This window comes from Pleurotus ostreatus (genome assembly GCF_014466165.1).
Source record: "Pleurotus ostreatus strain PC9 chromosome Unknown scaffold_1, whole genome shotgun sequence".
In the NCBI taxonomy this organism is placed as follows: Eukaryota; Fungi; Basidiomycota; class Agaricomycetes; order Agaricales; family Pleurotaceae; genus Pleurotus; species Pleurotus ostreatus.
Window position 1 is genome coordinate 3,813,491 of NW_023503156.1, and position 1,046,383 is coordinate 4,859,873.

The 1,046,383-nt window shown below is 51.2% G+C and overlaps 353 protein-coding genes and 1 non-coding gene across 354 annotated transcripts; 181 read left to right on the plus strand and 173 right to left on the minus strand.

Moving 5' to 3' along the window:
- Window positions 1-953: 953 nt before the first annotated feature.
- Window positions 954-2,775, minus strand: PC9H_001403 (uncharacterized protein; the record flags this gene model as incomplete). Its single annotated transcript, XM_036771053.1, has 4 exons — window positions 954-1,508; window positions 1,571-1,668; window positions 1,718-1,989; window positions 2,042-2,775. The coding sequence occupies 4 exons, from the start codon at window positions 2,773-2,775 to the stop codon at window positions 954-956; spliced, it is 1,659 nt and encodes a 552-aa protein (XP_036636898.1).
- Window positions 2,776-2,973: 198 nt separating this feature from the next.
- GEA2_2 (GDP/GTP exchange factor for ARF) lies at window positions 2,974-8,612 on the plus strand (the record flags this gene model as incomplete). Its single annotated transcript, XM_036771054.1, has 20 exons — window positions 2,974-3,226; window positions 3,277-3,636; window positions 3,692-4,003; window positions 4,056-4,693; window positions 4,744-4,863; window positions 4,927-4,947; window positions 5,004-5,288; window positions 5,351-5,468; window positions 5,551-5,636; window positions 5,690-5,767; window positions 5,816-5,930; window positions 5,994-6,403; window positions 6,477-6,772; window positions 6,835-7,050; window positions 7,113-7,230; window positions 7,291-7,424; window positions 7,483-7,725; window positions 7,790-7,890; window positions 7,941-8,332; window positions 8,409-8,612. 20 exons carry the CDS (start codon window positions 2,974-2,976, stop codon window positions 8,610-8,612), a joined length of 4,500 nt encoding a protein of 1,499 aa, XP_036636899.1.
- A 15,577-nt stretch (window positions 8,613-24,189) lies between these two features.
- Window positions 24,190-24,804, plus strand: PC9H_001405 (uncharacterized protein; the record flags this gene model as incomplete). Its single annotated transcript, XM_036771055.1, has 1 exon — window positions 24,190-24,804. One exon carries the CDS (start codon window positions 24,190-24,192, stop codon window positions 24,802-24,804), a length of 615 nt encoding a protein of 204 aa, XP_036636900.1.
- A 6,667-nt stretch (window positions 24,805-31,471) lies between these two features.
- PC9H_001406 (uncharacterized protein) lies at window positions 31,472-33,116 on the plus strand (the record flags this gene model as incomplete). Its single annotated transcript, XM_036771056.1, has 4 exons — window positions 31,472-32,342; window positions 32,395-32,507; window positions 32,597-32,786; window positions 32,890-33,116. The coding sequence occupies 4 exons, from the start codon at window positions 31,472-31,474 to the stop codon at window positions 33,114-33,116; spliced, it is 1,401 nt and encodes a 466-aa protein (XP_036636901.1).
- Window positions 33,117-33,667: 551 nt separating this feature from the next.
- GLT1 (glutamate synthase [NADH]) lies at window positions 33,668-40,842 on the minus strand (the record flags this gene model as incomplete). The annotated part of the gene is made up of 15 exons (XM_036771057.1): window positions 33,668-33,721; window positions 33,774-33,861; window positions 33,920-33,999; window positions 34,065-34,324; window positions 34,388-34,440; window positions 34,491-34,705; window positions 34,762-34,923; window positions 34,976-35,036; window positions 35,087-35,271; window positions 35,326-35,849; window positions 35,907-37,028; window positions 37,084-38,384; window positions 38,441-39,824; window positions 39,871-40,082; window positions 40,154-40,842. 15 exons carry the CDS (start codon window positions 40,840-40,842, stop codon window positions 33,668-33,670), a joined length of 6,390 nt encoding a protein of 2,129 aa, XP_036636902.1.
- A 1,830-nt stretch (window positions 40,843-42,672) lies between these two features.
- Window positions 42,673-44,182, minus strand: LST8 (TOR complex subunit lst8; the record flags this gene model as incomplete). The annotated part of the gene is made up of 11 exons (XM_036771058.1): window positions 42,673-42,710; window positions 42,767-42,844; window positions 42,902-43,050; window positions 43,097-43,218; window positions 43,267-43,344; window positions 43,406-43,512; window positions 43,564-43,604; window positions 43,654-43,766; window positions 43,820-43,892; window positions 43,949-43,977; window positions 44,030-44,182. The coding sequence occupies 11 exons, from the start codon at window positions 44,180-44,182 to the stop codon at window positions 42,673-42,675; spliced, it is 981 nt and encodes a 326-aa protein (XP_036636903.1).
- A 101-nt stretch (window positions 44,183-44,283) lies between these two features.
- PC9H_001409 (uncharacterized protein) lies at window positions 44,284-44,625 on the plus strand (the record flags this gene model as incomplete). The annotated part of the gene is made up of 1 exon (XM_036771059.1): window positions 44,284-44,625. The coding sequence occupies one exon, from the start codon at window positions 44,284-44,286 to the stop codon at window positions 44,623-44,625; it is 342 nt and encodes a 113-aa protein (XP_036636904.1).
- A 3,017-nt stretch (window positions 44,626-47,642) lies between these two features.
- On the plus strand, window positions 47,643-48,965 carry PC9H_001410 (uncharacterized protein; the record flags this gene model as incomplete). Its single annotated transcript, XM_036771060.1, has 5 exons — window positions 47,643-47,685; window positions 47,731-47,832; window positions 47,885-47,976; window positions 48,027-48,429; window positions 48,484-48,965. 5 exons carry the CDS (start codon window positions 47,643-47,645, stop codon window positions 48,963-48,965), a joined length of 1,122 nt encoding a protein of 373 aa, XP_036636905.1.
- A 2,074-nt stretch (window positions 48,966-51,039) lies between these two features.
- On the plus strand, window positions 51,040-52,470 carry PC9H_001411 (uncharacterized protein; the record flags this gene model as incomplete). Its single annotated transcript, XM_036771061.1, has 8 exons — window positions 51,040-51,123; window positions 51,194-51,280; window positions 51,335-51,652; window positions 51,713-51,736; window positions 51,795-51,902; window positions 51,964-52,083; window positions 52,144-52,251; window positions 52,306-52,470. The coding sequence occupies 8 exons, from the start codon at window positions 51,040-51,042 to the stop codon at window positions 52,468-52,470; spliced, it is 1,014 nt and encodes a 337-aa protein (XP_036636906.1).
- A 56-nt stretch (window positions 52,471-52,526) lies between these two features.
- Window positions 52,527-55,186, minus strand: PC9H_001412 (uncharacterized protein; the record flags this gene model as incomplete). Its single annotated transcript, XM_036771062.1, has 9 exons — window positions 52,527-52,678; window positions 52,737-53,045; window positions 53,102-53,646; window positions 53,703-53,917; window positions 53,968-54,385; window positions 54,445-54,535; window positions 54,590-54,649; window positions 54,706-54,787; window positions 54,851-55,186. The coding sequence occupies 9 exons, from the start codon at window positions 55,184-55,186 to the stop codon at window positions 52,527-52,529; spliced, it is 2,208 nt and encodes a 735-aa protein (XP_036636907.1).
- Window positions 55,187-55,851: 665 nt separating this feature from the next.
- PC9H_001413 (uncharacterized protein) lies at window positions 55,852-56,924 on the plus strand (the record flags this gene model as incomplete). The annotated part of the gene is made up of 2 exons (XM_036771063.1): window positions 55,852-56,370; window positions 56,424-56,924. The coding sequence occupies 2 exons, from the start codon at window positions 55,852-55,854 to the stop codon at window positions 56,922-56,924; spliced, it is 1,020 nt and encodes a 339-aa protein (XP_036636908.1).
- A 1,489-nt stretch (window positions 56,925-58,413) lies between these two features.
- On the minus strand, window positions 58,414-61,875 carry PC9H_001414 (uncharacterized protein; the record flags this gene model as incomplete). The annotated part of the gene is made up of 22 exons (XM_036771064.1): window positions 58,414-58,643; window positions 58,705-58,837; window positions 58,898-58,974; window positions 59,090-59,210; window positions 59,272-59,384; window positions 59,442-59,452; window positions 59,504-59,588; window positions 59,641-59,872; window positions 59,922-60,353; window positions 60,403-60,447; window positions 60,498-60,535; window positions 60,595-60,618; window positions 60,669-60,709; window positions 60,761-60,791; window positions 60,845-60,879; window positions 60,931-60,952; window positions 61,003-61,151; window positions 61,211-61,271; window positions 61,322-61,449; window positions 61,491-61,523; window positions 61,575-61,628; window positions 61,685-61,875. 22 exons carry the CDS (start codon window positions 61,873-61,875, stop codon window positions 58,414-58,416), a joined length of 2,286 nt encoding a protein of 761 aa, XP_036636909.1.
- Window positions 61,876-63,034: 1,159 nt separating this feature from the next.
- Window positions 63,035-64,525, plus strand: PC9H_001415 (uncharacterized protein; the record flags this gene model as incomplete). Its single annotated transcript, XM_036771065.1, has 1 exon — window positions 63,035-64,525. The coding sequence occupies one exon, from the start codon at window positions 63,035-63,037 to the stop codon at window positions 64,523-64,525; it is 1,491 nt and encodes a 496-aa protein (XP_036636910.1).
- A 1,508-nt stretch (window positions 64,526-66,033) lies between these two features.
- PC9H_001416 (uncharacterized protein) lies at window positions 66,034-68,650 on the plus strand (the record flags this gene model as incomplete). Its single annotated transcript, XM_036771066.1, has 18 exons — window positions 66,034-66,299; window positions 66,351-66,404; window positions 66,458-66,490; window positions 66,539-66,654; window positions 66,723-66,783; window positions 66,840-66,878; window positions 66,934-67,043; window positions 67,099-67,120; window positions 67,172-67,206; window positions 67,258-67,288; window positions 67,347-67,387; window positions 67,449-67,472; window positions 67,525-67,562; window positions 67,616-67,660; window positions 67,710-68,141; window positions 68,196-68,424; window positions 68,481-68,565; window positions 68,623-68,650. The coding sequence occupies 18 exons, from the start codon at window positions 66,034-66,036 to the stop codon at window positions 68,648-68,650; spliced, it is 1,689 nt and encodes a 562-aa protein (XP_036636911.1).
- Window positions 68,651-69,835: 1,185 nt separating this feature from the next.
- On the minus strand, window positions 69,836-71,488 carry PC9H_001417 (uncharacterized protein; the record flags this gene model as incomplete). The annotated part of the gene is made up of 1 exon (XM_036771067.1): window positions 69,836-71,488. The coding sequence occupies one exon, from the start codon at window positions 71,486-71,488 to the stop codon at window positions 69,836-69,838; it is 1,653 nt and encodes a 550-aa protein (XP_036636912.1).
- A 346-nt stretch (window positions 71,489-71,834) lies between these two features.
- On the minus strand, window positions 71,835-74,312 carry PC9H_001418 (uncharacterized protein; the record flags this gene model as incomplete). The annotated part of the gene is made up of 9 exons (XM_036771068.1): window positions 71,835-71,973; window positions 72,024-72,374; window positions 72,432-72,532; window positions 72,578-72,917; window positions 72,975-73,292; window positions 73,340-73,475; window positions 73,534-73,714; window positions 73,765-73,992; window positions 74,043-74,312. The coding sequence occupies 9 exons, from the start codon at window positions 74,310-74,312 to the stop codon at window positions 71,835-71,837; spliced, it is 2,064 nt and encodes a 687-aa protein (XP_036636913.1).
- An 881-nt stretch (window positions 74,313-75,193) lies between these two features.
- Window positions 75,194-76,168, plus strand: PC9H_001419 (uncharacterized protein; the record flags this gene model as incomplete). Its single annotated transcript, XM_036771069.1, has 4 exons — window positions 75,194-75,589; window positions 75,647-75,676; window positions 75,727-75,945; window positions 76,010-76,168. 4 exons carry the CDS (start codon window positions 75,194-75,196, stop codon window positions 76,166-76,168), a joined length of 804 nt encoding a protein of 267 aa, XP_036636914.1.
- A 99-nt stretch (window positions 76,169-76,267) lies between these two features.
- Window positions 76,268-79,165, minus strand: PC9H_001420 (uncharacterized protein; the record flags this gene model as incomplete). The annotated part of the gene is made up of 3 exons (XM_036771070.1): window positions 76,268-76,350; window positions 76,425-78,930; window positions 78,995-79,165. 3 exons carry the CDS (start codon window positions 79,163-79,165, stop codon window positions 76,268-76,270), a joined length of 2,760 nt encoding a protein of 919 aa, XP_036636915.1.
- Window positions 79,166-79,788: 623 nt separating this feature from the next.
- On the minus strand, window positions 79,789-82,609 carry PC9H_001421 (uncharacterized protein; the record flags this gene model as incomplete). Its single annotated transcript, XM_036771071.1, has 7 exons — window positions 79,789-80,310; window positions 80,370-80,835; window positions 80,891-81,178; window positions 81,240-81,358; window positions 81,414-81,521; window positions 81,664-81,697; window positions 81,765-82,609. 7 exons carry the CDS (start codon window positions 82,607-82,609, stop codon window positions 79,789-79,791), a joined length of 2,382 nt encoding a protein of 793 aa, XP_036636916.1.
- Window positions 82,610-83,749: 1,140 nt separating this feature from the next.
- On the minus strand, window positions 83,750-88,559 carry EAF1 (chromatin modification- protein VID21; the record flags this gene model as incomplete). The annotated part of the gene is made up of 10 exons (XM_036771072.1): window positions 83,750-83,812; window positions 83,874-84,413; window positions 84,461-84,490; window positions 84,547-84,746; window positions 84,804-85,259; window positions 85,312-86,485; window positions 86,540-86,689; window positions 86,744-88,244; window positions 88,298-88,450; window positions 88,504-88,559. The coding sequence occupies 10 exons, from the start codon at window positions 88,557-88,559 to the stop codon at window positions 83,750-83,752; spliced, it is 4,323 nt and encodes a 1,440-aa protein (XP_036636917.1).
- A 147-nt stretch (window positions 88,560-88,706) lies between these two features.
- On the plus strand, window positions 88,707-90,991 carry RH35 (DEAD-box ATP-dependent RNA helicase 35; the record flags this gene model as incomplete). Its single annotated transcript, XM_036771073.1, has 9 exons — window positions 88,707-89,013; window positions 89,065-89,200; window positions 89,254-89,371; window positions 89,420-89,511; window positions 89,560-90,016; window positions 90,073-90,313; window positions 90,369-90,428; window positions 90,483-90,756; window positions 90,811-90,991. 9 exons carry the CDS (start codon window positions 88,707-88,709, stop codon window positions 90,989-90,991), a joined length of 1,866 nt encoding a protein of 621 aa, XP_036636918.1.
- A 127-nt stretch (window positions 90,992-91,118) lies between these two features.
- On the minus strand, window positions 91,119-93,853 carry PEP7 (carboxypeptidase Y-deficient; the record flags this gene model as incomplete). Its single annotated transcript, XM_036771074.1, has 8 exons — window positions 91,119-91,376; window positions 91,436-91,634; window positions 91,701-91,771; window positions 91,824-91,881; window positions 91,937-92,230; window positions 92,289-92,352; window positions 92,409-93,738; window positions 93,800-93,853. 8 exons carry the CDS (start codon window positions 93,851-93,853, stop codon window positions 91,119-91,121), a joined length of 2,328 nt encoding a protein of 775 aa, XP_036636919.1.
- A 192-nt stretch (window positions 93,854-94,045) lies between these two features.
- On the plus strand, window positions 94,046-97,635 carry PC9H_001425 (uncharacterized protein; the record flags this gene model as incomplete). Its single annotated transcript, XM_036771075.1, has 15 exons — window positions 94,046-94,151; window positions 94,209-94,387; window positions 94,441-94,776; window positions 94,827-94,968; window positions 95,016-95,279; window positions 95,458-95,745; window positions 95,807-95,830; window positions 95,883-95,975; window positions 96,036-96,090; window positions 96,144-96,470; window positions 96,531-96,591; window positions 96,643-96,998; window positions 97,051-97,109; window positions 97,159-97,217; window positions 97,279-97,635. The coding sequence occupies 15 exons, from the start codon at window positions 94,046-94,048 to the stop codon at window positions 97,633-97,635; spliced, it is 2,706 nt and encodes a 901-aa protein (XP_036636920.1).
- A 636-nt stretch (window positions 97,636-98,271) lies between these two features.
- Window positions 98,272-100,091, plus strand: PC9H_001426 (uncharacterized protein; the record flags this gene model as incomplete). Its single annotated transcript, XM_036771076.1, has 15 exons — window positions 98,272-98,296; window positions 98,352-98,475; window positions 98,534-98,570; window positions 98,626-98,715; window positions 98,768-98,866; window positions 98,917-98,983; window positions 99,033-99,070; window positions 99,132-99,207; window positions 99,270-99,284; window positions 99,349-99,449; window positions 99,502-99,602; window positions 99,661-99,711; window positions 99,761-99,834; window positions 99,893-99,949; window positions 100,006-100,091. The coding sequence occupies 15 exons, from the start codon at window positions 98,272-98,274 to the stop codon at window positions 100,089-100,091; spliced, it is 1,041 nt and encodes a 346-aa protein (XP_036636921.1).
- A 317-nt stretch (window positions 100,092-100,408) lies between these two features.
- SEC62_1 (Translocation protein S62) lies at window positions 100,409-101,338 on the minus strand (the record flags this gene model as incomplete). Its single annotated transcript, XM_036771077.1, has 3 exons — window positions 100,409-100,627; window positions 100,680-101,161; window positions 101,215-101,338. 3 exons carry the CDS (start codon window positions 101,336-101,338, stop codon window positions 100,409-100,411), a joined length of 825 nt encoding a protein of 274 aa, XP_036636922.1.
- A 472-nt stretch (window positions 101,339-101,810) lies between these two features.
- Window positions 101,811-103,962, minus strand: SMI1 (Cell wall assembly regulator; the record flags this gene model as incomplete). Its single annotated transcript, XM_036771078.1, has 3 exons — window positions 101,811-102,704; window positions 102,756-103,668; window positions 103,727-103,962. 3 exons carry the CDS (start codon window positions 103,960-103,962, stop codon window positions 101,811-101,813), a joined length of 2,043 nt encoding a protein of 680 aa, XP_036636923.1.
- A 449-nt stretch (window positions 103,963-104,411) lies between these two features.
- On the minus strand, window positions 104,412-107,355 carry PC9H_001429 (uncharacterized protein; the record flags this gene model as incomplete). Its single annotated transcript, XM_036771079.1, has 8 exons — window positions 104,412-105,218; window positions 105,275-105,381; window positions 105,434-105,487; window positions 105,541-105,745; window positions 105,810-106,037; window positions 106,085-106,146; window positions 106,196-107,137; window positions 107,193-107,355. The coding sequence occupies 8 exons, from the start codon at window positions 107,353-107,355 to the stop codon at window positions 104,412-104,414; spliced, it is 2,568 nt and encodes an 855-aa protein (XP_036636924.1).
- Window positions 107,356-107,482: 127 nt separating this feature from the next.
- Window positions 107,483-109,960, plus strand: MSC7 (Meiotic Sister-Chromatid recombination aldehyde dehydrogenase; the record flags this gene model as incomplete). The annotated part of the gene is made up of 11 exons (XM_036771080.1): window positions 107,483-107,680; window positions 107,730-108,060; window positions 108,115-108,297; window positions 108,361-108,512; window positions 108,569-108,664; window positions 108,717-108,841; window positions 108,899-109,242; window positions 109,295-109,480; window positions 109,585-109,629; window positions 109,681-109,807; window positions 109,864-109,960. 11 exons carry the CDS (start codon window positions 107,483-107,485, stop codon window positions 109,958-109,960), a joined length of 1,884 nt encoding a protein of 627 aa, XP_036636925.1.
- An 836-nt stretch (window positions 109,961-110,796) lies between these two features.
- Window positions 110,797-112,317, plus strand: RNY1_1 (ribonuclease T2-like; the record flags this gene model as incomplete). The annotated part of the gene is made up of 13 exons (XM_036771081.1): window positions 110,797-111,003; window positions 111,059-111,079; window positions 111,136-111,187; window positions 111,253-111,268; window positions 111,316-111,376; window positions 111,430-111,477; window positions 111,529-111,570; window positions 111,624-111,655; window positions 111,706-111,751; window positions 111,807-111,845; window positions 111,899-112,000; window positions 112,056-112,158; window positions 112,211-112,317. The coding sequence occupies 13 exons, from the start codon at window positions 110,797-110,799 to the stop codon at window positions 112,315-112,317; spliced, it is 876 nt and encodes a 291-aa protein (XP_036636926.1).
- Window positions 112,318-112,570: 253 nt separating this feature from the next.
- On the minus strand, window positions 112,571-115,771 carry SOG2 (RAM signaling network component; the record flags this gene model as incomplete). The annotated part of the gene is made up of 5 exons (XM_036771082.1): window positions 112,571-112,981; window positions 113,041-114,904; window positions 114,955-115,310; window positions 115,361-115,472; window positions 115,536-115,771. 5 exons carry the CDS (start codon window positions 115,769-115,771, stop codon window positions 112,571-112,573), a joined length of 2,979 nt encoding a protein of 992 aa, XP_036636927.1.
- Window positions 115,772-116,025: 254 nt separating this feature from the next.
- On the minus strand, window positions 116,026-117,473 carry PC9H_001433 (uncharacterized protein; the record flags this gene model as incomplete). Its single annotated transcript, XM_036771083.1, has 4 exons — window positions 116,026-116,318; window positions 116,371-116,392; window positions 116,452-117,353; window positions 117,404-117,473. The coding sequence occupies 4 exons, from the start codon at window positions 117,471-117,473 to the stop codon at window positions 116,026-116,028; spliced, it is 1,287 nt and encodes a 428-aa protein (XP_036636928.1).
- A 254-nt stretch (window positions 117,474-117,727) lies between these two features.
- Window positions 117,728-124,377, plus strand: MOT1 (TATA-binding protein-associated factor mot1; the record flags this gene model as incomplete). The annotated part of the gene is made up of 17 exons (XM_036771084.1): window positions 117,728-117,738; window positions 117,797-117,995; window positions 118,060-118,742; window positions 118,796-119,097; window positions 119,146-119,261; window positions 119,315-119,655; window positions 119,704-119,885; window positions 119,935-119,989; window positions 120,040-120,550; window positions 120,607-121,230; window positions 121,280-121,700; window positions 121,749-122,066; window positions 122,118-122,480; window positions 122,533-123,099; window positions 123,147-123,531; window positions 123,585-124,061; window positions 124,110-124,377. The coding sequence occupies 17 exons, from the start codon at window positions 117,728-117,730 to the stop codon at window positions 124,375-124,377; spliced, it is 5,823 nt and encodes a 1,940-aa protein (XP_036636929.1).
- A 228-nt stretch (window positions 124,378-124,605) lies between these two features.
- On the minus strand, window positions 124,606-125,919 carry PC9H_001435 (uncharacterized protein; the record flags this gene model as incomplete). Its single annotated transcript, XM_036771085.1, has 3 exons — window positions 124,606-125,440; window positions 125,487-125,530; window positions 125,881-125,919. The coding sequence occupies 3 exons, from the start codon at window positions 125,917-125,919 to the stop codon at window positions 124,606-124,608; spliced, it is 918 nt and encodes a 305-aa protein (XP_036636930.1).
- Window positions 125,920-126,067: 148 nt separating this feature from the next.
- On the plus strand, window positions 126,068-128,500 carry PC9H_001436 (uncharacterized protein; the record flags this gene model as incomplete). The annotated part of the gene is made up of 13 exons (XM_036771086.1): window positions 126,068-126,220; window positions 126,270-126,356; window positions 126,414-126,567; window positions 126,624-126,867; window positions 126,920-126,944; window positions 127,000-127,092; window positions 127,145-127,179; window positions 127,242-127,285; window positions 127,337-127,362; window positions 127,415-127,468; window positions 127,520-127,892; window positions 127,956-128,193; window positions 128,254-128,500. The coding sequence occupies 13 exons, from the start codon at window positions 126,068-126,070 to the stop codon at window positions 128,498-128,500; spliced, it is 1,773 nt and encodes a 590-aa protein (XP_036636931.1).
- Window positions 128,501-129,456: 956 nt separating this feature from the next.
- PC9H_001437 (uncharacterized protein) lies at window positions 129,457-130,126 on the plus strand (the record flags this gene model as incomplete). Its single annotated transcript, XM_036771087.1, has 3 exons — window positions 129,457-129,463; window positions 129,513-129,885; window positions 129,940-130,126. The coding sequence occupies 3 exons, from the start codon at window positions 129,457-129,459 to the stop codon at window positions 130,124-130,126; spliced, it is 567 nt and encodes a 188-aa protein (XP_036636932.1).
- Window positions 130,127-131,336: 1,210 nt separating this feature from the next.
- PC9H_001438 (uncharacterized protein) lies at window positions 131,337-131,914 on the plus strand (the record flags this gene model as incomplete). The annotated part of the gene is made up of 3 exons (XM_036771088.1): window positions 131,337-131,360; window positions 131,419-131,481; window positions 131,528-131,914. 3 exons carry the CDS (start codon window positions 131,337-131,339, stop codon window positions 131,912-131,914), a joined length of 474 nt encoding a protein of 157 aa, XP_036636933.1.
- Window positions 131,915-132,812: 898 nt separating this feature from the next.
- Window positions 132,813-134,637, minus strand: PC9H_001439 (uncharacterized protein; the record flags this gene model as incomplete). The annotated part of the gene is made up of 15 exons (XM_036771089.1): window positions 132,813-132,895; window positions 132,962-133,018; window positions 133,076-133,149; window positions 133,216-133,266; window positions 133,322-133,422; window positions 133,476-133,576; window positions 133,632-133,646; window positions 133,702-133,777; window positions 133,833-133,870; window positions 133,923-133,989; window positions 134,042-134,140; window positions 134,194-134,283; window positions 134,338-134,374; window positions 134,436-134,559; window positions 134,616-134,637. The coding sequence occupies 15 exons, from the start codon at window positions 134,635-134,637 to the stop codon at window positions 132,813-132,815; spliced, it is 1,035 nt and encodes a 344-aa protein (XP_036636934.1).
- Window positions 134,638-135,322: 685 nt separating this feature from the next.
- PC9H_001440 (uncharacterized protein) lies at window positions 135,323-136,017 on the plus strand (the record flags this gene model as incomplete). Its single annotated transcript, XM_036771090.1, has 3 exons — window positions 135,323-135,399; window positions 135,459-135,628; window positions 135,794-136,017. 3 exons carry the CDS (start codon window positions 135,323-135,325, stop codon window positions 136,015-136,017), a joined length of 471 nt encoding a protein of 156 aa, XP_036636935.1.
- Window positions 136,018-136,261: 244 nt separating this feature from the next.
- Window positions 136,262-137,022, minus strand: PC9H_001441 (uncharacterized protein; the record flags this gene model as incomplete). Its single annotated transcript, XM_036771091.1, has 3 exons — window positions 136,262-136,821; window positions 136,881-136,903; window positions 136,961-137,022. The coding sequence occupies 3 exons, from the start codon at window positions 137,020-137,022 to the stop codon at window positions 136,262-136,264; spliced, it is 645 nt and encodes a 214-aa protein (XP_036636936.1).
- Window positions 137,023-139,832: 2,810 nt separating this feature from the next.
- On the plus strand, window positions 139,833-140,515 carry PC9H_001442 (uncharacterized protein; the record flags this gene model as incomplete). The annotated part of the gene is made up of 2 exons (XM_036771092.1): window positions 139,833-140,029; window positions 140,086-140,515. 2 exons carry the CDS (start codon window positions 139,833-139,835, stop codon window positions 140,513-140,515), a joined length of 627 nt encoding a protein of 208 aa, XP_036636937.1.
- Window positions 140,516-140,584: 69 nt separating this feature from the next.
- Window positions 140,585-141,998, minus strand: PC9H_001443 (uncharacterized protein; the record flags this gene model as incomplete). Its single annotated transcript, XM_036771093.1, has 5 exons — window positions 140,585-140,747; window positions 140,804-141,091; window positions 141,153-141,453; window positions 141,518-141,688; window positions 141,758-141,998. 5 exons carry the CDS (start codon window positions 141,996-141,998, stop codon window positions 140,585-140,587), a joined length of 1,164 nt encoding a protein of 387 aa, XP_036636938.1.
- A 682-nt stretch (window positions 141,999-142,680) lies between these two features.
- On the minus strand, window positions 142,681-143,421 carry PC9H_001444 (uncharacterized protein; the record flags this gene model as incomplete). The annotated part of the gene is made up of 2 exons (XM_036771094.1): window positions 142,681-143,038; window positions 143,090-143,421. 2 exons carry the CDS (start codon window positions 143,419-143,421, stop codon window positions 142,681-142,683), a joined length of 690 nt encoding a protein of 229 aa, XP_036636939.1.
- A 160-nt stretch (window positions 143,422-143,581) lies between these two features.
- Window positions 143,582-145,156, plus strand: SUP45 (Polypeptide release factor (eRF1) in translation termination; the record flags this gene model as incomplete). The annotated part of the gene is made up of 6 exons (XM_036771095.1): window positions 143,582-143,670; window positions 143,723-143,762; window positions 143,813-144,051; window positions 144,104-144,536; window positions 144,589-144,805; window positions 144,855-145,156. 6 exons carry the CDS (start codon window positions 143,582-143,584, stop codon window positions 145,154-145,156), a joined length of 1,320 nt encoding a protein of 439 aa, XP_036636940.1.
- A 443-nt stretch (window positions 145,157-145,599) lies between these two features.
- On the minus strand, window positions 145,600-146,391 carry PC9H_001446 (uncharacterized protein; the record flags this gene model as incomplete). Its single annotated transcript, XM_036771096.1, has 2 exons — window positions 145,600-146,251; window positions 146,303-146,391. 2 exons carry the CDS (start codon window positions 146,389-146,391, stop codon window positions 145,600-145,602), a joined length of 741 nt encoding a protein of 246 aa, XP_036636941.1.
- A 689-nt stretch (window positions 146,392-147,080) lies between these two features.
- PC9H_001447 (uncharacterized protein) lies at window positions 147,081-147,880 on the minus strand (the record flags this gene model as incomplete). The annotated part of the gene is made up of 2 exons (XM_036771097.1): window positions 147,081-147,735; window positions 147,798-147,880. The coding sequence occupies 2 exons, from the start codon at window positions 147,878-147,880 to the stop codon at window positions 147,081-147,083; spliced, it is 738 nt and encodes a 245-aa protein (XP_036636942.1).
- Window positions 147,881-148,209: 329 nt separating this feature from the next.
- Window positions 148,210-148,995, minus strand: PC9H_001448 (uncharacterized protein; the record flags this gene model as incomplete). Its single annotated transcript, XM_036771098.1, has 2 exons — window positions 148,210-148,864; window positions 148,913-148,995. 2 exons carry the CDS (start codon window positions 148,993-148,995, stop codon window positions 148,210-148,212), a joined length of 738 nt encoding a protein of 245 aa, XP_036636943.1.
- A 309-nt stretch (window positions 148,996-149,304) lies between these two features.
- On the minus strand, window positions 149,305-150,886 carry PC9H_001449 (uncharacterized protein; the record flags this gene model as incomplete). Its single annotated transcript, XM_036771099.1, has 8 exons — window positions 149,305-149,559; window positions 149,612-149,772; window positions 149,828-149,861; window positions 149,912-149,990; window positions 150,044-150,145; window positions 150,196-150,281; window positions 150,344-150,414; window positions 150,466-150,886. 8 exons carry the CDS (start codon window positions 150,884-150,886, stop codon window positions 149,305-149,307), a joined length of 1,209 nt encoding a protein of 402 aa, XP_036636944.1.
- A 1,421-nt stretch (window positions 150,887-152,307) lies between these two features.
- PC9H_001450 (uncharacterized protein) lies at window positions 152,308-153,756 on the plus strand (the record flags this gene model as incomplete). Its single annotated transcript, XM_036771100.1, has 1 exon — window positions 152,308-153,756. One exon carries the CDS (start codon window positions 152,308-152,310, stop codon window positions 153,754-153,756), a length of 1,449 nt encoding a protein of 482 aa, XP_036636945.1.
- Window positions 153,757-153,968: 212 nt separating this feature from the next.
- Window positions 153,969-156,548, plus strand: PC9H_001451 (uncharacterized protein; the record flags this gene model as incomplete). Its single annotated transcript, XM_036771101.1, has 16 exons — window positions 153,969-154,217; window positions 154,270-154,464; window positions 154,567-154,680; window positions 154,731-154,791; window positions 154,859-154,950; window positions 155,009-155,029; window positions 155,074-155,110; window positions 155,169-155,198; window positions 155,248-155,267; window positions 155,319-155,442; window positions 155,498-155,617; window positions 155,674-155,700; window positions 155,753-156,017; window positions 156,089-156,291; window positions 156,352-156,482; window positions 156,534-156,548. 16 exons carry the CDS (start codon window positions 153,969-153,971, stop codon window positions 156,546-156,548), a joined length of 1,704 nt encoding a protein of 567 aa, XP_036636946.1.
- Window positions 156,549-156,645: 97 nt separating this feature from the next.
- On the minus strand, window positions 156,646-161,401 carry NOT4 (transcriptional repressor general negative regulator of transcription subunit 4; the record flags this gene model as incomplete). The annotated part of the gene is made up of 9 exons (XM_036771102.1): window positions 156,646-158,246; window positions 158,521-158,715; window positions 158,768-160,204; window positions 160,255-160,313; window positions 160,363-160,700; window positions 160,752-160,902; window positions 160,955-161,067; window positions 161,122-161,202; window positions 161,270-161,401. 9 exons carry the CDS (start codon window positions 161,399-161,401, stop codon window positions 156,646-156,648), a joined length of 4,107 nt encoding a protein of 1,368 aa, XP_036636947.1.
- A 358-nt stretch (window positions 161,402-161,759) lies between these two features.
- On the minus strand, window positions 161,760-163,130 carry UNG1 (uracil DNA glycosylase; the record flags this gene model as incomplete). Its single annotated transcript, XM_036771103.1, has 9 exons — window positions 161,760-161,895; window positions 161,949-161,968; window positions 162,038-162,254; window positions 162,313-162,418; window positions 162,475-162,505; window positions 162,556-162,623; window positions 162,680-162,731; window positions 162,784-162,934; window positions 162,988-163,130. 9 exons carry the CDS (start codon window positions 163,128-163,130, stop codon window positions 161,760-161,762), a joined length of 924 nt encoding a protein of 307 aa, XP_036636948.1.
- Window positions 163,131-168,881: 5,751 nt separating this feature from the next.
- Window positions 168,882-170,900, minus strand: PC9H_001454 (uncharacterized protein; the record flags this gene model as incomplete). Its single annotated transcript, XM_036771104.1, has 1 exon — window positions 168,882-170,900. One exon carries the CDS (start codon window positions 170,898-170,900, stop codon window positions 168,882-168,884), a length of 2,019 nt encoding a protein of 672 aa, XP_036636949.1.
- Window positions 170,901-177,567: 6,667 nt separating this feature from the next.
- PC9H_001455 (uncharacterized protein) lies at window positions 177,568-178,308 on the minus strand (the record flags this gene model as incomplete). Its single annotated transcript, XM_036771105.1, has 5 exons — window positions 177,568-177,643; window positions 177,786-177,889; window positions 178,003-178,113; window positions 178,172-178,210; window positions 178,276-178,308. The coding sequence occupies 5 exons, from the start codon at window positions 178,306-178,308 to the stop codon at window positions 177,568-177,570; spliced, it is 363 nt and encodes a 120-aa protein (XP_036636950.1).
- Window positions 178,309-179,202: 894 nt separating this feature from the next.
- GLR1 (Glutathione reductase) lies at window positions 179,203-180,934 on the minus strand (the record flags this gene model as incomplete). The annotated part of the gene is made up of 7 exons (XM_036771106.1): window positions 179,203-179,222; window positions 179,274-179,501; window positions 179,554-179,630; window positions 179,688-180,604; window positions 180,655-180,671; window positions 180,724-180,802; window positions 180,854-180,934. The coding sequence occupies 7 exons, from the start codon at window positions 180,932-180,934 to the stop codon at window positions 179,203-179,205; spliced, it is 1,419 nt and encodes a 472-aa protein (XP_036636951.1).
- An 869-nt stretch (window positions 180,935-181,803) lies between these two features.
- Window positions 181,804-184,622, plus strand: PC9H_001457 (uncharacterized protein; the record flags this gene model as incomplete). Its single annotated transcript, XM_036771107.1, has 9 exons — window positions 181,804-181,914; window positions 181,974-182,161; window positions 182,267-182,522; window positions 182,577-182,715; window positions 182,772-183,124; window positions 183,182-183,298; window positions 183,358-183,760; window positions 183,815-183,915; window positions 183,978-184,622. The coding sequence occupies 9 exons, from the start codon at window positions 181,804-181,806 to the stop codon at window positions 184,620-184,622; spliced, it is 2,313 nt and encodes a 770-aa protein (XP_036636952.1).
- A 95-nt stretch (window positions 184,623-184,717) lies between these two features.
- On the minus strand, window positions 184,718-186,285 carry PC9H_001458 (uncharacterized protein; the record flags this gene model as incomplete). The annotated part of the gene is made up of 5 exons (XM_036771108.1): window positions 184,718-185,141; window positions 185,200-185,715; window positions 185,768-185,780; window positions 185,837-185,942; window positions 185,992-186,285. 5 exons carry the CDS (start codon window positions 186,283-186,285, stop codon window positions 184,718-184,720), a joined length of 1,353 nt encoding a protein of 450 aa, XP_036636953.1.
- A 253-nt stretch (window positions 186,286-186,538) lies between these two features.
- On the minus strand, window positions 186,539-188,551 carry PC9H_001459 (uncharacterized protein; the record flags this gene model as incomplete). The annotated part of the gene is made up of 13 exons (XM_036771109.1): window positions 186,539-186,595; window positions 186,653-186,709; window positions 186,764-186,808; window positions 186,858-186,932; window positions 186,993-187,020; window positions 187,073-187,291; window positions 187,345-187,589; window positions 187,644-187,683; window positions 188,070-188,182; window positions 188,241-188,262; window positions 188,317-188,344; window positions 188,398-188,476; window positions 188,540-188,551. 13 exons carry the CDS (start codon window positions 188,549-188,551, stop codon window positions 186,539-186,541), a joined length of 1,020 nt encoding a protein of 339 aa, XP_036636954.1.
- Window positions 188,552-189,079: 528 nt separating this feature from the next.
- Window positions 189,080-189,751, plus strand: PC9H_001460 (uncharacterized protein; the record flags this gene model as incomplete). The annotated part of the gene is made up of 4 exons (XM_036771110.1): window positions 189,080-189,239; window positions 189,292-189,441; window positions 189,493-189,588; window positions 189,642-189,751. 4 exons carry the CDS (start codon window positions 189,080-189,082, stop codon window positions 189,749-189,751), a joined length of 516 nt encoding a protein of 171 aa, XP_036636955.1.
- A 249-nt stretch (window positions 189,752-190,000) lies between these two features.
- On the minus strand, window positions 190,001-190,783 carry PC9H_001461 (uncharacterized protein; the record flags this gene model as incomplete). The annotated part of the gene is made up of 4 exons (XM_036771111.1): window positions 190,001-190,357; window positions 190,413-190,610; window positions 190,668-190,694; window positions 190,751-190,783. 4 exons carry the CDS (start codon window positions 190,781-190,783, stop codon window positions 190,001-190,003), a joined length of 615 nt encoding a protein of 204 aa, XP_036636956.1.
- A 998-nt stretch (window positions 190,784-191,781) lies between these two features.
- PC9H_001462 (uncharacterized protein) lies at window positions 191,782-192,631 on the minus strand (the record flags this gene model as incomplete). Its single annotated transcript, XM_036771112.1, has 4 exons — window positions 191,782-192,153; window positions 192,220-192,429; window positions 192,489-192,551; window positions 192,602-192,631. 4 exons carry the CDS (start codon window positions 192,629-192,631, stop codon window positions 191,782-191,784), a joined length of 675 nt encoding a protein of 224 aa, XP_036636957.1.
- A 337-nt stretch (window positions 192,632-192,968) lies between these two features.
- RAD18 (E3 ubiquitin-protein ligase rad18) lies at window positions 192,969-194,410 on the minus strand (the record flags this gene model as incomplete). Its single annotated transcript, XM_036771113.1, has 5 exons — window positions 192,969-193,320; window positions 193,371-193,514; window positions 193,570-193,986; window positions 194,054-194,175; window positions 194,228-194,410. The coding sequence occupies 5 exons, from the start codon at window positions 194,408-194,410 to the stop codon at window positions 192,969-192,971; spliced, it is 1,218 nt and encodes a 405-aa protein (XP_036636958.1).
- Window positions 194,411-195,023: 613 nt separating this feature from the next.
- PC9H_001464 (uncharacterized protein) lies at window positions 195,024-197,086 on the plus strand (the record flags this gene model as incomplete). Its single annotated transcript, XM_036771114.1, has 14 exons — window positions 195,024-195,099; window positions 195,298-195,343; window positions 195,395-195,570; window positions 195,624-195,682; window positions 195,735-195,750; window positions 195,802-195,891; window positions 195,944-195,999; window positions 196,051-196,115; window positions 196,295-196,355; window positions 196,409-196,461; window positions 196,514-196,563; window positions 196,621-196,697; window positions 196,755-196,934; window positions 196,994-197,086. 14 exons carry the CDS (start codon window positions 195,024-195,026, stop codon window positions 197,084-197,086), a joined length of 1,098 nt encoding a protein of 365 aa, XP_036636959.1.
- A 328-nt stretch (window positions 197,087-197,414) lies between these two features.
- VPS1_1 (vacuolar protein sorting-associated protein 1) lies at window positions 197,415-200,207 on the minus strand (the record flags this gene model as incomplete). The annotated part of the gene is made up of 13 exons (XM_036771115.1): window positions 197,415-197,433; window positions 197,496-197,727; window positions 197,802-197,904; window positions 197,952-198,158; window positions 198,205-198,259; window positions 198,316-198,425; window positions 198,481-198,630; window positions 198,679-199,011; window positions 199,069-199,288; window positions 199,335-199,779; window positions 199,833-199,878; window positions 199,935-199,994; window positions 200,043-200,207. The coding sequence occupies 13 exons, from the start codon at window positions 200,205-200,207 to the stop codon at window positions 197,415-197,417; spliced, it is 2,145 nt and encodes a 714-aa protein (XP_036636960.1).
- A 929-nt stretch (window positions 200,208-201,136) lies between these two features.
- On the plus strand, window positions 201,137-202,841 carry PC9H_001466 (uncharacterized protein; the record flags this gene model as incomplete). Its single annotated transcript, XM_036771116.1, has 10 exons — window positions 201,137-201,522; window positions 201,578-201,698; window positions 201,763-201,792; window positions 201,849-201,948; window positions 202,001-202,085; window positions 202,146-202,192; window positions 202,256-202,352; window positions 202,413-202,563; window positions 202,619-202,727; window positions 202,780-202,841. The coding sequence occupies 10 exons, from the start codon at window positions 201,137-201,139 to the stop codon at window positions 202,839-202,841; spliced, it is 1,188 nt and encodes a 395-aa protein (XP_036636961.1).
- Window positions 202,842-202,988: 147 nt separating this feature from the next.
- NTF2 (Nuclear transport factor 2) lies at window positions 202,989-203,582 on the minus strand (the record flags this gene model as incomplete). Its single annotated transcript, XM_036771117.1, has 5 exons — window positions 202,989-203,022; window positions 203,077-203,150; window positions 203,206-203,310; window positions 203,364-203,435; window positions 203,493-203,582. 5 exons carry the CDS (start codon window positions 203,580-203,582, stop codon window positions 202,989-202,991), a joined length of 375 nt encoding a protein of 124 aa, XP_036636962.1.
- A 200-nt stretch (window positions 203,583-203,782) lies between these two features.
- Window positions 203,783-205,210, plus strand: PC9H_001468 (uncharacterized protein; the record flags this gene model as incomplete). The annotated part of the gene is made up of 6 exons (XM_036771118.1): window positions 203,783-204,141; window positions 204,192-204,272; window positions 204,323-204,455; window positions 204,514-204,621; window positions 204,669-205,013; window positions 205,073-205,210. The coding sequence occupies 6 exons, from the start codon at window positions 203,783-203,785 to the stop codon at window positions 205,208-205,210; spliced, it is 1,164 nt and encodes a 387-aa protein (XP_036636963.1).
- A 334-nt stretch (window positions 205,211-205,544) lies between these two features.
- PC9H_001469 (uncharacterized protein) lies at window positions 205,545-206,559 on the minus strand (the record flags this gene model as incomplete). The annotated part of the gene is made up of 4 exons (XM_036771119.1): window positions 205,545-206,090; window positions 206,141-206,203; window positions 206,259-206,395; window positions 206,454-206,559. 4 exons carry the CDS (start codon window positions 206,557-206,559, stop codon window positions 205,545-205,547), a joined length of 852 nt encoding a protein of 283 aa, XP_036636964.1.
- Window positions 206,560-207,291: 732 nt separating this feature from the next.
- On the minus strand, window positions 207,292-209,040 carry RAD1 (ssDNA endodeoxyribonuclease; the record flags this gene model as incomplete). Its single annotated transcript, XM_036771120.1, has 10 exons — window positions 207,292-207,318; window positions 207,370-207,555; window positions 207,600-207,653; window positions 207,712-207,909; window positions 207,962-207,983; window positions 208,041-208,133; window positions 208,189-208,543; window positions 208,594-208,660; window positions 208,706-208,774; window positions 208,837-209,040. 10 exons carry the CDS (start codon window positions 209,038-209,040, stop codon window positions 207,292-207,294), a joined length of 1,275 nt encoding a protein of 424 aa, XP_036636965.1.
- A 230-nt stretch (window positions 209,041-209,270) lies between these two features.
- Window positions 209,271-210,700, plus strand: PC9H_001471 (uncharacterized protein; the record flags this gene model as incomplete). Its single annotated transcript, XM_036771121.1, has 5 exons — window positions 209,271-209,910; window positions 209,967-210,080; window positions 210,128-210,337; window positions 210,389-210,514; window positions 210,570-210,700. 5 exons carry the CDS (start codon window positions 209,271-209,273, stop codon window positions 210,698-210,700), a joined length of 1,221 nt encoding a protein of 406 aa, XP_036636966.1.
- A 354-nt stretch (window positions 210,701-211,054) lies between these two features.
- Window positions 211,055-212,211, plus strand: PC9H_001472 (uncharacterized protein; the record flags this gene model as incomplete). Its single annotated transcript, XM_036771122.1, has 4 exons — window positions 211,055-211,171; window positions 211,224-211,339; window positions 211,392-211,929; window positions 211,984-212,211. The coding sequence occupies 4 exons, from the start codon at window positions 211,055-211,057 to the stop codon at window positions 212,209-212,211; spliced, it is 999 nt and encodes a 332-aa protein (XP_036636967.1).
- A 307-nt stretch (window positions 212,212-212,518) lies between these two features.
- Window positions 212,519-213,090, plus strand: PC9H_001473 (uncharacterized protein; the record flags this gene model as incomplete). Its single annotated transcript, XM_036771123.1, has 4 exons — window positions 212,519-212,666; window positions 212,770-212,897; window positions 212,952-212,999; window positions 213,049-213,090. The coding sequence occupies 4 exons, from the start codon at window positions 212,519-212,521 to the stop codon at window positions 213,088-213,090; spliced, it is 366 nt and encodes a 121-aa protein (XP_036636968.1).
- Window positions 213,091-213,505: 415 nt separating this feature from the next.
- On the minus strand, window positions 213,506-214,366 carry MCD4_1 (Glycosyl phosphatidyl inositol anchor synthesis; the record flags this gene model as incomplete). Its single annotated transcript, XM_036771124.1, has 5 exons — window positions 213,506-213,618; window positions 213,671-213,906; window positions 213,955-213,969; window positions 214,022-214,303; window positions 214,356-214,366. The coding sequence occupies 5 exons, from the start codon at window positions 214,364-214,366 to the stop codon at window positions 213,506-213,508; spliced, it is 657 nt and encodes a 218-aa protein (XP_036636969.1).
- Window positions 214,367-215,413: 1,047 nt separating this feature from the next.
- On the plus strand, window positions 215,414-217,108 carry PC9H_001475 (uncharacterized protein; the record flags this gene model as incomplete). Its single annotated transcript, XM_036771125.1, has 10 exons — window positions 215,414-215,793; window positions 215,855-215,975; window positions 216,035-216,064; window positions 216,118-216,217; window positions 216,270-216,369; window positions 216,413-216,459; window positions 216,519-216,615; window positions 216,676-216,823; window positions 216,885-216,993; window positions 217,047-217,108. 10 exons carry the CDS (start codon window positions 215,414-215,416, stop codon window positions 217,106-217,108), a joined length of 1,194 nt encoding a protein of 397 aa, XP_036636970.1.
- Window positions 217,109-217,183: 75 nt separating this feature from the next.
- HAT1 (histone acetyltransferase 1) lies at window positions 217,184-219,117 on the minus strand (the record flags this gene model as incomplete). Its single annotated transcript, XM_036771126.1, has 11 exons — window positions 217,184-217,288; window positions 217,347-217,463; window positions 217,529-217,845; window positions 217,907-217,950; window positions 218,009-218,122; window positions 218,178-218,299; window positions 218,413-218,612; window positions 218,662-218,779; window positions 218,834-218,884; window positions 218,936-219,012; window positions 219,069-219,117. The coding sequence occupies 11 exons, from the start codon at window positions 219,115-219,117 to the stop codon at window positions 217,184-217,186; spliced, it is 1,314 nt and encodes a 437-aa protein (XP_036636971.1).
- Window positions 219,118-219,814: 697 nt separating this feature from the next.
- On the plus strand, window positions 219,815-220,834 carry PC9H_001477 (uncharacterized protein; the record flags this gene model as incomplete). Its single annotated transcript, XM_036771127.1, has 5 exons — window positions 219,815-219,905; window positions 219,959-220,164; window positions 220,294-220,389; window positions 220,451-220,496; window positions 220,557-220,834. The coding sequence occupies 5 exons, from the start codon at window positions 219,815-219,817 to the stop codon at window positions 220,832-220,834; spliced, it is 717 nt and encodes a 238-aa protein (XP_036636972.1).
- Window positions 220,835-220,927: 93 nt separating this feature from the next.
- Window positions 220,928-222,727, minus strand: WRS1 (tryptophan--tRNA ligase; the record flags this gene model as incomplete). The annotated part of the gene is made up of 8 exons (XM_036771128.1): window positions 220,928-221,041; window positions 221,098-221,184; window positions 221,242-221,680; window positions 221,730-221,952; window positions 221,999-222,045; window positions 222,094-222,213; window positions 222,258-222,563; window positions 222,621-222,727. The coding sequence occupies 8 exons, from the start codon at window positions 222,725-222,727 to the stop codon at window positions 220,928-220,930; spliced, it is 1,443 nt and encodes a 480-aa protein (XP_036636973.1).
- A 1,145-nt stretch (window positions 222,728-223,872) lies between these two features.
- SPT15 (TATA-box-binding protein) lies at window positions 223,873-224,919 on the minus strand (the record flags this gene model as incomplete). Its single annotated transcript, XM_036771129.1, has 3 exons — window positions 223,873-224,058; window positions 224,108-224,380; window positions 224,443-224,919. 3 exons carry the CDS (start codon window positions 224,917-224,919, stop codon window positions 223,873-223,875), a joined length of 936 nt encoding a protein of 311 aa, XP_036636974.1.
- A 5,143-nt stretch (window positions 224,920-230,062) lies between these two features.
- MCD4_2 (Glycosyl phosphatidyl inositol anchor synthesis) lies at window positions 230,063-231,562 on the plus strand (the record flags this gene model as incomplete). Its single annotated transcript, XM_036771130.1, has 7 exons — window positions 230,063-230,165; window positions 230,217-230,390; window positions 230,441-230,475; window positions 230,601-230,745; window positions 230,803-230,969; window positions 231,017-231,161; window positions 231,219-231,562. 7 exons carry the CDS (start codon window positions 230,063-230,065, stop codon window positions 231,560-231,562), a joined length of 1,113 nt encoding a protein of 370 aa, XP_036636975.1.
- Window positions 231,563-232,725: 1,163 nt separating this feature from the next.
- Window positions 232,726-233,762, plus strand: MCD4_3 (Glycosyl phosphatidyl inositol anchor synthesis; the record flags this gene model as incomplete). The annotated part of the gene is made up of 5 exons (XM_036771131.1): window positions 232,726-233,150; window positions 233,203-233,335; window positions 233,387-233,501; window positions 233,554-233,592; window positions 233,638-233,762. 5 exons carry the CDS (start codon window positions 232,726-232,728, stop codon window positions 233,760-233,762), a joined length of 837 nt encoding a protein of 278 aa, XP_036636976.1.
- A 101-nt stretch (window positions 233,763-233,863) lies between these two features.
- PC9H_001482 (uncharacterized protein) lies at window positions 233,864-234,923 on the minus strand (the record flags this gene model as incomplete). The annotated part of the gene is made up of 4 exons (XM_036771132.1): window positions 233,864-234,475; window positions 234,537-234,599; window positions 234,654-234,796; window positions 234,854-234,923. 4 exons carry the CDS (start codon window positions 234,921-234,923, stop codon window positions 233,864-233,866), a joined length of 888 nt encoding a protein of 295 aa, XP_036636977.1.
- Window positions 234,924-235,411: 488 nt separating this feature from the next.
- Window positions 235,412-239,513, plus strand: PC9H_001483 (uncharacterized protein; the record flags this gene model as incomplete). The annotated part of the gene is made up of 6 exons (XM_036771133.1): window positions 235,412-235,476; window positions 235,525-236,556; window positions 236,611-236,665; window positions 236,714-236,965; window positions 237,025-237,186; window positions 237,240-239,513. The coding sequence occupies 6 exons, from the start codon at window positions 235,412-235,414 to the stop codon at window positions 239,511-239,513; spliced, it is 3,840 nt and encodes a 1,279-aa protein (XP_036636978.1).
- A 263-nt stretch (window positions 239,514-239,776) lies between these two features.
- On the plus strand, window positions 239,777-240,557 carry PC9H_001484 (uncharacterized protein; the record flags this gene model as incomplete). Its single annotated transcript, XM_036771134.1, has 3 exons — window positions 239,777-240,126; window positions 240,185-240,248; window positions 240,306-240,557. 3 exons carry the CDS (start codon window positions 239,777-239,779, stop codon window positions 240,555-240,557), a joined length of 666 nt encoding a protein of 221 aa, XP_036636979.1.
- A 944-nt stretch (window positions 240,558-241,501) lies between these two features.
- On the plus strand, window positions 241,502-245,799 carry PAN2 (poly(A)-specific ribonuclease; the record flags this gene model as incomplete). The annotated part of the gene is made up of 17 exons (XM_036771135.1): window positions 241,502-241,791; window positions 241,844-242,173; window positions 242,223-242,433; window positions 242,484-242,689; window positions 242,747-242,999; window positions 243,050-243,159; window positions 243,217-243,467; window positions 243,524-243,828; window positions 243,880-244,185; window positions 244,244-244,304; window positions 244,356-244,468; window positions 244,520-244,632; window positions 244,692-244,797; window positions 244,855-245,035; window positions 245,086-245,220; window positions 245,276-245,523; window positions 245,575-245,799. The coding sequence occupies 17 exons, from the start codon at window positions 241,502-241,504 to the stop codon at window positions 245,797-245,799; spliced, it is 3,444 nt and encodes a 1,147-aa protein (XP_036636980.1).
- A 161-nt stretch (window positions 245,800-245,960) lies between these two features.
- On the plus strand, window positions 245,961-250,767 carry DCL1 (Dicer-like protein 1; the record flags this gene model as incomplete). Its single annotated transcript, XM_036771136.1, has 8 exons — window positions 245,961-246,300; window positions 246,350-246,399; window positions 246,452-246,706; window positions 246,801-247,479; window positions 247,537-247,577; window positions 247,637-249,911; window positions 249,963-250,419; window positions 250,479-250,767. The coding sequence occupies 8 exons, from the start codon at window positions 245,961-245,963 to the stop codon at window positions 250,765-250,767; spliced, it is 4,386 nt and encodes a 1,461-aa protein (XP_036636981.1).
- A 32-nt stretch (window positions 250,768-250,799) lies between these two features.
- On the minus strand, window positions 250,800-251,033 carry PC9H_001487 (uncharacterized protein; the record flags this gene model as incomplete). The annotated part of the gene is made up of 1 exon (XM_036771137.1): window positions 250,800-251,033. The coding sequence occupies one exon, from the start codon at window positions 251,031-251,033 to the stop codon at window positions 250,800-250,802; it is 234 nt and encodes a 77-aa protein (XP_036636982.1).
- Window positions 251,034-251,070: 37 nt separating this feature from the next.
- Window positions 251,071-251,803, minus strand: PC9H_001488 (uncharacterized protein; the record flags this gene model as incomplete). Its single annotated transcript, XM_036771138.1, has 3 exons — window positions 251,071-251,296; window positions 251,368-251,715; window positions 251,772-251,803. 3 exons carry the CDS (start codon window positions 251,801-251,803, stop codon window positions 251,071-251,073), a joined length of 606 nt encoding a protein of 201 aa, XP_036636983.1.
- A 306-nt stretch (window positions 251,804-252,109) lies between these two features.
- Window positions 252,110-253,109, minus strand: PC9H_001489 (uncharacterized protein; the record flags this gene model as incomplete). The annotated part of the gene is made up of 9 exons (XM_036771139.1): window positions 252,110-252,163; window positions 252,214-252,267; window positions 252,320-252,353; window positions 252,408-252,499; window positions 252,559-252,618; window positions 252,677-252,702; window positions 252,761-252,777; window positions 252,836-253,021; window positions 253,078-253,109. The coding sequence occupies 9 exons, from the start codon at window positions 253,107-253,109 to the stop codon at window positions 252,110-252,112; spliced, it is 555 nt and encodes a 184-aa protein (XP_036636984.1).
- Window positions 253,110-253,653: 544 nt separating this feature from the next.
- Window positions 253,654-255,137, plus strand: CDC28_1 (Cyclin-dependent kinase catalytic subunit; the record flags this gene model as incomplete). The annotated part of the gene is made up of 7 exons (XM_036771140.1): window positions 253,654-253,696; window positions 253,759-253,915; window positions 253,971-254,097; window positions 254,386-254,556; window positions 254,615-254,781; window positions 254,837-254,978; window positions 255,036-255,137. 7 exons carry the CDS (start codon window positions 253,654-253,656, stop codon window positions 255,135-255,137), a joined length of 909 nt encoding a protein of 302 aa, XP_036636985.1.
- Window positions 255,138-255,783: 646 nt separating this feature from the next.
- PC9H_001491 (uncharacterized protein) lies at window positions 255,784-257,188 on the plus strand (the record flags this gene model as incomplete). Its single annotated transcript, XM_036771141.1, has 6 exons — window positions 255,784-256,004; window positions 256,067-256,171; window positions 256,220-256,393; window positions 256,458-256,760; window positions 256,821-257,026; window positions 257,097-257,188. 6 exons carry the CDS (start codon window positions 255,784-255,786, stop codon window positions 257,186-257,188), a joined length of 1,101 nt encoding a protein of 366 aa, XP_036636986.1.
- Window positions 257,189-257,886: 698 nt separating this feature from the next.
- On the minus strand, window positions 257,887-259,992 carry PC9H_001492 (uncharacterized protein; the record flags this gene model as incomplete). The annotated part of the gene is made up of 11 exons (XM_036771142.1): window positions 257,887-258,037; window positions 258,088-258,313; window positions 258,370-258,451; window positions 258,511-258,587; window positions 258,645-258,731; window positions 258,782-258,956; window positions 259,012-259,286; window positions 259,341-259,698; window positions 259,745-259,804; window positions 259,856-259,879; window positions 259,927-259,992. The coding sequence occupies 11 exons, from the start codon at window positions 259,990-259,992 to the stop codon at window positions 257,887-257,889; spliced, it is 1,581 nt and encodes a 526-aa protein (XP_036636987.1).
- A 531-nt stretch (window positions 259,993-260,523) lies between these two features.
- On the plus strand, window positions 260,524-265,068 carry PC9H_001493 (uncharacterized protein; the record flags this gene model as incomplete). Its single annotated transcript, XM_036771143.1, has 14 exons — window positions 260,524-260,947; window positions 260,999-261,264; window positions 261,316-261,778; window positions 261,850-261,870; window positions 261,923-263,200; window positions 263,256-263,723; window positions 263,790-263,947; window positions 264,005-264,152; window positions 264,202-264,304; window positions 264,357-264,416; window positions 264,469-264,734; window positions 264,790-264,812; window positions 264,863-264,968; window positions 265,025-265,068. 14 exons carry the CDS (start codon window positions 260,524-260,526, stop codon window positions 265,066-265,068), a joined length of 3,828 nt encoding a protein of 1,275 aa, XP_036636988.1.
- A 687-nt stretch (window positions 265,069-265,755) lies between these two features.
- Window positions 265,756-266,545, plus strand: CDC42 (Rho GTPase; the record flags this gene model as incomplete). Its single annotated transcript, XM_036771144.1, has 5 exons — window positions 265,756-265,803; window positions 265,860-265,916; window positions 265,974-266,046; window positions 266,099-266,433; window positions 266,486-266,545. 5 exons carry the CDS (start codon window positions 265,756-265,758, stop codon window positions 266,543-266,545), a joined length of 573 nt encoding a protein of 190 aa, XP_036636989.1.
- Window positions 266,546-266,834: 289 nt separating this feature from the next.
- On the plus strand, window positions 266,835-268,133 carry PC9H_001495 (uncharacterized protein; the record flags this gene model as incomplete). The annotated part of the gene is made up of 1 exon (XM_036771145.1): window positions 266,835-268,133. One exon carries the CDS (start codon window positions 266,835-266,837, stop codon window positions 268,131-268,133), a length of 1,299 nt encoding a protein of 432 aa, XP_036636990.1.
- Window positions 268,134-268,656: 523 nt separating this feature from the next.
- SF3B4 (Splicing factor 3B subunit 4) lies at window positions 268,657-269,864 on the plus strand (the record flags this gene model as incomplete). Its single annotated transcript, XM_036771146.1, has 5 exons — window positions 268,657-268,704; window positions 268,758-268,824; window positions 268,879-269,024; window positions 269,097-269,225; window positions 269,277-269,864. The coding sequence occupies 5 exons, from the start codon at window positions 268,657-268,659 to the stop codon at window positions 269,862-269,864; spliced, it is 978 nt and encodes a 325-aa protein (XP_036636991.1).
- A 585-nt stretch (window positions 269,865-270,449) lies between these two features.
- On the minus strand, window positions 270,450-270,965 carry PC9H_001497 (uncharacterized protein; the record flags this gene model as incomplete). The annotated part of the gene is made up of 1 exon (XM_036771147.1): window positions 270,450-270,965. The coding sequence occupies one exon, from the start codon at window positions 270,963-270,965 to the stop codon at window positions 270,450-270,452; it is 516 nt and encodes a 171-aa protein (XP_036636992.1).
- A 1,539-nt stretch (window positions 270,966-272,504) lies between these two features.
- On the minus strand, window positions 272,505-273,973 carry PC9H_001498 (uncharacterized protein; the record flags this gene model as incomplete). Its single annotated transcript, XM_036771148.1, has 7 exons — window positions 272,505-272,714; window positions 272,765-272,983; window positions 273,036-273,218; window positions 273,268-273,486; window positions 273,540-273,734; window positions 273,788-273,842; window positions 273,903-273,973. 7 exons carry the CDS (start codon window positions 273,971-273,973, stop codon window positions 272,505-272,507), a joined length of 1,152 nt encoding a protein of 383 aa, XP_036636993.1.
- A 2,404-nt stretch (window positions 273,974-276,377) lies between these two features.
- On the minus strand, window positions 276,378-280,031 carry PC9H_001499 (uncharacterized protein; the record flags this gene model as incomplete). Its single annotated transcript, XM_036771149.1, has 11 exons — window positions 276,378-276,579; window positions 276,983-277,185; window positions 277,238-277,462; window positions 277,516-277,740; window positions 277,791-277,991; window positions 278,044-278,131; window positions 278,155-278,274; window positions 278,970-278,994; window positions 279,047-279,407; window positions 279,468-279,724; window positions 279,773-280,031. The coding sequence occupies 11 exons, from the start codon at window positions 280,029-280,031 to the stop codon at window positions 276,378-276,380; spliced, it is 2,166 nt and encodes a 721-aa protein (XP_036636994.1).
- A 544-nt stretch (window positions 280,032-280,575) lies between these two features.
- Window positions 280,576-281,507, minus strand: PC9H_001500 (uncharacterized protein; the record flags this gene model as incomplete). The annotated part of the gene is made up of 5 exons (XM_036771150.1): window positions 280,576-280,829; window positions 280,890-281,008; window positions 281,060-281,127; window positions 281,176-281,372; window positions 281,447-281,507. The coding sequence occupies 5 exons, from the start codon at window positions 281,505-281,507 to the stop codon at window positions 280,576-280,578; spliced, it is 699 nt and encodes a 232-aa protein (XP_036636995.1).
- A 47-nt stretch (window positions 281,508-281,554) lies between these two features.
- On the plus strand, window positions 281,555-282,257 carry PC9H_001501 (uncharacterized protein; the record flags this gene model as incomplete). Its single annotated transcript, XM_036771151.1, has 4 exons — window positions 281,555-281,604; window positions 281,655-281,929; window positions 281,990-282,177; window positions 282,234-282,257. The coding sequence occupies 4 exons, from the start codon at window positions 281,555-281,557 to the stop codon at window positions 282,255-282,257; spliced, it is 537 nt and encodes a 178-aa protein (XP_036636996.1).
- Window positions 282,258-282,583: 326 nt separating this feature from the next.
- On the minus strand, window positions 282,584-283,684 carry PC9H_001502 (uncharacterized protein; the record flags this gene model as incomplete). Its single annotated transcript, XM_036771152.1, has 2 exons — window positions 282,584-283,075; window positions 283,142-283,684. 2 exons carry the CDS (start codon window positions 283,682-283,684, stop codon window positions 282,584-282,586), a joined length of 1,035 nt encoding a protein of 344 aa, XP_036636997.1.
- A 606-nt stretch (window positions 283,685-284,290) lies between these two features.
- Window positions 284,291-287,167, plus strand: PC9H_001503 (uncharacterized protein; the record flags this gene model as incomplete). The annotated part of the gene is made up of 14 exons (XM_036771153.1): window positions 284,291-284,448; window positions 284,539-284,721; window positions 284,774-284,829; window positions 284,889-285,062; window positions 285,112-285,295; window positions 285,347-285,435; window positions 285,483-285,620; window positions 285,669-285,892; window positions 285,941-286,279; window positions 286,336-286,441; window positions 286,496-286,557; window positions 286,611-286,689; window positions 286,745-287,058; window positions 287,108-287,167. The coding sequence occupies 14 exons, from the start codon at window positions 284,291-284,293 to the stop codon at window positions 287,165-287,167; spliced, it is 2,166 nt and encodes a 721-aa protein (XP_036636998.1).
- A 945-nt stretch (window positions 287,168-288,112) lies between these two features.
- Window positions 288,113-289,639, plus strand: PC9H_001504 (uncharacterized protein; the record flags this gene model as incomplete). Its single annotated transcript, XM_036771154.1, has 7 exons — window positions 288,113-288,183; window positions 288,207-288,294; window positions 288,347-288,547; window positions 288,598-288,822; window positions 288,877-289,101; window positions 289,154-289,378; window positions 289,433-289,639. The coding sequence occupies 7 exons, from the start codon at window positions 288,113-288,115 to the stop codon at window positions 289,637-289,639; spliced, it is 1,242 nt and encodes a 413-aa protein (XP_036636999.1).
- Window positions 289,640-290,135: 496 nt separating this feature from the next.
- Window positions 290,136-290,648, minus strand: PC9H_001505 (uncharacterized protein; the record flags this gene model as incomplete). Its single annotated transcript, XM_036771155.1, has 1 exon — window positions 290,136-290,648. The coding sequence occupies one exon, from the start codon at window positions 290,646-290,648 to the stop codon at window positions 290,136-290,138; it is 513 nt and encodes a 170-aa protein (XP_036637000.1).
- A 1,195-nt stretch (window positions 290,649-291,843) lies between these two features.
- PC9H_001506 (uncharacterized protein) lies at window positions 291,844-292,356 on the plus strand (the record flags this gene model as incomplete). Its single annotated transcript, XM_036771156.1, has 1 exon — window positions 291,844-292,356. The coding sequence occupies one exon, from the start codon at window positions 291,844-291,846 to the stop codon at window positions 292,354-292,356; it is 513 nt and encodes a 170-aa protein (XP_036637001.1).
- A 1,755-nt stretch (window positions 292,357-294,111) lies between these two features.
- Window positions 294,112-295,696, plus strand: PC9H_001507 (uncharacterized protein; the record flags this gene model as incomplete). Its single annotated transcript, XM_036771157.1, has 2 exons — window positions 294,112-294,839; window positions 294,895-295,696. 2 exons carry the CDS (start codon window positions 294,112-294,114, stop codon window positions 295,694-295,696), a joined length of 1,530 nt encoding a protein of 509 aa, XP_036637002.1.
- Window positions 295,697-296,122: 426 nt separating this feature from the next.
- Window positions 296,123-297,169, minus strand: PC9H_001508 (uncharacterized protein; the record flags this gene model as incomplete). The annotated part of the gene is made up of 8 exons (XM_036771158.1): window positions 296,123-296,203; window positions 296,251-296,264; window positions 296,317-296,460; window positions 296,511-296,627; window positions 296,675-296,686; window positions 296,737-296,838; window positions 296,864-296,954; window positions 297,014-297,169. The coding sequence occupies 8 exons, from the start codon at window positions 297,167-297,169 to the stop codon at window positions 296,123-296,125; spliced, it is 717 nt and encodes a 238-aa protein (XP_036637003.1).
- A 1,318-nt stretch (window positions 297,170-298,487) lies between these two features.
- Window positions 298,488-300,405, plus strand: WBP1 (oligosaccharyl transferase glycoprotein complex, beta subunit; the record flags this gene model as incomplete). Its single annotated transcript, XM_036771159.1, has 8 exons — window positions 298,488-298,634; window positions 298,696-298,732; window positions 298,785-298,955; window positions 299,011-299,121; window positions 299,173-299,686; window positions 299,740-299,887; window positions 299,936-300,153; window positions 300,207-300,405. The coding sequence occupies 8 exons, from the start codon at window positions 298,488-298,490 to the stop codon at window positions 300,403-300,405; spliced, it is 1,545 nt and encodes a 514-aa protein (XP_036637004.1).
- A 253-nt stretch (window positions 300,406-300,658) lies between these two features.
- Window positions 300,659-301,659, plus strand: ADK1 (adenylate kinase; the record flags this gene model as incomplete). Its single annotated transcript, XM_036771160.1, has 4 exons — window positions 300,659-300,815; window positions 300,869-301,076; window positions 301,189-301,374; window positions 301,434-301,659. 4 exons carry the CDS (start codon window positions 300,659-300,661, stop codon window positions 301,657-301,659), a joined length of 777 nt encoding a protein of 258 aa, XP_036637005.1.
- Window positions 301,660-302,320: 661 nt separating this feature from the next.
- On the plus strand, window positions 302,321-304,373 carry PC9H_001511 (uncharacterized protein; the record flags this gene model as incomplete). Its single annotated transcript, XM_036771161.1, has 5 exons — window positions 302,321-302,877; window positions 302,931-303,633; window positions 303,723-303,807; window positions 303,857-304,170; window positions 304,230-304,373. The coding sequence occupies 5 exons, from the start codon at window positions 302,321-302,323 to the stop codon at window positions 304,371-304,373; spliced, it is 1,803 nt and encodes a 600-aa protein (XP_036637006.1).
- A 1,559-nt stretch (window positions 304,374-305,932) lies between these two features.
- Window positions 305,933-308,164, minus strand: PC9H_001512 (uncharacterized protein; the record flags this gene model as incomplete). The annotated part of the gene is made up of 8 exons (XM_036771162.1): window positions 305,933-306,014; window positions 306,059-306,207; window positions 306,311-306,415; window positions 306,451-306,534; window positions 306,926-307,072; window positions 307,212-307,276; window positions 307,402-307,477; window positions 307,925-308,164. 8 exons carry the CDS (start codon window positions 308,162-308,164, stop codon window positions 305,933-305,935), a joined length of 948 nt encoding a protein of 315 aa, XP_036637007.1.
- Window positions 308,165-308,454: 290 nt separating this feature from the next.
- PC9H_001513 (uncharacterized protein) lies at window positions 308,455-310,921 on the plus strand (the record flags this gene model as incomplete). Its single annotated transcript, XM_036771163.1, has 2 exons — window positions 308,455-310,619; window positions 310,678-310,921. The coding sequence occupies 2 exons, from the start codon at window positions 308,455-308,457 to the stop codon at window positions 310,919-310,921; spliced, it is 2,409 nt and encodes an 802-aa protein (XP_036637008.1).
- A 605-nt stretch (window positions 310,922-311,526) lies between these two features.
- On the minus strand, window positions 311,527-313,445 carry PFS2 (pre-mRNA cleavage and polyadenylation factor (CPF) complex subunit; the record flags this gene model as incomplete). Its single annotated transcript, XM_036771164.1, has 6 exons — window positions 311,527-312,131; window positions 312,197-312,348; window positions 312,403-312,875; window positions 312,926-313,030; window positions 313,083-313,151; window positions 313,206-313,445. The coding sequence occupies 6 exons, from the start codon at window positions 313,443-313,445 to the stop codon at window positions 311,527-311,529; spliced, it is 1,644 nt and encodes a 547-aa protein (XP_036637009.1).
- A 591-nt stretch (window positions 313,446-314,036) lies between these two features.
- Window positions 314,037-314,414, minus strand: PC9H_001515 (uncharacterized protein; the record flags this gene model as incomplete). The annotated part of the gene is made up of 1 exon (XM_036771165.1): window positions 314,037-314,414. One exon carries the CDS (start codon window positions 314,412-314,414, stop codon window positions 314,037-314,039), a length of 378 nt encoding a protein of 125 aa, XP_036637010.1.
- A 557-nt stretch (window positions 314,415-314,971) lies between these two features.
- On the plus strand, window positions 314,972-322,074 carry TEF3 (translational elongation factor EF-1 alpha; the record flags this gene model as incomplete). Its single annotated transcript, XM_036771166.1, has 16 exons — window positions 314,972-314,999; window positions 315,052-315,152; window positions 315,204-315,530; window positions 315,577-315,692; window positions 315,743-316,259; window positions 316,313-316,600; window positions 316,668-316,687; window positions 316,739-316,985; window positions 317,034-317,516; window positions 317,593-317,850; window positions 317,912-317,989; window positions 318,679-319,550; window positions 319,607-320,592; window positions 320,644-321,612; window positions 321,666-321,777; window positions 321,831-322,074. The coding sequence occupies 16 exons, from the start codon at window positions 314,972-314,974 to the stop codon at window positions 322,072-322,074; spliced, it is 5,646 nt and encodes a 1,881-aa protein (XP_036637011.1).
- A 305-nt stretch (window positions 322,075-322,379) lies between these two features.
- PC9H_001517 (uncharacterized protein) lies at window positions 322,380-323,566 on the plus strand (the record flags this gene model as incomplete). Its single annotated transcript, XM_036771167.1, has 4 exons — window positions 322,380-322,415; window positions 322,463-322,495; window positions 322,559-322,583; window positions 322,635-323,566. The coding sequence occupies 4 exons, from the start codon at window positions 322,380-322,382 to the stop codon at window positions 323,564-323,566; spliced, it is 1,026 nt and encodes a 341-aa protein (XP_036637012.1).
- A 550-nt stretch (window positions 323,567-324,116) lies between these two features.
- On the plus strand, window positions 324,117-325,700 carry PC9H_001518 (uncharacterized protein; the record flags this gene model as incomplete). The annotated part of the gene is made up of 7 exons (XM_036771168.1): window positions 324,117-324,280; window positions 324,339-324,517; window positions 324,575-324,774; window positions 324,837-325,074; window positions 325,131-325,252; window positions 325,311-325,545; window positions 325,609-325,700. 7 exons carry the CDS (start codon window positions 324,117-324,119, stop codon window positions 325,698-325,700), a joined length of 1,230 nt encoding a protein of 409 aa, XP_036637013.1.
- A 668-nt stretch (window positions 325,701-326,368) lies between these two features.
- Window positions 326,369-327,490, plus strand: PC9H_001519 (uncharacterized protein; the record flags this gene model as incomplete). The annotated part of the gene is made up of 4 exons (XM_036771169.1): window positions 326,369-326,598; window positions 326,650-326,713; window positions 326,791-327,187; window positions 327,240-327,490. The coding sequence occupies 4 exons, from the start codon at window positions 326,369-326,371 to the stop codon at window positions 327,488-327,490; spliced, it is 942 nt and encodes a 313-aa protein (XP_036637014.1).
- Window positions 327,491-327,694: 204 nt separating this feature from the next.
- PC9H_001520 (uncharacterized protein) lies at window positions 327,695-331,257 on the minus strand (the record flags this gene model as incomplete). Its single annotated transcript, XM_036771170.1, has 5 exons — window positions 327,695-328,804; window positions 328,864-329,546; window positions 329,598-329,707; window positions 329,763-330,667; window positions 330,718-331,257. 5 exons carry the CDS (start codon window positions 331,255-331,257, stop codon window positions 327,695-327,697), a joined length of 3,348 nt encoding a protein of 1,115 aa, XP_036637015.1.
- A 379-nt stretch (window positions 331,258-331,636) lies between these two features.
- PC9H_001521 (uncharacterized protein) lies at window positions 331,637-337,291 on the minus strand (the record flags this gene model as incomplete). The annotated part of the gene is made up of 24 exons (XM_036771171.1): window positions 331,637-331,671; window positions 331,749-332,011; window positions 332,066-332,358; window positions 332,409-332,527; window positions 332,579-332,646; window positions 332,696-332,879; window positions 332,927-333,604; window positions 333,655-333,898; window positions 333,966-334,121; window positions 334,176-334,371; window positions 334,420-334,481; window positions 334,538-334,578; window positions 334,636-334,660; window positions 334,711-334,773; window positions 334,825-334,849; window positions 334,910-335,148; window positions 335,202-335,243; window positions 335,294-335,342; window positions 335,394-336,333; window positions 336,384-336,580; window positions 336,630-336,735; window positions 336,791-336,812; window positions 336,865-336,924; window positions 336,980-337,291. The coding sequence occupies 24 exons, from the start codon at window positions 337,289-337,291 to the stop codon at window positions 331,637-331,639; spliced, it is 4,419 nt and encodes a 1,472-aa protein (XP_036637016.1).
- Window positions 337,292-341,448: 4,157 nt separating this feature from the next.
- On the plus strand, window positions 341,449-343,572 carry PC9H_001522 (uncharacterized protein; the record flags this gene model as incomplete). Its single annotated transcript, XM_036771172.1, has 12 exons — window positions 341,449-341,638; window positions 341,685-341,814; window positions 341,872-342,063; window positions 342,119-342,267; window positions 342,323-342,423; window positions 342,490-342,621; window positions 342,691-342,857; window positions 342,903-342,925; window positions 342,975-343,056; window positions 343,113-343,238; window positions 343,290-343,433; window positions 343,482-343,572. The coding sequence occupies 12 exons, from the start codon at window positions 341,449-341,451 to the stop codon at window positions 343,570-343,572; spliced, it is 1,527 nt and encodes a 508-aa protein (XP_036637017.1).
- A 603-nt stretch (window positions 343,573-344,175) lies between these two features.
- On the plus strand, window positions 344,176-346,880 carry CWC22 (pre-mRNA-splicing factor cwc22; the record flags this gene model as incomplete). The annotated part of the gene is made up of 7 exons (XM_036771173.1): window positions 344,176-344,231; window positions 344,281-344,890; window positions 344,938-345,334; window positions 345,384-345,521; window positions 345,576-345,724; window positions 345,779-346,264; window positions 346,317-346,880. The coding sequence occupies 7 exons, from the start codon at window positions 344,176-344,178 to the stop codon at window positions 346,878-346,880; spliced, it is 2,400 nt and encodes a 799-aa protein (XP_036637018.1).
- A 268-nt stretch (window positions 346,881-347,148) lies between these two features.
- PC9H_001524 (uncharacterized protein) lies at window positions 347,149-347,366 on the minus strand (the record flags this gene model as incomplete). Its single annotated transcript, XM_036771174.1, has 2 exons — window positions 347,149-347,239; window positions 347,278-347,366. The coding sequence occupies 2 exons, from the start codon at window positions 347,364-347,366 to the stop codon at window positions 347,149-347,151; spliced, it is 180 nt and encodes a 59-aa protein (XP_036637019.1).
- A 210-nt stretch (window positions 347,367-347,576) lies between these two features.
- On the minus strand, window positions 347,577-348,285 carry PC9H_001525 (uncharacterized protein; the record flags this gene model as incomplete). Its single annotated transcript, XM_036771175.1, has 4 exons — window positions 347,577-347,675; window positions 347,816-347,952; window positions 347,997-348,138; window positions 348,193-348,285. The coding sequence occupies 4 exons, from the start codon at window positions 348,283-348,285 to the stop codon at window positions 347,577-347,579; spliced, it is 471 nt and encodes a 156-aa protein (XP_036637020.1).
- Window positions 348,286-350,791: 2,506 nt separating this feature from the next.
- Window positions 350,792-351,934, plus strand: RAB11A (Ras- protein Rab-11A; the record flags this gene model as incomplete). The annotated part of the gene is made up of 6 exons (XM_036771176.1): window positions 350,792-350,933; window positions 351,075-351,197; window positions 351,341-351,374; window positions 351,434-351,627; window positions 351,677-351,757; window positions 351,810-351,934. The coding sequence occupies 6 exons, from the start codon at window positions 350,792-350,794 to the stop codon at window positions 351,932-351,934; spliced, it is 699 nt and encodes a 232-aa protein (XP_036637021.1).
- A 345-nt stretch (window positions 351,935-352,279) lies between these two features.
- PC9H_001527 (uncharacterized protein) lies at window positions 352,280-354,505 on the plus strand (the record flags this gene model as incomplete). The annotated part of the gene is made up of 1 exon (XM_036771177.1): window positions 352,280-354,505. The coding sequence occupies one exon, from the start codon at window positions 352,280-352,282 to the stop codon at window positions 354,503-354,505; it is 2,226 nt and encodes a 741-aa protein (XP_036637022.1).
- A 655-nt stretch (window positions 354,506-355,160) lies between these two features.
- Window positions 355,161-355,850, plus strand: PC9H_001528 (uncharacterized protein; the record flags this gene model as incomplete). The annotated part of the gene is made up of 1 exon (XM_036771178.1): window positions 355,161-355,850. The coding sequence occupies one exon, from the start codon at window positions 355,161-355,163 to the stop codon at window positions 355,848-355,850; it is 690 nt and encodes a 229-aa protein (XP_036637023.1).
- A 637-nt stretch (window positions 355,851-356,487) lies between these two features.
- On the minus strand, window positions 356,488-358,625 carry PC9H_001529 (uncharacterized protein; the record flags this gene model as incomplete). Its single annotated transcript, XM_036771179.1, has 11 exons — window positions 356,488-356,578; window positions 356,631-356,774; window positions 356,828-356,953; window positions 357,010-357,091; window positions 357,153-357,175; window positions 357,225-357,388; window positions 357,444-357,575; window positions 357,822-357,951; window positions 358,006-358,194; window positions 358,255-358,384; window positions 358,436-358,625. 11 exons carry the CDS (start codon window positions 358,623-358,625, stop codon window positions 356,488-356,490), a joined length of 1,401 nt encoding a protein of 466 aa, XP_036637024.1.
- A 905-nt stretch (window positions 358,626-359,530) lies between these two features.
- Window positions 359,531-360,014, plus strand: PC9H_001530 (uncharacterized protein; the record flags this gene model as incomplete). Its single annotated transcript, XM_036771180.1, has 3 exons — window positions 359,531-359,563; window positions 359,644-359,931; window positions 359,985-360,014. The coding sequence occupies 3 exons, from the start codon at window positions 359,531-359,533 to the stop codon at window positions 360,012-360,014; spliced, it is 351 nt and encodes a 116-aa protein (XP_036637025.1).
- Window positions 360,015-360,474: 460 nt separating this feature from the next.
- PC9H_001531 (uncharacterized protein) lies at window positions 360,475-363,928 on the minus strand (the record flags this gene model as incomplete). Its single annotated transcript, XM_036771181.1, has 4 exons — window positions 360,475-361,412; window positions 361,473-361,568; window positions 361,621-361,756; window positions 361,997-363,928. 4 exons carry the CDS (start codon window positions 363,926-363,928, stop codon window positions 360,475-360,477), a joined length of 3,102 nt encoding a protein of 1,033 aa, XP_036637026.1.
- A 51-nt stretch (window positions 363,929-363,979) lies between these two features.
- Window positions 363,980-365,455, minus strand: PC9H_001532 (uncharacterized protein; the record flags this gene model as incomplete). The annotated part of the gene is made up of 2 exons (XM_036771182.1): window positions 363,980-364,372; window positions 365,186-365,455. The coding sequence occupies 2 exons, from the start codon at window positions 365,453-365,455 to the stop codon at window positions 363,980-363,982; spliced, it is 663 nt and encodes a 220-aa protein (XP_036637027.1).
- An 893-nt stretch (window positions 365,456-366,348) lies between these two features.
- Window positions 366,349-368,368, plus strand: PC9H_001533 (uncharacterized protein; the record flags this gene model as incomplete). The annotated part of the gene is made up of 8 exons (XM_036771183.1): window positions 366,349-366,568; window positions 366,620-366,749; window positions 366,805-367,490; window positions 367,551-367,826; window positions 367,896-367,915; window positions 367,968-368,143; window positions 368,222-368,258; window positions 368,321-368,368. The coding sequence occupies 8 exons, from the start codon at window positions 366,349-366,351 to the stop codon at window positions 368,366-368,368; spliced, it is 1,593 nt and encodes a 530-aa protein (XP_036637028.1).
- A 342-nt stretch (window positions 368,369-368,710) lies between these two features.
- On the minus strand, window positions 368,711-369,225 carry PC9H_001534 (uncharacterized protein; the record flags this gene model as incomplete). Its single annotated transcript, XM_036771184.1, has 2 exons — window positions 368,711-368,743; window positions 368,815-369,225. 2 exons carry the CDS (start codon window positions 369,223-369,225, stop codon window positions 368,711-368,713), a joined length of 444 nt encoding a protein of 147 aa, XP_036637029.1.
- Window positions 369,226-370,624: 1,399 nt separating this feature from the next.
- On the minus strand, window positions 370,625-371,666 carry PC9H_001535 (uncharacterized protein; the record flags this gene model as incomplete). Its single annotated transcript, XM_036771185.1, has 4 exons — window positions 370,625-370,990; window positions 371,045-371,404; window positions 371,459-371,510; window positions 371,566-371,666. 4 exons carry the CDS (start codon window positions 371,664-371,666, stop codon window positions 370,625-370,627), a joined length of 879 nt encoding a protein of 292 aa, XP_036637030.1.
- A 730-nt stretch (window positions 371,667-372,396) lies between these two features.
- Window positions 372,397-373,085, plus strand: PC9H_001536 (uncharacterized protein; the record flags this gene model as incomplete). The annotated part of the gene is made up of 3 exons (XM_036771186.1): window positions 372,397-372,505; window positions 372,564-372,734; window positions 372,790-373,085. 3 exons carry the CDS (start codon window positions 372,397-372,399, stop codon window positions 373,083-373,085), a joined length of 576 nt encoding a protein of 191 aa, XP_036637031.1.
- A 1,065-nt stretch (window positions 373,086-374,150) lies between these two features.
- PC9H_001537 (uncharacterized protein) lies at window positions 374,151-374,863 on the plus strand (the record flags this gene model as incomplete). The annotated part of the gene is made up of 5 exons (XM_036771187.1): window positions 374,151-374,216; window positions 374,274-374,315; window positions 374,370-374,393; window positions 374,447-374,776; window positions 374,837-374,863. The coding sequence occupies 5 exons, from the start codon at window positions 374,151-374,153 to the stop codon at window positions 374,861-374,863; spliced, it is 489 nt and encodes a 162-aa protein (XP_036637032.1).
- An 819-nt stretch (window positions 374,864-375,682) lies between these two features.
- Window positions 375,683-383,165, minus strand: PC9H_001538 (uncharacterized protein; the record flags this gene model as incomplete). The annotated part of the gene is made up of 21 exons (XM_036771188.1): window positions 375,683-375,730; window positions 375,796-375,832; window positions 375,911-376,086; window positions 376,141-376,160; window positions 376,231-376,506; window positions 376,569-377,254; window positions 377,310-377,439; window positions 377,493-377,604; window positions 379,341-379,409; window positions 379,576-379,677; window positions 379,743-380,006; window positions 380,065-380,158; window positions 380,212-380,292; window positions 380,346-380,440; window positions 380,491-380,561; window positions 380,616-380,674; window positions 380,725-381,213; window positions 381,271-381,373; window positions 381,429-381,842; window positions 381,892-382,693; window positions 382,740-383,165. The coding sequence occupies 21 exons, from the start codon at window positions 383,163-383,165 to the stop codon at window positions 375,683-375,685; spliced, it is 4,554 nt and encodes a 1,517-aa protein (XP_036637033.1).
- Window positions 383,166-385,177: 2,012 nt separating this feature from the next.
- PC9H_001539 (uncharacterized protein) lies at window positions 385,178-385,638 on the plus strand (the record flags this gene model as incomplete). Its single annotated transcript, XM_036771189.1, has 3 exons — window positions 385,178-385,443; window positions 385,499-385,536; window positions 385,592-385,638. The coding sequence occupies 3 exons, from the start codon at window positions 385,178-385,180 to the stop codon at window positions 385,636-385,638; spliced, it is 351 nt and encodes a 116-aa protein (XP_036637034.1).
- Window positions 385,639-385,998: 360 nt separating this feature from the next.
- On the minus strand, window positions 385,999-386,421 carry PC9H_001540 (uncharacterized protein; the record flags this gene model as incomplete). The annotated part of the gene is made up of 1 exon (XM_036771190.1): window positions 385,999-386,421. The coding sequence occupies one exon, from the start codon at window positions 386,419-386,421 to the stop codon at window positions 385,999-386,001; it is 423 nt and encodes a 140-aa protein (XP_036637035.1).
- Window positions 386,422-387,821: 1,400 nt separating this feature from the next.
- Window positions 387,822-388,253, minus strand: PC9H_001541 (uncharacterized protein; the record flags this gene model as incomplete). Its single annotated transcript, XM_036771191.1, has 1 exon — window positions 387,822-388,253. One exon carries the CDS (start codon window positions 388,251-388,253, stop codon window positions 387,822-387,824), a length of 432 nt encoding a protein of 143 aa, XP_036637036.1.
- A 909-nt stretch (window positions 388,254-389,162) lies between these two features.
- PC9H_001542 (uncharacterized protein) lies at window positions 389,163-391,459 on the minus strand (the record flags this gene model as incomplete). Its single annotated transcript, XM_036771192.1, has 9 exons — window positions 389,163-389,804; window positions 389,865-390,108; window positions 390,166-390,215; window positions 390,267-390,286; window positions 390,336-390,540; window positions 390,601-390,706; window positions 390,763-391,031; window positions 391,083-391,147; window positions 391,201-391,459. The coding sequence occupies 9 exons, from the start codon at window positions 391,457-391,459 to the stop codon at window positions 389,163-389,165; spliced, it is 1,860 nt and encodes a 619-aa protein (XP_036637037.1).
- Window positions 391,460-392,031: 572 nt separating this feature from the next.
- Window positions 392,032-393,962, plus strand: PC9H_001543 (uncharacterized protein; the record flags this gene model as incomplete). The annotated part of the gene is made up of 9 exons (XM_036771193.1): window positions 392,032-392,130; window positions 392,183-392,195; window positions 392,245-392,319; window positions 392,373-392,641; window positions 392,705-393,044; window positions 393,091-393,111; window positions 393,161-393,301; window positions 393,359-393,568; window positions 393,652-393,962. 9 exons carry the CDS (start codon window positions 392,032-392,034, stop codon window positions 393,960-393,962), a joined length of 1,479 nt encoding a protein of 492 aa, XP_036637038.1.
- A 318-nt stretch (window positions 393,963-394,280) lies between these two features.
- On the minus strand, window positions 394,281-394,893 carry PC9H_001544 (uncharacterized protein; the record flags this gene model as incomplete). Its single annotated transcript, XM_036771194.1, has 2 exons — window positions 394,281-394,823; window positions 394,849-394,893. The coding sequence occupies 2 exons, from the start codon at window positions 394,891-394,893 to the stop codon at window positions 394,281-394,283; spliced, it is 588 nt and encodes a 195-aa protein (XP_036637039.1).
- A 264-nt stretch (window positions 394,894-395,157) lies between these two features.
- Window positions 395,158-395,925, minus strand: PC9H_001545 (uncharacterized protein; the record flags this gene model as incomplete). Its single annotated transcript, XM_036771195.1, has 2 exons — window positions 395,158-395,712; window positions 395,761-395,925. The coding sequence occupies 2 exons, from the start codon at window positions 395,923-395,925 to the stop codon at window positions 395,158-395,160; spliced, it is 720 nt and encodes a 239-aa protein (XP_036637040.1).
- A 238-nt stretch (window positions 395,926-396,163) lies between these two features.
- REV1 (deoxycytidyl transferase) lies at window positions 396,164-399,775 on the plus strand (the record flags this gene model as incomplete). The annotated part of the gene is made up of 8 exons (XM_036771196.1): window positions 396,164-396,487; window positions 396,545-396,642; window positions 396,695-397,468; window positions 397,528-397,587; window positions 397,638-397,840; window positions 397,900-398,237; window positions 398,287-398,445; window positions 398,504-399,775. The coding sequence occupies 8 exons, from the start codon at window positions 396,164-396,166 to the stop codon at window positions 399,773-399,775; spliced, it is 3,228 nt and encodes a 1,075-aa protein (XP_036637041.1).
- A 1,169-nt stretch (window positions 399,776-400,944) lies between these two features.
- Window positions 400,945-402,247, plus strand: PC9H_001547 (uncharacterized protein; the record flags this gene model as incomplete). Its single annotated transcript, XM_036771197.1, has 2 exons — window positions 400,945-402,106; window positions 402,165-402,247. The coding sequence occupies 2 exons, from the start codon at window positions 400,945-400,947 to the stop codon at window positions 402,245-402,247; spliced, it is 1,245 nt and encodes a 414-aa protein (XP_036637042.1).
- Window positions 402,248-402,977: 730 nt separating this feature from the next.
- On the plus strand, window positions 402,978-404,985 carry PC9H_001548 (uncharacterized protein; the record flags this gene model as incomplete). Its single annotated transcript, XM_036771198.1, has 11 exons — window positions 402,978-403,161; window positions 403,222-403,351; window positions 403,404-403,592; window positions 403,643-403,791; window positions 403,845-403,960; window positions 404,013-404,144; window positions 404,198-404,364; window positions 404,425-404,447; window positions 404,498-404,579; window positions 404,636-404,761; window positions 404,817-404,985. 11 exons carry the CDS (start codon window positions 402,978-402,980, stop codon window positions 404,983-404,985), a joined length of 1,467 nt encoding a protein of 488 aa, XP_036637043.1.
- Window positions 404,986-405,616: 631 nt separating this feature from the next.
- PC9H_001549 (uncharacterized protein) lies at window positions 405,617-407,054 on the plus strand (the record flags this gene model as incomplete). Its single annotated transcript, XM_036771199.1, has 8 exons — window positions 405,617-405,813; window positions 405,867-406,055; window positions 406,107-406,255; window positions 406,311-406,426; window positions 406,480-406,611; window positions 406,666-406,832; window positions 406,890-406,912; window positions 406,963-407,054. 8 exons carry the CDS (start codon window positions 405,617-405,619, stop codon window positions 407,052-407,054), a joined length of 1,065 nt encoding a protein of 354 aa, XP_036637044.1.
- Window positions 407,055-407,952: 898 nt separating this feature from the next.
- PC9H_001550 (uncharacterized protein) lies at window positions 407,953-408,387 on the minus strand (the record flags this gene model as incomplete). Its single annotated transcript, XM_036771200.1, has 1 exon — window positions 407,953-408,387. One exon carries the CDS (start codon window positions 408,385-408,387, stop codon window positions 407,953-407,955), a length of 435 nt encoding a protein of 144 aa, XP_036637045.1.
- A 384-nt stretch (window positions 408,388-408,771) lies between these two features.
- Window positions 408,772-409,203, minus strand: PC9H_001551 (uncharacterized protein; the record flags this gene model as incomplete). The annotated part of the gene is made up of 1 exon (XM_036771201.1): window positions 408,772-409,203. One exon carries the CDS (start codon window positions 409,201-409,203, stop codon window positions 408,772-408,774), a length of 432 nt encoding a protein of 143 aa, XP_036637046.1.
- A 730-nt stretch (window positions 409,204-409,933) lies between these two features.
- PC9H_001552 (uncharacterized protein) lies at window positions 409,934-412,432 on the plus strand (the record flags this gene model as incomplete). Its single annotated transcript, XM_036771202.1, has 14 exons — window positions 409,934-410,069; window positions 410,205-410,621; window positions 410,670-410,763; window positions 410,813-410,835; window positions 410,883-410,912; window positions 410,962-411,008; window positions 411,061-411,107; window positions 411,159-411,258; window positions 411,311-411,339; window positions 411,391-411,559; window positions 411,622-411,692; window positions 411,747-411,964; window positions 412,016-412,141; window positions 412,191-412,432. The coding sequence occupies 14 exons, from the start codon at window positions 409,934-409,936 to the stop codon at window positions 412,430-412,432; spliced, it is 1,749 nt and encodes a 582-aa protein (XP_036637047.1).
- A 562-nt stretch (window positions 412,433-412,994) lies between these two features.
- Window positions 412,995-413,291, plus strand: PC9H_001553 (uncharacterized protein; the record flags this gene model as incomplete). Its single annotated transcript, XM_036771203.1, has 2 exons — window positions 412,995-413,186; window positions 413,250-413,291. The coding sequence occupies 2 exons, from the start codon at window positions 412,995-412,997 to the stop codon at window positions 413,289-413,291; spliced, it is 234 nt and encodes a 77-aa protein (XP_036637048.1).
- A 496-nt stretch (window positions 413,292-413,787) lies between these two features.
- Window positions 413,788-414,621, minus strand: PC9H_001554 (uncharacterized protein; the record flags this gene model as incomplete). Its single annotated transcript, XM_036771204.1, has 2 exons — window positions 413,788-414,470; window positions 414,531-414,621. The coding sequence occupies 2 exons, from the start codon at window positions 414,619-414,621 to the stop codon at window positions 413,788-413,790; spliced, it is 774 nt and encodes a 257-aa protein (XP_036637049.1).
- Window positions 414,622-415,955: 1,334 nt separating this feature from the next.
- PC9H_001555 (uncharacterized protein) lies at window positions 415,956-417,658 on the plus strand (the record flags this gene model as incomplete). The annotated part of the gene is made up of 2 exons (XM_036771205.1): window positions 415,956-416,966; window positions 417,020-417,658. 2 exons carry the CDS (start codon window positions 415,956-415,958, stop codon window positions 417,656-417,658), a joined length of 1,650 nt encoding a protein of 549 aa, XP_036637050.1.
- A 515-nt stretch (window positions 417,659-418,173) lies between these two features.
- PC9H_001556 (uncharacterized protein) lies at window positions 418,174-421,242 on the minus strand (the record flags this gene model as incomplete). Its single annotated transcript, XM_036771206.1, has 4 exons — window positions 418,174-418,874; window positions 418,927-419,287; window positions 419,344-419,460; window positions 419,512-421,242. 4 exons carry the CDS (start codon window positions 421,240-421,242, stop codon window positions 418,174-418,176), a joined length of 2,910 nt encoding a protein of 969 aa, XP_036637051.1.
- A 623-nt stretch (window positions 421,243-421,865) lies between these two features.
- On the minus strand, window positions 421,866-423,075 carry PC9H_001557 (uncharacterized protein; the record flags this gene model as incomplete). The annotated part of the gene is made up of 8 exons (XM_036771207.1): window positions 421,866-422,028; window positions 422,081-422,206; window positions 422,254-422,335; window positions 422,392-422,414; window positions 422,471-422,637; window positions 422,690-422,821; window positions 422,894-422,994; window positions 423,054-423,075. The coding sequence occupies 8 exons, from the start codon at window positions 423,073-423,075 to the stop codon at window positions 421,866-421,868; spliced, it is 816 nt and encodes a 271-aa protein (XP_036637052.1).
- A 7,011-nt stretch (window positions 423,076-430,086) lies between these two features.
- Window positions 430,087-433,817, minus strand: PC9H_001558 (uncharacterized protein; the record flags this gene model as incomplete). The annotated part of the gene is made up of 10 exons (XM_036771208.1): window positions 430,087-430,445; window positions 430,502-431,235; window positions 431,281-431,413; window positions 431,465-432,087; window positions 432,139-432,287; window positions 432,337-432,499; window positions 432,551-432,744; window positions 432,798-433,172; window positions 433,272-433,448; window positions 433,497-433,817. 10 exons carry the CDS (start codon window positions 433,815-433,817, stop codon window positions 430,087-430,089), a joined length of 3,228 nt encoding a protein of 1,075 aa, XP_036637053.1.
- Window positions 433,818-434,410: 593 nt separating this feature from the next.
- On the plus strand, window positions 434,411-435,848 carry PC9H_001559 (uncharacterized protein; the record flags this gene model as incomplete). The annotated part of the gene is made up of 2 exons (XM_036771209.1): window positions 434,411-434,997; window positions 435,053-435,848. 2 exons carry the CDS (start codon window positions 434,411-434,413, stop codon window positions 435,846-435,848), a joined length of 1,383 nt encoding a protein of 460 aa, XP_036637054.1.
- Window positions 435,849-436,374: 526 nt separating this feature from the next.
- PC9H_001560 (uncharacterized protein) lies at window positions 436,375-437,595 on the plus strand (the record flags this gene model as incomplete). The annotated part of the gene is made up of 4 exons (XM_036771210.1): window positions 436,375-436,529; window positions 436,578-437,180; window positions 437,236-437,403; window positions 437,463-437,595. The coding sequence occupies 4 exons, from the start codon at window positions 436,375-436,377 to the stop codon at window positions 437,593-437,595; spliced, it is 1,059 nt and encodes a 352-aa protein (XP_036637055.1).
- Window positions 437,596-437,976: 381 nt separating this feature from the next.
- PC9H_001561 (uncharacterized protein) lies at window positions 437,977-440,593 on the plus strand (the record flags this gene model as incomplete). Its single annotated transcript, XM_036771211.1, has 6 exons — window positions 437,977-438,282; window positions 438,341-438,726; window positions 438,780-438,905; window positions 438,958-439,067; window positions 439,119-440,137; window positions 440,195-440,593. The coding sequence occupies 6 exons, from the start codon at window positions 437,977-437,979 to the stop codon at window positions 440,591-440,593; spliced, it is 2,346 nt and encodes a 781-aa protein (XP_036637056.1).
- Window positions 440,594-445,066: 4,473 nt separating this feature from the next.
- On the plus strand, window positions 445,067-445,489 carry PC9H_001562 (uncharacterized protein; the record flags this gene model as incomplete). Its single annotated transcript, XM_036771212.1, has 1 exon — window positions 445,067-445,489. The coding sequence occupies one exon, from the start codon at window positions 445,067-445,069 to the stop codon at window positions 445,487-445,489; it is 423 nt and encodes a 140-aa protein (XP_036637057.1).
- Window positions 445,490-445,851: 362 nt separating this feature from the next.
- On the minus strand, window positions 445,852-446,310 carry PC9H_001563 (uncharacterized protein; the record flags this gene model as incomplete). The annotated part of the gene is made up of 3 exons (XM_036771213.1): window positions 445,852-445,898; window positions 445,961-445,998; window positions 446,051-446,310. The coding sequence occupies 3 exons, from the start codon at window positions 446,308-446,310 to the stop codon at window positions 445,852-445,854; spliced, it is 345 nt and encodes a 114-aa protein (XP_036637058.1).
- A 2,267-nt stretch (window positions 446,311-448,577) lies between these two features.
- Window positions 448,578-450,655, plus strand: PC9H_001564 (uncharacterized protein; the record flags this gene model as incomplete). Its single annotated transcript, XM_036771214.1, has 3 exons — window positions 448,578-448,690; window positions 449,001-449,500; window positions 449,553-450,655. The coding sequence occupies 3 exons, from the start codon at window positions 448,578-448,580 to the stop codon at window positions 450,653-450,655; spliced, it is 1,716 nt and encodes a 571-aa protein (XP_036637059.1).
- A 170-nt stretch (window positions 450,656-450,825) lies between these two features.
- Window positions 450,826-451,967, minus strand: CDC4_2 (SCF ubiquitin ligase complex subunit cdc4; the record flags this gene model as incomplete). Its single annotated transcript, XM_036771215.1, has 2 exons — window positions 450,826-451,283; window positions 451,337-451,967. The coding sequence occupies 2 exons, from the start codon at window positions 451,965-451,967 to the stop codon at window positions 450,826-450,828; spliced, it is 1,089 nt and encodes a 362-aa protein (XP_036637060.1).
- A 556-nt stretch (window positions 451,968-452,523) lies between these two features.
- PC9H_001566 (uncharacterized protein) lies at window positions 452,524-455,456 on the plus strand (the record flags this gene model as incomplete). Its single annotated transcript, XM_036771216.1, has 7 exons — window positions 452,524-452,572; window positions 452,626-452,694; window positions 452,751-453,542; window positions 453,596-453,934; window positions 453,990-454,163; window positions 454,216-454,230; window positions 454,645-455,456. The coding sequence occupies 7 exons, from the start codon at window positions 452,524-452,526 to the stop codon at window positions 455,454-455,456; spliced, it is 2,250 nt and encodes a 749-aa protein (XP_036637061.1).
- A 645-nt stretch (window positions 455,457-456,101) lies between these two features.
- PC9H_001567 (uncharacterized protein) lies at window positions 456,102-457,809 on the plus strand (the record flags this gene model as incomplete). The annotated part of the gene is made up of 4 exons (XM_036771217.1): window positions 456,102-456,393; window positions 456,661-457,029; window positions 457,091-457,258; window positions 457,313-457,809. The coding sequence occupies 4 exons, from the start codon at window positions 456,102-456,104 to the stop codon at window positions 457,807-457,809; spliced, it is 1,326 nt and encodes a 441-aa protein (XP_036637062.1).
- Window positions 457,810-458,256: 447 nt separating this feature from the next.
- PC9H_001568 (uncharacterized protein) lies at window positions 458,257-459,114 on the plus strand (the record flags this gene model as incomplete). Its single annotated transcript, XM_036771218.1, has 3 exons — window positions 458,257-458,494; window positions 458,545-458,735; window positions 458,794-459,114. The coding sequence occupies 3 exons, from the start codon at window positions 458,257-458,259 to the stop codon at window positions 459,112-459,114; spliced, it is 750 nt and encodes a 249-aa protein (XP_036637063.1).
- Window positions 459,115-460,557: 1,443 nt separating this feature from the next.
- On the plus strand, window positions 460,558-461,427 carry PC9H_001569 (uncharacterized protein; the record flags this gene model as incomplete). Its single annotated transcript, XM_036771219.1, has 3 exons — window positions 460,558-460,801; window positions 460,853-461,043; window positions 461,107-461,427. The coding sequence occupies 3 exons, from the start codon at window positions 460,558-460,560 to the stop codon at window positions 461,425-461,427; spliced, it is 756 nt and encodes a 251-aa protein (XP_036637064.1).
- An 85-nt stretch (window positions 461,428-461,512) lies between these two features.
- Window positions 461,513-463,899, minus strand: PC9H_001570 (uncharacterized protein; the record flags this gene model as incomplete). Its single annotated transcript, XM_036771220.1, has 14 exons — window positions 461,513-461,684; window positions 461,741-461,860; window positions 461,930-462,016; window positions 462,073-462,336; window positions 462,388-462,427; window positions 462,487-462,706; window positions 462,761-462,897; window positions 462,951-463,119; window positions 463,167-463,178; window positions 463,241-463,260; window positions 463,311-463,331; window positions 463,386-463,500; window positions 463,558-463,629; window positions 463,687-463,899. 14 exons carry the CDS (start codon window positions 463,897-463,899, stop codon window positions 461,513-461,515), a joined length of 1,662 nt encoding a protein of 553 aa, XP_036637065.1.
- Window positions 463,900-466,132: 2,233 nt separating this feature from the next.
- PC9H_001571 (uncharacterized protein) lies at window positions 466,133-466,589 on the plus strand (the record flags this gene model as incomplete). Its single annotated transcript, XM_036771221.1, has 3 exons — window positions 466,133-466,395; window positions 466,449-466,486; window positions 466,543-466,589. 3 exons carry the CDS (start codon window positions 466,133-466,135, stop codon window positions 466,587-466,589), a joined length of 348 nt encoding a protein of 115 aa, XP_036637066.1.
- A 405-nt stretch (window positions 466,590-466,994) lies between these two features.
- On the minus strand, window positions 466,995-467,704 carry PC9H_001572 (uncharacterized protein; the record flags this gene model as incomplete). Its single annotated transcript, XM_036771222.1, has 3 exons — window positions 466,995-467,348; window positions 467,410-467,627; window positions 467,686-467,704. 3 exons carry the CDS (start codon window positions 467,702-467,704, stop codon window positions 466,995-466,997), a joined length of 591 nt encoding a protein of 196 aa, XP_036637067.1.
- Window positions 467,705-468,195: 491 nt separating this feature from the next.
- PC9H_001573 (uncharacterized protein) lies at window positions 468,196-469,237 on the minus strand (the record flags this gene model as incomplete). Its single annotated transcript, XM_036771223.1, has 3 exons — window positions 468,196-468,432; window positions 468,481-468,716; window positions 468,766-469,237. 3 exons carry the CDS (start codon window positions 469,235-469,237, stop codon window positions 468,196-468,198), a joined length of 945 nt encoding a protein of 314 aa, XP_036637068.1.
- A 655-nt stretch (window positions 469,238-469,892) lies between these two features.
- Window positions 469,893-472,285, minus strand: PC9H_001574 (uncharacterized protein; the record flags this gene model as incomplete). Its single annotated transcript, XM_036771224.1, has 14 exons — window positions 469,893-470,061; window positions 470,145-470,264; window positions 470,329-470,415; window positions 470,482-470,745; window positions 470,801-470,840; window positions 470,902-471,118; window positions 471,177-471,313; window positions 471,371-471,539; window positions 471,596-471,607; window positions 471,664-471,683; window positions 471,736-471,753; window positions 471,804-471,918; window positions 471,976-472,047; window positions 472,112-472,285. 14 exons carry the CDS (start codon window positions 472,283-472,285, stop codon window positions 469,893-469,895), a joined length of 1,614 nt encoding a protein of 537 aa, XP_036637069.1.
- A 349-nt stretch (window positions 472,286-472,634) lies between these two features.
- On the minus strand, window positions 472,635-474,178 carry PC9H_001575 (uncharacterized protein; the record flags this gene model as incomplete). The annotated part of the gene is made up of 3 exons (XM_036771225.1): window positions 472,635-473,689; window positions 473,737-473,908; window positions 473,969-474,178. 3 exons carry the CDS (start codon window positions 474,176-474,178, stop codon window positions 472,635-472,637), a joined length of 1,437 nt encoding a protein of 478 aa, XP_036637070.1.
- Window positions 474,179-475,714: 1,536 nt separating this feature from the next.
- PC9H_001576 (uncharacterized protein) lies at window positions 475,715-477,932 on the plus strand (the record flags this gene model as incomplete). Its single annotated transcript, XM_036771226.1, has 13 exons — window positions 475,715-475,872; window positions 475,923-475,962; window positions 476,021-476,174; window positions 476,229-476,359; window positions 476,420-476,778; window positions 476,843-477,041; window positions 477,105-477,167; window positions 477,219-477,267; window positions 477,326-477,346; window positions 477,400-477,518; window positions 477,581-477,619; window positions 477,687-477,773; window positions 477,831-477,932. 13 exons carry the CDS (start codon window positions 475,715-475,717, stop codon window positions 477,930-477,932), a joined length of 1,521 nt encoding a protein of 506 aa, XP_036637071.1.
- Window positions 477,933-478,629: 697 nt separating this feature from the next.
- On the plus strand, window positions 478,630-479,333 carry PC9H_001577 (uncharacterized protein; the record flags this gene model as incomplete). The annotated part of the gene is made up of 3 exons (XM_036771227.1): window positions 478,630-478,648; window positions 478,706-478,920; window positions 478,980-479,333. The coding sequence occupies 3 exons, from the start codon at window positions 478,630-478,632 to the stop codon at window positions 479,331-479,333; spliced, it is 588 nt and encodes a 195-aa protein (XP_036637072.1).
- An 8,310-nt stretch (window positions 479,334-487,643) lies between these two features.
- On the minus strand, window positions 487,644-488,904 carry PC9H_001578 (uncharacterized protein; the record flags this gene model as incomplete). The annotated part of the gene is made up of 2 exons (XM_036771228.1): window positions 487,644-487,966; window positions 488,712-488,904. 2 exons carry the CDS (start codon window positions 488,902-488,904, stop codon window positions 487,644-487,646), a joined length of 516 nt encoding a protein of 171 aa, XP_036637073.1.
- A 6,311-nt stretch (window positions 488,905-495,215) lies between these two features.
- PC9H_001579 (uncharacterized protein) lies at window positions 495,216-495,714 on the plus strand (the record flags this gene model as incomplete). The annotated part of the gene is made up of 4 exons (XM_036771229.1): window positions 495,216-495,223; window positions 495,288-495,420; window positions 495,485-495,576; window positions 495,645-495,714. 4 exons carry the CDS (start codon window positions 495,216-495,218, stop codon window positions 495,712-495,714), a joined length of 303 nt encoding a protein of 100 aa, XP_036637074.1.
- Window positions 495,715-496,603: 889 nt separating this feature from the next.
- PC9H_001580 (uncharacterized protein) lies at window positions 496,604-498,751 on the minus strand (the record flags this gene model as incomplete). The annotated part of the gene is made up of 10 exons (XM_036771230.1): window positions 496,604-497,326; window positions 497,384-497,445; window positions 497,498-497,553; window positions 497,610-497,783; window positions 497,831-497,865; window positions 497,919-498,009; window positions 498,056-498,285; window positions 498,335-498,499; window positions 498,553-498,672; window positions 498,728-498,751. The coding sequence occupies 10 exons, from the start codon at window positions 498,749-498,751 to the stop codon at window positions 496,604-496,606; spliced, it is 1,680 nt and encodes a 559-aa protein (XP_036637075.1).
- Window positions 498,752-499,687: 936 nt separating this feature from the next.
- ALG2 (Alpha-1,3-mannosyltransferase-like protein) lies at window positions 499,688-501,335 on the minus strand (the record flags this gene model as incomplete). Its single annotated transcript, XM_036771231.1, has 7 exons — window positions 499,688-499,713; window positions 499,759-500,307; window positions 500,358-500,470; window positions 500,520-500,685; window positions 500,738-501,073; window positions 501,122-501,238; window positions 501,290-501,335. The coding sequence occupies 7 exons, from the start codon at window positions 501,333-501,335 to the stop codon at window positions 499,688-499,690; spliced, it is 1,353 nt and encodes a 450-aa protein (XP_036637076.1).
- A 278-nt stretch (window positions 501,336-501,613) lies between these two features.
- PC9H_001582 (uncharacterized protein) lies at window positions 501,614-502,077 on the plus strand (the record flags this gene model as incomplete). The annotated part of the gene is made up of 2 exons (XM_036771232.1): window positions 501,614-501,687; window positions 501,738-502,077. The coding sequence occupies 2 exons, from the start codon at window positions 501,614-501,616 to the stop codon at window positions 502,075-502,077; spliced, it is 414 nt and encodes a 137-aa protein (XP_036637077.1).
- A 598-nt stretch (window positions 502,078-502,675) lies between these two features.
- On the plus strand, window positions 502,676-504,491 carry PC9H_001583 (uncharacterized protein; the record flags this gene model as incomplete). Its single annotated transcript, XM_036771233.1, has 5 exons — window positions 502,676-503,455; window positions 503,507-503,666; window positions 503,727-504,087; window positions 504,142-504,285; window positions 504,341-504,491. The coding sequence occupies 5 exons, from the start codon at window positions 502,676-502,678 to the stop codon at window positions 504,489-504,491; spliced, it is 1,596 nt and encodes a 531-aa protein (XP_036637078.1).
- Window positions 504,492-504,686: 195 nt separating this feature from the next.
- On the minus strand, window positions 504,687-505,271 carry PC9H_001584 (uncharacterized protein; the record flags this gene model as incomplete). Its single annotated transcript, XM_036771234.1, has 3 exons — window positions 504,687-504,899; window positions 504,962-505,013; window positions 505,069-505,271. The coding sequence occupies 3 exons, from the start codon at window positions 505,269-505,271 to the stop codon at window positions 504,687-504,689; spliced, it is 468 nt and encodes a 155-aa protein (XP_036637079.1).
- A 1,463-nt stretch (window positions 505,272-506,734) lies between these two features.
- Window positions 506,735-508,186, minus strand: PC9H_001585 (uncharacterized protein; the record flags this gene model as incomplete). Its single annotated transcript, XM_036771235.1, has 3 exons — window positions 506,735-506,819; window positions 506,873-507,372; window positions 507,428-508,186. 3 exons carry the CDS (start codon window positions 508,184-508,186, stop codon window positions 506,735-506,737), a joined length of 1,344 nt encoding a protein of 447 aa, XP_036637080.1.
- Window positions 508,187-508,490: 304 nt separating this feature from the next.
- On the minus strand, window positions 508,491-512,775 carry PC9H_001586 (uncharacterized protein; the record flags this gene model as incomplete). Its single annotated transcript, XM_036771236.1, has 11 exons — window positions 508,491-508,625; window positions 508,675-509,058; window positions 509,112-510,798; window positions 510,853-510,977; window positions 511,031-511,132; window positions 511,187-511,242; window positions 511,294-511,779; window positions 511,829-512,006; window positions 512,055-512,375; window positions 512,421-512,678; window positions 512,725-512,775. 11 exons carry the CDS (start codon window positions 512,773-512,775, stop codon window positions 508,491-508,493), a joined length of 3,783 nt encoding a protein of 1,260 aa, XP_036637081.1.
- A 174-nt stretch (window positions 512,776-512,949) lies between these two features.
- Window positions 512,950-514,687, plus strand: PC9H_001587 (uncharacterized protein; the record flags this gene model as incomplete). Its single annotated transcript, XM_036771237.1, has 7 exons — window positions 512,950-513,001; window positions 513,054-513,241; window positions 513,299-513,409; window positions 513,469-513,564; window positions 513,618-513,792; window positions 513,839-514,550; window positions 514,606-514,687. The coding sequence occupies 7 exons, from the start codon at window positions 512,950-512,952 to the stop codon at window positions 514,685-514,687; spliced, it is 1,416 nt and encodes a 471-aa protein (XP_036637082.1).
- Window positions 514,688-514,956: 269 nt separating this feature from the next.
- Window positions 514,957-516,515, minus strand: PC9H_001588 (uncharacterized protein; the record flags this gene model as incomplete). The annotated part of the gene is made up of 2 exons (XM_036771238.1): window positions 514,957-515,681; window positions 515,732-516,515. The coding sequence occupies 2 exons, from the start codon at window positions 516,513-516,515 to the stop codon at window positions 514,957-514,959; spliced, it is 1,509 nt and encodes a 502-aa protein (XP_036637083.1).
- A 386-nt stretch (window positions 516,516-516,901) lies between these two features.
- Window positions 516,902-517,717, plus strand: PC9H_001589 (uncharacterized protein; the record flags this gene model as incomplete). Its single annotated transcript, XM_036771239.1, has 5 exons — window positions 516,902-516,941; window positions 516,997-517,110; window positions 517,171-517,357; window positions 517,406-517,557; window positions 517,605-517,717. The coding sequence occupies 5 exons, from the start codon at window positions 516,902-516,904 to the stop codon at window positions 517,715-517,717; spliced, it is 606 nt and encodes a 201-aa protein (XP_036637084.1).
- A 3,446-nt stretch (window positions 517,718-521,163) lies between these two features.
- Window positions 521,164-522,177, plus strand: PC9H_001590 (uncharacterized protein; the record flags this gene model as incomplete). The annotated part of the gene is made up of 6 exons (XM_036771240.1): window positions 521,164-521,259; window positions 521,317-521,718; window positions 521,768-521,830; window positions 521,888-521,917; window positions 521,973-522,013; window positions 522,075-522,177. The coding sequence occupies 6 exons, from the start codon at window positions 521,164-521,166 to the stop codon at window positions 522,175-522,177; spliced, it is 735 nt and encodes a 244-aa protein (XP_036637085.1).
- Window positions 522,178-522,474: 297 nt separating this feature from the next.
- CBP1 (carbohydrate-binding module 1 protein) lies at window positions 522,475-523,249 on the plus strand (the record flags this gene model as incomplete). The annotated part of the gene is made up of 2 exons (XM_036771241.1): window positions 522,475-522,755; window positions 522,811-523,249. 2 exons carry the CDS (start codon window positions 522,475-522,477, stop codon window positions 523,247-523,249), a joined length of 720 nt encoding a protein of 239 aa, XP_036637086.1.
- A 576-nt stretch (window positions 523,250-523,825) lies between these two features.
- Window positions 523,826-525,775, minus strand: HOS2 (histone deacetylase; the record flags this gene model as incomplete). The annotated part of the gene is made up of 5 exons (XM_036771242.1): window positions 523,826-524,957; window positions 525,019-525,279; window positions 525,324-525,502; window positions 525,552-525,614; window positions 525,677-525,775. 5 exons carry the CDS (start codon window positions 525,773-525,775, stop codon window positions 523,826-523,828), a joined length of 1,734 nt encoding a protein of 577 aa, XP_036637087.1.
- Window positions 525,776-526,063: 288 nt separating this feature from the next.
- PC9H_001593 (uncharacterized protein) lies at window positions 526,064-527,136 on the plus strand (the record flags this gene model as incomplete). Its single annotated transcript, XM_036771243.1, has 2 exons — window positions 526,064-526,517; window positions 526,571-527,136. The coding sequence occupies 2 exons, from the start codon at window positions 526,064-526,066 to the stop codon at window positions 527,134-527,136; spliced, it is 1,020 nt and encodes a 339-aa protein (XP_036637088.1).
- Window positions 527,137-528,992: 1,856 nt separating this feature from the next.
- On the plus strand, window positions 528,993-530,144 carry PC9H_001594 (uncharacterized protein; the record flags this gene model as incomplete). Its single annotated transcript, XM_036771244.1, has 2 exons — window positions 528,993-529,204; window positions 529,259-530,144. The coding sequence occupies 2 exons, from the start codon at window positions 528,993-528,995 to the stop codon at window positions 530,142-530,144; spliced, it is 1,098 nt and encodes a 365-aa protein (XP_036637089.1).
- Window positions 530,145-530,346: 202 nt separating this feature from the next.
- Window positions 530,347-531,182, plus strand: PC9H_001595 (uncharacterized protein; the record flags this gene model as incomplete). Its single annotated transcript, XM_036771245.1, has 3 exons — window positions 530,347-530,382; window positions 530,431-530,567; window positions 530,618-531,182. 3 exons carry the CDS (start codon window positions 530,347-530,349, stop codon window positions 531,180-531,182), a joined length of 738 nt encoding a protein of 245 aa, XP_036637090.1.
- A 51-nt stretch (window positions 531,183-531,233) lies between these two features.
- Window positions 531,234-531,601, minus strand: PC9H_001596 (uncharacterized protein; the record flags this gene model as incomplete). Its single annotated transcript, XM_036771246.1, has 2 exons — window positions 531,234-531,265; window positions 531,319-531,601. The coding sequence occupies 2 exons, from the start codon at window positions 531,599-531,601 to the stop codon at window positions 531,234-531,236; spliced, it is 315 nt and encodes a 104-aa protein (XP_036637091.1).
- Window positions 531,602-531,817: 216 nt separating this feature from the next.
- On the plus strand, window positions 531,818-534,171 carry SUV3 (RNA helicase; the record flags this gene model as incomplete). Its single annotated transcript, XM_036771247.1, has 2 exons — window positions 531,818-533,250; window positions 533,304-534,171. 2 exons carry the CDS (start codon window positions 531,818-531,820, stop codon window positions 534,169-534,171), a joined length of 2,301 nt encoding a protein of 766 aa, XP_036637092.1.
- A 279-nt stretch (window positions 534,172-534,450) lies between these two features.
- On the plus strand, window positions 534,451-535,092 carry PC9H_001598 (uncharacterized protein; the record flags this gene model as incomplete). The annotated part of the gene is made up of 1 exon (XM_036771248.1): window positions 534,451-535,092. One exon carries the CDS (start codon window positions 534,451-534,453, stop codon window positions 535,090-535,092), a length of 642 nt encoding a protein of 213 aa, XP_036637093.1.
- A 95-nt stretch (window positions 535,093-535,187) lies between these two features.
- On the minus strand, window positions 535,188-535,487 carry PC9H_001599 (uncharacterized protein; the record flags this gene model as incomplete). The annotated part of the gene is made up of 1 exon (XM_036771249.1): window positions 535,188-535,487. The coding sequence occupies one exon, from the start codon at window positions 535,485-535,487 to the stop codon at window positions 535,188-535,190; it is 300 nt and encodes a 99-aa protein (XP_036637094.1).
- A 157-nt stretch (window positions 535,488-535,644) lies between these two features.
- Window positions 535,645-536,108, minus strand: PC9H_001600 (uncharacterized protein; the record flags this gene model as incomplete). The annotated part of the gene is made up of 2 exons (XM_036771250.1): window positions 535,645-535,716; window positions 535,776-536,108. 2 exons carry the CDS (start codon window positions 536,106-536,108, stop codon window positions 535,645-535,647), a joined length of 405 nt encoding a protein of 134 aa, XP_036637095.1.
- A 1,666-nt stretch (window positions 536,109-537,774) lies between these two features.
- PC9H_001601 (uncharacterized protein) lies at window positions 537,775-538,884 on the plus strand (the record flags this gene model as incomplete). Its single annotated transcript, XM_036771251.1, has 6 exons — window positions 537,775-538,127; window positions 538,185-538,215; window positions 538,270-538,381; window positions 538,433-538,476; window positions 538,531-538,682; window positions 538,743-538,884. 6 exons carry the CDS (start codon window positions 537,775-537,777, stop codon window positions 538,882-538,884), a joined length of 834 nt encoding a protein of 277 aa, XP_036637096.1.
- A 199-nt stretch (window positions 538,885-539,083) lies between these two features.
- On the minus strand, window positions 539,084-540,258 carry PC9H_001602 (uncharacterized protein; the record flags this gene model as incomplete). Its single annotated transcript, XM_036771252.1, has 2 exons — window positions 539,084-539,975; window positions 540,029-540,258. The coding sequence occupies 2 exons, from the start codon at window positions 540,256-540,258 to the stop codon at window positions 539,084-539,086; spliced, it is 1,122 nt and encodes a 373-aa protein (XP_036637097.1).
- A 1,223-nt stretch (window positions 540,259-541,481) lies between these two features.
- On the plus strand, window positions 541,482-542,444 carry PC9H_001603 (uncharacterized protein; the record flags this gene model as incomplete). Its single annotated transcript, XM_036771253.1, has 1 exon — window positions 541,482-542,444. The coding sequence occupies one exon, from the start codon at window positions 541,482-541,484 to the stop codon at window positions 542,442-542,444; it is 963 nt and encodes a 320-aa protein (XP_036637098.1).
- Window positions 542,445-542,600: 156 nt separating this feature from the next.
- On the minus strand, window positions 542,601-545,145 carry PC9H_001604 (uncharacterized protein; the record flags this gene model as incomplete). The annotated part of the gene is made up of 12 exons (XM_036771254.1): window positions 542,601-542,625; window positions 542,680-542,810; window positions 542,862-542,905; window positions 542,959-542,970; window positions 543,027-543,090; window positions 543,146-543,542; window positions 543,596-543,937; window positions 544,175-544,305; window positions 544,508-544,579; window positions 544,631-544,682; window positions 544,708-544,999; window positions 545,055-545,145. The coding sequence occupies 12 exons, from the start codon at window positions 545,143-545,145 to the stop codon at window positions 542,601-542,603; spliced, it is 1,653 nt and encodes a 550-aa protein (XP_036637099.1).
- Window positions 545,146-545,874: 729 nt separating this feature from the next.
- On the plus strand, window positions 545,875-547,141 carry CDC73_1 (accessory factor associated with RNA polymerase II; the record flags this gene model as incomplete). The annotated part of the gene is made up of 6 exons (XM_036771255.1): window positions 545,875-546,262; window positions 546,309-546,439; window positions 546,490-546,595; window positions 546,646-546,672; window positions 546,725-546,812; window positions 546,865-547,141. 6 exons carry the CDS (start codon window positions 545,875-545,877, stop codon window positions 547,139-547,141), a joined length of 1,017 nt encoding a protein of 338 aa, XP_036637100.1.
- A 2,742-nt stretch (window positions 547,142-549,883) lies between these two features.
- Window positions 549,884-551,513, plus strand: PC9H_001606 (uncharacterized protein; the record flags this gene model as incomplete). The annotated part of the gene is made up of 6 exons (XM_036771256.1): window positions 549,884-550,063; window positions 550,119-550,240; window positions 550,379-550,416; window positions 550,822-550,930; window positions 551,005-551,074; window positions 551,475-551,513. 6 exons carry the CDS (start codon window positions 549,884-549,886, stop codon window positions 551,511-551,513), a joined length of 558 nt encoding a protein of 185 aa, XP_036637101.1.
- A 1,590-nt stretch (window positions 551,514-553,103) lies between these two features.
- Window positions 553,104-553,582, minus strand: PC9H_001607 (uncharacterized protein; the record flags this gene model as incomplete). The annotated part of the gene is made up of 2 exons (XM_036771257.1): window positions 553,104-553,258; window positions 553,285-553,582. The coding sequence occupies 2 exons, from the start codon at window positions 553,580-553,582 to the stop codon at window positions 553,104-553,106; spliced, it is 453 nt and encodes a 150-aa protein (XP_036637102.1).
- A 785-nt stretch (window positions 553,583-554,367) lies between these two features.
- On the minus strand, window positions 554,368-555,855 carry PC9H_001608 (uncharacterized protein; the record flags this gene model as incomplete). Its single annotated transcript, XM_036771258.1, has 6 exons — window positions 554,368-554,428; window positions 554,492-555,128; window positions 555,182-555,244; window positions 555,297-555,411; window positions 555,467-555,775; window positions 555,841-555,855. The coding sequence occupies 6 exons, from the start codon at window positions 555,853-555,855 to the stop codon at window positions 554,368-554,370; spliced, it is 1,200 nt and encodes a 399-aa protein (XP_036637103.1).
- Window positions 555,856-556,080: 225 nt separating this feature from the next.
- Window positions 556,081-557,638, plus strand: CDC73_2 (accessory factor associated with RNA polymerase II; the record flags this gene model as incomplete). Its single annotated transcript, XM_036771259.1, has 8 exons — window positions 556,081-556,468; window positions 556,515-556,645; window positions 556,696-556,768; window positions 556,852-556,878; window positions 556,931-557,018; window positions 557,071-557,345; window positions 557,406-557,482; window positions 557,534-557,638. The coding sequence occupies 8 exons, from the start codon at window positions 556,081-556,083 to the stop codon at window positions 557,636-557,638; spliced, it is 1,164 nt and encodes a 387-aa protein (XP_036637104.1).
- Window positions 557,639-558,531: 893 nt separating this feature from the next.
- On the plus strand, window positions 558,532-559,497 carry PC9H_001610 (uncharacterized protein; the record flags this gene model as incomplete). The annotated part of the gene is made up of 1 exon (XM_036771260.1): window positions 558,532-559,497. The coding sequence occupies one exon, from the start codon at window positions 558,532-558,534 to the stop codon at window positions 559,495-559,497; it is 966 nt and encodes a 321-aa protein (XP_036637105.1).
- Window positions 559,498-559,828: 331 nt separating this feature from the next.
- PC9H_001611 (uncharacterized protein) lies at window positions 559,829-561,609 on the plus strand (the record flags this gene model as incomplete). The annotated part of the gene is made up of 5 exons (XM_036771261.1): window positions 559,829-560,095; window positions 560,152-560,220; window positions 560,274-560,775; window positions 560,827-561,135; window positions 561,188-561,609. The coding sequence occupies 5 exons, from the start codon at window positions 559,829-559,831 to the stop codon at window positions 561,607-561,609; spliced, it is 1,569 nt and encodes a 522-aa protein (XP_036637106.1).
- Window positions 561,610-561,806: 197 nt separating this feature from the next.
- On the minus strand, window positions 561,807-562,611 carry PC9H_001612 (uncharacterized protein; the record flags this gene model as incomplete). Its single annotated transcript, XM_036771262.1, has 3 exons — window positions 561,807-561,941; window positions 561,998-562,336; window positions 562,390-562,611. 3 exons carry the CDS (start codon window positions 562,609-562,611, stop codon window positions 561,807-561,809), a joined length of 696 nt encoding a protein of 231 aa, XP_036637107.1.
- A 470-nt stretch (window positions 562,612-563,081) lies between these two features.
- Window positions 563,082-565,204, plus strand: NGG1 (Transcriptional regulator; the record flags this gene model as incomplete). Its single annotated transcript, XM_036771263.1, has 6 exons — window positions 563,082-563,340; window positions 563,406-563,544; window positions 563,592-563,662; window positions 563,712-563,809; window positions 563,895-564,479; window positions 564,533-565,204. 6 exons carry the CDS (start codon window positions 563,082-563,084, stop codon window positions 565,202-565,204), a joined length of 1,824 nt encoding a protein of 607 aa, XP_036637108.1.
- A 176-nt stretch (window positions 565,205-565,380) lies between these two features.
- Window positions 565,381-566,372, minus strand: PC9H_001614 (uncharacterized protein; the record flags this gene model as incomplete). The annotated part of the gene is made up of 3 exons (XM_036771264.1): window positions 565,381-565,757; window positions 565,816-566,035; window positions 566,094-566,372. The coding sequence occupies 3 exons, from the start codon at window positions 566,370-566,372 to the stop codon at window positions 565,381-565,383; spliced, it is 876 nt and encodes a 291-aa protein (XP_036637109.1).
- Window positions 566,373-567,234: 862 nt separating this feature from the next.
- Window positions 567,235-568,202, plus strand: PC9H_001615 (uncharacterized protein; the record flags this gene model as incomplete). The annotated part of the gene is made up of 2 exons (XM_036771265.1): window positions 567,235-567,254; window positions 567,308-568,202. The coding sequence occupies 2 exons, from the start codon at window positions 567,235-567,237 to the stop codon at window positions 568,200-568,202; spliced, it is 915 nt and encodes a 304-aa protein (XP_036637110.1).
- Window positions 568,203-568,576: 374 nt separating this feature from the next.
- Window positions 568,577-569,377, minus strand: PC9H_001616 (uncharacterized protein; the record flags this gene model as incomplete). The annotated part of the gene is made up of 4 exons (XM_036771266.1): window positions 568,577-568,679; window positions 568,741-568,821; window positions 568,877-569,211; window positions 569,258-569,377. The coding sequence occupies 4 exons, from the start codon at window positions 569,375-569,377 to the stop codon at window positions 568,577-568,579; spliced, it is 639 nt and encodes a 212-aa protein (XP_036637111.1).
- A 158-nt stretch (window positions 569,378-569,535) lies between these two features.
- Window positions 569,536-570,363, plus strand: PC9H_001617 (uncharacterized protein; the record flags this gene model as incomplete). The annotated part of the gene is made up of 3 exons (XM_036771267.1): window positions 569,536-569,604; window positions 569,661-570,002; window positions 570,055-570,363. The coding sequence occupies 3 exons, from the start codon at window positions 569,536-569,538 to the stop codon at window positions 570,361-570,363; spliced, it is 720 nt and encodes a 239-aa protein (XP_036637112.1).
- A 258-nt stretch (window positions 570,364-570,621) lies between these two features.
- On the plus strand, window positions 570,622-571,538 carry PC9H_001618 (uncharacterized protein; the record flags this gene model as incomplete). The annotated part of the gene is made up of 6 exons (XM_036771268.1): window positions 570,622-570,993; window positions 571,049-571,112; window positions 571,169-571,180; window positions 571,234-571,277; window positions 571,329-571,459; window positions 571,514-571,538. The coding sequence occupies 6 exons, from the start codon at window positions 570,622-570,624 to the stop codon at window positions 571,536-571,538; spliced, it is 648 nt and encodes a 215-aa protein (XP_036637113.1).
- A 156-nt stretch (window positions 571,539-571,694) lies between these two features.
- Window positions 571,695-572,669, minus strand: PC9H_001619 (uncharacterized protein; the record flags this gene model as incomplete). The annotated part of the gene is made up of 1 exon (XM_036771269.1): window positions 571,695-572,669. One exon carries the CDS (start codon window positions 572,667-572,669, stop codon window positions 571,695-571,697), a length of 975 nt encoding a protein of 324 aa, XP_036637114.1.
- A 721-nt stretch (window positions 572,670-573,390) lies between these two features.
- On the minus strand, window positions 573,391-579,974 carry PC9H_001620 (uncharacterized protein; the record flags this gene model as incomplete). The annotated part of the gene is made up of 32 exons (XM_036771270.1): window positions 573,391-574,568; window positions 574,635-574,757; window positions 574,812-574,928; window positions 574,983-575,105; window positions 575,157-575,282; window positions 575,345-575,464; window positions 575,518-575,640; window positions 575,689-575,763; window positions 575,827-575,886; window positions 575,943-576,065; window positions 576,121-576,160; window positions 576,217-576,243; window positions 576,302-576,417; window positions 576,473-576,724; window positions 576,773-576,892; window positions 576,943-577,065; window positions 577,118-577,243; window positions 577,305-577,496; window positions 577,547-577,597; window positions 577,650-577,723; window positions 577,772-577,895; window positions 577,952-578,256; window positions 578,314-578,514; window positions 578,598-578,673; window positions 578,777-579,008; window positions 579,090-579,138; window positions 579,196-579,236; window positions 579,294-579,346; window positions 579,400-579,479; window positions 579,549-579,706; window positions 579,764-579,899; window positions 579,958-579,974. The coding sequence occupies 32 exons, from the start codon at window positions 579,972-579,974 to the stop codon at window positions 573,391-573,393; spliced, it is 4,761 nt and encodes a 1,586-aa protein (XP_036637115.1).
- A 412-nt stretch (window positions 579,975-580,386) lies between these two features.
- PC9H_001621 (uncharacterized protein) lies at window positions 580,387-582,167 on the plus strand (the record flags this gene model as incomplete). Its single annotated transcript, XM_036771271.1, has 2 exons — window positions 580,387-581,365; window positions 581,425-582,167. 2 exons carry the CDS (start codon window positions 580,387-580,389, stop codon window positions 582,165-582,167), a joined length of 1,722 nt encoding a protein of 573 aa, XP_036637116.1.
- A 357-nt stretch (window positions 582,168-582,524) lies between these two features.
- PC9H_001622 (uncharacterized protein) lies at window positions 582,525-582,803 on the minus strand (the record flags this gene model as incomplete). Its single annotated transcript, XM_036771272.1, has 1 exon — window positions 582,525-582,803. One exon carries the CDS (start codon window positions 582,801-582,803, stop codon window positions 582,525-582,527), a length of 279 nt encoding a protein of 92 aa, XP_036637117.1.
- A 131-nt stretch (window positions 582,804-582,934) lies between these two features.
- On the plus strand, window positions 582,935-584,024 carry PC9H_001623 (uncharacterized protein; the record flags this gene model as incomplete). Its single annotated transcript, XM_036771273.1, has 3 exons — window positions 582,935-583,262; window positions 583,292-583,452; window positions 583,500-584,024. The coding sequence occupies 3 exons, from the start codon at window positions 582,935-582,937 to the stop codon at window positions 584,022-584,024; spliced, it is 1,014 nt and encodes a 337-aa protein (XP_036637118.1).
- Window positions 584,025-584,293: 269 nt separating this feature from the next.
- On the minus strand, window positions 584,294-586,201 carry PC9H_001624 (uncharacterized protein; the record flags this gene model as incomplete). The annotated part of the gene is made up of 8 exons (XM_036771274.1): window positions 584,294-584,695; window positions 584,745-584,848; window positions 584,898-585,067; window positions 585,117-585,130; window positions 585,193-585,351; window positions 585,402-585,575; window positions 585,628-586,023; window positions 586,076-586,201. 8 exons carry the CDS (start codon window positions 586,199-586,201, stop codon window positions 584,294-584,296), a joined length of 1,545 nt encoding a protein of 514 aa, XP_036637119.1.
- A 255-nt stretch (window positions 586,202-586,456) lies between these two features.
- PC9H_001625 (uncharacterized protein) lies at window positions 586,457-588,175 on the minus strand (the record flags this gene model as incomplete). The annotated part of the gene is made up of 11 exons (XM_036771275.1): window positions 586,457-586,531; window positions 586,582-586,936; window positions 586,991-587,015; window positions 587,072-587,107; window positions 587,156-587,177; window positions 587,233-587,260; window positions 587,321-587,339; window positions 587,391-587,431; window positions 587,484-587,927; window positions 587,977-587,990; window positions 588,047-588,175. The coding sequence occupies 11 exons, from the start codon at window positions 588,173-588,175 to the stop codon at window positions 586,457-586,459; spliced, it is 1,188 nt and encodes a 395-aa protein (XP_036637120.1).
- A 733-nt stretch (window positions 588,176-588,908) lies between these two features.
- Window positions 588,909-589,856, minus strand: PC9H_001626 (uncharacterized protein; the record flags this gene model as incomplete). The annotated part of the gene is made up of 7 exons (XM_036771276.1): window positions 588,909-589,030; window positions 589,093-589,196; window positions 589,276-589,335; window positions 589,384-589,462; window positions 589,523-589,669; window positions 589,723-589,736; window positions 589,795-589,856. 7 exons carry the CDS (start codon window positions 589,854-589,856, stop codon window positions 588,909-588,911), a joined length of 588 nt encoding a protein of 195 aa, XP_036637121.1.
- A 233-nt stretch (window positions 589,857-590,089) lies between these two features.
- On the minus strand, window positions 590,090-591,475 carry MSW1 (Tryptophan--tRNA ligase, mitochondrial; the record flags this gene model as incomplete). The annotated part of the gene is made up of 6 exons (XM_036771277.1): window positions 590,090-590,538; window positions 590,592-590,710; window positions 590,757-590,872; window positions 590,924-591,004; window positions 591,052-591,264; window positions 591,314-591,475. The coding sequence occupies 6 exons, from the start codon at window positions 591,473-591,475 to the stop codon at window positions 590,090-590,092; spliced, it is 1,140 nt and encodes a 379-aa protein (XP_036637122.1).
- Window positions 591,476-591,522: 47 nt separating this feature from the next.
- PC9H_001628 (uncharacterized protein) lies at window positions 591,523-594,377 on the plus strand (the record flags this gene model as incomplete). Its single annotated transcript, XM_036771278.1, has 14 exons — window positions 591,523-591,747; window positions 591,804-591,929; window positions 591,982-592,212; window positions 592,270-592,384; window positions 592,433-592,482; window positions 592,532-592,834; window positions 592,892-592,957; window positions 593,012-593,188; window positions 593,237-593,368; window positions 593,423-593,624; window positions 593,678-593,757; window positions 593,813-593,974; window positions 594,024-594,131; window positions 594,189-594,377. The coding sequence occupies 14 exons, from the start codon at window positions 591,523-591,525 to the stop codon at window positions 594,375-594,377; spliced, it is 2,166 nt and encodes a 721-aa protein (XP_036637123.1).
- An 89-nt stretch (window positions 594,378-594,466) lies between these two features.
- On the minus strand, window positions 594,467-595,805 carry PC9H_001629 (uncharacterized protein; the record flags this gene model as incomplete). The annotated part of the gene is made up of 2 exons (XM_036771279.1): window positions 594,467-595,128; window positions 595,187-595,805. The coding sequence occupies 2 exons, from the start codon at window positions 595,803-595,805 to the stop codon at window positions 594,467-594,469; spliced, it is 1,281 nt and encodes a 426-aa protein (XP_036637124.1).
- A 757-nt stretch (window positions 595,806-596,562) lies between these two features.
- PC9H_001630 (uncharacterized protein) lies at window positions 596,563-597,750 on the plus strand (the record flags this gene model as incomplete). The annotated part of the gene is made up of 1 exon (XM_036771280.1): window positions 596,563-597,750. The coding sequence occupies one exon, from the start codon at window positions 596,563-596,565 to the stop codon at window positions 597,748-597,750; it is 1,188 nt and encodes a 395-aa protein (XP_036637125.1).
- Window positions 597,751-598,144: 394 nt separating this feature from the next.
- PC9H_001631 (uncharacterized protein) lies at window positions 598,145-599,767 on the plus strand (the record flags this gene model as incomplete). Its single annotated transcript, XM_036771281.1, has 1 exon — window positions 598,145-599,767. The coding sequence occupies one exon, from the start codon at window positions 598,145-598,147 to the stop codon at window positions 599,765-599,767; it is 1,623 nt and encodes a 540-aa protein (XP_036637126.1).
- Window positions 599,768-600,230: 463 nt separating this feature from the next.
- PC9H_001632 (uncharacterized protein) lies at window positions 600,231-601,568 on the plus strand (the record flags this gene model as incomplete). Its single annotated transcript, XM_036771282.1, has 10 exons — window positions 600,231-600,240; window positions 600,306-600,347; window positions 600,404-600,513; window positions 600,570-600,632; window positions 600,690-600,858; window positions 600,914-601,054; window positions 601,106-601,126; window positions 601,174-601,225; window positions 601,279-601,299; window positions 601,346-601,568. 10 exons carry the CDS (start codon window positions 600,231-600,233, stop codon window positions 601,566-601,568), a joined length of 852 nt encoding a protein of 283 aa, XP_036637127.1.
- A 1,516-nt stretch (window positions 601,569-603,084) lies between these two features.
- On the plus strand, window positions 603,085-609,178 carry PC9H_001633 (uncharacterized protein; the record flags this gene model as incomplete). Its single annotated transcript, XM_036771283.1, has 18 exons — window positions 603,085-603,422; window positions 603,473-606,228; window positions 606,276-606,329; window positions 606,384-606,512; window positions 606,566-606,733; window positions 606,889-607,610; window positions 607,658-607,726; window positions 607,778-607,840; window positions 607,890-607,979; window positions 608,028-608,132; window positions 608,183-608,266; window positions 608,314-608,374; window positions 608,422-608,459; window positions 608,507-608,664; window positions 608,725-608,884; window positions 608,935-608,974; window positions 609,026-609,112; window positions 609,156-609,178. 18 exons carry the CDS (start codon window positions 603,085-603,087, stop codon window positions 609,176-609,178), a joined length of 5,145 nt encoding a protein of 1,714 aa, XP_036637128.1.
- A 478-nt stretch (window positions 609,179-609,656) lies between these two features.
- PC9H_001634 (uncharacterized protein) lies at window positions 609,657-610,388 on the plus strand (the record flags this gene model as incomplete). The annotated part of the gene is made up of 1 exon (XM_036771284.1): window positions 609,657-610,388. The coding sequence occupies one exon, from the start codon at window positions 609,657-609,659 to the stop codon at window positions 610,386-610,388; it is 732 nt and encodes a 243-aa protein (XP_036637129.1).
- Window positions 610,389-610,498: 110 nt separating this feature from the next.
- TYR1 (prephenate dehydrogenase (NADP(+))) lies at window positions 610,499-612,234 on the minus strand (the record flags this gene model as incomplete). Its single annotated transcript, XM_036771285.1, has 6 exons — window positions 610,499-611,381; window positions 611,448-611,599; window positions 611,646-611,794; window positions 611,853-611,969; window positions 612,016-612,071; window positions 612,116-612,234. 6 exons carry the CDS (start codon window positions 612,232-612,234, stop codon window positions 610,499-610,501), a joined length of 1,476 nt encoding a protein of 491 aa, XP_036637130.1.
- A 6,497-nt stretch (window positions 612,235-618,731) lies between these two features.
- Window positions 618,732-619,508, plus strand: PC9H_001636 (uncharacterized protein; the record flags this gene model as incomplete). Its single annotated transcript, XM_036771286.1, has 4 exons — window positions 618,732-618,824; window positions 618,875-619,132; window positions 619,183-619,329; window positions 619,389-619,508. The coding sequence occupies 4 exons, from the start codon at window positions 618,732-618,734 to the stop codon at window positions 619,506-619,508; spliced, it is 618 nt and encodes a 205-aa protein (XP_036637131.1).
- A 373-nt stretch (window positions 619,509-619,881) lies between these two features.
- PC9H_001637 (uncharacterized protein) lies at window positions 619,882-621,690 on the plus strand (the record flags this gene model as incomplete). Its single annotated transcript, XM_036771287.1, has 3 exons — window positions 619,882-619,968; window positions 620,032-620,116; window positions 620,168-621,690. 3 exons carry the CDS (start codon window positions 619,882-619,884, stop codon window positions 621,688-621,690), a joined length of 1,695 nt encoding a protein of 564 aa, XP_036637132.1.
- A 515-nt stretch (window positions 621,691-622,205) lies between these two features.
- Window positions 622,206-622,998, minus strand: PC9H_001638 (uncharacterized protein; the record flags this gene model as incomplete). The annotated part of the gene is made up of 4 exons (XM_036771288.1): window positions 622,206-622,623; window positions 622,686-622,808; window positions 622,858-622,904; window positions 622,963-622,998. 4 exons carry the CDS (start codon window positions 622,996-622,998, stop codon window positions 622,206-622,208), a joined length of 624 nt encoding a protein of 207 aa, XP_036637133.1.
- Window positions 622,999-623,624: 626 nt separating this feature from the next.
- On the plus strand, window positions 623,625-624,642 carry PC9H_001639 (uncharacterized protein; the record flags this gene model as incomplete). Its single annotated transcript, XM_036771289.1, has 3 exons — window positions 623,625-623,687; window positions 623,741-623,907; window positions 623,967-624,642. 3 exons carry the CDS (start codon window positions 623,625-623,627, stop codon window positions 624,640-624,642), a joined length of 906 nt encoding a protein of 301 aa, XP_036637134.1.
- Window positions 624,643-624,957: 315 nt separating this feature from the next.
- Window positions 624,958-628,264, minus strand: PC9H_001640 (uncharacterized protein; the record flags this gene model as incomplete). The annotated part of the gene is made up of 4 exons (XM_036771290.1): window positions 624,958-625,295; window positions 625,351-626,171; window positions 626,230-626,277; window positions 626,847-628,264. 4 exons carry the CDS (start codon window positions 628,262-628,264, stop codon window positions 624,958-624,960), a joined length of 2,625 nt encoding a protein of 874 aa, XP_036637135.1.
- Window positions 628,265-636,666: 8,402 nt separating this feature from the next.
- Window positions 636,667-637,029, minus strand: PC9H_001641 (uncharacterized protein; the record flags this gene model as incomplete). Its single annotated transcript, XM_036771291.1, has 1 exon — window positions 636,667-637,029. The coding sequence occupies one exon, from the start codon at window positions 637,027-637,029 to the stop codon at window positions 636,667-636,669; it is 363 nt and encodes a 120-aa protein (XP_036637136.1).
- A 173-nt stretch (window positions 637,030-637,202) lies between these two features.
- PC9H_001642 (uncharacterized protein) lies at window positions 637,203-639,207 on the minus strand (the record flags this gene model as incomplete). Its single annotated transcript, XM_036771292.1, has 8 exons — window positions 637,203-637,778; window positions 637,829-637,921; window positions 637,975-638,340; window positions 638,385-638,498; window positions 638,624-638,810; window positions 638,862-638,906; window positions 638,962-639,096; window positions 639,152-639,207. The coding sequence occupies 8 exons, from the start codon at window positions 639,205-639,207 to the stop codon at window positions 637,203-637,205; spliced, it is 1,572 nt and encodes a 523-aa protein (XP_036637137.1).
- Window positions 639,208-640,014: 807 nt separating this feature from the next.
- PC9H_001643 (uncharacterized protein) lies at window positions 640,015-640,659 on the minus strand (the record flags this gene model as incomplete). The annotated part of the gene is made up of 5 exons (XM_036771293.1): window positions 640,015-640,141; window positions 640,193-640,253; window positions 640,305-640,340; window positions 640,394-640,516; window positions 640,575-640,659. The coding sequence occupies 5 exons, from the start codon at window positions 640,657-640,659 to the stop codon at window positions 640,015-640,017; spliced, it is 432 nt and encodes a 143-aa protein (XP_036637138.1).
- A 173-nt stretch (window positions 640,660-640,832) lies between these two features.
- On the plus strand, window positions 640,833-643,640 carry PC9H_001644 (uncharacterized protein; the record flags this gene model as incomplete). Its single annotated transcript, XM_036771294.1, has 8 exons — window positions 640,833-641,066; window positions 641,122-641,528; window positions 641,579-641,701; window positions 641,756-641,862; window positions 641,918-642,555; window positions 642,607-642,983; window positions 643,036-643,216; window positions 643,533-643,640. 8 exons carry the CDS (start codon window positions 640,833-640,835, stop codon window positions 643,638-643,640), a joined length of 2,175 nt encoding a protein of 724 aa, XP_036637139.1.
- Window positions 643,641-650,138: 6,498 nt separating this feature from the next.
- PC9H_001645 (uncharacterized protein) lies at window positions 650,139-650,814 on the minus strand (the record flags this gene model as incomplete). The annotated part of the gene is made up of 2 exons (XM_036771295.1): window positions 650,139-650,163; window positions 650,213-650,814. The coding sequence occupies 2 exons, from the start codon at window positions 650,812-650,814 to the stop codon at window positions 650,139-650,141; spliced, it is 627 nt and encodes a 208-aa protein (XP_036637140.1).
- Window positions 650,815-653,174: 2,360 nt separating this feature from the next.
- Window positions 653,175-656,008, plus strand: PC9H_001646 (uncharacterized protein; the record flags this gene model as incomplete). Its single annotated transcript, XM_036771296.1, has 10 exons — window positions 653,175-653,518; window positions 653,572-653,813; window positions 653,867-653,976; window positions 654,029-654,188; window positions 654,268-654,870; window positions 654,932-655,035; window positions 655,092-655,201; window positions 655,275-655,777; window positions 655,821-655,901; window positions 655,980-656,008. The coding sequence occupies 10 exons, from the start codon at window positions 653,175-653,177 to the stop codon at window positions 656,006-656,008; spliced, it is 2,286 nt and encodes a 761-aa protein (XP_036637141.1).
- A 2,570-nt stretch (window positions 656,009-658,578) lies between these two features.
- PC9H_001647 (uncharacterized protein) lies at window positions 658,579-659,631 on the plus strand (the record flags this gene model as incomplete). Its single annotated transcript, XM_036771297.1, has 1 exon — window positions 658,579-659,631. One exon carries the CDS (start codon window positions 658,579-658,581, stop codon window positions 659,629-659,631), a length of 1,053 nt encoding a protein of 350 aa, XP_036637142.1.
- Window positions 659,632-659,841: 210 nt separating this feature from the next.
- PC9H_001648 (uncharacterized protein) lies at window positions 659,842-661,353 on the minus strand (the record flags this gene model as incomplete). The annotated part of the gene is made up of 6 exons (XM_036771298.1): window positions 659,842-660,167; window positions 660,220-660,306; window positions 660,364-660,981; window positions 661,039-661,112; window positions 661,169-661,290; window positions 661,345-661,353. The coding sequence occupies 6 exons, from the start codon at window positions 661,351-661,353 to the stop codon at window positions 659,842-659,844; spliced, it is 1,236 nt and encodes a 411-aa protein (XP_036637143.1).
- Window positions 661,354-661,595: 242 nt separating this feature from the next.
- WSCD2 (WSC domain-containing protein 2) lies at window positions 661,596-663,477 on the minus strand (the record flags this gene model as incomplete). Its single annotated transcript, XM_036771299.1, has 7 exons — window positions 661,596-661,781; window positions 661,840-662,016; window positions 662,073-662,362; window positions 662,421-662,554; window positions 662,608-662,797; window positions 662,862-662,995; window positions 663,404-663,477. The coding sequence occupies 7 exons, from the start codon at window positions 663,475-663,477 to the stop codon at window positions 661,596-661,598; spliced, it is 1,185 nt and encodes a 394-aa protein (XP_036637144.1).
- A 3,469-nt stretch (window positions 663,478-666,946) lies between these two features.
- Window positions 666,947-668,256, minus strand: PC9H_001650 (uncharacterized protein; the record flags this gene model as incomplete). The annotated part of the gene is made up of 5 exons (XM_036771300.1): window positions 666,947-667,264; window positions 667,358-667,471; window positions 667,534-667,644; window positions 667,791-667,924; window positions 667,977-668,256. 5 exons carry the CDS (start codon window positions 668,254-668,256, stop codon window positions 666,947-666,949), a joined length of 957 nt encoding a protein of 318 aa, XP_036637145.1.
- Window positions 668,257-668,562: 306 nt separating this feature from the next.
- PC9H_001651 (uncharacterized protein) lies at window positions 668,563-671,077 on the plus strand (the record flags this gene model as incomplete). Its single annotated transcript, XM_036771301.1, has 6 exons — window positions 668,563-668,593; window positions 668,808-668,949; window positions 669,044-669,443; window positions 669,523-669,823; window positions 669,875-670,890; window positions 670,952-671,077. The coding sequence occupies 6 exons, from the start codon at window positions 668,563-668,565 to the stop codon at window positions 671,075-671,077; spliced, it is 2,016 nt and encodes a 671-aa protein (XP_036637146.1).
- Window positions 671,078-672,173: 1,096 nt separating this feature from the next.
- Window positions 672,174-675,097, plus strand: PC9H_001652 (uncharacterized protein; the record flags this gene model as incomplete). The annotated part of the gene is made up of 13 exons (XM_036771302.1): window positions 672,174-672,294; window positions 672,346-672,449; window positions 672,500-672,535; window positions 672,598-672,951; window positions 673,006-673,074; window positions 673,135-673,302; window positions 673,357-673,577; window positions 673,629-673,701; window positions 673,750-674,241; window positions 674,297-674,446; window positions 674,509-674,554; window positions 674,617-674,894; window positions 674,945-675,097. 13 exons carry the CDS (start codon window positions 672,174-672,176, stop codon window positions 675,095-675,097), a joined length of 2,265 nt encoding a protein of 754 aa, XP_036637147.1.
- A 1,212-nt stretch (window positions 675,098-676,309) lies between these two features.
- PC9H_001653 (uncharacterized protein) lies at window positions 676,310-676,902 on the plus strand (the record flags this gene model as incomplete). The annotated part of the gene is made up of 3 exons (XM_036771303.1): window positions 676,310-676,451; window positions 676,500-676,553; window positions 676,613-676,902. 3 exons carry the CDS (start codon window positions 676,310-676,312, stop codon window positions 676,900-676,902), a joined length of 486 nt encoding a protein of 161 aa, XP_036637148.1.
- A 1,657-nt stretch (window positions 676,903-678,559) lies between these two features.
- On the plus strand, window positions 678,560-680,433 carry PC9H_001654 (uncharacterized protein; the record flags this gene model as incomplete). The annotated part of the gene is made up of 3 exons (XM_036771304.1): window positions 678,560-679,070; window positions 679,495-679,540; window positions 679,794-680,433. The coding sequence occupies 3 exons, from the start codon at window positions 678,560-678,562 to the stop codon at window positions 680,431-680,433; spliced, it is 1,197 nt and encodes a 398-aa protein (XP_036637149.1).
- A 6,672-nt stretch (window positions 680,434-687,105) lies between these two features.
- Window positions 687,106-687,578, plus strand: PC9H_001655 (uncharacterized protein; the record flags this gene model as incomplete). The annotated part of the gene is made up of 3 exons (XM_036771305.1): window positions 687,106-687,176; window positions 687,226-687,429; window positions 687,488-687,578. The coding sequence occupies 3 exons, from the start codon at window positions 687,106-687,108 to the stop codon at window positions 687,576-687,578; spliced, it is 366 nt and encodes a 121-aa protein (XP_036637150.1).
- Window positions 687,579-690,473: 2,895 nt separating this feature from the next.
- PC9H_001656 (uncharacterized protein) lies at window positions 690,474-692,208 on the plus strand (the record flags this gene model as incomplete). Its single annotated transcript, XM_036771306.1, has 10 exons — window positions 690,474-690,572; window positions 690,661-690,756; window positions 690,844-690,884; window positions 690,979-691,096; window positions 691,184-691,214; window positions 691,296-691,351; window positions 691,421-691,476; window positions 691,545-691,623; window positions 691,703-691,794; window positions 691,842-692,208. The coding sequence occupies 10 exons, from the start codon at window positions 690,474-690,476 to the stop codon at window positions 692,206-692,208; spliced, it is 1,035 nt and encodes a 344-aa protein (XP_036637151.1).
- A 191-nt stretch (window positions 692,209-692,399) lies between these two features.
- GGC1 (Mitochondrial GTP/GDP carrier protein 1) lies at window positions 692,400-693,687 on the minus strand (the record flags this gene model as incomplete). Its single annotated transcript, XM_036771307.1, has 7 exons — window positions 692,400-692,480; window positions 692,542-692,796; window positions 692,860-693,015; window positions 693,078-693,099; window positions 693,159-693,403; window positions 693,468-693,538; window positions 693,618-693,687. The coding sequence occupies 7 exons, from the start codon at window positions 693,685-693,687 to the stop codon at window positions 692,400-692,402; spliced, it is 900 nt and encodes a 299-aa protein (XP_036637152.1).
- A 537-nt stretch (window positions 693,688-694,224) lies between these two features.
- Window positions 694,225-695,502, plus strand: GAL80 (transcription regulator gal80; the record flags this gene model as incomplete). Its single annotated transcript, XM_036771308.1, has 4 exons — window positions 694,225-694,635; window positions 694,697-694,750; window positions 694,805-694,886; window positions 694,940-695,502. The coding sequence occupies 4 exons, from the start codon at window positions 694,225-694,227 to the stop codon at window positions 695,500-695,502; spliced, it is 1,110 nt and encodes a 369-aa protein (XP_036637153.1).
- Window positions 695,503-698,210: 2,708 nt separating this feature from the next.
- PC9H_001659 (uncharacterized protein) lies at window positions 698,211-699,512 on the plus strand (the record flags this gene model as incomplete). The annotated part of the gene is made up of 1 exon (XM_036771309.1): window positions 698,211-699,512. The coding sequence occupies one exon, from the start codon at window positions 698,211-698,213 to the stop codon at window positions 699,510-699,512; it is 1,302 nt and encodes a 433-aa protein (XP_036637154.1).
- A 618-nt stretch (window positions 699,513-700,130) lies between these two features.
- PC9H_001660 (uncharacterized protein) lies at window positions 700,131-701,522 on the plus strand (the record flags this gene model as incomplete). Its single annotated transcript, XM_036771310.1, has 4 exons — window positions 700,131-700,523; window positions 700,593-700,749; window positions 700,830-700,984; window positions 701,109-701,522. 4 exons carry the CDS (start codon window positions 700,131-700,133, stop codon window positions 701,520-701,522), a joined length of 1,119 nt encoding a protein of 372 aa, XP_036637155.1.
- A 565-nt stretch (window positions 701,523-702,087) lies between these two features.
- Window positions 702,088-702,940, minus strand: PC9H_001661 (uncharacterized protein; the record flags this gene model as incomplete). Its single annotated transcript, XM_036771311.1, has 3 exons — window positions 702,088-702,479; window positions 702,544-702,864; window positions 702,925-702,940. 3 exons carry the CDS (start codon window positions 702,938-702,940, stop codon window positions 702,088-702,090), a joined length of 729 nt encoding a protein of 242 aa, XP_036637156.1.
- A 668-nt stretch (window positions 702,941-703,608) lies between these two features.
- Window positions 703,609-704,290, minus strand: PC9H_001662 (uncharacterized protein; the record flags this gene model as incomplete). Its single annotated transcript, XM_036771312.1, has 2 exons — window positions 703,609-703,941; window positions 704,039-704,290. The coding sequence occupies 2 exons, from the start codon at window positions 704,288-704,290 to the stop codon at window positions 703,609-703,611; spliced, it is 585 nt and encodes a 194-aa protein (XP_036637157.1).
- Window positions 704,291-706,557: 2,267 nt separating this feature from the next.
- Window positions 706,558-708,192, plus strand: PC9H_001663 (uncharacterized protein; the record flags this gene model as incomplete). The annotated part of the gene is made up of 2 exons (XM_036771313.1): window positions 706,558-707,892; window positions 707,950-708,192. 2 exons carry the CDS (start codon window positions 706,558-706,560, stop codon window positions 708,190-708,192), a joined length of 1,578 nt encoding a protein of 525 aa, XP_036637158.1.
- A 96-nt stretch (window positions 708,193-708,288) lies between these two features.
- Window positions 708,289-709,516, minus strand: PC9H_001664 (uncharacterized protein; the record flags this gene model as incomplete). Its single annotated transcript, XM_036771314.1, has 7 exons — window positions 708,289-708,395; window positions 708,450-708,612; window positions 708,683-708,815; window positions 708,876-708,947; window positions 709,011-709,139; window positions 709,201-709,374; window positions 709,440-709,516. The coding sequence occupies 7 exons, from the start codon at window positions 709,514-709,516 to the stop codon at window positions 708,289-708,291; spliced, it is 855 nt and encodes a 284-aa protein (XP_036637159.1).
- A 631-nt stretch (window positions 709,517-710,147) lies between these two features.
- PC9H_001665 (uncharacterized protein) lies at window positions 710,148-712,311 on the minus strand (the record flags this gene model as incomplete). Its single annotated transcript, XM_036771315.1, has 2 exons — window positions 710,148-711,395; window positions 711,445-712,311. 2 exons carry the CDS (start codon window positions 712,309-712,311, stop codon window positions 710,148-710,150), a joined length of 2,115 nt encoding a protein of 704 aa, XP_036637160.1.
- A 1,209-nt stretch (window positions 712,312-713,520) lies between these two features.
- PC9H_001666 (uncharacterized protein) lies at window positions 713,521-714,634 on the plus strand (the record flags this gene model as incomplete). Its single annotated transcript, XM_036771316.1, has 6 exons — window positions 713,521-713,757; window positions 713,808-713,906; window positions 713,957-714,259; window positions 714,308-714,400; window positions 714,462-714,532; window positions 714,583-714,634. 6 exons carry the CDS (start codon window positions 713,521-713,523, stop codon window positions 714,632-714,634), a joined length of 855 nt encoding a protein of 284 aa, XP_036637161.1.
- A 347-nt stretch (window positions 714,635-714,981) lies between these two features.
- On the minus strand, window positions 714,982-715,737 carry PC9H_001667 (uncharacterized protein; the record flags this gene model as incomplete). The annotated part of the gene is made up of 3 exons (XM_036771317.1): window positions 714,982-715,260; window positions 715,312-715,378; window positions 715,442-715,737. The coding sequence occupies 3 exons, from the start codon at window positions 715,735-715,737 to the stop codon at window positions 714,982-714,984; spliced, it is 642 nt and encodes a 213-aa protein (XP_036637162.1).
- A 527-nt stretch (window positions 715,738-716,264) lies between these two features.
- PC9H_001668 (uncharacterized protein) lies at window positions 716,265-716,979 on the plus strand (the record flags this gene model as incomplete). The annotated part of the gene is made up of 3 exons (XM_036771318.1): window positions 716,265-716,527; window positions 716,589-716,658; window positions 716,713-716,979. The coding sequence occupies 3 exons, from the start codon at window positions 716,265-716,267 to the stop codon at window positions 716,977-716,979; spliced, it is 600 nt and encodes a 199-aa protein (XP_036637163.1).
- A 123-nt stretch (window positions 716,980-717,102) lies between these two features.
- On the minus strand, window positions 717,103-718,790 carry ADH1_1 (alcohol dehydrogenase; the record flags this gene model as incomplete). The annotated part of the gene is made up of 12 exons (XM_036771319.1): window positions 717,103-717,160; window positions 717,221-717,313; window positions 717,377-717,405; window positions 717,465-717,578; window positions 717,631-717,776; window positions 717,842-717,886; window positions 717,939-718,032; window positions 718,085-718,159; window positions 718,211-718,275; window positions 718,327-718,358; window positions 718,409-718,508; window positions 718,568-718,790. 12 exons carry the CDS (start codon window positions 718,788-718,790, stop codon window positions 717,103-717,105), a joined length of 1,074 nt encoding a protein of 357 aa, XP_036637164.1.
- A 201-nt stretch (window positions 718,791-718,991) lies between these two features.
- On the minus strand, window positions 718,992-721,377 carry PC9H_001670 (uncharacterized protein; the record flags this gene model as incomplete). Its single annotated transcript, XM_036771320.1, has 12 exons — window positions 718,992-719,414; window positions 719,480-719,662; window positions 719,728-719,777; window positions 719,858-719,983; window positions 720,051-720,117; window positions 720,184-720,240; window positions 720,296-720,385; window positions 720,436-720,520; window positions 720,577-720,983; window positions 721,040-721,054; window positions 721,125-721,163; window positions 721,216-721,377. The coding sequence occupies 12 exons, from the start codon at window positions 721,375-721,377 to the stop codon at window positions 718,992-718,994; spliced, it is 1,704 nt and encodes a 567-aa protein (XP_036637165.1).
- Window positions 721,378-721,759: 382 nt separating this feature from the next.
- PC9H_001671 (uncharacterized protein) lies at window positions 721,760-722,678 on the minus strand (the record flags this gene model as incomplete). Its single annotated transcript, XM_036771321.1, has 6 exons — window positions 721,760-721,947; window positions 722,004-722,044; window positions 722,091-722,176; window positions 722,225-722,320; window positions 722,402-722,566; window positions 722,625-722,678. The coding sequence occupies 6 exons, from the start codon at window positions 722,676-722,678 to the stop codon at window positions 721,760-721,762; spliced, it is 630 nt and encodes a 209-aa protein (XP_036637166.1).
- A 502-nt stretch (window positions 722,679-723,180) lies between these two features.
- Window positions 723,181-724,318, minus strand: PC9H_001672 (uncharacterized protein; the record flags this gene model as incomplete). Its single annotated transcript, XM_036771322.1, has 5 exons — window positions 723,181-723,557; window positions 723,616-723,655; window positions 723,718-723,862; window positions 723,924-724,203; window positions 724,285-724,318. The coding sequence occupies 5 exons, from the start codon at window positions 724,316-724,318 to the stop codon at window positions 723,181-723,183; spliced, it is 876 nt and encodes a 291-aa protein (XP_036637167.1).
- Window positions 724,319-725,678: 1,360 nt separating this feature from the next.
- On the plus strand, window positions 725,679-726,786 carry PC9H_001673 (uncharacterized protein; the record flags this gene model as incomplete). The annotated part of the gene is made up of 3 exons (XM_036771323.1): window positions 725,679-725,727; window positions 725,771-726,303; window positions 726,361-726,786. 3 exons carry the CDS (start codon window positions 725,679-725,681, stop codon window positions 726,784-726,786), a joined length of 1,008 nt encoding a protein of 335 aa, XP_036637168.1.
- A 389-nt stretch (window positions 726,787-727,175) lies between these two features.
- On the plus strand, window positions 727,176-728,127 carry PC9H_001674 (uncharacterized protein; the record flags this gene model as incomplete). The annotated part of the gene is made up of 2 exons (XM_036771324.1): window positions 727,176-727,649; window positions 727,705-728,127. 2 exons carry the CDS (start codon window positions 727,176-727,178, stop codon window positions 728,125-728,127), a joined length of 897 nt encoding a protein of 298 aa, XP_036637169.1.
- A 2,299-nt stretch (window positions 728,128-730,426) lies between these two features.
- Window positions 730,427-732,638, plus strand: PC9H_001675 (uncharacterized protein; the record flags this gene model as incomplete). The annotated part of the gene is made up of 10 exons (XM_036771325.1): window positions 730,427-730,486; window positions 730,700-731,109; window positions 731,165-731,249; window positions 731,313-731,402; window positions 731,457-731,513; window positions 731,574-731,640; window positions 731,696-731,821; window positions 731,878-731,927; window positions 731,990-732,172; window positions 732,243-732,638. The coding sequence occupies 10 exons, from the start codon at window positions 730,427-730,429 to the stop codon at window positions 732,636-732,638; spliced, it is 1,524 nt and encodes a 507-aa protein (XP_036637170.1).
- Window positions 732,639-733,270: 632 nt separating this feature from the next.
- On the plus strand, window positions 733,271-737,084 carry PC9H_001676 (uncharacterized protein; the record flags this gene model as incomplete). Its single annotated transcript, XM_036771326.1, has 12 exons — window positions 733,271-733,550; window positions 733,714-734,499; window positions 734,592-734,669; window positions 734,734-734,838; window positions 734,928-735,110; window positions 735,198-735,222; window positions 735,302-735,392; window positions 735,454-735,711; window positions 735,763-736,045; window positions 736,118-736,188; window positions 736,258-736,340; window positions 736,394-737,084. 12 exons carry the CDS (start codon window positions 733,271-733,273, stop codon window positions 737,082-737,084), a joined length of 2,934 nt encoding a protein of 977 aa, XP_036637171.1.
- Window positions 737,085-738,244: 1,160 nt separating this feature from the next.
- On the minus strand, window positions 738,245-738,924 carry PC9H_001677 (uncharacterized protein; the record flags this gene model as incomplete). The annotated part of the gene is made up of 2 exons (XM_036771327.1): window positions 738,245-738,680; window positions 738,752-738,924. The coding sequence occupies 2 exons, from the start codon at window positions 738,922-738,924 to the stop codon at window positions 738,245-738,247; spliced, it is 609 nt and encodes a 202-aa protein (XP_036637172.1).
- A 4,010-nt stretch (window positions 738,925-742,934) lies between these two features.
- Window positions 742,935-743,647, plus strand: PC9H_001678 (uncharacterized protein; the record flags this gene model as incomplete). The annotated part of the gene is made up of 3 exons (XM_036771328.1): window positions 742,935-743,248; window positions 743,305-743,371; window positions 743,420-743,647. 3 exons carry the CDS (start codon window positions 742,935-742,937, stop codon window positions 743,645-743,647), a joined length of 609 nt encoding a protein of 202 aa, XP_036637173.1.
- Window positions 743,648-744,297: 650 nt separating this feature from the next.
- PC9H_001679 (uncharacterized protein) lies at window positions 744,298-745,019 on the plus strand (the record flags this gene model as incomplete). Its single annotated transcript, XM_036771329.1, has 3 exons — window positions 744,298-744,632; window positions 744,693-744,759; window positions 744,816-745,019. 3 exons carry the CDS (start codon window positions 744,298-744,300, stop codon window positions 745,017-745,019), a joined length of 606 nt encoding a protein of 201 aa, XP_036637174.1.
- A 224-nt stretch (window positions 745,020-745,243) lies between these two features.
- PC9H_001680 (uncharacterized protein) lies at window positions 745,244-747,861 on the minus strand (the record flags this gene model as incomplete). The annotated part of the gene is made up of 5 exons (XM_036771330.1): window positions 745,244-746,379; window positions 746,434-746,939; window positions 746,990-747,618; window positions 747,670-747,787; window positions 747,845-747,861. 5 exons carry the CDS (start codon window positions 747,859-747,861, stop codon window positions 745,244-745,246), a joined length of 2,406 nt encoding a protein of 801 aa, XP_036637175.1.
- Window positions 747,862-751,456: 3,595 nt separating this feature from the next.
- On the plus strand, window positions 751,457-752,453 carry PC9H_001681 (uncharacterized protein; the record flags this gene model as incomplete). The annotated part of the gene is made up of 2 exons (XM_036771331.1): window positions 751,457-751,869; window positions 751,922-752,453. 2 exons carry the CDS (start codon window positions 751,457-751,459, stop codon window positions 752,451-752,453), a joined length of 945 nt encoding a protein of 314 aa, XP_036637176.1.
- Window positions 752,454-767,310: 14,857 nt separating this feature from the next.
- Window positions 767,311-769,568, plus strand: ACH1 (acetyl-CoA hydrolase; the record flags this gene model as incomplete). Its single annotated transcript, XM_036771332.1, has 12 exons — window positions 767,311-767,436; window positions 767,501-767,512; window positions 767,571-767,746; window positions 767,802-767,891; window positions 767,945-768,513; window positions 768,572-768,647; window positions 768,700-768,719; window positions 768,769-768,922; window positions 768,975-769,049; window positions 769,120-769,384; window positions 769,450-769,461; window positions 769,515-769,568. 12 exons carry the CDS (start codon window positions 767,311-767,313, stop codon window positions 769,566-769,568), a joined length of 1,629 nt encoding a protein of 542 aa, XP_036637177.1.
- Window positions 769,569-770,312: 744 nt separating this feature from the next.
- On the plus strand, window positions 770,313-771,470 carry PC9H_001683 (uncharacterized protein; the record flags this gene model as incomplete). Its single annotated transcript, XM_036771333.1, has 5 exons — window positions 770,313-770,482; window positions 770,568-770,688; window positions 770,825-771,031; window positions 771,089-771,142; window positions 771,195-771,470. The coding sequence occupies 5 exons, from the start codon at window positions 770,313-770,315 to the stop codon at window positions 771,468-771,470; spliced, it is 828 nt and encodes a 275-aa protein (XP_036637178.1).
- A 4,641-nt stretch (window positions 771,471-776,111) lies between these two features.
- On the plus strand, window positions 776,112-777,890 carry PC9H_001684 (uncharacterized protein; the record flags this gene model as incomplete). Its single annotated transcript, XM_036771334.1, has 8 exons — window positions 776,112-776,136; window positions 776,188-776,393; window positions 776,451-776,514; window positions 776,569-776,671; window positions 776,720-777,240; window positions 777,300-777,391; window positions 777,461-777,646; window positions 777,702-777,890. 8 exons carry the CDS (start codon window positions 776,112-776,114, stop codon window positions 777,888-777,890), a joined length of 1,386 nt encoding a protein of 461 aa, XP_036637179.1.
- Window positions 777,891-778,622: 732 nt separating this feature from the next.
- Window positions 778,623-781,527, minus strand: PC9H_001685 (uncharacterized protein; the record flags this gene model as incomplete). The annotated part of the gene is made up of 5 exons (XM_036771335.1): window positions 778,623-778,845; window positions 778,929-779,069; window positions 779,124-780,095; window positions 780,179-780,429; window positions 780,493-781,527. The coding sequence occupies 5 exons, from the start codon at window positions 781,525-781,527 to the stop codon at window positions 778,623-778,625; spliced, it is 2,622 nt and encodes an 873-aa protein (XP_036637180.1).
- Window positions 781,528-784,436: 2,909 nt separating this feature from the next.
- PC9H_001686 (uncharacterized protein) lies at window positions 784,437-785,450 on the plus strand (the record flags this gene model as incomplete). The annotated part of the gene is made up of 2 exons (XM_036771336.1): window positions 784,437-784,698; window positions 784,756-785,450. The coding sequence occupies 2 exons, from the start codon at window positions 784,437-784,439 to the stop codon at window positions 785,448-785,450; spliced, it is 957 nt and encodes a 318-aa protein (XP_036637181.1).
- Window positions 785,451-785,879: 429 nt separating this feature from the next.
- On the minus strand, window positions 785,880-788,841 carry PC9H_001687 (uncharacterized protein; the record flags this gene model as incomplete). Its single annotated transcript, XM_036771337.1, has 8 exons — window positions 785,880-786,142; window positions 786,193-786,941; window positions 786,994-787,108; window positions 787,165-787,347; window positions 787,402-787,808; window positions 787,861-788,351; window positions 788,401-788,601; window positions 788,779-788,841. The coding sequence occupies 8 exons, from the start codon at window positions 788,839-788,841 to the stop codon at window positions 785,880-785,882; spliced, it is 2,472 nt and encodes an 823-aa protein (XP_036637182.1).
- A 708-nt stretch (window positions 788,842-789,549) lies between these two features.
- On the minus strand, window positions 789,550-790,788 carry PC9H_001688 (uncharacterized protein; the record flags this gene model as incomplete). The annotated part of the gene is made up of 5 exons (XM_036771338.1): window positions 789,550-790,098; window positions 790,148-790,309; window positions 790,356-790,500; window positions 790,568-790,648; window positions 790,703-790,788. 5 exons carry the CDS (start codon window positions 790,786-790,788, stop codon window positions 789,550-789,552), a joined length of 1,023 nt encoding a protein of 340 aa, XP_036637183.1.
- A 158-nt stretch (window positions 790,789-790,946) lies between these two features.
- On the minus strand, window positions 790,947-792,648 carry PC9H_001689 (uncharacterized protein; the record flags this gene model as incomplete). Its single annotated transcript, XM_036771339.1, has 4 exons — window positions 790,947-791,418; window positions 791,471-791,794; window positions 791,856-792,154; window positions 792,448-792,648. The coding sequence occupies 4 exons, from the start codon at window positions 792,646-792,648 to the stop codon at window positions 790,947-790,949; spliced, it is 1,296 nt and encodes a 431-aa protein (XP_036637184.1).
- Window positions 792,649-801,062: 8,414 nt separating this feature from the next.
- Window positions 801,063-804,801, minus strand: PC9H_001690 (uncharacterized protein; the record flags this gene model as incomplete). Its single annotated transcript, XM_036771340.1, has 11 exons — window positions 801,063-801,376; window positions 801,430-802,091; window positions 802,243-802,375; window positions 802,422-802,595; window positions 802,648-803,045; window positions 803,096-803,244; window positions 803,295-803,457; window positions 803,503-803,696; window positions 803,746-803,828; window positions 804,366-804,399; window positions 804,457-804,801. The coding sequence occupies 11 exons, from the start codon at window positions 804,799-804,801 to the stop codon at window positions 801,063-801,065; spliced, it is 2,649 nt and encodes an 882-aa protein (XP_036637185.1).
- Window positions 804,802-805,353: 552 nt separating this feature from the next.
- On the plus strand, window positions 805,354-806,723 carry PC9H_001691 (uncharacterized protein; the record flags this gene model as incomplete). Its single annotated transcript, XM_036771341.1, has 2 exons — window positions 805,354-806,078; window positions 806,132-806,723. 2 exons carry the CDS (start codon window positions 805,354-805,356, stop codon window positions 806,721-806,723), a joined length of 1,317 nt encoding a protein of 438 aa, XP_036637186.1.
- Window positions 806,724-807,824: 1,101 nt separating this feature from the next.
- PC9H_001692 (uncharacterized protein) lies at window positions 807,825-809,089 on the plus strand (the record flags this gene model as incomplete). The annotated part of the gene is made up of 4 exons (XM_036771342.1): window positions 807,825-807,958; window positions 808,011-808,703; window positions 808,753-808,923; window positions 808,972-809,089. 4 exons carry the CDS (start codon window positions 807,825-807,827, stop codon window positions 809,087-809,089), a joined length of 1,116 nt encoding a protein of 371 aa, XP_036637187.1.
- Window positions 809,090-809,496: 407 nt separating this feature from the next.
- PC9H_001693 (uncharacterized protein) lies at window positions 809,497-812,273 on the plus strand (the record flags this gene model as incomplete). Its single annotated transcript, XM_036771343.1, has 5 exons — window positions 809,497-809,832; window positions 809,888-810,273; window positions 810,321-810,453; window positions 810,531-811,850; window positions 811,908-812,273. 5 exons carry the CDS (start codon window positions 809,497-809,499, stop codon window positions 812,271-812,273), a joined length of 2,541 nt encoding a protein of 846 aa, XP_036637188.1.
- A 1,487-nt stretch (window positions 812,274-813,760) lies between these two features.
- Window positions 813,761-814,783, minus strand: PC9H_001694 (uncharacterized protein; the record flags this gene model as incomplete). Its single annotated transcript, XM_036771344.1, has 4 exons — window positions 813,761-813,989; window positions 814,040-814,170; window positions 814,221-814,226; window positions 814,685-814,783. 4 exons carry the CDS (start codon window positions 814,781-814,783, stop codon window positions 813,761-813,763), a joined length of 465 nt encoding a protein of 154 aa, XP_036637189.1.
- A 1,043-nt stretch (window positions 814,784-815,826) lies between these two features.
- On the minus strand, window positions 815,827-817,082 carry PC9H_001695 (uncharacterized protein; the record flags this gene model as incomplete). Its single annotated transcript, XM_036771345.1, has 5 exons — window positions 815,827-816,294; window positions 816,349-816,474; window positions 816,536-816,712; window positions 816,765-816,961; window positions 817,010-817,082. 5 exons carry the CDS (start codon window positions 817,080-817,082, stop codon window positions 815,827-815,829), a joined length of 1,041 nt encoding a protein of 346 aa, XP_036637190.1.
- A 2,013-nt stretch (window positions 817,083-819,095) lies between these two features.
- PC9H_001696 (uncharacterized protein) lies at window positions 819,096-820,041 on the minus strand (the record flags this gene model as incomplete). The annotated part of the gene is made up of 2 exons (XM_036771346.1): window positions 819,096-819,727; window positions 819,780-820,041. 2 exons carry the CDS (start codon window positions 820,039-820,041, stop codon window positions 819,096-819,098), a joined length of 894 nt encoding a protein of 297 aa, XP_036637191.1.
- A 2,815-nt stretch (window positions 820,042-822,856) lies between these two features.
- Window positions 822,857-824,072, plus strand: PC9H_001697 (uncharacterized protein; the record flags this gene model as incomplete). Its single annotated transcript, XM_036771347.1, has 6 exons — window positions 822,857-823,009; window positions 823,062-823,247; window positions 823,303-823,408; window positions 823,464-823,593; window positions 823,648-823,710; window positions 823,760-824,072. 6 exons carry the CDS (start codon window positions 822,857-822,859, stop codon window positions 824,070-824,072), a joined length of 951 nt encoding a protein of 316 aa, XP_036637192.1.
- A 182-nt stretch (window positions 824,073-824,254) lies between these two features.
- Window positions 824,255-824,683, minus strand: PC9H_001698 (uncharacterized protein; the record flags this gene model as incomplete). The annotated part of the gene is made up of 3 exons (XM_036771348.1): window positions 824,255-824,468; window positions 824,533-824,578; window positions 824,674-824,683. The coding sequence occupies 3 exons, from the start codon at window positions 824,681-824,683 to the stop codon at window positions 824,255-824,257; spliced, it is 270 nt and encodes an 89-aa protein (XP_036637193.1).
- A 12,183-nt stretch (window positions 824,684-836,866) lies between these two features.
- PC9H_001699 (uncharacterized protein) lies at window positions 836,867-840,649 on the minus strand (the record flags this gene model as incomplete). The annotated part of the gene is made up of 13 exons (XM_036771349.1): window positions 836,867-837,738; window positions 837,793-838,059; window positions 838,118-838,521; window positions 838,571-838,792; window positions 838,842-839,054; window positions 839,109-839,192; window positions 839,247-839,324; window positions 839,376-839,416; window positions 839,472-839,524; window positions 839,583-839,662; window positions 839,714-839,841; window positions 839,895-840,371; window positions 840,548-840,649. The coding sequence occupies 13 exons, from the start codon at window positions 840,647-840,649 to the stop codon at window positions 836,867-836,869; spliced, it is 3,021 nt and encodes a 1,006-aa protein (XP_036637194.1).
- A 3,760-nt stretch (window positions 840,650-844,409) lies between these two features.
- PC9H_001700 (uncharacterized protein) lies at window positions 844,410-846,093 on the minus strand (the record flags this gene model as incomplete). The annotated part of the gene is made up of 3 exons (XM_036771350.1): window positions 844,410-844,476; window positions 844,528-845,691; window positions 845,741-846,093. The coding sequence occupies 3 exons, from the start codon at window positions 846,091-846,093 to the stop codon at window positions 844,410-844,412; spliced, it is 1,584 nt and encodes a 527-aa protein (XP_036637195.1).
- Window positions 846,094-846,651: 558 nt separating this feature from the next.
- Window positions 846,652-848,453, minus strand: PC9H_001701 (uncharacterized protein; the record flags this gene model as incomplete). The annotated part of the gene is made up of 14 exons (XM_036771351.1): window positions 846,652-846,663; window positions 846,715-846,748; window positions 846,801-846,888; window positions 846,940-847,032; window positions 847,082-847,124; window positions 847,178-847,223; window positions 847,276-847,317; window positions 847,370-847,628; window positions 847,688-847,776; window positions 847,831-847,904; window positions 847,957-848,040; window positions 848,094-848,115; window positions 848,170-848,196; window positions 848,257-848,453. The coding sequence occupies 14 exons, from the start codon at window positions 848,451-848,453 to the stop codon at window positions 846,652-846,654; spliced, it is 1,110 nt and encodes a 369-aa protein (XP_036637196.1).
- Window positions 848,454-849,103: 650 nt separating this feature from the next.
- PRP4 (U4/U6 small nuclear ribonucleoprotein prp4) lies at window positions 849,104-851,550 on the minus strand (the record flags this gene model as incomplete). The annotated part of the gene is made up of 9 exons (XM_036771352.1): window positions 849,104-849,307; window positions 849,362-849,600; window positions 849,649-849,763; window positions 849,810-849,963; window positions 850,011-850,148; window positions 850,205-850,434; window positions 850,485-850,777; window positions 850,827-851,170; window positions 851,225-851,550. The coding sequence occupies 9 exons, from the start codon at window positions 851,548-851,550 to the stop codon at window positions 849,104-849,106; spliced, it is 2,043 nt and encodes a 680-aa protein (XP_036637197.1).
- Window positions 851,551-851,734: 184 nt separating this feature from the next.
- PC9H_001703 lies at window positions 851,735-851,825 on the plus strand. The gene has a single exon. It is a non-coding gene; the product is annotated as a tRNA-Gly (tRNA).
- A 194-nt stretch (window positions 851,826-852,019) lies between these two features.
- Window positions 852,020-853,851, minus strand: PAC1 (protein with putative role during mitosis; the record flags this gene model as incomplete). The annotated part of the gene is made up of 11 exons (XM_036771353.1): window positions 852,020-852,043; window positions 852,097-852,215; window positions 852,270-852,393; window positions 852,453-852,572; window positions 852,626-852,754; window positions 852,810-852,906; window positions 852,957-853,134; window positions 853,188-853,494; window positions 853,549-853,632; window positions 853,682-853,763; window positions 853,814-853,851. The coding sequence occupies 11 exons, from the start codon at window positions 853,849-853,851 to the stop codon at window positions 852,020-852,022; spliced, it is 1,302 nt and encodes a 433-aa protein (XP_036637198.1).
- A 630-nt stretch (window positions 853,852-854,481) lies between these two features.
- Window positions 854,482-856,425, minus strand: PC9H_001705 (uncharacterized protein; the record flags this gene model as incomplete). The annotated part of the gene is made up of 7 exons (XM_036771354.1): window positions 854,482-854,683; window positions 854,740-854,957; window positions 855,012-855,047; window positions 855,105-855,216; window positions 855,268-855,452; window positions 855,512-856,162; window positions 856,216-856,425. The coding sequence occupies 7 exons, from the start codon at window positions 856,423-856,425 to the stop codon at window positions 854,482-854,484; spliced, it is 1,614 nt and encodes a 537-aa protein (XP_036637199.1).
- Window positions 856,426-856,832: 407 nt separating this feature from the next.
- On the minus strand, window positions 856,833-858,039 carry ERG25_1 (C-4 sterol methyl oxidase; the record flags this gene model as incomplete). The annotated part of the gene is made up of 5 exons (XM_036771355.1): window positions 856,833-857,128; window positions 857,181-857,423; window positions 857,479-857,608; window positions 857,661-857,819; window positions 857,872-858,039. The coding sequence occupies 5 exons, from the start codon at window positions 858,037-858,039 to the stop codon at window positions 856,833-856,835; spliced, it is 996 nt and encodes a 331-aa protein (XP_036637200.1).
- A 780-nt stretch (window positions 858,040-858,819) lies between these two features.
- On the plus strand, window positions 858,820-859,350 carry PC9H_001707 (uncharacterized protein; the record flags this gene model as incomplete). The annotated part of the gene is made up of 2 exons (XM_036771356.1): window positions 858,820-859,027; window positions 859,085-859,350. The coding sequence occupies 2 exons, from the start codon at window positions 858,820-858,822 to the stop codon at window positions 859,348-859,350; spliced, it is 474 nt and encodes a 157-aa protein (XP_036637201.1).
- An 867-nt stretch (window positions 859,351-860,217) lies between these two features.
- On the plus strand, window positions 860,218-861,744 carry PC9H_001708 (uncharacterized protein; the record flags this gene model as incomplete). Its single annotated transcript, XM_036771357.1, has 4 exons — window positions 860,218-860,373; window positions 860,428-860,523; window positions 860,585-860,743; window positions 860,857-861,744. The coding sequence occupies 4 exons, from the start codon at window positions 860,218-860,220 to the stop codon at window positions 861,742-861,744; spliced, it is 1,299 nt and encodes a 432-aa protein (XP_036637202.1).
- Window positions 861,745-862,384: 640 nt separating this feature from the next.
- On the minus strand, window positions 862,385-864,303 carry PC9H_001709 (uncharacterized protein; the record flags this gene model as incomplete). Its single annotated transcript, XM_036771358.1, has 2 exons — window positions 862,385-863,578; window positions 863,605-864,303. 2 exons carry the CDS (start codon window positions 864,301-864,303, stop codon window positions 862,385-862,387), a joined length of 1,893 nt encoding a protein of 630 aa, XP_036637203.1.
- A 588-nt stretch (window positions 864,304-864,891) lies between these two features.
- PC9H_001710 (uncharacterized protein) lies at window positions 864,892-867,019 on the minus strand (the record flags this gene model as incomplete). Its single annotated transcript, XM_036771359.1, has 13 exons — window positions 864,892-864,973; window positions 865,031-865,147; window positions 865,197-865,279; window positions 865,337-865,560; window positions 865,612-865,684; window positions 865,735-865,763; window positions 865,816-865,852; window positions 865,907-866,136; window positions 866,196-866,235; window positions 866,286-866,494; window positions 866,557-866,627; window positions 866,680-866,755; window positions 866,815-867,019. The coding sequence occupies 13 exons, from the start codon at window positions 867,017-867,019 to the stop codon at window positions 864,892-864,894; spliced, it is 1,476 nt and encodes a 491-aa protein (XP_036637204.1).
- Window positions 867,020-867,712: 693 nt separating this feature from the next.
- On the plus strand, window positions 867,713-871,099 carry PC9H_001711 (uncharacterized protein; the record flags this gene model as incomplete). Its single annotated transcript, XM_036771360.1, has 8 exons — window positions 867,713-868,072; window positions 868,136-868,702; window positions 868,808-869,050; window positions 869,103-869,354; window positions 869,480-870,235; window positions 870,317-870,577; window positions 870,632-870,939; window positions 870,994-871,099. 8 exons carry the CDS (start codon window positions 867,713-867,715, stop codon window positions 871,097-871,099), a joined length of 2,853 nt encoding a protein of 950 aa, XP_036637205.1.
- Window positions 871,100-871,478: 379 nt separating this feature from the next.
- On the plus strand, window positions 871,479-874,373 carry PC9H_001712 (uncharacterized protein; the record flags this gene model as incomplete). Its single annotated transcript, XM_036771361.1, has 7 exons — window positions 871,479-873,302; window positions 873,357-873,455; window positions 873,511-873,778; window positions 873,822-873,922; window positions 873,979-874,049; window positions 874,105-874,139; window positions 874,213-874,373. 7 exons carry the CDS (start codon window positions 871,479-871,481, stop codon window positions 874,371-874,373), a joined length of 2,559 nt encoding a protein of 852 aa, XP_036637206.1.
- A 390-nt stretch (window positions 874,374-874,763) lies between these two features.
- Window positions 874,764-880,365, minus strand: PC9H_001713 (uncharacterized protein; the record flags this gene model as incomplete). Its single annotated transcript, XM_036771362.1, has 23 exons — window positions 874,764-874,873; window positions 874,927-874,942; window positions 874,995-875,032; window positions 875,081-875,195; window positions 875,252-875,547; window positions 875,600-875,678; window positions 875,733-876,074; window positions 876,130-876,515; window positions 876,574-876,719; window positions 876,774-877,037; window positions 877,089-877,303; window positions 877,359-877,394; window positions 877,456-877,567; window positions 877,626-877,825; window positions 877,878-878,003; window positions 878,059-878,187; window positions 878,240-878,391; window positions 878,446-878,575; window positions 878,642-878,762; window positions 878,986-879,089; window positions 879,159-879,273; window positions 879,327-880,066; window positions 880,120-880,365. 23 exons carry the CDS (start codon window positions 880,363-880,365, stop codon window positions 874,764-874,766), a joined length of 4,218 nt encoding a protein of 1,405 aa, XP_036637207.1.
- A 468-nt stretch (window positions 880,366-880,833) lies between these two features.
- PC9H_001714 (uncharacterized protein) lies at window positions 880,834-881,329 on the minus strand (the record flags this gene model as incomplete). Its single annotated transcript, XM_036771363.1, has 4 exons — window positions 880,834-880,902; window positions 880,958-881,011; window positions 881,060-881,124; window positions 881,176-881,329. The coding sequence occupies 4 exons, from the start codon at window positions 881,327-881,329 to the stop codon at window positions 880,834-880,836; spliced, it is 342 nt and encodes a 113-aa protein (XP_036637208.1).
- Window positions 881,330-881,657: 328 nt separating this feature from the next.
- On the plus strand, window positions 881,658-883,730 carry PC9H_001715 (uncharacterized protein; the record flags this gene model as incomplete). Its single annotated transcript, XM_036771364.1, has 5 exons — window positions 881,658-881,730; window positions 881,786-881,825; window positions 881,884-882,842; window positions 882,898-883,207; window positions 883,265-883,730. 5 exons carry the CDS (start codon window positions 881,658-881,660, stop codon window positions 883,728-883,730), a joined length of 1,848 nt encoding a protein of 615 aa, XP_036637209.1.
- Window positions 883,731-883,975: 245 nt separating this feature from the next.
- Window positions 883,976-885,014, minus strand: PC9H_001716 (uncharacterized protein; the record flags this gene model as incomplete). The annotated part of the gene is made up of 3 exons (XM_036771365.1): window positions 883,976-884,293; window positions 884,348-884,625; window positions 884,699-885,014. 3 exons carry the CDS (start codon window positions 885,012-885,014, stop codon window positions 883,976-883,978), a joined length of 912 nt encoding a protein of 303 aa, XP_036637210.1.
- An 892-nt stretch (window positions 885,015-885,906) lies between these two features.
- PC9H_001717 (uncharacterized protein) lies at window positions 885,907-888,665 on the minus strand (the record flags this gene model as incomplete). Its single annotated transcript, XM_036771366.1, has 12 exons — window positions 885,907-886,140; window positions 886,191-886,506; window positions 886,562-886,753; window positions 886,806-887,207; window positions 887,260-887,554; window positions 887,625-887,693; window positions 887,742-887,849; window positions 887,903-888,219; window positions 888,280-888,314; window positions 888,365-888,399; window positions 888,451-888,503; window positions 888,553-888,665. The coding sequence occupies 12 exons, from the start codon at window positions 888,663-888,665 to the stop codon at window positions 885,907-885,909; spliced, it is 2,169 nt and encodes a 722-aa protein (XP_036637211.1).
- Window positions 888,666-889,217: 552 nt separating this feature from the next.
- PC9H_001718 (uncharacterized protein) lies at window positions 889,218-889,730 on the plus strand (the record flags this gene model as incomplete). Its single annotated transcript, XM_036771367.1, has 1 exon — window positions 889,218-889,730. One exon carries the CDS (start codon window positions 889,218-889,220, stop codon window positions 889,728-889,730), a length of 513 nt encoding a protein of 170 aa, XP_036637212.1.
- A 22-nt stretch (window positions 889,731-889,752) lies between these two features.
- On the minus strand, window positions 889,753-890,841 carry PC9H_001719 (uncharacterized protein; the record flags this gene model as incomplete). Its single annotated transcript, XM_036771368.1, has 4 exons — window positions 889,753-889,867; window positions 889,923-890,425; window positions 890,490-890,579; window positions 890,635-890,841. 4 exons carry the CDS (start codon window positions 890,839-890,841, stop codon window positions 889,753-889,755), a joined length of 915 nt encoding a protein of 304 aa, XP_036637213.1.
- Window positions 890,842-891,657: 816 nt separating this feature from the next.
- Window positions 891,658-894,324, minus strand: PC9H_001720 (uncharacterized protein; the record flags this gene model as incomplete). Its single annotated transcript, XM_036771369.1, has 15 exons — window positions 891,658-891,809; window positions 891,865-892,032; window positions 892,089-892,141; window positions 892,206-892,307; window positions 892,358-892,379; window positions 892,430-892,545; window positions 892,835-892,953; window positions 893,009-893,109; window positions 893,149-893,192; window positions 893,248-893,278; window positions 893,327-893,423; window positions 893,475-893,722; window positions 893,782-893,872; window positions 893,929-894,099; window positions 894,157-894,324. 15 exons carry the CDS (start codon window positions 894,322-894,324, stop codon window positions 891,658-891,660), a joined length of 1,683 nt encoding a protein of 560 aa, XP_036637214.1.
- Window positions 894,325-895,269: 945 nt separating this feature from the next.
- On the plus strand, window positions 895,270-896,875 carry PC9H_001721 (uncharacterized protein; the record flags this gene model as incomplete). The annotated part of the gene is made up of 3 exons (XM_036771370.1): window positions 895,270-895,580; window positions 895,631-896,776; window positions 896,836-896,875. The coding sequence occupies 3 exons, from the start codon at window positions 895,270-895,272 to the stop codon at window positions 896,873-896,875; spliced, it is 1,497 nt and encodes a 498-aa protein (XP_036637215.1).
- A 462-nt stretch (window positions 896,876-897,337) lies between these two features.
- On the minus strand, window positions 897,338-898,177 carry PC9H_001722 (uncharacterized protein; the record flags this gene model as incomplete). Its single annotated transcript, XM_036771371.1, has 5 exons — window positions 897,338-897,484; window positions 897,551-897,607; window positions 897,693-897,773; window positions 897,988-898,014; window positions 898,085-898,177. 5 exons carry the CDS (start codon window positions 898,175-898,177, stop codon window positions 897,338-897,340), a joined length of 405 nt encoding a protein of 134 aa, XP_036637216.1.
- Window positions 898,178-898,683: 506 nt separating this feature from the next.
- PC9H_001723 (uncharacterized protein) lies at window positions 898,684-899,174 on the plus strand (the record flags this gene model as incomplete). The annotated part of the gene is made up of 5 exons (XM_036771372.1): window positions 898,684-898,782; window positions 898,838-898,849; window positions 898,896-898,984; window positions 899,044-899,066; window positions 899,119-899,174. The coding sequence occupies 5 exons, from the start codon at window positions 898,684-898,686 to the stop codon at window positions 899,172-899,174; spliced, it is 279 nt and encodes a 92-aa protein (XP_036637217.1).
- A 1,617-nt stretch (window positions 899,175-900,791) lies between these two features.
- Window positions 900,792-901,046, plus strand: PC9H_001724 (uncharacterized protein; the record flags this gene model as incomplete). Its single annotated transcript, XM_036771373.1, has 2 exons — window positions 900,792-900,935; window positions 900,993-901,046. The coding sequence occupies 2 exons, from the start codon at window positions 900,792-900,794 to the stop codon at window positions 901,044-901,046; spliced, it is 198 nt and encodes a 65-aa protein (XP_036637218.1).
- Window positions 901,047-901,387: 341 nt separating this feature from the next.
- Window positions 901,388-903,655, plus strand: PC9H_001725 (uncharacterized protein; the record flags this gene model as incomplete). The annotated part of the gene is made up of 16 exons (XM_036771374.1): window positions 901,388-901,414; window positions 901,466-901,506; window positions 901,559-901,589; window positions 901,641-901,682; window positions 901,733-901,779; window positions 901,835-901,925; window positions 901,973-902,044; window positions 902,094-902,144; window positions 902,198-902,435; window positions 902,499-902,683; window positions 902,743-902,788; window positions 902,844-902,867; window positions 902,919-902,969; window positions 903,020-903,114; window positions 903,171-903,323; window positions 903,410-903,655. 16 exons carry the CDS (start codon window positions 901,388-901,390, stop codon window positions 903,653-903,655), a joined length of 1,440 nt encoding a protein of 479 aa, XP_036637219.1.
- Window positions 903,656-904,509: 854 nt separating this feature from the next.
- On the plus strand, window positions 904,510-905,597 carry PC9H_001726 (uncharacterized protein; the record flags this gene model as incomplete). Its single annotated transcript, XM_036771375.1, has 2 exons — window positions 904,510-905,359; window positions 905,416-905,597. 2 exons carry the CDS (start codon window positions 904,510-904,512, stop codon window positions 905,595-905,597), a joined length of 1,032 nt encoding a protein of 343 aa, XP_036637220.1.
- A 1,500-nt stretch (window positions 905,598-907,097) lies between these two features.
- Window positions 907,098-907,782, plus strand: PC9H_001727 (uncharacterized protein; the record flags this gene model as incomplete). Its single annotated transcript, XM_036771376.1, has 3 exons — window positions 907,098-907,453; window positions 907,501-907,564; window positions 907,621-907,782. The coding sequence occupies 3 exons, from the start codon at window positions 907,098-907,100 to the stop codon at window positions 907,780-907,782; spliced, it is 582 nt and encodes a 193-aa protein (XP_036637221.1).
- A 2,252-nt stretch (window positions 907,783-910,034) lies between these two features.
- On the plus strand, window positions 910,035-912,927 carry DSK1_1 (serine/threonine protein kinase, CMGC group; the record flags this gene model as incomplete). Its single annotated transcript, XM_036771377.1, has 9 exons — window positions 910,035-910,234; window positions 910,284-910,672; window positions 910,756-911,236; window positions 911,306-911,499; window positions 911,560-911,595; window positions 911,643-911,768; window positions 911,821-911,939; window positions 912,008-912,173; window positions 912,233-912,927. The coding sequence occupies 9 exons, from the start codon at window positions 910,035-910,037 to the stop codon at window positions 912,925-912,927; spliced, it is 2,406 nt and encodes an 801-aa protein (XP_036637222.1).
- Window positions 912,928-914,742: 1,815 nt separating this feature from the next.
- On the plus strand, window positions 914,743-916,129 carry PC9H_001729 (uncharacterized protein; the record flags this gene model as incomplete). The annotated part of the gene is made up of 5 exons (XM_036771378.1): window positions 914,743-914,748; window positions 914,799-915,035; window positions 915,085-915,411; window positions 915,461-915,939; window positions 916,000-916,129. 5 exons carry the CDS (start codon window positions 914,743-914,745, stop codon window positions 916,127-916,129), a joined length of 1,179 nt encoding a protein of 392 aa, XP_036637223.1.
- A 157-nt stretch (window positions 916,130-916,286) lies between these two features.
- On the minus strand, window positions 916,287-917,885 carry PC9H_001730 (uncharacterized protein; the record flags this gene model as incomplete). The annotated part of the gene is made up of 4 exons (XM_036771379.1): window positions 916,287-916,577; window positions 916,632-917,150; window positions 917,203-917,319; window positions 917,367-917,885. 4 exons carry the CDS (start codon window positions 917,883-917,885, stop codon window positions 916,287-916,289), a joined length of 1,446 nt encoding a protein of 481 aa, XP_036637224.1.
- A 535-nt stretch (window positions 917,886-918,420) lies between these two features.
- On the plus strand, window positions 918,421-918,898 carry PC9H_001731 (uncharacterized protein; the record flags this gene model as incomplete). Its single annotated transcript, XM_036771380.1, has 2 exons — window positions 918,421-918,599; window positions 918,646-918,898. The coding sequence occupies 2 exons, from the start codon at window positions 918,421-918,423 to the stop codon at window positions 918,896-918,898; spliced, it is 432 nt and encodes a 143-aa protein (XP_036637225.1).
- A 512-nt stretch (window positions 918,899-919,410) lies between these two features.
- PC9H_001732 (uncharacterized protein) lies at window positions 919,411-921,562 on the plus strand (the record flags this gene model as incomplete). Its single annotated transcript, XM_036771381.1, has 7 exons — window positions 919,411-919,677; window positions 919,727-919,999; window positions 920,058-920,243; window positions 920,295-920,392; window positions 920,444-920,511; window positions 920,561-921,453; window positions 921,515-921,562. The coding sequence occupies 7 exons, from the start codon at window positions 919,411-919,413 to the stop codon at window positions 921,560-921,562; spliced, it is 1,833 nt and encodes a 610-aa protein (XP_036637226.1).
- Window positions 921,563-922,446: 884 nt separating this feature from the next.
- On the plus strand, window positions 922,447-925,890 carry PC9H_001733 (uncharacterized protein; the record flags this gene model as incomplete). Its single annotated transcript, XM_036771382.1, has 17 exons — window positions 922,447-922,587; window positions 922,643-922,661; window positions 922,720-922,769; window positions 922,830-922,958; window positions 923,013-923,030; window positions 923,079-923,185; window positions 923,240-923,368; window positions 923,420-923,507; window positions 923,574-923,587; window positions 923,643-923,835; window positions 923,883-924,180; window positions 924,231-924,508; window positions 924,567-924,992; window positions 925,044-925,241; window positions 925,302-925,328; window positions 925,379-925,428; window positions 925,479-925,890. 17 exons carry the CDS (start codon window positions 922,447-922,449, stop codon window positions 925,888-925,890), a joined length of 2,577 nt encoding a protein of 858 aa, XP_036637227.1.
- Window positions 925,891-925,948: 58 nt separating this feature from the next.
- On the minus strand, window positions 925,949-926,975 carry PC9H_001734 (uncharacterized protein; the record flags this gene model as incomplete). The annotated part of the gene is made up of 4 exons (XM_036771383.1): window positions 925,949-926,235; window positions 926,298-926,554; window positions 926,612-926,759; window positions 926,810-926,975. The coding sequence occupies 4 exons, from the start codon at window positions 926,973-926,975 to the stop codon at window positions 925,949-925,951; spliced, it is 858 nt and encodes a 285-aa protein (XP_036637228.1).
- Window positions 926,976-927,916: 941 nt separating this feature from the next.
- On the minus strand, window positions 927,917-929,241 carry PC9H_001735 (uncharacterized protein; the record flags this gene model as incomplete). The annotated part of the gene is made up of 2 exons (XM_036771384.1): window positions 927,917-928,693; window positions 928,741-929,241. The coding sequence occupies 2 exons, from the start codon at window positions 929,239-929,241 to the stop codon at window positions 927,917-927,919; spliced, it is 1,278 nt and encodes a 425-aa protein (XP_036637229.1).
- An 877-nt stretch (window positions 929,242-930,118) lies between these two features.
- PC9H_001736 (uncharacterized protein) lies at window positions 930,119-931,629 on the minus strand (the record flags this gene model as incomplete). Its single annotated transcript, XM_036771385.1, has 6 exons — window positions 930,119-930,211; window positions 930,276-930,451; window positions 930,511-930,727; window positions 930,957-931,181; window positions 931,251-931,332; window positions 931,397-931,629. 6 exons carry the CDS (start codon window positions 931,627-931,629, stop codon window positions 930,119-930,121), a joined length of 1,026 nt encoding a protein of 341 aa, XP_036637230.1.
- Window positions 931,630-931,864: 235 nt separating this feature from the next.
- On the minus strand, window positions 931,865-935,147 carry PC9H_001737 (uncharacterized protein; the record flags this gene model as incomplete). Its single annotated transcript, XM_036771386.1, has 9 exons — window positions 931,865-932,008; window positions 932,065-932,730; window positions 932,787-933,045; window positions 933,101-933,764; window positions 933,819-933,945; window positions 933,997-934,398; window positions 934,450-934,702; window positions 934,753-934,995; window positions 935,068-935,147. 9 exons carry the CDS (start codon window positions 935,145-935,147, stop codon window positions 931,865-931,867), a joined length of 2,838 nt encoding a protein of 945 aa, XP_036637231.1.
- Window positions 935,148-935,759: 612 nt separating this feature from the next.
- On the plus strand, window positions 935,760-937,105 carry PC9H_001738 (uncharacterized protein; the record flags this gene model as incomplete). Its single annotated transcript, XM_036771387.1, has 2 exons — window positions 935,760-936,567; window positions 936,624-937,105. The coding sequence occupies 2 exons, from the start codon at window positions 935,760-935,762 to the stop codon at window positions 937,103-937,105; spliced, it is 1,290 nt and encodes a 429-aa protein (XP_036637232.1).
- A 1,723-nt stretch (window positions 937,106-938,828) lies between these two features.
- On the plus strand, window positions 938,829-943,271 carry PC9H_001739 (uncharacterized protein; the record flags this gene model as incomplete). The annotated part of the gene is made up of 13 exons (XM_036771388.1): window positions 938,829-939,014; window positions 939,083-939,274; window positions 939,330-939,490; window positions 939,559-940,264; window positions 940,316-940,383; window positions 940,438-940,541; window positions 940,648-940,713; window positions 940,768-940,806; window positions 940,859-941,388; window positions 941,468-941,629; window positions 941,687-941,771; window positions 941,831-942,014; window positions 943,040-943,271. 13 exons carry the CDS (start codon window positions 938,829-938,831, stop codon window positions 943,269-943,271), a joined length of 2,715 nt encoding a protein of 904 aa, XP_036637233.1.
- Window positions 943,272-944,517: 1,246 nt separating this feature from the next.
- PC9H_001740 (uncharacterized protein) lies at window positions 944,518-945,958 on the plus strand (the record flags this gene model as incomplete). The annotated part of the gene is made up of 6 exons (XM_036771389.1): window positions 944,518-944,684; window positions 944,746-945,071; window positions 945,141-945,233; window positions 945,295-945,413; window positions 945,515-945,716; window positions 945,789-945,958. 6 exons carry the CDS (start codon window positions 944,518-944,520, stop codon window positions 945,956-945,958), a joined length of 1,077 nt encoding a protein of 358 aa, XP_036637234.1.
- Window positions 945,959-948,199: 2,241 nt separating this feature from the next.
- Window positions 948,200-949,644, minus strand: PC9H_001741 (uncharacterized protein; the record flags this gene model as incomplete). The annotated part of the gene is made up of 8 exons (XM_036771390.1): window positions 948,200-948,281; window positions 948,335-948,478; window positions 948,536-948,661; window positions 948,724-948,805; window positions 948,862-948,884; window positions 948,935-949,112; window positions 949,169-949,286; window positions 949,342-949,644. 8 exons carry the CDS (start codon window positions 949,642-949,644, stop codon window positions 948,200-948,202), a joined length of 1,056 nt encoding a protein of 351 aa, XP_036637235.1.
- Window positions 949,645-951,998: 2,354 nt separating this feature from the next.
- PC9H_001742 (uncharacterized protein) lies at window positions 951,999-956,063 on the plus strand (the record flags this gene model as incomplete). The annotated part of the gene is made up of 3 exons (XM_036771391.1): window positions 951,999-952,721; window positions 952,805-953,959; window positions 954,048-956,063. 3 exons carry the CDS (start codon window positions 951,999-952,001, stop codon window positions 956,061-956,063), a joined length of 3,894 nt encoding a protein of 1,297 aa, XP_036637236.1.
- Window positions 956,064-959,228: 3,165 nt separating this feature from the next.
- Window positions 959,229-960,492, plus strand: PC9H_001743 (uncharacterized protein; the record flags this gene model as incomplete). Its single annotated transcript, XM_036771392.1, has 6 exons — window positions 959,229-959,258; window positions 959,308-959,531; window positions 959,576-959,634; window positions 959,689-959,967; window positions 960,022-960,189; window positions 960,251-960,492. 6 exons carry the CDS (start codon window positions 959,229-959,231, stop codon window positions 960,490-960,492), a joined length of 1,002 nt encoding a protein of 333 aa, XP_036637237.1.
- Window positions 960,493-961,123: 631 nt separating this feature from the next.
- PC9H_001744 (uncharacterized protein) lies at window positions 961,124-961,890 on the plus strand (the record flags this gene model as incomplete). The annotated part of the gene is made up of 3 exons (XM_036771393.1): window positions 961,124-961,428; window positions 961,486-961,717; window positions 961,780-961,890. 3 exons carry the CDS (start codon window positions 961,124-961,126, stop codon window positions 961,888-961,890), a joined length of 648 nt encoding a protein of 215 aa, XP_036637238.1.
- Window positions 961,891-964,799: 2,909 nt separating this feature from the next.
- PC9H_001745 (uncharacterized protein) lies at window positions 964,800-965,654 on the minus strand (the record flags this gene model as incomplete). The annotated part of the gene is made up of 4 exons (XM_036771394.1): window positions 964,800-964,863; window positions 964,924-965,061; window positions 965,119-965,139; window positions 965,224-965,654. The coding sequence occupies 4 exons, from the start codon at window positions 965,652-965,654 to the stop codon at window positions 964,800-964,802; spliced, it is 654 nt and encodes a 217-aa protein (XP_036637239.1).
- A 3,681-nt stretch (window positions 965,655-969,335) lies between these two features.
- PC9H_001746 (uncharacterized protein) lies at window positions 969,336-970,393 on the minus strand (the record flags this gene model as incomplete). The annotated part of the gene is made up of 4 exons (XM_036771395.1): window positions 969,336-969,478; window positions 969,535-970,158; window positions 970,210-970,322; window positions 970,374-970,393. The coding sequence occupies 4 exons, from the start codon at window positions 970,391-970,393 to the stop codon at window positions 969,336-969,338; spliced, it is 900 nt and encodes a 299-aa protein (XP_036637240.1).
- Window positions 970,394-975,080: 4,687 nt separating this feature from the next.
- On the minus strand, window positions 975,081-975,732 carry PC9H_001747 (uncharacterized protein; the record flags this gene model as incomplete). The annotated part of the gene is made up of 4 exons (XM_036771396.1): window positions 975,081-975,152; window positions 975,207-975,314; window positions 975,375-975,523; window positions 975,600-975,732. 4 exons carry the CDS (start codon window positions 975,730-975,732, stop codon window positions 975,081-975,083), a joined length of 462 nt encoding a protein of 153 aa, XP_036637241.1.
- A 921-nt stretch (window positions 975,733-976,653) lies between these two features.
- Window positions 976,654-978,039, minus strand: PC9H_001748 (uncharacterized protein; the record flags this gene model as incomplete). The annotated part of the gene is made up of 5 exons (XM_036771397.1): window positions 976,654-977,002; window positions 977,079-977,567; window positions 977,634-977,856; window positions 977,911-977,967; window positions 978,015-978,039. The coding sequence occupies 5 exons, from the start codon at window positions 978,037-978,039 to the stop codon at window positions 976,654-976,656; spliced, it is 1,143 nt and encodes a 380-aa protein (XP_036637242.1).
- A 2,378-nt stretch (window positions 978,040-980,417) lies between these two features.
- Window positions 980,418-982,469, minus strand: PC9H_001749 (uncharacterized protein; the record flags this gene model as incomplete). Its single annotated transcript, XM_036771398.1, has 9 exons — window positions 980,418-980,820; window positions 980,874-981,092; window positions 981,147-981,389; window positions 981,442-981,485; window positions 981,557-981,567; window positions 981,616-981,843; window positions 981,896-981,992; window positions 982,041-982,310; window positions 982,365-982,469. The coding sequence occupies 9 exons, from the start codon at window positions 982,467-982,469 to the stop codon at window positions 980,418-980,420; spliced, it is 1,620 nt and encodes a 539-aa protein (XP_036637243.1).
- Window positions 982,470-984,252: 1,783 nt separating this feature from the next.
- On the plus strand, window positions 984,253-985,515 carry PC9H_001750 (uncharacterized protein; the record flags this gene model as incomplete). The annotated part of the gene is made up of 1 exon (XM_036771399.1): window positions 984,253-985,515. One exon carries the CDS (start codon window positions 984,253-984,255, stop codon window positions 985,513-985,515), a length of 1,263 nt encoding a protein of 420 aa, XP_036637244.1.
- Window positions 985,516-988,754: 3,239 nt separating this feature from the next.
- Window positions 988,755-989,147, minus strand: PC9H_001751 (uncharacterized protein; the record flags this gene model as incomplete). Its single annotated transcript, XM_036771400.1, has 1 exon — window positions 988,755-989,147. One exon carries the CDS (start codon window positions 989,145-989,147, stop codon window positions 988,755-988,757), a length of 393 nt encoding a protein of 130 aa, XP_036637245.1.
- Window positions 989,148-998,770: 9,623 nt separating this feature from the next.
- On the plus strand, window positions 998,771-1,002,367 carry PC9H_001752 (uncharacterized protein; the record flags this gene model as incomplete). The annotated part of the gene is made up of 3 exons (XM_036771401.1): window positions 998,771-999,126; window positions 999,280-1,000,449; window positions 1,000,771-1,002,367. 3 exons carry the CDS (start codon window positions 998,771-998,773, stop codon window positions 1,002,365-1,002,367), a joined length of 3,123 nt encoding a protein of 1,040 aa, XP_036637246.1.
- An 84-nt stretch (window positions 1,002,368-1,002,451) lies between these two features.
- On the plus strand, window positions 1,002,452-1,003,561 carry PC9H_001753 (uncharacterized protein; the record flags this gene model as incomplete). Its single annotated transcript, XM_036771402.1, has 1 exon — window positions 1,002,452-1,003,561. The coding sequence occupies one exon, from the start codon at window positions 1,002,452-1,002,454 to the stop codon at window positions 1,003,559-1,003,561; it is 1,110 nt and encodes a 369-aa protein (XP_036637247.1).
- Window positions 1,003,562-1,008,217: 4,656 nt separating this feature from the next.
- On the minus strand, window positions 1,008,218-1,008,928 carry PC9H_001754 (uncharacterized protein; the record flags this gene model as incomplete). The annotated part of the gene is made up of 3 exons (XM_036771403.1): window positions 1,008,218-1,008,379; window positions 1,008,431-1,008,494; window positions 1,008,552-1,008,928. The coding sequence occupies 3 exons, from the start codon at window positions 1,008,926-1,008,928 to the stop codon at window positions 1,008,218-1,008,220; spliced, it is 603 nt and encodes a 200-aa protein (XP_036637248.1).
- Window positions 1,008,929-1,011,143: 2,215 nt separating this feature from the next.
- On the minus strand, window positions 1,011,144-1,013,258 carry PC9H_001755 (uncharacterized protein; the record flags this gene model as incomplete). Its single annotated transcript, XM_036771404.1, has 11 exons — window positions 1,011,144-1,011,225; window positions 1,011,279-1,011,422; window positions 1,011,473-1,011,556; window positions 1,011,637-1,011,792; window positions 1,011,845-1,012,022; window positions 1,012,076-1,012,193; window positions 1,012,259-1,012,523; window positions 1,012,571-1,012,683; window positions 1,012,817-1,012,843; window positions 1,012,902-1,013,020; window positions 1,013,072-1,013,258. The coding sequence occupies 11 exons, from the start codon at window positions 1,013,256-1,013,258 to the stop codon at window positions 1,011,144-1,011,146; spliced, it is 1,473 nt and encodes a 490-aa protein (XP_036637249.1).
- A 6,024-nt stretch (window positions 1,013,259-1,019,282) lies between these two features.
- Window positions 1,019,283-1,019,873, plus strand: PC9H_001756 (uncharacterized protein; the record flags this gene model as incomplete). The annotated part of the gene is made up of 2 exons (XM_036771405.1): window positions 1,019,283-1,019,587; window positions 1,019,645-1,019,873. The coding sequence occupies 2 exons, from the start codon at window positions 1,019,283-1,019,285 to the stop codon at window positions 1,019,871-1,019,873; spliced, it is 534 nt and encodes a 177-aa protein (XP_036637250.1).
- Window positions 1,019,874-1,046,383: the final 26,510 nt, after the last annotated feature.

Genomic DNA, 1,046,383 nt, shown 5'->3' on the forward strand with positions numbered 1-1,046,383 from the left:
GATGATGGACCCCACCATTCATCTCCTATGACTGGGCGCTGGGGCACAAAAGGAACAGGAGGACACCAGAAGACCGCATAGACGAGTGAGATCAGAAACAAACGAGCAGAAGAGGCTAGTTGGTTCCTTGGACCTTAGGCCTTAATCCTAAGTGACGACCATTGGAGACTTCGAAAGAAGGTTTAACTTGCGTTAAACAACATCTTATTCCAGGGATGGCTCTGGACACGAAAGGAGACCTAGAAGAGCAAGCAATAGATGTCCGCGGTACACGATAAGTCAACAGACCAAACAACAAAGGCAATACCCTTGGCGAAGGACATACGTTATTCAAGCCCCTTCTTTCCATCCTCGTCAGTTTGATGGTACCGGCAACGTACGTCGTGGGGGAATGGCGCATACCTAATATCTAATTTGACCGTGACAGCGAGACACAAGAGCGTATGTATCACCACCACGAACGTGCAGTAGCGTTGGCTAGGGCATGTAAATCAGTGTAAACCGTGCTGTTGAACATGGACGTAGATAACTAGGGTCGTCTGCCTGTTGAGAAGTCGAAACTCATTACTTACATATGTACGTCCAGCAAACCGCATGCGAATGATATGCATTTCCTTTCATAGATGATGGATCCCACCCTTCGCCTAGGAAGCCGGGGAGCCCGCTGAGCAACAAAAGAAGCGTCGAGCCAAATCAGAAAGGAACGAGCAGGGGAGCTTGGTCCCGAAGGAAGGCCTAAGCGTTACAGGTTCCGAAAGAACGAAAGAAGTTAACGTCGAATCGCATCATAAACTTATTCCAGGATCGCCCTGAACACGAAAGAGGAAGGAAGAAGGAAAAACAAGCGCTAAATGCGAAATGTCGATGTCGATGTCCGCGGTACTACATACACCATAAATCAACAGAAGAAATGGCGAAAGCATTGGAATACCCTTGGCCCAGGACATACATTATCATTCAAGGCTTTCAGGTCCTTTCTTTCTTTCTTTCCACCCTCGTCCTTCAGCGTGCATGTCCATCACCTTCCAAAGCCCGCATCCCTTCCCTTCGTTCTGCGCGTATGCGTAGCACGTCCACCAGTACTTCATCTCCGGTTCCTCATCCCCATCCCCATTTATTCCCCCATCTTCTTCTTCACTTCCACCTCCCCGCCCATCTACTTCCCGTCCAGTACCACCAGACCGCGCCTTGCGAGTCCCGGTTAACGAAGCGGGTTTCCGCGAACTCTTCTCGCGCGCCACCGTCGTATTTTTCATATCAGGCCTCAAAATCATCGGGATTCCACACTTACATCGCGGTGTGCTCTGCGGGCGGAAATCGGGGCGGTAGAAGCGGAAGGTGATGTTGATACGGATGTTGCTTGGCTCGATCTTGTCGTCTTCCTCAGACTTCACTGATGAGATGCTGAACGCCGACCTAGGGAGTATAGGTTTGTAGATGTCCACGGCGCTTTGGGGCGGGATCGAGTGCTTGAACCGCTCTTGCGTCGTAGCGTGCATGATAACCAACTAGTACGTAGTCGTGAATGTGAGGAGCTGAGGGGGGAGTGGATGGCAGAGCCTAACCGTACAGAATTATGTGGCAATGGGATATTATACGTCCGCGCATGACGTTTCTCTTGCTCTTCTGCTGGGACGACGTCCCGCAGACTGAATGTTCGCCGGGTTCCTGTTGAGCAGTTCATGACTGAAACAATCTCCACATATCTTCCGCTTACCCAAACTTAACGAAGCGATGGTTGGATAGGGCCCGAGGTATGTCAGCTGGTCTGAATGCCATCCGACAGTTTCCTTTCCGCCTTCGTAGCAGTTCGACGCAGCGACGTTGGCTTGCCACAGAGGTTCGGGTGTGTCGGACGGCGGTCTCCATTCCATATCGAAGCGTGTTCGTTTCCGCATTTCAGCGTTCACCGCGCGCTCAATGATGTGACAAGCTTCCTCCATTTCTGGCGGAAAGGCAGGAGGTATGTCAGTAGGTGTGCCATTATACCTGTAGTAGAAAAATGAAAGGTGCTCGGCACCGCAATCGAGACAGAGCGCACCAGTACTGCGCAGCTTCGGTCCACTCAGCCCTTTCCCTCCCTTTCCCCTTATCGTCTTGGTTCGAACCAAGATCTTTCCGCACAAAGAACGCCGTCCGATGTGGACTCTCCACCATACGCTCAAAGAGCCACCACTTATTGCGCTTCCACCCTCCTCTCGCCAGATCGACCATTGTGTAGAAAAGCTTACAGGCGAGCTCAGGAGGCAGGATCGATATATGAAGCGTGCAGGGGGTGTGCTGCGCGACCATGGCAGGGGAAGGCAGTGTCAGCGGCGGTAGGCGCGGTACGCTGCTCGGGGGTTTCGGTTTCCGCGACGACGACGGGGGTTTCTTGGATGGGCTGCTACTAGTACTGGGCTGCTGGAGAACCGACAGAAGGTTGGGCACGCTGCGTGGCTGCCGAGGGGGCGCTGGGGACAAATGACGCGTCACTAACACATCAGTGGGTTCGGGGGAAGGTTCTTTGCGTGAAACTAGCTTTCGTTTAGGAGAAGGTGCATCGCGTTGAAGCCACGCGTCAAGCCCGGAATGTGCTCGTTTCTTGCCTTTAGGACGTCCAACGTGCGTTATACTGGCATTCTGCAGGAGATAATTCGCGGCCAACTCTACATCGCCATCGCAATGGAGGATGGCCTCGAGTACAGATGAACTCTCAACTTGAGGCAAGCGGTCGTTGACGATACTTGATACGAGCGCGATAAGAGTATCCGTGTCGGCGAGACTGTCTGCCATTGTTGCGCTTAATGTGCGCAGAGTTCTGCCAAAGGTGAGCCTTTACAGAATTCAAGTGTGGTAGAGGAGAAAGAGATGAAGCGCGATCACTAAGGAGATTGACTGACACGTGATCACGTGAACGAGCACTTCGAATCCTGGTGATGAAGTTTGAATTTGGACAGCTCAGGACAGCTCATAACTTCATCTACAACGTCCATGACCCGGAGCGTCTCGACGAAACATGTCCTACACTCAGAAATCCTCTCAGTCACCTCGACCATGCGCAAGAACTCGCGATGGGCATCCACGGCCCATTTCATGAGTTCCAGAGACTCGGCATTGGGCACCAATCTCGGGCTCCGAATATCAAGTCCCTCGCATCCCGTACAGCCGACAAGGACCACGAGCAGGGAGGGGGACTTGATGGCAGGGTTTCAGGAGTTGAAACGGACCATCAGCGAGGTCGAAAGTACGTCGCGTCTGATCACGCGTACGTGCATGGGTAGCTGACCATACTAGGTATCGACACCATACCTCTCCCAACACTCCTGGCGCCATTCTTCGCCATCATACGCTCGCCACTATCTACTGGCCCCATAACCTCCTCTGCACTGCACTCCCTCCACCATTTCTTTGTATGTGGGCTCATCTCCCCCGATGCCGTGTCGTTGGACACGGCTCTCGTCGAGCTCAGCAGCGCCGTCTCGCACTGCAAGTTCGAAGCAAGCGACTCGTCTGGAGACGAAGTCGTTCTGCTTCGAATCATGACTGTCATCCACGATTGCTTGTGCGGATCAGTTGGGCAGCTGCTTGGCGACGTTGAGGTCTGCGAAATGCTGGAAACGGTGCTCACGACTTGTTGTCAAATGCGTCTCAGTGGTACGATTATCATCCGCACATTGAGTTTCAAGGTGTTTCTGATAGATATGTGCAGAAATCCTGCGGCGATGTGCCGAGAATACGATGCACGGACTGGTCAAGGCGGTGTTCTCGCGCTTAACCACATTGGATCCGATAGCAGAAGAGGAAAAGCTGCGTGAAAGCGAAGAGGAGGCTGGAGAAGGCGAAATCCGTATGAACGTATCCACGAAGGACGCGTTAACTGATGAATTACCAGAAGCCGAGTCCGCCCCTGACGCCGACACAGATGTACCACCCTCAGTGGAAAAAGAAAGGGCCGCAACACCGCAGCCAGAGCCAGAACCAGAGCCATTGCGCACTCCTACCTCGTCTCCCAGACCTGCATGTTCGTGCCTCTTGTTTATGAGAAGCTCGCAATATTCACATATACCGACTAGATGGCCTCCCTTCGATCCTGGAACTCCTCCGCGTGCTTATCAACGTCCTCGACCCACATGATCAGCAGCACACCGACTCCACGCGCCTCGTCGCCCTCGGCGCCCTCAACATCGCCTTCGAAGAATCTGGTTCCGCCCTCATCCTCTTCCCATCCCTGGAGGCCCTCGTCGTTGACTCCGGGTGCAAGTATATGTTCCAGCTCGCGCGCTCTGACAACCCACATGTATTGCAGGCGGCGTTGAGAACGGTCGCGACTGTGTTCGAGACGATGCGCCCACGGCTGAAGCTGCAGCTGGAGTTGTTTTTGGCGTTTACGATTGACAGGCTGGCTCCCGCGCCAGCGACGAATAAAGCTCAAACAGCACTTTCGATATCGAAGAAGTCAGGAATACCGAACTCGCCGCATCCCTCGACGCCGACACTTGGCGGGTCGTTAGAACCCGAATCGGGAGAGGGCGCGGCGACGCCGACACGCGTGCTCGTCGCCCCCGCCCGCGGAGAAACGCGCGATCAGATCCTCGAGACGCTTAGCCAGCTCGCGCGCAAACCGGGCTTCATGGTCGATCTGTATACGAACTATGACTGCGATGTGAACTGCGAGAATATGTTCGAGCGGCTGATCGAGTTTTTGACCAAGGTGCGGTTTAGTATGTGAGGTCGTGTGCTGTGGTTTGACTTCGCATCCAGAGTGTTTATTCGTCGCAGTATGCGGGAGGTGCAATAGATGTGCGGCAGAGGAATGCGCAGTATCTGTGCTTGGATCTGCTACTTGCGTTCGTCAACGACATGGCAGTCCGTGCCGATGGTGTGCGTCTCCCTCCGTTTCTCATCATGTCCGCATCACTATCACTAACTACAACGAGTATACAGCAGTCAGCAACCTGGCCGAAAGTGCGTACTTATCTCTCATGGCTTCACTAAAAAATAGTCCTCATTCCAACTTGTAGGAATACCCCGAACCATCCGCCCTTATGGAGACGAAGTCGCGCAAGCAGCTCGTCCTCACCGGTGCTGCGCGCTTCAACGCCAAGCCGAAGACGGGGCTCGCGTTCCTCGAGGAGCACGGTCTCATCTACGCGGATCTGGGGCCGGAGACGACGAAGGCGCAGAGCCTAGCGCGGTTCCTGAAGGGGTGTGGACGGATCGATAAGAGGTTGCTGGGGGATTTCATCTCGAAGCCGGACAATGTCGATGTGCTGCATGCGTTCATCAGTCTGTTCGATTTCAAGGGGGTATGTGCTTGGGCTGTGTGCTAGCTGCACTTAGCGAGAGTGGAACTGACTATAGAACGCAGAAACATATTGCAGATGCTATGCGGGAGATGCTCGAGTCATTCCGGTTGCCTGGAGAAGCACAGCAGATTGCGAGGATCACGGAGACGTTTGCGTCTATATATTTCGCTGCGAAGCCAGGTGAGTTGAAGGGTGCCTTTTTCATTTCATTTCATCTATATGAATATGTTCTTGCTCGCTTACACCTTGCTGTTCATGTTAGAGGGCATTCAGAGCGAGGATGCCGTCTACGTCTTGGCTTACTCTGTCATCATGTTGAATACCGATCTGCATAATCCGCAGGTCCTCGTGAGTGCCACAGCCCTCCTAACATATCTTCCACTAAAGAGTGTTGGTAATAGAAAAGGATGTCGATAGAGGATTATACTAGGAACCTTAGGGGGGTGAATAACGGTGCGAACTTCGCGCCGGAATATCTAGTGAGCGCCGTTCTTGTCTTTCCAGGCATAATTATTGAGGCGATGTAGCAAAACATCTACGATTCTATCCGCAAACGGGAGATCGTCATGCCAGAAGAACATACAGGCCAACTTGGCTTCGAATATGCGTGGAAGGAGCTCCTTGCGCGCTCACGGCAATCCGGTACGCACTTACGCTTCAACTACTTTCATTAGCATCAGTCGCTGAGTACCGTAATTCCGATAGGCGAACTGCTAATGTGCAATAGCGCGTTGTTCGATGTCAACATGTTCAAGTCGGTGTGGAAGCCCGTGATCTCCGCGATCGCATACGCCTTCATCAGCTTCGACGATGACTACATCATCCAGCGTGCGATCGCGGGCTTCCGGCAGTGCGCGACGCTCGCCGGGCGCTTCAACTTACCCGACGTGTTTGATTTCGTGGTGGTGTCGCTGTCGCAGGCAACGAGTCTGTTGTCGGAGTCGCTGCCAGCGCAGGTGCCGAATTACCCCGTTGTGGAGGTCGAAGGACAGGCGATAACGGTGTCCTCATTGTCGGTGAAGTTTGGAACGAACTTCAAAGGGCAGCTGGCGGTGGTTGTGTTGTTCAACATCGTCAATGGGAATGGGAATGCGCTTCGCGAAGGATGGACGCAGGTGAGTCCGACTCATAGAACGGAGCGAGGTGCGGGACTTGCGGCGAAGGGGTGTTGACGATCATCGAAAACAGATATTCGAGATGTTCCAAAACCTGTTCTTGCACTCGCTGTTACCGACGCGGATGCTCCAGATGGAAGACTTCCTCGGTGGCGTTTCTATGATTCCTTTGCGTGGCAGTCAGCCTGCGCGACAGCAACAGCGTAACGACGGCGGTCTGCTGTCCGCGCTGTCTTCGTACCTCATGACGCCGTATGGCCCCTCAGACCACCAGGTCCCGGATGCCACGGACTCAGACATCGAGAACACGCTCTGCACGATTGATTGCATTACGTCGTGTCGGCTGGATGAGCTTTACAGTCAGATCATGTGCGTTTATATATCATATCATTGTAGGTTGACTGACTTCCTGATTAAATTCGTTTTTATAGGCAACTGGACCTCGAGGCCCTCGTTGCGGCCGTTCGGTCACTGGAGGCGCTCGCCCACGAAAGGACCGTCGCCCGGTTTAAACAGGAATCCGACGATGGTGCTATAGCGGTTGACGGCGATGCCTACGCACTACCGTACGATCCCGCTTCGGTGTTCTTGCTCGAGACCATGGTCAGTATTTTGTGCCAGACTCCAGATCGGATAGATGAGCTCTGGTGTGTGCCGTTTCACTGCTAAACTATGCAATGTATGAACGGTGCTGACGCTATTATTGCAGGCCAATCGTCTTTGAACATTTGTCTGCGCTGTTGTCCTCCGCGAACCACTATAGTGTTCTACTCATCGAGCGAGCCGTAGTGGCGCTTTTGCGATTATGCCTCATCCTCGCAACGAAGGTTGGTGTCGTCGCTGGCTTGCTGTCAGAGGTCGTTTTGCTTATCATGATGGCGATATAGCCTGCGCTCCGAGACCAGGTATATGTGTCGTTTGATCTCCTTTCGGGTCTGCACGCACATGCTGCGAACTCTGTAGCGGAACAGGTTGTCTCGGGTGTCGTCCTCGTAATCCAAAAGCATCCGGATATCGTTAGGTATGTTTTCTGGTTTCACCGCCTTTCTTACTACAACCTTTATCCTCGCCTTGAATAGATCACAGACGGAATGGAACCTCATCTTTGCTCTGCTCCGCTCCACGATGTCGAACCCCGAAGCATCTCGGCTCTCCTTCGAGTTTATAAGCTCACTAGCGAGCGACGGGCCGCACCAAGTGGTCACTCCGGATAATTTTGCGGGGCTTGTTATGATATTAGATGATTTCGCTACGGCTGCGGGAAAGGCCATCGAGAACCAGCAAACAAGAGGGCGTCAAAAACAGCAGTTGACTTCGGCGCAGTAAGTTACGCCTGCCGGGTGCGACCCCCTCAATCGTGTCTGATCGTTTCTTGTATCCCTGTAGGTCGCCTGTAATCGATCGCGGATGCAAGGCGGTGGATTCGATGTTTGATTTGAAGAAGTTCATGACTGTGTTCATCAAGACGGATATCCCTCAGGCCCAAGGTGTGCCAGAGTTGATATGTTTACGCAAGCGGCATCTCACTACGTTCTAGTATGGCGGCAACATTGTTTGCCGTTGTTGAGCTCCCTCAGTAGGCAGTCCGCCAACGCTGCGCGGGAGGTTCGGTACAGCGCCCTCAGCCAACTACAACGGCTGCTCCTGGGACCACATTTGGTGTTGGAGAAGGCCGATGCCGCGCAAGTCGAGGAAATATTCAACCGTGTGTTGTTCCCTCTCCTCGATGATTTGGTGAAGCCGCAGGTGAATCAGCGCGACCCGCAGGGGATGCCCGAGAGCCGCCTGAGGGCGTCTGCGTTCCTCTGCAAGGCCTTCATGCACTTCGAGGTACGGGAGAGCCAGGCGAATACAGATATACGGATTGTGTGGATACAGGTTCTGGATTTGTTGGACCGGTTGATGAATGTGGATAAAGGGGACCATTTGGTAAGTTCAACTTCATTTATTGATTATCGCCAATCCTCGCCTGTGAATGACGAGGCTGACGGGTTTTGACTTGTAGAACGAGGCTGTGCCTGAATCGCTGAAAAATGTGCTCCTGGTGATGAACGCTGCGAGCCTTCTGATTCCGCCACCCCCGGGGGAGGATTATCGTACGGAGCGCCAGCGGACGGTATGGACTTCGACGCACGAGCGCATGGAGCGGTTCCTGCCAGGCTTTCTTGCAGAAATCATTCCTTCTTCTCGAGAGGCTGCTTCTGCGTAGCTATCTTCTCTAAAAACAAAGGTTTTGGGATGCATTTTAGACCAATGTCCATGAATTCAAATATTTACTGTGTGAATCAAGAATGAGAAGAGTGCAAGTTGGTTGGTGCTTGAGGATACACATTAGTTTGCCATCATACCCTGTCACAGTAGAGATGTTCAAGAGAGTCTCTATCAAACCTTTTTGGTTCATTTGATTATTGAAGGCCAATTATGTGTATATCTGGCAGTTCACCATATTCCCACATGAAGCACACATGAAGCACACTTCATCTTCTCACCATATTTCCACCATCTGAACTTCACATACAGCAAGTTTCATAACAATAGGTGGATTTTGTTGGTGAGAGTGTACAGTGCATCACTTGTCATCCTGCCTGGGCATCCCCCAAAGTGCTGGTTGGGCAGGAGATTGTGCTTCTCCCACATCTCCACCATATCCTGAGCAACTAATGCTGTGAGGACCTTGCCCATCGTGTTGAGTAAGGTAATTGGCCTCCATGCCTTGGCCAGGTTGTACTGGGTTTGCCTGGCTTCTTGAGGATGATGGTAGTCCATCTCTTCCAGGCTGGTGGGTAGTGGTTTAGATGGAAGACTGCTTCATAAATCTTGGTCAATATGGGGGTGAGTGCACCACTGCACTTCATGAGGACAATGTTTGGGATTCCATCTGGCCTGCAAACCTTGTACGGTTTAAGCCTGGCAATGACATTGTTTGTTCTGTGTATTGAGGCATCAAAGTTGTGTGGGACTGGCTCTGGAAACGTCTTGGGTGCAGCTGCTTGTACTTGACGCTAAGCTGCTGTGCCTTGTTGTGGGCTGGTGAGGCCACTCCCCAGAGTTTGTGCAACACTCACTTTGCCCTGGTATAATGTGTGCTGAGGGTTTCCAGTTCTGAGTTCCACCATCTGCAGTTGTAGGGGGTGACACCATTCTCCTTAATTGTGTCCTAATGTGGCAAGCCCGGTCACATGTCCTGCAAGTGCCCACTCCAGTACGACATCTGGTTCATGACCACCAAGGAGTGGATGTCTGCTATTGAAGATCTCCTGACTGTGGCTGATGTTGTAGAAAGTGCAGGGACTTCAGAAGGAATAGACAATGAGGGAATAGCCTCAGTTGAGGAATTGGACACAGTGTATGTTGTCCAGACCAATGAGTGACCAGTGTGGCCTTGGTGAACAACTGATTTGCTTGTCTTAGCATAGATGAAATAGACAATGATGATTCCGGTCACTCTGATGATCTGTCCAACATTAAGCAAATGGCTCTGGTTGCAATCCACATGCTCCAAAGGTTTTGCCCACAGTGGGAACAGCAGCTATCCAGTAGCTATGAAATTTCCGCTTTGCCCAGCCCCACAGACATCACCGGTTTTCTTTGTCCAGAAAAAGAATGGAAAAAAGAGGCTAGTCCAAGATTACCATTATTTGTATAAACACACTGTATGGAACACCTACCCTTTGTCATTAATCTCACAGTTGGTGGACAAGGTAGCGAAGGCGCGGTTATTTACAAAGATGGACCTCCGATGGGGGTACAACAATGTACAAATAAAAGAGGGAGACCAATGGAAGGCTGCCTTCCAGACACCAAGAGGGGTGTTCGAACCTATGGTTATGTATTTTGGACTTAGTAATTCCCCTTCTACTTTCCAAACCATGATGAACAAACTTTTTAAAGATCTTATTGACGAAGGACTTGTAGTTATATACTTAGACGATTTACTTATCTTCATGGACAACAATGTACAAAAGCACCAAGAAGTAGTACACAGAGCGTTAAGAATTCTTGAGGACAACAATTTATATGTAAAACCAGAAAAGTGCGTGTTCGAGGTGAACAAAGTGGAGTTCCTGGGAGTAGTAGTAAAAGACGGCGAGGTGCAGATGGAAGAAGCGGAAATAGAAGCAGTAAAAGATTGGCTGGTTCCAAGGAACGTGCTGTAAGGGGACACTCCTATTTTCTCCTACTCCCCCTGTCCCGCCCCCTTCCTCCTCGTTCCTTTCCCCTTTCCTTCATTCCCTTTCCTTTCCTTTTGTCCCCTTACCTTTCTGCTTCCCTTCCGTTCACTCCCTTCGCATCCGAGCCCCGTCCGGTGACTCCGAAGTCTTCCCGCACTTCGGACTCGCCTCGGACTCGCTCGGAATTCGGACTCGCTCGGACTCGTAGATACACTTCGGGGCTCGTCCGGGCTACCTCTATCCTCCTTTCCCACTTCATTACTCCTTGTCCCCACTTCCCCAGGTCGCTGGCACGACTCCTGTACATTCCCCTTCCACTTCATTATCACATGCCCCCTCGTACCTTGTGATATTCGTTCGTACCTGTGGCTGGTGTACTGTACAGTTACCCTTCATTCCTCCCACGCTACTACAGTATATACTTCGCTTCCTAGCATGGAGAATCCCCATCCTGTTCTCTTTGGATTCTCCCTCTGCTAGGTGAGCAGCTCTCTCATGTATTGTAGTTAGTCTTATTCATTTCTTTGGATTCTCCCTCTGCTAGGCTTGCACTGTGCGGCTATCTTGAGGTTGCCCTTACAGCAGAACAGGATCTCCCATCCTGGCACCAGAGCCCTACGGAAAACGTCCTGCGCCACTCCGGACTTGTTCCCGACGTCTCTCCGGTTTTGCGGACATTCCGGACGCTCTCCTGCTACTCCCACCCACCTCTGAGGACCCAAGGAATTCCATCCCTCACTCCCCTGACGACTCTGAAATGCCGGGCGCCTCCAGCCAGATCCCGCCATCCGAGCCAGTCGCTTCAGGACCGGACTCCGAGACTTTGCAGACCTTGTGGGCTCAGACGTACGAACACCAAACCCAAATCAGCTCCATCCAGGATACACTCGCCCGAATTGAAGGACTCCTCCTAACACCCCGTCCGACTACTCCGAAAACGACTGCAGACTCCGAGCTGAGGGGCACTGAAGCCTCCCAGCACGCCCCGAGTCGATCCGAAATCACCCCGTGTTCCCGTTTGAAGCCCGCCTCTCCCCCGATCTTTGACGGAAACCGCAAGGATGGTCGCGCGTTCTACAACGCGTGCTCCATCTACTTCCAGCTCTGTCCGGACCACTTCCCGACCGAGCAGGCCAAAATCCTCTGGTGTCTCTCCTTCTTCCAGAAGGATCGCGCCAAGGAGTACATGGACATGGTGCTCCGGAGTCCGAAGGATCCGTACTTCGAATCCTGGGCCGCCTTCGCGACCGAATTCCGGACTCGCTTCCTTCCGGATCGGGAACGCGAAGCCGCCATGCTCAAGCTGGAGTCTACCCGGTACCACCAAGGGCGCCGGACTTTCCAGGAGTACCTCGACGAGTTCCGAGACCTTGTAGACCAGTCCGGATACTCCGAGGGCTCCAACATCACGATGAAGTTCCGTCGCGGACTGGACTCCATCATCCAGAGCCGCGTTGCCGAGTCCGCAGACTGTCCAGACGAGGATGACTTCGAAGGATGGTACAAGGCAGCGCAGCGGGTTGCTGACAACCGTGCTGCCAACCAGTCCTTCCACTTTGGTGTGCACTCCGGAAACTCCGGACACTCCGGATCCCTCGCCCAACCAGCAGCCAGCTCCGGAGTCGCTCGGACTCCTGCGGGTGTACTCCCCACGCCTCGGACTCAGCTCCCGCCTCTGCAACCCCGCTTCCAACTTCCGCCTCCTCCGAAGGCTCTCTCACCCGGCGTCCCCATGGACGTCGACCACACCCGCTCCCGGCCCGCCGCTTCACAGCTCTGCTACCGATGCGGCAAGCCCGGCCACATGTCCCGCGAGTGCCCACTTCGGTACGACGTCCGGTTCATGACCACTGAGGAGCGGATGTCCGCCATCGAAGATCTCCTGACCGCGGCCGATGTTGTAGAAAGTGCGGGGACCTCGGAAGGAATAGACGATGAGGGAACGGCCCCGGTTGAGGAATCGGACATGGCGGATTTTGTCCGGACCAACGAGTGATCAGTGCAACCTCGTTGGTAAATAACCGATTTGCTTGTCTTAGCGTAGACGAAATAGACGATTCCGATCACTCCGATGATTCGTCCGACACTAAGCAAACGACTCCGGTTACAATCCGCACACTCCGAAGGTTTCGCCCGCAGTGGGAACGGCGGCTACCCAGTAGCTATAAGATCTCCGCGCTGCCCGGCAAGCTTTCGCTAGATATACCCGTGGAAGTGCAGAGCACGGATACACAACACCGATGCACCCTGCAGGCCCTGGTGGACTGTGGAGCCACCGGAGTCTTCATGCATCCGCGCTTTGCGGATGCTCATGGTTTCACCCGACGCAGGCTGTCCGCTCCGATCCCGGTCTTCAATGTCGACGGATCACCAAACGAAAACGGATCCATCTCCGAAGTCGTGGACCTTGTACTCCGGTTCAAGGATCACACGGAACGGATGTTGTTCGCGGTCACTAACATCGGACGCCAGGACATCATCCTCGGATACACCTGGTTTCGGAAGCACAACCCCAAGATCGACTGGCAGACGAAGGAGGTGACCATGAGCCGCTGTCCGTCCGGATGCGACACCTGTCGGAAGGAGTTCCGCCATGACAAGCTGACCCGACGCAAGGAGTCCGTGCGACTCCGGGAGTGTCGTACGGGTCCAATGCCAAGGGTTGAGGAACTGCACTCGGACGATCTCCCAGAGCTTCAGGACTGCGAGGATGACGATGAGGCTACAACTCCGGACGACCCCGGACTTGAGAAGGGTGACCGTATCTTCGCAGCCATTCCTCCTCCGACTCCGGAGTACCTTCAGAGTCTTCGGGAAGAACATGTCCGAGCTTCGGAGACGGTCTCGCAGCGCCTCGCATTGGCTTTCCAGCGCAACAAGCCCCACGATCCTCGGAACAGCGCAGTCCCGGACTTCCTCCGAGAATTCGAGGACGTCTTCGCCAAGGAGTCCTTTGATGAACTGCCCATGCCGCGTCCGTGGGATCACGCCATTGAGCTAATGGACGGAGCGGAACCGACCTCTACCAAATGCTACCCACTGTCCCCCGCGGAGCAGAAACAGCTGGACGAGTTTCTGGAAGAAAATCTCCGGACTGGTCGGATCCGCCCCAGCAAGTCGCCCATGGCTGCCCCGGTGTTCTTTGTTAAGAAGAAGGACGGATCGCTCTGCTTGGTCCAGGACTACCGGAAGCTCAACAGCATGACGGTCAAGAACCGGTACCCACTTCCGCTCATCTCGGACTTAGTGGATAAACTCCGGAACGCTCGCTACTTCTCCAAGCTCGACGTCCGGTGGGGTTTCAACAACGTCCGGATCAAGGAGGGCGACGAGTGGAAGGCCGCGTTTCGGACTACGCGCGGACTCTTCGAACCGTTGGTAATGTTCTTCGGACTAACGAATAGCCCATCCACCTTCCAGACCATGATGAACGACCTCTTCCGGGAGCTCATTACGGAAGGTGTGGTCATTATCTATCTGGATGACATTCTGATCTACACCAAGACGCGTGAAGAGCATCGCCGGGTTCTCAAGCAAGTCCTAGAGATCCTCCAGCGGAACAAGCTCTTCCTCCGAGCGGACAAGTGCGACTTCGAGCAGACCAAGGTGGAGTATCTCGGAGTTGTCATCTCTGAGGGTAAGATCGAGATGGATCCCGTGAAGGTTTCTGGAGTCGCGGACTGGCCGACCCCTCGGACTCGGACTGAACTCCAATCCTTCCTCGGGTTCGTCAACTTCTACCGCCGCTTCATCAAGGACTACTCGCATATTGCCCGGCCTCTCTTTGACCTCACTTGCGCAAAGGAATGGCAGTGGAAAGACTCCGCTCAATCCGCATTTCTTCGGATCAAGGAGCTGATCACTTCGGAGCCCGTTCTGGTCTTTCCGAAGGAGGATCGGCCTTACCGGGTTGAAGCGGACTCGTCGGATTACGCTACGGGTGCGGTCTTGTCGCAGCTGGATCCGGATGATGGTAAATGGCATCCTGTCGCATTCTACTCTAAAAGTCTACAGGCTGCGGAGCAGAACTACGAAATACACGACAAGGAGATGCTTTCAATCATCCGGGCACTCGAAGAATGGCGACACTACTTGGAAGGCGCAGAGACTCCGTTTGAGATCTGGACGGACCACAAGAACCTGGAGTACTTCATCAAGGCCCAGAAACTCAATCGTCGTCAAGCCCGCTGGTCGCTATACCTCTCCCGCTTCGACTTCACTCTCCAGCACCGTCCAGGTCGGACAATGGGTAAGCCGGATGCTCTCTCGCGCCGCTCGGATCACTCGGATGGTAAGGATGACAACAAGGATGTAGTGATGCTCAAGCCATCCTACTTCGCTGTCTGTGCCACGGGTGTCACTCTTGAAGGGGAGGAGAAGGATATCCTCACGGCTATCCGGACTGGAGTGCGGAATGCGAAGTTTGAAGATGCAGTGGCAAAGGCGGCGGAGGAGCTGAAGAAGACCCAGGGCAGTCGCAAGACAGTCCGGAGCGCGGAATGGTCTCAATCGGACGGACTCCTGATGTTCCGGGGTAAGATCTACGTTCCGGACTCACCGGACTTGCGTCGGACCATTGTAGCCCAGCACCATGACACTAAGGTCGCAGGACATGCTGGCAGGTGGAAGACCCTAGAGCTCGTCTCACGCAGCTACTGGTGGCCCAACATGTCCCGGTACGTCGGATCCTACACCCGCCATTGCGACCTCTGTCTCCGGACAAAGGCCCAAAGGCATCCGCCCATGGGTGAACTCCATCCACTTCCCATTCCGGATGAACGCTGGGATCGCCTGAGTGTTGACTTCATCGTTGAGCTTCCAGAGTCCGATGGGTTTGATGCCGTCATGAACGTGGTCGACTCCGTAAGCAAACGCGCCCACTTCTGTGATGCGGCAGTTCGTAGTAGTACCTGTCAACGGTCCTCCGCACAGACATAGCTATCACGACGCGTAGACTACTCATCTTATCAGTATATCAGATGACGTAATATTATTATTGCACTCCCGTACTCCCATCTGCCTGACGCGCGCCCGCGCCCCTCGTCGTACGAGGCATCGACGCCCTCCCCTGCTCGGGTCAACAGCCCTTAGACTTAAGGCCTAAGTCCTCCCCGGCCTGGAACTGGCCCTCCCTCCCTCGCAGGAGTCGTGCGAGCGCCTCGTCTCCCCGACGGCGCGACCTCTCTCTCACACGGACGCTTCACAATGGTGGCATCTCCGTGGAGGTCCCCACGCCGTCAATCCGATTCGCTACCTCTCGAGGAAAGAGATTCCGTAGACGGCTTTCCCCGTAAACCGATGGAATCGTAATGTTCCTCTGGCGTCGCATGAACTGAGTTCAACTCGTTCATGCTCCCCTTCGACTCTTGGTCGCTTCGCAGAATCGACGAGCCTCGCTCTCTTCTCGCAGAACCTCGGGTATTCTTAGGATCAATTCCCCCGTGGAATTCGCGCAGGCCGTGATTCTCCCGCTCCGTTCCCACTTTGATTGTCCGCATTATAAGGCAGGACCCCCCACCACGGCTGGGCCGTCCTCTGTCGAATGAGCGATTCAGAGTCTTCGACCCCAGACTCCTCTGACGCCTACCGACCACCTCGTTCGCGAGGGAAGACATCGGACCTTTTGGTCCCCCGCACGATACAGACTCGTGCAACCTCTCCATCTCCTTCATCCTCTGCTGTTATTGATCTTAATAGCAAGCCTTCGTCGTCCACGAAACGGCGCTCTAGGCGTAAGAGGATTTCACTTGACGTTCCTCCTCTCCCCTCAGTAGCTATGCCCAACGACTCCTCTCCCTCCCCCGTGGGTTCGTCTCCAGTCGTTGTCCCGTCTACCTCTCGACTCCCAGCAGTCGACCTATCATATTCCCCTACTACTTCTAAGCCTCCCGTCTCTCACCTTTCTCGTGACTCGCTCACTCCGTCTTTGGCTTCCCTCACGCGCGCGAATCCGGAAAGTCCCACGGAAGATGTCCCCGTAAGACTGTACAATCGATCCGCTCGAAACCTCGATATATTCGTCGAGGATTTGGAAGTGTCGATCAAGCGCTACCACTCTCCCAATATCGACGCCCGCGCGCTGCTAGACGATTATGGACTCGAATTCGGACTCCTGTTGAATCGCACTGAAGAATTCCAAGCGGGACTCCTCGCCGTACTCGTACGCTGGGAAACCCCTCACGTAGAGGGTTTCTGGCTCGGCAGCCTTCGAGATGAACTCAGTTCATTTTGTGAACCCTCCTCTTGCCCCGAGCCACAATCTATCTCCTACGGTGGTGAACTTCTGTTCACGTTCCCGTCGGACTATCTTCTGTTACTAGGACACATAGCCCTGGCCCTCTCTCAAATCCTGGACGAACTCGCCTCACTTAAGAATGATCCGCGTGGATTTGTATTCGATCCCGGCTTCAGGTCGCTACGATCTCTAGAAGGCACCACAGATATCTATTTACTCAAGTCCATCTGGAGTGTTCTTCTGTTTCGAATCAAGAAGGCTAAACTACGCATCAGTAAGGAACTACGTTCTCATCAAATTGTCCTAGGCCAATTAGATAACCTGTCCCTGCCTACCAATGACTCGACTATCTCTGCCGTCCGTGAGGAATTCCTCCAAAATTCCCCACGCACTAATACGTTCCTACTCCTTCAACGAGACGACTACCGTAATGGTATACCAGAAGTCGCCAAGGAGCCTGTCAAACAGTGGCTTCAGAGCCTACCGCCCCCTCGGCCACAGGTTCCTTCTCACTTCTACAAGTCCGACGCTAATGCTGCCTCTACTCCTCCCTCCGTACTGCCGTCCATCACCACCCCTCATCCTGTCCAGGTACACTTTGCTTCCCCCCTCCCGTCGACGTCAGTCTATATACCCGGATTCGGTCAAGTGGACGACTCGCATGGAGTTAGCTCAGCCGCACTGCGTTCTCGTCGAGCCGCATCAATCGCTTCGGCACGACATTCAGAGACAGGGGGGCCATTGTCGCGTCCGTATGAAGCCTCACACAGTCTACCTTCGTCGCCTCGATCAGAAAGCCCTACAGGCCTACAACCCCTCATCCTTACGCAGCGAACACTCTCGAACGATCGTCACCCTGCGAGTTCATCGTACGGGCAGGGCAAAGACTGGTCCATCCCCCCCCTCTCCGCTAGTACATCTCAACGAGGCAATTATCCCTCGTCGTCGCGCCAAACTCCTCGTCGAATCGATGAGGATCCCCGTGGTCGTTTATCGACACGCACTCCTGGCAAGCTCCCTTCGATTCCACCCGACGATCGTGATGATCGCTACCCGCCGGGTGGAAGTGGGGGAGGGCCTGGCGGCCATGGTGGTGGGTCTGGGGGAAACGGCGGGGGCCCTGGAAGAAATGGCGGTGGTTCTGGAGGTAACGGAGGAGGGCCTGGTGGAAATGGCGGAGGCCACGGAGGAGGTCCAGGTGGCAACGGTCTTCCCCCTAGAGGATGGTACAATCCACCCCATCGTCCCGATCGCCACGGCCCTGAGCCTCCCCCTGGGCCGGGAGATCCTGGCGGTGGTAACGACCCACCTGATCCTCCTCACCATGGAGGTCTCGTTCCTCTGCCAGCGCCGCGAGCTCCGCTCGATTTTCGCTGGCAATTCAGCTCGAAAATTCCGCTCTCTTCTCTCCCAGAGTGGGATGGCAAACCCACCACCGTTATCCAATACGTCAGCGAGCTTTCCTATTACCAACAATTAGGGGACGATGTAGTGGATCACCTTGCTCGTGTCGCACCCTTCAGATTTACGGGCCTTGCAAAGACCTGGTTCAATGGTCTCTCGTTAAACGACCGACTCCGCTGCACAGCCAACATGACCAATTTTCTAATCTACATACGTGAACAGTTCATGCACGACGAATGGAAATACGAACGAGGTCTTGAGTTCGACCGAATGTACTTCCGACGCGGAAAGGAGTTCAGGAACGAGCTCCCCATTGAATGGGTATTGCGACGTATCAGCTACGCACGCCTACTCTACCCCGAGGAATCGGAAATAGAACCTCTCGTTTGCAACCGCGTTCTCGGTAGACGTCCTCGTTCCTGGGGAACATACATTCTCACCGAACACACGCAAACCATCAGAGAACTGCTTGAACGTGTTCATTCAGAACAACCTCGTCTCCTGTACGCTTGGGAGCGCGAACGTAAGGAAATGTTAGAAAATGAAAGAAATTCGCGCATTTCCTCCTCCCGCCAATCTGCCGCATACCTTGTCTCGGACAACTATGACGACCCTCTAAACACTCCCCCCTCTTCGAACAACGAGCATCCAGCGTCGGACGACGAAGTTGCAGAAGTACTCGCTGTAGATCGCAAACGCAAACCACCCTCTCGACTCCCACCGACGTCTAATAAGAAACGTTTCAATTGGCCAAACGGTCAAACCTTCGAAGGACACGCCTTCACACGCAATGATTCCCAACAAAGTCGAGCTAAACCCCCAGGAGAATGTCGACTCTGCACTAGCCCACTCCACTTCTACCGCGAATGCCCACATTTTCCCATGTGGGACGCGATCACGAAACGTCTCAGAGCCCAAGGACAGAGTGACCCCAAGGACCTCCGTAAATTAGAACGAGAGTATGAAGCTCATGTAGCGTCCACGCAAATTGAAGAATCCGATAGCGACAGTTCAAACTATTCTACGACTGAGCTAAATGAGTACTGTCAACTCCTCCGCAGTTCATTCAACACAGCCAAGGCTTTCCACGCCGACGCCCCCGTCTCAATAAATCATGCCTATCGCCGTCGTTTCGAAAGGAAAGACAAAAACAAGGGTAAAAGCACTATAAGGAACCCTGCGGATTCCAGCCATGCAGTGTCGGATCCTCCATCGCCGTTGACTAGTCTCAATCAGACTCAGTCCGCAGGGGGGAGCCCCTCATTGGGATTAGAAAACGCAGGCAACCACATAGTTCAACTCTCGCAAACAAATAGCGAAGCAAGAGAAGACCCGTCGGCTATAGTAATCGCTACGAAGAATCGAACAAAGACTCCCGGACTCAACGCGCAAGGCATACGTTCGCTTCACATCCAAGCGTCAGTAGTTACACCGTCCGAACCTGTTATCACCGCTCGTCTCGATTCGGGAGCAGACATCACGCTCATGTCGCAAAAGTATTGGAATTCATTGCCTACAAATGTCCGACCCCCTCTCCGATCTGGATCCAAGGTTCACCTACAACAACTCACCTGCTCCGCCACCATCCTTGGATACGTGAACACGTGCATATACGTACGATCGGAATCCGAACAGCTGATTCAATTCGATATAGAAGCATACATCGTAAAGGATATGCAAGTTCCTCTGCTACTAGGAGAAGACTTCATGACCACATATGAAATGGGCGTCTTACGCAAGGCGAACGGACATTGCACCGTCTTCATCTCTGGAGGCGCCATTCCAATCCCTGCTTCGACTTCCACCAGCTATCGCCTAGGAGTCTATATCCGCAAGGCATATATAGGGTCGAAAGCCCTTCAACGCAAACAAGCAAAAAGAGCGCGACTCCGTTCGCCTCTTGTTTATTTGACAGACTCGCCTACTGCGGTGACCGCATCCAAGTCCCTCACCGTCGCCCCCGGACACTGTTCCAACCTACCCATCGTCCTCCCCGATGACTCAAGGGAATCGTGGTTCATAGAGAGCGCAGTAATAACCGAAGATGGACAGGACATCCTCGCAGCGCCGTCAACGCTACTGTCCCCGACCATGCCCTTTCTCCCAGTCGCCAATCCCTCTTCGCGACCCCTACGAATTCTCAAAGGCGATATCGTAGGCTACGCATTCAACCCAGCAACTCACTTTGAAACACCCTCTTCTCCAGAGCGTTGGGAGCAGCTTCACACCCATGCGCTTGCTGTTCACAAGTTAATAAATATCTGTCATACTACATCTCTCGCAGCCCCCTCTTCTCCTACTCCTTCCTCTTCGTCGGAACGTTGGGGCCCGAAAACCACGGCTACGCCCGAGGACGACTCCCCAGATGACGTAGTCAATGCGGTCCATCTAGGTCCCGATATTCCTTCAGAAATCCGCCCAGCACTAGAGGCGGTCCTGAGAAAACGAGCCAACGCCTTTGGACTAAAAGGACGACTAGGACGAGTGGATCGTAAGGCTACAATCCCACTTAAACCTGGCGTCCAGCCGATTTCATTGCCCATGTATGGAACCTCCCCAGCCAAGCGAGAAGTACTCGACGCGCAACTCAACAAATGGTTTGAACAAGAAGTGATTGAACCCTCTAAAAGCCCTTGGGGCTCCCCCTGCATGATCGTCTATCGTAACGGGAAACCTCGCCTTGTCATCGACTATCGTAAACTCAACGCTCAAACCATACCAGATGAGTTCCCCATTCCACGACAATCCGAAATCATTCAATCCCTTTCTGGATCTCAAGTTATTTCGTCATTCGACGCGCTGGCAGGGTTCCAACAGCTAGAAATGGACGAAGAATCCAAACCCATAACGGCCTTCCGTTGTCACCGCGGACTGTTCCAATTCCGCCGAATGCCTCTAGGACTACGCAATGGTCCCTCTATCTTCCAACGACTCATGCAAGAAGTCCTTGCTCCATTCTTATGGATATTCGCTCTTGTATATATAGACGACATCGTGGTGTACTCGCGCTCTTGGGACGAACACCTCGTACATCTCGACGCTGTCCTCACCGCCATAGAAGACGTCGGCCTTACGTTATCCCCCCCGAAATGCTTCATAGGATTTTCGTCAATATTACTACTGGGTCAAAAGGTCTCGCGATTAGGCCTGTCCACCCATAAGGAAAAGGTCGCCGCCGTCACAGAATTAGCCCGTCCCACTTCGGTTCTCGAACTACAACGTTTCCTCGGTATGGTTGTATACTTCTCCGCCTATATCCCCCATTACGCCCACATTGCGTCGCCACTATTCTCCCTCTTAAAGAAAGGCGTACGATGGACATGGACAGCGGAGCACGAAACCGCCTTCATACATACTCGGGATGCGCTAGCTCAGGCCCCTGTACTCGGACACCCCACACAAGGCTCCCCGTATCGATTATACACGGACGCCTCCGACTATGCTCTAGGAGCCAGTCTACAACAAGTTCAAACGATTCTCGTCGGCGATTTAAAGGGCACCCAGACGTATGATAGGTTGTCAAAGGCTTTTCGCGCCAAAGCCCCCATCCCCAATCTAGTTAGATCATATCCCGGGGGGCACGATGATTGCGGTCCTCCAATGTCATGGCTGTCCTCGCTGGATGATTCCCTCGTTCGAGTCGAACGAGTCATAGCTTACTGGAGTCGGACACTAAAGCCAGCCGAACGTAACTATAGCGCGACCGAACGCGAAGCTCTGGGAGCAAAGGAAGCCTTAGTTAAGTTCCAACCATTCATCGAAGGGGAGAATATCACCCTCATCACGGATCATTCCGCCTTAACCTGGGCGAAGGCGTATGAAAATTCGAACCGACGACTGGCTGCCTGGGGAGCAGTGTTCGCAGCGTACCCTGGCTTGAGGATCATTCACCGCCCTGGCCGCGTTCATTCAAACGTTGACCCTTTATCGAGACTACCCCGACGACCTCCCCATCAATCTCCTACGCAGGACCACATTGAAGCTATTATCCCTGACGACGAGAAACGACGTTTAGCCACTGACGTTGAAAACAGACGTCAAGAAGCAACACGCTCCGCGTTCTCTGTATGGTGGTGGTACGAAGAAGCAGTCATAGAAGAACACCGTTCGGAAGCACTCGCCGTTGAAACTCGAAATCAACGTCGACTAAAGAACGAAGGCAAGAAATCTACGGCTCCGTCCACTCACGACGTCATCGCCAACAAACCACAAGAGGCCAAATTCCCATTCGCCTCTCATCCCTTGCCAGAAGATCACTGGACGCGCCCCGAACCTTCTGAGGGAGCCTTGGGTGACCCTTACTCTTCCATTCTGGACGATGACACTATGCGCCCGCACCTACTCGTTTCACTTAGTCCGCACGAACTGACATCCTGGAAGAAAGCCTATGAGAACGATCGATATTACCTAGATAAAGGGATGGACGACGAGAATGCGAGTGTATCCCTTACCCCTTCGAGATTTCAAAGAAGTGACAATGGACTCGTCTACTTCATCGACGCGGACTGGCGCTACCGTTTATGCGTTCCCAATGGGAAGATTAACGAAGTCCTCAACTTAATCCATAACTCCCCTCACGAAGGTGCGCACAGCGGCGAAAAGCGCTTCATCGCTCGATTACGGGAATTATACTTCTGGCCCCACCTTGCTAAGGACGCTACCGACTTCGTTGCGTCCTGCGACATCTGCCAAAAAATCAAGGTAGACCGACGCGGCAAACAAGGCGGTCTTCGACCGTCACACATACCGCAGCGTCCCTTTGCCACAATCTCGATGGACATGATCACAGGCCTCCCCGAATCAGGACCACAACGGTTCACAGCCATACTGGCTTTCGTCGATAAACTCACTAAATTCGCAATATTAATCCCTACGTTCAACTCGCTAGATCAAGTCGGATTCGCGCTTCATTTTATTGCACATATCGTGAATGTGTACGGCCTGCCTACGCGAGTAATATGCGATAGAGACAAACGCTGGACCTCCTCCTTCTGGAGATCCGTCACTGCGTACTACGGGTCTCACCTCGTTCTCTCGTCGGCACATCACCCTCAAACAGACGGACAGACGGAGATTCTGAATGCACAAATAGAGGCCATGCTTCGAGCATACGTTGCGAAGGATCGTTCCTCCTGGGCCCAATGGTTGGGCGTCCTCGCTCGATCATACAACTCATCAGTCCACTCATCCACAGGGTTTCGTCCCGATTATCTCCTCCTTGGCTACGAACCTCGTATCGACGCTACGGGACTAGTCCCCGACTCGCAGTTCGTACAACGTCCTCTTGCTAGCCAACGAGCCCTCAATTTCGTCGCTGAATTGCAACATCACCGGCAACTTGCACGCGATGCACTCACACTCGCCCAAGAGAAACAAGCGAAGGCGTTCAACCGCAATCGACGACCGATAGACCCCATAGAACCTGGCGATCTGGTGTTAGTAAACCCTCATACCCTTCAACTAGTTGAAGCTTCGGGAACGGGCCGCAAACTGGTTCAACGAATGATCGGCCCGTTTGAGGTCTTAGAAAAAATCAATCCCTTGGTATATCGACTGCGTTTGCCCACCAATTATCCGATGCACCCCGTTGTCAACCTCAGCCATCTCAAGCGTTACACCCCCTCTGACCCACGTTTCGGCCCCCGTGAATCCCTTCCCCCTACACGCGATTTACTCCCAGCCACCGAAGAATGGGAAATTGATAGGATAATCGGACACCGTACCACGGCTAAACGATCAGGAAGGGCCCGGCAGTATCTTATTCGCTGGAAGGGGTTGGATGCAGCAGAAGATTCCTGGCTAAACGAAGCGGACCTACGCAATGCCCCGGAGTTAAAGCGAGAATACGACGAACTAATCGACAAAAGATTCCGCTGACAACACACACTCTCACTGTGACGGTAAAAAGAAGGACAAGGATTCTCTTAAAACAGGAACGTTGACAACCGAGTATTGAAGGACAAAACCCCACTGTCATGGATCCCTCCACTGACGACCAAGTGTTCGACGACTCGTACACCCCAACGACGCTGTACCAAGCCTCGCCTCCCTCACTATCCCCCGTCTGGCGACTACACTTTCTTGACATCCGAGAAACTTCACATAACGACGTTATCGCGCTGCTCTACCTCATCAAACGACACGTCGCAATACACGTGCTATCAGTAGTACGAACATGGGACGAACACACTCCCGTGTACTGGGTACTATTCGGAAACACCATGCAGGCACTGGCCGCCCGCGGATTCGCCGCCAACGCGGAAGGAAGCCGTAGCGTGAAGGTCTCCGGAGCACTCGTACCCTTGGAACTATTTCATCTAGCGGAAGAAGAAGAAAGGAACCCTCACGCCGTCGCGCCAATTGAGCCAAATTGTTGGGACGACCCGCTCCGAGTATACATCCCTCCCACTCTCAGCGAGCATAAACCACACAATTCACCTAATAAGGCCACAACGGCCTCGCAGCACTACAACGACAACCGCGAAACGAACGTAGTGTCTGCGCGTGACGAATCTCGCGCTAGCCCAAACAAACCCTTATACGAACGCATCAAACATGCGACGCTACTAGAACAGATGACGTCGCCATAGCACGATAGACCCGTAACCGCGCTCGAAAGCAAACTGGGACTCTACACGACCGTTTTTTGTTCCCCTTTTCTTCGTAATGCTGCCACTCTACCGCATTTATTTCTTTCCCCACCTTATGCCTACCCCCTTTCCTCATCCATTCTGTACTTCCTTATCAACCTTGTAACCTTGCATCACCCCTCGTGATAGCTGGGGGGCACTGTGATGCGGCAGTTCGTAGTAGTACCTGTCAACGGTCCTCCGCACAGACATAGCTATCACGACGCGTAGACTACTCATCTTATCAGTATATCAGATGACGTAATATTATTATTGCACTCCCGTACTCCCATCTGCCTGACGCGCGCCCGCGCCCCTCGTCGTACGAGGCATCGACGCCCTCCCCTGCTCGGGTCAACAGCCCTTAGACTTAAGGCCTAAGTCCTCCCCGGCCTGGAACTGGCCCTCCCTCCCTCGCAGGAGTCGTGCGAGCGCCTCGTCTCCCCGACGGCGCGACCTCTCTCTCACACGGACGCTTCACAACTTCATTCCGACTCACACCACAGTGTCTGCCCTCGGATCTGCAAACTTGTACCTGCAGAACGTCTGGAAGCTGCACGGACTCCCTCGGTCCGTCGTGTCCGACCGGGGTCCACAATTCGTCGCAGAGTTCACCCGAGAAGTCTACCGGATGCTCGGAATCAAGCTGGCTGCCTCCACTGCGTACCACCCTCAGTCCGATGGACAGACGGAACGGACCAACCAGGAACTCGAGTCCTATCTCCGGATCTTCGTCGGAGAACGTCAGGACGACTGGGCTTGCCTCCTACCTATGGCGGAGTTTGCGTACAACAACCGGGTCCATGCGTCCACTCAGCAGTCACCCTTCCTCCTGGATACCGGCCGTCATCCTCGTCTCGGGTTCGAACCTCATCAGCCACCGTCTCGGATGGAGTCCGCAAACGAGTTCGTAGACCGGATGAAATCCGCAGTCGACGAGGCTCAGTCCGCATTGGTCAAGGCTCAGGACGACATGAAGCGCTACTATGATCAGTGTCGGACTCCCGCTCTGGAGTACCAACCGGGTGACAAGGTTTGGCTGGACTCGTCAGACATCAACCTTGCCTGACCCTCCCGGAAACTCGGACACGCACGACTTGGTCCTTACAAGGTCGTCCGGAAGGTTGGCAAGGCAGCGTACCGGCTCCAGCTCCCTCCGGGCTTATCCCGTCTCCATCCCGTCTTCCCCGTGGTCAAACTCTCTCCCTTCGTTCCGGACCCCATCCCGGGTAGACGCCCTGTCGCTCCGCCACCTCCGCAGCTCGGTGACGGAGAAGAGGAGCATGAGGTAGAAGAGGTCCGAAATAGCAGACGGTTCGGTCGGGTCCTGAAGTATCTGGTGCGCTGGCGAGGCTATGGTATCGAGCACGACTCCTGGGAGCCTGCGAGCAACCTCCAGCATGCCGCCCGGAAGGTCAAGGACTTCCATGATCGTCACCCGGACGCAGTACGCGTACTCCGGACGAGTCCGATGAATCCGACGACCGCTCTACCTCTCCGGATGACTCCTGCGGCACTGGACCAGTCCTGGGAGCGCTGGCGCAGTCGGAAGGCTCCGGGCTCCGCGCAGTCGTACTTCGACATCTTCTCGCAGCAATCCGGAGTTTCGGGGTTGGTGAATTCATGGCGCGGCAGGCAGGAATCTTCGCGTCGGGTCGCCGCAACCTTGAAGGGGAGGTGATGTAAGGGGACACTCCTATTTTCTCCTACTCCCCCTGTCCCGCCCCCTTCCTCCTCGTTCCTTTCCCCTTTCCTTCATTCCCTTTCCTTTCCTTTTGTCCCCTTACCTTTCTGCTTCCCTTCCGTTCACTCCCTTCGCATCCGAGCCCCGTCCGGTGACTCCGAAGTCTTCCCGCACTTCGGACTCGCCTCGGACTCGCTCGGAATTCGGACTCGCTCGGACTCGTAGATACACTTCGGGGCTCGTCCGGGCTACCTCTATCCTCCTTTCCCACTTCATTACTCCTTGTCCCCACTTCCCCAGGTCGCTGGCACGACTCCTGTACATTCCCCTTCCACTTCATTATCACATGCCCCCTCGTACCTTGTGATATTCGTTCGTACCTGTGGCTGGTGTACTGTACAGTTACCCTTCATTCCTCCCACGCTACTACAGTATATACTTCGCTTCCTAGCATGGAGAATCCCCATCCTGTTCTCTTTGGATTCTCCCTCTGCTAGGTGAGCAGCTCTCTCATGTATTGTAGTTAGTCTTATTCATTTCTTTGGATTCTCCCTCTGCTAGGCTTGCACTGTGCGGCTATCTTGAGGTTGCCCTTACACGTGCAACAAGTATGTACAGCAGTTCCTAGGATTTAGCAACTACTATTGACGGTTCATTAAGGACTTTGCCACCGCCGCTAAACCATTGCACGAACTCACTATAAAGGAGGAAAAGTTTGTATGGAACGAGGAGAGGCAAGGAGCTCTTGAGAAGCTCAAAACACTATTTACGGAAGAACCGATCCTGGTGCTACCAGACACGGATTGAGAAATGAAGATAGAGGCAGATTCATCCAATTACACATCGGGAGCAGTGCTCTCCATGCTATGCAAGGACGAAAAGTGGAGACCCTGCACTTTCCTTTCAAAAGGGTTCTCAGAGACGGAGAGGAATTACGATATTCATGAGAAAGAGATGCTAGCCATCATTCATGCCCTGGAGGCATGGAGACCTAGAAGGAAACAGACGTCAGTTCACCATTTGGACAGACCATAAAAACTTGAAGTACTTCATGACAACCAAAAAAGCTAAACAGATGCCAGGCACGCTGGGCGTTATATTTGTTGAGGTTTAACTTTATTCTAAAGCACAAGCCAGGAGCTTCAAATATGAAGGCAGATGTCCTGTCGAGACAACCAGATCTTGATAGGGGGGAAGACAACAATATGATGGTCCTTTTGAAGCCAGAGTATTTTTGAATCAAGGCCATGCAGCAAGGTCATGTCCTAATCGGCAGTGCAGAGTCGCCTATTTTATCTAAAATCAGAAAATCAAAAAACTACAATGAATCAGTAGTCAAGGCAGTGACTGAACTGAAAAGGTTGCCGACCAAGGTGCTGAAAGAAGCGGAGTGGTCAGAAGAGCAGGACCTTGTATTATACCATGGAAAGGTGTACGTACCCAAAGATGTTGATGTCAGAAGGGAAATCGTAAAACTACACCATGATTCAACCATCACAGGACACCCAGGAAGGTGGAAAACCATTGAGCTGATCTCGCGTAATTATTGGTGGCCGGGAATGAACAAATTCATTGCGGAATATGTCAAGGGATGCAACCAGTGCCAACGAAGCAAGGCCTACTCCCAACAACCACAAGGCAAGCTCCAGCCGAACCCCATTCCATCTGAACCATGGACAGACATATCTGCGGACTTTATCATTAAACTTCCCAAATCGTCAGGATATGATGCAATCCTAGTAGTCGTTGACTGATTTACCAAGATGGTTCGCCTCGTACCAATGACTGAGGAATTGTCAGCCCTTGGACTCGCTAAGTTATACCGGGACAACGTCTGGAAAATCCACGGACTCCCCAATACCATTATATCAGACCGAGGACCTCAGTTCGTGTCACAAGTAATGAGAGAACTAAACAACTTATTGGGAATTCAGACTAAGTTGTCCACGGCCTTCCACCCCCAAACGGATGGACAGACGGAACGAGCAAATTGAGAAATCGAAATGTACCTCCAAATGTTCATCAACCATAGGCAGGACAACTGGGCAGAGTGGTTGGCCATCTGCAAATTCTCATTAAATCATAAAACCCAGACGAGCTCCAGGCAGAGCCCGTTTTACTTTAACTATGGAAAACACCCCCAGATGGGAGTTGAGCTGTGAAAAGAGTCCAAGATAGAAGCAGTGGACGAATTTGTGAAATGGATAAAGCAGACATGGGAGGAGGCACGGTCCACATTAGTAAAAGCAGGAGAAGAGATGAAAAGATATGTGGACCATTGAGTAGGAGAAGCACCAGAATACCGAGTCGGGGACAAGGCATTCATCCTCACAGATAACTTCAACACAACCAGCCTGTCACGCAAATTGGAGCAAAAGAAAATCAGACCATGCGAGGTGATTGTGGTGCCAACAAAAAATGCAATAACATTAAAACTTCCAAAAAAAATATCTATCCATCCCACCATCTCCACCCATCGCACCGAGAAAGCAAACCAACCCACCATCCTGGGGCGACAGGTACTGCCACCTCTGCCAGTGCAAATAAGAGGAGAGGAAGAGTACAAAGTCGAGGAGGTGTTGGATAGCCAGATGAGGTGGGGGCACCTCAAATATTTAGTCAGGTGGAAGGGCTACACAACAGAGCACGACTTGTGGGAGCTGGAGAAGAATCTCGAGAACGTGCCAGTGTCATATACCAGTCCTCACGCCCCCTTAGGGGTTCCCCCCTACGCCCCTTTCGGATACTCGGACCCTCGGAGCCCCTCAGGCTCCGCCCTCGCGGCCTATGCATGGTGCGCAGCACTTGGATTCACTTGTTACATGTTTCACCTACATGTGTACTTACATACTAAGCCTCACTACATACATGTGTTAGTTAGTATTTATAGTAGCACTAGTAGACATGTATTCCTCACTCTGAATCTTAGTTCCTTCTCCGTCACTTGTCCTTCTAAGTCTTCGCTCCGGGCTCCTCCGCAGAGCCCGCCTCTCACCTTGCTCTCTCCGAAATCGGGACACTGCAGGGCTAGGAGGGCGCAGCATCAAAGCTGAAGCCAAGTCCCGTGTGCTCCGCTCGTCTGCGCGTCCGCGCTCCCGTGCTCCGCCCGCGCTCCCGTGCCCCTGTGCGGACGAGTCAGGAGGCCCCTTGACACAGTCCTTAACAGCCGGGGCAAATCAAGGCATTCTGCTCCCAACATTCTGGAGCTCCACAGCGGATCTCTCAAGCTCTCTTCGAACAGCTCGCCTGGAAACCCAAATATATATTTACATCATCCACATATACCATGAAAACCAAAATATACAAACTAGGTATGGAGGCGGAAACCAGCCACAAAGAACCCAGCCAGCACCATGATTACCACCATAGCAATGATTCCGTTACATTCGTTGGTGCTGAGACTATCCCAGGTGGCAAAGTAGGGGATAGTAGTGCTCATATCAAGGAGGTGATGTTGTCAAACGGAGTTGACAAGCTGTAAAAGGGGGTGATGTTATGGTCTGACTTTTTCTTTCCTTTCTTTCCCTTTTTCTTTGCCCCTATATATCACATGACCAGGACATGTGGCGCCTTACGAGATTATGCTTATGCCCTTCAGCCCATATTATTAAACACCTTAGTCAGAACCTTGCTGTAGATGCATGGACACAGTACATGACATCATGCCGTGCTAAGCATTCCATGGAAAGCTGACAGGCTACAGTGTGTAGATAGACATGAGGATTATGCATGTACCATAGTATATAAGACTGAATATCATACCCAGAGACATTAACTCGTTCTCTTGGGGATCCCACTAGCACTAGTGCCTAAGTCAGTGTCTTCATCATTCCCGCATCTTCTCTTTCATTACCACTTGCTTACTCTAATTCTTGTCGGGTCTGTGTACGCATCATTGTGTATAGTGTTGCCCTAACAACAATGCTGAACTGGCTGAGAACACTATAAATGAGATGGCTCATGTTGGCCATGAACAGGATCATCCCAAGGAAGTTTGCTGTTAAGGACCATGTTAAGGGGCCTCCTGACTCGTCCCTACAGGGGCGCGGGAATGCGCAGGGAGCGTGAGAGCGCGGACAAGCGGACAAGTGAAGCATACGGGACTTGGCTTCAGCTTTGATGCTGCACCCTCCTAGCCCTGCAGTGTCCCGATTTCGGAGGAGAGCATAGGTGAGAGGCAGGCTCCATGGAGCACGGAGGAGCCTGCAGCAGAAACTTAGAAGACAAGAGGTGACGGAAAAGGAACCAAGATTCAGAGTAGAGAATAGATGTGTACTAGTGCTACTATAAATACTAACTAACACATGTATGTAGTGAGGCTAGTATGTAAGTACACACATACACATGAAACATGTAACAAAGTAATCCTAGTACTGCGCACCATGCATAAGCCTTGAGGGCGGAGCCCGAGGGATTCCGAAGGTCCGAGTGTCCAAAAGGGGCGTAGGGGGACTCCTAAGGGGGCTTGAGGATTGGTATATGACAATTGTATACAATACATGAGTTTCAACTCTATTGTTGTGACACTGAGAACTTGTATCTAGTGTCCTCTCCTACATCACAGACACAGACTATGGAAAGATTAAGTCCACCATGGTCTGCTGAATGTTCAGGTTCAAACATTCAAAAGATAGCATCAGTATCAGTTCTTGAGTTAATGAGCAAATTGATGGTGATGGTGAAGTTTGTGCCTGTGTTCCTGCAGTTGAATTCAAGGCTTCTTATGAGCTCACTGACAGGCAAGGTGCACTGCACTGCCTGCCAGTATCAGAGGGTCATGAAGAGTGACAGGGCACTCTTCATGACCCTCTGACAGGGCTGTCACATACTTGAATCCGATAAGGAGGTAAGATAAGATAAAAGCATTCATTATTCCCGCTAGTTGAGCTTCTGGCGGAAGCATGCGCGAACTTGGTCGTCCTTGCTTTCTCTCCACCAACAGCCATGGGTCAACCAGCGCGAATATCAGCGCGACCGTCTCAGCTCAAACCTAGCAGCAAGAAACGCACGCATCTCTGGCTCCTCCTCATCCCGCTCCTCTGCTTCTTATCCATATCCACCCCAAGGCTCGGGCTCGTGGGGCTCGGGGAAGAAACGCAACGCAGCTCACACCCATCCCCGGAACCCGCATTCCCAGACCTGCCCCGGCACTGCGCCGCCATCCCCGCCATCTCCCCCTCCACCTTCGAAGCGCGGCGCAACACCCTCGCAAAGCGCCTCCGCCAGCTAGGCGCGGCGGCGTATATCGCGGAACCGAGCTCGTCTGCGGCGTACTACTTTAATGTCTCCGATGCACACTGGAGGCTGAGCGAGAGGCCGTTGTTGTTCGTCGTTACCTCTTCTGTGTCAGCAACTGCGGACAGGGACGGGGACATCTCGGCGAATGTGTCGATCTTGACTCCCAAATTCGAGGCGACGCGCGCAAAGTTGCTCCCTCTTTCCCCGTCTGCGTACATCCAGTGGGCCGAGGAGCAAGATCCCTTCGCAGTTCTCTTCGACGCGCTCCGCCTTCCATCGAATTCAACGGTATTCATAGATGGAAACGCCCGTTTATTCGTCGCGGATGGCCTCCAGCGCGCCCTGCCTCACGGTCGAGTGCAGAACGCACCACCGCAGGTTGTCGAAATCCGGGAGCGCAAGACATCCGAGGAGATCAATATCCTCAAATGCGCGAACGAAGCGACCTTACTCGCTATACGCGCCACGCACAAGCGCATGCGCATCGGGATGCACGAATCCGATGCGCGGGAGCTGGTCGCGGGGGCTCTGGCTGCTGTTGGACTGGAACGCGCTGGGTGTCTGACGTTGTTCGGAGGTGAGTTCATCCTATGTCCCTCGCCTCCGTGTATAACGCAAACCTATCGAAGAAAATGCGGCGCTCCCCCATGGCTCGGGCACGAACCGCGTCCTCCAAAAAGAAGACTTCGCCCTCTTCGACTGCACGGGTCAGCTGCACGGATACTGGAGTGATGTCACTCGGGTACGCCCTTCCCAACCTCCCCTACTACTTAACACATAACAAAGAAACTATCAACACTTTGCACCTAATATAATATTCACCACTACCAGACCGTCGCCCTCCCAGACTCCTCCATCCCCGACGACCACCTCGAGATCTGGCACCACGTCCACGCCGCGCAGTCCCTCGCCCGCGTCGCCACCTACCCCGGCGCCCTAACGAACCACCCCGACATCGTCGCGCGTGCGCGGCTCATGCTCGACGGGTACGCACCGTATTTCACACATAGGTTGGGCCATGGTGCGTACCTTCCTCCATCTCCCATACTACACCTCCTACCTCGTATACACACATGATGCATTTCATATTTCGTTGTGCTGACCCTTCATCTTGCCCTCCCAAGGAATCGGCCTCGACGTCCACGAATCGCCCTACCTCCGCGGCGTCCCCGCAGCCCAGGCGACGCTCATCCAGACGGGACACACGTTCTCCGACGAGCCGGGCGTGTATATCGAAGGCAAGGTCGGCGTGCGGTTGGAAGATTGCATGGTTGTGGAGGAGGGCGCGCCCTACGCGACGTTCCTGACCGCGGGCGTGGGGGGCGCTGCTCTGAGCCCATGGGAGCCGTAAACGTGCCCTCGGTTAAACAGTTTATCGTCGAATCACCACTACTGCCAAACTATTGCTCTCCTTGGTAGAGCCGTATAGCCGTATGTACGTCCACGATATCTTGTCATTTACGATAGGCATCTGCGAATATACCGAACAATGAATCGACAGCTCACCCTCATGTGAAACGAAACACAATACGTGCAATATACAAGCAATCCTACGCAACAGACGAGACACGGTCCTTGACTCTCAAGCCGGAATCCTGAATCCCCATCCTCAAGCCGTGGTTTCAACGATACGTGACAGGCAGGAATCATGATTCATGACCTGAAGTTTCAAACGCAGCACGGCGTCCCGCTCAGTTACATCATGATCATGATAGTGCGTCGACAATATTGTCATTTACAGTATATACAAATCCGACGTTCGTGTTACAGTATACAAGGGATGAATCGACGGTATGCCCATATCATAAGAGACGAAACGAAACACGTGCAATATACAAGCACAACCAACTCTAAGCAACAGCCCAACAGACAAGGACAAGAAACGGTCCTTAAGCTGAATCCTTACGCCGCAGTTTCGACAATACGCGGAAGGTTGCTGGGCGGCGGGATGAACGTCTGCGAGAGGCACATTAGCTTATGGAATTCAGCACTGCGTTCTGGTACTTACCCGGGTTTTGATGCCACCAGCGCTAGGCAGTCTGGTCGTACCGCTGGAAAGCCAGGCGTCTACTTCGGCGGCGGCACTGCGTCCCTCCCTGTTACGGTAAAGTTAGATCATGATGAGTAACGGGGGTGAGATGAAGGTAGCCTTACTGGATGCCCCACACAATCAACGACTGACCGCGGCGACAATCACCAGCACTGAAAACACCTTCGACGTTCGTGGAGTATTTCTTAACGGTTCAGAGTCAATAAAAAATCCATCAAGAAACATAAGACAACACCAAGGCGAACTAACCTTGGGTGGTGTCTGGATATTTGATCGCCCATCCTGCTTCAGCGACAGCGCTTTGACGAGCTCGACTTGCGGACCCAGGAATCCTAGCGCCAAGAACACAAGCTGCGCGGGGAAGAACTTCTCCGAACCGGGGACTTCTTCCATCTTCCAGCGCCCACCGCTGTCCTTCGTCCACTCGACGCGAACAGTGTTGAGACCTTTGAGCTTGCCCTCGTCGTTGAGCACGAAGTCCTTCGTGGAGATACAGTACTCTCGTGGGTCTGCAAATACCAATGTCAGCGACAAGACTTACAAGGTGTGAATGTGGTGAGAAGGTGACTCACCATTACCGAAGTGGGCGGCGACCTCAGTGTGGCCGTAGTCAGTTCGGAAGATTCTAGAGAGTATCAGTAAGTAGGCGTCATCGATATACCATGAAACCCTTACCTGGGCCACTGGGGCCACGGGTTGTCTCTGCCTCTGGCACCAGGCGGGCGGGGAAGAAGCTCGAAGTTGGTAACCGACTTCGCGCCATGGCGCATAGCAGTCCCGATGCAGTCGTTGCCAGTGTCACCTCCGCCGATGACAATGACATCCTTACCCCTAGCGTTGATGTAACCCCCATCTTGCAGCTCGGAGTCCAGAAGAGACTTCGTGTTGAGCTAGGAGATGAGAAATAAGCATAGGATTGGGTGTCGTATCATGTAGTTGATCTTACCTGTAGGAACTCCATGGCGAAATGAATGCCATCGGCGTCGCGGTTGGGAATCTTCAAGTCTCGAGGCCAAGTAGCTCCTGTACACACAACGACGGCATCGCTCTCGGCACGAATGTGTGCAACATCTACGTCGACCCCGACGTGAGCGTTGGGGACAAAAGTCTAGCAACAAAGCTCGTCAGCATTCTTAAACCAGACAATGTCATAAACTCACGATTCCTTCGGCAGCCATTAGGTCGATGCGCCGTTGAACCACAGACTTGTCAAGCTTCATGCTAGAAATATTATGAACACCCTACTCCAAACAATGTGGTGAATGACTTACTTAGGGATACCATACATGAGGAGTCCTCCGAAGCGATCGTTACGGTCGAACACAGTAACAAAATGACCAGCTTTGTTCAATTGGTCTGCGCATGCCAGTCCAGCAGGTCCTGAACCGATGATGGCTATGCGTTTGCCAGTGCGGAAGGTGGGAGGATTGGGAGCCATCCAGCCCATTTCGAAACCCTATAACCGTGATGTTAAGATGTCTACTGCATGAATTGATGTCAAATGACGAACCTTGTCAATGATGGCACATTCGATACTCTTGATACCCACGGGCTGTTCGTTGATACCCAGGACACAAGCACCCTCGCAAGGAGCAGGGCAAACACGTCCAGTAAACTCCGGGAAGTTATTGGTCAAAAGCAGACGATTCAGAGCATCCCTCCATTGACCCTTGAAAACAAGGTCGTTCCACTTCGGAATAACGTTGGAGATGGGACAGCCTGAATCGGATTGGCAGAAAGGAACGCCACAGTCCATGCATCGAGCAGATTGGTACTTGAGTTCACTGACGGTCAATCTCGTGGAGATCTCCTTCCAGTCCTTGACGCGCTTGCGGGGTGGGCGATAGGCTTCACTGAGACGTTGATATTTCATGAACCCTTTGACTTTGTCAAGCTTGAGGGATCGTTGCTTCGCACTGCCATCGTCGATTAACGAGTCCTCCATGTCGGTCACAGATGGTTCAGAACGCTTTGCAAGCGGCGGCATGAGAGTATTGGGAGTAGGGGTCTTAGGCAACAGAATGTCTTCCAAACCTTCGGAAGCGAGATCCACCTGACTGGCTGTTCTGGAGGGGATGAGATCGATAACACTTTGTCGAATCTTATCCTCCTTTTCCTTTGCAGTTTGTTCCTCGAGGACTCGCTTGTAATCGAGGGGCATAACGCGAACGAAGAGGGGCAGTAGATGGTGGAAGTCATGTAGTACGCGGTCGGCAACTTCAGAGCCAGTGTAGTGCCTGTGGTCTTCGATGAGGCTCCGGAGAGCGGCGATTTCACGCGGGTCGTTAACCTTGCCCAGCTCTACCATCTCCATGTTAACCTTCGAGGCAAAGGTGTGCGCTGTGTCGAGGACGTAAGCAATGCCTCCGCTCATGCCTGCAGCGAAGTTGCGACCGGTCGTCCCTAGCACAACAACTCGGCCACCTGTCATGTACTCGCATCCATGGTCGCCCATCCCCTCGACTACGGCGTTCGCACCAGAGTTACGAACAGCGAAGCGTTCAGCAGCAATACCACGAATGAAGGCCTCGCCTGACGTTGCGCCATACAGGCAGACGTTTCCAACGATAATATTCTCTTCGGCCTTGAATTTGGATTCCTTTGGAGGATATACAATGAGACGACCACCAGATAGACCCTTCCCGACATAATCGTTGGCGTCACCTTCCAAATCGATGGTGATTCCAGGCGCAAGGAAAGCGCCGCACGACTGGCCAGCAGAACCTCTCATACTGATGTGGATGGTATCCTTCGGGAGTCCCTCCTCGCCGTAAAGTTTCGAGATTCGGTAGGAAAGGGATGTTCCAAGTGCGCGATCCGTGTTGACGACGTCGCAGTCGATATGGACGGGAAGACCTTTGGTGAGCGCAGGTTCGGCTTCGTCAATGAATTTGTTGTCCAAACGAATGTAGAGTTTGTGGTCTTGAGAGCGGACGCGGTAAGTCGCTGCACCGGGGCGCATCTGCCAGGCAGGTTTCAATACCGCAGACAGGTCCAAGTGAGCCGTCTTGACAGTGCGCAGCTTCTCGTTTACTTTCAACATATCGGCTCGCCCAACCATTTCGTTGATCGTACGGAAGCCCAGCTTGGCCATGTAGCTGCGAAGGTCCTCCGCAAGATAGTAGAAGAAGTTGATGACTTGCTCGGGTTGGCCTGCGAATTTAGCTCGGAGTTGTGGATCTTGGGTAGCAATGCCAACGGGGCATGTGTTCACTGGATGATGACCGTCAATAAGTAAGAGAAGCGATAACAAGGTGGATATGCATACGGTGGCACTTCCTCATCATGATACAACCCATAGCAATCAAGGGCGTCGTAGCGAAACCCCACTCTTCCGCACCAAGAAGACAGGCAATGGCGATATCACGTCCAGTGCGCAGTTGCCCGTCAGTTTGCACGGTGACGCGACCACGAAGATCATTCAGCACGAGCGTCTGGTGGGTTTCGGCCAGACCGAGTTCCCATGGCAGACCAGCATATTTAATACCGGTCCAGCGAGAAGCACCGGTTCCACCATCATGGCCAGAGATCAATATATGGTCGGCTTTGGCTTTGGCGACACCACTAGCAACAATACCGACACCGACTTCAGACACGAGCTTGACGGATATACGGGCACGAGGATTAGAGCACTTTAGATCGTATATAAGCTGCTTCAGGTCCTCGATCGAGTAAATGTCGTGATGAGGAGGTGGGGAAATAAGCCCGACGCCAGCCGTCGAGTGGCGCGTGCGTGCAATTGACATGGATACCTTGTGACCGGGTAGTTCTCCGCCCTCGCCAGGTTTGGCTCCTTGTGCCATCTTGATCTGGAGCTCGTTGGCATCTGATAGGTAATTAGATGTGACGCCGAAACGACCTGAAGCGACCTGCTTGATTGCCGACCGCATTGTATCGCCATTGTTAAGCACAGTAGAACGCTCTGCGTCTTCACCACCTTCACCCGTGTTGGATTTTCCACCCAGACGATTCATAGCAATAGCCAGTGTCGTGTGGGCTTCCATGGAGATAGAACCATAAGACATAGCGCCCGTGACGAAACGTCGTACTATCTCGTTCCAGGGTTCGACCTGATCGACTGGTATGGCGGTAGCGTCTTCATATCGGAAATCAAGTAGCCCGCGAAGGTGGATACGCTGAGCTTGTTCATTTGCATTGCGCGCATAAGCCTCGTACGCTGACTGATTCTTTTCGCGAACAGCGTCCTGAAGATTGGCAATACCAGTGGGGTCGTTGATGTGGGCTTCACCACCATCTCGCCAATGATATTCGCCGGACTCGGGCATACCAGGAGGGATGATAGTCTCACGGCTGGGCCATCCGCGTTCGTGCAACTCGAAGGCGTCCATGGCGAGAAGATCGAATGTAGCGCCTTGCACTCTGCTTGCAGTGCCGATGAAGCAGCGCTCAACGACTTCCCTGTGAAGCCCAAGAATCTCGAAAATCTGAGCGCCCTTGTAGGATTGAAGGGTGGAGATGCCCATCTTGGACATGACCTTGAGGATGCCATTGTCGATGGAGTGTCTATAATTATCTATAAGTTGCTCGACGTTCATATCTCCTTTGATTCTGATAAAGATATAGGCTTAGTGTAGTCAATCGCAAGGTTGAAAAGATGAACTGACAATCCTTCCCGGCCGACTTTGTGAATGGCCTCCATCATCAACCAGGGACATACAGCGTCGGCACCGTAACCGACAAGGACACAAAGGTGATGAACTTCGCGAGCCTCGCCAGTGTCGATCATGAGGGCAATCTTCGCGCGCTTCTTTTGTAAAACAAGATGATGGTGGACACCACCACAAGCGACGAGTGCAGAAAGCGGCACCCTGTCCGAAGCGGTTGCTCGATCGCTGAGGATCACTACCTTGATCCCATCGTCGATAGCCTGGGCAGCCTCACTGCATACGCGTTCGAGAGCTAATTGGTAGCCGGGAAGGCCATGTTCCTTCGGGAAAGTGATATCGATGGTTCGAGAAGGCCATCCAGCATAAGCAACCTTAAGGTTCTTTATGGCGTTCATTTCCTCGATGGAAATCAGGGGTGAAGGAAGGAGAATTCGGTGACATTGCTGAGGCTTCATTTCGAGAAGATTACCCTCAGGGCCAACGTAAGCTTCGAGCGACATGACGATGCTCTCACGAATGGGATCAATTGGGGGATTGGTGACCTGAGCAAAGAGCTGGCGAAAGTAATCGTAGATAAGACGTGGCTGGGTGGCCATAGGTGCTATTGGTGCGTCGTTACCCATGGACCCCAAAGCTTCCTTTCCTTCCGAGACCATCGGCAGGAGGAGCAAACTGAGTTGCTCGACAGTATACCCGAATGCAAGTAATTTCGGGTCGGTGCTGAGGGGTGCGTCGTCGAGCTGAGGTCCGAGACGCGTATTGCCGCGTAGAGCGCGCTTTACTATGTTAGGCATATGCAGAACATGCGCCTCTACCCAAGAAGCAAAGTTTTGTTTGGACGCCGTATCCCGTTTCAACTCCTTGTCATCGACTATCCTCCCTTCTACAGTGTCCACAAGAAGCATGCGCCCCGGCTTCAATCTACCCTTCTGAACAACCTTGTCGGGTGCGACGTACAAGGCCCCAACCTCCGAAGCACAAATCATGATATCTTCGCTGGTGACGATGAACCGACATGGTCTCAGACCGTTGCGATCGAGATTCGCGCCACAGAAGCGACCGTCGCTGAAAGTGAAAAGAGCTGGTCCGTCCCAAGGCTCCTGAAGGCACGCTGCCCAACTGTAAAATGCCTTCTTCTGCGGCTCCATATATTCGTTCCCTTGCCAAGCCTCGGGGATGAGCATCATAATCGCTTCGGGGAGCGTGACGACACCGTTCACTACAAGGAGCTCGAGGACATTGTCGAAGGCAGCGGAATCAGAACCGCCGGTTTCGATGATGGGATAAAGGAGGTCGAGTTGATCGCCAAAGTTTTGTGACGAAAGTACGCCTTCGCGTGCACGCATCCAGTTCTTATTACCACGCACGGTATTTATCTCACCTAGGGAGCGTTAGACAAAGGCAAGAGGTTGCTTCGTATGACGTACCATTGTGGGCAGCAAGTCTCATCGGCTGGGCACGGTCCCAACTTGGGAAAGTGTTAGTCGAAAAGCGCGAATGAACGAGCGTGAAGTGGGAGCAATATAAAACATGATTGAGATCATGGTAATAATTGTAGACTTGTGGAGGAGAAAGTTGGCCCTTATAGATGATGGTTTTGGCGGACAATGAGCACACGTAGAATCCCTTTGCAAGTGTTCTTTCAAATAAATAGGATTCAAGTGTCTTTCAGTCTCAGGCATTACAACGGAGGAGCAGAAATTCACAAACATGCTGTGGGTTGCGTGCTTACGCAGAACATACAACTGACGCTCGAAATGCTTTGAGTCGAATGTACCGCCTTGGCTAACGTTGCCATCACCGTAATGCGCGCGGAGCACGACAAATGGTTGTAAGATAACGGGTTCCTTGCTGCTCGCTGCCGGACCGAGAATAGTGCCGTCCGTAGGGACCTTTCTCCAACCCAACACACGCAAGCCCAGATCGATCGCAAGTTTCGAAAAGAGTGCTTGGTGACTTTGCAATTGTACCGGATCGTTCGGTTTAAAGAAGAAGTTGCCCACAGCATACTCGCCAGGCTCAGGCAGAGTGCAACCAATGTCTTGCTCAGCTTCTCTCTTGAAGAAATGATGAGGGATGGCTGTCATTACACCCGCACCATCTCCGTCCCTGCTATCAGCACCCGTAGCGCCTCGATGGGTCATAGCACACAGAAGTTGTCGGGCATCGGAAACGATTTTGTGAGTTTGTTCACCTTTGATGTGGCATATGAAGCCAACACCGCAGGAGTCTTTTTCGTTTTCGTTTAGGTAGAGCCCCTGATCAGCGGGCAGTGACCCCGCCCAAGAGTTTGGATCGCGCTCAACAGCGTTGAAGCCATTGATACTCTCTTCGGACGCAAAATCGGATACAAGGGGTAGATCAGGCAATAGAGTGCTGTCACTAACACCGTTGGCCATATAATGAATTGGAAAGCTGGTAATATGCGTCGAAGTTCAAATCTGGGGGATGGGCACGGGAGGAAGGAAGTGGTTCAAGAAAGAGAACTGGTCCAGCGGATAGATATGGCCTCAGGGACGATTGGATGGAGTTTAGGGGCGATCCATTGGGTCCTTTCCCGAAAGTCCCCGATGTGCTAGGCCGAATATCTAGGCCAATCAACAGACAAGCTTTGGTAAGGCCCCATCGGCCCCCAAAGCAAGGCACGTCCCGAAGCGGGATTCCGTCCCTTGGGTCGGCGTTGTTGGAAAACATGGACATGTTCTCAGTGTACAACCCGACATTTACGGGGCATAGTATTGGCGTCGAATTACAGCGAATTACCCACTGGACCGGCTTTCAAGTACATTGTACACCAGGTATACAAATTAATCAACGCATGCTGCCAAGGCCCTTAATAGCATAGTTTGCAACCACAAGGGCGAGTAGTTACATCAAAGCTTGGTGTTGTCCACGCTGCCGTTCTCGAGAACATCGGACCGACTGTCACTCAACTTAACGTCAGTTAGTTCACGTGCAATCGCATGAACAAATATCTTACCGGCGGACAAACTATGAACATATGCACGTAAGAGCATGCTGGCAAAGATCAAATGCAACAGAAATAGAATGAAAAAGTTGGGTTGTGTTTATTTCGGTGAAACGGTCCGGCTGTAGTAAAAGCCTCCGGAGCGAGTCGAAATACTTCAAGGAGTTTTGTGTGCATGAATCGTTTGTCGGTTAATAATGCAGCATCCAGAACGAGGGTACATCGATGGAGCACGATTCGACTCGCCCACAACCCAAGATTTTGCTGGCCTCGGTGGCGGTGAGGATAGAGATGACCTGCTGAGTTCTATCTCCATCAATGTGATGATGATCATGCCTTGGGATCTGCGACCTTCCGGATGCGTCATCGTGTACATAGTCCATAGGCTTCCACAGGTCAACCGGTCACTGACAACAGCATTGACGCCCCAAAATTAAGCGAGGCTTCGGATCTGAGAAGTAACCTGGGCGTCTCCTATAATGAACACTTTGTACCGGCGGCGTGTTTACACGGATTATAATACAAGTCTACAATTCATGACGAAGGGCCCGCTGAAACGAATAGCAAGGAAACAGGGCAGCGTTTAGGCAGGAGTTTGGAGTGGGAGCGCACCAGGACTTTCTACATTACATTGGCCTTCTGCCCAAGCGAATGAACTCCCGAATGCGGAGAAACATCACGTCCCTGGAGGATCTATCCCCCAGTAGCAGCCCGAAGTCAATGCAGAACATTGCCAGGCACTCTCCGGTTGCGCCACAGTGGGGCTGGTTTTGCTTCCGAATACGATCCGGCATCATGCGTCGTGCATCTTCATCGATGTCTGATAACATACTTGGGATCAACAGATCGTCCAATCACTTAGTCAATCACTGGTACACGCGAATTTCCAAAGAGAGGCCAATGGAAGCACCCTTTTCGATGGTTCGTGAAATTTCGTTAGCAGAAAGGAGCAAGATCCGACCCCATCCAACCCCTACTTGCTATTCAGAAGCATCAGGCCAGCGGGTGAATTGAAAGCAACATACATGATTACTCCCACCACTACGAACGTCCACGTCCGAGGCTTGCTGAGAACTATTTTCGGAGACTCTGCACCCGACGATATCTGAGATCCAGGGAATGAATATCTGTTTCAGAGAGTCAAAGGTACGTCAGGCCCAAGTCAGGCTTATAATTCAAGTCAAGGTTCGATTACAAGTGTCTTCGTCGATCGACTAAGAAACAGTTCGTGGAAAATCTCGAAGCGCGATGGATGAGTTTCTCATCCAGCACCATCGTGGAGGGCACAACATACAGCCGCTGAACACAGCATATAAGACATCAGATTTAACTAAGGAAGAAGGATCAAAACTGACCTTTATGGTGTCCATTGTACTGTCGAACGGTTTCGCCAGATGCCATCTCCCAAAGTCGTGCTGTGTGATCGGAAGATGCTGTAAATGCAAATACTTTATGAATTAGAGAACGTGGATCAATCATTAATCTGTCACCTGTTACAAGGTAAGCAGAATCAGCACTAAACGCGCAGTCCCAAACCCAGCGTTGGTGTCCAATGAGAGTCTTCTCATGCTTGAATTCATAGTTGTGTGAGATCGACCAAACCTTCACCGTCGTGTCCGCGGAACATGTGGCCAAGTGCCTAAATCTCTCAGCGGTTGCACACAACCACGCCAAATAAGACGTACTTTGCATCTGGGCTAAGGAGGCAGCGCGTGAGGTACTTGTTGTGTGCGTGAAATTTCGTAACGGCTTGGAAACGCGGAAGACCTGACAGCTCATCGTTGACTTTCCAAACGAAACAATTCCCCTACAAGTAATGTGTATCAACGAGAGGAGGCTTTGGAGATTTATATACCTTGTTGTTGCCGGCCACTAAGAAGGACCCGTCGGAAGCGAGACTGACCGATCGAATTGGAATATCTCCTGCGGGCGTCTGAGGTTTAAAGCACATACATAATTACATGATTGGCACCGCTATTTCACCCTCGACTTACCAGTTCATGGGAGCAGAGATTCTCAGACAGGTCCCATTGTTTGATACTGCCGGCTTGATCACACGAAATGAGCTCCCCCTGATTGGGATGCACACATACGTCGTTAACTGCGTGTTCATTAGCGGGATAATCGACACGAAGGAAGAAAGGGACACAACCGGCGGCCGAGTTGTCGTATGTTCGATGCAGTTGGGAGCTTCTGTTGTAAGATCAGATCCAAGTAAGACATTAGAGCCATATCGGCTGACCGGAGGTCCCAGATTTTAATAGTTCCATCTTCGCTGCCTGTGACGAGCCATTTTCCTTCGCTGTGAAAGGACACCGATGTCACGTTCCCAGTATGCCCTTCGAATGTGAGAATCTAATAAGAGGCATCAGGTGTGATTCCTGTGCGATATTGAGATTGCATTCTACCGGTGAGGAGGACGTACTGGCGATTTCGTAAATGAGTACTTTCTTGTGGATTGCTGCAGCAAGCAGTCGTTTGCTATTCCAGGGCAATCAGAGGGGTTTAATCAATCAACTATGCAAGGATGAACCAACTCCGGAGATATTGCCAATCTGTTCACTTGCTAAAGTTGCATGAAAATCATAATTAAGCTGCAGTGTATCTGGAACACGCACTCCTGATTCCCCGGACCGCGATATGGTTCGCGAGCAAATACCACTCCAGGCCTCCCAGAACCGAACCTCATGGTCATAGGATCCTGTTACCAAAATGACCGACATATCATGGCGAGCCGACCCGCTTCTTGAGCTGAACGACGGTGCAGGCATGGTGGTGGTTGGAGACAATGCCAGCCTGACAAACTAGAACAAACACCACGTGCAGCAAGCGCCCCTGAGTGACTGTTTTTGCCCAAAATATTCTCGCCACAATGGCACGTCGGTTCAGCATCTTGCTGCTGAAGGGTTCCAATATCCGAGGACCAGAGGGACATGCGACGAAACTGTCGACTGGCTTCAGCAATGATATTCTTGGACTCGAGTATGAAATGCGCATGCATCACTGCACAATGTGGGTTCTACATGTCCCGGCACTGGTTTCTCGAGCAGCACAGCGCACTGGCCTTTCTGGTGCTCATTACGTGAAACTGTCGATCGACTCGTGGTCGCCTCTTCACTTCCCAATTTTGCTGTTCGACTACCAAGGATCGATGATCCTGGACGTTCTAGGACATCTGCGATCTGTCATCAATTCTGATTCCGTGAAGGCTTGAGATTACCTCTATGCCATAACTTCATGCTGACCCGTACGCTTCTCCGATCTCATGGCCCCTACCAACCCCTTCCCCCCATTTCACTAGTGGTGCCGTCCGTAATTCTCTCGCGTGTTGCTTCAGCTCACGCATCTCTCCATGGATGCTTGCTTATTATTTTCTGTGACTTAATCAAGAAGCATTAATACAAACGAGATGATTTCCTATCGCCGGCCTTCGAGACTGTCTCCCACTAGCTACACACGCTCTACTGTGGACGCAACTGCTCGTTTATCGACATCGTATAAAGGAACCCAAGTACTCCTGTGGTCTCGCAAACCTCTGTAGTACTACACCTCGCACTATTTTGGCTATGAACGCATTTCCTGTATGTTTATTCCTATGGATATATACATTGACACTCAAGTACTCGTTTAGGCAGGATCACGCGTATTCTTCTGGGGGACCAACTCCCAAGTCGTTTACGGCACTGTGGTCTCCGTCTCTGTCCAGGCAGATGTGAGTTGTTAAGTGTTATACTCTACCTACGTGCTTATGTCTAGGTCCAGGGTACCCAGGTTCTGCAAATCAAAGACGACAGCGGACACACCCATAGTCTCCCGTCAGTCGTGCATTCTCCTCCCCTGCCCTAATTGACTGAGAGACTTCATGCAGCGCGGGCGGAGTTACTAAAGTGTAAACCCACATTCCGTCGCAAATCCCGGCACGAGTGGGTGCCCCAAGCATCGTTGATGGACCTTTTTCGTTTCTTCTTGAACTCTTGTCGCATTTCTTAACCTTGGTCTCTGAGCGCTTCCTGTCCTTAGCTACTGTCGATGGATCTGGATCCACTTTTCGTCACTCTTCTATGAGAAGGTTGTGCACATCCCTGAAGCAAGATTAAGGTCGTGGCTGCTTATCCCACGCGCCTCGTGCAATCAATATGTACTCGGGTATAGACATCAGGCGATCAGGACAACGAGCATAATGATGACTCGACTCCAGAACCATGCCTCGACGCCACTTCTACCCCTGCGCCGGTGTCAGTGAGTGTATGTCAATCATAGATGAGGGGTTCTGTCAATCTTTGCCGATATGTATAATTCTCTTGCCGTGAAATGAGTGATCAAGCGGTACGATTAACCCAGCCTACACATAAACAGAATTGCAGTCCATCCTCGGAAGCAAAGAGAGAGAGAGAAGTTTCAACTCCGCGCGTGCAATGGTGCCGCGGAAGCAAATGGTTCCACGTGATCATGCCGTCTACAACATTTGAAAAACATACTGCCTAATACTACCTTTCGACACGTTCCGGGGCTGAACCTAAGTTCCAACCAGCGGGAACTCGCGGAGTAGAGCACACTTATTCCCCGGCGGATTCTGATTGCAGAGCTCACCAATCGATCAAACCGTCTACAGGCAAATGATCGCGATGATTGAGGGTATACAGGCTTGGGTCGTTTGCGGGTTGTTATACGCCGCAGGCATTCTGCTTCAAAGCTCGAGCAGATTGTGGCTCCAGGTGCTCATGGTCCTGGGATGCACCCGAAGGTTGCCTAGGAAACCGAGTGAAAGTGCTATCTTGATCACAGGGGCTCACGGTCGTATGCTTGGCCATTCCTGTTGTTGACGATAGACTCATCGACTTCGATCTAGATGACGAACTGATACTGAGGCTGTCAAACCTGGGCTACACTGTATTTGCTGTATTCAAACCGGACTGCGACTCTGAAGATTCGATGGAAGTTTCTGAAGTGAGTTTATTCGCAGCAAAACGGCCTTCGAGAAGAACCTAAAGCTCGCGAATATACAGATCCTGCGTCTCTGGCATCACCGTCAAGTCATGCTGCCGCGTGTATCGTGGGGACTAGTCGCCCCAATAACAGCGAACCTAACTTACCAAGAAGATAGGGGGAGGGTATGCGGGACCATCAAGTCCTACTGCGTTCACCACTCCTTAAACTTGGTTAGCGTCATCTATCTCCACCAGAATCCTTCAGTGAAGGGGCACAAAGCACTGCTTCCTACAAGCCTACGGCCTGGATTCTATAGCGGTAATCAGAAAGATATTGACGGCTTGCGCAAATCGATCCTTGCCGACATCATGGATCCTTATCTAAGTCTAACCGACTTCTTTCCTCAACTTGCCACATCTTCAGGAAATATAATTATGATCTCAGAAGAAGATACGTATGATGGTGAGCTCATCCCGATCCTCTCCTTTCCGTACACAAATTCGGCTGGGTCTGCAGTGTCTTCGCGATATCGACAGGCAGCAGCTTGCAGCATGCATGACGAGCTATCTTTACTTGGGATAGAAGTAACGTCTGTAGTAAGCGGACCCAGAGCACGAGCACGAGTGAAAAGGTGAGCAGTTCATCTCAGCAAATAAAATCCTGTAATAATAATCTGCAAGTAAATCAACATTCGGTTCTCTAAGTCAACTCTGGGCCCGTGCTGGTCAGTTACATCTTTTGTCATGTCGCCAATCTGATTCTGTCGAAGGGAGTCCTCGTGTAGCCTTCCAGTGGCTTCTTGACTCATTTTATATCACGCAAGAGGACTACATTTCGTGTGTCGAAAGTATTATATGCGAGAAGTATGTCTCATTTTCAAGCTCTTCGCAGAATTCACGCTAACGCTTTAGTAGATCATCAGCCAGGACTCGATTGATTGGGAGTTATCCACATACGAAAGCACTCATATCTCGATGGCCGCATTTACTGAGATACATGTCGCTATTTCAGGAAGACTAAGGTCTTGGTCACTATGGGGAGTACCAAAGCAGGAGATTCAAGACTCTGTCGGCGATGTTATCTACCTGGCGACTGTATCTTATACTAGAAGTATATATTACTCAGCCCTGATGGCTAACAGATAGTAATTCACATAAAAAGTGCCTACATAGCGTACAAATTAAAGTTTCTTTCTTGGATGTGGAAGATCGTGTTTGCCACAGTTTGTGGCTTCAGTGATTCGCGTCGCCGAAGTTCTCACGTAGGATCGTCGCGACCAGTGGAACAATTGCATGGTCTCGTATGATTGCTACCATATCCACTGACCATGAGGATACATCGAGCAGTACGTTTGCTGTTGAAGTTTCTTATACCTCTGACATCGTGTTAGAAGACCGAATTGGAAACGTCTATGCCGCTCTTGCACGGACAGCCACCCGGAGTCTGGCGCTATATTTTTCTAGGCCTGTTCGCCTCTTCCGGCCTTCGAAAGGTAGCGTTCGGTGGTTCAACCTAAGGTCATGGTGACGATGCGACACTCGTAGTAAGCGGATGGCACTCTCTGAAAGGTCTCGCCTTGCAACATGGTTCTTCGTTGAATCTGGGATACATACGGTTGTTGGTCAAAGACCATGGTGTACGTGGCCTGTGTGCGTGTGTGCCCAAATCCCACTGATAGCCCATTAGATTATGGTAATACCGAAACACCTTGTTCCACCAATGGTGGTGAACGCACTCCTAGGTGCGGTGCTCTGGTCGACTTATTCCGAAGCATCCGCCGTTCTTTCACCGTACTTAAATACACACCCCACGACTCTGGCTGCTACGGCAGGCGCCATTTCTGGGGCTACACAGGCTTTGATCGCCGCTCCAGCTGAGAATGTGAGACTCGTTATTGAAGGGGGTGCTGGTGGGCATGGGTGGTCTCACGCCTGGAAGGAGGTATTCAGAGGCACACAGGTTGTAGGACACACGAAGCGTCGGCAAATAGAAGATATACGCCAAGTAAGGTATTGGATGAAAGAAGTCGGCGATATGGCTGGTAGAGGCTGGGATGGCTGGGGTTGGGGTTGCGCTAAAGACGCTTGTGGTGACGTTTGCTCATCGTTTGCTCCTTCTGAGAGGTATTTACTATTGACAACAGGCTTCGCAGCGTTCTTTACAATGTTCGAAATAACACGACGCACAGCTACCCAGGTCGAGAACAAGTCTCGGGATTTTGCGGCACGATGGGACGATATATCTGATAAGCCCCGCGCTTCTTTCGTCCACCACATTCCCCGAATACTCCATGGGGTCACTCTGGTCACAGGCGGCGCTTTGGCTGGACTTGCGTATGAATACGTCAGTCGTCCTTTCGATGCTGCCAGAAAGGCAGTTAAAATAGAGGGTGTAATCCACCCGGGCGAAAGGTATTCCCCATGGCAGGCTCTCATACGTAAATTCCGGGACGACGGACTCCCGTATTTTTTTCGTGATCCAGCAGCAAGTCATTTCGAACATAATAGCGGCACTCATCACAAATACAAACGCCTCGCCTCCATGCTCAGAATTCTCGGTCGTGTTGGTCCATGGGGGGTTGGGTTCTTGGTGTGGGAGGCATACGGACCGAGCATAACATCATGACAATGCATGCGTATTTCCTATGAACCGGTGCTTTTATACACCACGTACGTACATATCTCAACGCAACTAATTGAATTCTCATTTCACCTTACCCGCCCGAGAAGGTATACCTCAATGTATCAACGCATCGAGCACCTCGGCGTCGAAGCTCTAAAGCTATTCGTGGAAACCGTGAGCTGAAATATGCTACTGCTCGAAGCATTTAGGCCATTCACTCCCAGCGCAGCAGATATCTACGAGACGTTGTGTTGTGATGTCTCGTACTCTTCCACACAGAGTGTCACGCGACCGAAAATGCTCTCCGAGGCTCAAACTCCCTTTGTCTTGGCGCCCCTACCACGTATGAATGATGGTCACCTAACACTCGTACCCTTGTCGTGAACAATTCGAAACAGCGGCAAACCGCTTCTCCTGGCACTACATCGTCACACAGCAGCGCGTTTCGTACTATCAATTCTAGTCGCCTATACCAGTAAGTCTCTGGGCAAGCCATCTCCAAGTTGAGTCCGTGGCTTCGCCCAGTCACTCATGAAACTCAGAGCTCATTGATCGTTACTTGATAGACCAACTGCCGGCTCGGCTCTTATCCAATGAAGCCTTCATTTGCATCGATAACAGGTTGTGTCAGAAACAGTCCGTAACATTAAGGATGTCCGCAATTAAGTTCCTTCTTCTGACATTGGGTAGTCGCAAAAGCGGGTGAGCTCCACGTTTCTGAAAGGAGAATCCCAGAAAAGCTTATATTTTCCTCCAATTTAATGAGGTCTTCTCATCGCACAAAGCGCTCGCAACGGACACGAAAAGATCATAGATTGAATATGACCGTCAACTCTCCTCGCGTTACATCCCCATCGCGACTTGTTTTCTCAGCCAATGAAATGAGGGCTTTGGTGTAGTACTGGAAGCCTCATTACAACAGAATCACCGTTCCGTCCATCCATTCGCGCCGCTTTCCTGGGACGATAAGAATTTCATACAGCAGGCCCGCGGAGCATTATTCCTGTCAAACGTAAGACTGGCTTGCAGGTGTGGCATATGACAGTGGCCAGAATTTGGGGTCACCGATAAGCATGATACACGAGCTAAATCGTTCTCGTGCGCCCAGTATGTCGTGTTCCTTTGGCGTTCAAGTCTGCTCCTTTAACAGACGTCTACTTTCAGGTTACCTGGAACTTACTATGTGGTTGAGGTACTGCGTCTGTCGTTCCGATCTGGAGAATGCGTTGCTGCCAATTTACACGCGCCGTACATGAGGATGGCCTCTGTGGCGACGGACTTCGTCCCTAAAAGAAATCGATCATGCTTTCACTGCAGCCTAGTACTCAAGGTAAAATCGCCTAAACATCCCTTGATACTTACTTATACTACTTGGACACCTTCCTCGTCCCTCGATCGCTCGTTTGATTTTGCGAGCGGCTTTCGGAGGATAGAGTGGCTTCGATAAATTTGACCTGTGCGCTGATTGGAGACTGGAGCCGTTTCATTTCCGTCGAGTATGTTGCTTGACATGTTCAAGCGGAATCTTTCGTCCCGCGAAGCAAGCTAACTGAAGCCCCGTAGTCAGTGTCTGGAGACAATCGTCTGCATCGGTCCACTTGCAGCGTGACAGTAATTACCCATTCCACTGATGCCGGTGGGTTCTTACAAGATGGAAATTCACTGCGAGAGCTTTGAGTCACTTCACTCCCTCAATCCCTGCGAAACGATCCTAAGCTCTCGGCTAAGTACTGTCCTGCCAGAGGCCTTCGCCGCTTCGCGTGTTTCCGATGCATCTATGTCTCAAAATATGTCGCATTAATCTGCTTATGGGCAACTTATGGGTCTTGTATTTCAAATTTGCCGTACACCTGCCGGACATGAAATTCCCTTGCATGGTTATTCCCGTCGTAGCGACCCCCAGACGTCATGTATTCTATGATGGACTTCGACATAGACGCTGAATCGCTATTGAATTCACTGGAAAGTTCGATTATTTACGTAAGCAGAGTACTACTAGGAGGATCGATATGATTGTTGCGTAACTCTTCTTTGCAAGAACAAGTACACATCGTCCTATTTCGCGCGATATACAAACATGCCTATTTGCTCACGGAATGGATGCAAGAAGGACTTCGAAGAGGGTACCAGCGAGCCTTGCATCCATCACCCTGGTGCTCCGGTGAGCTTACTCGACGCGAAGCCGTAACTTCTTCACTGGGTCAGGACATTGAAGATTTCTGTGTGGACAGGTATTCCACGAAGGACTCAAGTCATGGTCTTGCTGTCAGGATGTAAACAAGCCTGTGACAGACTTCGACGATTTTCTGAAAATACCTGTACTTGAGTTCGTCGATACAGCTTTGAGTATTGTGCTCACCAGCTTGATACAGGGATGTTCTACAGCAGATCAACACGACGCAAATGCAGCACCTGTGGAGGCCGTAAAGTCGACCCCCAACACCAGTTTGCACATGACAGAGACACCAGACGGTAAAGAGGTTTATGGGTCTTCAAAGCAGACACGAACTGCGTCACAGGACGCCGTGATCGCGCCGACTCCCGTTATCCAAGAGGAAGACGATCCAAGTGTCCCCGTAAGTCCCGGTACGCGGTGCAGACGCAAGGGCTGCGGGGTTGCCTTTGTTAGTGACGCTCTGAATAGAAGTGAGGATGGTGAGGGTTCGGTTTGCATGTATCACCCTTTACCAGTGAGCAGTTATCCATCGGTCGAGAGGCTGAATCCCGCTCACTGACCCTACCCTTTGCAGCCACTCTTTCGAGAAGGTAGTAAGGTAAGTTTCCCGATGGGATGAGCAAAACCGATCAGCTGGACGATCGGTCCATCTATAGGGGTACCTGTGCTGCAAGCGCAAAGTCCTTGAATTTGAAGAGTTTCTGAAAATCGAGGGTTGCACGAAGGGACGACATGTGTTCACACCCAAAGTCTCCGACATCACGGTGAGCATTTATCAAAGCTCATAGACATAGACCCGTACTCTTATTTATCCTAACACACTAGACCGAAGAAAAAGTCTCTTGTCGAATCGATCACTATCAAACCGTTGACAAAGTTCACGTATCTGTCTTCGCGAAAGCAGTTGACAAAGATAAAAGCAATATTGCATTCGAAGCTTCCCAGGTACGTACCGCCCATGACCGCATTTTGTCTGCGACATTCGGCTCATCAGGGTCCCCCCAGGTATCGATAGATTTATATCTACCCCAGTCTAAACGATTTTCTCGAAAACTCGATCTTTTTGGCCCAATCGACCCTACTCTTTCGACTTACAGCGTATTGGGATCGAAGGTCGGAGTGATGTGTCTATATGCCACACATGATCATAACGTCTCATTCTCCTAGGTTGAATTGCACTTGCACAAGCAAGATACTCGGAGTTGGACCGTCTTGGAGAAACCAACCCAAAGCCTTGGAAACATCAGTCTAACGTTTGGTGTGGGTGGAAGAACAGGCACGATTGGAGGGAAGGAGGTGGTTTTGGATGGGTCCAACAAGGCTCGCGGCTGAAAAACATAATAATTAACGTTGAATGGAGGGTCAATTAGTAAAACTGCTGTCTAGGTCTATAATGTAGCTGGCTTCTCTACAACTTGATAGATCTGTATCAAGTCTCCCTCTTGAAGCTCGGAAAAATCACCAAAGCTAACACCACATTCGGAGCCTTTGCGAACCTCAGTCACATCTTTCTTCAGATAACGCATCGTGTCCAGTGTCCCTAGCGTGTTCACAGGGTGAGTTTAGCGCAAAGGGGACCTAAAGGCCAGGCGGCTCACCATCGTGAATCGTCACCCCATCTCTAATTACCCTGGCGTTTCTAGATTTTTCTATGATACCATTGACAACTCGACATCCGGCGACTTTCTTAATCGTCTTTGCCTTGAGATGGATGTCGAATAATTGTAGGACTGTCGCTTCGCCAGTAACTTTGGATTCTAAGACAGGCGGAAGGAGAGCGACAAGACGACTCTTTACTTCGTCCATTAACCGGTATATGATCCCCGATGAGAGGATAGAAACTTGATTTTGAGCAGCGAGCATCTCCATGGCACGAGGCGTGGTCACCGAAAACCCGACGACAATCCCTAAATCGGATAAATATACTGCTTATAGCAAGAGCTAAATCATGACTCTTACGCACCATCGACGGCTTTAGCCATAGTGACATCTGATTCAGTGATGTCGCCGACACCAGAGGACACAACCTTCACAGATGCAAGGTGGTTCCCAATGCCTTCCAGGGCCCCTACAACGGCCTCAACACTCCCACTAACGTCCCCTTTCACGATGAGCCTCAGAACCTTTTGATCTTCCGAGGAGTCGTGAACGGGAATCGGTGCTGCGTGTGTTTCAGGGGATGCTAGCTCGAGTTCACGACGTTCGCGTTCTAGCTTTCTGTTGGCATTAATGGCTCCAACATCCGCAAGAGACGCTTCTAAGTCTCGTTGCCTCATCCTATTAATCACTGCCTTTTTAATATCGCCCTCCGAGGCTTGAAGCACTTCGTCGCCTGCATCAGGAAGAGACTTCCACCCCGAAACAGTGACTGCAGTTCCAGGATACGCAGCCTTTACGGATTTGTTTGAGGAGTTGTTCATCGCACGCACTTTGGCGTGGGTAACTCCGCTAATGATGTGTGAGCCTGTTTTGAGACATCCTCGAAGCACCAGGACGGTGGCCACTGGGCTGATAAAGGGAAGACTTCAGCGCGGAGTTCATGGTAGGAAATGAAAGCGAATTACCCGAGGCCCTTTTGGACTCTCGATTCCAACACGTAACCTTGAACAGGGCCCTCTCGTTCAGCACGCAAGTCCTGCATCTCAGCCATCGCAGACAAGGTTTCTACGAGATTGGGGAGCCCATGTCCCGTCAAACCAGAGACTTCGACCGAGGGGACATCACCGCCGAAGACCTCGAGTTGCACTCCTTCTGCTAGTAAAGCCTTCTGGACGAAGTCCTTTGGAGATAGTGAGGGAATCGTCATTTAACCGGATACAAGATACTTACGACATTGACGTCGGGTTTATCAACCTTGTTGATTGCGACTACTACCCCGACCTTACCCTCATCTTGTTTGATGAGATTGATCACTTCCTTGGTTTGTGGCATGATGCCGTCATCTGCCGCCACGACCAAGACTACGATATCTGTTACTCGAGCCCCACGGGCACGCATGGCTGAGAATGCCGCATGCCCGGGTGTATCCAAGAAGGTGATGGAATCTGGGGAACCAGAAGAACCCCCAGAATCGGGGACGGGAACAGAGAAGGCACCTATGTGTTGAGTAATGCCACCTGCCTCACTTTTGGCTACGGAGGCTGAGCGTAGAGTATCAAGAAGGGTTGTTTTCCCGTGATCAACATGCCCCATAATGGTGACGATGGGCGGCCGGGATGGTAACTTCGAGGGATCAGAGTGCGCGGGTCTTCAAATCAGTGATGTTAGGAATTTGCAAGTGAAAAAGTAGGAGACTAGCATGCGTACGGGGCATAGATGTCGAAAGCAGCCTCATCGTTGACGATCGGGTTGCGGCCAAATTCCTCAGCCAATAAAACAGCGTAGTCAGACGTCAGGACTTACGCCGGTATATAGTCAACAGGGTGCAGGTGCATTAATGAAGTGGGCCTACCATGATCGTACGAAGATTCATCTCCCATTCCTGCTCGAAACATTCTCCGCTGAAGGGTCTCTGAGGGTGATAGGCCATCGTAAAACGGGTAAGAGTAAATTGTAGAGCCGACTGACCTAACTTTACACCCAGAAGCCGAGATAATGTCCCCACGGAGACAGTAGATGGGATATACACGTCCGCAGCGACCTGCTTCTCCTTCGGCAAACTGGTTTTATTCCGCTTGACTTTGAGAGTATGATCGCCGTGTTTCTGAGATACCCGCGAGTGGCTAGGAATTGCGACGTTGTCGCCTCGACGCGCAAGAATCGATGTACGATCTTTGCGAACGACGCGGCTATGTTGTCTTCCTTCGTTATTCGCATCCGCGTTAGACGCCCCATCTACACGGGGCAGCTTGACTAGAGCGGCTAGCTTATCTCTCTTGGAACCAATTGCAAGATTAGTATCGGAGTGATTGTAAGGAATGGCATTTTGCGAAGGAGTTGGCCTCGTTGTCGAAGTAGAGGACGAGAAGTCGGAGGGCGAAGAGCCTTGTCCAGGTTGCTGATTCCGTTGCGTAGGATGAGGAGGTGCTTCTCGGGTCCACTTAGACATTGAACCATTAGAAGGCCCTTGGTTCAGTCTCGTCACCTTCGGGGTGGTGGTACGTTGCGACAGATTAGATCTAGTATTCGAGGAGGTGCCGGGGGGATTCCGCTGCCCACTCAGTGAGAATTTTGGTGGTAAAGGATGCCTTGAGCTAGAGGCATGATTTGGAGTGCGTCCTTGAAAAGAATTAGGCGTAAATACGGTAGGATGAGGTGTGCTCCTGGGGGTACCCGGCGCTTCCGTGGTCGGACGAGTCCATTTGCCTGTGCCATTGAGCCCTTCCCCTCGAGTCGAGAAACTTGGTAGTTGTCGACTCCATTTATTCAGAGAAGGGGGTGAAACCGCAGAGTCAGTTTCCCATGAAGCTGGCTGTATGAGAACGTGGCATCAGCAGCGACCAAGCAGTTAGCGTCGCGACAACGCACCTTTGCCCTCGCCGCCGTAGCAGAGTTCCTAGACTGGATACATGTCGTCCGAACCGCTTCAATGGCCTGACGACGATGCATGAAAAGTTGTAAGGATTCGTTTCCGTCCCGAAGCCGGATAATCCCAAAAGATCAGCGCCTATTGAAAGTGCGCCTATTATCGGATCAGGTGACTCACGCGTACCGTAATAATTACAAACAACGCGCCATGACTCGCGATCGCCGCTTTGTTGAGTCCCTTCACCAATGACCCCCGCAATCACCAGAACATACGGGTCTCGCAACAGCAGAGCGGGATACCCTTCTTCTCCCGTGTCTGACCTGTCGTCTCCACCGCTCCCAGAGAGCAAGAGAAAGCGGCCATTGACAGACCAATCCTCCGTCGTGAACATTACCAATCCACATCCAACGAAACGCTTGAAGCTCAAAGGGACTGCATCGCAGAGCGCAAACAGTAACACAAGGAATAAAACGCAAAACAAGCAACGAACTCTTACACAGCTACATTTCTGTATCGACACCTCCATATTAAAGACATGCCCAACTTGTGATCTCTCATACACGAAGGGGGCACCGGATGACGAAGCGCTTCATAGAGCACATTGCTCGAGAGTCCAACGTGGTTTGGAGTGGGGGAAAGAAGAGGAAAGGGAAGCCATAAAGGCTGGCGTAGTCACTGTAGAGGACAGCGTCCGAATAAAGAACGGCAAGCGGGGCCGGATACTACATGTCAGAGCAGATGTTGGGGGGAAGATTGGCTCCAAGGTACGGTGGTTGCTACGTCCTAGTGCAGTGCTGACTGATTTATGAAACTTCAGCTGGCTACTCTCTACGATACCATTAACCTCGCCCTTTCCTCCCCGCCTCTCACCTCCGAAGCTCTTCGTGCATCGAAAGTTTATCTATTTCTGCTGCCGTCTGCGATTGCGGGATCATTCAGAGAGAAGATAGTGGGGTGTGTGATAGCCCAACGCATTTCGACAGCCATGGCTATCGCGACGCCGACCAATGCAACAGCCTCCCATGATTTGGGACCAGAGGAGACCTCAAGGTTGATCGCTGTTGACACAACTTCGGGGCTTTTCTGTGATCCCGCGCCTCTACCAACCCCTCTAGGGATTCCGCGAATCTTCGTTCCTTCTACACATCGCCGTCAGGGAATCGCGAGCAAATTGCTATCTGCCGCGGCTTCGACGTTTATTCATGGATGTCCTCTGGACCCGTCGAAGGGCGACGTGGCCTTCACCCAGCCGACTGGAGATGGGAATGCCGTTATGCGAAGTTGGGGCGGTAATGGGGTCCGTATATACGAGGAATGAATGTAGGTCATGCATGACCATCTAATGATGTATCGAATGCTTCCAACTGTATAAAGACCTTATGTTATGGTACATATTCATATTCGTCGACGATCGGTATCGCGACCTGGCGAATAACGATAACCAGGAAGCAGGCTAGAATGAAGCAAAGGGTAATCAAGAATATGAAGTCTTTGGCTTCGAATACACCACGGTAAGCCTCGTTGCTTGCAGTTTTGCTAACGGAAACATCACACTCACAGATGGGAACCGGTCCTGGACGATCGTATGTCTCCTTCCGCCGAGCAGAAGACTGTTTACGAGCATGCACCCCACGCTCTGGTAATGATCCCCCTTCACCACGTTTCTCAGTCTCTGGCGATCTCCGCGAAGGATGCCTCGAGTATGTAAGTCGATATTGGACAGAAGCGTAGCTGTGCCTCGAAGAGTCGCTGCAGCAGTCGTTCAGAATAGAATCGTTTGATGAAATGTCCAGAGAAGATGATTGGTCCGATATAACGGGCATTTATCCTCGACGGTGGCACAGCTCGATGACACCAAGGTGAATGGGAAAGTTTTTTCGTGGCGTCGTCGTTCGGAATGAGGTTTCCTCGAGGCGGAATGTAAATAAATATTCCAAGCGATTGGCGCAACAACCTCCAAGGAAGTTCTGTCTAGACCGAGGGTTGTTAACGGTTCGGTATACAGTGGGAGCACACTCCGAGGATTGTGAGACAGAGGAAGGGAAGCTTCTAGTGCTCCAGCATGTTCACCATGAGTGAGTCACGGCCAGTGTATGATGTCGAGAACGAAGCGCTGGATACGGGCGTCTAATTGCAAGCCACTCGGAGGGCTCAACGCCCCATCAATGCCAAGTTGCGCACCCACAGGTCTCGCTGCTGCTCTCGCATCTGTGTTGTATTTCTTGCCAAGAGATGAGCACACAGTGAACGTGTGTTCTTAGTCTAGTCACCTATGCTGCGATAAGAAGCCAAACTTTGCTTCAGCTGGCTCCAGAACCCGGTCTAGCACTTGGCTTGGTGCGACATTCCGAGTGTAGAACCTCCGTGCTCCAAACCCTGTCTCCGTGGCCAGTGTCAGTTCGAAGGTACCCGTCGACTGAGCACAGAACGGCTTCAACTTTAACGCAGTGATGTTGACGTGCGGTCCGATCAGCACCTACCGCAAAGTTACCATACAGCTCGGAGCCGCTCGAAATGCGTATTTCTGCTAGTGGCTGGTATCCAGTAATCTCGGTGGTTAACCCGATTCATGAAGAACTCTGCAGGCATGGCTGGTTGGAGAAGGACAAGAACGGAGACAATCATATCACACAATCGCCAACCCATGACGATTGGCACATTTCACATATCTTGTTCAGCCACCCATGTGTGAAAAATTGTAACAACTGGCGGTGAGAGCTGTACAATAGCAGGAGTGCTCTTTATCAAGTTATATAATACAAGTGCAAGAAATGATGTCCGTCAGATATTACATGAACACGGTGGATTTATGGCTCAGTCAAGAATGCCGTAGCGGTCTCTTGGAATCCATTTTGATTATCCGCTTGATTAATGAGACCGACATGATTGATGCTGAGCTGGAAGGTGGCCCCGACGGTTGACAAGCCGTAGATACGAACACTGGTGCTCGTGTCGATATTGGCGATCTGGGACTGACACGTCTTCGTGTCAAGGCAAGCCTGACTATAGTTGTTGAAAAAACTGTACAACCCGGCGCCTGGTAGAAGTAAATTAGCCGTGGAAGAAATACAATTGAGTGAAACATAAAAGCAGCGAACCAAAGATGGTGATACGTTGAGATTTTTGAACGTACAACGCCCAGGAAGAGGTCAGTGATTCAAAGGATGGATCATTATATTTTTCGGACGGCGGAAACGGGTGGGGCGCGGCAGGCGTGGGCTGAAAATATGGCTAACAGATGATTGAGCAGTGAGACATGTAATTATTGGCCTTAGTATAGAGCGCACTCACCGATTCAGTCTGTATCAAACCCATATAATGATCTTTGGCCTCGTATAGATTATATTGATAGAGAACGTGGTGTTCAGCTATATGATGCAGTGTCAGCTTCTACCTGGCAGTTAAATCAACACGGAACTGACATCCTAACCAATGTGTCGGTGTGAGACAAATACGGACGCGTTCAGTTCTCAGCTTGCTCACCTGTACCAATCATCCAAACTGGACCTTGAGATTCTGACAGGATACCTCTCCCGGAGAAAAGAGTGATCTGATCTTCTTCTAGTACATCAAGGTCGTGGTCTGCAAGCCATACCCACGTTCCCTGACGGATAAATGCCGTCAGAGATCAACACAAGGTAATCCAAGGAAGGACGTGTAAAAACCTCGAGATACGCCGAACAGTGCCTCGTCAGGTGGAGTGCCAGGAAAGCCGCCATGCATGCATCGTCTGCTGAGCCTTTCGGGCAGTGGGCAAAATCAAGATCAGTGCCAGCAGCTGGACGCATTCAAGTTAGGTCAAATTTACTCCAGCTTCTACTGCGAACAAGCGTACCGCCACCCAATCTGAGAATCTCGTAGAAGTTGTTTGGAGCGGCGGAAGAACGTATTACTCACCTTATGTGGGAGTCCCACATCCCGCAACTTGCAGGTCGGCCCACAGGATCGCGTATGTTCCACTCTATCACGATAGCGCCACCCGCTGCCCGTGCTGCGTCTTAGTACAACCCGATACACCGGAAATGCAGTCTTACCTGGCCCAATCGTGGAGAACATGATGTCCGTGATCTCCACAGTACCTATTGATCCTTTTCCACCAACTTGCACCATTACTCGAGGCTCATTCGGATCTTGGAAATTTTTTCCTTTCCCCGAAATGACTGACCAGGCCTCACCAACGACACGACTTCCAGCGGGGACCTTCAGTGTGTCCGTGATAACGTAAACACCAGCATCTATAAATACGAGCTTGTTCTCGTTTGCGGCCTAATAAGATTGTAAGAAGCATGCTATACAGCAGTGCGAGCCAACTAACTTTATTGAGCAAGGTTTGGAGGGCTTGGGTCTCATCAGTATGGCCATCCCCTTTGCAACCGTGATCTCGGGCGCTCAAGAACCTGTCGGCGCTGATATCTTCGTATTGAGGATGCATCTTCGAGACTATTCTACCGTGTTTATCCAGCAACGAGGCGGGTTTGTATGGCGACGCGACCTCTGCCTGTACGAACTTGTGGTAAACGGACGTGGAGTATATGTTGCCTTGCGCCCACGTATCGATGATCTTATGCTTCCCGCCTTGAAGGAGCACCTCTCCACTAGCGACGCCTACTGCCGTCTTGACATTGTTGAGTTCGATGTTATTCAGAACCAGAGAGCCTCGAAGTTGTCCTTGGCTGGACACAGACGTGCGAATGAATATTGGCGTATCCCTGACTTCAACGTCGATGATCGCCTCAGACCCTACACCCTGTGTGGCGTAAGTCGCGACATACCGTAGAGTAACGTTTCACTCTCACCTGTGCGGCAGCTGTTGTCCCCCCGATTTGTAGGTCGAAGCCGATCTAGTAATTCCTTAGGCTCGGTACGCTGACAATGCACGTATTGTCCGTACCTGGCAGTTATTGATAGAAACTCCCTGGAATGTCCAACCTATATATGATGTAGTGTGTAAGAAGCGGTCTGCAACCCAGAGTAAAGGCATGACTGACCCCAATTCCAAACACCGTATACAGCTAGGATTTGGTGTGAGTTCTGCGAGTATTAATAGATCAAAGAAACCCACCTGTCTGAACGTCGTTGAAAACAACATTACGAACAGTGAATCTGCTCATTTATTCGTCAGGTCGGAGCGTCCGAGTTATATGGCAGGCATACTGTTGATTGCCTCCCCAAATTCCATATTTACCTAGGGCAATGGGTTTAGCGATGGTGGGGCGTTGTAGAGAATGTCTGTCTCACCCCCGTTGAATGTTAGGTCGCCCATGTACCCACCACTATGTACAACATCAACCGGTTACTCTTTACAGATTTAAACCGGGGAGAACCTTCCGTTTTCCATCCAAATACCTAGAATAAGATGATGAATATGGGGATTCCGAACACATATGCTCGCATACCCTGATGACCAGTGTTTCTTTTCGTGGACATCTGCACGACGATGTTCATCAGAGAAGTGGCTTGAGACACTTGCCAATGAAGACCAGTTGCGGAAGCAGAAGATGGCATCCGACGCAGGTCAATGATGAAATTTCGAACAGATCGGAAACTACAATCGAGTTTTCGCTCTGTCAGTACATCGTCCACTTGGACAGACTTCTGACTGACAAGTTATTTTGATTTATGTACCATTGCCGACCTCCCCCACCAGGGATGTAAGGATCGGCGTCTGCACAATAATCCATCAGTGGCTGATGGCGCTCCGAGGGTTAAAAGTACCTATAACCGCCATTCCTTCAAATGAAGCAGCTGCGAGTAATGTCGGTGGTTGTTTGGCATCACCGATGAGCTGGGAATAGTACCAAGCGATGATGGGTCGAGAAATAACGTATTTCCTGATATCCTCACTGAGATGGACGTGGTAAGTCCAGATTCATGGCTCACTCACCCGGCGGGGAAGTACACAAGCGCGGGAGAGACACTAGGTGTTCGTGTCAGTGCCTGGGATGATTACAGCAGTTAACATCCGTACGTGGAGGACGGGCATGTTCCCTCGCCACAGCGGTCCCCACTTGAAAGCGCCAAGCTGGATGAACCATCGTCGCGTTAGAAAGGACTCCCGTCAAGGGCAAACTTACCTACTTGATAGCCTCAGTATCGTCTGCCACGCCATCCCCTTTAGCGCCATAGTCTTTCACATTGCGAAAAACTGGATATTGGGACGCATTTGGATGGAATGGCGCGATGCCCTGATGCTTGATTGCCTCCAACCAGAACGGGTCTTTCCTAGTCCGACTCAACCCCAGGGAATCTGTAGCATTTGCGCCGGCCATGGTAAAGCGCACACCGAAAGTCGCCCTCAAAGCCAAGAACCACACTAGGATGGCGCTAATCAATGTGACCATCCTGAAATCGAATTGGGGGATTTGGAGTTCAGTAAATTTTCCTCGAGCACGAATCCAACCGTTTTACCCTGCTCGCTTTACGTACGTTAGCTTTGAATTGGATCCACTGATATCATTACGAGGACTAGAACCTTCTTACTTTAATGACTTCCTGGCAATTAATCGCTTGTGGGGCCATTTCTCAGAATCAGAAGATCAAGTTGAAGGTTCTACTGGTTGTTGCCAACATGAAGCAATCCAAAAGTCCAGTGGCGAGTCCGTAAGAAGTTGTGAGGGTCCGAGTTGAAGTTGAAGGAAGAAATTAAGGTTGAACATAGCACTTTCCGGGGCCGGCGACCCTAACTTATTGGACGTGAAATATTAATAGCGCAAGTCTTTTCAAGCGTTCAAGCTTCAATTACGGAATTATGGTTCGTGAGTCGCTGGTATCGGTCGGCCTTAGCGCTGACGCAAAGCAACGAATATTCGAGTGCAGGTAACCATGTCATATGCGTGGCTGACCCGTTTCCAAAGACTCCGTGAGCGTAAGGTCGCTGCTAGGCAATTGGAAGAATATTCTCACCACCTTCGGTGGTGGCGAGCCATGTGCGAATGTGGACCTCCGAAAGATTTTGAGGACACCTCCTGTCTCCTATGCAGCCCCTGTTACTTGCCAGGCGTGAGTTTTTTGCGTGCAACATGTCGTTCTGTCATTTTCAGCCGCATATGTACACATCTTGATTTTCGGAATTAGAAAGCCCACAAGTCCCGGATTCTTTTGTGGCTTCAAGTCTCTTCTCTTGCTCCTTCGTCGGACTCTCGGAGGGTTGGAGAGATTCCCTTGGCGAAATCTACGAGTCTGCATTGGCTGGCACGGTTAACGCAGGTCCTAGATTTGATGCGTTTTCGTAACGTAACACTCAGGCGCTGAACGTGGATCTCGTATATATATCAGCTCCAAGCGTTGCCATTGTCGTGTGCCCTATATCGCACAATCTCATCGGAGGCAACGAGCTGCAGTTCACAATCGTGTCCGAGAAGGTGAGGGCTTGTTTTTGCGCGGTGTCAATCTACTGGATGTTGTTATAGCCTACTAGGCGTATCACGCATGTCGACGCATATCACTTCTCTTGGGACTCACCACTATCTCCCAATTATCGACGAAGCGAGTCGGCTTCGACAGTGTCTAGTGGAGAGCGAGACTCGCCTCCAACAAGTGGCTTCGGATCTTGCAGCAGCTCTCTCTGCCGCTGCCAAGCTCCGGCAGGAATGCGACGACGCGCAGACTCGACTCTCCCTGCTCGCTCCCATCTGGAAAGTTCCTGTGTACATTATGCAGGAAATATTCTTTCACTGTTTGCCGGCCGATCGGTATATCAGTCCAGCGTCCACGAAGGCACCCCTGTTGCTGACGCAAGTCTGCTCCTCTTGGAGAAACCTAGCAATATCCACACCCATGCTTTGGAGCTCGTTGTTCGTCGTGCTTAGTCCCTTCAACGCCAATGAACGTACGCGTCACGTGAAGCTATGGCTAGGGCGCTCAGGCCAAGGAGCGTTGTGTTTCAATGTCTACGCTCCAACCGTTGACTTGCAACTTCATCCTCTGCTTGGTCTGCTAGCCGCTAATATTCACCGCCTGAACCATCTTTCCTTGACCATCCCCTCTACGCACCTCTCATCTGTCAACGGCATAATCAATGGGAATGCCCCACTCCTCGAGTCAGTGGTGATCACCCTGAGCAAGGGCGGGACAGCAGGACATCCTACACATCCACTGCGTATTACCTCGAAATCGGCAACTCGACTACGGTCACTCTGGCTTTGCTTTCGTGATCAGGTCATGCAGTCGTACTCCTTCAATACGACACACATCTTGGACCTCAACATCGTCCAAACAACGCTTACTGCTGACCAGTGCCTTCAACTGTTAGCTGGGTGTCCGTATCTGAAGAAGGCACAGCTACAAGTAGTGAACACGCCGATTTTGGAAGCCAGCGGGTCTAAATGCGTCACTCATCATCACCTGAACTCGCTCGAAATTCACTCGATGGTGTCATTAGGCTCTTTCCTCGATCACTTGATACTCCCGAACCTCCTGTATCTGATGGTAGCTGATGCTTCTACCGATCTCGAGAGCAGCACCAGTTCAATTGTGTGGCAGCCTTCTTCATTTATCAACTTTGTTGGCCGATCACAATGCAACATCACTAGCCTACGCTTTACCCAAGTTTTGGAGTCCGACGATGCTCTCATTTCGTGTCTCCGCTCAACAAGTCACTCGTTGAAGGAGCTGCAGGTCTCGGACTTGCGTGGGGTCACATTTCCTATCACGGACAGAGTGCTGCAGCTTCTGACGATTCACCCACCCAATCCCCAAACGCCTAGCCTGTGCCCAAGGCTAGAAACGATCAGGTTCGGGACATGCCTTTCCTCTACAGACGGGGTGCTAGCACAAATGCTGGAGTCAAGATGGTACTCGGCAGAGGTCTCAGAATTTGCTCGTCCGAAATTCATGAATCCCCGTTTGGACGTAAAGCGGAACCCTCGGGACGTGGCAATGCTCAGTAAGCTTCGCGCTGCTGGATTGCAAACTGTATGACCCCGGACCCAACCCCCAACCCCCTGCGCAACCTTTCTGGCCAATTTGCAATGCCCCGTACATGTAAGAGTAGTTCCCCTGAATAGGACAGGATGTATAACACCGGTATTCGTGACAAATCTACTGTTCCCCCGCTTTCTTCTTTCATTCCCAACACTCTGTGCTTCCGTTTCCCATGGGCCGTGGTGTAGTCGTGTCGGATTTGAGTCGGGTTTAGAGGCAGGAAGCGAGGTTCGGAATTTGAGTTGTGAGTACGGTTCTTGATCTCTATGCCCGGGAAGACACTGACACGCACGATTGTGGAGCGCTCGCCTTCCTAGAGACACCCAATTCAATCATTGCTATACTTTGCTATACTAAGTCTTTGAGAAAGATTAGCCTAGGACGTGGCAGAACTTTGCAGCATTGCAAGACGGCAACAGATCGTGATGTATCCCATCGTCGTGGCACGAGGTATGCATCTATGATAGTGCTTCTCATTAAACGGTCAACAGCATGATTCGCCGCATCACGCCGTCGTAGGCGACGCGGCAGACGCATGCTCGTATACGCAAAGATGGGGACGTGTAGGTCCGTTTCCCCGGATCTGCATCCGGGGACTTCTCGAGGGGTTAGCCGTAGTCGCTGGTTCCCAGCCCACGGCGAGAGATCCGTCCACAATGGGCAAGTCTCCAGCCGAGGTTGTTCTTCTACGGGCGTCAAAAGAGCATCTGGTCTTGCGAGAACGGGAGCGTCCATTGCGCATGACCCGAGGCCAACATAGCAGGTGACTGAGTAGATTCAGAATGCTCATTATGATACCATACTGGCGGAGAAGCCCAAAGCACCGATATTAACAAGCGCACGCCAAGGCGGCCTCGGACCTCCCACATTATACTCTACGCGAGAAGGTGATTGTCCTTCGTGGCAGAATATGAGCGGATACTGACCGATAAAGGATGGTACCAGGAAGTAAGCACGGAGGTCACAGGTTTCGAAGGACCCGCGCTACAACCACGCGACGTAGTCAGATTGCGCGAGACATTCGTTGATGAACTTCGAGCAATCCGTTGCCATCGTCGCGGACTCTCGGAAAAATGTCCCAGAAAAGGGCTTCCGACATGGCCACTCCTGGCTACCCCCACATACCCAGCTTTAAATCCGGCAATGATGGCCTGTTGTGAGTGATTAGCTCGCGAAACCCGACTGGATTCACCTTTCCGGAATACCTGCTTCTTTCAAATGACCTTGCGGAACGCCTCATCGCTAACGCCTTTTGGCCCCACGGTTTATACAGGTGACCTCATATGCCAGCTCATCGCCATGTATGGGTGGGTTTCTGGGATGAGTATGGCACGCAAGGACCGAATGAGAGTGCCCGATACATTGATCTTGTACGTTGACCATGCGGTCGCATTCGCCTTTCTACATCAACGGATCCGGCGAAGCCATTGGTCGCAAGTGAATATATAATTCACCAGTATAAAGTGCATTGGTTAGCCAGAGGAACTGCTCAAGCTACCCCCGGGATGCCTACCAAACCTATACCAATGCTTTTCGCCCTATTAGCTCTCATCCTATCCTTCACTTCGTCGGTGACTGCCCTTGGCACGTCATGCAGTGTACCGCTTGGGGCTGGGACTGCCGCTCCGGGTGAACCTTTTTGGCTACAAACTATCAAGCATCAGGGAACTGCAGCCTTTAACCCTAATCCTGCTGGATACCAGGTCTTTCGCAATGTGAAAGACTTCGGCGCCAGAGGTGATGGTGTAACTGATGATACAGCAGCGATCAAGTGAGTTATAGACCAGGACCGTCTAGTGCTTTACTGAAAGATTCATTATAGCAATGCTATATCTTCTGGAGGTCGCTGTGGGGGTGGCTCTTGCCATTCGTCAACGTATGGGCTTTACAGCTGTTCTCCTGGGCTTCGGCTGAGTCTCTTCCATTTAGTGTTACCCCGGCCTTAGTTTATTTCCCCGCCGGGTAGGTGATATAACTAAATGCCAGAGCTAATTAACTTGCTCGTTACAGCACATACCTGGTTACTTCGCCTATTGTGCCTTACTACTACACCCAGTTAATTGGCGATGCCCGAAACCTACCTACTCTTCTCGCTGCAGCGAACTTCGTAGGGATGGCCGTCATTGGTGAGTGAGCTGTCCCGCTTCATTTTGACAACTTACACGTATGTAACTTTACTCAAATCTACCGATAGACGCCGACCCGTACATTCCAGGAGGTAATGGTGCCCAATGGTACACCAATCAGAATAACTTGTGAGTATATGGTCTTCTCGTGATCTCCTTCTGCTAACGATGACTTCCCCTGGCAGCTTCCGATCTGTCCGAAACTTCGTGATCGACACCCGCAGGTATTTGCCTTACCCAATGTCACGTTTGAAAAGAAACAAATGCAGTATTTCGCAGGATGCCCGCCGGTGCTACAGGGACTGGTATTCACTGGCAAGTAGCACAGGCTACTTCCTTGATGAACATTGTATTCCAGCTGAGCACGGCTGCTGGCAACGCCCATCAGGGTAAGTTTCGGCCGGCGGTTGATCGAAGAAGGCATGTACTGATGATTCTTTACAGGTATCTGGATGGAAAATGGCAGGTATGTCGATCCTCCTCCTCGACCAACCCGGTGATGCTCACTTCGGATCAGCGGAGGATACATGGGTGACATGGTCTTCAATGGAGGTAAGTACTTCCCCGCGCGCGACCCCACGTCCCATTGCTAAACTCCTATAGGCAAATTTGGTATGTGGGTTGGGAATCAACAGTAAGTAGACATTCGGGCCGCAAGACTTTCCCTTTTCGCGGAGTTCATCTCCTACTAGATTTACCGTACGCAATGTGACCATGAACAACGCTGATACGGGTGAGTAGCAACTCCCCCATGAGATGTTGACAATCGTAGTCTTACATCTATTCTTCTTCAGCTATATTTGGCCTTTGGAACTGGGGTTTGGTTCTCTTTCCTCTTCTTGGGAATCACGCTCACCAATTCGGCATCAGGATGGACCTTCCAGGGAGTTACCATCAACAACTGTCAAGTGAGTTGGATCGACTATAATTCGTTACAGTTTCATTAACCATGTCTTCTAAGGTTGGCTTCGACCTTTCCACTGGAGGCGTCACACAGGAAACACAGGTACGACGTTGTCTATATTACCGAAGACACCGACTGATGGAAAATGAAGACTGTTGGTGCGGAGGCTATAATCGACGCCGTTGTGACGAATACTCCCATCTTCGTTAGAACATCTCAACCAAGCAACGGAAGGCTAGGGGGATCCTTGGTGCTAAATAACATAAAGTTGAACAACGTGCCCGTCGCCGTCGGTGTCGCTGGTGGTGCAACCGTTCTCAGTGGCGGGACTACTACGATCACGTCCTGGGGCCAAGGAAACGTGTATTCCGGAGTCAATGCGAATGGCGCATTCACACAGGGAAATATTCCTACGCCTAACAAGCCTGCTCCATTGCTGGACTCTTCAGGGAAAATCTTTGGAAAGACTCACCCACAATACGCTGCGTATTCCCTCAGCCAAATCGTGAGCGTGAAGGACCACGGTGCAAGGGGTGATGGCACAACAGATGATACGGCTGCGCTTCAGGCAATATTCAATCAGGTGCGAACCTCATCCACTCACGCCCGTTGTATCTGGCTAACACGGAACATCTAGTTCTCGGGTTGCAAGATTATCTTCTTTGACGCTGGTACTTACATCGTTACATCCACTCTGACGATCCCGGCTGGTACCCAGATGACCGGAGAAGCTTGGACTGTTATTGCGGGCAAAGGAGCTACCTTTAACAATATAAATAACCCCGTCCCTGTGGTGCGAGTCGGAGAAACCAACTCTCAAGGCTTGACGGAAATTTCGGACATCGTATTCTCGACTGTGGGGCCCGGTTAGTCATTCCCGTTCTACACTCTCCCTGTCTCATTCAACCTGTGTACTTTTCAGCCCCTGGCGCAATTGTTGTCGAATGGAACGTCAAGCAGCCCGCCAACCAACAGGGTGGTGCTGGAATGTGGGACTCGCATATCAGGTTAGTGTTAATAATGTTAATGATATTCAAAGAAAATAGCTAACACGATCTTTACAGACTTGGCGGAGGTCAGTGTCTTGTGTAACAGCAAGTGTAAGGCGCCCATTGACACATCCGGGGATTAGCTGCCGGCACAAACCTCGAAAGAGCTTCCTGCCCGTCTGGAAGCCTCAACTTCAACAACTGCTTTGCGGCATTCTTGGCATTGCACATTACTCCTCAAGCTACCGCATATTTGGAGGCAAGTTTGGCTCGCGTTAGGTTGAAAATGTATTGATCTGAGGGATATTCTTCAGGGCACCTGGGTTTGGCTCGCTGATCATGATCTTGATGGTGATGGCTCCTCACAAATCTCTATCTTCTCCGGACGTGGCATTTTTTCTGAGTCTGCTGGACCTGTATGGATGATTGGAACAGGTATGCCCCATCAATCGGTATCCTTCCTTGTATATCTGACTAACGTATTTGGTCTTAGCTTGTAAGTCGTCGTCCCCCCAGCTCCTGGGTGAGTTCAGAGTCTGAATAATGACCATTGAAGCGGAGCATCATGTTCTCTACCAATACAACCTCGTCAACGCCCAGAACCATTATATGGGGCTCATCCAGACAGAGACGGTGCGACGAGCAGTTTGGTAACACCGCGCACTTGGACGCTAACGTATATCCTTCAGCCCTATTATCAACCAGCCCCCGCGGCTCCGGCGCCGTTCACTTCCAACACTGCATTCCATGATCCCACATTTACCAGCAGCATAACGTCGGCATGGGGCTTGAGGATACAATCGTCCTCTAATATCATTGTCTTCGGTTTGTAACCTCTCCTCTAGCGACGAACCTTACCTGATATCGTCGTTCAGGTGCTGGCCTTTACAGTTTCTTCCAAAACTACGCGCAGGCTTGCTTAGACAGTTTTAACTGCCAGAACCAGATGGCAAATGTCGACGCGTCCTCAAACATCTTCATTTACTCGCTTTCCACCGTTGCATCGACTTTCCAGCTGAGCGTCAGCCAAAACGGGGTCATCAATCAAGGTGCTAACCGTGACGGCTTCGCTTCCACGGTTACTTCGTGGAGTTCATGAGGAAATAGAAGAGATCAACGTAATTTAAGGCATACTACTCAGAAGTGCAAACTGTACTATTACTACGAATCGATTGGTTCTATACTTGCGAGAAGGAGGATTCCAACTGCGTGTAATTTAGCATCCTTTGTTCCCTATCAGGCGTCTGTACATTGCTTTGGAATCTAGGCTCGTAATCTAGTAGTAGTACTAATCCTGCGATTCGTTGAGAAGACGTGATACTGGTTCGTCATAAGCATGTCCCAAAATAAACTGAATTGGGAGCATGTTTGTAGGCGAGTCATAATAAGTCTGGGTCTGACCATTACTGAGCACTTCGTGAGCGTAGAGGCTGCTATTCATCGGGGGCCATATGCGGATTTCCATTTCGCGGTGTTGATGGTGCATCAATGTAACTTTAGTCCACGAAATATCTGAGTCAAGCAGAGTCAGCCGCCTCAAAGGCCTCCTCGTCATAATTTGCTGAAGCCATGTGAAGTGCTCCTCGCATTGGCGAAATCTTAGAACGAGGTTTTTGAGGGAGGGTAATATTTTTGGGTGCTTGTCGAGCAAGACTGATAGGGCATGCAAATGTTTCGGATCGAAAAGTCGTATTTCTTCTAGTGAGTCGAGGCCATCGAGAAGATCGAAAACACATATATGATTCGTATCTTCGTCATCGCTCTCTTCGCAGTCGTCCTCCTCTTTAAGAGTGAGGCAACGTATACCACCGATTGGGAGTAGTTTGTAGAGGCCAGCAATATCCACATAGTATGCCTGGTATACCATCTTTCGTATTTTCGCGTCCTGCGGTCGGCAGGCCAAAGAGAGGGTGAAAAGACCGGCAGTGGTGGAGTGTATTGTAAGGCTTTGTCTCTCAAAACAAGAGGAAGGAAAGAACTGGATCATCGCCAGGAAATTTGGAAGAATCTCTGACGGATCGCAAGGTTCGGCGCAGCTTGTAGAGTCCTCTTCCATGACGCCCAGTTCGAGGCAATCCAAGACCGGAGAATCGATGGTGAAGTATTTCAGAATCGCGTATCCAAGAGCGCAGCCTACAAATCTGAAGATCTTTAGCCTAGGGAGGGTGATTGCGCGAGGGCTAGCGGGGAAGACGGTGTGTTCGCAGATGTTGGGATACATGATACGTAAGTCCGACAAATTCTTCATTGTAGCAAGCACCGCTGCAAATTTGTCCAAAGGTAGGCGGACGTACAGCCGAATTTCCAAAGAGACCAGTTGCCCCAGTGAAGGCGACGAGGATAGGCCAGCGCCGGCTATTTTCATAGACTGAATGTTAGGTGTTTCTCCAAGTGTAATCAATCTTCCAGAAAGCTCGCTGGCGAGCAGGTCGAAGGTCTGGAGCATGGGCATCGGGAGGAGGAAGCATCGTTGTAGGCTAGCGAAGAATCTGGCGCACAGTTTGTCCCTTTCTTTTGGCTCCAGCCCTCCAGAGGTCTCGCTTCGGATTGCGTGGTAGATGTCAATTTTCTGAAGCCTAGAGGCCTGCGAAAATACCTGGTCGATGTTTTCTAAGGTAGCTTCTGTGAGGACCTCGATGTCCATTCGAACTGAAAGTGGACGATTTCCTGATCGTTTTATATGTGCTTCTATCCAGCGGCCACAATCGGTTGTGATAAATGTCCACAAGGAGGGGTCAAACAACGCCACCGTCCTCCAGAGGCGGTTTACGTGCGAGAGAATCGCACATCGAGGAGTGTTAAATTGTATGTCGTCTTCAAGTATCGATAACCTAAAGATCTCTCGAAGAACCTCTGCCGGCAGCCTCGAAATCGGAGAGGGTGCGATTGCGACACCTGAGTAATGAAGTCCACTAGTTCCGGGGCAAAGAATCGTGGACATCCAGTGCTGATCGAAAGTTGCTAATGGAAGGTTGGGGGGAGTTAACGTTGTACGAGGCTATCGCGATTCCTTATAACCAAATCCATGAAGCCACAGAAGGCCATGTAGTCGGACCTTCAAGCTTCAAGCTTTAGCGGCCACCTCTTGGTCATTCATTCAGAGGGACCTCCAAAGAATTTGGTAGGGCCAGCAGTGCCACCTTGACCCTGCTTTCACATACCCGAGGGGTGCAAGCAGTTTAATAATCCTAGAAATACAATAGGTATAGCGTACATAGTTAGATAATCTCAGAAGCAAAGCAATTACACAACGGGCTACTCAATAAATACCCACTCCATCGGAACGCTCATTCCGCCTCGCAGAGTGCCTCTAGGAAAATTTGCAGGTCCGTCTGAGCGATTTCAAATACATTGGAGTGGAATGTCGCGTATTGGCCCCTCGCATTTGTCCGTTCCACAGCATCAATGAAGGCCAAACCGAATTGGCTGAAAGGCAGGGGTTAGAAGACCATTTTACTGGTAGAGGAAACGCTCACTTCTTCCGTATGTTACCGTAATCAAGAGCAGCCATCATACCCACCACAATGTAACTTTCTGTTGCCTCGTTCAAACAAGCCACTACTAGGGGTAGGCCCTTTCTTTTGGAGCGGCCACTGAGCGTAGTCGCTGGTAGGCGATCTCGCAGTGCATCGATTAACCAAAGTGCCAGCCGCGTAAGGACACCTGGATGAGCAAACAGAGCGAGGTCGGGTCCTTGCGTCAGGGTAACGATGCGATAGTTGCGCATGGTCCGTATGTCTTGTTTGTCAATGATCGAAGTACCTTGACGGATAATTGCCCGATGAAGAGACATTGACAGTAATAGCGCTTCCCGAAGTGCCGATATGCTGTCCAGCGAATAAACGGAGTAAGGACAGCATTTGAAGACAAGCGTAAAGGCTTACTCTGTCAACGCATCGTACGCCGTCCAGAAGTTCTTTACCCACCACTCTTCATCCAATGCCCCGGCTTGTTCATCCGAGTCATCTTGACCATCGTCATTCGCCTTCGGCTTCTCGACCCCATTCCTCGCTTGTCCTCCTGGAGGCACATTCTCTCTCTCTTCAACTTTCCTCCGTCTGGCATTTTCCTTCGCTCCATTCGTCTCCCAAACCCTTCCTCCACCAAACCATTCCCCTCCATTTCGGGCGCCTTCCACCTCAACCTCGATTCTTATCCCACCCGCCACATCTAGAAGGGCGCCAATGCCCTCCACTGCGTCCGCCGCTGATAACGGTTGTGACCTGTATCCGTAACAACGCATGAAGGACGGATATGATAATTCGACGAGGCCGTACTCCGGAGCAACAGTGTTGAGTTGAGAAATGAGTTGTTTCTTGAGGTCCATATCCATATGGTAGTACGGTTGCTGTGTCTGGGGTATAGAGAATCTGCAATCGAAGGGTTTCTTGATCAATGTGTCAAGGGCTTGGACACAGAAAACGTACCCCATCTTAGCAAGCAGCCCAGTTAACCGTTTCCGTCCACGTTCCTTCCATATCCCCAGTTTGCTCGCTACATAACTGGAATGGAACATCGCGTCGTAGAGATTCCAGTGGCGGAACAGGGTGAATCTCAGCTCATCCGTAGCGCGAACGTCTAAATCATCTGGGTTGATTGTGTTCAGTGCGTGATGGCTAACATCCCCCGCCTGCGGCCGGTTCAGACGGGATACTTCGTCGTTATAGATCGAGTGGTAGCTTTCGTAGTATTCGCGGGATATTCGGGAAGTTGTGTACTGGAAAGTGAGACCTAATATGGCGAACCTGAAAGACGTAGGTAAGATAGAGATGATATGAAATGTGGAACTTACCAAAGGATATCGTTATCGACACGTTCAAGTACATTCGCCAGGATGTATATCGTGCAAGCAGCACTTTGGCCGTGCGATAAACCGGAAAGCCCATATTTATCCACGCGCGATACGTGTCGTTCGTATTCATCACGGTCTACACCCTGCGAGTCCAATGAGAACGAGATTTTGGTGACGTAGAAGAAGTATGGAACGCACTTGCGAGATCTGCCGTCGCTTCCCTGAACGTCGCTCGCCATCGCCTATTGACCGACGTTTGCGTGGCCGCTCGCTGTCCTCTTCGTAATCATCCCCCTCATCCTCGTCCCCAGACTGCTCTTCGTCTCCAGAGAAGTCGTCCTCTTCCTCGTCATCTGAGTCAGGAATTGGAGTGTACTATATACATTAGTAAATCCCTTACCACCACTGTATATATATCAACTCACAGTAATAACCTGGAGAGCCTTGCGTTCCTCCACAAGTTTATCCGCTTCGCCATCATCCCAAATTATTACCCTTTCAGCATTCTCGCCCCCCGAGAAGAGGTTGTGCAGATTCAGAGGCCGCATGGAGTCGATGACATGAATCGTGACCGATGTTTCAAACGAACCAAAAAAGGCTTCTTGCGTCAAATCTATCACGCCGCCCATGTTCAACAGGACGATTGTATGAAGCTGTCAGAGCGTCGCAACGATATCTTGCTAAGACGGGCTCCAAATCTCACCATTGGGTAAGCACGAAGCTCATTGACCCGCTGGCCAAACTCTGACATCCCTGACACAGGTATAATACTGTAGCTCAGGTCGTCCTGTTTGAACAGATCGGCGAGCATTCTTGCGGCGCATAGGGCGTCTACGTCGGTGGCCACAAGTAGTACAACGGACGAGGCGGTGGTCAGGGGCGACTGGCGATACGACGCCAAAATCTTTTGGTACGCCTCTGCGTAAGAGGTCGTCGAAGGGCCCGCAGATTGGGGAGGAGGGATGTACACCATGATGGCTGGAAACTGGGTAGAATCAATTCAATCGCGACGCGACGCGATTTGCATGGGATCACGGGGTGTTGAAATTCCCATGCCTACTACCCCTGTTCTGCTCCTGTTTGTGAATGTCTTCAGGAATGCATACTACGCGCAAAAGCTATGGACCGCGCAGAAATACGCTGCGCAAGCCAGAATATGGCATAGAGGTAAATATTCTTATTCCTTTAGGATGAGTAGCTTGGTAGTAATCTAATCGTTTCCCGCAAAGCATTTCCTCCAGGACCGGGATGGGAAGAAGAACAGATCTCTCTCGGTGAGCTTCGGCCGAGTAATCTCGAGCAATTTAACCTCATATAAGTTGCACAATTCGAACAGCAAAGAGTCAACCAAATGATAAGAGTTACTTTTGATTGGAAACACTACACAGCCAAGCACCAGCCAAAGTCAAATTGGGACAAGTTCTGGGAAAGAGTGAGCACATACACGCCCCGTGCTAATTGTGTTGAACCCAAGGCATTCTAGATACAGAGGATATGTCCGACGCTTCTTGATCCAGACATGGAACCAGCGATAGTCAACCAAGTGCGAAATCATATACGCACTACCCGATGCACTCATCGCCATGAACTTCAACGGGAGAAAAGCACCACAATTCTTGTAAGTGCGAGTAAGCCAATACAATGCTGTAACTACTTCCTTCGCAACATAAGCATAGTCACTTTTCGCCGGATATCAAACTTCGCAATCCCACGATTGTCCTTTGGGATAAGGTATGCATTGTATACATCAACAAGAGGTTTGATTTCAAGAGTGACAACTACTCATAGGATCTGCCTAAGTTCCGACGCCCAGCTACATGCCTCATTCCATTGGCCCTACCCACAGAACCACAAATGTACGAGATATCAATTATCCCAGCTATACCTACGCCACCACAAGCTACTTCATGGAACCATTGTGTGTCGACCCATCAACCATCTACCCCTTGGGGCCAAGCATACCCATCATCACCTATTCCATTAACTGGGGCGGCTCCCCAATCCCACCGAAAAAGAAGTCTCTACCATCTCCCATCTTTGGAAGTTCAGACCTGGGAGTCACCGGATGTTCACAGATTTCTGAGCAGATGTGTCCCTCCCATGACCCACTTGCTCAGCAAATTTGTGAATGACCTCGAGATCAAAGACCTGAAGTGTCTGTGGACACTGAAAAGGTGGCCAGCCCAAACACTACGGAAGTATTTCCTCAATTTGACGAGGGGGAAGAAATTAATAGGCATAGAGGCAGAGGTTATTATGAAGGGTCTGGAAGAATTGTGACTTGCACAGTTAAGATGGACATGCAAGACCGACGGTGGGAGGCTCATGGATGGATTTGTTTGTACCTCTGAGTCGAATAGGGGCCCCTGACTTGTATGCCTAAATAGGAGGCCGGTCTCCAATGCCCACTGCCGAGATCCGTCATACCCTCTCTCTCCACAACGATACGGAACGACCTTGAGAACACAGATAACCTAGAATGTCAACATCACAGGCATGTCACATATACACACCACGTATTCGACTCAAGTTCTGATGGCGATCAACAGGACGGTGTGTGGAAATCAAAAGAACAGGCTGAAGAAGCCCGATACATACACGAGAAGGTGATTTACTATGGCTTTGAGCGCCAATAGACCTATTGAAGCTATGCTAACTCTTCGTGCACAGGAACAGGCACAGCTAGCCACTATACGAGACGAGCTATCGAAGAATAAGGAGAGCGACGCCTCGACCACTACTAGTAAGGTGGATCATGACTTCGAGGGAGGATTTGGGGGTCAAGAAGATCTTGAGGATCGGTATGCTACCACCAGTGGGGAGCATTGACGCACTGTTACAACCCAGGCTGTATGAACAAGCGGAAATGAGTCCGAAACGGCGAATATTGATTGTCTTAAGAATAATGTTACGATGTCACATATTGTACTACTGGAAAATAAAATACTGTAAGGCTACAAACACGACAAAGCGAGGACTATCATCGGGCAGCGAGGTGTTGAGGAGCGGTTCTATGGGATACTACGGAGAAATGGGGAATGGTAATGTCAGTTCATAAATTTCAACCACCAGCCAGTGCACATACTTAGCTCTCTGAACCAAGTTGGGTCTTCATGGAAATCGACGGAAAGCCCAATCTGAGCGGCTAGCGCCATCAACCTGTCTCGATATAGAACAGATAGTTCATGTCCCCTCCAATTCTTGATTGACCAAGTAACAATCGCTTCAACGGAGCGACTTTCCAACAAGAGCTTCTTGTGGCCCTTCGAAAGATGGAGAAGTGCCGATATCCATATATCGAGGTCTTCTTGAATTATGGAACCGGGGTTTTCGAAGAAATCCCGTACGGCGATGAGGAGGCCGTCGCTGATAAGGCGAGTCTCTTTGTTGGGGGTTGCTCGCAAGCATGTCGCATGGGCGTATTTGCCTAGGAGACGGAAAGCCTGTGACCTAGCCGAAGACATAAAAACAGATCGCCCGTAATTTGAGATGAAATCAGAAAGATATGACACGATGGGGGAGGTACTAGGAAACCGATTGATCCCATTGCCCTCTATAAGGATACGTTCCATGCAATCGAGGTAGAGGTGTGCGGTCATGGCAGGTGGATTAGGAAGGGTGACAAGATTGCGAAAAGCAAGGAGCAATGGCGAACAGTCGACTTTACTAAGGATCCTTATATCAGCCTGGGAGGTCCATATCATGAGACCCCTAGTATCCCATTCATCTGGCGGTTGGCGAAATATATGGCGGAGCAACATAGCGAATACGGTAGAAACAGTATCGTTCGAGGTCAACTGCTCAGGGCAACGCTGCACCACCGTGAAGAATTTTTGGCGAACGATCATCAACGTCTCTGTGTCGTTACATCCATATGAAGAGGGATACCGCATGATCGTCGATAGACCATACAATAAGAGGTCGTAAAATCGTATAAACTCAGGCAGATCAGAGCCAACGGGTTCGTATGGTTCTGCCTGAGATTTAGTCAACGCCGCTATGCCTGCAGCAATCGCTACATCCAACGGTGGGATGTCAAGTGGGATGCCTGGATCAGGTGAGGAGGGCGGCACGTCGACAAGTTTAACGAAAATAGGGATGACTCTGGCAGAAATGCGGGCCCATCCACCGGATTGCGCAGACACCCAGTGATCCTCTTTTGGGCCCTTCCGTGATTTGAGCTCCTGGATTAATGTATCCACTAGGAGCTGTGTTTGAGCTGCAGGGCAGATCATCGAACCGTCTTGAATTTGTTCCAAACAATCGACGATGTCGTTGAGCATAACTTTAGCGCATATTGTCGTCAAATATGCGTAGGTACCAGGCTTTGGTATAATGCTCTCAAGTGCTCCGAAGTTGACGCCTGGTTTCGATGGTTTGTCGGTACGAAAAGCGTGACGAATGACATGCAATCCTCGGATGTATCGCTCAATCGATATTGAGTCCATTGGATACCCGTTGTTAGCGCAGCTGGTACGTAGCTTTTGCGATATCAGATCAGGGATTGGGCTCTGCGCTAATAGCCTAGCGGCCTCTGCGCCGAGCTGAAACCCTGATACAGACTGCAGAGCACAACTTGTTACTGGCGGATTCGTCGATGTGTGGATAAGCCAGAGGATGCAGTGAGAATCCAGAGCTGGACGATTGATACCAACCCTGGATTCCTCTTTGTCTGCCTCTGACTCACTGACGAGTGTCATATTCAAGTGGATGTTGAGCCTGACAGCAGGAATCCGTTCCTTGAGAAGGATAACGAAGCCTTTGGCGACACGACGCAATTCTGGCATATAGGACGCCATACGAGATAGCCAAGACTTTACTGAGCGTGGCATAAGCAGCAGTGTAACTGAGTGGCCGAGAAAGAAAATGAGCACGAAAGGAAGTACGAGGTAACGGCCCATAGTTTTCAAGACACGTATGGAAGATTCCATGAGATGATGGCCGAGTCTGAGCAGGGGTTTGAGTCGACGCGGCGACGACCGAATGTATGGAATACCGCGTCGAAGGGGGCCCAGGAGGTGGAAGAAGATTGGCGAAACGGCAGTTTTCCATGGACAGTTACAGAAAGCCGGGAGCAAGAAGTTCATCGCTTGAAAAGTGATTGTAACGGCGACCAGGACAACGCTTGCTATACCGATAGGAGGGCTTACGTCGAGAAGCAAGATAACCAAGCCGGAAAGGAAAAGGATCAAGCACAAAGACAAAGCTAATGGTAGGCAGTTGATTATATGGTGTGTCTGCCAGGCGTGGAGTGTGTCGAACCGATGCTGCCGGATTTGTGCTCGAAGGTGTGGTGCAGCTGGCAGCCCCGCTAGGTACGCGCTCAACCATTGCTTCACGAGCATGCCTACAGCTGCTATGCCAAGGCTGCAGGTCAAGGAGGTGAACCACAATGCATTCACCCATATTGCAGACGACGATGGCGTGAAGGCAGTATCCTCTGAAATGGGGGAGGTCATGTTTGCGGCCGATAATGTCTGTGCGGCCAGGATGCTTTCCAGGAGGGAATTTGTCACATCTTGAGGGTCAACACTGAGCATTTGATACGATTCGACTACGAAGGAGGCCACCACAGCCGAAAACAGTGCTGCCTGTGAATATTCCCAACAATGGTCAGCTCACAGAGCACTGAACACAAAGGGTCCTCCTACTCACAAATATGAGGCTGCTATCCACGGTCCGGTTCCATTCGCCAACCATCTGGGCATCATATTGTGAGGATTCCTTCACATATTCGCGCCAGATTTTCGCGTCATCAGCAAGTTCTTGGCCAAATTGCTCCCTCTCTTCCTTGCCCGCAAGGTCTAAGTCAGAGTTAGTAGCCATTGAGGCAGGATATGGAAACGAAGCTCATTGATTGTTGCAGCATAGTAATAACACAATGTTGCGTCACAGCCTCGATGCTGGGAACAAAACCTGAAGCAGTGGTCAATCAGTTTCCATTCACGACGAGTAGGTCGGTTGGCGTGGGACGCATCATGATCATCAGCGAAATCCAGTCGGAAATTGAGTCGTTGACAAGGAGCAACCAAATACAAGACGCATGTCAGAGTTTCAATTATCTTTTATGTTGTATAACCGAGAAATAGGTAGGTAAAGACTGATAATCTTGAAAACGAACGACTACTATCCCATGCCGAAAGGTCCGTAGAGTATCCACAAAGTTCAACTACGTGTCGTGAAGAGCCCGATAGCTCGTGAAGCTCCGAAGCCTTGAGCATCGAAATATGTTAGAGACAGAGAGAGGATAAGGGAGCCACAAGGCAGCTACAAAGCGATATATATGATCAGAGGTCCGTTTGTAGAGGATAATGCTAAGATATATAAGAGTCATGTAATGGGTTCACCGAGAGGGCAGTGGTGAATGCAAAGTCAATCTACAATGATGAATGCGCAAAGCGTAGGATAACTGGGATGAATGATCAGAAACGGTCGTTCATCATTCCATGTCATGGTGCAGGCGTTGGGGCAGCACGACGAGCGGCTGGGGCGCCAGGGCAGAGGGGTGACGGCGGTGCGGCAGTGGGCCCTACCCATGGATCCAAGTAACTACATCCAGCGACCTCCGTATAATAACCAGCAGAATCACTCGGGTTGGCCCATCCGTTGCCGACACTAGGTGTGGCAGTCATTGATGAGCCGGTGAAAGTTGGGCCATGAAGAGTAGGAATCGGGCCAGTTCTGGTATAGCTGGGAAGCAGAGATGCTGCACCAGCGTTGGAGATAGTTGGGGGAGGCCAAGAAAGACCAGAAGCGGTTGCGGCGGGGATGTTACCTGCACCTGCACCACCAGTCTGCCAGGCCGCAAGAGGAGGTTGGAAGGGATCAGTGTTGCCACACGTTCCATCGGCCTCGCGAGTGTTCTTAGGCATCCATCCCTCTTGGAGACCAAGAGAGTACGACCAAGCTGGCGTTTCGACCTTTCCAGAAACACTCGAGTTACCAATCTTCCATGTCCAGAAGAAGTAATTCTAAACGTTCAAAGTTGAATGAGGATGGTAAACAGATGAAGAAGGGTTTCCAGGCATACCTGGAGAGCGTCCATGCTAGCCAGAGCGAACTGTTTAATGTCTGCCCTCATTTTTGGGGTGTACTTCGTCCAGTCGGTCCACTCTGTACAGCTACCAACACGATTGGGAGCTCCGGGATAGTTTCCTTCGTAACGTGTCCCAAGATTAACGCCGTTAAGGTACAGACCACAATCCGTGACAGCATTACTGAATTCACCGGCAGTCGTGACACCGAACTGAGCCAGGGAAGAATTCATGCTTGCACCCCACTGTTGACAAGGTACGTTGGCATAGGAAGACATGGGATTGTCGGATTGTCCACCAAAGCAAAGGTAGGGATGCGAGTCGAGAGCAATGCGATCAGCCTGTCCGAAAACGCCAGGCCACGTGCTACGAGGGAAGAAGCCATCGTGGTAAGAGATGTAAGGTCCCTTTCCTTCGCCAACACCAGTGACCTCACGGATCACGTTGTAAGCTTCCATGTAGCTAGACATACGATTGAGCTACTTGCAAGGGAGTAAATACATCAAGTAAAACTCACAATCGCGAGAGCTGCTCCTGTCCAACTTGCGTGCCTTGGGGTTCGTTCAGTATACCGAACATCGTGACAACATCCTTGTACTGAGGCTGGCTGATGAACTGAGTCATCACCCGAATGACATCAAGTGTACGCTCAGCGTTCGCAATGCCCATAGGACCGTTGAGGAAGTTCGTCTGCCCGAGGCGACCAGAGTGGTTCCAACCATTTTGTGACCCAGGAACAGCGTGGAGATCGAGGTTGATACGAAGACCGTACTTGCGAGCCCATTGAATAGCCTTGAGGAAGTAACTATGGAAGATTCATAGTCAACAATAAGGTACAGAATAGGAGCATGCACGAAGAAGCTTACGTCCAAGCTGTGCCTTGCAAGAAGGGTTCCCCAGGCTTCGTCTCCACAGCCCAGAAGGGAATGGGGACGCGAAGGTAGTTTAGCCCAGCTCCAGCGATGTCAGCGAAATCCTTTTCTGTCTGAAGGTCGAAATAAGCATCGTGTGAGATCAGTGTTAATGATACCACCACGTACAATGAATGTCTTGTAATGATTTTCCAGAACGTCCATCTTGTTGTCCCTTCGCAGATTCTCGGTGAGTGTCCATTCGTCAACAGCAGGTGTCGCCGTATCAGCGTATGGCTCAAAAAGAGCGGGAGTACTGAATTAAAGAAGGTTATCAACACATCAAGGCACAGTTACGAAGAAGCTCGACTTGCATAAACTACGAAGGGGATAAGTTAGTCCATTGACGATGTCATTGATTGACAGAACGTTGGCTTACAGGTTCCGTGACTAGCCATCCACCGAGATTGACACTGAAAATGGTAACAGCGTCATTGGTGAGTAATAGCTAAAGATGCAATGAATCCACACTATGCTCACCCTCTGATCTTGTCAATGCCATATCTGAATGTCTCGTTCAAAGCGGGGGTCCACGATTGAGCCTTGGCGCCATTGTTGAACACATCGTCCTCGTCCCAATACCAATAACCTCCGAGCTTGTTCTCGTATGTGAACTTAGATCCGTCTTCTGTAGTTATCTCGCTTCCGTCTCTTCCAGTGACAATCTTAACTTGAGGCTTGCCCGTGGCCTGAGGACTGTGGCTGTTATTATTGTCCGAGTTTGATGAATCAGAATCATTGCTGCTATCGTTGTCGCTATTTCGCATTCTAGGCTTGATCACAGCGAAGTATACTGGGATGACGACGGCGAGAATCAAGAGAATGAGAGAAGCGAGAACCGCTAGTATGAGGACCTTCCTGCTGGATTTGGCGCGCGGTGCGGCGTAGAGGTTTTGCTTCTCTCCAAGATAACGAGGGCTACTGCTCTGTCCCATAGGTGACATCGCGTGACCCTGTTCGTTGAAACTGTCGGGCTCGTCACGATATGGTGACCCGGTCAAAGTTCGACCCCCCATAGAAGTGTCGTTGAGGGCTACGACGGAGCCATTGAAGTCAGAACCCCCAGATGGATATTGAGACGATGCGTATGACTCTCGTGGGCCCGCGTGGCCATCGTAAGTGCCCATGAAGCGTGGTTGCGCTGCACTGGCACCGGGCGGTAGGCTCGAGGTTGATCCCAGTTCGCGCATGTTCTGGAAACTAGGCGAGGCCGGTCCTGGTGAACCGGGGGCATTATAAAGGGCGTTCTGGTACTGGTCGGCATCGGTCGTCAGCGGTAGCGGGTCGTACGATATGTTGGCGGAGGGTTGTTGTGGGTTAGACATGTTGGTCGGCGTTGAACCTGAGAAGAACCGATTGGGGCGTGTCTTTTAGCAGGCTGGGTGGCACTTACGGCGAACGACAAGGTGTGCACACCGTTGGCAACGACGACGAAGACTGGGAGGCCAGTGGCGGGGACGATGAGGAAAAGGAGGTGAGAAGAAAGGTGGAGAAAGTGAAGGTAGAAAAGAAAGGTTGATCAGGCTCAAGTTTTACACAGACAGACCGGCGCCTTGGCGATAGCCCTCGACGGCCAAATTCAAACGGCTGAGCTTCCCCGCAATACAACATGTACAAATAAACTCGGACCAATCAAAGTCTGCCCGAGCATCTTTGCCACTGTTGCCGAGCGAGCTGAGCGGCTTGACTTTGCCACAAGGCAAATCAGCGCCCGATTCTTTCTGGTCCCGTCGACTTGCCGTTAACTCTGTATTGACTTTGATGGAAGCACCTTCAGGCTGTGCAGTCAGTTTGTTTGCCCGCAAAGAGTTCGAAAGCTCTTCGCCCGTTTGTCAAGATTGCCTTTGCTGCCCTCTTAATCTACAGCGCACCGCCCATCCTCAAGGCGGTGCGACATGTGCCAAACTCTGACGGTATCTATGAGTTAGCATGATATGTGAAAAAATGTTATATAGCAACCCCGCAAAATCAATGAATTCTACGCATTTTCTGGAATGGGACTTGAGCGGACTGGGCATAGACCTGGCACGAACAGACCCTGAAGTACCTAAGCCAGGGGCTAGAAGGATAGAAAGGTTTTGTCACACACCAAAAGTGCAACCAAGTGGATAATGACGGCGGTGGGGTGGAAGAACGCCCTCGCCTTCAACCAGTCCTAGCCAGAATTATCCAGCGCAAGTCTCAAGGGGAATCTCAGTCAATATAGATCACAGACTTTGTCGTAGATTGGGGCAGGGTTCACTGATGGGCGCTCGCCGAGAGACTACACCAAACCTCATACCCCTTCACGCCTTGATGGCACTAACAAATCCGTCATCAGTGGGCGAGCATGGCGGACCAAACCGCATCACTAGCGCTCTCAGTTCCAGACTGAACTACGGGATCATGGTCCGAACGATTATTGCAATTACAACATTACAACGAGAGAACAATTCGCTGTACTCAACGGTGCATTAAAAACACATTTACGATCCCTGGCCAGCACCTTGCTGCTGCTGCTGTGCTTGTGCTTGTGCTTGTACCACAGCCTGGGCCAATTTTTACATCTGAGTTCAGTGAATCGATCAAAACATATGTACTATAACTGACCTGATGCTGCATAAGTTGCACCCTCATAGCGTTTATCTGCTCGGCCGTATATGGAGTACCAGACGGCGTCATATAATAGGCTATATTCGATCCCGTTCGGGCGGTGGCTTGCTGGTGCATCTGAACAGCTTGCTGCATTTGTGTCGCATGCAACAAAGCTGCTTGGGCCTGAGCTGAGGGTGGACGGGGCGAAGTAGCACTTGAGACAGAATTGACGGGCGTGCCAGCATTTCTTGGTGGAGAAACGTAAGTCGCATGGGTAGTCGCCGCCGTCCCATTCTGAGGAAGCTGAGGCGGGGTTCCAGCGCCGTTTGCCGCCTGCACACCGTTCTGCGTCGGGGCTTGAATCGCCGGCTGACCTTGGACTGCAACCTGACTGACTTGCGCTGGCACCTGTGGGGTGGGTATTGGTTGAGTTTGTTGAGTTTGCAATATATTGCGCTGCTGTAAATGGGCTTGGGCCTGTGCCACCTGTTGGGGAGAAAGGCGAGAATTCGCAGAAACAGGGGTAGAGATGCGTTGATGTTGAGCAATCCCCACCTTTCGAAAAGGTTCAACCTCGGAACATGACGAAAGGCTGGACTTACTTGTTGCTGGTGTGGTACCGCCGCTTGTTGCTGTCCAGTTTCAACTCTATCAGCGGTGTTCGGTGACCGTTAACGAAACCACTCACCCCATTCGCCGTTGCCATCTGCATTCGTTGCATCTGCTGCAAGCGAAGTTCCTCTTGCTTTCTTTTCACGATGGCCTGGTCGGCGTTCAATCTCGCTTCCTTTTCTGCCTTCAGTCGTCCTAACTCTGCTGGCGACATCTTGGGCAATTTGTTGTACTCTGTATGAGTGTCGTGTACAACCAGCGGCTTTCGTTGTGCCACTACGCCCAACCATGTTAATGATGGTGTACCGTCAGAATTGCAATGTAAGGACTTACTAGCATTCTTTTGTGCGGTGGCGAGTCGTTGCCGAGTAAGCTTACGCATGGCGTCATGAACCAAGGCATGGCGGCGCCGTTTTCTTGGCTCACTAGCGTTCGGGATCATGCTGGAACCGGCAGCACTGACGCTAGCCAGACGTTTAACACCGCGGGTGGTCATCTGCGTGGTTGGCGTCATTGGGACACCAGTACCGTCCAAGGACGCCTGACTCCCTGGGCCAAGCAAGGCGTCATATCTCTGAAGACAGTCCCGAGCGGTTCGCTTGTCTGTAGAAAGAGTAATCCGAGCGGAATTGAAGCATTCTGCGATGAGGGACCAGTTGTTGGGGTACCGCTCAGTAAGAGACTTCAGCAAAGCGTCCTCGTTGGAATTCCAAACGATTTCGGTAGCGCGGCGGTCCTTCGACAATTGGATAGTTTGAGTGCCAACAGGTTTGTTGCTCCCGAAGAGACCTAAAGCATCGGTTGACATGATGACAACTCATGGATTTGACATAGCCCTTACCTGAGAAGATGTCGACTGGTTTGCTCGCAGGGTTTTCTTCGGCGCTTATAGCATAATCGTCGAGCCTAACCCATTCTCCGTTCTTCCACTTCTTTGACGGTTGTAGAGGGCCGAGCAAAGTTGGTTTGCAGTGCATAAACTTGCCAATGGGGACTAACTTCGAGTAGGTAGTATCCTCTGCTCGTTTATTTGGATCATCCCTATCCGACTTCTTTTCCGACTTCTTCTTGCCATCGGACGTGAAGATCGGCGACGGAACGTCGAACAAACCATACGGTTGGAAATCGGGAAAGACAGAAGCCAAATCAGATGGGGGGAACAATGGGTCGAGTTCGTCAATAGCAGGGTCCTTCGTCTCATCTCTCGCAATGTCCAGGTCGTCGAAGTCAAGAAATAGTTTATCCAGTTCCGAATACGCTATCCTCTCTCTGATGGGCGCATAGATACTCTTCAACATCGCTTTCGAAGCAGCGCTATTCGCAGCAGAAAGCTCATCGCTAGAGCGGGAAGTCGTTGCAGACATCAATGTGGGATTAGCAGAGTCCGTCTTGAGTCCTGTCGGCGTCGTTTCGTGGCTTTGGTCCTTCGGTTTCTGCTCAACTGGTTGTTCAGGTGAATCTTGCGAATCGACAGCCATAGCATCTTTATTCTGTAAGGCGGATGGATCGTCAACCTCCTCCGTTTTTGGCTGGATGGTGTTGGCACCCATTTCCACAGATGGAACACCGGAGTCGTGAGCGTCCAGAGCATCATCTATCATCGCAGAGGTCTCTAGTGCATCAGCGACACTTTGTTCCCGTTCTTGGCCTTGATCTGGATCCTGATCGTCGTCATCGTCATCATCAGAGTTGTAGTTGAGGATAGAAAGCGGGTTCATCGGCTTCAATTGTGCGTCTTCATCGTGGTCTTCTGGGGGATCTATGTCACCCCCCGGGGCGGACTCTTCGGTAAACCCAGGCAAAGGATGACCCTCGTCGACAATCATCCCTGTATCTTCTTCTTCTTCCGGAACGCGGTCGTGGGACCTAGGTGGCCTCCACTTCATACATATACCGTTCGTTATTCTGGTTGCAGTATCTCCTGCAGCGTGCCACTCCAAGACAGCGGTAGAAAGATTATAGGCCAATGCCAGCTTCCATCGCCTTTCCTCACGGAAATCGGTCCGCATCCATTTCTATAGAATCGGACCGTCGAGATATGTCAAGAGTATTCAAACGAGAACACCCACCATTTCGTCCATGAGGTAATCCCAATGAGTCTTCTGCAATCCACCGACTCCGCGTTGCTTTTTAGGCTGGCGAAAGCTCCACCTCCCAGCATCTTTGAGATTTTCTATGTGATTGAAAGTCTTAATGAGGCGAAGTTCCGTGAATGCCGTCTAAATGACATTTAACGTCGTACACTCAACGCCATTTGGGTTCAAGAAACATACCCCCCAGTCTTTCGTCAGCAAACATTTCGTGGCCCTGCTGACTTTGGTGTACAACGGATTGGCATTCAGTACGGCAGCCCACCGATTCAAACCCAATGGTGTCCAGTTGTCTTCCTTCGATAGAACATCCTTTGGAACAGACCCGTCCTTTTCTCTCTCTCGCTTCTCCTTCTCCCTCTTTCTTTGAGCTTTAGTCAACTTACCTTTCCGCTGATACTCGGCAGGTAAACTCTTCAAAGGAGGGAGTGTATAATGAGGGTCGAATGTGTGATATTGAGTTGGGTCCGACGCCGGTGCATCAGATGTCTCCATGTCGACATCTTGCGGGGGCTCAAAAACATATCCGATGTTTTCTAGTGCAGGAGAACGTATGCCACGTAGTATATGAGGAGGGCGCCGACGTTCGATGATGGGCGGCATGAATAAAGTAGCTGGAGAGATGGTCGCAACCTGCGGCGATACTTCTGCAGTTCTGGACTCGGTCGGCAGCACGACGTTAGACGGATCGGCAGCAACTGGTGGTGCTGGTTGCGATGTTACAGTGACCGAAGCCGGATCAGTCGGCGCTTCTGGGGCATCTTCCATCTCTACATCTTCGTGATTGGAGTGAGAGTCTTTCGTGTCAGTGATATCAGTTTGGAGAGCGGGGGGTTCCGCTACGACGTCGGTGGGCGGTGGCTGTATATGATCGGCCTGGTGCTCTGCCACCAATGGTCCACCAGCCGAAGAACCTTCGGCAAAGACGACTGCAGGACCGGGATGGTAAGCCATATTTTCGACGGGCATTGCAACCGTGGAGGCAACATCATCTGGGGCCTCATTATTGGGCGAAGTAGTAGGCTGAAGGAGTGGAGGGAGGGGTTGAGCTTGCGCGGTATCGCGTCCCACATCTTGCAAGGCCGGGGAATCGTCGGGTTGCATTTCCGAAGGTTGAACAACATGAGGATTTGTGCCCTCCTCAATATCCTCCGTCACAACTTCATTTTCGGGCGTGTCTGCATTAGTGACCTGGACGTGCGTTTCACTCACATCTCGTTCTTGGACGTCAACCTCAAATACTTCCATGGGAGAATCCTCGCGTTTCTCGACTTCGTCGGCATCGACATCTATGACTTCCGGAGGGGGAGGGGATGAGTCAGAAATGTCTATCGCTACCGGAGAGCCGGGAGGTGGAGAGCGGGAAGTTGGATGTGACGGAGAACGAGAACGAACGAGGGGTTGAGACGGAGTACGATGACGGGAGCGAGGTGGGGTAGACAGAAAGTCCAGCTCGTCTCTATCACTGTCCTGGTCTTCTGGCTGAGCAGGTCGCAGTCGGTAGGGATTCGGTGGCGGTTTGGTCCTTTGAGCGTCGTGTGCACCGACGTCAGGATCTTCAGTGGGCTGAAGTGCTAGCAAGTCATCTGATTCGGGATCAGCATCGTCGGCGGGATCCTCGACGGTGGGAATAGGGACATCCAGTTCTTCTTGTGAGAGTGTTACAATGCTACTAGTCTCTGGACTTCATGTACATTGGAAATGGGTTATATCATTTCCACGAAAGCCATTACGCACTGTGTAGCAAAATCAAATCTCTCCAAGAACGCGTCAACTCCATCAGGATCAACGTCGTCGTCGTCAGCAGGAAGAAGTGTTCCAATGTCATGTTTCCTTTGAAGCATGCGGTACATTTGGCGTAGGAGGACATTTCTGCGCTGCGAGATTTCTCTGGAACAAGTAAATCAGCACTTTAGATTAAAGTAAGCTCGGTGTACCCTTACTCGAGCTGTGCGACGCGTTGTTCCACCAACCAATTGTCGGAAGGTTCTTCAGCCATTGTGGTATTTAGGAGGAAGGTGTTGCTTCCAAAACGGGTTGTGATCGAGAATTCCTGCTGGGCACCACGGTCAGTAAAGGACTCCCACAGTCAGTGACTTCGCACTTCGTGGTAAGTATCGTAAGCACTACACTTACCTTCAACAATATGTCCGAAGCACCTCAGAAGAGACGGCGCGTCCAACGTTCACCAAGTCCTGGATACAAGCTAGACGACGACGACAACTATGTTCCATACGTACCGGTCGCTCAGCGACGTCAGGAGAAGCTAGCCAAAATCACTTCATGGACCGCTAATTCCGACAGAGACCGTGCTCGACGCCAGAAGGAGGAAATGGAGGAACAAGAAGATGCCGAGAAGGAAGAGGAGCGCCGAAGAGAGAAAGCTCGGAAGGAAAGGACGTTACTCATGGAGGCTCAAGAGGTCCACACCAAGAAGGACATAGAAGGCGCGTGTCCGCCAGGCATGTCTACCCAACAGAGGGAATAGCTGACCAGACTCGCAGACTCCAAAAAGACAGATTATCAGAAAGCCGAAGAAGCGGATGCTGAGATTCTCGCTGCAATAGCCAGTCGGAGAAAGCTCGCCTCTGATTTGGAGTTAGCAACAGGCGTGCAATATACAGAGCCCTTGAAATCATCGTGAGTTACCCCGTCTTTATAATTGCCAATGTTGGACCAATGCTTCAGATAAGGTGGCGACCGCCCCGGTATATTCGCGAACGGACCGAAGAGCAGCACAAAAAAATACGCGAGAAGCACCACATTCTCGTTGATGGAGAAAACATCCCGCCCCCCATCGAGCACTTCCAGGTACCGCCAAACCTTTGAGACCTAGTTCAAGTACTCACATGGACGCAGGATATGAAAATACCGGGATCTATTCTCGACTTTCTGAAGACGAAGCGGATTACTGACCCAACACCTATCCAGCTGCAAGGAATACCCACTGCGTAAGGACACAAGCTTCATTGCATCAACCGTTATGACCTATCTCTCAGTTTTGCAGGGCGTGACCTCATAGGTATTGCTTTCACAGGTTCAGGCAAGACCCTCGCATTCTGTCTACCCCTGATCATGATGGCTTTGGAAGAAGAGGCCAAACTTCCTCTCGTTCGTGGCGAAGGCCCTGTTGGTGTCATCCTTTGTCCATCTCGTGAGCTAGCCAACCAGACTTACGAGAACGTTCTCGCTTGGTGCGAAGCTCTCGCCAAGGACGGAAGGTATCCGCATCTGAACACTCTTTTATGCATGGGAGGCATTTCAATGGGCGAACAGAGCCATGTTCTCAATAAGGGCCTTCACATCGTGGTGGCTACGCCCGGTCGTCTTATCGATATGTTGGAGAAGAAGAAATTCACTTTCAACAACTGCAAATACTTGTGCATGGACGAAGCGGACAGAATGATTGACCTTGGCTTCGAGGACGATGTCCGTAACATCATGAGCTTCTTCAAGGTAGGGTATGGAGCCGTTCGCGCTGTGTTTCTATCTCTGAACCTCGTTTGTTTCAGCGGCAGCGCCAGACATTGCTCTTCTCTGCCACTATGCCCAAGAAGATCCAAGATTTCGCTCAACAATCACTCATAAAACCGATATTAGTCAATGTCGGCCGTGCAGGTGCGGCGAATCTGGACGTTCTTCAAGTGGTCGAATACGTGAAGCAGGAGGCGAAGATGGTGTATCTGTTGGAGTGCCTGCAGAAAACGGCTCCTCCCGTTATCGTTTTCAGCGAGAATAAAAACGAAGTCGATGGTCAGTGGTGATGATTGTTGGCAACATAGCGCGCGCGCGTATTGATGCTTTCTAGATATTCAGGAGTATCTTCTACTGAAGGGTGTCGAGGCCGTTGCCATCCATGGATCCAAGAGTAAGTCGTGTTGATCCACACCAGACGTCGCTCTTATGCATCTTCCCTATCAAGGTCAGGAGGAGCGGCAATACGCCATCAAGTCATTCAAGTCGGGTGCTAAAGATGTAATGGTCGCGTCGGGAGTCGCCTCAAAAGGTCTCGATTTCAACGATATCCAGCACGTCATCATCTTCTCCATGCCCAAGGAAATCGAAGACTACGTGCATCAAATCGGTCGCACGGGTCGAAGTGGCAAAACTGGCATTGCGACCACTTTCGTCAACATGAACACGCCGGAACAAACGCTTCTGGATCTCAAATATCTCTTGATGGAAGCTGGTCAGAAGTATGTCTCGCCTCTGTATGTCTCGCCAGAGTGTTGCTGAATCTTCTTTCCTAGAGTTCCGCCGTTCCTCGCTTCAATCGACGACCCTCGCGCCGTACAAGGTGGTTCTCTCAAAGGTTGTCCTGTCTGTGGAGGTCTCGGGCACGGTATATCCAATTGTCCGAAGCTGGAGGATACCCAAAGGCGACAAATGGCATCCCATCGCGCAGCCAACGATGCTGGCGGTGGGTTCTAGGCAATCTCCGCTGTATTTACTTGTATATCTTCATAATCGAATGCGCATTCGAGTCACTCAGAATCGCATGTAGACGTCGTTATCAAGCAAGATGGTGTATAGTCACTAGTCACTCGTTGAGATATCCTCAACGAGGGTGGTCTCCAGAATTAGCAACTATCCTGTCGATCTCTGTTCTAATCTCCTTCAAGTTCGCCTGCAATGTCTTCACATCTTCGAATTTGCGGTGGGCGTTCGCCTCTTCAATGAAGGATTCGAGCAGGGCCTCTTGCTCAAGTAGTGGTTGGAGAGCCAGCGCGAGCTTCGAATCAGGATCGATTGCGGCGCCGTTCTCTCGCGTCGGTGTTGGTGTAGATGATGAGGGTTTGGACTTCTTGGGTATCGTCTTGGGACATCCAGATTTAGCACCCATCATGAACCGCTGAGAAATACGATAAGCCTCACCTGCAGCGGGAACATATGTTTCTGCAGGAATAGATTCGCGCGAGTCATCACAGCCATCTGAACACGGTCCTGTGAGCTACCTGGGCCTGACGGACATGGCAGGTTTCGTATCCGCTTCGACAGCGCATCGTACTGTGCGAATGCCTCGAGCAGTCGTTTCCGCGCTGCCATAGCCTCTTTCGTGGGGTGATCGTCCGTGCTGTACAACAAGAACCCTCAGCCCTCAGTTTCGCAGTGGGGGGCTATTACTGGAGACGCGACCTACGTGAGACTAAGCAAGAGCTCTTCAAATTGGGGTAGCGAGGCTTCTATCTCTTTCTCCAGGGTTATGAACATCTGCATGAAATGTCAGATGCAGTACGATGGAGGACTTCGTGCTCCCACGTACATCGTAGAGGCGAACAAAAGCAGGCACATGCGTCGATTCTTGTTGATACTGCTGTCTCCTGTAGAACATAGATAATAACACCCAACATACGCCACTCTGCGAAGCGAACTCACGTCAATATAGGCCTACACGTCCGACACATCCTCACGCCCTTCAGGAACTTCTCCTCTTCATCCTGCAAACTACCACCTTTACTCCCTTTCGCATCAACCGTCGAAGTGCGCCTCTTCCGTACCCCGTAATCGACGCCCTCGCTGACCTCCTCTATCATCCGCGTGTTCTTGTCTACGACGAAGAGGAGGGAGCAGGTCACGGGCCGCTGGGGGTTCTTCACGGGCAGAGCGCACACGATCTGTCCGCACAGTCGACAGTGGTGTTTTCTGTTCGTTAAAGGGTGGAAGGAAGCTCTAGGCCAAGGAGAACCATCAGGATCATGTGTAGAGCACCGACCGTGGTTGTACGAACCTGCATAGAGGGCACTTGTTCACAGCGGAATCATCTTCCCAAGGAGTGATCCGTTGCTCAGCGGCTGTACAGACAATTTACCTGAACACGATAAATTATCACATTACGACGTCGACGTACCTCTGATATCACCCTTGCCTCCGATACTACTCGTCCCTTGCATCATCATGTTTTTCCACAACCCACTAGGGTCCATACTCTTCAAATCTGATAGATCCAAGTCAAAGAATGAGGACCGTCTATGATTGCCCGCGGAAGGTCTCTGCAGAGCGTGCTGTTCCTCCTTCTCAGGAAAATGCAACGCAATCAACTTCTCCAGACGACGCTCTAACTTGGTTCTCTCAATACGAAGCGAGCCGCTGTTGTGTGCTTCGCGACGTGCGTCGAAGAATTCATCCGTCCGCGGTCGATACACGCCTTTAGGCTGGAATCCCGGTCGGTAGGGGGCTTGGATACGCGAAGGCAGCGAGGACATGACCGGGCGCGGCGATGTCGGGGCGGAGGAAATGGGCGTTGAGGAGGAAGACGGACGAGATTGGAGTTGTGCTGGAGGCGGAGGCGGAGGCGGAGGTGTTGAAGAAGTCTGGTTGAGAGACGATCCTCTCGTGGGCGGGACTATAGGTGCTGTAGCATCGGAGGCGGGTCGGGCGATGTTGGTTTGCACATGAAGGTTGGGCCCGACGGGATGTGAACTCGAACTTGGCGTCGAGGCCGCTTGTGACAGAGATGGGGCGACTTCGTCTTTGGCAGGGATGGGCGGGCCTGGGGTAGGCGAAGTGACGCGACTGCGGGGTTCTGCTGAGGGTGCACCATGATCGACGGCCGTTCGGGACGACGAGGACGATAGGACTCGGCCCGCCGAAGGCAAGGCCCCGGCTGGGCGCAAAGGGGACGAAGGTAAAGGTGCTCGAGACGGACGAAGAGGGACACGCCGAAACGTGGATATCCGCTTGCCCGGGGGCTGGGGCGACTTTGTAGGGGTCGATGAGCTCGCAGTGGAGGACTCGTTCGAAGGAGACGAAGCCAGAGACGATGGCGTCGATGTCGGCGTCTGCGGGATGGGAAGCGGTGAGGTTGGAGGCGTCGTATCGTCAGTCGGCGGCATCCCTTGTTCCTTCAGCGTCGTCTCTACTACTATTCCCTTGCTTCTATCCACGTTCAAAGCTAATGGCAGGGGTCCCGTCGGAGAGATAGGCGGTACTTCGTTGTCCTTGACTGGCGGGGTCGCAGTGCCGTTCGTCGGTTCAGGCAGCTCCAGAGCATCGTCCTTTGGTTCAATGACTGCAATCTCTACTTTGTCCTCCGTGCCAAATTCCGCCGACCCGAAGCTCGAAGGCGTCCCCATGAAGCTTGACGGCCGTGGTCGTGGAACTGCAAGCGCAACGCCGTTGCTCGCAAAGCCATTCAGCACATGGGTGGGATTCGAAAGGTTTCTGGAGTGTCTCTTCGACTATCAAGAAGAGTTCGACACCATCAATCAGTGAACTACTCAAGAAGCTAGCCAGAAAGACCTTGTAAGCCTGGTATGGGACCTGCTGCGAGTCTGAAAGCAGTTTCTCTGGCATTTGGGGCGGGGGATTGCGAATAGTGGCGGTGGCCTGCTGGATTTCAATTTATGCAACGAAACAGATGATCATCAACCCGCGATGCGGGAAACAGCGAGGAAACAGCAAGGATAGAGGAAACCGCAGCTTGGGTTGGGCGCTAAAACGCTAAGGCTCTGCACTTCACGAAATCACATCTTGCTCGTTGCCAACATGTCCGCAACATCAGGAATCGGGATATCTCAAGAACTCGTTGACGAGTTCTCCAACGCAGTTGACACGAAAGCAACTAGATTTATCAAGGTCTCCATCCAAAACGGTTTGGCTTCACGCTGATGGCGGCACATCCCTGAAGTCTCATCTCTTCGTCGCCCAGAGTCCTTGGTTCACGACGAATCGATACCGGGTGCAGGCACTTTCCAAGACGATCTCGCGAAGCTCCAGCATGTTGTGGAAGACAACACACCAGCCTATATTCTAGGACGCTTGGACGAGCCTCCTGCTGAATGGATTGCCATCTCTTATGTCCCCGATTCGGCCAAGGTTCGCGACAAGGTGAGTATCGCGGGCACTCAAAAGCTTCTATATACGAGCTTGGTCGAGTGCAGATGTTATACGCGTCGACGAGGGCGTCGCTGATGAAATCACTGGGATCGACACTCTTCACCGACTCGATCTTCGCCACGTCCAAGGACGACCTGACTGCGGATGCTTACGCCGCGCATAGAAGACACGTCAACGCACCAAAGCCTCTCAGTGCGCGTGAGCAAGAAATGGAGGACATCAAAGCCGCCGAACGCGAGGCAAGCGGGGGGATCTACGAGGGCAGTCGTGCAAGGAAGAATCATCTCGGGAACGACAACGTTGGCATGAAATGGGAGGACGGAGTTACAGAAGCTATCAAGGCTTTCGGCGCAGGAGAAACCTGCTCGGTGCTCGTCTTCGTGCGTGGGCCTTTGCCTCTGTCTACTACCTCTACTCATACATCGCATAGACTATCAACGTAACCAGTAGCTCAGAAATGCTTCATCTTCACTCCTCTGCCGACATCACAGTCGATCGACTACGCGCGAGTCTCCTTCCTTCCGACCCCTGCTTTGCTCTGTTCGCTTGGCCCCGCACCCAACGTGAAATCTGTGAGTGCGACGTAGTTCGTAACTTCGCTGTAGTTCAACTTGCGCAGACTGGATCTACTCTTGTCCTTCGAACTCACCTGTCAAGAACCGCATGCTATACTCCTCCTGCTCGCTCGCTACGTTCCTCGCTGCGAAGGCGATTCTGTCGTCCTATTCTACGTCCGCCGTGGCGAGCAGGAAAATCGAGACCTCCGATCCTCAAGAGCTTGATGAAGCTTTCCTTGTCTCGTACCTTGACTTGGATGCCGCTACTCCTGCTGCAAGCAGCAACCCCGGCCAAATCGATACTGGTGAGAAGAAACCATTTGCACGTCCAAAAGGCCCCGGGCGTCGATGATGACAAAGATAATGAACTTGTGTGTTGCGAATGTAATCGTACTAGAATGATTGGACTTTCTATGGACGGATCATCAGATTTTCCATCACCGTGTGCTTGCAAGATCCATGTTCCGGTTGTGTATACTGCCGAATTCTCATAAGGTTCCGCAGGACGTACATTACCTTCACACGAAGTCTGGCAGTCATACACGCTTTCCCCTCCAGTCTGCAACGTAAATCGGGGCCTTCAGCGAGGGTTAACGTTACAAACGATGCTCAACATAAGATTGCAAGTCCCTCGAAAGCATTTCCACGTTGGCCGAGTTTACGCGCTCGCCCCGGTTCTTCAGAAACGATGCTACTCAATTCCAGCCCAACAATCGAAACAGCCAAAAGTATGGGCCTCAGCTGATGAAGCAGTCAAGGATGTCAAGTCGGGGGACACGCTAATGGTTGGAGGTGCGTAATATGCGATTCTATACAGTTCGGTAACACGAAATGATATGCGACCGAAATGTAGGGTTTGGATTCGCCGGGATACCTGGTAGGTACTACACGCGTCGCTATCGCGCAGGATGCTAACGGCGAGCTGGTAGATACTCTTATCACTGCCCTTACGAAGCGGAAAGATGAAGTCAAGGACCTTACGGGTGTATCGAACAACTGTGGTGCAGAGACTTCGGGTTTGGGTGAGTTCAGAAACCAGTCAAACTGTTACATATACGCTGATGGAGGTCGCTGATTCATAGGGAAGTTGCTGATCAGCAAGCAAATGAGCAAGTTGATTGCTTCATACCCTGGAGGGTGAGTTCTACCCCGGGTCTTTCTTGTAGCATTTGCTGATGATATTACTTTAGAAACAAGCAATTCGAACAAGCATACCTCAAGGGCCAAATCTCCCTTGAACTCGTTCCCCAGGGCACACTCGCTGAGCGTATACGCGCACACGCGGCAGGCATTCCTGCCTTCTTCACGCCAACCGGCGCGTCGACGGCCGTGGAGGAAGGTGCCATTCCCGTGCGGTACAACGAGGGCGGCATGTCGGCCGGGGTGCAGATTCCGGGTATAAAGAAGGAGCATAAAATTATCAATGGGAAGAGATACGTGCTGGAACCTGGAATTCCTGGCGATGTCGCGTTCATTAGAGCGTGGAAGGTTGATGAGATTGGCAACTGCGTGTTCAGGTGAGTGAGGAGATATGGAGGTTTGATGGATCATAGGTTGACTGGTACTGTAATTACTAGATACGCATCAAACAATTTCAATACGGTCATGGCACGAAACGCGAAGCTTACTATTGTCGAAGTAAGCCTCTTGCAACTCCCACCTACGACCTAACTAACCGATCATCATTAGGCAGAAAACATAGTCTCAGTGGGCGAAATCTCGCCAAATTCAATTCACCTCCCAGGTATCTACGTCGACAGAATAGTCCCCGCCACCGTCGAAAAGAGAATCGAATTCGCCACCCTCTCGCAATCCTCCTCCTCCCAACCAGCATTTTCCCCGGAAAAGGCTGCCGCTCAAGCCACGCGCCACAGAATCGCCAGACGCGCTGCGAAGGAGATTAAAGATGGATTCCATGTCAACTTAGGCATCGGCATGCCTACGCTCGTCCCAGAGCATCTGGAACCAAGTGTAAAGGTTTGGCTCCAAAGCGAGAACGGTATCTTGGGTATGGGGCCTTATCCAACAGAGAAGCAACTTGACGCGTAAGTGGAGGCATTTCTTAGGGGATTTCAAGATGCTGATTTCCGGCGACAGGGATCTTATCAATGCTGGAAAGGAAACCGTCACCCTCCTCCCTGGTGCATCTGTCTTCGGTTAGTTGGTTTCCCCGAGATCTAGAACGGTGGCAAACTGCTCCCTCAGATTCTAGCGACTCCTTCGCGATGATTCGGGGAGGACATATCGATGTGGCTATTCTTGGCGTAAGTTAATTCTTCACCTACTCTTAACTTCGTAACTCTGTTTGACCGACCCTTCATCCAGGCGATGCAAGTCTCGCAGGCGGGTGACATTGCCAACTTCATGATCCCAGGCAAGATGCTGAAGGGCATTGGCGGTGCTATGGACCTCGTCTCCAACCCCGACAAAACCAAGGTCATCGTAGTCATGGAGCACTGCGCCAAAGACGGCAGCCCTAAGATCCTGAAAGAATGCTCCCTTCCTCTCACCGGTGCACGCACAGTCAGCCAGATCATCACTGAGCTCGCGGTGTTCGACGTTGATCGCGGTAACGGGGAGTTAACCTTGATCGATGTTGCGAAAGGTGTGAGCGTTGATGAAGTTAAGTCCAAGACTGGGTGCGACTTCAAGGTGAGGGATAACTTGGGCACGATTGAGTGAGTGGCCCTATGTATGATGGACTGTTGCAATCACTATCAGTGTGCAAGTATTAGATAATCACTATGGAAAGGGGATCCGACACCAACTTTACGCGTACATGCCGGTTGCGTGAAACTTGATCCGTCAGGCACATAAACCTTGGTGCGGTCTGATACTACTTAGTACTGGCGCCCCTACAAATCCATGATGATCGATGAAGGTGCGTCTTATTCTCCTCATTCACAAATCCCCACATTCCTCACGAAAGGTTCCGTCAAGCCCAACACGGTGACCGGTTATCGTGAGATAGAGCAAATTGTCTGTGAACCTACACCTCTGAGCACAAGAAGCCGAACCACACACGCTGCGAAGGAGCATACCCCAGTTAGGTATCTCTTGCCATTAGAGTCGACGTGTAAAAGTACGATGGCCGTTGGTCAGCTGTACTATCGGATTATTACTAACAGCGCGTAGTAGTAAGGCAATTACCGTACCTTCCCCATGCACATGCCCCGCGCCGAACGATATGGTATGTACGCGTTGATCTGCGGCATGGAAGTCAGGGGTTCAATACGAGGGGTATATAACGCACCAGTGGTTAGACCTCCCTAACCAGCTACTTCGCATTTACGGATATTCAATCACACCTTCGAAATAATGTCTACCAACAAAATGCAATATGGTTGGCAATTCTTATCTTCTTTAAGGATTGTTTCTAACTGCACCGTTTGGTATAGTTAGGCTAGGTAAATCCGGACTCAAAGTGTCCAAGATCATCCTTGGGTGCATGTCCTATGGTACACCCGAGTGGCAAAAGTGGGTGCTGAATGAAGAAGAAGGCATCAAACAAATCAAGTTTGCGTATGTTCGCTCGATCTTTTGCTTATCGGGATTGCTCACTGTTGATATCGACTCCCAGATACGAACATGGCATCCAAACTTTTGATACCGCGAATGTACGCTACATGTCGGGCACCCAGTGACTGGGACAATTGCTCATCAAAGACACAGGTCTACTCCAACGGCCAATCAGAAATCGTGCTAGGCAAGGCGATCAAGCAGCTTAACCTCCCCCGAGACGAAATTGTAGTTATGACGAAGGTATGCAAGCTTTGCAAGGCTCAGCCCCACGATCTCACAAGAATACTACAAGGTATACGGTGTTGTAGGTCGAGAGCCTGGCTTCATGGGATTTGGAAAGTCCGATTTGGATAACTTGGGCTATGTCAATCAATATGGCCTCAGTCGGAAGGTACGCTCCGCCCTCAACTTCTCTGATCCATATTCTGATTGTTCATATAGCACATATTCGAGAGCGTGAAGCACAGCCTCGAAAGGCTTCAGCTTGATTACATCGATGTACTCCAATGTAAGTCTGGTTCCTTTGAGCCTCCCGGCCATAACACTGACTTCACCAGGCCACAGATGCGATCCCAACACCCCCTTTGAAGAAACGGTGAATCAACGACTTGACCAATGATTACTTGAATTTTCTCGACTGATGCCATTGCCTCTAGATGCAAGCGCTTCATGATGTCGTCAAGGCAGGCTATGTGCGATACGTTGGCATGAGCTCGTGCTACGCGTGGCAATGTAAGCGTTACTTTACTTTGTGATCTTGGTGGCACAATGCTAACTTATCAATCAATGACAAGTCCACGCGATGCAAAGTAAGTCATGTTTATATGGCCAGAATATTGCATCGGCAGAGTGCTCACTTTCGATATCTGCTAGACTACGCGATAAACAATGGCTTGACGCCGTTCATCTCTATGCAGAACCACTACAACCTTCTCTACCGCGAGGAAGAGAGGGAGATGTTCCCTACGTTGAAGGTGAGTAATCATTGTGAGGGTAACAATTGTAGATGTTAATTAGCCCTGTCAGCACTTCGGCGTTGGATCTATTCCCTGGTCTCCGCTGGCCCGGGGCAAGTTGACTAGACCTATTTCTTCCCAAGTTCAGACAGAGAGGTCGCAGAGTGACCTGTTAGTCATCTCGTTTACCATGCACGGCAATGAACGCTAATCAACAGTATCCATCTAGCTGGCTGTCTCTGTACGACGGCGCCTTGGGAACAAAAGATATCGTGACGAAGTGAGTAACGGTGAAGTCGATGTGCCTGAGATACTGACACTCCATCAAGCGTCGAGGCGTTAGCAAACAAGAAGGGCGTAAGTATGGCCCAAATTGCCATCGCATGGGCTCTCTCTAAAGAAGGTGTGTATGTTTTTGGTTTTGTGTTGAGCACAGTTGTTTTACTTGGTGGATGCTCTAGGAGTCACCGCTCCCATCGTTGGAACTACAAGTCTCAAGAATCTGGAAGATATTCTCGGTTAGTAAACTTGAGGCTTGAGGGCTTGGGGAATGATTTACTCATTGGGTCCGCAGGGGCTATTGACGTGAAGTTAACGGAGGAAGAAATCAAGTCGCTGGAGGAGCCGTACAAAGCCCAGGCTGTTGCAGGCCATCAGTAGTTCTCTCCACGGCGGCATACTAGAAGGATTAGCAAGGATGTTATCGCTATATCGTTGAATTGATTTATGTCTGCATTCACCCCAATGTTTGTGAGCTTTCTTTTGACAGTCCAAGATTTCCGAGACTATGTTGCCTACTTTGTATGGGTAAGTAATCAGCAATGTCATTTAGTCTCAAGTATGTCGAAACGAGAATACTGTTTGCGCTTCCCACGAATCTGCATTAGCTGCTGGGTATGGTTATGTAGCTAGTAACTCTAATCACTGAAAAGAGACAATATATGGGCGATAAATTAAGGGTGGTACGGCGAGTACATTTATGAAGAAGGCTCCTCATCATCCTCAACCTCTTCCACCATCACTCGCCTACTTTTGGGTTTCACGTCGTCAGAGTCCGCCTCAACAATCGATGCGCCGGCACCATTTGTAGAGACTTCCTTTGCCTTCCCTTTACCCTTGTCCGCCTTCTTCTCGGCCTTCTTCTTTCCTTTCTTCTTCGGCATGTCCCACTCGTATAGCGGTATGAAAGAGTCGACCTGGATATATCTGGTCAAGTGGGCACCCTGTTACGCAGAGACATGGACTCACAAATCCGACGTCAGCGAATAGTTGAGGGAATATCCAGATTCCGGGGGAAGCGACGACGATGGTGATAATATAGAAGATAAGGCGAACGATGGCGATGGCAAAGAACAGAGCAAGGAATGCGAGCATCGCCATACTCAGATACCAGACACCAAGACGCATAGTCGGGGGCCATAACGGGAACATGACGCCGGCGAAGAGTAGTGCAACCATTCCGATACCGCCAGCGTACGTCGTCCATTGTGAGCCCTCGTAGAACCAAGCATAGTATTCATCCGGCGCGAACATCTGCTCCTGGATAATCTGCAGATGTCTGGGTGACGAGGACGATGAGCCCGAAGGGTCACCTCGGGCGACACGCAAGTAAAACGCGAAAGCGTTGGCGGCATGCAACACCGTTCGCGCCTCGTCCTCGTTGGTGACCTTTGGTACGCCCTTCAGCTTCTGGTAAGCCGGCGACAGCAGCGCCTTCAGAGCTGATTTTCCTGGTGACAGTCAGCCATACTGGTCATTCCGTGACCCAACCCACTCGGCGTACCTTTGAAGTAGTCCAGCCGCTTCCCATTCATTGCCCCCACCCGCACTTTGACTCCTGCGCCTCCACTACGCAGGAATTGCGCGACTTTCTTTATCTCTGGCGGTGACTTGGCCTGTTGTTCCATGTCGGTCGGGAGGAAGGAATTGCGGGTGCCACGTTGACAAACCACATTCTGGGCGTCTATCGGCGCTTAGAGTGTCTCATTCAATGATCTACATCACACAACATTTGCCGTTAACATCGTCGAGAGTATTAGCAAGATCGTTACGCTGAGAATAAGAGCTGAATGTTATGTCCAACGAAAAGGAGAACAAAGGATAGAGAAAAAAAGCAGAATAGAAATGTATTTAAAGCGCTACGACTCCAAAACCAAAATAACAAAGAAAGTACTCGATGATTGACTGATGATGATGAATGCGAGGATATGCAAGGGGGCGGTACTGTGGGGAGACGTTAATAGAATAATGATGATGATTAATGTTCCACATCTGTCGGCGCAAGTTCGCAGACATCTGTAGGAGGAAAGACTAACAACACGTTAAGTGTAGATGTCACAAGAGCGATACGAGCTGAGGGAGCTGCGAGCGAATCTAGATTTAACTTGATGGAACCACTTCTTTCGTGCTACTAGTTGAGTCCTTTCTTCGGCCAACAAGTTTCTTCAAACCAGAGAGTCCGCTCTTCGTTTTCTTGTGCTTCTTTGCAGCACCGTCAACAAAGGGTTGGGGTGTAACGGCAGCAGAGTCCATAGAGGATACAGAGGCAACGTCTGTGAGGTCGGGAGAGGAGGATACTGGGGGCTCAATAGTGGATGGCTCCTCAGTCACAACGCCGGCCTTTCCTCCGCCGCCAATCAAGCGAACAGTAGTGGGAGCACCTGCATCAGAATCGGGCAACTTAGTGTCAACAAGGTCTGCAGGCTGGGCCTCAGGCTCAAGCGGAGGAGCTAATTCTTGAGTAACGGGGAGTGGCGGTGGTGCTTCAATGGGCGATGGTTGGATTAGAGTCGTTTCTAGAATAGGATTTGACTCGGTAAGAAGATCAGGAACCTCTGGTGGTGGAGACATGCGCTTGGACAAGGTTGGTGATGGAGGATCGACGTGTGGTGTGGAGAGGGAGGGCATGTCCTGGTTCGGTGAGTCTCGTTTATGCGAGACCAATCCTGTTTCAACGTCTCGGCTATCCCCCAGGCTAATGTTGCGGCCAGACTCGAGATCATCTGCAGATGATGATGAACGTAGAGACTCAGGGGGAGATGGAAGGGCGGCGATTTCTCGTGGGGTTGGAAGTTCTATTGGCCGAGGAGCAGGGACTTTTGTGACCACCAGAGCAGGCGGTTTCAAACCTGTTTTGGGTTTTGAGGTGGTGGGAGAATCTGGCAAGTCGGGGAGGGTTTCGTCGGGGTCAACCACATCAGCGAGTACAGGTACGGGCGTTTGAGCAGAAGTTGGCGTAGTCTCTAATACTCCTAGACCAACATTTTCCACGGGCTAGCGTAGACTCTTAAAGAAACTGTCGTTACAGCAAGCGTAACCACTCACCTTATTCTTCAAATCCCCGTCTGGTAATATGGCTGCATCAGTGATCACTCGGACGTCGTACCATTTCCGTACACTGCGATCCGCCAGCGCCTCCAACACGTTCCAACCCTTGTATTCCCCGGTTAAACGCAACCCAGAATGTCCAGCATCTCCTCCACCGTCACCCTGCCCGCGCCCATGACCATCGTAGAAGTAGCTTTCATAACCTAGACTGTCCTCACTGTCGCTGCTAGCTTCATTCGATGTCCCAATTTCGAATCCTTCACCAGCTTCGAGGTCGTCCACGAAACTAGCCAACCACTTTGCCCAACCGACTGGCCCGTCGCCATTCCATAAAACCACCTTCGTGTCAAAGTCGCGTCCAAATACGATTACTTGTCCGACGGAGCCATTTTCAGCTGGGTTTAGATCGATTCCAACGTAGTTCCCCGTCTTATCGGATATAAGTGGAATCCAGCCTCGTTGAGAATACTCCTTCCTGACCCAGCCCGGTGGCAGCGACTGCATGACCTCCCTTAGCTGGACATTCGCGCCCGTAGTTGGGTCGCTATCCACCTCCCGCCAAAATCTCCATTCTTCGTATACGTCCTCCAGCGGCAGCAGGGTCAGACCGTAGAACAGACCCTCCGCGCACCCTGCCGAGGACTCCGCTTCTTGTCCGTCTACAAGGAGATACGACTCCCGGACAACCGCTGGCAACGCGAAGCCGAACTGCATTTCTATTTGGGCGAGGTCTTGCGGTAGGATGCCATAGTTGAGGGTGTCGCCGAGCTCAGGGTATTCGCGATTCAGCCACAAACGTAGACGGTTCCAGGTCTTCTCTAATGGTGGGTAAGGAATTGATGGTGAAGCTGGTGTGTGTAGAGAGTCGTAATGTGTAGGCAGCAGCGACGGCGGTCGCGAAGAACCACTGCTGTGAAAACGAATCTAATGGGCAATGATATCACTTTCAAAGAACAGCCAAGACTCACGATGTCGGGAAATACCCATATGAGCTTGAGTTCGGCGGTGGGTATGTGTAAGAAGGGCTCAAGGAGCCTTCAGGATCCGGAGTGCCCAGAGTTTCTGCGCTGAAAGCATGAGGGTGCGAGGAGAAGACGGGGGAGGATGTTGGCAGGGAGAAGGCTTCATGCGTCGAGGACATTGCTTGGCCTTTTCTTGAGTTTGTTGCCGCAGCTGGGAAGAAGAGCGACGTGAACCAACCCATATCAGCGCAGGAACGAGCGGGAGGGGAGGGCAAGGGCGACGCAGGTCACCTAGTTAAGATCGACGCAGAGAATGGCCTTCAAGCCCGTGACATGGTGATGTGGGCGGTAACTCTGCTTATGTAACGCGCCAACGGGCGCTTTCCGAATAGGGGGTTCGAAGGCGGCCGCCTCTCCTCATCATGCAGACTGAAAGTAGAACAGTGAAACAGAAGTGAATCTGACGTGCAAATCTGAAATTTGCTAGCTGTAGTCCTTCGCCGGTCAGAAACCCATCAGAATTGCAGATATACATCAGGGGGGCGAAAGAGGGGGCCGGGCCCGGGAGACCGGTAGGGGCACTGTGGGTAGACGTTGAATAATAAGTACCATCGCGCGCAACTAACTGAAGGAGGTCACAATAGGGGAGCAAGCTCCACAATTATAATCAAAACGTTACCCTCTACTCGATTCATTCATGTACATCAATTCTCATGGTCGCAAGGCTTAAATACAACAGCTTTGCCTCGAGGGTGCTGCTCTCCTGTTGACCGCGCGCAATCCCTCGCATTAAGTGGCTTGCCGTTAAAACTCTCCGGCTCGCAACAATCCCAGAGGATTGTTCCCTATTGTGCTTGTCCTCCTTTGCGACATCCAAGGCGCTGCCAACGAGAACCTTTATGAGTGACCGTAAAGCGAGGCCGATGGTAGCGTATGGGGCGAGCTGAGCATCAACCGCGCTAACAGTGTTACCCAATCTATCAAGGGGGAAAGGCCCTTGGTTATGGGGAGTCTGCAAAGTGGGTAACTTGAGTAGGGATACGGTGTTCATGACACCGATTGTTAGCTTAGGATCAGCAATCGCAACTAGAGAGCGAGGCTTGAAGTGTGGCGATGAAAGTGACGCAGTGGGAACGATAGCCGGCGCGACGCTAGTCGTGGGGTTTCGAAGTATGGAAAGGCTGTCGAGTGGGGGAATTGAATTCAGGGAAACGGGCTGTGTCGCCGCTCCAGTGAAGATACACGACCCAGAAGCATGCACAGAGACATCGTCGTCAAGTCGCAAGCCGCAGTACCCACACCAGGCATCGAGAGCCTCGCCCCCGATCATTTTAGTTTGAGTGACGGGAGGAGGGGGTCTGGCACGAATGAAAAGACATTTGCTCTCGAGCCAGTCGAATACATCGACCGTCTTCAGTAGCTTAAAGCGCGGGTCTCCTGGGCGTTTCGTGTGCACGTCCTGGTTGTAAGCGTCCCGGATAGCCCTTGCACGCCCCCACTGAGTGAAACTTTGCTTTAGATTGTCAAAATATCATCATGAACAAGCAATCACACCTCGATGGCCTTTCGTCGCCCTAGATTCAGTGCCTTGAATTGATTAGGAGATAGGACCAGCATGTATGGCAGTTGAGAAAGATTTACACGTCCCCGAGACTTGATGTCTGACAGTGAAAGACTTAGATGAATTGACAGACGTGATGAGCGAAATGTTACCTTTGTGAGTCATGGGGAACTTAGACACCAAGTCATTCAGCAGTTTATCAATATCTAGTGATAGAATGAGAATGCACCACTGAAGATAATGGTTGAGAGAAACCAACCGGATGTATCCTTCTTCGTCTGTTCTCCAAGCGACATTTTGGAGTTGTCCGTTTCCACTTTTGCGGAATCTGTAGCCCATAGTGATTTGTTGTTTATACTGACGACATCCTTTCTTGGAGGTAGCACCCGCATCCTCTTTTCGAGCTCAACATCGACGACTTGTTCAGCGCCCATCACGGGATGAGAGACGCCTAATTGGTCGAGCTACAATATGAGTTCCAACTGTGGTCAGTCATATTGGAATATCAATGTCTAGAAGTAAACAAACCTCGACCCAATGTTCGAAAGTGATAGTTTGTCCTTTACTTGAACCATCTCCAGCATCGTTGAACTCGAGCTCCACGTTGGCCAGGAAAGGCTGGGAGGTCCAACCAACAACGACATACGGTGGATTTGAGCAACCGAGCGACGAGATTTCGGGAGCGTTGTCGTCAAGGGGCTGATGGTCAGCTAACGATACGCGGAGGGTTTTCAAGATAGAGGTAATGTTGATGCTCTGTGAGTGGGTAAGCATCAAGTGGGTTCCAGAAGGAGAATACAAACATATGAGGGAGCTTCCACAGATATCATCCATTTGTGAGTATGTTTGCTCTTGCCTCGACGTTCTACGGAAAGTTGTTGTGCAGGAAAGCGCAAGGGAAATTACGTGCTTACGTGGAGGCTGATACCAACTCCTGTCAGTGATGATTATACGGGTGGAGAAATAGAAACGGCTTGATTGAATTCGTAAGGGATCTAGTCCGGAGAAAAGGTCGTCTTGTTTGACATTGACTCCGGCAGGTGCAGGCCCAACCTCAGAAGGCGGGGTACGATCTGTAGGAGGGCTCGCGGTAGAGTCCGCGTCCTCAACCAACGAAGCTTTGTTGCGTGCAGTAAGAACACGGCCAGTTCTGTGGGTCTTCTTCGGGGATTGTATCCCGCCGTAGACATCGATGTCTTCAAGCTCATTCCATGCCTTGATCCCCCGCCGAGTCGCGGTCTTGCCTAAGAAAGGTGCTAGTGCAGGCGTCTCAGCATGGAATCCAAGGGTCCTGGATATGTGTGTCGAGACCGAGTCTTGATGGGAAACATTCTGGTTGCTTTCGGCGGTTCTGTCCTCCAGTGTGGGAGTAGTGGTAGCACCGGCAGGTAGGATGTCCTGTGGAGCGACTTGACCACGAAGAGCACTCTGGAACAAACGCTGCAAACTCGGTAGAACGGATAGAGTGCCTCCAACCTCGAGGCCATCTTCTACCACGAGGTCTTCTTGGTCGTTTACGACTGCACAAGCACTGATGCAATCATCATGCGTCCCCCATTCAATCTTGTGTGCCAGACGTGCATGGTTTAGCAGGCCTTGTAACGATGTAAATGATGTACGAAGGCATGCAGGGCACTTCAAGATAAGTAGACCAGCTTCGCCAGCCTCAGAGGGCTTGATATACAAAAACTTCTGCTTCCGAACCCGAGGAGCACCCAGAGCGGGATCGGGAAGGGCAGCATGCTGAATTGGGCTTGGGGGAATCACTCTGTCCAGAAGGACAAAAGTGGGACAGTTCACGGCGTCCCATGCGCCCAGAGCGATATTCTTGTATACGGTTGGCGCACTGTCTGCGTCTGCATCTTATCAAGGCTTTGAAAAGATGCTCATTACCGAAGAGCCAGTACTTACCACATGAATCAGGAATTTCATTCAGTAACGCTTGAGCCCATTGAATCCTTTGCGCAGTGACTTGCCGAATCCTTTCCCGGACAGAAATTTCGAAATCAAACTGTGCAGCAACATCCTGGACCTCGTCCGAGGTAATTCTCCGTTTCTTGTGAGGAGGCGACATGATCGAGGGAATTTAGAAGCCGCCAGGCAACAGGTGCAAACATGCCAGGGTGGCGTGATCCTCACGCGTAAACAAAGCCGGCGCGTGGCTCAACTTCAACTTCAACCCTTTCTCGCTGCTCGGCACGATGAGCGTGCTGCTCGACATCCTCATATACCCATTCTTGAAATTACGGAGCACCGACGACAATGATCTCGACGCACCACCTGGATTCGGCTTTGTTGTGCCGCTGAGCTTATTCTGGGGCTTTGGTATATACCAAGTCATCAGACGGTATCATAAAATCCACAATAGTCCAAAACCATTTGAATGGCATAAACCATTGGTGAGCAGGAGATGTGGGCTGGTTTCACTATTGCTCATCTTGAACATAGGAAGCGGAACCTGCTTGGGAATCAATTCCAATTAAAGATGCTAACATAACATCCCATTTGGAAAAAGAGGAAATCATGCCCACATTTGCGGCTCGCGACAGGAAATACATCACGAGCTTTGACCCAGCGACGTCGTTTCACATTGCTACCGTTATTGCGGACAATGCGCAAGAAATTGGGATGAAAATTAGAAGGGCTTCGGAGGCGCAGGCATCGTGGAAGGACACCACGTTTACCCAACGAAGACGATTTATGCGTAGTCTTCTGAAGTGGCTTGTAGACAACCAAGAGGCGTGTGCTCAAGTTGCATGTCGTGACACTGGAAAGACATGTACGTCCGCTCAACAAGAACGGCCTGTAGTACCTGATTAAATTCTTTCTATAGTAATCGACGCGGCCTTGGGCGAAATCTTGACGACATGCTCAAAACTGGAATGGCTGATTGCTCACGGAGAGAAAGCTTTGCGTCCCGAATCTCGGTCATCGAATCTTATTCTGTCATACAAGAAATCAGAGGTCCATTACGAACCTCTTGGTGTCGTTGCAGGGATTGTCTCGTGGAATTATCGTGAGTGACCAACAGCCAATGGTATACTCGTTATAACCAACATTCTGAATTGATACCTCTTAGCCCTTCACAACTCGTGGTCACCTATCATCGCAGCTCTGTTCGCAGGCAACGGAATCGTACTCAAGTGCTCAGAGAAAGTTGTGTGGTCTACTGGCTGGTTCGTGGGTGCCATCACTGAATGTTTACGGGCATGTGGTCATGACCCGGAGTTAGTTCAGGCAAGTTGATTAGTTCCTCTCAGTGAATTCCATGTAACAATATGCTACAGCTCGTCTGTTGCTACCCAGAGGAAGCCGAGGCACTGACTAAGTCCCCTGAGATTAAGCACATCACGTTCATCGGTTCTGATACGGTCGGGAAAAAGGTCGGTGAATGCACGCGCCTTGCACATTCGGATTATCAATTCCTTGATCTAGGTCGCTATTGCTGCTGCGGAGAACCTTACCCCAGTAACATTGGAACTTGGCGGCAAGGACCCAGCCATTATACTCCCAGACACCGACTTGAAGAAATGGTTGAGCCTATGGATGCGCGGAATTTAGTGCGTGTCTCCGTGTCTCTCTTATTGAGAAATACTGAACGAAGAAACGACCAAAAGCCAAAACGCTGGGCAAAACTGCATTGGAATAGAGCGACTGATCGTTCATTCGAGCCAGTACGACGATCTGAGGGAACTCTTATCCGAGCGTGTCTCGAAATTGCGTCTCGGTTCGGTCCTTACACCCACACAAGAGGGATACGTGTACACCGTCGACTGTGGTGCCATGATTGATGGGGACCGCTTTTACTCGCTCGAACGTCTTATCACATCAGCAGAGGAGAACGGTGCCTATGTCGAGGGAGGGAAGAAGTTCGAGCACGTCTATCTCAACCAAGGAACCTATTTCTCCCCTACTATTGTCGGACCAGTTTCTCCGGAAGAGGAAATTGCTCATACGGAACGTAAGTGAAGAGAACCACTACCAGTGCGCGATGTTGATTATTTCCTTCCCAGTGTTCGCTCCCATTGCCCTTCTGATGATTTACGAGGATGTTGAGGAAGCCATTGACATTGCCAACGGTACCAAGTATGGTTTGGGCGCAAGCGTGTTTGGTCCCGACCAGAGGCAATGCCTTCAAGTTGCGAAGGAGCTTCAATGCGGCATGGTGTCTATCAACGACTTTGGTGTATTCTATGTGAGTCTCTTACCTTCAATCGTCATCATCTGCTCACATATATCCTATAGTTGAAGTAAGTTCTGAACTCGTTGTTTTCGCTCAGTACTCACATCAATAATAGTCAAGATTTACCTTTCGGCGGCACGAAGGCTAGTGGCTATGGACGGTTCGGTATGTACGGGACCAAAATAGTATAGCACGTCGCTGATTGCGATTCCGTAGGTGGTCCCGAGGGTCTCCGCGCTCTAACAAATCCCAAGGCTATAATGGTGGATCGTTGGCCATCATTCATACAGACGAGCATACCCAAGGTCCTTGATTATCCCTTGCGGTCATTATCCTCAAGCTGGTATGCGCTTCCCCTGCTATCTCTGCTATCTAATCACTGACGAATCATGCTTGTAGGGACTTCACATCCGGCCTCGTACGCTTCGTATACGCTGATAGTTGGCGCACCAGAGTGCAAGGACTTATTACACTATGGAGGGCCGCAAGGAAATGATAACGATGTTATGGTTGTATTCCTCTATGGGACTGCCTTCTATTTTCTCGAGTTACGTGTTAGCGATGCCAATTTACGAACATGTATCTAATTGATTTCCGCTCTCTGTTATCTATATATGCTCTTCCAGGCGAAAAGCACGCTCCCGCCGCTCCTCCTCTCGGAGCGATGAGCACGAGTTTATGAGCCATACAACACGGCATGGAAAACGTTAACGGTGAAACACATGGGGCATGACGCATGACGCTGCGTCCGATTATCGTGTTCGCGCTCCTGGAATCTACCTCGAGGTCCCACTGTAGCGTGGGCGGGGCGGAGAACGGCATGGTGTCGAAGGACATGCTCTGCTCCGATCCGGGTGACCAGACGGTGCACGAAGAACGTTCCAGTTACCCTTGACCGAAGCCATGAGGTCGACGACAAATCGCAATACCACTATAGGCCCTCCCATCATCCAGAAAACCTATTTCGGGGCTCAGTCGCTCGTCCTTTGCACCATTTTGTGGAGACTTTAGGTAGGTTTTCTATGTGCACGGCTGCTCTACCGGATGCTGGGCGTAGCAACGGACTCCACCGACATGTAGGCAATCGCTCGCTAAGGTGGTCATATTGTCAAGTACCCGGGGATAAATGCCTTCCCCAAGGCCTCCCTTGCTACGACTTCAGGGTGGTGCGATAGTCAATTGACTTCTCCTACCCTCAACGGCCGTCTGGCTGTTGATCTGTAAACTATAAAATGGGATGATAGGCGAAGGGAGGTATGCACCGGCCTCTCAACGCAGAAGCTGTCTCAAACCCCACCTTCCATTGTCCACACACATCAGTGCTGTAGCGCAATGCTCACTGTACTCTTTGCGGCATCGCTGCTTACGACAAGCTCTCTGGCTGGTCCAATCTCTGACGCTGGTCGATCCCTCAGTGGCCTCGTTGACTCGCCCGCGTTGTTCCCCAGAGGAAACGGATGCAGTGCCTCTGGAAACTTGCCAACATCCTGTGGAAACACCACCGCTGTCGAAAATCTGTGCTGTTTCGAACACCCTGGGGTATGTATAGGACGGTATCCTCATATACGTGATCACTAAAAATAGGGTGATTTAGGGTCTCTTGCTACAGACTCAAGTCAGGGATCGATCCCCTACTAGATTCAGGGACGGTACTTACCACTTTCTCTGTAGTTCTGGGATACGGAGCCAGCCAATGGTCCTGCTGATAGCTGGACTATCCACGGTAGGACACTTCCATGGTATACGTGTAAGGTTGGTAGCGGTCTGACTCCTTCATTCTCTCTGTAGGCTTGTGGCCTGACAAGTGTGTTGCTCTTGATGATTCCCTCCTATCCCCCTGAACTCTGATAGATGTGATGGAACATACGACTCATTCTGCGATCCTTCACGAGATTATAAGGATATCTCCCAAGTATGCCGTTACATTCTATCCGCCCGTATAATGATTCCTGACTTCCTACCCAGGTCCTCAGTTCTAATGACGCCAGTGATACCCTCAACTTCATGAAAGAGGTCCGTCCTACTTTTTCCCTCTAAGAGGCACCAATACTGAGCCCACCTCAGTATTGGCTGGACAGAGATGGTGATCACGATAAGTTCTGGAAGGTTTGTCTACTCCGTAGAACGCAGAGCTATTCTTCTTAATCGTGGTCTACCAGCACGAGTGGTCTAAGCATGGCACATGCATGAGGTATGTGGTTCTGCCCCATTCATTGTCCGAATGTTTAACATCAAATGTAGCACGATCAAGCCTACATGCCTGTCCGATACTGAGCACGGTGCCGACGTAAGTGGTTTGCCTTTACACTTCTTTGCTCTGGTTACAAGAGATACGAAATCAGGCTGCTGCGTATTTCGATACAACGGTCAAGCTATTCAAGGTGGATATGATAACCCCCCTCTCAATAAAAACGAACTAATATAGTCGCTCTAGGACTTACCAACCCACAAATGGCTGGCGGATGCAGGCATTCTACCAACCGACAACCAGACATTCACTTATGATGCGTTGGCCGAGGCCTTGAAGAAGGGCAAGGTAAATAGATTACTCGCATTTACCGGTTTCGTTCTGGCACTCAAGTTAAACCTAGGGTGTAAGCCCCCGCATTGATTGCAAGGATCAAACCCTCAAGGAGGTCGTGTGGTATTTCAATGTCAAAGGCTCAGCTATGGCTGGAGAGTTTATACCCATTGGTACGTAATTACTTCTGAATCCATGCCTAGGCCATTGCTGATCGTGACGTAGATGCGCCGGAGGGCAAGAAAGGCTCATGCCCCAAGGATAACATCAAATATACCCCGAAGTCTACGAAAGCCAAAGGAAAGAATCCGAAGAAGGGCAAGAAGAACTGAAGATGTTAAATAGTTAATATTGTACCAAGAATGAATATGAATATGGCATGACTTTCGTGTTTCTCTGTGAATCGTTGCGTGATATAAATGGGTGAATGAAAAGAGCGCTCTCGTCCTGTCATTACGAGAGTACATCGTGCCACGGCATCAAGCGTAAGCAAGAGCGCCAAAGGTGGTTGCTTCAACTGTACTGGTGTACATCCACATATGTCTGAAGCCTTAGTGTACAGGAGTCGTAAGTACTCTACAGATGTTACCGAAAAGCTGTGTCAAAGGGAGGGTCCCTGCCTCTCCGTCGAATACTAGGCACTTTGAAAGTCTGGGTAGGTAAGGCACTTCGTGGAGGTTCCTGAAATCGATGTCGCATACTCGGGGAGGGTTGAGCACTGCGGCTTCTAGATAGACTGAAACCCAGTCGTGATTCTTCAGAACTCAGTGCCGAGGTAGGTGGGGGAGGATTAAGAGCCGACGAAGCGCTCAGAGACGCGCTTAGCATAGGCGAATAAGAACGAGGCGTGGCCGAAGGCGAAAACGATGAAACATGCAACAGGATCAAAAACACTTCCGTTGCGTTGGTCAACTTGACCATGTTGAGTCGAAGCGACGGTGGCACCGCATGGGCACCGCCATGATACTTAATTGCCCTCGAGAGTTGGACAACGGACTGGAAATATGGAGCAAGTAAGACAACTGGGATGTAGAATAGAATATAGAGCGACTCACGTTGCAAAAGATGCGAGCGTCTTCACCCATCGCTCTCTTATCAGCAGTGGTGAAGTCACCATCCTGAAACGCACGTAGCGTTTGTGACAGTCGGGTGGTAATAGCCTTCGCCCGCGCCAAGCCCTCACGAACATCGGTGTCGGTATTGATGACGTCCGCTAGAATTTCTTCCATCATCTCCCAGACAGAAGGCGCAACGTCGATAGCCTCTTGCATAGCATTCAAGACTTCATTATCGACTTGTACCTTTGAAGTGGATGCAAGGTCGGAGAGGGACGGTTTGGGGGCGACCAACGGTGACGAGGACGTTGATGAGCCCTGAAGTGAAGCTTGTGATCCTTGGCGGGAATGACTTGGCCTCAGTGCTTCCGCTAAGAACGAGGGCACAACAGGCATTGATTCCGGCGGTGCAGTGGGTGACGGCGATGAGATAACGACGGATGTAGTTGTTAGTGTCGGATTTGGCGCGGTGGTTTGCCTCTTGTTCTTCCGTGGAATTGGGGTACGTGGCGCCGCCCCAGGGACAACACCACCAAAGGGACTCGGCATATCCTCGTATGATGGAAGAGCTTTGCCAATTTCGACATCCTTCGAGCTGAACGAGCCAGCGTGTCGCCGTGCACGCACAACACCAGTTGTCCCGTTGGCAGATCGCAGAGGAGGGAATGCGCCCGAACCTTCATGACCATGCGTTGACTTTGTAACTGGGGCGGATAGTGGATACGCCTCAGAGTTACTGATAGCAGCTAGATGATTTGAAGAGGGCGGTTTCGCATACAGAAGCGGTTTGATGGCCTCTATATGTGGAGCCATCCCTGCCCAAGCGCATGAAATCTCTGCGGTTGCGCCATACAGTGTTAAAAGAAGAGATCTAAGATACCGTACGTCCTCATGGGCTAACATCTTTAGCTGTAAGGCTAAAACACCCATAGCTTTACCAAAAACAGAGACAGTATCCTTGCAGCTCTCCACGACTGCTCGACAGATTGCTGGAGGTGGTAGCATCTTTCTACTCATGGCATCAAAGCGGTCCAGCGAGTTGATGAAATGCATCATATCCGAGTTCGCCGGGTCCAATACTTTGCGGAGAACGTTGGGAAGCCGGTCATCTGTGGCTTGCACAGTGTAGTGTTCGAGCGCTAAATACACTTGACAAACAGCAAAGAGTATGCTGCGCGCGGAGTCAATGAGGCAGAGGAGGGGCTGCGGAAGAACCGTCGAAACGGCGGTGGGTAGAGTTGATAGGCGCCGAAAGTATGAGTTACGTTCGAAAGCCATTGACGGCCCGGGTCCAAGCTTGGATGATGAAGCCTCTGCCGAAGTGCCGCGGGTGTTCGAATTGAGGGACGAGTTGGAATCCTGGCGCAAAGACAACGGCGAAGGCATGGAAAATTCCTCCTTCGTCGGTGGAGGGCCATCTGGCCGCTTCTTTGTAAAGTTCAATTTCGCAGTACGAAGATCGGGCATACTTTGCTTCGGTATCAAGTCGCTCCGAGCAAAGGGGCGGTTGAGGTCAGCGTATGATGATGTACGGCCATGTTGCTGAGCCGAATCGCCATATATGCCATTTGAGCGAGGTGGTGACGCATCCGAGGCGGCTGGGCTAGGTAAATAGGCATTAGGTGAGTGTGCTGGTGATGTCTCTGTGCTATATGCTTGGAGAATGCCGAGGTGCAGTGGCGGGGGACGTTCAAGCGCTATAGACTCGCTGAGTGATGGTGGTTCGACCTCCTGGAAGGATTCGGAAGCGGAAGACATTGAAAAAGCTGAGTCAACGGAGAAGTTCCTGGCATGCGGAGTTATCCCAGCGTCGAATTCGCTTGCAGAGGCGGGCAGCTGCGACCAGGAGTTCAAGTCCTCCTCACTATAGAAATTGTTGTTAACAGCCAGGATAATCACAGATGGATGTCGTACATATGATGCTCCAAATCATTCTCCACGAAACCCGAATCATCGTGAACACGATTGAGCTTCATTTCGTCGTCGTCAAGCCACCTTTGGAGTGATATAATCCAATCCTTCATAGCGTCGGCAGAGTCAACGGAGTGGGACAATGAAGTGACCTCGCGTGGCGGCCACTCTATGGGGTTCCGGTCGACCTTGAATATTTCCAAGGAATTGAACCGGCTGAGGTATGTCGGTATGCGAGACAGTCTATTCCGCGACAAGCAAAACACGCGTAGGTTGACAAGAGTTCCGGGTTTAACTGGCAGCCGTTTGATTTGGTTGTGGCTGATGTCCAAAGTATCCAAAGACGGCATGTTCGTCAACTATGCTTCGTTAACGGATATTCCAGTAAAGCAGTCGAGAAACAGCGTACAACGTCGGGGAATTCGTCGAAGGAGTTACTTTTCAGGTTAAGGTATCGCAGACGAGACAATAGACTGAATGCAGGGGGTAACGTAGAGAGTTTGTTATGTCCCAGAGCAATTCTGAGAGCGCCGTCGTCGCTGTCAGTACTATTTCCAGGTAATCTGACTAAATGTAGGGCGCACCTCAGCACTGAGCCTTGTGAGTCCTGGTCCTCCTCGTCCCGACCAACACTAGCCAGTTCCTCCACGCCTGATTCCTCTACCGCCGTTATATGTTGCCTTGATAAGTCCAACGTAGACCCATTGTCCGGAGATTTCAATACGGCCTCCGAGATGTGATAATTGCTGAGCGACGTAAAAGTGTATGCATTTAGCTGAGAATGAGGCCCAAGACTATCGGAATAAGACAAAGCAACCATGGAAAAGAGTAGAAAAAGTAGCGAGCAGAATCAGCGAATGTGGTCGTCGCAGCAAGATCCTCTAGTAGTCATGAACAGAAAGGCGTGAAGCAGGGAAAGGACAAGAAGGAGAAGGGCAGACGGAATGGCTCAACCAAGGACAAGTGTTGGTTCACGAGTCCTGACCGTGGGAAAAGTTCACTTGAAGCACTCAAGCAGTGTTCCATCAATTTCAATTCCCCTTTCAGTAACATAACACATGGCCCATCGTTTCGTCAGAACCACATAGAAACAGAAAAGCTAGGCGTCTCGCTCCTCATTGCATGCCACCAGCCAGGGGGGAAGAAGAGAACGTCTCCGGGTTCCAAAGTGGCAGACATGGCGTGTGGTACGACATCTGCCCAGAAGGCCGGAAACGATCCATCACTCTCTCCAAAGACGTCGACAGCGGACGTGTTACCAGTAGAACCGCCAGAATCATGCGGGCTTCCCAGCTGCGCGACGGGATACATCGAATTGGACGAACTGGGAGGGGCAAGCCATACTGTCTTATAACCAACAACCTGTGCTATAGACATGTCATATGAATGGCATCAATAACGGGTGCCTTCTACACTTACAATAGAAGTTGAAGTATGGGTCCTGATGGAAATAGACATCAATCAACTCCATTCGTTGGGCGAGGTGATGTAGAGACGTACAAAATGCGCCGGTGAGAATGTTCCCGTAGGCCCAAGCCACGCGTTGATTATGAGTTGTTCATCGTTCCCAGGTGGTTGGTATGACGGGAACAGAATGGGAGAAGGAGAGGTATACACATAATCAGGAACACATATGTCGTCCCTCAGAGCTGGAAACTGCATGAGTAGGTTATGTTGGGCCAAATACAAGGTGGGCGTCTCGTCGTCTGACTGAACAATAGTGCCACCGAGACCTGTGTGAGCCAGGAACTCTTCCCAGTCCATTAGCCTTTGGGACCAATCATTGTCGCGATAGTCGCGTCCAACTTCAACGGGAACCACGCGACCTGGCCCTGCCACAAACCGTAAATACTCCAACGACGACCAAGAATGTTCTTGCAGGGCAGGCCAGGAATGAGCGAATCCCCGTAGAATGAAAGGTTGATGAGAATGTTGACTGCGAAAGGCGCCGAGCGATGGAGGGGAGTTCAAGTATGGAATAGTGCCAGAAGAAGCAGATACCTTGGAAGTCGAAGGGGATATAGTGATTGATGTTGGCCGAATCCCATAACATTCGCAAGAGGCTCCTAAAAATTCAACTTGTGCTTTTCTGATGAGGACGTGGATTAATTCAAGCTTGTGGTGGCCTGCCGCGCCTGCAATAATGATCGCACGATCCAGTCTGGCAATGGCAGCCTTCGTAAAGAGCTCCATGTCTGACAACGACCTCAGAATACAGGCATCGGTGTAGAATCTTCGCCAAGTGGTCAAAACTCTGCCAGACGAGCTAGCCATCTTTTTGTGTGCGTGATCGATGAGAACCTCAACTTCGCGCAACAGCCCACCACCGCAAGCGCCTGCAGCTAGCTGATTTGCAACCCTTACGAGCCTGGACTGATCCTCATAACCGCAATTGGCAGAAACTGCAAAGCTTCTTCAGAGGCGAGCCATAGTCAATGTGGCGCAAACGTACGCTCTTCTACGTCGTCTCGCAGCTCAGTAGCGACATTCTGCATACATTCTGACGCCCAGGACACGGTCATGATGAGTCTAGCAAAGATGCTGGGACGTGCGGGAGCAAAAATGGGCTTGAGCACAGGGGCGGCAAAGGGAAAGTGATGAGAAATGAATAAGGGTGTCGCTGAAAATAGCGTTGGTGTGACACCTGTCACGCTCAAGACTGCAGAGGGCAGAAAGAATAAAAGGGCAAACGAGGAAACGCGCCGTGTGAACGTCCCCAGTCGATCTCTCGTCACCACGCTTGCCTTAGTTAACACCCCGGCCCGGTGCAACCGCCATGACTTCAAGGTACACATGACCATTGTTTGGCTTCATCTCTTTGATCTAACACGTTATCCCTTACCAGGTTGGACCGGCTCCTCCTCCTGCTGGACACTGGGTCTTCGACCTCGGTCAGGAAGACAGCAGCAAAACAATTAGCACAACTTGCTGCAAAAAGCGTGATAAGTGATGTCGCCGTCGAAGAAGATATCAAAACAAATCGCCACCAATCGTCACTCGGCGACCCCTCTTCTTGGGCCGAGCTGATGGCCGTTGTAGCACGGGTACGGACCGTTTATATTAACGATAATACGGCTGTAGAATAATGACCCTTATTTGTGCTTCTAGATTATACCGTATTTGCATTCGAAGTCATACGAAACGCGAAACGCTGCATCTAATGCTTTGTCGCAAATATTCTCGTTGGTCCCAGTCTGGCAGCCATCGTCGCAGAGTAGCCCATTAAACGGCAAAGAAAAATCAGAAGAACAATGCGCCGTACCGGAGTTTCCTTCGTTCTCTGTGCAAGAACTCATACTTCAAGGGAAACTCCTCCTGGCGTCATCCGGCAAGGAGTTTATCAAACCTACTGGTATCTTGTCCAGCTCGGCCGAAGTCAAGAAGGCCCGCAAGGAGGCCATGGGTCGCCTCGGCCTTGAATTTCTCGACGAAGCCGGCGACGAAATGGAACTTGAGAAGGAACTAGCAGATAGTGCGCAGCAAGATGCCGACGTTGAAATGGAGAACCCTCTCAAAATTGAAGAACCCATGCCACCCGTTTCGCCGATGGATATCGTGGTCGATACGAAAGTCAAGGAGCCAAGTCCATCGCGGTCGGCCACCCCTGTCCCATCCCCTTCAACTGCGACTTCCACGGTGCCCGACGCTGATATCTCTGCTTTATCGGCTCGAGAGCGTAATCGACTCAAGCGTAAGAGAAAACCAGGTAATACTGCATTCGTAGCTGCCCCTCCTCCGCAAAGTCCCGGTACGAAGTATAATGCCGCTCCCGTAGGTGGTGCTGCGAACAAGTTGGTCTATTCACTTTCGGTTGCACATGCGTATCTCACCTTGCATCCCCCAGGGCCCGTCTAGTGGCCACGGAAGACAAGTCGACAAATAACTCTCGTATGAGCAGCCCTAGCGGCACTAATGGATCCTCACCTGAGAAAGTTGTCATCGATCCAACGAAAGGCGGTGCCATTTCCCCGAAAGCTGCTCAACAGTCGAAAGCCCTCGAAGTTAATCCTGGACAATGGGTTTGGGACGGAGTTGTCAAAGTACTTGAAGTAGATTTATTTAGTGCAGCATGGGAAGTCAGGCATGGCGCTGCCATGGCTCTACGGGAGGTACTCAAAGTCCAAGGGAAATGCGGCGGTATGAAAGGTAAATGACCTTTCTAGCGTCGTATGCGTTTCTTATCCTTTATCTAAGATGGGGCAAGCGCTGAAGAAAACGACATCGCACATGAGAGGTGGTGTAACGGTCTCGCCTCCAAGCTATTGTGTGTGCTAGTACTCGACCGATTCGGCGACTTCGTTTCAGACCAGGTACTTTTAGTATCGCTTCTCTACCCTACATTGCTGAAGGCTCGGAATTGTAGGTCATAGCGCCTGTGCGCGAAATCATTTCTCAGACCCTTGCATCGCTTCTGCTCCATATGCCACGACGCTCTCTAGTCCATGTTCACTCAATCCTCCTTCAAATGATTCGTCAGGATTTTCCTATACCATGCGCCAAGATGTCCGAACGTGGTTCGAAAGCTGATGCAGCCAGTAGTCACATATGGGAGGTTCGCCATGCCGGTCTTCTCGGTGTAAAATACGAAGTGGCTGTCCGAAGCGACCTCTTCGAAGCCAGCTTCAACGACATGAAGCAAGAAGACGACACAACTGTTTCTGGAAAATCCATTCTTAGGGACGTGGTTGACGCCGCAATATTAGGGTGAGCTTTCACGATCAAGGGAGATGGTTTGTTGATAAGAAATAATAGGCTAGGTGATCGCGACGACGATGTCCGAGCTGTTGCTGCTACGTCTCTACTACCAGTCGCGCAGCACATTGTGGAACAGATTCCTGAGTCCCTAGATCAAATCTTGATAGTTCTCTGGCATTGCCTATCTGACATGAAAGACGATCTCAATTCGAGTGTCGGTGCTGTCATGGACTTTCTGGGTCAGTCTATGTTTGCTATACCATCTCTCAGGTACTAACCCGCCATCAGGAAAACTTGTGACCTACGACAGAGTAATCGAATGCCTAGGGGGTGATACGGTAGCGTGAGTCAGATTTTACCACTATGTTGACCAAAGTCTTACCATCATTACAGGCTTCCATTATCAACTCTGGCTCCTTCGCTCTTCCCCTTCTTCCGACATACCATTCCCAATGTCCGGCTCGCGGTGGTGAAGACGCTTGACTCTTTCATGAATGTCCCGACATTACCTCGCGACTGGGTATCTTCTTCATTCCTCCGCCTGCTCTTCCAGAATATGGTGGTCGAGGAACGTCAAGATGTCAGAGATGCTAGTCTCGTTGCTTGGAAAACAGCGCTATCAATCTTGGCCGAAACACCTGGTCGCATGAATGACACAATCACCCAACAGCACATCCTTGAGTGGTACGCAATGATGATGACACCTCTGGGTGTTCCAATCGACCCATCGGCTTTCTTCCATCCATCACTCGCCAACGAAGGAGACGCGCCCGTAGAACGCCACAATGTTGATAAGAACATGCTAGCCCAGGACCAGTCGTTAATCACTGTGGAGGTCACGCTCAGGGCTCGAGTTGCCGCCGCTACAGCGATGTCGCGCTTGATATTTAGCTGGTCGGAAGATGTAAGCTGCTCTCCACTCGTTTCTGTAGCGGAGACTTATTTACTTCGTATTGCCAGCTAGGAGTTACCGACGAGCTGTTTCAACCCATCCTGTTGCACTACGTCGATTCTACGAGCATGCTCCAGAAGTTCCTGGCGGCCATCGTCTCGGAGGAGTGGGCGAAGCTATACTCGGCGTCATTCCCCAAGACTCTCCTAATTGAGAAATCAGTCCTCGCGCAGCAGCTCAGCACCAAGACGTTAGCTGCGTTACAGAGTAACCCGCCGGCGGCCTACCACGAAATGGCGTTGACGCTCTCCCGTATCCATGCAGATTGTATCGCTCTCCTTCACTCGTTTGCCTCTGACTGCAAACTGCCTATCTCGTCTATTCCATTCCTTGGCAATGAAATCGACATCACTGGTAGCAAGGAAGGTTGCTTCACCATAGAGACTGCGAACAAGGCAGTCGGCCCCATGTATAATCAACTCAAGGACAGACTAGGAAGAACGAAGAAGCGAGAAGTATCGATCATCGCTGAGAAGCGGAACCAAGTTGTAGCCAGCATTGAGCGGTATATTGAGGTCAAAGGTCTCCACGACATCAGAGTGGCTGCTGCGTTCGCCGCCTCATTCGTCGCGTTCAAGAGTACACCAGATAAAGTCAGTCCCGTCGTGAAGGGCCTGATGAATGGTATCAAGGTAAGCTCATTCACTGCATTACGAGCACTAACAGCTAATGCGGACGCAGAACGAAGAAAACATCGACTTGCAAACACGCTCTGCAGCAGCCGTCGCGTCTTTCATCGAATTCTGTGCCAATCACAATATTGCCCAGCCACCCGACAAGATAGTAAAGAATCTATGCACCTTTTTGTGCCAGGACATTGAACAGACGCCGACATTTGCATACACACGGAAGACGTTGCAGGGCATTCTCTCCTTCCAAGCATCCTCGACCGATTCCGGAGTTCGAAACGGCAAATTCGGATCGAAGGGAGAGAAACCCGACGCGCTCAAGACGGACGAGGCATCCAAGTCCCGTCTATCACGGCGAGGTGCTTGTTTAGCATTCGCCGAACTTTCAACAAAGTTTGGGCCGCGGTTGTTGAGTGTCATTCCTAATATGTGGCAATCTATGGTTGGCGGTCTACTTAGTGCCTGCGCCTCTGGTATGCAAATTACTATTGATATCAGCACCACTATTGACGTTTTCTCAGATTCTCCTGACAAGTCTGACGCCCTAATTGAGAAGCAGTATGGCCAAGACGTGATCGACTCTCTCAGTGTCTTGGAGGCTGTAGTACCTGCACTTCATGAAGACCTGTGGCCGAAGCTGGTTGAAATATACCCGATGGTGGCTCTTGCTCTTCGTAGTCGATTTGCCATCATGCGGCAGTGCGCCGCCCGCTGTTTTGCAACTGTCTGCGACGTCATGACCGCAGATGCCATGCAATACGTCGTAGAGACCATCCTACCGCTACTTGGGGATCCTCTCGTTCTATCCAACAGACAGGGCGCTACCGAACTTATTTATCGTAAGTAACGTAACCTTCGCTACGTAACTCATTTAACTCTCTTCTCCACAGATACTGTTCAGAAGCTCGATATCAAGGCTCTTCCTTATGTGATATTTATGGTTGTCCCGGTGCTCGGCCGAATGAGCGATCTGGACGATGACATTCGATCAACGGCCACGAACACCTTCGCGTCGCTTGTTAAGATGGTACCTCTTGAGGCCGGCTTGCCCGATCCTCCGGGCTTCCCCGAAGAGCTATTGAAGCGACGAGAAGACGAACGACAGTTTCTTACGCAGTTACTGGATGGTAGTAAGGTTGAACAATACAACATCCCTATCAATGTCAAAGCCGAACTCAGAAAGTACCAACAAGAGGGTGTCAATTGGCTGGCCTTTCTGGCTAAGTTTCAGCTTCACGGAATTCTTTGCGATGGTAAGCTATATTCACAATTCCGCTTGTGCCATCTTTTAACTTTTCTCGTTAGATATGGGTCTTGGGAAAACACTGCAATCGATCTGTATACTGGCCAGCAAACACTTCGAGCGTGCCGAGCGTCATCGGGAAACCAAGACGCCCGATACCGTCCACCTTCCCTCGCTTATCATCTGCCCGCCAACACTCACAGGCCATTGGTATTACGAAATCCTCAAATACGTCGATAACATAAGGCCGGTCCTCTATACCGGGAATGCGAGGGAGCGTAACCGTCTCGTTTCAAAGCTGAAATCGTTTGACGTGGTCATCACTTCTTACGAAGTCGTGCGTAACGATATCGCGAGCTTGGAAGAGATGAATTGGCTGTACTGCATCCTCGACGAAGGTCATGTCATAAAGAACGCCAAAACCAAACTCACCAAAGCCGTCAAATGTATTCGAGCCCAGCATCGCCTGATTTTGTCGGGGACACCAATTCAGAACAATGTCCTTGAATTGTGGAGCTTGTTTGATTTCCTGATGCCCGGCTTCCTGGGCACTGAGTCTTCCTTCAACGAACGGTTTGGGAAGCCTATACTCTCCAACCGCGACGGAAAGGCTAAGAATGGCGAAGCTGGTAAGTGCTTCGTAGGAAACGACAGTTCAGATCCTGATTTATTTTAGCGGCTTTGGCGCTCGAGGCATTGCACAAACAAGTTTTGCCTTTCTTGCTTCGCCGGTTGAAGGAAGACGTGCTGAATGACCTTCCACCGAAAATTATACAAGACTACTACTGTGAATTATCGGACATTCAGAAACACCTTTACGACGATTTCGCCCAGTCTCAAGCTCGGTTATCTGCTGAGGATGCTGTCAAGTCAACGACCGCAAAGGGGGAGAAGGGCCAACAACACGTTTTCCAATCATTGCAATACCTCAGAAAGTTATGCAACCATCCAGCCCTTGTACTCAAAGACCCTGAGGCGCTATCTACTGCCATGGAGAAGGTCAAGGGCCAGACCACAGGCTTGGCCGACATTCAAAATGCGCCGAAGCTCCTCGCCCTCAAGTACGCACGTTTTATGCTGGTCCTATGCGTTTTGTACTCATACCCGACTTTAGACAACTTCTTACGGATTGTGGCATCGGCGCAAGCGCTGCACAAAGCACCACCGATCTCGGCAAGAGCGAGCTCGTAGACGTGCCAGAGTCGTCCACTGGCGCCTTCTCTCAACATCGCGTTCTTATCTTTTGTCAGATGAAACAGATGCTCGATATCATCGAGACTGATTTGTTCAAGCAACACATGCCATCCGTTACCTACATGCGACTTGACGGCGGCACTGATTCAAGCAAGCGACATGCGATTGTGCAGACCTTCAACGCTGACCCGAGTATCGATTGCTTGCTTTTGACAACACATGTCGGAGGTCTCGGTCTGACTCTGACTGGCGCGGACACCGTAATATTTGTTGAACACGACTGGAACCCAATGAAAGATTTACAAGCCATGGACCGAGCCCATCGTATCGGTCAAAAGAAAGTGGTGAACGTCTACCGCCTAATCACGAAGGGTACACTGGAGGAAAAGATCATGGGGTAAATGTCGTATCTATCTACCAACAGCCGCCTCTAACATTTGTTCAGTTTGCAACGCTTCAAACTCAACATTGCAAATTCCGTTGTGACACAGCAGAACTCGGGTCTGTCGTCTATGGATACCGACCTCGTCCTTGATCTTTTCCGGCGGACAACAGAAGAAGAAGATGCCGCTGCCGCGGCGAAGAAGAAGGCGAAGGAGGCCGCTGGTCCAGTGTCCCAAAAGAATGTACTGCAGGGCCTGGAAGACCTACCTACTGAGGATGAGTACCAGGGCTTGGACGTAGGGAGCTTCATGGGCTCTCTTGGGAGATGAACGTTTGAATCCACGCAATGTTGTCGTTTTTCGTCCATATTATTATTATTCTTGCATCGCCTGTCTAGCACCTGTTTGTAGCTATTACTTAGATACATTTCATCAACCCGTACATACTTGTAATTTCAATGCAATCTTTCGAGCAAAAGTCGTTTAGTACCGTACGTAATGTCGCTAAACATATCCCTCAAAACGAAAAACACAAATCAATCTGAATCGTTGTATGTGTTAGTATAAAAGCAATGGTCCTCCGGGTCGCTTTGGCTTTTGCTTGGGAAGAAACCGGTGCCAAATGGATGGGACAGTAAAGACGATAACGAGCAAGGCAATGGCCCCTACAACCCCGCAGATGGTCCCAATGAGTTGAGGCGTCGCTAGGGATCCTCCAGAAGGTGGTGCTGACGTGGTGTCAGCAGCGGATGGGGAAGGCGATGAGGGTGACTGCGAAGACGGTGGAAATACTGGAGGTGTTGGCAGGCATGACAGATCTGTGCCATTGTTAACGAAGAATTGTGGCGATCGCGATATTTGGGGAACGGCTTGGTTGGGATTGAATGCTATAGCAACATACCACCCTTGGGGGACATCCACCAATGGCCAGTCCTGCCGTTGTGCGCTCGGAGAGGCAGTTTTGTTGACTGTACGTGTAATAAGGGGAGTGGCATCGTGAGTGCTAGGAGGAGGGAGGCCTGGCCCTTGTTGAGCCACGCGCTCGTTTGTAACAGTTATCGTCATTGGAGCGGCTCGAGAATCGGACACGCGCCAGGTAAAAGTGGTCGACTGGCATGTGGACGTATTGGAAGGGTTGTCCCATTGGAAGGGTAAGGAAGATATAGCGCTACTCGACGAGCTAGACGGTTGAACCGTCGAGATTACAGTCGTTGTGTTGGAGGGGAACGATGTAGTGGCAGGGGGCTCTTCGATAGCGTCTTCACCATCGTCTTCCTCCTTTCCGCCATGCTTCAGTCCATGCTTTGCTTCGGAGAGCGCAGCACGCAGGGCAGGGATCAGCCACAATATAGTACGGTACATCAACTTATGCCAGCGATGTTCAACGTAGAGTCTGGTTGGGTGGGATCAGTGTGTTGTCATAGAACACGAAGGTGAACCTACTAGGCGATGTGGGTGTCAAAAACGAGTCGACAGAGGGATCCTGGCGAGCGCGTGAGTGCATTATGACTTATGGATAATCGTTCTAGCCAGCAAGCTGCAAGGGCAGTGGCGCAATGGCACTCTGGGAACAAACTTTCGCCACTCGCTCTTTTCCAGGACGGACCAATTCATCACAGAACCGGTCTGAGGGAGCATCTGCCCAAGATTAGGCTAAACCTCCCATCAATTTTTGACTGGGAAATAGACGTAGAAGCGTGGCTTCTGTTCACGTCTGTTTCTGCCAGTTTTCAACGGTGTGCGATCCGAAAGGAGTACATTGGAGCTCTGGAACAGATGTGGCCGGTTCCGGCCAGTCAGAAAATATTTGACCGATATCTATATCTCACATACCATCAGATACTTGACATGTAGAGGCCGCGGCAACGCCATCGTGGTCAAATCGTAGTCGTGGAAGTTCAAGAACCTCGGGAACTTGAATGTAAAGTTTATCAGATAAGATTGAGTGTAATTATAGAATTGACTTGAGCACGTTCACAGGACCCAACCTTCACGATGCCTCATTCTTTCCCAAACCGCCATGAAGACCGTGGCTATCGTTGGTGCAGGCCCTGCAGGCCTCGTTATGTGCAAATCTCTGCTGGAGAGCTCATCTCCTGACCTCGCCTTCGACCCGATTATCCTCGAACAAGAAGATGACATTGGCGGCACCTTTAAGTACCGCTCGTACGATGTGAGCACACCACTATTGTCTAACGGAAAATGATTTACCTGAGTCAAAGAACGCCAATTTGGTCTCGAGTAAACAGCTCACGTCCTTCTCTGATTTCCGGATGCCGATGGAGCATCCAGACCATTTAACGTTGGAGGTACCTGAGTCCTCGAACTAATTTCAGTGTGAGACGTTCCCACTCAATCACGTACAGGAATACGTGAACTACTTGCGGGCGTATTGCGCGCACTTCAGCTTCACTGACCGGATACGCTTGCAATCCAAAGTCGTAAACATCTCACGCGATCCGAATGGCGACCATATCGTAGCCTATGTACACAAGTCGCAAACGGGCGAGTGGGAAAACGGTGTGTATTATTACCCATGACGTGAAGTCGCAATTGAATAACCCACCGATACCCAGTTCCTCGGACAATCCGTGCACATTATGTTGCTATTTGCACAGGCTTGCATGTCATCCCCGCAGTTCCAGAACTCCCTGGTATAGGGCATATCGCGCAGGCCTTCCACTCCCATGAATACAAATCTCGGGATCAACTGGCCGGGCGGCGCGTCATGATCTTGGGCACTGGGGAGACTGGCATGGATATAGCTTATGAAGCTGCGAAATCCGATGCCAAACAAGTCGTCTTGTGCTCCCGGTCCGGGTAAGTAGTATTTGCTTCCGTTATCTGCTTGACGTCGCTGATATTCGAACAGATTCCTGTCGTTTCCAAAGGCATTGGTGCGTCCTATGGCAAGTATTTCTCTCGACGTAGCCAATACGTCCTGGGCTGTAGAATGATTTTGAAATATTCGGCTTCAAATTCGAGTCCAATAAGCCCCTTCCAATTGACACTCTCATAACCAACCTCGCTGAAACGGCATATGTTGTGAGTACCCTATGCAGCCGCATGTATGATATCTAATCTTAACCCTCGATAGCATCCTTGGGTTGCGGCCACCCACATCCGTTGGTTGTGCGTCTGATTCTCCCTCAGTTTCGCCGACAGTATGTTCGTGTCTCTGATTCGCTACTCAGCGTCTCAGACTTCGTCATCAAGAGGGTTCTTTGGCTCTTGACAGGTAAGTAATCGAGATGGAATTGATTTCAGGAAGCTGAGCTGTCGTCCACAGGCACACAAGCTGGATGCAACCAATGGGTGAGTACCCTCGGTTCGCAGGGTCCGCTATCGTTAATCAAGATGGCCTTAGGTTGGCGAGCTCGAGCCTGAACGTTTAGGAAGGGCATATGTATTCTTAAACAAGGTAGCACGCACCCCGAGCTACGATAAGCAGAATGACTAAGACGATTCACAGTCCCACAAAGCCATGCCCTACATCAACCGTCCCTGGAGGAAGCGCTCCTACTTCTTGGACTACCTCTCTAAATATATCGACCCTCCAGAAGACTCACCACCACATACGAACTTCGGCGTCGACCTCGCGCCGTTCCCGTCCCACATCCTCCCTTCTGGCCGTGTAGTCTTCCCTCTAACCAAGCGGAAAGATGCGGTGCGAATACAGGGGATCGAAGTCAAACCTGATGTTGTGATATTTGCGACGGGGTATCGGCAGGACTTCCCCTTCTTGGAAGAAGGGTACCCGACGCCAGACCAGGCGGACATGCGGAATGTCGTAAAGTCTGGAGAGGAGACGATAGCGTTTATAGGGTTCGTGAGACCTGGCGTAGGTGAGCAGCACGCGAATGTATCCAGACGACGTGGCCCGCTTACTGATACAATGATGGTCAAAGGCGCTATACCTCCCATTGCGGAGATGCAAAGCCTGTGGTGGATATCCCTACTCAAGAATCAAGTTCGCAAACCGCTGCCACCACCTCATTATCACCTTCTTGTCAAGGAGACGGCGCGCATCAAGTATGGGGTCGACCACTCAACCTACATGAGTACTCTTGCAAAAGATATTGGGGCAGCTCCTGGTCTCTGGGAATTATATCGCGAACATGGACTCCATGTGCTCGTCGCCTACTGGTAAATAATCAGCACATTCTTTCGTGGATGAAGAATAGTACTGAGTAGGCCTTTTTCTAGCTTCGGTGCGGCGTTCACGACTTTCTATCGCCTGGTCGGCCCTCACCGGTCCCCTATGGCACCTACCATTGTTAAAACAGAGATATGGGAAACTATCACTCGTAGAGGAGTTCTCGGTAATCTTCTCATGGGTATCATACCGATGCTGTTTTACTTGTGGCTCAACACTTTGGCTTTGGCTCTTGAGACAGCTTCATTCCTTTTACCCCGTCGTATGCTTGCTTTGTTGACACCGAAGACTATGTAGGTTCTGGGCTGGATGAACATCATGTATACGGTGTATTGTATTCTTACTGGGGATCGTCGTCAGAGAGGGTGCACTCGAGATAAGATAAGATAAGAAAGATGGGCTCAAAAAGGACTGTCCCAACGCCTCCTATTTCCTCGCCATATTCAACTACGACACCCGTCCCGCACAACGTTCCCCGTTATCCTCGCGGGTAGAAGATGAACCGACTTTACCTAAGTTCATGGTCATTGTCGTCGTTCCAGCTGCACCCTCCGTAGCAGTGGGGCCGGTGCACAGAGTGCATGTGTCACCCGATCTTCTCCGGATGCATTAGAATACATAAAAATCAAAAGTCGCCCATTGCATGCAAATGGTGCAGACGTATTTTAATGTGGTCGAATCTTGCCTATGGCACTAGATCGTCTGCAAAGGCAGACACGCATGCAGAGTTTATGCTCGAGGTTGAATGAAGTTGTAATCGGTCTTGTGCCACAGAGATGCTGGCCTGACCGTAATTTTTGGAACCTCCCTCTTTCTTAGAGGATTTTATATTCTAGCAGTAGCATCCCCCCTCTACCTCATTTAGTCGCTGCCCCCGTGGATGAATACTGTTCGAATCCTCATGTACACCCAGTGCCCACTTTGAAACAGGTTGCCTCCGTACGATACCTGTCTAGCACATAATGTTAGTGAGAGCCATCTTATTAGACACCCCAGGTCTGTGTATCCAATTACAAGCTTCAACGCACCATCCCAAATGCTTCAAGCTTCCAACAGAAGTTACTTCAATCTTATCTTATCATTTCATCTGCTACCTGTGAATCTCCCACGTGAGGATATGCATAGAGGTCATCAGATGACATCACGCGTCTGAGTGGTGTGAGAAAGGACCTGCACCGGGCCACCCAAGCCCAAATGTCTCACATAACATTCTTCAATTCGAACTCTCATCATCCCGCCGAAGAATTTTCACCATGGTCGGTGAGTACGTCTACCGCTACAACGACCTCCATGTTCACTGCGACTCCAGGAACACGTAAAAGAGCTGCGGACGAATCTGCAGGGCCAGCGACGCGTTCGTCGAAGGTCGCGAAGACCAAGAAGGCGGCGTCGCCTGGGAAGGCAGCCAAAGGTGGAAAAGGAGCCAAGGCCGCGCCCTCTACCTCCAATTTCAAGGCGAAGGCCCTGCCCATTCATATCCACATGACGCATACTCCTGCGAGCATTGACGAAGATACCGTTTCTACAGCGTCAAAGGATCCAGGATCGTTGGGCTCGGTGACACTTTTGCCCAGCACTTTCTCTACTGGCAGCTACGGCTGGAAGGGGAGCAAGCGCATCACCGTCGAGCTTCAAAACACAGAGAACGGGGAAGAGAAAGAGACAGTTCAAGTTATGGTAACGTGAGTCCCCCAGACATCCCGCGTAAATATAGTCCCGTCGCTGACTAGGAACAGGATCAATGCTGCTGTCCTGGGGAGCAAGAATGCGAAGCATGACGGCGAGGAGGAAGCCGCTGCAGAAGATGGCAAAGTTGAAGAACAAGCTGCCGAAGATGCCAACGCTGCCAAAGACGCGGAGGCTGCAGAACAAACAGAGCTCACAGATCAAGCCGAGGCTGAGGATAAAACCGAGTCAGCGTAGGACCCTCCCAACCACTATATTCTTATCGTATACTGTTATTTCTAACAAATGTGGGAATATGGACCGTATCCAATGTTGTTATGTTGCTAGGTTACGTACACGGATGCGAGGTTCGAGGAAATGTATAGCGATAAGATTGAGAGGATGAAGCTCGGTCGGTCGGCCAAGGACTACAACAACTGGTACACCGAAAAGAGGAGGAAGTTTAACGATCGTCTACAGAAAGGTGTAACGGCGCGTAATTGGACGCTTGTGCTGTACAAGGAAGCCTCGTCCTTAGTGGAACTGTGTATGGCTGGCTGATGTATTCAGTTAGTTTGGATTGGTTGTGCTCTTGGATCCGAGGTGGAATCCGTTGAGATACGGGAGAGGGAGCCGAAGTCATTAGTTCACGACGTTTCTGCCTCATCTTATCACCTAAGGCAGTGGGTGGCGGTAATGGAAGGAAAGATGCTGAAAAGAAGGTAAGTTTGTGGCAGAGTTACAACTTCTGTCGAACAAACCCATGATCGACAAAAGACAATGAGTCGCCTCGGTGAATTATGCTGTTCCTGTGGCCGTCTTTACCGCACTTTGAATACCGTATCAACTAACAAGTGGACAGATTTTAAGAGCGTACTGAGTGATCCTCAGCTGCTGTTCCGTTCTTCAGAGCGTAATATACGCTTTTGCTGTGTCTTTCGTTGCAGTCATCGAATGCAGGTGGAATAGTAGAAGCTATAGACGCTGGGCAATTGAGCACAAGAACGAATGTCCGATCGATACGCGATCGACGAAACAATAGACACTGGACACTGCGCTCAATATTCACTACTTTTACTCTACTGCGTGGGAAGGTATGATAAAAGTATTCTAACTACTTTTACAATCCTTTGTCCGAAGGTATCGTGTAAAGTATGATGAAAGTATTGAAGAAATTGCCTTTTTGGGCAACTTTCTTCAATACTTTTCGCATACTTGGACCATAACTGGACCATACTTTAGGACAAAGGATCGTGAAAGTATTTAAAATACTTTCATGATACTTGCGCCACTAGTATGATACAGTAGGGATCCTTGCACGCTGTGGGAGGAGTTACCGAGAGGTCACGGTGATGTGTAATATCCTCTATAAACTGCACGCCGAATACGAATCAGCGCAATTGTTCCACAAAGCTAATCAAGGCAAAACGAGGATCACCCAAAATCAACGGCATATGCGCATCACTGGATGGTACATCAGCGTGCGGAGTGGGTGAGGAGAAAGGGATGTGGGTTGGTGAATGAGTGGTGGAACGCGCTATATAACCTAGATCCTGACCGTGGGAGCATTTGTCGACGATAGCTACTGTTATCTTGTCGTGCAAGAGAACAAGGTAAGCTGTAAGTGCACCCCCTCTGACATTGACACGATGATTCTAGCGAGTCGGCTCCCCCGACGATCCCGAGGCCCAGCTCATTGCAGAGTCCATCGCCGCCTTTCATCTGAATGCCATCCGGCGCAGATATGAAAGCAATTTACCCCCTCTCGAGCGGCAGGTAATTCCGGGCATCACCATGGTCGGAACGAGTCCTATTTTCTACCGCACCACCGTCACACGCTCCCTCCTCAATAATCTGAGCTCCCTACAGTATCCGAGCGAGGAGACAATCGTTCTCCGGTTCGTTCCACCCGTCGCTAATCCCCGTCTTTATTCTAGGGTGGGGATGACCACTGTAGAGAACCGTCGTATTGTCTTGCAATGCTTTGAGGCCTTCAAACCCTTGTTGGTTCGTAGTCGCCCTCTGTTCAGATTGGCACCATGCTAACATCTGGTAACAGGGTCAAGGAGTGTGACAGGTAACTTTGCTAGGGTCGCAGGTTACGGTGGATACACCAAGGCGTTCAGGCTCAGACAAACTTATGTTTAGCGCCAATCTGCACCTTCCTCTGCGTTGTCCTTGCTTTCGTTCACCACACCTGGCGGTTTTGAATACATTTGCCCCCGCGTTTTCTTCGTCGAATAATAGAGTGACATATTGCACGTGTATCTTCGTGGTTTGAGAGCTGTTGTTCGAAGCATGATGCATGAAGAGCGATATTTGAGTGCTCGAGATCCTAAAGTGAAGCTAAAATATCCAAACCCCGAAGGTGAAGGCGGTGATTTATCTTCGTAGGTATTTTGAAGGCGCCCTGCGCAAACATTGTCGACATACTAACAAAACGGCACCGCGCACTTGGTCAAACCCTAATAACCGTCCTCTGTCAAGTCCACAACCAACAACATGACTCTTCCAATCGGCCATGTACACCTGGACCTCCTCGGCCGAAATCAGATTCGCGTTGTAATCGACACTGAGCTCGATGCGTCCTTGCCAGGAGGGGATACGGAAAAACCTATAAGTTAGTATGTAATGGTGTTACCGAGCTACATACAAGTCGAAAGATTTGCCAAATCAAGCCTTAACCAAAGGAGGATTCAGGGAAGACAACGGGTCGCGAACACGACGGTATGAGCTTTTAAAAGGTGGAGGAAGGGTGAGGTTCAGAATATCTTTCTTCGGCAGGCTCTAGCATATATGCTGTGTATAAGCATGCCGCGGGGTGAAGGTTGAGTTCTCCGAACTCACGTGAAGCGATAAGATAAAGGCGCTTTCAGAGATCTATATCTATAATAGCATACGTATATATTGCTATTCGCCGGTAAATACATCGCATTCGTACCAATCAATGCCCTAGGATAGGCTGAGCCTTGTATGATTCCTCAAGGTACTTGATCTCTTCCTCTGTCAACTTGACATCGAGAGCACCTATTACGCAAGATAGACGTGGAAATCAGTGCCATTTAGATAACACGAGTAAGAAAATTTACTAACCGATGATGTCCTCTAGATTCTTGAGATTGGTGGTACCTACAACGGGGGCGTTGACTCCTATGCCGAAGATAAGAAGTTACTAGATAGTTCAGATTGGTGCTAGGGTATACGAACCTTCTTTGGAGAGAGTCCATGCGATTGAGATCTGAGCCATACTGACGCCTTTCTTCTTCGCAATTTCCTCGACCCTGGAGAAATGAGTTTGAGTGTTATGATAACACTGGCCGGTAAAATGTAAGATGGGCAGCACTAACCTTGCCACGATGTCAGCCCATCCTGGACCTGCAAGGTACATGGCATTCCAACTAGGGAGGTTCTGGACGTCAATATAGGAAAATCAAATGGGAGAGCTTCACGCACGGATCCGTCTGCTGCCTCTTTGTTGCATTTTGAATTGCCACAGGCCTGGTTAGTCTCCCCCCAGCCAACGGCGACCAGGGGATGGAACCAACGCCGAAGTGCTGTGCATTGTGTCAGCTCTCAATGTTTCGTACGTTTTGTCACTGATGCGTACCTTCAAAGTCGGGAGCATCTCCCGCTCTTCTTCGCGGTAGAGAAGGTTGTAATGGTTCTGCATAGATATGAACGGGGTTAGGTTGTGCGTGATGGCGTAATCTGGCATGCAACCATTAGCATTCTGACGAGGGACTAGCGCTGCGAATGGATTTACTTTGCATTGCGTGGACTTGAAACGAAGGATGGAATTAGTTACGCGTACGTCGACAAATGGTGCTCCTCACATTGCCATGCATAACATGAGCTCATGCCGATGTATCGAACATACCCCGCCTTGACAACATCGTCAAGCGCTTGCATCTGGGAAACATATCAATGATGAATCCAACGGTCCATAAAATATCATATTGCGCACCGTCTCTTCTATAGGAGTATCCTTGTCGAATCGATGGCCTGTGCAAATTAACAACCACTGAAAATGACGCGAGCAGTCAAGCTAACTCACATTGGAGCACATCGATGTAATCCAGCTGCAGCCTTTCTAGACTGTGCTTTACGCTTTCGAAGATGTGCTGCACGAGAGATTGATGCGCATGGTGGAAGGAAATATGATAGACGACGTACCTTGCGGCTTAGGCCGTATTGGTTCACGAAGCCCAATTTATCAAAATCTTTGGGGTTGAATCCAATGAAGCTCGGATCGCGCGATACGGCACCGCATAACTACAATTACTTGTGAGATCAACCGGCATAGCTTGGCTCTGGAGGCGTCATACCTTAGTCATAACAACAATTTCGTCCCGAGGGAGGTTGTGTTGCTTGATCGCCTTGCCTAAAATGACCTCCGATTCGCCGTTCGAGTACACCTATAAGGTTCTTCTTGTCAACAAACTCCGGACGCTAGTCAGCTGTAGCCATACATTTGCCGTGTCGAAGGTTTGGATGCCATGGTCGTAGCTGAAGTGTCGCCGTCAATATGTTGTCCATATGCGACAAAGATCGGGGTGGAGGGACGTACGCAAATTTGATATGCTTGATCCCCTCTTCTTCGGGCAAAACCCAACCTTGCCACTGAGGCGTACCATAAGACATGCATCCTAGGATGATTTTGGACACTTTGAGTCCAGATTTTCCTAGATTAACTGATGCGAATATCTTGTTAAGAATCAGAGGTTGATCAGACAACAACATCACTTACCGTACTGCATCTTCGTGGACATGGTTGATTGCTATGATCGGATTGTTCGAGTTTGTGGTGCGTTCAAAAGCTTGCTATGAGTTTATATACCCTTGACATTCAACCACCGATGGATATGCCCCTCTTTCTAAACGTAATTTCCGCCGAATACCCGTTCCTGCCGTACATCCGTTTTACCAGGATTGGTGATCAAACACCCTGGTGCTTACCAACGTATCGATGAACGATGCACTTTGGAAACACAGGCACCAGGATATGTAAACCAGCTATTCGAGCGTTGATAATCACTCCACGGTAAAATCTGGTATATGTAGTTTGCAAGGCAGAGTGCCCACCAAATTAATTTCAAACCAAGGAGAAACGTGCATGGATGGGATGCCATGCCCGTGTACGCGTATCGTCGGCGTCACACTGCGCCGTCCGTAGAGGCAAACACCAGGCGGTCATAAGACCGAACTCGCGCAAGCTTAGAACGTCCTCCTTCAACATCGGGTAGTAGGTACCGCAGTATATCGGCCTTGAACGTGTTCTGACTGCACGTAAGTGTAGGAGAAAAGTACAAGGGGTAATATTCCCGAGCTGTTATTGACCGTGAGATAGTTATCGTAGGAGGAGGTCAGCCCCTGTGAACCAACCATATGCTCAACCATCTTCACTGCGATGGTGCAACCGCGCTCGACACCTGGCGTGATTAGTAACCATCATCTATGGCAGGTATCATATTCTACGATATCCCTTCCTCCCTTGAGCCCCAAGCATGGTCGCACAACACCTGGAGGGTCCGGTAAGGTCATTTCTTCGCGTAGTTGTACACCGTATTCTCAATAAAGCGTCACGACCAAGCTACGCACTGAACATCAAGGGAATTCCATACCAGACGGTATGGGTAGAGTATCCCGACATCGAGGCCGTTTGCAAGAAGATCGGCGCATCGCCCACCGGCGAAGAAGCACCTCACTACACCCTTCCGGTCATCAAGACACATCGACTGGCGCCGTCATATCTGATGGGCCGTTAATCGTTGAATACCTTGATAAGTAATACCCCGATACTCCGGCGTTATTCCCACCTGGGACGCTAGCCTTGCAAGCTGGATTCACGGCCGCGCATGCCCATGCCATATCGCCAGTCAGGCAGTTCGTAATCCCAAGGGTGAATAGCCGTCTGAACCCCCGCAGCGAGGAGGGATGGTCTGGGCAAGGTCGATAGCTGGTTCAAGAAGAGTATAGGCCCTTTCCTCACGGGAGAGTCTGTTACCTTCGCGGACGTTTCGGTGGTTTCCTGCCTCATCTGGCTGAAGGTTATCTTCGGGGAAGATAGCCCGGAGTGGAAGGACATCGCGAGTTGGCACGATGGTCGATGGGATGGGATGGTTAATGCCTTTGCAAAGTATCAACATTAAATCTGATCATGTCGACATCTGAGGCTTGACAAGAGTACATGGAGGTGGTAACCTGATAGGCATAACGGGAGACTCAGGGGAACCTCGAGTAGGCTCACTCTGCTTGCGAGGTGCCGTCAGCGATATCGTCTTTGATAACTTATCGGTAAGTGCGAGACAGCTTCTCTGTGTATATGTAGCTCATCAGCGGCCTCAGTGCGAATAATGTACATGAATTTCAAAGTAACTTCTCCGCGCAGCTCCACTACCCCAGTACTGGTCCCTCAGCACCCACGCGGTCTCCACGCGTGCGACCTGACTCAACGACTTCTCCAGGTCCCGTTGGGTGATTCTTCTGAGTGTGAGTCCACTCTGTCCATTCCGAATCGTATCCTGCTGACCCAGCTCCTTCTACAGGACCGCTTCTTCCTGCGCCTGCGACAATACCGTACCCAGGACCATTCGTGCGTGATCCGCCGGCCGCAGGTACTCCGCCGTATGCGCCCTCATTGTACTGCTGGCCTGTCGGTATATCTGTAGGCTGGTTGGAGCTGGGAACGGGAGGTACTGGGCGGGAAGTCTGATCAGGCACATTACCAGCCAAGGGATCATGCGCATGGCCGACCCCTCCGCCGGTTCCTGTAGCAGCAGTGTGGGGATGTGACGTAGTATTGCCGCTGACAGAACCTCCTCTCCCCATGAGCTTCGCGAACCCCTCCGAAGTCTCTACCCGACCCCTGCGAGCGATTTCGTCATTTGCAACCCCATCACCCGTTGCAGTGTCCACTAATCCCAGCGCTGTGCCACGTATGTTGTCGCCCACGCCTAGAATGCGACAATTCACCCACGGAACTATCTTTGAGGCTACTGGCCTCACGACTTACCATGAACCGCTTGGAAGCCGCCTCTGCAAAGGATCTATGCATCAATCTCGGCGACAGGCCACATCTGTGGGCAAACGAACCTGACTCTGTCTCCAAGGCCACCGCGACTGCCGCTGCCTTTAGAGTTTGGATTTGTGCTCATCGTTGGATTTGTTCAAGTGCTGGTTTAGTGGTGCGAGCCAGACTTGGTGCGCCGACTATAAAGCCTCCTGCGGTGGAGTCCATGACAAAGTATATGAGCTCAGATGTAGGACTCGGGGGGCGCGCACACGGATGTGGAGTCGACAACTATGGCAGAATCAAACCTTCTGGCGGCCGGCCCAGGCTCCGTGATCCAGATCGGCCCAAAACCCCACGATCTTCGGCTCCCAGTAGGAAGGAGGCGATAACGGATACGCAGATACGCCATAATGCACCAGTCTCACCTCCTCTTGCGATTGGGTCCTTCCACCGGACCAATCAATTCACTAACCAAGTATGTCCACCAGATACAAACTTGGCCTATATCCAAGTCGGGTTTACTCTGAGTTTCAAAGGCGTCGTTTCGTATATAAAGTGCGCCATTTTCTGCTTCAAAGTATCAGGCTTTCTGACTCTTTTCTTTCTTCTCACTGTCCTAGGTGAGGCACTGCGCCATCGCTCTTGTCTAGCGGTTCACTCCTTCGAGCCCACGTACTCATGACTGTGTTGTTGCGCATCGTGAAGATGCGGACTCCTCATGTGTGGTGGCGGCCGCAAGGATTACCGCTATGCTCGAAGCGACGGTATGTGGTCCTTCCCCGCCGTTTCCCTTTCCTCTAGCCACGTTCTTAACCGCCGCAGCCGTTGTGGGCATCCTTCGCCTATGATTCACCGTTGCTTTCCCTTTCCTTTGATATCTTGCTAACGCAGACGACCGTGTCGCTTACTATAGTAGTATGTAGGTCAACTGAAATATCATTACGCTATCTTGCCCTTACGATACATGGGTTATTTTGGAATGAAATGAAACAAGCCGTTATGTCTTCTGACCCGGCGCAATCATCTGGCTTCTATATTAACCCTTCTCTTCTGTCGCAGAAGCACCGGTTCTTGAGCTTCGCTCTTTCGGGCGTCTTCGCACATCCGTCAATTGTGGCCGTTCTGATGCAAAGCCAGGCAAACTGCTCCGCCGGTCACCCCGTTACTGGTGTAAGCTACTCTTCGCGGCTTCCTGGTGCCATTAATCATTGTCATCATCGCTTATATGAAATACCGCCACTCATACCACCCTAGAAGTCAAGAAACTCCATCTTAACCGTCCTGATACGCGGTCTAATCACGGCGTTCGGGCAGTATGGGGTTTGGAAGACGTGAAGACGCGAAATATATTCGCCGAGGACGAACATAGAAAGACTCGACTGGCGGGGTAATAGATATTTGCAATGTTTATGATGTGATTGTGTGGGTGAGGGTTTGGTATTTTGCTCGACCTGTATGGAATGCTTCAGTGCAACGTGTTCACGGTGATTCGAATACGACCGCAAGATGATATATTTATCGTCCCAGTCTATTGGTCGTAAGTAACAAGAAAATCAATTGGAGCGCACGCCATGGTCAACCTCAGTTGTGCTTAGCAGCGACCTAAGAGCGGATGTTACTCGCCAGAGGAACACCTAAGAACACCAGGTGACCCCAATTCCAAATTCCAAAGCCATCAGGACTAGATGGTTGATGTCGCAGATATCGCACTTCCTTACGGCTCCATAGAATCAAATATGCAACCCAGAATCACCTGGGCACTGTCCAAACGTTGGTTCGTTGCTTCCAAGTAGCGATAGTGCGGGTGCACCGTTGTATTCCCCAAAATTCGATTCGGGAGGCGACGGGGATGGGGTAACATAGACGTCAGGAAGCTCCTTAGGATATTGCGGTGGAGGTTATTGTTCAAACAATGGTGGCATTACCTGCGGATCTCAGAGGTGGTGAGAGTTCATCAGTCGAAGGTGATACAGTTTCTCTACGAGACCGGCGACGTTAGATTATGCGAGGACTCACAATGGTTGCCCTTCAGGGGTTTCCAGGCTTTTCTAGGGGTAAAAGCACCTGAAACACGTGATGCGCGATCATTGATCGACGGGGTTCTGAAGAAGTTCGCACTGCAACGTCAAATGCGCAAAGAAAGTAGCCTGAATATGTGAATCGCACCTCTGCATCTCAGAAAGGGCCCATGTGAACCCCGCAACCACTATCATAACGCCATATATGCACTTCGGCGGATCAGGTATTCTTGATCGCTTCAAATCACTGCCGATTGACTTATTCTGGCTGATATTCTGGCATGATAGTGCTTGTTGTCAAGTTTGTACTGATTGTCGAGGATTTGGAGCAGCCGAAGTATGGAGTGCCCCTGTTCGCTCACTTTCGCACTGATATCCGGTGCGCAGTTAGCCACTTCAATGAATTAATTTACCATCACTCACTTCTTTCCGGCGGGATGAATACTGATCCATATGCTGCATATGGCGACCAGTTGTTACCCCTGAGTGTCTAAACCCTCTTGCGGAACCAAATTCCACCCCGAGGCTGCATATCAGTCGTGGATTGGTGGGTTTAACAGCATATGCCCCGGGTTCACTAATCATCAACGTACTTCAGCTCCATCATACCGACGGAACGCTGTGAAGGACTCAAGCCAAGTCGAGGCAATGTGAATGAAGGACGCAACGGAAAACACCAATGGCAAGATTCCGAGAGACGTATTTCTCACACACGAGGCACGGTGTGTAGGCGAAGGACGGCTAATTGAGTACGTGCTCGTGCGGATAGTGTGTGTTTTCCAAGTTGGGGTTCAAGCGAGGTCAACGGGGCGATTATGTGTGCACGAATGCGACAATACCTTGGTGCCCTGTCAAGAGGATGGATTTGACTGGTGGGATAAAAGCAGATGGACAGTAATCTTGTACCCACCATCGTCCCCTCAGAACCAAGACGATGTTCTGCTATACCGCTGCAGCTTTTCTATGCCTCCTTGCCTTACCATTGCAGGTGGCATCGCAAACGAACCTGCCACCTGCCGAGCCTGGCATCTTCACGGCGCAAGGCAGCAGCTTGATCAATGCACCAATCGAGGACGTTTGGGACGCGATCCTTGACTTCGAGTCGTACCCCGATTGGAACCCGTTTGCCCGGTAAGCGTTGAGGTTGTTGGCAAGCCTTGACGGCCCCTAACCAGAAAATTCAATAGAGCAATGGTGTTGATCGACAGTGTGTGGACAAAGAATCCGCTGGAAGATCAGACGCCCCAAGTCGGCAGTCACATCCAAATCACAGCGGCCATTCCGCCCCTCGAGCTCCCAGTCGACGCCAACTCAACCGCGAACCCCTTCCAAACCCAGCAATCACTCGAAGTAGTCACTCACATCGATCATGACAATCATCGGGCGGCGTGGAAGCAAGTCATGCTCCCCAGCTTGTTGATGGTTGCCGAAAGATGGACAGCCGTCAGTGTCGTGGATACTCCGGACGGTCCGCGGACATTGTATGAATCGAGGGAGGTCTTTCAGAGCCTTCTGTCGATCGTCGTGGGGCTGTTGTTCCAACAAGGATTGCAGCAGGGGTTTGATGCTCAGGCATTGGCGATAAAGTATAAATTCGAGGGGATGCCTGCTCCTTAAAGCACGATATAGTTAGCCAGAAAGATGTTATATTGTGGGGTGACACAGTTAGTGTTGTATAATCAACAATTATTTCGTACCGCCGCCCTCTCTTTTCCTGACCTCCGGCTCGAGGGGGAAACGTTGTTCCTCAGGCGTGACCGAGTAGAGCGTCTTCCAGATCTGTTCCAATGGCTTGGGCGTTTTCCATGCTAGCTCATCATTTCGAAGCCAGAGGCGAACAAGATGGCGACTATCCCGGACATGATTATCAACAACATAGAACAAGATCAGAACTTGAGTACTCACGTGTGTTCTGCATCGTCGCGGAATGCATCTCGAGCATGCAGCAGTCCCATACTGTTGATATACTGGATATCACCCTTCTGGAAGTTCAGCCCGAGCGAGTACTTCTCAGCCAAGAAGTGAACCGCGTCCAATGCTTCGGCTTGAGCTTCGGTGATGGGTGGGATGTTGGGGTTGCGTTTTTGAGACCCATAGCCGGTGAAGTGGCGTCGGGAGTATTGGATGACAACGTGTTCACCGTCTTCGAAGTATAACAAAGGCCGCATCGTAAAAGCTGGTGTCCCACCAAAGCTGTAGATTGTCGCTGGTTAATCCCGCAGTGTACTGTATAAGCAATAGCCGGAAAACATACCGATCCAAAACCCACGGTTCAGATAATGTGTGTACGAGATCGGGGCGGGTTGCGGCGAGTTCGTTATATACACGGCCACCACTGCTGATACGGGAAGTCCCACCTTCCGCAGCGGACTGGATGGCCAGAAGCGCGATCAGGTCACCGACATCGGTGTGGAAAACCTGCTTGTCCGTAGTGTACGCAGAGTTTCCCGATGCGCCGTCAGCTGCGTGGCTGACGCTGAGATCCTTGATATGAGAAAGCACCGCGCCCGTGGAATCCTGCTTTCCGCGCGCCGAGCCGACGTGCGACGACACGCCTTTAAATGTCGATGGTAGCTACACGTGAGCTGATGCTGGAATGGGAGATAGGTATACACGTACCTGCATAGACAATGGCAAGTTCCTCGCGCGTGTATTTGTCCACGGGTATCTCTCGTAGCACGAAGAAACCTCTCCCGGAGTACAGTTCTTGTGCCAGTTCCCAGAGTTTTGGGCTAAGCGTTGGAAGTGGGAACGTGTCTCTGCCGATGAATCCCAAAGGCGTATTCAGGGCTGTCAGATATGCAAAAAGACGGATGCCAATGTCAAAGTAGTGACGATTAGACAACCTTTCTAGCGTACCTTTGAAATTAGCAAGTGCACCGTCGACCTCCTGGAGCTCCGATGCACTAAGCCGATACACCCATTGATGCTCGCCCTTCCAATCCTTGCCTTCCCAAACAATAGGGCCTTCAACCTTGGCAGGGAACCCTTCTGGCAGCGGCTGTCGAACACGATCCGGGTTCGCAGCAAGCTGGCGCGCCGTTCGAGCGCGATACTTGGCTTCGTCGGGGTGGTAGTCGATATCGGGTTGAGTCTGCATAGTGACTAAAGTCTACAGTCTCTAGATTACAATGAATCGGAGATTATCTCGGTGACAAGTACAGAGGTGCATTGTCGATTATCAGTCCATGTCCCTTATAAACTGGCACGGTGAGAATGAAGGGGCCCCGATCCCCGGGTGAACTGAAATATTAGTGGTCTGGAAACCCGCGTCAGCCCCGCCAGCCGTCACTTAACCATGCTGCAACCTCGATAGGGGGTACTGTGGGAAGGACAGCTCGCCATACACACCCAAAATTAATCGGAGGCTATAAATCAGCTCTGTTATCTGATTAGACATGTCTACCGTGGCTCGCTTGACCCACTACCGCAAGGCCATACCCCCAATTAACTATTTCGTGAGGTATCAGAGCAGTAATTTACTTTCTTGCTGACATTCTCGGCGGCGTTACAACAAGGGTCGTACCAAATGTTACGTGTCGTCCCAGGTAGTACCCCATAAAGCCAGCTACGCATCCAGAAAATGCGGCTACTGCCAGAGTTTCCGGGTTTTGGGAGCGCGAAGGCGACGTGGGGTTCCGGGAAGAATGAGACTATGCTCAACCCGGGCTGTCGGAGGCATGCACACATCAGGACGGCTGATAAGAGCCGCTAAGCTGACAGTGATGCCATGAGGAACGGGATACCACTCCACCAGGGAATTACTCACAATCGGTGTCAACTCACTGCTCCGGCTCTTGGAAAACGAGCTGAACTGGCTGCTTCTGCTTTGAGGACTTGGCCTTCTTGCTGTGGTTATTGGCACGCTTTCCCGCGTTCTTAGCGGGTACAGAGGTATGTTCGTTTTCTCCATCACCTATTGTGATAACTATCAATAGATTTGACTTTGACCGAGTCTCGTAGGAGATATCTTCGTCCTCGTCTTCTGGCGTGATTTCATCTTGTACCTCGACCGTGCCCGTTGTGATCGTGGTGTGAATTTCCTCCTTGGCGTGTGGTAGTATTGACGGTAGCGCGCAAGACAGACGTAAGAGATGGGGTATCGCAGCACCCATTGCTGAGAGATGCAGTGACTTGTACCTTCAAGCAAGCAAACTGAGTCACCAGCTGCAACTTCAACGAAGTACATACCCATCTTTGAGAATGATATCCTTGCACCTCCTCATGTACGCGCCCAAAGGCGTCTTGCGCGTTATACATATCTTGTTCTTCCCCTCCTTATGCGCAGACCGAGGTCCCGCCGCGGAGTCTCCTCTAGCTACCGTCGGAAACGGTCGCGGCGGCACGAGTTTGCGTCTCTGAACTTTCGGTTTCGAGTCAACTTTACGAGGGTCGGCGGCTTTGCTGGGGCCTGCATCGTTCTTTGACTCGGGGGACATTACTCTGACTTTGGTTCTGCTCCTCAGTTCCGCATTCGAATCATCGGCCTTTGGGTCGCGTTTCCGTTTCTTCGACGGTTCCATTGCGAAGTCACTTGAGTGGGAGTCGGCAGGAGTTCAGGGGCCGCCTGGAGCCGGCCCTAAGCTTCTCAGCACGTGGTCAACAGTGTTTTAAACAAATCTCAAATTTACAGAAGGCCCCAGCTTACGCCCATACCCATCGCCTGTAATCTGGCCAGCCGCGATGGCGTCGATGAGCACGGATATCGCTGAGCAGAATATCCAGATGTGGAAGGTCAAGAAGCTCATCAAGAGCCTTGACTCCGCCCGAGGGTGCGTCTCTCGGATCGTTCATTGTGTGACCAGGAGATTAACGATCCCGAAGGGCGGGGACATCCATGATCAGTTTGATCATTCCTCCCAAGGTACCATAGTTTGTTCTTAATCATGTTTCTGACGCTGATCAACCTCTCAGGATCAAATATCTCGAGCATCAGCTATGTTGACGCAGGAATATGGCACTGCATCGAACATCAAGTCTCGGGTTAATCGTTTGTCGGTATTGTCCGCTATCACGAGTACACAACAACGTTTGAAGTTGTATAATCGAGTACCTCCGAACGGTCTCGTGCTGTTCGTGGGGACCATCTTGACTGACGAAGGGAAGGAAAAGAAAGTTTCGTTCGATTTCGAGCCTCACAAGCCCATAAATACGTGAGTCACCAATTCTTTTTCATTTTGAGGCTTTATTTATGGTCACCCACAGCTCGCTATACCTTTGTGACAACAAATTCCACACAGAGGCTCTGTCAGAGCTCCTCGAATCCGACTCACGCTTTGGCTTCATCGTCATGGATGGAAACGGCACATTGTTTGGCACGCTAGCTGGCAATACCCGTGAAGTCATCCACAAATTCACCGTCGATCTCCCAAAAAAGCACGGCCGTGGTGGTCAATCTGCGCTTCGTTTCTCACGTCTACGAGACGAAAAACGACATAACTACGTTCGTAAGGTCGCCGAATTGGCCGTACAACACTTCGTCACGGCCGACAAAGTCAATTGCACTGGTCTCGTCCTTGCTGGTAGCGCCGATTTTAAGACGGAGCTCAGTCAGAGTGACATGTTCGACCCTCGACTTGCCGCTAAAATCATTAAAGTGGTTGACGTCAGTTATGGTGGAGAGAACGGTTTCAATCAGGTGCGTTTTTCTCGTTCATATTCTTAGTATCTTTATTGATTGCTGTCATTAGGCTATCGAACTTGCTGCAGAATCACTAGCCAACGTCAAGTTCGTTCAAGAGAAGCGACTGATTCAAAAGTACTTCGACGAGATCAGCCAGGACACTGGCAAATACTGTTTCGGTATAGATGACACTCTCAAGGCGCTGGAGTTGGGTGCAGTCGAAACTCTCATTGTATGGGAGAACTTGGATATCACTAGATACGTCCTTCGTAATGCTGCCGGAGGTACATTCACTTTGCCCGTTACTCGAATTTTCTGCTGATGCCTTTGCAGAGGAAATCATCGTCCACGCAAGCAAAGAGCAGGAAAAGGATCGCGAAAAGTTCCTCGACAAATCGACTGGCCTTGAGATGGAACAGTCGATTGAGCCCCAACCCCTTCTCGAATGGTTCGCGGACAAGTATAAGGAATTCGGTGCCAACCTCGAGTTCGTTACCAACCGATCGCAGGAAGGAGCACAGTTCGTGAAGGGCTTTGGCGGCATCGGTGGGCTTCTGCGCTACAAAGTCGACTTCACTACGTTGGGACCTGAGGAAGACGAGGACGAATTCTACTCAGATGACGATGATATCTGACGGTACTGTTGGCTCTACGGAGCCCCTCCGACCAGGGTACGTCGGGTGGGGCGGGGGGTAGGAGGTCAGTAGATTCATCTCCCTGTTTTTCTTGATAAAGTTATAACCTTTCGATTCAGGTGGAAGGCGGGGGTTATGTATTGGCGGACTTGGCTTTACGCGTCGTTTCTTCTAGTGGATCATATTGTTACGTGAGTCCTGTGAGTGTATCAGGACTCAGCGTTTCGCTGAATGCCGTTGACAGGTCGTTGAAGAGAGTGCGTGGGCTGTTGTAGGTTGATGAACGGTGGAACCACGTACCGATTTGCTTTCTTGCCATGTTGTACCTATCTATAATTATGTGTGCTGCTTTGCTCTCGCTCCCACCCCCGTGCGAGATTATCCCAAAGTCTCGTCTCGTATTGCTTCTATTCATTCACGTATGCGCAACAGGTCTCGAATAACTACTGATACTTGGCAAACGCATTAACCAGTCCATCCCAACGACCGTCGTGCCAACTTGCAATGTCTCGCCACTGCTGGCTGTTCTCTCCGTAGATGATCTTCAGGCAGACCATCCACGAAGCCACCGTGACGTCCGCGAATGTGATGGAATCCCCCGAGATGAAAGGACCTCCGCTCTTCTTGAACCAACCGTCAACCTTCCCCAACCCATCCTTATACTTCTCCCACCCCTCCGCATAAGCTTCCCCGACCGGCGTTATTTCTTCGATCTTCTTTCCAAAGCTCGCCTCGCGCGTTCGCCTGAAGTATGGCTCACTGTGGGGGTTGATGATCTCGTTCACCCTCGGGATCGAGAAAGGGAAGATCGGTGATATTGCGGCGATATGGGCATCAACGAAAGCGTATTGCAGCGCGATGGTCCCGGATGGGAACAACGTCGGGGTATTGGGATACTGCTTGTCGAGGTATTCAACGATCAAGGGCCCGTCAGATACGACGGCACCAGTCGATGTGTCTTGAATGACCGGAAGAGTGTAATGGGGTGCAATCGGGCTGGTGGGCGCTGCGCCTATCTTCTTGCAGACGTCCTCGATGTCTGGATATTCGACCCACACTGTCTGGAATGGAATCCCCTTGATGTTCAGGGCGTACCTTGAACTTTATGTTTATCATGCAGAAAATAAAGCAGAAGGAACTTCTTACCGAACCCTCCACGTATTGGGAGACCATGGTTGGTGACCGATTACGCTAGAGGAAGGGATATCGTAGAATATAATGCCTGGTTGCGCCATAGATGACAGTGATTGGGTTTCGGGCCTTCACTAGCTAAGCTCTTTATACGATTTCATGCATGCTTAAACTTTCTCATAAGGAGCAATTTGGAGCATGCTGTACTGATGGAACCCACTTTCTTCGAGACACGAATGATGACATTGACAGAGGAAGCTCAGGCTCAGTCATCCAGACGCCCAACTTTGCCGACACAGGGTAATAATGAGACCCAGGTTTGACGCATCAGAAAACAAACCAAATACCATCACGCTCCGTATATTGTGGTTGCTTTGAGTATAAGTAACGGCCACAATATGGTTCTTATCGAAATGGATGGAAGCTATGATTTCTATCTTTCATTTCATCCCCCGCCTTACTACTTGATAAACTGTACTTGCAACTGAGTATTGGCTATTTTGCTAGTGGCGCCTTGCTATGGTAAATGAACCTGTGATGGTGCTGCCGCTCGAGAATAAAGACCAGGCAGGTGAGTACCTGCACACTGATTGCGGTCCAGAAAGGGGCACAACAGGGGCCCCTTTTGCTGACTACCGTTCATTGTGAACGGACTTGCAGACGGTACGGGAACTTGAAGCTGCTGTACTTCTTTAGCTGAGCTCAGCGGCCACCACCAAAGCCTCGTTTTGATTGACCTTCCGATTTAGGTTACCGGTATTTGACTAGTCTACAGGTTTCAATGTCCCAGACATCAATATTGATACTTTGCAAATGTGTTGACCAGCCTCTCCCATCGGCCGTTGTGCCAACCCGCGATGTCCTTCCATTCTTGACTATCCTCTCCAAAGATGATCTTCAGAAAGACGAGCCACGAAACCACCGTGATGTCTGCAAACGTGATGGACTCTCCCATCACAAAAGGGCCTTCGCTCTTCTGATACCAACTATCGACCTTCCCAAGACCTCCCCTGTATTTCTCCCACCCCACTGCACGGGCTTCCCCAACGGGTGTTATTTCTTCGATCTTCTTACCAGCAGCTTGCTCACGGGTGCGCCTGATGTATTCCTGACTGCGAGGGTTCAGAATGGCGTTGGTCCTCCGCAATGATAAATGGTTGATTGGTGATATCGCGCTACCATGAGCAGAAGTGAACCCGGCTTGCAAAGCTATGGTTCCAGGGGGAAAGAGTTGCGTGGTGTCGGGATACTGCTTGTCGAGATATTCAACGATCAATGGCCCGTCGGATATGACAACACCAGTTGATTTGTCTTGAATGACCGGGAGAGTATAATGGGGTGCAATCGTACTGGTGGGCGCTGCACCTATCTCCTTGCAAACGTCCTCGATGTCAGGGTATTCTACCCACACTGTTTCGTAGGGAATACCCTTAATGTTGAGGGCATAGCTGAAATGGTAGTACTTGGTTGAGTCCGACATGTACGAGTATAGACAAAGAAAAGATCTCACCGAACCCTCCAGGTGTTGGGCGACCATGCTGGAGGGTCGAGAGAGGAAATGATATCGTAGAATATGATGTGTGCTTGAGCCATAAATGATGGTTAATGTTGAAGCCAATTACTTATAACATTTTGAGCGTGGCTGGGCCACATTGTGCACATGCCAAGCATCATGGGACCAATTTCCTTCCTCGTCCCCTCATGGAAATTCAGGTAAAGCCCAGTGCTCAGCCTCAGTCATCCAGCTCGGTCAGCCAGTATTCGACGTCAGGAGAGCCCCTGTAGATACAGGGGCCTGTCGATTCTTCTTTACTGCAAACGCTTATTCAGGGTTGGAATGTGCTTTTAATGCACCAATATACATCCAAGGACCAGAGTTCAGGATAGGTATCTTTGTATCTAAACTGCTCGACGCGCCCGCCTTAATGTTGATACTTTGCAAAAGCTTTGATCAGAGCATCCCAACGACCATCGTGCCAGCTCGCGATGTCCTTCCACTCCTGACTGTCCTCCCCGAACATGATCTTCAGCCACACGAGGAAAGAAGCAATCGTCACGTCCGCGAACGAAATAGTATCACCCATGACGAAGGGACCCCCGCTCTTCTTGATCCACCCATCGATCTTCCCAAGCCCGTCCCTATATTTGCCCCACTCAGCCACACGCGCATCCCCCACGGGCGTGAGCTCTTCCATCTTCTTTCCAAACATCTGCTCCCGCGTGCGCCGGAAGTACTCCTCACTTCGCGGGTTAAGGATGCTGTTGGCTTTCGGCAACGCGAAGACGAATAGAGACGTTATGGCGTCGGCATGGGCGGCGATGAATCCGTATTGCAGCGCGACGGTACCCGATGGGAATAGTTTGGGGGTGTCCGGGTAATGCTTGTCGAGATACTCGGCTATTGCGGGCCCGTCAGACAAGATAACCCCAGTTGAAGTGTCATGGATGACCGGAAGCGTGTAGAGAGGTGCAACCGTGCGGGTGGGCGCTGCCCCGATCTTCTTGCAAACCTCCTCAATGTCGGGGTATTCAACCCATACCGTCTGGTATGCAAGGCCTTTGTAGTTCAGAGCGTAGCTGGGGCATAATTAGCAAGGTGTTCCTGGCCGGAGTAAGAGATCTCACCGCGTCCTCCATGTATTGGGCGACCATGGTTGAGGGTCCAAAGAGGACGGGATATCGTAGAATATGATGGATGGTTGCGCCATTTCACGAAATTTGATTATAGTTACAGAACCAAAAGCCGGCTTTATGGTGAAGTCACTAGATGATGGGAAGGTGCTTGGTAAGAATTAAGCAAAAATCACAGCGATATTCGTCAGCGGATCAGGTGCATGGTGTGTTTGACCACTGAACTTCACCGCCTCACTAAGCACTCTGCCGATTGGACATCCGGGCTCCAGAAAGTCTGACGTCGATCCAACAATCCAATTGCTTCCCCGAAAACCCCAACTTCCGCTAGTCCCATTATCCACAAATTATTTCAGCTATTACATACAAATAACAGAAGATACGCATCAATCGTCCCAGACGGCTCGCTCCTTTCCCTTCGAGCTGTTCTCCAAGGCCAAGGTCATGCGTTGTATGAGTTTGCCTTGCATCTCTACGACGGCACGTAAGTCCGATATCTGATTGCTCAGCTCGGTTTGGTTTTGCGCTAGCTTGTAGTTCGACAAATCCTGCGGCTTCCCAGTATCCACATCGTCGAAGAGGCGATGTTCGCCCGTTAGCGAGGACATTTCGATGCCTTGCATCCTATCTTCGTCTAACCGCTGTAATGGAAGTCAGAAACAGCATCTCAGTATGGCTAAATGACAAACGAACCCCATGTCGCGTCATTTTCTCCCAGACTATACTGAACTCTCTTCCCAGCACGAAACTGGGCAAAGCAATCAGAAGCAGCCCGAAGACCAGTAATGGGAGGGTGACCAAGCGGCCCAAGAACGATCTAGGAGTGATTTCGCCATAACCGACGGTGGTAATTGCTGCGGGGTTGCTTAGTCCTGTTTTGTGCCTCCAGTAGGCTGCATGTATACGTACTAACGATGACAAACCAGGCTGCGGCTGGGATGGACTAAGATATCTGGCTGAGCAAAAACCAAGGAGAGAACAACGATGACCTACAGCGAACTGAGTAGGATCTCCATCAATATTGACGAAGGTTTCAAGGGTGTTGTCCCAAGTCCCCCTTTCAGCAAAGTATCTGATGCGCAACGATATAAGCACACCCAGCACAAAACAGGTATAGAGACACACAGAAGGGTACTGAACACTGTGAGCACCATGACCACGAAGAAGCCGATAGCGAGAAGTGCATGTTGTGATCGGCGGACGGAAAGGTACATTACTTCTATGGTGCTAAAAATAAATTCTCGCCGTCAGTGTCTTTGACACGGATTCGGGCTCACAGTAGGATTGTATTATTGTAGCGGAATGGCTTGAAGACGCGTAACAGCCGGAACATACGAAGTATTGAGAATCTGAATAGAACAGACTAATCCGCCGCAAGTGTTCATTAACGAAATTCACGACTTTGGTGACGCATGGGAGACTCACGGTGTCTTGCTGTAGCAGTATCTCAACATAATATGGAAGAATGGATAGCAAATCTATGATGCCGTAAAACGCTATAGGGAACTGATAAATCGTGGGCCCAGACGCGAAAGAGGGTGACATACAAGTTGACCACTTGAATAGACTCCTCCATGTCGTGCTCCAGGCAAGACATCTAGCCACATACTCCACGGTGAAAAGCGCGACCAGACTAGTTTCGAGGCCGAACCAGAAGCGAGTGGATATATAATGGAATGCTGGCACAGTCTCCAGCACCGTCACCAGGGCAGACACTATTATGAGTGATGTGATAAGTATGTGCATGAGAAACGCCTGAGGCGAGGAGTTTGCCAGTTCCATGAGTGCGAAGAGGTCCCGCCGCCATGCCGGTTCGATAGCGTCCAGCGTCGCGTCGTCGAAGGACTGCGGGCCTGTAAAGATGTCGTTGACATCGGGGGGTGAAGACGACCTGGAAGGCTGCTCGACCAGAAACTTTGCAGAGTTCGGGCTCCGAGTGCGCGCAAGAGGGACTTCGCTGGTGGACATGACCGTCGGGAATGAGGAGGTGGCGATATGTTGTGTTGCGCTCCCGTCGGATCAGGTGACATAGGAGCAGAGAGCGCGGCTTTCTCGAAGTCTTGACCGTCGCGTTCGAACTTTGCTCGCGTCCAATCGCTCGCAGTTCTTTGAAAAATCATACTACCTCTTGGGGTGCGACTGGTATCGACTCGAACGTCTAATCCTTTCTCAGGACGTTAACGCCGACTACTTCTGCCCATATACTGACGCAGTACTCCAGATGACGCCGCACCGCACGCTGCAGCGATGAAGACCTATCTCTGGTATAACCCCAGCGACACCACCCGGCGGGGGAGATGTCAGTGGGCAGAATGGTGGGCTCAAGGCCAAATGAAAGAATCCACGGCATTCTTGTGCGGACTGAGACACTCTACGGCAAACATCACGGTCTTGAAGTTGAGGGCTGCCTGCCTTAAAGGCCAGCCTAGATTCTGAAGTAATCAAACAGTTGGAGTATCCGCAAGAGTGGTCTTGTCAACTCGAGGGAAGCATAACTAAGGATGTCCTTTTGTCGTTCAACGCCCTCCAATCTAGTGTGCCAACACCACGAAATATAAAGGATCGCGAGCGCAGGGTAGATTCAATATCCCGGCAAGCGCACTTCCCATGGCACTCTCGAACGGAAGAGAATGATTGACCCATATTCCCTTTGACCATATCAGCGATATGCTAGCGTTGCGGGTCAACGTAAAACTTCTAGCCAAATGAATCGACTTCCGCTTTCCTCCTGCATGGACATGCTTAGTGGAATGTTCGTGAGTGAGCTCAATCTGACTCGTAGTCGCTGATCCCACTAGCCATCACCCAGCGAGACTTTCAACGAACGCGCTACTCTCGCGGTCGGGAGCTTCTCTAGCGTTATGGGTGCGGTATGATGAACGATGATTTGTGAAACTATATGTAACTAATGCTCCTCAGTCTATAATATCCTTCTACCACTGGACGTTCTAAAGTTTGATTGGGTCCAACGACCTAATTTCCAGCTTGTTTGCATCCCGTACGTGTCCACCAATGATATGGATGTCTTAGCACTCTGCTTCCAGGACAATGATTTCTCAAGTAATAGTTTGACCAGCTTGGTAGATCACCTTCGTGGTGAAGGGGTTGCTGCAGACTTCGCCACCGACGATGGGCATGACTGAGAACTGCAGTGAGCATCCAGGCTATCAGGGGTAGGACAGGGGTAAGTGATCCTTGTCACGCATTTCGGTCACCGATCGCGATCGGCAAGGCAGGCAACGCGCCCCTTCGGCAACGGCAGGATTATGAAAACTCCGTACGCAGTCCATTCATTCGACCCCTTCTACTCCAACCACCACCATCTCATTCAGTTCAGCGACAAGAGACAACCTTAGCTCCATCGACCTCGACTCGTCACTCTCCTTGAGATGCAGGCAGCATCTCATGGCCTCTGGGGCTTTGCCCGGAAGCCAAATATCGGCTTTGGCCCACCACTACCATTGGGTGGCAATACCACAGCCAAAGCGCACCGTTCAATCCACATACCCTCGTTCTTAAATCACGCACCATCTCCCAAAGTCCTGAATGCTGGCGCCGCGCAACGCTTGTTATCTCAGACACGCAACATCCTCACTAGCTTCGTCGCTCATCTCACCGCCCCGGGATTAGGGACGGTATCGCCTTCGTTTGGGCGTGGGATGCACACTGCTGTAGGACGTACTGCAGGATTCAACGCTCGTGCATCTATACAACAAGGATTCAGCTTCCCCGCTAGAGTCAGCATTGGTCGACCACTCCACGGTGCTCCATACCTGCCTCGCGCACCCGTCACCCCGCGATCGGTGATGCAAGTTGGGCTGGGGACAGCGAGGCAGTTCTCTACTGGCAGGCCGATATTCCAGCACTTAGTGGAGAATGTGCCCGTTGCCGGACGAGCGTTCTACGAAGCAGATTGGGAAGTTAAATTGAGAGAGGAGCGAGAGATGATGGTGGCGAAGCACAGGAAAGAGAAGAAGGCGGCCAAGAGAACCACGTCGATGCTCAAGCCTCGCGTTCAAAACATCATCGCTAGCGACATTGTCAACGAAGCCCCGTCTGCCACCGAGCTCGACACGTATTTTCCTCTCCCAGAGGTTGCTAATGTGACTACTTACCTTCTAATTCCCTTGGCACCTACGCCGACTTCCCGTATACCCCTTTCTGCCACGATCACCGAAGATCCCTTCCGATTCCCCTTGCGAGAGATTGGGAGAATGCACACGTCGTATACGCAGCACCGCACGAAGGTATCTTCCTTGTTCACGCGCCTCGATGCAGGCAATGTATGGTCGAAGAATGTGACGTGCTCAGCATATTCGCACGGCGCAGCTGTGGGTGACGGCGAGGGTGTCTGCACGATATTGAAGGTGGAGTTTGTTGGGTGGACTAAAGCGGAGGTTAGGAGTGTGATTGGGGAAAGTGGGACGGGGTGGTGCGTGCTTGAGGAGGTCACCTCTGCCATCGAAGAGGACCGTGACGACACGGACTCGATTCTATCCGGGATGACAAGCGACACTGGGAACGATAGCATTGGCTTTCCTCCCTCTCAGTCGTTCGTGATGCCCACTCTGGACCTCTCGCAGACTTCGGGTTGGAGCAGCCCTCCTCCCGAACTTGGCAGAAACCTCCCATCCTCAATTGGATCTGACTTTGACTTTGCGGAGTGGTCCGACTCTGATCCTGGGTCACTCGTCTCTTCTCCGAGACGGAGCAACAGCCCAATCTTCGTCGACCCTCCCTCTGAGAACGGCTACTTTGGGTTCAGCTCCGACTTTCTGAGGAGACGAGCCGATACTGTTCGGGACGAGAGTGATCCATGGGAGGATGTTTTCTCTTAGGACGTACAAAATCATTCATTGATCTCTTTTCTGCTTCTACTTGTACATGTATTGTTTGTGTGCTACTTGAAAATTCAATATACGAAATATCTCCGCACGCTGTCGAGGAATTCGCTGTAAGGATTAGCCGATGTCAAAAGGCTACATAAGCTTTTTGGGAGGCTGAGGCTGCTTGTCAAGGAACTTGGAAGGAAGTATTTACGATCTGCACCATGCCCCTGTCGACCACGCTCAAGGCTTGCACCCGATCCATCAGGTTGCGTTCTCCCTCCTCCAGCTTCGGAAGCTTGAACCACTACCATCATGTGCCGAACATCCAGCGACTCAATGGGACACGATTCATCCATGACACCGCTCCTCAGAAACCTGCTGGCTGGAGTGGAACTCAGTTCCTCGCCCTGAGTACGACGCTCGGCCTTGGTTTGGCTGGGTTGGTTGAATATGGGCTACACTACACCCAGGTACGTCCGTGCCTAGCCTCTCGTTGTACAGCATGCTGAAGCTCCCTTGCAGGCGAACGATGCCAGTAGCGATACTGGGGCGCCACTAGCCAATTCCTATGGCTCAACGGCGGATGTCAAGCTAGCCATTGAAGAGCTGCGCACAGCCTTACCTGGGCATGGACAGGTCGACACAGATCCCGACGCTTTGCGGACATACGGATCCAGCGAGAACTCGTACCACCCGACGTCTCCTCATGCCGTTATTGTGCGTCGATCCTTTACGCATATATATGCACGTACATGCACATATATGCGCCTCAAGAAACAAGTAATAAGTCAACTAAACGACGGATGTTATGTTATTCAGGTTCGACCGAGTTCTACGGAAGATGTGGTTAAGATAGTCAACATTTCCAGGCAGTACAGAGTTCCTATCACGGCATATAGTGGTGCTACAAGTCTCGAAGGACATTTCGCTGGGGTATGTTCTGCCGTAGCGCCATCCCAATCGAACTGTCTAACAACGTCTAGTTTCCTAGCGGCAGTATATGCATCGACTTGTCCGGAATGGATAAGATTTTGGAGATTCACGGTGAATTGCCGTGTTTATATGCTTAGCTGTGGACTGAGACTCATCTGGGGTATGCTTACACGCGTAGAGGCCGACTCTGACCTAGTCTGTCAATCTGGGGCGCGGTGGGAAGACGTCAACGCTGCATTGAAAGAAAAAGGGATTCCTCTGTTCTTTCCTGTGAGTTTAACCTAATGATAGGTCATATCACATTCAATCCCGTGCTGAATTTCGGCAGTTAGACCCAGGGCCTGGTGCAGTAAGACTACTATCCATCCTTGTATTGCCTGCTGATAAAAATAGACAATAGGTGGAATGGTTGGTACTGGATGTAGTGGCAGTAAGTGAATTTCTTCTAACCTACACTCGCTCCACTGGAGTAAATTATCGTGTTCAAGCCAACGCCGTGCGCTACGGCACCGCGAAAGGTACGTAGAAGATTCCTGAGAAGTGGTCATACTCTCACCAACGCCATAGCTGAATGGTTCCTCAACTTGGTCTGTATTGGTCTCTCTTTCACCCGTTGCGAAAGTTATAATATCTTGTAGACGGTCGTCCTTCCCAACGGCGAGGTGATCAAAACCCGCCGCAGAGCCAGAAAATCCTCCGCTGGTTTTGACACCACCAAGCTGTTCATCGGTGCTGAAGGTACACTCGGTATCGTAACGGAGGGTAAGCTTCTCAATGGCCAACCGTGAATATGCTGTCCAACGGCTAGAAATTTTAGCAACACTGCGCCTGGCGCCGCTGCTACCTACTAAGGTTGCTATGGCCCAATTCCCTGATGTTCAGCACGCCGTCAGCGCGGTTCAGGAAATACTGGCCTCGCCTTATGGGCCACACATCCGTACGTTCCACCGTTCCTAACTGTGGGTGCTGATCGAGATGTATGCTTCTCTCCAGAATGCGTCGAACTACTCGATGACCACAGTAAGCCTCTTTTTGCCCTCAATAAGTATATCCAGTAGTTCACCCACATCAGTGATGAAGGCAATCAATAATGCAGGACTCGTCGACCACCCATATCCCGTCCAGGACAGCCTGTTCTTCAAAATACAAGGAGACGACCCTGCCGTCAGGTTAACTTCCAAGGTAGTGCAGACTATCGTGAAGAAACACAGCGGATCTCGGTTCGAATTCGCTGCTACAGATCAAGAAGCGGAAGACCTATGGGAGAATAGGAAATATGCATTAACGTCCAGCCTTGCGGCTCATCCGGGATCCAGATGTTGGACTACGGATGTTTGGTGAGCTTTGCCATTTATACATGCGCATGAGAACCGACTTGATATCATGGCAACTGACTTCGACGACTCAGTGTCCCAGTATCACATCTCCCGAGACTTGTTCTTGAGACGAAGAAAGATCTTGCTGAAGCTGGTTTGAAAAGCACGATTGTTGGACATGTCGGCGATGGCAACTTTCACGCTTTGATTCTGTTCCATTCACCTGAAGAGCTGCAAGCAGTGAGCGAGGCAGTCCATAGGCTCGTTCATCGCGCGATTGGCATGGATGGGACTTGTAAGCCCTCTAATACGCTTGTAATTATCTCCCGTCTGTATCTCTTACTCTGTGCCCTAGGTACTGGCGAGCATGGCGTGGGAGTGGGTAAAAAGGAATATCTTACAGACGAATTAGGTCCTGGAACGGTACAACTAATGAGGACGATCAAACGAGCTGTCGATCCTCTCAATTTATTGAACCCAGGAAAGGTACTTCGATCTCACCCAACGACGTGCAGTCCACACTCATGTTTCGCCTAGCTTTATCCAGATTAACAGCACGATCAACAGCATTGAACGTTGGCTTCATCTTCGGCAACCTAGTCTACTGTATGCTAAGGTAAAAGGGGATGTAGAATTATGCATGGCAATCTTAGAATATATCATGGTCCTCCGGCCGGATTTTCTGCATCTTCTCCATGGACTCTCGAAGCTCCGTATCCGCAAAGATGGCCGCCTCCTCTGCAACCTTCAGTTTCTCTTGTAGTTCATCTGCGGTCATGGGCCTCGACGTTCCATTTTCGTGGACCAGACCGATGGAATCGAAACGTTTAAGGCTGTTCCCCGACCTGGGAAGAGCAGCATGACGGTCCCAACCGCTGTCGTTGAAAGATAGCACAGCGCGTACAGCGGCATTGTTGATGTCACGGTGCAACTCTTCGAGCTTGGAGAGCTGAACTTCCATCCATCGGGCGCGTCGTTCAAGTGCCAGAGTGAGGGCGGCCACTTCGTCGTCTTTCCCGGTCGTCCCGTCGTCGCCTCCTTCATCCAGGAAGTCATCACCCTTGAGCATGTCACGTAAGACGCCATCGAATGAAGAACTGTCATCCCAGGTCGTCCGTGGAAGAAGTCGAAGGAGGTCGGAAATTGTCTGAGTCAGGGTTTCCAGAAGTTGTTGGAAGGAAGATACAGCGTTGTCGATCGAACCAGAAGGCATGTTGTTGGTAAAGGAACTACCACCAACCGAGAGCGCCGACAATGCATGGACAAGAGGACCATATTCAAGAGGCATCTTGGCAGCGGGGTTAATTTTGGAAGTATCGAAGAATGGATGGTCCGGAAGATCCAGGTAAGGACTCATCACACAGATCTCTTCCAACAGTTCTTTAAGCGAGACTGGTTGTCGAGAATCACGATCCACAGATTGTGCCCTGGAATTCGAAGCACTCGTGTCAAGGAGGCCGCCTCTGTTGAGAGGTATATAGGTGGACTCCGATTGTACGATGGAAGAATGACTGGAGGCGACATCAGCAGCAGAATCCTCGTCCTTAGGAACCTTGATGACCGGCTTCGCTGCGGGTTTCGTTTTCTTTGGTTTCTTCGATAGGAGCGGGACCTGCGTGGGCTCGGCTGGAGATATTGCCTGCAGCTGCGTCTGACGAGGAAGCGAAGTTGTGGATACGTTGCTCGAGCGAGGCGCGACGGATGATCGCGCTTCAATTTGTTTCCCGGCCTTCTTCGATGCGCCCTTCGTGACGTCAATCGCCGCAGCGCTATCGACCTTGCTCTTCTCTGCCTTCAAAGCTTTGTCCATCTTCTCCTTCAACCGGGCTGCCTTCAACTTGTCCGCGAGATCCTTCTCCTTCTCTACCTTCTCCTTCTCTATCCTCTCTTTCTCTGCCTTCTCTTTCTCTGCCCGTTGCTTCTCTCGCTGTTCCTGCTCCCTGTCCGCATCATCCTTTTCTTGCTGGACCTTCAAAGCAGCGGCCTGTTCACGTTCGACGGCCTTTTGCCGAGCCTTCTCCGCCGCCTTGACAGCAGCCTTCTCTTCGGCCTGCTTCCGTCGCTCGGCCGCTTTTTCTGCGGCGGCAGCCTTCTTCGCAGCCTTCTTGTCAAGTTTAGCGGAGGGAACTACGGGTACGGGAGATATCTCATCGGGAACGGGCTTATTGTCGACGGGAGAAGACTCGATAGGGCTAGCGGTCAGAGCAGGAAAGTCGGAAGGGGATAGCACCGGGGATGTAGATGCAGGTGCTATGTCGCACAAGAAAGTGACAACAAGAGACAGGGACACCAGTCAGCGTTGTGAAAGCAATTACCATACCAAAGGAGAGAGAGATAGCAACAGATAAAGTCCTAGAAAGTGCTGATATAACGTTTGTGCACCGCCAGTCGGGGGGTTCATTCCTTCAAAGCCAAGTGAAAGGAGGGCGTGGTGCTCAAGGTCGATGATAGTATTTCCGCACTGAAAGTACGGCACTCGGTACGCTGACCTCCCTCCCCTTAGATAGGAATAATGGCAACTTACCATTGGCTTCCATCATATTCGAGACATTGTGGTTGGTAGGTTGAAGCATAGTCGAGACGAGGCCCGGAGGCGGGCCATATGAAAGTTGAGGCGGCAATGTGGATGGTGGAGGCGACTGCATATACCCATTGTCAGCCATGGGCGCCGAGAATTTGGCACTCATAATGGCAGGATCATGGAATTGTTGCTGGCGGCCTACTCATATCTATTGGTAAGTATCCACAGAAGAGACGGCACACAAACGCACCTAAACCATGTTGTTTCATGTCCGCCCGCTGCTGGCTTGATTGAACGAAATCTCGTAAGTGGTTTTCAATGGCGTTGTTGTCGAAGGGTTGGAAGCGACCGGATGGCTGGGGGACAGCAGCTTGAGCGTGCAACACATGTGGAGATGCAGACGACGAGCTTGGAAAGCCGTAAGATCCGGCTGGAGGCATCCAAAAATGTTTTGCTAGATCCTGTGGATGCGGCATGTCGTTGGAATTGAAGAATGAGTGTGTATCATTGCTATTAATGGGCGATGATGCGTGCAAAGGCGAGGAAGCAGCGGTGGAACCCTGCCGGCCACGAGCAAAGCCGAAGCGAGACACTTTACGGCCTTCATCGTCTGGCATAGACAGTTGCGGGCGGCGAGCAGACGATGAGAAACTGGGTATATCATCATTTGCATCCGCAAAAGGGTCGAACGAGCCGGTATAACTGGAACTAGTAGACGGAGGATCCCCGGATGGAGCGGGCGAAGCACTCATAGTAGACGCATCGAATATCGGACGCCCATAAGGCAAAGGCGGAGGGTTGATCGGTGGGAGGCCTGGTGGCCCTCTTAGAGCGGGGAAAGCATCCAAGTAGGTGCCCTGGAAGGGAAGGTTGACTACGGCTTCCATTTCTGGAAGGGGCTGGTTGTCTTCTGCATTCTTGGCCGCAAGGGAAGGATCAAGATTGAAGCTGAATCCACCTCCGTCATCAGCGCCGCTTAATGCTTGAAGGAGATGGTCAAGATCGGGGAAGACACTGGAGCTAACGGGAAGAGGTGCGGCCTCTCTCCTGGTCTGCATGTCGTCAAGCAAGGCGCGTGCGGCGTTCGACATCTGGTACGTTGTCTGAGCGGCAAGTATTGGAGTCTGTGACACAGGGCCATCACTTTTGGCGAGTCTATTTGGCGCGGGCAGGCCAGGAGGTACAGATAGGCCAGGAGGGACAATAGGAATGCCAGGAGGAACGGCGGGAGCTGAGGGGAGGGTAGGAGAAAGGGCGGCGGACAAAGGTATATCGGGCGATGCAAGAGGAATGTCAAGCGAGCCAACATCAGAGGCCGCGTTAGTAGAAGGTGCTGGTGATATTGACGGTTCTGGAGGGGTAGACTCCTTGCGTCGCAAAGCTTTGACTTCGGGCGGCGTTGCGGGACGAGCAGGAAGGCCCGATGGTGCTGGTGTACCGGGGCGGGAGGACGATGCCTGAGATGGTGTCTTTGTATTCGTCTTTGTACGTTCCGAGCGTGCGCCTGATGGTCGAGATTCGCCGCTGCTCGTACTTACATGTCCAGTGCGAGCTGGGCGCGGGTTGCCAGCAAGACGACGCGTTGACCGAGTGCTTGTCGAGGCACTGGAATTAGTCCCATGGCTAGATGATTGGCTCGGGCCTTTCTGAGTCCAACTTTGGGCCCAGGAAGCGGCCTTCGGAAGGCCTATAAAGAATCATAAGAAACCGAACGCCGGAGGAAGACGAAGCATTTACCTTCGCTACCTTTCTCACCAGGCCTGGATTTGCTTTCCGTGGCCTTCATTGTATGTTTTCTGGAAGTCATTTAGATAATAGCCAGTCAGCTGGAAGAGCAATGCATACAAGGTCGTCAGATCCTCTTTCGTAAAGCAATCCTTCTCATCACCCCACTCGTGGAGGTTCATACAGCTGTTGTCGCTGCAGGTGCCACCGCGCAAAAATGCCATGCAATATTTGGTTGTCCCATAGCTAGCTCTCATCACGTCGGATCTACTTGCGCTCCCAGGTGAAGGGCTGCCATCGACTGCAGCAATACAGCGAGCCGCGTCTTCACGTCGGTGATAAGTAATATACAGTCCGACCACGGGCGCTCCTCCCGATGGTGTCCGCTTTACAATGACGATCTTGGATATCTTCCCGTATTGTCCGAAATACTCATGCGAGCGTAATGTGGGGATGAGCTGCAACATCAGTCAATATCAGTAGATCAAGACAAAGAACATATGTCGTACTTCTTCTTTGGCGAACATTGGGCCGATGCCTACGACATAGACGACATTTCGCTGCACAACACGATAGTTGGCAAGGTGGCGTCGGCCCATGTTATCGAGTTCCTTGCGCTCTCTCTCCCGTTGCTTCTTCTGCTGAGTCAGACGCTTATGGCTGTTACGATAGATTAACAGCGGTAGAAAGTAAGAGATGAAGATAAACTCACTCTTCCTTTGGGATAGGCTTGAATTCCACAGCATCGTCTGTGTATTCTCGCCTGCAAGCAGGGCAACGACCGTTCAAGTTTTCCCTGATATGATGCCAACAGAACCGGCAAATCTAGCGCATATATTCAGCTCTAGTTCGACCAGAGCATGACAGCTAGGATTCTACCTGATAACCGCATACACACGGCTTGAAGTTGATATCGGAAATGTCCAATTCATCCATACAAAGCGGGCACTCTGGATCTTCCTGTTATCAAGGAAATGGAATGTTTTGAGTCAGATGGGCACATGCAGAAAGTTTCAGTAGCTCTTACCGCATCATCATCGCTCCAGTACGCGTCTTGAACGCCTGCTAATACGTGAGACTTGGATTGAGGAATCGAAAACCCGACATGCACGACCGGCGCTGGGAGAGGGTGCGTGAGTTGCAATCTGGGGGCAGTCATAGTGTTGGTTGTAGTGGTGTGGATGAGAGAGGCAACGCAGCGTCAGTTCAAGAGTTGTGGTAAGAATAAGGAAGAAAGGACTTGGAAACGCGACAACGAGGTGCGGGTACAGTGGGAAGCAAAGCCTACTTTGGCATTATTTTTCCTTGATGTTAGGTGCTTGTCATCAGGCGCCCAAATTAGGCGCCTCAAAGACAAAACTCCCTTTCACCCACTTTCACGTCAAAGCGGTTGTTTCACAAAACAATGGAGCAAAACTATAACGAAAATATAATAACAATATACACAAAAGATAGCGTAGCAGATATTTGGATTCCAAGGACTTAGGATATGCACTCAGAAGCACGCCTTCATTCCCTCATGATCGGCAAAGTACAGCCCAGTCGACAACGCCGTCTTCGCCGTACCTCTCGCTAAGCCATTTGTTGGCCTTCGCGAAATGACCGTTACCGAGGAACCCGCGATGCGCAGATAAAGGTGACGGATGCGCGGATCTAGGATATGGCAATAATCAGTCCATGCAGTACAGCAAAGGAAGCAAACGCACTTCAACACGAGATGCTTGACCTTCGACAGATCGATGGGAACGACGATGATAGTGTTAGGCATGAGGGATCCAGATTACGACACTCTTACCTTGTCAATTCCGATAGATTGGCAGGTCTTCTGCGCAGGTAGACCCCACGCCAGGAAGACAACACCCTGACACGATTTCCTAGATATAACGGCACGAATAACTTCAGCCGTAAAAGTGCTCCATCCCAGCTTAGAGTGAGAGCCAGCTGCATGCGCTCGCACTGTGAGACTTGTATTTAGCCATAGAACACCTTGTTTCGCTAGTGGCGACAAGTCCCTGACGGCAAGTAGTTCAGCGAGCGATGAGATACATGTCCTGATCGACGAATACACACCCAGAAGTTGGTGGCTTGAACCCAGGGATATCGTCAGCCATTTGTTTGTATATATTGCGCAACGACCCGGGCAAAGCCGTTGGAGGAAGTACCGAGAACGACAACCCTTCGGGAGATGCGACATCAGAATGGTAGGATTTATTCCGTAGTAATCAAGCATACCGTGCGCTTGGCCCACGTTATGGTAAGGATCCTGAGTATATCTTGCTCAGCTCAGAAATCGTGTGCGGAGACTATGCATACCTGGCCCAAGATTACAACTTTGACCGAGTCCAACGGAGTGAATCTCGACCAGGAATATATGTTGGGAACTGGATGCAGAATAATTAGCAGCTTATTTGAGAGGGTTCAGGGAATATATCCTCACGCGCCGGGTATATGGTATGGCTAGCTTGCTCAGCCGCTAAGTCCTTCTTAAGCTAGTGACCATCGCATGAGTGCGTTTTCAAGTCTAGGACAGCGGCTACATACTTTAACGAAGTAAGGCTTGGTGAACTCTTTCTTCAGGGCTTCGTACCAACTTCTTCCCATGGTAGCCTCTTCAAGAGTATCCATGGTGGCTTCTGCAAGAGCCGCTGCTGGAGGACATTCTGGTACGGGTGAGACATCCTCTTCAGCTTTACTACAGCAGAGAACGCGTCAGATATTATGATATAATGTAAAGCCACACTTTACCTCGAAGATGCGTCCGCCTCCTCCTTCACAGCAGATTTAACAGTTGTACTGACAGAACGCGCCCCTGGTTTCTTCGCGAAGTAGGCATCTATAGATGCTCGCTGCACTCTTTTTACCTGGGATATTGATGGTTCCTTTGGCATGTTTACAAGCTGGTAGAACGCGTATTGCCACTAGAAAGAGAGGAGTTCTGTGAGAGCGAATAACGCCCACGTGACCAGCTAACGGGCTCTTCGATTTGTGACCCTGACTCTCTTCGACGACGGTCACTTCGCTTCAAGACATACCTTCGAAGCGCTCTGGTGCATCAAGATTTATTGCACAAAGCTCTGCGAAGCCCCCGGTTATATTTGTCGTGACTCTTTGTAAACGTAACAGCAGTACGTTGCGAATCATGACCTGGTCGTCTTTTTTGACTCTTAACTCTTACTTAGGCACAAAATATATTGATGTAGTGGGCACCACATCTAGGCAAACTTTTGAACGTGTCAGGCGGTGAAGCTAATCGAAACCAGATGACGATAATGAATCAGTGAGGATCACATTTACCGCCAAAATTCCACCACGAGGCTAGTCGAGGGCGCCAGGTTCTTGCCTCAGCATTCCATTCGCCTGGCTTGATGCTTTATCTGCAATCTATCGTATGCAGAAGCACGAAGCATGCCAGGCTGGCACCGCCCTCCCAGTCGTGTGACTCTATCTGGCTCCTATACAAAGCAATTCCTGCTCCACGCTCTTTACTTCCCCCAACACGTTGAGCATGCACGTTCTTCTATCTGGCTTGCGATTGCAATCTTCAACCTGCTACCATGTACACGTTTCTTCCCCATTCACCAAACTTCGAACTCACCAAGGCACTAGCCATCACTTGGAATTGAACAATGGCTATCACCCCATCCTTTATGGACGGGACCCCGGAAGCTACAAAAAAGCAAGTATGATATCTCGATCCTACTTGATCAATCGATCGTTGGTCCGGGCCCCCTAATCGTCTTCCAACGTTTGACAATCGGGACGGGGTAGCGTACTGAGTGCATGCACCATTCGCTCGATGGCTTCGTCACAGTATTAATACCGACTCGGACTTGCAATGCGATCAGCGAAAAAGTTGGCCGACGTCGATGTGAACAATGGAAATCCCGCAGTCGTCGTTTTCGCCGCTCTCGTCCCGGCTATAGCTCCCATCGATTACCCCGTCATATCGCTCCCTATGGGAGCAGTAAGAAGCAAGTTTAACTGTTGAATCGGACCGGCAGTGAATCGAGGCATAGACCCCTCGAAGCTCGTAGCTTGACGCCGCTGTAAAGCACGGCCATCGTACATGCGTCCTGTAGTCATACAGACTACACCGGCCAACGGGATTCATATAGAAACGCACAATTGGCATGTCCACGTCACTTGGACTTACACCACGCACCTCATAACCTTTAGATTTCCTATAACAAGCTATTGCCGCTCAAGCCACCACCGTTTGCACTTACAAGCCCTTCTTCTCAGCTGTCTTCCAAGACGATCAGAACACCTCCATCGGCGAAATAATCTTCTATGAAGAATCCTTAGAACTATCAGCACGAAGCCCATCAAAGCTGCTTCGCCCCTTTCACACACAGCAAAGCAACACCCTTCCCGCCCCATTCTTCCAGATAAATCACAGGTACACGGGGGCCTCACAAGGTATCTATATGATGCATTAGTATCTGCCAGGTATATCGTGATTCGTGATCTGTCGACGATGAGTGGTCCGTCTGATGATATATTGCTGATGTTCGCTGCCACGGAAAACGGTACACACACATCAGCTTGGGAAATCCGATAATTCCCCACAACAGTTATGATCTATGTCAGCCTAAGTATATTTCAATCCGTGTTTAGTGGATCGGAAAAACCCATCAATGGAAAGCGCGGTGGTATGATTATTGATAGATTCGTGGACTTTCATAGCCGGAGAAAATGCACACGCAACGTACTGCATTCTCTGCAAGGCCCGGGAGGGTGATATCCCGGGCCTTGTGGTTCCATTCATGATTTGGTTACCCGAATTCTGTGAAAAGCAAGAATGAATTACGACCGTCGAAGGCTATAATTGGTTATTGTCCACTTGTACTGCTAAGTGAAAGTCGAGACTGCCGACAACATTTTCTTTTTCACATATTCAGGTTCATGTGCGTCTGATGTGTTGGGACACCCGCCAACGAGAACGAACTCGGGGTGTACGTGAATTGCACCCTATCGGCCCCCTTTCTGAACTTCCCAACTTCACCGAAAACTCACAGTTATTACCGACGCACACTCACAAGACCAAGCACTCAAGTACTCACGTATGGAGATGAGAAAGGTGCTGTATCCGGGGGTACGTGGAGCAAGCTTGTACCACTGAGCCGATTTTGTTCCCTAGCTTTATTAATGGCACCTGCGCAATACTTAGCAGCAGCGCAACGACGTTGCTCTCACCGAATAATAGCACGGTGCAAAAATAGCCGCTATACGGCTCTGCATATTGGAAGTAATAATAGAAATGCGGGGTAGGAATTTAAATATAGAACTCACCAAAATCATGAGCATGACATCCATCCGTCCGATAAGACGATCATTCATATTGTAAGCTTTATGTAAAAGCCACGATAAAAGAGCCCTCGAGCGCGTTGGTTATCGAGAGCTCCGGACCTTGATGGAGTTAGACCAAAATTACGGTAAACTATCCATGGATCTGTGGGTGGATACCGGCAAAGCATCGACTTCGACACGGAGGTAAATCACTATCAGGGTGCAAACGTTCAATATTCGGCACGAGGTTGCAGCCCCTAGAGTGGACTTAATCCAGGCCTGTTAGTAGTTCTACCGTTGAATTGTTGTGTGGAGCCGCAGGTAAGAAGAAGCCGCATACCTTGTGCAATGTACAACTTCTGCACGCGGCGGCGGCCTGTAAGCACGGGTGTTCTAGACAAGCCACGTTACGTTGGAAACAACGGGTTGCTGCTACATAGGATGGATGAGCGGTCATGCGAATTGGTTGGAGGGGAGGAAGTTGAAACCAAGCCATTAGTCTGCCGCACTCCACTACGGGCGCTGAAGCGAAGCACGACCGAGTAGAATCCAAAAGTTTCACCCGCTTCAAGGTTTCCTATCGTACCTCGGCAAGACTGTCACCGGCCACGGAATTAAAGGCAAGGCGAGGTATTGTTTCTGTACACCAATTGTCAGTACTCAAACGAGTGGTGCATGATGAAGAGGAAATCCTCACCACAAACACATTGTTCACAAAGCCATGCCCACACCTACCCATTTCTTCTTCCCCTTCCGAGTATCCGACGATTCCGAATCCCGGTACATAAAAGTAGTAAACACATCCCCCGCACACCGCGTCAGACGGTATATCCTCGATCAGTGATCACGATCTAACCACCTACTTTACGTTCCACGAGTTTCCAGCCTAACCCTAGCGGACGAAGTAGCATGCTTGCTCGGAGGGCTAATTATAAACGTAGCTAACTCAAGGACATCCCTGGATGGGGCACGCGATCAGTCGTTTGGGGACCGCGTTGCGAGGCCGGAGCGAGATTATTCCCAACGTATAGAGGTGGTGCTCAGTCGATAAAGCGATATCCTGCAGAAACAGATGCATGCTGCTGGTCAGTTTGGACTCGATGGCGTAATTTTTCATGTTATCCTACCATTGATTGCTCGTGGTGTTGCAACTTATGGGCCAGCATTCAAATGATCATCTAAATTGAATGGGGCTCGCACGATGTGAGTTGCCATCGATGTCGCAATAAGTCAAAGGAAGACCAGAACTCAGAAGTAAAGTCAGAAGCAAGAGTGAATTATTGCACGTGTCCGTCTCGGAGGATGCTAGCAAATAGACCATCACAGACCCTCTCTCCTCTCTTCGTCCCATTCAAACAGGCCATCATCCAGCCATCAGCCTGAATACAAAATGGTTCGAATTCTTGCCTCCAATCTGTGGTTCGACTTTCGAAATGATACAAAAATACCCCGAGAAGTTGACCCCGCGGACATCCTTGCTACTCGGATGTTCGCATAGCATGAATTCGAGTATCCCGCATGTCCAATAGATAATTTTACGTGCGGCCAGTGGGAGGGGTAATAACAAGCGAATAAATCAGTAAATACGTTTCTTCCTGCCCACTAACCGCACCCCAGTCACTCATAATATAGCCTAGAACACCTGGAACTGATGAACTGTGTGCAACGCACTCAAACTTTGCACTATCAAGCTTATGCGGGTAGATCAGCTGGCTGACAACTATGGATCGCATTTACACCGCCTTCAGGATGCCTTGGCCACTCTACAGCAGTGCGATCATCTCAGCACGGAGCATCTCCGAACCCTATAACCCCTCTCTCCCCTAGCGAATTCAGGAGCCAACAGCCAACACCAATAAGCGAGGGATCGAAGGAAACCAGCAGCGCCACTGTTGTACCATAGCGGGATCATGATCCACCTGCGATCACTCCATGCGGGGGAACACTGGAGAATGGATCCAAGATCGTGTTTCCATGTACCCCAGCCCCCGAGATCACCTGGTGAGGGGATCATCACTATCGGTGTAATAATGACACTACAGCTGACCCACTAATTTGCAGATCATTGCATCTCCTAGACAGGTATACGCGCCACAAACGTCGGCCCTCACTCATGTCTGGAGTTGCGCGGGAGGCGCAACCTGCCGCAGAATTGGAGGTGCCAGGTGTCCTCCTTCGTGTGCATCGCCTCTAGATCCAACGCCTACAAATTCCATGACAATTCTGAGTCATACTCGGGCTGCGGCTTCATACCAACTACGCCAAGCCTCCAGAAACGCCCAGTGCCGACACGACGCGAAAGTCGGGTACCGAGCCTGCGCGCCTGGATCATTCGCGCCCTCGAACCCACGGGTGTCACCGCCTTCTGAATCCAGATTCCGCTTGAACGCGTGTACAGATGGACCGTGGACGTCACTTGGTATTTCACTCGTTTACCCATTGCCATTCTCACATTCGCCGTTCCACCAATACGCATTCCTCTAGATCCCAATGGAATACGCCTCCTTGATAGTACAGGTATCACCGGACGGCGAAATTTCTTCCATCTTACGCTCCATATGGACCATCTCCGGAAAACCTTTGCACATCCATTCTCACAAATCATTCCATAGCCCAAATTATACCTGAATCCCTTTATTTAAATCCATATGTCCTTCGTAGACTTTAATAGCTCCACTCTTCGCTCCCGAGGTTTCAACTTGTAGACTAGAAGCCTGCGTGTGCGTAAGTATGTCTAAAGGATCTACGGTACGGGGCAGGCCGTAGGGCCAGCTTCGAAGCTCGGAATCACTTTCGCGTATCCTTGTATAAATTTTCCGGAAGTCGAGAAGGCTCTCGCTCGCAAGGTTATCAATAGATGCCTGCAATTGAACTGATAATTGTGTGTAGATACAGACGATGGGAAACTGCTAGTAAGCATGCACAGTGGTAAAAGTGAATGCGTGCGATGTGGCTATAATGTACTTTGGAGAGTAAACGATTGATGAGTGGAGATAGATTTGAGAAAGACGATGCCTAAAAACCGATGTAACAATGATGATGGGTGACGGTAAGATGTGTGATGAGGAATGAGGGAGAAGCATAATAAAATTATTGTATGTAGTTGAGAGCAGTGGGAAATGAGACGAGGGAAGGAGAGACTATGCAAATACACTTGGAAGAGCAAAAAGAAATAAACAAGGTATCAAAACCTGGAACTAGGACGCTATTTGTGTACACGGCGGGGTGGATGAGAGGGATTCAAAACGGAGGAGAGCCTCTCATCGTTTTGATGCGATGTGGTGTTGAGGAGTTGGAGGTAGCCGGGGTAGTGGAGGGCATGCAGGGCGACGTCAAAGGACATGAAGACATTACTTGTGTCGTGAAATCTTTTCGACGCCAGCACCGAGAGCAAGTTTCCTCTTTTCCGCGTCCTCCACATTCTCGCTATCTTCTTCGCTATCTTCATCATCTTCATTCGGACGGGTACCCTCGTCTTCCTCTTCTTCGCTTTCGTCCGTCTCATCCTCCTTCACATCGACGCTGATTACAGTTTGTGTTGTGTCCTCAGCCTGGGCTTTCTCGAGGAGGGGGATGCTGTCCCTACTACGACTGCGTCCATGGCTATGACGGCGAGCAAGCGATGGAGAGTGTGCGGACACATTGACGACACGTGTGTCGTGCTCATCTTGGTCGTCAGATGGCTTGGGCGTATCGACATCGTTGCGGATTGTAGGTGTAGATAAGGCACTGGAGAGGGTGGGCGATGCTACAGAGGAGAGGGTGATGGTGGCAGCCGTGTCTGGCCTATCCTTGACTTGTTCAATTTCGTCCGATCGTACAAACTCCTTCTCCTTCTCGTCTACCTCCGCCTCCGCCTCCTCCGCCTTTGCATCACCAGCCTCGGTGATTGCCTCCAACTTTGCCTGCGCTTCCTTAGCTAGGCGTTCTTTCTCTTCGCGTTCCTTCTTCTCCTTCTGTTCTCTTCGTTTCCTAACCCATCCCATCCCACTTCCGTCATCCAGCTCCTCGTCATCAGTTTTACCACCGCCTCCCAAAGCAGTACCCTCACTCTGCAACCGTCCCCAAACACCATGTCCGACTCCCGAACCATTGCGTACACTCCCCATTCCACCATAACCCCATTCAACAAATTCAGGGTCAGCTTCATCTCTCGCGTTAGCGAATGGATTGCCATTGGGGTTAGATGAGTTGCGGCGATGTCCGTAGACGCGACCATTCAGCATACGAGTGCCCTTGCCCTTCCGTGCCGGCGATGTCGGGGCGGAGATGGCACCTGACGCTGTAGATGGGCGACGTCCTGGCAGTGAGCTAGCTGGTCGAACATAGTTATTTATTCGACTAGAGTCTACGCGAGTGAGGGGAAGGGAAGCAGTGGAACCAAAAGGTGTCTGGTTACTATTAGTCTGGACGGACTGCACACTTCCCCTGCTTTGGGTACGTGTGAGAGGGCTTAGAGGGGACCCCGTGTTATGGAAATGGTTGTGACTGTGCTGCTTGTTGACGGAAGATGAAGAGCTTGTCCATTTAGCGAGTTTCATGAAACCTTTACTTTTGCCGTCATCGCTGTAATCATCGTCATCATGGCGATGTCTGGAACTGACGCGAAAAAGTCCTAGCGAAGGTGAAGAAAGGTTGATCCGAGGGAATGGTGCGTGCTTGGGATGAGGATGAAGCGTCGAAGTTGACGAGGAAGCAGATGGCAAGTTTGCCGAGTGGGACGAGGAGGACAGTGTGGGTGTCGCGCCTGATGATGAATGTGGGCGGCGCAGGAAGGGGCGGAATAATGATTTCGGTTTGGCCCATGAAGTGTGGGAAGAGGAGTTATCCTCAAACTGCTTGAGTTTTGCTGCAAGGAGAGGGTTTGGTATGGGTGGGAGAGCTATCTTGGTCTGGTATGATGGTGAATCTTGTGTGAAAGACGATACCGAATCTGACGCCGATGCTGTCGGTGTTGTTGCAGACGAATCAGCGCCCTTGGACGCCCTCGAAGATGACCTGGAAGTAGAATCCGACTCGGTGTCAATTTCGCTGGAAAGGGAGTCGATGGCGAGAGAGGATATGCTGGGGATAGCGTCGCGCTCGGCGAGCATGGGGGGGCAGGATATGGTCACCCCGTCTGACATGGGGAACTCGTCGCCATCGTCGACGAAGCTCCTGCGAGGGTCAGGGAGAGGAGCAAAGCGAATCTTTCGCTGTGGAGTTGGAGGGGTACTGGCGTTGGCGTTGGCGTTGTTGTTTGGATGCCTCGACGACGACGACGCGCCGGAGGACGAGGAGGACGCCACAGAGTTTGAGGAGGACGTCGTGGGGAACGGGTACAACGACGACGGGTAGAGCAAAATGCCGTTTGTCGCTGTTGCGGCCATCGAGGAGAAGGGGAGATGGCTGTAACGGTCAAAGAAGGTAGAGGCGATGAAATTAGCCAGCGATGGAGTTTGTCTCTATGAGTCCTTTTTTCAGGTCGATACATGTCATAAATTCCTTGGCTATATTACTTGGCATCATGCACGCCGTCCCCGGGGTCCTCTTCCCACGGTTAATAATTTACTTCTCCTGTCGATACGGATCTTTGTCTTCACCCTTTGCTGCGCAGCTCACCCCTTATTACCCGATTTGGTATATCTAATCGCTGCCTGTTCCTCGACCGTCCTCTACCCTGCGTATCCTGAATCGCGCTTACATTCACTTTCGGTAATCAGCGGGTCCCACTAGGACCTATACTACAAGATTCCCGTCACGGTCCTCATCCGCCAATTCGATATTCTGTCAGCTAGGCTATGCTACCGCGCACAGCATTCACCTTGTCTCAGATTCAAGAGCTACACGATCTCTCCTTTTTGATCTAATCCGTGCAGCATACCCCACTCATCATCACCTCAACGCCGACGACTCAAATTCGTTTTAATGCAGTACCCTAACTTCGGATAGTAACGTATACTTAGCATCTCATCGTGCCGCAATGTCTCGACTGTGGCACACCTTCAAAGCAGTGATAGACAGCCTGACAATTACAGATACATGAACCCTCCTGTTCTAGAGGTAGATTTCCATTATCCCCGTCTCTACATACATTCGGAAACAAGCACCCAAATAAACTTGCACTGATCCCCCGGTTCAAGCGTGGACGTTGACCAATAAATCACAAAGCAGTTGTGTGAGTAACTAGCTGCATTGACGACGGATGAACGTTGCTGCAGGGCCGCCGACATACCATTGACTCGAGGTATGTTTCCCCACTCGCATCATACCCTCGCTTCGTATGTTCTACATCTTTCTTTCGGCTATATATTATGTACTGAGCGCCGTCATGTGTGCCCAAAGCGTGGTCGACTAAGCAATAGAAGTCCCCGGTAGGGCCAAGAATGTAGTTTACCGTTGTACAGGTACCAACTTGAACTTTCAAGCGAAATGAAGTCTCGACCGCCAACGGCTGTATCGTGTAACTCCATCAGCATCGCTACATCGCTTCATGACGCTCACCAAGCTCAAGACTCAAGAGCACCGGAGGGGGTGAGGCGATTTGTGTGACGCATTAGTATCTCAGCGCTCGTTTCTGGCTCTATGTCCAAGTAGTTGTCAGTGCTCATATATCATATATCATAGCAGAAGCACCCAGATTCGTAAGTAGTGCTCAGTCATTCGGAGCTGTTAATGCCTAGCGAAGTGCTTGCCTTCGGCGATGCATCAACTGTTGATGGACATCGGTCAACTCCTTGCCTGTAATCCATTTATTAATCAAAACTTCCTCGGCGCATTCCCACCGCGGGCAAGACGCCGAGTGTGTGGTAACATGGTCAGAAACGGCGGCCTTGCGCACACGCGTAACAGCGGCTGGCGATTCCTCTCTGCCTGTTAATTTCTTCGCACAGTTACAATGCACGTAAGCTCGGTCGAAGTGGGCCTCGGTGCTTGCTAGATGGTGCTGAGCATGCCCGATCTATTTGTATGCATGGCCTATTATCGTCGCTCTCTGGCTAGGCGATGCATCGTGTTTGCCTATTGCGTACCTCGAAATGCCCAGGTCCACTACACGCATTCTCGAGTCCCGCCCTCCGACTTAGCATTCTCATGAGCTTCGATTAGGGGTTCTTGGACCGACTATTGTGCTTATCTAAGGAACCCTTCATTTCGTCGATAAAGCAAGCCCTAACCGTACTCGTACTCATGAGAGATTTAAATTCTAGGGCTTTAACCAGTGCATCACGAAATACGCACCCCTCTGACACCCCCTCTCACCGGAACCTACATCGCACCCTAGAACGGACGAGTCATCGACGGGGCGAGTCCAATGGAGAAAGCGCCCTCGGGACCACTTTGGGGGAACAAAGCAACGAGTTGTTGATCTGACTGTGGCTCGCAGATAGCGTCTGTGAAGCGAGACGAAGGCAATCGCGAGAACGAGAAACATGCCTTCACTTCCCTGTGTACCCCTATCTCCTTAACGACCTCACTCCACCCTCACCCTCTCTTCTCATCACGCTGGAACGCCTCCAGGCGGCTTCCACTTCTGCACCACCACGGTTCCATCTCGATGGTGATACCTCTGGCACCGCCTATGCGAGCCCAGATCCCCAGTACCTTGAGTTGGAGCCCTATGATGCGTAGGTCAACCTGTTATAGAATCCGATTTACCTACGATTCGCACCATCGACCTAAGCGTAGGCTTTGCAGCGCTGTTTGTAACTCTATTGGTTCGTAATGTTCGCCGATGGACCAATAGATCAGTGGCGCTTATCATATCGCGATGATAAACAAGCTCGAGGCCATCCATGCTGCATGATTGTCTAACACACAAAGGTGATGTGCAAGATGCCGACGACGAACCTGAATGTGTAGCACTAGACATGGGTACCCGTGGTTGAAGCCGTATGCAGGGGAATGGATTTATGGATGAATCGAAGCGGATAGATGAAGGGTGGGACGCTGAGCCTGCAAAGGGTTGGTAGGTGCGGAAGTAAACGGCTAAACGGGGACAAATGGAGGCAAAAGGTTCCTTCTGTCTGTCGTTCATATCTGATGACATACGATACAGAATCCGATATGGATTGATCAAGAGATATGCTATAGGGTGTGTAGGCGAATATGTTTTAGTCTCTTTGAACTAGTGCGCATGTTGTTGTCGGGAATTAGAATTCGAGGGTGATGGCCTTGAACAGCAAGGTGAGTGTAAATGGGTGTCAAATCCAAGGAAGGTTATGTGAATTCTCCGTTCATTGTTCTAGGGCCTAGATTTACCCATTAATTCATGCCAGCTGGAGCGCCGCAGACTTTCTACAGAACACCTTCGGATATCTTCGGGCTAGGACCTGCAGCATGCACTTCTTGGCAACCTCCCGCCAGTACCCTCGTCCATTCCGACTGGCGATTACATGGCCGTTTATCTGCGAGTAGATAAGCCTATGATTGAGTACCTGAATGACGTCGCCGACTAATCGATTTCATGTAGAAGGATCGGCGCATCCCAAGTCGACTTGGGGTCTTGGATAACCGGAGAGTCTCCAAGTAGCCGCGAAGACACGGAGGCAGCCGGGATATATCCACTGTCATAACGTGGCTGGCCGTATATACATCCCGCCAGGCGATGTGCAACGCGTAAACCGCCACAGTGAGAAATTTTCCGTGTCGCATCCACGCAGGGAAGTGAAAATTTCTCGATATTGCTGGGTTTTTCCGAATACTTACCCCCTTGCTATAGCTTAAGATCTCGTTTATGCGAGTCGCGACCTGTCGCAACGCTGACGGCATGTGTGATGCGACGAAGAAGTTTAAAGGTTGAATGTTGAACGTGTGTACTGGTTGACAACGCGCGAAACATATGATTATTGGGTGGAAGAGATGTCTCAATGTCAGCATGTAGTAATTGAAGAAATTCCCATCGGACTAACCTGGAGCCCACTCGTGGAACAGGCAACATAGGGCGCATATCACTGTGAATGATTAATGAACAGCAGTAATGCGCTTTGCAGAAAGGTAATCTCGTACTTTAACACTACTTCGCCGGAAACAAAACTCACGGGGTACATATGATCAACAACATTGAATTTGATTCCGCTCCCTCCAAAGTGCGTGCCTCGTCCGTGTGTGCGACTGAGCACGCATGCGTGCATGATCAAGATCAATCATCAGCTACGATCTAACGGAAGCAAGTGCTAGACATAAATAGGTACGCACGTACATGTTAACCGGAGACGCACGTTCGCCTGCGTTCGCTAATATGACGGTTACCGCTGGAATGGTTCACAGCGTTTCTCGAACGTTAAATTCTTCCACTAGAACCTAACGTATCTCACCTTTTCCTAATAATATACTTAGCTAGCACATGTTCAGCGGTGAACGGGAGAGACCGACGCGCCCAAGTGGGAGTGTATTATCACTAGCCGAAAGATATCAACTGCTGAATTCTCGCAATGCCTCATGTGTTCGTGTGGCCTCCCGAGGATGTGGCGGTAGCACTTGAGCTGGATGATGCTGAATGGGGCTTCTCCCGCTGCTGCACCTCCGTAAGGATCTAGGGCGACCCCTGTGGCGAAAGACAGTAGACAGCGACTCATGTGTGCTATGAGCTACCGTGAGACGGTGTGTTCCCCATGTGGGAAGCTGCAGTGGCGTCCAATTGAGAGAGCCAGCTCGAACGAAGTTTGGCAGAGGACGCTGATGGGGTCGCATCATCAACGCCATGGTATACATTGACGTTGGGTCTGCCGTAAGGCCGCGCAACCGTCGAGCGAACCATTGGGGATCGGAGAGCATCATCCTTGACCAATCACTTACGGCTTGCTCAACAACGCCTCGGACACGAAGAACTTATCAACGCGTCCATAATCTTCATCAGTCAAATCCAAATCCAAATTGAACTGCACGCTCATAGGTGGATAAGACACCGAACGAGTGAGCCACACGATGGGCCAAAGTGTTCATGGGGATCCACAAGGGCACTAGAAGAGTAAAAATTTACTACATATCAAAATTAAGCAACATCCAACACAGTTCTTGGATGGAAGCAGCAATTACAGTAAGCAGCGATGACAAAAAGCCCATTCGTCTTCATCAAGTAGGCTTCTTGGATGGTTTTGATTGCCCGTAAGCCCGTAGGTGCCGTATCTTCGTCTCGACGCGCGTTTGACGGCGATCAGGAATAATCTGGTTGATGAAAGTTTTGTTTCATCAGCGCTGTGATGTTCCAACGTCCTGCAGTTTCTGGGGGCCTCGCTACCGTTTCACACATAGAAAATAGATGGGTGAGTTTCGTTGTATGATGGCGGGAGGGCCAGAACGTCTGGTAAGTGAGCATCTCTCGAAGTCCTCGGCGACATTCACGCAAATCCTCACCTCGAGGCATAAACTTGCGTCAACTTCGTTCATCCCTGATTCCTGGTAGATGGGATTGATACGTGGTGGGAATGAAGTCTCTAAATCAGTAACTCACAAGGCTATGAGAAAGCATGCGATACAGCGGTTTTGTGGCCTAGAAGCTGAAGAGTTCACAAGAAAAGTCGCAGTGACGACCGTTCTTTGTCTACAGCCCTGGGTGCACCAACTGCCTGGAGCATTTGACACGCTGCCGCACGATAGTTAGGCCGTCATTTGACCCCATTCCGAGGTGAAACTCTGATAGCAAGGATAGAGCAAAATTGCAGCACTCATCTCTCATTGACTCAGTGCCAATTATCACGTGCCTCTCGATCGCGTCGTATACGGGGTGCAACTTCCAAGTTCTCACTTCAAGACAGAAGACTGCTGCTGCTCAACAGCAACGGTCATGAAGAGTGCTCGTGATTGACACCTTCTATCCCGCGCAGTGGCCCTAAGATGATGTAGCTGAGGCACGAGTGCATCGCATAAATAACTCCAGCTTTCACACCATCCGGGCTACCGTAGCCTCCACGACTCACGAGTACCTCATCCACTTATACCTCTCCTGCGCATAGGCTTACCGACATCCCCTTATCAGCGGAAGCTATGTACCTACAAAGAAGTTACAGAAGATCACCGGCAGCTATGTTTCTGCGTACGTAGAAGTCACAGAAGTCAAGGCACACCTCACGGGTACAAGTTCATGTCTATAACATGAATCTCGAAAGGTCTGACAATTTCTATCCAATCACTGCATCAATATTTTCTTACCGCCAAGCATCGCCAACGAACTCTAAACAATAGGGTTCGTACATACCATATCCGTCGTGGATCGATACAGCAGGACAACATCTTCTAGTCTGCGAACAAGGTAATGAAACGGTGACCAAGGTCCCGACTGTGCTTAATTCGACCGTCACGCGACCTCCCAAGGCTGTCCTAGTATATGCCCACGAAGCCCAACGACAGCAAACGTCGCAACCCGCAGGTTGTCGGCGCGTCGAATGGCGAAAGTGTCGCTGAATATGCCCCATCACACCAACAACAACGGTGTCTCCAAATGGCAAATAGCTCACATTGATAAAGGTGATACGCTACTATCGTGTTGATGACACACTTCTACCCCGCAGTGACACAAATCCTTCTCTCATGGAGAGTCTTGGCGCCCCGTGCTTCTTTCCAAGAGCGACATTCGCATAGTTATGGGAATGAGTATCTGTGGTATCTCCAAATGATGATGAATCGATTGAACTCAATTCAGCAGTCAACCTTTCCTCGTACGGGCATTGGAACGTCCACATTCTCTCGCTGCGCAATCTTCATTCCGGCTCTTATCCGAGGTACATGACTTTCAGCATGAATAGCCTGTTGTCACTAGTGCCTCCAGTCCTGTGGGCGGTCATATTCCTTGTGATGGGCCTCCTCTCGCCCTTGCAGTTTGTACGACCCCATTAATATCCGATGAAACAGGCTTCTCCACCGTCCCGATTCCCGAAATCTGCTGCGAGCAACTGACTGCTCGAGCATCCGTAGCCCAGCAATGTGCTGAACAGTAAATTTATCGCATCCATCATTCGGCTTCCATATACAACTACAGGAGACCAATCAATTGCATCGCATTATGTCCTCTCTCGGCTCGTCCCTATATCATTATGTTATGCCGCGCCCTTCTCCGCAGTCTCACTTCTTCCCGAAAATGGTTCCAAAGGTCGTTCCCTTGTACCCCATGTTCACCCGTCCAGGATCAACGAATTCACTTTTGTTCGCCGTCCGTTTTTTTGTTAAAGCCGCCAGAGCGCAATCAATAGGTGAATTCATCAGCGCGCAGGGTCATTGGCAGTGAGAAAAAATTGGGAGCCAGAGAAATGGATGATGCACGATGAGCCTTTGGTACGCACATGTAGCCCCTATCTCCTGGTACGCCCAACTTATCCTCCAAGAACTTGAACAGCACCTTACTGTACTGCTCATTTACTTCGTGGTTGATATTATCAAGCGATTTCTGCACCAACGCCCAAAACGACCCGAAATTAAATCGCCCCACGCACCCCACGATCCCGATTATTGTTAATCGATCAGATCTACTTGAGCGGCCTGACAGGAGTTGAAACGTACAATTGACAAGTTGAACGCCGGCGCGAAGGATCCGTTGAACGTTAGGGTTTCGTTGTAGGTGTAGCTGACGGAGATGTAGAGCTCAGGCTTCCCTAAGGTCTCTGCGCCGAGCTGTTATCTCCGCGTCATCGTATCGGGACGGGTGCACAAACTATAGAAGCATGCCCACCTTGGAGAATTCGAGCGCGAATGCCTTGGGATCGGCAAGCTATCCGAACCACCAAGTTAGACTTTGGCCAAATCGGAGGCCCGCAGCGTTTCGGGCCACATTACCTTAACGTTAGTTAGCAAAGTGAGGGTAGGCATTGTGGTGATGGTAGATGGGAAAGGCTGCTGGCTGCCGCCGTTGCTGATTCAACCGTGAAGCCCTTGCTTACACACAATTCGGTCATACCTACCAAAGAGGGGTCGACGGAGCTGTAACGGAGTGCCGCTGAAACGGCCCAACTCGATGGTGGGAATGGCCTGCATATCTATGATGCAAGACCTTTGAATAATAACAGAAGTTACAGCTAAAAACTCAAGGACAGAAAACCCGAATGTAGCTTTGCGTCTTAAACGATGAGCCCTAACATCGTGTTGTGATACAGGTCGTCCTTGGGTTGTCCAGACGCAGTGGCTCAGCATTCGGGGAGGAATTGGTATTAAGTGGCTTCGGGAGTTTTACCAAGACAGCAAGACCTCTGCGACCCCTTCGAATTCGCATCCTCCTCCCGCACAACCCGAGTTCGGTCGCAGGAGCTGGAACACCAACTATTTAGAAGTGTTCCATCGGGTGAAGAGCGGCGGGGATGTCGGCCAACAGGCATTATATCGGCTGTCTTCAAACATTTCGGACTCGGTGGAAATACTCAAAGCTTGTAACACAGTGAATAGATCCGGAAGAAGACGAAGCAAGGGAGGGGAACAAGAGATGCACGGTGAGGCAGGGCCATGGGTTGCATTCGGATCGACGCTCGTAGTGTCATCGGAAATGAACAACTTCTCATCCAGAGTTCTTCGAGAAGGGAAAGTGTACGTCGGCTAAGCGAGTCGACACTCAAAAGAGTAGAAGAATTTGATCGTTGGTGAACCTAACATATGTATGTGAAGGAGATGGTACTTTGTTGATGTATTATTAGTCAACAGAAAACAACAGAGTAGAATTCAGCACTTGTTATACAAAGGCAATGCAACGTTCGGGTTCACTTCACTTCAAGTCTATCGCAACGTAACCAATTCTGAAACAGATTCATCAGTTCCATATCTCATCCACAGAAGGACTAACTCACCTTCAGAGCTCGTAGGGTGGATAGCGACCGTATCATCCAGATCTTGCTTCGTCGCCTTCATCTTCACAGCGACGGCAAATCCTTGCATCACTTCGTCGCTGCCGATCCCGATGATATGCACACCAACCACCCGTTCCTCCTCTCCAACGCAAACGAGCTTGTACATCGACGGTTCCTTGTGCTCTTCGGGCACCATGGAGAAGTAGAGCGAACGGAAGTTCGATTTGTCTTTGCGCCGTTTTAGCCACACCAAGCGAAGGAGAGTAGAAGTAATACGTACATATCTTAACCTGATCATCACCATACTTTTTCCGTGCTTCTGGTTCTGTCAAACCGACGGTCCCGATAGTCGGATGTCTGGTGGCGTTGTCAATATGATACAGAACGGCGGGGGAAGTGAGGAAAGAAACGCACGAGAATACGACGGTGGGGATGTCCTCATAGCTGAGTTTCTCCTGCTTGTATTTCTCCGGTCCAAATAGCCTATTCCCGAGTCTTCTACCAGCAGCGATAGCCACGGGTGTCAGCAAGGCCTTGCCTTGCACATCACCAACAGCGTATATTCCTGGGACCGACGAGTTCTGGTACTCGTCCACGATGACATCGCCCTTCTTGTCGAGCTTCACCCCAAGTTCCTCTAATCCAAGGTTTTCCGTGTTTGCATGCCGGCCAATAGCCCACAAAAGGCAGTCAACTTCGATCGCTTCGCCAGTGTCGGTATGGACAGTGAGTGGCTGGCCCTTGGTACCAGTGACTTTGGTTACGTTGGTCGTCTTGTGAATATGAATGCCAGTCTTTTCCATCCAAGGCGTGATGACATCCTGGAGTGACGGGTCGAACGTACGTAACACCTTGTCCTTGCGGATGATCAAGTGAGTTTCCGTCCCGAGTGAGTTAAATACTCCCGCAAGCTCGACAGCGATATACCCTGCTCCTACCACGGCCACGCGCCTGGGTTGCTCTTCGAGGTCAAAGAAGCCGTCGCTGTTAATGCCCAAAGATGCACCAGGGATTTTCTCGTCGCTGGGGATGGTCGGTCTGCCGCCTGTCGCGACAAGAACCTTGTCCGTGTTTAGCGTGTATTTCTGACCATCTGGGCGGGTGACCTCAACCTGAGTAGGCGAGAGGAGTTTGGCGTGGCCGTGGTGCTCCTCGACAGCTTCTTTGGCCAGATTGTTTGAATATATGCCGTTTAATTTACGGATATACGCGTCTCGTTGCGGTTTAAAGGTAGCCCAGTTGAATGTGGGTGTCTCGGGGAGATTGGTGAAGTTGTACCCTGGTGCATGATGCATGATCTTGTCACGGAGGTCGGCTGCATGCCACATTATCTGCGAATGCCATCAGCGACTTTCCCATTGAGCGGGTTGACCGCATCTACCTTCTTCGGAACACAACCTGCGAAACTACTATCAGCAATTGGCCATCGTGTATGGCGCATAGGGCGCACCAACGTTAACACAGGTTCCGCCTAGGTTTGGGGTGACCTCAATCAACGCGACTTTGGCTCCGTACGAAGCTGCTCGCCGCTGTGACAAGTCAGTGATCCAAGTGATTCCAACGCGTTCTTAGCAACTCACCGAGCCAGCAACACCTCCACTTCCACCACCGATAACGACATAGTCATACTTGTCATGGGCGGGTCTGTTCACTGGTGCCATTGTCGTAGATGTTGAGGAGAAGGCGCGAGTTATCTAACGAGTAAAAGCGTCAGCGCTATAACTCTTGTATCAGATATAGATAAGCGGGCTTAGGCGGCATACCTGGGAGAGCCTGCTAGTTGGCCGCGACAGTGACGGGGCTGAACGAGACAGGATTCCGGCGAATCGGGGAAGGGAGGAGAGGGCGGCCAGTTCTTGGAGGGAAAGAAAGAGAGTCAGAGCGAGTGGAGGCCTTTTATATCGATCGCGAATAGCTTACTGTCTACTCAGCTAATTCTGACTTGCCCAAGTCGCGCGCGGATGGTGCATTCGATCGACGATCACTAAGCTCCAGCACGTGCCCAAACCTAGTTAGTCACCGAACTCCGTAAGCTCTGCCTTGAGCCTTGAAAAGAAACGCCCAAGTCCGAATCGTGTCCTGGAAGCTTTACCAGACAGGCATGTGGTTAATTCTGTCAAGGTGCTATCGCCGACGCTGATTTCTCCCAAGTCGCATTGCTACCTGGGGTGCAATGGGGTCGGTTCAACTTACAGAACCCACTAGAGCATGCTCGGATAGCGACAGTCGTACGACACCTCCAACGAATGAAATGGCGTTCCCTAAAACACTATAGAAGGCACAATTAACTTCTCAACAAGGCTGTAGTGCAATATCCGCCGACATTATTCCTTTGCCTGAAGTAATATTGCTGGAATCATATCAACGGGCCGGCTTGTCGTCTGTGACATACACTGCATGTCGACCGTGTGGGAGAGGTTTACACCTGATCAAACTCATCGATATACTATCTTCAAAGATATAAATATGGGGCTTGTATAGCAGGCATTCACCAATAACACTCTCGACCTGGCCGCCGTGACTCGCAATAATGGTCAAATTCTCTAAAGGGATGTGGTGTCTGGCACCGGACACCGTTGCTGACTGGGCGACAGAGGCTGTCAAAGCAGAAGCCAAGGAAGATAGCATTCGCTGCGTGGCGGTATGGATCTATCTCGGGCATTGTTTTGGCCATACGTTGATATCGTGTGGTTCGTACAGTCAACCAGGCGTATAAACCACAGAGGAGATACACTAAATAACCCCACAATCACTCTGGAATGTTCTTCGCCCGCCCCTGATGTTCTACTCCTCAAAGGGTACCACTGGAAGGAGCAGGTCGGCTCCAATGCTGGCCCAGAATACGAGCTATTCCCAGACATCGACATCAATGAACTGGTAACGAATATGTTTACTCGGCCACCTCGCATTGTTAAACGGCCAGACTAGAATACAACGCGGCAGGATAATGTTCAAACCAGCAAGACCAATAACTTGCTCAAATTATCCACGAGCACGGTCTCAGCGACAATCAATATCGATCCCTCCTCTTTTGGAATTGATTTCCATGGCTCGAACCGATTACTGACGAAGCTCGGTTGGCGTTCCACTGGATACGTGAAGATCAACTCTACTCTAGGTCACGCGAACGCTGCTATGGTCGACCCAGATAGAGGTGAAAGATGGTTCACTTATCAATTCCAGTTGTCCGTAGGAGAGAAAATATATGGCCTCGGTGAGAGGTTTGGGCCGTTCATCAAGAATGGACAGGTTCGTCTTTATATTCGTGGACCTCTCGTAGACTGAACTAATGCACAATGATAGACGGTAGAAATGTGGAATGAAGACGGAGGCACATCTTCCGAACTTACTTACAAGAATATCCCTTTCTATCTCAGCTCGAGAGGCTACGAGATTTTCATCCCCCACTCTGGTTTCGTTAGTTTCGAAGTTCAAAGCGAACGTATATACTCCCAATCCCATTGCTACCCAAAATCAAACTCTGATGAACATATGCAGGTACAACGCGTGTCAATATATCCGTACGCTCGGAATCCCTTTCAGCCTACATCATCCACGGCCCTTCTCCCTCCGATATCATCTCCCGCTACACCCTCCTCACTGGTCGCCCCGCTCTCCCGCCACCTTGGACGTTCTCCCTCTTCCTCACCACCTCGTTCACTACCGACTACGACGAGAAAACTGTGAATCACTTCTTAGAAGGAATGGAGGAACGAGATATCCCGGTCGGGGTATTCCACTTTGATTGCTTCTGGATGAAGGGATTTCAGTGGTGTGACTTCGAGTTTGATGAAGAGTTCTTTCCTGACGCGGGGGTGCAGCTGAAGAGGATGAAGGACAAGGGATATAAGGTATGCTACAAATTGGCATTCTCAGAGGTAAGATGCACCGTCGAACATGGGATCTAGATTTGTGTCTGGATCAACCCGTATATTGCCCAAGAAAGCAAACTTTTCGACGAGGGTGCGCGGAACGGCTACTTCATCAAGAAGACAGACGGCAGTGTGTGGCAATGGGATTGGTGGGTGAGTAGAAGGCGCCCTCACAATCAAAATGCAACGGTGCTAACCGACGTTCACCATAGCAAGCCGGCATGGGATTTGTCGACTTCACCAACCCCGCGGCCTGTGAATGGTACCAATCCAAGCTCAAAGCTCTCATCGACCTCGGAGTCGATTGTTTCAAAACCGACTTTGGCGAGCGCATCCCAACAGGCGACGTTGTCTACCACGATACTTCAGTGAACGCAGAAAAGATGCACAACTACTATGCTCATTTGTACAACAAGGCAGTGTTCGGTGTGTTGGAGAAGCAGCTGGGGAAGAATCAAGCTATCGTGTTTGCTCGGTCGGCTACTGCTGGTGGGCAGAGGTTCCCTGTCCATTGGGGTGGAGACCCGATGAGCACGTTCGAGGCGATGGCTGAGACACTGCGCGGAGGACTGAGTTTGGGCGTATGCGGGTTCGGGTATTGGGCTCATGATATCGGTGAATAGCTTTTTCATCCGTGTTCTGACAATACGAAAAGACTAAACCTCAAAGGTGGATTCGAGGGCAAACCAGATCCAGCACTTTACAAACGTTGGTTCGCATTCGGAGCCCTCTCGAGTCATTCACGTCTGCATGGAAGTGGAAGCTACCGGGTAACGACGTTTTGTTCATCGCTCCCGCCACCACCAGTCTAACCACTGAAACATGCGTGAAGGTCCCATGGCTCATCGATACATCAGGCGAAGCCGACAAAGTTCTTTCCAAGTTCATCAACCTCAAACTCTCTTTGATGCCCTACATCTACGCCACCGCCCTTGCCACCCACCGAACCGGCATTCCAATGATGCGACCCATGTTCGTCGAGTTCCCCGACGACCCTGTGTCTTGGTATCTCGATACCCAATACATGTTGGGCAAGAACCTCCTGGTCGCACCTGTCTTCACGGAGGACGGGTCGGTGCAGTATTACGTTCCCGAAGGGAAGTGGTACGGTTTGGTAGATGGTAAGATCAGAGTCGGCCCAGGCTACGTCGAAGAGGTTCACGATTTTATGAGCATTCCGTTGCTCTTGAGACCCGGCACTGCAGTCGTGTTTGGACAACACGATATCGAGGGAAAGAGGAAACTGTCGACCTACGATTACTCCAAAGACATAAGCGTACTGGTCAATGGTCTGGTCAAGGACGGTGAAATAATGGACTTCGAGATAGTTATTCCCGACGCTGATGATCCTGGAGATGTCAAGGGGACTTTGAAAGTAGAGGGGACGAACAAGGAAGTGAAGGTTACAGGGACGATACCTGGACCATGGAATGTGAAGGTTGTTCAAGAGGATGGGTCGCTGAAGGAATTGCATTAGTAGTGGTATCAACAGTCGGACACCATAGGTGGTCTCCCATACAATACAGAATCCATATAGAAAGGCCGACAGTCCTTACAAGGGATATACACACTCTACCAACCCTCCTCACCCTCGCGCCGTCCTCTGTAATTACACTCCACCAGCAACGGCACGACTGCATGCTCCGGTTCTGAGTAATAATCCATGAACACCCACCCTCGAATGCGTGGTTCATCGAGCTGCCCGTCGACTTGAGGTTTCCCCTTCTCATGAAGAGTATCGACTTCGACGACCTGCCCGCCAAGTTGATCTAGCAACCACTTACCAACGCGGCTGTTCACGCCTTCCACACCAAGGCCCCATTTGGGCCACCCAAAGCCAAGGGCGACAGTTGGGGGGAACGCAAGAGGGAAAGAGGCCGCGGAGAGGTAAGTGACGTTGAGGACGGGCATAGGAGGATTGTTGGCGGGAGGAAGTAGAACTTGAGTGGACAATGTAACCTTCTCGGGTATCGCGAGGAATGACGGGATGTTGTACCTACAACCATCATGCGTAAGTGCACAGCCTGAATAGCCCATGTAAGGAAACAAATCACCAGTCATGCGTACGAACGAGCGTGTCCTTGCAGTTCCACGTAAACCCAGATTTGTCGCTGTCTGGCCAAGTAGTTGGATGGATCCCCAGTCCTTCTAGTCCATTCTCCCATCCATCGCCATTCCCACCGAAGCGACTCAGTAAAACTACTTTCCCTCGCACTTCGCCCAACTTCGGCACCCGATTCTCAAAGAACCACATCTCCTTGCCTCCAGGGCCATCGAATATCTCTTTGTGCACCAAGGCAGAGAACTCCGGAGCTGGCGTATGTGCGTAATCCTCTTGCTTGATAGACATGACGATGGTTTCCTTGGGAGAGGTGGCGAAGAAACTGTGTATTGTTGTGAGTATGTCCTGGAAGGGTGTCTTCTGTGGGTAGATGCCGTGGTAGGAAATCAAACGTCCGTCTACTATTGCCAGCCGGACATCTATCACTCTAATACCGGATTCGAGCTGGACCTTCAGTGGTGTGGAAAGGGACTGGCATTGTGAGACAGGCCATCCGTAGAATGCCATCCTTGCGATAGTGTTCAGTCTCGCAAACTCTTGGGAACACCATTGGGACTCACGAATCATGCGTGCCTATTGCGGGTAGTCAGTAGGAGGCCGCATATATACCCAGTGGCCGCTAAGCGCACCTGGCAACGTCAAGGAAGACAACCGAGCTTCGTCCGGCATCTCAGCAAGGAACTTGGCTAAGTCACGGCGCGGGAATATGAGTATACGCTTCAGCTTGCTCGAGACCTAGCATACTCCTGTTAGCCATCACTCGGCGCAAATTGTGCGTACACACCTTCGAGCAGTACACGCGCCACGGGCAATTCTCTGTGACTCTCAGAGGTTGCCACGACGCGCTGAGCGCCATGCTCATATGCAAGACAAACGTCTCTGGGTCAATGCCCCAATTCATGGTCGATAAATCGCCTGTTTCATCGTAAGGCGCAAGCAGAAGCTTGGAACGGCCGAAGAGCGCTGAGTCCGTTTCTCGACGCGCTTGGGCAGGCAGCACCAACGGCTTCTCGCTCCGCTGCTTGTCATGTATGCAGGCAATGCTCTCGCTGGTCAGGTTGTGGATTTGGAAGTGCATGGTGGTGGCACGCAGCAACCGAAGTAAGGTAACTGACGATCATGGTGATGGAGTCTTAAGTAGTATAGGCGTGAGAACCGCTCATTTAGGTGCTATACGGTGGACGTGAAAGTGCAGGCAGGTAATGCAGGTAAATGTTGTGAAGTATCAGGAACAGGATGTAAGAATGATGGCAGTCCGTATTACTGCTGGATTGAGGTAAAATGATAATGCATGTACGTGAAAACATGAGATCGTTAGTGCGGAAGTGAGATTACGCCGATTTCTCCTTCTTCCATTGGACGAATTCGTCGAGCATTGACGGCCATGCCTAGAGAACATGACTTAAATGGGTGGAAAGGAACAGGAACAGGTCATATGGACTTACCCCATCGGCTTCGTACCCAGAGAGGTCCGGTTTGACGGTATGGCAGAAGTCAAGGATCTGACAAAACATAGTGAGGACGTAGGACAAGTAGCATCAACTGGAGGAACCTACCATGCTCCAGACATCCTTGTTTATGCCCTTATAATTTGGTTTCTCCTTGGAGGATATCAATACGCGTCGATACCACGAAAAGATGTCCACAAACGTTAACAAATTCGACAATGTCAGTCACTATAGGATATTGAGGTGCTAGGAGAACCGTCCAAAATGCAGTCGCAGTCTACGGAAAGGCTCAAAACGTCAGAGTCGACATAATAAGATACATAGTAAGATAACGCACATCCTTTTCGATGCTACGACTTGCCGGACTTCACATGGAATTTTGAGGACAGGCGTAATATACGCAGAAGTCAGGCTCACCTAGATTTGGCAAGTGTGAAGCAGTAGGAATAGAGACTCTTGAAAGCAGCCTTAGAGTCTGCGGCATGATTCCAGTATGCAGTCCGGTCATAAGGTTCATCTGTGAGGTTCCTTTTAGAAGGGCTAGCAGTGGCTGATTTCTTCAATGGAGGTAGATTTTGTATCAAGAGCTTGTCAAGGTCCGAAGCCGCGACAGCAAGTTGGGATATTGAAGCAATTCTATAATATGACGATATGGTTTCGAGCACAGGGACGCCAACCAGGGAACGTACTGTAGCTTCGAGGTGCCCTTCGTCCACTCCTCCTTTGTTATCTTTGCCATTTCTCCCGCATCCATGAGCCATGCAATGATCAATGGCAGAGGCCCCTCCAAGGATGCGTCGGCGTCTTCACATAGGCGCGAAAAGCCCTCTGGTCCGATAACTTCGGGACTGTCTTCATCCGCGTACTTTCCGAAGGTTGCAAGCGCTAGGGCTGGACTGTACTCGTTTGCTGCAATGGAACCAGACAAAGTCGACTAGAACGACGAGTAATTATAGTTGCTGGGAAATGTGACGACATCCACACGCACCTTAGGCGTCGCCGTGCCATTTACGGATGGCAGGTCTTCACTGTGAACAGTCCGAATATGTTGAGAATTGCAACACAACAACCAGGAGAGAAAGGTCATGAAAGAAACATTCCACAGCTGGCGATATTTATATATGGAAGGCCGGGAAAGGGTGCAGTTAAGCTGTGTGATAGATGAACGAGACTCACGGTTTCAAGCGCTGGGTCAGCGGGGGAGCGACTTGATCTTTCTATTTCGGAAATACAATCACCACGTGGCCACGTGAGTATAATGAACGAGCACTGCAATTATCAGTCAGTTATAAGCCGCACCGAAGAGGAACACGGCTTGGGGCGGTGTGTAAATGCGAGCAGCGAGGCGATAAGTCGCGAGAATACAAAACGGTGCCTAAAACGCGTGTAATAGATGGATCTAGACGTTACATACCTTACGTTTGCCTCTGCGGTCTTCCCCTTGACTTTTGGAGCTGCTTTCGTCTTGGTTGTTGCGGCCTTAGATGTTGCGGCCTTGGCTCGAGGTTTCTTCACCGGAGGCTCTGGCTGTATACCGAGGAAGACTTCACCCCCCAATTGTGAATGAGATATAACAATAACTCACGTCTAGATCTTGCGAATTTGCCCTGGCCAAATATGGTCAAGGAAGTTAGGAAAAGGAGGATATCAGTTGTACTGACTCGGCTGCATTGGAGATCTGGGTGGCGCCTGCGACCGTAGGTCAGTAGAACATAGGAGTAAGTAACTCGCTGCAGACGCACTAGTGGTACCCGCTTTCCGAGTGCTACTTCGTGTCGAGCGTGTAGATGTCGAGGCGACGGTCGGTTCAGCTCTCTTGCGCTAATGGATGCAACGCGAAGCCTGCATGAGGACGACAGTGACACGGAGCCGATGGAAACGCACCTTTGGAGGCATTTGGTATTTTTGTAGGCAGTGGCCGCGATGGGAGATGCGGTGAGCTCGATATTCGCAGACGACCGCGATTTAAGTGAGAGGAACGAAAGAAAGAGGTTTCAAGCCACCAGCCACAAGGAAAAGGTCGACCAATAATTCAGTGGCCTGTGACAAGCGCGCTGCGTGATGCATGTAACGTGATGTGACACGTGCGGCGGCTCCTGTGCGGTACTCCGAGTGCCAGTGTAAATGCTATTCCGAGTTGCTGCGATACGCACGGCGGCGGCGAAGCTTTCAACCATTTATTCTCTGCAAGACTTGATTGATATCACTATCACCATCACCCTTGATAAAGCACAGCTGAGAAAAGCAATGGTGATTGCTGTCGAGAATACTGTAGGGGTTGTTGGGATACATACAAGAGATTGAAAATACTGAAGTCTTGACTCTGAAATTTGAAGCCTAAGTAGTAGAATTCCAGCCCCTGACCCCTATGCTGACTCGTTTCGAGGCCATTTTCAGGAGATCGTACCTTGCACCTGAACTGCGATGGAGGTGTTCAATCCGAATCCTGTGATCTTTGCGCCCGCGAAAGCGACTGGCCGTCGCTCCAAGCCGAGCAAACCGGAGTCTTTCTGGGACGATGAGGAGGCGGACGTAGAAGTTGATGAAAACACAGTCGAGCCCATCGACCAGGATGAAATATTCGGTGATTATCCATTTCATGTCGCTGCATAGCGTTGCTAAGCACCGTAATGAAGATCTGATACGCCATATATCTGACCCCGAGCATCCAAATTCACTTGAGGAGCTGCGAGTAGTCTCTGCGCCGCAAATCAGCGTTTCAGAGAACCGCGTGATAGTCGAGTTTACACCGACTGTTCCTCACTGCGGGATGTCCACTCTCATCGGTGAGCTGATATCATGGTCGTTCCTGTGCCTACAGTAATTACCTCGATCAGGTCTCTCGATCCGCGTCCGGCTCATGCAAAGCCTACCACCTCGATTCAAGGTAGATATCTTCGTGAAACCCGGTTCGCATCAGAGCGAGCACGCTGGTGAGTTAATCTATGAAGCACCGCCCGCATGAATCGCCGCTGATCGAACATAGTTAATAAGCAACTGAATGATAAGGAGCGTGTAGCAGCGGCGTTGGAGAATCCTGCGTTAGTGGATACTGTCGAAAAGTGCTTGGAGAAGGCCGAGTCATGGGGGGCCTAATAGTGAAGGGTATAGCCTGGTATAGCATAGGTTTGTATTCGTATTTATGGATTACTTAGAGTATTGCATGTGGTATAACTACATTGGGGGAATATTTAATGAAGGTATGAGGCTACAACAGTAGATTGCGGTTAGATGATACAGTGGTGATGCTTGGGGGAGACCGAATGTGATGTGAGTCTAGTGTGAAGTGATCCAGCGACGAGGAGAGAAGACCAGAGAAAGAGGAGAGAAGAGCGAAACGAGGGACTAGTCAAGAAGGAAATCCCAATCGATGGCTGTCTCCGGAGCTTTTCGCCCACAGCCGAACAGTCGCTTCAGGTTCTCCTTGCGCGAGTTTTCCGGTGCCCGCGTCTGCGTGTCCCACATGCGGAAGGCTATTGTGCCATGCGTATACACGACCACCTCGTCTTCCTCCATAACGTCATCATAAACGCCCTCGTTGAGACGGACATTCTGCAATATCCGATTTACGAAACCGGCGGAATATTTTGCGCGACCGGAGTGATGTATCTGCCCTCGAAAGTCGGAGGGTAGCCACACCGTGACATCCGAACTCTCCGACTGCACCTCGAGATAGAACTTTGATCGATGTGAGGGGCGGCACTAAGATGGAGCGTGAATACGTGATGGCGGAGGACAATGGTGGTGCAAGACGTACAACTTTAACTTTGAGCGACCCCGCGTCATTGCAGACCATCATGCTCATGCGATGATCTACTGGTTGATTTCGCGCGCGATAGTGCGGGAGGACGAGCTCGACATCTACCGGGCTTTGCGCGGTGTCGAGGTGGAAATCCCAATCCTGATCGGGGTTGTATTTCACTTTATACGTGCCAGAGGCTGGGAGCTCTCGTAGCTGGGAGAAAATATGAGTACATCGGACAATAAATCCCGAGGCGTATTGGATGCTCACCAGACTGTCTTTTTCGAGGAGTGATGTCTACCAGGGCCAAGAATGAGAACTGAATCGCCCTCCACGCGAGAAGCAAGACTTACAGAACTGGAGCAGCCAGCGGAAGACATGATCATTGGGTGAAGGAGGGTGACTGGAAGGAGTAGATTTATAGGACGGAATCAGAGTACCAGGATACCTAGAAACGGTTTGCACGCCTGCAGCAGCATTATAAGGGGTCCCATCGTCAGGGGAATATGATTCTGACCTTGTCCCGTTCGGGGAAGCATAGCCTCACGTGTGCTCCTGATATGGAAGCCGTTGTTTTTTCCTGCAGCTTCCCAGCAGGCCGTCCAGAAGACAAACAATAAGAGCTGCTCGATAATCGCCAAATGCGTGAAGAGAATTCCCCATGTTCTTCTTGCATTTCCCGAATGGACCGTATAGAACAATGCCCTTCAGAGAACAAATGTTAGCGCGCGGACATGTACTGCTGGAAGCATAATGCCCACTTCAGAAGCGCCATCATTGTCGGCTCCTACTCGCATTGGCCCCACGCAGGTACAATGGCCCTCGCGTGGGGTTTCGCAAATCCTCTTACACGCTTGAAGCACGCTTGTGAATACAAACTGAGCCAAGCTGTCACCTAACGATGTTGTTTGTACGCAAGGGGCGGCGCAAGGGAGCAATAGTATCACGGAAGAATGCACCGAACGGAGCAAGGTCGGTCGGCCACGCAGTTGATTGTCCGCTTTCCCATCATAATAATTGACGGACCGATGGCAGGTTATGAAGGTTTTGCTTCGATATGCACCGGTGGTTGTATGTTGCCCTGGATGGACATCCAATCATTAGGTATTGAACATCTGGATCCTCACCTAGTATCCCATCATGATCTTACAGCTTCAAGGTGACGGATACCGTCAAGGTAACCTTCTATCTGTAAGAAGATACGTAAGTTTACAGACTATCGGTGTACATGTACAGTGGAACGGAGTAGATCCCTTTCCTGACAACATGCGACCCGTCAGACACAATGGCCCTCTTCTCCGTCGGCGTCACTGTCAACTTGACGATGTCACGCGATAGGACCCCGGAACCAAATCATCCTTGACACAAGTGTCCGCCCCCTCGATCAGGCAAAGCTGAGCAGTCGCTTCAGACGTTGAACACTGCTATGTGGAGTATCGATCGACTTCCATACAGACGTCTTGCCACCACTGGCAGACGAACACAGCTCGTCCATCATGCAAAGTTCGACATAGCCAGGCGCAAGCACAAAGACCTCATCTTCGTTCTCATGGACCTGCGATGGTTCCATCCTGATGGCACCAGAGCGCAACCGATCGTCAAAATTACTGCTCCATCTAACGCGGCCCCGCCTCGATTCCCCCTGGTTAATGGATACGGCGCCCTGGAAGTCGGAAGGCAGCACGATGCTCACATTTGATTCTTCTGAAATGGCAGATAATTGAAAGAAATGATGCGCAGCTCCTGGTAGCCGATTCTGTCAGTTACAGCACGTCAGTCGATATCATACAGCTGAGCGCCGCCAGCGAGTATCTAGGCTTACCAACTCGACGTAGATACTCCCTGTCCGGCTCCGAAGGTCTATCAACGACTTGGCAAAAGGCGGGGCATCGCCCGGCCACGGAGGTAAGAGCAATGCTCGGAGATTGATGTCGTCAATTTCGCCCTTGAGAATTCCGGCGCTCCGTTCACGAGCAATCCCAGTTGGGTTTGGAAGAAGCTGTTCCGTAATCATGTTGCGCGCGCTTGTGTGCTATAAAAACATTCCTGCCCATCATTGCACGAAAGCATGTGAGCGTCCATCGGAAGTACCTTGTCCATACTATTTGTCCTCTTTGTTCGGTCACGGATGGGGCTGCTGGCGCCACCGCTCACCTACATCAACATCAATGATCAATCCTGTTGAAAATGGAAGTAGTGCGCACCGTGGATCTTCGGCGCTGGCTTAACATCATACTGAATACAGACGGTTGGGGTAGTAGGACGCGCGATGCAAGTTGCTGTTTTTATGGGACCCTTTGGGCCACACCGAAGGCCAGCCTTCGGCATCGTGGACCCAAAACAAAGTCAAGGGTCACGTTCTGAGGGTAACTCGTAATAAGGCAGCGTTAAAAGGAAACGTACCAGCTTATATCTGCCTCATTGCATCACTTGACGCATAGACCCAATGTCAGTAAGTGCCTCGAGGTCTTCCACAGGGTATCCCATGAATTGCTGAGTAATTAAGTTGCAGGTAATAGATCAAAGTCAACTGTACATGAACGAACGGACGAACGTCGCGCCAGAGTCTCACTACTTAGGTGCTTCGTCTTCTGAGTCAGGGACTACATCAGCGTCATCCGACGTGGTCTCTAATGGTGGCGATGATATCGGAACGCTTGGGGGCTTGTGAGCACTGGAAGAGGCCTTCGCTTTCTCTACAAGATCCGTGAACTCGCTTCGGTACTTCCTCTGTATCAATGAAAAATGAGGACACGAGATATGACCAGGCAAACTATGCACCTCGTGAGCGACAGTGTCTTCAACAATAACTTTCTTCGATTTGCTACCATCCTCCCAGGTCTTGAGTTCTTTACGCAATTCTTTCAACGGTTTTCTATTCTTCTCTGACTTATCAAGGTTGGCATTATACATCATAACCCATCTAAAGACGATTGACGGTCAGCTACTTTCAGCGCAGGGTTACCGACTTACTGCCTGTGCCGAGCTACAAGAGCCGCCTTGTCCCCATGAGTGCTTAAGCCGTGTTCAACTAGACGTTCGCGAATTGCCTTCTCCTTCATGGTGCCATACGCTAGTTTGGGCAGAGGTGCGTCAGAGTCCTCGCTGCCGCTTGATCTGAGAGGCTTGTCCATAAGAGGTTCTACCTCCTCGAGCCGCAAATAGTCCTTACTTTTGCTTTCCTTTGGAATTGTTATCCCCAGTGAATATCCCTTGCCATCGAGTAGCTTGAGTAGTTTGGCTAGAACGCCGAGATACGACATGCTTAGAGCAGCCGCTATCCATGTGGGTATTGATGTTACAGTAGAGAACTTGTTTATTACATATTGGACAACCTACAGCTACGTATGTCGTCAATGGATTGAGTTGAGATGAAGAGAGAGAGTCTGACGCACCTTCTCGAACGCTCTCCCCCTCAGATGACTTGATAGCCGTTTGTGGCTCCACCAGCTCTATGCTTGCCACGGAATCCACGCTTTGGGTACGTTTACGCTTTTTGACGGGCTTTGAGCTACGTGCTTCGACGGGGGCCGCATTGGCGCGGCTCAACAAATCTGCCGTTTCTTTTAGGAGCTTAAGTATACACGGCCTGTCGAGAGGAAATTCCGCGTTCAATCATATGGCAGCCCGAGAATGATACATCATTGGAGATATACCTTGCGGCTTTCCAAGCTTCAACAGCCTGTTCTACAGTTGGGTTTGGTCGGAAGTGGACGTCACTGCTCGACTTGCGACATTGAGGGCACTCTGGCTTCTCTGCTAACGAGTTACGGATGCACTACTAGGCATAGAGTTTAAGAAGGGACCTCTCCATTTCTTTTGGTACTCACCAGAGAGCAGAAGCAGTGTCCACAGGATAGGGTCACTGGTGCATCATAGAATTCCTGGCAGATGGTACAGCGCATTGAGGCATCCATATCGCGAAGACCAGGTCTTTCTGATGGACCAGGCAGATCAAATGGATCCGTTATTTCAGCAGCCATCTTCAACGCGTTATTGTGAGATGAGAGCATGGTCGTCGTTGTGAGAGAACCAAGCCGAACGCGCCACTGATGACTGGACGCGTGCGTGACAGGGTCACACTATGTCACGTCATCTGACTGCGTTATAACTTGAAGCACTCTGCCTCTTGTCCTCCTGACCATCTGCACCATCTGCAACAGGATATATCTCGGAACGTTGCTGGTTCTCTGTCATTCGGAATCGCTACCATTTTCTTACACCCACTATCATGCTAACTGCTAAGTGCAATAAATTGTGCGATTACTGAACCATGATCATCACCACCGGCGGGGAACCACTGTTGAACCACTGTCATGGGTTTCGATAGGATATCATCGAGGGGGAGGTCACCCATAAACTTTGGACTTCTAGTTTTGTATCCCCCATAACCGATAGTTATTCCGTAGCACTGACCTTCCTTCCCCACTGATACATCCGAGTGCTGGAGGCGAGGTTGACCCGTTAAATGGCATATCCACATTACGGAACGCAGAACGCATGACGACTTCGAAGGCTTCTAATTCAATACGGCCCCCAGTGTCCGCTGGCGTATGCTGATACCCCGAGGTATAAAGACAGTAGACGTTGAGGTCGAATGGTGCACGATCAAAAGAGTGGCAACAAATGTTCAAGCTTCTTTCAATTGTATCTCTCGCCATCGTCGCTGGGCGCGTCTCAGCTATCCCGGTCTGGGGACAATGTAAGTATTCTCCGAGAATGACGGTACTTCGCAGGCTCATCTTCGTAAGGCGGTGGTATTGGCTGGACGGGAAGCGTACGTCTGCATCATCATTATCATTGTAGAGACGTTACTGACATTTGGTGCGGTGCTAGGGAACGTGTGCGTATTGTATCGCTCAATAGATTGTCATCACCATCTCATATTCGTATGCTATAGGCGACGCGGGCTCGACGTGTACTTACTCAAATGATTATTACTCTCAGTATGTCAATGTCGGCTGCTCATGCTGTCAGATACTTATTCAGCACTACAGATGCCTACCGGGTGCAGCACCACCCGCTCCGACATCGAACCCGCCCTCTTCACCGACCTCCGTCCCTGGACCCGCACCTACCGGTGGCGCAGGCAGCGGGCTAGATGGTAAATTCAAGGCCAAGGGCAAGAAGTTCTGGGGTTCGTGCGCAGACGCCAACACTTTGAACATCGCCGGTCCGCAAGTTCTTTCTCTCAAGGGAGGGCATGTTTGCTGAACATTTCTGTAGCAAACGTTGCGGTCTTGAAGTCCGACTTTGGTCAAGTCACTCCCGAAAACTCCATGAAAGTTTGTGCTCTTTATCACAGACTATGGCCTAAATACTAAATACGGAGAATAGTGGGATGCCACAGAAAGTACGCTAGGAGCATGAGTTCTACCCGAGTTGCTAACCTCGAAGCTTCTAGACACTCGTAACTCCTTCACGTTCGGTGGATCCGACACGCTCGTCAACTGGGCTACGACTAACGGCAAGCAGATTCGTGGCCACACTCTCGGCGAGTTGCCAAGACGCGAACCTTCGAATTCGTCACTCACTTTCACTTACAGTCTGGCACTCGCAACTCCCAGGCTGGGTCTCCTCTATCAACGACAAGGCCACGCTTGTGAGCAACCCCGAAGCGGACGAAGTTCCTGACTCATGATTTCTTCTGTAGACGTCTGTGATCCAGAACCACATCACCAACGTTGCTGGCCGCTACAAAGGCAAACTTTACGGTTAGTCATCTTCGCCGTCATATGATCATGTATATTAACGTTCAACTCCTCTAGCTGTAAGCAAATGGAACAACGCTATTTGCCCTTTGACTGACACAACTTCTTCACAATGCGTATAGTGGGATGTCTGCAAGTAAGTCCGATCTAAACTCCTCGCTAGGATTTCTGTTGATTGCTACACAGCGAGATATTCAACGAAGATGGTAGCTTGCGTTCAAGCGTCTTCTCTAACGTCTTGGGAGAGGTGTGCCGAGGACTGTCTATGATTTCCGACATACACTGACTAATGTTCCCCAGTCCTTCGTCACTATCGCCTTCCAGGCTGCTAGGGCAACTGACAGCACCGCTAAGTGAATATTTTTGCCCAACCTATCATTCTCAGACTGAGCCTTGTACTTTCAGGCTGTACATCAACGACTACAACTTGGACTCCAACAACGCCAAAGTCAGAGGTACGCTCCCCACCCTCAGCGCAAGTCTTTTCTGCATCTCATAAATATGGAACACAGGCCTGGTCGCATTGGTCAACCGTGTTAACTCTGCCAACAAGTTGATCGACGGTATTGGTACCCAGATGCATCTCGGCGTACGTATCCCATCCCCGCTCTATCTTCAATACAATGTCTGAATCCTCGATCCGTAGCCTGGTGGCGCTGGTGGTGCCCTCGCTGCCCTTACCGCTCTCGCTGCAGCCGGGACTGAAGTCGGTATCACCGAGTTAGATATCCAAGGTGCTGCTCCCAACGATTACACCACCGTCGTGCAAGCCTGCCTCTCTACCCCCGCTTGTGTTGCAATCACCTCCTGGGGTGTATCGGACACGGTATGTATATCCCGTGGCATCTGAGTTAGATCCTGTACTGATTCCTCATTCACCCGCAGAACTCATGGAGGGCCAGCTCCACCCCTCTCTTGTTCGATGGCAACTACAGGCCAAAGGCCGCCTACAACGCTGTTATCCAGGCCTTATCTTAAGCTGTTCTCAGCTAGTAGCTACTTTGTTGTCTTCTACAGTTTAATAATTTGTTTACGTATTGGGCTCGTTGGCGCATGTCATCCCCGTAGGTAGAATGCCTAATCAGTTTCGCATTTCGCCATCAGCGTAAGGAAATAGACCATATAATCTCCAATCGTCATGTAAGGGTATGAAAATTAGCTGCGAAGTGTATGATATACAAAGGAAAATCGAACAAATGCAAGGTTGCAGCTCCTACTCCTAATCCTAGTCCGCCAAAGTGGATCGACATTATACTAAAGAGAGGACAGTGCACCACACATCTGCTAGCGTCATGCTCGTCGTCATCTAAACACCAGCCACAATCCTATTGAAATAATTCATCAGTACTCTTGTATCAAGGAGGGCAGCAAAAAGGAAAGTACGTACTCTTCAGCCTTATTCAGGGCTTGCACCATCGAGACCACTTCCTTCCGCCTGTTCACAACGAACTCACTTTCCTTCAGAAGATCGTCCAAGACTTCGGGCTTGTACAGTTCTTGCAATAGCTCTCGTTGCAAGTTCTCTTTCGAGAAGTTGACGAGGGTAAGCGTGATTGCCTTCGGGACCATGTCAATCATCTCGCGTTTCACAATATTGAAGTAGGAGTGAATGAGAAGCTCTGCGAGAAAGAAATGAAAGCGAGTCAAGTCAGAATCGTACCATCATATTAACTACTGGAAAGGAAGGACGTACTGATGACCTCCGTTTCCATAGTCTCGCGCTCATTCAATGCAGCTTGGGGCTTAATAACGGTCGGGGGCTGCATATGCGAGGAAGATGAAGATGAGGATGGGGACTAACATCGAACGTGAATCACATAAGATGTGCACGATTATGACTTACAGCCTCCATAACAGGTGCACCTTGCTTCCGCTTCACAGGTTGCTTCGCGAAGAACGATCCAAAGAAACTCGTTTCCTCTTTCTTGAACTCGACGTCCAAATCCTTGTTGTTGTTGATTTGACCTGGGGCCAATTTGCCTGTCTTCGGGTCAGCTTGAGGTGGAGGCGGTTTGTTCGCGTTGAGCCTCTCAGTTACAAGGGCCATGGCCTAGATGATATAAGATGGATGCCGTTAACTGAGGCAAATAACATGCCTTGTGTCCGCCAATGAAATCGGGATGGGTGGTGTTAACGTAGCAGGCTTGCATACTGGCGAACGAATTGTTAGCATGCAGAGGAATACATGTGAGGCTAGATGAACGTACGAAGACATGTCCGATACTAGTTTCGTTGTTGGATTCATGGCCTGCTTGAAGAAGTTGACCACGACGGAGTTGAATCTTTCTCGGAGAGCTGGATAACGCTTGAAAGCTTGCTATAGATAGGACGGAGTCAGTTCATTGAAAGTTAGGAAGAGAATCTAGACTTGCGATCTTGGCAAGAAGCTGGCCCAATATACGGATGAGTTCGTCATAGACCAGTTGGCAACACTTCAAACTAGGGTCTTCCAGCCGCTTGATCTGTTGCTTCACAATAACCTCAAACGCAGTGGTGCCAACAAATAATGCCGGAGTTGAACCCTAGGGTATCATGAGTACAGACTCCGATTCAGCAACATGAAAACTCACCGATGAATTGTATAAGATCGTACGGATGTCACCATCTTTGACTTGGTCAAATGGATCGATGCTCTTGATACCGTTGTTGAATAATTCATGGAAGACGAAGCTGATACGAGCACCACCAGACAGCTCGTTTAATGATAGATCGTTAGTGTTTCCGTCAATAACCGTTCGGAATTCCGAAGTGAACTCGGTTATGACTGAAAGAACGACATTTCCTGAGTTGCCATCGCCCATGGGTCCACCTAGCTGCTGCAGCTCTGCGCTGTATTTCTGGAGCTGTTGACTTATTCGAGCCTTGATATCAGGCAGTGTCGCGCGGATGTGATGCATCAGAATCTAATGAAGATTGCGGTCAGCGCATCACCCAGCTAAGCTATGCGCGAAGTCACTAGCCATGTTCAGTTTACGAGCGAGGAACGGCGTCCCGCAGTACTGCGCTTTGCCCTTGTAGGAAGCATGGTTCTCGAAGTACTCGCGTTCGAAGTCTAGAGCGGCGCTGATTGGCTTTGAGTTCTCGATATCGCGTTGTCCACGGTTGACGACTGGGACGTAACCGAGGCGAAGAGGGATGACGCGTCCAGCTAGGATATCCACAACGTCCGTCCCTTTATCCCTGCAAACGAGTCAAGACATTTCTCGGCAATGATGAGCAAACTTACATTAGATCAACCTTTGTAAGGACACCAATCGTCCGTGTCCCCTCTGGATCAACCTCTCTAGCCAGCTTTAGCCCATCAGAGTTGGCCAAATCTGTGTTTGCTGCGGTCACAGCGAGGATTATACAGGCTGGTTTGGAGATATACTTGAGCAACATATCACGGATCTGCTTCTCGATGTCTCGTGGTTGGTCGCCCACAGGGACCTTGGTAAGACCTGGGAGATCAACAAGCGTAAGAGTGAGGACATTGGGGGAGTATATCCGCAGATTGATGGGTTGGGGGGAGATTCCAGCGTTTCGTCCGGTCTTAGCCTCCGTATCGCGCACAATTTCGTCACGGATTTTATTGAAATCGTAGAACTTCTCTCCTGGAAGGTGAAGGAATTCTCCCCATTCGTCGACGTTCGCTGCTTTGTCGTTGTTCTTGTCGGTGCCATTGACCTGGGCTAGAGTGAAGCATCAGTGTCTGGCGAGGCCGGGTGGAGCTGAGAGACCCGACCTCCGTTGGGTTGACCCCCAGCCGCTCTATTGATTAGTTGTAGGACCTAGACATTCAACAAATATGAGACTCAGAGCCTGCCGCCCGTTGTAGAGCTCGTACCAAGGGTCGCCGCGTCACAATACCAGTACCACGAGGCAGGAAATCTCTTCCAACGATATTCTACGAATGCCTTGAGTATGCTGCATGTTATCTGAGGCGACCACGCACCTCTAGTACGCTACTTTTGCCACTGCTTTGACTCCCAAGCACACATATCTGAGGCAAGTCTATTTGAGCAGCCGAAGAACCGACTGCCGTGAAAACATCCTGTAGTTTGTTGATAACGGAAACGATTTCGAGGCCAAGGCCCGATGGTCCTGTTGTTGTCGCCATGAGTGTCGATGAAGGAGACCGTTCGTGATGGCAGAAAGAAAGACGCAGTTTATGCTGTGTGCGCACTGCGCGTAACCAAACTGCGCCAAAGTCCCGCCTTGCTCCTGACCACGTTCACTCCATGCGCAGTGCACAGTTCTACAGATCACAGCCGACGCTATCAGCAAGATAATTTGACCCTATATCCCTTGAGTAATATGTCAAGGATGCTAGCTAAGAAAGTCAGTCGTTTTGTCGTCGTATTTTATGCTTTGAACTGATTTCTGAGTCAGGAATGCGTATTTCGGGGATATCCAGGGGATATCATTGCAGCTTTACTGTAATACATATCCAGCTACAAGTATAGTGTATATCCATGCATATACATCTTATCGCCTTGATGCAAGAATCGTCGATGCAAGAATTCGGACTTGAAAGATTGACCGAACGAATCTGTCTGCAGAAGTACAATATTCGACTCGCCAGTCTACCACGAGCAGCCTCATGCTCCCCGCGTTACCCCCAGACCGAGTGGACGGCGAGCGCGAGGTCCGTTTCCAGCTCTCGGGGTCCTCGATCTTACGGAATATCCTCACACTAGAATACAGAGCACGACGCACTCCCCCCCACTCGTTGTCACCCTCGAGCACCTTCTACCCCGCCTGTGCCTCTCATCTGTCTTCGACGACCTTGTGTGCATTTTTCGAATACACCCACGTGCAAGAACACCGATCACTTGACACCAACTTCTGTAGTTCTCTCCTGATTCGTGGTGTCCGCCGAGGCAGCTGGTCAGAACTCGCAACTTTAAGCGTTCGATCCTCGGTAAGCCCTACCCATCGCTTGGTTGTCAGTAAACAATTCATGTGGAACCTTCACACAGCGGTCCGGTGTGCTGGCAATCACATAAATACCTCGTCTGTTTCTCCTGTTCCTTCCTTTCCATCGACATGCGTAAATTTATCACCGTCCTCGTGTTGCCGCTTGCATTGGCAACGGTGCCCCCCGAGCTTTTCTCGCCTCTGGTCGCCCAGAAGGTTCTCGCAACTGCCAAAACGCCTCCTAGCCCTATCCAATTTCCCCAGTACACCGACGCTACCGCAGGCAACTGGCTGTTGTTCAACCCAGATACATGGACCACTGGTTTCTTTCCCGCCACACTGTATGAGATGAATCGACGCCAGAAGCTGTGTGGAGCCAAGCACGGTGTGGGTGACGTAGATTGGTTGAAGCTTGGCCGGACTTGGAGTACGGGAGAGATTCCATTGGAAACGAAGACTGGTGTTGGTCATGATGTGGGGTTCTTGAGCTTCCCTTTTGTCGAAGAACTGAAAATGTGCCATAAGCGCGTACTTCTTTCCCCTATGTGTAGTCTGACTTGGATTGTACAGAAATCCTGGCAATGGGACCGCTATCACAGCCGTTAAAGCCTTTGCGACGGCCCTTGCTAAACGCTTCAACGCGAAGGTTGGGTGTACCCGGAGCTGGGACTCACCTGATCCTAACTTCCAGGTAAGCTCGTGCTGAACGATTCATATGCATAGAAGGTTATCATTAATGTGATGCGAAACTCTAGGTTATTATTGACAATATGATGAACCTTGAGGTAGATCTTTGCCTCTCACCAGCCCCTCACTGTACCAATCGACTTCACCTCTCCAGGTGCTCTTTGTTGCGGAAGAAATCACCGGTAATCACACTCTTCGCGACATCGCTATCAAGCATGCCGATACTACTATCGCAAACCACATCAGACCCGATGGTGAGAGGCATTATACGACAACAAAGGGAACCACCAGTGACTTTCAAACAAGGTGGTACCTGGCATGTCATCGAATACGATTCCAACACTGGGTTGGTCACGAAGAAACGAACGGCCCAAGGATTCTCTGATGACAGGTACAGAATCTCAGAGTTCTCCTGACGATATATTAGTGTGCTCATCCTAGTCTTGTATAGTACTTGGAGCCGTGGCCAGGCCTGGGGTATATACGGCTATGCTAACAGTATGCATACATCCTCCCTCATCTCAGTTATGTTGAGTCGTCCTGACTAGCCAATGTGTCTAGTGCATTTGCGCACAAACTTTCCTAGATACCTCGAGACAGCGAGGCGGCTGGCAACCTATTTCGTTTCTAACATTCCTTCTGACGGCATTGTACCATGGTATGCCGACATGACCATCCTTCCAACCACTATGTATCCATTGACCCAAAATTACTCAAGGGATTTCAACGCGCCTACGATCCCTGCCCCCCGTCCTGCCGACTCATCCGCCGCAACTCTTGCTGTCAATGCACTTCTCTTATTATCGCAGCGTGAATTGACAGTAGGAAATTCCACGGGTGCCCAATTCTGGCGAGATCACGCATTCTCTGTAAGTTTCCGTCCATAGCTGACTTTACTCGGAAACTAACTCAAAAATCTTGTAGATCCTCCGTGACATCACTAACCTAGCTTGGCGCCCGGAGTGGAAGAGCTTGCTTTCAAATGGAACCGTGAATTTGCCGGCGAATAATAAATTGACTGGAATCGTCTATGGTATGTCCGATTTTGGATCGCGTGAGGAACCAGTGTTTACTTCTTCTCGCAGGGGACTATTATTTCATTCGGGCTGGTAATGAACTCAAGGAGCTGGGGCTCACTTTTTGCTAACGCTCATTGCAATACGATTTGTCTCATTGATGATTGTACCTAGTAATATATTTGAAAACTTCCTACATGGCTCTGATAGTCGCCCATTAGCAACACCGTAAACATCCAAGAATATTAGTGGCGCAAGAAATATAGCTAGTCGACCGATCAACCATAGTTGAGACGGAAGATATCGTTGAATCTAAGGCCGCATCGCGTCAATCTCTGCAGCACGTTAGGGATATAATTGACATACACATAGTAGCTGCCGCCCTCAGGAATCAGATGGAATACCTGACTGAATTGCATTGGATTCTCGCCGCCGTCAACCTATAAACGCCAAGTCAACAATTGAGATAATACCGCCAGAGACCGATAAACTCACAACCAAGAGCCCAGTCACATTGACGATCAAGCTTGCGATGCTGGTGGAGGATGGTTGTGCGTCTCTTGTCGTGACTTTATGCTGAACCGTTTGGAAAGGCAGACTCTGTTCAAAGGATTAGGCTACTGTACACAAGACAACCAGTAAGTCTGATATACCGTCAGCTTCTCAACGATCGCAGATGCACCCTGGAATGCTGCGCCTTCGAAGGAGAGCATCGAAGTATCTCGCTGCGGGATCCCAAGGAGATATCAGTTTTGTTCACCAAAGTCGAGATGTGGACGCACATAGAGAGCTTTCAATCCCGAACGGTCGGTATCGAAGGTGCTGTAGTAGAAATCGGTAAATTGGGTCGCAATGGTGTTGATGTCTGCCATTTTTCAGGAAATCGCGAACGGGATGCAAAGAACGAAGTTGAAGTTGATTGCTGGAACAGCACTCTGAAAGTGATTCAGAGATAAACGCCCGCCAATCTGGAACGTGATCGCGGGAATTGTTCCCGCCTTATTGGCACCCCAAATATGGCAATGGGTCGGCGTCAGCGACGACGGTGACAACGCCCTCGTTCCGCTAGGTTATGTCTCATTTCTCTACCATTATGCAGGAGGCGCAGCAGCAGCAACCCCTCGTCTCCCGCCCGACGATGCGGAGGAAGTCTTCAGCGCAGAACTTGTTATCTTCGTTTAAAGGCTCTACGCCAGGCACGGGTGCTACATCAGCAACCAATGGTCTTCCTTATACAGGTGCATCGACTCCTACGGCCACAGGCCCGATGGGTGGAAGGGACATGGATGTGCAATCGTTACACTCTGACACGGTCGCGGGAATGGGCGCTGGGAGTCCTGCACTAGGCCCTGGCACGTCAGTGGAATACTTGCGGGATTTGGTTCAGAAGCGAATTATCACGTTGACTTACATACGGAATATACATGAAGGGTGCGCGCCTTTATCATCCTCTGTAGCTGGCTACTTATCATTTCTACTAGCCGAAGCCATTGGTTTCATACGATCCTGATGTCGCGAGCTGAATTGGATCACGAATTCAACAACAACGCGATGAAGAAGCGGTACGTTTGGTGCGAACATGATGCAGCTGTCATTGAAATTCTTCAACTAGGACATTTCGTTTTGCGGTCCTAGGGATGTCACTAGCGAATCTACTTGACATTCAACAAGCACCGGATCTCCTACGCGGCCTGCTTAACACGCTCGCTGAATACGAAACGGAAGACGGCGACAAGTCGAAAATGGTGTGTTTTCTCCAACGCACCTTCCCTTTCTTACCTATGTCAATTCGCTTCATTGCAGCGGTTATTCAGGTCCAAACTCAAACGACAAACCGGTGGTGGTTTCACTGAATACGCCGTATCGTACACCGATGCTTCAGACGCATCGTATCTTATGACACCGCACATGGTCAGTTTGACTTGCATAACACGACTCGTGCTCAAGCAACCACCCAGCCGTTTCCACTCGACTACCATCAGACGCTCCTCTCTCTACTTGACGTTCTCTCCGAAGTTTACAACAAGATGTTAAAAATCCTTGGACCGTCGCCGTTTCCCCATTCAGCGCAAATGATGGGCCCATTAGGGCTTCTGTCTCCGCATCCTGGCGTCTCGTACCTCTTTCCGCCCGAGAATCAGTCCGTAGCTGATGACGGGAGCTTGTGGGGGATCGCGAATGCCAATGCAGGAACTGGAGGACAGGCAGGGGCGTTTATGTACGGTGGCGGACTGAGTAGTCCGCCAGCTGGATGGAGCCAGTCGCTAAGCGATACCATCCTCAAGATCGACGGGAAATTTAAAGTGAGTGATCTCCTTATTGTGCCCGTTGGAAATGATAATTGGACGTGGGTTTCGCGTAGAAAATAATAACGACGCTTCTGAAAGAGCTGGATGATCTAGCGCGGAGCGAAATTCAAGATGAGTTGGCGTCGCTCGATCCTCTGCTCCGAAGCGGTAGTTCTGTGGGGCGGGAACCCTACGAGTTCGATGTCATGTAAGCATATTGTCTGGATTGTAACAAGTAGTTCCGTTGTAACTGTAGATACCATTTTTGATATATCTAACATACCCATTCGTGCTGTTGCCGTCAAGTGAAATTATTCTAAGATTAGATTCCATGATGATCGCTTATAGGTTTGTTCCTTGCATGCAGACGGTGTTCTTTTGACTCCATGCAGGAAAGAAGTACATATGAATGTTTCGATGTGGCAAGTAGGTACGGCAAAAATATATCAGGTGGTTACAAAAGAGATAACGGGAACATAGAAATCCAAAATTGTTATACACAAAGCCCGTCAGACAATCAGCAAGAGGCAAAGGGGGTGGGACAGATCACAGTAAGGAATCAAAGTAGTTACCCCGAGCGGTGGCTCCAGTGCTCATCAAGTTCGACACAATTGTCCTCCGAACATCAGCAGCAGTGTTCTGGACGTCCTTGGCTTGCTCTGGAGGACCAGGCGGAGAACGCGCAGATGTCGAGGAGCTGTGCATGTCGCGTGAATGCTTCATGCCAGAAGGGGTGGTGGATGCATTGTGCAGCATGTGGACGGAGGGGAGGGTAGGTGATCGTGGGCGAGGGGGATTGCCATTGGCAAGGAATGTGGGGGTTTGAGGGGTGTGAGAGCTTGTTTGAGGGATGGTGTGCGAGCGTCGAGGCGTGCTTCTTGAGCTAGTAGTTTGAGTTTGTGGAGATGATGTTCCGGCCTGGGGACCAGACGCGGAGCGAATGTGTGACCGAACTTGGGAAGCAAGGTGCAGGGATTGAGCACGCTCAATATGGGCATCGTGACGCCTCGATTGTAGACTTTGCGTATCTTCGCCTTTATTCACCAACGCGAGCACCTGTTCGACGGGAACATGTTCTGTCCCTGCAGGAACCTGATATTATCAGCATGGTGGGGGGACACGATAATTATGTGACAACATACCAGGATTCTCCCCATTATGCCAGGGTTCTCAGCTTCGACGCTGATGCGATAGATGTCAGACTCCTGGGAAACGGCGAATTAACAGCGAAGAAGATGAAGTTCGACATCCAGCACGTACAATCTCCAGGATAGCCTCTCCAGCCTTGAAAGCTTCACCCTCCCTCTTGAACCATCGAGTGATCGCGCCTTCAGTCATGAGAGGCGACATAGCCGGCATCATTATAGCGTTACGAATAACGCGCGATGTGTGGAAGGCTAGCATGATCGTGGTCTTGTGAGTGACAGAGCCTAGCGATATAAGAGGCGAACGTACATCTCTTTGTGGTATGCAGCATTGCCGGAACGCTGGAGCTAGCAGTGGGGCTACTAACGCTGATAGAGCGGGAAATCGAGGCGGTCCTTATAGATAGGGCAGTCATGACAGGTCGTTAGAATTCGAAGTCTTCAAAGATGGTGGTGAGAATCAGGTGCAGATACGATTGCGAAGGATCGGTCTTGTCTCTTCAGCTGAATGTGTGGTTGTTGAATAGATCGACTTCGGTAGCCTAGTTTCCCGCCTTTCTTCACAACAAGTATCGATGAGTGGGGTAATTGAGCAATGGAGCACAAGGTCGGCCAGCAACGATGCGTCTGGGGAATTCGTTGGTTAGCACGAATACTTTATATCCCTGACGCTGTGTAGGCGACGATGCGAGCGTTAGCGTTGTCTAGGGAATCGCGGAGGCGGAGGCGATGAGGGTAGTGATCAAGTCGCTGCACTCTAAAGAGGATGAGCTAGGAAACGAGGCTGTTCTGGATGTTCCGTTCTATAGTTAGAGGTTTGAGTCTGGTGATCATGCAGAAAGCCAGGTTCGTCTCGAGTTGGCCCAGCGTGTTCTGTCTTTTCAGGCGTGCTAATGAGTCAGTACCAGAAAGGAAGGCCATGACGTGAATAGCCGGAAAGCACCGGCCGACGCAGCCGGTGCAACAACTTTATGGCGCTCGTGATTCCCGATCAAATGCAATGGACTTGCGCGACGGCGACGAAACTTGCGTATCATCGTATCCTCGAGAATGCGCCAAGGCCTTTGGAATGACAGAACGCGTAAACGACATCAACAAGACAAGCATTGTTACAAAGTCTTGGCTGCATCTCGGACTTCCCACCGTGTTCAGAGGGCTTCTTCAAGGGGCAAGCACTGAGAATCTTCGTTATCTTCGATCCACTCCAACGAATATTCTCTACTCACTCTAAACTCAATAAAAGCATCCGCGCCAGCCCTGCTCCTGACTGACGGAGAGGGCATTAGAAATTGCATCGACATAAGTCCCTCAGAGTCTATACGAAGGGAGGTTTTAGTAGAGTTTTGTAGAGCGCGAATTGCTCGTGTGATATGGGAGGTACGGTAACTATATTTTAGCATTGTCATCGCTTGCTCACAAACGAGAAAGCATATAGATCCACTCGCCTGAAGCATACACTCTGTTCGCACTCGAATGTTTCGAGAACATCCCTGTCGTTCGGATAATCCATCTATAGCTATGTCTCAGCCTATCGGATGGCAGGAAGAAGGCACTTTGCGCCAACAAACCTCCGTACTCCCAAAGGTCCCATCAGCATGAATGCGAAGCATGGGTTTGCCTGTCGAAGTTCCACGACTAACCTCCGCATTCCGCGAGGGTCTCCCAGACGCTGCGAGCGGAGCGCCGTCTGGAGGTGGATTCCCGATAAATGTCAGTTTATCACAAGAGGGATCCAGCTCAGAGAGGGCGTCTCTAAGCCACGAAGACTATCAACCTATATCAGCCGAACGTATTCCCAAGGAGTCGAGCGGAGACAACCTTGAGAATTATCTTCAGTGTCCTTCAAGACCGCGAAAGCCTGTCAACTTCGTCCCAAATCCATCGTCCTGACACTCACATCTTATCTGGCTTGAATTGCAAGTCGAGATGAGGCTCGGGATCGTATGTCACGATCTCGCAGGCTGTGGTGGGGCCGTCTGCATCTTCTGCACTATCAGAGGAGGTCAATCGAAATTATAGCATCATCATGTACGCAATTTCCTGACATCAGGAGCGTCAATGGGAACCCAGCACCCTCGTAGGTCAGTCTCATCCCCGTGCTCTTCTCCGACCCAGCGCCAAAATACTGGGCGATCCCTCCTCTCTTGTTGGTTGCACCTTCCCCCTCCTCCTCATCGCTTCCCTTATCTTCTCCCTGCTTCTTCCACCGTTTGGCACCCGATGCTGTAGATAAGGAGTGTGCACCAGCGGTGCCGAAGATGTTAAGGCACTCGATAAGAGTGTTCAAGGGGATTTCGAACGCTATATTATCCACACCATCGTCCTGGGATTGTTGAGACGGCGCAACTTCTGAATGATAAGCATATTCATCAAATATATCTGCAAAGATATATGCAGTTGCTAGAAACCGTTGAATAGGTTTGAAACTGAACGAGTACATGACCTCTTACCTAGCAGCGTCCTTGCTTCCTCCACGGTCACGGTGAAGCCGCTCTCCGTTGCAGTTATCGTAGCGCGCTGCCAGGTGGTCAGCTTTGGTATCGGTTACAAAGCCTAGCTCACATTGGCAAAATTGACTCCACGCAACAACGTTGTGAGATAACTGATATCATGCACTGATGCTTTCAGCACCTACGATGAAGTTGAAGAGTTAAGACCGGCGAGGATCCAACGGATGGACATGGACGACCTACCGGCTGGGCGTGGGCATGATCGTTATCAGAGTCGGCCATTGATAAGGTAATGCTTTCCAGATTCGGCAAGCACTGAGGACTGTCCCGTGTGTGCCTCGGGATGAAGTCGTCGCTAAGGGATAGAGAACGAACGACTCGGGATTTCTGCGCGTCGCGAGCTTGAAGCAAAGTGGAAGTGAACCCAAAATTGAAGTGAGTTTCCATATTGGATACCACGTGACCGTGCTCACACGTGCAGTGCCAGCGCCAGTTCAATGAAGGCAACGGAGGCAGTCCGAACCAAACCTGAACAAGTCTGGCAGTGTTGCATGGGAATGGCGTGTATGACCGTGTATGACTCTTGCACTCACCTCCTGGGAACAGCCTATACTCACGCATTACTGGCAGATATAATAGTTCGAAACAATATTGAACTATTCACTTCAGCATCCTTCATGCCCATCGAGAGACCCAGCGTCGTGACCAAGTTACCTCCACGGGCCGAGAAGTACAAGGCCCTGTCAGACGTTCCCCAGGCGCAAGTAGAAAGTATCAGTCAGCGCGCTCACCCTAGCAAGAAGCCGATTGATGTGAAGCCCACTTCAAGTCCCATTGGTAACCGCAACAAATCATGGGAAGTCGAATATCAGGACGCAGCCGCTCTCTACATTGATGCAGTCCTTAAACTAGCGAAATTGGAGTTGGATGATAGATCCCCAAGCGACCATGGCAGAGAGGTCCGCAGCATGGTGATAGATAAGGCGATTCAGTTGAACTCGAATCGCATTGCGAGTCCCAACCAATCTCGGGCCTTTCAGAGATTGGCCATCAGCGCCGAATCATCGGCTGGATCCTCCCTCACGGTAGTCGAGGCGGATGAGGAGCCACCGCCGTCAAAAGGCGCTCAGTCTGTCGTCATCCGTTGCAATGGCTGGACAAAGTCTGGTGTTCAATGTAAACGCAACGTTCGATCTAGTCCTGGGCTGGCGGTTGAAGGTGCAGCCACCGAAATATTCTGCTACCAGCACCGCTCGCGACTCCTCCAGCCGACTGGATTCTACGCCAGTAAAGGAAGCGAGTGGGTGAGCTTCAACGGTCGGTAAATCCACTACGTCTTAACATTTGTACGCGCTGATGATCTTCGTCGTCAGATTGGATCCCAAGTTACTTGCATCCAGATACACAGGCCGCCTTGAGAGTGGAGATGGAAAAACTCCCATCCCCGTCAGACAGCCCTGGTCATATCTACGTCTTTGAAGTCAGAGGTAAGAATTATTCACCGTCGTTTACTCAGCTTATACTCTACCTATAGACCGATCAAGCGATAGACTCAGACTCAAAGTCGGACGTGCCACCAATGTAGTCAAGCGTATCGACCAGTGGGACCGGCAATGTCGTACACACGAGCACGTTGTACGCGGCTGGTATCCCGAGCCTGAAAACACATCGAAGTCCAAATCACCTAGCCACCTCAAAGGATTGGTTAAAGTTGGTGACCCGGCAGCATGGTGCCATCGCCTCGGTAAGATATTATTTAGTGTTAACATAAAGGCAGCCGATTCAATTCTACCAGAGCGACTTATTCACCTTGAGCTTGGGGATCTGGCTACTAGGTCTGCATATCTTGATCCTGATTGGCCAGTGGTTGCGCCCTTGTCAACCAGCAACCAACGAAGCTCCGCCGTGCAGTGCCCAGACTGTACGTTTCTGTCTTCCGTACCCCCGGTTCACGTCAAATGACACAATTCATCTAGGTGGTGAGTCCCACCGCGAGATATTTGATTTCGTACGCGTCAAACAAGGCAAATACCGAAATAAAGAATGGGAAATGATTGTTCTTCCAGTCATACGTAAGTGGGGCCAATTTACGGCCAAATATCTGTAGTATCTGTGTCGTCCAGCAAACCTATGCTTCCCGTACAACATCTTACCTCGATCTCTCTGTACAACTACTTATTGTTCTAGTCATGTAAAACCGTTATTGTTCTGGGAATGTACGTGTGAACAATAAGACTCAGGGGCACTGTCCAAATATGGAACAACTCTTTGTTCTCCTAAATTTCTTTGTTCTCCAGCTGCTGCTCGACTATAAAGTGCGCGTCGCTTCAATGGCGACGGACTTCATCGATTTCTCTTCAATTTCCCTCTAACGTTGACGTTACGACCCTTATTTCCCTCCCAGAACCTATCGCACCACTTCCACTTAATACTTCACTTCGTTGAACGTTGAATCTCTACAATGCGATCATTCACCAATCTTGCTGCCCTTGCACTTCTACCTGCAGCCGCCTACGCTGCAACATTTGACGTTGTAGTCGGTGGCCCTGGAATACTGAAGTACAACCCCGAGTTTGTTGTAAGTGCCGTGGTTCATCTGTCGTGCGACCTAGCTGAGCTCACTTTCATAGACTGCTGCCCAAGGGGACGTCGTTCGCTTCATTTTCAAGCAGAAAAATCATACTGCAACCCAATCCACTTTTGCAAATCCGTGCCAGCCTGCTACGGGTGGCTTTGATTCAGGATTGTAAGTTGATCGATTGCGGTATTGCATGAATGAGAACTTATTAGTCACTCAGTGTCCCCGTCGCCGACTCAGTTGTCGATGGCTTCCCGGTAGCAGAACTCACTATTCAGAACACTGACCCCACATGGGTGTACTGCAAACAAGGCAACCATTGCCAACAGGGAATGGTGTTCGCCGTCAACCCAGGAGACAGGTTCTCTGCCTTCCAGTCTGCTGCCACGGGTGGCGCAGCTTCTACGCCTCCCACTTCGTCTTCAGCAGCACCCTCCGGGTTCGTCACTGTCACTGCGACCGTCACCGTTCCGGCACCCTCTGCCTCGTCTACATCCACGGCCAATGACCATCGTGTCATCGTTGGCGGCACCGGTCGTCTATTCTACGAGCCTGCAAACATCACCGCTCAAGTTGGCGACACAGTTACCTTTGAGTTCCGCCAGAAGAACCACACTGTGACCGCCAGTTCCTTCGCCCAGCCCTGCTCCCCGCTTTCGCAGACCACTACGACTGGGGAAGTTGGCTTTGATTCGGGATTCATCCCTGTTGCAGACAACGCCACTACGTTCAGCACCTGGACGATCCGAGTCAACGACGTATGTGTTTACACTGTTCACCGCTGAGGAACACCGACTGACCTTTCTATCCAGACGAAGCCAATTTGGGCTTACTGCCGCCAGGGCAACCATTGCTCTCAAGGAATGGTGTTCTCTGTCAACGCCGTCGAGTCTGGACCCAACAACTTCGCTGCCTTCCAAGCCAAAGCGAAAGGTCAGACTGCGGCTGGCAATGGCGCAATCTCTTTGGGTTCGAACAAAGTTCGCGGTGCAGGCATCGCAACAGCATTGGTCGCTCTCATTGCTGGCGTCTTGCTGTAAGGACCAGTATCTGATCCTTGTTTACGAACTTTCACGGATGTGCATGGACACGTTATGACTTCGGAGCCTCCCTTTGGGGTTTGTAGCAACTAGCACTTCACATCGCAATCATTTGTATTCTTGCATTCGTTCGGACTTGGGGTTCTTGTAGATTATAGCCCATAGATGTAGCATCTACACGTACTAATGCGTACCGTACCAATAATCATCTACTACTTGATATATTGCACGTGACTTTAAGATATGTATTGCTTCAAGTTTCCCAGTCACTGGCACCAAGCGACTCCGTACTCATATCAACTACTCTATGGACAATCTCAACTCACTGCAACAGGCTGGCTCTATTCCTGGGGGTGGGCAGCCCTCTCCCGAGGATGAGGCCAAGCGGAAGCAAGAGGAAGAGATGCGACGGGGACTTCTGGCTACGATATTGGATACGGAGGCTCGAGAACGATGTACGTTTAGTCTTAACCTTCAAGGGACTTCAATTAACGGCCATTACACCACCACGATTGTTATGGATCGGAACGCCCATTGGTTATTTCCTGTCATCATCAGTATCCCGAATCGCCCTGGTCAGCGCTGAGAGGTCACGGCAAATTGAAGCCATTCTCTTGAGAATGGCCCAATCAGGGCAGATTCGCGGCCGCGTCACGGAGGCACAGCTAATTGATCTGCTAGAACAGGCGAGATCTATGTTGCGCTCGCACTATGTCCTATTTCTTACCTTCGATGCGTAGATGGAGGAGGCTCAGGGGAAGACGTCGGCCAAGCAAAGCAAGATATTGGTATGTTTAAACTTGGTATCTGACCTTATATATCTCATATCACTTGTAGTATCAACGAAGGAAAGACTTTGATGATGATTTCGACATATAGCCCTCATAATCCTGCTCGGATGTTGATGGATCACACATTTAATGCTATCTTGATATACCAGGAACTTCCCTTTGGACTCAACTATGGGCTTTACGCTCGGTCTTTCGGTCCCCCAGATGCATCGTCATCTGGAGCCTTTGACTTTGGGACCAGCGACTTACGAGATTATATCACGACAAGTAATATGGGTAAGTTAGCGAAGTTAGATCTACGCCGTTCAGGGTACCACTGGCAAATATCCAAAGCCTCTCCCCCAAAATGTGGCGAGAAGTAGGGAACCAAATGACCGTACTTTCAATCCACCTTTTCACGATGCAGACGAAACGAGTCTGCCATTAGGTACTCTCCTCCAGCACAAATTCCCATAGACCAGAGAAGGAGGAGAGACATGACACAGAAGCGACCGATTGGCTGGTCAATTTCTGTCCACGATCCTAGAGGTGAAGATGTGTGATCGATGCGGTAATGTCCCAGATGGTAAGTTTTTACCAACGTCCGAAACTTGGTAAAAGAATGTTAAGGTTACCACTTTCGACAGCATTAATCATTGCGAAGCAATGTGTGTCGTAGATGTACGCACCATCGGTCAAGGGCAACGCGACAAGCAGGATTGAGAAGGGCGGTAGATGAAGTCGCGCGTTCAACGTCGCGAGCGACACTGACAGGATCACGTAGGGTATGACAGCCTTCCCCATCTGATGAAGGACCATTGAGTCCACCGCACAGTACTCGAACAGGATCTTTACCAGAAGCCCGAATACAAGGAAAGGCTTGAATGTAATTACCAGTCGATCTACTGGTTCGAGATAGAACGACCTAAGAACAGATGAGATAACGGACTGAACTTCAGGCAAAATGACCTACACTATGGATGCGACGCTGTACAAACAAGCATCAGCTCCAGACCTATGGATGCAGTGAATTGACTCACTTTCCCGCACCGAAGAAACCAAATTGAGCGAAGAACAAGAAGAAAATGGCAATCCGTAGATCATCTAGCCTCAACGAACGGTACTCGCCACTATTTGCGACGGGTTGTTCATTTCGTAAGGAGGTCTCCACTTCTATCCAGATCTGAAGGGTCACAGCGTAGGCAAGGTAGAACAGGCCTTCTGCGTTGACCGAGAGCACGACAAACCACACGCCAAACCTAATGAGGTAGGCTGTCTTCGCCAAAGCGTTGCCAAACTTGTTATCAATGCCTTCGATTGACCTAGGCTAGAGTGAACATCAGTGCCGGACAAGGCTGGGTGAGGTTGATATACACGACCTCCATCTTATTGCCCCTCCCCTCCCAACTACTCTATCGGTTACTTGTAGAACCCATGATTAACGAGTGCCGCGCGTTGTAGACCTCGTATTAAGGGTCTCCGCGTCACAATTCCAGGACCACAAGGCAAGGAATCTCATCCAACGATATTCTGTGGATTGCTTGAGTATGCAACATGCAACGCGAAACGACCACGCACCTCGGGTATGCTACTTTTGTCACTGCTTCGACTATCGAACGCACATATCTGAGGCAAAGCTATCGGAATAGTCGAGCAATTTATTAAGATGTGCAGTGCGCGTAACCAAACTACGCCAAAGTTCCACCTTGCTCCTGACAACGTTCACCCATGTGTGGTGCACGATTCTACAGATCACAGTCGACGGCATCAACTAAATAGTTTGCCCCTTGATCCCACGAGGGAACATATCGAGGACCTTAGCTCACGAAGTCAGTCGTTTCAGCGTTGTACTCTATGCTTTGAACTGATTTATTTGGTATTTCCAAGGAATTTTGGGAATACCATTAATACATACTACGCGCCGAGCACGGCGTGTATCTATGGCCGAAATGGGCTTTGTCGGCTTGATGAATCAAACTCAGGGACCCAGATTGGCCAACTAATTCTGCGTAAGTATGATTGAACGAATGCATGATATTACTAGGGACACCGGTGCACCCATACAGTGACCATGAGCGGCCCCATGCTCTCTGCGTTGCCCGCCGACCTGGGGGGCAGTGAGCGCGAACTTCGTTCTTGAGGTTCGCGATGAGCTTAATATGAAACATCCCCTCTTTGAACACCCTCTACCCCGCATTTACCCCCCATCGGGGCATCTGTCAAACCTGGCAACTTAAAGTGTTCGATCCCAAGTGAGCTCTGCCCATCGCTTGGGCGTCAGTCAGTAGTTCAATCCTTCACACAGCGGTTTGGCTTGCTGTAGGCTCGATCTCAGCGTCCTTGTTAGTTTTGATAGGTGGGATCGAGTCCAGGCATGGTGGCAGTCACTTAACTACCTCACCCGTCTCTGATGATCCTTCCTTTCCATCGACATGTGCAGTCTCATCGTTGCCGTCCTTGCTTTGCCGCTCGCACTAGCGACGGTGGCCTCAGAGCTCTTCTCGCCTTTGGTCGCTCGAAAGGTCCTAGCGACTGCCAAAATGCCTCCCATCCCGATCCAATATCCCCAGTACACTGACACTACCACGGGCAACTGGCTGTGGTTCAATTCCGATGCCTGGGCGACCGGGTTCTTCCCTGCTACGCTGTATGAGATGCACCGGCGCCAGAAACTGTGTGGACACAAGCACGGAGTGGGTGGCGTAGATTGGCTGAAGCTCGGTCGCACTTGGAGTACGGGAGAGATTCCATCGGAAAGGACGATAGGTGCTAGTCATGATGTGGGGTTTCCTTTTATCGAAGAGCTGAAAATGTGAACGCGCCACAAGCGCGTACTTCTTCCTCTTGAGCATGACCTGACTCGAATTCCATAGAAACCCTCGCAATGAGACTGCTAGAACAGCTGTCAAAATCTTCGCGACGGCGCTGGCCAAACGCTTCAACGCCATGGTTGGATGCACTCGGAACGAGGACTCGCCTGATCCTAACTTTCAGGTATGCTCATGCTGAACGATTCGCATACGGGAAAGCTCAATGCACAGTCAAAACCGTAGGTTAGTATTGACTACATGATGGACCTAGAGGTAAATATTTGGTTCCCATCAACGCATCGTACTGAATTGACTTTCATCATTAGGTGCTGTTCGTCGCGGAAAAAATCACTGGTAACCACACACTTCGCGACATAGCCATCAAGCATGCCGACACTACCATGGCAAATCACATTAGACCCGATGGTAGGAGGCATTATCTTACAACAAAGGGAATCACCGTCGACTTTGTCTTAAGGTAGCACTTGGCATGTCATCGAATACGACTCTAACACGGGGTCAGTGACAAAGAAACGGACTGCCCAAGGATTCTCTGATGACAGGCACAGAATCTCAGAGTTCTCTCAACAATATCACTGTGCTCATCCCAGTTTTGTATAGCACTTGGAGCCGTGGCCAGGCCTGGGGTATATACGGCTATGCTAACAGTACGCACACACCCTGATCTGGGTTATTTTGAGTCGTCCTGACTCACCAATGTGTCTAGTGCATCTGCGCACAAACTTTCCTAGGTACCTCAAAACAGCGAGACGACTGGCAACCTATTTCGTCTTCAACATCCCTTCTGACGGCATTGTACCATGGTAAGCCAACACGACCATCCTTTCAACGGATATGCATTGATCGATTCGACGTACTTCAAGGGATTTCAATGTCCCTGCGATCCCTGCTCGCCCTGCCGACTCATCCGCCGCAACGATTGCCGTCAACGCGTTGCTGCTACTGTCGCAACGGGAATCGACAATAGGAAATTCCACGGGTGCCCGGTTCTGGCAGAAGTCCGCTTTATCAGTAAGTTACCATCCGTAGTTGACTTCATGTTAGTCGGAAACTGACTCTAAGACTTTAATAGATCCTCCGTGACATCACTAACCTGGCTTGGCGCCCAGAGTGGGAGAGTTTGCTCTCAAATGGAACGATGCACTTACCGGCAAACAATAAACTGACTGGAATCGTCTATGGTGCGTACAACCTTTGGGTCGTGTGAGGAACCACTGGTGTATACTTCTCACAGGAGACCACTATTTTATCCGGGCTGGTAATGAGCTCAAGGAGCTAGGACTCACATCTTGCTAACTTACAGTTTGTCTCATCGAGGCTGGTACCTAGTAATAGATTCGAATCTTTATACATGGTTCTGGATCTGGTAAATCATTGGACCATCGAGAGAATACGCTGATAATCTTCGCAAACGTTCTGGAACGTTTCTTCGAGCTTCTCTAATCTTTCCGACTTCTCCAGCTGCGCAAGTGTTTCCTGTACGTCCAGAGACTTAGCTAGTTAAACGGCACGCCCGATTCAAAAGGGGACCCACGAAGTTGAAGCGATACAGCCGCTCTTTGACTTGCAATCGATATGCTCGCATAGGTCTTGGATCTATAGGATCCAGTTTTGACAAAATTAGAATCTCTATGAGCCGCTGGAATTGACGCTATCATAACGCGTAAACCCATTAGCGTAAATCATTATCCTGATGAACCAAAGCTCAACGCTTACGCCAGCAATTTTGAGCTTCTTCCTCCAATTCTCAGCCCATAACTTATCCACCGGTGGGCCCATTTTCCCTGGTGCACTCTTCGATACGCCACCCTTTCCACTTCTCCCTGCGCGCCCCACACCTCCCACTCGCCCACCTCCATGTGATAGCGTATCGGCACCAAAGGCCTCGGAAATGAATACCTCGTGCGATAACAACATTTTCAGGTCATTACGATCACGGAGGTCTTCGAATGCCTCTGCGGGGTCCTCAACGGTTAGCTCCGTGATGGTTGGCTGGGAGAGGACGTAGTTGTATATAGCGTCATACAGTTCGGCTGTATCCAGTCGAATAAGCGCTTTGGCGAATAAGGGTAAAGAAGGAAAGTGTGCACTTACAACCATGCCCTTGCCGTTGGTATGGTGGGAGAATCACGAATTGGCTTATGAATAAAGGGTATCATGAGATCTGAAAGGTTAGTTAGAACATTGTGAGCTTACCTTAGTCTCAGGCGTACACTTTCAGGGAAATGAAAGAAAGGATACAAAGACGAGTAACCGACGAAATGGTACGTCGACGTGCCCGGCGTTGATTGCCGTTTGCGTTTTTCGTAACTACAACAAGAGTCACCTTCTAGCGTATTTATGAAACCTGAGCAGATGGACTTACAGTACAGCAAATTCCCAAGAATCTTCTTCCTCGTTGATGTATGACCCACCCTCGATGTATAATAGAATGAACAGCTGCATTCTGCGATGATATTCTCTAAACCCAGGGGTATCCCATGTCGTCTGGCCATCACACAATGGAATGTGCAAGGAAAGCCAGAGAATGTAGATGACGCAAAGGGTGGGTAGATTGAGATTAAAGGGTATAAGGGCCGTAGGATAATCCCAGGACTGACATGGTACACTTCGTAGACAACGGCATTTGCGTCCTCCGAGTCTAGAGTTTGTTGTGTGTTTGCAGCAGCTTTCCCCTTGCCATTCGCAGCAGCTAGAGGGGAAAGACGGACATATGAATGTATAAGCTGTCCTGAGGGTTTGAATGTTGTCCCATCTTGTTCCACCTGCGCAAGAAAGGCAGTTTCGTCTGTAAGGTAGTCTACATAGCGTTGAGTTTTTAGGTGACGATAGAGCAACGCAGGCCGTACCAGAAGGGATGAACTGGCTCAATGTACCCTCAACATCATCAACGGTCGAGGTTGAAGGTAGTTTCGCGGAATAGTTTACAGAAAGATAAGGAACCAAGGAGCCCGAGGCAAACCGCAGCTAATAACGCCATCAGTAAAGGTCAGTTCACATATTGTGAGCGCTGTGGCTCACATCAATAGTCAGGCCTTCGTAACCATATATCTTCTCTTCTTCGCCATAAATCTAAAGTACACGGTGATAAATTAGGGAATTATGGATAATCAGGAGACTGACTGGATATGTGAATGTTGGGTGAAAATTCTCGTAGGATTCCTCCTCCCCCAGGGAGGCTTTGTCCTCAGTTGGTCGCACTGTCCCAAAAGCCACTCAGCGCGTCGAATCAAGGAAGCGAAAGAATGGGATTTACCGAGCGATATCGTAAGTGCCTCGTTCGAGCTTGTCGTCCACGCTGCCATTTGTTTTGTGTCAGCTGAGGCAGACCCAATAACGTTAGTGGGTCGACAGTGAGAACCTTGATATCGAGCTTGGCGCTGAGCGCGTTATTTGTGATTGATTTGTCTCTGCTTGCTTACAATGGCTCAAATACACAAACCAGTGGGTGATTGAGTTCAAGTTCCTGCACGGCTGGCTTCCGGTTATTCGAAGAACGCCAGTCTTCTTGCTAGTTCACCTTGACGAACTTCACTGTTCTTTTCCAAGCACTCCGATTTCATTAACGCACGATCAGGGCGCGATTATGTTCATAATGGCATGTACGAGGTACCTCGGAAGTGACATTATGTTCTGAGGATCAGGGACCATCGAAGAAAGCCTGAACCCCAATCTGTGCGCTGGTGATTGGGTAAAATATCAACTCCTCAAATGAAGGCAACGGCATGGCATGGGAGACGCTCCCCCCTCGGCCTCCTGAGTGCAGTCGCAGTGTTGACCCTCCCTTTAGCTCAACGTAATGCCTCCTGGCACCTTCTGGACAGCTATCATCACATCAACAAAGTACTTAGTCAACGTTTCAGCACCCACGAGTGACCCAAATTTCCAACCGCTATTTTCTCTCATTTCCCTTACCCTGAAAAATCACCTTCCAGCTGGAGTATATATAGGAGTCAGGATCAGTAGATACTACCCAGTTTCAACGTTAGATCTCCCTTTACAATGACTGTGCCATCGACATTATCGGAACCCGTCGCGGTCTACTGCGCATCATCCATGGGGCGCAAAGATGCGTACAGGTTGGCAGCTGTGTGTGAGTCAACTTTGCCAGTGACAATGATGGTGCTCGACTAATACGGTGACTAGCTGTCGGACATGCCCTCGCAGAAGCCAATCGACCCCTCGTATATGGAGGGGGATCGAAAGGCATCATGGGTGTAGTGTCTGGCGCAGCCTTGGAAAAAGGTGGCAGAGTAACAGGCGTCGTACCGTACCCCATGCTCGTCGCGGGAGGCGAACAAGATAAAACATCCCCATCAAAAATCCGACTCAACGAGAAAGGAAGAGAGAAGGTGAGCTTGATGATATCCCCCGTCCACCTGGAGTAAATTGTCTGATGGTGGATCATGACCAGATCGAAACGGTTAGTCCTGAGAACTTGCTCGAACGGCTCTCTCGGTGTATTGAGCCGTGTTGTCTAGATCATAGTCGATACGATGCACGAGCGCAAAGTCGAGATGGCAAGGCGCTCGTGCGCCTTCATCGGACTGCCTGGTGGCTTCGGCACTTTTGAAGAAGTAAGCCGGACGCATGGGGCACACGCGGGTCCTTTACTGACTTCGACTCACCACGCGTTAGATCATGGAAGTTACAACCTGGACCCAATTAGGCATCCACAACAAACGTAAGTCGATTTCGCTCCATTTCTCTCTTACAGTCCTAACGTCCATCTCAACTCTGACAGCCGTCATTTTACTCAACGTTCACTCTTATTGGGAGCCTATTCGGTCCATGATACAAACGGCAGTCGACGAGGGATTCGTTCAGCCCCACAATGCAGCACTTGTATCATTCGTTAACGGCCCTGGTCCCGATGCCTCTACGGAGGAGCACGAAAATTTCGACTGGGGAAGAGCTGCGATCAAGGTGATAGAGAATTGGAAGCGAGACCCCGGCGAATGCCCGTATGATTGGACGGCCAGTAGATCTGGGGGAGAGAAGGACGAGCTTGACGCCATCTAAATTTGACCATTTACCTCCATAGATACTTATATCTGACGCCATCTTACGCTACCTTGAGCTTTGCTAATGGATAGCTGGAAAACTATTACTCCTTTATGCCGAAGGGGTTGATACTGGTGCTGCTTCACTTTTCCCGAAGACCGGAACTATTTTCCTAGTTGGGTCCATGAACCTTGTAATTTCTTCGTCTGTGACTTTGGCCTTGCGCTAAAATAAAAACGATTCAAGCGGTATGGTAAGATGAAATGACCGGTGTACGTTACCTCTTGGAAATCCTTCACAAACGCTTGCAACACCGAGATGCACTTGGCCTTGAGTTGGCCGGTCAACATGCGTCCAGCACGGTACTCCTGCAAACCAAAGTCAGATCGACCGCCACCCCACCAAAGGCTATGTTGCAATCCTACCTCCCCGATTTTGGCCAGCTCCTCGTCGTCGTCCAAGAAGAATGTTAGATATTGATATGCAACATCAACCTCCGTATCACCGCCTAGCCGTCTATGCTCTTCTTCCGTCTCCTTCCCGCCAGAGAACCCGTGTCTGTTGATCTTGTTCTTTATCTGGTTCGGCGGATCGCTCATGAATATGCTGCTATTCGGATCACTGGCGCTCATCTTTGTTTGCGGTCCTTGGAGGGCGGGGAAGAAGATGGAGTGAATCAGGGACGGTTTGGGGTATTTCAACTTGACGGCAACGTCGCGAGTTAGGCGGAAGTATGGGTCTTGATCGATTGCGCAGGGAATCAGGGAGGGGATGTTGGAGACTGTTCCAAAGATGTTGGGGAACGAGTTCGAGAACGAAGGAGCAGCTTGGATGGCAGCGAAGTGGATCTTTCCGATGTTGTCTCTATTATGGTCCATCAGAAGACGTAACTGAAATATATCAAAGGACATACGAGTCTGTAAACCCGAACGTAGACTTGGCTTGACTGCAAGTAATCTGCCGAGAGATCCTCGACACATTCTGATAGAACGGTCCCCCAACGAAATCAAAATCGCTGAAAATAAATGTCTTCTCAAGGTCGAGCCCCACAGCAATGATATCGCGGGCATTTTGGGTAGCGAACTTTCTGGTCTGTTCGGGTTTGAGTTCGTGTTTGAAGAGGAACTTTTCGTCGTCTAGGAGGGCTTAGGGGCGCTCAGGGGAGACCGGCTTCAAGCTCACCTGTGAGCTGGACGACCAGGGGAACGTTGAAAGTCTCTTGTAGCCATCTATAATGGATTAGGCATGTACCAGACATACACATACACGGAACGTACTTCGTGAAGACAAAGGGGATCATATGGCCAAGATGCATACTATCGCTACTCGGCCCTCGACCAGTGTACAGGAAGAAGGGCTTTCCCTGCTCGTATCGGTCCAATATCTTATCAAACTCTCTGTGCCAGTCAGCACGCAGCCTTTCCGTCAACAGTAAACATACCTATGCGAAAAGAACATTCCCCGTCTCAGCAAGACATGGGGGCGCTTGCCCGTAAGTCTCTCGAACCGCTCCAGCATGGCCGGATCGATCCGTTTAGTCCCGAACTGGTCTATCAACTTATCGTAGTTGATCGCCTGTTGTTTGCCGTCCGAGGATACACCTCCTTGCACGTCCCAGGGTGTCACGACCTGCTCGTGTGGTTGAGCATCTGAAGACGCCGGCTTGACTTCTGCAGCTGACGGGGTTGGAGCCTCGGTGGCCTGAGGGGCGGCTGCGGGTGTTACTGTAGGCTTATTCGACGTGGTACTGAACGGGCCTCTTCGTTGACTGCAACCCTTCGCGCGATATAGACTGAAAGCTCACCTCAAGGAGCTCTCCGCAAGAGTCGATGCTAATGTGTTCACAGTGGCGGCTGCCGTGGGGTCCGTCGAAAGCTCTTCAGGTAGAATGTTGCTCGATGGGGTGGTCATCGCTGCCAGCAAAGAAACGTTCGGATAAATAGAGATTCAACTGGCAGGATTTATCAATCGATCGAGTCAGGAATGGTGAGATAAGATAAGATAAGAAAAAGGAAGATGCTCATACTTGAGAACGAAAGTCGTAGGTGTGGAGATATACGCGTGATCGAAAGAACTTCCGTGGATGTGTTAGGACATTTGCGCATCGTTCAAGTCTAGTGATCTTCGCTGCTTTATTGATCCATCTTCAAGTAGTATACATGAACTATTGGACTTGTGCTACCCATGGTTGTTGCTTCTTCCGGGGAGACAAAAGAGCACTGGAGCCCACCAGAGGGACTCGCCTGTTCGACCGCCCGTTGATCATTGCAGATCGTATCAGATCAGACCTTGGTTGTTTCAGGGTGTGCGTTTCTCAGTCGAATAGCATAAAGAACGCCTGAGTATTCATAGTGATACCTTCCAGGGATTTGTTCGAATCGCACCATGGCGAACGGCTTGCACAAGTTGCAAAACATCCAAGCATCCAAGCTTCACAGTCATTGTGAAAGGTTTATATTAGTTACTCCCAGGGACTTCCGCATACCTCGATAACATATACTCTGCACTTGACGTGATACGTCTAAGTTGAGCAACAGTTGCTCGACATAAGAGATAAATACGTGAGGTAGGGGAGCCACCCTGACCCCTTTCTCTGGCATTACTTAATAAGGGCGACCCGGAGTTCGCAGGTTTGAAGCAATCTAAGAAACTCAAGTGTCTGAGCTAATGTACTTCGGAGACAAGGGCTCGAAACATGTCTGATGTAAAACTGCATTGCATTGCTATGTCTGTACGATGTATTGTATGTCTGTATATGTAAATTGCTACTTGGATGGGTGGGGAATGATGATGATTGCAAGAACGAAAAAAAGAAATATAAAAATATGTCGCAAGCGTTTTGGTGAACGTCGGGCAGCGAGATACAAGGCAGTCCAAATCCTGCCAACCCAGCCTCCAACTGGAAGTGCGAGGATCACGGCTTTCGGAACTCGCACAACACGGTGTATATGGTGTTGAAAGCCGTATAGATCTCTTCTCTGACCTAATGTCATGCAAGGCAAGAGTGTCAGCGGATGGGGTTCAAACCGATTCCACTGAAACTCGCAAGAAGGGAGTCACCGCCTCCGCCACACCGTGTACCCCAAAGGCCAGTGGTAGCCTTCGCGGCAGGGACGGCGGCTTAGAAAGGGATATGATGTAACAGTACTGACCTTGGCACCAGTAAGAACGATCTTCCCCGATACGAAGATGAGAAGGACGACTTTCGGCTTGATCATGCGGTAGATGAGACCCGGGAACAACTAGACGCAAGTCAGCAACCAGATAATGGAGAGGGCACGAACTACTCACCTCCGGCTCATAACTGCTGAACTGTCCGTGACTGTACGCAAGACCCTCTAGACGGATGGGAAACTTGACGTCACAACTGCCGACGATGTTCTGAATCTTGAACTCGGAGAACTTGGCGTCGAAGCCGAGTTTCTGTACGATTCGGGCGTATTTCCGCGATGCAAGCCGAGAGTCGTCCTCCGACTTCGCACCGGTGACGACCATCTTGCCGGATGCGAAAATGAGGGCAGTCGTCTTTGGGTCTCGGATACGCATGATGACGGCTGCAAAACGCTATACAACAAGCACGAACAGTGTAGCAACAGTTCGGCATCAGCAAATCATTATCTACAAACCTTAGGATTATATTCAGCATTTCGCGCATGGAGGGCTATCGTCTTCAGGTCAAGACGACAGTCGAGGTTGACGGTGGCGACGATATTTTGCAGCGTAGGGACGATGCCCTCGACGGCAGTGATGTGCTGCTGTTCAAGAGTGAGCGGCGCGGGGGTGGCAGGGGTGGCAGCGGGAGTGGATGGGCCAGCGATAGCATTGTTCGTGGTCGGTGGTGTTTGTGACTTCAATGCGGGTGGCTGAGCCTGGACCTGAGATTGCTGAGGTTGATATGGGGGATTGGAGAGCGGGGAAGGACGCGACGGCGCGTTCGCGTTTGCCGACGCTAGATATGAGCTACCCGACGGAAGTGCGAGCGCATTTGCCTGCTGCTGGGCCTGCTGCTGGGCCTGGTACTGCTGATACTGTTGCTGCTGTTGAGGAGTAATGTGCGTCCTCGACGCGAAATTGACTTGGCGTGCGGGCAGAGCAAAAGACATCGTTGAAAAAAATAAGGGGCGTGGGAAAATTCACACTGGCGGGGGGGAAAGAATGGGCTCCCGGGCAAACGAGCTTCTTATATACCCCATCAATTCAAACTCCGACATCGAGTCAGTCACGACTTACGTAACATGCTCCTTCCTTTGTCCCTTTCCTGTCTTTGTTCCCCAGTCCCCTGCCTGGTCGACGAGGACCACAGCGGCCGGAACACCCTCATCGTTGCCACAGACGGCCACCAGAGTGCCCACAACGTCAAAACTCCTGGAATTGGTGGCCTTTTTAACGTACTTTTGGCGTCTGAGGACCAGGGAACCCACCACGTACTTGCACCGCCCTGACTACGCCCATCCACTTGGCGACTAAACAGACAAAATGTTTTTCTCCTCCCTTTTTTCATTGACTCCCTGCCTCCCCGACATCCGCCTCGCACCCACCGCCTATCTTTTCACGGTTCTATGCCTTCAATGCCTCCAGTTCTGCCAGGATATCGTATTTCGTGAATCGGAGCTTGCCGGCTCGTGTGGGTATTCTTTCCCATGTCCGCACAATGGCCCTAATTTAGCTCGCAATCTCCATCGCACACGGGCCATGTGACGAACGCATCTATCCATCTATGATGATTATCGTTGATGGTCATTCAGGCGCCTAGGGAACTCCATCTTGTGTTATCATCGTGTTATCAGCTCGTCGTGAGGCCAACCGTGGGACGGAAACCCTTTCAGCTCCCTCGAAGCCCAGGGCTGCATTGCTTGACCGTTTCACCTCCCGCTTTAAGAGTTGATGCTGCGCACTTGATCCCTTTCTTCCATCTGTCTACCAGAATGGCCTGAATATGGCTCTCTTTTTTAAACATACCCTATTCTTCCATGCACTTCCATTAATATCAGTCATCGATCATTTAGCATATCAACTCCGAGTGGTTGAGACCGAATCCTGTCTTCCATACGAGATGTGCAATGTGCGATGGACACGTAGTCCGCTGCATCCCCGATGTGTGTATGGTCATAATGTGCATTTGCAAAACGGAACGAATTTGTCCCAATCAACAAAACCCTGAGCCTAAAAGGCGGGCGCCATCAGGGATACTGCGGCTGCCAAGCCCGAGCTGGGGCCCCTTAGGTACTCCTAATACTCCCCTAATAAGCCATTGAACAAGTAATCCGCTCAACTCAATCAAAATCTCAAGATTGAACACATCCTATGTATCCTTGCGCAACTGCTCGATATCTCAGCACGATTTGGTGAACAATTTGACTACCACCATCATCTCTCGCTGCTGGGAATATACATATACTATGACGGGCCGTGCTGGACACAATTAGATGTAAACGATATATCATCAATTACTAAACCCATACCTAACTGTTGTAACTGTGAGAACGAGAATAGTAAACTCAACTTGCGAAACATGAACCTGCACTTGAGCAATTGAAACTCCGAAAGCAGGACTTTGTGACTGTGGGAATGAGAACATTAAACTCAACTTGCGAAACGTGAAGTTACACTTGTGCAATTGAAACTCCGAAGATCAGCAATTGAGACTCCGATGCCTTACACATTGCCGCGAAATGTGAGTACAAGCTGCGAGCCCTTGCTAAATTCCGAAGCCCCAGAAAATTGACACTTCCCTTAGCTAGCAGTATAGCTTGTGCCCAATAAGTGGTTTCTCCTATTTATTAGATATTCAGGGACTGATGAACCGTACGTGCCATATAGTCTATTATTATCATTATACCTGCAGCTGCAGCTCCAGCCCCATATCTGTATCCTAGTTTAGCCAGGTCTCACAGTATACTGCATCAATTCATCGCCTCAGTAAGTCTGCCCACTTGGCCTGCTGCCACTTACCTGTCCTGCGATGAACAGTGTACCCCTTTCTGTTGTTAAGGACCGTGTCAAGGGGCCTCCTGACTCGTCCGTACAGGGGCGCGGGAACGCGCGGGGAGCGCGGGAGCGCGGACGCGCGGACGAGCGGAGCGCACGGGACTTGGCTTCAGCTTTGATGCTGCGCCCTCCTAGCTCTGCAGTGTCCCGATTTCAAAGAGAGCAAGGTGAGAGTGTAAGGGCAACCTCAAGATGGCCGGCAGTGCAGGCCTAGCAGAGGGAGAATCCTAGCAGAGGGAGAATCCAAAGATAATGAATAAGACTAACTACAATACATGAGAGGGCTGCTCACCTAGCAGAGGGAGAATCCAAAGAGAACAGGATAAGGATTCTCCATGCTAGGGTGAAGTATATGTAGAACCGAGTTAGTTACTGAGGTTCTCAGTCGATCCAAGTATATGGTCGAAGCTCAATATATTGTTAAGAATATAAGTACCTGTAGAACCGAGTTAGTTACTGAGGTTCTACGATGATACGCGTGAGTATCGCTAAGTTATTACCAGGCATAACAAGGGATTAGCGTACCTCAGTCGATCCAAGTATATGGTCGAAGCTGAGGTACGTGGAATGGGATAAGCGCCTCTCATAGGAGGGCGCCTAATATGGAAATAGATATTGAAAGAAATAAGTGTTCGTACGATATGTACCGTGTGTAGATTGATCCTACTCTCAACAGTATATACTGTAGTAGCATGAGAGAAATGCAGGATAACTGTACAGTACACCAGCCACAAGTCCGAGCGAATATCACAAGGTACAAGGGAACATGTGATAATGAAGTGGAGGGTAAATGCACAGGAGTCGTGCCAGCGACTTGGGGGAGTAAGGGCGAAGAGTAATGAAGTGGGGGAAAAGGATAGAGGTAGCCCGGACAAGCCCCAAAGAGTATAGACGAGTCCGAGCGAGTCCAAAGTGTCCGAAACGAGTCCGAGGTGTCCGAAACAAGTCCGAGCGAGTCTGAAGTGTCCGAAGTGTGGGAAGACTCCGGAGTCACCGGATGCGGCTCGGATGCAAAAGGAGTGGGTGGAAAGGAAATGGAAAGGAAAGGGAGCGAAAAGGAACGAAGGGGAACGAAGGGAATGTAGGTAAGAGTCCATGGGATGAAGGAAAGGAGAGAAAATAGGAGTGTCCCCTTACAGGAACACGTGGCGTCCGCGCATTCACGGAACAGCAATGAGTCTGGTAGGAATAAGTACAGCATGCTCGAATATGTACAAGTCCAAAGTCTGTGACATGTCCGTGTAGCCGGAACACCCGTTAGTAGCCCCTAAGGGGCCTCCTAGATGCGCCTATAACACTTCTTTGTATTACACATCGGACAAGCCTCTCTGGAGCATTGTTCCCCAACTCCCATCCAATACATTCCCAGTAGGATTCTTGACGTAGGTATTTCCCCACTCACTGTATTCCATGATCACTCACTTTATATGAAGTGAGACATGCAAAGGAAAGCGTAAAGCAACAGGCTTACCTCAGGTCTCGCCTGCACCACGAGAAGAGAAACAACAGCAGCTGTTTGAGTGCATCGTTAACTTCACAATTGACTATGCAGTAGGTCCTTTGGACTATTGTTGGATTGCTCATATAAGGCATAACTGGTAGGCTTTTCAACACCTACATATATATTTGCTTCTAATTTACTACACAGAACAATTCTTTGCCGGAATGATCCTCAAGTAGATTCATACATCTGTGACCGCCTTGAGCAAGGTATTTGCCGTCAACAGCATATCCAAAAGGGTAAGCAAAAGGTGGCCAATCCCAAAGGCTTTAAGCATAAGAAGGAAGTGGAGGAGAATGTACCCCCCACAGAGCCAAACCCAGCAAAGCGGCAATGTCTCTCAGCAGATAAACAGCTGGCTCTTGGGCTGCTTGTCTAGGAGGCTACTATGGAGACTAAGTGAGGCTTGGTTGGTATCAACTTATATTTATGTGTAATAAGTAGTCACAATATTGCGTTTACATCGTACTTGGGACTGATAGTGAGGTTACGAAGGTTTCGGAGTTTCAATCACACGACTGTCATCGAGGTTTTTGCTTTCGGAGTTTCATTTGATCAAGTTGCGCTTATACTTTCGGAGTCTCAATTGGTCAGATGTCAGTTGTGATTCGAGTCTTCGGGGTTTCAATTAAACAGTTATCAGTTGTTTGTTACCCTTTCGGAGATACAATTGCTCATTAGCTGAGTTTCAATTGACCAATCACGAAGTTGAGTTGGCCAATAATTTTGTCCAGTGAGTCCCCTCATAATATACTCACGTAATACGTCCCACAAACTCCGATCGTCGTTCGCGTCGCGTCTCAATGACAAGTGCAGCCTCCTCAGCATGCCTCCTCAGCAATCTCAATCTCACTCACGGGCAAGTATCTCACGCGCGACGCACGAAGCGCACGAAGCGAGAGCGAACCTTCAGCCGGGCATCCTATCTTTCACCAATCAACGGGATGTAGGCCAAACTATAGGCTAAAGAATCTGTAATACGACCTGCGATTAGCATAGCGTAAACAAGCCGTACTGGATCTCGCTGCCACCGGAATATCCTCTACGTTCCGACGACTTGTTCTTGCTGCTATCTATACTGGGTCGTTCCTGCTCCAATCACCTCGACTAGATACCTAATTCGCGAGGAAAGAAGCTACCAAACGTTATGTCTCTACAATGGTGTAGAGCAGCGCTTCTTGATCCCCGATGATGACTTCGCGACAACAGCTGTATCAATTCTTCTTGTGCCCTCAAGGTCCGTCTGTTCGCCGTCAGACGGGTTCTAGCTCAACCACGCGCGACGAGAGCTGGAGGACCGATTCAAGGCGCACACCCCGAGTTGAGGGAACACCACTGCCACACTCTCACCATCTTTCGTCAGGTTCTAGTCCAATCGATCTCTGTTGATGGACGCATCCCGCAATCAACCATCTTCATGGCTTTGGATAGACTCCTTCCCACAGTACCGATATGATCACTAGACTGGTAATTCAACGGAGGATATCCGGACGTTCCTCCTCATGCAACGCGGCGCGCCTTCGTGGGAAGCCAGAGGTTACTGAGGACTATTAGAGGAACGTTCGTCGAATTTATCACTTCATCAGTAGTTTCCATTCCCTCCACTTTCCAGTCTTAGGAACACCAGTTTTCAATGAAATCGCCGCCACGGTCGCGGTACAATGTCGGATTCCTTATAGCCGTCGGACTGGCCTTTCACTATGTAAGCGAGCGACGCTTCCTCGCCCGCAGTCAGGATTTTGAAAGTTTAGGTGTATATGTCATCAATCTTCGACTGCTATTTTTCGAGCACGGTGTCCAATGGCATGAGCCCTGTGACTGTGCCTAGCAACCTCGCTAAGAGATTGGTACTTATTATTGGTACGGCCAGACTTCCGTCCTCTTGATCATCGTGACACTAGCACATCGCAGGTGATGGGCTACGAGCCGACCTACTCTTCTCGTTGAATCCCTTTGATAACATTCCTGGCTCACCGAGGATCGTCGCGCCCTATCTACGCAGTGTGATGGAACATAGTGGTGCATTTGGGATCTCACATACTAGGGTGCCTACTTTGACTCGACCTGGCCATGTTGCCATCATCGGTGAGCGATTTGACGGTTAGTAGCTGTAGGGTTCTGATGATAGCGAGTAGCTGGGATGTACGAGGATATGTCTACGATAAGCAAGGTAAGTCTAGATCCATCATCGAAAGCCCGTATTGAGCGAGCTAATCGTCGCTAGGGATGGACGTCGGAGCCGGTAATGATCGCCGCCCATTCGAAGAGCTAGAAAACCCTAACGTCGTGTCATAGGTCGAGTTTGACTCCATTTTCAATCAATCTAGTACTACATTTTCCTTGGGCTTCCCTGGCGTCCAGTCCATGTTTTCTCGAAGGGCTGCTCCAGGTAAAATCCGCGACTGGTGCTATGAAGACGGAGAGCAAGATTATACCAAGGGTAAGCGCCGTTAACCTGGGTATCTGTGATAATAATAATGTCACTTTGCGCCCTTAGATGCTTCAGCACTAGACTTTTGGGTCTTGGAGAATTTGGAGAGATTATTTAAAAATTCAACCGACGACCCCATCCTCTCCAGCCAGCTCAACGCTGACAAGACCGTGTTCTTCCTGCGCCTGGGCGGTCTAGATGTTACAGGGCACTCTTACCGACCTCACTCGAAAGTAAGCACCGTTTCGTTATGTCGAATGCTTCCTCAGACATCTCTCAGGAATATATGAACAACATCCAAGCTGTTGATCGCATCGTTGAGAGGAGTCAGAGCCTGTTCAATGAATATTTTCAAGATAGCCAGACGAGCTTCATCTTCACTGCTGATCACGGCATGTCGGTGACTGGTGTTCACGGCGACGGACGTATGTTCCCCGCCTCACCGCCTATATGTGCAAAATAGTCATCCCCACCGTTTATAGACCCAGATAATACACGGACTCCTCTCATTGCATGGGGCGCTGGAATTCGTGGCCCGCTCCCTGATTCATCTCCTTCATCTCACGATGAATACTCTCAACCTTGGGGATTAAACCATCTACTTAGGCGGGACATCGAGCAAGCGGATATCACGGCATTGATGGCCACACTGCTAGGCCTACAGTGGCCAGCCCACTCGGTGGGTATTCTACCTGATGCTGATTCCAGTCGCCCTGGATACTTGGCTCTTAGCGCTGGGGAAGAGACGGTTGCTCGAGCCTCGCTCACCAATGCTAATGTAGGTTCGTCGACATATCTTGAGGAATCTGAGTTGATTGAAGAATAGGCTCTGTTGGAGCATTACCGCGTCAAGCATGGTACGAGATCCGATCTCATCTTACACTCCATGCTAAAAAGCACGAGTAGAAACTAATCAAGGACGACGACTGTTTTATAAACCATTCGAACGGCTTGAGGGGAGGGCTGATGCCAATATCGCTGCCAGAGCCTCTATGCTACAGCGTGTCCAAACTGTGATGGACGCAAATGATTGGAAAGGCGTTCACAACGAGTCTCTTGTTCTAATTCAAGCAGCGCTTGAGGGCCTTCGCTATCTTCAGACGTACGTCTTCCAAAGCTCCTTTATTGTGGTATTTAGAATTAAATTGACAATCTATGGACTCATAGTTACGATAGCTTTCTAATTCATGTTATCGTCACCGCCGGATATGTCGGCTGGGCAGCGTATTCTTCGTTATACATTTCCCGGCCCCTGGACCAATCGACCTCTCAAAGAGCTACTCCTCGTGCATCGACCACCGTCACGGTTCTTGTTACTCTGGTTCTCTGCTGCTCGTGGACGGTATTCGCTTTACAACACTCGCCTTGGACTTACTACATGTATATTACCTTCCCCTGCTTCTTTTGGCATCAGTTTCTCGTTCAAATGCCCTGGAGATTTATTCCGCCTGCCTTCTGCTACTCACAATGCATAATAACTGCACTACTCGTCTTCGCTGCCCTCCAAGGTATCACGGTCTGTCGCTCTATCTCGTCCGCTGGCGAAGAGGTGCTGACATCCTGCCCAGTTAGCCTACGCCCATAGGGAGATATGGGTGTATGCTTTGATAACAGCTGGCGTTATATGGCCCCCTCTCGCCTGGCCTCCGAATTTTCTGAAAAAGCGGGTTGGGCTTTATCTAGCATGGGCTAGTTCCTGTAGCATGATAGCCCTCTTCCACACGCTGCCAGTCGATGCTAAAGAGAGTCTGCCCAAAATGTGAGTGTCGTCGTCAATCAGCCGAGTAAATCTGACAGACTAGATTAGTATGTCAGGGGGTGTGTTGATGATTGCGTTTGGTCTATTCTCCTGGTACTACCGCTTTACAGAGGGGGCGGGACAATCGAGGGCATTGATAACACTGGTCCGTTGCACTCGTTTCTCAAACGATCCATGCGCTGACCACATGTTCTAGTTGGCGATGATGGCTCTAGCGATGCGGGTCACCTATGGTTCTGTCCAATCTCTTCAAGCCAAAACAGGCCTTCCCATCCTCAACCAGTATCTCGGATGGCTCGTACTGCGCAAGTGCACTGGCTTCTGCGATACGGCTTCGCCAAACTGACAGCGCATTAGTCGCTTCGCCTCTGCTCGCGGTAATCCTCGGCGCCAAGTTTCGCAGCGCTTGGGCGAAGACGACAGCCTACCTCATCGGGTTTGGCGTGTGGCTTGTCGTGCTCTCCGTCAACGCAGAGGGCCTGTTCTACCTCGCCTACGCCGTGACCCTTCAGATCTGGATAGAACTGGAGACCTCCTTGCGAAATGAACAACCCGTCGCAAATAGTGGCGCGTACCGTTCGTTGAGGCTAGAGGATCTGCGGATTGCTGTTTTCTTCGTGTTCTTTGTTCAATTTGCTTTCTTCGGTGCGGGGAAGTGAGTCACTTTGCTGCATACATAGGGATGGAGCTGATGCTTGTTTGAACAGCGTCGCATCCATAGTGCAGGTCATTTCGCCTGAAGTTCAGTCCGTCGTCTCATTCGTTGTTAGGTCGTTCTACCTCGAACCAGTATATCGACTGGTAATCACTTTCAAGCCTTTCCTTGTATTCGGGCTTCTGGTAAAGATCCTGTTCGAGTACTGTGTGGTGGACTAAATAGTCTTCCATCAGATGGGGAAGGCTGTCATACCCTACGTGATCCTGTCAGTCTCGCTCGCGACGTTGAACGCGCGACTTCACCTACCGCCCTTCTCAATCCTGCTTGTTGCGTTGCCCTTGACCGATGGTGCGTGCATCTACGACGCACACCGCTTCGCAGTGATTAATGCTGTCGAAAGTGGTTACCTTGACATTCTTTTACCAAGTTTCGGACGTTGGTGAGTACTTACCATCTGGGACATTGCCCCACCGATCACCTCTAGGATCCTGGATGGAAATCGACCAGCCAGTCGGTCGCTTCTGTGTCACGTCCCTGCTCCTTCTCTGGTCTATGGCCATCTGTGCTGCAGGAGAGCACCTAATGCCGGACCGCGAAAAGGTGGATTGAAGGCAGACATCTGTTAGCATAGCCGTATTATATGTACCCCAGGCCTGGCCACGGCTCCAAGTGCTGTCAATTAATCTATATATTCCATGCAAAAGCAGCCATCAATACAGCCCCTCAAGAAACTCCTCCGCCTTGCCCTGCGGAGGTGCCCGCGCTGTGCTCGCGGGGGGCGGCAGATAGTCCGCTATCACCGAGTCGAAGTCCGCCTGCGTCGTGCCCCGCCCATTGTGCGCACGCAGTGATGACTGCAGCATCGTCGACACGATCAGACGCCGCAGCGCCCCTCCGTCCAGTGCCCCCTCCTCCTTCACCGCTTTCTGCGCCACCGCCCCCTCTTGCTTCCTCACTAACGCGTTCTTGGCGCTTCCGAGCGGGTGCGACGCAAGGCCCAGGAATGCGAGCACGTCGCCTTTCGTGAGCATCCCGCGCACCCCTGTGCCCGTGATCTGCGACGCGTCGCGTATGGAGGCAGCGTGCTCCCAGAGCAGGCGCTGCACCGAGGGGAAGAGGGGACCAGAGATGCTCACGTGTCCGCCATCGTGATGCGATGATGACGGCGAGGGAGAGGCTGGGACTTTCGACTCGGGCGCAGAGCTTGGTGGGGACAGTGCGGCCGCTTCCTTCGGCGCCTCAAGGTTCGAGATGTCGTCCCCCTCCTCAGCGAGCAGCGCAATGACCTTGCCAACGGGCACATTTTTCGTTCCGTCTGGAAGCTATTGTGCGCGCGATTAGTTTAATTGGCTGGCAAGTACATACAGTCGTCTGTGAACACACCAGAATTCTGCCCATTATCCCGTCTTCCTGCGCCTCTACGTCGATTGTCGCCTTGTCCGTTTCCTGGGGGCGCTGTTCAGCAGGCACGCAGGCGGGGAAACAAGGGTGCGCACTCACAACTTCCAGGAGCACGTCGCCGGCGCTGAAGGCCTCGCCCGCCTGCTTCTTCCACTGCGCAATGCCGCCTTCGGTCATTGTCGGCGACATTGCGGGCATCTGCATGGAAGTGACCGCACGTCGGGCTGATGACTGGTGGATTCCTGTATTTTGTCCGTTAACGACGCACTGGTTCTTGGTGCAGTCTGAACGCAACGTACTGCGAGTGTGTCCGCGGGCCGCGCTGTACAGCGTCCTTGAAGCAGATGACGTAGATTTTGCGAGGCTCATCTTGACCTGAAGACGCTGTAGTGAACGTTTGAACTTTGAAGAGATGTCGCGGGAGTTTAGTGGGCGACCGTGTCACCTCAATTACATAAGACAATTGTATACCACCTGTAGTCCGGAATTCCGTCCTTCGTCTCGACCAGCTCGCAGCTGGCCAAATCTCCACTTCAGATACTGTTTTCCATTAATATGCTACGTTGACGCCGACCTCAGGACTCTGAATACCCTCAAGGCTTGATCGCGAGACTCAGAATACACCAGGAGTGGTCGGAATAGCAGCAGACGTCCGGAATCCTTGGTGAGCTCCCTGTTTTCGTCAGTGTCAAGCGATACTGATTTCCTGGGGTCGCAGTAGCATCGCACACGGATCAAGAGAGTCCATCTATTGGCCCAGTTTCGTATGTGCTGAAGTCGTCCACGCTCTCCGGTTGGCACTCACACCGCGCACATATAGCATTGGCGGGGGTGTAGGCTTTTGCGTTGGTTTGCAAATGTTTTCTCGAGCTCTGCAGCGTATACGGACTATCGGTGCTGTATTTTTTCATCACTTTGGATTGTACGTGGTTTCAGCGCGGTTTACTTCCGATTTAACCTTTGCTCTTAGGCATTGTGCGACTCACCAAATCAGAATAATCCTCGTGTCCTGCGTGGTTATTACATCCCTCTTCTACCCGGCCCTCGACCTATACTATAGCTCCTCCTCTCACGTTCCCTATCTCTCATATCTCTCCTATGTACCATCTCTATCACCATTTACGTTGCCGACCGACTCTCGGACCACTACACCACTGGCTAGCCACGTAACGGACTTGGACAGTATATGGACGCCTCACCCATCACTACGTACTCAGGACGACGCCGTCTCCCGAGCACAGTGTCGATCAGGCTCGTCGATTCGGGTTGAGCGTATTCTAATCCAAGGCGGGACGGCATCCAATGAAAACATCGATTCCCATCTGAATAACAAGATACTTCTCGAAACTTTCGACATCGAAGCAAGATTAGGCAAGAGACTTTCCGAGCAAGGGATGAACTGTCTAAAGCAAGAGCGTGGTGAATGCCTTGTCATTAGCCCTTTGCTGTTTTGGGACTACGACCTTTCGTCTCTGGAATCTGAAATGGATATCATTCAAGCACTCAGCACGTCTCAAAATGTTACTGTATCCGGTGTGCTTGTGACTCCTCGTATGATCTTAGCTGGCCGCGGAACCTTGGACGAGTCTACGGAGGAAGACAGTTACGACTTCGACTTTGCGGATTATTTAGTCGTCACATACCTCTTCCCGGAGTCAGACTGCCTTGGCAATACGGAGCACGCCTCTTGGAAAGACCTCCTCAGCGCTGCCACCACGGACCTTGCAGATATCACTTTTCAGGATGCTGAACCTGAATTACTCGCTTTACAATATCAGCCCTCGCACGAGCCAACAGCAAAAACTTTCTCCATCATCTCCACGTTTACATACCTCGCATACGCCTTCTTTTTCACTTACGTGACATGGTCGATGAGACGGATGCATCGTGTCCATTCAAGGATTGGTTTGACTTTTACTGCACTTGTAGAAATCACAGTGAGTACCATAACGAGTTTGAGCGTCTGTGCGTTGGTTGGTTTCAAGGTGACAATGGTCCCATGGTAAGCATGGGATGACGATGTTTCTTACAATATCTTATATCGCGCATCTATCAGGGAACTATTGCCCATCGTTATTGTATTCCTTGGGGCGGAGAACATGTTTAACCTCGTAAGCCAACTTTTATTCTTCTTTTCCTTTTTCTTAACATTCCCATAGGTCGATGCCGTAACGAAAACATCGATTACCCTAGCCGTGAAGGATCGCATCGCTGAAGGTCTGGCTCTCGCCGGTACTTCTAACACATTGAAAGTCGTTTCGTACAACGCGATCCTCGGAGTCATTGCCGTCTTCTCCTTTGGTGCCATTCGACAATTCTGTGTCTTCGCCATCGTAGTTCTTGTTGCACATTGGTTTTTGGCGCACACATTCTTCCTCGCAGTCCTCTCCATTGATATCCAGAGGCTAGGTGTAAGGATAATCTCGCTAATCACTACAGGATAAACACTTATTAAGGCCCATCTACCCAGCTCGATGAACTCCTGAAACAAGGAACGGGCTCGACGCCCGCAACTGTCAGCCCCTCAGACGAGCGGAGAGCGGTTATCCGTCGAACAAAGTGGCAGACTCTTGTCACTCACATTCAGAATGCCCTTAAAGGGCGTGCCCGCACAAATCTCAGTTTGTTCCTGGTATGTTCATCTCCTTCCTACATCAATCGATGTCCTTCACGTATCCTCCCAAGCTCCTTGCAATCACGGCTGCGCTGTACTCCGCGACTTATTCGTCGTCGACCCCTTCATCCGTCGGGAACCCCAAACCTCGTCGATCACAGGCATTGGCACGAAACAGGGACGCTCCCTCGCAATCTCAAACTTCGCATAGTCCGGCGCATGATCTGTGGCATGTTCTCAGCCCAAACGGAGATCAGCTACTCCACCTGCGAATCGAGAGTCCAACAATCATGTCTATCAAGCCTTTTGTGTCGGACGTCGGTCCTGAGCCCGGAACTGGACCCAGGCGCACCGTCTCCGCCGACAGTGTGCGAAGAACAAGGTCGCGATTAAATACCAAGTCTTTGTTTTGGTTTTTGAAGATCGTTCTGCTGCCTATCTCGGCCACCACAGGGGCCTTGTACCTGCTGCTTCTTTATCTGCTTAAAGACGCAGAACTCCTCGAGGCCCAAAGACACCGCGACGAGGCTTCCTCGAATAAAACCACCAAAGAGGCACCGAAATCGTTGGACGGCCAGATCAGCTTCGACACATTACCCAGGGGCGTGGAGGGAGATATCGATCTTGTTGCCGCCACAAAAGATGGAAGGCTTATCGTCTGTGTCAGTGTGCAGAATGAGGTGGCTTTATGGTGGAAACCAAGGGCTTCAACAGGTGTGGGCGAAATGGAAACAGACCACGAAGATGAATGGCTATACTCAACTATCGACACTGGAGATTTGCTGCTGAGGGCCAAAGCGACTTCAGGCTTTTCTGGAAGTCGTCCTCAAGTTGCAATAGTCACTGTGGCCGTTACTGCAGACGCAAGCCTCTTTGCTCTTGGGACCTCAGTTGGGGTCATCGGCGTATGGGAGGTTGGCTGGTCAACGGATGGGACCACCGTCAATACCCAGCCGCTATCGCACTTGTCACCGTCTCAGGGCACCCCCGCTGTTGTCAAAACAACGTTTGTACACAGTGCACTGTCCCCCGGCAGGAACACACCGCTTCCCTCGTTACTGGTCGTCTACAGCGATCACCAAGTTGATGAATGGCGTATAGGCTCATCCTCGCAACCCCTTCCCATCAGACCAAGAAGCGATGGCTTGCTCCTCAAGTCAATGTTTACGCACGTCTACCCCGATGATCGTATACTGGTGATTTTTTGCATGGACCAAGGTCGGGTCGAGTTGGCCGAAGTTGGCACTTCATATCCACTCCTCCCTACTTCTGTTGTTCTTAGCCTAGGGGACACTTCAGATCAGATCGTCGTCGCCCATGCCAGTCGGGTCGAGTTAGGCGGGTCATCACGTCTTGTCTTAGGGATCGCCACGTCCTCCGGCTCGATATCACTATGGGATGCCACCTTGGGTACATGCATAACGACCTTCGACGACTTATGTGGGAGCATCAATAACCTCAAGATCTCGCCAGTGAACCCCGAACGATGTGAGCTCTGCACCGAAGTCGCACCAGAAAGCTTCTCCGTCACTTTTTCCGTCGGTCAGGTTGTCCAATTCTTCCGCATATATCTCCCAGGGGATGCTAACCATCGTTGTTCTTGTTCCCGGACCCGGGGTGTCTCTGCTTGGGACAACACATTACTCGGGCGTCGGTCGAGGAGCAGCAGTGTGTCATCCTTGCCCGGCAGCTTAGTGGGCAACAGTGGTTTAAAATCGAATGGCGGGTCTCCGCTAGCGTCTCGCGCGAGATTAGCGACATCGTATGAAGCCGCCCCTTTCCCTGTCTCGGGTCATGGCATTCACTCAAGAAGAGCATCAGAAAAGGATAGGGACTCGTCGAGACGACTATCTGACATATTAACGGTCCCCATCCCCTTCGATAACTTCGACAGCCAGGGCACTGGCGACAGCGTATCCCCATGCACAACTCCCCCCGCATTTTCATGGCACGGTGCTACTCTAGTGCGAGCATTCGCAGATATTATGTGCGAGAGAGGCGGATGGGACGTCCTGGACGGCCGAATCGCTGGTATTCGAAGGAGAGCAAGACTTGGGAATGTCTCGACAAACACATCTTTGACGCCGTCCCTCACAGGGCTGTCGGCGGCCACCCTTGAACGGTGGGAGGTATGGGTGTTAGACCCCTCGCATTCCAACATGCGATCCTCCCCACTGGTGGCGCTTGCAACGCCTATAAAATCACCAGATTCACCCCGAAGTCCAGGGCAAGCACCTCGTTTGCCGTTTACTAGGGTATCACCGTTCATATCTATCCGTTCGTACGGCCTAGCTGGCTTCGGCAATACGCTCGGTTTACTTGATTTCTCATCGTTTCGCTGTTGAGTTTGTTAGCTTTGGAGCACTGTATCATTATTAGCATCTCGTAAATATATATGTACATATAATGCTAGAAATTAGTTTAGTACCAACTACATTATCATCTGGAGAAAGACTGTCTACTTCTGAGTGAGGCTGACTGGTATGAGGCTGACTGTTGGGTGAGCGCAGTTACGAGATGGCTGGTCGTCTTGTCACACCTTTCACCACTACCACATCTCACTTCGTCGAAGTGCGTAAAAGGAACGATCCATCTAGGTTAAACTACCATGGACCTCTTCCTAGTACCCAACAACGTTGAAAACGCCGTATTCGTCTCATCTTCCGGGGATCCATGCTACGAGATCATCACATCCAAGAGGTCGCGGGGCGAAGGTGACCTAATGACATCCGAGCTTCAGCGCATCATAGCTGCAGGCGACCCAGAGCATGATGACGGTGACGAGGACGAGGAGGAAGAGCGTTTCATGGTTGTAGCCGAGGTTGACTGGAAGTCATGGTCCAGTCCCACGATCGTTCGAAGTCCTATTATGCGAGCTGGCGGAAAGACAAGAAGCCGTGATGAGAGTGGTAGTATGAAGGCAGCGGAATTTCTCTTCAAGCAGAAGCGTTTCAGCAGGTGAGTTCTCGAGTCGACTCTCACATGCAACCCCTATCGAGGATGGCGAGTAACATAGGAGCCGCTGTTTTCGGGATGGGGGAGAAACATATTGCTGGAAGCATGTAGCAAATGGCTTCCTAGTGAGTCGACTTTCCTTGATGCTGCAATGTACCCCCTCGCTGATGTTATTCCTCCAGCTCCTACACAAACTCACCAAGACCGAGATCGCACGCTGTACCGTTGCTCTTGTTACGCATGGGGTCTTCGCGGGAGAGAAGAAGTTGCGGCTGACAATCCACGCTAGCGTGTACAAAGTGAATGTGGACATGATTGTTCTGTCGTTCATCATCTTGGAAAAGAAGAGACGTGATGCAGGAGGAGATGGGACGAGGCTTGCTGCACACGACGAAGATCCTCAAGGGGATGGATGCGCGGAAGGTGGCGAGTAGACTTCTCTATGTAAGGCGGTTTGGATATATACTTGAGCAACATATCACGGATCTGCTTCTCAATGTCTCGTAGTTGGGAGCCCACTGGGAGCTTGACATTGGGGGAGACCTGGGAGATCGACAAGCGCAAGAGTAAGGACAATGGAGGAGTATATTCGTGGACTGATGGGTTCAGGGAAGACTCCAGCGTTGCGCCCGGTTTCCGCGTCGCGCATATTATTATCACGGATTGTAGCTTTTATCTCGGAAGATGAGGGAGTTGTCCACGATCGCTCCGTCGATGTCGTTCTTGTCAGTGCCATTGACCCCAGCTGGAGGAAACATCAGTGCTGGACGAGGCTGGATGAGGCTGAGATACATGACCCTCCGTTTGGCCGCCCCTCAGCTGCACTGTGGGTTATTTGTAGGATCTATGATTAACAGATATAAGTCAGACGTGCTCTGTAGAGCTCATAGAATGCGAAACGACCACAAACCTCGAATACGCTACTTTTGTCACTGCTTTGACTACCGTGCACACGTATTAGGGCAGTGGGCGCGAAGTTCGTTCCCAGGTCTTCAACCTTGATGTTATTGTTGAGTGCATTCTTCCACGGATCACCCTGCCTGCGACAAAGATCTATAACTTCCCCTTCGTAATTGCGACTTGAAGCAAAAAAGGCTTCAGTCAGAAGTTACTGAGGAATTTGACAATGAATAATTCTGAAGCAAGGGGAATAATCAGAGGGAGATAATATGGTCTCAGATCGGCGCCTTAGATACAAAGTCGTCTACCGCAGGGTCGCTTTTGAATCGAAGTTCGTGAATTCGTGGATGTGGTGTCGGTGAATGTTCTGTTTGAACAATTTTAGCGCCGAGTAGTTGTTCCGCCTCAACGACCTTTCGCGCCGAGTGACGGATTCGATCGCGGTACACCATTGGAGTGGCTGAGCAGGCAATATCTGATGCCTTATCGTCGCCTGGAGTCGCTGCATCAACACCTTTACACACAGGCCATCACATCTCTCTCATTTGACCCTGTTTCGGATACACTTTGGACGGGCTCTAACCTTGGACAGATTGTTGCCTACCATGGACGACATGGCTTGCAAGGTGTTTCCTTCCCGGTCGGTGGCACACCTGGAACGCCTGTGAAGAAAATCGTAGCTGAAGACAGCTATATACGAGCGGCCAGCTTGTCGGGTGAAGGAGTAGGCACCTGGACAAAAGGTGGAATGAATAAGTGGTATTTCAGGTACACCAGCCCGACCCACAAGACTCGTACTGTATCGCTGACAATCATACAGGCAACCGAACAATGTGATGGAATTCTCAAATACATCGAGTGCTTCGCCGCTGGTGGCTATTTCCACGAGTGCTTCAGAGTTGGTGTTGCTAAATTCGCTGACGGGGGACGTCGTTCGCAATGTTCCTTGCGCGTCCATCGCGAACCATCTCCATTTCTCTCATTCTTGCCTAATATCGGGCTCAATGGACGGATTTCTGCGTACACACGATCACCGAACAGGTCTACGCAGGGACGAGGGCGCGGAACACATCGTCAAAGCACACCACGGCGGAATCGAGGGACTCCAGTCTATTGGGAACCTGGTGTTCACCATTGGCTTGGGTATGAGGTGCGCGTTGCTTCTCCTACGCAGCGTGCATGCACTGAACCTTCCCCAGACAATCCCGTCCCATTCCCGACCCGTTAGTCAAAATCTACGACCTACGCACGCTTCGATCGCTCGCGCCCATTGCTTTCCAGAATGGCCCCGCCTTCATCTCTGTGATACCCAATCGCTCATCCACGATCGCCATAACCTCCAAGCAAGGCCTGGTCCACATTGTCGATGCGTCAAATCCCCACGCAGGGAGCGCCAGTGAATTCTTTCAGGTACTCTATTCTGATTCACCCCTCACGTCGTGACCAACCGCGGCTCTCAGCTCGATATGGATCTGTCGACTTATGTTACTGCGGCTGCTGTATCCCCTACCGGGGCCTATATGGCTTTCGGCGATGCCACCGGCGCGATTCACCTTCAGACGTCCTCGGAAGCGGAGGACCTCCCCTTCAACGGTTTTGATGGTCAGCCGGTGGAATGGGCAGATCCTCCAGACGCACCCCCGGATATCCAATGGACTGACTCGACGTAAGACTGGCACAGCGTCGATGGATGAATGATGAGCCCTGAATGTATCTTCCATAGCCCGCTCAACTCGATAGGAATGCCCTACTACAACACGCGCCTTTTCTCCGCCTGGACCCGCGGGTTGCAGACGACGCCGGTGTACTACCCGCCCCCACAGAAAATCCCCCCTCAGATCTTGCATACAATGAAGACTACTAACAACATTGCGTATGCGTCTTTGCCTAAGGAACTCAAGGGCAGGCGCAATACGGTTGTTGTAGCTACCCAAGGTCAACATGGACGTTTCCGGAGTGGGAAGAAGGGAAGTCAAGTAAGCACTCAACTGAAGCCCTTTCGGCGGATGCTTATTGGTTTGCTTAGTCGGACTCGGAGAGCCCCATGTTCGACCCGTCGGGAGATGAGATACCTAGGATGTACCGTCATGTGGAAATTGAGTATAGCAAATTCGGCGTGGAAGACTTTGACTTTGGGTAATCTCACTACCGTATTCCACCTTAAGTCCCTCCTAATCACGCATTACCCACTAGATTCTTCAATAAGACCGAGTATAGCGGCCTAGAGACTCACATTCTGCACTCTTATACAAACGCCCTTCTTCAAGCCATGCATTACATAGAGCCAATACGCCAGCTCGCCAAGTCGCATATCACGACCAATTGTCAGAGAGAGCATTGCTTGCTGTGTGAACTCGGCTTCGTCGTTCGTATGTTAGAGGACGCGCACGGGACCAACTGCCAAGCGAGTAACTTCTGCAAGACCGTCGGCATGCTCGCTCAAGGTTCGTTTCCCGCCTCCAAGTCATCCCCAGGAGTGACAGAACCCGGTATTTTCCAGGCGCAAACGCAATCGAACTTATCGATTATGGCCGCGATTCCAATGAGATTGATTATGCGCACAAGATACAGTCTTTTCATAGATTCCTCATCGACCACCTAAGTTCGGAAGGGAACAACTTCCCTCACAATCCTGTTCTAATCAACGATCCTTCATTTATCCCCAGTCCACTGTCCCCTGCGGCAGCGCCCATCACTCAGCTCCTGGGGATCGACGCGAAGAACGTGATAACCTGCATGAGCTGCAAGGCCGTTAGATCAAAGGAGAACATGAGCCATATCGTCGACATGGTATACCCGCGTAAGGTGCGCCGTGCTCTCGCTCACATTTTAGGCTATCCTCTCATACCACCCTAGAACTTATCGAACGAACCACCGCCGGCAGCCGATTTCACGAACGTCATCAGGAATTCCCTGATGCGACACATGTCCCACAAGGCTACATGTCAGACTTGTAAACACTTCGCGACATTTTCTTCGTGGCGGTCTATTGCTACGAAGGATCTACCGGCGGTGCTTGCTATCAACGCGTGTGTCAGCAATGAAGAGAATCTCAAGATCTGGCTGGACTCTCGGAATGGGACCTTCCTACAGCCACACATTGACTTACACGGTCAGCTAGAAACCGAGGAAGATCCACAAGCGACGAGGTACGAGCTGAGGGTGAGGTTTATATCCTGCTTACGCTGTCGTCGTTGTTGATGTTGATCGAACTGGCTAGGCGATTGTTGCTCAAGTCATACTAAAAGACAAGCACAACCATCTAGTGGCCATCGTCAAAGGTAGGTCCGCCATACTTGTAGACAAACATGGTATCTGATTTCGGTACCCAGTTCCAGAGGCCGAGCGAAGGAAAGACCTTCCTAGTCCCTGGTTCTTGTTCAACGATTTCCTGGTTAAGAATATCTCTGAGAACGAGGCATTGAGCTTCCCGGATAAATGGAAGGTATGTCGCGTTTCCCAACCCTAAGGGGGCACAGGAAACGAATGTGAATAGGTTCCCACTGTCATATATCTCGAGCGAGTGGACGTGAGGGATAAATTCGACTACAGCGGCCTACCTATGGAAATTGATACTTCTATATTGTGTCGGGATACATCCATCTCCTTGTTCGTATGTTCCGTCCTACAAGCTAGGTCCTTTGTGTACTGATTTTTGGATGTGTTAGGAATCGGGATAAAAACTTGATCAAACATGAGTGCCTTCGGTTTGAGGAGTTGCCCCGGCCAGGGACACTGGTGGCCATCGATGCTGAGTTCGTGCAGATGCAACTAGTACGTTCCATCGGTTCTAGTCTATGTATTTTCAATAAACATATATATACGTTATAGGAAGAGACTGAGTTCAGGTCTGACGGAACGAAGAAGATCTTGCGACCTGCTAGGCATAGCCTGGCTCGAGTCTCTGTTCTTCGCGGAAGTGGACTCAAAGAGGGTGTCCCCTTCATTGATGATCATATACACACCAGCGAGGCCATTGTCGACTACTTGACCAAGCATTCGGGTGTCAAATGTAAGTGTCCTTCGACATTGCCTCACCTTTACAGACTTCACTATTGCTAGACGGCGATCTTGATCCTCGATATTCACCGTATACACTTACACCTCTCAAACTGGTGTACAAGAAGCTTCGGGTCCTTGTCGACCGTGGGTGCATATTCATAGGTCACGGGCTGTCTTCAGACTTCCGTATCATCAGTTCGTGCCCTCCGCCTCGTCGCAATGCTCAGCGCTGATTCAGATCTACATTCAGATATCTTCGTCCCTCCTGAGCAAGTCATCGATACCGTGGATTTATACTTCCTGAGGACTCGACAGCGACGCCTGTCCCTTCGCTTCCTCTCTTGGTTTGTTCTGCATGAAAATATCCAGCAAGATGTGCATGATTCGATAGAGGATGCCCGGTCGGCACTCAATCTATACAAAGCTTACCATGAATTTGAGGGTCAAGGGACATTCGACCAGAAGCTAGAGGAGTTGTACCGCGAAGGGCGACAATATGTGAGTCATCCCGTGCGTTGAATTGCCGCAAACTAAATGTGTTTGTTCAAGGGCTGGAAACCACCCGAGTCTGCATCGTCTCCTACACCGGCGCCAGCTACTGTTCCGTCTCCAATACCGGACTTCACATTCGCGAATCCAACGAATATGCTGCAGACGGCACTGCTGCAGAGCATGTACCCCGGTGGCGGCGGTAGTCGTTCCTCCACACCCAATTCCCCATTCTTTAGTCCACCAAATCCTATGTATCCGCATCCACAGCATTGGCAAAAATAACTCTTGGATGTAACACAATCAGCTTGTATAGTATTTACACTCTACGTTTTGGATTATATTCCCTGTTGTATGCCGCGTGGCCCCTGACTCACACGAAGAAGTTACGATCACGCCCTCGGAGTGCTTTTAGCGAGCTTCCCTATGGAACCACCACCTTGAACATGGAATCGGATTTGCAGTCAAATCTCATCCCTCGAAAATACCAGGAAGAAATATTCATCCAAGCTCAAGGTCGCAATGTTATAGCTGCTCTGGGTACAGGGAGCGGCAAGACACTCATCGGCGCCCTCCTGCTGAAATGGATGGCATTGAAGGATACGCGGCCGAGAACCATGATTTTCCTCGTTCCGAAGGTCGCGCTGGTTGAGCAACAGGGCAAGTACCTCAAAGACCATACGCCCTTCAAGGTCAAGCTGCTCTACGGGAGCATGGATATAGATCTTGCGGATCGCCAGGGTTGGCAAGCTTGCTTCGACCAGCATGAGCTTTTCGTGATGACAGGTGAGTGCCATTCCTTTCAGAGTTCTTTGTTTAATGGCCTTGAACACAGCACAGATATTTCTTAACTTTCTGGCCCATTCCATATGGAGCATCGACAAGGTATTCGAACAGCTTCCGTGGGATGAGTAGAATCAACTCGCGTTCTTTCTAGACATCCATTATAATTTTCGACGAATGCCACCATGCCAGGAAGAAACACGCGTATAACCAGATCATGAATGGTTTCTACTTCCACACTTCTGTAGAGCAACGACCTAAGATATTCGGTATGACTGCATCACCCATATGGGACACGAAGGACGCTACTGGGTCACTCGCCACCTTGGAGCGGAATCTGGACGCAGTAGTCATTGGCGTCAAGGAACATATAACCGAGCTGGAACTCAGCGTTCCGAAACCAAATGAGGTATAGTCTCAACCATCGTTGTATCGCTTCGACCGGGTCTGTCTGTAACTCTGATTGAAGTGGTACCGCAAGTTGAATCTAATCAACTACATAGGTCATTGAAGTATTTCGCCCTGCACCTAAAACGCACCTCGACACGCACGATCTATATCACACACTAAATGTCTTCTCCGATCTGCTGTCATCCCAAGAGAGCGTAGAATGGTTTAAAGTACAAGGCCGTTATCATTCGGCTCTAAGTAACCTCGGGCACTATTGCGCGGAGCTGTTTCTCTTCCATGAGATGGATTTTCGAGTAGCACAAGTTATTGGCGAATCAACCATCGGGTCAGATATCTGCGCTGACTACATATCGCTTCCAGGATTGGAGCCGAAATCTCTACACCCAGACATGCTTCACGTGCGGTCCATACTCGATGATTATCGACCCTTTTTCAGTGCATCAGAGGTCTCGCCGTCACGCGTTCCACTAAACGAGTGCACGCCCAAACTGTCCAAACTTATCGAAATCCTTTTATCCCATGCAACGGGAGCTTCCACGGCGTTTCAAGCCATCGTGTTCGTCGAGCAGCGGCATGTAGCGTCTTGCCTGGCCCACATATTGCCATGCATAGATGAGCTTGGTGGGCGGTTCAATCCAGGCTTGCTTCTTGGGGAGGGGACAGGGCTTAATGGGTCCTCTAAGGCGATGTCAAGTTTCATGGGTGGCGAATGGACAGCGAAGAAGAGAGAAGAGACCCTTGCCCAGTTTCGAAGGGGAGAAATAAACATACGTGAGTCGAGATCGCCGTAAAGCATACCACACCCTCCCGGTATTGAGCTCTCAGCAGTCGTAGCAACTTCTGTGGCCGAAGAAGGTCTTCACTTTCCTGTGAGTGACGAGTACCGTTCTTCATGTGTACAAGCTATGCTTATATCAATGATACCCAGGATTGCTCTCTCGTCATCCGATATGACCCTTTGCAACACTTGGTAGGCTACGTCCAATCGCGAGGCCGAGCCCGAAACATGATTGCCTCCACCTTCGTGATTATGATCCAGGAAGACGACACGGTACAACTTGAAAAATATCGGAGGTTCCTAGATGGAGAACCCGAGGTCAAGAAGCTGCTGAACTCGAAGCGAATTCGAGACACCCCCACTGACGACGACGAAGATGACGACGAAGATGACGACGCCGTCTACGAGCTTAATCTCCACAATAGGGAGAGATACGTAGTTCCTGAAACTGGGGCAACTCTAAATTACGACAACGCAATTAATCTTCTCAACCACCTATGCGCACTCATACCCTGTGATGCCTTCACGCCCACCCATATACCGAAGTACGAACCTATCGCAACAGCAGAACAACCTGTATCCGACGCTCCTTTGCCTGTTGACGCCTGCGGATATGCGTGCACCCTGCGTTTGCCACCATCTCTTCCGCTTCCGCCAACACATCTTACTTTCGCCGGTCCAGTAAAGCTTTCCAAGAAGGAAGCCAAACGTGCTGTCGCATTCAAAGCCGTTAAAGCCCTCCGCGAATTTGACGTTTTCGATGCCTACCTGCTCCCCACATCTAAGGGATCATCTCAGCGAGGCAAAAGGGGAACTAAGGGGAAGTTGGATGTTGATGGTAGAGGATATGTAGACGTTGGTGGAATACCACCCATGATGAATGTAGATGTTCGGAATCCGTGGCACATGGGGTCACCCTCCCGCGGTCTGTCGCCAAGTGGGTGCGAAGGGCGCATGTTATGGCTTCACGCTGTATGGATAAACGGGGCCAGATCAGCGGGTATCGTATCTGAAGTCCCTTTACCACCTTGTGAAGCTTGGACGGAAAGAAGAGACTTCTTCAGAATGAATAAGCCTCGCCCTTTGGATCTTCGACGCGAGATCGGTCCCGGCGAGACCGAAGAAGAGCTCTGCGAACGGATGGCCAAATATACTACATCTGGGATTTGGTATCGCGTTATGGGCCGACCCGTGGATGGCCACCCTTCATTCTATGTTGTTCCTCTCGTGGCCGAAACTCCCTATCCGCGCGTTGACTTCCATGCTCTGTGCAAATTTGCAGTCCATCCGTATGGGAATTACGACTGGAGCGGGATTACTCCTGAACATTATGACCGACTCTTCGTCATGAATAACAATCAGCACGGAAGGCCTTATCTATTACGAAGGATCCGTCATGATCTATCTCCTCAGTCACCCCCTCCACCTGGTTCGAGGGAGGACGCCTTCCCTACGTTTTATGAGTATTGGATAGATAGATGGAAACGGAGGAAGCGCGAAGCCCGAGTACCAGAGGACGGCCCTCTCATCGAGGTCTACAGACTTACTCGTTATCGCGACAGCAAGTATTATCAAGATCCACAGGACCTGACGGAGGAGACTGTTTATGGGTCATCTGACGGTGCCATCATACCGCAGGGTTCATGTGCATGGTTTGATTTACCATGGGCCATTTTAAAGACTTTCGAGATACTTCCCATTCTTGCCCACCGCATCATTGACGTTTACCGCGCGAGATGCGCCCGACTGGACTTTGGTTTGCCCGCTATCCGCACCAACCTTCAGGTGGAAGCATTCACCATACCTAGTACCGATGCTCCCTGCAACAACCAAAGGCTAGAAACACTAGGCGACTCGGTACTTAAAGTCTGCGTCACTGTTCACGCGTTTAATAAGTATCCCCATCGCCATGAAGGTCAACTTTCCGCACTCCGTCAAAGTACTATCTCGAACTGGTGTTTAATGGCTAGGGCAAGGGAAGTAGGCCTAGAAAGTTATCTGATTAGCGAGCCACTAGACCTCGCTATTTGGCCACATTCTCAAGGAATCAGAGACAAAGCTGAAGCCGGGGAGCTTGGTTCCAATGCACATAAACGAGTACCGAGAATAATTGCGCGTAGAAGCTTGCAAGATTGCATGGAAGCCACTCTTGGTGCTGCATTTGCAACTGGGGGTATACCCATGGCACTCCAGGCTGGCGATGCCATTGGTCTGGCCTTTGGAGGTGTAGTTCCTTGGTCAATGCGCTACGAGAAGGCCTCAACCACTCAAGAACATGTAGCCACCCCCTTGTTCTCGCATTTACAAGAGGCGCTGGGGTATATCTTTCGGCGGCCAGAATTGATTGTGGAAGCGATGACACACCCCTCTTTCGCCAGTGAACTAGGGGGACCATCATATCAACGTTTGGAATTTCTGGGAGACGGTATGTCCTTTCTAGAGTGATAGGCAGGCCTTTCCTGATGCAGACCGTTAGCCGTCCTCGACCTAATCGTCGTGGCTTATTTATATGATAAGTTTCCAAAGGCAACATCCCATCAACTCTCCTTTCCTCGGACGCGCGCGATATGCTCTACGGCACTTGCCTGGGTTGCAGTAAATCGGCTCCAGCTTCATAAAGTCATGCTCATCAATAATGTTGAGCTGAGCATGTTGATAGCGCAGTATGTGCCGATGCTTGAAGACTGCTCCGCAGGGGACATTGTGAGGCAAGGATGGAAATACGAGCCTCCCAAAGTCATTAGCGACGTCTTCGAGGGCCTTTTAGGCGCAATCCTGATCGACACTAATTGGGACTACGAGAAGACTGCGGTGATAACAGAGAATATAATGGAGGATGTCCTCACGCAGTTATCGCCGACATTACCACTCTATCCTGGACCCGAACTTACTACCTGGGTCGCAATGTCGGGATGCAGGGAACTCGAGATACGGTAAGTCAAAGAGTTTTCGTCTGCAAAACAATGTTTTATTGTTGTGCTCGCGTTACTAGGAAGTCGGAGAGGCGCGCCAAGGGAGAAAGCGTGTCCGTGGTCATCCATGGTACGACGGTGTCTGGCCCAATCACCTCGCCTTCATTCTCATTAGCAAAACATGCTGCCTGTGTGCGAGCTTTGGACATCTTACGTGATCCCAAATCGGATAAATCACTGTCACGACTCTGCAGATGCCAACGGGGCGGCGCGTCCTTTGTGACCCGATCTGAAGAGCAAAATAGCACAGGCGAGAGCGAGGCGGAAGAAGAGGAAGTCGAGAGGATTCTATTAGCTGGCTTATTTTAAATCAGAAAGGTGTATTTGCATCCCCGATAGAATTACAGATCAAATTCAAAATCGGAGTCAGAGTCGTCATTCTTGCTACGTAGATTCTTCTTCGTGGTGTTCGAACCTCTTTGACGGTCTCTGTATATAGATGGCTTCGCTGCTCGAGATGCTGCACCCCATTTGCTATGTGATTCATCCTCCTCGTCTTCGTCTGAATCATCATCGCTACGTTTAGGCTTTGGACGCGGGGGCTCTAGTTGAATGGCACCAGATATGGCAAGCATGGCGGCCAGTTCTTCAGACTGACATCAGTCTAGAGCTTCAAAGGGGCAGCAGTCGCGTACCGTCGAGTGACCTCTCTTTATCGGCACCCCAAGACAAAATCTGTGTAACTACTTCGCCCTTTCTATAGACGATAATCATGGGTACTCGTGACTCCGGGAGATTTGGTATGCACTTGTCGCCGATGATAGAGACGAATTTGGTGTTTGGATGTCGCTCTGCGAGCGCACGGATGTGTGCATATGCACGTTCGCTACGTGGTAGTCTGTTGCGCAAGTCGATTAGCTGCTTCGTTGACTGGTGGATGCAATGCCGGCCACAGAGTGCATAACTTACCCATCCTTGTAAAGGAAACAGATCACAGCGGTGCCTGTATGAGCCTCGTCGCCGTCTTCATCCACCTCACTCGCCTCTGTGACTTCCCTGGTATAATCATCCCTCCCTATTGGGTAGACTCTCCCAAACCTGGCTCTCCTGCTCCGTTCCTCGGCCAACCGTTGTTCCCTGAATGCATTGATCATCTTCTCTGCCTCATCATCCTTCGTGTCGTCGGCGAGTTCCTGGAGTTCATCAGTGGTGAAATCGTCGAGGAAATCGTCAAGCTGCGGCGAAGAAGGTGGGGACGGAGATGGGGGGGTAGGGGGTCGTGGAGGAAGGATACCGTACTTGCGCAAAGCGTCGTTACTGATCCAGTTTAGTGATCTTTTCACGTAGAGGTGAATCCTGGAGGACTTACGCACAATTCTGTGTCTTCGTTGGCGTTGACGGCCATGGCTGCGCTGGTAGATGGTAAGAGATGTAGAACTGCGGTAGTGGTAACTTATATATCAATGAGATCTTATCTTATCTTAGAATATTTAGATCTTCCGAAATAGTCTCCGACATTACATTCTGGGTTGTTCCATCCGGCACATTCAAACGTAGTATGCTTGGATTATACCATTGTTTCGACAACTGAATGCGCGTGCCGCGTCTACTCGATTCACATAGCCCACCTTCGAAGCATTTCTGAGCGCGACGTTGGCGGTAGTATCAATTCACGTCGACGTCCTTCCAAGTCTACTATACAAATATGTATTTAATCCGGGTCAGTGCGTTTAGGGATGTCATATACAGTCCCGTCATTGAATCGCTGAGGGAGCGTCAGAACCAGAAACCTGACAGCAACATGATTGCATGTACCTTCAATCTAAACATGCACATCATGTAGCCAGCCTTCCCCCGTGCTTCCCACCACTGCCAACAGTGGTCATGATAGGGACCAATAGGAAAGGACTGAAATTCTTACCTCGTCGACCACATACAATCCGTCATAACGATACCTTTATTCTCATGAGATGAAACGGATCACCGTAGCTGACGGTCATGAGACGTACCTGTATGTGCCGCCTGGCCTTGGGGCATAAACTGAATTCGATTTGTCCCCTCTAACAACTCTGATGGGGAGGTGAGTCGTCACAGCGTAGTGCTACAAGGGAAATGGATTAAGAACAAAACAAAGGGAGGCGAGGAAGTAAAGTGGTTCACTTTCAGAGCAGCATTTGGGCCCTTCCATTCTTGGTCTCCAGCTTGGGATTGTCCATGAACCTGTTCACGGATCGTTCAGCGGGTACAAGCGGCGAAGACCAGAAGACGTGTGACATACTGCTTTCCCTTTCTCCGCCCCTTTACCTGAAGTAGAATCAAAAGTGAGCGGATGCCAATTGGGATAGAAAGTCCAGAAACTCACCCTGTTCGGTATATGTACTTGTCACGTCGTCAGCCTTCAATAGCGCATATTAGCTACTTGAAGGGTCGTACTCACATCTCTTCCCCCTCATCGACGTTGTCCTCGTATCCGCCATATAATACGACTGAGTATACATTCTCTTCACCTGCATTGTGGATCCCGTGTATAGTTGGCAAGTGAACGCCCGCGTCACTTAGCTCTTGACGATTACGGAACATAGCTCCAGGTTTGATTCCTGGAATGTCATCGTTGACTTCTGCACTGTCCAGTGGGCCCATGAGCGACAGCTAGGGCATCTTAAGGAGACAACCACTCACAGTCGCTTTAATCTTGCCTTCGTTTTTGACATAACTGGTTGCTCTTGTTGTTTCTTGATGGACTGGAAGTCCGATTTCCCATCGACTTATATTTATGAGGGCGAGTCATTGTATCCTTTCTTGTCTACTCTCGAACAATGAGCTTGTCCGAATATGGCAATTCTGTGACGGCAATATCCCACAAACTCCCGAAACCCACTGTCAGTTAGTCGAGAATGTTATTCTGAAGGAGCAGCCAGTCCACTGATGGCAACTGCGAACGTTGTTCGCAGTTGTGGGATACCATAACGATCGGTGGCTGTGCTACTAGCGTGAGGCTGGAGGTCACACGATCACGCGGCAGGAAAGACCTTTGCACAGATCCAAGGTAATTGACTGTCTGCATCGCCTCCATCGCCGCCCCTCTACCCACACCTTTGTCAGTCAGCGCTTAGGGCCTCTAGGACAATCATGGATCGGTTAGCGACATGCACCAGACTAGACCACTAGTTTGAAGCTGATGAGGCTGAATCCTTGTCTAGCTACGCCAAGATTGAGAAAGTTGGTGCGTTATCAAAGTTCAGCTCGGTGTAAACGATGGCGGCCCGTCTCAAGCGTCCGTATGGATTTACAGGCGAAGGTGAGTGAATCTAGTGGCGTGAATGCTGTCTATGATTCGTAGGAACGCTCAAATGTGATCAGGAACGTATGGCGTCGTCTACAAAGCCCGGGACACGACCAGTAATGCCATCGTCGCCCTCAAGAAAATCCGCCTCGAAGCCGAAGACGAAGGCGTCCCAAGCACAGCCATCCGAGAAATCAGCTTGCTCAAAGAGCTACGCGATGATAACATCGTCAAGTGCGTGCTTATCCTGCGCCACCATGTTCTCATGTCCATGCCATGTCGTTACCAGGCTCCTGGATATCGTGCACGCAGATCAGAAACTCTACTTAGTCTTTGAGTTTCTGGATGTAGATCTGAAACGATACATGGAGAACGGCAATCAGCGGAACACGCCGTTGTCGCCTGCTCTTCTGAAGGTACGTATTTGGGGTTACGGCGCTCTGAACGCGTGATGGACGCGCCGTTTTACCGTGCGCGCGCTCGCAAACGTGTTGAGGTCAGCGAGGTCAGCGACGCCCCAGCTTGTGCATATATGCACCGGCGTGTTCCTCGAGCGCATGATCACGCTCGGCGCGACTATCCTCCGGGTCACCCCCACATGATGGTCACTACGACTGCCTTTTGTTCTCTCTGCCAACCGAGCCCCATTACGTTATCATTTTACTGGGTTCGCGTGTTTCTGACGTTGATCCCTTTCTCTGCAGAAATTCACGCATCAAATGAACTCGGGTCTCCTTTACTGCCATTCTCATCGTATTCTGCACCGTGATTTGAAGCCTCAGAATCTGCTTATCGACAAGACAGACAACCTCAAGCTAGCAGACTTCGGTCTTGCTCGGGCCTTTGGTATCCCGATGAGGACTTATACTCATGAAGTGCGTCACTATATATTCCCTCTCAACTCTTAATGAATTTATATTCCACATTATCTAGGTTGTGACTCTTTGGTACCGTGCCCCCGAGGTCCTCCTTGGTTCGCGCCACTACTCTACCGCGATCGATATGTGGTCGGTTGGCTGCATCTTTGCAGAGATGGCGATGCACGGCCACCCCCTCTTCCCTGGCGACTCAGAGATCGATCAAATATTCAAGATCTTCAGGTAACCTTTGCTCATCATTCCTGGCCCCACACTTACTGATCAGAATGGGCATCAGGATTCTTGGAACGCCGAACGACGAGACTTGGCCAGGCGTCAGCGCGCTGCCGGACTATAAGTCGACCTTCCCCCAGTGGTCAGAGCAGGACCTGGGCCGCATCGTGAGCACGCTGGATGAGGATGGGCTTGATATGCTAAAGGTATCACATTGTTCCCCTACGTTGTTTCGGGTATTCGGTCTAACCTGTGCTTTGTAGAAAACTTTGACGTACGATTCCGCAAAGCGCATCTCAGGTAGACGCATTGATCTTCTCCGCTCTGTCGAGACGCTCATCATCATCCCGTCTACTCCATTCTAGCGAAACGCGCTTTGATACACCCTTACTTCGCTGGGTATACCGGGTAGTCACTGTGCCTAAATCTCATTCCGGTGGAAGCGAAGTTGAAGGGTTCTCGTGTCGCGCGTGCGTATGTCTAGCTACTGTTTATCGCTCCTCCATATACGCTATGTCTGTTCTTTCGTACCTTCCCATAGTTGCATTGTTTCATTTTCCATATAGCTCCTGCTCGCACTGAAGAATCCCATTGCAATACCCATACACCAACCAATCCCCTTTGTAAACTGGTTGTACACGACAAATGATCATAGCATTTAGATAACAAGTAATGAAATTGCAAGCCAGCGACGTAGCATTTACAGCGAGGAGGGAGAATATTCCTTTCCATGGATTGTATGTGAGTCGGCCGGGATATACAGTGTACTACCAGGATCACACCTACCCAGTGCTCCTCCTTCTGTCAACACTGGTATTCAATGAAAGCTGTGCTGTCTGCAGAAGCAGCTGACTGCCTTGTGGTCATTCCATTGTGTTCAGTCTCAATCGTTGTTTACGTGTAAAAAAAGGGCCTCTTTTTAATATAGATGAGCTTTGCTCATATTTGCAAGAGCATGATCACGAGCTACGCTTTCAGAAAACAGGAGTTCACTCTTTTCTCTTCTCCAGCATGAGCGATCCACAGCAAAAGAAGCCAATTGTGATCATCACGATTGGGATGGCCGGGGCGGGAAAGTCAACCTTCGTACAGCGAATAAATTCGTTTCTTCACGCAAAGGACTCCGAGAGGCCGCCGTACATCCTCAATCTCGACCCAGCCGTCACCCAAGTCCCGTTCGAGGCCAATATCGACATAAGGGACACTGTGAACTACCAGGAGGTCATGAAGCAGTGTGTTAATGCTCGCTTACTCTTCAAAGACGCGTTGTAGTCAATACATTGTTATTGTCAAGATACAACCTGGGGCCCAACGGGGGGATTCTGACGGCGCTGAACCTGTTTACGACCAAGTTTGATCAGGTGTTGAATCTAGTAGAGAAGAGGGCGGACGATGTCGAGTGAGTTTTGTGCGTTTTGGCATTGCGCTTTCTGCTAAAGGCCCTCAGCTATGTAATTCTGGATACGCCAGGGCAGATTGAAATATTTACTTGGTCGGCGTCGGGAGCGATCATCACCGACGCCGTAGCATCATCCTTTCCTACAGTCGTCGCATATGTGGTGGACACTCCTCGCACGACCGCCCCTGCCACCTTCATGTCGAACATGCTCTATGCTTGCAGGTACGTTCACTACCACTTCTCTGTTTCCAGAGCATGTACGTATCATCCCCTCTTGCGATGGCAGTATCCTTTACAAAACGAAGCTCCCCTTCATCCTTGTTTTCAACAAAACGGACGTCCAACCTCATGAGTTTGCGTTGGAATGGATGCATGACTTTGAAGAGTTCCAAGCGGCTCTGGCAACACATGACGGGGCGCGCGACTCGGAGGGCGAACCAACCTATATGAACAGCTTGATGAACAGCATGAGTCTCGTGCTGGATGAATTCTACAAGCATCTGAAGGCAGTCGGCGTATCCAGCATGACTGGCGATGGGATCAAAGAGTTCTTCGATGCCGTCGACGCCTCGCGGGATGACTACGAAAAGTCCGTATCAGACTATAACTTGCCACCCCCCCGGCTGATGTAACTCACCGCTCCACGCAGAGACTATCTACCAGAACTTGAACGAGCACGTGAGGCGCGCGAAAAGTCCCTCCGTGAAGCCAAGGAAGACTCGGTGAATAGGCTCATGAAGGACCTTACCGTAGATCGTGCCAATAATCCCGCTGCTGCGTCGAACGATCGATGGGATCCCGCGGAGGAGGAAGACGACGACGACGACGATTTGGATGTGAATATCATTGATCGCAGTGAGTAACGACCTTCTGCTCTCCCTCCTCCATGTTAGTACGGGCTGGGAACTAATGCCGCCGTATTCAGGCGAAGATCCGTGGCCGGGTCAGTATATGGACATGAATAGGGCCAGGAGACCTGGGGGAGATGAAAACATCAACTGGCCTCGGCCAGGCTGAACCGTGGAAGCCAATCATTCATAAATGACATTGTAATTGTAGGTGTGCGGCCTCGTTATGCGCCACGCGATCAATGCACTGAGATGTGTTTCCAGCTTAGAAGATCTTGACATACATACCCCGTGCGCGTACGGTAATGCGCGACCTTATAAGACTCCTTTAATCATGACATGAATCAGGGGTGCAGAACACCACCATCAGAGAGTTCATCAGGACTACTCGTGGTGAAGTCAACCTTTTTACAGCTGTGTTTCTTCGCGACGTCGATGATAAGCTGGAGCAGCTAAGCACAGCAACCAACTTATCTCGTAAGACATGTACGCAACCTCGTTTGGCTGCCATGTTATTGTGTGATACTGACCTGGTGTACATTTCGTGGCGTATGCACTCTTACACATCAAGTACGGCGGCGAAGATGGTAGTTAATCGATTCCCTTTCACCAGGAAAGCTCGCGGACTTTTTGGTCTTATGGACCCGGCGTAGATATTTTTTGAGGGAAGATACAGCCACAAAACAACTGAGTTATGTCTCTCGCGGCGGCTGGGCTGCCTACATCGTGGAGTAAGTCTGGCTTGTTGAAGGTAGTAAGAAAGTCATCCCTTTATTAAATCCGATTTTAATCCAAAACGTAACTTCTATCTACGGGATGCCTTTCGAAGCCTTACACTGGGGGTATCCGGACGGAATGACTTCCCCGTTACGTGCATATCCTGATATCCGCGTTGAGAACGATCTCATCTAGCGACAGGTGGTAGAGAGCATCGATCAAGGCAGGAAGGAATGTGCCAGTCCCTCGGACATTTCCACTTGCCACGGCCACCTCGGCGGCGACGTTGAACACTGTAATGCTAAGATCATGCATTAAAAATATTTCGTTCGCCACCAGGGGGCTACTTACCCTCCGACTGCGGCGTATAACATGTATTGATTGGCGAATCCTCTTGTTATGATCTCGTCGTCGTGTGGGAGAGAAGTCTGTCCAGCGCAGAAGCTGGCGATACAGCTTCCAACCATGCACCCCGATCCTGTGATCCGTCCAAGCATTTCATGGCCATTGTGCAAAGCAATGACCGAATTTCCATCTGATACATAATCCACTTTGCCTGTAAGAGCAACGACACAGCCTATGGATGTTTTTCAATTCCAGATGCACGAAGGGATGGACGTAGAAGGAGCTCACGCTCTTTACGCGCCAAGTTCTTCACGAATGAAATCGGGTCTTTGAATCCATCGCCAACTGAATCGACCCCCTTGGATTCGACCTGGAAAAGGGACGGCATCCCGATTTAGGACTCGAGGTCAAGATGATGCATCTGCATACCTCGGATGTCCCTGACAAAGCGGCTAACTCCCCTGCATTACCTTTGATGATGCTTACTTGCCAAGTGTCGAGAAGCTCTTAGGTCACAAGATAAGATCATGCGAGCCATCTTCGAATAGGGGATGGTACAGTACCTTTGATTGCGTCTTTCCTGTATTGAGAAGCCCCGACTCCCACTGGGTCCAAAACGACGGGCTTCCTCGCCAAGTTGGCGTATAATCCTGTATGCGGTCCAGATGGTACGGTACAAAGAACCACATAATTGACTCACCCGAAGCGAGCATGCCCTCCTTCGTATCGTCTACCAAAGTGCCTATATTGACCAACAAGGCACCTGGTATTTTGGAAAGATCCTGCATTTCTTTTGCCGAGGTGGCCATAATCGGGCTCGCACCCAATGCCAACGTGATATTCGCAGATTGAGTTGACACGACCGTGTTGGTTATCTGTGGGTTGAAATTGAACATCTCGTCTGACGTCTGAACTTGGTTGAATGACTACCTGGTGCACAAGGGGACTTGTCGTTTTGATTGCATCAAAGATTTGGAGTGCTTGTCTTAAAACTCCCTTGCCGGTGAGTGGAGTACCGATCATGGCTGGCCCTAAATGCTCCTGCGCTTTGAATTTGTGAATTATCCCGGAAAGGTTGGCTGCGGCATTTTGGGGGTCGTTGGACGACACGATATCGGAAACGACTGCGACCCCGTCTAAGGTATGTCCGCTCTGTGATACGGCGCCATACAAGGTGCGCAAAATATTTGTCGACTTGATGCCACCTAAAGTAAAGGTGGCTTTAACTCTCCATTCGTAGCTGGTTTCAAAGGGTGTACCAATTGCCACGGCCTTTATCTCAGTCCCTTCAAGCGCATCAAGCAAGACGCCAACTCCACGAACCCCTACCAGAGGCGACGTCAAGGACTTCGTTTTCGTCGCCCAAACGGAGCCGATACCGATGTAATCCACTCCATCGTCGATGGCAGTTTTCACGTGGTCTAGATTGTTGCATGAGACACCTACAATAGAGCCGACGGGCAGGAGCCGCTTTACAACATCCACAGGCATGTCCGTCTGACCGACATGGACACCTGAAGCATGTACAGCGAGGGCGACGTCTATCCGGTCATTTATTATCAAGGGGACGTTGTATTTGTCGCATATGACCTTTGACTTGGCCGCGATCTCAACAAACTGCAAGGAGTCAGCGGTGGCCAACAAGACTGACATTCGTGATCACCTCTCGTGTCTCAGCAGTCTTTTCCCTAATCTGGACAATTGTAACTCCTCCTTGCAACGACTATCAGAGTGCTATGAGATCCAATCGCTTCGGAATACAGTGACAACTTACCTCTTCCAATGATTCGTAATAGTCCTGATATGCGTGAGATCATGGATGATTGGGCGTTCGAAACCTCTCACTTTGTCGGGGGGTAGAAGTTCCCTGCAAGTAACTAGGTACAAGCTATAATCCACTTTTTTTGACATGATCGTCGCACAGATAGGGCGGCCCGACGAGTCAAACCAGGTTCGAAGTAACCATACCCAGAAGCGCCCAGGGCGCTAACTCATTGGTGAATTGTCACTAAACTTTACTGGATGTTGCTACTCTAACAACAAGGCACTTAAGTTTCCTCGAGACGGTCTACCTTGAGCAGCTTCGGACCTCCCCAGGATTTTGTACGCATATGCCTCGACCTTTCCGTTTCATTATTGGATTTGCGTGCTAATTAATAGTCAACGTATGAAGAAAGCAGGTATCGGAGGGAATGAGTAGAATGGCCTATATAATTGAAGATAAAGGTATAATTGACCCTCTCTGGATAAGCTCGAGCTGGTATACCATATAGGGATGAGACTCTCGCAGCGCCTGTCTCCTGAGTCGATAGGGGCTGCTTATGTAATATGAGATCGTGACTTGCATTTTCGTAGCGCTCTGAACTCCTCATCTCTTTCCAAGACACAACCACCAAGCAGGCATCAAATTGAAGGTAAGTGGTAGTTGCATGCGTGTAGGCAATGGGCGGCTCTACCACTACACACAATGGCGCGCATCCCCACGGACCCACACTCGCTTCTATTTTGGGTGTAAAAGGCCCCCTGCGTTTCCGACCTCATGGTTCAAGCCAGAAACCCCACGTAGTGCTACGACGCGTCCAGATATCCGATGATTCGAGTGAAGATGGAGAGTCAAACACCATAGTATACTTTAGCTTGTTTGCATCGAAGCGCATCGAAGTGAAGCCGGGCAAGGAAATACTGCTTTCAGTGGATGGAAGCATCGAGAACCACCCAATATTATTGGAGGGCGATTTGGCTACTAGGGAAGAAGAAGAGGTCGTAGAGAATGTAGAGGACGGCTTACCGCAGCTGACTGAAGTCATACCACCTAAAATGCGGAGGGGATGGAAGGTTCGTCCAGACGAAGGCAACGAGAACGCAGGTAAGTAACGCGGAAATATTCCCTCAATTACGGCTTACTTACATGCTACAGCACCTATCGTCAAAGCATTGGAGTTACCAGTGGCTCACGAGTCGATTGGTATCCAGGTGGAACCGATCTTGACTACTACCTATACGCAGACAGAAGTGTCCAATATCTCTGTGAGCGTACAGGCTGAACCAGTGCTCCAAGGAGTCGCTGTACAATCTGACGCGACACCTTATACTTCAATATCGATTCAAGCAACTGAATCGCGCGTCTTAACATCGACAGATGTTCAGACAGAGCCACCACCCCTGGTCGTTTCTCCGGTTTCTGTGAGTATCGCCGTTGTATTTACACCAACTTAACTCAAATAAAAATAATAGGCACGCCGCAGTCTATCGCCCATGGAGCTTGATTCGCCCAGTAACTCACGTTTACCTTCGCCAGCAAGCACCAGGAATGCCCCCTTAGTAGCGCAGTCGAAGTCATCGAATACTGTCCATAACACTCCTCTGACAATGTCCCCGTCCCAGACGGATTCGACTCAACCGTCAGTCATATTCTCGCCACTCACACGACCTTTGGCGTCCCTTTCTCGCGCATCATCCATTGCCTCTAGTTCTGGTGCACAGGATATGCAGTTCTCTCCCATCGAAGAAAAGCAACGCAATAAGCCATTCCCGATTTTCCCCATCCGCGAACCTCCCTTTGTTGAAGCCACTGTACAGCACGACGATAATTCCATAGATAGTACCCCTCACTCATCTCCTCCGCCTTCAGTTGAAAAGGATGAATATGTGAAAGGTGATAAACATCATGGAATTGACGAGGGAAGTCAACAATTAGGTATGCACCGCAGTCCTTCATTCGTCTCATCTTTCTCTTTGCTCATTTCCTACGAATTGTATCGTGTGAAGCGCCAACAGTAGAATCTCATGGTGAGTTCTTTATCCTGATGTATTTGCCTTGGGAACGACGTTGCTTGTCCAGATCGTAAGGGGTTCGTCAAGATTGAAGACCTAACGGATGATTCCCCTGTTATTTCTGTAGCAAGTCCGTCTCGCAAGCGCAAGCGCTCGCTTGTCCGAGAGATAGTCGCACCAGAACCAGAGGCTACTACGTCAGGTCAACACTATGCTACTCGCCTTTCACCCCCAGTACCTTCACCTGCTGTTGCCCTTTGCGCCCCGCCCATCCCTATGTCCACTAGCCTTCCCAATCCAATCACGCCCTCTCCCCCGCCAGCCCTAGCTTCTTCACCACCACGGGTCTTGGGGGACGAGTTACGACCTTCAGGGTCTCGCCCATTGAGTCAAAGACCGATGTCCGATCTGCCGAATCTATCAAGCTTCTTCGTTCCCGCCTCCAAACCTCCCACCCCGGCCAATAAACCGCCGCCCACACACCCAAGACTACCTCCTACTCAACCTCAGGCTATGTCAGGTCGTGCGAGGGGCGGGACAGGACAGCCGTCATCACTTGATGCGAGATCCTTTGGGTACATTCCTACTGGCCCGATGTCCAACCCACTTGGAATTAGGCCTTCAGCGCCTCCGACTGCTCCTTCGGCCATGGTAAACAATGGACAGTCACAGAAGGCACCGCCTACTGCTCCAAAGTTACTCGTTAACTCTGCTGCACTCAGCGCGCCTAAGATGCCTGGGAGCTTGAAAGGCCTGTCCCAACCTACTTCAACCAATGGGAGTTCTGCAAACGCAACTCCGCAACGTAAGAAACTCGTGGTGGGCAATTCATGGTCGGCTGCCAAAGCTTCTGGGAGCGCCGCACAGAATGAGAAAGGAACTACTCCGACATCTAATGGTCTCTCGCTGGTCGCTCGTCTTACTGACAAGCAACCTGGCCGTACCACCTCCGCAGATATTGATGTCGACCTCCCATATGGATCAGAACAACCGCCACCTCCCCCTCCTCAGCCAATCACCCCAGCGCCTCCTCAACATTTACCTCCAGTACAACCCGCGCCACCTCCGCCTCCCGCTTCTCCGCCGTCCCAGCCTGACCCTCCTCCGATACCGGGTCTTATTCCTACCCCCCCTCCTACCGGGACTATAAAGTGGAGGCCCGCCGTTCTTCCTATGACATGGAACCCTTCAACCTCCGCCGTACCTTATACACCACCAAACCTCACGGCGAACAAAGCTCCAATTAAGATTACTACCAAGGCGCCCGCGCCGTCTGCACCGTCCCAGCCCAATGTTCCCAAAACGGAACCTTTGGATCTCTTCGAAATCCCCATACCTATCGAAGGTTAGTCAATTTTTACACGCAGATCAACTGACGCTGATGCTCGCTGCGGGCATAGCCATAAGTCCATCACCCAAACCGACGTCACCCCATACACCAATTTCGTTAGCGTCTAGACTGACATCCCATCGTAACCCAAACGAAATTCCACTTCCCCCTTCTCCTCTACGTGCTTTCCCAAACCTGACTTCGATCGAATCACGGCCTGTGCCGCCTCCAACCACGAACGGTCCTCCGAAAGACCCCGTACCAGGCAGTTCAACTGTTTCGCCTAAGACTCCTTATCCTCTTATGACTCTCCCTATGACACATCCTCTTCCTCCCAAGCCTATCGCTGCTCCGACGCGACCTGGTCCTCGTGGCGTGAAGCGGGAATCACCAGACGTGGATGTCCACAAGAAACGACGGAGAAAATTCAGGTGGCCCACAGTAGACCCTCTACGCACCGTCGCGCTCAAAGGCGAAGGTGATTTGTCCGTAAAGACAATTGCTTTCAACTCGGATGGCACACAGTTCGCTATATGTTGTAAGTATTCGAATCATTTGATAGGGGTGGTGCTGTGCACTGATACATTATGTTGGGTTTGGCAAGGCTCTGATCGAACCGTTAGGATATGGTCCAACCAAAATTACGCGGAGTTGGCGCGGTTGACGCATAATGCTCCCGTCGTGTCTGTGTTGTGGTTGACTGGGGATACCGGCGTAATAACCCTCAGCGACGATGGAGTCGTGAGTAAATGGATAAAAACTGTGAGTATCGTCGGCTCGCCGCAATGCTAAACTATGATCACTTATATTCGGGTGTAGGGGCCTAACCATTGGCAATGGGCCAAGATCCTGGATGCGGGCAATGAACGTCGAGTAGACGACGATCCCATGTGCCTGGCCTACAGGGCAGATAGGATCGCTGTTTCATTTCCCAAGATCGGTGTCAAGGTATGGCTGTGGTCGAAAGGTGCGCTTCTTGGTTATACCATTGCTGTCAATACTAATGTGGAGTGAAGGAACATGGCAACCCCAACGTTCGATCGTTAGACAGAACGTCACTGCGATCAAGTTTGTAGATGATGGTCAGGCGTTACTTGGGGGCACGAAGGACGGAGTGTTGTGAGTAACTTATTCCGGAATCACTGCGACGGCTTTCTCATCTAAAATAAAGGTGGTATTGCGAGATACCGAACGGCACTTTACGCGCCTACGCATTCCTCCGGTCCAAGATGTACGTTCGATCTTCCCTCCGATATGACCGTTACTTGACAAACGTTACTTAGAACTCAGATTGATATAAACCGTCAGGCGTCGCAGGCGTTGGTTGCCCAGTCCAGCGCCTGTTGTCACCTAGTCTGGGTCGAACAGTCTGATAACAAGGGCAAGGTCGAGCAGGTGTATTCATTTAAAGACCTGGACCTGCGCAACGAGTTTGGTGCCATATATGCTGCGCAAGATCAGGCTGTACTTTTCGGAGATGTCGAGGGGTGTATCCCTGTCTGGGATAAGAAGAAAGCAGTTGTGGTATACGGTTTGGATCACGGTGAAGGTTCGTGGGAGCGCCTCGTTTTTTTCGGCTGTCGTGTAAACTGATGGTTCTCCAGACACGACTATTCAAGCAGTCGCGGTGAGTGAATACTATCACGATCTGACATGGTCTCTAATGTATATAAGTAGAGCTGTGATCACCCTAGTAAAGATGTCGTCCCTTGCATTATTACAGGAACTAAGGAAGGACAACTGAGCTGGTGGTCCCAACCCGCGTCCAATCCGCAGGCTTCGTGTATGTGGCACATTACTATGTGCTGGGAATTTACTGATCCGGATTACAACGAACAGCGACGGACGACGCCGCCCGCAAACGGCACAAAGGTTCTTCGTGACGATGATTTGTTTTCTTTATTATCCGCTTTACCGTAAATTATCTACCTTCACTCGTTTGGTTCCATGACACGGTCGCATACTTGGTTGTACTTTTATATCTCAGATAATCGCTGTTTGGTTTCTTGTGCCACGAGGCATTGCTGTTGTCATTGAAACGTGAATGTTGATTTGCACATGTTTGGCAGGGCGCCACTAGCATTTGCCTGGCCCTTTCCTCCATACGATCCCAGTCGTTGAACAGCCCCCAGACCGTCCGCGACAGTCCACTCGACCATCCACCCAGCGCCTCTCGTCGTTCTTCCACCAGCCGAGCCTTTGTACGTCGCCTAGCTGCTTTTCACTTTCTCAAGTTGATTTCCGGCTTCAAGGATATCCGTATCGCAAGCACAAGTACCTTCCTGGTCGATATCTTTTTTCGGTTCATTTCATTGTCCTCGCCCTTCGATTAGCAGCAGCGTCGGCGTTTCCGTGGTCTATTGTAGTAGCTGTGCTTGTATACACCGAATTGTGAGTCCATCCAGCTGCTTCGAACCATCTCCTGTTCTGTACGAACCTCGCCACGAGGCGCTAGCCTCCGAGTGACGGCAGAACAGGGCGTCTCTCAAGTCGAGCACGGTTTTTGACTTGTTTGATTCATCGGTCATTCTGTAGACTTGGGACGATAGTTTAGGCTTGGTTGGATTGAGATGCAGACTATCAAATGTGTAGTGGTGGGCGATGGTGCCGTCGGAAAGGTGAGTCGTTCGACCATATCTGGAGGGAAAAGGTGTCGATTGCGGTTACATCGAAGACATGCCTGTTGATCTCGTATACGACTAACAAATTCCCAAGTGAATATGTTCCTACCGTACGTCCTTGTTTTCTCATTCCTCTCTACGGCATCAATATATGGTCGTCCGTCTAGGTCTTCGATAATTACGCCGTTACCGTTATGATCGGCGACGACCCATACACGCTCGGACTTTTTGATACCGCTGGTGCGTCGCTAACATCAGCCATATCCTTCGCCTTTACCCATCCCATGATCAGGCCAGGAGGATTATGATCGCCTACGCCCGCTATCGTATCCGCAAACGGACGTCTTCTTGGTCTGCTTTAGTGTCACTTCCCCTGCATCATTTGAGAACGTCAAGGAGAAATGGTTCCCTGAAGTTCACCACCACTGTCCTGGCGTGCCTTGCCTCATCGTTGGCACGCAGATTGATCTGAGGGATGATCCTCAAGTAATAGACAAGCTTGGGAGGCAAAAACAGCGCCCTGTGACATCCGAGCAGGGCGAGCGGTTGGCCAGAGAGTTGGGTGCTGTTAAGTACGTAGAATGCTCAGCATTGACGCAGAAGGGATTGAAGAACGTGTTCGATGAGGTGAGCGTTCCCGATGATTTCTTCGATCCTCTGCTCATTCATCATGCTACAGGCTATCGTGGCTGCACTTGAACCCCCCGTGAAGAAGAAGCCCAAATGTGTCATTGTTTAATGGTCTCCGGACGCGGTACCAGTGCCCTCATCACGTTGCCTCATGTTTGATTCCCTTCTCCTTCACGATTTACTTACACGCCACGACCTATATATCCATCTTCTCTTCAGTTCTCTCGTGTCATCTGCTTCGTTGAAATTCAAGAACACTAGCCCAGTTCATTGATTTTCTTTCGCTTTACGCATTGCTATTTTATGCTTCATGGATGGCCGTTGGCATGGAAACGGTTAATTATTAGAGCCACTCGCCTGAGCGCCCCGTGATCGAACCGTCCGCTGCGCCGCCACTCATGTCCCTGGTCCGTTCTTTGAATCAGCTGCTGAACGCCTTGGACCTGCCGTTTGTCATAGAAACGCCGACAGACCTTACACCTTCTCTTCTACTAGCCATCCTCGCGTCCATCCTTTGCGAGCCTATTCATGCAATCCATGGACCAGATGAAGCATCTTTCGATGATACAATCGTAACTTTGACGGATCTTTCCCAGAGTCATGATACGTTACCCGCGTTCAAGGTTAAGCAGATGAAGGTTCTGTTGGGGGTCCTTAACGAGTTGCTCCCGGTTGACGTCTGTCTTAGCGACGTTGACCCACGCCGCCTGGCGAAGGGCGAGTGGGAAGAAGTCAAGTTCGTGGGTGAACTTTTTGTTTGGCTTGGAAAGAAGCTGGGGCGCATAACCGGCGAAGCAAGCGACGACGAGGCTGTATCCTGTGAAGATGCACACGCCGGACGCGGCCTCAAGAACGGGTCACCCGATCGACGGAGAGGAGGAACGACGCGACAAACAAGGAGGCCACCTTCACCGACTTACACGACAAGTACGAACAATTCCTTCAATCCCACGAATCTATCTATGCGTAGTTTCACATCGAGCAGAATTGAGATCGAGACAATGACCTCCCCTCCGTCCACATCTGGGAGCGTTCGAACCGCTGTGCCCGACCATCAAGGGGATGTTCTAGGTGACCTGGAGTCGCCAAGCGCGAATACCTCCACCTCGCATCGACCCTGGTGCATCCACGAATTGAAGGTTGAACCTACCGACATCATACCAGTGTACTCGCCCACTGGAACTTCTTTCTGTCGACCCGCGATTCCTAGTGGCGAGAATGGTTTCCAGGAAGCCGGAGCCAGCTCGTGGGATCCGCCAATAGCTCTGCCAGATGTCTTTTCAGCCGAGTTGACAACGTGTCATTGCAGCTCATCCATGTATCCTCACCCTCGACCCGCAACACGGGTCAGAGGGCTTTCCCGCGTAGACCAGAGGACACCCGGCGTCTCACCCCGCAGGCACGAGGTTCGGCACGAGGGATATATTTCTTACGCCGATGAAGACTCGGAACTGTCTTGGTTTGAGGCCAGTCGGCACCTTCGCTCGCAGTCGATCGATTTCGGGGACCTTCCTCAGACGCCCAGACGGAGGCCTCAGGTTGATGAGGACCGCTTGCCAATGAGTCAGCGGTCGACGCCTAACGTCGCGCAGAGGATAAAGTTAATGGAGGAGCGAGCAGTATTACTCGCACAGCTTGCTTTGGCCCAGGCCCGAGCAGGAGCAGGAGCAGGAGCAGGAGCAGGAGCAGGAGTGTAACGTGATGGGCTCCCCGTCATTCTAACATCGGAGACAACTTGGATTAGAGGTGCCTTTCTTGTCATTTTCAACTGTATCGGCGCCCGTTGTGGACCTTCACAGTATTCATGGCTCCCGGGGATGGGCCTGAGGAAACCCTCACAACTTCGTCATCCAAAGATGAGTTTTTGCGTCCGAAACACGGACGAACTTCTGGGTAAGGGACTGGAGATTTATGGACAGTATCTTGATTGGATATATCGTATGGCGGATGGTATTTAATGGGTCCGTACAAGTGTCGACTTAGGATCCATTCGTACAGTGTCGGGCTTCGCAACAATTTACTTGCTATGTGTACATCCTCAAAGCTGATTAGGCCCTGTTGTGGGACTCGTTCCGTAAATCCACTCGCGCAAACAACGCGCTTCTAGCTGAGCTTTCAACGAACCAGGATGTAAGTAATAGCTGGATTCTGAGGAATCCCGGTTCGCCTTGGGTAAACAAGGCCAAACAAACCCTTCGCCCTTTCCTTCAGTCACTCACTATGTCGCGTCCTCAGGATGACAGGAACCAAGAGGCTACCGTGTACTTGGTATGTCGCGGCGTACGCTTTGGACTTCAACGACTTACTCAGTTCAACGACAGGGGAATCTTGATGAACGGTGTACGGACGCTTTGGTATGGGAACTGATGCTGCAAGCTGGCCCGGTTGGTGAGTCAGAGCTCACCCTTCTTCATGAGAATCCTTTACTTACTTGTTTTGCAGTAAATGTACACTTACCGAAGGACCGCATATCTATGGCCCATCAAGGGTACGGATTTTGCGAATTTTTGACCGAAGAAGATGCAGAATATGCTTGTAAGATCATGAATCAAATCAAATTATGGGGCAAGCCCATTCGCGTCAATAAGGTACGCATCCGGGCTATCACGTCCGTCGATGTCTTTTCAGCCTTCTGCTAATGTGTGCGTTACGCTTGATAGGCTTCTTCGGACAAGAAACAACTGGATGTCGGAGCGAACTTGTTTGTTGGAAATCTTGATGAAAATGTGGATGAGAGACTCCTGTACGATACGTTCAGCGCGTTTGGTATGATGGCAACCACAGCGAAAGTGCGTCACGCGTTTGTGCGCTCTATGGTCTGTTCTAACGACATTGTTTAGATCGCCCGAGACCCTGGCTCTGGACAGTCAAAAGGATATGGATTTGTCTCGTATACCGACTTCGAGTCCTCAGATGCCGCAATCGAATCTATGAACAACCAATTCTTAATGAACAAAGCCATCACAGTTCAATATGCCTTTAAAAAGGATGGCAAAGGCGAACGACATGGTACATCTGCAGAGCGTCTGTTGGCTGCTCAAGCTCGGAAAAATAACGCCCTCCCTGTCACTGCACGTCCCCCACCAGCGCCCATGGGCATGTTCGGACAACCAGCTCTTGGGGCACCGGCGCCGTATCGAGCAGGACAGTTCGCCGGTGCCCTCGCTCAACCTCCCCCGCCACCTGGGTTCACCCCCCAACAAACTATCATGCCTCAAGGAATGCCTATGGGTATGCCACCCCCACCTATACCGGGAATGCCTCCGGGAATGGGTATGCCTATGGGTGGGGTTATGCCGCCGCCACCGGGCATGCCCGTATTCAACCCACAAGGAGGGTATCCACCCCCTCCCCCGGGATTCGCAGCAGGCATGCCTGGTCCTGGGATGCCTCCACCGCCAGGTATGCCCATGCAGCCGTACCAATGATTATTCTAGTACGTCGAATCGGATATTGTGATATTGTCAACTTGTGCGTTACGCAGTTGTCTTCACGCATAGGTAGTGTCTTCCATCAGACATGGCGAATGAAACACTTTTGCCGCGTAAACGTTCTCATATGAGCCGTAAAGAGAGGAAAACATTGGATAGATCGATGAAACAAAGGTGTCAACAAGCTCTCGTTCGGTGATACAATTGCAACGCGACTTGGAACTCTCACTGGATAATGAGCGACAGTGCCAGCCCCATGCAAAGTCACCGAAGTTCGATATATCGTAGGGATGGTGGTAATTGTTCCGCAGCTTGCTGCTTGGCCTGCACACGTCGTGAATGCAACGCGCATCTGTCTGCAGTCTACGAAGCTGCGAGGTGTTGACCTCTCCACCAGAGTACATTGTTCATAACACCACTCCGATTTCATAATAACGTTCGCTACATTCCGCTATGCAACATGTTTCGCCGTATGCTTATTTCTCAACTCCATCACTACATCTAGGCAATTCCCTTCGTTGGCCACCTTGATGGATCCCCAGTGAGTCCTTTGCCATAGACAATGACCAACAAATTCTCACCTTAGTAGGCTTCGTAGGTAGCCAGCTCAGCGAAGTCTTTGCTGGCGTGCAATGCCGCCACTAATTCTGCTTCCCCGACGGGCACCTTGATCGTCTTTTTCGCCCCCTTTTCATCATGGTATACAAAGCCAGACGGTGCGCAGGTGGAATTGCCTTCGCGGACAGGGAGGACACTGCGACGGCCTTGGGGCGAGTGGAAGAAGTTCATGTGCGAAGCACGAGCCCCTCCGCCGTTCCAGCACTTGGTTCCAGGGCCAAAGACAGAGAACAGGAAGTCCCCGCAGGTGCTTCCAGTGTATCCCTGGCCTTGTGTGCCCGCAGGAAGGTTGTCGAACTCGACGGAGAAGCCGAAGCCAGTGGGGAGGGAGCAGCATACGCCGCCGTTGTCTTCGCAGAAGAAGTTGTCTCCGCTGCAGCTGGTGGTGGAGGCGAACCCAGCATAGCGCACTGCGCTTGCTACGGGGGCGAGAGCGACGGTAATAGCGAGAAGAGCAGAGGGTTTCATGTTGAAGTACATGGTTGTTGTTGATTTAGCTAACTTGCGGACTTGACTAGGTCTAGTTACTGCCTGCTGCTCTCTCACCAGGCTTGGGGTGAGATCTTATAGGTTTCGGTCCTCCCTTTGCCAAAGAGACGCCAACTCCGGTAAAGCACGGAGAGTCGAATGTATCTTTGTCAGTTTCACCTAGCGTTGCAGTCGTTCGCCCAAAGTGACGTCCCTTCTGGCATTGTTACGTAGCTTTATGGGGCAGCAGTCTTGCGAATAATGACTTCTGGGCTATGCTTATTGGCATGCAAACACGTACGGGCATCAGTCATCCGCCCTTGTTTCGTAAGTAAGTCCTGCACCCCATACGTTTGTCTAAGGGACACACCTGAATACTTGTTGCTCGTCGTCGCTCAACAAGGATCGCTGGAGCCGAAATGGGATAACGTACGTCTAGGAATAGACACTGCGATGTGAGTACAATCGATGATATGTCAGCACCAATTGAACTTACGGTCATTCGAGGAGATCGTGGTCTAGCATTCAACGTCGACGATCCCGGCGTTGATTGTTCCTCATTGATATTGAACGTCTATCCTCAGGAGTTACTGGTAAGTTTCGACATGGAGGACTCGGAGCGCCCAAATGATTGACTAGTGATTAATCATGTTGTTTTGCGACCAAGGATTCGGACGCTCCTAATCACAAGAAGCCACTGCAAGCACCATAGAACAAGTTATGTAAAGAAGAATGAATTAGCCTGCCTGTGTCGGATCGCTTTAGTACTATCTAAGGCGAGGAAAGCCAATACATAGAACATCTATTTCAAGGACGGCAGCGTTGTAGGTGCGAAGACCGGGAAGGGTGTCTTCCCACCAAAAGATGAAGTAGGAAGGAAAGACGAAACCGAACGCACGTGGCGAACGGAACGGAAGACGGAAACGCAACCAGGCAGCGCCGCGTGCCACTGCTTGGACTCGACTTCGCAATGCAAACAAATGAGGAGGAAATATACTTCTTCATATGTATGTATGCAGGTACCAATGTGCCGCAGCAGCTCGTGTTCGAGTGCTCGGACTGAATGAGGAAGTAAACGAAATGATCATATACGTACAATAGACCATGTAGCGGACGCTGTACACGGTCCGATACCTACAGCGTATATACAGTTGTTGAACAGCAATGACTCCTTCCGGGGCTGCAAGTGAAAGGTGTAAATGATCGTATTAAATGCTTACACTGGCAGTTTACCCAGCCAAGAGGGATGCCATGGCGCGAACAATACAAGAGGGTCTAGAGTTACCAGGTACAAGCTGGAAACATGGTAAGCAATGCACTTAAGTTGTGACTGAGCGAGACAGGCGATGATTCATGATCTCGGAAACAACTATCCTAGGATGCGGCGACTCCAATAGAATCCAAAATAATGGGCCATGAAGTTCATTCGAACCCCGATGCGATGCAACAATGAAAGCAACATCTCACAATCAACAGCCCTAGTCTTCACCCAAAGAGTAGCAACGTGTTATTCTTGACAACACTAGCTACAGCACACCTAACTCGAACGATTTACTCGTCATCGCCAAAATCTGCAACTTCACGCTTTCCAACCTTAACCATCGGAGCTGGGCGCACCATTGGCTTCCCCTGCTGAACCGGCCTGTTCTGCGGGCTAGGTGGCGGCGTGGGGTAGTTACCGGCAACACACTGAGACACACATTGGTTCCACGCTTGTCCCTGGAATCCAGCTAACGTGCACGCAGCCTCACATTCCTGTTGCTGTATCCAAGTTGAGAATGGACGGTATGGCGCACAAGACACGGACTTACCGTAGGTCGCTTAGTGGGGCCACGAGCCTCGAGGTCGTCCCGCTTTCCGGCTTTGATTCTGGGAGCTGGTCTCACCGCGGGCCTCGCCTGCTGTACCGGACGGTTCTGAGGGCTAGGTGGCGGTGTAGGGTAATTCCCAGCTACGCATTGCGAGACACACTGATTCCATGCCTGGCCTTGGAATCCGGCGAGTGTGCATGCCGCTTCGCACTCTTGTTGCTGTGTCTCAGGTGAGAAGTGTCGTCAATACTGTGAATTGGCGACGGCTTACCGTGGGCCGCTTGGTAGGGCCTCGCTTTCCGACTTTAATTCGCGGGGCTGGCCGTACCGCGGGCCTGTTCTGAGGGCTCGGCGGCGGTGTTGGGTAGTTGCCTGCCACACACTGCGAGACGCATTGGCTCCAGGCTTGTCCTTGGAAGCCGGCTAAGGTGCACGCAGCCTCACATTCTTGTTGCTGTACGCATTTTGAGAATGTGGGCTATGATTGGTATTCAATGGCTCACCGTAGGACGCTTAGTAGGACCGCGAGCCTCAAGATCATCCCGCTTCCCGACTTTGATTCTAGGAGCGGGTCGCACCGCGGGCTTCACCTGCTGCACCGGGCGGTTCTGTGGGCTGGGTGGTGGTGTAGGATAGTTACCGGCGACGCATTGAGACACGCATTGATTCCAAGCCTGTCCCTGGAATCCTGCTAGAGTGCAGGCAGCTTCACATTCTTGTTGCTGCCATCGAAAGGTTAGTGGTTGTTCACGAATGGAAGGATAAGGTGGCTTACCGTGGGACGCTTCGTAGGTCCTCTTTTTCCTACTTTGATTCTAGGAGCTGGCGCCGGCCTCGCTTGCTGCGCCGGCCTGTTTTGTGGACTAGGTGGCGGCGTAGGGTAGTTGCCAGCGACACACTGCGACACGCATTGGTTCCAGGCTTGGCCTTGGAACCCAGCAAGAGTGCATGCAGCCTCACATTCCTGTTGCTGAATACCAAGTATCAATGCCGGCACAAGATAACAACGGCAAAGTGGCTTACAGAAGGGCGCTTGGTAGGGCCGCGAGCCTCAAGATCGTTGTCGTATCCTTGCTCGCTAGAAGATAATCGTCAGCAAATCCCGTCTTAGTGGCGTAGCAGTATGCGAGCAGCATACAGAGGGAAGGCCGCGATCACTGCAACCTGGGCCAAAAAGGCAAGAGCAGCGAATTTAATCGTGAATTGCATCGTGAAGGAAAGAATGGAGAAGAAGATCGGTTGGAAGAGCTCTGCTCTGTAGCTGATGAGGATTGAGTAGATGTTGGGGAGAAGTGACCGGCACTGCTGAGGAAACTCCAGCCATGGATGCCGACCTTTTATACGCTTCACGGACGCCTGGCTGACATATTGTCCGATTTCTTCGTCACAATCGGCGACATTGTGAAGCACGCACGGGTGGTTCAGTCTCGCTCAGCTCGGTAGAGACGCGTGGTGCCCTTCAGGTTCTGTGCTTTGCGCCCGCCGATGGGAACTTGGGCGAAACGAGCACCTCGAAACATAGTTTCCCCCTGGACGTAACCGTCTAGCAGTCTACGCGACCCTATATGTTTCCTGATTAGGCGTGGAATTCGCATTTTCGCCGAGACCGACCACACTACGCACCGTTGTTATCCTCCAAGTTGACTTTGGCCCTCTCTGAGGTTCACAGGCTTCCAGCTGTTGCAGTGAGGTGTTTATGCATTAATACTCCTGGCTACCATTGGCCTGTATTCGGTGCCAATAATCGTTCTAAGCCCTGAACGTTGCTCACCATGGTGTTTCAAGGATGGACATTGCGGATCTGCAGTGATTCGGACATACTGTGGCGATCAGTCATCGCAATTGTCGCGATCCCGTTTGGAAACAAGGATAAGTGGCCCAACGGGCATCATGATTGATGCGATACGTTTTCCGAGATCGTTTCCCCTTTGAAACGTTTGAATCATCACAGCAAGACCGCCATATCCCGTATATTCACCTACTCGTCCAATGAGATGGGGACACAAATGTCAGCTCCAATGGGAACCGGGGATGTGCTATGCACGCTAATCATTGCGTAGTGTAGTAAGGCAATTGAGACCGGATACTGCTTAGATACTGAGTGACTGGGAGGTTGTGCACCTGTTGCTGTCGAGAGGGAGTACCGTTTGGAATCACCAAAACCCGATGTGTGACGTAGTGGCCCTTGCGGGAGTCGTCGTGGGCCTAGTCGTCCTGTCCACGGCCAATGGTACCGGCCAGGATTGTGACTGGCAGGGAATTTCAGGGGAGATGGGGTCATTCGAAGCGCCGCGGCGTCTTGGGCGATTGGGGAAGGGAGAGTGTTGTAGCTGGAGAGTCGGAGCTGGGGATGGGATTGGAGATGAAGGGTGGGGAGGAGTGTTAAACAGAGGGCAGAACGTGGTAGGCGTGAGGAATGTATTGGAATGCAGATATACAAGGGTGGCCGTTTCTGGACATGTAGATGGAGGTTTGTCGCTCGGAGTAGCTGATACTTGTTGACAAATGTCGATCAAGTTGAGGGCATCTGCATGTCGTTGTCAACAGGAATACTACGCACTAAACATTGAAGTCGTAGGCGAAAAAAACAGCAACTCTACTTGGCACGGCTCACTGGGGTACTACACGAGTCTATCTACTTCATGAGAGGACAATGACAGCGACGGCTCCCCATATTGTACGTTCTCAGGGGCACCGTTGTATTTCTTCATGACAACGTGTTCCATTGACTGTCGCACAGATATCCACTTTTGAAGCATCCAAAGCAAATGGAAGGAGAGGCCATCCACTGCTCTTTCGAGACGAAGTTGCCGGAGGGATGGAAAATGTAGGGGCCCGGGGTCCTTTCTGAGGCATGCTGACAAAATTTTCCAGCATGACGGGGATATGGCCAAACGGAGCTCTTCAAGGGATCTCAATGAGCTGCCAAATCAATTTGGGAAGGATGTGGACGCTGGCAGACATATTTGCGTCCAAGAAGAGCCTGGCTGGGGAGAATAGTTTCTGAAGGTCAGGATTGACGCAATGAACGCGTTTGGCGAACTCGAAAACTCGATGTCCATTTCTGTCCACAGCAGAACGGGCAAATCGGGGCCATCATAGAGCGTCTGGAAGAAGTGGCACGCGGGCGCCACGTCCAAAGTTCGCCCTCGCCATGTAATATCTAAACTCCAAATGTGGTCCGTGAGGTGATCGAAATTTTGGACCATTGATAGACCAAATGTGTTGCCGACGATAACAGTGATGTCCTGGAGGTGAGGAATGTGGACGGGGGTCGCACGGGTGCAGGGTGTATTGTCAAAGGATCTGGGCTGCGCCAAGGATAGACACTGCAACAATGGCAGGTTCTCAAGATCTCAAGGGCTGAGAGCAGTGCAACGACGCGCACGTACTGGGTTACCTCGTCCGTTGCATCCAGCATGTCCCACCTTTGGAATAGTTTGAAGGTAGTCAATTGCGATGCTTCAGATGCTTCAAAATGCATGTTCCTGTCATGTTTGCTAGCCAGCCCGCTCCATTGAGGGAGTCGAATCCCATCATGGGAGTAGACAGAGTGAAGTTTCGGAGCGAATCCCCCAAATCTAGAGGGAATTTGTCGTGCTTGAACAAGCGGTCAATCGATTGATGACAGCTCCGACGTGCCAGATATCCGGTATTTGATCCCCTCGGGGGTCGAGGCGACCACGGCGTCAAGGATCTCAGCGAGATGAAGATGGTAGTTCGGGCTGCCTAAGCGCACTCGCAACGGTAGGTCTTTGGACCTCGCTACGACCTCCAACGCCCAATGGGGGGCATCGGCGAGGTCCGTCCATAAGCTAGGCTCGTTCAGCGCGATGGTGCACCAAGTACGACACGTGCAGCCACGCGGACAAGGTATCTTCCCGCAGGCCTTGACTTTCGAATGAATGTTGCAAGATAGCGAAGATGTTCTGCGTACAGCTTTCGAGTCTTGGAGCAATCGGCGTTTCGCTTCTCGCCCAAGCGGCGTGCCTTGGTCATATGGATCTGATGGTCGTAGATATGTTCAGGTTCTTGGGATTGATCTAGAACTATTGAAGTAGAAGAAACCTGTACTCGCAAACAACCAACTCAAGCGCTGGGAATGAAATTGACGTAAAACTTCGAGCGCTTCTTTATATGGCGATTGGGCTCACTCGTTGGCGGAAGTGAAAGAACACGAAGTAGATAATGACATTTACGTTATAGCAATCTACCTACTCTTCATCACCATCCTCAGCTTCGCGCTTTCCGACTTTGACTCTTGGGGCTGGGCGCACTGCTGGCCTTGCCTGTTGCGCGGGCCTATTCTGTGGGCTCGGTGGTGGTGTGGGGTAGTTCCCGGCGACGCACTGTGAGACGCATTGGTTCCATGCCTGTCCTTGGAATCCAGCTAGTGTGCAAGCCACCTCGCATTCTTGTTGCTGAGGAGCAAAGTTAATGGTAATGCACAATGCCAACGACGGAATTGCTCACCGTAGGACGCTTCGTAGGGCCACGGGCTTCAAGGTCCTCCAAGTCCCGCTTTCCAGCTTTAATTCTCGGAGCGGGTCGCACTGCTGGCCTTGCCTGTTGCAAGGGCCTGTTCTGAGGGCTGGGTGGTGGCGTGGGGTAGTTACCAGCAACACATTGTGACACGCATTGGCTCCAGGCTTGTCCTTGGAAGCCGGCGAGAGTGCAAGCAACCTCGCATTCTTGTTGCTACAAAAATCGATAAGCCATAACCATGGGTAGCAAGGAACGAAGCTGCGTACTGTAGGGCGCTTGGTGGGACCACGAGCTTCAAGGTCCTCCGACTCCCGCTTCCCGGCTTTGATGCGTGGGGCTGGTCGAACTGCTGGCCTTGCCTGCTGCACCGGTCTATTCTGAGGGCTCGGTGGTGGAGTAGGGTAGTTTCCAGCCACACATTGCGAGACACATTGACTCCAAGCCTGGCCCTGCAATCCAGCTAGGGTGCAAGCGACCTCGCATTCTTGTTGCTGTATCCCAGTTCAGAGCTGCCGTCGCGCTGAAATATGCGAAGGCTTACCGTAGGGCGCTTCGTGGGTCCCCGTTTTCCGACTTTGATTCTTGGAGCTGGTCGCACTGCTGGCTTCGCTTGTTGCACTGGCCTATTCTGCGGGCTAGGTGGCGGCGTAGGGTAGTTGCCTGCGACACACTGCGACACGCATTGATTCCACGCTTGACCCTGGAGTCCCGCGAGAGTACAAGCAACCTCGCATTCTTGTTGCTGAAGACAGATGTCCATGCCGATATAGTATGCAGGTAACGATATCACTTACAGTGGGGCGCTTGGTAGGGCCTCGGGCTTCAAGATCGTTGTCGTATCCTTGCTCTCTGTAAACGTATTCGTCGGTGACCATTGCATCTCTTGTCGTACATCAGTAGCTTACAAGGGGAACGCCGCAATGACGGCGACCTGGGCCAAAAAGGCGAGGGCAGCGAACTTGACCGTGAATTGCATCGTAATCGTAGAAAGTCGAAGAGGAGAAGTTAGGATGAAGAGCTCGGCTCTGAGAGTTGATGAGTATCTAGTAGATGTGGGGAGAAGTGACCAGCACTGCTGAAGAAACTGCAGCCATCTACGTCGAGCTTTTATACCTTTCCGCTGGCCCCTGGCTGACCCGCTTGTCCGATTTCCTCGTCAAACGGTTGATAGCTTGAGGGATCGACGCGACACGAAAGGAGTCAAGCCATATCTCCGTTGATGCACTGATGCGTTGATGCGAGGTGAACGTGCTTGAAACCACTCGGAAGCGTCGATATGTTACGAATGCGCGACCCTGCCAACTATAGTCCGAGCCGGCGCCGTTGCTGAAACTTTACCGTTGGGTAATGATACTATTGAAGCTTCTATGAGCGTCGCTGTATCCCTGAGGCGAACCAAGAAGGACATACCTATGCGTCGTACAGAGTATGTTGCGGCGTTACAGTGCTTGCTGTGTAGGCGCCAATCATCTCCGAATACCTAGCAATTGAGCAAACAGAGTTTGGGATAAATGATGGATCTGCAGGGTGGCCGCGATCCAGCTGGCAAAGGAAGCTGAATCATGGCAATCACCTTCACAAAGATGGACATAGTCCCAACATTGCCTCGTACGAGGCCTTCGGAGTGCGTGGTAGCCAGTGGGCGGATGAAATCATTGTTCATGCAACTCATAGATTGGGTCGTAAATGGTCTAGTATCTATCTCTCTAACCTTATTCACTGAGTCTTCGCCTTCGCCTTCGCCTCTACGGTCAAATATCATCAGCCGTCGGCACCTTGTGATGTGCCGATGCATACCTTGTTTCTTCTGCCCCAGAGTCTTGAAATACGAACCGAAGGAATTGTTGACCGTGCGTGAGGTGAACATCACCGAGAGCACCATGGCGCACAAAGCGCGCGCCGTCTCCGGGTCGAGGGGCTCAGCCTGTTTGCTGTCTACGGACCCGCCAAGCAGCTGCATCAACACTGTATGCACCTCTGCCCAGAACGGCTGTGCATGCGTGAGGAGCGCGTACAACCCTGTGATCGTCGGCGCGCACCACAGATCCATCGTCGTCCATCCGTACGCTTGCAGCTCGGGGGGCGTGCGGAGCGACAGCGATGTCGGGTGCAGGAACGAGACCGAGTTAACGACGAAGAAGCCGGTGTTCGCGGTGATCTATATTCGGACGTTAGCCGGAAGCAGGGGGATCTAGCCTTTGGCAAGACAAGCGCATACCAAGGAAGTCAGGAGAAGTGCCCAGGGGGACGACGCGATCACGGGCGACGGGTTGGCCGTTACGGCTGGGGGGATAAGCGTGCAGAGGAGCATCGCGCGAGTGAATCCGTCTACGATTGCGAGGGGGATTTCGTTTTCAAAGCTGGAGATGGGGACAAAGCTCTCCGGGAGGTATTCTATGAGCGCCTGGATGGCTGCGTACAACGCAGGCACGGTGCCAGATACCATGAACGATGGCGGCAACCCAAGGAATGGTCCTATCGCGTGCGTTTAGTCGTGAACGTCGGGCATTCGCCTCAACTCACCGGCTATGGCCTCCCCGCCGTACACTACAGTGAGGGTGGTCGCGAGCTTCTTCACGAACGAGTCGTCCTCAACCTCGTTGTGCCCTTTCACCGCCACGTGTTGCCGCTTGTACAGGTCTCTGATCTGGCGGAGCACAAGACACAAACGGAACGCAGCGACCACGTCGAGCGTGCTGATCCCGAGACCGAACCACGAGAACGGCGCTATGGGCTGAAGGGTATAATTGAAGACTGCGACGAATTGCGAGAGGACTGTCATGGTGGGCGTGAACAAGAGGCGTCCAGGGTGAACATCACTGTTGAGGGTGCTGAATTTGGATTGCTCGGCAATTGCTCGGTCTACCGGTATAGCATGCAAGCGCGGTAGAGAACCTCAGTATACTGCAATCTTTTCATGGTACAATGGTGCAGTGGCTGTAATGGCCCCAAACCGGGAATGCGAGGTGGTTGCTCCCAGCGGCTAAATCCATCAGCGCGCTGGTTCGAAACCGTCCCCTCCAGAAAACTTTGGTGTTCTCACTCCCCTCGCGTCGTAAGACGCGGCCCGGGCGTTTGAGTAATCCGACCTTGTCAGGCCAGGGAAGCAATTTCGCAACCTGCAGGTCACGCCGAGTTAGTCTTCGGAGATCAGGATGCGTCTACAGAACGCGCAGTGGATCGTGCCCCTCGTAAACCTTTTCTTTTTCTGTCTTTACCCTCACATACCCAACAATGTGGATTCTGGAGTTTATGTTGATTGTATTCCATGAAGATTCTGATAGATTTTTCCAAGATGTAGTATCATATGTCAAGGCCCCCGCGCTTCAGACAACTTCTGGGACACCGTCGCGCCACGAGACCCCAGCGAGGGCAGCAGACTCCATCGCAATCTGCCTGATTGCCTTCACCTCCTCTAAACTCGCCCCCTGCCTCCGTGCCCCCGCAAGATGCCAATTAATCTGCAACGGCGTGTCTGCAGCGATGATGCTCGCCACAAGCACATACGACGTCTCCACAGGCGTCAGGACAGACGTGTGCCCGTACACCAGACCGTATCCGATCGTCTTGGAGAACCATCCTGTGAGCGTAGTAAGCTTGGATGACAAGTGACAATGAGTTGAGGAATGCGGAGGCGTACCCAAGTCTGGATAGACGCTGTCGAGGAGCTTTTGCACGGGCTCGGCTGTCTCACCGTAGATTTTCTCGAAGAAACGCACGCCGGCTTCCTCAAGCACGGGTATGGGTGTAGCTGTGTCTCTATGGTTTACAGTGTTAGACCCAAGAAAGGGGACACAGGTAACTGCCTACCGGAGCGTCTCCGTATCATGCAAATCTTCCGGAGCGGCTTCGTTGAGTGCCATCAAGCTGTTTATCGTCTAAAGGAATGAAAAGATAGTAAGTACAATTGGTCGAGCAGTATGCACCTTCGGGTAACCGCTCGAAAGCCCGGCTTTGAATACCGCGTCTTTCAGCCTTCTCAGCAGAAGCCGGTGGTCCTCCCGGGAAGCGACTTGTGCGTTAAGCTCGTCTGCGACGAACTTGTATACTGAGGTGACACCATCGGGTCTGTTTGAGGCACTAAAAGCAACGGATGCAGCTATGTACCATGGGTTGCCTAAGACTAATTTTACGGTTCGCTAGAACTTCCTACGATGCAATGAATGAACCACTTGCTGGTTGGAGTGCATAAGGAACGAGATCTTGATGGGTAAAGGGATTTTAGCTGCTTGAGAGTGGCGGACGTGATGTTCGACATGATGTAAGCGGACCGGGCGACTAAACGGGATTCAGCTTCTAACGACCATGGCGGCCTCAAAACCTTTCGAATATTCCAACTTGGAGGCAACATCCAAGTGCGTAGTAATGCGATACGCTCGAATGCATTCTAACAATCAGTTTCCAGATGGAAGAACCTGCCCCCTCCGCCAGGATTCTCGAAAACCGCCCCGTCATCGTCGAAAACGCAGTCAAAGTCATCAGTTTCGACGACGACCTCCGATTCGTATAACAAGCTCAAGGAGAAGAGAGCATGGGACCTTGCGGTATCTCCCGCGAAGTCGCTGCCAATGCAAGCGTTCATGCTGTACATGTCCGGCGGAGGAGTGCAAATATTCAGCATGGGAATCGTGTTCATGCTGCTTCTCAGCCCGTTGAAGAACGTAGCAGGGATGAATCAAGGTGCGTAGCCAATCAATACGGCTGTCACACGAAGCGTCCTTGATTCTACGCACCGCATAGCTTTCGCGCCGTTCGCACCGTCGAGCTCACCATCCGAGGCGAAATCATGGACGACCCTGCCCTTACAAAAAGCCGTCTACATTCTTTGCAACATACTCACTCTTGGTGTGGGACTTTGGAAATGCCGCTCTATGGGGCTTTTGCCAACCGGAACGGGAGATTGGTTGGCTTTTGAGACGAGGGGGACGGTGAGTGTTCAAGTACTCTTGCCGTATCGAGCAACTGACGACGCGTGCATTACAAGGCGCCGGAGATATCTCTGTTCTAGAATTTGTATTGGACATGTACTTGCAATATGGCATTCGTTTCCTCGGTCATTTCACCCTGCCATGCGCGCGCACAAGCCCTCTTCATCTAAAAGCGAGTTTAAGTGGTCACTCGGTTCGGGTACAAGTTTAGTAACAATTGCTTCCAGCCGAGCGATTCCAATGTTCGTAAGTAATTTACAAAATACTAATGCTACGTGGTGATTACAGCTATACTGACAAACGAGTTTGATAGAAGTACATTTGATTGCTGAAGGGGGAAAGTGAGCGTGTCGCGACTGATATATAATGCCGAAAGTTCGTTGAGAAACAGAAGAAAAGCGAACAATTAGACACCAGAGATGAACGTCTCGATGTCGATAGCCTCCGCGCCCTTTAATTCTAGCACCAAATGGGCCAAAGACCTTTCGTACGCGTCCTTGTCTTCGAATTTCACCCTTTTGACGCGATTTGCTATGATTACTGCCTCCTCCCATAGGCCGGGGTCGTTGTTGCGGGCACGGGAGGCGAAGTTCCTGATCGTCGCAACCATGCTGTCATAAACTACTTGATCGAATTTAGGTGGTGGTGGTGAAGAGGAGGAGGAGGAGGAGGAGGAGGAGGAGGACGCGGGGGAGACGGATTCGGAGCAGCAAGAGTAAGAGGAGGCGGAAGAAGTCGAGGAGATGATTTCCGTTGCTGGGGAAGGATGGCCTGCGGGGATGGCAGAGAGATTGGGCGTGCTATCTTGGGAATAGGTGCAAGGAAAGCGAATGAATGATACGGGGCGGGGAATTTCGACGGCAAGTTTGTTGCGCCTATTTTGGGGCAAGTTCGCAGACTAAGCGTTGCATTTTATACGTGGATCAGCCCCGGAACGCGCCACGGGAGCAACAGTCGAGCTTACCAAAAAAGATGTGTCTGCTTCATAGGACGTGTACTCTCCGTCATCCGGCAAGCCAATACTTGGCTGAGGGCTAGCGTGGTACTGCGCTCTCATCGAGGCAAAGGACGTCACGGAAGGGGAGGAAGGGAAGGGAAGGCTGATGATATGTCTGGCCGGAGAGAGGGGCACCTCCTCTACTACATCGTCAGGAACTGCCATTTCCACGTCGTTCCTCCAAAGGGTTATCGGAGAAGGATGGACAGGCTGGTTCCATTCTGAATAGGCGTCCGACACATCTTGCTCTCCATAGCTCAAAGACGTAACTTGCCCGAACTCAGACACGTCGAGGGGGGATAGCTGGGGACGATACGTGCTGGGGAGACCTCGCAGGGAACTTGATATGGCATCGCTGCCCAGACCTTCGAGGCCATCCAGACTACTAGGCTTCCTATTCGCGCGTCCCTTGCGTTCGTCGGACGTTCGGTTGCTAATGGTGTGGGACTTGACGATAATGGTCTTGGTGGCTTTCTTGATGGTGGACATGACGGAAGTGAGAGATTGCATCGATTTGAGGGTTGCTCAACGATCAACGTTGGATATCGTAATGAAAGTGGGGGTGACGGGGTTGCGTCTGGTCGTAAAAGGATGATCAAAGCGTTGAAAGACGGGGGGAAATGGCAGTGAATGTGGTTGCACGATGAATACGGCGTAAGACGAGAAGTGTATGTATGGGGCTGACTTTCACAGAAAGTAGCGTGAAGACCGTGGAAGAGAAACGTGAAGAAGTGGACGAAGAGGGAGAAGAGAAAGATGGTTTGTATTCGCGATAAATTGGCTGTCTTATATCGCCTTCACCGGAGCCACTCCTCACTGTGCCTCGAGGACATCATGAAAGACGAGCCACAGACAAAGCAACCCGCGAATGACATCAAGACTGCTACTAGTACTCTCAGCGAATGCTTCAGCTTCGACTTAGATTCCCCGGTGTTGGACTACCGTCGGTCAAGGAAATCAGTCACCGTACCATGGGAGTCGGGATGAAAGGAGTGTTGTACTCGCTCTTGAGCTGTTGAAGACTGTCGATGCCCTCGGGCACTAACTCATCTGTGAAAGTTGTCGAGCCGCTGGGTTTCAATGATCTAGCCTTGAGGTTGCCTTGCGGCTTTGAACATGGCGGTCTATCTTCGACGCGCCTGGACATATATTGCTACTATTCTGGCCGGCAATGTGCTTGCGCGTACCGAGGGTGTAGGAGGTGTAGGCTCAGAACCTCGTTTACAGTTTACAGGTGAAAGGGGCACAGGGGAAAGGACAGGAGCTAGCTGCACGTGATCAACGCCGTGTTTGCTGTCTTGGTTTGCGGAAGTCGTTATTTGTACTCTCTCCGCTTCCTTGCCTCGTTTGTAATGCGCTGAAAGAATGTACCGGGATAAATGTCTCTTGCTATCTGCGCTTCTTCTCTTCACATCTACACCGACGTCGGCTATATGGCCATTTCCACCCAAGCGCTTTACAGGAAATTCACTGGTTGACGCTGGTTCGCTTGGAATTGGGGGCGATGATAGGATAATAGCATTCGGGGACTTCAACGGGGACCAATTGTATGTCGAATGTCTATGGCTCACCGACGAAACTCAAATAACTCGCTGCCAGTTTAGACCTCCTCGCCCTAGGTCCTGACCAGCAAACACTGCAGGTGTATTTGTGGAGTCATGGCGCGTCGCTTTCTCCTTTTTGAGTCAATATGTTAACGTACCGAATCGTGTAGACGAATTCTTCTATAAACGATCGACTTCATTCCGACATCCTCGACCCATTTACAATGTCGTGCCAGGAGACTTCACGCATTCGGGGAAGCTGGATTTGCTGGTGATGGGTAGGGGGTCTGACAGTACTCAGTTGGATATGTTGGTGTATCCTGGTCTACTGGATGGATCATTTGGTGAGCTTCGATGCTTTTGAGGAGCGCGGGATGACTGAGCGTCGAACAGATATTAGCAGTCCACTTTCAGTGCCGGCATCGACCATGGCGCAGCCAATAACGGTGGACATGGATGGAGACATGAAGATAGACCTACTCGGTATCACCCCGTTCTCAAAAGGCTCGGCGTCTCCCCTCAGGCTATGGCAGAACGTATGGAACGCGTCGCAGCCCAACTCACCACTGTTTGAAATGTGAATATCTCGCGTCGAAAGTTCCCGTACGTGAACTAAAACAGCACACAGATTGGAGCCCAAGCTCACAGGCGAGCAATGCACCTTGTCCAACCCACACAGCAACGCGGTAGTTGATCTTAACGGCGACTGCTTAGCAGGTTCGTGTCACACGTCGAAAGTGAATCTTATTACTCATACTATGTAGATATCTTCCTTGTATGCGACGATAGCGGTGGTAGAAAGAGGTTCCAGATCTGGGTAAACAACAAAGACGATGGCTTCTCCCTAGCACAAACAGGCCTTCTACCTTCTGGACTTCAGTCTATAACCTTTGCCGACATGGGTGCGTCTTATTATCCCGGCTTATAGCTCATCAATTAAACATATGTAGATCGTGACGGTACCATTGACATGGTCTTCACCACTTGTTCCTACGTCTCCTCGTCGTCGGGGCTTGGTACGGACTGTGCCATCAATATCGCATACAACAGGCAACTTCCTCTTTGCGCTTCTAACTCGCCCCCCAAATCTGCGGGAAGCTGCAGACCGCCCGATGATCTCTGCGTTGCTGATCCTGATTTCAAATTCGACCTGAGGGAAAGCGGTGACAACGATGTACGTCCGAAAACATCCATGAATCACCTTTATTCATCGTTGCTTTAGGGCTTTGCTCGCATACCCATTTCTTCATTATTCCCTACCTCCGATGGAACGTCCACTACACTCCTCGTATTAGACACTACTTTTAATCCCCCGGTCCCCTTGCCCATCAGGCTGGGTGATGCCAATCTCGACGGCTTCCCCGATATTTTACAAGTCGTAGCCACCCATTCTGATCAGACTCCGAAATTGCTGTTCTCTGTCCCTTGCGAACGCGGTTTACCTGGCTGTGCACAAGACGGACGCGGTCGACGGAGCTTCAAGGTCACCACGAAAGGAGTACAGTCTCTCAACGCTGTGAAAGATGCCATTAGCGCGACATTCTTGGACATGGACGAAGATGTGAGTCTGCAATTTGTTTTGCGGATTCGAAAGTAGCGAATGTTGACATGGCGTAGGGTACTCTCGATATCATGATTCAGAGGAAGGGCTCCAATGGAATGCCGAAGGTCTTGTTCATTCAGAACAACTTCTATTATGACGCATTCTTCCTGAAGGCCATTGGTAGGCTCCCTCTGTTTCTTCTGTCCATCATCTATGCTCATGCCACTTTCACAGTCCTTAACGGCGCATGTGGGAACGGTTGGTGTTACTCTCCCAACGGGACGATCAAATATCATGTAAGCCTGTCTTCGTTCACTTCTCGCCGTGTTATGTTAACATCTTTCTGCAGCCATTTGGTGTTAGCTACGCCGGCGCATCTTATAAGTACACGGTATTGGATACATCTGGCCGTCGCTCAGCTGCACAGGGTACGCCCACTTCTATCCTCCAGATTTTCGCGCTTACTCAGTCACCCCATTCTAGTTGGTCAACTCCCTCAAACCGCCTATCATTCCCTCATGGCACCCTACTCCTACTTTGGGCTTGGACGAACAAATAACTACATCGAGAATCTATTCGTCGGCTCGACCATCCACTCGAAGGAACATTACATTGATATGGAAGGGGTTATTCCGAACTCGAAGGTGGTGATCCTGCCACCGCCACGGGAAGGCGAACCTTGGAAGCGGGAGCTGTTCTTACGCCCCGGAGCTTGGATACCCTGGGTGACCGTCACCGTAATAATTGGTACTGGTTTGTTGGCAGTGATTGTATTCGTACTGCATATGAACGAGAAGGTATGACTTTCCTTGTTTTGAGTGACCCTGCCTAACTAGGGTGTTTCAGAGGGAGGACGAGCTTGAGAGACGCAGGGCGTCGCATCATATCAACTTTGATGCGTTGTAGGATAATAGCCGTGTTTATGAATGCGGAGGGATAATTGTCTGCTATGTACCTCAGTGGTATGTTACTTTTTCAAATAGGACTTATCATCTCCTCGGTATAGCGATCTGACAGGGGGTAATGATCGCTCCTAAAGTCCATCGACTAGGAGGTAATCCCCCTCCCTTAACTTGTGCGTTCCAGCACCCCATTTTCTGATCGCGGCGTCGTGTAGGACGGCAGCTCCAAGTCTACCTGAGGGTCGTGCTGATGACTACAGGCTAACAACCCAGGAATGCGCCGATTGCATTGCCTGCCGACACAACAGCCCTCCATCGATGATTCAGGTGGCCGGGCAATGCACTGCGACTCGAAACCGCATTCGCCGGTGCAGAAACTTCGAGGTCGCGATGCTGCCTTTGCCACGTCAAGAAGGAACACGGGTAACCCTAACAAAATTCTATGTCACGACATTAGTAGACTCTCCATACTCAAACTTGATATACCCGAATGTCGCTGCAACACATGATAGCCCTGTGGCACTAGAGGATACCACGGAAACTTCTCGTCTCTTTGCGGGCAATGTTTTAGGGACAGTCGCCCTGGTATGTACTTGCCCATAATGATAATGGATTGCCTAACGCGGAAGCAAACTAGCCGCGCTACATCTTGACAAGCGCCGACGCTTTGTTTCAAGCTGCTCATATGTTTGATCACCATCAAGCATCAACGGGCATCCTCGCTTACCTCTTCATGGCGATCATCCATCTCAGCAAAGCTACTGTTTGACGAAGAAATCGGACAAGCGGGTCAGCCAGGGTCCAGCGGAAAGGTATAAAAGCTCGACATAGATGGCTGCAGTTTCTTCAGCAGTGCTGGTCACTTCTCCCCACACCTACTAGATACTCATCAACTCTCAGAGCCGAGCTCTTCATCCTAACTTCTCCTCTTCGACTTTCTACGATTACGATGCAATTTACGATCAAGTTCGCTGCCCTCGCCTTTTTGGCCCAGGTCGCCGTTATCGCGGCGTTCCCCTTGTAAGCTACTGATGTACGACAAGAGATGCAATGGTCACCGACGAATACGTTTACAGAGAGCAAGGATACGACAACGATCTTGAAGCCCGAGGCCCTACCAAGCGCCCCACTGTAAGTGATATCGTTACCTGCATACTATATCGGCATGGACATCTGTCTTCAGCAACAAGAATGCGAGGTTGCTTGTACTCTCGCGGGACTCCAGGGTCAAGCCTGGAGCCAGTGCGTGTCGCAGTGTGTCGCAGGCAACTACCCTACGCCGCCACCTAGCCCGCAGAATAGGCCAGTGCAACAAGCGAAGCCAGCAGTGCGACCCGCTCCCAGAATCAAAGTCGGAAAACGGGGACCCACGAAGCGCCCTACGGTAAGCCTTCGCATATTTCAGCGCGACGGCAGCTCTGAACTGGGATACAGCAACAAGAATGCGAGGTCGCTTGCACACTAGCTGGATTGCAGGGCCAGGCTTGGAGTCAATGTGTCTCGCAATGTGTGGCTGGAAACTACCCTACTCCACCACCGAGCCCTCAGAATAGACCGGTGCAGCAGGCAAGGCCAGCAGTTCGACCCGCTCCACGTATCAAAGCCGGGAAGCGGGAGTCGGAGGACCTTGAAGCTCGTGGTCCCACCAAGCGCCCTACAGTGAGTGACTTTCCGTATTTATGTCGCGCATGGTGATCGACCATTTGGTTGCAGCAACAAGAATGCGAGGCTGCGTGCACACTCGCAGGGTTCCAAGGTCAAGCTTGGAGCCAGTGTGTGTCGCAATGTGTCGCCGGCAATTACCCTACACCACCACCAAGCCCACAGAACAGACCAGTGCAGCAAGCAAGGCCAGCAGTTCGACCAGCCCCACGCATCAAAGTTGGGAAGCGAGACTTGGAGGACCTAGAGGCTCGTGGCCCCACTAAGCGCCCCACAGTGAGCAAAATTCGTGCTTCGCCACTTATCGATATTAATGACTTGGTGGTAGCAACAAGAGTGTGAGGTTGCTTGTACTCTCGCGGGATTCCAAGGACAAGCCTGGAGTCAATGTGTCTCCCAATGTGTCGCCGGAAACTACCCTACTCCACCTCCTAGCCCGCAGAACAGGCCAGTCCAGCAGGTAAAGCCTGCAGTGCGCCCAGCTCCTCGAATCAAAGTTGGAAAGCGAGAATCTGAGGACCTTGAGGGTCGCGGCCCTACTAAGCGTCCTACGGTAAGCAATTCCTTCCTTCGCACCGTTCATTACCATTGAAGTTTGTACCTTCAGCAACAGGAATGTGAGGTGGCTTGCACACTAGCTGGGTTCCAAGGACAGGCTTGGAACCAATGCGTCTCGCAGTGTGTCGCTGGGAACTACCCCACACCCCCTCCTAGCCCCCAGAATCGTCCAGTACAGCAAGTGAAGCCCGCGGTGCGACCAGCTCCAAGAATCAAAGTCGGGAAGCGTGAAGCCGAGAAGGGCGATGAAGAGTAAATGATTTGATGTCTACACTACAATGTAGATAAAAGTTATCTAATTGACGTTGGGAAATTGATAACTAATCAGCCCAAGGCCACGCACGACCACGGACCAGGGAGTCTTGGTGAGATACTGCATCCATCTGTTAATTTGCTTCGTATTGCGTCAGGCGCACTGCTCCCTCTTTTTTTTTTTGCCACCATGTTATGCATTTCTTAACATCGGGGCGTAGGGATGTTCGTCTTCCTTATGATTAACCCGTGCAACGTAGCATCATAGCCACTCCAAACTTATTCGGTCTTTCATAGGAAACATTGATTTCATGATTGACCAATACAAAATTAGATTTGAGAGCTGTCGTTCCAACTACATCATACGGCATCACGAGCTTAGAACCACTAGATACAAGGGCAAGCACCGATCATCTTATGCGCTGGAGTTTGAAGAACTGGTCACAAATCTTGTCAGTATAACTGTTCTTTCTTTAGCAAATTTGGGACTGCATCTGACCTTAGTATGCTGCGTAGCTAGCCAACTTGGCGAAGTCCTTGTTCGCGTGCAACGCCGCCACGGCCTCTGCTTCACCGACCGGGACCTTGATCGTCTTCTCGGCCCCACTCTCATCGTGGTAGGTGAAACCAGATGGAGCGCAGGTCGCGTTGTCCGCACGCACGGGGAGGACGCTGCGGCGGCCTTGGGGCGAGTGGAACCAGTTCATGTGGGTTGCACGAGCTCCTCCACCGCTCCAGCACTTGGTGCCGGGGCCAAAGACAGAGAACAGGAAGCTCCCGCAGGTGTTTCCAGTGTATCCCTGGCCTTGGGTGCCCGCAGGGAGGTTGTCGAACTCGACGGAGAAGCCGAATCCAGTTGGGAGGGAGCAGCAAACGCTGCCGTTGTCGTCGCAGAAGAAGTTGGAGCCGCTGCATCCGGTGGTGGACGAGAAGCCGGCGTAGCGCAATGCGCTCGCCATTGGGGCGAGGGCGGTAAGAGCAAGAAGAGCGATAGGTTTAATATTGAAGTACATTGTTGTCTGTGGTGATTGAGCTGATTTGTGAACTTGACTAGGTCGAGTTGCTGCCCTTTCGTTATACAATATTCAAACCTTTATACTTTTCATCCCCATGAAATGTAGAAGGAGATACTGGTGCGACTGGTCTCGACGCGTACGGTTTTCGCTGAAGTCGATGTTGCATGTGCCACTCCTCGGCCACGAGAAGGCAATCCTCAAACATACTGAAGAAAACTTACTCAACATCATTCTGGTTCGAAGTTCTTCGCGTCGCATGACTAGCTTCGCTGAGTGTCTTTCTATTCCAAGGGGATGGCTAGTGACATCTGGGCCATATCATGCATATCCCAGAACCCAACTGGAGACCCCCGGGTTCTCCGCTGTGAGTAATAGGAATACCCGACATCCTCGCGATATAGACGGCACAGAGATACTGCCGAGTGTCTATTGACTTCCGTGTATGTAAGATCGAGAAGGCACATAGAAGCCATGCTCACCTAGGTACGCGTCGAGGCGTCGAAAGCCGATCAGCACTCGAACGAAGAAGTTGATGACACAGATCTATGGAGTAAACACCAACGTGGATCACGGATATATGTGGTGGTCGTAGTTCAATATGTAAATCGTGTTCAAGGCCGCTCCTGATTGGGATACGCATCCACGGTCGACGAGCTGTGGTTAAAAATAACTGCAAGTTTGAAGATGGCGGGCGTCGGAGCGCCCGTTACCACGACAGCAACTGGGATGAACTTGAAGGCGAAAGCGTACAGTTGCATGCATCTCTTGCTGTGTAGGGCTGTGTCGAGTCAGCTTCTTAGATCTGTATAAACGACGGGCGATGAGCATCTAAGAGCACTGAGTAAACGTATGAATTGTGCAGAATGTAGCGAAGGAATGGTCAGATGGTCAAGGCACTAAACGAATATGCCAAATATGCCAAATGGGTAGATCGAGGGCTGTTGTTCACAGAACGACCGTCCCACACCATTTGTAGGTCGCCAGAAGGAATACGATTATCTGCGAAGGCGGCATGGTCAATTTAATTCAGAGAAAACAAGCTGATCCAGGTGCACACGGTAAGGGTCTAGTGCAAGTCCTGCTTGAAAAGAGGAAGGCCTGAAACCTATAAAAGCTCGCCAGACAGCGAGGTAAAAGGGCAGCAACTCGACCTAGTCAAGTTCACAAATCAGCTCAACCAGCATCGACAACAATGTACTTCAACATCAAACCTATCGCTCTTCTCGCTCTTACCGCCCTCGCCCCAATGGCGAGCGCATTGCGCTACGCCGGCTTCTCGTCCACCACCGGATGCAGCGGCTCCAACTTCTTCTGCGACGACAACGGCAGCGTTTGCTGCTCCCTCCCAACTGGATTCGGCTTCTCCGTCGAGTTCGACAACCTCCCTGCGGGCACACAAGGCCAGGGATACACTGGAAACACCTGCGGGAGCTTCCTGTTCTCTGTCTTTGGCCCTGGCACCAAGTGCTGGAGCGGTGGAGGAGCTCGTGCAACCCACATGAACTGGTTCCACTCGCCCCAAGGCCGCCGCAGCATCCTCCCCGTGCGTGCAGACAACGCGACCTGCGCTCCATCTGGTTTCACCTACCACGATGAGAGTGGGGCCGAGAAGACGATCAAGGTCCCGGTCGGGGAAGCAGAGGCCGTGGCTGCGTTGCACGCGAACAAGGACTTCGCCAAGTTGGCTAGCTACGCAGCATACTAAGGTAAGAATTCAAATAACGGTTTATGAGGGCAACTACTCACCATCTACACAGCGGTCGGAGATTGTCATAAAGAAGCAGATCAGTGGTACTTAGCAAAGGAGAGAGAAAGGATGAGGCATCGAGGCTCGTTAAATAGTTGTGAACCGAATGCAACAAGTGTATGGGTGTCTGATGAATGGTTGTATGTCAAGCCCGATTTCGCAAACGTCTTATACTGTAGGTTGACCAGTACAGCACAAAGTGATCGGCAGGGATTGAGTAGATCGCGAGGACTAATCGTACACGAGCTAGATTTGATCGAAAGTCTACGCCTCTATGCCGTCCAATCGACAGATATATGCTCCCTGTGATTCCTCAGTACGACACATTGGCGTTCAGAATGTCTTTAATTCAGTTACTTACTTATTGAGGATACTCAACGCGTGGACAGGCCTCAAATTGAAAGGATCCAGGTGGATGCTCACGTTGATGAAAAACAGCGCGTCGTCGTCTGTCTGCGGAACGCAACTTGACTCCGGGAAAACCCAAGAGATAAAACAGAATACTTACTGTTGATCTCTAGATGCACATCCAACGTCGTACACGGCGAGCACTTCTGCGCGTAGAAACAGTCGGACCCGACTCGAGTCTTACTACATCGTTGGGGCGACTCCGTTCATCATTTGCGCTGCTGACCCCTCATCGTCTGAGATGACAGATAGCGAAGCCATGTCGTATACAGAGAGTAGATAGTTTGCGCTCGCAACCTCGCGCAGTGAGCTCGATATATGCGCTTGGCCATAGCCGGTTTTCGCCAGAGCGTCAGAGTCGGGAGCAAGCAGGAAGTAAACGAAAATGCCAATTACAACCAAGCATAGTCACGTGTCAGCTCTGCACAGAATTCACAGGCTCACTCTATTTCTCTTCAACCTATCATCCGACTTCGGTCTGAGGCCTGAGGCCTGAGGTCCCACATTGCAAGTAACGACCAAAGTTAAACCTATTTTCCCTCAAGACTTGCACTACGCCCAACGAAACGAAACTTGACGGGACACTCTAATCGTCGCCAGGGTGTATATTGTTGTAGGGTGCTCGCCCATTTCTTGCTCTTCTGGTTTGCCGTCTTCGAAAGCGTCTACGCCGGAAGGCATGAACCATTCTCCCAAAGCCGTACTTACATAAGATTCTGGTTTTATCATGGAAGTCTAAATCAAGTTTACTCATTCAGACTATCTACTGGGGATGCAATGCGCGCTTTTATGAGGTATGTTTTCTGTTTCTGGCGAAGCAGATCTCTAGGTAATGGAGGGGCTGATTGTTTGCGAAGCACACTAATAATCTAGCTCCTTACACTCTTCAGATTTCTTACACAATACTAACCTAGCTCTCAATCTAATTACCGTTTGCCGCATAGAATTATCAACAGGGAGATTCATGTCGCTTCCTTCAGATCTCAACACTTCGTCCGGTACTTCATCTGGTGTTCCTGGACCTTACCCTGGAGTGGAGTGGAATGGAGTACCTTCTTCCCTTCCGAGCTGACAATAATATTGTACTACACCGAACTCGTACTGCTGACCCATGGACCGTATATACACGCTCAGAAAGATTGTCTGTGGGAACTCGGAAGCTAATGTCGTCCTTGGAATCCACGAGTGTAGCGACATTCTCTGAAATGACGCATAGCCCCTTGAAAAGTGGCGCGGCTTGCACTGCCATGTCCTGGGCATAACAGAACCCGTCGCGAACGCTGCCAAATGTGAAGCACAACCACCATGACTGCCACCCACCCAGAAGCCTTCTTGCTCCTGACGCTGGAGAACGCGACGGTCAGAACGCCGACGAACGTCTTGACCGGCGTGCTTGGCCTGCAGTGCGTAACCGTCACGATCGACAACGATCGGACTGCGGCGCCCGCCCACGACGTGTTTCTTGTCCTGCAGCTCAACGGCTTTGAAACGCCCATCGATCCCGCTCGGACGATAACCCACGAACGCTCAGAGAACGGCACAAGGACATATACATTCCACCGCACGGAGTTCGATAATACCCAGTTGGTGATCAGCATTACTCCACCGGAGAAGGACCAGGCTTTTGTCGAAGACTTGGAAACCTTTGAAGGGATCTTGGCGCAGTACGCCGATTTCCGGGGATATACCGCCAGTGCGACGTCAGTGAACGCTAGGCCGTCGTCGATTCCACCGCCATATAGGACGGACTACTCGGATGTTGGTACCGCAATTCCAGGCAGCCATGGGGACCTGAGGGGGCACTTGATTTTGGTGAATGAAGACAATGGAGAGGTCGTGGGGGAGTTCGATCGCCAGTTTGCTGTGAAGGAAGACCCCCAGCTCCGGGAGAAGGGCCACGAAAACGACCCCGTGTACATCGAAGTTCCAGATCAAACGCTGCAAGACGAGGACGCGAATGCGAGGGAGCTGTTCGCCCGCGCTGTTCCTCCTGATCAGGAGAATTGGATCACCAAATCGGCGACTGTCATTAGGTATGTCTACATTCTTCTTAGGCGCCTCGATCTAACCTGCCTTTGGGTGCTGTAGCCATACGATATCTGCTACAACAAATCTTCTGCTCACCACCGTCACCGCCGCCTCCAACTACTACATCAACCATTCAACACCATCCCCACATGCTTCCTCTTCCGCACTCAATCGCACCACTCCTGGTTCCGCGACTGAGCTACCACCACCGCCCCCTCGCGCTCTCGTCTTCCTGACGTCGGAGAGCACGCGCAAAGGTCTATCAACTGTCCACGCCATCACAGGCCAGGCGGTCCAAGTCAGCACCAAGACTGTCAGTGTAATAAATGATTTCGTCCGAAGAGCCGTCGGCGGCAAGCCCAAGTCGAAGGAATCCCGATTGTATACCTACGCAAACAAGAACCAGGCCACACCGTTTGGCAGTCCCATCGCAAGCCCTAGTCCCGTGCCCGCTAATACACTCCTCTCCCCCACAGCCGTCTCGCGGGACGGCAAGCCCCCTCTCCCCCCTCGTCGATCCCCCTCCCCTTCAATACCCTCTTTGAATGGGCCCCCGTTGCCCCCGCGCGGGCCATCCCCTGCAAATCAACCATTGTCAAACACAGCGAGACTCATTCTGTCTGCCGATCTCATCCTGGCGACGCTGGATCACTCGACCAGGCAGGTATTGGACACCGGCACAGAACGTTTTGGCGCCGTCATGGGCCACAAATATGGTCCTGAGGCGAAGGAGAGCTCTCTCATGTTCGCGGGGTCTGCGCGGAATGTGGCTCTGGTTTACGTTGATATGAGGGGCATCGGAAGGAAAGCGATTCTGAAGCAGGCCGGGATGCAATTCGTGAAAGCGCGTGTTCATAAATGATTTCTGTTTCGTTTGTATTGTCGGCACTGTTAGGGTCGAGTAGGGCTTCTGCAATTTGGAATGAATAATTACTGGCTTCACATCATTCTTCTGCTATAAATCTCCTTGGTTCTAGTTCGTACTTTTATTGCTCTGACCACGATGTGTTCCTTCTACCTTTGAAGTCGGGTGATGCGTTGACTGACAATGCTTGACGAGGTCGGAGGCCCTTCGAATACTTAGGAGCTCTCGTCACGATCGAGGGATTGATGGCGATCACAGTGATGCTTCGAAAGAGACTAACAATGATCAATCCTTCCATGACATTTCTCTGTCAGCACCATCCCCGGGAGTCTGCACTGCTCCTTATATATTCCCTGCAGCCTTACCTGGACGAAGACGCCTGGACGACCCAATGGTTCATGTAAATGTTTCACAAATTCTGTATCATAGGCTCCCAGTATGTAATTGTCTCGCGAGTTCCAATCCAGAGGCCAAGTGTTGGAGTCGCGCGTCAATAACGAATCCCTACAGCAGAATGAGCATTCGAACGTAAGGCATCCGTTTCCGCTTACTTTCTGATCGTACGCTTAGAGATTCGAGGTAATTAGTGCGCGCTTGTCGAAACCCGAACTGCTCACCTTGCAATTCCTCGTGCAGCTTCGCCAGCTCAACAACCCTCGTCACGATAAACTCCCCGGCTTCGAGATGCGGTTCGGGCTTTTCCAGCTCACCTTCCATATTCACACTCAGAGCGATCATCTTCATATTCGCAGTAGTCATTCCTACACGCGAGTCAGTGGCTGAGCTTATTGTGGATTGGATTCAAGCTGACCGGGATCGACGACGGTTAATGGAGTGGATTCGATCACGCTGTCGGCTTCGTACCCTGTCTCCTCTTTGAGTTCACGGATGGCTGCTTGTTCTGGTGTTTCGCCTTCGTCGACCAGCCCTTTAGTCACGGTTAGAGTAGTAATGTGCTGGGAAGGCTGATCGCACCAGCAGGAAGCTCTGTGGGCTAATCGTCAACAACCAGCAACTATTATCGTGTTGGTACGCACCAATTATGTACTTGTCAATCGGCGGTCGGTACTGCTCAATCACCACGGTGGAAAGCGGGAATGCGTTGGTTTTGGACTTGATCAAGGCGAGAATGGCCACCGCTGCTCCGGCGTGAGCGCCGCGTACGTGCAGTCAGTGTCCCGAGATCGGGATCGCGTTTCTCACCATCAACGCCAGAAGATTTACGAGTCTTGCGTTCGGCACACTCCCAGGTGCGCTTGGCGACCACGCCAAGTCAGTACCACGTAGAAGAACACGAACCACGCGCATACACACCTCTTTCCCTTCAGCATCACTCCACTTGAGCTTGTACAAGGTAACCCATCTAGCAGCTCTCATAAGCGACGGCATATTCGGAGTAAACACAAAGCAATACTTTGCCTCCGATGCAGGCAGTTCGGTTTTGGACAATATCTGGGGAGTAGAGGACATGGAGCGCGTCAATCGGCGAGTAAGATACGAAAGTCTGGAGGACATTTATGATTTACCGTGACCTCGATTGTTGTAAGGGGTCACGTTTTCTGATGAAATCTCAACTCAGCGAATGCTCGGAACTGGGAGGGAAACAGAGCGTGCCCCTGTATAAGTCTCATCACAAACCCCAAAGCGAAGTACTAAGTCTTCGTTGCTGGGCGATCCCTAGCAATCAGTCAATTGGAAGTGCTCTACCGGCGGTGCTCTCCCCATCGCCGCCAAAATGGAAACATCTGGGTAGGTATTCATTCGAAGTACAGCTGCTACGAGGGCCTGGCAGCTTCAAGTTGCAATAACATTACAATCTACATTCAAGACTTCTATCTCCATGTTCCTGCCCAAGGTACAGATAGCCGCGTCTTTAATGTCGTTCGACCACTCCTGGACGCTTTTCTTGTACATCGTCCTGTTGGGGAAAATACACGCTCAGCGGGTTGTGAGGAGCAGCAGCAGAGATTGGATAAAGGTAGCCTGGCCGACGATGAAGGTACGTCTCGGTTGAGAGAATTCGCAGTAGTTGCGCTTGGGACTCGGAGCGTAGTTCCTTTCGCGAAGGATACTCATACTGGACGAGGGCACAATCTGACGTGGGTTCAACCAGGCGGACACAAGACCGGTCGGGAACCGAGAATTTATATTCGGCGGGACTCCCCATACTCGATCCCGCACGGGGGCTCGAGGGACCGTCTGCCCATCCGATGCTCTCGTAGCTACTTGCTTCTGGGCCGCTCGAAGACACGACAGGGCTAGGTTACAAGCCGTCGAGTCCAAGTTCAGGGCGCCATTCTGAGCAAGAGTAGCCACGCACCAACCTTTCAGATCCTTGATTCTACCAAACTCATCTGACTGGGTCTCCTTCCAAAACAAGAAGTGGGCATCAGACAGAACTTGGAGGCAGCTGATGCAAGCAGGTGGTGCAGTGATTCTGCGGTCATGCAGGCGGCCGTTCGGTCTCTTCTAGTACACGCGACCTTTCACGATGGTTAATGGTGATTAAAAAAAAGACGAAAGCATTGGGCGGGCAAGCTACTCACCCTAAGTAACCGTTCGTCTTTTCTTTCTAGCTAGCTAGTCGAATCAGGCACGTTGACGGAAGTCCTTCCTCATTGACAGAGCCGTAGATTGCGGTATTCAAGCTGTCTAGGATGAGTATCCTTCCCGAGTTCTAAACACCACTAAACGGACGAGCTGTGCTGTCGGCCTGACAGGCTTTGTTCAGCCTGCGACTGCCTAAAACATGCTGAGATAAAGTATGCTTTCTCCTATGCAACAGTTTATGATGGAACTGTCGACGATTGGTCAATGGTTAAACAAAGTTGAGGGTGCGGCTACCTGGGTCAAAAAGGTGATCATCAAAATATTGGATGTCGAACATAAGTGCCCAGTAACTTCGAACCTGGCGGCCGTAGCAGTTCTACCACTCGTCGTCAGTTACTCGAAGTCAAGAAGTTGAAACAACTTCTTAATTCAATCTTTTCGGTTAGGCGCCCGCAGTATCTGGCGCTAAATACTTGTCGACGTGTAAGTGACGCGACTGACCACCAACATCCCGAATTCAAATCCACATCTCAAGGGCCAACGCAGCGGCGGCAACAGACAATGATGCTACCAATGCTTCCCTTTCTTCTTCTCAGCTTTGCTGCTATACTACATGCCAAGTCAAGCACAGGCGACTCTGTGCTCGTTGTCTTGGAGCCTAGCTTGGACCAGAGCAATTTCTCTGTGTTCTTCGATGGGCTACGAGGTGCGTAGAAAAGCCAGTACATCAGCGGTCTGGCTTCTGACTGTTTGAATCGTAGCGCGGGGTTACGAACTCACGTTTCGCGCGCCGAAGGCACTCACTCCCACAATAATCAAGGACGATGTCCCCTCCTTCTCCCATGTCATCCTTTTCGCGCCTGAAACCAAAAGTACGTGTGGTTATAGATGTGTTAGCACCATATATTCACCATATGGGACAGGCTTCGCACAAGACATCACACCACAGTCACTGGTGCAGTTACTATCGTTGAAGACCAACCTTTTGGTTGCACTCTCTCCAAAGCAGACACCGCTGAGTTCACTGGCAGCCGAGTTCTCTCTTGTGCTCCCCCCTCCCGGCACCCCCGTCATATCTCACTTCCCGGAACGCGACACTCCAGCTTCCATCTTCCCGGTAGATGTGTCTGCTTCAAACTCTATCCTTTCGTCCACGAAGGCACCTGTTTGGTACTCTGGCATTTCGCACTCGCTAGGCAATAACCCTCTCTTGGTTCCAATCTTGCGCGCACCCGTAGAGAGCTTCGCCACGGACTCATCTGACGATTCGGGTGCTCCAAGCATCGCTGATGCAGCGGAGAAAGGCGGAGAAGGGTTATGGGCCGGAGGTAACATGGGTTTGGTGACAGGCTTCCAAGCGACCACTGGGGCCAGGATTACTTGGGTTGGAGGCGTCAGCGTTTTTAGCGATGAATTCGCTAACAAGGAAGTGACAAAGTACGTGCCCATCTTATTCTCGGTACAACGCACGGTTATAACGATAACGGTAGAGGAAAAGCATCTGGTAATGCCGCGTTCTCGCAAGACATTGCTGCTTGGACATTCCAGGAGAGTCTCGTTCTACGTATTGACGAAACTACGCACCACAAGGTCAACGAATCCACTCCACTCAGCCAGTACACCACCAACGACGTAGTCGTGAGTCTCATGCTTTCGCGACATCCCCTTTATGCTGATTTCGGACAGACTTATACCGCACGCATCTCCGGCTGGGACTCCGGCAAGGCTCAGTGGTTGCCTTACTCTGGTCTCAAAGACATACAACTCGAGTTTACGATGCTGGACCCCCATATTCGTACTGCTCTGCCTCCTGTCAAGGGGTCGCCCGGAACATACTCTACGACCTTCCGTGTGCCTGACAGACACGGCGTCTTCAAATTCGTCATCGACTACAAACGCAAGGGGTCGGTGTCCCTAAATTCTTCTTCGTCCTTTCGTCCGCTGATGAACCGTCTAGTTTGACTCACTTGCAGAGCTCTACCACTGTCCCTGTTGTCCCCCCGCGACACGATGGATACCCCCGTTTTTTGAGCGCGGCCTGGCCATACTATGTCGGTGCCATCAGCACCAGCATTGGATTTATCTTGTTCTCGACGATATGGCTTGCCGGAGATGTCAGAGAAATGGAGAAAGGGAAAACATCTAAAACTGAGTAGTTGTAGTTGAGGCATGTATTGTGTTTGTTCATAGACGTTGCTCCATCTTCTACCCAAATCGTGAGCCCATTTGATTCCGTTGCAGCACGGAACCACGCAAGGAAGGGGGTGTCCGAGCGCTTATGAAAAGTAGCAACTCCGACTCAACCCGGGGGACCGCTCCACCGCCGCATCCGAATTTCGATTCCTTCAAAGACCACTGTCGTTGGCCAAGCTTTGTTCCACTCCTTTGCCTTTTCTTTTCATATCCACAATGTCGCCGCGAGATGAGCTAGAGTACCTCAAGTCCCTCGTTACCCAGCTCAACGACAAAATACACGAATTGGAGAAAAAGGCAAAGTCAGCGGTTACCGGCACTCCTCCACCCGCTCGTCAGTTGCGCACCATTCTCGTTGGACCGCCTGGCGCTGGTATGTGGTTTTGAGCCCGTGTATATCGTGTATTCATTGCAGTAATCCTTCAGGCAAGGGTACACAAGCCCCCCGGATACGAGATGAATTCTGTGTCTGCCATTTGGCAACCGGTGACATGCTTCGTGAACAAGTAGCCCAAAAAACTCCCCTCGGTGTTGAGGCAAAGAAGATCATGGATGCTGGAGGCTTGGTCTCGGATGATATCATGGTTGGGATCATTAAGGACCAGCTGGAGAATAACAAGGCTTGCAAGAATGGGTGAGTTCAACGCGAGCTCATGTGGGAATTTTAGCATCCACGGATATGCGGTCCTTGCGGCGTTCCCCCCCTCAATTTCTACGAAACCGACTGACATGCGCTGTGAGTCTAGCTTCGTCCTGGATGGCTTTCCTCGCACGGTTCCTCAGGCTCAAAAGCTCGACGGAATGCTGGAATCGCGTAAAGAAAAGCTCGACTCTGTCGTCCAGTTATTAATTGATGATCAACTCCTCATTTCGCGTATCACCGGCCGCCTGATACATCCCTCCAGCGGGCGAACCTATCACAGGGAGTTCAAGTACGTACACTGTCTTTTCAGGAAGTTGACACCTTGGCTGACCCGCATTCACTTTGCAGCCCACCGAAAAAGTCAATGGTCGACGATGTCTCTGGGGAGCCCCTCATCCAGCGTTCGGACGACAATGTCGAAACTCTCCGAAAGCGCCTCTCCGCCTTCCACAGCCAAACTGGCCCCGTGATCGAGTATTACAAGAACAAAGGTCTTTGGCACGGAATCGATGCTGCTCAATCACCAAGTGTCGTCTGGGATAACCTTCGTAAGGTATTCGCTGGGAAGCAGTAGATAGTGGTCTCTATAGAGCTTTTGTGTTTTTGTTCCTCGGCTTTCAATAGACGATCTGCCACAAATGGGGTTTCCTCGGCCTCTTGGGAGGGGGACATCCCATTTGGGGCATTTAAAATGGCGATGTTTCATAGGGGGTTGGCTCGGCTTCTCGTTCCTTGACTTTAGTGCACTGCGAGACCTTCTCCGTTCTGATCTTACACTCCGATAACGATCAAGTGTCAAGGCTCGGCCTGCGAAAGGAAGGTGTTGCCTGGTTGGATGGCTCATTCGTGTTTTGGCATGCATCGCGTAACACATTGCGTTGGAAATGATCAGGTTTCCTAGATGGTGCTCCGGTGTGCATGGCCCTAGGTAACTATATATATATGTTATCTGTGAGGCGAAACCTGGTCATCAAGTTGTTGTTCCAGATCACTTGGAATGCCTCCTTCAGACGACAAATCGAGTTCGCTGCGACGGGGGACAGCTTGCCTTTGTTGCAGGTGAGTACCCGTGAGCTACCCATTCTTGATAGGCACTGACCTGCCACGCGCTTAGAAAGAAAAAACTGGTTCGGCTCTATTTCTATATTGTCTTAGGCCATGAATCTCATTGAAAGGCCTCCCTTCATCCTTAGAAATGCGATGGCGTTCGGCCAGTGTGTAAACAATGCTCCAAGATGGGACGCGCGGACCTCTGCGAGTACGATGACAAGCGGCAGAAGAGCCGCACGCAAAAGCTCAGAGAAAAACTTCAGTTTCTTGAATGCCGGCTGCGCGAGCTAGAGAATCGACGGGACCCCTCCAACTATAGCTCAACCTCGGCCTCCAGTACTCAGCATCCAACACCCAGCTCAGAACCTTCGGGCTTCGACCATGTGGTCGTGGCCGATCCTTCCCATGCCAATCAAATCGCCGATTTCAGTGTTGCTTCTGGACTGGAACTGTCAGAGTTGACGCAGACTTCCGATCCAGCAGAACAGTGCCACATCCCTCCGAATGGCATCATCCTACCACAAGACGCCGCATTTTTCGACAACATATTAGAGGAAGTAGAGCCTGAATGGGTGAACACTAGTTTTCAGGGTGATATTGATATTTCCACCAACGCCACCGGCAGCGCGCCGCCTAATTCTCTGACTCCTGGTTTCAACGACCTTACCCTTGCGATCAACAACCTTGCTCCCTCGAATACAATCCCTCCGCAGGATCTCCCGTTTGACGTGAAAACTTCTCTGTATGTTGACCCCTTCTCTCGTACATGATTCCACGCTGACGCCAGATGTCTAGTATCAACGCGTTCTTAGCACACAGGCACCAATGTTGGTTTGATGGAGATGTCACCAAGGTTTTGACAATGTCCTTCGGGTGTTTTGAACCTGAGCCCTTCCATCCCGCCTTAGTCAATGCCATATATCTGCTCGGCTGCCATTTCTCACCGTCGTTGGGCTTGTCTACTTGGGAAGAAGCCTTTTTCAAACAGACAATATCGGATATCAACGCAGCCCTCGCGGTGTCTGAACGACTGGTAGACATCGTCCAGGCATCCTCCCTCATTAGCTCGTACCTCTACGCCAAAGGACGCAATCTTGAGGCATATGGTCATGCCTATGCAGCTTGCCGGCTAGCTATCGGGCTTGGTCTCCACCGCTTGCGCGCTACAGATATCTCTTTGGCCGTTGACGAATCTTCTTCCACTGGTGCCTCGTCTACATTCATCCAGCCACGAGAGGATCTACCATCGATACCCATCAATCCACCTGGGGATGCCGCCGAATGGAGAGAACGCGTCTCTGCATTCTGGCAGGCGTTTTCCATAGACCGGTGTTGGTCAACTGCTCTGGGGCTCCCCGTGGCACTTCCCCATGGAACGACACCCAAAGATAAGCTCATCACTCCGTGGCTGTCTCCGACAGTCATTGGAGGAGGAGGGTTTTCAGATACGACACTAGTACCTGTAGGTCGGGTTGGTTCCCTTTCTATGTCTATCACCGTACGTTAGTGTCGTGCTTTGCGCCGCTGCGGCTATCTTTATCTCATTATATGTCACGTCATATTAATTATAGCTCTTTCTTAACGCAGACCCACTTTGAGGTACGAACATCTACTATATCACTTCGGGTCAAATCAGTAGCACTATATGAGCGCGCTCATCATTTGGCCGACTGTAAGTTCCTCTCATTCCATTAACCTCCGCAGTAACCTAAACGACGCAGACCCACTAGAGCTTCGGAACGGGGAGAAGTTTCTGGCCGATCTTCAAGCCCTCACCGCATCGTTCCAAACCTTCACCTCAGCAATCCCTCCTTTCCTCGGAAAGGAACCCTGTCGGACCCATCATCCTCTGGTGGATGTTGAGCTCCTCTTCGTTCACACATTGATTCACGTCACTTCGATTTACATCGCCAAAACACACACCCCGCTACCAGCAAGAAAGAAACAGGCAATCCTTAGTGCAATCAACACGAGCGGTTTCCTGATTGAAGCACTCAGTGATGGTGACTATGAATTTCTTGACCCATTCATCAGTGTACGTTCCACTTCCTCCAGTGATTCTGCGTCCCGTTAATCACCTATATCTAAATACAGGTGTGTTGGTATCAGCTCGCAAAAGTCCTCCGTGCCGAGATATCCGATGAGACTACACACTCACCGATGCTAAACACGCTCATCCAAGCTTTGAAGAAGCTCGGTCATCATTTTCCCGTTGCTGGTGGGTACTCGCCGTTCTGAACTTCCGAGATCGATCAAACTTATCCCGGGCGTCGTGTTGAATCACAGGAGACTATTTACGCAAGATTGAACCTCAATGATGCTCGGGGTGCGGTCTCTCTGGGTACGATCAAATCCAGCCTTCCACTGGCGCTCTCAGCGAGGGAGCGCTATCTAATCGAAGGGGTTTAATGAACGATCGCGAAGTGACGCGTGCGCGTCGCGCGACCCAATCCGACGGACCATTTACCTCCCCTTCAATATGTGTAGATGGCCGCCCATTGTCACATCGCTTCGACCACGAAGATCCGTGTAGCCGTCGGGCGAAGTGTTACGGTGGTGGCTGAGGACCATTTTGAGGCCAATCGCGCTCAGGAAATCATTCTTATATATGTTCAAAACCCTTTCCCCGCATTCTCCCCACAAGTTGGTACCCTTCAATGTCAAAAGCTTGCTCGGTCCGCACATCCGCGCGATTTCCAACCACCCACTCAGGTATTCGGTTGTATGTTGGAGTTGATGATCAGCCCTGCTAGCAATAATATTGACGTGTTGTTGATCTGACCGTCGGACATCAGGCTTTTTGACTGCTTCGCTTCTTTCCGTTGGCCAAAATCAGTGATTGGTTCGTGACTCGCCATGGAAAAGATGTTCCTTAGGCCCGATGTCAAGTTCCTCTGGTGGTGCGGCGATAAATAGGGACCAGCTGCAGCACTCAGCGTCAACAGCCTAGTCAGCGCATGCGGTCCGGGTTCCACGGGTCAATGTCGCTGAGAAATCACCGGGTGAGCCTAATTCTAATGTCCACCATGGTATCACGAAGAAAGTTCGAAAACGTTGAACGTTCGACCACGTTCGAATCGCCTATGTCGCTAACCCTCTTTCCGAACACAGCAACTCCGGACCACCAATCCGTGGACCTCGGCAACCATAGATTCAGCGATTCCTGTGCTAGGCGTACTTGTCCCATACTGTTCCCAAGCAAACACGTTCGCCTCGCGTACCAATAGATGAGTGGTGTAGTGTTCGAGGCCCTCTAGCGTAGTAAGCAGGTATGACTTAGCCTGAACTTAGCAGCGGTCTCGGTATCATCTGACACTACATCTGACATCGCAAGTGCTAGTACTGGCACACGGGGTGGCACCAAACTACTCTTCCTCGTCCCCAATGCGGCACAGAACTCACTCGATGCAAGAAGCACACCAATCGCGGTTACCAGGGACGGTCGATGCGTTCACATCTGTGCACATGGTAGTGATTCCACGTACGCCGAAGTAGGAGTGATATGATTGGCAGCGACATCGGGACAGGGTCTCACACAGGGTCGTGGTACGCCTAGGTTCTTTGCTTAGAGTAATGGCAATTCAACAATGGACGATAAGCAAGAGAAGGTGCTGCGGGTCCTTCCAATCAGTACATCAAGAAACAGGCGGTCAGTTGACCAGCATGAGGCAACCATAGGTCGGATTCAGTAGAACTTCGCTCCTCCTTTATCAGAGTTAGTGAGATGTTATCATGCAATAAGTTGGGGTCCTAGCGTGATGCGTGACGTTGTTTTCTTGAATAGACATAGAAGTGCCCTAAATTCTGAATAGGAGTGGTCTACGTAGATATATATACCGGTAGAACGCTGAGATAAGTGGCTGGTAGGCAAGACCAGCACTCGCGGGGGTTGGCACACCGCGATTGGTTGTTTTATCCACTACTTAGTCTTCGGAGGCTGTTGATCACAGGTTGCATCAACGGCGTAAAAATTTAGCACGCCGAGATACTCTGCAAACACGATGTCCGAAGCGGTTACTTCATTCCGATATGTCCTCAGCTGCGTAGGGCCGACGCCTTGCTCGTGAGACCGCTTGATGTGGAGTACGGTGTAGTGTCGGTCCCAGTGACATTCTAAGAACTCGAGAGGAGCTACCAGGCCAAGGAAAAGACCCGGAAGTGGAGTGCCAGCACACCGACGAGGCATGGACGTGACTGGGGTATCGGACTGTTCCTGCGGTGGTCTGTGCTTTACTCTCAAGGAGCTCGCCAGCAAGTCGACCGGTGGTGCTGACGCCATTCTATTCAGTCAGATATCAACTCAAACGGTGATTACATCGAAGTAGATTAAGGTACTCACTCGGAGAGCAGGTGATAGCGATGTGCGGACGGAGGTGAAGATCTGCTTCTTGACCCATCGCTGTAGTCGACGCAGTGTTCAAATTACACATGAGGTGCTTCCACCTTCTAGTCATCGTAGTGTTATCGTCTCTAGAGGCCTTGTACTTGGCCTAAGCGACAGCACACCCACCCAGTAACGTCCCGAAACCCGAGTCAGAGGCAAAATTCAAATCACTGTGAAGTCCCTCTACGTTTATTGCGGGGTAAGACCGTAAGCTTGCCACTTCGTTTTGGTATAGTGCCAAGTTGTCGTGGGCGTCGTCGGGGACCGTGGCATTGGTTGACCTGAGCGCAGGGCCTCCTTTGGAATTGGGTGTGGTTCAGACGTCAAGGTGCCTCGCTTGCAGGTGAAATCCATATCACCATTGGCCAACGTTGGTTGATGTGCAGCCAGTTAGAAGGCTTCCCACAAGTATGGCGGACTGACTTCTAGTTTTCTTGGTAGTCTTTTGCCTATTGACGTCGCCGGCGACCGTGGTATTCCATCGATAACCTGCCGTAACTTGAAAAACTATCGGTCGACCGTCTGGTCGCAGCGGTATCCCGTCGGCAGACGTCTATTGCTATGGCCTGAATCAATGCAATGCGACCAAAAAAATTTCGAGCAGTAATAGTCGTACCACGACCTCAGTGCTCAGCGTCAGCAAGTTAGCACCGTTCAAGTTGGTCTTTGACTCGGAGAAAATAGACACTCACCGTATGTGACACTCGTCCACCGTCGATGTCAAGTCCAAGTTGCCAGAGAGTTGCCAACCACCCACCTTCACCAAGGGTTAGGGAAAGTATCATAGAGCGTGACAGTGACAACGGGGTGCCAGGACCCCGAAGAACCGCCACTAGTAGTCAAACCGCCCAGTCGGCTTTCAAGATCATCAAAGCGTCATACCAATAATTCGATAATTCACAAGCCGTGTATCCGTATCGTCAGAGATATTAAAAATATCTTGGGGCATCGGTGTGGTCTTGGTAAAATGCCAGCGCGCCGCGATACGTCGTGATAAGGAATGCGCACGAACGTTGTGGCGATGTTTATCTCGCCCTCCTCGGGAACTGCGGGTCAATTCGTTTGTCGCGTCGCACGCCCGTCACGATGCCCAAAAATTTGGCGTTTGGCTTCTGCATATCCAGAGGGCCGCTGTGATGTTCCTTCAGGCGCAGAATGACCCGAGCTGGTCGCAGCAGTAGCGGAAATAAGAGATTTGCAGAATATCTTATCAGATTTAACACCGCCCACCGTACAATAGGAAATGCAGTGGTTTATCATGCAATTACAGAGTAAAAATGAACTTTCGGTAGAAAGTTCAGAGGAAAGTGAGGAGTGGGACTTTTGTTGGTGGTAAATCGCAATTTGTGACGCAACTGAAGCGTCACCGCCTTGGTCGAATTAGGCTCAGGGAAGCGAGCGTTACCATAAGCGGTAATTTAGCGGTTTGACAACCAGGGATATTAATATCGGTTTCAGATCCAAAATGCAATATATAAAATCTGAGTTGTAGGGTTTTCATCCTGGTTCCTGTCACGCCCTGGCCAGTGCCCTTTGCTCGCTCATCCCCTTCTTCTTCTCCTACCATCACCATCTCCTCCTCCCCGCCGCCATCGACGACGACGACGCCGACGGCCCTTCGTGGATCCCTCCTGAAACTCGCCATCAGCGCACCCTGAGGCACAGCGTGCACCGGAGTTCACCTTCCTGGGCCTAGTCGAGACTCGAGACTTTTCTTCGTGTTGCACTTGGGGTCTAAACAGTTTTGATCACAGGTGAGTTTCTAGGCTGCCTGATTGTGTTTCTGGGCCTCGCCCCAAGATGCATACGCCCTATTTTTATAGATTACTGACAATCTTCCCTCTTGACCTCTTATTTAACGATAGCACTCTAGTCGAACTGGTATCGACGTCGGCCGGGCTATTGGACGTCGTACACACTACTATGATAGCCACTATGTCTGCCACCACTCATATCAGAATGTCTCCGACGCCGGGTCGTCCATTTTCTTTGGCCTCGAACTCTGCGGGGGCCCCGCTTCCCCTTATCCCTCGTCGCTCTGCCATCCGCTCGAATAGTACACCTGCATCTGCACAGGGCTCTCCGCCTAACGCCACGCCCATTAAAGTTGTTGTTGAAGGGCCCTCGCCAAGCAAGGAATATCCAAAAAATTCCTTCAACACTAATTTCCCTACTGCTTCGACCGCCGCGAGCGGTATCACTCCTCCTGTGAGAAGGAGGGTCGTACCCTCACGATCAGTTCCCACCCTATGTCCACCGGAACATTCGACTCCCACTCCTGCTGTCTCCCTTGCGAATGTCAACAATCATCCACCATTACTGGACACCGGCGACGATGCTACACCTCGTGCTTCGACGTCAAAACCACTCACTTATCAACCTGGAGTTTCGCTTCGTCTCAATCTCGACTCGCTAAAGAACAGAAGTCTATCCGAATCGCGCATTGATGGCTTATCCGGGGAGGACTCATTCGAAATCCCACCAGCCGTAGAAGCCCAATTGATTCGCAAGAAGTCTGGCCAACTAGTGAAATCTTCGTTGAAGAGGTCAAAGTCTTCAGATCGTGCTAGTCTGTCGGTGATGATGTTTGCCGGCCCCAGCAAAAGCGAGCCCACCACGCCCAAGGCTGTTCACTTTGACGCGAAATTAGAGCATGTTAAGCTCTTTCTCGCCCAACAGAAGCCTTTGGCAGTTTCCCGCGACGGCAGTCCCACAGATGATACGAGTGGCACTGAAAGCGACTTCCCGTCTTTCATCTTCGGGAGCGCCGACGAGCGTAACGCTCGACGAAATTTGACGATGAAAGTCACCAACATGCCGATCATCATCAACACCGTTCACGACGTTGCCTTGGAGGAGTTGAAGCTTTCGTCGGACATGACCAGCATCGAAGGGCGCGTCCGTCTAAAGAATATCGCTTATCACAAACAACTGGGAGTTCGATTTACTTTTGACGCATGGCAAACAACGAGCGAAGTCTTCGGTAAATATTCCGAACCAATCAACAAGAACTTCGACCGTTTCACATTTTCCATTCGTCTCAATGATTTGCTCGCGCGTATCGACGGCAAGACATTGCTCTTGGCGTTGAGATATACGGTTGATGGGCAGGAAACATGGGACAATAACAGCTGCCAGAACTACCAAGCCATCTTTAGTACGAAAAGACAGCCAAAGAATCGACCCGATGACTCGAGTTCTGCTAGCGACGCCGCTGATCTGAAGGTTAGACTTGAGAAGGTAGTGCGGGGGCGAGAGGCAGGCCCGGCTACGCCAACTCCTCGAGTTTCGCGGCAGCCTGGCTCACGATCTAACTCGAGCTCAAGCTCATCAGACAGTGACAAGCCCCTCGAGTTCAAGACAAATGGGTCTTTAGCTTCTCGCTATGACTTGGGCTCGTCACTTCGTGCACCATGGAAATCGCCTGTGCCAGCGTATACCCCTCCCCCGCAGCATTCTCGTACTCGATCACACCCGTCCACGTCTCCATCACAAACCAGCATACCATGGCCAAGTAAAATTGTCACTACTCCCACTACGCAATACAATAAAAGCAAGGCTGAGCTGGGGTCCCCTCGAGACTTGTCCAACGACGACCACTTCCGCTTGGTGGGAACCCGTTTACACACTTCACCGGAGTCGGAAAACATCCCTTTTCCTGTTATGAAACCTCCGGTGGCGAAAGAGCAACGGGCGTCGAGGAATCATCAACGCGGGGGCTACTTTGATGTAGGAGCAAACTTTGAAACTGGAGTGCGGAAGACACCGCCTGGGTCGCCGAAGTCAACCGCAGTGGATAGTGTTTCGGGACTGGCGAGCCCAAGGTCGATATCCTTCCCACCCTCAGATGGTTCCCTCCTTCCTCGTCCGCTTTTCTCTACACCAACCGCTTTGGATTTGACACCACGCCAAGGTCTGTTCGCTCTAGAGACAGGCGGGGATAGCGAAAGCTCAACACCAACCTTCATCCCGTCTTCAGAATCTTCGAGATCTTCAACCCCGTCCCCTACCGATTTCGCTTTCACATCACTCGTTGATGGCTTCGTTGATCAATTACCTCCGGCCAACGCGCCGGTTGATTACCGCCAGTTGATTGACAAGTGAGTGTACTTCAGTCAGCAACTGCAAGTTCCGTTACTTATTTCATCTCTTGTTAAGATTCTGCTTCTATACTGGAACCGACACTCTTCCATTACGCCCATCCAGCGCATCCAGCGTTGACGATTTCTTTTCATCACAATCCCCCCGCCTGCAAGGATCCGCTCATAAATTTAGCTCTCCGCCGTTGACGGCGCGGTCGAATAGCGATGATATGATTGTTTGCCGGAGTGGGTCAGCCACGCCTGTCGACCGCAGGACTTCACCGCTTGGGTCTCGGTCTCCAACGCCGATCGCAGCCTAATGAAAGGCACTCACGGCAATTGCATTTCTGGTGCTGGATCTGACTCCTCCTTCCCATACTCGCCATTCACCAACGCCTCGTTTGCACTCCCACTCCCACTGCTCCACACGTTAACTATCGCATATCCATGATTAGGAACGGGGATGTATCAGCGTGCCTGACTCGCCGCGCTCTTGCAAACCCCATTTTGATTATTGTTATTTCGAATGCATCACTCATGTATTGTACGATAGGTCCCGTCGCGTATCTCCCACTATCTACCCACCATCCCCTAAACGCCCTTATCCTACCATCGCTGCCTACATTTCTACTCGCATACACCTTTGTATTCTTGTTTGCATGCCATACATGGTCGCCCCTTCTTCATTAGGTTGGAGGGCTACCATTGTAACGGGTCTTTATTCTTTATTACGATAATTTTTGATTTCACGTCTCCTACGTCTCCTACGTCGCCACTCTGTACATCTGTAGTTTTATTCACGATTCCACACACAAACGGATATTAGATACCAGTTGATTACGAAGTAATTTTAGATCATCTCCAGTTCCTGCATCATTGAATACAGATACAGATAACGATCCGAATACAGAGCGATAAATAAATATCAGTAGCGTCCACGGCGACCACCCCACCGGCCATGCCTCGACCCACCGCCACCTCTTCCCCAGTTAGATTCGTCACCCCCACCGCCACCCCCATACAGGCTCTCCTGGGGAGGCATCGGGCGCTCGGTCTTCACTATTGAATTGTCGCCACCAAAGCCCGGGATGGTGTATCCCTCTTCTCCACCATCACCGCGCCCACCATCACCATCATTCGCACCGTCTTCACCTTTACCCCACCATCCTTGACCAAAGCTGAACCCAGGAACCATGGTATCCTCATCGTCATCCTGGCCTGCCGTATCGTTCATCTCTGGTGGTTTCTGACCATCAGCAGAGAATACTGATGACGTATCCCCCGGTCGTTCGCGAGACCAGAAACGAGTTGTGTGGTCGTTAGATGCGCTGACGAGGAGGTGGCCTAGAGGGTGGTAGGCTAACGACCAAACATTGGAGTCGTGTGCTTCAGAGAGCGTGGCGCGTGGCTGGGATTGTAAATTTGGATTGTTGAGGTTGGGGGAGTCTGGGGTGGATACGTCCCAATGGACCATCGAGCCCTCGGATCCTCCTGAGACGAGGATTGGGTGGACTGGATGCCAAGCGACCGCTGGTTTATATTTATAAAATAGTTAGATGTATGGATTGAGCGGCAACGATTGACTGGTGACGCACAGCAAACCTCCTTCTTGTGACCCTTGAGGACACTGTATTCTTTCATTGCACGAATATCAAATACACGGACAGTCTGATCTCTTGAAGCACTTGCGACTTGATCACCGTTTGGCGACCATGCAACGGCTTGCACAGTGTTCTTATGGGGATGTCTGGGAATGCGTTTGGGATCAACGCCATAGACAGAAACAATGAGACGGGCTTACAACGAGGATAGCACTGTTCCCGTCCGGGGATCCCAGAATTTGATGGTGTTGTCCTTTGAACCGGAAACAAGGAGTCCTTTGGTTGGATGCCATTGGACGCACTTAACGTCCCAGCCGTGTCCCGTGAGCGTGCTTTCCTCTCTGCTCTCTTCGAAAGCCCAAATCTTGATGGTAGAGTCATCGCTAGCCGTGGCAAACCGTCGATCGTCTGGACTGAAGCTCAAGCCTCGTATGGGTTCCCTCGAGCGCGACCCCTGCCAGGCGGTCAGGTTGTTCATATTGGGCTCGAAGTATTTGATGACGCCGCTCTTGTCCGTGGATGCGAGGTAAGCACCGGAATGGGTGAACTGCATAGCACATATCCCGGTATCATGCGCCTGTAAGATGGTCTCAAAGTTGAAGGTCAAACCGTTCCATAGCGTGAATTCTCCACTCGTCGATCCGGTCAGCACGCGCCGCGCTTCGGGCGTCCACTATGGGATACATTCAGACCAATTGAGGGAGAGAAGGAGTACCGACGGACCGTGACGACGTTCACAGGGTATCTGATTTTGTTAGTGGAAGTGTGCACAAATTTGGTGCACAAGGAGGTGGACGCGTTCTCCGGGTACGCTTTGGGAGGTAATAACTGAAGTTCCCTTGGTTTAGTTGGGTATTGGAATCATGTATATTTGTCGTACATCTATGATATACGAAGGACTAGGCCTCATATACGGTGTGTACGTAGAAGCGGGTCGATGTTTTCGAAGCTAGAATGCACCTAGAGTGAGTGCTGGTGACTGCGTCGAATGAAGGAAGCGTACCAGCGACCAGCGACCCATCCCACTATTGTAGTCTACAGTCCGGCGCGGTTTCGTCTTCTTGATGGGTTTGCCGTCAATCATTTGCCTCGAATTTATTAGTTCTTGTTCGGTAATTTTCATTTCATCGAGGGGGGGCGGTTGCGGCTCGGACATGTACTTTTTGGGTGTCCATTCGACATGGGGGACGTTGAGTTGCCTTGGAACCGCGGCAGGAGGAAGCAGAACAGGGAGGGGCGCCATGGTCGTCAATGAATGAGTTTCTCTATTGAATCAAGTCCTTAGTGCAGTTAATTCCCACAGTCAGTACTAGTGCTACTTTAAGCTTTAGGCTTTAGTTCTAGAGCATTTCCCACGGTCAGTAATACAATGTCTACCTTAAATCTGCCCTCCACCACCTTGGGGCCAATCCACGTCTCGAAGAAAAAGAAAACAGAAAGTAACGGAAATACTTGGGATCAGTTACTGACTTGCATTCAGAGCTCACGGGTTCCTTGTTACGCTTCTTGGAAATCACCAGGTATATATACCTCCTGCGCACTTGCGCGAATGCAATCCTTCGAAGTCAAACCTAGTCTAGCAGGGTGGTCAGAGACGTTAAGGAAGTCGCGCTATCCATTCTGGAATCTGGATGCTACTACTTCACGCGTCGCGCCGACGGCCTGAGCCATCTGGCCTTATCGATCGCCGATTTCAGGACCACGGCTCAAAGCCTCGCTTTCTACGGTGCTCGATGCCTATCCACGTTGGGCTGGACGTCTACAAGAGTTGACCATTCATTAATATTCATTCCGACAGCGTTCATCGTCGTCGGTATGGGCGACTCTCCGTCATCTATGGGACCGAGAAGGGTCCGGGCGTAGGATACACAACGGCCACGTCCCCCAGATCGGTTTCTTCTTTCATACCAGGAGGGACTGGCGACCAGAGGGGTGGGTGCTGGGACGTGACGGATCTACCAATCCCCGAGCTGGTTCCAACTACACCGCTAGCTCTACATAACGGAAGGTCCTCGACAGCCTGCGTGCCATCGTATGTGGGTCGGTCGCCATCGGTGCGAGGATGGCTCATCCCCTCGCAGACGCCTATTCTTTGACGGAATTTATGCGAGGCTGGGCAGCCGTATCGCTCAGCCATGTCCCCTAGGGTTATGCCGATGCTCTCTCCCCTGTTTGATCCCTCGCTACTGGATGCTGCGGCAGCAGGAGACATCGACAGCCCAGTGGTGGATGATTCCATCATTGAACAATCTCAGTTGCTTCCTAGCATAGATATGACTGGCTCCAATTGGGCGAAGGATGCCTGCCTACCATGCAACCTGGTCAGCGATTGTAATCGAGAAGCGAAAGGAGAGAGCGCATGGGGATAGACATGACCAGCAGGATGTTGAATATATAAAATGCTAAAGTTACAATCGTTAGCTATCTGAGTGTTATCATTGGGTATGGGAGTAGACTGCCAAAAGGAGACTGGTTTCGCTCGAGCTATAGCTATGCAACTCGCAAACTTGCAATCGGTAGAATTAGACGGGAGGGTATACTCGGAATTGCTCCTGTAGAATGTGTCAACTTATATATTGCTTTGTCCACTCGCTTGCCCATCACTGTAACTTTGGTTCTGTCCTTACAGGGGTATAAAGGGGCTAAGCGCTGGACATGCCTCGAGACAACAGAGACAAACAACCTGCATCGTCCGAGAACCAACCCGTGCTACTTCACACATCGACCCAACATCGTCCGCTCGTTCCTCTGTTCCTGTTCTTACCTTGCATGTCGGACGATTACCCTAGTCTGTTCCGTGAGTACACTAGTGGTCTCAGTTCGTCTATTATCTCTAAGACTGTTTCCAGGTTCGGAGCAGATGAGCCTGGTGCAACTTTTTGTACCAACCGAAGTTGCCCATGACACTGTCGCTGAACTCGGTGAACTTGGAAATGTGCAATTCAAAGATGTATGTCCCGACTCTTTATCACCCAATAGCATCTCTAATATAGCTGCGTAGCTAAATCCTAACGTTAATCCGTTCCAACGCTCATTTGTTGGCGAAATTCGACGTATTGACGAAATGGCGCGACGCGTTCGCTTCTTCGAGACGCAGATTGATAAGGAGAAGGATGTGGTTCCAATACGCCCGCTGTACGACTCTTCACCGCTCATCACTGTTGGCCCGCGTGCTGCGCAGACCATTGACGAACTGGATGTTACGCTTGCTGAGCATGAGCTGCGCCTCACCAAGATGAATGAAAGCTATCAGACGCTGAGTGAGAGGACCAAGGAACTCATCGAAGCCCGTCATGTCTTGCGCGAAACTGCGGTTTTCTTCGACAGAGTGAGTTCGCTATGTCACGCTTTTGGATTGTACCGACTTTCTGCAGGCGCAAAATCAGCAACCAGAAATCCGGAGCTCATTCGATGATAGTTCTGCACCTTTGTTGCAACACGATGATCGAGAGAACCAACTTTCTACTGCAAGTCTCCAGTTTGACATCGAGTAAGTTCCTGCACACCCATGGACACTCTTGCCTCTAACCAATGACTTAGATTCGTCGCTGGTACGCTCGACCGTATCCGCGTCCCAACCTTCGAACGCGTGCTATGGCGCGTGCTGCGTGGTAATCTTTATATGAACCACATTGACATTGCCGAGCCGTTCATCGACCCCGCCACGAATGCCGAAACATTCAAGAATGTTTTCATTATCTTCGCGCACGGTGACGCCCTCTTGGCAAAGATCCGCAAGGTTGCAGAGTCCATGGGCGCAACTCTATACCCCATTGACGCGAACGCAGACAAACGCTCTGATTCGCTGCGCGAAGTTACTTCTAGGCTCGAGGACTTGGAGACGGTCCTGTACAACACTGGCGCAAGCAGGCGGGCTGAGCTTGTCAGGATTGGTGAAAGCTTAGCTAGCTGGCGAGACGTGGTTAAGAAAGAGAAGCTTATCTACGAGACTCTCAACTTCTTCAACTACGATGTCCGGAGGAAGACTCTTATTGCCGAGGGCTGGGTTCCTACGAGGGATATTCCTGTCATTCAGCTAGCCCTTCGACACGCTACGGTCAGCTCTACTCAACCATCACTTCTTTTGATGCACAACTGACTCGGTCTCAGGAAGAATCCGGGACATCTGTTCCTCCTATCCTCCACGAACTGCGGACTAACAAGACGCCTCCGACATACAATCGTACGAACAAAGTCACCGAAGGCTTCCAAAGCATCATGGACAGCTACGGCATTGCCACATATCAGGAGGCGAACCCCGGCTTGTTCGCCCTCATCACTTTCCCATTCCTGTTCGCCGTCATGTTCGGTGATATCGGTCACGGGGTCATCATTTTCCTGGCCGCGCTGTACATGATTCTCTCCGAGCGTAAGCTGGGAAAGGTCGACCTCGGCGAGGTGAGTTTCCTTATCTTTGTATGCATGTAGTGCTGCTAAAATTGGCGACTATCCCTGCCGACGTTAGATCATTGGCCAATTCTTCTAGTATGTGGCTTGTTTGCGGCTTTAGAACGCTCCCGCTGACCGATTTCATAGCGGCCGCTACATCATTTTGTTAATGGGCATGTTCTCAATTTACACTGGTCTGATCTACAACGACGTTTTCTCAAAGTCACTCCATCTCTTCCACTCCGGATGGGACTTTTCTGAAGATGGCACTGGTGTATCCAACGGGCATGTCTACCCTTTCGGTCTCGATCCTGCATGGCATGTCGCGGACAATCAGCTCATTTTTGTCAATTCATACAAGATGAAGATGTCGATTGTGCTCGGTGTTATCCATGTAATGTCTTGCCTCGCGGTTTGGTGCAGGTAGCTAACTTCTTCATAGATGACTTTTGCTTTGTGCCTCCAGGTCCCTAACCACATTAGGTTCAAACGCCCCCTCGATATCTGGGCAAACTTTGTACCCCAGATGATCTTCCTGCAATCTCTTTTCGGTTACCTCACGATCTGCATCCTTTACAAGTGGTCTATCGATTGGTCTTCACCCAATGTTCACACTCAGCCTCCTTCACTCCTGAACATGCTTATCTTCATGTTCTTGAGCCCCGGCACGATCGATGCTGAAACCCAACTTTATCGTGGACAAGGATTTGTCCAAACAGTCTTGCTTCTACTTGCTGCTGTATGCGTGCCTTGGATGCTTGTCGTGAAGCCTTACGTCCTCTACAAGGAGATGAACAAACACGAGGGCCAGGGATATATTGGATTACACGGAGACGACGGCCCTAGAAGCGCGCCAGATGATGTCCTTGAGGGGGAGGAAGAAGGGAATGGCAGAGCGATTGCCGAAGATGCGGACGAAGGAGCGGTATGTTAAACTTCCTTTTACGCACGTTGATTGCGGTTTCCACTTACACGTTTTTATTTTACCCCATGTGTTGCAGGAACATCACGACTTTGGCGAAATTGTGATCCATCAAGTCATACACACGATTGAATTCTGTCTCGGTTGCATCTCCCATACAGCCTCTTACTTACGTCTCTGGGCCTTGTCGTTGGCTCATGCTCAGTTATCTGAAGTGCTGTGGACGATGACAATCGAGCGATTCCTGAACCCTGTGGGAATTATAGGTTGGGTTGCGTTCCTCGTTGTCGGGTCCCTTTGGTTCGTCTTGACGATCTTCATCCTGTGCATTATGGAGGTGCGTCAACTGATAGATAAGTGTCATGATGGATGATTGATATGATTTCTTGATAATGCAGGGCTTGTCAGCGTTCCTGCACGCGGTTCGGTTGCACTGGGTGGAAGCAAACAGCAAGCACTACGAGGGAGGCGGATATGTAAGTCAAAATGCTTCCATCTGCAACGTTGCCTTGGTGCTGATGGGGCGTGCCCAATGCTTGCTTTATGTTTGTGTCGTAAAAATGCAGGCTTTCACTCCCCTGAGCTTTGCCAGTGCCGAGATTTAGTTAGTAGCCGCGATGCCCTGTGTTGCTCAGAGTCGGCGTTAGCCAATGTCAATGTGAAATGTGTTTTACATTCCCCTCTTTTGCATCGCCAGCTGGCATGGGGCTGGGGCTTGGTGTCAAAAAAACGCCGAGTCCGGGGAAATGTCCATCCTCCCCGCAGATAAGTCAGGCGCCATGCAAACTTTGATTTTTTTCACGCCGAATCTGGCTCTCCGACAGATCATAGCATTTTTTCAAGCTCCGCCCAGTCTCTGATATAAACGTTGACTAGGAGGCGCCATTTCTATCCCCACCTTTCCCCTCCTCCCTTGTCTTCTTCCCTTGTTTTCCATATAGAGGTGAGCGCCGCTGTCCTCTACGTTGTTCAAAACCACCGAAACTGACTCCAAATCAGGCACTTTGCCAATCCATTAGAAATAGAGCGTTCAGTGTTCTTACCAGCCTTCGTCTGCAATAATCAGATCTAGACGACTAGAAACTTTCAGCTACTGTAACATTCAAGGTGCGCTGACTGGCTGTCGCTGCGTCAAATTTCCTCATTATCTTATCTTTGATCGTAGATTAACGAAATGCCTGCTGTTACCGCTGCTTCTACTCCCGCTCCAACTGCCCTCAAGGCTGCTATGCACACCACACCTGTTGAAGGCCAATTCGATGTTTCGGCCCTCTTCGTTGCCGACAAGGCTACCCGCGAGGCCGCTGCAAAAGCATTTACTGCTCTCGCCCAAAAAGATGGCCCTGGCGCGATGGAATCCATCGCTTTCACTGACGCCGTCGTCAAGGCTCTGGCCGACAAAAAATCTCCCGCTGCCCGTGAGGGTGCTGCGGATGCTGTCCGACTTCTCGTTGTTGATGGTGCCATCAAGGTTCTAGAGCCCGTCTTCATCGATTCTGGCATCTACGCTGCCCTTCTCGAGGCCTTCGCCGATAAGATGCCTGCTGTCAGGACAGCTGCCATCGAGGCCGTCAAGGAGTACGTCTCGGCCATGAACCCCTGGGCCGCTGGCCTTATCCTTCCAGCTCTTCTCCACGAGATCAAAACCGCCGGCAAATGGCAGCTTAAGACTGGCTCGCTTACCGTTCTCAACCAATTGGTCAAGAGCGCCCCGGTCCAGACTGCCCGTCTCATGCCCGAGATCGTCCCAGTTCTTGCTGAGGCTATCTGGGATACCAAAGCCGACGTGAAGAAAGCTGCTCGTGATTCCCTCACCAAGGCCACTGCACTGGTCTCGAACAAGGACATTGAACGCTTTATTCCTGCCCTTATCAAAGCTCTGATTAACCCCGTCGAAGAGGTTCCGGGCACCATCGCCCTCCTCTCGGCCACCACATTCGTTTCCGAAGTAGATTCGGCTACCCTCTCCCTCATGGTCCCCCTGCTCTCGCGTGGTCTTAATGAGAAGCTCACCGCTACGAAGCGCAAGGTCGCCGTGTATGTAGATCCCATCTGTCGGAAAAACTTCCTGCTTACTCACACGATATTAATAGCATCATCGACAATATGGCGAAGCTCGTCGACTCAGCTGTTACTGTTCGACCTTTCATCCCCAAGCTCCTCCCCGGACTGATCAAGGTTGAAACCACTATCGGAGACCCCGAGGCCCGTGGCGTTGTTGGTAAAGCAATCGCCACCCTTCGCCAAGTTGGTGAAGTGCCTCATGGCGACGGCTCTGAGCTTCCTCCTCACAAGGCTGTTGAGAGTGGCCCTCTTGCCCACTCCTTGATTGCCATCTACAAGAAGTTCGGCGCAGCCCCATCCGTAGCTCATGCCGCCATCATCTACGCCTCTCACTTGGCTGCAGGACTCGTCAACGCAAAGAACTTCGACGTTCCTGAGTGGGACACTCTCGCTCCCTACCTCGCTTTCGCTGCTTCGACTCCGGAACCCGTTACTATTGCTCGTGAGTGGGTTGTCCGATCTGCCGCTGAGGACGACGAAGAGGAAGTCGCCGAGGATGAGGAAGAAGGCGAAGACTTGTGCAATTGCCAGTTCTCACTTGCTTATGGTGCCAAGATCCTTCTTAATACTGCCACCCTCCGTCTCAAGCGTGGTCACCGCTACGGTCTTTGTGGCAAGAACGGTACCGGAAAGTCTACCCTCATGAGGGCTATCACCAACGGTCAAGTCGAAGGTTTCCCATCCCCCGACGAAGTTCGTACTTTCTACGTCGAGCACGATATCGATGGCAGCGAAGAAGACACTTCTGTCCTACAATTCATCGTTACCGATAAGCGCATCCAAGCCACAAAGGAAGAGACCATCGAAGCCCTTGCCGCCGTCGGCTTCAACGATGAGCGTCAGAGCCAGGCAATTGGCTCCCTTTCTGGTGGTTGGAAGATGAAGCTCGCCCTCGCTCGCGCGATGTTGTTCAAGGCTGACATCCTCCTCCTCGATGAGCCCACTAACCATTTGGATGTTGTCAATGTTGCCTGGTTGGAGAACTACCTCACCAGTCTCACCACTTGCACATCGAGTAAGTCTTTTTTCTATGAAAGTTATGCAAATGTCTGACCTATCTACCTAGTCATCGTCTCCCACGACTCCGGTTTCCTTAACAACACCATCACTGATGTCCTCCACCTGAACCGCTTCAAGCTCAGAAGATATCGTGGCAATCTCGAGAAATTCGTTCAGGCCGTTCCTGAGGCCAAGTCGTACTATAGTCTCGAAGCTTTGGAAGACTACAGGTTCAAGCTCCCCGACCCACCTTTGTTGGATGGTGTCAAGACCAAAGAGAAGTCGCTGTTGAAGATGCGCAAGGTCGGATTCCAGTACCCCACGCAAGCCGTTCAGCAACTCTACGATATCACTCTCCAAGTCTCGCTTTCCTCCCGTGTCGCTGTCCTCGGGCCCAACGGTTCCGGCAAGTCTACCCTCGTCAAGTTGCTCATCGGTGATATGGAGCCCAACAAGGGTGGCGAGATCTGGAAGCACCCCAACTTGGTCATCGGTTACGTTGCTCAGCACGCCTTCCACCACATCGATAACCATCTCGACAAGACTCCCCTCGAGTACATGCTTTGGCGTTACCAGACTGGTGAGGATTTGGAAGAGCTCGGCAAGGCAACCCGCCAGATCAGCGAGGAGGAGGCCAAGAAGATGAAGGACGGTGCTCTCGTTGTCGTTGAAGGCCAGAAACGCTTGATCGACGAGATTATCACCAGGAAGAAGTTGAAGCAATCGTACGAATACGAAGTCTCCTTCAAGGGCCTCAGCTCATCGGAGAACATCTGGTTGCCCCGTGACGACCTTATCAAGCGTGGCTTCGAGAAGAAGGTCATTGAAGTCGATACTCGTGAGGCTCAGCGTGCCGGTCTCCTTCGTCCCCTCGTTCGCCGGGAGATCGAGAAGCACTTCGCCGACTTTGGTCTTGAGCCCGAGTTCGTCACTCACAACACCATGAGGGGTCTCTCTGGTGGTCAGAAGGTCAAGATCGTTCTCGGAGCTGCCACATGGCGTCGCCCTCACATCATCTGCCTCGACGAGCCAACTAGTAAGTCTTAATGAGCTGGTCTATCCGAATTAATGTTAACCCGTGGTGTGCAGACTATCTCGATCGTGAATCACTTGCTGCCCTCATTGAAGCACTCAAGGTCTTCGAGGGTGGTGTCCTCATCATCACTCACAACCGAGAGTTCTCCGAATCCATCTGCAAGGAGTACGTGCATCTCTTGATTAGTTTTTGAGATCATAGACTGACATCCTCCGCAGAGTTTGGGCCATGCGTGACGGCCACCTTGAGGCATCCGGCCACAACTGGGTTGAAGGCCAGGGCTCAGGACCCCGCATCGACCAGAAGGGTGGCGAAGACGATGATCAATACGACGCTATGGGCAACAAGATCGATGTCAAGAAGCAAAAGAAACTCTCGGCGGCTGAGCAACGTAAAGCCAAGAAGGAGCGTATGGCACGCAAGAAGAGAGGTGAAGACGTTGACGATGATGAAGACTTGTAAATGTTGTCTCATCACCTTTCCCCGTTATGAATTCACGTCTACGCCTATGTTCTATGTCACGGTTTCTTTTTTCACGCCCATCATGTTGTGTCATCACGTCCGTCTATATGTCTTCCTGCTACTTACCACCGGTCCACGTCATGTAATCCAACATCGCATATAATATTATTTCCTTGTACTCTCTATCAACGCTACGTGATGAGGAATTTGCTTCCAAATCAAGGTTATGTCGCCATCATCCGTCTCCGGATAAAGGGCGCAAGTTCGCCGGTAATTGGTGTGTGCTGTCTCTGTTCGCTACTTCCATGGACAAGCTCGAGACTCTGGGATCTGTTTCTCGGGTAGGTTCGAATGACTTTGAGCAACACAGTATTCACGCTTTCCGCAGTTGAGCGAACGCGTCGTCCGAGTCTTGGGTCAGGTATGCGGCAATATCCATTTAGAGCCGACTTGAAGAGTCTAACGCTCTCGTAAATATCGCAAGAACCCTGGAAAGTTCACCTTGCAAGGTAAGCCTGAACGTCGGTCCCTTTGAGAGAGTATCTCAAAGACAACCGTAGGGACAAACACGTATCTTATCGGAAAGAAGAATCCATATATTCTCATTGATACGGGAGAAGGTCGTCCGGAATATGTGCCGGTGCTCGAATCGGCTCTGCGGGACGAGGCGAAGCTAGATAGTCCTCAAGATCAAGACATCTCCGACATTATCATCTCGCATTGGCATCACGACCACACAGATGGATTGCCATCCGTCGTAGAGATCCTGCAAAAACTCTGGAAGGAACGCAATGGCGACGCCCCCTTCAAACCTCCTCGGCTGCACAAATTCCCTGCGCCGGCTAGTGCAACGGTGTCTCCCCATACTACGAACAGTTTGCCGTCCATAATCGCGTCGCTGCCACCTGGTTCTTATACTGCCAGTGAAAGTGGCAACGCGTTCAATGACCTTAGCCATGGTCAGATTGTCGCCGCCCCTTCAAGCACGCTTCACGTCTTACATACACCCGGCCACACTGTCGACTCGATCTGCTTATACGTCCAGGAGGACAAAGCGCTCTACACAGCAGATACTATTTTGGGCCAGGGCACTGCAGTATTCGAAGACCTCGCGTCGTACATTAGCAGTCTTCAGAGCCTCCTGGAATTCGGCAAATCGGAGGGACATGATTTCGCCTCCCTGTATCCGGGGCATGGGCCCGTCGTCCCAGATGGCACAGGCCTTATCAGTACCTATATCAAGCACAGGTTGGAAAGGGAGGAGCAGATCGTGCAGGTGCTCAGAGGGGTGAATACTGCTGAGGAGCGAACTGCTCCACCTCAGTCTGCTACGACGTGGAACATAGTTTCGGTTATCTATGCTGCGTACCCGGAATCCCTTTGGGCGCCTGCTGCTCATAGCGTTGATCTGCACCTCAAGAAATTGGAGAAGGATGGCAAGGCCAAGAAACTGGGTGGCGAAGGGAAAGACACCAATTGGCAGCTATTGTGATTATCAAACTGTAACATCTATGTGCGTATTATTTGCATGAAGGATATTGTATTCTAAGTCTCCTCAATGAACGAGTTCCTTGCGACCCTCACCTCAACACTTAGATATCCACGGCCGATCCTCTGGCTAGTTGCAAGCCTAATAATAGAAGCGCGCCACTATTCTCGCCCTCGCTTGGTTGATAAGCACGTCGACACATGCCTCTTCGCGGGTCGTCAAGGCCTGCATACGACTACAAGCACTGTGATTTCTCGTCTTCGTCTATTCACAACCGATGTCATATGCTCTCAGTGCGTATGACACTATGACGCCTTGTACACAACAGAAGGAAGTGGCGACGAGCAGAAATACCTTCGCAATTCCGCGCGGTGTCGACTTCGGAGGCTCGTATGAACAGAATGTTCGGCCCCACCCTCCCATACGTACAGCCAAGACACCGTCTGCTCTACGCGACCCGAAAAAGCATTTAAGACGGCGAATGTCGATGAAATGAAGCAGACATCCAGTGGAATACGTTCCTTCACCCTTTGGCTCCTTGGTTCTCTGCAATATGCGTCTTTCTACAGCCACTCTCTTGGTCCTTCTCCCTTTCTTCGTGGCAGCTCTGCCTCACGATACACGGAGGTCTATACCCATTGCGAAGCACTCGAAGTTGAGCCTCGGCGGGACCGTCAACCTTGATGCCTTGAAGCAACATCTCCGCTATGTAGAAGGGTATTTAATATTCGTCCGAATGTTTGGAACTCTTTGGCTGACTGCAAGATTATTGCAGTAAAATTCGGCGTGGAAATGCTGCATACGAGCGGAACACCGGCAAGCGGATGTCTGTCGAGCCCATCGCTACGTCTCGCAAACGCGCCGATGAATTCGCTTCAAACCCGCTCGTGGACTTTGAATCTTCCTTGTGGTATGGAACCATCTCCGTCGGCACGCCCCCTGTGGAATACAAGAGTTAGCACCTTTCTCTAAACTTTTTCTATGAGATAAGACATTGACGGCAACTTACAGTCGACTTCGACACCGGCAGCAGTGATCTCTTCCTCCCCGGCTCTGATTGCAAGAAGAACTGCGATGGTCACACATTATATGATTCTTCGAAATCCGAAACCTCCAAAGCGTTAGAGAAGGATTTCACTCTGCAATACGGAGATGGATCTACCGTCAATGGCCTCCAGTTCACAGACACCGTGATAATCGCCGGAGTCACTGTACGTACCGCAGTCCTTTGTTCTTTTGGTCGATCGATTGACCAGCTTTGTACCTTTCATAGGCCGAGACACAGACTCTCGGATCGGCAAAGGAGTACTCCGAAGGCTTCTCATCGAAGCGCTTCCCCGCAGACGGGCTTATGGGAATGGGATACGAGAGCATATCGTCATACGGTGCTTCCCCCGTCTTCCAGTCCTTTGTGAGCCAGAAGAAAGTTTCCAAGCCCGTTTTCGCTTTCAAACTCGCGAAGGAGGGCTCAGAACTGACCCTCGGGGGACTTAACACCAAGTTATACAAGGGTGACTTCGCGTATGCCCCTGTCACAAAGCAGGCAAGTCTTGCGTTCAATGAGGAGTACATGGCGTGCTGAACAATCATCGCCAGGGATACTGGATGGTTGAAATGGACTCTATGAGTGCCGGCAATGAGACCGCAATCAAGAAGAGTGCTGCTATCATCGATACCGGAACAACCCTTGTGAGAATCCCTAGCCCCCTCCCTCCTATTGATGCACCCTAATTACCCCTGTGATCAGATCATCGGAGAACCGTCCAAGGTTGCAGAATTCTACAAAGCTATCCCAGAGGCCAAAGAGGCGTCCACGCTTGGTGCAGGCCTCTATACGGTCCCGTGCAAGAGCATCCCCGAAATTAGCTTGACCTTTGCGGGCAAGACATTCCCTGTCACGAAGGAAACCTTTAGCTTGGGAGCCGTCGAGGAAGGATCTGAGGATTGCGTGGCCGGAGTCGCCAGTGCTGAAGTAGGCAGCAGTGAGTACAAGATCCGAATTCGCCATAGTAAACGTTACTGACGGTATCACCACATAATATTAGTCGGGTGGATTGTTGGGGATGTGTTCCTCCAGAACGTGTACACCGCGTTTGACTTGGAAGGTAACAGAGTGGGATTTGCCGAGCTTGCTTAACGGAACAACAATCGTCGAGGACCAATCATTTTCTTTATAGCTATCTGCATGTAGTTTCGTTGCCAGCAAAGCCTTGACGGCTTCCCGTTGGCTTGCTATCTTTGGAGTTCCTTCACAAGAAATATGCACTTTGCCTCCATTTGGGGAGACCCAATGGTATCTGATGCCCTTGGCCCTTGTACCAACCCATAGGAATATTGACGGATTTACGTCCCAATCATATACCGACTTTCTACGGCTGTATTCACACAAGGGACTGGCCGAAAGCCCGGCAATCTACTACAAATATCATAAAATCACCTGGCGCGCTGCTCAAGGTCGTTCATGGCTGCTCAACGTGCTGAGCCCGTGCGCGTGCATTATTTCAGGCAGTCTGAGGGTGCATGAGCATGAAGTTCTCGTGAATTCCTGCGCCGGTGTTCTTTTAGGAGGGAACCTGAAAAGGTAAGCGCCGGGACTCCACGAGGTTCGATCATCATCGGAGGACTGTCGGAGCACAGGTTCCGCTCGTGCCACCGACTGGAGCCGACGCAGACCGCCTCGACTGCTCCATAGATGATGTCCATGATTCCTCTAAAATTTCCTAATGCCGGCTACCGACTGTACTTTATCTCTCTCTTCTTTACCACCACCTTCTCCCTCCTCCTCCCCTCCTCCTCCTCCCTCTAATGTCAACTACCAAACTCAACTCTGACAGCCATCACATTCAGTCCTACGGCGCAATGACCCCGTCGACGAGCTATGCCCGCTCAGTATCAGAATCAGAAACGGACACAGAAGATCTTCCAGGACTTCCGCCGACGCGGCGCTCGTCGTTGTCGAAGCATCTGGACTCTGAGGTCGACCCAGCGAGAGCCACTGGCATTCTGGCCGCATTCTGCTTCATGACGGGCTTCATGTATGCACTCTCACCGCCTTTGTTCTTTATCTGATCTGACCCAATTCATAGCGATGCGATCTCTTTCTCTGCCGTCTTTGTGTGGTGTGGATTTCAAACTGGGAATTTCGTGCAGGTGAGTCATTTATTTCTGCCCCATAGCAAAACTACGCGCATATATGCGCCTTGTACGTGATTGCTGACTTTGTACAGCTTGCTTTAGCCGTTGCCAAAACGTTTGAAGGGCCTTCCTCGACCCCGCAGGATACCGCGTTCCGGAACCCCGATCAACACGCTCTTTGTTCCTTTCTGACCTTCCTCTTGGGGGCCTTCTTGGGACGCATTGGTGACCGCATCGGACCCCACAAACGCCGTTGGCTCGTTTCCGCAACTTTCGTTCAGTCCTTACTGACGATGGCCGCCGCCATCACCATTTGGAAGAGTAGCCAAGATTCCAGAGACGGACCTACACGTTTCAGTATTGCCGACGAACGCGGCGACCCAGCGTGGACCCATGCACTAACCTTCGCATGCATCGGGTTCATGAGTGCAAGCATGGGTCTTCAGGGCGTTGTTGCTAAACGCCTTAACACCGAGTTTGCCGCCAGTAGTAAGTCATCCAGCAACCTTTACGCATTGTACATGCTAACATTCTCCCCCAGTCGTACTGACTACCGTTTGGATTGAGCTCATGAATGATCCTCGTCTGTTCCACATCAACCGGTCGGTTGTTTCTCGAGATCACAAACTCATCTTCATAACGGCTATCTTCACCGGCGGCTTCATCGCGCGAGCCTTGCTTCACCAACTCGGTGCCGCAGGAACGCTAGGTATAGCCACTGGGATTCGTTTCCTCATCGCCTTGGCTTGGCTCTTCGTGCCTGGAAAGAAGGGCACTAACAACCCAAAATGAATTCGCCATTCACAGGGCTGCTATTCATAGCTTACATCCAAGTTCTTTAATTTAGATGTCGTCGTCCTAACAGGCCCACGCTCCTTAAAGCCTCTTCCGATGCTAGAATAGAGACTCTCACGTATAGATTACAAGAGTACAACAGTCCATAGAGTAGACGTAGATAACAAGTAGAAAGAAGTGTCATATCAAATTATTGTTCCACTATACTTCCCTTTCCATCCCCATGTCCTTGCGTGCATGTCTCTTCCCCGTAACCTTGTCTGCTACCTTGTCGCGGACCTTACCAACATTCTCCTCCGTTTGTTTGACCGCCCATTTCATTTTCCTCATCCCACTCCATTGCATCAGCCCTCGGTGCCGGCGATGCAACTTCCCTTTCCTCCGCTTCACCTCCTTGATTTGTGTGACCACGCCCCCTACACCATGCGACCCTGCTTCCTCATCACTGTCGGACGAGGACGAAGAGGACGAGGAACTCGTATCCGAGAGTTCCCCTAGCAAACCATCTCGTCCTCGCCCATGGCTCTCCTCGGCGCAATCCAGGACGTCCATCACATTAGCGACGTCTCGGTCTTTCTTCGCGATCTTCTTATGGTACCCGCTCAACCCACGCCAAAACCGAAGTTTCACCCTCAACTCTACACCCTCAACGATACCGCTGATATCATCTGCGGCAGTCCTCTGTGCCCGGTTCATCGCGTCGTCCTCGTTGTGTCGAACAGGTGAGGTCATTTCGAGTTCTTCATCATCGGGAATGTCTTTCAGCCAGAACACACAGAACGCAGGCTTCAAGTCGGGCCCTAGTGCGTGCTTCTTGAATTCGAAAACGACGCAACTTGCATATCTGCGTCTAACAGCCAACTTGACACTCCTGGCCCTCTTTGCCTTCCAAGCGGCCTCCACATCTTCATCAGCCGTCAAAACCAGTCTCTGTTTAGAGTATGTGGTGTGCACCGATATCCTGCACTTCTTCAGTAGCTCGACCATATCGCTGTCGTCAACTTGCCCGGTGCGAATCATGGTAACGCCAGGCATCACCTCCAGCGTGCCTGTGTCCCACCCCTGCAACTCCTTCGTCAAAGTCATCTCCACGGCGCGGAAAGTCACCGACAACTTGACCCTGCCGTAGCCGATGCCGCCGGTAAGTGGGAATGAATCCGTTATGTGGGAACGATGTTTCAGAAGCCTCGTCAGAGGCAAGTCGACGACACCTAGTAGAGGGTTGACTTCATGCAGCCGGCTATCCCTTACAGAGATGATGACGCTGGTGGATCGCCAGTCTCGAATAAACCGCTCGAAGCCTGCGTCAAACTATTTCGAAGATCAACGCCGTTAACCATCACGCCCACGAATGAACGCAAGACACGCACATACGGCTTTCCTGTGACCATCTTCGTCCGTGTCTTGAATACCTTCTCGTGATTGAGAACAACCACACAGTACGCGCTCGGCATTTCCCCTCCATCCTTTTCGCCTTCTTCTTCGCCCTCCGTCGTAATGGCGTCCGAGCCGCTCGCGCGTATCTTCTCTACTTCCAAGCCATCTATCTGCTCAATCCTTACGGCTAAGATGCCGCTCGACCACCGGTCAGGCGGCGGCGTCCCTCCAATGATCTCGGCAGCTTGTTCACCAAAGTCTTTCTCCTTTCCCTCTAGTTCGTGCTTGACGTAGCTCTGCACGTCTTCGTCGTCCGAAAGGGAGTACGTATTCGCCGTGTTAGTGTGCCCACTTCTATTCGTGCAGCGCTCATCCATTCCCTCGATATCACGTTCAGCGGCGTATGCAGGATCTTCTTCGTCGCTGTCTTCCGCCTTTGCAGGCGCCTGCCAATGTTCTCGCCCAGATCTATGCATATCGAACAACCATGTCGCCAATGCCACTTTCGGGAAATATCCAACCTCCCATATCATCGTCCCCGGACAGTCAGTCGAGCCGTCGATATCCGTAAAGCCATCTTCTCGCCTAGCCATGCGCTTCAGGGTGTCTTCACTAGTCATGAGCTCCCGAAGATCGACGGCAACGTTGCCGAGATTGTCGTCCGCCGTCAACCTATCTGCGAGATCATTTAGTACGCATCATACACCAAGGGCGACAAGAAGCTGACCAGCATCCCATAGTTGGAGTTGGAGTACTTCATGGGAGTTCAGCTCTGCTGGGCTGACCACGAGGAAAGTATATTCATCCCAGACGGGCACCTCTTCGTCATCGACAATCCTGCCAACAAGTTGACGACTTCAGTCCAAAGAAAACGCGGAAAGTATGTACGAACCTAGTGCTCCCCAATGGTTTGCCCCACTTCCCCCAACCCACCGTAACATACGAGTCGCCTTGACGTTCGCGCGCTGATGCATGAAGCCCTGGCACGACGTTCTTCCACGCGTTCATCCGATCCCCGGCTCTGAACTTGCTTGCAGATATGACTCGCACAACAACGACACCGACGCCCTCCGTATCCACGCGTTCACCACCGGCAAGCATCAACCCAAGGTCTAGACTTATACTACGAGGAGCGACGTACATCTCCATCGCAGCGTTAATGGACTGCTTAACCCAGCCGCTAAGCATAGGGACGTCCATCACGTTGGGGAGATGCCTGCTGAGCGGGGTAAGGGAGAATGAGACGTGCGGTGCACCGAGGAGAGTGATCGTCGCGAGAGAGGTGAAAGGGGGGTTCGGCGTGAGGGCGACGCGCAAGCGAAGAGTACACAGGAGGGAATTGAGCGAGATGTAGAAGGGAATTTGGATGCCTGCTACTGTCCATATATGAAGTACCATATGGGGATTAGACGACCGCGTCTCAATAGATGCTGTTTGACCTTTCGAGGGGAGGGTCGAACGATACACGAGTCCTAGCTCAAGACAAACATACTCCCCCGCTTCCTCCTCGTCTTCTGCGTCCCCTTTGTTGGTCTTGTTCTTCTTCCGTGTGGCATCGAGCCACTGGACCTGCCTGATGCGAACAGGCTCGATACCTTGTCCTATGTCAGCTATCTTGACGGCTTTGACGAACGCGGGTAGCGAGGCTTGGAGCGAATCCTCGAGAATGTCGGCTAGGGGGGTGAACAGGGTCGGGTTGATGATAGGCCACAGGGATACGAGAAAGGCGTTCAGCCAAGTCGTTTGATCAAGGTCAGTAGCTGGAGGTGCAGACTCTTTCTCCCGCGGATGAGAGACCTGCAGAAGTTACAGCATCAATGACACAATGAGATGAAGCTTGAACGCACATTAGTCGACTCAACGACAGGCAGCTCTTCGGGCATGCGAGCGATGGCGTAGACGTACACCACGACTACGACGGCAGCCACCACAGCGCAACCCAGTATCTGCAGCGAGAGACTCAGCGTCGATGCTAACGCGCTCGCTAACCAAGACATCCGCGCAGGTGCAGCCATTCGTCCGTGATAGAGATTGGAGAGAATAACAGAGAAAAGTGAGGCGAAGAATGCGGCGACGCCTGCTACCAAAGCCGTATGAACGGCCATCCTGCTCTTCGTGTCGCGGGGGTCGACCCATTTGCCTATGCGCGTTTCGCTCAGCAGAGCATCGTCGAGGGAGGCGTGTCTTTTGTTGTTTGCCTGCACCTTTCGCTGTTCATCCTTGCGATTCGTAGGGTGGTCGGGTAGTGGTTCGTCGTCCTGTACATTTGGTGGTGGGATTTGTTCAAGGTCGACCTCGGTGTAATCGTGAATCTTCACGGGGAGGTGGGTGATGGGGTCGGTCACTTCGCGGTCGGTGGAAGACGTCGCCGCCGTCGTAGAAGGCATCGCTCAAAGATGTAGGAAGCAGACTCCCCATGGCTAAATAAAAGTTCAAGGGTGTATGATGTCAGTTAGCAGTCGCTCCGCAGATTCGCTTCGAGCGTCTCCCCTATCACGCAAGCGCCCCTTGCGCCACCACTGGATATTACGAGAGCTGTCCAGGCTTCAGCGTATCAGCGGACACATGAGGAGAACGAAGGTGATGGTATAAGTGATCGTGTGTACAATAGCGATAGTGTACGATTAGGTCGTTGCGTAAACTACTGGACGAAAATAAAGATGAAGTCGTGACTACTTGCTTGAATTCCAACGAAGTGCGTAATCTATTGTCGTGATGAGAAGATGCAATGCGATGCGTGGTAACTAAGGACGAGGGCGGTATCTTCTATCGTTTAGCGTAACGCAGGAAACGGGAGGCAACTAATGAGGGGAGACAGATACCAATGTTAGCACCGATGAAGAAAGGGGAGAGAACGATCCAGAAGACAAGTACTCACTTATAGTAGCGATGACGTTGAAAACAAAGTACGCGAATAAAATCCAGACATCACGCCAGCGGTTGGAATAGCGGATGTTCAAGGGCTCGAAGAACTCGTCGCCGACGCGGAACTGGCAGTAACGACAGGCAGAGGTTTCGTCTGGGTTGTCTAGATATCCACCTGCGACGGAAACGAAGGCGCTGGCCCATGCGGCGCAGGTCTCTCCGGAGGGAGGATCAAAGATGGCAAATTCATCAGGTTTGCAGGTGATCATCAAACCACTAAAAACAGCTGTGAGGACGTTGACACCAACACGGCTTAGATGGGATACATACTGAAGCTCTGTGGCGACGGTGGAAGCCATGGTACGAGTGTAGGGGACCAACTCGTACAGCCAGGTCCTCCAAAACGAGATCATAGTCGGGTAAGGGATAGTGACCCCACAGAACGTCGAGACAATCAGATTGATAACGGGGTTGAATAACACTGCGACCTGGACGCTAGGACTGATGGCAGCAAGCAGCTGGCCGAAGGAGATACCGAAGAAAAGCATGAAGATGAGGACCACCAGCTGGAGGCCAGTGCCATCAAGTCCGGCGGCGCCTTGGCCAAAGCCGATAGGAAAGACCTAGCACCAGTTACACGCTGTGTTGAACCGACCGAAACACCCCGACTTACCATCAAAACCCAATACCCGATAGCACAGAGAATATTGTAGGGGATCTCGCCGACGAGTTGACCAATGGCGAAAACATATGGTGAATAAATTCGACTCGACGCTTCCCGGATGAAGATCCCTAAACCACTGTGTCAGGCTGATGGTACAGTGCAATGAGGGCGACACATACTTCGGTTTGCCATGAACATGGGTTCAATATGAGCCATAACTAAGGCAGGTAATAAAGTAATCCAGAAGCTGAAAAGTGGTTAGGAGATTAGTATATCAGACCGGAAACTTGACTAACATGGCGAACACCCTGTACTGAAGGTCGCGCACACTTGTCCCCAGTTGTAAGAACGTCAACGATATGAAGAAGGATATGAAGACGCAAGCGAAGAGACGACTGAAAATGTACTCCGGGTTGCGCCAGAGAGAAAGGTTGTTGCGTTCCACAACGACCTTAAGTTGGTACCAGAAAGGAGTGGCATCTGGAACACATTTAGTTTCATCAAGTCTCTACTAAGTTGAGACTCACAAGTCGATGTCGTGGTCTCATTATCGACGGGGAGTGCCAGAGCTGCGCGTTTGATATCCTCGATTTCCTGAAGGACCTTCTGGTATTCTGGGGAATCGAGCCATATATCCTTCCAGTCACGGCTGCCTATTCTTGCAGAGACACCAGCTCCGATAGCCTCGAGCATGAACTCCGCCGGATTGGCATTAGACGGACAGGGGGCACCTTCACGGGCGAAGTAGTCGCGAATAACCTGCGAGTCCGGCCCGATGTCACCGAAGTACACGGTTTCGCCACCTCGTTCCAGTAACAACAGACGGTCGAAGGACTCGAAGAGCAGGGACGAGGGCTGGTGGATAGTACACAGAATAGCTTGACCTTGATTTGCTAGCTTTCGCAAAAATCTAACAAGGTTCCACGCGCTTTGGGCGTCGAGACCGGACGTAGGCTCGTCCAAGAACAGCAAAAGCTCGGGCTTGCTTGCCAGTTCGACGCCAATCGTCACTCGCTTGCGAGCTTCAACGCCCAAACTAAGGATAAGTGCCTCGGTGAGATTCTGCAGCTCGAGGAGCTCGATGATTTCTTCCACGTATGCGTCCTTTTCAACCTGTGGGACGGAAGCGGGCTGGCGGAGGTACGCTGAGAATCGAAGAGCCTCTCGGACAGTAGCGGTCCCTTCATGGACATCCATTTGTTCAGCTGATGATGAAGTCAGTCTAAGGCCGCTGCAATGAGGCCAGATTTCGCACCATAAGCGGTACCACGGGCGAAGTCAGAGCCCAGCGGGCGACCATCAACCAAAATATCACCAGAAATAACGCCAATGTTTTTGCGCTGGGCAAGAACATCGAGACAAGTCGTTTTGCCTGCACCACTGGCTCCCATCAAGGCGGTTAACGATCCAGGTTTCACATAGCCAAATACATCGTGCAGCAGGCGGCGCGTGCCTCCAGGGACCGGAACAGTATAGTTGAGCTTTTCCCAAGTGAAGGTCTTTCGGTGCTTCCCATGAACGCTAAGCACGAAAGGTTAGCCACAGCGCCATCCAACCGTAAGGCACTTCTTCTGACCTTTCCTTGGATTTTCTGGCTTCGACGATGTGTTCTCCAGGCTTTTCTGGCCTGCTTGCCTTCTTTACTTCCAGGGCCTCGTTCAGCTTCTTAGTCTCTGTATTCTCCCTGGCGAAGATACCGACACCAACTGACGCAGTATGGCGCTACGACAGTCTTGTCAACAAATATCAACAGTAGAGCTTGGAACAAGGCCTCACGGGAAAGTATTCGATGACCAAAAGCTGTGTGGATAGGAACACGATGAAGAAGCCAATACCAACGAGGAAGTTACGCTTCCACAGGTCTGCGGGATTGAGGGCGTAACCGGCGGTGATATACGACTCGCCGGTTATGACATCGCTCCCTCCTTGTGCACCGGCGAGTGTGCATGCTTGATTGGGCCCAAGGCCATCACTAGATAGCATGAAGTATCACGAGTAATGGGTTCGTGAAAACGCTTACGGATATTGTTCTAACACACCCAGAATATTCCTTGGGATGACCGAGTTACCATCGCAAGTGAGCTGGGGCGCAAGGATCGTCAGCGTGGGGTATGTCGGTGTTAAAGGTGATGACACACCGAAATCCGCATAAACTCGTTTTCCATTAAACCAGCCCAGGCTACGTATCATGTATTTCAGTGAAGACCCTCGTGAGAGAAGAAGCAAAGCGTAGTACCATACGCAACTGGGTTGATGTAGTACTGCACTATAGATGAGTCCAGTCCAGGGAAGCTCCACTATGAGGACTCACAATCCAGAATAGCCAGCGTTTCATGCTGTCGACAGAAATCATGTACCCGCTGTATACGACCATCTATAGACGATGACTTAGTTCAGCATGCTGAAGCTTAATTTGAGCACTTACATTTGGAAGGACTATGGCAGAAAGCCTGCGATGGCGGATCCAGGTCTTAGTATTAAGCATATTCCCCGGTACCGTCTGGGCTCACCTGAAGGCTGTATGGAAGCTGGTGCAAAACAGACCGATGGTGCGGAAAAACCCTTGCATTGTGAGAAAGGCCATATAGTTGATGAGGTGGAATGTCCAGAAAGCACCGCCGCTGGCGTTGAGACCACTCATGAAGTAGACAATGACGTCGAAGATGAATATTCGAAGAGCCGAAAAAGGGATATCGGAGAACAAGTTAGCAATTGGGACAACGGCCGGGCGATACATGCTGTAATTTGTCTACAGTGGCCGCGCACATCAACGCCGATCCAGGCAAAAATCAGGGTACTTACCTGCTTGCGGAGGATTGGACGTCCAAGCATTGCCATTGGGATCTACCGACATAGTTAGCATTATCGCTTAGACCATTACAGGACATGTATACTTCTCCGAAAGCATCGAAGCAGGTAATCACAAGCGAAATAAAAATAACACTGAACAGTTGAGTTAATTGACCGCAGCCAAAGCTGTAGATGACAACTCACCTCCCGCGAGTGAAAGCACCGTTTGAAGTCGGGGGCTGACCGAAGTAGGCGCCGCCGATGACAAGAGCAAGGATCGTTGATAGGGCAAAACTCGTGTACAATTGGAATTTATCTTGCATTCTTTGTTGAAGCTCCCTGATCGTCAGTGCGCGAACTTGACCCCAGAAACCGAGTGTGTAGGGGCTCTTCTTCGAAACACCCTTCTTCTTGTCAGCCAAAACCGCCTGCCGGAAAGCTTCCTGATCGTGTTTTTCTGTCTCTACCGAGATCTTGTAGTTTTCTCGGCTAGTGTTCATCTCCAGGGCATACACCGATGTACGGTAGGCGCTTTCGAGGGATTCAGGCGTAGAAGGGACGTCCCTTGCCGATCGGCCGGGGGCAAACTGTCGCTCATTGGGATCGGTGCAACCGGTGAGGTAATCGGCCGTGCTCTGTCGTGGAAGGGATAGAAACCCGAGGCTCTCAAAGTATGCTCGTGCCGCCGAGGGAGGTCCGTAGAAGACTTGGCGACCTTCATCAAGGACGATGACCTTGTCGAACAGGTCGTAAATCCCCTCACCGGCTTGGTAGAGCGTAACGAACGTCGTCTGGCCCAGGATGTCCGTCATCACACGCAAACTCTTCACAAAGTCGAGTGCCGTAGAGGCATCGAGTCCGCGTGTGGAGTTGTCCCAGCATTGTACACGAGCGCGAGTAGCCATCATCTCGGCGATGCTGACACGCTTGCGTTCTCCGCCACTGACGCCACGAACAAATTCGTCGCCGACCAGTGTCTTCGATGTGTGTGTGATGTTGAGCATTCGAAGGAGCATGTTGAGAACCTCGGAATCAAACTCTTTCCGCGAAACGCCTGGTAGACGACCGTTAGGGCCAGGGGACTTCATTGACAACGCGAATTGAAGCGTCTGGGCGACCGTTAGAGTGGCGATGTGAATATCGTCTTCCGGGGTTCAATGAGCATCGCGTCGGTGGCATAGTATAATAACGTACCTTCTTGATTGTACACAACCTCTCCCTTGTAGTATTTCGCCATCTCGGCGGCATCCAGGCCTGCATATTTGACATCGCCCTCGACGCTGAAAAACTCGTCCCGTTGGTTTGCAATCGCCTTGAGGAACGAAGTACAGCCAGAACCGGGGCAGCCGAGGACGAGGCACATTTCTCCAGGTTTCAATACGCCCGAAGATCTGAGCACATCAGTCCTGTTTTTGCACAGTCAGATATAGAAATACACACTTTTGTACGATTGAGCGAGTCGGTGGAGGCGGTGGGGGAAACAGCAGTGGCCTCAGCAAGTTTAGTACCCATATAATGGGTGATAGAACGAAATCACGGATGGTATCTAGGCAATGGAATTACTTATCGCGCCTGGACTTTCACGAAGGGTGCATGCTTACCTGCAAGAGTAGGGGTATAGAACTAGATGTATTGGTGAGTATGATGACGTTTCGCAACTAGTGGAAGTTCCCACCTTGCTGTTAGCACCGCCGATTACCTTGACTTCTAAGTCATCCCATGTAACACCAACACGCTGTTCGGAAATTCTAAGTCTATATGGATGACCGGGAAAACGAGGTGAAACAAACTTTGTGCTTGATTCCAGCCGCCTGGTTTGCATCGTTTGATGAGGTCAGATACTCCCTAAGATCGAACGGCTCGGCGTCCTCCTCGACGGCCTTTTCGACATCCGGGCCACCTAGCATCGTGTCCTGGGATTTTTTCGTGATCAGGCCGGACATCTGGCGGAAGAGCTCGTTGAAACTGCGTTTTGCCGAGGCGACATCAACGTGGTGACCATCGACATCGTTGGGGGGTATATTTTCATGCCAGCGAGCCGATGCTTCTGTTTTGCGGTCTTCTGTAAAGAGGGTCCTTACGTCGGGTGGCCTAATGGTCATCTCTGATACGAGAGCGTAGTGAGTAAAGGAAGGGATGTGAAGTTGATGAACAAACACACCTACACTTCACTTCAGGCCTTTATAGATGTAGGAAAAACACACTGTTCGCTGAGTTTGGAATTGAGAATCTTGGAGTACCGACCCTGTCCCTCCCTCACTGAGCTTGAACACGTGTTGCTGTTGATGTGACTCCTACATACACCGTCGATAGATATTCGACAGAGCGTCTCGAACGATATTTTGCCAATGATTCCCGCGTCATCGGAGATGACTTTGAGCCAGTCTGTCGTGTTCTGCGAACCAACGGGTCAATGACAGGTAGCAGCGCAGGCTGTGACTTGACTCACGGAAGCGACAAAGCGTAGGAGTCAGTTGTATTCATCCTCGGTACCGAAGTCAGGCTAGGCCGTTGGAAGCTGAGGGTTGCGTCAAAGCTCTGATAGTTCCTTCGCCGTGTTGCCGTGTCAAAAATGAGGGGGACAGGCGCAAGTGCCCCCTTGCTCGCGGCTTTTTCTAATGCATATTCAACAATGAAGTGTATATATGGCTTCTGGGCAACGTACTTGAGGGTACCTATTCGTGATCATCAGCTCCACACACGATAAAATAATGATAAGAAAAATACAAAAATGGAAAAGAAAGGGAGAAAATATGTGCTGGAATCAACTCACAGTTGACATGTTTCACACCCGATACCAGTCATTACCTGCATCTAGACAAGGCAACGCGCACTGGGTCAAAGCACTCGAGTCGATATCAACGATCACGCCAGGACGCGATTCTGCGATTCTGCACCCCACCTGCCCAACGCATCCCAACTAAAAACTATTCGCCCGCGCTAGGACCCCCTTCTGCGTATCAGCAGCCCAAGAAGCCGCACACAAAGGCGGAGGGGGTGGAGCAGAACACAGAGGATCATATCAGTGTCCTTCGATATCAGTTCGCTAGTCGGCGTCGAGACCTACCAACGAAAGCGGTTCAACTGATGGGAGACAAGCTATAGTCTTGACTGTTGTTGCCAAACGAGACCCGGCGGGCGATCGGGTCGGTGACAATGACACCACAATATGATAACTCGATGCATCCGACGTTGACGGCGACAAAAGGAAAATGGAACCTCTGGTGCGGCAGAGATTCGGAGGCCTTCGACGATACGCAGAAGAAACCTTGCTGGTGGTGATTGTTCATTGGCGCACTTGTCTACCGCCTATGCGGCGCCGTCCCTCCCGGTTGCAAGGGAGTCACAGACGTCTTCCAAGGTCGTTCGCCTCCTCGACGTCGAACGATGGACTTAGAACTATGTGCTCAGTCTTTGGGTCAGAGCGATCAAACCGAGGACTAGCTTTCTTCATGGGGCTTCGGCGAGTCAACATATTGGTGGTCGTGTATTCACGTCCTTATTGTTGGCGGAGCGAGGGGAAGGGAGTGGTGCGCTGCATAGCTGGCTTAGCCCTGAGCGCAGCGGTGGGCCGCTTCAATGGGGGTGGCGACCAGTTTCAGGGCACCTCGACCTCCATTTCGAGCCATGAAGGTAGCTCGCCTCAGTGAACATCGAACATCGACGCGCTTCTGGAGAGTTCTAAGGTTAGATACCCCAGCAGTCAGATGAAACTGACTTCTTTCTAAGACCTCAATAAGTCGGCAGCTCACCATTTGTACACCGACCTTGGTCTCCTCTTTGTCGTCCATGCGGAAAGAGGCGATAGCGTGAAAGGGACTGTTGAACTTACCAAAGCTTTGGCATACTTCAGGTGGCCACTTCGAGGTCATTTGACCTTCACCCTGACGCAGGATCCTAACACGCTGTAGACTATCAACGCACCTAGTAAGTCCATTATTTGATTTCCAGATCCATAAAACAACTAGGAAAGAATGATTCAGCAGCTTTCCCCCAAAGCCTCAGTGCGTGCAGGCCGTCCATCCTCTCAGTTACGATCCAAGGTAGGCGTGTGGAAGTGGTATAAGCACCGCGTCTGTAAGAAGGAATACAACAATTTAGCGGAATCAAAGCACTTGGTAGAACACACCGACGCCCTTGTCAACGTCCAAGATGCAGTCCACAGGAGTTGGCGGAAACGTCATTAGCTGAAGGCGCGCCGATGGGCTTCCATGGTGCACTGCAAGAGATAATGGTGAGTCTGGTCGCAAGATTCTACGGCCACTATCTTATGGTCTGCCTCAGAGACGCGACTTGGGCGTGGATGGCGCAGATTCTGTTGAGCAGTTCGGAATAACGGGCACGTCGAAGGAATAGTAAATTCCAATAAGCGCTCGAAGCTCTACAGTGCTGAATTTCCCGAACGCCGATGTAATGTAAAGCTTTCAAGCTCTCTCAATCAAGTCTAAACGAATCCTGCGCTGGGACGACCATCCTACATGGGTAACGGTTTCGTCTTATAACAGAACCCGGTGCTACTGCTCAGGTTTTCTCAAATTTCATTACATGACTCAACGCAAGCCCAACTTCAGGTTGCGGCCAGAACCTCCCTGACCCCAGCTGTCCACAGTGCGTATGCTCTAGTGAGATATGCCTCTGGTACGGGAGGCCCGGCATAATTTTGAACCTCCTCAATATGGATGATACATCCTACAAATGACGAGATGCTTGCAGCAGATCAATAGATTGACCTTGAGGGTGGAGGGGTTACCGTGATCTCTGAATCCGACGCTGTATGTTATATTGTCTACACCTTCACTCTTTCTAATTGTAGCATAAACGAGTACCGTTATAACTCGCGCGTTTCTTGCATCAAGATCCAAGTGGCAAGAACCGTCAAACAGCATAACCATCCCAACTCTTCACGGGCTCGCTAGATGCGTGCTCAGGCACTTCTTAGTGACGCTCAGCTACACGGAAATCATCGAGCTTCCTCGATGGATTCAATATGAATATCGAGAATGGCGGTAGAATAGGGCGGTACGTAGAGCAACTATTCCTAACATCGTTACGCATAACTGACTGCAGGCTACGCCGGCTTTCTTGAGCAGACAATACATATCTGCCGCTTATCGCACCTTTGGCTAACTATCACCATCGTCTCAATCTTCGGCCGTCAGCTATTCTCAGTACCAGTCTCCTTGTCTCAACAATGTCTCAACATAATCGCTCATTCCCGCATCAATATCGAGTTCGAGCCCTTCATCCAACCAACACACTCGCAGGCCGCACTTCTTTCAATCACATGTTCCCCTGGTGTAATGATTCAGCTGATCCATTATCCTGCTAAGGTGGTGCCCAAATCGTAACGCCGATCAAAGCCATAGTAGCCTCGCAGCTCACAACATATGCCAGCTTCCTCCCATGGCATATTTAAGCGGTTACTACGTAGATCAGAGAATGCGATACACGTTATGGTAGGCCAATATGAAGTAAAACACATGTAGGTTGAACCCAGGTTTTACATAGTCTCATCCGCGTATCCTCTAATTACTAAGGTCAGATCGGGCCATTCAATATCTGAACAGGTGGCGCGGATTATTTGTTGCCAGCGCTAAGATGGAAAACGCCGCGCAAGTAACATGAAGGTCCGACATACTCCACAAGCTATAGATACCGTCATGTATCGTAGATCAACATTTCCAATGGCCGCGATCACCCTTCCACCTTGAACACCTTCTACCAGCCGCGGTCATGGGAATATATGTCACAAAGCTCCGCGACATTCCATCGATCTCCTTGGACTTTCGTACCTATACATATGTCCCCAGGATATAAAGAGGAATGAAACCGACATCACCAATGGTGTGCGTACGTCAGTGGGAGCCACCCATGTCAAAAGTGTGTTAGGAAACTCTCAAGCAACTGCAGGGAAGGGCCGTTGAACCTTCCCGTTGGGAGTTTCTTTCGCTATCTGTGTACGTGTTTCTCCGAATGCTAGCTTCTCGCGCTGAAAACATTTGAGAGAAGGGGCTATAACGCGATCGGATGCAGGCTATGAGTTCATCGGCGTACCACGCTGACTGGCAACTTCTGAATACAATTCAATTCTTACGTTTACTGCAGCTAGCGGTGACACCCTTCCCCACTGCTCGCCGATGAACGACCCACGGGTCTCCATCTTCACATGTATACATTGCTAACCCGCGTTTGTACTGGACCACATTGCTCCCGGTATAAGTAAGAAGGTAACAATGTCAATTTCCTCGACTCTATCATCATGAGTAGTTCAACTACTACATTCCTCCTCCTTACGCTTGTTTTCCTGCTATCGGTGTACCTCAAGCGTCGAACAGTCAGGCGTCCGCCGCTTCCACCCGGCCCTCCAGCAGAACCATTGATTGGTCATCTACGTATCATGCCCTCTGACCAAGAAGAACTTGTGTTCCATGAATGGGCGAAAACCTACGGTGTGTTCATGACCCAAACTTGAACACAGTTTTAACCCAGTTGAAGGCGACGTGATGCACCTTAGGGTGTTGGGACGCGACTTAATTATACTGGACAGCGTCCAGGCGGCCACCGAACTTCTTGAAAAGCGAAGTGCACTTTATAGTGACAGACCAAATTTCACTGTCTATACATCGTATAATCATTTGTCACTTTTCGCCTTCCGTAACACTCCCTAATTGCTATATATTAGCCTTATGGGTTGGGACCTTCATATGGGGTTTTTCCCCTATGGTCGTCGCTTCCGTAAACACCGCAAACTCCTACAATCGTATCTCACCCAGCAATCCATCGTCAAGTTTCAACCCATTCAGCTGATCAATGCTCGGTATCTCGCCAAAGGTCTTATGGAGAATAAAAGAGACTTTGGACACTATATCAGCAGGTATGCATGAAAGTTTTATCAAGGGCCGAACTTCTCATGTTCACGACTCCACTAGATACGCCACTTCCGTGGTAATGCGCATTGCGTATGGCCATCAGATTATGTCCGAGGAGGACGAGTTCATGACAATAGTGAACGACGTGGCATATGCCCTCAACAACTGTGGTCCCCCTGGAGCAACGATAGTCGATTATTTTCCTATTTGTTAGTCATATACAAGTCTTCTCTTTTGTTTGATTGCTCACCTCCTCATATGTAGTACAATACTTTCCTTCGTGGTTTCCCGGGACCTCCTATGCAACATTCGCTCGGGAATGGAAGTGGGCAATTGACAAGTTGTTCAATGTGCCGTACGAGAAAGTGAAGAAGCAGATGGCGAGTGGTCAACAACAATCTGTCTTTGACCACTGTTTACATGCCTCTTAGGCCGAAAGTACTGCAGAGCCATCGTTCCTCCACTCCCAAATGGAGGCGGTCTCGGGCAAAGACCTTACAGACGAAGATATCCAAGACCTCAAAGGGTCTGCCGGTGTCCTCTTCGCTGGGGGTGCTGACACAGTAAGTCTCTTGCTTCACCCCGTAATAACCCCGTCGGGATGTTGACTACTAGCTCGACATTTGCTTTAGACTTCTTCCAGCCTTGAAACATTTGTCCTGGCACTGCTGCATCATCCTGTGGTACAGAAAAAGGGACAGGAGGAACTCGATCGAGTCATTGGGCATGATCGACTCCCAACTTTCGAGGACTATGATGCGCTGCCCTACATTGATTGTGTTACCCAGGAAATACTAAGGTAACGGATTTACCACAGCCCAGTCCATGAACTCACTCTGTGTAGGTGGCACCCTGCCACACCTCTTGGTGAGTTGTTGCGATGAAGCTACGCGAAAGCGCGTTCGACCACTACTAGGTGTACCCCATCGTGCCATGGAAGATGATATTTATAGAGGGATGTTTATTCCGAAGGGCGCCATCATCTTTTCGAACGTCAAGTACCGCATTTTATCTGCTTACACGCAGCATACGGTCATTGACCCGAAGTTTCTAGGGGTATAAATCTAGACAAGAACGTCTACACCGAGCCAACCAAATTCAATCCCAGCCGTTTCTTGCCCAAGTCACAGGGAGGAAACGAAGAGCCTCGCCCCATAGCCACATTCGGGTTCGGTCGAAGGTGATTTTTCTCCGTCCCAAACGCGGCTCTTAGATTCTCATGTACCCACAGAATATGCCCAGGTAGGCACCTAGCGGCGGCGAGTATATGGATCGCTGTCGCCACCATGTTTGCTACTGTAAACGTCAACAAGGCCAAGGATGAAGATGGGAATGAGATTACACCAGAAATCATGTTCGAAACCGGACTGACCAGGTAAGTGAAATGAAAGGATGCTTGCATGTCTTGATCATCTTTTGGCAGTCGTCCCAAGGCATTTTCATGCAACATTACGCCTCGGTCAGAGAAGGCAATTCGTATTGTAGCCAGAGAGTGTGAAAGTCTGTATGAGTAGGTGTTATGGCATGGCAATGAGTTGTGTATGAGTAGTCCAGGAATAAGAAACAAAGGAAGTCGCGATTTTGTGTACGCACGGTAATCGATGCACAGTTATTGGCTGAGATGAGGGGCGTCGAAGTGGAGGTAGGCGACCCGGGAGTCCATAGTTTGGTTTATGACGATCACGCGGAAGACATGGTCGTCCCATGCCCTACATACGAGGAAGAGGCTAGCGACATTAGAAGGGAATTCACTACCTTTACTGTCGTCGGTGAACGGTGTTTAGTCGCCGTCCTGCTTGCGGTCGTCCATGAGATCGACGATACGGTGGACTATCTCGAAGAGCAATCGCTGGGTGAGTTCCTTGGTTGTATACTTCACATGTAGTGGATGCCTGAGCTCAGGGTTCGTTTCGCCGCGTGGGACATCCAAGATGCTCACTTACCTGGCCAAAGAGATTTGAACTTAAGTTTGGGCAAAGCCTGAGTTGGGACAAAGTTAGGAGCACGCTGAATTACCCCTGTATCATATCTCCCACGGTCACATCAAGCCTTCCCACAGTCACAAACATTTCCAATTCTTCAGAATTATAATACGAAACATTTGCACTACCACCTCAATGTCAACTGCTGTTCTGAACCCTTCCCTGGACGGCGTGCACCACAAAAGGAAGAGGTAGGAACAATGGGAACCACACGTATGCTTTGCTGATGCACCCTTTTAGATCCACATCGCCAGAGATTGACGGGGGGCCGCCTGCAAGTCGCCGCAGGTCACATTCGCCAGCAGCACCACCAGTCGATTTGCCGCGGGTCCAAGATGCCGACCCAGTACGTCGCGCAGAGAGAGAGCGCCAGCTTGCTGCCAGAATGGCTGCCATAGAGCTCGAAAAGACTGACAAGCCAGACAAACCCAAACCCGGCTCCGATGCCTTGGCCGAATTTGCGAAGCTCGTTGGCTCGCGCTCGGGCGGTGTGTACGTACCCCCAGCTCGGCTACGTGCCATGCAGGAGGCTGCATCAGGGAACAAGGCCAGCCCCGAGTATCAGCGCCTCTCTTGGGACGCCCTGCGCAAGTCGATCACAGGTATAGTCAATCGAGTCAATGTGCAAAACATCAAACAAGTCGTTCCCGAGCTGTTTGGGGAGAATCTCGTTCGCGGCAGAGGGCTCTTCGCGCGGAGCATAATGAAGGCGCAGGCTGCGAGTTTGCCGTTCACGCCGGTTTTTGCTGCGCTGGTCTCGATTGTCAACACGAAACTTCCGCAAGTGGGAGAGCTTGTGTTGACTCGGCTGATTAGTCAGTTTCGGAGAGCGTTCAAGCGTAACGATAAAGTACGTTCGATGATGGTTCATTGGCTATTATCTTATGCTCTTTGCAGATTGTCTGCAATTCGACTACTACGTTCATAGCGCATCTCGTCAACCAGGCGGTCGCGCATGAGATAATTGCTCTCCAAATCCTTGTCCTACTCCTCGAACGGCCGACAGATGACTCCATCGAGATTGCCGTCGGTTTCACCAGGGAAGTCGGTGCATTCCTGGCCGAAAACTCTCCAAAAGCCAACGCCACTGTGTTCGAACGTTTCCGTGCTGTCCTCAACGAAGGCTCGATCAGCCAAAGAGTCCAATACATGATCGAAGTTTTGATGCAAGTACGCAAGGACAAGTACAAAGACAATCCCATTCTCCCGGAAGGTTTGGATCTCGTAGAGGAAGATGAGCAGATCACGCATCAGATACAGCTGGAGGAGGAGCTTCAGGTTCAAGAAGGACTGAGTGCGTACAGTGCCTTCTGTACATCTCCTTGACACTGACTATGCGTTAGATATCTTCAAGTTCGACGCGAATTTCTTGGAGAACGAGGAAAAATACAAAGCCATAAAAGCGGAGATTTTAGGCGAGGATTCCGATGACGACTCTGGTTCTGAAGAGTCGAGTGAGGAATCTGACGATGATCAGGAAGGTAAGCCATAAGAACGGTTCGTCGATGATAACCTTCTGAGACGCCGTCTCCTAGTCGCCGAAGAGAAAGAAGGCATCGAAGATCGAACAGGGACGAATGTCGTGAATCTGCGCCGTATCATTTATCTCACGATCATGAACGCATTGAACTATGAAGAAGCGGTACATAAGCTGCTCAAAGTACAATTGGGCGAGGGAGAGGAGGTACGTTACCTAAGCTTCAGCCCAGGTAATAGATGGTGCTAACGAGAGATGTAGATCGAGATGATAAACATGTTGATTGAGTGTTGTTCCCAAGAACGCTCGTATTCAAAATTCTACGGCCTCGTTGGCGAACGGTTCAGCAAGCTGAATCGCGTATGGACCGAGTGCCTAGAGGAGGCCTTCCAGACATACTATGACACAATCCATCGGTACGAAACGAATCGCCTGCGAAACATCGCCAAATTCTTTGGATACCTCCTCTCTTCCGACGCCATCACCTGGACGGTCATGCGATGCATCAAAATTAATGAAGACGACACGACCTCCAGTAGCCGTATCTTCGTGAAGATCATGATGAACGAGATGATGGAGAGTATGGGGCTGAAGGAGCTGGCGGAGCGGTTCAAGGATCCTGAAATTAGGATCGCCTGTGAGGGGATGTTCCCCATGGATATCCCGAAGAACACGAGGTTCTCCATCAATTACTTCACTAGCATTGGGCTCGGCGCGCTCACTGAGGATATGCGTGAGTACTTGAAGGTATGCATCGCCAGCTATCTCGCCGCCCATTTGCTCACAACCTGCCCACTAGAATGCTCCTCGTATCATCATGGAGCAGCGACGGGCCATGCTCGAAGAGGAGACGTCGTCCTCCGACTCGGATTCGTCGGACTCGGACTCAGACTCGGATTCAGACTCGTCGTCCTCCGATTCTACGGACACGCGCTCGAGTGGTAGCGGCCGTCGCCGTCGGCGTTCGTACACACCCCCAAGCCGTTCTCGCGGGCCAAGAACAGAGGTGTCCCGCCTGCCCTCTCCCCCTTCACGCCGCCGCGACCGTTCTGATTCACGTACGCCGCCTCCCCGACGTCACGGCAGGGGTCGCGAGGATTCGCGGAGTCCGCCTCGCAGGCCTGCTGGCGACAGATCGCCGCCCCCGCCGCCACGGCAGAAGTACAGGTCCCCATCTCCCCGCCGGCCGCGTGGTCGGGCAGACAGTCGGTCCCGCTCGCCACCTCCCAAAGTGCGTGGCTATAGGGACGGCTCAGTTGATCGCAGAGACGGCAGAGATGATAGGGATAGACGGCCGTCTCCATCGAGGTATAACGATACTAGGGATAGGTATGGTAGAGATGACCGCGACAGGAGGAGGTGAAGATGAAAAATGTTGACCGCATTTCATTTCATGTTTGTTCTATGTATGAGTGTTCTGTAGCACAGATAATGCGTATTATGCGTGGCATGTTGTTTATATAGGCTATAGCAACAGGGCGGGACACTAATATCCTTTCTACGCCTTTGCATTTTAGTGCATGCCACGGATCGTGCTCATGATAATAAAGGCCCCGCAGAAGGATTATTCTATGTTATTCATTCATTGACGGATTGCTTAGAAGGAGCGATCGATGGATGAGATCTAGGAGCTACGCGGACAGGCTTTCACACTCGCTGGCTACAATACGGATTGCCTTCTCTGACCGAGGCGTGATGTTGCATGAAAATGTCTTGGGACGACTGCCAAAAGATCTAAGCATCCATCTTACTCTACGCACCTGGTTATGCCTGTCTCGAACATGATTTCTGGCGTAATCTCCTTCCCATCTTCGTCCTTAGCCTTGCCGACGTTCACAGTAGCAAACATGGTGGCGACAGCGATCCATATGCTCGCCGCCGCTAGCTGTCTCCCCGGGCATATCCTGTGGACACATGAGAATCCAAGAGCTGCGTTTGCGTCGTACCAAACAATCGCCTCCGACCGAACCCGAATGTGGCAATGGGGGGAGGCTCTTCGTTTCCTCCCTGTGACTTAGGCAAGAAACGGTCAGGGTGCCATCGAGTACATAGGGCGACCTCATGGATTATCATTGGACTTTAGCTGTGGATGTATTACCTCAAAGGTCGGGAGCCGACCATGGCCAATAACACGATCGAGTTCCTCCTGTCCCTTTTTCTGTACCTCGGGATGGAGTAGCAGAGCTAAGATATATATTTCGAGACTGAACGAAGTCTGAAGCGCATGTTGTTTCAATAGTCAGAATCGTGATAGGCTTGTGACAAGCTTGACGCAGTGGGGTCAAATAAGAGACTTACTGCGTCAGCACCCCCAGCGAAGAGGACACCGGCAAACCCTTTGAGGTCTTGGATGTCTTCGTTTGTAAGGACCTTTCCAGACCCAGAAACCGCCTCTATATGTGTGCGGAGGAACGATGGCTCTGCGGTACCGCCGGCTTATGACGCGTGTAAATAGACGGTCATTGTGGTAGCTGTCCACTCACTATTTGCTTCTTCACTTTCTCATATGGCACGTCGAACAACTTGTTGATGGCCCACTTCCATTCCCGAGCGAATGAGGCGTAGTGCGTCCCGGGGAACCACGAAGGGTAGGATTGTACTGGGTATGGGTTAGTATTGAGCTTGAGAGAAAAGAGGAAGCTATTAAATGACGGACAAATAGGAAAACAACCAACTATAGTTGCGCCGGGGGTGCCGCCGTTGTTCTGAGTAAATGTTATGTCGTTCAATATTGTGGCGAATTCATCATCACAGGATTTGGTGGCCATATGCAATGCGCATTACCACGGAAGTGGCATATCTAATGGAGTCGTGAACTTGAAGAAGTCCGATCTTTTAGACGTTTATGCGTACCTACTGATATGGTGCTCGAAGCCCTTTTTATTCTCTATAAGCCCTCTAGCGAGATATCGTGAATTGATTAGCTGAATGGGCCGAAACTTGACGATGGATTGTTGGGTGAGCAATGATTGGAGGGGTTTGCGGTGCTTCCGAAAACGACGACCGTACGGGAAGAACGCCACATTATGATCCATGCTAATAAATAGTACTCAGTGCGCAGGTGAATGGGGAGCGAGAGTTTCAAACGATCGTACGACGTATAGACAGCGAAATTAGGTCTGTCACTATAAAGTTCACTTCGTTTCTCCAGAAGTTCAGTTGCCGCCTGAACGCTATCCAGCACGATTATATCGCGGCCCAAAACCCTGAAGTACATAACATCACCTTGAAAAAAATTCAACAACTGTTCTAGATGATAATGATGGACGTAGACCATAAAACACACCGTAGGGTTTCGCCCATTCATGGAACACGAGCTCCTCTTGGCAGAGGGCATGATACGTAGGTGACCGATGAAGGGATCCCCCGAAGGGCCTGGGGGAAGCGGCGGACGCCTGGTTTGAGGTACAGCAACAACAATAAGACAAGCACAGGAGGAGCAAATGTAGGGATTGAGTTACTCATGGCGATGAAGTTGAGGGAATCATGGCTTCTTATTTATACAGTGACTGTGCCTGTGGGCACGGGCATAGTGAAGTAGTGGATCGGTGCCAACACAGGAGTGCGATCGATCTGTACGTGTGAAGATGGAGACCCGTAGGTCCTTCAGCACGCAGTGGGGAAGGATGACACCGCTAGCTGCAGCGAACGTAAGAAGCGCATTGGTATCGAAAGGTCGCAAGCCAGGGATGCACAACAATGAGCTCACAATCCGCATCAGATCGTGCTGTCAGCCCCTGCTTTCAGTTGGTATCAGTCTTAGTGCGAGAAGGCTACCATTTGGAGAATCGCGTACCCAGATACCCAGATAATGGCTCAACAGCAGCAAGAGCATGGAATTCTTGGCACGATGCAGTTCCCAAGGTATGTCCAGCAGTGCTGACGCCGGTTTCACCACGTTTGTGTTCGAAGGCCTGGTAGGTGTAGGTACGAGGGCCAGTTCTTCCCCTCTCAGAGCGATTGGATGTTACGGGGCTCTTTGAGATATATTTTCAGGGTTCGAGATGAAAAGGTGGTTGTGATTGGGCGTTTGATAAGTTGGTATACGATTCTCCACGGCTGTACCCCGCTACTTCGACACATTGCGTCAGCTTGCGCAGCCTTTTCCAATCTTGGCACCAATTACGCGGAAAGGACCAGTATTATTTCCTACACCACATTCCAGTCCCGGTGGCAAAGTTCGTCGGAAATTTGAGCAGGTGATAGCGAGGTGCCGAGAGGCGGAGTCAAGTGCCTATTGCCAGAGGGTTGACGATTCCTGTAAGTAAGTGCCGGATCCGCGCTCGGGTTGATGAGTTCTGGCAACTTCGACAGCTTCTATTTCTTCCACGCCACCACTTGTTGGGGCACTGAATAGTCGACCTAAGTAATCATTTCCTAGCGGCTGCGCGCCGTTAAAAAGAGCCTGAGCACGATATCTAGACGCACTCTAGCGAGTCCACGAAGATAAGGAACACAGCAGATGGTGTTGAGCATTCTCTCTGGTAGTTGTGCAGTTTGTGGATGCATGACACAAGAAACGCACAAGATATACCAGTAGCGAGGCCGTGTCGAAAGAGGGCGGCGATACTCTTTTTCACTACAGTAAAAGGGTGAGCCCCCCAATAAAGGTTACGCACGGCTTGAATTCGGAGATCACGATAAACACTCAGTGCGGGAAGCTGTGGACATCCCCGCAAGCATCTCGCCATTCGTATATACTATACACATAGCAGGCTGTGGTTTTGGCTAGGGGTCCCGTTGAGTTTTATGAATCGGAGATGTCTACTAAGAATTCGAGCAGTGGCCGCGGGTTCTGTTGCAAGATGGGGACATTACCTATATGGGCGGAGAAGGGGTCGCACTAAACCTTTAATGCAGGTTTCATTTTAAGTTCAGCAAGTGATTGGCTTGCAAACAGGCTGCTACGAAGAAGTAATGAATAACGCGTACGTTAGTGCTGGGCTTTCGTCGAGCGCTTATTGGCGAATGTTGAATACTCGTGAGTCGTGATACGCTGGAGGCGTTGGCTCTTCTCTTCACCGTAAATCAACGAGGTGAGAGCCTTGGGTCACTGAACAGAGGTAGATAAAAAATTAGCAACGTGTTTCACGATTTCGGATAACGCGCAGGAGCACAGGAGAACGCTGAGACAGTATGTCGGTGCCGAGTTTGGCCAGTGGTCTCACAATAAATCAAAGTCCGCTACCATCCTGACAGCTTCCTCACAGTTCACTTTCTTCACCAACCTTTTCATCGTTTCTCACTTGTACTCAAGCATCTCATCTTTAATCAATGGCTGAAGGGAGCAACTACGACTTTTTGTTCAAGGTTCGTGGCGTTGCTGCGGATTCGCCGCTGGCTGTTCAGAACAAAATGTCTCATGGTTGCGGGGCTTGTAGGTCGTTCTCATTGGAGACTCTGGCGTCGGGAAATCGTACGTCCTCGCTATTGACTGCAACTTTGTAATGCTCGGCTGACGGGGAATTGGGCTGATACAGAAATCGTAAGCAATTAAACCGTTGCCAATTCAGGCCTACAGCGTCCAGGAGCTAATCCTTATCTTGCGCTCTACTAGTGCTTTCACGATTCACTCGTAACGAATTCAATCTCGAGTCGAAATCAACGATAGGCGTCGAGTTTGCCACACGATCAATCAATGTCGACGGGAAGACAGTCAAGGCGCAGATCTGGGACACTGGTACGTCGTCGGGCTTATCACAACGGCGCGGACTATTGGGACTTGGGACGCCCTAGCCATTTCCCGACGTTAGAGCGGGTCTAGAGGGCATTCTCAGCAGTCTCATTTCCGCTTTTAGGATTAGGCTGACGGCGAATTCACAGCTGGCCAGGAACGATACAGAGCCATCACTTCTGCGTATGTCCTAATTGTCCCCAACGCGGGGCTGGATTTTGTTGATTTGACCGCGTTCACAGTTACTATCGCGGTGCTGTGGGCGCCCTGCTCGTCTACGATATCGCCAAACATGCTACATACGTCAACGTGACGCGATGGTTAAAGGAGCTCAGAGACCACGCGGACTCGAACATTGTCATCATGTTGGTCGGGAACAAGAGCGATTTGAAGCACTTGCGGGCTGTTCCAACGGAAGAGGCCAAGGCCTTCTCTAGTGCGTTGCTTGCATTCAAGTCCAATCACAGATGCTGACTGTTAACTAGCCGAGAACGGGCTTTCTTTCATCGAAACTTCGGCGCTGGACGCTTCGAATGTCGAGGCAGCCTTCCAGAACATCCTCACTGGTGAGTCTTGCGCGTTTGAATTCTTTTGCCAGCGTCCCGACTCGTTTGATAGATATCTACCGGATTGTATCGAGCAAATCTCTGGAACAATCCGCCGACCCCATCAAACCCCCAACCGAGACATTGAATGTCAGCACCGCGGAGCCGGCGCAGAACCAGGGTGGTAAATGTTGCTAGAATCCCATTCCCGACAACTGCTTGCGTATGTACGGTTATCGCGATGGGTTAGAATGAGATGTAGTGAGTCTATGGATCATGCACGCTGCTCGTTTCTTCCCTCAGCCGTGCTTTGTACGCTGCTTGTTATTTGTATTGGGATGCTTTGCGCGTATTCAGCTTCACTTTTTGTCATACTTCTCTGTATTATTTTTGTCTCCGGTATTGGTCTTCCGTAAGCACACCTTCCTTCTGCACCACCATGTGTCATGAGTCTCTAGGGGTGGACTGGTATGTGAAGTTTAGTCGCTCGACGTTTCATTAGAATCGAATACATGGCGAGTCGCCTCGGCAAATTGATGTCTCATGCGACGACTATTAGAATTTCCGTCACGGAGACTCAAGCAAAAGACCGAATCCCCTCTATGTTCTACATGCTCAAAACTCGACTTGCACCACATCCTCCTTCACGGTGTTCTGTACGAACATCCCATACTACTGGGACCACTGGTAGAGGTGCTTGCAAAGGCCGGACGTTGCGCGCTGTGCGGGCTCATCAAGACGGCTTTTCAGCGGTTCTGGTTGTTGGACAAACTTCCTGCGGATGTGGACCTGGGCGGTGTGGATCTGGGGCTGTATGCCGAGCGCAAGGGGAATCTGATTGCACCACGACCGCCGGAGAGGGAGCTATGCCATCGACTGATCATCCTTCCGTCAGACAGGCCGCAGGTGGTGTACGATATTCTATCGGCTGCTCGCTCAAATTTGGTGCTGCATATCCAACTTATGCAAGAAGACGCGCGTGTTTTCAAGCGACGGCCAGATGTCCACGGCAGGAGAGTCGGGGATGTGGTGGCCATCGACCTCGTTAAGAAGTGGCTGAACCTCTGCGTGGCGCACCATCACGACGTCTGCGAAGAGGTGTGGTGGAGGGACAGAGACGAGGAGCTACCGTCGTCGGTGAGGATGATTGATGTCAAGAAGATGGCGATCGTCCCTTATTCACCGAGAAGTCGGTATGTGGCGTTGTCCTACGTCTGGGGAGGAGTCGGCGCGGAGTACCAGAGTATGCGAGACAATATCTCACAGCGCATGACTCCTGGAGGACTAGACGAATCCATCCTTCCTGCGACGATTGTTGATGCCATTGAACTCTGCCGTCGACTAGGCGAGCGGTATCTCTGGGTCGACGCGCTATGCATCATTCAAGATAGTGCTGCAGACAAGGCTGTTCAAATCGGTGTGATGGAGCTGATTTACGGCGGGTCATTTGTGACCGTATTTGCCATCGGGGGGCACAACGCGCATGCTGGCCTGCCTGGTCTCCGCAAAGGCACTCGCACCCGGCACCAACGCATCGAAAGAATACAAAATCTTCGCCTCAGCGTCCCACTGACCACCTTGGCATCCGTGCTCGCCCAGTCCGTCTGGGGCACGCGCGGATGGACTTACCAGGAAGTGATGCTTTCGAGGCGGCGGCTTTTCTTCACCGACGAACAAGTGTACTTCGAATGCCTACGCGAAGTATTCAGCGAGGATGTCGTTGCGGAGAACACGCACGTTCCCGGATCGAACCACCCCCTGCGATATACCGGGATTGGGGGGTTTACGTTCAACACTCGCCCCCGCGGCGGTACCGCGCACGAGTTCACGGCGGGCTACGTAGTCGTGGTGCGCGAATACACGCAACGGAACCTGACCAATGAGCTCGACGCCATCGACGCCGTGTCGGCCTTGACGAGGGCTATTGCGAAGGCTTTCAATTTAGGCGGAGGGGCGTCGAAGGCTTTCCGGTATGGAATGCTGATAACGGATCTGAATCAGACGTTGTTTTGGCACCCTGGCGACGGACCGTCGTTCACTCGTCGGCGCAGCGTTCCTGGCCTGCGTGGTACGTGGCCCTCGTGGGCATGGGTGGGGTGGCGCGGAGCTGTGCAATATCGACATAATTGGTCGAACGCTGAAAGCTACCCTCGGATAGCTGGATCACTCGTCGATGTTTGGTACATATACGAAGACGGAAATTTAGTCGAACTTGACGTGAATCCTGTTCATAGGATGATATTTCCCGACGTGGAGAAGCAAGTAACAAGATATTCACCACCGAGTGGACGTGAGCGCATCGTCGTATTGCTCGAAACGGTCAAGACGCAACTGGCCAGACTCCCCGAGGGCACTTTGATCTTCTACGCGACCTCAGCGACGTTCAAGGTACTGAAGCTCGCCGGCGGACCCCCAACCAATGATGGCGACGGGCGATACGAGCTATATGCGATCCTTCCATCACATGGCCCGAAATCGGAAAACGCGGCTGGTCGCGTATACCTTCCCTCGGATCTCTCGTCGTCAGAGTTGGAGTTCATAGTGCTGGCTTACGCTGATGGCCAGAATGATTTACACGATGAAGAAGCACATGGGAAGCGTTACTCTACTTCGTTTCTATATGTCATGGCCGTCCGCTCTCTTGAGGCGGAAGGAGATGGGACGAGTGTTTTGGGTTGTGAACTGGTGGAAAGAGTTGGGGTCGGGATTGTTTTCGAGCCCGTTTGGCTGGATGCGCGTCCACAAGAGAAGCTCGTATGTCTTGCTTAATGGGACAGCAAGAGAGCACCGGGAGGGCCTCTACGCTACTTTCCAGTTTGCCCATACTGCATGTTCGGTCGTTCAGCCAGTCCGCCTACCTAGACCAGATCTAGCTCGACCACTCCACTGTCCCAAACCGCTTCATCTTGACGATTACCGCACTTTTAAACACCCCATTGCGCCCTGTACACGCACCCTTGCCCTCCATACATGATACGCCTCAACAATGGTATATATAACTCCGATATGTAAGGACTCTGAGGAGTTCTATCCCGAAGAGCCATTGGGCTTCACGATGCCGACATTTCTACCCACGGTGGTCATACACGGCCCATTTCATGTGTGTTAGGTCAAACGGCAGGAGTGTATTGGGGGCTCATCGTGAAATTGTTCGGGTCTGGATTATTCTTTCTGTCAGTCCCTTTGACTTGAAATCAAGAAATGAATCTTCAAGACTTGTTCAAGACAAACCTTCCGAGTATGTTGGGTCATATGACGGCATTTGATGGCGTGCAACACAAGGAGGTCTAGCTCGTTTCGGTCATGGGGTGGCCTTATCTTATCATCAACAGTTGCCGACTTACTCCCACCTTTATAAACAGACAACGATGGCTGCATCCTTGACCCCCCGCTGTCGCCCCGCTGCTCATCTCCCCTTCGAACGATGTGGTCCGCCATTCCATTCATCCTCAGCAGCATCGCGATCGTTCAGGTGCATGCCCTTGCGTTGTATCCTCGCCAAGACGCGAGCCCTGCTGTATCGGTTAATGGGGTGTCCCTAGTAACTCCCAGCACCACTGGCTCAACCATCCTGCTCACCACGAGTGGGCGGCCAGCGAGTACGACGATCACACTGCGCTCCGCGCCGCCAGTTGTCACCTTCCTTTCTGGTACTGTAGCCATACGGACTGTCACCATCACCAACGTGCTGCCGTACCCCACCGCTATTACGTTGCGTTCGTCCTACATCCCGACCATCCCCAGTGTCATCCCCACTCCGGGTGTCGGTGGTAGCACTCCACAGGAGTCCAACACGAGTACAGGGCTTAGTAACGGTGCTAAGATTGCCCTCGGTGTCACTATCAGCGCAGCTACGGTCGCATTTGCGGCCCTTGCGTTCTTCATTATGCGAAGATTACGCGAGAGGCGTACTGGCTCGAGTGCTGGTGTATTTAGGAGGGAGAAGCGAGCCTGGGGCGCCCTCGAAGATCATGCCACTTCGAAGGGCCAGGGTGGTGAGGGACGAGGGACTATGAAAGAGAAGGAACACAATCATAAGGAATCGCTATCCAATCCCGCCCCCGCTGATCCATTCGCTTCTGAGCTTGATGCTTCTGCTCCGAAGCGAGTTTGATTCATTGACCGTAAATGTGCCGACGCGAAATTCCTGTTCGTTTTCATTGCCCCTGACCAAATGATTTCCTTGAAGAATGTAACGAATGCTGTTGTACGAATCCTTGATGTGAATTCCACGAAATGTATATATGTTATCTATATTCGCTTCTATACTTGCCTCCCCATGATGCTCCATAAACTGTGGGATGTAGGAGATCAAGCATGACATCTTCGTGCGACGTCGTTGTGGAATAGCCCAATGCGCGAGGCGCACAAGTAGCACATCCATCTCCTGCCTGGACGACCCCAGCTTAAGAAAGGAAACGTACTCGTTGATGGACTCCACTGGTCTATGTGCACGTAGTTGTACTATGGATCGAAATAGGTGTGTCGCCGACGCATCGGGGATTAGGGTGTTCAGCCTAGCGCGTCTGAGTGCCAGTAAGTGTATAGGATGTGCGCCTCGATTGTACGACGGAGGTGACTCAGAACGCATTGAGTACTTATGAGACATATCTCGTAAGGTAGGCCCGGATGAACCTGCCGGAGTCCGTGAAGAGGTTTCCCAAAGCTAGTTGAACGACCAAGGAGTGGAGTCGACCTCTCGATGGGGAGTAAGAGTGAAAGTGGGATAAGGACTGCATCTTTAAAAATGACTACATGGACGGGTTTTTAGACTCGCTGGCTACAATACGGATCATCTTCTCCGACCTAGGCACGATGTTGCATGAAAATGCCTTGGGACGGCTGCCGGAGTGAGTCAGGACGTGCAAACACCACTGTACTGTACTCTACGTACCTAGTCACTCCAGACTCAAATATAATTTCTGGCGTGATTTCATTCCCACCTTCATCCTTAGCCTTAGTTATGTTGACTGTGGCAAATATGGTGGCGACAGCGATCCATAGATTCGTGGCTGCAAGGTGTCGTCCTGGGCATATCCTGTGGACTCATGAGAATCCTTGAATGATTTGCTTTTGGGATCGAAAGGTTACCTTCGCCCAAACCCGAATGTGGCAACCGGTGGAGGCTCTTCGTTCCCTCCTTCAGACTTGCGCAAGAAACGATCAGGGTTGAACTCCGTTGGCTTGGTGTATACGTTCCCATCCAAGTTCATACCCCTGGTAAATGCGAATCAGCAGCGTTTACCGCTGATAGAGAGGATGAAAAGATATACTTGGCGTTTGGAATAATAATGGCTCCCTTTGGAATAAACATACCTCTGTATATATCATCTTCCATCGCACGGTGGGGTACGCCTAGCGTCGGGAGCCACTTTAGTCACCTTGACAGTAAGTTCATCGCATTATGACTATTCACCAAGGGGCGCGGATGGGTGCCATCTATAGGATGTGAGTTTGCGGACTAGATTAATGTAGGGGCGTGGAGTACCTTAATACTTCCATTGTGACACGCCCAGCATATGGCAGCGCATCATAGTCCTCGAAGGTCGGGAGGCGATCCCCAATAACACGATCGAACTCTTCCTGTCCTCTCTTCTGCACATCGGGGTGATGGAGTAGAGCCAGGACAAACGTTTCGAGACTAGAGGAAGTCTGGGGCAGGGATTGTTTCCGCCGACATCGAGGGAGCGTCAAAGAAAAGACCTACCGTATCAAAGCCAGCAGCGAAGAGGACGCCTGCAGATCCTTTGAGGTCTTGGATATCTTCGTCGGTAAGGTCCTTTCCGGACATGGACTCCATCTGTGTGCGGAGGAACGATCGCTCCGCGGTACCTTCGGCCTAGGAGACGCGTAAGCAGGCGGTCAAGGGATGGTAGGATGGTAGGTTAGTGCTCGCCATCTGCTTCTTCACATTCTCGAATGGCACGGTGCACAACTTGTCAATCGCCCACCTCCATTCCCGAGCGAATGTTACGTAGTGAGTCCCTGGGAACCACGAAGGGAAGTGTTGTACTAAGTATGCGTCGGTGAGTATATATATGATCAACAGAGGAGAAATCGACATGCGGATAGGGAAATAATCAACTATGGTCCCTCCCGGAGGGCCGCCGTTGTTTTGTGCGTAGGCCACGTTTTCCACTAGTGGCATGTATTCATCATCATCGGACAGAATCTGGTGGCCATATGCGATGCGCATTATCACGGAAATGGTGTATCTAGTAGAGGACCAGTAAGCGAACGTCTGCTCTTTTATAATTTTACACGCATACCTGCTGATATAATACTTGAAGTCTCTTGTATTCTCCACAAGCCCTTTAGCTAAATAGCGGGCATTAAATTCCTGTATAGGCCGGAACTTGACAGTGAATTGCTGGGAGAGGTACGACTGTAGGAGCTTGCGGTGCTTTCGGAAACGGCGACCGTACGGGAAGAACGCCACATTATGATCCCAACCCATACTAATGGGTAGTGTTCAGTGAGTGGGCGAGAAGGTAGTGTAGAGTGTAAGCAGAGCGTACGTCGTATAGACAGTGAAATTTGGTCTGTCGCTGTAAAGTGCACTTCTTTTCTCGAGGAGTTCAGTTGCAGCCTGGACGCTGTCTAGCACAATTATATCATGCCCGAAGACTTTGAGGTGCATCACATCGCCTTCAAGGGGTTCTTTTCAATTAATACGATCTATTAGGACGGCGAACATACCATATGTCTTCGCCCATTCGTGGAACACAAGCTCTTGTTGGTCAGAGGGCATGATGCGAAGGTGACCGATGAATGGGTCCGCTGGAGGGCCAGGAGGAAGCGGCGGACGCTTAGTTGTCCGACGCTTGAGGTATGCCGACAACAGGAAAACGAGGGCAAGAAGGGCGACTGTGTTTACCGAGAAGGCCATGAGAATGGAGCCGAGGGACTCATCCCCTTCTCACTTATATTGCGACTGGACCCGCAGGTATGGACCTGTATACACTCCAGGATGAGAGCGGCACGGAGTTCGCTGTATACATGGGAAGGTGAAACCCGTGCCAGGATGTTCATTAGCCAACTAGGAAGGATGTGAACATGAGAAGTGAATTGAAACAAAGACACCGATCAGCGACCGATAGGACTCTGTAGGAATATACTCACAGCTTGCCCACAATCGTGCTATCAGTACCTTTTGCAGGTACTAGCATAGACGAGCATGCGCAGTTGCGAAAAGGTTATCATTCGAAGAGCGATATACTGGAATGAACTGTTAGTGTGGGGATTTCACACCCTTTCGCTGGTCTAACTTGAGATTGTTTTGACACCCGGATCGTACGTGCACCAATGACGATTCCTGGGAGGCGTATGAGTGGAATAGCTGAGATGTACTTTCGAGTCTGGTAATTTTGAAATCCACGAGTCGGAGCTCTTGGGAGCATACTCCCATGTCCGTGGATGGTACAAAGACTCATGGATCAGGTCTAGCTTGTGGCTAGCGGATCAGGCACGCAATGGCGAAGTCGATCCACAGTTGTGGCGTAGCTCGAGGAAACATTTCCCAAAGGTAGTGCTACCTCGGAACAATACCTTCGCAGAGATTGTAGAAAATCATGATAGTCTGATCCTATTCCAGGCTCAACGGAAAAATTCTTCGAGAAGTCGAGCACTAGAGAGCTTGACCGAAGGGGTTGGTTAGTGAGAAATAGCAAATATCATGGAAGATAGTAACTTATGGTTTAAGCGCTGGGACGCGCCCCGTGCCCGGGCCGCTGGCTCGAAATAAAAGCATTAACTCCAAAGTAAAGGCCAGACATATCTCTTTCTGCCACCAAAATGTCCTCCAAAAGAGTTTGCCAAATCATAAAAGTGAGATCCTGTGCTTCCCTCCCCGGCCCCCAGTCGCACTGACTTCCTGTCACATCCACAATCGACATCCGTCATGAAAGCTGAAACCAGAAGCAGAAGCAGAATACAAGGCCATCCACGCCAATGTCTGGCCCGGCGTCCTCGCCCCCCTAAAGCGCAGCAACATCACAGACTACTCGATCCACTACTACCCGCCCCTCCACCTCCTTATCGCGACATTCAAATACACAGGGACAGACTACGAAGGGGATATGAAGATTGTTGCTGAGGACGAGGAGACGATGAGGTGGTGGAAGGTCACGGATGGGATGCAGGAAAGCTTCATCGAGGGTGCCAAGGGAAGCGGGAAAGATGTCCCTTGGTGGACGGTACGCCGAGGACCTCTAGATTTTGGACCCCTGAATACTAATCAGGGGCTTAGGAGTTGGAGGAAGTATTCCGCTTCGAGTGAGAATCGTGAGCAGTTCGAATTCGATGTCGTTGGCGAAGCCAAAGAAATTGTAATTCCTACATTAAATTGCTATGTCTATGTACTGCGTCTAAATACATCATGAACAGAACATACAAGAACATGAAGGGATACATAATGGACGCTACATCATTGTACGTGTACAACATGGTACAGAATACATGGCGATGATATAATGAACATATGCACCAAACATACATGTAAGGCGACTCGCCGAATCGCAGGGTCGCCGGGGGAATTCGAATGTGCGGCGATAGAAACAGATCTGCAGGGTACACTGTCCACGCCTCGCTTGCGTGTGCGTGTATGTACATACAATTCGCTTACTGGAAGTTTGTGTGACAGAATACCAGAGGGTCGGGGAGATCCAAGAAATACAAGAGGCCTCGAGGCTTGAGCTTGATGCATTGATGCTTGAGGATGGCGTGCTGCACGCGCCCGATTAGACGACTTCCCGACAGACGATGCTATCTCTCGGCGGCTCCGTGATCAACCACCCATCATCCTCTTCCTCCCCACCATCCTCCTCATCCTCCGCATCGGCATCCTGCCCATCCTGATCCTGATCATCCGGAAGCTCCACGCCAAAGGTTAACGGCGTATCCGGCTTGGCAGCGCGAGCAGGCAGCGCCACCACATGGCCACCAGCATACGGTCCCCCAGCGGAATCAAAAGTGGTTATAGTCCCGTCGCCTTCCATATCTTCGTCTCCCCCGCGATCGACTGGGCTAACCCACTCCTCCTCAACACGCATCAGCTCCCCAATGCTCAACCGTTTGGACGGATCCCGAACCAAAAGTCGGCCGACGACCCGCTTCGCTCCCTCGCTCCTCACCAAGTCCATACCCCGCAACTCTCGCTCCTCATGGTCGGTGGCGATAACACGACTATGTTCATGATGCTCCGGCCACGAGTAGTCCCCTTTCGCAATCTTCATTAACCACCTCCGCCGATCTGCAACCCCTCCGTTCCCCTCCTCCCTCTCCCCCCGGATCCCCATCGCCCCCTCCCCAAACGGCAGCCTCCTACAAACCAGCGCAAATAGCACTACACCGCACGCCCACGCATCCGTCTCCCTCGCATCATATCCGCCCTCATTCTCGCCATCATATTCATGGACTTCGTGCATGCTGCTATCGTGCCCACTGATCTTGAACCGCAGGGGTTTGCTAGCGACACTTCCCCTCCCCCCACTCATCACTAGCTCGGGCGCGGCATACGCCTCGCTCCCACAGCGTGTGGTCAATAACGGGTTCGCGGGATCGATAAAACGCGATAAACCGAAATCGGTGAGGAGGATGAGAGGCGATGGGAGGGATGCAAGCGTGGGCGGTGATGCTGGGTTAGGGGAAGAGAATGCGGAAGTTGCAAGAAGAATATCTACAGATTGAGGTATGATGCATCAGTATCGAGTGAACGACCAGTTCAGAATCAACTTACTTTCCAACTTGATATCACGATGCACCAACCCAACGCTATGCATCCATGCAACTGCTTTACACAGCTCGTAGAACATCTCCTTCAACACAGATTCGACTACACACTTTGTAAGTCTCATCACGCCAAACAAAGAACAAAGAATACTCACGTAACACAGCATGAGCTTCCTCTGTATTCACCAGGCCCAGTAAATCGCCGCCGGGGAGGTACGGCAGAACGAGGACGTGATGCGTGGGGGTAGTCAGATGCGAGAGTAGAGGTGTGATATTCGGATGAGATATGTGCTGCAAACAAAGACGCGGTTAGCTCCAAGCAGTGATCGTCGTCAAAGGAAACAATGCAAAGGCCCGAGCAGCCCGCCTTCGCGCGCTCAAGAAATGAGATCAGCAAAGGGATGAAGGGGCTCCTGTTCCTAGGCACACGCCCTCCTGCCCTTAGGCTCGAGTGCAGTGGGCATGGCGTATCCAGCGCCCGCTGTCCACCGAAGTATATAACCCCAGAAGCCTAAATCAAGTCAGACTCACCTTCAGCACCTCCACCTCTCTCACGAAGCTAACGCTCATCCGCTCTCGCTCCTTTTCCTCTACCCCACGGCGTGGCAAAGGCGTCATCTTCACAGCGACCAATCTCGTCTGCGCCTGCCGAATGTATCCTTTGTATTCATGCATGGACCGTGGGGGGTCATCCAGCGCCTCGCCAACGCTTATGCCCAGCCCTACAGCCTGCCCAGTCGCCGTCCCTATCTTGATCTCCTTCTCCCTAACGTCATCTCCACCATGCTGCAATTTCCCGTCTCCGCTCTGATAGCTCTCATAAAATGCAGCGTCCCCCATCGGCCGCACCCCACAAACGCCACCCTTCCCCAGCTTCACCCTCAATATATCCCCCAGTACCTCGTCCGACATCCTGGTGGCACAAGAGTCAAAGGACGCGAGCGATGTCGTAGACGTAAGGGAAGCGATCGAGTTTATCGACGACGCCACACTGATAGTCGACCGACCTGAATCCGAGCGCGCCAGGCCACCACCAGGTTCCTCCACATCGACGCCTAAGCCGGGATACTTCTTCCTCCTCTTCAGGCTACCCTTGTTCGTACTCCTCCCACTTCCATTTCTGCTCAGGGCCTCCTTCCTCGAACTACGCCCGCTCCAATTCCGCTTCAATCTCCCGCTTTCCCGGCGCACCAGCTCGGTCTTCGCCCGCGCAGCGTCGACCAGCCCCACCCGAGACTCGTCTACCGCTAACCACACGGCTGAAAACGCGCCCTGCCCAAGCGGCTTAACAAGCGTCAGTTGGATTGCTTCATCGTCCGGTGTCGGGGAAGATGTGTGTGGGAGGGGCGAGGTGATAGGGAGGGGCGAACGAATGACAGACCCCGGACTCAAAACTCCATCAAGATCATCCTCCACCTCCTGATTGCTTATCGGCGGAGGCGGCGTTACTGCTGGCACGGCTGATTTCACATTGGTGATGCCAGGGTGCCTGGACAGACGTTCGGGGGGTGGTTTTGTGGGGCGTGAGTGATGCGCGAAGGGACTCTCCAAATGACCTGGCCTGGGTGTCCTCTCCGTCTCAGTCTCTTCGGCGTCGGCCAGTGCTCTGCCGCCTTGGCTTGGCGAGGGAAGCGTAATGCCCAATTGGTCATGTCCATTATCACTCTCTTCGCTGGACGAGAGCGAGAACTGCCGCGACAAAGGCGATGACGGCGTGACGGGCGATATCGACCGTGAAGACGAATAATGGGTGGGGTGAAGGTGATGTGGGGAGAACGTTGGCGAGTGAGGATTCGGCAAGGTGGAATCATCGAGCTCGGGAGCCGTGTCGAGCGAGAGAAATTCTCGTCGGCCGGCGGGGGATGACGTAGGATTAGAGAACGCCAGGTGCGCATCAAGGGCTACAGCTTGCGGGTCGGATCTATATCTCGAAGGGAAAAGCCTGGATAGCGGGATTTGCGATAGAGATGTCCGCGGTTTGTGCTTGGGGATGGTGTAGCCGGGCGTGCTGATCGGCGAAGGCGTCTCAATCTCTGGCTGCGGTGTAGCAGCGAAAAACGACGCAGTCAGGCTGCGTTTGGGAGAGGGCTGAACTACTTCGGGCAGTGGTGGAGGCGGGGGCGGGGGCGGGGGCGGGGGCGTTGGTGTCGGCGTTGGCGAGAAAGGGGACGCGAAAAAGCTGTGGGTCTTGGAAGGTTTTCTTGGCTCCTTTGTAGATTGTACAGTGATTTGATCCTCCACGCCTACTACCTTATCGCCACCTTCGGCTGAGATGGCTTTCCTGTGTCTGTGATGGTGGTGGTGGTGAGGCGGAGGCGGCGAGACTGAAGGCGAGGGCACTGCTGCCAGCCCAATATGATACAAAGAGGCATCAGAGAACGTCGAGGAGAACGACGTCGAGGACACGGTGGAAAGGCGGGAGGAAAGCGAGGACGAAGAGGACGACGATGAGGCGGATGACATGGGAGTTGGTGGTCAAGAGATAAAGGGGAATCGAACCTGCAGCTTTCGAGCTTATGCTGACTCTGCGCACTTCGAGAAGGCGTGGCCCGACTCCAAATCTCCCAGGGCCCGTTCCGAGAGATATGTCGTTGATAGTAAGAGTCGAGGTGAGAGTTCTGTCCCGTTCCGGGGCCCGGAGCTCGGAGTTGCTGGAGTTCGCCGGAATGGTGGAACCAGCCTGCTGGAGATTCCCGGAACCATCGCCGCACCGGCCGTTGGCAAACGTGCGCGCACCAGCGAATCCTGAATCTCTTCTTTCTTCTTGAATCGTGTCCCTGCTGAAGCCTTTCGAAGTGAACGGAGCTTGAGTTTGGCAAATGATGGAACTGCATCTAGAAAAGGCCTGAATTCGCCATCCGGCGCCCAACCGTGGAATCGAATGGCGGGGCCCGAGAGGAGTGCATGCTATTCAAGAAATGTTGAGCCGGGGACGAAGAGGGACGAAGGGGAATGAAGTTACTGAGCGACGTGGTGGTCGGTGGAAGAGTGAGCAGCAAATTGCTTTCTTCACTTAGTAGTTGCACTCGGAGACTTTGACTCGCCGCTGGAGACAGAATGATGATCCCACTCCAAATTTCCCAAAGCATATATCATGATTCCAGCATCAGATACACAGCGCGGGATGAATTGATGCATAATTTGCTAAGAATGTAGGTGATTTGGCCAACCGTTTGATTCTGGCTGACGTTTGTACAAGGAATCCCTGTTGATCAACTACACACCAACATTTGGACTTCAGAAGAAGATGGGTTGTATGTATGTCTCAATGGCTCGCTAAAACATGCACAGTTGAGCAGCGGCGTGTATCTAGAATCGTTGGGAGAGAGCAATCAGTCGAACTTCAAACTTTCGGATCAGAGGGTCGCATAAATCCTGAGGGTTCACAGGTAAGTCACAAACTACAACTGACATGGCAAACAGATTGTGCATGTACGCTATCTCATTCTTGATCGAGAAACGCCAACGTTACCCTATATCACCCTCCTTGTCCATTTCATACTTGGATGATTTAAAGGTTGAGGTCCACAGGGACACAGCCCAAAGCGACCACACCCTCTGCAAGACAATCCAGTCATTAGCCATGCTGTGCAATGCAGTTCGCCACAATCTCTTACTGAAAGTGTTATTATCGCAGCAGAGCGCCTTGGCAGAGCTACGTTGAAACACCGCATGTCAGTGATTGCCATTTTCTAGCAGTGATTGAATCTTGAAGCTTACCATGATGCATCCACCAGCACCGATGCCGGTGATGGGGCTGCAGGTTGCTCCAATTAAGCCATCGATGTCCCCGACGTCGATGCCCAGAGTAGCAATCAGAGACGCAATTCCGGCGTCTTTGGCGGTGCCGCTGTTCTGGAAACACGCGAGGGAACTAGTAGAGCATGAGCTGGCTGGTGTGTTCCGACGCGCCATCGACGCGGTCGGTGTGGCAGCCGTAAGAGCTGCAAGAGCTATGGCGACGAAAATCGCTGATTTGAAGCTGAACATTGTTTGTAAAGGAGTTTGATTTGGAGTAGCCGACTGTGGTTGACTAGGGTATCCTTAGCGGGGATGGGGGCTTTTACACCTTTTGGCGACATGGTTTGTTATGTGTTTGCCCGGGGAGGATGTCAAACGGAGGGCTATCTTTGTCAGTGAATGACGGAGAGAAGGGTGTGGTGAATGTTTTGATATGCTGTTAGATGGAGGGTATAGCAGTGTGGCTTAGTGTATGCAGTGAAGTTGGTGGAGTCGATAGGGCAGAGCAGAGCAGAGCCCGACAGAACCTACCGTACTACGTAGTCAAATTATTCTTTGCGGTCTGCAGAACGGTAAATACGCACAAAGCGACGTGTATTATTGACGACAGACTGACAACATTCTGAAAGCGATGCACCAATGGCGATCACGAAACGCGCTTTGGATCGCTGAATATCGCTACGTCTGCGAGGCTACTATACACGTAAGGAGTAGATGATACAGTTGATAACTTTCATAATTGGCTTAGAGATTCGACACCTAACATGGACACCCGACGTCCAATACTGTACCGATCTGTATGGTACTAACAGAAGTGGACTGCATTTGGCAAAATCAACCCATAATGCCTTGAGTATCGTCAGAAAAGACCCGGAGGCTGAGAAAATTGGCAATTGTACCCATTTTTAGTGCGAAATGTAGGTGCAGAACTCATGCAACAACAGTGCTGTTATGGGTTACAGGTATTTAAGTAAGCGACGAAACGAGGAACACGTTATTCGTTACCGTTGGTACTATACAGATCGGTACGATACCTTCTCTAGTGCAGAGTCGTACTTGGAAGTAAATCTTGGCCTTATGTAAGCTTATGGACCTCTTTCCAAAACGGGCCAGTCCAGGGCTCTCGCCAGGGCTCTCGCCGAATGATGGGGTTCAGATACCATCTCCTCCAAGCAAGCCTCCTGGTTGCCCTGGTATTCGCACAAGAGCAAGTGATATTCAATAATTCACACCCATCATGGAACAAGCAGTCTCTGGCGGACGCGTCGTCGCAGCTCAAGGGCGTAATCTTGGCAGGAAAGCATGAAGGAGAGAAGTGGACGCATGTTGGAAAGGAGTACATCAAGGAGAGTGGGTTCTTATGTACACTTTTATTTTGAAACTTTATCGTCTAGATTGACCAACCGGAAACAGATGAACTCGTTTCGCATCCGAAGTTCGACGATTATCAGCTACGCGTCACTGAGCCCAAGCTTTGCGATCCTTCGGTCCAGCAATATTCGGGCTACCTTGACATAGCTGAGGGAAAGCATCTCTTTTTCTGGTGCGCTTTCTTCGCCGCCGCCTCCAGAGATCTTTATACACTGACGGCGATACAGGTTCTTCGAAGCGCGTAATTCTCCGAAGACGGCACCACTTATCTTATGGCTGAATGGAGGTCCTGGCGGTAGCTCCACCACTGGACTGTTGCTTGAACTAGGGCCATGCTCGATCGCCGACTCTGGTCGCAACACGACCTACAACCCCAATAGCTGGAACACCGACGCCAACATCATCTTCCTCGATCAACCGGTCAACGTCGGCTTCTCCTATGCCGACGATGGGCCCACAGTGGACAACAGCCCCGCAGCTGGGAAAGATGTCTATGCATTCCTTGAATTATTCCTGTACCAGTTCCCGGAGTATGCGAATCTGCCATTCCATCTTGCCGCGGAAAGCTATGGCGGCACGTATGCCCCAAATATTGCTAGGGTAATCCACGAACAGAATAAGCAGCTCAGTCACGCGCGTGTCACTGAGGGTGTGCGACGGATCAACCTTGCATCGATTATCCTAGCGAACGGCCTCACGGACCCGTATACTCAGATGGGTTCTGTCGCGGACTACCTGTGCGACGGGCCATATCCTGTGTACAGCGACCCCAATGGGCCTGAATGCCAGTCTCTCCGATCGAAGATCCCAACCTGTCAACGTCTTATCAAGAGCTGCTACCAGTTCAATTCGAGGTTCACCTGTGTCCCTGCTCAATTATACTGCAACACGCAGCTCTTTGCTCCCTTAATGAGTGCGTGTCACCTAGCTCTACTCACAAAACCCCTGCATTCAACGAGTGTCTTGACAACAGAATCTGGACTTAATCCTTATGACGTTCGTGCCAAGTGTGACCGCTCGAAGGACGGGCAACTTTGCTACAGACAAATGGACTGGATTGAAAGATACATGAACGAGCCTGTGGTCAAGGTCGAACTCGGTGTCCACCCATCTCTTCGATACGAGACGTACAGCAAGGAAGTCAACCAGGCATTCACTAGACGAGGCGACGGCATGCACAATAGTGCCCTTCTCTTGACGGATCTCGTCAATGACGGAGTGAGGCTCCTTGTCTACGCAGGCAACGCTGGTGATTCCCCTCTGTCGACTTTCTTCCTCGGCCCAGATGAAAGCTAATGATGGTGTATTAATCCTATAGACGCCATGTGCAACTTTATTGTGGGTCTGGATTTATTTCATATTGAGTTGAATGCTTAGGCAGTTGCCACAGGGTAATGAAAGATGGGTTGAGTTGCTGGATAGTAAATTCAATAGCGAATTCGCCGCCACGAAGCCAGTTCCATGGATCTTAAAGTCTACCGGAAAGCAGGCCGGCGAGGCGAGGAGTGCAGGCGGTTCTGGCTTTACCGCAGGTAACGTAACCTTCGTGACCGTATTTGAAGCAGGGTAAGTTTTCCCCTTCCTCCTTTCGCACTAGCGTACACGTCATTCACATCCCACAAACTTACGCTCACTTTCATCTAGGCATATGGTCCCATATGATCAAGCCGAAGCCGCCCTGGTAGGTGCATATGTATACGGTCATGTCATAGTACGTCTCCTGATACATCTTGGTCTTTGTAGGATTTAATCACTCGCTGGACGACGAACGTTCCATTGAGTCTTCATTAATTCATTTTGACCATCGATATGGCCTTCTTTGCTTTCTAATTTTGCCAATATTATGGAAGGGAGAACTTTTTGCCAACTTAGCATGCAGGTCTTCAGAGGAACGATGGGGATGAAACCCCCATATCGGCGTCAGTAATGCCCCTCGGGGCAATTCCTGACATCGAAGCACTTCGCTGCAATGGCAACATGTCGGCACAATATTATACCTTTCCCTTGCACGAGTACGGTGTGTGGCACGAAAGGTAGCCAAGTAGCAAAACAGCAAAGAATGGTGATATGTGATATTTCGCATCGCCTCGCTAAAGTCCATTAATCGAGTCCATTACATGCCAGTAAGATTAATCATTGCACTAGTCCGAGCATTACTGAAGTGATCTACAAATAAGATGTTAGGGATGAAAGCAGAACATCTCTACAATGAATCTACTTACTCATAGCCCACATACGGATGATGCGACCTGCCGTACCCCAGCGTCGATTCGGCCGAGCTGAACAGCTTGGTTGTTCGTCAGCGTGTTCATGGCGCTCAACGCGATATTGAATCCGTTGTTGGTATGATCAACAGCTAAGACATTGATTGTCTTGCCGTTGAACGAAAGCTCCCAGCAAGTGCCGCATTGCGCGGAATTCCATCCAGCGACGGCTGCTGCTCCTCCGATGAACGGGAATTTGGGGAGCGCTCCGAATGTTTGCGCGCCGGTGCGGGTAATGAGGCCGTTAGGGCCGTCGGAACATGCAACAGAGGTTAGAGAGGCTCCGGCATCGTCGTAAGCCTCATCGAATGATACAGTGACGGCCGCAGTGAACTGGGCGGCAAGAAGGGCGGCACAGGCGAAGAGAGATGTGGCGAACTTCATTGCTGTAAGTGATGGTTTGCAAGACTGTGTCGATGTCTTGACTTTCTGATCCATCTAGCTCGACCTTTATAGTGTTGAACGATGTACGCGAAGGCCATAGAAAGCCGTCACTTCTTTCGCTTGCATATGACCTGTGCTAGCCTGACCGGCACGTTCTGCACTGCCGACGCTTCGAAAGTTCTAGCAATATCTCATGAGTGAAAATCCGGTGAAGGAAACCCGCTTATTGTGAAAGTGAAACCAACGAAGCTTTGCATGAGTTTGTGGAGCCCAGTAGTCGATGTTATTCCGGAATGAACTACATAGCTACCTCCGCCTCAGAGCACGAATATGGAATCTCGGGCACCAAAACACAGAAGTTGGCCGACACTGGGTCAGGTATGTTCATGGTTTACACAAGCGACACATGCATGCGAGCCCCAAATCACCGTCCTGGTTACCGCGAAGTGAGAGTGAATAGGCGTCTTTTTCTGCTAGGGGCTGAAAGGGGGTAAAGCGATCACGTGCGAATGCCACAGAAATCCGTCTGGCGCGAGAATAGATCTTTCACAATGACAACCTGACACAAACTTGGACGAAGTGTAGTTCGATTTCCTTTGCTGTTTTGCAGGTGTCCGTTTTTGAAGACGAACAGCTCCAGACACCGAGAACCTGCGACGATGTTTTTTATGGCCCGTCGAGCCTACAACAACGAACTTCTATGGGTAACCAGGCTCCTCCAGGCTCAGCTCGAGCTACTGCAAATGCGGCGCGATTTCGTACAGCGTGTGCGCGAGTAACAATCCCAGAACGGCGTACGGCTAGACTCTGTAGCTGATGGACCTCTGTGAGCATCAGACGCGATGCCAGCGGGTTTCGTGACTAGCACTTCCGCGGAACGTCGCAGCATCGTGAGTATTGTCTTTTGGATCCTCGTTTTACTACCCAGAATGACCAAGTCATTGGTAGATTGTTCTCCGGTTAATCTACTCTTAGAAATGAGCGGAAAACCATCACATACTAACTAGGAGGGCATCAAGTCTCTAGATCTGGGCCTCATTACACCAGTTCAGTCGTTGTGGAAGAGGGATTTTCGGGAAATACTGGAAGGAGTAGTGATGTAAGTGGCCCACGTTCTTCAAGCGCATGCGTTAGCTGACCATATGAACGCAATATGAACATCAACTATTTTTATGTTATTTCTTACAATCCAATACAGGGACGCCGGCGTGCTGTGGGCCACCAGCCATGAGATCGAGGGTTTATTTTCCAGACCCGGAGCTTCGAGCTTAGAGGCTCGCAATGGACATGTAACATGATGGGTGAGAATTCTTGATAGACATGTGTGGCGGGAGAATCTAATGTCCACTCCCAGATAGTGCTGTAGAGTACTTGTTCTACATTCCACGCCCATCCTTCATCAGTTTATGATTGACTGCCACACGATCCTCGTATGAGGCAATGATGCCGGTTCTTTACTTTTGCCTGCATCGACCCATATGCCTACCTCGTATATCCCCACATTTGCATCAATGTTCGAATCCAGGAAACTCTGCTCTTCTTCAGTTTTCGGTGAGCGAAGACGCAGGTGCCCCGCAGGACGTGTGCTTCTGATGGTTTCTAAGGACCAGGATAGTTCGTCGTCCACATGGTTCGCAGGTGCTCCGATGATCGTTGTGACTTGACGGGACAACAGTGCCAAGTTGTCGCTGGACACGAGCAAGACTATATAGGCTACGCCTCTCGCTGTATTTGGGTGGGCAGTGTTTTCTTGCGTAACTGGAACCTGATGGTAGCCGGGATCAGCTAACTGCAGATTCATCGAGGCCGAATCACTTACCCTCCATTCCCTCGGCGTAACGTCACCACAGAAAAAGGGCAAAACTCCTCGACCATGTTGCTTGGCCGGGCTCGTAATCAGCCACTTCAGGATCTTTCCTGCAGGTGTTTCCCGCCCACCCGCCACTTCGCCCAGATATCGCACATCCTTGCTTCGCGCGTTGATTATTTCCGAAATCACCCCGGTACCACCGCTATGTTTGTCTTCGCCCGTGCCAAGGAAGGCGAAGTCGATCCATCCCGGGTTCTTGGGTGCCCATGGGTGTGAATCCCTCTTCGCTCGCTCCGGTGAGCCGGCGGGGTACGACGCAGCGGGCTTCACGAAATTCAGTAGCTCCAGGTACGTTCCGTCTTCGAATATCTGCACTTTTTGGGTGAACAATAGGCGGGGGCTAACAATAGGATGGCAGTTTACCACCAATGCGTTGCTGGTCAACCCATCCGCATGCGTGCCACCTGGTATCACGCTAGCAATCAAGCGACGAATCAGCGCACTTTTCAATCAGGATACAGTAACTATACTTGAAGCCTAGCTCCCGAAAGCGGCTGATCGTTTCATCAAGTGCCCCGGGATGGCTTAAATGAACAATATGATCGAGCGTATTAGTTGATGGGGAGGTCATCGAGTTTCGGTGTGGCGATGATCAATGTGGGTGGAACAGAGGCTAAGGTTGATCTCCAAGCTTCACGCAGGTTCAATTTCTCGCGAAAATGGCGTCATTTGTCCGAATAGGAATCTTCCCAGTTGAATGCCTTCTCTGGCACCGACCGCACGGCGAGCCAACACTCGGTATGTGATCTGTTGATAGGAGGGCATTCAGTTCTGTTAAGGTGGTCGATGAGGGTAATATGCCAGTTAAAGGTTAGTGCAGGGCAGTCAATTTCAACGTCCGCGCACTGAAGTTTACTTCCAAGCCTCACGCAGCTTCAATGTCTCGCGAAAATCGGGTGAATGGACCATCTGTCAAAGCAAGTGACTTCTCTGTTGGACGCCAACATTCTCGGCATATTCGAAGTGCCCGCATTAATTACATGAAGCGTGAGCAACACCCAGTATACGGTGGTCACAAGCCCCAGTCTTATCGGGCCCGGTGTTATCTCCGTACTTTACCATACCCCTTGTCTTGCGCTGGTTGTGTACGGTATTGTATACACGGCCGGCGGTGGATGACGGCGACCGACTCCTATTGACGCCGTCTGGACGAGGCTGACTTCCTTCAAGGGGCTGACGTCCTGACTCTTGCGAGTTCTGTCCATAACTTCGTGTCTTCGTTCTTCTCTTCCACCACTCTTTCACCACGAAGCATTACTTCCTTGGGCTGGACCCTCATCAATCTCATTCCCGCATTTCCGATGGCACTCTTACCTCGTCAGGACAAAGACACGGCAATCAGCGCTACTTCGGAGACAGCATTTCGTTCTGGCGGTAGCAAGCTTCGAGGAGCAGATATAGCCTTGATATGTACGGTGTCCTCATTGTCGTGGAGTTGACTGTTGATTGACTGATGGTCTGCTTTCAGGTATATTTGCTGTCTTGCTATGCTTCACCATTATGTACCTCGTGCTCTATCGTGACCCGACCAGCGCTACTCGACGGCTTCGCAAGTTCCCTTCAGACTACTTTCGTAATCCCTTTAGATCATACGCTGCTGGCAGTGGGGCTCAGCCTCCCTCCCCTTCGGCATCGACAGGTGGGTGGCCGGCATCGGCTTGTTGAGCTTATGTTGATTTATATCATTTCCCCAGATGTGAAATCTCCAGATATGCGTGACGTTGAACGCTTTCCACGGCCAACTTTCTTACTGGGAGAGCCTTCAGACTTGCTTGGGCATAGGGGTCAAACTCGGCTCTCGAAATGGTGCCCCAAGCATTCGGAACCGAAGAGCGGGTCCACTGTATCGACTGTACATCACGGAGGACTGCACCCGGCGGTGGCTGGCAATTCCAGTGAAACCGATGCCAAGACCCGACCTCGACTCAGTGCCAACATCACAAGCCTCCCTCCCGCTTATCTCAGTTTTCCCGCCGGAGTACGTTCTTGAAGGCGAATACCAAATAGAGTTCATTGTGGGATACTACCATATAGAGCTTGAGAGAGCTTGTGCAATATTTGGCTACACGTGTGTGCTCTGCAATTCTCATGTCGTGAATCATTGAAGGGGGAAGATCTGAACTTCGTTGATGCCATGATGGATCACATTCATCAAATGATTTTCGTAGTTATCGAGCATTAGACTAACTGATTAGTATCTCGTATCGTCAATAGATCATCAATGGTAGGGGCTTGAAACTGCAACTAGTAAACAACCATCGAGGTTTTGGGCTTGTCTTGTATTGCTGGGCGTTATGCAACATCTTCGACGCTTAAATTGGCGGGTGGGTTCTATTGGGAGAGATGGAGCTAACCGGATATATCAACCAGCCACAAATACAATTCCCATATCCGTCGTGGATGACAATGAGGAATTCGCGCTTATTAGCAACACCCACATGCCCCGCTCTCATGGTGGGAGACAGTTCAGCGGGCGCTGGGATATCAAATGTCTCTGTGTGAGATGGCGGTGTCACTGTCGCTCGGAAGAAGAGGATCAAGAAGCATGCAAGACGCTCGTCAGTTGCAACAACGGTGTTGGGCAGCATTCTGGATCGCACTTACATCCATGTGGGATCCTGGGTTCTAATAACAGACCAGGGGCAGAGAAAAAGGGCAATCTCCATCGCCCTTCCATACAGCAAACCGGCGACAACAAGGGGCGATCGGGTCGGAAAACGCAAGCAAGCACATCATGCATCAGAGGCTGAATTACATTGACCGTAAAATTTATCGCATCTCAGTTAAGTGTCGAGAGGAAACGAAGAATGAGTGTGAGAAGTCTGTAGTTGATGATTGAAAAACAGGAACCAACATTGCAATGGTCTCTCAAACTGCGCAGAGGCAGAACTTCTTCGCCAAGCTCCGATTGGGTGGACAGTACACCTTAACGGAGGAGACTCCAAATCGATGGGTCAGTCGGCCTAGGTCCCGAGGAACATTTGTTACTGCATAAATAGCCTGGGACGGGCCATGATACCACGCTTTTACCCCCACCCTCTATCACTCCCTCACTATGAAATTGAGCTTGATATTCGCTACTATTGCATTAGCCTCCACAGCGCTGGCTGCGCCCGCTGGGGTATGTTATTCATTCTCGATCGATATCTTTCAAGCGACGCTAACGCCGAGATTCTAGTCGCCCGAAGTAAAGCGCAGGGAAGCGGAAGCAAGAGACACGGTACGCCGAAAGCTAGAATGAAGGGAATTGAGGGAATTGACTCGTACGGTGTAGGCTGATATGAAACGAGAGGCATACGTGAGTCTTCCTATGGTGTCGTTCGCATCTGAAAATTTAGAGAGTTGTTGTAGCGACCAGATTGGAAGCGTGAAGCTATGTCGGGAGTGGCCGCTGACTGGAGGCGCGAGCCCGAGGCTATGTCAGGCGTCGCAGCGGACTGGAGACGTGACCCCGAAGCGATGTCTGGAGTAGCTGCTGACTGGAGAAGGGAGCCTGAGGCCCTCTCAGGAGTTGCTGCAGACTGGAGAAGGGAGCCCGAGGCGATGTCAGGTGTAGCGGCCGATTGGAGACGTGATCCAGAAGCGATGTCAGGAGTAGCTGCAGACTGGAGACGTGACCCCGAAGCAATGTCGGGTGTTGCTGCTGATTGGAGGCGAGACCCTGAAGCCTTATCGGGAGTCGTAAGTACATCATCTATTCACCATGACAGCTGCAGACCATACTCACAACGAACAATCCAGGCGGCCGATTGGAGACGCGATGAATGAGCATTGAGCGACTGATTCTCGATTTTCGATTTTGGAACCGTTGCTAAAACCATCGTCAACGGGACCAAAGTGTTAATATCTGCTTTGACTACGGACCTTGTTGCATGTACACCCATCCACCCACCCACAGCCGCAGCGGATGCCACTTTCTTCAACACCACTCCTTCCTCTCCAATTTTTATTGTTATGTTAGTCTCTTCAGTTGTCTGTACTGCTTCAATACAGCCCCATCGCTCCTTCCCTCTTCGCAAGAAGCTCGCTGCTAAGGCACATGAACGGGAGTCCATTTCATCTCCTGGATTGCGAATGTAACGAGCCACGAACTCTGAATAGCATGAAGCTCATCCAACTCCACCGATGCCCCAAGGCGAACGGGTGGGAATTTGCGGAGTGGGCTAGGGTAATTGGGTTCTATATCCCAAAGCGAATGACTGGCAAGGGTGAGAATACACTCAAAGCCGGCCATCGCTGCAAAAATACCCGTATCAGCCGGTGTCCCATCATACGGCACAGTAAGTTACCGTGGTACAAAAGCGGCATCCCAAGCGTTGGGGTATCGCCAACGAGGCCAGTTCTCTCCCTTGTTCACCTTCAGTGGCAGTCTCTCCGAGAAGCGCAGCAGTTGTCTATATCACTTCTAAGTCATCTCTAGCGAATGCTCTGAAGGCACCCACCAATCGATAAGAGTCAAGTTAGCTATTGAATGATACGAACGACCCACATATTAAGTATGCAAAAAGTTCCTCCTCCATAGCATCAACAGTTAGATTAACAAACAGCCAAAACAAGAAAGTTATATCCATGCATGCTTATAGTAAATTAATGAAGACTCAATGGAACGTTCGCCGTCCAGCGAGTAATCAAATCCTACAGAAGAGGAAGACACGTCAGGAGACGTACAATGGCATGATGGTGTCCACATGTCCACTTACCAGGGCAGCTTCAGCTTGATCATAAGGCACCATATGCCTAGATAAGAGTGAAGTTGAGCTTGTTGGACGTGGACTGGATATGATCTAATCCTGAGATAGGAACAGGGAGGCTTACCCAGCTTCAAATACGGTCACGAAGGTTACGTTGCCTGCAGTGAAGCCGGAGCCACCAGCACTCCTCACTTGACCGGCCTGTTTTCCGGTAGCCTTTGCAATCCAGGGCAACGGTTTCGCGGCGACAAACTCGCCGTTGAATTTACTATCCAGTAGTTCGACCCACCGTTCGTTCCCCTATGACAGCTGCTTGAGTATGGGGAATGAGATATGAAGCATATGTAAACCCACGATGAAGTTACACATGGCGTCTGAGTTTATGACGTTTCGTTAGCTTCCATTTCGTCTGGGGAACGAACGAAGTCGTCGAAGGGAACGCACCAGCATTGCCCGCGTATACAAGGAGTCTTACTCCGTCATTGACAAGATCGGTCAAGAGGAGAGCACTGTTGTGCATGCCATCGCCCTGCCCAGTGAACGCCTGGTTGACTTCCATGTTGCATGACTCGAACTGGAGTGAAGGGTTGACACCTAGTTCGACCTTGTGCGCAGGATCGTTCATGTATGTTTCGATCCAATTCATCTGCTTGTAGCAAAGCTGACCATCCTTGGAACGATCACATGGGACACGAACGTCATAGGGATTTAGACCGAGTTCTGTTGGTGCGAACTAGTTAGCCAAGTCTTTCGCAACAGACATCGAAACAAACTACACGCACGCATGAACGGAGCGAAGAGCTGCGTGTTGCAGTATAATTGAGCAGGGACACAGGTGAACCTCGAATTGAACTGGTAGCAGCTCTTGATAAGACGTTGACAGGTTGGGATCTTCGATCGGAGAGACTGGCATTCAGGCCCATTGGCATCGCTGTACACAGGATATGGCCCGTCGCACAGGTAGTCCGCGACAGAACCCATCTGAGTATACGGGTCCGTGAGGCCGTTCGCTAGGATAATCGATGCAAGATTGATCCGCCGCACACCCTCATTGACACGCACGTGACTGAGCTGCTTATTCTGTTCGTGGATTACCCTAGCAATATTTGGGGCATACGTGCCGCCATAGCTTTCCGCGGCAAGATGGAATGGCAGATTCGCATACCCCGGGAACTGGTGCAAGAATAACTCAAGGAAGGCATAGACGTCCTTTCCAGCTGCAGGGCTGTTGTTCACCTTGGACCCATCGTCGGTATAGGAGAAGCCAACGTTGACTGGTTGATCGAGGAAGATGATGTTGGCGTCGGTGTTCCAGCTGTTGGGGTTGTGGGTCGTGTTGCGACCAGAGTCGGCGATCGAACATGGCCCTAATTCAAATAGCAGCCCAGTTGATGAGCTACATCCGGGACCTCCGTTCAGCCATAAGATAAGTGGTGCCGTCTTTGGAGAATTACGCGCTTCGAAGAACCTGTATCGCCATCGTCAGCGTGTGGCGATTCAAAGCGCCAGAGAAGTAAGCGCACCAGAAGAAGAGATGCTTCTCTTCAGCAATGTCAAGGTAGCCCGAATATTGTTGGACCGAAGGATCGCAAAGCTTGGGCTTGGTCACGCGTAGCTGATAGTCGTCGAACTTCGGGTGCGAAACAAGTTCGTCTGTTACCGGTCAGTATCACTGCAAGAGAGGACATTTAAGGAAGAGAGCGCACATAGAAGGCCACTCTGTTTGATATATTCCTTTCCGGCATGCGTCCATTTCTCCAACTCATGTTTCCCAGCCAAGACTGAAGCTGTTACCTGCGATGACGCGTCCGCAAGAGACTGAGGACGGTCAGTGATCGAATTCGGAGAGCTGAAGACCGCTTGCTCTTGCGCAAGCGCTCTTGCAAGATAGGGTACGAGGAAGAGGCTGTATATGAACTTCATCGTTTGAGGCAAGTTCCACGGCGCAGCCAACTCGCCCATTTGGGGAAGAGGTCCAGTAGCTTACATAAGCGGCGGATCTACTTCCCAGTATAGTAGTCATTCTGTAGTCAGTTACTCAGTAAGCGTTAGCTCAAGTCCTCGAATCTTGAACTCTTATGAAGTGAACTCCTTCAGTCATCAAGCAGAGTTCGTTTGATTTACATATGTGATATATGGATTCATAGTAGAAGTCAGTTTAAAGTTGCTTGACTACGCAGCAAACGTTATTCAGCACTCATCCAACCACCGTGCCGCTTCAATGGCCGAAGTTGATGGGAATGCATCCCAGCGCAATGATGCCACCTATAGAGCAGATATCTTGCTCCAAGTCCCCCTACAGAGAAACGAATGCCGGGAGTTCACTGAAATTATTATTGATGGTCGGGAAAAGTTGTGTTTCGTACCAACGATTGTGCTACCTAATAAGTTCGCCGGGGACCAACCAGCCTGCACTCCCAAGATCAATACCCATGGCGGGGCTGCAATAGACGCAGGCAAACCTGGGATGTCGCCGGTCAGTCACAACTTCAATGACGCTAAGCAGCCCAATGACCGATTTGCCTCGGCGTCTTCCAGGAGTTGCAGTAGGTCAGAGAGCTGGATAGAGCTGGTCGTGGACCGAGATAGTTGGCAGGTCATCTTCATCTCGGTGTGGCGACCGCAAGGGTTCCGAGAACCGCAAAGACCAGAATGCCATTTACCTGACGTAGTACTATGTCAAGGCGGACTGCAGGCGCCCGTACGCTTGGAGGCTGGCTAGAACAATGCACGCTCTCGTGTTCCTTCAGAGTAAAGCACATAGAGATATACAGAGCCCTTCGGTGTCGAGCTATCGGCGGTTGAAAAAATAAGGTGCTGTGACCACTGCCGTAAGATGCGAGTGATCCCAGCGTTATCACTCCTTGATCTGCGGGCGCACCTGAGCCAGCCTGAGGCCCTCCTCTCATGATCGCAAAGCCCCAGTTAGATAAGTTAAGTGAAAGGGGAGTGCACGCACTCATTATCGGCGCCATCTACCCGGAAGTGATCAATCATTTCGCGAATGACCACATGCCACCAGCGCGTGGAATGAATGAAGCGGAGAGGAAGACTGTTTAACAGAAGCTGTCACGAACCGCGTCCATACGGCGGAAATCGGAAATACAGTCCAAGACGATGATTGACGATACGTGATGCATTGGACAGTACACGGTGTACCAGAACGTACCCACGGCAGCACTCTGCTTCAAGGCATGAGGCATGATGCACGACCATGTCGTAAACTCGAACCTCGTGCAGCGAGTTTGCGTAAATATTGGTGGGTATCTTTGAACGCGAATAAGGGGTACTTATCAGCGAGGGGAGTTTGTGAGGGCGTGGACACCTCCGAGAAGTACTGTACGGCATTATACCCTCGATTTACAGCATTGGGCTCCGCGTGACACTCGAGAAAAGGAGTTGCTCAGCCGGGGCAGCACGATGTTTATATCAGACTTACTATAAACAGATTCATTATTGCACAAGCGACGGGCAATCCCCGAACACCGCGGTTTCTGCGAGGCGTACTACATGGATGGATTCTGGAAGTAAACGGGTTATTCGGAAAAGCTTACGTTAATATCCCTTGAACGGGAGGTCTGTTCCCAAATATGGGGAACCAAATGAATAGCCGCTTCAGCATCCTTGACAGCGTATAAGTTGACAAGCGGAACCAGGTTTTCGAGGGACACACGGTGATAATTGCTACAATAAATTACTTCAACAAGGTGATTGAGAAGGTGTCCGATGTGATTTAGTAATAGGAATCTCCTTCCATCCGCACATGTACGATTATCTTCTTTCACGAACCTTGATCCACACCACTGCAATTACCCCGACGCCAAAACCCGCGATGAAACCAAACAAGACCAGGACATCTCGATAATAATTGTTCGACCCAAATCCGAAGAGCTACGAACATGCGTATGGTGCGTCAACATTGGGGGTGGGGAAGTCGAGGAGATTATGCTACGCACCATGTTCATGATCAGACTTGCTGAGACATTGACAGGGACGCCCTCGAGGGTATCCTGAATCATCAATCCCGCACCAACTTCGTTGACTGACAAGGCTTCCAATGTGTATTTCAACGGGCAGAGCCATTGAAGCCACCGTAGGACCGGGGGTATGTCGTTGAGATGGACGAAGAAGCCTGCGAACGTCATCTGGTACAGCGCAGAAAGCGCAGATAAAAGTATGGCGATGCCTCCATTACGGAATAGAGTTCCAAGGAGGAAATTCTGTCAATAATAGAGTCAACGGGAAGCATTGGAACAACGAGAATAGATAAAGGCATACATATAGTGTCATCGCCAAAGTATAGAGGACTAGGATAAACAGGAATTTGAAGAAATGTTCAGCATCGGGAGCAAGTCCTGCCATCCAGTATGTGCTAGAGATGGAAGTTATCAGCGAGGACAGGTAGGGTCAGGATATTTCGCTCACATAGTTGATACAATGATAGTAGGTATTATACGCAAAGGAATGACGTCAAACAGGAACCGGGAGAGGAGCCACGCAGAAGGGCTACGGATATGCGACATGAACACAAGGCGCAAATGAACGGTGGAGAAACGTACCTATAGTAGGAGCTCGAGCGCTCGCGCAAGAAGAGTGGCCTGGTCTCTACGACATTATACAAGGCGCTCAAGGAAGAGAAAGCGATTAGTGCGCCCTAGAAGAAACATCAGTACAACCCAGTCTAAAACTCGAGGTTAGACCTACCAAGAAAAAGAGACAGCCAACTCGAGACTGGAATCCAGCAATGGTAATGCCGGTTTGAAAGTAAAGGCCACCTTGAATCATGTTTCGATCAGCCAGATGGCTCAATTAAACGCAGTAACACTTACCGCAGAACACACCGAGCACCGATGCTACGGCTATATGGGTGAAAAACAAAGTATAATCTCTGGGGAGACGTGAGTTCAAGCAAGAAGATGCACCACGGGAAGCACATACCTGCGTAAAATCTTCATCTCGCGGCCGCATAGGATTTCTAGCTGAGTCAAGAATGTTGTCGCGTATTGCGGGCTTTGAAGGCCACTGCGCCACCCTCTCGTACTTCTGGCGATACCATGAGAAGTAGGTCGATGAACGGGTTTCGTTCGTTCAGTAACGACGTCCGTGTAATGTGTCTTCTCGTTCACTGGAGTTGTTGACTGTTGCGGATCTAGCAACGGGCGCATCCCGCCTGCATCATCCCCAATGCTCTGGATTTGGGAGATGATTGACTGTGTATTGTTAACCTGGAAAAGTCCCACTGGGGGATCACTGGCAACTTCGAGAAGGTAGTCGGCGGTGTTGTAATCCGGTGGGCATGTGGGAACGTTCAAGGTAGCAGCGTGAGAGGCGAAGTGCGTCGCGGGGGCAGAACGACCTGGACCCGAGTATAGGGCCCGACCGTACGATAGGAGAAGGATAGAATCAAAGGTCTGGTACAGCTTAGAACTATTGGCAAAAACATCATGAGAGATTGACAGAAAGGGGACGCGGGAAACGCCGTACCTAGGTTGATGAATGGATGCCAAAACGGCGGTGGGATGCTCGGGGTCGTGAGCGATAGCGTGAAGAGCATTAGCAACTTTAGCAGCAGATACTGAATCCAGACCTGGGAGCGTACTTGTCAGTTTGATCGTGTAGTTACCTCATATTGAATCACTGACCGGAGGTAGGTTCGTCGAGAATAAGGATGTCGGGACTGGCTATAAGCTCGAGGCCAATGCTAACTCTCCTCATTTCCCCCCCACTAATTCCTCTAGCTTTACCACCTCCTGCTTCTGCACCATGCCCAATCCGTGAGTTCCTGATGTTTTCGATTCCAAGTTTCGCTAGGATACGCTCGATTCTTTCGCGCTTCTCCCATTCTGGTACACTCTCGGGAAGGCGGAGTCGAGCGCCAAATAGCAGTGCTTCGTAAACTGTCAAGGTCGGCGGGAGAATATCTTGCTGTGGAACAAATCCGATACGAGGTGTCGTCCGATCGGATGAAGAGACGACGGGGAAAGAGACCGTACCGGACATAACGCCCGATTTGTTTTTCCCGGCAAGTATCTCGACGAGGGTTGTCTTGCCAGCACCTAATGTCATATGAAGGTACTGCTGGAAGTGGAAGGCAGCTTGACGTACCACTTGGCCCCAGAATCGCCATCATCTGCCCCGGAAGGACCCTCCCACTAACAGAATCAAGGACGACCTTGTCATCGTGTTCCGATTGATGGAATATTTTACCCAAGAATTGGCTAGTCGGGGAGATGGTGTAGCTCACATCATCCCATTCGACGGCGATGCCTCCGACGCTTATGTTCTTGGGGCCGCAGAGCTTGGCTAATCTCTGCTTCCAAAAACCCAGGGCCAACAACGAGAGGGCTAAAAACAGGAGTCCCCCAACTACGGCAAGCCCTGCGATGACGCCACCGCTAAGCTGGGACCCTCCGTGGACCGCTGAGATGGAAGTGGAATTGCCGTTGGTATCGATCACGCTTTGTCGCACGCATTCGCCGAAGGTACAGCCATCCAAGGGTAACCCGCCGGAACCAAAAAGTGCCTGCAGCGTCGATTGGCCGAAGGAACAACTAGTCGCACGCGTATCGCTGCTGGGAGGAGCACATGAGACAGTAAGCGTGCCGCCAAGGTCATTGATCACAGCCGTCAAATTCGTTGCTGGGACAGCACCGCAGAAGGAAGTATTTGGGCGGCAAGTGCATTGCAGATTTTGGCACGTCCACATCGCGCCCTCGCCGTCTAGCTCTTGAGCACAGGAATCTGCTCGGCAATAGAACTGCTCAACCCCGGCATAGAATAGCTGGGCATAAAGCGAGCCAGCGCCGCCAAATGAGGATACATTCGGCTGAGGGGAGAGGTCGGGTTGGAGAGTGCGAATGATGTTCAGAGTCGAGGTTAAAGGGTAGATAGCTTGGAGCGTAGGGTTCTGAGGCCATCAGTACCATTGTGGAATGAAAGGACACAGCGCTCACATTTACTTGACAACTCATCTGTCCAGCAGCCCATACCCTCGCCGAGTTGCTGCATACCATCGTATTGTTGAGGCCAGTCATCCCTGGTATCGCATTGGATGATCCAGTCGCCGCATTGAAGGCGGTCAAGCAGGCATCGGAAGTCTGGCAAACGCTGCACGTCGTGCCAGTCCACCCGCTCTCACAGGAGCATCCAACAGTGGTAAGGTTGGCGAACGACGACCCCGGCTGGGGCGAAGCTACGGGCCTTCTCGAGCCTTGGAACAAGTCCCCACCGCATGCCGGTTGCGCGCAATCCGAGCCTCCAAAGCCCGTCGGACACGCGCAGCTCGAGCCATTGATGAATCCATAGTTTTCGCAAGTCTGCCCCTGTACGAGTCTTGGAAGCGATGCAACGAGAACGGTGGAAATTAAGAGAACCAGCATCCTCTGGTAGGTGGCTGGTATTGGAATCGACCAGATGTTCACAACATACAAGAGGAGCGATTTATAGGATGATCTGCGGTATACCGTACAACTGGCGTGGCAACAAGTCACGACCGCGCGTGAAATATTGTGGCTCAGGGTCGTTCCGGCGTCGCCTGTGTCTTACCTCATTTCGCCCTGTGCCACATTGACATCTTTGCAGCGACGACCTCAGTTGCCAGGCTCTCAGACTCAAGAAATGTTTGAAAAGGTTCCTATTTCCGCCTACACGCGCAGCGGGGGCTAATACATCGGTTCAGCTCGCATTCTGGTCATCGTCCAAACCGGATGACAAACCTTTTGACCCGACAGACCCCAAGATGAATCCTCTGAATCCGAAGGGTTTGAAGCCGTGCGTGCACATGTTATCTAGAAAATGACATATATTGATGTCGATGCTACAGCTGTTGCGCTTGTCCCCAAACCAAGTCGGCGAGAGACGATTGCTTTCTCGCGAACGGCTCCGAAGCAGATGAAAAGTGCAAAGATGTGGTCCAGCAACATCTACAGTGCATGAGAAGCCTTGGATTCAAAATATGACAGCAAAACTCGACAATACTAATCGTTAAATATAATACACGCTAGATTGGTATACTATACGACCCCCCTTCAGCTAAAACTACCTAGAATCTCGAATCCACACTTCTGTCAACCTCTACACCCGCGCCTCGTCTCTTCTGGTTAGCCCTGGACTCCTGGAAGTTCCATCCTTACGCGTCCTATCGTACTTACTTTCAATTTGGGAGCTACGGGTATGCCAGGATCAAGAGCGGGTATAGTCGCCCTCCCTAATAATAACCTAATAATAAGACGGGTGAGTTTCGCACTCATGATGGGCGTTGAAGATCTAACGTACACTGCGTGTATGGACGCTCCGTTGCAGAACAATAAGTTAGACAAGTCAATTCTTAAACCTTAATTCGTTCTCGCGGTTTTTCGCCACTCCTTCCTGACGACCCCCTTTCATCCTTGTCCATCCACAGCCACCTTCTATCTGAGCAACCAGTTTCGTACGTACAGCACTCTCACCCTCATGCTGAACACGTCATTCCACTCCTCATTTCTCCCCTCGTCTATGCTCGAGAACCAATCAACGAGATTGATACGTTTATCCCGGGTATGATATGATATATTAAGGGATCAATCGCGTGTTGTGTCGAATTCTCATCCAACAGGCTCCACCGTGATTCCCTGAGGTGCATGTCATGCGGCCTCGATGCAATGGCATGGTATGCCTCTCGCAACATGACGCGATGACGCGGACAGACCCCCCCTGTGCGTCACCTTTCTGGTCAAGCGGCTAATCTGTGGTTGCACACAACGATACGAAACATGGACGGGCAGATGTAACCGATATAGATACGAGGTAGGATCTTCTCTTTCACTTAAATAACCTAATTGGAGTTTGTGATTCATGACAATGTGGTGCTGGGAATGACGGTCGGGATAACTTACATCTTACGGCAGGTTCACAGCACCTCTCTCTCTCGAAGCCGAAGGCGATTTGCAAGTAAGTTCAACCACTATGCCTGTTTACTTGTTCGGGGCGCGGCTGATTCAGGATGTTGCTTTGATACTTCCAAAAACGACCACGGCGGGTGATATGCTATACTCTCCTCTGTCCTCACGGTTTGACCGAGCCTACGTTGCGCACGCCTTCACAACATAGCCACAATAAACTACACACCTTGACATCGAAGGCAGTCCTGTATCACAAACACCAGTGATAACCATTCACGCGGCCTACTTCTCACCGACATTCAATCAGAATCACATTCACCCGCCTGCTCAAATGACCGCTTCTTTTCTGTGTTGGCTACCCATGGTTGACGTGAACCACAAACAAAAACATACAGCTTTCCAAACAACACCGGTCCTGTAACAGTCGGAATACACGTACCGAAAATGTATAAGAGCTTACCCTCTCGTCCACGATCCACCAGTCAACCACAGTCGACTAACTTCTCTCAAAGATGCTCTTCAAACAAGCCATCCTTGTCGCTACTACTCTCACCACCCTTGCGGTCGCCACTCCGGTTGTTGACGTGAGGCGTCGGACGGACCCAGCCAGCTCGTGCAGCACCGGCACTCTCAACTGCTGCAACAGCAGCGGCACCGTTGAGGATAAAACCATCGCTGGCCTGCTTGGCATCCTCAATATCGTAGTCAGCGACATCACTGCTTTGGTTGGCATCACCTGTACCCCCATCACCGTCGTCGGTGCTGGTGGAACTAGTTGGTAAGTGTTCGAACGATTGGATTCTGGACTCATAAATTCTAATATATCTGTGCAGCACCTCCCAGACCCTCTGCTGTGATAACAACAACTTCAGTAAATTCCTCATTCACCTACATGGAGCCCCACTGAAAATACATTTGTCTTACAGGTGGATTGATTGCTTTGGGATGTATCCCTATCAATATCAATCTCTGAGCAACGAATTAGGGGGCATGATGGTATGGGAGGAATAGCAATAGTACTCGTTAGTCGGCCAAGATAACAAATGGAACCTGCGCATTGACACCATGCTCCCATTGCATTGTATAGTGGTTCGTGGTTGGGTCTGATGAATGGAAATCAGTGATTTATAAGAAGTAGATGAACGAAACGACCAATTTCTCTAATTCACGGCTATGAGTTGAGGAGGTGATTACAGTTTATTATACAAGTCCATTGAAGTAATATACGCTACAGACGTCCGACATGCGTAGAAAATAGTCGTGGATCGTGAAGATCGCATCTGAGAATATTGACTATTAGATATACGATCTTCAGCGAAGGGGGCATGCTCACTTAAAGTCCGCATACGGACGACGAAACCTGCCGGACACTGGCATCAATTCTGCCAAGCTGAACGGCTTGACCATTGGTCAGCGTGTTCATCGCCTTCAGAGCAATATTGAAACCAGCGTCGGTGTGATCAACGGCGAGGACGTTGATTTTCCTGCCGTTGTACGAAAGCTCCCAACAGGTTCCGCATTGGGCAGAGTTCCAGCCGCCAACGGCCGATGCGCCCCCGATGTTTGGGAAGTTGGGAAGTTTCCCGAAGGTTTGTACCTTCAAACGGGTGATGAGGCCGTTGGGTCCGTCTGAGCATGCGACGGTGGTCAAAGAACCTCCAGCGTTGTCGTAAGTCTCGTCGTAAGAGACAGTGACTGCCGTGGCGAGGGGGGCGACGAGGAGGGCGACGTAGGTGAAGATAGAAGTGAACTTCATGGCGATTGGTGATGTTTAGCGAGATACAAGCTACTGATGCTTTGACTTGAGGATGCAGGAGACTCAGTCTTTTATAGTATACGCCCTCCAGGCTCCAGCATCCGAAGGCCATGAAATGCCGTCTCGCATCCACACGGTCCGCGCGCAGATGAATGGCCTGGCTTACACTTTTCATGTTCACCGAAGCTCAGAGAACAGCCCTCGCCTATGGTGGCAGGATCCCATGAGCGAATATTCGGTGAAGTCAAGCCGCTTCGAACGAGACCGATGAATAATCGCGGCATGCGCTCGTGGAGCTATAGTCGATGTTAGTCCGGAGCTGGCCAATCAGCCCGCTAATTCCGCTACTACATGGTATTTCGGGCACCAGACCTAGGGTCTCGATGATGGTTCTGAACTTGGATGGCTGAGAAGCGATCACGTGTCAACCAACAGCACAAACCACACTGTGACCAGTGAAACCCCGTTCGTTCCCACTTACCGAGTACACCCTGCAGAATCAGTGTCAATCGAAGAGCACATCGGACTCGACACTTCCAGGTTTAAAGGTCCATGTGGGCATCCTGGCCGTCTCTCCGCCGTGTTCATAGATGTGCATCACGGGTACGCTTCCGTGACGCCAACAGAATGTCCGACATAAATGGGGAGGCTCCATTAGGGCTTCTTTATATCTACGTTCGGCATATAGTCACTTTCGGGGCGCGGGGGGGGGGTCATCGGTGAGCGGTCAGCCACTTTGACTGACCTATTCTATTCCTTTCAACAGCCCCCGGGAACTACGGACTAGGGGTATTCGGGGCATCCCCTCGAGCACTGCCTACTTCTCGCCGCAAATGGAGGCTATGTAGGGCGACAATACAATCAACCTTCAGCCAAGGCCGGGCGAGTTCTAAGATCATAAACTAGCAGAACTACATCCATTTGACTCCCTCGAGATCACGAAGTCAGTGTAAACCAACGATCAAGTAGGTACCAGCAGATGCAAAGGTTGACGAAAATGATGAAGGAAAATGGTATGTAACGGTCGACGCACTAATGCTATATCCTGCCCGGCGTGTTGGTCAAGTTAGGTGGAACGAGAGCGGCCCACTAGCGTGAGTACCTTCCCAGTGACCTTCTTGATTCTCAGAAGCCTCTCAATGGTGCACAAAAAGCAGATAGATTCGATCCGGTTGGAAATTACAAGCGTTTAAGGACACAGTTACGCGTACGACTACTATGTACATAGCGCGTATCAGGAAGTTCGCCAGTTTCAAGAAGGGGTTCGAATGTGACAAAATCATACATCGTGAGCTATATCATGGACAGGCTCTGTATCAATGTGTCCGAAACTAAAGGGAAGTTGATTTAGACATGTGTATCCCCGATGAGCATCTCAGACCTACATTGATGTTCGTCCATCACAAGCCACAAGCAGATGCTGCAACTTGATTGGCATTTGCCGTAATCCTTCCCAGCTGAATCGCATTCCCGTTCGTCAAAGTGTTCATCGCCGTAAGAGCGATATTGAACGTCCCAGTGGCCGCATGGTCAAGAGCCAAAACATTGACCGTTGTACCATTGAACGACAAGGCCCAGCATGTGCCACAGTTGGGTGAATTAAACCCAGGGATGACCCCTGCTCCACCGATATTGGGGAACGTGGGTACATCACTGAATCTCTGGAAACCAAAGCGAGTGATAAGGCCGTTTGGTCCGTCAGAGCATGAGACGGTGGTCATCGACCCCGTGCGGTCGTCATATATTTGGTCGAAGGAAACGGAGACGGGGTCAGCGCTGGTGAGGGTGGTAAAAAGCAGGCAGAGCAATGCAGTGAATGAGGAGGTCTTCATGATGAGCGACGTGTTTGCTTTGGGATGGAGGGGTAACTGATTTCGTTCCCCCTTTTTATACCGCTGACTCTGGTTCGTGGCCGTATATGACAGCCGGGATCCTACTAAGAAGTTACGTATACAGGTTGCAAGGTCGCTGAACGCTCAGTATAGATGATCCATAATGCACTGATCCTTGGGGTTCTTCGATGGATTATTCTCATCAAGGTATAGAACGACCGTACATCCCCCAGAAATACATCGTATAATTGTTCGGCATACATTGGCCCTGCGCTTTGCGTAGCGTAAGAAGCCTCGTTATAACGCGATCAGCACTCAGCTGATATAAGACGAAGTCAGCTGGTAGTGCCAGCCAACGCCCGTGTAATCTCGGAATTAGAAGAAATTAGGAGTGAAGAGCCCGGCGACTGATGATTGGACCTCTCGTCGACCAAGCGGCGGGAGTTCGTCCAGCTTGGTGGATTCTAGAAAGCTCAGTATGTATCGCAAGCCGTCAGAGTTATAAGTACATATTCAGTGAGCATGGATTCTCCTGCCCCTTCGACACTTATCTGAACCGAATACGGAAGAATGTAGCCCGATACAGCCATATTCCCCTTGAAGGACTCAGGGGACACTGATGCCGACGCTGGGCGACTGCTAGTTCGAGGACCACCTACTCTAGAGGTTTGGAGTGATATATTACATAGCCAGGACCTTCTAGACTAGTAGATGGGAACATCGGTTTGTTGAAAGTGATTCCTAAGAACCGGGACTTTGCAGGTTGAATGGATCATACGTTCAGGATCAAATACATTCTAATTCGAGGAAACCAATGGCAGGATAGGTACACTACTGTAATTCATACATAAGATATGGCAAAATAAAAGTAGGAATAAGTCATTAACAATAGTGCGGCACGTTTTCCTCCTAGTATGCTTCTGTTGCGACCTCCTCACGATGCCGGTCGACATTGCTATTTTGGTTACTGCTCTGAGTCTCTACTTTAGCTGAAGTAACAATGTCTTTGCTTTGTTCGGCGGGTTCCTCGAGCGGCTGAGCTTGTAAGATCGAATTATTGAGTCCATCTATTGGCAGGATAGGTGGTGCAATGCTGTTCCGAAACGGACCAAATGGGGAGTACGACGAACCGTTTCCGAAGGGACCCATTCCTAATCCACCACTCGCATCCCGCTTCTCCTTCGCCGCCTTCAGCTTCAACTTCCTCGTCTCCTCTCTCTGCTCTCTTTCGCGTCTTTGGTCGAGTTCCTTGACCACCCACGCTCGCACGCCCGTCGCTGCATCCAGAGGACGCTTTTTGCAAGACAGCAGGAATCCCTGGAGCTCAGCAATGGAGAACGTATCCTCGGGTATGCCGGAAGAAAACATATCAGCGAGAGAGACGAGGTCGATCCGCTTCTCTGACGAGGTGGTATGCGCGAATCGGGATGCGGGGAAAAATCGAGTGAACAGGGCGTGGGCTTGTTCCTGAGTGGCTAGTCTGTACTCGATTTTGCGATCAATGCGTCCGGGGCGAATGAGAGCTGCATCGAGCCGATCGACGTAGTTAGTCTGTTGTTGGGTAGGAAACTTGAGTAGTTGCTGATGATAAAGGGTAAATTAGGTACCGACCGTTGCGATGAAGAACTTTCCTTCTTCGCTGTCTACGCCGTCGATGATGTTCAAAAGACCAGACAAAGTCACGGCTGAACGTCGAGGAACGACTCCGTTGGCATCTACGTATGGACTTGCAGGGGCGAAGAGGATGTCTTCTTCATCCTCGCGAGAGGCGAAGGCGCAATCTATATCTTCAATCAAGAGAATACTTCGCCTCGGCATGGAAGAGGCTGCCGTTTGCAACGTTGAGTCGTCGATACTATTATAAGAAAACGGTAAGGAGATCTGACTATCTGACTACTCCGGGAGTACTTACTAGTCCGCAGAAAGGGAGATCGTATAGATCTCTAGCCCAAGCTCGCCAGCCTAACGAGCTAGATGAGCAAATAGGAATATGCACCCTCTAATGACACTTACCAATGCGTAAATCGTAGAACCTGTCCAGCCCATTAGTTAGTGTACCGACTCAAGCACACAGAAGCTCACTCTTCCCGGTTCCTGGGGGGCCGTACAGTAGATATCCCCTCCTGTGGGGGATACCAGCTTCCATATACCAATCTTCAGAATCTATGAAGTCCTGCGCATCTTCGATTATGGAGTCTAATTCCCCCTGAGGCAGGATGATCGACGACAAAGGTCGTCGTGCCTTACTCTTGACCTTATTCCAAGTAAAGGATGGTCCGGCATTTCTCTAGATTGTGGAACTAGCGTGAAGTCATTCAAGCGCTAATCCAGAGGCGGCGACACTCACTATGTCTGAGGAATGAATTATGACGTTCGGCTTGCTCACTTCAACGTAGCGCAGCCGGGCTTCGTCTACTAGGGCCTTCATAACGCTCATGTCGAGCGAGTAAATCCTAGGTTTAGATAGAATGTCAGCTTATCTACATTATTCTCCAGGTCTGCTACTGACGTTAGGTATAAGGTAGCCGCAGACTGAGAGACAGTGCGGCTGTGATACTGAGGTGAGCCCTGTTCTCGGCGTATCTCCAACCAATATCCATTCCAGTAGAAAAGCTGGGGAATTTCGTAGATTGGAACATAGTCCGTGCTCTCTTCAGAGTCGTGATCCACAGCAACTGGGACGTCTGATTCGCCACCAGGCGTGATGCCCCATTTACGCGCAGAGGTTTTGGAATTGACCCAGAAATCGCGAGAACGGCGCCACACGTTCTTCTCCGTCTGCAAAACTAGTCAAAAAGGAGGACAGGGGTTAAGGACAGGGATATATACCAGGAAAAGAATGATCCACTCGTATGCTGGATCTCCTTCAGAAAAACGCGCGGTCATAGAGTACCCTTGAATGGTCGTTAGGATTTCTTCACGGAATGGAGATCGGGGCGCAGCTCACTGAATTTGAATCGCTCGATGAACCAGTAACAAAAGCGACGTCCGGTTTCTACCAGAGTGCCTAACAGAAATAACTTGATAGTGTCCACCAGATATGATGATCCGCCAGAACCAGCAATGGTCAAGAGTGATGTTAGGCCGAACATCTGTGCAAGATTCGTAAAGAAGCTGCCGCCGAGGAGCGAGGATGAATTAGGGTTTTTGTCGGGCTCAAGGATCGGCGAAGTAGGGTAATAGGGTTGTCTAAAGTCGTATGCCATATTTATCAATAGATGGTTTGGGGGGCTAGGAAGAACACCAAGAACGCCCAACCTATCGAGACTTGGACTTTAAATAAATAAGGAATGACTCGAGTGGCGTCGTGGAGATCATGGTCCTTTGTGTTCGGTGCTCACTTAATCGATGCGAACGAGCGCGCTGTTGGGGGCTGTACTGCGAAGCAGTTCTCCTCAGGCTTAATTTCTATGGATGCGTTACAAAGCAGCGCCCCAAAGGTTGCGCTGATGCGGCGCTTTGGCGAAATCGACGACACTGCTTTGTCCAAAAGTCAACGCCAGTCACGACTTCTGTTGGCTTTAGGGGGGTCATGTGAGAGCCCCTGTGCGACTGAATTATCCGATGAACTCGAGTACGGTTTCCGTCTTCATCTCTCTTGTATTGGTTTCGGACGTTCCTCACACGCAGAACTACTGCGAGGAGGATTCTAGATACAAAAAACACTGGCTCTCATTTCTCATTTTCCTCGCACCTTTGATGGCCGCAATGATTACACATCCTTCTTTTGCCGCTGGAACATCGCTCACATGAGCTGGTTACCTTTGCGCCCACTCCAATGCCCACAAATACCGACTTTGCCTTTGACAAGGCTTCCGAGAGGTTGACTACACTGTCTGTGTCCATTCTCGTTGCAGCTTGCGCAGGCACCAACTATGTGAGTCACTCTGGCCGTGATTAGCCTCGCGGAGGAGAATCTGACGGCTTAGAAGGTCTTCTCGGGTGAGCGTTATGAGCATTCGTGAAATCACTTCCGGGCTAAGGGGACCAGCATATGGCCCGCAGCTCGCCTCACAGCTGCATATCGAGCAAACACGCTTGAATCTCATCGGTCTCGCGGGCAATGGTGCGCTTCATAACATCTGTCAATCGCTGCTCAACGACAGCGCTGTTGGATAGTTGGCGTGTACTCAAGCTCACCGATATGGGGCAGGATCGTTGACGCGCGTGGTCCCCGTATCCCGCTGGCCGGTGCTTTCATCCTTCTCTTCCTCGGATACTCGGGCATCCGTACTATCTACAATGCGGGACCACCCGAAACGGACGAACCTATATCGTCTCCCGTGTTCTACGCGCTCGTTCTCTTCAGCTATCTGACTGGCGCAGGAGGCTGCGCGGCCCTAAACGGTGCAGGGAATCCGACGACGAAGAGCTTCCCCGACCAAATGGTATGCCATAGCATACCGCAAACTTGATGTGGAACATAATTGTTAATATACACTACTCCGCAGCGTGCTACTGTCACTGGCCTGGTCTTCTCCGGCTTCGGGCTTTCCGCGTTCATATTCTCCGCGATCGCGCACGCAGCGTTTCCCGGCGACACATCATCATTCCTGCTCGTCCTCGCTGTCGGGACGGCGTGCCCGATGCTGATAGGCTATTTCTTCATCAAGGTGATCCCAGTGCAGGAGGCCACGAAGGACCATGACCCTCAGACACCCCTTCTCTCGGGCCATGTTCCACCGACGATCACATCAGATGTACTTCTCGTGGACGCGGAGCCCAATGTGTCTGGCTGGGGGCTATGCCGTAATGGGGATTTCTGGGGCTTATTCCTGCTGTTTTCCATTTGTGAGTCGTCCACACGCGTCTTGGACCCGTTATTGACGGCTTGCAGTTGCCGGGACGGGCCTCATGTGTACGCCCATGCACCACACAGATTTTCTGTTAACTAATTCGCTTTGCAGTTATCAACAATATAGGAACAATGGCGCGAATACTTTACGCCCATGAAAACACTTCGTTCAATCCTGTCATTGCCGCACAATGGCAAGCGACGCAAGTGTCTATTCTTAGCATTATGAACTGCTCTGGCCGGGTTGTCATTGGTAAACATCTTCTCCTATCTTTCACACTCGCGTGTTGCTTATTGAGCGGAATACTAGGCCTGCTTTCCGACTTTATCAGCACTCGCTTGATGCGCCCCCGGTCGTACTGCTATGTTCTAGCGGCGTCAGTTGTCCTGCTGTCCCAGCTAGTTGCAGCAAACACCGACTCCGTCGCGAATTTGTGGATTGCGACAGGCCTACTGGGGATTGGATACGGAGGCGCTGCCGCCATATCTCCCATCGTAGCTATCGAATACTTTGGCTTGTGTAAGTCAGAGTTCACTGCTCCCCAACAATGTGCTTTTCCATGATCGTAACTCACAACTTTTCCTCTCGCGACAATTACACAGCACATTTCTCCGAGGCGTGCGGCTACATCGCGTTATCCCCTTTGATTCTCGGCAATGTATTTTCCGTTGCATTTGGGCGCAACCTCGATGCGCACGGCAAGCCGGGGTCGGCGATGCACAATTTTGATGATTCCGCACCGAAATGCGCCCAAGGGCGGCTGTGTTATGTGAATAGCTTGTATATGACCGCCGCGGCGTCGTTCGTTGGTGTGGGTGTGATAACGTGGATGGCAAGACGCGACAGGAAGAAGGCGCTGGCATCGAGGAGGCGTCAAGAGGAAGCTGCGGTCTGGGGCATCTATATAGACTAAAGAGCGCTTTGGCTGCTTATATATAACGTACTCTGCTTGGATCCTATAATTGTTCGTTATCCTATGATATAGATTATACGCAAGACAAATATGTTCCAGCATTCATATATTCAGACGTTCAAACTTGAACATGTCATGTCCATTACTTCGAAACGCACAAACGGCAACATATACACGAATTCATTACTTTACAACTATCTTACATTCGACATAGTCCAAGGATTCCTCTCTCTGTTGGGGCTGTCTCCTTGGAGAGCACTATCAGCTAGCAGGACGACAAAACAGATACACGACATACCAGTTCGCGTCGGACTACCATTACTTCGCGGGCATCCCACAAACTGTTGCAGCGACTTGTTTGGCATCCACATCCACAACACCGTATTCAACGCCATGTCCATTCGTCAGCTGGTTCATCGCCGTCAACCCGATATTGAACCCGTTCGCAGCATAGTCAACTGCCAGGACGTTGACCCTCCTCTTCCTGTTGTTCTCGTCGGTGAACGTGAGCTCCCAGCAGGTGCCGCAGTTCGGGGAGTTCCAGCCTGTGACGGCCGAAGCACCACCGATGTTTGGGAAGGTGGGGAGGTCGCCGAAGGTCCTGTAGCCGCGCGTGAGGAGGCCGTTTATACCGTTAGAGCACGCGACGGTGGAGAGGGAACCTTGGCGGTTGTCGTACGTCTGATCGTATGTGACCGAGACGGAGAGAGCTGGTGCGGCGAGGGCGGTAAGGGCAGCGAAGAAGAACATCATCATCGTTGGGTTTAGTTGGTCTTTGTCTTTGTCTGTGTCTTTGGAAAGCTGAGTAAACTGAGGGGATACGAGATGTATTGGGAGGTTTATATAGCTTTGCTGGGCGGCCTGGAGCAGAGAGATGCAAGGGTACTCCCTTCTGACTATCAATAGGTACGGCGAACCATGACCAAGTCATGGCGGGCAATGTTTCATTTGCGCTGCATCGCGCCTAGAATGATGTCTAACACTCAATTGCTGAATCGCACAGCGGGACAAGTGCACCGTTCATACCTTTTGGAGGAGGTCACACAACCCCCGCCCTAATCCCATGACCTGACCATCTAGGCATCGGGCCAGAAGAGAGCCTTCCCAAGCGCCTAGGAACGGGGCCGATGCCCACACAGCGGATATGAATAGTCAATTGGCAATGGGGTTCCTGACAGTATACAAACTGGCAAGATCACAGGATTCTATACAGCCAGTTCTCTCTGAAGGCCGCTTCGAAGCGTCTGGCCGTGGAGGACAAAACCAGCGAAGGCTCGTTCGCGAGGAACCACAATCCGATCAGAGGGGGGAACGCCAACATGACAAGGGACTGGATGCGCCATCTGCGCGGGCGGCCAAGAGACTCTTTCAACCAGCTGTTCCAGATTATGTTGGCTCCGTCCGCGAGATGGAGACCGACGGAGAGAAGGAGGCCAGCGTAGAGCCCCCATGACACGAAGGGCCACTTCTGCAGCCCTAGTTTGACGAACTCGAAATCTAGTTCTGCCGGGCCGACTGAATGGATTGAATCAAGGGGGGAAGTGGGGTGAAGACGGTGCGTAAAGAAGTGTATTGGAAGGAAGAGGATCATGATTGAGTATCCTGTCATGCTGAGGAGGCTACGGGCTGGTCGTGGTGACTTTTTCGAGAGCATTCGTTTGGACAAACCCGACAAGGCATGGACGGCAATTGGACCGAGAACAAGATATTTCTCGCCAAAGGGAGTTTGGTAGTACTCCCGTCCTAGTATCTAGTTTGCATGTCAGAGAAGAAATAGTACATTCAACAAGCCCAATACCATCGTTTGCAACGAAAGCGATGAACCACCGAGACATGCCATTGTTGGTGCACTTAGATGAATGAGCAGGAAAGTGGCGATGAATGGAGAGGATATGTAGGAAATTTTCGTGAAACCAGATACACTCCAATCGCGGAAGGATTGCGTGCGTCGGTCAGGTGGCATCTCTGCTTCTGAGTTAGGATTCTAGGAAGCGGGGAAAACCTTGAAAGCTTTCAGGGCGGTCGACCACTCATGGTGAGAACGTCGGGTCTCGGAGCTGGTCTCGGCCATACAGTCACGTGATGGCTCGGGGATCCCGACGCGCGGCGGGATTCTCATGTTGGCCACCACGTTGAACTTAACTACAACACCCACAGTTCCTTCATGATACTGAGCTCTCACCATGCAACCGACTCCTCCTATGCCCTCAGCGAGCAACTCATCAGCTTATTATGAATCAGACGACTCGGAGTTTCTTGCTGCATTGCAAACCGCAGTTTTGCCGGGCGATGTACCGGGTGACATCGAGGTCAAGGACGTTGTCATTGACGAACGGCCGCCACCCTGCTCACAACCTTCTTTGAAACGGCGTCTTGACTCCGACGTAGACGATGATACCTACGGCCCCTCAAAGTTTGGAGGGTTTAGCGAGTACATGAGACGTAAGCGAGCTAAGCTTCAAGTTCAGAATACCGCAATTGGGAGTGCGTCGGATCAAAGGATCTTTGATGGGTTGGCAATCTACGTGAGTTCTCCCTCCCATACGTACGCGACCAGCTTGAAGGCTACAACCCATGACTAGATCAATGGTTATACAGACCCTTCGGTGCAGGTGCTGCGTGAATTAATTGTACACCATGGTGGTATATATCATCCGTATTTGGACAAGAAAGCTTTAGTGTGAGTGTTTACTCTTCTGCTTCTAGCAACGCTATACGAATACCTGGTGTAGGACACACATAATAACATGCTCCCTCACGCCTGCCAAAATTCGTGAGTTCCAGAATATGAAAGTTGTCAGGCCAGAGTGGTTGGTGCAGAGCGCAGAGCAAGGAACATTATTGCCATGGCGTGATTTCATCTTCAAGCCCACTCAGCGTGCGGAACCCATGCAAGGTGCCTCGTCAACGCAGTCTTCACTCCCCATGGCTCCGGCACCCTCTGAACATGTTACTCAAGCACAAGAGCATAGGGAAGCGCGTGCCCCACAGTATGCAGCACACAAATCGAACCCAAACGCATCCCGCCTGATGTCAGATCCCAATTGGCGTGCGGCCCATACCTCCGCGGCCCCCAGTTTCATCGAGGGGTACTACAAGAACTCACGGTTGCATCACCTTTCGACATGGAAAGCAGAACTGAGAAAGCTCATTTCCGAAGCGCAGGAACGCGCCCAAGTCGCGCGCGATAATTCTAGCCACAGTGCACGTTTACTTCATGCTGGGACCGGTACTAGTATGAAGAACGCTGAATGGGCATTGAAGTCACCGTCGAAGAGTAAGGGGAAAGGCAAGGCGAAGGCTACTGTCGATGATGAGAAGGTTATCATGCATTGTGATTTCGACTGCTTTTTCGTAGCAGCTAGTCTGCTGGGACGCCCGCAATTCAAGGGGCAGCCATCGGTTGTTTGTCACTCTCAAGGTGGACAAGGCGGAATGAGTAGCACGAGCGAAATTGCATGCGCGAGTTATGAAGCCAGGGCGAAAGGAGTAAGAAATGGCATGAGGTCAGTGGGAGGATGCATTTATGATTACCACCTATAGCACTCATTCGTCTCTATTCTAGCCTACAACAGGCGAGGCAACTATGTCCGGGGATTGTCACACTGCCATATGAGTTTGAAAAGTAAGTTCTCGTCCGTAGACTTCATGTGCGACCAGTAATCGGTAGTCCAGGTACAAAGAAATCTCATTGAAGTTCTACACTACCCTCCTAACGTATGCCGACGAAGTGGAGGCCGTCTCTGTTGACGAAGCCATGATCGATGTCACAACGACAATACGGGATAAGATGAAGAATTCCGCGGGTGTTAAAGACGAAGCAATGGAGTTCGCCGAAAAACTGAGGAAGGAGGTCCAAGCAGCGACCGGCTGCGAGAGTAAGTCGGCTTTACATCTCTACAGCTTACTAGGGTTTGATGCATTGCCATTTTATTAGTCAGTATAGGCATATCCGAGAACATGCTGTTGGCGCGGTTGGCTACTCGACGCGCTAAACCCGCCGGGGCGTACCATCTCATATCAGCGGATGCTCCAACGTTTCTTGCTCCATTATCTATATCCGACCTTCCAGGCTTTGGGCATGCTGCAAAGCAAAAAATAGAAGAAAAGTTCCGGACCGCAATCTTAGGTGACCTTCTCGCACGGAGTAAAGGCGAACTATCGGAGGTGTTGGGACCAAAAACTGGGGAAACACTGTGGAAAGCCATCCGGGGAGTGGACGAACGAGTGCTTACGAGTGAAAAGAAGAGGTCTTCCGTCTCTTCAGAGATAAATGTGAGTGTTGTTCAAATGAATCGATTATGCGAGCTGATGGTCGGTCCAGTACGGGATCCGCTTCGAGGATAACACACAAGCGCGGGCGTTTGTATTCCAAATGGCCGAGGAAGTTAGCCGGCGAATGAAGGACATTTCGGTTGTAGGGCGATCCTTATCGCTAAAGATCATGAAACGAGATCCAAAGGCGCCTGTTGAGGCTCCGAAGGTTCGTCGACGGTAAATCACAGCAGTTGTTGAACGAGCTGAACATGGACTTTGGGCAGTTCCTTGGACACGGCGCATGCGACGTGTTCAATAAGCAATCGCCCCTTTCTGGCATAGGTGGAGGGGCGACTGACGACCACCTCATCATCGGTGACCATGCCTGGCGCATCCTGAAATCCTTCAATTTTGATCCCAGAGAATTACGGGGCATTGGCATTCATATTGGTAAACTGGAGCCTACAAGGATGGCCATTGCTGCTGCTGGCCCGCAAGGCAAACTTCCCTTCCGGTTTGCACAATCGCCCACCAAGAAGGTAACGCGGTTCGCAGAGACCGCGCCGACCAAACCCCTCGTCGATCTCCAGCCCCCGGAAAGCAAGAACGAGTTTGATCTGCCGTCGTTCTCCCAAGTTGATCAGGATGTCTACCACGCGCTTCCAACCCAGATTCGTAATGAAGTGGATGAAGAATACAAACGTCGTTCCGTAACGCCAGTTCCTCCGATCACGGCTGGGCCGTCAATATCCTCGTACCAAAGCAAAGGACCTGTGGGAACCAAGGCCCAGAATCTTCGGCGTATCGCTCAAGGGCTTGCACCTAGGAGCCGTTCTTCCTTGTCGCCCCAACTCCATCGCCTCCTAGCCGCTAAACCAAAAGGTCTCTCCAGATCTTTGCGTGTGCCCCAAGAAGAATTACAGCAGTTGGATATAGACCCAGTTGTTTTCGGAGTCCTGCCCCCTGAGATACAACGCGAACAATTGATTATGGCACGGCACCTGAAGGCTACAGGGAAACTGCCCGCTCCTCCGAAGAAGCGGAAGGTCTTGAAGCCAATATTCCGGTCGTCTCTTACGCCGTCAAAAATTCACCGACGACCATTTCCGAAGGCAAACTTCATTCAACCAGCGTTTCTCAAACAAAGGGGGCCAAAGAAAGGAGAGAAGCTTTATTTCAGCGAGACGGACGATGTACAAAAACTCGTTGAGAAATGGGTGAACGGCTTCCGCGAGATACCTCCAAAGGATAAGGACGTAGAATTCTTCTCCAAATACCTGCTGCAAAGTGTTGACGGACGCCAGGCGACGGATCAAGGGATGGAAAAGGCGATCGCTGTGCTCAAGTGGTGGATGGTCCTATTGCGACGTTCGTGGAGTGAGTGGGAGAAGCCCGCATCAGATGGTGCGCAGACACAAGTAGAGGTGGGCAGTGGACCCAGGCGTGTCACTTCGGAGATGGTGGGAAGAGCATGGTGGCGTGCTTTCTGGAAGGTGAAAGGCGCCATGGACGACATTGCGCGGATACGCTTCGGTGGGAAATTGTCGTTGAGATGAAGGCGTGCGGTATACCCGATTGGAAGGATGAAGTTAAACGCCAAAACTCCATACGCCCTGTCGCATTGAGGACCCTATTATTAGGCGACAGATATCTATCGGCGCACATTCGTCAATTCTTCAGCTGCGTCGGAGTTATCTACGCGATATATGCTGTGGAAGACAAGCGCGTCGGTGGAGTCACATCAAGCGCAGACAGCCCGACTACGGTGGAGCAGATGAAAGTCAGGCAACGCTTATATCATGTTCTGCTGATAGTCGACCCTAGCACATCCATGGCATGCCTACTCCGTCACGGTCGCGATGCTGGCTAAGCTAGTTTCCGACAAGTCCTTATCTGTTCCTGTCACAAATAGGCAGAACACTGCTGGTCTGGATACTCCAATATGAACGTTTACAGACAATGCGCACATATTCGTTTCCGTGTAACCATCGCTGGCCTTTCGCTCCATTGAGCCGGTATGATACCCAGGTTTCGGCGTTCCATTACCGCAGCACATACCAGATATCAGATCGACATGAGGCGTCGTTTGAACGAAGGTACCCGGCCCAGAACTGACACGTATGCACCCCCAAGTGGTGCAGAGTTCCGATAGAAGACGAGTGACCATATTTCTGGGGCCTATTCTGTCGAGCTTTTCCCGTATGCGCTGTTATGCGCTCCGTTCGATTGGTGATTGAAACCTCGCTCATTTAGCGCGGTGCCAGCACCAGGTGCTAAAGGAAATGACTACATGTGACCAAGCCGAAACAGGATGATCTGCGACAGATATTAGCTCTCAAACTACTGGTAGTCGCGATAGCAAACACTGCAGTAAGTTGAAACCAGAATGAAACAAAACTAAATGTGTGCACAATTAGTACGGTGGGAACAATGGTTTGACGAGAATATCATTGTTTCTAGCGTGCCGAAGTCGGCATGTGAAAAGGTACACAAGGGTGGAATGAATGATGGTCTTGGCTGTTTGACATCGCGTTGCTTATATTTTTCCATTCGGACTTTTTCCTACTTCATTCCCCTTCTTCCACTCCTTCCACATCCTCCCTCTCCCTTTTATTCCTCCGAGTCCAGTCCAGTCGTTTTTCCTTCCAAGTAGCCGTTTTCCATCCTCTCGGCCACTTCTTCGTTTCCTCTAGATAGTTTTAGACGTCAAAATCTAGAGTTCAATATGTTCACTTACAGGATCTCAGCTCTTTTGTTCATTTTCGGCCTCCTTCTCGTCTCCCTCGTAGATGCACGTCCCCTCCACCCCCACCGCCGTCGCTCTACTTGCCGCCCCAAGACCTCTGCCGTCGCACCATCATCTACCATCGCCGTTGTCGCCGCCACCCCATCAGCCGTCAAGGTTGTCGCCAATGATGATGACGTGACCGAGAAGCCTTCCACAAACACCAAAGTGGACGCCCCCAAGGCTGCTCCTTCGGCAACCCCCGTGAAGTCGCAGCCCGCTGATAAGACTGAGGACGATGAAGACAACGACACGGTCTCCTCCAAAGCCCCCTCCTCAACCTCCTCATCCGCAGCCCCAGCCAAGACTTCCGTCAAGTCTGAGCCAACTCCCGGCAAGGAACTTTCATCCAACGCCCTGTTCCCCGTCTCCGGCTTCTCCAAGTCATGGTCCACTTCTTCCTCTGCCCCCAACTCCCTCCCTCTTTCGGATTCAACCCTCAGGCCCACGCGTCTCCTCTCCGCCCTCTCCCACGACTACGTCTCCGCTCCTGATGGCAAGAAGGGAATGCGCGCCAACTATCCCAAGGGCTCTTACACCTTCACCCACAAGCCCCAAGGTGGCTTGTCCTTCTACGCTTTGGGTCCCCAGAACTTTGGACTTGAGAACGCAAAGGAGATCACCTTGGGCTACCGAGTCTTCTTCCAGAAGGGCTTCGATTGGGTCAAGGGTGGCAAGCTTCCTGGTATTTACGGTGGTGATTCAGATGATGAGGCCATCAGCTGCTCCGGTGGCAGACGCTCTACCAAGTGCTTCTCCGCTCGTCTCATGTGGCGCTCAGGCGGCCAGGGAGAGTTCTACACTTACCTCCCTCCGTACACCATCCCTGAGTTCTCTGCCAACAAGAAGCAGTGCTCCGTTGCGCCCCAAAGCGACTGCAACCCGACCTACGGCGCGAGTGTTGGTCGCGGCGCATTCCACTTCAAGGACGGAGGATGGACCACCGTCAGCGAGCGCGTCAAGCTCAACGACGCGGGCAAGGCCAACGGCGAACTTGAACTCTTCGTTGAGGGCAAGAGCGTCATTAGCGTTTCTGGTTTGATGCTCAGGGACGGCAACGCTGGAAAATTCCGTGGCATTCAAATGCAGACATTCTTCGGAGGTGTGTACTCATCTTTGTTTCCTTTCTTCAACGATCTCTTATACTCTTTGCTTCTCAGGCTCCAGCACCGACTTCGCATCTACTAAGGACCAAAGCGTGTGGTTCTCTGACTTCTCGATGGCTATTCTCGAAACCTTCTAAGAGGTCAACGATATTCGGAATTAACGACTCACCCATCCCCCTGGACTAACACACCCTGCTCACATTACCGCTCACACCTCGATTCGCCACCTCGTGGCTTGACACATCGGCACCTTGTGGCCCCTTGGTCACCTGGCCGCCATTGGCTTCATATTGACTATGGCGCCGCCAACACTCGCTGACTTACCATCACAATTACTGCTTAATCGCAAGCAGACGCACTCACTATCCATTTGCTTTGGATGTAGTTACACGCTTTACGTTCCAACGCTGTCTGCTGGCAGTTTACTTTAGTTCCCTGCTGTGCACGTTTTTACGACTTGATGTTGCTGGATGTCTTCTTGTTTATTTATGCGTTTCATTGTATAAGTATTTGCTATTCTCTAGATGGGCTCTGTAACTTACTTATACATATGCTGGTTTAATGCTATCGCTTCTGGAATATTGTGCGTGGAATCTGGATTGCGACTTTGAACTGGAGCTCGAATGGTTGTTCTCCAAAGTTAACTAGCTCACGTGATTGTGAACGCCCGCCGTTGCAACCGGACATTGAGATATAGTGTAGTAAGTATAAGCCTTTAAGTGCTCCTCTCGCTTCTGCATATAGTGCCAATGGGATCAGATCGCAGAGCCCACTGTGTCTCCGGAACTATCCAAATACTGCAGAAGGAGTCTGTATGACATATAAATAGGCGGGTTTGAATTTCTTTAATCCCCTCAATTGCACCTCATGAAGAGCTCAGTTACAGTTGCTGCTCTAGGAGCGTTACTTCTGACGGTCTACCTCAAGCGTAGGTCGAAGAAGCGACCACCTCTTCCTCCTGGCCCTCCGGCGGACCCATTGATAGGCCACTTACGGATTATGCCAACTGACAAGCAAGAGCTCGTATTTCATGAATGGTCGAAGACATACGGTGCGTTCAGGCTATATTAGAACCAGGTTCCGATGCTGATAGTAATGTCGTAAATGCCAGGCGACGTTATGTACCTAAGGGTCCTCGGACGGGATCTCATCATTCTCAATAGTGTTGAAGCTGCAACAGAGCTCCTCGAGAAGCGTAGTGCTCTCTACAGCGACAGGCCTAATTTCACCGTCTACGTGATGTATGTCGACTGCCTCCAGATTACAATGGTGATTTTTGAAACCGTTTATTAGGATGGGCTGGGACCCGGACGTTGCGTTCTTGCCATATGGACCGCGCTTTCGCAAGCACCGAAAGCTCCTCCATTCTCATTTCACTCAACAAGCTATCGTTCGGTTCCAACCAATCCAACTTCAGAATGCCCACATTCTCGCCAAGGGGCTATTGGAAAACAAAGGAGACTATCACCATCTTCTGAGCCGGTAAGCTCAATCACACCGCACGTTGGATTGCCTTGTCATTCGTGGAATAGATATACCACGGCGATTGTCATGCGCATCGCCTACGGCCATCAAATCCTCTCTGATGATGATGAATTTATTCAAGCCGCCAACGACAGTGGGTATGGTCAGAACAACGGGGGTCCGCCTGGCGGAACGATGGTTGACCTCTTTCCTATCCGTTTGTACCGATCTACCCCGAATAGTCGCAGACCTCGCTCACCTTCTTCTTAGTGCAGTACTTCCCCTCGTGGTTCCCAGGGACTTATTACGCAACATTTGCCCGTGAATGGAGGTGGGCAGTCGAGAAACTATATACCCTTCCGTACGAGCATGTGAAGAAGCAAATGGCAAGCTATCGCTCTACTTGAGAAGTGGGTCCCTCCATTGACCAACTGGCAGGCTCAAGGCACGGCAGAACCGTCGTTTCTCGCTACTCAATTGGAGGCAGTTGCCGGAAAAGCCCTCGGTAAAGAAGACATCGAGGACCTCAAAGGTTCTGCGGGGATTATCTTTGGTGCAGGAGCCGAGACAGTAAGAAATCTCCGTATATTATCAGCAACGAACATTCAGGTCCCCCCCTTTAGACGTGGTCTAGTCTTGAATCGTTCATCCTGACCCTGCTGCTCTACCCGGAAGTACAGAAGAAAGGCCAAGAAGAGATTGATCGAGTCATTGGATCGGACCGGCTTCCAACTTTCGAAGACTACGATTCTTTGCCGTACGTCGAGTGTGTAACGCAAGAAATCTTGAGGTAATTAGCTCTATCCTTCTTTCTTTCAACGCGCCAATGCTTACCCTGGTCCGCCTTAAGATGGCATCCGTCCGTTCCCATAGGTAGGTTTCCGGTGAATCGACGTTCAGGTGATTCAATACGCGATGGCTAGACATCCCTCATCGATCCACAGAGGATGATATCTACCGGGGAATGTTCATTCCGAAAGGATCCATCATATTTGCTAATGCTAAGTACGTGTTCATGCGCCGTCTGTCGAGTTGTTAATGACGTTTATCCAAATCGATAGAGGAATGGCGTTGGACGAAAGCACGTACACTGACCCAACAAAGTTTAATCCAGATCGCTTCCTTCCCAAGTCCCAGGGAGGCAATGAAGAGCCTCATCTCGGCGCTACCTTCGGGTTTGGTCGAAGGTAACTTCATTGGGCTAAATATATAGCTTCCCCTTGCTCACGACGTATATGGTAGGATTTGCCCAGGCAGACATCTTGCAACAGCAAGCATTTGGATTGCTGTTGCCACGATATTCGCAACAGTTGATATCACGAAAGCCACGGATGAAAATGGCAACGAGATCACACCCGAAGTAGATTTTGAGACGGGCATAACAAGGTCCGTGGATTCAGCGTGCTCTTAACGTATACTTATATGGTACCAATTCATTCTAGTCGTCCAAAACAATTTCGATGCAACATGACACCCCGATCAGAGAATATAGTACGGATCGTCGCCAGCGAGTGTGAGGCCTTATCAGTTTAACGCTCGTCACAACGTGTAGTTTCTTACACGCTCTACTCAATGAATTATGTACCTGTCGTATCTCACCAATAGCATCCTAGGAATATTGACTCTTTCTCAACTCTCCACACCTTTGCGCCACTCCAGCGGTCGTGCGGGGCCACGGCAGACACCTTCTCGATGCTTCTACATGTACACCCATCGCCACAGGTTCGAAGTCACCGCTGATGATCGAAGACATGAATAATTCATTCAAATAATCCGGCGGATCTCGTGGTTGGAATACACCACAACCGGCTTACGTCGACAAATCGAGTTCGTTACAAAGGCAAGTCAACACAGCATGGATCCATCAAAGTACCCATGGATAACACACCTATCGCTATTGCCCTGGCCCTAGTATGTCTGATCGCGTATCTCGAACGCAGCTCGACGAAACGGCCCCCTCTCCCACCTGGTCCACCGGCTGATCCTTTGATTGGGCACCTCCGAGTCATGCCATCTGACAAGCACGAGCAGGTGTTCTATGAATGGTCGAAAACATATGGCATGATTCATCGCTATCCTTCCCCTCACCTACGCTAAACAACCCATCAGGCGATGTCATTCATCTCAAAGCACTCGGACGCGACATCATTGTGCTCAATAGCACCCAGGCCGCAACCGATCTTCTCGAGAAACGAAGCGGACTGTATAGCGACCGACCAAACCTCACTGTATACGTAGCGTAAGGCATTCACTGGTGTTTCGTCTGTATTCTAATGATATGAGTTACCTCAGAATGGGATGGGATCCAAACTTGGCGTTCTTGCCGTATGGTCCACGCTTTCGTAAACATCGCAAGCTCCTTCAGTCACATTTCAGCGAAAACCGCCGGTCAAAGTTCCAGCCCATCCAACTTCAGAATGCATCTCTTCTTGCCCAAGGACTGATGGAGAATACGAAGGGATATCAACATCTCGTCAGCAGGTATTGAACGTCAATGCGCATCTCTTTCTTGCCACTGACCTAGAGTGTCAGGTACACCACTGCCATAGTGATACGCATTGCGTATGGGCACCAGATTCTGACCGATGACGATATGTTCGTGCAGACAGCGCACGACTGTGGGTACACTCTGAATAATGGTGGACCCCCGGGAGGAACTGCGGTTGATCTCTTTCCCATTTGTACGTGAGGACCTTGGAGCATTGTCGATACTGACCTGAGCACTGTATGCTATAGTAATGCATCTCCCCTCGTGGTTTCCCGGAACATATTACGCCACCTTTGCTCGAAATTGGAGATGGGCAGTCGACAAATTGTATAACCAGCCATACGAATACGTGAAGAAGCAGAGGGTGAGTTCAGGGTTTGCGCGTTCGTCAAGGGCTATTGAAAGCTCCTTTGTCAGGCTGAAGGCATGGCGCAGCCATCCTTTCTCCTGGATCAACTAGAGGCAACGTCGGGGCAAACTCTCACAGACGAAGAAATAGGAGATATTAAGGGGTCGTCTGGCATAATCTTTGGAGCAGGTGCTGAGACCGTGAGTCTACTGCTCTCTCATACAGAGACCGCCAACATCTAACACATCCGTAAGACTTGGAGCAGCCTAGAAACATTTTTCTTGGCCATGTTATGCTACCCAGAGGCGCAGAAGAAAGGACAAGAAGAGATCGACCGCGTTATTGGACCTGACCGGCTCCCTACCTTTGATGACTTCGATTCTTTGCCATACGTGGGGTGTGTCACACAAGAGATATTAAGGTATCGCTTTTGTTTGCTATATCTAAGGTAGTATAACCTTCACACTTGTTCGTCTAGATGGCACCCCGCCCTCCCCATCGGTAAAAGAATTTAACCCCAACCAAACTTGACTGACCCCTGGTGTTGTCAGGATTGCCCCATCGTTCAACGGAAGATGATATTTACAGAGGGATGTTCATCCCCAAGGGCTCGATCATTTTCGCTAACACTATGTATGTCTAAACTTAATCTATTCTCTAACCAGCGCATGGTTGCTGACCGAGACCAACCAAACAGGGGTATGGCTCTGGATGAAAAAGTGTACGTAGAACCGACGAGATTCTATCCCGACCGCTTTTTGCCCAAGTCCCAGGGTGGCAACGGAGAGCCACCTTTAGGTGCTGCATTTGGATTTGGCAGAAGGCGAGTTACTTCTCGACTAGGAGATCGTATATTTTGCCGATATATTTGTTCGCAGGATCTGTCCGGGAAGACATCTCGCGGCGGGGAGTATATGGATTGCTGTTGCCACAATTTTTGCCACAATCAACATCACCAAGGTCAAGGATGAAGCGGGCAATGATATTATACCGGAACTAGAGTATGAAACTGGACTAACAAGGTGCGCAGAGAGCTTTCGTGGACGTATGATGTTCTCAATAATTTGTAGCCGACCGAAGCACTTTCCCTGCAGCACGGCTCCTAGGTCTGACAAGGCAGCTCGTCTCGTAGCTAATGAATGCGATGCATTGTTGTAGGGAGGCGTTTTCATAATAGCATTCTACGTATTCGGACGAGGCTTATATCCCTTCGGGTTTACTGTTATGCCGTTTCTCGTTCCACAGCGAGCGTCGGTAGCGAGTTGAGGATGACAAACTTTTGCGAACGGCGCTGCAGCGTATTAGTCCTCACTGATAGCACAGGAGTCATCGAATCAATCAATCGGAGAGCCTTAAGCCATAGGTACAGGTCTACAGCTGCCAGTGTCCTCCTACAACCCCAATAAACTGAACTGGATTCTACAGGAACACACATGGTCGAATAAAGTTGTACTGTGTCGCCTGTTCGTCCAGAAATAAAACTACCTAGATCGACGATCGAGTTTCAGTAAGTGAGAGACTACCATCAAAGTTCGTTTTACCTAGAGTCTACAAACAGAAACAGCAACACGTTTCGCCGTCGCGTTCACTCTTCCCAAGTGGACAGCTTGACCTCCAGTCAAGATATCTGCTGCTCGCACCCCAAGGACGAACCCCCTCGTCGTCCCATCAACTGCCAACATGGTGATGGTCTTGTTCCTACCAGCAGGGTTGGTATAGGTTATGTTCCAGCATGATCCACAGTTCGCGGAATCGTATCCCTCGACCGCTTCGGCTCCGCCTATGAATGGGAAATTGGGGAGGTCACCGAATGTTGTGTAGCCTCGGACGATGAGACCGTGTGGTCCATCAGAGCATGCGACGGATGTGAGGGGTGTGCTACGATCGTCGTATGCTCTGTCGTACGCGACTGTAGTGCCGAGTACTCCAGTAGCTGAGGTCAAGAGGGCGAGCTTGGTGAATAGTGCGAACTTCATCGAGAATGGGGAGACATGTGGGGGCGACTCGCATTTATAGGTGAGTACCTCTCAAGTAAACTTTAAGGAAGCTCAGCAACGTGTGGCGCCGATCGTACATAAGAAGCAAAAGCCTTCCCGATTTCGTTGTAAATTACAGTTCACCTCGAGCTCGAGTGGATAAGTAAGTACACAAGTTCCGTGTCCGAATACTACAGCGTGTACGACGAAGTTCGAAAGTCTGTGAAGGTCCGGTATCGAAGGTAACAAGGACGAGAAGCTTTTTAGATACGAGTACAGTGAGTCCCATGGCTTTGTTTCATTGCAGTTTTGGAGCTAAGGGGGTTAATTCAGACAATAACGTTCCCTCTGGGCCATCTCAGACGTACACTATGTGTAAACTCATCACAGACCGCAGGCGGATGCTGCTACCTGTGTGGCATTCGCAGTAATCCTCCCCAGCTGAATTGCATTTCCCTTCGTCAAGGTGTTCATCGCAGCGAGGGCGATATTGAACGTCCCTGCCCCAGCATGGTCAATGGCTGTGACATTGACAGTCGTGCCCTGGAAACTCAAAGACCAGCATGTGCCGCAATTGGGCGAGTTAAACCCAGCAACAACACCCGCTCCCCCGATATTAGGGAATGTGGGTACGGCACTAAACGTCTGGAAGCCAAACCGGGTGATAAGGCCGTTGACGCCGTCGGAGCAAGCGACAGTGGTCATAGAACCCGCGCGGTTGTCATACACTTGGTCGAAGGAGACAGAGACAGAGACAGCATTAACGAGGGCGATGAAAAGTAGGCAGAGTGATGCGATGGATGTTGTGATCCTCATGGTGAAGACGGGGAAATATGTTTTGGGATAGGGAGAGCCATCGAGCTTTCGTCTTTTTATACCATCGACTCTACATTCTACCCATAAATTACCCGATGAGCGAATAGGGATCCGAGCAGGAAGTTTCGAGGATGACCGTCGAGGTCATCGCAGGAACACTGATGATGTACTAGTCGCCGGGGTTTCGCAGTGAATTATTCTCACCAAGGTGTAGATCGACCGCCAACGCTCCACAAATACATCGTACATTGCTCGGAATAAACACTGGCCCTGCGCTCAATGTATAAGAAGTCCATAGAAGCATCACTCACAGCGTGATCAACACTCAGCTGATGTTTGTCGAAGTCATAATCTGAGAAAATAGAAGGTGGCGGACCTAAAGGAGAGAAATCTAGTTCTTAATCGACCAAAGGGCGGGAGTAAGACAACCTGATGAACTGATGAATATCCCCAAGTTTCGCATCTCACTAAATCATAATCCTGGCAAGGTTCGCAGGGATTTCAAGCAAGTGTATGGTCTAATTAGTTTACCCGGGGTAACTTTATGCTGCTCATTTTCTACGCCGTCTCCTAGTACGGAAGGATGAGTCCTATCCCCGCCCCTGGACAAATAATTAGGAGGAGGGGCTATAGGCGCTCAATTTAAGCGCTCAATTTCTTAACATTACCAAACAAGGCATCTCCAGTCACTGTCCCTTGACTTGAAGCGCCGCGACACTTGCACCCAGCCATGACTCCCGACGTTGACGTCGAGCAGGGAGAACACTACAAAGGCTACGAGGCCACTGAAATCGACCACGAACGCGCCGCCCTCCTCCCAAACGATGTCGAGAAACCAGAAGAACTGGCCGTCGTACCGAAGAAGAGTTGCTCGCGGCCTAGGTTCACTTCTCTCCACCTCTCACTAGCGTTTGTCGGGGGGATTCTAGCCTGCTTTTTGGGACAGTACGCCTTCTGCGGAACGGATTGCTTCTCGCCGCGATATTCTGACGGAGGTTCAGCGGGGCAAGTTCATGCGAACGTGGTGCCCACATATGTTGGCTCGACGGAACGACACCACTTCCCCCCACCGTCCCCAACAAATGCATACCCGACGCTATTTCCAAGCGACGTGGGATATCCAGGTGGGACACCTACTGGTGCTGAAGCAGCCCTAATCATCACCGCACCCGCGTATCCACTACACACTGGTGCAGCCCACCTCGTGGTGCCCCAGTCTATGGTGAAAGGAACCAGCGATCCAGAAACGACAACAAAGAAGTTTAGCCTTCTGAAGAGCTGGGGGAACTTATCACCTTGGTACAGTGTTGGGCGGAATGCATTTGGGCTTGACTCCGGCCCGGAACCGCCAGAGACATGCAGGATCACGGGGATGCACTTGTTACATAGACATGGAGCCAGATACCCTACAGCCTGGAGTGAGTCGTCGCCAGTTCTATCTTGATCATGACTTATGTTTCATCCAGCATCTTACGGTGGACCAGCCAATCTGGCAACTAAGTTAAACAGCGACACGAAGAGTTGGAATGCCTCTGGGCCCCTGTCTTTCTTGAGTGATTGGTGAGTAGCGATCTTGACGCCCTACTGCCGCTGCTGAACTCTTTTAAAGGACCTACAAGCTAGGTGAAGAAGGTAAACAAAGCCTAATTTCGCACTATTCTCTCGCTGATCAAGCCTAGTGTTGACGCCCTTCGGCAGGCAACAACTATGTATGTCATGATTCCGTCTTGCGTTTCCCCGACTTATGTCGTTGACTAGATGACTTGGGGATTTCTATGAGGTTGAAATACGGATACTTGCTAAAGGTCAGTGTTTTTTTCCGGTTCACACATCGATTTTGACACCCAACGTCTCCAGAACTTTACCGAGACTAACACCATCCCCATCTTCCGGACGGAGTCACAGTGAGCAGCCTTCTATTTCATACATTCGCTCTCTAACTCCATGAATTGTAGAGATCGAATGTTGAACTCTGCGATCAACTTTGCTCTTGGTTTCTTCGGCCATCCCTTGGAAGGGAAGTATCAACAAAGTATAACCATCGAAGCTGATGGCGTAAGTAATATTAACGTATCCTATCCTCCTCACCTCAATCATATTTCTCTAGTTCAACAACACTTTGGCCCCGTATGATACGTGAGTAGCCTTGCTAGCAGCAAGACAGACATTCCTCGATAAATGTGACAGATGCCCCAACGCCCGAGATAAATTGAAGTCTGATCGTGGGCTATGGTATGTCAAGAAATGGGCTCCGATATACCTTCGGGACGCGCGCTCTCGAATTCAGGCCCATCTCAAAGGTTTTGACTTGACATATGAAGATGTGTTCACCATGCAACAGATGTGCGCTTATGAGGTATGTCAGCAGCTACATTGTTTCTCCGTGCGGGCAGCAATTTTCTCATTGCTCGGATCCAGACTGTGGCCATCGGGTATTCCAAGTTCTGTGAACTTTTCACCGCGGAAGAGTGGGACGGGTTCGACTACTCGTGAGTTCGGCTGAATGGCAGAGCAACCTGGTTCTTACCTCATTCTCTCTCTAGCTTGGACTTGACGTTCTGGTATAACTCTGCGTTCGGATCTCCCGTCGCTCGTGTCCAGGGTATCGGGTACATCCAGGAATTGATCGCTCGTCTGACACACACACCCATTGCAACCCACAACTCATCGACCAATTCGACACTGAATGACAATCCCATCACCTTCCCCCTCGGTCAGAGCCTCTATGTCGACGCTACACACGAGGTCGTTGTATTGAACGGTAAGTCTAATTTCCTCATCGAACCTCTACCCCTTCTGAACTCGGCGATAGTGATCACTGCATTGAACTTGACTACCCTTGCTGCTGATGGCCCTTTGCCCTATGATCGGATTCCTCTCAATCGTAAATTCAAGGTGTCCGAGCTAGCACCGTTTGCGACCAACATGCAATTCCAATGTTTGTCCTACGCTTGTCACTCGCTTTCTCTCCTGACAGTCTCGTCTAGTGCTAGAATGTACGTCAACCCCAGGCCCACAGATCCGGATCATCGTAAATGACGGCGTGGTGCCTTTGACTGGAATCAAAGGGTGCCCAGAGCAGCGCGACGGGATGTGTCCCGTTGAAGCGTTCATCACGGCACAGAAGGAAATCATAAGGCAGACGGATTGGAATTACGACTGCCACGGAGATTGGACTGTGCCAGTGGGGACAGATTGGAATACCACGACGGGCGACCCCCCGAAGTAGTGCAGCTTGACTGCAGTCGCATGCCCTATGGCTGGAGGAAGGGCAGGCGGGAGTTTGTTGTATCCACCCTTATGATCTGTGCCGCTAAGTGGTTGATCTATCGATGTACATTGCTTACAAGAATACCCTAATATCAGCGGAATGTCGACACGCGTAGCATGAGTGTCAGTCATATGGCTCAACAACGTAAACCTAGTCAGGTCCCATCTGTCTTGTTTGTCGCGGCTCCGACTTCTGACCTTGAACGTCGGGCGAAGAATGTCTCGATGCTCGAAGTGATGCGATGAGCATGTGCATGTGCAAATGCTTGAATTGTTTCTCCCCATCGTGGATATTCATCATATCCTCGGGGTTGTTCGTACCTCAACAGGTGCTTCTCCCTTGTTTGTGGTGATTAGATGGCGCATACGGCAGAGGGCTCAAGGTCTATGTCAAAGTCGGATCTACCATGGGGCTTGGCGTTGTGGCCACCAAAGCACTAACGGACGAGACAGTCCTTAGATTTTGCTAGAAAAACCAGCCTCAACTGTGTACATCAAGCCAGACAAGGACATACCCAGCGATGAAATCCCTCAGTTTGACTCTTTTCGCCGTCGCCCTCGCCGGTGTGCAGGCACTGCCTGCCTCCGACACTACGCTTGCTGCAAACTATTCTTTGTCGTCCGACGCCGCATGCTCGGTCACGAAGTGCGGTAGCCCAACATTTGTGTCCTGCTGCTGGCCCTTCATTTGCATCAACGCATCTGCCGGTGGAGTAAGTGTTCCTGTCAACTTCCTATATATTGAAGGTGCTTATCATGTTGCCCCTACTTTGCAGACCTGCATCGACATCGGTCTCGGAAACTTGAAGAAAGCCTAATTCTGAATTTTAACCAGACAGGTAGGTCGCTTCCTGAGGCTTGCGTGGGTCTGAAAACTGAAATTCCCTTTCAATGTAGACTATATTTCCAAGAAGTATGACGACAGGCCTCGTGTTAGGCTGAACAAGTTGACCTTAAATGAAATTTGATTCTTGAGCTCACTGCCTTATTGTGCGATGTGTGAGGAGTGCAAATAATCAGCTGAATGGATTAGCTTCTAAAAATAGAAGCCATTATTGAAAGATCTGCACCTCGTCGGTTCCGAGTAGTGCATTCTTGTGACAGCCTGTCGAATAAACTTGCAACCTACAAAGTAAGAACCAAGTTCGTATTGATCTGCATAATGTTCAGACCCCTATTAACCCAAGGCGAATAAATAAGCGTACAGAAACGGAGGGGAAAGTTCAAGTAGGTCCTTCAAAAGTACAAAGTGATAAATACAGCTACATTGGCACAGCAGAAGGCGTCGTCCGGTAGGATACGTCGTAGATGAGACTACAATGATTCAACGAATTTTGTACCTCTTTGGAGGGTCCGCATAGTTACTCCAGAATGGACAGCAAATTTATATCCTTCATCAGCGTCGCTGTCGTTAAAAGTCATGGGCTCCGGAGAAACAGTGCGTAGTGGGGGTGGCGGAGAAGGGGGATTCGATGGTATCGTCGTAATTGTAGGGATGCTGGGCTGGGGTGACGCGGAAAGAATCGGATGGTAAACCGTTACGTTGTGGGAATTCTCGAACCGTACGACGCTTGATGCTGGGTCTAGTCGCATTGGTGGTTGGAATGGGGAACCCGGTGCGGGTGATGGCGAGTAAGTGGAAGGTGGCGGGGATAGCGACAGCGAGCGGGATGCATGGGCGTATGAGAGTTGTCGCAGTCCATCTGGATCGAAGTCATCCGGCGATGTAGCTCGCGCCCAACCTTGGACTGATTCCTTGCTCATTTTGATAGAGGACGTTGGCGTATGTGTCGGGAGGGGAGCCGCTGAATGCCCAGATGATCGATAGGCACCAAACTGGAAGAAATTGGTGAATTTTGGCAAGGAGAATCCCCTAGAGTTGGAAGAGCCGTAGCGGTGCGATCTACTCAAAGGGCCATCGTCTCGCCAGAGATACACAATCCCTGTAAGAGAGAGAATTATGACGGCGACCAAGCACACTATAAGGGCAGCAAATCCTACAGATATTGGTTATTTGAATTTGTACTAGTGGATCGAGGTCGCGTGCGTAAACTCACCTCCGACTGATCCCCCAATTACAGGAGCCTCCCTCTTTAACAGCTCTGCTCCCTCTGATTCATGTAGAACGTCCCGAGACTTTGTGTACATTATTAGGAAGTTGTGGTGAGAGCACAGAGTACAGCGGAATCACCGCATGAAAAACATGAAGGTGTTTGCTGGCCTTCGTGGAAGAGAAACCCTAATGTGTCAGGCTTACCTCATCAGGCGCTCAGCAGGGATTGGTGGAGCTACCTTGTGACTACTGATTCAAACTCAGGTCTACTCATATCTACGCCAACACCCAATCACAACGTCGCACTGGGTGCTGCACGCTTTACAGACTCTCTTCATAACAAACCAAGTAAACTCGTCTTCACACAGTAGTAGAGCATCTTGGAGAGGTGCAGCGGCCGCAAGAAATCTTGTCCGCGTCTTTTTTCATGTCAACAGACATACGGGGATTGATCAACAAAAGGCTACCTAAGGTTACGTAGGTATGTTCATTACGAGAATTTCCGAATCAGAGCTTTAAGTACCAATATGACACCCGATATACCTAGGTTCACCACCGTTGCCTGAGCTTTTGGCTTTCAGGAATATCCAAAGTCGAACCCGGAAGATGGCCCAAATCGTAATAGACGAAAGGCGTATCAGCCTTGAAGGCCTAGATCACCGTTTGTTTCGTCTTCCCCAATATCGAACGCTCGAGAATATATTAAAGTTAAGTTAAAGGAGGTCGGAAGTGGGAACCCCATGACCAAACGCCGGTTTTGTGCTCGTAACCGACATAGTGCCGAGAGTGCAAATCATACAGGGGTTTGAGCGTCTTTCAGCTGCTGAATCTGATTGGCGGACAAGTTCAATCCATGATGTATATGGAGTAGTTCCTTTTAGCATTCGACGTCCCTACTTGTGCCCTTCGAATTTGCAGGGACCCAAAATTCTATTGTCTCCAATGCCACAACTGCAACAAATACCAGGGGACATACGTACGTGAGTGTTAATTGTCTCCTCTTCATTAGGAGGCTCGTTCAGGTACTGAGTTCGGCTGGTTCGATTTAAAGCAACCGATGATTGGTAAGGAGGCTTGCCCACGTAGTGAACAATCGTCAGTGATTGCTTTATTTGAGTAGTTTAACGCAACTATTTTCTACCGTTGATATTGACAGACATTCATCGACAGGCCTCGAAGCAAGCAATTGACCCCTCTCCCGGTTTACCATTGCGCCAGCACCAATACACTGTGTTGGTTCAGAATTTGTAGTCAGGATCTAAGACGGCCTCGACAAAGGAAGCGATCGCAATCCAGTTATGGTATATTTGCAAAGATAGTGCCAAGCTGGGGTCCGGTAATTCCTGGTGGACCACATTTAAGCCCGACGTTAACTCTTGTCTTGTCTCATCCTTCTTTCTTCCTCTCTTTCACATTAACGAACCGCACGATGCCTGCCGTACGCACTCGCCTTCTTGGTTGGTCCTCAGGCAGTAACGATCCTAACGTGGACGCTCCCCTTCCACAACGATCTTTTCCCAATTTCTTTTCATTCAAAACCCACCACGATAACGACTCTCTTAGCACTGAAACTAACGATTCTTCACGACATACCACGACACCAATAAGGACAGCGACACCCTCCACCCCTCCCACTATCCCCATCCCTACCAACTCCTCCCCATCCACCCCCTCGAGTGGCTCGACAGATCCTGTACACGTCCGCCGTCCTCGAAACAGCTTCATCATATTCCGTTGCAAATATTCCCGCGAACACACCAAAAGTCAGCTCCCCGATACCCCGGTTGTCAATGATACTATCGCCGCCAAGTCGCTATCTAAGCGTGCTTCAGAGGCTTGGTCGAAGCTCACGCAAGAAGAAAAAAAGGTATTTGAGGACATGGCTTCTCTGGAGAAGGAGGAGCATGCTAGGAAGAACCCCGACTATCGTTTCAAGCCCAAGAAGCGGCAACAGGATTCAAAAAGGCGTAAGCCTCGCCGTATCCCGTCCCTTGTCGGCCTGCGCCGCCGGATGGCGTCTACTTCCCCACAGCAGTCGCAAGGGCATTCGGTATCGTCTTCCCCGGCGGGTTCTTCTTCCTCCCTCTTGCCCACCATCCACGCCCAGCAGCCTCTCCCTACGCCCCTTCAATTCGACACTGCTCCCAAATTTGTCGATCCAGCGGTGAAAGCGGCGCGACGAAGGTCGGCATCAGCTCCTCAGCCATACAAACCCGTAGCTCTCCCCGCACTCCCACAAATAGAGCGGCCAGACATTCACCAACGATCCCGGTCGATCGTTGCTAGACCAATTGCCGTCCCTCACAGCCGAGCTGACTATACACGATTTGGATACCCTCCTCTTGGTGCGATTCCAAGGCCGATACCACCACCTTCACTCTCTTCGCCAGATTTATCGTTTGGTTACGACGGCACTCCCTTCTTCCGCAGCGATTGTCAGGTATGTGTTACTCGTTCGTGATTAGGGGTTGGATCTTAACAGCTTGCCTGCAGCCCCAGAGTCGTATGCTTAGCTACACGGGTTCGATGCAAGGTCATTTCAATCCAGACGGCTCTACTCAGATACCTAACTATAGCATCGGCGCGTTTGAAGACTTGTCTCGCACTCGATATATTTCCCCCCTGACAGCGGTAGCTACTACCCTCTCTGGATGGAGCAGCGATTTCACCGCGACGCCGTCGACGACGCCCCTCGTACCATCTTCCCCAATCGAGTCTCCCTTGCTCTGGCAAGAGAACTATATCGTTTCACAGAATCCCGACATTTCTCAAGCTCAGTCACCATCCTACCCCATCTTAGACAACAAATCATATAGCAATGTCGATAACGCAAACGTCTTGTACGACGATTCGCCTTTAGGACTTTCCACACCACCCTACTCTGAATCCGACACTTCACCTCCCCCCTTCATGCTTTCTAATCTCCAACCAGGGTTGGAGCCTTACCAGGAAGCATCGGAACGCAGCCAAGCCTTGCAGGAGTACGAACTGGGACTCAGCGAGCGAGTAGGCTCAGGGTCGCCAATCTTCGGGTCCGCTGACAATTCGCAAGAGTTGGAGGGTTTGGATTTTGGTACGGAACCGTTCGATTTTGATTTGAACACTCTTTTCCCTCCTTCCGACATCTTCTGATTTCATCATCACCTATACCACCAAACCACTCTTCCTTCTGTATCTCTACCACCCCCGCGATCCCCATGTGCAGCAACTTCGCTGCTCGTATCCCCCCTTTCTTCTTTCCTTTACCATGCCTTTTTTACGATGATTCATACCCCAAGTAGCAGGCATGCCTATGCCTCGGCATTGTACTATGTCATCGTATTGCCCCCGTGTTAGACAAATCAAAAGATGTAACATATTATATCAAAATGCCAATGTATCATTATACCACCCATCTCAGCGTACCACCACTCGGTAAGACGACAGGCCCTTGCTTTCATTTTTTTGGGATGTGAACAGTGTAACCAATAAGAGATGTGTGCAAAATAATATACAATGCGATCGAGTTAAATAGAATCGAAGAAATGGATCCAGAAACCGTAAGAATGAAGACAGGAAAGAAGGGAAGCCAGAGTCGAGAATTGGTCAAGGATACGTTGGGCTTTTCACGAAGTAGTGATACCTCTAGCACCTACGAGCGATCCACATTAGAGGCTACCGAACTCGGAGCCCCCTTCAAGACTCTCTGTAGCGTCCGTATCGACCCAATCACTCTCTCCCTCACCGCCGGCGGGCCGTCGTCTCACCAGACTTGGTCCAGGATACACCAATAGTGAGTGGGGTGCATGTCGGCCATATAGAGGACCTCGTTCCAATGCGGAAAGATACCCATTCCCCTTCATCGAAGAGGGCGGTGATGTGAAAACGTCGTCTATCTGCCTTTCCGTACCAACTTCTTCTTCGCTTCTATCAGCAGCTTGGTTGCTGTCCCCGCCCACCTTACCAACTCGGGGCTCGCCGCAGGCGTCGCTCGAGGTCCGTGACCGAGCGTGTCTGCGAGAAATCTTGACTTCATGTAAGTGCGCACTTCTCGCCCATCGTTTCACGCTTGATCGAGGTATCACTTCTCTTCCAACCACACCGGACCACGATGCAGTCGTAGGTATCCCTCCCATATGGCCTTGGGAGTAAGCCTTCTGGATCATTGAAGTAGGGGGTGCTTCGACGTTTGCTGCGCGATGCGTCGTAGGCGACCCTCCGCTGCTGAGGTGGGTTGGATTGAGATAGTATCTAGATGCAGAGAGGGGGGTGCGGAGAGACGGTGTTCGGGAGCGAGGTTTAGCAGCAATACGACGTTTGGTGTGGTTTGGGGGCTTCCGGCTCAACGACGGGAACTCAACTAGTCCTGCTATCCCAAATTGTCCCAATTAGGCCGACTAATCTCCAAGAAATATGCTTACCATGTTTAGGGTCTTTCGGCTGGGCAGGCGCAATGTTCTCTTTCTCCGCTTCTCCCGATGTTTGGACATCATCGCTCCCTCGGCTTTGACTTCTCGCAAAACGATTCACCCAGTCGCCGCTGATACTACTCAGATGTCTCCTACCCCACTCCCTCACCCTTCCTGCATTTGGAAGTCTCCCAGTCCTTCCAATCATTCGCTCCCGGTCTCGTTCGCGCCGATCTCTGTCCGCAATCCTTTGCGCGAGTAGCGACTGCAAATCGCCCTCACTCATCCTGGAACCGCGCGTCAAGCCCATAAACACTAAAACGGCGAGCAGAAGGCACAGCTGAGCTATGCCCAAGCGTTTCTCTAGCATGACCTAGGGACGTCAACAACTTGTGAGATAGCCAGAGGATTCAAACGGTGGAGACGAACCTCATCAGCAAGATAATTGACGCGGTGCATGAGTTCCACGTATTGATTATCAGCCCTATTCCGGTACTTCTCCCATTCCTTGACAGTTCTAGAGAACATCTGCGCTTGGCCCTTGCCCTGTACAATCACTATGTTTAGACGCGAATTGAGAACGGGAAGAAGGCTTACAATTCCATCTAATCTCCCTACATCCTCGCTCAGTCTTCTCAGGACTTCGCTAATACCCCCAATCTGGTCCTCTACGTACCTCGCGTACAGTGTATGGTTGGTCTCCAATGCCATTAATCGATTCATGATAACACGATATATGGATTCACCATTGCCAGCGGCAAAAGGGCTTCCATGGGATGGTGATGGTGGCGGTGGCGGCGGGGCATGTTGAACTGACACAGTGGAAGAACTTTGTGCAGTCGGTTTGACTAAAGTAGACGCAACGATTGTCGTCGACAATGAAGTTACAGATGCGGGAGTCGAGATTACAGACGAATTTGTATTTGCAGACGAATCGTCAGATGGGAGAATCGGGGTGGCATGAGGGGTGGTTGTAGAAGAGATGGGCGACGACGGAGACTCCGTCCTGTTTGTGGGAGATTGATTGGCACTGTGCGACGATGCTTTGGACGACGATGTGACGATGGTAGCTTGAGAGGTGGTTTGGGATGAAATGTAGGTGTCCGTAGAATGATGGGGAGATGGAGAGCCAGTAGCTTGATTATCGTTAATTTCATGAGTGTTCGTAGCAGGGGCGGACTGAGTGACAGGTGTGACCGTTGAGCTGCTCTCGAATGATAGTGAACTCGAGGGTGCTTCGTTGGCTGGCATGGAAGGCAATATCGTATCCGATGTAATTGATGATGATGCAAGCGAAACCGTCGATACCCTAGAAGTAATCTCTGCTGCTGGCTGCTTCTCTGAGATAACAGCGACAACGGGCTCGGCGTATTGTACTTGCTTTGGGATTGCGACAACTTCGATGGCTCTGTCCGAGGGACTAGCCTTCTTTGCCTTACTTTCCGCCTCCCACATGTCCCACTTCCATTGCTCCAAGTGCGTCAATCCATAAACCCGGAGTAAAGAGATGGGACAGTAGTATTCGTTCCCGTAGTGAGAGTGGAAGTCGATACGAATGAAGCGGTAGAAATCTCGCAGTGATCGTGGCGGGTGAAAGGATTGAACTCCACGAATATTCTTCGCCCTGTACCTCCCCGCGTCGACCCAGCTGTCCGGATTGTACGTCTTGGCTACGCTGACCTCAAAGTCCTTGAACACCCCGCTGAAGAATTCGTAATTGGCCATCTGCACTGTGTCTATTCGAATGTCTTCGCACAATTCCACAATCACGAACTGCTTCCCCTCACGACAGGGCGAGAGCATGTACTTGTCGCGTTTTGAGGAGAGAATGGAGGAAGCAGACTTAGCCGAACGATGCGTGAGGTGGATACGAGCTGAACAATCCAAGGAGGCGTAATTGAAGCGGTCGGTCAAAGGCACCCTGAAGTGAGGTGATTGTTCTTCGATGTATCCAGCGTCCCAGTCCTGGTAGTTCGACGCTGGAGCAGAAGCGTGCGCGCCGTCCGTCTCATTGTTGCCACCCCCATTCTGGTTATCGTCACCGTTAGTTCTCCCACTCTCGTTGCGTCCTTCTATCCTGGCATCCCCACTCTCTCTAGCCTGCAGTCCGGCCTGTTTAGCCTTCCACTCTTCAAATGAAAGGAGTAGCACATCGTCGTCCAGTAGATCGGAATTCTTTTGCGACTTCAAGCAGCAAATTGGTGGCCCAGATTTCGGCGGAGTCTTGAGGATTAATGCCTGAAATGGATTGTAACTGGATACATTGGCATTAGGTGAAGCGAAAGCAAGCAAGGCAAGTAAGAGAGTGGCGAAGACTGCTGAGTACATAGGCTCGCTGCGAAGCCCGACGTGTAAGTGGTGGTCGAGGACACGTTCTGTGGTGTGGAAGCTGATTCGATTGACACGTATCTGGGAAGGTAGAAAGTCGGAACGCAATTTCTGCTCAGCCTCATAAGACCGCTCACAGGAGATATACCCGTTCAGACTTCTGACATCCCCTGATACCTCCGCTTTTCGTGATTCAAGGGTAACGTCGAGTCGTCGACTTCGTTTTGGTTCCGTGGGTGAGGGCAAGATTCAGGAACGAGCGGAACTGTGCCCGAAACGGGGAGTTGAGTACACGTGACTACTCCTGATAAGCCCCTAGGAACCTGCAGGAGCTAGCATCTGCAAAATCTTGTGCTCGTCCTCGACTCGACTAGTTGTCTCTTATAAGAGAATGCCTTACTGAGGACACTACCTTCAAGACCAGGTGCCCTGACATGCTGAGGAGATTCAAGATAAACTCTACTAACTATGTATACATATCTTTTTTATATACGTGTTCATTTATCCGGATGATTCGCACTCGCTTTTCACAGTGTTTACGGTCTTCTCTGACCTAGATGTAACGGTGCATGGGAACTTCTTTGGGCAGCTGCATACAGTTTAGACCACTGAATAGTCAATCTTCAAAGATTTGCTTGCCTAGTGAGTCCTGTCTGGAAGTGAATCTCAGGCAAGATTTCATCACCATTCTCGTCCTTTGCTTTGGTAATATCAACAGTGGCGAAGAGTGTGGCAACCGCGATCCATATACTGGCTGTCGCGAGATGTCTTCCTGGACATATCCTGCTTGACAACTACATCAGTGGGTGAATTCATCAGAACATGGCCGATTAGTGACCTTTGCCCGAATCCAAAGGTGGCACCCAGATAAGGTTCTTCATTTCCGCCCCCGGACTTTGGCAAGAAACGATCGGGATTGAATTTAGTGGGTTCTGCATAAATATTCTCGTCTAAAGCCATCCCCCTGTTACTGGTAAGACATTCATGCATACAAGAAAGCAAAAGACATACAAGGCATTGGCAAAGACAACAGAGCCTTTTGGGATGAACATGCCTTTATAAATATCATCCTCCATCAAGCGATGGGGTAGGCCTGATGACCTTGTCAGAATTGTTGATGTATCGCCCTAGAACGTACAGATCCCTCACCGATGGGAACAGTTGGACGCCATCTACCAGAATTAGAGTATTTGTGACTGAGTGGTAATCAACAGGTTGGAAAACCTACCTCAATATCTCTTGAGTGACACACCCAACGTACGGCAATGCATCGTAATCGTCAAACGTCGGGAGCTGGTCAGACCCCACAAGACGGTCAATTTCCTCTTGTCCCTTCTTCTGCACCTCTGGGTAGTGCAGTAAAGCCAGGAGAAATGTTTCCAGACTGGTCCATGTCTATCGGAGTGCGTCACGTCTGTATTGCAAGAAACACTAGCAGCAAACCTACGGTCTCCGCACCAGCACCAAAGATGACCGCCGCAGACCCCTTGATGTCACTTACTTCTTCATCTGTAAGAGTCCTCCCAGAGACCGCCTCCAGTTGTTTGAGAAGAAATGAAGGCCAGGCGCTGCCTTGAGCCTGATGAAGAAGAGAAGTCATGCCTCCGAATTGCGAATACATGACATAGAGAGTCACTGCTTACTCCTTTACATGCTCATACGGTTGGCTGTACAGGTTGTCAATCGACCATCGCCGTTCTCGCGCAAAGTTGTAGTAATAGGTTCCTGGGAACCATGATGGAAAGTGGTGTACTATAAGGGGGAAGACGAGAGTCAAACCCAATATTTGAGCGGGCAAAAGGTTGTCATACAAATAGAGAAGAAATCAACCATGGTCCTGCCAGGGGGTCCATGTAAGGGCAACCTCAAGATGGCCGACAGCGCAGGCCTAGCAGAGGGAGAATCCAAAGAGAACAGGATGGGGATTCTCCATGCTAGGAAGCGAAGTATATACTGTAGTAGCGTGGGAGGAATGAAGGGTAACTGTACAGTACACCAGCCACAGGTACGAACGAATATCACAAGGTACGAGGGGGCATGTGATAATGAAGTGGAAGGGGAACGTACAGGAGTCGTGCCAGCGACCTGGGGAAGTGGGGACAAGGAGTAATGAAGTGGGAAAGGAGGATAGAGGTAGCCCGGACGAGCCCCAAAGTGTATCTACGAGTCCGAGCGAGTCCGAAGCGTCCGAGCGAGTCCGAGGCGAGTCCGAAGTGCGGGAAGACTTTGGAGTCACCGGACGGGGCTCGGATGCGAAGGGAGTGAACGGAAGGGAAGCGGAAAGGTAAGGGGACAAAAGGAAAGGAAAGGGAATGAAGGAAAGGGGAAAGGAACGAGGAGGAAGGGGGCGGGACAGGGGGAGTAGGAGAAAATAGGAGTGTCCCCTTACATCACCCCCCCTTCAAGGTTGCGGCGACCCGACGCGAAGATTCCTGCCTGCTGCGCCATGAATTCACCAACCCCGAAACTCCGGATTGCTGCGAGAAGATGTCGAAGTACGACTGCGCGGAGCCCGGAGCCTTCCGACTGCGCCAACGCTCCCAGGACTGGTCCAGTGCTGCAGGAGTCATCCGGAGAGGTAGAGCAGTCGTCGGATTCATCGGACTCGTCCGGAGTACGCGTACTGCGTCCGGGTGACGATCATGGAAGTCCTTGACCTTCCGGGCGGCATGCTGGAGGTTGCTCGCGGGCTCCCAGGAGTCGTGCTCGATACCATAGCCTCGCCAGCGCACCAGATACTTCAGGACCCGACCGAACCGTCTGCTATTTCGGACCTCTTCTACCTCATGCTCCTCTTCTCCGTCAACGAGCTGCGGAGGTGGCGGAGCGACAGGGCGTCTACCCGGGATGGGGTCCGGAACGAAGGGAGAGAGTTTGACCACGGGGAAGACGGGATGGAGACGGGATAAGCCCGGAGGGAGCTGGAGCCGGTACGCTGCCTTGCCAACCTTCCGGACGACCTTGTAAGGACCAAGTCGTGCGTGTCCGAGTTTCCGGGAGGGTCGGGCAAGGTTGATGTCCGACGAGTCCAGCCAAACCTTGTCACCCGGTTGGTACTCCGGAGCAGGAGTCCGACGCTGATCATAGTAGCGCTTCATGTCGTCCTGAGCCTTGACCAATGCGGACTGAGCCTCGTCGACTGCGGATTTCATCCGGTCTACGAACTCGTTTGCGGACTCCATCCGAGATGGTGGCTGATGAGGTTCGAACCCGAGACGAGGATGACGGCCGGTATCCAGGAGGAAGGGTGACTGCTGAGTGGACGCATGGACCCGGTTGTTGTACGCGAACTCCGCCATAGGTAGGAGGCGAGCCCAGTCGTCCTGACGCTCTCCGACGAAGATCCGGAGATAGGACTCGAGTTCCTGGTTGGTCCGTTCCGTCTGTCCGTCGGACTGAGGGTGGTACGCAGTGGAGGCAGCCAGCTTGATTCCGAGCATCTGGTAGACTTCTCGGGTGAACTCTGCGACGAATTGTGGACCCCGGTCGGACACAACGGACCGAGGGAGTCCGTGCAGCTTCCAGACGTTCTGCAGGTACAAGTTTGCGGATCCGAGGGCAGACACTGTGGTGTGAGTCGGAATGAAGTGGGCGCGTTTGCTTACGGAGTCGACCACGTTCATGACGGCATCAAACCCATCGGACTCCGGAAGCTCGACGATGAAGTCAACACTCAGGCGATCCCAGCGTTCATCCGGAATGGGAAGCGGATGGAGTTCACCCATGGGCGGATGCCTTTGGGCCTTCGTCCGGAGACAGAGGTCGCAATGGCGGGTGTAGGATCCGACGTACCGGGACATGTTGGGCCACCAGTAGCTGCGTGAAACGAGCTCTAGGGTCTTCCATCTGCCAGCGTGTCCTGCGACCTTAGTGTCATGGTGCTGGGCTACAATGGTCCGACGCAAGCCCGGTGAGTCCGGAACGTAGATCTTACCCCGGAACATCAGGAGTCCGTCCGATTGAGACCATTCCGCGCTCCGGACTGTCTTGCGACTGCCCTGGGTCTTCTTCAGCTCCTCTGCCGCCTTCGCCACTGCATCTTCAAACTTCGCATTCCGCACTCCAGTCCGGATAGCCGTGAGGATATCCTTCTCCTCCCCTTCAAGAGTGACACCCGTGGCACGGACAGCGAAGTAGGATGGCTTGAGCATCACTACATCCTTGTTGTCATCCTTACCATCCGAGTGATCCGAGCGGCGCGAGAGAGCATCCGGCTTACCCATTGTCCGACCTGGACGGTGCTGGAGAGTGAAGTCGAAGCGGGAGAGGTATAGCGACCAGCGGGCTTGACGGCGATTGAGTTTCTGGGCCTTGATGAAGTACTCCAGGTTCTTGTGGTCCGTCCAGATCTCGAACGGAGTCTCCGCGCCTTCAAGGTAGTGCCGCCATTCTTCGAGTGCCCGGATGATTGAAAGCATCTCCTTGTCGTGTATTTCGTAGTTCCGCTCCGCAGCCTGTAGACTTTTAGAGTAGAATGCGACAGGATGCCATTTACCATCATCCGGATCCAGCTGTGACAAGACCGCACCCGTAGCGTAATCCGACGAGTCCGCTTCAACCCGGTAAGGCCGATCCTCCTTCGGAAAGACCAGAACGGGCTCCGAAGTGATCAGCTCCTTGATCCGAAGAAATGCGGATTGAGCGGAGTCGTTCCACTGCCATTCCTTTGCGCAAGTGAGGTCAAAGAGAGGCCGGGCAATATGCGAGTAGTCCTTGATGAAGCGGCGGTAGAAGTTGACGAACCCGAGGAAGGATTGGAGTTCAGTCCGAGTCCGGGGGGTCGGCCAGTCCGCGACTCCGGAAACCTTCACGGGATCCATCTCGATCTTACCCTCAGAGATGACAACTCCGAGATACTCCACCTTGGTCTGCTCGAAGTCGCACTTGTCCGCTCGGAGGAAGAGCTTGTTCCGCTGGAGGATCTCTAGGACTCGCTTGAGAACCCGGCGATGCTCTTCGCGCGTCTTGGTGTAGATCAGAATGTCATCCAGATAGATAATGACCACACCTTCCGTAATGAGCTCCCGGAAGAGGTCGTTCATCATGGTCTGGAAGGTGGATGGGCTATTCGTTAGTCCGAAGAACATTACCAACGGTTCGAAGAGTCCGCGCTGTCATACTCCAAATTGGGATTTGTAGTAAGTGACATGAATATTAGTGTTTTATACCTTCCTTCATACACTGCTATAATCCATAGACATCACCTCGCAAGTTGAATCAAGTCCTATGGATCTTGTGTTATGGTCACAGACTTATTTTACCTTACATTACCCTTTTCCAAAGCCCCTTTAATTCTCTTTACTCCTATCTTCACTCCTACATCAGGATTATTCAACCAATTACTACACTTCACTCAGACAAGCTGAAGAAGATTATAGGAGACTGTAGGACAATACAGTAACCTGTAGAACTTGGAAGAATATTCTGGAATGTAGAAGAATTTGATTTCTTCCTTACTAAGCAATTATAAAGCAAGTACTTGGTTTTAGGCTCGGCACTGATGAAACAGGTTTTAAGCACTGCCTTAGCATAGCTTTAGCACAGCTTTAGCACAGCCTTGCACAGCCTACCACTCTTGACCCTTGCACAGCCTTAGTATCCGTAGAGTATAAATACCCCCCAAATTGTAGTAGATAGACAGGCAACGCAGCGCAATGCAACACAATGCAATGCAATGCAATGCAATGCGAAGTGAAGTTCAATTTATTAGTTCTCTTTGATCTAGCTGTTCCCTGAGAATGAATTCCTTCAGCATAGTAGGATAAAGTTTGTCCTTATCCCAGCTTCTATATAGAACTTCTGTATAGTCTCATTGTATTAGTAGTCTTGATTATATTGATAATTGAGTACTCAGATCAGTGAAAGCATTCTTTACTAGAGAACAGAGTAATTTGGTAGCTTGTGTCTACATTATTCTGGATACCTGTGTATTGATTCCACCGCATATTGTTTTGTCGTAACCTGGACATTTAGACTGTAGAACGATTCTGCAGGGTGTCTTATTGTTATTTCAGTTTCGGAAGTGATCTAGCAGAAACGTCTGATCTAGAGCTTCATAGTTTTGTCTCATTGCGGAGTCATACAACGTATCCTAGGGAAAGAATATTTCCTCATCATAGTCCTATTGTCATACTTCATTTCAACTTATCTTTAGTACTGTATAGCATTCTATCCTTCTTCCTCATCCTCGTGAAGCCATTATTGACTTCTAGCCTACACTCTTTTTCTACCCCTATCCCTATCCATCCCCTATTTCCCTTTCTACTACCTTGTAGAATCCCAGTGAATATTCTTTCAATAACACACCTCAGCCTGCAGCAACTTGGGTGACTGTCCGATCTATCTAGACTGATCCGACTACATCCAAAACATTTCAGTGAAACCCCACTGAGTGTGACAGCGCGTAGTCCGGAACGCGGCCTTCCACTCGTCGCCCTCCTTGATCCGGACGTTGTTGAAACCCCACCGGACGTCGAGCTTGGAGAAGTAGCGAGCGTTCCGGAGTTTATCCACCAAGTCCGAGATGAGCAGAAGTGGGTACCGATTCTTGACCGTCATGCTGTTGAGCTTCCGGTAGTCCTGGACCAAGCGGAGCGATCCGTCCTTCTTCTTAACAAAGAACACCGGGGCAGCCATGGACGACTTGCTGGGGCGGATCCGACCAGTCCGGAGATTTTCTTCCAGAAACTCGTCCAGCTGTTTCTGCTCCGCGGGGGACAGCGGGTAGCATTTGGTAGAGGTCGGTTCCGCTCCGTCCATTAGCTCAATGGCGTGATCCCACGGACGCGGCATGGGCAGTTCATCAAACGACTCCTTGGCGAAGACGTCCTTGAATTCTCGGAGGAAGTCCGGGACTGCGCTGTTCCGAGGATCGTGGGGCTTGTTGCGCTGGAAAGCCAATGCGAGGCGCTGCGAGACCGTCTCCGAAGCTCGGACGTGTTCTTCCCGAAGACTCCAAAGGTACTCCGGAGTCAGAGGAGGAATGGCTGCGAAGATACGGTCGCCCTTCTCAAGTCCGGAGTCATCCGGAGTTGTGGCCTCATCGTCCTTGTCGTCGACCTCGCAGTCCTGAAGCTGCGGGAGATCGTCCGAGTGCAGTTCCTCGACCATTGGCATCGGACCTGTACGACACTCCCAGAGTCGTACGGACTCCTTGCGTCGGGTCAGCTTGTCATGGCGGAACTCCTTCCGACAGGTATCGCATCCGGACGGACAGCGGCTCATGGTCACCTCCTTTGTCTGCCAGTCAATCTCGGGGTTGTGCTTCCGAAGCCAGGTGTATCCGAGGATGATGTCCTGGCGTCCGATGTTAGTGACCGCGAACAACATCCGTTCCGTGTGATCCTTGAACCGGAGTACAAGGTCCATGACTTCGGAGATGGATCCGTTTTCGTTTGGTGATCCGTCGACATTGAAGACCGGGACCGGAGCGGACAGCCTGCGTCGGGTGAAACCATGAGCATCCGCAAAGCGCGGATGCATGAAGACTCCGGTGGCTCCACAGTCCACCAGGGCCTGCAGGGTGCATCGGTGTTGTGTATCCGTGCTCTGCACTTCCACGGGTATATCTAGCGAAAGCTTGCCGGGCAGCGCGGAGATCTTATAGCTACTGGGTAGCCGCCGTTCCCACTGCGGGCGAAACCTTCGGAGTGTGCGGATTGTAACCGGAGTCGTTTGCTTAGCGTCGGACGAATCATCGGAGTGATCGGAATCGTCTATTTCGTCTACGCTAAGACAAGCAAATCGGTTATTTACCAACGAGGTCGCACTGATCACTCGTTGGTCCGGACAAAATCCGCCGTGTCCGATTCCTCAACCGGGGCCGTTCCCTCATCGTCTATTCCTTCCGAGGTCCCCGCACTTTCTACAACATCGGCCGCGGTCAGGAGATCTTCGATGGCGGACATCCGCTCCTCAGTGGTCATGAACCGGACGTCGTACCGAAGTGGGCACTCGCGGGACATGTGGCCGGGCTTGCCGCATCGGTAGCAGAGCTGTGAAGCGGCGGGCCGGGAGCAGGTGTGGTCAACGTCCATGGGGACGCCGGGTGAGAGAGCCTTCGGAGGAGGCGGAAGTTGGAAGCGGGGTTGCAGAGGCGGGAGCTGAGTCCGAGGCGCGGGGAGTACACCTGCAGGAGTCCGAGCAACTCCGGAGCTGGCTGCTGGTCGGACGAGGGATCTGGAGTGTCCGGAGTTTCCAGAGTGCACGCCAAAGTGGAAGGACTGGTTGGCAGCACGGTTGTCAGCAACCCGCTGCGCTGCCTTGTACCATCCTTCGAAGTCATCCTCGTCCGGACAGTCTGCGGACTCGGCAACGCGGCTCTGGATGATGGAGTCCAGTCCGCGACGGAACTTCATTGTGATGTTGGAGCCCTCGGAGTATCCGGACTGGTCTACAAGGTCCCGGAACTCGTCGAGGTACTCCTGGAAAGTCCGACGCCCTTGGTGGTACCGGGTGGACTCCAGTTTGAGCATGGCGGCTTCGCGTTCCCGATCCGGAAGGAAGCGAGTCCGGAATTCGGTCGCGAAGGCAGCTAATGCTGTGGGATTAATACATTGTGTGTAGGCAAGTGTCCAGGTCACATTGCATTGTTTCGTGGCGAGCCTATATTAGGCAACTTCTTAATGCATTGTGCGCCAGTTGCCTGACTTTAATGCATTAGTTAGCCATGATTATCTTATCATTTCTATCTTATCGGTCAGTGGATTCAATGCGAAGAGATAAGACAATCACTGAGATAGAGATAAGACTTCTTTGATTGATTAGATAGCTACTCTATCTTCTATCTTATCTCTATCTCGGAGCGCCCATCCCAGAGCGCTCATCCGTTCCGTCCCACTCCGCTTAACCCCCGTCCTCGCCATCCTCCTCTGCTTCCACTGTCGCACTGTCAATCTCTGCCTGCAAGTCCTCCTTATCTATGTCATCGGCGTCCTCAGGTATGGGGGCATGGGTCGTCCAGTTGGCCTCAAAGGTATCCGCCAGCGAATACAGAAGATCAGCCTGGGAGTATGCATACGCAGTGAGGCCATTAGCGTAATCGGGGCGCAACTGGTGGGGCGTCGTTGTTGCCCGTTTTTCCCATTGTTGGCCTCGGTGCCGTAGACTAACCGTTACACGCCGCATTTCTTCTCGGAGCAGGGCGACCTCCTCCGTCCAACGGCGCACGCGTGCCCATGACTTGGCAAACTCAGAGCGTAGAACTAGAGTTTCCATCATGTTGTTAGTTACTCCCAATACGAACTGTGCCAATACCCACCTTCGTCCATTCCTTCCCCAGTTGCCGGTCCAACCTCAGCAGCATCCATCCAAATCCACGAAACGGTACGATATCCCTCTCGAGCCACCAGTGGGGCAGCGTCCTCGCCTCCTTCACCATGCACGGTGTCATCACGGCGGCCTTCTGTGGCTAACGCGTGCCGTACTTCCTTCTTCTTCGTCACGTCGGGATCCTCCATGCACCGGATGTCCTCCTGACGTAGCGAACGCCATTTTATTTTCGATTCGTCCCCGTTGGCAAGCATCTTCAATGCAGTCCACGATGCCTGGTATTTCCTCGCTTGCAGGGTAATCTTGTCCTCATTTCTTTGGATGAGCATCCGTGTCCGAGTATTTGCAGCTTGATGTCGTGCATTCCGGTCCTTGTACCCCACCAGTCGCGATTTGATGAACAATAGATTTCGCAGGCCGTTGAGGGCTGACTGGCACCGTGCGTCCCATAGCCTTGTCTCGATATCCACCAATTGCTGATCGCACAGCGCCCGAGCATCCGGACTGAGCGAAGAAGGGAGTCCAATGGGTACCATCTCGGCCTCTTCTCCATCTGGAACTGCGCGCTGACCCAGCGAAGTGAGCACCATGGGGAGGTACACAGCCTGCATGACACGGAGACGGCCAAGGCTCCGAGTAAGCTTTGTACGGAGCTCGAGGATTTCACTGGCCTGTACAGCAGTTCCTGCTGTTTTCTGCCGGACGATTGCACGAGTTTTCAGCCTAGCACACCATCAGCAATGGTACCAATGGACCGGAGGCACCTACTGCTGTTCCTCGATGTCCAGCGCCTCCACGATAAATCCACTCCGAGTGACATCGTGAAGGGAGGGTACTCCCCGGGAGGCCTCCGCTGCCTCTTCTTGTGAGAACTGGAGCCGAACATCGTGCTCGCTGAGCCCTGTTAATCACATCCACAGTGAACATGAAACGTAGTAGATACTCCACTCACCTGCATAGGCGACTGCGTATGGATTCGTTTTTGAGCTGTCGCATTCGAAGTCTATGATCATCCTCTTCCACCCGTCAACCCTTGCGCCTTGTTGCTCTGAGAATACTTCGAAGGAAGCCTTCTGCAGCTCGCGCTCAGATACCGCCAATCGAAGGTGTCGGGACAGCAGAGATCCTGTTCGATCTTGACGTTGAGCACACGTTTCATACAATGCATAAGGCTCACCCAGTCCGACGGTCTTCTGCCAGTTCCAGTGGCCCCAATGGTCGTTCAGTGTTTCGATGCGAGCTCCAGGGCCCATGACTCGAATGCTTGTTGCCGTCGCACCTATGTTCGCCCACGGCCGCTCGATTCCCTCGCCATCAGTCCGCCCCACCCCAGGCAAGTAGTTTAAGGAGTAATTGTGCTGGCAATGCTTTGTGTGGGAGTGGATATGCAGCTTCGGGACTGCGAACCGGACCATCGTCGAAACTAGATCAAGGCGCACAAGGGGCGGCAATGTCTTGACACGCTGTAGCAATGACTTGGACCACTGACACGCGATGTCGTATGAGACAACCACACTTAAGTTGCGGCCGTGATGCCGCATGAGAGACGCAAATGTGTAATCCATATTCGCATACCTGTCGAGGGATAAGTTAGCTGAACTAGAAGAAGTTGGAGGATACACGCACCTTTCCCCGACCTGGAGATCGGCCGCACCGTTTGGCTGTATGAATTCATGTCGGGCGCATACACCGAGGCATACTCCAGTGGCGGCGTATCCACGCGAGAACTTACTGTTTGCATAGTCGAGTGCAGCCAAACCGCTACATGTGCTCATCTAGTAACGGAATGATGTCACCATTCCAAAGAAGCGCCGGCCGACGCACCTCCTTCTGATCTGTAACACTCAACAAGTATTGTCGAAATGGCTCCGCCTCCACGAAATAGCCCCAGTCAATCCCGAGGCCGGGATCTTTCTCCACAGAAGACACCATTCTTCGCTTGAGCCGAAAGCAAGCATCGAGTGCGATGAATAGGGTATACAGAAAGCTACAAAATGAAAACCATCAGATGGGATCAGGAGGAGGAGGTAGGCGGTACCGTCTCTCTGGAGGTGCAGACTCCCAATCTCTGGGTAGATTCACCTCCGGATCTGGGCAAGCAGGGCACGCGACGGTCAATTCGCCACGCTTAGTCCCAGAAACACCACTTGGATCGTGGGCGCGCCCAGCCCTCTTCAGACTTTTAAGGTGCGCATATTCTCGTTTCATTCGCACAAATTCCTTGTACCTAGACTAATGGGTTGTTGTTTTTCAGAATTCAAGTCAACGACACCGGAACGACCCACCGGTAGCCTCCTCAGGCCGGAATTGTCGGTGAGCTTTTGCAGCGCAGAGTAATAGTCGTATAGTGTGACTTTCCCTTGTAGGTTCTGCATGTGGAAATGCTCAAGGAGCCGAATGGTCGCACATGTTTGGGGCTGCTCAAAGGTTGCAGGGAACCATTGGCGACGAAGGAGTTGCTGTCGAGGTGAGCCATGGCTAGCCGCTTCATCGCAGGCACAAAACCTAAGGGTGACCGTGTGTATGCCATTGACGTGCAGGACTACGAAGTCATTCACTGTGGTATAACATGCACAGGCTTTCCCCGGTGGATGGCCGAGCTGCACTCGGAGGCCTGCATCCCTAAGCGTGGAGGCTACGAAGCACCTACCATCCCATCGCTGTCAAACCGGCTGTGAGTGAAGCGTATCGATCTAGACCCCCCAACTCACCTCGATCCGATGCAAGGGATGGTCGGTGTGTGCCGTCAAGAAACATACCTGGCACATAACGTCGCCAGTGAAACAGTCCTTGCATCGGTACGGCCGCCCACCTTCGACCAGAGCTTTGCACCGACCACATGTCGAGAGCCCCGATGTGCCAGGCCCCTCCAGCCTCAGGAACTCCAGCAAGTATTCCTCCCTAGCCTCGGCCCCCCATTCCTTTAGGGGGTCGTCCTACCCATCCAGTGTCAGCCTTGGCCGTAGAAGCGGTACATTGCTCACCGATGATGCATAGCGCTTTGCGTGAGCCCTGGGTACGTCGGCTTGGTCGTCCAACAAATTATCGCCCACCGCACCACTATACAGGCCTTCTGACTGGCCACCACTGCCACCCGATGATTCTTCAACTGGGCCATCGGTCCGTCGGCGCTTGGTTGGGGATGGTGGCAAAACGGGAATGGTACGATGATGAACGCGACGACCATCAGCAGAAACGTTGCTGGTGGACGCGTTGACGTAGAAAACTGAGCTGCTCAGTATCTCGTTCAAGCCCATCACAACCGACACCGATGGGCTTTTCCTTTTTGCTCGCTTTCCTGCCATTGGAATGGGGTGAAGGTGGTACTGTGTAGTTGGATTAGAGGGTATGGGAAGGGGACTACCCCTCCCAACGGGTCATACGTGCAATCTAGATTCCCTAAGATGTCTCTGAGATACAGTATATTCATTTAGCATTATGTACGCCGTCTCCAAGATGCATCTGAGATGATGCTCAACTAATGAGTCCCCCTGAACCCCCTAATACCATTTTTAGTTCCGATCGACTTTGCCGCTATTTGCTTTTGTTCAAAATTTCAACCTCGACACGCGTACCCTACTCCTCGACTGGCGCACTGGAGGAACGAGGAACACCCAACGGCTGTAAGGGCGCGTCAAATAAGATGGCATTCGGTAAGCCACCTAAGTTACACCTTTGTAATTCCAACCCATACCCCTTCGAACCCCTGCGCGGATCCGTCCTTGGATCTATGTGGGCCCTTTACCCCTCCCGTCCCTTTTCCCGCACCTGATAACATGTAATGCAATATACTAAACGTCCTATACTCTGCACAGCACGACAGACTAGGTCAGGGGCCGTATTTTCGCCATGGGAGCTCAAGGAAACGTACACGGTTGCCGTCGACCTCAAAGACCTTATGGCTAGAACCATACAGAGCGGTATCGACGGGCTGAGCAACGATGATGTCCCTAACCCCGGCTTTCAATATGCGGCCGACTCCGTTAATGGCAGTGAGGGCGAGGGCCGTGAGGGCGAGGGCGACGGTGTGTGTTCTGGGGAAACTATCCAGGGTGATGAGCGGGAACATGCGCCAGGCATGCGTGCGCAAGGAAAGTCGCCTACCATAACTGGGGCTGCTATCGATGCGCTCAGTTCGTCGCCGATGGAAGGGTTGTACGATGTAGACGCCGCCATCCTTAGAGGTCCGAAATGTAGTTGTAGGGCCCAACGCCAGAAAGAACGTACAAAATCCCACAAATCAGCTAAACGGGCTGAGAAGAGGCAGCAGAAGGAAGTCAGTGCGAACGCTGGACTAAAGGCAGTTGCCTTGAAGCGAAGGCTAGAGCAGCATCGTCAAAATGTCGGCATCGATGCTGGCGAATTCCCCCACGCGTCGAGTGGATTTATTGGCTCCCGACGCCGTCCAATCAGTGCTGAGAAAGAGGGTAGAAGTCTTGAGGAATTAGTCGAACTTGGTTTCAAATATATACCTTGGACGGGCGAGTAAGTGGTGCAGATGCCACCCGACGGCACTTAATTGATTCCATGGGCCATATAGGAGTCTTGGCATATTCGATGCCGCAGGCCGGCTCGTTGCTGGTGGTGGCACCCCTCGAGGGGATGGCTGGAAGGACGTGGCGGCAGGATGTGCCGAGGTCATTGAAAACACCCGTAGCAAGTGTACGTTCCAACCGAATCAACTGAATCATCGACGTGGCCGCTTTCCCGCTCTGGCAGTCGGTATATCATATGGGTTCGGGCAACCCAGACCAATGAGGCTCCAAAATGCGCCCAATACCAAGGTCTTGAATGAACTCATGCAGAACCCTGACGTCAAGAGGGTAGCTGGTTTCCAGTCGCACCAACTTCGTTTGTTGGCGCCGGCGCTCGCGCAAGATTACAGGAACACGATGGATAGGTTGACACAATCCCAGCCCGAGTTAGTGCGGAACTTCACCAACAGCGATTATGCTGCCTTCACCGTCAACTTTGGGCCTAGGACCGTCTCGATCCCCCACACCGACTGTGCCAACCTCGCCTACGGCCTGTGCGCCGTGACTGCACTTGGAAACTTCGATCCAGATAAAGGAGGGCATCTGATCCTATGGGATCTCCAAGTTGTAATCCGGTTCCCCCCCGGCGCAACGTTGCTTATCCCTTCAGCGTTGGTGCAGCACTCCAATCTTCCTATACAGAATGGTGAGCGTCGATATTCCGTGACACAGTACTCCGCCGGAGGATTGTTCAGATGGGTGCGTAATGGACTCTGTTCGGACGCACATCGATTACCAAACGTGGACATTGGAGCGGAATGGGAGAATGGGCTGGAGAAGTTGAAGCGCACCGATCAGTAGTTGTCGTATATGTAGTCCTCGAAATCGAATTGATGTTAAACCGTGAATCAAATCGTTGTACCGTTGATGGATTGAACTATCAAGTGAACTACGCATCGGTATGGTGTTCGCTCAAATATCAGCCACTGACTTTAAACAGGCTCACTCAAGCCCGGTGTACCGTTCCTATTAACTTGATGTCGGTTTAACTTCCAATCGACTCAACTTTAAATTGGCTTCAGTAACCGCCTTATATAGGTAGCTACTGATCTCCTCCAATACGGGACATTCGTACTCCGCAAACTCGGTCTTCTTCCAATACTCGATCTTCCTCCAACTTGAATACGTGACATTCGTACACTTCAACACATTGACCACTCAGAATCGGCACGACCGCTTTAGGATACAATCGATCCTTTTTTGTTTCTGAGCCAGGGTCTATTGAATTCGGGCGCAATAACCTATTGCAGTTAGTTCGTGGGTACGCTGTAAAAACCAACAAATGGATGAAGTAAACCTTGCCGTCTCTCACTTGCAACTAAACACCATGGCCGCAACGGAGGATACTCACTGTTACTGTCCCCCAATTCTGTTTATTCCGGGGTCAAACGAGTGGACTGTCGAAGAAGACGACCAGATTTATGGCCCATTCTACCTGGTCTCCTGGGGCGATATTGCAAACATATATACTGGAGATTCACTGTACGCTGCGACTAAAGGCACAGATTCAAAACGCTAATTTATTTCTAGGGAATACGTAGTGGCCTTGAGTCTCAAGGGCGCCAAGGTTGTTTCGTTCAAGAGAATGCAAGAGGCCGTGCGCGCAAGTTTTGCTTTTTGCGGAGAAAACCACCCACATAGTACGCACCTGGAATCGGACTGCCGTAGACACCTTACGGATGTCATGGAGAATTTGCCTATACTCACTCGCCCCAATTCCCCTCCTGAATGGGAGGCTGATGGCTCGGAGAATCCCCTACCAACGACCACTAGCACACCCACGTCCGCAGACCTCTTCCCCTCACCCTCCTCACCCGTTGGCTCACCGAGAGGATTGAACACGCCGAAATCCGACACTTTCTCGGAGGTGTTGTCGTCTGACACCAACTCGAACGACTTCGACGATGGAGTGCAGGACACGGGTGTGCTCACCATTGACGACACAGACTTGGAGGCCATGACCCACGAGCCCACCCTAGAGCCAGAAAGGGACAATACCGTGACTGCCGACAGCCTTGCTTCCCCTGGCAACACTGGTAGAAATGTTGCCGGGGCATGCCCTAGGCCAGGACATTATGGGGCGTTCTATCTTGTCCGCTTGGAGCATGACCGCTCCTTCCTCTTCTCTACCCGGTGAGCATGTTTCTGATGATAGTTTGCGTAGTACGTTTGCTCACAGTTGTTGCAGTGAAGCCGCTGAGCACACACTTGAGCAAATAAGAGCCGAGGAAGATGGCGATTTGATTGTGACCCATGGAGTGGTCAACTGCCCCGATGCGCTGCTGCGCGACCGAACCGTCAAGCGGTTCTACTATGGCGTTCGAGGGTTAGACAACCATGGGGTCTTTTGTGATGCGTCCGTCGTTCAACTAGCCATTTGTCGCTCGTATTCACTTACTTACTTGTGCCCTTTAGCCGCCTTGCCCAAGCATTATTTCAAAGAGAGATCGTGAGGCACGAACTCACAACTATTATGATTTCATCAAATGAAGAGATGGCCGCACGATGGGCGTTGGGCCAATCAGCCAAAATAGAGCCTTGTTCGTAGATCCGCTGTTGCTGTTCGTCGGGTTGCTAGTTCCTTGCTATTACGTTAGTTCGCTTTCAATGCAAAATGCTGTGAATTTAAATTGGTGTGGTTCAGGGATAGGAAGGAACAAATGATATATTGCTGGTAGTATTGTGGGCGAGCAAGTAATGAAAAAATTTATCTCAACACGATCCTGAATTTCGAAGCTAAGGCCTGTAACTGAAGAATTATTGCGAAGATCGGAGGCGCATCGGTGATGCACTCACCAAATGCCATCGGGAAATGGTACGGGGATCTCCCTGGGCCTTGGCCTTGGGATAGCCCGTGACGAACCTCTATCGTCCCATCCACCGTCGTCTCGCGCCATCTGCCTCATATCCATCCCAGTTCGAATCCAGCATGGCCAACTCCTCCTCGTCGACCAAGGAGACTAAAGAGAAGAAGAAGCGCGGAAACCGGGGCGATTTTCATGGACAACGACTCAAGTTTCTGGAAGCCAACCTACCCAACTATCAAAGGGTGTCGAAGGAGGGGAAGGTTCGGCCATGGTTCAACGATGTCCTGTTCCCTGAGTATTGGGCCAAATTCCACTGGAGTTTACCACTGGAAAAGGAGCCGTCACCAAGCGATGTGTACCCGGGAAATGATTCGCTCACCAAGGCTGAGGAGGAGACAAAGGAAACAACCATGAAGGCAATGGGAGCGGTAGGTTGAAGCTTCGGCTTTGATGGCAAAACCTTACTAATTGGGCGTCTATCCGTAGAAGATTCGAAGTTGGTTTAACTATCGGCGCAACCTCCTTGGACTCAATACAAGCAAGGACCCATGGGGGCCTTGGTTGGCTCAGCTACATAAACCACTCGATGGCCCCCCTCGACTGGCGCACGATTACCAATTCTATATGCGGCATCCCGAATTCAAAGCGAAGGTAACCGACACCTTCAACGCCGAATGCGCAAGGGAGGTTCGCCCCCAGGGGGACCTAATAGCTTTTCGTTGCGAGGTATCCAAGGGTCTTTTGGCTGCAGAGCCCCCCGCTGTGAAGCAGCGACTGCTAGATGAAGCGAAGGAGGCGCACAGGGTTGCGATGGAGAGGTACGAGCAAGGGGTCCATGTGGCGGATTGTGAAGACCCCGAGCAACGTGCAGAGTAAGTTCTCAGAGTCATGTACGGTGGATCAAATACTTACTTTAGCTTTCTAGGGCGATTGCTTCGCTTTCAACAGTCGTGCAACCTCTCCTTGATGGCCTTCGTGCACACACTGGAATGTACTTCCAGTTGATGGCAGCAACCCCTTCAACGGATAACTCTTCTGCACAGTGCGTTTTGTGAGTATCCATATACTTATCGGATGAGACGTACCTAACAAAGCACCCCAAGTCTCGGTGCTGGCAAGTCCGAAAATGGGCTCGACTTTTCAGGCCTTGACCCAGTCGGTTTTCAAGCCTTTACGAAGCTTTTTCTGCGCTGGACGATGGTAGCATCTGGTGGTAAGTCATCATTCGTTACTATATGTCGGATTACTGACTTTTTGATTCAAGCATTGCCTATCTCCTCCCTCTCAGGCGGCGTCCACTTTCCTTCAGCCCCAACACCCATGAACCCTATCGTACCAGCGGTGACGCAGAGCCTCCATGATGATCGCAACCCAGTCGCTCAAGTATCCACAAGGGTTGGGGCCACCCATGGCTCGCCTGGCGTAACGAATCAACCGTCGAACCCAGCAGGCAGAGCAACAGGCTCTACTGTCAGCACGGTGGAAGAGCGGGCTGCACGAGCTACGGAACGGCTTGAGAGAGCGAAGGAAGCCACTCGGCTGCTTTTATTGGACGCTGGTTTGGAGGTTTCGCCCCCCCTACTCCTCCAGATAGCTCAGATGACGCCGTCAGACAAGGCAGCGAGAATAGCGTCGCTTCGTCGGATGAGCAGCTTCGAAGTCGAGCGGGAGGAGAACATTGCCCGCAATGCCGAGCTTCTTGCTGCCTTGGGGGTCGACAGTGGGGCCGTGGCTGCATTGTTTGCAGATCCCAAACGAGGAACACTGCCAACCGCAGACGAGAACGAGGGGGACAACGACGATTATCGGCCAGAGAAGGGTGCCGGCCCTTCTAAGCCTGTCTCAAAGCAAGGGGAGATGCGACGATCGAGTCGACTTTTGACACAGACGAACGGTTCGGATGGCTTGCAAGAGAGAGATGAAGGTTTACCCCAGGGTGAGGAGGGTATGGTAGGGGAGGAAGAAGCCACCACGGACGCTGGGACCCAAAACCCTACCTCCAAGCAAACAGGCTCCGTACACCGGTCCAGTCGACATTCTACCAAAACAAACACCGCGGAAGACCCCCAAGTAGGTGCAAACATATGCGAACGGCCGCCTCAAAGCGAAGTCGCTGTAACGAGGAAGAAGCGCACCGCCGACTCGGCTGTCGAGGCCCCGAAGTGGTACACCGAAGGTGCAGCGAAGTTCTCTGAGGTCGACCGATCCGTCTATGGTGATCAGTGGTTCGTGTTGGTGAACCTTTGGAAGGGCCAAGAGGAAAGATATGGGTACCTTTCCAATGTACGTCGTCCTCATCCTGTTCCTATCGTTCATTCATGACATGCCGATTGCTCGCAGGGCCCTGAGATGTCCAAGCTTCACCGGCCACCTCAAGTAGGGACATGGGTCAAGTCTGCACGGTTCTTCCATCGTATTCCGAACATCCCAGACCCAATAGAATTCGCTGAACAATGGTGGGCCTGGTGGCGCGCGGCCAACCCCTCCTGGCAGGTTTCGGACGACTCAGACGCCCTCCTGAAGGAAGGTGGTGGCACGCTGGATGGTGTTGCTCCACCCGGGCCCAACGGCATAGTGGGCGCAATCACAGCCCTCTGGTGGTGGCGAGCGGTAACCCCCGATTCGAGCATTGCCATCAACGACTGGCAGGAGGCCGTTGATGACGTATCCTGGGTTTTGGGGCGGTTGGCCGAGGACGACGAGGGTGAACCAACAGAAGAGCAACCTACTAAACGGTAAGTCAAGTCGTTCACATTCATGATAAAGATAAGTACACTGATGGTGTGCAAGCCGGCGTAGTGACTAGTTAGCCCCTAGAGAGTAGTTAGCCCCTAGATCATCTGACCTCGCTATCCTTATCGTTATTGTAATCAAATCATAATGATAATCATATCTAAGATCAAAAGATACAGCATCTAATCAATATAATCAGTATGAGGGTCTACCACAAGATAATGCATTACCAATGAAGGTCGTAATGCATTACCAAGGACGGTCGTAATGCATTAACAAAGTATCAGGCTATTGTCCGAAAACAATGCAATGTGCCCCAGACACTTACCTAGGAATAATGTATTAAGACCACAGCAATTGGTGGCGAAGGCGGCCCAGGATTCGAAGTACGGATCCTTCGGACTCCGGAGCACCATGTCTGCGTACTCCTTGGCGCGATCCTTCTGGAAGAAGGAGAGACACCAGAGGATTTTGGCCTGCTCGGTCGGGAAGTGGTCCGGACAGAGCTGGAAGTAGATGGAGCACGCGTTGTAGAATGCGCGACCATCCTTGCGGTTTCCGTCAAAGATCGGGGGAGAGGCGGGCTTCAAACGGGAACGCGGGGTGATTTCGGATCGACTCGGGGCGTGCTGGGAGGCTTCAGTGCCCCTCAGCTCGGAGTCCGCAGTCGTTTTCGGAGTAGTCGGACGGGGTGTTAGGAGGAGTCCTTCAATTCGGGCAAGTGTATCCTGGATGGAGCTGATTTGGGTTTGGTGTTCGTACGTCTGAGCCCACAAGGTCTGCAAAGTCTCGGAGTCCAGTCCTGAAGCGACTGGCTCGGATGGCGGGATCTGGCTGGAGGCGCCCGGCATTTCGGAGTCGTCAGGGGAGCGAGGGATGGAATTCCTTGGGTCCTCAGAGGTGGGTGGGAGTAGCAGGAGAGCATCCGGAATGTCCGCAAAACCGGAGAGACGTCGGGAACGAGTCCGGAGTGGCGCAGGATGTTTTCCATAGGGCTCTGGTGCCAGGATGGGAGATCCTGTTCTGCTGTAAGGGCAACCTCAAGATGGCCGACAGCGCACGCCTAGCAGAGGGAGAATCCAAAGAGAACAGGATGGGGATTCTCCATGCTAGGAAGCGAAGTATATACTGTAGTAGCGTGGGAGGAATGAAGGGTAACTGTACAGTACACCAGCCACAGGTACGAACGAATATCACAAGGTACGAGGGGGCATGTGATAATGAAGTGGAAGGGGAACGTACAGGAGTCGTGCCAGCGACCTGGGGAAGTGGGGACAAGGAGTAATGAAGTGGGAAAGGAGGATAGAGGTAGCCCGGACGAGCCCCAAAGTGTATCTACGAGTCCGAGCGAGTCCGAAGCGTCCGAGCGAGTCCGAGGCGAGTCCGAAGCGTCCGAGCGAGTCCGAGGCGAGTCCGAAGTGCGGGAAGACTTCGGAGTCACCGGACGGGGCTCGGATGCGAAGGGAGTGAACGGAAGGGAAGCGGAAAGGTAAGGGGACAAAAGGAAAGGAAAGGGAATGAAGGAAAGGGGAAAGGAACGAGGAGGAAGGGGGCGGGACAGGGGGAGTAGGAGAAAATAGGAGTGTCCCCTTACAGTCCACCGCTCATTATGCTATATCCACTTTCTTGGGCCATCCGCAGGTACTCATCATCATCTGAATCGATTTGCTGACCATACACAATGCTCATCACTATCGCAGTAGTAAACCTAAAAAACTGTTCAGCGTGAGGAGCATCAAAATTAGGTTGAGCCGAGAGTACCTGTGTAAGGGCAACCTCAAGACGGCCGCACAGTGCAAGCCTAGCAGAACGAGAATCCAAAGATATGAATAAGTCTAACTACAATACATGAGAGAGCTGCTCACCTAGCAGAGGGAGAATCCAAAGAGAACAGGACAAGGATTCTCCATGCTAGGAAGCGAAGTATATACTGTGGTAGTTGTAAGGGGACACTCCTATTTTCTCCTATTCCCCTGTCCCCCTCCCTTCCTCCTCGTTCCTTTCTCCCTTCCTTCATCCCACGGACTATTACTTACATTCCCTTTGTTCCCCTTTGTTCCTTTTCGCTTCCTTTCCTTTCCACTTCCTTTCCGCCCACTCCTTTCGCATCCGAGCTACATCCGGTGACTCCGAAGTCTTCCCGCACTTCAGACTTGCCTCGGACGCTTCGGACTCGCATATACACCTCGGGGCTCGTCCGGGCTACCTCCATCCTCCTCTCCCACTTCATTATCCCTTGTTCCCACTTCCCCAGGTCGCCGGCACGACTCCTGTACATTCCCCTTCCACTTCATTATCACATGCCCCTTCGTACCTTGTGATATTTGTTCGTACCTGTGGCTGATGTACTGTACAGTTACCCTTCATCCCTCCCACGCTACTACAGTATATACTTCGCTTCCTAGCATGGAGAATCCTTATCCTGTTCTCTTTGGATTCTCCCTCTGCTAGGTGAGCAGTTCTCTCATGTATTGTAGTTAGTCTTATTCATTACTTTGGATTCTCCCTCTGCTAGGCTTGCACTGTGCGGCCATCTTGAGGTTGCCCTTACAGTAGTGTGGGAGGAATGAAGGGTAACTGTACAGTACACCAGCCACAAGTCCAAATGAATATCACAAGGTACAAGGAAACATGTGATAATGAAGTGGAAGGGGAATGTACAGGAGTCGTGCCAGCAACCTGGGGAAGTAAGGGCAAAGAGTAATGAAGCGGGGAAGGAGGACAGAGGTAACCTGGACGAGCCCCGAAGTGTATAGACGAGTCCGAGCGAGTCCGAAGTGTCCGAAGTGCGGGAAGACTTCAGAGTCCCCGGACGTGACTCAGATGCGAAGGGAGTGGGCGGAAACGAAGTGGAAAGAAAAGGGAACGAAAGGGATGTATGTAAGAGTCCATGGGACAGAGGAAAAGAGAAAGGAACGAGGAGGAAGGGAGAGGGACAGGGGAATAGCAGAAAATAGGAGTGTCCCCTTACAATAACCAATCACATCAACAAGTGCCAATAACGAAATAACAACTTTAGATGACCTATCATTCAGCGGGACTTACACAAGAACAACACCGCCTATTGATCTATGGGGTATCTCGGCTAGCTATACCTCTGTCTCAAGGGGGTCAATAGGTTTGCAACCTCAGTCTTGAGCGTAATCGGGTGTTTAATGTGCTGGGGATTGTGTTGGCTGACAGATAAACTGAGTTTAGCCCTTGAGTACTAGTTTAAGACCACCGACTATGCTTGCGCTTCGGCGTGAAGCGTTACTGACCCAGCAAGTAACACTTACGTTTGGGTTTACCACTAGAACTAGGAGCCTATAAACACGTGACAAGCACTCACGTGATCCTGTGCAAGTCAAGTCGGCCCGGTGCACAAACCAAGCTCTTCGACACTACTCAGGCCCTGTTCAGGATCCCCAACTACTAGTTGGGGGTCGATTTAGTAAAATCACAACTAGCGAGACAAATCGTGTAATTCTCGGCGCTACATTTAGTCTAGGGCGCTACAACTAGATGATGTGACAGGAATCATGTGATGCCCCTTTAAAAGCCCCTGATAGGGGTAATCAGATAGCGTTCAACCAGTTTTGAACAGTAAAACCGTGCTTCCGTCCATCATGGTTATCTTTCCCATTCCAAAGAAGGTCAAGAAGCCAGCAGCAACTGCAGCAAATCCGACGAGCTATAGGCCTGGCTATCTCATATACTGCCAGTGCTGGGTCTGGAGATAGAATCCTGATGCATACATCAATTCTAACTGGTCAAAAGTAGATCAATGGACTCCTTTGGACGTGTCGCCGAGAGAACAAGTGTGAAAACGCGTCGTGCAAGCTGATATGCGTGAAACGAGGAAGACGAGAAGCTGACAGAGTCACGCGTGACATGTTACTTAGTTGGTTCACACGTAGTTAGAGTGGCTACCGAACACCTTCCCCCAACTAGTTTAGCCATAAATCGGTTCTTATTATCCCAACTACATTCTCGCGGGCAACAACTACTAGTTGTGATCTTCCTGGGGATCCTGAACGGGGCCTCAGTCTTTGCCTCCTCCTCCTAGTCCCCCCTTGAGTTCTTTCGCTGGTCGCTGCCGGACCATACTGGCAACAGAGATCGTCTCTCACGATCATAATTTATGATGCCTCACATGAGTTATGGACATCCACACGCGAGGGGTGAATTGGCCGACTGTGCGGCCCTGGGCACGGGCTTGTGCCACAATTATCTACTGGTTTCAAGCACATTCCAGCGGCAATAATTCACCGAAATCTCGCTCATATACATTTACTCGATCCTCTGAGCGCCGATAAACATCCAAAGCGCAGCCCGGCCTGTCCATTCCTGTGCGTATTTTGTGTACGGGGAAAAATCGACGGCTTTCATGGCCTTCGAATATTGGACAGCGCGGTATATAAAGAGACTGGGTCTGTTCCATGATTCAACAGCTCAGAGCAACAGCAGCTTGTATCTCGCTAAACACTGCCCACCACAATGAAGCTTACCTCTGCTCTTTCTTACGTCACCCTCTTTGTCGCCCCCCTCGCTACGGCTGTCACGGTCTCCTTCGACGAAACATACGACGATGCTGGGGGTTCTCTGACCTCTGTCGCATGCTCCGACGGTAATCATGGCCTGATCACCCTTCTAAAAGTGGAAAATTTTGGGCAACTACCGAACTTCCCATTCATCGGAGGGGCGGCAGCCGTTTCTGGCTGGAATTCTCCACAATGCGGAACCTGTTGGGAACTTTCGTACAACGGCAGGAAGATCAACATCCTGGCTATTGATCATACCGATGACGGTTTCAACATCGCCCTGCCTGCGATGAACGCGCTGACGAATGGACAGGCTGTTCAACTTGGAAGAGTTGACGCCGCTGTACGGCAGGTTGACTCATCTGTGTGCGGACTCTGAGTGAGTCCATTATCTGGAGCTTTGGCGCGAACCTGATCTCCAATATTGATGATGCATTTCCAGACAACTTTGTTAGATGGACCCTGAAGATATATAGTGTCTCATAGAATGGACTTCGTTTTATAATGCACTCTATCGGACAAGAGGGCACCACAATGTAGTGTTCGACTTGTCGTTGGTCATATTTGTTTATACCATAGCAGTCATTGACCATCCTCACGTAACGGATCACCCATAATGCAACATCGTGTATCATGTCATTCTTTGAGACCGCATCAAACATAGGCATGGTAATGGTGTACGTATGGACTTGTCGAACCCAGTTTGCTATCTCAGCGAGTAGCCTGTGCTTTTGTGTACGATCAAAGGCTGATGTCAACAGGGATGCACCCCAGCGCAACAATTCCGTCTATTATGACACAATGTTAGTCCAGCCCCACTCCGCGAGTGTTCATGAATATGGAGTCTCACTGTATTTGTTATCCTCGCAGCAGAGAGTCTGGGAAGAGCTGTGTCTGACATCAGCAACAATTCTACATAATACTCAACTGGCATGCTCACCAACTGGCACCTCCAGCACCAATGACGGTGATGGGGCTGCAGGAGACGCCAATCAAGGCATTGATATCTGGAACCACGATGCCGAGGAGAGCAAGCTCCTTAGCGATATTTCCGTCCTTGGCGGTGCCGCTGCTGTTACAGCAGTTAACAGGGCCAGTAGAGCACGAGCTGGCCGGCTCAGTCCGACGCATCACCGCCGGAGTGGCGACCGCAAGAGTTGTGAGAGCAGTAGCGACGAGGATGGGTTGTTTGAATAACATGGTTGAGTGTTCAGTGTGTAGCTTTGTTTAGTCGACTGAGGTTGACTGCTGAATCCTCGACGAGGGGCTAGGGCTTTTATATGTTTTGCTATTCCATATTCCGACCGTTCCAGGATGGTTGATGTTTGGATGGCTGTACGCCGTTGTTTGTGGTCAACGTCAGTGCTGTGGAACCGATAGAAAAGAAGCAAGAGACCGCTATCTTCAATGGGGCGGGTGAGATGAACGTATTAATGACGACGAGAAGCAGGCCGCAAGAACCGTTATCGCGGATATTAACAGTACAGGATGATGATCTTCGACGTCAGAATGAAGGATGTTGTAGCTATGTGTGAACGTCGTACGAAAATGACGGAGGTGTGGGGGGCATATCGTTCATCTGTATTTTTTAAGCAAAGCCCTGAGTCAACCGCATAACTGCACGTCAAACAGATACAGCAGCACGGGGTTATTCCTGCCCACCTATCGTTGAGTCGCCGACACTCGTACAGAGAGGAAGACAGCTGCTGTGACCCTGCCGTAAGATGAAAGTCATTTTACCTGCAATCATTCCCAGCTCACGGCGAGTACCACGTTGTAATGATGCCAAAACTCCAATTAGGTCAATTAGGTGATTTAAGTGAATGGAACACACACCACACCTATATTTGCAACATTCGTTTACCAAAAGATGGTACCTTCGTGCGTGTCCACAGATAACCGTCGAATTGAGTGGAGCGACGCAGCATGGCAGACGGAGGCGAAGGCAGTTTGGAGCTGCCAGAAAGCGAGCTCGTATCATAGTAGCATCATATCGGGGAGGCTAATGGTCTCGTATGTTCGGTGAGAACCAAGTGATCCCCGTTACTGCTCATGAACCTTATGAATATGCCGTTGATGACTTCGAATATTGACGGATCCGCTCCATCCGTGGCAACGATGTGCGTGTTCCTTCACGTATAGGGATGCGCAAAATGGAGCATAGAAGTCCTGTGGAGCGATATTAGCAACACAGAACATGGGAGTGATAGATAATAGTGGCTGTCCCGAAGCGAATGACGGGCTAGACGCGCCGATTCTTTTGATGAGATGTCGTCAGAAGGGAGAGTTCAGGTAGAAGGTAGAAGGGGTGACTGGGATGGTCGGGCTTCTGACTATTTGCTAGCACGTAAGGGTGTTCGTATACACGATGAAGCTACGGCCTTCTGGACAACTGGCCTTTGATATGACAAAGATAGACAAGAGCCACTTGATCCGGAAGCGACACCCGTATGCATAGTAGCACTTTCGGAATGAGTACCATTGCTCCAGCGAGATGATTCCAGGGTCTAAATGTCAAGAAGAGCATGAATTCAAAGAAATTAGCTGAGCTACAGGGCGTAGAATGGTTTGAGTATTGTATAGATTTGAGTGTGGTTGGCGAACAGTGTCGAGTTTCGTTTTCGTTGTCAGATCTTGAATCCGAGGCTCCTCATACACTGCATATGTTGCTGTACCACGTCCTTGCATTTTTCGTCCGCGTCCGGGCCGTTCGCAAGAAAGCAATCATCCCTCACTGACTTGGTCTGGGGACAAGCACAACACCTGTGTTGTAGGCTTAAGTATACGACATTATCTTGCTAGCGTGCGCACGCACGGCTTCAAACCCTTCGGGTTCAGAGGATTCATCTTGGGGTCCGTTGGATCGAAAGGTCTGTCAGCGGGTTTAGTCGACGACCAGAACGCTAGCTGAACCAAGGAATTAGCCCTTGCTGCGCGCAAGTGGAAGCGCGAACCTTTTCAAACATTTTCCAACTGGCAAGGGAGCTCGTCGTTGTGAAGATGGATGTAAATGTTCAATGTCCGGCGGTACGTGACGGAGAAGGCGCCTGCATCCCGTCGTCGCCCGGATTAGTCCAAATCCCGACTCTGATCCCACTTCCAGTACTCTTCCAAGGTGTACACTTGTCAAATGCTCGAGTGCTCGAAGACTAGGAGGCCGCATTAATATTCCTAATATTCCTTTCATCTTGTGGATTTGATCGATGGGTTCCTTCAACCTTTCCTTTTTTGTGATTTCATTTCGTCCACCTGGATCTCAACGTCAAGACTCAAATGTCCCCTTCCTTCAGTTACCAGCTGGTGCCAGGTCCGGGAGTGGGCCCGGAATCGGTGGACCGAACGTCCGATTACCCGAACCTCCAGCATAAAATCTTCGGCAAAATGTCGACAACTATTTCTTTCAGCTTGCGGCTTCATTTGTGCAGGGTACAACGTATATAAATCCTGAAAACCTATCCTATCCACACATGAGATTCGCTATGTCGCTCCTGTCCCCTTTCCCCTTGTCTGTGGTTGCATGCCCTGCTCTAAATTATCGGATTTACTCGACGCAGACGTTTGATCATGGGCGGCCATTCGTGTGAGCGGGATGTTGCGGCCCGTTAGACGTTCGCCAATTCTCTGAACGTTGGATACTGAGCATCGGCCTCGTATCTTCCTTCTTTCGACTGTCATGGGGTCAGTTCAATCCTACATAAGGGCCTCAAGCGCAGACAGAAGAAGTGTTCGGTCGCTTGTATCTTTATCGCCAGCGCCATGTTGTGCGGACTGTCATTCTTCAGCAGCCGTAAGACAAACCACTCTGTTATTCTGACTTTGTACTGATTAGTTACAGTCGCTCTAGCAGTATGTGGTCTGCTAACCACCGGTGTGGTTGCCCAAAGCTTCAGCAATCCGTCGCTGTATACCGATCTAGCCGACTTGATGGTCATTCGCGTCAACGATACCTTCTATTACTCTTCATCCACTATGCACTACTCTCCTGGCGCACCCATCCTGCGATCGTACGATCTCGTCAACTGGGAATTCATTGGCCACTCCGTACCCACCTTGAGCTTTGGTGACAATGATTCTTACAATCTTGTGAACGGAAAGCGTGCATACGTCCGGGGCATCTGGGCATCCTTCTTTAACTACCGAGCCAGCACCAACACATGGTTCTGGGGTGGTTGCGTCGACTTCGACAAGACTTATATCTATACCGCTTCTTCGTCAACGGGGCCATGGACACAACGCGGCATCATCAACAAATGCTATTATGATTCCTCCCTGCTCGTGGATGACGATGGATCTCTGTACGTTGCTTACGGGAGCTCTACCATCAGCGTGGCGAAACTATCTGCGGATGGCCTTAGTGAGGTCTCAAGTCAAGTAGTGTATACTACAGACCGTGAGCACAACGACCAAAAGCTGGGGCCCTAGCTAATACTTACATCCCTCAGTTTACATCGAAGGCTCTCGCTTCTATAAAGTGAACGGCAGGTATTATATATTCGTCACTCATCCTGCGGCAGAGGAGCACGTCTTGATGTCAACTGGTGGACCAATGGCGCAATATACTATAAAACCGCTCGCCTTGAGTGTGCGTCCCCCCATAGCTGGTACGGGGAATCCCCATCAGGGCGGGCTGGTGACTACCCCTAGCGGAAACTCGTACTATATCGCCTTCATCGACTCATACCCTGCCGGGCGCGTCCCAGTTCTCGCCCCTTTGACTTGGGGTTCGGACGGCTTCCCGGTCCTGCAACTGGTCAATGGCGGTTGGGGAGCCTCTTACCCAGCTCCCATGGCCCTTCACCCCCTTCCTTCCCTCTATAGCACCGACTCTTTCTCCGGCACCAGTTTGAAACCCGAATGGGAGTGGAACCACAACCCTGACACGTCTAAATTCCGCGTCAACAATGGTCTCTTCCTCGATACAGTCACCGTAACCAACGACCTCTACGCCGCGCGAAATACATTGACGCATCGTATTCCCGGTCCGGAGTCTACGGCAACGATAGCCATCGATGTTGGTAGCATGAGAGACGGAGATCGTGCCGGGCTCGCACTCTTCCGCGACGCTTCTGCTTGGATCGGTGTCGCACGCACTGGTAGTAGCTATGCTATCTGGTTCGTCAACAACCTCACTATGGACTCCGCATGGAACACTGTTGGCAGAGGGACTACAGTCGCTACTGCCAGTGTCACGGGGGGAACAATATACCTCCGCATTAATGCGCGCGTTGCTTCGAGCAGTGATCATGTAGCTACGTTCTACTACAGTACCACCGGGTCGACCTTCACCTCTATGGGGACGTTCACCATGATCACGGCATGGCAATACTTCATGGGATACAGATTTGGACTCTTCAATTATGCCACGCTTGCGACCGGTGGTACCGTCAAGGTCAACTACTTCGATATCCAAGGGGGAATACCCAGTTCCGTGCCTATCATCACGTCTTCGAGTTCGGCGCCAACAGCTACAGGGGGAAGCGGGACTGTGGTCCAGTACGGGCAATGTGGAGGTAATGGGTACACTGGCCCCACCGGTGAGTTCTGAGTTCTTCTGTCAGCTGTCATCACTGAGTCGAATTTGCAGTTTGCCAATCCTCGTTGACTTGTCAGGTACAGAATGAATGGTACTCTCAATGTCTTTAGTATACAATACACGATATGATTCTGCATCGCCGAAGAGGGAGTTTGTAGTGTTACATTAAACATACAGTGCCTTCACGCCTTCTCCCCGAACATCCAGACATCGACATGTGTTGCACCATCCTTCGTCACTGCTACGCATTTGCTGCCCGCGTAAGCGACTTTAGAGACCAGCCTTTCCCTCCCCATTGACAGCAAGTCTGTCGTTTGGCCTGTCGTGACATTGCCGACTTGAACCAAGCCATCGCTTCCTGCGACAACTTTCTCGTCGTCTCCTTGAATACTCGTGATAGTCTGATTGTGTTCGAAGGATTGGATCACGGCCAATGTCTTAAGATCCCAAACGTGGACAAAGCGGTCGGGTGCGGCGGAAAAGAGATACGAGGGGGACAAAGCCAGAAGTCCCACAAGAGATTCGTGACGGTCAAGGACAGCTTTACAGGAACCATCCTTGAGACTCCACACCCGGATCGTCGTGTCCATTGATCCAGAGAAGACCTGCTCGTTGGAAAGATCAACAGCTACGCTGTAGACTATCGGAACAATTCAGCCACAAACGCAGCGTAGAGCGGAGCGGTTGACGCACCTTTACCAGTGTGTCCTTCCAACTTCCAAAGACATTGACCAGTGACTATGTCCCATACCCGAGCGGTGTTGTCGTAGCTTCCAGACACTGCAATACGTCCGCGGACGGATATGTCGCGAATGCTTTCCGTATGGCCGTCGAGGGTGAAACGATGGAAGGGGTTCACCGCGTCATCCTCAGCGGCCTTGAATTCATCATCCCCCGAAACTGGAAGAGTCCAAACGCGAAGGGTGTGGTCACGGCTTCCCGTCAAGATGAGGGGTTTCGCGGGTGCTTGATATCCTCCGACAGTATCGTCGGATTCTGCGATCGCTACGCAGCGGATGGTACTGTGGTGGCCTCGGAAGACGTGGGAACAGAGTCCGGTCTGTAGGTTCCAAATCCTGACCGTTCTGTCTTGCGACGCGCTGACCAACGTGTCGTGGTGAAGCGCCAAGCCCCAGACCCCGCTCTCGTGCCCTTCCAGTTTCTTCTCCAGCGTCCCGTCGTTCGTCCAAACGCAAACGGTGGTGTCATCAGAACCGGTTACAATGTGGTCATTCCACAGCAACAGCGAGGTTACGAGGCTGCTGGCATGGGCGGAGAATGTCGTGTGCGCGCTAGTTTCTGGATTCCATCCTGTGGTCGACATGCTGCTCGAAAGTGGTTTGAAGAAGAAGAAGATAGAGTCGATGTGCTAGATGCTCGAAGTCTATATACGGTTGTTATCTGTTACAGATTGCACCGCTTACAGCGCCAACCGCTTGCCTCATGGCAACACCGATGCAGCCGCATCTCAGGGAAACCCATACACTGAGTGCCGTTTTGCGAACGCACCATCGGAGCGATCACATGACAAAGAGGTGTTCAAGGTGCGCGACTTTGTTGTTGATACGTTGGAGTTCTTGGGTGTGGTTGCCTTGGGCGTCTAAGGAAAATCGCACCCGATCAGTACTTCGATCACGATCAGATCGCCGATTCAACCAAATATGGACAATGGGGTTGTTTGTCCACTGGTGCGCAGCCAAATAACCGCCCTTGTTCGACATTGTCTATTGTTCTCGATTTATCATTTCCATTATTTCGTCCACAATAGAAAGGCAACGAGGGTCCATGGCGCACATCCCCAATTCTGCTCTGCCGACGACTTTGCAGACGCAGTTTCTTCTTAAACCGCCACCACGACGTTCGTTTTCTTCGTTCTCGAAATGCTTTCGAGCCTTCTCTTCGTAATTTCTTTGCTGAGTGCGTCTGTTGGTGAGCTCTTTTCGTTGCTGCCTGTGCAGAATCGTGCTGAACCTGTGAAATAGTCGCACAATCTTCTTCGACTGTAGTTTGTATTGCTGGGCAATGCTTGCAGGGTTTGACGAACATAACGAGTGCGCTGGCTTTGTCCTAATGTTGTGGCACAGAAACTGACGATTCTGCCTGCTAGTTGGTGCAACGATTTCAGCACCTGGGGCGCCAACCAGCATTCACCTGCTGCCCGGCCAGTACACGTCTTTAACGAACCCTCAGCTCCTGCACAATCTCCTCACCGCACCGTCAGCTTCGCTCACGTCATCCCCTGGCTTTGAATCTTCGTCTTCGTCTATTTCCCTGCCTTTGAACTTGGCCCTTGAGCCGGGTCTTGCCATTTACTCTGACATACGCTTCAGCGGCCCGGCCGCTTTTTCTCAGCTCCCATCATCCTCCATCGCAAACTCCTCCGTGCCATTGGCAGCCAAATCTTTCGCCATCTCGACGAACGTTTGGGCGTCCATCCGATCCTCTTCCGAAGAACGCATTGTATTCTGGGACACTGTCCCGGATGTCACGCAACTCCCCGCGGACGCCTTAGGTTCACTTGCCCTTCTGGACCTCCAGTCTTCGGCTTGCTCCCCGCCATGTGCAGGGACGGGTGTTTGCTCTGCATCAGGCACTTGTGCTTGCCCCAGCGGATTCACTGGTTCTGCTTGTGAATCCTGCGCGCCTGGTTTCTTCGGACCGACTTGTCAGGCGTGTCCAACAGGTTGCACATCTTGCGACGAAGGGGTGTCCGGGACCGGTCGGTGCCTTACCCCTTTGCTTCCCAGTAACGCTCCCTCGACGTGCAATTGCCTCAATGGTATCTGTGGCTCAGACGGACAGTGCGCATGCAATGACGGCTGGACGAACGCAGACAACGGAACTGCGTGTGCCAAGTGTTCAGCTGGCTTCTTCCTCACAAGCACTAGCGACTGTAAAGGTGGGTATTTGAACTCACTCCACAGTGTACGTCGTGACTAACACTCCTCCTAGTCTGCCAAGCTGGCTGCACTCAATGTGCCGACGGTACAGGTGCATGTTTAACCTGCAAGACTGGTTTCACGAAAGACGCCAACGATCCAACAAAGTGCAACCCAGTGCAAACGCCTATTCCTTCCGGAGACGTGTGTCCCTTGCGCAGCTTCAATGATGGAACCAACTGTGCTCTCTGCTCGCCTTCGTGTCAATCGTGCACCGGTCCCTCGTCAAACGACTGTGCTATTTGCGTGTCTGGACAATATTTGCTTAATGGTGCCTGCGTTTCGGCAAACAGCGATGGCGTCTGCCAGGGTTCTAAAATGATCGCAGATAATAACAAATTTGAATGTGATAGTAAGTCTTCCTTTATTAGCCTTTTTTAACATACGCTAACCGGTGCTCTGACTAGCTTGCGGAGCCAAGTGTACTACCTGCAAAATTCCGAACTTCAGTATTGCGTCCACCGCTAGTCAACGTCAGTGTACCGGGTGCCTTCCCGGATTTGTGTTATCAGATGGAGAATGTGTTGCGAGTTGCCCTACTGGTTTCTTCGTTTCACCCCAGGATAACTTGACCTGCACACGTGAGGTCTCCGATTTCATTTAGCTTGTCCCAATCTAACGTGTTTTGTTCAGGGTGTGACGCCTCTTGTAGTACTTGCTCTGGTGCCGCAGACTTCTGCTTGACCTGTAGTGGTAATCAGCTGGCCTCGGATGGCAAATGCGTCTCTGCGTGCCCTTCGAACAGATTCAGCTCATCTGGCTCCTGCCTGACATGTCACCCCGATTGCCTCACCTGCTCGGGTTCTTCCTTCAACCAATGCTCCTCATGCCCACCCGAACGCCCCGTTCTCACCAATGGTCGATGCCTACCCACCTGCAGTCGCTCCCAATTCTTCGATAAGACCACATCATCCTGTATCTCGTGCGATTCCAGCTGCTCAAGTTGCTCCGGCGCCGGTCCGAGCAAATGTCTAGCGTGCTCAAGTTCCACGCAGGTTCTTCAAAGAGGGACGTGTATCTCGGCGAATTGCAACGGATCATCGAACGTTATCCCTGGATTAGGCATCTGTCTCTCGGAGCTTGTGGCGGTTCCCCAGCCCAGCGGGACGAGTACCCCAGCGCCACTCCCGTCGATCACTGGGCTCACCAACCCAACTGTGATCGAAAACGAGACGAGAAGGCCTCTAGAGTGGTGGCAGATCCTGTTGATGGCGCTGGGCTGCGCGTTCATCTTCGTCCTTGTGCTGATGCTGTGGAGACGTCATGCGCGCAAACAGCGAGCGAAGCGCACAGCGATGTTCGCGCAGTCGAAAAAACTCGATGACCGAAACAGTTGGAAGTGGAGGCTCGTGAGGTTCGGGGAGAGGTTATTCGGACACCGCCCCAGCCGACGCGTAATACCAGAGAGCGAGGACATCAAGCTACTGAAGCTACGCCAGGCTGAGGAAGCGCGACGTGACCACGATCTTGAGAAGCTCATCGATTCTTATGGTGATCCGACTCCCGGTGGACCTAGTGGAGGCTCATCATCTGACCCCCATGCGAGTAGTGGGCGCCGTAGAAGCCATCTTGCCGCGAATTCTCTTTACTCGGAGGCAACGGGAATACCCCGCCGATCTCCGGACGTTCGACAGCCCGTCAAAGACTACCGTGCTTCAGCTCGCATGTCCACGAGCACCTACAGTTCGTATATGTATCGCTCGAATGGACCTCGCGTTGAGAAGGACTCAGACATACCACCTGTCCCGACTGAAGCACAGGTCTATGCCACGGCCATGAAGCCTGTGCTGGCAACATCGCCACCTGCTACGCAAGGATCGTACTGGATACAGCCGGTGGCAACTGGTTCGTCCAACAACCCCTTCCGCAAATGAACTGCACGACAACCGCTCCCCCCGGCGTTCCTTGCTATACCTGGGAGCGTAGCTGCCAAGTGCCAGCGTCTCATGTCCGGAGCATCCACATCTATCCGAACCATTATGACTATCATGGACAATTTGTGCCTCTAATATAGCCCTCATTCATTGTTACTAGTACCCTGCATATATCATAGACTGTTACAGCTCATTACTGGATTCTTACTAGCATACCATTTGATTCCGTGCAATGTATCATAGCGATTATCGCATCACGCATCACATCCCCCGGTTCGTTTCCACCATCCGGGCTTTCTAGCCTCAGACAACCAAGTTAAGGATTGATTTCAGTTACATCGTGTCGCAAGTATGCCCGGATCTGCCATTGCCTTGCATTGACTGTGGGTTCACGTGTCTCATCGTCCGTTGATTAGATATCAGCCGCCGGAGGTATTACTTTTATTTCACAGCTGTTGACTAGTCAGGGCCAGTCGCGCGTTCTTCCTGTCCTTAAAGTTATAGGTATCTTGATTCTCGGATTATTAAACCCCGGGTACAAAGGATTGCTAATTGTGCTCCCCCCATCATAGTTCACTGTGGCTCTTCACCGGGAAGGTGTTCGCCAAGCTGCAGTTCCACTTTCTTTTTCGCTTTTTGCGCACCATGCTGGTGGAACGCACCTCATACGCTTGGGCGTTCGCGGACGACATTCCCGGCTCGAGATGCGACGCAGAAGATGGTCCCTGGCCACGAGCATATCAGATTCTCGAGAACGATCAGGTCTGGCGGGAATTGAGCATGCTCGCAAAACCGCAGACCTCGTACTTTGATGGGGGATTTAGGGCGGACAGTCTGAACTTTCAGCCATGTCACAGAACGCGTACGCAGGACCGGTACGTTTCGAGGGAGCTGGATATCCATGGCAAGAAGTGGGTTTTCACTGGTGTCTTTGATGGTGAGTGTCTTTCGGTATCATCAGTGGGGGGGAACGTGAGAGACTCGGTGTTCTCGAATTCTACGCGGAGCCTGCCTTTGAATGAAAGAGGGAAGGCCGAAGAAGGAGACATGGCCTACAAGAGCACATTCGCCGCGTAATTACGTGCGCTAGAGCCATAGGGAATGGACGTTGCTGTGTGAGCCAAATGCTCTACGCCATGAATCTTTTCCAGCCATTTTCCAAAGTTGGTCGCGATGGCTCGTAGCTAACATACCAGGTTTATAGGTCATCTAGGAGATGTAACGGTGGAACACGTGTCGCACCACCTTCCTATCATCGTGTCCGAGTTTCTGACCGGTGCATTTCGACCGGGCGAGCCACAAACTTCCACGCCAGAATTCATCAGTAACCTATTCACCCGCTCAATAGAAGCTTTTGACGAGGCTATAGCCCAGGACGTTCTGGGGCTCTTCGGGGGAAGCATTGAATATCTAGCGAACTATACGGACGCTGACATCCGGCGGATAATTAACGACCATGGCCCAAACTATCGCAAGGCCAGGCTTTGTATGTACGGCACCACCGCTCTAGTCTCCCTCGTCGACCCAGAGCACACATCTCTATGGGTAGCTCAGCTAGGTGACTGTCAAGCTAGTGAGTGCCGTTGCTGTTCCATACTTGCTTTACGCGCCGATTGATGTTCGCTGGTATCAAGCGCTTGTGACGTATGACGAGAAGATGTCGACGTGGTCCGTCGAGAGATTGACGCGCGAGCAGAACGGGGGGAACGACGAGGAGATTGCGCGGGTTCGAGCGGAGCACCCTGGCGAACCTGAATGTGTTGTAGACCGCAGAGTCCTCGGCGCTCTGGCTCCATTCCGATGTCCGTCCTCCCCGCTTCTTCTCCATTCTCCACCTTGTTGACATGCCGACATAGGTCTGGGTGACATACCCTTCAAACAGCACCCAGACTTCAGCCGGCGAATTCTGTACAACCTGCTGCCAGGGTTCCACGACACTGCGCCGTGGGAGGAGTTCCTCGTGCGGAATCTGACTCCGCCGTACATCTCGTCGACGCCCGAGATCACGTATCGGCGGCTCGACTCGCTGCAGCACTCCCTGTCCGCCACGCCGACGCGATTCCTGATCCTCGCCTCCGACGGATTCGCGGATTTGTGCAAGGATGAAGTTCAGGAGGAGGAGATCGTGAGGCGGTGGGCGCACGGACTGACTGCGCTGACCGGAGGGGGGGCTACGGATGATTCGTGGACATCCGGTAAGCACGTAAGCGTACGAGGATCGAACAACATGGCGCTGCGATTGTTGCGTGAGGCACTGGGTGGGGACGACCACTTCAGTGTCTCCAGGGTTCTTACCCTTGATATGGATACCGCTTGGATCGACGACACTGCTATCATTGTGCAAACGCTCTGAATCATTGCTAACACCATCTCTTCATCTTGCTAATAGTTATTTTTGCTATCGTTTTGTTTCACGACCGTATAGTACTTGGGTTCTGCGTATTTAATGGCTAATGGGTTCCATCATGGGCATAATACTTGTATCAATACTATGTATATTCCAACGCTTCGTCTCCATGTATCATACATATCCTACCATCCATTGATAATTAATTGGCTCGTTGCAATTTATCGATGGTCAACCAGTTACCATCCTAAGACTGTTGCCCAAATAGACGCGTAGTAGTGAGGTAGCCTCTTTCCCGAGTACCTTCCCGGTCAGTACCTCCACAGTCGACATGCGTCAGGGGCTACTAGCAGCCTCCAACAGTATAAGAGCAACAATTCAAGCTAGTTGAATCAACAATTCGAGCCCCATCTCTCGTGCTCGTCTGAGAACCTCATCCTGAAGGTGCTCACCATGTCTGACGCCCCGCACTCCCACTCCCATTCTCACCATAACGACGGCCACGAGCACGAGCACAACGATGGCCATGACTTCGCCGCCGCGAATGCGAAGCACTTCAACGAGAACGTGGACAAATTTGAGGATCAACCTTTCGCGAAAGAGTTCGCCGGGAGGCAGTTCATCGCATACCTCGGCGCATACCCGTTTGACGGAGAGAAGACCGTCATGATGGACTTCGCCTGCGGAATAGGTATGCATGTCGAGTACACATGATATTCATTTTACTGATGCATAAATTAGGCATGGTCTCCAGGCAGATGGCCCCTTACGCAAAGCAGATCGTGGGGGTTGATATCAGCCAAGGCCTCGTCGACGAGTTCAACTTGCGAGTGAAGAATCAGGGGCTGACCCCTGACGAGTTGAAAGCCGTCTGTGTCCAGCTTAAGGGCGAAGAGGGCGAATTGGACAACCTGAAGTTCGATGTCATTGTCGTAAGTGACCCCTCGGACCCGAAATAATAATCCCTCACCACTGTTTCGTCTTCGCTAGTGCGGCATGGCATACCACCATATCAGCGACGTCGCAAAGACTACCCAAACTCTGGCATTCTTCCTAAAGCCCGGGGGCGTCCTCATGGTCAACGACGGGCTCAAGATGGATGTCATCCCGCCCATGTTAATGGAGATGCAGAAGAAGGCTAACTTCAAAGACGTCGTGCCTCATACACATGGATTCGAAGAGTCGGAAATTCGGAAAATCTTTGAAGACGCCGGGCTGGTCAAATTCCAATTGGATATCATGTCCAAGGCGAAACACCATACATTTCCCGGCAAGGTTTTCATTGCGAAGGGAGTCAAACCTAAGGCTTAACTCGATTCCGGCTGAACGTCCATTAATTAGTCCGTCGTCGTTGTATAGGTTCTTGTATATGTACGTGAGAGTGATATAATGTTCAAAATTACTGATGAGGAGTACGGTCAGTGTGTTCTAGCTGCTTTGATGCATCAAAGATAAACATAACATACTTGAGTATTAATCCCAAAGGACATTCTTCGTCAACTCAACAAAGGTCAAAGGACCCGTTGTTCCTGAGTAGTCGAAGGTAAATGTGCATAGACTCGCGTGGTTCCTCGGATGCCGGAGTGGAGGTACAGCGAACAACCCGCGGAGGGAGCTAAGTTGCGATTCCAGCTGGGTTGCGTCGGGTAGTTGTGGGTGCGTTGTTCCGTGCTGTCGTAACGACTCCGCCGTTGATATGGACAGCCGCCAGTTCCACTCGATTCAAAATGGCGTATTAGGCTTACGATATACCGGGACCTGAAGCTCAATAAATATACCCGACGGTGGGGCGACGCTGCCACTCTGACCTAGATGCACCTGTAGACTACGCTGGTAGGCAATCGACCGAACTTGAGTCCTTGAACCCTCGTGCGAGCGAGATGTCGTCATGACTGACTGAAGAGATCCACGAGCCAGTGCGAGTTGGCGATAGAGACGGGACCCCGTTTTCGACCGACGAGAACGGACATGCTCGCTGTCGTCGAAGTGGGCAATCCAGTAACGTTGCTCCAAGTCGCCGACGGAGGAAACATTGCGGTGCCGTGAGTCTATTATGACTCGCGGGTTATGAGTACACTCGCCGTCCCTACCATTCACTTGGCTCACTTCTCCTCGTGTTCGATGCGGTCGGTCGCAGATATATCTGTCCTGGCACACTTCCTTATTCTCTTTTTTGCATACAAAGATGGCGGAAAGTACCTCACGCGATTGGCAGTTCGTAGGCAGCTTCCCTGAGTCAGTATTCCTGGCTGGGGCGCGCAACAGGTGACGGCCCATGGGCATAATTCCTCATCTGGAAAACGGGCATGATCGCCAACCGTATACCTCGTACTTTGGAAGAGGACTTCCGTCAATGTCGCAAGGACGTAGGTCGTGTCGAAAGCACTGTATATCCGCGCCTCGTCGCCGTTTTCTGTGAGAGTCATCCTCTGTTATGACTTGTAACTCTTGAGGCTTAAGCTTGAAGTCTCTGGAGTCCGCAGTGTGCATTGTGGGCAACTGCCAACGATGTGCAGCCTGCGGGAGTGACGCCCAATAGACGCGCATGATGACTCCTTCATTTGATTATTAAGCTAAGTACCACCCCAGTCAGTACCCGAACAGTCAACATAGTCATGCATTCACTCACCTCGCTAGCATTTGTGGGACCATTAGGGGCTACAGGCAGCCAACAGTATAAGAGCCCTTGCCTCAAGTCGGCCTCTGCCCCAAACTTTCTGGTACCCATCGGACACCCTCACCATCGAGCTAGCTATGTCTGATGGCCCGCATTCTCATTCTCGCCACGGCCACGTTCACGACCACGACCACGATCACAAGCACCAAGAGGAACACGACTTCGCCGCTGCTAATGCTAAATATTTTGACGAGAATGTCCATAAATTCGAGCAGCATCCCTTTGCGAAAGAGCTTGCCAGCAGGCAGTTAACCGCGTACCTCGGCGCATACCCATTCGACGAAGAGAAGACTGTCATGATGGACTTCGCCTGTGGGATAGGTGTGTATAAGAAAGTTTCAAAGAAGTTGGCCCAACTGACGCGTAAAATAGGCATGGTGTCCAGGGAGCTTGCACCGTACACCAAGCAGATAGTAGGGATCGATATCAGCCAAGGCCTCGTCGACGAGTTCAACCTGCGAGTCAATAATCAGGGGCTTACCCCTGATGAAATGAAAGCCGTCTGCGTCCATCTCAAAGGCGTGGAAGGCGAGCTAGATAACCTGAAGTTCGATGTCATTATCGTAAGTGACCTACTCGAACACCCTTCGCCGTAAGTATGCTTGCTCACTTGAAAATGTTCTTAGTGCGGCATGGCATATCACCATATCCAAGACATTGCGGGGACTACGCAGACCCTGGCATTCTTCTTGAAGCCTGGGGGCGTTCTCCTGGTCAACGACATGCTCGATGTCGACGATATCACAGACAACTTCAAAGATTTGAAGAAACAGGCTGACTTCGAACACGTCGTCGCTCATAAACATGGATTTGACGAGCCAACGATTCGAAAAGTCTTCGAAGATGCTGGCCTCGTCAAATTTGAGTTGAATATCATAGCTAAGGCCAAGTACCATAAATTCCCTACCAAGATATTCATCGCGAAGGGCACCAAACCTGAGGCTTAAGCACTTTCGCTATATATACGTAGTGGTGCCGATCTTCTATAGGCCCGCAATATACAGAATTACGATTATCCTTAAGTGACCGACATCACGCCCGCTGATATGGCTTAATTATCAGCGGCAGCACGTTCCCCGCCTCCCTGTTACTCTTCACCATCGGTCTATAAACAACAGCCGAAAGCTTCCCCACAATCTCCTCTGGTGGGACAGCCAGCTCGAGCTCGAAGGACCGGACAAGTGTAAACAAGAGGGCTTTCATTCTATAAGACAGGAGTCAATACGAAGGCTGCGAAATTAGGCGTGAACGGGGACTGACTCAGTGACAGCGAAGCGCCATCCTATACACGCCCGAGGTCCACCCATGAACGTCAATGTATTTCCCCATATTCCTGGGATGTCATGTGCAGCGTCTGGCGGTGACTGCCATCGTTCTGGCCTATATTACAAGTAAAATTGAACAGTTAGTATTTTCCAGGCTCCCAGCTGCATGGAAGGTAACACAGACTTGAATTCCCAAGCGTCTTCGCCCCATATAGACTTTGAACGGTTCATTGCTAGAACAGGGATAGAGACCCATTGGCCCTTCTTGAGTCTATGGGATAGATCGTAGGAGCGGGAATTGATTGTTATTGAACGAGTGACGCTTACACTATTGATCGGTGGACGTCGCCTTTCGAATCCGTCAAAGGAGTGGATAAGGGTAGAATATCATCAACGTCAGCCACTCTTGTAGTTGACGGCAAGGGTGCATAGAGTCGCATAGTTTCTCGGATGACGGCGTCGAGGTACGGTAGAGCGCTAAGCTCTTCCATGGAGGGTGTATCCGTGACGACACCGAGGACCTCTTCGCGTAGCTGTGCTTGCACTCTGAGATTTTGCGTTAGGGCAAAGAGTGCCCATGTTGTCCCCGTACTAAGCGGTAGTGAATAATTGGTAACTCTATCCCAGAAAAGTCATCCTCACCCAGTAGTTTCATGACCGGCAGCAATGAATGTTGCGACCTCTGTGAGAGTAGCAGACCAATCAGCATCAACTTCGACATTACGAGACATCCATGCTCACGATCGATTACATCTTCATCGCTCATCTTCTGGTGATCGGGTACGCTTGCTGACATATTAGCCTTCACCAGCAACGAAAGCAAGCTCCGTGACTGCAGCCCATTGTCGATGCCATCCTTCTCTGCCAGAGCAACGCCTGCCTTACTCGACGCGAGAAGTTCAGATCCTATCCTCGACATAACTTCGTGTGCTGCTTGACGGTCGCGACTTGTCTTTGTTTTCTGTCGCGCACGATATCAATGAGTGGCAACAGGGCAAATTCAGAGTACGCTTACGATAAGCCGTAAAGGGGGGAAGAAATTTTGGAGTAGCGAGAACACTTCAAACTTTACACTGGTCTGAAAGACCGTCGAGAAGGCCTGGCTTAGTTCATTAGGCTCGCCAATCAGTGCGTCGAATTTGTAATTGAAGCCTGTGCATCGATACAGTGAGTAGAAGGTCAAACATCTGAAGAGTATAACATGCCAGCAAGTCCGATGACATCTAGCGCTGTCCGGCTCATCCACGATAATGCGTCAATTTGAGCAGATCCACTTTCTCCAATATGGGAAGCCCAAACGTCACGGAGCTCAATCGCCTTTTCGATAAATATCTCCGTCAAGTATCGGGTTTGGATGAGGCCAAACGCAGGGTTCTATTGTATGGTCAACATACGAGCCTTCGGAGGGTGGATGCACAAACCATTGTCTTGCGCTTGGATGGATAGCAACGGTGTGAGATCAACTTCATTGCCATAACGAAGGGAAGTGCTGTACCTGGGTCTTATGCTTGCCACCTGCTCATCATAAGGACGTATGTTTTGGACGGTAGAGTAGTTTAACACACCTTCGACTACGAGGAGGCTTCCTGGGACCCAGGTTAGCTCATCTTCTCGTGGCGGCGATCACTGAGTATCCTCACCTTCACCAAGAATGCTAGCGAGAGCATGACGGTTCGCAGCCGGCTTCTGGTATATGTCTGGGTGCATAAGGATGTGGTTTACCGCTTTGGGATCCGTCGTGCACATGCGAACCATCTATATTGTAGGGTGAGGGTGAGATTTAAGAGGCAGGAAGACATCACGACTACGCACCCCGAGGATTCCCTTGTACTGCGTCGTATGTCCGTAAGCCCTTCCCCACTCTTCGTGAAGCCGCGAGTCTTCCTAGCATTGTATTGATATTTAGCAACCAGCAGGACCTGCCACAGGCTATTCACGCACCAAGTTGGAAATCTCCTTGAGGTTCCCGTATATCCAGCTAGTGCTCGGAGGGCCAGGCAGGAGACGGACCGAGGAAGTAAGTTCATGATACAAGAAAGCCAGCAACTTGAAGACTCCATAAAATCCGAGGGCGGATATAGCGGATCCGAGAATCTTGGGCAAGAGCTGGCGCATCGTGTGCATTGATGCAGCGGTGAGGGACGGGGGGTGCATTGCGGGGGTAAAGATTCAAAATTCCGTATTTTCATCGCAGAATTTCATGAATAAATAGGCGAGGGATATTCGAAGTTGATTCTTTGCCATGCGCCGTTTCTCCTCATCGTCGCACTGGGAATTGAATCTCGATGGGTAATTCTTCCGACCTCATTCCTTCCACCGCAGAAGGCCCCTCGGGGTGCTACATACTAGAGTGTTTCAGACAATTTTTGTTGCTGGCCATTTCTCCGAGTCGATTGTTCAGTACGTCCAGCCGATTTACAGCTTCAGCCGTCGAGCAAGCTGCGAACACGCCCGGAGCCGGCACTAGTGATTATCAGATAGCAACAGGTTCTTTCACGTTGCTTTTATCTGATAAAAACCCATCTCCGAAGCTGTGAAAAGAAGATGGCTCCGGAAGTTCAAAGCCTCTTGGCACACCACAAGCATATGCGCGAGCCACCCACAAGAACACGATATCAAGATCAGGAAAATCCGCCATCGGCGTGGTTTTCGAAGGCGCAAAGAGGCTTATGCAATCTGAGTGGAATGGCCTAGCGACTAGTCTCGCGGTAAGTATTTTTTTAGCGTCTCTTATACCACAATACGTATACGTACCCGAGAAAAGTGATCTACTCACTTTTTGCCACGGTGTACATCTGCTATTGGGGTTGAGTTGCGACCAGGAGAGCAGAAGTCAACGGTCACGGGCATAACATGTAACAGGTCCCAATCCGTCCTACTAATTATACTCCCGGGCCGCCGCGTGCTGGCAGTTACACACATCTTTGCAGCGACGAGTTCACTTGGCAAGCAATGTAGAACATCTCCCATCGCGTGCGGCAAAGGTTCATTCTTTCCGTTCAGGTAACATTCAATGAGTGTCATCGTATCAAACCTTTTGGATCCCAAAACGGATCCTTCCGAAAATTGAAACCGTGCGTACATGTTGTCTAGTTGATTTCATATAAGGCTGATCTGGCTCTCACCCGTAGCTGTTGCGCGTCCTCAAACTGAGTTGTTGAGGGACGATTGCTTTCTCGCGACCGGTCCTGTCGCCGACGAAAAGCTGAAAACCGCACGCGACCCGACAACATCTACTTACAGTGCACGAGGAGCCTCAGAATCAAACTCTATCATGCTGTTCGCTGGCGTATGCATGCACTCGAAGTATCCTGCCGCGACAGTACACAACTAATTGTCCGGGATTCACACTTTTGTGGAGCTTTACACCCTCATCTCTCTGGTCTCGTAGTGGTCTGTCCGGCTTACCAATAGCTATGGGTGTTCTAACCTGGGGTCCCTCTATCAGCGCGGGGTTTCTGCCACTCCATTCCGATTGCATTCAGTTAAAATATTTAACCCTTGAATTGACAATGTTGTACAGTACTCCCATGTTCCACGCTGTCAGCGTCGCTCCACGGTACCTCGCACCCGTTTTCTCTCCCAGGAATGCACGAAGACGGAGTGAATTCGTTTGTCGCCGTTATGAAACTGCCAACTGGTATAACGTGAGTGCGCTTTGCGGTTGCTCCCAACTGCCTTCACCATTTGCTTCTAATTTACATACACTCTTTGTCATCCCGTTCAAACACACTACAATTTGTGGTCACAGACCAAGGCACCAACTTTTGGTGGACAGACGTCGCAAATATAGACGCGGTGTGCGTTGAGAGCGTGTTCTTCTTTTCATTCAAATCACCTCATTGAAGGTTTGCGGTGTTGGTAGCGTGGCGTTTTCGGTGATCTAGACTGGGCGGTATCGTTTTCAACTTACGGCAGGATCACAATTCTTTCCCTTAGGGGGCAGCGAAGACTCAGCATCGCAATAGGCAAGTACAACGTTGATACCTCTGAGCTCGTTCTGGCGTGCGGCTGATTTAAGACTTTATTTTGAATGTATACAGCTCTCCTCACTTCACCGTTAATGCACTGTGTTCGCACGTAACATGCTCCACGGTGCCATCGAGGATCAACTTTCTGTGCTTTTAATATCCACGACAACCATTCGTCCGATCTGCTTCTCGCCGAGTTGATATACTTCCCCTCCACCACGATGGCCGTTCTATCTATCAGTTGCCTAGCCCTACATACAACAGAGTATCGCACTCCACTTGATGACGATCCTGTAGAGGTCGGAATAAGCTTGGAATAAGCGTCAGAGAAACATATAAAAGCCCTGCCCCCTCGTCAAGGATTCAGCAGTCAACCTACAGTCGACTAACCCAAGCTACATATCAAACTCTCAACCATGTTCTTCAAACAAGCCATCCTCATCGCTACTGCTTTCGCAACTCTCGCGGTCGCCACTCCGACAAAGATGACCCGTCGGACTGAGCCAGCCAGCTCGTGCTCTACTGGCTCTCTTGACTGCTGCAACAGCAGTGGAGATGCTACCGACACGTCGATCACTACGTTACTTGCCGGTATTGGACTCCCTATTGGGAGTGTCACTGGTCTAGTCGGTGTCACTTGCAGCCCTATCACAGGCATTGGCCTCGGTGGTTCAGGATGGTGGGTCTTACAGTGGAATCATTGAAGAGCACAATCACTGACACGAAACACAGCTCCTCCGAAGCGCTCTGCTGCAGCAACAACTCCTTCAGTGAGGCACCACGATTATTCGTAAGGTGCAGTTGAGCTAATATCGTCGTTTTCTAGAAGGACTCGTTGCTTTAGGATGTGTCCCCGTCGACCTCAGCCTCTGATTGAATATGCGGCGGAGGGGATATTGGGTGATGTTTGCTGAGCAGCTGGCAAGATAGCAGACTAAGGCTCAACAAGTCCGTGCATATACATATCCCTTACTATGCCTCGTGTGCTATATTGTTTGTGCGACTCTGAATGAACTTTATGTGTGTCTTAAGCCATCTGGCTAGTGAGGTGGAAGTCGGAAAGGTGAGCTCTGTGGGAGCCTGGGCTTATTCTGCTGGTCAAGGACATGTAGTGGACGTAGTCCATAGTTGCATGCAGTAAGGCCCCACCGTTTCGTGTACGAAAATTCTGGACTGTTTCTCCGTTTGCTTAGCAAACTCGTAGGACCAAGTAATACATGATATTGTGTAATGTTACAGTGACATTGAATTATTTGGGGAAAGAGCCTATTACAGAATCTATCGCCTGCGGGAAGGAGAGTGAATTTCACCCCGAACATAGGGTGTAGCTAGAGCCTTGGAGGCATTGGAATGAGCGGGTCCCATGGTCGGCGCAGTAGCATTAGACGCGTTCGCGTAAAGAGCTGCCAACTCTTGCATGTTGCCGCCGTCCAGGGCAGCAATCGAATCACCTCGCCAGATTTCGTAGGTATCCTCCTCGCACTTACGAGTGTACTCGTCGATGTGAAGTACATCGAATGTCCTGGTGCAGTGAACCGTGTCGGTGCCCACATTCTTGATCTGGCCAATTCGAGCCGGGTAGAACGTCTTCTTGGATCGGCTGAACCTAGCGACGCTCACAAAGTCTCCAACCTTTAGAGATTACAAAGTGTTAGTGTTGTACATAGCTATGGGAACTAAGAAAAGGGCTTACTGATAAGACTCGGCTTTTATGGTCTTCCAGAGCAACGATGGGAGGCAGCGCACGGCGCATGTAAGCTGGGACTTGACCTTGAGAGTTTGGATTGATTGGTGCAGAGCGACCTCCAGGGAATAAACCAGGGAATGCTTGCTGAGCAGCCTGCAGACCGTTGTGGCGCGTCTGGCGAGCGGTTGGGGCGGAATATTGCTGCTCCGACATGTAACTATCTGCTGGAAGTGGTTGTTAGAATTGGAGAGTCTATCGAGTAGGAGTAGAAGTTATACTCACCGTACTGGTTGTTGTACATTGTAATTGAGGAAAATATTCCAAGTTGTTAGCGTTCAACGCGGTGTATGAGGGAGGAAGAGTGAGGAGCTCAGCAGGCATCTGGGGTTTATATAGACCTTGCTTTTGCAGTGAATGTAGCCCTTAATCCAACCCTGTGGATGAAAGGGGGAGAACAATGTCAGAATCGAAGTGGCCACCGAAGTCGAACGCACAATCTCCAGAAAAGGCAAGTAGTAATGGCCACACATTAAATCCTCTCACGATGATTGTGTAGTAATGGGCCACCGACCAAGGGCATTGTTGTCGTTATCTTCTCCTCTTGGAATGGTCCTTATAGAAGAGGGTTTATCACGACGCTTCCAATTAGAATAGTGGTTCTGAGACTCAAAGGCCAACGACATTTTCTATATGGAACAAGATTTCAGCTTTGCATCCATCCTACGTTTACAACGTACAAAGGTCGTGAGGGTTCATAAATAGTACGTGTACAACCCGCCTGATACCTTGCCCTTAATGCCAGCTTAACGAACCAAAACTCAAGCTCTTCATGATGCGACTGACGTGTCTAGGTCTAACGACGGCATTCACTGTTGTTGTCGAGGAGCGTTTCTTCAAACGACAGGAGCCTTGAAGACTTCGTGGAGGAGTTGACGTTGAGCCCGATGTTGAAGGAGAATCAGAAGACGGTGAAATGAATGAAGCGATCGCGGGGCCAGGGAAGATATACGTCGCACTCGTATTGTATGTCTGACATAATAGTCAGTAACTAACGTCCGTTCTAAACGTCGTACATACCTCAGGAAAGAAAATGCCAGGATCATCGTCCTTGTAAGCACCAGGAAAGCTCACAAAGTCTTGAGACTTCGGTCGACCGTTGCCATTTCCGGAGATAGCGATTTGCGTACAGGATGGGTAGAACTCGGCGCCTCCTTCAGTGACAGCGAGATGCAATGCGATAATTTCATGCCGTATGAGATAGTTGCCCGGCGCGATGTTACTCGGAATAGTCACGATAGCGGTAGCGCCATTCACTGATAGTGGGTTAACCCGAGTCCCAGTTATGAGTGTCAAAAGACGCACTAATGTCTTGTTGTGCCCATTCCTTGTTCCCTCCAGTCTTTCTCCCAATTTGTTGGATTTTAAACCATTTCGCCTTCGTAGCGTCGAACTTCTCGCAACCTCCTTGCCCACAGTCTGCCATATACGTGAGCATCGGGCCCGTATTGTGAGGCCATTTGCTTAGATCCCCTCCTCTCCAGTCAAATGCTACTTGTGACCCAGGATTGACTTTGAGCGTCTGGTCTGCGAATTGTGTTGCGGGATTCGGCGTATGTCCGCAGGTGAGTTGGGCATTGGATGCGCCCTTGACCGGACCGACGTCGTTGATCTGACGGGTTGCTGCGGGCGTAGGGTGTGCGTTTGGGGCATTTTCTGTGAAGGTGGTACCGTCGACGGTTACAAAGGCGACGTATCCGTGACCATAGGTAAAGGCGGGGAGAAACGAGAAAAATAGGACCAAGCTCAAGCCCAGGTAGTGGTCCCGACAATGCATGGTCGACAGTAGAGGTGTCGGTCACTAGGCGTTGGCTCCAGCTCCAAAATAGTATGTGAAATCGCGCTGCTAGGCTGTAATTCTAAGGGAATTGTATCGTCCTGCGATGAGAGAAGTGAAGAAACAGTCGATCGGAAGTTGCGGCTCACCTTTCACCGATACCGTTCAAAGTTGCGCACCGACTCTCTATGGCATCAAAAGCACCAACTACGCCGCCGCAAGAACCAGTTTGGCTGGGAGTGTGCAAAGCCTGTGATCCGTGGGTGCGACCGACCATTGGCTTTATATTGGTTCAGACCCTGATCCTCGAGGCTCACATCTATTTTTGGCCTTTTCTGAGATGTCCTGTGTGGGAAATACTGGCAGCGCAGCGCCTGCGTGTTGAGGAGCATTGGAGTCAACGTTCATCCGTCTTGTAACAAGGTCAACTCGGGGGAGCATGTACATTGCGTGAAAGCACCGTTCAGGGAAATGACTTTGCTTGACAAGCCGCAGTGACCTGGCGCCAATAAGCAGTTAACAAACATTCACCACAAATAATAGGTTTAACAACAATATAACAGACAGTATTATATCCATAAGTGAGATACGGCCCATATACGATGAATAAATACGCAAAGATTCCGACTACATATCCATCCGTTAGATGTTAACGTCACTCCCGTTGATATGGTTTAATGATTAAGGGCATTACATTTCCTGCCTCTTTATCGTTCTTCAAAATGGGTCGTTGCACGACGGACGAGATCTTGCCAATTTCCTCTGACGGAACGGCGAGCTCGAACTCGAATGAACGCACAAGGGTGAACAGCAAGGCTTTCATCCTGAAAACATTGAAGGGGAACGAAGGCAAGTATAGCGTCAGAAGGATAAGAATAGATTTAATGAAGATGAGAGGAAGACTGACTCTACGATAGAGAATCTCCAACCGATACATGCTCGAGGACCGCCAAGGAACGTCATCATGTTACTCCATATTCCTGGAACGACGCTGGCAGCCTCCGGCGGTGACTGCCAACGTTCTGGCCTAAATCACGAGACAAACGCCGATCAGTTCAAGTATCAGTAGTAAGAATGTCTGATACACATACTTGAATTCAAAGGCATCCTCGCCCCATACTGATACCAATCTATTCATCGCAACGATCGGAACAATGAACAATTGTCCTTTCTTGATTCTGCCGATATCGTAGGATGTGTGAGTTTGGTAAATCAACTGGGAGGGGAAGGAGGAAGAGGCTTACGGTACTGATTGCTGAGTTACACCCTTCAAATCTGTCAACGGGACGCTCAACGGGAGAACATCATCAGCTACTGCGACGCGGACAGTTGATGGCACGGGGGCATGCACACGCATGGTTTCCCGGACCACGGCGTCGAGATAGGGAAGAGCGTTCAGTTCATCCATGGTTGGCGTGTCCGTAGGCACGGCAAACAACTCTTCGCGTAATTTTTTCTGTACTTCGGGACTTTGAGTGAGGGCGAAGAGGGCCCACGTCGTTCCCGTACTTTGTACGTACTGAGTCAGCGGGCATCAAAATGAGAGGAAGAAACCCTTGTCACCTTGTGGTTTCGTGACCGGCACCAAGGAACGTCGGGACCTCTGAGGATTGGGGTAAACCTGTCAGCTTCGTTTTCAACGATCTGCGGTAAGTAGGACTCACGGGCAAGCACGTCGTCGTCGCTCAGCCTTTGGTAATCAGGTATATTTGCTGCTGTGTTCGCTTTCACTAACAGTGAAAGTAGATTCCGAGATTGCAGGCCGTTGACGTGATCCTTTTCAGCCTGGACAACGGCTTCTTTGCTCGACTTCAGGAGTTGGTTTCCTATCCTCGTCATGACTTCTCGAGCAGCCTCAGTCTGTCGGTCCCTCTGCGTTTTCTGTATGGACGCAAGGTCGGTCGACAAGCGGCGAAATCTCTGGGCAGGGTGCACGTACAATCAGACGGAAAGGAGGGAAGAAGGCTTGAAGCAGCGGGAACACCTCAAACTTTGTGCTGGCTTGAAATATCGTGGAGAATGCTTGGTTCAACTCATTGGGCTCTCCAACTAGCGCGTCGAACATGTAGTTGAATCCTACACCCATACGATATCAAACAATCGTTCCGTACTCATGGTCACAGAGCAACTCACCAGCAAGACCAATGACGTCCAACGTCATCCGACTTAGCCATGACAAGACATCAATCCGAGCTGATCCCTCTTTCGCTGTCTCGGCGGCCCAGACGTCTCGCAGCTGGATAGCCTTTTGCACGAATATCTCCGTCAGATCGCGTACTTGAATGGGGCCAAACGCCGGGTTCTAGATCGGACGGTCAACGTTCAACGCCCGAGCACTCGGCAGTAAAGTCTACCAACCATGATCTTGCGCTGGTCATGATCGAATGAGACACTAACGCCACTGGAGCGAAATACGTTCAGCGTACCTGTCTTCTGTGTTTCTCGCCTGTGTCGTACACATAAAGCTACATGTCGCAAGTGGGACGAGTGCAACGTACCTTCCACAATGAGTACACCTGGAAGCCATGTCAGAGAAGCGAGTGCTGCGGGTCGCCGGGCGTCTCACCTTCACCAAGCACACGTCCCAAGGCATGACGGGTCATCTCTGGTTTCTGATATACATCCGTATGCATGAGAATATGGTTCAAAGCCTTGGGATCCGTCGTGTACAGACGAGTGACCTGGCATATGTAGCTTGTCAGTGAGTGATACACACATAAAGTAAGCCAGCGACGTACCCCGAAGAGTCCCCTGTACTTGATCGTAGGCCCGTATTCTTTCACCCACTGCTCATGGAGCACTGAGTTCTCCTAGTGAAGAGTTGCCTGCAGCGATCAGCCCCCCCGTCGCAACATTCATGCCATAAATTCGCACCGCATCGAATATCTCTCTGAAGTTGCCATATATCCAGCTGGAGCTCTTGGGTCCGGGCAGGTACCGCAAAGACGAGGTAAGCTCCCCATACACGAACTTGAATAGCTTGTACACCCCATATGCGCCGAGCGCAGAAAGCGCCGACCCCAGAACCTTGAGAAGCACGGTTTGCATCACAAACTAGTGCTAGCTCGGAAATGGTGTGTAGGATAGGTATTAGGATGGGGGAAGTTGGAACGGTAATCAGTAAATTCTAGGGTTTTGATTGACAACAGCGCGCAGCCATTGGGTCTGATGATTTGATTTAAAGATGGAGATTCACCACGTCAGTCGGCTCTCAGGATACTCTCCGGGCTGGCCGACGGAGTGAGTAAGCCCCCTACTGCGGGCCCCTGAACTCCTGATATAGACGCGTGGTGCCGGGTATCTTGCGGGTGCGCATTATTTCGGCTGGTACGAGGCAAGGGTAATGCTGAGATGGGGTTTCTATTAGTATTACAATGCTGTGCTAATGATGGCGTGTTCAATTCGCAGCCCCGTACTTCTCCACAAACTTCGCATGAAAGGCCTCCAATTGCCCAACGTATTCATCCACGCCGGGGCAAAGGCATGTCAGCCTGTAATGCCACTCGCCCTCCTTCTGGCCGAACCCGCTTCCGGGGACGACACAAATCCCCGTGTCGTGGAGAAGCTGGAGGGCGTAGAACGCATCCGGTTCCTTTCCGGCCTCGCGCGCAGCCTCGATCGCCTTGTCCGACAGCCGAATCTGGGGATACAGGTAAAGTGCGCCAGGCGAATCGACGCAGGACACGCCGGGGAGAGCGTTCAGGCGCTGTGACATCGTGCCAGTACGATGCGCCAGTGCAGCATGGATCTCGTCTGTCTCCTTCTTCCAAAGCTCGTACGACTCGTCCCCTGGTTGCGGCGGACGCACCATCGAGTCGACACCGATCTGTCCCGACAGAGGGGGGCAGAGCCCCACAGACACCATCTTGTAGATCAGTGCAAGGATGTCCACCGGGAAGTTCGTGCACTCAAAGTACCCTCCTCGGCGCCCACACTCGCCTGACACGCCCTTCGAGATCGAGTGGAATGACACGAGGGGGACGGGGGATTGGATTTGCGAGACGATCTTCTTGAAGGATGTGAACGGATGTGTGGTTGGTTTGTGGAGGTTGATCTGGTAGACTTCATCGGCGAGCAGGACGAGGGAGTACTTTTCGCAGAGCTTTACTAATTCGACCTGCGTCTTCTCGTCCAGCAGTGCGCCGGTGGGGTTGCCTGGGTTGATAATGACCAGTGCTTTAGCGGTGACGCCCTCGCGGTGCGCCTTCTCGATCGCAGCCTCGATGTCGTGGACTGATGTTGCCCAATCAGCAGCTTCGTCAAGATGGTATGGAAGGGGGACACCACTGAATTGGGCGAGAGTAGCAGTATAGAGTGGGTACTGGGGTATGGGGATCAGGACACCGGACTTGTTGGGCTCGGAGATTAGCATGGATATCAGGAGCGAGACTCCTGCTGAGGCACCGCCGGTGAGGAAAATGTGGTTGGGGTCGCAGGGGTACCCGTCGCGCTCTGTCAAGTAATGTAGTCGTAGTAGTAGAGTAAAGCAATGGACGTACCCTCGATGAACTTTGCAACATTCTGCCTGATGAAGGGCACTCCTTGACTGTGCGAGTACGCGCCTATTGAGCCGATCTCCTCCTGCAGCTCTTTTGCCCGAGCAATCACGTCTTTTGGAAAGGCATCTGGCGCAATCTCTGCGAGCGCCGGCCATTCCATCAACGCCGCAACCTGCATACCACAACAAGTCAGCCCCCAGCGTGAAGGCACCAGCGCTGTCTCCACACGTACCTGCCTAGTAAAAGTGATGGGTGGTTGATCCAGTCCTTTTTGCTGTGGGTTCCCTATGTTCGATGAAATTACTCGGTCAAAGGGGAGCCCATGGTTGTCCTCCTTCAACTGCGCTCGTAGCTCCTCTGCTCTGATGGCCAACTCTCCTCGTACGGCGTACTGCACATTCAGGACTGCAGGGTTCAGCGCATCGGCCGTGAGGGGTCGCATGATGATTCGTTTAAAGGTATGAGGTCGCAATCGCAGTGATGAGGGGAAAAGCGGGGAAGGTCCACGACCAATCATATGTCCCACTTTGGTTCCACTTTTTGGTAATTCGAGGCCGGAGCTAGGCAGTCAGAACGTGGTCGACCGCTGGCGTTACTTTCGGTCAGTTTATGGGCGCTCGGTACGTAACTTCCGCAAAGTCGAAACCGCCGCTGTGGTTGCCGTTGATTTTTACAGAGATGTCGGGGGTCACGACGAGAAGGGGATTTTATAACGACCAGGTCAGGGTATCTCGTTGCCAGCACGATGCCAACAACGCCGACATTCTCGCGAAATGTGAAAGCAATGAAGCTCAAGGCTCAATCTTGCGTTCCGAACATGCTGGTTCCGAGCATGTTCTCTAGAAGCCCATCCTTTCCGGGTCGTCTGAATCAACTTCGTTTCGATGAAGGCCCTTAGGGGCTTTGTATAGGAGCAGGGGTGGGTTCCTCGCGATTTGCACCAAGCTTGAACCTTTGAAGTCCTTCTCTTATATCTGAGAATGATATCGAGGGGACACTCAACAAGCATCTCGACGGAGAAAACGCAAATGAAATATAGATGCCACTTATAGCGAAAAGAAATCATCCCCGGTCCCACTTCCAACACATAGCAACGTCGGACCAGCCTCCAGTAGCGCAATCCACGCAGCGCAACGAGCTCTCATATAGCTCGAGCAGTTGAATCGGTTATTTGACCGCAACCTTCCTCGAGGCATGAAGCTTCGTCATGAGGGTATACGCAAGGCCTGATAACGGTCCGAGTCTACACCCGAAGTGCTTGTGATACTGCCCTTGGCAAATAAGTTGCGTACTAGTAGAAAGTTATCCGCCCCACAACCTAGTCCAAGGCCAACCAACCATTACCAGTTGGTCCCCGTTAGTCCAGGTTAGTCCAACCGCTGAGTGGGCGCCAATTCTCACGGCCAGAACTAGTAACCTCAACAGTCATCGCTTCTTGTCATTTGCTTTCACTCACGCAGCAGGTTCTCCATGTGTACAGTACCAACTTGAACTTGGATCACAGGAATGACGAGAACATGCAATGATCTGCCACCGGCGGCCGCTCGCTCGCGCATTCTACGGATCACATTACATGATTAACCAGCAGGCGTTTTCAACGCTTTTCATTTCGCCCAGGCTACGTTTGGCATAGTGCAATAGTGCCTGTGTCACGATGACGGTGCGGACAATTGCATGCACCCACAAACTGCCCCGGAGTTGTACTTACAATTGTGTTACTTAAGGATTACTTCGTGGTAGAGGCACCCATGGCTGCGGGATGTATATGGCATGGTGGGTACGTACAACGTTCACCATATCTTTGTTGAGCCACATCTGATAACACCATAACTTCCGCTATCTTGCAGAATTATTACTTTTTCAAGTTAAGAGCAACAACGTGCCCGATGGCGCTATTCAGTAGACAAGCCGGGGGTCGTATATAGGCATGCTCAATCCGCGGGGTTGAACAATTATCAAGCTCGAAGAAGCGTTCCTCATGTCTATTATATTACTTGTATCGGCCATAACAATCCTCATCCTCTTCGTCGTATGGCGATGGGGCAACGCCAGAGAGCTTAACCTACCCCCTGGTCCCCCACGATCATTTATCATCGGGAATGCCAGAGAGTTCCCAAGATTCTCTCCCTTCATCCAGTGAGTTTACTCGGATGTATTGAATCGACCGTTTAATTCTAATCCCCCAGATTGACGGAATGGGCCAATGAATATGGCGACATATACTCGGTATGAACCCCTCCTGCGTACCGTGACATAGTCACTAACACGTGTAATCTCATCGCAGCTCAAGCTATTGAATAAGACGATAATCGTTCTGAGCAGTGGGACGACTGTGAAGGAGGTGTTGGATAGGAATGGCATGAAGACGGGAGGCCGCCCGGAAGCGCACATTGTACGGCGCGTCGAAGGGAAAATCCATCCTGTTTTCGACAGTATCGGTACGTTTTGTATGGTCGAATTCTCAAGGAGTGATAACACAACGCCTTGAACAGATGTCCCCATGTGGAAAGCCAGTCGAAAGACCTTTCATGCTTTTTTGACAAGCCAGGCCTTGGAAAGTTACTTTCCGATGCAACAAGAGCGCTACCTGCGACTCCTGAGGGATATTCTCACTTCTCCAAAGGTAAGCCTTTCTCCGTTCATGGCATACTCTCGATGTCAGTGTCAATTATCTATGTACTAGGACGTGGTCAAGCACACCAAGCGACTTTCTGTGTCGATCATGGTCGCTCTGGTCTATGGCCAAAATGCGGACGATGCGAGAGTTGATCTCTTTTACCGGGGGATGAAACGCCTCACACAACTCGCTGACCCCTTTACGAACCCCCCTGTCGACTTGTTCCCCATCCTGAAGTATGTTCCCGCACGCTGGGCAAGCTGGAAGCCCCTGTCTGATGAGACGAAGGCCATGCGTAAAGCATTCCATTGTGACCTCGTGGCAAGTCGTGAAGAAGCATATCTGGCTGGCGAACGCGTTGGATGTTATATGGAGAAGGTTTTGGACCGTCCACTGGATGACAATTTGACTCGGGAAGAAATTAGGTATGGATATTCTTCGTCTCGCAGGGCCGTGGGTCTACTACTTACTTACGATTGACATTGCTAGGGTGATGTGTAGGGTCCTTGTGGATGGAGGTATTGAGACGCAGGCATCATATCTTCAGACGCTGGTCCTCTCCTTAGCGTGCTATCCTGAATACCAAAGAAAAGCTCAGGCGGAAATGGACCTCCTCGTTGGCGACGAGCGATTCCCAACACTCGAGGACTTTGACGACTTGCCCTATGTTCGAGCGTTCACCAAAGAGGTGAAGCTACATCGACTTCGAAGGATATTGTTGAACTTATAAGCTCGCTAACCTCTGTTCCAGGTCCAGCGGTTCAGACCTATCCTCCCGATCGTACCCGCCCACGTCGCTTCCCAAGATGTTAGGGTAAGACGGCCTAGTGATAGTGTACATGACACCGTGCTGACAGGCCTTCAGTATGGGGATTATGTGATTCCCAAGGATGCCCTCATCCTCATGAATACCTGTGCGTCCAATACTCCAAATTACCTTCTCCTCGATATTGAGAAACTTGGCCATCCCAGGGGGTATCTACCACGATCCAGGTGGGTGCAATATCAGCACTCTATTTTTGCTCCTCATTTATCCGTTACCTTAGAGTTATTTGAGGAGCCATATACCTTTAATCCAGAGAGATACCTACACTCGGAATTTGGTGTAAAGGAAGGGGCGAACGTCAATGGATTCCGCGAGAATTTACCCTTTGGAGCTGGCCGGGTAGGCACTGTTCTAGTTCCTCTCACGTCAAGTTGCTGACTACGTCCCCTTCTGGCCATTAGCGCGTTTGCCCTGGCGCAGAGATGGCCTCCAGGACTATTGTGAGTTGGTCACTCTGTCTTGTCTGCCGAAAGCTCTGACATTTAATCGTGCTACTCACTTGCTTAGGCTATGAACGCGATGAACCTCATATGGGCATTCAATTTCGCGAAAGATGGATCTGGGACTTGCAACATCGATTTGGATAACTATCTAGTGCGAGAATGTTTCGGCTTCCATCATTGCGGCTCAATTACTGATCAGAGGCGACAGCCCGGCTTGGAGCTTGCGCCTAAACCATTTACCTGCGATATAACCCCAAGAAATGCGAAGCGAGCCCAGATGATATTGAATGTGACCGTCGCTCACGGTTAAGCTAGTTTTGTATGTGTGTATTGTTTCTGTGTGATACTGAGATTATGTGTATTCTTTCCCTTAGTCGTTGACCCCTTGATTCCTCCCGAATACACGTCTGAAATTGAGTTTTTTCACCGGAAAAAGGTCGCATCATCGACGAACAGAGGACCTGGTTGTAACCAGCGTTTCAATTGTTTCGCCACACCGAAACCATGCACTGATGGAACGACCCATGCCCCCGTAGAACATACTAAACCGATGAGGTGGGTACTTCTGGAGCTCGCCAAGGTACCAAGTATCTCCTTTAAAGAGTTAAGGCCCAAGTGACAAGCAGCGCCTGGAAACAATATTCTGCTAATTACAATGGACGCCACACTGAAACTGGTTCTGCTCATCCGCCTATCTGCCACATTTCACCCTGTTCTCGAAGGATAAACTCAGGGCAAGACAGCGAGCTGGGGCCGTTGCAGTACAACCGAGCGTGAGAAACGTAGCTGGTGGCCATTACTACTTGCCTTTTCTGGATGTTCTGACCTTCGTGCCACTTCGATTCTGACATTGTTCTCCCCCTTTCATCCACAGGGTTGGATTAAGGGCTACATTCACTGCAAAAGCAAGGTCTATATAAACCCCAGATGCCTGCCGAGCTCCTCACTCTTCCTCCCTCATACACCGCGTTGAACGCTAACAACTTGGAATATTTTCCTCAATTACAATGTACAACAACCAGTACGGTGAGTATAACTTCTACTCGATGGACTCTCTCCAACTCTAACAACCACTTCCAGCAGATAGTTACATGTCGGAGCAGCAATACTCCGCCCCAACCGCTCGCCAGACGCGTCACAATGGTCTGCAGGCTGCTCAGCAAGCATTCCCTGGCTTATTCCCTGGAGGTCGCTCTGCGCCAATCAATCCGAGCTCTCAAGGTCAAGTCCCAGCTTACATGCGCCGTGCGCTGCCTCCCATCGTTGCTCTGGAAGACCATAAGAGCCGAGTCCTATCAGTAAGCCTTTTCCCTCAATTCCATAGCTATGTGCAACACTGAATTTGTAATCTCTAAAGGTCGGAGACTTTGTGAGCGTCGCTAGGTTCAGCCGATCCAAGAAGACGTTCTACCCGGCTCGAATTGGCCAGATCAAGAATGTGGGCACCGACACGGTTCACTGCACCAGGACGTTCGATGTACTTCACATCGACGAGTACACTCGTAAGTGCGAGGAGGATACCTACGAAATCTGGCGAGGTGACTCGATTGCGCCTCTGGAAGGTGGCAACATGGAAGAGTTGGCTGCTCTTTACGCGAACGCTTCGAATGCTACTGCGCCGACCATGGGACCCGCTCATTCTAATGCCTCCAAGGCTCTAGCTACACCCTATGTTCGGGGTGAAATCCACTCTCCTTCCCGCAGGCGATAGACCAACCTAGTTGTCCTTCTCTCAATATCATTCCATGTATTTGTAGCGTTATATCAAGCCTCCGATGTGGCGGTTTGCACTTGATGATAGACCTAGTGACCTATTTTAGCGAAATATAGCCTTGCATTCAATTGGCACCTGAGGATCGTGGCTGAAAGAGAGGTTGTTATAATGTGTGAAATTCGTCAGAATATTTACGATCCGACTGCGAGCTGGAAAATAGAGAACAACGTTGGGGAAGCGTTCGCCGTTTGCGCTATATTGATTGACCTAGCCAAATTCTACCAATGTCATATACCAGTCCTCGAACCTCCTTAGGGGTCCCCCTATGCCTCTTTCGGACCTTCGGAGTCCCTCGGGCTCCGCCCTTGCGGCCTATGCATGGTGCGCAGCACTTGGATTCACCTGTTACATGTTTCACCTACATGTGTTGCTTACTACTAGCCTCACTCTGTACACATGTTAGCTAGTATTTATAGTAGCATTAGTACACATGTATTCCTTACTCTGATCTAAGTTCCATTTCCGTCATTCTCTTGCCTTCTAAGTCTTCGCTGCAGGCTCGAGCCCGCCTCTCACCTTGCTCTCTCTGAAATCGGGACACCACAGGGCTAGGAGGGTGCAGCATCAAAGCTGAAGCCAAGTCCTGTATGCTCTGCTTGTCCGCGCTCCCGCGCTCCCTGCGCATTCCCGCACCCCTGTACGGACGATTCAGGAGGCCCCTTGACACAGTCCATAACAACTAACTAATAATCATCGCTTTTGAGCTCCAGTGCAAGAAGCATAAACTGCTTCCAAGTTTCCATGTAAATCTGAACTTTGGTAGATTGTTAAGAGCCACACTTGCGGGGGCTCGGGATACACGGACCTGCGGGTGCGCGGTGACACACAGAGGCGCAGAGGGGAATGAGGGGAGTGAGGATGTACAGGCTTGGCTTCAGCTACTGGCTGCCCCTCCCACACTCTTGCGTGCCCTGTATTTCCGGAGGGAGTCCTGCACGGGTACCGAGGGTACGGGCGGAGGCGAGGGGATGTGCGCGGGGGGACCTCAATAGAGAGGCAAGGATGCGAGTGCGGAAAGGAACTAATATTCAAACTAAGGTAACTGTAGGTATGGTACAGGAATATATACTGGGGAACACGCGGCGTCCGTGCTGTTAGGGCAACGCTAATACACAATAAGCGTACGCGGACCCAACAAGAATCGGAGCAAGAAGTAATAAGGTGAGAGGTGAGAGTTAAGGAGGAAACACGAAGACGCTGACTCAGGCACTGTATTAGTGTGATTCCCAAGAGAACGAGTTAACGTCTCTGGGTATAATATTCAGTCTTATATACTATGGTACATGCATAATCCTCATGTCTATCTACACGCCGTAGCCTGTCGGCTTTCCATGGAATGCTTAGCACATCACCGTGAGGTGTGATGTCATGTACTGCGCCCATGCGTCTGCGGTGAGGTTCTGACTAAGGTGTTTAGTAATACGGGCCGAGGGTCGTAAGCAGTCTGTAGTAAGCTACTGCGTGCCCGTCATGTGATATATAGGGGAAAAGGAAAAGAGAAAAGTGAAAAGTCGAACCATAACATCACCCCCCCTCTACGACTCGTCAACTCCGTTTGACGACATTATTTCCTCAATATGAGCACTATCAGCCCGAACGCCTTCTTCCTCTCGTGGCCTATTCATCGACGTTTTCTTTTTGTTTTGGCTGTCTTCCTCGCCCTCGTCATTGTGGGGGCTTGGGTGGGTGCCATAATCTGGTTCCTCCGGTTCGTAAATCTTGGTGTCAGTTACGAACGTAGGCTCAGTGAAAACGTGTCGTGGTTTAAAGCCAACGAGATCGAACGCTACGGCGGCGATCCGCCTTGGTGCGGCTGCATGTCGCGAATGAAATGCTCGTATTCGCTCCGGTGCGTGCTTCAGGCCGGCTTCCGGCTCCCAGGAGTCGTGTTCGGGGGTATAGCCTTTCCATCTAACCAAGTACTCCAGCCGTCCGCGTCAGAGTCGGCTGTCTAGGATGTCCTCGACCTCCCACTCGTTTTCGCCCCTGATGATCACTGGTGGGGGTGGTAGAGCTGATTGTCCTGGTATAGCCGGGGCGTTGGCCTTTTCGGTTCGATGCGTGGAAATGGTGGGATGGATAGATAATTTTTTTGGGAGTTTTAGTGTTATTGCGTTTTTTGTGGGTACCGCGATCACTTCGTACGGCCCAATTTTCTTTTGCTCCAGTTTACGCGACGGCCTGGTCGTGTTTAAGTTATCCGTGAAGATAAATGCCTTGTCCCCAACTTGGTACTTCGGCATCTCTCCTACTCGTCGATCCGCGTATTTTTTCATCTCTTCTCCTGCTTTTGCCAATGCGGACCACGCCTCCTCCCACCTCTGCTTCATTCGTTTCGCGAATTCGTCCACCGCCTCAATCTTGGACTCCTTCCGTGGCTCGACTCCCATCCGGGGGTGTTTTCCATAATTAAGGTAAAACGGGCTCTGCTTGGAGCTCGTTTGGGTTTTGTTGTTTAAAGAGAATTCGCAGATGGCCAGCCATTCTGCCCAGTCGTCCTGCCTGTGGTTGATGAACATTCGGAGGTAGGTTTCGATCTCTCGATTCACTCACTCCGTCTGTCCATCCGTCTGCGGGTGGAAGGCCGTGGACAGCCTTGTTTGAATTCCCAATAAATTATTTAGTTCTCTCATCACTTGTGATGCGAACTGGGGTCCTCTATCTGATATGATGGTGTTAGGGAGTCCGTGGAGTTTCCAGACGTTGTCCCGGTATAATTTAGCCAGCCCAAGGGCTGATAATTCCTCAGTTGTTGGTACGAGGCGAACCATCTTGGTAAATCGGTCGACGACTACTAGGATTGCATCGTATCCAGACGACTTGGGAAGCTTGACAATGAAGTCTGCGGATATGTCTGTCCACGGTTCAGATGGAATGGGGTTCGGTTGAAGCTTGCCTTGCGGTTGTCGGGAGTAGGCCTTGCTTCGTTGGCATTGGTCACATCCCTTGACGTACTCCGCAATGAATCTGTTCATTCCCAGCCACCAATAGTTACGCGAGACCAGCTCAATGGTTTTCCACCTTCCTGGGTGTCCTGCGACGGTTGAATCATGGTGTAATTTTACGATTTCCCTTCTGATGTCAACATCCTTAGGTACGTACACCTTTCCGTGATATAATACGAGATCCTGCTCTTCTGACCATTCCGCTTCTCTCAGCACCTTGGTCGGCGACCTCTTTAGTTCAGTCACTGCCTTGACTACTGATTCATCATAGTTTTTTGCTTTTCTAATTTTTGATAAAATGGGCGACTCTGCGCCGTCGATTAGGACATGTCCTTGCTGCATGGCCTTGATTTGAAAATATTCTGGCTTCAGAAGGACCATCGTGTTGTCATCCTCCCCCCTATCAAGATCCGGTCGTCTCGACAGGACGTCTGCCTTCATATTCGAAGCTCCTGGCTTGTGTTTTAAAATAAAATTAAACCTTGACAAGTATAATGCCCAGCGCGCCTGGCGTCTGTTCAACTTTTTGGTCGTCATGAAGTACTCCAGATTTTTATGGTCCGTCCAGATAGTGAACTGACGGCTGTTTCCTTCTAGGTAATGTCTCCAGGCCTCCAGGGCGCGAATGATGGCTAGCATCTCCTTGTCGTGAATATCATAATTCCTCTCCGTCTCCGAGAACCCTTTCGATAGGAAAGCGCAGGGTCTCCATTTTTCGTCTTCGCATAGCATGGAGAGCACTGCTCCTGATGCGTAGTTGGACGAGTCCGCCTCGATCGTCATCTCTCGATCTGTGTCTGGTAGCACCAGGATCGGTTCCTCCGTAAATAATGTTTTGAGCTTCTCAAAAGCTCCCTGCCTTTTCTCGTTCCATACGAATTGTTCCTCCTTTTTTGTGAGTTCGTGCAACGGTTTAGCGACGGTGGCGAAGTCCTTTATGAACCGTCGATAATAGTTGCTAAATCCTAGGAACTGCTGTACTTGTTGCACGTTCTTCGGAACCGGCCAATTTTTCACCGCTTCAATTTTTGCTTCCTCCATCTGCACTTCGCCGTCTTTCACCACTACTCCCAGGAACTCCACTTCGTTTACCTCGAATGCGCACTTTTCTGGTTTTACATAGAGATCATTGTCCTCGAGAATCTTTAGCGCTCTGTGTACCACTTCTCGGTGCTTTTGTACATCGTTGTCCGTAAAGATAAGTAAATCGTCCAGATATATAACTACAAGTCCTTCGCCGATAAGGTCCTTAAAGAGTTCGTTCATCATAGTTTGGAAAGTGGAAGGGGAATTGCTAAGTCCGAAATACATAACCATGGGTTTGAACGCCCCTCTTGGCGTCTGGAAGGTGGCCTTCCATTGGTCTCCCTCCTTTATTCGTACATTGTTGTATCCCCATCGGAGGTCCATCTTCGTGAATAACCGCGCCTTCGCTACCTTGTCCACCAACTGCGAGATTAGCGGCAAAGGGTAGGCGTTCCGCACGGTATGCTTATTTAAATAGCGGTAATCTTGAACTAGCCTCTTTTTTCCATCTTTTTTCTGGACAAAGAAAACCGGCGACGTCTGTGGAGACTTCGAGGGTCTAATGTATCCCTTTTTCAGGTTCCCATCAAGGAAATCGTTGAGCTCTTGTTGTTCGACCGGCGACAATGGATAAACTTTCGAGGCCTTCGGTTCGAAATCCGGGGTGAGTTCGATGGCGTGGTCCCATGGCCTCTCCACCGGCATCCTCTCCAAGTCTCGTTTCCTAAATACCTTCATGAAGTCGTGATAGTAGTCCGGTACCATCTCTTCTTCCGTTTTTTCTTTTTGCTCCCTTAGTTTTTCCTGATCGTGCTCAATAACATAATCATACTTCCCTACTGCCTTTAAGTGCATCTCCTCTTCCTCTTTGGTTTCAACATGCATGTGCGTCTTCCACATCCGGTTGACGTACATCCAGGCGACCGACTCGTAGTATTGGTTGGTCAGGTCGTCCAGTTCACGCAGGTATCCACTTCTGAGGCGGTTCCACTGCCTTACTCCCGCTACCGATATGTTCCTCAAGCCCAGCTTGGGTTTCAATACCTCACCTGCCTCCTCCACGTCTTCCTCTGATTCGTCCTCTCCCGGATACGGTTCTCCTTGCATAAGCTGTCCCTGCCAGTCCTGGTAGTTCAGGCACTGCCTTGGGCATCGCGACATGACTACCTCTCCCGTCTTCCAGTCAATCTCCGGGTTGTGTTTCTTCAGCCAGGTCAACCCTAAGATCACATCGACGTTTCCTAGGTTGGTCACGTAGAGCACCATGACTTCTAGATGTCCTCTGAACATCATCCGTATCTCTACTTTCTCCGTCACTCTTCCTGCATTATTGGACGTGCCATCCGCATTTCTGATGACCGCCGGGTTTGCTAGTTTTTTTGTTTTTATATTGTTTTTCTTGACGAATCCCTGGTCAATAAATGAATCCGAGGCTCCACAGTCTAGCATTGACTCCGGGTTCAAGGTTGTCAAGCTGTCGAGTGTTTCGAGGGATATGGAGATTGGTACATAATTTTTGCTTGAGAATGACCTCTGCACATAGATATCTTTAGTTGTTTTTTTCTTTTCTTGCGTCTTAGGTGTCTCGTCTGATGTCGAAGGAATAGATATATTGTCCGTAACTACTGGTACATGTGATTCGGCGACAAAGGAGGAGTCCGGCTCCGAGACGAGTGCTGCATACTTATTTTTGGAACTCAGGTCGACGCCTCCTGGGTTCCTTCGGAAAAACCCTGGCGGGTCAGCTCCTCCCGCCAGTACTCCTGCTGATCCTCGTACGTCATCTGCCTCACGTCCAACCTTCTTTTGCAATCTCGGGCCATGTGCCCCAATCCTCCACACTTGTAACAACGGATCGGCCCCCTCTGTGACCTATCCACGTCCATGGCGTTCGGATCTCTGGCTGCGATCTGCGGAGCCGGGGGTGTGGGCTTCGCAGGTTGTTGCTGCTGCTGTTGTTGGTTCTGGGGTGGCGTCTGCTTTTGGTAGTACAGGCGCCACTGGTTTTGCGGTGTCGTTGTCGTTTTTGCCGCCGGCTTAGCTGGTGCCGCTTTTGCGTAGGCTTGCGCCTCTCTCCACTGTCTATCCAGGGCGATGGCTTCCTCCTGCCATTCCTCGCATCTTCCTGGTAGGGGCCTCCTACCGTATATCCGGGTTAGTAATCCCGCGTTCAAACCTCTCTTGAACAGTTCGACCAAGGCTACGTTGTTGTAGCCTGTGTCGTCTTTATATGCGTTGAACTTTATGACGTAGTCCTCCGCCGTGTCCGATCCTTGATGTAGGTGGGCCAAGGCCGTGATGGCCGTGTCCCGCGGGTTGGAGTCTCCGAACGCCTCCTGGAGGCTCCGGCAAATTCTTCTGAGGCTTGAGACCTGCTCGTCCGGCACTCGCGTTCTCACCCAATCTAGCACTCTACCTGTCATCGTGTTTTTCCAGTTATCTACCTTCTTTCCCTGGACATAGGAGAGAAGGAAGAGAACCTTCGTTGCTTCGTTGGGGAATTGATATGCGTTCACGAACACGTACACCTCGATGTTCCGGATGAAGGTCCGGCATTTTGCCCTTTCTCCGTCGAACGGTTCCGGGCGCGCCATTTTCGGGCCATTTCTGGCTTGGGGTGCGTCTGGGAAGTCGACAAACGGCATCGGGGGCGGCGATGGTGTGGGCGGTCCGGGTGGTGGCGGTGGAGCTTCTCTTGGTATTCAGGGAAGCGGTCTCTGACTGCCCGCGCTGGGAGGTCCGCTCCGTTGGTTCAGCGCCTGCTGAATCCTTGCCTCCATCCTTGCTTCCATGCTTTCCATCATCTCCCTCATTGCCGCCATCATATCGTTCGACTGTTGTGGTGGTGTTGGCGGGTTCGGGATAAATGTGGCTGGCACGTTGGGGTCCATTCCCCCTCCCCAGATACTAGTTCCGGCGGCTGCGGCTGCATCTGCTGACTTATCTCTCCCGAGAAGCGCGGGCCTGCGCTGCCGGTCGTAAGGTTGAGCGACGAGTGGTCTGGTCGTCGAGTATGACATTGTTTCCGTTAATGAAATGGCGACCGGGGGTGTGACGGGGTGATCTGCGGAGGTTGGGGGGAGAGACCGGGATGATGATGGTTTCAAAGAGTTGTGGGGTGCTCTTCAATGCCTGGATGGCGGTTTGTTGGTTTCGTCAGTTAAGGGTTGGGTCGGGGATGAGGTAGTATGGGAAGACCATGTAGATGTGTGATCGGGTAAGGTGGGTGTGGGATGGGGGCATATGGTTCCTGTCAATCAATCTCAAATTTCAACCTAGCACGCGCCGGTGCCTGAGCAGATGAAATTGACGAGGTAGGGTTCGTCGGCTACTAAATGCGAAGCAGTGCACCGTTTTGCTGAACAAACAGAGTAGGGTCTTCTTTCTCTACCCAGCACTCTGCGCGTTGACCCTTCCCCAAGGGTTGGTGATCAGTCAACGCCTAAAGACTCACTCGGAGGGTCGTCTAAACGTTACCCCGCTGGAGTATAGAGTCGGTTGTTCGAATAGGGTGCACGGCTATAGGGGTATGAAAATAAACAATCAAGCGCAAACGGCGCTCTCGAATGAAATGGAAGGAAGGGTTAGAGAAATTTGGAGAAATGGAATAGGTGAAGCGTATCCTGCGTCGATGTCGGTTCTTCGCAGATTAACGCTGCTGGGCGGGCGTACAAAGGTAACTCGTTCTTCTGTTAGGGCAATGCTAATACACAATAAGCGTACACGGACCCAACAAGAATCAGAGCAAGAAGTAATAAGGTGAGAGGTGAGAGTTAAGGAGGAAACACGAAGACGCTGACTCAGGCACTGTATTAGTGTGATTCCCAAGAGAACGAGTTAACGTCTCTGGGTATAATATTCAGTCTTATATACTATGGTACATGCATAATCCTCATGTCTATCTACACGCCGTAGCCTGTCGGCTTTCCATGGAATGCTTAGCACATCACCGTGAGGTGTGATGTCATGTACTGCGCCCATGCGTCTGCGGTGAGGTTCTGACTAAGGTGTTTAGTAATACGGGCCGAGGGTCGTAAGCAGTCTGTAGTAAGCTACTGCGTGCCCGTCATGTGATATATAGGGGAAAAGGAAAAGAGAAAAGTGAAAAGTCGAACCATAACACGTGCGTTCACGAAACAGCAATGAGTCCGGTCGTAATAACTACAGTGTGCTCGAATATGTACTTAGTCCGTAATCCGAGAAGTCCGCGTGGCCGCATGTATGTGCGGCCCGAGCCCATAGTCGGGAATGCACGTGGATGCGCCCCTAGTAGCCCCTAAAGGGTTCCTTGGATGTGCCTATAACAGTCAACTTCCAAGATGGCCTGGAAATGTTTGGCGGCATCAGTACGTTCCTCGAAGAAACCATAGTGGTTATCCCAGCGTGTAAAGTAGTTGCCTTGTTCGCCATCACGTCCAACTTCACCGGCGAAGCGAGTGAAATTACGCGCAGCCTCCGACCATTGGTCGCGAGTCAAATCCGCTTCACGGCTGTATTTCTTTTTGAAGGCCTCGACGTCAAGGACCAGAGGGGGCTTCGAGGTTCTCTTACCCGAGGGGTTGATGCGGCTTAATGCGAGGGAGTGAGCTTCCCGGTTAACTAGACGGATGTTAGCATTGGTTAAAAGGTTGATGTAAGGGGACACTCCTATTTTCTCCTATTCCCCTGTCCCTCTCCCTTCCTCCTTCGTTTCCTTTCTCCCTTCCTTCATCCCATGGACTATTATCTACATTCCCTTCATTCCCTTTCCTTCCCTCTTGCCCCCTTACCTTTCCGCTTCCCTTCCGTTCACTCCCTTCGCATCCGAGCCCGTCCGGTGACTCCGAAGTCTTCCCGCGCTTCGGACTCGCCTCGGACTCGCTCGGACTCGTAGATACACTTCGGGGCTCGTCCGGGCTACCTCTATCCTCCTTTCCCACTTCATTACTCCTTGTCCCCACTTCCCCAGGTCGCTGGCACGACTCCTGTACATTCCCCTTCCACTTCATTATCACATGCCCCCTCGTACCTTGTGATATTCGTTTGTACCTGTGGCTGGTGTACTGTACAGTTACCCTTCATTCCTCCCACGCTACTACAGTATATACTTCGCTTCCTAGCATGGAGAATCCCCATCCTGTTCTCTTTGGATTCTCCCTCTGCTAGGTGAGCAGCTCTCTCATGTATTGCAGTTAGTCTTATTCATCTCTTTGGATTCTCCCTCTGCTAGGCTTGCACTGTGCGGCTATCTTGAGGTTGCCCTTACAGTTGAGAGGCATGTAAATATTAAAGCGAGCCAGATCAAAAAGGAGAGTGTGGAATCCAAGGATTACAGTATCTCCTGGGTTTATCAAGACCTCGTTACCCGTGTCAAGGCAGAGGTGCTTTGCAGTAGGAGCTGTGAGGAGGGTGTCGTCTTCATCATCATCTCGATCCCTCTGACCGAGAATTGAGGTGGCCAAAGCACGAGTTTGCGGGGTGAGTTTGGAGAGGGTGGACAGTAGTTTTGATTTTTCGGAAGTAGAGGGCTTGTCTTCGGTATCTGAAATCGTAAGCATGGAAGAGGTGTCGGAAGCGTCGTCTGGGAAGGCAGTGGTGTAGAAACAGTAAACTCAGTATATTGCGGGGCAATAACTCTACGTGCTACGATACCTGTAGAAACAGTAAACTACAACGAATGTAAGAATGGATAAGCAAAGTTAGAATAGGAATAAGCTCACCTCAGTATATTGCGGGGCAATAACTGAGGTGCTCGGAAACGAAACAACGCATATATAAGCGCGAGTCGTGCGCATGAATACACAATCAGATGTAAGTACGAGCGGCGGTGATAAAGAAGTGAAACGAGACGGTAAACAAGTTGCGCGTGGCGCGAACTTGCATTACCTATTTTGGTTGGCCAGCATCCGCATACGGATACGACCCTTTTGGTTTGCGAGTAGCTCACCCTCTGTTTGCTACCCCAACACTCCCCCTCAAACGAGGGAGAGCCCGAGCTCTGAGGCGAAGTGCTTCACCTTGGTTGACGGTAAGGCTTTTGTAAGCGTGTCCGCGACCATGTCGTCCGTGGGACAGTACACAAGTCGAAGCGAGCCTTGTTCAATCGTGTAGCGAATGAAATGAAAGCGTACGTCAATGTGTTTCGTTCTGGCGTGGTACTGATGGTCTTTGCTAAGTGCAATAGCTGATTGGTTGTCTGAGAATAGTGTCGTGGGCGCCAGCTTTGTGCCGTACAATTGGCCGATAAGGGAGCGCAACCACAAAGCTTCTTTGGCTGCGTGGGTGGCAGCTACGTACTCGGCTTCCGTCGTAGACAGCGCGATGATTTCCTGGCGCTTCGCTGACCACGAGATGGCCCCACCGTAAAGGATGAACACGTACCCGGAGATAGCGTGGCGATCCTCTCCCATACTCCCATCAGCATCTCCGTACCCCAGCAGTTCTTTCTTCCCACCACCGTAAGTCAGCCATAATTCCCTCGTCCCCTTCAGATACCTCAGACACCTAACCGCTTCCTCCCAATGAGCAATGCCAGGATTCTTCGTGAACCGAGAGAGCGTTTGGACGGCGAAAGCGATGTCTGGCCGCGTCCCCAAAGAGGCGTACATGAGGGATCCCACCAACTCCTGGTAGGGTTTCCCTTTCATTTTGGCGTAGTCCTGTGCCGTGGTTGGTGAATGGGCCGAGGTAAGGCGTATGTTTGGGTCTAGAGGCAGGGAGAGGGGCTTGACATCTTTGTTCAGGTAACGCTCGACCATCGAATCGATGTATGAGCGTTGCGACAGGAACAGCTTGCGTCCTTCTCGTTCGCGCCATATCTCAATTCCCAGGAGCCAGTGCAGCTCCCCGAGATCTTTAATTTCGACGTGGCGGGCAATCGACACCTTGAACGCGGTGACGAGTTTCATCGAAGTCGCTGCAATTGTGCAGTCGTCGACGTGTACGAGCACTATAATGGTGTCGCTTCCTACTCGTCGAAAGAAGACAGCTTGATCCACATCGCAGCGGCTAAAACTGAGCTTCTTCGTCATGATGTCGCATAGCATTTGGTACCATCGTCGCCCTGCTTGTTTGAGACCATAAATCGCTTTGACAAGTCTACAGACGTGGCCTGGGGAATCAGGTGAGTGAAAGCCAGGTGGCTGTCTCATATATATGCGCTCATCATTGTTTAGCTTTCTGTTTAGGTACGCTCCCTTCACGTCGATCTGATGAAGTTCCCAATCGTTTGCGGCTGCGACAGCAAGGACGGTTCGAATTGAAGCTGTCTTTGCAACTGGCGCGAAAGTATCGAAATAATCGATTCCAGGAACCTGCGAGAAACCCTGCGCAACCACTCTCGATTTGCGCTGAACAATATTCCCCCCGGCATCCTTCTTAATTCGGAAAACCCATCGCGAGCCTACGATATTAGTGTCAGCTGGCGGAGCGACGAGTACCCAGGTCCCGGCCTTATTTAAAGTGTCGATTTCCTCTTGCATCGATGCTTTCCATAATGGCCAGTCGGGACGTTTCCTCGCCTCATGATATGTCTGCGGTTCGAGGCCTTCGATATTCGACGTTTCGACAACCAGCGCTATCTCATCATCCACCTCCATCATCCACGCCGCTGACCCTTCACCTTCATAAACCTCTTTCTCGGGAACTTTGGGCTCGGGATCTGGCATGGGGACTCCAGGAGGCAACTTCGGGGCGTTCCGACGGTATGCGTAACTGCCTTTGCCGTCTAGGAGATCTTGCGCACGTTGAGACGCTTTTCGAAGTCGTTTAGGGGCGGTAGGGACAACGGGGACATCTGACTGTGATGCTTCAACTTCAGAGTGTTGTGCAGTTTCCGTCGTGGGTTTATGGTTTGGTACCTGGGCTTCTTCGAGTGCTGGTGTCGTGGGCCTTGAAACTGAGAGTGATTTCGTTTCGTTTTGGAGATAAGCCGGTGCTGACTTCGAGTTGATAATAACAGGTGCATCTTCGTCGCCATTCTCCCCCTCAACTCGATAGTTCGCCGCTGTCTCGTCAAAGTAGACATTGCGCTCGACACTGACGCGCCTAGCCTCTGGCCAGTATATTCGATGGCCCTTGCTATCATCGTCGCAGCCAATCCAGCGCCCCTTTTTAACACGACCCCTGAGCTTGTCCCCTTGTCCTTCGACCCGTACCCACACCATCTCCCCCCACTCACGAATGTTCTAGAGATCCGGCTTCCTTCGGAATACTGCCTCATATGGTGTTCCGCCCTCCAAAGCCCTTGTATACGTCCGATTCATCAACCAGACGACATGGCGAGCCGCTTCGCCCCATAACATGCGAGGAAGGTTGCTGGCATGCAAGACAGCTCTGACGCACTCCACGATGGTTCGATTTCGGCGCTCGGCAACTCCGTTTTCCTGTGGGGTGTCGTGAACCGTTAACTTTTGTTTTGTACCCTCGCCTTTTAGGTATAAGGTGAACTCCTTTCCGGTGTACTCGCCACCTCGATCAGAGTGTAAGATCTTTATTTTTGCTTCAAGCTGAGTCTTCGCCCACGCTGAGAAGGTTTTGTAGTGAGTCAGGACCTCATCCTTGGTGCGCATGAGGTGAAGATGGGTGAAACGAGTGGCGTCGTCCGTGAAGGTGACATAGTATCGACGCCCCTTAGGTGTTTCCACGCGCGCAGGTCCCCAAACATCACTGTGGATTTCGTCTCCGAAAGCGGTGCCTCTCTCGCCTTCTCTAACCTTTGGGATGGGCTTTCTTGCAGCTTTCGCGTACACGCAGGATTCACAGAAGAAATCCGCACTACTGGCGTCGTTTAGGGTGATTCCGGTTACCGAACCGCTTCGAACGAGCTTCTTTGTGGCGCGCGCGGAAATATGGCCCAGCCTGCGATGTAGGAGGTCGAGTGATACCCCATCCGTTACTGCGTAGGCACTCTCGTGCTCTCGCACGAACCTGTATACACCCCCTTTTGACTTAGGGATAGACCCTATTTTCTCCCCCTCACGGCTCCTAATGACACATTTCCCTCCGCCAAAAGTGGTGACGAAGCCGTGGTCGTCTAGCCTTCCAATCGACACGAGCGTGTGCCCAATTTCCGGGGAGTACAACACCTCGACGAGTTTCAACTGCGAGTAGTCAGTTCCATTTGGGATGTTGAGTATCATCTGCCCGACTCCTATGGCCTTGAAGGATTGTTTGTTAACCGCTCGCATGGCTTTCGGTACGATGGGCTTGTAGTCAAGCAGCTCGTCCTTGTAAGGGGTGAGATGCTTGCTGCATCCAGAGTCGAAGAGGTCTGATCGCTGTGACACGCGATCCAAATCTGCAGCAGCTGCCAGCCCTACACTCTCGCAATCGTCGTCATCCGAGTCGAGCCCAGCTAGAGACACTTTTAGAGGGTAACTAGCATGTGCGAAATCGATTTCGAAATCGCTTTCTTCCGCGTCTGAGTCGACAGCCAAATCCGCACGGTCCATTGTTGGGGAGAAGACTTCCTCGTCTACGTCCGGCCACCAATCCGACTCGCAATCGCTCGCGGGGCAAGAGGGCGCGTTTTCATCGTCGTCCGATTCGTCGAACTCGACAGCAAAGGCTCCTTCGTCTTCGGAGTCAGTCTCAACAGCGTTGGCAGTGGATTTCTCAGCAGTTTTGCCTTTGTCCTTCCCTTCCGCCGCACTGTCCTTCGACTTCTTTTTCTCTGGACAATCCCTTTTCCAGTGGTCCTTTGACCCACATTTAAAACAACCTCCTTGCTTTTTCCCTTTTTCTTTCCCCTTTCCACGCCCCTTGCTCAAGCCGCCAGTAGCCGACAAAGCCTCGTCGGTGTCCTGGTCCTTGGTTTGACGTTTGCCACGCCTAACGTTTCGTTCGAGATCCTGGCGCGAGTGCTCGTCGATGATGAGCTGGATAAGGTAATTTGGATCGAGGTCGTTTCCTGCGACGCGGTTCGCACTGCAGATAGTGGATGCAAACGACTGTAGCTGCCGTGGAACAGAACTGACAACGACCATTAGATATTCCTTGTTGTCTATCGTTACACCACAAGCCGCCAACTCCTCGCGACGAACCCGTAGTTGCTCAAGAAACTCTCGAACGTCTTCCTTTTCGCCGCATCGCGAATCCATGAACTGTTGCCGCATCCCTGCCATCGCATACATGCCCTTCTTCGAGTATTCCTTCACTATCACATCCCAGCACAGCTTCACATTTGCGAGACCCAAAACAAGCACCAAGGCTGTATCCGGCAATTTCTGCATCAGCAGGGCTCGCGCCGCCGCCTCGTCCTTTTTCCACTGCGCATACACCGGGTTTGGTGAAACTTCGGTAGTGTCTGCCTCGTCTCCCCCGGCTGTAGGAACTGTTGCCGGTGGGCATGGTGATGTGCCATCGAAGTGCCCCCAAAAACCCTTAGCATCTACTCCGATCTTGAAGCGCTCGCTGAACATGGTAAAGTTCTTTCCCGAGGACAGAAGCTTGGGCACGCTGGTGAGAGAGTCGGATAAGGATGTCGTAACGGATGTCATGGTGGTAATGGGTGATGCGAAGGTGTATCTTGGGTTTAGATTAGCAACGGCCAGGGCCCATAACCTGTAGAAACAGTAAACTCAGTATATTGCGGGGCAATAACTCTACGTGCTACGATACCTGTAGAAACAGTAAACTACAACGAATGTAAGAATGGATAAGCAAAGTTAGAATAGGAATAAGCTCACCTCAGTATATTGCGGGGCAATAACTGAGGTGCTCGGAAACGAAACAACGCATATATAAGCGCGAGTCGTGCGCATGAATACACAATCAGATGTAAGTACGAGCGGCCGTGATAAAGAAGTGAAACGAGACGGTAAACAAGTTGCGCGTGGCGCGAACTTGCATTACCTATTTTGGTTGGCCAGCATCCGCATACGGATACGACCCTTTTGGTTTGCGAGTAGCTCACCCTCTGTTTGCTACCCCAACAAGTGGGGTTCGTCTGGTGACATGCATGCTTGAGTTCTCTATTGAGATTTCGTTGAGTCTTATCTTGGTTCATTTTCATGTGTTGTGCCTGAGGATATTTTCTGAGAGCCGCGATGACTGCTTCACTGCAGTGGGTTTTTCGAGTACAAGATGGGGCGGGAGGAGCAGGAGGGGGGGAAGGAGTGCGATTGACATTAACCATGTTATTTCTTGTCAAAGTTCTTTGATGAATAAATAAACTGAAAGCGCAAAACGAGAACGGTGATGCGGTGTTCAGCAGAGGAACACTGCGTGAACCAAGAGGAGGTGGGCGAATTCTGGGGTACGCGCGGCAGAGAAGGGCCCCAGAATTCGCACGCCGTCTCATCACCACTATCTTATCTTATCCTCTGATAGGCGTGAGCCGTTCATTCCTCACGTCACACTTATCGCGGAATTTGTGTCTTGCAACTACTCTCCCATGATCGCAAATTCCTAGCCTTTGACTGAGATCACCAGTATCCGTTTTTTAGCACTTGCTTTATTCACCCCACACTGCCTGGAATGTTTCTAAGCTATGGTGTCTATCTACTTCATATAATTGTAGCTAAGCTTCAACTCACACCGTGACTTAAAAATGTGCTACTGAGTCAAGGAATAGGCGTGTGTCAAGGAAAGGGGGAACACTGTACTTAATTGGCCAATTAGATGACCCGTGCCTCTGTAATTCATGTCACCAGCTGAGTTGCTTCGTTACTAGGTCACGCACAGTATGGCTATATCCAGGCTATATCATTCCCGGGGCAATGATATGTCAGAACTCGGGGAAGACGCACCGGCTCCGGCTAAATTTACTCTCCCGGTTGCTGGAATCGTGTATACAGTATGATATGCCCCTCGTATAATCCACAAACCCTCCCTCCTCATCCCACAAGTAATATCACTCGAGGAGGAAATGGTCTTGTAAGTTATTCTGGTTCGAATACGCCAAGGCCTTTGTCAACTGACGATCAGCTGAACAACTCAGCGTAGTCACTGCATCCATTCGCGCCAAAGACCTGGCAGCTGCCGAGAAGGTGAAAGAGCTCCTTAGGACTGCCTCCACGGAGTACGAAAAAGACGACGAAACGATTGCATGGCACGTCATGCAACATACCAAAGTATGCGCCCATCTCCCCCCTCTAAGGAGCCGAGCAACGAATGACCTTTCTGCTCAATCAACAGGATACGCTTAAGTTCTTAATTGTGGAGAGGTATAAGAATGGAAAGTCGGCGTTGAAGCAACACACGAGCAACCCGTTCTTCAAAGTCTTTCGGTTTGTGTCTCTTTCAGTCTGCCGTTCACGATTTTGACGATGCGCTTTGTTTCCTTCTGTATTTGTAGCGAGGTATTGCCGCCGCTCATCGATGGAGATGTTCCACTGGAATACTTCCACGAGTTTTCGAAGTTGTAAATCCGTTCAAACTTGAGAGAGGTCGTAATGCTGTGCCCCAACGTTGACGGCGAGGGTGAACGACTTTCCTGACACTCACAAGAAAATCAACGAGAAGGCCTACGTCCTACATGTATCCATTCATTTCAAATATTGTAGCACGGACCAGAATCGGGACACAGACACAGTTTCCGCACAAGGTTCTAGTTTCAGAAACGAGGAGCGATAAGTACATGTAAGGGCTCGAGCTCATCAATCGAAGGTGCAAACTTACCTACCTGAAATTCCTTTCCGATTCCTCGTATGCGAAGAAGTGTTGAGCTTGTGCTGGGATGTCAGTGCTTGGAGGATTGCAGAGGTACAATGCATGGGTATATTTGGACGGAACGGAACAGAGCAGGGAGATTGCTATTACCAGAGCCAACATACCGACGAAGACATAGACAAACCCACTTGAAGCTTGTACGGGTTCCATCGCGCTGGCTTCTTGGAGAGCCTCTTCAATGCCTCTCGCCATACTTTCCATGCCAAACAACGCTTTCGCCCGCGATCTCGCCCTCTCCGAAAGCGCCTCCCTCTCTTCCTTCGAGAGCGCGATAATCTCCAACAGCGCACCCGCCCACACCCCCGCGTCTGGACGACATAACCAGCCAGTCCGCTCAGACGCCAGTGAAGCTAGTACGCTCTCAGTCGGGCCCCCACTATCGCACGCAAGGATTGGCAAGCCGCACAGCATGCCTTCGACGGGGACAATCCCGAAGTGCTCGTTGGCGGGGGTGTAGAGCAGGCAGAGCGACACCTCCTGACAGGTTTCGACGAACAAAAGACGTATTTGAGCAATCAAAACGAGCCGTCAAGTACATGCGTCGTATTGGCGATGGAGACTTTCATACAAACTATGGAGAAAGCATCAAACGACAATAATCTTTGAAAAATATTCACGAACACCCGATGCGTGTTTAACAATTCCACCGATGAAGGTGTCAGGTCGAATGACGATGATAAGCGAACCACCTTCGTCCACCATATATGACTTGCGAGCGTGGCCTTCGGAGTCGATCAAGGTCCGGGCACCCGGAACGGCTGGAATTTGGCTTTCGGCGACGAGGAAAATTTGTACGACGGACGGAGGGACATTTGCCAAGGCAGCTGTGACGCCCAAGTCTCCCTCCTTGGCGAAAACCAGCACGGTGTGCACAGTTGGCTTCAACAACTTGAACACGGAGACCTCACCATCACTGGTGAGAAGCTTTGGGGCCTCAGGGGCACGATCCCCGGCACACAAAGAGCCGCGTCCCTCGTAGCCTGAGTAAGCGTGGGCAAGAACGTCCTCGGCATCTCTTGGGCGAGTGTCGCGCTCCTCGAGCACGATGCTACTGAAACGGTAGTTGATGCCGTACATCTCCAAGGCACTGTTGCGCCACCTGAACCAACCGGATTGTTTGTCTTCGTCGGTACTGTCTTTTTCAGTGGGTTCCATAGCCTTTTCTTTGGCGACGGTGTGAGTGTACAGCTTCGTTGTGGCATGAAGCATCTGAGTGATGACAGGGAGGCGCTCCTCGTTGTACGTGTTCAAGAGGGAGGTTGCGGCGAACCCCTTAAGAACAAGGGCTAGCTTCCAAGCTAAATTGGACTGAAGCAGACGTTAACATGGGCTCAAGTCCAGTCCATTTAATCATTTGAGACTAACCGCGTCTTGAACGCTGCAATTCATTCCTTGTCCACCAGTTGGAGAATGAACGTGAGCGGAATCTAATCGAGGATGTTCAAAGCTACATCACAGAGAGAATAGTAAAATCCGCACCTCCAACAACAAATGCTCGTCCCTCTTGAAATTTGTTGACCATGCGCATGTTCGGCCTGTGTGCCTCGTGTGAATGCCTACAGCTAGCTAACGAACTCACGCCTACACTTACTTGAAGTGGGAAATCCATGTGAACTCGCCGAATTCAAGATCGGTGCGTCCAGTTTCGTTGTGAATAAACTCGATCGCTTTGGCAGGGTCAGCGAGGTCAACCGGATCGAAGTTCTGCCCAGTAATTCCGACGCCAAATCTGTCGCCGGACGGGTTTAGCGGGCGTGCCATGATCCTGAGGAAGGGTCAGTAGATATCATAGAACGATCGGGTGCGTCATACGTGTAGTGCCCTGGTTTCCCCCAAATGTGCCAGTACTAATGGAAATAGCTCATGAACTTTTCTTTCACAGGATATTAAGCCGACTTACGTCGGTCGGCAAGCCTTTGATCTGAACATCTCCCCAGACCATGCCATCGGCGTCCCTAGTTTCACCCTGGAATGTGAGGTTCAACAGTTTCCTGGTAGAACCTGTCTTCCCATGAGTTTCAACACGGTTGCCACAACTCAAAAATACCTTTGGCGCCATCCGACCCGATCAAATATTTAACGGATACTTTCTCGACCTCTCCCGTTGGTTGTCCATCTTTGAATGTGGTCACAGAAGCAACGACGGCGTCATCATTTTGCTCTAACGCAGTCAGACCCCTGCCAAGCTCGACTGATATTCTATGTTGGGATAGATGCTGGCGGAGGACACTTTCAAGGCTGTCTTGGCTGACACAAGCCCCATTTGCCTGAGGTAAGGTTAATTGTTGCATCGAGAACCCAGAGAGGAGTGCGCACAAAGGGGCGATCGGGCCAAACCTCACCCTTCTCATACAGATCCCATGTCTTGACTGGCACAGTTCCACCCGGCAATTTGTAGGCTCGCATCGTTGGGATTGGAACCGCAAAGTGCTTTATGTCGTCATAGACACCCATGGTTTCGAAGAGTTCGAATGTCCGTGGCTGAGCATATACCATGAAGACACAACATGCAGGGACAATTAACGACTCCCTACCTGCATACCGAATCCTCGCGACCCGGTGTGAAAATTCTCATCCTTATCGATGATGCGGACAGGGATGCCATTTTGCGTCAAAGACAACGCAGCAACTAAGCCAGCAGGCCCTGCGCCAACCTGCCCAAATCATCTGTTTGGAAGCGTTTAGGTGTAGATGATGGGTAGCACTTACAACGAGAACGACTGGTGAAGACATATTGTTTGTTGGGAGTTGATCGTTATGAGGAGAACTTCGTAGGGACCTTCATATTTATGTGTGCGGGATGCTGTTCGCCGACACGGTCCAAGCACTTCCTGGATCTTGTCGGCACCAGGTGGATCAGTATCAAAGATGGCATCAACATCTACCCGTCGCGAGAAGAGTAAGGCTCAGCGAGTAGCTCCCGATAGCCAGCGCCCATTGCCCACATCTCGCCCACATTTCACCACGAGGGTTGCACGAAACCAATCGGCCTGCGACGGGAATGTGAGCTATGCTTACTTCTTGTGGTACACGCTATGCACACCTTTGGCAGGGGTGGGAGGACATGGGGAAGTGTTCAGGAATGGCTGAGCCGCGACATGATACCGCAGCTGTTGGGTACATAGGTCCCATCTGTGCTATTCCCTCAATTGTGATGAAGAAACCCGAGCGGGGGAGTGGTTCTCCCGTTCCATAAGTTTCTCAACAAGGACGCTCACGCACATTCCAAGCCTTGAACGGATCCTCGAGTGATGGACCCGGATGTAAGTCCTCAAGCTAATGCATTCAAGAGATCGTTTCTCGATCTCTCTGATATGGTGTGGGCGAGATGCTGAGACTAGAGCCGTGACACTGGAGAAAGGCCTTGGGGTAACTGACGTCCTTTATATTGCACCACGATGGGATCAAAATAGCTTTCACTGAACACGAGAGCCGTGTACATTGGCCTTCAACACTAGGACGACCTTCGTGCAAAGGTAAGGACCAGTAGTCGATTGAGGGTATAGTCTTACCTGGAAGCCTTCAAGTCCTGGGTCTTCGGTTGTGAATACGCTAAGGTGGTAGGTGTGAGGAACCTGCGATGATACTGTGGTGTTGACAGCAGCGCTTTGACGAGTGGGAAACGGTAGTACAATGGGTATATTCAGATGGAACGGACCACGAGGAACATCATATCAGCACCAGGATTGCCATGCCTAAAGCCAATAAAGTAGCGAAAATAAAGATAAACCCACTCAGACCTTCGACGGGTCCCAAGGTACTGGCTTCCTGAAGGGCATCTTCAATATCTCTCGCCATAGTTTGCATGCCAAACAATGTTTTCGCTCGCGACTTAGCCCTTTCCGAAAGGGCCTCCCTTTCTCCCTTCGAGAGCGCAACGATCTTCGACAGTACATCAGCCCATACAGCCGCGTCCGGCCGACATAGCCAGCCAGTTCGCTCGGACTCTGGCGAGTCCAAAATACTCTCGGTCGGGCCACCGCTATCGCACGCGAGGACAGGCAGACCACAGAGCATGCCTTCGACAGGGACAATGCCGAAATGTTCATTGGCCGGCGTGTAGAGTAGGCAGAGCGTAGATGAGGAGGTGAGCAAAGCTGACCGTTGGCCGGTGGTGAAGTTGAGCACGAAGAGAATGTCTGGTTCGACGAGTTGGCATTTGAAGGGAGGAATCGGTGTGTTAGATGATGCAGGGGTGATGATATTGAAAGTGAGGGAATGCAACTCGGCTGTCCTGACGAGAGCCGCGAGTGTCTGGATATTATCTTCGAGACGATGGTCGTAGCCACCTGGGCAGGATTTCATTACTTTGCTTGGCTCAGAGGGAGTGTATACACACCACCAATTACTAAACGTGTGGAGCCGGTCTTCATTTGAGCGAACGCTGCAAGTGCCAAGGCAACATTCTTCTTCTTCTCAAAGCGGTTCAGAGACAAGAGGGTGGGGCGGTCACTAGTCAAGATGGATGAGAGTAATTCAACGGTAGTCAGTCTAGACGCACGATATCACTTGAACAATGTCGGGATCACTCCAGTCGACGGCGGTCTCGTAAGCAGAGATGTTGATGCCGGGATACACGACACGAGGGACGCGTGGTATTGATCTGAAGTAGGTTTGGAATACCTGGGAGGTGAATTTCGAGTTGGCTAGTATAATGTCTGCCTGTCCTATTCTGAAGAGATTAAGAGTCTGACCAAAAGAACAAGCTGGGCGACATACTGGTTGTCAACTCTTCCACCCAATCCATGGGGATTCGATATAGACGTTTCAGGATCCCCCCTTTCATCTTTGCGAACTTGCCCTCGACGAATTCTCCGTTGGCCAAGAGCTTGTCTGGAAAGTGACAATAAAACACCACGCGTGTTTTGCCGAACGTTCGCAGGAATGGAATACATGTCGACAGTTGATCTACGAAGTATACATCGTATGATGGCCCTCCTCGAAGTAAGAGATGGAGAGTTAAATGTAGCTGACGAGCGTGCGCGAAGAGTATATGGAATTTGCCACGTATCGACCGGGGGAATGGGGGGACGACATGGTGGACGCGGAGGGTACCTATACGTATGTTGAGCTAGCAGTAGCAGTGATCAGAGTCGCCCTCACCGTCTCTAGTCTCTTCGAAGCAGTGCGTCGGGTCATGGTGTGAAGTGTACAAGTCGATGTGGTGACCGAGGTTTTGGAGGCCGAGCGCAGCGTCGACGACCAGGCGCTCAGCACCACCTACGGTATTGTCAAATCACCCAATCGTTTTCAGTCTTCAGTTCAGCGCACCTATTCCGAGATCAGGATGGAGGAATGCAATTCGGAGCGGGCTCATGGCGGCGTCGGAACAACGTGAGCTTTGCAGTCTGAATGACTGCCGCGGTCTTTCAAGAGAGATAGGAGCTTTCACGTGACTTGCAGGGGCTCAGAGCGGCGAGGAGCTCAAGCTTAAGTGCTTACGCTCAGCCAAATCGTCAAAGCGCTCATGGAAGATGTTGTGGAAGAGCCGAAGGAACTGCAAAAACTCTGTCAAGATCGGGAGAGGCTCCTTGCTCACGTAGAGTATGATCAAATACCCTTCTTTGAGAAGATACACTCGTATATCTAAATTCCATGCAAGTGCGAGTTCCTACTAATAGTTGCTCGACGGGCCCGGCACCATTTCCTCTAGTTGTTGCTGGACACGGGTACGCGTCGAACTCCCTGGCGTAGATGTGACCTCAATCAATATCGTTAGAATGACTGTCATCAAGGATGCGGGTCTCGCGTCTTTTGGGGAGCGATGGGCTAGCGATGCTGGTTATGCTTCCCTCATCTTCGACTATCAGTTCTTTGGTGACTCTGGCGGCGAGCCCAGAAACTTTGTCTCCCTCGAGAAACAGTTGGAAGGTTACAAGAGTGTCCTCAAATGGGCGCGTCAGCACCCGGACCTCTTTCGTAACGACAACATCATCGTGATGGGGAGCGCTCTCAGTGGTATATCTGTTTCCCAACTACTCCTTGAAGATACTTCAGTGGCTGGGGGCATGGCCCATTGCCCAACGTGGGATGGTTCTATAAACCTCCCTCGCTGCTGATAAAGGCTACGCTGTGGTCACATCCATGCCATTCAATTCTCGGCTGTTCTTTCGGGTGATCATTGACACCAACCATCAAGGGAAAGCTTGATCTTTCCCCCGTATTCATCCAGGCAATTGGTCGACCTGGGGAATTCAGGACGCCCAGGTGCGCCCTTCCGATCACTGGTACAAATTACCTCATCAGCGGACCTTTTACAAGGCTTCGTGGCTATATTTGCCCAAGGCAGAACGACATTCACCGAAGCCCCAAATCTAATCAACCCACGAGTTTGCCTTGACATTATGAATGCGCGACCGGGTACACTGTTGAGAAGGGCCCATGCCCCATACCTTGTTGTCTCCCAGGAGGATGACATGCTCCCAGTGTCCATCGGAAGATTCGTAGCACCAGGAGCTCCTGATGGTGCGGCGTCTTCGACGTGCTTGCGCCTGTGGGTGTGCTGATGGGGTCGTTTATAGTTGTGGAAGCTCCAGGTGGACTTTTTGATGTTATGCGCGGCGGTATATAAGGTGCTACCATCTTGCTGGTCTCCATCACGCTCAACAGCGGCCTTGTTAACTTCAAGACACTTGCTCATATCATTTGCCAATCACAATGGCCGAACAGGTTCTCGCCAAATTCGATTCGAACAGATTCTTGTGGAAGGAGCTCCCATCGGAGGGCATCGTCTCTCGCATTCTCGGAGGAGGAGAATTCGTTCAGGACGTTTACAATCGGCATATGAAGGGCGAGCAAAACCTCTTCATTGGAGCGCATGTGAACGTTTCTGCAACTATCTCCCGGTCTCAATTGACCAACTCTGCACGAGCTACGTGGCTGTGGTTGCGCTACCATGTCCCCGCCATCGCGACATCTATTGTTCCGGATGACGAAGGAACTTCTTGTCTTGTCTACAAACCAGCCAACGAGGCGGAGGTCAATGAGTGGGCCAACCGCACTTTCATTGTCTCCCAACACCCACAAGCTGATGTCGAGCCCCTCCGCCTGAAGCTAGGCGAGGAGAAGATTCCATCTAAAGACGGTCTCCAGACTTGGGCCCATCTAGTCCTGACCCCAGGCAGCGACAGAGAGCCCGCTTCAAAGTTCGGCTTCCTCGTTCGCACCCATCATGCCCCATTCGACGGTGTTGGGCTCAAGATCATGTTAAACCGCTACCTCATCCAACTTGCCAAACATTTGGGATCTAGCGATGTTCCACAGAGTCCCCTTCAGTGGGGAAGCGAGGCAAGTAACCTTGCCCCCGCCGTCTACAACGTCTTGTTGCCGTCCGTACCTCGCGCCATCCCTCCAAATTCGTCAGAGGAACCCAGTTTCGCCCACCCCTACTATGGCACCATGGGCGCAGTATTGCAGTCAATCGGCGAAGCGATGAAGGTAATCCTTTTGTCGCCTGCCGTTTTCATGTGCTAAGCTCTTCCCCTGTAGATTCCTTATGGCTTCAAACCTAGGCCGTCCGACTCAGGATGGCCTTCACCAGGTCGAGAGGTTCTGTTCTTCTCTGCCTCCGAGTCAGCGCAGCTTCTTGCGTCGTTGAAACCCTCGGGGAAGGCGGATGTCAGCAAAGCGTACACTCTGACTCATCTCGGTAAGTGTTCTATCCTCATGGCTTCTCTGCTATCTCTGACCTTGTTGTGATATGTCATAGCTCACGCTGCCCTCGCTATGACGGTTATGGCAGATAATCCTCCTACAGCCGACGCTGCCGGCCTAGTCCTTGGCAATCTCCACTTGCGCAATTGCCGCGAGTTTCTGATTGAGCCTTACTCCTCTCGTGATGGCTATAGTGGTTACGCTCTCGGAGTCAGCCATCTCTCAGTTCCCGTTTCCCTCTTCATCGCAACCGATGGAAAACCTGCGCCTTTGGATAAGAAAACCCTAGTCAAAGCGATGAACGCCGTCCGGGATAGCTACGGGCAACAGAAGGCCCTCCCTGACCCCATTAATTATATGGGGCAGGCCTCTCTGATTTTCATGCAGAACATCATCGCTGGCGCGAAAGCGAACATGTACGGATCTGTCTCTCAGCTCTAATTCTTCTCTCACTGCTTGACTCTGCTCAGGTTACCCCCCAACAACTGCTACGCGTTCTCAAGTGACGGTATCTCTGAAAAGCAGCTAGATAACTCTTTCACAGACTCCTTGGGGAAAGCTGTCTTGGAGCTGTCCGACGTATTCATATCTGTCAACCATATTGAACCAGCTCCGTAGGTCTTTCCACAGAAGATACTTGCACCCAGTCTGATTCAGGGTCACTCATAGATTCTTCCGTATTTCCTCTTGGAAGGGAATCATTGAGCTTGGTGCGGACTACAATAAGAACTTGATCTCAGCGGCGGAGGTCAAGATTCACATGGAAAACTGGAAGCGATCGATGCTGCTGGCGACAAAGCTAGAAGGCGGCGATTATTAGGCGAGAAATAGGTAGCGTCTACGCGTATTCATCCCAACGTATTGGTTCCCAGTTTTTGCGAATCCCTCGTACAAATACAAACAAGACAGCGATGACGACTGTGTTGCAACTGGGCGGTGATCTTGAATTTTTACACGACCAAAATTCAAACGGTTCCAACTAGACGTCGTTAACAGCCTTTCCGCGTTTTCGAGTCTATGAACTCCCATCCTCAACATCACGAGACGTCTCGAACGCCGCCATCTTCTCCTTCTCTTCTTCCACATTTTTCTTGACAGGAGGGATCGTGTTCTTGATAAAAACGAGCCTGCAGAGAGCCAGCAGACAAACTAAGGCGAAGAGGAACCAAAATCCTGCTGCTCGCCCAGAGTATCCCGTCGGTCCCCCGTGGTATACTTCACCACTGGTCTGAATTGACGTTATAATGTCAACACGGCGGCGCAGCGTAGTTCGAGGAAACAGTTGTATACAGTGCCGACAGTTCCTGCAATCTGTGGAGGCGTCACTTTGACAACGGCAATGCTAGAGGGGGCAGATGAACCAATCCACAGCCAAGGCACACAGCTGATCAACTCACTTCGACGTTGTGAAGACCACTGTAACACCAGACGCACCAAGAAGAAGGCCAGGGAATGCGAAGCCCCAGTACTTGCCCCTTGAGTCGGCAAACGGCGACAGGGCGGTCCCTGCAACCGTAAGGACCATTCCAAACACCATGACGTATTTCAGTCGATACTTCTTCTGCAAAACGTTGCTAATGATGATGGACGGAATGCCCATAAGGCTGATCGGGAGGCTGGAGAACAGACTGTTACCATTACGCAACTGGCTAGTGATGATGAATGGCTCACAAGTGTGCTGCCGTGATAAGCGCCTACCATCCATCCGCAAACCTCTTGCCAGAGCCAAGAGGAAAGGTAGGGTTGCGCAGGCCACCATCGTGCTGAAATTAGTATATTTCCATGTCTTGGGTGACCTGAGAAGCATCGTCAACTCCTAGGTAGATGAGACGCACGAGGGACTTACAGCGCGGCGCGGTTTTCGTCAACACGGGCTTCTCAGATAAAGAACGCAACGACGAGCACGACGGAGATGACGAGGTTGGCAATCACCTTAGCCGAACCCCATCCAGAGATCGAGCCTGAAGTCACAGCGGATACGAACAAGATGAGGGCGACTTTGTTCGCATGTTAGTTTGGCGATAACCATATAGCAGAGGACGGAGACCACTCGCTTGTCAAGGTAGAAATGCCAATGATGTCCAGACGCCTGATCTTCTCGGTCGACGACACATGGCTATGTTCCACGGTTGGTACGGCGACAAAAGCGAGAACTCGGTAATAGCAATGAAGTAATATACCCAAGGCCACGAAGTGAATATCACGAGAATGGCTGCGATAAACAGTCCCAAAACTAGACAAGTGTTTAGCCGTGTATGGGTCGAGATCGATCGTTGACTTACTGTTGCCTATGTCGGCCGTCCCTGCGAACAGTGCCACTGCCTGGGATTGTTCGACGGGATCTGGGACCGTCAAATGATCCGAGTCGAATGCAATGCAGAGGGCACGGTCAAAGCTGCGCCTATATATCTAGCCTTCAGCAAGGGTCACGGACGTTGGATGCGAATCGACTGGTCTATCCCCACCAGAGCCCGATGAACACATAGTCTAAACAGCCAGCCGTTAGATGGCGTCGTATACCCCAGCCGCAGCGAACATACTGGCGTTATGAACGTCGCTCAATCTGTCGCTCTGTTCAAAATACTCAGAACATACACTAGGCGATAGCAAGAACGCACTGCGAGGAGGCGACAGTGAGGGAAGTTGACTGCCATTGGCTTGGTGCCCGACAGGCACAGCATCTGCGGTGTCCTCAGCGATGGGCTGGACTTTGTGTTCGTCAGGATGGTGCAACCTCTCCATGGCCTGCTGTGGGGCAGCCTTTCACTCTCTACGCCATGGGATATTAAGACATGGGAGCAACAACAACCATCGAAGTAAGGCGCGAGATGCTTAGTTGATGAGGTCCTGGCAAGTTCGAGGCGTCTGGAAACAACACCAATCATGATGTTATGAGACAGCATTTGATCTTGCATTACCCAGATACATTCTTGAGAGTGCACGCGATGTTGATGAAATGCGGCGTTGGATCAGTTCCTATAATTTTCCACAGCTCGAAGTACGTACGTACTTACGTGTACGTATCAAGGTTTCCCTTCACCGACCCAGTGCTCCTTAACTAAACTAGTATGACATTGAAAAGTCCTTAAACCAGGCATATTGATCTCGCGGGGTCGCAAACTTTTGTTCGTGCCCACCAAAGAAAGTACTATTGAATAAGCAGATTAGTAGGCAATCCTTTTCAGACCTGAGCTGCCTTACCTAAAAAATAACCCAATGAATCCAACTGGTTCACTTGAGTCTGCTTGTCCTGCCAATAACATTGGTCCCTCGTCGTCCACGTTCTCCGTAGAGACTTCCATCGAATCATCGCTGGTCATTACTGCCTGATTGCCCGGTACAATCCTCAAAGAACGACGCTCGATAGCTCGTTTGGGGAGGATCCCGCCAAGAATGGGACCGAGCAACCCTCCGCCTTGCTCTGGTTTCTTTACCACCGGCTTCTTAATCGTCTTGGTTGGCGCCGGCATGCCTCTATAGTATATGTCGCTCCGCTCGATAACTCGTTTCCCATCGACATCCAAAGCGAAGTAACCATCTGGCTTCCCAGGTCTATTGAGGGTGACGGTCTGTTTCAGATGAGTCCAAGAGCCTGCGTTGAAATTAAACGACCCTCGGCCAATAGAAAGCCCGTATGTAGACTCGCAGACGGATTGATTGTCTCCGCACAGTTCGGAGGTTTGTTTATCTTTCGGAGCATACTGTGAAGTCCAATCCGTCAGTAATGTGGTGTTGCTCGAGAATTTGTGCATTTACCAGGTACAATTCACCAGCGCCACCTTGCCTCCACATCATCCGCGTACTAAAGCAATCGGTCGCGTCAACCCCTCCGGAACAATGCTCGCGCCCTCCGTAGAGACCAGGAAGTTTGCCGCCTCTGACCCAATCGAAGTCTACGGGGAAGAAGACGCTGTATGTAAGAACCATCTGTTGGGCCTTGGTCATCCCTTTCAGCGGTGATGCATAAAACTCGGCTCCGCCTTGTGGCTGACTTGCTGGGTTTATCGAACCCGCCGGGTACATGAGTTGTAGGATTGACGAAGAGTTATCCCAAGACGGCGTGCTCGCTGTGGACTCTGCTGACAAGGCTGTACCTGTGGCACTCGCCGTCGCGGGGATACCAGAAACGAGTTCGACGTTTTGCCAACCAGCAGGAAAATATGTGACCTTGAAAGAGGATAGATCAATCATATCTGCAGGCGCCGACCATGAGGTTCCGTTGGACGGTGATGGAAGCGCGGGATATGTCGACTCAGTAGTCGGTGTTGGGGTGGATGGTGAAGAAGAGCTAAAGACAGTGTCGGTGACAACTTCGAAGACCGTAGTCTGATATTGCACAGTTTCTGTTACTATTGTTGTATCTATCTGTCCGCCGCTAGAAGTCGCTAACAGTAGGCTTGATGTGAGGGTGGGTGGAAGGAATTGACTTGAAGCATCTGCTGGGGAATCGGCCGGTATCAGGAGGAGGGCTTCTGCAGTTGCTAGGCATAGTACAAGACGTATTGACCTAGACATGGATGGTGGTATGACAGGAAGATTCACAGTCCTTCCAACCTCTAAACTTGACGGCGGTCAGCCTCCCCCTATTGCGTTGGGGGCCGCTTAGGAGGTTAAGCGCTCAGCCCACACATCGTTTGGTTAGTTCTTGACTCAATCTTGACCAGCACACATGGCGAAAAGGAGAAAGATACCGTGGGTTAGCTCGCCCTTCGTTCCTCGTACGATTGGAATAGTGAATTTCCGTCTACATGCTATTTTATGAGTACTTGTCATGAAATCATTGTAACGTATATGACACGAGGCACCTTCAAACATGATTTCACTGGTGAACTTGAACGGTAATCTCCTTCACTAGGCCTTGTCCAATCCTTTCAATCTCCGAAAGGACTGATTGACAGTTCAGAACGACGAGTTCTTTTTCTTTGCCTTTGCTCGAACTCGACGGCGTTGAATCCTTGGGAAATAGTTCAGTTGGTTCGTATTGAGGCAGAGACGCAACTCACCACATCTGTAGCTGTATTTTTCAACATACTCTGAGGCGCACTCGAGAAACCACCGAGCACCCTAAACGGTCGTGGCCTGTCCTTCACACTCGGATCCCACACGCCGCCAAAGGTATCTCCACCACATGGATCATGGAAAAGGACGAATGTATCGGCGTATATCCGTCGAAGATCCGTGAATAGCATATGCGCGGGATCAAAGCCAGGCCGGACGACATCATCGTTGCTATCTCCGCTGCGCTTCACAAGATTGGCGTATTTCGAGTTCAGGCGAGGATCCAGCATGGACGGATCTGGGGAAACATTCTGCGCATAACGCGGCAGTATGCTTTGGTCGAGCTTGATGAGGAAATCGTAGTCGTCCGTCGGATGGATAAACAAGGCCTACAATCCTGAGTTAGTTGTGCAATGTGTTTCGCGTTAGGACGAGGATGTACCTTGACTTCGAGACCGTCCCTCTGCAATATTTCGTATGTCGCCCTAGCCAGTGCTTGGATACGTCGGGCAACAACGGCATCGGGGCCTTCGGTAGTCCAGATATGTCCTGTTTGATCCATCTCCGTTGACAACCTCCAGACGCCCTTCTTCGACTCGGCGCGCATGGCTGACCCCCAAGCCTTGGGAACCCCAGCATCTGCACCGACCTCTGAAACTGAGCTTTCAGCAGTCGTGCTTGCCGAAAGCCCATACAGAGGTACAAACATCCCATCTTCCCATTTCCAATCCTTCAACTTCTCAACAACCATTGAGAAGGCTCGCTCCTTCGTTGCTGGAACGCCTGGCCCACCATATTCGTCCTCCACCCCGACGAGGCGCCCGTCTCCGACGAACACACTTGCGGTAATGATTTCCACAGCCTCCTGCGAGATATGCCCCTCCAGAAGCCAATGGGCACTCAACCACCTTTTGAGAAGTCGCACCGCGCCAGCATATGCCGAGAATTGATGTACAAGCGCACCAATGGCGCGATGATGCCTTGGTCCATGTACGAATCGACGAAGGTACAGGTCCTTGCCTTCGATCGCCTCGCGAATTTCTTTTCCCGTCGCTGGTTTGTAGTTCGGTTGTGTGGCAGCAATATGGGGAAGCAAAGGTTTGTTCTCGACGAGGCGATCAAGAAGTTGCGCTTCTCTTTCGTGCCATATACTAGCAGCGAAACTCCACCCATCCTTGGTGATAACCTCCAATTTGGCGTGATCCTGAATGTCCGAGGAGCCTGGACCGTCGCCAACAACAACATTGGCCCGAAGCCCATCCACGGCGCCCATAAGCGCACTAGCAATGCGCTCGAAGAACGCTAGTTTAATTTTCTGGATAGCCCGAAGATCATCTGGCCAGCGAGTTGATTTTTCGAATTCAATGATGAATTCAATGTGGGGGAGGTAACGTGCGCATCCTGGGAGAAGAGGAGCAAGAGAGGCGGGAAGCGGAGTGGGCGCGAAGACGCTAGTGTACCGGAGATACGGAGAGTTGGGACTGATATTCAGGATTGCCAGAGGCAGTTTTTCATCTAGAGCTTTTATGCTTCGGACAACCTGGTCAAACGCAGCAATGGCGCCCCTAAATCCAGCGGCGACCCCCGCTTCCTGGTACAACGACGAAACCTCCTCAGGTAGTCGTAGCATGCTATCGAAACCATTCTGCCACGCCACAACCTTCGTCCCATCTATCCCAAAATGGTTTTGCAGGAGATGTTGAACAATCATAGCTGGAACGTGGTTGCGTTCATCAGCCGTTTTTACCTCCCAAACGACACTTTCGACGATGCGTCCGTCCTTGAAGCGTCGAAGTTCAGCTTTTGAACCCCAGAGTTCGCGGAAGCGTTGTATAACGGTGGAATCAGTTTCGTCGGCAGACGGGCCGTGATCGACTAAGCGGAACGCGTGCTGAGTATCAAGAACTAGACCAATGAAAATATGTGTCAGCTCAGACGTTGAAGGTAGGGGTTGTGTAAGTGGACGAGACGATGGGGTCGGATGCAGGATCGCCATGGCTTTGCAGCGGTTTCCTAAGCCTGCGCAAAGGGTGACATCAATAGCTGCAAAGAGGGAATTGATTGAGGAACCGTGGTCGAGAATTTTGGCCACTGATTCGTTTCGTTGTTTCGCTGAAGTGATATCAACGCTGAGAAACCGATCAGTATCCGCGATAGCTGACAAGATAGAATAAGGCCCTTACCGCAAAACGATATCACAGCGAGTCATGAGATCTCGTTGCTCTTTCAGAAAGACCTCAGTGAAGGGATCGACGTTCAGCGAGGAATGATCCAAGATTTCGAGGGTCTTTTGAGCATCGTAACAAAGCTAGCGAGACAGCCGTCAGTAAGGAGGGTCCCTATCTAGAAGCATAGACGTACAAGTCGCAGTGAACCCACTGGAATGCCAGCAAGAAGGTTTACTAATGATGAGCTATCCACATGAACGGCAGAATAGTTGTCCGTGTATTCGTTGGGCGGAAACTAGATAAACGATAGCATTAGCGGCTGTAGAACCGTGGAGTGGAGGGTACGCACGCGATGCCCGTCCTTCGTCTTGGTAAAAACAGGCGAGGATACAAAATCGTGTTTCCCTTCGACAAATATTCTAGTACGAAAACGAGCACGCTATAGTGCGAGCTCACCAATGAAATCCAACGCCGCCTTGAAGAGTTGATACGAACTCAGCCCCTTTCCCAAGGGTTTCCTCTTCAAAGGCTTACCATCTTGCGTCGGTTCCTCGCCGTTCATCACGGCACTGAGCAAAAACGCCCACCAAGGGCCCATATCCTGGAATCCTCTTACGCATGGTTTGCTTCCGCTGCTATACCCGCGTTGGTTGGCCCAAATACGGAGGAGCACGAGCGCGTCGTTGAACGCAGGAATCTGTGTCAAAGCGTGGATCGCCAGGAGGTGCGGTCTAGGCGTAAAACAGGTGAGGATCGCGTTGTTGTAGAGGGGGGTTGCCTGGTGATTTGAGGGGCCAGCTTCATTATCTTGAGATATAGATGTAACCCGAAGATTGGAATGGGAAGGTGATAGTCGATGCAAAGGAATAGGTGATTCTAGCGAGAGTGTCGGGATCAGACATATCTGGGCGTTCAGTTTGGTAAAATCGTTGGGAGAGTCGTCTTCGAATGCGTGAGGCTCAGTAGGCATTTTGGGTCAAATAGTGCGTACCTTTGTTCGGAGTGAGGATGAGCTTCGTAAGTCGTGGATCATTCGACATGGACCCATACGAGATGGAAACGTTAAGCCCGCTTTTCTGCGAGCTGAGGTGCGAGGCAAGGCTGGCGAGATAGAATGCTCTTTTATGAAAAAACCGACCGTTCAGGTAGTCCTTCTCCTGAAACAGACTCTAAAAGGCTGTTAGGGCAACCCGACATGAATGAAGACCACAACTCACGTTTGGCATCTCCAACGCCAAGTCGACGCTAAACGAACGCCCGTCTCGACCTTTTATACTTAACTTATTTGCCCAGCTCCCGACCAACGTTATTTCACTAGGTTTCTCGAATGCGACTTTCCAGTTAGTGTCTTCCGCGGGTTGCGGTAGAGGATACGGCACAGCGATACCCTTCTTGGCCATTTTTCGGGCCGCCACCAACGGGTGCTCTGCAGATATCGGTGGAAGTGAAGTGATGAAGGTATGGAGTGCAAGAAGGAATCGTTCCAGGGGTGGTATCCGCGATGCTTTGGGACGGACATTCGGTAGAAGGGCATCAATCTACAATTGTCAGACAGAGAATGGATTCGGCAGCATCAAACCTACCTGAAGTTTGAAGGAGCTCGATCTGAATAGATCAGTAGCGTCCTTGATTACTCGCAATTCCTCTCCGGTCGGGGGTTTCTTGGGCTTCGTCCCGCTATGCTGTTGCTGTTCGACGACGTTGGCTTCGGTTGAGATTCCCCCCCATTCTGCTTCTGCTATGTCCCCCGCTTCCAAGTCCTCAAAGTCACCATAGTCATCGTCCGAAACATCCTCACCGGATAGTACCTCCGGGTCCTGCCATTTGCCTATTTTAGTTGACTAGATATGATGAGGTCTGGAAGACGTAGAGCGACGAGATACTCACTTCTCTGCCCTCTTGATCCTGAGCCCTTTTCCGTTTAACACCAAGTGCCATTTGAACTTTATGGTCACTTTCCTAACTTTTATCGTAGTAAGAACTTGAGAAAGAAAATTTGCACAGCCACATGTAAGTCCACGTGATCAATCGGGGAGCTCGATCATCAGTACCATCTTCGATCATTTCTGTAGACTTCGCCACGAGATTTCACGGCTTTTCACGGTCGTGCGTATGGCTCCTCGGGCGCGAACCGGTGCCCCGTGTACAATTGTCATCAAGCTCGGTGGGCTGACTGACGGGTGCTGTTGTAAAATCTAACGCTAGCTCTGACGCAGGAACTTCGTCGATCGTTCATGAAACGACTCATCAGCCCCTACTTTCCACCCTCTCGGCCGTGGTGGAGACCGTAGTGTCTCTCAGAAAGCAGGGGCATAAGGTTGTTCTCGTTAGCTCTGGCGCCATAGGCGTCGGGCTGAAGCGAATGGACATCGCCAACCGGCCCAAGAGTCTGTCAGGAAAGCAGGTATATCCAGCTCTCTCAAATTCCACATGAACATCGTTGAAAGATCTCTTGGATCAGGCGCTGGCTGCAATTGGGCAAGGACGGCTCATTGCTTTGTGGGACAATCTGTTCGGTCAACTAGAACAGCCTATCGCCCAAGTACTATTGACGCGCGGCGACATCTCGGATGTGTGTGCTCTGTTTATACGGCTGAAGGTAAGGCCAATGCTCACAGCGCGTTGTACCAGAGAACACGGTACCTGAATGCCGTGAACACCTTCAATGAACTGCTCTCCATGGGAGTGGTTCCTATTGTAAACGAAAATGATACGGTCTCTGTCAGTGTGAGTTGGCTATGTAGTCGTCCACGTTAAACAATCACAGATATTACCTGCAGGAAATAAAATTCGGCGACAATGATACACTTTCAGCAATAACATCATCAATGATTCACGCAGACTACCTGTTTCTTCTTACTGATGTCGATGGCTTATATACTTCCAACCCACGGAAGGACCCGTCCGCGAAGCAAATAGAGATCGTGACATCCATCGCTGACATCCGCTCTCGAGGTTTGTTCTTCAAACGCTACGGCACAAACTACTAACAGTCACTCAGTCAGCACTACAACACTGGGCTCAAGCCTGGGCACGGGCGGGATGGAAACTAAGCTGATCGCCGCAGAAATCGCCACCGCAGCAGGGGTTACGACAATCATAACCTCAAGCAAACAGCCTGAAAATGTTTTTAAAATCATTGAGTACCACAACACCGCAAAGGTCTCAGTCGTCACCGCGGGTGAAGGCACCACGGCGGTCATAAGTCGCAACACTGCGATCAGCGGCACTTCCACTCCAGTTCGTCCGGCGCACACTGTTTTTACACCGTCTTCCATCCCGTTACGGGATCTCAAATCTTGGACGAGTCATACGCTTTACCCATCTGGGAGCGTGGTGATAGACAGCGGCGCCCATCATGTTCTTTCTCGACGAGAGTCTGGTGGGCGCCTCCTGGCCGCTGGTGTGAAAGGTGTCCTAGGTGCCTTTGCTTCAGGCCAAGCCGTAAAAATTGTGATCCGCCGACCAGTCGAAGGTGAAGCCTCTGATAATTCAGCATACTCCCGCGCGCTGCAGGCTACTCGTCCAAGCACGCCTGTCCCCGGAGAACAGAGTGTGCCGCCCAATAGCGACGGCGCTGCTGCTTTGCAGACTTCCGGGGACGGAGTGGAGAAGATGGAGGCGGATATACACGAAGGCGACGTGATTGAAGTTGGTCGTGGATTGGCTAACTACAATTCGCAGCAGATTCTAAGTGTGAAGGGCCTTAATAGGTTTGTAGGCCCCTTCATTCCCTTTTTAACTTTGCTAATATTCCGGTGCTTGCAGCTCGCATCTCCCCAGAATACTGGGCTATGCTGATTCGGAATATGTGGTAGAGAACATTACTATTCGACTTCCGCCATCCTGATATTTGTACCTTTTGTTATGAATTGCTATAAAATCGTACACATTGGTATCATGTAGGGAGCGAATCAACGATTTGCAGGAAGCAGATAGACGACGTGGAATGTAGAACATAGCCAGACAAGTAAACAGATTGCCGCATAGATACGGATAGATAGCAGACGGAGATGAAGATTACATGACATCAAGCAGGAGAGTAGGTTACATCCGGAATCCGAGATAAAGTCGCTGCGATGGAGAAGGAATGCCCGCGAGTGGTCCCGAAGAAATCATCTAATCATCAGAGTCGTCCGAAGAGCCTCCCGAGTGCACGGATGTTCTAATCGAGGGTGTTGCCGCTGAAGGTTGAAGCGACCGGTTGTGCTCTCGCATAGTCCGTTCCCTTGCTTCGTGGTCCTTAATCTCTTGTTCACTCATTGGGTACCGCCGTATACAGGACACAGAAAATGTGCAGGGCAGTACATCACCACAGATCTCTTTCACCAGCCTTTCGTTCCGTTCAATCCCACCGAACATGGAATCAGTCCCCAGCCAATCTAGCCGCTTGATCCCTTCGCCCAATCGGCCGCCAGGAACGCCATGAGCGCGGGATCTATTCCGACGGTAGTTTTCCGAGATCGTCTTTTGCTTGGATTTGGGCAAAGAATGGTAGTCCGTCTGGCTTGCGAGGCGCGACATGTTCTCTGCGATAGCATCTATGACTTCGCCGCATGTTACCCCAACAGTGCGTTTCGTTGCACGGACAGTGATCATCCACGGGAATGATTTCGAGATTAGTCGCAGAAAGGTGATTCTAGGAAATGTGGCGGGCTCTTCTCTTCCATTGATCCAGGACATTGTACTAGGATCTGTCGACCGTTGCGTGTAGGCAGATGGGAAGAGCATGTTCCATTTCAAGTAGGGCCGGTCGGAATTATCGGGAGCCGGCTCTATAAGTGGATTCAACTTCACGCTCGCTTTGACCACCTGAATCAAGAACGGCTCCAGAACAGGCCCATCTGTGAGGAGTAGGGTTAGACTATTGCCCCGGAATGGGCTCGCAACTCACAGTGGTCGCCAACTGTGAAGGGATTGACGTGATCTCCGTCATGGTCTGTGGCTCTGCGAAGCGGGCCTGGCGGTGGTGGTTGTGCCCAAGCTGGCGCTGGCGGTGGTGGTGCGCCCCAAGGATCGAGCATACCCATACCCATAGCGGGTGTGTGCGCGTAACCACCAGGCATGCCTTGGGGCGGCATACCCCACGTCGCTGCGGCCTGAGGTCGAGCCATAGGTGGCTGCTGCATCTGAGGGGGCGGTGGTCCGCTCATCATCCCAGGAAACGCAGCGGCCATAGATTGGTGTTGCGGCTGCTGTTGGTGAAATGGTTGATAACCTTGTGGGGCCATCCCTCCCCAGGGTGTCCCCGGGGGTTGTTGGAAAGCTGTTGCCGGTGCCGACCATGGCGTACCGGGCGGCGGTCCACCAGGAAGAGGCGCTGGCGGGCCCCAAGCCGGTGTCGGCCCCATCGATGGGTAGCCAATGTAATCTGCTGATAGTCCAGGTTGCATCGGAGGGATGGCAGCCGATGGAGGTGCTGCTGGAGTGTAAGAACCCATTGGAATTACGGGTGTACCGTGGGCGCTCATGCCCAGTGACGGTACGAAGGGCGTTGTTGTATACGGTGTAGATGGGTAGAACGGGGGGTAGTTATTCGGGTTCTGAGGAAGTGATGCCCAGCCAGCCAGAGGACCGCCAGGTGAGGGGACTGGGGGTGGTGCTGCAGAAGGCGGTGCTTCAGGCGTGTTCAGCGGGGGGATGAAGGGAGTCACATTGGGAGTCGGTCGTCGGGACATTGTGCCCAAGGAACGAGTAGGGATGACTTAGTTTGACTAGTACAAGATCCTGAAGAACACTCAGGAAAAACGTCAATAAACGGATGAAATGAGCGTCAAATACAAGGACAACAATAACTCACGATGCAAGTAAACCAGACTTTACCCTCTCAACTATTGTGTCCCTTGTACTCCAATCTGGAGTCTGACCAACGGTTGAAGCAAGCGTAAAGACAATTCTGAGGGATTGTGGTGACTCTGAACAGGCAATTGACTCGAGGCGAAGGCTGATCGAATCCGATCAGAGCTGTATCGCCACGTGATCTGCTACAGAATTATAATCGAGCACTGCAGTTCTTGTTCCTTGCGCATTCCCTTCATCTACCTTTCTCCATATCCTCACTACCATGGCTGATCAAATTGGAAAGTGGGCCGCCGGCGGATCCTGTAAGCGAGTGGTGAACCTTGGCAGAGGCCGCATCCTCACTCACTGCGCTGGCAGACGGCCCGGTGCTCTCACAGACAGACCTCTATCTACTCAACACAAACCTCGAACTCAACCCCATAATATCCGGAAACCACGGCTCTTTCCATCTTGTATTCAACCTAGCAAATGGTCAGTCGCCGCAACTTATTTGACGCTTAGTCACTAAACGTGATGGTCCTTCCTTCGCAGGCCAGACTGGGGGATTTAACCCAAGTGCAAGAGACCGTGATCTATCCTTCACACAAAAGGACGAACCAGCGACGCTGCCCAGAGTAACAGAACTTGTCATCATCACCGAGATCAGTCCATGGTGCACGATAGTGAAGAACGAACGAGGCGTCACTATGGGGGACATTTGCACGGCTGTATGGAAGGAGTAAGTGATCTTCCTACTCTCACGATTACTGGCTAATTTCGGGCATAGATACTCGGAGAATTATGTGACTGATGGGGAGTTCCAAGCCCTGCCCCCTCGACTACAAGAACAGGTTAAGCGCACGGCAGCGCACAACGCCCAGAGTGGATGGAATATGTATTACTCCCCGGCAGTTCCGCCGAATCGTTACAAGCGTGTTGGTACGTGCCCATTATTGACCTGGCTTCTATAGCTCATGCCTCATTAGATTGGCTGCGCGAGCGAGTCTTCTTCGAAGGTCTGGCACGGAATGACCGATACGCCGAATCTCGCCTCGGTTTCAAAGCACCGAATATATTTGTGATGACCTTGGTCGCCTAATTGCCGATCTTTCATTTCTTTACGCTTGTATGTATTGCTAGGGTCTCGTAAACGATGTTGTCACTACTTCCCATTTCTCTCACCCTGCTTGTTACCGAAGAACCTGACCACGACTCTGAGTCGATCAGTGTCGTTCGATCACCGATCGGTAGCGGCTCCGAACTACCACATAACCGCTCCTCAAACGCAGTGACAACTTGGCGACAGCCGCACATCACGATCGAATGGCATGGACACTGTCTGGAATTAACTCGTTCAACCCGCCAAACTCCCAGAGTCCCGTTTTATTTCAAGCCTGATAACAAACTATATTGCGTCTACATTTCGTTCTTGACTAACCTAGTAGTTAAGAGGTCGCCACTGTTGGGCGAAGCCAATAAGCAAGCCAAGGTCGAGCTTCGGAAAATTCAAGTTGTAGATTGTAGGAATGCGAGGACTGGGAATGTGTGGTGTTCCCACCAAAAGACGAAATAGGAAGGAAAGACGGAAACCGAACGCACATGGCGAACGGCACGGAAGAGACGGAAACGCAACCAGGCAGCGCCGCGTGCGACTGCCCGGTATGACGTTCAAAGTGTCCAAATAATACTTCCGAACAAATACAATCTCCGAACATTTGCCCGAACATTTCTGAACTTGCCGAACATTTTCTATAAGTTGCCTGAACATTTTGTGTCACTTGGCCGAACATTTCTTAACTTACCGAACATTTTCTGTGCTTTGCCCGAACATTTTGGTTACTTGCCCGAACATTTTTCTTAATGGACCCTGACAGGCCCAAAGGGATTTGTGACTGTGGGAATACCTGTACTTGACTGTGGGAATATTGCGTACTGACTTTGCTATTGCTGACCGTGGGAATTAAGACAAATGCGCAAGCTTCGGTCGCAGACCTTCTATTCTCTGTACCAATGGAACTAGATAAGATGTGTATTGATGCTGGAGGACTTTATAGCGCTAATATAAGCTGAACTCTATATATTCCAGCCTTATCACACCCTTGTCATTGACCTTGCATACATAGATCTCTAGTGTTAGTGCTGTACTAATTGAGCTGAGTACTGCGAGTACTACTAGTTATTACTCTATCAAGTTTGCACCTTTGTGTACAGCCAAGGATTCACTGGGAACTGCGAAGACTCTACTACAAGATATGCATAAAGGGGAGATAAAGGGGGCTGCCTAGGGGGCGCTAATTTACGGAGATAAGATTGACGATCGCGATTAGATAAAGGATTCATCGCCGAAGATTAGATTAAGGATTAATGATGATCGATGATTGATTAGATAGGTCTCAGGGTTTCTCAGGAGTATCTCACGGTCAGAAACAAGAACTCACACAGTCATTAATCTATATTCCCACGGTCAATAATGACCACAAGCGCCCGAGCATGAAATGTTCGGTATAGAAAGAATGTTCGGGCAAGTAACCAAAATGTTCGGGCAAAACACAGAAAATGTTCGGTAAGTTAAGAAATGTTCGGCCAAGTGACACAAAATGCTCGGGCAACTTATAGAAAATGTTCGGCAAGTTCAGAAATGTTCGGGCAAATGTTATTTGTTCGGAAGTATTATTTGGACACTTTGAACGTCATAGCCCGGACTCTCGCATTAGACTGAGGGGAAACTGAACTTTTTATTGTTATAGGTAGGTAGGTACTATATATACTTGTAGTAGACGTAACTAAACAGAGTGTGGATGTGCAAGTAAGTAAGATAATACCGAAGAAAGAGTGCGGCCGCGGTCGATAACGGACCGAATCAAGAAGAAAACCAAACGATAGAATACATACAATAGACCATGTATCGTACGTTATACACGGTCCAATCCCTACAAGATCTTGGACAGAGTTTGAAATTTGGTGATGCTTGTCGATGGCGAAACAAGTATTTCGCAATCCCTCTGAGAGCGCTATGCGCATATGTTGTCGAACACAGCTTCAGTGCTCCGCAAACGCGCGACTGATCTTCGGAAAGTAACCTGCAGAGTATGGTTGATCACAGTCTTCTATCCGGGCGCTCGCCATTTCGCCAATTATGTTGCGCATGAAGGGTGTTTGCATCGTCATGAAAGCCGGCCCATGTAGCCTGGAGTCGACGACGAATGGCACACATGTATGGGTGTATTCCTCCGTGATCTTGGGGTACGGGCGCATCCAAACTAGTGTGCGTGCGAGTCAATGGGCTTTCAGACCGTTGAGCCATTCATGCCCTCCTCCTCGAAGATCGGGGGCGGTCGTTCGTGACTTGAATCATGAATGTGATCCGCAGTGCTCCCAAGCCTGAAACATCTTACCATCGCAGTAGACTTTACGATAGTGAAGGCCGCGCATTGTTGATGGGTGAAAGCAAGATGAAAGCTCCGCTTTTTGCAACAACTAGGCCCTCGCATTTGAGCTCTTCGCGTGTCTGCGTCGGTCTTCGGGTGGATCAAACGACCATGTCGAGCATTCGAGGACGCCCAAGCAAAGTCGTTTCTCGACATTTCGACCTTGATATCGGGCCTTTCCCTGTGTTCTCCAGACACAGTCGGAGACGTTCAACCGGATACCGGGTCGTCAAGACGCATACCACGGAACTACGCACAAGAATGGGTCTTTTAGTCGTGATATTTGTCGTAGATCAAGTGTCACCGTGTTGCTGGAAGACTTATCATTCGCTAACCCGGTAGTACAGGGCTAATTGACGACTTGGCTTTGGACGTCGAGGAGAGCACACCTTCGGTAGGGCGGGTGGGAGTAGTCTGTGTGTTACGTGTTGGGTGGCGGTTGCTCCCAAGTCTTGAGTGGGTTGAACCTCCTATTGCTTCACGACCGGCATTGACAGAGTGTTAAAGCTATGCAGCCTTAGGCTATACTGAGTGGCGAAGAGGTGCTGCACAGGTGTCGGAACGCCAGCATAGCCCATATGAGGGTCCGCATATGGTTGGCATAGGTGCATGAGAAGGGAATAAGGATAGTGACGATAAGGATAAGTGCCCCCCATAACGTCCCGGGTTTCAATATGACATCGATATTCTGAGAGATTCGGAGATTCCTGATGCAGCACACCTTAGGAACGGGTGCCAAGTACCTGTTCAACAGCTGTCCAGATTTCTGAATGAGGGGCTCGCAGTGAACGTCGCTGATGGATATTTTCATCATATTGGTGACGGAAGCAAACGAAGCAAATAAATTAGAACTGCGTCCTACAAGAAACCTGGAGAAAATGCAATGGACTCAACAAGAGATAGTTGTGTTGGGTTTCACCAACTTGGGGGTGATTTTGAGTTCTTAGCTCAAGTACTCAGTAACAACTTTGTCGTTGATTGAAACGTTGAACTTGACCGGTGACCGTTTGAACGTTCAGGTTAGCGCCGTAAGAATTCTTGATGAGATAAGATCATCACGATAAGATAAGATGTAACTTCTTCCCATTTGACTTACCTCAACCTTACACGCACCATCATGGCTCCCAAAGGCGGAAATGCAAAGAAGGAGAGCGGTCGAGCGAAGAAAGCAGAAAATGAAGCCAAGAAGCAAGAACAGGCTGCCGCTGCCGCTGTACGCATCTCGCTCTAGTATCCGTGATCCCGATCGTAATCATGGTCACTGTGGCAGGAGCGCAAAGAGGCAGATCAATGGAAGGACGATAGCGTGAAAGGAGGAAAGGCCAAGCAGCAAGATAAGGAGGAGAAACGCAAGGCTGATCTCGCTCGTAAGGCTGAGAACGCCCGCCTGCTAGCTGAGGAGGAGACTGTAGTCGCCGCGGCTAAGAAAGCTGCCCCCAAGGCGGCAAAGAAATCCACGAAGGATATCAAGCCTGCAGGGCCTGGTGCAATAGCTGCTGGAGGCGGCTTGGTCGCTCCGGAGAAGAGCACTGCACCTGCACCTCCGGAGGAAGTAGAAAGCTTCGCGGCGACGGGTATTGATAATGCACTGGATCTGCTAGAAGTTGTCACGGCGAAGATGGATAAAGCCAGCGTTGGACAACAGGCAGCATCGATCGAACGACATCCAGAGGTATTTCTCAGATCGCTCACTGTGACTGTTTGCATTGACGTTTCTGCAGCGCCGATTCAAAGGGGCGTTTGAAGCCTACCAAGAACGCGAAATGCCCAATGTGCGCAAGGAAGTGAGCACGATTAGCATAAACGTGATAGATCTACTGCTGAATTGAATGTTTCATCAGCATCCTGGATTGCGGTTGCAGCAATATAAGGTCCGTCACTTCGAGAGTACTGCATCGCATGCCGCAGTACTGACCCTCCGCTTAGGAGCTGCTGTTTAAGCAATTCCAGAAATCACCGGAGAATCCGTGAGTAATTGATGGCAGTCCTTCTATACGTGTCTGATCTACTGCGGTTGCGTGGGATTAGATTTAATCAGGCCACTATTTCCTACGACGCAAGCAAGGAAGAAAAGGTCGATGCACTTAAGGCCAAGCATGCACAGACCGCCGACAGGCTGCGCGAGAAGTAAGGGCTTCAATATCCTGTTGGTGAGGGACGGAGGTTGCAACTGTAATAATCTACAAATCAAATCAATAATGCGGTAGAAATCTAACGAGAGCGGCGCCGCTACCGGGATTACCGACTGTGTGACAGTCAGGCGTGTGACAGACTAGCTTTGTTATCCAGTGATTCCAGTACTTAGTTGAGCAGCGGTTGCGGTACGAGGAGGCAGTGCAGTGCTAAATTAGGCGGTAGTGCTTACATCATCCTCTTAGTTAAAAGGCTCATTTTCTTGGTGGACCTCTTCACTATTAGCCCTCCCACCATGACCTGTGTAGCCATCTCCTCATCCGCGTCCTCGTCAAGGCCGTCGTCGCCGAAGAACGAGAAAACAAATACTCTTGCGATAACGTCCCTCCCGAAGTCATTTTTCTCGCCTAACGTTCTAGAGGCGCTGCGCCGCCACTTCGTTTCCTTTGGTTCAATAAATCAATGGGTGCCGTTGCCTGGATTTGGGCGGATAATCGTGGTATTTGAAGTTGACGACCATGCAGAGGCAGCCAAGTTGCAGTCTGATCCCATAATAATCGAAAGCTCGTTAGATCAGTATGTGATTCGAGAGATTTCCCTTTTATGTGTTGCTGACCGTTCGTTGCTGCAGATCGCATACCACTCTGCGTGTCTATCGTGCCGATCCAAATCCACTAATTTCGCAGGACTCGGTAGGATTTGTCCCTGAGGCAAACTACCTGCGACCTCCACCGATAGAGAAGAACTTTCTTATTTCGCCTCCCGGGTCGCCGCCAGTTGGCTGGGAACAGATACGAGAAGATCCACCCAATGCCACCCCTCTCGCCGAGGACCTCATTGTTGCGCTACGAAAGTTGCAAGCAGGGCGCAAGCGCTCGAGTATTGAGATTCTTCTTGACCCGCAGGAGGGCTCCGGCGTCGGTGTTTATGTGCAAGACTGCGACGGCGAGGACGACGACGATGCGCAGACACGCGAGGAAGATTGGATTTATGGAGAATCGGCACCTGCAAGACAGAAGTGGATGCGGGTGCATACTGCCTTACCACCGATGAGGGCTCTGTCTGTTTGATGCTATCGTAAGTGCAGATCTTATTTTCTCTTTGCGGATGAGATACATTCAGACCTGTTCCGATCTCATCGATTTGAGGACAACACGATATTGCCAATTTATTCTGATTCTTCCTTCCATCATGCCGCGCAGTACACTAACTCCTTGTTCCTCAGGCTATAGATTATGATGTATGACTATGTGTGAGTCTCCTTTCTGTCTTTTTTTCGGTGATGATATAACTTCAGACCTGTTCTGCTTCTTTGTGGAGACAACACATATTGCTTTAAAATCCTGATCCTTTCATTTGACTTGCGCTGTAATTTCGCTACAAACACTGATTATTTCATTGTAGTTTCTCGACTCGACTCTTCCATGGATGTATCGCGACATGTCTCTTTCCTCATGCTTGGACACTCGGGATCTCGGACAATGTATGCTTCGTGTGTAGTCTTCCATATTTGTACTTATAGTCATCAGTGTTTTCATAACATACTCTGAACTTAATCACAGTGTAAAACTGCCTTGTCTGTTCCCTCACAGTATGTTACCGAAAACTATTCCATGAATGAAAGATGAAAGTAAACTAATACGGTGCTACGGCGCAGCAGCGTCAATATCCATTGGTGTTGCGGGATTGTCTGCCTCTAAAGCGCTGACGCTTTCTTTGTCCGTCTCTTTTTCATTTTCTTTCTCCTTGTTTTTGTCCACATTCCTTGGCCGTCCCCGACCCCTTCCTCTACCTCTTCCCCGAGCTCGCCGCGGAGTCGGCGTCGCTTCGCCATCGTCAGCATTCTCCGTGCTCGCGGTGGCGGTGGATGTCCTTGGCCTTCCACGCGCCCTACCGCGACGACTGCCCCTACCACGTTTGGGTGTGGCAGCGGCGCGGCGAGTGCTATCTTCCTCATCACCAATATCAACGTCGTTATCACCTTCATAGAAATCGTTACGCGCTGTATGCCGGTCATTACGGCGTTCCCCCGCTTGTCCTGTCCCCCTGTCTTCGTCCTTCTCCTCCCCGGTGCGGTCCTCATCTGCCAGTAAACCCTGAATGTTCGGAGGAATCTCTTGCATAGCGACACTGGGCGCGCCTTGGAGATACCGCAGTTTATTTCGTATGTTCATGGTGATTCGCTGGAGCGACGCGGGCGAGTTCTGGTTCTCGATGTTACCCGTTAGCGGAGGGTGTAGTTTCCAATGCGAGTCTTCGAAGAAAGAGTCGTATACGGTAGCTGGGAGTTCGTTGGGAACGGCTACACCAACGAGATTCGCGGTTTCGTAAGTCCAGCATCGGCTGACGTTCTTAATGGTGTATCCTCCGCCACCGACAACTAGAAGCGGTACGTTGAACGCCCGAACGAAGTTGACACATTCCCCGTGAGCAGCGATGGAAAGGTTGAACGCGCCAAGACGATCGCAACCTAGAGAGTCCGCCCCGCATTGGAGTACAATGGCTGACGGGCTGAAGGCGGTCACAGTGTCGTCTATGACCGTTTTAAATATTGTCAGATACATGTCATCGTCGATGCCGTCTTGCAGAGGGACATTGATTGCGAAGTATTTCCCGGATCCGTGGCCATTATCGTCTAGTTTCCCTGTTCCTGGAAAGAAGTCACCGGTGTATTTGTGGAAGGACACCGTCATCACTCGGTTGGACTGGTAAAATGCATGTTCAACACCGTCGCCATGATGGATATCAATGTCGATGTACAATACGCGAGGATGATACCTGTGGAAAATATTGATACGGATTTAGCTTTCAATATAACACATGATGCCATTGAACCCACCTCAGTAATTCGAGTATCCCTAGCACGATATCATTGACGTAGCAGAAGCCACTAGCTTCTCCGCGTTTCGCATGATGAAGTCCACCGGACCAGTTGATTGCTATATCTGTGGTGCCTGCGCACAGCTTTCTTGCGCCAGCTAACGAGCCGCCAGCGTACATCCGGCAGAAATCATACATTTCAGCGAAAATGGGACAATCTTCAACGCAATTGAATTTATCAATTGCTTGCTTCATCCCTACTTGATTTTTTGGTGTAACTCTAAATTATGTTCGACAAATGTCAGCTTATCCCACGATGAGAACATTGGAACATCGACTTTCCTTGAGAGGAAGTCAATGTAATCACTGTCGTGATAGGCAGTGAGCTCTGCTTCCGTTGCGGGCCTCGGGTCGAACATATAGTGTATTTGCTTGTCCAAGCCGTATCCCAGGACCAGTGCGTTGGTCAAAGTTAATCTATGGGGTTTCATTGGGTGCCCTACCTAATTTAGAGGTAAGTCTCGAGACAGAATTATGGTAGAACGAGGATACCCCATAATGATACGAGCCCACTCCTTTTGGGAAGTAGTACGATACTATAGGTCTTGAATGCGGCTGTATTTTGTACATTAACGTTAGAATTCTGACATAAGCTCAAGACACTCGAGGCAACTGACATTTATTCGTTCAGTTATTGGGTGAGCAGTGCCATATGCACCTCGATCCGCAAAGTACGGCTGAGATGAAAATGTGTACGATTGCGACGTTCGAACCATAGCCTTTCGTCAACTCAAGGTGACACTACCTGCTGGAGCGGTTCTGTAATTATAGAACTGAAATCCGAGTGCGGCTCTGTAAATGACCATAATCGAGTGGATGATGGTTAATTAGTCGAAGAAGCACAATTGTGACTTACTTACCTTCTGTCTACAAGACTTTGGGACTCCAAGAAGTTGGTAAACTTGATGCAAGACGAGAATCTTTAGCGCTCACCCCTGAGTCCTCCCTTGAAGGGCACGTGGAAGGCTTGCCGATGTCACAGTCGGTCACACCAACTGTCGGCGATGCTCGTCTTTGTCCCCATCGTCCTTGCACTCATCTCTGGCGCCGTCGCATCTTCGGGGGACCGGTCGCAACAATTTAATCGCTGCGTGTCTAAGTGCGACCTCGAAATATGTCAAATACAACGCCCACACCTACCTTTGGCATTGCGATTGACGGGCTGGACCTGTCTCGACAATTGCAAGTATGACTGCATGCATAGTGTAACATCAAATGATGTGGCAAGTGGCCGCGCAGTGCAACAATACTATGGAAAATGGCCGTTCTGGCGCCTTGCAGGCATACAGGAGCCCGCTTCAGTGCTCTTTTCGATGTTGAACCTATGGGCGCACGCGCACGGGCTGTCGATGATACGCAAACACGTATCAGCCGACCACCCGATGAAGACTTACTATACGATCTGGGCAATGGTCAGCATCAATGCATGGCTATGGTCGTCAGTCTTCCACACCCGAGGTCAGTGCCTCCGTTGGTTGATTTCTGGCCGAGGGGAGCTCAGAAGTTGCTAGATCTGCCAACCACCGAGAAATTGGACTATTTTGGAGCGGCATTAGCCATCCTTTTCGCTCTATACTATACAGTGATTCGACACTTTCATTTGTACCCCTCCACGCGGAGTGGCCTTACTTCGCGGCCGTTTGGCGGCCTCAAACGTACCTCCATGGCCCATAAGGCTTGGTCGCTTTTCTGCTGCACCCTCTATGTTGGCCATGTCCTCTATCTGTCCTTGTTACCGCGGTTCGACTACTCGTACAACATGATCTTCAACCTCGTCATCGGCTTAACCCACAATATCCTCTGGGCCTTATATTCTTTTCCCGCCTCGATGACTCTACTCAAGAGATTCCCGAATGAGCCCAGGAGTTACAGGCCTCCGTTCGCTTCCAGTGCGGCACTATTTGTGCTCCTTACTACGGCTGCAACCGCGCTTGAGCTGTTCGATTTCCCTCCGTGGGGTGGGTATATCGACGCTCATTCCTTATGGCATCTCTCCACCGCCCCCATATCATTATTGTGGTACCGCTTCCTCGTCGAGGATGCTACGGAACCAGGATGGAGGTTCGCAAGATCCTAATTGCAGCTACGTGGTGTGGGATTTGGAGGGGCCAGACTGTATTGCTGGAACAAAACCTGTTGTAAGTTTGTATTCTGATTCCTTTCCTTCTCAATCCGCCTGACTACGAGGTCTTTGAAGCCTAATGGGCGCTTGCGCCTATGTAACCATTTGCTTGTAACGTAGATCTCGTGCTGGCCAAGCAACGGCTTCACTCCCTTTCTCGTGCACCCACTCTGCACATCTCGATCATTTTACAGCTGCCCGTCATTGTCTCTATGATGTAGTTCAATTTGACCTTGCAATACAATACAGGTCATGATACTCCAGAGCAATGTCAATCTCAACCAGTTTGCAGGCGTAAACACTTGGGCGCTATTCGACCACGTCCCATCCATTTTCGCTTCGTAGATCCGTGCCTGCCCTCAACCACCAATCCCCCTCGTTGGCTCAATTACTTCTAGGGTTGATCAATCACGATGTACCCGACGTTCTTGCGGCGGACCCGGGAAGTCTCATTGAGGAAATTATGGGCATGTACCCACTCATCTTTAATTCGCTCGAGCTAAACTACTCGTAGTATTGGTACACGCAAGAGTCTCAATACTTCCCCCGATCTGATAACTTCCAACCATCGAAGTCAATCTTGCCCAGGAGCAAACCGTTGGTAGCAGACCACTGCTTATATGGTGTTGGCCAAGAAAGGTACCTACGGCACGGCGAGGCGGCCCAGCGACCCCGTCCGAGCCCCTCTCCGAGGCTGCAAACATATCCTCACAATTTCTCGTTTGTACTTGTGAACCAACGTTTGGTCATCTGCGCCAAGCCAAGGCATTTTGACTCGAGAGGACGTACTGCGGGGCATTCAAAGACACTGGGGAGGAACACAACGACCCCAGTACATGGTGTGCATATTTAACCGTGCTGGGATGCCAGCCTTGTGAAAGCGCAACTCTTCGAGGCATAAAAGGCCCAGTAGTGCGAGGGTGTCAAACCAACTTCCACAGCATCGTCTGGTGTAAGTGTACCTTTCGCCTCTCTGTTCGCGTTCGTCAACGTTCACGAGTTAGTCCCAGCTAGCCCTCTTCGCCAACGAAAACACATTCCCTACCACCACCACCAAACAAAAAGGTCAGAACGTCGCCCATTAATCGTACCCGAGCACTCCCTAGTCTTCTCGATCCACAGAAAACATGAAGTTCGCCGACATCGCCCTCTTCGTTATTGCCGCCCTCGCTACTGGCTCTGATGCCGTAAGTCGCAAGACCCAAGGTGGAGCGATGCGTTATAAGTGCCTTTCGGTCACGCAACCTCTCCCAAGTCACTGGAGATCAGTCTTCTGGGACACTGGGTGCAGCCGTTGTCGGCGATGCTGCATTCGCAACCCAAAGTAGTATCGTAATGTCAGCGCTCAATTTGAACAAATACTAGGGGACATTCTGCCACTCTTCAATGGGCTATGTATCTCATTTGAGCTGCCGGTGAGGAATATGATTCAAGATCCCGGCTCAAGCTTGAACTATGAACTATGTACAAGAACGCTGATATGTTTTCGTTGCCAGCGACTCATCACGGCCAATTTCGCGATACCGTCCCAGGCGCTATGGGCGCCCCGCCCATCAATTTGATACGCCCTTGATCTGAACTGCTTTCTAATTCGTAACTTGTGATGGTATCGATCATGTCAGTGAGTCGTTCACTTTGCTGATTGTGTCGCCCCTCACACGGCTATTGTTGCGCCTGATTGCACGGTGATGTTGATGATGAACCGTGTAGTGTAGCGTCAGCAATATCGGATTGATTCTGCGTCGCACCCGGTGATATCACCGAGGTACAAATACTTTATTCTATCGAGGCTGAGTGCTTCGCACGTAAGAATGGCCCTTCAATACTTCTTCACAGGCTGGACCCACCACAACTCGTACCAAATCCTCCCGAACGATTCTGCTCCTCGACGAAAAAGCAATTTCTTCCATAGATATGCTTTGCCTGCGACATTGCTCCTGCTCCTGGCTGCGACGATATTCCTCCTGGTCGAGGTCAATCGCTGGCGGCGAATATATAGCCCATTTGACGACTATCAACCACTGTGAGTTTGCCCGCCCAATATTCCACGGGCAGTTCATTGAAATATCGGCGTCAGGAATCCCTTCCCCGTCGTACACGCTCAATCGAACGTTTCAAATCCGAACGCCCTGGCCGTTGTCTCCACCCTTTACTCAAACAACTACGCGATAGCCACCGCGGTGCTCGCCCACTCCATCCGTCGCGCGAAATCCCCTGCGCGCCTCATTCTGCTGTACATCGACGGCCAAGTATCCGAGGAAGCCCTCTGCATAAGCAGTTCCGCTGGATGGGAATTACTAGCCGTTCCTCGCATCGCCCCTCCACGCGGTGGCAAGGGCGTGCGGTGGCATTTCATCGACCAATTTACGAAGCTCCACGTCTGGTCGCTCGACAAGATGGGCGTCGAACGTCTTGTTTATCTCGATGCAGATACGCTCGTCCGTCAGAATTTCGATGAGCTGTTCCACCTTCCTTTCGACTTTGCTGCCGTCCCCGACGTTTACGGCCCGGGAGACGTCCGAGGCTTCAGCCTGACATTTAACGCGGGTGTTCTGGCAATACGCCCATCCTCGACCGTCCTTCAGGACATGAAGGAGAAGACCGAAACGGCGAGATACCCAGCTCTACAAGCAGAGCAATCGTTCTTGAACCTGTATTTTGGCGCCAAAGCAGCGCGTCTGCCATACATCTACAACGCGCTCATAGCCATCAAGCGCAGGAATCCAGTTGTCTGGAAAGAGCTGAAAGAGGAATTATCCATCGTGCACTACACGGACCACAAACCGTTCCTCTTGGATGGTCAGCCGGGGGAGAATATCTTGACGGCAGAGGAAACACGGAAGGCTGTAGAGGAGGCTCGGCAGAAATACGGGCTATGGTCTGAAGAGTTTGGATGGTGGGGTCTGGAGTACGAGCGGATGATGAAAGAGATGAACAGGAAGTTCACGCGGTGCAAGCCCTAGGGGCGTAAATTGCGATCCATGGGGCTACCATAACGCAGAGGGAGCCGAAAGACGCACCAGCTCGTCTCTCGCGGTACTTATATTTACATGGAGGTGGAAGAAAGACAACTTTGTAGAGGAAGAGTTTCATCTGATGAGAGAAGTCAGCTGGGGGGTAGCAAACATTGTTCTGTGAACTTAATCTTGTATCGGGAAATATTTGATGCTCGAATCAAGTCGAGTAAAATCGCTTGCCCCGGTGATTTGGGAATTTGCCGGAAAACGTGAACCATCTGATGACAATTAGGCGCTGGGAAACTGGGCTACCCTGATTCCTGAGTCAATGAACTTACCGAAGCGAGCCCTCTCAGCGGTGCAAGAGCGCAGGCTCGTTGACCATCTAGATGAACAATTCCTTGAGTTGACGCGAGGATACAAGAAACGGTGGGCGGACTGGTCGTCATTACCGTCTTTCATGCATAACCGATCCACAGCTCCGAGCCAACCACTCACTTGCCCACATTATCATCCTACCTCGCTGCCGCGCAGAAAATATTGATATTGGTCCTCCAAATACCACCGATAGACCCGTCGACCTCGTTGCGCACTGCACTCCTGTTAAGACTCACCAACGAAGTCCTCTCCAGCATACCCGGATATCCCCCTGACCGAGACGCGCTGCAGGAAGTGTTGGACTGGCTAGATGATCTAGACCAAGCGTGGGTAGCAGCATTGCAGTCTCAAGTCTGGGACCCAGCGCAAGCTGCCGGCGTAGACCTCGTCGTCGATGCCTCGGATGCTGCGGCAGGGATGAAATCATCCCCCATGAGCCAGACGGAGAGAACGCGGCTGAGAAGTCTCTTGGTGGGCGCCTCGGCGAGTCTGGAGGAGTGGCTTGCTACTACGAATGAAGAAGGCAGTACGATGGATCTAGAGGTCCTTTTGGAAAGGATGGGCTTGCAGGAAGGATTCAACGAGATGTTTTCAAACACGTTACGCGAACTCGGTGCTCTGGGTGGTTTAATTGTGGATCCCAATGGAATGGTGGGCACATGTTGATGCAGAAATGTAGTACATAGCAGTGCACCTGTAGATGTATCGACCTTCCGTCTACTTTTTCCTGGTAGCTCTCCGACTGTCGGCTAGAAGCACAAGCATTAGTGAGAGCAATACAACAGACAGCATGTTGGCGTACCTTTGGATTTGGCCTTCTTCGGTGCACCCTTGCCACGCTTCTTTTTGTCCTCTACATCCTGAATCCGCTGCTCCTCGTCTGGGTCGACGATCTCAAGCTCGGGGAACTCCCTCGCCAATTGCGAGAGATTCAACGCGGCTGGGTAGTATTGGGCCATTGAAGGCCCTCGAAGCCTGGCGCGTAGGTATTTTGCGCCGGTTCGTACAGATGTCGGGTTATATGATGTTTGGAATATTGAGCATCGTAGACGAGTCAAGGCAGCTATCCGCGCAGGCGCCACCATTTGTTTCTTGAACTGACAACGAAAGGTCGGAAAATGAGACGCACAACAACCGAAAGTTGCGGGATCACGTGAAGCGCTGAAAGAATTATCCTGACCTGAACTTCGACCACAGACAGCTGTGTTTCCGGTGGGATTGCTGTGTTCTCTGCTCATGCTTTGCTGCTCCGCTAAAAAGTTTGCAGATTCCAACAAACACGCTGATTCTGCCAGTCGGGAATGCAAGGCTCCCCATCAATTTACTTCCGTTGCCGTTCCTTATTCCAATTTTATGAACGTCCTGAACGATGGCTAAACGGAGGGCTCAATGGCCTAATGACAAGAAGGTTTAGAAGTGGGGGCAGCTCAGGAAGCGGCGGCGACTACTCCAAGCCATCGACGCATAAGTTTTCCCCTGGTCGACCGCCTCAAAGGAGGCAGCAAGCCCAAACACCACTTCATGTTGATGAAGTAGTCGAATACTTCGAAAGTCGCGTCAAATCCTGGGCTAGGTCGCCGCGCCTCCACCAACGGTTAGATGACTTTGGCATTCCTTCCCCCGACGCTCAGAACCTCCTTCATGAGTTTACTCAAAGGGTGCAGCGCGGAGAGCTTTCCACGCCTGAAATACGAGAGAAATACTACCTGGACAGGCTATCGAAGAATGCGGCTGACCTACCGATTGGCACACTCGCCGATCGAGTATACACAAACGTTCTGTTCTCTTGGGCAACGGACCCCGCCAATCGACAGTTTTTGGACACCATCATCTCCCCTTCCACTCTCGACTCTATTGAGAACCTTGTCACGGCAGTAGACGCGTCTTACCCCGCGGAAAACTTCCAACTTGCTCGCAGGATGCGTCGGAAGGTAATTATGCACGTCGGCCCAACAAACAGCGGGAAGACATATAACGCGTTGCGTGCTTTAGCAGCGGCTCGAGTTGGCATCTACGCTGGTCCACTCCGACTTCTCGCCCATGAAATCTGGGAACGCCTCAATCTGGGCCAAATTCTTCCGCTGGGAGCTGAAAATGAACCAACAGAAGATCTCGTAGACGATACCATCGATGTTGGCGATGGAAAACCAGCTGTGCATAAGAACGGAGATCCTCGATACGCTAGGTTGTGCAATCTCATCACTGGAGAGGAACAGAAGTTCGTCTCGGATCTCGCACCGTTGACCAGTGCCACGGTCGAAATGATCTCATTCCATCAAAAATACGACGTTGCTGTGGTTGATGAAGTGCAGATGCTAGCTGATGAATACCGCGGTGGCGGCTGGACGAACGCCATCCTAGGGATAGCAGCGAAAGAACTGCATCTTTGCGGAGAGGAAACGGCAGTCCCCATCGTCGAGGCTATGCTGAAGGGCACTGGCGATGAATTAATCGTGAATCGTTACCAGCGTCTAGCACCTCTAAGCATCGAACCCCATAGTCTACGCGGCGATCTATCGAAAATTCGGAAAGGCGATTGCATGGTGACCTTCTCTCGCAAGGGTGTCTTCGGTCTCAAACGGAAGGTCGAGGAAGTCACTGGCCTGCGGTGCGCGGTCGTTTACGGCAGATTACCCCCAGAGGTCCGGAATTCCCAGGCAGCCCTATTCAATGACCAGGACAGCGGCTACGATGTCTTGATAGGCAGTGACGCTATCGGCATGGGCCTCAACTTGTGAGTGAGCGAAATTCGATTTGCTCCACCCATGTCAATCAAGCTTTGCACAGAAAAATCAAAAGAGTTATCCTCGAATCCGTGGACAAATTCGATGGTGTGCAGGAGCGCCCTCTTTCGCTTTCGCAGACTAAGCAGATAGCCGGCCGTGCTGGGCGGTATGGTGCCCATAAGGATGGCGACGAGAATGTTGGCCTTGTTGCTACTGTACGGGAGCAAGACATGCCCTTCCTCCGTCGCGCCATCGCGGCTCCCTTCGAACCCTTGAAAGCCGCCAGGCAGAACCCCACCCTAGCATCGTGGCAAGAGGCTGCAACCGCCCTCCCACCTGGCGCAAGCTTCCGCACGATGATCGATGTACACCGCTTCTGCGCCCGCACCAATCCTATTTTCGAGTTCTGCGAAATCAACAACATCGACACCATCTCCGAATTCGTGGACACTTACGCCTCCGATTTTACGACGGCGGAGAAGTTCACAATCGTGATGGCGCCGATACCGTGGCGGGACAGGCGGCTCATCGAGGTCATCGGAGACTTCATGACCAAGTATCGGGAGAAGTTCCAGGTCGATCTTGTCAGTTGCTTGGAGGAGACCATGTATATCAAGGCATTGCGAGAGACGGAGGTAAAAATGACAGAAGGTGGGCAACCCAAGTCCAACGTTCAAGCCCTCGACGTCCTCGAGACCCTCCACAAGATCTTGGTACTGTATATGTGGATGAGTATGCGGCATCCTGTGGCATGGAGCTCACACGACGACGTAAGCAAGCTCAAGGCGAGGACAGAGGTCGCCCTTGAGTGGTCCTTAGAGGGACTGACGGAGGCGCAGGAGCTGATGGGACATCACGTTGGACGCGAACCACGCAAAGAGAAGATCTCGTTTTCCAAGAGACGGGACCGCAAAATCGTGCTCCCATGATGAGCACCACTGTACATACATATTTATTGTACGCCCACTGAATATTTTACTGCGACAAGAATAATGAACAGCACTACTCTTCGGTTGATCGCCCGGGTGCGTGACTTCCCGCTTTCATATATAAATGGAATGTTTCGTCCCGATTGTCCGCATCTGCTTTCCCTTCTACCATTACCATCACTTAGCAGATCAACACCCTACACCGTGGCTGGCCCAATTACTCTTCTCAAAATTATATATACTCCAGCTGACCACTCCCGTGCCTAATCTCCACCCGCCATGAAGTTCCCCGCATTACCTGCTGTCCTCGCCTTTTGCGTCGTTGCATTGGTGACAAATGCATACGTCCTACCGCAGAACAAGAGGAGCGTCGCCCGCTCTGAACCCGGTAGTCTTCTTGGAAAGCGATATGTCGCCCGCCTAGGACGAGATATTCCGAAGCTAGCAAAGACGAGCAATAGCGATACCCCAATGTTCCGCGAGGATACTAGAAATGCCGCTACGATTCTCGACAGCGGTGGTACTGGTAAACTCCAAAAGGCGAGCAAGAAGAACGCCGGGCGTCCCATCGGCCAGAATCGCAAGACTCGGTTTAATAGGTCGCTGAAGCGTCGAAAGGCGGGCAAGCAACGAAGAGTCACGCGCGAAGGGCCCGAAGAGGAGCGAAATCCTCAATTAAAGCAAGGTGCATCCCCGCTTTTGGAAGCAGCTTCACCCTCCTCTCCTCCGGACGCGTCGGCCACCAGCGCGGTAGTTCAGGCTTCTTCAACCCAGTCCCCAGATGTACCAGCCCCTACCACTAGTGCACCTCCTCCCGTCTCGACTGCTAACCAGAAGGCCGTGAGAAAGGCCAAAGCCAACAAGCCACCGACCCCGAATGCAACGAAGGCGGCGGGAGTACAAGCCAGTCACAAGGCGTAGGTTTCGGATAAAGTGCCAAACGACCGCGGGCGGTCTTGTAATATATACTGGAAAAATAAATAGTTCTGTTCGACTTCGGGGGCGTGAGGGAAGCGCTAGGTCATGGATACATCGCCTTCAAAATCGGTGGCGTCTCCTTGAGCCTCCACCTTCGTTACGATCTTCCACGGAATCATGATTTGTCCAACAAATCTGCCTGAAGGATTCTCGTTAAGGCCGATGCGATACTCCTCTGCATTGATCAATAGGATATTGAGGGGTTTGTCTGTGCCAGCGAAAGTACCAATAAAGATACGGCCATCGCTGACAGAAATCCGGAGTACATGGCGTAGAAGAGACTCAAGTCGGCGTAGCGCTGGTTTCGAGGTATCCTGTGCCGGCGTAGGAGATTCCATGATGGTGGGTAGTGAAGGCATTGAATTGAGTGCCATCATTATTATCTGATGAACATTCCAACGATGAACACGTGCTGGGCGCTCTCGGGAAGGAAGTTGAGCTTCGATAAGCGATAAGCAATGTTAATGATATACTTTATGTATCTGCTGTTCAGATCTACTGCCGAAACAAGTGAACTACCGATTGAGGCGGGGGTACCTTTCTCTCGTCTGGGGTCAAGACCTTGTCCTGGGAATCTAAAAGGAACGTGATCTGTATAATGCACAATAGCCAACTCGTCTTTCAACTCCTCCCAGACGACCGGATTGCGCTTCTTCATCGCTAAGAGAGCGTTGTATGTAGCGCAGCCGAGCAGCCTTCGCCCCGAAGTACAAGTTCAAGAAAGCTTGTTCCGCTTGCTGTACAGGGCACCTCGCCGTCTCAGACTTCTTCATATTCTTCAGGATACAAGAAGACGACTGTATTGCCAGCACCCCCGCGTTGAATGTCAAGCTGAATCCCCGCGCGTCTCCTGGCCCATATACGTCCGGCACCGCGGCAAAATTGAAAGGAAGGTGGAACAGCTCGTCAAAATTCTGACGAAAGCGTGTCGGCGTGTGCACCAGACGTTTGATGCCCATTGTGTTGAGGGACCAGACGTGGAGCTTGGTGTACTGGTCGATGAACTGGGTACATACTCCCTTGCCTCCAAGCGGCGGGGCGGTTCGGGGGACGGCTACTAACTCCCATCCAGCAGACCTGCTTATACAAAGGGCCTCTTCAGATACCTGGCCCTCGATGTACAGGATAATCAAACGCGCGGAAGATTTGACACTACGGATGGAGTGGGCGAGCACTGCGGAGGCTATCGCGTAGCTGTTTGTGTAAAGGGTAGAAACGTCGGAGACGGCATTCGAGTCTGCATATGAACCGTTGAAACGTTCTTGTATCACGGGGAAGGGGTTCTTGGTGAAGCGAACTCAGCACACGGTACGTCAAGTCAATGGCTACCAACGTCGAGCGCTCGGATTCCTGAAGGCCATAGCAAACAGAATGCCCTCCGACGACACGCGGTCCTCGCGACATTGCTCATGTTGTTGTCCACCATGGACGGTAGTCCTATTGATCAAACTAACGCGTTTGAAAGTGTACAGCCCGATGGACGACTACCAGATGCTGCAAGTGCGCCGAATTATCACGCTTCACGGCCTTTCGGTTGCCGATGAACAAAGTCAACAAGAAGCGATGAAGCTTTGAAGAGTCATGGAAGGGGAATTACCAAGCGCCGTTATGGTACGAACATCAATGGTTGATGTAATGTGTCTAGTTGCCGTTTACGTGGTCCCACGACACTTGCATTCCAAGGTGTACCCAATGCCTGTACCCGACACATCATTCAGTTAGGACGTTGCAGACAAACGGAGTAGGGGTGCCCACCGTGTTTCCCTTCCTGCGCAAGTCAGTTAGCCTCCGAATTGGTTAGCGGATGCAAAAAGGGATCCCTACGGCCAAATGTGTCTTCCAGGCGTATTTTTCTGGTTTCTTACCGTCTGTTCAAGAATCCAGTTTGAGCACGTCCAGCTCTCCAATGACTAGGTACTTTGAACTCCAAAAGCGTTGAGTTCATCAAGGTTCAGTTCAGTTCAGCTTAGATATAAACGAGGAGGGAAATCGCTCCCATAACAAGCGCTGATATAGCCCATGGGGAATGAATTTTCCACGTTCAATCCCCGCTTTTTGCTCCATGTTGGATCCTGGCTGTAGGAAACGAACCAAATGAACCTACGCAACTGTTCTCAAGTCGTCATCGTGAGCACGCAGAAAAAGCAAACGCCAGATGCGATCCGCAAAATTTCGTTCAGGCCGCACATTTGGTCATTCTCATTTGTGCAACTCGTTGAGCGGTCGAGGTCGCAGTTGGTCTTCCTCTCTCGATGCGACGTGGCTGATACAGTTGAAATCTGAAACCTCCATCATCATTTGACTGCCAGGAATAAGACTGCGGAGTTTCACTCTTCGCTTGCTCTTCGCGGCTGATAGCCACGTAGTGCCCGATCCCATACACCCAGCGCCGAGGCCAAAAGGAGAATAGCAAGAGGATAGGTCGTTCAGCCTCGAGGTACCCAACTTACCAAAAGGGTTCGTAGTACATCCTCGAACCAAAGGTTGCTCATAGTGGTTCGGCCCGGAATTCAACGTTAACCGAGACGAACATACCAGTTACATAAGAAACCAAGGTCGGGTCGGGCAATCTCATAACCTAGTAGACGCTCATACACATAGCTTACGACTTTCAACTCGACGATAATGCAAACCACAGAAGACATCGGAAGTGTTGCTGCGATCATCATTTCTCCGCCTTTCATCACTGTCGACGGATTAGTCAATCTTCGCGATGCCCTCGCCTCAAAGACTTCCGCTGGATTCAGTGGGCAGATCGCGAGGCCGTCATACATCTATCGGTCTGGGGAACCGGCCAAAGTCACCGACCAAGGGAGAGCTCAGTTCATGGCACTTGGCATAAAGAAAGTATTCGATCTAAGGTCACAGACCGAAATCAAGAGTTTTCAAGCACCTCCGTTGGAAATTGACGGAGTCGAGGTCGTGAATTGTCCGATCATGAAAGACGAGGCCTTTGACCCAGCCAGTTTAGCGAAAAGGTGCCACAATATCTTCTCGATTGAACCCCCAACGTGGAATGCGCTAATATTGGAAAGGCTTTCTTCTTTCGACACAGATGAAGTGAAGGTGTGAAGATACCCGTTGCTTTAGATAGTTGTACTAACGACCATTTGATTATAGACCTTTCTTGCTTTGTATTTTAGCTTTTTGAAAGCAGGAGGTCCCTCCGTTGAGTTGATCCTTCGCCACATACGGGACCAGAAGGATCATCCTTGTCTTATACATTGCACTGGTACGTGGTTGAGTGAGATCAACCGAGAATATGTTGATCCACGGTATCCAGCTGGAAAAGATAGGACGGGGGTATTTGTGGCTCTTATTCAGCTGGTGAATGTAAAGCTGATGAACATGGGTTATTTTGAAACTCACTAAACTGACTAGCTGGCTGGAATGGGCGAAGAAGATATCATTAACGACTACGCTCTCACTACATACGGGCTACAGCCGTTGCTCCCTACCCTCTTGAAACGGTTTGAGGCCAACGAAGTCTATAAGAATAACTGGTCGGGTGCCTTGAATATGGCGACCGCAAAGTACGTGTTCCAATCGCCTCTAACCATTGATAAACCGTCTTTGCAAACACCTGATAACAGGGCTGAGACCTTCCGTGCTTTTCTGTCAGCGTTTAGGGAAAAGTATGGGACCGCGGAGCAGTATATTAAAGCCAAGACGTCGTTAAACGATGACGATATCGAGATAATAAGGGCGAATCTCCTGGTATCCGCTAGTGAATAGAGGCTCGCCGCGCAGCGCTCAGTAGTTGAACTATGAATAAGATCCGACGTGGGCGGACCGGCATTTCAGAACTGAAAACACAAACACAGGGCGCTGATGAGGGCGTCTTAATGCAACCAAAATATCAAATACAACGATTAAAATGATAGGTAAGTATATGGTTGTTATCGGTGCGAGGGTGATTTATCCATCTCACGCATCATAGAGTGCATCGTTTGACCTCGGCTCCGTGTTTTGCCATCATACTGTGGTAAGCAGATCGCCACCACCCAAACTCTTCTGCCCAACGTTCGAAATCCCGTTGAGCTATATCTATGGCCGTTTCAGTTTCCTCCGGAGTCAATATCCTCTCCCCCGGCTGGGCCTCCAGCATGAATGGCTTCCGCTCGGTATAATGAATGACGGAGATGTGGCTTTTTAACTCTTCCCAGAGCACCCGATTCCGTTTCTTGATTGATATCAAGGCGTTGTAGATGTAGGGAAGCCGCACCGCCTTCACACCATAATACAAATTCAGGAAGGCTTGTTCCGCTTGCCCTATCGGATACCTAGCTGTCTCGATGTTATTCTTCATATCTCTCAACACAGAGGATGATGTGCGGATTGCCATGACCCCCGCATTGAACCCGAGTCTAAATCCCTGCGGGTTCCCTGGGCCGTATACATCCGGCACGGCAGCAAAGCTGAACGGAAGGTTGAACAATTCATCGAAGTTTCGCCGGACGAGTGTGTCTGCATCTAGATAAACCAGGCGGTCGATGCCATGTTTATCCAAGCCCCACAGGTTGAGTTTCGTGTATTGGTCGACGAATCGATAGTATACGCCCTTCCCTCCTTTTGGTGGAGCAATTCGTGGGACGGCAAGCAGCTCCCATCCTGAGGCCCTGCTTATGCAAAGAGCCTCCTCAGAGACTTGTCCATCGATATATAGGAGAATCAAGCGCGCAGTGGAGTTCACGCTCCGGACGGAGTGGGCGAGGACGGCGGTGGACATCGCGTAGTTGTTTGAGTAAAGGGTAGAGACGACGGCCAAGGCGTTCGGGTCGGATTGAGGGGTGTTTGATTGGTCGTATAGGATGGGGAAGGGGTTTCTGAAGTTAGTCAGTCCATCTTCTGTGAGCGGAACGGGGTATGGGGCACTGACAATATCTGATAGTCATCCATCGGGTTGTATATCCGTAGGTGCACGAGCTTGACAATCAAAAATATTGTGGTGGCCAGCAGCACAAGTATTGAGGCTGTCAGAAGCAGCTTTTGACGGAGAGCATTTCGCTTTCCAATGCTAGGAGCAATTATTGGATCAGACGTTGGAGAACGATTATACGTGCTGGTGGCACCATGCACCGAACTGAACGTGGATCGAGGAGGGGCCATCAAGGGAAGGGTTCATACCGAATATCTCCCCAAAATCGTTGCTCTTTTGAGAAATTCCAAATTGTTGATCATGGAATAACGGCTGAGCCTGTGTCGCGATACCTCTAGGTAATACAATCATCGGACCAGTAATCTTGTGTTTCGTGCATACCACGCCAAGGATCCCATCAGGTGTGATGCGCCCAAAATTCATGTTTAATCTAACTGAAATTCTAGAAATGTGGCAGTATAATATTGGATCGTGAAAGTTGGTCGGTAACTAGGAGGTAACTGGGTGAGCAGATTCAACCCCGATGCCGAGTTACATCATTACTTCCATTCATTATAACCAACAAAATGACCTGGCGAAGACTGGATTGGAGGTCGGGGGCCGCTGAGGTTTGAGACAAAACCGGGCCCTTCGAGTTTCGTCTGCATCGTATAGCCCCGTCAATTAAACCCTTATATACGCACCGCGCGCCAATTGCCATACTTACATAAATCCGGCAGTCACTCGCGCGCGCAGCGCCAGAAAGTGCAGGTTTTCCCACGTTATCGGACACGAAAATGCAAGATTTCAACCAGCTATCTGAAAGCCAGCGATTATTTTGATATCACCTTTGCTCTTTCATCGAAGTAATGACACGCTTCTTCATGTTTCAATTGATCGAGGGCCTGCCAGTTGTTAATTGCAATTGCATTCAATCAATCATTACGCTTGACTCGTAGTAAAGCACAAAAAATGATTGATAAGGTCACTCTCCATCGGCACCGCCGTGTTCTTGTCTCACAGCCTGAGATTCCTAAGGCTGTCAAGTGGTATACAGATCAGATCGACAGTAGTTCGCAGTGCTTGGATGTGAACCATATACCATGTAGAGGCGCATTGTCCCGGATTGTCGTGCCCGCGCGGCGGGCCAGCGCGATGCGCCTCGTACACCGTGACCGCAAGCAGAAGCTATAGCTAGAAAAAATGGGTGTCGCCTTCGATCTTTGACAAAGTGAAGGTTTAGTGCTTGTATCGAGCTATGTATCGACGTAGAGGCCACAGCATTAAGCTATCTGTATATGTGCAAGCAATTAAAAGCCGCAAGGCCAAAGCGACATTAGTGAAGAACAAAAACTCCAAGACATTTTACTTTGTTATATATTACCCCTGAGTGGCTGAGTCCTTGACATGAATAGTATAAAGGGTCTGCTTATCGCTTGAACGAACAAGAAACAGAGCTCCCACCCTTCGCGATATGGCCACAACTCTGACATATGCCGACGCCGCTCGCTTCCAGACGAAGGAACAAGGAATAACACACTATCAGGCTCGCCCTATCCTATCGCCATCCAACGGCTGGATGGACGCGAAATACGTCTTCGAACGCGTCGGGGACCCCCTAATTGCGCCCCCTACATACATCCTTGATTCGGTACCACCCAAGGAAGCGCGTACTCAGGCAATCAGAAACGCGAAGACGACGAAGAAGCATAAATCCGCTAAGGAGAACCTCCAAGTCAACCCTCAAGAACGCGTCGCGAGGAATCCCAGGCAGGTTCTCGATGCCGCACCTAGGAACCACGGACGCGCGGAGACAACACGACGCGTCCACAGCGCGCTACATGATAAGCCGTCACCTAACAATCCATTCGCATGCCTGGAAGTTGAGCACGGAGAGAGCTTGGAAGAGTCTGATTCGGAAACTTCGGAAACAGACTATCAATCTTGCGACGCTTCGACTGGCGAGCTCATTGACCGAGATGGGTCTACGGGAGGAAGCGGTGAAGAAACCACTTCGCCCGCAGAGGACTACGCGAATGGCATTGAGGGTGCCAATGAACACTCGCTATCGTCCCCCGTCGCGTACTACCCCTATCTCGACGCGTGTCACGACAGGAGCTGGCGGAATAACGAAGATCACCTTCCACGCAATCCCCCACCTTCCCCGGCCCTCGCCAATGAGGACTTACCAGTACCTCTAAGCCCTGGATCCGAACACGCCAAGGCAATGCCTGAGCTGTTTCGTCCCAGTAATCCCACCCCAAGAGAAGCAACGTTTGGCCCCTTCTATGTACATTACGAAACGAACGCCCTCACGGAATCATCAACTCGCACGGAGGGATTTCAAAGACCACAATCCGTAGATTTGATAGAGTCGAGGTTGGGCGGTGTCCCTAGACTCTGGAAGTTGATGGGTTGGCAGGATGGGCGTGTTTGAAGTCTCTGGCATCTATCACGATCTTCTTCATTCACGCCCATATTTACCTCTGTATATACCCTTGTATCACTCGTGTACAGGTTTCAGCATCACTCGTATATTCTCGCTCGAGATAGATCCATATTCAACACAGCTTGAAATGGCTGTTCACACGATTTACTTGCGGCGTCCGACGTTCTCCCTACCAATATCTGGTTTCAGAATTGTTGGGTTCAGTGAATTGATCATCACTTACGCGAAGCGGCCAGCGAAGTTTCCGGGTGGAGTGTAACGGCAGACAACATACTTGGATGGCTGCTGGAATATAGTGCCGCCCCTGCAGTTTCCGATGGCACAAGCGACTTGCTTGCTACTCTTCCAAACAACCTAGAGGACATAAGAAAGGATTGAAGCTCGTTGTACCCACTGTCGCCATACCTGAGTGAAATGCCCAGTTGCCTGCGAGAATCCGGGGTGATTGTCTAGTGATACAGGGTGAGCGGAGGCGAAAAGCCAATATATTGCGGGGTCTCACAATCGTATTTAGCTGGATGGCAGCACAGTGTGAGATCAGTGCGCTGGACTCGAAAGACAGAAACTCACAAGCTTCGTCCATCCAAGACTTGAGACCAGACGAGAAACCGTAGCTACCGCCAGTTCCAGCAGCCTGCGAGTCGTGGAATTAGCGCTCTGAGGGTCCTAATGGTGTTCAATACACGTACCAGGTTCTCCCCGTATTTGCCTTGCCCGTTGCTGTGCTGGAACTTGCATTGATTAGCCCACTGTTGGGTGCCAGGATACAAAGCATCGCTCCAGGTCAACGCTGGTGCACCATATTGAGCACGGTAAGCGTTGTGTTGCTTCACGACTTCAGTCTTCCAGTCGGCGAAGATAGCTGCGCCCATTTCTCCTTCACTGATATCGAAACCCTCCGCATCGAAATGCATAGGCTCGAAGACGATTTCACCGGCTTCCGGGAGGCTAGGATCGAAATCATCGACCGTGAACACTTCTTGGCTGATGCCGCTGCTGGGCAGCGACTTCGCCACGAGTGCCAGGGTGAGAGTTGAGAGGAGTGCAGAAGACCAGCGCATCGGTATTGGAGTGGAATGAGGAAGTCTGTATGAGACTACTGAAAGTGAGCAAGAAAGGTTGCGTCTTTATACCTTCACAGGGGTGAACGGTACGAAGGAACATCCGAGGATGCTTCTGTATGGGAGGACGCAAGGGCCGCTCTTGTTTCGTCAGGGTATGGCGGCGAGTAAGACCTGTGCTCAGCGGGTCCTTGAGTACTCCCAAAGCAAGAGCGCCGACGCCCATTGGACCGGAGCATCCTTCTGTGGTACCTACGAGGAGGTATATTCGACACCGGAGGATGCAAACCAACCAATATGGTTGGCCCCGGATCATCATAAGCATTTATGATCTTCTTGATACCCGAGGCAATACTTGGCGGCCGCGCGTTTGTGACTAGAAATGGATAGTCCATGTCCAATCTTAATGTAGAAGGTATCCTGGACGGACGGGTGAGAGAAAGCAGCGGCGAGAACAAAGGCATTCGATTAAGAATACACACTATACGAGGTGTCTGAAGGGATCGACCCTCCATCCTACCTACACGAATCAGATGATAGACGTAACTCTAACGTGACGTTCATAAGCCTATGGCGTCCAACAGCCTCCCTACATTATCACTATGCAAATTAACATGTTAGAATCTAGAAATAACACCCGGGTGGGACGAAACTCACGCAAACTGGCCCAAGACATTTCCGGGTGGGCTGTATCTACAAACGATGAACTTCGCATTTTGCGAGAGGACGGTACCAGCCGGACAGTCGGAGATGGCGCAGGCAACCTTGTCTGTGTTCTTCCAGATGACCTTTCATGACGTGAGCATTGTGAATGTACCACGAAACGAGGGTCCTTACAGAGGTGAAATGACCTGTATCAAGTGCGAACGTTGGGTTACTATCTGTACACGGGTCAGATGACGGGCTGTAGGGAAAGGACGCAAGCGTACAATCGTATAATTCTGCAGGGGTTGGGAGATGTCAGTGAATACGTCTGGTAGGACAGGGGACACTCATACTGGCTTCATCCATCCAGGCGGTGAGACCTTCAAGGAACCCGTATTTCTGCCCTCCACCCGCAGCCTGCATAGACACTGAGTGGCCTCCTTGGACACTATGCGATAACCCACGTACCAAGTTTTCGCCGTATTTCCCGTTGCCGTTGCTACGGAATAAGCCCCCGAAGCTAGCAAATTTAGATAGGGCCTCACCTGTGCTCGAAATTACAGCGTTTAGCCCAATCCTCGGCTTCCGGGTACAGATCATCACTCCAGCTCAAAGGTTTGGCTCCGTACTTGTTCCTATAGGTATTATGCCCTTTCACCACTCCGTCCTTCCAGTCGTCACCGGTCTCCGCGACCGGTCCTGTATCTTTGCTTTTGTTGGGCTTCAGGTCAGACAGGTCAGGAAGGTCTGATAGATCGGGAAGGTCCGACAAGTCAGGGAGTTTGAGCTTTGCGCCTTGTATATTAATATTCTTATTGGGTTTGCCCCAGTAGAAGCCTGCAATTAGAACTAGTTAAAAAACCATCGTCAGATAGAACGTATCCTAGCTGACCATGCCGATATTTCTGCTTCGTATGAGAGGGCATGCTACCCACAGGTATGGCTAAGACCATAATGAGGTAGATGAAGGCGTAAGTGTACATGTCGTGGTCGTTAATGCGCGAACGAATGTGGGTGAAGTAGGGACAGTCTAAGGCCGCTGTCAGTCCTCGATGCGCACTAGTCGAGCGTTGAATCGACTTGCCGTCTCCAGGACGCTGAGCACGAGCATCTATTAGAAAGTGGTACGCAACGACGAGATAACAGGACTCTTACCAGCGTATATGGATCAGGGCGAGATGAGAGCTTGTTGGGGGCTAGCATACGATACCCTTATTCTATGATCCCACCAAGCAGCTGGAATGTTGACCGTCGTCGTAGGTGAAAGGCAACACGATACAACACGATACCGTCGCCAGCGCAACACCGAGTTTCCATGTTCTTGTCAGCGTATCTCCACAGCTATGGGGTGGGTCTGACGTTGCGCCTGGAGTTGGGGTTATTTCGAGAGCTAGCGGGTGACCATGTCAAGTCAATATCTCAACTCCAAGTATAGCACGGACGATATCGCGCGTCCTGCGCTTCCATTCGGTCAGGCTTGATTCCATTCCGAATGATGCTTGGTAGTCAAATTGGTATTTGCGATGTTGAGATCGATGGCAATGAAAGTGCTAAACTCACCAGTCTTCAACAAATTCCGAACCGTAGCGTTCACGTGTCAATCCCCACGGTCAATGGCAACTTCTCACAATCATTGTGTAGACCAATCACTTCTTAAACCTGAACTATTCACTCATTTCCAGGCTGGCCTCATCGCCGACAGCTCTTGAAATATGTCGGACTGCCTTCTTGCGCTGAGACAGGCCATAAAATCAAAAGCGGCCGTTACATTTACAAAAGACGGCGAATCAACAACTTCAGTTTCCGCCGCAACCCACGTACATGTTCCTCCCAATCACTCTTTCCCGAAGGACACCCCAACCCGCTACCGGAAGCCGGATTCCAAGTCTTCGGACCCTTCTGCGAACCCTCAAGACTTCTACTCTCTCGTCGCAATCTATGTAGCATGGATGCTGAAGGATCTCACGGGCTCGGAGTACATGAAGCAGTGTCGAGAACACGGTCTCTCTCTGGGCTATATCAGTATAACCGAGCGCAAGGCCGTAATAGACTGGCTGGAAGGGAAAGACACACATCCCGAGCGATTCGCCCCCCTCTCAGGTGAGTTGACGAGGGGACGCGCGAACAATAGCTGACAGTTTGCCAGACGCGAACTCTTCACCGTCCAAACGTAAATACGTCCCCGACACCGCGGATACCGAAGCGGTCAAGAAAATCAAGCAGAATGAAATCGAGCTCCAGGACCGCAACAGCGTGCTACGAGGCATCAAGCCCAACGTATGTTCAGTCTACTCCCGGCGCCGCGGGTGACTGACCGGGTTGTCTAGAATTTCTCCAATATCCGCGCCTCGTACGCCGACAAGTTGAAGAAGATGAAAGACGCTGGTAAACCAGGCGCCGGTGCGCTTCCTGCAGTGGGGCAATCGTCGACAGGTATGTATTGTTTAGCTAACTTGCTGCACGGAATTCTAAGCCGTTGATAGATCCCAAGATGGCCGCTCGTAAAGCTCGTGTGTACTCCATTTCTGCTGAAGTCTACGCGTGCTCAGGGACTACGTGCAGGCAACATGTATCCCATCATCATGATTTCATCCTCTCCAACTGCCCTCATCACTATGTACAACGTCAAAAAGTTCCTTCAAGAATCGGTGTACGTCTGTCCAACTCCTCCATGGATACTCCTCTCATACTTTGCCTTCAAGGTTTGAAACGTCACAGGACGCTCGGAGCAGAGCCGCCGCGGAAGGAAATCCACGGCCGGAAGACATGATTCCAATATATCGCAAACGCACGCACATCGACTCCAGCGGCAAAGAAACTGAGCACCATGCACGATACTTTGTCGTGGACAGCACAGAAGCTTTAGCCAAGTTCGGAGCTGACGCGTGGGACCGTGTGGTGTGTGTTATGACCACCGGTCAAGCATGGCAATTCCGACCGTACAAATGGAATGACCACGGTGCGTTGTTTAAGGGTTGATTGTAGGCTGTGTGTGTTGGAGTTTATCCAGCGAACACCAAGGTGAGTGACTGACTTAGCAAGGCAATTTAGTGAGTGTGAGAGCAGATAAGTAGCGTGGGAACGAAAATGAGCGTAGTCCAAAGCGACTCTGAGTTGTGTTTCGGTCAAGCATACGTTCCCCGTGCGTTCCCTGTAGTGCGTCAGACTGTCAGCTGTGTGTTCCCTTTAGTACAAGCACTTACCTTGGGAGTTGTGTTTCAATCAAGCATATGTTCCCTGTGCTAGTACATCAGACTGTCAGCTTCGGCCGTTAGATACAAGAAGTTACTTACCTTTGGCAGATTATTGAACACTAGCACACTTTCTACTATTTATCCCTTTCATTCCATGCACAGACCATCCCCTGCCAGCGCATCGTACCAAGTCCCCGTCTCGCTTAGGACTTGGCATCCATTGTGTGATGTTTCACACGTTGCATGCTTATCGTAAGACTCGGTGTTTCTCAGGCACACGTAAGCGATACAATATTAGTCAAGACGGCGCGCAAAGTAGTATTTGACAAGGTAGAATACCACAGCAAGTGTCCTTATAATCCATGATCACTAGTATATCAAGAAGATGTCGGTCATCAATGGAAAGGGTGATGCGGCAGAGGGTTCAGAAGATCGGAGCTGAGCCAAATAGATCCAGTAGATGCAAGCAAACAATGAGCTGCCAAGTCCATTCTGACAAATGTTTGGCAGCCGAAGTGGCCCTGGATGCTCATTACAATGATGTGATGGTCGGCAGACACTCACAAAACAAGCAGGAAAGGGGAAAGAAACCAGAACGGCATTGCCTCAATGAGGCCAAGCATGTGGGGTGGCCGGGTGATGTTTACGATGAGATAGATGTGGCATCAGGTCGACATTTCAGCCAATATCTGCAGTCATGTAGCTGGTCAGCGGAAGCTGAAATCTCAAATTTCGAAATTTCAAGCTGTTTTCGAGCATGGGGGCTTATGATGTGAGTCAGGAATAGACCGTATGGAGTATGTTGCAGCGGGATGAGTTACATCAGGGAATTCAGGCTGGTCACAGGACACTTGTTGACAGCATTGGACTCGCTGGCAGGCAAGGAATGGAGCAGAAAACAGCAGAACACCATGGCCTCTACAATGCCACACCCATTCTGGGACACATACTCCAAACGAGGGGAGATCGGGTGGGCGTCAGGTCAAAATCCCGGCATCTTGAACGTTTTTTCATCGCAGAATGTGCTCACTTGGTATCAAGTGGTTGATTGATGTTTGCAATAATCTGGACAAAAAGTGCTGGTCGGCGGGAGCTCAAATATCAAATTTTGAAAATCCGAGCCTATTTTGGAGCGTGCAGGCTTACGGTGTGAGAAAGGAAACAGAGGTGTGGCGTCACAGATTGGTGGCAACGTTGGCTGGTAATCTGGATGTTCGAGTGGAGGTGGGAAAAGGGCAAGAATGTCATGGCCTCTACAAGGCACGTACTCCAGGCAAGGGATGGATGGAGATGTAGGGGTGGCAGGTGGTCGAGGGTAATCTGCAATAAGCTGGACAAAGATTGCTGGTTGCGGGACGCGTGTATACCAATTTTCTCAAATTTCAATCCTTTTTACCCTACACCCGCAGATTGCAAGTAAGAGAGTGGCCGTGTGCTGTCGGTGACACTGAAGAGGATGGCAGAGAACACATGATGACACCTGGAGATTGCAGACAAGGGTACAAGGACATTGGTGGGGATACATGAATGCCAGACATTCGCAAACATTGTCTATGTATTTACGCTTGGTTTGAGTAGCTCGCCGCATGCTTTCTAGACAACGGCATGGGTAAGGGTTGAAAACAACGCAACGAAAAAGAAAACATACCTGTTACCATTATTGGTCGTCTGGAGCCAATGACCACCCTCAGATGAGCCAAGGAGACACAGAAGCAGAGCGGGACCCTTCTTTTCGTAGCGTAAGTGGTCGCAGATCCTTGTCGCTGGCATTGATGTGGTTCGAGACGGAGGAGCGGAGTTTGAACATCTGCCCTAATTTGGTTCAAGTCTGTAAACGCCTAATTTAGATGTAACCCGTACATCCACTCCCGCTCGTTCTTGTGAGGAATCTGCTGCTAATGACCTACAGAGCTGTAAGTAATGTGTATTCAGTCATTCTTTGCTCTTTTCAATTCAAAGGACACCCAGAATTGAAACTACCAGCTGCTTACACCGGGCTCATTATCTCTGCCAAAGGTATTCCATATGGCCGTGTTCAGATTGCAGAACATTCAAGCTATTACAGGCGCATAGATACCAGGGTAACACGCTTGCCTTGGTAGAGCAACAAGGCCCCGATCACATTATTTCCTCCGGCACTCCGAGCCAGATTCTCAATGCACAGCAAGTTCGTTCCATTGCAATATAGAGTGTATAGTATGCTGGTACGTGCACTGATTACATGCAGTAGTAGTCCACATTATCCCTCTGAAGGTGCTACAGGTGTCCCCCCATCCACAATATCTCTGCAACTCACGGAGAACTCACACCTGACCCTCTTCTCCTCGTTGTACTCCACTCCCTGAAGCAGATTCAAATCGCAAGGTCCCCGTCTCTTGATGTGATGTAATAGGCGCTTAGTCGGCTCGCTTAGCCTGCAACGTAAGGCTCAGCATTCAAGATTTTTTCATGGAAGCTCCCAAGTCCCTGGAGCTCAGGATAGCTTGAAAATGCTGTTTCCGATGTTACCGCCCTTTTTTCCTATATAATGTGGGCCATCTTTGCTGAGTACTCTCCATCCTCACCAGGAACTCTCTTCTCCACTCCCCTACCCATCCTCCTCCAGCTCAAACGAGCTATATCTTCCATCTGTCCATCCTCTCCTATCCGCCCCTTTTCGACTTGCTATCGATTTCGATGGTTTGTCAGTCGCACACATTGGCTACTGGTAAGCTTTTGTTGCACTTTAGTGATCATTGTTTACTGACATTTTCCATCTGCAGTTAATACCAGCAATGAGTGGACTATTCCCCGAAGCTAACTGTAGTACTACACCCTGCATTGTACGAAACTCCTCCCATCAATTACTCGCGGTCAACATCGACGGCTGCGCTCTCTACTCCAGGTCAGTTCATTTCTCCACTAATCCCACAGTGCTGAATTTGATCAATAGATTGATTGATTCTTTTTCATCACGGCGCCCCATTCAACTACGCTATCATTCTTACTGCAACGCCTGAAGGCTCGATTTCCTTCATTCTAGGCTAGATCATCGGTTCACCTATAACAATCTAGTCAAAGGTAAGCTTGCATCGCAGTTTAGCCATCACATTTCACTGATATACACTACAGCTGGACTCTTATTACTTGACCATTCGCTTCATACCGATTCGTCGACGAACTGACAGTTAGTTTGATTTCATTAACGTCCTGCACCCATTGACTCTAGACTATCATCATCCAACAACACCCACTACACCGGTCAGCTCAACCGAAGAATACAGTGGTTTTCATGAATAAGTCATCCTGGAAACAAGCCGAACACGACCAAAAGACAACGGTTTCAATACAGAGTGTGTGGTGGACATTGGTTACAAGGTTGGGAGTGTATTATCATTGAACTAACCTTGAAAGATCAGCCGGTCCATCGGGGGGCTCGAATCGAAGCCGAACCAACGTCCAATGAACCCCGTTGACACAATTCAGCCCTACACACTCGACCGGGGGATGACGGAGACGACAACGATGGCATTTTGCGCCAATGGCCCAAGCTCTCAAACACCAACCATGGACCTAGGAGTAAACTCGGTTCGTGGTAAGTCTCACATGGCTCGAATACGTGGCTATACTCACCCGCTCGCTTCATAGCTTGCTGGATCATCTTCTCAGCACAAAGCCGGGCGTCAAGGGCTCGAACGAGTTTGTCGTGGGGTCGGCTGTTGGATACTACAAACGAGAGGTAAGATCTACGTCCATAGTAACTGACATAGAACATATTACTTACATCTCTCGCACTCGTGCGGATTCAGGGCTGTTCACGAAGATCATTAGGTATGTATTCGTTTTGTGCGACGTCATCGACAACGGCTCACACGAGGTCCATCTTGTAGACCCTTCGATGCTGGATTCATCATCGGGGAGGAATTCTCCAAGCAGCTAGCTCGGGTAACATTACGCACTCGATGACAACAACCGCGACGAGCTGATACATCAACTGTGCACGCAAACGGCGGCAGGGCGATCCAGGGACTTGCTTGTGGGCGAATTCATGCATCGACTGCGAACTAGCTATGTTCCAGAGGTAATCATTGTCGTCAACGCCGTCGTACGGCTCGCTGACCTTGATCGTTTATCCCCAGATGTCTGAATTCGTGGAGACGGCCCTAGAACTGGGCTAAGCAACTCGTAAGTAATCGTTTAATTAATGCCCGACACGTACCCACGAAGCAGATTTGCACTCACTGTCATGGAAGTTCCTCAGATCCATCTCCAACCAACCCACGCGACACGACGCAGCACATGCGCTGACGGACGAATCATCCAGATTCATGCCTACGCCGAACCTGCGAATCCAAGGCAGAACACTCCACCGTGACGGTGAACAAGTGAGAGATGATCCCGACGCCGTGAAGTGAGAGACTGGGAGACGCAGCGAACGCTGAACGCTCGAGCGCTGGATGTCGTAGCCAAACGCAGGCCTTGAAGTGTGAGACGTGAACACGAGGGTCTGGTAGACGTACTCTGAAGAATGAGATCAGGATAGTTACTTAGATGTAGACGTAGAAGATCGGGGTCTCACCAGGCTGACCAGAGACCCGGGTGGCGTGGACGTGCGTGGATTGTTAGCGAGTTCGAGCGACAGTCTTGTAGAAGATGGTGCCGTGAGTCTAGTCTCCGACATGAGATGACGTGCAACGAAGTGACAGACGACGGACGACGGACGCATTGTAGACGACAGTGTAACGACGTAGCCAGCGTAAAGGTACGCGGCACCGTTCAACTCGGGTAATCGACTAACTTGCGTGATTAGATGTGTGAACAACCAAAGTCTACAAATCAACGTCGAATAAGTATCGCGAGTCGGGGAATAGATAAACGGGTATGTACCTTATCCTTGTGTCTGCCCATGGTGCTAACATTAGTATAGAGACCCCCAACCACTCGAGATCCACATGATGCTGCGTAGGTAAGTCATCTGAAACCCATCTATTATTCACCTAGTTACTAATCGATCTAGCGTGTAGTGTTCTTGACATTAGTGCCCGGGCACTGGGGTATCGCCTACGCGTCGCGCGCGCGATCCCGTCTTTCCAACGCTCCAACAATGTGTCCGTTTCGACATCCTGTTCGCTCTTTCGCTTCCTTCTCTTTCCTTCGTCGACTAACCGAGCATCGTCGTGGAATGCAGCTTAGCGTCTTAATCGTTGGCACTCGCACTCGCCTGCGATAACGATGCGATAACGAACCAAGTAAGTGACTGTGTCTTGATGTCAACGAAGGGCTGACTTACTATTCTTGTCAGCTAGTCAGCAGTACTCCTTGGTCCTTGGTACGTATCCCCGCTCTCGTTTCGTTTCGTTTCGTTGGATCGGTGTTGTGCGTGGTTATCATTGTCGTTCTCCTTTCTCGGCGTTGCATTTGCTTCCGTCGTTTGGGGCTGCCTCGAGTCTTCGCAGGTCGTGTAGCCCATCTGCATCCCAAACACTCCGTCTCACACGCTTCCTCCTCCGCTTTGCCTTGACGAGACCGTGGACTTGATGCGCGCCAGCGGTACTTCCACGGTTGCGGCGGGCGAGTGGAGGTGGTCGCAGAGATCGGAGCCACCTCGTGCATCGCTGCGCTCCATCTGCTTGTTGTCTTGTCTCGCGTTGTCTTGCGATGGCCGTGGACTTGATGCGCGCCAGCGGTACTTCCACGGCCTGGGCTTGATTTCGGCGATTGGAGGCAACGCGGACCTCGCTGCATTGTATTTCTTCGCGATATGGCGTTTATTTAGCGTGTGCTTTCGTTTCGAGCAGGTGGGCGGCCGTCTCTCTTGCAGTCTCGTCGTCGTCGTCCTCGATGACGAGCTTAGACTTCTGGTAGACGGAGTCGGATTGGATCATCGTGTCTGCTCGTTCTGCGCCCCGTCGTTTCATTTCCCCTCCTTTTCTTCGATGGGGTGCGCACATTTGCGTTCGTTTTCTGGTTCACTCGAGCTCGACATCGACGTTGACGAGATTCGACGGGCGCGAGTCTCTTTCTTCAATTTCTTCTGTCCTTTCCCGTCCGTTTCTCTTTCGCTCGTCTTTCTGCGTGCGCTCGGCGCTGGCGGCGTCTCATCGAGGCCATCGTCTCTGTCCGATCTGCCCCTCTCTTCGTTTCTACGTCGTTCTTCGGACTGCTTAGACTCGTCCTTGCTCTCGCCTGCGCATTCGGCCCCAAAGTCGTCCCGTGGCGAGCCTTCGTTTGCGCTCGCCGTCCGCATCCCCACGTCGTCGCGATTCGTGGTTTCGAGCTCACGACGCGCCGCCCGAGATCAGCCACGCTGGGAACGATACGCTGTAACGCAGAGACCAAACTTGCGCGATCTCTGCCGTTTGTTTCCCCATTCGCGTTGCCTCGCGTCCTCGTTTCGCGTCCCATCTACGTGTTCGCGTTTTCTGCGCGCCTGGGCTTCGAAGCTCGCCGTCGCAGGTCCGCGTGCGCGTGGCGGCCCCACCGAGTTCGGGCTCCCTGTACCCCAACCCGCGTCATCTCACTTGGAAAACACGGGGTCAGCGTCGACTAACGACTAACGAAGGCGGGGAGACCGCACTTACACGTACGCGATCTCCCCAACTTGCCTCGTGTCCCTCCGACTTGCCTCGTGTCCCTCTTCATTCCCTGCGTTTCCCGTGCGCTCGCCGCTTGTCGCCCTGTTCACGCCGTCGTCTCGTTTCTCCGCCGCGCCGTTCGCTTGCACTGGCGCCTCGCTACGCCGTTCTTAACCTTCTTCGTGGAGCCGGGCAAGGGCAGGGACGCAGTCTGACGCGTGCTGCAGGCAGTCTTGGGAGATAACCCCTCGTTTAGTGGAGCCCCATACCACTCGTATTCGGCGATCATGCTCGAGTGGGTGGGGTACGTGCTGTCCTTGCTCCCATCGTCGACCCTTTGCTGCCGTTTCCGTCTCCCTTCGTTCTGTCGTCCTGGCGGAGGTTTGCATCGTCGTTCACCCTCCTTCGTCTTCCTTCATTTATCCTCTCGCTGTGCCTTGATATCCTTTCGTTCCATTTAGTGTTCGCGCTCGTGCTCGTTGGCGTTTGTATCCGCGCGACTAACCCGTTCTCTAGCACTATTGGAGGAGCCGTAGCATTAGCTAGACGAAGTACATCAAGTGCTACCGCGCGATACGTACGTACGTAGTCTCTCTCTCACACTCTCTTTCTCTTTCTCTTTTCCGTCTCTCCTCTGTGTTCTCATTTCCGTTTGTCGTTCCCCTTCCTTCTTTCTCCTTTCGTCTCCATTCGTCGTGTCCCCACTGGGTGCCTCAGCAGTGCGGAGTCGCGTCCAGTAACGCGTCCATGCGTGCGTGCGACGTGCGTGCATATAGGGCCGTCTGACGTAGTGGAAGTCGGTGGTGCCGCCAACGTTGCCCATTTCGCGTCCCTTGCACTTCCCCGTCGCGTCGGCGCCGGCGTTTACCCGGTTACCTTTAAACCTGTTTACGTTCGCTCCCATCCCTCGTGCCCATTTCTCGTTTCTCGTATCTCGTATCCCCACTTCCCCTTTCGCTGCTTTCCGATTCCGCTCGCGTTTCGGGGTATTGGCTTCGCCGCCGTCATCGCGTGACTGTGCGGGGAAGCAGGACGGCGTAGGCGTAGGGACTTGGCACCATACTGGGATGGGATGGGATGAGATGGGATGGGGTAGGATGAGATGGGATGGGATGCTGACGGCGCCCTTCATCGTTTGGCTCTCGTTCGCGTTCTGCGTCTGCGGAACCTTATTCACGTATCGCCTCTGCAATGCGAGCAATGCGGCCCGAGGGCGCGCTGACGCAAGAACACGTCAGCTGGCGTCCGTTCGACCGAAAGAGGGGACGCACCTTTACTGATTTCCGCAGACATTTCCCCTTTTCCTCGCTGAGTTTCTCCGTCCGGCTCGTTCACTTCGTTTCGGTTAGTTTCTTGACTTCCTCTCCGTTTCCCGTTCGCGCGTACTGAGAGGCTGGGCGTTGGACGGCGGATTGGGCGTTGGAGAGTGATTGAGGACGTGGTCTATGCGCGGTTGAGTGTTGGGCGCGGTTGAGGACGTGGGAATCGGGTAGTCGAGAAACTGAGTGAGCAAATGGGTGAGTAAGAAGACGGAATGGACAAAATGGGGTACGCACGCGGTCCTGCGTCGTGTCCCTGAGCTGGAGAGACGGGGGACAGTCGACAAAAGGTCGCGGGGATGGTGCATGCGTCACAGAAAGCGGGTTGGAGTCGGCAACGAGAACTGATCGTTTGAGAGAGGGCGTTGGCTGAGGACAAGCGGAGAGAGATGGCGAGATGTTGAGAGGCAAAGGGAGGGGATCGGATGTGACGCGGCGTGTTGGGTGGTTGATACAGGCGGAGAGAAAAGAGGACGACTGAGACAAAGGGGGAGCGAGTGAGCGAAGTGGAGGGAACAGGCGGCGAATAGCCGTTGGAGTGCCTTGCTTATTTCGAGAGCTAGCGGGTGACCATGTCAAGTCAATATCTCAACTCCAAGTATAGCACGGACGATATCGCGCGTCATTCGGTCAAGCTTGATTCCATTCCGAATGATGCAATTGGTATTTGCGATGTTGAGATCGATGGCAATGAAAGTGCTAAACTCACCAGTCTTCGAACCGTAGCGTTCACGTGCTAATCCCCACAGTCAATGGCAACTTCTCACAATCATTATTTGGACCAATCGCTTCCTGAACCTGAACTATTCACTCATTTCCAGGCTGGCCTCATCGCCGACAGCTCTCGAAACATGTCGGACTGCCTTCTTGCGCTGAGACAGGCCATAAAATCAAAAGCGGCCGTTACATTTACAAAAGACGGCGAATCAATATCTTCAGTATCCGCCGCAACCCACATACATGTTCCTCCCAATCACTCCTTCCCGAAGGACACCCCAACTCGCTACAGAAAGCCGGATTCCAAGTCTTCAGACCCTTCTGCGAACCCTCAAGACTTCTACTCTCTCGTCGCAATCTATGTAGCATGGATGCTGAAGGATCTCACGGGCTCGGAGTACATGAAGCAGTGTCGAGAACACGGTCTTTCTCTGGGCTATATCAGTATAACCGAGCGCAAGGCCGTAATAGACTGGCTGGAAGGGAAAGATACACACCCTGAGCGATTCGCCCCCCTCTCAGGTGAGTTGACGACGGGACGCGCGAACAATAGCTGACACTTTGCCAGACGCGAACTCTTCACCGTCCAAACGTAAATACGTCCCCGACACCGCGGATACCGAAGCGGTCAAGAAAATCAAGCAAAATGAAATCGAGCTCCAGGACCGCAACAGCGTGCTACGAGGCATCAAGCCCAACGTATGTTCAGTCTACTCCCGGCGCCGCGGGTGACTGATCGGGTTGTCTAGAATTTCTCCAATATCCGCGCCTCCTACGCCGACAAGTTGAAGAAGATGAAAGACGCTGGTAAACCAGGCGCCGGTGCGCTTCCTGCAGTGGGGCAATCGTCGACAGGTATGTATTGTTTAGCTAACTTGCTGCACGGAATTCTAAGCCGTTGATAGATCCCAAGATGGCCGCTCGTAAAGCTCGTGTGTACTCCATTTCTGCTGAAGTCTACGCGTGCTCAGTGACTACGTGCAGGCAACATGTATCCCATCATCATGATTTCATCCTCTCCAACCGCGCTCATCACTATGTACAACGTCAAAAAGTTCCTTCAAGAATCGGTGTACGTCTGTCCAACTCCTCCACGGATACTCCTCTCATAGTTTGCCTTCAAGCTTTGAAACGTCACAGGACGCTCGGAGCAGAGCCGCCGCAGAAGGGAATCCACGGCCGGAAGACATGATTCCAATATATCGCAAACGCACGCACATCGACTCCAGCGGCAAAGAAACTGAGCACCATGCACGGTACTTTGTCGTGGACAGCACAGAAGCTTTAGCAAAGTTCGGAGCTGACGCGTGGGACCGTGTGGTGTGTGTTATGACCACCGGTCAAGCATGGCAATTCCGACCGTACAAATGGAATGACCCAAGGCAGCTGTTCCACCACGGTGCGTTGGTTTAAGGGTTGATCCGAATGCTGGGTTGATTGTAGGCTGTGTGTGTTGTAGTCAAAGGAGTTTATGTGTCGTGGTCAAATGATCCAGCGAACACCAAAATCAAGGATTGGAATGTCACCGAATTGAAGGTGAGTCGCCTTCTATTTAGCGCCTGTCGCATATTCCCATTCTACGGATAGATCGATCCACACCGCCGACACGTCGATAAGGCCATCGTCGCCCACTTCTGGAAAACGCTGGATTCATGGACACTGCAGCATAAACCGTGGTTGATCAAGTCTTGATTAGCCTTGGTCTGTACGTTTCGATTTTGTGTTACTGTATATTTGACATCGCTAGTCGTTATTCTGCTGCTATGGAATGCATACTTCTGATACCCGATAGACCACCGTCAGCGCGAATGACAACCATACTTGCGCAGGTATACATCAACCGATGCCGGAAGTATGATCCGGAAGTATGATATGTCGGTGCATATATATACGATTAAAGAGTGTATGGGTCACTGTTTCCGGGTACCGCTTGCAGTCCAATGTACGTCTTTGATCTAGGGTATTCTCCTCTTCCGCTGACATGCTGTAGTGCTGATAAGCCACGAGGCATCTGTCCTGCGCTGATTCGTCTTATCTATGCCCTCCTGAAATTGCCAGAACTTATTCAATGGCAGATGGTGAACCGCCGCATCGCCTTTTACTTCTCGACCTGCACTCCACGTTCTGGATCAACCGTCCGCAGGTCTTCCAAATCGTAGCTTGGCATCGTGTTTTAATGGCGCGCGTCCTCCTGAGTCGTATTCAAGCTCGCTGGTGACTCGTCGATTTTTATTGGATGCTGTCCTTAACTTTGCCCAGGTGGCCTGCGAAATCCTCGATTCCAGCTGCCGGGCTGGAAACTTCGGGACGCGTACCTGTGCATAAGCTAGCTATCGAGCTGTGGGTTTAGAATATCTACTGCGACCCGTATAGAAGAGAAGCGTTCAGGCGCCTCGTTGCGCGCAGTATGTTTCCCCGTTCAGCCTTCACCTTCGACAGTGATATTACCACTTCACAATGCTGTCCTGGGTTCCTGAAAGCCTAAGTAACTTAACCATCTTCACGCAAAGCCTCGAGGTAGTTGCCCCACTTCCCATGTACCGTACGTAGCTATCAATAGCATGCCGTCCGCCTATAAATGCAGTATGACCGTTGGCAGTAAGATAGCAAGCAACAGCAACAACATGTCGTTCTATCTCCTTTGCGGTATAGTGACAACTATTGTCCTTACCAGTTCATCCTCTCCTTTTTATTTTCCTCGTTTATCGACGTCGCCAACAGCGCAAACTCAGCAAATTATAACTTATATACAGAATTTACGCGACACCGCCGGCTTTGAAACCGGCGGTATCCCGCGCCCCCAGATCCCCTCCCTAGCCCTACCCTCCCTCCCCAGCCTCCCGCTCCAGCACACCTTCTTCCGCGACCCACGCGACCTTATCCCATGTATCGCCTTGTTTGCCGTTTTTGTCGGCCTATTCAAACACAAAATCGACATCACCGAGCGCGACATCGCCTTGATTACCCATATCTCGGCTTTCGCAGCAGCATCCCCCAACAATCCCCACACTCTGCTTCTCGACATTGATCCCACTGTCTACCGCCAGATCGCGGCCCATCTCCGCCGGTTGACTCCCCCGGAGTATTTCCCGAGCCAGTCGCGCTGGGATACCCACACCATTATGCTCGCATGGGAGCCCCTATGGCGCCTCTGCGCCAATACCCTTGCTTCCACGCACGATAACGACCCAGCACGCCGGGCGCTGAGTGCCTTCTATTCCCAGCCCACTGCCGCGCAGTTCCGCGCATCAGACCACGGTCCTAGCGTCCAGACGCTGATCGAGTCCGCAAACCCACTTTTGCGCGAGGGGGTCACCCCTAACGCTTCCCCTTTCCTTTCCACCTCTGTTGTCGGCCGTCCACTGGTCGCCTTCACACGATGGATTTTCGGGAGCCAGAATGAACGTGGTAGCCCAGCCCCAGGTAACGTAGAAGCTGGGAACGGTGCCCGACGCGATGGTAACGGTGCCGCATTCATTCCGGAATGGATGCCTATGGCTGCCGGGATCATCGTCGCCTCGATTCTTCACGCATCGGAGGCATCCGTATAGATATTACTTGGAAGGCATGACAGGAATTTTAGTACTTTACTTGGTACTTATACGAACATACTTGACGCTGTACGATTTGACTGTACTACAACAGACACTGCACTATGTGTTATTCATTGAATTGCTGCGAATGCGGGCCACAGTGCGTACGCAGCGACATTGACACAAGTACAGCCGCCTGCGTGCTGCAAGGGATCCTCGAGGATTCATTCCGAGTTACTGGAGCCGTGACTTGGTCGTCCAAGAGTTACGGGCACGTGCCGAGGGCGCTAAGTCGATTCGCATACTTTCTATTCCAGCGCACCAGTTCCCTCTATCTAGTTTCGTGGAAATGAACCCTCAATCCCCAGGAAACCCCCGCATCTCAGAAGAGAGCGAGTCCTTCAACTCACCGCCAATTCCTTTGAATCCGCTTGCAGCCCTCGACGGGAAATACACATCGTATCTGAACGGCGACCTTGACGATGAAGAGGACGACGATATTGCAGACCAGGGTAGTCGAGCTCTCCTCGGCTCCCGTGAGGGAACTCGCGGCCGAGAAAGAGTAGCCAAGTTTGCCACCGGGCTGTGGCCTCAGATCAAGGGCATTGTCATCGAGGTGCGTTCGCGGCCGTTAGTGTTTTGCCAGGACGAGACGTGTTCATCTAGATTTAGAGCGCACCAACGCTGCTTCTGACTACGGTCGGGCTGCTGTTCACCGGCGAACTCCTGGATCAAGTCTCAGTACGTGGCGGGCCTTAATGACATTCGGGATACTGCCACTAACGCCCCTGCAGCGCTGGCGTGCCATGAAGGAGGTCGACCAGCTCATTATGATCATACCCGTAGTCTTGAATCTGAAGGGAAATCTGGAAATGAACCTGTCTGCGCGTCTTGGCACTGCGGCCAATGTTGGCGAACTGGATGATCCAAAGACGCGGCGGGGCATGATACTGGGGAACCTGACGTTGCTGCAGGTGCAGGCCGCAGTTGTATCGTTTGTCGCTGCGGGCGTATCGTTGATACTCGGCCTGATGATACCCAAAATGAAGGGCGTGCAAGCCAAGATAGACGTTCGCCACCCGCCCGTCCGAATTCCCCTTCACGAGGAAGGGAGGAAATCTGGGTTCCCAGAGTACGTGTCATTTTGCAAAAATTCATTCCCCCAGTCTCACGGGACGATTAGACTGATCATGGTCTCTGCGACGGCAATGACGGCGGCCAGCTTATCAAGCCTCATCCTCGGTTCCTTCATGTGCTTCCTCATTGTCGTGTGTCGACACTTCGGCCGTGACCCCGGTAATTGTCTGATATACGTTTAATTACTCTCTTGTTCTGAAACGCTCCTAGATAATATCGCACCACCAGTAGCGTCGTGCTTGGGTGATTTGGTGACTCTGCTGCTTATTGGCGCGACTTCTACCGGGTTGATAGGTTTCATACATACCCCGCTACCTTTAATCGTCGGACTTTCAGTCGTGGGGGTCGCGACAACGTGCTTCTTCTTGACACGTCGTAATGAACATGTCAGAGAGCTCGTGAAAGAGGGCTGGTCGCCGCTGTTCGGTGCCATGGTTATTAGTAGCTGCACGGGTATAGTGTTAGACCTCTTTGTCAGTCGATACGAAGGATTCGCCTTGCTTGCTGTCGTCATCAGTGGTAGGAGCCCGTTGCAGATAGTCGCGGAAAAGTGCTCAGTTCATGTTCATAGGTCTTCCTGGTAGCGTGGGGTCCATCTTCGTGTCCCGGTTGTCGACAGCACTCCACGCCGCTGCACTACCATCCTCCCCAGCACCATACAGGGAACCAAGCCCGCTTGTGGTCATGATCACCCTCATTGTGATCACAATCCCCGTCGAAATCATCTTCCTCTCCATCCTCCACGGGCTCGGCTGGCTGCGGCTACCCTTCGTCTTTGTGGCATTCTCGATATTGTTCTTCTGCTGTGCCGTTACTGCTTCCTTAATAATCGCCCGGGCGTTGACGAACTTCCTATGGAAGAGGAAATACGACCCAGATATGTACGCCTTGCCGATACACTCAGCGTTAATGGACCTAATAGGGCAGCTGCTCTTGGTCCTATGCTTCGAGATTGTGTCGCTGCTGGGCGTGACGATTCATGGAAAGTCGTGAAACGGGCGTGTTGGTATTGCTATATAGACCTACTGCATATGTAATTTTATGCATAATTCACTTGAAAACTCTGGGTGGGGTGCGGCCTGGGACAGGATAATTCACCACCAAGCTCGAGTCAGATTCCAGGTCTTGTTCCCGTCGATGTCTGAGCAAGGAGAGCCCTTCTTGTCAGTTTCGTAGCCGCACCAGAAGTATCACGCTGACCGTCTTGATCCCGATGGAGCATCAAGGACAACGAGCGAATCATCTCCTACGTATGAGGGCGGTCTTGGTTGCTTTCGGAGGCTCTGTTTACCCAAGGCCCGTAGTTTCTTGTTGGCCAGATGGAGCTACCGAGGGGACGCATCTGAGCAAAATGATTTGATGATAGAAATAGTATAGAAACCTGTTTGTCCTTCTCTTCTATGACTTGCTGCGCGGCGACTAGCTCAGCGGAACGCTTGTTATACTTCACCTCTTGATTTCGGGCTTTTGTCAGTGCCCTTGCTAACTCAGTTCGTTGAGTGTCGCAAACAGTCCGTAGTTCTTCGACCTCGTGCTCGGCCGTAACGAGTTCGACCTGGAGCGCTTCTACGTCCCGCAGTTCCGTCTTTAAACGTCGGTTCTTGTGCTCCAAACGGGAGATCTTCTCTTTGAGGGCAATCATTTCTTTCGACATTTCGTCCACACGCGAGAATATGGGGTATATTCGCTGTTCGAGTCCTTCGGCGACTTCCAAGAGCCGCTGAACGGTTGTAAACCTCATGCACAAAGACGAACGGACTCGGGGCTGCTCACCGCCTGGACTTGCTCTGGTCGGACAGCGGGGGTTACAGCGGTGATCTTTGTTGCAGCTTTCTTGATGCTGACTGCGGGGGACGCTGCATCAATCTGCCCCAGGCCCTCAGCGACCTCAGCCATTAATTCCATCCCAGAGACCGAGAAATCGACGTAGATCTGATGGGGGTCCTCAGGACGTTTTGGGGTGTTGCATATCGCACAGCTGGTGCGGCGCGACATTTTGTCGGTACATTGAGTGCAGAAGCCATGCCCTGTCGCACCAGACGCCCTCCGTAAGAATCGTCGAGATCTTGATCACGTCGACCAGCCTTCAAACGCACCGCAATGGAGGAAACGAAACTGTGAGATAGAGTACTTTTCTTGGCAGATAGTACAGTTTATCTTGACCATGGTAGACGCGAGTTCAACTTGTTGGAATCCTGGCTGTGGAACTGGCGGTGACAATGAGGGCGAGAAGACAAGGGACGTGGTCACAAGCTAAAGTTAACTGAAGGTCACATGATCACAGTGTCGTGTGAAATGCATTCCATTTGTGGGTATGATTTGCTCATTCGCATCTTGTCCTCGTACTTCGCACAAATTCGGCGTAGCGTTCCACAGGGGCAGAACCACCCCGATTCCTATACTAACGCTGCGGCGCGAACGCCCTGGTGAACCAGTGGATTGGTTCTGACCACGACGTCTGCAGTATGTCCTCAAAACTTAGGTCGTTCAGCCCGCCTCCGCCGCTACGTTCTTCACTTGTCAAGAGTCCCCCAGATGCTGTGCCGCCGACGGACGAGCTCCAGTTGCTTCAAACGGAGCTCATGCTTCTAAAGCAGAAGACAATGGATAGAGCAAAGAAGGCCGGAGAGGACCTGAAAGCTCTGGAGGAATCATTCAGACGGATGAAGGAGCGAGAGAAAGGGAAAGCCAAGGCCATTGATAGAGTGAAGCGCGAACGCGATTGTACGTGTATTCTCCTGCGCGCACGCGTCACCTACTGATCTCGTCGTACCAACTATGGGCGCTAGATACACCCCTGCTTGAAGCCGATGATTCGAGGCTATCCAATCCCGTCCATTCGCTCCCATATAAACCTCGAAATACATCGATACCGCTGGGGTCAATACCACCATCATCTACGCGCTCGTCTCTTGACCCCCGGCGATCGTGAGTGCCGAGGATGATTATTGTGACATATCTAACCATTCACCTAGCCTCGCCGACGATGCGCGGAAGAAGAAGAAGAAACGGAAACGAGATATCGACGACAGCGATGTCGAGATGGGTAGGTGTCTTTAGTCTCATCCTCCGACGGTTGCTTATAAGGTTCTCAGACCCTCCGCGACCACGAAAGGCAACTCCTCCGGTCACCCACATACATCCCCCAAAGGCACTTAAAACGACACCCTCGGTTTCGCATCCTCCTTCAAAGGTAACTTGGCCTGAATGTATTGGCTTGGTATTGGGCTAACGACAGACAGCCTCAGCCGGGCCCCGACTTCACCATCCCCCCACAGCGTTCCCTTCTGCCTACCCGACCTCCCCTTCCACCGACACCTGTTGCGGGACCAAGCAAACCTACAGAGGTAATGGAAGACTTTAGCAAACTGAAGCAACCTGCGCAGACTGTCGTAGCCACATTCTATACCAGTATCGAGCCATGGATACGTCCAATTAAGGAAGAAGACGTGGGTTTCCTAGAACACACAGGGGACGAGGTCGAACCTTTCATCATGCCCAAGCTCGGTCGACATTATACGGAGCTATGGGAAGAGGAGGATATGGGGATTTTGGCGATGCCTTCCGATGCAGATCCTTCGATATTTGCTCCGCCGGATCCTAAATTTGAGCCGTCGCAACTGGGTGAAACTGATGTCTTGAATGAGGAGAAGGGACACGGACCACTGACGGAGAGAGTTATCGCGGCGCTGTTACCCGCCCCAGACTTGACTTGGAAAGGCGTAAAGGCTGCGGAGGACGCGATGGAAGGTCGTCCTGGTGGTAGTGGAGCAGCAGCGGCGCGAAGGGAGAAAATGAACGTCACCGATTTGGAAGCCAGAATCCGAGATACGATGCGTAGTAATGGCCTGCTAGATGGCATGGTATGTGTCTCATTCTTGGATCTCTTGACTATTAGACTTACAATCTCTAATAGCCTGATTACTCAGAAAAGGTCGACGATCCCATATCTACCGCACTTCGGCAAGCACAGCGTGAATTACGTGTTGTACTTGCGACGAACAAGAAGCGCCGAGAACGTCTCGTGGCCATCGCCCGTGATCGGCTAGCCTACCAAGAATACGTCGAGCTTCGTGATTCGATTGACAAGAACATCAATTCCTTATTCTCGAAGTTGCAGAAGAAGGACGGCCCAAAGCTTGGGAGGAAAAAGAAAGGCAAAGCCTCTGAAGCGGCCGCTCCTACGCCGGTGCCACAGAAGACAAATGGTAATGGGGGCAAGCCTTTGGGTGGAATATCTGCATTGCCGCCATGTCCTGCGGCGCTTGGATTAGGGCCTGACGACGAGAACAAGTTGGTGTTACCGGAGCACCTGAAGCAGTTGGTGGAGACGAGGCGGCAATGGGTTGACCAGGTCGGAGCGGTGTTTGAGGAAAAGGAGAGGGAGGAGCCAGGGAGAGTATGGGGTGTACCGAAGGAGAGTGTATTCAGAGGGATTGAAGACGAGGTTGAGGCGTTGTTGTTGGGTGGCTATGGGAATGGGAAGAAACCCGACTCACCGGTGGAACGACGTCAGTGGACCAGTAGCACAGGCGCGAGCGGTCATGGCAAAGGAAAGACGAGAGCCGATGCGATGGATGTTGGATGATACTTGCGGCACCGCCTTTTTATTCGTCGATTCTTCACCGCTGCTAATTTTATTATCTATATGAGATATTGTCTACAAGTCTACCTGGCTATCCTTCCCCTACTCCTGCGCGTGCATATGCAATTGAATCGCGTATAGTTATTTCGTAGGAAGGGACTATGATGACATGGTAATTATCAGGATTTTTTTACTTTCTTAACTTTCTTTGGGCTGCTCTCTTCCACCTTCCGTTTCTTCGTTTTGGATTTTTCCTTGGCAGGCTGAGACGCAGTAGCCGGCGCGTCTTTGTCACTCTTCTGTCCCGATGTCGGTTGCTCTGGGACCAAGACTGCATCGACTTCCATAGCCTCTTCATCCCCTGGGCTGTTGATGTCTGCGGGGGTCACATCGCTTATCACTTGGGAGCCAAAAGGCATGAATCGATGCTTGAGTGATTCCTTGGGGTACGAGTGACGCGGTGGATTTTGGAATAGGATTGGTGCGGATGGGGTGTTGGAAGTCGGAGTAGCGGGTTGAGCAGAGAAAACCAGACGGCGGGCGATAGGTTTGGGAGCTAAGAAGGAAGTCAGTAATCAGCTGGTGTACTTGGAGACCAGTCTACCAAGACATACCACTGAATAATTTCCCTTCCTTGCTTTTGCGAGGCAGGAGGCAAGAAAGATTGCGAATTTCCTCTCCGACCACGGGACTGTTGGCATCAGCGTCCTCGCCCTCCCCTATTGCCCATATATCGTAATTGGCAAGTTTGCGTTCTAGGACCCCAACTTTGGTAGAATGTTTGGTAGTTTGTGGGAGCTCGATGGAAAGATTTTCAAGATATTTGGGTTTGATCTACGAGGCCCAGCATCAGGTCGTGATAGCTACGATGGCGATGGCGTGAATGACTCACACTATCAGGTATCCGAAGAAGCCAAAGCTCACAATTCCCATTCGACTCTACGGCATCCCAATCGAACTCCCCGTAGTCCACACTCTCGTGGTTAAGCTGTATTGCGTTGGGTGGCGGTTGATACGCAGCATTGGCGCTGGATCCCTCGTTTTTACCATGTCCTTCCTTGCCTTTATCTTTCTTGGATTTCTTCTTTGCTTTCGGTTTCGTCAGTCGTGGAGGTTCTGGGGTGGAATCATGAGGAGGAGGAGAGTTGGAAGACGACGCAACGGAAGCCATGACAGTAAAGAGAATCAGATGCTCCACACGCCAAACTAAGCATCACTCAAGGTGAGGAAAATTATTTTAGCAAGGGTAATCCAACACATACCAGACCTGGGTGCCGCTGAAAGTCTAAATCGACTTACGGACTCGAATTTTTGAAGGCGATCAGTAGAGGCCCCCGGTAATACAACCAAACAATATATTTACCACTTGGTTACCGACTCAGCATAAGCGCCCAGCGTGTTTATTCCTCTTCGCCATTCATTTCTATCGAGTGCCCAAAATGTGCCCGACTGCGCGAACGCCACATCTGCAAGTTGAGTCCAGCGCAGCAGCGTAATTGTCTAGTGACAGATTATATAGTATACTCCATGTGAATCGGACATTTCGATCCTCCCAGTTCAGACTACCCTGCTCAGGCTGCGCATCCTAGCAGTATCCGCAGCAAAGCAAATTCTTAACGTGTTAACTCGTGCGGTGTAGCTCACGCGACGTGTCCCATAGTTTCACCGTTGGTTGTTTGTCGTGGTCACTTCATGTGTGTAGGCGGTCTACGCGGGTTTCATCAAGATGGGATAAAATCGCATGTATCCAGTATCCAGTATTTGACTTATATTCTCTGCCCTTGTCGTGAATCTTGGTTCATCCGATACGGCTCCCCAGCAAAATGGTCCTTCCCCGCTTCTCGCTCAGCTGGATATACGACGGCAACAACACATATGAACGCTTGCCCATCTCCGATCACAAATTTTCTACTGAGTCTAGAAGACAAAGCTTCCTCAGACAGAATCTTGTTTCGACAGCTTCAATACTAGTGCTGTTAAGCACGACAATAATTTTGTTCGTCAGGCTTGTCAATCTGCGAATATACAGCCCAATGGACGACTATCAAATTATGTAAGTCCTGACCGCCCTTGACGTCTGCCTTGGATTTGACTTCGTTTCCTCAGAAATCCTTTCCCACCGGTCGCGCACGATCGCTCGAATGCCACTCAACCAGATCCAAACACTTTCGCCGTTGTCTCTACCCTTTACTCGAACAACTACGCGATATCTACGGCCGTCCTTGCCCACTCCATCCGCAGAGTAAATTCGACCGCGCGCCTGATCCTCCTATACATCGACGGGCAAGTGTCTGATGAGGCCCTCTGCATAAGCAGAGCCGCAGGATGGGAGTTGCTTGCCGTGCCTCGAATCGCTCCTCCCAAAGGCGGCAAAGGAGTATATTATCGATTCCTCGATCAATATACGAAACTCAACATATGGGGCCTGGATAAACACGGCATCGACCGCCTGGTTTATCTAGACGCAGATACGCTCGTCCGCCGAAACTTCGATGAATTGTTCGATCTCCCGTTCAATTTTGCTGCCGTGCCAGATGTGTACGGGCCGGACAGCGTGCGAGGGTTCAGCCTTACGTTCAACGCGGGGGTCATGGCGATACGAACGTCGTCTGCCGTCCTGGAGCATATGAAGAAGAAGATCGGGACGGCGAGGTATCCAACAGGACAAGCGGAACAGGCTTTCCTGAACTTGTATTTCGGAACCAAGGCCGCACGCCTCCCCTATATTTACAACGCCCTCCTGTCAATCAAGAAGCGAAGCCCCGTCGTGTGGGAAGAGTTGCAGAGCGATTTGTCTGTCGTCCATTATACCGATTGGAAGCCATTTTTGCTGGAGTCTCAGCCGAGGGAAAAGATCCTGGCGCCCGAAGAAACCGAGACAGCGATGGATATCGCTCAACGAGATCACGAGCAATGGGCCGAGGAATTTGGGTGGTGGCGTGCTGCATATCATGGTCTGATAAAAGAGCGCGGGATAGATTTGAGCAAGTGCGTTCTATAAAGAACATGTAGGTGATTATGTTAATTTTTCATGTATTGATAACTGTATTACTCGCCTATTAGCATGTTCATTTGTTCGCAGTTGAGAAGTGTAATTGAGACGCTATACCTTGATTTCTATTCCTGTACCCCTGGATAAGGTTATTTCAGTCAGTCCGTCCAATTGGATGTCAGAGTTATGGAGGCTGGAAGAAACAAGGCCTTAGCGATGTCCGTCTGACGAACGCTGGGTCTACGTCTTGTGAGACCCGGCGAGTAGAAGGATATCAGTCAGAAAGCTGGAAAGCGGGCACATGAAATATATCTGATATGTTGGCTCAAGTGGCCTCCCACGAGAAGACTCAAGACAGACATAGAGCGAGCAATCCGTATAATTCAGTCAACTGGCATCGCATCGCTATTTGCAACTTTCGCGATTTTCTTCTTTGCGCGCGCCTTCGCAGACTTCGATAGATGGCGGCGTAGAGGTGCTTGATAGCTTCCACACCATGGCATTTCGATAAGTTACGACAGCTTGATGATGTGGTTAAATAACTCACGTGGCTCCCTTGTCCGCCAAGTCGCCCAACGGTTCCACTGACAGCGTGATCTTCATATAAGGAGTCTGTTTCTGCTTCAGGCTGCATTTGAAGATGGTTTCGCAAGGAACTAGCCGCGAGTAAAGATAGTACTCACTAGTTTTTCCCCTCCAATGCTTGTAGGATGCTGGCCGTCCGCTCCTCCTCCGCGACCTGAGATTGTTGCTTTGCGGGTTCAAGGTCCTCGAGGCAACCAATTTCGTTGTATTGGTGGAGACCTATTAAACGCGGTGATTTGCTGCTGGCCAAAATCTTCAAGTATTCCCTCTTGATGATCTCTACTACTGAGATGAGTCTTGGAGCGAGGTCAGCTCCTCGATCTGACTTTGATGGTGGCTCTATTTTGGCCTCGACGAGGTCCGTGGATCCGTTGAGCAAGTGGTCGAGTCCCAGGGGCAGAGTGTGCAAGATCAATGTTCCTTGAGATTTTTTCTAATATGATATAAATGTCGGCTACATTAACGAAAAGAAGACCTACCTCGAAAAAGTTCAGGGCGAAGGATACCCAGTTCTGTATCTTGCCATGAGAAGTGATGCGTATACAGTGCGTTTCCGCGTCCTGCGCTTCGACGGCGGCATCCTGGTTCGGTTCATCCATCAACCACGCTGAGTTATCCGACTTGGGCTTTCAATATTTCGAGCTGCTTCGAAGTTCGAATGAAGACGAAGTAAAGAAAAGGGGTGATCCACACGTGACCCATCGTGGTCGTAACTTTCACACCGCTGAGATGATTCCGGCTTCCGTGTACCTCAGCGATGGACAGTGCTCTAGCTTCGCCAGATGGCTCTGGTAAAAAACGAAACAGTGGACTTCATTGGACTATTGTACGTCTCGATTTCTTACTCGGTCTATCTACCTTCTCTCACAATTCAAAATGTAGGTTGCGACAGCTGGTGCCGGCTTACTCGCCATAGGTGTGCCTCTGGTTTATCTGCTACGACAGAGAGCAAGCCGGACACTTCTACGCGAGGCTCCGCCACGACGTACCGCTTCCCAAAGTACCACCCCTCTCATCTCTGGGAATACTTCTCGCATCGCAGCGGCAGAAGCAGCGGCTATGCCTTCAAGACCCATTGTGCAGGAGACAGGCCAAAACGTGCCCGTGGACGATTTCAATGGTGCACTTCACTCCGCGAAAGCCTTTGGGCTAGCTACGCTCTTGGTGGCGGCCAGTGCTACTGCGACTGTCTACGGTGTCAAAACATGGATGGGTATTGAATCCGTAAGCATGTTGTTTCGAACAGTCCGTTTCTCACTATACTGATAACGCGTAGACCGAGGAGTTTGCGCATAGAATGCGCGCTATACTTCTTGCTAAGATGCCTTCGTTGTCAGAACGAATACACAGACTCGCCGACCCTGAGGACGACGATGGTAGCCAAGTGCTCGACGCGCCGACAGTCTCGACATGGAATTGGCCAGACGCAGAGCAGCGTCTGAAGGCTGTATTTGAGAAAGACGGGTTTGCCGCGTGGATCAAAGCTGCTGGGCGCGAGCTGGAGGTGGAAGGGAGATTGGAGCGTTCAAAACGTTTTGGAACCGATCTGAAAGATAATTCCTCCATCAGTAATACATCATCGTAATACGCGTGTACCACAGAAGGATGCTCCGGTGCATTGGGCGTCGGCGCTCTTGCTTTTGAAGTACTCAAGGACCCGCTGAGCACAGGTCTTGCTCCCCGCCATACCCTGACGAAACAAGAGCGGCCCTTGCGTCCTCCCATACAGAAGCATCCTCGGATGTTCCTTCGTACCGTTCACCCCTGTGAAGGTATAAAGACGCAACCTTTCTTGCTCACTTCAGTAGTCTCATACAGACTTCCTCATTCCACTCCAATACCGATGCGCTGGTCTTCTGCACTCCTCTCAACTCTCACCCTGGCACTCGTGGCGAAGTCGCTGCCCAGCAGCGGCATCAGCCAAGAAGTGTTCACGGTCGATGATTTCGATCCTAGCCTCCCGGAAGCCGGTGAAATCGTCTTCGAGCCTATGCATTTCGATGCGGAGGGTTTCGATATCAGTGAAGGAGAAATGGATGCAGCTATCATCGCTGATTGGAAGACTGAAGTCGTGAAGCAACACAACGCTTACCGTGCTCAATATGGTGCACCAGCGATGACCTGGAGCGATGCTTTGTATCCTGGCACCCAACAGTGGGCCAATCAATGCAAGTTCCAGCACAGCAACGGGCAAGGCAAATACGGGGAGAACCTGGTACGTGTATTGAACACCATCAGGACCCTCAGAGCGCTAATTCCACGATTTTCAGGCTGCTGGAACTGGGGGTAGCTACGGTTTCTCGTCTGGTCTCAAGTCTTGGATGGACGAAGCTTGTGAGTTTGTGTCTTTCGAGTCCAGCGCACTGATCTCACACTGTGCTGCCATCCAGCTAAATACGATTGTGAGATCCAGCAACATAATGACTTTTCGCCTCCGCTCACCCTGCATCACTAGACAATCACCCCGGATTCTCGCAGGCAACTGGGCATTTCACTCAGGTATGGCGACAGTGGGTACAACGAGCTTCAATCCTTTCATATGTCCTCTAGGTTGTTTGGAAGAGTAGCAAGCAAGTCGCTTGTGCCATCGGAAACTGCAGGGGCGGGACTATATTCCAGCAGCCATCCAAGTATGTTGTCTGCCGTTACAGTCCGCCGGGAAACTTCGCTGGCCGCTATGTGTACGTGATGATCAATTCACTGAACCTAACAATTCTGAAACCAGATACTGGCAGGGAGAACGTCGGACGCCGCAAGTAAATCGTGTGAACAGCCATTTCAAGTAGTGTTGAATATGGATCTATCTCGAGCGAGAATATATGGATGATGCTGAAACCTGTACACGGGTGATACAAGGGTATATACAGAGGTGAATGTGGCCGTGAATGAAGAAGATCGTGTTGGATGCCAGAGACTTCAAACACGCCCATCCTGCCAACCCATCAACTTCCAGAGTCTAGGGACACCGCCCATCCTCGACTCTATCAAATCTACGGATTGTGGTCTTTGGAGTCCCTCCGTGCAAGTTGATGATTCCGTGAGGGCGTTCGTTTCGTAATGTACATAGAAGGGGCCAAACGTCGCTTCTCTTGGGGTGGGGTTACTGGGACGAAACAGCTCAGGCATTGCCTTGGCGCGTTCGGATCCAGGGCTTAGAGGTACTGGTAAGTCCTCATTGGCGAGGGCCGGGGAAGGTGGGGGATTGCGTGGAAGGTGATCTTCGTTATTCCGCCAGCTCCTGTCGTGATACGCGTCGAGATAGGGGTAATACGCGACCGGGGACGATAGCGAGTGTTCATTGGCACCCTCAATGCCATTCGCGTAGTCCTCTGCGGGCGAAGTGGTTTCTTCACCGCTTCCTCCCGTAGACCCATCTCGGTCAATGAGCTCGCCAGTCGAAGCGTCGCAAGATTGATAGTCTGTTTCCGAAGTTTCCGAATCAGACTCTTCCAAGCTCTCTCCGTGCTCAACTTCCAGGCATGCGAATGGATTGTTAGGTGATGGCTTATCATGTAGCGCGCGGTGGACGCGTCGTGTTGTCTCCGCGCGTCCGTGTTTCCTAGGTGCGGGATCGAGAATAGACATCTGCCTGGGATTCCCCGCGACGCGTTCTCGTTCTTGAGGGTTGGCTTGGAGGTTCTCCTTAGTTGATTTATGATTCTTCGTCATCTTCGCGTTTCTGATTGCCTGAGTACGCGCTTCCTTGGGTGGTACCGAATCAAGGATGTATGTAGGGGGCGCGATTAGGGGGTCCCCGACGCGTTCGAAGACGTGTTTCGCGTCCATCCAGCCGTTGGATAGCGATAGGATAGGGTGAGCCTGATAGTGCGTTGTTCCTTGTTCCTTCGTCCGGAAGCGAGCGGCGTCCGCGTATGTCAGAGTTGTGGCCATATCGCTATATCGTTATGTCGTGAAGGGTGGGAGCTCCGATCTGTTTCTTGATAATCCGGCGTTATACAGTCCCGTAATTGTTCTCCGCAGTCTAAGGGACTTTCTGTGGAATAGTTCGTTCAAGCGATAAGTAGACCTTTTATACTGTGTTACAACTGGGGAGATCGAGGCACTTAGGGGTGGGTAATATAGAATGTCTGCGAGTTTTTGTTCTACACCAATATCGCTTTGAGCTTTTTTGTAGTGGCTTTGCTTGTCAGGATACAGGTAGCTTGTGGCCTCTATATGAATATGTAGTCGATACAAGCATTTCGAAGCTTGATATCGCTATGTCAAAGATCGGAGGCGGCGACACCCTTGTGTTCTACCTTCTGCCTGCGGTCGTGGTGCACGGCTGCCACAGCATGACGATCCGGGACAATTTGCCTCTACATATTCATAGTGGTATATGATTCAGGTCCAAGCACTGCGTGCTACTGTCGATCTGATCTGTATACCACTTGACAACCTTGAGCCTCTCTGGCTGTGAGACAAGAACACGGCGGCGGACGATTGATTGGCAATCCCTACAACATGTAGAAGCATGTCATTAGAGCGAGATAAGGTATATTGGTCGTAATCTATTAAGAGACATGTATCTATTAGTCTACTGTACAGTCTACTGTATATGTATAAATGAAGTATAATGACTTGTCGGACACGTTTTCCGTCATGTTCGTGATTACATTACAACACAGACGCGGCCGTCATATTCCTCCGAAATCTCGTCGGCTGTTTCTGGGTTGGTATCGTCAAGGTTGCTCTCAGTCGCTTCCCCGCCCTCAGCAGCGTCCGGAAGAGCATGTTCTTGGATTGGTGAAACTTCGGGCGTGGTGCCACGAATCACTTCACTGTCCTCTGCGGGCTCTGCGGCAGATGGCTCTTGTGACACTGGCCTCTCGGTGGCTGGTCCGAAGTCGTCACAAACGGGTTGGAGCAGCGGCGGTAACGGTTGCTGCGCTTCGGGACGATTTCGGTCGTCCTCCGGGTCCACACTGGATGACGCCTCGCTCCCAACATGAGCTGTATCGGAACGAGTAGATATCCTACTCCAATCAATAACCGTCCGCGGAGTTCTCTGCCCTTCAGTGCCTTCTGACGTCTCGTCCCAGTACTCTAACGCCAGTGGTCTCTCCGGAGACGAAATCGAAATCCCGTCCTCGCTAGATGCAGGGTCCGTATCGGGGGGCAATGGGAGTGGAAGTGGTTCCGTGTTCGTATACGCAGGGTTCACTTCGGTATGACGAGGTTGCGTTGGGTAGGTGTCCATCGAATGGGCCAAGTCCGACGGGTAACGTTGCTGGCTTTCTTCAGTACGACCTAAGAGTAGACCCAACCAGTCGTTTTGCACTATTGCGGGCGGGCTCCCTGGAGCATCTCCGTTGGGTTGTGTTCCGACTTGAGGCGGTGAGTCGTGACGGGAAGCTGAAGGCTCTTCTTGCTCAGGCGGAGAGTATTGGACGGCGGCATCCACAAAGCCTGGAGGCATCTCGTATGTTTGATCACCTTGAGGAGGAGGGAGCCTGGTGCTAAAGGTCGGCGACCCGAAATTACCGTCTTCGGGCGACGCTGGGTGGACCAGGAATGAAACCCGTTTAGTGGGATGGGGAGAGTTATCGTCGGCTCGGGATTTCATGGCAGATTTATTGACCGCCGGACCCCTTGCACGCTCACGCTCTGGTCCATCGGAGGCAACCTGCACTGGGGTTGATTCCCCTGCAGAAAGGAGCGACGCCACCTTGCGACTGGCATCATCCATGGCTTGTCGCTCACTGTCATTTTCAGAAGCCCAGTACATGTTGCGCAAGCGCGCTTCAAGACCACGGATCGAGACCTTGGAAAACTTGGGAAGGAATCGTGCTGCATGTCGATTGATTGAGATTGATAAGGAGGATCAAAAGTGCGCATAAACGAACGGGGACTCACGGTCTTGAGCCAACTCGGTTAAACAATTTGCGGCCACCTCCCGGAGTTCCGCAGACTCAGAGCGAAGCAACGCGGTCAGTTCTTGTAAGATGTTGACGCCAAGAAGCTGCTCCCGTGAATCATCTACATTCAGTCACTTGAGGAACCCCCACCCTGTAGCGAACCAAACCAACGCACCGTGTTTTGTTATTTCGTATAGGCAGTACACCATCGACACTTCGGTATTTTGACCTCGGAGTAACCGTTTCAAGTCAAACAGAACGTCGACTTCGAGGAATTTCTTCCGTGTATGATCTACATAATGTGAGTATGATAAATATCTTACTCCACGTGTCTAACACAACTGACCAAATTTCAGCATATTCGTCAGCATTGCAATCACTTGTTGACGAATGTTGCGGTTCTCGTGGTCGGTCAGCTTCACGGTCCGTTCAATAAGCTCTTCGATGCTCAAGAGAGTCCTAGAATCCTCTATACACCAACTTAGTACACGCAAAAGCGAAGGAAGGCCGAAATGTGCACCATAGTCAAGCAGTTTGCTGAGGACTTTGAGAGTCGCTAAAACGATAATGTAATTACTCTGGTCGCCAAGTTTCTCTTGCAAATGGATTAGTAGATTCGCCTCCAAAAGGCCGTGGCGGAGAGTATCTAACGAGGATCACCGGGGCGTTAGTCATGTTACACGAGTAGTCCAAAGCGGATGTATTCACCGTGGGTCACCATGGATGTTAATACTTGTAAAGCCGATAGTGCATAAAATGAGGTTTGCTTGATGGCTTCAAATAATGACGACGTGAAGCGCTGTTCCAGCATTCTCTCATGTATATCGGCTGAGAAAAGGATTGTTACATATACGGTTAGGAAAGGTTTGAGACGGTCGTACCCTGGAAGGAGGATGCAGCCATCACGTTTACGGCCATCGCCCTGATGTGGGGATGCTTGCTAAAGCTTTTTTGCAGCAAGACGTTGAAGATGTCGTGGCCCAAGATACTGGAGCGCGAATCGTCTGAATGTCGTTTAATATAGAGCACTCCCAGACATATATACGACACACCATGTTCAATGAACTGCCAAATGATTTCGAAAGCAGCAGTTTGTAGTTGTCTGGCGGAGTCATTTATCAAGTGACCTAGAGGAAGGTAGTATGGGCGATCAAGAAGTCCAAAAATCAATATCTAGAAGAAACCCGGACCATTTTCTTCGAACAGCGAGTCTAAGAAACCAGATCGTAATATCTCGGCGCGCAGTGGATCTAAAGATGTGTTGATGTCGTTAGAGGCTTTGTATAGCGTGCAGCAGATTACCCACCGTGTTGAATCAACTGTGCTATAACTTTCAGCTTGGCTAGAACTACCAGTTGAGGCCTAGACTTCGAAAGGTCCACCAAGTCATGAATGATATTAAATTGGAGAAGCTTTTGGTGCATATCATCTACAACGTATATCTTATTAGTGATAAGATTGAGGGCCTATGTGGAAACTCCTACTGTTGTTGATCAAGACGTTGATGGTATCCATCACAGCGCTCTGAATTGTAATATTCAGAGAATCGATCGCTGAAAATATCAACTCTAATATGTCACCATCCAAGGACTTCCGACGGAAAATGCCTGTGCGATTGTCAGTTAGCATTATTTGCGATAGTCAGCAAAGTTGCTCGCCGTGAACGCCAAGCTTCCCAATAAACCAAAGCATCCTCTCATTGACGAACCAGTCGACATCCGTAAGGCCTCTTCGAATGATCTCACCCACGCTAGAGCCAAGCAAGGCGAAGCGGGTGATATCTAGATTATGCCATAAGTATCTTTTAAGAGGGTTCGGTCTTGTTAAATAGCCTACCGTTGTTGGCGAGCCGTGCTAATGCTTCGATAATATCAACCTTGTCGTGGTAACTACCTCTCCAATTCCGAGCTACCGCTGAAATCAAAGCTGGGCCTGGAAGTTCGCTGAGAGCGACACTGGGGTGAGGCACAGTAGTTTCGACAGCTATTTTCAGTAAATCTGCAAGCGTAGCGGTAGACAAGAAATGGGTAGAAGGCATATAAAGCCTCTGAAGAATTTTCGATTCGAGTATCGCCTCACGCGAAGTATCTATTCACGCGTCGTAAATGAGAGATATCTGTAGAGAATGCGACATACCCTTTCTGACCATAGCCAGTACGAGTGACGTGACACAAGGCCAAACGGTCATCAGATCATCTGCAGGAGCTTCCGAAAGAATGTTGAGTAATGGGGATACCAGTATAAGGTTGTCGTCGCCTATGGGTCATCAGCATGTGATCAAAAAAACAAGCTTGCTGCCCACTCACTTGAAGAGACTAGTTGAGTTAGAACAGAAACAGAAAGGCGTTGGATATGCCACTGATCTTCGCGTAGACATTCTGCGATGACTGAGAAGAGCTGAAGCTGCTGCAAGATTTCGAGGAGCTCTTCTAATGAAATATTATTAAAGTTCACTTCGGTTTGTGTCAGAGGTTTGCTCACCATGCTTGACCAGCTCTGCTAAAGCGATCAAAGCGTCGCAACGAAGTTCATAGGCCTCTGTTGCTTTGATCTTTGACAGAAGCCCATTGATAAGCGGCGGATGCAATAATCTGGGCCGCGAATCTTCTGTAGAACAGGATGATTCAGCTCGTCACTTCCTTTTCTAAGGCCAAACATGAATACCGACCATAACTGACTAGCTGCCCAAGAATCTGGCAAGCGTGGCGCTGGAATGCAACCTCTTGTAGATAGGGTTGAAGCTCCGATGACAGACTTGAGGATTGTTCGGAGTTGTTGTCTTTTAAACTGTTCAGTAGAGTGTGGATGAGGTCAGACTCTCCAGGAACAGTTTGCTCCAAAAGTTGATGTCGAAATCGGACTAAAGCGGCGCATTTAAGACATGGATTCATATCTGTGCGCACAACTCACCGTCAGCAAGAAGATATGTACTTAGGCCCAGTCGCTTTTTGAATAGAGGCTCTGGAGCAATCGTATTGGAATCAGTGTCCTTTGTCACACACGAAGGGCATACCTCTGTAAATCAGCATCAGCACAAGGTCGGGAGATACGTTGTTCTCGTGCATGTAGTTAGCAAGGGCTTCCGTCCTACGCGTTGCTAAGTCAATGGTATTCCTCAGGTTCTCTGATACTCACTGGCCCAGCTTGACAACGATATACGAAGCGGTAACCTGATGCTCAAGGTTCTTAAAGGTGATCATCGCGTCCAGGAGTCTCTGCGAGACATTGTCAACCTTCAACAGAGTCCTACATCCTTCTCCTGCGGTATATGTTAGATGAAACGCGGAATGGGCGCAAACTCGTCGATGCACATACCAGACCACGTCATGACTTCGAGACGGTGCAACCATAAACTCGGCTCGGACGTGTCCTTAAGAGTCTTGAGAGTATCAAGGCATTGACTAGCGGTCGACTGGTTGAATATATCCATTTCTAGAAGGTCCTCCCACCCTTGCGTCCACTGCAGGTCGGATCTTTTGCCCCGCCCAACCAACGCATCCCATCCTCGGGTTGCATTGGGTGGTAATATGGCTTTCGGTCGATATGGATCTTCGCAAAAGGCGACGGATGCATGAATCTTCTGACCAGGCTTGATAATCCGTCCTTGCCCGGCGTGAGGTCTATCACGTACTTCACATCAGCCTTCTGTGTGGCAAAAGAGCAGTTAATCCACCCACTTCCAAACCGTGGATGTCGCACTCTTGTACGATAACCTCTTCACGGGAAGGTATTCCATGGGAAGCCAGACTGCTGTCAGGGATTCATGCACTTCGGATAAGTTCTCCCATTTCCAGTCGACTCGAGAAGGATGAGTCTTAAGTCCTGCTGTGTTTGCTTCGTAAGACATCCAGAGGAGCGCTGCGTGACCACGATCGAGTCTGTTATTTTGAACATTCCCTCCACCGCTATGTACAAACCGAGTGAGAGATTGTCAAGAAACCGATAGGGCAGAACTACGAACATATCGGAGTGAGTCCCGGGAAACCACACTTCCTTCACGCGTGGATTAATCGGCTCTCTGTCAACGTCGATTGGCTCTTGGTAGACCGAAGCGGCCTTGGTCTCGCCTATGTTCATATATCAACAGGAATCACCCTTTCAACTGTCCCAACTCACGTAGAGGTGGCATGTTCGAGGCACCTTGATCAGCAGGTTGCTCAGCAAATGTGGCGCCACCATGGGAGTACTCGGGCAGAAATTTAACGCGTCGTTCATCCAGAGCAAGAGCGTGACGAAAGTAGCAGCAGGTCTTCTCTACTGCATCAGTGCCAGGGAGACTTTTATCCCGTACGACACCGATCGAAGAGACGGTGTCCCAAGCGCCAATGAAGTGCACCTTGACGTCTTTCCGCGAGAATGTTTGCTTAAAGCTCTCCGCGGGAGAGTGTGTGGTTTGCGTTTCCGTTGGGGGTAGGCCTAGGGCTGATTTGGGCTGGGGAGGCTCAGGTCGTACAATGGCATCTGGATCCTGCGCCGTCTGTCCAGCGTACAACTCGTATGCACTGGTGAATCAACCATGAGTTTAAAATCTAGCAACGGTGAGTTTCGCAGGCGCTCACAATGGGATTTGCTCTTCATTTCCTTTATGTATTAATCCAACCTACATGTGTTGGCTCAGAGGTGCAATTTCCAAGAATAGACTCGAGACGAAGCCAACCTTCTCTATCATTGCCGCAATGGTCCGCACTTGATAGGCGCCGCGAGAGAAGCCTAGAAGTCGTCAGCCTACTGACGCTAAGTATCCACAGCTGACACGTATGCACCGAACAAGAAAATACGATCGCCATCCTTGTAGTTATCAACCAGCCAGCGGTACGCAGCCATGATAATTCGTTCAAAATTCCTGCATGGTCCGGTCCATCAATACTAAGCCTGCTTTGCACAAAGAAAGATCGAGACCGAGCCAACGTACCACGCAATGGCAAGGTCAATCTTATTATCAAGGCGAAGCTTGACGTATTTCAAGGACCTCATAGACGGTTTCGCATACGTCCCGATTCCGCTATTGTAGTACGTCCGCTGCGTGTTATCCTTGTCTAGCTGATGGTACAACTCTATGACATTGGTATTCTAGAAAGGATTAGTAATTCATTACCTGGAAGAAGCGCGTCCGTGACTTCAACGAACCTTCTGTCCGAACTGATTGGAAGTTCCGTCAATGCAAACCACGATATTCCTGGCTTCCTCCGAGCAGCCGCAGTGCATGAACCGCGGTTCCGGTGGTTCGAACGCGTAGTAACCCAGGGCAGACGATGCGGGCTGACTTCAATGACCAGCGTTAAGTTCGTGCTCTGACCGTCACACAATTTTGAAACGCGTACTCTTCGGATGACCCCATTTCACTGGGCGTGGCCCACGTAGGGGTGGAGTTCAAGTACTTTGCACAATGATTTGAGTTGTCGATCCGGTGATGATGCTGTTAAAAGATGGTTGAAACGGGACATCTGGCGCCAATGGTCGGAAGCAATAGAGCCATAACTAGAACTGCAGCGCCGAGTTACGTAACGCGTCTGTTCTACCTGTTTTGTTTCGACTCGGACATGTTGTATCGTGCAACCATTCCCTTTGTGTCGCCGACTGGGTTCGAGTAAATTGCAGGAGAAGTTCAGAAAGGTCTCAGTGGAATCTGCTTCTTGCCTTGTCGGGATAGGCCACGTGATAGCCGGGGATCCAGGAGGTAAATATGATCGTCGTCCTTCATTCCAAGCCACGTCCCACTGAGGCGATACTGCATGATGTAGGGGACCGGGATGTACAGGGCTAATACCTACGCGGACGACTCGCCGTTTATTCCCCCTATCCCTTCTGCTTCACCCTCAATCCCCTCTTCCGCTGGTGCGACTGCAAGTGACTACTCCGGCTACCCGTCGGTGAATGGCGACATTCCGCCGCACTCCTACAGCCCTACAACATACTCCCCTCATCGTCCATTCGTCCCTTCAGACCCCCCAAACGGCACTGGCAGTCCCTATGGATATCCTATCAATACACCTGCCCCATACTTTTCGCCCCAGCTCCCATGGGCACCCTTACCGCCACAAGGAACGGCCGAGCATCATTTCCCTGGGTATTACCCAGGATCGCCCACATTAATATCCTCGACTCTGCCTACCCCACCTGTGCCAGTCTACCCACTGTTCAGCAATGAGCCCTCAGTAGGCTGGCCACTCCCACGACCCAGAGCGTTCCAATCACCGCATATGCCATCCGTTCATGAAGACGGTCCCCAGAACCCAATGTTTCCTCACCATACCCCAAATCTCACCCACCCTGGTTCTACTCCGACAATCATCCCAACGGTGTTTCCAGGTAGTGGGATAGCATCATCTCCGTGGCTTACCCCTCCCTATCGTACAGTTGCTGGCCCAATCAATCAAATGATATACCCCGTATTTCAACATCCCGGTGCATCTCCCGGTAGCATTCTGAAGGTATCACCAGGGAGTCAGAACCTCGAAAATCGACCTCCGGTTCAAGGTGTACAGCGCGCCCAAACCTTCCCACATGCGCACCCTAGTGAAGTGGCAATTTACCCTCATACATCCCCTCGCGACGTGTTAAACGGACCAACAAGTGACCCGAATCGCAACTTTCCAAGTGGTACCCCAATATCTCGTCTATCCGGTCGGCCCGAACCAATGCCAATGCCAGTGCCAGCGATGCCAATGCCGGTGACCTACGGACTTGACTCACAAGTAGCTGTGGTCGCAACCGACCCAACGAAGCCAGGTACGCTTGTTACGAATCCTCTAGCAACAACTAAAACTAACAAAATCTCGCTACCTGAGTGAATCCTTTTGACCCCGTTTCCGCGACAATCCAGATCAACCCGCTGCTTGTACCTCCGGCTGCTGTAGATCGGCCGCACTTGAAATGGGACATGACACATCCCACAAATTACGGCGATTTTGCTGTCGAATTTGAGCAGCACTTATGGCAACCTGCAACGTCACCTGCGACAACATCCCTCTTCATTATGTTGGAGGATTTTCCTTGGATGATTACTGTCGATGCATCTCGCGAAGACCTAGGCGTCACCTGCACGGACGTGATCAACGGTATTGCAGAATGCATGTACTGTCTAGCTAACGAGCAGGACTACAAATATGTGGGCGATACCTCGGGAGGCTCCATTGAGGACAATTACCGCAGGAATCGCTCCCGTTTACAAGGCATCCCTAGCCTTCAACAGGGCATTCGCCGACTAGACTGGCTTGGGTTGAGATCGGCTTACGGGGGTATAGAACTCAACGACGCCTTGGTCAAGGCCACCCTTGGCGATGATGCTGCGCCCTTTACCTTCGTACTCCTCCGCCAAGAAATCCTCCTCCGTCAAGAAATCCTCCTCCGTGACGACCACAGTGATTCTTCTTCACCTCCTTCGGTTATCTACGCGGGGAATCTGGGGACGCCAGTGCAACCCCTTGCTGCACCATTGTCGATATTCATTCCACCTATGCCAACATCAGAGACCAAAACAGACAGAGCTGTGTTCAAGAGATTGCTAAGAAACTTCAACCTGTCAAGATGACGGTTGATAGAGTTCCTTGCTGTTGTATAGGGTTTTTGTAGGCTTGCGTGCGGAATAAGTCTTGGATCCCGTACATATAGTATCGTATTTATACACTCCGCCGTATATAGTCGAGTATAATGTACAAAGCCAGGGATTAATGTATGAGCCATTGTACGAGACCATTGCTTATGCATTCTCTATATCGTATTTCCTCGAAACAAACGATGAGACTGGCTGGCCAGCCTACGTCCTCCTCACCACTTATATTATTCTATCTCATAGTCCATCGCAAAAGCAACCGCATCGCCGATGAGGATCTTAACATCAACATGAGGTTCCAGGAAGTCACCCTTCACAAAGCGAAACTTACGAGATTTACAACTCATCCCTCTTAGCCCTTTGCTTCTTCTCCTGCACATCTACACGCAAGATTCCATGCGTCCCACTCAGAGCTTCCAGGATCGCGTGCTGTTCCGCGTCCCACAGCTCCTTCGACACGCCCAGCAACTGAACATCCCGCATTCCGCCCACTTGACCGATGTAGCCGATCGCGGGATGCACTGCAGCCAGAGATTGTGGATTGTGTAGGTATGGAGACGATGATGAGAGCGTCACAGCAATGTATTTGCTGGCGTCGTGGTTGTCCCCTTGCATGTTGAAAAGAGCACAGGTGATGGCGGTATCGGATTAGAATTGAAAGTAGCTTTTAGGCCAGGGCCTCGGAACCAAAATCAAATCGCGCCCATTGCCCAAGCAACTCAACTGATAACCACCACCACAGTACCATGGCTTCCATTGAACTACCCTCAGGATCCAACAAACCGCTGAATACGCAAGTCGGCGGTCATTCTGGCGTCCTCGCAACGGAGGATGGCTCGCTCTTGATCAAACCAGCGCTTCCTCTCGAGCTTCAATTCTACCAAACATCCGTTCGAGATCCAGGATTTGCGCCCCTGCGACATTTCGTCCCCAAGTTCTACGGTACGCTCTCTTTGCAAGGAAAAGTTGATGAGGGCAAGGGTCTCGAGGGAGGGATAGCCGTTACCCCTGTTGATTCCTCCGAGAAAGATGAGTGCGCATACTCCGCGAAGAAATCAACCCAATTAACGGCTCGTTCTGATATCTACACTCTCTCGTGCTAGAGAACCTCTCTCATCCCTTCATCAAACCAAATATCATCGACATCAAACTTGGCACTGTTCTCTATGATGAGACGGCATCACCAGACAAAGTGGAACGCATGATCAAGACGGCCAAAGACACGACTTCCCTAGAGACGGGGATCCGCCTCACAGGATTTCAAGTGCGTACAACAAACAACGATGCCTATTCGAAACTTACTTATTCCAGGTATACAACAACGACACCGGTCTTCCAGTGAATACGCCCAAGGCATACGGGAAGTCGATCAAGCCTGCGGATCTGCCTGATGGCATTGCGCGATTCTTTCCTGTAGCCTCCGCCGCAACCACGGCTGAGAACTCGAACAGTGGCTTGACCCGATCCACACTCCTTCCTATATTGAGAGGTATTCGGGAGGATGTTGCCGAGTTAAAGGATGCCTTTGCGCAAGTGGACATGCGAATGGTCGGCGGAAGTGTCCTTATTGTCTACGAAGCGGATGAGGACAAAGCGAAGGAGGGACTAAAGTTGCTTGAGGAAGGAGCTTTCGAAGATGAAGATGACGAAGATGACGAGGACGAATCCGAAGATGAACAGAATAAACCAGGCCCACCCTTTGTGGTAAAGCTGATTGATTTTGCCCACACACGGATTGTTCCAGGGGAAGGACCTGATGAAGGCGTGCTACTGGGGTTGAATACTGTTCTGAGGCTGCTTGATGGACGTATCGAACAGATTGAATTGTCTGACTGAACTTTACTGTCATAGTCACTATCGCTGGAGTCCGTGATATAAATTACAATTGCAATAGCCCAGCTCCGTCCTGAGGGTATACAAAATCAATGTGGGTTCGAGCCTAATAATCTAGAAGCGGTCGGCCGGTTGAGAAGCCTAAGTCACGATCGTGAGAGTCGACAAGTTGGAAATCTAGCGGTCGTTGTAAACCAAGTCGCGATTGTATGAGATGGGACCTTGCATTTGGTGAAGCGTACGGAATCAGTAGAGCTTGAGCGGCACAAGGCTCATGCAGATCGTTGTTTGGGGTTTCCTGACGTGTCGTCCGGAGCTGGAGAACTCATAGACAGATTTGCGATCCTCTCCGTCAGCCCCGCAACGGCAGTGTTGATGGGAGTAGTACCCCAGGGAAAGACGCCGCCAGACGTGGAAACGGGAGAGTGTAGAGGGGTGTCCGACCTGCTGCACGGAGCACTCGTGCCATTCTTAGAAGACATCGCGGCGTGGGCATATTTAGTAGCGTGGTCCAGTAGAGCATGGAAGACGGCGAGGTTAAAGCCGACACACTGAAGTCCGATACAGGCAACCTTCAGAGCGCCACATGTATAGAGTTGGGTCACTTCGTAGATATTCTGGGGCGAGGAATTGCGGCGTGCTAGAATGGTATCCTTCACGATTGCCGACGTTGTCTATATAGTAACTGAAGTAGTGAGCAGAAGGAGGACGGTGGAGTCTGACCTCGGTTGACAAGGCATCCCATTCTTTCGTTGTCAGATCTTCCATCCTGAAAGCCTTATAGACTCCGGCGTAATACCAATGCCCGTTTTTGTGATAAAAGAAATCTACGGACGTATGCATTAGAGCACGTCAGTGGCTTATTGCACGGCTTACCAGTAGGCTTGCTCATCTTGTGCAAAACATCGACTACATTCCAGCGATGGGCTGTTGTGACCCTTGGATTCGTGCTACATTTGAATACCGGGGTGAGGAAATACCCATGTTCTTCTCGCTCCTCACACCACGATGTCGTCAGCTCCTGAAGTTGACGGTAGTTGGATAAGCTAAAAATTATATCAGCAGAGGACAGAGAGACAAGCATGCCGAGCATACGCCGTCCGAATAAACTAGAAGCGCATATATAAGTAGAAGTCAATAATTATGGCATGCGAGCCGATAATAAACTGACACTAGAGCCACTGTTGATGAATTCTTGCAGAGTGAGGGGTGCGGGGATCATGATTGGCTGTAGGTCGTCTGGAGGGCCACGCAGCGGTACAGCAAGCGCTGCAAGAATCGCGTTTCTCGCTCGAATCCTGTCAGCTGCATCTCCGGCTTTAGGAAGTGTCTGTGGAGTGATGTATTAGCCATAGTTCAGAGGAACGACGCAGCACAAACATCAATGATTTCGCATTCTTCAACGTCTGTCATGCCGATATCACTCAGAGTTGTCGGGACAGAACATTGTGAGACCGAACGTGATAAGGGTGGTGGGAGTAAGTGATGAACCGTAGCCGGGATGTCGTTCCAGTTCGCTCGCACAGAAGGAAAAGGATAAAATTCACCCTCGTTCTTTAAGCGTAGGGAAGCATATAATTTGCGCCAGGACAAGGAAATATTTTACCTGACAACTTGGTGACAGCACCGTCGGCGATAGGTTTTCCTCGTAACAAGGGGGCGGGTCTACTTTGGGACATGGTTTCCCCGCCTTGATGTCCTGCCTTAGTTGGTTTATGATGGTCTGTTGGACGGCTATCTGCTCGGTAAGTGTCTTCTTTTCGTTGTGATCGATTGCCAGGCTGTGCGTAGGAAGGTTCGTTGAATCAATCAATTTTGTTCCAAACTTCTCTTTAAGTTGATCAAGCAACTGATTTTTCTGTTGGATGGAAGTATATGCGTCTCCTAGTCGATGTACCAGCAGATCCCTTGCTGCGAGAGCCTCGGCCACCTTGAGGCGTTCTGTCTGGAGCTCTATCGCGAGTTCGGCCATTCTGAATGGATCTTGCGCGGAAAGCGGCCACTATGTCCATGTGTTTAATGAAAGCGCATACACGAAGGAAAATAAGACGAACCTCAGGCTGAATTGTCGATTGATGGGCATATTGTGGAATACCATCTGGCTCGACAACAGACACCGTCTCAGAGGCCATGGATTTGATCAAGTGGAACTCGAACCCATTGTTAGTGGCGACGGGCATGGAGTCTGAGGCCGCGGTGGTGGTAGCGGTCTAAGATGTAAATGCCCTGAAGCTCAGCGACGTCCTCGGTTATGGACAATAGGGGTACCCCTGAAAGATGATGATTCAAAAGGACGGGAAATACCAAAAATACAGTTAGAGCACAGTATGTAGATATACAGTTGAGAATATTATGTACGACCGTAAAGTAAATGCTATGGATACAGTTGACATAATGATGAAAATGATAATGATAGCGCAGATAAATTAATAAAGTTAAACGGCTAGGGACACTTGCGCTGACTGTGGTCTTCGGAGAGGGACCATCTCAAAGGCCTCTCTTTCTGGCTGCTATGCATGTAAATTTTATGTCAGATTTTGAGGACTAAATGAAAACATACCTGATGGGACAGACTCGCAGACCGAAGGTGGGTTCGAGTTGGTGTCAATGCCAAGAAACTAGACCGATCGCTGATGAGATGGATCCCGGTGCTCTCCACTGTCGCGGTCGCGGTCGTTGCCTGATCTGCGGAAGAATATATGTGGGTACTATAGGTATTATTGCTGGCGGTGTTGTGGTATCCACGTAGGGTAGTCATTAAAGTGTCGCTGGAGGCGGCGGTTCGTAATTGTCGTCGTAAGTGTGGGGCCGAAATACCTCCACCGCGTAGCGACGGGGCTCTGCTGGTCGGCAGTACGATGGTAGTAATCGTCATGTTGTCATCCAAGTCCCTCAACTCCCAACGACAGTTTAGTCTAAAGCATGATCTGTGAGGTCCTTGCAAAAAGGGATATAACGGATACACTCACAGTGCGAGTAGTGTATTGACGTATACTAACGAGTGACTTGATCAGCTATATCTCCAATTTGCGAGATGTGACAATCCTTACAATCTGTCAAGATGATAAGAAGGGACAACCATAGAACTACAATAAAGTAAGTAGGTGAAAGTAAACCGGGCTTAGAATACATACACGAGTCTCTCGCGATTTTGAACTACAGACAATATCTGTTGAGAAACTCGAAAAAAGGAGGAGTAAATATCACGAACCGCGACAATGATCAACACCGCCGTTACGCTGTATTGCAGAGTAGATTTGAAACCTGATCACTCGCAAAGTAATTCGAACAAGGTATACCTGGTCACGATCCCAGTTGCTGTTCGTCTGTAAGCCCTTGCTTCACCCTAGACGACGAGAAAGAACTCACGAATTGTCCAAAAGATCAACTTATCAAGTAGTTTCACAGTGCTACACCCAATGAGCTCCAAGGACCGGGTCAGTGAAAGAATGGCAGACTCACCCTCTTAGAACCTCTCTGCGGGAGCTATAAAGCGCGTAACATAGGCTGATCGATGTGAGCAAGTCCACACAGGCGGTGGCCAGCAAGACGGAAAACATCGCCCATACGTTATCTTCAATGTAGTCGATCAATGAGGCCTTGTCTTGAACGGCGAATAGTGCCCTGAGAGACAAGAACATCGTCGATCCCAGAATATATGCCGAGATGGTCCAACATATTGGGGCGACGAAGCGAGAAGTGCAGGGGCAACCCTGGGTCCATCCCAGCTTCCACATGCGGAAGGTCAGCGTGGCTTGAATCAACGGATGGGCGATACTGCCAACGAAGACCGCCAGGACGAGCGCCTGTGGGATGGGGACGGTGTGGGGAGGTGCGAGGAAGTGGACTATTGTGAAGCTATACAGCGAAGTGCACATGAAGATAAGTTGAACGAATGCTAGAACGCTATGGAAGGCAGTTAGATGGCAAGCAAGAATACACGTAGGGTACCCACCAGACTATTAGGACCTATGAAAAGCGAAGGGTGTGAGGCAGAACTATTTATGACACGAAGTCAGACGCACCACGATCTGGATCACCCGGGGGTCTTTCCGACGGAATCTTCCAAAGTAAAGGATGGCTTGTACGACTGCCATCCCGTATAGGACCACCAAAATTAAAGTACTGATAGCGAGAATGCCGACGTTGTCCATGGCCGTAAGGGGGATGTAAGAACTAATTGATACAGTAGAGACGAAGAATTAAGATGAAACCAAACCCAGGAGAACTATAATATGCTACAAAGGGGACTGCAAAGGGAGAAATGAAAGGACGGCTCTAAAAGGCCAAGGGAGGGGAGGAGGTAGGGGGAGCCACTACGGTGCAGACAGGATATGCCAATGCCAACAACGAGTTTATATATTGTAGGGACGATCATCAGAAAGCTTCCTTGAGCTGTCGCTCTATGACTGTTTGGAAATACTACTGGTTGCTGGGTACGAGCGATCTAATTAGTCCAAACCAGTGAGTAAAACAGAGATGGTATACTATCGGCAGCGTATCACCGGACAAGATGGTGTTCCCATGTCGTTGGGGGCATCAGAACATCAGCTATTGATGAATCAAACATCGGTGCTCTTCACATGGGCAACGTTTTCGACGACAAAGCAGCGAAGATTTCTACGCGCTCAGCTCTCGCACGCACATGTCCCTATTGGAGAAAAGGGTCGTGGTAGAACCTTAGGATAGCCTCAGCTGTGGAAAGTTCAACCGAACAGCGATCAGTTGATTAGATCACAAGAAATTTGATCTTACAGAAACTGAGGATCATCTCTAAGTGTCTGCAGCGTTGCGTCGTCAAGGAAGAACCCGGCTCGGTATAGTCGTTTGCCACGGGTTCTACACAGACATCATTATCGAGTAACTGTGCATCTTATGTGCTCTGTGCTAATCCCTAGGCGGAGCCCGTGCGGCATACTTCTCGTTCAATAACAACTTCTCCACGTTGTCACCTAGACGCCGCCTCTGGTCTAGTGTCAAGGAAGGCCTAGTTGAGGAATATCCCAATTCTTGAGAAATAGACACATAGTGAGCAATGAAAACATATATCATCGCCGATGCGCGAGCTTACTAAGGCTTGGATACTGCAAGGGTAGGTCCTCGCTCTTGAGTGGCAAGCCGGACAGATCCAGTGGGAAAGAGGGACCAATCCACGCGTTACGGACTTCGTGGTCCCTGGAACCAGACAATCAGCTTACAAGGTTTCAGATTGGAAAATTGAGTCGTACGCGCGCTGGGGGAATATCATCAGGACACAGTTCGAGTTCTATATATGGGGCGTACCTCTTCACGGGTCAAAGGATGCACCAGGACACTATTGTCGTACATCAGCAAATTTTCACCTGCGGTGCGTTCCACCCACCTGAGTCGGCCTCGGTTCATGCAAAGATAAGAAAAGACCTGGGCGAAGCTCTCTGACGGAACCCATATCTCGTAGGATCCTGGTTGAATTTCGCCACCTCATCCTACACTCCAGTGTCCAGTTGAGCAAGATTACTTACCTACGGGGTGTGGCCCAATCGGAGACGTATTCACACGAAATAAAGGAACTGCGACGAAGGCTCCGTCCCTTCTAAGACGGAGCACTGCATCACGAAGACTTAATGCATCGTGGTGTTCCTCTACGTTGTTCTGGTGGAAGTAGATATCTATTTGTGGGTTATTGGAGCAGGTCGTTGATTATCAGATCTTGGATACCCACGGAAGTGCCACTCTCTAACGAGTTTGGAGGTCAGCCCAGGGGTACTAATATAGCACCAATTCACAGACGGACTTTATCTCGTCTTCCAAGGCTTTCTCTAGTTCGCTGGAATCACTGGAGTTATGGACGGACATGGTGGTGATGAGCTGAGAGTTGTGTCACTTTGCTCTAAGCTTAACGCGTGGTAAACAATTTGCAAATCATTGGCAAATCAGCCTGTTCGGAAGCAGTCCGGGCCCGTCGCGTGGCTGTGAATTTGATCATGGAATGAGTTTGGCCAGAGTCTGGGGGCCGAGGAACTGGGGGACCAAGAACTACTCAAGATAATAGAGCGAAAGTGGATATAGAAAATGACCTAACTGCATACTCATGATAGACCGATCCTTCTTCGAACGTCTAACATCGTGATCTCCGAGAGTGCCCTTGCCTTCTCTGCACCGTCCTTGGCAACATCGTCCAAATATCCTCTTTCTTCACGTAATCTCTCAAACTCGCTCCTAGGGCCTCTGAGTAGCCCTTCGATAGCCTCGGCCACGTCTGCCTTCAACTCCCCGTGCCCCTTGCTTCGATAATCCGCTGCAACATCACTCCCTTCACGATTGGTACATGCCCCAAGAATAGTCAGAAGGTTCGACGTGCCAGGTCGGGTCTCTGGGTCGTATGTGACGCCGGTAATAGAGTCCGTGACTGCGGACCGGATTTTGGCCTTGATTTGGTTATGCGAATCAGTCAACAGGATACGAGACTGAACGTCTGGCGCAGACTTGGACATTTTGGCCGCAGGATTCTTCAAGGAAAGGATTCTCTTCGACGGGGCTACATATAGATACATATGTCAAAAAACAGCCTACGGTTTTATCAAGACGTACTGGAGAGCTGTTTGGGTAGAGTGAACAGTCGTTTGTAGGTCTGGTTAAATATCTGGGCAATGTCCCTCGAGAGTTCAAGGTGCTGCGTTTGGTCTTCTCCTACGGGTACATGGGTCGCCCTAACCATCGTTCTAAGGATTCATTTCTGAAGAAAAAATAGCATACCTATAGACAAGAATATCTGCTGCTTGCAGAACAGGGTAGGTGAATAACCCAGCATTCAGTAGAGACTCGTTCACTTCCGATTCATTATTGGCGTTGCGAGAATCGGCCAGACGAGACTAAATCTGATGTTAGTGCCAGCGTCGGGGAAAATATGTACGCGCCCTGACCTTCCAGGTCGTCATCCGCTTGAGTTTGCCGAAGGGAGTTAGACAGCTTAGTATCCAAGCGAACTCTGTGTGATGGGGATTCTACGAGCAATGTGGGATGATTCTAGTGAAGTACTATGGGCACTTACATGGTCCTGGTGAAATATAATAGAGCGGTTGGGGTCGAGGCCAATGGCTAGTAATGTCGCAAGCATTTCGCGTCGTGACTGCGATAGTTTCTTGGGGTCTTGAGGCAATGTCAGAGCATGCCAACCAACGATGGTATACAGCAAAGTGTCGTTCGGACTGCTGTCCCGCTGAAGCTGCACCCAGTTAGAAAGCGCCCCTAGATAATTTCCTAGCTATGCAACCATCAGCGACTAAGCCAGCATACGCATCGCAAAGCCATACGTGAGGTGTCCCTGTGGGTTGAATACCGGATAAAATGACGCGTTTCCTAGCGAGAGGAGCATCGCTACTTTCTGAGTGTATCGCGTTTGTCAAGTTTCTACGTGTTCCATGGATAAATCTTCGCGGCTTTGGGAGGCGGGATGAGATTCTTGGAAGAAACATAAAAATTGCACAGCCACCTCAGTCACGCTTCTTCGCGCACAACTACGATGGGCTCGAACGTGGGGTCTTCCTTGGATTCCCACTTCTCTGAATTCTTTGGGATGAATGTCGAGAGATACGCAGACGAGCAGTTCAACCAGCTGGACATGCCAGGCGGCGACGATTTCTACGATATCACGACCATCTTCAGCGAAGGCTCGCAAGAGATGGAGGACGGATCGTTGCTTATGACTGAGGGATTCGAATTGCAGCAGGCAATGAACGCATTCGAGGCAAGTCTCTAAAGTAGACACCTTATATCTGGTGCTGATACGGGTTACTTGTTAAGATCGGGGAACCAAGGCTGGATACAGGAATGAGGAGCGAGAGCGATATGAAACCGCCATTTAATCCCTTAACATTATTGCTGCCCGGCGAAGTCTGCTGGATAATGGATCGGTCGTTTGCGTATGAGGTGAACACATTCTTTGAACTTCGTTGCCCTTTCTTACTTCGAAATCATTTAGATGCTATGGCACGCCGGGAATTGTTTGCCTCATTCCGTTCTGACCATCCAATATGTACACCGTCTCAGTGACATGGACCCGGAACTCCTTTACTTGCGATCTGCGGTTGTTCAAGAAGATGCCGAACGGCCGCTTGAGCTAATAACAGTCGTTCTGAGGTCGTTCATGTCTGGCTTGATGAAATGCTGTGACTTTTCATGGAGGAGGCTTAACGAAGGCTCTACAAGAGAGGTCTGTGAGTTCTCAATGTTATTTGTCTCTCATGGACAGCTTCATCCGCTGCGGTAGATGGAAGACTGGCAATCCGACAAATGCGAAGTCTCATTCTTAGAGGGTGTTCCCTCGGTGTATCTGCAAACCAAACTTGACGAGGCCGACTTTTGGCTAGAACACTCTTATAAAGGTGGATAGCCTTCATCTTGAACAAAATCCCTCGTTTACAATTTTGTAGTTCCTCAGCAATGGCGCGAGCCTTTGCGCGCTAGAGTTAGGCTACGTAATGTTGGTCGTTCTGAGTTTGGTGGATGCTCGGAATTCACAAGGTTGTCAGGTCTACCTTCAAATGTTAGGTCTAGACGTCCATAAAGATACCCACAAACTCCAAATCCTGCTTTCGACTGCGAAGCAACACCTCACTACGATCCGCAACTACCCGTCGCCAGAGCCGTCGCCCACATCTCCAGCACACCTCGCTTTCGACCCACATCTAGCTCGTCTGCTGACTTGCAGCGTTCCTCTCCGAATATTGGATGTTCCACACATCATAGACACCTGGGACAGTTTGACCCGCTTCCTGGATGACTGGGTGGAAATAGGGAAACTATCTTCTGCACAGAACCTCGCAACATGGGAGGTCTGCATGTAACCGTTCTGATCCCCCGTTCTGATCCCTGACTCCGCGCCTTTTCAGCTGGCAGGGACCCTCCAAAGTTATTCACGCAGTCCCACACCAGCCTATCTTCGAAGTACAGCCCAGGCAAGAATTTTCATCTGTATACCCACAGATCAGCTAAGCGGCGACCTGCTGTAGTTGACCTTCTACGACGGTCTCCTTGTACTTCATGATTTCATGCCTTCGTGGGTCGTGGAACGATTCTTTTTGGAGACGATGGGCATACGTTACAATATCCTGAGCCAGGCAATTCGTGAACGTTGGAAAGGAGGCGATGGGCCTCCCTTTGCTGAGATGGAACGTCATTTCACCAAGGTACGTTTCCCTCGACTCATATTGTAAGCACCTAAACGGTTGCTTCAGGTGATCACGCCTCAGCTGCAAAGCCACTGGAACAACGTCCCTCGACGTAGACGTAGTCTAGCGAAGTTATTGCTTCCTTGGCACAAATTGTACGATCTTGTCGTGGAAATGACAGGAAGTCTTGATACTACTGTAAGTGCATCGGCACCCTCCGCCCATCCGTACACGCTATGAGCTTGATTCTAGGATGAGACGGGCTTGATCCTTCGTCAGATACCTAACGCAGTCTTATCATGGAGGTTAGCCGTCATTCGTGAAGTTATATTTTCCGGCTTCCAGCTGGATCTTTACACGTCGGAAGAACGCGCTTTCGCGTACCTCTTTGCCGTCCAAACTATCGAGAAGCATATTTCATGCCTAGAGCAGTTATCTGGCGTTGTACCGGCAGGTCTGTTCGAACACGGTTCCTCCTATCGACTAGATCTCATCCCATGACCGTAGGTACCCCGACGAAGATGGAGATCGATTTCAACGTCCAGTACCTCACTGCACTGCAGCTCATCTCGATGGCATTGTTCTCAGTGAGTCGTGATCTACAGAACGGACCGTCCATACCTATCTCTGAGCCCGTTGTAGGTTGTTACAAGGCTCATGTCGTTCGAACCACAACGCCTCGAACTTAATTTTATAAGGCGGTACAAATGGGCCTTTCTTCCAGAGTACGATTCTATTACCACATGCGATGCAGCTTGCCCCGAGTTCTCGTCGTTTCTACCAGCATGTAAAGAAATTCTCGAAGTGAGTTCAATTTTATTGTGTCCTTCTGTGAGCTAACAGTCGATCCCAGGATGTCTATTTTTCGCCATCCGATAATATTCGGCTTGCTCGCAAGATGCTTTCAGACCTCATCATGCAGCCCTCTCATACCAGCTACTGGTATTCGGAGAGAATCAAGGTTTGCTAACGGGCTTTTGCCTTCTTGACGACGTGCTGATGTTGTTGCGCTGATCAGTTCGTCAGAGACACCATCCGGGCCTGCGACTCGCTAGATGCATTACCATCAACCACGGCCGGGATACGAGCGTTTGATATAGGACTTCTCCTATGGGATCCCACTCTAAATCACCCATGGTTCCCGACTTTATCTTCGCAGGGAGCGGATAAACGAAGAAGGCAACCAGCCAGACCCAACGTCGGTTAGTACCCTGATCGCAAGCAATTATTTATTCCTATTATATCAGCATGTTGTAACCATCGTAATACAGTCCGCCGAGTCCTAATGATAGACAGTTACCTACGCAAAGGTGTATTGGTACTTGAGGACTTTCTGACCCGTAGTAAGGCAAAGGTCAATGGTGGCGGTGCCCCTCCACAAATCTCTCTCAGCAGTCTATCGTTATGCTCAATGCCCCCAAAGATCGTCTCCATCCCGAGCCAGTCCAAACGTTTGATACCCTCCCCAAGACCATTAACACCCAAAACCTCGCGCGCCACGTCTCGATTTTGGTGATAACATTCAGTTACCATCTGCTGTGTCGCAGCTAGGAAGCCTAGGAACTCTTGCTGGCTCACCAGCTGGCTCAAGAATCTCGAAATCGCTTCGATGACGTCCGAACACGAGACGCCCAGTTGAGGGTGCGAGGCCCTGACATAGATCGTCCACGGAAATGCTTTCGAGACGAGGTTTAGCATGGCCACACGAGGCGATGTAGCTGCCTCTTCCCGTTTGTCAGCCCATGCGGAGGGATCACTGCTTGTACCTTGAGCATACGTTGACGGGAACAGCATATCCCATTGTAGTGTGCTACTGCGGCTGTCGTTGCCCGACGGTGGTAGAAACATCTGGTGGAACTTGATTTCCGGTTGTATGGGTGTTGCACCAAGCGACGGCGTCATTGGACCCCCGATCATCCCGAATACACTCCCATAGGACCGTGGCGATTGTTGGAGTACTAATGAGTAGTTTAGGACAGTCGAGCGTAGGACGAACATAGATTGCCAGCAACCAACCTGGTGGAGGGGCTCCTCTTGCAGCTGCGAATCGCCTGACCTCTTCTGAGAGGCTACCAACCTCCGCTGCGACATCACGCAATTCGGACTGGTTGATTTGCATGCCTCCCGGGGCGACGGCTAAGCGTCGGATCTGATCATTGAGCTGATCCACTCGAGCGGCGACAGCTCTGAGCTCCGCCTGGCGATCCTGCGCGTCTCGCTGAAGCCAATCTTTCAGAACGTGTAATTGCTGCTTTATGTCGTCCGCGTCCGCGCGCCCCTCTGTTGATCTGGATGGAGAAGACGGCCGCGAAGACGAACCCTGAGTCGGGTCATAGTAGACGCTTCCTGGTGGTTGATTGCCACGGACAGAGTATGAAGGATGCGAGTGTACAGTGAAATCTCGGCGCGATTCGTCGTCAGGGGGTTGTTCTGGGTAGATTATTGGCGATTCTTCGTGTACGGGATCGATGGGGGATGTATACGCGGTTGGTGGGAAACTGACGCTGGGGAAGGGTCTGTAGTTGCCAGAAAGTCTTACTGGTGTACTCCAGTCAGATACCCCCTGGTCAGAGACCCCTTGATAGTATAGTGATGATGATTCAGAAAGGTGTCGATGCCTCCGTCGTGTTTCCATCCAAGGTTCCACATCGGAAATTCGCCAGGCGCTGGATGTCTGATCTCAATTTCCCACCATGCCTTCACTTCAAGTCGCAGTGGCCCTGAAGACATAACATCATGGCAAGAAGATGGCTTTTGGAGGCCCCAGTGCGATCGTGTCCTAAAATCAATCGAGCGAAGCCAACAAGTTTATTATGCAAGGGGAGAGCATGCGTTGACCGCGTGAACCTGTAACTAACCATTTCATGAGTACATAGTCAAACTTTCGCTGAAAGCTTGGAGGAGGGCTGCAACGGCACCTCAACCTGTCACGCCTGTTACCGTCACTCCGCACGACTTTGGCCAGATCCCAACGGTTCAACCCACAATATGGCTTCCGCAGAATCATTATCATCCTTTTTCAGTAGCTCACCGACCACAGAACATATAGACACGAAAATACAATCTTTTCAGCGTCGAATTCTCCAACTACAAAACGGGATACGCCGACTCGAAGAATACAGGAATACCCGATTGCTCGTAGTATCCAAACTTCCTCCCGAAGTCTTGTCGATCATTTTCGAACATCTGGCACTAGGGAAGCTTCCGGTTCTCCCAGGATATGCTTGGATGCACTTGAACAACGTGCTCCCAGCTACGCAGGTCTGTCGCCATTGGCGTCAGGTCGCGCTTGATTCACCTCGCATCCCCCGCGCCTTGTAGAACTTTTCCTGCAACGTGCCAAGTCTGCGCCGCTGTATTTGAGGACCAATACCTATTCCAGGGCAGAGAACATGGTGGTTTTTCTCGACCATCTGTCCCAGATGAAGGAAATCGACCTGTACACCGTTGACACTGTGTGGTTGAAGCGGATCACGTCCGAGCCCACCCCACTACTCGAGACACTCGCGCTCGAAAGCACCTCTGCCAAACCATTCACGTTCTCTCCGGGTGCATTTCCAGCGTTGCGACACCTGTCGCTGAAACTTTATGTGTGCAAAACTAGTCTGGCATCTCTCACTTCTCTTCACTCTCTTGTGATCGACTGCACATATATAAGTGCACTCGAGCTTCCATCTCCCATCGAATTCTTCACTGCGCTGAACGATCACCCCCATCTATCGAGGCTCACTCTCGTCAATGCCCTCGCACTGCCGATAACACCGACTCCTTCGCTGTCCATATGCCTCCCAAGCCTAACAGACCTATCTATTGAAGATGGCGATGTTCGTAATATTGGGTTAATTACATGTATTACAGCGCCGTGTCTCGAAACCAGAAAACACTGGACCACCATGATGCAACTCGACGTTGAGTCTTCCCTTGCCGTCATCGTCGCCATATACTCAAAGCTTCCCGATCTCACCCATTCCAGCTGCGAGTTCATACTTAGCACTCGCCGATCGTCATCTTACGCGCGTGTGCGGGTTTGGGCGAATCACACGGAAGATCGGCGAGAATCCATGACTCCATTCTTCGATTTCAAAGTCATGGGCCCCATCGCAGGTTTGCAGATAGAGGAATCCGTTTTGATGCTCTTTCCTCCGACTTCTATACCGCCCACGCTGTACTTTTCTTCGGATGCCGACTCGTTCAGCGACGACGCTTTCAGTACAACCCGGCAGCGGATTCTCCGCCAACTCACCAACGTAACTGAAGTTCATGCCGACCGGTTGATCGACCTAGTCCTCATCATGTGCGATACGCCAACAAAGCGAGGAGAAAACACCATGTCGCTTCCCTCATGGACAAAGATGGTTCTCCACGACGTGTTCGATGTCAATTACAAAGCCCGAGTTTTGGCGAGGTTGAAGAAGCAGACTAATGCGCGAAAGGCAAAGAATGCAGCAATCAAAACTTGGCAATTCAACCTCAGGACCACGGGTGCTACTGCTCTGACTACTGCAGATGTCCAGCAATTCGAAGATCTCGTCGACGCCGTAGAAATTGGATCCAGGCAATGCCACCAATTTCTGCTCTAATCTCGGCGTGTTGGTTAGGGTTATTTTTCTCCACATGGCCATGGAGTAAACACCAATATGCGCGTGGTGGGGGGTCGTCATGTTTTCTTTCAAGGAACCTACGATGTACATTGTCATCCAACACAGAACCTCTAGTTGGATACTAGATGAACAGGCACTTCATTATTGCCTTGCGTACTTGTAAATCAACGCCGACATGAACGGTATGGGCCGCTCACACGGCTTAATTCCCATCTTCCCATCACGTGGTCGCAAATGACTCATTTCGCGTTGTCTGGACTCCTCATTGTCGTTTGATTTCAAACTTCCTTGTAGTTTCTGCGGGAAAGGCATCGGTGAGTGCCACCTTGACAACGAAGTGCGGTGTACCTTACATTCCCTCTTTTTCAAGTCTATGGCGCGTCCTGAACAACCTATGATCCCGCCATCGTTCTTTAGCGGCTCACCTAACCTAGGGGAAGTCGACGCGAAGATACAAGTTTTCAAGCACCAGATCAACCTAATACAGGGAGAAATCCGACGCCTCGAAGAATACAAGAACACCCGATTGCTCACCGTATCCAAACTTCCGCCTGAAGTCTTGTCGATGATCTTCGAGTCGCTCGCATTCTCGGTTCCTCATGATTCGTACTCCATTCGCTATGCCTATGGGCACCTTCTTCCCGCCACACAGGTGTGTCGCCCGTGGCGTCAGGTAGCGCTCGAATCACCTCGAATCTGGGGCTACATCTTTGGATTCGCTTCACCTCGCATCGTCGAGCTTTTCCTAGAACGCGCTAAATCTGCGCCACTGTACTTGCTCGCCCCCATATATTACACAAACGAGAAAACCTTGCTGGCTGTCCTTAATCACCTCGACAGATTGAAAGAAATCAATTTGTCATGCAAGCCGGAATGGGTCAAACGGATCATATCTGAGCCAACTCCCCAACTTGAAGTCATAACACTAAAAATGGCATCCCGTTCCTCCTCAGATGCGCTCCAGTTCCCCGCCGATGCGTTCCCAGCATTGCGGCATCTGTCCTTGACGGACTATACCCTCCAAACACCCACGGCATCTCTCATCAACCTCCGCACTCTCATGATAAAGTCTCATCGATACGGAGGGAAACTCTCTGGCACTGATACCGTTGACTTGTTTACCATGCTGAATGATCTCTCCCTCCTGTCATCCCTCACTCTAATTCATACACTTGCGCCGCTGCATGGACCCGTACCCCCGCTGTCCGTCAATCTCCCAAGCTTGACCCACCTGTCTATTCAGGACGACGACATTTCAAACCTAGGAATGGTGTCCTGTATCGTAGCACCCCTCATTAAAACCATACAGCTCATCCATTCTGGTCAAGCCGACGTCGAGATTGCCACCCCTGTCATTGCCGCCATATACTCGAAACTTCCCAACGTCCCCCACTCCCACTCCGCATTCATGCTGCACGCCACCCAGTATTCCGATAGCCATGCTCACGTAAGAATGTGGGCAGGTCGTACCACGCAAGAGCGAGAATCGGATACTGCATTCTTCGATCTGAAAGTCTTCGGCACAGGAGATCTGCAGACAGAGGGCGCGGTCTTGACGCTTTGCCCATCTAATGACATACCTCCCGTCTTACATCTTCATTCTGATGTAGAATCGTTCAACGACGATTCCCTTGATACCCAGCGAGAAAGGATCCTCCGCCGGCTGAAAGACGTCACCGTACTTCATTCTCACCGTCTGATTGACATAACCCTTGTCCTTTGTGATACACCCGCAAAGCGAAGACAAGCTAGATCCCTCCCATCGCTGAAGACGATCATTCTCAATGGATCGCGGGGCATCAAATACAAGCAGAGGGTGTTGACTCGCTTGATGAAACAACTCGAGGCCAGAAGGGCACTGGGAACTGGAGTCGAGACGTGGCAACTTCGTCCCAACCAGCTATCGCCCAGCGATATTGAACAATTCGAAGACATCATCGATATTCAAGTGGTAGAAGCTGAAGTCTCCGCGTTCAAGGAGGATAGATATTATTGATGTGAGTTCATGAGGAGAGAAGTATGGTTTCCTGCAGTTAAACTACTTACTTCATCGCACATGCGCCTGTTGCCAATATGGATTCACTTGTTACAACTGTGCATCTTGATGTCGTAGTAATTGTACTTGGCAATGCATTGGGTGCGGAATTTGTTTCTTCCACCAGGAATTATGTATTGGGTTTATTACGTGAATTTGTGGAGAAGACCGAGCGGAATTTACGCGCGTAAAATTTCCCAACTCGATAAGTTTGCCTCGTCCCCGGATGGCCCCTCCTCCCTTCCCCACTTCAGCAATGGGGCATATGTTTGCCTGACAAATGCTCAGAGAGGGCTCAGTAGTGGCGTTCCTAGCTTAGGCCGCGGAGCTTAAATCCGGGTTACGCCAAAGCCGGCGAGCGTCGCATATAAACTGGATCCCCTGTCACTTCGTCGCTGTTCGCTCACTTGCATCTTCCGAAGCCATGTCTACTGGTACGTGGTATTGGATGGAGCAACCCCTGGCTCAGTGGGCCAACAAATCTCACCGCGTTGTCTAGATCTTTCGATTTCGTCGCTGTACAACATCAAGGGGAAGATTGGTGAGTGCAGCAACCCCGGCTTAGCCGATCCTTTGACCGAGATATGGATATCGTAGCCCTGGTCACCGGAGGAGGCTCTGGCATCGGCAAAATGATTGCGGAGGGACTCGCGAAGAATGGCGCCAAAGTGTACATTGCGGCGAGAAAGGAGGCACAATTGAAGGCGGTACGTGATCGGTTGTTCGGTAGACGCGGCGTTCCTCACCAAGGGGATGGTGGCAGGCGGCCGAGGAGATCAACAAGACGTCTGCTGGGAAGGTGGACTACATCGTCGCCAACATTGCAGTGCGTCTACTTGGTCGTGCTGTACATACTCTTCTACTCACGGGTTTACCGAAATAGTCGAAAGCCGGGGTTGACGCCCTCATAGCCGAGTTCAGAAAGCGCGAATCTAAGCTGCACATTCTTGTGAACAATTCCGGAATCACCTGGGGGGCCCCCTTCGACAATTTCCCCGAGGCGAAGGGCTGGGACAACATCTTTGCTGTCAATGTCAAGAGTATCTTCTACAGTGCGTAGTGCTACTTTGGCTATGTGCAATCCCGCGTCTGATGGAGCAATTTCAGTGACCTCTGGGTTGGTCGATCTACTGGAGAAGGATTCGACGAATGCCGACCCCGCGCGTGTTATAAACATCTCGTCCGTCGCCGGTATTGAGGCAGAGAGTGAAGGCAGTCTCAGCGATGCGGGTAACGGTGTCTGGAGTTGTAAGTCATACCTCACATTCAATAGGCCGTGTTCGCTCATCTTTCGTTCAGACAACACTAGCAAAGCAGCTGGTAAGCGCATCAAGAATACTGTTCAACATAGTACTCATCTCCCTCAGTCAACCATCTCACATCGCAGCTCGCCATCACGCTCGTTCGTCGCCATATAAAGTACGTCGTCTTGAACGCAGCTAGTATCCATATGCTTAACTCGATTTCGATAGTGTCAACGCCATCCTTCCCGGGTAAGTGGTATTTAGACGGCTGGTCACGTATCTAAGCTTTGCGCAGACTTTTCCCCAGCAAAATGACGGCCTTCGGGTTCAAGACTGTTGGAAGTGACAACTTTGCTGCCTCGCAGCCGACGGGCCGCTATGGTCATACGGAGGACATGGCTGGCACGGCTTTGTTCCTTGTGTCTCCCGCTTCGGCACATGTCACTGGTAACCACATTATCCTTGATGGTGGATCGCGGTTGCTGGCGCAGAGGGTCACCGGCCAGGTCAAGCTCTGAGACACTGTATTATATTCCGACAGGTTCAAATTAAAAACGTAGCCTACACTCTCTTTCGTCGTGTAACCTATACTCGCATATCCGTCTCGTGGAACTTATCACAACTACTGCCCGTAAAGAAATAGATTGGAAACACTGGTCGTGCACATATCAAGACTAGTGAAATTTCCTCCAGAGCCTTTGCTGCTCTTCAAGCTGATTGGACGTCGACGGACCGGAGAGCCTCCCCGTGATCGTGTGAGATATAAATATGAACTGCCTTTAAAAAGCCTTGCAGTGGTAGAACACCTTCTCATCGCACCTTCAGTCAAATTACCAACCGCTGCCTATCTTTCTCTACGGCCGGTTTGTGCCAAAACAGGGCGTACATCAACGTTTTGGACGTCTCAGCGCTCGATGAAAGTCACCACTCTTTTCTGGATGGAAGGGAGTAGAGCCGGTAGTTCACACAAATTATAGCCCAATCGCTTCCATATCTCCACCGATTCAATATCATTATTTCAGCTCTGTATTCTCTGATGGCTGTAAATGACCGAGCCTCATTCAAGGACTATTGGTTGGCTGTCCTATTCTTTCCTGAAGTCGCTTTCGTTGATTGCGGAAGGCTTGACTCCGGCATCACTCTGAATAACGATCAAAACAAACCATTGGCCGGGGGCATCATACGTCTGACTATCGTTGAGATGGGCAAGTATACTCACCGATTTCAATGCTCAGGCTCTTGATCCAATCTGTCAATTTGGTAGGTACATTCGCTGGCACGATGGGAACTACGCTGATGCATCTCCATGGCAGGTGCATGTTTAGGGAAGTGACCTATCAGTTCACATCCATATAGACGGCTTCCACACAACCAAATATGAAGGTCTCGGTACACCTAGGAACTTGAATTAAGACGCATTGATCACTACTTCCATGGTTGAGTACTTCGGAGTTGGGCTTCGTTCTTCGGCAGGACAGTTAACATTGCAATCGACTCATCGACTATTTATTAACAGTTGGGCTCATTACAAGGTCGGGCAACATGTCGACTTGGCCGCCCTGTTCTTTGCGCCGTGCTAATTTCTAACCTGTCGAATGAAGTCTTCCCTCCATCATATCTTTCGCCACTTCATTGTGAGTTATCTGAGTGTTGATTGCCACTCCAATCTTGCCAGAAACGAGTGCACATATACCGGGCATTGTATCTTCATCAGTACCCATATTGTCCCAAACAGATAAATCTTGATCGATGGCGTTGCTTGAACTGGTCAGTTCCGTGGCCACTACACGAAGCCACTTCGAGTTCGCTAGTAGGAAATCGGATACAATTTGACTGTATCTACTGTCTTTGATATTGAACTCCTCTGAGTCTACGCACGATGCTGCTCTTCCAAGGGCGGTCTAGTGCGAAAACACGGAAACGGAAATCTGCGCCACCCTTGGTATAGTCCGTGAGAATATCTGACTAATGATAAAGTACGCTCGGGTGACCTGACCGTGACCCACCTGCTCATCGACATAGACGACGTTCACAATGTATTCGCAGTATGGAACCGGCGGGATGCCGCTCTACCCATCCCAGCCGCTTTACACTACATTCATGCCGGCGAACATATCCGCGCCCTATGGCCCAGGCGGTGCACCTCTGCTCCCACCGCAGCAGCTTGCTGGTGCGCTGCAGCCCATGCCAACGCAACAGTACGGGGCCGCCGCACCTCCGACGTCTTGGGCCTTGACGAAGGCCGAGAAGAAGGAATACGACAGGATCTTTCGGAGCTGGGATGCCTCAGGGAGCGGTTTTATTAGTGGGCAGGTTGCGCTTGAGATATTTGGCCAGAGTGGGTTGAGCAAGGACGACTTGGCGCGTATCTGGTATGCATCCGCTGAGATCTTCAACGTTGTCTTGACTTTACGCTCTCCAGGGGGCTCGCAGACGTCGATGACCGAGGGAAGCTGAACCTGCAGGAATTCTATGTTGCGATGGGGCTCATACATCGCAGGCTAAACGGAATCCCCATCCCGGAGCAGTTACCGCCTGAACTTGTTCCGCCATCAGCCCGTGACCTCGAAGGGTCGGTTTCCTTCCTCAAGGACCTTCTCAAAGACGAAACACGTTCCCGTTCGCCTTCTAGTATCGACTCTCCTGTCTCGAGGCTTAAAGATCGTTCGTTCAATGGCTCCGGCTCCACACTAAGCACAGGTAGAGATGCTACGATATACAAGTACAATGACTCAGAACCAGCTGGCGGTTTCTATCAGCCTCGATCTCGGCACGTCAATCGCAGCGACGTACGGACTCGCGACGACCAAAGCCCGGCTTCAAATTTATCAGACCTGACGCGACGGCTTCAGAACACTGCTAAGTTACTCGATCGTAGCGTTGAAGCAGATGCGACGCGCACATCTGAGGATGACGCATTGGATCGTGAGATGGCTGATCTAGAGTATCGGGCCAAACGGTTGCAGGACGACATTGAATACGTCTCACATGGCCCAAGCTCTGAAGCCAAGAATGAGGAGCGCCGGAGATTGGAACGAGAACTAGTCGATTTGTTGCATCACCGTCTACCTGAGGTCGCGAAGAAAATCGAAGCTAGAGAGGAAAGGCGAGAGAAGGAGAAAAGAGAGTGGCGCCATCAACGAGATAGGGCGAACGAGCGAAGTGGGAGGTTTGACTACGGCGATGACAGGGATAGGTACTCGTCCCGACGGGTTGAGGAAGAGCGCGAGATGAATCGTTCTAGAGGCGCCTACGACTATGGTCGTGACCGTGAAAGAGACGACCGAGGAAGAGATTATGATCGCGGTAGCTATCGCAGAGACAGTCCTGTTGATCGATATAAGGACAGAGATGCGGAAGTGAGCAGGACGCGTACTCCGCCAGCGCAAGCCCGTTCCCCTCCCCCTCCTGTGACTACCAGTGCTCTATCAGTTCCTCCCTCTACTTCCAGTCGGAGCACTCCTTCGCCAGCACCAACCAAGAACATGACACCCGCAGAACGTCAAGAGTTCGCCCGCAACGAAGCCAAGCGCCGTATTCAAGCTCGTATGCAAGCGCTAGGCATCAGCTCTCCCTCCACAGCAGCGTCTCCTACGGTTGACACTTCCGTTGAAGAGAGACTTGCTGAGGAGCGGAAGGAAGCAGAGGAGAAGGCTCGGATTGCGGAGGAAAAGGCTGCTGAGAGAGAACAATTGCGGAGGGAGAGGTTGGAGAACGAGAAAGCTCTGAAGGAGGGCAAAGTCACGCCCTCACCCGCCCCTCCAACCCCCACCCCTACTTCTACGGCCGCTCCTCCCAGGCCCACGCCTACTCATAAGCCCACACCTCCGCAACCGAAGCCCCGCGCTCCTGCACCCCCACCGCCCAGGAAGGCCGCTGCCAGGCCTCCACCCGCGCCTGTTGCACCTGTTGCACCACCCGCACCAAGGCCTCCAGCTCCGCCTGTAGTGTCCACGGTAGATCCGGAAGAAGAGGCCCTGCGAGCGAGAGAGGAGGCGCTCCGTAAACAACGTGAGGCACGGGCTGAGCGTATACGTCAGTTAGAAAGGGAGGAGGAGGAGGCTCGGCTTGAAGAAGAGCGGTTCAAGGCAAGAATCGCTGCTGCTAAGGCTACCCCAGTTGCAAGTCCGGCTATTATGTCTCCCCCAGTTGTTGTAGCGCCCCCGCCACCTCCTGCACCTCCTGCACCGCCATCTCCTACACCACCCATTCCCCCTTCGGTCACGCCACGGTCAACGGTGGCTTCTGCGGCCAGCACACCCAGCGTGGCATCAAAAACCAACCCTTTCAGGAAGGAAGGTGGGGCACCATCCCCCGCCGCCCTGCCGCCCACCAACGCAAGCAATACGAATCCTTTCTTTAGACCTCAAACTGCTCCTCCTCCTTCTGTGCCCACTCCCCCCAAGACGCCTACCCCTGTCCCTGTCAAGACTGCGTACCACACGGCCCCAGGTGATAGCGATGGGGAAGACTGGGATGCGGTCAAGGAGTATGATGACGACGAAGATAGTAGTGATGACGAGATTACGAAGTCAAGGGACACGAGAGCAAAGATTGCAGAGTCTTTGTTCGGGAGCGGTGGCGGCGGCGGGATTTCAAGACCTTCATCAACCCCTGCAATGTCTGCTGCGGCTGCTCCCAGGATATCTTCCCCGGCGCAGGTTCCTACCGCGCCTCCCCCGCCACCAGCACCAGCCCCGCCAGTTGCCCCACAAGCACCAACGATATCTCCGCCAAATGCAGCACCTTCTGGGCCAGGAGACGTCAGTGCTCTTCTCAAATCAATCCAAGGTGGTGCGAAATTACGCTCTGTCCAAACCGTCGATAAAAGTCAGCCTATGGTCTTGGGGAAAATATTGGGCGATGATGCTCCCCCTGCTCATATCAACGCCTCACCGCGTCCTGCGAGTCCCCCGGCGCTGCCGGAGACGAGTTCAATGATCCCTGTTACCGACGGAGGGTCTTCAAGAAGCACGAACTCCAATAGGCAATCCGTGGATTGGTATGCTGGCTTGGCGGCAGATCAGGGACGAGGCGTTGACCGTTTACCCTCAACTACCGAAGAGGATGAGGATGAGGAAGTGGCCACACAGCAGCCTGCATCTATCCCCCAGATATTCGTTGACCTTCCTGTTGATTCCCCTCGAGATCCACTAGCTGACATTGACAAGACAGTTGGTAAGTATATCCTAGCATATATGGACAGCACTGACGAGGAGGAATAGAGCATCGAGTTCGAACCCTATATCCTTACACCGGAGACGGCGGCGATGACTTAAGTGAGTTTTAGCTCCTTGTCTTTTTATTCATCTTGCTCATCCCTATCTTCATAGCCTTTGGGGAGAACCTCATCTTGATCGCTAACCCCTCCAAATCGGGCGGTGACTGGTGGTATGGAACCATAGTTAAGGATGGCAAGTCGGGACTTTTCCCAAAAACCTACGTCGAGACCGTTACGGCGAGTGAGTGCCGCCTATGCAACCTTGGGACTTCAGCCTGATTTTTGTTTTGCTAGTCAAAGCCAAAGCCCTTTACGCATATGAAGGCAGTAATTTAGACGAGCTGTCTTTCGACGCCGGCGACGAGCTCGTCGTAATTGATACCATCGAGCCGGAGTGGTGGAAGGTGGAGAGCCGAGGGCAGGTGTTTGTGGCCCCTGCGTCGTACCTAGAACTTCTGGAGGGTTAGTCACTTCCACTACCCCTTGAGTGATTTGTTCACACTTGGTCGGCAACAGACTGAATATCTTTCTTTTTGTTTTCCCCATGCCATCTCGCTGACATGTACACGTCAATGATCAATCGTATTTTCGGATTTACTTCTTCTTTGACCTTATAGGCTCATCGTCAAGAAGCCTGCCAGACATTTCTTCGCCAGTGCCAGTAGGCTCCCTGGAGGTGAGAGGTAGTGATCCCAACGATGCCGCGGATGGACAGCAAGACAATGAATCAACAAGTGACGAGGATTCCGATGGGTCAGAGGATGACCAATACTATTCAGCATCTGACGGAACTGGATCAGACGGTGAAACAGAGAGTTCTCATGAACGCGAAGCTCGGGAACATGAACGTCAGCTTGTTCTCGAGGCTGCTGGACTCATTGTAACAAAAGATGTTGAATCTCCCCCTCCGCTCCTTCGTCGTCGTTCTACTCGTAGACGTCGCCCTCCCCCAGCTGCGCCGAGGAGGACCGATTCAATCACTTCCAATAAAGATCTCCCTGCTGTGCCGGCCGTGGAGCATGAGAATGACCCGTCCATCCGAGTAGCTGATGCCTTTGATCGCTACGAACACTTCAGGCAGTCTCATGGCGGTGTAAACATGAACAGACTATCTGTGGCATCAACTTCTTCTATGGACACTTTTAGTTCTCCTACATCTACAGCAACTATCTCCACGAGCCCGTCACGAGAAGGGGAAGGTCGATCCTTCTCAAACTTCCTGCCTTTCATAGGAGGTAGAAAGACTCCCGTTGAGTCCGAACGACCTGTCATTTCTGCCCCTATTCTACAACTCTCACCGGATAGCCCTGCGAGATCTCCTAGCCCAGCATTTGGAACAGTGCGTAATCGTCCCTCCTCTGGATGACGAGCTAACAGGGAATCCAGTCATGGGCCAGCCTCATCGATAAAACCGCCTTGCAAGGGATTCCTCCCAACGAACGCAAGCGACAAGAGGTACCAGAGCGTGTTCCGTTCATCTGATTAGCCATTAATATTTGCTCACAGGCAATTTTCGAGTTCATCACTACTGAATCTACGTACGTTCGAGATTTACAACTGATCGTTGAGGTACTACTTCATCAGGACTATGAGATTTCCCATTGACGCGCGTTCCTAGGTGTTCTACTCAAGTATGCTGCCTCTGCTGGATACCAAAGCTGTGACCGTTGTGTTTGCGAATGTGGAAGATATATTACTCACCAATACTGTCAGTATCTCTTCAGGGTTGAATTCCCTCCTGACAATAATTTAACAGTCCTTCATGAGCGTGCTTGAAGAACGCCAGAAGGAATGTCGTCTATACATCGACAAAATTGGGGATATTCTTCAGTCTCATATGCCGAATATGGGCGTCTACATGGTACTCCTTGTGTCAAACCCGCCAAGACGACTAACCGACCCTTTTCTAAGGAATACTGCGTTAATCAGGCTACCGCCATTCAAGTTTTGCAGTCCCTGAGGTTGGCGAACCCAGAGCTTGCTGCTCACTTACAAGTGAGTGCCTCGCTTCGACCCTCCGTCGTATTCTTATGTCCTCTCAGCATCTTCGAGACGATCCTGTTGTTCGTAATTTAGATTTGTCAAGCTATCTCCTCGCTCCCAGTAAGTACAGAGTCGCACGTTTTGTTCGCGCCTAACTATCATATCAGTGCAACGAGTTACGAAATACCCCTTACTGATACGACAGGTATGAACGTCGACTATGTGAGGTCGTAGATAATGAATAGCGTTCAGATCCTCCATCATACCGAGGCCGCTGAGGAACGGGCGTCTGTTCAAAGGGCTCTAGATATCGCAGAAAGCATCCTCAATCAGATCAATGAAAGTATACGGTATCAAGAAGGGAGAGAAACACTGAAACGGATTTCTCAGAACCTCTGGATCGGACAAGGGTACGTATACACAACATCTCTTCTACATGTAACTGCCTCATCGTTGCTCCCAACTCACAGACGCCTTGACTTGACGGCGCCGACTCGGTACATGGGGGATCGGAGACTCGTGAAAGAGGGCATGCTCACAAAGTCGAAAAGCAGGCGGAAGTTGCAGGTTTTCCTCTGTAACGACGTCTTAGTCCTGACAGACGATGGTATCAAGTCGCTCTATCGGATGGTCAGTGCTCATTGACGGACGATTGTTTCGGACTCACTGATAACAAATAGCCGATCCCCCTTGCGGAGGTCCAAGTCAGACACGCCAAAGGTCAGGGTATTGTGAGGCGGAACTAGGAGACATACTAACGGACGAACCTAGACGATGTTGTTTTCCAACTGGCCCTTGCATATCCAAGAGGCGGAGAGACCATCGGCTTGAAGGCTAGTTCCCTTCGTGATTGTCTCGGTAAGTGCATACTCGTAGCCGCCTCCCCTTGATCTAATCACAGTCCCAAAGATTGGGTCCAAGTAATTGAAAAAGCAAGTCGACGATGTCGTGAAGCTGAAAGGAAGGCATCGAGAAGATGATCCCATCTTGATTCCGATCTTACGTATTTTTAGCGGTTATTATTACTGGAATGGACTTGAATATTTTACTGTTCTATAGTTATTCATGTCATAGACGCTGTGTTGAATGTTATTATTCTCTGTGGTTTGGTCAGCCACCGCTTGTTGCCTCAGTTGGGACCAACGAGAGCTATTGTCATCCAGTGGTCCCAGTGGACCACTTGAATCCAGGAAGGCAGCAGCCACAGCCGCCTGGGACAATAGGTGGCTGACTCTGGGGTAGTGGCCATAATTCTCTTGGGACCATTTTGGCCACATTCATCAACGCATAAATAGTCAGAGGCTCTGGGGATACCATAGTCGACACCATCGGAGGTCCCCAGTTAGATTCCCAGCATTTCTCGCCCCCCGGTATTACTCGCCGCCAAGTTTAAGTTCAAGCAATGAGCGAAGAGAACACAGTACCCAATCCACCGATACCTGCTGGCTCCCCCTCTCAGGACATCGACGTCCCAGTCATCACCAGTGCGATATCGGTATCGTCTCCAGCGATCCGCCGCCGCAAGGAGGCGCCCCCGCCGTTGGTATTGCAGAGCGGAATGTCATTCCTGACCTCCGACCCCCGTCCGCGAGGCACCAAGAAAGTCATCCGCCGCCGCGCCTCCATATTCGGTGCAATGCTCGGTTCTTGGAAATCAAAAGGCATCAAGAAACAAGTCAGCCACCCGGCCAGCAAATGCGCCGACGCCGCCACAAACACGAACACTAACGCCCAGGGCGGAGGCAGACTGCGTCTCCTGAAGCGAGCATCACTAGGCAATCTCTTTTCGGCAAGCGAGCCGGATGAGAATGTCGAGGATAGTGGGTATGCCAGGCTCACTGGGTGGTCGCCGGCCCCGCACACGACGAAGTTCCCTTCTTCTGTTGCTCCTGCGTCTGCCGACACGCAGTGGGGGATGAACAGCGCCTACTTCAATCCGTTCACCACTCCGCCGCGTACACCGTTCTCGCCGATGGTGGATAACTGCAAAGGCCTGGAATCCCCTGGCTCCCCCGATAGTTATTTCGACGTCCCGCAAGTCAGGCGAGGAACGGGCAGCAGCTGGAAGACGCTGAAGATATTGGGCGACGAGGCTAAAGATGCCATCGCAGCGAAGTACAACCAGGAACTATGACACAAGGGATAGTTAGCCGCTGCAAATATCTGTATTATCTGTACCATATCTAGTATCATCCATATCACTTGTACCATCCATATCGTTGTACATCGCAGTCATTGTCTAACTCATCCGGAAGACGAGTCAGACTCTTCGTCTTTCTCCCGTTCTGCTTCGCTCTCCATAATGGCCTTGATCATCTCTCCCCCACGAGCATTGGCCTCGGGGAACCGTTCTTCAAAGAAGCTTCTCGTGGCCTCGAATCGTTTTCGATACACTTCGAAGCTCCCAAAACTGACGCACTGACTCCAACCTCGGGCAGCGACCACAAATTCGAGGTCATCATCCCGGTGCCAAGTGTCGTTGAGTGCACTGTGTAAAGCAGCATCAAGTAAAGCCTGATTTCTGAATAAGTGCTCGGCGACACCGAGAAAGAGTCTGAATATGGGGGTCGCAGCGAGGGACAGAAGATGGAAGGGATTGATATTTAAGTGGGCCCAGCAGTCGACCATAGTGAGTAGCGAAAGGTGGGAGTTTGGCTTTTGATGAACCGGTAGAACGGGAATCCCATTGTCCTTCGTAGCACTGGAAGAATCTGGAAGTGACGCAGGATGGGAAGGCGGAGTGGGAGCCATAGTAAACCGATCCAGGAGGCGTTCGGAAAGTAGGATAGGGCGCCGACTCTTCGTCGATTTTCCAAGCGGGGCTCCACCGTCCGCACGACCGTTGCCGTTCCCGAACACCGTCGCTCGTGCCCACTCCACCCGCTCCCGAAGCTCTTTCGCGCCCTCCCCGCCTTTGAGCATCAATTTGAACAGCTCCGTCGCACTTTTGGCGTATTGGTCGATTTGCAGGCGGGCGCTGGGGTTTAGGATGGCGAGGCCTGCGTATACGTGCCATTTGTTGGAGTAGATGCGCAGTGTGAGGTTCACCTTGACAGTTTCGATCCCCCCGACGTATAGGCCTTCCTCCCAAGGATAGTTCGTACGGGAGCACCACGCGCTGCCCATGCTGCCAAAAAAACTGTTCAGCTAGACGCATAATAATAATAGGAAATGGGATCCACGGTGCACAGACCTGAGAAACGCAGCATGCGTCACCGCTTGCGTGTTGGCGGTGATCGAGTCGTGATCCTCGTACGAAAGATAGACGTAGCGAGATCCAAGCGGGCGCAGGATGTTTTCGACCAGTTGCAGAGCCCAATCAGGCGCCCGATGTTGGATCAAAATCTGCGCGATCGTGAACAACGCGTTTTCAGACCGGAAGGAAGCTTACGAGCGGCTGGCCAAAAGGGGAGACGGATGGGCCATGCAGCGAATGGCACGAGAGAATATAGGTATCGGACGGCAAGTGCTTTTCGAATGCTTCCCTCTCTGGCGCCTTAACCGACGTTTGGCCGGCGACGATCGCGCCCACCTTGGTGGCTGTACAACGATACACGGTAAATAGACCGTAGACGAACCTAGAAATGCGAAAACATACAGGGACCGTATTCTGCAACGACGCGTTCGATGAACTCTGCTTCTACCGAGTATACCATGAAATCCGAACACCGAGCGACTGCATGACCATCCCGAACAACGATGATGTTCTTCTTGTCTAGCTCAAGGTCAGGCGGGGAGCCAGCAACATGGGAGCAACAAACCTTTGTATTCTTCTTTCAAGCTCTCGAACTTTTCAGGGATGTCGCAAACCACCAATCTGAGTCCATTAACACGATGTGATAAATGAGGAAGCGATCACACCTTTGCCAGCCGGCTTCCGCAAGGACCTTCGCGTACATCCTGCCCATGGCACCCATGCCGATGAGCCCAATCACAGGCTGTTTTTCGACGGGAGACTCGGGGGATACATTGCTGTCCATGTTCAATAGCTATGGAAAGTGAGAGCCTGAGTCAATTTAGAAACTCGAACGGACCTTGACTGAAATTGCAAACAAGCTCAATATCAAATTTCCGACGATGACGGCTAGATATCGACTTCAGGACTACAATTCCAGAGATAGTTATGATGCGACACTGTCAACATTTTGTGGGCCGTGCGGGAGACTGGATAAATGTCGAACTTCACGCCAGCAAATTTGCCGAACTCAGGAGTACGCATTAGGGGGTAATTAGCCGAAACATACGAGAAATACAGTGTCATATTAGGTAGGAACTTTCAAATCTAAGGAGAGGAAGAAAGACTAGAGCTCAGGATTACCTCGATCCAGGTAGTGAGATTCCCTGTACAGATGAGGCTTGCGTGGAAATAAAGTCCGAGCCTTGACCAACTTCACGCAAGCCCGTGCGCCAATTCAAACTATGATAAGAAGGTTAGAAGCGAGTAGGGTCCCGCTCTTAGTTCAGAGGCACCTTGCTAAGAATGAATTCACGTATACTATGAGATGATGTCAGTTCTGGCCATTACGGTGCGCAACACCGAGCTCCTCACCATTGGCAATCATAAAGTGGATTATCGGGACTTGTGGCTGCGTCTCTTGGGCCGCAAACTGTTGCAGTTGTAATTGATACTGTATAGTTTAGATTCGGGGAGGATATACGTACGACAGTCAAAGATATAACAGAAAGGATGCTACATATGTTCAGCCTTACATCGAGAGAAGTAGAAGTTAAATCACTCTACCAACCTTGTGATAAGTCCAATTGTCAATGTATAGCTGATCAACAGGTTGATGATATTTCTCGTCCTGCATCCACGTTAACTGGAATCCAATTATGTCGTCGTGAGCGCCCGCACCCGAAGAAATTTGTTGCCTTCAGTCCATCCTTGAGATAGTAGTACATGCTCAAAGTGATCAACCCATCAGAGACAAGGCTTGAACAGAGTTGGGCATATCGGGAGACCTTAGCATTGTATCCATATCAGACATCAATATAGAGAACGGACATGCTGCTCACTTCATATATCATATTTAGAACCGCTGACTGGTGTCGCAGTTCAAAAGGGCCTCCAAATGCACAGAGTCCGAGGCCTTCACCGTTAGCGTCGAAGATTCTACAAAAAGCTCTTGTCATACTGCGAGATTGCTGATAGGTGAACCTCCGTGAAGCTTACAATCCTCCAATTGCCGCTGTATTGGGTTTTGCATCAGCTACGATAACTAACAGACTTGGATCCACGGCTTACCCAGACCTGATACTGTATGCCTCGTTCAGTACGTCGTTACGGATGTCCATTTGAAGTACACGTACGAAATTGACACAATGTGGGAAGCATCTACAATCATCCGATTAGCATCTTGTATATCAGGGGAAATAGTGGACGGACAATCATTCCAACCAACAACTTATTGCGGTTGCTCACTGGATCTGAAGTTTAGAGGTCTTGCTGCAAGTTGCCGGTGCACACTTACAATGGAAGATTCTCGTTACATACGCACTGCACACATTGTCAGCTCACTCGACAAAAAGACGCCGTAGGGTACCTTTGAACTACACAGCATAGAGACGTCTTTTGGCGCAGCGACCGGTTGAGGTAAGTATAAGAAGAATCAAGAGTATCTGAAGAACGGACCCCAAGGAATTCTACCATCTACAGGCAATTAATTTGGTGTTGAGCTCGATTAGGAGGGCGTACCATCAGTGTGCTAATGTTGAATGAACGGGTGTATTAGAGTAAACATCGCTGCCACAGTTAAAATCACCGACATTTGCCGTATGAGGTTTTCATGACAAGTAACTTGTCTGTCCACATGATGCAGCACGTCGTTGAGGGTTACGAACGAAGTGTAGACAGTGTGAGCTAAAAACACAAAGCGAGCAGAATCCATGAAACTGTAATAGGAAGATAAGAAGTGACTTCAGCAATACGAAGATAACCGACATTAGGACCAGAACCTGTGAATGCGTGAGCACGACATTGTCGAGCAGCTAGCAGGAAATCATACCGTGCGCTTCAGATAGCAGGGATCTAGACGATAAGTCCGAAAATAGAGAACTACTTGACATATCGATATTGTGTATAGTCTATAGGCCAGAATGAGCAACGGTGAAGAATGTTGGCTATCTGTTATCGTCGATACCCACGGAGACGATATGACAAGGCCTAGCCATCGGGTAACATAAGCTCCGTCCACTGGGTGCTAGACAACACGCCACTGACCAAGCAAGTAAGCACCTAGTTCCCTCTGAAGTGATTTGATTGGTATCGTATAGATGTTCTGTAAGACTTGAGGTGGCATTGCCGGGGTGATGAGGGTGAGCAAATGAAGGCTCATGGTGGCCTCACCAGTACTTATATTGTAGGTGCGCCACAGTTGATGTTGGCATCAAGGTCATCAATACGACAACAGCGCCGTAGTCAAAGGTTTTCCGGATTGAGTTCACCGTTATTGGTGAAAAGTACTTTGTGCAAAGTTTTGCTAACAGCCTCTCGCTAACAGCTGGAAGAGCTAGTTCTAGCTACTCGCTCGGGGCGACCCCGAGACGGGAGGACGTAGAGTTGCTTGATGATGGACAGATCCACTCTAATCGCGGGAAGAATGAGGCCATCGTTATCATTCTGGGAACGAATTGAAGAGATGGGCGACTTGTAACACACGGCGAGACCCAAACACGCACCGATGACAGGCAAGACATATGCTTACAATTCGATCAGGTGATTCGAAGGAGAGTTGCTGTATTGATGACAAGTCCGAGAAGATGCTCGGCTCGAAACTTGCTCCTTGGGCGCTGCAATGTCCTCCGATCACTTCAGATGGGAGAATGGGCGGATCATGGCCGAACAATGATTTCTGAAAATAGAGCCGCCTTGTCGACAATGATGATTCTGTGGCTATGAACCGGTGCTTCGCACTCCGGGAGCTGGCTCACATTCTGCTTGAAGCATCAGTTGGTATGTTGCAGTGTTGTCCGCACCTTGGCGTCCTAGCGCACGTAGCAAGGGAGTACAGAAATCGGATGAATGTTGAACTTTACGCCAGTGCCGCACTCAGAGGTAGACGAGTTGAAGCATATGAGCGAAATCGTGCATTGTATAGGAACCGTTCGTGCGTAACCAGCGCAGAGTGATCAAACCGGGTATTAGTTCGATCTAAGCGTAAGCCCTTTCCCTCGTGAAGGCGAGGGAATCTTGCGTAGAAAGCAAGTTTGAGCCTTGGCCAGCTTCACGCAAGCCCATGCGCCAATTCAAGCTATGATAGTCGGAGGCGATCAGAAGCGAGTACGAAGCCATCGATTTTTTAGAAGTACCTTGCTAGAAATGAATTAACATATACTGCATAATGTTGTCAGCTCTGACGATCGCGAGGTACAAATATACCGCTCACCGTTGGAGATCATGAAGTGGATTGCTGGGAAGTGCACTTGTGTCGCCGCAGCTGCAAACTGGTGCACTTTGAGCGTCATGCAGAGTTATCGGGAACATAGACGTACAATGGCCAAGGCCGTGATGGATAAAATGCTATTCATAATATCACGCTGAGCGGCAGTGACGAAACATTAGGCCCAACCAACCTTGTAACAAGCCCGATCGTCAGCGTATAGCTAATTAAGAGACTGATAATGCTTTTTGTGCTACAGAAAAGTCAGCTCGCCACGTCGCCATGAGTTAATTGCGAGCACTCGTACCCGAATAAATTTGTTTCCTTAAGCCCACTTTTGAGATAATAAACCATGCTCAAAGTGATCAACACGTCGGAGACCAGACTTGCGCAGAGTTGAGAATATCGAGAGACCTTCGCCGGCTATGATTCAGAGTTACGAGGGCAGGTTGATTATATGTCTTACTTCGTATATCGTGTTTAGACTGCGGGAGCTCTGCCCCGTCTCGAAAGGCCCTCCAAATGAGCAGAGGCCCAAGCCTTGTCCTTTAGCTTCAAAGACCCTACGCGAGCATGAAATAAGATCAACTGGACCTCCTGCAACTCGTTTTGAAGAGATTGAAGCTTACAATCCTCCTGTGACCGCTGGGGATTGGGGAAGTCAGACATAGAGTAGTATATCGACCAAGGATTGACGGCTTACAAAGGGATGATCCTGGGTAAACGGGGCTCGGTCAAACGGGACGGTACGGATAACGAGTCGACGCGTACATACCAAATTCACACAACGTGGGAAGCATCTACACAACCAGTGAGCAGTCCGCCTGATGAGGTTAACACGATACGTACAATGACCGCAGCTAACAACTTGTTGCGGTTGCTTACTGCCGCCATTATTCAGAAATATCGTCGGGAGCATAAGGTTCACGACCTACAGCGCCAGATTCTCATCACGTATGCGCTAGACTTGGGCAGTCAGCGAAGCGTAGATTGCAGAGATTGACGAGGCTTTATAGTACCTTTGAACGATGCAGGACAGGGATGTCTTCGGTATGGCGAATAGTGAGACAAACGCAGACATTCAGTAAGAGAAACGAACCCCAAGAAATTCAACTATCTATTTGGTTCAGCCAGTAATCATCTGGCTCAACAGAAGGAGCGTACCATGAGCGTGCTACAGTTTGGGGTGGGGGGGATGACGCATTAGTCACGCCTCTGGCACAGTTAGAAGTCTAAGCAATACCGACATTTCCCGAACATGGTTTTCACGACAAGTAATTGGCCGAGCCACATGGTGCAGGACATCGTTGAGGGTTGTGAACGACGAGTACACCGTGTGGGCTAGGAAGACAAAGCGGATAGAATCCATGGAGCTACGCGGAAAGGCAGAAATTGATTTAGCCCAAGATGTAAGCTCCATTGAGAGATACAGACATTAACACCGCAACCTGCGATCACGTATAGTGAGTCTGCGATTCGGATACAGTTCGAAGTGTGGTTTACCGTGCGTTTGAGATAAAGTGGATCGTGGCGATACGTTCGGAAATAGAGAACCGCTTGACAGATCGAAATTGCGTACAGTCTGTATGTTGAAGGGTAAATAACGGTTACTCATCATCATTGGTCGTCCTTACGGCGATGAGAAGGCGAGACCTATCGGTGGTAGCCAACTCAGCACTGACTCTTCGATCTGGTGGAGAGACACTGACCAAGCAAATAAGCCGCTAATTCCTCTTGAGGCCATTTAGTTGGCAAAGTGTAGATATTCTTCAAGACCTGGGGTGACATGGAAAGGAGGGAAAAGACGAGATTGAGGGAAGGCCGAGCACCCAGAGGCGTTGTTGCCCCGTACTTATACTAGAGGTCGCGGCCCATGCCCGTCTCCAGGCGCTCCGAAATTTGATCTAACAATTGCAATTCATCGAGATCATCAATATCACTCACACAAAAACACCCCCGCCAACTTCGGTATCACATTCGGTGTCAAACGACCGAAAGACTGATTGGTGCACTGGGGGTGACTGGTGCCTGCCCCGCAGGAGCCATGATGGCTCTCGGTATGTGCGCTGCGAATTTGCACCAGCTTCGGAGTATCTATTGGAAGCGAGGATTGCCTGGTCACACGAACTCGAGACTTGGGGGGATAAGATGGTGGCGTCTTGATGGTGAACATAATCCACGGGCGCAATGCGGTTGTCGCTGTCCTTATCATCCTGGGAACAGATTAGAGATATAGATGACTTGAAACATCCTGTAATGTCAAATCACGCACCATTCAGGCGCAAGGCATAGTCTCAGGTCAAGTTGGCCTGACGGTGGTCAAAGGCCGAGGAAAGAAACTGACAAGACTTGATGGCACGCCAATGACCTATACCAGACGCGTTTGCATTGAGCCCCCCCCCAGAAGTAACTTGATATACTCATGGCTCCTGCGGTGAATCTTTGAATGTTCACTGAATAACGCGGGCGCAGTCAGACGACGAAAGACCCGTCTGTAGACTAATAGGCGCTCATAGCGCTCAACAAAATGGAGATATCCAGCACCGGCGTTAAAAGTGCATGGATACTGTGCGATGAATCTCACAAGTGGCCTTGCAAGTGGCTCAATGTTTCACAATTCACGCCGAGCGCGAATGATGGCTGCTGCTGCTCGAGAACTATGAATTCGATGTCGGGGAGGGTACCGGAACAATGGACTGCGGCCATGCAAGAAGTAGTTGATTGTCTCCCTGAGCTGAATTCGCGCAGCCGGCCTTTGTTCATCCAGAGAAAATCGAGCTACGTGTGGCATTGCTATGTTGTCGAAGTGAGCCAGTCTCACTTCGGCGACAAAAGAGTCCTCAAAGCAATTTCTACCCCTAATTTATAGGAGGCATCTACCGGATGGGGAATCAAACCGCTTCGCATGTTCGCGTTTCCAAATCCGGACACTTCGTTCACGAAAGTGGCCAACGCAAATGTTTGGCCAGAGATTATTGTTTCCCTTGTCCTTGTGTGCCCCGACGCTTTGACCTGCGCCATGGCGTGAAAAATATAAATTGAGGCGCCATAAAGTATGTCTGTATCCACCACCTTCTACTCTCCAAGTCGCGAAATCAATGTACTCTTACGAACACCAACAGTATAACCCCTCCTCTACATTTATCAACCCCGCCCTGCTTTCTCTGCCTGGCGGAAATCAGTCAAACGCGGTATGCACCCTTCCATTCTGGAAAGCTTCGGGTCTGATTTATTCATCTAGACGCAGCAGACGTTCTACCCGCGGTCCCCCACCGCCTTGGAAATCAGAGACAAGAACATTCCCCGACAGATTTCATTCAGACGCGTTCCTATGTACGAGCCAGACCAGTTTCCCCCGTCTGAGGATATTCGTTTCACCTTGCGTGGCTGCGTCGGACCCTCGGTGCAGGATATCCTTGATGGCAATGCGAGACTCGACAACGCCCGATCCACCCCTTTCGAGCACACAGGACACAGAAGCACGATGTGGAGGTTATATGTACGTTCCCTTCCGCATCATAGTCATAATCTCCATCTGACACAATGTAGTGGGCAGGAGCATTACTCAGCGGAAATACCCTCCCACTGATCAACAAGGGAGGGGCACCCATCACCCTCGGACAAGTGGCATACGAGATTGCCTGTGAAGTCAAAGATGTTCATAGGAAGCTTCGCAATCCTAAGAAGAGCCTACGCGTACGTGTTCTTATATTCGTCTCCTTATCTCAACGCAACTCATTCCACAATTTCGCCAGTCTCCTCAGGACGATCCAAAGTTTCCCATGAGTCAGTTCGAGCTCTATGAAATCCACCTAGTAGCTTTTAGTCGCTACAAGACTCATTGGGTCCCAGTATGGGCCGTTGAATCCCACTGAAGACAGCCCAATATACGCTGTTCAGGGGTCTACTAATATCTACACGTCTACTAGTTAATAATGTTAATGTACTTCCATGCGAGTTATGGTTAATGTCAGTCGGATTATTATATACTTTACTCGTTTAGAACTTATTCGTTCCTCGTTTCGATACGCTATGATCACGAAAGCCTTCGACCTTTCATGGGATAGGGGAAACCACGTGTGGGAATGACATGAAGCTTGGAAGCGCCATGCTCGTTCTCGCATTAGTAACAGAAGACTCCTGCAAGCCTCATGCACATACACACGCACCGCTTGCAAGCATTGTCGATAGTGGAACGCATCGAGAAGGAGGGGAAATCATTGCGCCACATATCCAGCGACTGAATGGATGGCGCAGAACGAGGCAGAACGGGACGACCTACAATTTAACAAATATCATCGCTTTTTTGGTTCCAAGCGGTGGGTAAAGTATAAGGTGGGTCGGATTACATTATTCCCTTGCTATCAAGCACGCTGCAGATCTCATCAACGTTGCAAGTTCTCGTTTGATCCGTTCTCATGGGTTCAAATAAAACTTTCCCTTCTTCTGCTACGACCTGCCAGCTCAATGACCATGATAGCAGGTGAGTGGCGCTTTGGTTCCCAACCCGGGCCCACTGACAAGCCATACGAAGAACCATACCATCGCGAGATCGAAGCAAATGACCTGGAGAGTCTTTCCCCGACGGAAATTCGGAGAATATTCTTGATTTCCAAGGAGAAACAGCTCAGACTTGCCCTTTGCGCCGTCCGATCCTCCATGAACGAGCTCGCACCAGTTGCTATGCTCTCAGACGATATCCTGGAGTATCTTTTCATGTATTGCATATCCTGGCTGTCCGAGAAAGACAGGGAGGGGTATGCTTGGCTTCACACTTGCCGTCGATGGAGGGTTGTCGCGTTGAACAGTCCTCGATTATGGTCGCACGTCGATATCACCTCCCCCCTTCTTCGGTATTTCCTGGAGCATTCTGGCGACGCCACAATATCCTGGATCTCCTCGCAAGTCATACAGAAGCCGCTCGCCCCTGCGCTGCAGTCGAGTGCTTGTCGCGTGGAATCGATCGATTTGAACGTTGGTTCTCACGTTGCGTGGTTCTTCTTCCTCGACTATAGTTTAAAGTTTCCGAAGCTTCGCCATCTACGCCTTGTCAACAGCGCAGCAGATGAACTTTTTGTTCCATGGTGGCCAACTATCAATCACTTGGCTTTAGATGGGGTCGCTGTTGCATGGAGGCGCGTCGCAAATCTCACAACGTTGCGTCTTAGCAACCTGAGACAGCTCGGGCCCACCGTTAGCGATATACTCCATATTCTCCGGCTCTCTCCTCAGCTCGAAAAGCTGGAAATTACGAATATTCGATGCCCAACCGATGAAATCGAGACTTCCTTCGACCGCATTGACCTCGACCGCCTCAGTGATGTATTTCTGAACGTTGACGACAATCATTTCGTCTCAACAATCATGCAAACGATATGGATCCCACCCTCAGCCCGTGTTACCATCACATGCGCGGCCTCTGATTCCCTCAACCTTGTCTCGATGCCCTTCCAGAGAGCGCTAGAGTCCGCAGGCGACTTCCGCGTTGTCCGACTTTCCCGACTTGCAATTCAATGTCTTCGCGCCGATGCCGAGCCATGGTCAACATCACCCGATCATGTCGCTTTGAGCATCCGTCGCAGCATGCCGGCGATACCTTCCCACCCGTCCTGGCTCCAGTTCTCTCTGGGTCTACTGGACTTTTCGTCCGTCTCGACTTTGGAATTGTCTGGATTCGATTCGCCAGGTAACGGGGCGGATTTAAAACATTTACTTCTCTACATGCCGCGCATCTCGACCATCCGCGTCGCGTTCAACGTGCTTACGCACCTTTTCGACGCGTTATCAGACCCTTCTCCTCTCTGGACGAACTCCCCTCTATGTCCCCTTCTCCAGGTCCTATCATTCAGTAAACTGGGCGACGTTTGGCTGAATTTCGCCAAACATTATTTTTCCTCGCTCGTCGAGCTTGTGAAACGGCGCGCGACGTTTGCTCCGATCAAAGTGGTAGAACTGATGGGGTGCTTAGACGAAGATGATTGCAGACGCGCCGACCGGGCATTAGGGGAGTACGTGCACGTCGTCGCCGTGCCTGGTCAACTGAGGTATCAATGGTAATGATAACGCCTATGCTTCCCTCGTACATGTTTATCCTTTGGTCTAGATTATATGTGTCTTCGTAATTTCTGGATATATGTAACTTTTTCCCGTCAAACAGCCAGTAATGACGCGTGACGCGACAATCACAACCAGGAAAGTAAAAATAATATGGCCACCGGGCATCACAAACAGCCCCATGGGCGAAGTTGGGCGCCGTTTTTAGCGAAGCGTGCATGAGCATGATGATGCTTTCATCATTGTTATGCATCAGTGCATCGTGGCTAGACTCGGAGGGCGGGTCCACGCGTTCAGGCCCAACTATGTACACAGTATGTATCCACTCTGAAGCTCAAAGGGGTCGGGTGTCATAACACGTTACGGCAGCCACCACGATGAGAACCGTTCCATGGCCAAGAGCCATGCGAAAATTTGGTATGCGTATTTCGGGTTATATTATGATGGAGTCTACGCAAGGTCTACGCGAACGCGTCCGATCTATTATTTTCTCTGGATGAGGGGTGGCCGTATACGAATCATTCGCTCTTGGATTCGGCACCTTCGCCGGGGGGACTGTCCGCTGCTGTTTCCTCGGTAGCTTCGGATGGTGGCCGCGGGGATGTCAGCTGCACTCGAGGTAGTGGAAGGGGTGTATCTTGAAACTCTGCCCAGCCGCCCCTCAGCCCAATCTCCACTACACGTTCCAATATCCGCGCCAGTTCGTCGTTCCTCTGGCGTTCCTCCTGCAACTGGTCGTCCCACTTCTGCGCCAGCAAGTCCACCCTGGTTGTCAGTTCGGTGACCTTGGTTTCTAAGCCTTCCAGCTTGTCGTCGACATCGTCCTTCCGTTTGGAGGTATTTCGTGACGTTCGCCAGGTCTCGCCGATGATCAGAGCAGCAGCAACGGAGAATAGGAAACCTTCAGCAAGGGCGTTCGCCCCGTTTTCGATAGCCCTATACGTCGGATACATGATATCAAGCACGAGCCCAAGCATCACGAAGCATGGGAAACGCACCGAGTCTCCGAAAGCGGACGTATGTTGACTGCGGGTCCACCCAGTAAGTTCGTCCGCATTCGCACCTCAATGCGATACATCCATTGCGCTAGGTCTACGCACATCCCTCGGAAGCGTTCATGTCTGGAATAAATACATCAACAACAACTCAAGCATAAAGACGAAGACGTACTGCTTGGCCTGGTGCTTGATTTGTGTACTTATAGGCTTGGCTAACGTCTTCCCGGAAGTTCGCGGTTAAGGTCGAAGGAAATATAAGTAATGGCTGAGAACTTACTCGTATAATTAGGGTGCCGAGTTTAGCTGACGCCATGTTGTTCACCGTCGAGCGCTACAGCCAGAGTCCACGGTGTTCAACTGCTCATCTTGCCGAAGATGTGCGTTACGTGCAGGATCGGCGTCCATTGACTGACGTGTTTGGCAGTGGCCTTCCGAGTCAACAAACCCTCCCAGAGCCTGCCGCAGTGTCAAGAACGGAGAAGAGATTCCAAGAAATAACATATGCTCGTAAATAATCTCTCCAAAGTCTTCAGTTAGTAAGTCCGCTGTCTCAGACGGAACGAGCAAACGGCTCACTTTAGATCTTACCCCTAATGTATACACGTGACTTCCCCTTGATGGTTGGCCTTGGGACCTGAGAAACGACGCGAGGCCCGCTCATCGGTCTGCAAAATGCTCAAAGGAGCTTCAAGGTCGCTGGTCACAATTATACCAAGTTCCTCGAAGTCAGTCCGTTCAACTTACAATTCCTGCATTCTTCTGATTTGATGACTGATCTCGCCCTGCAGTAATGCGTTCGGAAACAATCTTGGGCGTGAACCACGCCCCAGTGCACCACTGCCTGCTAAGAGACAAATCCTAATGGTCACGGGGCCAAAAACTTGAAGCTTCGGGAAGTAATAAAAGCTCTCGCTCTAAACTCAAATCAGGACCACCACCATGACTGTTTTGAATGCCCTACGAATAGCGCACGCAGCCAAACCCTTCAAGGCGCCAGTGGCGGTGAGTGGTATCTGAGCCTGGCGCGTAGTTGGGGCTGATGAGGATCTGTCCAGGTTGTAGTTGGCGGGACAGCAGGCATTGGCGCTGCGCTCGCCGAGAAGATAGCGAGATATTCCGTCAATCCTGAAATCCACCTCGTTGGTCGTAGCGAGGTTTCGGCGGAGAAGGTACTTAGCGGGCTCAAGGCCGCCAACCCAGGCGGCCAATACCACTTCCATCAGTAAGTTGCTGATCATCCATGTATATAAGAAGCTGCTCTTATTACCTTATCGCGCCCAGGTGCGACATCTCACTCCTCGCCAATGCACGAACACTGGCTGCGTCATTGTCCCAATCCCTTCCGAAGGTCAACCTTCTTGTTCTAACGTCAGGCATGTTTTCCATGAGCGGACGGACGGAAACTACCGAAGGGCACGATGTCAAGATGGTACTCCACTACTACAGTCGCATGCTTTTCGCTCAGAGGCTCCTCCCAAACCTGCAAGCCGCTGCCGACGCCGGGGAAAACGCTCGTGTATCTACGGTCCTAGACAGCAAGCGTGGCGATCTCCGTAAACTTGACTGGGACGATCTGGACTTGAAGAAGGGTTTCGGTGTCGGCGCAGTGGCCTACCACTGCCTCACAATGACGGATATAGCCATTCAACGCTTCGCTCGCCTTCACCCATCGATGTCTTTCCAACACGCATTTCCTTCTATCGTCGCTACTTCGATTTCCCGGGCGTTTCCGTGGTATGTAGCTGGCCCGGCAGCGATATTCAATATGCTCTTCGCAAGGAGCGCCGAAGACTGTGCGGAATACCTGTTTGACCCTCTGTGGAACGATGCCATGAAGACAGGAGCCCACTTTATCGATTCGGATGGCAAGGAGGTTGCGCAAGTGAAAGCCGACAGTGGAGCAGAGGCGCAGGAGAAGCTATGGCGCCATACCGAGGATATCATAGGGAAGCCCTAGAGCATGTCTTCGATGGCGATGGTTATTGTAAAATGATATGGACCCAGTGTAATCTACTTTCTGGACGGCATTTGCCAGCAGAGTTCAACACTTCTAGCTTCCTTCCTATGTACCCCTTGACTGACTCTTAACTCAACCCAGCGAAAACCCAGCGAACCTTAAGCTTACCACCTTCCTCGATTACCTGCAGTAAGAAATTCTACCGCTTGATCGAGTACCTCCGTTCCTGAGTTCAGCGTCTAGCTAGTCTGTACAGAATGGGGGACGTGTACTACTTCCGACACGTAAGTACCAGAGCGCACCCGGAGTATGTATCTATAGTTGAGACATGTACAACTTCCCTTGTTCGTGTAACTCTGACAGCTTCTCCGTCAACCGCGTTTCTGCTTGGCTATGCTCTATATCAAACGCAAACTCGATACTGTCCAACCATCTGAACTTCTCTGCCCCAAGGACTGCGATGAATTCTTTCCAGTCGAAGCACTGAAAAAATTCTTGGGGAGACGAGAAGAAGCGGGTGTGCACGGCGAACTTCACTGTGCGCATATGGAAGGAGCCGAGGCGTTTCAGGAGAGATATGGCTGGCTTGCATTCGTCGGCCGCATGAATAGAAATGTCGATGTCGCGTAGGTTTCTGAACTTTTCAACAGCATCTACAAGCACAGATAGTCAATGACCGTTATACTAACGCTAGAGAGATCACCTCACAAGCATCCGCGCTGTTATGCACTGACAAGGTTCGTAGCATCTCTGGATCGATTGTCCTGCAGAGCCTCTCGCAAGTTGCCGCCTCTACGAGTCCCATATCCATCTCGACAAGACCAAGCGGTCTACCGGCTAATAGCAGCCACTCGACGAGATTCTCCACAGACATACTTCTGACGCGCAAGACCCTGAGCTTGTCTACAAGCGCCAGGCTTGGAGGCGGGAGAACTTCGAATGGTCCTGGTCGACACCAATAAGTGTTATCCAGTGACAGGGAGCGGAGGTTTGGTATCCCTTGGAGGATGGCCGTGACCTCGGAAATGCAAGAGAATTGCATAGAGCGAAGAGTTAATGAGGTAACCGAGGAAACGTTGAGTGGAATGGGCAGGTTGTCGAAGGACTGAGCTGCGATGGCGCTGTTGCTCATTATCCACAGAGAAGAACGCCCATCCAAGCAAACGGTTCGAATTTGGCTAGACGCGAGGACCGCAGCGAGTCTGGGGAGGCTCTGCGGAGTAAAGACGCTTTCTAGTTCAAGAATGGTTCCCGGCGATTTCGGGACGAATGGTGGATTGTTGAGGTCTAATCCCGCAATGTATGGTCGAATGGTACAGTACGGCGAGGCCAATAATTCCTCGAGCCGCAAGGCGTTTGCCTGATTGACCTTGATGACCTCGAAAAGGTACCACCTGCTAAGCTGCAGCCAGGCTGAAGAGACGAGGCTCAATCGTGCGAGCGCGAGTCTGTCGTCTTGAAGATGGGCAACAATGTTGTCGCGGATTTCGTAAGGAACATAAGAGATACTGCTGAGCGAATTTAGGGGGCTGCAAGAAATTGGCTGAGCTTGCTTCGTTCGAATGCGAGTACTGGGTGTGGTCATACTTGGGGAGGTATCGTGTGCTAGGAGGGGGTTTAAATAAAGCAAGAAACCTGGTTCGAGGGGTATAAGCATCTCGGCCGATCATCTCGGTAGAAGGGAGGCTCGCTGAAGGGGGTCGCCGAAGTGATGTATCCTGAGGTTCTGAGCCTCGAGTTGATGTGATTACTGATCGCTGCCTTCTAAAGGGCATCCACAGACGCCGCTGTCGAATGTGTCGGCGAGAAGGCCGCATGGCATAGTGAGCCACCCTGTGCAAATTTAGGTAATGGTCTGATGAGAGGAAACGCTGGCGGATATTATGCGAACCAGCTGCCTGAGACCAGAAGGTGGGGGCCTCGTCTCGCACTGTACCATGATTTGGTAAACGATATCCCCTTAGCGGAAGAAGGACAAATTTCGTCTATACTACCACATTAGCGGTTGGTCTAATGTCGATACCGGCTTTTTGGATGTTTCTGAACGAGTCGGAACTTCTACGATATTGATAATACCTGAAAATTGCTCAAGGTCGCTGGGAGGGAGACATTTGGGACCAAGTTGCCAAATCTCAATTCCTGCCTCCACCGCCATTCGTGCCCCGAGCTGCTTCCTCAACCTGGATAACATCCTCTGCTTATACTTTATAATCCCACTGCCGAGGACGATCTTCTGTAGTGACGGCAGCGACCTAGCTTCATTTCGTTCTAACGGCGTATCACATAGGACAAGGATTATGTCGATCAGACGGTCCGAATGAAGCTGTGTTACGTCCTTCAGCTGGCGGAAGATTCGGTAGGTGGCCAGAGAATCATCATTGAATGACTCGACCCCGGAATGAAAATGAAGGATGGGAGGGAGTGTAGTTGACGGGCAGAGCGTCAAAGCCCAACCTTCTGTTTCCAGGTCTCCTGTGCCAGAGACTTTGAGGTCGAATAATGGGATGTCCGTTTCTTGCTCTTCAACGGCACATCCCGTCCAAATCTGTACATGTGCACCAGGACGATCTGACCAGCTGACCGCTTTGGTGCGGAGGGTGAGTTTGGAGTGGGAGCGGGGAATGTCGGGAAGGTTTGAGTAGATGGCAGCGATAACGGGGGAAGCAGTCTCGCCGTTGGCTTGACCGGTATGCGAGAGCTTCACCTCGATGAACGGTGCTGTGATACATGACATCATACCCAGATTTGATATATCATCATCTTGGATGAGCAAGTGCGTCAAGCTGGGAAGGATGACCGACAGCGGTGGGATTGATCCGTTTAGCGGCGCGAGCGCATCGATCAGAGTGAGGGAAGATAGGAAGGGAAGATCATTTAGCGTGGCGAAAAAGTTGACAGGGTCTGCGTGATTTAATTTGCTGTATTGCCGTGGACCATCGCTGGGTTTTATCAAGAGAGAACGGAGATTCTTGAGGGACGTCATGTTGCCTTTGAAGACATAGCCTGTCAAGGATAGGTGTTGCAACAATGGAAATGCGTCTGCGCAGAATACAAACGGATCTATGGTAGCAAAGGAGGTGGTTTCGAGCGAAAGTATTTCAAGTTGGGGGGTTGGCTCGGATACAATCCGTTTTACCCAGTTGGGTTGGGCTTTCAGAATGATTTTCTTCAATCGCTCGAGGTGGTTGAGCACAGCCAACACATTCTTCTCATCTGGGTATCCGGGGCTCCACAGATACAGTGGCGCAGATCTAGCGCGTTCTAAAAACAGTTCAACGATGCGATGTGAAGCGAATCCATTGATGCAACCCCAGATTCGAGGGGAGCTGAGAGCCACCTGACGCCATAAGCGGCACACCTGCGTAGCGAGGAAAATGTGGCTATAGGCTTGTTGCCTGTAGGTGGAACGCGGAGGTGTGCTGAGCGCGAGTGACTCGAGGATTGTTGACAAGACTTCGGGAGGAAGTTTAGCTACGGTAAGCAATCTGGTGTTCTTGTATTCTTCGAGAAAACGGATTCCCCCCTGTATCAGGGTAATCTGATGTTTCAGGGATTCTATCTTCGTGTCTATTTCCTCTATATTGGGCGAATGGCTGAAGAACGACTCGGATGATGTGGCCATGGACTTGGAACGTTCAGAGTGAGAGAAGGAGGAAGCCAGAAAGAGTGCACGCGCGGAAGCCTTCTACCGAACTTGTTGGTGGTACTCAGTGGGACGAGTACGAGAGTTGACTCTGAACCTGAGACAGAGTCAGACTCAGACATAACTCAGACAGCGCGTTGAGTTAGCACGTGATGAGAACTCCTCCGCATTATGTCAGCTCTGAGCCTACCTCCCAGGTTGGTCCGGACTCCGACATCAATTACTGGTTCAACAACTTGTGCTCTTGGTGGGGGGTATTACCCCATCGCAGATGTGGTGGTCATGGGAATATCGGCATCGTTGAGCTCAGCTTTGGTTCAGCACTATACAGGCTGACGTCAAATGAACAACATACTATACATGCCGCTGCAGTAGAACTAGCTTATGCCTGGGTAACTGGTGGTTGCACGCAAGGTGTGGATTGGTAAGTATTGCCCGATAGCCTTATCCCTTCCATTTAACTTATCCATTTGCAATCATGAGAATTGCATGGACGACATTGACTTCCCACTGCTTCCAAAGACCTGGCTGGGTGAGTTTCACCAATGTTATAGGCGCGTCCAAGGAATCCCTTAGGGGCTACTAGGGGCACGCCCACACGCGTTTCCCAACTATGGGCTTGGGCCGCGCATACACGCGGCCACGCGGACTTCCCGGATTACGGACTAAGTACATATTCGAGCACACTGTAGTTACTACGACCGAACTCATTACTGTTTTGTGAACGCGCGGACGCCGCGTGTTCCTTAGTATATAGTCCTGTATCGTACATACAGCTACCTTAGTTCGAATATTAGTTCCTTTCTGCACTCGCACTCTCGCCCCTCTAGTGGGTTCCCCCTCCGTCGCACCCCTTTGCCTCCACCCGTACCCTTGGTACCCGCGTAGGACCCCTCCCGGAAATACAGGGCACACAAGAGTGTGGGAGGCGCAGCCAGTAGCTGAAGCCAAGCCCGTACGTCCTCGCTTCCCCCGTTTCCTCCACAGGTCCGCGTATCCTGAGCCCCCTGCGAGTGTGGCTCTTAACAACCAATCTCATTCAAGTGGACTCAATGTGCCCCAATGTGCGGAGCTTCTGTAAGGGGACACTCCTATTTTCTGCTATTCCCCTGTCCCTCTCCCTTCCTCCTTGTTCCCACAGACTCTTACATACATCCCTTTCATTCCCTTTCCTTTCCACTTCCTTTCCGCCCACTCCCTTCGCATCCGAGTCATGTCTGGTGACTCCGAAGTCTTCCCGCACTTCGGACACTTCAGACACACTCAGACTCACTTCAGACACTTCGGACTCGCTCGGACAGCTCGGACTCACTCGGACTCGTCTATACACTTCGGGGCTCGTCCAGGTTACCTCTGTCCTCCTTCCCCGCTTCATTACTCTTCGCCCTTACTTCCACAGGTCGCTGGCACGACTCCTGTACATTCCCCTTCCATTTCATTATCACATGCCCCCTCATACCTTGTGATATTCGTCCGGACTTGTGGCTGGTGTACTGTACAGTTACCCTTCATTCCTCCCACGCTACTACAGTATATACTTCGCTTCCTAGCATCGAGAATCCTTATTCTGTTCTCTTTGGATTCTCCCTCTGCTAGGCTTGCGCTGTGCGGCCATCTTGAGGTTGCCCTTACAGCTTCACACCTCTTTCACAACACGATCAAAACATGCATTTATTTTGACGTTGCCGCTCAGTGCTAGCACTCATTCGTGGTGGCCCCTCGCCATCAGCCAAGTCGCAGTCGCCGTCATCCGGAACAATGACCTCTTTTGTGATTGTCGTTACCTGCTCATATGAAGCTGCCACAACTCACAAGGAACATCTACCTACTCCCCCCTACAACACTTCAAGCTAGCGGTATGACAATCTAAAAAGTGACAGCCCAACGGGCACCATCCATCCAACTCAACACCTCTGTAAGGGCAACCTCAAGATGGCCGCACAGCACAAGCCTAGCAGAGGGAGAATCCAAAGATAATGAATAAGACTGTAAGGGCAACCTCAAGATAGCCGCACAGTGCAAGCCTAGCAGAGGGAGAATCCAAAGAAATGAATAAGACTAACTACAATACATGAGAGAGCTGCTCACCTAGCAGAGGGAGAATCCAAAGAGAACAGGATGGGGATTCTCCATGCTAGGAAGCGAAGTATATACTGTAGTAGCGTGGGAGGAATGAAGGGTAACTATACAGTACACCAGCCACAGGTATGAACGAATATCACAAGGTACGAGGGGGCATGTGATAATGAAGTGGAAGGGGAATGTACAGGAGTCGTGCCAGCGACCTGGGGAAGTGGGGACAAGGAGTAATGAAGTGGGAAAGGAGGATAGAGGTAGCCTGGACGAGCCCCGAAGTGTATCTACGAGTCCGAGTGAGTCTGAAGCGTCTGAGCGAGTCTGAAGTGTCTGAGCGAGTCCGAAGCGTCTGAGTGAGTCCGAGGTGAGTCCGAAGTGCGGGAAGACTTCGGAGTCACCAGACGGGGCTCGGATGCGAAGGGAGTGAACGGAAGGGAAGCGGAAAGGTAAGGGGACAAAAGGAAAGGAAAGGGAATGAAGGAAAGGGGAAAGGAACGAGGAGGAAGGGGGCAGGACAGGAGGAATAGGAGAAAATAGGAGTGTCCCCTTACATCACCCCCCCTTCAAGGTTGCGGCGACCCGACACGAAGATTCCTGCCTGCCACGCCATGAATTCACCAACCTCGAAACTCCGGATTGCTGCGAGAAGATGTCGAAGTACGACTGCGTGGAGCCCGGAGCCTTCCGACTGCGCCAACGCTCCCAGGACTGGTCCAGTGCTGCAGGAGTCATCCGGAGAGGTAGAGCAGTTGTCGGATTCATCGGACTCGTCCGGAGTACGCGTACTGCGTCCGGGTGACGATCATGGAAGTCCTTGACCTTCCGGGCGGCATGCTGGAGGTTGCTCGCGGGCTCCCAGGAGTCGTGCTCGATACCATAGCCTCGCCAGCGCACCAGATACTTCAGGACCCGACCGAACCGTCTGCTATTCCGGACCTCTTCTACCTCATGCTCCTCTTCTCCGTCAACGAGCTGCAGAGGTGGCGGAGCGACAGGGCGTCTACCCGGGATGGGGTCCGGAACGAAGGGAGAGAGTTTGACCACGGGGAAGACGGGATGGAGACGGGATAAGCCCGGAGGGAGCTGGAGCCAGTACGCTGCCTTGCCAACCTTCCAGACAACCTTGTAAGGACCAAGTCGTGCGTGTCCGAGTTTCCGGGAGGGTCGGGCAAGGTTGATGTCCGACGAGTCCAGCCAGACCTTGTCACCCGGTTGGCACTCCGGAGCGGGAGTCCGACACTGATTGTAGTAGCGCTTCATGTCGTCCTGAGCCTTGACCAATGCGGACTGAGCCTCGTCGACTGCGGATTTCATCCAGTCTACGAACTCGTTTGCGGACTCCATCCGAGACAGTGGCTGATGAGGTTCGAACCCGAGACGAGGATGACGGCCGGTATCCAGAAGGAAGGGTGACTGCTGAGTGGACGCATGGACCCGGTTGTTGTACGCAAACTCCGCCATAGGTAGGAGGCGAGCCCAGTCGTCCTGACGCTCTCCGACGAAGATCCGGAGATAGGACTCGAGTTCCTGGTTAGTCCGTTCCGTCTGTCCGTCGGACTGAGGGTGGTACGCAGTGGAGGCAGCCAGCTTGATTCCGAGCATCCGGTAGACTTCTCGGGTGAACTCTGCGACGAATTGTGGACCCCGGTCGGACACGACGGATCGAGGGAGTCCGTGCAGCTTCCAGACGTTCTGCAGGTACAAGTTTGCGGATCCGAGGGCAGACACTGTGGTGTGAGTCGGAATGAAGTGGGCGCGTTTGCTTACGGAGTCGACCACGTTCATGACAGCATCAAACCCATCGGACTCCGGAAGCTCGACGATGAAGTCAACACTCAGGCGATCCCAGCGTTCATCCGGAATGGGAAGCGGATGGAGTTCACCCATGGGCGGATGCCTTTGGGCCTTCGTCCGGAGACAGAGGTCGCAATGGCGGGTGTAGGATCCGACGTACCGGGACATGTTGGGCCACCAGTAGCTGCGTGAAACGAGCTCTAGGGTCTTCCATCTGCCAGCGTGTCCTGCGACCTTAGTGTCATGGTGCTGGGCTACAATGGTCCGACGCAAGTCCGGTGAGTCTGGAACATAGATCTTACCCCGGAACATCAGGAGTCCGTCCGATTGAGACCATTCCGCGCTCCGAACTGTCTTGCGACTGCCCTGGGTCTTCTTCAGCTCCTCCGCCGCCTTTGCCACTGCATCTTCAAACTTCGCATTCTGCACTCCAGTCCGGATAGCCGTGAGGATATCCTTCTCCTCCCCTTCAAGAGTGACACCCGTGGCACGGACGGCAAAGTAGGACGGCTTAAGTAAAACCACATCCTTGTTGTCATCCTTACCATCCGAGTGATCTGAGCGGCGCGAGAGAGCATCCGGCTTACCCATTGTCCGACCCGGACGGTGCTGGAGAGTGAAGTCAAAGCGGGAGAGGTATAGCGACCAGCGGGCTTGACGACGATTGAGTTTCTGGGCCTTGATGAAGTACTCCAGGTTCTTGTGGTCTGTCCAGATCTCGAACGGAGTCTCTGCGCCTTCCAAGTAGTGTCGCCATTCTTCGAGTGCCCGGATGATTGAAAGCATCTCCTTGTCGTGTATTTCGTAGTTCCGCTCCGCAGCCTGTAGACTTTTAGAGTAGAATGCGACAGGATGCCATTTACCATCATCCGGATCCAGCTGCGACAAGACCGCACCCGTAGCGTAATCCGACGAGTCCGCTTCAACCCGGTAAGGCTGGTCCTCCTTCGGAAAGACCAGAATGGGCTCCGAAGTGATCAGCTCCTTGATCCGAAGAAATGCGGATTGAGCGGAGTCGTTCCACTGCCATTCCTTTGCGCAAGTGAGGTCGAAGAGACACTAGATATTGTGCCAGTGGTATACCACTAGTCATGGTACCACACAACCATTAGTACACCAATGTACCAAGTTGCCACTGGGTTCACCTACTGCATAAGGCAAGAGACCCTTATTGGGGAGTTCCAATTCCGCTGCCCAGCGCCCACCCCAAACTCACAGGTTGCCTAAAAGGGAGAATTATTCATATTTACTCATATTTAAATACTATGGCCGCAAAATGAATGGATTCCAATCAGACTAAGCAAAAATACATGTATATATCTAGGTTGGCGGCCCCTCAGGGGGGTGGAGAGGGTTGTATAGTTCGAGAAATTGAGGCACGCAGGCCCACCTCGCTTCAAAGCTCCCTGCTAAACGAGTCCTAACGTTGGCTTGCTGTCGCGCATAGGCATTCAATCCCTCCCTCAGGACCTCAGGACCAGGGATGCTTTCGTCGTCACAAATCTGGCCCTTCCACCACTCCGCTTGCCAGCGCAAGAAAGCCAATACACGCCGCATTTCCTCCTGCAGCAGCAACACCTCCTCACTCCATCTCAAGGCTCGAGCACGGCTCTTGCACCACTCAAGGCACAAGGAGCTGTGGAGTCCGTCGTCGCGCTCTTCGTTACCCGCCGTTCCTGCTGTTCTCCAAATCCACGAGATCGTGCGGTAACCTTCGCCGAGATTGTCAATATCCGCCACGCCGAGTCCGCGAATATCCTCAGTCTTCAGCTCCTGGAGCTCAGCGCGCCAGCTGTCGTCCTTGCCAAGAAATCGGGCCAGTACTGAGAGAGCCGCACGAGCAACGCGGTAGCGATGGGATGCTCTATCAATTTGGCCTTGGACGCGTGAGATGTTGCCCATTGATCGAGTGAGAGCGCGTTGGCCACGATCGAAGCGATCTTTGTAGTGGAAGACAGAGACCCGTAGATGAAGACCCACCCATAGAGCATTAAGAGCGTCCAGGGCCTGCGCGTACCGTAATTGCCATTCGATCGCGCGCAGTTCCTCACTGCATCCAAGTGGTGTCCTGAAGGTAGATGGGAGACAGAGCCGAAGTCGAGCGACGTCCTCGGTGGGATTAGATGATGTTTCGTTGGCATCGTTTGCCTGCGTGACAATGCGAAACGCACTCGGACAGTATAGCTTCTGGACATCATGGAAGTTCGAAATTTTCATACGCAGAGTATTTGCACGATTGACGACTGCGAGACGTTGTCGGTCGGTGGCGTGTTGGCCGAGTGATGCCACAGCTTCGAGGAGCTGGTGTCTGACGCAGATTTGAGTAGAGTAAATAGCGGATATGCCACTACTTACTGTTGCAGCTCGAGGTCCAATCCCGAGGCAATATACATGAGGGGCGTCATCTCGAGATGAAGCTGCTCTAGCGTGCCAGCTGCGAGGGCTTCCGCTTCTTCGTTGGCGAGCTGAAGGCGAACGGCATCTTGCGATAGTGCTAGGGGATGTTAGCGTGAAAGCAAAAGCTAATGTAATAACTACTTACTTGTTGTTTCCGCCATGTAGGGGTTGGGTTTTGAATTATCGGCTTCCCATGATTCGACTAGCGAGCGCCATTCCAGAATTGTCGCCGGTTCCAGGTGCGCTTCCAGTTCGCGGTGATTCTCAACATGCGTACTACATTGGGGGATAGCCTCCTTCAACCGCCGAAGTAAAGTATTGCCTACAAATGTTTCATTAGCCATGTGTATCCTTGTAGAAAGAAACTGGCGAACGTACCTAGCGCGACAGTCTTCTTCCAGTTTCTGTCCCCCATTAGATCATCCAGAAGCTCACGACGCGAGCCTGGACCCATTTCCTTCGTTTGATTGGCTGCTGGGTTCAGGTAGTCCCAGCCACGTTCTGGCGCTTCACCGTCGGTTCGCCCGACGCCCGGGGTGTAGTTAAAAGAGAACCGTGCTTGACACATGGCGATGTGAGCTGGGAGATGGAACTTGGGCACCAACATTGTCACAGAGTCGTGAGGGGCGGCATACTGAAGATGAGGTGGAAGAGATTCCATGCGACGCCACAGATGGATGTGCCATTGGCATGCAATGTCGTACGAGGCTACAATCCGGGGAACTTTGGATGCGACGGAATTCACGCTTGAGAAAAAAATATAGTCCATATTTACATATCTAGCGAAGGTGTTTAGTTTATGAAGAAACCTATAACAACTGCCACTGACCTTTCACCATATCGGAGATCGCCGACTGACAGAGGGCGTTTGAAATCATGTCGCGTGCACTCGACCGTCCCCACCCCATTGACGGCCAGGCCCTTCGCAGGGCGTTTGTCTGCGTCGTTGACGGCCTTGTGTGACACACAGGAACTTTTCTCCACCGGTGTTTCATCGCTGGTGACGTGGGCTTGATATGTCTTGTCCTCCACAAAGTAGCTCCATCCCTGACTGAGGCCAGGATCCAGGACGTCGCTGGAGACGTTCTTCCGTTTCAGACGGAAATTGGCATCGATGCCAATGAACAGCGTATGCAACCAGCTAACAAAAATAGATCAGATGTGTTGCGGCATACGTACTCCCAGTACTCACTTATCGTGTTCCGTTGCCACAGGTAAGTTCTTGCCAGGCTGCGGACATGCTGGGCATAGGACGGCCAGCTCTCCTGGTTGGGTTCCATCGGCCCCTTCTGGGTCATGGCCTCGTGCTGCGCGCTTGAGTTGGTGAAGGTGCCGCCATTCGCGGCTCATGCGGAGGAATTGCGTATATCGATCCTATAGAAGACGATCAGTTTTATCCATGGGTAGCACTGTCAAATGGACGAACTCGGGGTGCATCAATTTCGGTTTTATCGGTTAATCGAGCCAGTGTCTTGTAGAATTCGAACGCGGAAACCTGCCCTTCAACCGAGAGCATTTGGAAAAGGTCGAGGACCTGGAATGAGGCCGCCGTTTGAGGAGTCGAGACAGTAGAGGGGAAAAGTCCTCGTTGTAGAAGTTGGACGGTAAGCGGCTGAGCTGTTTGGCAGCCACAGAAATCGAGACCGACTTCATGTATGCCTTGGACGTCAATGACCACGAAAGTATCAGCTTTGGCTCGAGTGGGGTTCAGGCATATCTTGCCCAGGTCGTGGCCGAGTTGGATCCGTAGGCCCAGCGCCTTGAGGCTGTGAGGAACGAAGTACGATTCTTCAGTCCAACGCTTCAAGGGATATTGTGAATTTGTGGGTTAAGAACTAGAGACACTTCGCGTACCTCTATGCGATGGAAAGGAGTCCGTCGGTGATTAATAACGATGCATTGCTCGCAGTAGAGTGCCTCATCGAGGCAGTTGAGACAACGGAAGGTAGTATCGGTGGAGGGGGCTGAACAACCGGGGCAGACAATGGCACTAGCCGCCCGACCACGACCGGCCTTCCTAAGTAGCTGCAGTAGATATTGCTGTCTAAACGGTAGCCAACTGGCCAGGGGTTCGTCCTACTGGATAAGCATGTACCCTAAAGTTACCACGCAAATCAAACACTTACTGCCGCTGTCCGATTTCGCTTTTTGACCAGCTCTATGTCAAGCTCTGAAAGCTCATTGATGTACGCTATATCGAGGTCTCCAAAGTTACCGGGATCAGGGAGGGTACTTGAGGAATCAGGGGGGAATAGTGAGTTTTGCTCAGAGGTGGTGTATTCGTTGTTCCAAGCGGGTTCCCATGCTGGAGATTGGCTATCCAGAAGTGGGGGGAGCAGGACAGAGCCTGTGGACCGGCAAAGCGAGCTCCCGTGGCTCTGATATGAGACATGTCGGTACGCGATATCTGCAGGAGGAGTGTCCTCGACGAATAACGAAAACGCCGAAGTAATACGTCGTCGTTTTGCCTTGGACATGGCTAGCGCCAGTGGAGTCGCGCCAGTGCCCACCAACAAAACCATGTGAGACCATGTGACCCATTCTTTAGGGCAGCCTTCGGCAAACTTACGACTAAGAAAAAGAAGGCCGTCTCACTATTGACTGCCATGAAAGATGTATTTAGAGCTCAAAAAATAAACAACGACTCTATCTAGATATGTGATTCTATGACAGAAACGGGTGTGGCTTTCCGAGCCTTGTGGAGTAAAATTCGACGGAACGAGTGAGGAGCGTTGTAAGTAGAGGTGCGGGCGTATTGATTGATCTCAAACTCGTCGACTTTGTGCAGGAAGGCACGAGCGCCGAGGCTGAAGCCGACCTTGTCCTCAAACATAATGACCACAATACAGGTCTTCTCCTCCTGACGGATTTGGAGAAGGGCTTCAGCGCGCGCTCTGCATCCCTCTTCAATGATATTGAGTAGTTTGATGGGGAAGAGATAGCAGGAGGAGTAGTGGTAGTCGTGGTATGGGTGATGAGAGTCCGTATAACCGTGTTGGCGTACGTGGAGCACAACGGCGTGGGTATTGACCCTCTTCTTCCAGATTTCATCGCGTCGAGGGCCCGCCACGAGGTCGCAATACCCAAACATGAAGAGAGCGAGGGCGTGGATGTAGCGTCCGTATCGGTAATTGAATCGTACCATTGCACGAGCATGTGGTTCAGCGGAGACGAGCTGGCAGACCCGCTTGTGCATTTTCCAATCGGCTTGTTGGCAGTCAACAGTCTAGTGGTTCATCAGTGCGTTGATACCCTGCGGCAATAGAAAGGACGTACGCAATAAGTTACCAAGTAGCACGCGCCGCAGCGCATCAATGACTTGCGAGGGATATCCCGCCGGCATTGAGCATTTGTGCAACGACGGTTGTGCTACGTGCGGTGGTCAGTACGTGTCGGGATTGGGCCTTTGGGATGTCGCCTACAAAGTAATGTAGACCAGGTCCATAGTGGTCGGGCGCGAAACGACTATCTTCTTCTTCAGTGTCTGTTTCTGACTCTGCAGACCTGCTGTCTAACTCGGTTGTATTGTCCTCGGTGTCTGGGTCCTCGGTGTCTGGGTCGTTCTCGACATCTGGTTCACTCGGAACATCCGAATCGTTCTCGACGTCCAGCTCATCCTGAACATCTGGCCCTTCGATTTCCACAACCGTCCGGGGGCGAATTGCTGGAGGTAGAACATCGTGCGCAGTGGGACTGGTGTGCCGCTTGCGTTTTCGGAGTCGGGTGTACGCTGAGGAATGTGGATCGGGCGGGGGCATGGGTGGCAAGCGATGGGGGACACGTAGGTTCTTTCAGCCTGGGTGTTCAGTTGTTATTGCGAGAGGAAACGTACTGGCTTCGGGAAGGGATCCGCATGCCCTACAGGAGTCAGTGGCGCAGGCGACGGGAGCGAAGCTTGTTTGAAACTTGTTTGTTGGCCATGTTCCCTTCCGTCAACACACAGAATCTGCCTCAGGTAACGGTATCAATAAATATTAAATACGCCCACTATTCCAAGTTGTCAGAGAATGGTGATTGTTGCCTTCGTTCGAGCCATCGGGGCATTACACGACGCCTGGATGAACTAAGCACCTTCGGAACTATCGGGGGCGTCTTCGCTTCTGCTTTGATTTTGGCCTCGCTTTCGTTGTCTGTGTCCGATGGGTTTCCGTCGCCCAAATACCCACTATCGCTAACTTCGCTGCATTCATTATCTTCTTCAGCGTCGACATGATCAGCCGGGGGAAAGAGAGCCATGATACCGGCCAGCACTTTTTTGCTAAACATGACTTGTTAAATCAGATGGGAGATCCGATAGAAACCTGCAAACCTAACACGCCGGCGTGCTTCTTTTGCGCGAAGAATTTCACGTCGACTGCAGAATAGATTGAGTGGATGGCACTTGATGTCTGCAAAAACTGGGTACTCACCTTTCACGGTATTTTGCCTGTGAGGCACGCTTGGACGCGGCTGCATTGGCTGCCACTGTTTCGTCCTTGGAAGTGTCACTTGCGCGGAGGCGGCGCATTCGTAAGCGAGCTTTTTTACGAAGCGCATCCTTGTTCCTGGAGGGAGACGGAATATGAATCGAGACTATGCATAAATTGATGAAGGGCTTACTTTTCATAGTATGAAGCGGCCGCTTTACGGCGTTTGCTTTGTTGAACATTCGTCATGATTTGAAGATCGGAGTGGAGGAGGAAGAGAGGGACAATGGGGCAAACTCAAACGGACGGCGGGTCGTGATGAGCATGGCAAGTTTGCGCTGATCGTGATGGGGTTCGTGGCAATTGTGGCGAATTCGTGATGATCGTGGCGAGTTTGTAATGATCGTGGCGAGTTCGTGGCGATCGTGGCGAGTTCGTGGTGATCGTGGCGAGTTCGTACTTGACATTGAGTGTTATTGGCACTGTGGTGAGGTATTAAAGAGCGCTGGTACTGTGGTGGGACATCTAGAAGGATAATGAAAGGGAATATGTGGCGTATTCAGAGTTGTAGCGTATGGGGGCTCACCATAGTGTCGGACTGGTCAAACGGAGCGCAGCGACTCGTAGTAACCTTTGAACCCCGTATGTGAACCTAGGTGAAGACGTGAGTGTTTTTTCAAAACTTTTGAGTTTGTTTGAGGGTTAATGAATACAACACCACAGACGTAGCGTAGTCGTAAGTGGTGGGTGGGCAGTTGGCACTAACCTCCCTGGTGTATCCTATGTCGAAGGCTATGTTTGAAGGCCTAATTAGCGCCCATGAGAAGATAGATATGGGCGCCTTTGGCTCTGACCGTGGGAAGACTACCTTACTGATGTCTACATTGACTGTGGGAATATAGTTGTATTTCTCACTAGCAATGTTGTATTGATCCCGCTTGTAAGATGTAGACAAACAATATATTCTCCCAGATGGAGTGACAAAGAGCGCACGAACAACATGTTTGAAATTAAGAGATATCAAATATTCGGCTGGTACGCAAGACAAACGGTAGCTTAGTCAATGAGGCGGACCTGGCCAGTCGCAGCGGCGGCATTGAAAGCCACAATGGCGGCCCCACGGGTAGGCTCCTTGTTGTAGATCGAGCCTGCAACACCAAGCACAAGGGGGGCGGCGTTCGTCCTAGCCAATGATCAGTGTCTACCCCCACGAAGAAATGGAAAGCAAACTAACCAGCCACGGAAAACACCCACTTGGAGGCCGACTATAACAACGTACCAGCGCCGGTGCGAACCTAAAAATATGGGACAAACCCGAGGAATCGATCTGCCAGACTATGACTTACAAGTCGAGGCCTCTGCTTCCTGGTCTTCGGAGGAGCCTGGCAATCTCGATCAGCGACGAATCATCAACCAATTAGGCGGGCATGCTCACCCATGGTGGGTCCGTCGCCAGGGACAATTGGAGGCGCAGAGTTGGCTGCGACAGCCACAGGAGCGGGAGTTGGCGCCGGAGCCGGAGGAGAGGGATTGGCACCAGCGCCAGCATTGTTCGCCGCTGTGAATCATGTATATTAGCCAATTCAAACAACGACGAGAGTATAGGCGAGACGTACGAGGTGTTAGTGCCGCCACCTGCACTGCGAGGCTAGCGACCATCTCAGCAAGGCGAGAGATTTCGGAGTCAGTAGTAATAGCCATGGTGGGACTGATGGGGGGGACGGGGCTTGTAGCGGGGCTTTATGAGAATGCCGTGAGAAGCAGAAGCAAGGAATGCCCAATTTTCATTGGCTCAGGCGATTTGACCATCAGGAGATTGATTGGCTGGGGAAACCCAATCTCCACCCTGAGACCACCGCGCTGTACAACTAGGAATGGGCCGCAAGTGGACGACAAAAGACCAAGAAGAGTTTCTTACTGGATGGGGGCCGCGTTACAAACAAGCCAGCGAAAAGAAAAATTACATGTTTTTCTGGGACGACCTTTTTTCGGCATGGTTCATCGCGTTCCCCGAGGCTGTCGCGGCCGATGTAGTGAACATTGCGCCCGAGCTATGGTCACCTGAACAACAGGAGACAGCTCAAAAGGGCATCCTGCAACGTAAAGCGGTAAGCTAGCTCGTTCATGATAATAATAGCGAAGTTACTTATCTAGAGCTAATAGCAACTGCGAGACTGGTTTCGAAACCACATGCGTCCCGATTGTCGCGTGGATTCGCCTGGATACATTAGAAAGCTTGTGAAGCTGCATGAGCAGAAGAATACTGGCAAGCGCTCTCGAAAGGCGACAGAGATGTATTCGGCACGATTCTACCAAGGCTCAGATACCCAGAAGACCGTTCAGAAGCGACTGCGAGACGAGGCACCTCGTGATTCGGCTGGAGAGCTTATCCAGGAAACGAAGGCGGAGAAATCGAGTCGTCGGATGAAGATCTACGGTGCTGAGATCATGGCGGCATGGAAGGGCGCGACAGAAGAACAAACAAGTGAGGTATTGGTTGCGCTGGACGAGAGCCGAATGCGAAGAATGTCTGAGGAGGACAACGATCCTATGCCAGATGACCAACAAGAGTGAGTATATTATAGCAACGTTCGAGTATGGTACTTACCTTTCATTTCAGAGGGCTTCGGCGTCTTCCTCGTCTCATGGACGTGGCCGCTAAGGAAATGCATGACGTTTCGGGATGGTACTTTACGATCTTGAGTGGTGGGCGTGGTGCGGCTGGTGTGGTCCAGACGGCGAGGTACGTTTCAACGGCGATAAGAAACCTGGTATCTGTGCTAAGGGGAACAAACAGCTTTCATCTCGGGCAAACAAGGAATGGTGTTGATTTCGAACACGCTTACAGCGATTTCAACGAAGTTGTGATGAAGCCATGGACCTCGTTTGTCAGGAATTTGTGTGGTACGTGTTTGACTTTGAGAGTTGACGGGCGCCTGACACAAGTTCATGCCAAAAGGGGAAAGTGGTGCCCAGGTTCCAGCCTCGGAACGGAGCACACTTGAACACGTGCCCAATCAGGGTTCCGTTGGTCCACCTTCCCCATCGTCTCGCTCCCCAATCCCTCGCCCTCCGATCCCTCAGGAAGGGCTTGTTGGTAACGGGCACAGAACGCCTCAGATGGCCCAACCGGAGGGTGGCACTGATGGTACGGCAAGAACCCCCACTCCCACCCCTCCGTCTGGCGATGGCAGCGAAAACGTCTCCCCTCGACATTCTGAGGGTGAAGTGGCACAGGCTGAGCCACAAGCCTCGAACTCACCACCACCTGAGAACGCTCCCAGCAGCACATCTGGAGGTCGAGAGGATGGGCCAGTTCGTGCCGAACCACAACTCCCTCATTCCAGCTCACCACCACCAGCCCGCTCACCACCACCTGAAAATACAAACGACAGACGGAGGAGTCCTTCCCACGACGCAACCGTTGAGCACAACACGACACTTCGGGCTTCACAGGGCCTCCGCCCAGATTCATGGCTTCAACAAGCTCTCAAACGTCTACGAGCCACCGAGGGACCTGATTGGCGTGAAGCGGTAGACCTGTGGGAGGGTATTGAGAGAAATCAGCTCGAGAAAGCTCAACCTGAGGGCACCAAGGTACGTGATTGTATCCTCAACCTCCATGAACCCGGCTCACAAACTCGACAGCAACGCTTCTCCACTGTGAACCGCCCCCCTCAGATCGCACGATGGTTCGCCTATGGGCGAAACTTTACTACTGATCCCGACATCTCTGATATAGCACAGTACGAGCAGGAGCTGCTCACCTGGTGGGCGTATCTTCAGCCAGAATGGCGTACTTCGACAGACCCCCTACCGCTTCCTTTGTATCACACGCCGGAGGGCCAGAATTGGAGTGTCCTCAAGGTTACAGGGTCTAACGGACTCCTGATCGTCATGATGGCTTTCGCGTGGTGGGGTAAGGCCGTCGGCCTGTCTCCCTTATGGCTTACTGCCACAGCCGACTTGAAGCACACCTTGAAGGCCCTAGCAAACCTCTGCGAGGAGACGGGTTCTGTACCCCGGTGCGTACCCCATATTAATGGTAACGTATTTTGTTTATACAGATCCCCGCAGGCGTTCAACTATCAAGGAGCGCAGAGGTGCTGGCACTAACATTGGAAAAGAAAACTCCACCTTGGCCGGCCGACGCCGCAAACAAGCAGAGGCTGCCCCTCTTGCTCGTGTCTCTAGCAAGCGCCGCAAACAAGCAGACCCTCCGACTGTCCCTCCCACTCGCGTCACACGTAGCTCCGCTGTGTGTGCTTCCAACAGTCGTCGCTAGTAGTTACAGCTTTGTTATGTATCATTCGTCAATGTTAAAAACCTTTCTTGTTCATTAACGTGAGATTTGCGAACTTAACGAGATGATCGACTGAACTGAGGGACTTGGAGAAACTTAGTTAGTGCAGGTATAAGACTTAGCATTTCTCATGTATGGGACTTAGCAAATTAGCCAAGGGTTGGAGAATGGACTTAGCAGAAGCCTATGAGTCTCATGATATTTTGTGAAGGAGATTGCAGTATGTGCACATGTTTTATTGTGATCTCAAGACATGTATTACTGCTCGCAGGTCCACAAAGTGGACGATGGGACGGTAGACGGATTGGGGACAAATGCGATAGAAGAATCTACTATCTCACAATACTATCTCACAACAGGACTGACCGTGGAAGCCTGATTATGCCAATCATTTACAAGATTGATTTGGAAGGCGCGGAGCATGAAATCCACTCAAAAAGGAAGGTGGCCGAGTTTTGACGCCCGGCAAGGGCACAGCCACTGCCACTGAGTGGTATTCCACGGTTGTCACCAGTGGCAGTTTACCACAATGGTGTACCACTGGGTGGTGCACTACTGCCACTGTGTTGTATACAACAGTCACAGTACTGCCTGGAAGAGAGGCCGGGCGATATGCGAGTAGTCCTTGATGAAGCGGCGGTAGAAGTTGACGAACCCAAGGAAGGATTGGAGTTCAGTCCGAGTCCGAGGGGTCGGCCAGTCCGCAACTCCGGAGACCTTCACGGGGTCCATCTCGATCTTACCCTCAGAGATGACGACTCCGAGATACTCCACCTTGGTCTGCTCGAAATCGCACTTGTCCGCTCGGAGGAAGAGCTTGTTCCGCTGGAGGATCTCTAGGACACACCTGAGGACCCGGCGATGCTCTTCGCGCGTCTTGGTGTAGATCAGAATGTCATCCAGATAGATAATGACCACACCTTCCGTAATGAGCTCCCGGAAGAGGTCGTTCATCATGGTCTGGAAGGTGGATGGGCTATTCGTTAGTCCGAAGAACATTACCAACGGTTCGAAGAGTCCGCGCGTAGTCCGGAACGCGGCCTTCCACTCGTCGCCCTCCTTGATCCGGACGTTGTTGAAACCCCACCGGACGTCGAGCTTGGAGAAGTAGCGAGCGTTCCGGAGTTTATCCACCAAGTCCGAGATGAGCGGAAGTGGGTACCGATTCTTGACCGTCATGCTGTTGAGCTTCCGGTAGTCCTGGACCAAGCGGAGCGATCCGTCCTTCTTCTTAACAAAGAACACCGGGGCAGCCATGGGCGACTTGCTGGGGCAGATCCGACCAGTCCGGAGATTTTCTTCCAGAAACTCGTCCAGCTGTTTCTGCTCCGCGGGGGACAGCGGGTAGCATTTGGTAGAGGTTGGTTCCGCTCCGTCCATTAGCTCAATGGCGTGATCCCACGGACACGGCATGGGCAGTTCATCAAAGGACTCCTTGGCGAAGACGTCCTCGAATTCTCGGAGGAAGTCCGGGACTGCGCTGTTCCGAGGATCGTGGGGCTTGTTGCACTGGAAAGCCAATGCGAGGCGCTGCGAGACCGTCTCCGAAGCTCGGACGTGTTCTTCCCGAAGACTCCGAAGGTACTCCGAAGTCGGAGGAGGAATGGCTGCGAAGATACGGTCGCCCTTCTCAAGTCTGGAGTCGTCCGGAGTTGTGGCCTCATCGTCCTCGTCCTCGTCCTCGCAGTCCTGAAGCTGCGGGAGATCGTCCGAGTGCAGTTCCTCGACCATTGGCATCGGACCCGTACGACACTCCTGGAGTCGCATGGACTCCTTGCGTCGGGTCAGCTTGTCATGGCGGAACTCCTTCCGACAGGTATCGCATCCGGACGGACAGCGGCTCATGGTCACCTCCTTCGTCTGCCAGTCGATCTCGGGGTTGTGCTTCCGAAGCCAGGTGTATCCAAGGATGATGTCCTGGCGTCCGATGTTAGTGACCGCGAACAGCATCCGTTCCGTGTGATCCTTGAACCGGAGTACAAGGTCCATGACTTCGGAGATGGATCCGTTTTCGTTTGGTGATCCGTTGACATTGAAGACCGGGATCGGGGCGGACAGCTTGCGTCGGGTGAAACCATGGGCATCAGCAAAGCGCGGATGCATGAAGACTCCGGTAGCTCCGCAGTCCACCAGGGCCTGCAGGGTGCATCGGTGTTGTGTATCCGTGCTCTGCACTTCAACAGGTATATCTAGCGAAAGCTTGCCGGGCAGCGCGGAGATCTTATAGCTACTGGGTAGCCGCCGTTCCCACTGCGGGCGAAACCTTCGGAGTGTGCAGATTGTAACCGGAGTCGTTTGCTTAGCGTCGGACAAATCATCGGAGTGATCGGAATCGTCTATTTCGTCTACGCTAAGACAAGCAAATTGGTTATTTACCAACGAGGTCGCACTGATCACTCGTTGGTCCGGACAAAATCCGCCGTGTCCGATTCCTCAACCGGGGCCGTTCCCTCATCGTCTATTCCTTCCGAGGTCCCCGCACTTTCTACAACATCGGCCGCGGTCAGGAGATCTTCGATGGCGGACATCCGCTCCTTGGTGGTCATGAACCGGACGTCGTACCGAAGTGGGCACTCGCGGGACATGTGGCCGGGCTTGCCGCATCGGTAGCAGAGCTGTGAAGCGGCGGGCCGGGAGCGGGTGTGGTCGACGTCCATGGGGACGCCGGGTGAGAGAGCCTTCGGAGGAGGCGGAAGTTGGAAGCGGGGTTGCAGAGGCGGGAGCTGAGTCCGAGGTGCGGGGAGTACACCCGCAGGAGTCCGAGCGACTCCGGAGCTGGCTGCTGGTCGGACGAGGGATCCGGAGTGTCCGGAGTTTCCGGAGTGCACGCCAAAGTGGAAGGACTGGTTGGCAGCACAGTTGTCAGCAACCCGCTGCACTGCCTTGTACCATCCTTCGAAGTCATCCTCGTCCGGACAGTCTGCGGACTCGGCAACGCGGCTCTGGATGATGGAGTCCAGTCCGCGACGGAACTTCATCGTGATGTTGGAGCCCTCGGAGTATCCGGACTGGTCTACAAGGTCTCGGAACTCGTCGAGGTACTCCTGGAAAGTCCGACGCCCTTGGTGGTACTGGGTAGACTCCAGCTTGAGCATGGCGGCTTCGCATTCCCGATCCGGAAGGAAGCAAGTCCGGAATTCGGTCGCGAAGGCGGCCCAGGATTCGAAGTACGGATCCTTCGGACTCCGGAGCACCATGTCCGCGTACTCCTTGGCGCGATCCTTCTGGAAGAAGGAGAGACACCAGAGGATTTTGGCCTGCTCGGTTGGGAAGTGGTCCGGACAGAGCTGGAAGTAGATGGAGCACGCGTTGTAGAACGCGCGGCCATCCTTGCGGTTTCCGTCAAAGATCGGGGGAGAGGCGGGCTTCAAACGGGAACGTGGGGTGATTTCGGATCAACTCGGGGCATGCTGGGAGGCTTCAGTGCCCCTCAGCTCGGAGTCCGGAGTCGTTTTCGGAGTAGTCGGACGGGGTGTTAGGAGGAGTCCTTCAATTCGGGCGAGTGTATCCTGGATGGAGCTGATTTGGGTTTGGTGTTCGTACGTCTGAGCCCACAAGGTCTGCAAAGTCTCGGAGTCCGGTCCTGAAGCGACTGGCTCGGATGGCGGGATCTGGCTGGAGGCGCCCGGCATTTTGGAGTCGTCAGGGGAGCGAGGGATGGAGTTCCTTGGGTCCTCAGAGGTGGGTGGGAGTAGCAGGAGAGTGTCCGGAATGTCCGCAAAACCGGAGAGACGTCGAGAACGAGTCCGGAGTGGTGCAGGACGTTTTCCGTAGGGCTCTGGTGCCAGGATGGGAGATCCTGTTCTGCTGTAAGGGCAACCTCAAGATAGCCGCACAGTGCAAGCCTAGCAGAGGGAGAATCCAAAGAAATGAATAAGACTAACTACAATACATGAGAGAGCTGCTCACCTAGCAGAGGGAGAATACAAAGAGAACAGGATGGGGATTCTCCATGCTAGGAAGCGAAGTATATACTGTAGTAGCGTGGGAGGAATGAAGGGTAACTATACAGTACACCAGCCACAGGTATGAACGAATATCACAAGGTACGAGGGGGCATGTGATAATGAAGTGGAAGGGGAATGTACAGGAGTCGTGCCAGCGACCTGGGGAAGTGGGGACAAGGAGTAATGAAGTGGGAAAGGAGGATAGAGGTAGCCTGGACGAGCCCCGAAGTGTATCTACGAGTCCGAGTGAGTCTGAAGCGTCTGAGCGAGTCTGAAGTGTCTGAGCGAGTCCGAAGCGTCTGAGTGAGTCCGAGGTGAGTCCGAAGTGCGGGAAGACTTCGGAGTCACCGGACGGGGCTCGGATGCGAAGGGAGTGAACGGAAGGGAAGCGGAAAGGTAAGGGGACAAAAGGAAAGGAAAGGGAATGAAGGAAAGGGGAAAGGAACGAGGAGGAAGGGGGCGGGACAGGAGGAATAGGAGAAAATAGGAGTGTCCCCTTACAAAGACTGACTACAATACATGAGAGACCTGCTCACCTAGCAGAGGGAGAATCCAAAGAGAACAGGATAGGGATTCTCCATGCTAGGAAGCGGAGTATATACTGTAGTAGCGTGAGAGAAATGCAGTATAACTGTACAGTACACCAGCCACAAGTCCGAACGAATATCACAAGGTATGAGGGGGCATGTGATAATGAAGTGGAAGGGGAATGTACAGGAGTCGTGCCAGCGACCTGGGGAAGTAAGGGCGAAGAGTAATGAAGTGAGAAAGGAGGACAGAGGTAATCCGGATGAGCCCCAAAGTGTATAGGTGAGTCCAAGCGAGTCCGAAATGCGGAAAGACTCCGGAGTCACCAGACGTGACTCGGATGCAAAAGGAGTGGACGAAAAGGAAGTGGAAAGGAAAGGGAACAAAAGGAATGTAGGTAAGAGTCCATGGGATGAAGGAAAAGAGAAAGGAATGAGGAGGAAGGGAGAGGGACAGGGGGAATAGGAGAAAATAGGAGTGTCCCCTTACAGAAGCTGAATATGTAACTCCAGATTCAAGGTGAATCTAGCACTACCTGACGCCAGAGGCGGCACACATGTGTGATGCAAAGGTGGTAGAAGGTGGTTGAAACATATCTCGCACGTTGTTTCACCGCAGTGGAGCCCCTGGGAAAATTGAGACCCAGTTCAATGAGAAACTCAAAAATAATCAACAAGACTTCAGATGGAAGTTTTGATACGGCAAGAAGCTGAGTGTTCTAGTACTCTCTCAGGCGCCGAATGTCGCCCTTTACCATGGAAATGTGTTCTTTCAAAAATTCCATCATTGCACCTATTTCCTGTCTATTGGGTGTATTAGTGAAGAACAATGATGGGATCCCGCACACCATGGAGTCTGTAAAATAAAGGCGCAAGGATGAGGTGTGGCGTCTTTTGTTGAAGTTGGATCATACTCAACGGTTAAAGCGCACAGGCGCTAGTCTCCTTTCTACATATAGCCAACCCCTTTCCTTTTTCGATCACATATAAAATCCATTTCATTCACTTCCGCATCCTCAGCTTCGACTACATTGTCGGAATCGCTGAGGTATGCTAATTACTCGATATGCCCAGTTATAAAGTCACTCACATATCTATTTGATGTAGAATGCATTCGTACTCACTCACGTGTTCTACAGGTTTGTAATAATGTATTAATATATGAGCTTCAACTACATTGTCGGAATCGCTGAGAACTCGTTCGTACTCACTCATGTGTTCTACATCTTTAACTATAAACTGTACTCACAGAGCGTCAGCCGTAGCTTTTGAAGGAGGTGGGACAGTGATAGGGGAATAGTAGTTGTGCTGAGGGATCTTCCCTCCACGTGACTCAAGCTGTCGGAGTTATTTCCCCAAGCATAACTCCATTTCGCCATTTCGCCTACACCGCCAACATGGAGTTCCGCGTTAGCCCTCCAGACTTGCATGTCCCCAGCGACGGTGGGCGTGCTGTTGCGCAACGTGGAGTGGTACGTGAGGTCAGTTTTCTCTGCAATCTCCATGAGCAGCCGATTAACTTGGACTGTTGGGACTAGGACCGGCATAGTAGCGTGAATATTCGCGGCTCGCGTGTTGCGCATTCGGCGAGCGAGGACTCACACAACTATGCTGTGGAGCGGTGCTCAAATGGTCTACCGACAGCGATGCCCGAAACTCGAAGGAGAGGCGCAAAAGAGAACCATCGCGTATGCCGTTTACCTCGTTCCATTCCAAGGTCTGACTGATGATTGTCTCTGAAGCGCGTCGCTACAAAGATCTGCTACCGGTGCCCTATTTGTCTTGACACGCCGAAGATAGCAAGCGCGACGCGGTGTGGACATGTCTTCTGCGCGCCGTACGTACATGAATCCTCCTTCCCCTTGTCAACGATGTGCTAATGGCGAGTTCCTTCACTAGGTGCATCAAACGCGCACTCCTGGAACACGAGACATGCCCTTCATGTCGCAAAGCCGCCGTCATTTGCCAATTGCGCAAAATCTACCTCACAGCTCATTAATTTCTGCGTAATCCTTCACGCTCATTTATTCCGGACTTTCGTATCGTAGCACCTATATAGTAGCAACAAGCGACAATACTATAATCTAGTGTACATACATATCTACACAATACATAATCATACCGTTCATCTAGCATTGGCGATAGCGACGCGTCGACCTGCATCATCTCGTAGTAGTGGAATCACAATTCCAGTAGTCACTCACGGTAACACCTATGAAGCAGTACCCAAATTAGCTCGCGCCATATCTATCGGATGGTCAGACACATTGAATGTGGGGTACCTGCTTAGAGGACTTGGAGTACAATAGCAGATAAACGAGCTAAGCTCAGAAAAGGATGTAGTGTTCGGGATTAAGAAACAACATGAAGTCTACTGAAGGTGGACGATGAAATGAGACAGGCTCACACACGAGACCGTGCATTACCGCTGTAGGGGATGTGAGAACTACCTTTGCAGAAGGACATATGCAACGTACCGGTTGACCATTGCGAACCTATGAACCTCCTCCTTCGTCTTAAGGACCTCGCTACTTCCCTTAGTAATGCCAATGATTTCTTTCGCCAGCCGCTCCTCTATCGTCCTTCCGGCCTTCTTCTCGCTCGCCTTCAGAATCCACTGCACCGCGTACCGCACCCTCTGCTTCTCGCCCAAAGCCACGGGTTTAGCGACGTTCTTCGATGCGACACGGTGGATTAGAGACTTCACTGCGGGCGAGGCCAAGCGCACGGCCTCGCGGAGAGTCGGAACTGGGTCAGCACCGGTAGCGGCGTGGATGTGGAGGAGCATGCGCGATGTGATACGAGCAGCCCGAGCGCGCTTGCCATCCTGCATGATACTCGACGTGAAGTAGTTCAGCAGGGGGTCCTCCGCGGGGGGGATATCCATGATAGATGGACCACCGGAGGTCATCAGAGTTGGTTGGGGAACGGGGCTAGTTTTCGCGACTGCGTTGGGCAGACTGGCACCGAAGGCCATGTACGCGTCTTGAAAGGTCTTCGTATCCCCCGCAGAACCTGTGGAAATGGTGCGAATACATCGTGGTGCTGCCCGTGTCGCTGCCCGTACCGAAGCTAACATTTTTGCTGGAACGATCAGCCATTTGATGAGAGAATCGGTAGTCTAGCATCATTGTCTCACGGTCAGTAAATTATTCACACACTCATAACGTCAGTCTAGTTACTAATCTTGACAACCGCTCCTGCAAAACATGTGGTGTTGCGGAAATCGGTGACCCAATTGTGCAGTTTCATGTATGTAGTTTGTGTCGGTGCGTATTTGCGGCGCACTTTTGCTGGTGGTGAAAAAGCTCGAGGGCCAACGGTGTTCCACCATCACGTGCTCTGCCCTGGACCGACGCGGTTGTGCTCCCGATGGCTCGGACCCGCTTTCCGCTATTTCATCTTCGTATACGACTTTCACACGCGACCAACTTTCCCCCATTGATCACAAGATATGGTTATTTTCTCCATCAGCCTAATGCCCAGCTGGCAAGTTGGCATGTGTTGTATTCCACTTGATCTGCAAGTTCTCGTGAGATCGACCAAGCTCAGCGCTGGAGCATGGCGATTTTTCCAGGCCACCATCGCGCACGCCTCGAAGGGTAGCGTAGGCTTGTATACCGGCTTTCAAGATGGTACATATTGATTAGATCCTTTAATTTGACAGGAAGCTGAATATTTACCACCATTACGTTCAATCCGACGCCTCTGTTCGTCAAGTATGATCGTACGAGGCCCAACTAAGATCAGGAGGTAAGCAAATTTCTCCATTCGCTGTTGTTGGGTTCGCGATCTCTCCAGGTCGAGTACAAAGGTTGATTGTTCCACGAGTCCAGTGCCTGCTGCGGCCCCAAATTATGGTCACGGGCGGCAGCCGTACCAGATACATCATACATCTATGAAGGTCGACCGCGCCACGCAGAATGCGTCGAGCATCCGCTCCGAAGAGAACGACATCTTCGACGCATGGATCGACATCAACCACCATATGCGCGTTATACACCCAACCTTCCCAATGATCCACGCCATAAAGTACGCGCCGTTCAAGCCTCCCTTAAGCTTGAAAGAGGAACGACAATGTGGCACAAGCGCAGCGGTGAGCGTTAAGCTCTAAAAATGAAATGCGGCTGAGTATTGAATATTGAAGATTCAGGATGCTAGAGTACTACTCACCGCTGTGGCGGCTGATTTAAGAATAACTTTGCTTGGACTAAGCTGCTTGAGGATTCCACAATACCGATGATCCATTCGAACCTCTCAATGTCGTTGGCGTCCAGCAAGCCTGGGGCAACTACCCAACTACCCACTCCCGCCCGACGCAAGGTGATGCCTTCGCATTCATCCTCGTCATCAGGCACAGGGATAACCACTGACAGTGCAAGCCTCACGAAAGGGTGCTGGATTGCAAGAACAAGCGCGTGTTCGTGACGCTCGGGGGCTGCAGCCGGGAGGTCTTTCGTGGGCAAGGTGTTGCGTGACCTGCAAAATGATGTAAGGCTCTGTCCAGTCAGGTAGCATATTTCATGAAGGAAAGTCCTAGTACGCCCACGTCGCGCAATCGGGAGCTTTGCTGCGACTTCGACTGCAGTGCGTCCTCGTTGAGTGGATATATCATACGCCCGTAAGCTCAGAGCTGGCACCACCATCACCAAGAGTCATGCATCTAATGTCTCGGTTCTCTAGTTTTCCGACGCTGCACGGCTTGTTATGGACCAACTACGCCAACAAAATCAAGAAGTCATCTCTCGCCATCTCTCCTAGCAATCTTGCGATAAACTGCTAACGTGCGAAATCCCCGAAGAAGAAGCTCCCATATGCCCCCTAAACCTTTACGTCCATCCCTTGCTTTTATCCTTTTATCGATGCCCTGGCACCACAGAACAGTGAGGCATCTAACTGACGCAAGAACATGCTATCATCGCTTCCACGGAAATCGGACGAGTCCCAGCAACACGGACACGGCTCCCACAGGATCCCTTTCGTTTTCTTGCCAGATTATTCTCTCCCGTTCAACCCAGGCTCATTTTGTGGATCCCCGTCTAGACTTTCAGCGCGTCAAGATCCAGGAACCTACCCCGCATCACGTGGATCAACCCCCACCCAAGCTGACAGTGACACGGTTGCTTCTTTTCGCTTGCTTCTGCCGTGGTGCTTCTTTCTTTCTCCCCGTCTACTTTTAACCGCGTCTAGCAGACAACCTCCAGCGACGATCTCTAGTACGCTCACCGACGTATTTGAACAGGAGCGCGCGGCCGCCACTTATCTCTCTCCCATCTGGGCCGATCACACGGCTTGCCGTTCCCCAGTCTCGACTCCTTCCCCGCATCGCCCCGCATCCGTCTGCTCTCCGTGCAGGCTCGGCATCTATGCTTCAGGAGTGAGTATATAATCATGCATCTCCCCTCGTATCACCCCCATTCTGACCCCTGATCTCGTTCTATGGCATCCTTTCCTGTCACCCACTTCCCCCCGCCCGCGCCCAGTTTACCCACTTCAGCAACCTTTGCAGGCCAATCCAAGCTCGCAAAGCTCCCCATCCCACCGCTCGAGGATACATGCAACCGCTACCTCCGCGCGCTCTCTGCTCTGCAAGATCCGCACGAACACGCTCAGACCGCCGAAGCTGTTGAAGATTTCCTGAAGAACGACGGCCCGAAGATCCAGGCGAAACTCATCGAGTGGGCGAAGGATAAACCGAGCTATATCGAGGACTTTTGGTACGAGAGTTATTTGAGCCATTCTGACCCGGTGGTGTTGGCTTTGAATCCGTTCTTCGTCCTCGAGTGCGTTCGTCTCCATATCACTTTCTTATCGTGCCGTACTGATGACGGAATAGAAATGATCCAAACCCCGGCGCACAACTCCCCCGTGCCTCTACACTTATCGTCTCGTCGCTGGGCTTCATCCATGATCTCCGCGCCGGAATCCTCGAGCCGGATTCGCTGCGCGGCAAACCGCTCGATATGGATCAATACACGCGATTGTTCGGGACGGCGAGAATCCCTACGCAGAGAGGATGCAAGATGAAGACCAGCATCGATTCTAGGCACGTAGTTGTCCTCAGACGCGGGCAATTTTGTGGGTGCATCAGCGAGGGATTGGTGTGCGATGCTGATTTGTGTGTATGTTAGATTGGTTTGACTGTTTGGACGAGGATAACCGCCCGCTGTTGACTGAACGCGAGGTGTTACGCAACTTGCAGGCTATTGTGGGTGATGCAGACAAGACTGACCGTATGGAAGTGCGTAGCTTTTCTCCCTGACATCCCGTCAATCGTATTCATTGAGCTCCAGGTCGCGCGAAACGCCGTCGGCGTCCTCTCCACCGAGAACCGAAAGATCTGGTCCCATCTCCGCTCCACGCTCGCGCAAGATAAGAGCAACGAATCTTGCTTGGAAATCATCGATAATGCGTTGTTTGTCGTGTGTTTGGATGATGATCCGACCATTGGCGGTAAGTTGACCCCCTCGGCACGCGAACGCAATAACTTACTCCCCCTCGAATATGAATATGAACACGACAGCTAACTCAGATCACAAATCCCTCGCCGACCTGTGCTCGAACTTCCTCTGCGGGACTTACAACCTCTACAAAGGCGTGCAAATCGGCACCTGCACGAACCGGTGGTATGATAAGCTGCAAATCATCGTCTGCGCGGACGGTTCCGCCGGGATCAATTTCGAACATACAGGTGTTGATGGCCATACAGTGCTGAGGTTTGCTGCGGATGTGTATACCGAGGGGCTGATGTTGCTAGCGAGGTCAATCAACCCGAGCGCGCCGACGCTCTTCCATGCCCCCCTCTCTCCTTACTCCAAATCGTACAAGCCGCCCAAAAATACACCGAAGTCGATAAACGGAAACACGAATGGCCACAAACCCAACACCTCTATCAACGGCACGCCCTTGCACGAGAAGATCGACACGACGCCGAAGAAGCTCGAGTGGAAGCTGACGCCCGAAGTCAGGGTGGGGATAAGGTTTGCGGAAACGAGGTTGAGCGATTTGATATGCCAAAATGATTGTCAGGCGTTGGAGTTTAAGGGATATGGGAAGAACTTTATTACGAGCCATGGGTTCAGCCCGGACGCCTTTGTGCAGATGGCGTTCCAGGCTGCGTGGTTTGGGCTTTACGGTAAGTCGCCCCGCGCTCCTTCATTGTGGCAGGGAATGATTAATGAATGTTGTGTAAATAGGGAGAACAGAGTGTACATACGAACCGGCGATGACGAAGGCCTTTTTACACGGCCGGACCGAAGCGATTAGGACGGTGCAGCCCGAAAGCGTCGAATATACCAAGGTGGGTTATATTTTAAAGTTCATGTTGTTTAGTTGCATTCTTATTGCTTTGATTAGGTGTTCTACTCCGAAGCGACGGCTATGCAGAAGGTCAAGGCTTTGCGGAAGGCATGTGAGCGCCACGTTAATTTGACAAGGGAGTGCAGCCAAGGATTAGGTCAGGACAGGTGAGTAAAGATTATCAGTGCCGTCGGGTGCGCCCAAGCGACATTGGTTGATCATGCCTTTTGCTTCACTCAGGCATCTATACGCTCTGTACTGCCTGTTCCAGCGTCTGGTATCTGGGGAACTTAACCCTGGGCCCGATGACCCAGCACCCTACGCCGCAGCTCCTCAAGCCCTCCCGCGCATCTTCACCGACCCGGGCTGGGAGCTCCTCTCCACTTCCATCATCTCCACCTCGAACTGCGGCAACCCGGCGCTCCGGCTCTTCGGCTTCGGACCCGTCGCCGCAGACGGGTACGGGCTGGGGTACATCATCAAGGAGGACGGAATCAGCGTGTGTGCGAGCAGCAAGCATCTGCAGACGAGAAGGTTTTTAGATGTGCTAGAGGGGTATTTGAATGAGGTGAAGGCTGTTATGGTGGGGGTGTATCGGGCTGCGAATCAGAGGCCCGAGCCGTGGGTCGACCATGCTGGTGTGCTGAGGGATAGTAAGACCGGGAGGAGGATCGGGAGCGTTAATGTCAATGGCGGAGGGTATAAGAGTGATAGTGGGAGTGAGGAGGAGGAAGTTGCGATACGTGAGTTCCTTCTTGGATTTAGGTTGAGTGGGGACTGATGAAGGAAAAGCTGGATATTCGTTCTTTGATAGCGGAGATGTTGAGTTACTCGGAAGGAGGAAACGGACGCCGTATGAGAACATCGGTACGTGTTTCACACACACACACGCACGTTTTGCCTACGGGGCTTATGAATCTTCATTGACCTCCTTTCTCTGCATAGGCAAAGTCATCCCCCTCGCCGAGTACTAGACCGCAGCATCGCAGCCGCCTAACGATACCCCACGAACAGAACATCACGCGTCGTAAGGAAGAATTGTTGTATCAGCGTCACCCCGTATCGCCAGTCCCCTGTATGTGTTATCATTGCTATCTATTATATCGTTATTCGGGCAAGTCGTTTGGACCGAAATGGATGAGATGGCGCGATAGCGATATTGACGTTATGACGTTGGTGGTATGTGGATTACCTCTTAATTGGTCTGACGCGTTTTAGGGTTGAGCTCGGCGCGCGGGAGGGAATAGGTGTTGGAGCGTTGGATATATCAAAAGGGTTAGATTTGAGATGTGGCACAGCGAGATATGGGATAAGATTGAAGTAAGTGGTATTTGTGTATCTCGATACGGGTCGATTGTTGACGATTAGTTGACGATGATGGTCTGCGGAAGGCCGACATCCGCCCCCCGAGACGCAGTCTTGAGGCGCGACAGCATGCATGGGATAAAGACAACGAGGATAAAGATAAGCAAAACGTTTAGGGTGCCGGGGCCTGTTGGATGTCAAGAGCGTTGCTTCATGGATCATCCTTGAGGATAGGGTCAGCAACATGCGCATCCCGGTGCTGTGCCGGTCTAGATACGCTCGACGCGCGCAGCGATGGTGATGCTAATACCTTCTTGGAGGATGTCCTATCGAAACGGGCGCACGATCTATTTTCATCGTCGCTGGCATGTAGGGAGAAGCAATATCGGATGGCGTCCGATGATGCGTTATGTCGATCGCGCTTGCTATCCCGCTCTAGCAGCACGGTTGACGTCGACATATCGAAGGGACAATCAGAATGATCGGGAGGTATGTATGTTTCCCGAGGCTCTTCTTGGTCCTGACATGATAATGTTCAGGGATAAGCGTCGCGTAGGTATGCCAAAAGTGTATATCAAGCTGGCCGATTGCCCAAGGTACGGCAATTATCTTCGTAGTGCGTTGTCTGATTGCTGATAACTGTAAGACTCATTGCGGTTGCGGCGCAAGGTGCCTAGAGATACGCGTTCATCGTGCTGCTTTCTAAAATTTCCCGAGGATTATCAGAAACAGACTGGGAGCGATCTACAGCGTGTCGGTCTTCACGAATTGGTCTCGAGATCACCTCGACTTGAGGGCGTTTACATCTGGATCCACCACGTACACGAGGTCTGAACGTTGAAACATTTGGGGATTCTGGTCATCGTGGTCTGAGCAGATTGGCCCACCGCAACAGTTTTGAGCCTTCTTCGCTTGGCGGGCTGTCCTCGGCAGAAGTCGGGTTCGTACACGGAGGCCGACGGAAGCAAATCACAATATCCACATAACACACCCAATTGCTGATCTACGCGGATAAACTGGATGGCTCGCAGGCTCCAGCGAAAATGAATTCCATGCTGCTGTCTCGGACGCCGACGACTCACACGATTTCTGACCCATGACACAGGCCGTCGAAGCTCGAAGTACCTGCGGATATGTTATTTTTAGGGCAGGCATCCGCAGGATGGAGAAATTCTCACTCTAGGCGCTTGCACATGCGCATGCGACGTAGACGGCGACATGCCAACAGCGGCCCAGGACGTGCCCTCTCTTGAACTAGGCCTGAGACGATCGCCCCAGGATGTCCTCTACGGTGAATAGCCTCCGATGGGATAGACTTGAAGCGCACTCCTAGGCAATCCGCGAGCGATCTGGGTGGCCGGTTTGCTTGGTTGCTGCGACGCACGAAATCTTCTCCTGCACGTTTTTCACTCCCCTGATTGCGTTGATCTAATGCCAAGATACGCTGCGAGCGCGACTTGGAAAATGAACAACAGATCGGCCAGATATGTACGCCTTCATGCAAATGACTTGTGGAAGACTTGAGTCACACTACCCTTTCTTCCTCGCCTTCTCGCGGCTAATCATCGTGGGTTGTGATGGTTCCTTCTGGCGTTGTGTCACAAGCGAGTACTAGATTCTACCGATTCCGCTGTCCCACCTGCGAAGCTTACCGGGACGATACTTGCGGCCTACACGATCATAAAGGGGGCGACGTGGCCCTGGGTGTATAAAACGACTGGTGGATGTTCAACCTTTCTCATTACGATCGCCCCATTTGTTTCCGCCTATTTCCTTTGATTGTTGCTTATCAACGTCGGCGTCGATCACTATTTTCAAATCACAGGTAAGATGCCTCGTTCAGATCGCGCCACAGGTTGCTTTCTGTATAAAAACATTCTGTCTGACATCCCACTTCCTTATGTTATAGGCTGCCACGTTCAACTCCGATAACACTCTACTATAACGTCGAAAGACAGCTTTTCGCTTCTGCCACTTTCGGAGGTATGTCATGCAATCATCTTACTCAGACGTGGGTTGACTTGAGATCGTATTTTAGACAATGGTGACATCGAAGAGCCAAAGCTATATCTCAAGATTGCCAAATGAGCTACTCATTGAGATTTTCCGGACCAGAGGTTCACCAAGTCACGTCCCTCTCCCAATAACCGTCTCCCAAGTCTGCCACCACTGGCGTCAGCTTTCGCTCAACGCGGCTTTCATATGGTCGCAGATTGACGTGTCATGGCATCCTATACCCATGATCAAGACCTGCATAGCCCGTGCTGGGTCAAATCCACTCGATATTCGCGTCGTTCTCGACGACTACTCGAAGCCCAGATGTCATTCTATCAAGGAAGGCCTCGACTTGATTATCCCCGAAATTGAACGCTGGCGCAGTTTCTCAGTTGAAGCCAAATACTTCGGCTCTATGATGACGGTCTATATGGCTATCCGCCACCAGTATGCTCCCATGCTACGACACATCTCGATGTCTCTCGATGATCCATATGGGGTCGAAGGCCTATGGTATCAATCCGAACACTCCTACTTTGGTATCCTGGGCGGTGGTGCGCCAAAGTTAGACTCCCTCGAGCTGCATGGAATTAGCCTCCACTACTGCCATCCCCCATTGGAGTCGTTGAAGCGGTTGTCCTTGGACGCACCTTGTGACTCGGAGGCCGGACTTCCGTTGAGCTATTCGAAGCTTCGGGACGTTCTAGAAACCGCTGCTGGGTTGGAGGAGTTAAGCTTGCATGGCCGGGTGGTCTGTCATCAGGAGAGCCGTACCCGAGAGAAGACAGACGCCGTCACACTATCTCAGCTCCGTCGGCTAGAACTCAGCGCGCCAAATGGAGAAGCTGCAGACGACCAGTGCGAATACATTGAAAGTATATGCAATATCGTCGACGCGCCTATGCTCAAGACTTTGTCGACTTCTTTCCTCGGAAAAATGGACACCGCACAGGCCCTCAACTTCGCTGTCGCACCGGTGGAGTCCAGCCCCGCTCGTCCTTCGACTTCTTCCCCCATACCTTATGCTTGCCTTGCCCCTAGCTTCTCGCATAACTGTTACCAAGTCAACGTTTCGCAGCAATCCTTCGACACCATGTCCAAAGCTAGCAGCGTGCTCTTTCCTTGGATAACCGGTGCCTTGGGTAGCGCCCTGTCCTGCGGTCGCAGTTTGCTCGTAGCTGATGTCGACGAGCTTCGAGTTCGGAGGATGTTAGAAGTCGTTACCAAAGCCGGAGAAGGTGGGGAATCAGGCCATGCTTGGCCCAGTTTGAATGAACTCGTTGTGAGGTCATCATAATCGCCATTTTTTTCTTGCATCTTCTCTTCCGCATCCGTTTCCTTCAACCCCCACTTAACTTGTTGATACCCAGACTATTCACGAGTCGATTCTCATTTTCCTCGCTTTCTCGCAACTTAATAGACATTTGGACATATGCGCGACCCCCAACTCCCTATGAAGATCCGTATATATTATATTGTATTAATATACAATCTAGATGAGCGAACACTACATATATAATCTACGCATCTCCTCTTGAACGCTTTCTTGGAGAGCAATCATATCATGCCCCCCATGAAGAGTCTTGAAAAACACGGCCTTACTACCACCTTTCTCGAAACGTTCAATGCGACCGACATCAGGAATCAAATACGTCGTCACTAGCGCCTCACGGGCTTTTACGCGGAAAGCCTTCTCCTGCGTGAATGCATCCCAATCTTCTTTGGTCCATGAAATAGGCCCGAGAGGGACTTCGGGAACTGCTGGGAGATGGGGATCGAGTATGGCAGCAAAAAGATTTTCGGAATGCGAGGATGGGATGTCCCAGTCGTTTTCTGTCCGGCCGCTAAGAATACAGGCGAGACAAATGCACACAAATGCACATACCAGCGTGCGCAATTAGTATGGGTTCTTTGATTTCATGTAGTCTTGCAGCTGTGTCGAACTTGTGCACCAAGCCCCAGTTAAGGATTTCTAAGCGGCATAACAGATTAGCAGATCATTCAAACCACAACGCCATTCGGAACTCACTCCCTGCTCCTGGAATAGAGTGGATGGGCTTCATAAGTGGGATGACCCCGAAGAAATGATATTCAGCCAACAGATTTCCTATGCTCTCGAACGGTGACAGGAGCACGACGCCGCGATATTTGACATTTTCCTGGCTCAGTTCTGCTGCCAGGCGTGCTGCCACCGCAGTCCCGAGACTATGTCCGACGATCAGGACATCGTCACCGAGATCTTGAACTCGGTCGGCGCCCGCATGCTTCTTCATCTCAATGACCCAGTCCCATGCAGCGCGGGCGTCCTTTGCCAAGCCATCCTCGCTGGGTGTGCCATCGGAGTCGCCGAAACCCCGGTAGTCGATGGCGAGGACGTTGGCACCGAGTCTGCTGGCAAAGGCTTTGTAGTATGCGACACGCAGAAAGAAGACGCGGGTAGCCATGTTGCCGTGGAAGAAAATGATGGTGGGGCGTGAAGCTACGGCACGCGGAATATGGTCAGATAAGAGTTCCTCGCGGGTGGGTGATGTGTATGACTCGGGGGAGGATGGATATATGGTTTGATAATACGAGTCGGCGAGGACAAACCAAGCACCGATTGAGACGTTGTCCGCCGCCTGCAGTCGTAGATTGACTGCTTTTCCAGCTATTTGAATCAAGAAGGTTAGTGAATCACCATGCAGGCTGAACGTTGGGCACTCACGAGCGAAGCCATACTGTTCAGGTACATCGTATTTAGCAAACCATGGTATCCTGATGGCGTTCATGTATAGCACGCTTAAAAACGAGTTTCATCAGATTACACCCTCCGTGACAGTAGAAATTAACTCAACTGGGTCTGGATGAAGGGGACGAAGAGCAGCACCATAAGCAGCCCGTAAATGACACCACATATTGCAAGAAAGGCATGAGCGCGGTATAAGATAGACTTGGGCTCGGCTGGAGGAGATTTGGGCTAGCGAAGTGCCTTCAGTACTCGCGCATCGACGAGGATGTAGAAAGAACATACGGGCGACATGGGAATCTAGAGAACGTAGGTGTATCCTCTTGGTGGAATTTGTAGCTGGAAGTTGCGGTTCAAGTCCAACCTTTGGTGCAGCCTCTAGCCCCAGGTCACCGCAGGTTTCTTGAAAGCGACGCGCGGTAAACGCGCGGTGATTTTACGCGCCAAATAGTCACATGACTCAGAGGAATAATATCCATTAATCTTCGAAGCAAAAAACAGAGCCTACAACCGAGAAGTAAATACACGGACATAGCTCATACTCCAATCATTTGTATGTCTACAGCTAAACAACTCGCGACGGTGTAGTGAGGATGATTGAGAGTGGGTGAAAAGACAACATCCAGGCGTCCATTGGCTGTATTGTTAGGGCACAAAGCCCAGTTTTCGGAATTCCCATTGAAGGCAAGCAGAGGGAGGCCATCTGGTTGGTTTATATCATTCTATAATCAAGAGTTGTTAGAAATTGCGTCTAAGATGGAAAGAGACATCAGTCTTTACCGTCACACAGTATCCCCTGTCACCTGGGAAAGGGGGGCTCGAGGCAAGGAAACTGAGGGACTCGCCCGCACGAGGGGTGGCAGAGACTAGTTGTGCGGGGTTAGAAACTGATCGAGGAAGGAATACACTGTTGGTAAGAGAGAAATTGGGCCAATCGGTGCAGCAGTTTGTGCATGCCTGGTGTTCTGACCCGTCAGTACAAGAAAGTTAACGGCAGCGGCCCGGGTACTGACCGACAAAATAGACCACATGATATCTGGAACCATCTCGACGAGGATCATCTTCAACGTAATTGTCGAGGGGCCAGAAGGGGGTGGGGCTTTGAATACGGCTTGAAGCGTGAAGTTGTTCACGTTCACTTCGGTACATTGTTCTGGCTGAGTTCCACCTCCGCCTACGTTGAATCCGTATACGGCTGCTCGGTTTGCACTACCACACAACTGGGTGTGGTCTGCGTTGCAGACGGTTCGGCATTCGCGAGTCGGGCGGGCTTCAGAGGAAGCATCAAGGAGGTTGTCGCACCCTAGCAGGGATCGTCAGTTGACACAATCACTCAAGTCTCAGGAACGAAGAAGCCTAACAGCATTCTCGCCCAACTTCAAGGCCTGCGCGCGCAAATCCACCCGCAGTCTGACACGCCGCGGTACAAGATTCTGGAGTCACCCCTTGGGGTATAGCGACAGGAACACGCAGGGTGCGATTCTGTGGATCGTCGCTGGTACGACCGTTAGCCTTGTATCGCTGAGGAACTGTTGGTTCCGCGCGTACGTGAAACATCCTTGGAAGGTCCACCCCGTTTCTCCGATCGTTTGAGTAAATTGGGGGAGAGGCGCTCCGCTATAGAAGATATTCATGTGACCTCCCGAGCCACAGACCTCCGCGGGATTGCCTGAACATGCGAAGTTGCATTCACTGATATCAGTCTCGACGCCTGGGTCTTGGATGACAGAATCGCAGTCTATACGAATGGAAGAGTGAATAAATGTACAGCATAGGATCAATTAGGCCGAACAATAACTTACAGCACTCTTGTCCGAATTCTACGCCGGCGAAAATGAAGCCTGCGTTGTCACAGATTGCGATACATGACTCGATGGTCAAGTTTTTGGTATCGATTGTGGTAACTGCAGCCAAGGTGCGGGAGGTCGAGATGTCCCTAATCGAATGTTAGATGTATGTGTGGCTATCTGGGTTTCCATCGGACTGACGTCTATGGGGATTTCACTTAGCCACATGGCGTATGCAATTAAGCGGACCACCTACAAAGCATCCTTGAGATGTCCAATTACCGGGTAACACTGAAGGAATAGATTGTGAAGTTACAAACTAGCCGACAAGTGGGTAAGGACGCGACCAAGGTAGGCGTTCCGCCAGGCTTACCGAGTGACAGAAAAGAAGGATGCTCAAGACCCACAAGGACATCGTATACGATGAGTCGAGGATAAAAGGCCAATTGCCTGAGAGGCAGAGGAAAATTTCTTCCTGTCTTTTATATTCCAGCAAGAATTAGGACCAAGAATTAGGACAAGGCACCAGGTCTTGTCACCGAAATACTATATCATACTTCTGGTGGTAAACGGTCCAGCCCGTCAAGTAGACCCGCCAATGAACGTCGAGGGAGAATTTGGAAGGGAACATGGTGCATGGCCAGGTACGATGGCTAGCATCGCGAAGACGATTATTGGGTGAATCGACGTTGAAGCGGCCGTATCGAAGTCGATGTGACGATTCCTGTTCACAACGATCATTCCTCTGACAGATCAGTATCCCATGTCCGTGATAAGAGGCGAATGGAGCGTCGTTTCTTTTCGGGTTACATTGTTCTCCCACAGTCCCTCAATTCGCGTATACATTCTTAGATGCTTCGATGTTCTATTCATGGTGGAGGAAGAGTTCAAGCGCATACGTAACTGATAACGACATAAGGTACTGACTTCTAACTGCCGCATGCTGTGCCTTTGCTTGATAGTTAAACGCCCTTTACAATTTGTTCAATTTGGGTTCAGTTCTAGGTGTATATGGGAGAAAGTGCACCTTCTGCGATGCCACGTCACCAACTAGCCCCCCCTAAACGGGATGCTCTGGGTTTGCGACTCTATCACCCCCAATGCTAGACGCAAAAGTCTGCAGCATCTGTCATTGCGGGGTTCTGGTGGATGATGCTCGCTTTCTGGTGCATAGGACGAACATAATGCCCATTGCGGCGTAGACGGAAGCAGTGGTTGATGCCACTTCAGGTGCTCGAACGAGCGTAAGGTGGATTACCCAGTATTATGCGGTGCTGGTTCGAGTTCCTCGGTAAACTTGAAGCAGGATACGGGAAGAACGAGGCCCAGGTAATCTTGCGCTCAGAGATGTGAGGTCGGTGAGGCATTCAATTCGATTCGAGATCGAAAGGCGTCGGATTTCAAGCTAGCAAATTTCAAGAGCTAGGCATTAGTCAGAAACGGATTGAATGTGACTAATTGACTACCCAGTGACTTTGCATCCATTGGTCGTCAAGTTCGTATATCTCGAAAAGGAGGCTCGGTTTAGTGGTCGTTCTGACACGAGTTCGTCAATTTCGCCGATCATCAAACACAAATTTGACGGGGATCCCGCCGGGCAGAGGGCGTCGGGAGCCGAGCGCGGCGCGCCTCTCATAGAAATCACGTGCACCAAACTAGACCCTCTGCACATCCGCAAGTATCAGTGCTCCAATTTTGCGAAAAGTTTTCGTGAGTTTACTTCATCTACCTATGCGTACCATTTCTTACTAGCTACTAGACCCTCCTGATCAGAATCAGGCCTTTTTGCAACGCGCTGGGCCGGCGCCGATATCCCTCCAAAGCTCCGATTTGGAACACGACGATGTGGGCACCGTTAATGCCACGCTAGATCACCTCGACAGATTGAAAGAAATCTCTCTGAACAGTGTCCACTCGTATTGGCCCTAAAGGATTATGTTCAAGCCAGCTCCCCCACTCGAAATCCTCACGCTCCAAAACCGTTCCTCAGTAGATTCGTTCTCGTTGGCAGCAGATGCAGGTGCGTTTCCAGCATTGCGGCACTTGCCCTTGAAGGGTCACGTCTTCAAGGCAAGTCCAGCGACCCTCACTAATCTCCGCTCTCTCAAAATACACACCGTGTATCGAACCTATTCGTTCGGCACAGCACACTACACCAACCCATATTCAGAGTGAAGCAGGAACTATGCACACGAAAGGTGGCAGGCGCTGGCTTAGAAACATTGGAAGTGAGGCACCGTTTTCTGGAGCCAAAGGATCTTGAAGAGTTCAATGATATCACTGATACCGTGGAGATTGCTTCGTCCCAGGAAAGGTGCTATTGATCAACCTGTCAGTGGTGTACATCGCACCACGATCCCGACTCGTCGTTGTACACCACGCCGCGCAGTATTCGCTCCAGAGCAAAGGGAGATTTGTGCAATTCCTTCAACATCTGTGAATGTAAAAGCAATGGGTAATGATTAATGGAGGGTTGGCGCTCAGCGCTCAGGCCTCACTCAGTAGCTCAAGCTGGTATGAAGGCGAATGTAGTTGAACAATCGCTACTAATGGCGTATAGGTGGTAGAGTAGGGATGATACAGTACAAGTGTGGCTAGTAATACAGTGGGTGGGGGCGGTGGAGGTCGGATGCGATACGGCATGTGTAGTATGTATACAATGATGTGCGTGATATTCGTAAGATGGTTGTAGACGTATTATGCGTTGTGCGATTTTTGGTGGTAGAGGGAGGAGGAAGGGGGTGCGGAGGGTATTTAGTGTGTCGCGATGTGCTGAGGTGTAGGCGTAGGTGTATGTGGTGTTGTACAGATTGTAGGGATTTATGGTATACGTGTATCAGGTGTGTGCGGTAGAAATACAAGTCCCCGACCCTCGTCGTCAGGGGCAACGATGGCGAGGATGGTGGGCTTTTGGTGTTGGCGTTGGCTGCGTTGACTACTTTGGGGACAAGCAGATGGACTGGTGGTCCCACGGAGCTTTGAGACGCAGCTCGTCGTGGCACTGACAGGGACAAAGCCTGAGGGCGCAGGGGCAGTTAGGGGTGGATGGTGGCACTGTTCGCGGATTCTGGAGCATCATGCTTTAGCGCTTATGATAGTGGCAACGTGCACCGTGAGCGATGGCGAGCGGGTGATCGGATGTTGGGGCAGGGATAGGCGAGGAAGTTAGGGAGAGTAGGGGACCGGCCCGGGTGTGGTGAATGAAGAGCACGGAGGAAGGGGCGAGGTTATTATTGGCGTAGTGCGAGCCACCTCGGAGTCGTCTGAACGCGGGACGAGTATGGATATTATTACGGCGTGGCAGCGGGGGGCTGCATAGTCTATGTCGCCAATTGAGGGGAGATGGGGAAGACGGCCTGTGTTATTTGATTTGTTCGTCCAACGCCTACACAAACCTGAGTGAACAGGTCGCGTCACCGGCGGAGGAGGATGGTATCCCTGCTGCTGCATGATAAGTTAATACCGATGCATCGCAAGGAGTTGTTCGCCTTTAGCGTTCAATACAGCTGGAAAGCTGCTGCTGGAAGACGAGGTATCTTGGGTGACGGCGGGCGGTTTATATACTACTCATACTATACGCGTACTCAGCTATAGAATGAGAAACTAGAGTTAGCGGAGAGGCGACGCACTACGCGCATGGTGGCGGTGTGGATGTGTTTCTACTATACTAGCCCGCAGCTGGCGTTATAGTTCCATAGAGTGCACGTTGACTAGAGGGCCCGGTGTTGGTTGTTTGATTAGCGCGGAACGTGGTAGACGGGGAGGGCGCTAGCGGCGGAACGGGACGAATTCGAGATGGGTGGGTTGACAGCAAACCATTTCGACCGCCACATAGCGTCGCTAGCGGACGTTCCTGATGCGAATATTAGGTTGATATTTCGGGTTTAGACGACATGTCAGTACTACTATGGTGCAAGTAAGCATCAGATGAACCGAACGTACTTGTTTTCAATGACAGGCTGCAGTCTGTTACCAATTGTCGTAACTGATATATAGATATCGACTCAGAGCGACTCCTAACTGTTTACCCATTCACGAGCAAAGGTGTAAAGTAGAGCCGTCTACCGTTCAATGTAACATATACGTATACCACACATATGTTACGTGTTATGCGTTATGTCCCCACATCGATTCTTCAGCTTCCCCGCAAGCCGCGCAATCGCATAATACAAGGTTTCGGCCGAGCCCCCGTCAAACGCCAATACTTTCGTCGCTTCCATTTCACGATCCAGATTGTCGAGGTATTCAGCCGCACCCGAAAGGTTCGCCACTTTCGCACAGGCCGCGTGCAACGAGAGCAAGTGGGGAGAAGGAACTGGAAGGTGCTCTGGATCGGGGGTGCTGAACGTGACCACCGCGGGTCCCCCCGGAAGGTATAGCGGGTTCGCGACCTTCAAGCGGTAGGAGTTTGCGGTTTCCTAGTGAAACTAGTTAGCAAGGATAGTGAGATATGATGGAACCCTCACAGTTGCTTCTCACCATAACAATAATTGATCGAACATGTCGTGCACATTGCGCTCCAAGGTCATCACGTTGAATAACGAGTGCACGCCGGCCCCATTCAATGTGTCGACATCGTAGCCAAAGCGCTTCAGGACGGCTAGAACTGAAGCTGCGTAGTCCTTCTGAGATTGACCAAATCAGTTGGTTACACTTGTAGCAGACATCCTTGCATACTAGAGCGTACTTCGTTTGGGTCTGGGGTCGAGTCCCTAGTAGTAATATTGACGTCGAAATACGTAGAGGCGGGGGTGATGTGAGCGCATTGGGTGGCAATGAGGCCGCCATATGCGATAAGCTCTTCCGGCGTAATATCAAGTTGTTTTCAGCCGCTCGGTCATATCGCCTCGTGATCAGACACCTATAGCCATCACGTACGAGGGCCTGCAGAACCAATGCATGAGAATGATAAGTGGAACAGAGATACTAGTGGGCACAACTGACATGTCTCTTTGCAGCACTGTGGTCTCTCGGTGCCTCCTGAATTGAAGTTTTCAGCGCGGCTGCATCCTCATCGACTGAGGATGGCCGGCTGGGGTGCAAAGAGCTATCAGGGGTCTGCCCCTTATATTTCTTAACTAGTCGGTTGTTAACTGTGCAAAAGCCGAGCGAGTAAAGCATGATACTCACAAGGACGTACAAACCACACAATGAATGCCTCTCCCAATGCAGAGAGGGTCAGGTTGTTTTGGCGGCAGGAATGGATTGTTTCGACAACCTCCGCCAATGCATGATGCGAAGGGGCATGAAGAGTTAAATATCCCAAGACCCTAGCAGCGATGAGGTATTCATCGTTCTTCTGGGTGGAGGCGGATTGTTTAAAGTCAAAGCAGACGTTGTACGCGCTAAGGGCATTGGGAGTGGGCAATTGAGCGGCAACGTTATCGGGGGCTGGCAGAGGCTGAGACATGAATGAGTATTGAACGTTGCGTACTATTCCCAAGCCATCCAGCGATGAGGTTGCTATTTTGACTCTTGCACTGGTACGCCCAAGGTCACAGAGCTAGGAGTCACCGGCACCCCTGAATATGCCAGTGAAGGTCATGTATATTTGCGCCCTGCCCTAAACTTGCAGATTTCCGTGCGGCGATGCACCGCGCCTCATTTCAATCATCTCATTTCTTTCTCCTTCTCTCTCCTCGTCCTGAAGCATTAACTTGCTTCATATTTCCTGCCTGAGCTTCGAACGACCTCTGTCTAGCTAGCCTTTGTCAACATGGCTAGTCAAATCTCGCAGCAAATTGCATGTTAGTGTGTTTTTCTGATTTCAGCGCCTCCCAGCTTTCAAATGCGACAATTTGGATCTGAGAATGGGACTCCAATTACTCAATGGTGGCTTTATCGCTCTTGGATGGAATTTCTATCTCTGGGATCGTGGCATGGTACCCCGACTTCGTCGTTCTGTTGACCCCCGTTTACGTATGGATCGGATGCACGAGTAAACTGACTCTTTATCTCTAGTCCGTGCACAAAAGTCGCTTGGTCTGATCGGCGGCACCCCCGACTATAGACCCGTAGCTGGATTTGCCGATACAGAGGTTACCGCTCGCACTTACCACTATAGCGCAGACGGCAGGCTCTACGCCTACGCCTTACCGAGCGCGTAAGTGTCTCACTCGCCCCACAATCCCACCCACTCACCCAACGATCAACCCCGACACCTCACTTCACCGCAATCATGTTCATACGACATGCAGAGTTCGCATCTTTCAGGCAGAGAGTGCCCAGTTTCTTCGAGAGCTTCAAGTACCCAACGTAGTCGACATCCAGTTCTCCCCGAGGGGGACCTACATGTCGACCTGGGAGCGGCCGGTCAAGTTCGAAGACGGCTCCCAGCACAAAAACCTTCGCATCTTCTCCGTATCCACCGGCGAAGAACTCATTGCGTTCTCCCAAAAGTCACAGGACAACTGGGATCTGCAGTATACGATCTCGGAGTCCCATGCGATCAGACTTGTCGGACAAGAGGTGCAGGTCTTCAGACCCGCGGAATGGTCGAAGGGGATTGTGGATAAATTGAAAGTGGAGGGTGCGACGAGCGTGTCGTTGAGCCCCGGACTTAACCCGTCCCTGGCGGTATTTGTGGCCGAGAAAAAGGTATGTTGAAGCTTTGGCGTTTGGGGGTTTATTCACAACCAATAACGTCGGCCCAATATACTAATGATTGCAATGATAGGGCGCCCCAGCGAACATCAAAATATACGGTCTTCTCTCCCTCAATTCACCGCCCACATGTCAGAAAACCTTCTTCAAAGCCGATCGATCGCAGATCAAGTGGAACACCTTGGGCACGCAGGTACTCTTGCTAACCCAGACGGAAGTAGACAACTCGAACAAAAGCTACTATGGCGAGACCATGCTGTACTTGCTCAGTGCCGCAGGGAACTTCGATTGCAGGGTCACGCTTGACAAGGAAGGCCCTATCCATGACTTCGCTTGGAGCCCCAATTCCAAGGAGTTCGGTGTTGTTTACGGGTGTAAGTTCGTCTCCGTAGTTCCGCCACCTATCCCCTTCTAAACCCACGCAGTCATGCCCGCGAAAACGATGATCTTCGACCAGCGCGTCCGATCGTTGCACGACTTTGGCGCTGCGCCAGTCAACTTCGTGTCGTTCAATCCTCAAGGTCGTCTCATCGCCCTCGCTGGGTTCGGTAATCTTGCTGGGAAGATCGACATTTTTGATCGCCGATCCCTCACCAAAGTCTGCACCGTCGACGCGCCCAACACTTCCCACTGTGAATGGTCTCCCGATGGAAGATTCCTACTTACGGCGACGCTTTCCCCGCGTCTTCGCGTCGACAACGGGCTCAAAGTGTGGCACTGCAGCGGTCCGCTCGTGCACTTCCAGGCCGTGGAGGAGTTGTATCAGGCTTCGTGGAGGCCGACGCCTGTTGATGTCGCTCCGCAATTCCCGCCTGCCATCCCGCCTGCCCCCGAGCCCAGCGAGAGCGTGAAAGGGATCGCGGCCGTTTCGAAGCCCACCCCATCGAAGCCCGCTGGAGCGTACCGACCACCGGGTGCCAGAGGCTCCGCTACGCCTTCTATTTATAAGAGAGAAGACGAGGGCGGCGCACCGAGCGGGACTTCGACGCCGTCGAGAGGGTATAACAGGAGCCCTGTCCCTGGTGCACCTGTGAACGGGTATGTGAACGGACAGAATGGGGATAGGCAGCAACGGAATGGGAGAAGGCACGTACCTGGTGCGCCCCACAGCCCGAGCCCTGGACCGGACGGCGACAAAGCGAAGAACAGGAAGAAGAAAGCTGCTAAGAAGGAAGGAGGGGAAGAGCAAGGACAAGGGCAAGGAGGAGAGAGGGCAAGGAGGGAAGGTGGGCAAGGACAAGGAGAGGGTCAGGGGGCGAAAGGTGGGCAGAAAGGGAACGGGAATAGGACGCCCAAGGTCAACGGGAAGGTCCCTGCTGCTGTTGCTGTCGCACCTCCACCGCCTACTCTTTCCGTGGAGACGGATATTTTGCCCACCACACCTGGGCTTGATAGTGCCCTTGATCCTACCGCCAAGAAGATTCGTAATCTTACGAAGAAGGTATGTCTGCCACTCACGAGTTCTCCGTTGATTTTACGACTGACATCCCCCATTTGTGTAGCTCAAGGCCATCGAGGAGCTCAAAGAAAAGGCCAAACGCGGCGAACGTTTGGAAGTCACCCAGCTCAAGAAGATCGATGCGGAAGCTGAGATCAGACAAGAGCTCACCAGCTTGGGCGCTGCTTAGCGTTCGATCGATTCATCATGCATACTACTATATAGCGTGGAGTGAAGTTGGAATGGAGGGGGATTTATTGCATATGGATGTGGGTGATCAGGTGTGCCGGTGCTGCGTTGATGTCTTCGTTGTTGCTATCATGTGCATTCATTATAGAGAGTTGTTCTCCATCTATGGGTATATGTCAATGGGTATATTCATGGTGTTATCTTTGAAACGTTGGCTTGGTCAAGTGCACAAAACCGCGCCAGCATGGCCTTCCCCCTTCCACAACCTCAAGCTACTCAATACTACCGGGAGCGCGTCCGGTTTCCGCTTGCGCGAAGGAATAGCCTCGTGGTTTATAGGAATCGACAACTTCATCAAAGGTCTACAACTAACCTTTGAGCCCTCTTTCACAGCGCCACTTCGTTCCGCGAACATGAGGCTGGATCAAGGTACGCCGCGCACGATATAAACTTATAAGATGGTCTTGGATAACGCTTTATCACTTGGGTTCCGGACAAACCAACGCTGATGACTTCGGCTTGGTCGCCGCCTTTGGGCGGTACGGAGAGATAGAAGCCTTGATCGAGCTTGATAGTCGCGACAAAGATTACGCTGGGCGAACACCAGGAATACTAAGCTTTCCGAAGAAATACTACCGCAAGAAAGTCCAAACTTCCATGGGAAAGGAACCGAGCTTTGTGGCTTTGGACGCTTCAAGGCATATTCGTATGTCATATACTCATGTCGGCGCTCGTATACAGTGTGATGCTTGCCAACAGTAACAACAGGGTTCAAAGAAAGGCAGCTTATGCTGATTTTGCGTTGGCGTACTCTCCTACGATGCCTTTCCCTCAGAGATACGCGATCGCAAAGGTTGAAAGCCAGATTGCGTGGATAGGCCACTATTCTGAGCCTGTTGGAAGATAGCATTCCTGAGTTCGGAGACGGCGACTACCGCGAGCTTCTGAAAACGATGGTCTCTTCTATCCGGCATTCCGCAACGAAGACGGTCCGTTTGCCCCCTACACGGCATCCCTCCCATTTCGTTATTCGTACTTAAGTAGCCTGCAGAGGTCGACTAGGTTCACTTCACCTCTCACCGTACGCTGTTTCCATCATGCTTGTAAGTCCCCGACTCGTACTTACGCAATTGCTCTCGCACAACCCCTTGGCGCAGATTGATTATCAGAAAATCGCCACCAAATTCACCGATCAAGGCATCCATGTCTTCAAGAAAGGTATGCGATAGCCGAAGCTCGAGGTCTTCGCATTCATGTTGATCTTCATAGGCACCACTGGCTACAATGATAGTATCAGGCATGTCCTACAGAATGGCAGTCGACCATCTGCATTCGCAGTCCAGCCATTGGACGTAGATCAGCTTGCCAAGACAGTGCGTAGTGGCCCCTCACGTAGTAGGATACTTACTTTCACCATCTGTAGATGGTGATTTTGTCGGAAAATAGGGTTCCATTTGGAGTGCGTATAAAAAGGGTTCGACTCTAATACTAAAATCCTACTGATGAATGTTGCATGCGTAGATAAAAGGTTGTGGTTCTTCATGGAACCCGGGCGCCAGCTCAACCAATGGAGTGCAGATCTACATGACCTTCTTTGATAAAATTGACTTCAGCAATGAAGCTTATATCGATGTTGGTGCAGGATGTCTATGGGCCCAAGTCTATGCTGCCATGGAAAACTCCGGGAAGAATGTTGTTGGTGGTATCGGTGGAGTCGCAACCTTCCTGTTGGGTGCCGCTTACTCCCTTAGCAAGTCGAATCAATATGGACTCACTATCGACCACATACTCGAAATGGAAATCGTTCTACCAAATGGAAAGGTAATGACCGTAAAGGAAGATGGTGAAGGATCGGATTTATTCGAGGCTCTCAAGGTATTCATTACATGCTAGCAATTGCTCATACCCCTCTAACCACAGCTTTTCCAGGGTGGCGGAAATAACTTTGGAGTCGTAACTAGATTCAGGCTGAAGACACACGATCAGGGGCCAATTTGGGTTGGTATTTGACATCACGAAGTCCCATAGAGACTAACCGACTTCTTATACTATGAGTAGGGCGGGACTTTCGTGTTTCGAAATGAATGCGAAACGGAAGTGACAAACGCCATAAATACGTTCATTCGTGAGGAGATGCGCCGTGAAGAGACGCATCGCGAGCCCTCCTGCCGCGAAGCAGAGTTGTTTGCTACATTCCGTTCTTTCGTGACTGATGGTGAATTAAAGGTATTACCTACCACCAACCATGTACTATATGCGGGACTGATGCTTAACCCGCAGCACGATATCTCCGTTACCTGTGTTTACGACGGCCCAAAGCCAGAAAGGAACCCGTGGGCATCGTTCGTCGGTATCAGTGAAAAGGCAGGGGCCTTGAAGGATTCCAGACAGACCAACGGGGTCTCGTATGATATCAACCGGTTGTCCGATATCAGGTCATACACTATAGTCGATGCTCTGATGTCCGAATCCTTCCCTGGGCCTCAAAATCATAACACGCGGTAAGACCCGAACCCTTCTCTACTCGTGTTGTTTACATGGTTTCTATGTAGTGGTCGACTCGGCTGTATCATGGTGAATGGGTACAACAAGGCGCTCATCAACACAATTGCCAGCGAAGCCAAGGTTTTTAGCCATATCCTTTCCGGTAGTTCTTGGCTCATAGCTTTACAGGTAGCAGCACAGGAGATGAAGACCCGTGGGGGAAAACTGCTTTCGTTTCCTTTTTTCCCTTGCGTTACTTCTATCTTCAATAACAGCAAGCCTGCCGCCTGGCCTCATTCACGCGACCGCGTGATCGTCCCTCTCTCAGCTTACTTCTTGTGGGAAGGTCAGGAGAATGACGAATTCTGGTCTGTTAGGATGCAAACAACCTTGAATAACATCAAGGCGGTGGCTCGTCGAGAGGGTTACATCTATGAGGATTCCCCGGAATACCCTACTTTGGCTTTCGGGACAACGAACGCGGAAGAAATCTATCGAGAAAACTTAGATAAACTCGTTGCCATTCGAAAGAAATACGATCCCGACAACGTCATGGGGCTAACCGGAGGATTCAAAATCCCCCTTCTCATCAAGAAGCCGATCTTAACTAAGAAAACGAGTGGCGCGAAGAAGGGTGAACATGGCCGCCAGTTGCTGAAACTCTACGACACCGTCGTCATCGTGAGTTTCTTTGCAATGATTTCTTACAACACCCGATGTTGATTATTCACGCTAGGTAGACGACTCTTCGTCTATGTGCGAGGAGGATCGCTGGGCTCACGCACAGCAAGCCGTTGAAGGAATTGCCGAAGTCGCTGCCCAGTACGATTCCGATGGCATCGATCTGCACTTCATAAATAGCACACAAGTTGGGACCAGATTGACAGTACGCTTCGTTTGTTTGCTTGCTTTTGTGAGACAGCCTGATTGACGGTTCCGGTTTCGCAGCGGACCGAACATGTGATGTACCTGTGCTGCCAGGCGGAGCTCGTTGGTGAGCCGACTCGGGTTGACTATTACACTCGTTTTGCAACTCGACTCGATGCTCACGTGTAGGTAACACTCAAATCGGGGCCAAGCTTGGTGCTCTGTTATGGGAGTATATAGCTAAGATCACCACTGCTCGAAAGCAGGCGCCTTCTAGTCGTTATTCCATCAAGCGCATGAACCTGATTGTGGTCACGGATGGTGACACTACAGATGGAGATTCTGATTTCGATGTTTTGGCATCGGTGATTACAGGAGCTGCAAAGAGACTCAAAAGCGATGGTTGGCCACCCAACCAAGTTGGAATAAGCTTCGTTCAAGTTGGAAATGCCGACGATGCAGAGAAGGTAAGGATCAAAAACTTGAGTCATGCCCACATTCTGTTGATTGATTTCAGTACCTTCAACACCTCGACGATGATCTTTCCAAACAAAACGAGATCCCCGACATGGTCGACACCACTCGTTACCATCCAGAGCAACTCGATGACGCCCTCTTGTCTAAAATATTGCTGGGAGGCATCAGCAGGGTTTATGACCGTGACGTCTAGTCAAATTCATGAAATGATACCGGAATCATCTTCACCTTATAACGCGTTGGTCCACTTGAGGTTGTAAACGTGAACAGCCGCACGTAAACTATCTGCTACCTGCGACTTACCAAGCATTAGACTATGAATTGATGCTCTTTTCATCCCTCCCGCTATATTCATTCGCCTCTAACAGCCTTCTGCTCTCCGCCCCTTCTTTGACACTCGATTGCAACATATTTGTCTCGTCGATTGAGTACGTCCTCCCTACCACCTGTAGATGGGGTGATTGCGAGCGTAGCGAGCAATCATGCTCTAAAGGGTTCAAGCCCAGTGAGAAGTCCGTCGATTGGGAACGATTGGGAACGAGACGGATCGTGTGAATCGAGCGCCTACGACTCGATCTTTGTCTTCGGGTTCAACTTTGCTTCACTTCAATTTATTGGAAGTTCGGAGATTAGGCAACCCGTGCTACGCTGATAGGCTGGTTAGCCTTCTTAGTTGGAAGGGAGGTATGATTCTCAACCATTCCCTATTTCATTCATTCTGTCTCGTAATGTGTATATCAGGGCCGCGCAGACCGGCGTATCACCTCAGTCCGTTGTAACGAGACTGAGGTGAGTAGTATCTATCTAATGCTTCCTTAATATGTACTCATAGGCTCGTTTAGTTTGTATTCTAATAGGTACTACACTAATGATATTCAGTCCGTTGTAACGAGACTGAGTTTGTATTCTAATACAATTGTCCAATGTACCTACTATACAATGTAGTCATTGGCACAATGTATGTTCTACTGACATAATCAGAATAGATTCGGTTTGCCTTTGAATCGTGTTTAGTCACTGGAAACCAAGTCCCACTTTACCCCGGCCCTCCTCCCATGTCTGCGCCAATTCCAGCTCGTTTCCGATGCACCTGTTGGCGATATTGGGAAAGGACGTTTCACGCAGTACTTACCAGCATCATACACCATATAGGGCCCTCCCGCCGCTGGCTTCACTTCCTCCCCTGAATCCAAAGCGAAGAAGGCAGGAACTCAAAGAGACGGAGCGGGGTAGTTTGTTGAGGTCTTCTATGGGAGGTATGTCCTCTTTTTGTGGCAACATATTGATATACTAAACCAATGGCTTTGACTCAGATGATTCACACAACAATCAGGGTGTTCAAGGAACTGTAACATGACCTCAGGCTAATATGGGAGATGGAAGGTCTTTGAACCGTAACGGCATTATGGACGATACTGGCGATGCCGATGGACAACGGGACAATGGTACATCTAACAGTGGGCCTGGGGGACACCTTGAGGGTGATATAGATGACCTGGAACAGGGGGAGGGGGAGAGAGGTGCCAGAGGGGCGCTGGAAGGCACAGGTAGCACAGCCAGTCACCGTAGCGAGGATTGACAGCAGGATGAACCAGAAGATGACGAAGATGAAGAAGGCAATAGAGGACCGCCAAGGGGACCACCAGAGGGTACGTGAAGATCTGGCTAGCCTCCGAACCTTCTAACTGATTATTGATATGCATTACAGATCGGGATTCCGGGGAACTCTTATTACAGGAAACCTCGAGTATTGCTGATGTAGAAATCACTCTGAAATTTGTCAAGCTACTGTGCACCACGACCCTCAAAAAATCTGGGATGGAACCTGAGGATATTGAGCTACTTCGAAAGCCAGCAGACTATCCATTAGAAATTGACGACACTGATCTCCTACTCAGCATCAAGATTTACAAAGCATGCAGTCTTGCTTCAGAGGCCACATATACTTCCACTCAGCAAGCAATTCTCAAATGCTTTCCCGACTGCCAGATGCTGTAAGGGCAACCTCAAGATGGCCGCACAGTGCAAGCCTAGCAGAGGGAGAATCCAAAGTAATGAATAAGACTAACTACAATACATGAGAGAGCTGCTCACCTAGCAGAGGGAGAATCCAAAGAGAACAGGATAAGGATTCTCCATGCTAGGAAGCGAAGTATATACTGTAGTAGTGTGGGAGGAATGAAGGGTAACTGTACAGTACACCAGCCACAGGTCCGAACAAATATCACAAGGTACAAGGGGGCATGTGATAATGAAGTGGAAGGGGAATGTACAGGAGTCGTGCCGGCAACCTGGGGAAGTGGGAACAAGGAATAACGAAGTGGGAGAGGAGGACGGAGGTAGCCCGGACGAACCCCGAAGTGTATCTACAAGTCCGAGCAAGTCCGAAGTGCGGGAAGACTTCGGAGTCACCGGACAAAGCTCGGATGCGAAAGGAGTGAGTGGAAAGGAAGTGGAAAGGAAAGGGGACAAAGGGGATGTATGTAAGAGTCCGTGGGATGAAGGAAGGGAGAAAGGAATGAGGAGGAAGGGAGGGGGACAGGGGAATAGGAGAAAATAGGAGTGTCCCCTTACAGATGCCATCATTGGATCAAGTCAAATGGCGAGTCAAAAATCTGAGTGGTGTCAAGCTGATTGTCAACCATATGTGCAAGAAGTCTTGTGTTGCATTCACTGGCCCCTTTGAAGACTTGACCAAGTGTCATATACCAGTCCTCACGCCCCCTTAGGGGTCCCCCCCTACGCCCCTTTCAGATACTCGGACCCTCAGAGCCCCTCAGGCTCCGCCCTCGCAGCCTATGCATGGTGCACAGCACTGGGATTCATCTGTTACATGTTTCATGTACATGTGTACTTACATACTAGCCTCACTACATACATGTGTCAGTTAGTATTTATAGTAGCATTAGTAGACATGTATTCTCTACTCTGAATCTTAGTTCCTTTTCCATCACTTGTCTCTTCTAAGTCTTCGCTGCGGGCTCCTCCGCGGAGCCCGCCTCTCACCTTGCTCCCTCCAAAATCGGGACACCACAGGGCTAGGAGGGTGCAGCATCAAAGCTGAAGCCAAGTCCCGTGTGCTCCGCTCGTCCGCTCGTCCGCGCTCCCGCACTCCTGTGCGGACAAGTCAGGAGGCCCCTTGACATGGTCCTTAACACCGAGTGCCCAAAATGCCTCTCGCCCCGATACACGAAGCCCGGTTCACTCGAACCACACAAAACCTTTTCAACAATACCCATAGGCCCATGTTGCGCATGCACCTCCACATGACCATGACCATCAGGACATGAGTCAGACATGCAGTCCGCAGTAGAACTTCATAGAAGTATCTTACTAATGACGTGAGTCATACCGACTCATACCGAGTCATACTGACTAGGTATTGACTGCGCATCTATTTATATCTTAGGTAGATAGTAGTATATAAGGAGCCTGTATCTGTCTACAATCTACAAAGTGCTCTACCAGAGAACTTACCTAAGTGTGTGCATCAAGACTACCTAGCTACAAGTAGTACTAGTTTTATAACCAGTGAGTAGACACTAGTCTTTCACTCAGCGCACGCTCATCCTCCCCGTTAGGGTTGATGGACAGATGCTTGCTCAACAGCCCACAGATTCAGGCTCTTTATCGTGACGCAGCAAGTGCTCGCAAAATGAAATACAGGCAGCAGAAAACAGCTGAAGTCATTGCCAAGCTGCAACGTACTGGCGGCGAACTACCCAAATATGATGACTTCACATCTGGGCGGGAATACTTGAATGCGGTGCAATCCGGTCTAATCAAGGACAACGATACAGTCCTCATGTACTCTCTGGACGGCTGCCAACTCTACCGAAGCAAGACCTCGGACTGCTGGATTTTTGTATGGATTTTCATGGATCTGGACGGCGATTTTCCATATAAGAAGGTCCATGTCTCCCCTGGCATTGTGATTGTGGGCCCCAACAAACCACAGAACCTGGATTCCTTCTTATTCCCTACATTCTACCATGTTGCTGCCCTTCAACTAGAGGGGCTTCAGATCTGGGACGCCGACCTCAATGCAACCTTTATTTCCAATCTATTCTTGCTCTTCGGGATAGCCAATGGCCCTGGTCTGGCACTCCATAACGGGCTGGTCGGCCACAAGGGACGCCATGGATGTCGCCTCCACTGCCCCATCTGTAAGGGGACACTCCTATTTTCTCTCCTTTCCTTCATCCCATGGACTCTTACCTACATTCCCTTTGTTCCCCTTTGTTCCTTTTCACTCCCTTGCCTTTCCACTTCCTTTCCGCCCACTCCTTTCGCATCCAAGCTGCGTCCAGTGACTCTGGAGTCTTCCCGCACTTTGAACACTTTGGACTTGCTCGGACTCGTCTATACTCTTCGGGGCTCGCCCAGGTTACCTCTATTCTCTTTCCCCACTTCATTACTCTTCGCCCTTACTTCCCCAAGTCGCTGGCACGACTCCTGTGCATCTACCCTCCACTTCATTATCACATGTTTCCTTGTACCTTGTGATATTCACTCGGACTTGTGGCTGGTGTACTGTACAGTTATCCTGCATTCCTCTCACGCTACTACAGTATATACTTCGCTCCCTAGCATGGAGAATCCTTATCCTGTTCTCTTTGGATTCTCCCTCTGCTAGGTGAGCAGCCCTCTCATGTATTGTAGTTAGTCTTATTCATTATCTTTGGATTCTCCCTCTGCTAGGCTTGCACTGTGCGGCCATCTTGAGGTTGCCCTTACAAGAACCAACTTTGACCAACTTCTAGATGCGGTTCGGAACTCTAGGATAGATGGCCCTCATTCTACCGCAAATCTCAGCTCAACAGCCCACCTGCGTTCTCAGATCCTTCGGTGTGAAACTGCCTCACTGCCACCCTACCAAAGCCGAATAGAAACGACTACCCCAACATAAAATTCTGGACACGCTCTCAATGGACCAAAACCAACAGCAGGTTCAAATCTGAGACAAAGTTCGAACTCGACCCAACTGGTTCTGATAGTAAGCCTAGAAAGAGAAATAACTACATTGAGACAGCAGACGGTGACCTGCTAAACAAAGAAGACATGGCCAAGATACGCTTGACAATGCGTGGTGCCTTCCAGCAGTTGAAACGACTCGAGCTTGCCCCAGATACCTGGACAAAAATATGCCATCTCGGCCGCAAGCTCTACTTACTTACGATCTGTGGCGTACATCCCAAGCTAACATATTGCGATAGCTTCTGGAAGGCTGAGCAGATCGCAATCCATCATTTCCCCTCCTGGTACAACAATCACATCCGCATCAAGAAGCCGGACATCAAGAAGGAGCAGGTGGATTCCAAGTGTCCATTGCCAAAGCGAGGTAACTCAACACCAACTGACGGCATTCCCTCAAAGAAGGCCCGTACCGAGAGCGATATCCAAAATGAGAGCCAGGACGATAACACCAACAAAAGCATCTATTACGATCCCCCTGCCAGTCCTACCACCACCACTAAAGCAAATTTGGGCAACGATGCTCTAGTTATCAACAATCCCTTGTACATATGACTCTCCCTCAATGTGCATATACTCACTACGTTCTACTGCATTTTGGCACCAGGTCTACACTATTTTCAACCTTCCAACCATCTCTAGTGTCCCCACCTGCTGCGAACAATCATCGAAGCTCGACTACCAGCACTTCTGCTGAACCAGAACCAGTGTTAGGGCGACACTAGTCAAAGACTAACGTGGCTCCTACAAGAATACTAAAACCAAAGGAATAGACGAAGTAGCTTAGTTGACTTAGTTCTCACTATTACTAGTGGAAATCCCAAGAGAACGAGCTAGTGTTCTAGGGCCTGTTATTGGTACTTAAATACTAAAATACATGTGTAACCCTCATGTACTACTACATGCCTACTGCAGCCGTCTTTCCATGGAACGCGCACCGATTCCATGAGGGTGCTTGGTAATGTACTGCGGACATGTGTTGTGCGTAAGGATCTTACTAAGGTACCGTAATGTGAATTAGTAATAGGCGCGTCCTGCGCGTTTAGATAAGATGTCGAAAAAGATAGTATTCGGAACAGACCGGACCATAACATCACCCCCCCTCTAGGATTCGTCAATTCCACTTGACGAAACCACTACCTCTTGATGTCCCACATCTCCTTTGACGACATCATTCCTCAACTCCCCATTTGGGATCGTTTCTCCCCCGCTGAGCAAGCCGGCCTGATTGCCATGCTTGTCTTCGTGGCTGTCGGGTGTGTCGGGTGGATCAGCGCTCCCCTCGGGTTCGTCGATCTTGGTCGTTCTACTGATGGTCGGGGTAGTGAATACATATTTTGGTTTCCAGATCAGTTCCTCAAATACCGCGGCCGCAATTCGACGTGGAGCTGCAGAGTGTCGGGCGTGGAAGGCCCGAGTTTGCTCGGGTGCGTTCTCGAGGTTCTTCTCGGGTTCCCATGTGTTATGCTCATCGGTATACCCTCTCCACTTGACCAAATATTCTAGCCGTCCTCGTCTGAGTCGGCTGTCTAGAATATTTTCGACCTCGTACTCATTCTCGCCCTGGATCCGTACCGGTGGGGGTGGTGGTGTTTTTTGCCCTGGTATCGTTGGCATGTTGGCCTTTTCCGTTCGGTGGGTGGAGATCGTGGGGTGAATAGATAGTGTTTTTGGAATTTTAAGGGTTATTGCGTTTTTTGTGGGTACCGCAACCACTTCGTACGGCCCGATTTTCTTTTGTTCCAATTTTCGCGAAGGTTGAGACGTGTTTAAGTTATCAGTGAAGATGAAAGCTTTATCCCCTACTTTGTACTCCGGCATCTCCCCTACTCGTCGGTCTGCGTACTTCTTCATCTCCTCCCCTGCTTTTACCAAGGCTGACCGTGCCTCCTCCCAGCTCCGGGTCATTCGTTTGGCAAAGTCATCGGCGGCTTCCACTTTTGACTCTCTCCGTGGTTCAATCCCCATTCGTGGATGGCGTCCATAATTTAAGAAGAAAGGGCTCTGCCTGGAGCTCGTTTGAGTTTTATTGTTTAGGGAGAATTCACATATCGCCAGCCATTCCGCCCAGTCGTCTTGTCTATGGTTGATGAACATTCGTAGGTAAGTCTCGATTTCTCGATTTACTCGTTCCGTTTGTCCATCGGTCTGTGGGTGGAAGGCTGTGGACAGTCGTGTCTGAATTCCCAATAATTTATTCAGTTCCTGCATCATTTGTGACGCAAATTGGGGTCCTCGGTCTGATATGATAGTGGTGGGTAGACCAAAGTCCTTCCAGACGTGGTCCCGATATAATTTAGCTAGGCCTAATGATGACAGCTCTTCGGTAGTTGGTACTAGACGGACCATTTTGGTGAAGCGATCCACTACTACTAGGATTGCATCATAACCCTGTGACCTTGGCAGTTTGGTGATGAAATCTGCTGAGATATCCGTCCATGGTTCTGACGGGATGGGGTTGGGTTGAAGCTTTCCCTGTGGTTGTCGTGAGTAGGCTTTGCTTCGTTGACACTGATCGCATCCTTTGACGTATTCCGCTATGAATCTGTTCATTCCTGGCCACCAGTAGTTTCGTGAGACCAGCTCAATTGTCTTCCATCTTCCTGGGTGGCCTGCCACTGTTGAATCATGGTGCAGTTTTACGATCTCCCTTCGGACCTCCGTGTCTTTGGGTACGTATACCTTCCCATGATATAGCACCAGGTCTTGCTCTTCGGACCACTCCGCCTCTCTCAGCACCTTCGTCGGGGATCTTTTCAGCTCCGTTACCGCTTTTACCACCGACTCATCGTAATTTTTCGATTTTCTGATTTTCGACAAGATGGTAGATTCCAGTCCTTCGATCAAGACGTGGCCTTGTTGCATGGCTTTGATTCGAAAGTACTCTGGTTTCAGTAGAACCATCGTGTTGTCCTCTTCCCCCCTATCAAGGTCTGGTCGTCTCGACAAGACATCTGCTTTCATATTCGACGCTCCTGGCTTGTGTTTTAATAAGAAGTTGAACCGTGATAAATACAGTGCCCATCGCGCCTGGCGTCTGTTGAGTTTTTTGGTGGTCATGAAATATTCCAAGTTTTTGTGATCCGTCCATATTGTAAATTGTCGACTATTTCCCTCTAGGTAATGTCGCCATGCCTCCAGGGCCCGAATTATAGCCAACATCTCTTTGTCGTGGATGTCGTAGTTTCGTTCTGTTTCCGTGAACCCTTTAGACAGGAAGGCGCATGGTCTCCACTTGTTGTCGTCACATAGCATTGAGAGTACCGCTCCTGATGCGTAGTTCGACGAGTCTGCTTCGATCTTCATTTCCTTGTCTGTATCCGGTAGTACCAGGATTGGTTCCTCGGTAAACAGCTTCTTAAGCTTTTCAAAAGCTTCTTGTCTCCTTTCGTTCCATACAAACTCCTCATCTTTTTTGGTGAGCTCGTGCAACGGTTTAGCGACGGTGGCGAAGTCCTTTATGAACCGTCGGTAATAGTTGCTGAATCCTAAGAACTGTTGTACTTGTTGCACGTTCTTCGGAACCGGCCAGTTTTTCACTGCTTCTATTTTCGCTTCTTCCATCTGCACCTTTCCGTCTTTCACTACTACTCCTAGAAACTCGACTTCGTCTACTTCGAATGCACATTTTTCTGGTTTTATGTATAAATCGTTGTCTTCAAGAATCTTCAGAGCCCGTCGTACTACTTCTCGGTGTTTTTGTACATCATTGTCCGTAAAGATAAGTAAATCGTCTAAATAGATAACTACAAGGCCTTCGTCAATCAGTTCTTTGAAAAGTTCGTTCATCATGGTTTGGAACGTGGAAGGGGAATTGCTAAGTCCGAAGTACATGACCATTGGTTCGAACGCCCCTCGTGGCGTTTGGAACGCTGCCTTCCACTGGTCTCCTTCTTTTATTCGTACATTGTTATACCCCCAGCGGAGGTCCATTTTGGTAAATAAGCGAGCCTTAGATACTTTGTCTACTAGTTGCGAAATGAGAGGTAATGGATATGCGTTTTTTACGGTGTATTTGTTTAGGTATCGGTAGTCCTGTACCAATCGTTTTTTTCCATCCTTTTTTTGCACGAAGAATACTGGTGAGGTTTGCGGGGATTTGGAGGGTCTAATGTACCCCTTTTTTAGGTTGCCGTCGAGAAAGTCGTTGAGTTCTTGTTGCTCGATTGGCGACAGTGGGTACACCTTTGAGGCCTTTGGTACAAAGTCCGGTGTCAGCTCGATCGCGTGGTCCCATGGTCTTGCCGCCGGCATCCTTTCTGAGTCCCGTTTTTGAAATACTCTCATGAAATCATGGTAGTAGTTTGGTACCATTTCTTCTTCGGTTTTTTCTTTTTTGCTTTCTATTTTCTCCCGATCGTGCTCAATGACATAGTCGTATTTTCCTACTGCTTTCAGATGCATTTCCTCCTCCTTGTCTTCCGTTTCCACCTGCATGTGTTTTTTCCACATTCGGTTAATGTACATTCGGGCTACCGACTCGTGATATTGGTTGGTTAAGTCGTCCAGGCCCCGTAAATAACCACTTCTCAGCCTATTCCACTGTCTTACTCCTGCCACTGAGATGTTCCTCGGTCCTCGGTTCCATTTTCCGCAGTTCCTTCACTTCTTCCTCGTCTTCCTCGGTTTCTACCTCCCCTGGGTACGGTTCATCCTGCAAGTCTTCTGCTTCCTTGTTCATCCTCCTCTTGCACTCTCTTGGGCATCTGGTCATTACCACGTCTCCTGTTTTCCAGTTTACTTCTGGGTTATGTCGTCTGAGCCAGGTGAGACCTATGATGACGTCTACGTTTCCTAGGTTGGTTACGTAGAACGTGGCCCATTCCGCGTGTCCTTTAAAACCCATTCTTAGTTCTACCTTTTCTTCTACCCTTCCCGCGTTGTTGGGGGTGCCGTCTGCGTTCCTTATGAGCGCGGGTCTAGTCAGTTTCTTGGTTTTCAGCCCGTGCTTTCTGACGTATTCGCAATCAATGAACGAGTCTGAGGCGCCGCAGTCCAACATTGATTTGGGGTCAAGAGTTTTAAGGGTGTCTAGAGAAGTAATGGTGATCTTTATGGGGACGTAGTTTTTCTCATTGCCTGTCCGGTACAAGTACCCTTCCTTGGATTTGCTTTGCGTCTTAGTTTCCGTCTCGTTGTCTTTAGTAGTCGAATCTTCATTATAAATAGCTACTGGTACATCAGATTCTACTAGTGATGAGTCCGGCTCCTGGGTGAGTACGGAAAAAGAATTCTTGGAGCTCAGGTCGACGCTTCCTGAGTTCCTTCGGAAAAACCCTGACGGGTCAATTCCTCCCGCCAGTATTGCAACTGCTCATCGTAATTCATGGCCCTAATGTCCAATCTTCTTTGACAATTTCGGGCGATGTGTCCCAGTCCTCCGCACTTAAAGCACTTGACCGGGGTTCTCTGCGTTCTGTCTACGTCCATCGCGTTTGGATCCTTCGGACGTGATTGTTGGTTCTGTTGTGGGGCCGGTTGCTGCTGCCCTTGTCCCCTCCCTTGCCATTGGCCTTGCTTTTGGCCTTGCTGCTTCTGCTGGGACTGTCCCTGTTGTCGTCCCTGTCCATGTCCCTTGGCATAGGACTGTGCTTCGCGCCATTGCCTGTCAAACCGGATTGCCTCTTCGCTCCATGCCTGGTAGTCTGCGGGGAGCGGGTGGAGGCTGTAAAGCCGGTTCAACAGTCCGGGGTTCATTCCTCGTTTGAACAGTTCCACCAGTGCTACGTCGTTGTAGCCGGTATCCGCCCGTAGCGCTTCGAACTTCATTACGTACTCTTCAGCTGGTTCGTTGCCCTGCCTGAGGGCGGATAGAGTGGAGATAGCCGTTTCCCTGGGGTTTGGGTCTCCGAACATTCTTTCCAGTTCGTCAGAGAACCTTCGGAAGTCAGAGACCACGGGATCGTATCCTCCCTGGTCCCGCCAGTTGAGTGCTCGGTTGATGACCTCGTTTTTCCAGTTATCGACTTTCCGTCCCTGGATGAACGAGAGGGCGTATAAGACTTTGGTGTTTTCGTTGGTGAACTGCCACTGATTAACCGCGATGTACATCCGGATGCTTCTGAGGAACGAACGGCATTTGGCACGTTCGCCGTCGAATATCTCGGGTTTGGCCAGCTTAGGGCCTACTGGTCGTGCGGGTTCGGCAGGTTGGGGAATCGGGGCAGGGGCGGGAACGGGAGCTGGTGCTGGAGCTGTTGGTGGCGGACGGGTTCGTACGTATTGGGCTAGTTGTTCGTATCGAGCTTCCATCTGAGCCAGCCGGTCCATCATCATCATCATCATTTCTTGTGTTGATGGTTGTGGAGGTGGTGCGGGTTGGTCTGAAGGGCCGGGCATGTTCTGGTCTCCGATGTTCTCGAAGCTCGATCCGCTGGAGTGGGACATGGTGGGGTTGTTGGTAAGGTACCCTGTCAATTGACGTTGAACTTCAAACTAGTGCACGCCGGCACCTGAGCGGACAACGTAAATGAGGAAGGAGTTCTTCGGCTTGGCTAAATGCGAAGCTTCACACCGTCTTGCTGAACCGACGAGGTAGAGCCTTCTTTCTTACTCAGCACCTCGCGCGCTGACCCCTCTCCGAGGATTAGTGATCAGTCGGCGCCTTTAGATTCACTCGGGGGGTCGTCTAAACGTTACCCTGCTGGAGTATTGAATCTGCGGTTCGAATTGGGTGGGAAGCTATAGGGGTGTGAAACAGACAATCAAAGCCTAACGGGCTTATCGGCGGAAATTGGAAAGAAGTAAGGCGGTAGATAAAATGAGGAAGAGAAACGTATCCTGTCTTGAGGTCGAGAGGTCGGTCTTCGCAGTTAGACGCTGCAGAGTAGGATGGATGAGAATGTAGAGCGTAGGAGGGACGTTGAAGGGGTAGCTCGTTCTTCTGTTAGGGCGACACTAGTCAAAGACTAACGTGGCTCCTACAAGAATACTAAAACCAAAGGAATAGACGAAGTAGCTTAGTTGACTTAGTTCTCACTATTACTAGTGGAAATCCCAAGAGAACGAGCTAGTGTTCTAGGGCCTGTTATTGGTACTTAAATACTAAAATACATGTGTAACCCTCATGTACTACTACATGCCTACTGCAGCCGTCTTTCCATGGAACGCGCACCGATTCCATGAGGGTGCTTGGTAATGTACTGCGGACATGTGTTGTGCGTGAGGATCTTACTAAGGTACCGTAATGTGAATTAGTAATAGGTGCGTCCTGCGCGTTTAGATAAGATGTTGAAAAAGATAGTATTCGGAACAGACCGGACCATAACAACCAGCCCTGTTGGCAGCAATCACCGAAAGTCACCCCATTGCACCGCCTGTGCGCCAATCGACCCTTACCATTCCCAGCTTCGCCACGGCTGATGTCATTAGCTCCACTATCAATGTTGACAAAGTCCAGGAAGATACTGGACCAGGCCCAGTTGTAGTGCCGTCCCATGCTCCAGATGACAGACTTACATCTCCGAGTCCATCAAGCCAACAAGTTCCAACACCGGCATCACATCCACGAAAGGCACATAGGGCAACCGTTGGCAAGGTCGATAATCCAAAGTAAGTTATCTGACTGGTTTTTTTGTGCTGCTTCACTCATCCTGTCCTTTTGTGGCAGGAACCACTGTAAATCTGCGTGGCTCAAAAAGCATCCCGATGGCAATGAAGAGCAGTTCAAAGCTTACTGGAACACAGTGAAAGGAACATAGGTAAGTTCCCGGCAGAATATTTAGATCACTACTGATGTCAGCACATAGCACAATTACTCGTAGGACGCAGCGTCGAGATGGCTCGGGCCCACTGAGAAAGCAGAGCAGCCAGCAGAGCAATCAAGTAATGGATACAAATCGGACCCGCTCGATATGGATGTATAAAACAAACAGACATTCCCTGTAGTAGTAGATTTCAGCGTGTAAAATAAACGAACCCAAATGATGCTACCATGCATCATCGTATGAAATCATCTAGGAGAATCACTACCGCCAGACGGCCGCTTGCTGCAAATTGGTTTCAACATTTCCCAACATTGTGATATCCATTGAAAGTGATTTTAATGAATTTCTAATCTACAGTACATGATCTCAGAAAAAGAAAACATTGTATATGGGTAGAAAACATTGTCATTTCTACTTTGACAGATTCACATGATCTGTCTCGTTCCCAATTGACGGACTTCTCACTGGGGTTCAAGGCCCGTGCAAATAAGGCCAAACAAATTCTGTGAACTTTGGAGGCTCAGTCGTGTTTTTTTTCTGGCTGAACTGGCCTCTTTTCCACAATTCTGAATCATGGGAAGTGTGGATTTTGCTTGCCGTAGTTGGTTAGTGCCAAGAAAGCAGCACTTTTGGTAGAGATTTGATGATTTAAGACCGTAATTTGGCGAAGGTTGTTCAACTTCCATCAACTCAAGACTTGCTGATGTGGCGCGCGCCTAAGTCTCTGAGCTTACAGTGTATGCACTGGGTGCATATCGATGAGAACTCATAGATTCTACGCAAGTAATAGCTAGCCATCTACCTAGTCTAGGAATATACACTGAATCCTTGCCCTAGCACTTCGAAGCGAGCTACCGCCGGTGCGGCCTGCGGATCCATATTATATCATATACGGTGATGAGAGGGCAAGCGTGATACATAAACACCTCTAATTAGAGAGACCTTCAGTAGGGGAGCTCAAATTTTCTTCTGCGCCAACTTTGAGCTCCCCTAGTGATACATTAGCAATCTGGCGTTACAGGGGTATAGGGGTGCACGTGACTACTGTAGTATCGTTTCGCGCGCATGTATTCTTTTCTTTATGCGTTTGCTGGAGTCCCAGCCAAACGCAATATATCTGCTTGCCCACTCGGAATTCGCGCGACCTCACCGGCTTCTTTTAACAGTGTGTGAGCGATACATCAAAGCATGTGACTTCCCACCCCTCAGTCACCTTACTCCTCCTCGTTGCGCACGATGCCGCCTCATTGCCTACATTGGGATAGTTGCACTGTTGCCTCTGTATGGGTCCCATCGGGTAGTTAATCGCAGGTACCTGAATCCCAGAACCCAATCCTCGATTTGAATACATTAATATGGTCGATGTCCGATATGGCGGCGCCCGCTCGCAGTTCGAGCTCCACACACGGACATATACCACATTCGCGCGGGTGCAGGAGTGGACTGGGGGGCGGGGGGGGGGGGGGGGGGGGCTGTCGAAGGGCGGGGCCTGGAATCGAGAGTGAGGCTGCTGTTCGAGCAGAAAGTGCACGGCGCAGGGAACTTCGAGACCGAGGCCCCGTGTTCACGCTCTGCCCGCCAACCAACCTCCCGCCAACCCTGCACTACTACTCCGATGACGAGATAGAAGCGCGCGACCGCCTGGCCACCTCCCGACAAAACGTGCGCAGTGGGCTGAAGGGCACGACCGAGGCCCATTTCGACTCCATGATCGACGTGCTGTACGTCCTGGGCGGCGATGCGCCTGCTCCTGCTACCCCCGATACGGATCGCGCTGATGATGATGCCGTGCTCGCGCTCCCTTCGCTTACACGCATCTTCGCTTAATCCTGCTGTGAGGGAATATAGCTATTCTCTGCCAGGGGACGATATTCGCGAGGCTCCAAATAAAGATATCATCGATATCGTGGAGAGTGCGCAGGTGGCCAAGTACCAGCGCAGGTATGTTTGAAGAGTCTGTACTTCAGTACTCACTCTGGCGTGGTGGAACAGTGGCCGGGATGCTAACACACCTTAAGTGGTGGGGAAATGAAGCAGGCGGCGTGCTCTGTGTTTGCCCGCTCGAGGTGTGTGTGTGTGCTACGCGTCGGCGCGTACGATCACAGCACCGTGACGCCGTGCCCTCCAAGAAAGGAGGGGTGTGATACAGTGGTTACTTATGGAAATGCCAACATTACTACTGGAGCTCCATTGACCTTCTACCCGACTACAGCTCCAACTTTCGCGTCGCTCGGAGTGCAGTGGAAGCTTATTGGTATCGTTGGCATGGAATCTCGAGAACATGGCGTCCGTGGTAACTGGTTCATCACATACATCCGAACTCAAGTACTCAAGTACTCAAGTGCCAACGTGTAAACGCTCATTAGCGCGGCTTCAGCCTGCAAATTGCAGGCATCCGAACGTCCAAATATTCGGGGTCGTCGACGTGTTGGAAACCTGTGAACAACCTTGCAGCTGGATTGCATTGCTTCTGGGCAAAATACAATATCTTATTCCGAAGCCGGCTGCTTCTTGGATCTGCTATGCAACTATCACTCTCTCCTCTCCTCTCTCCCCGACAGCAGGCTCCACCGGTATGCGTCTAGGCGAAAAGTCTTAACGTTCGTGTCAACCATCGGTAAGTTGTCTTCGATGTGGTAGAACCATAGAGATAATAGTGAGAGGTGTATGAATATGAGCTACGATCAAGAAGCACCGAAGGAGCGGCATAGATGAGAGAAGACGTCAGGCAGAATGGAACAGTTGGAGCCGATTACTGATAAGCTTGTTACGTTCGATCTAGGTTTAGGTATAAAAGGGTCGCGTACCAGCTATGCACTCACTTTCGTCGGATCGTTATTCGTTACTTCATTCAAATTTCAGCATCTCATCTCATTCCTCCATCCCATCATGTTCGCGCGTCACTTGCTGGCATTTGCCGCGCTTCTCCAAACCGGGACGACGCTGGCGCATCTGGCAGCCTGGCACGATGGCATGTACTGCCGAAACGTGAGTCGCGTCGCGGTCCCTTCGAATTCGCACAATTCCGATTCGCACCTCCTGACTGAGCTCGCGACGATGCTGCAAACACCAACAGGGCACGAGCGGGTCGGACGAGGCGAACGACTATACCGTCGTCAAACCGCTGTACCAGCTCCCCAGGAACGACTGGTGGCTCCACGGCCTCGACGGGGTAAGCTTACGGCCCACGCGCACTATCACTGTGCCTGGCTTTTTCGTGGATTCTGAAATCTGAGCTGCGTGTCCGTGACCATTGCAGTGCACGAAATTCCCTCCTGCCCCCGGAAAATTCCTCGAACTGTGCGTCGTCATACGAGCTAACTTACTCTTGCTCGAACTCAAACTCAAACTCGAACTCGAACTCAAACTCGAACTCGGACTTCGTATACGATAGCCCTGCCGGCAAGGAGTTTACTGTCGAGATAGCTTCGAATCGGGGCAAGACCTCGCTCTCCTTCAACGGCCGCTTCGCGTCGAACTGGCCGGACGGGAATAACTACCCCGAAGACTATGTACGTACTCTCAGTCTATACGCGCCGCTCCCTCGATCCCCTTCGCACTGATTAATGATTAATCGATTACCGGTTACCGCGCACCAGAATGTCCCCTCTTGCATCACATCCCCAAATCGTGAGTCCAACCCACCCACTCATTCTGTCGCTTCGCTTCGATCTGAACGCACTAACGCACCAACGCACCCACTCGAAACAGTGCACGCGCAAAACCACTCCCAAGCTGCTGGCACAGCATTCGCCATCTCGTATCAAGTAAGCAGCCCCCGTCGTTTCCCCGGACGTTCGTCTGAATGGCTTGTGGCGCGTCGCGTCGCGGTGTAGTCGGACATCGAACGCGTCACGCCGGAGAACCTCGTGGTCTTCTCTGTCAAGTATCAGTATGTTATTACATATTCTTATATTAGCTATCCTTCTGGTTCTGAGGCACGCTCGTTGGCGTCGCCAGCACGCCCTGGAAGAGAGTGACGACCTACAGCATCCCTGCTGCACTGCCAGCTTGTCCCGAAGGCGGGTGCCACTGTGCCGTGAGTGCGCTCTGTGTCGTCTATACACCCCGTTTCCTGATCAAGTCCACCCTCATCCTCGTCCTCATCCTCGTTGTAGTGGGCATGGGTCAGTACCATCGACTCCGAATACCGATTCTTGCATTTAACATTAACCACCCTCCTATTTTTTTCCATCCAGATTCCCAACGGGTGCGTACCTCCCAATTCCCTCCCACCTCAACCTAACCTAGCCTAAGCTCACGAACGCCTCCGCGCCGCAGATGCGGCCAGCCGAACATGTACCAGCAGGCATTCAGGTGCAAAGTCACCGGTGCTACATCAACTGCCCCCGTCGCGCCGGGGCGACCCCCCGTCTGGTGCGAAGACGACGCGTCGAGGTGCACGCAGGGCGCGAAGCAGATGCTCTACTGGAACCAGCAGGACGGCAACAACATCTGGGTCCAGGGACGCGATAGGGCGGGCGCGCCGAAGTCCCCCGCGTATAACAGCAAGTGCGGGTTTGTTGATGGGGCGCAGAACGATATATTCTCGACGGCGCGCGGGAAGGAACGGCGCTGTGCGGCTAGAACGAAACGCGCATCTGCGGCGCGCAGAGGATTATGACTTTCGTAGATATGTGTATACCCCTCCATCGTCATCGTCGGGCGATTGCGCTTGTCGCTTCCCAATCGATGCGCAGTATATCCCTCATAGAAGGATAGTATGAGCTGTGATTGGCGTGCGTGAAGGTCCTCTAAGAAGTAATAAAATAATCTGCTCTAAGATATACGGCGTGTCTAGATACCAGCGCCTCCTCATACGTATTTGCCGAACAAGGGGATCAACGACTGCGCGAGCGTGTAGCTGAACACGAGTTTCGGACCGACGACCAGGATCTGTACGTGGCGTTAAACGGTATAAACGGTACGAGCGCAGGCGGGGGGCGTGCACACGTACCTTGGGCGTCAAGCCCTTGAAGAACGCCGACGGCCCCTCGTGCTTGACGAGGTCCTTGATGACAGTCAGACCGGGCACCTTCTGCTCGAAGTTCGCATTTTGTATGCGCGTCTTCACCGTGTCGAGCGGCGCCGCGATCGTTATCGACGCGACGGCGCCCGCGATGGACGCGATGAAGTTCTGCGTCCACGTGGCCTTGGAGTAGTCCGTGACGCCGAGCGCGTACTCTTTCGTTACCGCGGACGCACCGAAGAGCTGCGGATGCCGGGGCTGTCAGCGTGCGCGCGGAGTGGGGGATGTGTGTGTGTGGAGGCTTACGGCGAAGCTGCCAGGGGCGTTCCGGGCCATCGTCCACCCCCAGCCGCGGTACAGCGTCGTGCCTTCCTCCATGAAGATGCGCAGGAAGCCACGTCCTCGGAACGCTTCCGGGTTGACTTGGCGCTTGATTTTGAGGGCATCTAGTGGGAGTAGCACCTATTCACAGCGTGAGTAACTAACGAAGGCGAAGGCGAAGGCCAACGGCGTAAACCACGCACCACTTCACCGATCCCCGTCAAGCTATGAGAATAGCACCGTTTCAGCGACCCACAATGAGCCTCCGCAGCGAAGACACGCACCTTCCAGCCGTTGCTTGCATCATCATCTTCCCTTTGCGCTCTCCAAAGGTATTCGTGAACTGGGTCTTGTAGTGCTTGTTTATCAGGTCGTTGAACCACGGCTGGCCGCCGAACTTGTACACACGCTGTGCGACCTTGTACCCAGCAGCGTATCCGAGGCCGGGGAACAAGGAGAGCATTTTGCTGCCCAGCGGCGCCATGGCTTTGTCGCGGAAGATGATGGGCGAGAGCGTCGAGAACGACACCTGGTGCAAGGCAAGGGTGAGCTACCGGAGACTATGGGCAGCTGCATTGCGTAGAGAAGCGCACCTTGCCCTTGTTGCTCATCAGCCGTTTCGCAACTGTGTCCACAGGATGGAAAATGAGCAGCTCAGCGATGCCTGCGCGCAAAACGCAAAACGCAAAACACAAAACACGAATGTGAGAGGGGCCCGTATACGCGGAGTGTGTGGGACGTACCAGAGGTTCCGGAGCCCAGTACGCGAGCAGTGCCGGACTCTTTGCCCTTGACGGAGGTTGGAGGAGACATGCTGGCTGGTGGGTGGATGTCGGGTTGTGAGTTTCGCTGAAAGTGGAGTCGCACAAAATTTTGAGAGCCCGGGGATCTCACGTGTATGTCACGCGTATGGACAACTTACTTCCCGGACCGTCTGCTTTTGCTTTTCTGAATCTCAGGCTGAGCGCACATCATTACTTGGCTGTTCATTTTGAGTCAGGCTCTGTCCATAGCCACTTCGAAATTCTTCTGCGAAATGGTCTCCACGCGCCGGATATTATAGTCAAAGAGGACATCCCCACATTCCTTTTTAATTAACTTTCCACGCCGAATACGCACCATACAGCAAACTGTCTCTGTGAGAATCCGGGCCTCAGAACCCGCGCAATCAACGCCCATGGGTATCCTTGTGCATCATGCGGACGCTTGCCGATTGGACATCAGAGCTCAGAGTCCTGAAGCTTCGAGGACCTTGCTTAGTGATCCATCCATAGCGATTCACCTCTCTCGAATATCGCAGACCTCGCACCTCTGCTACTACACTCGCAGCCCAGGTATCCAGGTAATAGTATGGCCCAGATACGTGTCGGCTTCATCGGCCTTTCCGCGTCCGGGTGGGCGGCCACCGCACTCTTCCCTTCGCTCCAAGCGCCTTCCGTCCGCCCCTCCTTCGTCGTCACCGCCCTCTGCACCTCCTCCGCCGCATCCGCCGCCGCCCTCTACGCCGCGCAAATAGGGAGCCCCATCACGCCGTACCACGGGCCCCACGGCGCCGCCCAGCTCGCGCACGACCCCCGCGTCGACCTCGTGGTCGTGGCGGTGAAGGCGCCCGCGCACAGCGACGCAGGCAAAGACGTGTTCGTGGAGTGGCCGGCCGGGGCGGCGCGCGAGGAGACTGTGAAGATGGAGGAGCGCGCGAGGGCGCAGGGCGTGAGAGTGATGGTGGGCCTGCAGGGCAGGTATTCGGCGACTGCGAAAGTGGTGCGTGGAGTGCTGTTGGTGGTGCTACTACTACGGATGTCCCTCACACCGTGGGCTGAAGATCAAAGATACGATCGCGAGTGGGAAGCTCGGGAAAGTGCTGTCCAGCACCGTCGTACGTACCCCGACCCCCATACTAAGCCCACTCGTAGACTCAGCGATCCCACAGATGGGTTCCATGTCGCGAGACAACCTGTATTGGGGCCCCCAGATCAGCGAGGGGAGTGCCTACATCTATCAGCCCCGCTCGGGTAAGGTGTAAGGTGTCTACGCCAGGTCGGCGGCGCTGACGCTCGTCCTGCAGGGGCCTCCTTTTCCGAGATCATCCTGGGCCACCAGCTCGACACCTTCACGCACGTCCTCGGCGACTTCGCCTCCGTCTCCGCGACGTCCACGATCGCATACCCCTCCGCCACCGTCGTGGACTCCACGTCCACGTCCACGCCGCCGGCGACCGTGCGCGTTACCGCCCCCGACCACATCGCGCTGACCGGCCTCCTCGCGTCGGGGGCGCTGGTGAGCATGGTTTACCGCGCGGGGTACGCGCCCACGCCGGGGCGCACGACGTTCCTGTGGGAGATCGACTGCGAGCGGGGCTCGATCCGCGTGGAGGCGCCCCCGCCGACGGGCCCGCGCAGCCATCTGATGAATATCTGCGACATGCCGGTGTATGTGTGCGGAGAGAGGGTCGAGTTCGACGGTGCGGGGCTCGTGGGGAATTTGGCGGCGGGGTGGGTGGGGTATGCGGAGGAGAAGAGGGGCGAGGGGCAGGGCGGGTATGTGACGATTGGGGAGGCGGTGAAGAATAGGCGGCTGTTGGATGCGATTGAAGAAAGTGCGCGAGAGGGGAAGACTGTGCACTTGTAGTTTCTACGTCTCAAATGTTGCTGAACCTGGAAGTAAGTGTTCTTTTGTGCCGCGGGGCGTCATCCTCATTCTTATCAGTTAGCCCAGTGATGATAGAAGTGTGGCTCTCGTCTAATCATCATTCCTGGAGACGATTCAGTCTGTACATCCAACTGTAACTGTGAGTAACCTACCACACCAACCTGCTCCTTTGGTCAAACGATCGATGGAACGAAGTGCGAAACGACCCCATACTGGGTATTTGGTCAAGCAGGCTCAGTCCCCCCCTCCCCACCATGACATACTCCTTCCTGCTGATTGTATTATTTATTATTGAGTATCCCATTCTCTCGTAGGCTCTATTTCATTATCAAAGGCAGAGGTCGGATACTTCTACGTTTCTATGTACATGTATACATACCACATACCTAAGGAGCTATGCCCCAGCTACGCGCCGGCTGTAGTGGGTGGTCTTTGCACATCCGGCTGGGCTGAGATCGCGCGCTTCCCTTCGCTACGAGCGCCCCTCTGTCCTCCTCCTAGGAGTCCTACGTTGCCACGTTATCACGCTGTCCGAACTGCTCTGTGGACTTCACCAGCTGTCTCCGCCTCTACCGCTGCAGGACATTACGGACGCGAGACGGGGAGTCGGAGGTCGAGGTGGTCGTGCGCGTACGTGGCTCTAAAGTCAGTGGTCAGTGGTAGTCGGTAGTCAGTAGTCAGTGGTCAGTGGTAGTCAGTCGTCAGTGGTATGGCTGGCCAGTACGAACTACGAACTAGAGTGGGAATTCTGGGAGCAGTCGGCGATGCTGGCACTGCGAGGTTTGGATCACGGAGGAGGGGAGAGGTGGAGGCGGTGGGGAGAGGAATAGAGGGGAGGGAGGGAAGAAGGAAGGTTCATTGTGCGTTGAGCGTTGAGCATTGTCCCGCGTATGTGTTATGTGTGCGTATGCGTATGTGTGTGTTCAAAGTCAAACGTTCAACTTGTTACCTCGTATGTAGGGCGCACGCGTAAGACCTTCCATAAGGTGCGAGTAGGCGTATGTACGTATACGACCATTGTGCATTGTGCATTGTGCATTGAACATTGTACATTGTGCGTTGTGCGTTGTGCGTTGTGCGTTGTGTATTGTGCTCTTTTCGGGTATTCGTTTTCGGGTATTCGTTTCGGGTTCGGAGGCGCTCGAGGTTGGTCGAAGGAGGTTGGTCATAATTCATAGTTAATAATTACGAGGCCGGACAATAGCAGTGGTGACAATAACAATAGCAATAACAATAATTCGGGTTCGGATTCGGAGGTGCGTAGGTATGTAGGGCAGGGCAGGATAGGTATACGTAGGAGGGCACGTAGCGTAGCGAAGAACAACAACCCGCCTAATATCTACGCTGGAAGGTGCAGTAAGGCGTAGTAAGGAGGCGCTGAAAGGTGTAGCGGTGTAGCGGTGTAGCAAGGCGTAGTCAGAGTCAGGTGTAGTGGATTAAGAGTAAGGACTTGAGCTTGAGCGCGGGCTGAAAGTCGAAACTTGAAATCAATACTCGAAGGCGCTGCACAGAGGACAATGGACAGAGCACAGCGTTCGCGTCGACGTCCAGTGATCCGGTCGAGTCACGTTGACGTCACCGAGGAAGTGTGAATGTGAGACCCGGAATTTGAAACGGAGCCCGTCCCTCCCCCTTCTACCCGAGTACGTATCCTCCATCGTTGTTGTCGTCGTTCGTTGGTGCAAGTTGTTGTGTTGTTGGTGTTGTTGGTGTTGTAATTATTGTCGTCGTGGTTATAGTGTGCGCCATATGCTCTTGTGCTCCTTCGGGAACAGGGAACCCCATCTAGGCAGCACCCCCATAAGCGGTGCCAACACCTCCCTTTTGCGGCGATTGCAGGGCACTGATGGGAGGAGAGGGGAGGAGGTGGATCGAGGCGGTTGCTCGACGCCCCTGGGCTTCAGCGCTTCAGCTTCAGCGCTGAAGCCTTCCCTGGATGGTTTCCTTTCTCGGCGTGTGGGGACGTGCGGAGTACTGAGTCAGATGGGGGAAGGTGTTGTTTCTTGTTTCCTGTTTCCTGTTTCAGCATGTCATGAGCGCATGAGCACGCTCTGCACCTGGAGCTCCTGGAGTTCGGAGGCTGGATCTTGGACGGGGCGACTAGGGATCGTCGTTGTTTCAATGTTTGGACGATATAAGGGCACCCCCTCCCCTCCTCTGCTTTCTATCCCATCATACATCATACGACATACATCATATTTCCGTCTACCCCTTGGCCTTATTCCCTACAGGACAGGTACTTGTACTTGCACTTGCACTTGTACGCGAGCAAGTGGATACGTGGATACGTGGCTGTCTTATAAGGATATCGATACGCCGGTACTCGATACGCCTTTACTCGATCCCCCACTCGCACACGTCTAATAGAAGATAGAAGATTTACTCGCACTCGCACTCGCACCCGAAACAGCACCTGAAACAGCAACTAGAGTACTAGCGTCAGTGTGACCACGGAGCGTAGACCGACCGACGTCGACGACCCACTCGCTCTCCGTCCTCCGTTCTTCTACTCTTACGCTCTACGACTAGCCGGCTTCGACGATCCTCGTACCCCTACGCTTACCCCTACCCATATAACAGCATATAACGGCACATAACGGCACTGCTCCTTCACACCCACACCCTTCACTCCTCTCCCATAATCACTCATCGTTAACGCTAAGCACCCGTGAAAGCGAAGAGAAACGATGGCCACAGCGCTGACGATGCCGATGCTCCCCTACTCGCACTCCCACTCGCACCACTCGCACCAGTCCCACCAATCGTTGCAGTCGCACCAGTCACTGCAGGCGTTCACCGACTCCTACTTCGCCCCGCCCTCCTACCGCTCGCCGCCGGGCCTGCGCGCCCTTTCCAACCCCTCCCATCAATACCAACACCAACACCATCAACCTCAGCAACATCAACCTCAGCAACAACAAGCCCCCCACTCCCAAAGGCAGCCACCGCAAGCCCCCCTATATCTGTATCCCACGCAACAAGCGCAACAAGCGCAACACCTCCCGTTCAACGTCATAACGCCATCCCCCGAATCGTGCCGCTCGCCCTACACGCACCCGCCCACACGCACGACGCGCGCGCGCTCGCGCACAATCTCGCTCGCTGCGTCGCCCCTGTACACTCCCTCATTCTCCTCCGCATCGACATTCTCGCAATCAACGATATCGACGTCCACATCCACATCGGCGTACAATGTGGAGCAGCACATCCTCGCGCCGACGTCCATTCTCTACACCTCCGCCTCCACCTCCTCTCCCCACACACAGACCTCCACCTCCTCCACCTCTCCCCAGCCGCAGACCCACACGCCCAGCACGTCCGGCACGTCCACCACCCCCGCAGGGAATATGAATATATGGCAGTTCACCCCGCCCTCGCCGTCCCCCTCTTCCCTTCCTCGGCCTCCCTCAACGGCAACGGCAACGGTAACCACCCCTTCTCCTTCCCCTTCTCCTCGCATCAAAACACCTTCACCTTCCCCGCCCCCCATCAAAACACCTTCACCTTCTGCACCTTCTCCTCGCATCAAAACAATCAAAACGCCGACCCCCGAGTCCCTCGAGCTCGCGCGCGTCGTCGCGGGCATGCTGCTCCACCGCGTGTACTCGCATTCCTCCTCCGCTCCCTCGCGCTCTCCGTCCCCCAGAGTTTCCTCTTCTACACTCCCCTCCCGCGCATCCGCTTCGCCACAGCGTCCTGTCGCCGCGAATGAGCGCGGGCGGCTGTCGTTACAGGCACAGGCACAGGTACAGGTGCATACTACTGGGAATGGGGGTGGTGGGGGGAGTCGGCTGAAGGAGGTGCTCTACTCGTGTTGGGACGACGACGAGGACGAGGACGAGGAGGACGAGGACGGGGACGGGGACGGGGAAAGTGAAGGGAGTGATGCTGAGAGTGAGGGGAGTGAGGGGACCCTGGTTGATGCGGAAGAGGGAGAGCGGGGGGAGAAGAAGGGGGAGGGGGAGGAGGATGACGGGAAGATCGTCTAGGCGATCACAAATCACCTCCCAAATCATCGGCACCTTCCAAATCACCCCAAATCACGTATTCATCCACTCATCTACTCATCTAAAGTAATCTAAACCACGCATTCAATCACTCAATCAATCATTCAGCCATACATATATCTATATATTACTTAGATTCCTCACTTCCCCTGTCATTCTCATTCTCACTCCCATTTTCACTCCCATTGGCATTCTCATCCTCATTCTCATTTTTTTCGCTGTAACAGTGTTGCACTGGACTAGAGGGCCGTCGCCGTCGTTAAGATTGAAACATTATTGTATCTCGTGTAGATTGTAGATTGTAGATTGTGAATTGTAGAAAGTAATGCAAGTAATGGATTCGAACTCCAGTTTGGTTTATCGTATCTCATAACGTCGTTTTCAGTTGCACCATGAAGTGTGGAAGCGTAAAGTGTTGAAGTGTTGAAGTGTAGAAATGTAGAAGCGCAGAAGTGGTGTCGGGAAGAGGGCACCCCTATCCAGAAACGTCTACCGCGGGACATGCCGAGTCCTGGGAAAGGACAGAGGAAGGGACAGAGATTGCGATTTGCGAATGTGAAGATACTAGCTACGCGTCTCAAGATCTCACCATCCATCTCCATGCCCTTTGGCGAAATCGTCTGCGGGTCGCCAGGAAGTGGGAAATCCACCTACTGCTATGGCAAGTACCAGCTTTTCACCGCCCTCCGCCGCCCGATCTCCGTCGTCAACCTCGACCCCGCGAACGAGCACATCCCGTACCCGTGCGCCGTCGACATCGGCGACCTCATCACCCTGGCGGACGCCGTCGCCGCGCACGCCCTCGGCCCGAACGGCGGCATGCTCTACTGCATGGAGTACCTCGAAGCGAACTTCGACTGGCTCGCCGAGCGGCTGCGGGCCCTCGGGCGCGACGCGTACGTGGTGTTCGACCTCCCCGGCCAGGTCGAGCTGACCACCGCGCACGAGAGCGTGCGGCGCATCGTGCAGCGGCTCGCGAGGAGTGGGTTCCGCGTGCGTGCTTCCCCCTCCGTGTGTGTGTGACGCCCTGCCGACGTGTAGCGTGTGCTGGTGTGCGTGCAGCTCGCGGCCGTGCACCTGTGCGACGCGCACTATGTGACGGATGCGGCGAAGTATGTGTCCGTCCTCCTGCTCTCCCTCCGCACGATGCTGCACCTCGAGCTGCCCCACGTGAACGTGCTCTCGAAAGTCGATCTCATCGCCCAATACGGGGACCTAGGCACGTACTGCGCAACCACCGCCAGCATAATCGGCGTTTGTAAACTAAACTTACTTACTTACTGACTGACGGGGATGCAGACTTTAATCTGGATTTCTACACGGAAGTGCAGGACCTGTCCTACCTGGAGAACGCGCTGTCCGCCGCCTCGCCCCGCTACGCGGCGCTCAACATGGCGATCACGTCGCTGATCGAGGACTACGGGCTCGTGGGCTTCGAGACGCTCGCAGTCGAGGTGCGTGTATTTCATCCCTTTGTCTTTGTATACCCCTCTCACCCTCTCACCCTCTCATCCGTTCACCTCTCATCCGTTCACCCTCTCATCCTCTCACCCTCTCATCCGTTCATCCGCGCGGTAGGACAAAGCATCGATGCTGCACCTGAGCCGCGTCGTCGACCGCGCGACGGGGTACGTCTTCGTGCCGCCCGCGGGCTCCGGTGTGCCCCAGGGGGCGGACGGGGCGGCGGAGGAGGAGGAGGGGGGCGGCACGCCGCGGGATGCGCGTGCGAACGCGTACGGGCTGTTCGCGAGCGCTGCTGGGCCGATTGGGGGGGTGCGGAGCGATGTGCGGGATGTGCAGGAGCGGTGGGTGGATGCGCGGGAGGCGTGGGACGCGTATGAGCGCAGGGCGTGGCGCCGCGAGGGGGAGGCTGTGCGTGAGGGTGAGGCGGCGGCGGGGGCGGCGGGGCGGGAGGGGAGGGCGGTGGCGGAGAGGGAGGGGAGGGAGGGGAAGGGGAGAGAGGGGATCCGGCAAAGAGGGGGTGCGGAGTGAGTTGGAGTTGGAGTTGGAGTTGGTTATCTTGCCCTCGTTCTTCCGTACGTTGAGGTTGGGACCAAACTTGACCCAGATGTCGCTGACGTCGCGAGCTGACGTGCACGAGAAGCGAATGCGCACACCGCTAGCGCTGATACTGATATTGATATTGAGATTGAATATTGAGATTGAGATTGAGATTAGTCGTGTGGGAGCTGATCGATCGATGATCCGTTTAAAACTCTGCTTTATGATCGACTTGCAGTCTGGGATATTTATTATTTGGAGGCTTGTCTTTATGATCGATGTGGACGGTGACTTTTGTGACTGGCAGATGGTAATCGAGTTACAAATAGCGAATATTCGATATTCGATTTCAATTTCAGTTTGAGTAACTGACGAACACAGGCAGCGATCTTTCATAAGTTATAACAGGTCTTCAAGTCTGCCGCTTACTTTCGGTCTAAATGACAAGGGTCCGGTGAACTTGTAGATACATTACAAACTTTGTGCAGAGATACGATGAACATGAAGGGGAAAGGCGCTGAACAGGTGCAATTAGCGTCCAGTGACGCGCGGCCCATCACACAACGCGCTTGAACACCCTCGATACCGGAGCATCCGACCCAACGCGCTTCACCGTGAGCGTCAACCACTTCCCATCAGCACTCAGGTCTCCCGCCACTTTCCAGGTCACCCCACTGGAGGCGGCGGTGCGCGTGAACGAGATCCCAGACTTCGCGCCGACCTTGAAGTCGGTGAGCTCGTATTTGTTTTGCAGGGGCGGTGGGAGGGACTTCTCGCTGGGGTTGGCGGAGCCGGCAAATCCTGTGTAGGTGGTGGTCCAGTGCTCGTGGCCATCGGCGACGATCTTGCCACCGGGCGTCTTTCGGAGCGTGAAGTGAGCCGTCGACTTGTAGTGATACTTGTCATTCGAGGTGATGCCGCTCTCGCTGCGCTGCCATTTGCCGAGGACTAAGTAGTATAGTGATACTAGTGAGACACCCCCACGCATCGTGGTAATAGCGAAGGAACATACATCGGCCTTGCGCAGGCTTGAGCGCTACGTCGAACTTGAGTTGAAGAGGACTGGTCAAACTCAAACCGGCGCCGTTCAGCAGCCCGTTCTTCTCGGTGACTTCTTCCTGGGAGGAGGCGGCGAACAGCTGCGCGCCAGCGGCTTCGAAGACGGCCTGGTGCCCCTCGTGCTGCGCGATGCCCAGTTTGACGTTGGCCACGTTGAAGGGGGGGGCGATGTAGCTCTTCACGATGCGCCCGAGTGTCGTGCTGCTAGAGATCTCGGATGGGAGGGTGTATTTGGCGTTGACGACCCCGTTTGTGTCGTATACGCGGTAGTAGACTGTAAGTGCGCGAAGGTCAGGTCAGGTCAAAGTTGGCTGGGGGCAGGTGGGCGACCCACTGTATGTTGGCGCCATTGCGATGAGGTACGATGGCAGAGATGGAAAATTTATGTCGAGATTATGGGTCGTCGGAGAGAGTAGAAGGGGGTACAGCTGACTCTTGTACTAACATGCTTATATGTGTATTGGGGTGGGAGGCAGTTCCCTAAGCGCCCAACTCCAGTGCATTGGTACGCACCGAACCTGAGCATGACAGGGCTCACTCAACGCGCTTGATGATCCTGTCATTCACTTCCATGAACACAGCATATGGTGCGTAGCTCTGAATGACAAGATCCGATGTGTGAGCATCGTAGACGGACAAGAGCGGTGCGTATAGGGAGGGGTCGTTACTTAGCCCTTTCGCGTCCCTTCGTCGTTGATGATGCGGATTTTCCCCGCCTGAAACCGATCATTGATAAATAGGCGCTAGATGATACAGATTAATGGAAGGTCGTACCCATGGCGATAAATCCTTATCTGAACGCCGCGACAGACGGCCGTGTATAAGCGGAGTTGTTCATCCCTAATCCCAAACCTGAACATCGATCGACGAGGAACTAAGAGCTGTACTGTGACACGACTGTTGAGTGTGGTGTGGTGTACAGGAATGCATATACTGTTGGAAGAAACAGAAAACACGTTAGCCTAGCCGAGAATTCCAATTACATACCTCCGCCGGGACGAAGCCACTTGAGGACTTTCTACGAGATCGATGATACCTTGAACTCGTTGACATCGCCTGCGTACAGCAATTTTGGGCCAACGACGGAAGTATCCACCCCCGCGCCCGCCGCGTTTCGTGCGAGCAGTTGTTCCTTTAACTTGGAGAACATCATGTCCCGGCTGTGTACGAACATGAAGTCGTACACCTGAACCTTCTTGAGCGGCGGTACCGAGAATGACGTGGCGTCAGCTTGATCTGGGGAAGGCGTCTCCCTGGATAGGACGTGGAGTATGTCGATCATACAACCGCAATGCAACTCGGTCGTGCTTTTAATCGACGGAGCATGTTTTGTCGTAGGCGCGTAAAGGGTCTTGAGTGGTTGTCTCGTCGCCAGAGTATAAATGGAAAGTGGGAGGGATGGTGGTCGGCGGACAAAGCCCGAAAACTGGATTTCCCGTACCGCGTACCTGCAGATCGAAGAACGGTATCACCGATGCTGATTCTCGCCCTTCGACGGGGCACCCTCCCCGCACCCGCACCCATGCAAGAGTAATGTAGGACAGAGAGTACAGCTCGAATTGCGAATGGGAGTCAGGAGCAAGCGTAGGAAGGCTTGCATAGATGGCTGCGATGACGGGAGTAGCAGTCTCGGCCTTGGCTTTACCTGCGTGCAACAGTTTTATCGTCTTGATGAGAGGCGCTGTGGTGCACGACATCATGCATCATTCCTGGGTTGAACAAGTCGGCATCCTCGATAAACAGGTGTGTTAAGTTCGGGAGACTGACGGAGATGGCGGTACCGACTGATTTTGCGGCGCAAGCGCGTTAGCTAGAGTGGAAGATTATTCAACAAGGAGAAGAAGTTGATAGGGTCTGTGTACTGCGTTGCATGTCATGGTAGGCTTCTCGGTTGAAACTGATCCTGAGGGTGCGGAGGTTAGTCAGAGTTGCCGCCGTGCTCGCTTTGAAGGTATAACCAGACAAGGACAGATGTTGTAGTACCGGAGACGCGTCACCGTCTGCGGCGAACTGAAACAAATCCGCAGGAGAGGGTGTAGTATCTTCGAGCGAAAGGAACTTGAGTTGCGGTGTTGGCTCCAATGCGATGCGCGTGACCCACGAGTCCGCGTCACCCCCCACGAGTTGCAGAGTGATTTCTCCCAGTCGATCGAGGTGATTGAGCGCAGCCAGCACGCACTCTTCGTTGAAGCCACTGGATCCACGTAGGTATAAAGGCGCAGAGGCGGCGCGGCCCAAAAACAGCTGAACGATACGAGGTGGTGCAAATGCAAATATGCAGCCCCAGAGGCGTGGCGAAAAAGCCGACACACCTGCGTGGCTGGGAGTAGGTGCGCGTAGGCTTCCTGTGGTTTAGGAGCCTAAAGCAGATTCGCATCCAGTGTGAGCGCCTCGAAGATGACTGGTAAGATGTCTGTAGCAACTTTGGATATGGTGAGCAGGTGCGTGTTCTTGTGCTCTTTGGGCATCGGATTTCTGCTTGAATCACGGTAAGCTCGTGGTTTAGAAATTCTATCTTTGCGTCTATTTCCTGTATACTCGGCTGGCCGCGCAAGAGCGATGATGCGAGCATGGTCAATCTCCACACGCTCGATAAGCTATTAGGGTTAGACACGGTAGCGACGAATCAAATTGTGGTGCCCACAAAGTTTTGATCCCAGGGCTTCTTGTGTTTACAGCAGAATGAAAGTGCCGGCCCTAGGCCTTGGGTTCCGCTATAAGCAAAACGAGCAAAACGCGTCGCTGGCACCGGATCATCTTGAGCGAGGCCAATGCTGTGGTCAAAACGCAATTACCCTTCGTGCTACGAGCCGAACAAAAGCTGAGAAATGTAGTGCCAGCGACTCGGAGATGGTTGTCAAGAGTTCTCTTCAGGCGGAAGTTTGGACATGGTGAGCGACTGTATGTTTCTGTATTCTTCGGAGAAATCGGGTTCATGTCTGATCCATCTTCGAGTTTATCTCCTCCACAGTTCGCGAATTGCACGACGGTGTAAACATGATCCAGGAGGTTTCGGTCTGCCACGCCTGATACCGTGCTGCTGGGGATCACAAGTTAAGAAACAGTAGCAGCAAATAGGCGCCAGCAAAATAATTAGGTAGTTGACTCGCCCTGGTGCAGTGTTGTACGGTCGGTGACCAAGAGTGACCAGTCAAGGTCAGAAGTACGGTCAAAGGTCGGGAAAAGTCACTGACCGTAGTTTCTGACCTGACCTTAGATGAGTGTGGGAATCGGAGTTAGTGCCAAATATGGTAGTATTCTGAACCGCAAGCTTTCCCCTTTTCCCCCTGATACGACCTCCTAGCACCGTCCCCCAATGATTATACCACTACTGTAAATCATCGAGCCGATATCGTAGCGATGTAGGACTAATATAGGCACCATACATACTTCTCATCATCCCCCAGATATAAATAAGGTACAATAACTAATGGTAAGAATTATAATTGACAGTTCCAACTATCAGTCCATCCATGCCTCCCAATCGTTCCTAGTGGCGAGATCTCTTCATCGACCATCCTCGAGCGAAGTTGAAGCACGCTGATACGTTTCAGGGTGATAAGCCCAAGGCAATAGTCCTCCAAGCATTGGATATCTAGCTATCAGCGCAGCTCTTCCCACAGCTTTGATGAGGAGCTCGAGTTGTATGACGTGCTCAATTTGGATGCAGATGGCGAGGTCGACAACGAGGTCTTGATACTACGTTAGATTCAATTTTATTATCATAATAATTACTGTTTAAACTACCCCCCCTGGACTCCCTTGATCACCTAACTGAGCTGCCTCTGACCGTGGAAAAGGTCAGGTCAAGGTTAGGTCGTAAGGTCACTGACCTTTCCGACCTTGCGACTTTTCCTGACTTTACCCTGACCTGCACTGCCCTGGTGGAGGCTCCTGGTGGGCGCAATACGTAAATCATGGCGCTCAACATCTCTTTCGTGTCTCAAAATTCACCTCCACATCAGCCATGGTAGGGGTGTTTGAGTACGCTCTGGCCATTGGTGGCATCGCCCTCTGCGTGTCTTTGACCACTTCCCGGAGGCCGAATCCACCAGGCAACGTCAGCCTGCCCCCCGTCTACGGTCCATGGTATCTACCCTATCCGATCCGTGGATTCCTAGCCATGGCGAAGCTAGGGATGGACGAAGACAATTTCCTTCTTTCCCTGCGACGTGATTACGGACCCGTCGTCCATCTTCCATGGCCCCTCAACCAGATTTTTGTACTCGACGGGACTCTTATTCATAAAGTGTACGGTGCCCCATCTTCGACACTATCGTTCACCGCAATACGACGGAAATTCCAGACAATCATTTTTGGCTCACCATGGAAAATTTCCCAGGGCCCTGGCCTTGCGCGCATGTTCCCCGTTCACGCCAAAGGTCTCGCCAACCTTCGCCTAGATGCTCCAGTTGAACGTTTCACGCGTATTGTCCAGGCGAAAGTAGCACAGCTGAAGGAACAGATTGAATCGTTGCCTGAGCAGGCCGTTGAAATCCCGATTACCAAGTGGGTCATTGATACGATGTTCGAAGCTGCCACAATCGGCTTGTTTGGGGAGGAATTCTGCGAGCGGACACTGAAGGCAGGATTGCAGCAGGATTTTAACCGATTCGACGCATCCTTCCCCCTACTGGCTGCAGAGATGATCCCAATGGCACTCTACCCGCTCGTACCGCCCATAGCAGACGGGATGAAGGGTCGAGAAGCGATGTTCTCAGTGCTCACACAGTGGGTCGAGGATGGCCTCCCTGGTCTCGACGAAGGGGTCATTCACGACATGGCTCAGATGGGATTGGCGGAAGGTTATACCTCGAGAGAGATAGCCACCCTTCTTTTGGGCGATCTTTGGGCCCTTCAGGCCAACGCGCCATATGCTGCTTCCGCGCTTCTCCTTTACATCGTCCAAAGTAACATCCTGGACCAAGTGCGTGAGGAGATAGATGCTTTACCCAAGCAGAGCGAAGATACATCGGACCCGGTCGTGACCTTGAAAACCCTAGCCTCGATGCCTTTAGTCGCTTCATGCGTGCAGGAGACTGTCAGGTTGAATACCTCGAGTTTCAGCATTAGGGTCGTTGAAAAGGATTTTGTATTGTCTGCATCAGGCGAGGGAGGGATATTCATCCCCGCTGGTATGCGCGTCGTGTGCATTACCCGCGTTGGACACCTCATGGATGAACTGTGGGGCGCCAACCCCGAGTCGTGGATTGGTGATCGCTTTTTGGCCGAAAAGCAAGGCGACGCCCTCAGCTCGAAGAGGTCCAGAGAGATGAATGGCTTTGGGGGCGGAATATCTATCGTGAGTAGCGTGCGTCCGGAGAGTCTTGACTGATGCTCAATGTTGGGTGAACCACAGTGCGAAGGGCGCCATCTAGCAACGGCTGAGCTTAAATCCATCCTAACCATTATACTTTCGAACTTGGACATCACGCCTCTCAAGCACGTTGCAGATCCGAGGATTCCCATTGGACCAGCTACCGCGAACAACGTTTGGAAAGGACTCCAACCGAGCAGAGATCTCACGCGTCCGGGACTGGGGGCGTTCCAGTTCGGAGCATCTGACGTGATTGCGAGAGTAACAAAACGCAAATCATCGTAGCGGCACATCCATTTGTGTTGCACCATCAGCTCTATCTATACGACTCCGATTGATTTATTCCCCCGTCACTGCACCATATGCACACTTTCGGAGCGATTACATATCTATGTCGCGATACATCTTGAGTTGCTCGCGCATCCTTTGGTTTTGGCCTGGCGTAAACTGTGATTGGCAGTAATCGCTTGTGTAGTCCATGATGTTGTCTGATCAGAGTTGATAAGCTAAATGCCTGGGGAGAGCGGCCAAAGGTAGCTTACATAGCGGATCCCATTGGCCTTTGATGCAGCTGGAACGAGGGAAGATACACTCGTATTGTGCTTCTTGAGGAGGCGTATCGTCGACGTAGTCTCCTGGCTCGTCGCATGAATTCATGAAGACGTGATACAGTCCACACCAATGGCCCGCTTCGTGGAGTAGCGTCTGCATTATCGGGTAAGCAAGCAAAGGAATCAATGTCGATATATCGCTGGACATGAATTCCCGAGCTCACCTTTCCTCTATGCTTCCCCTCGAAATCGCCGGGCAAGGTGGTATGTCGCACTACCACACCATCCATCCACTCTGGGTTCAACGGGTATTCATAAGGGAAGGTCGCCCAACCAAACGCGGTTTCATAAGTGTTGCTAAGAGGTCAGGTCAATCATGCGTCGACGCCCGATGGCGTTAAGCTTGCCGCAACTTACTCGACGGAATAAACATTCAGGTCAGCCTTGCCCCCCTTCTTAAGAGCCTGCTTCATTTCGAATTCCGCCGTCCTTTCATAGCATAGGACACGTTAACAGATACGCACGAGGAAGAAGGGTGATTAGAAGGCGTACGAGTTCCCGCTGGCGTTTCTGAACCACACCTCGTTGGTCGTGCGTGAAACATCAACGAGGTTCCACCGTATACCCGCGTCCTTGAAGTGGTAATTCATAATGTCTATCGACGTGTTAATGAACAGCGGGCTGTACACCGTATCAGCAACATGTGCTTCTGCGAAGGCAGGAAATGCAAAGACGGCCTTACTTAGTATCCCCGCCCTCCTCTGTTTCGTTCAACCTGACGACGTGCCAGTACACGTCAAGGGCCGCTTCTTTGTGCGCTCCTCGGGCTTGCAAGCTCGACGAAGGCACTCGGTTTGCCTGGAAGTGCTTCTCCGCGGCAGCGATTGCGAATTCGTCGGCATTCGCAGAGCATTTTCTTGAAGGATGATAGCACGCCAAGTTAGTCAAATCGCACACACGAATCATCGGCCATGAACTTACTTGGGACTGTGTTCAGCGCCTTGGGCTACTGTGGCCACTGCAGTACAAGCCAACGCGACGAAAAGTGAGAGGAGCATTTCGGGCTGTAGTTCGGGTGGAGTGAAGGACGATGAACAACCTGGAAGGCATTAGTCGCAAAAAACACCCATTATATATCTGCAGAAGTTGAGCTTGCGGGAGGCAGCAGCATGATTGAAGACGGATGCATAAGCCCATCTATGCACGGCGAACCTTCGCCCGAAACAAGGAATTAATGGTTTAATGATTTAGAAGCCCCACCGTCGCACGGATGGGTGGGAAGTTTTGACTACCTCCAATGCCCGAAATATTCGAGTTCGCATCGTTTGGGCACATCAAGACTTGATGTCGGATGGAAAACAAAGACCACAGCAGAGTCGCAAGTAGGAACAAGCCATCGCAACGCAACAACTATGTCAGCATCAGGGGTGTTTTCATTCACCATGTGAATCGAGGTTGGTCGTGGGTCCGCGATTATCATGAGGTCGCAGCACCACTGGGCTCAGCCTGGACAGAGGGCCACAAACGACTGTGCATTGCGGCAAAGGTATCCGTACGGCGTATTCAACAATCAACACAAAGCCAGCAAAATAACACAAGATAGAAAAACACGTAACAGTCAATATATATCCATATTCCCCATGGGCCCTGCTCATATCATATCCCCAACAACTCGGCAACTCTCCCAAATCACATATCGTCGTCGTCCTCTTCTTCTACGTCGTCCTTGATACTCGCATCTCTCAACCAACCGTCGAAATCCACATCCCTCTCCAAAAGCTCGCTGACTCTATCCACCTCACCCTCGACGTCGAACTGGGAGTTATACAGCCCAAAGCTGCGAATACCACCTCCAACACTCGCTTGGCTCATTTCACCGAACGCAAAGCCGCCACCCCCATCGGCTTGTGTACTAGCGCCTAGAGGTTCGAAACCTTTGGCTGCATCGATAAATGTTGGATCGCGAAGCGCATCGCCAACTCCGTCGTCAGAGTCCTCAGAATCCGATCCAGCGATTGAAGAGAGTGATTTCGCCGGCGATGACATATCGATATCGTAGCCGATGTGATACGAAGCATCCAAAGCGTCGTAGAGACTTTTGACATCGAGGTTGAGCGCCGCCTTGTCGAGAGTGATATCACTAACATCAAGCGGGGCATCGGTCACGGTGGCAATAGATACATCGACAGCTTCTTCCCGGTCAGGCAGTACCTGAGGTATATCATTCGTTCCTGTTTGTAGGTCTGCATCGACAACGGGTTGCGCCTCTTTAGGCTTAGTGGCAGACACTCTTGCTTTTGACTGCGTTGGTGATGAATAGACCCCAGAGGATCGTTTCTTCGGTGTATTTGGGGAGCTTTTCTTTTTTGAAGCGAGGATTTCAGTAAGTGTTGGTATATGGTTCTTGTCCTTCCGCTCGGGCGTAGTCAAAACACCTGAGACAACCGCTTTTGTCCAGTCCACGATGTCGCTCTCCATCTGGACATTGGTAGTGGTGATTCTAGGGCTCACTTTAGCTCTGGAAGGTGTGGTCGGTGGGTGGGCATCCTCTGGGATCATTGATGTAGTTTTGACCTTCTTGAAGACGCCCGCCTCCTCGGGTGTGGCATCGAGGCGTCTCTTTTTGGGATTAGGCTTGACTGGGGTCGACGGTAGAGAAGGTGAGGATGTCAAAGGTTGTAGCGATGAAGATGGGATCTGATGGGATGAAGGCGGGGGGTGTCGCGGTGACGAAGGTAGTTGGGGGTCGTTCTGACCCTCCGGGGCGTTGACAAACGACCGGCGGTTGTACTCCTGGCTAAAAAAATTGGGCGTGATGTCCTCTACGGAAGCGAGCGACACGTCGAGGTCGAGCGCTGGGTCAATTACTGGGACTTTTGACCGTTGGCGCCTGGGCGTAGAGGTCTGCAGCTGGGATGGGAAAGAAGGGGGAAGGAACTATCGAAGAATCAGAATAATAAGCAACAGAGAGAGCAAGAGTTCGTACTGTGTCTGATATATCTGCTATTCCCCTGCCTTCATCGTCAGCGGGCATTGGACTGGGGTCAAGCTGAAGCGCGGGTTTCTCGTGTGGCAATGGCCCATCATTTGGTGTTGTCGGATCGTGAGGCTTCTCGCTGGTAATGATACCACTGGCGCGTTTGGCTACTTTGAATTGTAGGGAGCCCTGTTTTGAGAGGGAAGCGACGGTACTCTTTGAGCTCGATTTCCGTTGGAGAGTCGTGTCAGCCTTCGAGTGGGCCGGCTCGTTTTGTGATTCGCTAGCTTGCGTCTCTTGAAACTGTTCTTCCACGGGGGCGACACCTTCTTGCCAAATCTCCACCTTCTGCTTAAGCTGTTGTTTCTGCTCAAACTTGCGCTCCATTGCATGCCACTCTTCTTCTGTCTCCGGCAACACCAAAGAAGGATCCAACTCACGAATCTGCCGTCCCGACGGAGCACATCCACGAATCCACCGATATCTCCCAGCCGTACATCCCATCCGAAGCATTTGAGAAATTTGAGCCCACTTTCCTTCCCCCGGTTCACCCTTGGCCTTCCGAAACGCGTCGACGACTCGGGATCGGAGGTCTTCCACCCGCTGCACGCGTCGCAGCTGGGCTTCCGACAGCCCACTCGTCTCCTTCTCTGCATCAGGTCCTAAGTATAGCTCTAGTTCGGGGGACGATGGCCGCGAAGATGGGACCTCCTTCACGTTCTGTGCGAGTGCGACATGTTGCCGAGATAATGTATTGAGATACGACATTACGGCCCTAGGTTCGCTCAGGAATGGTTTGGAAGACGCAGAGGAGGGGTCTGGCGTTAGGTAGAATACTGGGGTATAGACGGATCTGACATGTTTCGCGCTGCTCATTTCGCTGGTGGAAGCGAGAGAAGGTGGTGGTAAATGGGCAAACTCAGGAGGCACCGATGATTCCGAATTCGGAATCTGAACTGAATCCAAATTCTCGCTCACGTGACCGCAGTCCGCGTGGACTACCCCTGAGACTCCTACTGCAGTTCGCTAATAATCGCTATCTACGGTACACAAATTTTTAAATGCATAGGGCTAACAAATTCCTTTTCCGCAGTTTATTTCTGAAATCTGGCCAACATACATAAAGCTGTATCACGAAAGATAAAGTAATATCGAAATACCACGTCTTTACTAGGGCCCAACTCGACAAACCACGTGTTTGGTGGCTCATCGCGCTCCCTCTCATGTAAAGTGCAAGATGCTATACTAGACATCTTCCGATATCGTGTCGCTATGTCACTGCTTTATGGTCTATCGGTGGCTTCGAGAAGCGCTGCTTTATGCTCCCTATCCATTCCTCCTTGCTTTGTCGTTTATGGCCACATCGCTAGTCGCCACCTGCCATTGTTCGCGGCGCAGCATAACCCGCCTCTCTTTGGCTATATAAGGACGTTGTATTGAGTACTCAAATGAAACCACCACAATCACCTTTCGACTATGTTTGCGATTCTTCAGGCTCTCGCGCGAAAATGGCGAGCCACACGGCGCAAACGCAAGTTCAACAGGATAAAAAACAAGCCCCTACCGTGCATACCAGCTGAACATTCTGATTCGCTTCGTAACCGGCTGTCGTTCTGGAAGCGACGATCCCAGAGCCACCGGGGCTCTAAGGGCGCACCGTCGCCTCCGATCGTCACATGTGCGCCCACTGCCCAAGGAGCAGGCGTTCGCCGAGCACGATTTGCGAGTGGATCTGTTGGAGCCGAAAAAAGACAATCTTGGTATGCACGAAATATTGGACGCTATCGCCGCCTCGTTGGCGAAAGTGGGATCGTCCGTCGTCTCGAGGCATCGCCAGGCCCTGAAACCAAGTATCTACTTCGGAACTACCTAGAAGCTATACGTTCCAGCAGGGAACGCCGCGCAATTAGGAACGCGCTCGAGATTTCCTGTCCCCGCCGTGCGGAAGACATGAGCTCAGAATCGACGCTGTCATCCTATATCTATGAACTAGGGAGGCCGTGCTCAAGTCCTTGCCTAGTAAATAGCCCCACTTCTCGATACGACGTTCAATTTCGCCTTGGGACCGGTGCTACTTGCCATGTCATGTGCGCGAAAGTGGTTGTTCAGAAGCAACCCATGACTACAGAGATGGTGGCGATCAAGGTGTTCCACAAACGTCAATTGGCCTATTACACTCTCTCCAAGAAAGCAAAATCAACCTTCGCTGAATGTCTGGCTAGGGAACGAGATACGCTGGTGGCGATTACCGAAAGCCGGAGTCGGTATTTGACCCCCCTCTTTGAAGCCTTTCAAGACAAACACAACGTCTATTTCGTCTTGGTACACTCTCTGCTTCATCATATTTCAAAAAATTCTTATTATGTCAACAGAAAGCCTATCCACTGTCGCTCTCTGATTTGATAAGTCTAATGCGGGATTTAGGCAAAAGACTAACTCCCGGAGCGATCAAGTTCTACGCTTCAGAGTTGGTAAGCTTCGCTTCTACGCTGTCCTGTGACGTTGTTGAAATAATTTACAGCTGGTCGCCATCGAGCAACTCCATTCCCTGAATATCGCCCACCGTGACATAAAGCCAGACAATATCCTTATATCCTCGAATGGACATCTCGCACTCGCAGACTTCGGTCTCTCTGTCCGTATCCCTCCCGATGACCAGCGCCCGTTCACTAAGCAGATCAGGTACGACGCCGTCGGCACGCCCGCATATTGTGCCCCAGAGTTATGGCGTGCAGATGTTTCGAAGAAGGGCTATCTAGTTGCTGCTTCAGACATATGGATGTATGGCGCTGTCGTCCTGCAAATGTGGTTGTCCAAACGTCTAGTAAGCGACCAGCTTTACCTTCAAGTCTAGGGCTCACCGTCCTTCGAGCCTTTCTTCAGTCCCGAGGGCGAGGATCGGGGTGTTATGTTCGATATGTACCAGTTGGTTGAGGATCCCGTCGTTGCAGACTTCCTATCTTCTGTGAGGCTCTATTATTTGCCTTCTCTGCTCACGAACGCACTGACGAGTTATATTTCTTAAGATTGTTCATGCCCCGGAGGATTTGAGGCCCTATATCCCAACGATTAAAGCACACAAGTTCTTCGCGACAATGTGAGTGCTGCAGATACATTTGGGTGATCGAAGTTGATACCCCATCACAGTAATTGGCGTAGTGTCTGTAGCAGTTTCGATGACCAGGAAAGATCACGTTAGTATCCTTCTATCCCTCCGACCGTGTTATTTATTGCTCCTCCCTCAGCCCCTTTTGTCCTCGGAGATTTTTTGCGCCACGAATGCTACCCAAGTGTTGGCTTCTCGACTTTCTACCACGAATGTTCATTCTCGAAATTGCCATCGTCTGATCGGGAAACAGCACTAGCAGACAGCCTTACTGAGTTCCAGGAGTCGAATGAAGACATTGTGTATAGATGCTCGAGGGATGACAGACGATACTATGTTACATTGACTTGACTCATTAGACCTCGTTTAGTTATTCATCTCTCCAGTCATTCACAAAATATTTCCCATCATCCGAGCGGACGAACTACTCGATGCTGAGATTAAGTGGCAGTGGCCATGGGGTTAAAGAAACTACCCCGGGGAATGTCTGCAGCTGCGTGATACATTCGTTCCTTTACTCGCAGCCTATGCTCTATGACCAAGGCCGAGACGAGAACGTCTTCCACGAATGCCCTCGTCTTCGCATCTCGCATCCAGGCGCGCTCGTTGGCGAGTGTCAATCCCGATGGTTCAATGATGAGACTCATCGGGGACTCGGAAGTAGCTGGCTGCAGACATGCAGTTGGCAGCCCATCGCTTTCGTCTCCTGAGGGCCATAACTAGGGGACACGGTGACTCGTAGGTCTACTATGCGTAAGGTGAATACTTACTGCGATCCTGGTGGTATTGTACTTCCAGCCGAATTGGCCCAGCGTCGTCTCTATTATCATGATAGGGCTAAATCGGTATCATATTAAGGATGTCTTATCTTAGACAGAGGATGCTACAGTGTGCGCTTACAGGCCATCTGAGGTTTTCTGTTCCTTCAGCCATTTGCTTAGCTTCATACTTCCCCGGCCATCTCTGCTTGGGAAGGAAATGGTACTCGGCAGGATATCTCGTTTGTTGATAACGGCCACAGTGCCAGCGGAATCAGCAATTGTCGTCTTGCTGCACGTAAGGGCGTCACTCGAGACGGAGTAAATAATTCGCGACTCCGAGCCTTTGAGAGCTATTCCCGTGTTCGTAGTGCTGTCCTTCGTGAACACGAGGGTTACGGGCGCTGATGGGTTGACGAGGGTGATTGTCGAATCCATGACGGCATCGCAAAATACTTGATCGCATTTATATCTTGCATTGGTGCCTAGATTCCAGGAATAACTATCCTTCTCCGTAGACTAGCTGGGCCTCCGCTCTAGCACCCCTTCCATCACACAAGCCTGATCGCAAGCTGTACAAAGCTCCGTGTTGGCAGTAAGGAGTCGACCGCGCCCGAGGTACTACTTTCTTCGATATATGTACCTGTTGCGACATGTGAGTCCTGACCGTCCTTGTAGCTCTGATGGTGCACGAAAGGCGGCAAGTAGATGTTTGATAAATTTGATGAAGTGGGCTAAGTAGGTTACTTCTAAGATTGCTTCAACGTGGCTTCAACAGGATAGCTGTTATGAACGCCGTGTTGTTGACAGCTAAATAAAGATCCCGGTTCACAGCCTCTTTTGCGTTTCCGGGCCTGACAAATGCGTTCATCGGATGACCTCGTTGAGGCTGTGATAGTTTCGCCGCGACCTTCGATGTCTGATTTAAGTGCACGTCGGTTGTCATTCGCAAGTAGGTGACCATCATGGTGACATTCGCTTTCTCACCCAATAGCATTAGGAACGCGACTTTCTCCCCTCATCCGAACGGCCAACCCTTGTACACACTCTCTACCGATGTTCGGTCCAACAGCAAAACGACGATCGCCAATGCACAGACGGGCGCCGTCGTTGCCTACATAGAGAGGAACGAGATCCTCCCGGATACAGTCAAGTTCTCCGGGAGAAACGAAGGGAAGAAGATGAGAGTATCCAAATGGCTCGTTGCTGGGAAAACACCAGATAAATTGTCAGTTTGTTGTATTCAATGCCAGTGCCGCGGAGCAACAATTGATTGGATGGCTGACTAGCCCGGTGACGTTCATGGAAACAAAACTGGGGAGGTGTATCTGGAAAAGCGACCCGTCGTATAGGCTGGCGGTTCGTCCCACAACTTTGCACATATAGCGAACTGCTCACCTCATTGGTCTATAGCTATTTCGTCCAGATGATGTGAAGTACGCATCACCGATCGCGCACATTCAAAACGCCCAGCAGCAGCTCTTGCTACTGATTGACGATCAACTATTCAAAGAAGACGAGGTGGTCTACACGAATGACGAACAGATGGTGAATCTTGTGGACATCCTCGCCGCCGTTTCATATCTAGAGGGCAAGCTGCGCGGTGGAGATCGACCACCTAATATAGGGCAGGGGATGGCTCAAGAAGCTCTTATAAGCACTGCCATGGGGACCCAGTGAATTGATTGAGCTGCGTACTTCCAAGGACTGAGTGCGAGGGGTCAAAGACGTTAACGAATAATACAGAGGATGAATATAATGAACAGTGACATTGGTTACTTGCAGGCACCACTTCCTAATAAGTTACATCTTGAGGACGATTCGTCCTACAATTCTTCCGGCTTCCATCTCAGTATAGATTCTACACGTTCATAATATTTACTCATGAAAGTTTGCTGGAAGCGAGGGGTCTATTACTCACTGATTCAGGTCTTGTAGTTGTTTCTCCTGGTAATGACATTTGACTTTGCCCCGAGCCACGAGATCCAACGCCTCGGTAGCGTCTTGACGATTACTATCAACACGAAACACCGTTAGGAAAGGCACGTCGTGTCTAACGATTGAGAAAGCGACATACCCAACCGAGGTTCCCACCACGGTTAAGCTCTAGAACGGAGGTCAGACACTTCCAGATCAAAGGGATATTCAGGAGATATAAAATGTACCTTGCCGATGAACAGCGCTATGGGAATGTTCATAGCTGCGTCCTTTGGCATTCCGACAGCCACCAATGTGCCCAAAGGCCGCAGGTAAAGTATAGCCTGGTTGAAAGGTGTACTCTACGATACATACGTCAACGATCACCCATAGATGAAGGTCAATTGTGCTTACGCTCCCAGCTGCGATTACAGCGGCATGAGGACCGAGCCCATCAGTAGCGTCTTTGATGTCTTGAATCAGGTCCTTCGATTCCATGAAGTCTACCCAAGCTTCAGCACCCAAGCTTTGGACCAACTTCTTCTTCTCCTCTCCGGTATCTAAAAAAGTCGTGAAGAATGACACTAAGTGTCGACTTTGGACGGGCTCCAGAGTAGAAGCTTACCAATAGCCAGCACCCGTAGTCCCATCGCAACAGCATATTGCACAGCTGAGAATGCGATTCAGCTGTGAGCCGACAGTGATAGTGCCTGGGGACATACCCAGGTGCCCCAATCCACCTCCTGCGCCAGAGATGGCTACCCAGTGCCCGACAATGGTACGTGTCTGCTTCAGTGCCTTATAGACGGTCACGCCCTGATTCACGATGTCAGCCTCATATAAGGTTGGAAAGCAGATAGAGGCTTACTGCACATAAAATAGAGACAGCTTCAGCACTACCAACACTAGGTGGTATTGGTGTGACGTAGTTGGCATATGAAACCTGATTTTCTTTAATCTTGTAGTAGTACTACGCGCGAACCGAGGGACTTACGACGTAGTCCGCAAAGGTACCGTCCATGCTGTACCCAGAGGCCCTTTGAAAAGAAAGAGGACAGCCTTCGGATGAGGCTCAGCTTGAATCTTACGCTTGTAGATACCCAAACTTACTTGATTCCGCCCCTTTGCGGCACATTTCGCATCTTCATTATCGTCAGATTAAGTGCACCGCTTAATGAGGACATATGCTTACTTCATGCAAACGTTAGCTATCCATTTGATACCGACTCTGTCTCCGATCTTGACTTGAGAATCGACAGTATGCTCGCCAATAGCAACGACGTGCCCGACACCTTGATAGCGGGATAAGTTATGAAACGAAGCTTAGTACGAGGTGACGTAGGATGCTTGCCTTCATGCCCTCCGATGAGAGGCAACGAGAGCTTTCTTCCCCAACCACCTTGACGGATGTGTAAGTCGCTGTGGCATACACCGGCATACTCGATCTTGATCAGACACTCCCCAGGCGCTAGCTCGGACGGCTGCCTGACGGGGTGATCGGTCGCTATAACCACATCCTTTTCGAAGTCAACAAGCACAGCAGCTCGAGCAGTGAGAGGAATAGAGTTGGACATTATTGCAAGCTAGCATTACGTTTCGCATGGAAGCTTATTATAAAGGAGGGAGTTCATAAGGGGCAGTCGTCTGACCGTCTGACCACAACCTGCGTGCAATGGAGAAAGGCCAAGGTGTAGCGGAGAGTGTGGTAGCGTCGCTTAACAGGTTAGCTGACCTCCCACATGATGCTCTTCGTGACACCCCCTTCCCATTTCCACTTACAAGCCTCCGGGTAAGTAGAACCCGGCGAGGGCTAATCCCAATCCCAGGACAAGAGCGCCACCATACATGATCACACCGACGGTCGTACCGAACCGCTGCCCTTGTTTCTGCTGCTGTTTCCAAACATCTCCCCCGATCACGTACGAGTCGTGTACGTGTGACTTGGGTGTGACAACTCGGTAATGACACCATACAGGGGCTCGCAGCCACCACCAGAACCGGGTCTGGGAACCTGGGAAGATGCTGCTGATTATCCCGTCGCCGCCTTTGCGGTACCAGGAATTGCAGTGTACGAAAACTGAACGAGAGAGTCGTGCTTGAATTCTCTCGTTGTAGGAGTCTGTTGCTTCTGGAGTGACTTCAAACGATTTGGCTTTGTTGGCGAGAACAGGAGCAATCAATGCAAGGCAATAATCGGTCTATGGTAGGGCGAGAATAACTGGTGCGTCTTGGGAGATCAGTTATCAATGGTAAACGAACGAACCTGCAATTCTTCTGAGTAGAGCACTGACGAATGCCCCGTGGCCGTGTTCGGTCCAGAGAGCATGTAAAAGTTCGGAAAGCCAGGCAAGGTTGTTCCAAGATATGCTCTCGGAGCTCCGTATGTGTCGTAGTACTCTTGAATCGTCTGGCCGTTCAGCCCACGAATAGGAATCGCATATTCGTCCTGGAGAAGAACAAGCACATTGATGACGTTATGAATATATATAGATAATAGAATGAAGTACGCACGGCAACGAAGCCTGTGGCCAGTATGATGACGTCCAAATCAATCTTCTGGCCTATATCAAGGTTGGAAGTACCAGAATTGGATGCGTAGTTTAACGCTAGCGTTTTCGATCTCGTATAATGGAGTACGTACCGCCTTTCATCAATACACCGTCCTCTACAATCTCTGTGAGTCCGTCGTAGACTAGTCGAACATTTGGCTTGTGTAAAGACTCCAGATACCCGAAGTTGTCGAAGAGAAGGCGCTTGCATCCCACGGCTAGAAGCCGCACGGTGAGATCTTTCATACTTTATCTATGCAGCCGAGCAAAGCGAGAGTGGCTCACGGAACTTAGGAATCATGCGGTCATGATACCGTTCGGGCGCCTCGGAAAGCATATATTGCGTAGTCCGCTGTATGAATGCGAATATGGGCACATTGAATTGGAGGGAAAGCAAAAATAGGTGAAACGTTCGAACCTTTGTAACAAGCCACCGAAACAAGGCATTAGAGAATATCATATACAGCCCTCCTGACTACACATCCAACGTGAGCTTTTCCGCCTTTACATGTAGTCTCGCGGTTGCTGACCTTCATGAACCACACAAATCTATAGAGTTGCAGAAGCAGCGGCACATGAGCCAAACACCACTTCCATCGAGTCGAATATGGCTGGCGGACCTACATAGAAGATCTCAATATACTATTTACAACTCAACAGGACCACGTACCGGAGGCAGTATCCACTTAGGCGTGCGGCAAAACTGAGTGACTTCGACGTCCGGTTGCTCAGCTATGTGTGGCATGAACTGCATGCTACATAAAATGATTCAGTGATGCTCATCAAGGAAGCAACGGAAGCTGATACAAACGCAGACGACCCGTTCCCGATAACGCCTACCTTCCTCCCTTTCAGAGGGACATCCTTCCACCGCGCTGAATGGAACAAATCCCCCTTGAACATCCCCAACCCCGCAATCTTCGGTATATGTGGTATTTCGAGAATTCCATTCGCCGACACCAGAATTTCAGCACTGGTCGGAATTCTCTCACTGGTATTGACGTTCTCTGCGTCAATGTGGTAGCATTGCGCGTCGGAGTCCCATCGCGCGCCGATGACGCGCGTGTTGAAGATGATGTGAGGGTATAAGTGGTACTTGTGGGCTAAGTCGATCCAGTAGGCTAGGATCTCGGCCTGGTCGGCCTGGGTGAAGCTCCAATCTGACTTCAGATCAGAAGAGAGCGAGTAAAAATGAATCCCGATGTCCGACGCTGCCCCCTGTGGGAGATAGATGTGAGTGATTGAATCCCATCGAAGTGAAAGGGTGGACCCACAGGGTATATATTGTCCTGCCAAGGGGAAATTAAAAAAGTTGAGCGTCTACGTTTCTTGACAGTGCGGAAGTATATTCGCCCTCACCCGCCACGTCCCGCCAACTTCAGAGGCCTTTTCGTAAATCTAGGCAACGAAGAAATACATCATAAAGCCCGGCCGCAAGTGCAGGACTAACCGTGAACTGGGCGTGAGGCAACCGTTGCTTGAGCTTGATCGCGAATGCCAGCCCACCGATACTAAGGAGGAAGGATTGATCAATAAAGGCAATCCAGTTCATGCGAAGGGGGGAAGCTACGTACCCAGCACCGATGATGACGATATTCTTTGGTCGCTCCATTGTTCAAGGTGAGGGTAGATAGCACTGAGGGTCTGTAGCCTTGAGGCGATGAGTTGAAGCTACACCTACTTTCGGTGATTTGCATATTGTATTTAAGGCGGAAGTTACTAAAGCTTTGAAGTATCGCCGGACTCTCACGCGGAGTTCGACTGAATGACTGTTCGTTAGTTCATTAAATCGAAGCTTATACTCGGGGGGTTGACACCGGGAGTGAGATCTTGGGACTTAAGGCGATAGGAGGAATCAAGCTTTTCTTATCTCCAGCTGCTCATAACTGGTGTTGTACATACAATCTGCAAGTGCATGAGGAATCAGAAAACGGTGAACAGCACAAATTTCGCTCACATCACATCTATCAATCTAGTCTTCGAATAACAGATATTCAATTCCCAGGGTCGACCTCTATTCCACCGACTTTCACGGCGATTTTGATGGGGAAAGGCGATATCCCGCTGGCGACTGTAATCGGTGGAACCACGCTACGCCCGCGCTCGGACGAGGTGTAGCTGAGCATTGTCTGGATAGCCTTCGTTAGCGTGTTCGCGAGTTGCGCATTAGCTTGCTGGCGATCTGTGGGAGGTAAAGGTCTCGGACAACGCTTCAGCGAAAGCAAGGAATGCACATACCTTCTTCAGATTTAGGTTGTCTGAGTTCAGCGTTGATGACCCTATGATGCGCTCAGTACGAGCTCAATAAGGACAAAGTGAATGTACCACTGCTCCCAGGGCACTTCCTCGTCACCCATGTAGACCTGGAACCACGATTTCCTCGGTTGCTTGTGGGAGAACGTAACGCTTATCTTGCATGTCGTGTGAGCACCTCCTGCAATGCTTCCTTCTTCGCTCACCTGGCCGTGCTTACTCGCTCCATTCTCGATGCCCTTCCAAAACGCCGCAACCTTGTCCGCCACAAGCTGCTCAGTTTCTGGGTCGGATACGCCAGGCTATCTAGCAATCAGTACTCTCAGCTCCGACGATGACTATCGCCCCGTATCTTGCCTTGCATATGGGGCAGGCTAACCAACCATAGTCACGTCGAGAACTTCCAGTGTCTTTGGTTTAACAGTTCCGAAGAGTCGGTGAAATAGGATGGCGTGTAAGATGCCATTCAGAGCATCCCTAGCTGTCTGACGGTCAAGAATCTGTACTTTGTTGGGATTTAGGCACACAAAGGCTAGCGGACTAACATACTAGATCGATTGTGATGATTGAGTGGACATCCATGGCCGTAGGGCATACGACGCGCACAGGAAGAACACCAAATGACAACTCCGTGAGAGCGCTAATGGTAGTCAGATTCATGGAACGTGATTGGCTGCCGGCCGATCCCTAAGATTCCACGTGGTCGTGTCGCGCCACATTACCAAACTGGAAATGAAGGCGGGTACTCTACTGTTGACATGGTCATTTTATGGTTTCCCCCCTGCTAAAGATACAGATGCTTCTGCATTAAGCTTGAAGCTCCGTAGCTACAACCTTGGCATCCTTCCTGTGCAGGACGTACGAGCACTTATACTCGCGATCGCCGCATTTCTTTGAAAGCAACTGTTCTTTAGGCTGCACTTGGATTCCTTCTTTCAACTCTCTGCAAAGCTCCTCAATCTAAACACTCGCCCTACATAGTCTCTCATAGAGATAGATACGAAGCCTGTTCTTATTGGTCTCAACGCTGGGACTGTCGAAGGGTGCCGTTGGTTTCAAGTTGAACGGGTGAGCAAGCTAGGTTTCCCGGCCGCTCGCGAGCGGACAGAATTGTTTCCTTCTCACTCCTAGAAGTACAGAAAAGTGGAGCCTCTTATTTGGTTCATAAATTTACACTACGTATAACGTCCTGCCAGTCATCCAGTGCTTTGGCTATCTTCCCAATCTTATTCCGAATATCCACCTCAGCATCCTCTCCCAGGATCAAGTATGTTGGCCATTCCCTGCCTTTTGCCACCCCTTCGCCTCGTACCACGTCCACAACTACCTCCATGGCTTTCTGCGGATCACCTTTAATCGCATCTCGGATGGATCCCATTTTCTCCAATGACGCCGTACGAATGTTATCGTACGCTGGTAGGGGATTAGGGTTATCCCATGGATAATTGTAGGCGCCTTCCGTCTTGAAGGCTCCTGGCGCAACGAGCAGAACCTTAATGTTGAATTGAGCGAGTTCGATGGCCAGCGTCTCAGTAAGCGCTATCGGACAATCGGCGTCAGCTTCGCAAATTGGAAGAAACGGACAGGGGTATATTACCATGGAGGGCAGCCTTCGAGGCCGAATACGGCCCAATTCCCTATGGGGGCAGCAAACAGGTGAGCACCATTGCGTGCGAACTTGGAAGGAATTGGATCTTACGGGGAGCTCGGTCTTCCAGGCAGATCTGCTCCCAACGTTCACGATTGTCCCAGACTTGAGGGCGCGCATGTGTGGAAGCGCGGCGTTGATAACATCAATCGGCCCGTACAAGTTCGTCGCGAATTGAAGCTTGATGCTCTCGACACTAATCCGCGGACCATCAGTTTCTCGCCACCACACTAGAGCTCGAATAGAATATCACTTACCCCCCTTCCTCGAGGATGGCTGGTACGCCATACCCTGCGTTATTAACCAGCACGTCGATTCTTCCCCAAAATGTGTTTGCCTTGTCGATAACCTCTTTGATGGCTGTGAACCCCGCTGTTACGTCGAGTGCGAGGAGACGTAGGTTCTCTGCTTTGTCTTTAACGAGGGTGTTCTCCGGAAGGTCCTCTATTTTGCCCAGAGAGCGTGCCGTGGCTATGACTTTATCCCCCCGCGCCAGCGCAGAGTATACCAAACGGCGACCAAATCCCGCTGAACATCCTATTTTCGAAGTTAGCGATAGTGGTAACGTCACGGCATCCATCCATCTCACTATGGATGAAGGAAATCCTCCCAACTCACCAGTAATCAACCAAACGCGTTGGGCAGAAGACATTCTTTCGATATGATTCCTGTTTCTAGGCTTTGCTATTCGTCGATTATCTCGAGGCTTACAATCGCAAGATATTTAGGTAGTCCGGTACTCGGTTACTCGGGAGTGGACACAGCGGGTGGACAGGGCTGGACAGGGGCGGTATCAGGAATGTCCGTTGGACCCTTCACCCCATCCCAGTGGACCCTTATATGCGGGGAAGCGTCGTCCTGACCCCATCTTTCCTCCCGTATCAAGGTACCGTTGGCGTATGCAGTACATCATCGTTCGTCCTTTCCGGGGTTCCGTTCCTGAGCGATCCAGCGATTCGATTGACCTTTGGTATGTTTTGGAACACAGTCGAGGTTCCTGATATGGCTAGGCGTCATCCACAGGACACAAGAAACAGGAAACATCTCGGGCAGGACGCGTCGCGCCCGAGCATTGTGACCATCTATGCCCCTCTTTGGCCCCCATGATGCTGACTACTACTGCAGCTCTGCACGATCTCAATCATTAATCACCGCTGGCCATCTAGCCGTTTCCACCGAAGGAGCCATTGCGATAGCGATAGCGGTTACGTCGCCGCCCAATCCGCATGGCGCATGGGCGTAGTCGCGAGCGAGTAAAGGCGAGTAACCTCTGTGCGCCGGGACATGTCGACCTCCGTTATAACCATTCAGTTTTGTCGGCCCGGGGTACTAGATGTCTACGAGTTTATAGCTTATCTCCAAGCCGAGTCGTCCTGGCAACCCGCCGCTGTCGAAGCATCTGCGTTCCCGCTACATAGCCAAGATCGATGGCAGGAATCTTTATCGGCCTCGATATCCGACACCACTAGCCTCATTCCCATGCCGCGCCTGTCTCCCACACAACGTCAAGCTTGGGGCTGCATGTGCCCACTTATATATGGGCAATTGTCGCCTGGAAGCTCTTGCGCCACTGCTATCGTCTCCGTAGAGATTGATCTTCAATCGTGCTAGCGGCCCAAGTTGGGAGTGACATGAGGTCCGCGATGAGAAAATATCTGATTGGTATCTGCGACTCGCCTGTAGATGTGCATATGAAATACGAAGCTTTGCGAGTTGAACCCCCTCATAGAATGGGGTATAGGTATGTACATCACCAACCGCTTCAGCTTGGTTTCAACTTCTCAAAGCCCTAGCCCTCCTGGTCAACCGTTGGGAGTGATTTTACATCCGGCCAAATCTTGTTATCTAATCTAATCTAATCTAATCATCATAGCTGGAAGCCGAAGGTGCTCACTGTTTGGAAATTTTGAGAGCTCGATGGTATATCCCTACGTAGAAGCGCTCCTTGAGAGACCGCCTATGCAGAATTGATCCCATATACAGGATTCCGGACTCGGCTCGAACCCGTGACGATGGATCAGGGCGGTGCCGCGTTCTCGCCGTCGGTCCTCGTGCTGCGCAGTACGCAGTACCACTGCTTGACGCTTCGTCGCACTCTTAACAGTCCGAATTTCCGGTTGCCTTCGCAAGCCCCCCGCAGGACGCCTATATTTCCAGGCAATGATGATCGTCACCAGCGACAACGTTGCGAACATTGACAGCAAGGCCAATCTAGGCCAGACTCCGACGCCCGATATACATCCCCCTCCTCCTCCTTACACTAGCGCAACCGCTGCAGAATCTTCATCGCGAGCACCGCCAGAACACCGTTCGGGCCAGGATCTTCCCTATCCCTACGATGTCCCCCCGCTCCTTACCCAGCGACCCTGCAACTGGCTATATGCCTACAATGCCAACAGCCGCATCAAAGACCGATATATCCTGGACCCGTCGCTGAAGGTCCCTAGTTCACTCATGTCAGAAGCGGCGGCGGAGGTGCAGGAGGCGGAGAGGGACACGCTGAATTTGAGGTCGGATACCGGGTCGGTTGATGTGGTTGCGAGGATCGTTGACAGTAGCGGAGGTGGGAATGGTGCAAAGAAGAGGAGAGTTCGGATCACGCTCCACTCGACTCACGGTTCTGTTACAGGGAAGATTGTACGCTGGTCTCACTCACTTGCATTGACTTCTTATCCATTGACCGGATCACTGTAGTTGTCCGTTTCCGGCTCTCCGCCTGCTAAATTCCAACTCACAGCGACATCCCACACCGGGGGCGTCTACATCCACATTCCCCGTTCGTTCCACGGCCTCATATCCGCGTCTACGACGCATGGCTCCATACAATTCTCCGACGAACTCGCGAAGAACACTACCACGTTTGCTGATGGGCAGAAGAAGAAATGCTTCGTCGGCGATTTCGCAGGGTACCCTGATGATGATGGCGACGACGATAGAGAGAAAAAGGAGGAATGGGACGAGTTGAGCCTAGAGAGTCAGTATGGGGCAGTGAGGGTATACTATGCGGACGAATGGGAGGCTAAACAGAGGGAGAAGGCGGCGAAAGAGAGAGAGAGGGAAGAGAGGAGGAAGATGAACGAGGGAAAGAGTTTCTTCAGCAGGATCTTTGGTATTTCCTAATGGGTTGCCCTTAATTATGTAGCCTTTGTGTGGGTCGTGCCTATCGACGCTGCTGTGGTCCTCCGTGTACTTGATCAGTGATAAGTGATGCTACACAAACAAAACAATCAAGTCGTCCACAGGTCGTGAGTACACTACACCTCACCTGGAAGTGGTTTAGACCTCGGAGAATTGGATTACACGGAGAAGGTCCATAATGAGCATTACAGTTCATGTAGGCCAAACTGCGCATTCCGCTTATCCTAAAGCATTCCGGACTGGCAACTCGTGGCGAATCTGACGGGACAGCGCTGCACGCAGCAACTTGAACCCCACTGCGCATTTGATCCCTTATAATGATAGATTAGTTTCAACCACTCCTCGCAGCATTGCGTGGGCCACCTATAGAAATGATGATCCTCACCAGCGATAACATCGACCAGAAAGCCGGTTTACTAGACCGCACTCCTGCATCCGACATACACCCACCTCCGTACACCAGTACAACTGCTGCGCAAGCTTCATTAACACCAAACACAGAAGCCCATTCAAGCCAGGATCTCACCTACGCGTACGATGTCCCCCCGCTCCTCACCGAACGCCCCTGCAACTGGGTATACGCTTACAACGCCTACGACCCCAACACCTCCAACAAAAACCAGTACATCTTGGACCCGTCGCTGAAGGTCCCTAGTTCGCTTATCTCAGAGGCGGCCGCGGAGGTGCAGGAAGGGGACAGGGATACGCTGAATTTGAAGGCGGGCACTGCATCGGTCGATGTGGTCGCGAGGATCGTCGACAGCGGCGGAGGTGGGACTAGTACTACGAAGAGAAGGGCCCGAATCACACTCGGTTCGACTCATGGCTCTGTTAAGGGGAAGATCGTACGCTAGCTTCACTCACCAACATTGATTCACTCATTCATCCGGATCGCTTTAGTTATCCGTCTCCGGCTCTCCTACCCCCAAATTCCACCTCACAGCAACAACCAGCACCGGTAACATCTACATTCACGTCCCCCGTTCATTCCACGGCCCCATATCCGCGTCCACGACCCATGGCTCTATACAATTCTCTGACGGACTCAGGAGAAACACTACCACGTTTGCTGATGGACAGAAGAAGAAATGCTTCGTTGGCGATTTCGCTGGGTACCCTGATGGAGATGGAGATGATGACACAGAGAGGAAGGAGGAATGGGACGAGCTGAGCATAGAGACTCAGTACGGGGTGGTAAAGGTGTATTATGCTGACGAGTGGGAAGTTAAGCAGAGGGAGAAGGCGGCGAAGGAGAGAGAGAGGGAAGAGAAGAGGAAAATGAATGAGGGGAAGAGCTTCTTCAGTAAGATTTTTAGGCTGTAAGCGTTGAACGTTGAACATTGACTTGCTGTGACCATGTGTTGGTGAACTCGAAAGGTCGTATAATTTGATTCAAGCGTTGCAATGGTTTAGACTGCATCGAGCCGAGCCTACGCGTTTTCTTCTCATATTACTCGTTTTTCTTCACTCCTTCGTTCAAGTTCTGCGCAGTGCTCAGTGCATTATTATCTATAAATTGTATGGCTAGTAGTTTCGCCTCGTTGTGCAGAATTGCGAGCACGCACTTATCTGGTGAAGTTCCGCCGAGTAGTTGCCGAGTCCATGTGCGATCCGTGCATCACGTGATGCTCGGACATCTGCTTTCGTTCCCGATCCTGCACATTCTAAAGTTTGAACACACCTAGTATGCAGAGTCATTTTCGTTCTTACAGGGTCTTCAAAGACTTCCGCACCTGCTGTAGCTCTCTCCATCACAATCTCTCAACCCATCCACACAGTAGGATCACCAAAAGTCTACCTCGAGGCCATCGGAATCCGGATTCTGCGTTGAACGTTGAACTATGACCGAACAAGCTCTCACCACAGTGTGCGCGGACCATCACCCACAAATAATGCACCACTTTCTCCCTCTCCCCGCCCGCTACATCGGTGCTCGCAGCTTCGCGACTTGTCAATAGTCAGATCGGGGACTCCTTCGGGGGTAAGTACGACGCGCGCAACGTCTCTTAAGCGAGTCGGATATGACCTTGTCCTTGTTCCACGTCTATGTCTGCTACAGACATGACCTCTGTGCTCCCAGTGTACTCGTTGATGGCGGGGCTGGGAATAAGCGACGGGACTGAAGGTGGAACGTGGAAAGCTCGAGACGCGTGACGCGTATCCGTCTCAAAAGACGTATGGCACTTACTCGGTACGCTTTCGCTTTGAGGACAGGGCCAGCATAAACGTCAATCATCGCCACCTACACCACGATGCCAAGGGTGACGAGGTGATGCGGAATGAATATATATCCGGCGGGTTGTGGTTTTTGACCGACTCGTCGAGCTACCGGCCGAAGTACCCTAACGATTACCCGAGCCACATCAGTGTATGGAGGTGCGTACGTACCATCATATACTGTTGGACATTAAACAGCAGGAGAAAAGACAGACATGGCGCGTTGCTGTTTGCGCATTTGTGGGCTGCTCTGTGGGTGATTGGAAGCTATTCGGTCGGGGGTCCTTTAGGGACTATCTAGACTTCTGATATCTGTACGTGATTCGCATCCTCTTCCTTGCCACGTTGAACCAAGTTGGTTGCGCCGATAGGTACACACCCTGAAATATTTGAATGCGTTCCAATCAGTCATATCGAAGCGCTGCCCTTGACCACCTGCTGGAGCCGCCTTGAGTGCATCTCTACACGGCCGCTCTGTTTCACCGACTTTTCTTCGGAACTGGTAATCGCTATTCCGAGCTCTTGGTATGGCCATATATGGTCGGCTGTTCACGCAATGTCAAGTACATCGTTGACGTTGGCTATCCCCGGGACAAGCATGTCAATTGTATCGGAGAAGATTGCGAGATTTTGGAAAGGTACATATTACGGAAAATGGAGTGATCGTGCATGGCGAAGCGAAAACTTGGTGTGTCCCGATGTTGGTGTGTCCTGATGCAATCAGGGTTTTCGACGCAAAGGGCAGAAGCGTTGCGTTCCCCGACAAGCGGCTGAGCAAGTCATTCTAAGGAGACACTTGGACGACGAGGAAGCGCCCAAGGAGCCCAGGTGAACGGTGCAGTAGCTTTGCCTTTCCTCGGTGGACAGGATAATAATGCATCCTCGGGACCCTCAGTATTTGGCTTAGGCAGCCTAAATCTCAAGGCATGCATCCTAACGGAGCGAGATATGACCACCCTCAGGTCGCCAGCAAACTGATGCACACACCGACAACACGATAAAAGGGGGCTATCCCCCTCTGTCCATCAGGGCCCTCTCGGAGAGGTCCGTGCTCGATGCTTCATTTACCACGATTCTGACTTCCCACAGATTTTTAGCGCGTTTGCACGGTACCGTCTGTCCTAAAATAACAAACATATGGTTCGTGTTCCGCGTGAGGTTATACTCCCGATGTCACCTTTGGTCTTGACTGACAATTACCCCCGAAAGACATTCGCATGGGCTTTGTGGGAGTCTGGGCTTGAGGTCACAGACTTAAATACAATGCAAGTCCAACTCGCCTCTCTAAACCCCCTCCCCTTCGCTCTCATACCGAACAATGGAACACCAAAAGAGTATCGCAATTATCGGCGCAGGGTAGCCATCGCTTGCTCTCCTAGCATGAATCTATTTAATCTTTCGTAGAATGGGTGGCCTTACGTTTGCGATCAAGCTCAAGCAGCAGCTACCTCACGCCCAGTTTACGGTACGGATTAGCACATCCTCGCTATGTTACGGGCGTATATTGATTTCGTGCTGCGCAGATCTTCGAAAAGGCTTCTGAAGTTGGAGGGACTTGGCCAATCCACTGATCCACGAGTCATTCACTCTGATTCTTCTTCTTCCCAGGACAACATATATCCCGTGAGCCATCAGTCGCTCTAGGTCTTCGGTGGAGATTTACGGTCGTCTCCTATAGGGCGCAGCATCGGATGTCGGCATTCATTTCTACTCGCTCTCCACTGATCTGAAGCCGGATTGGAACTACACCCACGCAGGCCAGGCCGAGATCCAGGAGTACTGGATCAGTCTGGCGCGAAAGTACGAACTGTACCCCCATATTGTTTTCAACACGCGTGTCGTTGGTGCTCGGTGGGATGCCGCAGAACAGCGCTATCAAATCGAGGGAGAGAACGTGGTCACCCAAGCGAAAATCTCAACGCATGCCGAAATTCTTATCTCTGCACAAGGGATTCTCGAGACCCCTAACATACCGCAGATCCAAGGGCTGTCGAAGTTCAAGGGAGACCTCTTCCATTCGGCGCGTTGGAGGGAAGACATCCCTCTGGAGGGCAAGAGAGTCGGCGTTATCGGGAACGGGGCCTCTGCGTTTGTACTGGTTTCTCTGGGATCCCAGCCGTCATCGCTGAATTATCGGAGGTAGCACGCAGTTTATCCCACACATCGCTGAGCAGCCGCGCGTTGAAGTCACCCAGTTTTGTCGCACTGCCAAGTGGATCATACCTCCGGTACGCGGTTCTTCTTTCCTGCTAGAAGTAATATACCGACCCTTGATGATATCTTCCATGTAGGTTCGCGAGCCATATTCCCCTCTATGGAAGTGGTGCTTCACCCATATGCCACTGCTGCTGCCGCTGTACAGACTGATGTGGTTCATGAAAGTTAGTCCAACTCCCCCGCCGATGTTCCGGCTGGGTAGCTTACCTTGGATGTAGTATGGTGGTTTGTACATGACTTTCTCCAATTCCCTAGTTCATTGGCTCGTTACAAAGGTTCGGTGACTTCGCCGACCACAGTCTTTCAAGTCCGCTGATACTGTATGCCCTTCACAGTGGAGTACACATTACATGCTATCCACGGCTCCTAAACAATACCACAGGCATATCATTCCTAAATACCGTATGCTACTCTTGCTCCGCCACATTGACCAAGTTTCTCACCGCATGGATTCTAGCTTTGGGCTGTAAGCGTATCCTCTTCAATAACTTCGGGTATTTGGAGTCTCTGCACAAGCCGAACGTTCAACTGATCTACGACGGACTGACTGAGATCGTGGAAGATGGCGTGTTGATGGAAGGCGGTAAGTATCCCGTAACCCTGATAGCGTTAATCACTTAACTTGGGTACTTCACAAAGGCGATAAGATCCCTTTAGACGTCATCATTCTGGCCACTGGCTTCGTTGCTGTCCGTGCTTCGTTCCATAAATAGTCGAAGCGTAGAAGTTGATGGTCTCCCGTCTTCTACAGGATCAGTATGCTATTAACATTTGCGGCGTCAACGGACAGACTGTTCAAGAGTATTACGACCAACACGGAGCTCCCAGAGCATACATCGGGACGACATTACCTGGCTTCCCGAACTTCTACATGCTTGCTGGGCCGAACACAACTACGGGCCATACATCGGTGCTTTACGCAGAGGAATTGCAGGTTCGATTTCCGCCTGCATCCTCCAAATGCAGATAATCTGACTGGTTAACCTGTTTCTGTTTCCGACCAGGTCAATTATTGCCTCGCGTTGATTGCTCCTGTCCTTTCCGGCAACGCCACCTCGTTCGAGGTCACTCCAGACGCCACGAATGCCTACAACGAGAAGATCCAAGCACGGCTGTCTCGGTCGGTGTTCCTCCACTGCAATTCTTGGTACCGCAAAGGCGGCGACGGGATCATCAGCAGCATCTTCCCGGGTTCGCAGACCCGGCAGTGGTGGTGGCTCCGGGCGCCTGTATGGAAACATTACAGAGTCACGATCGCCGCGAAGTCTCGAGGCCGCGAGGTTATGCGAGGAGATGTTTGGAGGCACGGGCAGCGGCGTGGTGCGACAGCCAGTGTCGTGTTCGGTGCTCTTGCGCTGGGATTGGCCCTTGCTGGGGTCTACTTCACCGGACGCATGTAGTGGGAATTGGAAATTGGGTGTCACGAACTGCATCGTGGTCTGCGTTTGCCGAACAGCTCGTCTGTCAAGTAAATGTCCTTGGCCCACACTGCTTGGCCAGAGCTCAGTCAGACGACCGATTCCCCATGGACCTTACAAGTTACTGTATACGCTTCAACAAAGGAATGTTAGTCTACAGTATTGGGACTATAAGCTACTCCACACTGTTCGACCTGCTATAATTCTTGGCTTCGCAAAAAGATATGATTGCATCGAAGGCTTTAAAAACGACTTGTTTCCGAGGCCGAATCCATGATCGGTATATGCAGTACTTCTCCTTGAGCACTAGCAGCTGCGTTGATCCTTGAATCTTTGGACTTGTGGTTAACTTATGGTACGAGGCGAGCAACAATAGTAACTGCGTGAGAGAATTTAGATGGTCCTTACCTCCGAAGGTCTTCATTGACATCACCACCACATGCAGTCACAGTCGGCGTGACCTCCTTCTCTGCTTCTCGGCCATGCAACAGAACCTCAAGAAGCTCGCCGATGGTCAGCGGATGCGACAACGACAACGTTATGACATCCACCCACACGGCTGACATGGCCGTATATTAAGATTCGGCTCCTGCTGCAGCCTCCAGGAAGCAAAAATGCACATTCATCGTCTGCTCTTCTCCCTCGCTCTGCTGGGCGCGTCGGCATCGGCGCTCGCAGCGTCCGCGTCTACTGTCAATAACGATGCGACCACTCAGATTGATCCTGACGACTGCCCTGGGTACGATGCGCAGAATGTCTCCTGGGTGGGAGATTCTAGGCTGACCGCCGACCTCGTCCTTCGTGCACCCTGTGCGCTTTTTGGCACTGGCACGGGAGCTGGTGGCAAGGACCACGATGTGGAAAGACTGAAGTTGGAGGTTGTCGTCGAGACCCGTAAGTTCCCTCCTGCTAAGTTATATGGACTACTCCTACTGCACAAAAATTCCAATACCATCTTGCTCTATCCGATACCCATCGCTGCGTAGTATTTTCCCATGGCTATTTAATTAATCATTAGCATCGCTTATATGCTAACTTTATTCGCACATCTTCTTAGAAAACCGCGTCCATCTCAAAATCACCGATCCAACGACGAAACGCTTCGAGGTCCCGGAGTCCGTCTTTCCTCGGCCCTCTCCATCTCGTGGACCCGTGGACAGACGTACGGCGGACCTCCGATTCACGTATACCGCGTCCCCATTCTCATTTACCATCTCGCGCTCTTCCTCAAATGAAACCATTTTCTCAACAAGCGCCCACCCGCTCATATTCCACCCCCAATACGTCCGCGTCAAGACCTCCCTCCCACAAAACCCAAATATCTACGGGTTGGGCGAGCATACCGAGGCATTCCGCTTGGACCCCATCACGTCTTCCACCTCCACTTCATCGAATACTAGCAGCAGTTCTACGGTGACGCTGACGCGGACATTCTGGGCACGCGATGCATTTGGGATCCCGCAAGGCACGAACCTCTATGGCACACATCCCATCTATTTCGAGCACAGAGTCGGCGGGACCCATGGTGTGATGTTTCTCAGCTCTGAGGGGATGGACGTTAAGATATCCAAGACGACTTCAACTGACAATGCCAACGAGAAATGGGCTTTGGAATATACGGCAATTGGCGGGATCGTAGATCTTTACTTCCTCTCCGGGAACCCCGACACTACCTCCCACTTGGGTAACCCGTCTTCCACCGCTTCTGAATCCACTTCCCTGAATCGCGCCAACGTAAATACACCGATTGAACTTGCCAAGCAATATGCCCAACTCGTAGGCCTACCCGCTGAAGTACCTTACTGGTCTTTTGGGTTGCATCAATGTCGATTTGGGTATCAAAGTGCGTCTCCAACTCCAAATACCCTAATGGATTCCACGATCCTTTGACACGATTACTGACTCTATGATGCCATATTGCACCTTATTGTGCAGATTTTGTGGACGTCGCGGAGGTGATAGGCAATTATTCAGAGGCAGGGATCCCGCTTGAGACCATGTGGACCGATATCGGTATGTTCTACTATTTTTCTCAACCCAGCGTCAGTCATGAAACTTGAACCGGTATACGCTACAGACTACATGCACGGCCGCAGGATCTTCACGCTCGACCCCGACTACTTCCCCAAACAGCGTATGAGGGAGATTGTAAAGTTTTTACATGAGAGGGATCAGAAGTTTGGTACGAAAATTTTACCTCTTTGTCTTCATTTGGGGTTTAATGAATCATACTGGCGCCCCTATTACCTACTACTCGTGCTTCGTTTGCAGTCTTGATGACCGACCCCGCTGTTGCGTATACTCCTCAAGAAACGGGCGCAGACGGGTATTTACCGTATACGCGGGGCACGACGCTCGATGTCTGGCTCAAGGCCACTAGCAACTCAAGCGGAAGTGTGGGGGAAGGAGGTGTTAGTCTAGGACTCGTGTGGCCGGGAGTTACCGTCTACCCAGGTTCGTGTGTTTCGCGTTATTGTGGTCCCTCCTTCGTTCATTTACTGATTATCAAATATATATTGTGCGCTGCGTCCCAACAACTAGATTGGTTTCATCCCAAAGCCCAGGAGTACGTTTCTCATCCTCATTCTCTATCCGATCACTCAACTAATTTCGATTCCCTCTAACGAAATAATCGGTGCTCGTAGTTACTGGACCAATGAATTCAAGATATTTTATGATCCCGAGGACGGGATTGACATCGACGGCGCGTGGATCGATATGAATGAACCCGCTAGCGTGCGTCAAGCCTTCTAATTTTCTCTTGAAACATCAACATTAATGTCAAATATGAATGTAGTTCTGCAACCTCCCATGCACGGATATATTCGATCAAGCTGTTCAGCAGGCATTGCCTCCCCCACGATCATCTCCACCTCCTGATCCCAATACTCCCATCTTTGGTGATGCCGATAACAACACAAAAAGAGGAGAAACTGCCATCTACCGTCAACATATCGGCTTGAATCGCAGACAACCCGAAGACGATCGAGACGTATTGAATCCGCCATATGCCATCAACAACGCCGCTGGCGCGCTATCCAGCAAAACCGCGTTTGCAAGTACCACTACCCATCGACTATCCCTCATAATCACACTTCCCATTTAGGTCGACGCCATCCACGCGAACGGTGTCCTCGAATACGATGCGCACAACCTCTACGGTACCATGATGTCCACCGCCACCCGCAACGCCATGCTTGCCCGCCGCCCAGGTCTCCGCACTCTCGTCATTACGCGCTCCACGTTCGCTGGCGCGGGGAGCCACGTGGGGAAATGGCTCGGTGACAATGTGAGCGCATGGGATCAGTACAGGAAGTCTATCGCGGGGATGCTGGGCATGGCGAGCGTGTTTCAGGTCCCGATGGTCGGAAGCGATATTTGCGGGTATTGTGAGTATCATGATCATGAAAATAAAACTGTGGCTTTTGGCGGTGGCGTTGTTTGTTGACTTTTCTATGTAGCCGGGAACACAACAGAGACATTATGCGCGAGATGGGCAATGCTGGGGGCGTTTTACCCATTCATGCGGAACGTAAGCTCGACATCACATCTGTATACACGCGTAGCTGTCTGTTTTACTCATCCATGCATGTCTTTACAGCACAATTCAGATACGTCAATTAGCCAAGAATACTACCGCTGGCCTCTTGTGACTGAAGCTGCCAAGAACGCCATCGATATTCGGTAAGCCACATCTTCGTTGCATATCGTGTGTCATCACCGTGCCTTTGATGCAGGTACCGTCTCTTGGACTACCTCTATACCGCGTTCCACCAAGCCCACCTGGACGGAACGCCCGTTGTGCACCCACTATGGTTCAAATATCCCAAGGACCCCGCGACGTTCGCGCTAGACCTTCAATTCTTCTTCGGCGACTCCGTCCTTGTCTCCCCCGTAACCCAAGAAAACACGACTTCTGTCTCAGTATATCTCCCGCGTGACACCTTCTACGACTTTCATACACTTGCACCCGTGCAAGGGGAGGGCTCCACCATCACATTGGACGATATCCCCTACACACAGATTCCACTGCACATCAAGGGCGGGGCGGTGCTGCCGTTGCGTGCGAGGTCGGCGATGACCACTACGGCGTTGAGGAAGGAGGATTTCGAATTCGTTGTGGCCATTGGAGGTGATGGGAAAGCGGAAGGGGCGCTTTATGTGGATGATGGGGTTTCGATTCAGCCGGCGTCGACGACGAATGTGAAAATGACATTTGGGGGTGCGAGGCTTGATGTTCGCGGAACGTTTGGATTTAAGACGGGGGTTGCGGTGCAGAGGGTTAGGTTCCTTGGTGTTCAAAGAGCACCAAAAGTGGCGCAAGTCAATGGGCGTCGGGTCGCTTTTGAGTACGAAGCAGCAACGAAGGTTTTGGACGTCAGTGTTGGGTTGCCACTCGACGGGAATTTCTGGGTATCGTTCGCTTGAATCTCGGCACAATTGCGAATTGCGCCAAGAACACGGATGCTGCGTCTTGTTGATTGCTCTTTCGATAGTGTCATGTACACTTATACTCACGATTATGAAATGTGTCCAACCCCTACGCCTACCGGCGAGAGTAGCGATTTGCGGATAAACGTTCCACGCCCGTGGATGGGATTGCGTGGTCCGCTCACTTTTGATTATTTCTAAGCACTCCAGAAATTCCAAGAACTCTGAAAAGAGGGTAGAGGATGACATACGTAGCGCGGTCCATTCGAGACGCAGGGATGAGACCGTGCTCTGCGATGATCGATGCTCGACTTGGGCTGGTGACGATATAGCAGCGGCCTGTGCTTGCACCATCCGACAAGCAAGAGAAGTGTCTACCTTGTCTTCAAAATAGTCGTGTAGGTGCGAAGTCGTATTCGCTGGTGTGAATGCGAGGACTGGGAATGGTGTGTTCCCACCAAAAGTGAAGTAGGAATGAACAAAGTGAAACCGAACACCACGTGGCGAACGGAACGGAGGACGGAAACGCGACCAAGCAGCGCCGCGTGCGACTGCTGGACTCGACTTTCGCAACGCAACGGAGGGAAGGGGAAACTAACTTCTTCTTGTTGTTCATAGGTAGAGGTAGGTACTATATATACTGTAGGTAGATGTAAATAAGCACGCAGAGTGTGCATGTATAATCTAGTAAGCTAGTACCTAACAATGAATGCGGCCGCAGCTGATGACGGACCGAAACAGGAAGTAAACGAAACGATAGTATACGTACAATAAATCGTGTATCCGGGCTTGAACAGGGTGCCAACCCTACAGTCCTACAAGGCACTAATGGTGAGTGTTGCCGCTTGTCTCACAGGCGTATTCGAGAGCACTAATACAATTTTCGAGCCCTCAGAATCACGATTCACGATCCCCCCCATACATATGGGGTCTCTAAACCTCAGTCTGAGCCTTCGCTCCTCAACGTTAGATGCTACTTCAATCTTAGTACGGCAAACGAGTTTGCAATACTAAAACGACAAGCGACGCCTATGTTTATACTGGTCCCCGATATCTACTCCCCGCCTCCCTGTTTACCCGCTTTCTTCTCTTGAGGCTCTGTTGAACCACACTCCATCTACACCACACTCGGCGCCAGCGAGGACCCAGATGAGGACCTAGATGAGCTTAGGCCCACTCCCTCCCCTTGGAGTATCGTCCCGCTTGGGTCCTGTGGCCGCCACTCGAGTCGCGACGGGGAGATTGGGGGCAGGGGAGGTGAAGGTTGGGGTGTTGCCGACCGCAGCGACTCCGGCGCTTCCTCCAGCGACGCCGTCGATGACTCCGCCAGCAGCCTGCGGCTCAACCTGCGCGAGCGTGACAGTGACCGTGGCGAGGGGAGGACTCGAAACCGTCACCACAAGTGTTTGTGTGACAGTTTCAGTAGCGACCGCAGCGACGGAAGTCGGGCGAGAGGGGATGAAGCTTGCATCCGGTGATGTCTGCGAGGCAGCTGGGCCCACACTCGAAGAGGGAGCGACGCCGTTGATCGCAGTCGAAGGGGCGGTAGCGACTGCACCAGCGACTGACGGGGCGGCTTTTGCGCCTCTGAGTCTAAGAAGTGGGGGGAGGCGATCCAGTAAGCGTTCGTGTCTTTTGGTTCAGGTATCAAATGGCTCACTCACCCGGAGCTCGGGAGAGCGCCAGCGCCGATGTTGCCCCCAAGGGCCTTGAGGTGTGTGGTTCTGCCAGTGCCGTTGCCCTCGAAAGGCTGCGTGATAGGGACCGCAGGAACTGTGATGAGCGAGGCCAGCGCGGAAACGACGAGGACGGCGTTGAATTTGGGAATGTGAACCATACTTGGAAAGGAGAAGGTGGATGTCAATAGAACGGCGGTGTGGAGGCGAAGAGCTGTGATTATCGTAGACGATTCTGGAAAAAAGAGCGACCTGGCTCTGACGAGGCGAAGGATAGATGAATACAAAGAGGAAGAGGAGAAAGGAAATGTGGGCCTGCAGATGGTGCGACGTACAAGTCAGTTTTATATGAAATGCGGAAGGTGGATATGAATATAAGTCTTCAAACAGATGTGATAGGCGTACTACGGGGCGTGGAGTATGATATATATAGCAATGATAGTTGAACGTTGAAATCGACGAATCAGTCGATACTTGATGCAACGAGTGGGCTAGAGTCCGGACGAAGTGATGGAGGATATGTGGATATTTTTGGCTGGCATTGAATTTGGAAAGGAGTGCTGCGCCGGTTTCGAGTTTCGAACACTCTGGAGGCGAAGGAGTAGGCAACGACCCACGAGTCGTAGACTTCGAGAGGAGGATGTGCAACGCGATCATATATATCAACGCGCAGTAACTGATGAAGGAGGTTACGACGGGGAGGTGGCGAACACCACCTCCTGAGAAATTGATCCAAATACGGTGTAGCTGGAGAGAAGAGATAATCGACTGAAGTTAATATAATCCCACTGGATGTCATTGCTGTCACTTGGAGGCGCGCTAACCTCCAGGGTAGCATCAGCCCGTTGTTGTTGCCTATAGCGGTGTGGTGTCGTGGCCCCATCCTAGGGAGGGAGCCAGAGATGGTCGGAAGCTAGAAGCCTTTGAAAGGAGAGAGCTGTCGTGGGCCCAATCGTAGATAGTGGCAGCGATCACACATTATCGAGATGCTGAGGCAAGGAGTTCGAGGATGGGGGAGGGTCAATGAGAGATGCCGTTATGAACTCAGTGAAAGCGCCGTTGTCGGCCAACGTGAGATAATAAAGGTTTCAGAGGGGGAACTGTTCCATTGGTTTGTCACAGCTGCACGATGCCGACGAAAGATGTCGACGGGAACGGAGAGTATTGGCGAATCCCTGGAGGCGCTTGGAGATTTGATCCGATACGAACTTGTGCACGTCCCCGATCCTCTAGAAAAATTGTCTTATTATGTATAAGACAATAGTAACGGTTTCTATGTCGACTTACTATCTGAAATACTTGGAGGATGTGGCCTGAGCTGTTGGGTGTGCCCATAAAATGGGTAGGTCGACCCTCAATTATCCATGTTACCGTCGCTTTAGAGCATAAAGTAGGTCGGCGTTGGTACCAATCACGACCGTGATAGTCCTACCGAAAACTTGCAGCGTAGGTCGAGAACGAGAATACCATAGGTCGAAAAGGTAACCGAGTCGCTTTTACTGTCGGCTCTCCATCAATGAACATTCCACAGTAAGGCCGTAATGGATATCCCTACCGATCGCCGAGAGTACCTGATACGAACGGCTTACTTGTCGAGGAGGAAAGGATAATCCTCGTCGCTTGCAGCTGAAAGCGAGTTTACGTTGAGCGAACTGAAAAGTACTAGGCTCGCTTAGCACCTTCCTTCCCACGGTCATCGTACCTATTGGAAAGAAGGCCCTTAGAGCTGTACAGCTCCTCAACCGACGGTCAAGTTTCCTTCTTGGATCCAAAGGTTACACCAATGTCATGCGCGTACTAACGACAACGAGTTGGTAGCAAGTCCGGAACAAGCAAGGAATCTCAGGCAGCACATTTGAAAGTAAATACGTACGTACGCACCCTCGATCACTTTGTTCCGCACAGTGATCATTACAGGCTTGCTCGTTTCGAAACCCCACGAGGTCAGGACCTCGACCGGCGGCGACTCTTTGTATGCCAATCTCACTTGAACCGTACTCGGACGACCGGCCAAAAGCAAGTATAATATTTATCCTACGTTTTAACACCTCAATATCTATAGCGACACAGGCCGGCTAATGTCCACTGAGTCAACTTTATCTCCAGCTAGCTTGTTTGTTGTCACTTATTTAGTGAGTAGCATGATTTTCATGGTGTGTGAACGGGTGCTGACATGATCCCCTTGTAGCCACTGTCACCGCATGTCGTGCACTGTAGCCGAACAATAGGCTCCCGGTTTCTCGACACAGAGACGATATGTCGACGTTCATGCAACTTGCACCACGAGTTTTCGCAACTGCTCTTCATACATCACACCCTAAGTGTCAACGACGTTAGGCGTATGCCTCAAGCTATCTAGTCCATGAGCTATTCGGAATCCAGCACCCTGTTTCTGTCAAGGTTTCTCCCCGTCCACTTCGACCTATCAGGCAACCTCGCACGGTACAGCCTCCTGCAAGATGCTCCTCTGCGATCTTCAAGAAGATGCCCGTATCGCGCCGAGTCAAGGAGACCACAGGATACAGTAGGCTATCAGGTTCGATCCCCTTCCTCTTAATCGCGCCGTTCAAACTGTTCGTCGGTTTGCCTCACAAATATGTTGTTAGTTCCGAGTGGTCTACATTACCAATCACTCTCAGCGTCCCTGCCTTCCTGATCTTCCCCACAACCTCAAGGCAAGCAAACGATGATGCCATCGCTGCTAAACGCAGGCTTTCTCCGCAACTCCGGTCGGATATTCACCATTCAACTATCGGCTTATCGCGGATCGCTCTACTGCACGCTCGTAGCTTATGTCTTTCATGTCCGCCCCGTAGAAGAACCACATGGTATCCTTTCAGTTTCATTCCTCGAGGAGTGAACTCGGTGTAGGGTTGCTGCTTCTCGAACTACTTCTTGACACTAATCATCACCAAAGTTCTTCAGTGTCTATGACCCGACACGCTCGATTGCGACCTTCGCTAGCAGACAGAGATCACATGGTGCCGCAGTGTGTCCCGATTCAAATATTCAAGCATCATGGTAACACCATCTGACGTGTTATCGATAAGCCAAAGATGCATTGCCGCTGCCAATGGTACTGGCTTGTGCTGGTCCCTTCAAATCGAGTCAGGAAGAATGAGCCTCGCATTTTTACTTGGCACAATCGTGGCGCCAGCGGTCACTCGATCAAGTCCTCCACCCGGCGATAGGCTCGATAGCTCTCCACATTCTAGATAACAGGCATAAACTTATCCATGGACGTACGGTTAGTTGGCAACTTAGTTCATGTCATGTTTTCCTTAGTATGTCCTCGGACCTCCGGGGCTACATACGATCGTTGGTGCCTTCAAGTCTTTCTTGATCCATGTATTTGCATTTCGTAAAAAATGGGCTAGGTCCAAATGTCAAATACAGACTAAATTTAAGAAATAAAATACGTTGGAGATTGTATTCAACTTCCGCGGCAGGCACTATCGATTCAATGCTGCCATTTCAGGAAATTTACGCGTCCATGCTTTGGCTTCAGCCTTGGTTGCAAGCAAACCACTCGTTCCGGTCGCTGTGTCGGATGAGGCTAGTCTCCATGCGGAACAAATGGCGCCCGGCATTCAAAAACGAGCCATAAACGGGTGTTGCCTTGGTACGCCCATCTGTCCCCACCTGTCAGGTCAGGTAAGTAATTGCACTCTTACTCGGTTAGCCTCCGTCTGACTCATGTTTTCATTAATATGAATATTGCAGCAGTCGATGAGGCCGTGAAGTGAAACCACATTTTCTTTTTGCCGATGCAACCGTGCTTGGGCCGCCGTCGCTTCCAGAATCGGCAAATGCCACCTCCATCTTGGATGGTATGGATAGGGTCGCGCATCAACGCATCACGTATCCGAGGTCGTGTTGCACAAATTTTCCAAAAACTACAAAGTCCTCAGGCACGAGGTCGGGTGCTGGGGTGAGTATATGCCGGCAAGTTCCTCGCGCCCTGTTGCCTTCCCCTGCTTTTCTCATTTAGTACGACGCTAGAAGATTTTTTCTAAGATCAAAGGAATAATTCGCACCAGGGAGCAATGCGTCCGAGCATACAAGACGGGAGGCCGATAAGTTGCCTCCTGTTCCTTCTCTGTACGCTTCCTCGTTCTTAAGAGTCCCCCACTCTCCGCAGGCCTTCTGCAGGTCTGCATCGTTCGCCGCCATGCAGTTCTACATAACGAATAGCATACCCTTGAATGCGACATTCACTGACGAGGACGGACAAGCCACATACAAAACCCAAACACCCTTCAAATTCTTCGCCGATAAAACGACTACAGTCAGCAGAGTCCTTCACACGAATAATGTTGCGTCCGACGACATCTCCAGGAAGGGAGGGGATAACCAAGGTCAACTCGTGAAACTCGCCGAGATAGAGTGGAAGAACGATGTGTCTTTGTCGAGATTCAAGTATAGGGAGAAGGACGTTGTGATCGGCGAGTTCTTTTACAAAGGGAAGCAAGGCTGGAGGGGAAAGTAAGTGCCTACGCGTTGACTCTCGTCCAAAACCGCCATCTTACTTATGTATCTAGAGATCGCGTCTTTACTAGCTTCGACGGCCAAGAATACCGTTGGCGGATGAACGCTACGTATGCCCTGGTATGGAGGTCCACTTCTACCATAATCACTGCTCACCCCTCCGTGTAGCTTACATTACAAGACCATCATCGGACACAAATCGCTCGGTATGAGCCAGAAGAGCCGCAACTCATTGGCAAGTCGAAGAAGGCCACCCTCGAGATATATCCAGAGGGTGAACATATGGTCGACACCATCATCGTCTCCTTCGTATATATGGAGAAGTTACGCAAGGAGAGAGATCGGGATGCCCGCGCTGGTGTGGGTGACCCGGTCAAAGGGCTGGAAGATGATTGACGATAATGTACCCTCCCGCCGTATAATAACCCTCCGTCAATAACTCAACTTAAATTACATGTAGCCATCGTGATTATCTTCGTGATACCACTGTAAACCTACATCCCCTGTACCGACCTACACACTACTATTTACTACCGACAACCACACGTATTAATATAACTACAGCACGTCAACTCGCGTCAATCACGCTGGGAATGCTTTACTGTAAGTTGTATTGCCACAGCAGGGATACAAGCAGGGGTGCGATCGTTCAGGTTCTTTCACAGATCTTATGACTGAATCGATTCTTAACATTACGCTATCTTTCAGGGTTGCTATAGGTGCCTAGCGATCTACGAACCAGAGTGCTCCAGAATCGCTTGGGCCAGCGAGCAGCGATGTCGACTTGAAAGAGTGTTTGCTTCTCCGACGAGGAATCTGAATGGATATCGAACTCGTTTGTACTAAGAACGTGGTGGGGAGACGTTTCTCCTCGTAAGCCACCTTCAACCCGAGGCGAACAGACCCCACTGATCTATGTCGACTGCGGAATACCGCATTTCATAGGGTCTTGTCAGAAGATGCTCACCGTCCGCAGCAACGTGTGTGTATATCTTTACCTCCCAGTACCCGCTACGTCCCCTGCCCCCTTCCCCCGCACTGCATCAATGAAACTGTATCTATCTCGAAACAGCCCCCTTAACGCGACGCTCGTTGATGACTTAGGGCAGGAGCTATATTATATTCATACACCCTGGAAACTGTCGGGTCGTACCACCACCATCACGAAGGCGGACAAAGAGCTAGAAGCCTTCGTCAAGTTCGGGGGGCTGTTGATATCCGACTCCAAATCAGATATCAGCCCAAGCGACGACTTGAGCACAAGGGGGCAACCTGAGCTCGCACAGATTCATTGGCGGTGTATTGGGAGCTCGCGGTTGAACTTCGGGGGATTTGAACGCGATATACACGAGTATCTGGTGCGGTCAGGCTTCATGGGATGGTGCGTTTCGTTTTTGACCGTGATGTACATCACCTAACGGCGGTGATAACGCGCACGTAGGTATCGCACCTTCACCGCACCCGATGGAAGGTCGTACAGGTGGACGATGGGTTTCAACTACCCTGAAGTACGTATAACATACCATGTCGCCTCGCCCGAATGCCATGCTCAGATATGAGATAGCTTCATACAAACGACGAGCATCGTCGGCCAATTGCAAGGTTTCATCGGCGGCGCCTGTGTATCCCCGGAATCTGCAAAGGCAGAGCGCCTCACCTCGAGATACTCCCCGATGGAGAGCATATCGCGGACGCTATTGTCATGACGTTCGTATATGTGGAGAAAAGGCGCAGAGACTGTGAGAAGGCTCGGTCAGCCGGAGATTAGGAGGCTACAGTGGGAGGCAGTAAGCAGTATCTCCGCAGTCGTTGTATGAAGAAGGCTCGACACGTTACACAGGGTCCGCAGCACTGGATCAGTGGTAGTCCAGCTGACGGGCTGCACAATTATGATTGTCTCATGACGATTGGCAATATGTGGTATGGGTCAAAGAAGGGGATGCATCGCACATTAATATCACGGCCAGAGTGCCTATATTCATACGCATGTCATTATGCAGTAGCTTGAGTAGGATGTAGGATATCAAGTAGACGAACAAAATGCTGCCTCATGGCCCTGACATCCCCAACCTGCGATTCCAATTTGAAAACGTCCGTTTCGGTTTCGAATCCAGCTCGAAGCATTACGTCGTCGTGCTTCTTCGTCCATTGGAAGGCAGGGGTCTGAGTCCGAGAGGGCAACCCTAACGAGACTCCCGTCATTTGCATGTCGTTACTAGGTTCTGTTTTCGTGACACTCGTATGTAGATCCGGTGTGTACGTGAGGCTCCTGCTGCTCAGACTGGCTCTGCGTTGTTCCCTTGCAAGGGCCTCATCCCACCGACCTTGCAAAAACAGCCGAGAGAGAGTCGCCGCGCGCGTGCTCGGCGGTGGTTGCCAGTCATTTTCAAGCTCTTGACCAGGTCGTATTGGTGTATATTCAAAGGGTAGGGATTTCCTCCGACGGCGTGGTGCGGGCGTGCTCTCGGCGGTGATTCTGTGTTCATCAGGGTCAGCCCTGACAGATGTACCGTCATCTTCATCATCCGCATCGTCACTGTCGGCCTGGGGTTCAGGTACGTCACTGGCACTGGTCCTATCCGCGTCGATGACTTCTTCCAGCAGTTTCAATCCTTCCATCTCGGCACTTTGACGCATACCCTTGAGCACGGCGTCGGTATGGCGAATACTTCGTGCTGCTTTCCAGACATTCCACGCTACTTCTTGCCCGAAGCCGTGCATTTTGGCGAGATGCGCGATGGCTGCGCTCACGCCTAACGAATTGATGAGATCCCTTTCTTCATTAGGGACGGCGGATGGCGGAACAAGCGTTTTGTATGGTATAAATGGAGGAGGAACGGCGGGGGGTGAACGGGTAGAGCACTGCACTCCTCGCTTGAGCGAGTTAATTCGTAGGTCTGAGTCCTTCGAACTCGACCTCGTGGCAAGCCCGGTCGCTGAATGTCGACGCCCGTCATATCGTTCTCGAAGACGCTCGACGTTCCTGGTGGACAGTTCGTCCGTACGAACAAAATCGGCCATTGCAGACATCCGCCGCCGCCGATGGTCAACTGACTTCAGCCGGCGCTTTTCCACCACATTCAGATCAAGAGACTCGGTGCTACGTTTAGTGGCTTGATGTGTTCCCGCTATAACCTCCATTCAGTCAAAGCTCTCAAAAGACGTAAACCTGCATGACGTACTCTGATTAATCACCTCCAGCGTAACTCGTGACGTCGATGCTAGAGGCACGCTCATCTCTGCATCCGTCTGCACCTCCCTATGCGACAGCCTGCGCTGCTGAGAGTCTTCCTTGGGTAACTCGCGTGTTTTGCCTGCGAGCTCTCCTTGACCTACCACAGACTCTACAGCTTTCGCCCTGATCGGGGGCCAATGCCCATCGGTCTGCCCGTCCGACTCGTGCTCACTGTCGTCCTCTTTGCATCGGGGAGACGAGTAATGCACAGTGCCTCCAAATGGCCGCTGCGTGAGCATCGGGGGCTTGCGAACCCTTTGCGAAGATATCTGTGCGTTGACAGGAGAATCAGGTGCAGGGGATGATACGAAGGGGTCGTCATCTACGACGCTTTTGCGTTTTCGCGGCTTGGGCTTGGGAGGACGGGAGGTGCCGTTGACAAACGAGCCAGGCATTGGCGCAGCAAGGGTTGGGGAAGGTAGTTTATCCAAGGAGGGGTAGATTCCTCCGTCTCTAAGTTGATGGGTTAGTTACGCGTTGTGGTTTCTAGACAGATAAACTACCTTGAGCCAGGCTCCTGTACGGGCTTCCCCTCGTCAACCGGTGTGACTTGTTCCGCAACTTCACCCTCATCTTCAGCTTCCTCGTTCGTTCTGCCATTGGGAGTGAAGAGAGGATCGTCTTCCTCGGTCACGTTCGTCGGAGGCGTAGTAGGCTTCGCCTGCGTCGTAATGTTCCTCTGTTTCTCCTCCTGCTTTGCTCCGATTCCTAACATGGTATTCTCCTCCTCCTCCCGCTTCCATTTCCCCTTGACATCTGAATTTTCCGACGCTTTGCTGATTTGAGAATCGGTCGTGATCAAGGGGGGGCCATTTGTCGTGGTCGTGGGTGGTGTTCCAAGTTCCTCCTGGGTCCCTCGTTCTTCAGTAGTCGCGGCAACCTTCTGCCGCTTCTTCTCTGGTTTCGAGTCCACTGTCTCAATCACGTCGTCGTCCTGCTGCTTCCGCTTCTGCTTCACGTCTGATCGTCCTGCAGTGCGCGTCGATTTACTAGTTTCAGCTTCCTCGACTGCGATGTTCTTCTTCGCTTGATACTTGGCTATTGCTTGGTCAAACCAGCCCGTGTGATCTGTATATCTGCCACGCCACGATTGCCATGTGTGTCGCTGACTCCACTTCCATCGCTGGTCTTCCTGTATGTAGAAGCCTGAGACAAAGCGCGAGGTTGAAGACCCAGAACGTACGTTTGCTACCAGCTTTTTGTACAACGCGTTTCCGCTCCTTCCATAGCGCCCTGGGTTGTGAGTTGCGATATACTTTGCAAGGAGAATGTCTTCGTCGTGCGTGAATGGATTTCTGGCCCTGACGAAATAAGAGGCAGCCTGAGTTCAAGTTCGATGCTTGAAGTAGCCTACTTACCCACTTGATTTTGACATGGCAGTCAGTCTCCTCCTTGGAGCACAGGTAATTTCAACGGAGCTGTGCGAGTTGTGGATGGAAACTTTGTGACTTGTGTGACAAGACGTGACAGTAACTGTCGCGCGTTCGCGATGCTCATGTGATATACACGTGGTTATCTCAGGGTCAGGTTAACTCTGTCACTTTGAACTTCAAGCACCCAAAAAGTTGAAGTTCAAGCCAAGAATACTCGAAGAATGCCATGGCTCTCTGCTCAAGAGCAAGTTCACGGAAGGACGTTCCAAATGGCAATATCAACACTTCATATCTACTACCACTGTTCAACTCTCAGTTCTATAATATGAGCTGTCCATCCAGCTCGTTTGGGATAACGAAGAATGTATTCGTTGTCGCCACGAGCTCTCTCGTTCGGCAGCTGGCTCGCGGACTGGGGACGAATGGAACCCGGATGCCGAACACAGCCGAACTCCAGAAAGGAGAAACCCCTGTCAGGGGGCCGAACTCAAGCCAGGGATGGTGCGAAGCAAAGAGCCGGAGGTTCGAAAGCGGAAGTGTGAGTATCGGCCATGTGGAGACGCGACGAGAGATTGAGGATCCTATCTTTAGGAGTGTTGATGTAGAGACGGTAGGCGTCACTACGCCAACGTCCCAGTTGCTGTAAGGGGACACTCCTATTTTCTCCTATTCCCCTGTCCCTCTCCCTTCCTCCTTCGTTTCCTTTCTCCCTTCCTTCATCCCATGGACTATTATCTACATTCCCTTCATTCCCTTTCCTTCCCTCTCGCCCCCTTACCTTTCCGCTTCCCTTCCGTTCACTCCCTTCACATCCAAGCCCCGTCCGGTGACTCCGAAGTCCTCCCGCGCTTCGGACTCGCCTCGGACTCGCTCGGACACCTCGGACTCGCTCGGACACCTCGGACTCGCTCGGACACCTCGGACTCGCTCGGACACCTCGGACTCGCTCGGACTCGTAGATACACTTCGGGGCTCGTCCGGGCTACCTCTATCCTCCTTTCCCACTTCATTACTCCTTGTCCCCACTTCCCCAGGTCGCTGGCACGACTTCTGTACATTCCCCTTCCACTTCATTATCACATGCCCCCTCGTACCTTGTGATATTCGTTCGTACCTGTGGCTGGTGTACTGTACAGTTACCCTTCATTCCTCCCACACTACTACAGTATATACTTCGCTTCCTAGCATGGAGAATCCTTATGCTGTTCTCTTTGGATTCTCCCTCTGCTAGGTGAGCAGCTCTCTCATGTATTGCAGTTAGTCTTATTCATCTCTTTGGATTCTCCCTCTGCTAGGCTTGCACTGTGCGGCTATCTTGAGGTTGCCCTTACAGTTGCTGGATTTCATGATTGAGGAATCCTGCTGCAGCTGCTGCAGACACCGCACCTCGCCTGAAGCTGTGTCCAGAGAACCCATGCGGCTGGAAACCAGCATTGAGTAGGGAAAGGCGGAGGCAATTGATGAAGCACGAGCGTGTGAGAGGGGACTGATCAGAAGTGGAGAAGAGGGGGGAGTTAAGGGGGAGAGGATTAGTGGTGAATAAATGGAGTAATGCTGAAACAGGACAGGTGGAAGGGGAGTTAGGAGCAGCAGCAATATAAATGGTGACTCCCTTGCGAAAGGGATCGGTCTTGGATGCCGGAAGCGTGAGGATAATGTGGTCAGGATTTTCAATGGAGGGCATGAAGCAGATCGAAGAACGGGTGAGATGAACGTTGGGATCAAATGAGTTTGGCTTATCGACAGTGAATTCTCCACAACAGAGGAAGCCTGTGTAAGCAAGCTTCGCAGCCGTTATGAATACCACATCGTTGAAGGAACTGTAGGTGAGAGAAGCGAGTTTGAAGAGGATGGGGAATGTAATGGGAAGTTTGGGACGGCGTTCGCGCTCACCGTGATACCGTTTAATGCCTCTGATGAGGCGTTGGACGATAGGGGCCTCACATGTGGTAAAAGGGGTGTCTGCTTCAAGATGGAGGGAGCGAACGGCGGTAAGGTAGGATTTAATTGTTTTGGGCTGGAGCCCGCGCGTTCCCAGGTGTGCGATCCATTCCATGATGCAGTGCTGGGAGGCAGGCAAGCAGGATCCGTCATTGTTGACCAGCGCGGGACGTTCTCTGACGAAATTGATGAATGATTTTTGACCAGTGCTGTAAGTGGTCCTGGTGCTGGACGCGAGACCATGCCAAAGGTAGAACACGACGAGACGTGAGTGCTGAGGGTTCGTTTGATACCAAGAGTCTGGGGGTTGACTGAGTAAGGCTTCTTGTCGAGATAAGGGGCGAGTGTGAATAAGTGAGTATATTGGAAACGTGAAGCAGCGTCAGCGATTGCGTTATTAGCAGAAGAAAGCCAGGAGGAAGAGAAAGAAAACTGCAGAGCAGCAGCAAGCATGTGCAGAGATCTTATAGCTACTGGGTAGCCGCCGTTCCCACTGCGGGCGGAACCTTCGGAGTGTGCGGATTGTAACCGGAGTTGCTTGCTTAACGTCGGACGAATCATTGGAGTGATTGGAATCGTCTATTTCATCTACGCTAAGACAAGCAAATCAGTTATTCACCAATGAGGTCGCACTGATCACTCGTTGGTCCGGACAAAATCCGCCGTGTCTGATTCCTCAACCGGGGCCGTTCCCTCAGCATCTATTCCTTCCGATGTCCCTGCACTTTCTACAACATCGGCCACGGTCAAGAGATCTTCAATGGCGGACATCCGCTCCTTGGTGGTCATGAACTGGACATCGTACCGGAGTGGGCACTCACGGGACAGGTGGCCGGGTTTGCCGCATTGGTAGCAGAGCTGCGAAGTGGCAGGCCGGGAGCGGGTGTGGTCAACGTCCATGGGGATGCTGGATGAGAGAGCCTTCAGAGGAGGCAGAGGTTGGAAACGGAGCGGCTGTTAAGAGCCACACTCGCAGGGGGCTCGGGATATGCGGACCCGCGGGTGCGCGGTTCCACGTAGACGCGTGGGGGGGAACGGGGGAAAACGAGGACGTACGGGCTTGGCTTCAGCTACTGGCTGCGCCTCCCACACTCTTGCGTGCCCTGTATTTCTGGGAGGAGTCCTACGCGGGTACCGAGGGTACGGGCGGAGGCGAAGGGGTGCGACGGGGGGAGAACCCACTAGAGGGGCGAGGTGCGAGTGCGGAGAAGGAACTAATATTCGAACTAAGGTAGCTGTATGTACGATACAGGACTATATACTAAGGAACACGCGGTGTCCGCGCGTTCACGAAACAGTAATGAGTTCGGTCGTAGTAACTACAATGTGCTCGAGTATGTACTTAGTCCGTAATCCGGGAAGTCCGCGTGGCCACGTGTCAGCGCGGCCCGAGCCCATAGTCGGGAAACGCACGTGGGCACGCCCCTAGTAGCCCCTAAGGGGTTCCTTGGACGCGCCTATAACAGTACCTCCCCTTTAAGGCCGAGACCCATAGAGGCCTAGACGCTCATGACGCGCGGTGATATGGTGATGATGCGGTGTGGGCGTCATGAGGGTCCGTGGTGAGTCAGCCTCTGCGTGCACGTGAGGGAAGAAGCGCGGGGGCGAGGTGTGTCAGCAGTATAAAAGGCGGAAGCGCGGAGGAGCGAGGCCGTAATGGCACCTCTCAACAAGCGCGCCCTCGATAACACCAACAACGACGAGCGACGGCGGCGGGAGGAGAAACGACGGCGCGAGGACGAGAGTGTCGCAGAGGCCGATGCTCGGTTGGAGAAGGAGGCGAGGCGGCGGCGGCGGGAGAAACAGCGGGCGCGGAAAGCCGCGGAGGACGCGCGCGTGCGGGCGGCCGTCTCAGAGTACATCGCGGCGCGGGCGCAAATGGATGAAAATGAGGACGACGCTGCTGAGGAGGCCATCAGCGCGGCGGCAGGGAGCAGCACGGGTGCCAGCACGCGGGAAGGAGCGAAGAAGGGTGCCAAGGGCGACGAAAGGGAAGAGCCCAAGGGGCCGTTGCGGACGGAGCCTTGCCTCGGGTGCGTGCAACGCAACCTCGAGTGTCGTTCGCGCCTGTGAGTCCCCTTGACTCTATCGTCTTAGCGCGGCTTACTGACTTGTTCGTAGTGTGAAAGGGGCCCGCACTTGCTGGGAGTGCAAGGTGCGACACGTGCGGTGCGGAAACGGTGCGGGCGGGGTCCGGGGCACGGCACGTGAAGCGCCGCCTGTTGTAGCCGCGGAGCCGACGGTGGCGTCGTCGCTGGGTGACCTGGCCGCGCAGGTCTTCGACATGTCCGTGCATGTCCTCGAGCGGTCGCAGGCGTTATCGCGCCTGGAGGAGCGGCTTGGTGAGGTGGCAAACACGGTGGCATGGATCGCCAGTGCGATGGGGGCGCCACCAGACGTGGCTGAGCGGGTGCGCGGAAAGGAGGGGGTACGGACGACGTCACCGCAAGCGGTGGGCTCGACGAGCGCGGAAGGTATGGAGGACGCGGAGGGAGAAATGGAGGTGGACGACGCGAAGGCTCCGTCAACCAGCGATACTGACGATGTGCAGGACGCGGAGCCGGCGGACACGACGGACGAGGAGGAGGAGGGGATGGCTTGGGAAGGGACAGGGAAGGTGCTGTCGAGCGATGATGAGGAGGATAGTGAGTAGGAGGAAGCGCGGGGCCCTCGTCGGCGTGCGAGGCGGCACGAAAGAAGAAGGAAGAGAAAAAGACTATCTACGTTATATGTTTTTGTGTTTTTGTTCTTTCTCTTGTGTTGTTTTTTTTTTTTTTTTTTTTTTTTTTTTTTTTTTGTAATCTATAACTGCCAGCGACCCCAGTGTGATTTGTAAGAAGAACCTAGCACAAGAAGAAGAGAGAAGAAAAAGGAGAGAAACTTAAGAATTTTAGGAGAGAGTAGTATACGTAAGGTAGTGGGCGCGGGTGCGCGCGGAGCGAGCGGGGAATAAGGGTGTGCTGATGGGTGGGTGGGTGAGCGCGGGTGCGCGTGGCTTGTCGCAAGTGTAGATGGAGAATGCGCGGACGCGCGGGGAAAAATAAGAGAAAGGAGGGTAAATGCGCGGGTGCGCGGCGGAGCAATCTACAGGCGATACCAGCGCGGTGCGCACAGGGAGAAAGAAATGTTGAGTGGGGTGTGCGGTAACGCGGAAAAAAATAGAGAAAATGAGATGAAGGACCATTACGCGGGTCCGGGCTTGTCAGGATAGCGCAGGTGGAATTCTGCGACGAGTTCCTGCGCGTGCCCGAGCTCGTCCGCGGAGAGCCACGAGAATTCTTCATCAGTGTGTTCGTAGCCGAGCCATCGAACGTAGTATTGAAGTTTTACTTTCCGTCGACGGTCGATTTTGGAGTCTACAATTTCAGCTATTTCAAATTCGTCGTTACCATCGACTTCAATGGGTGGGGGAGGGGATTGTACGCGATTTGGAATCGTGTTGGGTGTCTCGGGTTCGAGCATAGAGACGTGGAATACGGGGTGGACCCCGCGGAGATTTTCCGGGAGACGGATAGTGAACGAAGAGGGTCCTGCTTGGTGAATGATTTCGAACGGACCGAGGAATTTCTCCGCGAGTTTGTGCGAGGGGCGCGTGGTACGGAAGAATTTGGCCTTCACAAAAACCTTTTCGCCAACCTTGAAATCCGGCGCGGGTGCGCGGCGACAATCGGCTGGTCCTTGATAACGGGCTTGCGCCTCAGTCATCGCGGTACGTAGCTCTTGATGGAGCTCGTCGAGGTCGGTTACGAAGGTTCTTGCGCGGGCCGAGGCGAGGTCGAGGTCGGGATTAAGGGAGAGATTGGGGTGATAACCTTTGTTCGCAAAGAACGGAGATACTCCAGTGGTAACACTAGGAGCGTTGTTGAATGCGAACTCGGCGAGGGGCAAGAGGTCAGCCCAGTTATCCTGTTGATAATTACAATAAACACGTAAGTATTGCTCAAGGGTTTGGTTAGTACGCTCCGTTTGGCCATCACCTTCAGGATGATATCCTGAAGTGAAGTGGAGCTTCATGTCCAACCCTTTTCCTAAGGACCAGAAGAAGCGAGAAACGAACTCGGAGCCGCGGTCAGACGTGACGTGCGCGGGGACTCCGTGTTTAGAGAAAACATGAATAACGAATAACTTAGCTAGCCCTTCCGAAGTGATGGTGTCGTGGCACGGAATGAAGATTCCTTGCTTGGAGAGTCGGTCCATCACGACGAGGATGGAGTCGTACCCGAGGGACGGGGGAAGTTTCTCGATAAAATCCATAGAGATCGAGTCCCAAGGTCGAACGGGAACCGGAAGTTGTCGTAGCATGCCGTAGGGCTTGTGACGCTGGGGCTTGCTACGCATACAGGTGGTACAAGACTTGCAGTAATGTTGAACGAATTCTCGAAGTTTCGGCCACGTATATTCGCGGCGCACAAGTTCGATGGTCTTGTTCTGCCCGTAATGTCCAGCGAGGATATGATCATGTTTGAAACGGAGTACGCGGAGGCGAAGATCTCCGTGGTCGGGGACGTAGACGCGGCCGTCGAGGCGAAGTAGATTATCTTCGGAGCGCGACCACCATGGTTCAAGATTTTCGAGTCGGGCCTTGGTAACTGGGTCTAGCAGATAAGCGTCAATAATATCCTCGTGCAACTTCTCTGTGTCCATAATAATGGAACCGCGGAGCGCGGGTTCCCAGAGGTAAGTCGCGCGGATCGACGCGGTCAGCTGTTCGTTCGAGAATATAGGCTTCAAATTTTGAGGGTTGACCGTAGCATAGCCGTCGCCTCCCTCCCTAAGGTAGACATCCCAACGTCTTGTGAGGGCGTCGGGTTTGGAGCCGAGCCTTCCGGGACGGAAGCGGATGAGGAGGTTAAATTGTGAGAGGTACTCGGACCACCGCGCTTGGCGGCGGGTCAGAATCTTGGTGGTCGAGAAGTATTCTAGGTTCTTATGATCAGTAACCACGTCGATTGGCTTACCAGACCCTTCCAGGTAATGGCGCCAGACGCGGAATGCTTCGAAAATGGCGAGGAGTTCCTTGTCGTGAACGTCGTAGTTCAGTTCTATAGAGCTGAAGGTGCGTGAGTGAAACGCGACTGGGTGGATTTCGCCGTCTGACGTGTAGATGGACAGAATCGCGCCTAGCGCGTAGTCCGAGGCGTCCGTCTCCACGACAAGTGGCGCGTCTGGTACCCAATGCGTAAGCACGGGGGCCGAGGTGAACGCTCGTTTGAGCACGTTGAAGGAGTCGCGTGCTGCCTGATCCCAATTCCAGGGCAGTCCTTTGCGCGTGCGACGGGTCAAAGGGACCACAATATCCGAGTAGTTCCGGATGAAGCGGCGGTAGAAATTGGCAAAACCGAGGAAGGATTGTATGTCGCGAATCTTCCGCGGTTCCGGCCAGTCTTGGATCGTCTTGACTTTCGAATTATCCATGGTAAGACCTTGCGGGGAGAGAATGTAGCCGAGATATTCCACAGTGTCCGCGTGGAATTCGCATTTGTCGGCGCGCGCGTAGAGTTTGTGTTGGCGGAGCCGACGGAGAACCTCCTTGACGTGTTTCTTGTGATCTGCCATGTTATCAGAGTAGATTAGTATATCATCCAGGTAAATGATAACATAGACGTCGAGGAGATCTGCAAAAATGTCGTTCATGAACCGCTGGAACGCGGAGGGAGCGTTAGTCAACCCGAAGGGTACAACCAACCACTCAAAGGAGCCGTAGCGGGTCCGGAACGTGGTTTTCCATTCGTCTCCCTCAGCGATGCGTACCAGATGGTATGCGTGCCGAAGGTCGATCTTTGTATATACCGATGCTTTGCGTGGAGTATCGAGGAGATCCGAGATGAGGGGCAAGGGATAGCGGTCTTTCTTCGAGATGCGATTGAGGCCGCGGTAATCGACGCAAAGCCGAAGGGAGCCGTCTTTCTTCTTGACAAAAAGAACGGGTGCGCCGTGGGGCGACTTGCTGGATCGTATAAATCCAAGTCCGAGGTGTTCGTCGATAAACTCCTTTAAGGTCTGCTGCTCTGATTGCGAAAGCGAGTACATGGCGCCGACCGGAGGTGCGGCGCCGTCTTCGAGTTCAATCTTGAGGTCATAAGGTCGGTGTTCAGCTAGTGTGTCGGCCTTGCCTTTACTAAACACGTCCGAGAATTCATGGTATTCTTCGGGGACCGTGGATAGGTCGGGGTCGGTTATGCTAGCGGCTCTGGCGGAGGTGGTCTCGGGTCGTATCATAATCTGAAAAACCGTCGATCCCGCAAGTCGGGACGCAGCGCGGAACGCGGCTGCGTTGACCAGTGAGATGTTAGGCGGAGAGGACGAAGTCGGGGCCGAGGTCGGAGTCGAGGGTGTCGAAGGAGATGCTTCAACGCAAGAGGTAGCGCGCACCGCGGGCGGCGCGCAAGGCCTTATACTAGGAGTGTCGAGAATTGGGGAACGGAAAATGATGCTGCTCTGAGCCCAGTTAATCAACGGATTGTAGCGGGAGAGCCAGTCGTATCCAAGAACCACAGAACAGGACGGATCCAGAGGGGTCACAAGACAAGTGACAGTCATATTGTCGCCAGACGGGAACCGGAGATGGATATCTATAGCTTCGGTAATGAAGTTGTTAGAGGTACCATCGAAAAGCAGTAGTTTAATAGGAGTTATAGGGTAAGTAATGAGTCCATGTGAACGAGAGAACATAGTATCTACGAAACAATGGGTCGAACCAGAATCAACGAGAGCACGAAAACGAGCGAGGGAGTCCGAGAGCGAATTAGAAGTAAGTAGTAAATGTAACGCGGAAGGCGAGGAGAGCGCGGAACCGTTTAATCTACAAACTGCCGGCCATAGAACAGGAGGGCGACCTACACGAGCCGGAGACTCGGAGGCGCCAGTCAGTTTTTCGATTCGGCGTCAGAGACGTGCGCGGTGGACTCTGCGTCTTCCGCGGGTTCAGTGACCGCGGCGCGGGCCTTGGCCTTCTTCTGGCTCTTCAGGCATTTGTTCGCCTTGTGCCCCGCGCCGCCGCAGAACAAACAGAGCTCGTTGTCGAAACGTCGTTGACATTCCTCAGGAGTGAGTTTGCCGTTGGCGCCGAGGTGAGTGGAGTCTTTGGAAGTTGCGGTTGCGCGGGGAGCCGAGGACGAAGATTTCGAGGACGAAGGAGCGGGGGACTTAGATGACGGGGTGGACGCGGAAGAGGATTTCGCAGGCGCGGATTTCTCGGAGGCGCGGGTGTTGCGCGTACGCTCGGCCTCCCGTTCCCAGTGACGCTGGTCGATGGCCTGCGCGAGGGAGCGGAGCCGTGCGAGCGAGCCCGGCTTCAAGTGGTTCAGAAGAGCATCCTTGATTCTGTCCGGGAGACCCTGGTAGTAACGGTGTTGGAGAGCCGCGGGGCCCCAGGATACCAACGCAGAGTGCTGCTGGAACAACACATTGTACTTACTTATGCGTTGCCTGTCCCCCATCTTGAGTTGGTCCAATGCCGCTTCAGCCTCCGCGGTAGCGTCAAACGCACCAAAATTCTCTTGGAGAACTTGAACGAAGGTCGAGTAGCTATGGAGCCATTCGGGATCCGCGGCGTCATCGATCAGCTCGGGCTGAAAGTAGGCGAACGCGTTTCCCTTGAGGTACGAGCAGGCAAACGTCACTTTATCCTCGTCGGAGGCGAGTGCGGGGGTGGCGTTGAAGTAGAGCTTGAGTTGTACGAGGAATGTGTTGAGTTTCAACGGGTCGGACCCGTCGTAAGGGTCGGGGGTGCGGGGTTTGGGACGAGAGGCGGAAGGAGCGGCAGGGGTAGCGGATGACTCACGATTATGGATGTCCTTGATTTCTCTGCTGAGCGCGGATAGCGCGTGAAGGAACGCGTGGTCCGCAGGGCGGAAGTGGTCTTCGGAGCCGTTGTCAGAATCCCAGGGGTGCCGCGGTCCGGAACCGTGGAACGAGGGTTGCTTCTCCTCGTCCGCCTGTTCTGACCCATGGTTGCTCGCCGGGAGCGAGGGAGCGCGCTCTTCATTCGAAGGGATCGAGCGGGAATGGATCGGGGACAGGACGTTGAACGGGGGAAAGGACTGGATGGGTTCGGACTTGGGTGTCCCTGGAGGGGGCGCGGGTTGCGGGGCAACTCCCGCGGCGACCATAGGGGAGCGGAACGGAGGAAACAATGGTGAAGACGTCGCACGCAGACGCGGAACCGCAGGAGCTTTTCCTTTGTTGGCGTGGCTGCGCGCGTGGGCCGTGGTGTGTAGCGGAGAGACGAGGGTGGCGGCGGCTTGTTGGCTCACGCGAGTAGGCCGCGATGGGCCCGCTTGAGTGCCACCAGCCATGATGTTGACAAGGACTTGCGGGGACGAGAGCAAGAGCTGGGTTGTGAGTTCGAATATACTGTTAAGAGCCACACTCGCAGGGGGCTCGGGATACGCGGACCCGCGGGTGCGCGGTTCCACGTAGACGCGTGGGGGGGAACGGGGGAAAACGAGGACGTACGGGCTTGGCTTCAGCTACTGGCTGCGCCTCCCACACTCTTGCGTGCCCTGTATTTCTGGGAGGAGTCCTACGCGGGTACCGAGGGTACGGGCGGAGGCGAAGGGGTGCGACGGGGGGAGAACCCACTAGAGGGGCGAGGTGCGAGTGCGGAGAAGGAACTAATATTCGAACTAAGGTAGCTGTATGTACGATACAGGACTATATACTAAGGAACACGCGGTGTCCGCGCGTTCACGAAACAGTAATGAGTTCGGTCGTAGTAACTACAATGTGCTCGAGTATGTACTTAGTCCGTAATCCGGGAAGTCCGCGTGGCCACGTGTCAGCGCGGCCCGAGCCCATAGTCGGGAAACGCACGTGGGCACGCCCCTAGTAGCCCCTAAGGGGTTCCTTGGACGCGCCTATAACAGCGGCAGAGGTGGGAGCTGAGTCCGAGGCGTGGGAAGTACACCCACAGGAGTCTGAGCAACTCCGGAGTTGGCTGCTGATAGGACAAGGGATCCGGAGTGTCCAGAGTTTCCGGAGTGCACGTCAAAGTGGAAGGATTGGTTAGCGGCACGGTTGTCAGCAACCCGCTGCGCTGCCCTGTACCATTCCTCAAAGTCATCCTCGTCCGGACAGTCTGCGGACTCGGCAACGCAGCTCTGGATGATGGAGTCCAATCCGCAGCAGAACTTCATTGTGATGTTGGAGCCCTCGGTGTATCCAGACTGGTCTACAAGGTCCCAGAACTCGTTGAGGTACTCCTGGAAAGTGTAAGGGCAACCTCAAGATAGCCGCACAGTGCAAGCCTAGCAGAGGGAGAATCCAAAGGGATGAATAAGACTAACTGCAATACATGAGAGAGCTGCTCACCTAGCAGAGGGAGAATCCAAAGAGAACAGCATAAGGATTCTCCCTGTTAGGAAGCAAAGTATATACTGTAATAGCATGAGCGGAATGCAGGATAACTGTACAGTACACCAGCCACAAGTCCGAACAAATATCACAAGGTACAAGGAAACATGTGATAATGAAGTGGAGGGTAAATGCACAGGAGTCGTGCCAGTGACTTGGGAAAGTGAGAGCGAAGAGTAATGAAGTGGGGAAAGAGGATAGAGGTAGCCCGGACGAGCCCCGAAGTGTATCTACGAGTCCGAGCGAGTCCGAAGTGTACGAACGAGTCCGAGGCATCCGAGCGAGTCTGAGGCGAGTCCGAAGCGCGGGAAGACTTCGGAGTCACCGGACGGGGCTCGGATGCGAAGGGAGTGAACAGAAGGGAAGCGGAAAGGTAAGGGGGCGAGAGGGAAGGAAAGGGAATGAAGGGAATGTAGATAATAGTCCATGGGATGAAGGAAGGGAGAAAGGAAACGAAGGAGGAAGGGAGAGGGACAGGGGAATAGGAGAAAATAGGAGTGTCCCCTTACATCACCCCCCCTTCAAGGTGTTAAACTATAGGCTATTATAGTTTGATCAGAAGCTTGTAGAAGCGTCCTAATGCACTCTAATTGCCTTGGTAACAATCACTAATGATGTGTTGATGCAATCAATCAATAATATGTAATGATTTGCGCTCTATTGACTCTTTGTGTCTATTACTCTAGACATGTATGGAAAATGACCATCCCAGGTTCCCACGGGTACTGTTCTGCGCGAGGCGTGAATATAGGTGTCCACTAAATCGCGTCCGAATTTGATTAGCTCCGGAGCAGCTTGGGAACATGCCAGACATCATTCTAATGATGGCTCCATGTTTTATTTTCGCTCCTTTTGCTTCCCTGCTGAGACCGAGGCGTTCCGGTGCCTGTTCCGGCCGTCACAATAGAGGTCAACAGACCTACTAATGGGGCGCTGAACGTGGGAACGTTGCATTGACCGTGGGAGTCGTGCGCTTGTAATGTATGTACAGATTGCTAAACAGTGCTTGCGCACTTTTAGCAATACTGTCAACACCAGTCATCCCATGATGACCTGGGTCGTTCCCATGGGTGTTGGCAGTGTCTATGGGTGGTCCCCAATGCGTGGGAACCGGGCGCTTGGTATAGCGCAACTTTGTTATACATTTGTACAACAAGTGTGCACATCACTTCAACACAAGGTTGCGGCGACCCGACGCGAAGATTCCTGCCTGCCGCACCATGAATTCACCGACCCCGAAACTCCGGATTGCTGCGAGAAGATGTTGAAGTACGACTGCGCGGAGCCCGGAGCCTTCCGACTGCGCCAACGCTCCCAGGACTGGTCCAGTGCTGCAGGAGTCATCCGGAGAGGTAGAGCAGTCGTCGGATTCATCGGACTCGTCCGGAGTACGCGTACTGCGTCCGGGTGACGATCATGGAAGTCCTTGACCTTCCGGGCGGCATGCTGGAGGTTGCTCGTGGGCTCCCAGGAGTCGTGCTCGATACCATAGCCTCGTCAGCGCACCAGATACTTCAGGACCCGACCGAACTGTCTGCTATTTTGGACCTCTTCTACCTCATGCTCCTCTTCTCCGTCAACGAGCTGCGGAGGTGGCGGAGCGACAGGGCGTCTACCCGGGATGGGGTCCGGAACGAAGGGAGAGAGTTTGACCACGGGGAAGACGGGATGGAGACAGGATAAGCCCGGAGGGAGCTGGAGCCGGTACGCTGCCTTGCCAACCTTCCGGACGACCTTGTAAGGACCAAGTCGTGCATGTCCAAGTTTCCGGGAGGGTCGGGCAAGGTTGATGTCCGACGAGTCCAGCCAGACCTTGTCACCCGGTTGGTACTCCGGAGCGGGAGTCCGACGCTGATCGTAGTAGCGCTTCATGTCGTCCTGAGCCTTGACCAATGCGGACTGAGCCTCGTCGACTGCGGATTTCATCCGGTCTACAAACTCATTTGCGGACTCCATCCGAGACGGTGGCTGATGAGGTTCGAACCCGAGACGAGGATGACGGCCGGTATCCAGGAGGAAGGGTGACTGCTGAGTGGACGCATGGACCCGGTTGTTGTACGCAAACTCCGCCATAGGTAGGAGGCGAGCCCAGTCGTCCTGACGCTCTCCGACGAAGATCCGGAGATAGAACTCAGGTTCCTGGTTGGTCCGTTCCGTCTGTCCATTGGACTGAGGGTGGTACGCAGTGGAGGCAGCCAGCTTGATTCCGAGCATCCGGTAGACTTCTCGGGTGAACTCTGCGACGAATTGCGGACCCCGGTCGGACACAACGGACCGAGGGAGTCCGTGCAGCTTCCAGACGTTCTGCAGGTACAAGTTTGCGGATCCAAGGGCAGACACTGTGGTGTGAGTCGGAATGAAGTGGGCACGTTTGCTTACGGAGTCGACCACGTTCATGACAGCATCAAACCCATCGGACTCCAGAAGCTCGACAATGAAGTCGACACTCAGACGATCCCAGTGTTCATCCGGAATGGGAAGCGGATGGAGTTCACCCATGGGCGGATGCCTTCGGGCCTTCGTCCGGAGACAGAGGTCGCAATGGCGGGTGTAGGATCCGACGTACCAGGACATGTTGGGCCACCAGTAGCTGCGCGAAACGAGCTCTAGGGTCTTCCATCTGCCGGCGTGTCCTGCAACCTTAGTGTCATGGTGCTGGGCTACAATGGTCCGACGCAAGTCCGGTGAGTCCGGAATGTAGATCTTACCCCGGAACATCAGGAGTCCGTCCGATTGAGACCATTCCGCGCCCTGGACTGTCTTGCGACTGCCCTGGGCCTTCTTCAAGTCCTCTGCTGCCTTTGCCACTGCATCTTCAAACTTCGCATTCCGCACTCCAGTCCGGATAGCTGTGAGGATATCCTTCTCCTCCCCTTCAAGAGTGACACCCGTGGCACGGACGGCAAAGTAGGACGGCTTAAGTAAAACCACATCCTTGTTGTCATCCTTACCATCCGAGTGATCCAAGCGGCGCGAGAGAGCATCCGGCTTACCCATTGTCCGACCCGGACGATGCTGGAGAGTGAAGTCGAAGCGGGAGAGGTATAGCGACCAGCGGGCTTGACGACAATTGAGTTTCTGGGCCTTGATGAAGTACTCCAGGTTCTTGTGGTCCGTCCAGATCTCGAACGGAGTCTCTGCGCCTTCCAAGTAGTGTCGCCATTCTTCGAGTGCCCGGATGATTGAAAGCATCTCCTTGTCGTGTATTTCGTAGTTCCGCTCCGCAGCCTGTAGACTTTTAGAGTAGAATGCGACAGGATGCCATTTACCATCATCCGGATCCAGCTGTGACAAGACCGCACCCGTAGTGTAATCCGACGAGTCCGCTTCAACCCGGTATGGCCGATCCTCCTTTGGAAAGACCAGAACGGGCTCCGAAGTGATCAGCTCCTTGATCTGAAGAAATGCGGATTGAGCGGAGTCGTTCCACTGCCATTCCTTTGCGCAAGTGAGGTCGAAGAGAGGCCGGGCGATATGCAAGTAGTCCTTGATGAAGCGGCGGTAGAAGTTGACGAACCCGAGGAAGGATTGGAGTTCAGTCCTAGTCCGGGGGGTCGGCCAGTCCGTGACTCCGGAAACCTTCACGGGATCCATCTCGATCTTACCCTCAGAGATGACAACTCCGAGATACTCCACCTTGGTCTGCTCAAAGTCGCACTTGTCCGCTCGGAGGAAGAGCTTGTTCCGCTGGAGGATCTCTAGGACTCGCTTGAGAACCCGGCGATGCTCTTCGCGCGTCTTGGTGTAGATCAGAATGTCATCCAGATAGATAATGACCACACCTTCCGTAATGAGCTCCCGGAAGAGGTCGTTCATCATGGTCTGGAAGGTGGATGGGCTATTCATTAGTCCGAAGACCATTACCAACGGTTCGAAGAGTCCGCGCGTAGTCCGGAACACGGCCTTCCACTCGTCGCCCTCCTTGATCCGGACGTTGTTGAAACCCCACCGGACGTCGAGCTTGGAGAAGTAGCGAGTGTTCCGGAGTTTATCCACCAAGTCCGAGATGAGTGGAAGTGGGTACCGATTCTTGACCGTCATGCTGTTGAGCTTCCAGTAGTCCTGGACCAAGCGGAGCGATCCGTCCTTCTTCTTAACAAAGAACACCGGGGCAGCCATGGGCGACTTGCTGGGGCGGATCCAACCAGTCCGGAGATTTTCTTCCAGAAACTCGTCCAGCTGTTTCTGCTCCGCAGGGGACAGCGGGTAGCATTTGGTAGAGGTCGGTTCCGCTCTGTCCATTAGCTCAATGGCGTGATCCCACGGACGCGGCATGGGCAGTTCATCAAAGGACTCCTTGGCGAAGACGTCCTCGAATTCTCGGAGGAAGTCCGGGACTGCGCTGTTCCGAGGATCGTGGGGCTTGTTGCGCTGGAAAGCCAATGCGAGGCGCTGCGAGACCGTCTCCGAAGCTCGGACATGTTCTTCCCGAAGACTCCGAAGGTACTCCGGAGTCGGAGGAGGAATGGCTGCGAAGATACGGTCGCCCTTCTCAAGTCCGGAGTCATCCGGAGTTGTGGCCTCATCGTCCTCGTCGTCGACCTCGCAGTCCTGAAGCTGCGGGAGATCGTCCGAGTGCAGTTCCTCGACCATTGGCATTGGACCCGTATGACACTCCTGGAGTCGCACGGACTCCTTGCGTCGGGTCAGCTTGTCATGGCGGAACTCCTTCTGACAGGTATCGCATCCGGACGGACAGCGGCTCATGGTCACCTCCTTCGTCTGCCAGTCGATCTCGGGGTTGTGCTTCCGAAGCCAGGTGTATCCGAGGATGATGTCCTGGCGTCCGATGTTAGTGACCGTGAACAGCATCCGTTCCGTGTGATCCTTGAACCGGAGTACAAGGTCCACGACTTCGGAGATGGATCCGTTTTCGTTTGGTGATCCGTTGACATTGAAGACCGGGATCGGGGCGGACAGCTTGCGCCGGGTGAAACCATGGGCATCAGCGAAGCGCGGATGCATGAAGACTCCGGTGGCTCCACAGTCCACCAGGGCCTGCAGGGTGCATCGGTGTTGTGTATCCGTGCTCTGCGCTTCAACAGGTATATCTAGCAAAAGCTTGCCGGGCAGCGCGGAGATCTTATAGCTACTGGGTAGCTGCCGTTCCCACTGCGGGCGAAACCTTCGGAGCGTGCAGATTGTAACCGGAGTTGCTTGCTTAGCGTTGGACGAATCATCGGAGTGATCGGAATCGTCTACTTCGTCTACGCTAAGACAAGCAAATCGGTTATTTACCAACGAGGTCGCACTGATCACTCGTTGGTCCGGACAAAATCCGCCGTGTCTGATTCCTCAACCGGGGCCGTTCCCTCATCGTCTATTCCTTCCGAGGTCCCCGCACTTTCTACAACATCGGCCGCGGTCAGGAGATCTTCAATGGCGGACATCCGCTCCTCAGTGGTCATGAACCGGACGTTGTACCGAAGTGGGCACTCGTGGGACATGTGGCCGGGCTTGCCGCATCGGTAGCAGAGCTGTGAAGCAGCGGGCCGGGAGCGGGTGTGGTCGACGTCCATGGGGACGCCGGGTGAGAGAGCCTTCGGAGGAGGCGGAAGTTGGAAGCGGGGTTGCAGAGGCGGGAGCTGAGTCCGAGGCGCGGGGAGCACACCCACAGGAGTCCGAGCAACTCCGGAGCTGGCTGCTGGTCGGACGAGGGATCCGGAGTGTCCGGAGTTTCCGGAGTGCACGCCAAAGTGAAAGGACTGGTTAGCAGCACGGTTGTCAGCAACCCGCTGTGCTGCCCTGTACCATTCCTCAAAGTCATCCTCGTCCGGACAGTCTGGACTCAGCAACGCGGCTCTGGATGATGGAGTCCAATCCACGACGGAACTTCATCGTGATGTTGGAGCCCTCGGTGTATCCAGACTGGTCTACAAGGTCCCAGAACTCGTTGAGGTACTCCTGGAAAGTGTAAGGGCAACCTCAAGATAGCCGCACAGTGCAAGCCTAGCAGAGGGAGAATCCAAAGGGATGAATAAGACTAACTGCAATACATGAGAGAGCTGCTCACCTAGCAGAGGGAGAATCCAAAGAGAACAGCATAAGGATTCTCCCTGTTAGGAAGCAAAGTATATACTGTAATAGCATGAGCGGAATGCAGGATAACTGTACAGTACACCAGCCACAAGTCCGAACAAATATCACAAGGTACAAGGAAACATGTGATAATGAAGTGGAGGGTAAATGCACAGGAGTCGTGCCAGTGACTTGGGAAAGTGAGAGCGAAGAGTAATGAAGTGGGGAAAGAGGATAGAGGTAACCCGGACGAGCCCCGAAGTGTATATACGAGTCCGAGCGAGTCCGAAGTGCAGGAAGACTCCGGAGTCACTGGACGTGGCTCGGATGCAAAAGGGGTGGGCGGAAAGGAAGTGGAAAGGAAAGGGAACAAAAGGGAACAAAGGGGAACAAAGGGAAGGTAGGTAAGAGTCCGTGGAAGGGAGGGGACAGGGGGAATAGGAGAAAATAGGAGTGTCCCCTTACAGACACGTTACTATATAAACATTGATCACTGTATCTACTTGCTTATGTTCCCTTCTTCCTGTATTCTCATATCAAAAACCCATAGTTTGATCCTTTTATCCTTGTCTCGTTCTCATTGAGTGTTGTGTTGTAGACACCTTCCACCATCAGTTTACTGATATCTGATCAAACTTGGTGATTTATTTTCAGTTGAACAGCTTGACCAAAAGCTCTCATAATCAAGGAAAGGTGGTAACACATGAAAAGGAAGTGATTGCCGTTTTTCTTCGTGATTTTAGCTATTTTTGGGTTGGCCAACTTTTTTGGCTTGCTCAATAATATATTGCCTTTTTTGGGTCAACGGCTCGACCAAATTTATTGAACCACGGATCATTCTCCTCCATTCCAACTACTCTATCTATTCCGCGCAAGTCCGAAGCCATAGGAAACTTTTTTTTTGTGGTCTTTGGCCGTCCTCAACTGTAGCATAGTTTAAATAAGGTCGGGGGTTCCTTTGCTCGCTATTCGGGCAGCCCCTAAGCCAGTCCCCTAGCCCCACAGATTGCCTCCCCTACTTCTTCGCCTGCTCTCCTCGCTGCGGACTTTCTGTGGATTGTCGTCAATTTACATGATCCTACCAAAGCTGTTGAGACTTTCCATTCTGCCTGACAACCCACTAGGGACTTGGCGTGTCCTCTATTGCGTCGTTAAATCGGTTTTAATTGTTGCCTGTAATCAACCATCATCGCCGACTCTTTACACGCCAAGTGCGAGTATATCTACCACGCGTGGTCCCATGAGATCCGAGAGGAATCCAATACTCAATACTCCAGGCGAAGATGCGTCGCGATTACTAGAAAGAAAGGCGCAAGCTTCTGACCTAGATGACGCGTGACAGAGCCCACCGTAGCGATTGGTTGGAGGTCACAATCCACCGGCTCAACCACGAGCGACCGGACAGGAAGAAATCGGTATTCGGTGCTTACTCTCATTCATTCTACGGATCACTTCAACCAACGCTTCTAATAATATGGTCAGTTGAGCAGCAGGTAACGACATCGGAAGTCGCTAGCTTCAGCATTGGCCCTCCGTTCCGCCCCGCCTTTACGTAGTGAGTCACTCGGGGCAAAGTGAGGGCTCATCTTTGGGATCCAGCAAACAAGGCATTAGACGACGTGGAAATCCAGACATATTTGGGTACCCATGGATCTCAATCACCGTATCGGATCCGTCCAAGTTGCCGTTGCAGCCAATTCTGAGCTCTGAATTCCAGAGTGGAAATGATCTCTTGGCATGGCGTGTACTTCGAAAACTAACGATTCCGAACCATAAGCGAAGCGGCGATGAATTTGAAAAAATAATAAAAATATGCATAATTGCGGTGACCGACGTAGTCCTATAGCGTCGCGTCGTTGGCGGTCGAATGAGCGTGATTCTGTGTAACACGCCGAAAATCTGGCCAATGGCAGAGCCCAGGGCGTCGACGGCAGCGGGCGGAGGTTCTGGAATATGTGGGCCAAAGAACATCCAGGCTTCGGGTCGACGGCAGGTCAGTGGCAGATTATAATTCCGTTTTCGGCTACCGATCGCGTAACGTATAAGAAGAATCAAAGCGAGTGTGGGGAACATTGTCACACCCCGCTTCCCCATTTTCAGACCCCATCATCACCTTTGCTGGCACACAACCGAAGACGATGCGCGCGACGCCGTTTCTGCGAAATGTTGGGCCTGGTGTCTCTGCAGCGCTCAGAGAGCGCGTTCGAAGACCAAGCATGTTGAAGAAGCTGACGAGCCCTGAGGCCCTCGCCCCGCTATTCAAGGTGTGTGATCATATGGCCTGATGGAGAAGGAAACGTTGTTACTGATGGCGACGGTGATGTCTAGAACGACGACTACGTATGTTATCACTCACGATGATGATCACTGCGCTCGCTAACCAGCATGAACTTCGTAGATTGGATGGTCGGGCTTCACCGGAGTGGGCTACCCAAAATGCGTACCGACGGCCATCGCAGATCACACTGAGCAAAATAACCTTCAAGCCGACCCTGCTACGAAGCGCAAGTTCAACCTTTTCGTCGGTGCCTCGGTGGGCCCCGAAGTCGAAGACAGATGGGCACATATGGATATGTGCGTCAAATTCACGAAATAAACAACTATCACGATTCATCTTCAAACATTATAGGATTGCTCGGCGGTATCCGCATCAAGTCGGTAAGGAGGTCAGCAAAGGAATCAATGCAGGGAGGATAGAATTTGCCGACAAGCATCTAAGGTAAGTTCGGCGTCGTCTTGTGTTCGATGTGCCGCTTACACTGAAGGATCTAGTATGTTCCCTCAAGACCTCACATACGGCTATTACAGTTTAAAGAAACAGCGGGGTGACCCTCGCAAACCTTTGGACTGGGCAATCGTAGAAGCGACCGCCATCACCGAAGAAGGCCATATCGTACCTGGTGCATCCGTAGGAGCTACTCCTGAGATTCTCGAATCCGCCGAAAAAATCATCATTGAGGTCAACACGCGTGTACCCAATTTGGAGGGTCTCCACGACATCGTCCATTCCTTCGCTCCGCCCAACAAGCAGCCTTACTTGATCACCCACCCTTCAAACAGAATTGGCTCGACCGCAATCCCCATCGACACAGAACGTGTTGTCGCCATCGTGGAGAGTACGCACCCTGATAATACGGGTACCAATGCCCCCGAGAACGACGAATCCAAGGCTATTGCTAAACATCTCATTCACTTCCTTTCGGAGGAAGTCGCGGCCGGTAGATTACCTAAATCTTTACTACCACTGCAATCTGGTATCGGAAACGTTGCCAACTCAATCATTGGCGGTCTTGCCGATGGTCCCTTCGAAAAGGTGCAAGTCTGGACGGAGGTTCTTCAGGGTGCGTGGACGATTTGCTGTTGAAAGGGGACTGTCCTTACGACGTCTCTTGCGTCTAGATACTTTCATTCGTTTTTTCGACTCAGGCAAATTGGACTTTGCCACGGCGACATCGATCCGTTTCTCGCCTGACGGGTGAGCTTCATACCAAGCCGAAGTTATGAACTTGAACTAACTTCCTCCCTAGGTTCAACCACTTCTACAAAAGTATGTTCTTTTATCATCTCAAGTCACTCATGTTTAACATTACGCGCAGATTGGGCTAATTACAAGGATCGCCTGCTCCTTCGCTCGCAGCAAGTTGCTAATGCTCCCGAAATCATCCGTCGCCTCGGTGTTATCGCTATGAACACGCCTCTCGAGGTCGATATCTATGCACACGCCAACTCGACCTGTGCTCTTGGCTCAAGGTTAGCATCTCTCTGTCCATTACTTGGGTGCGGCGCTAACGATGCATACCAGGATGTTGAACGGTCTTGGTGGATCTGGTGACTTCTTGCGAAATGCCAAGCTGTCGATCATGCATACTCCATCCAGGTTCGTGGAATTCCACTACCCCGTGTGTTTGATTGTTCTGCAATTTAATTACCTTGGTCCGTTTGTCTAGCCGTCCCACGAAGACTGATCCAACTGGAATCTCGTGCATTGTTCCCTTCGCCTCACACATTGATCATACCGAGCACGATCTTGATATCGTCGTTACGGAGCAAGGCCTAGCTGATCTCCGTGGACTATCGCCACGCGAACGTGCACCCCTCATCATCGAGAAGTGTGCCCATCCGGACTACAAGGATTCACTGAAGGAGTACTATGATCGAGCACTCTTCGAGTGTTTGAAGAGCGGCGCAGGCCACGAGCCACATATTTTGAAGGTACGCTATCCATAATCTTTGAGTGAGGAACTGTATGTTGATTGTCTCCGTCACGCTACCCATAGAATGCGTTCAAGGTGAGATTTATTGTTTCTCTACAACAATCGTGTATGCTGACGTTCTGCTCTAGTTCCACACCAATCTGCAAGAGCATGGGACCATGAAGATCAAGAACTGGGATTAGGTTGTCGTTCATCACACTGCTTTGTAATTCATTATTGTAGACTACAATATAGTTAAGTCACGGACAACTTCGTAAATGCACACATTGTCAAAGTAATGAATACTTGCTTGCTTGGATGCAAGGAGGCTAAGGATAGAGGACAGGGACAAATCATCACGTGTAGGTCTGGCGCTGTTGTTGTCCCCCAAGCCTTACCACCCACTGGACCCCGATGCATTCTATGTTTCCTACGTGAAATTATGAATGAATTGAACGACTGCTCTCCTGGCCATGGACTGCTCTCCTGGCCATGGACTGCTCACAAGCGGTAAACCGCAGTGAAGTTGAGACCCGACTCACGGAGGTTGATGTAGAAGGTGAGCCGAGTAAATTTCGAATGACACGCGAGTATAGGTACTTACTGCCAGCTTCAGCTGAAGTGACACCCCGCCATACCCATGATAGCAATGGGAAAGCAGGGGATTGAAGTTGCGTCCTCGAATCTGAGAAACATCAACCCCATGAAGGCAGTCGTATTCCTTCTGAACCTAATATTGACGCGTCGCTGGGTCCACATGAACTTTTAGCCATCGTCTATGTGCAAATAGTGAACATCTGAACACTTAAATACGGAACAGTGATTACTAGATCCGGGACGGACCGGTGGTGGAAAGTTGACCGGTGGTCTCCTGCCACAATCGTGAGGACGTCCCCACTTTTCGTCACTCATCCAACAAATTGTCAAGAAAGACACTTACTGCCTAGATGGAAAGCGATCTCCCCCCCTATCACGGTTCTCATTTCAAACATACCACCCCTCCAGTCCCTTCTTGGTCCTTTGGAGATGGCGTTGATTCTTCCGAACAAGGGAAGAAGTGGCTGGCTGGCGAGGAGAGTGGCTGGACTGGCTTCGATGCATCTAAGGAGGCACCGGGGTACGTGTGTTCAATGGTCTACTCCCTATGTGTAGACAAGGCTTTGCAAGTATATCGAGCCAACTTGGTTACCACCCCTTTCTAGGGTGTTTTACAAACTCCTTACCAGTGGCATCGTACCCAGACCTGTTGCTTTCGTCTCAAGCGTATCAGAAGCGGGGATCAAGAACCTTGCACCGTTCAGGTGGGTCCGGTGGAGTTTCCTTGTGTTCCAAGGTCCAGCAATATTGACAGAACTATCCAACAAGCTGGTTCAATACAGTAAGTTCGCGTAGTGCTAATTGACTTCGCTTAACTTCGAGTCGTGGGGACTGATGCAGCTGTATTGATGCCTATTTCTAGGTAACGCACAATCCCCCCATCATATCCATCTCCTGTAACGTTATCGCTGGGAAATCGAAAGATACGGCGCTTAATATCAAGGAGACTAAAGGTTTCACGGTCAACATCATCAGCGAGAGTTGGATCCACAATGCCAATGCCTGCTCGATCGACGCACCCCCCGACGTCGGGGAGTGGCCGATCAGTGGTTTGACTCCAGCTGACACGGTAGAGGGTATTTCATGTTTAATTTTGATAGATACTCACGCTCAATGATTGCTTAAGGTTCACGTCAAGGCACCCCGCGTCAAGGAGAGTGCCTTCAGCATGGAATGCGAGGTACTTACGTCTCGCGAATAGTACCTAACCACCTGACACTACGCGATAACAGCTATTTCAAGCAATTGACATCGTACATCCTGAGACTGGCGAAACAACGACAACATTGATCCTGGGACGGGTGAAATACATCCACGTCCGCAACGATGTCTTGACAGACAAACGCGATGCAGTTAATCCCACGCAGCTTCGGCCTATCTTGCGCCTCGGTGATATCACGTACGCTGTTCTGGGAGATGGGTTTAGGGTGCCTAGACCATCTTGGAAGGACGAAGGGGAGGGTCTCCAGGCGAGTGGTATCCTCTCCGTGCACGACGGGAAATTATGACGAGACGGTGGGACGCATGGGCAGGAGAACTCAATACAGCTGTTATAGGTTCGCTGGCGTTCTCTACTCTAACGATAGGGTTCGCGCTATTTTTTGCTCGGTTGGAAGAATATGATGTCTTTCACAATATGTATCATCAGAAGGTCGTTGGAAAAGACTCGAGTACATCAAGCTGGTAAAGTGATGCTTCCACGAATGCTGGTAATTAGAGCATCCCGTGGGCCGCGACCATCGCCTTCAGTATTGGGGATCAGACGAAGGCCAAGTTCCACCAAACCTAATTTAGACATTGTAAGTAATATCCGCCGTCTTGAAATGGAGAGAACAGTGGTTAACATCGCACTCGATAATCATCAAACGAGGAATTCATCAATCTATTGACCCATCATTGCAGTTAAATCAGGCCTCTTCAGTATCACACCAAGACGATATAAAGAGCTATTCACCCCGGTTACTACCCCAGCTGAGTGTCCTTGGCAAAGTACAAATTCCGATAATTTAGGCTGTCCATAGCCACCTAGGGATGATATGCGCTAGAAGAGATAGGTCGTAGTGGGCCAGTGGCGCAACTGGAGTTCTATATCTACGGGTCGGCATTTCGACATAATCATGCCCGATCACAATGTGGAGCGAGATAACGGAATGTAGCGATTCCGAGAATACTTGGAGATTCTGGCGAGTGCGATCTGTCTCTTGTGTTGGACTTGTGTTGGAGGGCTGCTCTATGTTCATATCGAATCGCGATCTGCCGTTTATTGGTGCGAACTGTGGCAAAAGCATCACTTCGCAATTTGTGAAGGTGATGCAAGAAACACGGCCGACATTCGCAAGGAGACAGCCGCATTTCACATCAGGATAATCAGTTGTTCTCAGAAAGTAAAGATATATGCTTCACCGTCTTCCCTCGACACAAATGCAACTTCAAAAGTCAAACCCTCTCCTGAGGTTTGGATTAGGGCGTGGGAATTTGTGCATATTCACCTCACCTTCATACTCGTTGAGGTTGGACTTTTCCGACTGAACCATCATCGACATCATCAAAGGTGATGCTCGGTGCCCATGGAGTCATGCAGACGACGACACATGCTCATCTTACAGCCTCTCGGAATAATATTACTGGTTCCAGCTGGAAACCATGCCAGACATCAATTATGGTCGTCCGTTCGCGCAACCTCTCAGCAAGTAGTGGTTCCCGATTTCGACCATCAGAATCTAAAGGTGATTGTACTGGACATCTCCTAAGCACTTATGTCAACCCCAGAACTCCCAGTGGTCAACTACCGCATAGGCCAAACAATCAATAGGTAGCTCCGCTCAGAGTTGCCAGCGGCAATGCCAAGAAACTCCAAGGGCATGAGCCTTCACAATGATGACGCCGACCATCCATCCGCTACATCCGCTACCACATCTATACAGGGTAGCTACAAAATGAGAAATGCGAGGAACAATCGCAAACCAGCGCGATTCCTTTAGATTATATCTTCAACGACGCTATGGTCAAGGTGAACTAGTACAGGAACGTGCGGACTCTGGGAGTCACTACGGTCGGGTTTGATGATTATCAGCCGCGATCGCCCTCAGCTTTACCTTATGGGAACACCAACGAAAGCAACCACCCGTAATGTACTTTTTATCCTCTTTCAAGAATTCATATCGTCTTTCGACTTTCAAATCATGATGGCGGTGTTCGTACTGTGCTTGTAGAGTCTAAGGATTCTCTATACATTATTCACGACAATGAAGGGCCTTTAGCTTATTATCCGTGTGTCGTGAGTTCTTCGCCAGGTTGTAGAAATTCGTTCGGCTCTAAACATCACTATCGACGATACTTCGAACCTTCCCTCGTGCACTATGATGGGAGATGGGGACGAAGCAATCCAAATATATTCAGCCACGAGGGTTCGCATGCGACCAACCGTGATATAAACGGCAGCACAACATTCGCGTTCACCGGTGAGTATTCACTTCGAAGAACAGCACTTGTTTTGTACTTACCTAGGTTGAGTGCGGGAGGTGTTGGCGTCAACTTCCTATGCCTGTTCTCTATCCCGATTGCGGCTACCTTGGACGCTGGACAGACGGCCACCTGAGGTCGTGGATCTCCAAACGACGGTCGTTCCCAATATTTATGAGTCGGAGGTTAGTGTCGCTAGATGGGGTGCTACGGGCCTGTATAACGTTCCACACAGCCTAGTGGTTGTATGGCAAACCGCTGAACAACACGCGTGGACCTGCGCCGTACACTATAGTCGATGGCTCCATGTAAGCTTCCGAGTTGGAATCCGCCGTTTCCAGTCGATCAACAGAACCTATGACATAGCTACACCGTTGAGGACCACACACCGACGTCCTGCGCAGAAGGCAACGCATCCAATTCATCATCGACTCCGCTCATTGCAGGTCTCGTTAATGGCCCCGTGTCCGCCACTTTGATCGCAGGAATCTCGCTGTTCGTCCTCTGGCGGCGAAAGCAGTGTGATGCTTCTCTTGGGGTTCGTCGATCGATGACACTAGGCCGCCGGGCGCGGTCGACTCATATGTATACCTGAGCACCCCCACCACCACCACCACGCCTGCCTTTGCTTCCGCGTCAAGCGCCAAAGTGTCAAAGTGAGTACACCCACTCATCCAGGCGCTCTTCCCCACCCCCGCGTCTCGCCATGGTCAGCAGCCAGTAACATATAACAGCTCGTCACCCACACTCGCCACTTCAGCCTCTACGGGAAATGCCACACCCTTTACAAAATCATCAGCCGCGGTTACTGCGTCGTCTAGTAGTTTCACCACTCCCACAGTGCGAACGTCTAACTCTACGAGCCCTTTAGCTGAGGGGGGCTTCTGTACGCGTGATCTAGCACCCCCGCCGGCATACGACCAATAACTTGATTTCGACGTGGTCCGGCTTGGTTGATCGCGGCATGCCATAATGCATCGATATGTTCTCTGATATGTAATTTATAGCTCGATGTTCTTTCTGATCTTGACGTACTTACCTCCTGCTCGTCAGATGTAGGAAGTTCTTCTGGAAGCAGGTTTTCACATCCATCGATCCAAGATATTGCTCACTCATAAATTGCTATCACTCAGGAAATAGAACGAAGTCTGACCTTGGACGTACTATAATGGTAAATTCGAAACGAAGACGAGCGCTTAATAGCCTATCGCCCCCAGAGTCGGCACTGTTGGGTGACACTCAAACCAGCAACTGCCACCCCAGCCTTGTCAGGATTGCAACGGTTAGTAAGTTTCGCGACAAACCCGAACGATTCTCCCTGGCGGTCTGGGTTAAGGCAACCGGTGAGCTTCAATAATTCTAAATACATGCAGTAAAGTTACATGCGACTTTGCAGTTTTGACCAATGCTGGCTTGAGAAACTGTATCTAGCTGGCTCATGCCACGTATTTGAAAGATAATCGATAAGCTGCGGCACTCTGCGTGTACAAACTGAGTGAGAACGACCCAGGCAATTAAGGAACGAACTTACGAATCCTGAGAAAGTTCCACTAGGCCTGCCGTCGGGAATTTGCACATCTACTTCACATATTCACCGGGATGTCGCTATTCTTGCCACATGTAGGACTGATACAGAAGGGAAACTTACCGGCTGTTACTCGAGCGGTCGCGTAATCAGAATCTTTACAGCAATACGGGCTTTCTGCTGAGAACACGCCCGGAATGCGACGTGAACGAATCCACCGTGACGGTCAAGACTTATCATAGCCTTTGTTTTTGGAACGATTCCTGCGGGTACCAACTAACCATCGGAGAGTGATAGTCCCCGGTATCACCTCGACAGAAACAATGAACTCCCCAGCGAAATCGCAACAATCAATCCGAGTTTTTGCAGTCGGCCCACTTGCCTGGAGTTATTGCAGGCTTCGTGCAATCGCTTTCTCTTAGCTTACATGTCGGTCGCGCATCCGCCTTTAACTCGATTGCCAGAGTATTTACTTCTTGCAGTGTGCACAGGTCCCCTATCATTCCATCAGCATGTGGGTGCCGCTGTTTTTAAATAGGTATCGGAGAACTGACGGAGATTGAACGTACATCCGCCACGTCCGAACAGGTTTTCTCTCCTTCGCAAGAAGACGGTTTGCTTCGGGCCATCTGCTTCTCCCGCCTCGATGAAAGGTGTCCATCAGGCCCCTGGAGGCCCCTGGCCCTCGCAGACGCCAGTCTCACTCTCGTTTCGCTTTACGTTCGGTCCATGTGCTGCACAGCGAGGCCACATTAGCGTCCGATCACGGAAGAATGCCAGCTTTGGGCGATAACTCTCAGGGAGCATCCTGCACTCCACCGAGATACGATTGCCCAGATTTCAGGGCCGTTTCCCACCATGTCATCTAAAATCCTGTCCTGATGAGCTGTCTTTGTCCAAATCTTGTCCAAAATATGGGAGTTGGGATCAATCATCCTCCATCACTGCATGTGTTTGTCTTAGAGCAAGCCCAAGACGGATTCAGTTATCTCCACTCGTCGATCCCACTTTATACCCAGCCCACACAGAACTCTTGCTTCCATCACTTCCCTCGCTGGTGCGAACGAAGTTTTAAGACACCCCCCTATCAAACACGCTCCTTCTGATCCCTTTCTTCCCTCCGCTGTAAATACCCCATACCTCGCGTTAAGAGGTTCTTACGATGGTGAACGTTACCTTCACTGACTGTGAGTATTTCTATGACTTCCTACACACACAGCGATCTGAAGTGCTTGCAGCTGGAGACCTCGTCAACAATTTCGCTGGACCAGATGAGGTCCCCGTGTATAACGTGGGCGATATCGCTTGGGTCTTGACTTCAACGGCATTGGTATGGATTATGATTCCTGGCGTCGGATTCTTCTATTCCGGCCTGCTAAGACGGAAGAATGCTCTATCGATGCTGTACTTGAGTATGATAACCATGGCCGTGGTATCATTCCAGGTGAGGGACATGGGAATACTGCTGGGATTGCTGCTAATTGAGCTTGATGTATATCAGTGGTTCTTCTGGGGCTACTCATTAGCGTTCAGTGACACGGGCAGCAAATTCATTGGGGACCTCCGTACGTCGGTCTTGTGCTAGTCAATGATTATCCCAATAATCGCGTGCGCCACAGGTTACTTTGGCATGAAGGGCGTATTGGATCAACCTTCGGCCGGAAGTACTCGTGTGCCAGCATTGGTCTTTTCCGTATACCAATTGATGTTTGCAGCCATCACGTCAGTAAAATTTCCATCCACCCCTTCCGCCACTGATGTCATCCACAGGCCGATGCTTGCTGTTGGTGCATTCGCGGAGCGCGCACGACTCGGTCCCGCTATGGCCTTCGTATTCTTCTGGTCTACTCTCGTCTACGACCCCATCGCCAACTGGACATGGAACCCCAATGGATGGTCCTATATCATGGGTGGCCTCGACTTCGCCGGTGGAACTCCCGTCCATATTTCATCAGGAACAGCCGCCCTAGCTATCTCTATCTACCTCGGAAAACGCACCGGATATGGCAGCGAACGCCTTGCCTACAAGCCACACAACACGTCGTATGTCGTCCTAGGAACGGTCTTCCTCTGGTTTGGATGGTTCGGCTTCAATGGTGGATCGGCTCTGGCTGCTAACCTCCGGGCGGCCATGGCATGTGTTGTCACCAATCTCGCGGCCAGCGTCAGCGGATTGACCTGGATGCTGTGGGACTACCGTATCGAACGCAAGTGGTCAACCGTGGGTTTTTGCTCCGGAGCCATTGCTGGTCTTGTGGCCATCACACCAGGCTCTGGATTCGTAGGCGCACGTACGCTTATCTTTCTTATCAACCCACTGAATACTACCGCTAACATCCGGACTCAATAGCCGCTGCCGTCCTCTTCGGCTTCATGGCCGGCACCCTCTGTAACTTTGCTACCCAGCTCAAGTTCGTTTTCGGTTACGACGATACCCTAGATGTGAGAATCAACTCCCCCATACCCCATACATATGCTTTGTACACATTACTGATTATATTTGCCCATTAGGTGTTTGCGTCTCATGCTGTTGGTGGAGTCGTTGGAAACCTGCTTACCGGTCTCTTCGCTCAAGCAAGCGTGGCCGGCGCCGATGGGACCATTATTGATGGCGGATGGCTTGACCACCATTACATTCAACTGGCTTATCAGCTAGCTGATTCTGCTGCCGGCATGGGCTACTCTTTCGTCATGACAGTAAGTGGCAAAGTTTACACACGATTCGCCAATCCCTAAGTATCCCCTTTCCCAGACGATCATCTTATGGATCATGCATTTCATCCCCGGCCTCCGCCTCCGCGTCGACGAAGATACCGAAATCGTCGGCATCGACGACACGGAAATGGGCGAATACGCTTACGACTATGTTGGACAAGAAGTCGAGCTCAGCACCGCACCCGAAATCCCTTACGCCTCCAAAGAGTCGACATCATCAACCTGATCACGTCTGTATTTAAACCAAAGTATACCTTACACTGTTGTCGTACCCTTTAGCATGGAATCCTATTTGCAGGAATTCTGAACCCTCATTTCCCCCACACCCACCGTATCGCCATGCACACGCCTGCTGTATCGCGAGGCTTTCTTCTTTCGTATTCCCTGTAGATGTTCTTGTGCCTAAGAACGAGCCCTCAAGGCCTCACGCTCATTTCCTTCTGCTGCTTAAATTAACTGCTGTTGTGTCCTCGGAGTTGTATCGGTTTGTTACATATGGTACACTACGAAATGAAAGTATAATTGAACCGTCATTGATTCCTCACACTGATAACTATGGACATGGATATCCCCGTTGACGTTGACTGCCGATCTTGATGAATCCTGGGTTGCCGGCGAACCACCTAGAACTTAGAAGCCACGCGCGTGGGACGCTTAAACGTGTGTACATATGTAGAGAAAGCCTTGAAAATCTAGTAATGCATTGCTCAGTGAGATTGATATGGGTTACATTGTAAAGTATCCGTTTAGCCGCCGTATACAAGATGATAGATGGTAGATAAAATGATTGACGTGATTGTTACACTGATAGACACAAGATGGAAAATGAGTGGCAGATGAAGCTGGGGGTCGATGTGATAAGTAGTAGTTTAACTTGACATGGAGTATAACGTTGTTTGGTAGGACAAGCGTAGGAGTATTGTATATTGGAGCGGGGTGGGGTTGAAGTGGGGGACATCTATGAGAGCGCCTCATCGCTGAGTTTGAGAGCTTCGAAGACCCGGATGGTGCGTATGTGTGTGAGTTCTTGGGGGGTGTAAGGCGGCACGGCGCTAGATCGATTGAAATGCAGTCCATCATAGTTTTGGAAAACGCCGGTGGGCGATGCAATCCTAATAGAATCTATCTCAGCAGCGGGCTCGATGTTCTCGGTCCCCAAGTCAAAGCGATTACGGAACATTCTGACAGCAACGAAGGAAGACAGAACAAACACAAGTCAGCATCAGCGGCGATGATAGAACCCAAAGGCGGCGATGACACGTACGATTGATATTCTAGGACAGAGTCCTGATATGTGGACGCAGAATCAGAAGTTTCTACGGATTCCGTTCGGGCGTGCCCTTGCGATGGGTCCAGGCGAGTATCAGGCGCCCTTGCCAGGCCCTCAAATCGCTGGCGGATGAAGCTTTTTGCAGCGTGAGTATGCAGCGCGATCCCGAAAAATAACGTTCGATCATACCTTTCGTAGTCATGCATCGCATCCCAAAACTCTTCATCCACGACGCGGGCCCCATCATTATCCCGCAGCTCGACATAATCGGCGAGCGCCGACTTGCATCCCAAAAGCGTGCGTATGTGTTTGCAAGCGTGCATCTGGAGCTCCTGCGCCGGGATGGGGATGTACGTGGACGGCCAGAGGACGATGCCCGGGCACTGTGACAGCGCATCTTGCACTCGCCCGCGAGATAAGTTCGCGGCGGCGGCAGCCGCTGCCATCGCGCCGTATCCCGAGCCTTGCTTCATCGGGATGGGATCCTCCGAAACGAACTCTGTGGGCGCCAGCTCGATATGCATGCTTCGCATGAGACTCGTATGCCTTTTGCCGAAAATCCGCTTCAGCACGTCGACCAGGAACTCTGATGGCCTCGGGTGAACGTGGTACCTCTCGTTCAGCATATTTTCGAACACTGTTTCCAGTCCCTGACAGGACCCGGCCTGGAGATCCCAAGGTGTGGTTGGGTGATGGCGTTTAGAGCCGCTGCTGCTGCCGCTGCTAGGGATTGAGCCTTTCGTACTAGAAACACGTTCGGTCGAGCGCCTAGAAGAGGTATCAGAACCGCCGGAAATGGTAGGAGTGGCACTCGACGAGGTTTCCCCCTCTAGGTCGCTATCGTCGTCTCCGAGGATATCATCCAAGTCGTAGTCATCCTCCTCGTACTCTTTGCGGCGGGGAACATTGAAAGACGATGAAGGGATGGGAATGTCTAACCTGGGGGGCCGGGACGGAGGCGGTGAGGGTGAGGGTGAGAACGGCCTGGCGTATGGGAACATGATCTGATCGTCCACCAGCTCAAGCCGCCCATTGATCGTCATAACACGCCGCACTTCACTCAACACCTGTTCCCACTTGCTGTACGGTATACACAATGTCAAATTCGCCATTCTCACCAAGTCGAACGTCTTGTCTGGGAATGGCAACCTATATGTCAGGCTGTGTAAACAGAACCATGTGTAAGTAAGGTTTCCGTGGCTGGAGCGTGGAAATAGAAAGGACAGGAAGGAAGAGATACGAACAAGTTTCCCCGGACAAACCGTAAGTTCTGTGTGGCGTTGGCATCTCGGGCCCGACCCCATTCGTCTCGCGCGATGTCGACGAGATCGAACCCGGTAATGCGGGTGCCGTGGGCTTTCCAGTATGAGGCGGCTTCGAGGGCCCAGGTCCCCGTGCCACACCCGAGATCCAACACATGGGCGGGGGGATGCCGACCATAATCATGGAAGCAAGGCGATTCCCTCGGGGACAGTCGCTGCAGAAGACGCGTGAACTGTTTGTCGCTGTCAACATATTATTAGTAGACAGATAGCAAGTCGATCAGTGTGCAGCCTACTTGCCTTTCGAGGAAGGGTGGATCATATGCCTGCATGTACGGCGCCTCAGAGGTGTAGGGGTGGAGAGTCTGATCCTGTTTCTTGAGCCAGGCGAAGCTTTCGATGGATTCGTTCGTCTGAATGGTGGGGGAGTACTGTCGTGTGATGTTGATCGGCTCAGGGGTTAGGGGAGTAGGGGTTTCGGAGATGATGGGGGTCAGTGCCCTCTTCTTCTTGCTCCGTTTGAGCAGCGCTCTGAACCGTCCACCAGAGGTTGGCTCACCCTTTGGGCTAGCCTTCCCGTCGTCATTAGACCTCGAATCCGAGCCCTTGTTCTTCTTCTTACTCTTGAGGCTGATTTTCGGGAAAGAAGAGGCTGTCGGAGAATGATTTGATGGACGAGCATTTGACCGACATGTCGGGTATACAAAGGCTTGGTTAGAACTGTTGGCCGAAGTCCTTGACACGACCTGTTGAAGTGGCTGTTGCGGTTGCGGTTGCTGTTGCGGTTGCTGTGGTTGAAGGAGTAGCGGGGGAGAACTTGGACCACTTCCATACGATATGGGCGACGATGAAGGTGGCGAGTTTGCTAGCTCGGGGGAATACATGGTAGGGGAGAGTGTCGTGTACGTCGGTGCGGGAGATCGTGTGCTTGATGCAGACGACAGCGACATGGACGAAAATGACATCGTAGTAGGCGTGAGCGCGTCGGGAGACGATGGTGGCGTCGAGACTCGCGCGAACGCCATAGATCCTGGGGGCGCAAGAATAATGTCCTTCGGAACAGGGTGCTGGTACCACCGCTTATCGTCATGAGAGGGGATCGGCGAAGGTGCTATTGGCTGCACCGTGGGTGAGAATGGCTGGTAATAGGAATCCGGTGAAGGTTGGATGTATGGGTTCATGTACATCTGGCCTTGACCAGGAGACGGCTGTGGACTGTGGCTTGCGTACGAGGGGGTGGGGGGCGCAGGTGGCGGCTGGGGCGAGGCGGCTTGTGCCTTGGCCGCAGACTTGAGCTGGCGACGTCGTCCTCCGGCTGATCGAGACGACATTGTATGGAGTGGTAGAGGTCGGAGAGAGCTGGATCACTGAAGAAGTCGGGTAAGCATTGTTAAAAAGGCAATGGGAGTGGATAACTGACGTTTGGGCGTGCTATTGATCCTTCAGCGGCGTGTACGGATCGGATGAATGCAATCTAGCTCAGACTGCGCTGCTTCTTGGGCCTTGTACTTGGAGTCGAACGGAAGGTTTGATGCTTCCCAGGACTGATGCAGATGGCAGACGGGCACGTTATGGTGCAGTGCTATATGACTGTTCGTCGTACGGTCCCACGGGGAAAGCAACAAACAGTCCCGGTATATGTTATTGATGTAGAATTTTCGATATACCCAGATCGGGTTGGTGGACTTGGGTGTTATCTTGACCCCACTTTCAGGCTCACGTCCTCGCACTTGAGCATCCATATGATATCGTCCCGCGAGCTGCAAGCACACCAACAGCAATTTGAACCGCTACTCTGTGCGTCTGCATTGTCGAGGCCTTGACCCCCCTTAGGAGTTTTCTGTAATAACAAATTGTGAGGAGGCTGGACTGCATCGAGGGACTTGCTTGCAATTCAAAGTAGCGCACCAGCACGAGAGACAGAGCAGCCGTCCTTATCGTCCAATCGAAAAGCAGAACAACGCCTGTGGATTATATAAGCAAAGAAGTGGCGCCGTACTGTCACTGGGCGATATTGCCCATTGTCCAACTCGGACAGCAAAAGCTGCTGTGGAGAATATGCAAGCTAAGCAATCAAGCTAGTGCTCATTTCGTGGCGGCCCCGAAATCTTAGTCCTCCGAAACCAAGCCTCAAGTACTCACTTTCAATATACGCAGGTTGACTGGGAGCAATGAAACCCTGCTTTGTTTACGCCGGATTAATTGATGGGTGGGTGACAAAGGCACTTGACGGACGGATAAACCCGAAGCGTATGTCGGCGCGCGGCGGTGTGTAATCCAAGATTCATAGGTACCATCGCGCGTATGCCGACGCGCCGTCTTTCAAATTTCGAGAAAACATGTAGACAATGCGGCCAGAACTCTCATCAACAAGGTGTTGACACGATGTGCCCCATTTGCCGATATTTGTTGGTGGGCGAAGGGAGGTGCTTGGGCTTTCAAACACTACGATTGAGTGCGACTGCGGCTTCCTGATCATAACTGGCTCGCGTGCACGATCACAGTACGATCATAATCGTTTAAGTATGACATATGGGTTCATTGCGATAGGTGAACTCCGGACGTTCAGGGTTTCTTTTTAGAAGGTAAGTTCAGGGTTTCTTGCCAGGGCCAAGTGGGAGAACATGTCTACGGCCGACGTTCAGCTCTGTCTTGCCCAGCTCAGCCACAGCTCCCTATCTTACAGCTACCGCTCCGAACGTGATAATGGTAAGATAGCCCACATTCCACAAGTAGACGGCTTGAGCGTAACAGCCAGAGAACGTGAAGGAAATGACGGAGATGGAAGTACATCCATTTCCTTCCGAATATAGAGCTCCGCGAAATGTTTTCCTGTATACAATCATTGTCGCGCTGACCCCAGCGTCATATTTCGTGCATCGAGCTGGTATTGATTATGATATCCAGCATTGAATACCGTTATCTTTGATTTCACCTTTGATCTTCAGGCATGATTATGTCGAGCACAAGAAGAATAAGGTAGTACTAGCACACAGAGCCAGAAGCGACGCACCTGCCCATTTATACGCTAGACGTCCGCTGCATACTTAACGCCACTGACCTACTACAGTTGACTGCCCCGCATCATGATGATGCATCAGACCGACCCGTCTAGCACACACCAGCCCCTAGATCCAGCTCACCTCTTCGCGGAGATACAGCCGTCGAGCTCTCTGACGCCTGAATTGCCGCTGTCGATTCTCAAGCGGGAAAGGGATATCAATATCGGGCTCGGAGAGCGTCTGGCCTCGTCCAGAGTGGCACTGTAGCTTTCGTCAACTTCGATCATCATCAAGCTTGACATCCCGGGAATCCTGTGTCTTCAAGGGGGGTTTCCATTCTCCATTCTCGTCCTGCAATTAGTTGCGCTTGTGGTTGTAACGTAATGATGTGATTCTGCACCAGGGGGCAATTTCGAGGTATGGTGATTGCTGGGAGACGCGTGACGGACGAGGAAGATGAACGGATACACGACTATCGAGGCCTGCAAAGTTCTTCACTCGGCGGATATCACTTACTGCTCCACTGAACGTCCATGTTTCCGTACCATGCTTCTTTTCGAAATTCGGACAGGCCACCCACCGCCGTTGTATGTTCACCGCCGTCTGCCGTCTGATCGCCTGATCGCCAACGTGCGAGCTGATATGATGGTTGTCTCCAGAATCAAGTCCCCTCCAGAAGCTGGAGAATACGTAAACCGATGCCGTGATAGTCGACGCCTTCGATTCTGGTCTGGATTCTGATTGATTGTACGACATGCCTGCTTGATACGCCGCACTCACGCGTGATGATTATACCGCTGTGGCCTCGGGATTACAGAGCAGGAACACACACATAGCAGAACAACAAACACACACATACTAAGCAGAACGACAAAGGCACATGTGCGTGTTTGCGTGTTGACTCCCTGGGCGGGCCTCTGAGGTGAGAACAGAGGAAGGAAAAACTTGGAGGCAGTCATGAGATCGACTTCTCCCGCGCGTGTGCCGCCATGCGCGGAAAGAAAGAAAGAGACACCAGGCACCCGCAGACACCCCGCATCGAAGAGGGCCACGACATGCATGAACGTCTAGGTAAATGAAACCACTGCGCCCTGAAGGCCTGAAGAGGCCTGAAGTTAGAAGTCACGCTAGCACGTGAGGACAGAGTCCATCGTCCACCTGACCTCCATTAATCCATTGTCTAATACAGAGCGCGACTCCTTTCCACTCTTTCACTGACCGTTGCACCATACAGCACTATGGCCCAGCCGCCAGCATTCACCCAACCCCTTGAGGGAGTATTGCCAATTATCAAAAGGCATCGTCCTACGCGAAGGAACTCCACTCTTCTGCTGGTACGTAGACCCCGGGGTGCCCGCTGTGCCAGCCACCCACTCGGTGCCGCTGCAGTCCTCTCGGATCCCGACAGAGTAGACGCCACTGCTCTCGCAATGGCGGAAGTCACTGCCATTGAAATTGCAGGCCTGACATCCATTTCTGGTATGAGTATCCTAGTCATCAGTAAAATAACAGGTCCTTTAGAGTCTGTTCGGTAGCTGTTAAGAGCCACACTTGCAGAGGGGCTCGGGAATATGCGGACCTGCGGGTGTGCGGTTCCACATAGAGGTGCAGAGGGAAAGGAGTACCTCAACGAGTTCCGGGACCTTGTAGACCAGTCCGGATACACTGAGGGGTCCAACATCATGATGAAGTTCCGCTGGGAATTGGACTCCATCATCCAGAGCCGTGTTGCCGAGTCCGCAGACTGTCCGGACGAGGATGACTTTGAGGAATGGTACAGGGCAGCGCAGCGGGTTGCTGACAACCATGCCGCTAACCAATCCTTCCACTTTGGCGTGCACTCCAGATCCCTCGTCCGACCAGCAGCCAACTCCGGAGTTGCTCGGACTCCTGCGGGTGTACTTCCCGCGCCTCGGACTCAGCTCCCACCTCTGCAGCCCTGTTTCCAACCTCTGCCTCCTCCGAAGGCTCTCTCACCCGGCGTCCCCATGGACGTTGACCACACCCGCTCCTGGCCTGCCACTTCGCAGCTCTGCTACCGATGTGGCAAACCCGGCCACCTGTCCCGTGAGTGCCCACTCCAGTACGATGTCCGGTTCATGACCACCGAGAAGCGGATGTCCGCCATTGAAGATCTCTTGACCGCAGCCGGTGTTGTAGAAAGTGCGGGGACTTCGGAAGGAGTAGATGCTGAGGGAACGGCCCCAGTTGAGGAATTGGACACAGCAGATTTTGTCTGGACCAACAAGTGATCAGTGTGACCTTGTTGGTGAATAACCGATTTGCTTGTCTTAGCGTAGACAAAATAGACGATTCCAATCTCTCTGATGATTCGTCCGACGTTAAGCAAACAACTCCGGTTACAATCTGCACACTCTGAAGGTTTTCTAAGAATATCCACCTGTTGGTGCTCTCGGTGCAGATAATCTAGCCGCTGGGATATCTGTGCTCGGCGTGCCGATGGTGGATAAACTAAGAATATCCATCTATCCAGTTGGATTATCCATGCTGGGTGAACCAATGGTGGATAAATTGAGAATATCCATCTGCTGGCACTCTCAGTAGGATATTCCAGCAGCTAGATTATTCACACCGAGAGAGCCAATGGCAGATAAACTAAGAATATCATAACTAAGTTGTTTGTTGATGCAAACTTTGCAAGCAGTATGGTACTTTCTATGTCAAATAGCTTGGGCAAGCTCAACACATCCACTATCCTGCACAACCTCCCTTCCCCTTCTTCTGAACTCTTTCCATACAAATGCCATCTTACGACAGTAGGCAATCAGCCCGCAACTTGCCTCAGTATCTGCCATTTTGCTCCACTTATCCGACTGATACTGAAACCACTCCAGAGCCCATGAGATTTCCTTCTTCAACAGTATCAATTCCTCCTCCCATTGATCTCTCCGGGCCTTTGCTCGGAGGTAATTGATCCAGTAAACTGAATGTTTCTGCATCAGCTTTAGCATGTAAAGAAGACTGGAGCCTTACATTCTTTCATCATTGGGCTGTCCTCAACCTCTTCTGAGATCTCACCACTCTGAAGCCTCCAGAACCAAGCCAAACTGTGGGATGATTGACCAATTCTGTTGGGATGTTCAATGTCACCTTTCATCTGCAAATCCTTGTCCCTGTTAATGGGTTTCCACTTGTTTCCTGCACCTAGCCTTTTTAATGCTTCTACTGCTCCCTCATATATATCCACCTGTAGATTGGCTCTGGCGTTGTAAGTATTGATGCCACTCCATGCTCTTGTGACATGTTTCTGTGACTGATCACTGCGCAAGACCTTTCGAAATCGAAGTGATTTTTTGCCAAGGGATATCCGGAGATTGTGAAGTGCATCATTGATCTGTGCTTCCTGAAGTTGGACTTCCTGTTCTGCTAGTTTTGTCCACCCCATCCGAACCCGCTCCTCAGCTGTGAAGGATGAAGGAAAGCAAATGCTCATTTGCTCTGGTGTTTGCCCAATGCTTTTGCAGTCTGCATTTGGAGAGCCTACGTGTGGCATGTAGCCATCTTCATCATTCCCGTCCTCCTCACCCTCGTCACTATCACTATCTTCCATTTTGTCATCAGAATCACTATCCCCAACAGAACCCAACCCCATGAACTTTTCGCCCTGCCGGCAATGCTGTTCTATGTTCCTTTTCATAATCCTCCGTTTATCAGCAATAGTATTTTTCTGTGGGATGGTAGGAAAGTTTCCAACAGATTTAATGAACACACATAGTTTGTATCTAAGAGAATGCCATCAAGATCCATTCTCTACATTTACTGAAGCTAACTCACTGTGCCTCTTCCAATGATAGGCCTTTGGTGATGAACACCACACCACCTAAAAGGTAAGCACCATTAACCAATTCTTTTTCCACCATTTCCAACCAAACACCAGCCACTGATGGATCTTAACATCATTGTAATGAGCTGCTTGGTAGAGCAAGAGTCATTTCAAGAACTTACTTTGTTCTGTCTTTACATCATAAATTTCCAAAGCCTTACCATGGAGCAAAGATGCTTGCTCCGCCTGAGAATTCCATGACTCTAAATCATCCTCTGTCAACCGGCATCTAAGATCCTCATAAGCCTCTTTCATGTTGGCAAATGATGTTTTGGCACGCTTCCACTTCTTTATCAGAGATGGAACTGAAACATGAAACCGTTTAATAATATCCATCACAATTAAGGTTGAAAGCATACTTAGATTGGTTATTTTCTTCCAGTTAGAGTCATAAACACAATCATCCAATACTTCCTGTTGGTGGGCCAATGTCATAGATCTTGTACTTCCAGTGATCTTGTTTAGTGGAGCCCATAATGTCTCCAAAACTTCCCCATCTGTATGCCCCGCACTGCGAAGAAAGTTCAGACTGAATGTAGAGAAGCAAGAGTCAATGTGTGCTCCAAGATGAAATTTACCAATGGCCTTCTGAATTGGCATTGTTGGCTTCTCTAAAAAGGGACCATCTTCTAGGTGTTGTTCCAAATGAACACCATACTGGCACATGACATCATAGATGACGGTAATGGCGGGTTGCAATGGCTCCTTTTTCAGGCTGGTAAAAAACTTCATCGCCTCAGAGAGTGCAAAGTCCATGTTCTTCTGTCTGTTATGGCGGCCATTTAAAGTACATGGATTTCCAAACTGAGAAAACTCACTGCTCTCCCTTTTCAAAATTGACGATTGAGTGTGGAACAAAGAAGCCATGCCTTGCATAGGTGATTGCTCCAATACCAGTGTTGTCCACATGTTTGCGTGGCCGTGATGCCTGATTTACTGCCTTGTGATTGGCGCAGTTTGATTTCTCTTGGGTCCCAGATGTGACATCCAAGTGGTTCTCGTAGGTGCTAGTAGTGACCAGAAACCCAGTGCCGTCACGAAGGATGACATCAGATTGAGGATTTTTCAGCTGCAGGTGATCAAACTTGAAGTTGCCATCGGCCACCAGCAATGGAGAGAGCAGCCAGTCAGGATCAGTGGCAGCATTCCATGTCTTGCTTGTCACATTGATACCCAGTTGAGGGCATGCTGGGCAGAATATTGCTTGTTGCCCTGGGGTGTTGTCTTCATCGCCCCAACAACCATTTTTCAGCCTGCTACACAGATCACGGTAGCACCGTGAAATGCGCTCTATCTCCCTTGAGCGGTCCTAAGATAGAGATTAGTGATGTCCAGCCAAATACTCGTACAAAACACACCGGAACATCTAATGGAGCATTGAAATTTGTCTTCCTCCGAAGCAAACTGTAGAAGTTTGAAGACACAGTTTTGCATTCTATATGTTGGAGATGAAGCTCATCCAGAACCTCAAAAGTGAATGCAGTTGATGGTTGATCTGATGTAGTGGGGAATAATCTGGCTTGCAGAAGCTGGGTATAATGGCTCTTGTGGTTTTCGCACTGACACCATTCCACGTTTCTAGAATATATACCAGTTGTATGCACAAAAACCATGGATTGGTGCCTTGGGTCTATTCAAACGGTCAGAAAATTCTGAAAGCCTAGATAGATGTCTCTTACCCAGGGTAAAAGGATCAGCAGTATCAGATTCCCCATTGGCTGCTGGACAACGCTCACCAGCATGGCCAAGATAGAGAACAATGCCCAGTTCATCCAAGCTGCAATCTTTGAAGAATCCATCATCCCAGGACTGGATTTGATGAAAAGGGTTCTGCCGGTGCTGATTCAGGCAACACGAACTGCATAAAAGCGGTGTGTTGAAGCATTGGGTGCAACACAAGACCACACCATTCAGTGCACATTTACACAGCACACATTTGGGTTTGCTTGGCAAGCACTCTAGAGCAGCTATTTCGCGTATATCTGATGCCCAATGTCTGATCCATTCTTGAACATATTCCTCCAGATGTCTGGTTTTGTTCATTATTCAGACAACGGTACAAACATCAAGATATTTCAGCTTACCTTTCCATACATGTTGAAGCTACCAAAATCAAAGTCATTGAACCCCATGTCCTCAAGTATAGTATCCAGCCCTGGGAGGCTGTCCAACAACATAGATGGGCTTTGAATTAATCGTCTGCTCTTTGGTGTGCTTCTCCCAGATGATGACGTTGTTTTTTGTGTGGATGGTGTTGTGTGCGATGTCAAAGGTGTCCCTGGCGGGCTAAGGCTGAGAGGCCTAATCACCTCCACTCTCTGGCGCTTTCCATTGGCTGTTTTTTGCCAAACTGTCTCTCCAAAACCTTTTGGTTTCTTTGAAGCCTTCAACAAGCCCATGATGTTTCAGAGGTAAACAGCAGGACTGACAGCAGGCACATGTATTATTTAACTCTGATAATCAGGCTGTATTCAACTCCGATAATCAGAGCCCCATATATCAAGCGGCTACTTTGTCTTGCCCCACTTCCTAGGCATACAAGCCCAACCCACCGCCCTTTCCCTAAATGCCTTTTGAACTTCTGCACACATAAAATATGCATATCCAATCCTCTCCCCCACCACCCAATCCTTCACTTCATGCTTGAAGAGCCTCCCAGAGAAGAGAACCACTGAACCACCATGATAGTGGAAGTTACCACCCAGGTCTGGAAACCCAAGCTCAACCTGGTCTGCACCAAGGTTAGTCAATGCGTCAAATTGTTTGACATCACCCTTGTAGTCAAAATGTGCCAGGCTTGTGCCATTGGAGACAACGGCCATAGCTGTTGCCACTGGCTGCCAAAGTTCCACCCATTTAACATCATCTGGCAGAGCCCTGGTGCGCATACCATTCAATGCTTTGACTCCAGCACAATAGGAGTCTGGATGCACTGCTCCCATAATGAGGTTGATGCTCTTGTTGAGAGTTGCAGTTTCTTTGAGCCACCGCTCCGTAGCACCTGAGTTCTTAGCGCTACGGAGGCTCACTGATGGGCGTGGAAGAGCATTGCTGTTCTAGCCATTGTGAGTAGACAACACTAAAGAGAGAGATGCAAGCACCTACTGCATGTCCTTGAGCATACCAGCCACCCGAAAAAGCCTCCTGGCCAATAGGCAATTTACCATAAGGTTTGAATCTTTCTCGGCGACTACGCCAATTGCCTTTGGATTTCATTCCTTTTGCTAGGATGGTATCAATGCCCAAGGTGGCCACCATTGCTTTTCGCTACATATTTTCAGCAAAGCCCCACTGTAAAAGGAAACATAGATACCTCTACATGTTTTGCAACAGCGTGGGGGAGATATATGATCAAGGGCTTTTTATCTCTTGATACAACCACAGTGGCCTTGGTCATCCGCCCAAGCTTCACATCTTGAAGGAGCACTGTGCGCTGTTTATGCAAGGCAGTATTTAATCTGTCTGCAGTCACTGGGAGGGTAACTAACAAAAATCAGCTATAACCTAATTGAATCAGGAAGTAACTTGCCAATGTTTTGATAAGCGCGGCGCAAAACATTACCAATCTGGCCAACTGCTACTGCGCGCCAAGATAGAGGGAGATCTCTAAGATATCTCTGTGAGAAAAGATCTACAAGATGCAGGTGACTGAATGCTCACATTTCCTTTCCTCCGGCAAATTGTCTGAGTTGGCATGCTATTGCCTGCTCATTGAAATAATCATGGTGGCTTTTTACCTTTGGCATGCTGGTAGTAAGGATGCAAGGATAAAAGAACAGTGAGAATCCCGGTGAAAATTTTTTGAACTTATTTGTACATATTTGTTCGGACACTTAGGGGTATAGGGGAATAGGGGAACTCTAAGCGAGACAATTGACATGTATTTCACAGTAGTAATGCACATTTAGAAGATTTCAGTGAACCACCAACCATGCAGAAGCTCAGATCCTTTACTTCTACCTTCTTTGATCAACTCCAGCTGTTCAAAAGTGCAGTGTTTTCCATTGGTACGGTGGGTGCAGTAAATCCGGAGTTTCGTACCATGAAAGTCACTGGGCATAGAACTGGTGATTGTTCCCAAGCGGAGACAGGTGGGACACTGGCTGGGGATGCGGAAACCATAAGGGGAGTGTTTTTCTTGCGCCCAATAATACAGATCCCTTCGAACCCCTGGGAGGCTGTCCTTGTCGTGGGAGATGATGACGATGTCAGACACAATGCCCAACCTAGCATTCCCAGCCAAGATTTGCTCCATCGCAATAGGATACTTGACATCCTCAAGATAGAAGGATTGGACGTATTTGGCGCAAAAAGACGAAGCCCAACAGGGCTGGAAGCGTTTGTTGGTGAAGGAGATAACTTCGTGGAAAAATTGGCTGTTTACAAACTCAGAAGGTTGTAGAAACTGGACTAGAGTTGGCCACTGACCGTTGCACAACAGAATTGACCCATTCCATTGTCTCAGTATGGCCGCAGTATCCACCGCAAATGAGGAGGAACAGGGAGGTGTCGGGTATCCATTGCAGGGCAGAAAGAAACTGCTTGGTGAATATGCGGTTGAGAACCTGGGAGAATTTGTTGGGGTTTAGAATACGAAGAACATGAAGTGGACTCATGGTTGCGGGAGTATGGCTGTGCCCAGGAAGCATGGTGGCGCCTTTCGAACGGTTTGCAGGGCGAGGGCCTGAAAAGTGAAGGTCACCATCGGGTGTAGTGTGCGTCACGAAGAACACAACGACTTGACAGGTGCAGCTGAGTCGGGCATTATAAGTCCATATCAGTTCTATTGAGTTGCGGCAGATTTCATGCTCACTTACCTTTTGATAAATGCAACTGCCTTGGCAATATCAGACTCGTACCTTCCACTGCCAGCAGAGTTCGCCAGATCATAGAAGATAGTGGCATAATGCAAGTTGCCTTGGCCATGCCCAAAAACTGATGGAGGAGTTGATAAGTGGCCATGGCGGGCTCGTCCATGCACTCAGCTCCACGAACTGCAATGAGCAACAGCAGAGTTTCAGCGGTATTCAACTTTGGGAAGAAGGTGAGTGTCGTGCAGGATACATTGATTACGGCGCCTTCAATGGGTTCAAATGCTTTGGTATAGAATCCCTGTCAATAGGTTAGGTGGATAATGTAAATTAAGCATTAGACACATACATAGTAGGGTGCGGCAATTGGGGAACCATTTCAGTGGCAGGCGGGGCACACAAAAGCAGTATCTTCAGTTAGCACATCTGCGGAGGCAATTGTTATACAGCCCTCGCCATCACCATCTCCAATGATGTCGTAACAGGTCCATCAAGGGCACTTCATACAGCTGAGCATCTTGCCACCATTCTGACAGCCGTTACAGAGCTAATGAATGGTGAGTTTATGTTATTTAACCGTCAACAATTACTTACTGGGTTGTCCTTGCCGAGATCTTCAAAGGTAAAGGCAATGAACCCATCTATGTCGTTATTAGCGGAGGTGGTTGTGTGGGTCTGTAGTGGGGTGCCTGTTTGCCCACTGCCTGCCTGGAAGGTGTTGGTTGGTGGCGGGATATCAGCGCATTGGCCAATAGCTCCAGTAGTTTTCTTAGCTGTTTGTTTGGTGTGTGCCATATGGGACCTGGGGCAAGAATGTGGGTCGAAGCATGGCAGATGGCCTGGTATATATACCGAATTGGCCTGCCTGTGGCCTATGATAAATACGCCGCATGGCGTACTACATGTTCGGCGCTGTGTGGTGGGTGGGCTTAGCTTAGGCTCAGTGTTAGGCTTAGTCTACTAACTTAGAGGTAGAATGGTGCACCGCGGCCAGAACTAGCCAATAGCCACACGCTAACTTATCTAACTTTCGCTCAACCTCACTCAATTTCGCCGCAAGCTTCGCAGTAAGACATCATGTGACCTTGAAAAATGGGCCGCATTCAACAAATACATCATTGCATATTGACATTAAGCACAAGTCTAATGGACGGCTACGACAAAGGCAGATAAAGAATCTTGACAAAGGGTGGCCAGCCCCTTATCACTCTTCCCCATCCACCCATTACATGATTAGCTAAAAAGACTACTGCTACGAACTACAGCGGACTGATAACCTACGAAGACTTAGGTGTCAGCGAACTCCTAATGTTGGCATGTAAATCACACGCCAGAGTCCCCAGCTACAAGATGGCTGGCTGCAGCTAGGAGAGAAGGAAGTCAGCGGGAAGGAATACTTGTCACAAATAGGGCGTACTCAACTTTGAATTATGCTGACTGTCTGCAAGTAATGAGTTAGTGCATAGCATGGTGATACAACAAGGGAACAGACATACGTCAGAATGGACACGCCAAGTACATGTGCGAGAGCCTGCGTGGCTACGTAAAGAGAGAGAGAGAGAGAGTCAGAACGGCGGAGAGGAAAGGTGTATGGCTTGCCTTCATCCATCAGCAACAGGCACGAAGGTGGACTAGAGTATCAAGACAGGTCAGCATGCGGCAGCAACAATGTTAGAGTACACACCAGAAGGCCTGAAAGAACATCAGAAGAGGGGAGCGAGGATCCATCATAAGTTAGCATAGGTCCAGAGGCAACGACAATGAAGGACACACCAGAAAGCCCAAAAAAGGAGAGGGGGAAAATGATCCATCAAGGGCAAGGTGCAGGCTGGACAAAGTGGGCTGGGTATCAGAACATGTTAGCAGTAGGTAGGAGAATGTGTACGGGGGATACTCACCAGAATAGGTGCCCAAAGGATAGTGGAGGGGAACGGGAATGCATAAGCAATCCCAGCTGTAACAGCAGCCCGAAGGCATGATGGCGATTTGAGGCTCGCCAAAACCTTTGAGGTTGGATAAGGCTACCTCAGCCTGCAGGAGACGGCCTGCACCGAATAAGATCCTCCAGAGCCGGCACATTCACAGGGAATACATGATCTGCCAAGAGACCGTGTCATCTCGGCGGTAGGACACTATGGTGAAACCGGATGCTCGGGCGATCCCCCCAGCAAAACCCCAATGCGCAGAGTGTCGGGCGGTGCAGCCAACAAAGCCAAAAAAGAAAAAGGATGGAACATGCAGCCAATCTGCCACACAAACACACCCGCAACAACAGAGAAGTTGTTGTGGGCTCCTGGCAACCCCCATCGCAAAAAAGAAACGACGAAAAAAGGATGAATGAAAAAATGGAACAAAAAAGTAAAGGAAGAAAAGGCGAGGGTGCGCAAGAAAGAGATGGATAGACACATGCTGGGGGTTTTGTTTTGGTACTGTACAGTCGTTCCCACGACTGCCAACTCCGGCTTATCTCAGCTTGGCCAGCGTCTTCTGAACCCGCGCATTCCACATCCTGACACTGCTGCTATCCAACGAGTTCCATGCCCCCCGCCTTCGTTTCCATTGATACGCAGCCTCTTCGTAGTTTTGTGTGCCGTTCGGGACCTTGTCAATGACATGGTAGGTCTGTTTTGTGCCCCACCCTGTGTTCCGTACACCTCTGCTACCCCAAACTTGGCTTGGGGAGCGGGATCTCACATTGACAACAATAAAATGAGTGGTACTTGGTGTACCACCCACCCACTCCATGCCCACGCCATCTGTGCTCGATTCGTGCCCCATCCCGTGTTCCATCCTCCTCCGCTACCCAAAACTCGAGTAGAGGTGCTGGATTAAGTGTCAATGCCAGAAAGACAGGTCGTACACAAAGCACCACCCACCGACTTCATATCCCAGTGCCTTCCCCGTGACCTGTGTCCCGCCCCCTTGTCCCATACTCAATGGTCATGTCTATAGTTTCTTATATAGTTGCCATGTATTTATGTGTTTATATATGCACCCCACCTTATATAGAAATCTTGCACATTACATAACATTATGAGCTCCGTGTGACAATGAATTGTTTACTGTGGAAACATATTGCCCTACCTTACAGACAACCGCATCCACATCGGAAAATTCAACAATGGCCTGGTCCACCCCATATGTGGACGATATTCTGAAGCCAGCAATTGTCGAATGGCATAAGAAGAAAAATGAAGGAAGGGAGGAAGTGATCAAACACACCTGCAAAGAGTTGTATGCAAAGCAGGCGGCAAACACCAGCAAGTTGAACCCTTTGAAAGATGCTGCCAGTCTAGCGGGGGTGAGTTTTGACTTCACAATATTACAGGAAAGAGAAGAGGACTCATCAACAACTAGCAAGTTGCGTGGTGGTTTAAAAATAACCAGAAGAGATATTGCAAGGATTTGGATGGGGAGGATATGGGGGGCTGCAAATGACCGGAGTAAAGCAGGGAAGGGGGGCAAAGGAAAGAATAAGGCGGTAGAGGAGAATGATGAAGAGCAGGATGTCGAGGATGATGAACCTGCCCACAATGTTGATGTTCCATGGCACAAACGTATGACTGGGCCGCTAATGGCGAAGGCATGTGATGAGGAGGCCTGTAAGGGCAACCTCAAGATGGCCGCACAGTGCAAGCCTAGCAGAGGGAGAATCCAAAGATATGAATAGGACTAACTACAATACATGAGAGAGCTGCTCACCTAGCAGAGGGAGAATACAAAGAGAACAGGATAAGGATTCTCCATGCTAGGGAGTGAAGTATATACTGTAGTAGTGTGAGAGGAATGCAGGATAACTGTACAGTACACCAGCCACAGGTCCGAACGAATATCACAAGGTACAAGGAAACATGTGATAATGAAGTGGAAGGGGAATGTACAGGAATCGTGCCAGCGACCTGGGGAAGTGGGGACAAGGAGTAATGAAGTGGGAAAGGAGGATAGAGGTAGCCCGGACAAGCCCCGCAGTGTATCTACGAGTGCAAGCGAGTCCGAAGTGTCTGAAACGAGTCCGAAGTATCCGAAACGAGTCCAAGCGAGTCCGAAGTGTCCGAAGTGCGGGAAGGCTCCGGAGTCACCGGACGCGGCTCGGATGCGAAAGGAGTGGGTGGAAAGGAAATGGAAAGGAAAGGGAGCGAAAAGGAACGAAGGGGAACAAAGAGAATGTAGGTAAGAGTCCATGGGATGAAGGAAAGGAGAGAAAATAGGAGTGTCCCCTTACACCTGGGTGTACCAGGGACAGATATATCCCGGCCGGGTCCAGCTTGCCCTGGGAGTACTGGGGGGGGGGTAGTTTCTATCTGTCTGGGAGTACCAGACAGTTTACACTGAGGTATGTGTGCAGAGCACGGATACACAACACAGATGCACCCTGCAGGCCCTGGTGGACTGCGGAGCCACCAGAGTCTTCATGCATCCGCGCTTCGCTGATGCCCATGGTTTCACCCAACGCAAGTTGTCCGCTCCGATTCCGGTCTTCAATGTCGACGGATCACCAAATGAGAACGGATCTATCTCCGAAGTCGTGGACCTTGTACTCCGGTTCAAGGATCACACGGAATGGATGCTTTTTGCAGTCACTAACATCGGACGGCAGGACATCATCCTCGGATACACCTGGCTTCGGAAGCACAACCCCGAGATTGACTGGCAGACAAAGGAGGTGACCATGAGCCGTTGTCTGTCCGGATGCGATACCTGTCAGAAGGAGTTCCGCTATGACAAGCTGACCCAACGCAAGGAGTCTGTGCGGCTCCGGGAGTGTCGTACGGGTCCGATGCCAAGGGTTGAGGAACTGCACTCAGACGATCTCCCAGAGCTTCAGGACTGTGAGGATGATGATGAGGATGACAATGTTACAACTCCGGACGACTCCAGACTTGAGAGGGGTGACCGTATCTTCGTGGCTATTCCTCCTCCGACTCCAGAGTACCTTCGGAGTCTTCGGGAAGAACATATCCGGGCTTCGGAGACAGTCTCGCAGCGCCTCACATTGGCTTTCCAGCGCAACAAACCCCACAATCCTCGGAACAGCGCAGTCCCGGATTTCCTCCAGGAATTCAAGGGCGTCTTCGCAAAGGAGTCCTTTGATGAACTGCCCATGCCGCGTCCGTGGGACCATGCCATTGAGCTACTGGACGGAGCGGAACCAACCTCTACCAAGTGCTACCCGCTGTCCCCGGCGGAGCAGAAACAGCTGGACGAATTCCTGGAAGAAAATCTCCGGACTGGTCGGATCCGCCCCAGCAAGTCGCCCATGGCTGCCCCGGTGTTCTTTGTTAAGAAGAAGGACGGATCGCTCCACTTGGTCCAGGACTACCAGAAGCTCAACAACATGACGGTCAAGAACCAGTACCCACTCCTGCTCATCTCGGACTTGGTGGACAAACTCTGGAACACTCGCTACTTCTCCAAACTTGACGTCTGGTGGGGCTTCAACAATGTCCGGATCAAGGAGGGTGACAAGTGGAAGGCCGCATTTCGGACTATGCATGGACTCTTTGAACCCTTGGTGATGTTCTTTGGACTGACCAACAGCCCGTCTACCTTCCAGACCATGATGAATGACTTGTTCCGGTGTCATACTCCAAATTGGGATTTGTAGTAAGTGACATGAATATTAGAGTTTTGTAGCTATTTCATACACTACTATAAAACCAAGGCATATGCTTGCAAATTGAGTCAAGTCGAATGGACCTCATATAATGATCATAGACATTATTTCCTACTTTCCCCTATTTACTCCTGGGACCCCTAATTAATATCCCAACATCCTATTAAGTCAACAAGTCTTAAATCACTATGTTACATGATAAGTAAAGATTGCGGAAATGACAAGAACTGTACCGAAAGTTGAAGCACTTTACAGAACCTTCTAGTATTTTGCAAATACTTATCAAAGTGACATTAGATCTTGTTCATGAAAAGCTCAAATAACTTGAAAGACATACAAGAACATAGTAGAATGTCTGAGAAGTTTATAGAACTTTCCAGGATGTAATGGAAAATTGTACTTACTAAGCAGCAAGCCTTAACTTACTAAGCTTTGGCTTGGCCATTACAAATCATTGGCTTACTCCTGCTGAAATATGAGTCATTCAGAGATTCAGCACAGCCTTGAAATGCTTGGCATTGCACTGCCTCCTTTCCTCTGTAGTCTATATAAACCCCAAATTGTAGTAGATAGAAGAATAGACTTTTTACCATCTTTCTTTCTCCTGCCCTCATTTCTCATCCTCTTCCCTCCTTTTCTTTTGCAGTACCTACTTCTTATTAAGTAGAGTATTACTGTAGGTTACATAGTAAAGAATAAACTTGATTAGTTGATAATTGAGTGCTTCAACCTGTGAAACCGATGCTAGAGAAATAAGATTACATGTCTTGTGTACACCTAAGTCTTTATACTTTAGTGATTGCTCCCCAGTCGTATTGATTTCATATAGACTGTTGCTGGCTAAGCATTAGACTATAGAACGATTCTATAGGTGTTTAGTAATAATATCAGAAGTGATCTAGCAGAAACGTCTGATCTAGAGCTTCATATTTCAGTTGAATTGTCGTATCGCAGTTTTGTATTATTGGAGCATTGCTAGTATACTCAGTCAGGAATATTCCTCCGTCTCAGTGCTACTTGTCTCAGTCAGTTACTATTTGTTTGTGTTTACCTACGTATTATTCACTTGTTGAGTAGTTCGTATTAACGTGTTGTGAAGTGTTTTACCCTACACTTCTTTCTTTCCTTCCGACCCTTCTACCCTTTCCACTCCTATTTCCCCTATCTGTACTACTCGGTAGTATAGTTTCCAAAGCCATTATTATCAATAACACACCTCTCAGCCTGCACAACTTGGGTGACTGTTCGATCTATCTTGACTGATCCAACTACATCCAAAGCATTTAGTGAAAACCCCACTGAGTGTGACACCGAACAAAGGCCCAAAGGCATCCGCCCATGGGTGAACTCCATCCGCTTCCTATTCCAGATGAACGCTGGGATCGCCTGAGTGTTGACTTCATTGTTGAGCTTCCGGAGTCCAATGGATTTGATGCTGTCATGAATGTGGTCGACTCCGTAAGCAAACATGCCCACTTCATTCCGACTCACACCACAGTGTCTGCCCTCGGATCTGCAAACTTGTACCTGCAGAACGTCTGGAAGCTGCACGGACTCCCTCGGTCCGTTGTGTCTGACCGGGGTCCACAATTCGTCGCAGAGTTCACCTGGGAAGTCTAATGGATGCTTAGAATCAAACTGGCCGCCTCCACTGCGTATCACCCTCAGTCCGACGGACAAACGGAACGGACTAACCAGGAACTCGAGTCCTATCTCCGGATCTTCATTGGAGAGCGCCAGGATGACTGGGCTCGTCTCCTACCTATGGCGGAGTTTGCATACAACAACCAGGTCCATGCGTCCACTCAGCAGTCACCTTTCCTCCTAGATACTGGCCGACATCCTCGCCTCGGGTTCAAACCTCATCAGCCACCGTCTTGGATGGAGTCCGCAAACGAATTTGTACACCAGATCAAGTCCGCAGTTGATGAAGCTCAGTCTGCATTGGTCAAGGCTCAGGATAACATGAAGCACTACTATGATCAGCGTTGGACCCCTGCTCCAGAGTACCAACCGGGTGACAAGGTTTGGCTGGACTCGTCGGACATCAACCTTGCCTGACCCTCCCGGAAACTCGGACACGCACGACTTGGTCCTTACAAGGTCGTCCGGAAGGTTGGCAAGGCAGCGTACCGGCTCCAGCTCCCTCTGGGCTTATCCCGCCTCCACCCTGTCTTCCCCGTGGTCAAACTCTTTCCCTTCGTCCCGGACCCCATTCCGGGTAGACGCCCTGTTGCTCCGCCCCCTCCGCAGCTTGTTGACGGAGAAGAAGAGCATGAGGTAGAAGAGGTCCGGAATAGCAGACGGTTTGGTCGGGTCCTGAAGTATCTGGTACGCTGGCGAGGCTATGGCATCGAGCACGACTCCTGGGAGCCCACAAGCAACCTCCAGCATGCTGCCCAGAAGGTCAAGGACTTCCATGATCATCATCCGGATGCAGTACGCGTACTCCGGACGAGTCCAATGAGTCCGACGACTGCTCTACCTCTCCAGATGACTCCTGCAGCACTGGACCAGTCCTGGGAGCGTTGGCGCAGTCGGAAGGCTCCGGGCTCCGTGCAGTCATACTTCGACATCTTCTCGCAGCAGTCCGGAGTTTCGGGGTTGGTGAATTTGTGGTGTGGCAGGCAGGAATCTTCGCGTTGGGTCGCCGCAACCTTGAAGGGGGGTGATGTAAGGGGACACCTCTATTTTCTCCTTTCCTTCATCCCACAGACTCTTACCTACATCCCTTTTGTTCCCCTTTGCTCCCTTTGCTTTCCACTTCCTTTCCGCCCACTCCCTTCGCATCCGAGTCACTGTAAGGGCAACCTCAAGATAGCCGCACAGTGCAAGCCTAGCAGAGGGAGAATCCAAAGAAATGATAAGACTAACTACAATACATGAGAGAGCTGCTCACCTAGCAGAGGGAGAATCCAAAGAGAACAGGATGGGGATTCTCCATGCTAGGAAGCGAAGTATATACTGTAGTAGCGTGGGAGGAATGAAGGGTAACTGTACAGTACACCAGCCACAGGTACAAACGAATATCACAAGGTACGAGGGGGCATGTGATAATGAAGTGGAAGGGGAATGTACAGGAGTCGTGCCAGCGACCTGGGGAAGTGGGGACAAGGAGTAATGAAGTGGGAAAGGAGGATAGAGGTAGCCCGGGCGAGCCCCGAAGTGTATCTACGAGTCCGAGCGAGTCCGAAGCGTCCGAGCGCACCTTAGGCTGTAGTAACAATGCAATATGTAGCTACTGTGGTTGCAGGTCCATTACAATGTTTGCCTACCCGGCCAAATTTGGCTTATCTCTGGCTTATCTCTATCATATTATTATCTCTGGCTTATATTATCACTGATCTTATCGTTTTATCACTGATCTTATCGTTTTATCACTGATCTTATTGTATCTGGGTTGATCTATGATGATCTTATCATTATCAAGCCAATGTTATCATTATGTACTATCATAGTATTGTTATCTTATCATATTCTTATCATATATTTCTTTTATAGTAGTATTTTCGCACAGTTCGGAACAATCGTCTAGCCAATCAGAATGATTCCTCCGTTCCGTATCCCTCGTTCCGTTCCGTACCCCTCGTTCCGTTCAGTACTCCTCGTCCCCCTCCCCCGCCGCTTCTTCTTCTTCTTCATCGTCGTCACCTTTGGTATCTTTACCCCACCATATCTCCTCGAAGCGACTGGCAAGTGCGTACCGAATATGTGCTTGCCGATGAGCATATGCGGACAGCCCAGCTAGGACGTCTGGTGGGCCGCTGCCGTTCGTTGCCTTGCTTTCCCATGTTCTAGCTTGATGTCGAAGGCTCACCAGTGTTCGACGCATCTCTTCTCTCAACAAATCCACCTCCTCCTCCCATCTACGTACACGGGACCACGCCTTTGCCCATTCAACTCTCAGAGCTACAGATCGTCTACATCAGCAAGATTGATAACCACCATGAAAGCTCACTTACCTGTATCCATCCCATCAGACATTGATTCCTCTGAGTAGTCCCCATCCACCCAGATCCAAGAAATTGTCCGGTAACCCTCCTTTGCCACTCTCCTCTCCTCTCCTACCGTCTCACCTTCAACCTGTGCATCACAGGCTACGTCACCCTCTTTGACACCCGTTTCCACCAGTATTGTATCCACTCCATCCTTCTCAACTTGTCGTGCCAGCCTTGTATGTCGCTCTGTTAATGTATCTGGGTCATCCATGCACCGGATGTGCTCCTGCTTCAACTGAGGCCATCCCACGTCGTGTGACATGTTCGTCAAGGCACGCCATGCAGCCTGGTACTTTTGCGTTTGAAGTTTAATGCGATCCTCGTTTCGTTCGATCAAAATACGTGCCCTGGTGTTTGCGTGCTGGTGTCTTGCGTTACGGTCCTTGTACCCAACGAGTCGTGCCTTGATGAAGAGGAGGGTGCATAGCTCGTTGAGCGCCGACCGGCACTGGGCATCCCGTAACTCCTGCTCTATCTGGACGAGGCCTGGAGCGCATGTGAGACGTTCCTCGGGAGTAAGGGCAGAGGGCAGGAGCAGAGGGCAGGACTCAGCCTCCTCCTCATCTGGGGTGTCGCGAGTAGTGAGCTTGTGAATGACGCATGGGGTGTAAATGCCCTGTAGGACTCTAAGCCGTGCTAGGGAGCGAGTAAGCTTTGTTCGCATGTCGACTCCGTTGAGTTTTTGAGCAGACCCCGAGGCCTTCTTGACGTATGCAGAAATTCATCGCCTCTCGAGAAGTCAATGTCAGAATCAGGCACAGTGACTTGATAACGTACTGTGTCTCCTCAATCTCCAAGCCCTCAACGATGAAGCCACTCGGGCCCACTTCATGCAATGCAGGAACACCCTTTCCAGCATCCTCTGATTCCAACTTGGCTAACCGCAATTGAACGTCCGCCTCCGTAATCCCTAACGAAATGCATGAGAAAGGAGCACAGCCAAGAACTGAACTCACCATGTGATGGTATTTCGTACGGGTTTGGCTTGCTCCCATCAGCTTCGAACGCCGATACCATAGCCTTCCATGTATCTATACGTTCGGCCTGCTTGGATGAGAATATCTCAAAGGACTCTTGTTGAACTTCACGCTCGGCAATCGCGAGTCGAAGACGTTTTGCAAAAAGTTGACCTGATATTAATTTGTTAGAGTTAGACAAGGCAATGAACGAGAGCATGCTCACCCATCTCTATAATCTTCTGCCAGTTCCAATGGCTCCAATGGTCGTTCAGCGTCTCAATCCTAGCTCCAGGTCCCATTGCGCGAGTGCTAGTCGAAGTTGCCACGATGTTTGCCCATGGCCGTTCGATACCCTCACCATCGGTACGCCCAACGCCAGGCAGATAGTTTAAGGAGTACGTTCTTTGGCAGAACTGGGTGTGACCATGGATATGCAGTTTTGGAATCGCGAAGCGGATGGCGTTTGAGGCAATTTTAAGCCTGACGAGTGGTGGAAGTTTTTGAAGTCGTTCCAAAACGTGTTTCGACCATTGACACACGATATCATAGGATACGAGCTTGTTTAGCTTTGGATCATGGTGACGGAGGAGGGATGCGAGGCAATAGTCCATGTTGCAGTATCTGTATTGATTCGGAATTCAACACTGTTAAAAGTCAATCACATAACTCACCTTTCTCCAACTTGCAAATCTGCTGTGCCATTCCTTTGTATGATCTCGTGTCGGGCACACACTCCAAGACATACCCCGGTAGCAGCATACCCTCGTGAAAACTTAGTATTTGCGTAGCCGAGAGCGGCCAACCCACTGCACGTGCTCATCTCATTGGTATGTCAGTACTTCACCCATCCGTCGGGATGACGGTGCTTACCTCCTTTTGATCAGTTACTGTTAATATATACCGTCGGAAAGGTTCATTTTCCACAAAGTAGCTCCAATCGATGCCCAACCCAGGATCTTTCTTGACGGAAGAGACGATGCGACGTTTGAGTCGAAAACAAGCGTTGAGGGCCAGAAAAAGAGTATAGAGAAATCTAGGACTTCATGTTAGAACTGTTCCGCAGTTTAGGTTGACGTACTTTCGGTCTGGGGGTGCTGATTCCCAATCAAGAGGTAAGTTAACACCAGGCGTAGGACACGCAGGGCATTGGATTCCCAGCTCCCCATTACCCGTACCCAAGATCCCAGATGGAACGTGTGCCCTGCCACCTCGCTTCAGGGCTGTAAGGTATCTGTACTGACGAGTCATCCGTACGAACTCCTTGTAGCGCTTCTAGAGATGAATTGTTAGCATCAAGTTCTAGATGAAAAATAAGACCTACGGGAACTGAAGCAAACCCTCTGTTTTCTGTGAGCTTCTCCAATGCCATGTAATAGTCGTACATGGTAACCTTGCTTTGGAGTGCTTGCATGCGGTAATGTTCGAGAAGTGAAAACGTTGAGCATGTTTGAGGCTGGTCGATGGTTGCGGGAAATAGCCGGTGTCGAAGGAATTGTTGCCTCATTAAACCATATGTACCGACGTGCTCACAGGCACAGAAGTCGACCGCGATTTGGTGTATACCGTTTGTATGAAGCACAACAACATTGGAGGCACACGCAGGATGAGAGCAAGCGTCCCCTGGTGAGTGTCCAAGCTGAACCCGTAAGCCGATAGTCTTGAGTGAGGTGCGCAGAAAGCATTTTCCATTCCATTTCTAATTTCGTCAGCTGGTAATACCGCCAATGAAACAGGAATATTTATGCACCTCGATAATGTGGAAGGGACATTCAACATGCTTTCTGATACAGCAGGCGGAACACAAAAGGGTGGAGTGGAAGCAATCGCGACACCTGAACAGGGACTGCTCCTCTTCGACCGGCACCTTCTTGCAGGATCCGCAAGTATTGAGGGACGAGCAGCCTGGCCCCTCAATCCTCATGAGTTCAAGTAGAAACTCACCAGCCACCGGTACCCATTCCTTGAGAGGATCGTCCTAGCCACAAGGATTGTCAGCTCCACAAAAACAGTATAGTAAGCCAGCAGTACGTACCGATGATGTGTAGCGTCTTGCCTTTGTTTTTTCATTGCCTTCAAACTTCCATGAGTCTTCGTTCATACAGAAGGTGAAGTCGAATCCATTAGATGATGCGGCCAGGACATTAGGAGGATCCAAGCGTGCCTGCTTCCTAGGCAGGGAGACTACCTCATTCGAAATGGGCAGGGAGACTACCTCATTCGAAATGGGCAAGGAGACTACCTCATTCCTGACACGGCGTCCGTCAGCAGAGACTCGTCCGATGGATGCAACGAATGGCTCGTTGTTGAGTATGTCGTTGATGTCAACTTCGAAGACATCATTGGCGCGCTTTCGCTTAGTGTTCCTGCGTCGAGACATGGTGGGTGTGTGGATTTTTTGGGTTGTAGAGAGCGCACTCACAGTATGCAGTCAGGTATGTCGTGTATAGCCATTTCACTGATAGGATGGTGTAGAATGGATCGCTGGCGTCCAAATGAGGGTATGGAAACGGGAGATTCAACACACGCTACCCTCTGCGGTGTCAGTTAGTCACGTATTGCAGAGAATATTGCTACTTAGTTCGCCGCTGATTGTTCTCTGAGGAATCCGATCTTCGATGGTAGCAGCTAGGAGGATGCTAGGGGTGCGAGGCACGGTTGTTTGTTGTTGCTTGAGCGGCACCTTGACGCGGACCCGTGACACTATTTTCAACCCACATCGCCAAGTCAATTATTGCCAACAAGCCACTGAGGCCTGAGGTTGAAGGAATGAGCGGCGGTAAGCATTTCTGTTTAAGCTTCACATTACCTCCTTCAAACGCCTCCGGGCTCCGACCTTGGAGCTAGGAGTGCACCTTCCTTCGCTGCGCCGGAGCGGCGTTTAACTTTTTCTTTCCCTTGTTATATTAGTTCCCTTTTCTGAACACATGCAATGCAATTTACTAACCTTTGCCGTTCCTATTCAGAGCGCAAGACGAGATCTGGCACCGTATTTTCTCCATGGGAACTGCCTGTGCGGTACGACACGTCAGTCGACTTGCACAACTTATTGGACGCGGCGGTCGCGAGGGGAAACCTTGAAGACCCCAGGTCTGAATTGCACGCCTTATCAGAGATGGGCGAGGAATCCGATCTCACCGACTTGGAGTCAGATGCGGACCCTGATGTTCCCGCTGATGGAGCAGAGAATGTTGGTTGCATGGATGACGCGAGGGATGGCGCGTCGAAGGAGAATGCGGCGAGTGGCGTAAACGGTCATGTTGTTGCCCGCAGGGAGATGGATAACGCGAGCGGCACAGATAGCCCGTCGATGGAGAACGCGGCGAGTGGCGTAGACGAACACATCGTTGTGCGCGGAGGGGTGAGCGATCCAGATCGGGTTCAGAAATTGAATTCCAAGGCACGCAATAGGCAGAACAAACGAGCCAAATGCCGAGACCAGCGCGAGAGGCTGCTAGCGCAGGCCGGAACTTCCGTAAAGGCGGTTGCCACTCGACGCAGGGCTCAAAACCACCAAATAACCACGCAGTTTTGCGCCAGGGACAGTAACCGAGCATCCACAGCTTACATTGGTGTTCGCGACCGTATTCACTCCCCCAATGGGCAGGTCGCCGAGCTAGCGAAGCAGGGTTTCAAAGTTCTTCCCTGGGATCCAAGGTAAGCCAAAGCCGCCCCTTCCAAAGCAAAAAAAAACTCACCTAGTTCCACAGGAATGGGTTTCTTCTGGTAGATGAGCAGGGGCGAATTTTTGCAGGCGGTGCAAGCCCCCGAGCCCCCGGATGGTCTCAAGTTACTACGGATGCGTTTGAGGCTGTGATTCGCGCACAGAGGGGGTGTCGATTCACCCACAAGGAGTTGAATCACAGGAGGGGGAGATTTCCTGCACTGACGAAGGGAATATCGTACGGTGGGGGTCAGCGTAGACCTATGCTGTTACGAAGTTCAAATAGAAATGCGGCCACGATGGACGCAATTATTGATAACCCCAACGTCAGACGAATTGCTGGAATGCAATCGAAATTGCTCCACACCATTGCACCGAAGCAAGGCCTATACTATAGGGAAACACTGGACAAGCTCATTGAGTCCCAGCCGGAGCTCAAGCGCAACGTTCAGAACAGCGACTTCACATGTCTTTCAGTTAACCTTGGCCCCCATACTATATGTGTGGATCACACTGACTGTGTCAATCTCGCGACGGGACTGTGTGCAATCACCGCACTGGGTAACTTCGATCCGAAGAAAGGGGGGCATCTAATACTATGGGAGCTCTGGAGTTTCCTCCAGGTGCAACCATGTTAATACCGTCCGCATTACTTCGACATTCTAACGTACCCATTCAACCAAAGGAGGAGCGAGTTTCAATCACCCAGTATACGGCGGGAGGTATATTTCGATGGGTCGAAAATGGGTTCCGGAGAAATCTTGACTGTGCACCTCTTGAGAACCCCAAGCAGGATGGACAGGATCGATGGGAAAGGGGGCTCGATAGATTTGATAGATCCCTGTAGAATGTTGTTAGTAGTGGCAAAATGCAATAAGGTGGCACACAGTGAATTATGGTTGTAGTGCCCAATAATAATGCAACGACCTGGAATGATCCGATTGACCAACTTGACCAACATCATCGGAACTAACTACAAGCTTCCACCTGTACTCTGTCGAATCCAACAGAGATCGCTCACCGTTGTTTGAATCGCGATCGACGTCCCACAAGCCATATGCAGATTGGGTGGCAAGTGTCTAGCGTCTACCTGACTACGAAACAAGGTTCGTGTTTGCAACCTCGTTTCGTAGTCAGTCGCTAACATGCACTTGCACTTCAGATATCGACGCCGTGAAGAAAAATACGCACGGTGGAGTCGAGGGAATCCAATAGATGAAGGGATGAAGGGAAGGGAGGGGGAATTGAAGGTCGAGATAATCCAGGCTCGACAACAGAACTGCGTTCTGTGGAGCATTTCTGTAGGTGAGTGAACGACTCAATAGTTATGGCTGGGATAACCTACTTCGTCATTTTTAACAGTGCCAGTCAAGTGCCAGCATACGTACTTTGAACCCCAGAGTCTCTCGTCAACAATCGTTGGCGTCAAGTTCAGCCTAGCTTCCACCGGCTGCATCCAGTTGTCCTCTCGCAGGAATAAATGAGTCTGGCTCACTGGTACGTAGGGCTTAGGAATGCACATAACTGACGTACACCCCAGTTGACAATACTGAACATATTTGATAGCGAGTACCCCTAATGTGTGATTCAAAAAGGATGCGACTTAGCCAAATTCAAGACTTGTCCCAACCGGGCGACCCTTGAACAGGATCACATAAATACCTCCAGTGTTCAAGACCGTTATCTCAGCACCCACGCTATTCAACATCATCGTCTTTTCTTTTTGACCTACTGCCATCATGTCTCAATCCCCATCGACTTGCAGACTACTCGTTTTTGGTCGCGACAAGAGTGTTCCGTTCAGAAGACTCCCAGGCCCCTTCCTGTATCTGACTTGGGGGAAAATTGCCCAAGTCTTCTTTGAGAAGGATCGGTACGTCTTCTCGTTTTCTATCTGCCGTACTCTGTTTTAACCAAGTGCTAAGTGGAATCATCAACTACCTCGAGTCAAGGGGTGTCCAGGTTCGATCCTTTGCAAACGCAGATGACCTGGGTCGAGCGCACGACGAGTTTTGCCAAAAAAACCACACGGATGGACGGCATGGAGCCCTTCCCAATCGTCACGAGCCGTGGCCGCTCCACAAGATATTTGCACGAATGTGTGAGGGCATCGTGTACGACAACGATCCTCAGGGGTTTATTGATCTCTGGGAGAATGTACCGCCCTCCCCAGAGGCCCCCCCGTCATATGCAACCGACCCCCCTGCTTCGGAACACCCCTCGCTGGACTTGGACGACTCCTCGCGTCCCTCTGATGTTGACTTCGATGCACCCACTCCATGTCGTACAGGCCCAAGTCGAGATAGGTTGGCGCAACGTAGTCAACGGATTCGTACGGCACACTACAGACTTCATCGACAGGCAACGTCCTCTGAGGACGACATGGAGACCTGCGTCCAGCCCTCATCCACTGTTCCCTCGTTGGCTCCCTTGTCCCCATTCACAGATATTCAGCAACGGTCGCCTCCTTCCCCCTTCGGCGAAATGAACGTCACTCCCCCACCCGCCGCAGCGCCAGAACATCATGCATCCGATTTCTATCTCTCCTCAAATGCCAATGATGGCCCTTTCTGGCTGGTTCGGCTTGAACCTTCGCGCTCCTTCATGTTCCACGATCAGTAAGTTGAATTCTATTAGGTAGTCGTCATTGCTGAGATTATTGTACAGGCGCTCGGCCAATAATATCTTTGCCCAGTGGCATCAAGCTGGACGAGATGGCGATCGCTTGAAAACGACTGGAGTTGTAGATCCGCCCGACCGCATCCTACGTGATAACACAATCAGAAACCCGTTCTATGGAGTTCGTGGTGGTCGTAACCACGGAGTATTCAAGGACGCGTAGGTTTCTATTCAAAGTTCCTTAATGTGTCCTTACCCTGTTGATAGGGAGCGTGCTCAAGCCTTTTTCCTACTCGAATGTGAAGAGTGGAACAACACGTCCATGATCATTTGCAACAATTACAACCAGGCCATTCACTGGGCTACCGACAGGCCCCCGCTCTAATATCTGCTCAACATGGCACAATAATCTAGATCGCGGTTTCTTTTCGCCAATTTGCATACCATTTACTCTGTCCCCAATAGTAGTTACTGCGTTCCAAAGTTGGTTGACAATATATTGCATTATCTCGATCCAACTTGATCGTATGATGTACGGAGCATATTCTACAAGGACCTACAGCCACAAATTGTCCCTGATAAGTTAAGACTAAACAGAACAGAAATGAGTGTTCCCTCGCACGAACAAATCCTGAGACGGCGAATAGATCGTTAACAGATTTGTTAACAGATCAGGTACAACAACGGAGTGCAAGATCTTGCCTGGTTTGTGATTTGTTTGAGTGGTCACAACGCACCGTCACCACCCCAACTCCGCTTGTCCTTTCTCTCCACCACCACTACTCTCAAACAATGTCTCAGACAACTTTGAGCCAGAAGGAAAACGAACTCACCAACGTATTGACTGGTGTCGTGGGCAAACGAAAGCGTGGCAACCAAGGAGACTTCAAGGGGGAGCGCCTTCAATACCTCAATGACATGCTGCCTCAATACCGGAAGGCCTCAAGCAGCGGCGCCGTCTCAACCTGGTTTACAAATACGTTCTTTCCCAATTACTTTCGGAAATTCCCTTGGTTCATTCCTGCGGAGGACGACATACCTGAGGCGTTCAACATTGCTCTTGAAGAATCAAAGCTCACTCCTGAAGTCGCAAACATGAAGTCCGATACCGTCAACAGGCTAGTCAAGGTTCGTTGTTTATACTTAGATAGCACTGGTCACACACTAATTTAACGTTGAGTAGAAAATCAAGAACTGGTTCAACTATCGTCGAGCTTCTTTAGGCTTGAACACGAGCAAGGATCCTTGGGGGCCATGGCTTGATAAGCTCCGTAAATCCGACCATCCTCGACCACAACGACTTAGGGATTGTCAGTATTACGAACGGACGGAGCCCTATAAGTCAAAGGTTGCCGCAACGCTGGACGAGGAATGGCCGACACTAAACCTGCATGAAGACTATCGTTTGGCAACACGGAACAAGATCGCAGAGAGACTGCTGCGTGCGGAGCCGTCGGACGTTCAGGAGCTCATCAACAAGGAGACGCAAAAGCAGTACGATGACACTCTGAAGGCATACAGCAAGGGGGTCTGGACTGAAGATGTTACGGATCCCGACGAACGTGAAATGTGAGTACTAGTATCGGCTTCGGAAGACTACGCTTACTTGCAAATAGGGCTATCGAAAGTATAACGCCGACTATTCAGCCCCTACTTGACGGAATTCGTGCAATTACTGGCCTTTACATCGGCTTCTTTGCTGTCGGCATGCCTAAAGACAAGGAGGTCAGCCCAGAAAAGCTTCGGGCGGTCTAGTGAGCTTCTCCTTGCTTACTCTACGTGGATTAACTGATCCCAGATAAGCCTTGGTGCCGGAAAATTCGAAGGACGAGAAGTCGTTCCCCTCCCTCGATCCCAAGGGATTCAAGCAGGCTATGAAACTCTTTGTTCGATTTGCGCTAACCGCTTCCGGTAGTAAGTGCTATAGCTTTTTCAACTCTGTCCATTATCACCACGTTACACAGATGGAGCAGAAGCGGGCTCCTCCAATGAGCAGGATCTTGCCGACTTACTGCCTACTTTCGAATGTTTGGACGTCGCCAACGCCAACGCCTACCACCTCTCCAACCAAAGTCACCGCTGCCACTGGGCCCGCCAAAACTCCATCACGCCACCCTAGTGGGCCTCAAATCACTCAACCTAGGCCCAAAGCCAATGCAGTGGCCCCCACACGTGCTGGCCGGGCTTCATTATCTGACGAGGCCCTCCTGCAGAAAGCAATCGACCTTGCGGAGCGTCGACTTGCTGATGCTGGAGTTGACGTTGGAGAAGATGGTGTTGGACCCGAGCTACTGGAGGATGTAGCCAAACTTGCGCTGTCGGCACAGGAGAAACGAATCAAGGAACTTGCCAAGCTTTCCAACTACGAGCTCCAGCGCTGCAGCAACATTGCCCGCAATGAGCGGCTTCTTCAATCACTAGGACTCAAGGACCACGGCCTCTTTGACAAACAAAAGAAGCGGCCTCGAGAGCCATCCACACCTCCTGCGGACGACGACGATTATGCGCCAGACTCAGGCGTGCCCGACTCAGGCAATGAATCAAAAAGATTGAGGCCGGCCGCTCCCCCTCGTCGATCGAATAGAGGAGGCAAGTCAGCTGCAGCTCCTGATAAGGACCATTCCCTTCCCAATCCCACTACTCCCCCTCGTCGATCGGATAGAGGAGGCAAGTCAGCTACAGCTCCTGATGAGGACCACCCCAATCCTACTTCTACTCCCACTCCCCGTCGATCGAATAGAGGAGGCAAGGCAGCATCAGCTCCTGACGAGGACCATCCCAATCCCACTACTACTCCCACTCCTCGTCGATCAAGCAGAGGCAAGGCAGCATCAGCTCCTGACAAGGACCAACCCCATCCCACTACTCCCACTTCCAGCCTGTCTCGTCCAAACTCTCCTCCAAACGACCCGCAGCCTGACAATGACCCCAACGACGACTCCACATCTGAGGCAGGTGGCGATGATCCAGCGCCTGCATCGTCTCAATCCGATGACATTCGACCGGCATGGTTCACGAAAGCCTACAATGCATTTACGGATGCCGAAAAGAAGAACCGGCACCACAACGAGTACTACGGGCCTAGATGGACATCCCTTCTACAGGCTTGGGAAACCGTAGAGGCGCTAAATAACTTTCAGGCAGGGGTGAGTAACAGCATATATATTTCTCCTGCAGGTGCTTATTATTGTTAACGAGTACAGGACGTTAAACTTCCAGATTCATCCACATGGCCAGCAGAGGTAGCCAATTGGATCAAGTCGGCACGCTACTACCACAGAACCCCGGCCAGCCTTACCGATGTTGATGCGTTCGCCAAGCAGTGGTGGAAGTGGTGGGCTGAGCTCAATCCAGATTGGCGTATAAAGGCTCCCGACGGAACGTTGCAGAAGGCTGGCTCAGGGGATTGGGAGTCCATGTGTGCTACTGGGCACAAGGGTATGATCAACGTCATCGTTTGCTTGTGGTGGTGGAGGGGATTGACTCCTGAGACATCCCCTGCATTGAAGAGCTGGAACAAGGCCGTTGCGGACGTTACTTGGGCGTTGCACCTGGAGCAAATGCTGTAAGATCATCATTCTATTCGTTTGCCTATTCGTTTGCCTACCATCTGCCCACCTTCGACTCCTATTCCATTGCTACATTCTGCTCACATTCTGCTCCATTGCTGCATTTCGTTCTATTGTCTTGTTTCATTCTGTTATCTTGTTTTGTTCCCGTTCCGTTCCCGTTCCGTTTACATTGTATCACAATCTAATCATGACTTTGATCCGTGAGAGATCTGAAAGATGAGAAAATAAGATAATCACACTGAGATAATCAAGTACTAGAAAATAAGATAATCACTCTGAGATAATCAAGTACAATCAGAGATCATTGATTATCCTTAAGATTGATTAGATTAAGCGTGGAAACATCGCAATAAGCATTAGCAACTCAGCGCGCCTATAAAGACCATAATGCATTACGCAGCGCACCTATAAGGGCCATAATGCATTACACCAGCCAGCCCTGGCAAACATTGTAATGGACCTGCAACCGCGGAAGGGAATTTAATGCATTGTTCTTACAGCATGAGCTGCCGAGCGAGTCCGAGGCGAGTCCGAAGTGCGGGAAGACTTCGGAGTCACCGGACGGGGCTCGGATGCGAAGGGAGTGAACGGAAGGGAAGCGGAAAGGTAAGGGGACAAAGGAAAGGAAAGGGAATGAAGGAAAGGGGAAAGGAACGAGGAGGAAGGGGGCGGGACAGGGGAAATAGGAGAAAATAGGAGTGTCCCCTTACAGTCACGTCCGGTGACTCCGGAGTCTTCCCGCACTTCGGACTCACTTCGGACACTTCGGACTCGCTCGGACTCGTCTATACACTTTGGGGCTTGTCCGGGTTACCTCTGTCCTCCTTCCCCGCTTCTTACTCTTCACCCTTACTTCCCCAGGTCGCTGCCACGACTCCTGTACATTCCCCTTCCACTTCATTATCACATGCCCCCTGGTACCTTGTGATATTCATTCGGACTTGTGGCTGGTGTACTGTACACACTGCGGGCAAATGCCCATAAAAGCACAAGTGATACGGAGATGGTACTGTGAGGGTAAAACAACACACTTCTGCTTATTCCCACCATAGATACTGTAGAGTAATTCAGTTTATTGTTCAAAATATATATTATCATATCAATCCAAGTTGTAATTTAAATATTTCTCAAGTATTGGCACTGGTATTATGGGGGAATAAATGAGATTAATACCAGCCTTCCACCTACAAAAATAACATGATGATCTTGAAGATGTTATTCTAAAAATCACCACAGTTAGTATTCAGATTATCATGAGCTCTTTATCTGTTGGAGATAACCTGATGATATTCTAAATATCATTCCTGATATAGTTAACGTATCCCTGATAGCGTGTATTTAGGATGTAAACTACGATATCTCCCGCATATCGACGAAGGCAGTATTCTAAGTATCATAGGAGATCTTACGTTGAAAATATACTAGAATGTATTCACAATAATGTACATAGGTTGTATGATGAATTTATAGCTGCAAGCCAAGTGCTACAAGAAAAAAAGACAAATGGTGTACGCGATCAATACATGGAAAGGATCAATTTCCATGTAATCCTGCGGGTTGAACGGAACTACCTGGTGCCCAAACCCGCGTCGGGATACCAGATTGTTGTTGTCATCGTCGATTGTGATGGTTAGAATCCAATCGCCGCCGTTTTGGCCGCGAAAAACGTGGATAGATGACGATAATGCGCCTGCAGGCGTCACGGAAGCGTCACTACAAATTGGTGTGTGTTAGCGTAGTAGAAAAGAATACAGAACACTTACACAATGACAACATTGTCCATAGGGTGAAGGACGCCGAAATTGCGTACCAGGACCTCTACAAAGGCCAGCCAGGCGACAGGGCGTGGAGTGTTAGGCGAATACGAAGCTCGCATGTTTGTTTTTTTGAGATGCTGGGTTGAAATGTGTTAGAAAATGAGGTCGAGAGTGGTGCACCACTTACTTTGTACTGATGATGATGGTGGTGAGAGGTGGGCACGATGACGGCGTCGAACTTGCGTGCCAAAGCTGGCGGGACTGCTTACGGCGTTGAACTCTCACGCCAAAGTTGGCGGGACTGCTTATGGCGTCAACATCCTGATTATGCGCACTTCACTATCTGTATGTCCCTCTCTCTTTACGTTCCTCTTCCTCTCTCTTCTCTCCCTACACTCTATCCGTGTATCCGTAATCCTCGTCATCTTCATGGTCTTGCACTCGCATTCCAGTCGCCGTGTTTGACTCGCCAATCGCCACAACGCTCAACGTTAACGTTCGTGCAACTCGACTGGGGGTGTATCGAAAGGAACACGAACACGACGACGGTGGTGATGTGGTGGTGATCGCGATGATGCACGTTCTCGTTCATTGGTGTGTATTCCCTTCGTTGTGCGTCGAGTTTCTTCTCGTTGGTTTCTTTCTATCCACGCTGGTTCGTCGGTCCTCGTACCGTTTACCATTCGTCCTCGATCGTTTGTCATTCACCTGTCCACCCATTATATCGTCGTTTGCTTCTAGTCTCTCCATCGAGGTCTTGTGGTTTTGTTGGTTTCGTGGTTTCATGGTTTCGGATCGTGTTATCCATCTCCTCACCACCTCTCCTCCTCCTCCTCCACCTCGTTGTTGGCATCGTCGAGTTATCGTTGTTGTTGTTGTCGAGTTATCGTCGTCGTTCTCGTTTGCATCCACGGTTACATAGGTGTTTCGTTTCGTTTGCGATCTACTCCCCTTGCTGATTTCCTTTCCTTCGTTTGAGAACCCAGCGGCGCCGTGTTCGCATCTACGTAAACGTTAGCTTCGGCGTATGCAATCGTGCTCGCGAGGTAATATATTGCAATAAGGCTAGTCGTCATCGTCTTTGCGGTATTGTTCATTTACTAACTGACACACGTACTCCTCCCCGTTCGTCGTTCTCACCCGCGTCTGCTTCTCCTGCACGCATTCACCCATCATAGGTGCGGGGATATCAATGGCGGCTAGAGATGGAAGGCGTGGAGAGCGGCATGGAGAGAGGAGGAGGATGTGGGGAAGGATGTGGCCCATTTTGTAACGATTGGGGATCCTTCGTGGTGCAAGAGTCGTCCAAATCGTAGCCCCGTCTTCGTGATTGTTGTGGCTCGTCAAAGCACGCCATTAGGTGCTCGCTTGCACCGGTACCTTCAGCACAGATAAGATGCCATCAGAGGACATGGATAGTATCCTAATTAGTCAAATCAACACCAACACAGTCAGCACAACATGTATTCAGAGCATGAACTGACCTCAATAGCGAGACCCCCCGAGTTCAACCAGTCTCGATGGCAAGGTTGTCGACATCACTCCATGCGGCACTCGCCGAATTTCGAAACTGCGACTGATCAACTGCGCTTGAGCGCTTGCTCTGGCTGCATTACTGCTTTTGGTAGCATGCACATGGACTACCATCTTTGGCAATGTATGTCCAGGAATGTTTATGAACGGACTTCCTTGGAGACCTTGTAGTGCAAGAGCCGTCGTGTATGATTCAAATAATTCGGTATCAAGATACATTGGTAAAGGATCCCATAACGTGGCATTATTTACTAATGGTACTACCCAAGATATTTCCATTCATCCCAGAGATCTTCGTACCTGCCAATAGCAAGATGCTTCCAACCATCTGGCAGGTCTTGACTATACGCATTCTGCGGTTTTTGATTGCCGAAACGGTCATAGGCGTTGTCAGATACACATGACTCGTCTTCGTCTCTGTCTTCACCCATAAAGTGGCCACTGGCACCCGCAGCATCGACTTCTTTACCCGTAACAAGCAGGTCCTGTGAGAAGATAGCCAAATCCCCAGCTGTGTTGTATGATTCCACTGGAATGGGTGAGATGGGTACGATGTTGATCATCCGGGCTGAGTCAACAATATGCTCAAAGTCGACTGGAGTGAGCAACTCAACGAGAGAAGCGATCCAGAGTTTTTGGCGGTTGGAACAGTTTCCCCAATTTCGAGGGAAATAGGTCCCTTCATCCCCTTTGCGACCTTGCGAGTACAGGCTGAGGGCCGAATGCACCTAGTATAACTGATATCAGTTGCCAGTTTATCTCATAAGGCCATCGAGACCTACCGCATAGACAGATGTAATCAGTTCCCCCCGATCTTGCTCTTCCATATAGAGCGGTAGGCAGTCATATGGACGTTGTGATATATAGGCTGAGTATGTTGCTAATATCATGGGCGACTGAAGGAATCCCTGAGGATCGGCTACTCATCAGTACGTAGTCACTCCTTTCGCAAAATGAGAATTTACGCACCTTCCTTCGACGATAGGCTTGGTCCACCTCGCGGAACATATAGGGAGGAAATAATCTTCCTTCACCAAGTATGTGGTGTATCCACTGTACAATGTCATCTGAGTCGCGTTCCAACACTAAGACTTGAACAGCAGCAATGGCCGCCATCTTGACATATTCTAAGTTAACAACAGGCGGCTGTCTCCATGATTGATTATGAGTGACACTCGCTAGGAACAGATACACGCACGGGATCACTCAATGTCTCAAGAGTCGTCAGAGTGTGGCTTGAACCCCGGGGCAACCCGATAGATGCGTTCTGAACGATCGTGTCAATGCTCATATAGAACATGGATGTACTCATGCCGCAGATGATGGGTTGAAGTTTCCGGATGGTGTGTACGTGTATCGCGAGCCGCGCCTTCTTCAGTCTCTTTGAATCGGCACCTAATATATGAATGAGCTAAACCCACAAGCACAGTGTTTAGAGCTTACATCGACACTTGACAGCGATGCAACGGTTGCGATGATCACTAAGACCCTTGTAGGCTTTAGGCAGGAGCAACATGGCAAACACAGATTGCGGGGGAAAGATGAATGTAAGGAAGACAATCCAAAGCACTGAGAATGCTTGCGAGTATTATCACTGTGGTATGTACACATCATGATGTCCTTGAGGTTGTAAGCCCTGCAGGTGTATCATAAACCATCGTGATGTCCTTGAGGTTGAAAGCCCTGCAGGCGTACCATCAATGAAAACCTGGTGGTGATGGAATGTATCGATAAGAGTTGAACTATACACATGTGACGGGGGTGAAATACGGGAAATTTCAAAAGCTATCTAACAGCTGCAATGCGTCGAGTACCAATGCCAAGGTTGACAAAGACAACCACATTTCCTTAGAAGTCTCGAGTAGATGTGAGTTCACCATTTCCAGAGTTGTGGGCGCCTCTGTCTCCAGCCGGCTGGAGAGCGCGAACGACTTTGTTTGCACTTCAAGCAAGCCCTCTTCTACGCAGCGAATGAGGTACTTGATGGTGGGGGTGTCGAAGGCGTCATCAACCACCACCATCATCATGTGGTCTGCGAGATAGGTGGATTGAGAATGGGCGTGAAAATATAGTAAACCCAAATCTAAGAAATCACCTTCATTGACGAGGGACACTGCAAGCTACCACATCAGCGACAGCGATGGCATTGAGAACCACTACGCAGCGACATACCTCGCCTATCCTTTCGGCGGTGTCGGTTGATGATCTGTTGATATCGCTTGCATCACTTGCACGAACGACCTGGCAGAGAGAGAGTCTTCAGTTTCTCTATAGAGCGAGCCTAAAATGCCAACACACGAGGGGAGATATGCAACATTCCTTGAGAACACTATAGCTAATGGAGAAGGGAGTGTTGACGGACTACATTTATATAATCCTGACAAGATCTGTCCTGAATTGTTTCCAGACCAGGTAAAGGCGAGGTGTGAATCGGGAGTATTAGCGAACCTACATTAAGTAGATCGTGCTCGGATGTTTGGGCATCTTGAGCGACAATCGATGAGGCGACTGCATTCAGATATTTTACTGATAAGCTGCATGGGGACCGCAGCTATCATTTACGATTAAGGTATTTACCACCATGTTTGTGGCTAGAGATTGGAGCTCAGACTGTGTTGGAAGGTACCAAACTTCGAATAGAACGAAGGTGATGATGATCAATGATATGCTATCCCTGCGCTCTCCCCGTGGGCCCCAGCTTATGTCACAATTCATGTGTGATGGTTCGAAGTGGGGCAGAGGTTTATGTCTTGCCTTGCTCGGAGACGAAAGCGATTACCAAGGCATCAAAGGGTGCGGAAATTAGGAAAACTCAGACGATTGCCTCAGCTATATACAGGTCAAAAGGTTAGCAACAAAAAGAGAGAGGCGCGATACATCACATACCTGATTCAGTGGCAAGGCATGGACAAGCTCTTGACCAGTCTCCGCTCCCATACTTGTCAAAGCACAATGTGAGACAATGGCTGTAAGGGGACACTCCTATTTTCTCTCCTTTCCTTCATCCCATGGACTCTTACCTACATTCCCTTCATTCCCCTTCGTTCCTTTTCGCTTCCTTTCCTTTCCACTTCCTTTCCACCCACTCCTTTCGCATCCAAGCTGCGTCCGGTGACTCCGGAGTCTTCCCGCAGTTCGGACACTTCGGACTTGCTCGGACTTGCTTCGGACACTTCGGACTTGCTCGGACTCGTCTATACTCTTCGGGGCTCGTCCGGGTTATTTCTATCCTCTTTCCCCACTTTGTTACCCTTCGCCCTTACTTCCCCAAGTCGCTGGCACAACTCCTGTGCATTTACCCTCCACTTCATTATCACATGTTTCCTTGTACCTTGTGATATTTGCTCGGACTTGTGGCTGGTGTACTGTACAGTTATCCTGCATTCCTCTCACACTACTACAGTATATACTTCGCTTCCTAGCATGGAGAATCCTTATCCTGTTCTCTTTGGATTCTCCCTCTGCTAGGTGAGCAGCTCTCTCATGTATTGTAGTTAGTCTTATTCATTTTCTTTGGATTCTCCCTCTGCTAGGCCTGCACTGTCGGCCATCTTGAGGTTGCCCTTACAATGGCCGGTGGCAGGATGACATGGTAATCATTAACATTCCGGAAGCACAGGAAACCTCCAGCAAATCCATATTGTCTGTATGGGTCAAGGGCCGAATCGACTGGTTGGAAGGACCAAATACCCAAGAAGATACCGGTGAACAGCGGCGTGGTGTACTGAAATACCCTTTCTACGACACCAGCGAGTATAGGTGTGTCTGCATCGACAGTGGTTGCTGCAGGATGAAAGACAACCGGACTATTTCGGATTTTGGAGGTACCAGCACAACCGTATGATATGCCATGAAGCAGAATTTCGTCATAGAATGAAGGATTGCGGTCGACTAACATAGTGGCCGAGAGCTGACTGCATAGCTTTTGATAGTAACAGTCGTCCAAACGTGCGAGTTCTACCTTGAGACCTAATTTAATCTCTGAACTAGGCTCAAACTCGCCAAAACGAGCAAGACGCTGTGTGTCCTCTCGGCTGAACTTGGCCAGAATGTCGACAATTTCAGATACTTTATTGCGTAGAGCGGTATTATCTGCCAAAAGGGCAGAGAGATTGGCATTACGTGCGGACATCATCATCATCATCGACTCTAGCTGGCCACCTGTGGATGAGATTAGCTGGGCCTATTTACGCTGTTGACATGGGTAACTCACCTGGCTTTCGGTTTGTGTTCATGCAATGAAGAAAATTGATATAGCGCTTGTAATATGGAGAGCTGTGTGAGTGGACAGGCCCAAAGTCCTCTAGCATCCTCCCGACATGAAGGGCAGCGTGATGAATGGGTTTGATGGACACATCTGGGTAGAGTTGGTGGGCTTGTTGCATGTAACACGTAATGTGGAAGTCATAGGTAGCAATCTGTTCCTTTGAAGTCGTTCGCATATTGGCTGTTATAACCGCCGTAACGAGGTCCATGAAGTTTGCCAATATTTCTCTCATTCGACCCTCAGAGGCATGCCACATACGGATCAAGGTAATGGGTAGATGGACTGTGCAGAGCATGCGGGTTTGGCTTGCGTTCAAGTCTGTCAGCAAGGTCCAATCACAGGGGACACGAGAAACCCAAGTAGGAAGCATTGTGTGCTCCATGTCTTGCCAAATCTCTTTCATGATATCGATGCCTAATACCGATGTTCTCTTTGCGTCCCTTTCAGGAAGTAGGCAAGCAAGGTGAGGTATTACGGACTCATCCGTAACGGCCTGTCGGGATACGTTAGATTGAAATCATATTAAGCAGGGAAACTTAAATCCCTTCTTGATGATAGCATCTACCAAAGGCAGTTTCACATTACGCCTCAGTCCGACGGACAAACAGAACGGACTAACCAGGAACTCGAGTCCTATCTCCGGATCTTCATTGGAGAGCGCCAGGATGACTGGGCTCGTCTCCTACCTATGGCGGAGTTTGCATACAACAACCAGGTCCATGCGTCCACTCAGCAGTCACCTTTCCTCCTAGATACTGGCCGACATCCTCGCCTCGGGTTCAAACCTCATCAGCCACCGTCTTGGATGGAGTCCGCAAACGAATTTGTACACCAGATCAAGTCCGCAGTTGATGAAGCTCAGTCTGCATTGGTCAAGGCTCAGGATAACATGAAGCACTACTATGATCAGCGTTGGACCCCTGCTCCAGAGTACCAACCGGGTGACAAGGTTTGGCTGGACTCGTCGGACATCAACCTTGCCTGACCCTCCCGGAAACTCGGACACGCACGACTTGGTCCTTACAAGGTCGTCCGGAAGGTTGGCAAGGCAGCGTACCGGCTCCAGCTCCCTCTGGGCTTATCCCGCCTCCACCCTGTCTTCCCCGTGGTCAAACTCTTTCCCTTCGTCCCGGACCCCATTCCGGGTAGACGCCCTGTTGCTCCGCCCCCTCCGCAGCTTGTTGACGGAGAAGAAGAGCATGAGGTAGAAGAGGTCCGGAATAGCAGACGGTTTGGTCGGGTCCTGAAGTATCTGGTACGCTGGCGAGGCTATGGCATCGAGCACGACTCCTGGGAGCCCACAAGCAACCTCCAGCATGCTGCCCAGAAGGTCAAGGACTTCCATGATCATCATCCGGATGCAGTACGCGTACTCCGGACGAGTCCAATGAGTCCGACGACTGCTCTACCTCTCCAGATGACTCCTGCAGCACTGGACCAGTCCTGGGAGCGTTGGCGCAGTCGGAAGGCTCCGGGCTCCGTGCAGTCATACTTCGACATCTTCTCGCAGCAATCCGGAGTTTCGGGGTTGGTGAATTCATGGCGCGGCAGGCAGGAATCTTCGCGTTGGGTCGCCGCAACCTTGAAGGGGGGTGATGTAAGGGGACACTCCTATTTTCTCCTATTCCCCTGTCCCTGTCCCTTCCTCCTTGTTTCCTTTCTCCCTTCCTTCATCCCATGGACTATTATCTACATTCCCTTTATTCCCTTTCCTTCCCTCTTGCCCCCTTACCTTTCTGCTTCCCTTCCGTTCACTCCCTTCGCATCCGAGCCCTGTCCGGTGACTCTGAAGCCTTCCCGCACTTCGGACTCGCCTCGGACTCGCTCGGACGCCTCGGATACGCTCGGACTCGTCTATACACTTTGGGACTCGTCCGGGCTACCTCCACTCTCCTTTCCCACTTCGTCATTCCTTGTCCCCACTTCCCCAGGTCGCTGGCACGACTCCTGTACATTCCCCTTCCACTTCATTATCACATGCCCCCTTGTACCTTGTGATATTCGTTTGTACCTGTGGCTGGTGTACTGTACAGTTACCCTTCATTCCTCCCACGCTACTACAGTATATACTTCGCTTCCTAGCATGGAGAATCCCCATCCTGTTCTCTTTGGATTCTCCCTCTGCTAGGTGAGCAGCTCTCTCATGTATTGTAGTTAGTCTTATTCATCTCTTTGGATTCTCCCTCTGCTAGGCTTGCGCTGTGCGGCCATCTTGAGGTTGCCCTTACACTGACTACGGCTTCGGTTTTGACTTGAGGTAGCACTTTGGCTTCGACTCTGACGAGAGTGTATGTAGCTTGTGGTCGGAGGCCCACTGGCGATTTCTGGCGGAGTTGCCGAATCTATGTGAATTGAGCATGAAATTGCGCCAATTTCATACTAAACACACGACTCCTCTGACTATTAACGTCCATGAATTGGACTTTTCCAAAGTCGATGGTGCCAGAAGCGGATGGTCAATGAGAGGGCGAAGTTCCCTGCACAGCACATAACCCACAGCACATAACCCATTTATTTCAGCACGACAGCGTGCCCATGGGCATTATCTCGACAGCGAGACATTATTAATATTCTACATACCTAATACTTAACCTCGTTGGAAATTTGACAGTTTCCATGTGCTGTGAAACCTTTCCAGCCACCATCAGTCGGACGCACCAATGCACCGTGGACGGCACCACGCATCCCTGTGTCCGGCAACTTGATCATATTAAGTGCCCCAGGTCTTTGACATGGTCAATACGACGTGAGCATGCACCCAACATGCAATTCTCGTTGTCGAGAAGCCCTGTTTTTACTTTCAAAAAGAGCCTGAGGTTTGTGTATCTTAATGGATATATGGATATCTCGATATCGAAAATTCAAGAAAGTGAGTCGTTTATATGTACATCTAACCCATATCCTCGAGAAAACGAGGCTGGAAGCTATTGTACGTGTTCTGCGTATATAACCTCATTGCTAGCTTTGATTCCATTAACGTTCATAGTACCTTGTTTACTCTGCAATCTCGAATCCCAATTGCTATGCCTGTCGACGAATCCATCTATGCTTTCTCTGGTGCGCTCACCCTGAAACAAGTGCAAACCCGCTCCGCCGCCGCCTGCATGAGCTCACTCAAGATATCCCCCCACCCACACGAAATGCTGGCAGTAGGCGACACGAAGGGAGTCTTGACAGTGAGTGTCGCACCCGGACGTGAGCAACGTTTTTAATTCGTTCGTTCTACAGATCCACTGGATGAATAAAAACCTGGAGATATTCCGCAAGAAAATGGTAAGGCGCGGTCGCCAATCAGTCGCCATCAGAGCCCTGGCTTGGAATCCACAACAACCGAACAAACTATATGTTGGGTTTGCGAACGGGGATCTCATTGGTTATAAGCTACGAATTGATGTCCACGACACCGGCCACGAGGTTCATTCCCTTCAGTAAGAGATTGAAGTACTTGGAATAATGTCAACATGAACAGGACCCATCTTCATTTCTGACTTTCGGAAGGGCAATTCATGACGTCGCCCTCCCGCCGTCTGGAACTGATATTTTTCTGTTGTTTGGAACCTCGTTAGCGGTTGTCCGTAAGCAATGAACTTCCCTCCTTACAAATAGATGTATATACTGATATATCACCAGGCCAGGGAACTCGGGCGCACTCAACCATTCCAATGCCCCCTGAGTCTCGCCCAATTCGGCTTATCCTTGACGTGACTTGCGTCGTTGTAATATTTATGGTCTCCGAGCCTGGGGTTCTGCCAGCGGCCATGTGGGTTCTTCATGATCATTGACGACGAAATGGAACTCATGTCGGAATCCTTAGTGCCTACGATCTTCACTCGTATGAAATACGCTGGAAGTTGTTTGCCTTCTGCAATGATATGATGTGAGTTTACAACCAATCCGTGTGGTCCTACTAGTAACATTTTCAACAGCCTTGCAGGAGCAATTTCTCCCCAACATATGAAGATCACTATTCTGCATGCTACGAAGGGCGTGGAAACATATACCCTACCCAATCTCGGCCATATCTCTACTGTATTCGCTGCACGGAAGTTCTCTGCCACAGTTGATATTACGTATGTCGATCGCGGTACATTTGTCTGCGGTAGCTTGACTGGGGGTCTTCTATTTGCGAACGGGACTTCCGGCAAAACCTTTGAAATGAAGGCGACAGCGAGAGCCACGTATATGCTTGCTCGACTGGTAAGCTATATCTTTTCACTGTACATGCAAAATATGACTTGAACTCAGGATGTCCCACGCATGGGCGGGCACCACACCCACGTCGTGACCAGCAATGGCAATACATTCTCTCCGTTTTGCGATGTGTTACATTTCACGGAGACAGTTCTGCCGAACACCAGGTCCAGATCAATCTGGAAATATGCCGCTCTTGTTTTGCTTGCGGCCATGGGTACTATGTATTTTCATTCCAGCGAGGGAAGCGCCTCAGCGATCTCGTCAGTAGTCAGCAACTTATCATCCGCGGTTTTTGCTTCACTCAGTCCTCCTCCCGCACTCCAATTCCCTCCAGTGCCCAACCCGCTGGCTCCGTTACCAGAGTCGCCATCAGAGCCTGCATCAGAGTCACTCTTGTCGGAGTCTGTAAGGGCAACCTCAAGATAGCCGCACAGTGCAAGCCTAGCAGAGGGAGAATCCAAAGAAATGAATAAGACTAACTACAATACATGAGAGAGCTGCTCACCTAGCAGAGGGAGAATCCAAAGAGAACAGGATGGGGATTCTCCATGCTAGGAAGCGAAGTATATACTGTAGTAGCGTGGGAGGAATGAAGGGTAACTGTACAGTACACCAGCCACAGGTACAAACGAATATCACAAGGTACGAGGGGGCATGTGATAATGAAGTGGAAGGGGAATGTACAGGAGTCGTGCCAGCGACCTGGGGAAGTGGGGACAAGGAGTAATGAAGTGGGAAAGGAGGATAGAGGTAGCCCGGACGAGCCCCGAAGTGTATCTACGAGTCTGAGCGAGTCCGAAGTGTCCGAGCGAGTCCAAGGCGAGTCCGAAGTGCGGGAAGACTTCGGAGTCACCGGACGGGGCTTGGATGCGAAGGGAGTGAACGCAAGGGAAGCGGAAAGGTAAGGGGACAAAAGGAAAGGAAAGGGGATGAAGGAAAGGGGAAAGGAACAAGGAGGAAGGGGGCGGACAGGGGGAATAGGAGAAAATAGGAGTGTCCCCTTACATCACCCCCCCTTCAAGGTTGCGGCGACCTGACGCAAAGATTCCTGCCTGCCGCGCCATGAATTCACCAACCCCGAAACTCCGGATTGCTGCGAGAAGATGTCGAAGTACGACTGCGCGGAGCCCGGAGCCTTCCGACTGCGCCAACGCTCCCAGGACTGGTCCAGTGCCGCAGGAGTCATCCGGAGAGGTAGAGCAGTCGTCGGATTCATCGGACTCGTCCGGAGTACGCGTACTGCGTCCAGGTGACGATCATGGAAGTCCTTGACCTTCTGGGCAGCATGCTGGAGGTTGCTCGCGGGCTCCCAGGAGTCGTGCTCGATACCATAGCCTCGCCAGCGCACCAGATACTTCAGGACCCGACCAAACCGTCTGCTATTCCGGACCTCTTCTACCTCATGCTCCTCTTCTCCGTCAACGAGCTGCGGAGGGGGCGGAGCAACAGGGCGTCTACCCGGGATGGGGTCCGGAACGAAGGAAGAGAGTTTGACCACGGGGAAGACGGGATGGAGACGGGATAAGCCCAGAGGGAGCTGGAGCTGGTACGCTGCCTTGCCAACCTTCCGGACGACCTTGTAAGGACCAAGTCGTGCGTGTCCGAGTTTCTGGGAGGGTCGGGCAAGGTTGATGTCCGACGAGTCCAGCCAGACCTTGTCACCCGGTTGGTACTCCGGAGCGGGAGTCCGACGCTGATCGTAGTAGCGCTTCATGTCATCCTGAGCCTTGACCAATGCAGACTGAGCCTCGTCGACTGCGGATTTCATCCGGTCTACGAACTCGTTTGCGGACTCCATCCGAGACGGTGGCTGATGAGGTTCGAACCCGAGACGAGGATGACGGCCGGTATCCATGAGGAAGGGTGACTGCTGAGTGGACGCATGGACCCGGTTGTTGTACGCAAACTCCGCCATAGGTAGGAGGCGAGCCCAGTCGTCCTGACGCTCTCCGACGAAGATCCGGAGATAGGACTCGAGTTCCTGGTTGGTCCGTTCCGTCTGTCCGTCGGACTGAGGGTGGTACGCAGTGGAGGCAGCCAGCTTGATTCCGAGCATCCGGTAGACTTCTCGGGTGAACTCTGCGACGAATTGTGGACCCCGGTCAGACACAACGGACCGAGGGAGTCCGTGCAGCTTCCAGACGTTCTGCAGGTACAAGTTTGCGGATCCGAGGGCAGACACTGTGGTGTGAGTTGGAATGAAGTGGGCACGTTTGCTTACGGAGTCGACCACGTTCATGACAGCATCAAACCCATCGGACTCCGGAAGCTCAACAATGAAGTCAACACTCAGGCGATCCCAGCGTTCATCTGGAATAGGAAGCGGATGGAGTTCACCCATGGGCGGATGCCTTTGGGCCTTCGTCCGGAGACAGAGGTCGCAATGGCGGGTGTAGGATCCGACGTACTGGGACATGTTGGGCCACCAGTAGCTGCGTGAAACGAGCTCTAGGGTCTTCCATCTGCCAGCGTGTCCTGCGACCTTAGTGTCATGGTGCTGGGCTACAATGGTCCGACGCAAGTCCGGTGAGTCCGGAACGTCCGATTGAGACCATTCCGCGCTCCGGACTGTCTTGCGACTGCCCTGGGTCTTCTTCAGCTCCTCCGCCGCCTTTGCCACTGCATCTTCAAACTTCGCATTCCGCACTCCAGTCCGGATAGCCGTGAGGATATCCTTCTCCTCCCCTTCAAGAGTGACACCCGTGGCACAGACAGCAAAGTAGGAAGGCTTGAGCATCACCACATCCTTGTTGTCGTCCTTACCATCTGAATGATCCGAGCGTCGCGAGAGAGCGTCCGGTTTACCCATTGTCCGACCCGGACGGTGCTGGAGAGTGAAGTCAAAGCGGGAGAGGTATAGCGACCAGCGGGCTTGACGACGATTGAGTTTCTGGGCCTTGATGAAGTACTCCAGGTTCTTGTGGTCCGTCCAGATCTCAAACGGAGTCTCTGCGCCTTCCAGGTAGTGTCGCCATTCTTCGAGTGCCCGGATGATCGAAAGCATCTCCTTGTCGTGTATTTCGTAGTTCCGCTCCGCAGCCTGTAGACTTTTAGAGTAGAATGCGACAGGATGCCATTTACCATCATCCGGATCCAGCTGCGACAAGACCGCACCCGTAGCGTAATCCGACGAGTCCGCTTCAACCCGGTATGGCCGATCCTCCTTTGGAAAGACCAGAACGGGCTCCGAAGTGATCAGCTCCTTGATCCGAAGAAATGCGGATTGAGCGGAGTCGTTCCACTGCCATTCCTTTGCGCAAGTGAGGTCAAAGAGAGGCCGGGCGATATGCGAGTAGTCCTTGATGAAGCAGCGGTAGAAGTTGACGAACCCGAGGAAGGATTAGAGTTCAGTCCGAGTCCGAGGGGTCGGCCAGTCCGCGACTCCGGAAACCTTTACGGGGTCCATCTCGATCTTACCCTCAGAGATGACAACTCCGAGATACTCCACCTTGGTCTGCTCGAAGTCGCACTTGTCTGCTCGGAGGAAGAGCTTGTTCCGCTGGAGGATCTCTAGGACTCGCTTGAGAACCCGGCGATGCTCTTCGCGCGTCTTGGTGTAGATCAGAATGTCATCCAGATAGATAATGACCACACCTTCCGTAATGAGCTCCCGGAAGAGGTCGTTCATCATGGTCTGGAAGGTAGACGGGCTATTCGTCAGTCCGAAGAACATTACCAACGGCTCGAAGAGTCCGCGCGTAGTCCGAAATGCGGCCTTCCACTTGTCACCCTCCTTGATCCGGACATTGTTGAAGCCCCACCAGACGTCAAGTTTGGAGAAGTAGCGAGTGTTCCAGAGTTTGTCCACCAAGTCCGAGATGAGCAGGAGTGGGTACTGGTTCTTGACCGTCATGTTGTTGAGCTTCCGGTAGTCCTGGACCAAGTGGAGCGATCCGTCCTTCTTCTTAACAAAGAACACCGGGGCAGCCATGGGCGACTTGCTGGGGTGGATCCGACCAGTCCGGAGATTTTCTTCCAGGAATTCGTCCAGCTGTTTCTGCTCCGCCGGGGACAGCGGGTAGCACTTGGTAGAGGTCGGTTCCACTCCGTCCAGTAGCTCAATGGCATGGTCCCACGGACGCGGCATGGGCAGTTCATCAAAGGACTCCTTTGCGAAGACGTCCTCGAATTCCTGGAGGAAGTCCGGGACTGCGCTGTTCCGAGGATCGTGGGGTTTGTTGCGCTGGAAAGCCAATGTGAGGCGCTGCGAGACTGTCTCCGAAGCCCGGATATGTTCTTCCCGAAGACTCCGAAGGTACTCTGGAGTCGGAGGAGGAATAGCCACGAAGATACCGTCACCCCTCTCAAGTCTGGAGTCGTCCGGAGTTGTAACATTGTCATCCTCATCATCATCCTCGCAGTCCTGAAGCTCTGGGAGATCGTCTGAGTGCAGTTCCTCAACCCTTGGCATCGGACCCGTACGACACTCCCGGAGCCGCACGGACTCCTTGCGTTGGGTCAGCTTGTCATAGCGGAACTCCTTCTGACAGGTATCGCATCCGGACAGACAACGGCTCATGGTCACCTCCTTTGTCTGCCAGTCAATCTCGGGGTTGTGCTTCCGAAGCCAGGTGTATCCGAGGATGATGTCCTGCCGTCCGATGTTAGTGACTGCAAAAAGCATCCATTCCGTGTGATCCTTGAACCGGAGTACAAGGTCCACGACTTCGGAGATAGATCCGTTCTCATTTGGTGATCCGTCGACATTGAAGACCGGAATCGGAGCGGACAGCTTGCGTCGGGTGAAACCATGGGCATCAGCGAAGCGCGGATGCATGAAGACTCTGGTGGCTCTGCAGTCCACCAGGGCCTGCAGGGTGCATCTGTGTTGTGTATCTGTGCTCTGCACTTCAACAGGTATATCTAGCGAAAGCTTGCCAGGCAGCACAGAGATCTTATAGCTACTGGGTAGCTGCCATTCCCACTGCGGGCGAAACCTTCGGAGTGTGCGGATTGTAACCGGAGTCGCTTGCTTAACGTCGGACGAATCATCGGAGTGGTTGGAATCGTCTATTTCGTCTACGCTAAGACAAGCAAATTGGTTATTCACCAACAAGGTCGCACTGATCACGTGTTGGTCCGGACAAAATCCGCCGTGTCCGATTCCTCAACCGGGGCCATTCCCTCATCATCTACTCCTTCCGAAGTCCCCGTACTTTCTACAACATCGGCTGCTGTCAAAAGATCTTCAATGGCGGACATCCGCTCCTCGGTGGTCATGAACCGGACATCGTACCAGAGTGGGCACTCGTGGGACATGTGACCGGGCTTGCCGCATCGGTAGCAGAGCTGCGAGGTGGCGGGTCGGGAGCGGGTGTGGTCAACGTCCATGGGGACACTGGGTGAGAGAGCCTTCGGAGGAGGCGGAGGTTGGAAGTGGGGTTGCAGAGGCGGGAGCTGAGTCCGAGGCGCGGGGAGTACACCCGCAGGAGTCCGAGCGACTCCGGGGTTGGCTGCTGGTCGGACGAGGGGTCCGGAGTGTCCGGAGTGCCCGGAGTGCACGCCGAAGTGGAAGGACTGGTTGGCAGCACAGTTGTCAGCAACCCGCTGCGCTGCCTTGTACCATCCTTCGAAGTCATCCTCGTCCGGACAGTCTGCGGACTCGGCAATGCGGCTCTGGATGATGGAGTCCAATCCACGACGGAACTTCATCGTGATGTTGGAGCCCTCGGTGTATCCAGACTGGTCTACAAGGTCCCGGAACTCGTCAAGGTACTCCTGGAAAGTCCGACGGCCTTGGTGGTACCAGGTGGACTCCAGTTTTAGCATGGTGGCTTTGCGTTCCCGATCCGGAAGGAAGCGGGTCCGGAACTCGGTTGCGAAGGCAGCCCAGGATGTGAAGTACAGATCCTTTGGACTCCAGAGCACCATGTCCGCGTACTCCTTAGCTCGATCCTTCTGGAAGAAGGAGAGACACCAGAGGATTTTGGCCTGCTCAGTTGGAAAGTGGTCCGGACAGAGCTGGAAGTAGATGGAGCATGCGTTGTAGAACGCGCGACCATCCTTGCGGTTTCCGTTGAAGATCGGGGGAGAGGCGGGTTTCAAGCGGGAACGCGGGGTGTTTTCGGATCGACTCGGGGCGTGCTGGGGGGCTTCAGTGCCCCTCAGCTCGGAGTCCGGAGTCGTTTTTGGAGTAGTTGGACGGGGTGTTAAGAGGAGTCCTTCAAATCGGGCAAGTGTATCCTGGATGGAACTGATTTGGGTTTAGTGTTCGTACGTCTGAGCCCACAAGGTCTGCAAAGTCTCGGAGTCCGGTCCTGAAGCGACTGGCTCGGATGGCGGGATCTGGCTGGAGGCGCCCGGCATTTCGGAGTCGTCAGGGGGGCGAGGGATGGAGTTCCTTGGGTCCTCAGAGGTGGGTGGGAGTAGCAGGAGAGCGTCCGGAATGTCCGCAAAACCGGAGAGATGTCGAGAACGAGTCCGGAGTGGTGCAGGACGTTTTCCGTAGGGCTCTGGTGCCAGGATGGGAGATCCTGTTCTGCTGTAAGGGCAACCTCAAGATGGCCGCACGGCGCGAGCCTAGCAGAGGGAGAATCCAAAGATAATGAATAAGACTAACTACAATACATGAGAGAGCTGCTCACCTAGCAGAGGGAGAATCCAAAGAGAACAGGATAAGGATTCTCCATGCTAGGAAGCGAAGTATATACTGTAGTAGTGTGAGAGGAATGCAGGATAACTGTACAGTACACCAGCCACAAGTCCGAGCAAATATCACAAGGTACAAGGAAACATGTGATAATGAAGTGGAGGATAAATGCACAGGAGTCGTGCCAGCGACTTAGGGAAGTAAGGGCGAAGAGTAATGAAGTGGGGGAAAGAGGATAGAGGTAACCCGGACGAGCCCCGAAGAGTATAGACGAGTCCGAGCAAGTCCGAAGTGTCCGAACTGCGGGAAGACTCCGGAGTCACCGGACGCAGCTCGGATGCGAAAGGAGTGGGTGGAAAGGAAGTGGAAAGGAAAGGAAGCGAAAAGGAACGAAGGGGAATGAAGGGAATGTAGGTAAGAGTCCATGGGATGAAGGAAAGGAGAGAAAATAGGAGTGTCCCCTTACAGGCGCTGCGGTCCGGACCCATGGAACAAGGGTTGCTTCTCCTTGTCTGCCTGTTCTGATCCGTGGTTGCTCACTGGAAGCGAGGGAGCATGTTCCTCTTCGTTCAAAGGGACCGAGCAGGAATGGATCGGGGACAGGACATTGAACGGGGGAAAGGACTGGATGGGTTTGGACTTGGGTGTCTCCGGAGGAAGCGAGGGCTGCGAGGCAACCCCCGCGGCGACTGTAGGGGAGCAGAACGGAGGAAAGGATGGCAAGGACGTCGCACGCAGACGCGGAACTGCAGGAGCTTTTCCTTTGTTTGTGTGGCTGCGCGTGTGGGCCGTGGGGGGTAGCGGAGAGACGAGAGTGGCGGCAGCCTGTTGGCTCACGCGAGTGGGATGCGAGGAGCCCGCTTGAGTGCCACCAGCCATGATGTTGACAAGGACTTGCAGGGACGAGAGCAAGAGCTGGGTTGTGAGTTTGAATATACTGTTAAGAGCCACACTTGCAGGGGGCTCAGGATATGTGGACCCACGGGTGCGCAGTTCCACGTAGAGGCGTGGAAGGGAACGAGGGAAGCAAGAACGTACAGGCTCGGCTTCTGCTACTGGCTGCGCCTCCCGCACTCTTGTGTGCCCTGTATTTCCAGAGGGAGTCCTATGCAGGTACCGAGGGTACGAGCGGAGGCGAGGGGATGCAACGGAGGGACCTCAATAGAGAGGCGAGGATGCGAGTGCGGAAAAGGAATTAATATTTGAACTAAGGTAACTATATGTACAGTACAGAAAATATATACTGGGAAACACGCGGTGTCCACGTGTTCACGAAACAGCAATGAGTCCGGTAGGAATAAGTACAGCATGCTCGAATATGTACAAGTCCAAAACCCGTGACAAGTCCGTGTAGCCGCATATATGTGCGGCCCAAGTCTGTAGCCGGAAACACCCGCCAGTAGCCCCTAAGGGGCCTCCTGGATGTGCCTATAACATTGTGCCAAACAACATTGGCAATTTGCACGAAGAATCCCTTCGACGCTCCGACACTCATCAAGTGTCACCTGATGTTGTCCTATAACACACCAATGTTTTCCTAGTGTTATTGTATAAGCAACGTCCAAACGCAAGTGAAGAAGAAACACACCAAGTGCCTCAGCATCCATCCACTGATGGAGAGTTCACGCTGTGTCCGCCTTGCAACAAGTATTGCACGTCTTGAAGAAGGAGTCATCAGAGCGAGGTTTTGCAAAATGGCACCTCTTCTTGATCCTGTGACAACAAATGCAATGTTCTCTCTTACGGCAACAACGGCAATGCGCATACAATGTGTCCCCCGACCCATTCAAGAACTCAGTCCTCGGAAAGCGATCTGAACACAGTTCACAGGTCTTCAGGAAAGGGGGCACATGAATAGTCAAGTGGTGGTGTTCACGCCGGCACGCTTTGAGTGCAGACCTTGCCTTCAAACACGGCATACACATATCATGAGTAGAATCCCAACAGTTATGCCTATGGGGGAACACTCCAGTGCAAGCATTGCAAATGCCAGAGAGTCCTGGAAGGTGTCGAGCGTGGGGTGGCATGAGGGGAGGAAGAAAGATGCATTCAAGGACAGCCTAATACATGCACAGTAGGTAGCATACAACTGAGGACCGAGGTGTAGTTACAACGTGTCAACAAGCGCAAAATCATTGTCCAGTCAAAGAAATGCCCGTACAATGTCAAAAGTCCATCAAACGTGTTGGTTTTTTTGCACAAACCAACAATGGCAAGCAAGGTCCACACATTCTACATTCCAGAAGGACGAGAAAGAGGCCAGTTCATGTAGAAAAATAATCGACCCGGCCTCCAAAGAGCAAGAAATTTGTTTGCCCTTGTTTGCACGATCTTTGAACCCCTTTAGAGTAAGATTGCTTGCTACGCTCGCAATAATGGGAGCACGGGAGGGATTCATGGGCACACATTATAATACAGCCTGATGTAGTCAGGATTATAATAGGACCGCAAGGGGGGAGGGTTTCACAGGCGGACATTATAATGCTGCCTCACTTGGTCAAAATTATGATGGGAACCAGGCAGGCCATTATAATGCTACCTGCCATAATCTGAATTATAATGGCAACACACGCAGGGGAGTTCACGCACAGACATTATAATGCTGCCTGACTTTATGATCTAATGGGTGGCCCTCACATTATAATGGTGGCTGGGGGGGTTAATTAGCAGGTACAATATAATGCAGGATGCAGGAGAATGCTTCGTGAATTATAATGGATCTACATGGACACCTCTTTGTACACGCTTGCTGCTGAGCGCTTGCCAGTCGGACACGGCCTATTACGGGTCCTGGAATGAAATGAAAGGATCCGTTCTTACCTTTAGTTGGGACACTTGGGCGCTACGGAAAGAGGGTGGCTATTGTGATAGCCGGATGCCAGTAATCGGAAAATTTGGATCTCATCAAACTTTAAGTTGGAATTAAATTAGCGCTGGGGGATTGAATTGACATTGGCACCAATTCATTGTCTTCCATGTTTATTGCACTTCTCTTCTCCCTTTTTACTTCATCTTGTCATTTTATTTGTCTATATCTTTAAATCTATTAAATCTATATTATTAGAATAGAATGGCCCAAATTGTTATGGTATCAAGATTAATGTTACATAATCAGAAATGAGCACTCACTTCAGGGTCACCCAGGGGAACAGGGGATGGATAGGTAATAGAGAATAGGGACTACCAGACTGAACTCTGGACTATCAATGCTGCCAGATTATGTCAAGGGTGGCCATAAAGGTATCATGTCTTTCCTCATTCTGCATAATATACTTCAACAAATAGGCTTCAAGTACTCAAATCAAGCAAATCATCAAAACACTGAAGTAAAATATCAACAAATGTAGCATGTAAACTGTAGGATTATACATTTAGTATTGAGTTGACACATCTTAGCTGCTACTATTATAAGAGTAACAGAATGATCTCATGTCTGTAAGGACAAGAAAAGATATCACAGTAGCAAAGTGAGCTACAGGGCTATAAGTAAATGGGTGTGGTATACTTTTACATGTCTGCTAATTAATTAAGTATGGATCTTTCAGATAGATGGATGTCATGGAGATCAGGACAATGACTTAATTGGAATTAGTAGGGGGGCAAAGGGATAATTATGGAATAGGGAACAAAGGGGCCATCTGTAAGGGCAACCTCAAGATGGCCGCACAGCGCGAGCCTAGCAGAGGGAGAATCCAAAGATAATGGATAAGACTAACTACAATACATGAGAGGGCTGCTCACCTAGCAGAGGGAGAATCCAAAGAGAACAGGATAAGGATTCTCCATGCTAGGAGGCGAAGTATATACTGTAGTAGCGTGAGAGGAATGCAGGATAACTGTACAGTACACCAGCCACAAGTCCGAGCGAATATCACAAGGTACAAGGAAACATGTGATAATGAAGTGGAGGGTAAATGCACAGGAGTCATGCTAGCGACTTGGGGAAGTAAGGGCGAAGGGTAACGAAGTGGGGAAAGAGGATAGAGGTAACCTGGACGAGCCCCGAAGAGTATAGACGAGTCCGAGCGAGTCCGAGGTGTCCGAAGCGAGTCCGAGCGAGTCCGAAGTGCGGGAAGACTCCGGAGTCACCGGACGTGGCTCGGATGCGAAAGGAGTGGGCGGAAAGGAAGTGGAAAGGAAAGGAAGCGAAAAGGAAACAAAGGGGAACAAAGGAAATGTAGGTAAGAGTCCATGGGATGAAGAAAAGGAGAGGAAATAGGAGTGTCCCCTTACACCATCAGACTCTAAATGCCCTCAATGTTATGGTCCAGTTTATTCCAAAGATCATCTCTTCTCACTATCATATCTAAATGTGGATATCATGTCCTCTTAATAATCATTATTCTGATATCCTTAGTAATAACCTCACCAGTAACACATGTCTGCAGTACATAGGGTACCACATGTATTACAGTATTTAAAGACTAATAAAATTCCAGGGAATGCCAGCTCATTCTCTCGGGATTCTGCTAATTCTAGTCTGATATCTAAAGTCAACTAAGCTATCTTCTGTATTTTTTTTCTTTAGTATTCTTGTAGGAGCCATGTTAGTCCTTCGGATTAGTGTTGCCCTAACACACAAGTCATGGTTAGGGTGCAATAAAGACACTATTGCTTCATTAGAACACTCAAGTAGCAGACTTCAGATAGCCAAGTCCAGATGTGACATCCATTAAATCATTGTAGTGATACACAAGGAAGTATGGCATAGACATTTACAGATTAACTCACTTCCTTCAGTGTCACGACTCATGATAAATAAGCTGTATACATAGCAGAACATCTTTAAGATAGTCAGAAAACAAGGGAATAGGGGAAAGTGTTACTGAGCAAACAGAATGGGTAAACATCAACCACATGAACTTATATATATTGCTTGTATATCTTGTCACTGTTAAGGACTGTCCTTGCGAGTACAAGGGCCTCATGTTCGCCGCAGGTACGTGGCCTGTGAGGAAGAGCAAATAAGGACCTAGTACATACAGGTTTGGCTTCAGCTACTACTGCACCTCCCACACTCTTGCATGCCCTGTATTTCAATAGGTGAGGATAGAAGAGAGAGACTACAACAAAGTAGTTGAGGGATGCAAAGAGGGTAAGAACAAACTAATATTCAGACTGAGGTACAAGTAGCTATGAGTAGAAACTAGCTACTCGTACAAACTAAATACTGAAGGGCACGTGGTATCTGTGTGCCCATGAAACCTACATGAGTCTGGTGACAGTATAAGTATATGTATTAGTGTGTAACTAGTACAAAAGTCTGAGTATTCGCACATACACACAGACCAAAAGTTCCAATCTTGTATCATGTGATCATGCCCCTAGTAGCCCCTGAGGAGCTTCCTGATCGTGCCCATAACAGTCACTAGAGCCCCCCAGAGTTTTTATGAACATCAGAGAACATGTAGGAATCAAGTAATGTGCAAGCCTTGAGCTAAGGCTCTTTCTCTCTCTATACCTATGTACTCCATGGCCTGCAGTTCCTGAATGTCAACTGACCTATGTTGGGCCATTCTCAGCATGGGAATGCCTCTAGACATCAACTCAATTGTCCGCTACACTGGTTGCAAGCTACAGATTGTTCAATGTGTACTCCAGAGTTTCTCGTGCTGCTGGGTTGATGCTTTGCTGCAGTTTTGTTCAAACCCATTCAGAGTATGTGTCGCCATTGTAGTTCAGTGGTAGTAAGAATATAGAAAAAATCACCCAAAAATCAGATCATAAAAGTCTGCCTGGAAACTGTTGGGGGACTCCAGCAACAGTATATATATGTAGATGTAAGGCTGCTAAGCCCGTGTTTCAAAGTTATCATTCACCAAAGATGTGCACACCCAAGTGTGCATTTTTCTACAAAAGGGTGCCAGTGCCAACTGTTTTGTAAACAGCAATAATACTCAAAATAGGCCTCTCACAATCTGGTTCTTCTGTACTATATCTATCATTGAATGAGTCCATGTAAGACAAAGTCACAGGTCAGAAGTTTGTTATTTGTTGATGCTCACCACTATTCATTCTGCTACTGTCTACTCCACAGTTTCCATCTGTTATCTTCTTTTACAATGTGGATCTCATCTCCATCTCCTATCCTAACTTCAATGATTCAATGACTATCTATTTTACCAAGTACTATTATAGATCAATAGGACCCGTACAGGCCATGCATTGCAGTGGCTACAGCCCCAAGTGGCACTTTACAAACATATATGCTACAGGAACGGGCTTGCATTGTGAGTATGCAGTACAGTGTCTAAAGCAGTACTTCGGCGTCCCAGATGAAAATCTTGCCGTAAGCACAACCTACGATAAGCTGCTTATCATCTGGAGAGAAAGCCAATGACCGTAGCCGAATCCCAACATCATATATGACGAGTGCCTCACCCGTAGATGCATCCCACACACGCAACGTTCTATCCTGCCCTCCAGAAGCAATCAGCGTCCCATCCTTTGAAAAGGCCAGACATGTAACCACATCCATGTGTCCTTCCAATGTCCTCACATCCCCAGATTTTGCGTCCCATACACGGACTGTCGTATCGGTTGACCCAGAGATAATGTATGCACCGTCGCGGGAATATGCAACGGACCACACTTCGTCTGTATGCCCTCGTAGCACCATTAGATGGTCTCCAGTGTTTGTGTCCCATAGCCGCACTGTCGTGTCATGACCTCCCGACACTAATCGAGTGTTATCCGCAGAGAAAGCTAGCTCCCAGATCGGACCCCAGTGACGGTCCATATCGCCATGCAAGTCTTCACCGCTCTTCAAATCCCACATTCGGATTGATCCAGCCATCGACCCAGATGCCATCTTACCATCACTTGAGAGTGTCACAATGAGTACCGTGGAGGAATGCCCGACGAAGTCCTGCACCCTGGCTCCTGTGTGCACGTCCCACAATTGCACGTGGTCTCCTAATCCGATCACAAACTGTGAGCCATCGGCGGAAATCTCTACGGTTTCGATGCGCCCGAGTGGTACAGATTGAGTCGTCGTCTTTGTCTCAAGGTTCCAAATTGCGACCTCTTCGTAAGAACCGCAGAATATTAAGTCTTGATCCCTTGAGAAGGAAATGTACTCCAACGTCCCTTTGACGCCTGTGGAAATCTCTTCGAGTTTTCCTTGTAAAAATGTGTCAGTCTTCTGTGACATCGTTAAGAGAACATGTAGCGCACCATCTCCATGACGGATGATAACATCACGATATATATGTTCGGGAATAATCTTGAATGGTTGCGAAGCAAGGGTACGGAAATCTTTGACTGCAAATTTGTGTGAAGGCTGTGAAGGCACGTATGCAAGCGCAGAGAAGATAACCCGAGTAGCAAAGGAGGAGTCAACCGCCCTAGTTTTATCGGGAGTTAACGAGGATAGTACTTTAAGTACCTCTAAAAGTAGACCCAGCACGCCAGGAACCTCGGCCAGGGACTTAAGCCGTGGAGCTTTGTATTCAAATAATGTCAACTCCCGAGGCGATGATGATGAGGTGAGATAACCTACCAGAAAGGACGTGAGAGTGGAGAGCCTGTATAGCTGAAAGAAGTAGCTCTTTGTCATCCTTGTTCGTGTATGCACTTTTTAGTCGGTGGACCGCAGAGGCGGCGGATGAAAAGTAATCTGCTTCGATCATCTCTCGTAAAAGGTCAATGTTCTCCCATGTTACCGCAGTGTCGTAGAAGATGGCTGGTGGTTTGTATGACCCGTGCTTTCCAGCGGTGCCTTGAGAGACGATGACCGAAAGTGGGCTTGGAAGCTCTTTCGTTGCAATGTCGCTGTTGCCACCAGTACCTTGAGCATGGTCTTTATCGCCAGGAGTAGATTGCAAGTCGAACCCCATTTGCTTAAATACTGATTCATGAATGAATTGTCCTTTGTGTATCCGTCGAGGAGCACCGAGGTGAGGTCTATGGTCCATTGGTGTTTAATTATTGATAGATGGAGTGGATTACTCACACTCGCGTCGTTCGTCCTCCATCCACGCCTGATGGGCGCCGTAGCGGAAGTATCTCAAGGAGATTCCACCACAGTCCCTTCAACGATGTACTCGGCTCAATGTCCTTCCATATCCCCAAGTACTGTTCCATACGGAGGCCATGGAACATTGCTTCATATGTCATCCATCTTAATGCTGGCCCGAAGTTCGCTAGCTTCGGATTCGCTATCCCCCCTCCTCCACTACAACTGATTGGTTAGACCACTCAAATTATAAAGGAGAAGCACTAACATATCAGAATGGGATCCAGCAAACCACACCTCCTTTATATCACCGCGTTGAGCTCCAGATGAAGGTGCGTCAGTGTTTGCGTACTCTGGCCAGAATTTGACTCGTCGCTCATCTAGAGCAAGCGCATGACGAAAATGGCAGACATGCGACATCCCGTCAACAGTCTCTGGGAAACATGGCTTCAAAGCGATCCCGATGGACGATACGGTATCCCTATCCCAAGGAAAATTATCAACACGGAGTATCATAACATAAATGAGGGCTCACCATGCACCAACAAAGTGGACCTTCACACTCGGTCGCGAGAATGCTTTTTTAAATATACTGCATTTTTCCTTTGCCACTAAAACCCTTTCTTCTGCTTTTGAACGGAGGTTCATGTCGGTCTCTAATTTGGGTCCAAACGTTGGATTTGGCTCCGCGACGGCTGTAGTGGCGGATGAAGTCGAAGACTCTTCCATTGCCATATACAACTTGAACACACTCAATTGATGGATGAGATCGTAGAATATTCAATAACAGAGCGGTACTCACGATGGAAGTTGACTATTGTTCCCCCGATAAAGTAGGCCAACCTGGGATGAAATCAATCAGCTGGCTAAACAGCATGCAATGTCACCCGCGACGTACGCGCTCAATCATCCCTGCGACTACACGGGCTTGGTATGCACCACGAGAGAAGCCTTGCAAGGAATCAGAAGTTAGTGATGTTGAGTAGTAAGCAACTCGCAACTCTCATACCAAAAAGAAATATTCTGTCCCCTGGTTTGTACTGATTACAAAGCCATTCGTACCCCATGAGGACACTGCTTTGGAACGTCCTAAAACAAATGATGAATGGTTGGCCTGCTCGTCCTGAGATGTGAGCATACGTTGCGATTGCAGAGTCAATTTTTCGACTAATGATCGAGGACCCGCGTGTTCCAATGCCGCTGATATAGTTCGACAACTGTTTTTTATCTTTGATGATACGACTGTTGAATTCTATGACATTGCTATTCTATATTGCATGCTGATCAATCGAAGATGTAGATTGTAATGTGACCGACATACCATAACTCCAAATTCGCCCAAAGTCCCATCGAAGCTCACGCTTAAATTTCTTCCATTTGATGGGCAACACTCTTTAATTTCTTTGGTAGAGGTAACCCCCGCCTTGACGCCTGCCACCCGTTGGGACGTAGGAGAAGTAGGCGAAACTGGAGAGGAAGCATCGCCTTGGGTTTCAGGTGCAAGGCGTGAGGGGTCAGTTAAATTCAAGGCGGTTGGCAAGTCTTGATCAGCGCCGACGAGGTTCTGAGGTAAAACCGGTGTCGTAGGGGAGGGGGGATCGGCAGAAGATACCACCACGGTGGGAGCCTGGGACGGAGGATCCATGCCCTTGGAAGCTCCTTGCATGTATGGAGCGTCGTCTTCCTGGGATCGGTCTACAGCTGATGTAGGGGTTAATGGGTCTACTGGAGTCGCCTCGTTACGAGATAAGGAATCTGGTAATTGGGAGCCGCCTTGTACGTCTGCGGCGAGGTCGTGCTACGGAAGATGGCGCGACCAGATGTACCGCTAGATATAATGGGGGATCCGTGAGTATGATAGTTGGGTCCCAAAGGCCGTTTGCAACTCTTAACTGCATTCTACTGCACCCTACGGGTCCTGATTAATATAACCATGTTAAGTACTTGCGATCCAAGTAGCGCAGTTTCTCTCACCTTCCTTCGTATGTTCAAATTGAACAACTTTTTCGTCATCGAGAAGCTAGAAAGCCAGCGCTCGTTCTTGACAGCGGCTGGATTCCATTCGGAGAGTGCCATTTTCAAACTTTAGCTCTATGTTCGTCGCAATAATCAGCAAATCGCGTAGGGTATCCAACGATTGATGTGGTGGGGAATATCTAGACATCTGCTGGCCCGGGCGATCTCTGCGCAAGTTAATGGACACAACAATGTCGAAGGGAGAGTTGCACCATAGATCCCATTCACTACACCAGAAATTTTCGGGGAGAGCGTCTATACCGTTCCTGAACATCCCTTCATCAAGCGACTACCCAACAGGAGGGCACACTATCCGAAGAAAATGGTAGATTCGGCGATGAACCAACTGAAAAGGGATACATTGCAGCACGACTGTGATGAATAAACACAATGTGGCTTTGGATATGAAAAGGCCACATGCGAAATTATTCGCTGAACGCGGTATAGGGCTAAGAATTCAAGGACTCCTCTGCCTTCAGCGAAGCACTACAGTTGGACCGTTGGGGTCCGCCACCCACATTGGTGATCTAGACGAAGTGATTGGGTCGTAAGGAATGCTGCTTCGCCTGGGGATATGACATAACGGCATAACAGACAGAAGTCTTGTTTTGTGGCGTTGGGGCATGGTGACCTCGGCCAGCGTGGTTGTGAATGGGATATGTACATGGCGTGAAACACGTTCTGATAACTGACGTTCACAGAGCAATGGAAGACTTCTGTTCGGGAACAAATTCGGGGAATTTTCGACGGCGAGCTATTTTCTTCGATGGTACCGAGATTCACGAAGCTGAAATCTACGCGTGGGGAGTGTGCCACAGCAGTGGGTGTCTACTAAAGAATAGGCACCTATTTGCCCGTAGAGCCAACCAACGGTAGACGTCCAATCACCAGGGTTGACACTACGGCAATGGACGGCGCGTGGACAACACGAGCCCTCTCTATGTATAGCCAATTCACCTCAGGCGCCCATGGAAGTTAAAAAAACGCTAGGGTACTCCGCGTTTCGACGGGATCGCCTCGTTGTCGTATTCGCGTCGTATCAACGCAGCGAAAGGAGTAATTACAGTGCGATCTCCTTGCGCCTAGATTCCCATCCGAAGCCATACTGAAGAAGCCCTCATCGAAGGGACAAGGGGGAACAAGGGGGCTCCCTCTCGACGCGTGTTGCCTGCTTCAGCCGCCGCTCCACTGCGAGACCTGGACGAAGCCATGCGTCGTTTGCGTAGATGATAGCGTTGTCGTAGGCTGCTGATACTTGCGATGTATCATGGTACGCCTACGAAGCGAGGTTGCGGGGCTCTCGACATCAACGTGACGGCAAACAGACGCGAAGTGGACACGACGTCGATTGATATGGGATGTTCCAGACTGACTGATCAGCATTTGAGGTAGGCGACACGTCTAGGTAGCGTGACGGCTAGTTCATCTTCTGCGGGTGTTTGTACGGCACGATCTGTCCTTCGATCTTATCTGCTCCTTCCCGTTCGCCTCAGCCACGCCTCAGCCATTCCAAATTCTTGCTTGGATGAGCGCCTGTCCTATTGTCCAATGTATCATCTCGTCGACATGCGAGGCTAGTACCCAGCCTACTCTTGTTGGTTTGGCTAGAGCGGTGTATTGAGCGCGATCCTAGTAGTTTGGCAAGAGATACGATGTACCGCGATGGAAGTGGGAGGTCATTGAGTAAACCGAGTCTACGGAGGGCTGGATGAGCATTCCCGGGCGTTCCCATGGAACGAGTACCGCGATTATGGGATACGAAACGAATCTGCATATCACATTATGCCTACGGTGCGCGGGTAGAGGTCTCCATATCATAAGCACGAGACGAGGCCAAAGACCCTCGCGAGTGGGCATGGGGGAGCGCTGAGTGGTGACATCCCCGTTGGTGTTAGCGGCGAGGGATGCAGCGCGTGTAGTTTGTGCAAAAGCCGGTTCGCCCTGAGGTCAGGCCTACGTATTCCTGGCCATCCAATGTATTGTCTTCATTCGTGGGGCTGGTATCTGCCATACCCTCGTCGATTCCTCGAAGCGGTATATAGAGTGCAATTCGAGCGGGATTGGTGACGGCCGCAGATACGATGCGCCCCGCTGGGAGGCCTTTTGATAGACGGGTGATCGGTGTAAGTCGGAGTGATTATCCCGCGCGTTGTCATGGAATGAGTGCCGCAATCGCGGAAGATGAGGCATCAATGTAGTAGCCGCGTCGAAAGCAACACAGGGGGAGTATGGTGGGCGATGATCTTGGCCCGAGGGAGACTACTAGCACGGCCAAGGTGATGCGTCTGGTAGCCCGCGGCCATAGTTGTACGTATAACTTTGCGACAGCGAGCGTTGGTGATCAGATGGGTGGTTTCTGCACGTTGCCGCGTTGATGAGGTCGTAGCCGAAGATAGAGGAAAATACGCACGTAGTCAAGTCCGGCAGACACTCTCCATCCATCCACTCAAGGAGCGAGGTAGCACTTTTTGCTCCGAGCCCTGTCTCCGCCGACTTCGAAATAAGGCAGCGGCAACACTGTCCGGCGCACTTGGATTGCACGATTGCCTGCTATAGTAAACAGTTGCAAGTGTATGATCGCTGGAAAATAACATGATGTGCTCACCTACTGAGATCGAGAGCAAAGCGCCCTTTCCAGCTTCTCGCTACATGGGAATGCTGCGTCTAGCCATCTCTATTGTCCAGTACACCACGCCAACGCACACTTTGCAAGACGTATATTTGCGAAGCTGTAGTTATTGATACTTCGAAGAAGCTGGGGCTGTGAGTACCGAGATTTGAGACGCAAGAGGTCCGAGAGGTCGACCGCCGTTGACGTTGAACGTTGAAGCTGAAGCTTGAAGCTTTGAAGCTTTGAAGTGGCAACGTCGTGGATGAGTCATGACAAAATATACGAACACAAAACCGACGGGCGCTTGTCATTCTCACTTTCGAGATACAACGAGCAGCGTAGATACTCTTGCGACCCCGGACCCAATCCTCGGGCTGTGTGGACTTGCCATCATTGTGGCAGAGTATGGAGAATGAGTACTGAGTACGAGCTATCGCATGCTTAGCGACAAAACTAAGTAGGGTTTCAGATAGAGTTCTGCTACCACTCAGGAGTCAAGAGCAGCGATTGCATGAGCCAGACACGATCGTAACTGCTTGGATTCTGCTGGACCAACCTTGGAGCAGCCCCGTACCACGGACGACGTTGATTATCACGACCATTTCTCAAATCGGATGAGAACTCAAGTATTCAATGGCCGTTGAACCTAAATATGCTTTTGTTGCGCTATACCTTTCGATGAGGCCTTCCGATGCTCTAACGTCGACAGCGCCTTCCGCGCGCGCGTCATCGCGGCTGTTCGAAGATTGGAGCCTGGGATAGGCCGACACTAGGAGAAACCGGGTTATGATGTGCACCGGAAGGTAAGTCGAAACCAAGATCTTTCCAATTGGTTGTTGAATGGGCGTGTCGTAGGCTCCCAGTCAACTCTGGTGAGATTTCAACAGGGATCGCGAAGAACGACCACGGTCGGAGGCTTGAGAAGCCATAAAGAGAGCTCCATAGACAGATAGCCTCGATGTTATGCCCTTCGTTCGGGCGTCGTCGCGTACCTAGTGCGTACGTTCACGCGTCGAAGGTATGTGATTCCTGAAAAGCTCGCCGATGTGCCAATCAGTTCAGACTCGATCATGCACATGAATTTACGACGCGACTTTCTTCCAAAATAAGGAGGCGGTGAGACTTGTCGGTATTTCGTGCTACATGGAATGAGCAATGAAACAGATATATTTCCAACACTTAGGTAATTAAGTGACGAGGCAGTGTCAATCATTCCTCAGGCCTTGAGCGGTCTAAATCGTCCTTGAAGAAAACTACAACTGCGCTCAAGTCGTCCCTTAATGTTCCGCGTGAACGAATAATCTTGTCAGAGAATGTATGCTCTCACCTATACCGCCTAGATCTAGGCGGCGTCATGGTTAACAGCCCCAAGGTAAGATCATGATCAGCACCTCCCAGTGCATTCCTAGCCAGGTGCGCAGCGACGTTGGCATCCACATTCACGAACTTTTTCGTTGCGCGCCACCAAGGATACATCACTGTCTTGTCCTCCTTTAGCACAACCGGAAGAGATTCGCGGTCCACCAATTTATCTTTGTCGTACGGTGCGTCGACAGTAAAGTCGGAAGTGATCATATGGTGATGTGAACTAGTTCCTTCCGAAGGGCTGCTGATAGTTTCCTTAGGCATCATGTCGTGTGTGTCTCTCCACAGCCCAACTAGCCCAACGACCTCCTCATTAGTCAAGCAATCCCACAGTCCATCAGAACCCATAACGAGGAAATCGCCAGGCCGAACATCTGTCGTCGTAATTTCTGGCTCCGCGGTAAAGTATGGCGGTGTTTTGACTTTACTGGGTATTCTGTCGCCAAGGTATTCTTCATGCAGTCGCTTCTGTATTTCAAGGCTCCATTTGTATGTCGCGTCTCCAAAGGCACGCGACATACCCCAGCCGAGCACACGCCCGTTTTCCATGATCGTCTCGCCAGGGTGTTCCTTGCTCATTCGCTCGTCCTCAGCCGGATTATGGGCGTTCTGATCGAGAGAGAGCACATGGACTTCATAGATATTGCCGTCGACACGGCGACCAAGAATGGCACGGGAGTCGCCGGTGACCGCCACGCGAAGCTTCTTGCTCTCGGAGTCGAAGAAGCTGACGATTGCGCAGGATCCTGACTGGGCGGGGAGGAGGAGATTGACCGCGTCTGCTTTTGAAGGGGATGCGAAGGCCCGCTCCACCGCCCATTCGACAATGTCGTTGTCCACACGGAGGAAAGCATCTTTAAGAGCGCGATCGATATCTTTATGCGGGGGAGGTGCCAATCGAAGGCTTGTTTCACTATCAAGCGACGTGTGTTCAGCTTCGTCAAACAGAGGAGGTTGCTTGGAGAACAGATCAGCCAACCCACCGACGATGGCAGGGATGAGGTTGTCAGATAGCCATGAACTAGTGAGAGGTCCGTTGTGTCCGTCGAATATAGAAAATAACGACCAGGTGTGAGTATCGAGATGGACAAACGCTGAGGAGATAAAGTCCTCGGCTGGAAAGTTACTGTGGAGGTTTAATTTGAGATGCAAGAGGCACATCGTTCGGTACGGACCTGGGTACGACTATAGAATCAAACCGTTGGACACCAGGATCGTCGTATACAAAATGTGATGCAGCTGCTTGTCGTAAATATTCGAATTTCGACGCATCGGCACCGGCGGCCGGTGATTTCGACGGGTATCGTATTGAGTCCGCATGCACCGTGTTGGTGTGCCAGAGGAAACCGACCCCAGCGAGACCAATTGCGAGACTAGCCGTTGACATGACAGACGCTCGTGAAGCACGCCGAGACGGATTACGGAGGAAGGAAGACATGGATCTTGTGTTGGCCTGGCGCGACAGCGGCGCCACCGAGTGTCTGCAAAGAAACATGAACTTGTGGGGGGGAATGCGCGCGCCGTTCATGGAGTGAGCGCGTCGTCAGAGACGGCGGTGAACTTAAACTTGGAAATGTCACGATGATCACAAAGGTTGGATGGTTCTCACGCCACCGTCGACCAGCGCCATGCAATCGCTACTTACACTCACCCAGGCAGTAGTATCGTTCAGGTGAGTTCCCAAGCCGGAAAAACTTGACGAGAGCATGCCATAGTTACACCGTCGAGTATATTATCTCTGAGACCTCCGTTACAACCAGTTCCCCTCCCAATAATATACCTTCTAGTTCACCATCAAGGCCACTCGTTTCTGGCCTTCCTGGTGCCATTGCAAGCGCCAGGTTGATTGGCGGACTTATATTCATTGTTTTAGAGCGCCGAAGGCGTCAGCACAACTCGAGCACACCGCCTATCGAATCATTCTGCGCTCCTACGCCCGTGGCGTCCACGTAGCCCTCTTCTAAACATCCCCTGATGATAAACGTACATGCCGCCGCAATCCTGCGGGCTTCTCTTACATAGTTCCACAAGGATTAAGTAGGCACACATTTGACTAAAAGTACATTAGAGGCGAAAGCAAGAGCCTTCAAAAAAGCGCCTTGATTGCCAGCGTAAGTTATTTGGACGATGATATGATATGAATACTTACTGCTGCGTTAGGTGGGCTTGCACAACCACCGAGACTGTATCGGCGAGCGTCAGTAATGCATGTAGAGCAATAGAACAGATACGCACATGTTAAGCGGCCAAGAGGAGAAGAAGAACGTGTAGCGCCGCGTCTCAGCGCACACCTGCGACAGCTTTTCGAGATCGAAGAATTCACCTAACATATATTCAGAGAGAACGTCGGAGTAGCAAGAAGGGATGCCCTCACCAATTGGCATGCCCCAGAGACTAAAACGTTGGAAAAAAATAGTCATCGAATTGTATTTGGGTGCTGAAGCTTTGGCACGTACCCTAGTAGAGTCTGAACATATAGTTAGCGGAGAAGATTAAGCAGCGAGGTGAAGGGAGACTAGCCTGATGCATATGGGGAACACCCGCTGGTACTGGCCAACGCTGTAATGCAATGATTAATACAAATCGACTTGACCTACAAGGCGTCGACGCACCTCCAAAGCTGGCTGGTCAGAAGCTATGGCAGCAAAATGGTTATCCCTACAAGAATTTAGTTGTCCATCTCGAGTCGAGCGAGGGCGATTATACAGACCACAAGAAACGCTTCATCTCAGTCGATTGTTCGATTCCAGCACTGTCGGGACTGTAAGTTGTTTGCGCCCGTAGTAGTTATTAACAGCACCTACAAAGTCTCAGGCTTGTTGGCGAGGGCATCTTTTTCGGCTTGAGTGCTCCGATTGTACTTCTGCATGAAGCCTACACGGAGAAGGAGGATATCGCCTTGTCTGAACTGAGTTCCTTGGTACTTGGCGCAAGCCTCGAGGTCTTTCACGCTGATGCCGTGTGTGGCCCAGGGGTCGTACGGAAGTGCCTTCTCCGAGTCAGTGAAGAACTTGACGAGGTCGAGGAAAACACCACGGCCGCAAATTCCGTGCTGCGCCCAGTCTAAGATAGATCCAAGCGGCTACGGTCAGAAGAGGAAAGGAACGCGAACGGAATCGAACTTTGTATGCCCAGTTTGATCATTTCCGGATCAACTTTCAGCGGGTCTGGGTATGTGAACTTTCCAATGGGAAGTTCAGTGGCCGGCGTACTGTGTCGAGATCAATTATCCCGAGGGGGACGAGGCTCTGGAGGGTCTACTTACTTGTTATAAAATACGCCATGTTCGATCAAGCCAAAATGCTTTAAGCCGTCCCATTGGGTCCCAGATTGTGTATTCTGAGCAAGGTTAGCGTGATTTCATGATAAGGAATGATACAATGGTCCATACGATATGGATCTCGTCGTCTCTCGTTATTCCTGGTGGGCTCCGGACTTTGCTGAGGATATCAGGCGATTTGCGGTTGAACATAGGCTAGCATGGATCATCTACTTTGGTTCATCGATTCAATGGGGGTCACGGCATACCTTCTCTGGAAAGTTCAGTGGCCTGATCCACGATCCGAGTGAATATCAGTCCATATCATGATTTACCTCTACGTACCAATTCAAACACACCGACTTCCCTGACCTAGATGTCGCGTTATCAGATAAAGGTATGTCGAGAGCACGATGCAGATGCAACACACACCTAATTTCTTCTTGGGCTGCCCTTTTCACCACCTCGTCCGTCAGGAGATTGATTGTCCCAAGTTGGTCACTACCTCCCCAGACCGCCCACGCGCATCCCGGAAACTCCTTGAAATTGGGTAGCTCATCAAAGGTAGGAAGAGGCTTGGGCGACGCGCCAAGGTGCGCGAGTACACCTTTCAACCTGTTGGCTGCCATGTCTGTCTTGAGGGAAAATGCAAGTGCGTGTCCACCTGTCCTTTAAGAGCATTTAGGGGGGGAAACACGGCAACGCAAGAACTACATAACCGGTAGAATGAGCCTTGTCATGGGGGGCGTTTTCAGAGGCTCCATCAGGAGAATTCATCATATGACAATTCTTAGCGTCCACGGGCTCCGTTACTGAAATAGCCACCACCAACTGTTACTTACGAGAGATCTCTTCCGAAGCGTACACGAATTACACTTAACCTTAACTGTATACGCCCAAAGGTCTAGCCAATGGCAATACCTTGTTTCCTCACTTTTCCTTCATGTTCAACGTGCTGAACTTCGAGGGTTCAGTTTATCAATCCCGCGCGCTGCTTCTCGATGGGAACTTTTCTATGCACATCGTGCTATAAATGAATCCGTGAGTGAAAAAAAGCTGTTCACTAGATGCGTACAGTGGCTGCTTTCCGCGTATTGTTTAGCGTGATGAACAGCACTAGTGCGTCTCATGAATTAGAAGCTTGAAGAGCAGTATGATGGAAAGAAGTAGTAGGAAGCACATCTAATCCTATTCGGAATAGGCGTCAAGGAATAGGCACGGAGTAAAGTAGGCATTACTGATATACGCTTGCAATAATAATCGTCTTCAAGTGTCAAATCTAACCCCGAATGAATGGATGCACCAACGCCTCTCTGGGGGTTATCCTTCGTGCGGGATCTAAGGCAAGACACTTGTCCAGAAGGTCGATAAACGACAGAAGCATCTTGTTCTCCTCGTCCTTTAGCTTCACTGAAGCCGAAGGCATAATTCGAGTTCGAAGGTCGCGCGATGGTTTCGATATATGAACTTTCTTCATCACATCCTACGGTGAAGAATCAGCACAAGCGGAATCTTAGTGGCGAAGATTGACACGCACGGCACCAGTAACTTTATCTATATCTACGCTCTGGAACGCTCCCATTTCGTCAAAGTACACATCACCGAATTTAGCCTTCTTTATCATCTTGCTGTTGAAGCGACCCTTTAACTCCATCATCAACAATAACATCTGGTTGTTGGAGCGACCAGGGAATAGTATCTTGCCCGTGTACAACTCGTACAGGGTACAGCCAATGGACCAGATATCCAGCGAGGGGTCGTAGGGGACGCCGAGGACTAAGAGCGCGTTAGCCACAGGTTGCTGGTGATAACAAACTACTCAACTGATTTCTGGCGCACGGTAGAACCGGCTGACAAGATAAGGCGTAATATCATTCTCAGAAGCATCTGACGCTGAGCCCAGATCGCAAAGTTTCAGCAGCGTCTTCTGTTCGTTGACCTGAAGGACGATAAGCCACTGTAAGCTATTTGAAAGTGCTACCTACGAGGATATTGTCGGGCTTGATATCCGCGTGCATGATGTTGAGCTTGCGGAGCAGGCTTAAAGCCAGAAACAACTGATGGGCATACGCTCGAACCGCACGTATGTTCAACCCTACGTCCTTTCCGAACCGTTTCACAACGTCACGAAGGTTCATGCTACGTGCATGTCAGATGGAAGCTGAAAAAGAGATTGAAGAACATACCTCAGATTCTCGAAGACCAAGCATAGATGCCCTCTGTGCTCAAACGTGCGATCGAGCCGTACGATGTGTTTCTTATCCTCGGGGTCACCCTGTTTGAGCTTCATCAAAATCTGGGCTTCTTTCAAACCAGCCTTATACCTGAAGGAAACGTATTAGGTTCTTTTGGTTGTCAGCTAGGGATCGAGAGGACGAACATAGACTCTTGGCATCTAACTATTTTGATAGCCACTTCTTTTCCAGTTTCGCTAGGCTCTCCCTGCAAAACTCGGGCACGGACAACGTTGGCGAACATGCCCTTGCCGAGAGAAGAAAATACTTGGTAGCGACCGCCGTCTAGTTGCTCACCAAGTATTATCGAGTAATAACCCTCGGAATCTGCTGCCGAATCAAGATTGGTGGCAATAAGAGCCGGAGCGGAAGGTTTCTAACCAACAGTTCAAAACCTGAAACGAGATCGCGTTGGACATTACTCACCGCCACCTTCTTAACCTTTCTAACCTTCTTGCGTTCGCTCGTAGCCACAGCAAACATGTCGTCGATATCCTCCTCCTCCTCGTACTCCTCCTCCTCATCCGATACAACTACCGGGGCATGCACTCGTCTCTGCTCATCCTCTCGACGATCCAAACTAGGATCATAATCAGCAGCAGATATCTGGTCCCCCCCTTGCCCTTCTGCGAAATTCTGAGCTTGAGCTTCGTCCTGCTCGATTTTGCCGAGGGAGAAATCTGCAGGAGTAGGGGAAACTGACATAGATTGCCGCTTGCCTGGAAGCTACGTTAACAGTTTGCCTCTTATCCTGTAAACGATACATACTTTCACTGATAGGTGTGGCCATTGCAGGCGTAACGGAAACACTGTTGGTCTGAGATGCGTCAGATAAACGGACAACAGATTGTGGCGGCTGGACCGCACTGCTGGCTCCTGGGCTTGGTGTGCTATCTGCATCACCGCCCTGATACTTGGCTAATATCGCCAACCTCTTTGCGCGGCGAGCGGCAAGAGTAGCTTCGACGGGGGGAGGTGAAGGCGGAAGGTCAAGCTCCATGTCCATTGCTGGTGCTGTTGCTGGTGCCGTGGGTGCCGCCGATTCGCTGCGATTGACTTGGACGTCTTTTCCGTTGGGCGGAGTTGATGCACGACTTGTCCTAGGTGAGATTCTGCGGTGCGTTAGTTAGTCACTAATCCCTACCCCGAACCAGCGTACGACTCACTCGCCTTCCTCCTTTTCAGAGTCTTGCTTCATGCCATTGGAAGCACTGCGAGAGCGGCTGCGACTACCTGACCGTTCTCGGCGTCGAGTATGTTGCCGATCCTTATCGTCTCGTCGCCGATCTCGATGGTCCCCAGAGCCAGTCTTCCTATATCCCCCATCTCGTCTACCACGTTCCCTTTCGGCATTCCTATCTCTGGAAGGGCCTGGCCGCTTGAGGTGTACTTCTCTCCAGTCTCTGGCGCCATGATCATCCTCTCTTGGTCGTTTGGCGTCGGAATATTGGCCATCCCAGGAGCGCTTTGATCCTGAGGACATGTTAGTCATCTTTCAGCTATATGATATTGGGTTTACGGGACACCGCACGGGTTCTGAGGATGGTCCAAGTCAAAAGGTTGGGTCACCCCGCAAAACGTAAGTACGAATTCGCAACAAACAGACCGTGGGTGCTGATTACGTGGCTCATGCTAGCGAGTAGGTTTCTATCTATGTATATAGCTAAAGGCACAAGACACCGATGGTGAAACGGTATCATGCTTGCCTTCCACAGAGATAACCTCTGGAGTGAGCAAGCGGCGTGGGTTCGACTCCCGCTCGGTGTATTTTTTCCTTTTTGCCCATCACCTCCCGCGAACCGATAACATGAATTCTGGGAATTATCATGATTACGAAATGCATGAACAATAATATTACTGTAGGTACGTCGATATACTAGCGGACGAAACGCGAGGATGAGGTTAACATAATGAGAGCGGGTCGACACTTACTATATAAAATGCGAGACGACATGCAATGGCTAGGGACACCAGATCTTAACGACCTATGAAAGAGGTTGAGTCAACTAGCACGATACAGCGGGGTGTGCTGTCATACCTTGTCGGTGCCTCCGGTCGCAATAACATTGAGTGTCTTATCCAAGTCCTCTTTGCCATCTGCGGAAGGGGCAGCTCTACCCCATGCCAGACATTGAGCAAATGGGCTGTGAGCCTCGACTGTCGTTCGGGGTCAGAAATGGAAGCATGGCCAAGTGATAAGACAAGGCTGACTCTTTCTAAGACATCTACCCGTTCTAAGATCCCACACGCGAAGCGTATGGTCATCGGCCACTGATAAAAGATATTTCCCAGATGGATGGAAAGCGAGGGCTTGTACCCAGCCGTCGTGGCCCACCTGTACACGGTCGTCAAGTTCAGATATATACATAATCCAGAAGGACATCATACACGCACAAATGTCCATAAACAGCTCCCTCGAAGGGCATCCCAAAGCTTTATCGTCTTGTCTCGGCCTGCCGTTAATACGAAGGAAATCGCTAAAGAATCTACTTTGGCGGATTGGGCTGTAGCAGGCTGCAAACAAAAGGTACGGACAAGTCTGTATATATCGGTACAGAAGAACGTACCTGCGCAATGAGCTCTCGAACAGCTGGGATCGATATCGTTGGCACAAAGTTGGCGCTTTCTATACGGTTGTCATGGCCACGCATTTCAGATTTGAGTGCGCCTGACTCTAAATCCGTTATTCGAGCAGTCTAAGAATAAGAAAGTAAACACGAGGAGAACGCTACGCAGAGCTTTACGACGTACATGGTCGTCGGCGCAGGTTAGCAGCAGGCGACCGTCGGGGCTTGGCAAGGCGGAGCGTATCCATTCATCATGAGGCCTCAACGTCTTGATGCAATGCCTGGAGGAGGGCTTAGATTGTAGTTACTCTTAGTGCGGTACGCGACTCACGTAGTCTGAACGTCCCAAACCCGAACCGTATGATCGCGGCTTGACGACACCACACGAGCGTCTCCAGGCAGAAATCGCACCGATGATATTGAGTGTTCGTGGCCGCGCAATGTCGAAAAGTTCTTGTATTCCTCTGCGACGTTCCAGAGCTTGATGAATAAATCATCGGAGCATGTGACTACATGACGGTCAGCGCGACGGCAAGGAGTAGATCTATATCTATAGACGCACCGAGTATCTTGCCCGTGGAATCGTAATCACAATCGGTGACAGATTTCGTGTGGCTCTTCAACGTCCGTTCCAGCTCTCCAGATTCCCAATCCCATATCTTGACAGTCGCGTCGACTGACGCAGAAGCTACTACAGGATAGAGTGGATGAAAGCTAACGCTGTTGATCTTGTCTCGGTGACCAACTAGAGTGTGTTTCGCAGGCGCGCTCGGTAACCAATCCCTATTCGCTCGTTTTCCGCTCGTCATCGGGCCCATATTCGACATCTCTTCAATAGTTTGCGACAAGCGCGATTCCAGTTCCACGATCTACAGTTTCGCGGTGTAAGGGGAACCAAGAGTGGAAGGCAGACAGTTACATACCTTCTTCTGCATCCGTATCACGCTGGTCCACTTCTTGACCAGCAGCCCGCTCGATGTCGCGGTTGGATCAGGAGTGAAATCGGCCTTGGATATACGTTCCAGTTGGATGCGACAAGATAGCACGACAACGCACCAAGTCAGGCACTTCTTCACGTAGCTGCTCAAAGGTCTTCTTATATCCTGCATTATACAGGTAATCCAGCATTGCTTTATGCCTAACAAGGGAAATGAGATGATAGAATTCGATACGCCATGAATCGCGTACAGGTCGTGCTGTTGGCGATCAGAAAGGTGCGCAGCCATCGTAAGGACGCGCCAGTTGAGGCCTTATATAGCGAGGAAAGAACGCGTCTACGACTTGTAGAGATTTTGCGACCTTGAAGTGTGTTTCACGAAACTAGAATGATTGTGCGTGAAAAGTAGCTCCCCCGGCGCCTTTTCGTGAGGGGTCAATCAGGGGCTAGGAGCTATTTACTGGTATGCGCATTTCCCTCTGAGGTCAACCATGAAAGCCCCGAGTGGATGCAGCCGAAAAAGTTCAATAAGCGTGGCGCAGCTACTAGAGGGTGGTTCACTGCTACATTCCCCTCGTGTAAGCAGACACATGATCATACGTTGTCCAGTGTCATACTACTTGTTCTTATCTTGTCGCTCTAGCACCTCGCGTCTCTCCGTGTTAAATGAAGCTTGTTGAGGGGGACTAAGAAAGTCAGCCGAAACCCGGGCTCGATGTCAATGTCAGCAAAAGTCTGACTGAGCCTGGCCAAAGTCTTACCCAGCAGTTTGGTCCGGAATTGCTTCACTATCGTGACGGAGGTACGGTCTAGCTCTTCTATGAAATCTGACTGAAATCGATTGGATCTACTAACACACATTGAAGGGCTGTCTTCTGAACTTCTTCCTCAGCTCACACTAACAAATCAACTACTACTGCTACAAAGCAGTAGGAGCACTACTGTTCTCCTGACTATTCGTGCGAAGCACGATCATCTGGTCGATCTGAGTCTTCAAGGAATCCGATTCGCCTCCGGCTTCAACTGTGACGAACATAGAGGAATCACCGCCCATGACACTGACTTGCGTGAAGTCTCGGAGTTGCGTGGTCAAGTTGCTCGCCATCATGTTGAGAGATTGTCTATAAATGCGAGTTGAGTTGAGCATGGGTTACAATCGCTAAACGTAATGACTAACATAATCTCCTGCCAAATTCCTTGTGCATTACCAACCTCAGCTTGCACACATAGCCTCATACCCTCAATACCAAACTCTCTGGTCACCTTCTTGATTTCGCGTGCGAAAACGACCAATTGAACAAGCATGTCGTTAATGGTATTGACAAGCTCCAACATCTCACCGGACACAGCAAGGCCAGTGATCTTCTGCGTAAGATCACCGCGAGTGACCGCCGTCTGGCGAAGCTCTATCAGTATGAGGGTCGGGGCGGATGCGTGAAGGAGACGAACCATTGCAGATGCGATCGTTCGCACCTGTAGAGTTAACTGAAGACAACGAAGAACGTGGGCATAGAAATATAAAACCGAGTTAATTGCACTTACATTTGCCGCCATGATGTTGACACTATCTGTGAGATATCTCCATGTACCTCCAAGATTATTGGTCCTGGCTTGTACGCCCAGACGACCTTCAGTGCCAATTGATCTTGTCACTCTGTATTTGAGAGTCGATCAACACATTAGCGAAGAATATCGGCGGGCATACCTTGCCACTTCGCCAGCAAACCCACTTAAGATTTCCGTCATTCCATTGACAGTCGCCTTGAGCTCCAGCATCTCACCACGGGCATCGATTTGAATTCTGTGAGTCAGATCTCCCTTGGCTATAGCCTTTATTGCTTCGGCGATGGATCGTACTTGGTTCGTCATAGAGTAACACATTTGGTTGAGCTACGGAAAAGCGACGGAAGAAATTTAATTTTGCGTCTTTTGAACTATAGTTGGCCTACATTTCTGGCCAATTCGTACCACACTCCTTCGACATCGGGGACATGAATTTGACTCCACAACTCGCCTTGACTACCGACGTCGAGAGTAACGCGAGTGACTTCCTTAGAGAATTGATCCAATTTGTCCATCATCTTGTTGATGGCGTCTTTGACCTCAACTATAACAATACTGTGAACGGGGAACGCAATCCTTTGACTAAGGTCGCCGGAGGATACTGCGTTGCAAACGCGCGCCACTTCCACGACTTGTACCTTGAGAAGCTCGAGTTCTTCTGCTGCGCTCAAGCCGCTTTCAAGCTCGGCCTCGGAGACGAGGGGGGAGTTACTGGGGAGAGCGGAAAGGTTGCACAAGGAAGGCTGTCCTGACGCAGGAAGGGGGTCTGTGATGGCCTTGCCGCAAGTCGGGCACGCCACAAGATCATATCTGATACTGGCGGCTGCGAGTGCCGAAACGGAGGTACTAGAAGCGTAATTGACCGCAACTTCTCTTTCGGCAATTGGGGTTATACCAGCAGATGCATCGCTGCGTATATCGGGGACCTTGTCAGTAGCGAGAGCCCCCTCGGGCGTACTCATGACGTCTAAGGCAGTACTGATGTTAATGTGACGAACACTTCCGGGGCTTGTTGACGAGGGTGGATGAGAAGGAGCCTGGTGACCATGGTGAATCGGGGCCAAACAGCAAAGACCATAAAGAGACTTACTTCTTGGACCTCATTTCTCTCACTCGCTTCTGCTTGATACATTCGCTTCACGATGGAAGTTAGACTACCAACGATGGCGTCGGTTTGTAGATCTGACGGACCATCGTAGGGCGGTGGTGCCCTAGCATCAGGCCCCAGTTCGTAGACGGAGAGCAGTGCAGCTAGATACGAAAGAAAAGGGTGGTCAAGAGCCGCGTTGTCGGAAGCCATCGTTTAGCACATAGAGAAGTGTGTGGGAGACTGGAATGAAGCCATGAGAAAATCTGTCCAATCCGCTTGCTGCGCGAGACGAATGTAGCCAACTTCATGTTCAGCACGTTTTGACGCATAACCTCCGCGATCTTTCTTCCACCTTGACTAGTGACGTTCTCAGTGGCTACGTAAATCCGTCCATCTAAGTTCGAGATCGTGAATATCAGGTCAGGTATTCCTTCGGGCGTCGCCGTCCTGGTTTCTCTCTAAAAACAGTGTTACCCAGTCCTGTAACATAAACCTATTGAATCGAGCGAGGACTAGAGTAGTCCACGGGTAGAGAATCCATATGTATAATGCAGTAAACGCATAAAGTAGTCTATGATATAATATATGAGCGTACTATTACTTCGTGTACGGCGAGATTACTGTGACTTCGCCTTGACACCAGTCTCAGCCTCACGCTCGGCGACGATGCCCTCTCGTTCAACCTGCTCCAAAAGCTTCTGCTCTAACTTCGCGAACTCCTCCTTGTCCACATTCTTCTTCTTCATAGCCTTGACGCGTTCGCGATATTGACGGTACTTCTCGTCAGTCCCGAAGATCCTGTCCCACCAGCGGAAAGAGGTAGAAAAGTTGTTGGTGAACGCCATATGGTGGAAGTCGTGGTGGTCAGCGCCAGACCAGAAAGGTAGAATGTGCTGAAGGGACCAAGGGAAGTCTTGGCAAATTATCAGTTGAAAGTCAGATGCACTATGATGAGAAGTTCGTACCGTAACCGCTGTGGGCATCAATGGCCTGGAAAAGTCTCAACGTGATCCAGATGTAGACGGTCAAGATGTGGAGGTTTTGAGTAAAGTAGCAGTAAAGAAGAGGTCCCGCGATCGTGCCAGTTCCAAGGATAGCAACTTCAGCGGGATGGGCGTACTCTGCAGCAAGGCCAAACGGAGCAGAGTACTTGTGGTGGATCTTGTGGATGTGCTTGTACAGGAGACCGGTGTGGAGAGCTTGGTGGGCTAAGAAAGGACGAACGATTAGATATGGCAGCATTGGAGATCCAATACGACATACCCAGGAAATGGAAGAAATCTTCGAAGAAGAAAAAGAAGAATACTTGAGGGGCCATTACTTTCCACGATGGGAAGGGGACGTGATGAGTAGACATTCCAAGGGACTCGGCGAGTGGGTGAAAGAGCCAGATCTGGCAGAAGAATATAAGCTTGAAATCCATATGACCAACTAGTAAAACATACAGTTGGAAGCTCAATGGTGAAGTGCGAGAGTAAGACCTGCTTCGTGCATTCCCATTGTTCCCCGGGGGTGGGTATCTTTGCGGGCTGGAGTTTCCACTTGCGAAAGTATGGAATAGAGTCTACGATAATCCATGGTATGCATCGACCGAAATACACGACCTATGGAATAGAGGGTCAGGTCAGTCTCCTTCAGAAATGAAGGGAGGCGTACCTCGTGAAGTAAGAAGCTCATGAGCCCTGTAGCGATAACTGGGTTCCCTACCCAAATGTACCATGCAACCCATTGCTTTTCTGCCCAGCTTAAGGATGCCATATCTGTGCTGCCATATAGTGTCTCGTACAGAGGAGCAGAAGCCCCGACGGTCGCGTTGAACGACATCCTACAGTCGATGGTGGAGGGAGTGAAGAAACCGCTGAGCTGCAAAGAATGGGTCGATTCTATTTTTACAAGCACAATTTCTGGATCACGTGCCGATTCTCGCGGCGCTTAGCGAGTCTTGAGTCCGCGGCTCGGGACACCATTGACAATGCAAGTAAGACCATCGCTCCCGACATATTCTGCAACATCAGAGGTTACTCCTGGATTACTGGATTATATCGTGACCATGCACATGGGATATGGTCAGCCCGAAGCATACGAACCCCCTGGTACCTTGGACAAATTAGCCTGGCTGGTAGACAGCTTACTATTAGCCTGGAGGACTGACCCGTGTCGTCGCTTCGGGGGAAACACGATTGACCCTACTCGAAGGAAGCGAATCTATAGCTTGTTCGATTCCAGGGCAAAACAACGGCACTCGGGAGTGGCGGCTCCTTCGGAAACCTCGATTGTTTCATCGTCACGTTGCCACCCCATTGATTGTTCGACAACCCAAGGGACTTAGTGCCATGGCGAGAAGAACAACAGCTAGAAAGTACGTATATGGGTACATGACAGGCTGTGTACTGATGGATGATTGGGTTTATCTGTCTAGCTCACCATCGCGACGCATACAATGCATACAATACCATGCATACGCGTATGGTACTGTAGACGCCGAATATGTTGTAATCGTCGCGTCGTTCAGGGACGTTTGGCCGTACGTCAAGCTTCTTCAATATAAATGCAAAAGAAGAGACGAAAGGTCGGCGTTTGTTGCGACGCACTTTACACCACCCCATGCGAAGGTTTCTGGCCTGCTTCCACGTCCTTGGTTTGGGAGTCGGAACCGTCGTGGGGCTGCTTCACAATGTAACGGTGGACGATCAGCCCACGATCGAATATTCGGCCAGTGTCAAGTGGCTGTCAGCCGTCTCACCGCTGAACATGGGAGGAAGCCATATGCTAAGTACTGACCCAGCCGCCCAAGCAACCTTCAGATTCACTGGTACGTGTTCGTGTTCTTTCATCCATGTGGTCTTCTTGAAGTTCCAGTGTTCCATAGGAGTCGCCGTTTATTTCATGTCCTCCATGTGGCCCTACCCCGTCGCATCTTCCATCTCTCTGGACGGCGGTCCGAGGATCACGATTGACCTCATGGACTTGTCGAGAGAGCGCACAAGCGGCGGGCCAGAAACCATTCGATCAGCGGCAGTGTGGGCTGCTACTGGCTTAGCGAATATTCAGCATACCCTGGTGGTATCAGTTGGTCGGTCTCCGCACGCTGGCCCGCTTGACCCTCAGTATGCCATTGTCGACGGTTTCGTGTGAGTGTTATCTCAACCATCTGATAGACGCCTCAGATTTACATCACGGCAGGTATACTGTCGACGACGGCGCATCAAGTGGAACTGCTTTTGCGAGCTCTGATCCGGGACCGACCCCAAGTTCCTTTGTCCTTTCTTCTTCCTCCGCGCCCACGAGTACCCACCCTTCTTCCCCGCTACCTACCGAGGGTGCTCACCAAACCAGGCCTAATTTACCAAGCACGATCATTGCGGCAATAGCGTGCAGTGTCGCTGGTTTCTTTTTTACCTTGTCTAGCATATTATTTATTTTCTGGTGGCGAAAACGACGGCGTCGAACCCAACCCAGGCTGACTGATTGGACAATTGACGACGACGTGCCTCCTCCGTCTTTTGTCGTTTCTCAGCAAACTTCCGCCCAGTCGTTTTATCTTCCTCGGAGTCCCAGTTTTTATCCCACCAACTTTCCAGTAGTGCCTCCACACCGCGTTTACGACCCTGATGGTCGAACTACAAGCTATACCACTTCGAATTCTGTTGTAGCGATAGATGGCTATCCTTACCCACAATAGTATGAAACCTGTATAATATCCTGCTTCTCTGTACGTTCAATTGTTGATATATCAGCGCTGGTGATAGGCTGAACGAAACGCGGTGCTTCACCCGTTGGGCGCAGCTCAGAAGCTGATGCGCAGCGGCACAACGAAAGATAAATATAGACTTTAGAGTAGTTGCCGTTGCTCTTGCTGTGTTCCGTCTCTTGGCGTCTGTGCTCTGAAGTCCACACCTGCACAGGTTCCGTACCTGCTCCGCCGCGAGCCCCGCTCGGCACGGATTGCACCCCCTATTAAAATGGTACGCTCATTGTCGTTACCTCCCACTGCCAAAGGATATGCCTGGTGGACGCAGAAACCCCGTCAGTTTCAGCAGCATCGTAGACCAAATCCATGGAGCTGTAGAAAAAGCGAAGGCCAACGCTCACGATGTAACGAGCCTCACCAAGGGCTTCGCTGAGCACAACATCCGTTTCGTCGACCTCGAAATTCAGGTGAGCTACGGCTATCGTCTGGTTCCATGCTCGAGTGCCTCACCCACATTGTAGTTTATCGGTGCTTCCGGCATACCCAAGATGGATGTCGTTGGCTCAGCGGATCCATATTTCATCGCCAAGATCGACGATAAGATATCATTTGTGCACGTTAGCCCCACTAAGCTCTTGGCAAGCCACTGATCATCGATTTCACAGTTCGACAGTGCAGATCAACACACTGACCCCTGTGTGGAATGAAGTGTGGCGCGTCAAGAACGTACCGTTCTTAGCAGACCTGGAGGTAGAGCTACTAGACAAAGATGACGGCGCCCCTCACGATGACTACATTGGCAAATTTAAGACGACAATCCGTCCCGGGGCGAAGGAAGTCGATATTGAAGGTCCAGTGCTGAGTAGGAGGTCTAGGGGGACGTTCTGGCTGAAGGTCGGTTCGGTGTCTGCTTAGTTCGTCGAGAGGAACCAGTACTAACCCATCAACAGATTGACAGTACGCCTTCAACCCATCCTCAACCTCACATCCACCCCTATGTATTCGACGGTCCCATACGCTATTCCAGACACTCTTCTCCTACAGTCGGTCTCTTGACGAACTTGAACGACGCCCGATTGTATTCCACCTGGAAAATGTATATTCGCGATGTGCAAATCTTCCTTGATGCTCACGAACTTCAGCACTGGAACCGAAACTACAAGGCGGCGCAGAACATATTCCAAGGCCCCACTTCCATCGCCGTGCGTTCAGGAATACAAGCCGGACACCGCATGCTTTACGCTCGGAGTACAAGAAACGGGTTCGGCATCGTTGGCTCGCATGAAGAACTATTCAAGATATTCAAAGGGAATCGCCCCGGCGAGACAGATGAGTCGACACAGCGAATCAAGCCAGCTGTGTACACCTATATCCTTTCAAAGGAGGATGATTCTTTCCGATTCTCGGAGACGGGCGCTGCTTTCTTCGTTGACTTCGCTTCGAAGCACGCATTGCACGCCAACTGCGCCGAGGCAGTGAGGTATAGCGGCGAATTCCATCTACGGCCCGAATGTGGGTGGGAGGCGTTCTCGGACGATACTCCGGACGAGAACGTGCAATGGGAACTGGTTGTGGACAACAATAGCGGGACGTACGCCCCCGATCCTATGATACTTCCTGACCTCAAAGCTTTGCTTGAGTACAACTTCAAAGAGTACGGCCTCAATGTCATTGCCTACAACCAAGCGGACCCGGACTTAAAGCAGAGCAGGGAGGCTTGTCGAGCGTATGCTTTGGAGCATAGAGGAGTGAGGCAGGAAGAACTAGAACCACACGCTGGCGACGGCGAGGTCACCTTGAGTGCCCAAGCCAGTGTCTTTGGGAGTGGCGCTAAGTGATGGCCAGACTCGGATACTCTCTTATGTGTTACTCCTGTAGACCTTAGCTTGTATCATTGTAACCCAGGACGAGTATATTATGTAGCAGAGGTATCGTATGTACACAATCTATGAAAAGAAGCCAATACACGTGCAGAAGAAATCTAGATCCGATGGGTATCTTCTCACTCGACCAGTACTCACGACCTACGACCGTGACATCTGACAGAGGCAGGGACTGAGCTACGGTTCGATACGTGGCCCAATCGAAAGAGAAATACGACGAAACAATATGCCGCCGACTTATTGACAACACTAGATGATACAATGTTACATGGTAAGCAGAAGAGGACCAACGAGCATAAACGCAAACGAGAGAAGACCACGAACATACATGATCTCGGTAAATAATTACTATGCGAATATGTAGAGAGATTTTCTTCAAATTCTTCAAAGATGCAAAGATGCGGGGGGAAATGAAGCAATGGATGTTGGCGGAAACATGATGGTTGGTGTTGCTTGTAATGAGAAACGAGGAAGAAAATTGGTGTAAATGGGTTAACAAAGCATCCTACCGAAGAGGAACTAGGTGAGTAAGGTGCGGTCCATAGCCGTTGGATTCGAGCCCGACCTTTTCAAAAGAAAAACAGCAATACGAATATCATATCTTCCCAGTCGCTCGGTCCATACTTGTATTTGGTGACTGGTCCGCAAAATCGTCCAGCTTCTCCCGCGAAGGAATGATCTCTCCGTCTTCGGTGGCTCCCATAGCAACGTCAGCGTCGTCGTCGTCGTCTTTCCAGCTCGAGGTACGCGATAGGGAGGAACGGGCGCGGGGCAGCTCCCGACCAGTCTCGGGCTGTCTGCCACCTAGAGGCTTGAAGGATTCGTTCCGTCGCCGAAACATCATCCGTGCAACCAGCCCATCGATGTTTCCCGCCATACCCTTCGACTTCTTTTTCTTCTTCTTCACGACACCGTCAATCCCAGCCCGCTCCTCCATATCAACGTCTAAATCGCCTACAGGAGGCAAGTCGACGGTTCCGCTGCGCTCTTGATCCACCAGTCCGAGTTTGAGTCGCAACAACGCCGCGACTTCTCGTGCCCTTTCCTTCTCTTTCTTCTTCTCCCTCTTCGCCTCTGCGCGGACAAATATAGAACCCTGTTCTAACGCGGCGGCTTCCTTCTGTCGGGCTACACGTTCAGCTGAAATGGCGCGCATCCTGACTGCGTAAAGACGTTCGAGGAGAGGATCGTTAGAGTTAGCGAGAGCAACTGCGAGATGCGATCCAAGATTTGCGTCAGGATCAGAAGTTTCCGTAGAGAGAGTCGGGCCGCCTGGCGAGGAATCAGTGAGTAGCAGACTACTCGTGCTGGCGGGGGAATCAGGATGATAACTATTGAGTGCGAGATCTGCAGGCAGAAGGTCGTCGTCCGTTTCCGCGCCAGGAAGGGATATTAGTGAGAGTGGGGGAGAAGGCTGCACATCGTCGTCGTCAAAGTCTAGCTCGGGTAAGTTATGAGTAGATATTGACGGTGAGCTTGGGTGCGAAATTTGAATGTGGTCTTCTTCGTCCATGCAATCAAAGTCCAGCTTCGACAGGAAGCCAACGTCGTTACCCAAAAGCGGCACTTCTATCGATTCTGGCGTCCTCGGAGTGAACAAGCTTTCAGGGTCTTCAGGGCTAGAATCAACGTCGTCTTCCATACCATGATCATGCGATGGTCCTGCTTCGCCCGTCGGAATATTGAGGGGAGCGAGGAAAGGCGGTGAAAACGGACCATGGGAGTGGAGAGAGCGACGTAGAGAGAAGGGTCCGCCATCGTTCGACAGTAGCGAATAATCGTCGTCGTCCTGAGGGAGTAGAAAATCAGCGATACCTGTTGGTGTCCATTCTGGGGATAACGGCGAGAGGAGCTGCGCATCGAGAGCTCGGAGAGCGTGGGCGCTGCTGCTGGTGAGTCAACGGCCTCGTCTGACTGGTATTCGTCCTCTTCTGGAATGGGGGGAAACGTCAATATTGAGTCGTCGGAGTCGTCTATGATCTGGGCCTCTTCCTCTTCTGGCGTCGGGGGGAGGATCAGGGGTGTGGTCGCATCGTGCAGCGTGGGTAGAGCGTGTATCGTCGTATGTATCGTAGGAGGAGGGGAAAGTGGTATTTGTTGGATATCCGGCGGACTGGGGATTCCACCTGGGCCCATGACAGCCTTGGTATTCACTGATCCAAAGACAAAGCACTTTGAGCCGCATCCGCTGTGGAATGTGATGGCTGGTAGAGGCACACTACGCTTCGGATTGGAGTTGGTGGGAGGGGGGGATGGGTAGGCCACGGTGGTTGAATCGATGTCGCCCTGATCACAACTGCGAGGGTCCCGTTTCTCGGTAAACGGTCCAAAAATCGAGGGGTTCGAGTCTAGATGGAATGAGGACGCCTCAAAGTCTATACTACACAATAATCCGGGGGGAGTCGAAGAAAATGATTGCGAACGATGACCTGGCAAGGAGCGCTCGGGATTTGGTAGAACAAACGCAGGTTCGGGGGAAGGGGTCATGATAGAGGGGGGTCGGGCCAAGGTCATAGCAGCAAAAAAGCCTGACAACGCTCTCTGTGAGCACAAAAACATAACGAAAAGGAACAAGGCGCCGTCACCACGACCATCGCCCCAGCAAGATAAATTTGAGATGTCACTCACAAATTCGTACTGAAGGCTCAGATCGTCTCGGTGATGTCCATTATACAAAGTAAAAGGGAAAAGGATGGAAACCAGGAAGATATTGTGGTGGAGATTGAGAACAAACCCACTTGCGAAGAGTTGGCGGGCGGTGGGCACGATGTTGATGCTGACTCAGCATCACCTCGAGGCGAAGTGCAGGAAAACATGCTGGATCGTTCCATTTCGTAATTATGTACCATCAAAATAATAGAAACAGTGTCGCGGGGATCTACTTCGATTTTTCCAAGTGTTCCCCCAAACACGATAAGCGAAAGGGACTCAGGACAGAGAGAACAGTAGTGCACGTGCCGCCTCCTATCCCCTATCTTACCTTAGCGGTGTGTCCCATCATGGGACACAGCCTCTTTCGCAAGTACCAACCGCCGATTGATTCGAACGGGCATGCGTATCAGAGTTGTCCATATCAGAATGGATGCATCTAGTTTACGTGTTCTAGTTGGAGCTAGCCGTTGAATACCCCATATCAACCCACGCCCTCATTCGATCACCGTATCGCACCGTCGCCCACAGAATGCTAACGTCAGCATTTAGGATTAGATGGAGGCAAAGATAAAGCGAGGATAATACATACCCGAATCCAACCCAAGCAAGTAGTGCAACGGCGGTATAGGTCTTTGCAACCCCGAACGCACCGATCATTGGAAAGACACCTGCGATCGCGACGGCCATGATAAGGGAACGGAACCCACTGCGAACGAAATTAACAATCAATATGTTTGGGCGGTCAAGGAGCCCACTTGTTCACAGCCATGCTTTCGGCGCTCTTGTCATGCATGATGTCGACGATATATGATGCTGATGGACTCAGCACCATGTCTACCTGTGGGCGCGCAATGTCCGCGTGAGCAATAATTCAGAACGCGGTGAGTCAGCTTACCCCAAGGCCGTTGATGAACAGGCAGATTAAATTGAGGACTAAGCCCACCGTTCCAGAGACATACTCCGTTATGAAACCAGCAGCGAGGACGGAGAGAGGGGCCAGCAGTCCAGCAGCGACCAGAGTCACGCGAAGCCGATCCTCGGGACACCATATGCCACCACGCGCCTTGCGCCGTTTAGCAACAACATAATCTGATATTCGACCACCAAGAGGAGCGCCGACTACCGGGCATGATCAGTAATTGCGGCGAGAGATATTCTGCAGAAACATACTGCAGTTGCCCACACCGCAGGGCACGAAACAAAGGCCGATAAGAGCTTCATTGGTGATCCCGTATCGGGCACCCTGTTGGTATGGTCAAGTCATCTGATGCCGATCGGTGTACGCGTACTTACGATTGTATAGGCGAGTGGTGTGAGGAGTGCTAAAAATGTCACCTTAGGGCCATGTAACTCATTGATTAATCGTGCACCAACCAAAGTCAGAGTACAGGACAGCAAACCCTGACATAGTCTGCAAGAGCTTCGTTACCCGACTAAGTAAGACAAAAGGTGGGGTTCAACTCACTATAGCCAACAAATTTGGGCTTCTCAGCAGCCGTAAGCTTGCGAAGGGGTTGAGAATTTTATATTTCATCCCTTTGGCACTCTCTTCCGCAAATTCTCGTTTGTCTATGCCCCGAGTCCCCGGGTGGCTGGTTTCTGGGAACAAAAAGTACATCATCACGAAATCGATAGCCGCCGCGAGTGCTAGAATGTACTGCATAACACGCCAGGACGCATAATGTGCAGCAACCCCTGAACGTGAAGTTATTAGACTTGGAGACGTTGGGACGGAGATATCGAGAGTAGCATACCGCCAGCAAGAGGAGCCAGAGCTGGCCCAAGTAGCATCGCCTGGATGTCAAATGTATTCAGTGCGAAGGACCGTTGAATTTGATACGCACGGCGAAGAATATCCCCATGGCGCCACCGCGCTCCTCCAGCTTGTATATGTCGCCAATAACCGCCGCGCCGACGGACACGCCGCCTGAACAAGCAAAGGCCTGTAAAAATCGCCAGGCCATGAGGTGTGGGATATCATTTGACAGACCGACAGCCGTCGATCCAACCACAAGGAGAGGCAACCCAATCAAATAGATGGGTCGGCGACCATCTAAGAGGTGTAGTCATGATATCACTGCCAGCGACTATGTAGGTCGACCGATATATACGCACAGTAGCTGGAATGCGTCGCCCAGAACAAACTCCCAACGCCTATTGCGAATATTGATATGCTGACCGCGTAACTAAAGAAGCCAGTCACACGAGCAACACCATGGGAGCTCATTTACGGCATACCTGATGATTTCCCCCGTCGAGTGTAGGTCGAGGGCTATTTGTGGGATGGATGGAATGAATGTTCCTGATACGAAGACTACAGCACGAAGACCGTTTGTAAGGATGCTATCTACGAAGATAACGGATTAAACATACAAGGGATGAGCCCGGACCATGCGATGAGTGTAATGATGACTTTTTTCCTCGCAGGCGAAAAGCGGTTGTAGATGGCATCGTGCTTGAGTGGCTCTTCAAAGGGTGTCGCTAACACTTCATCGTCGGCGAGCGCTGCTGATACGCTTTCGGTCGGCACTGCACGTATCAATGGGGTCCGCTCGCTCACTTCTGTTGTGGGTTCCATGTGGACTTAGCCCGTTGGTAGGAACTTGGTGGTTGGAATACAAAACGAAGAGGTGTGGAGCGGAGGGGAAACCGGAAACTAGGATTCAGGTGCAGTAGAGCGTGTGGTTAATTGGTTTGCTTTCTCATGAATTGGAAATCCCCCTCTCGGAGTCGGAGCGAAGTAGTATCTTGGAATTAGGCTTCCAACATGGTGTATAGATAAGATTCGCCGCGGGGTGGCGTGCTGAGCTATGAGGGCACCCCCTATTTCCAATGAAAGCCCTATAGTCTTATCGGCACACTTTCTTACCGATTATCGATTAATAATAACTGTCATATACCCAGTAACTTACTTATTAGGAGTGATCTAGTATAGGCAGACCCTGGGAAAAGCCTGGCGAGCTCACCGCTTATCGACATGAATGCAAAATGCTGGAGGATGATGTACCTTTTGCGCGACAGAGTGTTATCCTAGACTTTTGGTTCATCCAGAGCTAAAAGATAGATGCATAGTCTCAGTCTGTGTCCCTAGGGAGCCGTCTAGAGAAATTGGAGAAAAACTATAGGAGCTACACGTGACAGCTGTCATGGAAGCACGTGTTCTCCTTCCCTCGCACACGGTGCACCAGTGAGTGTCTCAGATCTCAACGTCCACCTCTTTCGTGGTCCCTCAATTCGGCCAATGGCCGACGCGTCGAATCCAAGGCCTGACATGTCCGCAGAACTCTCCCTTGGATCCTTACCCTTCGGTTTCACGCCACCAGGCCGTGGGTTTCGAGTGCCATCAAGTTCAACCAACCCGTCATCGGCGCCGATTTCCACCCCCTCACCACCATCCGGCTTTTCATCGTTACGGAAACCGAGCGTCGATGTGGGCTCTGCCAGTCGGTTGGGTAGCAAAGTAGGGGATGAAGAAGACAACGAGGGGGACTTCATGGAAACTCCTGGAGGGGAGCGCAAACGGGGGATGGACTTCAACACGACGCCTGCTGCATCTACACGCGCCAAACGCACGCGGGCAAGCGCAGGTGCCACAAAAGGCGCGCCACTCACGTTGCGCGACCAAGAGAAGGTTCGCGATCTTACCCCACATCCATAATGTGCCACCTCTTTACATTGGCAGCCTCGTTGCTAGCAAATCGACCACCTCAAGAAGGAGAACTTTGACTTGAAGCTTCGGCTGCATTTTTTCGAAGATCGGCTGCACCAGATGGCTCCGGAGCAGATGGAGACCGTGATCAAGCAGAATATTACTCTAAAGACGGAGGTTCAATCACGGGGAATGGAGATCAAGAAGTTGAAGAAGGTGCAGACAAGTCTACAACGGGAGGTTGACAAGCTGTCACGCGGGGCTGCTCGCGAACGTGAACTTGAGGAAAAGCTGGAAGAGAGGGATATGGAGCTTCAAGAGCTGCGACGACGGCGTTCGGGACATAGCTTGGACGATTTCGCGCTGCGTGAGGCCGAAGCGAGGAATGCTGAGCTAGAAGAGCAGTTGGATAGTCTTAAGGGGTTGCTGGAAGAGAACACGGAGGAGATCGAACGGTTGCAGGAGCTGTTGGAACGCAAGGCAGATGAATCGACGATGAGTGAGGGTGGGCAGGGTAGGAGAGAGCGTATGAAAAGACGCGTGGAGGACTTGGAGGCGGAGAACGAGAACATTCGTGAGAGGCTTGAGGAGCATGTGGACCTCCTCACCCGTGTTGAAAACGAACGCGATGATGCTTTGGATCGCGTGGAGGTACTCATGCTGGAGCTGGAGACCGAGAGGCGGAGGAGACAGGCGGAATCCATGGAACGGAGTCAGAGTCGCGCTCAGATCCTCGATGAGATAGAGGACCGGGAGGTCATGCAAGAAAACCTCAATGCACTCAAGGATAGATTAGCCGCGGTGACCATCGAGCTCACGCAAAGGGAAGACGACCTCGAGCTACGGAACCGCGAACTCGAAGAAATGGCCGAGGACCATACTCGGGACCTCGAGGACAATGACCATGCATGGCGAAGCGAGATTGTGGAAATGCGGAATCAGAAAGACAACCTAGCTGACGTACGACACTTACTTCATGCCTTTCATGCACTCATCTATACGATCCCCGTAGGTTCTTGCAGAACGAGAGGCTGCGATTGAGACTCTCCGAGTCACTATAGCAGGGTTCCAAGCCGAACAAGATAACATCGACGAAGCACTGAAACAGCTTGAAGACCAGATAGTAGACAAAGACAACGAGATCCTTAACCTCAACAAGACGATAGATAGCCTCCATGATCAGTTGTACCAAACTGAAGATGAGGCCGACCACTTGAAGGAGGCCATAGAGCGTATGCAAGAAGACGAAGACGTCGAGAAGCAAGTCTCTGCGGCGCTAAAGGAGGTTTGTCATTTTATTTGTAGATAGCTGTACACTCATTGAATATGTGTCCGCAGAAAATCGCCACGTTGAAAGCTGAACTCGAGGAAACTTCGGCGGCGTACGAGGCGCTTCATGCTGAAGCTTTGGCACATCGCCAGCGCCAGGAGCAACTCGCACACCACAGCGAAGATCTCGACGCCCAGCTACGCGAGGAGAGGCGGCTCCGTGAGCGCGCTGTTGCCGATCTGGACGCGGCTGATCGTGAACACGAGGAGGAAATGCGTCGCGAGCGTCGGGCATTTGAAGCGAAGGAATCGGCTTTGCAGAGCGCCCTCAATGATTTGGCACGGACGCAATCGTTGCTCGATCAGCGGGAATTCGACTTGCAAGCAGTGCAAACGGCGCTGCAAACCATTGAGGCTGAGTCGAAGCGCGCGGGGGAGACACATACCACCGCTCGGTTCTCGTTACAGCTTGAGGTCGATCGCTTGAAACGCGATCTGGAGAGATTGGAAGACGAGCTTGCACGGGCAAGGAAGGATTTGGAGGACAAAGACAGCAAAGGGCGAGATAGAGACGGCGTGCTTGATAGGCTTCACGCAGAAAACCGTGACCTGGCGACTCAATTGGCGGCCCAAACCCAAGCACGACTCAATGTTACGGAGAAGCTGGATACCACCCAAGCCAGTCTCAAGGCTGCCGAAGTCCAAGTAGCAACCTTCAGATCGAGAATCGCAGATTTAGAAGAGAGGCTATCCAAAGACCAGCGCTCGTTGCTCGCGGCTGAGAACCAGTATAGGGACCAACTTACGGAGCGAAACACGCTCTTGCTGACCATATATCAATATATGGATAAGATCCTTGGAGTGGATAAGACCCCGGTATGACATACTGTTGCGATCCCAACATCAGTCCTCTGACTAAGTTTCAAACAGAAGAAAGGTGGACAAGCGGAAACGAAGCCATTCACCAACTTTAGCGTTTTCCACGACAATCTCATCACGAGACTGAAAGCCCTCTCCCAGATCCAACTCGACTTTGATAAGCGGTGTAAAGAGGTGGAATCGAAGTTCACGAAGAAGCTCACGGATATGAGGAAGCAGCTAGATCATCGGTGGAAACAGATCGACAAGTTCGAAGAGGCCGTTAAGGGGTATGCTGATGCCAAAGCTGCTTGGAGGCGTAAATACAGCTCCAAAGAGGGCGAGCTGGAGGCGATCAAGGTGAGTAGCTGAGTTCTATGATTTCCGGCCTCACGTAAAACCTTTTTCGTATAGGCAACCAACGCCGACCTGACGACGCAGCTTGCCGCGATGAAGAAACCTGGGCAGTCAGACGCAATGGAAGTTCGAGCACTCTCTGCTCGCGCCACGAATGCTGAGCGACGGCTCATCAATGCCCAGAACTTGCTTGCGGCATCGGAAGAGAAGGTTGCTGAGATGAATCAGCGGAACGCGTCTGCGGACTCGAAGTGGGAAGCCAGGGTCAAGGAGTACGAGGCAAGACTGAAGGCAGCAGAAGAGAAGTACAAACGTGAACGGCAAGGAGCGAAAGAGAGAGTGAACGAGCTAGAGAATAACATGAAGTGAGTTCGCATAGCCGTTGCCAACAGCTTACGCCTCACTAACTGTGCCAACAGGAATATCCGTGAACAGCTTGAACTGGCGCAGAAGAGAAATAGACAACTAAACGATGTTGTCCAAACGGCTCGTGCCGGCGACTCACCTGGCAATTCGTCACGCTGATATAGACCCTTTGATATGGATTTGGTACGATTGCTTTCCTCCATCTGCAGCATCCCTTTTCGTCCTCAATATTTAATGTCGCTATACTTTAGACTGTATTTTTATTATCTTGAAGTATTCATACTCATGGCAACGCCTCTCGTCGAGCGTGTTGTCTTAATTATCTGTTTCAATCGTTTCTGTGCGTCACGCACATGCCAAGCACAACAAGATCGACGTGATCGGTCGTGATTGTGGGGCCCTCGGTAGTAAGCGCCGTAAAACAAACAAAGCATTGACCAACGCCACTGCCTTGTCTATTATCTAGAAATGGATTGTCGATGGTCTGCTGAAAGGAATAAAAGCAAGATGCTTGCAAGCGAACGCAGTATCATACTCGATGCGCCCTTCCAGACTATTTCCCTTCTCCTCTAGAAACAACTCGACCAAGGATCAATCTGTAGTTCGAACCACTTCTGAGCCGTCGGACTTGCGCGAGAGCGAACGGTCTCATGGATTCCTTCCCAAGTTTCGCCGATTTCTAGTGGCTCTGAAGGGGACGCGTTCTTGTATCAAGGAGCCACCCATACCAGATCAAATACATCCAGTCGACGATCCAGTGCTTCCCGACCTCCCCATCGCAGTGCAAGTCACGAAGGAGGTTGGACGAAGCGAGGAACTTCATGTACAAGAGGACGACAGACATAAGGTATCTCACAACGAAGATAACAGCATCCCTATCGACGAGGTTTCAGACGTAGCAATACCACCCTTCCAACCTAATGACCAGCTTTGCGATATTGCTTCAGATGTTGCGGAGCCACCCAGATCTGACAACGATCATAACGACAGCGACTCGACTTCTTCTGGATCATCAAATCATCACGACAGCTACGACAGCTATTCCACGGAATCCAGCCTATCGACTTCTGAACTTTCGGCCACCTGGACTACCCACCATTGCAATGAACTCATCGAAAATCAAGACACTCCTGAATGCGGCGACACAGATGAATTGGAGGCTTCCCTTTCTTCATTACCTGACTTACGGGTGGAAACAGTCATCGACTCCCCTGGCTCTAACGGAGGCCCTGACGTCCCCCTCCTGCCGCCCGGTCTCTTCTTTCCTACTTTCGCGTCACTCCAGGCGGATAATGCCCTTTGGGAGGGGAGACTCAGACCCCCAACTCCGTTCGATCCTAACGCACCCAGTCCGAAGGATCCCATCATCCCAAGGGAACTAACTCTCCATGGCTCCCCTTACGGCAACCCAGGCACAACCCTTGAGCCGCGTCCTGTCATTCCTTCGATTTACGTTCCCCATAATGTTTCTCCGTCTCTCGCAGTTACCTCGGCTGACTCTGATCCCATTATTTGGAATCAACCCCCTTTGCACCCCTTGCAGGGCTCCCCCTACACTCGCCATGGAGGACGCGTACATTTTGAGCAACAATCTGGCATCTCGGCATCATATCGAGGCTACAACGTTGCTCCTTCGCCAGTGATTGTTTCCCTCGACCCTAACGCGCCTAGTCCCAACGACCCCATCATACCCAGGCCATTACCTATCCAGGATTCTCCCTGCTGTGACAACGCACGATGGGACCAACACCCTGTAATACCGACGCCGTATAGACACAACCTCGCGCCCCCCTCCCCAGTCACTCCTACGGGTCAAAAAGGCTTTGGGGCGTACCCACCTCCCATTACCCCCACAGGTCGATCTCAGTACATAACACCTCAGACTACTCCTGCCCTTGACCATCAAGCACTAACTCCTATTCAACAATCGACATTGCAGACGCCAGCCAGTCAACTCTGGGTTAATCTCCCTACCCCGCCTGAGGCTCCGTCATGTCAGACTCGTGCAGCTGCTCAAAGGGATGCAGGCCCACTCGTCGCACCCGCCTTGGTAGAGCCATCCGACATATTCCTCCACAGAGATATTTACTACTCGCTCTTCTATGAAATCGGACGTGGCTCATTCGGTCGTGTCGTTTACACCAAGGTAACTGGAAAAGCGCGGGGCGTGGTGGCCATCAAAGTGCTCAATAAAATAGAATTGACGCTCCAGCGTTGTACCGGCAGCGGCAACAGTGGCCTTCATCCCGAGGACATCAAGAAGGAATTTGAAATCATGCGTTTAGCCTCAGAGTCCGATTCTAAGTTTTTGGCGCCTCTGCTCGCCTCCTTTCAAGACACAAAGAACATCTACTTCGTATTGGTGCGTACTACGCTCGGAGATTTATATTTCATCTCTGATCTATCTGGTTTGCAGCCGCTTTACCCTTCTAATCTGGAAGATCGGTTACGCAAACTCGAACAATTGCGCTTGCCGATGCGGATGGAGGAGATAATATTGGACGCGGCGCAAATCGTTCGTGCTCCCCCATTTTCAAAACGCTAATCTAATTGACCTAAACCCAATATAGCTACTTGGCCTTGAGGCACTTCACGAGCGCAACATCTATCACTGCGATCTCAAGCCCGAGAATATCCTAATTGCGTCCTCCGGAAATCTCGTCATCGCCGATTTTGGTCTGGCCGTCCACCAGCAGAGATCTCAACTATGCAAGGGACCCTTCGGCACCCCTCACTATTCAGCCCGGGAAGTCTGGTCAAGTTTCCAGCCGGCTTATGCAGACATTTGGAGCTACGGCGCAATACTTTTGCAAATGATGCTCGGTACTCCCGAGGCAAGTGCTCCCTTGTTTAAAGAGACGTTCCAGAAGCTTACATATAGATTCGCAGCCTTTCTTCAGTTCTGATCCTGACGCCCGGCCAAGATTCGTTGTTTTCCGTCGACTCATTGCAAACAGTGCTGCTGCTGCGCTCCTGTCCTCCGTGAGTATTTGATTCTCCGTCATTCAGAGGTTATCATTATAACCGCGCCTCCCTAGATCCTGAACTCTGGCCCAAGGCATCGGCCTGAGCTCTCCCAAATCAAAGGTGATGCGTTCTTTGCCGGACTGTACGTACACCGCGCTTTTCCCTTTTCACGCCCACCTGACTTCCATTTCCTACAGTAATTGGAAGAAAGTTGCTGACCGGGAATATATTCGTACGTTGATCCATGGCTAGTCGTAATGTGTTGTCCGTCTCATATTCTCCTCATTCAGCTATTCACCGACCAGAACCAGCAATGCCCTCGGCGGCTCGCAACGGTTTCGAGCCTTACGTTGACCTCAGCCAGGCCCAGATTGCTCAAATCGACTACCAGTTGAAGGAAATTGATGAGTTAATGATAGACAGCCAGTTGCCAGTCGAGAAGATACGGCAATGCATGAAGGAATAAGCGACTAGAATGATATCACGGACTTCAAGACTGCTTTGATTTTATACTTGCATACAAACGGACGATTATTGTAGATATTATCTAGTGATTCGCCATACGTTCATCATACCACTGTATCCATTAGAATTCTACGGACCTCTCACACTCGGGGCAGGCAAACAATTTAATATGCAGATACTTACACTATTGGCGAGAAGCTTGAGTCATACATGCGTGTATAAAGGTAGGATTCATAGGTAATATATTACAGTATCGCTATCCAGCTGCGTTGGGTATTATTATACAATGCGGGAATCAGTTAGTAGTCTTTATGAAGATCTGGCAGTATATGATTACATCAAGGAATGACGAGAAGGATCATACAAAAATGGGGGAGGGCGCTCGGAGAATCTACACCAGACCACTCGACACGGTAGGCCTATAGAGCAATGGGTGTTTGCTCCTTCGCTCGCTCGCCAACCTATTGATGCCGTTAAGGAGATCTGCGCGCCGGAGGGGTTCTTGGGGCGGGAGTTAGTTGTCATCCACTAAGTTGTGACAGCACCTAGCTTACTCGTAATATGGTCATCCTGAGGAGCTCGTCAGAAAGAGCGAGAAAACACCGAAATATAGGAAGCTCACCATGCCTGCCTGCAGACAACGTTCCCGATCGCCGATCACTACACCCTATGAGACGACGAACGGCCTCTAATAAGTATTCCACTTACTAGCATGAGCGGTCAGTGCAATGATCGGTGTAGCGTATAAACCGTTCTCTCGTTCATACGTCCGTATCAGTTCAGTGGCTTCCATACCACCCATAAACGGCATCGATACATCCATCTTAAAAGCAATCAATGTTAGAACATGGACGATGGTGATGAGCAAAGCGACCGTACTAGGATGATATCGAAAGGTCGATTCTGTGCAACACGACCCTTGAAAGCATCGACAGCCAGACTACCATTCTCGGCGATTTCTACCGTATGGCCATACTTCTCTAGTATCTTGACGGCGAGTTTCTGGTTGACAAGGTTGTCCTCGGCTAGCAAAATATCGAAGACCACGTCGTTCACCGCCGACACTGGACTGACTGCGTTCGATTCCAGCGCTGATGTGAGTGTGCCAGCAAGGTCCTGCAATGAAACAGGCGTCGTAACGTGCCAACTTATGCTGCTGTCGAGACACCATTTCACTGTCACGAGGGTTTAGGAGATAGGGAGCAAACTGGGTTAAGCAAGGCTTACGGTTGAGACGAGGGATTGACGGTGCAAGAAGAGCGATGGGAATATAACGAAGATGCTCAAACTCTCGGATAGTTTCGGTCTAGGGTTGATAAACGTTATTGAAGTTTCCCTGGTAAAAACGAAAAAGACTCACCATGCTGAGTGAATCTACCACAATGGTGTCGATATGAGGACATTTATCCTTGTCCGAGACTTCTGAAACATCATGGACGACGTAGGGTCTCAGTCCAAGCTCTTTGATGCTTTCTACGACCCCACTCGTGTCGCGCAACGTGTCGATGAAGAGTATCGTACGCCCGGAGAACGGCATCATCTTGGAGAGGATATTGTTTTTGGAGCTTCGACTGATTTGGGACGTGATGGTGAAGTAGAATTTACTGCCCTTCGATAGCTCACTCTCTACCCACATGTTACCTTGCATGAGCGATACGAGACGCTTGGAGATGGATAGACCAAGACCAGTGCCACCGTATTCCTGTTAAATCATGGTCAACCAACCCTGCCTGAAGGAACCGGGAGCATCGACGAACCCTGGTAGTTGAGCCATCAGCCTGACAGAAAGTGTCGAAGATCATGGTAAGTTTGTCCTCGGCGATACCGATACCTGTGTCCATGACGCAGAACTCAATAGTCACGTTCAAGTCATCCATGGCTAGTAACCTTGTCGACAGGGACACATGACCCTTCCGTGAAACCTTGCTAGGAGTGAACTTGATGGCATTTCCAACCAAGTTGGTGATGACTTGTCGTAGACGGAGCGGGTCACCAACGAGCTGATCGGGGATGTCAGGTTCGACGTCGTAGGTTAGGTCAAGTTTGTTTTGAGAAGCGCGAACGACGAGAGTCTTGAGAATGCCAAATACAGTTTGACGGAGGGAGTAGGGTACAGCTTCCATGGTCATACGCCCAGCTTCGACTATAAAGGAAGCATTTATCGGTATAGATAATCACAGTCCATGGCGCGAAATACGCACTCTTAGAGATATCCAAGATATCGTCGATAATAAGAAGCAGTGATCGGGCCAAGCTGTTTACCAAAAGCAGACTCTCGCGCTGGGAGCGATTGAGGTCGCTGTCCAGCGTCAACTCCGTCATACCGATGATACCGTTCATCGGAGTCCTAACGGAATTTGAGTGTCAGCAGAGTTGAAGAGCAACGCAGAATTAGACATACCTGATTTCGTGACTCATGTTGGCCAGGAACTCACTCTTACTGCGATTAGCCAATTCGGCGGCTTCTCTGGCGGCAGTATTCTTCTGGATACTGTCCCTCAAGTTAAACACCATCTGGTTGATCTGCGTCTTCAAGGAGTCCATTTCACCGCTAGCTTCAACTGTGATGAACCTGGAGAAATCGCCATCCATAGCCGCCGCACTGATCTGAGCAAAGCCTCGAACTTGTGTAGTCAAGTTGCTCGCCATCGTGTTCACAGAGAGTCTATAGATCCGAGTTAGTGAAAGGAGCAATTGTCATGAAAGCGTAACCTACGTGATCTCTTGCCAGATGCCCTGTACGTTGCCAACCTCGGCTTGCACACCCAATTTGCCCTCGGTTCCGACCTCTCTTGCTACCTTCTTGACTTCCTTTGCGAAAATGGCCAATTGGGCAATCATGTCATTGATAGTGTTGACGAGGTTCAACATTTCACCAGAAACGGAAACGCCAGTAATCTTCTGCGTAAGATCACCACGGGCGACAGCGGTCTGGAAATAGCACTGTCAGTATGTGAATAGCAGTGTAAGCATGAAAGAGGCTGACCGTTGCGACTGCGATTGTTCGGACTTGGAGGGTCAACTGGAGATGGTAAGTACCGCGCGTGAGTATGTGGGCGTAAGGAGATGGCATCTACACTTACATTGGCGGCCATGACGTTGACGTTATCTGTAAGAGCCTTCCATGTTCCTCCGACGTTTGTCACTCTGGCTTGACCACCTAAACGACCTTCAGTGCCGACTTCTCTGGCCACTCTACATCGCACAATCAATCAAATCCATGGTTTGAAAGTGAGAGGCAGAGCAGGCGTACCTTGTCACCTCGTCGGCGAAGACACTCAAACTCTCTGTCATGCCGTTGACGGTCTCCTTGAGCTCCAACATCTCACCACGGACATCGACTTCAATCTTCTTCGTCATGTCGCCGCCAGCCACAGCCTTAGTCACCTCTGCGATGGATCGTACTTGATTGGTCAAGTTCATGGCCATGAGATTGACGTTGTCACTGAGAACCTATTAGGCCGTAAGCATGAGACCGATAACAAAGAAGCATTCAGGAGCTGACCTTCCACATGCCTTGCACATCTGGAACAACGGCCTGTCCTCCTAGGATACCTTCCGTTCCGACCTCCAAACTCACTCTGCTGACTTCCCTTGCCAAAGTACTGAGCTGCGAGACCATAGAGTTGACCTGAAAGGCAACAAATTAACACTTCGCGAGGAGTGTGGAATAAGGGGTGCTGTACCGTCTCCTTCAAATCCAGCATTTCGCCTTGGACATCAACATCGACTAGTTTGGTAAGATCACCGGAAGCTACGGCTTTGGTGACCTCAGATATAGATCGCACTTGATCGGTAAGGTTTGAAGCCATTTTCTGGCAACCTCATGTCAGTAGGATACTTCATGATAGTCAGCACTGAACTTACGTTGACGTTTCGAGTCAAGTCTGCCCAGGTGCCTTGTACACCGTCGACTCTCGCCTGACCACCCAAGATACCTTGCGTCCCAACCTCCAATGCCACTCGCGTGACCTCACTGGCAAAGGCGTTCAACTGATCCACCATAGAGTTCACGGTACCTAATGGACGTAGATCGATGAGATCAGATATAAAGGCACTAAGTTGATGCTAACCCTTCAACGTCGACATCTCGCCTTCGACTTGGATTTCAACCTTTCGGGTCAAGTCGCCCTTGGCTACGGCGGTCGTCACTTTGGCGATAGATCGCACTTGATCCGTTAACGAAGAACACATCCGATTGACCTAAATGAGTGTCAGATAGGGAAAACAGAGATCGCGTCCGATGGAGTATATCCGGGTAGAGCTTACATTCCTGACCAATTCATACCATACTCCTTCGACGTCGGGAACATAGGCCTGACCGCCCAACTTGCCTTGACTACCAACTTCGAGAGTAACCCTGGTGACTTCGGCAGCGAGTGCGCGTAGTCTGTTACAACGGGATCCATCGTTCGCAGGGTAGTGTTGGAGATACGTGGGAGGTTGATTTGCACACCGTGAAAAGGAACATAGGACAAATATTAGCAACATAATCACGATCAGGTTTAGAGTTAAGGTTATAAGCTTTTTCCAATAGATAAAGGGACGGGCCCGAAGGCCCAAAGGACAAACAGAAAACGGGACATGGACCGGACAAGACGAAATCCACAAACCTAACGACCATACCATTAACCGTATTCTTCAAGTCCAATATTTCACCTTTGGCGTCGACCTCGACTCGCTTAGAAAGATCCCCGAGAGCGACGGCTTTTGTAACCTGGGATACGAACATGTTGAGTTGTCGATTTCATTGTATCTCAAAGTCAAAGGAAATTATGACACATACCATAGCGATAGACCGGACCTGGGATGTCAAATTGGCGGCAAGCTTGTTGACTACACCTGTGAGTTCTCCCCATGTCCCTTCAACATCAAGAACGAGAGCTTGCGCTCCGAGTTTCCTACGTGTCGTTTGAGTACGAATCCCGCTCCCATTACGTACGAAACGACTCACCCTTCCGTGCCGACTTCTAGACTAACCCTTGTGACTTCCTTCGCGAATTGACCTAATTTATCCACCATCTTGTTGATGACGTCTTTGAGCTGAACCATGACAACACCCTGAACGGGGACGGTAATCTTTTGACTAAGGTCACCGGTGGCTACTGCATTGCAAACGCGTGCAACGTCCATGACCTGTGCCTTGAGGAGCTTGAGCTCTTCGACAGCGCTCAATCCGCTTTCAAAGGCGGCCGCAGCAAGAGGACCCATCGGTACGACGAGCGGTGAGCCACTGGAAGGGGCGGAAAGGTTGGAAAGAGAAGATAGTCGCGACATGGTGAGGGGGTCTGTGATAGTCTTGCCACAGGTTGGGCATGCTACATGATCGTAGATGATAGTGCTGGTTGGGGGGGCGGAAACAGAGCTAGATAGGCTGGTAGTAGAAACTGAGTTGGGCAGAGGCTCGGCGGGTGCGGTCGGAGTCGTGGTATCGGATGATGACTGGCAGTCTAGGTTGGCAACTTTGTTAACAGCGATCGGTTCAGTGGGGGAGCGAGTCTTCTGGGGTGTATTGGACATGCTCATGATGTCTAGGTTATCTTTGAGACCTTCGAGAGAGATTGTCATTGGGGTAGAGTTAGACGGAGTGGGTGAACGCATGCCATTGCTTCGTGTTCTGGAGACGGCGCTGGTGTTTACTGTGCTTTGGTGATCACTTTCAGGGCTTGGTAATGAAGGCGAGTGAGAATGATCCTGCCAGTAACAGTTAATTAGCGCAAAACAACAAAGCCGTCGAGAAGGCTTACTTCTTGGGTCTTATTTCGCTCCTTCCCCGTTGTCAGATGATGCGCCTCCGTTTCTGCTTCGTACATTCGCTTCGCCACAGCAGTCAAACTGCGAATAATGCTATCGGTTTGCCAATCTGATGGTCCATCATAGCGCGGTGGAGGTGCAGAATTCGGTCCCAGCTCATAGACAGAGAGCAAGGCGATTAGATACGAAAGAAAAGGGTGGTCGAGGGGAGGGAGGGGAGGCGAATCGCTGGCGGCCATCGTTTTGCACAACGAAGCCGGCTGAAAGGTACGTGTGGGAGGTTTCAAGGTGTTATCAAGCTCAGCCGAAGTCCCGAAGGCTTTGCTCCGGGATGTCTCCGCGAATAGCTGGAAGCAAACTGCCCTGAGAAATCCCAAGCGTTCGTTATCGATTTGCTAACAATTCGGCTCGAATCTCTTGATTCACTACCAGCTTCGCGCCAGATGGATCAGAGACCATCACAAGAACAGAACTAGATTCTCACCGAGAGCAGCAACTGCAGAATCAAGAATAAAATGACTTGGTACGCTGTCAGTCGATTCTTGGCTCGACGGTGCAATCTGGTTCAATTGACTGCGAAAATGGAGAAGACAAACGCGTACTAGGTGATCATCTATGATGATGTGATTGGCTTCACAACTATTCCCACAGTCAGGATATTTATCTCACAATCACAATTCAGGAGACAGGGGATATTTCAGCTGTATTCAAAAGCCATACTCTTCCTTGACATAATCATAGGCAAGGACATCTTCAACTATGGGGGCAAGACGCGTCTTTTTTTGCTAGGCATGAGAGGTAGACTTATTTAAAGTATCTTTGAACACCCACCTTGCCACCTTCATGTTCAGGACTTGCGGAGAATGCGTCTCTCGCCGCTGCATTCTGTTATGATTGTTAAAGACAAAACATCCCAGAGGTCATTAGGCCCACCTTGAACTCCACGGTAAACATGTAATCGAATCTTCTGCTTGGACCTTGAGCGAGGCTTTTGCCACCTGCACTAGTAATGAAGGCCACGGAATCTGCGTAATATCTCAGCAACGCACCAACTGGTCCCTGATTTACGTATCGCGCCAGGTCCTCATATAGTTTAAAGAGACCTTTGACGGCATTTGCTTTCTGCTCATCTGTAGTGCCCTCTTTGAATTTGAACCCTAGGAAGCGGGAGATAGCCGGGTCAGCGGAGGTGGTAGTGGACATAGTGGAGTAGCAGGAGGAGAAACTGCCGAATCAGCCAATACTTAACCAAGAGCACCGAGTAGGGGACGGGTAAAGAGCCGTCAAGACAGCGTAGCGGATCTCAATGGGCTCTTTGCACAAGTGCTAGACATGAAATTTTGAAACTGGATGCCATTTCTTGAACGCGCCCATCCCCATATCCCCGACACTGACTTTGGGCCATCCAGACAAGGATGACAGGGGCTAGGAGATTGGCACAGGGTCAATGCATCCGCCGGTCACGTGATCTTCGCGTGGCTATTGTGTGCCAAACACAACTCCCCGTCGTACCAACATTGATCTCCCCCGCATGGGTACCCGCAGGGACTCGCGTGTGTCTGTCGGGGCACGCCAGAACGATGCCTTGGTTGAATTCGAATCGTGTAAGTAAATTGCGGTGCCTTATTCCGCTCCAACAACACTAACTTCATGCCACAGTCAAGAAAAAGTTCCTACTCGCCAACAAGCACATCACGAAGTGCGTTGTCCTTGCATCTCCTCTGAAATGAATGAATTTAACCCATTAAATACTCTAGGCTCAACTCAACGCTCAGTGTCCGGATTGAAGAACTTAATGCCCAAATATCCACCCTCTACGTTGAGAACCTCCGATTACGGGCATCGGAGATTGCTCTTGCGGCCCAACTTAAGCGGGAGAAGGAGAAATCGACAAAGGTCATGGCAGATGCTGAGGCTGCTACCCAGAATCTCGCGAAACACTTAAGCTACCTTCGCCAAACACTCAACATTCACGCTATACACCTACCCGCGCCGAAGGAGGTTTCACCACCGCACTCGCCACCTCGACGCCCTGTCAATGCGGAACCAAGAGATGAAGCTCTACGTGTTGCCCGTTTACCCAATGTGCCCGGGATTGACGAGGAAGACGAGCCACCGACAGATGACCACGAACATGCTCCAGTGGAGCTACCACGAATACGAACGAGTGGCAAAGTGCGATCGTCTACCGCTCAGATCCCCCTTCCCTCAATCACGCCAGGTCTGCCTCGCAAGAAGCCTAGTTCAAGTATGAAAAGGAGAGAAAGCGGGTTGCTGATGGAAATGGGTGGTAGGCCCGGGAGTCCGACTGTCGGTTCGCCCGTGCCGAAGAACGTGGAATTAGAGGAAGAGGCGGAGGAGGTGAGAGATGATCTACTTGGTATCGAAGAGCCCAAACCTCTGCGGGGCGTCACCCGACGAAAGCAGAAGTCGGAAGAAGCGCGTGCTGACGAGGACGAGGACTTCCGACCTTCAAGGCGGAAACCAAAAGATGACAGGGATCTCAATGACCGGAAAGAACGCAAGCGGAAACCACGGGAACCAGAAGTGGATGTGGTTGAAGAGCTGCTGATCGATGAAGACGCAGTCGTGCAAGGAGAAAAGGAGAAGAAAGTCAAGAGTAAGAGTAAAGCCAGGCTTATGGACGTCACGAACTCACCTCGTGGTTCTGTGGGGCTTTCTCTTAATTGCGAAGATATGATTACTTCAACAGCCGGTACGTATTCTTATCTTTTTTCGTACATTACATTCTCATTGAAACTTGGCGTTAGATTCAGCCAAACATCGTACATTTCTTGCTCCTCGACCAGCATCAGCTTCTTCATCTTCTTCACAAGCGTCACACACTACTTCATCCAGTAAACCCACTAATCTCCCTCCGATAGAGCCTCCAGAAGACGCACATCAGTTCTATCTACCAACACCAAGAGCCTCGTCTGATGCCCCACCTGAAGAAATCGATGATGCTGACTTACCTGACGAAGCCCTCAGGGCGAACCCCGAGGAAGCAGAAGGTGCTGCAGGAGGCCGAGAAAGGCGGACTCGGAAGAGTGTAAATTACGCCGAACCCAAACTGAACACGTACGTCGTTGATCTCGTTCCAGGTACTCAATCAAACTAATCAGCCCCGACTTGTAGCAAAATGCGTAAACCGGACCCGCCGCCTGGCACAGCCCCTGCTAAACCCGCCAAGAAGCGAACGTCAACGCCAGCCGTGAATCCAGAAGAGGGGCAGGAGAGTGGCGGTAGCTCCGGCAAGCGTAAACGGCTTGGGGACGAGGATACGACGCCATGGGTGCAAGCAACGATCGTCGTAAGCACGCGAAAATTTGGCGAGGATGACAATGAAGACGATGATGACGACGACGATTTCAAAGTGGGGAGCGGCGGGGAGGAAGCGGATGGGGAGTTTGCCGTGCGCAGACCACATCGGGGGAGGAATAGTGCGAGCGCTACGATCACCGATGGCTGGGGGAATGTAGATCAAAGTCGAAGAAGAAGCCATTCCAGTAGTAAAGGGAGCTTGGTCAAGTCGAAACGAAATCCGAACGAGGGGGGGTTCCTCACCGATTGGGAGGAGAGGAGACATAGCATGGCCATGTAGCGCCGTTCCACCGACCCTCCCCTTGCGACGCACTTATTCTATATTCATGTTACAACCATATGTTTTATATCCCCTCTTGATGACCGCTTTGTCAGTAATGCGTTATTGGTGTATAATATTGGCAGTCGTTTATACCACGAATATGTACTATCAGCGAGATACATACAGCTTCTACATTATTTAGACGGTTCCAAAAGTTTCCCTTCATCCACAACGACGCTCCTCATGACTGCGGCAATTCTTGACTAGATTTCGCTGAGTTGGAGAAGATTATCCCAGACCCGTTGCCTGAATTCTGGGTCAGAGTCCACGCGTTTATCCACCGTCACTTCGCGCCCGTATTGGTCCCAGAAAGCCCGTCTCAGTGCCTTCCCTTCGTCGCTCACGGTCTCCCATATGGCAATATCTGCATATTGCGCCGTGGAAATGGAGGTCCATCTGAATATAGTCTTCTGGAAGACATGCATGTACCATGGGAGACTAGGCGCGTTGAATAATTCCGTATACACGGGACCTGGATACAGATGCGTAGTGTGTATTCCAGGGAATTTGACGTTAAACTCCTGATTGGACATCAATGATTTGGTCACGGATTCATGCGCAACGACTAGGCATACCTTGGTGAATACGTCCATCATGAATAGCCATCGAAATGGATGTGTCATCATGCTGAAAGTGCCGGTTGCTGCAGCCTTGAGACCAGAAAAATCATCGAAGTCTATAATTCGATTCTTTTCACCAGGCCGCCCGATGTGGCAAATTTGAGCACCCTCGCGGAGGACAGGATTCGTACGCGTCAAGAGTAGGTAGGGAATGAGGAAATGTGCTATGATTTGGACGTTGAACCCAGCGGTTAGGTTCTCCACGGTGCCAGGCGTAAAGTAGACTGGTCCGCCTGAAATAACAAGGGCACGGTGAGTTGCATTCTAGAGAGATTCCAGAGAGAGAATGTATAGCGAGGGGCGTACCTTGGCTGAGATATAGATATTGAACGCCCTCCTCACCAGCCCAAGCAGCGATATCCTCCACAAGGGCCTTGATCGCTTTCAGAGTCCCCAAGTCCCTCCCCGCAAAGGCAAACCTAGCATCCTTCGCGCCCCGTTCTTTCAGCTTCCGGACCATCTCATCTCCAAGTTTCTCGTTTCTCCCACAGATGAGGACGGAGGCCCCTAGTTCGGCCAATCTCAGCGCTATACCAGCCCCAATGCCCTGGGTCCCGCCGACCACAACGACATTGGTGCCTGCAAGCTCAAGAGCTGAAGTGAGTGCATGGTAGTTGGGCATTGTTCATGGCCGAAGCACCACCGTCTGGCCGTATATATATAGAGAGAGAGAAAGGCGAGTCCCAGGGCCGGTTAACGGCATCGATGTAGGTGGCAGAACGGCCGCAGTCTTGCGTCATTCAGATTCTGGAATCAGTCCACGTAAGACATTATTTAGCTGAGATTTTCGACGCGTATACTATCACGTGTACTGTAGTGCAAACACACATAGATGTGCAAAACCAATTTTAAGTTGTTGTAGATTCCATGTCCTATGCTCGGACATGAAGTATGTTTGAGAAATAGACTTCATTGAGCTACTGTAAAAATCTCAAGGCATTTGAGAAGTTGCAAGTCCATTTCCGCGGGCAAAATGTGACGTGCAAATAGTCATTTCAAATTTGACTTGAATGCTGTGGAAGTAATAACAATCCTACAGACTTCTGATTTTTTTCTTAGCTAGTATAGTAGCGCTAGAGTCTGAATCTAGAGTCCCTTGCACTCGTACCTACTGGTTCATGCACAGGAAAACCAGCAATATTTTGCGTGACAAAGAAGCTCCTATTTGCCCCAGATCCATGTGTTGCCGAGCGAGCGGCCGAATGCATACGGCGGCACACGGCTGCGCTGCTGGGTCTGAATGACGCGTGACACACTGTGACGAAAAGTTTGCAAATCTATGTTTTTGGGTACTCGTCGTACCGGCATCGTCATTGCTCTACTACTCGGAAAGGGATTCACTCAAAAAGTTGATAGGTATTTAGCCAAGATGAGCGACAACCCCTCGTAGCATGCCGGGAGTTGTAGGGACATCCAATCTGGAGCACCAGGTCGAATTGTCCAAAATTTTGCAAATCTGTCTAAGTGATAGTACGTAGACAGTCTAGCACAGTAAAGAATGTACAAGAAAGCAATCAGTCACGACCAAATTCCTCCAGCCTTGTACGAATTTCATCTAGTTGCCCTTTACGCCTTGCCAATTCTGCCCGACGCTGCTCAATAGCAGGGTCCTCGCTGACGAGATTCCTCATTCGATTGACCATGTCCGGGCCTTCAAAAAGGCTCTGGACGAGCGCGTCACTCAGACTAACAGAAAGAGCTCGATTCAAGTCTCTTTCAATTGTAAGAGGAACAGCATCAATGATGCGCTTCGAAAGTTTGTCAATACACATTTAATAGGAGGTAGCTGGACAAAAACCTTGTAAGCGACCTGGAAATACGCCCGGACGTTGGCCATTACTTGAAGCTCATCCGCATAGGACTCGGGTGGTGGTGGCGGCGGCGGTGGCGGCCGGTGGCGGCCGGTCGTGTAGGAGGAAGAATCATTGTCGGGGCGCATCAGGGGATAGGCCAAATACCACTGCTGGACGTATGCGGTATGCCATTTCTTAGAAGTGGCTTTGTAGTAGTGGATATTCTGCGTCCAGATGGGAGCTGACTCGCAAGCTAGCAACTGTTCCAGCATGGCCAACGTATTTTTCTTTTGTAGCTCCATTTCTCTGGTAGCAACACCACTAGGACCCTCGTGATTCGGTAGACGTCACAAAGTCTATGGCAAGGAAAACTTACCGGACATGCTCGTGAAGCATCCGGAATCGGGAGAAATGCTCAGCTTGCAAACCGTCCATGAAAATGTTCAACATCCGAAAGACGTTACTGAAACAGCGCATTGCCGGACCATGCCACAGCCTAACGTGCCTCTCGATGAGATGTTTCGTGGCTTCGTATGGGACGTGGCCAGGTAATTCCCAACCCGTAGACCTGACTTTTTTGTCAATTACTGGGAATCCGTTGAGAGAAAAAGGAGTCCCACTTTTTGATAACGTCGCGAACTTCAGTCAAGTCAATTGGCCTTGCTTTGCTAGCTAACTCTTCTATTGACTCAGTATCAGATGCAGCCTGGGATAGCACCTCAACTTCGTCTTCGTCGCATTGGTAGGAAGGGATGGGATGGGCAATATAGTTGGGGAAAGGCCGGAAGTCGGGAGTAGTAGCTCTAATATCCAATTTCAGTTGCTCATACAACCCACGACTTCCCTGGACGTAATTTTTGTGAGACCGTGCATCTATACTCTCCGCGAATTCCCTGGAGAAGTTGTTTACACGTATGAAGACCTCAGACTGAGGGTCGCGCGTGATGATGGAGGGGAGATCGTTGATATCTTCTAAGCACCTGTCCAAGAGATCTTGCACCTGTTGTTTCAGGAGCGGGAGTCTGCAGTAGAGAGCGATAAACGTGAATGGGCATTAGGGAGGAAGAGACTTACGACCGCTCGATCAGTTCAACAAGAAGCCTACCAACATCGGTCACAAGGTTTGGGATTCCGAACCGTCCTTGGTTCATGTCCCCATCTTTCCAAGGTTCCGTAGTCCTGAAGAACTGAGAAGCTATTGAAGCCGAATCTGCTCGTGAAGCCTGTCGTGCCCTCTCTGAGTCATCCGGCAGCCGCACGCAGTAGTAGCCGTGATTGAGGTGATGAGCCCGGCCAAGGAAGATGTCTTTCCAGCGTCGGCGAGAGTCAATCGCTCCAGACGGAAGACAATCAGGCTTGGTAACGACGCCTTAATGAATATTAAGGTGTTGGTCAGACTTGTACTTGAGGACAAGGCCCAGGAACACTGGTCAGCTTACCGATGGTACGAAGTCCTTCTGGATCAGCTTCCCTGGCAAGCCGCGCGGCTTGCTGGTTCTCGACATCATCTAGAGAGTCTTCAACACACTGTACGTTAGAAATACAAAAGGGCTCACCAGTTATAGGCATGGCAACTAGGATCAATGTGTTTGGGCGATCGATATACGAAACGACCATATTCTTAACCAAATCGATCGCCTCTTGGGATTCGTTTTGAATAAGTCCTACGTCACCCATCACCGTGAGTACGCACGCCCGCACTATTGCCAAAGCGTACCAGGCAAATCGACGAACGATAGATCCGTCGCGTCGGGATCGTGCAAGTCAAGGCATACTACGTTGTTGGTGAATTTCAGCATTCGGGCGTCTGAATCGTATGTTGCTTTGAGTTCATCTCGAGACATTGCCGTGAACGCGGATGGCGATCTGTGAGGACAGAGGCTCGCCACTTGCGCACGACGAAGCCAAAGCTCAACGGAGGCCCGGTCTGTCACTTCAGGGCTGAATGTGCTGGTTGTTCCGCCTTCTTGCCGCAAAGAGATTGAACACCTCCAAGGACCGGACGTGCTGTGCATGACACATTCCATAGGGCATCTATAGGGCAACATTCTCGATAAGACACCAATTTGAGGGGTATGAGGAAACTAGACTCACCGGGTGCATGTTCCAGCGTCTCGAGGAACACAGATCTATACCACTCGTTAGCTTGATACGCAAAGATAGTTGCTGTTCCACGTACCCCGCTAACACCTTCAACCAACGAACTCTTACCAGCTAAAGTCGGTTAATGGCTTGTAAAGCTTGGTTGAATCTCGGGCTTCGTACCTGATTGGCTACCAATCACGACTACGCGTGGTAAATCCAATAACGCAGAGGCACTAAGATCGAGTGAGAATATTTTTATCCCAGCTTGGGGTATTGACGTACCCCATGGCATCTAAATCGTTACGAAGTTGCATGAGTTCCTTGCAACGGCGGGCATAGTCGGTATTGTTGATGTTATTGGCGGAAGTAGTTTCTGCTTCTTGATGATTGTTCATGTCGCCTGTAGTATCGTCAGTCGAGCCAGAGCGAGTACTCTGGCTGCGGCGAGAATTGCGGGTGAGTCGATTGAACATGAGACCCCTGATCCCACGAGAAAGCCTTATATACGTCCAGCTACCACAAGCCCCGCCATTCTCGTCTGCCTCGCGGCGACTCTAAGCGCACAGATATCAGGATTTGAAAGACATCGAGGCGCTGCGCATGGATCCACATAACGTTCCAGAAGTTCAGAAGCTGTCAAAAGAACGCCCTGCTGCGGTGCGTGCCCTGTGTCTATTGTCTGAATTTTCTTCTGCTTTTCAGCATAAAACTGGCCCACCTCGACAGTGCAGGACCTGTGAAAGTCAAAACTGTACCATCTCAAAAGGCTTGTCGCGGAGTGCAAATTCGGCGCCCATGTGACATTGACTAGGGGCAAACCACTAGGGCCCTAGGGGCTTCGAGATTATCAACCATCACTAGCGCTTCCGACGCAGCAGCAGAAGTCAGTTTCTTTATCGCACCACGACACACAGTTTCTTATACCAAGCAGTATTTTTCCTTCAAGTATGACTATCCAAGATGCCGCTCGTGCTGCTGGCTGGTATAGATTCGAACAAGTCGAGCAATACATACCAAACGAACACAAGCTCTTCCGTGCATCATCCCCAAACTATATGGGTTTTGATGGATCCCTCAGCCTAACCCCCGCCGCAATCCAATTTATCAAAAATCAAGGCATCGATGGCCTGATCAGCTTCAACCAATGTAGCTATACGGATGCCGAGCAGAAGTCGCTCAAAGAAGCAGGCATATCCTTCCTCCACCTTCCCGTGAAAGATTTCACCGCTGCAAGTACTGAACAACTCGATCATCTTTACCGCTTTTTCCTTGAGCACGGTGCAACCCTCGTTCACTGTGGATATGGGCATGGGCGAACGGGAACAGGGGTGACTGCGATCCAACTGTACATAACTTCGGGGCAACACCCTAGCGAGGAGGAATGGGCACCCGTGAATCACGTGGAAAAGGAGGTTCAGATGGAAGCACTTCGTGAGCTTCGAGCGAAACTAGAAAAATAGGCATGCGATGTGCGCGCTATAGCTACACATATTTGATTTGGTTTGTACAAGTCCCTACGTTCTCCAAACCTACTTCGACAACATCTCCGTTCTTGAGAAATTCAGGGACCGCTTTACCGAGGTTTGTTCCGCTTGGGCTAGATAGATAAATATCACCATCGATAATACTACGGAAATAATTGAGTGACTTACGTCCCCGTAAAAATGACGTCTCCTGGCAACAAAGTCGTCCCCATCGAGAAGAAAGAAACGAGGTGCTTTACGCCAAAAATCATATCCGCGGTTGTAGCATTTTGCTGCAGAACGCCGTTTACTCTTGTCCAGATATTCAACGCCTGCGGATCGGTGATGATGTTGGTGGAGACAATGGCAGGACCCCATGGTGCCCACCCGTCTGGACCTTTGCCCATGGAGAATTGGGGTTGGGGTAACCCGCCACGGTCGATCTGCCAGCCTCGATGCGAGACATCGTGGCCAACAGAATACCCAAGAACATGATCAAGAGCTTCGTCGTCGGATATATTGAACGCCTTCTTCTTCATAATGATAACCAACTCCGTTTCCCAATCCATCGACGATGTGAAGTTGCCCTGAGTTTGGTAGCCCTCGGAGATGGGGATAGGATCACTAGGCGTGTTGAGCGCCGTGAATGGTTTGTAGAACAGGATAGGCCACCCGGGGATTGTCATGTTGCTCTAAATAAATAAGTTTTTGTTTTTCATAAAAAAGCGGCAGGTCACATAAGCAAGTGCTGCTCACTTCATCGATGTGAGCGATGTAGTTTAGGCCAACACAGCGAACAGTACGGACGCGTTCACTCGGCAAAGGTGCCAACAGCTTTTTGATGGGCTATGTGGTAACAGATGTCACTCTCGACATGGGATGCGGACCTCGGGTCACTTACTTTGACTTGGTTCGTAATGCGGAAGTCGCCCAAGATGTCTCCTGTGATGACTTTGGCCTTTGTGCTCTTCGCCGCGTCGAATGTTCCAGCTGGAAGAATAGCATCGCCGTAGTATTCTTTGTTGTCAGTGGAGATGAATCGCACGAAGCGCTGTGCGCTCGCAGCGAGTGCGAACCCCAGAACGACAAGCGCGGTTATCGTGCGCATGATGTTGTGTGACGAGAAATGGAGTTTGGATGCGGGGGATTAAATAATGAACACGGAAACCACACTCGGTGCTTCTCGATGAGGCTCATCGTCAGCAGTCATGTTTCAACAGCATCAGGGATCTTCTTCTGTGGATAAAAGTCCCAACGTGGTAGATGATTTCACAGCGGAAGAAGACGGAGACTCATGGTAGCTTGACATGAGGCTGGACGCCCAATCCGGCGTTGGGCATTACCTACCAGTCGTGCCGCATGACGAGGGGTAGGCAACAATGGAGTGAAGCTGTAGCCTAGGAGGATCAGAAAGTCGCGTCTATAAAAAGATCACAGAGCTTCTTTCGGCACGGGAATCTCCTTCGAAACTCTGAGGGAATGGACGGTTTACTCCACCACTCATGTACGCAGCTTGGACGATGTTCTTCAATCAACCTTGCTACTGGGTTCATACGCTTTGGCGCGTCGTACACTACGGAGATAGAGTAAGTCAGTATGAGACAAAGAGAGCGGCGTGCCCTGGGAACTGACCACGCGGTGAACAGAGAACCAACCTTTCAATTATTTATTTTTGGTCAAATGATCAAGGTTGGGTAGTTCCTAGAAAGAAGCACCGCAACGGTGCCGTTTGCCAACTCATGATAGTTCCTCAGCGCTGCAGAATGGGACACGATCAGGGATATCATCAACGGAGAATACGAACCCAAGATTCCACGGCCTTTTTCAAGTGTATTTGTCAAGAGAAAAACACCTCAAAGCATACGGTGAAGCCGAGTGGATACGGAGGGCTGTTTGAGCACTGCGTGGTGCGAAGACAGGATAGTTAGCACCCATCGGGGACAGTGGTTGAATCTCTGTGGCCGGCCGCACCAACACCCAGACCACGACTAGCAAATGCTTGCCACAGGATGCATACGTTAGCGCCCCCATATCTGTTTGCATCAGCCTGGATCCAGGCATCTCTTGCAGCAGGTACTAGAGTGGTGGTGCTATATTGTTAATGTTGAATTCTTCGCACAAAAACACTCACGTGTTGGATTGCACGGCTGCAAGGCCAAAGCGTCTATGAATAGATGTAGGAATACAATGTTCCCCTCGGTTCCACCCGGATTTGTACGTGCCGTGGTGGAGAAGCCATGTGCCCCCACAAGGGCAGAATAAACGTTATGGAGCATGTTTGCCCATACCTCGCCGATGTCTTGTGTGATACCAGTCAGTCAAGATTGGCCAGGGGATGGGGAGAGTAAGACCTACCATGAACTTCGCTAAGGGTTGCGATGGATGAATACCGTAAGGGGTTGACAGTTCTGATACAGTACAGTACATAGCCCAATTTTTAGCCTGCGAAGACAACGAGTGCGTTGAACGTACGGCGAAGTTGAGTAGGGGTGAGTACGAATACCAGCTGTGGTGTTGGTAACGAACTGGCCCATAACATAGTCGGGGACGTCGGCGGATTTGTGTTCCGTCCATCTAACAACGCATTGTGAGCTAGTCTCTACGTAACGCGGGATGGAGCATACTCGGCCATGGCATCACTCCAGCCTGATTAATCTCTGGTTTAATAAAGGTTCTGGTCAATCATAAGCACGAACCTTCGCCCATACCACCAGCCTCGGTGGTCTGCAAACACCTGCCTGTCCCTCCGCCAGTCATCCGGTTAGTTATCCCGTGGGTGTTTTCGTGCACTAGGATGTCGTTCTCCAAGGCGCTGTCCCGCGATGGATTGGTAAACGTCCACAGGAACACTGCTTTGTATTAGTACAACGTTGCTTGTGGGTCGGGAATGTGTACTCTATACTTAGTCGAGAGGATATGATCACATACATGAGATGCAGTTAGCTGGTGTACTGACACTGAGAACTCACTCTGTGATCATGAGTCACTAATAGAACAACGACAACATGAAGGAAAGGTCTAACCTCATGGAACCTGACTGACCGCTGGGGATCATTTGGATAGTTTAACACCAATTAGTATCCTTGAAAGCTGGTACGCACTCGGGTGGTGTGGCGAAGTCAGCGTTATTGTTCCCGGCGGCACTCTGGACAGAAACAACAACACGGTCGTTTTCTCGACCTCCATTCCCGAAATTATTGGTTTGGAAGTTGAAGGCGGACTATTGAATGATGGATACGTCAACGGATTTTCTCGAGTAAATATGCCTTTCTTACCTCTGTAAAGCCATATCGGTATGAAAAATCGTGGACAGTGTTGACCACGTAGAAAGCATTAACTACCGCAGCGTTTACGTTGCCTGGTGAAGTAGGAGGGGCTGTCGGATCCTAAGGGTATATGAACTCTCCAGGTCCACTCTGAGGGGTGGGTGCGCCTTTCGACGCGATGACATTGTTACCCCTATCGAAATATATGTTTAACGGGGTACATGGGGATGGGGGATAGGCAGCCTCACGCCGTTGCCGTGGTCGAGGTGGTACCGTCGCCTGCAAAACGTCAATAAATTACACGAGAAATTATAGGATATCACACACTGTGCCATCCAAGGGGCGAGGCTACTGTATCTTGCGGATCGAGGAGGACCTGGAAGCCCTCTGTAGGTACCTCAATAGCAATGGGCAAAACCAGGTACTACTGATATGCTTAACACACAAGCAGCACAGAGAGTATGGATAGACTGACCGAGAATTTGTTTACGAAGTCGGTAACCGAACGGAGTTGGCCCGTATGGGCGTCAATGAATGCCTCAACCCATGTGCCGGTTTTATCGTTCTGTATCTGGATTACGTGCGTGAGCACTGCCGAACCATCCGGAAGGGCGAGGAATTCAATGGAGGGTGGATGACCGTTGTATTTTCCATCGATGAGTTCTTCCGCTTTGGCTATGGCATCGCCAATGGGGATACTAGGCTGCGACGAAGAGACTCTAGCTATGAGGATGCAACATATCAGCAACAAGATAGCATCGCAGAAGCTTTGCACTGCTTACTGGGTTTCACGAAGGAGGTCCCGAATGCAACAACCCTGTTTTCGCGGTTGAACGCGATGTTTGCAACGGCGTTCGCGAATGGAACTCCATCCTTTAAGAGCATGTCAGTCGTAGATGTTCTCAGCTGATTATTACGGGTCAACGTACGTGAGTTTGTTTGACGAAAGCACGTCTCGTAGTCTCCCCAGTGAAGCCCGACTTGAATGTGATAGCGCTTTTGGAAACACCGAGTCTAGAGCCCACAAATGCAATGGCGGACTCCTCCAGGTCGGGATTGTCACGCTCGACAAGTGGGTGGTCAATACCTGTTCCGAACGTCTAAGATATGGGTTGAGCATTGCCCTCAGAAAGGTGAAGAAGCCTCGTGAGACGAACTTCGTATGTTGATGGAGGATGAAAAGTCTCGATTCGGACACCTTTGCCAACTTCGCGAACGTGGTGAGTGGTGTACTTGACACTTCCTGGAAAGGGGGATGCCGAGGTGGTCGGTGCATAGAGGATGGCTAAAGAGACAGCTTGAAGCAGATTGTCAACGCCTACCATGATTCTGAAAAAGGGTGCGAGGGGATGGATGTCTTGGAATTTACGATACTGCACCGTTCCCCATAGATATAGGAGAAGAGTGACAGGCGTGCCATAAGCCTTCAGAGAGATATTGGGTGCCGGTGATCCAACGATGAGGGCAAACCACTCGAAAATAGCCGTGCCTGACAGACATATCGCTTTTGCATGTGGGGTTTCCTCATCTTGGAGAAAGCGCGCGAGGAAACGTCGTAGAGATACGATTATCAAGGACGGTTAGGACGGTTAGGCTTATTCTTTGATTGCGAGCCATATGGTCCACGGATTTACAGCGGGATGACCAGGTGACATCAGTCCTCGAGTTCATTTCACCAATCAGTACAGTTCGCAATCTAATCTTTTCTCTAAAAAACATACCTACCACGAAGGAATTGGATTGGCACGAAGCGTCCCAAGCCACCAATTCTAGATGAAAAACGACGCCCACTGACGTGTTAAAAAAATGCCTGGCCGCGGGAAGGGTGCGTCACCAGGGCGTCGCTGACACAAGCCAGCCAAGAAGACAGCGGATAAGTATTGTCCATCCTTGAGTAGTAACTCTACAACCATCAGATGCTACGCAGCATTAGTGACTGGCCAACGGTAACCCCCCAAAAGTGCGGTGTCGCGTTTGCTCGAGCCGGTCGTTGACCCGAGCCTTCAATTGTGCCGAGTGGACGCATATTCTGGCTCTACATTCTCTTTGTGTTCATTTTCTTCCGTTGGCAATGAAATGTCTTGTGGAACTTGGACGACCGCCGACCGTAGGGAAGCCAACTCAGTGGCGCACCTGCACGTGGACAACATGGTTGTTCTCCCGAAGCAATTAGCGCTTGATTAGCGCTCCAAACGACCTCAGTGCTGCTTCAGTCAGCGAGGCCGCTGAACTGCTTCTAAATCTCTGGAAATTGAAACGAAGAATAGTCGATGCTCAGCCGTCTCCTTGGACCCGCCACAGCTCGCAGAAATGCTCGTCAACTAGGTTCTGCCGTTGGCTTTCTGGGAGTGATACTATCTGGCGTGCGTACCATATACGCGGATGATGAAATAGAGCACGGCGACGACGCCCCCGAGCCACTGCTTCGAAGACTGATCTCTGATGCGGCATCGCGGTACAGAACACCCTCAGAAGAACCCCCCTCCTCGAAAGCCGACAGTGTATTGAGAAAGTACGAGGGCAGTGGCGTTATTAAAGGGGACACTGGTATCGCTCGATTTGATGACATATCGGTTCCCTGGTGAGTTTCATTCTTATTTTACTATGAAACCTTGATTCAAATAATCACAGCGAGTCAATCAAATGCAGCGAGCTCGCGATAAATTCGATAAAACTCAGCACAGGAAATTCTTGGACATTATTCGGGCTCTACGACGGGCGCAATGGACCCCATACCAGCAATTACCTTGGACGAGTGCTCCTTTCCACCATTCTCGATTCCCTCTTGTCAGTCTATACCAAATACACTGCTCAACCTGATCAACATATGCCATTAGAATACTCTACGATAGATGCGCCACCGAACGAACCTCTCACGAACGCACTGGACAAATCATTCATAGAAGCCTTTCTTGAGGTTGACCGGAACGTCGTCGAGTCCCCTGTGGAAGCCCTTCCTTCAAACCCATCCCGCAGTCACGCCGTGAGTATGCTTGAGGTTGCTCAATCTACGTCATCAGCTTTAGTTATGCTTTACGATTCCGATACTCGTCTCCTCAAGGTCGGTCTGACTGGCGACTCACGAGCTGTTCTTGGTCGGAACATTGGTCGCCACAGCGGTCGTGCTGTATACAATGTTCATGTCTTAACTACGGAGCAAGACACGAACAATCAGGCTGAGCTATCTCGCCTCCGTGGATTGCACCCGAACGAGAATTTGATGGTCGACAATCGTTTGCTAGGCCGGGCGACTACTCTCCGTTCGTTCGGTGATGCCGCCTTGAAATGGAGCAATGATGTTCAGCAACGCCTTCACGAGGACTATTTCGGCGATAGACCGCTACCCGGTGCAAAGACGCCACCATACATCACCGCAGAACCCGAAGTCACGACCTTCGAAGTACAACCGGGCGATTTTCTCATAATGGGCTCGAGCGGTCTGTGGAAGTCACTCACCAACGAGGAAGCCGTGGGGTTGGTCGGGGTATGGCTTGAAAGTCAATCAAACCCATTCGACGAAGACAATATCCTACGACCCCCTGGTGATGGGCAAAATGATGATGAAGGACAAGCTCGTATCATCCGCCGAGATCAACTCCCCATCAGGCTACGCGAAGATGACACATCCATGTACTCGCGTTGGCGAACGGAAAAGAAATTTATCGCCGTCGATGACAATGCAGCCACCCATTTAGCTCGAAATGCCCTGGGTGGAGCAGATAGAGATCTTACAGATGCGTTGTTGAGTGTTTTTCCACCGTTTGCTGCGCGGTTGAGGTATGTTTTCTCCCGTTCAGTCTGTCAGTATCGACCATCACGCCTGAACCCATCCGCAGGCCTGACATTAGTACCATTGTTGTGTTTTTCAAAGATTGACGCTCTACATACAACTATGGAAAGAGTTCATTTTTTGGTAATTAAACGATTGTTGGTTAGTTTTTCCGTTCATTGACAGGATGTCATTTGTCGCACGGAAATTACTTGATTGCGCATGTGCGTATTCACGACGCGTATGCGCCCGTTGGTGAATGTAGTCAACTGTTAAGCAACGTACAAAAGCATAATCGTCAGTATCCCCAATTGCTTGCACTTCCTAGTATCGCGGTCCTGGATCCAAGGAATGTTAGGTTGATCCGGTAAGAGCTATGTGACCATCCTGGGAGTCTTGGGTTGTGGAGCAAAAACATATCAAACTTCAGAGCGCCGATCAGTGTATAGCTCATTACACTGATAGGTCAAGATAACAGTAAATAGGAACAACGGACGGACTGTCAAACAATCAGATAACGGAATTAATCAAATCTGTACTTTTATCCGAGGACGCAACATACATACTCGTCAGGCAAATGATACTTTTTTCTTTGTGGACGGCGTTGTTGGTGGAGCAATCTCTGACAGAGCCCCGTCTTTAGCTTGTTTGCGTTGTTTCGCTTTGTGCTTCTTGATCTGAGCCTGTCTTGCAGCTATTAGTGCCTTGGTTTCTTTCTGCAGCAACGTCATCCAGTCAGCTTGATTCATCAATCATAGCTGCGAGGTGATGGAGTCACATACTAGCTTCACTTTAGCTGTAGATGCTTGTACACGGCGAGTACGATTTGGGCGAGATTCCTGTCGCCATGCAGATTGCGGGTGGTGCCCAAGAAAATAAGTTGAGGTGGTGTGTATGGCACAGACCAGGATCAATGTTACGTACTTGATGTCGCTTTTCGGCCTTGATTTGAGCCTTTTCCTCCTGTGCTCCTCCAATCGCTTCTGCCAATCGCAATGCCTCCGACTAAAACGATCGATGAGGGAAGAGAAGAGGAGAACATTAGAACCACTAATGGAGATTTCGTGTTACAAACTTGCTTTGTCCTCTACAAAATGCTTGCGACGCTTCCCATGCCCTGCGTCTTGAGGCATCCAGCTGAGTGAGCACGTTGACCGTGGGTCGGTGCAGTGAGACTAAACGCCGAGACGGAACGGAAGGTAGTAACTCAAGTACTCACGGGCAATTGCTGACTCAGGCCGCAGGGCTAAGCGCCTGGGATTTGAGCAAGACTTGCGTGGACACTATGGGCTCTTAGGAGAGATAGACCAGCTCACCGTCTTCGTGAACTCAGTCGCATTTGGCATGCGCTTGGGACTTACTACGATTGCAACATTCCCCGCGGCCGACCGGCTCAAAGGCACTGGCATGCCTGTTATTGACCTTTGGCAGAATTCACTGATGGATGCGATACACCCGCGTCAGACTTGCTGTAGTCGGAAATAATGCAGAAGCTGAAGCACCGCAGGGAGGGTCTCCTTGACGTAACGAATAAAGCATGCATCAAGATCGACCCACTGATCTAATCTCCAAGCTACAACAACTGCCGGCGGTTTCTTCTCGACGCATGGTAAGTGTACCGGATGGATCAATGAACTGAATGATACATTAATACTATATCTCCAGGAACAGCCAAACCATAGCTAAACCTAATGCATACCAAATGAGTGTCCCAGGGTAGCAGTACTGAATGCGCTACGACATCCACAGGTCTCTTCGGCCGCTACCCCAGTCTCGGTTTAAAAGGCGAAGGGTCTTGGATGGAGTAGCCACCAGCCAACTGCTTTGATAGGCTACCCATTCGCCTCACACACTCAGCCTTCTCGGGTTCTCCAAGCCAACACTCAATTATATAGGATGTGTCGCTGGCGCCAGTATGGCTCTTCTCCCTCTGCATTCTTCGGCAGCACTCATCGTACCGATTATCTCCAGGGTTCGCAACGTCTACCTCAAGTGCGGCCACTCCCAGACTTTGGTGGGTAGCTTCGTATAGCTTCTAACTACGCCGTACTAATTGATCCGATGGTCAGCCTGATCAACTCGTCAGTGGCTTCCGCGAGTTCGCTTCTTACGCTGACTACTCGCCAGAACCAATGCGATAGCCCTCGGTGCAAGTTTAGCCCGTATCATCCGAGCTCCTGCCAGCCCCCGGCCTGCACCAAGACCTGTATCCAATAGTATGTCACTGCTCGCTTCTTTGACGCGATCAAAGCATACTGACCACTCTTCCGCGTAGCCGTGGGTACCCCGAACAATACTGTGAGACCTTTAGATGATATATGAATCGTATTTGGCTCAATCTTCATCCCAGCTCCTAACATCGACGGCCTGTGCCCTGCCTGCCTTGGTGGTGCCAAGCGCCGCTAGACGACCAACACGCCACCTGCCTCCAGTTCATCTTTTGTTTCATTTCCTTCGTAACTTCTATTCACCCAGATGATCTTTCCCTAACCCTCCATCAATCTTTGGCTGAGGAAACGCGCGTGTTGGCAGATTAGTGAAACCGTTGTAAACTTCTGTAGAACTGTCTATCTATGCCGAAATGAATCAGATGTACTTCTTAACCGTAAGCTTGCGCCGCAACCTGCAGGATACGTTCTGGAATGAAATCGAAGGTATATAGTTAGAAGGTGAGGCCCGCTGGGATGAATTCGGGGTCAGCCGGTGCTGAATACCCCACTGCCGCAGCGCCGCTGATCGTCGTCTCAAGCTCACATCAATAATTGGCGGATAGAATAGGCAGTAAAGGGCGTGTGCACTGGAATACTTAGGGTAGATCAACGACAGGGCTACAGGAACGCCGCCGCGAACGCATGATCTCGACATCGCAATCATCAACCCGTTCTACAGCAACTCCTGGTGAGATGTCGTCCCCGTTCCCATTCTTTAGGGGAATTCTGATCATTTAATTTCCCGTCCTACAGAACATGTGCCAGGTTGGCGTGCGCCGTTGCAAGGAACATCGAGGCGCAGCGCAAGTCTCATGTAATGTATGTTCACTTCGGTGGTACGCAAGCTTATTTGACGCGAGTCATTTCCTGCCTAGGAAGCCCGTAATTGAGCATCGTCTAAACGGTAAAAATTGAAACTCGATACCCAAAATCGAGGACTTATTCAGGGTGGTTGGATGTCAGCCGTCGAAGTCGAGAGATAACTGCTAGAGACCATCCCCAGGATTCGCTGTCATGCTCCAACATATAATTTCTAGGACGGCGAACGAGACTGCGTTTCATGGACCCTTCAAGTGATGCGTGTCCCTGCATAGCATCGGGGGACCATGCATTTTGGGTTCAGCGACAGGTACCTACTACCTCTTTACAATGTTCTTCGCTCAGAGCTGACGCTTTGCTTGGCAGGGAAATCAGACAGAAGAGACAGAAGTCATCGGTGCATCCATAACGACGAATCGAAGAAGCTATGCAGGCACTGGGACAGGTAGGATCACCGTTGACGTATCGAACAGCATCAACTTAAGGCGATCATCAGTAAGAAGGCATGCGTTAGTTAGATTATCAGGATTAATCCTATGATTCCATTATGTACATACCTCAAAGTATGCTTTGCCGTGTGTAGAATGTATATTTTTGTAAGCCGAGTTCGCATTTCCTCAGCAGATTCGTGTGATCGCTCACGGTGTGCATACGTCGAGTTAATTCAATCGCTTTTCGCGAAGCAAGATAGGCGAATGGCCCAACCTAGACCTCTAATTGATTGGTGGGGCGCTGACAGTCACTGGAAGCAATACGGAGGTCTGGTCTCAATTCGGATGTCTCGAGGGTACAATGCTTTTTAGTTGTATACCACCCTGGTTTAATACGGGAGGGGGCGTCCGCAGTGGCCTGCTGTGGGATGTCGCACAAGGATGAGAAGTATGTAATGCAGATTGTGGCGCAGGATTTGGTGTTGTTTGCTGCAAGAAGTTGGAGAAATGCCGCAACCGTTCGGCCGTAACTCGGAGCCTGAACATTTCACTACTTGTCTCCCATGTCGTCGTCGGTCCACGAGCCGCTGCTTCAAAACGAGGACGGGGATGCGTACAAAGGCCCCCGGCGCTTGGGACCCTTAGAGATTACAAGATCCACACGCTATGCCATTTTGGCCGGGATCTGGACAGCGACTTTCCTCTCGGTGCGTGCATGTTCTTGACTCTGACATCCGTCACATTGGGGCTAATAAGGGTCGTAGTCGTTGAATGGTAAGCCCATGGTCTACTGCTTCTCTATGATTGCTGGTGCATAGTAGGGATGAAACAGGAACGCTTGTTCCTACAAGTAAGCATCAGATCCGAAGCCTGTGAGAGTAGCCACCAAGCTATCACCGTGTCCGTATAGTGCTACCGTCAATATCATCGGACTTTAACAAGTCAAACCAAGCAAGTTGGCTTGGCACTTCGTGAGCACGGCTCAAATTTTCCGTATTCCCGTTGATCGTTGCTCGACGGAATTAGGTACCTTCTCGCTACTTGTACATTCACACCTCTGTATGGTCGTTTGTGCAACGTGCTTGGCCGTAAAGGCGCGAACCAGACGGCTGTTTTGTTTGCTTGTCTGGGAACTCTAGCATGTGGGCTATCAACCAATATGGAGATGCTCATTGCAGCTAGATTCGTACGTCCTGGGAGTTACAACGATGGCGCCACTCTCATCATTGTTGCGTAGATCTCCGGAATAGGTGGTGGTGGTATTTTTACCACTTCTTCGTACGTGAGGTTTGCTCATGCATCGGTATTGATCGAGCTTATTCTGGCTCAGAATTGTGATTAGCGACATGTATAGCATGAGGGTAAGTTGTCGTCATTTGAGTTTGTAGACGCAGTTATTCATCTGCGAGTAGTCCCGGGGACTGGCTCAAGGTGTTGCCAGCGTGTTCAATGGCGTAAGCTCGTTCTTCTGTGTCTTTGATACCTTCCCTTAATCGAGCGCTAGCTAGGCATGGGGCTGGGCGGGCCATTCGGTGGAATCATTACCGATTGGTGATTCTAAACTTCTACAATATAGTTGATGGATGATTTTAATTCATTGCAACAGGCTCGGGTGGAGAGCAGCTTTCTTAATACAGATCCCCATATTCATGCTGGCCTTCGCATTGACGTCTTTCAATCTCAACTATACTACGCCTGTAGGTACCTTTCCGAGGATCGGACTCTAGCTGACCTCGACCAACAGGGTAAAAGCAGAAGCGCAAAAGAGGTTCTTAGACGTATAGACTACGGAGGTAGCCTGACCCTTCTCGTGACGGTATGTGGCCTCGTGCTTTCATGCCGAATTCTACTTAAAATGACACTAGGTTGGCTCCCTCCTGTTCTTCTTGGCCACAAAGTATAACGAAGGGCTACCCGTATGCTTTAAACTAAATGATTGCGGCGACGTACTGACTGATATGTTCTACAGTGGTCGGACCCCAGTGTCATGACGTCCGTGGTTGTCGCTGGTGTCTTCGCTGTACTTTTCCTCGTAGTGGAGCTTTTTATCGCTCCAGAGCCTGTATTGGCACCGTCGTTACTGCGGCAAAGGATACCTGTTCTTGTCGGAATGAGCAACTTCCTAGTCGCCACATGTAACTTCTCTGTCATGTATTTCTTCCCCATGTGGTTCCAAACCGTGATGTTAACGAGCGCATCGACCGCAGGTCAGTCTGCTCTTGCTGTTTGATATGCTGCCCGCTAACTTGTGGCCGTGTGCTCCATTGCAGGCCTTCACCTGTTTCCGAACAGCATATCAATGTCTATCGGATCGATGTTCGCCGGATGGTGGATGCATCGTACCGGCAGATACAAGTTTATCAATATCACATTCGGCGCATGTCCATTCATCGCAACTGTACTCATTACCAGAATGCGGGAATCTTCCGGTCCTCTACAATTATGGCTGAGCATTGTTCGTCTCACATGCACCGCATTACTTTGTCCAACCGAATAACACATTGAATGCAACAGATTCCCCTTGGCTTTGGCAATGCTGTAGTGCTTCAAACGATGCTCAGTGCGTTTTCACCTTTTCCGTCTTAGAATGATACTGACCCCCGAGTCACTAACAGTTGCACTGCTGGCTCATCTCCCCGGTAGCTCCCTCTAGTTTTATTTCGGAAGCATGCTCTGATCGCTGTCCACAGAATCCCAGATGGCCATCGGTACTGGTTTTGGTCAGCTTTTCCGAGGCATTGGTATGTCCTTAACTCCTCTCCCTTGACATGCTGCTTAAACGCGACTCTAGGTCAAGTTGGCGGGGTCGCTATATCATCGGCCATTTTTCAGCAGCGTCTGGACAGCGAACTTCGCGCCAGAATCACCGGCCCGAACGCAGAGGAGGCATGTCATCGAATTCATCCACGTCGCCACGTCCTAATATTTTGTTTGGGGGACAGTGGATCACGAAGATCCGGCACTCGGCAAAACTCGTGGGCAGTTTGCCGCCAGAGATGCAACGGACCGCCCGAGATGCGTATGCTATAAGTTTGAAACAAGTCTTCATCTTTGCGTCTGTCGCGACATTCTTTGCGTATCTTGTGCGCTTGCCTGTAAGCCTTCTGCAGCTTTTCTACTCACTATTCTGACCGTGGATCGTATTGTCCTACTGGATCCTTTGGTCACGTCGCCGATGTAGATTCCTGAAAAAGCGCTGGAGCATCAACCACGCCCGATTCCCGGCTCTTCACCTAATCAACAAAGCCCTACGTTGACTTCGATACCGGAAACACCTTTTGATTCGGAAGATGATGAGGATGAGGATGAAATCGTCATTGCTCCAGGTCCGAAAGGGAAAATCGCCAGGCGACTTTCTGGGTATGAATCCGCTGACGGTGTAATGGACTTGGAGAGCAATGCCTCTCGCCGTTTGCATCAACGCTGATTTGGTACCTTGAATGGATATGAAAAAGTACCATTCGTTCACGACTCTGTGCAGAGACATTCAGTAGATTCTCGCATTTTGATCTCATCTATGTATCAGGATATCTCTTTTGTACCTTTGTGCCCCCGTGTTATCTCTAGATTGTGTTCGTGTATTCGCCTCGCCATAAGAAGCTCCTGAGGTATTGCCAGGGGTCCCATTCAAGAACCTAGGGGCCCTCGACTTTGAAGATCGTCGACGGCAGAATTGTGAGAAACTAGATGTAGTGAGTGACTTGCTAAATGAGGGTTTCTAACAACCATACAATCGAACTCCCCTTCTCCGATGGTTCAGGGTGTTTCCCCAGTTGCGACCCAAGGGGGGATTGGATCAATTCCCTACTGATAAGGCTGACGATTCCCTGATAGCCAGATTAAGATACCGCCAACTGCGCGCCGCATATCACGCATGCTCGAATCCTAGGCAGTTACTCTGAACTCGATTTGCCTCAAGGAGTCAGTGAGGCATACATGAGGCATCGCGGAGGTTACACTTGAGCATTGACCACAACACAACCACCATTGACCACAACCAACCACCATTCTATGTATACCAAATGATCAGACAAGTATCTACGACTGAACTAGGTGAGCTCAGAAGCCACAAAGACTCGATACTTTGCGATACAACCTCAATTCCACTAGATTTCACCCTTGTTCCATCCACCCCAGCAATTTATCTTCCAGTGCCCAACCACGGTCCGGACCTTATCAACACGCTGCATCACCCCAATGGTTTCTAGCACACAGTCCACTATTTCGGTGGCTATGCACAATCAGATCCATCACGTGTGGTACACTTGTCAACGTATATAAATGCCGAGCTCCCCAAACGGCCTTGTCCTTTCCGTCACCTCCTCGAGGCTGAAGTTGACGGCAAAGTATCAAAGAGCTGTGATTTGCGCCGGTCGTTCTCCCCAGCTATTTCCATCGTGCCGTCTTTCAATGTCCTTCACTATCATGGCCCGACCAACATCAAGAGCTGCGCTTGTCGATTCTACTAACTCACCATCAACTAAATCGAAGAATCGCGGGTCGACGAGAGTAAAGCAGGCTGGATTTCCGTTGGCCTCATCATCTAGGAAATCCGCCCCCACTTGCACGGTCTCGCTGGCTTTTGCGAGTGCCTCCTCGGGCTCCAGCTCGTCCGCAGTTTCTTCAGACGACACTTTCGATAGCAACTTGATCCCATTTCCATCTTCGGCTATCTCGTTTCCAAGCTCTCAGTCGTTCGGCGAGTCTGATGCTGAGATGTCTTATTCCGACTTTGATTCGGTCACGCCTTGTGCGCAGTCCCCCCAAGTCGGATGGCGGCGCCGGCGGTCGAATGCTTGCCTAACTCAAACATTACGGAGTCGATCATCTTCCCCATCCCCCAAATCCAAATCGTCCCCATCGTCGATACGCAAGCGTTCGCGAAATATCGCCAAGCGGCTCAACGCGGATCTGCAGTTCTTGACGCTACTGCAGCGTAGTGTTGCGTGGAGATTAGCGAGACATGGTTTGGGGGATGATGCGGTTGAAGTCACGCCTGGGTTTGAAGTGCAGGATATGGCACTGGTTGCCCGTCTTCGCTCGTATCTTATTGCACAAGGGTGTGGACCGGGCGACGTGGCAACATCGTTCGACATGGATATTGACTTGACTGTCAATCTACATTCACCTAGTGAGCCGGAGTATAATGTTGCCCGTTGCACCCAGAACTGACCGTTTCTCATCCAGGTACCGCTCACTCCGGACAAACCCATGTTGCCCCCATGTCAACCCTTGTAGCTTCGCTGATCCTACGGCACAGAGAACGGTCGGCGCTGCGCGCTCGCTCTGCCATCCCATTCAGTGCCTCTAGTCGCTCAAACGTGTCTCGCGCTGTGTCCCCTTTGGCGCTGTGCGCCGGTCAATGTTGAACAGCGCTGAGGTTGCACCTCGTACCCCATGCTCTTAGCCTCCGTAACCTCTACTACCCATTCATTTGTAACGAATTCACGGATATATACCGTGCAATGATCATGTTGTTTTGCTTTGCTTTCGACTTCTTGAGCTCCTGAGCCGAACTTGAGCGCTCCGAGCCAGTGCCTGAACATTGCAAAGGTTACGTCAATATCAAAACCTTTGGCGCCTTGGCACCGTAACACTTCAATCAAACGAGAAATTCAAGTTGCAAAGATCTGTTGCCCGCGGGTTTGATGACAAGACGAAACCGAAGCCGACTACGACTGACTCCATGGCACTATACAAACTTCGCGATGGATATCTTTACAATTGTGGCCATTGGGGAATACGCAATCAACTTACAACCATCACATAATTCTTCGGAGAAAGGCAACTCGGAGGTGAGTCGGCGTAGGAGTGCCACTTGCGATTCAATACAAGTAACGCACAAGTACATTGGTGGGCGCGTACCACAAGTGTAGCAGCACAGCGCACATCCAACCTGAACCGCCACCGCGGAGCACTGGGACTCGTCCCTGAAAGGTGAGTGATGCATCCGAGATTCCCATTTACTTCTTGGCTCACTGCTATGTAGATCGAACTGCTGTGTGGCAGAATCCATCATGGAAAATCTGTCGATCATCAGCGCCGTAGGATCGTCGTCGTGTTGGATGCCAGGCCTGTCTGCGATATTGTTCGTGCTGTACCGCAACTTTTCCGTTTCCCCGTCCTCCAGAGTTCAGACAGTAACACGAACACAAAAAGCTACAAGTGATGTGGCCTACGACCAAACACAGTCTTGTACTGGCCGGGAGTCTTCTGGGGATTAAGACGCTAGGCACAAACATACGGCTCCGAAGTCTTCTGTTCCATCAGATTCCGGTGTCGGTCGTCAAAGCGCATCGCCAACGCCACAGCTTGTACGCGCGTCTAAAGTTTCTGCATTGGCGCGAGTTGCATTGTTTTATTCCTGCATGTTAGCTACTCCCCGTGCCATGGCTGATGCGCAAATCCTCTCATTGTTTGAACAGGACTTCATCCTTACTTGACTCACCGGTGGCTGAAGATCCTACGGAAACTTCTGCAAACTCTGACTTACCCTGGCGCTGCAATGGAAACCCTCCGTGCCTCGCTGTTATCCGCGGATCGGTTAATGAAAGCGCGACCTCCCATCTCGACTTTGCCAAACGTGGATTAAACCTCTGGAGACCACCCCTGGTCCGACCGCTATCACTTCTCAATGTAGCAAAACCGTGCCTCCGAGATGTCCCCCGTCGAGTGTTTCGTCGGTTCTTGCCCCTATGCAGACCTCGAAACGCTGCAGCACCCGATGGATTCCTAGACGATGAATTGTCACTCTGACTTGCGCGCCCGTTACCTGTAGGTCTGGTCGTCTTCGTAATGGTATAAAGGTCGAAGGTGTTATGTTGACATACTTCACCACCGACGACTCGACTCTATACCGAAGCTTCAGAATGTCCAACCTCAACCCGTTCGCTCAGTGGCCCAGCAGTGGCGGCTTTCCAGGTTCTTCTCTTCCGTCCGTCTTTGGCGCACTTCCTTTCACTGGGCCGTCCACTCAGCCGGCTGTTCTCGCTTTTACCTTCGTATTCAATCCTACCATCATGAATTCCATCGTTACCGGGCCCGACGACCAGCCGTATTATAGAATCTCCACGGATAACCCTACGCCAGGCTTCACCTTTATCCACAACACTCAGGGAAGGCCCATCGTTGTCATTGAATGGCAAGCCCACCCTGTCGTTGAAGTACGGGACATTATTCCCAAGCAACTTGCCTCGCAATGGCTGGAGCTTTCTTCGCAGAGGAAGTAGGTATTCTCGGTGATGTATCGGTACGATACTGATTCAGTTATAGTTCCAGACATATGGAAGTTCGCGGCAAACGATATGTTTGGACTCCAGGAGATGGCTCCATAATTGTACGTTTTCAACCCAACCGGACCTGTCTTGACAAATGATAAATTCTACTACGTAGTTATTGAATCCCGCGACCAACCCACCCGAACGTATGGGTCGCCTGTTTAACGGTCAACATCGCGCAACGCTTGAGCTAACGTCCTATGCCATACATGCAGGCCTCACAGAAGTGGCTATCGTCTCAGCGTTCTTGCTTATATGTGGTAGGAACGTCGACTAAACGGCCCCAAGTCACGTCGAGTCTAGGTCAATTTCCTGCTCATACTATTTGCTCGTCTATATTCAATGTTGGGTATTTTTGTGTGTAATCTGACGTATTTATGGGATATAAATTGGAAGTAATAGCGTTCGACAGCGGGTGATTCACATTTCGAAAGCCTGAAACTAATTTGACGGTTGTCCTACGGCTAAGCACTAGAGCGATGATCAGGCATTGTGCTGTTCTGTGGTTCGTTTCCCACAGAATAGACTTCGAGGTAAGATGCGATCGTCTGCATCAGTATTTGTGTTGCCCTAACGGCTATTCCTGGTTATGTATGCTCTACTTGTTCCGATCGTGCGAGGCGGACAACACGCCCCAGCCAATTCCTGGGGACCTTTGTGTTATATGACCTCTTGGCCCCTGTTGACTCTGGAATAAGCGCTCACCGCTCCTTTCAAGTTTCTACTTCCTGGCAAGCAAATTTTCTAGAAGAACAATATGACACGCAAATACCCAACTACTGCGAAGAAATCCGTCGACTGAGCGGGAGGGTTAACATGGACTGTAGTGCAAACAAGAAACATCCCTCCAAACCCCCGCCACCCCCCGCTAATTGTCTGCGAAACGCCTATGGTATACCGCAGCGGACGGGGTCCCAGATGTTAACCCGTGTAAAACGATTTCCTATCGCTCTTGGATACCCATGCTCCATATCTATTGACCTTGAACATATGAAGGGTTGACATTCCTGAAGGCTGTCTTGGAGGTGTCGCCCCGTCTACAATCCGTTGGCATCCGAATGAGCCGTAGCCTCGCGGTTGGACATTGTTTAACGTCGTCGACAACATCACATCTCCTGTCCAATATTCGATGCCTCGATGAATTGGCTGTCTGGTTTCAGCGATACTCCTGTTGCCAGCAGTCTCGGCCTCTTCTTCCCCAGAAACTGCGATCTTATGCCGGAGGTGCATCAACGCGGTGCTTGGTTCGACATGGTCGAACTGTCCAGCAAAGAAGTTGAAAGTGTTCTGGTGTACGTGGACTCGGACTTACCACGACTATTCTTTCGCGACTACCGTCCTCGAATCGTTGGTGACGTTCTTCGCGAGGCGTTCCCGGGCATCCAGATTCGTTTCCACCGATCAGTCGCCGGGGGAAATACCTGCCCGGCATCGAGGAGCTTCCTCTTTGTGATACGGATCCGACATTTGGGCTACTGCTAGACGAATCACCAGTGTTCCTGGCTCTTCCCAGGGATATGCAAAATTTGGGAGATTGTGGAAGTGGTGGAGGTGGGTAAATGTCTTAGTGAGGCGGACTCGTAGTGTAGTGTAGGGTCCGCCATCACTGCACTGCGAAGCGTGAATACTCCTCGCAGGCATTCGAGGGACAAATTACACTCAAAGGGCTAGCGATTCCCCTACTCACCGGCTCTGCTGGAAAAAAGCGACGGTCGATCACAGTTGTTCACAAACACGGATCCGGCCCGCCACTTTCATCGTGGAGATCTTAATTCAAGTACGGCCTCGACTCCACTGTAAGTCCACCACGAATATCCTTCCTTCGTTACTCGTATCTCCATGTATATACATGCGTGGGATGAAGTAAAAGGGCCCTACGTCTACTCTCAGTGAATATATAGCTCACCTCTTCGTAGTAACTCACGTATCCGAGCACATCATATGAATTTGAATACGTGTAAGTATTGGTGCGTCCTGCATCAGGAGTCCCCTGTAGGACTCTCCTATCCCAGGTAGAGTCTTTTTCGCGAGAAGCGGCAGAGTTCTTCCCGGATTCTGGGAATCCTCGTGGCGAATCGCTTCCATCAAGCCAAGACTATTCCCTGTTACCCGCCCATAAATCTTGAATTTGACCTCTACTTCGGTGAGAATCCAATGGCACACGACTCCTATACCGGTGCTGCGCATTATACACTTTTCAAGAAAATATGTACACGGCTAACCCACCGTTTATCCGGACGGAACTCAGTTTACAGCCGTTGTAACGCTGGCTAGGTATTTCACGACCTCTCAGTAACCAGCTACCTCTTTCGAAACAGCGTTGCGCTCACGGTCGTTCCTCGCTACCCCAACTTTACATTACTCGCGTGCGTTCCTGCGGGCCTTCGGTTTTAGCCGACCACGTGCGGCCTCGAGGGGCAATTCTTATCTTTGATTCTCAACAAGTTCAGTCGGGTCAGCATCAAAATCCTTATCTCTACTCCTCTGGCCCCAATACGAGCTTGCGTCTAGTGCAATTAAGTAAACACCATGTCCGGGTCCCACGCTTCCTACAACTCTTCCTCCGCTGCATCCATCATGACTGAAGACGAGGAGGACTGGGAAGACTACGTCAAAGGCGGCTACCACCCCGTCAAGATTGGTGATGTTTTCTCAGAGGGGAGATACGTCGTGGTCAGGAAGCTTGGCTGGGGTCATTTCTCGACCGTATGGCTCGCCAAAGATCAAAAGTATGTCGCCATCGCCCGCGATCCCTGAATCTGACCCCGCGATGGCTAGAATGAACCGACATGTAGCTCTCAAGGTCGTCAAATCAGCCCCGAGGTATACAGAAACAGCCTTGGACGAAATAAAGCTTCTACAACGCCTTATTACCTCCTCCACACCGCCTGTTGCTCCATCGTCTTCGAATCCGAATCCCCCGCCCTCACCATCGCACACCCATCCTGGCCGATCGCATGTTATCAGTTTCCTCGACCATTTCCGACACAAGGGGCCTAACGGCGTGCACGTCTGCATGGTTTTCGAAGTTCTCGGTGAGAACCTGTTGGGCTTGATCAAGCGTCACCAAAACAAAGGGGTGCCAATGCACCTTGTCAAGCAGATTGCGAAGCAGGTATTGCTGGGCCTCGACTACATGCACCGGTGTTGCGGAGTCATACATACAGGTGGGTCATACGTCAATATCCAGCCGTCCAATGCGACTGATTCAATTACATCTTGATTTCCTTGGCACTGTGGAACGGATCAGACCTCAAGCCCGAAAACGTCCTCATTTGCATCGACGACGTAGAATCAATTATCCAGTCCGAACTTCTAGCGAATCCACCGACATCCAATAATTCGAACCCCCCGAATGCATCCCGCCTCGTCGGCGTTCCTCCATCGAAAGGCCGCGGCGGAAATCAGACACCTCGCTCGGAATCGGTATTCATCACAGGGTCCCAGCCACTTCCCAGCCCGAGCTCAAGCTTCGGAACAAGTCCAATAATGCTTGACAAATGGGCGTTTGGCATGAGCAAAATAGAAGGCGCGGGAGGGGACAGTAAACCGGGTAGTTTCGGTGAAGGCAGTCGTGTGGGCAGCCTCGTGGAAATGGCATCTCCAACAAACGCCGACTCCTCGAAGAAGCGGGCAGATTCTACAGATTTGGTTCAGGACGTATCAAACGTAACTTTAGACGGTGGAGCAAGGTTCGGCGAGAGGGTGAACGTTAAGGCCCCTGCGACGACGTGAGTTTCCTTCTCACCTCCGGGTTCGTGGCGGAATGCCAAGATCCTATTTTTAATATAAATGTGTAGGGGCCCGTCTTTACTCTCACAGCAGGCCCCGAGCACGAGAGTAACCGCCTCCTCGTCACAACACTCTTCAATACCATCTTCCACTTCCACCACCACAACGTCAGGGACGTCTTCCATATTGGCTACCGGCTCTGATACAACGTCACCAGTCACTTCTTCTTCTACGCGTCCCGTCGCCATCAACCACGCCGCAGGTGCGCTATCAGGATGTACTTCCTGCCTCGCTTGCTTATGCTCACTGGCCTCATTTACAGGTTCGAGTACGACCACTAATGACACAAGTATGTCTGGTAAGTATGCATATGACTCGTCGCACCAGTACGCTGATGCCCTTTAGGTATACCAAGCTCTGTAATGTCAGTCGATAGACAAAGTACAGCGACAACCATAGAAACTTCCTCAAACAGTAGCGTTTTGGAAGGGAACGAGAGAATAACGGTGAAGATCGCAGATCTGGGGAATGGTTAGTACTTGTTCGCGCACCGCATGGCTGTCAATTGATTCAAGGGCTGTAGCTACGTGGGTCGAACACCACTTCACGGACGACATACAAACACGGCAGTATCGGTGTCCGGAGGTCATACTAGGTGCTAAATGGGGACCGAGTGCTGACATATGGAGTGTCGCGTGCGTGGTAAGTCTGATTCTTGGCTGTAGCTGCTTTCTACCTGCGAGGGATCGATCGTTGATTCTGCATCCCAGATCTTCGAACTCATTACAGGCGGTGACTATCTCTTCGATCCCGCTTCTGGATCGCGATACAGCAAAGACGACGATCATATGGCGCAGATCATTGAGTTGATGGGCGAAATACCGAAGAGCATAGCCTTCAGCGGGAAATACTCGAGCGAATTTTTCAACAGGAAAGGTGAGGTGACTCTGTTTTGCCATTGGGCGTTCTCAACCCAATGGCATCGTTGTTGTTAGGTGAACTTCGGCACATCAACAAGCTTCGGTATTGGCCGTTGGATTCAGTTCTCCATGACAAATACCTCTTTCCGCGAATGGAGGCCGACGCTATCGCCTCCTTTCTAACTCCTATGCTTCGTTTGCATCCCGACAAGCGAGCGAAAGCGCATGAACTTGTACATCACAACTGGCTAGAGGCTATTGTCGTTCAAGGGGAAATCGATGTTATCCGACGGGCGGAAGAGGAAGAAGCCACGAGAAAGGCCAGAGCAGAGCAGAGTGCGCAGAGTCTCCGCGAGTCGGATTCATTGCGCGAGAGGGAACGCGGAGAGGCTGCTGAAGAGGCGTTGAATGCCGGTGTTGGACGGAGTAGAGTCAAACGCTTATCAGCGATACAGCAAAGCGAGGAGGACGCGATGAAGCCTGTGGGAGAAATTGTCCAGGTTGACGATGACACAGAATACGAGGATTCCGCCGTGGCAGTAGACGACGTGCAGCATTTGGGGGGCTCCGGGGTTCCGCCGCATCAACATGGTGTAGGGGGCCCCTTCCAGCATCCACACTATGTGGGACATCCCCACCATCATAATCATCATGGGCCTCCTCGGCTGAACGCTGCCCCAGTACCACCTTCAGCCTCAGCCTCGGCAGCCAAAGAGAGCCCGGCGAGCTCGAAGAAGAGGCAATCCTCTGGTGGCAAGAAGGCGCAGTAGCATACTCTTGTAACTCTGTAACATTAGATGTATATCTTCAATACGTCGTGCATTTACTTGGTATATAGATTCGCTTTCTTTGTTTTTTTGTGGTAGTTTTAGATGCCGTTGCAAGGTGGTTGATTTCAATGGTCTTGGCCCTTACGGCCTAAATGCCGACAGGGACCAGCTCTACGACTGCTACAATCTTTTCCAAAACCCGAATATCCTTCGCAGTGAATGCCCCACTTCCCATAATGGTGAGCTTCTCCAGCTTTTGAGCTTCGAGAATGTTTGAGCCTTCGGGTGAGACCGATATTGACCAGCGTCATCTGGCAGAGACTCGGGTATATTGGTCCCTCATCTAACAGCGATCTGTACGATGGGTCCGAAATGAACAGTTCCTCAATGGGGTAATTCTTGAGTACTGGCCCGCCTACAAAGATTCGGAGACAACGAATATGAATTCCTGGAAACGCCCGAAAGAGGAAATCCTGCAGTGAAATGGGCAGACAGTTGTAGAAGTATAGCATCGGTATATCATCCCGTCCTCGACCGAAAAGCCGCATTTCCGAAAAGCTGAAAGTACTACTTCGTTCAAGAATCTCGGGAGTGAAATCGGAGTTTTTTGAGAGAAATCGTCCTACTCGCTTTGCGAGAGCGGCATCGCTGAAATTGGGAGGCCAGTTGATAGAGAGTTCCCGAATGATTGGGCAGGTACTTTAATAGAAGATGCCTACGAGGCCCTGCTGATTGCTGGAGAAGCAGAATTGAGCAGTTTTGAGGCTCTGAAGGTTCTGGGAATGACATGGACAGGAACTCTAGTTGGGTGAGGGTGGAAAGGATTACTCTAGCGTTATTGTCTCCCGCCGCAGTTCCGCAGTAGGTGGCTTCAGGAGTGCGTGAAGCGTTCCAAAGAGGTTCCATTGAAGATTCGATGTATGTCCAACAACGCGACATTGGAGGGTGACGGTGACGAAACCTTGTATACTGGACCATATTTCGCTTTACCTAACTCATCAAGATCTCCCTTCAGAGATTGGGCCGAAACACCCCCGAAAGCAAGAAATCCTTTATTTGAATTACCTTGGAAACTTGGTGGGTTGCAGATTGTAGCGTGCACAGACGATTTGATAACGCGTCTCGCTGCACCCATCCCACATTTGTCTACCTTGACTGTGGCGCGTGTTGACATCCTAGATAAATTCCTCGGGGTAGTCGCACCATGTCTTCAATCAGCCAATTTCAAACGACTTGTGTCTCATTGGCGGCGTCGTGCTTGACGAATGTTCGCCATCTGACCCTTTGCGGGTGGCGGCCGCCAGGTCCGTCCAAAGCCGTGGTTCGTTTAGTGGAGTCGTTCACCAAGAGGTGGCATACGTGCGCGGTTAATACATCTAGGTTAGTGTCGCTTGCCGATCGTAGGCCAAAGTTGCTGGAAAATCATGGACAAGATCTCAGAAGGCAATTTCTTAGTTGCGCTACAATCTGCCTTGCGCCCGCCGTATTGATTCACGATGGGTGCGTATTTGCGAGTCGTATTGTTCTTCGAGAGACATGTAGTGGATCGTTCAGCTGAGAGATTCCGATTCAGTGTAAGATATGCGTTCCATGGAACAAGGTTTAGCACTGACCAAATGCGAATCAGAGACGTGACTGGAGTATATTCATCGACTTATAAAGAACTCGAGTTACACAGCCACTGATCGGAGCGGAGCAGTTGCCCGATGTTTGGCATTAGTCACCGATGCTCACATATCACTTGCTTTCTCAGCACTTGCTATTGTGCTGCTATTGTGCTTCGTTTCTTGAAGACTTACTACGGTTGTGTCAAAGATGATGGTGAGTTTGACGTCCTCGAATTGCCTGCCATTGTGAATTGTTCATTGTAGAACGCAGACATAGAAGCGCTGGTTCTATCCGGCGAGCTGTTCAACCCAACAAGCTCGAGATCATCGTCCCCACGTCGTTCGCCTTCTCCCGACAGCGGGTGGCATGATGAACTGCTGGAATCTGACTCGGACTCAAATTCGGGAAGAGAGAAAACTGCAGATGTCCCTCAGGAATCTATCGGTATGGGCCCTGGCCGTACTGGTGTCAAGGGCGTCATTAAGGATCGCGACGAGGCGGTGAGTGCGCAAGTTTGTCGATCATAGCTCAGAGATTTACTGATGGTAGAATGACATCCAAAGAAACCAATCGCAAGCCTCTGCGCGGGAGAAGGCATTGCAATGGGAGCGTGGTGACCTGGGAGGTAGAACCTACCTCGAAGAAGAGCGTGAAAAGGCCTATAGAAACGAACTATATGATCTTGGAGAGAAGGTTGACCGGCTGGTCTTGGAGGAACAGGAAAAAGAAAGGGGGCGGAGGTCTGGGTTGGACTTGTTTGGCGGCGCGAAACGTGGTAGATTCGGGCACCTTCGAGAGGTAGGAGTAAAGGGATTTGTGAATGCGGTCGAGAAAGAGGGGCGCGGCATCTGGGTTGTCGTGCATCTATATGATCCAGTAAGTTTAGCTCTGATGGATCACTGCATCTACTAACTGATGATGGTAGTCTCTAGAACGGTGTTACCTCCTTGACAGCGCCCTCTCGCACCTGGCCAGGATGCATCCAGAGACCAAATTCATCCGTGCTCGTGCTTCTAAGCTAGGATTTACTTCATCGTCGAAGTCAACTGTTGTCCATCCGCGAAGGAAATCGTCGCAACGAATTCGCACTTCGTCTACCCTCAATACAATAGACTCGGATGACGAGGACCCTTACGGCGATGATGATGCCACATCCTCTCGTCTGAAGGATAACAACATTCGTCACGGTTCATATAATGATGCAGGCGATGAGGACGGTGATATATACGAGGACGAGGACGAGGAAGAAGATGTAGACCTAGACATGCTCCCAACGATGTTGGTTTACCGCGACGGTGAATTAGTGCATAACTGGGTTCGCGTGGACTGGGTGGCCAAAGATCCGAGCGGTAGCGGCGGCGCTGCTGGTATCACGGGTAAATTCGTTGAAGACCTCCTTGAGAAGTGAGTCGAGTATATTGCTGAATGCTAGCGCTACTTATCCATTCTTATCTCGTTGCGTAGCCATCACATTCTGCCCCGGGACACGGCGTATGGAGTCAAAACTGGGGACGATTCCGGTGAACTGGTGTTTTCAAACAACCTAGGTTTACCTTCTGACGACGATGACGACGAGTTCTTATGGAGTGACTGATGGCCGCAGCAGAAATTTAATACACACCCATATATAGCTAGCTATACATCCGTAACTTTCTTTCCCTCTTGTACCATACATGACTTGGCGGACTAGACCTACCATATTCCACGCTTTCGCCCCAACTTGAGTTTCAATGATGCGCGCCACCGGTTGGTCAGTCGAAGGGCTCGCGCCACGCGTAGCGGTCATCGAGATCTTTGATCACCCTTTCTCTCAAAGCCATTATTCCGAACGCAGGAGGATCGTCGACGTCGATCGGCAATAATTCGAGGATAGCAGAGGACTCGTTGTCCCAATGGTCAACCTCCCTGAGACGAGGACATATCAAATGCAAATACTCTGCACGGTGGAGATTCTCTTCGCATTGTGTAGGCTCGAGGAAGAATGATACCCCATGGAAGACCTCCAAGTTTTGGAATCGTGAAAGGGCGTCTGGCCATTCGGCCTGCATGTAGCATTTCAATTTTCTGTAGACAGATAAGATGGTGAGTCGACTCACAGTTAGAATGGGTCGCGTCGTAGCAGCCGAGAAGTCATTACGATAGTCAATCGCGGGCACCCGAAGCCATGTGATGCCGGGAAACATATCCGCTAGTCGACCGATGTCTTCGATAGTAGGGAAATGGCTGATGTCGACTTTACGCAGGCTATGGGGCTGAATATTCGATAGAGCACCGAAAAGTATCGGTGAGAGACGTAGTTGACCGAGAGATTCTATAGGACGTTTCTGGTGGTGCGGAGTGTTAAGTATGTTCTCCACACCATTTCGCGTATCGCGTCCGTAAATGTGGCGCAGATTGGGTAACGTGTAGTCATCCAGCAGACCCGGGAAAGAATCGAGCCATTCCACAGATTCTATGCTCGGATGGGTTTCCAGGAATCTACTGAGTGAAGGGCAAGGAGAGCGGGAGAACGGCTCTTGATCCCTGGGGCGCGTCCTAAAAATAAGACGACAGAGGCGTGGTAACGGTATATCGGAAAGGCTGATTGGAGGGTGAGTTGCGTTCAGGCAGAGTTTCTGTACGTAGACGAAAGTGGGTAATATGTTACGACATCTGTCATTCTCTTACCTCGAGGCAAGGAGAGTGCCGCAAGAGGGATGTAATACAAGGTGCCGGGGGGAAAGGATAAAGAGGAGGCGGAATGTTGTCAAGTGTTAAGGAGGTCAAATTTGATATCGACCAGAGCTAGAGGAATTGAAAATTGTGCTATAGGTCGTGGACAGATTACTTACTGGGTTGCTCAATACATGGTACTTCTGAACCCGTGGCATAGGATACGGTAGATGGAGGTGACGCAAGAAAGCAAAGCTCCGTATCGTAGGCCATAAGCTGCCCTCCAAGACCGTCGTTTCTGGATCTAACTCTGAGAGAAGCGGTTTCCACTTGAGGGAGACTAGGTTCTTCATCGACAACAGTGCATCGCAAACCCGAAGAAGAACGCCGTCCATTGTTTCGTTCACCCAGTCCTCACTCCACTCGACAAGCCTGGGGAAAGGCGATATGCCATAAGATTCCGCATCGTCGTGGATGAAGAGGTGGGATATCCTATTAGCCAAATCCCTGCGAGTGATAAGGTGGTCCCATAGACTGGAGTGAAGAGGAGTCAGGATGTATCGGTAGTCGATATGGTAAGGGATAATAACTTCCGAGACCACACGGCAGGTGAGAGCAAGAGCAAGTAGGTCGCGAGGTTTCTCGACGAGAAATGCAATGTGATCGATGATTTCGGGTGGAAGGGATAGGATGAGCATTGTTCCTTGCTTCGTTGCTGGCACGTACCCAGAGAATATTTGAATGATGCCGGTGAGAGTTTATGTTCGATTCCGTCAAAAGCTGAACTTCCTCTTCGGCCGAGTCCCTGGACCCTGAGCGCTTCTGTGCGAGAGAAAGGTCCCTGGTCAAGTAACAGTCTAGAAAAACTATATAAATTCTCTACAAGAAACACACAGATGGTGAACGCCACCTGCCAATGATCTGTGGAGGAACGACAACGACAACCCCTGACAACCCCTCTCTCCCGTAGGTGTAAAGCAGCATCACGTGGGGCACTTCACGCGATGTGTAGTTTAGGCTTGTCTCCTTTCTACTATCAATCTTATATCACTCTCGAAATGCGTGGTCGCCACAACGCTAGAGGATGTGCGAGAGAATTATCCGGCACAATTGCGAATCGTGGAAAGACTTGTCAGCGACAAATACCTCCCATTACAAACCAGTCCCATCCCGCTCTGGGAGATCGACTACCGGCTGCTCGGTGGCTCCCAAGTCGCTCGACTCTTGCCTCCCATGTTTCATCTCGGGCGGCCCATCGGCCGCGACAAGCTTCTTGAACTTGTCCAGAGGGAGTTTCCTGAACTGGCCTTGTATATTGAAGCTGACCAGAAGGGGGAGGTTCAGTGGGACTCGATCGCCTACATTCCCGACGGCCTCATTCGCGACCTCAACATACCCGAGGAACTAAACGAGTGCGTACAGGTCTCTGAGGTCCTCCAACCAGATGGCACCAGACAGGCAGCGCTCTGCGTGGGCGACAGCAGGCACGGCATCCTCCGCCCTAACCCAGGTCCCGTTGAGCAAATTGCCTAGAGGTTTTTTGACGTCAAGGACCCGCAATGGTATCTGGATCCGTGGCAGTGGCAATGAACGCGGAAAGGTGCGTGTTCTATCATCTATGGGTCCAATTCCGGAACTGAGCATGCCCGCAAACTATCCACCGTGCGCATCCTCTCTCCTGAAGAAGCGAGGAAGTGGGCAGCGGATATGAACGCACGAGAGGCGGCCTTGGCGGGGATGGGAGGTATCCAGATATCAACATGAACCCTACGCAATGCATCCCAGGACGAAGAAACGATGTTTATCAACGTAGAAGGGCATACTTCATTGTATTCTTCCTTTGCAGCAAGGCCTGTGTTCTTTCTTGGACCACGAGCCAGAGATCGCTGTCTGTGTATCCGATGTCGATGACGAGGATGTCGAAAACACGCTGATTGTCGTTGCTGTAAACCGAATGGTATTAGAACTTTAAATTCCTCTTTTCGCCCACCTCCCTCCTTCCTTTGGACACTTGGGATTGCTACCCACTATTCTTGAGTACCCACAAACTTGAGAGCTGACGCGCTGACGTTGCGTGAATGTCTTGCCCTCTAAAAACAGGCAATTATATTATTTTTGAATCGCTAGAGCCAAAACAATGTTCTGGAAGTGGTCACGTGGTGCAATTTACACGAATCGCGTCGCAACGAGGTTTCAAATTGAAACTTCGCGCCCGTCTCCACAATGAGCCGTCGAAATAACGTTCGAGGACCAACTTCTGCATTAACTGACTTCTTGCAAGCGTCAGGAATCACTACCGCAGTCATCAGAAGACGCGCGGCCACTCGCAGAGATCCCCCTGAAGGAGGGCCCAGCAATGTCGCCCAAGACGAAGGGGCCAATGGAAATGAGGATGGAAACGAGGATGAGGATCATGAAATGGCTGAGGAGGAGAATGAGGTGACTGCGCCGCCCGCGCCACGTCGTCGTCGCGCAACCCGAGCAGCTACGGTGAGTTTGCACATCGAGCCCTGTAGAACAAAGACCAAACGCCATGTAGGCTTCTGGATATGTCTCAGACGAACTGGATGAGCCCACCTCCGCCGCCGCAAGCCCCACCAAGAAACCGAAACTGAGCAAGGCCGCAGAAGCCAAGAAGAAGGCTCAAGCCAAGAAGAAGGCCCGCAAGGATGTGGACGTCGACGACGAGGACGGCAGCGACGAGGACGACATGTACACAGCATTGTCGAAATCTAGGTTCTCGAACTCGCCGGCTAAGCCTCCCGTCGGGAGCTTTGAGAATTGCGCAAAGTGCGAGAAGCAGTTCACCGTCGTAAGCTTTTGTTCGATTCGATTTGGTTAACTGCGCCTATCAATATCTGTTACCGCAGACAAAGTATACTATTGCCGCGAACCCTGGGCCTGGGTTCCTGTGCCACCCATGTGCAAAGTCGAGCGGGGCAGATCCTTTCAAGAAACCCGCCGTGCCGAAGAAGCGCAGAGCACCGGCCGACAAGCGCACCGTCACGAACTTTGAAGAGAAGAGATTCCCGTCGCTGTCATCGTTGTGCATTCAGGTATGTATAGATGTCTGTCTGTGTCTGTTCACCCCTATTGACGCGTCGAAGCTCATATCGGAACACATCGACGATGTGGAGGCGCTCGGGGACCTGAGTTCGATCAGCATGGACGAGATATCCAAGTCGATCTCGAAGAATCGTAGTCTGTAAGCATGCTAGCTTGATTTCTTTTGCCTCGAGCACTGACTTGGTCGCAGTACCGGACAGACAGCTCAGTTATTCTACGGCGCCCACAATACCACATTGACGTTATACGATGCAACTAGTGCGTACCACCGTCGCTGATATTGCAGGCTACTTATCCCACATTTTAGAGCTGATACCTTCGGCGCTCGACACACTGGCCCAGCTAAACCCCAATCTCACTTCCCTCCGGCTTGATTTCTGCGGGCGCATGAACGATGTGGTCATGGACGCATGGTCTACATCCCTCCCAGCACTCACCCACGTCGAGCTTCTCGGCCCCTTTCTCGTCCGTCCCCCCGGCTGGCTCAAGTTCTTCTCCTCGCACCCAAAGCTCGAGGCATTCCTCATCACCCAGAGCCCCCGCTTCGACCTCGCGTGCCTGAAGAGCCTGCTCGCGAATTGCAAGGCCCTCTCCGCGCTCCGGCTCAAAGAACTTGGGCTGTTGAACGATCAGTTTTTGACGTCGCTGGGGACGATCAAGAAAGGGCGTCTGACGAGCCTGGACCTCTCTGAGCCGTCACAGTCGTGTACCGAGGCTGCTATGATCAAGGCGATGAAAGCCATCGGGGGGAACTTGACCAAACTCGACTTGTCTGGCCACTCTCTCTTGGGGGATGCTTTCCTTGAGAAAGGGCTGAAACCCCTGCGCTACCTCGAAGATCTCGCACTGAACAACTTGCCTGAGCTGACCGACGCGGGCGTCGCCAAGCTCTTCAACGGCTGGGAGAATGTCGCGCTAACGCGCATCGACCTCTCGAGGAACTACGGTCTCGGCAGTAATGCACTGACGGGCATCCTGGAGCACTCCGGCGACGCACTACAGCGGCTGAATCTCAACGGGTGGGGTGATTTCAACGCGGATGCGATACATGCCTTCGGGAAGGAGCTGGTGTTTCTGGATCTGGGGTGGTGCAGATCGGTAGACGATTTTTTGATCAAGGATATACTGAAGTGTTGTGGGAAGCTGCGGGAGGTGAAGGTTTGGGGGTGCAATCGGGTGACGGATAGGTGTCCGAGGAAGGTGCGTTCTTCCTGCGTGTGTGGGATGTAAAGCAAGCTGTTTATTCACATCCATCTATTAGCGAGGTGTTACCATTTACGGCGTGGAGTCGCACTCTACCACTACTTGAGACGGTCGCTTTTATTATTGTTACATCATCGTGAGTCGTTTGCCACCCCAATTGGATCCATGTCGATGACTCACGGATGAACGGTCCTCAGTGTACCTACCTGTCATGTTCTTTGTTTTCGAATGTCACTCGCTCAAAATAATCAAACGCTCCTTAAGGCCTGCGTTTCGCGGTTGCTAATCACTTGATCGCCTTTCACTCGCCGTCATCCTTTCAAAATGAATACCAAGGATACTGTATGTACCCAAATAATCATGTTAGTCGTCACGCTCACTGATCACGAACCTCCGACCCCCTTCGACTCGCGCAATTCTTTGGGGTATACGCGCGACCCTACGTTCCAACTAGCTCATGCATCTACTATTGGATGCCGCAACGCCCGGTGCATGTTTCCCCCATTGTGCCCGTATGCGCTGGCACCTGTAGTCCATGTTGGAACTGAAGATTCTCTCAGCGCCGCTCCTACGTACCTACGCATGACCCAACTGATCCCGTTCCCATCATCACTCCACCCGAAAACTAGTCCCGACCGCCGGTCTCCGCCAGATACCACCCCACCGTGACCTCTGCTCTCCTCTGCTGCGGGATATCCTCGGTTCACCCCATAATCTTGAGCCCGGAGAAATCTCGGATACACAAATCGGTCGCCTCGCCGGGACATATTTAGCCTCAACGAGTCTATTTTACTCAGGGATCGTTGCCTGGTTTCGGTTTCGGCTTACTACATACTGTAGCTTTTGTGCGCGGTTTGCAGTGATGTTGCTCCGGTGCTTGGATGTTTTTGGCGGATGAGAACACCTATAAAGATGCCTCGCATCTTATCTGAGCCCCCCTGCCTTCCTTCCTTCCCCACATTGCCCCAGTAGCATCTAAGGAGCCACGCAATGCCTCCCTCCGACTTCAAGAATGCCGATATACCTGAAATTGTGGAGAGCTTGACTACGGACGAGGCGATTCTGTTGACTGCCGGCGTTGGATTCTGGCATACGCACGAGATACCAAGGTTGGGCGTTCCAGCTATCAAGGTGGGTTTCTTCTATCGTCGACACGCCTCAATGGATGTGCCTATCTTTCTGTCAGGTTAGCGATGGTCCAAATGGTACGTATCCATACCCCAGTTGCACGACCACACGCGGAAATTAAGGACCCTATGACAGGAATCCGAGGAAATCATTTCTTTATGGGGACGCCCGCGAAATGTCTTCCCGTCAGTGTTGATGTTGGCCCTTCGGCGATATCGCGCTCATGATCTCCCCCTTGATACCAGTCCTCCACGGCCCTTGGATCGACCTGGGACACGAAGCTGATCGAGGAAGTAGGTTTGAAATTGTTGGCGCCCGAAGCCAAGCTGCGAGCTGCTTCGGTCATCTTAGCCCCAACCTGTAACATTCAGCGGGTCAGTCCTACCCGCCGTCGTTCCTTGGCAGGCGTTGACCTATTCGGTCTATAGAATCCGCTAGGCGGAAGGGTGATTGATTCGAAACTGAAAAGACGACCAATATTGATGCCTTGCTAGAGCTTCGAAAGCTTCTCGGAAGACCCGATTCTATCCGGGCTGCTCGCTGCAGCCTACGTCAATGGAGTGCAGAAAGGTGGAATCGGAACTACCATTAAACACTTCGTGTAGGCGAACGTTGGACGCTAGATGGTGTAAGTGGCTGACGCCTCCGTACGCAGGTGTAACGACAAAGAAAACGATCGACTAGGGTACGACAGTATCGTAGGAGACCGAACTCTCCGCGAGGTGTACCTCATGCCGTTCATGCTGGCACAGAAGTTTGCCCAGCCTTGGGCCATGATGACTGCGTACGTATAGAGTGCAATACAATATGAGCAAACCTGCCGACGCTAATCTAGCTATAATCGCGTGAATGGCACACACGCTTCCGAGAACCCGACGCTGCTCCAAAAGGTGGTTCGTGACGAATGGAAATACGATGGAATGGTAGGTGTTTGCCTCCTCCCTGTTAAGAACCTCGGTGACCAAGCCCACGGGTATTCCTCAAAATAGATAATGAGTGACTGGTACGTATTTTTGGCGGCAATTTCAACGTGATCTAACCACAGCATTGAGCAATAGGTTCGGGATTTACAGTATTGATCTTAGCGTGAATGCGGGGCTCGATCTGGAGATGCCTGGCACCAATAAGTGGCGGACACTCGACCTGATGAACCGCTCAATCCAGTCCCGAAAGCTGACTTCCCGTACCATCAAGCAAAGGGCCAAGAAGGTCCTCGAACTCGTCAAGAAGTGCGCCAACGGCGCGCCCGAAGTACGTGCAACAATTCCAGGCTTTACCTCCACTCAACGGGGCTGTAGATACTCGACGGGGACGGCTTGGAACGCACCGTGGAGAAGGATGAAGATAGGGCGCTCATGCGGCGTGTTGCTGCGGAATCCATTGTGCTCTTGAAGAACGATGCGAATCTGCTACCCTTGCAGCCCAAAAGTCTGAAGAAGGTCGCCATCGTAGGTGGGAACGCGAAAGCTTTGGTACTGTCTGGTGGCGGCTCTGCAGCTTTGAAGGCATCTTACTTCGTCTCGCCGTATGAGGGCATCGTAAACGCCTTGAAGGCTGCTGGCGATGTGGAGGTAACCTATAGCGAAGGGGCGAGAGGTATGCTCCGTCTTTACACATTCCCTTCAACCTGCTCACAATATCCTTAGCTTATATGACCATGCCAACCCTTGATTACGATCTTTCCACAGAGGCTGGCGACCGTGGTTGGATTGGAGAGTGGTATAGCCACGAAGACGACGAGAGCATGGTCCCTCTTAAGACGCCCATCAGAACTCAATATATCGACGAGACGAGAATATTCATCAGCACTTCAACTCCCAATGGAATCACGCGACGTTGGTCGCTTAGGCTCAAAGGCTATCTAATCCCTCGTACCCAAGATACCCAATTTGAGTTCGGTCTTACTGCCGCTGGAAGGGCTAAGGTAATCTCAAAGTCTAAGGCAAACATTTGTTCATTACTGACTTGCGCCTTTTTCTCAGTTATATGTTGATGGCGAACTTGTAATCGACAACTGGACTCGTCAACGACGTGGAGAGGCCTTCTTTGGCGTGGGCTCAGAAGAAGAACGCGGTGTCTTCCCGCTGAAGGCAAACACGAAACATGAGATCGTCGTTGAATATTGCAACGTTCGTGGACCAGCCGATGGCGACGAGGACGAGGCTGTCATGGACAGTAACCCGGGCATACGACTTGGTGGTGCAGAAGTCCAGGATGCCGACGTAATGATGGCGGCTGCCGTTGATTTGGCGAAGGATGCGGACGCTGTCATTGCAGTCGTCGGTCTGAACTCGGATTGGGAGACGGAGGGATACGATAGAACAACTCTTGCACTTCCTGGACGGACAGACGAATTGATTGAGAAGGTCGTAAGGGCGAATAAAAACACGGTTGTCGTCACCCAATCCGTTCGTTTTCACTTTCCATCTGTATGTTGCATTGCGCTGACTCCGCCCCAGGGCTCCGCTATTACGATGCCCTGGATAGATTCGGTCTCCACCCTTGTTCATGCATGGTATCTTGGTAATGCCACAGGGGACGCCGTTGCGGATGTACTCTTTGGAACAAAGAACCCGTCTGGAAAGCTGTCGATGACCTTTCCTCGCCGTTTAGAAGACGTACCCGCGCACGGGCACTTCAATTCAGAAAATGGCAAAGTCAGTGTTTGAATGTTTGCCTCTTATCTTCTACCCCTAGAACTTACTTGCCCGCTCCAGTTAATCTATGGCGAAGAATTGCACGTCGTAAGTCACCACAAAACGTAGATCACCTTTGATTTTACATTCGTTCATAGGGGTACAAGCACTACCATCATCGCAATATATCGCCACTGTTCCCCTTCGGGTGCGTACACCACCTCCCTCCGGGTCCCCGTTACCAACTTAATTCCGTAGACACGGTCTTTCATACACCGCCTTTTCGTACTCGGACCTCCAAACTTCTGCGGTTGAATACACGAGCGACGGCCCCGCAGTCACAGCAATTCTTACCATTACTAACACTGGGAACCTCGTCGGCTCCGAAGTTGTCCAACTCTATATCGGTCAACCGCAGTCAATTAGTGCTGTCACTCGCTTGGATCACCAACTCAAGGCATTTGCAAAGGTCGTCGATCTAGTACCTGGCCAAAGCGAGAAAGTTGTCATCAACTTGGATAAGTACACATTTTCATATTGGGATACTACATTCCAGGCGTGGGTCGTAGAGAAAGGGCCATATAGCGTAAAGGTAGGACGCAGCAGCACCGACATAGTGCTCCATGGGACCATTGAGATCACGAAGCCATTCGAGTGGAACGGTTTGTAATGGATTGCACGATATCAAATGTAACAACTATGATGTAACAAATAGAAAGACCTCGGAACTAGCCGTGGTATGTGTGGTCAGACTTCAATAACTCCATATCCCCTCCCCTTGACCTTTGGTTTAGCTGTGCGCGTGAAGGGACTAACCCCGGTGTGGCGTACAAAAAAACAGCGAGGATTTCGGGGAGCGCAAGTAGTGGGTACCACAGGGCTTCTTTGTATTGGAGTGACTGGCGAGCGATTGCTGCTACTGAATACGCTTCCCTGACGAGGAGTAAGATAGATATAATGCATAGGACCCAATTTCCGTGTGTTGCTTTGAGCCTGGTATCGCTATCCTCGTGCGCTGCAACGGCGATGCGAGTTAGAATTACAGTCCATGTCCGGGAGGCAGAGAGTAGGTCTTACCTTCGTGCTCCGCAATTGAGAACAAGAGGGTTCTATATGCTTGGAGCAAAGTCAACACTGCTGGTATTATCGCGCCGGCGATCCTCAGCGTGTGACCTAAATCTCTCTGACTCTGCGAGCTATCAGGCGAGGTGCCCTGCGTTGATCCAGCGATGCCCAAAGCCACACCGACGGCAAGTACGAGATGAAACAGCCGTCTATTTCTCGTGATACGAGATATCGGGCCTTGGGGTATATCTGCAATGGATGCCTGTTCTCTAGAAGGGAAAGTCGAGTCAGAATCAACCGTTGAAGAAAGCAAATATTCCGCGCACCGGTCGAGGACCAGAATATAAGCTGAATATAGCAAACCGGCGAAGCCAGCGCCAAACAAAACCTGTTCAGTGATATATAAACCTAGGCTACGTCCGGACGACGCTGATCCAGCCATGGCAGCTCGAATGGCGAAAGCGGCAACTCGGACTGGGGAAAGTCAATCCGGAGGGGACTAGTATTGGTATGATAAGACTCACTTGCGCAGAAAAGTGTCAGGACGAATAAGACAAATGTGGGGTTCCGAAGAGCTTTGAATGCAAAAGCCCCAACACATAGAGCGTACAGCACGGCGAAGAGGATCGGTGCTCCGAGGGAATCAATCCCAAATGCATCCGCGTAGCTGAACTGGGGAGAACTTGACATTTCTGAGGGCGTTGTCTGAGTTCAGCGGTCGCCTACGGTATATATGTATATTACCTGACGGCAGTGCTGCTCTGCTATATTTACCTGTCAGCGGTACATATAAATATCTAGTGTCATCGGCTGATTTGCCTGCCGCAGGACCACTCGCTATTCTTAGACGACAACTACGCCTTGACTGCGCCCATGCATCGCGGCACGCAGCAAGCATCACGCACCGGGGTCGCGAGTCGCGCGCAATGGCGGCGAGGACGGACGACTTCTAGCTGAATAGGAATGATTGATAAGTTTTCACGAAGATAACACCATACAGTATTAATATGAAGCTCTCGCTCACCGCGGGGGCCTCCGCTACAACCCCGCCCTGGCGGATGCAGCCCAGTCTGCTTCCGTAAAGGAGGGCGGGGCTTCATGAGCCTCCGTGCCATCAGAGTCAGAGAAAGTTTGATTACACCACATTGCATCTTCCAAGTGCGTGCAATCTGACTGCATCACACATCAAGGGCATTGCTGACCCTAATGCAACGGTCGATTGGTTCAGACAATGTTTCATCACTGTATCCGCTCCTTGATGGAACACTGTACGTGATAACAATAGTCGATATCGACGCACTATGGGCAGGGACCGTGGATTCTAAACAGGACAAACAAGCAGTACGTAAGTAGTTGGATAAGAAAACTTGAAATGTGGACGTGCTCGTAAGTAGTGCTGCGGAAACCCATCTGGTTGACCATGTTCCAGCAGCCATATGACACGTTCCTCAAAACTGTTGCGATCTATCTTCATCGGGTCCTTCACTTATCCTTATTTTCGTTAGGCTGACGAGCTCCCGACCATGATCAATTGATCCACATTATCACATCGTAGCCAAAGGTCCTGGCCTGCAAGAACAAATTAAGTAGCTACTCTTGCTCTTCACAACAATAAGGCCGCACCGGTATATTTATCCTCGAGTATTCACCAACTCCACCCGTCTTACAATCTTCGCTAGGGCCTGGATATCTTTCTGAGGGAACGCGAAACTCCCCACGATGGTCAGCTTCTCGATCTTCCTTTGCGCCTTGAGCCATCTTTTCAGTGCTGGGAATTTTTTAGCCTTCGGGGGGAGGCTGACTTGGGTCAACACACTGTGGCGAAGAGTAGGATATACCGGCGATTGATCCAGCATCACGCCGATATTCGCAGCGCCGCTACCAATGGACAACTCCTCGATTGGGTGGTCCGTTAGCTTCGGTTTCCCCGAATGAAGTTTGAGGTAACGAAGCTGAATGTTGGGAAAGGCTTCTGTGAGATATTCTCCAATCGGTAACCAAAAACAGTTACGGAACATTAATCTTGACAAATCGCCTTGTCCTGGGCTATCTTGCCGGACAGCGAGCTGTACTCTTGTCGGATCACATGAATCATCATCTCCCCATTGGAGAGTGTCGGGCACAAAGTCGCAATTTCTGCAGAAAAATCGGGTAGCTCGACTGGCAAGAGTTATATCCATCATGAAACCCGGGGGCCAATTGATCGAGAATCGCCGGATCTTTGGGCAGGAAATGAAGTTTAGGACATCGTCGACCGCTACTTGTGAAGCAGAAAAGCAGAACTGCGCAGTGCTCAAATTCGGAAGGATGATTGGTTGCAGTTCGAGTCCATGGTGAGAAGCACGCTGGGGAATGACATCGTCAGAAATTTCAAGCGAGCGAGGTGGGCCAGGGCGGACAGAATTGTGCTTGCACTCGTTTCACCTGCCCAACGACAAAGACTTAGATGACGAACACTCTGGACACGGCTTGATCGCAAGGCGACCAGATGTAGGCGAGGGGCGTAGCCGCCCACGAAGTTATCCGGAACACGAACTCTTTTCAAAGTTAAAGCCGACAAAACTGGGGCGGGTGTATCCAGACACGATAGAAAGTCTCTTCGACACGTTTCGACATGCAATTCCCCAATTTTAGCCGGCAAGTCGAACAAAGGCTCTAACATCTCCCTTGCCTTGAATGTCATTTCTTCCGGTCGTTCCCAAGGAGGTAGCGAAGAGTTGAAAGATGCGAAGTCTGTCTCAGCCCCCAGAGTCTCCCCCTCCACCGAGTCGTCGTCTTCATAGGCGTCATCATCTAAGTCATCTGAGTCGCCGACATACACTATCCTTAATGGTGATGCCTTTGAGCGCTTGACGCACTCTTGAATCCACTGCTCAGATAGCCCTTCGAGGTTTGTCCAAAGCCGGGGTTCGTTCAATTGCGACAGTTCGCCATAGTTTGCTAACATGAGAGACATGTTCGCAGCTTGGGCTAGGGCCCGTGTCATCTATCATGGCGCATTGAAAAAAGATGAGGGAGAGAATTTCCGAGGGGAGTTTCTTCGTTACGCTCAGCCATTGAATCTGCATTGCGCCTTGTGCTCAATCGACTAATCTCCTCTCGGAAGTGGCGTAACCGCGCGTCGTACTGCTCTTCGGAAGTCATGGAGCACCACGAGTCTGTGTTGGGTTAGATAGTTTTATGAAGAGAACAAGTCGAAGCCCAAACCTATGTTCTTGCGCATCTTGCAAAACTAAGGTGTCCTAATCATTATCGTTCGTGATTCCCTTGAATTAGTCATCATTACATAAGGACTCTGCTTTAGGTTCGCAATTGACCTAAAGCAAGCGCTCGCGGCGCCAAATTGCAGCTTTACCTGTGTTGAGATCGCTCCTTGCTCTTGCGTTCCTTGCCCTTCAGGCTACTTTCATCGACGGCGCAAGCCAGTTCTACGAGATAATCTCTACCTTGGTTCGCATATCACTCGCCGCTTGGGAATTAGAGAACCTCCGTTCGGAATTTCTTGGACAACCTCACCTCGAAGCTCGATCACAGAATCGTGCTTACCTCAGGGAACATAGTAAGTAAATGGACAGTTTAATATGGCCGAGTACCTTGATCATGGAGGCAAAACCCAGCAGCGACCTCCTGAATTCTGGATGGATGGCACAGACGGGGAGCCGCTTCCCAAGTTACGCCGACAAGAATCCGTCACTTTGAAAGACAGCGAGAAAGACATCAAGTCAGACTTCCCAATAGCGTGTGTGCAGGACCATCTTGCACATGCCCGGAACCCGGATGTAGCACAAACGAATTGATTTTATTGCTACCAACGTAGGCTCCGTGGTACTTCCTTAAGCCTTTGACGGAGTGATGGGCTCTAGTATCGGTCGCGGATCGAAGTTACCCGATGAAAGGATGAACCTGTTGTACTGGGTGCCATCGCCCTATGACGCAGTAATTAGCACATTCACCGAGTGTTCTGGACGACGAAGACCAATGCCAACTTACGAAGATGTTATGTGGAAATCCAGGATCGAAAGGGACAACACTCTCCAGGCGTTTGATCTGCTCTTTAGAGAGGGATATCTCCAATGCCTCCACGTTGGCTTGCAAGTGTTCGATTTTCCTGCCCCCGATGATAGGGAATACGTATGGTGCCTTGTGCATGACATACGCTATGGCAACTGGAAGTGTACATTTGATCAACGAGAGCATTTGCCGTTGAGTATTGTGCGAAACATACCAGCCGAAATAGATTTAGCTCCGACTTCCTTAGCCACCTCTTCAAGGGCTCGCGAAGCTGCAACTTCCGCCGGGGATCGTTCCCAGTCCGGATTGCTGTATGTCCTACCATTCTCTCCCGTCTCTCTCCTGCGTCTTTCTTCCTCGTCGGAGCGCAATTTTCCGCCCGCGAGTACAAACCACGGGGCCAGAGCCATCCCTTGGATGCCAGTAAGCATCTGAAGGATAAACGAGGAGAAATAGGGTTGCCTTCACTGCGTGCCATTGGGATGATGTCGCGCTCGAAATCACGACTAATAACATTCCATGCTCCTTGGTAGATCACGAAGGGCGTTTTATGAGAAAAACGCGCGTATGAGTTGGCTTTCGCGACAACCCAAGCGGGAGCGTCAGAAATCCCCTGTGGATGTTGTTGAATACACCCACAGAAGGCTGGGACATACGCACCAGATACAGAACTTTGCCTTGGGCTACCAGATGGTGCAGCCCATCCATGACCTCTTCTACCGACGTCGAGTAATCCCAGAAGTGAACATACAAGATATCGATATACGTTGTGCGAAGTTTCTTTAGACTGGCCTCTACGCAGATGTTTAAGTTCTTGACTGAGTTCCCGCCGTGATTGACTTTGATTTTGATGGTGTCATCAGAACGTTTGTACGGCGTCGAGTACTAGTTTCGGGGGCACGAAGTAAGAAGAATGAGAACTGTGTTGAAGGATAGGCCACATGTTCATGTTACCTTGGTGGCGATCACTACTTGATCGCGTACGCCACGCGACTCGGCCCATTCACCTATGATTATTTCCGAAGACTCGTCCTGGCTGGAGGAAACAACGACGCACTCCCTTAGTACGTCCTGACACGGACAAGCAATGATGCACTCACTAATTGCTTGCGGTATCTATGAAGTTTCCCCCTAGATCGAAGTACGCGTCTAGGAGCTTTAGACTGCTCTCTTTGTCCATGGCTCCCATACCCAGCGAAGCCCATTTATCGCCAATGTTCATTCCACCCAGTTGGAGTGGGGAGACATGCACCCCAGCGCGAGAGGAAAGTACTCGGTATCGACCAAGGCCAGACTTTGGAGGCGGGAAGGGAGCGAATACGACGTGAGACATGACCTCCGGATAGGCGTGGGGAACGGTTGAAGTAACAGCGAAATATCTTTATATTCAATCATCAACCCGGGGTAGATGTATTTAAACTACGTTCCGACACGAGGCGGCCCATTTTCTCTGACTGACCAAGCGACCGGAAGTCGGACGCGACCAACGACACTGACTGGAATAGAAAGTTCGGATAGCAGGCGCGATGAAGTACAATAGTATGGACAGGAACATACATGAAGACGACTTAATTTAATGCGTCTGCAACCATCTCCAACAAGTCTCGTATCGATTTCCCAGTATTTTGAGGATCCTTCGCTATTGACTGCCACATCGGTGAGTGATGAGGCTCTGCCGCCACACACCGCTTCCGTACTTCCTCGCGATGCTCCTGTTATCAATCGAACGTTAGTTCCTGACTGTCGACTGAGCGATAGTGAATCTAACCTCGGTGCCGTGCATTCGTTCAAACTTCAGCCACCATGCCCACGACTCACCCCAGTCTTCGTTAATTCCAACTGACCTCCCAAACCACGTCCTTGCTTTCTCGATCTTTCGCTCCGACCAGAACAGTCTCGCAACCGTGCAAACGATGATGGGATCATCCGCACTCTTCTTCAGCGCATCAACACTCCTGCTTTTTCGCGTGGGTCTAGCCTCAGACCAAATCGACATACTCCACAGCACGCCGGAGGTAGGGCATTCCTGGAGACCACGCGCAAGCATGGCCTTGGCCTGGGCTTGAGCCTGGGAGGTAGAGCTCGTTGTAGCTGCTCGCTCTTCAACATGAACAGCTTCCGCCCACAGTTCGTCATTAGCCGGATTGACGAGTCGAGCTTTCTCCAACAAGGAACGAGCTTTGATGCTCTTCCCGTCCTTCTCCTCCAGGCGACTAGCGAGAATCCATAACGGAATAACCTTAGGACACGCTTTGAGTCCAGCAGCGTACGACGCTCTGGCTTGGGGGATGTTACCGCGGGATTCATGGATTTGCCCTTGAATCATGTAGAACTTGGCGAACTTGGGGAACTTTGCGAGAGCGGTCTTCAGAGTCTCAAGGGCGAGATCTAGCTGCCCTTGTTGGCGTTCAAATGCGGCGGACTTCATCCAAATCTGTAGAACGGAAGGCAGTCAACAGAGGGTCCGTTGACAAAGGAGTCAGCACTTACGCGCTCGGTGTCCGCCACACTCCTGGCTCTGGTCAAGAGCTCCCTCGCAGCACCAGGTTCGCCATTCTCTGCTTCCAGCTTGACAGCAGCAAGCCAAATTTGTTCGCTTTCTGGATTGGCGCCGAACGCTCTAGCTAGCACTTCACGGGCCGCATTGACGTCGTTGGACAGCCATTTCTCCTTTGCCGCCATGAGCCATAATACTTCAACTTGTGGGCAGTGATGAACGGCGCGTTCCAAAATCGCGTCAAGTGACTCTCTGAACAGATTCTTGAGTTGATCTATTGGCGATCTGCAAAGATCGAGACACGTACCTAGTTCCGTGAGCCTTTTCAAGTTCTGCGGCGCGCATCCAAAGAGTCTTGCGACCAGGATAACACCTCAACGCATACGCGATGATCGCTCTTGCAGTACCCATCTTCCCGCGACTCTCAGCGGCTTCAGCGTCTCCTAACCAAACGTCCAACTTCTCGTCTTCGCCCATTGCACTTCTATCGCCTTCCGAATCCTCGAGTCCCATACCAATACAGGCCTTGACAATCGCCTCACACGTCCGGGGCGACCCATCGCTTTCGCATTTCTCTGCCTCCTTCAGCCATTGCTCCCTCGTCAACAAAACTTGGTGCTTCCGAAGACCGCGGACACCTGCTTCGATGGTTTTGTCGACCGTCTCTAGTTCCTTGGCGCGCTGCTCGGGGGACAAGGGTTCTCCATTCACTAATCGATCGGCCTCTTGCTCGAGAAGGCGCGCAGCGGCTATCCAGATTTCATGACTAGTAGGGATGCTCTTACGAGCTCTGTTGAGGACGGCCTTCGCCTTCTCAGGTGTCTCCAATCGCGCGAGAGCGAGCCAGAGGTCGACGGAGAGAGGGATTACCTCGACAGCGCGAGACAGGAGGATGCGCGCATCAACAGCAGACGTTTCCAAATTCACAGTTTGTTTCCACAGAAGGACCGAGTTTGGTATGTGTTCGAGGGCTATAGGAGTGAATAAGTGATGCTACGAGATGATAAGTATGTAAAGCGCGTCACCTTTTCGTAGCACTCGCTTTTTAGACTTCGCGTCACTCTCCAAGTCGGCAGCGGCTAGCCATATTTTGACGCTTTGACTGACGTGTTGAACTGCGTTTGCGAGGACTACCTTAGCATCGTTGTTGTTCTTCATAGTGATATCAGAGACGCACATCAGCAGCACAGTATGAAGACGTACATGCAATCTGGCGGCCTCCAGCCATACATCCTCACTCTTTGGACACATCTCACACCCTTGCATGATGGTCTTCCGTGCTGCCACCATTCGTCCGGCATGTTCTTCCAAGCAGGCGGCGGCGATCCAACCGGGGGCATGTTTTGGGTTGGATTTAACGAGAGAATCAAACAACATGCGCGCTCGTTTGATATCTCCGATTTCGGCAGAGGTTTTGAGCATGGCGGATGCCGAGTCGAGGGAGGTGAGGTAGCCCCGGGGGTCAATTGAAGTAGAAAGACCGGAGGCCGTGGACGTTCCGGAAACCTGGTCGAGTTTCAAGGAAAGAATCTTGTCTCGGGCTTGACCGATTTCGACGAAATTCGTAAGAGAGTCCGAGTCCGCAGGAGTGGCGAGACCACCAGTCTGTTCGTGATAAGTCAGTGGATGCCCACGCAGCGAATGGGGGCGACTCACTTCTTGTTGCATTGGATCTAACGAGTTCTCATATTCTCCCTTTGCCCTATCACCCACTACTACACTGTCGGGAACTACGAAGCTTCTTTCATCTCGCCTACGCTTGCGCCTGGTGAGATTGCCCACCTCTGGTATATTCTCCCACTCTTCATCTGTGACGGACGACAGACCCCGCTTCAGGTCGGAGAATTGCTGTTGAATCTTTGGTCTTTCTGCACGGTATTTCGCAAGTTCCTCTTGTTCTCGTGCTTCCCTATTCATAGTGAGACTGCTAAGATTATATTCAATGCGAGCCCGACGTACCTGCGAGCTTTGCGGCGTGCATCCATAGCAGCGTCCACCTGATCGTATATCTTGTCCGCTTCCTCATCATCTTGTTCGTACGTCGTGCCTGCAAAAAGGCCATATTCATTATCTGGGTCTTGGAATTGTTCCGGGTCGACTTCTTGTTCCTCCCCCCGTCGAGCCTGGGCCTCCGCAATAACTTCAGCGGACGGACCCTCTCGTGCAGGTCCGATATCAGAACGGGTAGTGAATCCCGATGCACTATAAGGATATTGTCAGAATTGTTGGCCTGAAAAAGCTCAGTAATGGCTAAATGGACATTCAAAGACGTACCCTCGACCCAGGCCAGCAACATAAGACGCAGGGGCTGGCATTGACAAGAACGCCAGCTTGTTAGGCTTGTTCGTCGCCATTGTCGGAAGGCTGAAGTTGGGGAACTGTAAGAGGCGGCGTTACTGGCTACTGGCGAGAGTTGAATGAAGCTTTGACGATTGTTCTACAAACTTACATAATGACAGCGCTTCTGCCAAATGGTGCCACAGGGGTAACGTTCGGGTATTGGGTAACTTGGCCGTAACTTCAAGCTGCCAAAATATCAAGCCAGAAAGTAGTACTAGACATCGCACGTATGTACAAATGATGTTCCTTCCAAATGCAAGCACTAAAAAGATGATCTTACGTCCTTCAACATTGGTATCATCATGCGGCGCACAAATCTTCACGACGCAAGATTCATATATCCGCATAGCCTGGCAAGCCAGTCTTGTCGTTTCGAGGAAAACAATTGAAATAACGTACTCGAAAGAAAGCCTGGTACCTGACCCGTTAACTATCTATCTATTGGTGCGTGACTAGTTAGTAGTAACGCGTAACGAGCCTTCTTCAAGCGGCGCTCAATTGGCGCCGGCGTTCAGTCGTGCCACATTGCCCGATTATTGCATTTGCTCGGGTGCCCCTCTGACTGGTAAGGGTTTTCTCCTTCAGAGTTCAAGGACTCACAATTCTGAATGTGCTGATAGTGGAATATGTCTATCACTGCGCCACAAAACGATGAATCCGTCCAAGACTCCCATCCTTCAATCTGCCCAAAGCGACTTCCCATCGAGCTTATCGATTGTATCATTACCGAAGCCGCCAAATCTTGGCGTAATTATTTGAAGGTATATTCCCGTGTCTGCTGGGAATGGAATCACATTTGCCGCCCCCGATTGTTCCGTTCAATACGCGTGCGCCTCTGGGACATCGACAAACTTTCCTTTCTTCATTTCACCGCACCGCATCTTTGCAAATATCCTCAGCGCCTCTACGTCGACTGTGGGGATGAAGACCCCAACAAGCCAGCACCTTCTTGGCAGGCAGACGCTCTCGGCCAATTCACGAATGTGTCCTCACTGACACTTCACACTGCGAGAACGGACGTCCTGCCAGAGGCTCGTGTGCCCGCGATCATGCGCTTGCTCGCCAAAGCACCTGTTCGTCAGCTCACCTTCTCGTTCTGGGGCTTTTTGGAAGGCGGCGAGGATCTACTCCATGCCCTCTCAGCTTGTTCGTCCACGCTGGAGGAGCTCACATTCGAGACATGTCACATCCAGCGCGGCTCCGCCTACCTTTGCAGGGCGTTGACGGAGCCAGTAAACTTTGGACTCCCCCCGGTTGTCCGCTTGACTGCGCTGCGCTCGCTCGAACAATCGAGTGGATGGCAACATCACCCGCAAATGCATCGCCTCGAGATGCCAAACCTCCGTTCACTGTTTTGCGATTACGTAGATGGCGACCCTTTCCACCACATATGGGCGACGATTCCGGGCTCCATCTCGGAGCTTACTCTGCAAAGTATGTGATTTCTGCGCTTTCCCTCCCTAATGTCCGCGTATCAATGTCTTTTTAAGTTCCGGTCGAGGCGACGTCGGCTGTCCCCACCTTCAGCGAGTATGTCAGGCCCTCTGTGTTGACGATCAGACTAGCCTATAGGTACCAAAACGAGCCATCATTCGCGCCGCTCATGGAATGGCTCACGGACTGCCTTGACCGCCCGCCATTTCTGGACAACCTTCGTCTCTTGCACATCAGCATGTTCATCACACCGGAGCTGAATGAAGATACAACGGACGAACCCTGTTATCCGACCTACGAGGACTACCGCAGATTGTATCGCATTTTACGGCCGCTGCGGGATGGTGCACTGCGGCGCGTCAGTCTCGCGCTGCCACTGTACTCAGACATGGACGGGCGACCAGAGGCATACTCTGTGGAGAGGACGGGGTTGGAGGTGGCGAAGCTCAAGGAAGTGTTTGGCCCGTTGTCGGAAGGCCGGGTGTCTGTTGATGTCACGATCACTCAGAAGAGTATACGGTACCTAACGTTGTTTTAACGTATGATCTGTAAATGCGTATAGAGAGGAGACTGTGTAGAAAGATGTCCGATGCTTAAGGATCATCAATATGCGCTCTCCAGCATCATTACCCGACAAGGGGGCTCGCTGGTAATAGTGCTCAATGGGTAGTCCGTGCAGCACGGTACTTTCTGTTACAGCTAAACTCCGGGTCAGCGACTCGATGAGCCATCGAAAAATCCCCATGACTTACTAATTGAGAGATAGATGTAGTCTCGTCAAACTAAGTGTGGCTGGTCTCATTTTCCTCAGTACTGCGAACTATTTGTGATGTCAGCTAGAGGGCTCGGGTTCGTGGAGCTATCAAGTTCGCATAATAAAGAATGATTTCGGAGAAGTGGCAAGCCGTACGTCCCGCTACAGATAGACCTACTTACGAAGAGGACGATAGGTCCGTATTTGTCCAAGTTATTCCCAGTGGACGGAACTCGAAGCCCTCATCATCATTCATGTCACCTACACAACCTACGCAACGCTTAGTGGACGGCTCCATCCTTAGATTATAGCTCCCACCTACCCTTTCATTTCTGCCTCTATGCCCGTCTCAAAGAAAGTGTCAGGACAATTCACAAAGACGATTATCCGTTCGGGTATTCCTCTCGACGTGCGCCCACAGCAAACACTGCATTCTCGATACGAAATCGTCGAGTGCCTAGGTCAAGGGCGATACTCGACGGTGTGGTTGGCAAAGGACAATGAAAGGTACGTGATCTCGAACGATAAATAACTTCAACTTATGAGTCTGATGATTCTGCCAGCGATGTGCCATCAAAGTCCTCACGGGCGATGCCAGCGCGTACCAAGGCTCTCACACTTACGAGCTCGACGTCCTCAAAACGCTGGCAATTTGCTCAAGCCGGATGTGTCCCAACGTTCCGAAATTGCTCGACCATTTCGCGTCAGGGGAGGGGAAAGCGATAACTTGTGCCTTGTCACGAAGGTTTTGGGGGCGAGGCTCTTAGATGTCCAGAGCCCTTTCGATGGACGCCGCATACCTGCGCCTCTGGTTCGTCACGTTACGCGCCATATCTTGCGAGTTCTTGCCTGGCGACACAACTCGAACATCGTACACACCACTCTACTCTTCCGCAACACCGAATGCGCCGGTCACTTATACCCAGCTTCAGACAAAAACAACGAGGCTTATTCAGACATCCAATTGTTCGTCTACTTCCGCTGGTACCAATCTACTGTCATACTCTCAACTAGACTGTCATAGACCGCTTGAGTCAATACGTGATGTCACTGCTGGCACGGCGGTATATTACAGAGCTTAGTTGGAAAACGCATTGTATCCACTTAGAGTCGACCTAGTTCAAGCGTTGGAACGTTGGCACACAACCTAAGCGACACTCAGGAAGGGAGGATATGGTCCCAGAAAGTCTTGACACCGCACAGCATCTTCCTTCATACTTAATGGACGATAACTTCAAGTAGTGACAGGAGTTGATGGTGGTAAGCAGCCAGTATTTAATACTTCAACACGTAGTTCCCCAACTCGCAGCGCCATCCACTACACTAGTCTTCAACACTCGGAATTGTGCTATTAAAACAGGCAGGGTCGCATGGATATAAACATCCAATCCAAGTCTCCCATGCTCATCACCTCGCCTTCGATTACCCTTGGCTAGTGACTATTTTCCAGTAGACTACTCCATAGTTGGAGTTCGCCTCTGGTTCCCCTTACGACGACGACGACTACATGAAACTTGCACCAACTCCGAAAATGCCACTGAATTTCTTGTTCGTCTTGGTGGCTATCGCATATGGAGCCGCTGTTGTAGAGGTTGTCTCTGCCACGAATGACTGGTCAAGGCCGTGCTTCGATGGCGAATGCGCCTATGATCTACCATCGCACGGTGACTCAGCCCTTGGTGCATTCAAAATTGTGCGTCTTTTTCTTCTCAGTTCAACAGAACTCCAACCCAAACACGCGATCCCCCCGCGCATTAACAGAAAGGTTCGCCAAAAGCAATCACGGATATTACACCTGCTGCGGGATGGATCATACTAGATTGTGACCCGCATGCTTTGTCCCAGGAAATACGACTGGTATGTCAATCCGACGACAAGGCGAGCGACGAATCATGTAGCCACGTCTTTGATCATTGGGGCGCGGTGGACAAGATTGTGCGGCTTCCAGACGGGGTACGTTCGTTCTACTTCTCTATATCTGAAGCCTGACTTACGGACACGTACATAGTGTGGTGCCGGCCCCTTCGCGAGGATTTCCCAGGCGTGGGTGGCGCACGACCAGACATTGCCTGGGCACGTCGAGGGAAGGGTTGTACGAAGAGATGGCATTCCGCCTGTCATCCACTCCTTCAAAGTTGACACCAACTTTGACGAAGTCGATTCTTCGAAGTATGTACTATCTGCGGCGTCCTTATCGCCTCCTCGCCGCCGCTGATCATAAATCACAATTGACTCAGAGTCGGCGATATCAACTTCGCCTTCGTAGGACTCACCTCCCCATCACCCTCACGCGACTTTCCTTCCGACATCGACCTCAACTTCGAGTTCGTCGACAGCTGGTTCGACGATACCTTGAAATCCGTCGGGGGCTGGACCTCTGGTGCCTTTCATACCGCGGCCAACGGCGTGGTACAGGCTGTTGCAGGCGTCGGGAAAGCTGTCGGGCTGGCGGGGCAGGCTGTTGGGACCGCTGCCACAGACACCGTGCATGCTGTCGGGACCGCAGGGCAGGCTGTCGGGCACGCTGCTACAGATGTTGGGAAGGCTGTGGGGCAGGCAGGGCAAGCTATCGGGCAAGCTGCCGAAACCGCTGGGAAAGCAGTAGCAGGGGCTGCTGATACTGCGTTCAAAGCAGTTGAAAGTGTACCAGGGTTGTTGCAATCTGCTTCGACCTTCCGATATGAATCACCAGCAGCAAGCCAGACATTCGAGTTTAATGGCAACAAGACCATCATCAATTACCAAGACACAAAGTGTCCGAAAAGCGGTGTTCTTGTTTCTGGGACGCTACAGGTGGATCTGAGGGGGGGGATCAAGGGAACTGTCAGAGCAGGGGTCATCATGGATGGGTCGCTTATACCGGCCAAGGTCAAAGAGTTTGCTGCCTTTGCTGGGCTGACATTCGATGTGGATGCATCAATCGTGTTAAAAGCTGCGGTTCTCGTAGGTTTCCACTGACTTATATGTGCTACGCGGCTGCTGACGATGGTTTAGGGTGGTTACGATTCTAAAAGGATTAAACTTATCAGTCCTGTTGGTCTTCCGTTTCTTACCATCCCCGGGTGGGTTGGATTTTCTCCTCTATCTTCTTTCAATTGACGTCACTCATCGCATAGAATTCTCACCGTAGGCCCTATGGTCCACCTTGAAGCCGAGGTGAAAGCTTTATTGGCCATGGAGATTGATACGGATGTTCATCTGAAGTACAATGTCGAAAATTGTGAGTATCCTTTCTATTTTGAATGTTTTGCTTATATACTACACCTCGCCTTCTGGAAAATCATAATTCGTGAATGATGCCTATGGTAACTGTTGAATTTGCACAGTGGAGCTATGGTATCCTAAGGCAAAGAAGCAGACAGTCGGGAAAGGCATGCATACCACAGACGCTCGTACGTTTCCCAGGTCTTTTGCCAACAAACATGCTCACGACAACCTCTATTCAGCTCTCAAACTCAAGGCAAACGCGCAGGCAAATGCCAAAGGTTCGTATTCTCTTACAGACAACGACGGTTACTATTCTGACATCAACCGCAGGTTACATCGAAGGGCACTTGGTCCCATCGCTCAAAATAGGCATCTCCGCACTTAAAGATAGCATCAACACGGATGTTTACCTCGAAGCGGATGCATTTGCTCGTGTCAGTATCGCCGCTGAAGCCCACGCATCCGGTACCGTCAGTGCGGGTGGCGCTGCTCCTGCCAAGGCTGCTAATGGTAATGCTGTCGCCCCTGCTAGAGATTCGCCCGCCAAAGCTGCCGTCCCCGTCAAAACCTCCCACTCCAAAACTGCTGCTGCCGCTCCCAAAGTTGCCGCCCCCCACGCAGGGCACAAGGGTACCACCAAGGGCAAGGGCAAACGCCATCTATATGTACCACCATACGCTCACAGCGCCCGTCGCCGAGGGATCTCTATCCAAGACGATGGCGCAGCCTCGTTCAGCGGCTGTGTTGAATTGTCGGCTGGATTGCAGCTTAATTTTGGCGTCCAGGCGAAAGCGGGGGCAGTTTTGGATCTCAACGAGAGTGGGTCGTTGTGGACGAGTCCGATCTGGCCCATTTGGTCGGTGAGTAGGGAAACTCGCCTCGCCCCGTCTAACTTCTTTCTGCCATCCTTTACTGAGAAGTCTATTCTTGCGCTTCTAGAGTTGCTTCGAAGCGGGTGCAAAGGTTGCGAACCCAGCCAGTTCGTTGGCATGGAACGGTGATCTGGAACAGAAATTCAAGGCCAACGATCTGAAGTGTGATGCTTCCGGCGGGGGTGCGCTGAAGAGTATCCCTGCTACGGTAGTCGGAGCGAAAAAGTGGGTGCTTTCTTGTCCTACGCTTGCTTCAAATGTGTATCTTACTATCTGAGCGCGCTAGACTGGAACCCCGACAACGCCAGGATTAGAGAAGGGACCTGATAGCGACAATGATCCGGTCTTTGCGTGTGGGTTTGGGTTGTACCGTATGCTCTCTGACGTTCACCGTAGACGTTGTCGTGTACTGCTCCCTGAATACATTCAGGTCGAGACTACTACCGCTCACAAATTCTAGATCCTGAAGAAGACATCAGGGTGACGCGAGGATACAGTATCTATATTGCTGATGCGTATTGGCCGGGGAGGAGTGGGATGTTCGCTCGAGCATTGAAGGTCGATATTATCGCCGCGCCAACCTTGACGGCGACGGCAAGTGAGATTATGAAAGGGTAAGTGTTGAAGTAGGCGGCTACGCACTAGGTACGTAAGTAGTTCCGGAATGGAATCTACTACCAGTGTTGCAGAGGTGGTATTGTGCGACTACGGTACAGGTTCGTCTAGTTTCTACAATCTACCTGGTTCTCCTTCTGATCCCCTCGCCTGTGATATTCACGAGACCGAGCGAAATGAAAGAGCTTGGTCAATCTAGCGCTCTCATTCTGCCTCATGCGATGGCACAACTCTGTCGTGTTGTGTCAAGGACTCCCCTTCGTCCACCGAGGCGTTTACCGATGCAAGTACATGGCATACTCGCAGATATGGATCACCCTCTTGCACCAGTGACATGAAGGTGTGATGATACTCGACGATAGAACACAGCACGTCCTATATTGATGAGCTCTCGACTACGTATACCCCGGCCTACCCTACTGCTGGATAACCCATACGAGGACGATGCTCATCTCCTTCACCGTTTCGCCATTTTCGCCGTCACTATGCACGGCGCGAGCAACACTCCGATGATCACAGAGCTCGACGATGGAAACTTGGAACGGGGCAAGCGGAATGAGGCGACGATGCCAATTAGCTGGGGTTATACAGATGAAGGAAGATACATCGAGGGGGGATAGAAAAGCGATATCTGAGCGAAAGCGGCTCGTACCCAAGCTTCAGCACACCCTTGCCTCTTCAGAGGACGACTCGTACCCCGTCAAGGAGGGGGGAGAACCTGCGTATCTCGAGCTATTAAAAAATCGCGCCGTACGCCAGACGTGCACTGCGTCTTGATCCCTATCCTTCACATCTGCGCTTGATCCCCGCCCTTCGTCGACTCGCTCAACCGCCTGGAAACCTTGGATATCCTACTCAACGCCCTCCATCACTCGCCCAAGCCCAAGCTCCTTTTGCCATCACGCAGCAACCTCCTCCCACAATCCCTCGGGCGGGCCGCGTTCCTGAGCTCTTTCGAGTCATCCTCCTCCGGGACTTGCTACAGATTGCGTTTCGCACTCGTGTACTGAGACATTGCGCACAGGGGCATACTGCGTTCCACGGAGTCGTGTCCTCGGGGTAGTCGGCCAAGTGAGGCGCTTCGTGTCGATGTCCAGCCCGGGGCTACCTCAAACCTCCCAGCGCCCCAGATGTCCCAGACCCCAGAGCGTTTCATTACCTCCCGCACACTCTCATGCACCTCGCCGTTCCCACTTCTATATGATGACCCGAAAGTCCTGCAACAAGAGAAGAAGCAGGGAGCACGGAGACAGTGACTGGCGATCCAGCGCTGCTGTTGGGCTCTGTCTACCATAGGGAATACAGACTTTGCGGGCGTCCTCAAGCTGACACCTCCTTCTAGACTTCACCATACCCGATTTCTCCTTCTCGCCTCTGACGGGCGCGGTCTATCAGGCCAGAATACCTGTTGCCGCAGGAGTTGGGCATCATATATCGACTACTTCTCTGGTTCCACATTAATCCTCCGCACTCCTGAATTCCTCATAACTGTGGGCGCGATCGTGACCCATTGGCCTCGTGATGTGGCTTCGAGCTGGCAGCTCCTTCAGTCAGTCAATACCACAAGTGCATCCACGTTCGCTCCAACGCGCCTTCCACTCTACCGTCGTGTTCGTAGTTGTTCGAGTAGTGTAGACGCGAGGCTAATGAACGGGAAGCCCCAGGCCTCTTCAAGGTCCACTGTCGGGTTGAATTTCTATCACTGCCACCCGTCGTTCATACCTGCTCGTTCTCAGCCAAAGGAAATACTATTTTTGCTGTGTATAGACCCTTGTCTCTATCCATCGCGTCTATGATCGATCCCACCGTGGCCTTCCATACCTACAAGCATGTTTACCCGTTCTCCTTGCACGCCCCTCCTTGGTCCCTCCCCCGTTCGTCTTTCTTTTTATCATCCCGCGGACGATGTAGGAACACGAAGTATTCCTATTTAGCATTTCTTTGGACACTGTTTCCATCATCGCTTCTCGTACATGGAGCTCGTGCACCGTTAGTTTCATCCTTCGACACGTTCCAGTTTCATTCATTTGAGCCTTTTGTTCTGAGGAACTCCTGCCATGGACCACGGCTACGTCCTTACATAAAGACTCCAATTTGGACACAGCTCCAAACTGCGGATTGGATAGCTCGAAACCTGGCGCGGGGCTATGGGTCCTGCTCCTCGCCTTCGTCACTAAGTTCGTGCTTACAACCAAGACTTCGTTCTAGTCGTCGTCGACGCGTCTTTTGAAGCGCCCATAATTGAGCATGCTCGCAAGGTATTCCTAGGTTATCTCCTTGCTATTGGCACTCAATTCATAGCTGCAAATAGACTTACAAAGTGATCGTATTTGCTCAGGTTATTCTCTGTGGGCGTGCATTTCCAAACTTGTGGCTGAGATCGAAATTTGTATTTAAGTCCTTCTACATCGCCTTCATCTTCATCATGGCATCTACGCAACCCTCGGTGGACGATATCGACACGCTTGGCTTATAGTACTCACCCACCTCTTCATTCTTACTATGTCCGCCTGGAAGAAAGCGTCAGGACTCTTCAAGAAAAAGATGATCCCTCCAGGTATTCATCTCGACTTGCGCCCCCATCAGACACTTCATTCTCGGTATGAGATCGTCGAGCGACTAGGCCAAGGGCGATACTCGACGGTGTGGTTGGCAAAGGACAACAAAATGTGCGTTACCTCAATCTTGGAGCTTTACGTAGCCGGCGAACGCGTTCGACGATCTCTCCAGGGGCACACGGCTGGCCATCAAAGTCCTCACAAGCGAAGCCAGCGAGTACCAAGGCACCTACACTTACGAGCTCGACGTACTCCAGAAGCTCGCGAAACGCCGGAGTCGGCTGTGTGCCAATGTCCCGACATTGCTTTATCATTTCCGCGCCGAAGGAAGAGACAGCGAGCACCTCTGCCTTGTCACGAAGGTTCTGGGAGCGAGTCTCCTAGATGTCCAGCGCACTTTCGATGGACGCCGCGTACCCGCGCCTCTGGTCCGTCATGTTACGCGCCATATCTTGCGCGCTCTTGCTTGTCTACACGACGCGAACATCGTGCACACCGGTACGTGCCCACTCCTCCTGCGAAACGTCGAACGTCAAATGCGCGCGCGTCGCTTATATCCAATCGCAGACATCAAACAGGACAACATCATGTTCGATAGCTACGGCGTCGAGTCGCCCAATTATCTCGATGCGGAGGCGGTATTGAGCGACTACGGTACAGGTTCGTCTGGTTTGTGCAATCCATCCGCCTGGTTCTCCTTCTGACCACCCCGGACGCTTAGCCACGCCCGAACGAGGAGACCATCGGCGCGAAATCCAGCCAGTCGCGCTGCGTTGCCCAGAAGCTCTCCTCGGCTGTGAATGGACTGCGAAGGCAGACATATGGAATTTAGGATGCATCGTACGTACCGCCCCCCTGCTGCCGCCCTCCCTTATCCCATCAATCTTCCTCCGTCGTTCTTGCCCTTGTCTCGTTCTCATACAGCCCGTGCGTGATTGTAGGTCTTCGAGCTCTTGAGCGGCACTCGACTCTTCCGCCCTCAACCCCAAGAACGGTCCGATGGCTCAGGAACGATTACCGCCGACCAATACCACTTCGCGTTCATCTACTCACACTTACGCACCGACGACGAGAGCAATGGCCGCCTGATGAACTTTTTCTATGCCGATGGCGATCGGTTCGACCATTTCTACAGTCTAGATCGTGCGTCTCGACTCTCATGACGCTAATACCACCCTGGTGTTGAAGCTGATACTACGCCCTTTTCACGTATAGCTCCCAGAATCAAAGTTACGAGTACGCGCGAAACACTGGAAGATGTGCTACGTTCCTATGGCCTTTTCACCCCCGAACTCCACAGTTTCCTGATGTATATGCTTCGAATTCATCCCGATGATCGCCTTCCTGCGAAGGAGCTACTCGAACATCCCTGGATTACTGTGTAGATCAGATGCGGATATTTGTACGCCGATGTCATGTAACAGTCGCAAACTTCTTGGTTGACCCTCGCTCTCCTTCCTATGTTGCCTCTTCATTTGTGTCTGCCCACTGCTGCGGGAAAAGAGACTCTACGCGCCCACACTCTCACAGCTAGGACGAGGAGACCGACGTTATGAGGCGCTTGAAGAGCGAGATGATATGCCGCTTACTGGACAGACTCATTCTCCTTGCCCCGCCCGTCAGCATATTCGTCGCGGGTTTCGTCGGAATGGGACCAGTTTAGGCCGAGAATGTGAGGTGTCGACGGAGGGTCCAGACATGTGTATGCACACTATGTGCTCTAGCGGCTGGGGATTAAATACAGACAATGAACGCGGGCTTCAAAAGCGATGTACCTGATACACCCGACCTGCCTCTCTTCGAACGAACGCGGTAGGTGGATGCACAGCGCAGGGGAATGAAGACGCCTATGAGGGGAAGACGCAACGTGAGCATTGCGAACTAAAACATATAATCACTTTTCTCACACATCCCGCCAGCGTCTCATCACGCGTCATCAGCAGGTTCCAAGGTGGGCACGTCGAAGACTACATATACTCTGCGAGTGGATCGACACTGACGTACTGACATCCGGGCTGCTGAAGGTTGACTTCCCCCTTACAGTGTTTTTGTTTTCCAATTCCGGGCCTGGAGCAACGTAGGGAAAGCGGAGACAACTTGGAGAACGGGCTGGCTGCTCTGATGGCGTATATGACACGGAGTTAGGCCGTGACGTTCGCACGAGGATAGATGGCTAACAGACGGGAAGCCTTGCAGTTCGCAGTAGTATACCGAAGTCTTACGTGACGGGTTCTGTATGCAGAGGCAGGTGGTGGTTCGGTGCTCCCCGGCCTCATGCTGGCGCTAGCGCCATCGCGCCGCTATCGATTCACATCCATCCCGAACCTCTCGTCATCCGGTGCCCACTCGAACCCGAAAGGAGATTACGAAGGAAAGAGGAGGGGAAACGGAAGAGGGCGTGGGACACGGTGAAGGAGGGGATGTGTATAATCTTCTTTGTCCGTATAAATACTCGCCCTCGCGAGAACTGGAACGACCTCAAGCGGTGCTGGTTGACGACGAAGAAGAATGGTTAGTGGAGCGGATTATCGACGAGAGAAAAGGCCACTCTGGGACGGAATACTTGGTTCGTTATGCTGGATATGGAGCCGAAGAAGATAGGTGGCTATGTCGAGCGGACGTTGAAGATCTAAAAGCGCTCGACTCTTGCTGGCTCTGACGAAACGAAGGACAGAAGAATGAAAAGAGGATATTTGCATTCTTATATATACGTCGTACTTTACTCACCTTTTTCCCTCTCTTTTGTACTCCCATTTTACACTCCCAGTCATATCGTTTGATCTCGTTACTTTCCTCGAGTGTTTGCGTCTCTGGACGCCTTCCAGTTGGTCCCAGGGGCCAGCGTGGACATGGCAAGGAGGGCATTGAATTTGGGGATGTAAACCATACTTGGAAAGGAGAAGGATGTCAATAGAACAGTGACACGGAGGCGAACAGATGTGAATGAGGGCCTGGAGGGACAGGTAGAATGTGCAAGTCGGTTTTATATGAAATACTCAAAGTGTATATGAATATACAAAGTATTCAAACAGATATGTCAGGCGCGAAAGCGTGCAATATGGGGCGTGGAGTATGATATATATATAGCATTGATAGTTGAACATTGTAATTGACGAATCAGTCGATACTTGATGCAACAGTGGGGCTAGAGTCCGAAAGGACTGGGGGCTCTTTGGATCACAAATTGGAGCAGCACGCATCAGTGCGACAGTGATGCTGGCAGAGTCCAACGAGCTGGGGATCAATATGTATTTTTGGGATGTATTGGACTTTTGAAAGCGTAGCGCAACCATTTCTCGGGATGTTGATGTTAGTCTCTGATTTCGAATTCTTTGGAGCCCAAGGAGTAGGCAACACCCAACGACCACATCAAAGCATGGTAACTGATGAATTCGATTCCGATTGTATAATCTTCAACTACTCTTAACTTGGACTCCTCGTTGTCTGACAACGCATTGAGGAAGGGCTGCGGATATCTCATGAAGCCTTGGGTTCCCCGTAGCTGAGCACTCCTTGTATCGCAACGAATTGGACAAATTAACGGTGGGGCTTGTTATGGATATTTGAATTGCGTCCTTGGAAAACGCAGAGAGAACCTCGTCTCACCCAAGAGAGACAGACACATGCTACGAGAGGTCAGTACCATAAACGAGTTTCTCCACTTCTGGAGAACGAGATGTAATGGCGCATTTGAACGGACGTATATGCCTGCAGAATGGCGTAAATGACCACAGAAATAGCTACGAAACGTACGCAAATACCTTGTATACCCAGGAGTGTAGTCGATTTCGGGTTCAATAACTTGGCCATGCTCGTCCGTTGCTTTTCTGATATCGAAGACCGTCAGAATGGATGCGATCGAGATGTGGAGGGAGTCCATAGCAAAGTTGCGGCCGGGGCATATTCTGGCATGGACGTGCATGAGAGGGCCTTAATAGTCTGTTGGGAGAATCGATCTGCACCTTCGCCCATAGCCAAAGTTAGGCATCGCTTCGCAGAGTTTGCGGTCGATTTTTCCGTTTTTGAGGAATCTATCTGGGTTGAACCTATCGGGATCGGGATAATGCTCCTCGTCGCGCAGCAGTGCCCTAAGAAGATTATGATTATACATGAGACCGCTGCGGAAGGAGTAACCCGCAGACAAACACACCAGGTATTGGCGAACACGGTAGCGCCTTTTGGGAGGTAATAGCCATTGTAGGTGTCTGCTTCTGTAAGCCGGTGTGCGAGCGCTGCTCGGCGATGTCAACGGTGATATAATGAGAATGGGAGGTGCACATTCGCTGACCTAGTGGGAGTACTGCCTGCCACCTACGGACGAAGAAGTGAGTGCGTCGCACAAGACGCCGACTGAGACTGACCGCAATACTTCCAGCATAACCGCATGTACATATGGCATGTGGGGTAAATCGTCGAAGGTCGGGAGTTGAGAGCCAATGTAGGCATCAAGCTCCTGCTGAGCCCTGTCATGCACGGAGGGATAAAGAAGCATTGCGGCAACAAAGGTTTTCAATGCCAGGTGCGAGGTCTCTGCGCCACCTGCACATCTTATCAGCATATCCATAATCGAACGCTGAATATTTGGCATCGCTTACCTGCATAAGCCATGGAAGCGACGTCTCTGATGATCTCTTGATCGGGGTGGTCGTCGATGGAGTAGCCGCCCCTCGCAAGACCAGAAGAAACCATACTTTGTTCAGCCCCACCCTCGCGCTGCCAAAGTCAAGGATACTTCAATAGCGCTGTAGAATCAAGTGCCCCTACTCACTATTTTGTCGCAAGCTTCGATGAAAGGGGTGTTGAACATGTCCAAAGTTTTCGGTCGAGCCTTCTCCGCGTAGGCCTTGAAACCGGCGCCGGGCATCCAGCTGGGAATGTACTTCAGCATCGGCAAAGTGTCGACAAGATAATTGCCATCCAGCGCAGCATCGTTCAATTGGCCAATCGCTGCTTCACAGCGCTCGATATTGGGGTCATGTGCTGGCTGAACATCCAAGCCGTACGCGATGGATATCGCACTTGCGGACAGCGTGCTTAGTATGGTAGGTAAATTGGACGGTGAGGTAGGCATGAGATCGGGTATTGATCCACATACTAGCTGATATGGTGGAAGAAGTTGCTGGGGTCCTGTAGTAGGCGACGCAGAAGATCATGAGTGTATAGTAGTTGCTTCGGCCTATGATAAGTGAATCGACCCGAGGTGAGTTCCTTCCAGGAGGCTCGGCGACGAGCTCGCCATGCTTCACAATACGGGGCGAGGCTGTATAATGACTCCCAACCGAGGCTTTCATAGAACCATCAGCTATCCTGGGCCGAAAACACGCCGCTGCGGTCTTACAGCTCGTTTATCATGGTACTCTTAGGCCTGTCGAATGAACGTGTGGGTGAACCAACGAACGGCACGATGAAGGGTGCTGAACTTGCCTATCCGAATAGAGCGAAGAGCGGACGGAGAGAAGATCGTTGACTGCTTTGCGCGAGTTGAGGATAATTGTGGGTTTGCCGAAAACGCGAAGGCAGATTACGTCTGAATCTAGTTTTGAAGCGCTTCAGCTAATTGGCGCGACACGGAAAGGACGAGGGGATACCGTATTCTTTGGACCACTTGAAATACTTCACCCACTGGTTTTCGGTGGGACGCTCGAACAGGTTGCCGATGATGGGATAACCCTTTGGACCGGGAGGTAAAGGAAGTCTGACTTTGCGCCAGCGATAGAGGCTGATGAGAGAAAAGAGAAGGGCGGGTACAATCAAGAAAAACTCAGACGACATCTCGGACCCAAACTCGAGAGCTCTTGGGGTATGGAGACAGGGGTACCTCCAGGTATAATGCTTATGTAGTTAGTAAAGCGGATTGAAAGCGGGCGCATTCATGAGAACTAGGCCAACTAAGTGTAGATTGAATTGGTGGGAACGTCGTCGGAGACCCGTGTCGGCCGTGACTATTGAGAAGAACGGTACTGTAGTGGAGCTTGGTCGCCGCAGAAGCCACGTCCACCCATACGACTTCATGGTTGGATGGGAAGTTCTATCGAGGCCTTGTCCAATACCGGGGACCGGCAGGTGCCATGAGAATAACACTGCCGTTGGCGTACTAGCATCACAGCATAGAAGGCATACCGCTCCGCATTCTTCCCACTTCGACAGTATTTCGAGGGTGGATATCAAGAGACCAAGGAAGAGAAGAGATCGATAAGAACACAGGCGCAATAGAACGGCTCAAGGCACGGGTTAGGGTGAAACATTTGATTGCTTGCGCGCTACGCATGTTTGAGAATGCAAAATTGGTGTGGGTAATCCGTCAAATGACGTAGTCAAAAAGTGGAAACATAGATGGGGGACTGTGGAACCAGATCCGGGGGATGTGAGAGCCAGTACAACTCGACCAGTGGCGAAGAGCTTGAGGCGCACGCAATCCTAACTTCGATCGACTGGACACTGGACCCGCAGGTTCGGGAGCTGAGGCGTAGATAATACTGTGTTCAAGACGTGCAGCTACTCGCAGGGATACACGGTGAAGGAGGGGATGTCCATAATCTTCTTTGTCCGTACAAATACTCGTGTTATCCGGCCGACAGATGCATGCGATCCGTAGGTATTAGGCCCGACAGCAAAGTATTTGATTCCAGAAGCCTTTGGGGATGGGTAGCATGCTGGTGTCAAATGAATATGGCGGAGGAAGAACTGGCGTCCATTCTCCAGCGCCAATCATCCCACCACTTGCATCCTCTTGCAGACAGTCGTCTCGTCTATCTGTCCAGTGATTCCCGGCTGCATGCCCGACGAGGTTTGCCGTGGTGGTCCGCTGCCGTTATTGGCGGGCTTGCAAGGCTTGTTGCTGGTGTTGCTGTTGATGCTGTTCTTGCTCGTTGAATATGCAGAAAACCACGGCGGCGACCTACGCAGACGATAGGCGCCGGTAACCTTATTTGCTTACAGCTATGACGAATTTTCCAATCGAATTTTTTCTCGCCCTAACTGGAAACATACCCCATCCCCGTCTCCCATTTTCTTGAGTTTGACGCGTACACTCTACTCGCCCTTCGCCCACGACAACTGGCGGAGGTACTTATCTTATCTATTCGGCGCGACGGCGCCAACTTGAACGTTTCATACGACAGTATCGAAGGTCTCAATATCAATATCTAGATTCCAACCATCTGCGATATCAGTTCGTTTGCGGGGTTTCGAAGTGAAGGAAGTCGAGCGGACGAAAGGAAGGGAGCGAAGACCTCGCGCATGTGGCTGGGAGTGCGTTATCACTCCTGAAATAACTGCGGTATACGGTGAGTCTCCACGCGAACGTCGATCTGTCTATGTGAACGGCCGTTGACGCAGGACGACGCAATCATATACTTTGTGCCGGGAGCATCGAGCATGTCGTCGAATTCTAGCCTCGGATCGTCCAGCTCACCATCCGTGGCCATGGCCAGCGCAGGGTTCAGCCTGGCCAGCAATGGTGCCCACCACCAACCACACTCGTCGCGTTTCCCGCTTCCAAGGCTGTCGCTATTCTCCCACCCACCTCAAACCCCCACGCATGCCCGGCGCGAACGCCGCGGAAGGGCGTCCGACGCTGACTCCGAGTCTGAGGAAAGTCCCTCAGAGACACCGAGGCCTCTGCGAAAGAAGCACCAGCACGCGGACACCAAGTCTGTGGAGAAACCAGCGGGGGTAGAGAGCCCACGGCGGGCCGACACGGTGGGGAATGCGGACGACGGATTCGATGCGGAGGGCTTCCTCAGCGGGATCGACCTGCGCGCGCAGATGGCTGCTTGGGAACGCTTGAAGAGCCGTGGATCTGGGAGGCGGTCGGGTCGTGGAGATGGAAGAGGACGCGGGCGGGGTCGCGGGCGGGGAGCAGCACCAGGAAGGAGTCGTAGCGGTACTGGGGAAGGAGGAAGTGCTGTTCGAGAAGGCGAAGGACACGGAGATGGAGAAGGAGGCGGAGGCGGAGATGACGAGGTTCAGGCGTCAGCACCGCCGACGATGCCGTCGCCCAGACGGAAGACGGCGAAGCAGAGGACGGCAGCCGCGAGGCTCGCAAGGCAGCGGAATCTCGCTGCGAAGAGGCATGACGCTGACGACGTTCACGCGGAGGACGGTTACGGGGATGGGAATGGGTGCAGGGACATGGAAGACATTCAGGTGAGTCCCTGAACCCATTACAGTGATAAACGGTCTTACACATGGGCGTGTATCCACGCATATGCGTATTTCTTCCATTCCAGCTGCTGGATGCCGAGCCGCCACCGCCTCCGCAGCCAGCATCACAGCCCAAACCATTACCTAGACGAGAGTCACTGCCGATACCAGAACGAGTAGCGGAACCAACGAAGGCGGAGCGGCCGCGCATGCCCCTCCCACGTCGGGCTGTGGTACTAGGAGACGCGGTTCTGGGGGGGACGGATGTGATGGTCGCGCGTAGTCCGGCTCGTAAACCCCTTCCGCGTGTCTCGAACTTCAACGCGAACTCGGATGGGCGTCCGTATGAGTCTTCGCGCTCGACGTCTAGGCGCGAGGATTCGCCGGCAAACGGTGTAGATGACTCGATATCTTCGCAAGAGGACGACGACGACGAAGAGCAGGGAGAAGAAGAGGCCCAGCTACCGCCGACGCTGAAGATCGGACCTCCGCGTGGCATTCGGCGCGATGAGGGGAAAGGGAAACCTCTTCCGAGATCGACCAGCGTGGGCGTAGTCAATCCGCCCGCAGGGGCGGGGGCGCAGGCAGAAGCGGACTCGGCGTCTAATCCCGTCGAAGTCGAAGCTACCTCTCCTCCGGTTCCACCGCCTCGAACTACGCCTGCGCAGGCCTCGCGACTGCACGCTCCGGAAGGAGAAGAGCGCTCTGGAGGCCCGTGCCTTTCGATGGAGTGCGACGCGGATACGGATCATGTCCGGCACAACGCCAACGACGCCGAATCCCAGTTACGATCCTCCTCACCGGCGACTCGGACGCCCACTGAGAGCCCTGCTGACATGCATATGCTGAACCCGCTGCTGGACGCCGACCTCAGTTTCGAAGCCATCGGCGGCCTTGAAGCTACCGATATCTACGGCGAAGACGGGGACGACGACGTTGATTGCGACCTAGACGCGCTCAACCTCGCTTATCCCGAGGAAGAGGCACCGCCACCACTGCTCCCCCTTCCTCCAGCTACGATTGGTATTGACTCGACCATCAGTACTGGCGCGGCTTTGTCCTGCAATACGGAAATACTGATGGCGTTCGAAGATCCTGGAGAAGAGGCAGAGAACGGCGAGGACTGGGGCGAGGGCGAGGGCGAGGGCGAGGGCGAGGGCGAGGGCGAGGACGATTTGTTGATGTATCTTGCATACCCCGATGAAGGCTCACCTAGTGCTAGCGCGGACACCACGAATCTGGTGCGTTTCCTTCCCTCCCTCCTTCCGTTATCCATGCCTCCTCCTTTTACGCTTCGTGCATGCTCACACCAACCTCGTCCTTCTCCAGCGGAACTCCCCTTCAGGACCGCCTCCCTCGCCATCCGCTTCCACCCCCGGCCCCGCGAAGCGGAAGCGCAAACGCAACGGGTGGATCAAGCGCAAACGCGGCGCGGGACAGCGCGGGCAGAGGTCTCGAGCGCCGCCGGCACCGGTGTCTGCGACAGAGAGCATGACATACGAGGAGTGGTGCCGGTCGGTGCTCTCGAGCGTGACAAGCTCCCGGAGGCGATGCGGTAGCAGCCACGGTAGCACCGTACGTGCTGGCCCCGTTAGTCCCGCGAGTACTAGTGGTGCCGGCGGGATTGGAAATTCGAAGGAGGCAGAGGAGGTGGGACGAAGCGGGCGCGATTGGGAGGGGAAGGAGGCAGCGGGGGAGGGCGTGGCCAGCGTGGAAGCTCCTCCATCTGATGACCGGAAGAAACCCTCCGACTCCGAGCCTCTCAAAATCCGAATCAAGATTCCCCTTAGCCTCTCACTCAAAGCGTTGCTCTCACCTCTGCCTTCCCCTCGACCAGACGTTGACTCTCCTTCGCCTTCTACGGCTTCCACGCCCGTTCCTTCCTCTCCTGTACTTGTGCCAGCGATCACGTCGACGGCTCTCCCCCCATCCGAGTCATCTGAAACCGAAGTAGCAGCTGGCTCCCCGTCCTCTTCTACCCCATTACCAATACATATACATTTGCCTACGCCGACATCGACGCCTGCCCCTCCGCCCTCACCGATCCCTTCTTACGCGCCCCGAACCCCGATCACCACCAAGCGGCTGCCTGCTGCCTGCGCCGGGCCGCGCTGCATGAATCTACTCGCGACGGAACTGGGCTACGGGTGGAAGATGTGCGAGCCGTGTAGGGCCCAGGCGCGGCGCTACCAGCATGTAAGAAAATACGGCGATGGTGGGCAGGGGCGGTGCTCGAGGAGCGGGAGCGAAGATGCGAGGGCGAGTGGCGAGATGGGTGGAGCGGTCCAGGAGGAGAAGGAGAACGGCGGCGGCGATGGGAGTGTGGGTGCGGGTGTGGAGAAGAAGAGCGTCCGGTTCGCGGACGACGACGAGGTGTTTGTTATTGAACCCAGGGCTGAGCGGGATGGCGAAACGGCAGCAACTGAGTCGTATTCGAACGCGAACCGTCAGTTCACCCCCCACCTCGAGCCTTCGCGCGCGATGACGCGGTTTCAGACTGTGGAGAAGCTGCTGGAGAGGCTGGACGAGCAGATGAAGGCGTTCCTCTGTGCGAGGAATATGTGGGTCGAGTGGCGGATGGGGATGAAAGAAGGGAGGTGGGCGAGCGCCGGTGCAGGTTCTGGCGTAACCGTGGAGGAGCAGAGGGAATCCCCGACGAGTAAGGAGGGGTCTGGGGTTAGGACTCAAGAGATCAACAACGGAGTAGCTGAACTTGTAACGGATGCGAACGAGGTAGAGACGCCCGGCGCTGACAATGGCGGAAATGCCGACGACGACTTGGACGCTAGCCGATGTTATGCTTCTATTCGAACGATGGACGTGGAACCCCCCGCAACCCGCATATGTGAGGACATGCAAAAGGACGGAGAGCTGAATCATCTCGATAAGCCGCTGCTGCGGCTACCCTCCCCTCCAAACGACCCTCCCCGTCTCAACGCTGTGGACGGTCCCTGTGAAGATATCCCGCCGTCCATGCGAAAGCCGTTGTCTCCATCGCTGAGTCCGCTGCTAGTGCCGCCAGGCCCTGCACGCCCCACCGTACTCACGGGCACGCTATCGCCCGCCGTCCAATGCCCCAACCCGCCGCACACATACACGCTCGCGTCTGCCTTCACCTTCGACGGCGCCTTTTCCATCGTCGCGCCATTCTGCGACGCCAATGCCAAGCACGGGCTCACGACCGCGGGCGTCTGCGCGCGGATCTGGGGCGTGAAGGAGATGGTGGAGAGTACCGTCGGGATCAAGTTCGAAGACCATACAACCCATGCGATCGCTGCTGCGAAGGGGGGGCACGGGGGAGGAAATGGGGATGGGGATGGGGATGGGGATGGGGATCACGGGTAAATTTGATTTCGACTCTGCTCTGTGGTAGAGGGAAGACGGCGTGCTGATATTCCTTCCTTGGGTCGTGTAGGTCGAGTTTGATGGTTTGTGATTGTGGGTGCGGCCAGAGCGCCGTCACGATGAAGTTCCGCTGGAAGAGTGCCGACGACGATGATTGCGTGAATGCTGCTACCTTCGTTGCCCCGGTAATACCGACGTACGCATCGACCAGTGCCTCTTGGCCCAAACCGGACGAGATCTTGCCTCGCTCGGCTGCCGAATCTTCACGCAACAACGGTACCGAGCTCCCTATCGCACCACCACCCAATGCGAGCCCCCGCCCCGTATGTGTCGATACCACTCAGCGAGATACCCCGCCGAAACCGAAACAGCACCCACTTGCTCACTGTCCACCCAAACGGACGTCAAACATCAGCACGCGTGTTCTCCGCGTCGTCCTTACTGTGACTGTTCTCGACGACGCTTCGCATCCGTATTTTCCCGGACAGCAGGTTCTTGTGAATGTGGTTGTGATATGCTAATACACGATGTTACATGTTACATGTTACATGTGTAGTGTATGGGGATGTGATGGTGCGGTCTGCAGATTGTGGAATGGGTACATGCAGAATGGGGAATGGGTACGGGGACGGGGACGGAGAAGAGAAGCGAAGCGATGCATTTTTTTTTGGGGGGGGGGGGGCGTTCTGGTGACGCAGAGCGCGGGTGAGTGGGTGGGTGAGTGAGTAGCCGCGCTGGACGACGCATGCGCTGTCCTCGCATTGATGGGGTGGCGTCTCCTGTTCCCCCCTCCCTCTCCCTCCCTTCTGCGCACCCGCTCCCCCTTTCCCGCACGGCGAAGCTGTTACCGGCGCACAAGAACACCTAAACCTAACACCTCTGGCTTATTGGTTGCCGTCTTGACTCTTGCCATTGCGAGGCTATACGCGAGTAATACTGGTCGCGTATCCAAGTCGAGTCGAGTCGAGGTGATGCGCGTGCGACCGCAGCAGGGATAGGGATAGGGACAGGGATAGGGTAGCCTCGCAGTGCATTGGGACTCGGGAGGCGGGGTCGGGAGGTATGAAAAGGGAAAGGGAAAGGGAAAGGGAAAGGGAAAGGGAGGTCAAATTGGGATTGGGAGGAAAGACAATAGACAATAATGTCGATGTCGATGTGTTGCCTGCTTAGGTACTTAGTACTTAGTACTTGGCTCTCGTCCCTCGCCTGCCTCTCTGCGCCCTGAATCGTCTCCGCTTTTGCTATACTCGTCTGTCCTGCCTTGCTATTTCAATTTCGAACGTAACGAACCCGCCGTCTCGTCTCTTGTCGCGCGACGCGCGACGCTCGATGGCGCCCACGCCTTCGATGCCCGCAGCGTAACCTTTGTAGTTTGTACCCCCTCGCCGCGCGCCGCGCGGTATGCCGGTACGCCGATATGCTGGTCAGCGGCTGATTTTGCGCAGTAGCATTCCTCCCTCCTCCTCCTCCTCCTCGTCCGTCTCCCGTCTTCCGTCTGCGGTCTCCAAGGCAGTCAGTCAGCTGCACGCACGCGCACCAAAGGCCCAGCGCTGCTTAGACAAAGACGACCCTCTGTCTGTTGTCTGTTGGTCGTTTGGGAGTTTGGTGTGACCGGACACGCGCGTAACTGGAACTGGAGGGAGACTGGAACTGGGGGGTTGGCCGCCAGCGAGGGTGCAGTACGGGTTAGTGAGCAGTACGCGTGAGAATGGGGTGAGAATGGGGTGAGAATGGGCACCCGCAGCGCGCCGCTTTGCTCGAAGAGGCGTGCGATGGTTTCGATTTTTTGAGTCATCAGGCCTCAGGCTGTGGGGTATGGTACGTTGAAGAGGAACTGAGGACAGGTGGTGCGGTTGCGGGGAGCCGAGCATGTCGATGCCATGCTCGATGCTCGATGCTCGATTGTGTGTTGAGGTGTTGAGGTGTTGAGAGCCGCTGAGGGCACGACACGTGGTGATGCGTAGATGCTAGATGGAGGACACTCACTCCCGAGTGTCACAGCGCAATCGAAGGATGGAGGACATGGGCGTCGCCCAGCGTGCGTCGAAGGAAGATATAGATGTAGATGTAGACGTTGTACCACGGACGCCCAGCCTCAGCCGCAATCTGCGGAGGTGAGTCAACGCGCTGCTGTGCTACCCTGCGCTCCAGAGACGATGGGGACGACAGCGTCGGGGGGCTGTATGCGAGGGTTGACGTTGAGATCTGAGATCGGGGACTGGATGACGGTGGAGTGGCGAGGGAGAGCAGCGCTCGATAGCGGTCGATGCATGGGGATGGGGATGGGGAAAGGTCGAAGTTTGAGCAAACGATTTCTGGGCGAGTGGGAGGCGTTGTTGTCAGTGGGTGAGAATTGAGTATTAAGTGGAGGGGGGAGTTGTTAGTTGGTGTGAAACGGCGTGTTGCACAATTGGGGAAGCGGAGAGTGGAGGAGAGGATCACAGAGGATGCGAAGAGGTGCTAGAGAAGGCGTGAATATCGTAGGGAAGGTGAGGGAGTTGTTAGGCCTCTTCGTAGGTTGAAGCCGTTCGCGCGGTTCAGTCATCGTTACAGGCCACTAATCACTCCAGCGTGTGTCCATCTGTGGCGTCGCAAGTCTTTGAGGGAAATTTGGATAGCGAGGGTCCAAGATAGGATGATGTCATGTACAGCGGTCAAAGTACTGCGCGACGCCGTCGTTGTAGGTGGAGAAGGCGCCCCCGTGACTTGCCGCCATATTTGCCTTGCTTCCGATTTAAATCAGCAGGTTTCCTTGTTTGGTATGCCACATCCTTCGTCCTAAATATGGTATGTGAGCGAGAGCCTCGGCGTAAATTTACACTGACATCATGACGCTTTTCTCATATAGACAACCGTAAAAGCACACACGTCTAAAACGTGTCAATTTGGACCGGTGAAAGACGCCGTGACTCGCTAGGGAGGCATGGGAAAGCCAAGACAAGGTATGTCATGTCATGTGCGTGCCTAGGGAACCAATCTTATGTATCTGGTGTGGCTGATCGTGAGAGTAAATTACTGACCGTGGGATCGTACGTGTCCGTGGCAAGGTCTTGATGGCTTCTAGCTCCTGGTCCTATTGTATCTGTCCCCCCACCACTCGCACGATTCTCTTCAGAATATCCAGTCATCAGCTTCTTTCACCAGGATCCCAACTTCTGCCCAATCATGTCGTTCTTGCTGCGCCTATTCAAACAGGTACGAGCTGCGTAGCACCGTGCATTTGTGTTACTGAAGAACAGCCTAGTCTAAAGAGGAAGACTACGAAACTATCCTTTCCACTCTTTCACGCGATATTCAATCACGGCAGCAAAAGCTTGCGGATATACGTTTACGCGAACGGCGCTCGACGCTCTGGTCGACTCTTTATACGGCCGCAGCGTACCTCGTGTACGTCTGCTCGTGGTATTTCCGAGCCTTTTCTTTACCGCGCGGAGTAGCGCTAGCACCTGTTATTCTTGGGCCATTAATGTGCGTTCTTTCGTCGGAACCTGCGCACGCGCTGACCGTTACAGAGTGCTATTTATACGGCGGATAGTCCAGCTTTGGTATTCGAGAAAGGAGGCCCATGAAGGTACGTATCTGATATTCCTAATAACCCTTCCGTTAATAAACCACCGTGGTATAGAGAAGACGCTGCAACAGCTCCTGAAGCAGCAGAGGACAAAGGTGGAGGAGATCAAGAAGAAGACGAACTACTACTCCACGCGCGATCTCCTATCCAAGTACGACGAGTCAACGCCGATGAATACACCCCAACCTCAGGGCCTCCGCCAGCGATTCAACCCCGCGCTCGCGCAGGCTCCCCAAACACCTAATGCCCCCAGATCCGGAGGGCCTTCTGCTCCTCCTTCGGGCCCTCTCGGTCCTCCTTCAATGCCCAATCCCGCCTTAACGGCCTTCTCCCGTGCGTCCAAATATGACGGATGTTTGCGTCGCCCAGCTGACTTCGTAGATCCAGCTTCACCATTCCTCGCCACTCCCGCTCGCAAGCAGTGGTACGACAAACTCGCGGACGCCCTGCTCGGTGAAGATGACCAGGCCCCGCCTTCCTCCCGCTACGCCTTGATTTGCGAGAGATGCTTCAAGCATAATGGGCTTCTGCCGGAGGCGATGTGGCAAGACGCTCGTGAGTGTCTTCGTTATCTGTACTTCCCTCTCTCCGTACCAAGCTAACGACTATGATCCAGAATTTCGTTGCATAAAGTGCGACCATCTGAACGCCTCTGTGCGGTCTAAACGCGAGGCCAGGCGGTCGATTTCGCCGGGTCCTCTTCCTCCAAACGGATCTCCCCCTTCCCCGACGACGCCTTCGCCAGTACGGAATGCAGTGGCAAGCGCACCCTCGTCTATGGCCTCGTCGCCGGCTTCGTCTCCATCTCGGAATCCGGGTGACGCCGACGGTGTGTTGGATAGGATGGACGAAGATTAGGTAGGATGTCAATCTTTTGAGCTTATGGCGGGGGATGTTTTCATGCTGGCTGTATCCAGTGCTCTTTAACATGTCTTTTCGTCTTGTAATTCGAGGCTCCCTTCGTTCCTTCGAACCCATATAATTTATTCGCAACACATTTAGTTCCATCCATACTTATGGACCATGCCCTCTGCGGCGCGCGCAAACTTTGCGTCTGCTCGCAGCCGTATTCTCCTTCGCTCGTAGACTTCATTGACGATTGGAATGATAGACATACGACGTGGTTCTGGCGGCGTGTGGGCCTTTCCCTTGTGCAAACGTGAGTGTTCGAAGTGTTCTTCGCCGTGGGCCTGCCGTTAACAATTTGTTCCCACATCAGGCTGTTTCTCTTGCACACGTATTCTAGTTGGGCGCGGAACTGCTATCTGTCGACCTACTCTGAGGTGCGAGGCGCCGACCCATTGTTTTGGCGTGCTCCTTGGCCACCCACGCCGAAATTTCCCTTTGACATCGACAATGAGACAATGAACCATGAACAAAATGGCCACTGCATTAGTCCTCCGCTTATAAGGAACCTGCTAGATCGCCTCACCACTCATCGCTACATTCTTACCCATCGCCACAGTAGAGCTGCGCTCACCGTCTCGCAATGATGCTCCTCTCCTTCTGCATTTTCACTCTCTCTTTAAACGTGGTCTTCTCTATGGTCATTCCTTGCCGCCCCCCGAAGAACTCCTCGGATATCACGCCCTTTCAACTCACCCTTATCGCGCCTTCGACGCGCGCGTGCAACATCTCCGCCCCATTCACTGACGAGTGCCGGACGGCCGAACAAGCCGCGCCGTTCATCAACAAGGCCTTCACCGACTACGCGATTGCCTCCGTCGGCGAGAAAGCGGCCATCCTGAGCTTGATGCTTTTCGAAACTGGGGAGTTCAAGTTCGATAGGAACCAGTGCGTAGCGTGCTTCCTTCCGTAATGCAATCCCGTTGCCCATTATGGGTGTCGTAGCTTCCCTGCGCCAGGACGCCCTGGTCAAGGAACGCGGAACCTCATGACCTTCCCGTTCGTCCACCAATACGCTCTCGACACCCCTTCTACGCACTCCCGCGCCCTTGCCCTCGCAGGGACCAACGCCACCGACCCTAGCATCACGAACGACACTATGAACGCTGTGCGCGACCTGGTGCTGGGCGACGAGCTCGGCTTCGCGAGTGCGATGTGGTGTGGTTCTACACGGCCAGTGGGCCTGCACGCGTGGGCTGCACGGCGAATCGGACGTTGGTGGATGGGGTGACTGCGCAGACGCGTCAGGGATGGGAGAACTATATCACTGGGTGTGCTTTCACCGGCGTGACGGGAGATCGCACAGCGGTTTGGGAGAAGACTGTGTCTGTGCTGTCTTTATCTTTATAGCGTAACATCGTATTTATAATGTACCGTGTGCACGTATCAATCTCCGTTTTACATGTGAAATACCAATTTGGGGTTTCCCCACGAGCGAACCTCAGTCCACCCTAGGCCTCTTACTCTGCAGTCCTCGGAACTACCACTCCTTCAGCTCGCGTCTTCACCAGCGCAGTTTTCTCCCGCCATCCGCACTCCTCTCGAGCCCGTTGCTGCGCCCTCACACCGCCCTCACGCCTTCTGCCTCTGGACTGAGATGATGTGCATGACAGTGACAGTGCCGCCCTTGTGAACGTCCGGGGATGGCGGGAAAGGATTGCGGAAGTGGAGAGCAGCGAAGGGAGAAGGGACAAGGAACTATTGTGCGGGAGCCAGGTATGTTCCCCGCGCGCTAATATAGCTGGCCGCCGACCCACCAGGCAGCATAGCGCACTCTGAGGCTGCGGTTCCCCGCGCGCAGGCTCGCCCATTCGCGTCCCCCCCACACGCACGCCCGCCCTTTCTCTCAACACTCCCCTTCAACGCAACGCAACCCTGCCAATCCACCAATCCACGCCTCTGTACGTCCCTCCTTCCCCCCCCTGCTATGTAAGTACTGCAATTTTGGGAGTGCGTCATGGTATCCCGATCTCGGTTAGAAAGCGCTGGATGGGACGCTATGTACGTCAGTATCTCTCCATCGAGGCCCATGGCGAAGCTGACATACTGTTATGTCGTACGCGATAGGAACTCGCAAGCGTAGTATTGTTGGTGAATATGTGTATATCGTGCATCACGAGGAGTCGTAGTACGTAGCGATAGCTGGTGAGCTGGATGCGGTCAGTAAGCGTCCCCGCGCGAAACCACAACTCTACAGCCAACCCAAAATCAAAGATCTCAATAAGCCGTCTGGCCACGCAGCGTCCGTTAACGAAGCAAAGCGGGCAACTCCCAAACATTCAGACATTGAAGCGTTCGTAGAGGTAGTGTATGCCATGTAGCGGAAGGTGGAACGGTGCGGATGGGAGGGAGACACGAGGGAGGGAGTGGAATAGATGAACCGTAACATAGAGGGTGCTCGAAGTCGTACTACAAGGACGCAGCGAGGGAACTGGACTCGCCGCGACGACGCTCCGCACGAAGAATGCGTGATGGTGCTTCAAAACGACATCGTATGCCTTCTTGAAGCAAATGTGGAGCTCGTTGTGCGGGTCGTTCTGCATGTTCTGGAGTGCAAGGTGCGTGAATGCGAGGCCGCTGCAGGCTGCAGGGGTGGGGGTGAGGGAAGGAGGCGTGAGGGCTGTGGTGGTGGTCCTTGTTCTTGTTATTTAGCGTTCTGCATATTGTTCGCGCCTCGAGTCGAGCAGAAGGCAACAACGTGTGCTGAGGTGAAGTGCTCTGTACTCTCACTTGACTCCCACAGTCACCAAGAGCTTTATTGATCACTTCGTGATGCCCTCGGTGTTGGTCTGATAATAGCTAGCACTGTGGCAAACCAACATCCGATGAAGGAATGGAAATACTCCGAGAACATGACTCAAGTCCAACGGTGACTTCGAGCATGCTAGTCATCCATCACTCAGATCACTGACACGTCCGAGTCCTGCAGACTACGACCCACATCACGCTAGGATCCGGATGCAGATAGAGTGTTGGAGGCTGGAGACCATATACCGTCGGGAATATTACAACATGAACGTTTGAGGGTCTGAACGCCGTCTTGGAGCTGGCAAGTCGGCCACCGCATACGTTGACATCACGGCTGACCACTAACAAGTCTTCCAACTTCCAATAGCTTCTACTCCGCCAATTACCCACTCGTTGCGCTCAAAGTCGCCAGACGCACGCGCCGCACTCCCTTTCACTTAGCTCGACTTCGCTCCGCAGCACCCTATTCTCGCATTTGGTGCGCGCTACTATAGTACACGTCGCACGACCTAGGCGAGTACCGCATTACGCCCGCTCCCGAGGCGTCTTCAATGATTGATGATCAGTGAACTAATGATCTAAACAGATACCATTGGAGCGTTGGACTGAACGTATTAGTCCGACAGCGGTCGAATTGCACCACGCACCACCAGACAGCAGGAATGGTGCGTGTTGGTGCGCACGACGCCGTGTAGGGCCGTCGTACGAATGAAAGCATACTCGATCGTAAGTTATTTTCGTCCACCTCCACCTTGACCAAAGTATTTAAACCGCCCCAAGTCTCCCCATTTCCTCAGCAACCTCTAGCCACTCACCAGTAGTAAGTACCTCCTCATCCATCTCCCGTTGCACAGCACTGACGACATTTTTCTCTCCTCCCTCCTCTTGTCTCTTGTCAATTCATCGATGTGACAGGCTTTATACTCGCTAATCACTCACAATGCGCGCCGCTCTTATCCTCCTCGCCTTCGCCGCCGTGTTCGTCGTTGCCAGCCCCAGCGCCGACAAGAAGAAGGCCAAGAAAACCAAGACTCCCGTTGCTGACGTGCCCGCTGCGGACCCGGCCCCTGTCGATGAGGCTGCTGCTTAAACGCTGCTGTATCCAGTGAGTCTTGCATGAGCCTTGATCGTCCCGGAAGGTTAGTGATATTCGTGCTCGGTGCATGGCAGAGTCGTTCTAATGGTGTCGATGTAGTGCTCAACCCGTCCTCTCACATTACCACTTGTACTCGTACTGCGCATATTGTATATTAGTCGTGCCCATACTCATAGTTACGATGACAAGTGTATCCATAATGTCACAATGTGCTATCACTATCGTGTCTACCTCACTGCTAGATTTCTATGTCAATGAGATATCAGATCCCAGAGGCAGCCTCAGGCACATCAGCGGGTAGCATGTATCCTCGCGAATCGCGGCGGCGTCAGCATTTCTGATTATAATTACTTATTACAAGTGTTCGGCAACAGGTAGAGTAGCTGTAGCATTCAGTATCCGGGTGTACCGTTATTCAAGAAGGTGGCAAGTTGATCATGGCGATCTCGCCGAGGGTGTCAGGCCCCGCGTAGCACATACTACGAGCGATCAAGTGAACGATCAGCGGCTGCAAGACGTGCGAGCTTGTAGAGACTTACACTGATGATGATGATGATGATGACGATGGAGGCGGCGACCCAGCACGCATGAGCATCCCATCGCAGGAAAGGCCGCTGATCAACGTTCTGAACGCCGCCCATGTTTGGCTCCTCCAAGCCCGGACGAACGACGCACTCCTAGAGCACAGAAACACGGATGAGAAGACTCAGGGACTGGCGGGCGGCGGGACCCACCGCCTCAGCAACATTGCCCTCCTATATCAGAAGGGAAGCGAAGAGATAGTCAGGCCGCCGGGTCTAGGAGCAGCGTAGACGTGCGTGCGATAATGTGATACTCACCGAAGGACCACGCGCGGCATCGGGGCGCGGATACGGGTGGTAGCGCCTCCGAGTCCTCCTGCTCTCACTGCTACTCCCCCGCTGGCGTCGAGGAGTGCGAATGGGGGGCATCGTAGACTAGCGGCGAGTGGTGTGTGCGTGTCTTGGAGCCGTATTTTCGAGAGGGAAGTGTTTATGAGGGCATGCGTGGTGTGATGGATGTGGCCTATCATGGAATCACGGAAATAAGCTACTAGGATGCCGTATCGCCAATAACCATGAACGTAGAAGAAGACGCGCCGACCTTGCGCCATGCGAAATAGCATCGCCTTGCTGGTATACCGATGTCCTGGGCTTTCCTGTAAAGGGAGGTGCAAGGGCAAAAGTTGCGTTATGGAAGCACGGATTAGAGGGTGTCTTCTATGTTCTGTTTGGTCTGGGCAGATGTACATAGGGATATGTGGATTGGACGCGGTAATTGATGCATGATGGGCTGTGCCTGTCACTGTGTGGAGGACGAAGGATGGTGGATCCAGAAAAGATGGGATTTAGCGTTGATTTAGCGGTCGATTAGCTTCATCGCAGAGTTTGAGGGCGTATATGGATATATATATATATAGATAATGTACCCTCGTATGAGTTATGACTCGTGAAGGTGCTTCTGCTTCAGAAGAGTTCCATGTCGATAGAACACTGGCGGCCTGGGACCGAAAATCCAGCTTCTCAACGGTGGGCAAAATTACCACCGCATGCGCGATCTAGAGACCCGTTGAGCGGCGGCGTAATTGGTGAATTTCAGGCGTACCATCAAGCATCAAGGCTCAAGCAGATATATATTATATATATATATATCAAGGAGCGACAACGACACCGTCTCGTCTGCGCTTCTGCTGAGAGTGATGTCGAATGCTAGTGGATTATGAATTATGAATTATGAGACTGCGATACGGCGGAAGGAGCCCCTGGATGGAGCTAAGCGCCGATTGCGCAGCGTTCCCATCATCCATGTATGTTGCTTGTTGCCATCCCAGCCTTCTCCACCAACTTTCTCGAATCGAATCGAATCAAATCAAATCGAAGTGGGAGAGCCTGAATGTGCAATGGCACGGAGTCTCAACGTTCTCACCCTCGAAGGATGAATTCGAAGCTGCAAAATTCAAATCCACCACGTTCGGGCCCGTGCTGCCTTCTCTTGTTTGTTCAACCTATGCTGCAGCAGTATTACAGATGGACGACCCGAATTCCGAATGGAAGGCTCACTACTGTATCTCTGCCCCGGAGGCTCTGAACTGACGTTCTCTCTTCCTCTTCCTTGATCGCAGACGTTGTCGTGGGTGTCTTCAACATCTTTGACACGCCGAGGACGCAAGACCTACGCATCGCCTTACTCCCCACCGCGCCGCGCGTCCCAGCGATGTAGCCAGCCACGGCGTTCGAATCTCGAAACGTCCTGCGTATTTCAAAGTCCATACGGTGACACGGTCCAGGTGAGCATGCCTTTCGCCTTTCGAACACAACTACATACCGCGCTTCTTGGAGATTTGATTTACGCCGCGGTCTGGCTTTATGCTCGCTTTCGTCTCACTTCCCAACGCGCCGGGCCCACGTCTACAGCTGCCGCATCCTCGTAAGAGGTGGCCGTCGTGAGGATTACGGATTACGTCCTCTTCCTCATCAGCTGCTCCATCCCTGGAATACTTGGAATAAAGGCAGCTCTGGCAGTGACGCGAAGCAAAGGATCCTCGCTGAATCCCACAATCACCAAACCCGCGAGGACGTCCTTCTACATCTACGATGCAGCATGCAGCATGCTGCCCTACCACCCTATGCATCTAGTCGAGCTGATGCCCGCTTTTTGCTTTTTGCTTTTTGCTTTTTGCTTTTTGCTTTTTGCTTTTTATTTTTTGTCGGTACTGATGTTAATGTAATGTTAATGCAAGTGGGGGTTTCCCTTGCCCTCATTCTTATTCTCATTGACACAGTCCCGAATCCAAGTTCAGCAGCACTGGATCGCACATAATATTATCATTTATGTAGTCCTTTCGTCTGCCCTGGTTGTTGGCGCACTGGCGCTTCGCCGAGAACCACACTTTACGTTAAGTATCGATATCGATGGGACAGCGGTTAACCCTAACGTACCCCCGCATCTTTCCATACGATACGTTCAGCATCGGCATTGCTTACACGCCGCGGATCCTGGACACTTTAAACCACGAGTATCATATGTCCACCGCCGACTTGCAATAGAGATTGTAGGATCATACATACATTGGCACCAAGGGGGGGTTCAATGGGTGGGTGCTCCATATAGGTAGGTGGAAAGCCTCTCCAGAGTTCCAGAGTGTCAAGCTTGGCGCAGTAGGTATATGTGCTACTACAAGCGAGGGGCGAGCGATGAGCGATGAGCGGTCACAGAACATGCGATCTAGAAGTCTAGAGGCGACTCGCGTCGGTGACTCTCGACTCTCGTGGCGATGACGGCGTGCAATCTTGGTAGAAATCCCTTTCTGCACATTCGGTGGTTTTTCCGCCGCCATGCGATGCGCTGCCCAAGGGTCTGGATCAAGAGGAATCAACGATACGAAGACTGGTACACGAAAAACGGACGAACCTGTTCATCCTCTACACCCTGCGTCGGCGGGCGAGGTGATGTTCAGCTTTATGACGTATATTCATATAGAGTACGAGATGCACGGTACGCACCACAGCGCGACGATTGCCCGGGTATGGGTATGGGTGGATGGTCCCGCCTCCCGAACATCCCATTACAACCGCCTTGTTGTCGTCGGAGAGTGCGGACGGGTGGCATAATGAGGGTGCGGTATTCAATGGGATGTTTCGCGCGAGGAGGATGAGTGCTTAAGCTTACGCTCGAGGGTGTGGTGGACGGCGTGCCATCTCGTTTATGTTTATGCGTGAGTGCCGAAGGAGAACCATTCTAAAGGAGCATCAGTCCTTCCCTTCCGGCCAAACGGTATCGATGCTCCTGTCGATCCCCCTAGAAATGTCTGAGAGGTGTAGTACGCTCTATGAAAGATGGGTCACATTCGCGAGGCGGTTTCTGTCTGTCCTACCGTAGCTCGGAGATGCTATTGTATTGTACATCGAGAAGAGATATAGCCATCCGTGGAATGTCGTACCGAAGCGTCTACAGATGTAGCAGTGGACTGTGTTGAGTGGTGAAAACGCATTATACAACATAACAGCAGGTTCTGTTGTAGGAACGTCCTTGCTTCCGCAGCGCAGCGTTCCCATATTGCTTCCATGTCATGCCCGATCCGTCCCATTGTCCCTCAGGCTTTTGCCAAGCGAACGAGGATTCTGCGAGGCTGATTCTCATCGAACGGTATTCTCGTTAACGACAGATGTCATCAAACTTATCAACATTGTTCTCCATCCATGTACTCATTTCCAGGATAGCCCGTCAAGGATTTAATGCTATTTCCATTACGCTGCTCGGCGAGCTTGGATGTTTCGGAGGTGTTTACGGCGGCTAAAGGGCAAAGTCATCGTATTTCGTATTTCGCTAGCTGTCTAGGCAATATTACCATGGGGATATCCTCTCTATGAACGAGGGCTTCTGGCCTCCGACGCTGAGGAAAAGCCGGGTCTCCAGCCCACAACGGCGTTTTCGTTCCTGTTCAGTGGCGAATACTGAAGTGATTCATACGACAATGATGTCCGCGAACGTATTGAGTTCATCCCACTTTTCCTCCCCCAACGTACGTCGCATTCAAATAGCGGTGGAGCATGGACTCGTTCACGCTTAGGTCCTGCGTAACCTCCCATCGCGCGCCAATCACGCATTTGAGGCTTGGGGAAGGCAGCCTGGATTCTGACGATCTCACAGCCTTCGCTGGATCCCAGCCTTCTTTGAATGCACTCTTCGCTGGGAGTTGGCGTACTTCCAGGATCGTCTCCATTCCTCAGGCCTCAGCGCTCAGCTCTCAAATGGATGTGGTCACAGATCATGTCGGGTAGCAACTCGGTCCTGCGTCTTGTGTGACGAACGCTTGTTCGAACCTATCTTTGTCTCACACCGCCGTGAGGAATCGCGAAATGGTCCAAAGCCTTCCGTCGATTTGTGCTAGAGACCGTCTAACTAGATGTTGGCGATCGCTAGTACTTTGGTTTCAAATTTCCTGCAAGGCCTTCCAAGTTGCAAAATAATTCTCCAGGCCATCCACCAAACCTGGCTTTCTAGGCGTCCAACCCAGCAATGCCCGGGCCAAGTACGGTCGAAGCAACACCGTAGAAGCAATGGCCTCTTCGAGTGCTTTACTCACCGACAGGTAAGCCTACCTCCTCCACACCAAGCACAAACGGACGTACGGTTAGACGGTTTGATATACACATAAGGCGTCTTCACGCCCGCCAATTCCACCAAGCGCCGGAGGAAGTCGTCCACGGATTCGGTGAAAGCGTTGGCAGCGTCGAATACCCGACCACCGACGATCTGCGCCTTTTCTGACGCTCGTACGAAGAGGTCGGCCAAGTCGTCCGCGTGTACGAGGCTAAATCTTCCTCCCGGCGTGCCATACCACACGACCTTGCCCTCCGATGCCGACCTGAACAGGGGCGAAAGGACGGATCCACCCCGTCCATACACGATTGCTGGCCGGATCACGATGCCATTGAGGTATGTGCTGGTTAAAACGGCTTGTTCGAGGGGTATGCGCCATGTGGTCAATGGGACCGGTTTAGTGAGGGGTGTGGTGTCCGACGTGATGTCCGTGCGATTGTCTCCTTTCACCCACATACCAGACGTGTAGATATATGTGAGCTTGGGGGCGCCGGGGGATCTAGTCTTCGCCGCAGACTCGCTGACGTCGTTGAATATGGCATTGGACGCTTGCTCTAGTTCTGCGAACCCTCCGATGCTTTCGATAACGACGTCGAGTTTGGCGATCAAGTGATGCCACGAAGTTGATGTCGGGTCACCGATGACCGGAATAACTGAGCACGCTATATAAGATGTCCGAAGATACATGGGAGAGAGTGACTCACTTTCTTCGGCCGCTAATTTCTTAGCGTTGGCTTCTGAGCGAGTCATGCCGTACACTGTATGCCCTGCTCGCGCGAGAGCTTGGGATACAGGAAACCCGATGGAACCAGTTGATCTGATAGAGACGTAGTGAGTTCACTGTATCATACGTTGCCGGAAAACTCACCCTAGAACAATGACCTTCATAACGTTGGTCACCTGAGGAACTCGCAGGACGGAATGAAAGCGACAGAAGCTCGATGATGGGTTTTATACCCACACGCGTGATGACACACGGTGATGCGATGACAAATTGTGTAGGAGAAGAATCGCCGCACTGAAAAGCTATTCCTAGATGGTGTAAAGAGGGACAGACCGGCGGAATTAAAAGGTTCTCAAGAGCTTATAACGTGTTAGACTGTATCAGTAGAAGGAGTGTCATATACTTACTACCACACGATTGGCATAGCGAGTCCGCTCTCAACGGTTGATTCCTGGCTGACTCTGTACTTGCTCACTGCATACTGTGAAAGCGACAGGACGTTGCAGAGCAGTGCAGTCACCATTCAAACGCTCACCCGGGTCTCATAGCTTTAAATAACGGTGGTCCGATGATCACTTCAAGGCGAAGATAAAACTGACTTCGAAACATAAACTTCAGCACAAGACGCTTCATTCTGATTGACGTACTCGCAGCTTCGAAGTCGGAATATAGCCGAGCTATGCACTCCGGCCGCGTTGCGCTCTCGAGATTTGAGGAAGTTCCGAAGGGGGGGGGGGAGCAACTTTCGAACCCTATCCACCCAGATATCCCTGCGTCTGAATGGACGTCCGCTACGATCCGTGGCGGCGTATCCGCCCTGGGGTTATGCGGCTGAGCGGGCAGGGAAGGGCCGTGCAGCATCCCGCAATAGCCAATACGGGGGCGTGCGCCTGCCGATTAGCAGCCACTCTTCTCTACCGCAGGACATTTCGCCGAACGATGAAGCGGGTGATTACGCCTAGCTAGCCCTACAGCGAGTTCGGAGTGAGTGGTAAATCTCTGAGATCGAGCCGTACGCACTGTCGGCGAAGAACGTTTGAGAAACGAGGGTAAGGTCGGCATATATATCTACACCACTTGATAGCTTGATACAGCAGCTCGAACCTTCGGAGCTTCGGGGGCGGACGACGTCCTGGTCTTGTGGCCAGACTAGGCGCGTTCCGTCCGCGAAGCTGTCGGGGAAGGTGCCGTGCTGCGCTATTTCTCGCGATGGGGAGCCGGGGGGACCAGAGGAAGAGTAGGGATTGCGAAGGTTGTTTAGAAAACAGGAAGCGCCGCTCAGCATCTCGCGGTACGCCAAAGGGCCAAAGGGACGTGTACATACCGAGGGGCGGCCATCGTAGGGACATTCCGCCAGACCAAGGAGCATACAATCAAGGAAAGAGTAGGTTCGCTGTATACTGACCTTGTCGTTGAAGCCTCACTGCCCGATGGCTTGAAGCTTCGAAGCTTCGGGTGTGGACGACGCCCCGGCCTCGCCGGAATACGTGTGTTCCGTCCGCAAAGCTGTCGGGGAAAGTGGGAGGGTGCTGTAGTGCACTATTTCTTACGATCGGGAGGTATGATATGATGGTACTAGAACTAGTAAGGCGTATCGTAATCGTGGAATGAATGAGCAGTAGATGATTCGGCGGGTGCCACTAGAGGCGTAGGGACTGTGGATGGTAGGGAGGGTGCTATCGAATCGAAGGCGAAGGAAACGAGGGCAAGAGACCTCGAAGCTGGGTGTGCTGAAAGTCGATAAAAGTAATTGGAGTGGCGAGGCAGATGGTCCACACAAGTGCACGTTAGCGCAGGATGATTAGACGTTGAAAGTTGGTGGTTTGGAAGGCGAGATGAGATAAGCGACCCTCTTAACGGAGCGACTCGTGTTATCCTCTAGCCTGCTCTTCGCAGAATCAAACTATTCGGCATTCAAGGCAACCGTAGCCCGCACTTGAACATCCCATCGCGGTGGGCCCATTGTGAGTGCGCTGCGACTCCGAAGTTCGTTATTGAATGGAGTTCCAGCGTTCAGACAGGAAATAGACGTGAATCGCGAGTAACGGGGGATAGTCTGACGGCGCATCGTACTCTCAACCGACCGATCACGTCACTGTGCATTGCATTCGCCCAATGCCTTGGAATTCGAATTTGAGGAATTGTTGTCCTCGCATACGCTGCTACTGATCAGCTCTCAGCGCTCAGCATTCATCCGGGGCTCGTCGTAGTCATGTGTCCTAGATCTGAACCGCGAAGGGGCATGCAAGGAATGGAATGAACGGAGGACACGGGAGCATAGAGAAGGAGGGGCGCCAGTGTTACTATATCGACTTGTCGAAATACTCGCATTCTCCGGCCCACAGACGTGATAACGGGGGATACATCCGCGAGTGGAGGATTTGGATGGTATGATAGCGCCTGAAGCCAGACAGGACTGAGTGGCGCCGCCAGTGTCCATCCTATCTACGTATGCTCATACATCGTTTCAACGCTGCAATCGTTCCGTCAGAGATTCTTCGCGTTCAGCGTTGTGCAGAAAGGGAAGGAGGTCAGTGATTGAAGCGAAACTGAAAAAATGGGTCCCCACCACGGAAGCAGGCGTTGATGCATGATGAATACGCTGATAACGACGAGGAATAGCCCAAAATCCATGAGTCGGCAAGTGTTGTTTAGCCTAGATCTCTAAGCCAAATAAACCAGCAACAGGGGCGTCTCTTCTGCGTTCGTATCATCATCCTTGGTAATTTGACTGGCATCGTCTCTCAGAGTCTCGCAATGACACTCTATCCTACACCTCGCCGCCGCTCCGCCACATGCTGGTCAGATTTTCGCCAACGGATTGCACAAAGTTGATTATCTGAACACCTATGAACACACCTCGGGAGCCGGGATGCTATGTACGAAGGTTTGTTCTGACTCTGAGAGGTGTTCGCGTTGGGAGCAACGACCAATTGTACGCGCTGGTGACGTCGAGGTACGTCTCCCCGATTCCTCCCTCACCACTGTCATTTCCATAGCATGTAGTTCCTGGATAGAAACCACAGCGACTCCGTCAATTCTCAGTCCCTCGCGGACCTCTCTAAGTTGCGATGAATACCAACGATCAGGCTTTGTTACCTTTCGCCGTAGACGACGGGATGTTCAGCTACACGATGTCGCTGATCATCGGTACACTTCCGTGCATGCACGCTCAATCGAACTAGAAGCAACTGCCCAATGGACCCGGCCGAAGTTGAGATAGACTGCTAACGGAGATCGCAGCAGTGCAGAAGGGGCGCCGAAATCGAAACTGCGCGCTGAAGCGCTGACGGTGCAGCCGTAGCGTACGTATTTTCCCGTATAGTCACCTGTCGATGACTTTGACTTATATCACCCGTAACAGCCACCTCACGATCCACCCACCGCATTCCTGTATGACCAGTCATATGAGTCTGGTTCTATAGAAAAAAGATGAGGAATGGATAATTAATATGGATTTGTTGGTAAGTACCCATCCGCTACCGCACCGTGGATGTACCAACAGAATAATCGACGTAGGAGCCGAATTTCCTTGACCGCCATGTTGTTGACAAGTCATGAGTGACGCTTCGCCATGGATGTTTCGAAATCTCGGGCCCCTTGCTCGGCATCCACGAGAGACGTGATCATACGGATCTCCTAGGACAGAAACACCCCGGCTTCATGTGTGGTGTGACGGGGATGCTTCTCCGTGAGTTCCCATGAAGGATCCAACCATACAATCCGAATACAATCCGAATACAATCCGAGCCCTCGAGAGGAAACACCGATCGGCAATAGCGCATACGTCTTCTGCTACGCGCCACTGAGACAAACGGCATTTCGTGGCCTGGAAATGGCATGGAGCGCGGTCGATTTTGATGCATTGGAACCTCGGGATGGTTGTCGGTCGGAGAGGGAGAAATTGCGAAGTGGTAAGGCCTGAGAGCGCTGGACGTTGAACGCTGGACGCTGAGCGTTCATGAAGATGACTTCAACCACCAGGCCAGCAGCCGGGCTGGTGCGTGCATACGTTGACCTCACAGACGGCGGGGGAGGAAGAAAGCGAAAGGCGAAGAATGAAGCCTAAGGGGACTTTTTATTATTTGCCCAGCAATATCTGATCCGCCAAACAACCCAGTCCGTGCGCAACCCTCGGTGATTCCGCCAACCACTCAAGGTGCGTTCTATGTTCACAACTCCTCGTACGTCCATCAGGACTGACGTCTCTACCTCTACTCCCCAATAGCTGTATGCGTTGCGTCTATCACTTGACGACAGGCCGACGATTGGGCGTACCAATCGCCTTCAGCTGCACGCATAGTCAAAAACTTACCCAGTGGGCTTGTTGCTAAACTACGATGTGGCTTTCGATGCTCCTCATGTGCAGTGGATGCCCGACGCTGGGTGCTTCTAGTGACGCATGAGCACATCACTCCTTCATCCGTCGCTCCTTCCATGGTAGATGATCCGCCTCTATCCATCCACCTTGATGCATTGATGGGTCAGCTTCACGCACGATCGTAGGAGGATGCGCGACACTGCGTCAGGATCAGGATGAGGTTGCGGAAGCAATAACGGTTGACATGATTGCAATGGGTACCATCTGAAGTCTATCTTGCTCGATGTTGATGTGCTTCCTCCCACTGGCCTTTTGCGCGCGCAAGACAATATTCATTCAGACACAGAAAACAAGTACTACAAGATTCTAGCAGACTACGAGCCGGCCTACATTTGCGAGGTCGTTGTAAGCCCCTCGTTCTATACAGACTGTGAGTAGATCACTTACCGAGCCCCAGTCAGCTATTTCTTGCTACAAACAACGGTCATCTCAATCATTCATTGGGCGGCCGGATGCTACTCGTACCTCATTCAAGCACCGAAAGCGCTAATAGAATACCCAGCCTCGTTGGCATTTTTAACTTCATCGTCACTTGCGAGCCCCTGCCGTATTCAAGGTTACGCCCGAGGAAAGTCGGATTCAGTAGTTATGCTTACCAAAAACACCCTGCTGAAGAGCTGCGCGCTCAGCTCGCTCGTGCAGATGTCGTACTTGTGGAGGAAGTTGGTGATCACGTCTGGGAAGCAGTTGATGCACGGGCACAGCTATGGGATTTGTGTCAGGCAGGCGAGTTACGGGAGTTCGGAGGCTACGCCTTTGTTTACCTCGCTCGTCGGGATGCAGCCGACGACGCACAAGGGGTTCCCTGTAATCACACATTTCATGAGGCAAGCAGATGTCTTGCCAACGGTCTTGAGGCACTTCCAGCCACTGCAACCACTCTTTGCGAGGCCATCGAAGACGACGGGGCCGTCTGTACAAAGGTATTGCAGCTCAGTTTGTGATGTGTATTCGATGGGGGAGGGGGGAGAGTGTGGCAAGGTACGTACATTCCTTGTGGATGGCGTGTTCGAAGTCGTCTGATACGTCCATGTTCAAGGCATTGTTACCTGGGTCGACCGCGGCAATGTTCTTCAGCGTGAACATCGTAGCAACAAGGACGAAAGCTGATGAGAAGCGCATTTTCTTGCGAAGTGTCTGGGGTGGGTGGTGAGTAGGATAAGTGTGTGAGTGGCAATGCTGCTCTGCTCCCTGCTTGACTGAGTATTTATACCTAGTCGGGGGCTGCAATTTTCGCCCGGACAGAGGCGCCTGTAGTGAGACACTTCCATGGTTTCTAGACTTGGAAGAGGGTTTAGTGTCATAAAGCACGGGCAGCGCTGTTTGACAACAGACAAGTTTAATGTCTGATCCATAGCCAAGGTGTGAAGCTGCCGAGCGGCGGGCCAAGAAGAGGGGTCCATCCTTGCGTTGGAAAATGTACGGCTCCACAACGGCTCCCACTCATGGATGCTTCAGGCAAGCTATAGCAGATCAGGGACGTATATGCCTCGGTATGTCGGTCAATCCCATCTGTGACTATTCGGCCAAGCGTAGGCAGCAGTGAGCATGCTCTGTCGTGTTTGCTTTTCAGACCCTCGAATCGGCACATGGTGAACCTTTGGTAACAACCTCGATTTGCCTTCTAGCCGATGCCAGCCAGATATCATAAAGTACTGTCAAGTGTACATCCGAAAATTTATCTGCTCGAGCACATTACCTACATTCGGCCTACGTTGACACCCGTACTCTGAGTGAGTGTGCATAAAAAGCCTATACGAATCAGCCCTCAGGTCAGCTGGGCTACCTACGCTAACATGTATCTAATTTGCTTCAACACGTAACATGTATAGCTGACATCTTCCTTCTCTTGCTCTGACTGGCTGCCAGATAGACAAGTACCTGGTGGCTCAGGTGTTCAAGTAACCTGTAGCAACAACATGTAGCAGAGTTTCCCTCTTGATGGGGTCCGCATTAGACGTCTAGTAAAATGATTACAGCTGATATCCAGATGGACGACTGTCACTTTGTCTCCTGTACGGCTAACCCGAAGCCATCCTATACCTATGCGAGAGGGATGACTACGCCTTTACCCCAGGGCCCGACGCCGAACGGCCCCACAACCTTCGCGTCTTCCCACTCCGCCTCGTTGACGAAAGGCAGCTCGAACCCCTTCGGCACAGTCTGTATCGCCTTCCAGCTGCCATCAGTAACGACCGTCTGATTCGAGCCGTCGTTGTATGTGATGAGGATGGTCGCGAGGACACCAGCAGGGCCCCCGATGTTCCCGGCGCTGATGGCGAATGTGTTGAAGGTGGGGTGGAGATTGAGGATGGTCCACGCCTGGCTGCGGGTGTAGCTGTTCCCCGCGCCGACCTTCTCCCCGTTGACATACAAAGTGTAGGAGTCATCACTACGACATCCGATATCCGATATTCGATCAGCATCCAGCGAAAACGGTGCTGGGAAAGATGTATGGTAGGACTCACACGATGATCAGCACCGTAGCCGACACCGCCACTTTCGCGCACTCGTTGACCGTCTTGCGGAAGGCGCGAACGCCCTTGGGGGCGGCGCCGTTCTTGTGGTCTGACGACCAGATCCACTTCGAGTCGTTGAAGCCCAGGACGGGGGGCAGCGCCACCGCGCCCCAGCGCGTCTTGGCGTAGATCCCCTGCAGCGCGGCGAAGCCCCACTTGCTGTCGTCCGTGGCCGGGAGCTGGAAGTCCTTCGGGGGCGCGGCGCTCGCGACGGTTCTCCACGTTTCGTCGGTGATGAAGGTCTCGGTGCTCCCGTCGGCGTAGTGGATGAGGATCGATGCGATGACGCCTGCGGGGCCGCCTGGGGGGATGTTTCCGCCGGCGATGGCGAAGAGGTTGGAGGACGGTCGCAGGGCGGCGTAGAGCACATGCCCCTTGGTCCATCCCGCGCCTGCACCGATCTCAACACCGTTGACGTAGAAAACATGGGTATTGTCGCTGGTGGATTGCTCGACAGTTAGCATCGAGCAGCACGTACGGGAGGGCGGGCAGAGAAGGACTCACGATGCTACGATGATTGTCGCGTGGACGGCGCACTTTCCGCAGGGGGTGACGATGTTCTTCCTGAATGCACGCACGCCCACGGGGTTGACGCCACCCGGGACAGGATTCTCGCCCGTCCAGATCCACTTGGACACATTGAAAGACGGTGGTTGGAACGGACCTGGGGGTGCAGTGACCTTGCACGACGGGATCTTGTCGGCAATGTTCTCTGCGTCACCGCACACTGCAGGACGGACGATCAATGGAGATGAGAGCGACTGGACGGAGATATACATACGCTGCCTGTCTGGAGCAGCTGCGACGATTAGTGCCGCAAAGAATGTAAAGGCGACGGCTGATCAGCACAGTGTTAATGTTAGGGAGGCGAGCACGTCGTAAAACGAATTGACTTGCCTGCGATGATCATGGCTCTTCGGGAACGAGAATCTGAGCTGTGCTAGGTATCTAGCGGCCAACACAAGGGCCTTTATAAGAACAGGTGGACCACGAGTCAGCCCATTTGGCAAGACTGCCATTGATTGAATTCCGCAGGTAAGCGTGAGTACTGCTCTGGGCTTGGGACTAGTATCCGCCGTGCAATCGTCGCGCATGAGCTATTGCAAGTACTAATATCATGCATATTGACGTTCGAGGAGACGCACAACTCGCTCCGTCCCAGCCTATTCCCCCTCGAACACCTAGCTTTATGGCTCTAGCTTAACTGTCCTCGATGTACGCCAAATCGGACTGGAGGCTACTGCGAGTACGCGCGATGCGCATCACGCAATCGCGCTTGCGCTAAACGCTAGGCCGTGACTGCAAACACTCGAGCGATTGCCATAGCCACGCTAAACTGCAGCCATTGGGAGCTAAGCTAGCGTCTTCCCCGCTCAAAAGGGGATAGGGCACCCGCGCTGATACTATGACCATCCATGCCTACTGTCAAAACTTGAGAAAGCGCTTTAGCGAGCAAGCTTCGCTGTTTTTGCACACAATTTCCAGGAGTTTAGCGGTTGGCGTCGGGACGTAGTAGTTAATGAGATGCAGGTGTCAACCGTGGGAAGTTCTAAAACACTTTCGCGTTGGCGCCTGGCACATCCTTTCGTCTTCTACACGTCCCGCGCTGAATTCTGTACTTGGCGTGTCATCTACAGTGTTCTGCAATATTCTCCGCCCTACTTTGACCACGATGGCTGCCACAGTAAGCTTTGGAAAGAGGCACATGCAAGAACAAGTGACTTGGAGAAGATAGTCTCCGAAAGTCAAGCGAAGACCATCATCGATAGATTGGAAGTTCAAGTTGCTGACAAGAACTCACGCTTGGAGGCGCGATCCTTAGATCAGGGCGTGCGATGCACTATGGCGATAGAGGCGGTTTGCTCATGTATGGCAGCGTATGGTGCGAGTCGGGGGGGGGGGGGGGCTGATAGGTATGGTGTGTCATTGGACGGTAAGTAATTCGATATTTGAGGCTTGAATAGTTCATCAATTTCTCGTCTAGGTGTAGACCGGCGCGTAGTCGCGGTAGAAGTGCAGCGCATGCGTAAGCATAAGCATTGGGAGGCATTTGCCCACCTTGTACTATGCTATTTCCAACGTGATCTCGTTCTCGGCCTGACTGTCGCCCCGCAAGCAATGGGCCACCACCGAGTATTTAGCTGCATTGGGGTTCTGCCTTCTTCGGGACTGCACTATGGAGTTGCAATTGACGATGTATCCCCTCGTTGTACGTTCCGCGATCTCCTTTATGTAATGTATCAAATACCTGAGGCGTGTTTCCTCCAGCCCCCAGGTCTCACCAAAGCCAGGTCCCTGCCATCGCTGACGATCGCAGCGCGTTAACAACATCAATCATCTCACTCCTACCCATAGGCGGACGATGCAGTACCAACCCTAGTATGTCTTTCAATGTCGCTTGCAGTTTCGCCCAGTTCACAGCCCGTATGTGTCCTTCTAGTTGATAATGGTAGGCACCTAGAGGACTGAGCGTCTTTCGTTCATTCTTCGTATCTATGATGGGTCTTGTCGGCTACGATAGACAGTTCATTTCGCGCCATGCATCCTGGTGGTACCTTCATCCAACATCTCTGCGCGAGATCCTGGTAAACTCTCCTCCGTATCACTCGACAATGGAAGCAGGCGCGCCGTGGCCGCTCATCACGACACGAACCACCCGGCGCATGCATTATGCGAGATTCAGCAGTGGCGTGTACATCCCAAACGCCCCGCAGTCCGAAAAGCAGATATCCTGGACTTGACTGCTGCCTTCAGGCGTCGGTGTCGCACTCTACACTCCAGCTAGCATATGTCCCCATCTCGTGCCAGCATGCCGCGCCAAGGCATCCCGACATCGTCGCCTTGGACGCCATGCCCGGCATCGTGGCTAGTCTGACCCCGGCTCCCGGCGACGAGACTAGGGGCCGTAGGGGCTTGGTAGGCGAGTAACGGTGACCAGCAATCTGGTAGAAAAGGCGAAAAGTGGCAGGCTCGGTCATACCGTTCGTTTCCTGCCTTGATGAGGGAAAATGGTGGGCGATACGATTTCTCGTCGGGTATGGTGGTTTACGGTATGGCATCCTCGGGCTAGTGCTGATATACCTGTCGCACAAAGTCCTACTATTGGACGTCGCGAAGGATAGTGAGACGAAGAGAGTATGTCATGTCTTATCAACGGGCGATTAAGCTTGACAAGAAAGCTTCTGCGGGAAGGTGGAGTCAGTTGCGATTGTTTTTATTCAAACTGTCGCCTAGTCGTTGATGTTGTTGCTAGACATGTATTACGTGTACGCAATAGAATAACGGCGCCTACGATACAATCTCCAACTTTGATGCGCACCTCTGCGCGCGAGGAGTTTGCTCAGGGCTGGATATGTAGCCACGGGTGCCCTTCGCAAACGATTCCATCCCCTGCCAATTGTCCAACTTCAGCACCTTCTCCCAATCCCCTCCGTTCTTGATCCCGTAGTTGAAGCGCCAGTACGTATTGTCCTCTGGGAACACCTTCCTCGCTTTCTCGTGCGTGTTCTCGCAGTCCGTAGCAATGCTGGACATCGTCTCCACGACTCCCTTGAGATATGCAACGCTGCCGAAGAAGCCAGGTCGAGGTGGCAGGTGGAGATTGGGACCATGGCCCGTGCCAAGGGTTAGAAGGCAGCGCGTATTCATGAGACGCTCTACTCCGAACTCGTGGTAAGCCTCGCCGAGCAGCCTAATCGCAATCAGCATGTCGCTAGCAAGGACGAAGGAAAGGGAGCAGCTCACAGCGCAATCGGATTGTTGTAGAGAAGGCCCCCGTCAACCAGTTCGGTGCCGTTGATGGTGATGCTCGGTAGGAAGGTCGGTGCTGCCGATGTTGCGCGGGCAGCTTGCCAGATGGGTATGTCAAGAAACTTGTCGACGTTGGCGAATTTAGCCGATTTATAAGTTCGAAGATGCTCCGGGGTTTTGCTTAGGTTACTAGCCTCGCCGGCGACGACGAATCTAATGTATTCAGATGTCAACAAAGTTCTAGGAACCTAGGGTAATGCCACGTACACCTTGCAATAATGATCTGGGGATTTGGAAATCATTGTCTCGTCCCCGGGGCTGTACTGTTTGATGATGGCCTTGATGGCAGATTCAAACGTGTCAGCACCGTATGCGTAACCACTTGCAACTCGTTTTGCGGCGGTCGCCTTGTCACTATTCCACTCGAAGATCTGGGAGGCGAACTTGTTGTAGGCCGCAATACACTGGGGGATGGACATGCGAAGACGACCAAGCATCAATGCGATCAATCTGAACGCCGAGGGTGAGTACAACGAGAGGTGTTACGGTCTGTTTTCCTTACCCTCCGGTGCTCGTACCGCAGATCATATCAAAGTAGTCGCAGGGCTTCGTGTGGGGTTGTGGGTGAGCTTGAGCATGATGTTCTCAAGGATGACCAACGACGATATCCCCCGTACGCCGCCACCGTCTATACAATAACATTAGGGACTGTAGGAGGGATACGAAAGAGTCTTACCGATGGATAACAAGCGGAGCGGGGCTCCGTCTCTCTGGCGAGCAAGATCTCCTCGAATCGCCTCACCGGGGAGCATCATCTCCCGGACGAGCGAGTACGCAGGCTTCTCCCCCTCCTCCGTCCTATCGTCCAGATAGCCAGTCAGGAGAAGCTCGATCTGTTTCTTCAGCTCGTTCATCTTCCTCTTCTCTTCGAATTGTGCCGCATCAAAGGAGGGAAGTTCGTGGCCTGGACAGTCACTGTGAGCCTTATAGAGCGGTGGAGATGATAGCGACCTCACCAGTTTTCTCAAGGCGGAACTCGAGATAGCCACTTGAGGCATTGTTCTCCCATCCAAGGAAACGCGCGCAGACCATGACGGCAAGTACATCCCCGGGCTAGTATCAATCAGCGGACACACTATCCTCAACGGTCGTGATTCTTACCTGGAGGACTTTGAATAAGTCGTCTTCCTGATCGAAGATTTCTCCAGCAGTCGTTGTATCCTGTCCGAATCCGATGACGTTGCAGTGACTGCGCCAAAGGCAGGTCAGTCCATCTCGAACGAGAGGAGTCGTGGACTCGGGAGATTCGAGGATCGCTACGTCGAACCAGCTCCAGCTGCCTTGGTCAGGGAACGAGGCGTAGCCTTGATCGTGAGCAGTAGTTTGCAGCTGAATACGAGAGACCCTTTCAAGGAAAGATTTCTCGAGAGGCTGATAATTTTAAACGGTCAGCATGGTACATTTGACGTGACACAGTGCACTCACAGGCGTCTTGAACCAGATTTTGGACGCAAGTTCGTTGGACTTCGCTTCGGCGCGTTCCGGCCCGCTGGAAGAGATAAAGCAACATTCAGTGCGTGTAAAAGACATTGTGTTTACTGGAGAATTTACCTGTGAAGACGCTGACCTTTATAGTGCACTCGTCCTTGCGCACGACACCCTTTTCGACGGAAACCATACCTCGAGGCACCGCAAGAGACCACGAGCGGTGGCCGCTCAACTTGCGCCCAACTTCACCGCAGAGTATTTGTCGGCGTTCTTAAGCTTGCGAGACGCTTATGCCGCTATGTTCCTGTTGTTTAACCTCAGAACAAAGATGGCAGTCAAGAATGGGAAAGACTCACGAGTCTGTGTATTCAGGTCCCAGGGACGGTGTCCGTAAGTGGGAGCTCGGAGAAGTTCCCTGGCCGATTGGTGGGACGAAAAGCCGGGTTGTACTTCATTTGTTGCATCGCTTGCAGTACCATGAACTGACGTTCTTGAACACGCCCTGGCAAGCGGAGCACGTTCAAACCCCAAGACCCTGCCAGTCGCGTGGACCACGCTCCGCCCGACTGCGTTCATGGAGAGAAACGACACTACATTGCGATCCGGTCCTAACCTTACGGCTGGCCATTCTGATGGGATTCAGCGGCAAGCTTCGAGGTTTGAAGTCGAGCGCTGCCGGGATCGGATGTCGGGTTTGCGCGTCTGTGAAGTATGGTCGTCAGTTGGGAAGACGGCGGCAGCGAGAGCATCGAGAACGAACCGACATGCCATTGTCAGAAGAGAGGAGGGTGGCAATCACGTTTCATCGAAACCGAGATGTCACGTTGGCGTGCTGATCGTGCACGGGCCGTTATTGCCAGCTTGGTATAAAATGCGGCGCAGATCCCTGCGTGATCCCTTCTTCCTCTCTCTCTCTCCCTTCCCTTCCCGCGCCCTCCTTCGCAGTGTCTCGTCGCTTGCACGGCCTTCGTCGACCTCCGCTGCTGTAAATGTTCAAACGTTCATTGGTCACCTCCCAGACATTCATCGCAATCTTCCTTTCCATAATATTTTCTGCGAATCATGCCCGTTTCGCCTCAGCCTTCCCAGATTCAATTTTCACTTCCACTCCCGCCATTTGTCATCCAAAGACTAACGATAACCGTGAAAGGTGCGTGGGTGAAAATGTATCGGTTCGGTGTTCTTCCGGCACGTAAACGGAAGACAATACATCACTGTATTTGTCGCGAGTATCTAACTGAGACGAGCTACGTAAGTAACGAGAACATCCAGTAAATTGCGACAGAAGACTCTGCCAACCGATATGACATGGGTGGCTCGCCCTCAACGAGAGCCCTTGTGTCAAAGGCAATGCGTATTGAGGAGATAGGTAGGCGTTAGCGTGGAGAGTAGCCCCAGCGTAACGAGTCAACGTACACAGAGAAATCAACCTTGAATGAGCTAGAGGCAGTATTGACTGCAGCAAAGTACGCTCACTGATACGCCTATCGTGAGTTCTGTCCGGCGTTGGTGTAGCCTCAGGCGGCCTCAGGCCTCAGATAGCTTTGATGGCCAGCTTGAAGGCAGTGAGCTGTGTAACTGAGTTCGGTTTGCTCTTGAAGTGTGAAGGTATGTGGGTGGCACGCGAGACATGGCTTGATATTTCGTCCGCAAGTTGATCGAAGTTCAGTCGAACGGTAGGGCGCTTAGTCACTTAGTCACTCCTTGTCTTTTCCACCGCGACTGAGTTGCGAAAGCGGCGCGCACAGTGACCTCCTGCGGATCGATTTGAGGGCGCCATTTTGTCATCCAACGACGAACTCGAGCCGTGTCGACGGGGTAGGCGACAGTCGGGTTGCAATTGCGAGGAACTACTTCGATACACACGCAGGTATTTGGTCTCCAGATGTCCAGCTTCTACTGCCTACCTTCTGAGCTCCTACGGATGATATGCAAACTCAGCGAAGCTTCCGAAGCTTCCACGCTGTCCTCTCTTTCTCAGACTTGCCGCAAGATCCACGCCATCACCAACCCGATCCTCTTTAACACCGTATCCTTTTCCCGCGATGCCATCACCCGCGACTTCCCTCCGCGCCTCCTGGATGCCCTCCAGGGTCTCTCTGAAAGCCCCCGCCTCTGCACGCACATCGTCAGCTTCAACCTCCTCGGGACCTTCCCATTCAGCCACGTCACAACGCAATACGTGGACGCCATCCTCCGACACGCGCCCAACCTCAAATCCCTCTCCTTCCAGCTCCAAGACCACGTACGGAGCCCCCTCCCTGCCGTCCTCTGCGCCAGCAACCCCCCGTTCTCGCTCGAACGGTTCACATGGTCGGCCCCCATCAGCGACGCGCGGTTTATCACCGAGTTCCTGCCCACCCAGCGCGATCTCTTGCACTTGGCGCTCCTCTGGCCTCTCAATGCGCTCCCAGCTCTACCACCGGAATCGCTCACGAAACTACGCGTCCTCGAAGTCGCGTCGTCCTCCCTCGCGTCGTTCTCCGCGCAGAGCAAAACTGTGCGGTATTTCAAGCTGGTTCATGCTTCTGGGGTTGTGGCTCTCCGTGAGCCGCTACCGTCCGTCCGTGTCCTGAGCATCGGCAGGCTGCGGAAGCGCGGCACCCTTGATATCCTCCCCCAATTGCCCAACGTGGCGTATCTACAAACCATGGCAAGTGATGCATGCATGCATATCTGCCCCGCAATATCCTCGCTCATCTCATCTCCCCGCATCCAGTCCCAGTTAGCGGACGAGAGCCTGCTCTGCCTCGTGCACACGCGCATTCCGCTGCGCTGTATCCGGTGCACCGACCTCCCCGAGCCGGAGTACGTCCCCTGCATGGGGGGCATCATCGCCCGCCTCTTCGCGTGCATCCCGACGCTCGAGTGGGTCGAGCAGCGCTTCGCCCCGGCCTACAACGAACACACGTGTCTGCGGTGGTACCGCGATCGCGCGAGCCCGGCCCTGGTTCAGTGGGACGACTGGCAGCATGCGTGGCTGGACGACTGGCACGAGGGCGGTGCGGTGCTGCTTGATGCGGTGCCGATGAGTGTTGGGCAGCTGTATGGGCCCCTCACCCCGCCGCCCCTCCAGGAGATCTACAAGTTGCTTCGCGAGCATGCGCGCAAGCCTCGGATTTTCAGAAGACGGTATGACGTCCGGTAGCTTTTCGACCACTCGGCCGACGCTGTGAGTAATTCGAATGTTGCGTGCGCTACCCCTCCAATCCAATAATCAAATTCATTGTATCAGAGCATCTAGAGTCTGCTACAGCAATAGAATAGAATTATAGAATCCACACTGAACGACCTGTCAATTCTATTCAGGAAGGGGTGAAGTTAGATATACCTAATTTCTTCGGGCAAGTTCAGTCGTGTTTCGTTGGGATGATAGTTCGCAATAGCATGGGTGCGGTACCTATCAAGTTGCCCTGCACGGCGCGCTCGACGACGTGAACGACTCCAAGAGTCCGTCGCCGCAGTGGGACTTGTCCAGCACATCCCCGACATCCCCGACAACGGCGAACTCCCAGTGAACAGAGCCCACTTGCTCGTCGCTATACCATCGAAACCATCGACACCACCGATACGGTCATCCACGTTCGCATACTCGCTCGCATTCCGCCATTCCGCCATTCGACTGCGCTATTGACGCGTCCATCGAAGCGTACCCAGAGTAACGATAATGATAATAGTTCCTCAGTAGCGTTCGTGTCGACTGCGATGGGCTACCGGCTACGTGTTCTGCATATGCATGAGGCCCAATTCGTCCCGCATTCCAAGCACACATTCGGGGTTTTCAGGCTCATGAAAGTTCGAGAAACCACCAATGAGGAGGATATGGTGTACTCCGCGCTCTCTCTTCTGGGCGTTCGAACTGAATGTCAATTACGGCGAAGGGTTCAGTCAGGCATCCTATCGTCTCCAAGGAGAATGCCTATCGCTTGGTGGAGGTCACCAGCTGCTCTTCTGTCATGGGCAGAGTTTCCCTTGGAGTTCAATGCTTTCGGGCGGCTTCATGCATTTCCTCGACGCCGAAATAATAGATCTTCAGGGCCTATCTGACCATGAAATCCACTTCATGAGCGATGTAATCATACAATTGATGATGTCCTTTGTGCAATCTCCCACACGAACGACACAGGCATAGCACTCGCCGACAGCCTGAAGATATTCATCGAGTTCAACGTCGATTACGCCAATTCCAACCCATTGGAACTGCAGTTTGGTCGGTTTTCTCCTTACAGTTCTCAGTCTGCAGGGTATTGCGCTATCCCTCGTCGGACTGTAGTGAAAGGAGGGTGTACCGACGTGTTGAGAGGGTGTATTTAATGCCTGGGCAGGAAAAGTTGGATCACAAGTCCCCTGAATGGGTATATATAGATATACATCGTTTGCGGGTTGCGCAGGAAATATACAATTTTTCAAGAGCCGCGGACAGGTTCCCGTAATTCTATCCAACTGCCTTGGAACCCAGCCTCACAAGACGTCGGCAAATGGTCCTGATCTTCACGCGATATAAGGCAATCCATCAAGCCCACGTCACGCAACGCGTGCAACGACACTCGCACTGCGAATTTAACGACCTTGTTCTCCTTTAAATCGTTTGCGGTAGGCTCGTCTACATAGAAGTCCAGTATTCACTTGTCAGTTAGCAAAACGGACGCGCACGATATATTGCGCAATATTGAAAGAAAGCTCGAACCGGGTCCGTTCGTATTTCGCTGGCTAGGGGCTTTGTTCCGTTCGATTCTTATCATTTCCATGCACGGCTTGCCGACTAGTGAAGCGAACCAGCCGTGAAGCTTTGGGGGGCCACTTAGGTTCGATCTGGCGCCGTCAATCCTGAATCCCACCCTCCTGCTGGCTTAGTTCGATCTCGGTGGCATCGGTGTACACATTAAACTGCGATGATATTCAATGGCCTATCTTCCAGCACAAACGAACCACTGATCCATTGGAATGACTTGTCATCTGACACGAACGGGTAATTATGGCGGTGATCCCACGGAAGGGTTTCAGCGAAACGTTAATCGCGTGTATGTGATGGGCAACTCACCGTATGGCAGCGCTATAAGTAGACCAGGGGCGAAGTTTTCAAGCTTAGCGTTCGTTCCAGTGAGGATACATCGATACTCACGGCAGAAACGGAGGTCAAGAGCCAGCGATGCGTCGGCGGTCCACGAAATACAGTAAATGAAATGCCTTCGAACCTCAATGGTGCAAGAGCGGCGAAGTCGTCGACAAACGGGGGTATCCAGCCAATGCAGATGGGGCGAAATAGCCCAGAAAGGAGACGAGGCTGGGGAAAAGAAGACTCGATGGACGCCTTTCTATTTTTTTCCCGGGGATGGGGACGTGGTGGTGATGACAAACTATCCCAGGATGGTCGACGCCAAATACGATGAGGCGCCGTCGACTGGGGCACATCCTGATTCCTTGGTGGGTCGGGGATGTTTGGTGTTTGGAGCGTCGGGCCAGCTGGAGATGATGAGTATTTTGGCACCATCGAGCTGTCGTTGAACGTTGAGGTCTCGCCGTGGCGGCTTCGGTAGCGTTTGAGGTGGGCAGTTGGCAGTGACATTCTTCGATCAATAAAGATGCGTGTGAGATCCAACCTGCCGGCCCCACTGTCGGCGAACGGACCACGAGGCTACGGAGCCGTTCTATGGGTGCATCTCCAACGGAAAGAGGACTTTTGACGGCTGAAATGGGAGGAGGTTGTATCAATCATGGGGAAATCGGCGGGCGAATCCCCCTCCTTTGATTCCGCGGAAAGCTACTACTGGAATGGAGGCAAATGGTATCGCGTTCGTTAGCGGCATACGATCCATAATGTCACAAGAGTATTGCAATGGGGGCCTCCGTGACAGTAAGAGTTGGTGCGCCCCGCGAGATTTAGGCGATCATTGGGAGCGGGTGGGCTGTCTCCGCTTTGTCTCCATGAAATCTAGCGCGTACCCGTTACTGGCGATCAGGCCAAGAGATTACGGAGCTATTCAATGGCGTCAGTGAATTTTCTTTACCGCTGCGAAAACCTTTTCAGTTTTCGTATATAATCCCCGTACGCGGTAGGGCGTGATGGGTGACCAAGTTACTTCTGCTTTCCGAGGTGTGCCTTGGTGGCTGGAGGTAAAGGTCTATACTCGTACACCGCGAAAGGCATCGGATAGCGGATATGTTGTGAATTAGAGTTTTCAAGCGCATGGCATGGTCTTGGGTGAATCATCCAGCCGTGCGATACGGAGACGTTCATAGATCTACTTTCTGGAAGCACTGTACCAGAAAATGCAGCAGACTCGGGTTCAGTATTTAATTATGGGCTGAGTGGGGAAAACTCACCAGATGGACTCGGATTCACGAACGAAGCTGATGAACTCGTGGTTCAACTTCGAGATGTCCGCATCAAGCGCCGAGCGGTGTCGGAGAGTAAGGAATTTCAGGCTCAGCCGAACCATTCGTGGCGTTCGAACTCAGCACTGCCTTCCTCCTGCTCAACCTTTTCATTTCAGCTTCTTCCTTCTTCCCTGGCTTCAGGTGGGCCTGGACGGTCCCAGGTACTAGATCCCCGACGGACGAAGTTGTGCTGTCTCTCTTGACTGTAAACGTTACGCCCAAAATATCCCCATCGAAGAATCTGCCAATCAATAGGCTCTCTGAACAGTGCCACGCCTGGCCACGGCCCAATGGGATGTCGAAACAATGGGTTTGAATTTGACAGGCGAACCCTTGCCAGGTCCAGACTGACCCAGCACCGGAAGACGGAGGCATTCTGTGACACTTACATCCAGAATACATCGTGGATGGTCAGTGGGTAGACACGGTGCGAATCGCGGGTAGCCCAACGGTCTGGTCTACATCAAGGCTTGGGGGTCAATTAATCAAGTACGTTACGCCGTTATCAATTCATCGTCCTAATTCATTATTGGCTTGCAGGACATGCCGTTCCCTGCATCGTACTTGCAGTTGGGCCTGGAACACGCACTCTTTGCTTACTCTTGATCGTTTCACTCGATCGCGACTCTTGTTCTCGGAATGGCAGTAGCCAGACTGCACCATCTGACCCATACATCGGTTGGGGGACCACCTTCTAACGATATGATTGGTGGTATGATTCTCGGAAACACCCACCTTCCGTTATGACTTTTTTCCAATCATCATTTTCCCTTCAACGTTTGCGTGTGCGGACAGTGGAATGGTTCGCAAAGCGCAAACCAGCCTGTTGGCCACGATTGATTGCAGATGTCCGAGCATCGCCCTTCAGCCCCAGTCTTCTCTGCGGTACGGCCGCCTCCGAGAATGGGCAAAATGCGAGTCCGCCATCACCCTTGGGCTTGTTAATGCCACTCGGATCTACTTCCCCGTCTTATCATCGCTTCGACTTGTTTATCGGCCTTTGCGCTTTTGATCCTTTTCGTGTTTTTGTTTGTTCTCTGGATCTGTCAGGGGGGTCTTGTGCTACTTTCTGCCTTGATATTTTCGTCTCGGGAGTAAACAATACAGAAGCTGCACACCCGCTGCACCACGTAGCCTCGTGTATGTCAAGCTTTCACATTCAATGCTTTGTGCTAACTCGAAGGGGCGAAATCTAGGCTACTTTCTCTCGTCCGGCCTCCATCTTTCCTCAGTCCAGTTCGTATGTGCATGCTATTCTCTGCAGTCCATTGCTAAATACCTGGGCAGGTACGCTGCCGAAAGAATTTACTGCCGGCGTCGATCGTGCTACTTGTTCTCTACACATGTGTCCACGAGGCTATCTCTCTCACAGAAAATATATCGAACTTGGTTCGGTATGTGTTTGTCCCTGGTTTGCATCATGATCTGCTCACGGACGATGCACACCAGGGCCCGGCTTCTGGAGGTCCGCTGGGTAAGTATCATTATTCAGCGCAACATCATGCTCGAAGTATGTACTCATGTCTGTTCGCAAATTAGCCACAGCGAACTATTTCCGCAATCCACGGTCCCCGACAGTAGGGCCGCGAATCCACGGGGGAATGCGCGTCTCCCGCAGACACTGCACCCTCCACATCGCGGTTTTGGTCTCAATGTACTCCCTTCTGTAGCTGCACCCGGACGAGGAGCTAAGCCCTGTCACGGCGAGAGGGAGGGCGCGTCCACTCACTACGAAGTAACCCATGAGCAGTAACGCTCCTTGCGCCCCATTGCCTCTTCGCCGCCTTGGACACTGGCATGATGCTAGACAACATCCAAGCGGTTCCTCAATGACGATGGACGACGGACGTAGCGGTGGTCGTGTTCCATGACGGTGTGTCTCTCGCTAGTTGTGAATAGACAATGATCAGCCCCTTATTCGTGCCTCTTCCTCAACAGAACGATCGTTGCGCACTCGTCACGACGCTGCCAGCCCTTACGGCGGTGTGAGCTCGAACCAAGCCGGTAATGGGGTTCTAGGCCCACACCTCTCATTACCCCGACCTCAGAGGCCCTGCTCCTCTTCGTCCTGCCGTGGTGATCATTGGGCGATCATGGCGGTTGATGTGATCCTCCATTCGTCGATCCTCCACCTTGTCGCCCACTTCGTTCCTCATGACGGTGCCGCCTCCCACCCCAATTGGAGTACTTCCGCCTTCGGTCAATGGACGCCAATCCTTGGAGTACATGTTAGCATCGTCCTCCAGTGGCTGAGTCGCTATGACCGTCATCGCTGACAAGCGTCATCTGGGGTCTCGGAGAACGTCTCCACTAGCGCTCCATCCAGCGCTCCCCCACGGCAGCCGCCTCCAACGAGTCTCCAACGCTGTTCAGCCGTGAGCGCATGCTCTAATTCAGTCCACCAGATGGCGACCAGTAGCCCCAATGCCGCACCGACAGATTTTCCCCTTCCCCAATGGTGAACGAACGGTCCCAGCGCGTAGTTGGTGGTGCATCGGACCGACTGCTTACGTAACGATGCTACCCACTCCTGCGGCCTTTGGTCGGCGTCGGCGCTTTCCCCAGGGATCTCAACGACTTTCCAGCTCTATACCACGTAGACGGGCCACCACGAGTGCGGCAAGAACGTTGGCGACCGCCAGCAATTCACCATGACATACAACGTTTCGTAACTAGCGTCTTGTCCATGGCGCTCTCTACGACAAATTCCTGCGCGGCGACGGGAGGCCCGCAAGATTGTGTCCAACCTCGCCCGCACCGACGGGACTCTTTCAAATTCTTTCCGCTCACCAACGGCGGCTCGGAGCTTGTTCGGTTCTCAGGCGACATTACTACAAGGACTCAGCGGCCCCTGCGCCGGCGCCAGTATCTGAGTTTATGATCAAAATTCTGCAAAACGTCCGGGTGGTGGAGGCCAGGCAGCCGTTTTGGAAAACGCTATCGTAATGATACCATATGGGTCCATACGGCGGATGCAGTGCAGGATGTTTTAGTGCGTTTTTGTAGGATCGTTGGGTTATGTGCCTGGCTCGGAGTCTCCGTCTCGATCACGGAATCAAGCTACGTGGGTATTTCGATTTCTTACCTGTACGGGTTCTCTTTACCTCGTGATCCCAATGACTGATTCGTCGGTTTACGTTCAGAATCTTTCCAAATGGTGCCCCAATACAATGAACATGGAGGAGCTGTAAGACATTAGTCCGCCCAGTGCTCACGGGAGTGTTGCGCATTCATCGATGATCAGCCACCCTTGTTCGCAACACGTACTCCTGCATATCCATATCGAGTGTCCTTCAAGTTTACGGAATGAACTTACCAGCACGCGCCCGCACGCATAGAGACCTTAACTGCGCCTCCGCGTTCCTGGACGATCACACACGATCGCCTAGTGCACGCGCGGAGCCGCTGTGTAGCGATCATGGATCACGCAGTCGGTTCAGCGTGTAGGCCCTGATTATCTCTGCGGTACCGAAGCATGCCAGGGGTACCAGCTTTTACCAGCGCGCTACCGCTCTGGCAGCTACTTACAGCCACCACACGACCGCGCCACTACGGATGTACCTTGTTATGAAGGATCGTTAAGCTCGGAAGCCACACCACCTGTACGATCGCGGTCATTAACTGCGATGATCGCGAAAAGCAGTGAATGTGGTGGTAGGCACCGTGTGTAGGAGCCTCCGTTTACTTTATTTTTTTCCTTTCACGCATTGATATACTTCCGTCTACATCGGATAATTTCTGGACATTTTCGAACGCATAGTATCTACTCATTATGTATCGGTGCCTAGCCAACGAACTAGCTTCCATCCTGTATCTTACACATGTACGCACGATTCTCTTCCATTCTAAACATACCATACACATACACGTATACGACCCAGCTCGACCGGTCCTATATACCTTCCTCTTTTCACTGCGCACCTTCTATGGGACCTTTCATACAACGCACACCGATATACGATACTCGTCTTCCCATACGTCCGTATCCGTACATGTAATTGCGGCGTCTCTCGTGGGTGGGCGCTGGCCAATAACCGAACTCTGTGCCTTAGATCCTGGTTGCTCCACAGACACACGACTCTTTGCTTCCATTCCCCTTTCCCCTTTCCTTCCCTCCCCTGGTACCAATGCGGTGATGCGTACATAGGAACAGAGCCTCGTGTAGGTGCCTTGATAATTGCTTCCTTTGGTAGTAGGAGGATTTACAGGTACAGATGTCGGGAACGGAGGTTCGGAATGTCGCGATCAGTTTGGGGCGCATGTAGGCGCAAGTGGAGGTGAGTGTATGTTGTGTGTGGGACGGAGGATCCGTTGCTACGTCTAGTTTGCTTCCATGTGCGGGATTTTCACAGAATCCCAATGTTTGCTAGCTTGAATTGTGCCACTTGTGCTTGTGCCCAGCCTTGGGTAGGTCTCTCGAGCCCGTTCAGCATTTACTTTGCCCGTATGGTCTAATGATGTTATGATATCCTTGGTCCCAGTTCATAATCCGCCGTCACTTGCAGGGAGAAATTCGAAGATTTGCCCGTTTGGTCTAATGCAATTGAACCATAGGTATCCCGCTCGTCGCTCGCCGTCTGCCGTAACTTATAAACTTATGAGCCGTAACTGGTGAGCCAACCTTGATCTTGAAATAAGTGAATTTCAACATGTCTCTATGAAGCATTACGAGCACCGTGTCGAGCGGGGTACGCCTATCTGAGCCCAGCCTCCGAGTTCTCTATTCTCTATTCTTACCTTACCTCGCCACCGTGGCGACTGCGCACTGTCAAATAGGGTGGAGGCCGACGTCAACCTCACACTCGTATACTAGGATACATGTTCGCCAACGGTCCCCATAACGTTTGCAAACCGGGAACAGCCTAAATGACAACGGAATCAAATCTGAAATCCGAATACAAGTCCCCACCGACACCGACTATCGACTCTCGAGCGTTTCACGACACACAACCTCTCCGCCAGCGTTCAATCACCACCCGGACTTATCACCTATCATGTTATCAAAGTGCTGATGATGGGATGATGGGTGATTGATCTCCTGATCTGCTCCGACTCGGACCCTCTCGTTCAAGCTTGAATGGAGATTGATACGACCCGTCGGGCGAAGAGTTTGATGCTTTTCAATTTTGGGGGGCTATGCATGATGCACCGAGCTAGGTTGTTGATGCTGAGTTGATGTAGACGCCGCCGCCGCTTTAGCTGAGCTGGCTGAGTTCATGCACAGAGGGTCTAGACTCTGGATATGATGGACACCGGAGGCGGAGCCTGCTTGGAGCGGAGGATGGAGGCGTTTGTCTGGACTCTCTGCGGCGCGAATAAGATATGAGTCTCCTACTAATTACGAATTACGAATTACACTCCAACCCCCGATTTTCAAGCGAGCGAGTGAACGCGAACCGCAGCGCGGGGGATGGGTGGTAAATAATGCGACTCAGGGTGGGTGGGACCGTGGGGCAGTGAGCTGAACCGTTCCTCCGGCGCCAATCTGATCTCAACGCAACCTTTCGTGGTCAACCATCCATCATCGTCTGGTACTTACATCGTGATCGTCCAGTCGTAGGCAGGGCACTGGGAGTGGTCGCATAAATCAATTCCAACGAACGATCAGGAGGGTATGTAAGTACCTCAGGCTCGTTGCTCAAAGAGTCTCCAAGACTACTCTGATGAGTTATCGCTACTGTATAACGAGTAGGAAAGCAGGTCTTCGCCGTGGCCGGCTGGTGCGCACGATCAACGGCATCATACCACCTATGGGAGGGCAGTGGCGGCGCCTATTCAACAACTCAATCTGATCCTACCGATTCAACGCGCGCGTCCACGGTCGTCCAACCGCATCCAACTGCAACAATCCTGGATCTCGGCTCATCAATGCATCAAGCCCAACCTTCACGATCATTACCGTTTGTTCTCCTGGACGTCGTACTCAACGGCGAGTGGTGGCCTCCAACCTTCCACCTTCCAATTCTCCAATCCTCCAATCCTCCAATCCTCCAATCCTCCAATCCTCCGATCCTCCGATCAACGAATCAACACTAACGATCGCACGGAGGTATGTACCGCAAGGTCTTGCGAGTCGAAATCCCTCTCCATCGATTTGCCCAGAGTAGTCACTCACTACCTATGAAGCTAGCAGTTTTGGTCGAATAAGCACTAGCACGTAGGCGCGTGCTAGTGTCCGTGCCCGGTTGGCGCGCACCATCAACGTCAACCTCGATGTCTGCGATCGACATTTCGATATCGTAGGATATGAGCGCAGAGTACGTATGGGATGAATCCATTCCATTATGTTGAATCGATAACTCAATTCAATGGGGAGTGCGACGCGATCGGGGTCTTGGAACTACGAACGGGTGGTCGTTGGATGGTGGGCGGTGAGAGCGACGGTGAGTTCGCTCGTGCGTCGCTTCATAGACTGCTGATACAATATCCAATACAGTAACCAATCGTTTAGCTAGATTATGGCGTGTTCGATAACGAGAAACCCGCAACTTGGCAGGAGACCGTGCGCATCCAGCGAGAATTCGCGTCCAAACATCGCATCTACCCAATGAGACACCGTCTACACCAACGCACCGGCCGCGGCGCGGCGCAACTGTGCAACCGCGTCGACCCTAGCCAGATTCTCAGATCGCGTGGGTCTCTACGCCAATCGCGTGCAGCGTTCGACTTCCAATGCAATGTAAGTACCGTCCCTTCACTTCTATTTCACGTACGCTCGTAGCCGGTATCAGCCACCGTCTAGAACCCGAGGCCTGAACGCCTCCGTATTCCCCGCGTTCGTCGTGTTCACGGCCTCGTCGCGTTACAGCTCCCCACCCTCGACCCTCGATCGTACTCACAGAGTCACACCCACCCTCGCTCCACAGGACAAAGAGACAAAAGAGACAAAAGAGACAAAGAAACATAACGTTAACGTTACCTCTAAATATGTGCCAACGGGATCTCAGTGAGACCTTAAGTCGACGGGTCCAGAGCTCTCAGCCACGACGCGATATGTGAATATATATATGTATGTGTAAGATCGTCCCTTCTGACATCCCTAGAACGCGTCTACGCGTTTTAACTCCGTCCACGCTCTCACCACAAAGACCCATAAGAATCTATGATAGGTGCAAGGACACCGCCATCTGCCCCTGGCTAGTGTTCGAACGATCTTCGCTGAGGAGCAGACTACGTGACTCGTGCGCCAGCCACACGCCTAGAACCTAGAACACGCCAACAGTGAACACCGCGAAACAATTACAATTACCTGCACGGTCTGTGAGAAAGAACGCGACGTCTCGAAATACAGGCCAATAAGATAGACGTGTGCACCCGGGAGACTTTGGGTTTCGGGGTGTCTGCGTATCGAAGGTGAGATTCGAATGGTCCAGAGAGTCTGGAACTGGAGCTCAGCCACGACGGTGATGATAATAATATACGAGAACGAGAACGAGAACGAGAACACGAGAATGGGATCGAGTGATCGGTTGATTGATTTACTGATTTATTGGTTTATCAAGGCTGGATGCGAATGTGGAATTCTGCTGCACCGGTGTGCTGTACCGTACTACCGGTACACCGTAGACCAAGAGCCCAGAACTCGTATGTAGTAGCGTTCAGATCATTCGAGCAGACTTCAGCCACAATACTATGCATATGCATATAAGGTTGTATTGTGGGTCCGTTCGGACGGTGGTAACGTTAACGTTATGGTTCCTTGGCCCTCTGCTGTACCTGCTGTACCAGTGCAGCTGCGAACGGACATACGGACATCGCACGATCGGGGTGAGTTCGTGTTCGCGTTCGCGTTCGGAGGTCAACGTTCGGCGACAGCTTTGTACATATACGATATACGATATGATATATGATATACAACATGTACGATGTGCTATGTGCTATGTGCTATGTGCTATGTGCTATGTATACGATAGCAATGACGAGAAGTCGTGCTGTACTGTGCTGTACCGGGATAACGAGATGAGATGACGAGCGCGTCGGATGGACTTCGAGTTGGATCTCGAACGTGAACGTAAATTCAAAATTCCGCTTCGGAGGCGTCACGCGTCAAGCTTCAGCCGCAAGGTGAATGTGAATGTGAGTGTATAGATGAGGTTCGTGGGGGTAACGCTAGTGATCGCTATATCGAACGCTGTATATGCATCGAGTGGCTGGCGAACAGGGAGCTGAGCTGAGCTGATGTGCTGATGGACTGATGCGCTGATGTGCTGATGTAACCTATGATCCTATGATCCTATGATCCCATGATCCCATGCTCTCTTCATGATTTACAGCTGTCTCGACATGGCGATACGTGGGTGCGCGGGTGCAATCCACTCTGAATATCTTTGAGCATCTGAGTATTCCATTGCCCGTATCTGTGTCCCCAGGATACGTGCTACGAGGCGTATATGGTCAGACCGCTGCTCGGGATGCCGGATGATCGTGGTGTTGGTGTTGGTGATGGTAGTGGTGTTGGTGTTGGAGGACGAAATTATTATGTAGAGGATAGAGTAACGTACGTCCAAGAACGGCGATCGCGTTCATCCTCCGTCCTCCGCTTCTCCGCGCTCGACGATCGACTATCCACAGCCACAGGCCCACATCCTCACAACTCTGACTCCGTCTACAAAGGATATGGATCGAGGCCGTACGGACGTGCATCATCTGAAATTCTGGATACGAAGGAATGAATTAACAAACGTTTGCTGACGCGCGGATGGAGGAATGGAGGAGCGACATCATGATATGATAACTGATTGCAGAGGATCGTAATTGTAGGCGCTCGGGAGCGAGTTGCTTGTCTTGTCTTCGGTTGCGGTTGCGTTTGTCTTGTCTTGGTCAAGCAGTCAAGGTTTTGATCATTGATGTTGATGACTTTTGATTTTTGGTTTCGATGGACGTGATTTCGATTCCGTGATTTGTCTGCCGTCTGCCGTCTGCGATTTGTAGCGAATTCGTGATCTAGTTTTCGTAAACACAATTTTCGGTCTTCTCAGTTCTGTGTTCTGTGTTCTGTTTCCTCTTCCTTGACGGCGAGAGAATGTGTATAGTGAGGTAAGGGGTGAGTAGCGAAAGGGAAGAGGGGCGTAGACGAGTCGCTGAGCACGATGGTAATGTCGTTATGCTTCGATATGTTTCCGCGTGCAGAGAACTCGAACTCGAACTCGAACTTGGGTGAGTGAGATTCGCCTCGCCCGTGTCGCGATACGCAGCGGATAAACCCATACGCCGAACGGGCTCGTGGAATAGGAAAGTTCGAAAGAGGGAGGAAGCCAGATCGCGGGATCGCGTGGTGCCTGGCCGGCATAAAGCCCGTATGCCCGTATGGCCAAGTGGGCCTGCAAGGGGCAGAAAGGCTAAACCGCCCTGCGAACCGGGCTGATCATCTCTTTGCTCTGCTTCGCTTCGCTTGTCTGCGAGCTGCGTGTTTTTGCATAGCGCAGAGCGGGGTTCGAACTCTCCCAAGCCCTAAGCGAGTCGAATTGGCGAGCTGGTGAATCGGGTCGGCTTGGAATGGGTGGGAGGCGGGTTGAATTTTTAGTATTTTAGTAAAAAGGCACTTACTCAACAGAGAATTTTCAGGAACCAACCGCCCCCAAATCTTACTCACCATCTCTCGTTCCTAGCTCCTTACTCCCGAATCGCATCGACGCAAAACCTCTGCGCGACGACGGAGCGTTCGACGGGGCATAGAATACTCGACGACGGCCAAGGGCGTTAGGAGTTAACGACGCTACAAGGAGGTCCCAGCGAGACCGAGGGTTCAACAGACGAACGCAGATATCTGCCGGCATAATGTGAGTATACATCTACTGAATACACCTCTGCTTCGCTGTGTGGACGAGACATCTGACTGGTGACAGATTATCGTAGCCCGTCTTCAAGTGCAAGCCAGCTCAAGCCATCTGGGACATCATCGCAGCTGTGACATCCCTTCGCGCTTCTTTTTCGTGATCCCGACTTCCCGTGTGTCTTTTCACGAATCAAATCTCAACACACCTTCCTTCGCCCCGACTACATATCTGAGTTGCGTTTTAATGCGCATGGACTTCAAAAAGTCGGGCCCCTCTTCCCCATCACATCATCCTGTCCCCCCCTCCGATCCCTCCGCCTCCTCTTCCACCCCTTCCTCCTCCAAATCAGGCTCCACCAAACCCAAATCAGCACCCTCCTCCTCCGACACCAAACCCAAGGACGAAGACGCGGGCATGACCGCAACGATGCTCCACCCTCACCACCAACAGCACCTCAATCAGCAACACCCCGGGGCAAGCTCGTCGGCGTCGGCGTCGGCCGCGAGGAGGTACCGCCCCGCCCCGGCGAAGACCTTCCAGTGCCGCGGCTATGGCGATTGCAGGATGGTGTTCAGCCGCTCGGAGCATCTGGCCAGGCATATACGGTGCGTCTCCCTCTCCTCCTTGCAACCTTGGCTATCAATTCTCCCTGTCCCCTGCCTACTCCCCCCCCCTGCCCCCTCTCCACTTTACACCCCCCCCTCCCCCCGTCGCCGTTCATCCATTCGCTTCGTCATACTAACCCCCTCTCATCCCAGAAAACACACCGGCGAGCGCCCCTTCACGTGCCACTGCGGCAAGCAGTTCTCCAGGCTCGACAACCTGCGCCAGCACGCGCAGACCGTGCACGCGGACAAGCAGGAGGAGAACGAGCGCATGATGCGCGATCTGACGAGCCTGCACGCGACGATGGCCGCCGCGAACAAGGCGAGCGGGGGGCGCAGGGGGGCGCGGGGCGGCGGCGGCGGGCTGGGTGCGGGCATACTGGGAGCAGGGGTCGGTGGAGGAGGCGGGGGAGGAGCTGCGGCGCCGATGAGCATAGGCGGTGGGATGGGCATGGGGGGGCTGGGCATGGGCATGATGAACGGCGTCGGCCCGCTCTCGCAATCCCCGACGAACTCGGACTCTTCGCCGACCTCTCTCCTCCCGCCCTCCCTCCCAAACACGCACTCCAACGCCCTGTCAGAGCGCCGTGACAGCGACGACCTCGATGCGTACTCGTCGTATCACCAACACCCCTCGCAGCACGCACAGCACCACCTCCAGCACCAGGGACCGCAGCACCACCAGCACGATCAGCACGATCAGTATATGGCGCTGGACATGGATATGGGCATGGAGATGGAGATGGAGGGCATGAACATCGTGAAGCAGGAGCAGCAGGACCTCCGCGCCTCCCTGCACCCCCACCCCCACCACCCCCACTACTCACATAATCCGCACGCGCAGACGCACTCCCCGCACCCTACCGGCCCGGGCGTGAGCGGCGCGAGCACCTCGTCCAGCGCAGGCCCGGGATCGAGCGGCATCCTGTACCAGCCGCCCGCGTGGCACCCCAATGCCCAATCCTCCACACATTCCCAGTCCTCTGCACAATCGCAATCACAATCACAATCGCAGACCCCGTCGATAACGCCCTCTGCCACGCCCTCGCGGACAGCAGCGTCCCCGATCCCGATCCCGCTCTCGGCGGGGCTGGCGCAGTCGATTCCGAATACGCCGATATCGGGCGGGATGGGCGTGGGCGTGGGGATGGGCGGGATGATGGGCGGGGGGAGTATGGGGATGGACGAGCTGACGCCGTCGCCGACGCTGTCGGGGGGCATGGCGGGCATGGGCGGGATGATGGGCGGGGGCATGATGGGCATGGGGTTCGTCGACGAACATCACCCGCATGCGGCCCAGGGACACCACTACGGCCAGCATGCGTCCCAGCAACAGCAACAACAACAACAACACGCGTCCCAGCACCCCCACCACCCGTCTCAGCACCTTGCTTCTCTGACTCAACATCACCCGCACGCCCAGCAGCAGCAGCAGCAGCATATAAACACGCATGGGGGACACCACCCGTACCACCCACAATCAGTCTCGCCGTCTATATCGACGACGTCGGAGAGCCCGCACTCGCGGCCGGGCTCGACGCTCCATCAGCACACCCAACACCAGCACCAGCAGTACCACCACCCTTCACACCCTTCGCACCCTTCACACCCCTCACACCCGAGTTCCACGCAGCAATACAACAGGGAGAGTGGGTACGCACGGGATACCTATGGCGGGGGGCGGGAAAGCGGGGGCGCGTATGCGAGGGACGGGTATGTGCGCGATGGCGTGTATGCTGGCCGGGAGGGCTACGCGCGCGAGGCGGGGTATGGGCGCGAGGCGTATCGGGAGCAGCAGCAGCAGCAGCAGTCCTTTCGGGAGTACCGCGGCAGCGTCGACGGCGGCTACCTCGCTGCGCCTGGCGCGGGTGCAGGAGGCGTAGGCGTAGGCGGGATATCGCCCTCGCCGACACCGACGCCGACACCGCACCACGCCCAACACCCACAGCACCCCCAGCACGCGCATCAGCAGCAGCATCAAACTCAGCAGCATAACCACCAATACGGCGGGCGCGCTTACACACACGAAGTCAACGGCTCGCATGCGTCCTCGTCGTCGACCTCGCCGTCGACTACGCCTGGGCCTGCCCATCCGTCTGCCGCCCTCTCCGCCACGTCCTTACCCCCGCCCCCCTCCTCCAACACCCCCTCGGCGCTCAGCGGCCCCGGCTCGTCCGCGCCCTCCACAACCGGCACGTTCACGCTCTCGCAGCGCCCCGGCTCGTCCGGGCTCTCCGCCTTCGGGCTCTCCTCGTCGACGTTCAGCAACTACACGCTCCCCGTCCCGCTCGGCGGGTTCGGGCTGAGCAACCTGGCCGGTGTGCCGGGCATGGATTTTAAGGAGGAGGAGGGGGACGAGGGCGTGGGGGTGAAGGAGGAAAGGCGAGAGAGCGAGGAGGAGGAGCGCGGTGCGGGCAGGGGTGTGGGTATGGGTGGGGGTGGGGGTGTGAGGCGCGAGCGGCCGCAGATGGCCAGGAGGACGTCCTCGATTACGCGCGCCGGCCCTGGGGCGCCTGGTCGGCTGGGCGTGCGCGCGGGGAGCGAGGGCACCTCGAGCAGCTCGATGTCGCCCCCCCAACGGCCCTCAGCGGCGTCCAACGCGTCCAACTCTAGCACCACGACGCAGTCCCATACCGCACACTCGTCCTCCCCGCCACACTCGAGCTCCCAGCCCCCGGCGTCTTCCTCGTCGCTCGCAGCGCTCGGGTTAGGCGGAACCGCCTCGCGGCCTACTACTGCAGGCGGGACGGTCCTCCCGCCTCTTTCTGCCGTCTTTGGGGGTTTCAACACGCTGGGGCTCGGCGGCAGCGGCGGGTTTGGATACGGGGGCTTCGGCGGGCTGGGGAGTGGTGGGTTGGGAAGCAGTAGTGGGTATGGGGGGATGGGGGGCAGTGGATCGCGGCCGGGGACTGCGTCGCGGTACCTTGGCTTGGGGTCGTTGAGCGGCGGGCGGCCCGGCAGCTCTGGGCTGGGGCTGAGTGGGCTGGGGCTCGGAGGGCTGGGCGGGCTAGGCGGAGACGCGTACGACTCGAACCCGTTCTCGTTCAATGCGCCGTCGACGTCGTCAAATGGCAACGGGAGCTCGAGTAGTGCTGGCGGGGGCAGCCCGGGGATCGGCCGGAAGCGCGCGCGCGAGGAGGAGTACCTCGGCGTCGGGTTCGCGAGTTTGGGCGGCGGCGGCGGCGGTGGCTTTGGCGGACGACCTGGGACAGGTGAGTATGCGTTTGTGCTGCGTGTTTAGGGTTTCCCTCCTCCACTCCGTCTATTCCACTGCGCCGAGCGCTGCGCTGCGCATTCACCCTATCCTCTTCACGCACACAAACTCATGCTCATGTCCTTCTGCTTCGTGTGTCTAGCTTCGGGTCTCCTGTCGTCTCTCTCTGACCCCTCCTCGTCTGCCTCCAATAACAACAACTCCGCAAATAACTCGAATTCGAATGCCTCGGGAAGCAATAACGCGCCGTACGACTACGGCTCGGACTCGCGCCCGCAATCGCGGAGATTGAGCGTCATGGAGCTGTGCAACGACCCGTCGAACCCCAACGCCTCCAACTCCCTCAACACGACTGGGCTCGGTGCGTACCTGCTCGGCGGCGGTGGAGGTGGTGGAGGAAGCAGGCCAACGACGAGCAGCGGGGGTGTGGCGAGTGGTGTCGGCGCGCTGGCGTTGATCGACCGCGAGAGGCAGACGCAGACGCAGCATCAAAGTGAAGGAGGTGGAGGTAGTGGATCGCTGAACGGGAGCAGGAGGGCGCCCCCGCCGCCCGAGCTCGTGCTCACGCGGTCTATCAGCGGTGGAAGTGGTGCGGGTGGGCAGCCGGACTCTGCGGCGAGCATGTCGTCGGCTTCATCCTCGTCAACACGGGGTGGAGGTGGAGGTGGAGGGAGTGGCGGAAGTGCGAGCGGGACGTCGTCCCCTGCGTCTACTATCAGCCACGGGCCGTCGCCCTACGCCCGCTCGAACGGCGGCTCCTTCGGTTCTGGGGCCGGTGGACGTAATGTAAGTGGTGGAGGCGGAGGCGGAGGAAATGGAGGAGGAGGCGGAGGCAGTGGTGGAGGGCATCAGTTCCGGTACCATCACCACCATAGCCCGCAGATGCAGCAGCAGCATCTCCAGCACCAACAGAAGCTGCGCCAATCCCGCACGGCGACATCGCCGTTCGCGCTGGTGCACGCGCCTCACTCGCCGCATCTTCCTCATTCGCCTGACACCGACATGCAGTATGTGGCGGGGCCGTTCGTGCACCAGCATCAGCATCAGCAGGGTGCGCGATCGCCGTTTGAGCTGCCCCATCAGCATCAGCACCTCCCGCCGCCTGCCTCGCCATTCTACGAGCCCCCGCCGCCCGCGTACGAGCACGGTGACGCGTATGGCACGGAGATGTATGGCGAGGCGTCGCCCTCGCTCGATGGATCCGACCCCGGGTCATGTTGAACTCCTGGACTGCTGAAACGTCCGTTGTCTGATTGTTCGGTTGTATGAGTAGGAGCGGGGGTGTAGGAGAAAAGGAAGTTGTTGTAATATCAGCACTCGGCAATGTTGCGGACATCCTATCTCATCCATATCGTATAACATATTTCGTATCCTATATCGCGTCGCCTTTCGTTGGTTTCGCCCCCTTTCGCTCGTTTCGTTTCGTTCTTGGATATACTTTATTTCTGTGATACCGTTATACCGCCCACGGGACTCTTGATTACTTCCTCCTTCGTCTTCGTGTTCATCATCTTGGTCTTCTTCTCTCGGAGGTCCGGGTTACTGTATTCACATACCCTTATTCTATTCCATATACATATTACCGTTACCTCTAGTTCTTAGTTGTTACTTTTCCGCTTCGTCTTCAGTACACTAGCGTTTTTACTCCTTAGTTTGTTGACGTCCTTCGTTATCTATTCGTTGACTCTCTGACTGTTCGTTCTCTTTTTTTCTCTCGGGCTCTGTGTTGTTTTCCAATCAAACATATATACGTCACACATGCACATACCACTGCACGCACACAATATCATCTCTCCATCTCTCATCTCATCATCTGGGGTACATAACGTACTTATTGATATCAATTATCGCTTGGCTTTGGCTTTCTCCTTTCTTGTAGGGCTTTTGGGTTATATACGCGTACTTAGGAGTATTTGCAATTGATTCTTGTTTGTTTTGCTCTCCACTCCGTTCGAGACCATCACCCATCACTTGTGCAACTCGTCTGATAGTCTGATAGTTTGCCTGATTATTGTCCGTCCTAGCTCAAACTAGACGACGAGCTGTCTCGATTCACAAGCTGATGTTTACCGCGACGCCACGAAACAACCCAAGCACGAAAATGATTCTCAGTGTGTTGTTGGATCCGTTATCAGAGGGGCTCAGCCCTCGCTTTGTTTGGGAGTTTTGGGAATTCCTCCCTGCTCGCAAGTCCCGATGTGATTGACATGTCGGATTTGTGTTTCGAAACAAGAACAATACATCAATCCTCGATACTGATTTTGTCCTGCAGTAAATCATGAAATCACGACGATATCGATGCTTGATACTTGATACTTGATGGTGATTGCGTGTTCAAACATACGAGTTTGCCTATGCTCTGTGGACGCTGCCTCGTTTTTCTTGATCCGTATCACTCTGTAGGCATCACTGATGCATAGTACACGGTATCATCGCTAACACGTATGTCTGGTGAGATTGCTGGCAAGCGGCAAGCGGTGCCGCGACAAATCAGACCGTCGGCATAATAATAGGAGGGAATCGAAGTCAATAGGGGGGGATGTTACACCCGAGCCCGTCGTTACCGCAGATATGGGGTAAATTCCAATACGATATGCCATGTAATGCTGCGAACTGGACGTGTCGCTAAAACATCTCAGATCGCCCGCACGGTTCAGCTTGAGATCGATCGCCTGCGGGCATGTCAGTGCGCCTCACCGAACATTCATATACAACATTTGGGGTGCGAGCAGCAGAATTGGGTATATCTATCTTATCATCAGGTTATGCAGCCAGCTCGCATGGAACGATGGCGTTCTTTCGACGGTTCTGATGTGCTCACGCGAGTGACATTAGAGCTAAGATTAATGAACTCTCAATTGGTTCGAAGTCGAGTCGACAATAGAAATAAGCGAAGAACCATCGTGGATGTGGCCTGTGGTGATTCGCTACGCGTGTCTAAGAATGGTATCTTCAAAGCAATGAGAACGCCCTTGCTGATGGATCCGGAGCACACGAATTAACACACGAGTTGTGCTATCCATAGCCGCCACCCTCTCACCATGGAAAACGGACTCGAAAACCAAGAAACAATGGGAATTCTGTTGTAGGGTAGCTCAGCTGACCCGCCCACCACAATTACCGTAACACGATTACACATCGCCCGGGAAACAGTTGACCGACCTTGTGAGCATTCGGAAAACCCACGCTACGTTCTTGACGCTCAAAACAATTAGTTACTGGGCAACAAATGTAATCAGTACGTACGTCTGTGAATAAAAGGAGACAATACACCCACACTGGCCGATTCGCAAAGATCGTTCAAGGATACAAACTGAACCAATGCCGAAGTAAGTGCAAGTCGTCAAAGCATCACATCAAGACGTATCTCGTACTTATCTAGGCACAGCTCCCCGTGGCGTGCCTGACAGACGGAAGAGATCTGACTTTCTAATCTGCGTTATTTTGCCCTATGACGCGTAGCCACGGTCTTGCGATTTGTGGAGCGGTTATATACAGCTAGGAATCTTCGCATGCATCGACCAGTACGTTCATCCGCGGTGAGACGATGTTGTGCGGCTTGAAAACGCGGAGAAAAGGCCGGAACGTCGGGAATTCGTTGTAATATTTCGGTTTTTAGCGGTCAGGGTGGAGGATCTCTCGGTGAAGCGTCAAGCATGCAACCTGTCTCGCATCATTTGCCAATTCAACGACGCGACCGCAGAAATTGTGGCATATGTCCCAGATGATAAGGGAAGTATCAGCGTTTGTACTTAAAATATATTGGACGTACCGGCATCGTGATTTGCTCTTGTTCTGCTTTTGTATTTCACGGCCCCGACGGGGTGCCCCCAGCATAGGACTCTTGCCGATCCGTCATCCCTGCATGTTTTGCTGGAATTTGATATTTTTTGGGGGGGGATATCTCCGAGAACGTGGCCAACGTTTTCTGGCCTGAACGTGGTCAGTATGATCGACGGAAAGGCACGCTCGCATACGTTCGTTTCTGGGAATGAGTGGTTTGGCACGCGGGTCCGCCTTCGTGGCTTGCCGCGAGTCGACCAGCAAGTCCTCCTAGTGTCACCGTAATTCCGTCGTTCACTGCTGTCCCGTGCCTTGGATCTTAGCCTTTTATAAAAAAGTGAGTATGTTACACGGTTTGCGACGTTCAGAAGACTTACTGGCAGTAAGACTGCACGTCAGGAATCGGTCAGATTCCACGGTCTAGAGGTCTAAAATAGACGGACCATACCTAGCGTCGCAATGAAAAGACAAGCCGCCGGAGAAACAAGAAACCTAGTGCTGCTGTTTAGGAGATGAGGAAGAGCTGTTTGGTTCCGCTTGGTTCAGTATAAACTGGCAAGGGCAGTGCAAGTATGGGCGCCTTTTGTTTCCCTCCCGCTTCGAATGCATGCTAAGGCCCGTCGCCGATAGCATTGGTATACCTGCACTGATGGATAATTTCAATGCCTTTAGGGCAGTACTACGAGCAACATATCGCAGGATCTACCTGAGTTCTGGCGAAGCTTCGAGACCAATCGGTCCGTTCCTTTCTACTAGACGCCCGATCAACTAACCTTTAGTCTTGATAGGTAGTTTTTTTACCAGCTATTTCCAAGTAGGCGCCGTTTGGGGTTCCAGCGCCTGGAGGTTTCAACTCTCCATTTACTTATGTGAGCACATACCTTTTCTCCATCGCTCTTTTCCTCGACCTTTGTTCCTGGTACTCCAGCGTACACAGTGTATGATTGTCAGGGGATTGGCCGAAGGATAATACCTCACGTAGCCTCTTAGACACGAGTGAGCCACTATAGGACGGTCTGTACTCAACGTTCTACTCAACGGTTCTTGGAGCCTTCGAAGGCGAGATATACGAGAGGGTAGAGGGACTTTATAGATGGGTTTTAAAATTCTATCTGGTCCATCAGACGTCTTTACTCGAAGTAGAGTCAAAAGGCCCACCAACCCCCGTTTAACCGACCCGCTTATTTGATACCTGGACGCTTCCAAGACTACCCATGTGGTGAGTCCGGCACCTTTACCACTCTCTACATTTTAACGTATTTTGCCTCCTAGATGAGTTCTCTGATGGTCACGCACACGGGTGCGCAAGCAGTGGCCTTCGACCTCCTTCGACGACTAGGTGGTGGCCTGTGATACGTACCAAAATCTTGCGGTAAATTGTGACGCTTCATTCTGGGGTGATCGGCTGTCAGCCGTTCTAGGCGGCAGACGCTCAGCGCCCTTCTTTTCACACCAATATAGTGCCCTTCTTTCAGAGTCATCTCTACAGCTGTGATTTACCGTGTCAGCACAATGGTGTCCCTGCGATACCCGCGAGAGCTATGTCGGCATCATCAGAGTGTTGGTAGAACCCCCTCGCGGCCATCTGAGTTGCTCCACGAACGGTGGCAGACACACTGCAATGATTTATATTCAATCCTTGGTGGCATGCACGAAATCCACTGAGTTCGAGTTCGAGTTTCGGTATACGGTATCCACGGAAGTCGATGCCACCAATGGCAGAGCGACATGGACGCCGATCTCCCCTACAACCTCGTTGCCGCCCAACCGCCGGGATGATAGACTCGTACAGCCGTCCAAGGGGAATCACCGTGATGCCAACATTGTTCAACCTTTCCGCGCATTTGACAACGGTGACAATGGTGTTGAATTGAATCCGATCACAGACCCAAGGTTATTGAAAAGACCGGTTGTTTATTATAGGATATAATGTATATGATCTAGAACAAAAATAGATAAATCGAGCTAATAGATACAATAATGAGGAGCGGAGGGGAAGAATACTGCTACATTCGATGAGGAGGGGGCATGGCGTGTTGAAGCCTTCGCGAGCTCTAGTTCTGAGGCATACGCATGCATCAGACGCTCTGCACTTTAATCTACGTTGCGTCCACACATGAGGAGTAGAGTGACAACGACCGAGGCTTCCAGAAGACCGAGGTTGATAGCCTGGCTCGTCACTTCAAGGAATACAACACCAGAATTCGAAGAGACCTTGGCGAGAACCTCTGGAGGACCGTTTCCCACAGTCGTTAGCTAGATAACGGCGTGAACACTATGTTGTACCCCAGAAATGAAGCCTCTTACGGAAATATATTGGCCGTTAGGCACCCACGCATATTGCTTATCTCCAATTCGCATTGTTCGATACCTAAGTTAGAAGAATGGATCAGAGTCGGCCGGATTATGACATAACACCCAGGCTCACTTTTTATCCGAGGAAAGGGGAATCCAGTCGCCAATGCGTTGCTTAGGCACAACACCCTTCATATCGATGAGTGGGTGGCTCCTCCACTCGATGAAGGCGAAGTTTTTCCCCTGTCCATTTTGGAGGACAGAAAATCCCGGAGTAGGCGTATCGGTAATGACGCGGAAATACGGCTGATTTTGTGGGCCCAGAACGGTGCAGTTCATGATGTCCGGACTGAACGAGGTGAATTGGAAGAAGAGCGTGTTTGTCTGCGACGGAGGGACGTAGTATGGAAGTGCGCCGAACGTCGAGGCGGGTGGTTCGTTACTGCTTCGGCTACCACGGTTGGCGGCGTTGGGCCAGCCAGCTTGTGCGTAGGGGTTGTTGGTGTACATTGTAGATCGTTCGGTTTTACTTGGGTCTGGTTGTTGGAGTGCGTTCGACTGTTGAACTGCTGGGGAGAATGATGACAACAGAACGTAGATTCCTAGGTTAATATACTCGTCTGGACACAGCGTAGACGACTTTGAATCCTAACCTTGGAATGTACCATCGGTTGCAAAGACGTATGTATACCCATCGGATCACGGTTCTGAGACTTGATCTCTCTTTCTCAGCCACCGTTTCGTCGATCGCATTCGACCCTAGCCTACTTGAATACCTACGGCTAGCCCCAAAGGGTATACTTCCTGACTCTACCTATGGTGATCAGCGCTTCTTAGGAACTCTGGAGAGCGAACGAGACATACCTCGTCAAGACATCCAAGCCCACGCGGATCGCAGATACACTGCCTGGTAAAGCCTGCATCTTAAACATCGTGCACTACTTGGCGGTGACGCATTTCTGCGAAAAATGTGAGTCGCGGTGCTGCATCCGGACGATGTTTGAGCTCACAACTCTCAAGAAATCGGCAGGATACGGATACCCGAAGTTAAAGGGATTAGACTGCCAGCAGCATGGAGATTCCAGGATTGGAGGTAGCACAATATCGTACTCCCGAATGCTGATTGAACGCGAACGCTGGTGTCTTGCGCACGGAGTTGGTAATTGATATCATCTAACGGGATGATTGATGTTTTCAAGTACTCCGAAGCAGCCCCTGCCATTCCTACCCCTTCGTCTGAGCAATGCCTCAGTCCTTCGGTGAGCTGCGACTGTTGCGAGGAAGCGGAGTGGTTGCCTACAAGCAAGCGCCCAAACGTTTGCTCCGTATCATGTGATCAGCCGCAATTCAATCCATCATTCGCTGAGCATCACTGTCGCTGATGAAATGGCAACTCAAGTAGGCTCATGTCCACAGGCAATGCTGCTACAGTAAGTGCCCGCCAAATGATTCGCATAGCTAGCTGAAGTTGTTTGATGAATGTCAGGACACCAGTGCTCGTTCTGTCGAATTTGTGCGAGACGATATCTCAACTGAGGAACGCCATTTGTCGGCAAGCCTTGCACAAGCGACTAAGGGGCTCCAGTTCCTTCAATTTTGAAGGCACACGGTGGCTCCATCCCCCTGCAGAGGTCGGTACTAGCATCATCCCTTTGGGAAATCGATACTACTCGGGCCTGTCCAGCTCACTTGGGGGCATTCCATTTTACCTAGAATTCCCATTTGTGAGTACCGCTCGCTGCTTAGCTGCCTAGAAGCAACCTCCGACGTTTCTATTCCGGTACGCACATGGCGCGTGTTGTATTCATATCGGCAATGAACCATTGAGCGCCATCGGCGCAAATCGGGAGGCACGCCTTTCCTGATCTGATTCCGTCGCGTCGGTGACCTTCGGTTCTCGGGAACACCATTGCCAACCTTACTACCGGGGTTAACACTTTGCCACGTGGAATGAATTCGTTCCGAACTTGAGCGCTAGGGAAGTCTTTGACGACTAGACTGCGCTTGCCTTCAATGGGTTCGTCAGCCACCCAACCTTAGTAGGGCACCAGATTGTTCCATGGAGACGTTTTGGGTTTCCATGATCTGCCACCAGCCACATAGAGGGGAACAATAGACACGCGAGCGCCGCGTTTCGTCTTACCGCACATCCCCGTTCGCCACGAATGATCAACTGAGGTTGCACTAACGTCGGTCGAAGTCTAAACTTCTAACAGCTCACTCCTGTAACGTGTCGTGGAACGTGGCAAGCACATGGTCGATCGAGCAAAGAATGGAGAAGACGATCGATGTCTATTTGCGCGGTTGCCGCATCGTGGTGGGTTTGTGTTGAGATCCTGGGCTGAAACGCTTTCCAGAACATCGGAGGCTGGCGGCGTTCGACGTTGCGAGCGCTAGGAGACACTTCCAGCGCTAAGGAGGCCCCTATCGGTACCCCAGAAGAGATACGCGGAGCCAAAGATACGTTGAACGGTGCCTGAACGGACACCAGCGTAGTCTTGTAAAGCATTACATTGCGCAGCGATCGCGTTCTGTGAGGTCCATAATCGCTAATCTCGGCATCATACCGACCTCACTCGAGCTGCGCGGCGGCATATCCTCTTTCGCTGACGAGATTTCCATTAATCTAGGTTACAGAGGTTCTGTTGCATATTCTTTCATGAGGTCTACGCTTTCGGGTAGTACGGAGCACTTTATCCGAGAAACACGCACAGTAGTAAATACACTACAAGAGGTCGGCGTTGTTTACGAGTTTCTCGGCCCCTGGAGAGCGAGGGGTAATTGCACACTTAAATGGGCGGATATGCCTGCGGAGCGGTGTAAGATAATGCATGGATGCCTTTGTGAGACGAACACGCACCTCGTAGACCCGGAAATATACTTGATGTCAGGTTCGATAACTTGACCATGATTGTCTCTTGCTTTTTCGATATTGAAGACCGTCAAAATTGAGGCAATCGACATCTGAAGCGAGTCCATGGCAAAGTGGCGCCCAGGACATATCCTAACGGGGGATATTGAGACATTAACCGTCGAACGAGACGTATTGCGTACCTGCGCCCATAGCCGAAGTTTGGCATAACGTCGCAGAGTTTGAGGTCAATTCTACCATTCTTCAGGAATCTATCGGGGAAGAACCTATCGGGGTCTGGATAGTATAGCCCTGATATTATTTACTTGGTGTTGAGACCGAAAGTGAGCGGTTTGAAGAGACGCACCAAGTATTGGCGAAAACGGTGGCGCCCTTCGGTAGATGATATCCGTTGTAAGTATCGTCTTCGGTGAGCCGATGTGCAATCGCTGGAATGCATTTTGAGTATGATATGTTGGGTGGAGCAGAGGAGTGCTGACACAACGGGAGTACTGCTTGCCATCTATGTGCAAGTATCAGTGGCTATGTCGAACAAGGTCCAGACATTGACGAACCTCAATACCTCGAACATAATCGCATGTATGTATGGCATGTGAGGCAAGTCGTCAAACGTGGGGAGCTGAGAGCCGACGTGGGCGTCAAGCTCCTTCTGGCCCCTTCGTTGCACGTCGGGATACAGGAGCATTGCAGCGAAGAATGTCTTCAATGCCAGATGCGATGTTTCCGACCCGCCTGCTCTCCAATTAGGCTATGTTACTCAAACAAGCGAATTTCTTATTTCTCACCTAGGTAGGCAATCGAAGCGACGTCTCTGGCAATCTCTTCTGCAGGAGGACCTTCGCCGGAATGATCGACCTTGGCCAGACAAGAGGAAACTACGCTTTGTTCGGTTGTTCCCTCGCCCTAGTGGTCATGCATGCGTCAATATATCACGATATGATGGACGTGTACATTGCGCCTCGCCTCACCATTCGTTTGAGAGCCTCGAAGTAAGGAACATCCAACATTGCCAAAGTTTTGGGTCGAGCTTCGTCCGCATAGGCTTTGAAGCCGGCACCCGGCATCCAGCGAGGGACGTACTTGAGGATCGGTAGCGCGTCAACGAGATAATTCCCGTCCATCGCAGCTTTGCTCAACTGGCCAATTGCTGCTTCGCAGCGCTCGATATTGGGGTCGTTCTCGGACTTGGCGTCCAAGCCATATGCGATCGAAATAATGCTGGTGGACAAGGAACTATGGGAGGGTTAGCTGGATAAGGGATCGTACATTGAGGTGCGTACTAGCTGATGTGGTGGAAGAAGTCGTTTGGCTCCTTTAGTAAACGGCGGAGGAGACCATGGATGTGGCGTAACTGCTTCGGCCTTTGATATGTCAATCGCCCCGAGGTGAATTCCTGCGAAAAAGCACGACGGCGGACTCGCCACGATTCACCGTACCGCGCAAGGCTGAACATTGACCCCCAACCTAGGCTGTTATGGGATTGTCAGACGGGTCGAGGGGTCGAGCGCACGCTACTGTGTCCTTACAGCTCGTTGATCATTGTACTCCTCGGCCTATACATAAAGCTAGTGAGTAAGCCACCGAAGATGGTGATGATGGGGGGTCCCGCACTCGCCTGTCAGAGTAAAGCGAAGAGCGGACTGAGAGGAGATCATTGACGGCTTTGCGTGAGTTCAGTATGATGGTCGGTTGCCCGAAAACATGGAAGGAAACGACGTCTGAGTCTAGTTCTGTGTCGCTCCAGTCAACCAGAAACGGTGAATAAAGGATGGACGACGCACCGTATTGCTTCGACCACTCGAGATACTTGACCCAGTGGTACTCCGTGGGCTTGTCAAAGAGGTTACCGACGATGGGGTATCCCTTTGGTCCGGGAGGTAAGGGAAGCCGGGCCTTACGGCGCCAGCGACAAAAGCCAGTCAAAGATAGTAAAAGGGCGAGTGTGACGAGGAGAGTATTAGACGGCATCTTGTAGACCGAACTCAAGGAGCTCTGAGGGTACGGAATGAAGAGGTGCGCATTGTGGTCGTACTTATATCTGTAGCAAAGCGAGCGCACGAACTCGAGACTTGGCTGCAGTGGAACTCAGTCACCGGTGGAGCTGCGCGTACGAATGTTCGACTTATCGGCCTATCGGCCACTGCCGTAGCATACTCTGCTTAGAGCACCTACAAGTCTCATTAGTCTGTCATTCATGAACATGTAAATCATCTCATGAAACATACTTGATTGTACGATGAGCTTCAGGTAGTAGTTGATGGGGGTAAGGCGCGGAGTATATCGTATTAATAGAACTGAAGGGCCGGGCTGCCTATCATGTTGAAGTGGGCGGTATCATGAGAATGGCACGCTTTTCGCTTAGTGGCACGATGACGACAATGCAATACCAGGTGGATATGAAGTGGTGATGAAACATAGAAACTCGAAGATGCGAGGCCTTCGGCACGACCTGCGAAGCCTTCCAGAGGAAGGAAGTGCACCCAAAGCGGATCATTAGCAGGGCGAAAGGGCCCTCGTATCCTCTCGCTGTCACCTGAACCGCATCCACGCAGCGAATAAGCAATGATACAGACGACAGAGACAAAGGTGGAGCTATGTGCCGCCTGTATTTATGCCCGGCCAACGCCGTTGTCGAAGTAACGAACAGGCTCAAGGTGCATCATTGATCGTCATGTTGCACTAATGAAATCCGCGGAACAATACACACCAAGGGGATCCCGGGGTGAGCTGATGAACTCATTGCCTGTGATGAGTGCGATGAGCACCGTCTGCACGCATGGCTGTTGCCTCGTACTACCGCGGACGAAGGGAATACGGGAATAGATGATGGGGTCTCGGATTGACGTACCGCACGACGACATTGATCCCATCGAAAATGAAAAGCAAAACGTGAGAGGCTGTAAAGGGGGATGTAGTCGAAAAGTTCGTCCAGTCCACATGATAGAGAAAGGAGTGGCGATGAGGAATTGGAAGCTGGAGACCCGGGCGTGGAGGGGTTGAACGTAACGTATCAACTAGCGGTTGCTGCAGTCTATTTCCGCCGACGAGGGAGGAAGTGAATATTTGAATGCTAGGAAGAGATAAAATCACCATGACAAGAAATGTACCGAAGCGTACTCTACGGGCAAATACCTCACATGGATCTTTGGTCCTCCTCGCGTGAGTATTTAGATGCGAGGCGGCATCGCGCTGGAGACGATGGTAGCACTGAGGATGAGTATCCTGCGCCACGAATGAAGGCTGCGGAAAGACGCGCGATCGGAATCGACTTTGTGCATTCAGAGGAGGTACCAAAAGGCACTCGGGGCATTGATCAACATCCTGGAGTTGCTTTATCGCCTGCTGCGGGATCGCGGCTCTCTTGAGCGTTGCGCTGTCCCCGTATCCATCCCGCTGATGTGCGATTTGTGTAAAATCACTTTTATCAGACCACTAAGCAGAGTCTCTATTGACGTTGACTGGGTCGTCCATAACGAGCGGGACCTTGGACGACAAATGGACGAGACAATCCAAAGGCAGAGATAGTATTTAAATGATGGCGTACCTTGCTATCGTTCGCTGCCAACTACCGCCACGCCACGTTAGTCTGGAGTCCAACGTTAACCAAGCGCCATATAATTCGTCTAGCAATTGCGTCGCTGGAATTGAAGCACGGAGTGAGCCAGTTGAGTCGGCTTATGTAAGTTCGGGTGAAGATCAGCCCAGTTCGTCTGGCAAATGAGGGCGGTTTAGCCTTTCTGCCCCTGAGTGGCCTCTCTGCCGGCCAGGCACCACTTGACCCCGGGATCTGGCTTCCTCACTTTCTCCCCCATTGACACGAACCATTTCGGGGTATTGGTTCACCCGTGTCGCGGGGATGGCGAACCTCACTCACGGTCTCTCGTACGAGTTCTTGTCTGTTACCAAGTTCTTGTCTAGCCCGCGTGTAGATGCAGAAACACAACGGCATATACGAGATTCTTTGGTCCCTCGCCGCCGTCTACTCCCCTCTATCCCACCTGCGTTCGAGCAACGAAGGAAGACCGGAAATTCTTTGTTTACGAGTTTACGAAAGCAAGATCACGAATTGACAGAAATCATGTACATCAAACCCTTGACCAAGACAAGCAGAGACAAGCGACCTCGCTCGCTCCCGAGCGCCTGCAATCGGGATACCCCTCGCCGCCAATCCTCAAATCATCCGCACGTGCGGCCTCAAGTGCAAACGGCATCTGTATTCGTTTGGTGACAAACATACGTACGTGTTCATTCGGGCCTCGACCTTCCTCTTTTTCCCTTTTCTTCCAATTTCTCAAACGCCTTTCAGAATCCTGTCATTTGATCCCTTGTCACTTGATACCTTCGATCCATCGGAGCTCAACATTGCACGCACGAAGAGCGAACACGAAGCCCGCACACTAAAACGAACACCTCGGGTCCAGGCTCTAGACCAGATCGCCAGGGAAGGACTCTGATCGAGCTGATCTCCCCGAGCGGAGTGAAGGAAAGGGGTAGATGCGCTTGGTATGTTTGAATGTTCTCTTGGCTCCGTAAATCGTTCCGTTCTCAGCCTCCGTTTCCAGCATCGTATCCAGTCTCCGACCGTCCAACGTAGGACGAGAGGCCGATCCAACGGAATACGGGGTGTCGTGTACGTTATCCTGCCCTTCAATCTCTGCTCTCTTCAGTACCAATACCAAGTCGCCGCGAACCGTAGACGTAATCGGAGTGTCTTCAGAGGCTGTCGAGCAGTCGATCATGGACAAATGGTATACCAGAGTGAGAGCGGAGGAAAGGAGGATTGAACGCGGCCCTTCTCATTCGTGCGAGCGATCGTCAGAGATACGAGGGACTATGTACGTCCAATATCGGCGTTGCCCGCGACCTTCGTAGACGGAGTCAGAGTGACTCGGATCTATGGTAATTCTATCCTGCGGAGTCGGGTCCTCAGGCCTCAGAACCCGAAGTCAAAAGTCGACCGGCGGTCCACCGTGAGCAGCTTCACGACGCCGTCTTGCGCTATATCTGCACCCAAACACATCCGCGCGTTCCGAAGGCCCCCGCTTCCGCAACGCTATGCGAAGGGGGTGGCAACGATCCTGTAGTGTCCATTGCAATTGCTTATATCGTGTTGCTCTCAGACGTGGTCATAGGCCCTGGGAAACGATGGATTATGGATCCTCCGATGGCAGAGGATCTGCGCGTCGGCACTATGATGGCGATTGTACCTCAACGCTCTCTCGACCACGCACCATCACAACCTCTGCACTCCCCACGCATTCACAGCTTCCGATTCCCAGCCCCCTTCTCCCAACAGAACATCATGATTTGTGATCCGTGTTCCATAGCGTTAGCACTCTAGCCTCGAGTTGTCGCCCCGAATGCCAACACCAATACGCCAATACGCCAATATGCCGATACGAGTGCTGGCGCAAACGTTGGAGGTGGCCGCGCTCTTCAGACGTGTTGGACGCTCTGATTTGGCTGTGGGCCATGGGGACACGGACGCGGGCGATAGGACGCGATACCCAGATGCTCAGATATCCAGATACCTCTCCACAACCCAACCAAAGCTATTGACGGCTGCTTCACGTTCCCAGCGACATCTCTCATCTCAACCCAGCCTGGGGCTGCATCAGCAAGACAAACGACGACGCACGGATCGTGAGGTGGCGAGGTCTTGGTGGATATGAGGATGTCCGGGGCTGCGCAAAGCAACTCAGGAGGAACAGGCTGGCGAACGGACTGGCGTAAACCATCGGGAGACAACGCAGCGCTGGAAAAAGTAAACACCCGCCTATTTTCGAGACCAAGTGACGTACTATCGCAGTGCTACCCCGCAGCGCCCGCGCTGCCCTTCACCGTGGACTTCATCTACCAAGTCCCTGGCTTACACGTACGGCGGCCTGCAACCTAGAGGCTGCGGCATAGACCTTGATCGTAGGGGACCGCCTGGACGAAGGGTGTTGACGCCAGATAATATCGATGGCGACCACGAAGAAGAAGAGTGAAGAGGGAGAGGCGGCGGCAGTGTTGACGGGAGCAACCGGAGAGGGTAGCAACGACGAACGCCATCAAGCGAGGGAGAGGCGGGGAGGAGAGGCGGGGAGAGGCGGAGAGAAGCTGAAGTGCAGGAAAGGGAGAAGGGAGAGAGAGGTAAGCAGGCAACAAATTGCTGCCCCCCCTCTATCTTGACCTTGCCTTTTTTATAGCTTTCAAATCTCCCATCCCAAACGGGGCTACCAACGTGTGCAAGGCCATGGACTCTATGAGATGGGATTGAGTCAGAACGGCAAGGGAACACCTGGAACCCAGGTGGTGTCGATCCCCCAATGCCAACCTTTCCTTCCCACCTGGCATCCATCTACTCATCCCATCTCCCGGGCAAGCAGTTGCAGACGTGATTTGACAGCGAATTGGGGCTGTGGGTGGCAGTTTGAGCGGGATGGGATACTCCGGGACTGGGCAGCTACGACACGCACGCACGCTCTCCTGCGCTCTCCGCGGAACAGGAACGACCCACCAACATGATGTGTGCAGCAGCGTCTCTCCTTCATCCCTGCACCCCTTCAGCCGCGGGCTGCGAAGGAGAATGGGGGGTGGGTGAGTTAGAGCGTGGCGGCGCGGGATGGGGACGAAGAGTGGAACGGGAATGGGACCAAGGGCGCAGGGGAGCGAGAATGGGAACGGAAGCAGGAACGGAAGCAGGGAAGAGAACAAGGGGAATACACGGGAGGAGGGGAAGGAGGGACGGGATACACGAACGAAACGCGAAACGACGACAGCAGAGGGACTTACCTTTCCCCCGAACACATAACCACGTCCGCGTCCACGTCCACATCCACCGCATCCGCGCTCCCGCAGTGCCAGTGCAGTCGCCGGAGCTGCGTGATCCAGTATTTCCCCCGTCCCGCTGGCATCTAGCGCTCTTCATCGCGGCGAGTAATTGATGCCGCCCGCGATACGCAGGTCAGCGCGCTCATGTTCTACAGGGACAGCCCTCCGTAACCCTGGCTATCCATATCGAGATCGGTCTGACTGTGCGCACTAAAGGTCTACGAACCAGCTACGCAGGTGAGTACACGTGTAGAGCTGGAAGATGTCTGTACTGACCTAGGCGCCGCAATGTAGCCTGCGGTGGATTCTGTGGCCACTGGTGTCCCCCGTTCCCCCTCTCCATTCCCTCGTCTCCCATCGTCGTGTTGTTGTTGGAGTAGCGCGTCGGGCATCGCCCCCACCCATATGGCCTTTCTTCTCCCATCCTGTACGGAATGCAGTGGCGAGCGCACCCTCGTCTATGGCCTCGTCGCCGGCTTCGTCTCCATCTCGGATCCGAGTGACGCCGACGGTGGGTTGGATAGGATGGACGAAGATTAGGTAGGATGTCAATCTTTTGAGCTTATGGCGAGGGATGCTTCATGCTGGCTGTATTCAGTGCTCTTTAACATGTCTCTCCGTCTTGTAATTCGAAGCTCCCTTCGTTCCTTCGAACCCTTATAATGTATTCGCAACACATTTAGTTCCATCCATACTTATGGATCATGCCCTCTGCGGCGCGCGCAAACTTTGTGTCTGCTCGCAGCCGTATTCTCCTTCGCTCGTAGACTTCATCGACGATTGGAATGATAGACATACGACGTGGTTCTAGTGGGTCTTTTCCCTTGTGCAGACGTGAGTATTCGAAGTGTTCTTCGCCGTGGACATGTCGCTAACACTTTCTTCCCACATCAGGCCGTTTCTCTTGCACCCGTATTGTAGTTGGGCGCCGAATAGCCACAGACTGCTATCTGTCGAGCTACTCTGAGGTGCGAGGCGCCGACCCATTGTTTTGGCGCGTGCTCCTTGGCCACCCACGCCGAAATTTCCCTTTGACATCGACAATGAGACAATGAACCATGAACAAAATGGCCACTGGATTAGTCCTCCGCTTATAAGGAGCCTGCCAGATCGTCTCACCACTCATCGCTACATTCTTACCCATCGCCACAGTAGAGCTGCGCTCACCGTCTCGCAATGATGCTCCTCTCCTTCTGCATTTTCACTCTCTCTTTGAACGTGGTCTTCTCTATGGTCATTCCTTGCCACCCCCCGAAGAACTCCTCGGATATCACGCCCTTTCAACTCACCCTTATCGCGCCTTCGACGCGCGCGTGCAACATCTCCGCCCCATTCACTGACGAGTGCCGAACGGCCGAACAAGCCGCGCCATTTATCAACAAGGCCTTCAACGACTACGCGATTGCCTCCGTCGGCGAGAAAGCCGCCATCCTGAGCTTGATGCTCTTCGAAACCGGCGAGTTCAAGTTTGATAAGAACCAGTGCGTAGCCTGCTTCCTTCCGTAATGTAATCCCGCTGACCATTATGGCTGTCGTAGCTTCCCTGCGCCAGGACGAACTGGTCAAGGAACGCGGAACCTCATGACCTTCCCGTTCGTCCACCAATACGCCCTCGACACCCCTTCTACGCACTCCCGCGCCCTTGGCCTCGCAGGGACCAATGCCACCGACCCTATCTATATTATCCGACGGATTACAGGGTGTAATCGGTCGACCTCCTCCGTTCGCGGCGCAACAACTTCACACACCTCCGTTAGGGTGTTCTGATGAAGAATCACCTTGTCGCGCCAAGTTGCGCCGCTTCCCCACGCTCCAGCGCCTCCTTCTTCGTTGAGAATCTCGCTGAGCGCAGCGAAGCAACCGTCGCTCCCCGACCCAGGGTTAGGTGACGAAATATGTCCGGGCATGTTAGGAGAGTATACTGATAAAATTCCTACGGAGATAGCTGCCCTCCTCCTCGTGCTGTAGCTCAAATACCGTTTCGGTACGAGGAGAAGAGGGTGCCAACGGCCAGGATGTTGGCGCGACTTGGCGCAACAAGTACCCATCTCTAGGTATACCCTCAAGGTATATGGGACAACTTGTTGCGCCGTGTTGCGCCGCTTCCTCATCATCCAGCAGCACGTTTACTACCTGCAAAACTACCATACTGGCCCCAGCCACTTCAAACAGTGGCGCAACTCGGCGCAACAGCTCCCCAAACCTCGCCATATATATCCCCCAGGACTGGGTCGTTGTTGCGCCGAGTTGCGCCACCATCTGAGGAAGCTGTGGAATTAACTTTGTGTTTTATTTAATGTGCCCCTGTTCCCCTATCTATATTATCCGACGGAATAGGCAGCTTATTCCGCTGACCTCCTCAGAACCTAACGCCACAGGTGCACCCACCTCCGTTAGGGCCTACTGATGGAGGATCACCTATCTATATTATCCGACGGATTACAGGGTGTAATCGGTCGACCTCCTCCGTTTGGGACACAACAACTTCACACACCTCCGTTAGGGTCTACTGATGGGTAATCAGCTTGTTGTGTCCGGCTTTTCTTGTCCCGTTGTCCCTCCACGCCCCCTTCTTCGTCGAGAATCTCGCTGAGCGTAGCGAAGCAACCGTCGCTCCCCAGCCCAGGGTTAGGTGACGAAATATGTCCGGGCATGTTAGGAGAGTATACTGATCAAATTCCTACGGAGATAGCAGCCCTCCTCCTTGTGCTATAGCCCAAATACCGTTTTGGGACGAGGAGAAGGGGGGCCCAAGTCTCAGAAAGTGGGCCCAAGCGGACACAACAACTTACCATCTCTAGGTATACCCCAAGGCTATATGGGAAGCCCTGTTGTGTCCACTTGGGCCACTTCCTCATCATTCAGCAACTGGATTACTACCTGCAAAACCACTATACTGGCTACAAGGATGTGGGAAATGGGCCCAAGCGGACACAACAACCTCCCAGACCTCCCCATATATATCCCTCAGGATTGGGCTGTTGTTGTGTCCACTTGGGCCCACTTGGGCCTGACCTGTAGAATTATCTTTGTGTTTTATTTAATGCGCCCCTGTTCCCCTTTTCCCCTGACCTTCCTATTCAGGCAGCTGAGTTTTCGCATTTTCTCACAGTTACAATACATCACAACTCCGACCTCATTACAAAATTAGTTTCTCACAGTCAGTAGCTCACATTAGGGACTTCAAATTCCGCTCTAGTGGCACTTTTTGTAATGAAACATGGTCAGAACCTGCTCCAATTGCTTAGGTATATAGAGGAATGTTGTTCAGAATAATAAAAGGCATAAGATACAAAAATTCCGAAGTAGTTAGGGCCATTTTAAGGCAGTCAAGAAGGGCAAAAATGCGAACTTGAGTAGCAAATAGTGAGCTACTGACTTAGGGATTGATTTTCATGGCTTGCTTGAGTGGACAAAGTTGTTCAGAATGTAAAAAAACATAAGTCCGATGTGGGGAGCAATTTGTAGCACCAGGTCTTCTCATTTAAATTCAGCAAAAATGCGAAGTACAGCCAGAAGGTGACTCCTAGCCCCCCTAGATCATGTGCTTACAGAAAACCTCTGAAGTATTCTGTAAGCACATGATCCAGGGGACTCAAGGGGCATTCCCACAAGCAAAATCCGCTCCAAGTGCCTTTTTTTATTCAATACAAGGCCAGGACTGGCTCCAATCTCTTAGGTATGTAGAGTAAAACTGTTTATCATCATGAAAAACATAAAATACAAAAACTCCGGAGTAGTTATGGGCCTTTTAAGGCAATCAAACAGTGCAAAAATGCGATCTTCAGCAGCAAATAGTGGAATAGTCACTCAGGATTTGGTTTTCATGCCTTCCTTCAGCAGTACAGAGTGTTCAAAATGCGAATTTGCATATATCCCAACATCATTACAGCTTTTAGGGACCAGCTACAGGCTCAAAAATGCGAAGTTAGCAGGAAGAGGAAGCTGTACTGCCTCAGGAATTGTTTTTCAGGTCTTCCTTGAGGGAGGAAAGTTGTTCAGAATGTAAAAAAACATGAGTCCACATTGGAGAACAATTTGTAGCAACAAGTATTGTCATTTAAACTAAGCAAAAATGCGAAGTGCAGCCAGAAGGTAACTCCTAGCCCCCCTAGATCATGTGCTTACAGAAAACCTCTGAAGTATTCTGTAAACACATGACCCAGGGGAGGCAAGGGGCATTCCCACACTGAGTACCTGCCTCAACCAAGTACAAAATTCGCTCTGAGGGCTTTTTCTTTGTGAATACAAGGCCAGGACTTGTTCCAATTGCTTAGGTGTATAGAGGAATGTTGTTCAAAATAATAAAAAGCATAAAATGCAAGAACTCCGGAGTAGTTAGGGCCATTTTCATGCAGTCAAGAGGTGCAAAAATGCGAATTTAAACAGCAAATAGTGGATTACTGGCTCAGAAATTGATTTCCATGGCTTGCTTGAGTGGAGAAAAGTGTTCAGAATGCGAAACTACATACACTCCAGTTCACAGTATATTAGTAGCATCTTTTAGTGACAAGCTACAGGCTCAAAAATGCGAAATTAGCAGGAAGATTGAGCTGTAGTGCATCAGAATTTGATTTTCATTGCTTGCTTGAGTGGACAAAGTTGTTTAGAATGTCAAAAAGCATAAGTCCAATGTGGGGAACAATTTGTAGCAGCAAGTATTGCTAGTTAAATTGAGCAAAAATGCGAAGTACAGCCAGAGGATGACTCCTAGACCTCCTAGATCATGTGCTTACAGAAAACCTCTGAAGTATTCTGTAAGCACATGACCCAGGGGCTAGGAAGCTGACTTCCAAATGTGAAAAAATGCGAAATGAACCCCCTATTGTCTCTACCTGCAAACTACTGCACTCTATTTTTGCATCCTCTTCACATCTGCATTTCAAGAACTTCTTACCACAGCAATGGCATCATCTCAAGGGTATGTAGCTATTCTTAGAGCTCTTCTAGTCCCAGAATCGTAGCTCCTTTCATGGTCACTGTAGAAAGGCTTTCTGCTCCATCTGCAACAAGGAATGGTCCAGGAAGAAGACCTACAATGAGCACATCAGAACCATTCATCATGAGAGCTACATTTTCTCCTTTGGTAAGTTCCCTTGCTTTCCTCATGAACTAGTAGTTGTATGAACTGTAATTAGATAGCAAAGATTACTTGGTGGTTAGGGATGGCATTGAGCATCTGCTCTGCTGTCCCTTGTGTGATGTTCAACATGAAAATGTTAAGAACTTCAGTCACCACTCCAGGAGTGCTCATAAGGTGGTCAAGTTCTCTTTCAAGGCTGTAGAAGGGGATGAGGAAGTTGAATTGGAGGATAAGTTTATGGATGTGGATTTGCCACTCTCAGTTTGTATTCAATCTTATTCAATTTTGCTGTGAACTAATTTGGTACTTGTTAAGGATCAGCCTGTCTCTTCGCCTACTCCAAAGGCAACACCTCTCCGTCTTCCGTCTCCTGGTCCTCACTTGTCGCCTGCTCCTCTGGTTGCCCAACCAGCTACCCCACCTGGTCTTGGATCACTACGCTCATCCTCACCAGATCTGGACATCACACCACGTCCACTTCCAAGTCTGCCTACGCAGCACGTTACGGCTACTGAACCTGCCATCAGCGACTTGACGACTACCGCTACGTTAGAGAAATATGGTCTTCGAGTTCACCGCCACTACTCTACGGTTCACTGTATGGGTTGTCTAGTTGCCTGGATTCCCTCTAAAGTAGTAGGCCATCTTCGCTCACATGGCTTCACTGTCTCTCGTCAGGATGAAGAGCAACTGCTCCATGTTCTGGCCATGCTTCACGTCATCGACAAGGAAGTCCCACTTCGTCCAAAGACGTTAGGGCCACCTGTTGAAGGTCTGGCAGTCTCTGATGGCTACTGCTGCGGTACTTGCGACTACGCCTGCCTGAAGGAGTCAATGATTGAACGTCATATTGGTAAACATAAAGAAGTACCTTCACAATATGGATCAAACTACACGAAAGGCTATGTTCAAACCTTCTTCTCGCCTACTCAACGACATTACTTTGAAGTTACGTCACCACCATCACCGCCTTCAGTTGATTCATCTCTGCTCGACATCTACACCACCAAACTACTGCCAGATCTCACTACCACCACCCACATTCTACAGCCTATTCATCCGCATGAACTACCACTCATGGTTCAGATGACTGGCTGGCATACACATCTAGCAGATTATCTGAAGGATCGACGTCTTGTGGGGGATCTTTTGGACTTGGTTAAGGTGCCTACACATGGGTCTGGGAGTCGCCTGGCTAAGCTTGGTGATGTGGCAAATGAGTACCTTCAAATTGCTGGGCGCAGAATCAGCAAGTCACCCTTTGAAGTTCGCAAGATGTTGAAACGGTATCCAATGTATGTTTTATTTATATTGTCTTGGTCATTTCTAATCTTTAATTGAAGGGAAAGCGTCCACTTCAAGCCACTTGAAGACTCCTCCACCATTCGCAACTACTCTACGGTTCTTGCTAAGCTGGCCAACGCAATTATCAAGTCCATAGATGGTACACGCAACAAGTCTGGCTACCAGTTCCCGCTATCTGAAGACGACATCAGACATGCCCAAGCCCTCCTTGCATCACTGAAAGATGGTGTCCATATGAAGAGCCAGGTCGTGGCCATGCATACACTGGTACAGCCAATGCTGAGTCGCTTCGCTAATGTTACGGAGTCGGAAGATGGCAGCAGCAAATGGAGTAGATTCATTGAATGCTTCATAGCGCTGCTTTCAATTCAAGATGACGGATCTTTCAAATCGCCTCAGTACATGACGCAACCACTGGCTATCCTCAAGTATCTCTGCCGGGTTACATGCTTCATGCACGCCCTTGGCCATCTTGATGGTTCTGAAAAGGCATTTGAGGAGTAAGTTCCTTGTCATATCCTGTGAAATTCTGCTTCTAAATCCTTGATTAGACTTGTAGAAGACCAAGTCAAGCTTCATCTTGCACTCAATGTTCGCTCCGCCTTCAATACGATTTCGAACTACCAGTCGTACATCTCTTCTCTTGTCCACAACACTACTGCGGCTCCTACGACTATGGTCAGTGCTGATGGTCAACTCATCACATACCACAAGAGTGTTCTGGATGTTCCACGGTTACGGCTTGCAGTTGAAGGACTCGCTGCGCATATCAAGGCTCAAATTACCTCTCTGTTCAACACTGAAGTATTTGAGTACTCGATTCCAGACAACATCAGTGACGACTGGACGACTACAGCTAGAGGCTCTTCCTGGCTGGACGACATCGATTCCATGGTCGCAAGGCCCAATCAGTTAATGGCTGCGCTGCTCAACACGCCTGGTCGTTTCCTGTTACGCAAAGACAATGCTGGTGGTGCTGTTTGGAATCAAGCTGCTGTCTTGGAGGTACTTGGGATTATGCGCGAGATCAACCACTCTCTGGCGCTATACAGCTTCATTACGGCTGGCCCTGATCCACGTGGTGCAGAGTTTGTGGAGCACAAGATTCGCAACTCGAATCGACCTCGTACTGTCTTCCGTTCGCTCAAAGACCTCTGGCTCGTCACCCGTCGCACCGAAGCAGAACATCTACAAGGCGCAGAGTCCTTCATAGCCATGAAGTGCCATCCAGAACTCACCCGCTTGCTGGAGATCTACTTGCTTGGTATACGTCCTTTGGAACAGATTCTGGCTCGTGTCGCTTGGAATGAAGAGACTGCACTGCTGTATGCTGAGTACCTGTGGCTCGACATGGGAAAGGTGATAACTGCAGATACGTTTAGCGAACTCCTGGCCACATTCATGCAGCAGAAGGCTGGTGTTAGGGACTGCGGCTTGCGCAACTTCCGTCAACTTACGGTTGAGATGGGGCGCGTCTACTTGGGCTCAGAGTTCCAGCTGGCCATGGAAGGTGAAGACGCTTTTGCTGAACTTCGTGGCCACACTACAAGAGTGGAACGTGCACACTACGCACCAGAGGCTGGCCATCTTCCGTCCCTCACCAGCGACATGGTTCTACGCTTTGGTTTCGCCTCTGACGCTTGGGCAAGAATGATGGGCTGCTTCCCAGAGTATCCACCCATGGTTCCGCTAATAGTCAAGAAGCGCAATCAGTTATTTCCCACCACAACTACCTCCACAACTTCTGGTGTTACTGCTGCTACGCCTGCACTCGATACAGCTGCCTTGCTTGCAGGCATACGTGCTGAGATTGCCAATACGGTTACGGGTGCGGTTTCATCTGCCATGGCTCGGGTTATGGATGCTGTAGAGTCCAAGGTGCAGAAATCGGTGGCAGAGGGTGTTCAGAAAGCGCTGTTCATTGCTCAGTCAGAAGGCATTCGCTATGCAGATTCAGCGCCACAGTTCCCCTTGCACGAGTCTACTTCGACATCCATACACCCGGTTACGCCACTCCAGGAGATTGCTCAAGGGGATTACACCGAGATTGAGGACTTGTATGGAGATGATCCACCAGAACTTTCTGCACCAGCAGCCTCGCTTCCTCCTGTTCCTTCTTCTTCTTCTGCTGCGCCTCTACCACCGACTGGGCCCTCAGTGAATGAGCCAGGATATGCACTCGACTTGCTTCGGAAGTTCTTCAAGAATCCAACTGCTGAATTCAAGTCGCCAGGTCAACGGAATATCGTCGAACATGCCTTAGCTTTGGAGAACAACTTCGTGGGCATTCTTCCAACTGGTGGAGGCAAAAGCTTGTCATATTTGCTACCGGTTTTCAAAGAGCAGCATCTTGGCTACAAGACAATCGTGGTCGTTCCCAACAAGGCTTTACTTCAAGACCAGTTGGTCAAGGCGCAGGCATTCGGTATCAATGCACTTCACTACACTAGCAAGCATCGGGACATGGGCAGGTCGCCATTGGTATTTGTGGCACTGGAAACTGCTATTTGTGGTACATTCGCCAAGTGAGTACTTCTCAATTCGTTACCAGCTCATGCTAAATAGTATACAGTGCCTATGCAGAGAACGAAAGGTGTATCAAACGTGTTGTAATAGATGAAGCACATCAGATCTTCACCTCAAACTCATGGCGCAAGGACTTCCAGCAGCTGTGGCATCTCGCAGACTTTCCAGTTCAGAAGGTCTACCTCACCGCTACGCTTCCCATCAAAAAGGAGACAGAGTTCCTCAGCCTTGTTGGTGCTCGCCGTTCGACTGCTGTTCTTCGTTCGCCAGTTCCTCAGCCTCAAATTGAATACCACCAGTACTCCATGGACAGGAACGTAGTGCCTATGCATGAGGTCATCCGTGGCGTTATCGCTATTCTGGACAAGGACTTTGGGCCAAACGACAAGGGCATTGTCTTTACGCAATCGACTAGCGATGCAGACAAACTGGCTGGCTATACCCACAACATGATCTCGCATTCAAAACTCGAAACCAGCGTCAGAGCAGACAATGAACACAACTGGATGAATGGCACAAGTTCAGAATTCCGGTGGATTACTGCTACGACTGGCATGATACATGGTGTTGATCATCCAAATGTGGTCGCTGTTGTCTTCGTTGGTGTTCCATACAACATCCTCAACATCATTCAAGGCGCTGGTCGTGGTGGTCGTGGTGGTGGTTCCGCTAAGGCCATTCTCATCAATGACAGGGCTGTTCATATCATTGATCCTCATTCTCGACTTGATGATCGAGATTGCACAACAGAGACATTGCAGTGGGTGAGGGGTTGGGGTGGATGTCATAGGGCGGTTCCTTCGAAATTGCTAGATGGACATGTTCAAACCTGTCGGGAACTGGCCAAGATTCATTCCAACACACGTCTATGCAACTTGTGCAATCCTGACTTGCCATTCAGCAGTGCTTATCACCAGCTTATCCAGGACATCAAGCGCAGCGAATGGGAACGGATCATGGGTGTGGTACCAAAGAAGACTGTTACAAATATGCAAGCTGCTACAGTTCCCACCAGCACCACTCAACCAGCTACATCTGGAGATGATTCAGATGACGACCACTTGTTTAACAGTTTCAACGACTTTGAGTTGGCCAACTTGGATCAATCGCTATTTGAAGATACATCAGCATCAACAACTGCCACTACGTCTACTGCTTCTTCTGCTACAGCCACCCCAGTGCCTCCAGTTGTACCTCCACCAGTCGCCCCAGCGTCTATCAGTCTTTCAGTTCCTTCTACCATATCCCGAAAGCGTCCTGCAGAAGCCTTGCCTAGTACAGCACCACTCAACAAGCGCCTACATCTCACACGCCCTATCTATATTATCCGACGGATTACAGGGTGTAATCGGTCGACCTTCTCCGTTCGCGGCGCAACAACTTCACACACCTCCGTTAGGGTGTTCTGATGAAGAATCACCTTGTTGCGCCGAGTTGCGCCGCTTCCCCACGCTCCAGTGCCCCCTTCTTCGTCGAGAATCTCGCTGAGCGCAGCGAAGCAACCGTCGCTCCCCGACCCAGGGTTAGGTGACGAAATATGTCCGGGCATGTTAGGAGAGTATACTGATAAAATTCCTACGGAGATAGCTGCCCTCCTCCTCGTGCTGTAGCTCAAATACCGTTTCGGTACGAGGAGAAGAGGGTGCCAACGGCCAGGATGTTGGCGCGACTCGGCGCAACAAGTACCCATCTCTAGGTATACCCTCAAGGTATATGGGACAACTTGTTGCGCCGTGTTGCGCCGCTTCCTCATCATCCAGCAGCACGTTTACTACCTGCAAAACTACCATACTGGCCCCAGCCACTTCAAACAGTGGCGCAACTCGGCGCAACAGCTCCCCAAACCTCCCCATATATATCCCCCAGGACTGGGTCGTTGTTGCGCCGAGTTGCGCCACCATCTGAGGAAGCTGTGGAATTATCTTTGTGTTTTATTTAATGTGCCCCTGTTCCCTCTTTCCCCTGACCTGCCTATTCAGGCAGCTGAGTTTTCGCATTTTCTCACAGTTACAACACATCACAACTCCGACCTCATTACAAAATTAGTTTCTCACAGTCAGTAGCTCACATTAGGGACTTCAAAATCCGCTCTAATGACACCTTTTGTAATGAAACATGGTCAGGACCTGCTCCAATTGCTTAGGTATAGAGAGGAAAGTTGTTTAGAATGATAAAAAGCATAAGATACAAAAACTCCGAAGTAGTTAGGGCCATTTTAAGGCAGTGAAAAGGTGCAAAAATGCGAACTCAAACAGCAAATACAGGAGTAGTGACTCAGGATTTGATTTTCATGACTTGCTTGAGTGGAGAAAAGTACTCAGAATGCGAAATTACATGGGATACAATTGACAGTATATAGCTGGCATATTTTGAGGACAAGCTACAGGCTCAAAAATGCGAAGTTAGCATGAAGAATGAGCTCTATCCACTGAGTCCGGGCCTAATGCTGGGTTAGGCCGGACCAATATTATGACTTTTTGGCCCATTCAGGCCCTTTTTCTACTGAAATGTAGACCAGAATCAAGTATAAGGTACACAATAAGTATTATATGCGTCTGAACTACAAGCGTTAGAGCTCGCGCATGCGAGCTCTAACGCGAACTTACAATTGAATTTGCACTGACACGTACTAAACACTAAGTAGCTTTAGGGATATTAGGGATTATTAGGACTTTAAGGCTTCGGGTTTCAGAACGTTTATTTCAGAGCTCGTTTACGAGCGATTGTCTCGGTGGTTAGGTTAGGTGAGTGGGCAAAGTTATGGACTAAGCATTGCCTACAAGCTAGAAGTGTTAGAGCTCGTTTACGAGCTCTAACATGGACTCACTACTGAATATTCAAGTATCAGCACATATATATACATCGGAAATCTATGCTACACACTATCTACAAGCTCACAGCCATTCTACTCTTGACACCCCATCATGTGATGAGACTGCGCCCGCATAACAGAGACATTGCTGCGAAGGGAGGTAGAGGAAGATAGGGGCTCCCTCGACGAGGGAATGGCTTCAGGGGATTGCGCTGAAGGGAGGCAAAGGGAGTGATGTGATACAGGGGCCCACACCAGTTGGGGATAGCGTTGGGAATGGCAACGAAGGAGAGGTGCACGTCATCATGTAGTGACACGCACATGACATAGGGGCCCCACATGGTTGGGATGGCCTCAGGAATCGCGTCGACGAAGAGGCGAAGGGAGGGATGGGAGATAGGGGCCCCCCACATTGTGGGGGTGGTTGCGGCCATCTCGGTGAAGTGGAAGAGGACAGGGCTGCCATTGGGGCACGGACATGCATGTCATCACACCGAAAGAGACAGGGGTCCCTCAAGTTGGGGGCGGTTTTGGCAATTGCGGGGGAAGCAGGCAGCAGAGGGAGCGATGGGAGATAGGGGCTCCCCCGGTGAGGGAGTGGTTGCGGTCATCTCGGTCGAAGGAGGGCGCGCGTCAGCGAGACAGCAGCATCGCAACCCATCCAGTAGCCGCCAGGCTAATCTACTGCGTGTCAGTGCATATATGCGCATGGACTCAACAGCAACGTACCACGGTAGTGCTACCAGTTGTAGCCTAGTCCTCTGCGCCCTACAGCCCTCCTGTTCTACCCTCCGCCTGCACCTGTACGCCCGCTAGTCAATACCCGCGTGTCGCCAATATCGCGTTTGACATGAATATATGCGCCCGTATGATTCCCCCTTGAGCTTCCTCTGCGAACCACGACTGTGGGTGAGGGCACTAAGGGGGACGTAACGTGGTCGCAAATTTGAAGACGGCGGTAGAGTGAGGACTATGGACGCGCCAGTCATGGATGGAACGCGCCAGGCGCGATGCTGATGTGGGGAACTCGACGACGCCTGGCAGAGCTTGAAGATGACGGCATCAGGTTGGGCTCGTATTCGCTTTCGTTCGCGCACCCGCAGCGGTCGCGCGCGTCCACTTCAGGCTACAAGAATGAGACGGCCTTCCCAACTGCGCAGAGACTCACCTGACGGCTTCAGGGGAGGATCTCTCCGTCTCCACTCCATCTCTCCTTCACCCAACGTTCTGGACCCCCGTTCGCCGCCTCGTTCGCCTTGAGAACAAGCACAATTGGATCCTGGCATGTTCTCCGTTGGTGGTTACGCGCCAGAGCCCTCTCACTCAGGGAGACACGGAGTAGGGGGGATTGGAGTGAATTGGGGGCGCAGCGGCCTCCCCTAGCTGTCGTCAATGTCCTTAGTGTCGTTGCTGTCGTTGTGGTAGGCATGAGAGAGTGGTGAGCTTGAAGTCGGGACTTGGTCGACGGATTAGGGCGGAGTTCGATTTCCAAGTGGTGCTAGTTCGAGCGTCAATAATGCGCCTCTCGCACTCATCTCCTTCCCCGCTCCACATGCCAGACTCTCATTCGCCACTCCACACATCATCCTGCCTCAATTGACGCATACACCAGCACCGCGCCGTCTTCTCCATCGTCTATGGAGCTCAGGGTAGCAAAGCGGCGCCTTCGTGCGTCGCTAATGGGTCTTTACCACCGGTACGTACCCCATTGGTTCGTTCTGGATCCTTACTCACGCACTCCTCGCTCACACTATCTATTACCCGCGCCAGAACACGCCAAGACGTCGTCTACGTCGTCTACGACGCCTCGAACCTGTTCCACCATCCAATCAGACGCGAATTCCCCGCCAATCACACCCCAACGTCCGCGCTTCGCGCCAAGTCTGTACGCGACAACTGAAACACCGCAAACGAAACGGGGAGTCAAGAGATAACGAAAACAAAAGGGGAGGCGAATGGAACGGCAAGAACGACCCTACGGAGAAACTACGCGAGAGAAAGGAAAACGGCGGCAGGTGCGACGGCAGGGCTGCGCGCGAACTAGCAAATGAACCAAGGTGAGTGCATTCGTGTTTGATTACGAGGCCAGCGACCTCATGCACCCGTAGACGTGCTCGATGGCGAGCACGCATGCACGCATGAGGGTGGAGAAACGGGGGAAGACGAAGGAGACGGGGAAGACGAAGGAAATCGCCCTCTTCCTCACTGTCGTATACCTCCGCGAGTCGTTGATCTCTATCGCCCTAGAAGCTCAGGGCCCGTCACTCTGGTGCCGCCCGCCCACTGCGGATTTCTCGCGAGCAGACGGCCTGTTCGAGGATAAGCGTAGAGGGCGACATCCGGTCATCGAGCTTATCGAGCAGGCGGAGAGGGAGTGGGAGGGAAAGCATGAGCGGGCGAGCAAGACCCTGAGCGAGGCCGTCGTTGAGTATAAACGCCGGTACAAACGCTTGCCACCTAAAGGGTTCGACGATTGGTGCGTCGATGATCTTACGCCACTTTATTAGGTTAAACCTAATTTGCAAGTATGGAATTCTTCAAATCTTGTTGCATATATCCCATGTATACATACTAATAATGTACTCTACAAAGTCTGACGGTGTTCGGCGGTCCCGTTTGTGAGCAATGAGGCATACAAATTGTGTCTGACAGTCATGACCGTCATGGGCGCTTGATTGACGGTCAGTGACAGTTATGACCCACGCCATGCTAGGGACATCTGAAGGACATCGCAGGCTGTGTCTACCACGCTGCACACTGGTGAGTACTCCTCCAGTGACTGTTGTGACTCTCCATGACCGGCAAGTTGACCGTCAAGTTGACCGTCATGACCGTCAGCCTGACCGTCAAGTTGACCGTCATGATCGTCAGCCTGACCGTCAAGTTGACCGTCATGACCGTCATGACCATCAGCCTGACCGTCAAGTAAGCGCCAATGACCGTCATGACCGTCAGCCTGACCGTCAAGTAAGCGCCGATGACCGTCAGCCTGACCGTCAAGTAAGCGCCAATGACCGTCAAGTAAGCGCCGATGACCGTCAGAGGTTCTCACGCATTCTCCATTGTCTGAGGTTCCTCTCCATTAAAATGAATGTATTCAGCAACATATTCTGCGCATATTTCCCTGAACCGACCCCTGAGATCACTTGCTCAGTTGCACCGGAATTCCCGAGCAAATAAGCGCCCGTTGACCGTCAATCTGGGCGCCTAATGACTCCGGAAAACCGGAGCCTATCCACTGCGTCCTGGTGCAGGCAAGAAAGAACCAAATCTGCTCAGAGGGATGAATATAAAGAACAAAGTACAAAATATAAAGCTATAATTGTTAAAGCAAGACATGTTCTTCTAATACAGCCGTCACCGTACTATACAAGACATCGCTCTTATCGTTCACAGTGTTTGTGAATAAGCAGGCACCCATCCATGGCTCTATCTCGCTCACCCAGAAGGAGTATTGGCCGTTTTCAGTCCTGAAGACACCAATATCCAGCCTAGCAAAAAGCCGAAGGTCGGACCAAAGGTTCCTTTCCCCCGCACCAACCTTCTTCCAATCTTCTTCCTGCCTCGTGATAAACTTGTAGAGGATATTGGTGGCGAAGCTACGAAGTCGCTCAAAGCCATGGGAACCCAACCAGAATGGGACATTGCTATCCAACATGTCGAACACCTCCTGATTGGATATCATGGACGCCGTTTGTTGATTGTCCCCATCACCAGCACTGAGAAAATAATGCGTGAACAAAAGATAGCAACTCAGAGGTGTCTCACTCACCGTAGCTTTTCCAACGGGATGATGCTTACAGGCTCCATGGACACCATTTGGGACCCACCCGCACGCGTACCAACCGTGTAGATCAACTCGCCTCCAGCAAAAAAGCACCTCACCTCACCCTTCTGCTGCATCTCCTGGATGAGCGGTTGAATGAAGTAGTGAGGTCTTGGAATGGTCGCGTTCGCTGTTTGCCACATCTTTTTCGTCTTCTTCATGTCGTCCTTCACCTTTTTCAAGACTTGCCTTGCCATGTTGTTATCATCCACCTTCCAGACATGGCTTGAGCTTGCCCCCATAGTTCGCTTGATCACAATGGAATTGAGATCGACGTTCATCTGGCGCAGTTCCTCCATGTCATTGAAGCCCAATACTGCCGGGAATTTGCCAAGGGCGTCCATGAGGCCAACAGAGCAGTGAGCGACAGACAAAAGAATATTCCTTTTGTCTGATAACCACCATAGCTGGAATGGGTCGGGAAAAAAGACGACGGATTGGCTCAAATGTCTCAACCCATTCAAGTAAGGAGCCAAGTCCTTTGCCGGCATGGCGTTCGGGCTGTAGGTGGGATCTCTGAATGAACGTGAGCCACGGAACCACCGCAGGAAAGAGATCGACTCACAGAGGATCGAGAATGAAGTCCATTCCCCCGCAAATCAGGTCGAAGGACTGGAGTTGAATCCAACCCGGAGTCTTGGATCCTTTGAGCACGAGACGCATCCACTGTCCCATGTCCATGAACGTAATGTCCCAGGCATCCTTTCTAACCCACATCTCGATGGCCAAGGCTGACTGGAGCAGACTTGTCAGGTCTGGGTGAGAGGACGAGCGGAAGGAGGCTTACAAATTCATCCACCACATAGGGCACATTCGCCAAAGCATTTCCAAGCTCCTTCGCACGCAGCTTGTCCACTGAAAAATGATCTGGCCACGCCTTCAAAAGGATTTCTGCCAGTTCCTCGTCCACATGCTCTAGCCTTTTGAAGCCTAAGAGATCCCCTTCGTATTCAAAAAATCGAGAGACTGGGTTTCGAAAGTTTGGCAACCAAAGGACCTTTCTCCTGAAGCCCCTGATTTTATGCCCGTCCTTTGCCTTGGGAAAGGGAACGACCTGTTGGACCTTGGGCAGGCTGGATGCCGGTCTGACAGCCCAAGCGGTCGTTTCATGCTCTAGCACAAGCGAAGGTTGAGCGTGCCCGTGCCAGGGGGTTGGCGTGGCTGAGGGTTCCCGAGCAAGGCCAAAGTCGCGTGGATTGCGGGGCGTCAACCAACGTGTTTCATGGATGGGCGTCTCTGCATTAGAGGGTCGTGGCAGCTGGGATGGCCTAGGGGTAAAGAGGTGTAGGGGATCTTGGGGAGGTAGTGAGATGCGCGGTGGGGAAATCGGTAGGTGAGAGGGGCCTGCTGTGGGTGGCTGCTGTGGGGAGGAAGAACGGCTGGTGTTGAGATTCAGCCGAGCCGCCACCTTCTGCTCGTAGATATCCGGCGGGCATTCTGCCTTGAAATTGTCCAGATGAGCCTTTTGATTGCTCAGTTTCCCCTCCGTAATGAAAAGGTAGAAGCCATAGGCGTTCTCTTCCCACTGTTGCCGCGTGGGTGCAACAGTTTCGTCAGGAAGTTTGACAGGCTTGGGGCATGGCTCATTTCCCTTGACGCAAGGATTATCCTTCTTGCATAGAAGGTGGTGCATCGGACATTCAGCTGTGCATTTTGGGTGGACCCGGTTGTTCGGGAGGTGCTTTCGAAAACGGCTGCCTCCTTCTTTTATGAACAGGAGACAGGTCTTGGAGGCAGAGTCTTGTCCCACGGCGCGAGCAGTTTTTAACATATGGTTGCTATCGTGGACGCAGGTGTGGGGGCAGGCTAAGATCTTCATGGTGTAGGTGGAGGAGGATCGCATTTTTTTGTACCATTACCTGTGATGGTCGTGACCGTCAGATAGGGGTCATTTTTGTCGCACTTAGCTTATCAGATTGAATCTCATCAACCGTCATGTCGTTCAATCGCAAACGCTCAGACTCTTCTAGCTCTGAATCTGAAACAGGGAATCTGCTCGCAGATCCCAACTTCTTGGATGTGGAGGATGACGATGCAATGGTAATTCCATCTCTTCTTAGAGCGCAGCCTGAGCTAACCCTGTCCAGAAAAAGCGGAAAGCAAAGTTGGACCCGCTCAGATCCCGCTGCGCCGTACCCCCCATTGAAGGCAATCTCACGTCTCCTTTTTCTCAGCACGCAAAGAAGAAACTCAGCGAAGAAATCCTTCGCCAGAGGTTGCATGAGCAAATGGGGAAGAAACTTGCCAGCTTCAACAAGTACGCTCCTACGTTCAGAACAAAGTTTCGGTTGGACGAACTGCAGCCATCAACGCCAGGCAACATGGCAGAATATGCGCGGAAACACCTTGGAGATGACGTTCTACCTCAGGTCATATCGGGGAAGTGGGTTGACGCCGACGACGAGCCTCTCCTGTTCTATCTTGGACAGCGAGATAAGAATGACAACACGGAGAAGCCGGTAAGTCTTTTCACTTGTCTTTGGCCAGATATCATATTCACAGGTTGTTTACAGATGGCTGAAGATCTGGACGCTCAATATGTTCCTGAGAGAACCAGCCTCGATCACCCAGGGGCCAGTTACGTCCACGATGGTCTGCCAGTAAGTCTGTAAGTTGTATATAAGAGTCCCTTTCTGATGTCTCTGACAGCCAGCCGCACTTGAGCGGCTCTGGCAGGCCACACAAGATCTTTGCTCCCAATTGCCGCCCAAAATCCCGCCCGAGCTGACTCGGCATGGGCTGCAGCGCCGGGACGGAGGAGATGACCGTGTTATGGAATACAGGATGGAGGATGGAAGTATCCGAGAGGAACGGCGAGGAGTACACCATCTCGTCCAAGGGTGGGTAATGCAAGGACACCACGATGTACGTCCCGCACTTTCAAGGCTTTCTCATCCTCACCAATTTCATGCGGCAGAAACTCTACCTATCGGCGGACATCCACGAGTCTTCTTCAGGCGTGGCAGCGACCAGAGCATATTACGCAGCCACGAAGGAGATAGCAGGACTCCTCGGCCTCGTTGTCAAGACGCTCCTTCCGGAGCAGTACGAAAAGTACCAGGAGGCTTTTGAAGCGGGAGTTTGGTTCGCAGATGAAGATCCTGGGCCCTTCCTGGGCCGTGCTGTAGTATGGAAGCTTCAACTTAGGATGCATAAGGATAAAGCAGACGCAGGCTTTTCTATCAGCGTCCCATTTGGTGCCTATACAGGTGGTTATATGATCATCCCTCAACTCCATGCCAAGCTCAGGTAAATCACTCTTCGAAAATTCTTTCTCAACTCAACATCTTCGTGATTAGCTACCGCCCTGGGGACTTGTGTATATTTCTGTCGTCCAAGCTATATCATCAAGTTTCAAGATGGGAACCTACAGATGGCATGCAGAAGGGTGGCCTCACTCCGGGCAGATCTGCCCACGTATTTTTCTTTCCCAAGCCCACTTTTCAACTCCTTCAGGATAAACCCAAGTTTTGGGGGCGTAACACGGCTTATGGGAATGTGGGCGACGTATCAAAAGTTGTAGGGTAGCTACTATTTTGTTTTTGCCCAACAATGTATTCGCTAGTCTTGAAATGAAGCGTAAGGATTCTACAGCGCTCACAAATTGAAAGCTAGTGATCCAGATACTATATACTTCTAAATTTGAGAACACTTCACACTTGAGAACTTACTTCTAAGCAGGACCTGTACTATCACTGCGCTAGATGTGCAAATATTTGGCACTCTTTCACAGAAACGAAATTCTACGACCACAAGTTCGCGCTGGATCCCTTTCTGCATGAGTGGTCAAGTAGTATACATTGTAATCTACCTTAAGAAATAATCCAGAGGTGCTCTATCCAGAATTCAAGAGGTTATAGACATGCGGGAGTGCGCAGTGCAAATGGATCCTCTAATGCAAAATGCCAAGACGCAGTTCTGTCTCGATCTGTTAGCAATATTTGCACTCCGCCATCATGCTGCTATGCTTTCCCTGAGCCGCGTCCAAGTCGCGTCAGACGCGTCGCGCGAGACCTCAAGAGCAGTGGAATGACAAGGAGAAGAATTGAATACTAAACTCTAATACGACTAAAGCTATGAAGGATTATGCGGGTGATAGTGGTATAGTATGAATTAGTAAAATAAGCAGCATTCAGACTTAACGCAGAAGTTGAGGGCTGAGGACGCGTCGATGGAGTTTGAACTTTATCGCTGTTGTCCATGCCAACCATGCCCGCCACCCAATTCCTTTTTGTAGCTCGCATTCCAGGTAGCCAATCTTGTAGAAACTTGATGTAATGTCTTACGATGACAATATCCGCACGACGCATTTCAGCTCTGAACGATGCTGCCAGCTCGCTGGACTGTGATTTGCACCCAAATGCAAACAACCATTTGCTACCTATCTATATTATCCGACGGATTACAGGGTGTAATCGGTCGACCTCCTCCAAAGTGGACGCAACAACTTCACACACCTCCGTTAGGGTGTTCTGATGGAGAATCACCTTGTCGCGTCCACCTTTTCTTGTCCCGCCGTCCCTCCACACCCCCTTCTTCGTCGAGAATCTCGCTGAGCGTAGCGAAGCAACCGTCGCTCCCCAACCCAGGGTTAGGTGACGAAATATGTCCGCGCATGTTAGGAGAGTATACTGATCAAATTCCTACGGAGATATCTGCCCTCCTCCTATCTATATTATCCGACGGAATAGGCAGCTTATTCCGCCGACCTCCTCCAAAGTGGACGCAACAACTTCACACACCTCCGTTAGGGTGTTCTGATGGAGAATCACCTTGTCGCGTCCACCTTTTCTTGTCCCGCCGTCCCTCCACGCCCCCTTCTTCGTCGAGAATCTCGCTGAGCGTAGCGAAGCAACCGTCGCTCCCTGACCCAGGGTTAGGTGACGAAATATGTCCGGGCATGTTAGGAGAGTATACTGATCAAATTCCTACGGAGATATCTGCCCTCCTCCTCATGCTACAGCCCAAATACCGTTTCGGTACGAGGAGGAACAGGGCCCAAGTCGCAGGATGTGGGCCCAAGTGGACGCGACAAAATCCCATCTCTAGGTATACCTTCAGGCTATATGGGAAACCTTGTTGCGTCCACTTGGGCCACTTTCTCCTTGTTCAGCAGCTGCATTACTACCTGCAAAACCACTATACTGGTTCCATGGGTGTGGGAAATGGGCCCAAGTGGACGCAACAGCTCACCAAGCCTCCCAATATATATTCCCTAGGACTGGGTCGTTGTTGCGTCCACTTGGGCCCACCTGGGCCTGACCTGTAGAATTATCTTTGTGTTTTATTTAATGTACCCCTGTTCTCCTGTTCTCCTGACCTGCCTGTTCAGGCAGCTGAGTTTTCGCATTTTCTCACAGTTACAACTTATTACAAGTCCGACCTCATTACAAAATTAGTTTCTCACAGTCAGTAGCTCATATTAGGGACTTCAAATTCCGCTCTAATGACACCTTTTGTAATGAAACATGGTCAGAACCTGCTCCAATTGCTTAGGTATATAGGAGGATGTTGTTCAGAATAATAAAAAACATAAGATGCAAAAACTCCGAAGTAGTTAGGGCCATTTTATGGCAGTCAAAAGCTAGAAAAATGCGAACTTAAACAGCAAATAGTGAGCTACTGACTTAGGGATTGATTTTCATGGCTTGCTTGAGTGGACAAAGTTGTTCAGAATGTAAAAAAACATAAGTCCAATGTGGGGAGCATCTTGTAGCAGCAAGTATTGCTAGTTAAATTGAGCAAAAATGCGAAGTACAGCCAGAGGATGACTCCTAGACCTCCTAGATCATGTGCTTACAGAAAACCTCTGAAGTATTCTGTAAGCACATGATCCAGGGGACTCAAGGGGCATTCCCACCAGCAAAATCCGCTCCAAGTGCCTTTTTTTTATTCAATACAAGGCCAGGACTGGCTCCAATCTCTTAGGTATGTAGAGTAAAACTGTTTAGCATCATGAAAAACATAAAATACAAAAACTCCGGAGTAGTTATGGGCCTTTTAAGGCAATCAAACAGTGCAAAAATGCGATCTTCAGCAGCAAATAGTGGAATAGTCAGTCAGGATTTGGTTTTCATGCCTTCCTTTAGCAGTACAGAGTGTTCAAAGTGCGAATTTGCATATATCCCAACATCATTACAGCTTTTAGGGACCACCTGCAGGCTCAAAAATGCGAAGTTACCAGGAAGAGGAAGCTGTACTGCCTCAGGAATTGTTTTTCAGGTCTTCTTTGAGGGAGGAAAGTTGTTCAGAATGTAAAAAAACATGAGTCCACATTGTAGGACAATTTGTAGCAACAAGTATTGCTAGTTAAATTGAGCAAAAATGCGAAGTGCAGCCAGAAGGTGACTCCTAGCCCCCCTAGATCATGTGCTTACAGAAAACCTCTGAAGTATTCTGTAAGCACATGACCCAGGGGAGGCAAGGGGCATTCCCACACTGAGTACCTGCCTCAACCAAGTACAAAATTCGCTCTGAGGCCTTTTTTTTTTGTGAATACAAGGCCAGGACTTGTTCCAATTGCTTAGGTGTATAGAGGAATGTTGTTCAGAATAATAAAAAGCATAAAATGCAAGAACTCCGGAGTAGTTAGGGCCATTTTCATGCAGTCAAGAGGTGCAAAAATGCGAATTTAAACAGCAAATAGTGGATTACTGGCTTAGAAATTGATTTCCATGGCTTGCTTGAGTGGAGAAAAGTGTTCAGAATGCGAGATTACATACACTCCAGTTTACAGTATATCAGTAGCATTTTTTAGGGACAAGCTACAGGCTCAAAAATGCGAAATTAGCAGGAAGATTGAGCTGTAGTGCATCAGAATTTGATTTTCATTGCTTGCTTGAGTGGACAAAGTGGTTTAGAATGTCAAAAAGCATAAGTCCAATGTGGGGAACAGTTTGTAGCAGCAAGTATTGCTAGTTAAATTGAGCAAAAATGCGAAGTACAGCCAGAGGATGACTCCTAGACCTCCTAGATCATGTGCTTACAGAAAACCTCTGAAGTATTCTGTAAGCACATGACCCAGGGGCTAGGACTCTGAGTTCCAAATGTGAAAAAATGCGAAATGAACCCCCTATTGTCTCTACCTGCACACTACTGCACTCTATTTTTGCATCCCCTTCACCTCTCCATTCCTGCAACTTTTCACCAAAGCAATGGCATCATCTCAAGGGTATGTAGCTATTCTTAGAGCTCTTCTAGTCCCAGAATCATAGCTCCTTTCATGGTCTCTGTAGAAAGCTTTTCTGCTCTGTCTGCAACAAGGATTGGTCTAGAAAGAAGAGCTACAATGAGCATATCAAGACTCTTCACCATGAGAGATATATCCTCTCTTTTGGTGAGTTACCATGCTCCCTTGCTGATCTTGTAGTTGTACCAACTGTAATTAGATAGCAAAGATTACTTGGTGGTTAGGGATGGCACTCAGCATTTGCTTTGCTGTCCCTTATGTGAAGTTCAACATGAGAATGTCAAGAACTTCAGCCACCACTCCAGGAGTGCTCATAAGGTGGTTAAGTTCTCTTGGAAGACTTTGGAAGGAGATGAGGGAGTTGAATTGGAGGATAAGTTTATGGATGTGGATTTCCCAGCCCCAGTTTGTATTTAATCTCATTCAATTTGATGTTAACTAACTTCATATTTGTTAAGGATCAGCCCGTCTCTTCGCCTACTCCAAAGGCGACACCCCTTCGTCTCCCGTCTTCTGGTCTTCGCTCCACGCCTTTACCTTCTCCACCAGCCCAGCCCTCTACTCCGCCACGTCTCGAATCGCCTCACTCGTCTTCAATGGATCTTGAACTCACTCCTCGTCCACTTCCAAGTCTGCCTACGCAACGCATTACAGCTGCTGAACCTGCCATGAGCGACTTAACAACAACAGATACATTGGCCAAGTATGGTCTCATGGTGCACCGTCACTATTCTACGCTTCACTGCATGGCCTGTCTCGATACTTGGGTTCCTTCAAAGGTAGTGGCGCATCTTCGGTCTCACAGCTTTACCATCTCCCGTGAAGATGAATCCCAACTGCTACATGTACTCCGCCAGCTCCATATCGTCTCCACAGAAACTGCTTTGGCGCCCAAGACGTTAGGGCCACCAGTTGAAGGTCTCGCTATTCACACTGGCTTTCGCTGCAACTTCTGCACGTACTGTACTCTGAAGAAGACGTCTATGGGAAAGCATGTATGCAAAGAAGCTCCTGTTGGTTCACAATTCGGTTCACCCTTCCGCACCGCTACTGTGCAAACATTCTGGTCTGTACTACACCGCCACTACTTCGAGGTTACGGCTCCGCTTTCAACACAACCTGATGACATCTCCTTGCTTGACATCTACGCCTCCAAGCTACTGCCAGATCTCACTACCACCACCCACATCCTACAGCCTATTCATCCGCATGAACTACCACTCATGGTTCAGATGACTGGCTGGCATACGCATCTAGCAGATTATCTGAAGGATCGACGTCTCGTGGGGGATCTTCTGGACTTGGTTCAGCTGCCTACACGTGGGTCTGGAAGTCGCCTGGCTAAGCTTGGTGATGTGGCGAATGAGTATCTTGAAATCGCTGGGCGCAGAATCAGCAAGTCACCCTTTGAAGTTCGCAAGATGTTGAAACGGTATCCAATGTATGTCTTATTTATATTGTCCTGGTCATTTCTAATCTTTAATTGAAGGGAAAGCGTCCACTTCAAGCCACTTGAAGACTCCTCCACCATTCGCAACTACTCTACGGTTCTCGCTAAGCTTGCCAACGCCATTATCAAGTCAATAGATAGTAAACGCAACAAGTCTGGCTACCAGTTCCCGCTATCTGAAGACGACATCAGACATGCTCATGCCCTCCTTGCATCACTAGAAGATGGAGTCCATATGAAGAGCCGGGTCGTGGCCATGCATACACTGGTCCAGCCAATGCTGAGTCGCTTCGCTAACGTTACGGAGTCAGAAGATGGCAGCAGCAAATGGAGTAGATTCATTGAATGCTTCATAGCGCTGCTTTCAATTCAAGATGACGGATCTTTCAAACCGCCTCAGTACATGACGCAACCACTGGCTATTCTCAAGTATCTCTGCCGGGTTACATGCTTCATCCACGCCCTATCTATATTATCCGACGGATTACAGGGTGTAATCGGTCGACCTCCTCCGTTCGCGGCGCAACAACTTCACACACCTCCGTTAGGGTGTTCTGATGAAGAATCACCTTGTCGCGCCAAGTTGCGCCGCTTCCCCACGCTCCAGCGCCTCCTTCTTCGTTGAGAATCTCGCTGAGCGCAGCGAAGCAACCGTCGCTCCCCGACCCAGGGTTAGGTGACGAAATATGTCCGGGCATGTTAGGAGAGTATACTGATAAAATTCCTACGGAGATAGCTGCCCTCCTCCTCGTGCTGTAGCTCAAATACCGTTTCGGTACGAGGAGAAGAGGGTGCCAACGGCCAGGATGTTGGCGCGACTTGGCGCAACAAGTACCCATCTCTAGGTATACCCTCAAGGTATATGGGACAACTTGTTGCGCCGTGTTGCGCCGCTTCCTCATCATCCAGCAGCACGTTTACTACCTGCAAAACTACCATACTGGCCCCAGCCACTTCAAACAGTGGCGCAACTCGGCGCAACAGCTCCCCAAACCTCGCCATATATATCCCCCAGGACTGGGTCGTTGTTGCGCCGAGTTGCGCCACCATCTGAGGAAGCTGTGGAATTAACTTTGTGTTTTATTTAATGTGCCCCTGTTCCCCTATCTATATTATCCGACGGAATAGGCAGCTTATTCCGCTGACCTCCTCAGAACCTAACGCCACAGGTGCACCCACCTCCGTTAGGGCCTACTGATGGAGGATCACCTATCTATATTATCCGACGGATTACAGGGTGTAATCGGTCGACCTCCTCCGTTTGGGACACAACAACTTCACACACCTCCGTTAGGGTCTACTGATGGGTAATCAGCTTGTTGTGTCCGGCTTTTCTTGTCCCGTTGTCCCTCCACGCCCCCTTCTTCGTCGAGAATCTCGCTGAGCGTAGCGAAGCAACCGTCGCTCCCCAGCCCAGGGTTAGGTGACGAAATATGTCCGGGCATGTTAGGAGAGTATACTGATCAAATTCCTACGGAGATAGCAGCCCTCCTCCTTGTGCTATAGCCCAAATACCGTTTTGGGACGAGGAGAAGGGGGGCCCAAGTCTCAGAAAGTGGGCCCAAGCGGACACAACAACTTACCATCTCTAGGTATACCCCAAGGCTATATGGGAAGCCCTGTTGTGTCCACTTGGGCCACTTCCTCATCATTCAGCAACTGGATTACTACCTGCAAAACCACTATACTGGCTACAAGGATGTGGGAAATGGGCCCAAGCGGACACAACAACCTCCCAGACCTCCCCATATATATCCCTCAGGATTGGGCTGTTGTTGTGTCCACTTGGGCCCACTTGGGCCTGACCTGTAGAATTATCTTTGTGTTTTATTTAATGCGCCCCTGTTCCCCTTTTCCCCTGACCTTCCTATTCAGGCAGCTGAGTTTTCGCATTTTCTCACAGTTACAATACATCACAACTCCGACCTCATTACAAAATTAGTTTCTCACAGTCAGTAGCTCACATTAGGGACTTCAAATTCCGCTCTAGTGGCACTTTTTGTAATGAAACATGGTCAGAACCTGCTCCAATTGCTTAGGTATATAGAGGAATGTTGTTCAGAATAATAAAAGGCATAAGATACAAAAATTCCGAAGTAGTTAGGGCCATTTTAAGGCAGTCAAGAAGGGCAAAAATGCGAACTTGAGTAGCAAATAGTGAGCTACTGACTTAGGGATTGATTTTCATGGCTTGCTTGAGTGGACAAAGTTGTTCAGAATGTAAAAAAACATAAGTCCGATGTGGGGAGCAATTTGTAGCACCAGGTCTTCTCATTTAAATTCAGCAAAAATGCGAAGTACAGCCAGAAGGTGACTCCTAGCCCCCCTAGATCATGTGCTTACAGAAAACCTCTGAAGTATTCTGTAAGCACATGATCCAGGGGACTCAAGGGGCATTCCCACAAGCAAAATCCGCTCCAAGTGCCTTTTTTTATTCAATACAAGGCCAGGACTGGCTCCAATCTCTTAGGTATGTAGAGTAAAACTGTTTATCATCATGAAAAACATAAAATACAAAAACTCCGGAGTAGTTATGGGCCTTTTAAGGCAATCAAACAGTGCAAAAATGCGATCTTCAGCAGCAAATAGTGGAATAGTCACTCAGGATTTGGTTTTCATGCCTTCCTTCAGCAGTACAGAGTGTTCAAAATGCGAATTTGCATATATCCCAACATCATTACAGCTTTTAGGGACCAGCTACAGGCTCAAAAATGCGAAGTTAGCAGGAAGAGGAAGCTGTACTGCCTCAGGAATTGTTTTTCAGGTCTTCCTTGAGGGAGGAAAGTTGTTCAGAATGTAAAAAAACATGAGTCCACATTGGAGAACAATTTGTAGCAACAAGTATTGTCATTTAAACTAAGCAAAAATGCGAAGTGCAGCCAGAAGGTAACTCCTAGCCCCCCTAGATCATGTGCTTACAGAAAACCTCTGAAGTATTCTGTAAACACATGACCCAGGGGAGGCAAGGGGCATTCCCACACTGAGTACCTGCCTCAACCAAGTACAAAATTCGCTCTGAGGGCTTTTTCTTTGTGAATACAAGGCCAGGACTTGTTCCAATTGCTTAGGTGTATAGAGGAATGTTGTTCAAAATAATAAAAAGCATAAAATGCAAGAACTCCGGAGTAGTTAGGGCCATTTTCATGCAGTCAAGAGGTGCAAAAATGCGAATTTAAACAGCAAATAGTGGATTACTGGCTCAGAAATTGATTTCCATGGCTTGCTTGAGTGGAGAAAAGTGTTCAGAATGCGAAACTACATACACTCCAGTTCACAGTATATTAGTAGCATCTTTTAGTGACAAGCTACAGGCTCAAAAATGCGAAATTAGCAGGAAGATTGAGCTGTAGTGCATCAGAATTTGATTTTCATTGCTTGCTTGAGTGGACAAAGTTGTTTAGAATGTCAAAAAGCATAAGTCCAATGTGGGGAACAATTTGTAGCAGCAAGTATTGCTAGTTAAATTGAGCAAAAATGCGAAGTACAGCCAGAGGATGACTCCTAGACCTCCTAGATCATGTGCTTACAGAAAACCTCTGAAGTATTCTGTAAGCACATGACCCAGGGGCTAGGAAGCTGACTTCCAAATGTGAAAAAATGCGAAATGAACCCCCTATTGTCTCTACCTGCAAACTACTGCACTCTATTTTTGCATCCTCTTCACATCTGCATTTCAAGAACTTCTTACCACAGCAATGGCATCATCTCAAGGGTATGTAGCTATTCTTAGAGCTCTTCTAGTCCCAGAATCGTAGCTCCTTTCATGGTCACTGTAGAAAGGCTTTCTGCTCCATCTGCAACAAGGAATGGTCCAGGAAGAAGACCTACAATGAGCACATCAGAACCATTCATCATGAGAGCTACATTTTCTCCTTTGGTAAGTTCCCTTGCTTTCCTCATGAACTAGTAGTTGTATGAACTGTAATTAGATAGCAAAGATTAGGGTTAGGGTTAGGGTTAGGGTTAGGGTTAGGGTTAGGGTTAGGGTTAGGGTTAGGGTTAGGGTTAGGGTTAGGGTTAGGGTTAGGGTTAGGGTTAGGGTTAGGGTTAGGGTTAGGGTTAGGGTTAGGGTTAGGGTTAGGGTTA